The sequence below is a fragment of the Tenrec ecaudatus genome, chromosome 12 (assembly GCF_050624435.1).
Source record: "Tenrec ecaudatus isolate mTenEca1 chromosome 12, mTenEca1.hap1, whole genome shotgun sequence".
In the NCBI taxonomy this organism is placed as follows: domain Eukaryota; kingdom Metazoa; phylum Chordata; class Mammalia; order Afrosoricida; family Tenrecidae; genus Tenrec; species Tenrec ecaudatus.
In genome coordinates, this window is record NC_134541.1 from 68,957,510 (window position 1) to 70,110,942 (window position 1,153,433).

General features: G+C 43.5%; 9 protein-coding genes, 1 long non-coding RNA gene, 1 other non-coding gene and 6 pseudogenes across 14 annotated transcripts; 4 read left to right on the forward strand and 13 right to left on the reverse strand.

The window, feature by feature from the left end:
* Positions 1-8,878: 8,878 nt before the first annotated feature.
* Positions 8,879-125,170, forward strand: ACRV1 (acrosomal vesicle protein 1). The gene is made up of 7 exons (XM_075527998.1): positions 8,879-8,963; positions 9,589-9,734; positions 10,961-11,128; positions 118,393-118,534; positions 120,019-120,456; positions 122,167-122,286; positions 125,046-125,170. The coding sequence occupies exons 1-7, from the start codon at positions 8,879-8,881 to the stop codon at positions 125,168-125,170; spliced, it is 1,224 nt and encodes a 407-aa protein (XP_075384113.1).
* A 14,493-nt stretch (positions 125,171-139,663) lies between these two features.
* Positions 139,664-172,040, reverse strand: CHEK1 (checkpoint kinase 1). The gene is made up of 13 exons (XM_075564120.1): positions 171,932-172,040; positions 171,185-171,270; positions 169,345-169,568; positions 168,145-168,209; positions 167,985-168,054; positions 155,152-155,340; positions 154,746-154,850; positions 153,738-153,833; positions 152,569-152,677; positions 152,221-152,398; positions 147,574-147,705; positions 144,439-144,540; positions 139,664-140,677 (listed from the first exon to the last, which is right to left on the reverse strand). The coding sequence occupies exons 2-13, from the start codon at positions 171,247-171,249 to the stop codon at positions 140,582-140,584; spliced, it is 1,431 nt and encodes a 476-aa protein (XP_075420235.1). The 5' UTR covers positions 171,250-171,270; positions 171,932-172,040; the 3' UTR covers positions 139,664-140,581.
* An 8,300-nt stretch (positions 172,041-180,340) lies between these two features.
* On the reverse strand, positions 180,341-207,864 carry STT3A (STT3 oligosaccharyltransferase complex catalytic subunit A). Its single transcript, XM_075564121.1, has 18 exons — positions 207,746-207,864; positions 204,100-204,226; positions 202,988-203,048; positions 199,409-199,530; positions 198,837-198,982; positions 197,279-197,369; positions 194,379-194,485; positions 193,332-193,496; positions 190,864-191,044; positions 189,889-190,044; positions 187,903-187,994; positions 187,159-187,314; positions 186,647-186,835; positions 184,935-185,051; positions 184,702-184,804; positions 182,075-182,263; positions 181,122-181,237; positions 180,341-180,601 (listed from the first exon to the last, which is right to left on the reverse strand). Exons 2-18 carry the CDS (start codon positions 204,185-204,187, stop codon positions 180,563-180,565), a joined length of 2,118 nt encoding a protein of 705 aa, XP_075420236.1. The 5' UTR covers positions 204,188-204,226; positions 207,746-207,864; the 3' UTR covers positions 180,341-180,562.
* LOC142423559 (U6 spliceosomal RNA) lies at positions 196,874-196,980 on the reverse strand. Its single transcript, XR_012779188.1, has one exon. It is a non-coding gene; the product is annotated as a U6 spliceosomal RNA (small nuclear RNA).
* A 9,300-nt stretch (positions 207,865-217,164) lies between the features above and the next one.
* Positions 217,165-236,543, reverse strand: EI24 (EI24 autophagy associated transmembrane protein). Its single transcript, XM_075564122.1, has 11 exons — positions 236,405-236,543; positions 233,060-233,171; positions 227,652-227,791; positions 226,457-226,517; positions 225,734-225,800; positions 221,664-221,788; positions 221,275-221,394; positions 220,874-220,985; positions 219,826-219,937; positions 219,156-219,230; positions 217,165-218,134 (listed from the first exon to the last, which is right to left on the reverse strand). The coding sequence occupies exons 2-11, from the start codon at positions 233,099-233,101 to the stop codon at positions 217,972-217,974; spliced, it is 1,017 nt and encodes a 338-aa protein (XP_075420237.1). The 5' UTR covers positions 233,102-233,171; positions 236,405-236,543; the 3' UTR covers positions 217,165-217,971.
* Positions 236,544-255,959: 19,416 nt separating this feature from the next.
* LOC142422529 (ADP/ATP translocase 2 pseudogene) lies at positions 255,960-256,910 on the reverse strand (annotated as a pseudogene).
* A 57,518-nt stretch (positions 256,911-314,428) lies between these two features.
* On the reverse strand, positions 314,429-316,688 carry LOC142462349 (uncharacterized). The gene is made up of 3 exons (XR_012787251.1): positions 316,437-316,688; positions 315,588-315,747; positions 314,429-315,078 (listed from the first exon to the last, which is right to left on the reverse strand). It is a non-coding gene; the product is annotated as an uncharacterized LOC142462349 (long non-coding RNA).
* FEZ1 (fasciculation and elongation protein zeta 1) lies at positions 316,342-397,132 on the forward strand. 3 transcript variants are annotated; one of them, XM_075564124.1, is made up of 10 exons: positions 316,342-316,532; positions 326,277-326,632; positions 341,784-341,883; positions 366,958-367,044; positions 370,766-370,934; positions 375,181-375,452; positions 377,068-377,148; positions 380,565-380,640; positions 394,766-394,831; positions 396,494-396,540. In XM_075564124.1, the coding sequence occupies exons 2-10, from the start codon at positions 326,322-326,324 to the stop codon at positions 396,523-396,525; spliced, it is 1,194 nt and encodes a 397-aa protein (XP_075420239.1). In that variant the 5' UTR covers positions 316,342-316,532; positions 326,277-326,321; the 3' UTR covers positions 396,526-396,540. The 3 variants fall into 3 exon arrangements, with proteins under 3 accessions (XP_075420239.1, XP_075420238.1, XP_075420240.1); XM_075564123.1 differs by lacking the exon at positions 396,494-396,540 and adding an exon at positions 395,218-395,327; XM_075564125.1 differs by lacking the exon at positions 396,494-396,540 and adding an exon at positions 396,781-397,132 and having other exon boundaries at positions 316,343-316,532.
* On the reverse strand, positions 391,656-392,990 carry LOC142422532 (F-box/LRR-repeat protein 20 pseudogene; annotated as a pseudogene).
* Positions 397,133-409,045: 11,913 nt separating the features above from the next.
* On the reverse strand, positions 409,046-837,586 carry PKNOX2 (PBX/knotted 1 homeobox 2). 2 transcript variants are annotated; one of them, XM_075564126.1, is made up of 13 exons: positions 837,498-837,586; positions 668,572-668,621; positions 575,332-575,423; positions 549,731-549,839; positions 514,919-515,058; positions 491,401-491,572; positions 465,526-465,714; positions 438,461-438,590; positions 437,869-437,966; positions 436,940-437,059; positions 414,074-414,150; positions 412,593-412,768; positions 409,046-411,211 (listed from the first exon to the last, which is right to left on the reverse strand). In XM_075564126.1, the coding sequence occupies exons 4-13, from the start codon at positions 549,815-549,817 to the stop codon at positions 410,985-410,987; spliced, it is 1,416 nt and encodes a 471-aa protein (XP_075420241.1). In that variant the 5' UTR covers positions 549,818-549,839; positions 575,332-575,423; positions 668,572-668,621; positions 837,498-837,586; the 3' UTR covers positions 409,046-410,984. The 2 variants fall into 2 exon arrangements, with proteins under 2 accessions (XP_075420241.1, XP_075420242.1); XM_075564127.1 differs by lacking the exon at positions 575,332-575,423 and having other exon boundaries at positions 837,498-837,547.
* On the forward strand, positions 676,846-677,707 carry LOC142422533 (AKT-interacting protein pseudogene; annotated as a pseudogene).
* A 14,290-nt stretch (positions 837,587-851,876) lies between the features above and the next one.
* On the reverse strand, positions 851,877-852,405 carry LOC142422550 (tRNA selenocysteine 1-associated protein 1 pseudogene; annotated as a pseudogene).
* A 52,746-nt stretch (positions 852,406-905,151) lies between these two features.
* LOC142422534 (calcium-binding protein 39-like pseudogene) lies at positions 905,152-906,144 on the reverse strand (annotated as a pseudogene).
* A 100,311-nt stretch (positions 906,145-1,006,455) lies between these two features.
* TMEM218 (transmembrane protein 218) lies at positions 1,006,456-1,039,231 on the forward strand. The gene is made up of 4 exons (XM_075564131.1): positions 1,006,456-1,006,521; positions 1,016,783-1,016,893; positions 1,031,527-1,031,629; positions 1,033,881-1,039,231. Exons 2-4 carry the CDS (start codon positions 1,016,784-1,016,786, stop codon positions 1,034,013-1,034,015), a joined length of 348 nt encoding a protein of 115 aa, XP_075420246.1. The 5' UTR covers positions 1,006,456-1,006,521; position 1,016,783; the 3' UTR covers positions 1,034,016-1,039,231.
* On the reverse strand, positions 1,018,343-1,019,562 carry LOC142462356 (spermidine synthase). The gene has a single exon (XM_075564130.1). The coding sequence runs from the start codon at positions 1,019,536-1,019,538 to the stop codon at positions 1,018,630-1,018,632; it is 909 nt and encodes a 302-aa protein (XP_075420245.1). The 5' UTR covers positions 1,019,539-1,019,562; the 3' UTR covers positions 1,018,343-1,018,629.
* Positions 1,039,232-1,039,237: 6 nt separating the features above from the next.
* On the reverse strand, positions 1,039,238-1,039,854 carry LOC142422705 (very-long-chain (3R)-3-hydroxyacyl-CoA dehydratase 1 pseudogene; annotated as a pseudogene).
* An 11,249-nt stretch (positions 1,039,855-1,051,103) lies between these two features.
* SLC37A2 (solute carrier family 37 member 2) lies at positions 1,051,104-1,077,502 on the reverse strand. Its single transcript, XM_075527901.1, has 18 exons — positions 1,077,444-1,077,502; positions 1,063,602-1,063,683; positions 1,062,843-1,062,936; positions 1,062,668-1,062,746; positions 1,060,686-1,060,821; positions 1,060,167-1,060,243; positions 1,057,287-1,057,453; positions 1,056,718-1,056,755; positions 1,056,318-1,056,470; positions 1,055,881-1,055,971; positions 1,053,448-1,053,510; positions 1,053,053-1,053,138; positions 1,052,511-1,052,559; positions 1,052,221-1,052,294; positions 1,051,874-1,051,952; positions 1,051,638-1,051,735; positions 1,051,345-1,051,409; positions 1,051,104-1,051,134 (listed from the first exon to the last, which is right to left on the reverse strand). Exons 1-18 carry the CDS (start codon positions 1,077,500-1,077,502, stop codon positions 1,051,104-1,051,106), a joined length of 1,521 nt encoding a protein of 506 aa, XP_075384016.1.
* Between the last annotated feature and the right edge of the window lie 75,931 nt (positions 1,077,503-1,153,433).

Sequence of the window (1,153,433 nt, forward strand, 5' to 3'; positions counted from 1 at the left end):
CAATAAACCTGGGGGCAGACACAAAGAGGCCCCTTCCAAAACGCAGCGGAACAGGCTTGGGAATGAGCACCAGAGCTACTGGTACACAGAGCAATTCCACAATGAAGGTGGGATCCAGCCCTGGCAAGCCAAGCCCTGCGGTTGCAGGCTCTTCTGCACCCACCCTAAAACACCAGGACCCCGGAGCCACAGCTACCTCCAACAGACAGCAGATTCCTGGGAGCTCGCCCAAGCAGGGCTCCTCGGTGGCAGGTGGAGGGCTGGCTACCAGTGACAGGCAGGCTTCTGGTTCCAGCACAGGCTCTGCTAATGCTCAGAATCCTGGGCCTCCTCACACGTCCAAAACACAGACCAAGCATCTCTTATCTACTCGTGCTACCTCACCCTCTGCTAAGAAACACTTATCAGATGGCAACAAGCGATCTCACACCAGGTCCAGTTCCTCTGACTCAGATACATGAAGGCGGGGCTAAGAGGAAGTAGCCAGTATGTACTTCCTCCCAGGGGGGCCTTTCTTGTACTCTGTCTAGGCCCTATTCTAAAACCTCCTGCTGAACACGCTGATCCTGGTGCAATCTAGGGACCAGACATGTACGATCTAAATGATCGAGGAGACCTGTTGTAAACCGAGTCCAGAGAGGAAGATGAGCACAAAGAATGGTCCTTGTGGGAGTGAATAGTGAGCTTGAACTCAACATGCTGAACTGTTTCTAGGTAAGATTACTCTGAGACAACAAACTGGTGTCAACAGTTACTCAAGATCAGAGGTCAGGATTGAAGGTGGAGCCACAGAATGACATGTGTGCCAAAGCCTGCTCTAGCAGTCATTGGCGAGTCCTGGGAAACCGCCCCCCCCACCCACCCCGCGCAGCTCAGCGGGTGTTAAGCGGGCTCTTGGTCATTTCCAGTGGTGATGTCTCAAGGTGAAGCAATGTCTTGAGGTGAAGTGTTGAGATGTGTTTGAAAACGACGAGCTCTTGGGGAAGGCTGAGGTTTCACTGGATACTCGGCTGGATTAGTGGACACCCCCCCATCCCCACACCACCCTGAGAAGCTCACAGAGGGATGCTGAGGATGCAAGGACATTCTATAATCCATGGTGGCCCTCAGTGACCTAGTTAACCATGTGATTCGTTGGCTACCGGACATGCGGGGGTTTACCAGCCTGGGAGGCTGATCTGGTACAGCAAGCACATGTCTGGGTTGTTGTGACTTGCATTGTACGCTTGTGGGCATCCACCTGGAGTCCTTAGGACAGCATTCCCACGGAAGTTTCTTGGTGGTTCCCTGTATTTGACACAAAGAAGTAGCTTATTTCCCAAAACTTTGTCCGGTGCTGCAGGACATTACAATGTGAGGATCTGTAGCTTAATTTAGGGTAGGAGGAAAACATGTGTGCAGATTGAGAGCCTTTTCATGCTTGTTGACTTGTTGAATGCAAACCAGATTGATTTAAGCAAGCTTTTCCCATTGTGCCTTGAGATGGGGAAGCAAAGTTACACTGACCTGAGGCTGTTTGCGCATGCCTGGGTGAAAAGTCTATGAGGAATGTACGGCCGAGGCCACCCTAAAACAATGACACACTTCCCATTCCTTAGTCTCTAAATGACTTAGTATATGCTAAAGAACTAAATGAAAACCATTTTAGGAACTGAGTTAAAAGTCATAGCATGGGCTAAAAAGCAAGAGTGAAAACAGGATGATTGGTAATAGGTTTTTGTGTTTTGTTTTGTTTTAAAAGAAAAAAAAGAGAGAATAGTTTTGTCTTCAAGTAAAATGTCTGGTTGTGCCAAAATATAAAGGATAGTAAAGCCCAACTTGAGGGGATGTAGTAAGTTATAAAAAGTTTTTAAAAAAATAAACTTAATTTGCCTTAGTTTTCAATACCAGCAAATACTGCGTATGGTAAAAAGCAATGAGGTGTTTTAAAATCTTTACAGAGTAGATCAATGGTGGTGGATTATTCACAGGATAGTGAAAAAGGCTGGTAAACCTCTTCACTGCAGAATGCCATCTGACTGATAATACCTTGTATTAAAAAAGGAGGGAGAATCATAGTCTTTAAAAAGGTATAAACAGAGTGGACTCCAAACCCTGTGTCATGGCAGGTTTATAATGCCAATCAGTTCAAGTAAATGTTAACTATTATGTGAAATATATTTGGCCAGATAGAGGAAATGTTCCCCAAAACAAGACCAGATTGGGACCCTAATACCTCTGCAGGAGATAGGAGCCTCACCCAATACTGCTCAACACTATAAAAGGGTCTGAAAGATGCAGGGGAAAAAAGCCTACCAATTTGTCTAAAGTCACTAAGGTTAAACAGGGGCCTAAAGAAAGCCCTACTGCCTTTCTTGAAAGGCTGCAAGAGGCTTACCAGGTGTACACACCCATAAACCCCAGCGCCCCGGCTAATCAGGCGGCTCTTGTTATGCAGTTTGTAGCACAGTCAGCTCCTAATATTAGAAAAAAGTTGCAAAAATTAGAAGGCTTTGAGGGTAAATCTCTCTCTGAGCTCCTGCCGGTGGCCCAAAAAGTTTTTGACAACAGAGAAGATCCAGCTGAGGCAACCCGAGATCTTACTCAAAAAATGGCAAAGGTGCTTCTAGCAACAGAAGCCAGGGCCCGCCGCACCTGGAGCCACCCCCCCCCCCCGCCAAAAAAAGAAAAAAGGAGATTTCGGCCAAACACAGCGAAGGCCCACCCAGCCGCGTTTAGGAAAGGATCAGTGTGCTGTGTTCAAGGAAGAAGGGCACTGGAAAAGCGAGTGCCCTAACCGAGGACAATGGAAACCCAAGAAACCCTCCATCCCTGTCTTAGTGGAGGAGCTGGAGTGACGGGGCCGGGGTTCAGCACACCCCCCACCCCCCTAAGCCCAGGGTAACTCTCATGGTGGAAAACAAACCAATCAATTTTTTAGTAAACACCGGAGCAACCCATTCAGTGCTCACCTCACCTATTGGCCCCCTCTCCAAGGACACTGCTAAAATTATTGGGGCCACGGGAAAAGTGAAGACATATCCATGGTCGTCAGCTAGAATTTCTAACCTGGGAAAAGGAACTGTGACTCACTCTTTCTTAGTCATTCCAGAATGTCCCACCCCCCTCCTGGGAGGAGACCTGCTCAGCAAGCTGAAGGCCACTATTTCCTTCAAAAAAGACTCCATGCAGGTACTAACGGGGGTCGGGGCCCTGCTGGTTTCGTTTCCAATTAAAGAAGATGAAGGATCTTAGCACAAGTAACTCCATTTTGATTTGGGAACTATGTTAAGTTCTTGAAACTTACCCTGTACCTACCCCCCCTCCCTTGAATAAAACCAGCATATTTTTACTAACAGCATGCTTGCTCAGTCAGCTTGCCCAACTCCCCCTCAACTCCCAGAAAATTTTAACAATTACTTCCTTTTCTTACAATCCCTTGTGTAAGCATAGTTATCCCCTTTTTTTCCCCTGTGCCTGTCAGAAAGGGGTATAAAAACACCACTCAAACTTCCCTCTGCGCGGCTTCAATAAAGCCTGCTTCTAAAACTTTCTTAATTGGATCTCTGGTTCTGTTTCGCTCCCAAATAAACCTTGCATTATGGTGTCGAGAACCTGGGATAGGTGTGTGGCTCCCCCCTCTTTTGGGGGTCCCCTGAGAGCCCCCCTATCTCCCCCAAATCTCCAGGACCTTCAGCTCTTGGATGCGTTCAACACCAACCTGCAGCTGCCCTGGTGAGTTCCCTTTTTTCTTTCCACTTCCCTCTATTCATCCAAGCTTGGTTTCGGTTTTTGAGCTCCGCCGGAGCCTTCCCATCCAAGAAGCTGCCGCGCCGGGAATTCTCCTTCCGTTGGCCCCAGGGGCCTTGGGCAGTGATTGTTCTTGAGACGTCTTGGCAATCCCTTCCCCACGTCTTTCACTGCTGTTCCAGCCAGGACTCACTTAGGGACACCTGAGTGACTCCTGCCTGGTCCTGCTCACCAGGAAAACCGAAACCTTGTTTTTGCTCACTCCCTCTCCCCCTTTCCATGTGGCCTTTTACCTAATGCACTGGCATTCACTTTCTGAAGGTCCCACCACTGACAGGACTATTGGCAATAAGGCCTCGCGGCATCTGCCCCCTCCAGACTGGACTAACTCTCAGAGGATTAGCCTAGAGCTGTTTAACCTGGCTGTGTACTTCCTATTCACACCTCTGCAGTGTCTGTAAGCTGCATCTCTATGTCTTCTCCTCCCTCTTATTCTCACCATGGGTGCCGGGTGCCTCCCCCTCAGACTGGACTAACTCTCATAGAGTTAGCCTAGAACTGTTTTTACCTGGCTGTGTGTTTCCTATTCACACCTCTGCAGTGTCTGTAAGCTGAATCTCTTTATCTTACTCTCACCATGGGCACCGGGCAGTCCAAAATTGACCCATTGACTCCACTGGGATGTCTCTTAAAAAACTTCTCCAGCCTGGGGTACAGCCAGACCTTGTGAAAGAAAAAAACGTGTTTTTCTTTCCCAAGTTGCCTGGCCCAAGTATCAGCTCGATAACCAGTTGCGTTGGCCTCCGACTGGCACTTTCAATTTCAACGTTTCACAGGACCTGGACAATTTCTGCAGGAGGACTGGTAAGGATTCTGAAGTCCCCTATGTGCAGGCTTTTTGAAGCTTGCGTTCCGCGCTCCCACCCCGAGCTCTGTAGCCACTGTTCCACCCACCAAATACTGTTAGCGCAATCCCCTCAGCAGAAGAACCTTAACATTCAAACCCCTGAAGAGCCAGCCAAGCTCCTCAGCACGCCGCTCTTGCCACCCTATCAGTCTCCCCTGCCCACTGCGCCTTCCTGTCATCCGTCCAATAGTTCTCCCCTATCCTCATCGGTCGCCTCTCCGTCCGATAGTTCTCCCCTGTCCTCATTGGTCGCCTCTCATACCCGTTCTCGCAACCCTCCTGCTGCCCTTTGCCCACTAAGGGAGATTGTGGGAACAGAGGGACTCATCCAAGTCCATGTCCCTTTTTCCTTACAGGACCTGTCACAGATAAAGACCCACCTGGGATCTTTCTCAGCAAACCTCTCTCAATTTATTAAAAAAATTTACTTACCTTACCCAAATGTATAATTTTACCTGGCATAACACCCAAGTAATCCTTGCTTCTACCTATACCACCGAAAAGAGCGTGAGCAAGTCTCTGATGCAGGTCGCCAGCTAGCAAACAAAGACCACGCTATCAACTCAAATGTCCCCTTGAAGGCACATGCCATCCCACTAAAAAACCCCGGTTAGAATTATCAGCCTGGCCAGGGGTCCGACCTTCCCCACAAAAAACAACCTAATGCTCTGATACCTCATTCAAAGCTTAGAAACCGTTTCCTGCAAGGTTGTCAACTGTGGCAAACTAAGGAGAGTCACCCAAAAGGCAGATAAGAAGCCTGCTCTCTTTCTTAACCGCCTCCAGGAGGCACTCACAGAGTACACTCGTCTAGACCCAGGGTCTAGAAGCAAGGCCTCTATCTTAGCCCCTCACTTCCTCTCTCACTCAGCCCCTGACATTAGAAAAAAGCTGAAAAGGGCTGAGGAGGGCCCTGAAGCCCCTATACAGGATCTGGTAAAAATGGCATATAAAGTTTTCAACGCCCGGGAGGAGACGGCTGAGGCCACTAGCCAGGCGAGGGTCCAACAGATGGTTAGCTTCCATTCCCAAGGCCTGGTAGCAGCCCTAAGGCCGGCAGGTAATCCCGTCCATCGCCGCGTTCCCCAGGGGAGCCAGCACTTACCACCAAGAGCGTGCTTCAAGTGTGGCTGTGACGGCCACTGGGCAAAAACTTGCCCCAAACCCAAGCCTCCTGCCAATCCTTGCCCACTGTGCAAACGGCCAGGCCACTGGAAGTCGGACTGCCCAACCCTGGCTCTGACCCCGGCCCCGCAAAGCCGAGGCGCCGAAATCCAGGAAGTTCCAGACACAGAGCTACAAGGTATGGAGTTGCTGGGATTCATGGACTGAAGAGGCCCTAGCTCCTCGACTCCGGTAACCCTCGCCAAGCCCAGCGTCACGCTCAAGGTAATGGGTGAGTCCATCTCTTTTGATGGATTACGGGGGCTACCTATTCTGTGATCTCCTCTCACTCGGGCCTTACTTTTCCTTCCCAGATTTCTGTGGTGGGAATTGATAAGTCTCCCTTCACCCTTAGGCAAACCCAATCGCTGTTTTGCACGTTTAATAAAACTCCATTTTCGCACTCCTACTTGGTTATCCCCTTGTGCCCTGCTCTGTTACATGGTACTATCTCCCTCTCCAACAATGCTCTCCCCTTATCGCCCTCTTAGATCAGGCCACCTCCACAACCTCATCCCTGTCCCCAGTTTCCAATTTCAAAAACCCACCGACTAAGCCTAAGGTTTCTTTTATTAAAAACAAAACTGGAATTGTTAAGCAGACCCAAGCAGAAGTAAGGAAGGAGTTCAACCAAATGTTCTGCTTCAGAAACCACAGCTTCAACAGATAGCTTCCTTTTAACTCTTCAGTGTTAGTTAAAAAAAGGGAAATTAAAAAAAAATCACTGAGTTTTCATTGAAATGTATTAGTAACTCTCTTAAAACAACGTCTTTATGTTTTCCCAAGTTCCGAGCTGCAATGAGTAAACTGAAAACACAGTTGCCCTTGTTAAAATAAGATTAGTCCCAAGAAATTGTTTGTGCGTAAAGCAATTTTATCAGGATGTTATTATTACACTATGCCTTTTGCCCTTACCCGTTTGCGCGCAGACCCCCGCCCCCGGGAGCTGTCCGGCCTCAGTCCATTTGAAATACTTTATAGGCGACCCTTCCTTTTCTCCCCTTTCCCTCCCAGTAACAGCCCTCCATTAGCCTCATATTTACCATATTTGTCTTTACTACGCAACCTCCTTAGACAACACGTTAACTCCGTTATCCCTGAACCTTCTCCAGCCTCTCCCAACCTCCCAAAGTCAAGTACACCCTGGAGACACTGTATTAAATCTTTAACACCCAAACCTTTATCACCCCAGTGGGAAGGTCTGTACACTGTCATTCTCACCACTCCCTCGGCTGTCAAAGTAGTTGGTCTACACTCTTGGATATACCTCTCCAGAGTCAAACCGGTAACCAAAGTTAATCGTGATCCCCAGTGGTCTGTTCAGTCTACTGGTCCTATGTCTCTCCGCCTCACTCGCCTCACCAAACCAGCCAGCTAAGCCTAGCATTAACTTCCCCTTTCGCCTGGAGGTTTTTTCTCACTGAAAATGTAACTAACCCCCAATATCGCCAGCATCACCTACTCACAGGACAAAGTTATCTCCTAGCCACAGCTGATTGCCTGGTCGCCAGTTATTCCGGTCCAGCCTACTTTATTTTCACCTTGTTCAGACACAGTTCCAACTCCCCGAATGCGCACGTTCTCCCAGAACCAACTCCCCCCATCGTTTGTTTTCTATATGACCAAACCTCTAACCCCGCTTGTGCACAAAAATGGGTAAAACAAAACACAGGGTGCCCCTAAAAGTCCTGCAATATTCACCATGCTCACCCCTACCCTATAACCAAAACCCACCTGTTCTTTTGGTCAGGAACACAATTCCCCTTAACCATCCCTGGCCCGTAAAACAACAGGTAGACCAAACCAGTCAAGGGAGGCTGGTATTTTAACTCCCACAGCACATATCCTAATGCTAAACTGTTCATATAAAGGTCGCTAGCCCAGGTCCAATCCACCATCCACCGTAATATTCAGATCCAGGAACATCAACTCATGAACCAAATTTCTATACCTTCCGATTCTCCCTTCTCCTGGCTCACCCTATTGCAACAGGGACTGACCATTGCCAACCTTGCTGGATTAGGCAACCTTTCCACCTGCCTCATGTGTGCAGCCCTGGAATGCCCTCCTCTAGCAGCAGCCCCAGTTGCCAGCTGGTCATCTGCCCTTAAGGTCTCCACCATGCAACCCATAATTATCCCCAATGTCCCTCTGTACTTCACACCAGGGTACGCACAGGTGCCCTTTGGCTACTCCAATGCATCCACTCAACTGTGCAACACCACAATGCCACCCTCCCAGCCAATAACAGCACCAGCAGCATTTTTCTTCTGGTGCAATTATACACTCACCAAACATCTTAACATCGGTAGCAGTTCTGCCCTCCTGTGTCTACCTGTCACTCTAGTTCCGCAGCTCACTGTCTACACCCCAGCTGAATTCCAGACCAGAGACACCCAGACACATAGTCACCGCAGTAAAAGAGCAGTTTTTCTCCCGGTTGTTGTAGGCCTTTCCCTAGCTTCGTCAGCAGTCGCGGTGGAACTGAGTGGCGGCGCCCTGGGACACTCCATCACCACAACCAATCAGTTAGCCGAACGCTTCCAATCGACACTCGATATCTGTGCAGAATCCTTAGCCTCCATACAAAGACAAATAACTTCTGTTGCTCAAGTTACCTTACAGAACCGCCGCGCTCTGGACCTCCTCACGGCAGAAAAGGGAGGAACCTGCCTCTTCCTCCAGGAGGAATGCTGTTATTACATCAATGAGTCGGGAATTGTGGAAACCAATCTACAGAACCTTAACAAACTAAGCCGTGAGTTACAGAGCACCAGGCCAACAACAGATGGAACTTCTCCCTGGTGGAGCACTTCTCTGTACTCCATTTTAGCCCCCATAATAGGACCCATAATTTTATTTACACTTTTACTTTTAATTGCTCCTTGTTTTATCCAGTTTTTCCAAAACAGGCTCTGCAACATCACCCAAGCTTCAGTTCACCAAATGATGTTGCAGCCTCATGAACCCCAATATGAAACTCTCCGGAGCCTCGATATGAATTCCCCCATCGTGCGTCCACCCTAGAATCCCAGTACTCCGCCTTAGAAAGCCCCCCTCCCCCTTAAATCGTCGTCCATGGTCACCATGAAGCAGTTACCGAAAGACAACATCGTCCATTTTCCCTATAGGGTGGAGTCTGGGATGAAGGATCTTAGCACAAGTAACTCCATTTTGATTTGGGAACTATGTTAAGTTCTTGAAACTTACCCTGTACCTACCCCCCCCTCCCTTGAATAAAACCAGCATATTTTTACTAACAGGACGCTTGCTCAGTCAGCTTGCCCACCTTCTAGACGCTTGCTCAGCCAGTTTGCCCAACTCCCCCTCAACTCCCAGAAAATTTTTACAATCACTTCCTTTTCTTACAATTCCTTGAGTAAGCATAGTTATCCCCTTTTTTCCCCCTGTGCCTGTCAGAAAGGGTTATAAAAACACCACTCAAACGTCCCTCTGCGCGGCTTCAATAACTCAATGCCCTGAGTTGCTGATCCCGCCCACAAGCTTCTCAATAAAGCCTGCTTCTAAAACTTTCTTAATTGGATCTCTGGTTCTGTTTCGCTCCCAAATAAACCTTACAGAAGAGTCTCACCTCTTCCTTGCAGCAGACGCCGAAAAGAAACACCAAGACCCTGGGGGACTCCTGGAAAGATGGAAAGCCACAATCCGTAATGTGTGGGCAAAAACAAATCCCCCGGGGCTGGCTAAACACCGGGCACCCATTGTAGTTCAATTACAAAGCTCTGCCACTCCAATTCGAGTAAAACAATACCCAATAAGCCAACTAGGCTATAAAGTTTCTGCCAAAAAGGCCCAGCTGTGTACAAAAATCGTCACCTACCTGGGGTATAAGTTAAAGGATGGCAATCAAACTTTGTCAAATAGCAGAATCCAGGCCATCCAAGCTATACCCAAACCCACCACCAAAAGACAGGTACGGGAATGTCTAGGGGCAGTAGGATATTGCTGCCTGTGGATCCTGGGTTTTGCAGAATTAGCCAAACCACTCTATGCAGCTACTGGAGCAACAAAGGCTGAACTAATATGAACAGAGGTAGAAGTAAAGGCTTTCCAGAAGCTGAAGACTGCACTGGTAAGTGCTCCTGCCCTAGCCCTTTCTAACCTCAAAAAGCCCTTTCACCTTGTGTGTTGGTACAGGCTCTCAGGCCCTAAAAACGACCCGTAGCGTACCTCTCCAAAAGACTCGACCCAGTAGTTGCTGAATGGCCTAACTGCTTGAGGGCAATTGCAGCCACCGCCCTGATGGTGAAAGAAGCCTCAAAGCTCACTTTTGACCAGAACCTCGTCATCACTGCTCCTCACAATGTAGAGCAACTCCTCCGGGCTCCTCCAGACAGATGGCTCTCAAATTCCAGAATCACCCAGTACCAAGCCAAGTATCTAATGGCAACAGACTGGCTGATCAGGCTGCGCGCCAAGCAGCCAGCTCCAAAACCATCCTGCCTCTGCTAGAACCCTCTAACAACCTCGAGCCTCCCCATTACTCACAAGCTGAACAAGAACTGGCCAAAATTAGCAGAGCTCCTGCACAAGGATTATGTAATTAAAGGACTGTACCAGCTAACCAGAAGTGAAGCTGCAAGGTGCCCGGTATGTGCTCAGGTAAATGCTAACCCTGTCCCAGTTCATCACCCAGGACAAAGATACCAAGGAAAAGCTCCAGGTGAACATTGGAAAGTAGATTTGACTGAACTCCCACGAGCACCAGGCAACTTCAGGTATCTCCTTGTTTTTCTGGACGCTTTTTCTGGCTGGACAGAGGCCTATCCCACAAAGAGAGAAACTGCCCTCATTGCAGTTAAAAAGTTAGTCTTTGAAATGATTCCCAGATTCAGACTCCCTATGTTCATAGGATCTGACAATGGCCTGGCGTTTACTGCCCACTTAACAAAATTACCAACTGGGGTGCTAAAAACCAATGGGAAGTTGCATTGTAGTTACCGACCACAAAGCTCTGGACAGGGAGAAAGAGCAAATAGAACAATTAAGGAAGTTCTCACTAAATGAAAGTTAAAAACTGGCGGAGATTGGGTTAGCCTCCTACCTTTTGCCTTGCTTCGGGTGAGATGTACACCTCAAAAGCATGGTTATTCTCCATTTGAGATAATGTACGGGTTTCCACGCCCATTGTTACCTAAGATTGGAAGTAAAGTGTTAAGCGAAATCAAAAACCATAACATGGTTAAGTCATTACGGGCCTTGCAAGCAGAGCGCCAGCGAATCAGAAACAACGTGCCGTCCGACCAGACTCCGGCCCGCGACGAGGAAAGCCGAAAACCCCTCTTCAACCCCGGCGACCTAGTGTGGGTAAAAAGACTAAGTCCAGGTCAACTAGAACCACGCTGGGAAGGACCATACCCTGTTGTCCTGAGTACCCCGACTGCGGCAAAGGTTGCTGGGAAGAAGGAACCCAAACTAACGCTGGGAGACATCTCGGGACAAGGACTATGTACACCCCATGGGCGTATGCTCCCTTACTAACTAACAACCTTTGTATTTTAACGCACATCATTCCGCAGGTGTATTATCATTCAGGAGAAGGGGGGCGTGAACATCTTAATCTTGACTCTCGCCACTTCACGGGACGTTTCAAACGCGCGCCTGTGCTAGTCCCAGTTTTGCTAGCACTAGGGGTTGCTGGGGCTACCGCACTTGGGAGTACAGCACTAATAAAGGAAGGGGCTGACTTACTGCCCTCAGCCTGCAAGGTAATCATGATCTCCAGGCTCTAGAAAAGTCAGTAACTGCTCTTGAAACCTCCCTAAGCTCCCTAGCCGATAGCGCTACAAAATAGAAAAGGCCTAAACTTGCTGTTTCTTAAACAAGGGGGTTTGTGTATGGCATTAGAAGAAGCATGCTGTTTTTATGTAAATCACTCCGGTGTAATTAAAAAAATATATAACTCCAAAAACAACTGCAAGATAGAAGAAAGGCCCTAACCAGTCAAGAAAACTGGTATCAACAGATGTTTTCAGCCTCTCCCGGGCTCACATCTTTACTTAGTGCCATTGCTGGGCCCCTTATTCTGTTCGTACTTGCCCTCACTGTGGGCCCGTGTGCTTTCAACGCCCTTCTCAAGTTAATCAGAACTCGCTACAAGATATCAAGTTGATGGTTCTTAAAACCAATTATCAGGTTTTAGCAAATAAAAAAGTTAGGGAATCAAGGATTTGATTTAGTTACTAGAAGAGGAGGGAATGTTAAGGCTTAATAGAATAAAATAATTTGTCTTAAGTTACTCCATTTTGAAAAGCTTAAGTGCCACCCCCCCATTCTAGGAGAGGTATGTTATTTTAGAAAAGCAAGTCCCTGTGACCTTGCAAATATCTACTCATAAATGTGAGCAAGAAGTTTTGCAAAATCTTCTGGTCCAAGATAAGCTGAGCAGGACATGCTGAACTACCCGCATCCCTGTTATCTTGTGTAAACACCCTTTCCCATTCCTTGCTCTACCCCCCTCGCCTTGCTGGTTTTAAGTGTATAAAAGGGAAAGAAAAATTTGGCCAGACGCTTCAGCTTTGGACCCTGTGTGGCCATGCTGTAGCCCAAATCCGGAGTTGTCTTCTTGTCTATTTGTCTTTTTGCCTTTCTGTAATAAAGTTTTGCTTTGTTACTTTGCAGCTGCTTGTGGGTCAGTGGTCTGTGTGGGAGCGACTCCGTAACACTTCCTGACGTTCTTGCATTATTTTCGTTGTGGATTTTTGTTGTTGTTTGTTTTCTCCGGTTCTGGGGTGCCTATCAGGGATACTCTCCCACATTCTCATGCTTTCCTCAGAGTTTGTTATATATATAAATTGTCTTTTCTTGGGAGTTTACGTAATAAAATAGGATCCGATTAAACAATTTCTACACATGTTGTTCAATGACATAGGCTACATGTTTCACATTATACCAACTTTTGGGGGGAGTGGAAATGCGCTCCATCTATATTTTAAGAAATAGATTTCAAGGGGAAATGGAGTGTCATGGTTATCTAGTGTCTGTATAATAGAAAGATCATATGTGGAAGACTTCAGCAAACAAATTTATTTTCTCAATGTTTAAGAAGCTAGAAATAAAAATCAGGCAATTAGCTTTAGTTCCAGGCCATTTCTCTCTGTTACTCGGGGTGAAGGACATTCCTCTTCAGCTTGTTTTTGGTTCCCCTTCTGCCTCGGCACCTATATTTCCCGTGTCCACTTGCCTTCTCTGCTTTTTACAATTTTTTAAATAAATCATTTTCTTGGGGCTGTCACACCTCTCATAACAACCTATACATCAGTTGTACTGAAACATTTGTGCATACTTAGACATCATCCTTTTCTAAACGGTTTCTTTCTTTTTGAGTCCTTGGCGTCGGCTCCTCTTTTTTGCCCCTTTTTCCATACTCTCCCACCCTCATGGGACCCTCATCAATGCTAAATTATTATTGTTTTGATATCTTACAGTGCCCGCTGTCTCCCTTCACCCAAGTTACTGTTGTTTGTCCCCGTGGCTGTGAGGTGGGGTGATTATACATTCATCACTGTAGTCGGTTACCAGCGTCTCCCATTTCTCCTCCCACCTTCCCCCTACCAACAGGTATCGCACCTCCCATTCCTGTTCCACATGGATGACCAGTTCTGGATTCAGTATGTCGAAAGATCTTATCTGCGCCAGGGCATATGCTCAAGTGTAGCTTGATTGTGAGTTGAAACTCGGGTCATGAGAGTGAGGTGGAGGGGAAGAATGACAGAACTAAGGAACATTGTGTGTTCTCTCGGTGTTATGCTGCACCCTGGCTGTCCTGTTCTTTCCCTTGACCCTTGTGTGAGGGAATGTCCACTTGTCTCTGGATGGGCTTTGGATCTCCACTCTGAATTCCATCATTTGCATTGTGTTATTAGTTTGGTTTTTGATGCCTGGTATCTTATTCTGTCTTCACCTCGTGGTCACAAAGGCTGGTGTGCTTCTTCCATAGGGTTTTGTGGCTTCCGAGTTACATGGCCGATGTTTATGTTCAAGCCTTTAAGACCCCACATGCTATATCTTTTGAAAGCTGGACACCATCAGCTTTCTTCACCTCCTTTGCTTATGCACACATTTGTCTTGAGCAAACATGTTGGGAAGGTGAGCATCATGGTCTGCCAAGTTAATAGAACAAAGTGTTCTTGAACTGAGGAGTACTTGAGTGGAGGATCAATGTCCATTTGCTACCTCAATACTAAACCTGTAAGTAAATATATGCACATAGATCTATTTCCCCATCAAGATATTTAAATATATTTATACATGTACACGCCTGTATTTAGACCTTTATAAATGCCCTTTGCCTACTAGTTCTTTCCTTGATTTCCTTTTACTTTCCTCTTGTCCCACTGCCATGCTCAGCCTTCTTTTGGGTTTCAGTAATTCCTCTTGGTTACATTTCCCTTGATCAAGTCCTAACAGGCCTCTTACACACGCCTCGACACTGATTTTGGATCACTTGTCGTTCCCTTGTCCCTCGGTTGATTAACACCACTTCCTTTCCTCCACCTCCCCCTTTGCTATGTACCCCCGGGAACACTGGTCCCATTGCTTTCCCCTCCAGATGGTTTATCCAGCCTATCTTCTAGACATAGACCTGAGGAGATCATAATATGCACACAAAAAACAAGACAGAGCAAAAGAAAGTGACAAAAGGAAGCAAAACTATGGCACCACCAAAAAGCCAATGACACAAAAAAGGGAAAGCCTGTAAATGGTTCAAGGCCTGTTTGCTGACCTTTAGGAGTGTTCTCTGGTTGAGTCTGATTGGGTTACACGCACTGGACCAAAAGTCGTTTGTGGTACTCCACAGGACTTCCTTGTTCTGCTCCCCGTGCTGTTCTGTTGCATTCCTCCAGAGTTTTGCCTCGGTATGGTGGTGTCAGATCGGGCACAAATCCCCCACTGTCTCCAGTGTTGTCCCCTGAAGGGCTATGTGTCAGTGAGGGATGTCGTGTCTCATAGTGGGGCCAGCCATATGGTCCTCTCTGTGCATTGGCTGCTCTGAGTGGGGATATCATCCTCAAGGCTTGGTGGGCCAGAGTGTGCTCCACTCTCTCTTCCTCGCCCGTCATTTGCTCCCCAGTGCTCTGATCAGACATGTCACTCTCCCTGAGCTATAGCTTCAATGCGGTCCTCTGATGTAAATTCTTCTGTGGGGAGGGGTGGCTGTCCACGAAGTAGGGATTGGGGCCTGGCCCTCAGACCTTTCTCTTGGTTCCCTGCTTCATGCCAGTATATTGCATTCACATCTTGGAGCACCGGCATGAAGCCTGGTCCCTCTTTCCCTATGGAGATATAAACAATACCCTCGCCTTGGGTGGGTCAGTGTCCTTTTCTCCACTATCCATTTCTCCTTTTTTTCCTTTTTATTTTTACCTTTTCCTTTTCAGTTGGCTACCATATGTACCCCCTGGATTTGGTCTGTCCCATTCCATACTACCTGGACCTCACTCAGGAACGTTTGTGTACATTTGCTCTTGCCCTATGCCCCTTTTGCATTTTTTAAGCTTACCTCAGCGAAATCATGTTGCACTTGTTCTCTTGTGCGTGGATTACTTCACTTAGCATCATATCATCCAGCGATGTGCTTATTGCGTTCATCAGTACTTCTTAGTGATGTGTAGTGCTCCATTACATTTATGTACCACGGTTTTTTAATCCATTCATATGTTGATGGAAATTTGGGTTGTTTCCAACTCTTTGCCTTTGTGAATTGTGGCGCAAGGAACATTAGAGCGCAGCTGTCTGGCCGTGGCTTGTTCCTTGCCTCTCTGGGTGTATGTCCACTAGAGGATTTCTGGGTCGTAAGATAGGTAATTTTCCATCTGCTTTAGAAATCACCAAGTGGATTGCCATCGTGGCTGTATATACCTACAGGTTCACCAGCAGTGGATGATAGCTCCTATCTCACCACAGCCCCTCCAACACTTGTTGCTTTCTGATTCTTTGAATTGGGCTTTCTTTGAAGGCATTAGGTGGTACCTCATTGTTGTTTTCATTTGCATTTCTCTTATGGCTAAAGATCGGGAACATTTTCTCATATGTTTGTTGGCCATTCTGATTTTTGCCCCCTGTGAAACTTCTGTTCAGGTCCTTTGCCCACCTCCTCAGTGGGAAATAGGTTTTTCTCTTTTGGGAAGCTAGCAGAATAGTGTAGATTTTAGTAATGAGGCCTTTGTCTGATTTGTCATTGCTAAAGATGTTTTCCCAGTCCGTGGACTGCCTTAGTACCCTCTTGGTGAATTATTTCGATGTACATAGGTGTCTTATCTTCAGTATATACCATTTCTCAATTGGTGACTCCTCTGTATGTATGTCCTTCCCTATTTCTGATAGCCTAAGTATTTCCTGCCCCAAAGTTCTCAGGTGTGTCCTTTTCCCCTCATTGATGGCCCTAATTGTTTAGGATTTTACCTTGAGCTCGGTGGTCTACCTTGAGTTGATCCCTTTGCATGGAGTGAGATAAAGGTCTTACTTCATTTTTCCACAGGTAGATCTCCATTTTTTCCAGCACCACTTGTAGAAGAGGGCATCTGCTTCCCATTTGATATTTTGGGGGCCCTTATCAAAGATCAGTTGTCTGTATGCTGATGATCTGATTCCTGCGTGTTGTTCTTTTCCATTGGTCTGCGTACCTGTCATTGTATCAATACCATGTGGATTTGACCACCGTGGTTGTATAACATATGCCAAAGTCAGGTAAAGGAAGTCCTCCCACTGTATCCTTCCTTTTGAGGAGTTCTGGGCTAATTCGGGGCTTCTTCTCTCTCCATAAGGAGTTGGTAATCAGGTTTTCCATTTCTTTGAAGAAAGAGGAGGGTAATTTCATTGGGATTTTGCATTAAACTTAGATAGTGCCTTGGCCAAAACTGGCATATTCACTAGGTTGAGACTTCCAATCCATAAGCATGGGCTATCCTTCCATTGGTTGAGTTCACCCTTGCTTTCTTGTAATAGTGTTCTGTAGCTTTCCTCATATAAATATTTTGTTCTTTTAGTCAGGTATAGCCCTAGTTATTTCCATTTGTGCTTTGCTATTGTCAAGGGTACCACCTTTTGGTATCTCCTCTTCTGTGTTCTTATTCGATGTGTATAGCAGTCTGATACACTTCTGTTTGTTGGTGTTGTAGCCTGCCACTCTGCGATATTCCCCTCTCACTTCCTGCACTCCCCTCAGGTGCTTTTGGGATTTTCCATATATAAAATCATATCATCTTCAAACAACGATAGCTTCACCTCTTCCTTCCCCAAGTGAATACCTTTGACGCCATTTGTTTGCCTTGCCTTTTGTGTTGGGTCTTTTTCTACCTCCTGTTATGGATGTGTCTGTGGTTCCTTATTGTCTTCTTTCCACCCTTAAGCCAATGCTACCTTGGGAGTGGTTTTCTCCTTGTTGTCCTCTAGGTGGGGTTGTTCTATATAGCGGTCTCTTATTTATGCTCGGTGAGTGCTCTTCTTCCGTCCATACTGGGTCGCTAGGGATCTTTTGTAGTGCTGGGTTTCTGCTAACGTAGTCTTTGAGTTATTCCTGGTCTCAGAAGACTGTTACTTCTCCATCTATCTTGATAGATAATTTGGCTGGGTAGTGGATTCTTGGGTTTGCATTATTTTCTTTTAATTTTTGGAATATATCACTCCCCTCTCTTTTCTTCTACTTAGTGTCTGCTGCTAGGTCTGAGCACATTCTTATTTGGCAACTTTTATATGTGATTGCTTGTTTTATTCTAGCTGCTCTACTGATTTCTCCTTTTCTTCAAAGTTGTGCAGTTTAACTATTATGTGCCTTGGTGACTTCAAGGGATGCAGTCTAGCTGCTGTTCTTTCAGCCTTCTGAATGGCTGCCTGGTTTTCATTAAGCTGGGGAAGTTTACCTCCAAAAATTCTCTCACTATTTTTACAGATGACTTCTTGATGTGTCTTCCTCTGGTAATCCAATTATTCTGATGTTTCTGATGTTGTTCCTCATCATAGAATCAGACATAGCGCTAACATTTTCTTCAGCGTTCTTGATGATCTTTTTAGATTTATGTTCACATTTCTTAAAGTCTGTTTGACTGTCGTCTAGATCACTGGTGTGGTTCTCTGCCTCCTCCAGTTAATTGGCAAAGTCCTTGAGTCTGCGACTGGTTTTTGTTATCTAGTCCCTAAGCTCCTGTATTTCCCTTTGGTGTATGGACTTTATCTCCTCTATCATTTCATCCTTTGTCCGTATTGTTTCCCTCATAACTCTATGACTCCAAACGGCATTCTGAACATTTCATTTTGTGGCAAATCAGTGTTTCCTTCTTCAATGCACCTTGTTAAGTTCAGTACAACATCTGTCATTGCCTTTTGTTGCTCCTGTTTTTCGTTGAGGTCATTGGGGCTGCTGGGTGTTTGTGCTGCATTGTTTTAGAGGAGCCAGGTGCCATTCCAGGGGGTGGAAGCACACTAGCTATTTTGGGGTGTCACTTAGGAATTTTTTTTTCAAATTTCCTGCAGCTAATTTCACTATGGAATTGACCTACCACTTTATCCCCTGGTGGCTGAACTCTTTCCCTAGTCAACAAGTATTCTGTTATTTGGAGGGCAAGTTGGACGGTCCTTTCAGGGGACATTGGTTGTGTTGTTGTGGACCTATGAGGATGATGAAACTGGGTGATCTCACAAGAAGCCATGATGTTGTGGCCCATCGATATTTAGGGAGCCACCGAGGGCATGCTGGGGTTCCCACTGCAAGGGGCGTGCCACAGAAGGCTGGTGGGTTGCCCGCTTTGGTATAGAACACCACAAATGCCAGGCAGAATTGCCAAGTCAGGTAGATCACTGCAGAGCATGGCCAGAAGTTTCCTCAGCAGCGTGCAAGGTTGGCAAGTGCTGCCCCAGCTGCCTCAGGCCTTGTGAGATACTATGACAGACAGCAGGATTTTCCCTGTCACGTGGGACCACAGAGGATTGATAGGAGCTCCCCCAGGAACACAGGCATTACTTCCTCCAAAGAAGGTGGGCAGGATTACTCAGTCAAGTGTAAAGCACTGCAGTGCGTGGGTGGGCGGAATTTTCCTGGAAGGAGTTGGGCAGGATATCCCCTGGCAGAGGGTGAGCACGTTTTCTCCAGCCTCGGCTTATGATCCAGAGGGTGAAGGACTTCCAGTTGGGTGGAGGGCAGGCAAAATTGCTTTAGGCTATGGGGAGTGGTCTGTAGGTAACAATGGTGTGAAAGAAAACGTAGGAAAAAAACTAAGCCCACTAATACTGTGGGGTGTAGAGAGAAGTGAGGGAAATAAAACAATATAGCTGAACCTTGATTCCTGATCGTGGGGCTGGAAGGTTTCCTCCGGCCCCAAAGCAGCTGCAAGCTATGACTTTGTTGAGACAAGGCCCTGCGCCAGCCTCAAACGATCCTTGCTCTGGCTGAGACAGTGGCAGGGCTAAAGTCAATCTGTAGCCAACCACCACTGTGGTAAGCCAAAAGTCCAAGTCCCTCAAAATCTAGTCGATCTGTGCCTGCTTATCTTTATGAAACCCCTCCTGAGACCCGGCAGTGTGGAATTTCCCTCTTATTAACTCTCTTGCGCTGATTTCTGTAGAGTCCCTCTGCTATGTGTTACTCAGTCGCCATCGTCCCAGATGTTGATTTCAGGGATCTTGTTAGGAAGGAAGGTGAGCATGAAAAGTATCAGCTTATTAGAACAAAGTGTTCTTCGTTGAGAGAGTACTTGAGTATTCCTCTGCTACCTTAATACTTAACATTTAACTCTATATCTGGAGAGAGACCTATGGTTATAAATTGATATATTTACATATGTGCAGGCCTATATTTATACCTCTATCAGTGCCTTTTGCTTTCTATGTCTTTGTTCTATTTGTAATTACTTTCGTCCTGTCCTACTATTATGTTTAACCTTCATTAGACTCTCAATATTTTCTTTCCGTGACCTTGGACTTGATCAAACCCAACCAGGCATGCTATGCCCCCTTCACCATTGATTTTAAATCCTCATATTGTTCCCGTGCTTCTGGGTGTGTTGGCTCCCCACTCCCTTTCTTCCGTTCCCCCCTCCCCTATATCCGCCCAGAGCCATCGACCCCATTATTTTTGTCCTCGGGATTATCATGCCTATCCTCTATGGATACACATGAGAAAAGGACAACGGAGGACCAAAATCATATAAGAAGTTCGAGGTCTGTCTGCTGACCCTTTAGACTGTTTTCCAATCTGCTCTGGTGAATTGTTGCCTTCCCTTTATATCTCACTCCAGTGCAGGGGTTGTCAGACAGGTAGAATCTCCACTCTGTGTCTCCAGTGCTGTCCTATGTAACCCATGCACTTGGTACCTTTTCCCCTATGCTTCTTATACTTTTAAAGCTTACTTCAGTGGAGTCATTTTGTACTTCTCATTTGTTGCTTGACTTACTTCACTTAGCATCATTTCCTCCAACTCTCGCAGCATCGAGGTGCCTGATTCATTCATTGATACTTTTTAAGGTTGCAAATTTCACTATTGTAGGTTAATACCAGTTTTTTAATCCATTTGTTGGTTGATGGAAATTTAGGCTGCCTCCAGTTCGGTGTGGCTATGAACTGCGCTTCAAAGAACACTGGAGCACACATGTGTGGCAGTGCTGTTTCTTACTTCTTCTGGGCATATGCCCATTAGGGGAATGCTGGCTTATATGGTAGCTCAATTTCCATTTGTTTTACATATCACCATATCGATCTCCATAGCAGATGCCCAGACGTATGGGACCACCAGCAGTAGATGAGAGTTCCCATCACCACATCCTCTCCAACACTTGTTGCCTTCTGTTTGTTTTCTCACTTGGGCTATCTTTGAGGGTGTTAGGTGATATTTCCTAGTTGTTTTGATTTGCTTTTCCCTTTTGGCTAAATGATCAGGAACATTTTCTCTGATGTTTGTTGGTCATTTGAACTTTTGCCCTTATGAAACTTTTGTCAGGTCTTTTGCTCATCTCCTTAATGGGTTATTTGTTTTTTTCCTTATTGTGGACTAGCCGAGTATTGAAGATTTTATAAATAAGGCCTGTGTCTGATGTGTCATTGCTCAAGGTGTTTTCCAAGTCTGTGGGCTCTCTTATTACTCTCTTGGCAAAAGATTTCAATGTGCACAAGTGTTTTATAGTCAGTATATCCCATTTATCAAGTTGTGCTCCCTCTCTGTTTGTGTCCTCTATTTCCAATAGCCTAGGTATTCCCTACGTCAAATTTCATAAGTTTGTCCCAATTCGCCTATAGATGGCTCTAAGGTCTTGGGATTTTACCTCGAGGTCTGTGATCCATCTTGAGTTTAATCTTGTGCATGGAGGGAGGTAAGGGTCTTGCTTCAATTTTCTGCAGGGTGATATCCAGTTTTTCTAGTAACACTTGTTGAAGAGGGCATCAGCTTCTCATTTGATAATTTTGGGGTCCTTATCAAAGATCAGTTGTCTCTATGCTGATAATTTCATTTCTAGGTTTTCGTTCTATTCAATTGGTCTGAAGATCTGTCATTATAACAGTACCATGCGGTTTTCACCATGGTGGTTCAATTGTAGGTGCTAAAGTCAGGTAAAGCAAGTCCTTCAACTTTATCCTTCTTCTTGAAGAGTTCCCTGAGAATTCTGGCCTTCTTCTCTTTCCATATGAAATTGCTAGTCAGTGTTTTCCAATTCATTGACAAAGGATGTTGGTACATGTAGTAGGGTACCATTACATTTGTCTAGTACCTTGGGCATGACAGAAATCTTTGCTATACTACGTGTTCTGATGTATGACCATGGGATATCCTTCCATTTCTGGAGGTCACTTTGGGGTTTCTTGTAATAGTGTTCTGTAGTTCTCCACATTCAAATCGTTTTGGGCTTTTTGGTTAGGTATACCCCTAGGTATTTAAATTTGTCAACGTATCCAGCCCTTAACACATCATCATGGGTTCAGTAGGCACATTTATACAGGGATAATAAGTAAAGACTATAGTCAAGTCATAGAGAATCAGAAGAGATAGAAGATATGTTGAAATAATGGAGTCAAACATATTTCATGGTTGCATGATCATCTCAGCTCCTCTTGGTGGTACAGGCCAGGAGAGAGTGCAGGAGAGATTTACTGCTAACCAAGGCTTATATATCTTTGGGGGTATGCATGGCTCCTAATTGCAGGTAGAGACATACATCACAGAAAGCGGTTGTACAATAGCCAATACAATCAATGGGGGGGATAGACAATGTGCATAAGCGGAACAGCAAGCGGATGAGCTGGGGTGACGGCATGACAGGAAAGGGTGGAATTAGAGATATACGTGTGACAAGAATGGTGAACCATTCATTCATGATGGCGGCCTACCTTGGTCACTCTTGAGTGGCCTTGACCTCCCTGGGCTTTCCTACAAGAAAACAATTTACTACTGCCCTTATCAGAAGGAGGTGGGCCCTACTTAGGGTGTGACAGACTGCACAGTCCATCTGGGAGGGTATTTGTCCATGTCTTCCAGGATGTTGAATTCATTGGTGTAACGGTACTCATAGTACTATACAATTCAGCTTTAAATATCATTAGAGCCCATTGTAGTTTTCCGTTTTATCCCTCAGTGGCGTGACTATTGTTATATGTTCCTTTCTTTCTTTGGTTAGGTTTGCAGTGGCCTACCTATTCTGTTAATCTGTTCAAAGAAACAACTATTTTACTGCATTGATTTGTTTGCATTGTTTTCACGTTTTCCAAGTTATTCATGTCTGCCCTCATTTTTTTGTTATTTCCTTTCTTTTGCCATTTGTAGCATTGTCCTATTAACTCTGCTCAAAGTGCTGGCAGTTATGTGTCAGCATATCAATCATAAGTCTCCTCCTTTATCATGTGTGTGTTTATCACTATCAAACTTCCTCTGATAACTGCCTTTACTATAACCCAAAGGTTTTGTTGCATCGTATTCTCATTCGCATTGGTGTCTAGAAACTTTCTGATTTCATCTCCAATCTGCTTCAAGACCACTCAGTTTGTAGTAGAGAGTTACTCATACTCTAATTCTTTGCTTTTGTTTCCTTTATCTTCTTGTTGATGTTGAGCCTTGTGGAGTATTAGTCTGAATTTAGCTTGAATTTATCTGGGCTTTTCCTGTATCAGAGCCTGGGGTCTGTCTTTGAATATGTGCAATGTGGATTTGAAGAGGATATGAATCATTTTGTATTTTGGTTGGAGAGCTCTAAAACTGTTCCTCAGGTCAAGTTGCCTGATGGTAGAGTTTAGTTCTGCAGCTTCCTATTAAGCTTCTTTCCCTGTGATCATTCTTTCTCAGAAAGTGGGGTATTAAAGTCACCTACGATGATTGTGGATATTGTGGTTGATTTTTTCATCTCTTGGTGCATTTGATTGACAAATTTCTCAGGTCCCTCCTAGCATGTTTAAATGTTTATGGTGCTCCCTGGCTCTTGGTCTAGTGATACCTTGAGCGTTATCTTGTACCCCGCCTTGTCTCTTCTTATGACTTGCACCTTGAAATTCAGTTTGTTAGCGATTAGGTTTTCAACCCCTTTGTTTTAAATTTGACGTTTGATTGGTACATATTTCTTCGGCCTTGGATTCTCAGCCTATTTCTGTCTACCAGCTTGAGATGTCTGTCTTATAATCAGCAGGTCCATGGGTTATGTTTGCTAAGCCTGCCCACTAGTCTCTTTCAATGGCTTAATTCAGTCCATTGATATTCTGTGATGTCAACTCATACTGTTTGTCATGTGTATTTTCCTACTTTCCTTCTTGTCATTGCATTGTGTGAATGAGTGTATGGTTCATACTTGGCTTCTTTTCACCATTGAGGCCAGGATACCATATGGGCTATTTCAATGTGTTGACCCCTGGGTGGAGTTTCCCTATGTGGTGATCTCCTATTTCTGCTTGTGGGTGTTGTTCTTTTGACCACACTTGATTGGCAAGGATTTTTTTTTGTAGAGCTGGGTTTCTTTAACTATATTCTTTGAGTGTTTTCTTGTCTGGGAAAACTGTCACTTTACTATGTATCGTGTTAACTTGGCTATTCAGAGGAAACTTGGTTTGCATGGTTTTCCTTCAACTCTAAGAAGATGGTAATCCACTCTCTCCTAGTCCTCATGGTGTCTGCTAATATGTCTGAGCATATTCTTATTTGGGTACCTTTATAGGTGACTGCCTTTTCTGATCTAACTGCCACAGATGGGGTTGTTGATAAAGGTCGGAAAGCCCCACCGCTACTTGTGAATGTACAGTCCTACCAAGGGAACAGCCTTTCTGCTGTGGGTGGAGGTGTTAGCAGAAACCAAGAAAGGGCCCTCTGCCATAGGAGGGGGTCCCAGGCAACATTGGAAAAGCCTTGTCGCACTGGTCAAGGTTCCGGGTCACCACGGGGAAAGCCTGGTTCCTGTGTGAGTAGGTGATGGTTAAATGGGAGAGGTGACCTCTTGCCGTAGAAAAGGGTGTTAGATAACGGTAGGGAAAGCCCAACTGCTATAGTCGGGGCACTGAGCACAAATGAGGGCAGCAGCAAGAGCCGTGGACAGAAAACATGTGAGGGGTTGCTTGAGGCCGCTGTCACACAGTGTGGCCTTGGGAGAGTAGGGAACAGCTCATTGGGGAGACTACCAAGGGAGGACAGTGGGAGTACCACAGTAGTTGCAAGGGATTCAGTTGGACAGCTAACTAGCTCCTGCCACAGTGACCCAGCTCTGGGGGTTAGTGATGAGGGGTGGGGAAAAATCTGCTATTGGTGACCTTGGTGGCATCTGAAGTAGTGTGCCAATATGGGACTGGGTATCCCTGGGACACGGGCACAGAACCCCCAGGCTCTAGATTGTGTCTATAGGTGGGGAAATCGCCTCCAAGAATAAGGAAGTGTACTGAGGATGACATGGGGTGTTTTCACTTACCAGAACCTCTCCACTAGTCCTCCTGGAAAGCAGGTTCACTCATTGCCATGGAGCTTCAATGTGGGCTTCTCACTAGGGCATCATCTGCCTGGGCCACCTGCTGCCTTTTTATTCATTCTTTGCAGATGGGAAACACTATCTTTTTCTTAAAGCTCACTGGTTTGGCTTTCTTTTGCTTGAATCCTACTTTGTGAGCGTTGTCTAATTCTGTTAGCTTAGTATTAACCTCCTGGGTTTATATTTTTCTATTTTGTTCTTGAACGCTTTCAAATATTTCATGTGATTTCAAAAGATTTCTTTCCATTATTTTCCCATGTTTCTATCAATCCTTAATGCATCCATTGAAAGTACCTCAATTTGTTTTCTGAATGGACTTTCTTGTAGTTGCAATGTCTTTTCTTCCAGTGTGAGTTATGCTTTCATAATGGCAGGCTGTGTTTCAACCACAGTAGTTGGCATTTCCATGTCCATATATGGATAACCTCTTCTAGTTGGAGGTTTTATTCCCGTTTTAAACCCATCGTTCCTTATCATGGTGGATCTGGAAGCAGTGACTGTAGTCAAGGCAAAGAGCTAGTGGAGTTGGAGTCATTTTTTGGGGTCTATTTCAACTGTGGAGTAGGTTGAAAGGGACATTGAGGAAGTACTTCTTCAAGGTAAGAGTTCTCCAAAATAGCGACCTGTGTTCCGAGGAGATTCCCATGAGTGAAGTGTAGCACGCTGTGATCTGTTCTCCAATAGGCCTATCACTGTGAATACATGGGGCCATGAGGAAACATCAAATTTTCTGGCAGATTGAGTGCTGAATGAGGAGTGATATAGGTGCTCTCATGGTGAGAAGTGAAGTCTTTGCTATCCCCATGAAGGCCTTCCAAACAGGGCTTGGGAAGCTGAAGGAAGCTCTTTTGAAAGGGTATGTATTGGATTGGGGCATTGACTCCTGAGGGTCTTCAGACACCCATTTTAATGCCCATCTCCAGATGGTGAAGTAAACGGCATCCTTTCAAAAAGGCATTCGGTGAGTCAAGAGATGTTACGCGTGGTGGAGCAGATCAAACTTGAAAGTTTTCTGATGGATTCCAGATCTGCACTCTTTAGGTTGTCATAAGTGATTCTTAGGAGGACTTGATTATTGTTCCAGGGACTTGAGTCACCAGTATGGCCCGTTGTAGCAGCAGTAGTATTGTCACTCATTACATGTGGTGGAGGCCAAGCTTGCTTAGTCTCATAGAGGAACCAGCCATAGGCAGGGCAGGGCAGATTATGTGGCCCCGATAGAAGTTGGTGAAAGGCCACTGAAATCACCATGCCAATTGGCATAAGTTCTTGAGTCCTGTAGAACCAGAACCACAGTCAGCATGCAGACAACCAATGTGGGGGATTGGTGCATCAAGAGCATCTGGTACTGATTTGGCTTCGGTAAGTGCCCCTCCAGGAAGGTGGAGTACACCTATCAGCAGAGATCTGATGTTTTCATCGATTAGGTGTGAGAGTACTTCTTCAGGGTTTGAGGTCTCCAAAGTAGCCACCATGGTTTCTAGGAGATTCCCATGAGTGAAGGGTAGCATGCTGTGATCTCTCCTCCATCAGTTTTATCACTGTGAATACATGGGCCAATGCAGAAAACATCAGAGTTCCTTGGGAGGCATGATTTATGCCTTGCTACTGCTGTGAGTACATCGTGGGAAAGAAGAGGGCCTCTGTAAGACTGGACACATATTCTGGCCTGGCATTGATTAAGAGGTATGACACAAGAAAGTAGATACAGGTACACTGTGGTTCCCAAGGGACTTTGCTCCCATGACCAAAGTGTCTGGCTTTCCTGTGGGGACCAGGACGACCACCAGTGGCCACCACCTGAGAATTATTGGATACAAGATTTTAAGGGAAGGTAAGCTGGAGGGTCAGAGTTGAGTAAGAAATACAGCCCAAAGTGCAGCTTATGGTGCCAAACAGAGGTCCTATGTGTACAGAGCTCGAGGGGACATGCATGCTCAACAAAGTTTGCCATGCTCTCCAAATTTTGCCAGCATGTATGCTAGCGAACCTAGATCAGTAAGGGACAATTTTGGTGATGTACTGCTCCCAGAGAGAGGGCAATAGATGAAGAGCTTGTCCCCAGAGAGAGAGAGAGAAAGTAAAGAGAGGCCAGAGACCATTGCATGGGTGACAGTGGAAGTGTGTAGGTGTGAGAGTCAGAGAGAATGGTAGTGAGTGTGGCCGAAGACACGTATGAGAGTGAGAGTGGAAGGTGTTGGGAGACTTGATCTCACGAGATAATGGGAGAGGCCCATTCAAGAAGCCTAGTGCTACTCCTTTATGCACGATTAAATTCCTTGCACATATAAGGAATACAGGGGGATACCATCCAGATCAGCTCTACATCCCTGTCCAGCTGGAAGTAGCTACAGAAGTCAGACTTTCACCCGTCAACTTCCCAAAGAATTTGGATGGTATCGTTTGAGGGGCTTGGTGGGTTGTAGTTGTGGGAGTGTGTGGGGTTTGTATGAGTGAGGGCTGAGCAGGGTAGTTGAGGGGTGGGATAAACAGGTGGAGGGTGGGAGGTAATAAACTCATTTAAAATATATCAAAACATGTCAGCCCATTTTTCAGAGACACAAATGACAATGAAAGTTGGGATGGTCATAAGGGAAATTACTAAGTTTCTGGAATAAAGATGATTTCACTTCCAAATTTATATAAGCCAGGAACAGAATAAAAAATAACATTTCATCAGAAGACAAGGTATTCAAAGACTTAGATAGACCTTAATTGATGCACATTAACAATCAGATGTGAATATACTACCTAATCCATTTGAATGACAAAGATAGTAAGCTGGATCAAAGAAACCTTTTTTAAAGAGTCTATACTATAACTAAGAGATACATATAAAAGAGAAGTCTATATAAAAGTTGAAGTCAAAGGCTGAGAAATACATATTATGCATACGATAACCAAAATATTATAGCGAGGGTACTCATGAACCTTTCCGAGAGTGGAAGCCCTCATCATTTTCTCTCAGAGTAGCTGGTGGTTTAGAACAGTTTTGCAGTGAGCCACCTAACATGAAACCCAGTAGACCCATTTCTATGATGCCGCCGTAGAGGTAACCAAAAGTAAATATATAGGAGACCTTGTTGTATGCAAAGGATCCCTGATGACAGTGAGGGATCGGTATTGAGATGTTTTCTTCAAGGTGGATGTTCAAACCCATCAGGTGTTCCACTGAAGATGAGTCTGTTGGGTCTCACATAGATCTACAGACTTAGAAACCACATAGACGGTTGATATGAGTCAGAATGAACTCAAGGACCTTGTCGTTGGTTCAGTCGGTTGGCTTTTTTGTAGTAGATAAAGGCCATATAAAAACTAAAAGACCCAATCTCACAGCTATTCAGTTTATTTTAACTCATAGAGATCCTGCAAGATAAGGTAAAAATGTCTCTGTTGGTTTCAAAGAATCTAAGTCTTTAGAAGAACAGATAAGCTCAGTAAAAAAATCAACTAAAATTATTTATCAATAAGCTGCACTGCCACATGAAGTGGTTGGCTTAAAAACTTTCATAGGTGGGGGAATGTATTCATAGGATTATAGGATAAAGGTATAGGTGTTACTTAACTGCAATTGTTAGAAATTGGGTATTTTTGTTTAGTTCACTTATAAAATGTTATGTTTATATGAAGCTGGCTATGTTGAATTGCATGCATTTTAGCTTTATCCTGTTGGATACAGATATGATTTTATTGTTGTTTGTTTGAAAATAACATATTGTTAATGAGTGATGTGAAAGTGTAAAATGGACAAGGGGTGGTCTGTGGCAGTTATATAATTGTCAATATAAGGATTAAGTGTGTAGGGGTGGAGTCCAGGCTGTCAATCAGGATAGAGCAAATGAGGCTTCTGTGTGCACATAGCCTTCCCCTACGGATTCTGGGAATTCAGGTATTTCCTCTTTGGAGGTGGAAACTCTCTGCTCACACCCTCGGAGTCATAGCAGCTGACAAGACACATGGACCCATCCTGACGCAGCCCTGGGAAGCCATGCAGAGACCCCTGCCAGCGCTGAGATGTTTCCAATCCCACTGGATCCAAAGATTTTCTACCCACGGTCCTGTGATCATCTACATTTGATGTCATTGTATGTGTTTCAGGAATCTGAAGAGGACTTTATAAATTGGTTTCAGGCATATGGGCTCATATCGGACTTATGGATTTATCTGGACTGGCCTGGGCTGGGATGTTTTCTCAATGTTTAATTGCTCTGGTATATAAATGTCTTTCTTATACACCTGTATGTCCGTGGATTTGTTCCTCTAGTCTACCCAGACTAACACACTGGCTAAGAAAAGGGAATAATATTTTACAAGAAAGAAATCAGAAACATATTGCCTCAAAACTGTGTGTACCAAGTATTCTTAGAACATGCTAAACCAGTGGCAGTGTCTCCAGCATCACAGCAATACATGCGCCACGCCAGTAGCACAAAGTGACACACCAGTGGTGGATAGCCATGCTACAACATGCTTCTACTGGAAAATAGGATATTAAATGAAAGAAGTTATTTGGCATTCTAGTTAGCATCCCACTGATACCACAGTTAGGAATATACTCAAAAGACTTGAGAGCAGATACGCGTGCACCAATATTGAGAGTGGCATTCCCTATGATGGCTTTATTAGTCCATTCCTAGGCAAGTCCAAAGTAAGGTAAAATATAGAGGCAGAAACAAGATGACTAGAGCTGTGAAGGGTTGGTGAATACTGATGGAGATATGACTCCATTTGACTTCTGTAAGCTCCACTGACTTCTGGGAATTCAAAACATTGTGTTCACCTGGAATTAAGTGTCAATTCCCAAGCAGTGTCCAGTTATCCACCCGAAATATGACTCTTTCGTTCCCCAGGGAATACTCCTGAGTGTGAGAGGCTGTTGACCCATTTGAGAAAAGCTAGGAGAAAGACTAACCGTGTAAGCCATTGGTAGTACAGAGGGATCCTTTCTCAGTGGCACTTGACCTCCTCTTTACGCAAGAGTTTGAGAGTCTATAATGTGATTCAATTCTGGTACTTGATGGAGGAATCTTGACCTTTTTCTGGCGATTCCTGTTAGCCTTCTATCACTTGATACAGAATTTTTCTGCGTGTGTAGTTCAAGTAACTATTTAATTTCTTCCCATCTATTTCACTTTGAGGACACCCTTTCCAAGTGGGCAATGGCATAAGTCCATATCCATCAGGTTATTCTGCTTTTATTGAGGGAATATATTTCCCAACACCATTCTATATACCCTCAGAGCACGTGCATGGCTCCCTAATCACAGGTACCCAAGTGGCCTGTACTTTTACCCTAAAGATGCCTGAGTTCACTGGATGAGTATATTCACATGGGTGCTGGGGGCAGGTAGCGGGGAGTGACTGTCTCCAGAGACTAGAGAGCAATAGCCCATTTCTGCTCCTGTAGCTACAGCTTCACAACACTGAAGGAATTCACACGGCAGAGGCACATTTGTAAATCCAAGTAACTCTTATGAAGGGAAGGAAAGGAAAGTTTCAGGTACAACACTCTGAAAAGAACGGGCTACCTATGGAAGGCTTGCAAGCCTGCATGGTGGGGGCCTTGGGAAAGTTCTTGATGGAAATGGCTGGTTCAGGGGAGGGTGGACAAACACCTGGAAGGAATATTGGAACAGGATCAAGGAGTCAGGGTGGGGAGCCACGATGGGGGATTCCCCAGAGATTGAGGGGGCCTCAGGTGGGAACCAGACCAGCACATGCCTGCCCATGTCCAGAGTATCACCCTCAGATCTGCAAGCATGGAACTGACTAAAACAGGCTGTGACCTGCTTTTATACCCTCCTACCTTTACTGAATGGGGAGGCATGGTTGAAGGCACTGGCTGGTCTTTTTGGCTGAATTTAGGCTCACCTGTGTGAACCCATGTGGCTGGTGCCTAATTGGTGCTCCCAGGTCGACCTCCCTCTTGGGCATAGGGGACAGGTGTGAGCCTGCTCACCTTTTTGATTTTCTGATAGATGTCTAATTAGTGTGCCGGATTTCTTTGCAACTCTTTATTGAGTCCCTGACAGCCAATTTCCACTAGGACAGGCATCAGGGTAGACAAAGTCCACTTTGTCCCTCATCAAGTGACCTGTCAGGTCCGGTACTTCAACTTGACTTACTATAGAGCATCTCCCAACTCATGATGCAGCCAATTAATCAAATAATTGACTACATCTTCTGCTAACCTCACTAGGAAACACTCTGCGCTCAGTGGGTGCATATCAATAAACTCAGACTTCTGAAAACTTAGAATTTTATGCCATTAACCCACACCTTTACTCCCCATTGGCACACATATTCTCCAGGTGTCTGTGTGTACATTTTAGGAAAATCTAGCCGTTCTTTAGAAGTAGAGCACACCTCTTTCTAGGTCAACACCTGGACTTCACTTTTGAAAATTCACTCTGACGTCAGTGTGGTTACAGGTCTACAGGCCACAAGGGGTGGGGAAGGTGTTTCCTGGGGCCATGCAGCTATTCTTGAAAGGCATCTGCATCAGGCAACGCCCCAGATACTGCCTTATATCAGCAAGTATCCTTATTCATGACCAGTGAGCCAATTCTGAATCTTCAACACCCTTTCAGTCACAGTATAACTGCTCCTTTGTGTTTCTGAGACTATGATGACTCATATTTTAGTATAATACTTTTATTGACACAAATTTATACATCATACAATTAGATAGTTCAGTTGTTCAACTATGTCAAGGAGAACTGTACAATGATTACCATTTCCATTTTAGAACTTTCACCCCACAGTCTGCCCCAGAGGTGAAGTTGCCTTGACACTTAGTTGTGCACTCACAGTTCCAGTGATCCCCACCCTGTCCCACCTTCACTTTTTATTCCTGAAATCACCTTTCCTTCCCTACCATCCCCCCACCTCTGCATGGACGACCAACCCTCGTATCTGTTATTAGGCATCCACTTTTCCTGCACATCACACACTGCAAAACCCAACAGAATCAATTTTAAAAATTGAAATAAGGCAGTAAGGATAAAATGATCATAATGTAAAGGTCAAAATCCAAATAATGAGGAAGAAAACTACAAATCAACATTAAAAATGCCAGGGGAAAAATTTCTGTCGTGGAATAAATAAGGGATACTTTCACAAGGAACCAATTCAGATCGTGTCTATAGGAAGGTCTCTGGCCAAATATCGAGTTCCATTCAGCAAGATCAAGATTAAATAGTCTCTGCCTGATAGTAAGGCTGTTGGATGCTCTTGCCTGTGGGTACAGTGGATCTGCCAGTGGCTCAGTGTGAATACATACTCCACAGATGGGTTTTTGGTTCTTAATGTTCTCCATAGCATTCTGCAAATTGTGCGTTCATAATTTTATATCTGATTCCTTTCCCTTTGCCATATTTGAATTTTGTAAATGTCATCGGGCATCACACAAGCTGGTATGCTTCATCTGTGTGGACCTAGTTGACTCCTGACCTATATATCTCTTTGTTTGAACACAAATCAGTAAAACCCCAGACACGATTCCACAGACATTCTTCCAATTGATAGACAGGCACCACCTTTTTTCTTCACCACACTTTTGTAGCACCCTTATCTTCAGTGAGCCACTCATGAAGGTGAGTATCCAGCATGCCTATGTTATCACAACTAAGTGTTCTTGAATTGGGGCTGCAGTTAAGTGGGAGCCCAGACTCCATCTGCTTGTTCAAAGTGTTTGCATTTCTCAGGTTAACTTTGGTGGTCTTAACATGACAAAATCACAACCCTATAATATTAACAGCATCAATAGAAGCCCATAAGTCAACCAGCAGCTAAACAATAAGAAAAGAAACTCCCCCAAAGTAAAAACAAGTGAAAAGGCAAAGTATGCTACAAGCAGGAACACAAAGACCCATAGAAACAAATACAGTGGTGCCAGTCACCCCCCGGGTATGAGCTGCTTGCACTGTCGTCATCCACTTTCCAAAGGACCCTGCACTCCAGACAGTGTCTGCAGGGGAGTCTGTGCGAGTACAGTTCCACCTCGTCCTACACAGTTCGACCTCCCATTCGATGGGGCTCTGTTGACCCTAAGTCTGGGGGTTGACACCAGTGGGGGCCTACCCGGGTCAATGTTTCCAAGTGTCTATCCTGCTCGACGAGACTGTAACTCTGCATGGTACAACGCCTCGTCGTTCTCCAGGGCTGTGTTTGTAACTGCTGCCTTGTTGGGGGCTGAAGGAGTAAGCACTGGCCTGTAGTGCTCCTCTCAGCGGCAGAGTCGGCTGAATCTCCTCAGACGTGTGTGCAGAGGGTGATGGCTGTACGGAGAGTGGATTCATCTTCGCATAGGGAGGACTAGTGCTGGTGGCTGGATGGGTCAATGCAGTCTAGGGGCTCCAAGCCCCATCTTCTGGATGCTCAGTCTATAGATCCCTAAGACACTGCTGCATGTTCCCTGTTCCAAGGTTCCATTTCTTTCCAACCAGTGTCCCCATTTAATATCTGGCCTTTTCTAGTCTGAGGACTTGGCGGTGTACTTCAGTCTCTGTGAGAATGACTCTGGGTTTGGTTTTCGGCAACATCAGTTTTGTTACTATAAGAATTCCTGACACAAGTAGACGCTGTGCGGTCTTTTCAGCTACATTTCAAGGAGCATTCCTTCATTCTGATTCTTTATTTTCCCTCCTAACCTAGAAGGACTCCGTGGGGAGAGTTTTCCAAGCAAAATCTGTTCATTGCCACTCTCATTCCACTCCAGTCAGTAATTTCTGTCATAATGGTGTCCAGACTGCAGCAGTGCACAGAAGCTGGGGATTGTAGCAGCACTGGGTTAAGCCAATCAACTTCTCAGCTGTGCCCTTCGCGGACCTGGTCAAGTGAGAGTCTGAAAGGGAACTTGTATGTCTATTGACATGAATCCACCAGCCCAGCGCCTCCAAAAGTCTGGTTGAGTCTATCACAGCTCGCACCATTGAGTCTTCTGTTCGTCTAGCTCTGACCTTTAGTGGTCCTAGCCTCAAAATTTTAGCACAAAGTCACACCACTCTCTTGGACCACAGGGCCTGGGGGGCATTCAGTGGGAGAATGTATTCCTGTGCTGTTAACCCACTTCTTCCCTTTGGGATTTGACATTTTTATAGGCTATTTGAGGAAGCTCCTTAAGTCTGTTAAGTCTGTCCAGAGACTGAATTTCACTCACCCTCCTACCATGGGTATACTCAGTCGAATGCACCCCAGTTTTCGCTTCTGAGCGGTTTAGTAGCAAACCGTAAGCCACTGTGTCTCAAATCAATTATTGAACAAAACTGTCCGATGATCTTCTATATTATTATCTGGCCTGTGTACAAATTGTACAATAACACAAAAAGGCCACAAGATGGGATGCTCGATTTAAAAATCCAGCAAGATCTTAACAACTTCTGCTAACGTAACAGCAGGTATTCAGAATTCCCTATTTACAAGCTTTTGTGTTCCTGCTTCCCATCCCCTCTGATATCAAGTGTGTACCATCCCTCAATTCCTGCTCAGACAATGAATCGCCGTTTACCCTTGGAGTCTGCTATAGTTTATTGTGCCAGCCTGGCCGATAAACACAAGTAGGATTAACTGAAGGGCAGAGGGATAAATGGCTCGGTGAGCCTCGCCTTGCTTGTTCTGTGCCTCAGTTTAAAGGGGTACACTACCTGTGGGATGCCTAGCCTGTGGACTGTGTCGCTGTAAGTTGAGGTCCCTTTACGCCCACACGATTGGAATGTTCATCTCTGGAGCTGGGGACCGACAGTTAATGACAGTTGGGGACCTACCTTGCTGTTTGCTGCCTGGATATATATAGCCCAGCTCTCTCTACAGAAGGGGACTGGAAACTGGTGGCTCTCAAGCCTTAAAGGACTGCTAGTGTCTCACTGCTTTATAATTTAACTGTTAATTTCTTGTATTATTTATCTGTATATTATTTAACAGTTTAATTCTTGAATTATATGTCTATCTTTATAAATATATTTATATATAATTACTAGCAATCTGGTTTGTCTTTCTAGAGAACCCTGTCCAATATATTTTGGTACCAGCAGTGCTTCTAGAGAAATAAACTATAAATATGTATTTCTTAAATTGGTTTTCCAACCGATTTAGTCTTGAGGGGGATACGTCTACTACCCGTACTAATCCATTGTCTGAAATAGCAAAGATAATACCTAAAGTAGCACCTAAAGTAGATGACATGCTGGATAAAGGTGATGCCCTTGGCAATCGTATATTTGATATTTTCCAGGAGTTTTGTGAAAATGACAAGTATAGCGAAGCTGGTTGGCTGGTCCTTCATACGATGGAAAGTGTTATTAAAGAGAGGGATGATCTCAGAGCCTCAAAAGCACGCCTCACATGCAGACTAACAGATTTGAAAACTTCCATCTGTGCTACAAAGGAGAGCCTTCTCTCCTCTAGTAAAAGAGCTGACATTGCTGAGAACCAGGTCCAGAGTCTCATTATACGAGTGGCTGAATGACAACGGCAGCTGAATTGCAGATCTAGAGCAGTGTCTGAAACCAAAGTAAGGGCATTCATTGGGAAAAGTTGGGACCCTGAAACATGGGATGGGAACATAGGGGCTGATGATCCGGAAGAAGAGGATATTGAGCCCTTAGAAACACCTGAGCAGATTAGCCAAACGATTCAAGTTGATATGCCAGGTGGGGCTGCATCAGTAGCATTACCTGAGGAAGATGCCTCGCAAGGTATTGCTGAGAGCACCCAGGAAACACCCTCAGCACCCATTATTTCCACTAGACCTGTCACTAAAATGAAGTCTCAGAAACCTCCTAAAGGTGAGGTTGAGAAGATTATCCAAGAAGAAGTGCGCTACACACATAAAGACCTGCTTGAGTTCTCAAATACGTACAAGCAAAAGCCTGGAGAATAACCCTGGGAATGGTTACTCAGGGTGTGGGATACTGGTGCACGAAATGTAATATTAGACCAGTCTGAGTTTCTGGATATGGGACCCCTAAGCACAGACTCTTCTTTCAATGTCTCTGCGAGACAGGCTAAAAAAGGATCTAAGTCTTTATTTGGTTAGTTCAATGAAGCATGGACTGCCAGATGGCCTAGATTAGACCAACTTGAAGACCCTGACCTGCCTTGGTACACTGTAGAGGAAGGCATCCAAAAGCTTAGAGAAATTGGTATGTTAGAATGGATCTATCAAGATATTCCCATAGATCCAAAAAGGGGGTGACCTGAAGACATACCCTTTACCACAACCATAAGGAACAAGTTTGTGAAGTGGGCCCCAGCATCTCTTAAGACTCCTGTAATTGCTATTCTATGTGCACCAGGATTAACAGTGGCCACTGCCCGAAGCGAACTCCGACATTTGCCCACAATGGGGCTGATTGGTCCCCGTGATGGTAGAGGGCAGGTGTCAGCACTGAATCCACGGAGACAGGGTGGGCGTGGTTCTAATAGACAACGAGTTTTCAATAACAATCAAAGCAACCTGTCTCGTGTGGAATTATGGCATTGGCTACTTAGCCGCAGTGTCCCTAGGAATAAAATAGATGGGAAGCCTACTAAATATTTACGTGATCTGTACAGGCAAAAGAATGGTAGATCAGGTGAACAGCAGAATAGACAGTCACGATCGCTCAATCAATTCCCAGACCTGAGCCAGTTTACAGACCCACAACCCCTTGAATGAAGGGGAGGCCGGGTCCCTTGTAAGGAGGATCCTGCTACATCACTGAAGGTTTATACTGTTAGTCTTTCTTCTAGCCTTCCCCAAAGGGACCTGCGGCCTTTCACAAGAGTGACTGTTCATTGGGGGAAAGGAAATAATCAAACTTTTCGGGGATTACTAGACACCGGCTCAGAACTGACACTAATTCCAGGAGACCCAAAATGTTTCAAAGGCCCACCAATCAGAGTGGGGGCTTATGGAGGTCAAGCTATCAATGGAGTTTTAGCTCAAGTACGCCTCACTGTGGGTCCAGTGGGCCCCGGGACCCATCCTGTGGTTATTTCCCCAGTTCCAGAATGCATCATTGGAATAGACATACTTAGTAACTGGCAGAACCCCCATATCGGATCCCTAAAATGTGGAATAAGGGCTATCATGGTAGGAAAGGCCAAGTGGACACCATTAGAATTGCCATTACCTAGGAAAAGAGTAAACCAAGAGCAATACCGCATGCCTGGAGGGATTGCAGAGATCAGTGCCACCATCAAAGACTTGAAAGATGCAGGGGTGGTGATTCCTACTACCTCCCCCATTTAATTCACCAATTTGGCCTGTAACGAAGACAGATGGATCCTGGAGAATGACAGTGGATTATCATAAACTTAACCAGGTGGTGACTCCAATTGCAGCTGCTCTCCCAGATGTGATTACATTGCTTGAGCAAATTAATACTTCTCCTGGTACATGGTATGCAGCTATTGATCTGGCTAATGCCTTCTTCTCCATACCAGTCTCAAAGGACCAACAGAAGCAGTTTGCCTTCACCTGGCAGGGGCAACAATATACTTTCACAACTCTCCCCCAGGGGTACATCAACTCTTCTGCCCTGTGCCGTAATTTAGTCCGAAAGGACCTTGACCACCTGTCTATTCCACAACATGTCACACTGGTCCATTATATTGATGACATTATGCTGTTTGGACGCACTCAGGAGGATGTATCAAAGACTCTAAATTCATGGGTACAATATCTGCGTACAAGGGGTTGGGAAATTAACCCAACAAAGATTCAGGTACCGTCCACATCAGTACAATCTCTAGGGTTCCAGTGGTGTGGGGCATGTCGAGATATTCCTACTAAAGTGAAGGATAAGCTATTACATTTAGCACCCCCAACGACTAAAAAAGAGGCACAACGCCTAGTGGGCCTCTTCGGATTTTGGAGGCAACATATTCCTCACTTGGGTGTTCTACTTCGACCTATTTATCAAGTGACATGAAAAGCCTCCATTTTTGAGTGGGGCCCAGAACAAGAAAAGGCTCTTCAACAACTTCAGGCTGCTGTGCAAGCTGCTTTGCCACTGGGAACATATGATCCAGCTGACCCAATGGTGCTAGAGGTGTCAGTTGTAGATCAAGATGCAGTGTGCAGTCTTTGGCAGACCCCTATTGGTGAATCACAGCGTAGACCATTGGTATTTGGAGTAAAGTCTTGCCATCCTCTGCAAGCAACTACTCCCCCTTTGAAAAACAGCTGTTGACCTGTTACTGGGCCTGGCTGGAGACTGAAGGCCTCACCATGGGCCACCAAGTCACCATGAGGCCTGAATTACCTATCATGAAGTGGCTATTGTCTGACCCACGTAATCATGAAGTTGGATGTGCGCAGCAACACTCCCTTGTTAAATGGAAGTGGTATATACGAGATCGGGCCAAAGCAGGACCTGAAGGAACAAGTAAGCTGCAAGAAGAAGTGGCCCAAATGCCAACAGTCTCCACTCCTGTTACATCGCCTCCTTTCTCCCAGTCTGCACCTATGGCCTCCTGGGGAGTTCCTTACCATACTTTAAGTGAAGACCAAAAAGTCATGCTTGGTTTACGGACGGCTCTGCACTATATGCAGGTGCCACTCATAAGTAGACAGCAGCAGCACTACAGCCCCTTTCTGTGATCTCCCTAAAAGACAGTGGTGAAGGGAAATCTTCCCAATGGGCAGAACTTCGAGCAGTGCACCTGGCCGTTCAGTTTGCATATAAGGAAAAATGGCCAGATGTGAGATTATATACTGATTCATGGTCTGTGGCTAATGGCTTGGCTGAATGGTCAGGGAATTGGAAGGACCATGATTGGAAAATTGGTGACAAGGAGGTATGTGGATAGACCTCTCTGAAAGTACAGAGAAAGTACAGTTAATTGTATCTCACGTGAATGCTCACCAAAGGATTACCTCTGAAGAGGAGGACTTTAATAATCAAGTGGATAAGATGACACACGCTGTGGAGACTGGTCCTCCTCTTTCCTCTGCCACCCCTGTTATCGCCCCATGGGCACATGAACAAAGTGCACATGGCGGCAGGGATAGAGGTTATGCATGGGCACAGCAACATGGACTTCCACTCACCAAGGCTGACTTGGCCACTGCTACTGCTGAGTGTCCCATTTGCCAGCAACAGAAACCAACATTAAGTCCGAGATATGGGACAATTCCTCCGGAAGATCAACCAGCAACTAGGTGGCTGGTTGATTACATAGGACCACTTCCATCATGGAGGGGACAGCGTTGTTCTTACTGGAATAGACACCTACTCTGGATATGGATTTGCCTTCCCTGCACGTGATGCTTCTGCCAAAACTACTATTTGTGGACTCACAGAATGCCTCATGCACCGGCATCCCACATAGCATTGCTTCAGATCAAGGAGCTCACTTCACAGCAAATACAGTGCAGCAATGGGCCCATTCCCATGGAATCCACTGGTCATATCATATTCCTCATCATCCTGAAGCTTCCCGCTTGATAGAACAATGAAATGGGCTCCTAAAGACACAATTTTAGTGCTAACTAGGTGGCAACAACTTGCGGGGCTTCCTGATCTCCAGGAAGCTGTATACGCTCTAAACCAGCGGCCAATATATGGTGCTGTGTCTCCAAGAGCCAGAATTCATGGGTCCAGGAACAAAGGGGTGGAAGCTGGAGTGCACCACTCACTATTACTCCTAGTGATACCCTTGAAGCATGTTTGCTTCCTGTCCCAGCAACCCTGTGTTCCTCAGGCCTGGAGGTCGTGGTCCCGAAAAAAGGAACTCTCCCACCTGGAAACACAGCATGGATTCCACTGAGGTGGCAGCTGAGAATGCCCCCTGGCCACTTTGGGCTTCTCATGCCTTTGGATCAACAGGTCAGGAAGAGTGTCACCGTACTAAGTGGTGTGATTGGTCCTGATTACCAAGGAGAAATTGGACTGGTACTACATAATGGAGGTAACGAAGAATATGTCTGGAATCCAGGAGATCCCATAGGCCGACTCTTAGTGTAACCATGCCCTGTTATTAAATTAAATGGTAAGTTGCAGCAACTCAATCCTAACAGAACTTATAACGACCCAGACCCCTCAGGAATGAAGGTCTGGGTCACCCCGCCAGGCCAAAACCACAGCCAGCTGAGGTGCTTGCTGAGGGCAAAGGTAATACAGAATGGTTAGCAATAGAAGGTAGTTCTACCTATCAATTATGACCACGTAATTGGCTGCAGGGATGGAGGTTATGCATGGGCACAGCAACATGGACTTCCACTCACCAAGGCTGACTTGGCCACTGCCACTGCTGAGTGTCCCATTTGCCAGCAACAGAAACCAATATTAAGTCCAAGATATGGGACAATTCCTTGCAAAAGCGAGGCTTGTAATTGTCAATGTATTTTCTTTGTATGTGATTATTGCGTATATTTCCTTTGTTTAAGTATGTTATATCAGATATAATTTGACTCAGTGTGTTTTCATTTATATGTATGACAAATGATTAATGTAAGTATCAGTGTGATTTCATTAATATCTGGAAATTATATAAGTATGTTTTGGTAAAGAATTGTGTACAGGTGCCAGGCTGGCAAGGGGTGGATTGCTATAGTTAATTGTGCCAGCCTGGCCGTTAAACACAAGTAGAATTAACTGAAGGGCAGAGGGATAAATGGCTCAGTGAACCTCACCTTGGTTGTTCTGTGCCTCAGTTTAAAGGGGTACACTACCTGTGGGATGCCTAGCCTGTGGACTGTGTCTCTGTAAATTGAGGTCCCTTTAAGCCCACATGATTGGAATGTTCATCTCTGGAACTGGAGACTGACAGTTGATGACAGTTGGGGACCTGCCTTGCTATTTGCTGCCTGGGCACATATAGCCCAGCTCTCTCTACAGAAGGGGACTGGCACCTGGCAGCTCTCAAAACTTGAAGGACTGCTAGTGTCTCACTGCTTCATAATTTAACTGTTAATTTCTTGTATTATCTATCTGTATATTATTTAACGGTTTATTTCTTGAATTATATATCTATCTTTATAAATATATTTATATATAATTACTAGCAATCTGGTTTGTCTCTCTAGAGAACCCTGTCCAATACAAGTGGAGGGCAAATATTTTGAGAATGAATGTACAAATATGCTTTACACAATTGATGTATGTATGGATTGTGATGGGAGGTGCATGAGTTCCTAATAAAATATATTTTTTAAAGCAATACTTTAAAGGGATAATACATCATTAACATGTTGGGTTCATAGTGAGCTATGATACTTTCAGCATTCTCCATGGAAATTTCTTTAACCACATCATAAGCTTGCTATGTACTTTTTTTCTTCCACATTCATATTACCATGAGTGATAATTTTATTAATTGCTTATCTATGTTGAACCCCCATTTTATCAATACCTAGTACCAATGATCCCACTGCCTTCCAGCCTTCATCATTCAAGCTTTTGCCCAGTAAACATCTATTATCTTGTCCTGAACCCAATGCTATGTCTTTTGGGGTTAATTTTTAATATATATATACATATACATGTATATATATATTGCTGTGTAACAAGATATCCCAAAATAAAGTCCATCATGGATAGAGCTAAAGAAAGAACTGTTCGGTTTATAAGAAATTAGGGAACAATCAGAGACTTAGACAATGTCTCTTGTAAGCAAAGTATTTCCCAAATTAACTGTGAGGACAAAGTTAAAATCCAGGGTTCCACAAGTGTAACATAGTATAGCCTTGTTCATTGTTGCATAACAAATTATCATTAACTTAGTGGCTTAAAACAATAATAACAGTGTATTGAATACGTTTCACCTCTTTCTTCTGTGATCTGAGTGTCTGATAGGAATTCAGCCATGTGGAAGCCTGGTTGGTCTGGAAGTTTTAAAATGTGTCACTCGTGTGATCATTTAATGCTGACTGTCCCCTTAGAAACTAAGCTGGAATTTTCAACTGGGAGATCTCAGTTCTCCTTGACATTATGTTTTTCTCACAGTTGGGGATTCTCATGACAATATGACTTGATTGGCTCCCAAAGAATAATATTCCAAGCAATTTATAAGGACTAAAATTCTGAATGTATATAATGTAACTTTCAATGACTTCTAATGACCAATTGACATCACAGGCTCAGCCCATAGGCAAAGGAAAGAAAAATAGGCAGAAAGACAATAATTTATGGCCACTTTTATTCCACCAACATTGTACATTGGCTATTTTATATCATTTACTTTGTCATGGGTTCCTTTTATGATTTAAATCTTTTGTGCAAAATATTTCCTTCCTTGTTGTCAGGGTCATGCATGTAGAGTGGATTCCACTCTGCATGATCTGAAGTATGACTTAGGACAAATGTCTGAGCATTTCTCAACATGGGCTAAGGAATAAGCTTTATTTTGGAAAATTAATTTTATAAAGCAAGGTGAGCAAAAGACAGTAGGTATAAATTCATTTGACTCTTCTACTATACCAGAGGTACCAAATTCAGTATTCAGCTGTCACAATATATTGTGAAAGAATAAGCTCCCCTTACATACTCTTTGTTAAGTATGACAAATGTAAGAAGGTGCTCTTTAATTTTGGGGATACATAGTATACTGGAGAAGGGCACTGTTATTTTTTTTCTGCTGGATTCAAATAGTAATGAAAGTTAGGGAATAGAAGGTTCAACATAGTAAAAATAGATCATTAGAAATTTTTCTGTTCAAGGAAGCAATGCATAGCAAGTAACATTACTCCTATTGGTTTCTGTATCTTCTAATGGTGAGGTGTATCCTCTTAGTTGCAGAACTACTTTATAGTTTCAAAGTAATAATCAAGATCAGCCTCTGCCTTTCTTTCTTTCCTTTTTTTAAAATCATTATATTGGGGGCGCTTACAACTCTTATCACTATTCGTATATATATCCATTGTGTCAAGCACTTTGTACATATGTTGCCATCACCATTTTCAAAATATTTTCTTTCTACTTGAACCCTTGGTATCAGGTCCTCATCTCCCCCCCTCTTTCCCCCTCTCTCCCTCCCTCCCTCCCTCCCTCAGTAAATGAACCCTTGATAAATTATTCATTATTATTATTTTCATATCTTACATTGTATACTGTCTCTCTTCACCCACTCTTCTATTGTTCATCCTCCTGGGGGTGTTATATGTAGGTCATTGTGATCGGTTACCCCTTTTCATCCCACCTTCCCCCTACCCTCCTGGTATCACTACTCTCATTATTGATCCTGAGGGGTTTATCTGTCCTGGATTTCCTATGTTGCGAGCTTTTATCTGTACCAATGTACCTGCTCTGCAATAGCCACATTTGTAAGGTAGAATTGGAGTCATGACAGTGGGGGCGGGGAGGAAACATTAAAGAACTAGAGAATAGTTGTATGTTTCATCGATGCTATACTACACCCTGATTGGTTTGTCTCTTCCTTGTGACCCTTCTGTAAGGGGTTGTCTAATTGTCTACAGATGAGCTTTGTTTTCCACTCCATCCTCCCCCTCATTCACACTGATATGATTTTTTGTTCTGGATCTTTGATGCCTGATACCTGATCCCATCAACACCTCCTGATCACACAGGCTGGTATGCTTCTTTCATGTTGGCATAGTTGCTTCTCAGCTAGATGGCCACTTGCTTATCTTCAGGCCTTTAAGACCCTAGATACTATATCTTTTGATAGCCGAGCAACATCAGCTTTCTTCACCTCATGTGGGTATGCACCCATTTTGTCTTCAGTGATCTTGTCAGGAAGGTGAGCATCACAGAATGCCAATTTATTAGAACAAAGTTCTTTCATTGAGGAGTACTTGAGTAGAGACCCAATGCCAATCTGATACCTTAATACTTAACATATAAGTATATGCACATAGCTATATTTCTCTATCGCTATGTATAAATCTATTTACATATGTCCATGCCTGTATTTAGACCTCTATAAATGGCATTTGCCTCCGAGTTCTCTCCTCTATTTCCTTTTATTTCCTCTTGTCCCACTATCATGTTTGACCTTCATACAGGTTTCAGTAATTCCTCTTGGCCTACATTGCCCTTGATCAATCCCCACCAGGCATCCTACACCCTCCTGGCCATCCATTTTAGATCACTTGTTGTTCCCTTGTCCCTGGGATCGTTGACTCCAACCATCCTCCGCGCCCCCACACCCGCCTCTATTCCCTGGAATTGTCAGTTCCATTGTTTTCTCCTCCAGATTGTTTACCCTGCCTATTTTATCCAGATAGACATGCAGAGACAATAATAAGCACAAAAACAAGACAAAACAAAACAAGAGAAAAACAACAACAACAAAAACACCATCGACAAAAAAAGAAAAGCCTACAAATAGCTTCAGGTCTGTTTGTTGACCTTTATGAATGTTTCCCAGTCGACTCTGATAGGATGCCACACCCTGGCCCCAAAGTCTATTTTTTATGTTCCCCAGGGACTTCGTTGCTTTGCTCACCTTGCTGCTCTGCTGCACGCTCTTAGTGTTTCACCCAGGATGTGGTGGTGGCAGATCAGGCACAATTCCCACACTGTGTCTCCAGTGTTGTCCCCTCTTAGCGTTATGGATCACTGAGGGACGTCATGCCTCATGCTGGGGCTAGTCCTATGGCCTTCTCTGCACATTGACTGCTCTGAGCAGAAATATTGTCCTCAGGACTTGGTGGGCCCTCTGCCTGTTCTTTAAGGGGGTCGACAGAAAGGCATAACAGGCAAGTGTGAAGAAATTGAAAACTAGGTCACAATACCGAAGCCATTTGTAAAAAGAGGAAGAGTAGAGATGGATTGACACAGTGGCTGCAACAATGGGATCAGACATAAGAAACCAACTGTGATGATGGTTCGGGAACAGCGGTGTTTCACTCTCTAGAACTAACTGTACAGCACCTAGCAACAGCATTCCATTGTGTCTATTTGCAAAAGTTTATTCATTCATTCTCCCACTTATGGGCATTCAGATTTTTCCATCTTCTTGGCATTGTGAACAGTGCTGAGATGAAAATGGGTGTGCATAAATCTGCTGGTGCAACAGTTCTTATTTTTTTTTAATTTTAACAATTTATTGGGGCTCATACAATTCTTTTCACAGTTCATATATATACATACATCAATTGTATAAAGCACATCTGTACAGTCTTTGCCCTAATCATTTTTTTCTCTTTTCTTCTTTTACATTTTATTAGGGACTCATACAACTCTTACCACAATCCATACATATACATACATCAATTGTATAAAGCACATCCATACATTCCCTGCCCCAATCATTCTCAAGGCATTTGCTCTCCACTTAAGCCCCTTGCATCAGGTCCTCTTTTTTTTCCCCTCCTCCCTCCCCTTTCCCCCCTCCCTCATATGCCCTTGGTAATTTATACATCGTTGTTTTGTCATATCTTGCCCTATCCGGAGTCTCCCTTCCCCCCTTCTCTGCTGTCCCTCTCCCAGGGAAGAGGTCACAAGTGGATCCTTATAATCAGTTCCCCCTTTCCAACCCACTCACCCTCCACTCTCCCAGCATCGTCCCTCACACCCTTGGTCCTGAAGGTATCATCCACCCTGGATTCCCTGTACCTCCAACCCTCATATGCACCAGTGTACAGCCTCTGTCCTATCCAGCCCTGCAAGGTAGAATTCGGATCATGGTAGTTGGGGGGAGGAAGCATCCAGGATCCGGGGGAAAGCTGTGTTCTTCATCGATACTACCTCACACCCTAATTAACCCATCTCCTCTCCTAAACCCCTCTATGAGGGGATCTCCATTGGTCGACACTTGCAGTTCTTATTTTTTAAGGGTCTGCACCCTATAGTACCACTTGTGTGTCAGTTTGTCATACTGTGGTGGCTTATGTTTCTGTGATGCTGGGAGCTATGTCACTGCTATTTCAAATGTCAAAGTGGACAGTTTTCAGTGGAGCATCCAAATTAAGAACAGGCTACGAAGAAGGAATTGGATGCCCACTCCAGAGCTGACACTGAAAACCTTATAGAAACATTACCAGATATGGAGGACCTAATGAATGGAAGCCGAACATTGTCGGAGATAATGCAGAAGGATGGGCCCCTCAGGTCTGAAGGTGCTTGAAATGTGTTTAGGGAGGAGCTGCTTTCTCAGAGCAGACCACAGTGACATGAATGGAATAAACATTTTGGGAATAAAGTCTTCTGGATCTTCCCTTGCTGATGGGGCATGACTCAAATGAGAAGAAACAGCTGAAAATGTCTACCAATAATCAGAACTTGGATTGGATGAAGTATGAGTGTAGGAAAACAGAATTGTCCAAAATTAAATGGATCATATATAGATCAACATCCTAGAAATAAGTGAGCTGCAATAGACTGGTATTGGTCATTTTGAATCAGTAAATCATGGTTTATGAGACTGGGAATGACACAATTAAGAAGAATGGCATTGCATTCATCTTTAAAAAGGACAGTTCAAGATCTATCTTAAAGTACAATGCTGTCTGTGATAGGATTAGATCTATCCACCTTCAAGGAATTCCAATCAACACAACTATTATTCAATTTTATGCAACAGCCTGGAAAGTTAGTGCAGAAGAAATCAAAGAATTCTACCAAAGCCTCCAGACTGAAATTGATCAAGCATGTAATCAAGATGCATTGATAATGATTGGTAATTGGAATGCAACATTGTCAGCAAAGAGGAAGGAACCGTACTTGGAAAACGTGGTCTTGGTGATAGAAATGAAGCTGAAGATTTTATGATAGAATTTGCGATGCCAATGATCTCTTCTTAGTAAATACCTTTTTTCAACAACACGAAAGGTGACATGTGGAATTCTCCAGATGGAATACACAGAAATCAAATTAACCATATCTGTGGGAAGAGATCATGGAGAAACTCAATATCAGCAGGTACAAATGAGGCCAGGGACCAACTGTGGCACAGAGCATCAATTGCTCATTTATAAGTTCAGGTTGAAGACAAAGAAAATTAAAAACCAGTCCATGGAGACAAACTAAGGCTGAGCCAATTCCACCTGGCTTTCTAGAAAATCTCAAGAACAGATTTGCTGCCTTGAGCACTAAAGACAGAGACCTGATGAGCTGTGGGAGGACACTAAACAGTCATACAGAAAGCAAAAGGTCCTTAAAACAATAAGAAAGAAACAAAAGATAAAAATGGATGTCAGAGGAAAGTCTGCGACTTGCTCTTTATCAAAGAGTAGCTAAGCAAAGGAAAGAAATGATAACGTAAGAGAGCTGAACAGAACATTCCGCAGGGTAGCTGGAGAAGACAAAGTACAAATTATACTGAAATGTGCAAAGACCTAAAGTTAAAAAAGCTAAAAATGAAACATATCTTAAACTGAAATAACTTAAGAAAAAAATTCAAATCTCAATTTGCAATATTGAAAGATTATATGGACAAAATATTGATGATGATGCATCCAAAGGAAACGGAAATAGCTTTCTTTTTTTAATTTAATTTTATTTTTTAAACGTTTTATTAGGGGCTCATACAACTCTTAACACAGTCCATACATATACATACATCAATTGTATAAAGCACATCTGTACATTCTTTGCCCTAATCATTTTCTTTTCTTTTTTCCTTTTCTTTTTTTTACATTTTATTAGGGACTCATACAACTCTTATCACAATCCATACATATACATACATCAATTGTATAAAGCACACCCATACATTCCCTGCCCCGATCATTCTCAAAGCATTTGCTCTCCACTTAAGCCCCTTGCATCAGGTCCTCTTTTTTTTCCCCTCCCTCCCCGCTCCCCCCTCCCTCATGTGCCCTTCGTAATTTATACATCGTTATTTTGTCATATCTTGCTCTATCCCAAGTCTCCCTTCCCCGCCTTCTCTGTCGTCCCTCTCCCAGGGAGGAGGTCACATGTGGATCCTTGTAATCAGTTCCCCTTTCCAACCCACTCACCCTACACTCTCCCAGCATCGTCCCTCACACCCTTGATCCTGAAGGTATCATCCACCCTGGATTCCTTGTGCCTCTAGCCCTCATATGTACCAGTGTACAGCCTCTGTCCTATCCAGCCCTGCAAGGTAGAATTCGGATGATGGTAGTTGGGGGGAGGAAGCATCCAGGATCTGGGGGAAAGCTGTGTTCTTCATTGGTACTACCTCGCACCCTGATTGGCACATCTCCTCTCCTAAACCCATCTATGAGGGGATCTCCAGTGGCCGACACTTGGGCCTTGGGTCTCCACTCTGCACTTCCCCCTTCATTCAATATGGTATGTATATATACACACACATATATATACATATACATATATATATACATACATATATTCTTTTTTTTTTCTTTGCATGATGCCTCATACCTGGTCCCTTGGGCACATCGTGATCGCACTGGCTGGTATGCTTCTTCCATGTGGGCTTTTTTCCTTCTGAGCTAGATGGCCGCTTGTTTATCTTCAAGCCTTTAGGACCCCAGACACTATCTCTTTTGATAGCCGGGCCCCATCCGCTTTCTTCACCACATTTGCTTATGCACCCATTTGTCTTCAGCGATCCTATCATGGAGGTGTGCAGCCAATGATATGATGATTTTTTGTTCTTTGATGCCTGATAACTGATCCCTTTGGGACCACTCAATCATCCAGGCTGGTGTGTTCTTCCATGTGGGCTTTGTTCCTTCTGAGCTAGATGGCCGCTTGTTTATCTTCAAGCCTTTAAGACCCCAGTCACTATCTCTTTTGATAGCCAGGCACCATCAGCTTTCTTCACCACATTTACTTGTTCACCCACTTTGGCTTCAGCAGTTGTGTAGGGAGAGTGAGCATCATAGAGTGCCAATTTAATAAACGAAAGTATTCATGCATTGAGGGAGTGCTTGAGTAGAGGCCCAAGGTCCTTCAGCCACCTTAATATTAAACCTATAAATGTAGACACTTAGATCTGTTTCCCCATCCTCATATATATGTTTGCATGTACATGTCTTTGTCTAGACCTCCATAAATGCCCCTTGACTCCCAGCTCCTTCCTCCATCTCCCTTGGCTTTCCTCCTGCCCCACTACCATGCCCCATCCCCACTTGGGCTACAGCTATAACTCTTCTCTATGCAACCTTACCCTTGATCGTTCCCCATCAGGCCTGCCACTCCCCCCTCACTACCATTTTGGGTCCCATGTTGTTCCCTTGTCCCTGCGTTTATTAACACCACTTCCTTACCCTCCTCCCCCTCCCCCACCTGGAACTGTCTGTCCCCCCGGAACTGTCTGTCCCATTGTTTTTCCTCCAGATAGTTCATCCAGCCTGTCCTATTCAGACAGACCTGTGGAGACACTAACATGCACGAAAACAAGACAGAGGAAAACAAAGCAACAGTATACAACAAGACAACAAAAACAAACCACTGACAAAGAACAAAACAAAACACTTCTCAAAAGAAAAGCTTGTAGTTCGTTCAAGGATCGTTTGCTGGCCTTTAGGAGCGTTTTCCAGTCCAGTCTGTTGGGGCACCAGGCCCTGGCCCCAAAGTCCACTTTCAGCCTTCCCTGGGGACCTTGCCACTCCATTCCCTTGCTGTTCCACTGCACTCCCCCAGTGCTTTGCCTCGGTGTGGTGGGATCAGGTCAGGTGCAATTCCAACACTGTGTCTCCAGTGCTGTCCCCTGTATCGCCCTTAGTCACTGAGGGGCATCATGTCTCAGTAGGGCCAGCCATGTTGTTCTCTCTGTGGACTGGCTGCTCTAATCAGGAACATCATCCTCGCGGCCTGGTGGGCCAGGCTGTGTTCCACTGTCTCCTCCTGCCCCTTCATCTGCTCCCGTGTGCTCTGATCAGATATGTCCATCTCCCGGAGCTGCAGAATCAATGTCATCCTTTGAAACAAATTCTTTTTGGGGGAGGGGAAGGAAGCCACTTAATTTTTGGTGCTGGGGCCAGCCTCCCAGACCTCTCCACTCGTTCCCTACTCCACGCCGGGATATTGCATTCACACCTTGCGGCACTGGGTTGAAGTCTGATCCCACTTTCCCTGTGGAGATATAAACAATACCCTCCCCTTGGGTGGATTAGTGCCCCATGACCCCACTACCCTTTTCTTCCTTGTATTCATCCTTTTGTTTTCCTTTCCCCCCTCCTCCACCATTGTCTACCATGTACATCCCTGGTTTTGGTCTGGTCTCTGCCATACTACACAGTCTTCACCCCTAAAATGTTTGTATACAGTAGCTTTTTCCCCTATGCCACTTTTGCATTTAAAAAAATATTTTTTTAATACTTACCTCAGCGGGCTCATGTTGTACTTGTCCTTTTGTGCCTGACTTACTTCGCTTAGCATGATTTCCTCCAGTTCTTCCCATGCCGCTATGTGCCTCATACATTCATCACTGCTTTTTAGTGATGCGTAGTACTCCATTGTATGTATATACCACAGTTTTTTAATCCAATCGTCAGTTGATGGAAATTTGGGTTGCTTCCAACTCCTTGCAATTGTGAACTGTGCCGCAATAAACATTGGAGCACAGATGCCTGGTCTTCGTTTGTTTCTTGCCTCTTCTGGGTATATGCCCAGTAGGGGGATTGCTGGGTCATATGGTAACTCTATTTCCATCTGTTTTAGGTATCGCCAGATTGAGTTCCATAGTGGCTGTACATACAGGCCCACCATCAGTGGATGAGAGTTCCTGTCTCCCCACAACCCCTCCAACACTTGTTGCTTTCTGATTTTTTGAATTGGGCTACCTTTGAGGGTGTCAGGTGGTACCTCATTGTTGTTTTAATTTGCATTTCTCTTATGGCTAAAGATCGGGAACATTTTCTCATATGTTTGTTGGCCATTCGGATTTCTGTCCCTGTAAAATTTCTGTTCAAGACCTTTGCCCACCTTTCAAGTGGGCTATTGGTTTTTTTCTTTTTGGAAGCTAGCAGAGTATTATAGATTTTAGTAATAAGGCCTTTGTCTGATGTGTCATTGCTAAAGATGTTTTCCCAGTCTGTGGAATCTCTTATTACTCTCTTGGTGAATTCTTTAGATGTACACAAGTGTTTTATCTTCAGTATATCCCATTTGTCAATTTGTGCCCCCTCTGTGTTTGTGTCCTTCCCTATTTCTGATAGCCTGTGTATTCCCTGCGCCAAAGTTCTCAAGTTGGTCCCAATTCCCTCATTGATGGCCCTAATAGTTTGGGGTTTAACTTCAAGGTCTGTGATCCACCTTGAGTTTATTCTTGTGCATGGAGTGAGATAAGGGTCTTGCTTCATTTTTCTGCATGTGGATATCCATTTTTTCAGCACCACTTGTTAAAGAGGGCATCGGCTTCCCATTTGATATATTTGGGGCCCTTATCAAAGATCAGCTGTGTGTATGCTGATGCTTTTATTTCTGGGTTTTCAGTTCTCTTCCATTGGTCTGAGTATCTGTCATTGTACCAGTACCATGCAGTTTTGAGAACTGTGGCTGCATAGTATGTGCCAAAGTCAGGTAAAGCAAGCCCTCCCACGGTGTCCTTCTTCTTGAGGAGTTCTCCGCTAATTCTGGGTTTCTTCCCTCTCCATATGAAGTTGGTAATCAGTTTTTCCATTTCTTTGAAGAAAGATGATGGTAATTGTATCGGGATGGCATTAAACTTATATAGTGCTTTTGGCAGAACTGACATCTTAACTATATTAAGTCTCCCAATCCAAGAGCATGGAATATTCTTCCATTTGTTGAGGTCGCTCTTGGTTTCTTGTAATAGTGTTCTATAGTTTTCCCTATATAGATCTTTTGTTTTTTCAGTCAAGTGTATCCCTAGATATTTCAATTTGTGTTTGGCTATTGTGAAGGGTACCACCTTTTTTATCTCTTCTTCTGTGGTCTTATCTGATGTGTATAACAGTCCGATGGACTTGTTTGTTGTTCTTGTATCCTGCCACTCTGCCAAACTCCTCTATTGCTTCCAGTACTCCCCTTGTGGAACTTTTGGGATTTTCCATATATAGAATCATATCATCTGCAAATAACGATAGTTTCACCTCTTCCTTCCCCAGACGAATACCTTTGATGTCACTTCTTTGCCTTATGCTGTTAGCTAAAACCTCCAGCACGATATTAAATAAGAGTGGGGAAAAGGGGCATCCTTGTCTGGTCCCCTTTTTCAGTGGGATTGTGTTAGTCTTTTCTCCATTGACTATGACTTTGGCTGTTGGTTTTTCATATATAGCTTGTATTGTCTTGAGGAACTTTCCTTCCATTCCTATCTTCGCTAGTGTCTTAAACGGGAATTGGTGTTGGATGTTGTCGAATGCTTTTTCTGCGTCTATTGATATTATCATGTGATTCTTATACTTTTTCATGTCAATGTGACGAATAATACTAATGGTCTTTCGTATGTTGAACCATCCCTGCATCCCTGGTATGAATCCCACTTGGTCATGGTGAATTATTTGTTTTATATACTTTTGTATTCTGTTGGCTAGTATTTTGTTAAGGATTTTTGCATCAATGTTCATTAGGGATATTGGTCTGTAGTTCTCGATTCTTGTGGGATCCTTGCCCGGTTTGGGTATCAGAGTTATACTAGCTTCATAGAAGGAGTTTGGGAGTTTGCCATCTTTTTCTATGTTCGGAAAAGTTTGTGTAGGATTGGTATTAGTTCTTCCCTGAATGCTTGGTAGAATTCTCCAGTGTAGCCATCTGGTCCAGGGGATTTTTTTGTTGGTAATCCCTTGATAACCTTTTCTATTTCTTCTATTGCTATGGGTCTGTTGAGATTCTTGATGTCCACCGAGGATAGTCTAGGGAGGGATTGTTTTTCCAGGAATTTGTCCATGTCTTCCAAGTTGTTGAATTCATTGGAGTACAATCCTTCATAGTACTGTGTAACTATCCTTTTGATTTCATTAGGGTCTGTTGTAATGACCCCTCGTTCATCCCTTATTCTTGCTATTGAGATTTGTTCCCTCCTTTCTTTGGTTAGGTTTGCCAATGGTCTATCGATCCTGTTTATCCTTTCAAAGAACCAACTTTTAGCGATATTAATTTTTTCCATAGTTTTTTTATTTAACCTCTCCTGAATCTCAGCCCTGATTTTTATAATTTCTTTTCTTTTGCTATTAGTAGGGTTTTCCTGCTGACTGCTCTAGTTTTTGTAAATTTTGTGTCAGCGTATCTATAATGATTCTCTCTTCCTTTCTTAGGTGTGCTTGTATTGCTATGAACCTTCCTCTGATGACTGCCTTTGCTGTGTCCCATAAGTTTTGGTACGTCGTGTGCTCATTTTCGTTGGTTTCTAGAAATTTCCTGATTTCGTCTCTGATCTGCACCAGTATGCACTCCTTTTGCAGTAGAGAGTTATTCATCCTCCAATTATTTGCTCTTATTTTCTTTGTCTTCTTTTTGTTGATTTCCAGTCTTATGGCACAGTGGTCAGAGAGAGCGGTCTGTATTATTTCAATGTGCTTAAATTTATGTAGATTTGCCTTATGCCCCAGCTTGTGATCTATCTTCGAATATGTGCCATGGGGACTTGAAAAAAAATGTGAAAATTTTTTTTATTTGAATGAAAAGCTCTGTAAATATCTATTAGGTCAACTTGTCTAATTGTGGAGATTAGCTCTCTAGTCTCCTTGTGGAGTTTCTTTCCCTGTGATCTATCTTTCTCAGTGAGTGGTGTGATGAAGTCGCCCACTATAATTGTCGAGTCTGTGATTTCTTTCTTAATCTTTTGGAGTGTTTGGTTGACGTATTGAGCTGGTCTCTCATTCGGGGAATATATGTTTACAATGCTTAGTGGTTCATTGTCTATCATTCCCTTGAGCATTACATAGTGTCCCTCCTTATCTCTTTTTATGATTTGCACTTTGAGGTCAATTTTATCCAAGATAAGGATTGCAACCCCTGCTTTTTTTGTATTGCTGTTTGCTTGGTAGGTCCTTCTCCAGCCTTTGATTCTCAGCCTATTTTTGTTTGTAGCCTTGAGGTGTGTCTCCTGTAGGCAGCAAATAGATGGGTTGTGTTTTCTAAGCCATTCTGCTCGTCTCAGTCTTTTAATGCCCGAGTTCAGGCCATTGATATTCAGGGTTATTATCTCAATGTGCGGACTCTGTGATGCCATTTTATACCTTTTGTGTTGGGAGTTTTCCTACTTTCCTTTATCATTAGTATGTGTTTTGTGTGTGTTTCATTCTTGACTTCTTTCGATCCTTAAGCCATTGCTATCTTGGGGCCTGTTTTCTCTTTGTTGTGGTCTGGGTGAAGTTGTTCTATGTGTTGGTCTCTTATTTGTGCTTGGTGAGTGTTGTTCTTCTGCCCATACTGAGTCGGTGAGGATCTTTTGTAAGGCTGGGTTTGTTGTAACGTATTTTTTGAGTTTTGCCTTGTCTGGGAAGACTTTTACTTCTCCGTAGATCTTGATCGATAATTTGGCTGGGTAGAGTATTCTTGGATTTGCGTTGTTTTCCTTCAACTTTTGGAATATGTTACTCCACTCTCTCCTTTTTTTCATAGTTTCTGCTGATAGGTCTGAGCATATCCTTAAGTGGTGACCTTTATATGTGATTGCTTGTTTTGCCCTAGCTGCTCTCATGATTTTCTCCTTTTCCTCAAAGTTGGATAGTTTAACTATTATGTGCCTTGGTGATATCTTCTTGGGGTCCCGTCATGCTGGTGTTCTTTCAGCCTCCTGGATGGTTGCTTGGTTTTCATTCATTAGGCTGGGGAAGTTTTCCTCCAAGAATTCTCTCGCTACTGTTGCAGATGACTTCTTTGTTGTGTCTTCCTCTGGTAGGCCAATAATTCTAATGTTGTTCCTCTTCATAGCATCAGACATAGCTCTGGGTTTTCTTCGGCTTCTCTGATGCTCTTATTAGATTTTTGTTCACGTTTATTAAAGTCTGCTTGGCTGTCCTCCAAGACACTGATGCGGTTCTCTGATTCCTCCAGTCGATTCTCAAGGAACATGATTTTGCTATTGTTTTTTGTTATTTCTTCCCTAAGCTCCTGTATTTCCCTTTGGTGTATGGCTTTTATCTCCTCTATCGTTTCATCCTTTTTGTGTATTGTTTCCCTCATATCCTGCATGGCTCCAAGCAGCATTCTGAGAGTTTCTTTGTATGGCATCTCAATGTTTGCTTCTTCTATGTATGTTGCTATGTTCAGCACATCTTCTGCCTTTGTCTTTTGTTTCTCCTGTTTTTTCGTTGAGGTCGTTGGGGCTGATGGCTGTTTGCGTTGAGTTGTTTTTGAGGGATCAGGTGCCATTTTCTAGTCTCTCTCTGGAAGACTTATAGGAATGCTTCTTCGAACTGCCTACAGCTGATTTTGCTAGGTTATTAACCTACCACTTTATCTTCCTGTGGCTTCCCTATCATGGGAGTGCCCCAGATGGCAGGTCGGCTGCCTGCCCCAGTGTTGCAGAGGCTGGGCTGAAGTTCCTGCTATTGGTTTGAATATTGGTAAGTGTTGGCTGAGCTGCCTTATGTCCCCGGGTACACAGGCAGGAACTCCCTGGTGAGGAGTCTGAGGAGTATCCCCTGGAGAGCCAGCAGGCCTTTCCCTAGCCTTGGGCTATCTATGCAGGGTGGAGCTCACCTAGCTGGGTGTGGCCCAGGCGCAAATGCCCTAGGGCAATGGGAGTGCCCCGTAAGTCTGCAATGGTGGTGAGAGAGCAGTTCAGGAACAAGAGGGGGAGAAAAATTAAAAAGTGAGACCAGATTGTGCCGGGGTACAGGGAAGCGAGGGAAGGAAAAGCAACTATGCAGCTGAGTCCCACGCCCTGCCTGTGGACCTGCAAGGGCCCACTCCCTGCCCCAAGCCCCAGCAGCAGTCCACAGCTGAGCCCCAAGAAGAGTTGCAAGAAAGCTGCTGAGCAGCCCCCAGAGAAGTGGGGGGACAGAGAGCAGAGATGTTAACCGACGCCGCAGTGTAGCTGAAGCTTGATCCCTGCCTATGGGTCTGTGGGGGTTTGGGTTCAGTCCCTGCTCAGCCCACGCGGCGCGGCAAGCTGTGGCTGTGCCCCGAAAAAGCCCCTGCGCAGCCCTCCAAGGCTGTGTGGGAATATAGAGCAGAGACGCAAACAGAAGCATCAATGCAGCTCAACACCATTCCCTGCCGGTGGAGCCTCAGGGGCCCTGTCCCTGCCCTGAGGCAGGCAGGGGAAAACTGTGGCTGCACCGAGGCCAAGCCCTGCTACAGGCTCCAAATGGTCCCGGCTTGGGCAGACACAGTGGCTAGGCTAGGGTCGAGCCCCAGCCGGCTTCCACTTAGGTAAGCCAAAAGCCCCCAGCCCCTCAAAACCCCGTGGATCTGTGCCTACTTATCTTTATGATGCGCCTCCTGCAATCCAGTGGTGTTGAATTTCCCTCTGAGCAACTCTCCTGGGCTGGATTCTGCAGAGTCCCTCTGGTATGTGTCACTCCATCGCCATCTTCCTGGAAGTCAGAAATACCTTTCAATTCCATTTTTTCATGAACTTTTGTCCCCTGATATACAGGTATTCATGTATGTAGTCTCATTCATCATCCCACATCTGTTCAGTTTGTATGTCTATATATCTATCTATTCAGATTATTCCTATTACTATTATTGCTATAATAATATTATTGTGTGTATGCAGTACTGTTGCTGTATGTATTAATATTTACTCCTGCTTCCTTTTAAAAACAAAATGAAACAAAAAATAAAGAAAATGGAAAGAAGACACCATCACTGTACCAAAGAGAACTAGTTGACATTCAACCATTTCAGGATGAGCAAGAACCAATGGTGCTAAAGAAGGAAGTTTAAGTTGCTCTGAAAAGATGAGCCAGAAACAAGGCTCCAGGAAGGGATAGAATTCCAATTTAATTGCTTCAGCAAGCTGATGAAGCACTGGACGCACTTACTCATCTTTGCCAGGAAATTTGGAAGACCACTATTTGGCCAACTCACTGGAAAAGATCCATAGTTATTTCCAAAAAAAGTGACCCAACAGCATGCTCAAATTATAGAGGAATATCATTGATAGCACATGCAAATAAAATGTTGCTGAAGATCATCCAACAATGGTTGCAGCAGTACATTGACAGGGAGTGGCCAGACCAGAGGCTCAGGCTGAGTTCAGAAGTGGACATGGAAGAAGGGATGTCATTGCTGCATCACACAACCCTTGGGTGAAAGCAGAGAATACCAGAAAGATGGCTACTTGTGTTTTATTGACTACTCAAAGGTGTTCAACTGTGTAAATCATAATATATATATATTTTTTTTATTGGGGGCTCTTACAGCTCTTATAACAATCCATACATCAATTATATCAAGCGCATTTGTACATATGTTACCATCATCATTTTCAAAACATTTTCTTTCTACTTGAGCGCATGGTATCAGCTCCTCTTTTTTCCCCACCCTCCCCCACCCTTCCACCTACTCGACACCTTGATAAATTTTAAATTATTATTATTTTCATATCTCTCACCTCCCGCTGTCTCCCTTCACCCACGTTTCTGTTGTTTGTCCCCCTGTGGGTGGGTGGTGGGTGGTTATACGTAGATCATTGTGATTAGTACCCCCTTCTAGCCCCACTTTCCCCCTACCCTTTTGGTAGCAATACTCCCATTATTGTTCCTGAGGGGGTTATCTGTCCTAGAGTCCATGTGTAGAGAGTTCTTATCTGGACCAATGTACATGTGCTGGTCTAGCCGAATTTGTAGAACTCAGGTGATGATAGTGGAGGGAAAGAAGCATTAAAGAACTAGAGGAATGTTGTATGTTTCATTAGTGCTACACTGCACCCTGGCTGGCTCTTTCCTTCCTTGTGGCCCTTTTGTGAGGCGATGTCCAATTGTCTACAGATGGGCTTTGGGTCTCCACTCTGCACTCCCCCTCATTCACATTGATATGATTTTTTGGTTCTGTGTCTTTGATGACTGATACAGGATCCCATCAATACCTCATGATCACACAGGCTGGTGTGCATTTTCCACGTGGGCTTTGTTGCTTCTAGCTAGATGGCTGCTTGTTTATCTTCAAGCTTTTAAGACCCCAGAGCCTATATCTTTTAGTAGCTGGGCACCATCAGCTTTCTTCATCACATTTGCTTATGCACCCTTTTTGTCTTCAGCGATCATATGGGAAAGGTGAGCATCACAGAATTCCAGGTTATTAAACAAAGTATTCTTGCGTTGAGGGAAGACTTGAGTAGAGATCCAATATCTGTCTGCTACAGTGATACTTAACATATAAATACATGTACATAGAACTATATTTCTATCATTATACATAAATATATTTAAATATGTACATGCCTTTATTTATACCTCTATAAACGTCCTTTGCCTCCTAGCTCTTTCCTCTATTTCCTTTTGCTTTCCTCCTGTCCGACTATCATATTCAACCTTCATTTGGCTCTCAGTAATTCCTCTCAGCTACATTGCACTTGATCAAACACCATAAGTACAGTCTTTTGTAGTAGTGTGTTGCTTTTTATTTCATTTGAATATTTTAATCTTTTACTCTTGATATTTGCATTTTCTTTCTTTCTTTTTCTTTGTTAAGTTTGCTAGTGGCTTGTCAATTTTCTTAATCCTCTCCAAGAATCAAGTTCTTGTCTTATTGATTTTTCTAGTTTTTCTGTCTTGTGGTTCATTTATTTCTGCTCTAATCTTTAAATTATTTTCTCTTGGTGAGTGAAGGTTTTCTTTGGTGTTCTTGTTCGAATTGCTAAATATATTGAGTTAAGGTATTAATTATTCATTATTCATGTATACATTTATTGCTATAAATTGGCCTCTGAGTAGAGTTTTTGTTGTGTCCCAAGGTTTAGTGATGTTGTGCATTTGTTCTCATTTATTTCAATTTTTAAAGTTCATTCCTTATTTCATCAATTATCAAGTAGTTTTGATTCCTAATTTCATAGCATTGTGTTCTAAGAAAAATGAATTTTTAAAATCTCAATATTTTTATTGTATTAAGATTTGGTCTTGCCCTAACGTATGGTCTGTTCTAGAGAATGTCCTTTCAGGGTGGAGTGTTCTATCTATGTCTATATATGAGATCTAGTTAGTTAATTCTGTTGTTTATTTATTTTGTGTCTTTATTTCCTTCCCTCGGGGTCTGTCTTTCCTCAAAAGTGGTGTGTCAAAGTCCTCTATTACTACTGTTAAATTGTCTTTCTCTCTTTAGTTCAATGAGATTTTGAGTAATGTACTTCAGGGTCTTTCATTGGGTGCACGTGTGATAATGGTTATACCTTCTAATTTTATTGCCCTTTAATTATTATAGAATGCTTTCTGCCTCTCATAATGGATTTTGCCTTTAAATCTATTTTAGCGGAAATTAATATTGCCACTTCTGCTTTTGTTTGGTTGCCGTTGACTTGATAGTTTTCCCATAATTTTATTTTTAGTCTATATTTGTCTCTGTGTCTAAGGTGTGTTTCTTTCAAGCAACTTTTTTTATGGATCTTATTTTCTTTTGTGGTCTGCTATCCTATTTCTCTTGACTGCTGGCTGCATTTAACTCATTAATATTCAGTATGATTTTGATACCTATGGGTTCTTTGCTGTCATTTTTATGTGTATTGTTTTATGCTGTTATTGGCTTCTGCATGGTTTGACTAGAATATGTTGCAATAGTTTTCTTCTGGGGTCTATTCCATTTTGGATTCTCTCAGATTCCTGGATATTTATGTTGTCCTCTTCTATTGGGGAATTTCATTAGCTGTTAGGGAAGTTTTCTTGCTTTTTCATATGGGCGAATATTTTCTGCTGTCTCTAGGACATCTTGAATCAGCTCTTACGGGAGGTAGGGAGGCTGGGGTGTGCAGGTATTTCACTCCCATCAAGTGGTGCAGGCGCGGAATAATAGAAACTCAATTAAGTACAAGTACTGAAAACTCTTCTCCCTTTTCTTGGGCAAGCAGAAATACTTGCAGTAAGTTGTCTGAGAATTATCCAAAGAAAAAACAGTCTTTTTTTTTCATGAAATCTACTCTACCTCCTCTCTGGTCAGGTGTTTTCTATCTATATATTCCCTCTATTTACTTTTTAATTGTCTTTATTGTGGATTATACTTCTATTTCTCTATCTTCAGTCTTAAAAGATTGTTCTACTTTGCGTAGTACAGTGGTTGAGTGGAGCTCTGATTGTGTTATCGTTTGTTTTGATCTCAGATTTGTGTCAGTGGTGGTTGATTCTCTGTCCAAAGAACTCCCCTTCGTTTTGTTGTCAGGTTGGTCTTGCTTTTGTGACTTTGTTTAATTTCTCTCTATCTTGAAGTGCCCTTAATCCTCTTTCATATTTGATGGAGAATTTTGTCACATACAAAATTCTTGATTAGTAGTTTTTATTCTTTCAGAATTTTATATATATATATATATATATATATATATATATATATATATATCATTCTAAGACCTTCTTGCCTGCATAATTTTGGCTAACAAATCCTACTGATTCCTCCTTGTGGAATTCCTCTCTGAATTCTTTCCTTGTCTTTGCTTTGGAAAAGTTTAAGTTTGATGTCATGGTGATTTTCTTTTAGGATCTCTCTTCTGTGTAGTTCTTGGATGATTGGTCTCTCCCCTTTCATTATTTTAAGGAAGTTTTGTTGCAGTAAGGTTTGTACTATTTTTTCTGTGCATTTATTTTTGTTTCTTCCTGTCTTGAAACTCTTTTTAAAATATGCATTTTTCTTAATGTAATCCTTAAGCTTTCTTCAGCTGTTGTTGTTTTGTCTTTTCTAGATTGTCTTTCTTGTAGATTCTTACTGAGAGAATTATTTTCAAGCTCACTAATTCAGACCTCCATGTCTTCAATTCTACTGCTTTGATATCTCTATGTAATATCTATTTCTAATAGCTTAGTGTTTATTAGATTTCCATTTTCTGTTTTTGAATAATTTCTCGCTGTCTTTTAAAAACTATTACTTAGTCAGGTTTATCTTGTTTTGTCTTCTTGGGTTCTTCTATAGCTTTTCTCTTTGTTTCCCATGCGCATATCGAGCTCCCCGCCCCCTCCCGCTGCCCCTAGTCACTAAATGCACCTAATAATCATTTTTCTGTGATGAGGGCAACAAAAGTACAAATGTGCTTGAAACAATGGATGGATGGATGGATTGTGATAAGAGTTGTATGAGCCCCCAATAAAATGGTATAAAAAAAGAAGGATCATTTTTCTGAATTCTTTTTCCAGTTGTTTAAATGCCATACCTTCTTTCAGAAGGTCCTTTGACTCCTTATACTGGTCACTTGTGTGCATCATTCTATCTTATCATTGTAACTGGAATTGCTTGTTGTCTCCAAGATATTGTGGTGGTTTTCAATTTATGTTTATTTGTTGGCCAAGTGGCACTGGAGTAGGTGATGGTTCTTGTCCACTAGGTGCAGCTATTGCAGGTGCATGAATCACTAGGTCATGTGAGAACATTGGTCTCCATGAGGTAGAGTACAACAGAAACATTTAAAACAAAGAAAACAAATTTACAACAAACCATAAAAGTAAACAAACAAGCCAACAATCACATGCAAAAACAAAAAATGAAAAACCAAAATATCATAACAAATAAGAAGCAAAACACTCCAGGCCAGAGCCAGCAGCGGCTTCCTCTTTTTCAGCCTGGACAGAGTCTGGAAGCCTCTGGGCCTTCACTTCCTTCATGGAAAGAAGCAGAAGACCATGTGGTCGGTGCCCCTCTAGTGCGGCTTCAAGAGGCTCCAACTGCCACTACAGGAGCAACAGCAGGTGAAGAAGGAGCCTTGACCCCCATCGCACTGCATTTCTAGGTCTCACCTCAGCCCCAGAGAGCCAGCCAGAGGGGGCAGAGGCAGCGGTGTGTGGGTGGGATGGCCTCCATCCCTATAACACAGCTTCACAGATTAAAAGAAAGAGATAAAAATGCATTTTTAAGTCCAACTCTGCTCTGTTAGTCCATGTTGATGGTGAATGTGTAGGCCCCACTCCAACAGTCTTTCCCACCAATTTAGTGATGAAAAAAATTAAACAAAAATGTGCCTTGCCAACTTTGGTAGTCCTACTGAATGTGTAAGTCCGGGACCCTCTGACTGAGTGCTCAGGAGCTTGGGGAACCAGGGATAGCTCAGTCGTGCTCCTACTGGCTCTGTATAGTGTGGGTGAGTGGCAATTCCACTCCTGCTGTCCACACAGAAAGTCTCCAGGGTGTGGAGCATTCACAAGTTACTTGTTTTTTGTGTGGATGGGTTTGGCTCACTAAACTTTTCTTTTTCTTCAGATATTCAGGCTTTTATTCCATATTAGTTTTCTCACACTTTCGTTGTGAGAAATATAGCTAATTTAGTAGCATGTATGGCTAGGCTACCGTCTTTAACGGGAACTCCTTTTTTGCCTCTTGTTCACAACTTTTCTGAATCGATAGTCCATCCACTTCTCTATCCTTTTGTCTGAAGCCCAAGGTTCCAAGATTATGATCAGTATGTTTCATTTGGTCTCTCGTGTCTTTGGTGTAGAGTCAGGGTAGTGGATCTCCAGAGTCCACCAGTTTTGCACAAGCTCACCTTACTGGCTGGGTAATGTGGATGCATTGTATATAAAGCATCGTGATCCCCATAAAGGCTTGCCTTCCAGACCCTCAGAGTTGACAGAGACTTAAGACTTAGTCCCAATCTATGACCATCATCCAAATTTAGTGAAAGTGCTTCCTTTCAAGAACCCTGACGACCAGTTAAGCTGCGAACCAAAAAGGTGGCCTTGGATTCAAACCAAATCTACTCCTGTAGCTTCTCAAAAAGACTCACTGCCCTCAAGTCCATGTCAATTCCTAGGAAGCCTACAGGACAGAGCCGAACTGCCCTTGTGGGTTCTGAGACCAGAACTCTTTACAAGAGTAGAAAGCCTCATCTTTCTCTCACGGCACAGCCGGTGGTGTCAAACTGCCGACCTTGTGGTTAACAGCCCAGTGCATATCCTCTATGCCACGAGGAAAACCCCTGGGCAGTTCGACTCTGCCATACGGGGCCTCTGTGCATTGAAAATCCACTTGACGGTACATAACAACAGCTACAACCCCCTTTTAATAGCCAAAGTGTTCCTCTGCGGATATAGTCAGCGTAGGTAGAGGTCGTCAGACCTCGTCTCTCTGCTAGGACAGGAGCCACCTCCTCTGCCGTCGCCCAGGCAGTGGGCAATCAAAAGTACCGCAGACTTCCAGACCAACGGAATCCTCATCAGTTCTGTCAGTAATGCATCTGGGCTGAGACCCAACCATGGAAATGCACAGGCTCTTCTATTAGACAGGCCAGAGCTTAACCCTTATGTCTTAAAGTTCCTGTCAAGGGAAGGAAAATGTATTCCTCAGTTTCTCCATCCAAGAAATGGGGGAAAAGTTAGCACCTTAATCAAAAGTGATCACATATAAACGGGACTTTTATACATATGATTTGTAGCGTTGGATGATACAAATGTAGAATGAAATTGGTGCCACTTCCATTCTTCAAATGAATATTCCAGAAGGAAAATGTATTAAAAATCAGAATTGCAACTAAGGAAGTTAGTTTCTCATGCCCCAACATCTTGCAAGTATCCTGGCTATCTTGGCCTCAGCCTGAAAGCCCCAGATTCTCCTATCTCAAGATCTCCTCCCATTCTGTTCTATCCCGAGCAGTCACCATCTCAGCCCAGGGCCCAAGCACAAGGTAGAGAACATGCTACTTCCTGGTGGTTGATGATGAAGAATATGATGTGGAGATAATGAACAGGTTGACCATGGCAGGTACTCTTTACACCTAATCACAAACGTGGACATGGCATCTCCTGGCTCAAGTAGTCCTCAGCTGTGTCAGCTTAAGCAGATGGGTGCACATCGGCCCCGTCTGAGTAACTGCTTGGTCTCCACCCTGTCACTCTCCTGATGACTGACCACAGACACACCCTTATCACCTCTTCTATCAGCACATCACTGCTATGTCCACGCTCAACCTGGTGTCTGCTGCTTGACCCTTACTCTGTGCCTTGGCCTCTTTATATGTTATATGTGGGGCTCTATCCACATGTGAGAGCAGGAGGGTGGGACAACAGATAGGGTGCAGTATGGCAGCAAAGAGCTCAGGGAATTCAAAGTTTTGAGGTGTCAGGTTTTCAACAGGCAGCACTAGTAGACAATCCCTTTTCAGCATGATATTGAGGCTGTCTTAATGGTACTCAAAATTCACTCCTTCCCACTACCTGTTCAGAGGCCATTCCCCTGGTATCCCCTACCCCGCTAAAAAGAGGGTGGGTGGGATTTGCTCTGAGGAGCTCTTATGAAAAGAGAATGTGGCCCAGCCTGAAAGTATACCCACATGACCTGTGTCACCAAATTTTCCCTGGGACTCTCTCAGTTGTAGCACTGAAAGGCCCATGTCTTAAAAACCCCTCTGTCCCAAACAAATTGGGAAGTTATGAATTTATACATCAGAATAAATCTGGAATGATTCATATTGATTAACTATTGTATAGACTACTATACAACAGATGAACTCTATTGTATATGTTTAATTATTCATGATTTTACATATTTTTAAAATTGCAGTGACCAAGTGTTAATATGTAAACAGGAGTTGGGGAATCTATAAAAATCATTTTATGACAATGCAGATTGCATGCAGTGGTCTTATCTTTAATATTCTTGGCCTATCTTTGACTTTTTTAGAACCAGACCCCAATTGATGCATAAGCTGAAGAATCTGTTTGGTCATTGTTTCTGTTTGTGGAGGTGATGTTGTGTTGATGCATGGAAGTAGCGGGTCCTTGACCCAGTCATACTCACCTGCTTTACATGTCAGTAGTTCATTCTCATAAGTCATGGGAAATGGACTTAACCTTTATCTGGGCATTAAATAGACACTTGTTGAAGCTTGTTAATGAAGAAGAAAATGCTTTAAAGTAATTATAAGCACATATGCAATTAACATGGCAGAAAGATTAAAAAGTAAATTTGATCAGAAAATAAATTTTAAATCATCCATTTTTTACATCAAACCCTGCTAAAGGACGGGGGAAATAAATAGAAGGAGTAATATGAGAGGGGGTGGAGGAGTGGTGATGAGCTGATACCAAGGGCTCAAATTGAAAATGATGATGACAACATATATACAAAGGTGCTTGACTCAATGGATGGATGTACGGATTGTGATAAGAGCTGTAGGAGCCCCCAAGAAAATGTGTTTTTTTTAAAGGAGGAAAGAAAGAATGAGGAGAACCCATGAACCATGACCAGGGTATGTAGAGACAGAGGAGGGTGAACCTAAAGCAAAATATAGAAAAATGAATAGAATTCGAGATTCCTAAACTCCCGAGGGGACTTTCTACATTAATACAAGAACAGGAAAGGAGTTGGTAGGCACTCACTTTTGCCTTAAAAAATCTTCCATTCTTCCTGAAAGTGTCCTCTGCACTGTCCCCTCGTCCTCACTCCCACAGCTCATTTCTTCCCCAGGCTGCTTTGAAGAGTTAGTCACATTCACTCCTTTGTGCCCTTTGCCACCTCCTTAAAAAAGTGATTGCAGTAAAAGTATATATAACAAGACACTGGCCATTCAGCTTTCTCATGGACAAATCAGTGGCCTTTGTCATCTGCATCTTATTGCGCTGCCATTAATGACCATCCTTTCCCAAATTATTCCATCACCATTAACCGAAATGCAAGGCCATGAGCCACTCCTCCTCCATCCCTCCGCTGGAAACCATTGAGTCTCTACACAATTGACCATGTCATGTACGTGGGATCATGCAGCATTTCACTTTGTGTGACTGACTTATTCCACTCAGAATATTTCCACGGTTCACCTATGTTATAACATATGCCAGGACTTCACGTCTGTCTATGGCTAACATATTTGTACACTTGTTATTGGTGTATCATCTGTTGATGAACATTTAGGTCGGTCCTACCTTTGGCTATTGTAAACAGTGCTACCGTGAACACTGGTGTAGCGCTCTCTTTTTGCATTCCTGCTTTCCGTTCTTTGGGGCAGATACTTAGAATGAATCTATAACTCCTAAATCCACTCTAATTTAGCTACTATCTCCACTTTTCCCCTGACTCTTCTCTGAACAAGGTCATAAATGATCACCAATATCATCCTTGTTTTATTAAACAAAGTCACTGTTATCTCATTACATCTTAGAATGCTGAATTTCTTGAATACTGGACACTATTAATGATTATTATTATTTTGGATCTTTTTGACCAGTGTCCCTCACTCTGTGTTTTCTCCCATCTTAAATATTATTCTTATAAAAATATAGATAACACATTTGTCAACTCAACATTTTAAAATCATTTTATTAGGGGCTCATACAACTCTTATCACAATCCATATGTACATCAATTGTGTAAAGAACATTTGTACATTCATTGCCTCCATCATTCTCAAAACATTTGCTCTCCATTTAAGCCCCTGGCATCAGCTCCTAATTTTCCCCCTTCCTCCCCATGCCCCTCTCCCTCATGAACCCTTGATCATGTATAAATTATTGTTTTGTCATATCTTGCAATGTCCAACGTCTCCCTTCACCCACTTTTCTGTTGTCTGTCCCCCAAGGAGGAGGTTATAGGTAGATCCTTGTAATCAGTTTCCCCTTTCCAACCCAACCCCCTACCCTCCCGGTATTGCCACTTGCACCACTGATCCTGAAGGGATCATCCGCCCTGGATTCCCTGTGTTTCCAGTTCCTAGCTGTACCAGTGTACATCCTCAGGTCTAGCCAGATTTGTAAGGTAGAATTGGGATCGTGATAGTGGGTGGTGGGGTGGGGGAAGAAGCATTTAGGAATAGAGGAAAGTTGTATGTTTCATCATTGCTACATTGCACCCTGACTAGCTCGTCTCCTCCCCGCAACCCTTCTGTAAGACAATGTCCAATTGCCTACAGAAGGGCTTTGGGTCTCCATTCCACTCTCCACTCTCACTCACAATGATATGATTTTATGTTCTGATGATGCCTGATACCTGATCCCTTCGACACCTTGTGATCGCACAGGCTGGTGTGCTTCTTTCATGTGGACTTTGTTGCTTCTCAGCTAAGTGATCACTTGTTTACCTTCAAGCCTTCAAGACCCCAGATGCTATATCTTTTTATAGCTGGGCACCATCAGCTTTCTTCACCACATTTGCTTATTCACCCACTTTGTCTTCAGTGATCGTGTTGGGAAGGTGAGCATCATAGAATATCAGTTTAATAGAAGAAAGTCTTCTTGCATTGAGGGAGTACTTGAGTGGAGGCCCAATGTCCATCTGCTACTGCTATAGTTTATTGTGACAGCCTGACCGATAAACACAAGTAGGATTAACTGAAGGGCAGAGGGATAAATGGCTCAGTGAGCCTCACCTTGGTTGTTCTGTGCCTCAGTTTAAAGGGGTACACTACCTGTGGGATGCCTAGCATGTGGACTGTGTCGCTGTAAGTTGAGGTCCCTTTAAGCCCACACGATTGGAATGTTCATCTCTGGAGCTGGGGCCGGACAGTTGATGACAGTTGGGGACCGGCCTTGCTGTTTGCTGCCTGGATATATATAGCCCAGCTCTCTCTACAGAAGGGGACTGGCAACTGGTCGCTCTCAAGCCTTAAAGGACTGCTAGTGTCTCACTGCTTTGTAATTTAACTGTTAATTTCTTGTATTATCTATCTGTATATAATTTAACGGTTCATTTATTGAATTATATATCTATCTTTATAAATATATTTATATATAATTACTAGCAATCTGGTTTGTCTCTCTAGAGAACCCTGTCCAATACAGCTACCTTAGTACTAAATCTATAAATATATGCACATAGATCTATTCCCCATCCTCATATATAAATATATTTAGATATGTAGATGCCTTTATTTAGACCTCTATAAATGCCCTTTGTCTCCTAGCTCTTTCCTCTATTTCCTTTGACTTTCCTCTTGTCCCATTATCATGCCAACTTTTTAATGAGATCAATTGCATAAATTGTTATGTAACCATCATCAATATCCAATCGCTTATATTTTCATCATAAATGGAAACAAATTGCTTCCTAAATAATTTCATGTTAGTGTTACCCATAATTCTTTGCTCTTCCCATCACTCTGATCACTTCATTTGGTGGACAACCACCTAACACTCATGATTATTGCAACACATATGTCCCTTTTCTGCATGTAGATATTTATGATTCCAAAACTATCACCTCCTCAAAACCATGAAACTATCCTAAATCTTCACACTCCTTTATCCATCTACTGACTTGTCGTTTTCCCCACAGTCAATAATGAATTCCTTATCTTTAGTGATAAACTGTTTGCCCTTCATTCGTGTGATTAGAAACAAGAGTAAGAGATGAGAAACTGAAAACCAGAACATGGAGGTGAATCAGGTGAATCCCCCTGATCATAGTTGAGGGAAGTGAGTAGCCCTGTTAACAGACAGACAGAGTTGGACAGTCTATTATGGCAGACGCAGTAAGGCCACAATGTAATGCTTTATTATTTGATCTCCCTTTAGACCAGTGATTCTCAATTTGTGGGTCTCGAGCCCTTTGGGAGTTGAACGACCCTTTCACAGGGGTCACCTAATACATCCTGCATATCAGATATTTACATTATGATTTATAACACAAGCAAAATTTCCGTTCTGAAGTAGCAACAAAGATAATTTATGGTTGGGGTTCACCACAACATGAGGAACTGTATTAAAGAGTTGCGGCATTAGGAAGGTTGAGAACCACTGCTTTAGACTGATTAAAACTTTCAGGTTTTTTTTTAAACTAATAATGGGGAATGCATGTGGATCAAGCCCCAGGGAGTCCACTCTGACCATAGACCAGGGGTGCGAACAGCCTTCCTAACATGCAGGGTCCACTGGAGAGTTCATAGTTGCAGATGCGGTTAGGGTAAAATTTAGGAACCTACATTTATTTTCCCTTATTAGCCACTTAAATTTGTTTCATTTTTTAATATTTTCTGCTTTCCTTTATGTTAAGGTTCTTATCCATTTTGCTTTATTATTCTTGTTAGGGTCTTGTTATTGTTTGTTGTTTTGTTTTTAATGCTTTTCTGTGTATGAAATCCAAGATAGATAAATCCATAGAGACTAACTGGATTGATGGTTCCTTGTGGGTATGGCAGGGGAGGCTGGGGGGAAAATGGAGAGCTAAAAATGATGAAGACAAGATTGAAGAAAACGTTCTAAAAAAGAAGCAGCCGCATAGATAGGACAGGGGATACTGAGTGTTTTTGTAGACATCTAAAGAAACTCGTAGTCAAGGAGACTGCCTTAACGTGAAAAGAAATTCTTAGATGGCATGAGAGGATAATGCAGCTTATCAGGAGCACACGTTGGAAGTAGTGGAACTAGCTAGTGCTTCAGACCTTTGAATGCCCCCTCCCCCCATGGTATGGGCAGGAACAGAGAAGTGACTAGCACAGTGCTTCTGGAAACACTTGCAATCAAGCCATCTAAAACTTTATTTTCTGTGGTTTTCCAGCATATTTGTTGCAGAAGTTTCTGTCTGTACAGCAGTCTTCTTCAAACATGATATCCTTAGTAGCAAAGACCACGCTTAGGTGACAATACACTGAACAGTCCAGTATTGTGTGGTCATAATGCCATTCTGTAGAAGAGAGAAGAGAGATGGCATGGTTGCTACCAGCTTATCAGCCAAGAGAAGAATTCACATCCAGAGCTTCCATAGTCCTGACACCTGTCCCCCCCAACACACCCCCCGCCACATCCCACTAGCACAACACCCTGTAAACCATCATCCCTGCGACTTCTGCCACTGCTGATGGCATCAGCCCAGGACAGGACAGCCCCCACCACACCTCCTTGCCCTAGTCCAACCCAGAGTCTCGGCTCCCACTATCAATTAGTCCAAGATGAAGTAGTCCCGAAGGCCAGGAGGGGTCAGCATCAACCTTGTTACCTCTTCCATTCTGGGTGTATAAGTTCCGGGCTCGGCATGCAGCTTTGTTCGTCACAGTGCAGTTTCCTTCCTCTGTATGACAGTGACCATCTTTAAAATGTTTGCATACCGTGCAAACTGCTGTTGATGCTGAAAGAATGGAAATGGGAGCTGAGCACCTGCCGGGTGGGCTGGGAGTCAGGATGTTAGAGAACTCGGGGTTCAGAGGTCTTAGCGCAGGCCTAAACAATTCCTCACCCCATGCTTTGGTGCCTGAACCCCTCCACTGGATTGTTTCCCATGAAATGTGAGTACCCTCACCCAGTAAGGATGAAAATCCCTCAGCAGAATGAAAGTGAAGGACCAAGTTTCCGTGGATGATTATCATTTAGATAAGAAGGTAGAGACGACAAGGCAGAGTGAACAGGAACCTCTGGACCACACGCAACGATGAGTGCACTATTTTCCCACAAATACCACACCCACATTCTGTTTGTTTGTGTGCCAACTGCAGCCCTCCCCCGGGAGGAATTTTGTAAGTACACTATGCTAATTTCGGAACAGCAACACAGTAAAAGAAATCATAGCATTGTACTTATGAAAATCAGGAGTGCCATTATTTAAAACAATCGAGCACACGCATTCTTTATGCCTGCAGCCCCAGAGATTTCTGAATGAACACAGACGCTTGCTTACGGGAACCTAGGCACTAACCCGGGGCACAGCGCTTACCCTGATGCTAGGAGACTGGTGTTTTTGACTCCCTCATGATCAACACTTACCCCTCTCTATAAAGGGATTAAAAACTTGTCATTTAAGTGCAACCAATATTTTGCTATTAAAATGCAGCTTCACTTTTTTAAAGTCATCTCCAAACCAAATTGCACCCCCCAAACTTCCCATGTAGATAGAATTACTACAGCGCCTCCATGCTGTCTCACTAATCCTGAGGTATAAAAGGCCCCTATCTTCATTCTGCATCTGGCCAGTATCTCTCCCACAGTGAGCCCTGGAGCAGATTCTGAACCTTTGCTCAGAAACGCAGTATCAGCAGTCATATCAGGGCCAGGCTCAGGCAGCACGCTCATCCCTGTGACTTCTGCCACTGCTGATGGCATCAGCCCAGGACAGGACAGCCGCCACCCCTTCTCTCTATGCCCCCAGCCCTTCACTCCATGCCCTAGTCCAACCCAGAGTCTCACCCAGTGGTAGAAAGCAAGAAACAAGGATGGATTCCATCATCAGAAACAGCAGCAGGAACTTGTCCATATCCTTGGCGAATAGCCAGAAGGTGAGGTGAGGTGGCTGGAACAGGTGGCCTAGCCCGGAAGAAGTAGCAGCAATGTAGGATGGGAGCCTGCAGAGTACTAGTCGCAATTGCTCCCAGCCTGTGGACAGAAGCTTCCTTTTAGGCAGGCTTGTGGGTGTGCCTCCACCTCCCAGACCCAGGATAATGTACTCAGAATCAGGTTCTTGAGCCTATTGGGCAGCATAGCTCTGTTGTCTTGGCCCATACCCTTAAAGCCACATCAGATGTGAAGGTGCCATGCTGCTTAGCTAGAAATGCAAGGATCAGTCCAATCAGGGTTTGTACTGAAATGCTTGGTCTTCCGGGTTCCATTTCCCCCACCCACCACCTACCCACCTGGCCTCAGGCCAGTCTGACCATAGGGAACTTTCTGGGTGTCAGCCTCTCCAGGAGGAGCCTTGTAGCGTAGTGGGTTACACGTCAGGCGGCTTACTTCAAGGTGAGCAAGATGAGCCTCCCTGCCATTGTAAAGAGCCACGGCCTCAGAAACCGAGATAAAACTGTGCCTGAAGAGATAAAGATGGTGATCTTCTGCCAACTTATCCAGCACTCTTGGGTCCTCTTTTATTGTCCCTTCCCTAATTTAAACAAGCACAACCCCCCCCCTCTGACACCTCATTTTCCCTCCTATCACCTGCAGATAGGAGTACTCTCAGGACTGCTTACCTCCCCTGGTGCTCTGCCCTCTCGCCTGTGTTCTAGTCTGAGAGGTCCTACCAGAGCCAAAGGAAGAGGTGGAGATGGCTCCATTTCCTGGTGGCAAAAAAATGATGAAAAACTCTTGCTCTTTGAGAGCTAACAGATGGCTTAGGCTAGAAGCGGCCCAGGTGTGATAGATAGTTCTCCTGAGATGGCTCCCCCAAAACTCTCCTTCTCAGATCTGCCCCCCCATACTTCCAAATGTATCTGACAAAGCGCACCCAGTTCTCCCTGTTCCCGCTCCGTAACCATGATTCTGCCTCATCATATCAGAAGATATTGCTGGCTGCGTACATAGGGAGGAGGATGTGGGAAGGTAAGCACTCAGAGGTGGTTGAGAAGTATTTCCTGGGGAAAGAATTACATGTGAGCTTTGAAGCATCCAGCTGGTTCTCTTATCCAGGCTCCACGCTGACGTCGGTGCACAAGTCTTTCTTGTCGTGGTGGAAGTTACGCCAATGGTGGAAGTACAGCGAGAGCAACTCTTCCTGGTTCACTACCCGATTCTCCCGGAAATAGACTTTGTTTGCTCCATAAGGCGCCTTTGTTGAAAGCCTCTCAGGGGTAAAATACTTTCTACTTTTATTCTTGTCCCTTCTTTCTGTTTCTAGAAGAGGTAAGGAAACTGGTCTAGCTCCCCTGAAAGCAATAAGAGAAGAACTGCCCTGTAGTATACTGGTCTCTGGCCTTCCCAAAGTTAGTCAGGGCCAAATTCCTAGTTAACTGGGCTGTGGGGTTGAAGGCCAGCTGCTGGCGTAAACACAAGTGCTGAGCGCCATGGGCAAGCCATTGGTGCCGGGAGGATGTCTCCTCCACAGGTAAGAGGTAAACGCTGAGTGGAGGCTGTTCACCATCCTACGCCACAGGTCGGAAGAGAAATGATACGGAGTAGGACTCCGAAGGGTTACTGGAGGTCAGAGAGCGAGGAGGCTCTATTGCTGACACTCTTCAGAGACTTAGAATAAAGCTAAGGCTTGACGTACCCTGTCACTTAGTTGGTTGCCTAAGGAAGAGTTGCATTCACAACCACATTCTGTGATATGAATGCAGCTTTTTTCACATAATTCACCGAAAATTCGCATCAATTCGCTAACTGCGCCAACGCATGGCAGCCCGGGGTTCAGCCATACAAAACATTCCCCAGCTCCGTATCATCTTCGTGATCATGGGCGTGCTTGAGTTCATTGTCGTCTGTCTTCTGAGTCCCTTCCAATCTAGGGAACTCGCCTTCCAGCATTATAGCAAACAATATCCTGTGGGGGTCCAAGGGGTCTTAAGATGGCTAAGTGTCAGAAGCCAATCACTTGGCCTTTCTCCCTGCTCTGAAAATAATGCTGAAAACGGCCACCGTGGCTAACCCCAATGGTATCTGAAATACTTGCAGCCTGGTTTCCAACATGATAGCAACATGCAAGTCACTGCACTACCACAACTGGCAGGTGGATGGGGACTCTAATGATAGTAGCTACTTGTGATGGGTAGGATTTATGTCAGCTAGACACTCCTGGGTAAGGGGAGGGGTGGAGCCCAAGCTATCAATTGAATTGAAGCCTGATGACACCACGTTGGTGCCGTAAGTCTTTTTGTAGAAGAGAGAGAGACTGAGCTGAGGCAAATCTTCGTTGGCTCTTTGCCTCTGCTGAAGTGGAATCCCAAGCTGGCTCTTCACGTTTCTCTTCCATGGCCTGCCAACCCCAGGGGCTGCCAGTGGACTGCCATTGGTGATTCATGTGGCCAACTTCAGACCTCTACATCCACAAGCCTGTGACTCCTGTTATTTCTACTTCATCATCTTGCTTTCTGTTCATCATCAGCTTCCATGAGTCAGGAAAAGCCTGATTCAAACCAGGCTGGACTGATCTCTTTCTATTTTAAGTTTTATTGGCACTTTATCCACATATCATGCAACACAATGGCTTGATCTTATCAAGAAGAGTTGAACAATTTTTACCATAATTAATTTTAGAACATTTTCTTCTTCTTTGTACTCACTGTTTTTAGTGTAATTTTTAAAAATTAAAGCAAAAGTCTACACCACAACATATTCTCAAATCCAACAACTTCTACATGTGTAATCCACTGCCATTGATTATACCCTTTGTCTTGTGCAGCCATTTTTTATATCCTTTTTCCCAAATTATTCTACTACCATTACCATAAACTCAATGCCCCTAAGCAAAACTCTTCCTCCTTCACCCATGGTAACCATTGGTCAACTTTGGTTTCTTTCATTTTTTCAGTAGTTTTCTTGATATAATATTCCCTTAACTTCAATAGTTAAGTTGCTTTTTAAAAGAGTTGCATATACATCATCACAACCAATTCTAGTACTCCTTCCTGCCTCCCACATTCATTACATCCTCCCCAATTCCTCTCACCCTGCCCATCTCCACCCCCTGCCCCACCCCCAATTTCTTATTGCATCAGTTCTTGTCTCTATGCATCCGCTCCTTCTGTGCTTCATTAACTGGAAAACCTAACAGAAAAATAAAAAGCAAAATGAAACAGAAAAAAATTATGTAAAGATAAAAATAAAGATTAATAAATAAAAGACCACTAACAATATTTTAAAAGCCAGAGAAGAAATTTATGTCATGGAACAAACAAGAATTATTTGAGCTTAGAGTAAATTCAGGTTGGGTTAAGAGGGAAGTCAACTGACATGTGTGGTATTATACAGTGGTTCAACCCATCATAATCAAGTCTATAATAATCTCTGAGCAAATCTGTTCGATTGACTTACCTATTTCTACAACTGTGTAAGACATGTCTTGATATATATATCCTTCTACAAACTACACATATGAGCATTGCTGATTTTTCATCTCTAGCGAACCGAACCTAATACATTTGGTACTGGAAATGGTTCCAGAGAAACAAAATTGTAAAGATGAGTTTTTGAAATTTGTTTCAAGTCGAATGAGGTCTAAAAGCACTGAGAACTCCACATCTGTAACTATAAATAACTCAGTCACTATTAGTAACGAGGCATCGTTAATCCATGGCATGAAGTGGCCAAGCTAATACCCAAAATGGCACCACTGAGAGGTGAAGTGTTGGTGAGAAATGAGGCTCTGGATAATTATGTATTTTATATCTTTCTACAATTTTGTCAGAATGAGAATTGTAGGGAGGCTGGTTAGTTGATACTTCTTTCTTAAAAAATCATTTTATTGGGGGCTCTTACATCTCTTATCACAATCCGTACATCGATTCATTGTGTCAAGCACAGTTGTACATATATGCTGTCATCATCATTTTCAAAATATTTTCTTTCTACTTGAGCCCTTGGTACCAAACTCATTTTCCTCCTCCCTTTCTCCTGCCCTCATGAACTCTTGGTAATTTAAAATTATTATTTTTTTCATGTCTTACACTAACCACTGTCTCTCTTCACCCACTTTTCTGTTGTTCATCCCCCTGAGGGGTCTGTGTGTGTGTTAATTGTTGATCGTTATGCTCAGTTCCCCCTTTCTTACCCCACCTTCCCCCTACCCTCCTGGTATCCCTACTCTCATTATTGTTCCTGAGGGGTTTATCTATCCCAAATTCCCTGTGTTTTCATCTCTTATCTGTACATGCTCTGGTCTAGCTGGATTTGTAAGGTAGAATTGGGGTCCTGATAATGTGGGGGTTGGGAGTGGAGGAAGCATTAAAGAACTAGAGGAAAGTTATAGGTTTCTTGTTTATTTATTAATCATTTTATTGGGGGCTTTTACAACTCTTGTCACAAAACCAGACATCAATTATCTGACATATGAGTACATATATTGCCATCGTTCTTTTCTAGACATTTACTTTCCATTGAGCCCTTGGGATCAGCTCCTCTTTTTTTCCCTCCCTCCTCCTCCCCCCCCCAACCCTCATGCCCCCCTGATAGATTGTAGATTGTTAATTATTTTCAAATCTCACACCAACCACTGTCTCCCTTCCCCTGTGGTTCTGTTATTCTTCCCCCTGGCTAGGGGTGTGTAGTTATGTGCCATTCGTTGTAATTGGTGCCTCCCTCCCTCCCTCCCTCTTCACCTCTGCCCCTCTTCCCCCTGCCCTTTGGTATCTCTATTCCCATTCCTGTTCCTGGGTTCCACATGTTGTGAGTTTTATCTCTTGCCTATACCTATGTACATGCTCCTGCCTACTCTAGATTGGGAGGCAGCACTGAGGTCGTGATAGCAGGGGGTGGTGGTGGTGGTGAGGAGGCCTCCAGGGAACAGAGGTATATTGAATGACCCATTAAGGCTCTACTGCACCCTGATCGACTCACCCCCTCCCTGCGACCCATCTTTGGGGGGATGTTCCATTGCAGTTCATACTTGGCTTCTCACTGTCATTGCCATCCAGTCAATTCCAACTCACAGTGACTCTAAATTCATATAATTTCCTTTCCTCAATTGGGATTTTAAATTCTAGACTATTAGATAAACTAATTACACTATCAATGCGCAGTATTTGCACATTAGGCAGCTAACCCAAAGGTCAAAGGTTTAAAATCACCAGCCAGCTCCTTGGAGGATGGATGAGGCTTTCTACTCCTGTGAAGATTTGTAGTGTCAGAGATTCACAGGGACAGGTCTACCCTACCCTCTAGAATCACTTTGGATCGGCATTGACTCAATGGTAGTGGAAGTGATACCTCAGGGGAGTCTTGATAATGTTCTCAAACATCAAATGATAATACTGTTTCAAAAGTAAAGCAGAGACCTATATAAACCATAGATATATGAAGGGACTTGGGGCTTGCACTTAATTATTTTTAAATATATATATCTATAAATCATTTTATTGGAGACTCTTACAGCTCTTATAAAATCCATACATCAATTGTATCAAGCACATTTGTACATATGTTGCCATCATCATTTTCAAAACATTTTCTATCAGCCCTTGGTATCAGCTCTGCTTTTCTCCCTCTCCCCAACCCTCCCACCCTCGTGACTCCTTGATAAATTATAAATTATTATTTTATATCTTATACTGTCCACTCTCTCCTTTCACCCACATTTCTGTTGTTCAACCCCCTGGGAGGGTTGGAGGGGTTATACATTGATCATTGCAATTGGCTCCCCCTTTCTCCCTCAGTTCATGCACTTTCTACCTACCCTCATGGTATTACTACTCCCATTATTGTTCCCAAGGGATTTATCTGTCCTGGATTCCATGTGTTGAGAGCTCTTATCTGTACCAGTGTGCATGCTCCAGTCTAGCTGAATTTGTAAGGCAGAACAGGGGTCATGACAGTGGGAGCGGGAGCAAGAGGGAGGAAGCATTAAAGAACTAGAGGACTGTTGTGTGTTTCTTCATTGTTTTACTGCACCCTGGCTGGCTCATCCCTTCCTTGTGACCCTTATGTGAGGGGATGTCCAATTGTCTACAGATGGGCTTTGACTCTCTATTTTAATCCCCCTCATTTCCATCAATATGATTGTTTGTTTTGGGTATTTTAATGCCTAATACCTGCTCCCGTCATTCACTCCTCATGATCACACAGGTTGGTGTGCTTCGTCCATGTGGGCTTTGTTGCTTCCCTGCTAGCTGGGTGCTTGTTTAACTTCAAGCCTCTAAGACCCCAGATGCTATAGCTCCTAATAACTAGGCACCATCAGCTTTCTTCACCTCATTTGCTCATGCACCCATTTTGACTTCAGTGATCATGTCGGGAAGGTTATTAGAACAAAGTGTTCATTTGATGAGGGAGGACTTGAGTGGAGGCCCAATGTTCATCTTGTACTTAATTCTAACCCTAATCTAACAACAATTAGTCCTTATGACATTGTTTTGCTTGATGCTTGCCCTAATGAAGAGATCACTGAAGAAGTGCATGCTATAGCAAAGTGTGGTAAAGAAAGCAGATGGTGCCCGGCTACCAGAAAGCAGAGTGTCTGGGGTTTTCAAGGCTTGTCTTAAAATAAGCAGCCATCTAAATGAGGTGTCAACTGAGTCCACACAGAAGAAGCACACCAGAGTTTGTGATTCAAGGACTATAAATAATAAAACTCAAATTCTTAAATAAAAATCATGTGCTTAAATTGTGGTTACCTTTTTTTGTAGAAGGTTGTGGATGACTGTGGAAGCCCAGAAGCCATTTGCAGGGTCCACACGTGGATTCAGCCTGTGGTGGATCCCCTCTGGTCCTAGTTGAGGTATAAGCTTTGCTATCAGAGAACATTATAAAATTGTGGCATATATAGTTAAAATGCAAACCTTATCATTTGACCTTCTTCATTGCCCATTTTAAAGTTGTTTCACTTTCTAACATTTTCTGCTTTCTCTTTGATTGCATCCTTTTCTGTTTTTTCTAGTCACTGTTGTTGAGTTTTTTGGGTGTGTGTTCTTTGCTTTATATGATTTCATTTTGTTTTGTATGACTTTCTGTATATGAAATCCAGAATAAATATATCTGTAGAGACAGTAAATGGCAGTGTGTGTGGTGGGGGGGGGGGGAGAGGTGGTCATGGAGAATGTGGAGCATTGGTGTTAACCAATAAGTATGAGAAGAAAATATTCTGAAATTGATTGTGGTGATGATTCCACAAATCTTCTTAATGTAACTGAATGATTAATGTATATGACATGTGAAGTGCATGAAAATAAAACTGTTTTTAAATAAAACATAAATAAAAGAGCCGATTACACAATCAAATACAAATTGGAGAAAATAAGATGTCATGTTGCATGTGATCTCCAAGGGACCAAGAACCAGAGATGAAAGGGTCAATCACTCTGAGAGCCAACACAGAGAAAGGCTACCTACAGTACCGGCACCCCGAAGTTGGATTGCTAGCCTCCTCAACCGTGAGAAAACAAACTTCTGGCTGTTAAAGCACCCTCTAAAATGTTAAATCACAGTTGAATTTATTGAAATTAATAACTACTCTAAGAGAATATCCCTGTTCTTGGAGAATACGTCTTAGAATAAGGGCCCACAATAATGCAACTTGTTCTAAAAGGGTTCAGGGAAAAATATATGTGTGTGTACATATATGCATACATACATATATGAATGTGTAAATAGAGGAGCAAAAACAGGGAGACAAAGCAAATGGTGTAATATGGTCATTGCTAGTGGAATTTGCAGGATGCGAGACCTAGGACAATGGAAAGACCTGGGCGGGCACAGGTTAAAGAATTTATTTTCCCCTTGGGACAAAGGAGGGTCCCAAGTTAAGGTTTGGTAAAATAAGCAACACTGAGGCACCCAAGGATGTGAACTGACAATATTGGTTTCTTTCTAAAGTAAAAAATGAAGAAATTAACATTCTAGCATATGAGAACAATTGAAATTTTACAATCTTTTGAAAAAAGAACATTCTTGGAAATACAAATTGCTGCCAAAATAGGCCTCTTCAACAAATTTTAGTATGGGCTTTGCTTTTGCTTTTTAGTGTGGGCTTTAGCTCCATCTGCTGTGCTTTCCTGGGTCCTGATACCTTTCTAGCATGAGAGTTCCTGGTAGCTCTGAGTGTTATGTGTGGTGGAAAGCTGAGAAGACCCTGGGGGAAATTAGCTCACAGTGTATCCTTTGAAATGAAAGAGGATTATTTTTGCTTATTCCTTTTATGATGAAAACATGGGTCCTCTCAATCTCTATTTTTCTACATTTCTCTGTTTCCTTTTTCTTTTCACAATAAAGTTCTTAACTGCAACAAATAACAGAGACACTTTTTGATTTCTGAAAGTATCTTCCCACCCTAGTCCATTCACTGTGTTTTAGTACATCTGTTTAAAACTCCAACTGGGGGGAGGAGAGGAAAATGATGGATGAGAAGAGTTGAACAACACTGTGCAGGAATTGTGCCAGATCTGACCCCACCACACCGGATCAAAACACTAAGGGCATGCAACAGAGCAGCAAGGGGAGCAAAGCAATGAAGTCCCTGAGGAATCCCAAAAATAGACTTTGGGGGCAGGGCACCACATCCGACTCAACTGGAAAATACTCATAGAGGTCAACAAACAGACCTGGAACTATTTATAGGCTTTCTGTTTTTATTGTTTTGCTTTCCTGTTGTGTTCTTTTGCTTTGTTTTGTTTTTGTGTTTATTATTCTTTTTGCATATCTATCTAGATAAGATAGTATAAACAATCCAGAGGGGAAAACAACTGGACCCATGGTTGGAGGGGAGGGGGTACATGGGGGATGGGGAGGCGGGGAAAAGGAATCCGGGAGCCAATAAGCCCAGGGACAAAGGAACAACAAGTGATCTAAAATTGATGGCAAGGAGGGCATAAGATGCCTGGTGGGGCTTTTTCAAGGGCAATGTAGCCAAGAGGAATCAATGAAAGGCGAACATGGTAATGGGACAAGAGGAAAGTAAAAGGAAATAGAGGAAAGAACTAGGAGGCAAAGGCCATTTATAGAGGTCTAAATCCAGGCATGTACATATTATGTAAATATATTTATACATAATGATAGGGAAATAGATCTATGTACATTTATTCCTATGCTAAGTATTAAGGTAGCAGATGGGCTTTGGGCCTCTACTCAAGTACTCCCTCAACGCAAGAACATTTTGTTCTAATAACCTAGCATTCCTGTGATGCTCAACTTCCCAACATGATCACTGAAGACAAAATGGGTGCATAAGAAAATGTGTTGAAGAAATCTGATGGTGCCTGGCTAACAAAATATATAGCATCTGGGGTCTTAAAGGTTGGAAGATAAACAAGCGACCATCTAGCCGAGAAACAACAAAGCCCACATGGAAGAAGCACACCAGCCTGTGTGTTCGTGAGGTGTGGATGGGATCAGGTATCAGGCATCAAAGATCCAGAACAAAACAATCATATCAATGTGAATGAGGGGAAGGGGAGTGGAGACCCAAAGCCCATCTGTAGACAATTGGACATCCCCTCACAGAAGGGTCACAACGAAGAGAGGAGCCAGTCAGAGTGCAGTATAGTACTGATGAAACAAACAACTGTCCTCTAGTTCTTTGATGCTTCCTGTCTCCCACTATCATGACCCCAATTCTACATTAAAATCCAGCTAGAGCAATCAGACTGTATAGTCTGTCCCACCCTAAGTAAAACCCACTCCCTTTTGATAAGGATAGTAGATTATTTCCCTGAAGGACAGCCCAGGGAGATCAAGGCCCCTCAAGGGTGACCAAGGATGTATGGTGTCAAGCACATTTGTACATACGTTGCTTGTTAGAGAGGCCCAGCCTCTAACATCCATGGAGGTCTGTACTGTTATTATATATAGAAACCATAGTAACGTCATGGAAGATAGGAGAGTGAAATGAAGGAGTCAGACGCATCTTGTGGTAGCATGCTCACCTCTGGGACGGCCATGATCTCAGCAGCCAGGCCCACACAGAGTGTGAGAGGAGGGGGAGGGAGGAGAGGGCATCTCTCTTTATTTTTAACCAAGGCCTCTAACATTGCAACCCAAGCCTTGGGTTTTTTTCTTCACTTCTTTCAGCTTGTTATATGTTAAATATGTCCTTGCTTTCTCGTCTAATTGCAGGTTTTTTCACATTTCATTATAATACTTTACTTTGTCTTCGCAAGTGACCCTTTGAAATTTTCTGTTCAGCTCTTTTATTTGATCATTTCTTTCATTTGCTTCAGTTATTCTACTATCCAGAGCAAACTTCAGTCTCTTCTGACAGTCACTTTGATCTTTACTTTCTTTCCTGTCTTTTTAAAATTACCTTTTGTTTTCTTCATGTCTGATGATGTCATCCCGTAACCTGTCAGCTCTTTCATCGTTGGTGTTCAATGAGTCCCATCTGGTCTTGAGAAGTTCTTAAAACTCAGGTGGAATATACGCAACGTTATATTTTGGCTCGGGTGGATTTATTTTCATTTTCTTTGACTTCAGCCTGAATTTACCTGGGAGCAGTTGATGATCTGTTCCACATTCAGCTCCTGGCCTCATTTTGTTTGCTGATATTGAGCTCCTCCATCGACTATCCCACAGATGTAGTTGAGTCAGTTAAAAGTTTATTGTGCTAACCTGGCTGATAAATGCATGTGGGATTAATTGAAGGGCGGAGAGATAAATGGCTCGGTGAGCCTTGCCTTTTTTGTCTCTTGCTCTTTAATCAGTGGACCAGTGTGTGGCTGCCTTACTTGTTCTGTGCCTCCACACCTGTGGGACACCTAATCTGTGGGTTGTGTCGCTGTAATTTGAGGTTTCTCCAAGACCTGCTTCCCCACACCATTGGAATTTACATCTCTTGAGCTGGGGACTGTTGGACCCTGTCATCTGGCTGTTGGTGACCTGCCTTGCTGTTTGCTGCCTGTGACTGGATAGCCTAAATTGCTCTACAGAGGACTACCCAGCAGCCCTCAAGACTTGAAGGACTGCCTATGTCTCACAACTGTCTCATGGGAGTGAATTGTACTGAGTCATTTGTACTGCTTTATAATTTAATTAACGGTTTATTTCTTATGTTATCTATCTATTTGTATAAATATATATAAAATTATTAGTATTCTGGTTTGGTTTCTCTAGAGAACCCTGTCTAACACACTGGCCAATAAACATGTGGGGTTAATTGAAGGGCAGCGAGATAAATGGCTCCATGAGCCTCGCCTTTCTAGTTCTCAGGTCTCTTGCTTTCTGATACTCAGACCAGGGTGCAACTGCCTTAGCCAGTTCCCTGCTTTAGCTGGCAAGGCTCACTTCCTGCAGGACATCCCTGAGGAGAAGCCACATGGGCCTACCCCGATGCATCCCTGGGTGCTGGAGAAACCATGTGGAGACTCCTGCCAGCGCTGAGATGCTTCCAAGTTCACTGAAGCGGCTTTCCTCTTGCAATCGGCATCACTGTATGTGTTTTGTGAGATGGAAGAGGACTTTGTGGCTTCATGTCAGACATATGGGTTAATGTTGGACTTGTGGGCTTCGGCAGCCCTGGGTTGGGATGTTTTCTTGATGTGCACTTAACCTTTGCCTAAACCTCTCTCTTATATATGAGTTTCTGTGGATTTGTTTCTCTAAAGTACCCAGACTAATACAGTAGTCAATTTGATTTCTGAGGTTGATGACACTTGGTGCCCAATATCCATTCTTTCTCTCTGACGTCTATTTGTAATAAAAATATCTGTAATATGCTTGGACCACCATATTACAAACATCTTTGGAAACAGTTAACTTGTGGTTTAAATTTTTCAGGTTAACAGATGAGTAGGAATTTTGACACAGGATGGAATATGCCTGACGTTTTACCCATATTTTATTTAGATGATTCTTAAGATTCATATTTGGACTTGCACTTGATTTAAGACAGTTGGGGTTGTGTGACAGGGTGAATGTGTTCAGTTTCTGTGGAGGTACACCTCAGTTCTGGCTTGGCATCACTGAAAGAATTCACGAGGCAGAAACACTTTTGTAAATCAAATAACTTTTATGAGGGAAGGGAAAGCTTCAGGTGGTACAGTCTCAAAAAGTCCCTGGTATTTCTGGAAAGTGTAGAAGGCTGTACGGAGACCACACGGGAGTTTGAAACTGAAGATGGCCACTTTGGGAGAGCGCAAAACACCACATAAATAAATACTGGAACAAGAGCAGGAAAGCCACACATGCGAACCAAGAGCAGGAACTCCCCAGAGGCCAAGAGAGAGGGGTCTGAGAGGAAGGGTGCTCAGGCTCTGGGGCTCAGGTGGTGCATGTGAAACCCCACCCTCCAACCTATAAGAGCACACAGCAAGAGAAGAGGTCCAGGTCTGCCTGTAGCCTGCTTTTATCTCCCATCCCCACTGGCTGGGGAGGCTGACCTTGTTGGCTGAGTTTAGGTGCACCTACTTGATGTCATGTCACTGCTGCCTAGTCTGTGCTCCCAGGTGTACCTCCAACCTGGGCCTAAGTGACTTGGGTCTGAGCATGCTCAGTTCTGAATTTTCCCATAGGTGTCTAATTAGTGTGCCTGAATTTTTCCAACTCCTTTACTGCGGCATGGACAGTTAATTTTAATTTAGCGCAGGCACTAGGGGCAGACTACCCCCCCCCCCGCCCCTTGTTCCTATCTTGTTACCTGTCATTCCCCACTGAAGAAGTATGGCCCCAGATCATTGGGGATATTGGATGGAGACAGTCTTATGGCTGGTTCCTGCTGACAAATGGACACAAAGTGGGGCTTTGGGTCCACACCCTTCCTGCTCTCTTGGAGGGGTGGTTATCCACTTAGCAGCCCACAGTGGATGGGGCAGTCCAGACATTGGTGGTCCTGGGGATGGCCAACTTGGCTCAGTGTCACTAGTAATCTGATGACTTCTGGAAGAGACAAAATGAGCGATCAATTTAGGTAAGGCTATGGCACAAGCTATGGATGGCAATGCCCATGGAAGTGTGGGTTAGTCTCACACTGGAAGATTCTAAAGGAATTGGCAGGCAAATCCTGCAAGCTTACTTTTAACATGGGAATTGTGTCATAGCATTGACTATATTAAAGACTGTTGTGGATGTGAAGTAAGGTTTTCTGCAGAGCATTAGCTGTCTTGGTGCTGATGAAACACCATCTTAAGGCCATCTAATGGCTCACACGTGTACTTACCTTGCTCTGTTTGATCTGAGCCTGAGGCACCTGGTTCCAACAGCTTTACCCGTGAATGATAGATCCATGCACTTTCTCCTGGAACTTTAATGGCCATGGGGGTAGAGAGAATTACTGGGAAGGGACCTTTCCAGTCTGGCTGGAGCTGGGAATTGGGGGATCCGTCCTTCCAAGTTTTTATAAGACTAGGTCTCCAGGAAGGCAGAAGGGGGTAACTTTAAATGCTGGTTAATTCTCTTACTTGCCCTGAGGGTTGCAGTCTGCAGGCACAGTGGCGACAATGAGTTATTCCTAAGTGTCAAGCACTTGCTGCCTGGAGGCAGAGGAAGGAGGTTAGGAGAAAGTAGGCAGCACCAAGTTGGGGAAGTGCCGTGGCCTCCCTGCCACATCCACACACAACCAGAGTTCCAGGCCAGGTGCAGCAACCCTTTTCTGCTTGGCCGCCCAGCTGGGCTGCTTCAGTCTTCAGAGAGCAGGTGCACATTTGCCAGTAGCCCGCTCTCCTCTTGGGTCCTTCCCATAGAACAGAGCATTGCCTGTGGCCAGTTTATTTCCAGTGACAGCATGGCCCTCAGGGAGACCCGTTTCTGTTAGGACCTTCCTTTGCCCAGTGACCCAAATGCCAGCACACAGGAGAATGGGTACCCTGTGCAGAGGTCTTTGGAATCTGAGAGCAGTAGATGGGCATTGATTAGCAATGGTGGCCAGTACCTGCATATGCCCAGCATCTGTCCTAGTCTCCTCCTTCTTCTGAGCCTCTTGCTCTCTGTCCCTAATGTAAAAGTTTCATTGGCAATCGTTAAACATCAGCAAATTGCTTAGCTTCCTTTAGAACTCGCTCTTTCTTAAATCTGTCATAATCTGTCTTAGAATTATCATTATATCCTTTCAGACCAAGTCATAGGCCAGGGAGAGGTGCTGAAAGGTATCTATGTACTCATCTGTATTATCTGAGTAGCTGTCTAGGACGCTGCTAATCTGCTTGAGTTCAATTAGGGTGATGTGAGGACCAAATTCTCCAGCTGCCTCTACCAAGGCGTTTGACAGGTCCCTCTTTCCTCTCAGGTTCTACAGGTGCAGGGATGAGAAGGTCTAGGGTAGTGTAGCAGGTCTGGGGGCCGAGAGGCCCTCAGTCCCAGGCACTGGGCCCTTTATTGGGTCTTTGGTACATTTGCAACAAAGGTCTTTACTGTTTCTCAAGAGGAAACATGCCTGAACATAAAAGAATTTCCACTCACTCTCCCATCCCCTTGAAGACAGGTTCTATCTGTATTAGGATAGCGAGGGAGGGAGTGAGTGTGCCATGCTTTGGCCAGGACTCCCATCACTAAGAATGTACTAGGGACAGATAGGGCTACAGAACATTAGTTTCTGCTCTGTAGTGTCTGTGGATCAAATCTGGCCCAATTAGACAGGATGCAGTACGAAAGCATTCCTCCGGGAACAGAGTCCTGGTTGGCCACATAGAAAACGCACAGCAAATGGTGACAGTGCCCGCCATCCCGGGCTCCTTAACCAAGGGCTCCGCTGCCATGGAAACCTGGGGGTCTCAGATGGCCATCTCCGTCCTCAGCGGCGTTGGGAGCCTTAGATGGCTAGGTAAGCCCCAACTGTTCTCTAGACAACAAGCCAAGCATTAGAGGACCACCATATGGTGGCCTCGGGGAAAGCCAGGCATTGGGGTACCAGGACCTTCAAAAAGGACTATCAACCCGAGGGACCTACCAGGATCTACAAAGGGGAGAGGGGCCTGTCTAATAGCTCAATCTAAATGCAGCCAACTCTAGAGAAATTGGATTAGTTGGCTGGATATTCATTAAGCCAACATAATTTTACCAGGGACGTAAGAAGCCCAGTATATGGGCCATCTATTGTGGAGGCAGGAGGCACAGCTGTGCAAGGGCTGGATGAGCATTGTTTAGTGACCTTATTTCTGAATGCCTTTTGGTCAAACCTTGGCAAAAGGAGAAACAAACAGGAAAACAACGACCAAACACCAAAAGCAGAACAGCTGAACTCAAGACTAGGCATTCCCTTGCACCCAGCTTATCTATCCGCTGGAGGAAGCATGCTTGGAGAAACTGGGAAGGACCAGAGGAAGGAACCTAATGGGACCAAGGGTGGGGGTGGGTGGGGGTACAAACTGATTGGGACTAAAAGGGGCTGGTGAGCCAATAAGCCCCACCCCCAGGAACACGTGGTTAGACCATGGGTGGAACAAGAGACGCCATCTTGGCAATGAGTCAGCAGAGGGTCAAGTGTTCAGCTATCCTGCACAAAGGCAGAGTCGGGGGGTGGGGAGAGGTGGGACTGAGGCAAAGAGAAATCACGGGGAGGAGAGATTCACCGATTTAGACAGCACGAGCAGCAGTCTGGGTGCTACAAGGAGCAGCAGCATGGAGTGACAGTGTGCCAGAAAAGCAAAGGAAGGTGGAAGGGTGCACTTGGGACCGGAGTGCAGGGCCCACAGGCAGCAATCACCCGGTGCCATGACAGGAAAGGAAGCTCACGGGAGGTGCAGATCACGAAACATGGAGGCAGGAGCCGCATAGGGGAGTACTGGCTGATTTCTTTCCAACCCCTTTATTGTGACCATGGACAGCTGAGTTTCGTTTAGCGCAGGCATTAGGGAGAAACAACTCCCTCTGTCCCTTTTTAGCTACCTTTCACATGTATTTTGGAATAAATTTTCGAGGTTCAAAGAGCTGGAATGTTATGGATTGAATTGGGCCCCCAAAATTTGCATTGTGAATACTAAACTCTCTTCTTGTGGTTATAACCCCCTTTGGGAAAGGGTTGTGCTGATTATGTTAATGAGGCAGTACTAGTATAAGATGTGGTTTCCATCAGTCTCTTTTGAAAGTGAGCAAACCAACAGAAATGAGGAAAGAGAGATGCCAAGCCACATGAAAGAATGCTCAGGGGCAGAAGCTCAGAGGAGCCAAGGGCTTTCGAAAGTGCCAAGAGGTGAGAAATCCTTTCCCGACAGCCAGTACTCTGAATTCAGACTACCAGCCTTCGAAAATTTGTTGCAGAGATCAATCCAGTCAGTCTGTAAAAATCAGATTAAAAAAATGTATTCAGAGAAGAAAAATTCTTATATCCAGATTCAGGATGACACCAGTCTACACCAGTCTACACTGGTGGTTTCAATAAGCATTTCTCACATACGGTTTGTGGAACAAAGAACAATAATATTTATTTGGTTAAATTTTGCTTGGAGTCATAAATAGGATAGGTTGGGATGAGGTAATAGGGTTCTATTGGATAATTGGCTACAAAAACTACGGTAATTAATTTCAGGAATTACAGGGTTCTCAGTCATAGTTTGATAGCTTGTAGGTGGGGTTATAAACGATCATTTCTGGAGTCTGCGCAGATTCATCTTGGTACCAGGACCTCATTTCTCCTAAACAGCCTGTTAATCATAATCTCTGACGTGGTCTGGAAAAGTTCAGATAAGGTTAACTTCAAGAAATTTCTAGCAAAAAAAGAAATTTCTAGCAACTTGTTGATTCTATCTGTCATGAAGAAATATTCCTCTGGCTCATTTTATACAAAAGACAGCGGTCAAGATTCCTTTCCTTAGAGTGTACTTCACATCGTCAATTAACCAGAGAGGGAAATTGCCTTCTCAGGTTTATGACGCCTGGCAATGAGCACACGCAGATAAAAAGAGCTCGTCCGAGAACCAGCAATTAGATAGCAAGAACAGCCTAATTTGGCAAAAACAGTAAAATGTAGTCATACCGTTTTGATCGAAAAAAGCTTCATGAACTTCTTTACAACTGTGAGAAAAGAAATTTTGGTTTGTTAAAGCTACCTATTGCTTATTTCAGTTACAGCAGTGCTACATAACCAATGCCGGCCCAAGTGGATTAATGATGGCTGAGCTTGGTTGGAGAATAGGAACCTGATGTGGCTCAGCTTCTGTCCTTGGGGCCTCTGATTTAGATGTGGAGCACATTTTAAAGACGAGCCCAACTCATGGGAACTGCACTGTATATCCTTATTATCATGAGGTGTGCAGAAAAGGCTTTGGGGAAGATGGAATCGTCTACAATTCACTGCACAGATGCCTCACCATGGATTAATTTGGTTCAAAATGTTGATTGTGCTGAGGTTGAGAAAGTCTAAATGAACACATTGTTTCCCCACAGTTCTTTTAAGGTCTCTATAGGATCAAAGGAACACTGGTGGTATAATATGTTAAACGTTGGGCTGCCAACCACAGGGTCAGCAGTTTGAATCCACCAGCAGCTCCAATGGAGAAATTGGAGGCTGTCTGCTCCCACAAAGAATTACAGTCCCTGAAACTCAAAGGAGAAGAGCTCCTCTATCTTATGGGGGTCCAGAGCTCCTCTGTCTTATGGGGGTCCAGAGCTCCTCTGTCTTATGGGGGTCCAGAGCTCCTCTGTCTTATGGGGGTCCAGTGCTCCTCTGTCATATGGGGGTCCAGAGCTCCTCTGTCTTATGGGGGTCCAGTGCTCCTCTGTCTTATGGGAGTCCAGTGCTCCTCTGTCTTATGGGGGTCCAGAGCTCCTCTGTCTTACGGGGGTCCAGAGCTCCTCTGTCTTATGGGGGTCCAGTGGGTAAGAATTGACTTGATGGCAGTGCATTTAGGAATATGGAATCAAAGTGACAACAGAAACTCAAAAGTGAGCTCATGATAATGGGGAGAAACAACTCAGAAAAAGGAGACTAAGAATGGCCTCAAAGACTGTAATTAATATCACTGAACTGCACATAGACAGATGTGTTTTCTGTGCATATTTTAAAAATACTGACTGGAATGAGGAACTGAGTCTAATAAATAAGCTGGGTGGTCAAATTGAATAGAGTTGACTACAAAATAAAAGTTTATTTTCTTTGAGATCGAGAACTCAGCCAAGAAGGGGGTATGAGCCAGGGGGTTCGGCAGATTGAGGGTCAAGAAAATGACCAGCTATGGGTGGGACTTGCTTGTGGTTACTTGCCCTCCCTTGGTGGGCACCTCGCAAGGACTGGAAATCTTGACCTGAGTTCAAGTCCTGCTTTTGGAAAGCCCCTCACCTGTCCAGCTGGAAGGCAGTTGATGATTCCACACACCCACACTTACCATTTGCTGCCCAGGTGATCCAGACACCTGACCGACCCTGAGTTATCCGGGAGAGCTGGGCTCCATGGGGGCTTCTTGGCTGTAAGCTTTATGGGAGCAGATTGCTAATCCTTTCCTCCATGGTGCCACCAGAAATGCCTCCTACTAGCTCCTCTTCTGGCCTGTGAGTGTGCTCAGCCTCTCCCCCTCCACACACGTTCTCCCAGAAGGCACATGCATAAGGCTGGGCACCATTTGTGTTTGCTGACAAAGGCCTGGGTGGTTCAGGTGTCAGGGAGTTCCATAGGTGGTCCTTCTGTGAAGAGGCAGGGGCAGACGGCCAAGGGCTTCCTGATGGAGGTGTGAAGTGAACATCAAACATTTTTACGTACCCAGGAGCCTCTCTCCCTTCCTCAAGAAGCAGTCCTCACCCCCATTTTTCCTATGAGAACTCCCCAACCCATTGAGTCCTTCTGGTTCAGAGTCAAGCTGACTCAATCCTGGCCAATCAGAGCACTCCATCCTCCTGACCACAGGAATTGGCTCATGAATGAAGATGGGAGCCATTCCTGGCCAATCAGAATTAGACCTGAGATTTCTGAGCATTCTTTGGCTGAGGTTGCTAAGCTGGTGGGGCAGAAATCTCCTGCTGTGGGTGGCCCCTGAAGGAAAAGACCCTGCCTGTGCCCAGGAGGACAGCAGAGCTGAAAGAAGATAAAGAAGAGCATTACAGTGAGATGGCTTGAGCCCCTGGATCCAGCTGCGCCTGAAGCTGGGAGGCCCTGGAACTTCTTTTTGACAGGAGAAAATGGTTTTCCTCTTCACTCTGCCAGTTTTTGCTTCCACTTGCCTGTCAGTTTGTGTTGTCAGACTGTGGTAGCTTGCATGTTGCTGTGATGCTGTAGGAGACCTCTTTGAAATGTTGAAGAGCAAGGATATCACTTTGAGGTGCGTCTGACCCAGTCATGGTATTTTCAATCGCCTCATAGGCATATGAAAAGTGGACACAGAATAAGAAAGATTAGAGAAGAATCAAATTTGAATTGAGCTGGTGGGGAATTTGGCAAATACCCTGGGCTGCCAAAAGAACCAACAAATCTGTTTGGAAGAAGTAAGGTCAGAATGCTTCTTAACAGCCAAGGATGGCCTCATGGACTTTGGACCTGGCGTCAGGCGAGACCAGTCCCTGGAGGACAGCATGCTGAGTAGAGGGGCAGGAAAAGGAGAAGGACATTTATGGAGATGGCTTGACACAGTGGCCACAATAATGGACTCAAACCTAAGAACGATGGTGAGGATGGCTCAGAATCGGGGGGGCGCTTCGCTCCGTTGGACATGGGGTCACTGTGAGCCAGAACGGACTCACTGGCATTTGATGATTTTGAGTTAGACTTTGTTGTTGTTGTTTGCGATGAAACATACCTTCACTAATAACCGTTTTATTGACATATAATGCACATGTACAATTCAGTGGTTTCAACCTATTAAAAACAGTTGTGCGATCACCACCACAATCGATTTGAGAACATTTGGTTCTTTCTCATCATTATTAGCTCCTCATTCCACCAACACCCCCAACCTCCCCTGCCATAATCCTCTCAAAAAGCCAAAAAAGAAACTAAACTCATTTTCATCGGGTTGATTCCAACTCATAAAAACCCTCTAGTACATTGGTAGCGCTGCCCCTGTGGGGTCCTGAGGCTGCACCTTGTTACAAAGGTAGAGAGGGTCGCCTTTCTCTTGAAGAGTGACTGGACCTCTGACCTTGTGATTAGCAGCCTTGTTACCAGCCTAGTAATCCAGTTACTGTTGATATAGATTAAGGCAGTGGTTCTCAACCTTCCTAATGCCGTGACCCTTTTATACAGTTCCTCATTTTATGGTGACAACCCCCCTCCCCACAAACATAGTTATATTCTTTTTTTAAAAAAACATTTTATTAGGGGCTCATACAACTCATCACAATCCATGCATATACATACATCAATTGTGTAAAGCACATCTGTACATTCTTTGCCCTAATCATTTTCTTTTTTTACATTTTATTAGGGGCTCATACAACTCTTATCACAATCCACACATATACACACATCAATTGTATAAAGCACATCCGTACATTCTTTGCCCTAATCACTGTCAAAGCATTTGCTCTCCACTTAAGCCCTCTGCATCAGGTCCTCTTTTATTTTCCCCTCCCTCCCCGCTCCCCCCTACCTCATGAGACCTTGATAATCCACAGATTGTTATTTTGTCATATCTTGCCCTATCCGGAGTCTCCCTTCCCCCACTTCTCTGCCGTCCATCTCCCAGGGAGGAGGTCACATGTGGATCCTTGTAATCAGTTCCCCCTTTCCAACCCACTCACCCTTCACTCTCCCAACCTTGTCCCTCACACCCCTGGTCCTGAGGGTATCGTTCACCCTGGATTCCCTGTGCCTCCACCTCCCATATGCACCAGTGTACAACCTCTGCCCTATCCAGTCCTCCAAGGTAGAATTCGGATCATGGTAGTTGGGGGGAGGAAACATCCAGGATCTGGGGGAAAGCTGTGTTCTTCATCAGTACTACCTCGCACCCTGACTGACCCGTCTCCTCTCCTAAACCCCTCTGTGAGGAGATCTCCAGTGGTCGACCCTTGGGTCTCGGGTCTCCACTCTGCACTTCCCCCTTCATTAACTATGGTATATATACACACACACACACACACACACACACACACACACACACACACACATTTTTTTTGCATGATGCCTTATACCTGGTCCCTTTGGCACCTCGTGTTCACAACAGCTGGTGTGCTTCTTCCATGTGGGCTTTATTGCTTCTGAGCTAGATGGCTGCTTGTTCACCTTCAAGCCTTTAAGACCCCAGACACTATCTCTTTCGATAGCCGGGCACCATCAGCTTTCTTTGCCACATTTGCTTATGCACCCATTTGTCTTCAGCGATCCTATCATGGAGGTGTGCAGTCAATGATATGTTTTTTTGTTCTTTGATGCCTGATAACTGATCCCTTCGGGACCACCCAATCACACAGGCTGGTGTGTTCTTCCATATGGGTTTTGTTGCTTCTGAGCTAGATGGCCGCTTGTTTATCTTCAAGCCTTTAAGACCCCAGTCACTATCTCTTTTGATAGCCGGGCACCATCAGCTTTCTTCACCACATTTACTTGTTCACCTGCTTTGGCTTCAGCAGTTGTGTCCGGAGAGTGAGCATCATAGAGGGCCAATTTAATAAATGAAAGTATTCATGCATTGAGGGAGTGCTTGAGTAGAGGCCCAAGGTCCTTCCGCCACCTTAATACTAAACCTATAAATATAGAGACATAGATCTATTTCCCCATCCTCATATATATGTTTGCATGTACATGCCTTTGTCTAGACCTCCATAAATGCCCTTGACTCTCAGCTCCTTCCTCCATCTCCCTTGACTTTCCTCCTGCCCCACTACCATGCTCTGTCCCCACCTGGGCTACAGCTATACCTCTTCTCTATGCAACCTTACCCTTGATCATTCCCCACCAGGCCTGTCACTCCCCTCTCACTACCATTTTGGGTCCCATGTTGTTCCCTTGTTCCTGTGTTTGTTTACACCACTTCCTTACCCCCCCTACCCCTCCCCAACCCCAAGTCCCCCCGGAACTGTCGGTCCCGTTGTTTTTCCTCCAGATAGTTCATCCAGCCTGTCCTATTCAGACAGACCTGTGGAGACACTAACATGCACGAAAACAAGACAGAGGAAAACAAAGCAACAGTATACAACCATACAACAAAACAACAAAAACAAACCACTGACAAAGAACAAAACAAAACACTTCAAAAAAGAAAAGCTTGTAGTTCGTTCAAGGATCGTTTGCTGGCCTTTAGGAGCGTTTTCCAGTCCAGTCTGTTGGGGCACCACGCCCTGGCCCCAAAGTCCACTTTCAGCCTTCCCTGGGGACCTTGCCACTCCATTCCCTTGCTGTTCCACTGCACTCCCCCAGTGATTTGCCTCGGTGTGGTGGGATCAGGTCAGGTGCAATTCCCACACTGTGTCTCCGGTGCTGTCCCCTGTATCACCCTTAGTCACTGAGGGGCATCAATTCTCATAGTGGGGCCAGCCAAAACATAGTTATTTTCATTGCTACTTCAGAAACTGTAATTTTGCTACTGTTATGAATCGGGCAACCCTTGTGAAAGGGTCGTTTGACCCTCAAAGGGGTCATGACCCACAGATTCAGAACTGCTGGATTACGGTTTGTTTTCCTATGGAACATGTATGCTAGGTGTAAAGGCAATCCTAACAAAGAGTTTCAGAATATAGTCTATGAAGATGACTAGTCAGACTTTGATCTCATTGATTTTTCATTTTGGTCAGCTCCAAGATGAAGATTTGACGTTTTTGCCTAGATTGCATTAGTCCTTTCATGGATTTCTGAGGGACCATTAGAAACATCCTGGTATGCTAATGAACTATTGGCTTAATTCAAGAGCTGACTGACCATACCTTTTCGTCTGCATCCTCCTCCTCATGCTTTCCAGGTCCAGCTTCATATTTGATCACAATCTTTAGCTAATGAGCCTAAAGCAAGTCCCAGATTCCTATCTTGAATCTTAACATGGAGTTCTCTGAGTCATTTTAGAACATTCCTTTCTTTGGCCCACACTTTAACCTACCCAGCCCTTTCTGCTCATTATATGGGGCCTCAGCAGCAGAGCATTTTGGCCACCTAAAACATTTATCATTATTTGCCTTCTTCCACATTTTTGAGAAATTGAAAATGAAGGTAATTCCAGTCCTATCTTCTGGATGTATGTGTCTTCAGTTTTCCACTGATCAAGTCCGATCACCCCCTTCATTCTCCAGCTATTTTGGAAGCCACTTGCTCCATGCTGAGATTCTCAGAGAGGGAGAAGATTCGTTCTATGAACAGATGAGGATCCCTCTGTGATTCATACAGTCTCTGCTTTGAACTGCCAAGAACTGGAAAACAATTTCTGTCATTGATGCTCCACTCTGAGTCTCAACCCTCTTGTACTTCTCCCACCCTGTGCTAAAAATATATATTTTTAAACATTTTATTAGGGGCTCATACAATTCTTACCACAATCCATAGATATACATACATCAATTGTATGAAGCACATCTGTACATTCTTTGCCCTAATCATTTTCTTTTTTAAAAATATTTTTATCTCTGAATGTTTAGAACATCTCTGCACTCAAATATCCTGGATTTCACTGGGAAGGAAAAGGGTATGGAGTTGATAGAGGTTAACTGCTTGAGGGTCCGAATAGGTTGAGAGGCAGCAGGGTCCAGGAGAAACAAAAGTTTCTATAGAGGCCAATATGCATAATGTAATGCAGCTCTAATCCATTGCGAATTCAAAAGACAAGCTTGAGAAAGTAGTGTGGGCCAGACAAAGTGTCCTTTCCCCTCTATGATGTCCTTTCTCCCCATGCCTTGGTGGGGACACATTCACTGGGAAACAGTAAGACAAACAAGATGAGCAAAATCAGAGAGGCCATTGGAAGCAGGCAAGACATGATCTAGTCAGAAAACAGAACATAAAGCCCTGGCCTTTTAACCAACACCTTGGAGGAACAGCTAAGAGGTGGGCTACAAAAAGGACAAATGGGAAGATGGCCAAAGCGATGACACATTTCTGTGCTTCTCCCCTCCTTGCTAGGAGCTCATTGCCCTACTAACAAAGGATACAAAGCATAGTGGAATTTGTTGGAGTCAAGCTCACATTAATACTTACCACCTCTGTCATTTCAAGAGGGTAGTCTATCTTCTCCAGACTTTGCCCTCAATGATTATTATGATTAAACTTGATCAGGGTTAGAAAGCGCCCAACACAGTGCTGATTCCTTGGTAGGGGATTAATAGAATTTGGTTTCTTCTGTCATCACATGCTTTAATAATTCAAAGCTCAGCAAACATTTTTTTCACTGACTACCTTCAGCTCTGTCAAAGATTAATTATAACCATGGAGAAAGATCAACAAATTATAGGATGCTCTCCTGCTCTTCAAACTCATCATTCTTGAATGATGATGACCAAAATCCACATTACTGGATCAATAAATGGAGAAAAGGTGGAAGTTGTCAAGGATTTTATTTGCTTGATTCCACAATCAATGCTCACAGAAGCAGCAATCAAGAAATCAAATGATGAATTGCATTAGTAAATCTGCTGAGAAGGTATTGCTAGAGTATTGAGAGGCAAGGATGTTACTTTGAGGACTAAGGTGTGTTTGACCCAAATCATGGAATTTTCAGTAGCCTTATATACATATGAAAGTCGGACATTGTGCTAGTACATAATCTGTTGTAGATTTGAGACTTAAGAGTGCATGGGGTGCAGTTTAGCCTGTCAATCAGGTTGCAGCTTGATTACCTCATTTGGAGGCACTAAGGAGATAAATAACTCATTGGAGGAAGGACACATGCTCACTCCCTGAAAGATGTTCCTGTTGAGAAGACTCATGGAGTTATGCTAGAGCCCCAGAGATGAAGGAGTTATATGTAGACCTCTGCCAGAGCTAAGATGCTTCCACCACCACTGGATCCACAAGACTTTCCATCCAGTAGCCTGTGATCTTTCTTGCTGCATTCAGCTTCATTGCAAGTGTTGCATGCGTTTGAAGAAGACTCTATAGACCGGTAATGGATATATGGGCTAATATCAAATTTATGGACTTAACCCAGACTGGGCTGGGATGTTTTCCTAATGTACGATTGCTCTTTGATATAAAGTTCTCTCTTATACATATATGAGTGTTTATGAATTTGTTTCTCTAGTCAACACAGACTAATACAGACATTGAATAAAGAAGGCTGAAGAAGAATCGATGCATTTTAATTGTGGTGCTGGAGAAGAATGTTGAAAATACCTTGACCTGCTAAAAGGAAAAACAAATCTGTCCTGGAAGAAGTACCACCGGAGTGCTCCTTAGAGGCAAGGATAATTAGACTTCCTTGTACATACTTTAGACATGCTGTCAGGAGAGACTAGTTTCTGAAGGACAGTAGAGGGGCAATGAAGGAGAGGAAGGGCTTCAAGGAGATGGATTGACACCATAGGTGCAGTAACGGGTTCAAGGATAGGACCACTTGTGAGGCTGGTGCAGGACTTGGCAATGTTTTGTTCTGTTGTGCATAGGGTTGCTATGGGTCAAAACCAACTCAATGGCACCTAACACCACCACCAACAACAAAACAACGATGGTGAACCAGCCACATTGCCTCTCCTTAAGGGCAAGGTCAGTCCTTGTAAAGCTCTATTACATTCTTAAATGGCTGAAGGGTCAATAAACTAACTCATGGGCTACTAGTAGAGTCAATGCTGACTCATAGTGGCTCCCTATGTTTCTGAGATTGTAAATATTTACAAGAGTAGAAAGCCCAGTCTTTCTCACATGGATCTCCTGGTGGTTTTGAACTGTCAACCATGCAGATTGCAGCCCAATGCTTATCCACTATACCACCAGGGCTCCGTGATGGGTCAACAGCACTCGGTTAAAATAGCAGTGGTGGGAAAATGTGTTTCCTGAGACTCCTAGTGAAATCCTAGCTCTGGGGGGAAGAATACCATCCTCACAGTTTGACCGGCCAGCTCCATGAGATGAAAGATCAGACACATAATTATAATTCTCCCAGAAATTATATCAATTACTAGATAACTTGATTCAGTCCTAAAAGGCACATGGATCCCTCAGTTTTCCTCACTCCCATAGGTTTTACGAAAGGAAGCCTAGGGAGTGAGTTACTGGATACCCAGGTCATGTGTGCATTGAAGGTTAAATACCATCTCTTCAGGAAGCTCTAAGTTTTAAGTGAGCACCATAGTCAGTTGTTAGCACTTCAGGGTACTTGTCTCTCTTTCCCAGGGATTTACATGGAAAACAATCATAGGAAAAAAATGCTGGGATAGTCAGAGGTCAAATGGCTTCTAGTTATACTTCAAAGACAGTAAAAATGTAGTACCTTCTAACCACAAGAACACGTGGGCAGATGGGCAAAAGGTATGCAAATCAAAACAAGCTGTCTGGTTCCCCTCAACTGAGTGAGCAGCACAGTCATTAGCTGAGTCATTCAGTAAAAGTGGGCCCATAGAAGAGAACTTCTTAAACCCGACCAAAGACATCTGCAAAAAAACCCTGACAGCTAACTTCATACTTAACGTGAAGGACTAAAAGGTTTTCCAAAGCTCAGAACCAAGATAAGTATATTCACTCTCATTATCTATAGTCAGCATTGTACTGAGGTTCTAGCCAGGGCAGTAGCAAGAAAAATAAAAGATATCCTGAGAAAGAAGAAATAAAGCTATCTCTGTTTACAGTTGACAACGTGTGGTAATAGAAGTGAGTTTGATTTGGTTTGGAGCATAAAGACTACATACATGAGAGGTGGGGGGAGTGGTATTAACAACAAAGCCCACAAGGAAGAAGCGCACCAGCCTGGGTGGTCATGAGGTGTCAAAGGGATGAGGTGTCAGGCATCAAAGAACAAAAAAATCATATCATTGTGAATGAGGGGAGTGCAGAGTGGGGACCCAAAGCCCATCTGTAGGCAAATGGATATCCCCTTATGGAAGTGTCGCGGGGAGGAGACCAGCCAGCTAGGGTGCAGTGTAGCAATGATGAAATATACAACTTTCGTCTAGTTCCTAAATGCTTTCTCCACCCCCCGTCCATTATCATGATCCCAATTCTACCTTACAAATCCGGCTAGACCAGAGGATGCACACTGGTACAGATAGGAACTGGAAACAGGGAATCCAGGGTGGATGATCCCTTCAGGACCAGTGGTGAGAATGGTGATACCGAGAGGGTGGAGGGAGGGTGGGGTAGAAAGGGGGGACCGATTACAAGGATCTACTACAAAAAAGTGGGTGAAGGGAGACATCGGACAGTGTAAGATATGACAAAATAATAATTTATAAATTATCAAGTGTTCATAAGGGAGGGGGGAGTGGAGAGGGAGGGGCAAAGATAAGGAGCTGATGAAGAGCAAATGTTTTGAGAATGATGAGAGTAACGAATGTACAAATGTGCTTTATACAATTGATGTATGTATGGATTGTAATAAGAATTGTATGAGCCCCCGATAGTGTGATTTAAGAAAAAGACTACACACACAGAGAGTATTAAAGTTAATAAATGAGGTCAGTAATGTTACAGAATACAAGATCGATAGGCAAAAATTACCTGCATTTCTATATACTAATAGGGACTTGTCTGAAGTGAAATTAATAAAAATAATTCTACTTATAGTAGGATCAAAAAATTTAAAACATTTACAAATAAAGTTAAAAGAAGTACAAGATTTGCACACAAAAAGTGCAAAGCACAGTTGGAAAAAATAAAGGACACTAAATGAGTGAAAACAAATGTCATGTTCAGGAAGTGGTAGACTTGGTAGCAATACTCTTCAAAATAATCTACACACTTAATGTATTACCTATAAAACCATGAATGGCTCCTTGAATATATTTATAACCTCAAAAGAAAATGCAAATGAAAATGCAGGAGATTGGAATATCTGAAACCATCTTGAAAAGAAAGGAGAAAGGTAGAGGATTCATACTTCCCAGTATTGAACTTACTACAAATGTGTAGTTCCCAGGCTTCTGCAGTATGAGGATGAGAGTCCTGGTGTCGTCATGGTTATATGTTGGGCTTTGATCCGAATGGTCTGCAGTTTGAAACCACCAGAAGCTCTGAGGATTGTGCTTTCCACTCTTATAAACAGTTGCAGTCTCATAAACCCACAGACTGAGTCCGCATTGACTCAATGGCAGTGAGTTTGGTTGGTTTGGAGCATAAGGTTATACATATAGATGTGTGGAATAAAATTGGGAGTCCAGAAAGATATTCAAGTATCAATTACTAGTTAATTTTTGATGAGGATACCACTACAATTCAATGAAGGAAAAGAATAATTTCAATACAATGTGCGGAGACAACTGGATATCCACATACAAAATGTTAAAGTTGAACTTCTGCTTCATAGAACGAACAAAAACTGAAAGAAGAATCAAAGACCTAAACATGCACATTATAAAACTTAGGGGAAATGATGCTAAAACATCTGTGTGGTCTTAAATTAGGCAATGGTTTCTTAGATGTGACACCAAAACCAAAATAAATCAAGAAAAAGTATATGGAAAAACAAAATTTTAAATTTTGTACTTCAAATGTCAAATGCCAGGAAGGCCCTCGCTGTCCCCATGACCCAGCAAGAAAAGCTCCAGCACGCCACACAGAATCCACACTGAGTCCTTTTCCCCCTTTGTTTTTCTAAACAATAGCCCCGTTCCCCATTTTTTCTTAAATTACGTATTGTCCCTTCTTCTTCCTTATTTTCCTTTCAAACGACTTTTCCCCTTGGATTTCTCTTTCTCTCTTTCTTTTAACCCCTCCTATTTCTCCTTTTTCCTTTCTTTAAAGAAAATATTTTTCTCTTTCCTCATCATTTCCTTATTCCTGCTTCTGTTTGGGGATTTCTTTCTTTCTTCCTTGTGCCACTTGACAGTCAATTACCCCACAAAACGCAGTAGCCCTCCCAACCTCACAGCTGCACATATAGGTTGTAAAGATAGCAGTCTCCATGCGCGCGCGCGCACACACACACACACACAAATAAGAAAAGTAAACAATGCCATAGACAGGAGAACTAAGGAATTCAAATCAACAGAGAGAACCCGGTGAGGTTGGAGCAACAGCAGTCTAGCTGAGAAGAATTACTAAGAGGCAGAAGAAGGGCAAGGGTGACAGTGGGAAAGGAGGAAGGTAAAAGAAGAAAAAAAAGAGGAAGCAGAGGAAATGTCTAGGAAGCAAAGCTATGGATAGAGGCATACACATAGGTGTGCACTTATGTAACTATATTAATTCATAAAAGTAGAGGTGTTGGCACAGGTACATATATTTATATGGAAATTCTTTGAGAAAGAGGACGGATTTTGTACCTCTGCTCAAGTCCTCCCTTAACACAAGAACACTTTGTTCTAACAACCTGGCATTCTGTGATGCTCACCCTCCCAGCACGATCACTGAAGACAAAATGGGTGCACAAGCAAAGATAGTGAAGAAAGCTGATGGTCCCAGTTAACAAAAGATATATCGTCTAGGGTCTTAAAGGGCTCGAAGGTAAACAAGCAGCCATCTAGCTGAGAAACAACAAGCCCACACAGAAGAAGCACACCAGCCTGTGTGATCACGAGGTGTCAACAGGTTTGGGTAATAGGCATCAGAAGACCACAAATAAACAAGTAAGAACATACTGTTGAGAATGAGGGGGTTTGGAACAGAGACCCCAAACCCATCTGTAGACAATAAGACATCCCTCACAGAAGGGTCACAGAGCTCTGTCAAGTGGTACAAGGAAGAAAGTGGTACAAGGAAGGGGTACACCCCTCATATCATGACCTCAATCCTGCCTTTCACTTCAGGCTAGGCCACGGCAAGTACACAAGTACACATGGAATTCAGATCAGATAAACCCTTCAAGAACAGAAATGGGATTAACCGTACCATGAGGGTAGGGAGAGAAAGGTGGAACCGATCACAATGATCTATCTACATATAACCCCCTCTCAGAGGGACGAACAACAGAAAAGTAGGTGAAGGGAGACAGTGGTAGGTGTAAGATATGAAAATAATAATAAGTTATCAAGGGACCATGAGGGATAGGTGGGGGAGGGAGGGTAAAAAGAAGAGCTCATACCAAGGGCTCAAATAGAAAGTAAATGTTTAGAAAATAATGATGGCAACATATGTACAGATGGGCTCGATACAATTGATGTATGGTTTGTTATAAGAGCTGTACGAATTCCAATAAAGTGAGCTTTTAAAAATAGATGCATGTGCTTTATTTATATAAATTATACTGCAAATTTTAAAAAGGTTTAAAAATGCACAGTGCTGATAAAAAAAGGAAAGAAAAGTCGGTATAAACATGTGAACAACACCCAAGTCAAAATCTTCAGTAACTAGAACAAGAGCAATAAAATCAACCTAAAGCCACCCTGAGAAAAGCAATCATAAAGATTAGTGCAGAAATAAATCAATTAGAAAACAGAAAACATCAACAACAAAAAAAGAAGTTGGTTCTTGGAAAGGATGACCAAAACAAACAAACAAACAAACTCTTAAGCACTTAACCAAGGAAAAGAGAGGAAGCACACCTCAGGAATCAGATACTAAAAAGGTGGCATCACAATTGACCCAAGTCAACATTCTAAAATAACAAATTATTAGGAAAGACTGTACTTCAATAAATTTGAAAACCTAAATGAAATGGACAAATTTTATGACACACACTACCTAGTCAAATTAACACAGACGGAAGTAGAAATCTAGAACAGACCCCTAGCAAAAGAAGAAACAGATCAGGTCATTTAAAAACTTTCAACCAATCAGACAGTGTCCGTCTATCAGAACGATTAGCCTCTTGGGTTTTAAATGCTTGTTATTAAACAAGCAGCCATCTAAGTGAGGTGTCAACTTAAGTCTGCATTGAAAGAAACACACTAGCCAGGAGGTAGTAGCTAAATTAGAGTGGGTTTAGGAGTTATAGATTCATTCTAAATATCTGCCCCGAAGAATGGAAAGCAGGAATGCAAAAAGAGAGCGCTACACCAGTGTTCACGGCAGCACTGTTTACAATAGCCAAAGGTAGGACCGACCTAAATGTCCGTCAACAGAAGATAGACAACATGTGTACATACATGCTATAGACTGTTAGTCAGCCATAGATGGACGTGAAGTCCTGGCATATGTTATAACATGGATGAACCTGGGAAACATTCTGAGTGGAATAAGTCAGTCACATGAGTACAAATATTGTATGATCCCACTAATATGAAGTTGACAAGTGTGTAGAGACTTAATGGTTTCCAGTGGAGGACAGGGGAGGAAGGGGGAAGCCATTGCTTAGCGGGCACTGGGTTTCTGTTCATGGTGCTGGAGTAATTTGGAAAAGGATAGTCACATTGGCAGCATCACATGCTGAATGTGATCAAGGCCACTAACCTGTCCGTGAGAAAATGTTGACTTGGTCAGTGTTTTGTTATGTATATTTTACTATGATCGCAGTTTTTGTTTTTTCTTTAGAGTCAATGGGCAGAGAGGAAGTGAAAGTAGTGAGTGTGACCACCTCTCTAAAGCAACCTTGCGAGGAAAATGAGATATGGGAGAGGTGACGAGAGGGAGTGTGGAATCAGGGGCTGCTTTTAGGAACCTTTTACGAAGAAAGATTTTAGCATGTTTTAAGGCAAAAATGAAGGCCTTCCAACTCCTTTCCTTGTGTTAGTGTTGAAAGTCTGCCTCGTGAGTTTAGGAATCACCAAACTTATTCATCTTTTTCTCTATATTTTTACTTCAAGGTCACCCTGCTCCCTCTCTACATACCTTGGTCACAAGGTATGTTTTCTTCTCCTTTTTTCCCCTCACATATTACTCCTTCTGTCTATTTTCCCATGTCCTTTATCAGGACTTGATGTACAAATGAATGATTTGAACATTATTTTCTGATCAAATCTATACTTAAATCTTTCTGCCATGTTAACTACATATGTGCTTATAATTACTTTAAAGCATTTTGTTTTTCATAAATAAGCTTTAACAGGTGTCTATTTGACACTCAGATCAAGGTTAAGTCCATTTCCCATGGATTTATGAGAATGAAATGCTGACATGTAAAGCAGGTGAGTCTGGCTGGGTCAAGGACCAGCTACTTCCATGCATCAACACAACATCACCTCCACAAACAAACAATGACCAAACAGGTTCTTCAGCTTATGCATCAATTGGGGTGTGGTTCTAAAAAAGTCAAATATAGGCCAAGGATAGTAAAGGCAAGACCACTACATGCAATCTGTATTGTCTTAAAATGATTTAAAATAGTTGATCTATTGTATAATAATGTACAATAGAGTTAATCAATATTAGTAGTTTCGTCTATGTACTTCCAGATTTTTCCTCATCCATAAATGAATAAACTTCCCATTTTGTTTAGAAAAGAGGGGTTTTTAAGACATGGGCCTTTCAGTGCTAAAACCGAGAGAGTCCCAGGGAAAATTTGGTGACACAGGTCATGTGGGTATACTTTCAGGCTGGGCCACATTCTCTTTTCATAAGAGCTCTTCAGAGTAAATCCCACCCACCCTCTTTTTAGCGGGGTAGGGGATACCAGGGGAATGGCCTCTGAACAGGTAGTGGGAAGGAGTGAATTTTGAGTACCATTAAGACAGCCTCAATATCGTGCAGAAAAGGGATTGTCTACTAGTGCTGCCTGTTGAAAACCTGACACCTCAAAACTTTGAATTCCCTGAGCTCTTTGCTGCCATACTGCACCCTATCTGTTGTCCCACCCTCCTGCTCTCACATGTGGATAGAGCCCCACATATAACGTATAAAGAGGCCAAGGCGCAGAGTAAGGGTCAAGCAGCAGACACCAGGTTGAGCGTGGATATAGCAGAGATGTACTGATAGAAGAGGTGATAAGGGTGTGTCTGTGGTCAGTCATCAGGAGAGTGACAGGGTGGAGACCAAGCAGTTACTCAGACGGGGCCGATGTGCACCCATCTGCTTAAGCTGACACAGCTGAGGACTACCTGAGCCAGGAGATGCCATGTCCACGTTTGTGATTAGGTGTAAAGAGCACCTGCCATGGTCAACCTGTTCATTATCTCCACATCATATTCTTCTTCATCATCAACCACCAGGAAGTAGCGTGTTCTCCACCTTGTTCTTGGGCCCTGTGCTGAGATGGTGACTGCTCGGGATAGAACAGAATGGGAGGAGATCTTGAGATGGGAGAATCTGGGGCTTTCAGGCTGAGGCCAAGATAGCTAGGATACTTGCAAGATGTTGGGGCATGAGGAACTAACTTCCTTAGTTGCAATTCTGATTTTTAATACATTTTTCTTCTGGAATGTTGATTTGAAGAATGGAAGTGGCACCAATTTCATTCTACATTTGTATCATCCAACGCTACAAATCATATGTATAAAAGTCCCGTTTATATGTGATCACTTTTGATTAAGGTGCTAACTTTTCCCCCATTTCCTGGATGGAGAAACTGAGGAATACATTTTCCTTCCCTTGACAGGAACTTTAAGACATAAGGGTTAAGCTCTGGCCTGTCTAATAGAAGAGTCTGTGCATTTCCATGCTTGGGTCTCAGCCCAGATGCATTACTGACAGATCTGATGAGGATTCCGTGGGTCTGGAAGTCTGCGGTACTTTTGATCGCCCACTGTCTGGGCGACGGCAGAGGAGGTGGCTCCTGTCCTGGCAGAGAGATGAGGTCTGACGACCTCTACCTACGCTGACTATATCCGCAGAGGAACACTTTGGCTATTAAAAGGGGGTTGTAGCTGTTGTTATGTACTGTCAAGTGGATTTTCAATGCACAGAGGCCCCGTATGGCAGAGTCGAACTGCCCAGGGGTTTTCCTCATGGCATAGAGGATATGCGCTGGGCTGCTAACCACATGGTCGGCAGTTTGAAACCACCGCTGTGCCGTGAGAGAAAGATGAGGCTTGTAAAGATTTAACAGTCCACAGAGAAAGTGGCTTCATTGACAGCGGGGGACAAAAGGTCGCCAGATCAGTGAGGAAGAGGAGGTGGGTGGGAGGGCATGTCCAGGCCAGGCCCATGGGTTTCTCCTGCTGCAGCTGCCTTCTGAGTCGCAGAACCCAGCAGACTGAGCTATGAATGGTAGTAGAAACCCAAATCCATGTATAGGCCCCACACATGGAGTAAGCCTGCCGTGAATCCTCCTGATGGTAATCCCAGATGGTGAACAGCCGTGTTATCAGAATACGAGCAGTGTAAAGTTGATTATAGCAGAAGTTAGAAAAAGCAAATGCACTGCCATCAAGTAGATTCTGACTCACAGGGACCCTATCAGACAAGCTAGAACTGTCCCCATGAGTTTCTGAGACAGTGACTCTTTACAGGAATACTGTATGGTTTAAAATTTGGAAAGAAGTGTGTCAGGGTTGTATCTCCTTGCCATACATATTCATTCTGTATGCTGAGTAGTTCATCAGGGAAGCTGGCTTATGTGAAGATCGTGGCATCCAGATTGGAGGAAGGCTTACTGCCAACCTGTGACATGCAGAGGACACAGCCTTGTTTGCCGAAAGTGAGGAGGACTTGAAGCCCTTGCTGATGAAGGTCAGGACTGCAGCCTTCAATATGGATGACAGCTCAATGTAACGAAGCTAGTTCGTCAGCCTAGTGTCATGAGTTACTTTCTGAAAGAAGACAAAGTGCAGTCCATGCTAAACCTTGTTTTGGCCCCTTTCGGAGGCTAGCTTACTACAATTCCTTGTGATGCCTTCCTATAGCTTCTCCTCCGTTGCTCATGAGGATTCAGGGAAGTTATTTGATTGCCAGTGTCATCTATACCTTGCTCCTGTGACAGAGAATTAAGATAACTGCAGGGCAAAGCCGTATTAGTGGAACAATGAGATCTCTTGACAAACTGTCTTCAGGCGAGGTTAGATGTCCACTGAGGACCTAGTCTGAAGATAGACACCAAGAGCAATGACAGTCTGACCCTGACCACCAAGCAGGCACAGTAAATAACACTGGCTTGGAGACAAAATACAATTATTATTCCAAACAAAAAAGTCCAAACTCACTGCCATCGAGTCAATGCTAACTCATAGGATGGCCCTCTCTGGGTTTCCAAGACTGTAACTGTTCACAGGAGTAGAAAGCCCAGTCTTTCTGCCTTGGAGCTACTGGTGGTTTTGAACTGCAGACCATGGGGATCGCAGCCCAACTCACAACCCTAATGATTACTGATCAGCTCTATACCTAAGCACCACGTCTGATTCTATCTTCTTTGGAGTCTGTCTCTCTAAACAGACAGATTTTTCATAAGAGTCCAGTCCTCAGAGCAAAACAGTCTCTCTGTACTATTGCTTGATCAAAATGGCTTTTAGGCACCAAGACACAAGGTTTAAGGGACAGATAGGGGCAATCATCTCTGTGATTACTCTAACTTCCAGGAAAACCAAAAAGATAGAACGAAAATATTAATAATAATAGGCCAATTGATGAGTCTTTTAAGGAACAATTGTGTGACTTAATAGTGTTCGCATTCATGTACTGTCCCAAATGTCCAGCTTTTCCAAATCGCGGAGCCATTCCTTCATTAGGTATGTCCTCAGTCTTCTCCCTCCCATCGTAGGCTCCTGTGAGTCCCTGCAACAGCTCATAAAACTCATGCACAATCTAGGGACTGGTGTAGGTCCATAGGTCAGGCATCCCGCTGGAGGCCTTTCTCTACTCATGTGGCTACAGGGACTGAGGGACCCACAAGGACAGGTCAGATGCTGACTCACTAGGCTCTGCAAGCTGGTGAAACAGCATGTGTGAAGGTTCAAGTCTCAAGAATCAACCAGTGGAGAGCAAATGCTTTGAGAATGATTGGGGCGGGGAATGTATGCATGTGCTTTATACAATTGATGTATGTATATGTATGGATTGTGATGAGAGTTGTATGAGCCCCTAATAAAATGTAAAAAAAAAGAAAAGAGGGGGAAAAAATGATTAGGGCAAAGAATGTACAGATGTGCTTTCTACAATTGATGTATGTATATGTATGGATTGTGATAAGAATTGTATGAGCCCCTAATAAAATGTTTTAAAAAAAATCAACCAGTGTCAAGGTGATGAAGAGCATAGTGTTGGATTCAGAACAAGAAATGTTCGCCAGGGCATTCCATTTGTACATACTGGACTATGCCCACAGGAAACTCTCCTTATTTGAATAAGGCAGCATAAGTATGTTCAAGGGAGGTGTCTGGAGTAAGAGTTGTTTGGGTTTTTTAAATCAATTTATTAGGGGCTCATACAACTCTTATCACAATCCATACATACATCAATTATATAAAACACATTTGTACATAAGTTGCCCTTGTCATTCTCAAAATATTTGCTCTACACTTAAGCTCTTGGTATCAGCTCATGTTCCCCCCTCCCACCCTGTTTCCCCCTCCCTCATGAACTCTTGATAATTTATAAAATTTTTTTCATGTCTTACACTGACTGATGTCTCCCTTCACCCACATTATTGTTCTCCATCCCCCAGGGAGGGAGTTAAATGTAGATCATTGTGATTGGTTCCCTCTTTATCCCCCACCTGCCCCTTACCCCCTGGGTACTACTCTCATTATTGGTCCTGAGGGGTTTATCTGTCCTGGATTCCCTGTATTTCCAGCTCTTATTAGTACCAGTGTACATCCTCTGGTCTAGACAGGATTGTAAGGTAGAATTGGGATCAAGAGAGCAGGAGAGTGGTGGTGGGAAGCATTAAAGAACTAGAGTAAAGTTGTGTTTTATTGGTGCTATACTGCACCCTGATTGGCTCATCTCCTCCCTACGACCCTTCTGTAAGGGGATGATCAGTTGCCTACATATGGGCTTTGTGTCACCACACCACACACACCCTCATTCACAATGATATGATTCTTTTATTATTTGATGCCTGATGCCTGATCCCATTGACACCCCATGATCACACAGGCTGGTGTGCTTCTCCCATGTGGGCTTTGTTGCTTCTCAGCTAGATGGTCACTTGTTTATCTTCAAGCCTTTAAGACCACAGACATTTAAACTTTTGATAGGCAGGCACCATCAGCTTTCTTCGCCACATTTGCTTATGCATCCATTTGTCTTCAGTGATCATGTCGGGAAGGTAAGCATCATGGAATACCAGGTTGATAGAACAAAGTGTTCTTAAGTTGAGGGAGTACTTGAGTGGAGATCCAATGTCTATTTGCTACCTTAATACTCCACCTATAAATATGTGTACATAGATCTATTCCCCCATCATCATATATAAATATGTTTATATATGTACATGCCTGTATTTAGACCTTTATAACTGCCCTTTGCCTCCTAGTTCTTTCTGCTAATTCCTTTGACTTTCTTCTTGTCTCACTATCAGGTTCAGCTTTCATTTGGGTTTCAGTAATACCTCTCAATTACATTGCTATTGATCAAGCCCTACCAGGGCTCCTATACCCTCCTCACCATCAATTTTAGATCATTTGTTGTTCCCTTGTCCCTGGGTTTGTTAACACCCTCTTCCTTTCCCCCACTGCCCTCTCTTCCCATTTCCCCCAGGAACTGTTGGTCCTGGTGTTTTCTCTTCCAGATTGTTTATCTTGCCTATCTAATCTAGATAGACACACAGAGATAATAATATGCACAAAAACAAGAGAGAGCAAAACAAAGCAATGAAAGAAAACAAAACAACAAAAACCAAGGACACAAAAAAAGAAAAGCCTGTAAGTGGCTCAAGCTCTGTTTGTTAACCTTTAGGAATGTTTTCCAATTGAGTCTGATGGGGTGCCAGGCCCTGGCCCCAAAGTATATTCTTGGTATTCCCTGGGGACTTCCTTGCTCTGCTCCCCTTGCTGTTCTGTTGCACGCCCTTAGTGTTTCGTCTTGGTGTGGTAGGGTCAGATCGGGCATAATTCGCACACTGTGTCTTCAGTGTTTTCCCCACAGTGCTATGAGTCATTGAGGGACATCATGTCTCAGAGTTGGGTCAGCTCTATGATCTTCTCTGTGCACTGGCTGCTCTGAGCAGGAATATTGTCTTCAGGGCCCGGTGGTGCCAGGACGTGCTCCACTCTCTTTTCCTCCCCCTTCATTTGCTCCTGTTGCTCTGATCAGACATATCCCTTTCCCTGAGCTGTAGTTTCAGTGCTGTCCTCTGAAGTGAATTCTTCTTCAGGGAGGGGGAGCTGTCCATGTAGTTGGGATTGAAGCCAGCCCCTCAGACCTCTCTGTTGGTTCCCTGTTTCATGCCAGTAAGTTGCATTCACATCTTGGAGCACCGGGTTGAAGACTGGTCCCTCTTTCCCTGTGGAGATATAAACAATACCCTCCCCTTGGAAGGGTTGGTGCCCTGTTCCCTCACTACCCATGACGTTTTTGTTCTCCACCCCTAGTCTTTTTAGTTGGCTATCATATGTATCCCTGGATTTGGTCTGGCCCCTGCCATACTACCTGGACCTCACCCTAGGAATATATGTATACAGTAGCTTTTTTCCTTAATCCACTTTTGCATTTTTAAGTTTCCCTCAGCGGATTCATGTTGTGCTTGTCCTTTTGTGCTTGGCTTACTTTGCTTATCATAATTTCCTCCAGTTCTTCCCATGTGGCGATGTGCTTCATGTATTCAACATTGCTTTTTAGGGATGTATAAGATTCCATTGTATGTATGTATCACCGTTTTTTAATCCATTCGTCTGTTGATGGGAATTTGGATTGTTTCCAACTCCTTGCAATTGTGAACTGTGCTACGATGAACATTGGACCACAGATGTCTGGCTGTCATTTATTTCTTGCCTCTTCTGGGTTTAAGCCCAGTAGGGGGATTGCTGGGTGTTATGGTAGTTCAATTTTCATTTGTTTTAGATAACACCAAGTTGATTTCCCTAGTGGCTGTACATACCTACATGTCCACCAGCAGTGGACGAGAGTTCCTATCTCACCACAACCCCTCCAGCACTTGCTGCTTGCTGATTTTTTTAATTGGATTATCTTTGAAGGTGTTAGGTGGTATCTCATTGTTGTTTTAATTTGCATTTCTCTTATGACTAATGATCGAGAATATTTTCTCATATGTTTATTGGCCATCGGATTTCAGATTCTGTGAAACTTCTCTTCAGGTCCTTTGCCTACCTCCTCAGTGGGCAATTAGTATTTTTCTTTTTGAAAGGTAGCAGAGTATTGTAGATTTCAGTAATAAGGCCTTTGTCTGATGTGTCATTGCTAAAGATGTTTTCCCAGTCTGTGGGCTCTCTTATTACTCTCTTGGTGAATTCTTTCAATGTACACAGGTGTTTTACCTTCAGTATATCCCATTTGTCCATTTGTGACTCCTCTGTGTTTGTGTCCTTTCCTATTTCTGACTGCCTGTGTATTCCCTGCCCCAAAGTTCTCAAGTTTGTCCCTGTTCCCTCATTGATGGTCCTAATAGTTTGGTGTTTACTCGAGTTCTAGAATCCACCTTGAGTATATTCTTGTGTATGGAGTGAGATAAGGGTCTTGCTTCATTTTTCTGCAGGTAGATATCCATTTTTTTCAAGCACCACTTCGTGAAGAGGGCATCCATTTGATATTTTGGGGGCCCTAATCAAAGATCAGTTGTCTGTATGATGATGATTTTATTTCTCAGTTTTCAGTTCTTTTCCATTGGTCTGAGTATCTGTCATTATACCAATATCATGTGGTTTTGACCACTGTGGCTGTATAATATATGCAAAAGTCAGGTAATATAAATCCTACCACTATGGCCTTCTTGAGGAGTGCTCTGTTAATTCTGAACCTCTTCCCTCTCCATATGAAGTTGGTAGTCAGTTTTTCCAATTCTTTGAAGAAAGATGATGATAATTGTACCAGGGTTGCATTAAACTTATATAGTGCCTTGGGCAGAACTGACATCTTTACTATATTGAGTCTTCCAATCCATGAGCATGGGGTATTCTTCCATTTATGGAGATCACACTTGGATTCTTATAATAGTATTCTGTAGTTTTCCTCATATGAATCTTTTGGTTTTTTTGGGTCAGGTATATCCCTAGATATTTCTGTTTGTCCATGGCTATTGTGAAGGGTATCATCTTTTTTATCTCCTCTTCTGTGGTCTTCTCTGATGTGTATAGCAGTCCAGCAGACTTCTGTTTGTTGATCTAGTATCCTGCCACTCTGCCATATTCCTCTATTGCTTCCAGTTCTCCTCTTTTGGAGCTTTTGGGATTTTCCATATATAAAATCATATCATCTGCAAATACTGAGTTTTACCTCTTCCTTCCCCAGGCGAATACCTTTGATGTCTTTTCTTTGACTTATACTGTTAACTAAGACCTCCAGTATGATGTTTAATAAGATTGGGGACAAGGGGTTTCCTTGTCTGGTCCCCTTTTTCAGTGGAATTGTTTTCATCTTTTCTCCATTGATTACCACGTTGGTTGTTGGTTTTTCATAGATAGCTTGTATTATATTGAGAAATTTTCCTTCCATTCCTATCTGCTTGAGTGTTTTAAACAGGAATCGGTGTTGGATGTTGTCAAATGCTTTTTCTGCATCTATCGATATTATCATGTGGTTCCTATAGTTTTTCATGTCAATGTGGAGAACGGTACTAGTGGTCTTTCGTATGTTGAACCATCCCTGCATCCCTGGTATGAATCCCACTTGGTCATGGTGAGTTGTTTGTTTTATATACTTTTGTATTCTATTGGCCAGAATTTTGTTAAGGAATTTGCAGCAATGTTCATTAAGGGATATTGGTCTGTAGTTCTCGATTCTTGTGGGATCCTTTCCAGGTTTGGGTATCAGAATTATACTAGCTTCATAGAAAGAGATCAGGAGTTTGCGGTCTTTTTCTATGTTCTAGAAGAGTTTTTGCAGGACTGGTGTCAGTTCTCTGAATGCTTCGTAGAATTCTCCTGTGAAGCCATCTGATCCAGGGTTTTTTTTGTTGGTAATCCCTTGATAACCTATTTCTTCTATTGCTGTGGGTCTGGTTGAGATTCTTGACATCCATCAGGGATAGTCTAGAGAGGGGTTGTTTTTCCAAGAATTTGTCCATGTCTTCCAAGTTGTTAAATTCATTGGAGTACAGTTCTTTGTAGTACTGTGTAACTATCCTTATTTCATTAGGGTCTGTTGTAATGTCCGCTCTTTCGTCCCTCATCCTTGCTATTAAAATTTGTTCCTTCCTTTCTTTGGTTAGGTTCGACAGCGGTCTTTCAATTGCTTATCCTTTCAAAGAACCAACTTTTAGTTGCATAATTTTTTCCCATAGTTTGCTTATTTTCCCTGTCTTGAATCTCAGCCCTGATTTTTATTATTTTCTATTGTTATTAGTAGGATTGTCCTGTTGACTCTGCTCTAGTTGCTGTAAATCTTTGCCAGCATATCAATCATAAGTCTCTCTTCCTTTTTCATGTGTGCATGTACTGTTATGAAATTTCCTCTGATGACTGCCTTTGCTGTGTCCCAAAAGTTTTGGTACATCATGTTCTCATTCTCGTTATTCTTAAAGTTTCTAAATTTCATCTCTGATCTGGGCCAGTACACATTCCTTTGGCAGTAGAAAGTTATTCATCCTCCAATTGTGTGCCCATGTTTTCTTCATCTTCCTTTTGTTGATTTCCAACCTTATGGCACAGTGGTCAGAAAGAGGTCTGTGTGATATCAATGTGCTTAAATTTATGCACATTCTACCTATGCCCCAGCATGTGGTCTATCTTTGAATAAGTGCCATGTGGGGTTGGAAAGAATGTGAATATTTTTGTATTTGGGTGGAGAGCTCTGTAAATATCTATCAGGTTAAACTATATTTGTAGTGTTTAGATCTCTAGCCTCCTTGTTGAGTTTTTTTCCCCACTGTGATCTATCTTTCTTAGAGAGCAGTGCATTGAAGTCACCTACTATAATTGTTGAAACTGTGATTTCTTTTTTAGTTTTTTGGAGCATTCGATCGAGGTATTCAGTGGGTCTCTCCTTCAGGGAATATATGCTTAAAATGATTAATGGTTCTTTGTCTACAGTTCCCTGGAGCATTATATAATGTCCCTCCTTATCTATTTTTATGTTTTGTACTTTGAGATCCATTGTATCTGAGATTAGGATTGCAACCCCTGCTTTTTTAGAACTGCTGTGTGCTTGGTATATTTTTCTCCAGCCTTTGATTCTCAGTCTATTTTTGTCTATAATCTTGAGATGTGTCTCCTGTAGGCAGCAAGTTGACAGGTGGTGTCTTCTAAGCCAGTCTGCTAGCCTCAGCCTTTTAATACCTGAGTTCAGTCGATTAATATTCAGGGTTATTACATCCATCTGTGACTCTGTCATGTCATCTTATACCTTTTATGTTGGGTGTCTTCCTACCTCCCTTTGTTATCAGTGTGTTGTGCATGCATGTGTGTGGTTGGTTCATTATTGACTTCTTTCCACCCTTAAGCCAATGCTATCTTGGGGGCTGTTTTCTCTTTGTTGACCTCTAGGTGAGGTTGTTCTATGTGGTGGTCTCTTATTTGTGCTTGGTGCGTACTGGTCTTCTGCCCATATTTAGTCAGCAAGGATCTTTTGTACGGTTGGGTTTCTTTTAACATATTCTTTGATTTTTTTCCTTGTCTGGGAACTCTTACTTTTCCGTCTAACTTGATAAATAATTTGGCAGGATAGAATATTCTTGGGTTTGCGTTATTTTCCTTCAGTTTTTGAAATATTTTACTCCATGTTCTCATCTTTTTCATAGTGTCCACTGATGGGTAAGAGCATATCCTTGTTTGGGAGTCTTTATAGGTGACTGCTTGTTTTTCTGTAGTTGCTCTCATGATTTTCTCCTTTTCCTCAAATTTGGATAGTTTAACTATTATGTTCCTTGGTGACTTCTTGGGATTCTGTGTAGCTGGTGTTCTTTCAGTCTCTTCAATGTTTGCCTGGTTTTCATTCATTAAGCTGGGGAAATTTTCCTCCAAAAATTCTCTCACTATTTTTGCAGTTGATTTCTTTATTGTCGTTCTCTGGTAATCCAATTATTCTGGAATTATTTTTCTCCATAGCATCAGACATAACTTTTAGGTTTTCTTCTGCTTCTCTTAAGATCGTATTAGACTTTTGTTCACGTTTGTTAGTCTGCTTGCCTGTCCTCCAAGTCACTGGTGCAGTTCTCTGCCTTCTCCAGTTGGTTGGAGAAATCCATAAGTCTGCTACAGGTTTCTGTTATCTCACCCCTAAGCTCTTGTATTTCCCTTTGGTGTATGATCTTTATCTCCTCTATCATTTCATCATTTTTCTATATTGCTTCCATCATATTCTGTATGACTCCAAACAGCATTCTGAAAGTTTCTTTCTGTGGCAGATCAATGTCTGCTTCTTCTATGCACGTTGCTAGGTTCAAGACATCTTCCGACATTGCCTTTTGGTTCTCCTGGTTTGTTAATTTTTTCCATTGAGGTTGTAGTGGCTGATTGCTGTTTTGCGTTGCATTGTTTTAGAGGAGTCTGGTGCCATTTTCCAGAGAGTCGAAGAGCACTGGGTTCTCTGAAAGACTCTTAGGAATGCTTCTTCAAACTGTTTACAGCTAATTGCACTATGGGATTGGTCTACTGTTTTATCCTTCTGTGGCTTCACTCTTTCCCTAGTCAACCAGTATTCTGTTATTTGGAGAGCAAGTTAATGGTCCTCCGAGGGAGCACTGGTTGGGAGGTTGTGGACCCACGAGGATGGTGCTGCACTGGGTGATCTCACAAGAAGCCATGACAGTGTGGCCCATGGCAACTTGGGATGCTGCAGAGGGCGTGTGGAGATGCCTACTGCTACTGGAGGGCCCCAGAAGGCAGGTGGGTGTGCCCACTCTGGTGTAGAGTACCATGGATGGTGGGTGGAATTTCCCTGGTCAACTAGATTGCTGCAGAGGTTTGGAAGAGGTTCCCACAGTAGCGTGGAACACTGGAGTGTTGGCTGAGTTGCCTTAGGCTGTGTGAGGCACAATGGCATGTGAGAGGAAGTTCCCTCAGTCATGTGGGACCACAGAGGAAGGGTAGGAGCTCCCCCAGCCATGTAGGCAGGACTTCCTCCAGAAGAAGGTGGGTGGGATTTCCCCAGCAGCATGTTCAGTGCTGCAGAGGAGGTGTGGGCAGGCAGGATTTCTCTCGGAGGAAGGTGGACAGGAGATAGGCATTGCAGGAGGCAGTTGGGATTTTCCCTGGAAGATGTGGCTGGGATATCCCCCAGATGAAGGTGGGCCAGATTTCCCCCTCCTCATTTTATGCAGCAGAGTGGGGCTTGCCAAGCTGGGTGGAGGACAGGGGTAAATGCCTCTGGCTAATGGGAGTGGCCTGTAGGTCCACAGTGGCATGTAAGAGAAAAGAAACAAAACAAAACAAAAAACTTTGAGTCCACTGAGACTGTGGAGGGAAAGAGAGAAGAGAGGCGGGGGGGGGGGGAAGTAACAATATAGCTGAGCCCTTATCCCTGACTGTGGGGCCGGAGGGGTTTAAATGCTACCCCAAGGCAGTGGCAAGCTGTGGCTGTGTTGAGATAAAGCCCTCAGGCCAGCTCCAAAGGATCCAGACTGCCCAAGACAGTGGCAGGGCTAAGGTAAAACCCTCGCTGGCCTCCACGGTGGCAAGCCAAAGGCCCCCAGCTCCTCAAAACCTAGTGGATCTGTGCCTATTTATCTTTAAGATGCTCCTCCTGTGACCCAACAGTGTGAAATTTCCCTCTTAGTGACTCTCCTGCATTGATTTCTACAAAGTCCCTCTGGTATGTGTTACTCGGTCACCATCTTGCTGGAAATCAACTGTAAATCATTTTACATGAAGTAAGTCTCATCTTTCTTCTGTGGAGCATCTAGTGGTTTTGAACTGCTGACCTTGTGGTTAACAGCCCAATGCATATATGATCCATTATACCACCAGGCCTCAACCACAGGCATAAAGGCTAAGATTTACAACATATCATAAAAACAGAGGGTTATAGCTAGAAGAGCAATATTCAGTAGTTCACTGTACTGAAGGGTAGGATTAATATGTGATATATCTCTACCTCTTCACAATTCCCACTGCCCATATCAACAAAAGTGCAACCCAATGTGATCCCACAGCTATTCTTCTCCAAACTCACTTTTAGAAATGAAGGGACTATTGATAGTAAGATTTCCTCCCCCTCCCCCATCCTTTCTCTAATCCCTAGGGACCTAGCCTCAGGCACAGAAATTCTACTTTTGCTCTCCAACTCAAGTGAAATAAGTCTTTCTCTGTAACTTTTGACCCCTGATGGTCCTGATTTTTTTTTCCCTCTAGATTGTACTACATGAGGCAAAAAAGGCCATTCAAAATGTATTGTCTATTATGTGGCAAAGTGGGTTATTCATTGTGGTATAGTGGGTTATGCATTGATCTGCTGACCACAAAGTTATTGAGTCGAAACCACCAATCTGCAGGAGTAAAATGAAGCTGCTCAATCATGTAAAGATTTAAATTCTTGGACATTCAAAGTGAGAGTTCTACCTTGTCCTATAGGGTGGTTAGGGATTGAAATTGACTTGGTTTGCATTGGGTATTACATGGCAAGCATGCCGTTAAGATACTGGAGTGATCAACCAAGACAGGGTCCCCTCCTTTCAAGCTTAAGAATCTAATGGAGACACAGACATTAAGCAAAAGAGCAGTTTGCTAATTGTTAGCTGCTGTCAAGTCAACCTTGTTTTATGAAGACTCCATGGACCATGGGGTCAGAGCCTTGTAAATCATGGGGTTTTCATTGGCTGATTTCAGTCGATCAGTAAGTCTTTCTTCTTAGTTCTTCTTAGTCTAGGGGTTGTGCTACAACTTGTTCAACGTCTGATCAACATACTAGCTTCCACTTCAGATGAACAGTGACTATACTTGAAGTGCACTGACTGGTGCTAAAATGCCATAGGGGCAGTGTTTCGTGTTCTCTGACTTCACAAGGGGAGGAGGGAGGAGAATCACCATCAGCATCCACTCTTGGTCAATTCTTACAAGGCAGAAGTCAGACATGCCTCCAACCCCTTTACCAATTTTGACATCAATTGTCTCTTCCCAGGCACTCTGCAGGCTCTATAATCCATTACAATGGCCACACAGAACTCACAGAAAATAACCACAGATATGGAGTTTATTAGGGAAGCTAACAGGTTACAATTCAGGATAAAAAATACACAGGATACTGTAATTCTACAGTCAGGACTACCTCTTCTCAGATATGCCTCTCTCTGGCCTGGGCCTCCCAGCCACAAGACTTTGTCATTGTGCAGGCAAGTGTTACAAAGTTCCTTTAGTATTGCCAGTAAATGCCCAAAGGGCACATCACTCTACCATAAGCCTCAGTCTAGCTTCCCAGGTTAAGTTACTGGAGGCAACCCACTCTGCCAGGGAGCCAGCCACCTGCCTGTAAGCACACTCGTGTTTACTTGCTCTGTAGGCTCGGAAATCCACTGCTCTGTTCTCGCTCACGCTCATCTTCCTCAGTCGCTGCTGCTTCTCTGCCACTTCTCTAGTGCCACAGCCTCCCATCTCCTGGATCAAGTAGATTCCATGTAGCTCTCTCCAGGTCCAAAGAACATGCCCCACTCCTGGCTCTTTCTTAATGGTAGTGAAGTACTTCATCCCCAGGTCTGAGATGGTTCCTTTAAAACTGAACAGAATGGCAAAACTGGCTGATCCCAGCGGTAAAGACATGTACATCTGATTTTACGTAGTCCCACTCAGTCCTTTGGTTAAAAGACGGACTTAACGAACCACAGTACACTGCACAACTGGGGATCCAACTGGAACCTCCTTCGTAGAAGGCAGGAATCTGACCACCGGGTTATCACTGCCCTCTCGACAAATAATTCAAAAGTGATCAAATCTACTCTAGATCAAAAGTTCATTGATACAAGTGACAGAGCAGTCTAAGAGCGCTGGGCAACGAGCAAGGACATGGGGCCTATGGAAATCTTCTAGAACCAGCTTTGTACCAGGTGGATGCCTCACCTTGTCTGCTTGGCTACCCCTGGATAGAAATTACATCTTACGGTAGAACTTTCAACTATCCCTTGTTGGTATCTTTGCCCTGCCTGCATTTCTATAAACTCTCCCTAGATGCCCATTTGAATTGCCACCTGTCTCTTGTCACAACCATGACTAGTGTAGGTGGACATGGAAAGACTATGGGCAGGTTTAAGGAAACAAAGAAAGTTGAAACATGAAGGTTCTAGCAACAGTTAGAGACCATTATCATCTCTAGGCCTAAGGAGGTAAGGGGCGGGGGGAGAACATGTTACCCTCGCCTTGTGGAAAAGCTGGAATCTTGGAAGTGAGGCCACACACAAGAAGATCTGTCATAAAAGACCCAGCCAGTGTCATAACTATGGCAGGAAATACTCAATATTGTGTCTCTCTACCCTCACATTTTCCCTTGGCTACACTCAATCTAATCAAACCCCCAGATAAATAAAGTCCATAGAGGTCAGACTTCTAGGGTGCAGATCATGACAAAGAGAGGCTAATTCAGTAAAGCAAATAGAAAGTCAGCCAATCATCCTTCAATGTCAAGAACTTTTTAAAAAGCGAGTAGGTTGATTTTAAATTTATTAGAGGGTATAAATTATTTTAGTCATATTTTTTAAGATAGGGCAGGTAGTCCCAACACAGCACCTTGCACATAGCAAAAACTTTCACTCTTCCCTGGTGGATTTCCATGGGCTGGTAGAGGGTCAGCCTGCCTCACAGGCTACGTTAGAATCTCAGGGCACAGCCCATTATGAGGAGATATGATCTGACTCTGTGATTCTAGAATCCCAACGCTCTGATTCACTCTTGGGAGTTTCTCCTCACAGTTTCCTTCTGGGTTCTTGGGTGCCCAACACCAGGGCTCCTGCTTTCCCAAATCCAGATGAGGTTTCTCTTACTAATTTACCTGCTTGGGTCTGCCAGAGGTGAGTCCTCTATGTTACATATCTACTGGTGTGTGTATACATAAGGGGCCTCCTTTAAAATGCTTCAGTCCTTAACCATTTGGACTCAGAATCAGGTATAGCTTCGCAAGCCCACCTCTGAGAATCCCTAACCAGCCAAATCTTCCTAAATGTGACTTTACAGCCAGAGAGGCTCAATGGTCTGGGGCGGTCCTTTTAGCCACTCAATATACTTGAGCCTGATGTTCTCGAAGATGGGGGAAAAGGTCTCTCTAGAAGCTGAAGGAAGGTTTGTCCCAACCAGCTGCATGTAAGGGGTCCTCAAGTTAGTGTGCCAAGGAGATAAATATGAAATGCTGCCGAGAAAGCCGGCTCAGACCCTAGCAGGGCCACGAGGCCGAGACTTGTGAAGTCTCTCCTTCAAGACTGTGTGAAGGGGCTCAAGTGGAAAGCAGCTGCTTTGAGAATGATGATGGCAACAACTGTGCTTGACACAATGGATGGATGGATGGACTGTGATAAGCGTTGTACAAGACCCCAATAAAATGACTTAAAAAAATGGTTGTGTGTGTGATCCATTATTTCCTTTTATAGGACCTCCCCCTCCTCACTCCCTCACAATCTTGGTAGGCTTTGTTCTCTCCTGCCTCCTGCAGGAAAAAAGAGAGGCTCTGAGCTCTGAATCAGATGACAATCTTTGTTTTTGACAATAGACTTCCAGAAATTAAGTTGTTTGCCTTGTTAGACTTAAAAATTGACTCCTCAAGGGTAGATATACTGCCACCAGACAGTAATACAGCGGGCTTCAGAAAGTAGTGGTGGTGGTGTGCGTGTGGTGGTGCTGTGCGTGTGGTGGTGGTGTGCGTGTGGTGGTGCTGTGCGTGTGGTGGTGTGCGTGTGGTGGTGTCTGTGCGTGTGGTGGTGCTGAGCATGTGGTGGTGTGCGTGTGGTGGTGTGTGTGCGTGTGGTGGTGTGCGTGCGTGTGGTGTGGTGGTGCTGTGCATGTGGTGGTGTGCGTGTGGTGGTATGTGTGTGTGTGGTGTGTGCGTGTGGTGGTGGAGTGTGTGTGTGTGTGGTGTGTGTGCGTGTGGTGGTATGCGTGTGGTGCTGGTGTGTGCCTGTGGTGGTGTGTGTGTGGTGCACGTGTGCACATGGTCGTGTGTATGGTGGTGTGTGGTGTGTGTGCGTGTGGTGCTGGTGTGTGCCTGTGGTGGTGTGTGTGTGGTGCACGTGTGCGCATGGTCGTGTGCGTGTGGTGGTGGTGGGGGATCATTAGCTTTTCATTCCATTTCCCCCTAAACTTGCTGAAGGCCGTTCCTATGTGCCAGCAGCGTGATAAAGCAACCAGTTATAAATGGTAAGAGATGCTGGGGAAAGAGAGTAGCATGTTTCTCCCAGTGTTCTTTCCATAGATATTCCAATTTTATTGAAACTATCAAAGTGGCCTTTACTCCTGACATTCTCTCACCGTTGCCATTTCTCTCCTGTTCCCACCTCTAACCTAGGAGCATCAGGTCAGCCTGATGAGCCTCTTGGCTCTATAGATCATCAAGCTTCAATCCACCAACTTTCAAGTGAGTACTTCCCACTTGCAAACCCCTCAGACGCGGAGTCTTTATACGAGTCCATTCCAGGCGAGCACTCGTTAAGTGAGCACTCTTCCAGCGAGAATACTTCAGGAGAGCAAGCTTCTAGTGATCAGTCTGTGGCCGAACAATCTTCTGGCGAAAAGGTTTCCAGTGAAAAGGCTTCCGGTGACAAATCTTCCAGCGACAAAGTTTCTGGGGATAAGGTTTCAGGTGAAAAATCTTCTGGTGAAAAGGTTTCTAGTGAACAGGCTTCAGGTGAAAAGTCTGGTGAGCAGAGTGCAGGTGAAAAATCCGGTGATAAAGCTTCAGGTGAAAAGTCTTCAGGTGAACAATCTTCAAGTGATCAATCTTCAGGTGATCAATCTTTCGTGGAAAAGCCTTCGGAAAAGCCTTCAAACGATAAATCTTCAAACGACCAGTTATCTTCCAGTGAATCCTCTGGAGAGCAGGCTTCCGGTGAGAAGCCTTCCAGCGAACCGTCGTTAGGCACACTCTCTTCAATCACTCCATCTTCAGGTGAGCCGCATTTGGATGGGTACCAGTCCTTGACTTCAGGTGGGAAGTGGCGCATGGCTCATGAGTTTTAACAGGGCTGCAAACCAGTTCTTTCTGGTTTGACCCAGTTTGATAACTTGTATTTCCACCCCAGATATACTGCATCAGAATCTACATTTTAAAAAGTCTCAGGTCATGTTTAATGTTTTGAGAATGATGAGGGCAATGAATGTATAAATGTGCTTCACACAATTGATTGTGATAGAGTTGTACGAGCCCCCAATAAAATGATTTTTTTAAAAGAATCTCCTGAGTATCTGATTACACTATAGATTCTGATCTTGTGTATCTTGGATGTAAATACAAATTTTCAGCGTGGGTTGAATGGGAATGAACATGTCTGAAGTGCTGAATTTTAGAGAAGGAAGGAGAAGAGTGGAAATAACAGTTGACACTTCGCAAACAGGCGTCTCTATGCAGGGTGGGTAACCATGATGCCAGGAGGCGGGATCCAAGCTGGGTGGGGGCCCTAACGCCACGCCATTTGGAGAGCTCTTTAAGAAAAACAATATGAATACAAAGTGCTAGCAGCCCTCCCCTCCCACCTCATAAGAACTGACAAATACAAAATGCTCAAGCTCCCCAGAAGTAGCTCACGGCTGTGCAGAACCCTGAAGACTAACTTTTATTAGCCTCATGATCAATCTGCCTCTTACAATGTTAGCTCGTGCAACTTCTCAGACCTTGTCAAGAGATGTCTAGCACAGTGGCTGGTATATTGTTGAACATGGAAAGTAAAGGACACAGGCAACTTTGTCTGCTAGATCCAGAATAGGTTTCCCGGATAACTGCACTGTGGTGACTCTTCCTGAAATGGGGTTGTTCAAGGAACAGAAACACGACACAAGATTTGATGCTTTAAGTTATTACCAGAAACAAACACTTCGTATTTCACCCACTGAATAAGTCTCATCCTAATTTTTCAAATGATAAGTGAGGCTTAAGTAATATGCCTAATTCACACAGCTAGATATTGGCAAACTAGATTCAAATCCATGTCTGTTTTAACCCCATAGCCCAGAGGCTGTCAACCTATGGTTGCGACCCCTTGGGGGGGGGTCAAAAACCCTTTCACAGGGGTCACCTGATTCATAACAGTAGCAAAATTACAGTTATGAAGTAGCAATGAAAATAATGTTATGGTTGGGGGCACAACATGAGGAACTGTATGAAAGGGCCGCAGCATTAGGAAGGTTGGGAACCACAGCCATAGCCTGTACTCATTCCACATTTATAAATGTCCAGGAATCCCATGGAGATATGGTCTAAACTGAAAATCAGTATTATAGAGATAAATTTGGGATTCATATTAATAAAGTCACAGAGGAAACAATAAAAATACATTAATTATGCTGTGCAAGACACAGGATCCTGACATTCTCAGCAGGGACCAAAAAATTAATGTGCTGTATCAAGTAACTTATTTTTGTCCATCATCTCTCCCCCGATTCAAATCTCTATACCTAATTCATTAAGGCATTTCATCAGTATTAAATCTTAAATTTTCAGCTGCTGGATTAAGTTGCCATACATGCTCTTACATGAATGAGCAAGGAAAATGTCTTCGTGGGGAGGGCGTCTGCTCCACTCAGAACTCTCAGCAGTGCATGCTGAAGAAGATCTTTGAAGGTAAGTGGTGAGTGACTTCATGAGACAATCTGTCAGAGAACACACCAACTAACCTGAGCACCAACTGGGGCAGAAGGATGTTAGGGGATTGGAGAGAGATCAAGTGGCGATTCATCAGGAACGAAGAGAACTTTATTCTTTCAAGATATGAGCATAATCTTAGCTTAGTGGAGGGCCTTTTCAGATCTAATACAGCTTAAAAGGAGGCTGGAGCTACAGAGCTGTAATCACAGGCCTGCACAGTTCTGCACCTGAGTGCTCTCTATTCTCAGTCACCCTGGGGATGAGAGTCTGTAGCAACTATGAAATGTACAGGGTGAGACTGGATGATGGGACGTGAAACCTTTAACGCTAGAGTGGGGGAAGTGCCCAGTAGAAATGGGCATATTTGTGAAGGTTTGGACAAAAAAGGGCATTTGGACAGCCAGGTGTGACTTTCTACCTATTAAAGGTTTAAGTTGCCTGTGGATCCAGGCACTGTAAGCTCAGGACTGTGACTATCTTGTTCTTGGCTGTATCTCCCTAGTGCCTACCACGTCCACTACACAAAAGGGCCTTCAGAGAGTTCCTGGAAAATGGAATTTCAAGATAATAAGAAATTTCCTCCAACTTTTTGAAAGGCCCTTATATGGTGAATATTGAAAAACCAAAAAAGCTAATAAACAATTATTTACAAGTCATCAGGCCTACATATTCCTACATATTTCTCCACTTATATTCCCTCATCATACCTAAAATGACGGATCTTATTTATTTCAACCATGATTTCCTTGGTGGTTTGTCGGGTCCCTCATTAGGTTCCTCCACATTTCTACAAGGGTGCATTCATCCACCAATAAACATTAATGAAACAGACCATGAGGCTTTAACAAAAGTTGAATCAGATATTGGCTGTACAAACAGATAGAGCAGGGTTTTGAACCAGTTCATTCCTATTTGGCCCCCTGCTGAGAATTTGCCTTTGTACCCCAAATATACTAAACCAGAGTCTACATTTTACCAAGATCCCAATTCTGATTCAGTATATCTGGGGTGGAAAAGTATATTCTTACCAGGGGGTTGAACTGAAAGAACGAATTATTCGAAGCACTGAGGTTAGTTTTAAATAACAAATATGACAAAGGAAAAGGTGACAAAGTATCATAAGAAAGGCACACATAAAGTGTTGAAGTTCAAGAGAAAGAAGTTTAGCGATGCAGGGAAAACCCAAGAGGAGGTAGCATTCAGAAAATGTTCCATCAAGAAGAAACAAATAGAACACATCCTTTGGACCTGGGGTCCCTGTGGTGAGAATCTCACAGACCCCGGGGAAGACTGATGCCAGGGCACATGAAGATCTCCAAGAAAAGCCCGATGGACAGATGTTTAAAAGAGACAAGGGCCTTCCTCCAGAGCCAACAGAGAGAGAAAACCTCCGTCAAAAGCTGGTGTTCTGAATTTGGACTTCTAGGCTCCTAGACTGTCCCGGCCTAAATCGGTTGGGGTCAAAATAAATAAATAAAAGCCTGGAATCTGTGCAGTCTAATGCTGGGCTGTACCAGATTAAATCACAATCTCTGATGCTATGGAATCAAGGTACGAATAAATTATTAAAGCTCCTACGTGGTTCCAATGTGCAGTCAAGATTGAGAACTACTGATTTCAGATCTCATAAGAACTTTGCGGGGGGGGGGGGTGAGGGGGAAGGGGTGAAACAAATAACTTTGATAGCAGTTTAAGGGGTTTACCTGAGGCTTTTGGAACAGAGGAGTGACTTGATGTGGACGTTAATAATAATAGTTCTTTATTAAACCCCGGCTATATATCAAGCCAGAATAAGGGGCTTTCTATTCCCGTAAAGAGTTGGTCTCTGGAACTCACAGAGGCAGTTCTAGCCTGTCCTATAGGGTCACTATGAGGGGGCATTGGCTTGATGGCAGTGGTCTAGATCAAGCATTGTGTTAAGATGCTTTACAATATATTTTCTTATTTTAATCCTCGCAATAACCTTGAAACGGTTTGGGGTTTTTTGTTTGTTTTTTAACCTTACTAATTAAAGAGAAACTTAAATCGCTTGCCTGAAGACATTAGCTAGGAAGAGACAGAGAAGTCACCCTGGTAAGCTAAAAACACTTCTTAAGGAAGATTATTCTATTAATTTTAGAACATTTTCTTCTTGTTCTCACGGCTGTTAGCGCCCCATTCCCTCATATCCTTTCCTGCCACGTCCCTCGGCAATTCTGAATCCAGTTACTGTCCAGGTGCACACCTATCCTGGGCTTCATATACAGAAAGTCATAAACTTTGAAGCAAACAACAAAAATCAACATCACTAGACAAAACACAGAAAAACCCCAATCAAAAAGAAGAAATTATTAAAACCTGAAACAACTTTAAAACGAATCAAAAGATCATACGATAAGGTATTACATTTTCGCTTCGCTCCATCTGCCATGCCCAGCCTTACAATGCTCTCTGTGGAACAGCAAGGCTGTTCACTCGCTTGGACTGTCTTCACGAAGGAGGCACTGGAGGTGTGACTTATCTGTGGACACTGCGAATGGCGTCTGGACTGCCAGTGTCAACCACAGCCTTCTGCAAACCGGGTAGTTACAGTTTAAACTATCCCGGGGTCGTCAGACTTTGTGTGAATCTCTTGCTTGGATGTAAAAAAAGGGGAGCACTTGGCCATGCTCACATGGGGACAAGGGGGATATGTTGTAAGCTAACGTTGGGGGGGAAGCTATCTGCTCGCTATAGTGTCTCTCTCTTCCTTACAGGTGGAAAACTCCAATTCATGGTTCAGGGGTGTGAGAACATGTGCCCATCAATGAACCTCTTCTCCCATGGAACCAGGATGCAAATTATATGCTGTCGGAATCAATCTTTCTGCAACAAGATCTAAAAGTCTGTACCTCCCTTGCTGCTTGCTCTGACTCAAGGCCTCCACCATCATCCTTCTGGGCACAATTGATATTTATTTATTTCCTCTAATCAACAGCTAATCACATCTGCCTCTGCCTGAGTCCTAGCCAAGATTCTCAACTATGGAAGCCCTCATGTATCTTGTCTTCCTGCCCCTATTCATTCCCTGTTACCCGGTCATCTGTCTTCCCTATTCCTCCTGTCCTACCTCCCAACATTTCTTTTCAATAAATTCTGCATGGTTAAAGAAGTCAGACAACAGATCTCTTTTCCTACATGTTGCTGCATCAACTTGAGCTTCCTTACACCGCACATACTAGCCCACAGCCATCAAGTTGATTTCTATGTGATTTCTACACATAGCAACCCTATAGGGCAGAACAGAACTACTCCATAAGGTTTCTGGAACTATAAACCTTGATGGTAGTAAATAGCCTGAACTGTCAACTATGTAATCGGCAGACCGGTGCGGTGCTTAATCCACGGCACCACCAGGGCTCCTTTCACATACTGGATGCCTTTTGAAACCATTCCATATTGGTGAAAGAGAAGGGTTCCCTAGGGCAGAAACAACAAGAGGGCACGTAAAGCAGGCACACCTTTTTCAGTGCTCATAGAACACTGCAGCCCTTCCCTTTGACCCTTACTTCGCCTGACCTACATTGCCCCTTCTCACGTGTCTAAAATTCCACCCTTCTTGACATTCAGAGAACTTGCAGTCTAACAAGTCCGCTTTTAACATAGTGATTAGCTACATATTTGCTAAATAAGTAAGTAGCAGCCTTTTTCACACATACAAAGTTATCGGATTACCTGCTCAGCATACAGGGGTAAATGGAAATGCTATAAAAAATTAAAATTCATTGCCATCAAGTTGCTGCAAACTCATGACCCTGTAGGACAGGGTAGAACTGCCCCTGTGGGTTGCTGAGACTGTATGGGAGTAGAAAGCCTCATCTTTCTCCTGAGGTTTTAAACTGGTGACCTTGTAGTTAGCAGCCGGACATGTAGCCACTGGGCTCCTATGGAAATGCTATAAAGGTAAGTTAAAAAAGTATTGCCACTAGGATTCATACTACTTCATATGTGTACATGTTTATTCCAAACAAAGCATTTAAACATATTTTGGTGATCTGGATCGCTGCAGACAAGTTTTTCAGAAACCCACTTATCTTCAGTTCATTAGCTTGTCTTAACAAAAACAGGTCCAGTGGAGACTGTTTGCAAGGGGACCTGCTGGGCCAGTTAAATTCAAGGCAGAGAGGTCAATTCAGAAGATTGAGGTGACTTTTTTGGGGGTTCCAAAAGGGTAACCTTTGAAGATTTTCTCAGTAACACAGAACAATTATGGGGTCTTATTATAAAGAAGTTTTAAGAAAATGGAGGAGAAAAAAGAAAACGGAAAACTGAACTAGTGAAGAAAAGGCCAGAAAGTGTGCTCTCAGGAGCAGTAACCAGAACATCTGCCATTCTTCCTGGGCAGCGAGGACTGTCCCACAGGAATTTTGCAGGGAAAACCTTATCCCACCCACAGCCCTGATCTTGTTCATTCACATTTGCTTTTGGTCCCCAAACTCAAAGTATTTAAAAGGTACATAATTGAGTCCCTTGATGTTTTGACATGGTATAAAGCATGAATAAATCTATGGGGAAGGGTTAGAGAGATGATAACACACCTTCAGAAGGATATAGACCTAGGTGGAGGGCATATCAATAAACAAGAACATAACATTTGGATATTTTTATTTCATAAATATTTCTATGATTTTAGAGCAAGATTTTTTTACATAATAGTCCTTACATTCTTCAAAGTATTTTCATATATATGACTGTATCTGTTCATCAGAAAATGCTGTAGGGGGGTAGATCGGAAAAGTAGCACCATCTTTATTTTATGAGTAGGGAAATGTGAAATAGGGAGGCTTTATTTAACTATGTGTTGTGTTACAAGTTTCACTTGATTACTGGAGCAAGTGTTAAGAGTTTAAAAAAACTGCATAATCTCAATCTGAGGGGTTTTCTTTATTAAGAATTTTAGCCAAATGATCCTTTCAAGACTAAATCAACCCTCATACAAGTCCACCTCATTTTAGCCATAACGCCCACAGGCCTCCATTTGAAGGCTCTATAGTGATTACAAGTTGGCTTCCTAACTACAAAGTCAGCAGTTCAAACCCCAGCTGATCTGTGGGGGAAAGACGAGGTTTTCTACTCCTGCAAAGATTCATGGTCTTGGGTAATCAAAGGGCAGCTCTACCCTGTCCTAAGGGTCTCTCTGCGTTGGGATGAAGCCAATGGCAGTACAGAGGGATCATGTGGACAGCTCTACCAATGTCTTTTGCAGAAGTTTCATTTTTTTTTCTTTTATGGTTAAGGCTTCTGGTTTTAAGTCTAACTCTTGGAATTCTATATCAAGAAAAAGACAATTGTACTCTGTAAAAATTTAAAAGCACAATTAAAATAGCAATACCAGCAGGAAGCTGCAAACCAATAAGAGGCCTGCAGGTCCAGCTCCAATCCCAATTACGTGGACCACATCCCACACCCCCTGAAGAATTTACTTCAGAGGACAGCACTGAAGCTACAGCTCAGGGAGAGGGGTGCATCTGATTAGAGCACAAAGGAGTAAACAAGGGGGAAGTAGAGGGAGTGGAACACATCCTGGCCTACCAATCCCCAAGGACGATATTCCTGCTCAGAGTAGCCAAAGCACAGAAAAGACCATAGGGCCGGCTCCAGCACGAGACAAGCAATTCCTCACTGACCCACAGCGCTACTGGGACAACGCTGGAGACACAGTGTGGGAATTGTGTCTGATCTGACCTCACTACACCAGCGTAAACAAACAGTGAGGGCATGCAACAGAGCAGCAAACGAAGCAAAGCAATTAAGTTCCCAGGTAATACCAAAAAATAGACTTTGGGGCCAGGGGGTGGTACTCCATCAGACTCCACCAGAAAACACTCCTGGAGGTAGACAAACAGACCTGGAACTATTTATAGGCTTTTCTTTTTTGTCGATGGATCTTTTGTTTTCATTTGCTTTCTCTTGTTTTTGTGCTTATTACTGTCTCTGCGTGTCTATTAAGATAGGAAGGATAAACAATTCAGAGGAGAAAAAAATGGAACCGATGGTTGGGGGGTGGGGGGCACAGGAGAGAGGGAGGAGGGGGAAGGTACGGGGGTGTCAACAAACCCAGGGATTAGGGAACAAGTGATCTACAATTGATGGAGAAGAGGGCACAGGATGCTTGGTGGGGCTTGCTCATGGGCAACGTCGCTGAGAAGAATTACTGAAACCCGAATGAAGGCCAAACATGATAGCGGGACAAGAGGAAAATAAAAGGAAGTACAGGAAAGAACTGGGGGGTAAAGGACACTTACTGAGGTCTAAATACAGGAATACACATATGTAAATGTACACAAATTATATGCAAAGTATTAAGGTCTCTACTCAAGCACTCCCTCAATGCAAGAACACTTTGTTCTAATAACCCAGCATTCTGTAATGCTCACCTTCCCAACACGATCACTGAACACAAAATGGGTGCATAAGCTAATGTGGTGGAGAAAGCTGATGGTTCCTGGCTATCAAAAGACATAGCATCAAGGGTCTTAAAGGCTTGAAGGTAAACAAACGGCCATCTAGGTAAGAAGCAACAAAGCCCACATGGAAGAAGCCCATCAGCCTGTATGATCATGAGGTATCAATGGGATCCGGTATCAGGCATCAAAGACCCAGAACAAAATATCATATTAATGTGAATGAGGGGGAGGGCGGAGTAGAGACCCAAAGTCCAACTGTAGACAATTGGACATCCCCTTACAGAAGGGTCACAAGGAAGAGACGAGCCAGTCAGGGTGCAGTATAGCACCGATGAAACATACAACTTTCCTCTAGCTCTCTAATGCTTCCTCCCACCCCACTATCATTACCCCAGTTCTACCTTACAAATCCTGCTAGACCAGAGCATGTACACTGGTACAGGTAAGAGCCCGAAACACAGGGAGTCCAGGACAGATAAACCCCTCAGGATCAATAATGAGAGTAGCGATACCAGGTGGGTAAGAAGAAGGTGGGGGAGAAAGGGGTACTGATCACAATGATCTACATATAAACCCCTCCCAGGGGGGATGTACAACACAAATGTGAGTGAAGGGAGATAGCCATCAGTGTAAGACATGAAAAAAAAAAAAGATAAATTATCAAAGGTTTATGAGGGAGGGAGGGGAGGCAGGGGGAAATGAGCTGATACCAAGTGCTCATGTAGAAAGAAAAGGTTTTGAAAAGATGATGACAACATATGTACAAATGTGCTTGACACAAATGGATGTTCACATGGATTGTGATAAGAGCTGTAAGAGCCCCAGTAAAATGATTTTAAAAAAATAAGAGGAAAAAAATATATTGTTAGCATACTCCTGAGTAGCAATAATGAATAGGCACTTCTCCAAATGTTATAGTATGAAAGTCAAATATTATCTCCAGGAATTTTTTTTTTTTTTAGCAACATTCCTATTCTTAAATAAACGAACCTTCAAAAAGAAAGGTAAGAAACCCAGAACTAAGATCCCAGGTGTTTTCAACTTAAAGAATGAGTCATAGAGGGCAAAAAAGAGAAACTTTTCTAATGTAGGCTGTAAGAGTGAATGTGGTTTTGCTTTTCCCATGAGGCTATGTGAAGTCGACATGCTGTATTGAGACTATCTCCAGGAACTTGTGGAGAAGGTCCCCAGACTGTCCATCTGGGTAGCGGGGAAGTCAAGAATAAAATGGACGATCTCAAACACTCTTCTATAACTCTACTGGAGAGTAGGAAGGAGAAAAAGGAAAAAAGAAACTTGTTAACATTCTGGACACCGTTTTATTTTTATTTTAGTTTTTGAGAGAGGGAGATAAATATTTATTGGCAATAGGAGTTGAGGGGAAAATGTAGGTTAAATTGTATCGCTTACATGAGGGAGGGGGGAGCGGGTAGGGAGGGGAAAAAAGAGAGGACCTGATGCAAAGGGCTTAAGTGGAGAGCAAATGCTTTGAGAATGATTGGGGCAGGGAATGTATGGATATGCTTTATACAATTGATGTATGTATATGTATGAATTGTGATAAGAGTTGTATGAGTCCCTAATAAAATGTAAGAAAAAAAAAGAGGAGAAAAAAAAAGAAAATGATTAGGGCAAAGAATGTACAGATGTGCTTTATACAATTGATGTATATATATGTATAAGAGTTGTATGAGCCCTTAATAAAATGTTTTTTTAATTGTGTTGTTTAAATTTAGGGGTACAGGTTGCAGTTAATAGTGGAACAATTTGGTTAAACTAACCCTCCTATGGATAACGATTAGAAACTCTAGAAAAGAGCCCTCAAGAGAAGGGACAAACTTGGACCCTGATACATTTCATAAACACATGCATCAAAACAATAAACAAACAAAAAACCTACTCGGAAGGTGGGGCAGAAAGGGGGAACTGATCACAAGGATCCACATATAACCCCCTCCCTGGGGGACGGACAACTGAAAAGTGGGTTGAAGGGAGACGTCAGACAGTGTACGACATGACAAAATAATAATTTATAAATTATCGAGGGTTCATGAGGGAGGGGCGGGTAGGGAGGGGAAAAATGAGGAGCTGATACCAAGGGCTCAAGTAGAAAGCAAAGGTTTTGAGAACAATGAAGGCAATAAATGTACAAATGTGCTTAACACAATGGATGGATGTATGGATTGTGATAAGAGTTGTACGAACCCCCAATAAAATGATTTTTTTTAAAAAAAGGATATAGAGGAAAGAACAAGGAGGCATTTATAGAGGTCTAAATACAGGCATGTATAATGTAAATATATTTATATATGACAATGGGGAAATAGATCTATGTACATATATTTATAGGTTTAGTGTTAAGGAAGCTGATGGACATTGGGCCTCCACTCAAGTACTCCCTCAATGCAAGAACACTTTGTTCTAATAATCCGGCATTCTGAGATGCTCACCTTCCTGACATGATCACTGAAGACAAGTGGGTGCATAAGCAAATGTGGTGATGAAAGCTGATGGTGCCCGGCTATCAAAAGATATAGCGTCCAGGGTCTTAAAGACTTGAAGGTAAACAAGCGGGCATCTAGGTAAGAAGCAACAAAACCCACGTGGAGGAAGCACACCAGCCTGTGTGATCACTAGTGTCAATGGGATTAGGTATCAGGCATCAAAGACCCCAGAACAAAATATCATGTCAATGTGAATTGGGGATGGAGGGCATGGTATGCAGAGGTCAAAAGCCAATCTGCAGGCATTTGGACAACCCCTTACAGAAAGGTCGTGGGGAGAAGACAGGCCAGTCAGGGTGCAGTACAGCCCCGAAGAAACATGCAGGTTTCCTCTAGTTCTTTTATGCTTCCTCCCCCCACTATCGTGACCCTAATTCTACCTTACAAATCTGGGTAGACCAGAGCATGTACATGGGTACAGATAAGAGATGGAAACACAGGGAATACAGGACAGATAAACTCTGAGGGATCAATATTAAGAGTAGCCATACCAGGAGGGGAAAGGGAAGGTGGGGGGAGAAAGGTGGACTGATCAAAATGACCTACATATAACCCCCTCATAGGGGGATGGACAACAGCTACATGGTAAAGGGAGACATTGGACAGTGCAAGACATGGAAAAATAATTAAAATTTATAAATTATCAAGGGTTCACGAGGGAGGGGGGAAAATGAGCAGATACCAAGGGCTCAATTAGAAAGAAAATATTTGGAAAATGATCATGGCAACAAATGTACAAATGTGCCGGACACAATGGATGGATGTATGAATTGTGATGAGTTGCATGAGACCCTAATAAAATTATTTAAAAAACAACAACAAAACCAGTCTCAGCAGAAGACAAATAGGTGGCAGGGACCTGATAAAAGTAAGACACTGGACCAGCAGAAGACTTAACCACAGAGATGGTGGTCTGAAATGTAACCGTCCCACTTAATTCAGAACTTAACATTTACATAAAACATACACACAAAAAACCAGGACCTCACCAAAAGAATCAAAAAGAACCCGCTGATGGGGAATTTTGGGCAACGACATATCAGACAAGGGACTAATCTCCAAATTGGAGAAAACGGCAACAAGCAGAGGCTGTGGCCCAGGAACCACAGGACGGATCAAAGTAGTCAGGCTGAAAACAGAGGCCAAGGCAAGATCATGAGCCACAACAGAGAGCTGCACAATTACGGGACTGTGACAGAGCGACGGCAGGCTTCCTGGTCCGAGGAACACACGCTAAGGAACCGAGTGGCTGAGAGACTGAGGACAAGAGACCTGGCTGCTGGCTGAGGAGGGGTGCTGCTGTGGCCCAGTGACCGTCTTTGCTGTTCACTCACTGCCTTTCAATGGATGCCACCTCTTAGTGGCCCTATGGGGCGGGGTGGAACTAACTGCCTCTGTGTGTCCTAAGCGGCAACTCTTTTCAGGAATAGAAAACCCCATCTTTCTCCACAGCAACTGGTGGTTTTGAGCTGCTGGCCTTGGAGTTAACAGCTCAACATGTAGCCACTATGCCACCAGGGCTCCTCATTCTTACTATTACTGATCCTAAATTGTGGCAACCTGTTAGCTTCCCAAATAAACCCCCTCAATTGTGAAAAAATGGAAAAATAAAACTGCAACATGTCAACAAGAAAAAGATAAAGACCGATAATACCAAATTTAGGTAAAATAAATATTAGATATTTACTCTGGATTCTTAGACTTTAGTAGCTTATTCCAAATGGCTTTTCCAGGTATTGCAGGTATTTTTCAGATGGCAGCATATATTAGTATAGTCTTTCGAAAACAGTTGGCCATTAGTCTACTACAGTTGCAGATATTTCTGCATATTGTAAGACGCAGAAATTCCATTTCATGCCTCTGGAAAAGCTCATGGGTACTTAGCTAGAGATGCTGTGATGGCTAGGCTGTCAACGTGGCTGCACCTGTGGGAAGGTAAAGGTAGAGTCCAACCTTTAAAGCAAGTGGCAACTTCATGACATCTCTGTGGGGATATTTAAAATACACACTGAAAACTGACCTCTCTCTTGCCCCTTTCCTGCCTATTTGCTTGGATCCTGTCCAGCTTCTGAGGCCGGCTGCCTCTATGTGGCTTGCTGACCCTGAGAGCTGCTGGCAGCCTACTATGCTCCGTGTCTTGGATCAACTCAACTCTATCTCCACCAGCCTGTGTGAGCCAGAAAAGCTCTCCAGCTAGCATCAGGCCCATCAACGGGCGCTGTACTCGGCTTGCCTGCACTGTGGCTGTGTGAACGGCATCCTTGATTAAAAAATGAAACTCACCGCCAATGAGTCAATGCCCACTCATAGGGACCCTATAAGCCAGGGGAGAACTGCCCCTGTTAGTTTCTGAGACTGTGACTCTTTATAGGAGTAGAAAGCCCTGTGCTTCTCCCACGGGGTGGCTGGGAGTTTCAAACTACCGATCTTGCAGTTAGCAGCCCAACATATAACCACTATACTAATAGGGCTCCCTGCTTTTTTGGATATGTCTCCTTACATACATATATACGCCGTGGTTTTACTTCTTTAGAAAAGTCCAGTCTGACATGTGTAAAAGAATGTTCTTTGCAGCATTGTTTATAATACCTCAATAATCCAAATCTGTAAACCGTAAATCATATAAATTTACTCAGTAGTAAATAGGTAAATAAATGTGCTGTTAACAAATGACACCCTATACAGTAATTAAAACCAGTGTATTCAATACAAGCAATAGCTTGAATATAAAATACAGCAAATGGCATACATCTATATGAAGCTCAAAAACAAACAAAAGTACCCTCTATTATCTAAAGATGCCCAAATTTTAAGGAAAAATAAAGGAAATGATTATAACAAATATCAACGTTGTGGTTTCCTCATGGGGAAATGAGCCATGTGACTGGGAAGAAGACCACAGGATGCATCTGAGGGGTCTTACAATGTTTACCTTAATGAAAGTTATATGTTTATGACAGGGAATCCAGGATAGATGAACCCCTCAGGACCAGTGGTGAGAGGGGCGATACCAGGAGGGAAGAGAGAAGGGGGACAGGAAGAGGGAACCAATTACAAGGATCTACATATAATCTCCTCCGTAGGGAATGGGCAACAGAAAAGTGGGTGAAGGGAGATGCCGGGCAGTGTAAGATATGATAAAATAATAATTTATAAATTATCAAAGGTTCATGAGGGAGGAGGGAGTGGGGAGGGATTGGGGGTAGTGGGGGCAGAAAAATGAAGAGCTGATTCCAGGAGCCCAAGCAGAAAGTGAGAGTTTTGAGAATGATGAGGGCAATGAATGTGTAAGTGTACTTTAGACAATTGATGTATGTGTGGATTGTGATATGAATTGTATGACCCCCAATAAAATTCTTTAAAATAAATAAATGAATGTTTATGATTAGCTGTTAAACTGCACATACATTTTGTTATACATACTGTTACGGATTGCATTATGTCTCCCAATTTGGCAGGACATGATTCTTGGCATTCTGTAACTACCTTCCATTTCCTGATCTGATGTAATTATCCTATGCATTATAAATCTTAACCTCTATGTCAATGAGGCAAAATCAGTGGTAGTTAATAAGGAAGGATACAATCTACAGGATTCCATTACATCTTCAATTAAACTCTTTTGAGGAAATAAAAGGAATTCAAAAATTGAGCAGAAATCAGAGGAACCTCAATACCACCAAGAGAGAAGGGCCAGGAGTGGAGGTCATCCTTTCGATCCAGGATTCCTAACTGTACTGTGAACCTCCTATGCCATGGGGAGACAGCTGCCAAGACACCTGGAGATCTCGCAAGGACACCAAGCCCACAGACGTTGACAAGAAACAAGAATTTTTTTTTCCTCAGCAGTGACAGAGCATCTCCTAATTCAGACTAAAATGTAAGAGAATAAATGTTTGTGACAGCCATCCACTCGTGGTATTTCTGTTACAGCAACATTAGCCAAGACACACAGAAACACACAAAGAGAATGTGTTGAATTTCCCATCATAATTTTTGCTATTTTTTAGGCAATAATTCTCCCATTACAACTTCTGCAAATTTTCAAAATCAGATATTACTTTTCAAGACAAGCATAGACATTTTCTCAAAGTCATGCATCACATTATATCAGAGATTTAAAACAAAAAACAACTCTAGAGGGTAATTACTATCAGCCTCTTAATCAAACAGAAAGTACAAGGTCCTACAGAGTTAGAAAACCAAAAGGGAAGAATATACTCAATATATCTTAAACTCAGAGAACTCAGGGAAAAATTCAAGCCTCCAATTGCAATATTGAAAGGTTCTATGGGCAAAATATTGAATGATGCAGGAAGCATTCAAAGAAGATGGAAAGAGTACAGAGTCACTGTACCAAAGAAAACTAGTCCACATTCAACCATTTTCGTTGCCACTTCATAACAGTAATTTTGCTAGTTATGAATTGGGCGACCGCTGTGAAAGGGTCGTTCGACCCCCAAAGGGGTCGTGACCCACAGGTTGAGAACTGTTGGCCTAGAGGCAAGGATGGTGAAACTGTCGCATGTACTTTGGACATATTGTCAGGAGACTAGTCCCTACAGAAAGACATCGTTCTTGGTAAAGTAGAAGGGCAGTGAGAAAGAGGAAGGCCCTCAATGAGATGGATTGACACAGTGGCTGCACCAATAGACTTAAGCACGGGAACAATTGTACCAAGGGGCTGAAGAACAGAAACAATTGTGAGGAGGGCACAGGTGCAGGCAGTGTTTCATTCCATTGTGCAGAGGGTTTCAATGGGTTGAAATGGATTCACCAGCACCTAAGAACACTTAATCAAAAGAGTTCATGGAAATTTGGAATTAAAAGACAATGGAATTTCCCCATGAACTTTTGAAAATCTTTTGTATAGTAGCTGAAGATTTACAAAGCCAATCATGGAGTTTTACTTTAACAATTCATATGTATTTTGTTTCATCTATTGCAATTAATTAGTGTACCATTTATCCCACTTCCACCCACATTTCCTGTTTCCTTCTAAACCCTCTGAACTTTTGACCTTGGGTAAATGATGCCCTTTTGACCTAAATAGTTAACTATTCTACCAGATATGAGGCCCAAAGGGCATACTGGGCATTGTCTCCGGTGTTGCACTTGTCTCTATCCAACCAGTAAACATGGTTTTTTATGATTTTGTGTTTGATCCACATTTTCCTCTCATTTTATCCAAGATCTTCTAATGTGATCCTTTTCAGATCAGTGGGCAGTGGTAGGTGGGTACCATTTAATTTTTCTGGTGTCAGGCTTGAGACTGATGTTTGCATGGCCCATTAGTCTACTGGAGTGTTTCGTTCTATTGTAATCACTCTTCTTTCCTCTGGACTGGGAAAGACCAATAGTTGTACAGTAGATGGCTGCTCACAAGATCCCAGTCACTACTTAACCCAAATAGGATATAGAACATGTCTTTTTGTCAGTTGACCTTGGTGTCTCCCAGCACTATAGTCCTGGGCCCCTAGGCCTACCTAGCTTTTGAGTTGCTACTGTCAATTTGATCTAATGCTAATCAAGCTAAACTATTACTTGATATTAATAAGACTTCAGGGGATTATGTTAGAGAATTGTTTCTGGGGTTCATTCAGTCTCCATTATTCCAGAAAGTCTCTAATGCATCATAATTCAAAATTCTGTTCTGCATTCCCTGCCCTACTTTTGCATGGAATGAATTTAAAAGTTATCTCTAAGCATCATGAAAAGTAACAAGACTTAAAGGCAGAAAAAGGACACTTAATTAACATTTTACGTGGAACATTCTGGCTAATTCTTTGGAAAATAAACTGTTGAGGAACAAGACGAAACAGGAAAATCAGAAGAGAGGCTATTGCAGTCATAAGAAAGAGAAATATCAGAGCCTTAAATTAGAGGCCGTAGAAGAGAGAAGAGGGGTATATTTTGAATAACGAGTCTAAAGGATTTACAGAGGAGTGTATTAATCTAAGGAGGAAAAAGATATCCAGGATATTTTCCAGCTTAAGGAGTGAACAGCTGAAACATTATTTACTGAGTTGGGAAAACTGAGAGAGGGATTGGTTGAACAACAGAAACCTTTTTGGTTACAAAGCAGATTATCTCTGCAGGTCCATCTAGATAAGATAGGCTGGAGAAAAAATCTGCAGGAGAACACAATACAACGGGACGGATGGTTCGGATGGTTCGGGGTGGTGGGGGGGACATGGGAGATGGCGAAAGGAAGTAGGTGTTAACAAACCCAGGGGCAAAGGAACAACAAGTGATCTAAAATTGGTAGCAAGGAGGGTGTAAGAGGCCTGATAGGGCTTAATCAAGGGCAATGTAACTGAGAGGAATTACTGAAACCCAAATGATGGCTGAGCATGATAGTGGGACAAGAGGAAAGTAAAAGGAAATAGAGGAAAGAACTAGGAGGCAAAGGGCACTTGTAGAGGTCTAAATACAGGCATGTGCATATGTAAATATATTTATATATGATGGGGAAATAGATCTATGTACATATATTTATAGGTTGAGTATTAAGGTAGCAGTAGGACATTGGGTCTCCACTCAAGTACTCCCTCAATGCAAAAATACTTTGTTCTATTAAACTGGCATTCTATGATGCTCACCTTCCCGACACAATTGCTGGAGACAAAGTGGGTGAACAAGCAAATGTGAAGAAAGCTATCAAAAGATATAGCGTCTGGGGTCTTAAAGGTTTCAAGGCAAATAAGTGGCCATATAGCTCAGAAGCAACAAAGCCCACATGGAAGAAGCACACCAGCCTGCAAGATCACGAGGTGTCGAAGGGATCAGTTATCAGGCATCCTCAGAACAAAAAAATCATATCATTGTGAATGAGGTGGGGAGTGCACAGTGGAGACCCAAATCCCATTTGTAGGCCACTGGCCAACCCCTTAAAGGGTCTCGGGGAGAAGATGAGCCAGTCAGGGTGTGATGTAGCAACGATGAAAATACAACTTTCTAGTTCCTAAATGCTTCCTCCCCACCCACTATCATGATCCCAATTCTACCTTACAAATCTGGCTAGACTAGAGGATGTATACTGATAGAGATAGGAATTGGAAACACAGAGAATCCAGGGCAGATGATCCTTTCAGGACCAGTGGTGTGAGTGGCTATACTGCGAGGGTAGAGGGATGATGGGTTGGAAAGGGGAAACCGATTACAAGGATCTACTATACACTCCTCCCAGGGGTTAGACAACAGAAAAGTGGGTGGAGACATCAGACAGTACAAGATATGACAAAATAATAATTTATAAATTATCAAGGGTTCATGAGGGAGTGGGGAGCAGGAAGGGAGGGGATGAAATGAGGAGCTTATGCCAGGGGCTTAGGTGGAGAGCAAATGTTTTGAGAATGATGAGGGCAATGAATGTACAAATGTGTTTTACACAATTGATGTACGTATGAATTGTGTTGAGATTTGTATGAACCCCTAATAAAATGATTAAAATAAATTAAAAAAATAAAGACATAGCATCTAGGGTATTAAAGGCTTGAAGGAACAAGCAGCCATCTAGCTCAGAAGCAACAAAGTCCACATGGAAGAAGCACACCGGCCTGTGCGATTATGAGGTGTCAATGGGATCTGGTATTAAGCATCAAAGAACAAAAAATCATCATTGTGAATGGAGGAGTGCATGGGGACCTAAAGCCCATCTGTAGGCCACTGGACATGCCCTTACAGGAGAGTTGTGGGAGGAGACGGTCCAGTGAGGGTGCAGTGTAGCAACAATGAAACATACAACTTTCCTCTAATTCTTAAATGCTTCCTCCCCACCCACTATCATGACCCCAATTCTACTTTATAAATCCGGCTATAACAGAGGACGTACACTGTTACAGATAAGAGCTAGAAACACAAGGAATACAGGAGAGATGAATCCCTCAGGACCAGAGGTGAGAGTGGCTATACCAGGAGGGTGGTAGGAAGGTGGGGTAGAAAGGGAGAACCGATCACAAGGATCTACATATAACTACCTCCCTGGGGGACGGACAACAGGAAAGTGGGTGAAGGGAGACATTGAACAGTGTAAGACATGACAAAATAATAATTTATAAATTATCAAGGTTTCATGGGGTGGGTGGCAGGGAGGGAGGGGAAAATGTTTTGAGAATGACGAGGGAAACAAATGTACAAAAGTACTTGGCACAATGGGTGTATATATAGATTGTGATAAGAGTTGTAAGAGCCCCCAATAAAGTGATTTTTAAAAAAATAGATAGATACATACATAAACAGATAAATAAATAAATAAATAAATATGGCACCTATTCCAAGCTGCCCTGGGAGCAGGGTTGTTAAGTATTTAGCTGCTAAGTGAAAGGATGGCACTGCTGGGAGAAAGCGGTAGCAGACTGTAGACATAAAAACGGACTGCCTTGGAAACCCCACAGGGCAGTTCCACTCTATTAGGTAGGGTTGTTAAGAGTCACACTGCCTTGAGGGCACACCACAATAACGAAGGATGCAGTAGAAACCCGGTCAGAAGCTGGGAGCAGGCACAAGTTGCTGGGATAGGAGAGGGATCTGCACAAGGCACTGGAGGACCAGTTTGCTCATCAATGAGCTCCAGTTATTTGTTTTCAAGGTAGAATTTATTTCTACAGTAAAGAAAATGTAGCTGTGACAGTAGAAAATAATACAGAAAATTACTTAAGATATATAACAGGAATTTTAAAGTTAGTTAAGCTCTAGATTTTATAGTCAACTTATAGCCGAAAGACCAATCAGTATACATATTATTAGCTACACCAAGAAAAATACACCTACTTGAAGTTTTCATCGGCAGTTATAGTTCAAAAGCAGGTATTCATACCTACACAAGCACTTTTGAAAATAGAAGTACAAATATTGGGGATACATTTCTTAAAAGGTGGAGTCACTTCACGGATAAATCTATTTCCAAAAGTCACAAAGACTATGTTTTTACTAATCTATCCTAATAGTTAAATAACACACACTTTCTGGATAAAACTAAATATTTTGGTAAAAATGGGCTGTACTCATCTTCTTTCATTATGGTAGTAAGAAAGCTTGTAAATTCATGTATACCCCAAATTTGGTTTCTACCATGTGGGTCTCAAATTCCGCCAGTAAATCCTGCCGAAGAAATACTTAATGAATTTTACCCATTCCATTCCCAAAGTTTTATTTACAATGATAATATAGGCATCACCTGTGTGCAGTACAAAAAAAAAGTGGACGGTGTCTGGACAGCAGAAGACAAAGATCCCCAGGAACCATTACTCGCAGAATAGGGCAATCTTCTCTCGGAAGACTTGTGTCAATGTCAACATAGCAGCACGATATTCACCAGGAACCGCAGAGACAACGGATTGCTCATGTGGCCGGAAGCCACACCTTCTGGCTGCTCACAATGTCACTCAGCTTCCCTTTGATCTTCAGAAAGTGTCTCTTGAACTCCAGTCCATCTCCCTATATTAGGAATAATATTAGAAAATTATGTCAACAAAAGGGAAACAGGATTTCTATAAAATCAAAGATCCTTAGATTACGTTCAGTTACAATTCCCTTCAGGTCCTCTTGTGAAGAACAAAAATTCTGTAGAAGCAACAGCTGCATGAATAATTTTGACTACCACATTGCGCTCAGACAGCAGCAATAAAGTGGCATCCTATCTGTTTCAAGTGCTGTTCCCTCTGTTCCTAAGTCGTTGTCTGCCATGGGCAGTGCCGGTTTGTGAACTGAAAATAAGCTGCACAACTACACTAAACTCTTGCAATAACGTGGAGGGAGGGCGGGGTGGAAAGGGGGAAGCGATCACAAGGATCTGCATATAACCTCCTCCCTGGGGCTGGACAACAGAAAAGGGGGTGAAGGGAGGTATCGAACAGTGTAAGATATGACAAAATAATAATTTATAAATTATCAAGGGTTCATGAGGGAGGGGGGAGCGGGGAGGGGGAAATGCGGAGCTGATGCCAAGGGCTTAACTGAAGAGCAAATGTTTTGAGAATGATGAGGGCAAGGGATGTACAGATGTGCTTTACACAATTGATGAATGTATGGATTGTGATAAAAGTTGTATGAGCCCCCAATAAAATGATTTAAAAAAAATCCTGCCATAAAAGTGGCATCAAGGGTAGATGATGCAGTTACAGTGATGCTGCAGTTGTTGACAGCTCCAAGATCGGACTTTCCACTACTTGACAAGCAAATTTCAAAATAAAAATCTTCTCAGTGTGTGTAACTTTGCTAGATCGTCGAACCGAAAACCCAACTTGAAAAAATGCTGTCCTAGCTGAGAGTGAGGCATGTGTCGCTAGGGAAACGAAGGAGGGTGACGCTTCAGTCTAAGCGCCACTCTTGTTCAGACAACATACTGTGCTCGTGTTGATTGTTAAAATTCACCATATGCCTTAAAACATAATTTGGCACTTTATTTGCGTAAAAATATTGCCACCGTGGCTCCAAAGAAAGTTCGTGACACCAGCAATAAAGCTAAGAGAAAACTGTGAGAACCATAATACAAATAAAGAAACCGTCCCAATATTTGAATCCGGTGGCCATTTGTCTGGTTTGACAGCTAAAGACAACATGGCTAGCTCGTTATTATCAACACTTTTGGGGGGAAAGGGGGAAACAGTGATCAAAGCAGCTAGTGTAGTGAAAGATGTGAAGTTGTTAACCATGAGACAAAAGGCCCATGCCGTCAGAGTGGTTGAAAGCTACTGTCAGTTCGGATAAATGGGAACAACTCAGGGTGATACAATAGCCCAAAGAGTTACATGTGAGAAAGCTTAAGCCTCCATCGTGAGTTAAGGAAACTGATGCGGGGTCAAGTGCTGATGGACAGAAATGTTCAGAGCTGCATATGGTGGGCTGGAGAAACGCGAAAGGACAAGAGGCATGCGCAGTGCGGTGAGGGAGGGGAAGAGGCCATCAAAAATCAAGCTGGTGACTGATGCCTGGAAGGCAAGAGTTGCAAACAAAGGAAGGAAAAGAAGTTGGACAGTGTGGTCTTGTTGACAAACAAAGCTTGAAATCCATGATAATAACAATTAAAAAATGAAGCCAATAAATTTGTGGTGGAGTTTGTGGAGGTTGAATGTGTTGTTCTCAGCAAATGTTCAACCGTGACAAAACTCACAATTTGAGGGGAAATGTCCAGCAGGACCTTTACTCCTAAGAGGAAAAGGCATTGGCAGGCTCGAGCTGAAAGACAGGCTCACACCGCTCTTCTGTAAGACTGCTTGTGGGGATTTTAAAGTGAAGCCCATGTTAGTGTATCATTCCAAAAAGTCACATTTCACAACGCCCCCCAAGAAAACTCACATCTTAAAAAAATGAAAAACAATTTCAGTGTGATATTGAGGGCAAACAGTAATGTGTGCGCGACCTAGCGGTTTTTCATCGAGCGGCATGCGAGGTGTTTGGGTCCAGTGTGAAAGATGCTAGAAGGAGAAAAACTTGCCTAAAGGCATTCCTCTGCGTGGACAATGCTCCTGTGCATTCCAGACTGGGAGGGCAACTTGGATCACAAATGATCCTTTATCTCCGTTAATTCCCCCCCCCCCAATACACCTCCTCTCATCCAGTCCACAGACCAGCAAGTGATTGCGAATTTCAAAAAACTGTCCCCCAAATCACTGTGCCAGCGGTGAAGAAAAGATGCACAAAACCCCAGACAGTGTACCACCAGCAGCCATGGAAGGAGGTTCTCCTTCCGGAAAAATAACATTTCTCCTCCTCCTTCAACTTCTTTCCAGCACCCAGGAAGCTTCCAAGTCAAAGTACAATACCTGTACAATTTTTTTAAAGTTTTATTTATGGTGTTGCGTTTTGATATGTAATGTATTTATTGTGTTTAGACATTTAGGGGGTATTTCTGTAACTCAGTGCTGTTAACTCTGTGTTAAAGTCATGCAAGAAGGAATTTTTAAGTGGGTGGGGTGCGGAAGGAGGGAGGGGAAAAATAAAGATGAAGAGCTGATTCTAAGAGCCCAAGCAGAAAGCAAGTATATGGAGGATGAGGACAACGAATGTGCAAGTGTACTTGACAAAATTGACGTATGTATGGACTGTGATAAGAGTTGTGCGAGCCCCCCAAAAAATGATTTAATTAAATAAAAGACTTTATAAGTGTAATTTTGGGGTCTCAGAACTAATTGCTTGGTTTTCCATTGTTTTTTAAAAGAAAAAATATGTTCAGTTCTTGATCTTTTAGGTGTTTGAACAAAAAGTAGGAATGAATTGAGTTTGACAACCAAGGTCTTGTTGCACAAGAAGAATTTCATTATCCTGGATCTTAACAAGTTAATTTTATAGCAAGCATCTGGACAACCATATAACATTGCAACAAAGACCCAGCAAAAAATGTGACCCACTCCTCCAAACTTCTTTGGAGCCATGTACAAACTCCTAGGTAATAGTGAAAATGCTATTCTGGACTTACATCTAAGAGCTTTTAAGTTACAACTTCAAGAGCAATAATTTCTAGGGAAATAACCAGAAATGTGGTTTAATGAAATCATCAGAAGTTTAGACAAAAATCTACATAAGACAAATTACAGAATTATTTGTAATGAATAAAAGGTCATAGTTATAATATGCAAACATTTTTGACAAACCACAAATGTTTTAATAACTTAAAGAATCTCCATGTTTAAAAAAAATGGGACAGTTCAGAGAAGATGAGAGAGAAAGGAGGAACAGATTACAGAAAGGGGGACCAAGAGCAGAGAAGTGGGTGAAAAGAGATGTCGGACGGTGTAAGAAATGACAAAATAATAATAATTTATAAATTATCAAGGGTTCATGGGGGAGGAGGAAGTGGGAAGAGAGGGGAAAAGTGAAGAGTGAACACCAGGGGCTCAAGCAGAAAGCAAATGTTTTGAGAATGATGAGGGAAACAAATGTACAAATGTGCTTGACACAATGAATGTACGTGTGGATTGTGATAAGAGTTGTATAAGTCCCCAATAAAATGACTAATAAAAGAAAGAATCTCCATACAAATATTTCCACAGACAAAATGCTATGATGAAGATGGATCAAGATTGCACATGTGGTACTTCTAGGAGACAAGACTGATGACTGAGTCTTATTTTCTTTTTTATACTTTCCTAAATTAAAAAAAAAGATTTAAATAATTCTCTAACAATAGTTTTATAACAGCAAAAACGTATTTTATAAATAGTTTCTTATAAATATAAAAATGCATATTAGAAACATACCTTAGAAAGTCGGAAATCTACCAAGATCTTCTCATCCATTTCCACCAAGTTTACTTTGAAAATCAGTTTATTATTTCTCCTGTCAGTTGTTGATACAGTCACCTAAGGCAGTAAAAAGAATTCAGCTGTAAGAGCCCCCAATAAAATGATTTAAAAAACACACCACCCCAGGTCTAGATAAGATAGGTTGGATAAACAATCTGGAGGCAAAAACAACTGGAGTGATGGTTCCGGGGGACATGGGAGAGAGGGGAAGGTGGGGGAAAGGAAGTGGTGTAGACAAACCCAGAGAAAAGGGAACAACAAGTAATACAAAATCAATGGCAAGGAGGGTTTAAGAGGCCTGGTAGGGCTTGATAAAGGGCAATGTAACTGAGAGGAATTACTGAAACCCAAATGAAGGCTGAGCATGACAGTGGGACAAGAGGAAAGTTAAAGGAAATAGAAGAACTAGGAAGCAAAGGGCATTTATAGAGGTCTAACTACAGGCATGTACATACGTAAACATATTTATATATGATGATGGGGAAATAGATCTATGTGCATATATTCATAGGTTGAGTATTAAAGTAGCAGATGGACATTGGGCCTCTACTCAAGTACTCCCTCAATGCAAGAACACTTTGTTGTATTAATTTGGCATTCCGTGATGCTCACCTTCCCAACATGATCACTGAAGATAAAGCGGGTGCATAAGCAAATGTGGTGAAGAAAGCTGATGGTGCCCGGCTACCAAAAGATATAGCATCTGGGGCCTTAAAGACTTGAAGGTAAACTTGAAGGCATCTAGCTCAGAAGCAACAAAGCCCACATGGAAGAAGCACACCAGCCTGTGTGATCATGTGGTGTGGAAGGGATGAGGTATCAGGCATCAAATAACAAAAAATCATATCATTGTGAATGAGGAGGAGTGCGGAGTGGACATGTAGGCCACTGGAAATGCCCTTACAGAAGCGTCATGGGGAGGAGATGAGCCAGTCAGGATGCAGTGTAGCACCGATGAAGCATACAACTCTCCTCTGGTTCCTAAACGCTTCCTCCCCTCCCACTATCATGATCCCAATTCTACCTTACAAATCCGGCTAGACCAGAGCATGTACACTCGTACAGATAGAAACTGGAAACACAGGGAATCCAGGACAGATGATCCCTTCGGGACCAGTAGTGAAAGTGGATACTGGGAGGGTGCAGGGAAGATGGGGTAGAAAGGGGGAACCAATTAGAAGGATCTACATATAACCTCCTCCCTGGGGGACGGATATCAGAAAGGTGGGTGAAGGGAGATGTCGGACAGTGTAAGATATGACAAAATAATAATTTATAAATCATCAAGGGTTCATGAGGGAGGGAAGGGGGAAAATGAGCTGATACCAAGGGCTCAAGCAGAAAGCAAATGTTTTTAAAATAATGACTTCCATTCACTTTCTATTTTTAATAACCATAGTCACACTTCCTTATGATCTAAGCAACATTTATTTTTTCAAATACTTTTATTGGGGACTCTTACATCTCTTATCGGTATCCATACATTCATCCAGTGTGTTGAGAACATTTGCACATATGCTGTCATCATCATTTTCAAAGCATTCTCCTCCCATTTGAACCCCTGATATCAGCTCCCCATTTCTTGGCAACATTTTTATAAGTCTTTTAAATTTCAAGTTTCTGTTACAAATTAAATGAAACACATTCTAATCTTAAAACATGAGTATTCTGATCCTAATAGCTTTTCCTCCAATACATGGGTCTTCAAAAAGTTTATGGAAAAACAGAGTTAAAAGACAATGGCAAGATGTGTTCATTAGCCTACTCCTTCCTGTCTATGGACAGGACGGCACAGAGGAAGCATTGTTAGGTTTCCTCCCCCAGCCCCAGTATTGTCTTGCCTAAGTCCGTCTTCTAAGGAGCCCTAACAGCTGGGGAAACTCTTCATTAGAGGGTTGAACTTTGAAACAACAGATGAGGGTGTGGAGCCATTGTGAGTAACGGAGCATGCTCACTGACTATGTGAACTGAGATCCAGACACTGAGCACTCCAGAGGCTTTGGGTGTGTCACTTACTGTACTATAGAAGAGGTAGAGGCAACGAGAAATGCCAGGCCACAGAGGACTGACTCATGAGAAGATTCTCAAAGAAAGACCGGGTGCCCACTGAACTATGAAAAAGATCTTTTCGTTGGTAACAGCAAAGAAGACTCTGAAGAACACCACCCATGAGATTGCTGTGAGCCATACGGGAAAAATGAAATAACTAAAAAAACGCCTGAGCAAGGCAGTGGCAAGAAGAGGGGCTTTGGTTTTGTAACCTGATGACTCTGATTTCTTAGATAAGACTATTGTTCAGAAATACCATGCTGTGAATGAGCACAACGGTGAGGTAAGGAAACCCTGGCTGAAACAAGAGACGGGCTAAAGATGTTGAAGTGGTTCTACAACTTCGGGGGTGGCCGTGGAGGTGGTTGTCTTTGGGATGACAACTTCAGTCCTGGCGGAAACTTCAATGGGCATGTGATGGCTAAGGTGACAGCTGGGGTAGTGGTCGATACGGAGGCCGTGGGAATGGTTATAATGAATTTAGTAATGATGACAGCAATTTTGGAGGTGGCAGAAGCTACAAGGATTTTGTCATTTCTAAGAATCGAACTTCAAATCCCAGTGAAGGTAAGAAATACTGGAGGCAGAAGAAGTTCTGGCCCTTATGGTAGTAGAGGTTAACTACTTTGCCAAACCTCAAAACCAAGGTAGTTGTAGAGGTGCAAGCAGTAGCAGTAGCTAGGGCAATGACGGAAGATTTTAATGGCTACCAGGAAACAACCCTTAGTGAGAGAGGTGAGCCAGAAGTGACAAGGAAACTACAAGTTGCAACAGATTTGTGCTCTCAGTTAAACAGCGGGGTGTGGTGGCAAGGCCTAGACGCTGCTATGAAGAAGTCATCTTTTAGTTAATACGTGTCTGGGCAACGGAGCTTGAGACTGTGTTTGTGACTAACTGCGTAAAAGATTACTTAGTTTGTTTTGTGGAACAAAGGGGTTTTTATCTAGAGATCTGTGTTATTGCACTTTCCATGATCTCTTTGAAGCTCTGTCGTATTGAAAGTTTTCTCCAGGAAGATATAATAAAAACAAGTAAACTTACCTGATTCATACAACTCTTCTTCCACTGATAGCCCAGCTTTTCACACGTCTCTTTCAGGCAGTGATAAGACTTGTCTGCATCCAATTTGGTAAAGAATCGTGTCATTCTCTTGACCAAACGCTGCCAGGGATTCTACATGTCAAATAGAAGAAAGCCATTCTCACCAAAAATAGTCATAATCAAAGGCAATCCATCTGAAAATTCTTTTGCGATTTTTTTGAGAGTTCTTGTCTGTAAAACGTAAAAAGGGTTGCCCAATAAGAAAGCCTCGAACACCCCATGCCCCAGCAAGGAAACCCTGGCTATTGCCGTGTCTCGAGAACCAAGACCGGGCAGTGCTCTCACCCCACAAGGAAGTCCCTGGCCGTCTCGACACCCAGACAAGGAAGGCGTAGTCCGCACAGACAGTAACGGCCCAGGTTTCCCAGCAGCCAGCAAGGTGCGCCTCGCCAGCCCCAAGACCCAGGAGAGCTGCCCATTTCCCCCTCTTTTTTCTTTTGCTTTTTCCCGCCTCCCTCTAAACTTTTTCCCATTTTCGTTTTCTTTTGTTTTCCTCTCCCTTTTCCTCCCTCCTGCCCCCTTACATTCCTCATCACTCTGTCTGTCTTACTCCTCCTTCTGTTTTGTGGTTTCTATCGTTCCTTTCGGGCATGGTTTCAGAAGCAACTACTTCCACATGGCCCATCAACCTTCCCAACCCCAACAGCTGCACTAAGATGCCATGGAAACATCAGTCAATCTCAGGCCACATGAAAAAAAAAATCAAGAAAACCAGACACAAACAAGTGAACAACAACCACATCCAAAGGAATGTTGTGATGAAGAAAAGGCCCTGGACCAGAAAAAGAATTTAAGATTGACGTTTTCAACAGATGGAGAAAGAGTTCAAAATAACAATGCAAAAAACAGAAACATGAACAAAGGACACATGGGCGAAGGGAGACAGCGCTGTGTAATATATGAAAATAATAATAATTTATCAAGTTGTCACAAGGGTAGGACGGGGAGAGGTATGGGGGAAAGGAGCTGATACCAACCTCACATTTAAAGTAAATGTTTAGAAAGTGATGATGTCAACTATGTACAAATGTGCTTATACAATTGATGTATGGAATGCTTTCAGAGCTGTAACGGCCTCCAATGACTTTGTTAAATAGAAAAGCTAGAAAACTTCCACTAAATGGAAATGTACAGATTAATAATACGTTGGACAGAACTACGAAAGAGCAGAGTAAGAGAACTGAAGAAATGTCAAGTCAACTACAGCTGGAACACAGACCTCTCGCCTCCAGTTACAAGAGTAGCCTAAGAAGAGAACGAAGCCTGAGCGTGCCTGGGGATTCCGCTGGACAGGATCAAGAGGAGTCACACTGGGGTCCCAGACGAGGCGAGAACATTAGCTTCACAGGGAAACCAGGACAAGAAACCTTCCGGACCCACCGTAAAAGAGAAAATAACTATCCAGAAAGACGAATGACCCACAAGTAGGCCAGGCTCTGAAAGGAAAGCACCACGTGTCGTGGTCCAATGCTCACTATCAACAAGGAGAGAATGCTGAGAGCAGCTGGGGAAGGAAAACCAGACACTTATAGAGGGAAAGAAGTAAGAATAAGCAGACAAGGACAGAATGGAAGGACATGTAAAATCCTGAAATTAAAAGTAAAACTGCCAATAAAGAATCTTATACCAGTAAAATTTTCCATCAAATGAGGTTTTTAAAAGTGTGTTTTTTTGAGACAAAGAGAAATTGCATGGATTTGTAAAAGCAAGGCGAGCGTCACAAAAGCACAAAGGGGGATACTACGGCCATAAAATCAACCACAGCAGACAATTCTGACAACAACACATAACCAGGTCGCCATTTGGCTGATTTGGCGGTTGCGGAACACAATAGGCTAAGTTGGTGTTGTGAACATTTTGGGGGGAAAGTGATTAAAGTGGCTAAAGGAACGAAGAGCCATCAACAGGCTGAAAAGGTACTGTCACGTTGGATAAATCAGAAGCAGCTGTAAGGCGCCAGCATCGCTGAGAGAATGGTATGTGAGAAGGCAAAACGCCTCCACGCTGAAGTAAAAGTCCTGGGAAATCTATTTATAAGTGTAATTTTGGGGCCTCAGAACCAATTATTTGGTTTTCCACTATTTCTTATCGGAAAAATATGTTCAGTTCTGAAACTTCGGTGTTCAAACACGAATTTACAAGGAACTGAGTTCAACCACCAAGGTTATCAGTATATAATGCACCATGATCACATGGGATTCATACCAAGCATGCAAGAATAGTTAAAACATTAGAAAAATAATCAATACAATCCACCATACACAAAAAACAAAAGGTAAATACTACATGATCATATCAACAGATACAGAAAGGGTATTTGTCAATATCAAATGCCCATTCCTGATAAAAACGTTGACCAAATGAGGATTAGAAGAGAAATTTCTCAACACAATAAATGCTATATATGCAAAGCCAACAGTCAACATCTTGCTCCATGGGGAAAAACTGAAAGCATTCCTCTAACAAACAGGAGCCAGCAGGATACCCCTTATCCCCACACTTGCTCAACATCGCCCAGAGCTCCTGGACGGACGAAAAAAAGAATGCAAGGCACGCAGATGGGCAAAAAAGTGTAGCTCTCACTTCCTCTGTGAGTTCATATGTAGAAAATCCCCATGACGCAACAGAAAAATTGTTGGAAAAAATCTAGAGCTTCTGCAGCATGGCAGGATGCAGACAAGAATCAAGCAAATCCCTGAATACTAATGAAGAGAGCCCAGAAAAAGGAATCAGGAACACAATACCATTTACAATAGCCACGTTCAAAGATGATATATTTAGGAAGAAACCTAATCAGAAATACAAAAGACTTCTACAAAGAAAACTACAGAACACTTATGAGAAAACAGAAGATCTACATAAATGGAAGAATATTCTGTTTATGAATAAGACTTAACACTGTGAAAGTTTTAATACTGCCCAAAGCAATCTATAAATACAAAGCAATTCTAATCTAGAACCCATCTTCATTTCTCAAAGAAATGAATAATGATTTACTTCAGATAGAGAGGGAATAGACCCAGGATAAGCCAAAAACAAAGTCAGAGGCCTCTCATTCCCTGAAAATAACCAAAAACCTATTACACAGCCACAGTAGTTAAAATAGTCGGCTACCAGTACAACGACCAATGTAACAAGCAGGTTATGGAACCCAGAAATAAATTCAACCGCCTACAAACACTGACTGTTGACAAAGAGCCAAAAACATTAAATATAATAGACATAGTCTCTTTAACAAAATATGCTGGCATAATGGGATTTCTATCCAAAACAGAAGAACAAAACAGGATCCGTACCGCCCCCCCCCCCGCCGTGTGAAAAACAAATTCAAGATGGATCAAAGACCGAAATGTAAATCTCAGAACTCAAAACATCATCAATAATGGGGGCAGACTTAAGTGCCCTATTACGGCCCAGACACACTCAATTATAAATATGGAAACATACACAGTTGACAAAATAGATGACTTAGACGTACTAAAAATAAGACACTGTGTGCATCAAAAGAGCTAATCAAGAGTAAAAAGAGATCCCCTGGTGTGGGGAAATCTTTGACCACACAATGGACAAGGATCTACTCTCTAAAATCTACCGGAAACTATAATATCTCAATAATAAAAGACTAAATAACCCAATTAAGAAGTGGGTGACGAACATGAACACTAAAAATGAACCTTCAAATGGCCAACAAACATATAAAGATAGGCTCACAATCACAAGCCATCTGGGAGAGGCAAATCAAATAAATTATGAGAAAACCACCTTACTCCTACTCTCAGAGTCAAGATCATTAAAACAAAAAAATCACAAATGCTGGAGAGGTGTGCAGAGACTGGAATTCTCATGCACTTTAGTGGGGACATAATTGTGTGCATCCACTTTGGAAAGTGATATGGCGCCACCTCAATAAACTGGGAATAAAAGTTCCACACCATCCAGCAATACATCTACTGGTGTATATATATGGTCAAGAAGAGTTATAACACAAACAGACATACGCACACTTGTGTTCATCATAGCACTGTTCATAATAGCAAGAAGATGGGAGCAACCTAAATGCCCAGCAATAGAAAAATGGGTTAAGAAACCTTGGTACACCCACACATTAGAACACTATGCAGAGACGAATCTACGAGGCACCCTATGGTATGGATGGTCCAGAACCTTATGCTGAGAGAAAGCAGCCAATCCCAAAAGGAGAAAATATTATATAAGACCACAGTTATAGGGGAATCAGAACAACTTCAAGAACCAAGGGAAAGACTTTGGAGTCTGACAAGGAGGAGAGGACAAGGGAGGGAAGATAGAGCAATGGATTACACTGTTGACATGTGTTAACGGGTGAAAGGAAAAATAGTGGTCCACAAGACATAGAAATCAGGGAGGAGTTGAAGGCTAAACTGTGGGATGAGTAGTTTAAATAGGTGAACACAAAGCTGATGATATGAAATATAATTTACATACCTAATTTACAATTAAAATAATAAAGAATTGTTAACACTAAATGTTATGATTTGTAAAACTTATTAAAACTTTGAAACAACAAGAAAGGTTTCCATTATTTATTAAAAAGGTAAATTCCTTTACCTGTGAGGATCCTGGAGTGCCGAGTAACTGACTATTCAGAAGCATATGATCAGGACAAGCAGGCTGCGAAAAACTGATCCCTTGTACCAGTTTATCAATGTTTGAGGGACTGCTGTCCCACAAGGAAAGCCCTGTCCGTGGTTCTGGCTGGGAGCTGGAGTACTTCAGACTTTCTTCACTGAGGCATTAAGATAAGAGGGGGAAACGTTTTCAGTAAAATCTATCATAACTTTCTAGTATCACATTACTATTTTCACAGATATTACATTATTAAGAAAAACTGTGGATGCATATTCTTTCTCATGAAGAACTTTATCAGCAATCATTTTATATCCCTTTTGGTCGTACCTGTTTGCACTAGTTACTGGAGAGAAGTCCAAATTGGATTGAATATGCTTAGAAAATCCACTTGGAGACTCCGATACCCCTCCTGAAGTGACCTGGGGCCTCCGTGTCACTTAGAAAAGATAAATACATACGCCAACATCGTCGGTGAGGAACAGGTGCATTTTTTCATGGTCACTACCCTCACCTGGACATTGCTAGTTAATTCTGTTTCTCTAGTCCATTTATTCTGCCTTACTCCAGAACGAATTATTTTCAAATTTCTACATTCTTTTTTGAATTTTCAAGACCACCTTCCAGTGCCTCATTACTGTTAACATGATACCATCCTCCACTTCATAGACAAAACCAAGTCATTCGATTAAAACTCTCAATTTGCCACCGCCAAATGTGCTGACACACCTGCAACCTTGATCGTCCTTTCCTCCTCAGACACTTAGTATGAACGTTTTTAACCTCTTCCGGTCAAAGACAATGGAAAAATTATAGCAAAAAAGATCTTTTAAAATCAATCATATAATCAAACTATATCTTGCTTAAAATCTAAGAGTCAATGGTCTTAGATTAAACTCAAAATCCTTACTATATCTTACAAGGCCCTCTCCACAACTTTGTCACCCTCCCTCTCCCGCCGTACCTCAAATCCTTCTCTTCCCTTTCTAGTCACTCATCATTCAACACATATTTTACTAAGTGCCTGAAAAATGCCATACACTGTGCTGTCCACCGGTGCTACAATGGTACCACCCACTGTTGTACACTGTACCATACAAATATCACACACAGATCTACAAGATAGATATGGTCCCTGTCAGTTTCCAGAAGCACTCTGTACACGCCAAGATTAGCATGCTGCTTTCTCTGCTCAGAATCAGATCTGTCATTTGCCTTGTCTGGCTAGCTGCCTTTGAAACTTCATCTTGCTGATTTTATGTTATTTCCTCAGGAAAGAAACCTTCTCCGTTCCTTAATACTTGGTCAAACACTTAGCTGTAGTACCTTGGTTTACCCCTTAAGTAGCAATTAAATTGTATTTTACATTGCTGTTTTTTCTATTGTCTATTAAATAGTCCATCGGAAGAGACCACATCTATGCTGCGTTGCTCACTTGTGAAGCTGACTCTACAGTACTATTCTTTCACAGATGAAAAGACTTGGCATTTGAAGGTTACCTTTCTTGAGGGGCTTGTTGTACCATCTGTCTTTTTTTATGTCTGGGACAGTAATCCTCACAGATGGATTTTCAACTAAAATTTTATGTAGCAGGGCTATAAAAAAAATAAGACAACATTTACAAGAGTCATGCAGATTAAACGGGCCCGGTAATGGGAAGGAACAATCCTAGAAAGAGCATCTTGTTTGGTAAAATAGGTCAGCAAACACAGGGAAAGTCTTCAAGGGATGGATTGACACAACCACAACAGTGAGCTCACACATCACAAAGGTGGCGGAGGAACGGACAATGTTTATTTCTGTGAGACACGAGCTTGCCATGAGTCAGTCAACTCAACGCAAGTGAAAACAACGCGATTGTTGCAGAGGGCGCATTTTCTATGGTCCAAATATTATTTCTGGAGAAGAAAATACAGCTACTGTATTACTGCTTTAATATCTTACAGTTCTTCTTTATCGCTGTACATTCTTAGACTATTCCTCACAGCTCTAATTCTCAATTGCGTGCAAATAAGCAGAAAGGTGAACAAGGAAAATGTGTCTCCTACGTGGCAATATTAACAAAGACTACGTTGGCTGGTGGATTCAAAGCACCAACTTTTGGGTTAAGAGTCCAATGCTAACCAAAGTCCACCACATCACCAGATTTCAAAACATTTATGTCAACCTAAAATTATAGTCATGGAAAAATGCTCACAAAGAACACCAAAAACTACATGATAAAATAGAATGTTTTTTGAAAACCACACATATTTATGTATTATGTATATAAGAAGCACATATTTGCATCATTATCAGACAGTCTTCAAGTCATATTAAAATATAAAATTATAGGGATGTTTTCACTTACTTTTTACTTCTAATTTATCCACAAGAAACATGGATTACTTATATGAAGTTTTTAAAAGTTAAAAAGAAAAAACATAGATTAAGAAAAAAATATTCAAAAAGCACTAGACTTCACTTATCCAAGAACTCAGTACTTTTAATCAGTATAATCCACTTACCTAAAGGAGCAGAATCAATTTTTTTCCAAGGGTTTAGGTAAGTTTTTTTTTCTTTCCAATCAAAATATTCCTGACAACTGTCAGTGGGCTGGTCCCATGGCAATTCTATAAAAGAAAGTCCAGTTTTCTGAATGTTCATATCAAAATATACTGGAGATTTTTAGGGGTGGGGGATTTCCTCCAATTAGTATGCTTTTCAACAATATCAAGTACTTCAAAGATGAATGAAACACCTCTGCCTTAACTTCTCATGTAGTAACATGAATTCTACAGATATTTTTCATATAGTAGCCATAATATCTCATTTTGAGAAATGTTTGGGGTTAACCATTATAGATTTCAATATAACAGATGGGACTTTTCAGAGGACAGGAGTTTTATTTTATCATCATTAAATCGTTCTTACCTCCAGCCAACATTGCAGTAAGGACTATTCCACAAGACCAAATGTCAACTGGTTCTGCATTAAATTCTTTTCTCTTTAAAAGTTCTGGAGCAACATAAGGTAAAGTACCACACATCCTGTTTAGCAAGCGCTCCCGATTATTATGCCGAAACACTGTTGCCAAGCCAAAGTCAGAGATTTTGAGGTTATCTATACCAATAGGAGAAACAAGGAAACTTGGTAAAAATACTCTATAAATATACCTGGTTAAATCCAAAAGTGTTGCTACAGAACCATGATACTATTGAACAGAAATATACAAATGTGAAACTATTATTTATCGGCATATCCTCCCATCCAGGTCCGATATACTTCTGAAGGTTACTGAAGTGGTCAAGGATTTCACTGGCTTGAATCCACAGTAATTGTTCATGGGAAGCAAAAGTCATGAAATCAAATGACATTAGGCAAATCTGCAAAAAAATTTTTCAGTGTTGAAGAACAATAGGTCATTCTGAAGACTAAGTGTACCTGACCCAAGCCAGGATAGTTCTCATTGCCTAACATGCCTACGAAGGTTGGACAATGCCCATCAGTAGTCAACTGAACACCCCCTGTCAGAACGGCCACAAGGAAGAGACGAGCCAGTCAGGGTGCAGTACAGCATCAATGAAACGCTCACCTTCCTCTAGTTCTTTAAGGCTTCCCTCCCTCCCCTGCTACCATGACCCTAATTCTATCTTACCACTCTGACTAGACCAGAACATGTACACTGGTACAGTTAAGAGCTTGAAACACAAGGAATCCAAAACAGATAAACCCCTCAGGACCAATAAAGGGAGCAGCGATACTAGGAGGGCAAGTGGGAGGGAGTACAGGGGAAGCGATCACAAGGATCAACATATGGCCCCCATCCCGGGGGATGGAAAGCAGAAACGTGGGTGAAATGAGACAGCAGTCAGTGTAAAACATGAAAAAATACAAAATAATAATTTATAAATTATCAAAGGGGCATGGGGAGGGAGGGAGGGAGGGTGGAGGAGAGAGGGGGAAAATAAGGAGCTGATGCCAGGGGCTCAAGTAGAAAGAAAATGTTTTGAAAAAGATGATGACAACATATGTAAAGATGTGTTTGACAAAATGGGTATATGTATGGATTATGATAAGAGCTGTAAGAGCCCCCAATGAAATAATTTTTTAAAAAGTTGAACAATTAATAAGAAAGATCAAAGAAGAAATGATGTTCTCAAAGAATTATAATGTTCGCAAAGAATATTGAAAGTACCATAGGCTGCCAAAAGCCAGGGGGAAAAAATCCATCTTAGAAGTAGAGCCAGAACAGTCCTTAGAACCCAGGACTTCCGACCTGTTCTAAAGAGACACCAGCACCTAGAAAAGGACAGGGTGCAGGCGTGGCAAAGTAGAAGGGCTGTGAAAAGGAGGAAGACCGTGTCAAGCTGAGTGACACAGTGGCTGCAGCAATGGGATCAAGAATCGCCGTGACGATAAGGATGGGGCAGCACTGGGCAGTGCTTTGTTCTGTGGTACTCAGCCTTGCTGTGGCTCAGAGCTAACTCCCCAGCAAGACCAAACAACCCTTCTGTCAAGTATTCTGCTCCCATCACTTTATATCAAAAAACCAATGGTCCAACCTTGAAGAGAATGATACACACAAAATGTGTCATTGTGTAGGAGGGGAGGCCAGGGATGGTAGCACAGAGCAAGCTTCGAAACACTGATCACATCAGGTTTTAAGTTAGTGGGTATTTTACCTCTGCTTCCTAACTTTCTTTCTTTCTTTTTAAAATCATTTTATTGGGGACCCTTACGGCTCTCTCATCACAATCCACACATCGATCCATTGTGTCAAGCACATTTGTATACATGTTGCCACCATCATTTTCAAAACACTTTCTTTCTACTTGAGCCCTTGGTATTAGCTCATTTTCCCCCTCTCCAACCTGCCTGCTTTCTAACTTCCAATGGACATTACATATATATTAATTCATAAGTATTAAATTAAACAAACGAAACCCCAAACTCACTACAATCGAGTCAATTTCTACTCACAGCAATCCCTTACAGGACAGGGAAGAACTGTCCTAGTGGGTTTCCAAGACTGTAATTCTTTATGGGAGTAGAAAGCCTCATCTTGTTCCCCAGATACACGGCTGGTGGTTTCAAACTGCTGACCTTGCGGTTAACAGTTCAATAAGTAGCTATTATGTAATATATCTTAAAACACTGAAAATGATGGCATATGTGCAAATGTGCTTCACACAATGGATGGCTGTGTGGATTGTGATAGAGATGTAAGAGCCCCCAATGTTTGAGATGCTGGAAATCTATTACCAAAAGTTATGAATGAAAGCAATACTGCAATTAGTGCTTTTTGGGATTACTTAAGGAGCTTGATGGCACAGTCGGTGGGTTAATCATCATGCTGCTAACTGCAAGATCAGTGGTTCAAACCCATCAGCTGCTCTGTAAGAGAAAAGAGAGGCTGTCTACTCCTGTAAAGAATTTACAACCCAGGAAACCCTATGGAGCAAGTCCTAGCCCATCCTATGGGTTGCTATGGGTCACAATCCACTCAGTGGCAGTGGGTTAGAGGAACTCAAATCATGTGCCTTTTGAAGGTGCTCTGAGTGCTGGGAATAGAAGAAAGAAGCATGAAAGAGCAACATCAGCACTACAGAATGGATGAGACAGGTTTCTCAAGGAAATGCTTTTCCGATAGTCCCTGCTACCGTTAAAGAATGAGGTTTTAAAAAAAGAAGAATGAGCAGGTGTATTGTCACGATGGGGAAAAAATTCATTGGAGTAATTTTCCTGACTTTTTCTCATCGGTGTCGTTTTCAATTTTCCTAAAATTTCTGCATAATAAACCATATGATCATCCTGTGTCCTTTGAGAAAATCCCCCAAAACAATCGCCATAACCTTCTGCACTGATCTCTCTGCCATGGATCTAATTGGTCTAAAAGACCAGCTCATGGCCGGCCAGCTGTCTCTGCCCCACCTCATCTCGACCCAGGCTGTGTGCGAACCTGGCTGGTAAGATCATGGCCATCCAGGAGATGCGCCTGCGGCACAGCTTCCAGGCCCATGTTCAAAGGATGACATAACTCCTGACTCCTTCCTTGATCATCACCTCTATCTGTGGAGGCAGCGTCAGGCCTCTCTCCAGCCTCTCCCAGGATCCCAAGAGCAGGTGGGAGGGCAGGGAGCTGCTGCCTCCAGGGCAGAATCTTGTAGAGCCCCAACCCTAACACCAATCACGGGAATAATAGTTACCACTTACTGGGCATGCACTTGGCACCAGGCCCTGTGCTTCCCCTGCAGGAGCGCCTGTGAAATTAACGACACTGCTATGACAGCTTCAGCAGCCCCCTTTACAGATGAGGGAACTGAGGCTCAGAGCTATGGCATCACTTGTCCAACTCACCACTGGGATTCAGGCCCAGGTGGGGACTCCAAAGCCACTGCTATCACTTGACACATGTCAGTGAGTGCTGGGTCTGACAAGGTCCCATCAAACCCCTTTGCTGCCCAACCTTGCCCCCGGCCCCATCTCAGACTTCAAATCATGCTGGAGCGGGCCACGCCCAGCACCTCTAATCCTCTCTGAAGCTCCTTGGCATCTCCATGGCAACAGTATCCTGAGCAGCTGGAGCTGAGCTCTGCCTGCTTCAGAGAAGTAGAGGTGGTCTTTGCCGGCAGAGCCCCCCAGGTCTGAGCAAGTGTGTCTCGGACACCCCACCCCAGCCTTACAACCCCATCTACCCCTTCACAGGGCTCCTCAGAAGCCTCTCAGCCTCCTTTCCTCTCTCCTCCACCAACCTCCTGTGCTGTCTAATCTCCCTCTTCCTCCCAGCAGCTCCAGCCCCCTTTCCAGGTGAATACTTTCCTCACACCCACAGCTGCTACTGGGCCCAGGGGCCACATGTGGACTTAGCCTTGTTGCGAGTTACATAATCTCTAGTCAACTTGTGAAGGGGCGAAGTCTAGCCTGTTAATCAGGCCATAGCCAATGAGGCCTCTGTGTGGGCATGGCCTCCTGAGGATTCTGGGAACTCCCGGTCTTCTTCCCTGGAGGTAAGACACTCTGCTTGTCTTCCTACTGACAAACCACATGGAGACCCCTAATGGAACCAAAGCCCTGGAGCTGGAGGAGCCACATGGAGACCCATGCCAGTGCTGAGATGCTTCCACGGCCACTGGATCTGCAAGACTTTCCACCCACTGATCTGTGATCTTCCTTCATTTGGTGTCATTGCATGAGTTGTGTGAGTCTGAAGAGGAAACTATAGATTGGTATCGGACGTATGTGCTAATATCAGACTTAGGGACTTGATTTGGACTTGGCTCTGATGTTTTCTTAATATACAATTACTCTTTGACATAAAGTTCTCTATTAGACAAAAAAAAAAAAAGACCAGCTCGTAACTCAGTTTGGACTGGACCTTTTTATTCTGAAGGTACCGTAATGGCACTAAGACAAGAGTATTGCTAATACAATTTGTCTGCAGCCATCCACTGACTGACGGGACACATTTAAACACATTTTGTTTGGAATAAACAAACACATATGAATTGGAACCCCAGTAGCAATCTTTTTGACTTACCCCGGTACAGGAATTATTGGGTTTTATTGCAAAATCACTGATTTAAGACATGTAGTATTCATCCCCTAAGAATAACCAATATAGACAACAAATAAATAAAACCAGCAAAAATATTACTATCTATGCTAAAACAAGAAAGAGGCTTGATTCTCATCTATTAATCTAGAGAAATGCCACTGGAACACAAAATAACTTGGCCTAAGTTAAGAAATAGGCTGATGTCATCAAAGGGAGGTGACCTCCTGAAAAAGAGCACTTGAAACTTTGGATGGGAGAAAAAGAGCTAACGTTCTAAGTCACGGGCATAGAGCAAATATCAATAACCTTCTAGGCGTAGCTTACTCGACCATCAATTGGCAGAAAGAAAAAAATGTAAAGCCACACCTGCCTGATCATCCATAATACAATAAAATTATTTCAAATACCTTAAAATTGTTAAAGTGGCACTAATGTGCTAGCCAATTAGCCAGTCAGTAGACAAACCAGTGAAAAAACACAGGTAAGTGTTAAGAAAGAATGTTAAAGGATCATATAGCAAGTTAATTCAACCTCACTCACTTTCACTTCCATTGATTCAATTCTGGCTCATAACAACCGGAGAAGATAAAGTGCAATTGCCCCTGAAAGTTTCTGAGACTAAATCGTTATGGGAGCAAAATGTCTTATCTTTCTCCCATATGTTACTTAGTTTTCATAAGAATTAGGGAAGCCCTTTATTGAAGAAGTATCTATTAGTATCCTTTAATCGTGCTATCTGATAAATTTCTCAAATTAGAATACATTCTTCGAAATAGTAATTCCATTCCTAGGAGCCTATCAAGAGAAATGCTCCCATAAATTAACAAATACACAAATAGTCATAGAAAATATCAATTAAGATGATTAAATCTCAATACCAATGTAGTCATTGTAAATATGTATTGTGAGATTTAATCATTGTAAATATGTATTAAGGGACTTAATCATTTTAGTTGAGACTTGCTATGACTATTTGTATATATATTTGTTAATTTATGGGAGCTTTTCTGTTGATATGCTTCAAGTGTCCATCATTTTTTTTTCTTTTAAAAAATCATTTTATTGAGGGCTCATACAACTCATCACAATACATACATCCATCAATTGTGTAAAGCGCATTTGTACATTTGTTACCCTCATAATTCTCAAAACATTTCTTCTCCACGTAAGTCCCTGGCATCAGCTCCTCTTTGCTTTTATTTTCAAACAGAGGTCAAGTTCTTTTACTGGTTGCCATGTTTATGGCAGTGGTTGTGATTCAAAGAGGTCTTGCCTTTAGGACCTTAGAAAACATCCAGATCTGCTTGAATGTTTTTTATTTTAACAATTTATTGGGGCTGATACAATTCTTTTCACAGTTCATACATATACATACATCAATTGCATAAAGCACATCTGTACAGTCTTTGCCCTAATCATTTTTTTCTCTTTTCTTCTTTTACATTTTATTAGGGACTCAAACAACTCTTACCACAATCCATACATATACATACATCAATTGTATAAAGCACATCCATACATTCCCTGCCCCAATCATTCTCAAGGCATTTGCTCTCCACTTAAGCCCCTTGCAACAGGTCCTCTTTCCCCCCCCCCCTCCCTCCCCATTCCCCCCTCCCTCATATGCCCTTGGTAATTTATACATCGTTATTTTGTCATATCTTGCCCTATCTGGAGTCTCCCTTCCCCCCTTCTCTGCTGTCCCTCTCCCAGGGAAGAGGTCACATGTGGATCCTTGTAATCAGTTCCCCCTTTCCAACCCACTCACCCTCCACTCTCCCAGCATCGTCCCTCACACCCTTGGTCCTGAAGGTATCATCCACCCTGGATTCCCTGTACCTCCAACCCTCATATGTACCAGTGTACAGCCTCTGTCCTATCCAGCCCTGCAAGGTAGAATTCGGATCATGGTAGTTGGGGGGTGTCCATCATTTTAATACACATTTACAATGAAAACTAGTGGGGTTTTTTTTTTTAGTTAGGGACAAGTTTAATGTCCAAAAACAAGGAACTGCTTCTATAAAAATCAGGAATACTCATACATTATGTAAGTCACTTATGCTTACCTCTATTTTACTTCTCTGTCAATTTGTCATATTGTGGTGGTAGGTTTGTTGCTTAAAGTTATGTAATTGGTACTACTATACCAACAAGGTCACCCAAAGTGCCGGAGTTTCAGCAGAGCTTCCTGACTAAGAACAGACTACAGAGAAAACCTAACCACCGAACTCCCTATGACTAGCATAGAAACATTGTCAGTTACTGAAAACCTCATGAACAGAAGTAGAATATTGTCAGAGATAGTGGCATAAGATGAGCCCCTTATGCTCGGCACTCAAAATATGCCTGAGGAAGAGTTGTCTTCTCAAAGCAGAATCTATGTAATGACATGGCTGGAGAAACGTCTGTGGGAATAAAATCTTTAGGATCTTCATTTGCTGATGGAGCAAGACTCAAGATAAGAACAGCTGCAAACATCAATTAATAATTGGAACTCAGAACGTAAGAAGCGTGAACTTACAAAAATTGGAAGTTGTAAGAAATGAAACAGCATGCATAAAGATCAATATTCCAGGCATTAGTGAGCTGAAATGGGCCGGTATTAGCTATTTGGAATAAAAAATAATATGGTTTACTACGCCAGGTATGCTAGCCAAGAGGAATGGCACTGCATTCATGGTTAACAAGGATGTTAAGGTCTATCTTGAAGTCCAATGCTGTCTGTGATAGAAAGTATACACAAAGACAAGGAAATCCAATCAATAGAACTATTTTTCAAATCTGTGCACCAACCACTAAAGCAAGTGAGGAAGAAATTTAAGAATTTTACCAATGCTTCAGTGTGAAGGGACGTAGGAAAATACCTAACACAAAGGTACCAGATGACATCACAGAGTCCACTGATGGATGCTATTAACTCTGAATATCAATGGACTGAACTCACCCATTCAAAGACAGAGACTAGCGGACTGCTGCCAACAAGAGACACAGCTCAACCTTCACACAGAAAAAGGCTGAGAACCAAAGGTTGGAGAAAAATATACCAACAAACAGCAATTCATAAAAAGCAGTGGTTGCAATTGTGATCTCGACAAAACTGATCTCAAGGCACAAGTCATAACAAGAGATAAGGAGGGGCACTATATAATGCTTAAAGGATCAGTAGAACAAGAACCAGTGAGCATCATAAACATTTATATACTCAACGAGACACCAGTGAAATTCGTCAATCAAACACTCCAATAGATAAAAAAGAAATCACAAGCTCAACCACCAGAGTAGGTGACTTTAATACACTACTCTCTGAGAAAGATCACAGGGAAAGAAGCTTAACAAGGAAGCTACAGAACTACGCTCTACAATTAGGCGACTTGACCGGATAAGACATTTTCAGAGGTGTCCACCCAAATATAAAAAAATTCATTCTTTTCATCTCCGCATGGCACATACTCAAAGATCACGTGCTGGGACACAAGAAAAACACGGGCAAACAATTGGAGGATGAATAATTCTACTGCAAAATGAGTGGATATTGACCCTGATCAGAGACAAATTAGGAACTTTTTAGAAACCAATAAAAATGGGAATATGGCATACCAAAACCTTTGGGACACAGCACAAGCAGTTGTCAGAGGGTGTTTGATTAGAATTCAGGCTGGCACAAAACCTCCAGCAATTAGAGTGCAGTCAACAGGGCAATCTGATAGCAAAAGAAAGCAAAAACAAAAAAGGAAAGAGAAAAGAAAAATTAGAGCAGAAATAAACAAGTGGGAAAACAAACTATGCAAAAATTCAATGAAGCAAAATCTGGTTCTTTGAAAAGATTAACAGTATTGATAGGCCACTGGCAAATCTAATCAAAGAAAAGAAGGAACAAGTATCAATAGGCAGGATGTGGGATGAAATGGGAAATTAAAGCCTCCTAAAGAAATTAAAAGGATGATTACACAGTACTACGAAGGCATGTACTACAATGAATTCAGCAACTTGGAAGATATGGACAAATACTAGACTATCCCAGATGGATCTCAAGAACCTCACTAAACCCATAGCAATAGACAAAATAGACTAGGTTGTCAAGGAAACACCAACTAAAAAAGCCCCCAGGCCAGCTGGCTTCACAGGAGAATTCTACCAAGCATTCAGGGAAGAACAGATACCAATCTACACAAACACTTCCAGAGCATAGAAAAAGATGGCAAATTCCCAAACCCTTTGTATGACATTAGCATAACAACGATAGCTAAAGTGGTCAAGGATCCCACAATAATTGGAAATTACAGACCGATATTTTTTTTTACAATTAGCAAAATTTTATTTGCTCATTTTTTTTACATTTAAAGTATTCTTCAATAACAACCTTGGCATGAGATTGTCATAGTCCTTAACAAACACGCAACTGCAACCAACCACTTTCCGGGGTTTTCCTTCTCTATCCATGTTGCAGAGGCCCGCCCACTCTCCTAGTGTCTGATTGTCATCACCTTAACGAGGCTGACCTGGTGTGCAGCACACAGGGCCTCCACTAACTTGACACCCACAGGCTCATCACAGTTGGATGCAAGCGCACAGAGATGAGCTTGGCGCTAGTCTAAGGCTTTGGCAGCTTCGCGGATTCCATGTGATTCAACATCTGAAACACCACCAGCATTATTTGGCACATTGATAAGAAAAAGGATAAAAACCACCTGATAACAATCAATAGATGCAGAAAAAGCATTCAACAACATCTAATACCCATTCCTATTTAAGATACTCAAGAAGATAGGAATGGAAGGAAAATTCCTCACTATAATACAAGCTATATAAGAAAAGCTAACAGCCAATGTGGCAGTCAATGGGGAAAAGATGAAAACGGTCCCACTAAAAAAGGGGACAAGACAAGGATGCCCCTTGTCCCCACTCTCATTTAACATAATAGTGGAGGTCCCAGCTAAGAACATAAGGCAAAGTAAAGACGTCAAAAAAGTATTCATCTGGGGAAAGAAGAGGTGAAATGATCATTATTTGAAGATGATATGATTTTATATGTAGAAAACCCCAAAAGCTCCACAAGAGGAGTATTGGAAGTGATAAGAGGAATATGGCAGAGTGGCAGGATACAAGATCAACAAACAGAAGAGGAAATCAAAAAGGTAGTCCCCTTCATAACAGCCAAGCACAAATTGAAATAGCTAGTGATATAACTAAACAAAAATCCCAAAAGATTTGTATGAGAACTACAGAACACTATTCCAAGAAACTGAGTGGCCTCCACAGACGGAAGAATATCCCATGCCCGTGGATTGGAACATCAACAGAACAGACAGCATTCCTCTAGCTCCTGAATGCTTGCTCTTCCTGACTTTCATGACACCAGGTCTGCCTTACAAATCCAGCTAGACAGGAGCATGCACACTGGTACAGATTAGAGCTCTCAACACACAGCATCCAGGACAGACAAACCTCTCAAGAACAGTAATAGGAGTAGCCTGAGGGTAGGAGGAAGGTGGGGGGGAGTAGTAGGGAACTACGGTAAGGATCCACGTATAACACCCCCCCTTTTCCCCAGGTGGTCGAACAACCGAAATGTGGGCAAAGGGAGACAACAAATGGGGCTAAGATATGAAAATAATAATAATTTTTAATTTATCAGGGGTCCACAAGAGTGGGGGAAGAGGGGAGGGGCGGGAGGGGTTAAAAAGAGGAGCTAATACCAAGGGCTCAAGCAGAAAGAAAATGTTTTGGCAACAAATGTACAAATGTGTTTGATACAATTGAAGTATGGATTGTTATAAGAACTGTAAGAGCCCCCAAATAAAATGATTAATAAAAAATAAAAAACAAACAACATAGTTCAGGGACATAAACACTGGAGCAATCACAAAAGAAAACCAAGGTCATAAAATAAAATTCAGAATGACTACTTACACCTATTTGTCTTCATACCTAACCTATCCAAAACGCACTGCCACTGAGTCAATTACAACTCACAGACCCCATAGGTCTGCGGAGCAACGCCCCTTTGAGTTCCTGATGCTGTAAATCTTTACCACAACACAAAACCTAATCCTTCTCCTAGGGTTACAACTCTAAGTAGGTTTTATTATCCCTGTTTTATCATTGAAAAATGTGCAAAATGGCCTCAATTAAACTTAAGTCCAAATGACTCAAAATCCAAGACCTTAACAATACACTATGGGGCCTCATATTCACACACATGTAGTCCTTGTGTTCTGGAGCTCTTGTCACTTGAGCCTGCGCTTACTAAAAATGACTTAACGTGTAGAAGAGAAAGGAGGGGCATTCATATAATGTTAGCAAGGCTATCAGCATTCAAAAATAATGGGAATCATAGAAAATCTGGACGCTTGTGCTACCAGGATTCTCAGGATTCATCAATGGGCCATTCACAATCACTTTTTCCCTATAAACCAAAGTTTTTAAATATCTGAAATTTTGCTATGTGTCTTATAGAACAACTTGCAGAAGGCTAATTAACCAAGGGCAGATTTAAGGTAGACAGGTAAATAAATGGTTTAATAAAAGGGATATCTGAAAAATTTCAAAAAACTGAAAACTAAATTTATAACCATCTAGTCAATACCAACTCCTAGTGAACCTATAGGACAGGATCCTATAAGACCTGTAGGTTTCCAAGACAGCAACTTATTTAAGGGAGTAGAAAGCCTTGTCTTTCTCCTATGGAGCTGCTGGTGGTTTTGAACTGCTGACCTTGCATGGCTCCCTGAAAGGTATCGATTGTTCTTAATCTGACTGAGTACACCTTTTTCCGTCATTCTGCTCACGCTCCTGTCAGAGAACTCCTGTCGTGGTTTACAATGGTTTTTACAGTGGGGTCTCACCAAAGTAGTTTTGGACTGCTAGCTCCTCCATCACTTTGAATTAAACAAAAAATCATTTTACTGGGGGCTCCTACAACTCTTATCACCACCTACACATACATTGTGTCAAGCACATTTGTACATTTGTTGCCATCATTATTTTCAAAACATTTTCTTTCTACTTGAGCCCTTGGTAGATACTTCACAATTTCCCCCTCCTTCCCTTTCCTACTCTCCCTCCCTCATGAACCTTTGATAATTTATATATTATCACTTTTTCATGTCTTACACTGATCGATGTCTCCCTTCACCCACTTTTTTATTGTCCATTCTCCTGGGAGGGGGTTATAGGTAGATCATTGTGATCGGTTCCCTTTCTCCCCTCACCTTCCCTTTACCCTTCTAGTATGGCTACTCTCAATATTGGTCCTGAGGGAGTTATCTGTCCTGGATTCCCTGTGTTTCCAGCTCTTATCTAGACCTGTGTACATGCTCTAGTCTAGCCGGATTTGCAAGTTAGAAATGGAGTCATGATAGTGGGGGAAGGAAGCATTAAAGAACCAGAGGAAAGTTGTATGCTTCATCGGTGCTATACTGCACCCACTGGCTCATCTCTTCCCCACAACCCTTCTGTTAGAGATGTCCAATTGCCTACAGATGGGCTTTGGGTCTCCACTCCACACTCTCACAATGATGATTTTTTGTTCTCGGTCTTTGATGCCTGATACCTGATCCCACTGACACCTCATGATCTCACAGGCTGGTGTGCTCCTTCCATGTGGGCTTTGTTGCTTCTCAGCTAGATGGCTGCTTGTTTATTTTCAAGCTTTTAAGACCCCAGACGCTATATCTTTTGATAGCCAGATACCAATTCACACTGGTAACTGACACTAAGTTTGGTGCCTACAAGTCTTTCTAACCTGTTTGCTACCAAGAATATGACATTTAACTTTAACTGTTTGATTAGTTCATTTTAATCCAAATACTAATTTGGTATTTTTTACACTAGAAAACAAGGTTTTTGGATTTAAACCATTTCTTTAATCTGCTATGAGTCACTCAATGATTTACTGAAAACCTACTATTTACCATCTCTAGTGCTAGGACATTATCCCCATGGAAACTTACTCATTAATGAATTACCCAAGACTAATCTTACAGTAACTCATCTAGTGAGTTACACTTGTATCTAAGTCACTGTATTTCACCTGAAACTATATAACCTGTTGACATGAAATGTACTGACTCTCCTCAAATTTCCTTCTATTTTCAGATTTCTTTTTTTTTTTTGTCCTGAGATTTTAGTACTACAAAAGCTTTCAATTCTACTTTTGTTTGGTCATATTAAAATAAGGTAGGTAGCAGTGAGTAAATGTCAAACTTACCCCTTTCATCCAATAGGAGGTTTTCTGGCTTAATATCCCTGTGGGTTATTCCAATACCATGGAGATAAACCTGAGGGGAGCAAAGGGGTGACACGCCAGTATTTGTTAACGTACTTCATTTGCAGTTTTAAATAAAAGTCAAAGTGTCGACTGTACCTACCACCCCTGCCATTAGTTGATGGAAGAACCTCTGAGCATCTTGTTCAGGCATGCCTATGTCTGGCTCTGTAAGAATTAGAAAAGGAAGTTTACCATGAATATATTCAAAGCAGGAATCACAGTCAGTTCTTAGTTTCAAGCATATGTGTTTGTCACTGTACTTTAGAAAAGGGAAGCTCAGCAATTGACTCAGGAGACCACTTATATATGGTATTTAATTGCTCACATTTTTCCTGTGATATGACCCACACAAATTAACGTATCACAAGTAACTTGCAGAGTTACTGACATATAAAGAATGGCTAGCTCTTAGAACCCTGATTTCTCTATTTCCTCTCAATGATGTCTAATTTGTCTCACTCCTAAATTAACTGCCAAGAGCATGCCTGAGCAAATCTAAACCAATTAGATTACCACTGGAACAAGAGAATTAAATTTCAGTGTCTTACACTACAAAGTCATGAATGCCTATGAAGCTCGAGAAAATGTTTTAAAGAGAAACAGTTTCTTGTCAGCTATCTTTTTATATTTCCATCTTCCTCAACTCTCTTGGGATGTAAATACAAGGGTGCTTCAGGAAATTCATGGAACATGGAATTAAAAGATAATCGAATTGTTCCATGAAATATTTTAATCCTTTTCATATTAGTTTCCAATAATTGGGTTTTGACTGGTAACACATTAGCTTTAAACTTGAAATTTATTTCTCAGTGTTGTCTATTTATTCTTGGCATCAACACAGAATGCTAAAGTACTAAGTAGATCTTTTATGTTAAAAATCCCTATAAAATTCCCAATTATTTCACTTAAACAAACAAAGAAATGTTACAGCATGTCACTCTTTTGGACCTACAAATGTCTGCAGTGATTTCATGTAGCTAGGATGTCTGTAAAGAAAAAGAAATCATAGGGCTAGCTACATTGCAATGAGAATATTTCATCACGAAACTATAATTTATCCTTTTTAAACTCTATCACAGCAATCTTCATAAAAATCACACATATCACTTGAAGGAAAATGTTTTAAGTAACTATAGATTTTTATCAGTTAATTCACGTAGCAAAAAAGAGAATTTATCCCAATCTCATGGTTGCATAAGCAAAATCAAATCCAAGATAAAAAAAAAACAAATTTAGAGATCAGGTAGAATAATTATCTTAAATCTTTATAACACTGAATTGGGACCCTTTTTTTCCATACCTATTCTATCAAACAGTTCTCCCCCGCTACAGTACTCCAGAAATAGATACTGGATATTGCCTTCTCTTCTGTGGCCATAAAATTTCACTACGTTCTCGTGATTTAACATTTTATTGATACAAATCTCCTTCTTAATATTTTCTGGACAGTCTACGGCGCGCTTCATGTCCACAATCTTCACCGCAACCGCTTCTTCAGTTCTTCTGTTCACAGCAAGCTGAACTCTAAGGCGGAAAAAGAGTGATAATATGCTAAATGTATGAATTCTGCGCCCTCTGAAGCTTCAAAACTTACACATACTCAAACCAAAACTATTTTATTTGAATTACCAATTCAACAAAACGAAAGCAAGGAAATTATTTCTGCCATACTCTCAACAGAGACGATTCCTTTCTAAGATGTTAAGTATGATGGTTAATGCCCCAAAGAAGCAATCATGCTGTCACCCAAATCATTAATAAATGCTCGACTAAATAAACTAATTTTAGATGGTAGCAAATCTACTCCATATCACCTCTATAACGGGTTATTTAGTTACTAAAATTATCTAACATCTAGTACTACCATATTATACACCTGCGACGACTGTTCTAAGGCACCCTGGTGACATAGTGGTTATGTTGTTGGCTGAGATCGGACAGGTCAGCCGTACCAGACAATCTGCAGGAAAAAGACGGGGCTTCTGGAAGCTCACAAGTCCTACAGGGTCAGTGTGCAGCAGCATCACCTCGATGGCAGTTTGGGACTACTATTCTACACCCCAGTGGGGTAGGTACTACAATCGTCATCTTTCAATTGTTGTCGTTAGGTGACATCAAGTTGGTTCTAATTCAATACTGTTGTTAGGTACCCTCCAGTCTGTTTTAACTCAACAGTGACCCTCTGTACAAGAGAACACTGCCCAGTCCTCTGTACCACCTTCAATCTGACAGGTGAGGAAACAGAGATACAAAATAACTGTAGGAAACTTGCCAAAGATCATAAAGCAAAGCCTTACAGATACACTGCTGCTAAGTATAAGAAATCAGTCTGGAAAAAACAGATCATGTATGATTCCTAATATATAACATTCTGGAAAAGACAACACTAAAGTGATCCTAAATGTTCACTGGAGGTTGGAAGTGACATGAAAAGGTGGGTCACAGAGCGTTTTGAGGGCAGTGGAGCTAATTATGTGATGCTGGAATAGTGGCTGCATAACATTAAGCATTTGTCCAAACCCACAGGACTGCAAAGGGGGCTTCAAACAGTGCGTGGAAAAATTCCATTTCCTTTTAATTTCATTTTTCCATGCATTTTCGAGGTATAATACCAAAACTAAATCCCAATATGAATTAGACTTTAGTAATGTATCAATTTTTGTAACAATAACCTGTAATATTGTATCACAGAAATGCATATTAGCCACTAATGTACAAGAGAAAGGGTTACACACCGGAACTCTCCCTGCGCTTTCTGCAGTTTTTGTACAAACCTAACTGCTCTTAAAAATAGTTTATCCAAAAGAAAAAAAAAATCACAAAACAGTAAGTACCACGGTTAAGCAGAGGACTTGAAACCTGGAGTCTGTCGTCCAAATCTGTTCACTCCTCTAACCACTATGCTTCCACACAGGCAAGTAATATATGGGGGCATGATGACTCCATAGATCTCGTTTAGTTCTTTACAAGAAAACATCAGACGGGGAAGAACTATTCTCATAGAAGAGAGCCTGATTCTGTAGTTTGTTTCCAAATGTTTGGGATTTCAAATGCAACTATCTATTGTCTGGGGCGCCACGAATCCAAGACAACCAAAAGTACTCAAATAACAGACAGGAAGGAAACGGGCTCACACTCACTCTCCATAGGCGCCTTCTCCCAGGGTTTGCACCAAGTCCCAGTCTTCCACAAAGGGCACTGCCATCGCGTCACTAAAGTAGCTGGGCTGCGAAGGGCAGGGGGCCAGAAAAGACACAGGATGAGTGCCAAGCTTCAATCACGTGTAATGCCCTTGAGCTCTGTGCCACGATTGCCCAATGTAAACATTTTGGTTGCTCCTTACAGCAACTCCATCGTCTTCCAAGTGTTTAAATCACACGCAATCTATTTAGGTATTTTATTGTGCAAAGAAGGCGTGGCCACACGCGCAAGCTAAAGGTCAGAGGAAATCCAATAGCAGCGTTCAGAGATTGCGGGAGAGGGGGCGGGGACGAACGCTTTAGGGCGAGTGACTGGCCCAGGGGATTTGGGGAAAGGAGGGGGACAATGAAGCCCAATTACGGCTCCAGCAGCCTCTTTCTGATGCTCCCGCACCGACCAATCTAACCGGCCAGAGGAACCCGGGACCGGGCCGAAACGCCCCAGGACGCGGAAGGAGAGGCTGGGACACAGCTGCGCGGGCCCCAACTCTGGCATTGCCAGCCAGCAGATCCGTGGAAGGAATCTCCGATTCCCCTTTCTTGGGGACCCCTTTCTACCGCATTCTGCCCTCTGGCTGTGACCCCTCCATGGGACTCTCTCCTCCCCCCTTCTCTTTTCCACAGCTTCCCTCTCCACGCCCTTCTTCAAAACCTTGGAACACCGTCCAGGCTCCTGTCCCACCTTACCAGCCGTCCTTCTCTCCAGGCTGTCCAGTGCCCGCCACCAGAATCCAAATGCAGTCTTTTTCCCGCCAAAACTTGCGTGCGTCATACTGTCGTAAGTGCGCGCGCCCGGTGTCGTAAAGCAGGGCCGGGCGCGTTTCCGGCTTGCTGCTGTCAAGCTTGGGCGCTCGGAGTTTGTGGCCCCTTCGCTCGAGGCGTCCGGCCTCGGTGACTTGGGAGCCCGGAAAGAGCCTCACTGAGGTTGTGTAAGGGCTGCTGCCCGCGTTCGGGGCACCCGGGAAAGGAGCCCCCGGTGTGGGGAGCCGGGCCGCGCGCCCCCGGGTGCTGCTCGCAGGCACCGCGCCGCAACCGCCTGCGAGACCAGGGGTGGGCCCCAAGCACGGCCGGGGTGTCGCTGTGGGCCCACGAGTGCCTTTCGGTGGGAACCACTGGCCTGTGGGACCCCTTTTGCTGCCTGACAGGACTGTGGGGGCCCACTCGGGCCTGCATAAGCGCTACGTTTTGATAGTGTTTGTCAGGAGATACTGGAACTAGAAAGCTAGGGCTAGCTGTTGAGAATCGATCCTGTGACTATTGAAACGAATGTGTGGTAGGAGCTGAACCCATGCCACCCCCCTGCCGCTCACCCAGTCCACGCCAACTCTCAGCGACCCGCTAGGGCGGGGTAGACCTGCCCCGTGTTTCCCAGGCCGGAACTTTTATGTTTGAAATTAGGAACTGGTATGCTATCAAAGGCGCCGAGTCCCCTTCAGTTAGTTACTCGGATCAATATTTAAGGTTTGCGGGAAGCGGTTTCTCTCCCCATAAAGCGATTCTTTTTTTTCTCTCTTAAACCCTTTTTTTTGGAGGGGGGGGTTGTTTATCCCCCATTTTATCCCTCTTCTCCGTTCCCACACCCACCACCACCACCACCAAACACCCCCGGCCCTGGTCCCCCCATACATAGTCGTCCGTCTATTAGTCTATAAACCACCTTTTTTTTTTCTTAAAGCAATGAATTATATTAAATGTTTCTTTGTAACATTGAGTTTGCTAATCATAACATTCTCAATGTCTGTGATGTTTCTAAGTTAGTTTATCGACGCACTACATTCCAGTGTGAATGTACCCAGAGCATCTTGATCTGTTCCTCTGTAGTTAAGGTTCTTGGTTGTTTCCATGTTTCTGCTATTGTGGAAATTGTTGCAATAAACAGAGGTGTACATGTCTGTTATAGTCTTAATTTCTTTGGGATGTATACCCAGTAGAGATTGATGGATCATAAAGTACTTGGATTTGCACTTAATGAAGAGCCATATTGATTTCTTTTTTTTTATTGAGCCATATTGATTTCCAAAATGGTTGTACAATCGTATAGTCCTGCCTGCAATGTGAAAGTGGTCCTATATCTGCACTACCTCGCTAACATTTATTTTCGGCATTATTTCATTTTGCCAAGTGTTGGTGTGAGGTGATTACTCATTAATTTAGATTGCTAATCATTTCTTCACGTGGTTATCTGCCACTTTTAGTAAACTGCCTACTCGTGCACATTTTAAATTGGATTTTTTTCCTATTTTCTCATTAAGATGTAGTTGTATATTATATAATTTTGGAGATTAGTCCTTTATCAGATGTATTTTTAAATTTTTGTGCACAAATGGCATATTTTTAGTAGGTTCCAGTTCTTTATCCACAGGATGGATATTTTTCATTATGTTCAGTAGTGTGTTTATGGCATGCCCTTTTATTAGGGTCCTTACATTGCCCCTAATTTTTGGTCCTGTGATTTATATATGTTTTTAATCCATCTTCAGTTTGTTTTTGTACGTGGTGTGAGGTATGGGTCGTTTCATTCTTTTGCAAGTGAAGTATTTTATCTTTTGTGTAGTTGTGTTAAGTGGTCTTTGTTCTTTGAATATCTTTTTCATCATCTCTAAAATAAGAGTCCAATTGACTTGTCTTTTGGTCATATAGCCTGCTAGGCTTCCAAATTTTTCAGTTAGTTTGAACAATTGTTTATCTTTGGGCTCTTCTATATATCAGATTACGTCATCCGAAGAAAAGGAGATTTTCATTTCTTCTGTGCCCACGTGCCTGGGCAGCATAAAGGCTGGAACTTTTTTGTTTTGGTTCCACTTAAGCCCCTGGCATCAGCTCATTTTTCCCCTCCCTCCAAGCTCCCCTCTTCCTCATGAACCCGTGATAATTTATAAATTATTTTGTAATATCTGAACACTGTCCAATGTCTCCTTTCACCCACTTTTCTGTTGTCCGTCCCCCAGGGAGGAGGTTATATGTAGACCCTTGTTATCAGTTCCTCCTTTCCACCCCCACCCTCCCTGTATCGCTACTCTCACCTCTGGTCCTAAAGGGATCATACATCCTGGTTTCCATGTTTCCAGTTCTTATCTGTACCAGTGTACATCCTCTGGTCTAGCCAGATTTGTAAGGTAGAATTGCAATCATGACAGTGTGTGTGGCAGGGGGAGGGGGAGGAAGCATTTAGGAACGAGGAAAGTTGTATGTTTCATCGTTGCTACACTGCACCGACTGGCTCTTCTCCCCACGACCCAAAAGGGGATATCCAATTGCCTACAGATGGGCTTTGGGTCTCCACTCCACACTCCGATTTTTTCTTCTGATGATGCCCAATACCTGATCCCTTTGACACATTGTGATCACACAAGCTGGTGTGCTTCTTCCACGTGGGCTTTGTTGCTTCTGAGCTAGATGGCTGCTTGTTCACCGTCAAGCCTTTAAGACCACAGACGCTATCTCTTTTGATAGTCAGGCACCATCAGCTTTCTTCACATTTGCTCATGTACCCATTTGTCATCAGCGATTATGGTGGGAAAGTGAGCATCATGGAATGCCAGGTTAATAGAACAAAGTGTTCTTGCATTGAGGGAGTACTTGGAGGCCCAATATCCATCTGATACCTTAATACTAAACCCATACATATATGCACATAGATCTATTTCCACATCCTCATATATACATATGTACATGCCTTTATTTAGACCTCTATAAAGGCCCTTTGCCTCCCAGATCTTTCCTTTATTTTTCACTTTCCTCTTGTCCCCATATCATGTTCAGTCTTCATTTGGGTTTCAGTAATTCCTCTCGGTTACATTACCCTTGGCCCTGCCCTACCAGGAGGCTGGAACATTTTACAGGAGTAGAAAGCCCTGTCTTTATCCCACGGAGGGCTGGTCATTGCAGACTTCGGATCGCGGCCCATCCATAACCACACCACCACCAGAGCTAGACGCATCACAAATGTCATTTGAGACAGTGTCAAGATAAAACTTTGCCTTGTTTTGTGAAAACGGGTTCCAAAACAACCTATGTTTGGCCCAATCTTTCTGAAGGAAGAACATCAGTATTGCTCAGGTCTACACCCTTTTCCATTCTTAATAGACAGGAGCCCTCATTTTACAAAGAAAAGGGGAAAAAAGTACAAATGTTTGGAGTTTATTCTTTCAGCAATCCTTGTGTGAGTGGGTCTTCAAGAGTTTGGAGAAAAATAGAATTGAAAGGGATAGGATTTGTCTTTGAACTTTTGAAACTTCATCTTCAAATACACACACTGCCTGGTCCTTTATAATTGTTCCTATTGTTTTAGCCCAATGTGCAGCCATTGTCAACCCCTCTCCCCTTCCGGGCCATCCTTTCACCGCCCTCTACTAAACACAATGTCCTTGTGACAGGTCTCCTGATATCATCCCAAAATACATTGAGACACAATTTGTCAAGCCCCTTTCTGAGGTACGCGCCATCTACATGTCTTTCAGCACAGACTTGTTGTTCTGACAGTCAATGCTACATTTAAGATTCTTTGTCAACACCAGAAATCAAAGGCACTAGTTCTTCAATCTTTTTGTCATCTTTCAGATGCATATATCCAAACTCAAATCTCATCAAGTTATCAAGTTCATGCCAACTCATAGCGATCCTGTAGGATACGATAGAACTGCCTATGTCTTTCTAAGACTTTAACTCCTTTGGGGAGTAGAAAGCCCTGAGTGGATGGTTTCAAACTGCCGACCTTGCAGTTGGCAGCCCAAAGGTAAGCATTCCACCACCAGAGCTTGCACATGCATAGGTGGTTGGAACTACAATGGCTTGGGCCAACCACATCTTAGTACTCAAAGGGACATCTTTGCTCCCAAACATTTTAGAGATCTTTTGCAGTAGATTTGCCCAATATGTTTAATTTGACTGCTTTTTCCATGGGTGTTGACACTGGATCCAAGTAAAATGAAATCCTTGACCATGTCAATCTTGACGCCATTTATTATTACCAGTTGAAGGGATTGTTTTCAGATGTAATCCATACTGAAGTGTTTCAAGTCCTGTTTTCAGCAATTTGTGTCACCTGCCTATCGTAGGTTAAGGAAACTTCCTCTAATACTGACCCAAAATCATTCTTCATACAATTGTTCTCGGATTATTTGCTCGGCATAGATTGAATTAATATGGTGAAAGGATTGAACACTGATGCACACCTGTCCAAACTTTAAGCCACACAGTATCCTCTTGTTACAACTACCTCTTGGTCTAAGTACAGACGCCATATCAACACAGCTAAGTATTTTGGAATTCCTGTTTTTCGAAACATCCATGAATTTGTTAAGATGCCTATAATCGAAAGCCTTTAAAGGGTAAACATCTTTCTGGTGTTCTCTGCATTCAGTAGAGATTCACCTAATATTAGTATTGATTCCTTTGGTTCCATGTCCTCTTATGGATCCTGCCTGAATATCTGCAAGTTCCATGTTGGTTTACTGCTACAATCATTATTGTCAGTAAAATTTCACTTGTGTAAGAATGATATCTCTGCATTCTGTTGGATCACCTTTCTTGTGGAATGGTTAAAGTGGGTAAAGCCAATTCTGAGAAAACATACTAGCTTGAAAGCCAATAATCTTGAAAACCTGGAATAGGTATTTTCTGTGACATTAAACTAAACCGAAAACTCAGGCAATAATTTCCATTATATTCTCCAGTCCGCAAAACCGGGCCACATACACTTAGCATAGCTAGTTAGAGTAAAATACAGTATACGAAAAATTCACAGATCTGTTTAAAAAAATAATCAGGGGCAGAAATAACAGAACATTTGAAAACAGAGATGGCACAAGTGTTAACCTTGACATCAGTTAGAACTTCATGTCATTAGCCCCTTTCCTCTTGAGTTTCCGCCCAGTGTTACAAAGACTATGAGGAAATGAGAAGGCCCTACACACAGCCCTATCCATGTCTGAATGGGTTTCAGACTATGGTTTGTCAGCCTGAAAAATATAGGCTGAACAGGTCTCAGCCATAATGTGAGCTAAAAATAGCTAGAAGAGAATGAATATATTTTCATCCAAAATTTTACTGAAATGATGGTAAGAATAAAAAGTGTAAAGACAACAACCCATAGCAAAGTACGAGAAAATCTTGGAAAGTGAAAAGCCTTTAGGTGAAGATAGCTGACTCTCAAAGTCAGCAACGGGAAAGCGAAAACTCAACTGATTTACATCACAGAACTCAAAAAGCTAAAGAATTGTTGACACTTGAAAAAGCTATGTGGAGGTGAAAATGGGGCCGAAGAGAGGGTTGGTTCAAAGAGGGGAGGTTGTAAGAAAGAGACCCCTAGATGCCTCCCTCCTCCATGTACCAAGGAACTGTCCCATCCCACAGCTAGGACTTAAAGAGAATAATAGATGGTAACTGAACAGAAGTACATCAGACACAGTTGAAAGCCTGGACATCTGACTGATAATAAGACCATTAAATTTAAGTTTAGGCACTGAATGTTGATACTTTCAGGCCTGCCCCCACTCTACTCCTAGAAAATTAGCAGACTATAGCTTTTATTCATGAGCCAGATAATACACAAGCCTGCTTGGGGAAAATATCTTATATGTAAGAATAAACAAAGACTACATGCCCCCAATTTAAAAATCTTACTTAGATCACAGTACAGTGAAGCCCACATTTGATAAGCTTCCCGTTATTCCTTATTAACCAATAGATCTTCCTATCAAATTTTCATTTCAGGGTCCTAACTCTAAATAAAAAAGCAGACAGTTAAGATTTTGAGAAAGCTTTTAATATTAAAGATGTCAAATAAGAAATATTCCACTTTAAAATTTTAGTTATGAAAAATACGACAGAAAACAGAAAATTTAGATTGGAAAGTAAAGTTGAGGAAATTACTCCAATAAGAAACAGAAGGCAGTGTATAGGAAAGTAAAGATTACATTAGACTAATTCAGTAAATTTAACATCCAAGTAACTATTTTCAGAGAAAAGGAATCCACAAGTAACTCTTCTGAGAACCTGATTTTCCATATTGAAAATTCCCCAACTATCCAGCACAATGGGTTACCCATTCTAAAATACATTATTGGGAAGGTTAGAACATAACAAAAAGAAGATCCAGAGAAGTCTGGGATAAGAGGAAATGCATTAAAAAGATTGGCAATGCATTTCTTAACAACAGGTGGGAGATAGAAAACGATGAGCCAATGGCTTCAACATAATTCTAAGGAAATGGAAGTCTAGATCCAAATTGTCAATCAAGTATGTGGAAGAGACATAGAATTTATCTCTAATAATTGTATCTCCCCCACATACTATCTCTGGAAGGTACTTTGAGGTGATGCATCAAGGATGAATTTGGCTATTGGCACACATGTATCTATACATCGAAGTTCAAAAGAGAAAGAAAGCAAGCTAATTCCCCAAAGCCCAGTTAAAAACAAACAAACAAACTATGAAAGAGTGAACCAAGACCAGAATGTTTCAGTAAATAAAAGAATCCAAGATTGAAATTATCAAAAGACAAGATAGTTTTAAGAATGAATATGTAACTTGTTTGAACATACAAAAGAAGACTGTCAAAAATTAAGACTTTGGGGATGAATGTGTGTCAAGTACTAAAAGCAAATTTTTAAACATATAAACGGCAATTATCCACTAACAAAAATATTACACAGGACATGTGGCAGTATATACAACATGGCTCATAAAGGAAGAACTCAATACTGCTCTAACCTAATATACTATGTATAACGGAACTTTGGGGAGCTAGTAAGAATATGTGTACTCATGGATATGATTATCGTAAAAATGAGCTAAATTCATAATTCAAACATAATAAAGTCGATAGACAATGCCTAAACTTGAAAAACCAAGAAGTACTAAGGCAAAGCACAGTATTTAATGATATGGAAGTAAATAACATGTAAAGAGGTTTTCACTGAGTGAAAAGCATTGATTTTTCTTTTATACTGGCTAAAGTGAAAAGTAAAAATTACAAAGATGGTTTCATGTGCCCTACAAAGTGACAAAATTGAAGGCGAACAGCAGCAACTGTAATAAATTACAAGGTTATCCCACTAAATAAGAACAGATCATTAATGAACTATAATTAGTGTAGCTCATAATGGTAAATAAAACCCAGGGTAACTTCTTCCACTAGGAAGGAATTCTATATACAAATCAAATATAATGTATTTATTTATAGTAAGTCAAATATTTTATCAAATCTAAATCTCAGCTGCATTTAAAGCAGTTGGTATATAAAATGGTTTGGAAGGCCAAATTTTCTGGGTCTACCAGTATTCTCAATTACTCATTAAAAGCACCATTTGACTTACAATCTAAAAGCCATGCCATCCCTCCTTTTTCCTTAAACAGGTAACACTCGTTACCTTATATTTTAATGACAGGATTTGTAAGATAATTCCTTCTAACTTGTGGCTTATTTAGCAAAGGTTCCAAAACCAGATCATCTGGTTGGTTTGATTACAGTAACAGCACCCAGGCCGAGGATAAATATATGCATATTTAAATTGAAAAAACATTTGACCATCAAGCTCTGTACATGATGTTGGAGGAGGCGGTTCTTCTCCATGGAGAATAATTTCATTGTTGGCCTGGGGTCTTCTACACTGATTTACTCATGCTTGATTTATTCTTGCTACAACAAACAAATAAATCAATATAAAACCCAAAAACCTGACCAGTCTCAAAGAGTATTTCTGAGAGTAGGTCTGGCTAAACACTGTCAGTCCCTTCTTAGGTGAAGAGCCCGCAAGAACAAATGACATTGAAAACAGAGAACTGATGGCAGATAGCTGCTTTTCCTGTACATGAAACAAAACTCCCAGGTCCACAAACATCGACTCATTCCACAACACTTCACTGAGCACCTACTATGTGCTAGATATTGTGCTAAGTGACCCAATGCAAACAGGCTGGCAAAAGTATTTGTATATGCAGGATTTGCGCTGGTCATTGATAATTTCACTGATTGAAAAGGTCTAATTGGTTCATTTAGGGAGCTAAGCATACAGGTAAGATCATTATCTTTCCTTGAATCAGTTCAACATAAACTTTTGCCTTCCTCAAATAACTCAAAACAAATAAGGCACATTATTTTAAAAATCCCCCCCTTTAATTCACCACAGTTAGTCAGAACATTTCATTTGGTAACTTGCTCAGAATTATAAAAATCCATTCATTTGGCCCAGCCCCTAATGCCCAGGTCAAAATTTCCAGACAATTTTAATCACTGCATGTAAAAAAAATCTCAGCATCTTGATGTGATGCTTGCTATCAGTGCAAAGCACATCACAGTTCCGCATGACATGACCTTTATGTTCTTGACAAGCCTCGATTATCCAGGTCCTTTACCTGCAACATAAAAATGTCAGTTAGTACCTGCAGTCAGGTCAATGGTGGTGTTTCCCACTGAGTGAGGTTCACCCCGAGGAACAGAAATTACATGGAAGACTACTGCATCGGGCCTTAGGAACCAACAATGGCTAAAGACTAGTGACTGTTTAAACTTTTGCACTTCTGTGAAGAGAATAAACGATCCACCCTCAAAATAAATCAAGGATCCTCAATCTTTACTTATGCAAGAGAAATAAAACACTACCATCTGACTTTCGAAAACCTAAATTCTACAATGGGAGGGAAGAAAGTATCATTTGAAAACAAAGCTGTACACACTTGCTTTTTTCCACCAAACCTGATAATCATGGATTGAATCAAGCTCCAAATGCAAAAGAATCACTGCACCAACTGCTAAAATGGAATGTCTGTTTGATCTTAAAAGAAAAAAAAGGCAGGATTTGGGCTACGCTGCACCGGTGTCATACCCACTCTCCAGCCACGAGAGCTGCTCTGAGACAGTCAAGCATCTTCTTACCTTGTATATCCTGACCAGCCAATGTTCTGTGGTGTAGGCTTCCTCCAGGACATCAAGCTCAAAGTCCTTATTCCCAATCTCAGCATTTCTGACACGGTCAAAGCCTGGTGGACGTTCTAGAGGGAAAAGAAAACAAGAGAGAATCACATCTTTTTAAACAGTGCTGATTCCCTGAGCAGATGTTATCTCAAGTTGAGTACATCAACCACTAATTGGAATGCTGGTGTCAGCAGTTTATTTGAGTAGGGCATGCAGAAAAAGGCATTACCATATAGACTCAAGTACAAGCCAACCCAAATATCAGCCGAGGCACCTAATTTTACCACAACCACTGCATTAAAACTGTGCTGAAAAATTTGGCTTATACACAAGTATATGGTAGGTAAGAAAAGCAAACTAAGTGCTTGCCTAACTCAAGATGATAGTTGGCAGAGTTCATGGAACTTTTATAACCCTTCTAGGAAATAGTGGCTGACATCCAAGCCCTTCTGTCCCTGAAGACTGTCATCCAGAGGCTTCTATGACATACTAATAACCCTTCCAAAGATCAGAGACAAAACTATTACAGAGCAAAAGCCAGAGTCCACTTCAGAATTTCTCCCTAATATAAAACCAATAACTGCAGTGAGAGGGAAGGCTGAAATTTACCAATTTAATCTCAACAGTCATATAAAGAAATGAGAAGTCATTTGGTCATTCCATCCCTTTGATTAAAGCCCTTTGATTAAAGCCAAAATCCCAGAGTTTGAATAGTGATTCTGCAAACACTAGGTCTTTGGGGGTGTTACTAAAACTATTTGCAACTCAGTTTGCTCATGTATAAAGTAAGTATGAATAACAATACTACCCGCCTTTCGGGCTGTAAGGAATAAATGCTTGGTGTTAAGTGGAACATGGTATGTAAGTACTGGCTATTGTCCCTATTGTTATTGATGTTATTACAAATCACTCACTGGCCTCTGTGTAAACCTGTCCAAAGCGATAGTAGCACATCTTGTACATGAGGCAGTTGAGCAGCACTGGAGAACCCTCCCGGTCCACACGAAATTCCCCAGTTGGAGTGTAGTAGTCATGCTCCTTGATATGTTTGCCTGTGTCTGTGCTGCCTCCAATCCGGACCATCCACAGAAACTTGTTGATATCTAGGAACAAGAAGAAAATAGCTGAACTGGTCAATATTCTGCCCCATATATTCTCAACAACAAGGAAGAAACTGCAGCATCACAAGTCGGTGGAAATATTGTAAGGAATTTCCTCAAAACATTTTCCCATTTAACACTAATTTGTAAACACAGAACTAAAAATACTAAAAGTGGGTGCCCACCTTCCTGATATGATCACTGAAGACTAACGTGTGAATAAGCAAATGTGGTGAATAAAGCTGATGGTGCCCGACTATCAAAAGATATAGCGTCTGGGGTCTTAAAAGCTTGGAGATAAACAAGTGGCCATCTAGCTCAGAAGCAACAAAGCCCACATGGAAGAAGCACACCAGCCTGTGCGATCACGAGCTGTCGAAGGGATCAGGTATCGAGCATCAAAGAACAAAAAATCATATCATTGTAAATGTGGGTGAGTGCAGAGTGGAGACTCACAGCTCATCAGTAAGCAACTGGACACCCCTTGACCGAAGGGTTGTGGGGAGATGAGCCAGTCAGGGTACAGGGTAGCAACAATGATAAATGTAAGTTTCCTCTAGTTCTTAAATGCTTCCTCCCCGCCACTATCATGATCCCAATTCTACCTTACAAATCTGGCTAGACCAGAGGATGAACACTGGTACAGATAGAAACTGGTAAAACAGGGAATCCAGGACAGATGACACCTTGAAGACCAGTGGTGAGAGTGACGATGACTGGAGGGTGGGGGGAATGTGGGGTAGAAAGGGGGAACCAATTACAAGAATCTACGTATAGCCTCCTCCCTGGGGGATGAACAGCAGAGAAGAGGGTGGGGGAAGACGTCGGACAGTGGAACATATGACTAATAATAATTTATGAATGATGAAGAGTCCATGAGGTAGGAGAAGTGGAGAGAGAAAATGAGCAGCCGATATTAAGGGCTCAAGTAGAAGGCAAATGTTTTGAGAATGATGATGGCAACAAGCAAAAAAAAAGGGGGGGGAATACTATCTCAAGTCCCTGATAATGTAAGGACTCAACTTTTTTCCCTTAATAGACAATACTTCCAATAAATTAGACTTCTGAAACACTATGCTCATGATTAAGTCCTAAGTATTGTTGTTAAGTGCCTTCCAGTTGATTTTCAACTCCCAGTAAGGAACTCAGTATGACAAAGCGGATTGTTCCATGGGGTTTTCTAGCCTGTTAAATTCTACAAGAACAGACTGCCCAGTATTTTCTCTCATAGGCAGCCACAATACTTTACCTACCACGCCACTGGGTTCTCTCATTGTTGGGTGCCCTGGAGTTGGTGCACATTCACAGGGACCCCACGTAACCAAACCCAGTCTTATTGTTTGAGCCCACTGTCAATCCATCTTGTCGTGGCCTTCCTCTTTTTCATGGCCCCTCCACTTTACTAAGCACGTCCTTCTCCAAGGAAGGGTCCCTCACAGCGTGTCCAATGTACATAGCATGTTAGTCCTATCAGTTAGGGCTCGTTCGTCCTGGGGATTGGCTAAGACTCAACTATCAACTAGAGTGAGTAGAGATTAAATGGTAACATATTATTCTTTAACCAAACTACATCTGCCATCATTGGCTTTGCAATGCCTCCTGTCTGATTCGGGGCTATTTACACCTCTTGGCTACGGTCAGAGGGGAATCACCAGAGACTTCATCCATGTGTGGATGCTACAAATGGATTTTGGGCTTCCACTGTCCAGTCTTCCACAAACCATGTGTTCACAATCTAAGCTCTGATACATTCTCTGTGTATTTGGATTGTATTATTCAAAATCATTGGATCACACAACCTGGTGTGCTTCCTCCATGTGGACTTAATTGACACCTCACTTAGATGGCTGCTGTTTGCAGACAAGCCTCTAAGTCTCCAGACACTATCCTTTTTTTTCATTCATTTTATTGGGGGCTTGTACAACTCTCATCACAATCCATACATACAGCCATTGTGTCAAGCACATTTGTACATTTGTTGCCATCATCGTTCTCAAAACATTTGCTTTCTACTTGAGCCCTTGATATCAGCTTCTCATTTTTCCCCTCCCTCCCCGTTCCCCCTCCCTCACATACCCTTGATAATTTATAAATTATTATTCTGTCATGTCTTACACTGTCCGGCGTCTCCCTTCACCCATTTTTCTGTTGTCCACGCCCCAGGGAGGGGGCAAACATTATTCTTTCTGACAGCCAGGCACCATCTAATTTCTGTGCCACAGTTTGCTAAAGCACCCATATGTTCAATTATCTCTTCATGAGAGTATGCATCAAGCAGGGCCATGTCCTAAGAGCTAATTATTCTTGGAATGAGGCTAGAATTAAGTGTGAGCCCAAAATCCACGGGAATATCTGTATGTTAATGAAAAGGCAAGAGAAGAGGAGATTGGCAGTTTTCTAATCCTCTAACGCCCCGAGTCGATATAGACTAAGTACATTACCATCAGAAGAGTACCCAGTGAGGCCTCCAAAAATGACCAGAACATAGCTGACGTCCAGCTCCCTCATAATCTCATAGGCTTTCTCTTCTGTGGATGCCATCGCCTAAAGAAATAAACACATAATTCTCAGAGCCAAAGCCCAAGTCATAGGATCTTCTCAAGGAAGAGTATTTCACATTAGACATTGCACATCAAACACGGAAAAACCAAAACAAAGATACACTGTACTTTACCTGCCCTACTCGAGAAATATGGGTATTATTCCATGTGTTATTATCCACCAAAATGGTCCGATTCGCCATAGCTGTAATCTGATAGCCATAATCCCACCACGACATGACCTTGGCATCCTGAAATAAAAAGGGGGATAAGGAATAAGAGGCTTCCAAACAGCAAATGCATTAATTCCTTTCAAAAGCAAATCAACAGGCCGTGAGGCTTAGTCAATATCAGTTCTTTACAGAGTAATACACAGCTAACCCAAACAGATCTTTGCACCCACTCCTGCATTTATACCCCACCATGAAGCCTCGGTTCAAATGGAATAATCCAATATGCCCAGTGGCACAGTGGTTGAGAGCTTGGGGAAATGGAAAGGTTGGCAGTTTAAACCCACCCAATGACTCTGTAGCACAGGACCTGGTCATCAGGCGCCTCCTGGAATGAATAAACTAGAAAATTCTTTTTTTTTTTTTTTATTAAATCACTTGATTGGGGGCTCTTACAGCTCTTATCACAAGCCATACATGCATCCACTATGCTAAGCATATTGGTACATTTGTTGCCATCATCATTTTCAAAACATTTTCTTTCTACTTCAGCCCTTGGTATCAGCTCATTTTTCCCTCACCCTCCCTACCTCACCCTCCCTCGTGAACACTTGATAAATTATAAATTATTATTTTTTCATGCCTTACACTGTTCCATGTCACCCTTCACCCACTTCTTTTCTGATGTCTGTCCCTCAGGGAGAAGGTTATATAGAGATCATTGTGATTTGTAAGGTAGCATTGGGGTCATGATAGTGTGTGTTTGTGGGTGGTGGTCATTAAAGAACTAGAGGAAAGTTGTATGTTTTATCGGTGCTACATTGTACCAACTGGCTCGTCTCCTACCCCACGACCCTTGTGTAAGGGGGTGTCCAGTTACCTATAGATGGGCTTTGGGTCTCCACTCTGTACTCCCCCCCCCATTCACAAACCTAGAAAATTCTATGGGGAGCTCTATTTTGTCTAAAGACAGAGTTGCTAGGAGTCCAAACGGACTTGTCAGCAGCCAACAACATTCTTAAAGGCTATTGTGAAAGAAGGTTAATCACTTCAATTTACCAAAAGGCTTAAGCTAAATTATTAAGTGTTTACCATTATAAATATCTACTTTTTTCATGCTTCTCTTTTTTGGTTTTCCTACAATAAACATGCATTGTTTATTTGAATTTTTCTCTTTTCATAAATATTTCTATAATCAGATGGTCTATCTTATGACAAAATCACAATCCTGTCAATAAAAGTTTCCAGGCAGACTTTAGGTGATTATCAGAGTAACGTCTAATTCAAAACCAAATTCACACAGCCATCAAGTCGATTCTGACTCGTAATAATCCTATCAGAGAGAGTAGAGTGGCCCATTGAGTGTCAGGGTTGTAATCTTTTTGGAAGTAGACTGTACATCTCTCTCAGAGAGAGAGGCTGGTGGGTCCAAACTGCCCACGTTTGATAAGCAGCCAAGAGCTCTAACCACTGTGTCACAGGCGCCTTCAAAATATGGTCACTACCAACATAATCCCTCAATTGAGTAAAGAATGGCTGCCAACCTAACTTTGTCATGACAAAGGTTCCACAGTTCCAATTTACCCAGGCTTTCCAGCCACCTAAAAGCTCGATGATTCAGTACAGCATCAAATGGTTTGCCCCTTTGCATCATCCCACCACTCCCAAATCTTCACCTCTGGAGTATTGTGACGAAGCCAGTAGTACGCTTCTCGGAAGTCATCGAAAATTATCCTACTTCCATCCCCACCCCGGGCAGACAGCACAATGGAGGGAGAAGAGTAAGCCTCACTGGTCACCCAGGTTGAATGGAAGGTGTAGGTGATGAGAAAGAAAGCCATGACCAAGATCATCCCACTTGCCACCTACAAACAAGGAAGACTTGTGAAGCAAAACAAACTAGATGTCTACCACACAGTACAGTTTCTCAGTCATTCACACACAAGACATGAACCAAACCAAGTCCAAGCTATAAAATTAAGCCCATCTATGCCAACTCTATACTTCCACATATATACAACCAACCCCAACCCCCACCCCACCCCCACACACAGCACATGAAGTCTCCTAAGCTAATGTAATTATGACCTTCTATGACAACTGTTTACACACACACACACACACACACACACACACACACACAGACCAGTGTCTCCCAAGCTTATTTTTAGCATTGCTTAATTCTCACTTCATTCTTAATAGGATAGGTAGAATCCTGTTGCTTCTTGCTCTTCTTGTCTGGACGACTTATGTCCAGGTTCTTCATATATGTGGACAGCACTTGGGAGACTCCAATGCCAGAGAGTATGCACATGACAGGTGCCAGTACCAGCATTAGTCGTACCTAAGACACATGAATCAGGATCATATTCGAATCAGGTTTTGTAAATTACAGACTGGGACCTATTAGAAATCACAACATGATTTTTCAATGAAATAGAAAAACAAAGAAGGGGATATACGTGATGCATTTAGAGGAATGGGTTATTTAAAGCATGGTCTACAACTGTTTCAATAATATGAGGGGATTCAAAGTTCATGGGAAAATTCCATTATCTTTTCATACAGTTTTCCCATGAACTTTTTGAAGCTCCCTCTTAAGTATCCTGAATAATGATATAAAACATACTTCTTGCCTGTGACTTAGAATCAAAACAGTTTGGGAAATATTGTTTTGTTAAACTACCTCCTCGAGTGTACTGCAACTGACGGCACCCCGTGAGTGTCAGATGAAAACTACGCTCGTTTTCAATGGCTAGTGCCTCCTACACTCTTGGTGAGGAGAACACTACGTGGCAGCTTGCCAGCTGCGCAGCGAGCGGCGCCTGTGCACGCACCCGCACTTTCTGAGTCATGTGGGGCAGGAACTAAAGAGCGCTTCCGAATGAAAGGTGGGAAAGCTTGCTGGAATTTGGGGGCATCCATTCCTCACCATCACTGCTGAAAAATACATGCTGGTCACACCATACATGATGATAAAAATCCGGGCATCCGACAGGTTGCTAAAGCAGTAATACAGGCCAACTACAAAAGAGGGAAGAAGTACGCAGTTGAGCCCTTGTAAAATCCCACAAAGGAAACTTCATCAATGTGTAACTAACTGGATGCTTCCACACAATTATCCCACCAATTCCACTTCCAGAAATCATCTTGATAAAGCAGTAATAGGTATGTGCAAAAATTTATTAGAGTCCAGCCTAGCTCCTTAAACTATCAAAATAAAATATTAGAAGCAACCTACATGTCCAACAATAAGGATCCAGTTAATTATATTTATAAAATGAAAATCATACCAATTAAAATTCCGCTACTAGAACTTATGGACCATTTACCTCCTTCTTTAATAAACTCTGCACTTAAATGAATATAATTTATCTTAAATATCATTATTATAATACTAAATAACTGAGAAATTATTATTTTTAATGAAGAAAAATGCTGTAATGTATTTATTCATTAAATAACTAGATGATCATACAAAGGTACGCCAAAAAGTTTTGCTACAAAATCGTAGAAATGGTTTTAACAGTTTTTGAAATAAAACAAAAATATCAAACTGTGAGGTTATTGTTTCTTGGCAAATTCTCAAGTAAGTTCTACACACTGCAAATCCTGCTCCAAGGAATTCTGTTTTTTAGTTTATACCATTTCAAAACAGTCGTTTGGGCATCCTTGAGGGACTCAAGCTACCTTCCTTTAAAATGTTCTTTGAATTTGGGGAACAAAAAGAAGTCCAAAGAGGCAAAAGCAGGGCTAAAGGGCAGATGGCGCCTGGTTGCCCTTTGATATAGAACAGCCACCGCTACCCTTGAAGAATGATACAGGTTCAATATCACGATTAAAAAAATTTCCCGGACTTACGGGCTTGATCTGGACTGGGATGAGATGCTTCCTCAATATTCTACTGCTCTTGTCTATAAACCTCTTTCTTATTCACAAAAAAAATAAATAAATAAATTTCCTTAACCCAAGTTTCTTGGTCTTTTTGTCACCACTTCAGTTTTGAATTTTCCTAAAACTTCTTCTTCATAAGGTTCCATGATGAACTTTTGCCTTTTAAGAAAATCTAACAAGCATTTGGGATTTTAAAAAAGGTCACTATAACCATCTAAGCTGACCTCTGCCTTGAAGTCATCTTTGAGGTCTTTCCAACCTTCATTAAAACGCGAGCTCCACCTGGGATGTTCTTTTGTGTGGAGGAGAATTCCTGTAAACTTGTTGCAATGCGTCAGGGATTTGGGAAACATAGCCCTGAGCACTGCTAAAAAGTTCACACTGACTCTGACCTCGAGGGGCTACTCTCGATGGCACAAAAGGCAGTCCCTTTTTGAAGGCACCCTACCAAGTGCGGTACTAAGAGAACTTGCCGCTACCGTACACAAACTGTAGACACGTTCACACAGGTTCTGTCTTACAACCCACAGGAGCAGTTCTCGTCTGTGCTACAGGGTCGCTATGGGCCAGAATTGAACCAGTGGCAGGGAGGTTGAGATTTTCGTCTAGACTAACCTTGGCATATGTGAACAGGAACCCTAGTATCAACACTTTTGAGTTATCTTCATATAACAAAATACAGCTACAGATTAAGTAAAGAGAACTTGTGCAACTTTTACCTTTTTCTTTCACACTTGTCTATAATGTTTTCAATAAACTACTTTCACTCTCATAATCACCATTACAAAGCTATTTTTAAACAAAAGCGATTACTACCGCTGACAAATTCCATAATTTAGATTTCAGAAGGTCTGAATTGGTCAAAAGATACAGGAAAATATGAGGCTTTGAATTTGCCTGTATCTCTGTTATATATTTAGTCATACTTTGTACTGCACAGAATCACAAACAACATGAATGAGGGCAGTTGACATATTTTGAATAAAATTGTCTCTACTGCAAGAGGCCACATTGGATCACAGACCTGGAAACATGAAAACAAGGAGCTGTAAATCAAAATAGTATGAGGACCAGGTCGTGGGCTGATGCTCAGACACAGACGCAATGATGGGGATGTTGTTCTTAGCATACGAAGGATCCAGTAGTGAGTAGAAACGTCCAGTCCAGGGAGATATTTTTCCTGGTAATAATGTAAAAACATGTATTTCAAAAACATTCCAGAAACAAATGAATATCTAATCCTAACTAATCATAGCTTTTGAAAAGATTCTCAGAGATAGGAAAACTAGGTTTTTTGCTTAAATGTCACCAATACTTTGAGAGTTCTACTCCTTGCTTTCTATTAAACTTGAGAGTGAATTTAGCAGGACAGCCAGCAAACGAAAACTCAGAAGGCAAGGAGGCAGACATGCTCCTTGAAGGAGCTTAAGTCAAACCGGGCAGGTCAAAGGGAACTTGAAAAGTTAAGTCAATTTGGTCTTACAGGGTTATTCTGAATCAGTCACTACACAGGATTTGGGCACAATCAAATAAGGCTCTGAAAAGTGCAACCAGTGAAAATGAGGAAGAAAGAAGATGTGACATGCCAACCACAAACTAAAAGCCCAGTTTAGTCTACAAAGGACTCCATGGGAAAGGAAAAAAGGACTACATGAATGACCCAGCTGAGCTCGGCAGACAAGACTCGTTCCAACCTCCCAATATATGAAATGTGTACATAATTGATTCACAGAAGGAAGAGAACGATTAGGAAGTAAGATCTTGCACTACGTGGGGGTCTTCGGAGTAGGAGCTGCTACAGTGAACAGTCTGCTGGGCGGACTCCAAATTGTTGTGACCCGGACCAAGTCAACTGTGAAGAAGTGGTAATCTATGTGCTTGAAAGAACAATAGAAGGGAAAGCAAGCATCTCCCTTTACTCAGGAAATATCTCGTCTTTTAGGGTTTATTCTACATCCATATCTCGGCCTTTCTTCCTGGATGCTGCGAGCCTCCCTACCTGTCAGCATGAGGAGCGCTCCCACGGTGAGAAGGACGAAGCCTACCAGGGAGATGACACTCCGGAAGAGCACTTCGAACTGCTGCGGATTCAACTTGCTGCGTAGGTAATCCACAAAGGCATGGATCTGGCACAGACCAAAGACCCCAAAGGCTGCCATGTGCTCTGATGAAAGAACAGGCTGCGGGTGAAAGCATGTGGATGGAAATAATAATGAGGGGGGAATGAATTGGCCTGCCTCAAATTTTCCTCACTCAGCTCATCACACATTGGCCTACTAATCAGCATTAATTTGAAACTGTCAGACACTGCGTCAAAGATGAGGATTTTCTGCTGCTGAAAAGATAGGCAACTTCCGACACCCATGCAGTCAACTCTACTCTCTCCTACCGAGTAACTGTGAGTCAGAATTGACTTGGTGGCAGTGAATTTCACTGGGTTCTTGAAGTTCGGAGTAAAGGGTCCAAGGAGTAATAAGGCTACCAGACGATCAGGAACTAGCCGGGAAGGCTCTAACTGAGCTGCCATATTTCCTTAAAGTATCTGCTACCCTTCAAAGCACATCATGCACTACCATCAACCTCTGACATTTGGCTCAAGCTATTTTCTTAGCTTGGAGTACATTTTTCCTTTCATTTCCCCCAAATTCCCACTCATTAAAATGCTCATCCTTCCAGACCCAATGGGAAGGCCACTTCCCAATCTGCTGAACTGGAATCAAGTCCTCTCTCTTGTGTGTTCCATAGAACTTTCTATCTCGCCTACCACTTTTCAGTCTTTCCCTTATACCATATCAAAAGACCACCACCCAACCCACTGCTGTCCAGGAGATTCCGACTCACATCGATCCTGTAGGACAGAGTAGAACTGCCCCGCAGGGTTTCCAAGACTGTAAATCTACTTTTTTAGGAGTTAATCCAAACATCCTAACAGTCCACAGTTCAATCACATCAAACAGGATTGTACAATTGCTACCAAAATGAGTTTCAAAACATTTTCTTCCTTCTAGAACTCCTTGTTATCAGCTCCCGTTACCCCCACCTTTCCTACATAGTTCCCAGAAACCCTTATTCTGTTGTCTGTATAGGTGACTGTAAATCCTTAGAGATGCAAACAGCCTCATCCTTCTGCAGAAGAGCCGGTCGGTTTGAGCCACCAACCCTGCAGTTAAGGGCTCCTAGATTATTGGGCCCCCATTCCAAAAGTTTCTGATTCAGTCGTTTGTAGTCTAAGGATCTAGAAATTACTTTCAGAGAAATGATAATATAGACTATATTTTAGTTGGCTTCTCATATTTCTTTTCCAGCAACTTCTACAAAGCCACAGTCATTTTTAATGCTTTTTTCCATTTCATACTAATTAGCAAAGAATATATAGAAGATGATCAGTAAAAAGGAATAAAAAGTGGTATATGAAATAGAAAGTTTTGTGGAACATACAAGAGAGAAACACTGCGTCCAGTTCAGCATTAGGAAGGCGCCTTTACAGATTGGGTTTTGAAGGACGAGAATTTTAGTGAGTAGGAATTTGGAGGGGGGGGGGCGGTTAATTACAGGTAAGGAAGCAGCTCGAGCAAAGGCCACTTGCATGAGACTTTTACATAAGAAACCAAACACATCCCATTTTTCTCTCTTATTAGTTATCTACTCACCTGATAGGCAGGACATATACTGAACCTCAATAAAAAATTTAGGAGTGAGGGTAGGGGGAAGGTGGGGAAATGAGAGAAAGGGGGGACAGATCGCAAGGATTGACGCATAAATCCCCACTTCCCAAGGGGGGGGGGTTGTTGAAGAGCAGAAACATGGGTGAAGGGAGACAGCGGTCGGTGTGAGATATGAAAATAATAATAATTTATAATTTATCAAAGGGTCATGAGGGTGGGAGGTTGGGGGAAGGAGGAGTTTATGCCAAGGGCTCAAATAGAAAGAAAGTATTTAGAAAATGATGATGGCAACATATGTATATATATGCTTGATACAATTGATGTATGGATTGCTATTAAAGCTATAAGAGCTTCCAATAAATTTATCTTAATTAAAAAAAAGATGAAGAAATTTAGGAGTCACAATATCAAAAAATCCCAGACATTATCTTGATTATGCACACCAACTCAGTTCAAGCAAAACATCTTGCCCCCTCCCACAAATCTAAGACAGAGAATGTCTCTTGAACTCGAACTTCATAGCGAATAGTAACATGCCACTGAAGGCAGACTCAGAGGTCAATGACTCCCTTGCATTAGTTAACACGAGCAGCCGCGAGCTGACCTGAGATCAAGTTTTATTATTTTATTAGAATCCAAGATAGACTAATCTAGTTGGAGCTGCATAAGAAGATGAAAAACTGACTGTGGTAGAAATTGTACAACACTGCTTGATTTGATTGAACTATGAATGATATGTCTGTATTAGCTTCCAAAACAATGGTTTTGAAAAAAAAGATGAAAACCTCAGTGTAGGACTCACCTGAAATCCCACAAAGGAGATCTGCATGGAAAGAATGGTGCCCAGGCAATACACAGTGCAGTAGGCCACATAGATGCGGTGAGAGAAGCGTCCTGTGAGCATCAGCACCAGGACATGGAGAGGGATCAGATTGATCAGGAACACATAACCGCCCCATGAAGAGACCTACAAAAGGACATAGAGACGTTTCTAAGCATCCTCTAGGACACCGCCACTAAAGTCTAGGACAGATGGGCAAACGGTGGCTTGAGAGCCATATGCGGCTCTTTTGGTATGTACATATATGGCTCTGAAGTAAAACTGAAAATGAAAATAAAACTCTCAGTTTCATTTATAAAAATTTTAAAGAATATTAGTCAGAAAACGGTGATTTCATTTGTGTGCAAAAAGTGTAATTATGGCTCTTGAATAATTTTTAAATTGTTGTGAGGAACAGGATTGGCTCTTCTGTCCCAAAACTTTGCCAACCCTAGTCTTGGATCTCACGTATGACTTTACAAAGTACATCTCTTCATAGTTAACAACACACACACACAACTTAAGGAGATTTAAATGACTGATTTTTCTCACTTGTGACTTTACAAAGTACATATCTTCATAGTTAACACACACACAACTTAAGATTTAAATGACTGATTTTTTTAAGTAAGAAAATCAATTCTCTATTCTCTTTGGTTACTAACATCCTGATCACTTCAGAGACAGAGCGACCTCAGCCCTAAGGGTTAGTCTAGACTGGACTAGGCATTACTCTACTCTGAGGGTCACAGAGAAGATTCAGGGATTTCTAAGTGAACACTTAAGGAAGGAAGTGCAAATATATACATCCAACAAGGTGGCGCAATCAATATTTACTTCTAAAAGACATAGTATTTGGAGTACTTTTTAAAAACTAGAAACACCTAGGATAGGCTTTATGTGGAGACAGAAAAGACTTCCAGGCTCCAGTCAATGAATGCAAGTCCAAGCACTACTCCCAGTTATATCGGTGGACTCCAAAAGAACTCACACCTAGGGACACTGTGGGCAGAGAGGGGGAGAAGTTACCATGTAAAAATAAGCCAGAGCACACTTGGCTGCCCAGTAGATGGAGCCAGTCTTTACTGCTTTGATCCACATGTAGTAGGTGAGCAGCATGCAGAAGATGGCAATCCCTGCAAGAGAGAGACAGCAACATTCAAGAAGCGGCCATGCCGGCATGGTGGTCAGGAAGACCAGACTGGAATAAGGCTACATCGACTTCTACATTAGAGCCACTGCAAAATTAGAATTGTAATTCTACGCAAGCCATTTTTTGTCTCAGAGTCCTATAATAAATGACTAGTTCATACGGCTGTTCTAGACAATTTAACGTCTGTATAAAGCACTAACACAGTACCGGACACATTGCAAGAACCAGTTAGTGCTCTCTCACTGTCGCCGAGTCAATGCTGACTGTTAAATGTTTACGGGAGTAGAAAGCCCGGTCTTTCTCCCGGGGCTGCTGACCGTGTGGCTCACAGCCCAACTCATAAGCATTACATCACCAGGGCTCCAGAGCAAGTGCTAGACTGCATTATTATTGCTCTTTCCAAGTCGTACAGATTCCCATATTAGCATGCACCATTCTGCCTCCACCTCTGAACACAAGCAGCGATTTCTCTAGAGAAACAAAACCACTGAAACATATATGAAGAGAGAGAAACCTGTGGCAAGGAAATGGACCGCATAACTGAACCCCGCGCCTGTGCTCAGAGGTCAGCTGGAGTTATCTTCCAACTAAAGCAGGTGCAAGGATGAAACACCTCAAGATTAGCAGATCAGAGGGCAAGCTGCTGGCCCACAGGCTGCAGATGCAGACAAACCAAGTTCGGCAAGCACTAAGGCAGGCCACTAGCTTAAGGTCAAGGAATTTAAAGTCAAATGCGGATCGATCCAGAATAAGCAAACTAACGAGTGAGCTTTATAAGACTATACCCTGACCACCCAGTCAACCCACTGGCAATAGCCCATGAATCAGTAATAGCCTCACCCGACCTGGTGTCCTTCCAAGCAACATGAACAACTAGGTGCATTGCTCAAAATGCTGCCGATTGGGAGATTATCCCTTCACCACTGTCCTTCAGGGATGCCCCCAAAGGGGCTGCGGTGCTGCTACTGTCCACTTTTGAGTGGTGTCTGTCTACCCAACATGCAAAACCATCTGTGAACCAGGCAAAATGTTCTTTTACTCCGTTAACTGAGCACAATGAACTACGAACTGTCCATGCAGCCAAAGGAGCAGGCTGAAAGAGGAAAAGTAACCCTACAGGACCATGGGTCACTTCCTCATGCAATTGACTGGTGCCTTCCGATCCTGCTCAAGCCCAAGCTCAAGCTACTTCCATGTAATAACAGAGGACTCATTACTCATGTGCTCATCCAGCTTTATGACTCAATAGATCAGACAGCATCTGATTTGTGATGTGTTTTTCAGACCACATGGTGACTAAGTGGCCCATGGGTACCATGCAATCTTTACTAAGATGGTTTTCTGCAGAGGGTGGCTGGGCTTTGCTCTGAAATCCTATGGCCTGTAAAGTGATTTATCAATAGGACCTCCAAACAGAATCTCTATCTGCTACCGACAGTTCAAGCACCAGTGCATCCACCAGATTATAAGGCCCAAGTGGCAGAGAAGCTCACACGGCAACCTGAAGCAGAGCAGTTTCATGTTCTTGGCCCCATTTAATGTCTAACAAGGCATCTGACTCAGACAATGTCCCAGACAACTTCCCAGACTAGTCAGACTTGAGAATCAATTTAGGAAACTCATCCGAATAATCTTTATCTAGAACTACTCTCCATACCAAATGTCTCAGGGTAGGTTCACTAGAAAAGCTTAAAAATGGCTATCTACATATATCAAAAAAGAGATTTAGGTCAATGAAGTGGCTCATGCTTAGAGAGCCTGACAAGTCCCAAGTGTGTGGTACGCTATCAGGCTGGAGGATTCTCTTAGCTCACAAAGTTGTAGTGGCCAGCCAACCCAAGGTCAGTAGGTCAGACAGCAGATTGTCCACAGGCTGCAAATGCTAACAAATTCATTTGGTGGGTAGTGCAGTAGGCCACTGGCTCAAGTCTCATGAGCAAATGGTCAAAATACAACAAGCCAAATACAGGATGATCCAGAGCAAGTTTTGCCAGAATGTCATTATGTGTTCACACCCCTGAGGAAACCACCTTTCCTATAAGGTTTCATCTTGGAACTGATTACATGATAAAGGATCCTACTGACATAATTACAGTAATTGACTGCCAAACTACATAGCCAGCACCAAACCTGTGGGGCTCTTGGCCACGGCAAGCTGACACAGAACCCTGAATGCCTTTCTCCTCAGCATTTTCCCAAGGAAGTCCCAACTTATGGCCCGTCCAGTCTTCCCGGACCCCAAATCTGAACTAATCTCTCCTTTTCCCACATTCTCATAGTACTTTGTTCCTAAGTCTATTATGAATTAAACTACTATTTGACTCTTAATAGTCATTTTTATAGGAATATATCTATCCTTTTTGTGAAACCTAAAAATATGGGATGCTTCACATATTTGCACGCTATCCTTGCGCAGGGGCTGCGCTAATCTTCTTTGTGTCATTCCATGTTTAGTCGGTGTGCTGCCGAAGCGAGCACTACTACCTTTCTTAATAACTAGAAAAGAACCTAGCTGTATCATCAACTACCTTTATAATATTAATGTTCAATGAAAGAAAAAAAATGAGCTGAAAACACGCTAGCAGATGTCATTATAGAAATAAGCAAAGGCCTATGAGTTACCGGCAACCTTACTAAGGAAATAATATAAATTTGCCTAAGGTTCCTTCCTTCTCAATTTAGATACTGCCTAGTATTTGATTTTAAGCCAAACGTCACTGCCCTTCCTGAAGCTCGAATGGCCAGTGAAATGAGCAGATCTACTTCAAAGCCTTACCTTCATTGTCATAGGAGCCAGCCACGGATCGGGAGATATACCCAGGAACGACAGCAATCATGGCAGCAGCAAGAAGCCCAGCCCCTGCATCCTGTAAGGAAAGACACCGATAAGAAGGGAGATCCCCTGCTAGTTCGTTTTGTTTATATTGGGCCCAGAGAACAGTCTGATAATTTCTAAGGTAGATGTGAGACGACTAGAATAACTCACAACACAAGAGAACTACAATCATCACAATCAAAACCTATGATGATACCAAAGCTGAACTGAGTACATAAGCTAAAAACAGACAAATTATGTGAACTATCAGATATCAGAAACTGCCTGAGAATGAGTTGTTCAACTGTTAGTCTGCCCACAAGTTGATCGTCTATACCCTGATAATATCTGTACAACACAGAAACACGGGTCATACTTCTAAAACCCATGCAGAGAGCCCAAGAAAAATAACTATTAGTCAAGTTAAAAAGTCCATAAGAGTATGTGATAATCTGCCTGAACTGAAGATGCCAAGAATTAAGATAATAAAATTGGACTATTACAGGCATCTGTTGGCTCAATGAGAGAATCAATAATATATAACCCATAATCCAAGAGTAAGATTCGTCGATTGATAAGTCACGCTTAGGACAAGGCAGCAAAGAGAAGGAGGAGAACTATACTCCGGCTTCTCAAGCTGTCCTGATACTGTATACACTCGCGTATAAGCCGAGTTTCCCAGCACACTTTTAATGCCATTTTTGTGGTAAAATTAGGTGCCTCGGCTGATACTCGGGTCGGCTGATACTCGAGTATATACGGTAGTTTATCACCTCCCAGATATCTCCCTGATAACATAAACTCAGAAGAGCAAAAAGGAGCCAGGACCAGCGATGCTGAAACATGGTCAGAAACAGCATTATGTTCTCCATCCATTATAGAACCAAATAGATTAAGAATCTTAAAATGTATGTTTAGAAGAAAAAGAAAAAACAAGAAAACCCGCTAAGTGTCTACCTATAATAGAACTGATCTTGCTGGTAAACTTCCTATTGTTTGTGGCTCTTCCCATAGAATTCTGAGGAGCCCTGGTGGTGGTGGTTACGTGCTAAGTGCTAACCGCAAGGTCAGCAGTTTGAAACAACCAGTTGCTCAATGGGAGAGAAGCAGGGCTTTCAACCCCTACAAAGTGTGTCAGGAACTCAGGGGCAGTGCTACACTATCCTAGAGTCTTTACGACGCAGAGCTGACATGATGGCACAGAGTTTGTAAAATTAGGATTCTGAGGACTTCAAGAAGCTAAACCACACATTTCCAACTTAAACGTTTGGTTTTGGTTTTTGATGTAGCCATTTACATTTGACCCTCAAATGCTGTCTTATAAAGACAAACAAGTGCTAATGATGAACTATATATATATATATATATATATAGAACCTAGAGGTGATAATGAATCCAACAACTTTGTCCAACAAAAGCGATCTTTAGTTGTCTCCCTACTCTCGTCAAGGGTCCCAACCCCCCAACCTTCAGCATCACCCAAGAGAGGTTCAAAAACATTCACTCCCACATCCTTCACCTTGAGCTCTTTGGTGAGGTGGTACGTGACGATGGTGGTGAAGGAAGAGAAGAGAGGGGCCAGGAACACACAAACGTTCCGAATGTCGATGGTGATGTGGAGAAAATGGAGCACATGGTAGATTGCAGCGGAGGTGATCATCAAGCCTGCAGCAGGAGAGAACCCCATTAGCTGTCCTCGGAAGAGAAAGGTGAAGCAATTATCAAGACCACCACTACAAAGTTTTGGACACAGGACCCCAAACTCGAATGCAGAAGGCCTACAAATGTCTCTCCCAAGGCTTCTGTCAGATGTTCAGAATGTATCAAACCGCCCCTTCCCACTATCTCACACAGGCTCTTCTGTCGTCTGTAGGAGACCCACTTTTAGGAAACGGGGTTTTGTGGCCAGTTATTAAGTCCATTTCAAGTCATGTCAACCTCATGAACTCATGATAAAAAGTACAAGTGTCTCAAAATGAAGCCAGTAGAGAAAAAAGAGGAAACTGTTACATAATATGCAAATACAAATTTGTCTAAAATACAATACAAATATATAATCTTGGTTTCCAAAAAAAATCCTGTTCCCCTCACCTGGATAAATTGTTCCTCCAATGATTCGTCCCAAAGGATACCAGGCCCGGTCATCAAACCAATTATGGAATTTATAAAACCCCTCCTCAGCCAGGAACCGGGTAGTCCGATAATTAAAGTAACTAAAACAGGAAAGAAAGAGATCTGTGGTCTGTTTATCCTCCTTTTCAGGCGAACCAATTTGTAGTTAATTTGTTCATCACGCTATATCATTGTAAAATGTATCTTCCTGTAGATCACCTTAAACCATTATTCCAGTCAGTCACTCCATTAAAGTCAGTTTAATATGAAAGCGTGGAAATCACTTTACATTATCATGAGTCTTCACATTTCTCCTGCCACATTTGTCTCACCTAAAGTATTGCTTCTCTCATAAGGAAATGAAACTTATATTAAAACAAAGGAAATTTCAGATCGCCATATGTTAGTCATTATCACCAGGCAAGCACCTCCACCCCCAAAAAAAAAATCCAGCTGAGGTACAGGCAACAAGATTTTGGCTCTTTTTTTTCTTCTTTTTGCGGTATTCAGTTCATCATTGGTAGAGTTGGGCTCTTTTTAAGTGACAGGAATAAAAAAATAAAGGAGCATGCCAACATCATAACACATGGGTAATTTCATATTCATATTACAGATAAAATGAAAAATTTTAATCCATTCTACAAACTTCTTCATGAGTATTTACACTTTTAATGCGTCCATTCATATTAAAATATTTCTAATATCACCATACATGGTAAGTGCTAGAGAAAGAAGTGTGTGCTCCCAAAAACATTTGACTAAGCTGTGTGGATAGGTCACTCGGATAGGCCATGATTCTCACGATGCAGTCATCACCTGGATTTGGTGACCTGATGTAATTAACCTATGTGCTCTGAATCCTAACCTCCACAATGTTAACAAAGCAGGATCTGTGTCAGTTATGTTAAGGAGGCAGGAGACAGCCTAAGGATTAGGTTGTATCTCCAGTCAGTCCCTTTTGAGATTCAAGAGATTTATAAACAAGTCAGCAGAGATCAGAAGGACCTACGACCAGAAAGAAAGATAAGCTGGGATTGGAGCGCATCCTTTGGATTGGGGTCCCTGCACTGAGAACCTCCTAGAATCAGGAGACACACAGAGTACCTTCTCTCCCTAGCGAGCCCACATTCTGGATTCCATCTATTCTCCTAAACAAGGAGCCCAGAGGCACAATGTGAGGTCAGTAATCACGCCCAGCAGTCACTCTGTGGAAGAAAGATGAGGCTGTCTGCACAGGTACAGATCTGCAATCTCTGAAACACTATGAAAAGGTGCTACTCTGTCGTACAGTGTCTTTGACTCAGAATCCACTGGGCCAGTAGCAGTGCGTTAGCCTCCAAAAGTGTGAGAAAACACATTTGCTGAAACCATCCCTTAGGATCTCTCTGTTTCAGACACACTAGATAAACCAAGACTGGTGGATCAAAACATACTTGACATAAAATCCTATTAAACCTAGACATGAAAAGATAATATTTTAAGAAACAGAGGAAGCAAAATATCAATAAAAGGGTCTCAAACTAAGAAAAATGACCAGACCATCATAACTGTCCTCCCCAGAAGCCCTGGGGGCACAGAGGACTATGCATTGGCTGCTAACCTCAAAGTCAGCAGTCTGAAACCACCAGCTGCTCTACAGGAGAAAGATGAGGTTTTCTACTCCATAAACATTGTCTTGGAAACCCACAGGGGCAGTTCTTGTCCTGACCTACAGGGTCGCAATGACTCAGAATCCATTACACAGCAGTGAGTTTGGTTTGGTAATTACTCTGTGCCCTTTTCCAAAGCCTATTGCTGTCTTGACCAGTTATGCTTTAGGAGCTGAAGTAAGTCTACATAGCAAACAGCAAAAATCTGTCACCTTGCTCATCTCTGACAAGTATCAATTTGGAAACCATCAGAGACGGAAGGAATGAAAGGGAAGCAGGCAGTAAACAGGCCGCCACATTGTATCTTCTACCAACAGCAGGAGAGGCACAACGAAACAAGAACGGAAATAAGTCACCAAAACCAGAGTATTCACTGACATGCAGTTTCCTCTGCTGCAAAATATCAAGTCACATGATCTTTATGGTACTTCCAACTTTATGGTTACCGAAACCAAAGCAAGTCACATGAATCCTATGGGACTGAGTAGAAAGGCCCCCGAAGTTTCCAAGGCTGTCTGTGAAGCAGACTGCTGCGCCGTAAACTGCCTGCCTTTGGCTAGCAGACATGCCCTACCTGTGGGCTCCGCCTCTGACTGCAGAGAAGCCTATGATTGCCTGCCTGCAGCACCTGCTCAATTACGGAGTCTGGGGAGACTCCTGACAGACTGGTCACAAAGAAATGAAAGGGTACAAATGTCCTCAGTCACGAGAAAACAGAAATGGATTTGGAGACCCCAAAATAAGCACAAGTGTGGCTCCACAGTGCTTTCAAATGAGCGCGCGCACACACACACACATGCAAACTCAAAAACATGTATAGAGATTTCTTTCACCAATGATCGATCCACAAGCTAAACATGTTTTCATTGTTCCAAATGTAACAAATGACAAGTGTTTTGTTAATATATATTTTATCACCTTTTCCAGAAGAACTGTAATTTTGGCTCGCTCAAAATTTTACTAAGTAATTTTACTTTAGGCAATATAAGACACTGATTAAGAGACCGGTCTAAAGGCTCAATCTAAACAAAAAGAGACCGGTCTATGAAGTCATACAACTAGGTTCAAACCCTGGCTTCCTGGCTCCTCCACTTAAAAAATGTATAGCCTTAGAAAAGCCACATCTCTCCAGAGCTCAATCTTCTCATTTGTAAAAGGTGAATCAGAGTATCTACCTGCATCTCACAGAGTGGTGTAGGAATGTAGAAGCAATCTTTGAAAATGAAGCACTTTTAATAAAATAAAACTCAGTAAATACTAGCTACTAATACTACTATATCTTTTTCATCTACTAAATAAAATTTCTACTCCAATGCACAGCTTTAAATTGTCAACACCTTAAAAAAGCAACATCAAACACCATGTCATGGATCTCAAGTTTCATTACTTGTGGTTTTTCTTTTGAGCCTTTTTATTGACATGTAATTCACATTATCGTGTACTTCAATAGTCGGTCCCATTGAAAAGAGTTGTACAATCATCATCATCAGTTCCTTCTTGTACTCACCGCTACTAGCTCCCCATTTCATCCCACCCACCCCTTTCATACCCGGAGTAAGCCATTAATCTAGCCACTGTCTCTAGATTTACTCCTTGTGAGTCTGGAATACACACCAGGGCCCTTTCCCCCAAGTACATCATTAACTCTTTATCAAGTGAAGAGGCTAGTCTTCTATTAGCTGACTCAGATCTTGAATACCAGGCAGCCCATAGCAACAGTTTGAGAGACTCACTGGGCCAATTTCACCAGAAATGTTTCCAGATGATAAACTATCGCCTTTAGAAAATGTTAGGGTTCTTTTCCCCTAAATTTACTGAAAGCACATCTTCATAGTTAATTAAAATCTAAAACCCATGAACCTGAATGCTTTCCCCAAAACATCATACTGGACCAATCCAATATACTCACGGATCAAACTCATGGATAACACTTTCAAATCTCAGGACAGCAAAGAGACGAGTCAAGAAAGCTACAAAAACAAGAATACATTATCGGTCATGTGCCATGAGAGAGCAATAATAGTATTATCAGAAAGAAGGTCACTGGAAATAAAGCTGACTCCTGAAGCATTTCGCCATCCCTCCCAATAGTGAAGAACGCCTGGCGGGACTGTGGGATGAGCACCGAGCTGTTAAGCACATGGACAGTGGTTCAAACAAAGCCTCCCGCTGCTCTGTGGGAGAAGAGGCTGTCTGTTCCCTCAGAAGATGTACAACCTGAGAAATCCGATACAGCAGCGGTTCTCAACCTTGGGGTTGTGACCCCTTTAGGGGCCGAACAGCCCTTTCACAGGGGTTGCCCAATTCAAAACAGTAGCCAAACTACAGTGATGAAGTAGCAATGAAAATGTTATGGTTGGGGGTCACCATGAGGAACTGTATTAAAGGATCACGGCCTTAGGAAGGCTGAGAACCAGGGTATACAGGGTCACAGTGAGTCAAAATCGCCTCCATGGCAGTGTTTGCTTCCCATCTAGAGGAAACAAGAAGTTCACTTTCCTCTGACAAATGACTTCTACACATTTAACTACAATGCTGCATTCACCCACTGACACTTCCCTCAGCGTCTAAGGTCATCTTTTATGTATTCTAACTCCTCAGCCCCCAAACTAGCCTCAACTGTAGAGCAATCTAAGGTTAGGCAAGCAAGATTATAGTCACGACCCACGAAGAGACGAGAAATCTAAAACATTTGAGAATTGAGTAAATTCCCAAGAAACTTTCTAAAATACCAAGGTAGGTACCTAAATTGGGGACAGTGGTCATTTAGAGAGTTCGAGGGCTCTCAGCCCGCTGAGAAAACAGTAACATAGCATGTCTCGCATCCTCTTCTAAGCAGTCACGAGCCCTGACTTTGGTATTTCTTGCACTTCTTTTACCTTCATCAAATCATAATGACGGGAGGTAAGAAGAAAGCACAAAATCCTATTTTAAAAGAACAGGATTTCTTTTAACCCTTCTCACTGAATTAAAGATTTCCTCTGTCTATCCCCAAAGAGAGAGGCTACGGTGCACACTCACACAACACAGCGGCTATTGACAGGATGAGAAGCTTCAGAAGCGTGTCCTGCTTCTCATAGGACAACCGTAGAAATCCCAGCTTGGTCATCTTGGCATCAGTGGGTGGCAGCAGATGACACGCAAATAGCTAAAAATGGTCAAGATGGAATGTTAAGCATCTTCTAATTATCTATTTAACTTTTATATTTAGTGATGGCAAAGAACCAGAAAAAAAAACTTAAGCTAGTCAAAACGTCCGGGAGGGTCAGGGCACTTCCTAATCCCTCATCCTTCCTTTAAGTATGATTTACTAGCAGAGAAGAAGGCACGAGACAGGTATTGACCTGTCAATACTAAAAACGAAGAAATCAGAATTCACCACACATCCTGTGAATTGTGTTTCCCATTCCTTCACAGCTACCATCTACAATCAGCAGTAGAGGGAAACGAGCATTTTTAAAAGGGGGGTGGGGAGCTGCAAGCAGGAAGGTATGCAAAGGAAACAGAAAAGATCAGAAACAGAGAAATAATAACAATAAAATGGAGAAACCAAGCACTCAGAAAAAGCCAGGAATGTGTGAGAAAAACCAAAAAACACTGAATACAGATGTGAAAGCAGAAATAGGAAAGAGAGAAGACATGCCTAAATTAGCAGTTTCCAGCCCTAAATTTAGGTTTAAACTGATTGGCCACAAGCTTTTTTTTCTGTTTTGAATTCCAATGAGGCTATAAGGTCAAGTAATAACATGAATGATCACCAATGTAGTAATAATATTGCACCACAAATGAGGGGAAAATAAAATGATTTTAAAAAAGAATGAGGGGAAATGTACAGAAGATCACTACACTTCAAACCATATCACATTGTAACTACTGCTAGGATCCATCTTCTCTACCAATCACCTTTTTCCAGGTTAACCGACACTGTAAATTTAACAAGATTAATTCCATGACATGGAAATAACTCAAGACAACAAATGATAAACTGGAGGGGGCATAAAAGTTTTTCCTACTAAAGCAGAAAAGGCTGGGTGAGCAGAAATGGGAGGGCTAGAATAATATAAAATTCAAAATATAAAATTCAAAAAAATCAAACACTTATGTACATCAAAGACTTCTCCAAACGTGTAGAAAGAGAACCTAAAATCCAAACCCTCTGCTTTCAGGATCAAGAACAGAGAGACATCCCGGGACAATCAAGGAAGAAGTGGAGTGCTTCGAGATCTCTGTCTGAAAGGTAGAGGCTGGGCCAGAGAAAACGGAAACCATCAGAGAAAGCAAAGAAGCCAGGGCAATACAAGAGGACCAGGCAAGGAGGCCAGGAGGCAGAAAAGAGGAAACTACACATCAGAGCCATGGGATGGCTTCCTGGTCCACGGCGGCAAAGGCCAAGGGGAAACTAAACACTGGGCTACTGCCAGCTGAGAGGCAGTGCGATGGACCAATGACTGGCTCCTTAATGTTTCCTGGTCCTGGTTTGTGATAACCTGTTCAATTCCCTAATAGATTCCTTTAATTTTAAGTATCTTCTGCCTGTAATAAAAGTAATATCAAAAAATAATTTACAAGTGGATGTGTAGATATGTACGCTGGTACAAGTGTGAGATTGTTGGTTTGACAGAGGTTATTTCTATATGTTTATATGTGCTGCAATACATCCAGGTATGTAGTAAAGCATGGGGGGGTAGGGGTGAGGGGATGTAAATGCAAACTTCTTAGCCAGAAGCAAACACCTTGCAGGAATGAGTTGCTGGGCTCAAAGGCTTAGGCGCACAGTCTAAGGAACGTAAGAGGCCAACTGGCATAACACAGTCCACAAACGCAGTGCTCTTCATGTTTTCATGAGTAGTGACTGAGGTCTTCACAGTTTGCCAACAGCCATCCAGCATACAACCAGTGGTCTCTTCTCGTGGGAGCAAAGAAGAGTGAAGAAAGTAAAAAAACTGAACCCAAAAAAGGTAGTCCAAAGGATCACATGAATCACTGCTTCTACTAGCGTGAGATCGGAAAAACTAGTGGCTCCCACAAGCCACTCTGATTGGGATCACAATAAAATGTCACGGGCAGAGTCAGGAGAAAAAGTGTAGAAAATTCAAAATCATAAATCAGACCACGTTTACAGGTCTGAGACTGGTGGAACTCTGGAAACTATGGCCCTTAGTCACCCTGCAAACCTGAAATCCACTCCCAAAGATCACCTTTCAGCCAAACAAAAAAAACAAACGATAAGATGAGGCCATTTGCTCCACCGAAGACTCACAGACTCGGGAACTATAGGTAGGGTTGCTCATATCAGTATCCTCACGATGGGAATGAGTTCTATAAAGTGAACAATACCTGTGAGGAAACTAACCGCCAGGCTAATAACCATACATAACCAAATGGGCAGCATTTGCCCAAAAACCAAAGTTCAGAAAACAGGAAGGGGCAGGAAGATGGACAAATAGAAATCAGGAAAGCAAGGAGGGAGTGAGAAGAGTGCTGTTACATTGAAGGGGTTGCAACTAATTTTACAAATCAAAATGTGTATAAATGGTTGAATAAAAATCTAATTTGCCCTGTAAACTTTCACCCAAACAATAAAATGTTCAAAATGAATCAATACCATGCTTAGTAAGTTACAGTTGTGCCTTCTTAAACATCTAATAGCTAAGGGCTAAATAATGAATCAAATAAAGACTGGCTAGCATTGTTTAAAAGACCAAGCAGGAAACAGGGCTGTCACTCCTGGTCTTTAGCTCACGGTTATACCAAAGAAAAGAATTTACACTGGGCTAGGTGGAAGGCACCAAGAATCGCATTCTCTTCTTCTTCTGAACTGGGAAGTCCATCATCTTTTTTCATAATTAACTGCCCCCAAATAGCGGTTTTACAAAGGGGGTTGTGATAATACCAAGGGCAAACATGATTAAACACCTAACTCCTTAAGTCCACACTCGAGCCATCGCTCTGGATTTGTCCAGTGTTTCGGAATGCTTGAAACAGAAAGCACCGAGCAGCCGATGAGAGCCCCACACGTGGAAGTGGACCCAGAGGAAAGAGGATACGCGGGCCTGTGTGTGACAACTGCAAAGGCGCCGCTAACTTTAAGCAGGGCCCGTGGGCGCTTTCATCGCATGCTCTCTGGTAATTTTCACACACGGAGAAAACAAGTTAGAGCAGACCTTTTTCGGAAAACACGTCCTATCTGCTCTCGCCCTCAAATGTACTGTGTAAGCTGTGCCAACCGGGTTCTACCGCACTGCCAGCGCCCAACGACAATCTCCCACGCCCTGCACGCCCCAGTGCCCGCCAAGCCCTCGCAGTTCTGCTCTCTTGCAGGTCCGAGCTCTCGCCCCCCCCCGGAGCATCTCCGATAGCACCCCTCGCACAACACCTCGCCCCCTTCAGCATCCTTCCGCTTCCCTGCAAACCTAGACCCAGAGCCCAAAGCTCGGCGCACTCGCACGCCTGGGCGCAACCCCTTCCCCAGGACCCATCCTAAGCCTGCTTTCCCAGATTCCTCACGGCTTTCCAGCCCAGGGTCTCCCTCACGCCCCCTTCCCTGCCAGGCCCCGAGCACCACCGCTTCCCTGGAAAGACCGGCCTCGTGCACTTCCCTCAAACTCGGGAGTGCTGTGGCGCGCACCACCACTAATTGTCAAATTAGCTCCCCCGGTCTTCTCACCTGCCCGCTTTTTCTCCAGAATCCGCTCGGCTCCCTCCAGCCGTCCGCTCAGCGGCGCAACCTATTCTGCCTGCACTCGGCACCGCTCCCGATTGGTCGGCTACGTGCCCCGACACGGCTCCTGGAAAGCCATAGGCTGCTATGGCTGTCCGTCAGACTCGGGGGCGGTGCCTAAGTGGTGGTCCCCCTTCCTCATTGAGCAGTAGCCATGCCACTTAGACGGCAGGAGGCGGGAATGCGAGCTCCCGCCGAGCGGCCATAGGCCCGCGCGCGCCAGCGCAGCGAGCGGAAAGAACGTGCTCGCAGCAGTTTGGTTGAGCGCCGAGGAGTGACGTGTCGGTCTGCGGACTCGGGAAAAGGAGCAGTTGGAGGGCGGGGCCCGTGTTCGGGCCACGTGACCAGGCTCGGAAACGACGTGAAGGCATAGGCCGGCAAGACGGAGCCTCGAAGACAGTTGTCAAGGCGATCTGGGTTTTTCAGGGTTGTGGTTGTTGTTTTAAAAGAAATTGATTGTTACAAGATCCAGGGAGAGAGGGACTCTTGTTGGCTGCCATCCAGTCGATTCCAACCCTTAGAGACCTGTGCGCAACAGCTCTAAACTCTGCAGGGTGGTCTGCGCCAGCCTCACCACTGTTCTCATGCGCGAGCCCCTTGATGCAGCCATTTCGTCAGTCATCTCCTTGAGAGCCGCCCTGTCTTTCGCTGCCCTTCCACTTTATAAAACATGATGTGCTCCAGGACTGGTCTCTCCTGACAGTATAGCCAAAGTAAGACCAAGTCTTGCCGTCCCTGCCTCTGAGGCCCACGCCGGCCTTCTTCCACAGAGATTGATTTGCCCTGTTAGCAGTCCGTGATACTTTAAATGTTCTCCTCCAGTACCACAATTCAAACACATCCATTCTTCTAAAATCTTTCTTACTCAATAGTCAACATTCGCATGCACGTGATGCAATGGCTTGAGTCAGGTACACTGTCGACCTCAAAGTAATATCCTGGCCCTTCAATACTCTAAGGAGACCCGGTCTTGTGCAGATTTTCCTAGTGCAATATATCTTTTGATCTCTTGAATGATGCTTCCATGACCACTGATTGTGGTTCCAAGTAAGTCAAAATCCTAGACAATTTCAAAATGTTCTCTTACCATGTTACCACCACTGGTCTTTCAGTTTGTCGTTCTCTGGTAGCTTGTGTCGCTGTGATGCTGGACGCTTTGTCACTGGTATTTCAAATGCCAGCAGCGTCACCCAAAGTGAACAGGTTTCAACAGTCTCCAGCCTAAGAACAGACAACAGAGGACACGGCTCTTCACTTTGAAGGGGAAAGCCACTGAAAATCTGTACAGTATAGAGAGCATCGCGATGAAAATGCAGATGTTTCCTGGTTCAGAGCATAACATCTTGTTGAGGATTAGTCTGATAACTCCCTGAAAAGCTGTCGGTTTTTTATATTGTCCCCTACATTTTAGACAATAAAGTTCTAATTTGAGGAGGCATTACTAAATTAACATTTATAGGCCTCAAGAGATTGTTGCTGCTAAATGAGAAGACTGCCCATTGCCCTACTGATAAAAGACAAACACTGCCAATCCAAACTCACTGCCATCGAATCAATTCTGACTGCTGGGGTACCTACTCTGTGGGTTTCCAAGTCTCTTTATTATTTCCCCCTGACTCATTTAATAGGGTCACTTCTCTCATTTTACTTATTTGCAAATATGGTTCCTTTTTTACATACATACACAAATATGTGTAAACATACAGACCAATGAGTAGATAAATTAAGAAAGCTGGTTGCACAGAAGATAGGACAATATTCCTGACAAAAGATCATTCGAACTCCTTCTCTGGCCGTTCATCATGAGATATTGCCCCCAAACACCCCATGTCACATGGCTCACAAGATCTTCTTTGGGACGTTTGATGTCATCAATAGCCATACTTGTTATTCAGATGGGTTTGGCCATCACCATTTGGCCTCAGGTGGGACTCATACATTCATGTAGGTCATCTTCTGGGTATTTGGAGGAAAGTGATGATGGGAGCTTGTTAGGGACCACAGACTAACATGTTACTGCAGTTAAAAGCCTCATCTTGTTCTCATGGAGCTCCTGGTGGTTTCGAACCAACCTATCACCTGGGCTCCACAACCATTTTAGTGGAGCCCAAAGCTTCCTCCCAGCTACTGTTTCTCTCAGGGGGACCAGGAAGCAAGCCTGCCGCGCTTTGTCAGCTCACTCCTTTATAAAAACTTACTACCAAGGCCCCTTTGTAGGATACCTGCCCAAAAGAGCTATTTTCCCCACCCTACAGGAACCCTGGCAGCAAAGTGGTTATGTGTTGGGTAGTGACTCACAAGGTAGGAAGTTCAAATTCACCAGCCACTCTTCAGAAGAAAAATGAGGCTGTCTGCTTCTGTAACCCTTTACATGGATCAGAAACCCAGGGACAATTTAACTCTGTCTTTTAAGGTGCAGAAATAGACCCAATGACAGTGAAGTTTTTTGGTTTTGCTTTGCTTTCCCTACACTAACCTTTCAACTAGATGCGCGTGCGTGCGCGTGCCTGCGCGTGCGCGCGCGCACACACGGTGCCGAGAGGAAACTGATTTCAGCAGCCAATTACACCACTCTTCAAATATACACATACACTCAATATACTCAACCATCTTCCAATCCTTCAGACATCGGTAAGCAAAGTTTATCCCAAAAATGCATCAAGCAACTTCTAAAATTTGGCACCCATGCCACTAACGCTCCCTTCACTCACATGAATGTGACTGATCAAAAGGGCATTATTTATAACTCAGTGTTTCAAGGATGAGGTGTGTTTTTAAAAATTCACATGGCGAGGCCCACACAAGAATTTTATAATTCAATAGATGTTTTGTTATATAGTAAGCATACAACGTAATTTTACATTTAAAGAGATAACAAGCAAAACGGAAAGAATTGCAGAACTTTTATTAAATGCTTCTTCATAAAAGCTAAAACTAAAATTTAGCTTTTTTCATGAAATCTAAAATTTCTTTATAACTGTCCAGTAGAAACAAACAGATGCGTAACTCATTACTAACTGAAATCACTAACAACAGAGGCCACTTATGCGGACAGCCCATCTTTCTCCTGTTGAGCAACTGCTTCGTTTGAACCACACCGCTTGCTGTTCGTAGCACAGTGCTTAATCCACTGTGTCATAGGGCTCATTCGTCATGAAACCAGACCCAATGGCGTAAAGTGAATTCTGATTCCCAGCAAAATTACAGAGGGTTTCTGAGGCTGTAAGTCTTTTTAAGAGCAGAGAATCTCCTCTTTCTCCAGCAGGGTGGCCGGTAGGTTTGAATGGCCAGTCTTTGTGTGAGCAGTCCAGTGCTTGCAGGGCAAGACCTCCCGAGTTTTCACTGCCCCTTAGTCATCAGGCAACTGCAAATCAAAATCACAGTGAGATGCCACTTCACCCCCACAGGATAACTGTCACACACACACACACACACACACACACACACACACACACAAATGCTGGCAAGGATGTGAAGATATTGGAATGCTCACCCACTGCTGGTAGGAATGTAAAATGGTAAATCCATAGTGGAAAACTTTGGCAGTTTCTCAAAATAAATAAATAAATAAATAAAATAGCCGTATGATCTAACAATTCCACTCTTAGGCAGAGCTTCAAAATTAAGAGACTACAATGAAGGAACAAACTTTCCACTTCTGAGGAATTAGCCACTAAAAGTCTTACTAATACCAGAATATTGTTAAGTACTAAAAACCTCGTAAACAGCAGAACAATGTCAAAGAGCAGTGCCAGAAGATGTGCCCCTTGAGTTGGAAGGTATTCACAATATGACTGAGGAAGAGGAGAGCAGCTTTCTCAAAGCAGAGTCGGCCGTAATAACAGACACCTTTCACCACCTTCATTTGCTGATGAGGAACTAACAATGAGAAGAAACAGCGGTATCTATTAATAATTGGAATCAGAAAGGTGTGACGTGTGAATCTAGGAAAAGCAGTTGTCAAAAATTAAATGGAACACAAAGAATGATAGCCTAGGCATTAGTTAGCTGAAATGGACTAGGGTTGGCCATTCTGAACTAGACAATCATATGGCTTACAATGCTGGGAATGACAAATTCAAGAGAAATGGCATGACATTCACCATCAAAAAGGACAATTCAAGATCTATCTTGAAGTACAATGCTGCCCGTGACAGGATACTATCTGTACCCCAAAAAATCCACTCTATACAATTATTCAAATTTACACATTAACCACTAAAGCTAGTGATGAAAAATCGGATTCTAGTTTCTTAGTCTGAAATTTATCATACATACAACCAAGATGCATTGATAATTATTGACAACTGCGAAAATTCAAAACAAGGAACAGTAGTTGGGAAATAGAGCCTTGGTGACAGACACGTAGCTGGAGACTGCATGAGATAATTTCATTTGTATATGACTTCGCTTTGTATAAAAACCAGTCACTTTTATTGCAAATCCTTTATTTTCAACATCGCAGTGATCACACACATGGACTTCTCCAGATGGAAGATTCAGAAATCAAACTGACAGCATTTGTAGGAACAGAAGCTGAAGCTCAAATGAGGCCACAGCCGACTACAGAGCAGACTGCCAATTGCTCATATGGAGGTTAAAGGTACACCAGAAAAATGTTTGTGTTTCATTGATTATACAAGAGAATTTGACTAGATGGCTATTAACGATGGACAGCATTGAGAAGGGGACTTCAAGAACTCTTCATTGGGACAATGTGGACAACCTGTATATGGATCAAGAAACAGTTGTTTGAAAAGTAATTAAAAGAAACAGTTGCTTGAATAGCACAATATTGCACGGTACAAAATCAGGAGAGGTGTGCATCAGTATTCAATCTGTATACTGAGCAAATAATCAGAGAAGCTAGATGGGAGGTAGGTTATGGCAGATTTTGTCAACTCACATGTATGTAGGAGGGAATCCAACCTGTCAATCAGGTCTCTTGGGGGTGTGACCTTCCTATGATCCTCGGTACTCCTTTCTTGCTCTTCCACTTCATCCTTGTTGGAACTGTGTATGCTTCCAGGGGTGGCCCCATGTGGGTTTCTGGCCAACCTCCAAGTTGTCTGCACCCTGCCATATTTCTACTGACTTTGGATCCACAAGACTTTGCACCCACCGGCCTGTGATCTCCCTGCATCTCACTACACCTTTCTGCATCAGCCTTCAACTGTGAGTCGGAGAAGGGCTCTAACTAGCATTGGACCCAAGTACTTGAGTTGGACCTGGTTGGGATGTTTTGATGTTTGTTTTTGGTGGGGTGCTTTCTTGATATAAAATTCCCTCTTATACATGATTCTCACTGGTTTTGTTTCCCTGGACAACACAGCCTGATACAAAGGCTTACTAACAACTGCAATATGCAGATGACACACACTTGCTTGCTCAGAGTGAGGACTGGAAGCCCTCAAAGACATCAAAGATTGCAGCCTTCAGGAGAGATGACAACTCAGTGTAAAGAAAACCAAAATCCTCACAACTGGATCACAGGTAACATTGTGATAAATGAAGAAAAGATGGAAGTTGTCAAGGATTGTACCCTTTTCAGAACCATAATCAATGTTCATGGAAACAGCAGTCAATAAATCAAACAATGCATTCATTAGACAATTTTTATATAGGACCTCTTTAAAAAGACCTGTGTGAAGTGTTGATGAACAAGGATGTCACTTTCTGGACAAAGGTGTCCCTGACCCAATGCAAGGTACTTCCAATGCCCTCATCTTCGGGCAAAAGTTGGACATTTAATTAGGAAGACCAAGGAAGAATCACATTTGAATTATGATACTAGTGAATATTGGAAGTATCGTGGACCGTCAAAAGAACAAATCTCGCTTGGAAGTACAGCCATAATGCTCCTTAGAAGTGAAGGTGGAAAGACTTTGTCTCATGTACTTTGGGCATAGTGTCAGAAGAAACTAATTCTTGGAAAAGGAGATTATGTTTGGTAAAGGGGCAGCAAAAAAAGATCTTTGATGAGATGGATTGGCACACTGGCTGTAGCCATGGGCTCAAATACAGGAATAATTGGTGAAGGGGCAGAGGGGAGGAAGGGGGAGGGGAAAAAAGGAAAACGAGCTGATTCCAGGAACACAAGTGGAAGGTGAATTTTGAGAATGACGAGGGCAACGCATGTATACGGGTGCTTTACTCAATTGTTGTATGAATGGATTGTGATGAGTTGTATGAGCCCCAATAAAATGATTTATAAAAAAATACAGGAACAATTATGAGGATTGTACAGGACCAGGCTGTTTCATTTTATTGTCATAGGCTAGGTAGCTATGTTCTCTAACAACAACATACGGAAAGGAATCAGACCCCAGGTAAGCAAACCCAACTAAAGAAGTCAATTGAGAGGTCTCTCACTTCCTGATCACAAACCCACTGTACAGCCATGGTAGCCCAAACAGCCCACGCCAGCACAATGACACCTTGACCAAAAAGACAGAATTGAGAACCCATTGAGTAAATCCATCTTTTTTAGGTAACTGATCTTTGAGAAAGGGTCAAAGTAGATCAAAGAGAGAAAAGAGATTGTTGCTTCAACAAGTGGTGTGAGCCACGCTGCATATCCATTTGCAGAAGAATGAAACAAGATCCATAACCCACTCCATCTACAAAACTTAACTCAAGGCAGATAAAAATTCTAAATGTAAACTATATTATTATAAATCATCAATAAAGAAAAACAGGGACAGTCTTAAAGATCCTAATATATGGCCTAACTACACTATCAAACAACGGCAGCGCAACACACAAACAAGACAAAATCGATGGCTGAAATCTCCTAAAAATTAGACCCTTAATGCTCATTGAAATATTTCACCTAGAGTAAAAAGAGAACCCACAGACTAGGAGAATGTTTTTGGCAGTGACCTGACAAGCGACTAATATCTCTAATAGATAGAAACCTCAACATCTTAACAAGATAATTCAACTAAAAAATGGGCGGTGGACATGGACACCAGACAATCTGGCAGCCAACAAACAAGAAGAAATGTTCATGATCATTAGTCATTCTCAGTTGCTGCCATGTAGTCAATTCCGACTCATAGTGACCTTATAACTAACTGCCCCTCTAGTTTCCAAGAGTGTAAATCTGTGAGTAGAAAGCCTCATCTTTCTCCTGAAGAAGTGGTGACTTCAAACTGCTGACCTATGTTAACAGTCCAAACCACCCACTGTGCCCCCAAGGGCCCGTGCTAGCCATTAGAAAGACGACGAGCATCACCTCATCCCAGCACTCCAGCAGTTTAAAAAGCCCGGAAACAAGTGCTGGCGTGCTGACTGAATGCTCATATATTGCTGATGGGACTGTCAAATGGTACAAGCAATTGTATATAGTATGATGCCTTCTCATTAAGTTGGGAACAGAAATATCTTTATATAGAAATACTGAATCTCACTTCTTGGTATCTATCCTAAAGAAACAAGAGCCAAACAACATGGCCACGTTCACCACAGTGCTATTCACAGTAGTAAAAAGATGAAAACCTAATTGCTCAATAGTGGAAGAATGGACACAGTAGGCTACAAGTGTGGGGAAAAAACTCAGTCACACGCCCGGCTTACTTGTGAGATGCAGAGGGACACCCTACCGCCCTACGAACTCACCTTGTTAGAAGACCAAGATGACAGCATTTACCCAAGGGCAAAGTAAACAGAAGACACAGATAGTGGTAAATGATTATTACAAAATCACTTGCTACATGATAAGCGCTTCCCTGCTTAAACTTTTACTATGGATTTGCTAATCACTATACTATACATCCACACATTTTCATTTGTTACTACTGACAACCTTCCCTAGTCTCAACAAAATGCGAGGTAAACACGTGGCTCTAGATGCTGATTAAATGTACTTTTATAAACAGTAAATCAACCATAGCTACCCAATTGTTGACCAGATGGTTTTTTTTGTGACTTATAAATCTTTTAAACATTGTTGTCATCTTGATTCGTCACAAGTCCTCTTAAAAATGAAACTTTTTCTTTGCTCACAAATGCAGAAAATCCACTGAAGATTCCACGGGGCTTAATATTTAGACCTGGGGCACTGCAGTCAGTCATTCAGGCCTAGAGTACCATTTCTGAATCACATGGCTGTCTAACCCTACCTTTCAAATAGCTTTTGCCATCATGATTCTTCAGATCTTATTGGTTTTAATTAGAATTCATGCTTAATTTTCATTGACATCTAGTTTCCCTTACTTTCAGTAATTATTAGTAATCTTTGAAGTTACCTTTTTCTTTGCGAACTTGGCAAAAAACCAAGCATAGGGAGGAATAGATCTCCTATCAGCTTGGACTTGATAGCAGTTATGTTTGAATATCCTTTGATGCCAATTTCTTAAGCCTCTGTAATTCATGAAGATGCAGGAAGTTTACATTGCTTTGTATACATATTGAATTTGAGAGTGTTATCAAATTCCTGTGACTGTGGATTGGACTAATCCAGCCTCTATTCAGGTTGGCTCCACTTTCTGTAGCCAGACACTGCTGAGTTTAAAAATCACATACCTTCATTTGCTCATCATCCCTCTTCCTTCTAGGACATGCTGCCAAGCTTCTAGCCTCTCAGGCACCAGAGGGGCTGCCACTAAAACCATCTAAGCCCTAGGCGGGCAGTCACTGACAGACTGCACGCTGCTATGGCGGTCTCCTCCAACCCAGCCCCGAGCAACCTCTGCAACACTGCTGTCTTTGACCAAGTCGCCACAAATATATTGTAAACTACATCTTTGTAAAAATGTGTGAAGTTGAAAATAATTAATCTTGAAACGCCCACTATTTGAAAGAACTGTCGTTTAGTTAACCACTTTGTCATAAACACCACTAGAATTCCATATTTGGTCTACACAGTAAAGGTTTCTTAATCAAATCTCTTTGCTTAATGTGATTTCTCAGTACACTGAATCTAGAATTCTCTCTCATGAATATACTTTAGAGACGCACATAAATTTTGAAACAAATCTTAATAATCCCAAATGCTTTCATAAGATAGGACTTTCTCCAACCTTCCTCAGGGAGCTTGTCTCAGGGCAAATCTCTGAAGATTACTCAAACTGCCCACATTTTTCAGGGCCAATCTCCCAAAATTCTGCCCAAATTATCAAAATAAAGTCTAATGTGTAAGAACAACAGGTAACTCACAATTTAAAAAAATTGTTAATAAAGCTTTATGTTTCATGAATACAACTCCCTAAGGCATTTGTAAATACAATGATTATACACTTTGTGGAAAACCAGTGGGAATTAAATGGTGATATTCTAAAACTGCACAGTTGTTCCCCCACTCTTTCCCCACCCCGATATCTAGTCTTTTAAAATGACAGGAGGAAAAAAAAACCACGAACTCATAGGTTTAATGGGTTTAATAAATGTACCCCTTTAGTTCCTATTTTCAGCACCCAGCATTCCTTTGAAATCACACACAGCCCCAGCAATGGCCCACAGAACATCTCGGGCTTCCAGAGCTCATGTTCACTGAGCATTCTGGGCTGCAGTGGCACTTGTCCAGAACTGGGAACGCCCCGTAGTTGGGGTTCTCTATGCATCGTGACGGTCTTTCCACCAGAGGAAGAAAGAAAGCCATGCCTCACAACCCAACAGATCTGAGAGATCCATCCTCCGGTTGCATCTCTTCAGAGGCATTTCTTCTTTTTTTTGCAGTGGAACAACAAAAAAGACCAAACCTAACCTGAGTTACAAAAAAAAGACGACAGTGATGGCTATAAGAGGGTGGCCAGGAGCAACGGGAAGACTCCTTTACCAGCCACATCCAATGCATGTGCTTCACAGAAAAAACAACAAAAACAAGTCCATTAATCACAACAGCTAGATTGCAAAATCCATTCATCCTAGGGTGGGAGGCAGGGAGGTAAGGCGGGAGGATAAATGGCACAGGAAGAAAAAAGAGCATTTTCAAATCGGTCCACACAGGCTTCAGCAAAGGCTAAAAATAGCTACAGAAAAATCTGTGGTATTTTCAGACTCAAGGTGTTAAAAATCCACTTCCTGGCCTCAGGAAGATTCTGACCGGGTGTGCCAAAATCCCAATTCCTCAGAGAAGGGAATATGCAGAGTGCCCTTGGCGAACCAGGGAAACGAGCTGCCACATCCTGCTTCCTTCCCATCCCTCCTACACCTTCTACACGGCAGGGAAATCAGTGGCCTGCAACAGCCTTCGGTTTGGCAGGAGATGGATGTGGCGAAGCGGCCTTGTCTGCAGAAGCCGGGCTACTCAGGACTGACTGCAGGTAGACCGTTTTCTGGAAGAGTTTGTTGCTTAAGAAGACCACGATGGAGAACAGGCGCAACTGAAAAAGGCTAAAAGAAAGGATATCCGGCTCATTAGATTTACATAAGAACAAAAATTGTTTGCGACATGACAAACTACTTTGCAATACATTCAAAAGCACAGCGAAAAGCAAGAGAAGCGACGGTTAAGGGAGTGTAGCTATTCAGACCCATGGGTTGTACTGGGAGCAACGACAGAGTGACTGGGTGCACTGCTGCTGGGCATGGACAGCAATCACTAATTTTGAAACACTTAGAAGACATTTATTTCAGATTCAAGAGGTGCTTTTCTATGGCTGATTTCAAGTATGAAATTCAAACAATACCTGAAGGTATCATATGCTACATATGGCTCAATCCCATGAAAAACTCAATTATGCTCTAAGACACACAGTGTTTTCCTGGGCAGCAAGTCCGTGCCAGAACCCAGAGCAGATGTGAAATTTCTAATACAAATATCTTCAGCAACGTAAACAAAATTGTTTAGAGTACCACTGAACATACAATACTCAACTTGCTTTGACATGATCAAACATTTAATTCAGGGTGCTACTGGAAATGCGAACGTCATTTGAAAACATACATTTTATCATCATTACTGATACTCATGTGAGTAGATAATATGCCAGTTCTTTCTTAAAGAAGCAGGGTGAAGGAGGGAGGGGGAAAACTGAGGAGCTGATACCAAGGGCTCAAGTAGAAATAAAATGTTTTCAAAATGATGATGGCAACAAATGTATGTATTTTGTAAAGAGCTGTATGAGCCCTCAATAAAATGATTAAAAACAAACACAAAAAAGTGTCCATTCTTACAAAAATAACCCTTTCTTAAGGTGTGTTTATAAGTGCTTTCTTCATTATATATTTATATGTGCACATACATAACAAAAAGCTTAGAATAGATCCCAGAAGATTGTTTCCCCTCTCTAAACAGTACATTGAAGATTTTCTGCAACCAAGGAATCTATTTTTTTAAAACTCCCGTTCCCATAATTGTGGCATTCTAGCCCTTACAAAGCAGAAACTTCATTTGTCACTGGTAAATACTTACTATGCTTTGCCAGGGGTCTTTGCTTCGTTAGCGCTGATAATAAATAAAGGGAAAAGGATGGAAAAGAGACAGCCACTGTAAAAAGAAAAGGCGGTTACCTAATTATTGTTCACACCATGACTTTGGAGGTATTAGAAACTCTCAACCCCTTCACCTCACATGCAGACTTCATTTCTCCGTGGAACCTGAACATAGCAATCAAGTTCCAAAAAGGGCAAAGGTTTGGGTTTGATTTTTTTTCAAAGTACTAGCTATATTTCACATAGCCCCAGAAGGCAATAAAATGCAAGTTTTAAGAATTAAATATCTGTAAGAAAATCCTAGCGATTTGCAGATGACCAATTAAGTTGCACGCCTGACACAGTAGCACACAGAAAGACTGCATTGGTGCACAGCTCTTTATTGTGATTAAACAACAAAAAAACTAAAGCCGCTACTACCAATTCCCAAACTCACTCTCTCAGTGACCTGAAAAGACACACTAGAAATTCCCACAGCTTTTCTGAGGCCATAAATCCTTACAGAAGCAGCCTGCCGCATCTTTCTCTTGTGGAGCAGTTGGTGGTTTCAATCACTGGCCTTGCAGTCAGTAGTCAAGCACTGGAACCACTGTGCTATCAGGAGGCTTGTATTCTGACCAGGCCCTCTGCAATCTCCGTAGTCAAATTACCTGATAATGTACGAGGACTGCATCGCTGTTAGGAAAGCCAAGGGCAAGCCAAAGCCAAAGTAGTAAGGCCAATTCTTTTCTATGTTTGACAACCGCTGGTGCATTTCAATTCCTGAAAGGGAGGCAATACAATTAGACTGCATATTTCATTTTAATGAGGACAGATAAACCACTTGAAGGCTGAGTTGTAGTTATACATCTGCCATCTAGAACAGTGGTCCTCAACCTTCCTAAAGCCGCGATGCTTTCACACAGTTCCTCATGTTGTGGTGACCCCAACCATAAAATTATTTTGTTGCTACTTCATAACTAATTTTGCTACTGTCGTGAATTGTCATGTAAATATCTGATATGCAGGATGTAGTTTCATTGTTACAAATTGAACATAATTAATGCAGTGATTAATCACAACATGTAATTATATATTGTGAAATATTTCTAATTACAAATAAATGAAATTTTGTCTTGAAGCATGGGTAGCATGGGCAACAGTCTTAATATAACAACAGTAAACTACATTGCTACACTTTGTGGCAGAAAGCATAAAAAGGCAATGTCAGTGCGGAGGGTGAGCTAGGAGCGGTGTCACGGTTCCGAAGACCGTTGGAATACGTGTTTTCCGATGGTCTTAGACGACTCCTGTGAAAGGGTCATGCAACCAAAAAAGGGGTCACAACCCACAGGTTGAGAACCGCTGATCTAGAAGCTAACTGCTGGTTTATAAATTAGAACTGTGTGAATCCAAAGTACAGCGTTTATTCAATGTGTTTAAAGTTCACTAATCCCAATTGCACAGTCGGCCGGATAAATGAATTATAAATTACAGTCCTGACACTTTTTGTCAGGATTAGACTGTAACAAACCGAGTTATCAAAATAAAAGCAGGCTTTACCCACTTGGGCATAATGCAAGCTCCCTCTTGGCAACGGGGCCGTTTCCTTCTAAAGATTATCTACACACCGAGGAGTTTAACAAAAGTCTACTGAGCAGTAGCATTTTTAAACAAGGTCTCAACTTCGGTTTATTTCTGTTCAAAAGGTAGACTTACCTTTATTGAACCAGCGGTATTCAAAGCAGTATAATGAATACAGAAGGGACATATGCAGGAGACTAACCAGCTGACCAACAAGATAGATGGGGAAGAGACTCACAAACAAACCCTGAAGAACAAATATGAAGATCTTAATTCCAAAATCGAGAAACCTAACACTATTCACTCACTAAGACTTTTAAATTCTCTTAATATATTTGTTCTTTGTAAAGATAACTTAAACACTTCACCAAGTCCAACTGATGCTCCAGGATGATTTGCTTATGTTTACACAATGACTTCCCAGTCCCCAGAAAGATACACAAAGGCTGCTTATATGTTACCACCCTTTCCTTGGGAAGCTTCCTCTAGGGAAGCTCTTTTCATCTGTGTCCGTGTGCCTAGAAGGCTGGTCTCACCTGAAGAAGAAAAAGAGCTTGCAGCAGAAGGTTGAACAGCATATCAGCAATTATTTTGCTGGAACTGGGGAATGGTTGCATCTTCCTTCCTGACAGCTGAAACGCCAGATCGGCTATATCCTGCAACAGCAGAAAAGTAGCTCAATCAAACTGAAGCCAAACGAGCCCCGTATACGGCACTGCTCTGCCACTAGATTCAGTAAGCGAGGAAAACATCCAGACACCTGACCTGAGAAAAATTATTCCATTTTACAATACCACAAAGTTCACCCACTGGCTGCACGGCCAAGAAAGTTTACAGTGAGCAATAAACTCCCTCCCCAGCTGAAACCTGCCACCGTTCCATCAGTCAGACTGCAGCACTCATACACCATCCTGTCCTGACCTACCTGAAACCAAATGGCGTTGACAACTTTGCTGAGCACGAACAGTGGGAGCACCCAGAGAGCACTGAAAATTGATGTGAGGAAGAATTCCAGCCACGACCAAACATCTCCGTGTAGTGATGGATCACCTGAGGGAGAGATGAGTTCAACCAGAGAAATGAAAGCCAACCCAAGAAAAAATACAAAAGAGCCAATATGAAATTCCTGTTTTGTGACTACTCTATTTTGCCACACATACAACAGCGCTTTAAAAAGTTTGTGGGAGAGAACCGATCTCAGAGAGCTATGTGTAACCTCCTCTCTGGGAGATGGGCAGTGGGGAGGCGGGTGAGGGGAGACGCCGGGGAGTGTAAGATAAGATATAATAATTATTTATAAACTATCAAGGGACCAGGGGTGGGATCAGAGAGGGAGGGGGATGGGGGGGGAAAAGGGAAACCGAGCTGATTCCAGGAACCCAAGTGGAAGGTGAATTATGAGAATGATGAGTGCAACGAATGTATAAGGGTGCTTTGCTCAATTGATGAATGTACAGACTGTGATAAGAGCCTTATGAGCCCAATAAAAAGATTAAAAAAAAAAGTTTGTGGGAAATTCTCATTATCTTTCCATTCCAATTTTCCACAAACTTTCTGAAGCCCCCTAGCATTTGCTTCATGTAAGCTTCACTAGTCCTAGTTCATATAGGTCCTCTCCTTCCTGTATGGAGCTGGTGGCGCAGGGGTTACATGCTCAGTTGCTCACTAACTAAGTGTTCAGCTACTTCTGAAGAAAGATATGGGCAGCAAGCTTCTGTGAAAAAGGATTACAGAAGAATTCACTTCAGAGGACCGCACTGAAGCTACCGCTCAGAGAGGGACATGTCTGATCAGAGCAAACGGGAGCAAATGTAGAAGAAGAGAGAGTAGAGCACATCCTGGTCCACCAAGCCTTGAGGACGATAACCCTGCTCAGAGCAGCCAATGCACAGAGAGGACCATATGGCTGGCCCCACTATGAGACACGACATCCCTCACTGACACATAGCCCTACGGGGCTAACCCTGGAGACACAGTATGGGAATTGTGCGCAATTTGAGGCAAAACACTAAGGGCGTGGAACAAAACAGCAAGGGGAACAGAGTAAGGAAGTCCCGAGGGAGTACCAAAAATAGACTTTGGGGCCAGGGCGTGGCACCCCATCAGATTTGACCAGTAAACACTCTTAGAGGTCAATAGACATAGAACAATTTACAGGCCTTTCTTTCTTTTTTTTCCTGGCCATTGGTTTTTTTTGTTGTTGTTTTCTTTTCTTTTGTTTGTTTTGCTGTCTTGTTTTTGTGCATATTAGTATCTCTGCAGGTCTATCTAGATAAAATAGGTGGGATAAGCAATCTGGAGGAGAAAAAATGGGTCCAACAGTTCTGGGGGGACATGGGAGAAGGGGACATGGGTAAAAGGAAGTGGTGTTAACAACCCAGGGACAAGGGAACAACAAGTGATCCAAATCAATGGCGAGGAGGGTGTAGGAGGCCTGGTAGGGCTTGATCAAGGGCAATGTAACCGAGAGGAATTATTGAAACCCAAATGAAGACTGAGCAGGATAGTGGGACAAGAGGAAAGTTAAAGGAAATAGGGAAGAACTAGGAGGCAAAGAGCATTTATAGAGGTCTAAATACAGGCATACATACATAAATATATTTATATATGATGGGGAAATAGATCTATATCCATATATTTATAGGTTTAGTATTAAGGTAGTGGTTGGGCATTGGGCCTCTACTCAAGTACTCCCTCAATGAAAGAACACTTTGTTCTATTAAACTGACATTCCATGATGCTCACCTTCCTGACACGATCGCTGAAGACAAAGCAGGTGCATAAGCAAAAGTGGTGAAGAAAGCTGCTGGTGCCCGGTTATCAAAAGACATAGCATCTGGGGTCTTAAAAGCTTGAAGATAAACAAGTGGCCATCTAGCTGAGAAGCAACAAAACCCACATGGAAGAACACACCAGCTTGTGATCTCAAGCTGTCAATGGCATCAGGTATCAGGCATCCAAGAATAAAAAATCATATCATTGTAAATGAGAGGGAGGGCGAACTGGGGACCCAAAGCCCATCTGTAGACAACTGGACATCCCCTTATAGAAGGGTTGTGGGGAGGAGACAAGCTAGTCAGGGTACAGTGTAGCAACAACGAAACATACAACTTTTCTCTAGTTCTTTAATGCTTCCTCTTCCCGACTATCATGATCCCAATTCTACCTTACAAATCTGGCTAGACCAGAGGATGTACACTAGTACAGATAGGAACTGGAAACACAGGGAATCCAGGAGAGATAAACCCCCTCAGGACCAATACTGAGAGTAGTGATCGTGGGAGGGTAAGGGTAAGGTAGATATGGGGAACCGATCACAAGGATCTACATATAACCCCCTCCCTGGGGGAGAGACAACAGAAAAGTGAGAAAAGTTTAACAGTGTAAGATATGACAAAATAAAAATAATTTATAAATTATCATGGGTTTGTGAAGGAGGTGGGGCAGGGGAGGGGGAAAATGAGGAGCTGATACCAAGAGCTCAAGTCGCAAGCAAATGTTTTGAGAATTATGATGGCAACGAATGTACAAATGTGCTTGACACAAAGGATGGATGTATGGATTGTGATAAGAGTTGTACGAGCCCCAATAAAATGAGTTTAAAAGGGTAAACAAAGGATCATAGTTCGGCAACTGTTTGAGGCAGTTCTACTTTGTTCTACGGGGCAAGGAGCTGGAATCAGTTTGATGGCCACAGTTCCTTTTTTTCCTTTCCAAGTTGCTAGATGCTGTTGAGTTTATTTTTTGACTCACAGGCCCATGTGATGGGGGTAAAACTGCTCCACTGGATTCTCTAGGTTGTAATCTTTACCAGAACAGATCCCTAGGTCTTTCTTCCATCATGTTGTTGGTGGGTTTGAACTAACAATTAGCAGCAAGTGTTTTACTACTGGGTAAAGGATCCACAAAATTCTAGGTCTCAACTGATTTAGAGTAACGATATAGATGCTACATACTTGGAGTGTGTCTGTTTACGTGACAGTGACTGTGATGTCACAGAATTATAGTATACCGTTTATGCCAAAAACACATTTAAATCCCAGTTCTGCTGCACACAGAACTGAAAGTGGTGAAGCGAAATTTCCTAATATGGCTTTTGTGTCCATTCCTCTGTAACTCCCACCAAATGCCTGGCAGGATGGGGAAAATAAGGAATAGAGAATTGGCCAGTCGTCATTTTTCTGGCTTTAAGAGAGCCATCTCAAAGGCCATAACGGAGTGGATCATGGGACCGACCTCCACCCCCACCCCCGACCCAAGAAAGAGCAGCCACCAGAGGAACGCATGTGAGATCCCGATCTGAAATGGGGAGGCACCAGAAAGTACAGTGCTGAGACCAGGGACCACGAGACTGTGAAGCAGAGCAAAGGGTGAGCTTCTCAACCCTGGGAACATGGCCGAGGACACAGGACCACATGGCCTAGAGACTGGTGATCAGGGAGACACGCAGCTGCCGGCTGAGAATAGACGCTAAAGACACTGAAGGATATACAGAGATTATTTCCTTAATCCCAGAGTGTGGTAACTGATTAACTTCCCTAATAAATCCCCGGAATTGGGCATTGCCTGTGAATTGTGTGTGGCCACTGCAAAGAATTCTCAAACCCAACAGAAAGCAAGAGCCATGACAAACGGTTTAAAGAAGGATAGCCTCTGCCTTGTGGTCATCCCATGGGCACTGAGCTGGTGTGGAGTCGGATTCTGCTTTCTGTGACCAGAGGAAGGCAGATGTGGCCACCGCGCTGTTTCTTCATACTAATGATTTGGTGTTGTTAACGAATTTTCATTTCCTCATCCATAAAAAAGATATATCTATTTCTTAATAGACAATATATCTATACAATCATACTTAAATGGTTAAACAATTTAAATTTAAAAATTTTAAATAAAAAACATTAAGGAGGCTTGAGCAAATATACAGAAATGTTCGATTAAGTGAGGGAGACAGGAAAACTCTCTTACCTGTTTCCCTAAGAAACAGTAGGAACTACTTACCAATAATCTTTGCTGTTACATACTGAAGCGCAGGAATAAATCCACGGTAAAAGAAGAAGAGGCTAAACTAAAGGGAAAAAATATCCACACTATAATTCCATCAATTTTTATTTTACAAAATTCCTGCTGAGATTTAGATGCCTATAAAAGAGTGGGTCATAGAAGAACATTTCAAATATCCAGTCAAAATAAAGCTCTATGTAGTTGTTTTTTTATTAACAACAGAAGAATTGAGTTACATTAATTCTATGAGAAAGGAAGCATTCAGCTTCTTCTCCAAAGTGCCCAAATTTTACTTAAGGCTCATTTACTAGTTCTTAGTGCATGATGTTTCCTGGTGTGGCTTTCCATGGTAATCAATTCCGATAGATCACCAAACCAGGTGCAGGAAGAACCCTTGCTCTTGTCCACATACGAGAGCTGACCCTCTGTACGTACTCAAAGTACCCAGTTAGCAGCAAACGCAGTTACTGCTAACAGCAGGAAAACTTGTGAACAAGTCACATTTTAAAAAGCTGAATGTATATATTGAAGACTTTGCCGGACACTCATTCATATATACTTGTACTTTCTTGAATGGAAACAAAATACCAGCAAGTGCAGAGAATTAGATTTTAAAATGCCCACTCGTCGAAGCTGCTTATCTCAGTGTCTCGAAGAACAATGTGCAGTGCCAGTGAGACCAAAGATCACCGCAAGGCACACGGACTTTGAAGAACTTACCCAGAATATCCCTCCGTTCCAAGCACAGCACAGGAAAATTCTATTAACAATGTACGGCTCACTGAAAAAGATCACGGACACTTAGCTTAAAAGCAACATAGATTAGATCCTTACTGGTATTCAGTAACTTCCCATTTCATTTTAAACCCTTTTCATAAAAATAACTGTGAAATGTGATGTTATTTCACTCATTTCACATGTGCAATTCAGTAATATTAATCACGTCCCCATGTACCACGTTGGTGTCCAACTGTCATCATAATCATTTCATTATCAAACAACTGTCTAGCAAGATTATTGCTAGAGCCAATAATTCAACATGAAGAACAAACAAAATACACACACACACAGACATATATATATATATATATACACACACACACACACACACTCATCAACAAAATTTTTTTCTGGAGACAAAAAAACACCTGGTTCAGTTGTAGTCCATTCTAACTCACACCAACCCTACAGGACAGAGAACTGCCCCACAAGGTTTCAGACGATGGACTCTGAAGAAGCAGACGACCCTGTATTTCTCTCAAGGACCTGCTAGTGGTTTTGAACCACCATCTGTCCAGCAGCTGAGTGCTTTAACCACTACCACATCATAAAAACACGTGGGTTGGACAACAGAAAAGTAGGCAAAGGGAGACATTGAACAGTGCAAGACATGAAAAAATAGCAATAATTTATATATTATCAAGGGTTCATGAGGAAAGGAGGGTGGGGGAGGGAGGGGAAAAATAAGGAACTGATACCAAGGGCTCCAGTAGAAAGAAAATGTTTTGAGGATGATGATGGCAACAAATGTGTATACGTGCTTGACACAACGGATGTGTGGATTGTTTTAAAGAGTTGTATGAGCCCCAATAAAATGATCAAAAAACACTCATATTCCCAACGCTGCCTTGAAGGCACAGTGGTTAAAGCATCAGACGGTGAATGAAGAGGTTCACTCACTAGCCTTTTCATGGGAGAATGCGGTATCAGCTGCATCTGTAAAGATTCGTCCTAGAAACCCCACGGGCAGTTCTGGTCTGTTCTTGAGGGTGGTTATGAGTGGGGAGCAACTTCCCCGGAAGCGTTTTTGTGACACTCCAAAAATCACGAAGGCTGGTCTTCATTCTGTACTCATTGGTCAATTTCCAAATCCCCCCCCCCCTGGTTATTTCTGACATCAGCCCACCCTCCTTACGCCTCTGGCTTCCGCTCTGTGCTCTGGGCTCTCCTCTGGGCCAGGACACTTGTCCTTCGATGGACTTCCTCTCTCTTTTGTTGAATTCGTGCATCCAACTTCGAGATGGTACAAATACCCCAGATGGAGTCCTTGATTCCCTACAAAGGAGAGTAAGATTCTGGATCAGAGCAGAGTTACCTATAGTGCACTCAGAGTTGCAATGCACAAAGTACCGTGGTTGCTTTGCTCCTTTTTAAAATGTTAAGGTAACTTCTTATTTATAGAGGAATTGCAAGAATGGAGACCCCCACACACACAAACAGCCTTCATCAATATTTACCAGTTTCAATAGTTTGCACATTTACTATCATCCTCGTAAACAGGCATGAATCATTTGAGTAGATTGCTATACGATATTCCTTTTACCTTTAATTCAGTGTCTATTTCCTAACAACACAAATATTTTTACATTAGCATCGCTTGATGCTAACTTAGTTTAGTAGTTACCAGTTCATGAAAGCCAGTATTGAAACCAATACATTAATCTACACACACTGCTTTGCAATGACTCTGACTCATGCCAATCCTATGTAAGGTTTCTGACACTAATCTTTATAGGAACCAATAAACTCATCTTTCTCACAAGGAGTGGCTGGTGCTTTTGAACTACCAAGCTAGTCATCAGAAGCCCAACCCTTACCCAACAAGCACTACCAGGGCTCCTAGTCCACATACAAGGAGGCCTCAAGAAGTTCAGGAAAAACGTTGCCATCTTTTAATTCTATCACATTTCCATGAACGTTCTGAAGCCTCCTCGTATAGAAGACTTAGTAGGACAAGTTTCCCTCAGTTGCTGGCTAACAGGGAGGTTGACAGTTCAACCCCACCCCGTGGCTCCATGACAGAGACCTGGCAATCTGCTTCTGAAAGGCTGTGGCCAAGAAAGCCCTACGGGCTAGAGTTCTGTCTCATGGGGTCACCCAACAATTCATATTTCAGTTTTCCCAGTTGTCTCAGCAACTGTCTCTATGGCATGTATAAGTCTTTAGTATCAGTTCAGAATCACATACTGCATTTAGATTTAATTAAAGAAATTCTATTAAATACTTTCTTTAATCAGAAAGCAGTATTGCTTATTAAAGAAAAAAGTAAGCAACTTCTGATTAGAGAAAGTACTTAATAAAATTCCTTTAATATCTGTATCATCATTAGACCCAAATTAAGCATTTTTAGCAAGATGACAACAGAAGTAATGCTGTAGCACATCCAGACGCATAAAATGTCCGTCTGCCCTTATTTGTGAATTTAACTGCACCCAGCATCTTCACTGGCTGTCAATTATTCTTCTTGTAACTAATAAGCCAGCTGTGGGGATACTTTTTAGACCAGTGGTTCTCAACTGTCGGTCACGACCCCTTTGAGGGTCAGACAACCCTTTCACAGGGGTCATCTGAGATCGCTGGAAAACACATAAGCATTTCACAATATATAATTACATATTGTTTTGTGATTGATCACTATGCTTTAATTATGCTTAATTTGTAACAATGAAAATACATCCCGCATATCAGATATTTACATTACGATTCATAACAGTAGCAAAATTATAATTATGAAGTAGCAATGAAAGTAATGTTATGGTTGGGGATCACCACACCATGTGGAACAGTATGGAAAGGTCACAGCATCAGGAAGGTTGAGAACCACGGGTTTAGACCATGTAACTACTTCACTCAACAAACTCTCAGCCACAAACAGTTCAATCCACTCTTGAATAACATGGTTGCCAGATAGTGATTTTCCAATGCCTCAACACATATCAATAAGATAGACAGCTTATTGTAGCCTGCGTCATACGCTGAACTCCATCGACACACAGGGATAAATAAAACACTCTGGGAAGGACCAAGAGTAGGGAAAAACCAAAAAATGTAATATAGAGGCCAAAAAAAAGCACTTTTATGATAAAGTGAAATTGTTAAGGCTCTTCTATCCAGTCTTTTAACTCACACTCTTGAGGCTTTGGAGAGGAGGCTGGCTCGCTCAGTGGGGTGCCATCTGCACACCCATTCACTAGTGCTAAAAGAGCTTCTTAACTGCTGCCCCGACAGGGCACAGGTCAAGGGGCCACGTGGCTGAGAAGTTCTCGATAAAAGAATCTTTGTTATCTGTTATTTTCCCCGATAAGCTATCATAATTTTGAATACAGTGAGTTCTGTGTGGCCACGGCAATGGCTTATCCAACCCAGCAGAGAAGTAGAGTGAGGGGCAGCTGGTGTCAGAATAGGATGAAGTATGTTCCAGCACAGGAGGACGGTGGAGGTATGCCTCAGCCCTGCCTCAGAAGAATCGTCCTTGGAAAGATATGGAGGTGAACACTCCTCCCTTGCATAGCCGGGGGTTGTCAGATGCAGACCCCACACCTGTTCTCTGTGAAGGTGAGCACAACCCACTTAAGACAGAAGCAATAGCATGCTAGTGTAGCTCCAGGAGAGTGTCATAAAGCGCTGTGGAGGCAGCAAAGATGGGCAGCAGCACTTGCCAATCATACAAGGTTCCCACAGTACGAAGGTTTCTGTTGCTGCTACCAATATCAAAATTGTTCCTCATTTTCAAGAGCCGTATGCATCCACCTACGCACATACTGAGTATCCTCTATGAGGCAGGCACACTGAACTGCTAGAGCCATTTGTAAACCGCCCCTCCAAATATAAATTACCCTAAGTGTTTCAGTAGCTCAGTGAGTGGCCATCTAACATGCAACTACGAGCCTCTCTGTTCTGATGGAAGTTGAGTAATGAAAATCAAGGACACATGGAAATAATTAGTCCATAGACTAATTGACTACAAGAACATCAGTCTTTAATTCTGAGACCGGAAGAACTACATAGTACCAGTACAGACTGCTTTGAGAAGAAAACATCATAAGGTCCTGGAAAGAGTGGAAGAAAATAGAGAACTCAAAATCTTAAAAAGACCAACAACAAAAAAATCTAAAAAGGTCAGATTTATAGAGTAGAAGTGCAGTAAGTGAGAAGGCTGCTATGTAAGAGATGAAACCAAATGGGAATGATTTGTTAAAGATGAAATTGATGGTCTGCTCTATAAGCCTTTACTTAGTCCACAGCAAAGTCAAAACAAACCACAAATAACAAAAACAGAGGCTGGAGACAGGTGGCACCTGGAGACTATGATGCTTAGTCACCTTCAGGTTGGGAAATGAACATACCCCATGCTCAAAGCTCAACCAAACAATCACCAGGACAACATGGGGAGCACACCTAACATTTGAGAGGTGGCACACTTTAAAATAATCATTGCGATCGTAAGGGCAGGATTTCCCCAAAAACAAAGTTAAGACGGGTTAGGAAAATAGAAAGAATGGAAAACAGGGAGGAAGTAAGATAAATGGTGTTTTATTGTTGGGACTGCAATCAATGAAATGAAACAAAATGTCCATGTGCTGCTGAGTGGTAGATGTATTTGCTCCAAAGGCCCTCACTCAATTCAGAAATTAAAAAAAAAATTACACGCTACTAATAGATTTTAAAAGCCTGGTAGCAATAGTTGTTTAAATTGTTCAGCTGCTAACTCCAAGGTCAGTGGTTCATACTCGCCAGCTGCCTGAAGGGGGTAAGAAGGGGCAAGTCACTCTCATAAGGACTGACATGTAGCCTTAGCAACCCTCTACTCTTGCCTATAGGGCCTCTGGAAGTCAGAATGGACTCAGCAGCAGCTATGGCAGATTATGTCCACAGTCGAGTGGGCTAGTCCTGGGAAGAGGTACTGAAAGGACACTGATAGCTAAGCCAGCTTCAAGCATTGAGTTCTCCTTTGGAAGGAGCCAAAGCAAGTATCAGAGAAATATCTAGAGTACACAGAAATAAGAAAAACTATGTACTGTCTGTTGACAGGAGCATAAGTTGGCATAGTGAGCACCTAACTTTTTGCCTTCTGGTAGTTTTTAGTCTTGCTTTGTTGGGGATGCAAAAGGGTTTTTCCCCAGGTGGTCTCCCCAAAATATATGCCAAACCTAGGATGCGGCTTGCATCGCACGGTAAGTGACTGTGCACTTAGAGATCACAACACAAGCTGCTAGAGGTTACTCTCCCTGAGGGTTATCAGTCATCTACAGCAACCAGGCTCCAGTCCGTCCCAGCCTAAGTAAGGCCCACTCCCTGCTGGTAAGGACAGTGGTTGAACAAGGTTAGGCTGCCATCTTGAATCTAGGATCCACCCATGTTGTCACATGTGTGCCCCTAATCCCTCCCCTTCTTAATGCATGTACATGCCTAGATCATGGCCCTCCCACTGCTTGTATTGCCTATGGTACAACCCCTTCCTGTTACGGAATGTAATCAGGGGGCTTGTACGTCCCCCTAAAGATATATAAGCCTTGGTTAGAAATATACCTGTGTCCTCCTCCTCTCGTATCCCACCTCCACATGGGCCACCAAGAGGGGCTGAGGTGAGCATGCTACCATAAAATGTGTTTCAATCCTTTATTTTACTCTCCCCTCCTATCTCTCCTATTCTCTATGACTTTACTATAATCTTTATATATTATAGCCATATAATTGTACCTGCAACCCCCGTAATATTGTTAGAAGCTGGTGTACTAACAGCTTTGCTTTTAACTTCGAAACTTCCCCCAAATGGCTTTATTTTTAATCTAGGAAACTCAAATACTGTATATATTCGTGTATAAGCCAAGTTTTTCAAAACATTCTTAATACAGTTTTTATGGTAAAATTAGGTGCCTTGGCTGATATGTAGGTTGGCTTATCAAGTATATACGGCACTTAAAAGTCCATAGAACTGAGGGCTAAGATAACAGTCACTACTTTTGGATATTTTACTAAGGTAACAGATATTAACAGCACATTGTAGAACCAATGGGAAGATGGAATTTTCCTGCACAAGAATGGCAATACAAAGAGATACAGGTGTTGAAAGTAGATCATGTTGTATACTTCCATTTCCCTCTCCTTTATTTCAAGCTAACAATACTGTAAACTCTCCTGTTAAAGAACTGACCCATCCCAGGGCTGATTTCTCTTTACGTCACGGGTATGGACACAGAGAGCAGAACTAGAGTGGGAGACTTCTGACATCCACTGCATGAAATGGAACTGCGCGACTGGGCACTTGGGTAAATAAACCCAGGACCATTCTTAGGAATCTTTTTCCTAAGGCATTCTCCTCGTACCTTGTAAACTCTGGAGGGGGCTGAGTAAGGTTTCAGTAATAGACACTCAGTAGACAGATCTCTGAAGACACTGCAAGATGCAGGATAATTAGATGAAAACCTGTCTGTGAAGGACTCAACAATTATGATCATTCCAAAAATGCCTAAAGGAGTTCCGAGTCAGTTTCTTCAGCAAAAAGGGTCTAAAAACGACTTTCTAAAAACAAGATGTACTCACCCTGGCAAGGTCCTGAAGAAAGGTTTTGACACTATCAGCCATCTCTTCAACATACAATTCTATCAACTACACGGAGAACAGAGGCGTCTCAAAATCTCTCATCATGAAGAGCCTGGAAACAGATAAATGAGCAAAAATACTTACTGTGAAGCACATTTCCATATGACCTTTTCCACATAACTGTAGCTCTCATTTAGGAGTCCTGTGGACATAGATCTGCTTCATTGGATGCCAGCAGTTCCATCAACTGCTCGGTGGTAGAAAGGCGAGGCTCCTGTTGCTATTGCTGGAAAGAGTCTCGGGAAGCCACAGGGACAGTTACAACCTGTCTCAGGGTCGCCATGAGTCAGATCGACTGGCTTTGGGTTTTTAATACCTGTAGTTGTTGAAACCTGAAGCCACTAGGTTTTTGTTGTTGTTTTGTAGCCATTCATCATTCTTTCATCTTTTACATAGAGAAAATGTGCTCTTGGACTAGCTGCTTCCTCTCTGAACCGTGGTTTGCCTAATTGTCCCTCCTACAGAAGGTCCCAGCACTTTTGAGACTTTGGAAATGGGTGAATACAGTACTTTGCTATCTCCTTTTAAGTGATATTTATGCTTAATTCATGCCCTCTAACACTTGGGCTGCAATCTGAAATATCAATGGTTTGAACCAATAATGATTTACAGTCTTAGAAATGCTTTGGAGCAGTTCTATTCTGTTTTATAAGTTCGAAAGGAGTCAGAATGAACTCAGTGGCAGTGAACTTGGTTTGTGTTTGAACACATGAATGAGAACACTAGGGCAATCTCTAGAGCAATGGAGGCTGAATGAATTGCTGAAACTTTTAAACCTTAAACCAAAAATATTCCCTGAAGTCTTCTTAAAAGTGAATAGACCAATAATAAGAGTAGTGATACCAGAAGGGGAAGGGGAAGGGGAGGAGAGGGGAGGGGAGAAAGGGAGAACAATGATCTACATAGAACCCCCTCCCTGGGGGAAGGACAACAGAAAAGTGGGTGAAGGGAGACACTGGTTAGTGTAAGCCATGAAAAATTTTTTTATAAATTATCACGAGTTCATGAGGGAGGGAAAGGAGGGAAAAAATGATGAGCTAATACCAAGGGCTCAAGCAGAAAGAAAATGTTTTGAGAATGATGATGGCAACAAATGTACAAATGTGCTTGACAAAATGGATGGATGTATGGATTGTGATAAGAGCTGTATGAGTCACCGATGATTAAAAAGTACACAATAACTTAGCTAAAAAATGTCTACCTTGAGCATTATGCTATTTTGAGATCTATATGAGATTGAACTGACTACAGCAATTCAAAAATTAGACAAGAACCTTGGGAGAGGCAAGCCCTTTATGTTAATGAGGAAGAACTCAAATAGGGTGTGAAAAGAATGTAATCAATGTACCTGTACCGTATATACTCGAGTATAGGCCGATCCAAATAGCAGTCAAGGCACCTATTTCACCACAAAACTGAATTAAAAATGTGCTGAAAAACTCTGCTTATAACACGAGTATATGGGTACATATAGACTGCTAAGCTTGTACATGTTTTACTGTGCATTTTCAACAACAAACAAAAGATAAAAGTTCTTAGAAAGTTACTAAGTAAGCAGTCATAGAAAATTTAAGGGCTTTAATGAGTTCATGTATGTACACATTCTTAAACCTAATGTTCTTATTTATTTTTAAGGTGAATGGAAAATCCATTTTCAGAAACATTTTAAGAACCTGAGATTCTAAAGTTCTCACTGGCCAGTAAATCAAGAGTGTTTATGATTGAAGATAAAACAACCATGATATAATAGGGCAGAATCTCACGGGCCAGTTGTGCAAATCTCAAACTTTAGTTTGTACCATCAGGCAAACTAATCTATACTCTCCAACCTTAACCATCAGACTATCACTGACCCAGCTGAACTATTGCCAATCAGAATAGAAAAAAAACCCAGAATATGACAGCACGGAGGCCACTGTTACAATACCCTGATTAGGTCAGATCCTATAGATACATTTACTAAAAAAAAAAAAATACAGAATATGACAGCACGGAGGCCACTGTTACAATACCCTGATTAGGTCAGATCCTATAGATACATTTACTAAAAAAAACCAAAACAGAATATGACAGCACGGAGGCCACTTTTACAATACCCTGATTAGGTCAGATCCTATAGATACATTTACTACAGGTAACCTTATGGCAAGAAACATTGGTCAGTATTCCCCCAGGGCTGCTGGGCAGGAAGTCTGAGGCATGCCTGTGCAGTGCAGGACAGCTGAACGTCAGCCAGCAAACACCTGGTTTCAGCAAGAAACAAAATGGCAAGGTACCTACAAACCAGCAGTGGTCTCCAGAGGTCAAATCCAACCCAACCAATCCTACTGCTACCCAGTTCATTTTGACTCGATGCTCCCACAGGACGGAGTAGCAGCGCCCTAACAGGCGTTCAATGGCTGTAAATTTTTAAGGAAACAGACTGCCCCAACTTCTTCTCTGGGCTGCGCTCTTTTGGTTAATCAGGTGAGCTCTTCAACCATGGAGCCACCAGACTCCAGGGCAGGCACTGATCAAAGGCCCGTCACAAATCCAATTGGAGAATTATTAGAAATGATAACCCCAAAAGTTGCATCGTTCCCTCTAAGGGCAGGTCACTCCTATTTTATACGGAGATCTGGGGGGCGGGGGCGGGGAATCGACAAAGAGCTGAGGCACACTGACACCCCGCCACAATTGGAGACCACACACACACTGAATGAGTGAAAAGCTAGAAGGAACTAAGACGCCTGGTTGACAGTTGTACAGATTTAAATAGCTAGCCCATGATCAGTGTGTGAAAGGCAACTCCGGCAGAGTTCTGAGAATGCTCGGTCGTTCAACACGAGCACCCCAGACTCGAAGCCGCTGACAGACGCCACGCCACGGAATTCAGTCGAGCTTTCTATTGACTAGCCCTGCACTTTAGCTTCCAATCACGAAACCCAAGCGCAGAAAGCACTGCCCACTCGAGAAGCAGAAAAGGTGAGCCGGGTTCCCGGAGCTGGATCGGTTCCCTGGCCACAGGTAGCTGCGGCTGGAAACCGGTCTCCCGCCACCAACCACCGCTGGGAACGAGGTGACAGCGAGGCTCAGTCCACCTCCAGTCACGTGCAGAACTAAAGCTAGCCGCTTAGCACCCGGCGCTCGGCCTCCCGTCTCCGCCTGGGTTCCCTCGCGCAGCCCCTCCTCAGAACCTCCAAAATCCCGGTTCGGGGCCTGCCAGCCTTGATCGCCCGCGGGGGCTTGCTGCCTCGGTCGCTGCGCGGCGGCCCCGACGCTGGCCCCGCAGGCCCGCGCACCTACCCGTCAGCTCGGTGGCCGCCGCCGCGACTCCAACTCGGGCCAGACGCTGGCCACCACCAAGTGCCCGGAGCGCCAGGACACCGATCCCGCCGGGCGTTCCCAGCCCCGGGCCGCTGGGACCACACTGAGCATGCCCGCGCCGCCCGGGGCTTCTGGGAAGCCGGCGCGTGCGCCGAGCGGAGCCTCGCGAGATCTCGTGGGCTCGGCCAGATCCTGGGAAACGTAGTCCACCTTCCGTCCGGCCGAAGCTGTGCCTGCGGCGGGGGAATCCCCGGGGATCCCTTTGTGCCCCATTTCTGGTTCCGTTCTATGCCCTTGCCCACTTCCGCACGTTGTTTGTGGTTCCAAAATCGTACTGTTAAATATAATCATCTGTTAACTCAAAACAATAATTCAATATTTAATTGCTCTGTGTTTTAATAAACAATTTGCAAAGTAAAGGAACATTCCCCTTATGGAAGAATTCCCTACTTCCAGAGTATGGGAAGTTTATGGTGACGAAGTATTCAGTGGCTACCGAGTTAACCGAAAAGGTGACTTCGTTGAAGAGTCGGCCCTCCACCCACCAGTAGCCCTGAGATCTTGGCAGTTTTAAAGAATCGCGGAGTCAGAACTGACTCAATAGAAGTGGTTTTTTTGGTTTCATGTGGCCGGACTTAATCAATGCAATGTGTCGTTTACTCTCTGGACTCTTTGCTTCCATGATCATTGATTGTGGATCCAAGCAAGATGGAATCCTTCAACTAAGTCCACATGGAAGAAGCACACCAGCTGGTACTTCCAAGGATTGTAAATACTATAATCCAAATCCAAAGGAGGGAATGGCATCAGAATTTAAAGTGTGAACAGCTGGCTTGCAGTGGCTATGGGCGACAGTAGACGCCCCAAATCCATTTGCAGTGTCCACCCAGTGGATGAAGCCTCTGGTCATAGTCTAGGGATGTGAGTAACTTTGCTAGCAGACAGTGAGCACTGTAAAGTCGATTGTGGTAAACATAGGTTAAAATGTAGTATCTTATTGTTTGATCTCCTTTTTCACCCATGTTAAGATTGTTTCAGTTGGGGGGGGGGGGGAATACATGTGGATTCAGCCTCTGGTGAATCCTCGCTGACCATGGACCAGGGATGTGAGTAACTTGCTATAATGCAAAATGCATTGAAATTGGATTATTACAGATTCAGTTTAGGTTAAAATTTAGCATTTGATCTCCCTTATGATCTAAATTTTAAATTTATTTCCGTTTTAAACCATTTTCTGCTTTTTTAAAATTGAGGTGTTATCTGTTTTACTTTGTTATTAGGGGTTTTTTTTCCCCACTGCCCCCCACCCCCGCCCTCTAGGTTTATTTTTTAAAGCATTTTTCTGTATATGAAATTCAGGATAGGTAAATCTACAGAGACAGTAACTGGAGTAATGGTTCCTTGGGGATATGGCAGGGAGGTTGGGGGGAAACAGGGTGTGAATAGCCATGTATACAAGAATGAAGAAAATGTTCTGAAACTGATCGTGGTGATGACTGTACAACTCTTCTGATGTGATTGAACTATTGAATTTATGAAATATGAATTATATGCCAATTAAGCTGTTTAGAAAAAGATTAAATCTTTGAAAATTTCTATCTCTCCTCCATTTATCACAGTGTTACCAGTTGAACCAATTGTGAGGAATTTGCTTTCCTTTACATTGAGTTGGAATTCACACCGAAGGCTGCAATCCTGATGTTCATCAGCAAGTGTTTCAAGTCTCCCACTTTCAGCAAGCGAGGTTGTATCACCTGGATATTGGAGGTTGTTGATAATCTAGAGTCAGAAAACCAAAAGGAAGGACAGGGTCAGCATAATTGAAGGGGAACGAACAAAAGGAAAAATTCAAGCCTCAAGTTGCAATATTGAAAATTCTGTGGGAAAAATATTGAACAACGCAGAACAGAGAAAAAGATGAGCGATTTGAGATGAGAAGTAAAATGTCCACTGTTAGACTAACTTTGTGCAGCGACTTCGATTTAAACTCATAGCGACCCTATGGGTCAGGGCAGAACTGTTTCAGAGCATTTTGAGGCCTGGTGGCACTAGGGGTAAGCTGTGGACTGTTAATCATAAGCTTGACTGTTCAAAACCACCAGGGATGCTGCTGGAGGAAGATGAGGGTATCCACTCCCTTAAAGATTCACAGCCTCGAAAACCTTATAAAGGGTGACAGCCATCCAAATATACTGAATGGTAGTGGGTTAATCTTTCGGGAAGTAGATTCCACATTTTTCTCTACTAGAGTGACTGGTGAGTTCCAATCCCTGACCTTTAATGAGCCCAGCATAAATTCCAAAGCATTTGATTTGTGTCCTGTGAAGGTGCCCTGGTGGTGTCAGTTTATCATAGGACTACTCACCAAAGGTTGACAGTTCACATGCACTAGCCACTTCTCGGAACAAAATGGAGGAATCTCTTCCTGTAAAGATTTCTATCCAAAGAAAATGCTCTAAAATTGACTGTGGTGATTATACAATTCTTCTTGATATGATTGAACTATTAAATTGTATATGTGGATGCAGTGCCAATAAAGCTGTTAAAAAGAAAGAAAATGTCATTGAATATCAGAGAATTGTTTCAATATCCACAGTTGTCAGGGTACCAGCCCCTAACAAATCATCACAATTGTACAGTGATAATAAGTAAAGATTATAGTAAAGTCATAGAGAATAAGGAGAGATCGAAGAGAGATTGAAATAATGGAGTCAGACACATTTCATGGTCACATGCTCACCTCAGTTCCTCTAGGAGGTACAGGGCAGGAGAGAGCGCAGGAGAGGGCAACTTTATTGCTAACCAAGGGTTATATCTCGGGGTGGGGGGTGTTGCATGCCTTCTAATTACAGGTAAAGACATAAGTCACAGGAAGGGCTAGTACGACAGGTGATACAAGCAATAGGAGGGGATATACAATGGGCATAAACATAACAGGAAGGGGATGAGCTAGGGTGTACACATGATAGGAAGGGGAGGGACTAAAGGTATACATGTGACAAGAAGGGCAGACCCTAGATTCATGATGGTGGCCTAACCTTGGTCACTCTTGAGTGGGCTTGACCTCCCTGGGTTCTCCTACAGGGAAACAATCTACTACTATCCTTATCAGAAGGGAGGGGCCCTACTTGTGGGATAAACAGTGGTGTCTGCTTGCTCTGGATGGCTGATGACCCTTAGGGAGAATAACCCCTGACCTACTTCTGTTGACCTCCAAGTGTATAGTCATTCACCACGTGTAGCAAGCAGCTAGGTTTGGCATGTATTTGGGGGAGAGAACTTGAGAGAAATCTGTTTCCAACACACAGTTCCTACTATTTTGCTGCCCTTGGGATGATGCCAATGAAATGTAATAAAATGTGATTTGAAAAGAAAAAAAAGATTTATATCCCTGGAAATCTCATATAGGTTTACTACGGCTCCACATCCTCTTCCCAGCAATTCTTGGGCAGTTTACACAGGGAGCCCTCACTTCACTTGAGTCTCAATGTAAGCTGAGATTCCATTTGTGCTCGTTCTATGGCAGCTGTACTCTCAGCCTTCCTGTTGTTTGAAAGTGGTTTAGGAACTCTCCCAGTCAGCCCAGAGAGGCGCATCTTACCCTTGGGGAACTTGCCTAACCATGGGTTGAAAGGTTAACAGGTGCATGTCATCTAAATCTAAATCCACAGCTTACTGTTGCCTAGGGTGCTGGATCACATCCCAATCATCACATAGCCACGTGGCCAAAGCCCCAGGACTAACCCTTTAAAGTTGTAAATCTGAAATTGTGCATACCTCCTGTTCTAGGGGGAAAAGATCCCAAATTCAAATATATTTTATAGAGAACTGTGGGTTACAGAAAGATTTCTTCCAAGTTGTCTCCCCCAAATAGATGCCAAACCCAAGATGCTGCTTGCTATACGTGGTAAATGACTCTGTACCAGGAGGCCAACGAAAGTGGGTCAGAGGTTATTCTAAGGGTATCAGTTCTCTAGAGCAACCAGACCCTATAGTCTGACCCACCCTAAGTAGGGCCCACTCCCTTCTGATATTGTTCTCTTGAAGGAGTGCCTGAAGGCAGTGTCAGGACCACTCAAGGATGACTAAGGTTAGGCTATTATATTGAGTCTAGGCTCCGCCCATCTTGCTACAAATGTTCCCACATTTCCTCCCTTTACTATTGCATGTACACCTGTAGGTCATCCTGCTCCTATTGCTTATGTTGCCTCTGTTACAATCCCTTTCTATGACTAGATCATTATCTGTAATCAGAGGGCTTGCTGCCCCCAAAGATATATAAGTTTTGGTTAGAAATAAAACCTCATGCTCTCTCTCCTGCCTGCTCATCTCCCACCTCCACGTGTACCACCAAGCGGAGCTGAGGTGAGCTTGCCACCATGAGATGTGTCTGACTTCTTTATGTTACTTTCTTTCTCTCCCATCTCTCCTATTTCTCTATGATTTTACTATAATTTTTATATATCATAACCATACAATTATGCCTACTGAATGCATGATTAGCTGTGGGGGCCTGGTTTCCCCCACAGAGAACTGTTTATTAAATGTTTAACAGGGGAAAGTGAGACAAAGAGCCATCAGGATGACCATCAGCACAAGGCCATAATGGTGTCCCATTACGGAAGCAGGGAGATGAAAGGAAATTGGCCCCACATCAAGATTGGTGGTAGTGGAATTCATTACTGGTGTAAGCAGGACTAACATGGGGAGGGGGACATGAGTGAGATGGCACGATTGGAGATTAGAGAAGTTCACAGGTGTCTACAGGAATGTTACCTCCAAGTTACAGTAGTGATGAAAAGAGATTTTGTCCTATGCGGTACAGAGAAAACTAAAGCAGGAAATGGAGGGATTTGTCATCAGATCACTTAATGTAAGACCATTACAAAACCAACAGTGTCGATAAAAATTAAAAAGCATGTTGTTGTTGTTCGTAGGTGCCAGTGAGTTGGTTCTGACTCGTAGTGACCCCATGCACAACAGAATGAATCACTGCCTGGTCCTGGGTCATCCTCACAATTGTCCCTATGCTTGAACCCATGGGTGCAGCCACGGTGTCAGTTCTTCTGGTTGAGGGCCTTCCTTGCTTTCACTGCGACCCTACTTTCTCAAGCATGACCTCCATCGCCAAGCACTGCCCTTGAAGGAAGACCTTCAACAAGATGGATGGACACAATGGCTGCAACAATGGGCTCAAACGTAAGTGTGAGGATGGAGAAGGACCAGGCAGTGATTGTTCAGTCGTACACTATTGAGTTGAAACGGACTCCAGGGCACCTAACAACTACGTAGCAGTGACAGCCCACAAGCCATTTGCAGAGTCCCCACAATTATTAACCAAGCCTCCACTGAACATTTCCTGGACGGGAACCGAGGATGTAGGTAATCTTGCCCTCAGGCAGAGTGCACTGGGAGGTAGATTAGCTTCATGGACCTCCAGCCAGCCAGCCCTGTGAGGCTGTGGGGGGTTCCCTGAGTGAGTCCTGGATGGTGGTCCCCCTACTGGGAGTAGGACAGGTGGTTGCATAGTCCTGGGTCTCACCCTGACTGTGTTAGTCAGAAGGCCCTAGACCAGTCTGGTAATCCCTTCTGTCTGATGTAATGTCCTCTCTTTGTTCCTGAAGTCCTACCTGCGGCTGTAGAGAGAGTGTAGCTAGGGAGCCTGCAGGCAGAGGGAAGGACAGAGGTCTGGTGACAGGAAGCATTGGGAGCGGCAAGGATATCTGAAAGGGAGATTTCAGCAGCCAGGGACAATCTAATCTTAAACCAGTCAGACCCCTAGGCTGATTCTAAACTCCAAGGTCATCAGACCCAAGGCACTCTTTGCTAAACACTATGTTTACTTTCCTGTGACTAGGTTTATGATTGGACCTAAGAAATAGGACCAGTCCTGGAATTAGTCCATTTATAACCCAGAGATACAGACAGGCCAAGCACCCCACAAAAAGCCTCTCCACAATTCATTCAGCTGCAGAGCACTGGAGTCCCACCTGCTGCGCCAGGTGCTTTTCTTTCCTCTCCTAATAAACTCTGCTTTCTGACTCCCCTTCTGTGGTTGGCAAGTTCATTCTTCCAGTCTGAGTGATCAAGAGCTCCTGGACGCATCAGAGCAGTGGTTCCACTGTGATGTATTGATCTGCCTGCCACCAATCATGAGCGTGTGAGTTTTCTTTGTCTGTATCATACTTAACGAGCTTTCTGACTTGGGGGAGAAAGACAGGCCTTTCTACTCCCGTGAAGAAGTGCGGTCTCAGAAACTCAGAGGGGGAGTTGTACACTGTCCTATAGGGTCTCTGTGAGCCAGCATGGACTTGATGGCAGTAGGTTTGTTTGACTTTTCTGATTTGAATCCTCAGGTGCCATTTTGACCTCATACTAATGGCCTCCCTCATCTGGATGGTCTGTGTTACCAGGTGAAGGCTCCGAGGTTCAAGCCTCTCGACTCCTGGGTTCTTGTCTTGCTCTCAAGAAAGATGTCAGGGGAGGGACAAAGTTCAGACAAGAGTCGGAGAAAAGGTTTGAACAGAAGGAATGAGTTTATTGAAAGAGAAGTCCAAAGAGCTCTCAGCCAGTCTAAAAGGTCTGGCAAAATGTAACACCGAACCTTATATTGGCTCATGAGTCGGCCCTAGCCCCAGAATCTCCTCCAGAAGCCTGACGTCACCATTTCAGAAGGTATGCACTCCCCCCTTCCACACCTGACTTCCCTCTGTGGGAAGTGTGACACTTGGTCCTGCAGAGGTCTGACTCTTCAGCACTGGGTGGGTTGTGGTCCACATGGGAACTCTCTAGGTCCAGCCATGTGGGTTGCAAGGAGCCCAAGAAAAGCCGCACTACACACGAAGCAGCAGTGAATTGTTAAGCCAAAGTTGATTTAAGCATGGGGTCAGTTCAAGAGATCTTCCAGTAGATCTCCCTATAAGGTGGAAAGGACCCATTTAAGCATTGATAAGATCCGCCTTCCTGAGCTGTAAGTGCAACCAACTGATGGTCCCGCCGCGAGATGAGGAAGAGCACATTCACTTTTCGTGTTAGTCTGGGTACATTCGAGAAATAAATCCACAGAAACTCATATATATATATGAGAGTTTTAGATAAAGGGTAAATGTACATTAAGAAAGCATCCCAACCCAGTGCTGTTCAAGCCCATAAATCCAACATTAGCGCATATGCCCGACACCGATCTACAAAATCCTCCTCAATCTCACAAAATGCACACAATGATGCTGACTGCAAGAGGAAAATCAAATCAGTGAGCCTGCAAGCATCTCAGTGCTGGCAGGGGTCTCCACACAGCTGCTGCAGCACCCAGAGCTGCATCAGGGCAGGTCCATGTGGCTTCTCCTCAGGGATGTCTTGCAGGAAGTGAGTCTTGCCAGCTAAAGCAGGGAACTGGCTAAGGCAGCTGCACCCTGGTCCGACCATCAGAGAGCAAGAAACCCAAGAACTAGAAAGGCAAGGCTCAGTGAGCCATTTATTTCTCTGCCCTTCAATTAATCCCACATGTGTTTATCGGTCAGGTTGGCACAATAAACCTTTACTATCTCACTATTAAAGGGCACTTTCAAAGGGGAGGAGGATTTCAGCTCCACAGAACCTGCCTTCTAATTGGTAACTAAGTTTGTCCTTGCGCCTCCGACATATTTCTTTCTAATTTATTTCAGGCTACAATTCTGTGTCAAGAGGTCTTAAGCCATTTCTCAACAAACAGAATGTTCATTGCTAGCCAGCCAAGTGTTCATTCCCTTAGCAGGCAGAAGGTTTTAATCAATATGGGTGATCCCTAGGGATATGTTTGTGCACACTCCCTTTTCCGCTTCTAATTCGTCTAACTGTAAAAAACAGTGACAAGTTTCACCAACGTGGCCTACTGTTTGTATAGACGGACACTGTGTGGAAGCTGGCTCACTTCTGCTGCTGGATCTGGATCCGTCATCTGGCTAGTCAACTTCCTGTCACATCACCTACCCGTCTTAGGAGTCATAAGCGAACGGCTTACCTTGGAGTCCTCTGTCTGACCTCGCTTTCATTCAGCTCTGCATCCACCAGCCTGGGCTCTTCCTGCTTCTCTGTCATCAGCCTGTGCAGCTCCACAGCCAGGGGAAGCTTCTGCCTTCCATCTGACACTCGGACTTGATCCGGACTAGATTTACCCCCTTCTACAAGTGGGTGAGCCGAGTCTGGATATAAATCAGTATCCATAGATAGCCACACACATACATGAGTCGTTGGTTTTGCTTCTCTACAGAACCCAGACGAACACCGAGTGGAAAGTTGAAGAAGTCCTGTATTAGAGGCCGACTTCCAACCCCAGGACTGGTGTTTAGAACAAAGTATGGCGATGTGTCTCTGCTTATACCTGCAAGAGTAAAACAATGAACTCGCGTTAGTAACGGACTGTCAGTGAAGCACAATTCAGTGTCAGTATTTGAACCCTGCTTGTCTGAAAGAGTCACACTGATCAGAGCTGACCAAAACCATTAACTCATTCATTGCCATCAAGTTGTTCAGACTCATAGTGACCCTGTAGGACAGGGTAAAACTGCCTCTGTGAGCTTCCAAGATAGTAACTGTTTACAGGAGTAGAAAGTGTGGCTTTTTCCTTTTATTTTTTAATTACTAGGTTTAAAAAATCATTTTATTGGGGGCCATAAAACTCTTATCACAATCCATGCATACATCCATTGTGCCAAGCACATCTGTACATTTATTGTCATCATCGTTCTCAAAGCATTTGCTTTCTACTTGAGCTCTTGGTATCAACTCCTCATTTTTCTCCTCCCTCCCCATCCCCCTCGCTCACGAACCCTCAATAATTTATAAATTATTATTATTTTGTCATGTCTGACATTGCTCGACTTCTCCCTTCACCCACTTTTCTGTTGTCCATCCCCTGGGGAGGGGGTTATATGTAAATCCTTGTGATCGGTTCCCCTTTCTACCCCACCTTCCCCTTCCCCTCCTGGTATCGCTGCTCTCATTATGGTCCTGAGGGAGTTTTCTGCCCTGGACTCCCTGTGTTTCCAGTTCTTATCTGTACCTGTGAACATCCTCCGGTCTAGCTGGATTTGTAAGGTTGAACTGGGATCATGATAGTGGGGGGCAGGGGGAAGAAACATTAAAGAACTAGAGAAAAGTTGTATGTTTCATCATTGCTACACTGCACCCTGACTGGCTTGTTTTCTCCCCATGACCCTTCTGTAAGTGTATGTCCAATTGTCTACAGATGGTCTTTGGGTCTCCACTCCACACCCCACCTCATTCACAATGATAAAACTTTTTGTTCTTGATGCCTGATACCTGATTCCATTGACATCTTGTGATCACACAGGCTGGTGTGCTTCTTCCATGTGGGCTTTGTTGCTTCTGAGCTAGATGACCATTTGTTTACCTTCATGCCTTTAATACCCCAGATGTTATATCTTTTTTTTTTTGATGTTATATCTTTTGATAGCTGGGCACCATCAGCTTTCTTCACCACATTTGCTAATGTACCAGCTTTGTCTTCTGTGATTGTGTTGAGAAGGTGAGCATCATGGAATGCTAGTTTTATAGAACAAAGTGTTCTTACATTGAGGGAGTACTTGAGTGGAGGCCCAATGTTGATCTGTTACCTTAATACTAAAACTATAAATATATGCACATAGATTAATTTCCCCATCCTCATATAAAATATATTTACATATGTACATGCCTGTATTTAGACCTCAATAAATGCCCTTTGCCCCCTAGTTTTTTCCTCTATTTCCTTTGACTTTCCTTTTGTCCCACTATCATGCTCAGTCTTCATTTGGGTTTCAGTAATTCCTGTCAGTTACATTGCCCTTGATCAAGCCCTACCAGGCTTCCTATACCCTCTTCACCATTGATTTTGGATCACTGTTGTTCCCTTGTCCCTGAGTTTCTTAGCATCACTTCCTTTCCCCCACCTACCCCTCCCCCATGTCTCCCCTGGAACTGTTGATCCTTTTGTTCTCTCCTCCAGATTGTTTATCTGGCCTATCTTATCTAGATGGACATGCAGAGATAATAATATGCACAAAAAACAGGACAGAGCAAAACAAAACAACAAGGACAAAAACCAATGACACACACAAAAAGAAAAGCCTGTAAATAGTTCTAGGTCTGTTTGCTGACCTTTAGGAGTGTTTACCAGTCAAATCTGATGGGGTGCCAGGCTCTGGCCCCCAAAATCTATTTTTGGTATTTCCTTGGGACTTCCTTGCTCTGCTGCTCCCTTTGCTGTTCTGTTGCATGCCCTTAGTGTTTTGCCTCGGTGTGGTGGGGTCAGACTGGGCACAATTCCAACACTGTGTCTCCAGGGTTATCCCCCATAGGGCTATGGGTCAGTGAGGGATGTCATGTCTCATACTGGGGCCAGACATATGGTCCTTTCTGTGCATTGGTTGCTCTGAGTGGGGATATCGTCCTCCAGGCTTGATGGGCCAGGATGTGCTCCTCTCTCTCCCTCCCCCTTCATTTGCTCCCATCTGCTCGGATCAGACATGTCCCTCTCCCGGACCTGCAGTTTCAGTGCTGTCCTCTGAAGTGAATTCTTCTGCGGGGAAGGGGGCTGTCCGTGTATTTCGGATTGGGGCTGGCCCCTGAAAGCTTGACTTTTTCCTGCTGTTTTGAACTGCTGACTTGTGGGATCACAGGCCAATGAGTAAGAAACACATCGTGAACCCTCATAGAAACACAGCCCAAGGGCAAAATAAAAACAAGGAGCAAAAGAAGTCCCCAGTTTTCCACCCACTGCTCGCTCCTGGCCTCAGGCCTTCCTCTGGCCCTCGCCTGAAATTCCTACGAAAACATCTCGGCTTCAGGAGACAATTATGAAACAAGATCCGAGCTCACTCCTTTTACTACATGTGTGTGGTTATATATTAGTATGTTAGATATTAAAATATGAGCATTAAACCTTTGTTCATTAACACACATCTGGAAATACTTGGTATTCTTTTCCGGCCAGGCAGCCAGATCCACTGATTTTGTGTCCCTGATTGGGCTTCTTAAGGCTTTCACGGGGTCTTAGCAGCTAGACTGGGAGGGTTGTAGGTCTCTCTGCAGCTCTGTAAAGATGTCTCTGTGGGACACCGCTGCGTTAGCCTGGCCTCTGCTAGCAGGTGGGTGAGCAGACGGGGCTAGGGAAAAGAAGCAGGCGAGGGCAGGTCTGGGTGGGCCCGCAGCCCTCTTGTGTGGGCTCCAGGACCAGAACAAATGAAGGCTGGGAGGGAGAGTCGTTTCCCTGTTGATGGGGTAGCTGCAGCCCTTCACAGATGGGACAAAGGAAAGATGCTGCTTCTACCTTTTATTGGCTGGAGAGGGATGTAAATTGTTTTGTGAGCAGGATTTTTTCTGTTCTATGGAAAAAGTGTGATTCCATTTTGGTATTACAGTATCTGGTATGTAAGTGAGTTTTGTGATAGTATGATTTTCATGTTGCCTCAGTCGCTTGAACTATTTTCCTTTGGCCTGTGTCATCCACTTTAAGGTACAGTGAGTGCCCTCTAGTGGGAATGTACAGCATTGCTGCATTTCTCAGTGGAATTTCGGGTGGAGTCCAAAAGTAGCCTGAGAGGAACCTGTGCCTTTCCATACATTCTAGAAAAACCTGCAAGGTTAGCACTCTTGATGTGTCAACCTGTGCTTCAGTTTTTCGAACCTCTCTGAAGTCTTGCTGCGTGTCTTCTCATCTTGACTCCTCTTACTCTTTCGGGGAAGTCTTGGTGTCTTGTTTTTAGGAGGGGTCAATTTTCTGTTTTGTCATGTTTTACTAGTTTCATAGTGGTGTGTTTATGCCATATAGTCGGACTTCTAAATGGTCCCTATGTTTTCCATTGGTGATCTTTATGGCCTTAGGGTTTACATTTATGTGGTGACTCTATCTTGGTTTGTTTTTATATTTGGAATGAGGTATGAATCCTATTTCATTCTTCTGTCAGCACCAGTTGTTGAAAAGATCTGCTCTTCCCCATTTAATGTGGCTCAAACCTTCGACAAAAAGTAGTTTTCTCTATGTGAATGTGTTTATTTCTGTGTTCTCTATTGTATTCCATTGGTCTATGTAGCTCTCGTTGCACCAAGCCCTTTGACCACCATGGCTATGAAGTAAGTTTTCAGGCTGGGAAGTGAGGGGTCTCCCATTTTCTTCTTTCAAAGTGTATTGCTTATCCTGAGTCTCTTTCCTTTCCATATAAAATTAGTTTCCCATCTCTTTAAATAATGATGCTGGTAATGATGAAAAATACAACTTTCCTCTAGTTCCTAAATGTTTCCTCCCCCCCACTTCCACTGTCACGATCCGAATCCTACCTTGCAAGCCTGACTAGACCAGAGGAGGTACACTGGTACAGATGGGAACTGGAAACACAGGGAAGCCAGGGCGGATGATCCCCTCAGGACTAGTGGTGTGAGTGGTGATACTGGGAGGGCATAGGGAGGGTGGGTTGGAAAGAGGGAACCTATTTCAAGGATCTACATGTGACCTCCTCCCTGGGGGACATACAATGGAAAAGTGGGGGAAGGGAGACATGGGACAGAGCAAGATATGACAAAATAATAATTTATAAATTATTAAGGGTTCATGAGGGAGGGGGGAGTAGGGAGGGAGGGGAGAAAATGAGGACCTGATGCCAGGGGCTTGGGTAGAGAGCAAACGTTTTGAGAATGATGAGGGCAATGAATGTACAAATGTGCTTTACACAATTGATGTATGTATGAATTGTAATAGCAGCTGTATGAGCCCCTAATAAAATGATTTTTTAAAAATAATGATGCTGGTATCTGGATCACAATGCTTTGTATTTATAGATTGTATTGGGTAGTCTGAATATTTTAACAATGTTAAGTCTTCATATGTAAGTCTCTTTTGGTTTCTTGGAGTAGTGTTTTGTTGTTGTACCTTGGTACAAGTCTTTAGTTTCTCTGGTTAGGTTTATTCCTAGATATTTAATCTTTTGGAGTATATATTGTAAACGGTACTGTTTTCTTGATTTCATTTTCAAAGCTCTCTTAGTTACTACGAAGGACTTTGATTGATTTTTCTTATATGTTGATCTTACATTCCACCGCATTGCTGAATATTTCAATTTGTTCCAACAATTTTCTAGTTCAGTCTTTCATGTTTTCTGTGCAGTCATATCATCTGTGAATGCATCTGTGTCCTTTCTGACAGATGTTGCTCAGATCACTGGAATTCAACCCACTTCTCTGAAGCTTATTACTATTATCTCTATCTGTTTCATTTGATCTTTGTTGTGGAGGGTCTATGCAGTACGTCTGCTGTGTGAGTCTGGGTATTTAGAGAAACAAATCCACAGAAACACATGTATAAGAGAGAGGTTTATAGAAAGGTTAAGTGCTCATCAAGAAAACATCCCAACCCAGTGCTGCCCAAGCCCACAAGTCCAACATTAACCCATTAACCCATATGTCCAACACCAATCCACAAAGTCCTCCTCCATATCACAAAAGACACGCAATGATACCGACTGCAGGAGGAAAGCAGAGTCAGTGAATGAGTAAGCATCTCAGCGCTGGCAGGGGTCTCCACATGCTGCTCCCGCACCCAAGGTTGCATCGGGGTAGGGCCATGTGGCTTCTCCTCAGGGATGTCTTGCAGGAAGTGAGCCTTGCCAGCTGAAACAGGAACTGGTTAAGGCAGCTGCACCCTGGTCTGACCATCAGAAAGCAAGAGATCTGAGAACTAGAAAGGTGAGGCTCACCAAGCCATTTATCCCTCCGCCCTTCAATTAACCCCACATGTGTTTATGAGCTAGGTTGGCACAATAAACTATCTCAGTCTGCCTAGTTTGTCACTGTGCTGGACAATTTTTATGTGGCTTGGCATTTCTGTTCCCCCATCTCTCTTTGCTAGTTTTCTTTAATCTCTTCTGTATCTTAAAAGAAAATGATTCAAACTATACTCTACATTAATCCCACCCCATTAACATAAAAAAACCAATCTATTCCCTAATAGGATTATTCCTACAGGCATAGGCTTTAGGATTTACAGTACATATTTTGAGTGGACACAATTCAATCTGTAACCTATGCCCAGCAGAAAAGTTAAACAAACGTTCCCTGAGCTCCTCCTTTAGGCAATGTCACAGGGTCTCCATCTAATCTCTTCTGGCAACGAACAAGAGGAGAACCCAATTTCACAGCAGTCAAAGGCTAATGGCCATGAACTAGAGGTCAGACATCCCTCCACCTTCCAACCTTCTTCACCCTCTTCTGACATCACCATCCTGTCTCTGGCACTCTGCTTCTCTGATGGCTTCAAGCATTCCTTGTAACAGTCACACAGAAATTCACAGGCAATCTTAAGGGACATGGGGAAGTAGAGAAATTAACTGGTGTACAAAATGCTGAGGCTGCAGGGTTTGTTTGTCCCCAGTGCCTCCTGGCAGGCATGCCCCTCTGGTCCTCCACCTCTCAGCCTTGTGGTCGCTTGGCCTCTGCCTTCTTGGTACGGGCTCCTCTGCTCTGTCCCATGGTCCAGGTCCTGTGATGTCCTCAGGTGCCTCTGCCACTTCAGGCAGGCATGGCAAACATACTCTGCTGGTGGCTCTTTTTTGATGGTCTTAGGACTTTTTTCAAAAGGAATGGTAAACCTGACCAATCCCCCCTTTTAGTGTTTCACACACTCTATTTGTATGGTCCCACCAGATCATTCGATAGGAGTTACAAAGACATGGATAAAAAAAACTCAAAGAAAACTCACCGACAGGTCAAAAGCATGAACAGCTCCGAGGAACAAAGGCAGGGCTTTCTACTCCGGTAAAGAGTTACAGTCTTGGAATCTCACAGCTATCCTGCCTTCACCATCAGTCAGCCTTGACTGATAGATGGCGGGCGGCACATTCAGCAACTTGTAGAGGATAGCCCGCTGCAGCCGCAGCCACATGTCGTATGAAATGGGTCAGGTTCCTCTTGGGCTGAATGTCCTGGCCAATGCGGAAGTTCTTCCCCACCCCCCAACAGTTTTATTGACAAGTAATTGACATATAATATAATTCAATAGTTCAATAATTCAATCATATCATGGGAAATTGTACAATCACCTCCACATCAATTTTTGAGCATTTCTCCTCCCCCACGGTCAACTCACCTTCAAGATGATTCATGCAACCACAATACATCTTAGTGCTTCCTCCCCCCTCCCGTCATCATTGGTTACTCTCCAAATCCACTTTCCCTGTCTAGCTCCCCTGCCCCGGTTCCCTATCCCCCTCCGCTCAGTTATTACCATTCTGCCTCTACTCCTCCTACGCTTCACAGCTGGGAGACCCAACAGAAAACAAAATTCATGCTGACGCCGTAGGGGTAAAAACATAATCGTATACAGACAAAAATACTAATAATGCGTAAGAAGGAAAATACCCCCAGCAGTAATTTCAAAGCCGGGGAAGAAATTTCTGTTACGGAAGCAGCAAGAGATACTTGCACCCAGAACAAATTCAGGCCAACTGGCATAAGCAGCACAATCAAGCTACAGCGGTCTCTGCCTGGTAGTAAGGCTGCTGGAGACGCTTGCCTGTGCTGCCGAAGTTCTTGGGCTGTTTCTTGAACAGGGGGTTCACCACCCTCTTGGCCTCCTGCTTCTTCCTTTTGGCATCTTGGCTGGCTGGATGAGAAAGCTCTACTTTCTCTCAAGTGTTTTAGTGCTTCATCTGGGTCCTATATTTGGAGAGAGAGAGTTACAATTCTAGCAAAAGCCCCAGTCCATTTGAGTCTACATAAAGTCTCCATGGATTTCTTCCCGGCTGTCCTCCAGAAATGTGGATGGCTTGGCTCCAAGGCAGAGTGCATAGGAAAGTAGATGATTACCACTCCCCTACTAGTCCGGGGTGGGGCAGTCTAACCCCTAGGAACCTGTGCCAGGGTAATTGGAATTATCACAATTCTGAGTTAGTTGATTGTGTCAATCTGGCTGATAAACACATGTGGGGTTAATTGAAAGGCGGAGGGATAAATGGCTCAGTGAGCCTCACCTTTCTAGTTCTTGGGTCTCTTGCTTTCTGATGGTCGGACCAGGGTACAGCTACCTTAGCCAGTTCCCTGCTTCAGCTGGCAAGGCTCACTTCCTTCAAGACATCCCTGAGGAGAAGCCACATGGACCTACCCCAATGCAGCCCTGGGTGCGGGAGCAGCGTGTGGAGACCCCTGCCAGTGCTGAGATGCTTACACATTCACTGACTCTGCTTTCCTCCTGCAGTTGGCATCATTGCGTATGTTTTGTGAGATGGAGGAGGACTTTGTGGATTGGTGTTGGACATATGGGTTAATGTTGGACTTGTGGGCTTGGGTAGCCCTGGGTTGGGATGTTTTCTTGATTCACACTTAGTCTTTATATAAAATTCTCTCTTATACATATGTTTCTGTGGATTTGTTTCTCTAAAGTACCCAGACTCACACACTGTCTCATCTCAGAGAGAGCCTGCCTGTAAGACAGAGTAGAACTACCCGTGTGGGATTCCCAGGCTGTGAACATTTATGGGGGCAGAAAGTCCCAGCTCTCTCCAGCAGAGTCACCGGTGGGTCCCGATGGTTAGCAGCCCCATGTGTGATTCACTGTTTCCCCAGGACTCTGCTCCGAGCCAGGTTTGTCCCCATGGCAGGGCTGCATGACTGTGACAGTGAGCTTGGTTTTTGGTTTCACTACCTTGGTTGGAGAGTCCCTGAACCAATTGTGTAAGCTTTTCTATCTATCATAATGTCTACATCCTCATCACGGTCCCGTTCCCACTTCTGGAGTCCTGACTGTAGCTGTGATGTGTTAATCTGCAGCCAATCATGCTTTTGTGGTAGTTTTCCTGATAGCCCCATGTCTTATTTAATCAGCCATGTTTCTGTAAGTCCTTGAATGCCATTACAGCCTCTGCCACGGGTCTCCTCATCTGAATGAATTGTCTTGTTTAAGACTTAATAAATATGACCTTATTAATTGTACTTGAAATCCGAGGCCTTTTCATCCCCTACAACAAATGGAATCATCTCTGGTCGGGATGCAAAGCTGTCTTTCCTGGCTGGATCTTCAGGAGTGGGAGTGGGGGCAGGTCAAGGAAGTGGAGGAAGGGTGTTTTTCTTCCCACATTTCCATGGGTCCTTGGAAAGGCTGCATTGCATATATGTATCTGTGTTTCAGAAATTTTATTAAGTCTTGCTTATGTTTTTTCATCTGTAAGTGATTTAAATGATGTTTGATTTTCACTGTCTTGGTTTTTTTTATCTTTTATTTTTATGCTTTTGTTAGGGTTTGGGTTAGGGTTATGGTTAGGGGATAGGGGTTATGGTTATGGTTATGGTTAGTGTTAGGGGTTAGTGTTAGGGTTAGGGTTAGGGTTAGAGTTAGGGGTTAGAGTTAGGGGTTAGGGTTAGAGTTAGCGTTAGGGTTAGGTTAGGGTTAGGGTTAAGGTTAGGGTTAGGGTAAGGTTAGGGGTTAGGGGTTATGGGTTATGGTTTAGGGGTTAAGAGTAAGGGGTTAGGATTAGGGTTAGGGTTAGGGTTTTTCACTGTCCTGTTTGCAAACACTTTTGGCTGCCCTCTTAGCAATTTGTTCTATTTTTATGTGTGTGTGTGTATGTGTGTGTGTGTATGCCTAAGTTTTCACAACTCACAGAATTGTCTGGAGATGATGTTTTGTCTGGCATTTCTAGGTAAATTCTCTTTGCGGGAGCTCTGGGTCATTTTGTTGTGCACATTGGTGCACCTTCTTCATTGCTGCCTGGATTTGTATGTGTGTTTGGGGTGCAGCCACTCAGAGCAAGAGCCAAAGAGGTGATGCTTTGCCTTCTGTTTTGAACACATGTTGTCCCTTAGTAAGATGGAATGCTTCCTTTTAAAGATCAGGCTTAAACTTGACTTAGGGTACAAAAGAGACGGAAGACCTGCCAGCAAGCATGAGTGTGTGGTGGTTTTCCGTGGAAACAGAACGAGGTAAAAAGGGTATGTGACATGTCCCCTACGTTCATCCGTTAAGGAGTCTGGGAGGCCCGGGCTCCTGTGCAGGGATACCTACATATTTGTGGGTTGGAGATATGTTCCACTCACATTCTCCTAAGTGAAAGTTATTCCCCACGAAGTTGCCCCTTCCTCCCCCATAATAATGTTAATTTTAAGGTGTTACTTGCAAGCACTTGGTTGATACTATACAAGCTTGAAGGTCAACTGCTCCAAGGCTACTAGCTTGAGGGTCATCTGCCATGGAGAGCAAGCCAACCTAATTTCTGCCCCACCCTCAGGTGGGCCCACTCCCCTCTGATAAGGACCATAGATTGCTCCCCTGGAGAGAAGCTCAGGGACAGCTAGGGTCAAGCCAGCTCAGAGACAGCCTAGGTAAGCCTGCCATCTTGACTCTATAATCCGCCCATGCTGTTAGGTATATACCTTCCTGTCAGCATGTTTGCCTCTCTTTCCTATTGTGTGTATACCCCTAGCTGGCCCCTCTCAAGGTACTGGTAGGCCTCTACTACAACCCCTTCCTGTTACGTATGTGCTTACCGTGGCTTGCATGCCTGAGATTATATAAATCTGGAAAGAATGCATTACTGCCTCATTCTGGTTCTGGTTGCAATGGAAGCGGTGAGCCTTTGCACGCCTTGTCTCATGTCTCTTTAATTTATCCCTCCATTACACAACCGCCCCTTGGGTCCATCTGGATGTGAGACTCTTTTGGGTTTTATGCCTTATTTAAGTGACTTTGTGACTAAATACTCGGATGCTAATGTGACCAAGTGCTAATATTTCCTTATAAGACTGTTGTGTCTTTGCCTTTGTTTTTTCTGAAAGTCCCATTTAAGACTTAAGAAATGTTCTCTTTAAATTATATTTGCCATCTGGGAACTCTTTAATATCCTAACACCAGCCTCTGCTCACAGCAGACACTGACATTCCTATAACAGAATCCTTTAGAAAACAGTGCAGGAGGGTTCCAGTCTCTCCGCACTGCTCCAGAATTTGTTACTTTCACGTCATTGAACTTGGCGGTCATCGATGGTGTAAAGTGGTATCTCATGGTTGTTTTGATTCCATCTTTCACATGGCTAATGGTCATGAGATTTCTTCATGTTTGTTGGCTATTTCAGTGTCATCTTTGTTGAGCTCTCTGTTCATGTCCTTTACCCATTTTTAAACTGGCTTATTCATCTTTTTCTTATTGACATACTTAGTTATAAATCTTTTGTCCATTGTATCATTGTCAAAGATTTTATTTCCACTCTGTGGGTTCTCTTTTTACACGTTTATGATCATGATTTTTTTTCTGTGTTTCAGATACTTTTTATTTCTTCAAATTTGTTTATTTATTAGGAGTGACAAATAAAAAAAATAGAATTGAGTCCCATCATCATCATGATCATCGTGGAAATGGCTTTAAGAGAAAACTGGTCAGATGAATATTATTGCTTCCCATTTTCAATCAATAGGTAGTTGCCATTGATCTAGACAGCCAACCGTCTGCCAAGAATGCCTGGGATATGTTATATAATACAACATGCCCACTCACGGGGGAAACCCACTAGGAAATAACTTATGTGTACTTCTTGATTTCATGGTACAAGACCAGCACAAAGGCACCACCCATGCCTCTGAGCACATTGGACCAGGCGCCCTTGAAGAACGCTTTGCTCCCTTCATCCCGAGCGATCTTCCTCCAGCAGTCCAGCGTGCCGGTGTAGGTGATATCAGTTCCTTTGCGCCCCGACTGCATCCTCATTCGGCGACGAACGGTGTCCAATGGGTAGGAAGTCACCCAGCCACGGCTGTGACGAACTGTGCAGTCATCCAGCTGACGAAGATGTGGTGTTCTTGGGATCCGGAAGCATTCCCTTTGCGGTGTCATAGATGCCGAAGTAGGCAGCCCCGTAGATGATCATTCCCTGCACAGACACGGGGAAGCCCTGGGACAGGCCCCCAATCCCATCAGACTTGGTGATTTCAACCAAGCAGTCACCGAGGCCTTTGAACTCCCGTTCGGCGCCGGCTTTGCCCACATCAGCTGCTAGACGGGTACGGGCAAAATCAAGAGGGTACACAAAGCACAAAGATGTGGCCCCCGCGGCACCGCCCGATGCCAGGTTCCCTGCAATGTAGCGCCAGAACTGGGTTCTCTTGTCCACACCACCCAGGAAGATCTGCTTGTATTTATCTTTGAAGGCAAAGTTGAGAGACTGGGTGGGGAAGTATCGGATGACATTGGCCAGGTTACCACGCCAGAAAGACAGGACTCCCTGCTCCTTGGGGATACGAACCACACAATCGATGATGCCCTTGTACTGCCTATCTGCGGTGATTTGCTTGCTGGCGTGCTGCACCTGCAGCAACAGCTTGACCCGTTCGATGGGCGCTACCGCCGTCTTGGAGATGGCCGCGGCCACTCCACCTGCCAAGAAGTCCTTGGCGAAGGACACAGCGGCATCTGTCATGTTGGAAGAGAACAAGGCGACGGGCGACCGCTTAGATGGAACAGGAACCGGCTCTGACTCCGGGGCTCTGGGCGATCATGATTATTTTTTAATATTTTAAAAAGAAAAGACCTGACGGGAATTTCAGAACCAGTACAGAGCCAAACAAAATTAATTTAAAGTCAGAAGAAATGTTGGGCAAAAAAATATCCTGAAACAAAATTATTAATCTTATTTTTGAAAAGCTTTTTGATATACTGCCAAACTGTCAAGTTACTGAACAGCTGAATTAAGATTACAGGTAAATGGCTACATCCAAAATGACCACATTGGCAATGAAAATAATGAAAATGACTTGTTAAGTGAAAAATTATAAGCTCAAGATGTAAATATCCATTTATTATTCATTAATCATCTAAAACAATAAGAGGAGCATTTATGATGCATCCTTGGATGTCTGAATGATTCTGTAGGTAGAATCATCTAGCTAATCCTCCAGGAAAAGCATTCACACGCTCACACACCATAGCTGTTTCAGGAGGATATGCACTTTCGGTGATTTCCCTCTCTACATAACTGGTTACAAGACAGAGTACATTGGAAACAACTATTGGAGATCAAAATGGTAAAGCTGATGTGAACAGTTGAAATCTTGTCAGTTGATCACTTATACACTTGATGCCTGATCTAGTTTCCAACATTTTCTGGTTTTTGTTTGTTTTTCTCATATTGTGGTGTAGCTCTCATGTGTTTTGTCATTGGGAGCACCCTACTTGACTTTTTGTTATATGCCTTTCTATTTTTTGGTATGTGAAGTCCAGGATTGATGAACCTATGGCAAGTACACTGAGGGGTACAGTGTGGGAAGGTAGGGAGTAAAGGGGAACTGATATCAAGGAGCTCAAGAAGAAAGAATGTTTTGAAACTGATTGTGGTAGCAAAAATAAAATAAAATAAAAAGAAACTGATTGTGGTAGCAATTGTACAATACTGCTTGGTGTGATTGAACTATGGAATGATAGGCTATCTGTACCCAATAAAATGGTTTTTGGGGAAAAAAACTGTTTTAGAAAAATATAGCATGGTCTCTCTTTTTAAATCATTTTATTGGGTCTCTTACAACTCTTATCAGAATCTATATATATACATCCATTGTATCAAGCACATTTGTACCTATGTTGCCATCATCATTTTCAAAACATTTTCTTTCTACTTGAGCCTTTGATATCAGCTCGTTTTTCACCCTCCCCAATCCTTCCTCCCTCATGAACCCTTGATAATTTTTAAATTATTTTTTCTCATGTCGTACACTGACTAATGCCTCCCCTCACCCACTTTTCCATTGCTGGCCTCCCTGGGAGGGGGTTATATGTAGATTTATATATAGATAAATGTGATCAGTTCCCCCTTTCTCCCCCCACCTTCCCTTTACCCTCCTGGTATTGCTACTCTCATCATTGGTCCGGAGGGATTTATCTGTCCTGGATTCCCTGTGTTTCAGGCTCTTATCTGTACCAGTGGACATGCTCTGGTCTTGCTGGATTTGCAAGGTAGAATTGGGGTCAAGATAGTAGGGGGAGAAAGCATTAAAGAATTAGAGTAAAGTTGTATGTTTCATCAGTGCTACGCTGCCCCCAGACTGGCTCATCATTTCCATGTGACACTTCTGTAAGGGGATGTCCAATTGTATACAGATGGGTTTTGGGTCTCCACTCTGCCCTCCCTCTCACTCACATTTATATAATTTTTTATTCTAGGTCTTTGATACCTGATGCCATCAACACCTCATGATCACATAAGCTGGTGTGTTTCTTCCATGTGGGCTTTGTTACTTCTGAGCTAGATAGCTGCTTGTTTATTTTCAGGCCTTTAAGACCCCAGTCACCAGGTCTTTTGATAGCTGGGCACCATCAGCTTTGTTCACCACATTTGCTTATGCATGCACTTTGTCTTTGGTGATCTTGTTGAGAAGGTGAGCATCATGAAATGCCAGGTTAATAGAACAAAGTGTTCTTACATTGAGAGAAGACTTGAGTAGAGGCCCAATGTTCTTCTGCTACTTAGTACTTAACATATAAATGTATGTATATATCTCCTCCCCTATCATTATATATAAATATATTTACATATGTACATACCCGTATTTAGACCTCTATAAATGTCCTTTGCCTCCTAGGTTTTTCCTCTATTTCCTTTTACTTTTCTCTTGTCTCACTACATCTTTGGACTTCATTCAGGTTTCAGTAATTCCTCTCAGCTACATTGCCCTTGATCAAGCCCCACCAGGCATCCTATGCTCTCCTTGTCATTGATTCTAGATCACTTATTTTCCCCTTGTCCCTGAGTTTGTGGATACCCCCCTTCTTTCCCCACCTCTCCCTCTCCCATGTTCCCCAGAACTGTTGGTCCCATTGTTTTCTCCTCTAGATTGTTTATCCTCTGATCTTATCTAGATAGACATGCAGAGACAATAATAAGCACAAAAACAATATAGAGCAAAGGAAAACAACAAAATAAAACAAAAAACCCACCACCAACAAAAACAATGACAAAAAAAGAAAAGCCTATAAATAGTTCCAGGTCCATTTGTTGATCTTTAGGAGTGTTTTCCAGTCGATTCTGATGGGGTTCCACGTCCTGGCCCCAAAGACCATATTTGGTATACTCCAGGGACATCATTTATTTGCTTCTCTTGCTGCTCTGTTGCACACCTTTAGTGGTTGTTGTTTTTTTTAGAAATCATTTTATTGGGGCTTATGCAACTCTTATCACAATCCACACATACATCAATTGTGTAAAGCACACTTATACATTCGTTGCCCTCATTATTCTCAAAATTCACTTTCTGCTTGGGTTCCTGGAATCAGCTCCTCATGTTCCCCCTCCCTGCCCGCTCCCCCTTCCCTCATGAACCCTTGATAATTTATAAATTATTATTTTATCTTATCTTAAACTGCCCAGCGTCTCCCTTCACTCACTTTTCTGTTGCCCATCCCCCAGGAAGGAAGTTATATGTAGATCCTTGTGATCAGTTCCCCCTTTCTACCCACCCTTCCCTCCCGTTGTCGCCATTCTCACCACTGGTCCTGAGGGGTTCATCTGCCCTGAATTCCCTGTGTTTCTAGTTCCCATCTGCACCACTGTAAATCTTCTGGTCTAACCGGGTTTGCAAGGTAGAATTGGGATCATGATAGTGGGGAGTGGAGGGGGGAGGAAGCCTTTAAGAACTAGAGGAAGGTTTTGATTTTCATTATTACTACACTGAATCCTGAGTGACTCATCTCCTCCCTACTACCCCTTTGCAAGGGGTGTCCAGTTGTCTACAGATGGGCATTGGGTCCCCATTACTCGCTCCCCTCATTCAGGATGATATGATCCCTCCCCTCCACTTTTGGTGCTTGATACCTGGTCCCCTCGATCCATCATGATCACACATGTTGGTGTGCTGCTTCCATGTGGGCCTTGTTGCTTCTGGGCTAGATGGCCGTTTGTTTACTTTCAAGGCTTTAAGACCCCAGACGCTATAGCTCTCAATAGCCAGGCACCATTAGCCTTCTTCACCACACTTACTTATGCACACATTTATCTTCAGCGTTTATGTGGGGAAGGTGATCACACAATGATGATTTTGTTCTTTAGTGCCTACTACCTGATCTATTCATCACCTCGTGATCGCACAGGTTTGTGTGCTTCTTCTCTGTGGACTTTGTTGTTTCTGAGCTAGATGGCCACTTGTTTGCCTTCAAGCCTTTAAGACCCCAGACACTATATCTTTTGATACCTGGACACCATCAGCTTTCTTCACCACGTTTGCTTATGCACATGTCTGTCTTCAGCGATCATGTTGGGAAGGTGGGTATCATGGAATGACCCTTTAGCTGAGCAAGGTGCTCTTGCATTAAGGGAGTGCACGCAAGGAGGTCCGATGTCCACTTGCTACCCTACCCTACACCTTTAGTGTTTTACCCTGGTGGGGTGGGGTCAGATCGGACACAATTCCCACACTGTCTCCAGTATTGTCTCCTGTAGCTGTATAGATCAGTGAGGGATGTCATGTCTGGACCTATGGTCCTCTCTGTACATTGGTTTCTCTGAGCAGGAATATCGTCCTGGGGGCTTTGTGGACCAGGTTATGCTCCACTCTCTCGTTCTCTCTTTGTTCCCTCTTCCCTGTGTGCTCTGATCAGATGCACCCCTCTCCCTGAGCTATAGCTTCAGTACTGTCCTCTGAAGTGCATTCTTCGGGGGTGGGGTGTCCATGTACTTGGGACTGGGGTCAGCCCCACAGACTTCTCTATTGATCTCCTGCTTCTTGCCAGTATGTTGTATACATTTCTTGGTGCACCGGGTTGAAGTCTGGTCCCTCTCTCCCTCTCCTGTGAAGATGTAAGCAATACCCTCTCCTTGCATGGGTTAGTGCCCTGTTCCTCTTCTATCCATGCCTTTTTTTCCTTCCCCCTCCTTTTTAGTTTACTGCCATATGTATCTCTGGATTGGGTCTGGCCCCTGACATTATACCTGCACCTAACCTAGGAATGTATGTGTACAGTAGTTTTTTCCCTATGCCCCTATTGCATTTTTAACCTTACTTCAGTGGACTCATGTTGTACTTGTCCTTTTGTGCTGGGCTTACTTTGCTTAGCATAATTGCTGCCAATTCTTTTCATGCAGTGAGGTGCTTCATGCATTCATCACTGCTTCTTAGGTAGGCGTAGTACTCCATTGTATGTATGTACCACAGTTTTTAACCCATTGATCCATTGATGGAACTTTGGGTTGTTTCCAACTCTTTGTGACTGTAAACTGTGCCATGATGAATATTGGAGCACAGATGTCTGCCCGTGGTTTGTTTTTTGCCTCTTCTGGGTATATGTCCAGTAGGGGATTTCTGGGTCATATAATAACTCAGTTTCCATTTGTTTAAGATATTTCCAACTTGAGTTCCATAATGGCTGTACATACCTACAGGTCTACCAGCAGTGGACAAGAGTTCCTATCTCACCACAGCCCCTCCAACACTTGTTACTTTTTGATTCTTTGAATTGGGCTATATTTGAAGGTGTTAGGTGGTATCTCATTGTTGTTTTAATTTGCATTTCTCTGATAGCTAATGATTGGGAACATTTTCTCATATATTTATTGGCCACTCAGAACATTCTTAAAGATTCCACAGCGGCTGAGGTGAGGGCCGAGGCAAACCTAGCACAGGTTTGGCTAACTGTAAGCAGTAAGTCTAGGTTACATGACTTCCAATGATGTTTTGAATTGTCAGAAAATTATAAAAATGTAAGAAATGACACCTGCGCATAATCCTTTTTTCAAGCCATGTGTTTCTGTGAACCCAATCTATCCTTGTCCTGAAAACCATACTACCCAAAGAAGGAATTGCTTTTTCAGATTAGTAATAGAAATTTTTGTTTTGTTATTTTAGTGACAAAAACCCTGATACTTTGCTTATGCTATTTAATATTAAAGCTCATCTCCCAACATCCTCCCCCCCAAACCTCTAAACTATTAAACTTTGGTCAGATGGGTAAACTTTTGACTGTATCAAATACATTTATCATTAATGACTCTCCTAAACACTTGCTCTTGTTGAATATTTCTCATACTAGTCTCCTACAACAGAGAAAATAGGAACACACTATTTAGTAGCCTTAAGCACAGCTATGCATTTTCACCAAAATAAGCATATGAGTCTTCTGGGGCAAGATGGCTGACTGAACACGCAAACAAGGTCGATTCCCTTACAATGACCATGAGAAAATTCGCACGAAAGACAGACCAAGTAGTATACAATCCCAAGTTCCACATCCCAGACACTGTAGGAGTGAGCAGAGAGGAAGGAAGGAGCAGCAGGCCCACCTGTGGGTGACCCAGCATTCTTCTGCTACCTCCCACCATTCATTCCACAACTTTGGACCACATCAGCCTACTGGTGAGTCTCCCATTACCCTCCCTGAAACTCCAAGCACTCACTCCGAACATTTTAGCCCAATTGCCCCAGCATGCCAGCTTCACTCCTTGTCTTGGTGGGGTCCTGCACCCCAACAGGGCAGGCAGACCTGTGAAGCCTTGTGCACTGCCAAGAGAGCCCCAGTTTACCAGCAAGGCAGGTAGGCCCAACGTGGCCTCCCACTCCTGAGTGGAGGGAAGAATCAACCCCAAAAGAGCCTCTCATTCTTTTATTTCTTTTCCTAAATAACTGACTTCTTTTTCTTCCCCCTTCTTTTTCAAAGAATAGCTGTTTTTTCTCTTACCAAACTACATTTTATCCCCTTGTTTCTTTTTTTTTCTTCTTCTTTTGTTTTATTAGGGGCTCATGCAACTCTTATCACCATCCCTACATCAATTGTGTAAAGCACATTTGTATGTTCATTGCCCTCATCATTCTCAAAACATTTGCTCTCCACTTAAGCCCCTGGCATCAGTTCCTCGTTTTTATCATGAATACAAAATGAAATGGGAGACATCACAACAGAAACAACTGAAATAGAAGCGATAATAACACAATACTCTGAATGACTAGACTACAACAAAAAGGAAAGCTTAAAAAAGTGGACAAATCTCTAGAAGCACATTGCTTACCAAAGAAAACAAAGACTGATATTGAAAACATCAGCAAACCCATAAAAAATAAAAATGCATAGGCCTGGTCGTTAAAAGACTCCCAGCAAAAAGAAAAATAATGGTTCAGGCAGAGGTTGTACACTGGTGCATATGGGGGCTGGGGGCACAGGGAATCCAGGGTGGACGATACCTTCAGGACCAGGGGTGTGAGAGGCGATGCTGGGAGAGTGGAGGGCGAGTGGGTTGGAAAGGGGGAACTGATTACAAGGATCCACATGTGACCTCTTCCCTGGGAGATGGACGGCAGAGAAGGGGGGAATGAGAGACTCCGGATAGGGCAAGATATGACAATATAATAATCTATAAATTATCAAGGGCTCATGAGGGAGGGGGGAGCAGGGAGGGAGAGGAAAAAAAAAGAGGACCTGATGCAAAGGGCTTAAGTGGAGAGCAAATGCTTTGAAAATGATTAGGGAAAAGAATGTATGATGTGCTTTATACAATTGATATATGTATATGTATGGATTGTGATAAGAGTTGTATGAGCCCCTAATAAAATGTAAAAAAAAAGGAAGGCAAAAAAAAAAGAAAAAGAAAGGTTCAGATAGCTTCACCAAGGATTTCTACCAACCACTCAGAGAAGAATTGACAGCAATCCTATTCACACTATTCCAGAGCACAGAAAAGGATGGCAAAATCCTGACCTCGTGAACAAGCATTGCCCAGATACAAAAATGTGGCAAAGACATTCCTAGAATAGAACATTTAGACCAACATTCCTTCTGAACATAGATATAAATATTCTCAATAAAATTCTCTGCTCCAATCACCAGGGAGGAAGAGAAAAAGGGATACTGTTTGTGGAAAATATTTATCTCTGTCACCCTCCAATCAACCTGGGACATGACTAAACTCTGCCTATGTGTTCCTATGGGGGCCTAGATGCCACAATAAACCTAACTATCTCATATAAGGGTTACCCCCCAAAACCCAATGTTCTTTTTTTTTTTTTTTTTGGTGTGAGGGGGGATAGTGCATTTGGAGTTTGTTTCACCAGGACAGACTTAATCAAGCTTCCTATTTAGAGGTTCTGAAGAGATTGCCAAACCAAAAATGCCTGTTTTGTGGCAAACTGGGGACTATTTTTGCCACCACCTGCTCATATAATGTACCTGCTCATGCAGCCATCTCAGTGCACTGGGTTTTTTTTTTTTTTTTTTTGGCAAAAAAAGAGCTTGCCTCTCCTGCCCACATTCCTTACCTGACCTCGCTCAGTGTGACTTCTTTTTGTTTCCTTGGATGCAGAGGGACTAGAAAGGCCACCAATTTGGCACAGTAGAAGAGGTGAAGGAAAAAAAAGAGGGAGGTGCTGTTAGCCATACAAACAGATGACTTTGAAAATGTTTCCAAGAATGGAATTGCGTATTTGAAAAATATATTAAGGGTAATGGAGAGTACTTTGAAGGTGATAAGGTTGTTTTGTAAAAAAATTTTTAATACATAGCTTTGGGAGAAAAATCCATTTTGGTAGAGGAGTACCCTCTGTATAGCAATGTGTGGTGTAAAAATTAGGTGGCATTTGGCTACCAGAAAGAATAGCACTGGGTTTCTATTTGTTTTAATTTAATTTATTTTTAAATTGTTTTATTAGGGACTCATGCAACTCTTATCACAATCCATAAATACATCAATTCTGTCAAGCACATTTGTACATTAATTGCCCTCATCATTCTCAAAACATTTGCTTTCCACCTAAGCCCCTGGCATCAGCTCCTCATTTTTTCCCCTCCCTCCACACTGCCCCTCCCTCATGAACCCTTGATAATTTATAAATTATTATTTTGTCATATCTTGCCCTTTCCTGTGTCTCCCTTCACCCACTTTCTGTTGTCCATCCTCCAGGGAGGAGGTCAAATGTAGATCCTTGTAATCGGTTCCCCCTTTCCAACCCACTCTCCCTTTACCCTACTAGTATTGCCACTCACAGCACTGGTCCTGAAGGGATCATCCACGCTGGATTCCCTGTGTTTCTAGTGCCTTTCTGTACTAGTTGTACATCCTCTGGTCTATCAAGAATTGTAAGGTAGAATTGGGATCATGATAGTGGGGGGAGGAGGAAGCATTTAGGAACTGAAGTAAAGTTGTATGTTTCATTGTTGCTACATCGCACCCTGACTGTCTTGTCTCCTCCTCAAGACCCTTCTGTGAGGAGATGTCCAGTGGCCTACAAATGGGCTTTGGGTCTCCACTCCGCATTGCCCATCTCATTCAATATGATAGGATTTTTTGTTCTGATTGTGCCTGATACCTGATCCCTTCGACACCTTGTGATTGCACAGGCTGATGTGGTTCTTTCATGTGGACTTGTTGCTTCTGAGCTAGATGGCTGCTTGTTTACCTTCAAGCCTTTAAGACCCCTTTTAATAGCTGGGCATCATCAGCTTTCTTCACCACATTTGCTTATTCACCCGCTTTGTCTTCAGCAGTTGTGTCGGGAAGGCGAGCATCATAGAATGCCAATTTAATAGAAGAAGTATCCTTGCATTGAGGGAGTACTTGAGTGGAAGCCCAATATCCTTCTGCTACCTTAATACTAAACTTATAAATATATGCACATAGATATATTTCCCCATCCTCATATATAAATATATTTGCAAATGTACATGCCTTTATTTAGACCTCTATAAATGCTCTTTGCCTCCTAGCTCTTTTCTCTATTTTGTTTGACTTTCCTCCTGTCCCACTATCATGCTCAGTTTTCATTTGGGTTTCAGTAATTCCTCTTGGGTACATTACCCTTGATCATGCCCTACCAGGCCTCCTACACCCTCCTCACCACCGATTTGGATCACTGGCTGTTCCCTTCTCCCTGGGTTTGCTAACACTGCCACCTTTCCCCCCATCCCCCTTTCCCATGCCCCCCTGGAACTGTTGATCCTGTTGTTTTCTCCTCCAGATTGTTCATCCAGTGTATCTTATTTAGACAGACCTGCAGAGATAATAACATGCACAAAAACAAGACAGAGCTAAGCCAAGCAACAATATACAACAAAACAACAACAAACCAATGAAAAAAAAACAAAACAAGAAAGAAAAGCTTGTAGTTAGTTCAAGGGCTGGTTGTTAGCCTTTAGGAGTGTTTTCCAGTCCAGTCTGTTGGGGCACCATACCCTGGCCCCAAAGTCCACCTTCAGCCTTCCCTGGGGACCTCGCCGCTCCATTCCCTTGCTGTTCTGTTGCACCCCCTTGATGTTTTTCCTTGGTGTGGCGGGATTAGATTGGGCATAATTCCCACACTGTTTCTCTGGTGTCCCCTACAGGGCTATGGGTCAGTAAGGGACATCGTGTCTCATAATGGGGCCGGTCATGTGATCCTCTCTGTGGACTGGCTGCTCTAATCGGGAACATCGTCCTCAAGGACTGGTGGGCCAGAATGTGCTCCACTCTCTCCTCCTCTCCCTTCATCTGCTCCTCTGTGCTCTGATCAGATATGTCCCTCTCCTGGAGCTGCAGATTCAATTCCATCCTTTGAAATAAATTCTTCTGGGTGGGGAGGGGCAGGTGTCCCCATAGTAGTTGGGATTGGGGCCAGCCCCCCAGACCTCTCCACTGGTTCCCTACTCCACGGCATGTTGAATTCATATCTTGGAGCATTGGGTTGAAGTCTAGGATATAAACAATATAACAATATCAACAATATAAACAATATCCTCCCCTTGGGTGGGTTAGTGCCCTGTGTCCCCGCTACCCATTTCTTCTTTATTACTATTTTTTCCTTTTCTCACCTCCTTTTTAGTTCTCTATCATACGTATTTGGTCTGGTCCCTGCCATATTACCTGGTCCTCAATCCCGGAATATTTGTATACAGTAGCTTTTTCCCTATGCCCCTTTTGAATTTTTTTTTTAAAGCTTACCTCAGCAGACTCATGTTGTACTTGTCCTTTTGTGCTGGACTTACTTTGCTTAGCATGATGTCCTCCAGCTCTACCCATGCAACAATGTTCTTCAGACGTCCATCACTGCTTTATAGCGATGTGTAGTACTCCATTGTATGTATGTACCACAGCTTTTTAATCCACTCGTCAGTTGATGGAAATTGGTTTGTTTCCAACTCCTTGCAATTGTGAACTGTGCCGCAATGAACACTGGAGAGCAGATGTCTGGTCTTGGTTTGTTTCTTGCCTCTTCTGGGTACAAGCCCAATAGGGGGATTGCTGGGTCATATGGTAACTCAATTTCCATCTGTTTTAGATATAGCCAGATTGATTTCCACAGTGGCTGTACATACTTACAGGTCCACCAGCAGTGGATGAGAGTTCTTGTCTCCCCACAGCCCCTCCAACACTTGTTGCTTTCTGATTTTTTGAATTGGGCTACCTTTGAGGGTGTTAGGCGGTACCTCATTGTTGTTTTAATTTGCATTTCTCTATGCCTAAGGATCGGGAACATTTCCTCATGTGCTTATTGGTATTCAGATTTCTGCCAATGTGAAACTTTCTTCAGGTTCTTTGCCCACCTCCTCAGTGGGCAATTAGTTTTTTCTTTTTGGAAGCTAGCAGAGTATTGTAGATTTTAGTAATAAGGCCTTTGTCTGATGTGTCATTGTAAAGTTGTTTTCCCAGTCTGTGGACTCTCTTATTACTCTCTTGGTGAATTATTTCGATGTACACAGGTGTTTTATTTCAATATATCTCATTTGTTAATTTGTGCCTCCTCTGTGTTTGTGTCCTTCCCTATTTCTGATAGCCTATGTATTCCCTGTGCCAAAGTTCTCAGGTTGGTCCTAATTACCTCATTGATGGCCCTAATAATTTGGGGTTTAACTTCAAGATCTGTTATCCACATTGAGTTTATTCTTGTGTATGGAGTGAGATAAGGGTCCTGCTTCATTTCTCTGCAGGTAGCTATCCATTTTTTAAATGGATAAAAAAAAAAAGCTGCAGTTTCAGAAACCTTCAGGGGCAGTTCTACCCTGTCCCACAGGGCCCTCATTTCAGAGTAACTAATTTCCCCCTTTCTTATTATTTTGTTGTGGGCTCTTACAGATATTATAATAATCCATAATCAATTGCACCAGGCGAACTTGTACAGATGCTGCCATCCTCGTTTTCAAATCATTTTCTTTCTACTTAAGCCCCTATTTTTTTTTCTTTTAAAAGAGGTTGTTTCCAGTAGGTTTTCCCAATGCAATATTTCATTTCATTTATTTGGTTTGGGTTTTTTTCTTCAAAATTTTATTGGCATATAATTCACATATCAGTCCAATAGTTCAATCATATTAAGAGTTGTACAATCATCACCACCATCAATTTTTGAACATTTTTTCTTATATTCATTGTTATTATCTCCTCATTTTCCCCAACCACCCCCTACCATCCCTCCAAGAAATGTAACCAATTTCTTGATAGATAGACTGGAAAGAATGCCCAACTCAAAGACTGAGACTGAGGGCACTGCTTTGAATATGTGTTGCTCTCCAAAGTCCTGACAAAGAACCCAATATCTTGTATCAGCCTGCTGAAAATACTTGCTATACTTCTCCCAAATTTCCCATCCCAAGACTGCTATCCATAAACTTTCTGGTTGAGATTCTAGTCCTTATTTATCCATATTAAAATTTTGGTGGCTATGTTTGGCTTTGATTTATAGGCAATGACTGAGCTGGTTTAAATCTGTCTGAAGTTCTGTATTTAAAATGGAAGGTAATGGTTTGGCAGGCTCTTCTCGTTAGTAGCATAAGACATGTTTACACGGCTGCAGAGCACTTTGCTGGCTGGCTTTTATAGTTTGATTCAGGCCTTTTATAGTTAGAATTTGGTTTTGTGGCTAAAAAAACCTTTATAATCAAAGTAAGATGTATGTTATGGCATAGTTAAGGATAAAGGACCTGGATATAAATTGTTAAGTCCAAGCTTAAAACAATTTCTCCTTAATAACTAGAAATTCAGACCAAGAGTTCTATTTTCCTTGCCTTTTTACTTAAGCTGCTAGAGAAATTAGAGTTCCGCAATTTGTTAAGACTTAAAAAAATTTTCCCCCATGTTTGTAAAACAAACAAAAAACCCATTTGTCATGAAGCAACATCATGAAATCTGCTTAAAGGATAAACAAGAAAGATTTTTTGAGTGATAAAGACAGTTCAGACAGATGTCTAAATTCAGAGTGAACTCACAGACAATGAAAAAGAAAATATTTTTGTACAGTTGAAGCAGGAACTAAAAGTTCCAGAGTCATAATTGGCTGAAAGATTATCGAGGCCAGAATATTTGGGGATGTCTGGCAAGATAGTGAAGTAGGCAGACATGCTACGCAAACCCTCTACAATCAAGACAACAGGGACACTGAAACATACTAATGACAGGCCTGGGACCTTGGAGAGAATCTCTGAAAGAAAGGACAGAGGAATGAGCTAAATATAGACTAGGAGCAGGCGGCTCCCTGGCTGTGTCGTGCGTTCTGAGTTGGGGAGTTCTGCTCCGTCCTATAGGTTCACTATGGGCTGGGGTCAACTCGATTCAGTGAGGTTGATTTGTCTTGAGGAGAAGGAGCCCTGCTTGTCTGGGGCAGGGATCAGCAAACTTTTCACATTGAAGAGCCCATCCTGTCCCTCAAAACAATGAAAAATTATTCAAAAGTCATGAATATATTTTTACAAACAAATTAAATCACCATAATATCCTTTACATTTTTTCTATTTTACTTCAGAACCACATGTACATAATGAAATAAGGCGAATAAAAACAACTGTGTTAGTCTGAGTAAACTAGAGAAACAAATTCATAGATACTCATAGATGTATAAGAAAGAGCTTTATATAAAAGAGAATTGTATATTGAAAAAAACATCCCAACCCAATCCAGATCAAGCCCATAAGTCCAATATGAGCCCATATGTCTGATATCAGTCTATAAATTCCTCTTCAGGCTCACGCAAAACATGCAATGACACTGAAGGCAGAAAGATCACAGGCCAGTGGGTGGAAAGTCTTGTGGATCCAGTGGTGGTGGAAGCATCTCAGTGCTGGCGTGGGTCTCCACTCAGCTCCTCCAGCTCCAGGGCTCTGGCTCCATCTGCATAGCTCCATTTACATAACTCCATGTGACTTGTCAACAGGAATGTCTCACAGGGAGACAAAGCAGAGAGAGAGAGTTGGTCTGGCCTTCAGTGAGATATTTATCTCTGTGGTGCCTCCAAATAAGGTCATCAAGCTGCGACCAGATTAACACCTTCACTCTAATATCCTCAAGTTTACACCAGATTATGTATCTACCGTAGACCACCCCTTATCAACTTGACACACACAACTCTAGCCATACATAATTTTTAAATAAAACAACAGTAAAAACATATTTGTGCCTACCAGGATAAACTAAAATGCATATAACTCAAAATGTATCAGCCTCATTAAAACACATTATAAAAGAACAAAACAAAAATGTTATACTTAATAGTTACAGTTATATAAATACCTACACCATAATCTTATAATCCTATCAATCAACATATTCATCCACCTATGAAAGTTTGTAACCATTTTTTGCCTTTATCCACCTCATTTTTGGGTCTCCAATTTCTATACTGCCTACTTACATCAACCCAGGGCTCTGAGGAGACAATCATATTCTTTGACACTCTTTATTCCAATCGGAACCTGCTGAAATCCACATCCATAAGCAAAGTGAAATCAGGACAGGTCATCCATAGAGTCAGCAGCCATATATACCAGTTCACAGGCTCAAAAATCTTCTCTTCACCTAGTCAGGTTCTAGTTAGCCTCCCCAGGGTGTTCATAGGGTGCCTTGCTTTTAGACCATGAGCCCATCACAAATTCTCAACAACACTAGTCCCCTTGTGCTAGATCATGGACTTCAGATCAGTCAGCTGCTTTCATCTTCTCATCTAATCCCTGTGAAAGAGATCCATGGGTGTCAGTAGCCAGACTCAACCCATCTATTTGTTGCTGCATTTTTCTCACTTCCACTCAAATGGATCCAGGTGATCACCTACCAAGCATTTCAGGCTGCCCACATTCTCCCCTTAATGTTCAGCCCTAGATAGGAGCGTTTCTTTATGGCTCCAATTTTTTTCCATCTTCTGGCACAAACCACTAGTTCAAATTTTAAAAAACAAGGGGGGAATTCTTTTTAAAAAATCTGTCTACAGCCTCCCAGGCAAGTCTCTTCCAATGCAAATGTCTGGAGTACTCCAAAGCACTGAGTGGGGCTTATCTTTTCAGAGCCTTCTTTGCAGGTGTGTCCTAAACCCACTTACAGATCCATTTTTTAGTGGCTGAAGGCAAGTGGGTTTACAAACTCTATATTTGTACTTTCCAATAATAATTTCTATCAGTCATTATATAATAATAATAATCAGAAGAAAATAGTATAAACCTAGTACTGCCAGATCCTAAACTAAAATTTTAAAACAGTTACGTTCTATTCTTATCTAAACTTACCTTAATCATTATCTAAACTATTCCTTATCTAACTACTCCTTAGGCCTCAGAATGAATCAAGACAAAGCCAGGCTTTCTGCCAGCCATTTTGATGTCTGTCAGCCATTTTCACTAAGCAGCATGGTCTCTGAGAAATTCAAGGGATTTCTACCCCTGAGCTAAAAATATACATTAATCACATTTGTTTCACCATTTCAAACAGGAATAACCAAAGGCAACAACCAAAGAAAATGATCTAAAGTTTAACTTCCCACATTCTTTCCAGACAACGACCATGTAAACTTCATGGACATATGTGACCTCCGGCTAGCCAAAGAAGAAAAACTACCATTTGGCAGAGGTCAAACAAGCATCCACTCTCCATCTTTATGATTTGTTTCTCTAGTACCTCATTCCCAAGGTACCATAATGTGTTAGTCCAGGTAGACTAGAGAAACAAATTCATAGACACTCATGTGTATAAGAAAGAGCTTTATATATAAGAGAATTGTACATTGAAAAAAATCCCAGCCCAGTCCAGATCAAGTTCCTGAGCCCAATATTAGCCCATATGTCCAATACCAATTTATAAATTCCTCTTCAGACTCACGCAACACATGCAATGACACCGAATGCAGGAAGATCACAGGCCACTGGGCGGAAAGTCTAGTGGATTCAGTGGTGGTGGAAGCATCTCACTGCTGGTGTGGGTCTCCACTCGGCATCTACAGCTCCAGGGCTCGGGCTCCATCTGCATAACTCCATGTGGCTTGTCAACATGAATGTCTCATGGGGAGACAAAGCAGAGAGAGAGTCGGTTTGGCCTCCAGTGAGTTTTTTTATCTCCATAGTGCCTTTAAATGAGGTCATCAAGCTGCAACCCGATTGCCAGGTTAAACTCCTTTCACTCTTAATATCCTCAAGTTGACACCAGATTATTTAACTACCATAATCTTATAGTGCAGGAAAGAGTAATTGTTGAAACAGATGATTGAATTGTCAGCTATATTGAACTTTTATACGTGTCTTTCCATTGAAAGGGTGGCTTGGTATACTGGAAGCTAGCAACAATAAAGATGGGATCCTTCATTGTTGCCCACACCTCCCTGGTAACCAGTGTGTACCACTCAGCACCTGCTGTTATCCCTCACTCCCCTCCCTGTGCAGCCTCTGCTCTGTCTGAGACTAGAACTGTGTGCTCATGGTTGGGGCTCTGGGTGTATTACTCCCAAGTCTGGAGGCATGTGAACTTTCCCTTACCCTACCAGTAGAACACACAATGCTGGGTCTCTGGCCACCCTTGGATAGGCAGGAACATCTTCCATAACCAGTCACCTTGCCTCCAGCTGATTTCTGTGTCTGAAAGAATCCCTCTGGGAACAGGTACCTTGGCCTTAATCACCATCTGAGTCAGCAATAACAGATTTATTTATTTATTTATTTATTTATTTATTTATTTTTAACAATTTATTGGGGCTCATACAATTCTTATCACAGTTCATACATATACATACATCAATTGTATAAAGCACATCTGTACAGTTTTTGCCCTAATCATTTTTTCTCCTCTTTTCTTTTTTTACATTTTATTAGGGACTCATACAACTCTTATCACAATCCATACATATACATACATCAATTGTATAAAGCACATCCATACATTCCCTGCCCCAATCATTCTCAAAGCATTTGCTCTCCACTTAAGCCCCTTGCATCAGGTCCTTTTTTTTTTCCCTCCCTCCCCTTTCCCCCCTCCCTCATGTGCCCTTGGTAATTTATACATCGTTATTTTGTCATATCTTGCCCTATCCGGAGTCTCCCTTCCCCCCCTTCTCTGCTGTCCCTCTCCCAGGGAAGAGGTCACATGTGCATCCTTGTAATCAGTTCCCCCTTTCCAACCCACTCACCCTCCACTCTCCCAGCATCATCCCTCACACCCTTGGTCCTGAAGGCATCATCCACCCTGGATTCCCTGTACCTCCAGCCCTCATATGTACCAGTGTACAGCCTCTGCCCTATCCAGCCCTGCAAGGTAGAATTCGGATCATGGTAGTTGGGGGGAGGAAGCATCCAGGATCTGGGGGAAAGCTGTGTTCTTCATCGGTAATACCTCGCATCCTAATTAACCCATCTCCTCTCCTAAACCCCTCTATGAGGGGATCTCCATTGGCCGACACTTGGGCCTTGGGTCTCCACTCTGCACTTCCCCCTTCATTTAATATGGTATATATATACATATACACACATATACACATACATACACACACTTATATCTTTTTTTTGCATGATGCCTTATACCTGGTCCCTTGGCACCTCGTGATCACACTGGCCGGTGTGCTTCTTCCATGTGGGCTTTTTTGCTTCTGAGCTAGATGGCCGCTTGTTCACCTTCAAGACTTTAAGACCCCAGACACTATCTCTTTTGATAGCCGGGCACCATCAGCTTTCTTCACCACATTTGCTTATGCACCCATTTGTCTTCAGCGATCTTATCATGGAGGTGTGTGGTCAATGATATGATTTTTTGTTCTTTGATGCCTGGTAACTGATCCCTTCAGGACCACTCGATCACACAGGCTGGTGTGTTCTTCCATGTGGACTTTGTTGCTTCTGAGCTAGATGGCCGCTTGTTTATCTTCAAGCCTTTAAGACCCCAGTCACTATCTCTTTTGATAGACGGGCACCATCAGCTTTCTTCAGCAATAACTAATTTTTAATCGGGTGCCCTAACTCTAGATCACAGAGTTTAGTAGGTACTCCAACCAGGATCAGTGTACCATCTATTCCTACCCTCCCCAATGAATTCCATAGCCAGTTGACACATAACTGTACATTCTGCCCACTTCCCTCCCACCAAAACATATGAAAGAAACCACAAAATAACAAAAACCCACTCTCTGACTTGACACTACAGGGCAGGGTAGAATGGCTCCTGTGGGTTCTCAAAACTGTAGATGTTTACAAGAGTAGGATGCCTTATCTTTCTCTTATGGAGTGGCCGGTGGTTTTGAACTGCTAACTTTGATGTTATGCTTGTCTGATTTGCCTTTCCTTTCCCTTTAAGGAGCCCTGGTGGTGTAAGGGGTTTCTTGGGCTGCTAACAACAAGATCAGCAGTTCAAAACCACAAGAGAAAGATCAGACCTTCTTATCTTTTTACAGCTTCAGAAATTCTAAGGAGGCAATCCTAGTCTCCTCTGGAGTGTAGCTGTGAGTCAGAATAAAGTCTGGAGCTCTAAGTAAATGAGTGACTCTCCCCTTGTTTTTAATCTTTACTGTCTGCTTTTCTTCTTTGACTCTTCTTCTCTTTTCCCTTCATTCCTTTTCTGTTTTCACTTAGTTTTCTTTCCTAGTCTCTTTTCTCTTTCTCTCTTCTTAATTTTGCTCATTTTTATTTCTTTTTAATCTACTCTTGCTTTTCCTTCTTTTTAGTTATTAAATGCCCCCCTTTCTTTTGCTGTTGCTTATCAGATTTTTCCTACACACACACCTCACAAATATGTTTTAATTATTTATTTTCTCTGTTTTTCCTTCTCCTATCTTTTTTTCCCTTTTTCTTTTTCTTAAACGTTTTATTAGGGGCTCATACAACTCTTACCACAGTCCATACATATACATACATCAATTGTATAAAGAACATCTGTACATTCTTTGCCCTAATCATTTTCTTTTCTTTCTTTTTTTTTCCTTTTCTTTTTTTACATTTTATTAGGGACTCATACAACTCTTATCACAATCCATATATATACATACATCAATTGTATAAAGCTCAGCCATACATTCCCCGCCCCAATCATTCTCAAAGCATTTGCTCTCCACTTAAGCCCTTTGCATCAGGTCCTCTTTTTTTTCCCCTCCCTCCCCGCTCCCCCCTCCCTCATGTGCCCTTGGTAATTTATACATCATTATTTTGTCATATCTTGCTCTATCCGGAGTCTCCCTTCCCCCCTTCTCTGCCATCCCTCTCCCAGGGAGGAGGCCACATGTGGATCCTTGTAATCAGTTCCTCCTTTCCAACCCACTTGCCCTCCACTCTCCCAGCATCACCCCTCACACCCTTGGTCCTGAAGGTGTCATCCACCCTAGATTTCCTGTGCCTCCAGCCCTCATATGTACCAGTGTACAACCTCTGCCCTATCTAGCCCTGCAAGGTAGAATTCGGATCATGGTAGTTGGGGGGAGGAAGCATCCAGGATCTGGGGGAAAGCTTTGCTCTTCATCGGCACTACCTCGCACCCTGACTGACCCATCTCCTCTCCTAAACCCCTCTATGAGGGGATCTCCATTGGCCGACACTTGGGCCTTGGGTCTCCACTCTGCACTTCCCCCTCCATTCAATATGGTATACACACACACACACACACACACACATATATATATATATATACATATACACACACATATATATACATATACACACATATATCTTTTTTTTTTGCATGATGCCTATACCTGGTCCCTTTGGCACCTCGTGATCGCACTGGCCGGTGTGCTTCTTCGATGTGGGCTTTTTTGCTTCTGAGCTAGATAGCCGCTTGTTCACCTTCAAGCCTTTAAGACCCCAGACACTATCTCTTTTGATAGCCGGGCACCATCAACTTTCTTCACCACATTTGCTTATGCACCCATTTGTCTTCAGCGATCCTATCATGGAGGAGTACAGTCAATGATATGATTTTTTTGTTCTTTGATGCCTGATAACTGATCCCTTTGGGACCACTCGATCACACAGGCTGGTGTGTTCTTCAATGTGGACTTTGTTGCTTCTGAGCTAGATGGTCACTTGTTTATCTTCAAGCCTTTAAAACCCCAGTCACTATCTCTTTTGATAGCTGGGCACCACCAGCTTTCTTCACCACATTTACTTGTTCACCCACTTTGGCTCCAGCCGTTGTGTCGGGAGAGTGAGCATCATAGAGTTCCAATTTAATAAAAGAAAGTATTCATGCATTGAGGGAGTGTTTAAGTAGAGGCCCAAGGTCCTTTCGCCACCTTAATGCTTAACCTATAAATATAGACACATCGATCTATTTCCCCACCCTCCTATATATATTTGCATGTACATGTCTTTGTCTAGACCTCCATAAATGCCCTTTGACTCCTAGCTCTTTCCTCGATCTCCCTTGACTTTCCTCCTGCCCCACTACCATGCTTTGTCGCCACCTGGGCTAGAGTATACCTCTTCTCTACGCAACCTTACCCTTGATCATTCCCCACCAGGCCTGCCATTCCCCCCTCTCTACAATTTGGGGTCCCATGTTGTTCCCTTTTCCCTGTGTTTGTTAATACCACTTCCTTACACGCCCCCCCACCCACCCAAAGTCCCCTCGGAACTGTCGGTCCCGTTGTTTTTCCTCCAGATAGTTCATCCAGCATGTCCTATTCAGACAGACCTGTGGAGACATTTCCTTCTCCTATCTTATGAGAGACAGCAACCATGCTTATGTGACCCAGCCTCATCAATACTTCCTGTGACCATGCCTATTGGGAGAGGATCACGACTCTTTGCTGCACTACAAGATGATTTATAGATAACTGAAACCCAGCCCAAACTGCCTTCAATTGTGCTATCTGATCAGCAAGAAGAGAACTGTGTACACACTAACAACATTCTTTATTCTATCTGTCAGGGGACTGATGATGAGAGACTAAGACCTTATATAATCATCAATTAAATACAAATTCAACATAACCAAAATGTCTTGGCAATAGCAGGTAATTTCAGTTTATACAAAGAAACAAGATAGAGTGGCTCAAACAAATGATCAATACACAGAGCCACAGAACCTTTCTCAGGAAGAAAAGGCATTGGAACTAAATGATAAAAAATTCAAAAGAATGATGGTTAGACTCTTTCAATAGATTGATTATAAAAAGATAAACAAAAACCAAGAAAAACACACACAAAAATTTAGAATTCAGGAAAACACGATAAGGGAAAACTGACTAAATAAATAAAAATTAGAAATATAGCAAAGAGAAATCCAGATGATTAATAGTAAGATTTCCAAAAGAGATACTGGCATGAAAGAGCAAAGGAGTAGAATTAAATAAATAGAAACCCATATTATTGAGTTTGATGAGAAACTTCTCAATACTAATATGAGAAACAAGAGTAATAAAAGAACAAAAATATTCCAAAAAAAGCCTAAGAATTAGGTTTGATGAGCAGAAAGAAAATGTTTTGGAAATGATTATGGCAACATGTATAAATGTGTTTGTTTCGGCAGGATAAACAATCTGGAGGAGAAAACAACAGGACCAACATTTCTGGGGGGACATGGGAGAGAGGGAGGTGGGGGAAAGGAAGTGGGTGTTAACAAACCCAGGGACAAGATAACAACAGTGATCTAAACTTGATGGTGAGGAGTGTAGGATGCCTGGTTGGGCTTGATCAAGTACAATGTAACGGAGAGGATTTATTGAAATCCAAATGAAGGCTGAACATGATAGTAGGACAAGAGGAAAGTATAAGGAAGTAGAGGAAAGAACTAGGAGGCAAAAGGCATTTATAGTGGTCTAAATACAGACATGTACATATGTAAATATATTTATATATAATGATAGGGGAATAGATCTATTTATATATATTTATATGTTATGCATTAAGGTGGCAGACGGACATTGGGCCTCTACTCAATAATAATTTGTTCTAATAACCTGGCATTCCATGATGCTCAGCTTCCTGACATGATCGCTGAAGACAAAACGAGTACATAAGCAAATGTGGTGAAGAAAGCTGATGGTGCCCGGCTAGCAAAAGATATAGCGTTTGGGGCTCTTATAGGCTTGAAGATAAACAAGCAGCCATCTAGCTCAGAAGCAACAAAGCCCACATGGAAGAAATATGTAATCATGAGGTATTGATGTGATCAGGTATCAGACATCAAAGATCCAGAACAAAAAATCATATCAATGTGAATGAGGTGGGATACGGAGTAGAGACCCAAAGCTCATCTGTAGACAATTGGACATCCCCTTACAGAAGTGTCACAAGGAAGAGATGAACCAGTCAGAGTGCAGTATAGCACTGAGGAAACAATACTTTCCTCTAGTTCTTTAATGCTTTCTCCTCCCCCACTATCATGACCCCAATTCTACCTTACAAATCAGACTAGACCAGAACATGTACCTGGCTACAGGTAAGAGTTGGAAACACAGGGAATCCAGGATATATAATGATGACCTGGATTCTCATGACTAATAATGAGAGTAGCCATATCAGGAGGGTAAGGTTAAGGTGGAGCGAGAAAGGGAGAGCCGATCACAATGATCTACATATAACCCACTCCCAGGGGGATGGACAATAGACAAGTGGGTGAAGGGAGACATTGGTCAGTGTAACACATCAACAAGTTATAATAATTTATAAATTATCAAGAGTTCATGAAGCAAGGGAGGGTGGGAAGGGAGGGGGACAATGAGGAGCTGATGCCAAGGGCTCAAGTAGAAAGAAATTGTTGTGAAAATGATGATGGCAATAAATAAACAAATGTGCTCGACACAATGGATGTATATATGAATTGTGATGGGCTGTATGAGTCCCCAATAAAATGATTTTAAAAAAATGTGTTTGATGCAATTAATGTATTGATTATTATAAAACCTATAAGAGCCCCAATAAAATGATTAGTTAAAAAAAAGAATTCAGCTTGACACTAACAAAGGGAATAACATATGGGTGATAAAAGTTCCAGAATAAGATTAAACAATAAAAATATATAGAGAAAATTGTCAAAGACTTGGAAGAAAATATCCCCAACATGACAGATGAGAAGATATATATTTAAGGAGATGAAAACCCCTAAATAGGATAGATCCCAAAATAAAATCACCACAACATATCATAATCATCTTTTTCAACCAAAGAGAAGAAAAGAATCCTGAAAACAAAAAGTTACCTACAAAGGCAATCCAATAAAGCTGAGCTTTGGTATCTGTGATACTTAGGTTTTGTGTCAACTTGACTGGGCAGGTTTCTCAGTAGTTTGGCAGTTGAGGTGTCTCCCATGATGTAGTCTAACATAATGTAATCAACTGTATTGGACAGGGTTCTCTAGAGAGACAAACCAGATTGCTAGTAATTATATATAAATATATTTATAAAGATAGATATACAATCCAAGAAATAAACCGTTAAATAATATACAGATAGATAATACAAGAAATTAACAGTTAAGTTATAAAGCAGTGAGACACTAGCATCAACTCTGTGATATGATCTACTGTGAGCAACTGAGCAGTTGTGGGAAGATAAGGGTGGATTGCTAGCCCCTTGATTAAGTCCAAATCTAATGCAATTGGCAAGAAGTTTCACCAGGGGTCTGACCTATTCCATATCAATTGGCACTGTGGGGAAAGTTGCTCACTTCTTGCTGGCCTCGAGCTGCATCTGTCTCTTCATCTCTGCATAATTTGGACTTGAGCCAATGGCCCACCAAATTGCCTGCTGTATTAGTTACATATTATGTCAACTAAACACTTCTGGCTAGGAGCAGAGTTCAACCTGTCAATCAAGTGATAACTTGACGACCCCTCCTTAGTAGTGTGGTCTTACATAAGATTGAATGAGACCGTTTCTGCCATTTCGCCTTCCTTCTCGCTGGATCTCTGTGTCTGCCTTCAGAGGTGGCTCCATGGGTGTCCCTGACCTTGAGAGCTGTCAATGCCCTGCCAGGCTTCCACTGACCTTGGATCTATGAGACTCTGTACCAACCAACCTGTGATCTCCCTGCTTTCCACATCAATGGCCTGCAGCTACAGGATGTGAATTGAACTGGGCTGGTGCGCCTACTTGATGTAAAGATATTTCAGCCCCTAATAAAATGTTTTTTTAAAAAAGAAGATATTTCTTGATGTAAAGTTCTTTCTTGTACATCGATAAGTATCCATAGTTGTTTCTGTAGACAATCCAGGCAAACACATCAGCTAACCTTGGATTCACTTGATTCTGTTGCCACAAGCCTGACCTGCTCTCTTTTCATCTGACCCTTCCTCCATCGGCTTCGGGCCTTCCTTGTTCTGAGTTCATCTTGTCATCTTCCTGCTTCCTGCTTCATAGCAGCTACACAAGTCAGGGAAAACCTCTAGTTTAACATCTGACCCACATACTTGAACCAGACTCAAATTTCCCACTTCTTCCACTGTGTAAAGCACTTTCTTGATATAAATTCCTTTCATTGTATACACATTTAAGTCACTGGTTTTGCTTTCTTTTTTTAACCTAGCCTAATACAATTTTGCAGCAGAATCTATGCAGGCAGAAAGGAATTGGATAATATATGTAATATTCTGAAAGAACAAATTGTCAACTAAGAATCATATACTCAGGAAAATTATCTCCAAATAAGACAGTGAAATCAAGAAATTTCCAGATAAACAGAAATTACAAGAACTTGTAAAAACAAGATCAACCTCCCAAGAGACACTAAGGAGAGTTCTTTGGACAGAGAACCAATCACAGTAGACAACAAACTGGTATTAACATGCATGAAAATACCACCCAGAAGTCACACAGATGTAGAGTTTTTCAAACTAAAACAAACCTAGAAGACTGAAAAATAGAGAACCAGATATATCAATTTGTTACTACAGTGAAGCTGAATTTTCAGCTTAAATATAGATCTCCTATTTGTGCCTTTTAAAAAAAATCACATTATTTGGCTTACTTACAGCTCTTACAACATTTCATACCTATTTGTGTCTTTTTACCTGGGTGGGTGGGACCACACAAATGAGCGTGTGAAGCACTAATAGAACACTAATGAATTTTAGTTCTTATTCCCCTGGCTCTAAGAATGAGGCATCTCAGAAGCTGGAATAGAGTGATATCTCAAAATCTAGAATAGGCAAGCCCAAGATCATCAGGAAAGAAGCGCTAGCATCAGAGTGCATGTGAGATTCCTGTCTGAAATATTAGAGGCACTAGAGGTTGCAGCACTAAGACCACTAGACACAACAAAGGAGCAGCACCATGATCATGAGGCAGAGCAATGGCCTTCCTGAACCACAGCAAAGGGCAGAGGTCAAGGGATCACAGATCAGACATGGACTTGGCTGCTGGCTGAGAAGAGGGACTGCTATGGACAAAAGACTAAATCCTTAATGTTTCATGTCATGATCCTCACTTGTGGTAACCTATTAACTTGCTTAATAAATTCCTGTAATTGTGAGTATTGTGAAGCCATTGCAATGAATTGTTGAACCCAGCAGGGTAGTTGAATTCCAGAAGAAGAATGGTTTTTGTGTTAGGCTGGATTGTCTAGAGAAACAAGCACTCATCTACGTGTAAGAAAGAACTTCATATCAAGAAGGCATGCCAGCCCAGTCCAACTCAAGTCCATAAGTCCAGTGCTAGCCAAGGCCCTCTCCATTCCCACAGAGCGGTAAGCCAAAAACACAGAAAGGTGAAGCATGACACAGGAAGATCATAAAGCAGTGGATCATGGATCCAAGGCTTGTGGAAGCATGGCAGGGTGCCTACAGCTCTCAGGGTCGGACGGCTCACATGGGCTGCCGCTTGAGGCAGACACAGAGTCCCATCAGACAGGAAAGCAGAGGGCAGAGAAAGAGAGGGAAGTCTCCAGTGTTTCCTTTATCAGAGGGTCACCCCCCACAAGGAGGCCTCAGCAGACTTTGACCCGATTGGACTCCACCCCCACATTTTCATGCAAATTAAAACTGACACAATCATTCCACTCTCACAGTGGTATTATAATAGAGTAAGAGAAGAATGAGGGTAGAGGCATGTCTGACCTCTGCCTGGTAACTACATGTATGCATTGGGCTGCTGTGGAGTTACATTCTTCTCCCTACTGAAGCTGGAGGAGGCCAGATGGGGGTCCCACTTCATTTCCTCCGTAACTATGCAAATAGAGGGAATGATGTAGTTGTAGAACTTTGAAAGGGGTAGGAAGTTAAATTTCAAAATAGACTGTTTGAACATTGAAAAGTAATAAAATTTAGGCAAACCACAAAGGAAATAGATAAACCTCACCAAAACAAGAAAGAAAGATCATAAAGATCTAGTAAACACTCAGATAACAGCAGTGAGGAAAATGATAAGGAAATCAACAAACAAAATGAACTTTTTTTTTTTTTCGAGTTTGGAAAGATTATATTGAGGCAGGGAAAGAACTCCTGGGAGAGAAGGGGGAGCAGAGAATGATGTGTATGAGGCAATTGAGAATAGGGCTTTAGTCTAGTGCATCTTAGTTCTCTAAGCAATATCCTTGCTTTTCAACAGTTGACTGCTGTTTCCATGACTGGATTCAAGCAAGACAAAATCCTTGGCAACTCAAATATTTTCTCTGTTTATCATGATGTTACTATCGATTCAGTTGTGAGAATGCTTTTTTTTAAAACAAACATTGAATTGTAGTCTGTACTGAAGGCTGCAATCCTTGATCTTCATCAGCAAGTGCTTCAAGTTCTCCTCACTTTCAGCAAGCAAGGTTGTGTTCTCTGCACATCACAAATTGTTACAGTACTGGTGCTGTATTCTTCTTCATATAATTAAGCATCTCTAATGATTTGCTTAGTATACAGATTGAATAATACGGTGAGAGAATACAACCCTGAGACACACCTTTCCTGATTTAACACCATACAGCATTAGTACCACATCATATAATAAAGAGGTGCAAAAGCTGTGGATTACAAGACCAATCATTGTGCTGGAATAAGGACCAATTAGGATGCAAGAATATGGGTGAGACTCAGAGCCCATCTGGGGATAATTGGACATTCCTGTGCAGGAGGCTCACTGGAATAGAAGACACAACCAGGAGGCAGTTCGGCACCGAAGAAACACACAACACTCCTCTAATTCTTTAATCCGTCCTCCCCCCACTATTATGCTCTCAGTCCTACCTTGAAAATTCTGCTAGACTGGTGTTCATCCACTGGTACAGACTAGAGCTTTCAATGTTCAGAATTCCGGATGGACAAACCCCCTTAGAATCCGTAATGGGAGTAACTATTCCAGGAAGATAGGTGAAGGGAAGGGGGAGGAGGAGGAAGGGGAAATGGATAGCAATGATGGCAGAATAACCCTGCTCGTGGGGGACAAAAACCAGGATGGTAGATGAAGGGACGGAATATGTGTAAATAATACTAACAATAGATAATATATAAAGGGTTCTGACACGATCGCTGAAGACAAAATGGGTACATAGGCAGATGTGGTGAAGACAGAGGATGGTGCCTGGCTATTAAAAGATATAGCATTTAGGGTCTTAAAGGCTTGAAGTTAAACAAGAAGCCATCCAACAGTGAAACAAGCCCACACAGAGGAAGCACACCAGCCAATGTGATCATGAGGTGCCATCGGGGCTGGGCAATAGGAACTAGAAGATTCATACCAAACAACAAACAAACAAAAATGCATTGGTGAGAATGAGGGGGGTTGGAGTAGAGACCCAAAGCCCATCTGTGGACAATGGAACATCCCCCCACAGAGGGTCTCAAGTAAGAGATGAGTCAATCAGGGTGCAGTAGAGCACCGATGGATTATGCAATATATCTCTGATCCCTTAAGGCCTCCTCACCCCCCATTATCATGGCCCCAGTGCTGCTTCCTACTCTGGACTGGATGGGAGCATGTACATAGGTATAGGCAAGGGATAAGGCTTTCAACACAGGGCACCCAGGAACAGGCATGGTAATAGTGATATCAAAAGGGTAGGGGGAAGGGAGAGGGGACATGATGGGGAGGAAGGGGGCATTAATCACAATGAATGGTGCATAACCACAACCCCCTCCCGGGGGAAGAACAACACAGATCAGAGGGGAAAACAATAACAATATATACTCTATCAAGGCGTCACCAGGGTGGAGGGGGCAAGGAGGGGAAAAAAGCAGGAGCCGATCCCAAGGCCTCAACAGAAAGTGAATGTCTAGAAAAGAATGATGGCAACATATGTATTAATATGTCTGATACAATTGATGTATGGACTGTAGCAAGAGTTGTAAGAGCTCCCATTAAAATGATCTTTAAAAAAGGAAGAATAAAGAAAAAAATATATAAAGAGTTCGTGGGAGTGGTCGGGTGGGGCAGGGAAGGAATAAATAGAAGCTGTTATCAAAGGACTCAAGAAGAAAGATAATGTTCTGATATCGTTGATGCCAACAATTGTACATGTCCACTTGATATAATGGATGTATGGATGGTTATAATATATGTAAGAGCCCCAATAAAATGATTAATTAATTAAAATAAAAAAGAATATGGGTAAGTGGGAAAGGAGGTTAGGGACTGAGGCGAGCCAATGGAACTTGGCCACCTGACCCCTGTAAAGTCGAACATGATACCCCTAGATTGCGTCATTTTCAGATCTCTGCTTATCAGATCTTTGCTGTGCTTCCTGTCTTGTCCGGATGTTTGGAGTGTGTGGCTCCCTCCGTGTGGTGGCTGTTGTATGCAGATTGTTGAATAAACAAAATGAGCAGTAAAGCTCAAAGAGTCAGCACTGAGCGACCACACCAGACTCTGTCGAGAACTGAGAGTGGACCCGGGGCTTAAACCTGGGACAAGCTTTTATAGACATAACACACACTGGTGTCTTTTTTTTTTTTCTAAGGCAAACTTTGCATTTTCTTTAGTTTGCAGTTTTTTCCAAAAAGCTGCTTATACCAGCATGTGGTTTTTCTAAAACCTGCAGTGTACAAAAGCGGAATGTCTTGCAATTAGGCTGACATTTGCGCAAGCTTGGGCACGTCCTGTTGACTACTATTCTTATTTCAGACTCAGACTCCATTTAACTTCCTTTTAAACCACTCAGGAGAAACTTGCTCACTTTCTCGGAGGAAGAAAAGCCTGGCAAGATGTCCTTTTGGCGCCTAACAACCGTGTTTGGTATTCCTGTGAGTTATTTCAGACAGTTGCCCTCACACTGCTGTTACTTTCTTTTCTACCGCTAGCTTTCCGGAGCTGAGCCCTGGCGGTGTAGTGTGTTCCTCCTTGGACCGCTAACCGTCTGGTCAACCATGTGCAACCCCAGAGCCTCTGAAAGAGGGACCTTTAGTGAATATTTAATCAGAGTTAAAGATTTGATTATTGTTCTCAGCAGCCAAAGCTTTGACTAGCCGCCTCCTCTTTTCCCTCTCACTAACACAGACCCCCCTCGTTTCTCCCTCGATTATGCCCCAGGTGTTTGAGCGTAATGAGGTCGTGCTGTAAGTCATTCACTGTTGCTTTGTTAGCCTGCACTTAAAATAGTCAACCAAGAGAAAGAGCGGATGCACTGACACACAAGAAAGATGGGTTGTAGTCCCAGATGGGAAAGCCATAACCTTTAAGAATGTAGCAAGCAATGTACTGACTCCCAGACAAGTATAAAAGCCCCAATTGTAGAGAGGGGAAGGCAGTGTTCGAGAAAAATCTTGCTATCTTTACAGTTCTGTTAATAAAACATGCACCGATTCTCAACTTGTCTCTGTGATTGCGGCCGCTGGTAGCCAGACAGTTAGTTCAGTTTCAGCTCTGTTGGAGAAAGAAGAGGCTTTATATTCCCATGAAAAGTTACAGTCTCAGAAACCCACAGGCGCAGTTCTACCCAGTTCTACATGGTCACTATGAGCTGGAATCAGCTCGTGGCAGTGCGTTTTTAAAGCTTCCATGGAAGTTGGGGTAACCCACACAGACCATCGTCCCTAGATATCCTTTTAAACCATGCGTCTTGGGAAAAATTAGTAGCTAAAAGTCACTTCGATACCAAGTGGAAGGCATGTTTGGCGACGGAAAGAAAGAAAGAAGGCAGAGATAGAAAACCGTGTCGAAGGTTTATTTCAGAGCTCCTGGGCAAGGCCCATAGGTCCCTAATTGGGGCCAGAGAAGACTGGCTGTCAGTGAAGGAGGTGGAGTTTCATAGCTCGGGTCTAGGCGAGGGGACTTTTCCACGGCAACTTTGTTGTCTGCGGGTCAGGGGCTAAGCAGCAATGTTCAAAGTTATTTGTAACAGTCAGCCTTCTGCACCTGGCTGGAAGGCCACCCAAGGGGACGGGGAGGCCTGGCCTCTCGAAGCTTCCGCGAAGTGTTTTCACCAGCTCCCGGTGTCCCTTCACTTGCCTGCCCTGCCAACTCCTGCTTCTGCCTGACACCAAGGGCTCCAGTAGAGAGAAAATGTTTTGAGAATGATGATGGCCACACACGTACAAATGTGCTTGACACGACAGATGCACGTATGGATTGTGATGAGTTGTGTGAGCCCCCAATAAAATGACTTTTTAAAACAGTCATTTGGAACAATGGTGCAGAGAACCTGGCAAAGCCATTTTGTTTTGAGTATTATGCTGGTTTGCAGAATTCAATCTGTTTAGAGAAACAAAAACCAAATAAATAACTCATTGCCATTAAGTCTCTTCTGACTCAAAGTGACCCACATAGAACTGCCCCCGGGGACTTCTGAGACTGTAAGTCTACACAAATAGGAAGCCACATCTTGGTCCTGCTGAGTGGCAGGTGTTTTGAACTGCTGACTTTGCGGTTGGCATTCCAACATAACCACTGCCCCACCACCACCACCCCTCAAAAGAAAATCCAACTGGATGCTGAAGTGTAAGGTAGTTCAGTAATCATATTATTGTGTCTCTACAACTATGCTATGATATGCGTTTCACCCCCTTGTGACACATTTTAAAACTAGATTTTAGAAGACATATTACCCCAGTTTGGGGCATTTTTTTTCTAAGAGTGGGAAGAAGAGACCAAATAGTTCCTCCAATATGACTTTGCCTTGCAATTATTCTGATTTGATTTTATAGAAACGGGGTGAAGATATTCTTATATTGACAAGCAAAGAATGTCCACAGAAATTCATGATGAGGAGAGGAGAAAAATATGCAGAGCATCCCTCTATTTTAAATCACCCTGAGAGGTGATTGAAAACTTTTGGTTGGTGAACTAGGGACCGGAATTCTGCCCTGGAGATGAGGAGGACTATTAGCATATTTTAAATAGACTCTCCTGAATTATCTTGCTAATCATGTATTTTTAATGGAATTTCTCTTCTGCTTTTGGAGATCAAGGTCTCATGCCTTAGGCTACCTGGATTTTAAATGTGTCAGAGCCTTTTTCAAATGGTTCCCCTGGCCTACCTGATTTCATCCCAAAATACTATATATTGAGGAGCCGTCAACGGACTCAATCAAAACTCCACTAAAATATATTGAACTTCACTGGGTTTAACTTTTAAACACACTTGACCCAGATTAAAGGAACTGAATCTTAAAAGTTCTTGGAGGGCAGAAGCAGGTGACAGTTATACCAACGTCATGGCATTTAAGACCATTGAACTTGTTCGAATGTCTATTGCTTTTGAGGTTGCTTGACTTTGACAACCTGGTTTTGTGGTGTTGGTCCTGCGGCTGTGGGTCCTGCAGATAACTGTGGGCTTGTCATCTGCAAGCTCTACCTGTGTAATTTATAAGGATCCAGAAATAAATCTCACTCACCCACCACAACAAAGAGTTAAGCCAAATGTTTATTTTAGCAAACAGACTGTCAGAAGAGAATTAACTGGTCCCTCTCACCAGATGAGAAAGACTCTGAACTGGGGGAACCCTTTTTGTTATTGAAGGCCATTTTCAAAGGGGAGAGTAACTGCAGCTAGACAAAAGCCACTTTCTAATTACTGTTTTCCTGAAAGTAAGACACCCCCCTAAATAAGACCTGCTTACAGTTTTACCTCTCGCTGAAATATATGGCACCCCCAAAAATAAGACCTCCCTGAAAATAAGCCCCCCCCCGAAGCTAATGTGACTCTGGACCATAGCGACGGACAAGCAGCTCACTGTTGGCCGCAGTGCAGCTTGAGCAGACAGGAAGTGCGAGGTCTCTTTCAATAAAACAATAAACAATAAATGTTTACAGTATTCTTCTTCATGGAAAAATAAGACATCCCCTGAAAATAAGACCTAGCACATCTTTGGGAGCAAAAATTAATATAAGACACTGTCTTATTTTCGGGGAAACAGGTTACGTATGAGTCAGCCTTGATTCAAGAGTGAAAGGGTCCCATGGTCATGGGTCTGACCTTGACCAAAGTGGTAGGAGGCACCCAGTATCAATCATGTGGGCTTTTCTCATCTAGAATGATGTACAGATATACCTGTCATGGATCCTTTCCTCTTTTCATAGCCCTGCCCCGACTAGGGAGACTTGACTTGCTGTCAATCATGATTGTCTGATGAATTTGTCTTATTTTTCATGCTTTCTAATTTAGTCACATGGTTGTGAATGCATTGGGAATATTGGTGACCTTTTGCTCATGGTCTCCCTCATTTGGATGATTTGCTTTTTGTCTTTATCTGGCCTTTGTCCTGTATAAGACTTAATTCAGGGACCTCTATAATTTATATTTGAACTTGTGACCTTTTTCCTTAGAGTACTGCTGATTACGATGCAGGACCCATGACCATGAGTCAGACCTCAACCAAGTACTCAGGGACCAAAGCCCCAGAAGCTACCTGGTAAAACATTGCAATGTGTGATTGTGTATGGATGACAAAAGCAGGAAGAAAATTCACTATAGCAAATATTTGAAAAAAATAAAATTAACCCGATGTTATTCAATTATGGAATTAACTAGGAATGACAAAAATTATATATTTAAAATAGAGATAAGGATTATAATTTTTGATTTTGCAACTGGGAATTATTTTTCTTATTTTTGAATTTTATACTAAAATAAACAAAAAAGGCCAAACCACTGCCATTAAGCTGATTCCTACTCATAGCAGTCCTATACAAGGGTCTGGGACGGCGAATCTTACAAGAGCAAAGGGTTTCATCTGCAGAGTGGCTGGTGGGTTTGAACAGCCAACCTTATGATTAGCAGTCGAATACCTAACCCACAGTGTCACCAGTCTTCCTTCATATTAAAATATACATTGGTTTATGTCTGAGGGAAAACAACTTAGTTTAAAAAACTTGATGATTCTAAAATGGCCAATGCAGGGAGGAACTTCATAAGGAGAAAAGTAGATTCTCTGATAAAATATTTTATTGGGCCGACAGCAAAGCATATTTTTCATTTTGCTATGGTTTCTTTCTCCTCCCCTTCTGCCCCCATTGTGTGATTGTTTTTATAGTTAGACAAGGAACAGGGATGTATCAGGTTATTTACATATCAAAACAATTGACTTCAACTAGTTCAGTCACCTCTCTCAGTAAGCATTAAAAGAGAGGCAGTGTGAGTTGAGAGAGCAAGATTTGGTCCAATAATCTGTGTGTTAGTCTGAGTACTTTAGAGAAACAAATCCACAGAAACTCCTGTATAAGAGAGAGTTTTATATAAAGGGTAAGTGCACATCAAGAAAACGTCCCAACCCAGTGCTGCCCAAGCCCACAAGTCCAACATTAACCCATTAACCCATATGTTCAACACCAACCTACGAAGTCCTCCTCCATCTCACAAAACCCACTATGACGTCGACTGCAGGAGGAAAGCCAAATCAGTGATGTGTAAGCATCTCAGTGTTGGCAGGGGTCTATATATGGGTGCTCCAGCATCCAGGGTTGCAACAGGGTAGGTCTATGTGGCTTCTCCTTGGGGATGTCTTGTAGGAAGTCAGTCTTGCAAGCTGAAGCAGGGAACTGCTAAGGCAGCTGCACCTTGGTCCAACCATCACAAAGCAAGAGACCTGAGAACTGAGGCCAGGCTCACTGAGCCATTTATCCCCCCAACCGCCCTGGCCTTTAATTAACCCCACATGTGTTTATCGGCCAGGTTGGCACAATAAACTAACTACCTCACTCCGTCTGGAGAGAACAGAGTTAAACAAGATTCCTCCTTAAAGAGCCACTAGGATAAGACCCTTCAGTTCCTTTTCTGTTCAGGGCACAGGATGGTGTCCCTTTTCTTTTTGAGGTAGGTGCAGTCTTTGGGAATGCAGCTGCATTTCATAGTAACCATGGGAACCATATTGGCATGGCAACCAGGCAACTACTATTGAAAGACAACTGTGGGGAGGAAAGCAGTGGGAAGCAGTTGGAGGAGGAGGGAGAGAGGAGGTGGGGGAAGTCACATTCTTTCTACTGAAAAGAGAAGTGGAGGAAAGAAAGCCAACTGGACCTTAAGTCTCTGGATGATTCCGGGGAGAAACCTCTGATGAATTCAATCTGGCTCTTTAATCCAATGCAGGAGGGCCATAGACAGAGTTCTAAACCAATCAGGGCAGTGTCTCTCGGTGTTTTCTGTTCCACAGAATGACTCAGCAGCACCAGAAAAGGACTAGGGGCTGCGAAATACATAACAACTTGGAGTACAGGCAAAATGTCACTCAGCTTTTGTTTGGCTTTGAGAGTTCAAGCACTTCAAGACATCTACAGATGAGGATGTTTACAAGAAGTGCCTAAAATAAGAAATATATTTTTGCAATAAGGTTGAGGAAGGCTGAAAATACAGTAAAAGCAAAGGCAAATGCAAACAAAATCCCACTATGAAAGGAAAGACCTGCACTAAATAGTTTGCTTGTTAGAGTGAGCAGCAGGGCAATGCGCCACACCCTGTCAGCAGCCCTTTTAGAGGTTTATCAGAAATATTTATACTTCTTGATTTCTTTGATAGATAGCATGTGAAGCGACCTTCAAAGTTAGATGACCCGGGGCTATAATCCATGCAATACTCAACTGTGCAAACCTGAAGCAAATTATTCTAACTCTTATGACAGTCCAATTTCTCTTTTCCAGAAAAAGGTGACAGCAATTTAGCCTGAGTTACATTACTTTAGCATAAGGTGCTTTCCTTCATGCAGTTTCTATGGGTATTGGGCTCTGGATTGTCTAGAGCAGGGGTCAGCACACTTTTGAAGCAGAAGAGCCAATCTTGTCCCTCAGAACAATTCAAGAGTCATAAATATATTTTGACAAACAAATGAAATAGCCACTATCTAAATAATATCTTTAATTTTTTTCCAGTTTTATTTCAGAGCCACATGTATATACCGAAAGAGCAACATATGGTTGGAAAGCCAAAATTTGCCAAACTCTGATCTAAAGAAACAAAACTAGTGACACTTATATATGTATAAAAAAGAACTTTATATCAAGAAGACATCCCAGCCCAGTCCTACTCAAGTCCATGGGTCTGATGCTAGCTGGAGCCCCCTTCAGTCTCACTGAGATGTAGGCCAATAAAGCATAAGCGAGAAGCAGGGAGACCATAGGCTGGTTGGTGCACAGCAGAGGTTCTCAACTTGTGGGTTGTGACCCCTTTGGGGGGGTCAAATGACCCTTTCACAGGGGTCGCCTGATTCATAACAGTAGCAAAATTACAGTTTGAAGTAGCAACAAAAGTAATTTTATGGTTGGGGGATCACCACCACATGAACTGTATTAAAGGGTTGCAGCATTAGGAAGGTTGAGAATCACTGGTGCTCAGTATTGTGGATTCAAGGTCAGTGGGAGCTTGGCAGGGCCCTGACAGCTCCCAACATTGGCAGCCCCTGGAGGCAGACACTGAATCCAAGCAAGCAGGGAGGCGAAAGGCAAAGGAGAAAGAATTTCCCAGGGTCTCTCTTATTAAAAGGCCACAGGCCTGACATAGACTCTAACCCCACACTATGACATTTTCATAGCTTGGCACACTTCTAAGAGGCACAGAGGTTGGATGCCGATGTTACCTGGTAGGGCCAGATAACTGAGGGTCTTCTCATTTGTCTGACAAGGATCAGAAGTCTTGTTATCTGATTACTCAACAGAGACATCCTGACACTGTCCAGGATGTTAAAGAACTTGTTTGTCCTGAAACCTGATAAACAAGTTATTGTTTATCCTGAAACCTGAGTTATTGTTAAACACCTGAACGTGACTCCCACGCATTATGAATTCCAAAGCAAAATGTGTATATTCTTTATGTATTCTGATTTCAACAGGATACCCTCAAGACAGCCTGCTTCGCTGTTGGCCTGCTTGCTGATGTCACCTATAGAAAATAAGCTTCCCTTTTTCCTCTCTAAATTGGAGAAGCACTGGTGGCACAGTGATTATGTATTGGGCTGTTATCTGCAAGGCCAGCAGTTTGAAACCACAGCCTGTGCTTCACGAGAAGAATGAGGCTTCCTACTCCTTTTGATTCCGTTCTGTCTTGTCCTGTAGGCTCACCATGAGTCACAATTGACTTGATGGCAGTGAGTATGTGAACTTGGAGTTAGTAGTGAATTAGCTCAGCTGCTCCAGGGAATGAACACACATCTGAAGTTACAAAATTGATGCCCAACATGGGGCTTGAAAGAGTAGCCCTCTCTCCATGTGCCTTAGGACCAGACTCCAGGATGGACCTGGGGTGAGACATGGTGGGGTAGTTACAGAATCTGGTGTCAACTTGAGACTGTTAAGAGTGAAGGGGTAGAGACCAGCCTTTCAATCAGGTTGCAGCTTGATAACCTCATCTGGAGGCTTTATGTAGATAAATAGCTCTCTGGAGGAGGGACACATAGACCCTCCCTGTGAGATATGTTGACAAACCACATGGAGTTATGTTGATGGCAGCCAGAGCTTTGGAGCTGGAGGTGTCATTTAGAGACCCCTGCCAGTGCTAAGAGGTTTCCACAACCACTGAATCCACAAGACTTTCCACCCACTGACTTGTGATCTTCCTGCACTCAGCATCATTCATGCGTTGCATGAGTCTGAAGAGGAATTTACAGACTGGTATCGGACATATAGGCTAATATTGGACTTATGGACTTGATCTGGACTGTGCTGCTTTCTTAATATACAATTGCCCATTTATAAAGCTCTTTCTTATATACCTAGGAGTGTCTATGATTTGTTTCTCTAGTCCACCTGGACCAACACAGTACGGTTCCTTGGGAGTGGGGTACTGGAGAAACAAATCCGGAAGATGGAGAGTGGAGGCTTATTTGACCCCTGCCTCATAGTAGTTCTTCTTTGGCTATCCAGAGGTCAGTTATGTCCATGCCGTTTACTGGGTTGTTTTCTGGAACGAATAAGGGAAGTTAACGTTTTGATTACTTCGTTTGGTTGTTGTTTTTGGTTATTCTTGTTTGAAATGGCAAAAATGAATATGATGAATGTATATTTTGAGATTAGGGGTAGAAGTTGTCATTTAAATTTTTCAGAGACCATGCTGTTTAATGAAAATGGCTGACAGAAAGTCGAAATGGCTGTCAGAAGCTCTCTTGCTGGTTTGATGCAGCCAAAGGCCTAAGGCCATATTTTGTATCAATGGAATAATTTAGATAAGGATTAAGATAAGCTAAATAAGGATTGAACTTGACTGTTTTACAAATTGAGCTTAGTATCTGATTCTACTTTGTTTATACTGATTTCTTCTGCTTATTATTGTTGATATAATGATTGATAGAAATGATTATTGGGAAGTATGAAAATAGAGAGCTTGTAAGCCCACTTACCTTGAGCCATTAAAATTGGATCTTTAAATGGTTTAGGACACACCTGCAAAGAAGGCTACGAAAAGCTAAGCCCCACCCAGTGTCTTGAGTGCTCAGGACACTTGAAGGTAGGTGAAGAGACTTGCCTAGGGTGCTGTTGACAAATTGAAGGAAAAAAAAGGAACTCTGGATTTTTCAGTTTGAACTAGAGGTTTTTGTCAGAACCTGTAAAAAATCTGGAACCATGAGGAAATCTCCTCACTAGGACTGGACATTAAAGGGAGCCTGTGGGCAGGCTGAAATGTTTCCTAGGTGATCAGTGGGATCCACTTGTTGAGTGCAAGGGGGAGAAATGCAGCAATAAAGAAACAGGTTGAGTCTGGCCACTGACACCCATAGACCCTTTCATAGGGACTAGAGGAGAAGACGAGAGCGGGTTGACTAGGTGAAGTTCATGACTTATCAAAAGGGGGCTAGGGTTGTTGAGAATTTGCGATGGGGCCCATGGTCTAAAGGCAAGGCAGCCAATAGGCACCCTGATGAGGCTAAGTGGGACACCCCACATTGAGTTGACCAGAACCCAATCAGATGAAGAGAAGAATTTTGAGCTTGTGAACTGGTGCAGAATGCTGCTGACTTTATGGATGACCTGTTCTGATTTGACTTTGCTTATGGATGCAGACTTCCCAAGGGTCCAACTGGAATGAAGATTCTTCACATCAAAGAACATGCTTGTCTCCTCAAAGCACTGGGTTGATGTAAGTGGGCAGTATAGTAATTTGATACCCAAAATGGGCCAGATAAAGGCATGAAGTGGTTGGCTTACAAACTTTCATTAAGTGGGGGAATAAATTCATAGTATTAAGGTATATATGTTACATTACTGCAATTGTTAGGCATAAAATATTATAATGTTATTCACTTATAGAATATTATGTTTAAATGAGAATTTGGCACATATTGAATTATGTGCATTTTAGTTTTATCCTTTTAGGTACAGATATGATTCTTTTATTGTTTGTTTGAAAATTATCTATGGCTAAAGAGTTGTGTGAGAGTGTCAAGTTGACAAGCGGTGATCTGTGATAGTTACATAATCTGGTGTCAACTTGAGATGATTGAGAGTGAAGGGATGGAGACTAGCCTGTCAATCAGGTTGCAGCTTTTCCATTGTTTTATCATTATTCTTCTGAACTATTTTTTTCCCGCTAGTTCTGGGGCTTTTTCCTCATCCCCAAATTCCTTTCGATATGGGTGTTGTTCACTTGTTTGTACCTATTTTTCATGTTTGTTTGTTTATTTGTTTTAAATGTGGACCAAGATTACTACTGTCACTGTGGCATGTTGGTGTGTCTTTCAGAATGGAAGAGCTGCTGGGTTGTGTGCAATTAGTTGATTCTGTCAAGTGGTGCTGGAAAGAAATAAAATAAACCAAAAACACAAAGAAGAAGCTAGCCTGAAGAGGAAAGAGGAAAAAGGGAAAGGGATAAGGAGAGTGTGTTAGTCCAGGTGGACTAGAGAAACAAATCCAGGGAGACTCATATGTGTGTAAGAGAGAGTTTAATATCAAAGAGTAATTGTATATTAAGAACACATCACAACCCAGTCCAGATCAAGTGCATAAGTCTGATATTAGCCCATATGTCTTATACCAGTCTATAAATCCCTCTTCATATTCATGCGATGCATGAAATGTCACCAAGTGCTGGAAGATTACAGGCCAGTGGGTGGAAAGTCTTGTGAATCCAGTGGCAGTGAAAGTATTTCAGTGCTGTTGTGGGTCTCCATGTGACTCCTTCTGCTCCAGGGCTCTGCTACCATCAGCATGGCTCCATGTAGTTTGTCAACAGGAATGTCTCACAGGGAGACAAGCAGGGATTCTGTGTGCATCTGGCCTCCAGTGAGCTATTTATCTCTTTTGTGCCTCCAAATGAGGTCATCAAGCTGCAACCTCATTGAGTGACAGGCTAGACTCCACCCCTTTGCAAGTTGGCACCAGATTATGTAACTACCACATGGAGGAAAGGAAAAAAGTAGTTTGGAAGAATGAAAGAAGAAGGGAAACAAAATGGCAGTTTGAGAAAAGCAAAAGCAAAAGGAATAAGTTATTGTTTATAAAAAAGAGAGAAAGGTAGGGGAGAAAGCTCTCTTTGGGTAGATGCTTCCCTTGGCCCAGGAGCCCAAGATTGCTAGGGCCTGCCTTGGTGGAGCATAGGTCTTCATGGGGCCTACCTTGGGGTGAGTGAAATGGGGTTTCCTGCTGCCTACCTGTCTTGGCAGATTGTGGGGCTACTTGGGATCTGCTTGCCTTGCTGGGTTATGGGACTACCTGGGGAGTGACTGCCTTGCTGTGCCACCACGTTGCCTGAGATTTTGCTGTGGTGAGGAGAGGGACAGTCCAGCTGTGGTTGGCTGGGTTCAAAGGTACAGAGTAAGCACTGGGAGTCAGGGGGAGAGTGCTGTGCACCTTGTGTGTGGGCCTTTCCTTCCACCCCCCTTTTTGCTCCCTCTGCCGTCTCTAGTTTGTGCATGTTTTAGTTTACTTAGCTATCAAGCCATTCTCAGAGATTGTAGGGCACCCAGCCTTTCTTTTATGCTGATTTTCTCCTGGTTGTCATAGAGGAATATACTTGTACGTGGGTTGGGTTGGCCATCTTGTCCCAGAATGCCCCTTTTTCTTTAAAAGCTCTTCTGAGAGTAACCAAGAGCCCCTTGAAATGTTATTTATTTCCTCTTATTTATTTAAAAAATCATTTTATTGGGGATTCTTACAGCTCTTATAACATTCCACACATCAATTGCTTCAAGCATATTTGTGCATATATTGCCATCATAATTTTCTTTAAAAATTTTAAAATTATGTTTGAAATGAACTTGTATGTCATTAAAGACTCCAAGTGCACTCCACTTTTACTTTTCCTCCATTTATCACCACTCAGAACAATGTTTTGATCTGATGGAGAGGAACCTGGAGAGTGCCATCATCATTTTCTAAACATTTACTTTCTATTTGAGCCCTTGGTAAGCTCCTCTCTTTTCCCTCCCTCCCACCCTCATGACCCCCTGATAAATTTAAAAATATATTATTGTTTTTCCTTTTAGTTTTTAAAAGGCTACAGGAGAAGACGATATGTCTGCTTCTCCGACCCCTCATTGGTGATTTCAGGAAGCAGAAGAGACAGATCAAGAAAAGAGGGACCTGGAGGTTACAGCAAGTGAAGGTCTCACTGTCCCCCACACTCACAGTGGACCATGATTTGGTCTTCGTCTTCCCTTGGGAATATACTCTCTCCAAGGAGTGCCAGTTCCAGGGATGGAGGGGTAGCCATGCTGCTTCCACTAGTGCTCTGCTTTAAACCGGTCCCACGCATTTACTGGCATGCTGTGAAGTCGTACGGCACGAGCTCAACAGTGGATTCTAAAGGCAAAGGAAAGCTTCAGCTTTCATTCCCCATGGATAATGTCTGCACTGTTGGTGTTCAGAGACAGAGGTTTGGAAAATTCTTTGGGAAACTCACAGCTGAGTGAAGGATCACCACGTATGCTGTGAATACACTAGCCTTTTTTTTTTTTGCTTCTGATTTCTACAACTAGAAACAAAATCAGTCTATCAAGCTGATCCTTTTGTTATGAGTGAAATTTTTTCTCATTCAGTTGCTACCCATCATCCTACCTGTGCTGATTGTCAGATCTCATTAAATGCTCTGTCCCAGTGGGTGAGGAACAACCTATCATCTGCTCCCCAAAGCCAAATAAAAGCAGAAGTAAAATATAATGAGGATGAAGTATATACACATCCCCAGAGAGAAGCCATACCTGCTTGAGGGTCCAGTTGGGACCCCGATGTCAAGGTAGGAAGACAATATTATTTGCCTACTGCGAGTTCTTTAAATCTATGCTTTATAGACTTGAGCAGGGAAGAGCTAGACTGGGGAACTTTAGCAAAATAAAATAAGTCTTGCAATGCCCACAAGAAAACCTTTCCATTTTTCTTGCTCAATCACTCTTAGGGGGTCAAAGGATATTAAGATTGATCCTGAGATTTGACAGAATTTTCCCGTTGCTAGCATGGTTTTTATTGGTCCGAGTGCCCCAGGCATTCAAGAAAAAATTAAACAAGGCAGAAAGAGGGTGTAGTAATTGCTGGGTGTGTGTTTGTGAGCACAGGGGAGTGGATGGGGCAGTTTATCCGACTTCCTCTGGCTTCCCTGTTGCCACTAGTCAGGCGTCAGCCATGCCTTCACCTTCCATCCTCTTGTGCCCTATTCTGACACCAGCCATTCCTCCACTAGCACTTTACTTCTATGTTGGGTCCAGTCATTTGTTGCAATGGCCACAAATAACTCACAGACAATATTCACCATTAAGGGGATTTACTAGGGAAGATAATAAGTTACCACACCTCGGGATCAGCAAACAGTATGGATAGAGTCATTGGTCCACAGCAACGTCTTTCAAGCCAGCAGTCAGGTTTTGTCTCATCCTCAGCTTCTTAGCCATAAAGTCCCTTAGCCTTTGTCTCCACGGGCCAGGATGCCCGACTGTCACTCTCCCCGCCAGTCGTAGTACTACTCTTCTTGCTCGGTCCCACAGTCTCCGTGCCCCAGTCTCTGGTGCCTCTGTTCTCAGACTCCACCACTTTAGACAGATCTGGGACATGTTTTTCCAATGGTCCTGAGATTTCTTTCTCTGTCTGGAATGGCTTTTATGGAGAGAGGGATGGCTTTGATGAAGGTGTGTTTTGTTTTTTTTTGGCCAGCCATACCCCCAAGGAACATGGAAGATAGTGCTTTAAGTCACAAACTCTGGTAAAGTAGAGGAAACAAATGGTGTGACCTTGTTCATACCCTCTACTAAAATCACACCTTAATTACATCCATTAGTATAGCAGAGGCCGCTTTCCAAAATGGAATTGTAATCACAGAAATACAGTTCAGAATGATCATACATCAGAAAAGGAATTATAGCTAGAAGGAACATATTAATTAACAGAGGGTTAATTATACATCAGAGGGTTAAAGATGTTGCTTACCTCACCTTTGATTAAAGTAGGTTACAAAGTTTATACCACGCGAGATAAGGCTAGGAAGAGTGTGTGTGTGTGTGTGTGTGTGTGTGTGTGTGTGTGTGTGTGTGTGAAAGAGAGAGATAAGAGAGAGTGAGGTTGAAAAGGAATTAGTGTGTCTTTTGCAAAAAGGGGGGATTTGGGAAGAATGAGCTCCCAAGAAAGGGAGGAAGCAGGAAGAAGCATGGCCATTCAGGAGTCAAGAGAATGAATTTCGGAAGCAGTGAGGAAGAGAGAAGGAGTGAGGATGACAGATGAGGGAGTGATAAAAATAAGTGCCAACCTCTCACCTGAGCCCTTTTACTAAAGTCACTACAAGAAGAACGCCTGTAGACTTTCCTGAAAACCCCGTGGCTTTATGCAATCTTAACTCAGTTCTACGGCCCATGCAGGAATCACGACGGAGGGGAATAGACCTTGTCGTGTTAATTTTGTATATGCCTGTTGCCTCTTTTAGGGGGAGACTTTTTGAGCAAAATCCGGCAAACATGAGTTTTTCATAGTCCAAGAATCATTTTACTCTTCTGGACTTGAAAGGTGACTTTTTCTGTATCCCTATGAGCAGAACAAAGCCAGCCTAGTTTTGTTTTTGAACTGGAATATGACAATAGGAAACCAACAACAGCAATAGCAGCAGATATGCTGGTGTGTTCTGCCTGTGCTTTGTTGAGATGGACTGTGTGCCACTAGATTGAATATATTTCTTTAAAAATCTACAACAAAAAAGATCCAGAGTGCAGGACCACAGCTTTCACAATCCTCCGGATGTCGTATGCCATGGATCAAAATCATTGTCTCAGTGACTTTAAAAAAAAGAAGAAGGCAAGCGGCCATCTAGCTCAGAAGCAACAAAGTCCACATGGAAGAACACACCAGCCTGTGTGATCGAGTGGTCCCGAAGGGATCAGTTACCAGGCATCAAAGAACAAAAAATCATATCATTGACTGCACACCTCCATGATAGGATCGCTGAAGACAAGTGGGTGCATAAGCAAATGTGGTGAAGAAAGCTGATGGTGCCCGGCTATCAAAAGAGATAGTGACTGGGGTCTTAAAGGCTTGAAGGTGAACAAGCGGCTATCTAGCTCAGAAGCAAAAAAGCCCACATGTATATACACATATACATATGGTATATATGTATATATGTGTATATATATATATATATATATATATATATATATATATATATATATATATATATACCATATTGAATGAAGGGGGAAGTGCAGAGTGGAGACCCAAGGCCCAAGTGTCGGCCACTGGAGATCCCCTCATAGAGGGGTTTAGGAGAGGAGATGGGTCAGTCAGGGTGCGAGGTAGTGCCGATGAAGAGCAAAGCTTTCCCCCAGATTCTGGATGCTTCCTGCCCCCAACTACCATGATCCGAATTCTACCTTGCAGGGCTGGATAGGGCAGAGGTTGTACACTGGTACATATGAGGGCTGGAGGTACAGAGAATCCAGGGTGGAGGATACCTTCAGGACCAAGGGTATGAGGGACGATGCTGGGAGAGTGGAGGGTGAGTGGGTTGGAAAGGGGGAACTGATTACAAGGATCCACATGTGACCTCCTCCCTGGGAGAGGGACAGCAGAGAAGGGGGGAAGGGAGACTCCGGATAGGGCAAGATATGACAAAATAGCGATGTATAAATTACCAAGGGCACATGAGGGAGGGGGTAAAGGGGAGGGAGGGGAAAAAAAAAGAGGACCTGATGCAAAGGGCTTAAGTGGAGAGCAAATGCTTTGAGAATGATTGGGGCGGGGAATGTATGCATGAGCTTTATACAATTGATGTATGTATATGTATGGATTGTGATAAGAGTTGTATGAGCCCCTAATAAAATGTAAAAAAAAAAAAAGAAGGAAAAATAAAATGGGTGTGACCTTGGAATGTTTAGTGACATATAAGTTCATTTCAAACATATGGAGGGAAAAAAAGGCCCAATAAGATGTCTGGGAGAGTATCAGAGCTTAAATTCTGAGCAGTAGGGTTTTGGAAATCTATTTTGAGTTTCCACATAGATTAAGTTATCTCTGACCATTGGGCAGCTATGTTAAAGCTTTCCCCTCAGGCAGCGTGTGTCTGCTGTGACCCCTGGTCAGCCAGGGCAGCAGAGTTTTATGCTCAGAGACTTACTTGAGCATGCCTGTGATGGGGATTGGGGTAGCAGGGCCATATGGTCATGAGGCATACTCAGACCAAGGTGACAGAAGGCCCTTGACAAATCTTGCAAACTTTTCTAATTCAACAGTGATTTCGTGGCGAACTTCCTTTGTTTCCTATGCTTTATTATTTAGCTGTGTGGCTATGAATCCTCATGGCCTTATGCTGTTTTTTCCCCTCTTCCAGATGATTTGAGTTTTGCCTTTGTCTTGTTTAAGACTTAATAAATGTGTATCCACAAAATATATTTGAATGTGGGGCCCATTATTCTCTACCAATGGAGTCATGATGTATCACTTTGCATTGCCAAGCCAGGATCCACAGCTCAGCTTCTATGTTCAAAGTTTTTATTGGGGTTTTATTATATAGTCTTGATTGGTGGACTCCTCAGTCATTTGCTTGTACTTAGTTTCTAGTGCCCCACCAACCTCCCCAAGGTTTGGCTGTTATCACATGGTGCGTCTTTTTGGCTTGGCTAGCTTCTAACCTATCGTGTCTTTAGCATAAACAATCGGGTATGATCTGAGTGCCCTCCATTAATAACAAAACCACTTTAACCATTTTGAAATAGCATACACTTAAAAGTTATCTTCCAGGAACTGGGGCGAAGGCAAAATTATTTAGGTAAAGTTAATTCTTCATCGCACAAGCTTTTACAATGTTATGAAGAAAGCATTACAGACATGCCTAAGAAAGTTTTTGTATAAATGTACGGATCAAGTTTTATAGATTGTTAGACCATGGACTACATGATATGATCAGTTATAAAAATGATAGATATGAAAGAGATAAGAATGCTTGTTTTAAAACTTCGTTTTGACTACACCTTCTACAAGGAGTGCTGGTGGTTCCCTGGGCTAAGGCAGATGCTTCATACTAACCTAAGACTGGTGGTTCCCGATTCCAATGAGTGACGTAGAACCTCTCCCCCAGCCCCAGGGCTACGAATAACAGAAACATGGGTGAAGGGAGACAGCAGATGGTGTAAGATATGAAAAAAATAATAATAATCTATAATTTATCAAGGGTTCATGAGAGTGGGAGGGTCGGGAAGGGAGGGAAAAATGAACTGACACATGGGCTTAAGTAGAAAGAAAATATTTTCTTGTTTTTTGAAAGAAAATGTTTTGAAAAGGAAGGATGATGGCAACATATGGACAAATGTGCTTGGCATAATGGATGTATGGATTATTATAAGAGATATAAGAGCCTCCAAAATTATATATATGTGGTTCAAACCCACTAGCCATTCTGTAGTTGAACAATAAGGCTCTCTGAACCCAGAAAAATGTAGTCTTGGGAAGTCTAAGAAGCAGTTTAACTCTTTCCTATAAGTAACTGTGAATTGATATAGATTTGATGGCAGTGGTGTATGTGTTTGTGTGTGTGTTATACCCTTTCTATCTGTATTGCTTCTTATCCTTATTGATCTCTAATGGCTACCATCTTTCCCTATAAGCAGTCTAATCTGTTTCATGTAAATATCCAGATATGCTATTTGCTTACAAAAATAATCTTTTTCCAATCTAAAATACATTTTGAAGTGTAGAAGGTGGAGACCAAGAAGAAAGATTGATATGTGAAATAATACTTATTTCAAGCGTAAGTCTTATTTCATAAGCTTGTCTCTCCTGACTTGCGCATTATAAACTTGAAGTTGTCTGATCCAGTCATAAATTTGAGTTTGCAAATCAGCACTCCATTAATAAATGGAAGTGGCTCTCTCTCTCTCACTCTCTCACTCGCACTCTCTCACTCTCTCACTCACTCTCACTCTCACTCACTCTCTCACACTCTCACACTCTCACTCTCTCACTCTCTCATTCTCACTCTCTCACTCTCTCTCTCTCAAAAAAAATAAAATAAAAATAAATGGAAGTGAAATTTATAAGCTCAAGCTTGAGCAGGAGGCACAAGTAAGTTGCAGACGAAAGTGGCCCAAATGTCTGTGCTCTCCACTCCGTTCATATTACCTTCTCTTTCCCAGTCTACCTAAGGCATCGTGTGTAATTCCTTATCATAACTTGACTGAGGAAGAGGAAACGTGTGCCTGGATTACAGGTGGTTCTTCATAATATAGAAGCACCATTTGAGAGTAGACAGTGGCAACACTTCAAGCTCTTTCTGAGACTTTCCTGCAGGGAGTGGTGAAGGGAATTCTCCCGGTGGGCAAAACTTTGAGCAATGCATCTGGCTATTCATTTTCTTTGTAAGGTAAAAAAAGCCAAATGTGCAATTGTATATTGAATTATGAGCTGGTTGGTCAGGAACTTAGAAGAAGCATTATTGGAAAATTGCTCACAAGAAGGTATGGTGAAATAATATCTAAATAGATATCTGAGTTAGACGAGCAGACTAGGGAAACAAGTTCAGAGACACTCATATGTGTGTAAGAAAGAGCTTTATAAAAGAGTAATTGTGTATTATGAAAACATCCCAGTCCAGATCAAGTCCAGAAGTCCAATAGTAGCCTATATGTCCAATACCAGTCTATAAATAGTCCTCTTCAGACTCATGCAACACATGCAGTGGTGCTGAATTCAGGAGGCTCACAGGCCAGTGGGTGGAAAGTCTTGTGGATTCAGTGGTGCTAGAAGGATCTCAGGGCTGGCTTCGGTCTCCATGTGGCTCTTCCAGCTCCAGGGCTTTGGCTCCATCAGTGCAGTTCCATGTGGCTTGTCAACAGGAATGTCTCGCAGGGAGAGCGTGTGTCCTACCTCCCAGAGAAAGACAGGAGTTCCCAGAAACCTCAGGAGAAGGCCAGGCCGACAGCAAGGCCTCATTGGCTATGACCTGATTGACAGGCTCGACCACATCCCTTGGCTCAAGTTGACAGTTGATTATATATCTCTGAATGGACCAAAGAAGTTAAGATATTTGTGTTTCACATGAACGCTTACCACTTGGTTACCCTGGAAAAGAATATTTTTAACAATCAAGTGGGTAGAATAATGTATGGAAACCACTCACCCTTTTCCCGCAGGCTCTTCTGTCATTGTCCAGTGAGCTCATGAGTAAAGTGGCCATGATGACAGGGATGGAGATTATGTACGGGTTCAGAAACATCAACTTCCACTCACCCAGGCTAATTTAGCTCCAGCCACTGCTGCGTGCTTAATCTGCCAGCAGCAGACACACATTGAGTCCACGATATTGGACCATTCATAAAGGTGATTAGCTAGTAATTTGGTGGCAGGCTGATTCCATTGGACCACTTCCATATGTAAAGAGCAGTTGTGTGTTCTTATTGGGGCAGCAGTTTGTTGTTCTTGGAGTAGACGGTCTATTTGCCTTCTCTACACACAATATGTCTTTCAAAACTACCATTGGTGAACTTACAGGCTATCTTATCCACCATCATAATATCCCACAAGCACTGATTCAAATTAAGGGATTTCACAGGAAATGAAGTATGGCAATGAACCCATGCTCATGAAATTCGCTTGTCTTACCCTGTTCCCCATTACCCTGAAGCAGTTGTTTTTTGTGGCCTCCTGAAAACACTTTCATGGTAACATGGGTGGCAATGGCTTGAAGGGTTGGGGCAATGTTCCACAGGAGACTTTATATTCTCTAAGCCAGTGTTCAATATATGGTTCTCTTTTTTCTAAAAACCAACATGCAGCCAGAGGTTGAAGTGGGGGTGATACCACTCACTGTTACCCCTAGTGACCCCCTTATTAAATGTTAGCCACTTGTCCCTAAAGCCGTATATTCTGTAGGTCTGGAGAGCTTAGCTCCCTTAGGAAGAATACCCTCTCCTTGGGACACAATCCTGATTCCATTGAACTGGACGTTCAGAATGGAAGTTCAGGTGTCACTTTGGACTCTACATGTTTCTCAATCAACAGGCAAGATAGAGAGCTATTGTTTTGGCTAGTGTAATTGAACCTCATTACCAAAGGCAAATCTAATGATATTACACAGAAGAAGCAGACAAAAGTATGTCCAGAATATAGGCGATTCTTTATGCCTTTCTTAGTATTAATATGTTCTGTTATTCAAGACAAAGTAAAGCTACAACAAACCAATACTGACAAGACTATTAATAGGCCACACCCTTTAGGAATGAAGACTTGAGTCAACACATCAAGTAAAGAAGCACAAACAGCTAAGCTGCTTGCTGAAGGAAAAGGGACTACATCACTACACCACCAGGGCTTCTATGAGTGGTGGAAGAAGGTAGTTCTAAATACCAATTATGGCCATGTGATCAGTTGCAGAAGCAAAGATAGAAATTGTTAAGAGTTATTTTATTTTTAACAATTGCTAAAATAATTGTTTCAAATATTTCCTTGTATGTTTCTAATATATTTTTCTTCATTTAACAATAGAAGATGCAAATAGGGTTAGTACATCCTTGGTTGTACATATGTATCATTTTAGATGCATGCATGACTATAATTGTCTTTATTTAGAGATTATGTGTGGTTTATAGATCGTTACCGAGGTGCTGAGTTGACAAGGGTGAGCTGTGAGAGTTAAGGTTTGGCAGTTAAAAGGTAGTGATTAATGATTAATGATTAATCCACATGATGAGAAGAACTGAATAACTTGTCCAAAGTATGTAAGATAAAGTCTCATCATTATCACTTCTTTTGTTTTAAAACATTTTATTAGGGGCTCATACAACTCTTATCACAATCCATACATACATAAATTCTGTAAAGCACATCTGTACATTCATTGCACTCATCGTTTTCAAAGCATTTGCTCTCCATTTAAGCCCTTTGCATCAGGTCCTCTTTTTTCCCCACTCCCTCCCTACTCCCCCCTCCCTCATGAGCCCTTGATAATTTATAAATTATTATTTTGTCATATCTTGCCCTGTCCAATGTCTCCCTTCACCCCTTTTCTGTAGTCCATCCTCCAGGGAGGAGGCCACCTGTAGATCCTTGTAATCGGTTCCCTCTTTCCAACCCACTCACCCGCTACTCTCCCAGTATCGCCCCCCACACCCATGGTCCTGAAAGTATCATCCGCCCTGGATTCCCTGTGCCTCCAGCTCCTATCTGCACCAGTGTATGTCCTCTGCTCTATCCAGACTTGCAAGGTAGAATTTGGATCATGATAGTGGGGGAAGGGGAAGGAAGCATTTAGGAACTAGAGGAAAGCTGTATTCTTCTTTGGTGCTACATCGCACCCTGACTGACTCATCTCCTCCCCTAGACCCCTCTGCAAGGGATCTCCAGTGGCTGACAAATGGACTTTGTGTCTCCACTATGCACTTCTCCCTTCATTCACTATGGTAAGATTTTTTTGTTCTGATGATGCCTTATACCTGATCCCTTCTACACCTCGTGTAGGCTGATGTGCTTCTTCATGTGGGCTTTGTTGCTTCTGAGCTAGATGGCCGCTTGTTTACCTTCAAGCCTGTAAGACCCCAGACACTATCTCTTTTGATAGCCGGGCACCATCAGCTTTCTTCACCACATTTGTTTATGCACCCGTTTGTCCTCAGCGATCCATTCTCACTTCTAATGAGCGGTCTGGCTGTACTTTTTCCAATACAGAGTCGTCTGTTTTTCTGACAGGTCATAGCACTTTTAGAAGTCTTTGGAGCAGATTTGCCCTATGCATGATTTGATTTCTAAAAGCAAAATACCCCCCCAAACACTTTCTATTGTTAATAAGTAGGGTTTCATTAAAGATAAATGAATTTTATTACAGATAATTATTATATCCAACAACTTAAATTACTTTTCAATCCCCCTAATAGCTTGGTCTGCCCCTCTTTTTATATTCTTCCTCTTGAAAAATACTATCCTAAAAAAATACTATCCTCTTCTTGACTGAAATTAACAACTATGTACCCTCTTGCTTCTAGAACTCAAGAAAAAATTCAATCCTCAAGACGCAATATTGAGGGAGGAGGGAAAAAAGAGGCACTGATCCCAAGGGCTCGAGTAGAAAAAACTGTTTGGAAAATGCTGATGGCAACATATGTACAAGTGTGCTTAATACTATTGAATGATGGATTATTATAATATTTGTAAGAACCTCCCAGTGAAATAATTAATTTAATTTAAAAAGACACAATGTTGAAAGATTCTATGGCCAAAATATTAAATGATGCAGAAAGCATCAGAGAAGATGGAAATGATATACAAAGTCAATGTACCAAAAAGAACTAGTCAATATTCAACCATTTCATGGTTAATTTATGAGTGTAGTATTTACATAATTTTGTGTCAACTTGAAAATATAAAAGTGGATGGGGTGGAGTCTAGCCTGTCAATCAGGTCAGTCTTATGATATCTTCTTGTGGGCATGACCTTCTCATAAGGAGGTTTCTGGGAACCTCCCCCTCTCTCTGCCTTTACCTTCCTATTGACGAGTCATCTGAGACCTGTGTGAGCCCTGTGATGGGGCCACCACCATGAATGTGATGAATCACCAATGTGATGAATCCACACCACTCTGCACCTATTGACCTGTGATCTTCCTGAATTCTGCATCATTGCATGTGGCTGCATGAGTCTAAAAAGGAATTAATGGACTAGTATCCAACTTGGACTTGAGTTGGACTTGGCTGGGATGCTTTCTATTTCTTTACCTTATTTTAAAAAATCATTTTATTGGGGTCTCGTACAACTCTTATCACAATCCATACAGTCAAGCACATTTGTACATTTATTGCCCTCATCATTCTCAAAACATTTGCTTTCTACTTGAGCCCTTGGTGTCAGCTCCTCATTCTTTCCCCTCCCTCTCCGCCCCCCTCCCTCATGAACCCTTGATAATTTATAAATTATTATTTTTATTTTGTCATGTCTTACACTGTCCGATGTCTCCCTTCACCCACTTTTCTGTTGTCCATCCCCCAGGGATGGGGATATATATATATATATATATATATATATATATATATATATATATATATATATATATATATATCCTTGTGATCAGTTCCCCCTTTCTACCCCACCTTCCCTCCACCCTCTTGGTATCGCTACTCTCACCACTGGTCCTGAGGGGTTCATCTGCCCTGGATTCCCTGTGTTTCCAGTTCCTTTATGTACTGGCATACATCCTCTGGTCTAGCCAAATTTGTAAGTTAGAATTGGGATCATGATAGTTGGGAGAAGGAAGCATTAAAATACTAGAGAAAAATTGTATGTTTCATTGTCACACTGCACCCTGACTGGCTTGTCTCCTCCCTGTGACCCTTCTGTATGGGGATGTTCAATTACCTACAGATGGGCTTTGGGTCCCCGATCTGCACTCCCCCTCATTCACAATGATATTATTTTTTTGTTCTTTGATGCCTGATACCTGATCCCATCGACACCTTGTGATCACACAGCCTGGTGTGTTTCTTTCATGTGGGCTTTGTTGCTTCTGAGCTAGATGGCCTCTTGTTTACCTTCAAACCTTTAAGACCCCAGATGCTATATCTTTTGATAGCCAGGCACCATCAGCTCTCTTCACACATTTGCTTATGCACACATTTGTCTTCAGCAATTGTGTAGGGAAGGTGAGCATCATGGAATGCCAGTTTAATAGAACAAAATGTTCTTGTATTGAGGCAGTACTTGTATGGAGGCCCGAGATCTATTTGCTACCTTAATACTACACCTATAAATATATGTGCATAAATCTATTTCCCCATCATCATATGTAAACATATTTACATATGTAAATTCCTGTATTTAGACCTTTATAAATGCCCTTTGCCTCCTAGTTCTTGGAATGTTTTCTTGATATACAATTGCTTCTTGATATAAAGCTTTTTGTTATACATATATGAGTGTCTGTGGATTTGTTTTTCTAGTTAACCTGGCCTAACACAATAAGCAATAATGAATAGTACTGAAGGAAAAAGTTCAGACTGCACTGAAAGAATTAGCTAAAAACAGGGTTTCAGAAATTGGTAGAATATCAACTGATAAGTTTCAACAAGCTGATGAAGCACTGGAAGCACTCACTTGCCTAGGTCAGGAAATTTAGACGACAGCTACTTGGTCAACTGACTGGAAGAAATCAATATTTGTGCCCATTCCAAAGAAATGTGACCTATATTCAAATGATATGTTTGAATGTTCAAACTATAGAACAATATGGTTGATATCATATGCGAGTAAAATGTTGCTGAAGAGCAGGTCAATGGTTGCAGCAGTACACTGACAAGGAGCAGCCAGCAGTTCAGGCTAGATTCCGAAGAGGATGTCTGATGGCTCTTGCAGAAAGCAGAAAATACCAGAAAGATATTTACTTGTGTTTTCTTGTCCTAGTCATGCCAGGACTTTCAACTGCGTGGATCATCACAAATTATGGATAGCCTTGAGAAGATGGGAATTCCAGAAGACTTGATTGTGTTCCTATGGAATTTGTACATAGATCCAGAGGCAGTTTTGTAAACAGAACAAGGGAATAATGCATGGTTCAAAATCAGGAAAGGTGTGTGCTGGGGTTGTATCCTGTCATGTTGTTCAACCTATATGCTGAGCAAATAGGTAGGCTATGAAGAAGAATGTGGCATTAGGATTGTAGGAAGACTGATGAACAACTTTCAATATGCAAATGACAAAACCTTGCTGAAAATGAGGAGGACCTGAAGTACTTGCTGCTGAAGATCAAGGATTGTAGCCTTCACAATGGATTACAACCCCAGGACAGGGGAAAGGGAGCAGATCCATCTAAGACAGTGGTTCTCAACCTTTCTAATGCCGTGACCCTTTAATACAGTTCCTCATGTGGTGAACCCCAACCATAAAATTATTTTCATTGCTACTTCATAACTGTAATTTTGCTACTGTTATGAACTGGGCAATCTCTGTGAACTGATTGTTCACTCCCCAAAGGGGTCGTGACCCACAGGTTGAGAACCACTGGTCTAGGAGAAAACAAAAGCATGTCTGTTGGTAGAAAAAGGGGGAAGACCAACTTCCCATTTTGGGACAAAAAGGCTAACAATACTTTTAAGGACCCTAGATGGGGAGCATGCCTGTTAATATGCACCCAATAAGGCACATTTGCATGAGTTTCTGTGCCCCCTCTAGGGACCCAGACCAAATGCCGTAGAACACTGGGGCATTGAATTCTGGATTGTCAAGGCACATCACATGCTACAAACGCCTCACCAGAGGGATCGTTGTGGAAACTCCACTAGATGAACTAGACCATGGTCCTCAACCTCCTAATGCTGCAACTCTTCAATACAGTTCCTCATGTGGTGGTGACCCCCCCAACCATAACATTATTTTCGTTGCTACTTCATAACTGTAATTTTGCTACTGTGATGAATCTGGCAGCCCCTGTGAAAGGGTTGTTCGACCCCCAAAGGGGTTGTGACCCACAGGTTGAGAACCGCTGAACTAGACTGTACTGCACACACACCTATAACCAAGGGCTTAACACTGGAATTACACAGTGTGTGAAGAAGCAGAAGACAGTTATACTAAAAGTTTTGAACTGACAGTAGGCAGAATAACATTGACCTAGTATATCAATCCCCTACTTGCGGTATGAAAATCTGTTTTACTCTGGCAGACCTGTGATTGACATTGTCAGTGAATATTATGGTAAAATTTTGCCTGACAACCCACTCCCATTGTTTGTGTAGATAGCGTCCAGCCACATAAGGATTTATCCTGTACAAGTGAATAATTCAGGTATTGCAATATGCAGTTAGCTTAAACTTGCTCCATCTCCCTCTCTCATCAGTGTTTTAAAAATCACTACCATGGGCTAATCAATGACACTATTAACAGAAGAGCTTTATGCGCCAGCTACCATAAATTAACAAGGAGGTCTCTAAGGGGAGCCAGAGGCAGATAAAAATCATAGATCCAGGAATGGATTTTGGGCTCCCACTTAAACCTAGCCCCAATCTAAGAACAATTAGTTCTTATGACATGGCCCTGCCTGAAGGAAGTACAGAAGATATTAATGCTATAACACAGTGTGGTGAAGAAATTAGATGGTGCCTGGCTATCAGATAGAATAGTATATGGGGTCTGAAAGGCTTGTTTCCTAGCAAGCAGTCATCTAATTAAGATATTGCTGAATGGATCTGAAATCTTACACAAATTTGCCTTACATAAATTTACAAGACCTTCCATTTAGCTCCCTCCTGCCTCCCAAAGATTTTGACCATTTGTCAATGTGTAAACTGACCTCTTATTAACTTTGGCCCAGAGGCTCTTTAGTGCTGAAGCCCAGGAAGTGTCCAGGCAGTCATTCCTGGGAAACAGACCTGTTGTTTTCTTTTTTGCTGCCCCGCCCTCTCACTGGTGGGCAGCCTCCCTGGAAGACTGCCTTGCTGCCAGCCCCCAGGCAGCTCAAGAATCTGGGGAGGTGAAACTGGTTACTGGCAATGGTGTCTATCAGTTACTTTTTTGTAAAACAGGGTTTTTGTTTATGTTTTCCTTTTTGAACTTAATACACTCGTTAATATGGATGCTCAGCCAGAGGAGGGGCGGTCAGAGGTGCCAGCTAGCCACCCCATCCTTTTATTGCTGTGTGATCTGCCCTGGAGCTCTGCCAGCACCTTGACTTCTCTTTTATCACTCTCCATTTGAGCCAGTCCATCAGGCGCACTTTCCCTTTCTGGGTGCGGTTGGAAGTCAGGATCTGCTTCCCACTCTGATGAGGCTATGGGAGTCTGACTGCATTAGTTACAGATTCAAGGTTTGATCAATTTGTTGTATTCAAAAACCGAGATGTAAGACACTATTGTCTGTTTGTATTTTGGAATAGTTGTGTTATTTCGGTTAATAAAGCAAGTTTGAAAAACTTTTACAGGGTGAGGCGAGTATGATACTGGTGGGGAGAGGAGGGCATTACAAATTTAAGAAATGTAAAATTAATTTTTTTCACTAAGAAGAAGGAAAGAAAGGGTCGTACTAACAGAAGAGTAATTATAAAAATAGGACAAGGTTTTATTTTAAACGAAAGGAAAATAAGGAGCAGCTGTTGCTGTGTGTTTGAATCTAAGCTTTGTTCTGGAACATTGTGGTGTGGCTGAGAGACCTGGTGCTGCTGTGAGAAGGATGGGCCTGGGTGCGTTCAGGACCCTTGCTGGGGGCAAGCAGGCTGAGGACAGGATGGGTTGAGCAACTGCAAGCAGCATCTAATAGGGAGTGGTTTCACACATCAGATGCTTGGAGTGGCTGGAAAAGGTTTAGGCAGGATATTCACCTGCAGGCAAGGGGGTCAAGCGGCGTGCAGGAGTGGAAGGAACAGGAACAGGAAGGAACAGGACATGTGGGAGATGGAGAGGTCTTTCAAGGCAGCCTGGGGCTGTGCTGAAGGAGAAAAGGTCAAGGAGGAAACACCAGGTGGGAGGGAGCGGGTTTCATGCTTTCTCAGAAGGGCCAAGAGAGGAGGGAGCAGAGCTGGATACCATCTAGGGGGAGGAACCGTTCCCTCAAGATGGTCCAGGAGTGAGAGGGTGAGATTATGAGCCATCCCAGAGGACAGCCTGTTGTCCTGCTTGGCCTGTGGTGCTGTCTGGGAGATGAGGCTGGGAGAGTGGGTGCTGCTTAGGCCGACAGAGGCCTGGAGGGAGCAGTATGCACATAGGCTGGGAAGAAAGGAAGACACATGGGAGAGTTGAGTCCAGGCTTATGACTCCCGAACTAGTTGAGGAAGTCTAGACGCCAGAATATGTGATGTGCATACCCCCCGGGAAGCTAGGTGACCACACAGCCTGGGGTGAGTTCAAGAAGTTGGGTGGGCTAGAGGAAAGGCGAAGTAGGTACATTTGACACATTTACTCCTACATGGGTACGTTTACCCTTTCTTTTTGCCCTCTGCCTGCTCCCACTGTCTCTAGATTTAGGGGAAGGAGGAGCACAGGTTACTTACCTATCTGTTCTCCAAGACTGCCTGCACCTCATTTGCTTTTTCTTGATGTTTTCCTCCTGATTGTTGGAGAGGGATTCACTCTGTGTTATTTCTTTCTTCTAGTGGCTTGTTATTTCTTTCTTCATTGTTCTCATATTAATTTTTGGAGATAATGGCTCTGGGTGTTGATTTTGGTTCTCTGATTTATGTGTTTATTGCTATCAATTTCTGTGTCTCAAAGGTTCTGGGATACTATATTTTTGTTTTCATTTATTACAAGGAATTTTCAGCTTTGTTCTTTATCTGTTTAGATTTCATGTATTGCATTTTCTTCTTGATATTTCTATTGTTGATTTCTAATTTTATAGTGCTATGATGTGTTAGGTTGAGTTCTCTAAAGAACCAAAACCAGTGATGCTTGTATATGTCGTATATAGAAAACAATTTATATCCAGAAATGACTTACACAGTTGTAGAAATAGGTAAGTCCAATCTCGTTCAAGTCTGGAGGCTCCTGACAGGTGGAAGCTGATGAACAAGAAGCAGGATGATGAAGTAGAGACAGCAGGGGACATAGGTTGGTGGATATAGAGGTCTGAAGTTGGCTAAAGGAATCCTCTGTTGGTAGTCTACTCATAACTCCTGGGATTGGCAGGCAAATTTACTGAGGAATTAGGCACAAGATCTGGTTCTGGTAGAAGAAGGCCCAAAGAAGATTCGGCCCTGCTAGGTCTCTCTCTCTTAAACCAAAAGTCTTTTTTTGTTTCTTTGTTTTTTTTTTAATAATAATTTTTTTAACAATTTATTGGGGCTCATACAATTCTTATCACAGTTCATACATATACATACATCAATTGTATAAAGCACATCTGTAAAGTCTTTGCCCTAATCATTTTTTCCTCCTCTTTTCTTTTTTTACATTTTATTAGGGACTCATACAACTCTTATCACCATCCATACATATACATACATCAATTGTATAAAGCACATCCATACATTCCCTGCCCCAATCATTCTCAAAGCATTTGCTCTCCACTTAAGCCCCTCGCATCAGGTCCTCTTTTTTTTTTCCCCTCCCTCCCCTTTCCCCCCTCCCTCATGTGCCCTTGGTAATTTATACATCGTTATTTTGTCATATCTTGCCCTATCCGGAGTCTCCCTTCCCCACTTCTCTGCTGTCCCTCTCCCAGGGAAGAGGTCACATGTGGATTCTTGTAATCAGTTCCCCCTTTCCAACCCACTCACCCTCCACTCTCCCAGCATCGTCCCTCACACCCTTGGTCCTGAAGGTATCATCCACCCTGGATTCCCTGTACCTCCAGCCCTCATATGTACCAGTGTACAGCCTCTGTCCTATCCAGGCCTGCAAGGTAGAATTCGGATCATGGTAGTTGGGGGGAGGAAGCATCCAGGATCTGGGGGAAAGCTGTGTTCTTCATCGGTACTACCTCGCATCCTAATTAACCCATCTCCTCTCCTAAACCCCTCTATGAGGGGATCTCCATTGGCGGACACTTGGGCCTTGGGTCTCCAATCTGCACTTCCCCCTTCATTTAATATGGTATATATATACATATACATATACACATACATACACACACTTATATCATTTTTTTTGCATGATGCCTTATACCTGGTCCCTTGGCACCTCGTGATCGCACTGGCTGGTGTGCTTCTTCCATGTGGGCTTTTTTGCTTCTGAGCTAGATGGCTGCTTGTTCACCCTCAAGCCTTTAAGACCCCAGACACTAAACCAAAAAGTCTTATGACACCTGCAGACCTCTGTGTTGATTCGATTGTTTCATGCCGGTGTGTTGCATTCACATCTTGGTGCACTGGGTGAAGTCTGGTGCCTCTCTCCCACTCCTATGGAGACATAAACAAGACTGCCAGGGATCTTTCAACCCTTGCGCTCTTATCTTCTCTATCAGGAAAAAACCCCCAACTTCCCTTCCCCCTCAAATCACCTACCTTCAGAAGGAAAAACATTTCCAACTCTTCCTCTCATCTCTAGGACTTTCCCTTGTGTTGCATATATATTTCTTTTCACCACATCCTTTAAATGTTTGGGGGACAAATGAACCTTCGCTCTCCTAGGCGCACTTCACCACCTAGCCACCGTCAGTCCTGTTCCGCAAACTGACAAAAGTGCTTGTTCCAGACAGACATGGTTTTCCTGGTGCTTTATTTTGATATTTTTAGTTCAACCTTAGTTGCCTGCTTGCATTAATTATGGGACTCTGTACTCCCAGCATCTTATAAACACAGAGGGGTGCCTGGGTGGGGCAAGTACTTAATATGCTCAGCTGTTACTTACAAAGTTGGAAGCTGGAGCCCACCCAGATACTCCTCAGAAGAAAGAACTGGTCACCTACGTTCGAAATCCAGCACTGAGAATCTTACGGAGCCCGGTTCTCCCTGACTCACACGGAGTCGCCATGGCCGCAATCCACTTTAGGGCCACCAGGATAAGCAGAGGTAGCAGCTCCAGGCTGAATCTGTGGCACCACCAGGGCTCCTTGTGCATATAATAGCCTAGAGGAATGAAGGGAGAGCGCAATCCCATGAGACCGCAAGGTCAATCCTTAAATCGACCGCTTGAGTTTGTTGTTTTTTTCATCCCAAGTTCTTCTCCTGGGCTTGCATCCTTCTCACTCATCCTGGGGGCAGAGCCTCTGTCTGCCTCCTCATCTTGGGCCCAATATTTGAACCCCTTTATAGCGGGAGTCCTCCCTAAGCTTTCTCACTTCAGCGTCCAGTAGAATGGGACATTGGGAAGGTCCAGAGAGATCTTTGACCGTGTCAATGAACATTTGCCAGCCAAGAGCCTATATCTGTATCTAGAAGCAAGGGAGCTTCAGCCCCTGTGCATTTGGATGTTGGTAGTTATTGCGCTGACTGCATGCGTTTTTGTTGCTGCTGCATATTCATGAGGGAGGTAGAAAGGCCAGTGTTAAAGGGGAAATGACAGTGATTCATAAATATTAATAAAGGGAGGGCTACATGCTCCAGGGGAGGCCGGGAATGTTAACGAGAAGATGACGTCTGTGTCCTGCGCGTGCCAGTTGGGGGGCGGGTGCCCGAGCAAGCCCGCCCAAGAGCTCGGACGCAAGCGCCAGGAGAGGGAGGAGGGAGGAGAGAGGAGGGAGGAGGGAGGAGGGCCAGGGTAAAAAGAAGAGAGCGGAGCCCATCCCTGCTGAGCTCACCCAGCCTGGTTAACCCACCGCGGTTTCTGCGCTTCGGCAGGGAGTCTTCAGGCCCTTGGATGGGGCAGTCCGGCTGACCTCGGGATCTGCCTCCCTTTGCCAGGAGCTGCACAGGTGCCATGGGGCGGCGGGGGTGGGGGGCGACCTTAGTCTGGAGCCCACTCCTGCCCGGGGTGGGGGCTGGACGGGAGGCAGGGACGGAGGCCGGGGCTTCAGAATTGCCCTGCTAGCGATGTAGGGGTGCTGGAGCCCTCAGCGTCAGCTCCCTTCTCCAGCCCATCCCGGGATCAGAAAGGAAGAGCTCCAGGCCCATCGCACGCGCATGCGTGTGTGTGTGTGTGTGTGTGTGTGTGTGTGTGTGTGTGTGTGTGTGTGTGTGTGATTGTATTGGAGGAGTGAGTCGCCACTTTATCCTAGGACTGTTATCTGGCCTGGTCGTCCTTAACTGCCTCTGAGTAATCTTTGACCCAGAGAACCGCCTCACCTCTGCCCCTCTCCAGCACCACACGTTCCCTTTCCGCAGCAGGCTCTGGACCGCTGGCCACCGACCGCAGTGGCCCACGCTGCGGGAGCGATTGTTTGACAACTGGAGCCGGTCGGAGAAAGGACGAGCGTTGTGGGGCAGGGGTGGGGGTGCGGGTGGGTGCGCTGCCGCCTTGTGGGTTCTGAACCCCTGGGCGCTGAGATGCCCTCTAGACCGAGCCCTGCAGGGGGTTATCCCAGCCCCCTCTTCTATTGCGCCTACCCTTACCCTCACTGCTCATCACCCCCACCCCCATTTCACTCCGGGGTCCGGGTCCCGTTGGGCCCCAAAGGCCGTCGAGTGGGCTGTGCGGCCTGCGCAGGGCCACCCTGGCATCCATGGAGCTCAGGTCATTGTGCTTCCTGGGCAGGACTTTCTTCCCCTCCGCGAGCCGAGCAGGGAGGAGCAAGGGGGTCTGAGACGGAGGTGAAAGGAGCTGCAAACGAACCCGAAAGGGAGGGTGGGGGTGGGGTGGGGGAGAGCTACTACTCCGAAGGGGTTGCTGCTGACTTACGTGCAATGACAACCCTCCCTTTCTGTCAAAACACGAAGCAGCCACTGACATGTACAGCCACTGCATTTTGCTGAGTGGTGAGAAATCTGAAGGTGGATCAATGGAGGGCAGGTTTTAGGGAGAAAATAGTGGAATCTTAGCGAGGGGCGCAAACCCATTGGTCTGTGGGGCACGTAATGGGAAGAGAGGGGATATGGAATGAGGCCCCTTTGGAGGTGCAGAGGATCAGCAGGGGAGGTCTAATGAAACCTCTACCTCTTTGGCCGGCTCAGCAAAGCGGGGGTGGGGGGGTGGGGGGGGCTTGTAATTTGTACTGCAGCCTCAAGCTGCAGCCATGCATCATTGTATTGCAGGGAGAGGCTTATACACTCCTGCTGCCTCTGTCTTTTCTAAATTTGCCCGGCTACAGCAACCCAAAGGAGCCCTGATGGCATAGTGGATTGCAAAGTGCGCCCCTAAATTCGAGGCTGGCTGTTCAAACCCACCAGCAACTCCACCTGAGAAACATGAGACTTTCTGCTTCCTTGTAAGGATTTACAGAGTCCGAAAACCCACAGAAGCAGTTCTATCCTGCCCTATAGGGGCTCTATGAAGCAGAATTCACATACTGGCAGTGAGTTTTTTGAGTGTGGATTTGAAATCAAAATCAATGTAATAGATTATAGGGCAGAATACAATTCAAGGCCTGCACTTTGTTTTACATTGCAGAGACAAAGAAATGATGTTTATTTAAAATTGATCTGTGGAGGATGGAGAAAGAGAATAAACTATTACTTGTATTAACCCTAGCTTCTAGGAGGGGGAGCCTCTGAGATGGCAGAATGGACAAATGAGAGGTTGCTTCAGAAAATTTAGAGGGGAGGGATGGGAGGCAGGGGACAAGAGGAGCCTATCAAGATAAAAGAGCAACACCAAGGGGGCTAAAAGGAGGTTTGGTATGTAGAAAGCTAGTCCAATCCAGAGACCTCAATTTGAGGCCATGGCAAGGGCCTCAGCCTGGTATCTTTCTGCAAATGGTAGGCTCAGTTTGGGTGTGAGTTAAGACTGGCAACAAAGAGTTTCAGTTCTCGTTTCATCCCTAGCTGGTCATTCATGGAGCACTTTTTGCCTCCTAGGAATTGAGTAAAGGTCACATGGTGGGTTAAGGTCAAAGTGGTTCAAACCCACCAGCCCCTCTGTGGGAGAAAGATGAGGCTATCCACTCTTGCAGTTTCAAAAACCTCTTGGAGTTCTACTCTGTCCCAAATGGGTCCCTATGAGATTTGGCCTGGTGGCAGTGGGTTTTGCTTTAGATAAGGAAGTGATGAAAACTAGTCTGGCCATATTATGGATAGTTTCAAATGGCCATGATTCTGAATTCTAAAACTGTTGCCATCAAGTTAATTCTGCCTCATAGAGACCCTGCGGGACAAAGGAGAACTGCCCGTACAGTGTTCAAGGCCCCAGTTTTCAGAAGGCCAGCTGCCATGTCTTTCTCCCTTGGAGAGGCTGATGATTTCGAACTGACTACCTTTGGTTACCTGTCAAGCACTTAACTACAACACTAAGGTTCTTTTCTGAGCTTTAGATCTAGCTTATTAGTTTCTTCTTTTATAATCTTCTGAATGGATCTATTTTACCCAGAGCTTGCCTGGGCTGAGTTTAGATACTTCAGCATAATCTTTGTTTTTTTTCTGCTTTAGCAGTGAACTTTTCTTTTTTTTAAATCATTTTATTAGGGGCTCATACAACTCTTATCACAATCCATACATACATCAATTCAATTGTGTAAAGCACATTTATACACTCATTGACCTCATCATTCTCAAAATATTTGCTCTACACTTAAGCTCCTAGCATCAGCTCCTCATTTTCCCCCTTCCCTCCCCATTCCCCCCTTCCTCATGAACTCTTGATAATTTATAAATTATTATTTTGTCATATCTTACACTGTCTGACATCTCCCTTCGCTCACTTTTCTGTTGTCTGTCCCCCAGAGAGGAGGTTATATGTAGATCCTTGTAACTGGTTCCCCCTTTCCACCCCACTTTCCCTCCACCCTCCAGATATCACCACTCTCACCACTGATCCCGAAGGGATCATCCATTCTGAATTCCCTGTGTTTCCAATTCATATCTGTATCAGTGTACATCCTCCAGTCTAGCCAGATTTGTAAGATAGAATTGGGATCATGATAGTGGGGGCGGGAGGGGGAGGAAGGATTTAGAAACTAGAGGAAAGTTGTATGTTTCATTATTGCTACACTGCACCCTGACTGGCTAGTCTCCTCTCGGTGACCCTTCCGTAAGGGGATGTCCAATTGCTTACAGATGGGCTTTGGGTCTCCACTCCACACACCCCCTTATTCACAATGATATGATTTTTTGTTCTGATGATGCTTGATACTTGATCCCTTCAACACCTCGTGATCGCACAAGCTGGTGTGCTTCATCCACATGGGCTTTGTTGTTTCTGAGCTAGATGCCCGCTTGTTTACTTTCAAGTCTTTAAGACCCCAGATAGCAGCTATATCTTTTGATAGCCAGGCACCATCAGCTTCTTCACCATATTTGCTTATGCACCCGCATTGTCTTCAGCAATTGTGTCGGGAAGATGAGCATCATGGAATGGCAGTTTAATAGAACTAGATATTCTTGCATTGAGGGAGTATTTGAGTAGAGACCCAGCATAATCTTTCTTTACTAACACTTGAAGTTTAATCTTAACCCTAGATTCTGGCTGGTTTATCCTCATGCTGGTACACAGCACAGGCTGTGACATTTCAAATCAGTGCCACCACAGAAGTCACCTTTTTATTTCAGCCTCACCTTCTCATTAAAAACAAGAATTTAAAGAATGTTCAAATATCTCGAATATAAATTGGTTAACTTTTCTGGAATAAAATCGGAAATGCAATAAATTTTGGTCAAATGAATTTGAAAGAGCAGAGTTGCCTTAGTACAAAATATGCTAAAATTCAGCCAGCAAGTGTTCATTTATGTCACACATCTCTTAAAGCATCCCTCCTTTAGGACATCATTTTAGGAGTAAGGGCAGTCTACTTTATAGTGCAACACTCTCACCATGAACTTCCAGCTGGCGAAGTTGTCCTCATTTTTTTTAGAATTGGTGATATTTATTAGGTACTGTCTGTATTCTACACATTGTGCTTAGTTAGCACTTCAAAGACGATCTCCTAACCTTCAGGATCTCAAACAAAAACTCACGGCCATCCCATCGTGTTGATTGCGCATCATCACAACCCTATAGGACAGAGAACTGCCCCTATGGGTTTCCCAAACTGCAAATCTTTACAGGAATAGAAAAATCTCATTAAGTCTTAACTTTCTACTCTTGAGTAGCTAGTGGTTTTGAACTGCGGACCTTGAGATTAGCAGACCAAATGTATAACATATTTTGTAACTCACTGCCCTGGAGTCAATTCTGACTCATAGCGACTTATGCAAAGCTCAACCAAACTCATTGCCGTCATTTGAGCTCTACTCATGACAACACTATAGAACAGAGGACAACTGCCCACCCCCCCATGGTTTCTGGGACTATACATTTTTTTGTTTTTTGAAATTGTTATATATATTTTCAAAATTACTGGGCGCTTGTACAACTCTTATCACAACCCATCCATCCATCCATTGCATCAAGCACATCTGTATATTTGTCGCCATCATCATTTTCAAAACATTTTCTTTCTACTTGAGTCTTTGGTATCAGCTTCTCCCCACCACCATGAACCCTTGATTATTTATAAATTATTCTTATCTTTTCACTGACCAATGTTTCCCTTTACCCACTTTTCTGTTGTCAGTCCCCTTGGGAGGGCATTATATGTGATCGGTTCCCCCTTTCTTCCCCAACCTTTCCTTTACCTTCCTGATATGGCTACTCTCAATATTGGTCCTGAGGGGTATATCTGTTCTGGATTCACTGTATTTCCAGCTCCTATCTGTACCTGTGTACATGCTCTGGTCTAGCTGGATTTGTAAGGTAGAATTGGGGTCACGATAGTGAGGGGTAGGAAGCATTAAAGAACTAGAGGAAAGTTGTATGTTTCATCAGTGCTATACTACACCCTGACTGGCTCGTCTCCTCCCCATGCCCCTTCTGTAAGGGGATGTCCAGTTGCCTTCTTCAGATGGGCTTTGGGTTTTCACTCTACACTCCCCCTCATTTACAATGATAGAAGTTTTTGTTCTGGGTTTTTGATGCCTCATACCTGATCCCATTGGCACTTCATGATCACACAGGCTGGTGTGTTACTTCCATGTGGACTTTGTTGCTTCTCAGTTAGATGGCCACTTGTTTATCTTCAAACCTTTAAGGCTCCAGATGCTATATATTTTGCTAGCTGGGCACTACCAGCTTTCTTCACCACATTTGATTATACACCTAATTTCTCTTCAGCAATCATGTCAGGAAGCTGAGCCTCATGGAATGCCAGGTTATTAGAACAAAGTATTATTGCATTCAGGGAGTGCTTGAGTGGAGGCCCAATGTCCATCTGCTACATTATTACTAACCCTACAAATACATGTACATAGATCTATTTCCCAATCATTTTATATAAATATATTTATATATGCACATGCCTATATTTAGACCTCTATAAATGCTCTTTGCCTCCTAGTTCTTTCCTCTATTTCCTTTTACTTTCCTCTTGTTTCACTAACATGTTCAACCTTCATTTGGGTTTCAGTAATTCCTCTTGGCTACATTGCCCTTGATCAAGTCCTACAAGGCCTCCTACACCTTCTTCCCCATCGATTTTAGATCACTTGTTATTCCCTTGTCCATGAGTTTGTTAACACCCACTTCCTCCCAACCTCCCTTTCTCCTGTGTCCCCCAAAACCATCAGTCCCATTGTTTCATTGTTTTCTCCTCTGGATTGTTTGTTTTGCCTATCTTATCTAGATAGACATGCAGAGACAATAATAACCACAAAAACAAGAGAGCAAAACAAAGCAACAACATAAAAGAAAACCATACAACAAAAGAAAAGCGTATACATAGGTCCAGGCCTGTTTGTTGACTTTTAGGAGTGTTTTCTGGCTGAGTCTGATGGGGTGCCATGCCCTGGCCCCAAGGTCTATATTTGGTAATCCTCGGGGACTTCATTGCTCTGCTCCCCTTGCTGTTCTGTTGAATTCCTTTAGTGTTTCACCTCGGTCTAATGGGGTCAGATTGGACACAATTCCCAAACTGTGTATCCAGTGTTGTTCCCTGTTGTGCTATGGGTCATTGAGGGATGTCATGATTCATGGTGGGGCTTGCCCTATGGTCCTCTCTGTGCATTGGCTTCTCTGAAAAGGAATGTTGTCCTCAGAGCTTGGTGGGCAAGGATGTGCTCCACTCTCTCTCCCTCCCCCTTCTTTGCTCCCATGTGTTCTGATCAGATATGTACCTCTCCCTGAGCTGTAGCTTCAGTGTTGCCCTCTGATGTAAATTCTTCTCTGGGAGGGGAAGCTGTCCATGTGTTTGGGATTGGGGCTGGCCCCTCAGACCTCTCTACTGGTTCCCTGCTTCATGCGAGTATGTTGCATTCACATCGTGGCCCACCAGGTTGAAGTCTGGCCCCTCTTTCCCTGTGGAGAGATACACAACACTCTCCCCTTTGGTGTGTTAGTGTCCTGATCTCCCTCTACCCATGTGCTGTTCCCCCGCTCCTCCTTTTTAGTTGGCTACCATCTGTATCCCTGGATTTGGAAACTGCACTTTTTTGTGGGAGTGAAAGTTTCCTCTTCCCCCCCAGAGCTGATGGCTGGTTGCACTGCTGCCCTTGAGGTCAGCAGTCCAACATGTAACCCACCACACCACCAGGGCTCAAAGCGAGCTTTACATCCTATTTAAAACCCCATTTTATAGATGAGGAAATAGAGCCACAGAGTGGTTGATCTTTGCCTAAAATCTTTCAGTAGGGACTAAAAGGCCAGAACAGAAATCTTTGAGTCCAGACTCCTACCCATCACAGAGAACCACCTCCATTAACTTAACAAAAGAAAACAAAAAGGCCCAACCCAAACCTGCTGTTGACTTTCTTATTGTTCACAGAGACCCAACTATCACTTTAGTTAACACAAACATTTTCCCTACTCTCCATGGCAATTTGTGATTTCTTTTAAACTCACTTTTCAGGTGTGTGTGTGTGTGTGGGGGGGGGGTTGTGTGCACACCATGTTCCTTATTGACAGTGTAGAAAACCTATGGGTTCTTTCTCAGAATCTTGCTTTTCTGTATATAAAATAAAATACTTAGGCTTAAAAAGGATTATATTGCATTGAAACATAGTTATATTCAAAGAGCAGTTAGGAGTCTATGGATTCTAAGTATAGAACATCTGCCTAGAAATTAGTCACTTAGTGTTTTAGAGCCGCGATGTGCAATATGGCAGTCACATGGGGCTACTGAGTCCTTGAATGTGGCAAGTCCAAATGGCGATAACTCGAAGTATAAAATACACATTAGATTTTGAAAACTTAGAATAACAAAATAATATGAAATGTCTAATTAATATTATAATGTGAATTATATGTTGAAATCATAATACTTTGTTTATATTGGATTAAATAAAATTACCATTAAAAAATAAACTTCCAAAGGTGTTAGTGCTTGGTGAACACTTCATGATTGCAAATGAGGGACCCAAATCCTTGTCATCAGTCAGCTGTTGGCAGCTCCGCCGGCTTACAGTATGTGTGTGCCCTTTCTAGGACATTGTTTTGATCACTCAGTTTTGTACTCCAAGAACTTATCATGTTGCCTTTGCAAACTGTAAAGTATCACAGTATGATTTGATGATGATAACTGGTTTGAATCTCAGTGAAAAGATCTTACTAGATCACATGCTAGGTTACTTGTCTTGCCCAGATAGAATTTTATTTTTGAATAGAGGTGAAGGATGGACACCCCATGACTGTTGTTATTGGATTCTGCTCAGGTAAACCAAATCAAATTAAAAACTCACCAAACGCACTGCTGTTGAGTCCATTGTAACTCACAGAGATTCCAATGTAAGCATGTAGTTGGATCAAGAAACATGGAGACAGGAGATAAAAGTTGGTTGCTCTTCTGTATTACAGGTAAGAAAGCTGAATAAAGAGAAGGGTGTGAAGCACAATACTACTTGTGCTGCCCGGAAAGCTGTATGTAGGGGAGAGATCATTTTTAATCAGCACAGATTGATTGATTTCCTAGCTGCAGGGCAGTGTGTGCTAAGAGCCATGGAGGATATCCAGAGGACATCTGTGTCCTGAAGTCATTTAATTTAAAATTAGGAACAGGTTTGGATGTACACATACGTTGAGGCGCTTCCTCATGGTAATGGAGTGTGAGCTTGGAGCACATGGTAATTTGTTCTGGCTCCTACATGATTATAGTAGACCATCTCATTCACTTCTATGTTCATTGGCATAACAAGCTCTGTGTCTGAGAAAAACATGGGTACTTGATGGAAAGTCTCTCTGGTAGCTTTTAAAAGATGAGAATAATAATATCCAAATCCATGAATTCTTATCCCAAACCTAAAGCCTATTCATGTTTCAACATTCAGATTGCTTCATATTTTGTTAGGAAGTCATAGGGGGCATAATTTGCATACCAATCCTTGGAGTCTGGGGCACACCCAAAACCAAAAACTCAAACTCATTTCTATCAAGTCGAACCTGACTTTTTATGACCCTGTAGGATAAAGTAGAACTAGCCCTGTGTGCATCTAAGATTATAATTACTGATGGGAGTAGGACGCCTGGTTTTTCTCCTGAAGAGCAGCTGGTGCTTTTGTACTGCTGACCTTGTGGTGCTCAGCCCAATGTAATCAATACACCGCCAGGGCTCCTGGAGCCTGGGGCAGCAACACCTAAAATAATAACAATGAAAGTATTCCTGTAGCAACTCATTCAAAAAACCCAACCCACAGCCATTGAGTTGATTCCTACTCATAGGAAACCTATCTGGGTTTCTAAGACTGGAACTCTTTACAAGAGTAGAAATCCACTGCCAGGGGCGAGAGTGGAGAGCAAATGTTTTGAGAGCGACGAGGGCAATGAATGTACAGATGTGCCTGACACATTTGATGTATGTATGGATTGTGATAAGAGTTGTATGAGCCCCTAATGAAACGACTTAAAAAAAGAGAGAGTAGAAAGCCACATCTTTCTTCAGCAGAGTAGATGGTGAATTGAACTGCTGATCTTATGGTTAGCAGTCCAGCACAATCCATTATACCATCAGGGCTTCTTAGCAGCATGTTAAGGGGGATAAATAAAAGTCATGCAGTTTCATATGTCCATACATCAGGTTTAATTGCTAAATGAGTGTGCCAGATAAGATGATATCACTAAAATGAGTTCTAATAAAATTTCAGAAGAGTTTTTTTTTAATATTATATAATATTGAGCATTTATTCAGCAGACACTGTTCTGGGCATTTTACCCATGCCTACTCCTAACAACCCTTTGAGACGGGTCTTGTTATTATTTTTATCTTTAGAAACTAAAGAGAATCAGAGAGATGTTGAATAACTTTCTAAGACAGCAGCTCGTAAAGGGCAGAACAGGATTCAAACCTAAACCGTCTGGCACCAGGGGCTACATACTTGAACACTATTTATTATTATTATTAGAGTAAGGGCTTAAAAACAGGATTGTCTGTGAAATGTGTTACATTAGGTTAGCAGTGATAACTATGATAGAGAAATATGGACTCCTAAATGCACGGTGGGGAGCAAACACAGGAACCATGGTTGCCAGAAGAGTGTAATCACAAAATAAGGGAATATGGTTACGAGTAATAGAAAGCAAACTCATCTGACCTCACATTTTCTTCTAGGTAAGCAAATCCTGAAAGCTGCTGCTGGTCCATTGCTGTGCAAGCATGGAGGCCCCACTGGTGAGTTTGGATGAAGAATTTGAGGATCTTCGCCCCTGTTGTTCTGAGGAGCCAGAAGAGAAACCTCGGTGTTTCTATGGCTCATCTCCCCACCATCTAGAAGACCCCTCCCTCTCTGAGCTTGAGAATTTTTCTTCTGAAATCATCAGCTTCAAGTCTATGGAAGACCTTGTAAATGAATTTGATGAGAAGCTCAATGTCTGTTTTCGAAACTACAATGCCAAGACCGAGAACCTAGCACCCGTGAAGAACCAGCTACAGATCCAGGAGGAAGAGGAGACGTTGCAGGATGAGGAGTAAGAAGTCTTCATTGTCCTCCTGCTTCAGACTAGCTCCTTGACATAGCATTATTGTTATTGTTGTTGCTTGCCTTTGGTTTGGTTTTTGACTCAAAGTTATCCCACAGAGTGTTGCCCAATAGGGTTTTCTTGGCTGTAATCTTCGTCGAAGCAAATCAGCAGGTCTTTCTCTTGTAGAAAACCTCTGGCTGGGTTTGAATCTCCAACCTTTTGGTTGGCAGTGCAGTGCTTAGCTGGTGTGATACCAGAACTCTTTGACATAGGATTAGTTCTTATCTGTAGGTTTATTGCATATGAGGGAAGTGAAAAAGTATTGCTACTAAACCATAGAAATCTTTCTTAAACAAAAATATCAAAATATGAAGCTGTTGTTTCTCAAGGTATCCTCTCTCTTGGTCTATACATTTATGAAAGAAATGTTTCTGTTTCTCTAAATCTTTCTGAAGAATTCTTTGACTGACAAGATAACAAAACAGTAGTTTTAGCCTCCTCAAGGGACTCCAATTATTTTCCTTATCAATGTCCTTTGAGTTTGGGAAACAAAAAGGAGTCTGAAGGTGTAAGCTCAGGGCTTTAGGGTGGATGGGGGTAAGATTTCCCAACAAAATTCTCTCAGGACTGTGCTTGTTACACCCGAAGAATAAGCAGGTGCACTGTCACAATAAGGAAAAAAAAAATCCCCAGAGCAACTTTCCCGGCTATTTTCTTACCAACGTAGTTTTGAGTTTATTACAACTTCTTCATAATAAGCCCTGTGATTATCCTGGCTCCTTTGAGAAAATGTATCAAGTTTACCCCTTTGAGATCCAAACAAAACCCAAAAAGTCACCCTGACCTTCTGAACTGACTTTTCTAGCTTACATTTAATTGGTTCCGCAAATCCCCCTTGGAAGCTACTGTTTGGATTGGACCTTTTTCGAAGACACTCCCATGAGATCAGGGACGTTGTCTGCAGTTACAGACATGGATTTAAACATGCTTTGTTTGGAATGAGCCCATAACGGGAATGGTAATAGCAATCCTTTTTCACTCATCCTCACACTACATATCTATATAGTTGCTCTCAGTGGGACAGTACCTTGCTAATTGCTGCCATTGTTCCCTTTGGGTCCCTTTAGACCGCCTACAGAAAATGTCAGGCAGTGCTCTAAGCACTGTAGAGCAATGAAGGATTCTTAGCTAACAGGAAGGTTTTCCTAGTATGAGCATTCCAAGAGTGTGGTAAACGTAGGAATCTGTCCACTTTCAGCTTGCTTCCTATTATTCGTAACTTGCTGTGTTAGGCCAGATCGACCAGCGAAACAAATCCACTGACACTCATGTATGTGTAGCAGAGAACTTCATACCAAAGAATAATTCTATATTAAGAAAACATTCCAGTCCAGTCCAGATCAAGTCCATAAGTCCGATATTAGCCCATAGGCCAGATGCTAGTCCATAAATCCCTCTTCAGACTCACGCAGCACATGCAATGATGCAAAATTCACAAGACCACAAGACCACAATCCAAAGTTTTGTGGATCCAGTGGCAGTGGGAGTTATCTCCAGGGCTCGGGCTGCCATCAGCGTGGCTTCACGTGGCTTTTCAACAGGAAGGTAAAAGCAGAGAGAGAGAAAGGGGCCGGCCTCCAATGAGCCATTTATCTTGGTTGCTCACCAGTCAAGCTGCGACCTGACTGACAGGCTAAACTCTTCCCACATGTTTCTGTGGGGCCCATGTTGGCACAGAAAACCCTATCACACCTACCCAGATATTAAAAAACTCTCAAAAACGTTTGTAATCCCTTAGTCCTGAAAATGTATCTAGTAATGCCCAAATACCTTAAATTTAAAGCATAATTTAATTTTTTTTGCATAATTTAATTTTAAAGCATAAAAATTGGAACTGAGAATATAAAGAATTACCCTGGAAAAAATAAAGGTGTCGAGTAGATGCTATGGCTTTAGATTACCCAGATTCCTTACGTCACTTACATGCTACCCTTTAGGAACTTGCCAGTAGCATAGAAAAGGAATCTGAGAAAAGTACCGACCAACGAGGGATTAGGAAGAGAAGGGGAGTGTGTTATGTGCTACGTAAATTAAAGAAGGGTGTCACAGGCATTCAGAAAACAAGCAAACAAACACACATGAAAAGCAAGTAAAGCTTAACTATGCACCAACTGTGTTTTAAGAATCACACAAGAAATATCAAGTGGTTGGTTATAGCAGTTTGGATCAGCTACACTTTTAGTTCTTCTTTATATGGATTTAGAGGGAGTTAAAAAAAACCCAACAAAAACATCCACTCACTGTCGCTGAGTTGATTCCAACTCAATTCCAATACTAGTTTATGGAACTAGAAAGCCTCATCTTTCACCCTTGGAGCTGCTGGTGACTTGAACTGCTGACCTTGCAGTAGCAGCCCAACACATAACTACTATGCCACCAGGTCTCCTCAATAAGTGGGGTAAGAAGGCATGTCTTTGGGGGATTGAACCTGTATCCTCACTCTCTAATACAGTGCTAAGTATGTACATGTTGTTATTGTCTGTGGTTAGGTTGCGTCAAGTTGGTTCTGCTCAGATGGGCCTGTGTGTAACAGGTTGAAGCACTGCCCAGTCCTGCACCCTCCTCACACTTGTTTCAGTGAGCCCTTTGGTGCAGCCACTTTGTCAGTCAGTCTTGGCGAAGGTCTCACCTTCTGCTTTCCTAAGCATGATGTCTTTCCCAGGGACTGGCCTCTCCTGATTATGTGTCAAAGTACATGAGACAAAGTTTTGTCATCTTGGATTCTCAGGAGCATTTTGACCATACTTCTTCCAAGACAGATTCATTTGTTCTTTTGGCTGTGGTTGTTGTTAGGTACTATCAAGTTGGTGCATAGTGACCCGGGGCACAACAGAGCACCGAGGAGGGTTTCCTCTTTCAACGCCCCTTCATTTTACCAAGCGTGATGTTCCTTTCCAGAGACTGGTCTGTCCTGACTGTGTGCCCAGAGTATGTAAGATGAAGCCTTACTGCCCTTGCCTCTAAGAAGCACTCTGGCTGTACTTTTTTTTCTTTCTTTTTTTACATTTTATTAGGGACTCATACAACTCTTATCACAATTCATACATATACATACATCAATTGTATAAAGCATATCCATACATTCCCTGCCCCAATCATTCTCAAAGCATTTGCTCTCCACTTAAGCCCTTTGCATCAGGTTCTCTTTTTTTTCCCCTCCCTCCCCACTCCTCCCTCCCTCATGTGCCCTTGGTAATTTATACATCATTATTTTGTCATATCTTGCCCTATCCGGAGTCTCCCTTCCCCCCCATTCTCCGCCGTCTCTCCCCCAGGGAGGAGGTTACATGTGGATCCTTGTAATCAGTTCCCCCTTTCCAACCCACTCACCCTCCACTCTCCCAGCATCGCCCCTCACACCCTTGGTCCTGAAGGTATCATCCACCCTGGATTCCCTGTGCTTCCAGCCCTCATATGTACCAGTGTGCAACCTCTGCCCTATCCGGCCCTGCAAGGTAGAATTCGGATCATGGTAGTTGGGATGAGGAAACATCCAGGATCTGGGGGATAGCTGTGTTCTTCATCGGCACTACCTCGCATCCTAATTAACCCATCTCCTCTCCTAAACCCCTCTATGAGGGGATCTCCATTGGCCGACACTTGGGCCTTGGGTCTCCACTCTGCACTTCCCCCTTCATTCAATATGGTATATATATACATACATACATACATACACACACACATATATACATATACACACTTATATCTTTTTTTTTTGCATGATGCCTTATACCTGGTCCCTTTGGCACCTTGTGATCGCACAGGCCGGTGTGCTTCTTCCATGTGGGCTTTTTTGCTTCTGAGCTAGATGGCTGCTTGTTCACCTTCACTGGCTGTACTTCTTCCAAGACAGATTGGTTTGTCCATTTAGCAGTCCATGGTACTTTCAATATTCTTCTCCAGCCCTACAATTCAAATGCATCCATTTTCCTTCAGTTTTCCTTATTCAGTGTCCAACCTTCACATGCATACGAGGCAATTGGAAATACTGTGGCTTGGTTTACTTTACTTCTCAAAATATCGTCCTTGCTTTTCAATACTTTAAGGAGGTCTTGATCTATTGTTTGAACTCTTGACTGTTGCTTCGGTAAGCATTGATTGTGGATGCGAGCAAGATGAAATCCTTGGCAATTTCTAGCTTTTCTCTGTTTATTATGATCTTATGTACTTGTCCAGGTGGGAGGATTTTGGTTTTCTTTACATTGAATTGTAGTCCAAAGTGAACGCTGCAGTCCTTGATCTTCATCGGCAAATGCCTCAGGTCCTCCTCCCTTTCAGCAAGCAAGGTTGTGTCCTCTGCATATCACAGATTGTTAATAAGCCTTCTTCCAATCCTGATGCCACTTTCTTCTTCATAGAATCCAGTTTCTCTGACTATTTGCTCAGCACACACATTGAACAAGTATGGTGAGAGGATATGACCTTGATGCACACCTTTCTTGATATTAAACCATGTAGTTTACCCTTGGCTTTTGAGCAACTGCCTCTTGATCCATGTACAAGTTCTGCCTGAGCACAATCAAGTGTTCTGTCATTCCCATTCTTCTTAAGGCTACCCGGAATCTGTTATGACCCACACAGTGGAGTGCCTTGGCATCGTCGATAAAATACAAGTAAACATATTTCTGGTATTCTCTGCTTGGAGCCACGATCTAGCTGACATCAGCAAAGATGTGCCTTGTTCCAAGTCCCCTTCCGAATCCATCTGGGACAGTCTCCTGTCAGCGTCCTTCAGCGACTGTTGTTCAGTATTCTTTTGGCAGTCCATGATATTTTCAATATTTTTTTTACCAGAATCATGATTTCAGTGCATTGACTCTTCCTCAGGTTTTCATATTCAGTGTCCAGCTTCTACATACACACGAGGCAGTTGAAGATACTTTGGCTTGGGTCAGGTGCACCTTAGTCCTCAGAGTAACATCTTCAATTTTCAACACTTAATTGTATTTTTGCCTTGATTTTCAACACTTTAAAGAGCTTTGGTGCAGCATATTTACCTAATGCAATGTGTTGTTTGGTCTCCGGACTGCTGCTTAGTACATGCCATCGTAATAATAGAATAATATTTTTGAAAGAAACATTGAATATTGAATGAACCAGGTGAATGATAATAGTTAGACTTGTAGGCACGTCTTATATTTTCTGGGCTCACCACCTTCTTTCCATTTTAATTAATTCTGGCCTGAAGCTATGATCACGAAGAACATTTCACTTTGATGACCAGTATTATCACTGTAGGTTTTATCTTTTGATTAAATTTTAAGTTTTAAGCTGATTTTTTTCCTGAGCCTGTTATAATCTGCTTCCGCCAAAGAATAGTTTTAGGGATTTTAAAAGATATCACTTTCTCTCTCAAGTACACCAGATAATGAAGTTGATGCACAAAGCAATAAATTCTAATGTCTCCAAGTTCACTAGCTTGCTATGTGACCTTGGCCACATCACTTAATTCCAGTTGACTGCACTGGTTCTCATCTTGGAAACCTCGAGAGTTCAATCTTGATGAAACAGCACAAAAGACTTAAAAAAAACCTAATTTCTTATTTTTCCAAGGCAGTGCTCTGAAATGGATATTTTAAGATGCAAATGACTTCTTTTTTATGCAACAAATCATTTTATTTTGTCTAAAACCCTCTCTGTCTCATTGAGGATGAAGGCCCAGTGAGTGGGTTTTTAATCTCTGTAGCACATTAGCAGAGGCCACTCAATGTTAATAGTCATTTCATGGTCTTCTTATTCTAACTTTCCTACCTTGTCTGCCTCGTTGATTGCTTCAACTAAGAGACCCGAAGTTGGATAGTTCCTTAGAGATCAAGTTAATGCTGCATTTTCCAGACATTCAGTGTATTTAATGCTTCCTTACAAGTTAAAATAAAAAACACTTTAAAATTACACACTTGGTTTTGTAGACACTTGTCCAGATATTTCTCCTGAAAAAATTATGGATTAGTAAAGGAAAAGAATTGCTTAATATCTTACCTGGTTCTCATTTTCTCAAGCAAAATTCCAGTGTTTTTGTAATAAATTTGCTAAGTATTTAGAGAAATGTTTTGTCTAAAATAGAGGTATTTTGGTGGGACCTTACGGATAGAGTTAAATAATGGAAAGTTTTTTAAAAGCATGGGAGACCACGAGGAGGTGAAAGACCTTTTAGAGGTGGAATGGCACAGTAGCTGCGATGCTGGATTAGAACATGCTGGCGATTATGAAGCTGACACAGGACTGCGTCGCGTTGTGTACAGCTGTATACAGGTTGTCCAGAGATGAAATTGATTTGATGTTATATTACCAAGTCACCATCACCGACCCGCCATTAAAACCTCTCTGTCTTTGGGCTGCTAACCACAGGGTCAGCAGTTCAAAACCACCAGCTTCGCTGAGGGAGGAAGATGAGGCTTTCTACTTTGTAAAGATTTAGAGTCTTGGAAACCCATAGGGGACAGTTCTGCCCTGTCCTATAACATTGCGATGATTGTTTCCATATCTCAATATATTAGGGCTTACAGGATTGTCGTACTAGGAGTTGGAATCGACTTGACGGCAGTGGAGTGTAGTCTTGTTGGCCGTAGTGCCACTTCCAGGACCTGCAACTTTGTATAACCTATTCCCTTGGGTTTCCTTATCCTCTGCCAGCGTCCCTAGTTCTCTATGGTGAAGGGTAGTTTAGTCAGTTCAGCAGGTACCTAAGGCAAGCCATAAAATATGCACATAAAAGGTTTTTCTATTATTACAAGGACACAGAAAGCAAATTGAATCACACCAGGGCAGCATAATGGCAGAAACGTGCACAATTTGTTTAATCTTTGTAAAGTTATGTTAGATAGCTTTTAAAGTCTCCTTTTTCTAATCTAAGAGTTAATACCAGGATATTTCTCAAGGAAGCAAACTGTTCCAGTCCACCTCATGACAGTTATATAAGGACATGTAGCTACTCTGAAGAGCTCAGTTTATTGTGATGGGCTAAATGGCCTCTCGGGGGATTTAAAAAAACAACTTTTCCCTTCTTCACAGAAAGTGTTATTTTCTCCTCTCAACCCCTCCTGCTGAATATTCCCTCCAATTTCCTCCCCCTCTGCTGTAGTCTCTACCTTTGCCTTCCATTAACTTTCCCTGGACTAGAAAGTGTCTGCCTAGCTCAGCTGCCTCTGCCATTCTTGTTTTGTAGACTGATGATCAGTAGGCCACCAGTACAGCAGAATGCAGGATAGATTTCTCATGCAAAGCCATCTTTCCTAACCTCTGTTTCGGTTCTATGTTCTGATTTGAAATTTGCCCTTGCCAACCAAGCAATTCATAAAGAGTAGCTGTTTTGTTGGGGCTTAAGTGATTAAGCACCCCTGCCATTACTGGCAGTGTGATTTTAGCCAAACTAATTTCTCAGTGCTTTGTTTTTTTTCTTCTACTTTGTAAGGTTGTTATGAAGAATAAGTGAATTAATTCATATATAACGTTCAGAGTAATACATCACTTATGTATGTGCCCGGTAAGTATTGACTAATGTTATTGTTAAATGTGCACTATGTGAGTATGGGAAGGGTATGGAAGTGATTACAAAGAGATGAGAGTACTTTCCTGTGCTTTAAGTTTATTTGTGAACATCAAAGGATAAAAATAGGTCATAAAATAAGAAAAACGCTTGAGCCAAAAAGAGCAGGAGGGGACAGGAAGAGAGGGTGGGAGGAAGATGGAGGGAGGTAGAGAGAGAACCTGGATGGATGGAAACCCCAAGCAGACAAAGGGTTAGAGGATCATCACTAAGATAACCTGTAATAGGGAAAGGAGATCCAGTGTATGTCAAAGGAAGGCTCTGACGAGAAAAGTGGGGACACACTTTAAGGAGCTAAGTAGCCTCAAGGTCATTAGAAAGTTAATGCGGTCCACTGGAGGCTTCAGTGTCCTTTCTGCCTAAGACAGACACAAGAGGCTCCTGTGTATTTGGGGATTTACTGAAGTCACTTTTCCAGGCATTTATTGTCAGGACCCACGTGGAGATTAGTGCTTTGCGTGCATGTTGTTCTTTCTGGCAGTATCTGGAGCTGGGGCATGGCTTGGGGCGGGTGGTGACTGGAATTAAAGAAAGCGTTAGCGGTCAAGGCTGGTGGTTTAATCTGCCTTGAAGGTAAAGCAATGATGTAAGGACAGTTCTCCTTAGACTTTTCCAGTAGGTGTGGTGTCTTGGAGATAGCAAATAATATTTGCCTCGTGACTTTAAATGCTAATGGAACTTCTGTTTAGAATTAGCCGGAATTAATGGACCTCTGGACTGTGGGCTATGACCAATGGTTTAAGATGTAGGCACTGGAATCTTGCTAATGAGCACTTGAGTTATTTTTTCAAAGTGCTTTATTGAAATGGTAGGAAAATAAAGAATAGATGGATGTGCCAATTAGCCATTACATTATATTTTTGTGTGTTGTTTTTGTTTCATCCTTAATTGGACTCATGAGCATGAACATATAAACAAATCTCTTTGTTTATATATCCATTTTTCAAAAATCAATGTTAGCAATGTTAACAATTACCCTCTCCCCATACAGTATTTTTTTAATGAGCTTGATTAATTTCTTTCTTTCTTTTTAAAAAATCATTTTATTATGGGCTCGTACAACTCTTATCACAATCCATGCATGCATCCATTGTGTCAAGCACATTTTTCATTTGTTGCCATCATCATTCTCAAAACATTTGCTTTCATCCACCCAGTATTTTTAACAGTTTTTTTGACATATAATTCTCATGTTTTTCCCTCCAGTATTATGCATATCTCATTTCAACTATCTATACTCTGTTTTGCATTTTCCTTTGACATAGTTCAAAACAATTTGCTATTTTGAATTTGATTTGTATGTATACACAATTTCTTATTTTTAAGTGGCTATTTTCTTACGTTGCCCACCCACTGCCATTGAGTCAACTTTGACTCATATGATTCTGTATTCTGGGGTTTCTGAGGCTTCGTGAATCTTTGAGAGCACAGAGTGCCTCACACTTCTCTGATGGATTTGAATCACGGACCTTAGAATTAGCAGTCAAACACTTAAAAATAACAGGACACCAGGAAGCCTATGTTCTAATGTTAGTGTAGCCAATCCCTTGGGCTAGTATATCTAGTTTGGCCTCATGGGTATACTGATGTTTGGCATGCACAGGACCCTGAAGGAGATGGCATAACCAAAAAACACATTTACTGCTGTTGGGCCAATTCTGACTCATAGCAACTCTACAGGACAAAGTAGAACCGTCACTACGGGGTTTCCAAGGCTGACAATCTTTTGAAAACAGACCGCCACATCTTTCTTCTGCAGCGTGGCTGGCGGAGCAGCCAAATGCTTCACCACTGTACCACCAAGGATCCTTATGGAGGTGACTTAGAGCTCTTACTCCAATCCTTGTCTGTCACTTTGTTCCTCTCTGGTGGCTTATGCAATGCTGTGGTACTGCAAATTATACTATCAGTATTTCTGATACCAGGTCACCCATAGTGGACAGGGTTCAGTGGAACTTCAAGATGGCAATCAATCTACTTTTTAAAGATTGACCAGAGGGCAGGGGTGGGTGGTGGGGGGGGGAGGGGAATTGATCAGAGAAAACCTTGTGAAAAGCAGTCAGCATTGTGTGTTATAGTGCCAGATGAGCGCTCAAGAGACCACTGGAGAAGAGTTGTCTCCTCACAATAGGGCTAATGATGTGGATAGAGTGAGAGGTTCCGTATCCTCATCATGTGCTAACATTTTGCTCAAAATGAGAAAAAAAACAGCTGCAAACATCCACTAATAGCTAGAATATTGAATTATGAAATATGAATCCAGGAAAATTGGGAGTCATCTATATGAAATCCTATGCATTTGTGAACTGAAATGGACTGGTTCTGGCCATTTTGAATCAGAAGAATCACCTGGATTACTGTGTCAGGGATGACAAATTGAAGAGAAATGGAGTCAAATTCACTGTCCACCCCCCCCAAAAAATTCCAGATATACCATGAAATATGATGCTCTCAGTGATGGAACAATATCCATATATCGACAGGGAAAAGCAATTAAACAACTATGACTTAAATTTATGCATCAATTATTAATGCCAAGATGAAGGGATCGGAGTTTTTTTGTTGCTGTTGTTGTTTGTGTTTTACCAATTTCTGTAGTTTAAAATTGGTCAAACATGCAAGCAAGTGCATTGCTAATTATTGGTGCTTGGAGTGTAGACGTTGGCAATGAAAAGAAGGATCAGTGGCTGGAAAAGGCATGTGGCTTTGGTAATGTCAGAGGTCACATGATAGAAGACCAGTTGGTCTTGTTTCTTCATTGCAAATACCCTTCTCAACAACACAATATTAACAATACACATGGACCTACTAGATAGAATACATAGAAATAAAATAGACTATATCTGTGGAAAGACACGATGAAGAAACTCAATATCATCAATCAAAATAAAGTCAAGGGTTGACTATGGAAAACACCATCAGTTGCTCATATGCAAGTTTAAGTTGTAGCTGAAGAAAACGAAAACAACTCTATAAGAGACAAAGTACAACCTTGAGGACATCCCATCTGAATATAGAAATTATCTGAAGAATAGATTTGAGGCACTGAACCTTAATCTCTGAAGACTAGGTGGGCTGACGTCATTAGATATGAAGAAACAAAGGGCGATTAAAAAGATAGACAAGTAAGAAAAATGCAAAATGGACATCAGAAGAGACACTAAAACTTGTTCTTGAAAGAAAGTGAAGAAATGAAGTAAATGTGCAGAACAGAAGATTTCGATGGGAGGCTCAAGAAGACCAAGTAAAGTATTATATTCAAAGGTTCTAACCTGGACTTAGAAAATCAGAGGGCAGAGCATGCTTAGCCTTTCACAGGCTGCTAGAACTGGAACATTCAAGTCTAGATTTGCCGAATTGGGGGATTATAATGGGAAAAATATTGAATGGTTCAGGAAGCATCAAAAGAACATGGAAATAAGACCGAAACCCTGGCACCTCAAAGAAGAGGTAGCACATTACCAGGGAAAGACAGCACCGAAGAAAGAAGTTCAAGCTGCACTGAAAGGCAAATAAGGTTCCAAGATTTGATGGACAACAAACTGAGGTGTTTCAATAAGTAAGTCGTTACAATACTGGAAGTCCTCACAGGGCTAGGAACACAAATTTGGAAGATAACTACTTGGCTAATCGAGTAAAGAAAACCTCAGTATTTGTGTTCATTACAAGGAAAGGTGACGCAACAGCATTCAGAAATGATCAACCATTATCATTAATATCACATGCAAGCACAATTTTGCTGAAGATTAAAAACCTCTTGCAGGAGCACATTAAGAGGCAACAGAAGTTCGAGTTATGTTCAGAAGAAGACGTGGACTGAGGGCTAGTATTGCTGTCGCCAGATGGCTCTTGGCTGAGAGCAGAGGACACCCGAATGTGTTTACCTGTGCTCTGTTGTCTGTGCAAAGGCCTTCGACTGTGTAATGACAGCACATTATACATCACATTGCAAAGCATGGTATTGCAGAACAGTGAAGTGTGCTCACGTGGAACCTGTATGTATGGAGACCAAGAGAACAGAACAGATTCTTTTCTGTTCCACAAGAACAAAGGGATATTGTGATGTTTAAAATCTGAAAAAGTGTGTGTTGGGATTGTATCTTTTCACCATAATTATGTTGAGCAAATAATCTGAAAAACAAAACCAACCAACAAACAACAAAAAGCTGGGCAATATGAAGAACTTAGCACTAGGATTGCATAAAAGCTCATTAACACCTGGAGGTATGTAGATGGTACAACCTTACTTGCTGAAAGTGAGGAGGAATCACTTACTAATGAAGATGAAAGATTATAGCATTTAGTCTAACGTAAGCTCAGTGTAAAAGAGAAAAATCTTCACAACCAGACCAATAGACAGCATCATTATAAACAGAGAAAATAACAGCATTTCAAGGACTTCATGGATTTGAGTCTACAATCAATGCCATTGAAAGCAGCAGCAGCAAACAAACAAACGATGCACTCATGTTGCATCGAGCAATTCCGCTGAAGGCAAAAACCTCGCTAAAGAGTTAACATTTTAAGGACTAAGGTGTGCCTGACTGAAGTCATAGTATTTCCAATTGCCTCATGCATGGGAAAACTGGACAATGGATAAAGATGAATGAGGAAGAATGGGTGCCTTTGAATTATGGTGCTGGCAATGAATATGGAATATACCAGTATTCACAAAGAATGAACAAATCTTTGTTGGAAAATGTGCTTCCAGAATGCTTCTTAGAATTGAGAATGACAAGACTCTAGCTTACATATGTTGAGCACATTATCAGAAGGGACTAAGGAGCTCTGGTGGACTAAGGTTCCCAGAGAAAAACATCCTGTTTCCAAGATCAGAAGAGATCGGGCGCATTCAAGATGGTATGGCCATAGACCATCATGCTTGATAATGTGGAAAGTCAATGGAAAGAGTAAAACCTTCAAGGGATGGATGGACAGCAGCGGCTGCAGCAGTGGACTCAAATGTAGAAGCGATTGTGAGGGTGTCTTAGTTTCCCAGGGCTGCTATGAGCAGGTACCAACTCAATGGCACTTAACAACAATTCATGTGCCATTGGTTTACATGTATGGCATTATTTTAGGGGTTTAAGTTACTAATTTACATAAAAATTTCTTGATGTTGATGAATTTATGCATTTTCCTGCTATTTATGCAAATTTCTGTTTGTGAATTCAGAATTTTTCTTAGTATATTATTTTACCCCATAGTTAGCTTTATTTATTTAATTGTATTTTTTGTTATTGTTGTTGAGAATATATGTAGCACAACATGTAAGAATTCAACAAGTCAAAGAAACCCTTCTTAAGTAGTGAGTTAGTGACCGGAAAACATTCCTCAAGGTCGACAAACAGACCTTGAACTATTTATGGGCTTTTCTTATTTTGTTGTTATTGGTTTTTTTGTTGTTGTTATTGTGTTCTTTTGTTGCTTTGTTTTGCTCTGTCTTGTTTTTGTGCTATTATTATCTCTGCAGGTCTATCTAGATAAGATAGGTGGGATAAGGGGAGGGGGCATGGAAGAGGGGGAGGTGAGGGAAAGGAAGTGGTGTTAACAAACCCAGGGACAAGGGAAAAACAAGTGATGCAAAATTGGTGGTGAGGAGGGTATAAGAGTTCTAGTAGGGCTTGGTCAATGGCAATGTAACTGAGAGGAATTACTGAAACCCAAATGAAGGCTGAGCATGATAGTGGACTAGAGGAAAGTAAAAGGAAATAGAGGAAAAAACTAGGAGGCAAAGGGCATTTATATAAGTCTAAATAAAGGCATGTACATATGTAAATATATTTATATATGATGATGGGGAGATAGATCTATGTACATATATTTATAGGTTTAGTATTAAGTTAGCAGATGGACATTGGGTCTCCACATATAAATATATGTGCATATATTTATAGGTTTAGTATTAAGTTAGCAGATGGACATTGGGTCAAGTACTCCCTCAATTTAAGAATACTTTGTTCTATTAAACTGGCATTCCATGATGCTCACCTTCCCGATACAGCTGAAGACAAATGTGTGCATAAGCAAATGTGATGAAGAAAGGTGATGGTGCCCAGCTATCAAAAGATATAGCATCTGGGGTCTTAAAGGCTTGAAGCCATGTAGCTGAGAAGCAACAAAGCCCACATGAAAGAAGCACACCAGCCGGTGTGATCACAGGTGTCGATGGCATCAGGTATCAGGCATCAAAGAACAAAGAAATAATATCATTGTGAATCAGGGGGAGTGCAGATTGGGGACCCAAAGCCCATCTGTAGGTAATTGAACATCCCATTGCAGAAGGGTTTCAGGAGGAGAGTAGCCAGTCAGAGTGCAGTGTAGTCAATGATGAAACATACAACCTTCCTCTAGTTCTTTAATGCTTCCTCGGCTCCACTGTCATGATCCCAATTCTACCTTACAAATCTGCCTAGATCAGAGGATGTACACTGGTACAGATAGGAATTGGAAACACAGGGAATCCAGGACAGATGAACCCCTCAGAACCAGTGGTGATAGTGGCAATACCGGGAGGGTGGAGGAAGGTTGGGTAGAAATGGGGAACCAATTACAAGGATCTACATATAACTCCCTCCCTGGGGGACGGACTACAGAAAAGTGGGTAAAGGGAGATGTGGAACAGTGTAAGACATGACAAAATAATAATTATTTATAAATTATCAAGGGTAGGGGAGTGGGCGGGAAGGGAGGGGAAAATGAGGAGCTGATATCAAGGGCTGAAGTAGAAAGAAAATGTTTTGAGAATGATGATAGCAATAAATGTACAAATATGCTTGACACAATGGATGTATGTATAGATTGAAGAGTTGTACGAGCCCCAAATAAAATGATTTTAAAAATTGAATTAAATTGGTTAAATTTGAGAGAAAAAAAGTGAGTTAAAAATTGTATTATTTTCATATATATATTAAATCATTTTATTCAGGGCTCATATGTTTATCGTCGAGTATTTAGGATGGAGGCAAGGCACCCTTAGACTTTGCATTGCTAGACTACAGAATTGTGCCGCCGTCAACCTCACTTGAGCATTTTGGGGGAAAACGTACAGAAAATATACAGAAAAAGTACATTGACAATAGCCCTTACCATTTAGATGCCTTGGGCATTATTCCTGACGGCTCATGTTACAGTCCTCTTGAAATGAGTACATGTCAAATGATGACCCTGATCGTCATGTGAAGGCTCATTTAGCTGGAAAGTCGTTCCAGATTTTCCTCTTCGCGTTTCTCTTTAGATAGGAACGGAAACTTGTGGGCACTTGTTCTGTTCTTGGAGCATGCACTATTTGGTTGAGGGGCAGATTTATTTCTTGTGTTTCTTGTGCGGAATTCCTTTTTCAGGGGAAAACTAACACTGAAGCCCCTTTTGCACCCTCTGCCTCACCACTGCCTCTGATTTCATTTTAAGCTGCTCAGGCCTGCAAGCTGGAGGGCAGATGACCTCAGCCTGGCACACATCGAAGTCTCTCTCCGCCCGGCCCGCTCTTCCTTCCTCCAGGCACAGCCAGGCCACAGATGTGTGCTGATGAGAGCTTCTCTTTGTTCGCAGGGTGTGGGACGCTCTGACAGACAATTACATCCCTTCACTCTCAGAAGACTGGAGAGGCGCAAACATGGAGGCTCTGAACGGCAACAGCTCTGACACTGAGGTACCTCTCAGGAGCCCCCTATTTAATAGGATTGGAAAAAATGTTGTTTTCAGTTAAGGAAACATTCTGTAATTCAAAACTCTTTCCCATTAAGTAATGAAGGTGTTTAAGAACTCAAAAGCATTCCTGGGAAGTTGAGGGGCGGGACTACAAGAGGGGTAAAACTGTGCTGAGGAGCCGCCCCGCAGTATATACAAAGTGATTGGAAAGGTTTCTTGAAAAAAGTTCTGCTACATTTGAACCCATTGTTGCAGCCACTGTTTCAATCCATCTCTTGAGAGTCTACCTCTTTTTCACTGATTCTCTGCTTTACCGAGCATGATTTTTCAAGCACTGGTCAACGAAACAGGTAAACTTCTTTCTAGTAATCTCTGCTTTCATCCATGATCCATCCTGTTGTCAGACTGCAAGGGGTCTGGGAAAGCCCTCTCACTGTAGTTAAAAAGAGACCAGCTTGATTCAAGAAATTCCATGTTTATTCCTGCAAGTGAGTGTAGGAGGAAAACAGTCAGGTTCTGCTCCTGAGCTGTTTCAAAGATCCAGCGACAATCAAACAAGTTATGTACCCCAAACTTTTGGGGCAGGTCATGGTGGTGTAGCCAGGGGTTGGGGAGTTGTGGGAATAGTTAAGTTTTGCAATGATCAGAGGACCTTCAAGCAATGGAACAAAAGGGAACAAAGTGCTCCGAGAGAGCTTACCTAGGATTATCAAACCACCAGTTGATAGCTTCCTTACTCCCGAGGCTGTCACACTAGTACCCCACTAAGGTTTCTGTCTCTGCGCTTATTAAACGGCCTACTTCCCCTTCCTAAATTAGGAGCATACTGAAAATTTAACCATTTTTTCAACATGTATAGACCTTGAATAATCCATGGGTTAAAAAAAAATTATTCTAGGGGAGGATGGGCCTAGGCCCCTTTTAACAAACTAAATCTCAGCAAACGGTTACTTTCCAGGCTAACTCTTCCACTTCCCTATATCAATCTGATATGAGTAATGATATCTCTTGTTCCACATCTTCTTTTGAACACAGTCGGCATGTCTGGCAGCCTTCTGTCAGTGTGCTCCTGCCAGAGCTTTTACATTACTTGGAGCAAGATTTTACTTGCCTGTGGTGGTGGTAATATTGTTGGACAATCTTCTCATTCTGTCTTCTAGGACATATAAAATAAGGTGCTTTCAAATAAGGGGAGTGAGTGGCTACCACAGACTCCTTTTGTGCTCAAATAACGATCCCCAAACCAAACTCAGTCATCCAGTCGATGCTACTCACAGCGACCCCGTGGGCTTCCGAGTCTGTATCGGTCATGAGAGTAAGAAAGGCCAGTCTTTCCACCCACCCCCGAGGAGCTGCTGGTGGTTTCAAACTGCTGACCATGCAGAAACCTGACTGTTCAAATAATCACCCAACACATAACCACTACACCACCAGGGCTCCTCCTGAAATAAAGATAGCCGCTCTCACTCTGCTTAAGAAGGCAGGGTTCCCTGTAAAATCAACAGTTTCGTCACATCACAAATGGTGCTGAGAGTAAACACTGGCAAATTTAGCTGTCTGTCCGTCAGGCTGATAACGGGAGTACAGTCTAGATTTGGACGAGGGGACCACACACAGGGAGAAATTCTTTATGCAACTCATCCACAGGGACATTATATGATGAATGATGTTGAAGAGGAAAGCAGCCTAAGGGCTTCTGGGAAATGACCAGAAACTCAAACCCACTGCCATTGAGCCATTTCTGACTCAGAGGGACCCTATGCGATGGGGTAGAACTGCCCCTGAGAGGAGCTTCTGAGATTGGAGTTCTTTATGGAGTGAAAAGTCTTATCTTTCTCCCGAGGAACGACTGGTGGTTTTGAACTGCTGACTTTGTGGTTAGCAACCCAAGGCATAACCACTATATCACCAGGGCTCCTTCTGAGAAATAAAGCAGATGCTAATTTTTAGTTTATTTGAGGAGAATGTCGTGAACAGTCAGATTGTCCCTCCTAGGCACTCAACTGTTAACTGCAAGATCAGTAGTTCAAACCCACTAACCATTCCTTAGGAGAAGATGGGACTGTCTGTTCCTGTAAAAATGTGTAGTCTCAGAAACCCTATAAAGGATCACTCTGCGTCGGAATCAGTTCAATGGCAGTGGTTGGTATGGAATAGAATGGTTAAACAATTTAATGGCTCTTCCATGCTAAAAGCTTATTTGGGCCCTTGGTGTTCTAGTTTTGCCTGTGAAGGAAATTTGATAATTTCTTATCACGAAGAGCTGTCACAGCTGTGTAGGCTCAGCAAATGAAGGAGATGGAAGATCTAATCTTCCTGTTACCCGGAATTGTAGAAACAGATTCCCCTTAGTGAGTATTGCCCAGTGATGAGACCAGCAGTGGGCCGATTTGTTGAAAAGGTGTCTCTATATTCTCCTTAATTCTTAAAAAGTAACCCATTATGTCAGGTGGATTCCAACTCATTATAGTGATGCCATAGAACACCATAGAACAGTACCACAGGGTTTCCAATGCTGCAGTCTTCACAGAAGTAGACACCCCACATCTTTCTCCTAAGGGGTGGCTGAGAGGCTCCACTTACCCACTGCTTCCTTTGGGTTGGCAGTCGAGCACTTGCACATGGTACCTCCAGGGCTTTTGCTTCGATAACACTCACTGCCAATTAGCCAAGGCTGACCCCTAGTGACCCACTGTGGGTTTCCAAGACTGTCCCCAGAACCTCAATGTTTCAGTAACGGGGGCAGGGAAGATGATATGTCTTTGAGACAATAGGTTTGGTGCCAAGGGCTCTCCTGACTGCTCATTTTCTTCTGCAGTATTTATATGCACGGTGTTTAGTACTAACCGAAAATGCAGAGAAGCTGAGGGCACGAAGGAAATAATCTAGTTGCTGAAGTTAAGTCAGGATCATCATTTTGGGAGATTTTGTTATTTCTTTCCCCACGTTTCCAACTTATGTCATGGAGATATACAATAGCCTTCCGTCCGGAAGAACTAAGTCATCATCACGTGCAGAGCTTTATCTTCAGAGCAAATGAAATGAGCTTGAAAAGGCTTATCTTGAGCTCTTCTCCTTGTAGAATTTCTTCCACCTAAACTTGAAGGAAAAGGGCAAGGTGTCAAAAGTGAGTGAATTAAGTCTATTCTTTTATCCTACTTATTAACTGGATTCTTACTGTTAGAAACTTATAGCAGCCATCTAGGAGTCTTGGTCGTGTATGAGTTGGGGGTTGGGCTGCTGACCAAGCAGCACCATTTCAAAAAGGTTCCACGTTGTAAAGGCGGTATGGAAACAGACTGCCCCGCCTTTCTCCTATGGAGCAGCTGCTTGGTGGTTTCGGTTAGCAGCCCAAAGCTTAGCCCACGGGGCCACCAGGGTTGAATTCTAATATTGGGTTATCTCCAGTTTACAGTTAAATCAACGTGAAGTATGCACATTTTCATAATGATGCAGGTACCATTTCTAGCGGAACCATTTCGTGTCCTATAAGAATATTTTCTCTTGTACAGCTCTTTGTTTAGCTGAGAATTTATCTTGTTGTTTTGTGCGTGTGTTCTCTCATTTGCTTAGTTTCCTATATACAAATAGTTAGTGCAACCGCACATTCTTTGACTAAACTTAAATCTTACAATTAGTTTTTTAAAAATCAAGTATTTTACCCATCTAATTTTTTTGTTTATTGAAGATGCCCAAACTAGGGTCTCCTCTCACCATCCTAATAATCCATCAGTTACAAATTATCTGATTGTATTCTAGGTCTGCGGCACATATGCTCCCTGGGACTTTCCTGGGGGTTCACTTCGCATTTCTCTTCTGTCCTCCAGGTACCCTGGTGGCACAATGGTTAAAGCATGCAACTGCAACCTAAAAGCTGGGGATTCAGGGTGCTTTTTGTGGGCTCAAATAAATGATGAGCACGATGATGTCCAAAATCGAGGAGTCTTTTATTAAGCTGGCCGTCTGCAGAGGGGCCCAGGGAGTTCTTCTAAACGGCAGGATTAAATGCAGTTACAAACGGGTTCATAAAGCCAAAACCACATAGGGACTTTCCTATGAAGCAGACAAGTGGTACAGAAATAAGAGTAGCATGATTGATTATGCATTCAAAGCATGCCATTATTACAAAAGCAAGAATAGCAAAATTAATTTTACCATTCTGAATAGCATCCTGGTTCTGGGGAGGCAGGGAACATTCTGGGAACAACGCCAGTGGGATTTTCTGAGAAGGGAGGACAGGGGGAGCAGGTCACCTAGCAGTCAACACAATGGAGTGACTATGGCTAGTTTGCCTCATCTCCTACTGCTTTAATTTGGGAACCAAATAGTTGATTCATCAGCAACGTCTTTTGGATTTAGGGCTGTATATTGAGTTCTTAACATCATAAGCTTCACAGACCCAATTTTGTTTTGTATAAATTTGATTAGGCCATTTACTATACATCGTTCAACTATAAACCTTAACAGTAACACAATTTAGAGTGATAACTGAGGGGACCAGGAGAATCAATTCTGATACCAATATTCAGTAGACTCGAACCTTTCCTGTGTTGTTCTACACTTTTCTCTAACTAGGGGTAGGATTTCCCACACTTCTCCACTTTTGTTAGTATAAAAGCAGCATTCTTTTCCCAAAGCTATGCACAAGCCCCCTTGTTTTAAGAACAATAAATCAAGAGCGTGTCTGTTCTGTAAAGGCACTTTGGCTAAGGACTCAATTTGCTCTGAGAATTCTGAAATGGAAGCGTCTAGTCTGCTAGTGTTTGCCCTCGGTGTTGAGTGCAGCGCTACCTGTGACTGCAGAACCTGCAATGCCTAGTCCTGTTAAAGGGGGGTTAACATAGGGCCCCTTTGGGTCTGGAGTATTCAGGAGCGGTCGTCAGGGCTAAGCCTAGGTCCCCTCCACATACAAAGCTCTGGAGTGCTTTGAAGTATTATACACACAAGTAGACAAGCGGGTGGTAAGGCCAAGAGAACAAGAAAACCACGTTCCCGTGGGACCCTTAAAATACACTTCTGATCCACTGTAACACATTTTGATAGTTTGGTGACAATATGCAGAAAAACTAGACGGAGACAACTTATACTGAGGTGAAATGAAATGAAACAATGCCTTGGTCCTTAAAAATTGCCCAGGGATAGGTAAACAGATTGGACTTGCATTTAAAAAAAATTTTTTTTTTGGTGTGGGCAAAGGGCTTTATTAATCCCAAATTAAGTTAAGAGATACTTGACTGGTTGTTCCTTCAGTAATAGTCAACAGAAACCTGGAAGGGGAGCCTTTCCACCAACTGCCTCCAGCCTAATATACGCCCATGAAGAACACTATGTGGGGGGATGGGCCAGTCTTAGCATGAAGGATTGGTCCGGATCTTTGGAAACTCGCCATTTTGCATCCGTCGGTGCAGGCTTTAGGTATGAGTGGTGGACCCACGGGGTGACTCCATTAATTTTTGCAGCCATAAGTGTGGTGAGGACAACAGTAAAAGGTCCCTTCCATCTTGGGGTGAGTCTAGTTGCAGTGTGCGACTTGACCAATACCAAGTCTCTGGGCTGGAACTGATGAAAAGACTCGACTGAGTAAGAAGGGAGAGCGTCCTTTACACGCTGGAGCACCTGGCGCTGTGCCACTTAGTGAGCATCGTGGAATGCCAGTTTAATGGAACAAAGTGTTCTTGCATTCAGAGAGTACCTGAGTGGAGGCCCAATGTCCATCTGCTACCTTAATACTAAACCTATAAACATATGCACATAGATCTATTTCCCCATCATCATATATAAATATATTTACATATGTACATGCCTGTATTTAGACTTCTATAAATTCCTTTTGCCTTCTAGTACTTTCCTCTGTTTCCTTTTACTTATCTCTTGTCCCATTATCATGCCCAGACTTCATCTGGGTTTCAGTAATTCCTCTCAGTTACATTGCCCTTGATCAAGCCCTACCAGGCCTCTTATACCCTCCTTCCCACTGATTTTGGATCACTTGTTGTTCCCTTGTCCCTGGGTTTGTTAACATCACTTGCTTTAACCCACCTCCCCTTCTCCCATGTCCCCCCAGAACCGTTCATCTGGTCCCATTGTTTTCTCCTCCAGATTGCTTATCTCACCTATCTTATCTAGATAGAACTGAAGAGATACTAATATGCACAAAAATAAGACAGAGCAAAACAAAGCAACAAAACAAGAACAACAACAAAACCAATGACAAAAAAAGAAAAGCCTGCAAATAGTTCAAGGTCTGTTTGTTGACCTTTAGGAGTGTTTTCCAGTAGTCTGATGGGGCACCAAGCCCTGGCCTCAAAGTCTATTTTTGGTATTCCCTTGGCACTTCCTTGCTCTGTTCCCCTTGCTGTTCTGTTGTACGTCCTTCGTGTTTTGCCTTGGTGTGGTAGGTTCAGATTGGGTGCAATTCCTACACTGTGTCTCCAGTGTTGTCCCCCACATGGTTGTGGGTCAGTGAGGGATGTTGTGTTTTGTAGTAGGGTCAGCCATATGGTCCTCTCTGTGCATTGGCTGCTCTGAGCAGGAATATCATCCTCAAGGCTTGGTGGGCCAGGATGTGCTCCACTCTCTCTTCCTCCTCCTTCATTTGCTCCCATGTGCTCTGATCAGACATGTCCCTCTCACTGAGCTGCTGCTTCAGTGCTGTCCTCTGAAGTGAATTCTTCTGGAGGGAGGGGCGGCTTCAGCTTGTTCAAGTCTTGGACTGAAGGCAACAAGGGGGTGGTCTCCCAAACATAATTTCATAAGGGGTAAAACCTCTTTTATAAAGAGCGCACCTTGCTCTCAATTAAGCAAAGAGAGATAAAGATGGCCAGTCTGTCCCTGTTTTTAATACAAATGTAGACAAAGTTTCCTTTAAGATTCTGTTCATTCTTTCAACCTCTCCAGAACTTTGAGGCTTAGAGGCACAATGTCATTTCCATTTAACCCCCAAAGTTTTTGAAATTTGTCGTGTGTATGTGGCAGTGAAAGCTGAGCCATTGTTGGACCCAATTGACGGAGGCAAGTCATATTTTGGGATTACTTCTAAGAACGCTTTTGTGGCTATCATGGCAGTCTCATGGCTGGTAGGGAAAGCTTCAATCCAGCTTGAAGAAGCATCAACTCACACAGTAAAGATGTGTGCCCTTTAGCTGGAGGTTGAATTTTAGTGAAATCTAACATCCAGCGTTCTCCTGGCATTTGTCCTTTTGATCTGGCCCCTTGCTGGGCACGGGCCGAAGTGCGAGCTTTTACCTGGGCACCCATAGCCACCTAATTATTACAGCTTTAATATCCTAAATGAGGAGCTTGTTGCACTTGCTCTATTATTGACTTACCCAAAACCTTGGGGACCATAGTTCTACCATCTGGGTGGGTCCACCAACCAGTGGCTTCCTCCATGGCTAGGCTATTCTTGGCTGAAACAACTTTTTCTTTGGGGTAGTGAGGTACTTGAGGTAGGGGGGCCAAAGTTAGTTCTTGCTTGGGAGGTTCCAACATGGCCACCCGTCTGGCCTCTTCATTTATTTTCTGATTTCCTCTGGCTTTTTTTGAGTTGCCCTTCTGGTGTCTTGGGTAATGGACAATTGCCCTTTTGGTTGGCAGCCGCACAGCTTTCAGCAAAGCCAATACTTCGGTTTTATTTTTATTTCTTTTCCTCCTGAAGTTTGAAGCCCTCTCTCTCTCAGTAGGTGGACATGGGCGGTGGAGACGGTCACCTGCTTTCCCTCTGCCCATCGGAGTGCCTTGATCAGAGCCACTAACTCAGCCTTTTGGGCTGAGGTGTTGCACAGTAAAGGTGTTGGTTGACCAGATGAGTGAATTCAGAGAAACAATGGCAGCCCCTGTGTACCTGGTACAGCTCTCGATGAAGCTACTTCCATCCGTGAATAGCTCAACCTCGGCGTCGAGATGGGGCATTGTCCATGAGGTCCAGACTTGCCATGTGGACCTCCTTGAGCCCCTCTGTACAACCATGGTCCACTTCCACTTCTGACAAGAGGGTGGCTGGGTTTAAGAGAGAGGCTTTTAGGAACCTTATTCCAGATTGATCCAGTAGAAGGGCCTGATACTGGGTGATTCGTATGTTCGTCATCCACCGGTCAGATGGGCTTGGGAGTAATGCTTCCACCAAGTGGGGGGCCAGTACATCCAGTTCCTCGCCCATAGTTTATCAGCTTCCTTGGCTAAGATGGCCTCAGTGGTTACTGCTCTGATGCGTGGTGGCCACCCAGAATCCACAGGTGGCTAATTTCTTGGACAGGTACGCCACCAACCTGTCCCAAGGCCCCAACACTTGAGTGAGGACTCCTTCAGCCACTCCAGATTGTTCATGCATGAATAGGAGGAAGGATTTGGACACATTTGGTAGAGCAAAAGCTGGGGTTTGCACAAAGGCTTGTTTTAGGTTCATGAAGTCCCTCTGTTCAGTGTCTGTTTACTTTAAGGCCCCATTTCCCTTTGTAGTTTGGTAGAGGGGCTTGGCCAGTTCTGCAGAACCCAAAATCCAGAGTCTGCAATAGCCAACTGTTCCCAGGTATTCTCTTACCTGGCATTTGTGGGTAGACATGGGAATGCATGGATGAGTTCCAACCTTGGGTACTGGCAAGAGATGAGTGTGCCATGGGGACTGACATGCACTGTTAAGAGCCATCTGATATGACGGGTGAGCCTCCCCGGACATAGAGTATTGTTTTACCTGGATTGGTGAGGCATTAGCCTTAAGGTGCATGACTACTGGAAGCTGTGGGCCAGTCCAGGCAGGCAGATTATCCTGTGCTCATACCTTGGGGAAGGTGTGCTTGAGGAATTCCAGGTACTCGTCCATGGTAGCCTGTGGGTGCACCTTGGTCTGCAACAAATACTTCTCTGAAAGGGAGGTTAGTAAGATTACTGATAAACAGGCCTGTTGGTCCTTGAAGGAGGTAGTGGCATGGACCTTTCAAAGCAGGTCGTGGCCCAACAGTGGGAAGGGACAATCAGGCATTGTAATGAAAGAGTGAGTTACAGTGTAGTTCCCAGTTTGACAGTTCTCCCTGTGGTCCAGTGACATCGAGAGGTTTTCCTATGGGTCCCGGGACCACAGAGGAGTCCAAGGACAATGGTCCCAGAGGTGAAGTTAGGATAGAATGAGATTCTCCTGTGTCTACCAAGAAACTAACCAGCTTACCCCCTATTTTAACAGTGACCCAGGGCTCATGGGGGATGATGGGGAACAAGCCCACCTCCCTTCACCATCTAGACTAAGAATTGGTGAGGGCTTTTATTTTTTGCTGAGGGCACTTATTCTGCCAATGCATTGGTTGCCTATTCTGGATCTGAACTCTGTCTTTGGTTCCACAGGCTTTTGAAAGATCCAGTCTGTTTCCTTTAAGGCTGCTAGTACAGCTCGGGTTACAACCTTTCCACTCCCAGCAACTCTCTAGTATTAAAAATCTTTTGAGTAATATCTACTAATGCTGATAAAGTTTTCCCTTCAAACCCTTCGAACTTTTGTAATTTCCTTTTTATGTCTGTGGCAGACTGAGTTATAAAGGCCAAATTGACTGCTCTGAACTTTGCAGGGCCCTCCAGATCTATGGGAGTATAGGTTTGGTAGGTATCTACTTACTTTTATTATTTTTATACTTTTATTATTATCATTTTTATGTTTTGAGTTGCTTTTGTTTTAAATTTTTTCTGCTTTTAAATTTTTAGCCTTTAGATTTTTTTTTTTGTTGGTTCTTTGTCGGCTAAGATGTTTACATGGTCTTTGTTGTAGATTTCTTTTTTTATCTTTGAAAAATATTATTAAATTATTCATTTATCATTCTGTCTGATGGAGGCAACTATCTGTACACTTCCTAGCCATTCATGTACCACAATCAGGTTCACTGAGTCGACAAAGGACCACCACCTACTCCAGAATCACTTGATTGGCAAATATACATGCATTTTTAAAATGAAATAGACAAAACACCAGGATACTTCAGAGACAACACTTACAGCCCATATAAAGAAACAAATGAAGATAGTGCAAACAAATGACCAATATATGGAGCCAAAAACAACCCTGAGGAAGATAAGGCACTGGAGCTACCAGAAAAATAATTCAGAAGAATGATTCTAAGGTACTTAAAATGGATGGACAAAAAAAGGTCAAGATTGAAGGTAAACAAGCGGCCATCTAGCTCATAAGCAACAAAGCCCACATGGAAGAAGCACACCAGCCTGTGTGATCACAAGGTGTCAATTGCATCAGGTTTCAGGCATCAAAGAACAAAGAAATAATATCATTGTGAACATCCCCTTACAGAAGGGTCTCAGGGAGGAGACTAGCCAGTCAGGGTGCAGTGTAGCAACTATGAAACTTGCAACTTTCCTCTAGGTCTTTAATGCTTCCCTCCCACTAACATGATCCCAATTCTACCTTACAAATCTGGCTAGACCAGATGATGTACACCGGTACAGAAAGAAACTGGAAACACAGGAAATCCAGGACAGATAAACCCTTCAGGACCAATAATGAGAGTAGCGATACCAGGAGGGTAAAGGGAAGGTGGGGTAGAAAGGGGGAACCAATCACAAGGATCTACATATAATCCCCTCCCTGGAGGATGGACAACAGAAAAGTGGGTGAAGGGAGACATTAGACAGTGTAAGACAATGCAAAATAATAATTACTTATAAATTATCAAGGGTTTGTGAGGGAGGGGGGCGAGGAGGGAGGGGAAAACGAGGAGCTAATATCAGAGGCTCAAGTAGAAAGTTAATGTTTTGAGAATGATGTTGGCAACAAATGTGCTAAAGTGTCTGACACAATGGATGTATGTATGGATTGTGATGAGTTGTATGAACCCCCAATAAAATGATATAAAAGAGAAAATAAAATCAAGCGAGCTGTAAAATAAACCCCTAAAAACAGGGAGGAAAATTATAGAATAATTAAGGAAAATAGCACTGTGACAAAATAAATGAAAAATAAGAAATAATACAAAGCAGCAAAAGTAAATTGAGAATATTAATACTAACATATAAGAAATATATAATACACTGAAAAAGCAAAGCAGTAGAACTGAAGCAATGGAGGGCAAAATCAGTGGCTTGTAGATAACTTTTTTCAATACCAAATTACAAGAATGATTCATAAAAAGAAAAATAGGTATGAAGAATGTCTAAGAATTACTTGGGACACCAGCAAGAGTAATAACATATGTGTGCTAGGAATTCTAGAACAAGTCCATCAGCAGTGGACAAGAGTTAATAGACTTTTTTTCATGTCTGTTAAAGTCTCCTTGCCTGTCCTCTAGGTCACTGGTGGAGTTCTCTGCCTCCTCCAGTCAGTTGGCTACTGGGTTTTTGTTATCTCATCCCTAAGGTCTTGTATTTCCCTTTGGTGTATGGTCATTATCTCCTGTATCATTTCATCCTTTTTCTGTGTTATTTCCCTCATATTCTGTCTGACTCCAGCAGCATTCTGAAAATTTCTTTCTGTGGCAGATCAATGTCTGCTTCTTCTTTGCACATCGTTAAGTTCAGGACATCTTCCGGCATTGCCTTTTGTTTCTCCTGTTTTTTCGTAGCAGTTGTTGGGGCTGATTGCTGTTTGCATTGCATTATTTTAGAGGATCCCAGTGCCATTTCCCAGAGAGTGAAAGAGCACTGGGCTCTCTGGGAGACTTGTGGGAATTCTTTTGTGAACTGTCTGCAGTTAATTGCAATATGGGACTGGCCTACCATTTTATCCTCCTGTGACTTCACTCTTTCCCTAGTCAACCAGTATTTTGTTATTTGGAGGGAAAATTGGATGGTCCTTTCAGGGGACACTGGTTGGGTGGTTGGGGACTCATGAGGATGGTGCTGCATTGGATGATCCTACAGGAAGCTGTGGTTTTGTGGCCCACAGCAGCTTGGGGTGCCGCAGAGGGCGTGCAGGGTGCCTGCTGCAACAAGAGTGCTGCAGAAGCAGGTGGATGTGCCTGTTTTGGTATAGAGCAATGTGTAAGGTGAGCAGAATTTCCCTGATCAGCTAGATCGCTGTGGAGGTTTGGGCAAAGGTTTCTGCAGCAATGTGGATTCTGGCAAGTGTTGGTGGAGCTGCCGTAGGCTGTGTGAGGCACTATGGCAGGCCTGAGTAAGTTCCCTATTTCACGTGGGACCACAGAGGATGGGCAAGAGCTCTGCAGCTACACAGGTGGGACTTCCCCCAGAAGAAGGGGAGAAAGGTTTCCCTAATCGCATGTTAAGCTCTGCAGTAGGTGTGTGGACAATGGGATTTCCCTTGGAGGAAGGTGGGTAAAATTTCTCCTGGAGGAAGGTGGGTGGGCTATCCCCAGGCTCATGTTATGAAGCAGAGGGTGGCGCTCCTCCAGCTGGGTGGAGGGCAAGCGTAATTGCCTTATGCTAAGGGGAGCGACCTGGAGGTTAACAGTGGCATGTGAGAGAAAAGAGAGAAGAAAGAAAAAACACCCCAAAACAACAAAAATTAAAATAGCCTGCTGAGACTGTCAGGGTGAGGTGGGGAAGAGAGAGAAACAAAAGTAATACTGTAGCTGAGCCCTGAACCCTGACCATGGGGCTGGAGGCATTTAAACCCTGCCATGGGGTGGCAGCAAGCTGTGGCTCTGTTGAGATAAAGCCCTTTGGCCAGTCGACCTCCGCAGCAGTAGGCCAAAAGCCCAAAGCTCCTCAAAACCTAGTGAATCTGTGCTTACTTGTCTTTATGATGCTCCTCCTGTGACCTGGCAGTGTGGAATTTCCCTTTTAGTGACTCTCCTCTGTTTTCTACTGAGTCCCTGTAGTATGTGTTACTCAGTTTCCATCTTTCTGGGAGTCCCTCAATCACCGCTTTAATCAATATTGTACTGGAAGTTTTATTTAGTGGTAGCTATTAAACAACCAAAAGAAACCAAAGGCATCCAAATGGAAAAGAATGAAAACCTTCCCTGTTCATAGGTGTTATGGATCTATATGTGGGAAACCCCCAACAATTGACAAGGAAATTGGTGGAATTAATGGAAACATTTGGCAACATGAGGAGATATAAGATCAACCGTTGGATTTCTGTATGCTAAAGGCGAAAACTGAAAAGGAAACAAGAAAACAATACCATTCATAATAACTACCCCATAAGATGCAATGCATAGGAGTAAGCCTTAGCAGAGAAAAAGAAAACTTTCACAAAGAAACTTAGAAAACACTGCCACAAAAAATCCGGAGACCTACACAAATGGAAGAATGTGCCATATTCATGGGTAAGATGCTGAACATTGTGAAAATGTCAACATTACTCAAAGTCATACTCAAAGTACAAGTCAATCCTGAACTAAATCCTATCGTCATTCTTCAATGAGATGGAAAAATTAATCACTGGCTTTAAATAGAAAGGAAAGAGACCCAGGATAAACAAAGCACTGCTGAAGGAGAAGAACAAAGAAGGTGCCTATCATTTCCCTGTTTCAAAGCACACTGAGCAGCTACAATAGTCAAAACAACTTGGTACTCAACCAATGATAGGCCCGTGGACCAATTAAACAGGATAGAAAACCCAGAAAATTCATCTAGTCCCCCATAGAAAACTAATTTTTGAAAATCATCAAAACAAATGAGATGAGGAAGAGATGTCTTTTCAACAATCTGTGCTGGCGAAATTGGATTTCAACTTGTAGAAGAATAAAACAGGACCCATACTTTATGCCATATATAAAAATGAACTCAAGTTGTGCTGAAAACTTGAATATAACTTCTAGAACTATAAAGCTTATCAATGGAAAGTGGGAACAACTATAAGCACTAATACAGGGTATAAATACACTGTTGACCATAATTAAAAACATGCACATAGCAAAAGGCAGAATAGATGAATGAGATTTCCTAAAAAGAAGAAACTTATGCACATTAGAAGGTTGCATCAAAAGATTAAAAAGAAAGCCACATATTGGGGAAAATTTGACAATGAAATATTAGACTAATTTCTTCAATCTATAGTAAATTTCAAACCTCAAGAAGAAAAAGATCTATAACCACCCCCCCACCACCCAAATGGACAGAAGACATTAATAGATGGTTTTTCAAAGAAAGTATTCAGGCAGTCAACAAACATGAAGAAATGCTAACAATCACTAGATGTCCAAGAGATGCAAATCAAAACAATCAATAGTTTATTCCTAAGTAATAGCCCATTTAATGGATATACCATGATTTGCTTATTTGTTCACCTATTAATGTACATTTGAATTGGTTCTATTTTTGAATTTTACAAAGAAAATTGCTATGAACATTCTTTTATAAATTTTTGTGTGGATCTTTGCTTCTGTTATTATTCAGTAAAATCGTAGAATGATTGGGTCATATGGTAAATATATAATAGTATCTCATTGCAGTTTCAGTGTGCATATCTTGATATTTGCAACCACTATGTCTTCGTGGTGAAGATCTTGTTTAAATATTTTACCCATGATTTAATAAATTTTTATTTTTAAATTATGAACTTACATGATTTCTTTATGAATTCTAGATATAAATCCTTTTTTGATATATAGTTTGAAAATGTTTTATCCTATTCTGTGCCTTGCCTTTTAATCTTTTTAATAATTACCTTTATTGTTTGTTTCCTTTATTAAAAAATGTTTAAAACTTTTATTATGAATTGGATGAAATTTTACACAACAAATTAGTTTTCCATTCAACGACACCTATACATTTTTTGTTATTGATCACAATTCTCATAATGTAGTGTCATTTATCTTATATTCTTCCTGCTTCTGGTTTCAATTCCTTTTTGTTTCTTAACCCTTCCTGTCTTCTGAACTTTGTCCATTGACATGAACCCCTTTTGATCTCAAATGGTTCCTTGTTCTAAGGAGTGTGTACCTTCCTACTTTTGTTTACTTTATTGACTTGTCTATTGTTTGGCTGAAAATTGAGGTACGAGGTGAGTTCAGTAGAATTTAGTACATTGTCTTTGTGGACTGTTAAATTAATTGCCTTGGTGATCCCTCCCCCACCAACTCTGACCCTGAGTACCAAGGCCCAACAACTCATTCTCTAAAACCATTTTGTTATGGTTAACTGAATAGGATTCAGTGGAGCTTCCAGACTAAGAACGGACTATGAAGAAGGAGTCAGCTGTCCACTTTGGAGGAAGTAGCTCCTGAAAATTCTATGTATAGCTAGGAAACACTATCAGATCCTGAAAACCTACTGAATGGAAGCAGAGCATTGGCAGAGATAGAGCAGGCGGATGGGCCCCTCCCGTTGGAAGGCACTGAAAATGTGACTGACGGGCTGCCTTCTTATAGTGGAGTCGTCATGGTAAAATGAATGGAGTAAAATCTGTGGGAGTGGCCTTTTGGGTTCTTCATCTGTTGATGGAGCCCAGTCCAAGGTCACAAGGAACAGCTGCAAACATCTACAAATAATCAGAACTTGCAATGTATGAAGTACAAATCTAGGAAAATCTGGAGTGATCAAAAATGAAATAAAATGCATAAAAATCAACATTCTAGGCATTAGTGAGCGGAAATGGACTGGTACTGGCCATTTTGAATTAGAAAATCATATGATTTACTATTCTGGAAATATCACAATCAAAAGGAATGGCATGTCTTTCATTGTCAGAAAGGACATTCCAAGATCTATTTGAAGTGCAGTGCTGTCTGTGATAGGATTATATCAGTCCACATTCAGGGAAATCCAATCAATACAACTATTATTCAGATTTATGCACCTATCACAAAATCTAGTGATGAACAAATTTAAGAATTCTGCCAATGACTTCACTCAGAAATTGATCAAACATGCAATCAAGATGTATTGATAGCTTGCAGAACTTGCTAATGAGAAATTTGTATTGGATCAAGGAGCAGTTGTGCAAACAGAACAAAGGAATACTGCATGGTTTAATATCAGGAAAGGTTTGTGGCATCAGGATTGGAGGAAGGTTTATTAACAACCTGTAATATGCAGGTGACACAACTTTGCTTGCTGAGATTGAGGAGGATTTGAAGCAGTTGCTGATGAAGATAGAGGATAGCAGTCTTCAACATAGATTACAAATCAATGTAAAGAAATCCAAAATCCTTACAACTGGACCAATAGTACCAATCCTGGTACACGGAGAAAAGATTGAATTTGTCCAGGATTTTGTCTTGCTTGCCTCCACAATCAATGCTCATGGAATCAGTAGTTAAGAGATCAAAAGTTATATTGCTTTTGTTAAATCTGCCGCACAAGATCTCTTTAGAGTATTGAATAGCAAGGATGTTAAAACTTTGAGGACTAAGGGGTGCCTGAGCCACACCATGATATTTTCATTTACCTCATATGCATGTGAAAGTTGGGCATTGAATAATGGAAGACCAAAGAAGAATCAATGCGTTTGAATTGTGGTGCTGGTAAATAATATTGAAAGTACGATGGACTGCCACAGGATAAACAAATCTGTCTTGCTAAAAGTGCAACCATAGTGCTCCTTAGAGGCAAGAATGGTGAGACTTCATCTTATATACAGTACTTTGGACATGGTGTCATGAGAGACCAGTCCCTGGAGAAGGACATTATGCTTGGTAAACTAGTGGGACAGTGAAAAAGGAGGTAGCCCCTCAAGGAGATAGAGTTGCACAGTGGCTGCAAAAATGTGTTCAAACATAAAAGTCATTCTGAGGATGGCACAGGACTTGGCAGTGTTTCCTGCTATTGTGCTCAGGCTTGTTGTGGGTCAGACCTGACGCAGTGGCATCCAACACCAATAATAACAAGATGCTTCCATAATTTTGTCCCCTGTATGATATACTGGATTCATGTAGATATTTGCAGCATGAATAAATGCAAATGTAGAAATATCTACTGTTAAACTTCTATATATTTTTTGTGAATTATAATTTGGTTAAAGTTCACTGAAAAAATTCATTTACCATTGAACAATTCATATATGTATGTTTCATCTTTTTTGGGGGGTGTTTGCATTTATTTAAAATTTTTCCCTTTTTTAAATTAAATATTTTATGTTTAATCATTGACATTGATTACAATTCCCAGAACAGCACTCCTCCTCTGTGTTTACCATATCCCTTCAATAATTTTTTGCTATCCCATCCTGTCTCTAGGCAAATACTGATATCAGATGGTATAGTTGATAGTTCTGAGTATGTTTCTCCTGGTGTTATTGTTCTTTATCATTGGCTGAAAGTTGAGCCACAGGGGTGAATTCAGGTCTGGTCTTGAAGAGTGGTCCATGTATCAAGGACCATTGTCTTGGGGCTTTCACCAATCTCTGTCACACCAGCAATGTTGATGTTATTTTATGATTTTTTAGTTTTGCTCCCCATTTTCTCCCATCTACACAGTACCTCTTCTTGTGATCTCTTTCAGAGCTGTCAGCTCCAGTAACCAAACACCATCTAAAATTTCTGGTCTTACAGTGGTAGAGATTGGGGTTCCATGGTTGTTGGACTAATTGTTAGTTTGCATTTCTGAATTACTGTTTTATTTTTTCTTCTGGATTGGGAGAAACTAGTAGTTGTACCCGATTGGGCCAATCATAGTCTTTTAAGATCCTATTTGCAGCACCTTAGTTGGCCACCCAGTCTTGTAAGATCCCGTTTGTAACTCAACAAAATAGGACATAGAGCAATAATTCAGTGGATTGTTATGTCAATTGACCCTAATGTGTGTTTACTATGTTCGTGAATATATGTATAGTAATTTCCTGTCAAACCTGTATATATTCATGGCATAGTATGAATAATTCATTGTCATTGATTACACTTTTTATGTTGTAAAACCATTATTGATATCCTTTTCCAAATTATTCCACCACTATTAACATAAACTCAATGCTCTCTAAGCAACAACTCTTTCTCCTTCACCCAGAATAACCATTGGTCAAGTTTGGTTTCTTTTTTTAAAAGTAGTTTTCTTGATATAGTATTTCAATGTAATGTAAATACTATACTTACACTTCCGTGGTTAAATAGTTTTTTAAAAGAGTTGAATATACATCACCACAATCAGTTCTAGTGCTCCCTCCCACATTCATTGTTTGTCCCCCCCCCCCCGATTCCCTGATTCTCCCCACCCCTCACCCTGCTAAACCATTGCGTCAGTATTTGTCTGTATGCATCTACTCTTTCTGTGCTTCATAAACTGGGAAACCCAATAAAAACAAAACAAACAGCAAGAAGAAAATAATAATATAAAGATAAAAATGCAAATAAAGCACCTGAAAAAAAATACGAATAAAGAGTAAGATAGACAAGAGCACCGTCAACATTTAAAAGGCCAGGGAAGAAGTTTCTGTTTGTGGAACAAGCAAGCAACACTAGAACCTCGGGCAAATTCAGGAGGGTCCAGAGGGAGGCCAGCTGGCCAAATATCATATTATATCACGTTTGATCTACCACAATCAAGTTTACAATAGTCTCTGTCTGGTAGTAAAGCCGTTCAAGTCTCTTGCCTGTGACTGGAGGGAATCTGCTAGAAGCTTAATCTGACTAGATGCTTTGCAGACGGATTTGGGCTCCCACTGTCCTCCATTGCTTTCTACAAATTGGGTAGTCATAATTTAAGCTCGGATACTTTTCCCTTTGTCATATCAAATGTCTGTTCTACATCAATTGATATGATCATGTGTCTCTTTTTCTTTGTTTTATATATGTGATTGTTTTTCTAAGGGTTGAACCAACTCTAGTGACCTTGGGCTGCTAACCAGAAGATAGTTCAAGTTCCCCAGGTGCTCTTCAGGGGAAGATGAAGTTCTCTGCCCCTGGACAAATGTAGTTTTGGAAACCTTGTAGAGAATTGCTCTGAGTTGGAATTGCTTGGCAGTAGGGTCTGATTTTTAAATTTTTGTTTTGCTTACCTGGTGTGGATCCTACTTGGTCATATTGCATTAATTTTATTGAAATATTCTTGGATTCTATTGGCTAGGATTGTGTTGAGAATTTTTATGTCAATGCTTATGAAAGACATTGGTGTGCAATTTTTTGAATGCTGTCTTTGCCTGGTTTTGTTGTCAGGGTTATGATTACTTCAGAGAGTAAGTTTGGGAGCATGCCATTCTTTTCTAGGTTCTGGAATAGAGGGGTAGAATTTGTGTCAGCTTTTCTTTGAATGCTTAGTAAAATTTCTCAGTGAAGCCAGCTGGGCCAAGGCGTTTTATTATTTTTTTGTGAGAGGTGGGGGTGTGAGTTGAGAACTTTTCAAATGAACGATCTGATCAATTTCTTTGTTTTGATTGAACTACATGTCTCCATTTTGTCTAGGTTTTCAAATTTGTTGGCTTACAATTCTCCATAGCATTGTTATTACTCTTTTTACTTTGGTTGGTTCTGGTATGATAGCACCTGTTTAATTTCTTATTTATGTTATTTGCATTTTCTGCTTCTTTTCCTTTCTGAAACTGGTCAGTGGTTTGTCAACCTCATTAATTTCTTAAAAGCTGGTTCGGTCCCAGGTTTTGGCACCAAAAAAAATTCTTAAAAGCACCAGCTGCTAGTCCTACTGATTCTTTTGTTTTCTGTTCCTGCTTGAATCTTATTTCTTTTCTCCTGTTGCCTGAAGGGGTTTTTTTTTGGGGGGGGGCGGTATGGGGAGGCTGTCCTTTTCTTAGAGATGCTTGGCTAAGGTGTTGGTTTGGTTATTTTTTCTTTTTCTGATAGATGTGTTTACTGCTGTACAGTTTCCTCTAAATACTACTTTTGCTTTGTCCAGGATATTTTGCTAGGACCCCTGCATTGTTATGGGGTTATGCATCGATTGGGCTGTTAACTGCAAGGTCAGCAGTTCAAAACCACCAGCTGCTCCTCTGGAGAAAGACTAGGCTTTCCACTCCTGTAAACAGTTACCGTCTTACTCCTGTAAACAGTTACAGTCTTACTCCTATAAACAGTTACAGTCTTACTCCTGTAAACAGTTACAGTCTTATTCCTGTAAACAGTTACAGTCTTACTCCTGTAAACAGTTACAGTCTTACTCCTGTAAACAGTTACAGTCTTACTCCTGCAAACAGTTACAGTCTTATTCCTGTAAACAGTTACAGTCTTACTCCTGTAAACAGTTACAGCCTTACTCCTGTAAACAGTTACAGCCTTACTCCTGTAAACAGTTACAGTCTTACTCCTGTAAACAGTTACAGCCTTACTCCTGTAAACAGTTACAGCCTTACTCCTGTAAACAGTTACAGTCTTACTCCTGTAAACAGTTACAGTCTTACTCCTGTAAACAGTTACAGTCTTACTCCTGTAAATAGTTACAGTCTTACTCTTGTAAACAGTTAGTCTCAGAAACTCCCGGGAACCGTTCTTCTTCTCTGTCCTCCAGGGTCACTCTGAGTTGACATTGACTTGATGGCAGTGAGAGAATATTTTGCTATGTAGGTTTTCATTTTTATTTGACTTGAGAAATTGTTATTTCATTAAAAATTTTTTTTCCTATTACCCATTGAAGCCTACTGTTGTGGAATAAGCTACTAACAGTTACTCTTTGGAGAAAGATAAGGCTACATGCTTCTGTAAAGATTGTAAGTTTTTGATAATTTAATTCCTGAGAACTCTTTCTGGTTCTTTGTTGATTCCTATAAATTGGTCATGTTTGAAGGAATCAGTGTTTTTTTTTGTTGTTGTTGTTATCTCTATGAGGGCAGTAATGATAGATTTTTCTGGGAAAAGGAACTTCCCTTTGCATTTGTTTTGATTTTTCTTTTGTGTATATTTGTTTTAGTCTCAGAGTTTCTTGTTGAGGACTGTCCTCAACTGTCTACCATACTTGGGTATCTTTTCATACTTAAAAGTGAGGCTCTCAAAGGGTGGACGTTTCCTTTGGGCGTAGGGATTGTCTCGTGCTTCATCACATTGTAAAGGGACAAGTTAGAACATGGGCATTTTCTCTGGAGACCTTACGTGTTGGTACGCATCTGCATGCCTTTTGTGGGAGGCAGTATTCCCAAAGAAAAGTCCTTTAAACACCTGCTTAAGGAATATGAACCTGGCCGCCAGAGTCCTGGGAGGATTCAAAGAGGAAGCGAGAGGACTTGGGTGAAGGTGTACATTTGTTTTCTTTGTTTTGTACATTTATTTTCTTTGAATATTGGCTAGGTAGGCAACCTTCCATGGTGGTAAGAGGACAATATTATGCATTAAGGCTAAATATGCTGCAAAGATTATTATTTTTTCTTATGAAATGGAATTAACTGGAGAAACATTTTTAAAAGATATTGTTGAACAGTCAATATTGGACTAAATATTAGGTTTTCTCACTCCGACAGTGGTATTGACTCTAGGGGGGGTGGGAGGGGGTTTGTTGTCTGAATTTATTTTCAAAGCTCAAACGATTTTGTTCTGCATCCCTGAAGACACACCCTTTACCAAAGTCAGACAGAAAAAAACAGTTTGATACATGGTATGCTCCAAGAGAAGGTCAAAGTCTTCTCTCAATTCTGAGAAGTCACTTGGCAGATAATTTTTCCTACAGGAGGCTAGTTCAATTTATTAAGGTGGAAATAAGTAGTACTTTTAGCACACAGAGAAATTCAACCCAAATGACCTGCCTTAAAGATTGTGTTTGTCTTGTAGCTTTCCCATTTTTTTCCTTTCTGCCCATCCCAGCTTCCCCATTATTATAGCCTTTTTGTTCCCATGCAGGATGGTAAAGGAGCTCACTATGGCAATTTCTGTGTCATATAATGGGATTAAGAGATTTTATATCTCTAAATGCTGTAATTTTTTCCCCAAAACTCTTTCTCATTACTGCTGTCTCTTTATTTCCCCCTCAGGTGTCCATTCTGTGCACAAAAGATTGTCCTGCACACTGAGGGAAACCTAGTAAGTGATATGTGTAGAGGAAAAGGTCACTTGTTGAGAAGGAAGCCAAGATCGTGGAGCAGAATAGGGCCTGGTAGGATTGAAAGAAACGCCTAAGGAGGATGAAGAGAAACGAGAGCATCAGAACCAATAAAAAGCGAGAGAGGAAGAAAAAAAAAGGCCAAGGACCGAGGGTGATGGTCGTGAGACTCAAAAGTTAAGGAATCCGCATAAAGACAAGATAGGGAGCCACAACTTTATTGGGAGTGCTTCCATCTATCTATCTATCTATCTATCTATCTATCTATCTATCTATCTATCTATCTATCTATCTATCTATCTAATTGTGGTAAATATATATGAAACATACAGCAATTTTTATATTTCTTACATGTACAATTTAGTGACATTGTCTTTTTATTTTATTAAAAACACTTTTCAGTAACAGGCTTATTAGATTTAAGAAAATATAGAGTGTATAATTTCCCACAATAGCAGGAACTCACAGTAGCTCCTGCAGGCTTCTAATTGATTTTACAGTTTCTCTTTACTCAAACTTGACAGGTCATATCTAAGAGGAGGGAAAATTCGATCTCAGAAACTGCCATTTTGGCTATAGCCCAGGCTCATTAATATTTGAAAAAAGCAGAAGGTTTTCCTAGTCTCTCCCACCCTGCATTTAGCAGGAAATTCAAAGAGAGGAGGGAGGTGATGTGGTTGAAAGATATAATATTAACAGTAAACATAATGAAACAGGCAAAATTTCAGAGAGCACAAAGATCCCATTCTTTTAGATTAATGTCCAGATGCCTGCTGGAGAATGCTTTTAAAAAGAAACTCAAACTTTTTTGGTTCCCAGTGTGAGCCTGACTTCTACCAGGGAAGCCTCTCTGTCCTTAAGCAGAATTCCGCTCCATTATTATAGTTGTGAACAAGCTATGGCGCTCCAAGGGTGCATAGTAGGGGGCGCAGTAACCAAGCAGCTACCACCGGTGGTAGGCTTGGCAGAGAGAGCAGCATATGAGTTAGAAGCAGAAGTAAAATCACCATCTGGCACAGAACCCCCAAGTGACTCCATTACCATCCACTACTACCCCTTATTCACATGGAAGGCAGATGACCATTATGATCTATTTGATTATTTAATTTTTTTCCCTGGTTTTAAGCCAATTGAGATAAGTGGGGATCTGTTTGGTTAGAGATGTCTGCAAAGGCAGGGCTCAAAGAAGGGGGGAGTGTCTAACATTACTGGGTACTGTTAGAAGTAGGAAAGAGAACTTCCCAAGGGATGTGTAACATCAGTCTGCCAGCTACTGCAGAGCAAGGAAAATTAGTTCCTGGTTGAGAGTTGACTCTGCTGGGAGACTTCCTAGAGGCACTTCTTACCAATCCCCTACATAACTTTATTTTATATTAAAAAAAAATCAATTTTGGGCCTTGTACAACTCTTATCACAATCCATACATCCATCTATTGTGTTATGCACATTGTACATTTGTTACCATCATCATTTGCAAAACACTTTTTTTCTACTTGAACCCTTGGTATCAGCTTCTCATTTTTCATTCTCCTTCCTCTACCCTTCCTCCCTCATGAACCCTTGATAATTTATAAATTATGATTAGTTTTTCATGTCTTACACTGATTGACGTCTCCCTTCTCCCACTGTTCTGTTGTCCATCCCCCAGGGAGGGGGCTATGGTAGATCATTATGATTGGTTTCCCCTATCTCCCCCCACCTTCCCCTTCACTTCTCAATTTTGGTCCTGAGGGGTTTGTCTGTCCTGGATTCCCTGTGTTTCCAGCTCTTTTCTGTACACATGTACATGCTCTGGTCTAGCCAGATTTGTAAGAAGAATTGGGATCATGGTAGTGACGGTGGGGAGGAGGGGCGCATTAAAAACTAGAGGAAAGTTGTATGTTTCATCGGTACTCTACTGCACCTTGACTGACTCGTCCCCTCCCCGTGACCCTTCTGCAAGGGGATGTCTAGTTGCCTACAGATGGGCTTTGGGTCTTCACTCTGTACTCCCCCTAATTCACAATTATATGATTTTTTGTTCTGGGTTTTTGATGCCTGATATCTGATCCTACTGACACCTCGTGATCACACAGGCTGGTGTGCTTCTTTCACTACATGACCTTAAAATCAAACTTTGGGACACAGACAATGTGTTAACTGGGTTACTGGCTTAATTTGTATAGGTTTTGAGCAAAAATGCCACAAGATATTTGGAATATGGCTAAGAATTCCAGATAGGCTGTAATCAAGAGCATCATCGTCTTTCTCTCCTAAAACTCTCTTGTCTACTCACTGTTTGCAAAGGATAATAAGAACATCTAGAATTGGAATATAATTGAGTTAGCAACAAGTATAGGGGGAATCTATAAAGAGAAACACTGTTGTCTGGAGGAGCGTTTCTGCAGGATAACTTTATACCAGAGGTTTTAACTCTGCCTGTACATTGCAATTACTTGAAGTGCTTAAAAAATACTGACACTAGGACCCCACTACAGACCAGTTAACTTAGAAGTGCTGAGGGTAAGCACTGGCATTTGTGTTTTTCCAAAATTCTTCAAGTGATACGTATGAGCAGCCAGGACTGAGAACCACTGTTTTCAACGAATAAAGCTCCTGTTTTAGACGCATGAGTAAGCTTCTAGAATGTAGGTCGTTGTGAACTTTGAGAATCTTACTTATGATTATGAAATTTTGGAGACACAAAGAAAACAGGCTACATGGACCTCCTCTTGGTGGATTTTTTGGGGTTGAATTCATCCTTCAGTCCATGTATTCAGGATACTCAGCAGCACACCCTGTGCCAACTCATCACACACTCTATAAGCCACAGTGCCACACCTGCATTTCAGAAGCAGGTATTCCAGCATTTGGTCTGGAACAACTGGCCCCTTAAAAGTCCAGTAAAATAAACCTGAACATAAACACCCTGACTGAAATTCCCAATGTACCCTTGCTGGACGGTTACATTGTAGCATAATCCACTTGAGTAAGTTCCTTGTTCGCAGGAGAATGGCCTGTCAGGGAGTTAAAGATGAGTAGGTCAGAATGGAGGTGACTGTGCATCCTGCATCATCCTTCTCTCATAAAGCTGGGCTCAGTTGTGTATACTGTATGATCAGGGTACGTTTGTGATTTGATGGAATTCTGGACACCTCCTCAGCATCTCTTCACACAATGGATGGCATGTGTGGTCCCTCAGCCAGTATCACCTGGCTGAGAAAAGCCACGGCGAGAGGGAAGCAAAAGCTGGCAAATGGTCTTGCAGAATTCCATTTCCTCCCTTCAGATCCATGATAAAGATGAAGAAGAGTTCAATGAGAAGAGTGAAAATGATTCTGGCATCAATGAGGAACCTCTACTTACAGCAGACCAGGTAAAAGCATCTTTCTAGATTTTTCCTTGGGACTTTTGTTTTTCTGATCGAGAAAAAGTGTAAGGGAGCACATTCTTTTAAGGCGGAAGAGAGACACATGAACTCGCGGTGACTGCCTCCGATGAAGAGGATCTTTATTAAGGGATTTCATTTCTCCTTATGTATTAGCTCCCAGATGCTAGGATGTGACTGCGGCAAACGGGTAGCAATCTCTGGCACTTGGGTGGGTGCCATTGTTTGAGAACTGCCAGAGACAAGCCCAGTGTTCATTGGCTTCACCCCCTGATGGAGCCAATAATTCATTGACTTGAAGATACCTAAACAAGGGTCTCAAATAATCGTCCTTCCACAATTAGGAATAGTTGAGGAAGCTTTTGCATGACAAATGTGTTCTTCTCTTTTAAAAAAAGTTATATTGGCATCTAACTCACAAATCATACATTCAAGAATTCAATCACACTGAGAAGAATTGTACAGTTATCCCCACAGTTTTAGAACATTTTCTTCATTCAACAAATGTTTTCTTGTATTTCATAGAACACTGAAAATGTTGATGCATCTGTCCATGTAAATATATATAATGCTTCCCATTTGTTTGAGTTAATTATACTTTGGGTTTAATAATTTTTATGTAGAATATTGTTGATACCCTAGATTCCTTATTATACAAAGTTCTCAAAGTAGCTCTTATAAACCTGCACCCGAGCCTTTAGTGCCAGAAAAGGCTCATTAGAAGAGGGAATGCTGCCATATTTGTTGTAAAAAGGTGGAATTTGAGATGGGTAGAGGTTAAGAGGTTGAAGGGAACTTGATACAATCAGATTTCTTAAAAGGACAGGAGATAATAGATGCTATTGTGATTTGCAGAGGGACATAAAACTTCAGCTCATACCCACTGCCTCTAGTTAGTTCTGATCCACACGGCTCCCAAGGCTGGAATCGTTCCCAAAGCAGACGCCACATCTTCCCCTGCGCTGTGGCTGGTTTCTGTTAGCAACTGATCACTTAGCTGTTGTACCACCGGGACACCTCTGAAGGGAAATAGAACCTCAGAAATGTAATGATATCACTCTGACATAAAACTAAACTTGGCCTTAAAATTGTGAAGGCAGGTTGTTTCATTTGGTTGAAACCTATGAAATGGGTTCCCTTTGTCCAAGTCTAGGCTTCCCCTAAATTTGTGACTACAGATAAAAAGCCTTGCAAATAAAAATAGGGGTTCTTTTTTTCCCTTTTAATTATTTTTATTGGGGACTGGTACAAGTCTTATCAGAATCCATCCATCCATCCATCCATTGTGTCAAACACATCTGTACATTTATTGCCATCCTCATTCTCAAAACATTTGCTTTCTTCTTGAGCCCTGGGTATCAGCTCCTCATTTTTGCTCCTTCTTCCCCACCCTCCCTCACAAACCCTTGAAAATTAAAAAACAAACAAACAAACTTTTATTAGAGGTTCTTACATCTCTTATCACAATTCACACAGTCCTCCAGTGTATCAAGTACATTTGCACATAGCCTCTTCCCACTTGAGCCCCTGATAGCAGCTCCCCATTTCTTCCCGCTTCCTCCCCCGCCAACCCTCCCTCACAAACCCTTGATAATTTATAGATTATTTTTTCATATCTTACATCTTCCTTACATTGCCCCTCACCCACTTTTCTAGTTGATCCTTGTGATCAATTCCCCCTTTTGCCCCCCTCCCCCACTCTCCCCTAATCCTCCTGGTATCTCTACTCTACTTGTTGGCCCTGAGGGGGTTTATCTATCCTGGATTCCCTGTGTTGCGGGCTCTTATCTGTAGCAGTGTGCATGCTCTGGTCTAATCTGATTTGTAAGGGAGAATTGAGGTCATGACAGTGGGGAGAAGAACGCACCAAAGAACTAGAGGAAAGTTGTGGGTTTCATCAGTGCTATACAGCACCCTGACTGGCTTATCTCTTCCCTATGACCCCTCTGTGAGGGGATGTCTAATTGTCTACAGATGGGCATTAGGTCTTTGCCCCAATTCACCTTGGATATGGTTTTATTCTGGGTCTTGATGCCTGATGCCTGATCCCTTAAAACCTCATGATTACACAGGCTGGTGGGCTTCTTCCATGTGGGCTTCGTTGCTTCTCAGCTAGATTGCTGCTTGTTTATTTAATAGCCTTTAACCTCCCTGGTGGTAATCCCGAGTGTGTCTCAGGGTAAATGTTAATGGTGTATTAAAGTTTATTATACCTGGACTGTCTACTAGAGAGATTTAAATGAATAATATCTTAAGAATTACAGGCCTACAATATAAAACAACAAATTTTATGTAAAACAATGTACCGCTTTGGGTACAAAATTACTGACATAATTAGACCGCCAGGGAGGTTAAGACCCCAGATGATATATCTTTTGGTAGTTGGGCACCATCAGCTTTCTTCACCACATTTGCTTATGCACCTAATTTGTCTTCAAACACTTGGTAATTTATAAATTGTTATTATTTTGTCATGTCTTATACTGTCCAAAATCTCACTTCACTAACTTTTATGTTGTCCATCCATCAGGGAGGGGGGTATTTGGAGATCTTTGTAATCTGTTCCCTTTTTCTACCCCACCTTCCCTCCATCCTCCCAGTATCGCCACTCTCACCACTTGTCCTGGATTCCAGCTCTGATCTGGACCAGTGTACATCCTGTGGTCTAGCCAGATTTGTAAGGTAGAATTGGGGTCATGATAGTGAGGGTGGGTGAGTAGGAAGCATTAAAGAACTAGAAGAAAGTTGTGTGTTTCATCGTGGCTACCCTGCACCCTGAGTGACTCCTCTCCTCCCCATGATCCTTTTGATAGGGCTTCTTCTAAAGAAAAGGTCGTGAGTTCTGTCTTATTTGTTCCAACCCAATATGAATCAAGAAACTCACTCTAAATCCACAGTTTAGTGACCTCTAAGCTTAAATTCATCACAGCACAGAGAACAGACAAACATACCAATATATTCTTGCCACCAAACTCTTCTACAGATTCACTTTCAGAAGTGACTTTTGCTTATTCCATTTTGGTTATCTTTGACCTATCAGTGCACCTTTATTCATTTTGGAAAATCACATTTATACCCTCAACTTGTAGGAACTGTCCACTGTCAAACATCTCGATTAGAGCTGGGCTTCTCCTCTATATTCTGCTCTCCAGACTCTCCTTTTAACATTCTATTATAATTTGTTGCTGCGCAGTTTCAATTTCTGACTAGGTCAGTTCTGGAGACCTCACTTTTTCCCTCTGTGTAAGTGTCCCTCATTTCAAATGGTCCTGGCAACAATTTGTTTTTCTAGGCATATGCATTGTTGCAATTAATGGGCAGGATTTGGCATTCGATTTAGATGGACCTAGTATTTTCCCACTCAGGACTAAAGTGCTCAGCAAATGGAGGTAAATGGTCTCTTCCAGGCAGCTTTGCTCTGTTTCCTGAAAGAGTAGTTGATGGAAGCACTCATCTAAATGGAGTTCTTGGAAGCGGCTGGGCACCAAAGAGTGCTTTACATTAAAGAAAGTGTATGTATAAAGAAATAAAAAGTTGATGTAAAAAGTATTCAGTAGTTATGAGGTGACTGCATGATGTTAGGAGTTCTATAGACATCAAATTAGCAGTTTGCTTTCAAATTAGCAGTTTGCTTAGTTGACCAACCTTCAAGCCAGAATGTCCCCCTCGCAGAGAACAGAATCAGCCCTGTCTTGTGTGCCTTCTCCAGGTGATTGAGGAGATTGAGGAAATGATGCAGAACTCCCCAGACCCCGAGGAGGAAAAGGAAGTTCTGGAAGAGGAGGATGGGGGCGAGCTCTCCGCCCAGGCAGACACGGTCTTCCTGCAGGAGATGCAGGCCTTGACACAGACCTTCAACAACAACTGGTCCTGTGAAGGTGAGGACCCCAGGGGGCGTGTGTGTGAGTGAAAGCTAGTGTGTGAGTGCGTGTGTAAAACACCCGCACAGACGGCCACTTTACATGTGCCTAATAGAATCTCCATGGCTATTGCAGAAAGAGGCTTATGAATCGAGCCTGTTAGCAGCACCTTTCTTACTTGATTTCAGTAAAGAAGCAAGATTAATACTCGAAAAGAAAAGAAAGTAAAAACAATTAAATCATAAAACTAACTCAAAACAAGATAAAAACAGAATACGTAAGTAGTAGAAACTAAAGCTACTAGCCAACACCAGTGAGTGAGGATGCTTAAATTAATGGAGGAAAATGAATATAGGAAAAAGCCACAAGAGGAAATGATTGCAGTTCATAATTTGAGAGTGCTTAGAATATGGGCAGGTCAGACTTTAAATGCATATTTTTAAATGCATAATCTTATTTAATCCTCACATCAACTCCATCAAACCAACACCAAACCAAATTTGTTGTCATTGAGGCTGTTCCAACCCAGGGTGACGGACGTCATGTGTTACTGAGTAGAAATGCTTTATTGAGCTCTTAGAGCTGAAGTCTCTATGGGAGAAGATCACCAAGCCTTCCTTTCAGAGCGTCTGAGTGGGTTTAACCAGCCAACCTTTACATCAGGGTCAAGTACAACTCTTTGTTCTCCCTGGGAACATACTTGGATGGAGACTTAGGGAGGAGTCTCAGTTCTCAGTTGAAGGGCACGTGACAAAACCTAAGTGGTGGAGCCAAAATTGGAATGCAGGGTGGGAAACATCATAGTCCACACACTTAATCACTGCTTGGTATGAAACTCTTGGACACTGGTTTATAGTAAATATGATCAGGCAAAGTAAACACTGCCTGACTCAGAACAGCCAGTGCACAGAGAGGACCATATGGCTGGCCCCAATACGAGGCACAACTTCCCTTACTGAACCATAGCCCTACAGGGGAAAACACTGGAGACACAGTGTGGGAATTACGCCCAATCTGACCCCACCACACCAAGGCAAAACACTAAGGGTGTGCAACAGAGCAGCAAGGGGAGAAGAGCAAGGAAGTCCCGAGGGAATATCAAAAATAGACTTTGGGGCCAAGGCATAGCACCCCATCAGACTTGATTGGAAAACACTCCTAAAGATCAACAAACAGACCTAGAACTATTTACAGGCTTTTTTTTTGGTCATTGGTTTTTGTTGTTGTTTTTGTCTTCTTTTATTGCTTTGCTCTGTCTTGTTTTTGTGCATATTAGTATCTCTTCAGGTCTATCTAGATAAGATAGGCAGGATAAACAATCTGGAGGAGAAAAGAATGGGACCTATGGTTCCGGTTCCGAGGGGGACATGGGAGAGGGGAAGGTTGGGGAAAGGAAGTGATGTAAACAAACTCAGGGACAAGGGAACAAGTGATCCAAAATTGGTGGTGAGGAGGGTGTAAGAGGCCTGGTAGGGCTTGATCAAGGGCAATGTAACTGAGAGGAATTACTGAAACCCAAACGAAGGCTGAGCATGATAGTGGACTAGAGGAAAGTAAAAGGAAATAGAGGAAAGAACTAGGAGGCAAAGGGCATTTATAGAAGTCTGAATACAGGCATGTACATATGTAAATATAATTATATATGATGATGGGGAAATAGATCTATGTGCATATATTTATAGGTTTAGCATTAAGGTAGGAGATGGACATTGGGCCTCCACTCAAGTACTCCCTCAATGCAAGAACACTTTGTTCGATTAAACTGGCATTCCATGATGTTCACCTTCCCGACATGATCTCTGAAGGCAAATATGTGCATAAGCAAATGTGGTGAAGAAAGCTAATGGTGACTGGCTATCAAAAGATACAGCATTAACGTCTTCAAGGCTTGAAGGTAAACAAGTGGCCATCTAGTTGAGAAACAACAAAGTCCACATGGAAGAAGCACACCAGCCCCGTGACCACGTGGTTTTGAAGGGATGAGGTACCAGGCATCTAGAGTAAAAAAGTCATATCACTGTGAATGGGGAAGTGCGTGGGAACCCAAAGCCCATCTGTAGGCAATTGGACATCCCCTTCCAGAAGGGTCTTGGGGAGGAGATGAGCCAGTCAGGGTTCAGTGTAGCAAGGATGAAACATACAACTTTCCTCTAGTTCCTAAATGCTTCTCTCCATCCCCCCCCCACCCAGTATCATAATCCCAATTCTACCTTACAAATCTAGCTAGACCAGAGGATGCACCCTGGTACAGATAGAAATGGGAAACACAGAGAATCCAGGACAGATGAACCCCCTCGGGACCAGTGGTGAGAGTGGCAATGCCGGGAGGGTAGGGGGAAGGTGAGGTCGAAAGGGGGATCTGATTACAAGGATCTACATATAACTTCCTCCCTGTGGGACAGACAACAGAAAAATGGGTGAAGGGAGACGTTGGACAGTGTAAGACATGACAAAATAATAATGATTTATAAATTATCAAGTAGGGGCAGGAAGGGAAGGGAAAAATGAGGAGCTGATACCAAGGGCTCAAGTAGAAAGCGAATGTTTTGAGAATGATGAGGGCAACAAATGTACAAATGTGCTTGACACATGGATGTATGTATGGATTGTGCTAAGAGTTGTATAAGGCCCCAATAAAATGATTTTTTTAAAGAAAACACTGGCTGGAGTATGAAATAGTAATAAATAATAAAACAGGTAATACAACCAAGGGAAATTCGAGCATAAAAATTTTAATCTGTAGTGATAATGATTCCACAAGTTATAGAGAGTTGGAAACAATGGAGAGAGAAGGTGGGTTGGTCCATGTTCAGGCCGAAGTAAGGGCTAAACCCACTTGTTGACTCGGTGTGAGGCTAAAATTGTGCTCCTTGGCTTTTGGTGACTGATTTCTTGGAAGTAGACTGCTATGCCTCTGGGTAGACTCAAACTTCTAACCTCTTGGTTAGCTGCTGAGTGTTTTAACTATTTGCATCATCAAGCAACTACTAAACCGTAGAGGCCTGATCTGAAGAGCTGTGGCCGAAAAGCAAGACTCTGTGGCTCAGGACAGGGCCAGGGGTCAGCCAGCAGCAGGGCTGGACTTGGGTGGTGGCACAGCTCTGGCAGAAGAGCCCTTTCCGTCGCAGTCCCAATCGTGCCATCCTCGGCCGTACAAAGGCCCCAAACATAGTTGCAGTGTGCAAGAGACTCAGAAAACAGCTGAAGCACAGAGTGACATGGCAAAAACAGAAGGCGGGCAGCTCTAAAGAGGCAAATAAAGGGGAAAATTGAATCAAGGCACATAACCAGGCCCCAGCTAAAAGGAAAATGGATTCTGCATTAATGGCAAACACTCACCACTAGAAAGGGACGCCTTGGAAAACATGCCTCCCTCCTCCGACCAGGTCCAGATGCAGATGTCTCAGGGACAAGAATTTGAACTAGTGGTTTCCAGTGATAGCAAGCCGTAGAACACCTGGTTCTAGCTAGGTCTCATTTTTGAGAACACGTTGCTGTCTTCCAGACGCCATATTGTGTTGAATACTTGTACCCTGAGGCCTGAAGAGAACCTTAAGTCTCTCTCTCTCTCTCTCTTTCCCTGTCTATATGCGGATGTTTACTTATTTTAAATGATTGCTGAGAATATATATATAGATCACATCATTTGCCTACTTAGCACTTTTAGAAAAACCATTTAGGGACAACAATTACACTCATCATACTGTGCACCCATCACCAACATCCGCTGCCTATTTTTCCATCGTCATAAATAGAAACTGCATGCTTACTAAACACGACTTCCTCCTCCTCCAGCACTCTGATCCCGGCTGCTCTTGTTGGTGAGATCTCGATCAGGTCTTGGGAATAAACACAACTTCTGTATTGCTCTTCAGCATAGAAACAACAACAACAAACGCCTCTTGGTTTTGTCTTTTTTTGCTTGGCTCTTGACCCATTTCACAGGAGGATTGTTACAGAGACAAAGGCAAAAGAAGGGAGGGCAGAACAGGGATCAAATAAATGTGCTCATCGTTTTGTGGACAGGGCCCACGGCCTTTTCCAGGATCTGTTTCTTCTTCCTCCTTGGTTGCCTGAGGGTGGCGCTCTCCTTTGCAGAAGGTCCCTCCCCTGCTAGCTTGCCTCCCCACTGGTGAAAATCTCTGTGGGAACTTACAGATTCGAAGGGGCCGCCCTCGAGAGAGCCCCATCTCTCATGCTGGCGGCACCCGGTGGAGGCTGGCTTGGATGCCAGCGCTGCCCGCAGGCTGGTTTCTCCCCGCAGGCCTGAGACACATGTCGGGACCAGAGCTGGCCGGGCTGCTGGATCAGGTGGAGACGGCCATCCGCGACTTCTCAGAGGAGCTGGTGCTACAGCTGGCCCGCCGGGACGAGCTGGAATTTGAGAAGGAAGTGAAGAACTCCTTCATTACGGTGCTTATCGAGGTTCAGAACAAGCAGAAGGAGCAGCGAGAGCTCATGAAAAAGAGGCGGAAAGAGAAGGGACTGAGCCTGCAGAGCAGCCGAGTAGAGAAGGGAAGTCAGATGCCACTCAAGGTAGGTGAGCAGTCCAGGCCAGTCCTGTGTCCAGCCCTGAGCCCAGCTCTCGGCTGCCAACACAACTCTTGTCAAGACTCTTTACAAACAAACGTTTATTGAGAAGGGCCGGTGAGCAAAGTATTAAGAGAGACAGCGGAATCACAAAATGCATTAGCCTTCTCTGGGTCCCCAAGACTCATGATCTAACTGGGAGAAAGAATCAGGACATAAGTATTAAGAAGTAATTGAGCAGGTGATGTGTCCTCTGTGGACAGGACCTTAGAAGGTGGGGTGAAGGTGGATCCTGTTGAATGGGGATGTGCCTGAGGACTTTGGGTCAGAATTTCGGTGTTGGCATGGCTTATTATCTCGACTCAGCTAGTTAGGGTCTGTGTAGAACATTTCCGGGGTTGGAAATTATCAGATGCCTTATCGGTACATCGAGAGTTTTCTTCACCAGGAAAGCTCAGCGGGCTCTCTGGAGGCAGTCCACCGCACACCCACTGAGTTGGCCCTCTTGTTGTTTTGTGGTGGAGCCCTGGTAGCAGAGGGTTGTGCATCGCACTGTTAACTGCTAGATCTGTGGTTTAAGCCTACTCTTGTTTCATGGAGGACGATGCGGAGGTCTGCCCTGTAAAGATTTAGTCTTGGAAAGCTGAAAGGACAGTCCCATAGAGTCATTAAGAATCAGGATCAACTCGATGGCAGAGGGCCGCAGGGAGGGGTGTTCTGCTCATGGATGTGGAGTCGATTTGGGCTCCCGATGACCCCATGTGTGCAGAGTAGCACTGGGCCATAGGGTTTTCAATTACTGTTGCTTTTCAAAAGCACGTCGCCAAGCCTGCCTTCCCAGGTGCATCTGCATGGGTTTGAACCAACAAGTTTGGGACTGTTGTTGTTAGGTGCTGTCGAGTCAGTTCTGACTCACCGTGACCTCATATATAAAACAGAACTAAACACTACCTGGTTCTGCGCATTTCTTACGACGTTATGGTTGAGCCCATTGTTGCAGCCGCTGTGCCAATCCATCTTGTCGAGGGTTCCCTCTTTCTTTGTTGCCCCTCCACTCTACCAAGCACGGTGGCCCTTTTAGGGGCCAGTCTTTCCTGACAACATGTCCAAAGCAGGTGACATGAAGTTGCACCATCCTTGCTATGGAGCATTTTGGCTGACAGTTGAGTATTTAACCATTTTTACCAGCCAGGAACAGAATTGACAAACCTTTCCCAGATAAGGACAGGTGTTTCTTCTAACCTGGCCTTCCTAGTCACTGAACACTTAAACCCTCCCCTCCCCATGCTCCCACACCACTGTATCGCCATCGGTTCACGTTTTAATGTATGGCTTTGTATTTCTATTTTTCTGATGGCAGATGAAATGAGGAAACCGGGGAAAAGAAAGGGGTCTTCGAGACAGTCTTGAGAATATACTCTTTATTTTTTTCTAGTGCTGTGCTTTTATTTGGGCTCAGGTTCAGGTCTTACCTTTACTTTCACGGAATGCTGGGGCAGGCACCTGGGGTAGTTTCGTTACTGGCCAGCCTGGGCCCTTTCAGGAGGACACAGATGTCTCTGGGGATGGTACCAAGCAGGAATCGTTTGCCTTTCCTGAGTCTCTCTCTCCTCTCCCTCAGCGCTTCAGTATGGAAGGCATTTCTAACATTCTGCAAAGCAGCATCCGCCAGACTTTTGGCTCCTCAGGGACTGACAAACAGGTACGATGGGTCTCTTCGCTTCCAGCCTCTCACATCTGGGCCTCACTAACAAAGAGTGGGGATGACGAATTACTAAAATTATCTGAGCATTTGGGGAAGGGGAGTCCTAAGACTTCCTTCCACTCTTCAGAAGTTTTTAAGAAAGTGTCTTTTTTGTGTGCTTGTTTATTTATTTGTTTAACTAAATACTTTTATTGGGGGCTCTTACACCTCTTATCACAATCCATACATTCATCCAGTGTGTCAAGCACATTTGCACATAGGCCGCCATCATCATTTTCAAAGCATTCTCTTCCCACTTGAGCCCCTGATATCAGCTCCCCATAAGTGTCTTTTTAAAGATAAACATTTTTTTTTGAGCTGCAATACTCTAGAGTGTGGGCAAATGTAAAACTCGGCATGACTCACACATCTAACAAAATCGCTTTCCGAGGAAAACCTATGAAAAGGGAATCCATGTCATGATCTATCCCATTCAAGTGCATACTCAGCTCTATCTACTCCACTGGATTCTCAACGGGCCTACCACGCCTACCTTTCAGCTGCTCTGCTCTGACTGGAACTCACACTTTGCCACCTTCTTGTTGGCTCCACTTTAGTTTATAACTTGCTTGCCTGAGAATCAGCCAGCATTTTTGGTATTTAATGTAGTATTAAAAGCTTTCACCGAGTGTCTCTTTTCTACTTAGCTCTGCTGCTAGGTCTTTGGGTACATGAATAAATAAATCATGAGTCCTGCCCTCATTCAATTTATAATCCAATAGAGATGGTAGGCGTTGCCTATACTAGTGACACGATCAATAGAATTACTTTCTGCTTGAGGTGGGGGGGTGATTTATAATATTCTCTGTCATAAAATGGCATTGATGGGCTCTAAGGTGAGTCAGAAACACATGTAAACCATAGATATATGAATGCATATGGGGTTCACACTTAATTGTAGCCTCAATCTAAGAACTATTAGTTCTTATGATTTGGCCCAGCTTGATGTGTGAGCTCATGTAAAGACCACTGAAGATATAGATTCTACAGCAAGGTGTGGTGAAGAAAACAGATGGTCCCCAGTTATCAGAAAGACTATCCTCTGGTATCTAAAAGACTTGTCTTCAAACAAGCAGCTGAATACTTTCTTTTTGATGGAGGTTTTTCTAAGTTTTGTCGAATCTTTTTTGCTTCCTGTTTGTGTTTTGTATGATTTTCTGTATCTGAAATCCAGGATCAGTATGTAGGTAGAAACAATTACTGGATTGTTAATTGCCTACGAGGATGGAGGGAAATGGGAACTAACAATGAGTAGGAGAAAAAAATGTCCTGAAATGGATTATGGTGATGATTGCACAAATATTTTTAATATGAATGAATAATTAAATTGTATGATGTGTAAAGTATACGCCAATAAAACTAATGAAAAATAGAAGGGTTAGAGAGATGAATATACCTAGATGGAGGCTATGTCAAGAAGCAGTAGCCTCATTTTTTAACCTTTTTATTTAATAAAGATTTCTATGGTTCTACAGCAACAACAACAAAACCATACTACCATAGAGGTGGTAGGTGTGTAACCTGTCGATTTGCGTCTGTGAAATCAGTGCATGTGTTCTAAGTGTCAGAATTGTAGAAGTGTAGTGTGAGGAGTGATTTTGGGCAACATCTCACCCAGCCTTTTCATGGAAGAGGCCACACAGCTACTGACAGAAACCAGCCTAAAACATATGCCTCTCAATCCTGCGTGTGTGGCGCTCTTCTCATGCAGCACCCAAGGATACCGTGCAATCCTCCAAGGCTCCAGCTGGAAGGGGCCTTGATAGCATAGTGTGGAACCGCATGGCTGCTAACCAAAGGCTGGCAGCTTGACTTCACCAGCTGCTCCATGGGAGAAAAATTGGGGAGTCTTCTGCCATACAAATTACAGCTCTGAAAGCCCTGATGCGCCCTAGTGATGTTAGTGGTTACATTTTGGACTGCTAACCACAAGTTCAGCAGCTGGAAACCACTGATGGCTCTACTTTCAACTCTTGTACAGAGTTAGTGTCTCGGAACCCCATGGGGACAGTTCTATCCTGTCCTGTAGGGTTACTACGGGTCAGAATCGACTTGATGGCAGTGAGTTTGGTTTTTTTCTTTTCTCTTTAATGTGGACACTATCAGCAGCCCTGGTGGTGTCATGGATTATGCATTAAGTGTCAAACCACAAGGTTATCAGTTCAAAACCAAGCCACTCTGCAGCAGAAAGATGCCGTTTTCTGCTCCCATAAAGATGGACAGCCCCAGAAACTCACAGGGGCAGTTCTACTTTGTCCTATAGGGGCTCTATAAATTGGAATTGACTAGATGGCTGTGAGTTCTTTAAAATTTTTTATAGGGTTGCTATAAAGAGCCCTACGGAGCTCTGATGGTGTGGTGGTAAGTGTTGGGGTGCAATCTGCATGGTCAGCAGTTCAAAACCACCAGCAGCTCCTGGGAGAAAGGCTGGGCTTTCCACTTCCATAAATGGTAACAGTCTCAGAGACTCACAGGGCGTCACTGTGAGACAGCATTGACTGCATGGCAGTGAGGAAGGAGCCCTGGTAGGGTACTGGGTTATTTGTTGGTCCGCTCTCTCAAGGTCAGCAATTTGAACTCACCAGTCACTTCAAGGGAGAAAGAAGAAGCTGTCTTGCTTCTGTACAGATTTATAGACTCGGAAACCCAAAGGGGGCAGTTCTGCCCATTTCCACATGGCTGCTACGAGTTGGATTTGACCCGATGACAGTACATTTGGTAGAGTTGCTATGGGGCCCAGTCAATTCAATGTCAGTGGTTTCTCTCCAGTGTGGCATTCCTTGATTGTCCTGCTGGACCTTAAAGGAGTCCTGGGTGCATAAGTGTTAGACTGATAACCACCAGGAGAGTTGAGGCTTTCTGCTTCTATAAAAATTTACAGTCTCAGAAAGCCTACATAGGGTGGCTTTGAGTCAAAATGAACTCAATGGCAGTGATTTGGTTTTTTTAAAAAACAACGGGGTGCTAAGTTTCCGGTTCTGTTGCAGAAGCATCTATGGCCAGCAGAGGGAGCAAATCCAACCTCTAAGACTGGGCGGAGAGGAGGCTCTTTGCCTGGCGTTTTTGACAAAGGAGACAATGAACGATTCATTGTCAAATGTACTACAAAGATTAAGGAAATATAATCCTCTTAAAATGTCCTCTGCTCAGAGCTTGAAGAAGAAAAATCTCACCAGAATTCCTAAATCACCACAAATTTTCTAGTATGGAAAAAATGTAGAAGCTGAAATGGAGAAATTTTCGCAGGCTATTAGAACAGAGTCTTACTTCTAATGAGCTTTTTCCTGAAAATGGGCTGGGTGGAGGGGTCCTCCTATTTCAGCCCGCGAACGCCATGTCTTCTTTCTCAAGCCCTGCTCCTGTTTCTCTTGTAGTATTTGAACACAGTCATCCCGTACGAGAAGAAGGCTGCTCCCCCATCAGTAGAAGACCTACAGATGCTGACCAACAGTGAGTTCCCAGGGACACCTAGCCTGCTCCCCGCGGCACCCCTGCCTCCGCCTCCACCTCCACCTCCACCTCCACCTCCACCTCTCAGTTGCACTCTTGAGGTTTCCAGGTCTGAGATTTCCTGAGGGCCGATCTAGATGGTTCAAAACGTTCCACATCATCTCATCACTTCCTTTTGTGGTGACTCCCAGAGCTGCCTTTCCGTTCCCCTATTCTGTAAGCAAAGACCCTTCCAGAATGAAGGAGCTGTTGAGAGGCCGGGAAAGAGCAGGACGTGTCTGGGACCCTCTTTGTGTTTGCCTGGCAGTAACCAAGGCGGTCAGAGTTTGCTGCAGCAGCTCTCTGTCCATGAATTTGCCTAGTCTGTGCTCTGGTGGTGCTAAGCATTGGGATAAGCCTTGGGCGACTGACTGCAAGGTTGGCAGTTCAAACCTCGCAACACCTCTGTGGGAGAAAGAGGAGGTGTCAGCTCTTGTAAAGACTGGCAGTCTCGGGAACCCTGGGTAGAGTCGCTCTGAGGAAGAATGGACTCCGTGGCCGTTGGTTTGGTTTAATGTGTGGTGGTCGTGTCATGGAAGCAGGGATCTCAGCCAACAGGACCTGCTCTCGCTTTGATGAGGTCGCAGTAGGGCTAGGTGAGGTGGGGCAAGGCTGATTGGAAATCATGGACTCTGGCTTCCCTTTCAAGAAGCGACTGACTTCTCCCCTCCTCTCCTTGACTTGATCATCTGATTAAATAAACCTGAGCTGTTGAGGGGCCAGTATGTAATAAAGGGCTGTTTATAGGCAGCATCTCTTTATGTACATCAAGCATTACTACTCCCAAAGAGCTGGGGACACTTGGTGTCAACTATTAGTGCCTACTTGGCTCTCCCGGAAGAGAAGAACCTTTCACTGGGAGGGGGCGATAGGCTTAGTGCATCATGAAGGCTTCCATGTCCCTGGCGACTGTAGACACAGAGTGCCATGCACATAGGCTGCCTGGTCTACTGCAGCGCAACACCTGGAGGGAGGCATGCCAGGCTGGCAGCTTGATCCCAAGGGGAAGGCAGTGATGCTAATGGTAACCAGTTGTGCTCATTGACATCATTTTGGAGAATGGAACTTCTGCCTCCATCAGCAGTTATTCACCACATTGTGTCCTTGAGAGTTTGCTATTCTAAATTCAAGACACACTGGATACCTATTAATTCATTGTAAATGCCTTGTTTGCATAAATATATGCAAATCTTTTCCCAAAGAGCAGATAGAAGTAACCTTACATCATGTAAAGGTGGTATTTGTGTTTCCACAAGTAGTAAGCATTTGGAACATGATATAAATAAATAATTACATGCCATATATACTCATTATAAGTAAAAATTTTTAGCATAAAAATGTGTTGAAAAACTGGGGTTCAGCTTACACACAGGTCAGTGGTACCCCAGCGAGGTGTAACATCTCGCTGGGTCCCCCTGAGGTAACGGGATGGGTGCCCGTTATCTTGCAGGTGATTGCCATTTCTCCACTGTTCATTCAAAGCCCCGCTGACACTGCAGGGCTTTGAATGCTTGTTTACTCACATCTAACCAATCAGAGCCATCCTGTGATGTGGACGGCTCCAATTCGCAGAGGCACCCGTAGTGATTCACTTACGCCGGCAGCTGAACTGGTAAGGATGTGTCTGTGACTGCGCTCTGTCTCTCCCCTCTGGTCTCTGTGTTAATTCACATCCTACATTGCCCGCCCACACGGACTGCCCCCTCTCCTCTCGGCTAACATGTTGTGGGGGCAGGTGGGGTGGTACATTACCATGAAAGTTCTTTTTCAAAGTCTTGTTTTTTTATCTTGTTAGAAATGGATATTCTTGAACCAAAACAAAATCGCCGGTCATATGAGACTGGTTTCAAAATGAAGGGTGTGTCAAGAGCATAAGAGAGCAATAACAATATTGCAAGTAGGGAATTCTGTGTTGACAAAAAGCAAGTGTGGGAGTGGCGGAAAATAAAGGCTGACTTGGAACAGATTACAAAAGCTAAAAAAGCTTGTCGTGGTTTAACGTCTTTCTTTCTGGGGCTCTAGAGAGTGAATTGCATAAATGGGTTATGGAGTGTCATCAAAATGGTTACTGCGTAACATGCATGGGAATCCACATACGTGCTCTACAAATGGCTAAGGATGACAAATATAAAGCACCAGGCATTGAAAAATTTGCTGCGTCAGCAGGATGGTGTACCTGCTTCATGAATAGGTTTGGCCGCCTATGTGTGAGACAAAGAACAAAGATTTCCCAGAAATTGCCACAAGCTCTTGAAGAAAAAATTATGTCATTCCAGTCATTTATTATAAAACAAAAGATTTATAATTATGATCTGGCAGATATTTGGAATATAGATGAAACTGCCATGCCTTTTGATCTTCCAAGCAACAACAGAACTGTGGCAAGTTTAGGAGAAAAAAACCATATTTCTCAAAACCACAGGAAATGAAAAAAACCACTTTACAGTTGTTCTATCATGTTTGGGTAATGGAACTAAACTGCGTCCTGTCATTATTTTTAAAAGAAGGACCTTGCCTAAAAAGATCAATTTCCCACCAATAATTACTGTGTGTGCACATGTTAAAGGATGGATGGATGAAGATGGAACAAAAAAATGACTGCAAGAAATTTGGAACCGACGACCAGGAGCAGTCTTAAAGAAACACCATCGTTACTTGTTTGGGATATGTTCAGAGCCCACCTATCAGATGACATTTTAAAAATTGGCAAAATCTAGTAAAGTTGCTTTAGCTGTTATTCCAGGTGGGCTTACATATGTACTGAAGCATCTGGATGTATCTTTGATTAAGCCTTTTAAAGACCGTGTGCGAAGGATGTGGCATGAATGGATGTCATCTGGTCAAGCCCGACTAACAAAAGGAGGAACTCTCATGAAGCCTGACATAGAGTTAATAGCAAGTGGGTTCGAGATACATGGGAAGACATTCCAGAAGACATGGTGCAACGTGCCTTCCAGAAATGTAGTATTAGTAATGCTATGGATGGCAGTGAAGACTGTGCTTTGTATGAAAATGACAGCAGTGATGGTGATGACGGCGATCTCAGTGAGGACATCGTCTATGATGACCTCACACCAGCTGAAGCTCTGCATTGGGATACGGATGATGTTGATGAGGAATCCAGTTTTGAAGGATTTTAACTCTTTACATTTTAGCTTGGTTGCTGATTGAGCTCAGGGAATAGTACTCTTAAGGTATCATTGTTGATACCTTATTGTTTTTGTTGAACCTAATTTCCACTTACTGTGCTGGTTTGCTAATGTTAAATGACTTATTGTCCTTTTATTTATGTTTTTATTTAAAATAAATATTTAAATACATTACCCACTGATGTCTCAATTTTCAATAATTTTATTTTCATTTGTTTTGATTATTGAAACTCACCAATAGCTTCTGCATTTTCTACCCTAGGCTTATACTCGAGTCAATCAGTTTTTCTGGTTTCCCAGGTAATAATTAGGTACCTTGGCTTATACTTGGGTTGGCTTATATTCGAGTACATACGGTAGGTTGATATTTGTGAAATGCTTTCATGAATGTAAAAAAAAAAACAACACCAAAGGAGTGGCTATCTATTACTACAGATACCTATCCAGGAATGAGTGAAATCCTTTCATTGTAATTAGGAAATAGACTTGCTTCCATTCTGAGTGGGTTTGTTAGCAGTGTTGATTAAAAAGTTTATAGCTGGAATGTAAAATTTAGAATACTTGAAAAATATAGAAAATTTTAAAAAATGGTTGTCCCTTCTACTGTGGCTATTTTTGTGTTTTCTAGTCATACTATTTTATGTATTTTTTTTACATAGAGTGGTGATAGTGGCTATAAAAATGTGCTATGATTTTAGTCACATCAGCGACCAATTTGTTAGTAATGTATTTATGGCCATCTATCATCAGGAGCCCTGGAAAAATAGTGGGCTACACAGTGAACCCACTAGTGCTGTGAGGGAAAGAGATGAAGCTGTTTGCTTCTGTAAAGAATTAAACCCAAAAGGGCAGTTCTCTATGTCCCATAGGGTCACTTTGATTTGGGATCAACGTGATGGCAGTGAGTTTGGTGGGAATTCTATTATAGGCATATACCATATTCCCATCCTTTATTAAAGCCTCGCACTGTTACTGTGCAGTAGTCTAATTCGTGCATCAGTGCTGTAGGAGTTTGCGTTTTGAGGCCCTTTCATTGGGTATGTAGATATTTATTGTACCCTCTTGTTCAAATGACCTTTTAATATTATATAGGGCCCTTTCTTTGGTTCTTATGCTAGATGTCACCTTGAAGTCTATTTGATCAGAAATAAATATTACCACTCTTGATCTTTTCTTGTTTGTTGATAGCTTGACATATTTTTCATCCTTTGATGCGTAGTCTACTTTTGTCTTTGTTTCTAAGTTGTGTCTCTCATAGACAGCACATGTATGTGTCCTGATATCCTTTCTAGTACTCTCTGTCTCTTGATGGTACATCTAATCAATTTATTATTGATACACATGAGTTACTGACAGTTATGAATTTATTGCAATCATGTTTTCTGGTGTTCTTTATTTTACATGAATTTCTGTGCTAAGTTCATTTTGTTCATGGGTTGTCTTATCAGTTTCTTCATTGCTGTTGTTTTTGTGTTTACTCTTTATGATTTTATCTTTTATTCCTGTTTTCTTTTGTTTTTTTACATTTTATTAGGGACTCATACAACTCTTATCACAATCCATACATATACATACATCAATTGTATAAAGCACATCTGTACATTCTTTGCCCTAATCATTTACTCTTTATGATTTTATCTTTTATATTTTGATGAGGTTTGTTAATTTTCTTTGAGATTAATTTGTAATTTACTGATTTCTTCCCAAGTTTAAAACAGTCTGTTCTATCGTAAAATCTGCCTGACTCTTTCTCCATTTGAAAGGGCTGTAACTACACCTTTCCCTCTACTGACCTTGTAATTGTCTTTAGTACAAGTTGCTATCTTTGGTTCTCTATCTTCAGTCTTGTGGGTTTGTTTTACTTTGGATTCTTCTCTCTCTGGCTTGACTTCTGAGTGGTGTTGTCATAGACGTTCATCTCCAGGTGTTGCCCACTGTTGTTGGTTCTCTGTATCAAGAACTCCTTTAGTGTTTCTTGTTGGTCTGGTTTTTACACATGCTTTTGTTCGGTGCCCTAATGTCACCATTGTATGTGAGGGACAGTTTTGCTAGACAATTGTTTTCTTTCAGTCTTACCTTTGTTATCCCAGTGCTTCATCATTTACACGGTTTGCCGACAAAAGGAAACAAATAAGGTTAAGCTCTGAAGAACCAATAAGATCAAACTTATTGGTTCTCCTCTGTAAGCAGCTTCTTGTTTCTCCTGAGCTCAGCCTAGCATGCTTTCCCTGTCTTTGGTTTTGGAAAGTTTAATTATGATATATCATGGTGATTCCCTGAGGGGTCTAGCCTGTTTGGAATTTCTCAGTATTTTGAATATATATCTTCTTATTTCATCTTGTTAGTGAGGTTTTCTTCTAACAGTTCTTTGAAAAATGGCTCTGTGTTATCTGTGATTTCCTCCTGCTGTGGAATTGTAATCACACATGAGTGTTTCTTCTTGATGATGTGCCACATACTTCTTTCTTCTGATTTTCTTTTATTTTTAAGTTGCTCCTCTAGTAGATTAGTAGAGAGATTTGTCTTCAAGCTCACTGATTCAGTCTTACGTTCATTACTTCAATTCTATTCCTTTGTTCTTTCAGTGCATTATCTATTTCTGAAATCTTAGTTTAATATTCTGAATTTACATTTGCTGTTTTGTATGGTTTCTAGTTCTATATAATTTTAACTTACAGTTTGTTCTTATAGTGTTTTGATGGAATTTTCTAAAGTTGTTTTCCCAGTGTTTTTCCAGCTTTTGTTGATCTTTCTCTCAATCCATTGAAAGTGTCCACATATTGTTTGAAATTCCTTATCAGGTAGTTACGATGCCTTTTTTCCTCAGAAAGGTCTCCTGGCTTTGTAGAATGGTCACTTATTGATTCCAAGTGTCTGGTTTCTTTATGTGAACTGAAATTGTGTCTTGTTGCTGACACATTGTGGTATTGCTGTATTCGTATTTAATCGATGACTATGGTGGTAAGACCTTAGCCTTTCACCACCTGTCTCCGGAGGGATGTGATAGAGAATATAAGTACCTGCACAATTTCTGTTTGCTGTTCATAAGGCACAGTTGAAGGCAGGGTTGCCTGGTGCTTTGCTATCTAGTGATGATCAGATGCTATAAGAGTGGATGCTGCCTTGTGCTTGCAGATGTGGCTGCAGAAGATGGGGAGTGTAGCTGGACCATGTGGGCATGTTTGCTCTCTCCCCTTTGGTGGGCCAAGGGGGGAAAAACAAACAAAATCAAATAACAAGAAGATAACTTTAAAATAAACAAATTTTTAGAAAAGCAGGGGGGAAAGCTGGGAAGCAACTGCAAAAAATTATTAGTAAAAAGTAAAGTAAAAGTAGAGCAGCCAGTCCACAGAGAGAACAACATGGCTGGCCCTACTATGAGACATGATGCCCCTCAGTGACTAAGGGCGATACAGGGGACAGCAGCGGAGACACAGTGTGGGAATTGCACCTGACCTGATCCCACCACACCGAGGCAAATCACTGGGGGAGTGCAGCGGAACAGCAAGGGAATGGAGTGGCAAGGTCCCCAGGGAATGCTGATAGTGGACTTTGGGGCCAGGGCGTGGTGCCCCAACAGACTGGACTGGAAAACGCTCCTAAGGGCCAGCAAACGATCCCTGAACTAACTACAAGCTTTTCTCTTGTGAACTGTTTTGTTCTGTTCTTTGTCAGTGGTTTGTTTTTGTTGTTTTGTTGTCTGGTTGTATACTGTTGCTTTGTTTTCCTCTGTCTAGTTTTCGTGCATGTTAGTGACTCCACAGGTCTGTCTGAATAGGACAGGCTGGATGAACTATCTGGAGGAAAAACAACGGGACCGACAGTTCCGAGGGACTTGGGGTGGGGGGATAGGGGGGGTAAGGAAGTGGTGTTAACAAACCCAGGGACAAGGGAAAAACATGGGACCCCAAATGGTAGAGAAGGGGGAGTGGCAGGCCTGGTGGGAAATGATCAAGGGTAAGGTTGCTTAGAGAAGAGGTATACTCTAGCCCAGGTGGCGATGAAGCATGGTAGTAGGGCAGGAGGAAGGTCAAGGGAGCTGGAGGAAAGAGCTAGGAGTCAAAGGGCATTCATGGAGGTCTAGACAAAGACATGTACATGCAAATATATATAGGAGGATGGGGAAATAGATCTATGTGTCTATATTTATAGGTCAAGTATTAAGGTGGCGGAAGGACCTTGGGCCTCTACTCAAACACTCCCTCAATGCATGAATACCTTCTTTTATTAAATTGGAACTCTATGATGCTCACTCTCCCAACACAACGGCTGGAGCCAAAGTGGGTGAACAAGTAAATGTGGTGAAGAAAGCTGATGGTGCCCGGCTATCAAAAGAGATAGTGTCTGGGGTCTTAAAGGCTTGAAGATAAACAAGCGGCCATCTAGCTCAGAAGCAACAAACTCCACATGGAAGAACACACCAGCCTGTGTGATCGAGTGGTCCCAAAGGGATCAGTTACCAGGCATCAAAGAACAAAAAATCATATCATTGACTGCACACCTCCATGATAGTATCGCTGAAGACAAATGGGTGCATAAGCAAATGTGGTGAAGAAAGCTGATGGTGCCCGGCTATCAAAAGAGATAGTGTCTGGGGTCTTAAAGGCTTGAAGGTGAACAAGCGGCCATCTAGCTCAGAAGCAAATAAGCCCACATGGAAGAAGCACACCGGCCAGTGCGATCACGAGGTGCCCAAGGGACCAGGTATAAGGCATCATGCAAAAAAAAATATATAAGTGTGTGTATGTATGTGTATATATGTGTATATGTATATATGTGCGTGTATATATGTATATATATATACCATATTAAATGAAGGGGGAAGTGCAGAGTGGAGACCCAAGGCCCAAGTGTCGGCCAATGGAGATCCCCTCATAGAGGGGTTTAGGAGAGGAGATGGGTTAATTAGGGTGTGAGGTAGTATCGATGAAGAACACAGCTTTCCCCCAGATCCTGGATGCTTCCTCCCCCCAACTACCATGATCCGAATTCTACCTTGCAGGGCTGGATAGGACAGAGTCTGTACACTGGTACATATGAGGGTTGGAGGTACAGGGAATCCAGGGTGGATGATACCTTCAGGACTAAGGGTGTGAGGGACGATGCTGGGAGAGTGGAGGGTGAGTGGGTTGGAAAGGGGGAACTGATTACAAGGATCCACATGTGACCTCTTCCCTGGGAGAGGGACAGCAGAGAAGGGGGGAAGGGAGACTCCAGATAGGGCAAGATATGACAAAATAACGATGTATAAATTACCAAGGGCATATGAGGGAGGGGGGAATGGGGAGGGAGGGGGGGGGAAAAAAAGAGGACATGATGCAAGGGGCTTAAGTGGAGAGCAAATGCCTTGAGAATGATTGGGGCAGGGAATGTATGGATGTGCTTTATACAATTGATGTATGTATATGTATGGATTGTGGTAAGAGTTGTTTGAGTCCCTAATAAAATGTAAAAGAAGAAAAGAGAAAAAAAATGATTAGGGCAAAGACTGTACAGATGTGCTTTATACAATTGATGTATGTATATGTATGAACTGTGAAAAGAATTGTATCAGCCCCAATAAATTGTTAAAATAAAAAAAAAGTAAAGTAAAAATAAGAACAGAGGTAAAAAGAAGAAAGGAAAAGATACAAGAAGCAAAATAGGGAGGGAGAAATAAGTCAACATGAAGAGACAAAAGTAAAGAGAAAAATTCAAAGAGAAGAAAAATGAGAAAGAAGACAGTGAAAGGGAAAACAGAAAGAACAATGGAAAGCAGAGAAAAAAGGATAAAATACCAAAAAAGCAGAAAATAAGAAGAAAGAAAGGAGAAAACTGGGGCAGAAGCAGGACACAGAAAGGAGAAAAGTCTGGGGGCTGGGGTACCACTTGGGTTGGCACCTTCTGCCCACCTGCCAAGGAGCTCATGGAATGGCGATGAAGGGGCAGAGGGGTGACAAGATGCCCAAGATGCTTTTCCTATTGGCCTAATTGTTATCTAGGCTCAGGAACATGATCTAGAAGTTCATACAGGCTCAAATGGTAGTAGAGGTCAGGGTGATTTTCCCAGAAAGGAACTCTTTCTGGCTCAGAGGGCAGCTATGGACAAAGCAGGTTTTTATGTTAGGAATTCTTGCCTATCCTGGGTGGTTATCCACAGGCTGCTAGTCAGGCACTGGCTTTATGCTGTTTTGATGAGATGGAGCTCACCTGCCATGCATGTGTAATGGAGAACCAAGAGCTGCTCAGAGCTGACCCACAAGAACATAGTTCTGATCTTCGGCAGAGCCAGGGTTGTTATGGGGGCGAGGGTGAGAAAAGGGGTGTAACCAGCTGCTGGGGTGTGGCTGATGCCCTTTCCTGCGCTCAGCCTCTGGTGTGGGCATACATTGTTTCTGAGCAAGCAAGGCAAGAGGTTCCCCTTGTTTGAGTCAGTAGTCAATCCACTTCTCTATCCTTTCCTCTGAAGCACAGGGCTGGGATAATCACCTGCATCTGTTTCATCTAGTCTCCTGTGTTTTTTATAGAGGGTCTGGGTAGTGTGTCTTCATAGTTGGCCATCTTGCCAAAGTCCCTGCTTTATTTCTTTAAACAAACAAAACATTGCCATCTTTCCTGAAAGCCAATTCTCATGAAAGTTATGAAAGTGCACTTTCTCTTTTTTGTGAAAATCCTTATATGAATTTGTGAACAATGTCTCTTATGTAAGAGGTTAACATAACTCTTGTTTCTGTACAGTTTATATGAAAGTTGCAATTTGGAGATCAACTTCAACACATTGTGATGGAGTACAATTATTTTTTAATGGATAAATTCTTGGTGTGTTTTATTGTTTGTGAAGTATCCACAGCTAACTAAGTTGAAATGAGCACACGTCTGAAATTCAGGGGAATAAGGGAGTAAAACAGAAGAAACAAGGACCCAGCAATTTTCTGCTAACAGCGCTTTCAGTCTCTTTTTTCTGCCCTGACCCTGACTTCGTGCCACTGTCAAGCTTTGTTATTCATCCACTCCTCTAATTTTTATTTTTAAATATAGAGTTTAAAAATATTTTATTATGACGCTCTTAAAAATGGTAACACCAATTAATCATCCAAAATGCAAATTGTAAACACATCAGCAGTAAATTAGTAACAACTGCGTGTGAGTACGCAGACTGTGAAGAGGTGACAGACTGAGCAAGAGGGCAGGAGGGAGCAATGGAAAATGGAAGGCAGGTGCACACGTGTGCCTGAGTGAGTCATCACACGGACCATGGTGATGTCAATGCAACCATCTGGGAAACCTCTGGGCCAAATACCAAAGCACAGGAGGAATGGATGCACCTTCTTGGTGAGCATGCTCAGCAGGTTGGCATGGAAACAACAATGCACAGAAGCTCTGTAGTCATCGTACAACAGATGGCTACCATTTCGAGGCTGCAAAGAAATTTTCCTTCTGTTCCCTGGATGCGTCGTAGCTTGCTTTCCCTGAACCTGGATGACTGCAGCTGCTGTTCCCAAATCCCCAGAGACCCCCGGTCATCAACAAAGTAAAGAAACTGCAGTAGCAGCAACACTGAGTTCGCTGGACTGCCCCTTCCCTCTACCTTGGCCTATGCTTTTCTTCTGGGCATGTCCAATGGGAATGGTTAAGCTCTACCAATCCACTTGATAAATAAGCCAGCTCGGACGTCAGTCCCATGGTCACAGAGCTAGACTGGATGAGGATGAGGGTATGTACGTGTATCAATGTGCGGTCCTGGGATCTGGATACTGCTCTCATTTTGTAACCCCTGCCCAGAACACTGGGGTCGCTTCCACTGGAGAGACTCCATGGTAACTCTAGAAGTGTCATTAAATACTCAGTTTACCAAGGACGACCACCTCCATTGTCATAGGAAGATGCAGCATCTGCAGAATCGCGGTCTGCTGCCCCCTACTGATGGGGGTGGAGTGACAGGTGCGAAGTAGGCGTGGACTTTAATATTGGATAAGTGGGTCCTGAGTCTCTTGATTCCAGCCCGTGTGATTTGCTGGCAGTCATGGAGCTCTATCCTCTCGGGACCATGACAACTCTTCAAGTGCTCCAGGGAAGCATCTGTGATTAGTGGGCAATCGTTCAGCTCAATCACTTCCAGCTGGTCATGGGCGCAGGCCCCATTTCCCAGGTGACGAAGTCCATCATCTGTGATCAGCTCACAGTGAGAAAGACTCAATACTCGAAGACAAGGGCAATGTATAGAAAGTTGGATTAATGTGCTGTCTGTTATCTGAACGCATTCTTCCAGATCCATCTTTTCAAGTTCATGGCAATTCCTAGCCCGAGTGGTAAAGCTCACATCTGTTAACTGAGAACATCTTGCCACATCTAATATTTTAAGCCGTTGGCAGTTCTGACCTAGAGCATTCAGAATGGCATCTGTGATGTTGGAGCAGCCAGAGGCACAGAAGGACCGTAACTTTTGGTACCCTCTGCATGTAGTAATGAGACTGTCATCAGTGATTTGCAAGCAAGTCTGTAAGTTCAAAGTCACCAGTTCAGGACAGTGTGCACCTATGTACTTCAGAGCTTCATCTTCTAACTCTGTGCACCCTTTTAGGAATAAGGCCTTGCGACCCCACAGCCTCTCGCTAGTGCTTGATGCCATCCCTGGTTACCTGATCACACCAGGAAATAGTCAGCTGCTCCAACAATGGATGTCCCTCACTCAGAGCTTTTGGAGACATGTTTGTTTTGATGTACAGGAAGCCACGTCAAGGTGTCTTGCTTTGGAAGAGACCTTGCTAAGGCTAGGACATGTCGCACGTGTGTACATCTTTGCACACCCATTAAGACTCAGCACTTCCATATTCCTGCACTTTGGTGCAAAGGTCCTTAATGCGTTGTCTTCAACTCCAAGACACCCACGAAGACTCAATTTCCACAAAAAGCCCCCACATCTTTTTGAGATATTTTCGACTACTCGGCCCTCAATATCCCTCTGGAAATCAGACAGGTCAATTTGTTGCCAGTTACTGCCATCGAAAGCCTGAACATTCCAGGCCCTGGAGACCTCAGCACAGCGACACAGGTCACGACATCCCAAAAAGAGAAGATCCGTAATAGGAGTTCTGTGGGAAGTTTCTTATTGATGACAGTTTCATTGCTGTTTGAAAACATCTCAAACCTGCATTGGGTCACTCCGTTCATGTCCCTGCTCATGGGGCTGCGGGTGGAGTGCAAAGACAGGGGCCCAGGGCAGGCCCAGGAGTGCAGGGCAGGAGGAGGCCAAGGTGGGGCAGGGCAGGGGCCTGAGGACCGGGGGTGGGCGGTGAGGTGGGGTGGGGGAAGGCCCTTGGACTACGGCTGGGCCTCCCCCATCTCCCCCGTGGTGGTGGCGGCGGTGGGCTGACTGATCTTGGCTAGCTCTTCTCTTTCTCCCACTACTAATTTTTAAATTCTGGTTTCAGTACTCTGCCTTGGAGCTAGGTGAGGCCATCAGTGGAGGGTGAGGACGGGGACATGGGTTGGGGCTCCCACTGCTGTCACGGCTGTCTCCTGGCATTGGCTTTCCGTGCCAGAGATCTTTACTGTTTTCTCGGCTGGCTGGGGTAATTCCTGCGAAGCACCTGAAACAGTTTCATGCCTTCTGCCAGGTGTTTTTTTTTTTTTGACTATTAGAATCTAGTTATTCATTAAAAAATATAATACATGTTATTCAGCCTTTTTACTGAGTATATTATATGCACGTATATGTGTATCTATATATGTATAAGTAGATATGTATGTACATTTCATTACTCAACATTCCAATTAAACTCTATAGGACTACCTTGAGTAGATGTACCACTATTTTGATAGATACAGGAGCCCTGGCGGCTTGGTGCTCACGCATCAGGCTGCTAACTGAAAGGTAAGCAGTTAGAGACCACCAGCTCTTCTGCGGGGAAAGGAGGCTTTGAACTTCTGAAAGAATTATAATCTCAGAACTCACAGGGTAGTTCTACTCTGACCTGTAGGATCACCGTGAATTGGTATCTACTCGCTGGCAGTGAGTTAAGTTGAGGTTTGTTATTGATGGGTACACAACCATCCTCCATTGTTTGATAAGATACTGTCCAGCTTCCTTCTGCAGGGATTTCCTTCATATGACTATAGGAAAATACTAGTTTAATGAGAGTAAAGCTATTTTGTAAAGAGTTGAACTCCCCCTCTTTGTTTCATGTATAGTTTATGTACTATTTCAATGAAACGTCTTTAGAACTCCTTGAGGGCCCCTATTCTTTTGCAGCTACACATTCTAGCCCAGTGACTGACTGCGAATATAAATCAAATATTTAAATTGAATACTTCTGTTAATAATAAATTTGAGGTGAAATATTTTCTAAAAATGTCTATTTATATCAATAGAACGCTGTTAAAGGTTAAGTTTTGTGATTCAGTAATGTGGCCACTATTATTCTTAATAGCGATCTTTTTCATAGCTTTATTTGATTCTTTTTTATGATTATTAAAGACACATGCTGAATACATGTTATAGAAATCATAATGAGCAAAAAATAAAAAGCTTTGAAAAGAAGCCGATATCAAGGGCTCAATTGGAAGACAAATGTTTCGAGAATGACGAGGGCAACAAATGTACAAATGTGCTTGACACAATGGATGTATGCATGGATTGTGGTAAGAATTGTACGAGCCCCCAATAAAATGATTTAAATTAAAAAAACTTAAAGTTTTGAAAAGCAACATAGTCATGGTAGCGCTGGCCCCGATTGCCTGAGGACAGTCACTGTGGCTCTTTCCATGTCCTTTCCTCTGACACCGCGTTAGATTCAGGCTCCGGCTGACCTCTGGATTTTAGGTAGTTTAGTACTCAATAAATGTCTGTGTTCCTGGCACCCTTTCTCACTCCCTTTGGGCGAGTGGGCTGTTGGCCCCTAGCAGTAAGCTTTATGCCATGATGATGTCTTAGTTTCTCTCTCTCTTTCCCTCCCTAGTTCTCTTTGCCATGAAGGAAGACAATGAGAAGGTGCCTTCCTTGCTAACAGACTACATTTTAAAAGGTAAGGGCAGCCCCAGGCAAGGACTTTCCCCTGGGATTTATGTTACCAGTGTTGAACCCGATCTGAGACTTCTAAGTGCACCCAAGTCTAGCCAGCTTGCAGGGCACTCCGTAGACCGTGTGAGCCCCACCTCGGGATGGCGTTTGCCCTTTTTTGGGTAGTGCCGGCATGCCTGAAAAGGGGTCACCATTATGGCATGAGGAGAAACCAACCCAGTGGTGTACCCATGTGGTAGAGTCTGCCCTTTTTGGTTGAGAGAAAGCAAAACCCAAGGAAAATGTTAGTGCTTTTCAAATACTTGAGAGGAAACTGGAGTCACGAATAGCACATTCTTTCATAACTTCTTTTTGAATTAAGCCTTTTATTATGGACTGCATGATCCCTAGGTGTAGTAGTTGACGTTGGAGTGCTAACCACAAAGTTACCAGTTGGAAACCACCTGCTCTCCTGTAGAGAAGAAAGAGACGTTCAACTCTGCTAAAGAGTTACAGGCTCTGAAACCCGCAGGGCAGCTCCACCCTGTCTTCCAGGCTCACTGTGAGTTGGAATCGACTCGATGGCAGTGAGTTTTGGAGTATGATGGAGTCTTTTAACATATTCGAAAAAGAAAGGTGAATGGTGCAATGAACCCTCATATACTTATCATTGGCTTCAAAAATTGACTCATGCCAATTTTGTTTTATTTATTACCCCATGCAATTTTTCCTCCTCTCCATATAGTTTTGAAATCCTGGTCATTGTGTTTTTTTAATACGTACATATGTTAGCATACATTCCTTCAATATTAGGGTTCTGTAAGAAATACAACCATAATTCTGCCACCACAACTAAAAAAATGGTTTCTTAATATCATTAAATATTCAGTGTTTAAATTTTCCCGTAAGTTTTTTTTGCTTAATCTGCATCCAAAGATGGTATATACATTGCAATTGGATAATATCCAATTGGATAATAAGGACTATGTATGTGGTCATTTCCTCCTTCTTCCTCTCTTATTCTTTGAAATTTATTTGCTTATCTCATAGAATTTCCTCAATCTGGATTTTGCTAATTGCATCCTGATAACTGGGAAATCTATAAGTTTGCTTCAAATTTATTGAGAAAAAACCACAATGTGACTCTGACACTGTCTGGCTGTCTTTCATTTTGTGATGTTAGTGATCGTTGCTGAGCATTTCCGTCCTGGACGCCTTTGTTTACCAGGCTGTGCTTCACACATACATACAGCTTTGGATGGTTGCAGAAGGTTGCTGGAGCTCAGCTAAAGTCCCCTCGAGCTGCATGTGGGAGCCTCCAAAGGTCTATATAAAAATAAAATCGAAAGATAACGAGACGTTTCCAGGAACTCTTTGAAACCCCTTATGTTGTTTCCATACAGATCAGAGAAATTAATCTTCTTTTCAGCAGAAACATTTAGATGAAACAGTAGCCAAAAAAAAATTGAAAAAGGGACTCTTAAAAGCTTTTAAAAATAGACAAATTTCCCAAAGGAGAATTTCCAAGGAGCCTTATGAACGTCTAAGAGTCTGAAGGCTAGACTTTATTCTTTATGATCCACGGAAGTGCCAATGCATTTATAAACAATTCTTAACATTTATTGAGCACTTTCTATGTGCCACTCAGCAGCCTTTGAAGGTCAAAGCAGGCACTTTTTTTTTGTAGAGACAAAGAAAGAAGTAAACACAGCTGGCTAAGGAATTTCTGGAAGGTCAGAGAGTGATTCATGATCAGATGTGAACCCCGAGACTGCCCACTTAAACTTTACATGGAACAACCCACCTTTCGCTGGTTCTTTTTCCTCCTGGAACTAACACCTGACTGCACACTTCACCCGGCTGGGCGGGACAGTTCTCTGCTCAGAAGCCATGTGCTCTCTGCCAAGGCCACCCTGGGCTGACCGCTGCTGACCCATGCTGCGCCCTGACCTATCTCCTCTCTTCTCGTTTCAGTGCTCTGTCCCACCTAATCTTGCTCTTTGGAGCTGCCTTGCTGCAGGAGGTCGCCAAGCAAGCGTCATTCCACCACAGGGATTGCATGACACCATGTAATTGCCAATGTGTATTAAACCTGTATAGCTTAACCTGGGTTCAACCTGAGCAACATGGGGCCCTTACCTGTTGGCTTCTAGTCCTAGTAACCATTGGATGCATGACCGTGGGGTGGGGCTGGTGATGGAGCCCCCTCTCTATCTACGTAGGAGGCGGGCAGATGTTTTCACCACTCACTATGTAGTTCGGCTCCAGCCTTTAAACCCAGCTTACCCCCTCAGACTAATTTTGAAATAAACCTCCATTTAATTAACATGTGTCATGTGTGGTGTCCTTTGGCCCTCTGTCCCAACCCCTCTGGAGAAGGAACATGGAGTTGCACTCACAGGTCGTGTGGCCTCCGGAAACCTGGACATGGTTAGGACCAGGAGTATGCCCTGCTGTGGGTTGCTATGGTCCCCGGGGGATGCAGTGGGGGCTGCACGTGTTACAGCAAGCAGGAGGACCCATCCCCAGAACTCCCGATAAAGTTTTGCTGCTTGAAAGCATCAGAGCTACATGCTGCGCTGCCAGAATTAGCTTGTGGTAGGGATGCCGCACTAGTCGGGGAGGCTGTAAATTGAGCAGACGTGGAGCGCTTACACGGAGGGCTTGGAGTTTGGGGGCTGGAAGTGACCAGTTGTGCTGAACTCCCCCAACATGGGTGTTGCTGCTCCTTTCCTCTCCTTAGAGACCCCATCATTCCCCAGCTGTCTCAAAGAACCCCCTGAAGCAGTGTCCTTTGACCTTGCATGCCCTCCCTTGTTCTTCCTGCAGGCCCCAAGTTCCAGCAGCTCTGGCTCCTCTGTCCTGCCCCCAGTATATGGCAGGCAGTGAGCAGATAGAACGTGTATCTTGGATACTGGCTTGATTCTGCCACAACCCAAATTCCATTGGCTTCTACCTCTGGCTTGAATGGACTCATTCTGCCAAGTCCCACAGTCCCTATCTTAAAAGAAAAACTGTTTACGGAGCACTTGTTATGTGCCTAATTACTCTCTTTATGTTATCTCACATCACAGCAAACCCCACGGCATATAGTGACATACCTTGAATCAACGCTGCATGTCACAGTAGAACTATCCTCTGTAGAATTTTCAGTGACTGATTTGAGACGTAGATCACTAGGTCTTCCTTCTGAGCAGTTTCTGGGTGGACTCAAATATTCGATCTTTCGGTTAGAAGCCAACCATTTGCCTCATTCAGGGAGACCTGTAGGTACTAGCAGTGTCCCATTTTGCAGCCAAGGAAACGTAGAGGTGGCTAGCAAAGGCCACGATGTGGAGTCACACTGTCACGCAGGGAACTTATCTAATGAAACTTAGACTGAGTCTAAAGAGTTTAACGATTGTTTTGGCTGAACAGACCACCAGAAAAGCCAGGCTTTATTACACTGGAAACTCCACAGGTGGCCCTAGGTCCAGTGGAAGTGAGACAGGAAGAGCCGGTTATCAACTGTGTCCCTGGTGCTGGCCACTTATTCCTGGGCCTCTGCTGTCCTGGGAGCAGTCCTTCGGAGCAGGAGCAATCCCGCCTTGAGGTGAAGACAGCCAGCCCTACCACGGAAGACTGCCCACTGCCTACAGCCCTGCTCAGCAGTCTCCAGTGCACAGCATCGGTGTCAATCGAGAGTCTTAGGAACATAAAAACAACCCCCAGGTGCCACTCGCAGAGGCAGCAAATTGGCTTACACCTCGTTCTCTGAAAAAAGTGGTGACTTACATTTTGTAGTTCATTGCCAAGAAGGCTGGAGGTGCAAAGGGTTATGGGTAGTGAGGTCATTAGCAAGGTGGGCATTTTGCCAGGCATGAGGTTTTAACATATTTCAGCAATGGGAAAGCAATGCATCCTGACAAAGCTGGCCTTCCTGTCTTGGGTTTCTCAGATCTGGGTCAGCCCTCCTTTCCTGCTAGCAGGTGTCTGAAGCAGCAAGTGCAAGCCAATCAAAGTCACTGGCAGTTAAAAATATACCCCAAGTGTCAAAGAGACACTCAAGAAAGGAAGTGAGCAGGGAAGGGTGAGAATTGGGGCCCCTCTTTCCTCCCTCCATTGGTCCACAGCAGGGGTCCCCAGGAATATGAAAACCCTTTCCTCCTGGATTCCCTTCACCTAGCACCTCCAGCCTCCTGAGAGTACCACCACCAACAGCGACTCCTGGTTAGAAGGATCAGAATCTCCATTTTAATAAGACCCCCAGGTGATTGATTGATGTCTGCTTTTAGGTTTGGCAAGCTTTGCCTAGCTTTTCAGGTTCCAGACTGAAGCCAAGGAACATATGTATAGGGTCTTTAACAGGCGCCTCCAACTCGGTTCTCCCATCCAGTAAGCTACTTCAGGTTCCAGTCAGCCTGAAGTGCGCAACCTCGATCTAGGCTGGTCACACTTAGCGGAGGCTCTATGGAGAGAGAAGGCTAGGCCCTCAAGCGGATGTCAATGGTACTATAACTAAGGTATGTTCCCATCAATTAATGGAGGCCTGGGGGCATCGTGGGGACTGCTAACTGCAAGGTTAGTGGATCAAACTCATCAGCCCCTCCAGGAGAGAAAGATGAGGCTCTCTGCCCTCTTAAAGATTTGCTGATTTGTAGTCTCAGAAACCCTCAGGCTAAGTTCTTTTCTGTCCAATAGGGTCAGCATTGGGATTGACTCGGTGATTTCATCAATTGAAAGCCTCAGTGTCGATTTGCTAAGCCTAATCTCATCAAGAAGGAGGATTGGTGGCACCCCGGTTAAGAGCTTGCCTTTTCACGGAAAGGAAGGTCAGTGGTTCAAAGCTACCAGCCTCTCTGCAGGAGAAAGATGCAGCAGCCTGCTTCTTTAAGAGATTACAGCTTTGGAAACTCTACGGGGCAGTTCTACTCTGTCTTTTAGGATTACTACGAGTTGGCATAGACTCAATGGCACACAACACCAACCTGGTCAAGGAGTCCATGGGTGATGTAAACAATTAATGACCTTGGATGCTAAATGAAAGGTTGGAGGTTCAACTCCACGCAGAGGTGCCTCAGGAGACAAGCCTGGTGATCTGCTTCTAAAAAAATCAACTACTGAGCACAGTTCTAGTTTGACAAACATGGGATTTCCATGAGTTTGAACTCACTTGTTGGCAACTGTTTTTTTCAGTCTAGTCAAGATCTGGTAACAAAGCTGCCCAGAGAACTTTTGTTTGTATAGAATTAAAGCAAATTATCATGTGAAGATAAACTGCCTTCCCAACAGAATCCCCCGGGGAAGAGACAAGCCAGTCAGGGTGCAGTATAGCCCCAATGAAACATACAATTTTACTATAGTTCTTTAATGCTTCTCCCCACCCCCCCACTATCATGATCCCAATTCTACCTTACTAATCCAGCTAGATCTGTACACTGGTACAGATAAGAGCTGGAAACACAGAAATCCAGGAGAGATAAACCCCTCAGGACCAATAATGAGAGTATCGATAGCAAGAGAATAAGGGAAAGTTAGGGGGGGGAGGGAAACTGATCACAATGATCTACATATAACCCCCTTCCTGGGGGACAGACAACAGAAAAGTGGGTGAAAGGAGTCATCGGTCAGTGTAAGACATGAAAAAATAATACTAATTTATAAATTATCAAGGGTTCGTGAAGGAAGGGGTGGTGGGGAGGGAAGGGAAAAAATTAGGAGCTGATACCAAGGGCTGAAGTAGAAAGAAAATGTTTTGAGGATGATGATGGCACCAAATGTACAAATGTGCTTGACGCACAATGGATCGATGCATGGATTGTGATAAGAGTTGTACAAGCTCCCAATAAAATGATTTAAACAACAACAACAAAAACTCCAAATAGAAACTCTTCACATTCCCTGTCATTTTACCACTGTTTCAGGATGCGGGCAGATGTGACATTTCAGATGGTAATCCCAAAGGGAAAATTTTTGTGGCTCTAGTTTAAGTGCGTGGGACATGTTGGAGTTGTCAAATTAAATAAAATTTTCATACTCAGTGGAAAAATGAGTATCACTACCATCAGCTAGTGTCGGGAAGAAGAAATGGGAACTATCAATAGGATGGTCTTATTCCCTAATTTTCTTAAAACGAGTTATTAACCAGGTCCTTAGGGATGTCAGATGTCCATCCATGAGCATCCTGAGAGCTACATGGGTCTCACCATAGCAGGGAGTGCCCCAGGCGCCCCGCCCCCTCTCCCCGCTTTCCTTGAGGCAGAAATTAGAGGAGGGAGAGGCTGCTTCTTGTCTACAGAAGCGGGGAGAGCTGGCTCTTATCACAGAGCCAGCCTCGTGAATAGCATGCACAGACCTGAGAGCAAGGAAGTATCATTCTTCAAGAAGAAATGTTTGTGTTCAGATGGCAGCTGATTATTTATTTCCCTGACACGAGGAGAGGATAGCAATCAGGGTTTCTGTCCCGGGGCTTCAGTGGGGAAAGTAGCAGAGAGCACTCTGCTGGCCAAGAAGGAGCTTCGGTTTCATATTAATGCCTCTCTTTTCAAAGAACAACACGCTACCTTGACCTGGCAGCCTAGGAGCTCTGCCCCCCACCCCAAGACCGCATGCATATTCATCCTGCTCTGAAGAAGGAAACAGAATATGCAAATTGGTCAGGCAGGAGATGGTTGGCATTTTGATAAAAGCTTCGTCTGAAACCCCAAAGCCAAGGGCACTCCTGTGTCTGTCATCTCTTGCTCTTCACCCCTCGCCCCCTCTCCCCTCTCCCTCCTAGCTTCCTTCCTCCCTCTCCTCTGTCTCTCCTTCCTCCTCTTTCTGCTCTCTCTCTCTCTCCCCTCTCTCCCTCCCTCCCTCCCTCCCTCCCTTTCCCTTCCTCCCCGCACACCTTCTCCCCTTTCTCCGCCGGCCCTGTTTCTCTCCTCAGCTCCTGACCTGCCAGTTGAAAAGGAAAATGAATCTCAGAACCATACAAAGAAATTAGCAGGAGAGTGCCGGCATTCCCGCCCAGTGCGCTTCCACTGCACCCCATTTCCTCCTCTGCTGGACTAGAATCCGGAAGTACGGTTGCTGTGACCTCCACCTATGCTCTTCTCTGAGCTGGCTCCCCCTTGTCTTCTCTGGAACAGTATTCGACGCCATCACTTTGGAGATGGGCTTTCTTGTCCTTCCTCCTCCACCTTTTGCCCTATTTTGTCCTTACTCTTGGCCTCAAACCTAGAACCCAGTCTTGCCCATGGAACAGAAAGGAAAAGGCTGTCATCACTGACATCTTGTGGTCTCAACAGCCCTTGACCACACACATCAATCTCTCAAATACACCTGAGCAACTGTCAGCAACAGAACAATGGATTTATCCCAATCTGTGGATAGACAACCGCAACCTCTTTTCCAAAGACTAGCTTCCTGACCCCTGCCCACAGTACAACTCCCGGATAGGGATGTGGAGCACTTTGAAAAGTTCAGAGGGCCTCGGTCTTCCTTAGGGAGCTGGTGGTCTACAGAGTAGATGGCCTTGCTGTGGGAGAGAGAGACTTGGGTTTGAATCCACACCTTTGAATGCTGTTTTGGGTTTTTTTTTCTTTCGGGGAAATCTGGGACAAAAATCAAAGATAGAGTACAGAGATAGTGGCCCTCCTAGGATTTTAATGTACAGGGGACTGAGGTAGTTAGTTTATTGTGCCAACCCGACGGATAAACACATGGGGTTAATTGAAGGGTGGAGAGATAAATGGCTCAGTGAGCCTTCCCTTTCTCGTTCTCTGGTCTCTTGCTTTCTGATGGTCAGACCAGGATGCAGCTTCCTTAGCCAGTTCCCTGCTTTATCTGGCAAGGCTCACTTCCTGCAAGACATCCTGGAGGAGAAGCCACATGGATCTACCCCAATGCAGCCCTGGCTGCTACAGCACCTGTGTGGAGACCCTGCCAGCACTGAGATGCTTACACATTCACTGACTCAGCTTTCCTCCTATAGTCAGCATCATTGCATCTGTTTTGTGAGATGGAGGAGGACTTTGTGGATTGGTGTTGGACATATGGGTTAATGTTGGACTTGTGGGCTTGGGCAGCACTGGGTTGGGATGTTTTCTTGATGCACACTTTATATAAACTCTCTCTTTACATGAAGTTTCTTATACATAAAACTCTCTCCTATACATGAAGTTGTTTCTCTAAAGTACCCAGACTAACACAGGGACCTTGTGTACTGGGTTATGCATTAGGCTGCTAACCACAAGGTTGGCAATTCGAAATTACCAGCTGCTCCACCAGAGAAAGATGATGCATTTGACTCCTGTAAAGAGCTAGTCTTGGAAACCCACTGGGGCAGTTTGACCCTGTCCTCAAGGGTCGCTGAGGGTCAGAGTGGACTGAACAGCAGTCAGAGGGGCTCTTGCACTGGCTCTGGAGGCCTGTCCTGGGCATGCCCAGGTTTCTGGTTGATAGTTGTCATGGAGCTGAGTCTAACTCCTCGTGACCCTACATGCCGAGACTCAACGAGGAGGAGCATGAATTAAAATCCCAGCTCTCCCACCTATTAGCTAAATGATTTCCAGAAAATTATGTAATCTCTCTCATCGTCAGTTTTCTCATTTTAAAAATCAGTGTACTAATATTAATAGTACTACTATGATTCTTTCAGGGTTGTCTGGTCATTTGATAATGTCTGTCATACAGAAGGGGCTGGACCTCATGGCTTCTTAAGTCTTTTTGAAATGGAAGAGCTCTAGGAGACCTGAGAATACAAACAAAGGTGCAGCTGCCCTTTAAAACCACGCTCTCCTAAAATCAGACTTGCAGTCACAGCACACAAATCCTGTCATTGTGCCCCTCCCCCTTGCTGATTCTAAACCCGGAACGTCCAGGTTCTCTTGGACAAGGAAGCAAAGCAAAGAGGCGGGGTTTGATCCAGGATGCTTTTTCAGCAGGCTCATTCAAAAGAAGCAGTGGAAGAGGAATGGTGAAAAGTCACATTTATTTTTGAGCTTAGAAAAAAATGTTCATTTTCATTGGCAGGGAGAGAGGTAGAAGACCAGAGGAAACACGGACCACTCCAGGCACACGCAGGAAAGCTTACATGCTTTGTGATTGGGTAGGGCGAATGAGAGCATGTGGCTTAACACAAGAGGTTTGAGAAAGGTTCTGCTGATTAATCCTCAAATATTTCTCCCACGTGTTAAATAGGCCTAAAGAACACAATCAAAATGTTGAGAGGGCTTCTACGTACTCTGTCTGTTTCCTGAAGGCAGATCTCTGACCACGGGGCAGGAGTTGGCGGATGGGCCAGCCCTCAGAGGCAGGGAGCTCCTTCTAGCCAGGGGTGTTCAGATGCAGGTGGATAACAATTTATAGTATGTGTAGACAGCATCCTCTATTGAGTGGGTGTGTTAGATGTGCTGGCCTTTCCAGGGCTGAGAAATGATTATTTTTCGTCTAGGCTTTAATTCTTGTTCAAATGCACACATGACTGGGAGGGGCAATACTGAGAGGTAGTGTCCAGCCTCCCAGCCCACCAACTAAACTGCAGATGCTTGTCTGAAATCAGGTTTGGGTAAAGTAGTGGTTCAGGTTTCTGTGGTACTATTGAAAATTCGGCTGCTTGGACATCACCATCAACGATTCTGATTTAGGAAGTTAAAAGGAAACGTGGGCGCCTGCAAATCTCAAAAGCTTGCTTAGCAATTTGAAAGGAACACCCCAGTGGCCAACCCTGGGTGGAAGGTTGGAGGAACGAGGCGGATAGCACTGGACCTGGAGGGGTTGGGGCGATTTCATCATGAGAAGGCAGAGTTATTTCACCTCTGCTCAAATGATCGACACCTGGAGGCACAGTGTCACGTAGCCAGAAGGACGACAGCAATGTGAACGAATGCCCCCAGCCTGAGCAGGGACACTGATCTCAGTCTCCCAGCAGAAGCGTAACCCACCCAGAGAGAAGACCTCCACAGTACTAGAATTTCCTTGTGTATTAACCCAAGGGGAACTTCATATGCCCGGGTCAAAGCAGTTGGCGGCTAACTTACAGGTTAGTGGTTTAAACTCACCAGCTGCTCCATGGGAGAAAGATATGGCAGCCTGCGTCCATAAAAAGCAGGGCCTTGGGGACTCAGTGGGCCCTTCTTTGCCCTGACTCAGAGCGGCTGTGCGTCAGAAGCCACTTGCCAGTAGTGGACTCGGTTTCTTTTGGGTATGTGTAGGGGGACTTATATTGACTGAGCTTTGACCAAATCTAGTGGAACTAGGCATCCTTCCTTCCCCTGAAAAGGAATCATGGGAGGCCCACAGGTGAGTGGACCTGGTCTTAAAGGAGTTTGGTATAACACAAATGCATTGCAGTGTGGGAAGTCACTGGCACAAATGCACCTGAACTAACAGGTGGATGCACACTGAAGTGAGATCTCTGAATGATGCTCAGATCGAATAAGATGGGAAGAGAATCTGAAAATGAAAAGGTATAATGAGGTATAAACAACTGAAGGGAATTGTCTTAAATGGTTGCTTAATGAGACATGATGCTTATGTACCTCTTAAATGAGATGTACATAAATTATAAGGCTTGTAATGGGGGGAAAAGTCATATTCTTGGCTGATAATACTGGATGTAATGTTTACACCTGAAATAAGATGCCTTGGTGGACTGAGTGTAATGAGATGCACATAATTTAAAAGAGTGAAGTGAGATGACAAATAAATCAAACCCTTGTCTTATAATGAAAGATGTACTAAGATGCAACACAGGGAGGGCATTGTCCTAATGGGTTCCGTTTAATGAGATGCATTGCATCTGCAATGGGCCTACATGAGATTGGCCCAGAGAGAGGCTAGGCAATGCAAAGGTAGAAGATACAGAGACTGCGAAGTGGGAGCATAAAACCTGCTGGAAAGACAATGCCAAAGTGGGAATCTTCTGTCTATGGCTCATTCCCATTCACTCCCGCCAGCCTGCCAGTCCTCGGGGCCAAATACCTTTACCTGTGACTTCTAAAAATGGAATTCTGCTTTCTCTGCAGTGAGGTTCCAGGCACATAGTAGGCCCCTGTGAATGGTGAGTGAAAAAAAATGACTCAGGTTGTAGTGTATATGGAAAAGAGGCGTTTGTGTTGATAGTTGTTCATTGACTCTTGGTGATGCGTGGGTGCAGAGTAGAAAGGCTCTATAGGACTTCCAAGGCTGTGAACTTCGGGAAGCAGACGTCTCCAGCTCTCTTGTGAAGACCCATGGAGTGGGTCTGGACCGCCTACCTTTTAGCTAGTTCAGCTCTTAATTGTTTGCGCCACTCAGGGTTAACTTCTAAAAGGCAACTGATAAGTATTTTCTGAGAATAATGCTTTCCAAAATCTTGTTTCCAAGTTTTGGGAGACCATATTGGCAATAAGCAGCTCTGGTGATCCAGATGCCCAAGTCTCAGGAATACCTGCAGAAGCAGCAAGCCTCAGAGTGAAATTGTCCGGATGTAAGCCACAGAAACTGTATGCATGTTCCTCAGGGGCAGGTGACCCAATAGGTCAGGTAAACATTGGTTTACATGTACTGTGTTACTAACCTGTAGTGGACAATTGCCCATGGTTGTTTGCCCCTTCAAAGCTGTATCAGACCATATTGTTTTTTCACTCTTGATGTCTTATTGGAGATAGAGAAATAGTTCCCTTCATAAAACTATTACCCAAATATTGAGCAGAAAGGCCAGAAAAAAGGGGTGGTGGTGAGGGAGTGTCATTGACTATCTAACCAGCCACCCTGATAACAAATAGCAACAGACCCGAAGCTTCATTTTGGGGGAGGCTACCCTAACCTGAGATGCCAGAACTCCACAGAAACGTGTAAGCGGGGGTGGGAGAGGCCGCGGCAGCACACACCTCATTTCTTTAGATTGTTGTTGTTAGTGCTGTCAGCTGGTCTGACTCAGCACCCCTCCCCACAGCAGAGGGACCTGCCTGCAACACTGACACAGTTGCTCTTGTGTTTGGACATTGATACAGTTGCCCTTGTGTTTGATCCCATTGTTACAGCCACCATGTCAATCCATTTCCTTGATGATCTCCCCGTTTTCATTACCCTTCCGTTACCAAGGAGGATGCTGTTTTCTAGGGACTGTATTGGTGTCCTTAGCGAGCGTTCTGTGGACACCAGTATGAAATTGGTGGGGCGGAGGGAAGGTCAGTAAAAGTTGGGAGTCATTAGGCTAAACAGAGTTAAATATATTATTTTCCTGTAGGGCTGCTCAGATGTTATAATATGCAGATGTGGACTATAAAGAGTCCTTTGGGGGTGCAAAGGGCTAATATGCTCAGCTGCTAACAGAAAGGTTCGAAGTTCAAGTCCACGCAGGGGTGATCTACTTCCAAAAATCAGCCCCAAAGCCCGTGCAGCACAGCTCTGCGCGACACACGAGTTTCCTGCAACTGGCTTACACGCTTCGTATGAAGCGCTGCTAGCAGAATACACCATGCTGCCTGTCCTGGACTACTTTGGCCATGGTATTTGACCAGGTTAGCATATTTTTATCCATTTATTACTTGGGGAACACTGCTTTGGATGACTGCTGTCTTCCTGACTCTGGAGGTAAGTTGCTAAGGTATCGTCATCTTGGAAATCTTGAGACTTTCTGCATCTTCTTCGAGACGGGGGGTGGTGGTGGTGTGTGTGTGTGTGTGTGTGCGCGTGTGGAGGAGGGGGTTGGGGGTGGGGTCTGTTGTCCTGTAAGGAACCCTCTAGGTGTGATGGACGAACTTGAGCTCTACAGAAGCAGTCGTCCAAGGAGTCTTCGTCAGAACTGTTCAGAGGCTCATTTTATTTGGTAAGCTCTCACCCGCATCTCCAGCGTGGCTGTGGTGTTTCCACAGGTCCGAGCAGCCTCTCTAACTTTGTGAATGTGGACAAGGAACGCCCTAGTGTCATGGGACATCTTGGTCAATTGATATAACACAGTCACTTATATTCTCCATCCTACTTGGGTGAGTTGAGCTTGGGGGTCTTGGAAAGTTTCTGAGCCAACATCTAGCATATACACTATTGGCCGCCACTCATGCGAAAGAGAAAGAAGGAAAACAAGTGAAGAAGACACTGCTCCTCAGGGAAGTCTACGTGAACCACGGTCTCATTACCTTGAGGCCAGAAGAACTAGATGGTTCCCAGTCACCACTACTTACTAATCACCTGCACACACATGGACCTTAATAGATGGGGAGAAAATGGGAAACAGAGCCTTAAATTCCTAAAGCAAAACAAACAATAACAAAACCACCAGACTGACTGGATTGGTTGAGACTGGAGGACTTCCCAACAATATCACCCTTGAACTGAAACTAACCCCTGAGGTCATTTTTTAGCTAAATAACAGATCTGCTCAAAAAGAGTATCACCAGTACATAATATCGTCCTTTTAAGGACTACCTTCATGAGACCAAATGATTAAAAATTACTTTAAAGCCAAGATGAGAAGGTAAGAGGACAGGGAAACTAGATTAATGGAAATGAAACAACCAAAACAGATATTATGGGAATATTCACTCACTCGGAAAAATGTAACCAATGTAGCTGACAAAACATATGTGGAAATTGTTGAACGGGATCCTAAGTTCCTATGTAAGCCTTCACTGAATACTCAATGAAATATTAAAAAAAAAAACCAACGGAGGAACTTGTCGTCCTCCTACTTGTAAACATGGAAGCCCATGAAACCTTAGCAAATGGCCAGGGTCTGAAAGTTCGTGAGAGTAATGAGCAAGCCCCCTGCTTATTGATTAGAAGAGATCACCTGCTCCTGGATTTCTTTTTGCCCAGAAAAATCACACCCGACTCCGGGACCCAAAGGGCAGGCTCCCCTTGGAAGACCAGCTCTAGGAGTAAATCGACTTAATCTTCTTTCCTTTCACTGGACGCAAAGGAAGGGCCCGTAAGGGCTAGAAGCAGGTAGAGGCAGCTTAAGTGACGAAACCCTTGGAGTCTAGGATGGAACTCAAAAGGCAAAGGCGTTTCAGGGAGGTGGGACAGCGTGTGAGAGGGGACCACATTTAGGACTATCCCGTGCTGTAGGGGGAACTTGTCAGGAGAGGGCAGCAGAGGACTTTGTCGTGTCTGTCTGGGAAGCTGAAGCTGCACACACAAAAGGAAGGTTCAGTGTGCCAGCGTTGACTGTGCCTCGGGGTCACCAAGATGCCGTCCTTTGTCATGTCAGTTCAGTCGAGAGCATGTTGCGGCTTCCAGATGGTCTCTGGTCCCAGGAAAGAAGCTACAGCAACTACAGGAAAGCGGTGGGTAATAAGGTTTACTGAAAACTTCTCAGCCACATTCAGGCCTGGTTCGGTGGATACAGCAGAAGGAGTTGCATAACATTAGGCATTGGAAGGACCCGCAGGGGAGAGGCTGGGATGTGTCCGCAGGTACACCTGTGTTGTGGTGGCGGATGCCTGTCCGAAACGGTAAGTGGGAGGGCTTGTGGGGGTGTCTGTGTGTTTGAACAAGAAAAGTTCACCAGAAGAGGATATAAATGTATTTTATCCCACTACGCATTGTAAAAGTCTCACGCCAACCAAAAAAAAAAAAAAAAAAAGAAGAAGAAAGAAAAAAAGCCAGACTTTCCTCTACCTATGGCATCAAAAGGGAGTAAAAAAAAAAAGATTGGATCACCCAGGTTATAAATAAGGTCCTCTGTTTCTCAAAAATCCCTATTAAAATGTTAAACATCAGCTCTTTTGGGGAGAATACATTCATTTCGGGGAGACTTCAGGAGAAGGACCATCCTTTTGCTCCGTCCACCTGGTGGGGGAGGGGAAATCCCAGAGGGCCCTGAGGAACCCCTCAAGCGGAACCAGGTAGCTATTCACATCTTGCCACGGAGGGAGAGGGGGCTGGTGCGCAATTTACAAATGAAATGGCAAGCCCATTAAATTAAACCCAATTAAAACACACATGTGGTCTGTCCTGCCATTCAGGACCCTAGGGACGCGAGGGGCCTGGGGGGCAGGGTGGAAAAGAGGGAGTGCTGGAAACTGGAGTGGGAAGATGTGTTAGCACGGATAAATGGGACGCCTTCTCCTGCGGGGGTCCCAGTCCCTCCAGTTGTTTGTAAACACCCGATGGCGTGTTGAATTGCAAGGCAGGGTGGGCTGGTGGCACCCCACAGCTGCTGGGTGCCGCTCCTCTGGGCCCTCCTCCACATTGGGGCTATGATTGGAAGAGGGATGTAGCACCTTCTCCAATCCCTGGGTTTTCATTGGTGGGATCCTTCTTTCCACTGTTTCTCCTGCCTTCTCTGAAGGATGGAATGCAAAAGGGAGGTTGCGGGCTGATGGACTCAGCCTGGGAACCAGGGTGGGAAGATTTCAGATTAACCTGGCTCCACTCTGTCGGAAGGTCAATCCGTTGAAGAGCTCTTTTTGAGGGCTGGGACACCTGCGGGAAGACCCCATTGTCCTGTTATGTGAGGTGAGTTCTGTGACTACTTAGGGTCAGTTTGTTCTGGTTCCCAATCCTGCCATGGCTTGGGGTCCTGGAACAAACCCAAGTGAAAGACCTCCTCTTAGTCTGAACTCAACAGCTTTCCAGGAGAGAAAGAAGGAGGCTCTGTTGGTTCCCTCCCCTCCCTCCCAAGTCCCTGGTTGCCCTGACCCAGAAATAGGCATCTTGGAGGAGTCAGCAGAAGCTTGGGAAAATCAGATCCCACTCTGATCGCAAGATGTGATTCCCTCAGGCTACCCCCCTCCCCAACCTTTGATTATGATTTGGGCCTTCCCCCTGCCCTTGAATGACATTCAAAGGGGCTGAAAATCTTCTGAGAGCAGAACCTGGGTCCCTTTGGCCTTCCCCATTCCTTCCAGTGCTGCCCTCATCAAAACAGCATCGATCCCCTCACAGTGCAGGGCTTGTAAACAACTCCAGTCTTTCTATGGGAGTGCCCATGGGTGCCCTTTCTCCCCGTGGATCGGGTAAGTCTTATTTCCCTCCTGTCGCTCCAGACAGGCTGCTTGAAGGCCCGTGGGACAAAGGCCCCAGCAGTCTGAGGTGAGGGCACTCATTGAAGCTTGGTGGACGGAAGGAGGAAGGTATCTCTTCTGCATTTATTTCTTCAGGGTGCTGATTGGCGGAGGCTAGAGTCCAACTTCCTCTGGTGCCCCCTGCCCATGACGTGCCCCCCACCTGAAGCCCTCCTGATGACACCCCTCTCCTGCTCGGTGATCAGGGTCATCTGCGCTGCTGGGCTACTCCAGGGAGTCACTGTGTTCCAAGCCCAGGTCGCTGACATTTGTTGTCTGCAGCTCGTCTGCATCTTCCTCCAGCTCCTCCTCCTCCTCCTCTTCTATCTCATCTTCATCCTCTTCTTCTGTCCCGTCCAATGAGTCATCATGTGCAACCATCATAGCCTGCTGCATAGCCATAGTGGCATTGTCTGAGGACAGGGACTGTAGGTTGTCCAAACTGATGGAACCTACATGAGACAGGAGAGACAAGAGAGAAGTCAGGACAGCAGGGGCTCAATCAGGCTCGGGAACCTCAGTGCTGGAATGAGTGGGAATGGATGGGGAACTCCCTGTTTCTAAGGGGGACTGTCTAAAAGCTAAAATTCCCTCTCCCTTCCTTTCCTTCCCAGCAACCTCTGTCCAACCCAAGCAGTAACAATCCTGGGCATTTCTTACCAAGCACCTACTATGGAAATAGCTCAAGTACTTATGACTTTCTAACACTCTTATACGGCGGGTATTAGTGTCCCCATTGTAAAGAGGGGTACACAACCATACAGATACAGGTATCCTTGGACATGTGCCCTCCTCCACCCCCCTTCCCATTCAGAGTGCCTTCACGTGACGAGCTGTGAAATGTCTGGCTCATTGAATTATTCATTGCGCACTAGGTGACTAGCAATTAGAAAAGTGTATTTGGAGGGTGTGATGTGGAAGCTAGGAAAACATAGCTCTCCCTGGCCTTAGTTCACAAGCCAGCTGCCTGTCTTGGTGTTTATAAATAGCCTTGGCTCCTGAAGAGCTGTTCAGACATTAGGAAGTGATAAGGAACTTGGGGAAATTATGAGAGTGAGGAGGGGTTCTTCTGCACAGTCACTGACTCAGAGGACCAACCACTCCCACCATTTTGGGAGGTTGCCTTTCTATCTCTTGTCAAATAACCTGCAACCATCTCATTCTTTAAGGCATAGGAACATCCTTTGATTAATTATTGTGACTGAGTTAGGGTTCAGATTCAAGTGAATAGATGTCATCCCTTGAATGACAACCTATATTGAGTGTGGTAGTTACATAATCTGTTGTCATTTTGAGACTTGCGAGCGAAGGGGTGGAGTTTAGCCTGTTAATCAGGCTGTAACTTGATGACCTCATTTGGAGGCGCTAAGGAGATAAATAGCTTGGGGGAGGAAGGACACTTGCTCACTCCCTGTGAAACATTCCAGTGGACTAGACACATGGAGCTACACTAGAGTCCTGGAGCTGAAGGAGCCACATGGAGACCCCTGCCGGTGCTGAGACGTTTCCACTGCCACTGGGTCCACAAGACTTTCCACCCACTGAGCTGTGATCTTCCTGCATCCAGAAACATTGCATGTGTTTTGTGAGTCTGAAGAGGAATTTATAGATTGGTTTTGGACATATGGGCTAATATCAGACTTATGGACTTGATCGGGACTGGGCTGGGATGTTTTTTCAATATTCAATTGCTCTTGTATATAAAGCTCTTTCTTATACACATGAGTGTCCATGAATTTGTTTCTCTAGTCCACCCAGACTAACACATTGCGGAAGTACCAGAAGGCCCTCCATCCAACCCTCATCTAGCCTTCACGCAGTCGCAGTTCTTACCATCAGGATTTGTGCCTGGGGCACCCTGTTGCTGGAGCACCCCTGCAGCAATGGAGTTGGGCCAGAATCTTTGGGTGGGTCGGTGTTGTGATTTGATCTTCTTGGCTTTGGGGGCAGGGTCTGGGTTGCTGGCATCGAGCATGGGCTGCAGGATGCGCCTCCGGGCATTGATGAACCTGCAAGGTGTGTGAGGGCGCGTTGTTTAAAGGTGGAGATCTTGTTGGTTACCAGTTAGGTGCAGTTAGGAACTGGAAACACAGGGAATCCAGGACAGATGAACCCCTCAGGGCCAGTGGTGAGAGTGGCGATACCAGGAGGGTAGAGGGAAGGTGAGGGAGAAAGGGGGAACAGATTACAAGGATATACACAAAACCCCTCCCTGGGGGATGGACAATGGAGAAGTGGGTAAAGGGAGACGTCGGACAGTGTGCGATATGACAAAATTATAATAATTTATAAATTATCAAGGGTTTATGGGGAGGGGGAGTGGGAGGAAGGGGAAAATGAGGAGTCGATATCAAGGGCTCAAGTAGAAAGCAAATGTTTTGAGAATGATGAGGGAAACAAATGTACAAAAGTGCTTGACACAATGGATGGATATATGGATTGTGCTAAGAATTGTATGAGCCCCCAATAAAATGATTTAAAAAAAAATAGGTGGTGATGTGGAAGTGAAAGTTAACAGGGCTGGGGAGATAAGGATGGAGACAGAGAGGTCTCAGCTGTTTTAGACTCTCTAAGACCAATCTATTCTTCCATCATACAGGTCCAACTGGGGTTCAGATCTAGGGTCTAAAACAGCATGGAGAATCCCCCTGGGCAAGAGACACTCCAAGAAATCAGCCAGACTGTGGTGACATCCAAGTAGCAAGAATGCACAGGGTTGGGGTCACATATCTGCCCCAGACCCACCTGATGCCAACCTCTCACCTCTCCCCAGAAAGCCAAGGGGCTCTGTGAGTTCTCTCTCAGTTCACAGGGGGTTATCTGAACTTTCTATCTCTGGCAGCCCAGCCAGACACAAAGAATAGTGTAGTAGTTGAAATCCCTGTGTGGTCAGAAGGGCCAATTATTTTCCCCTCCTCCCACTCCAGCTTTGCAGAATGTTTTAGTTGGCGTGCATTCCATCTTAGTGGGAAGGGGTGTCGATAAATGACCACTGGCAGCCCCTTCAGTAAACTGACCAGGAAGTCAAGTCTGTTTCAGCAGTGCAGGCTGGGGGTGGGGGGTGGGGAGGGGCTGGAGCTGGGAGGGCGGGACATGCTGGTTTTCTATTCCAGGATGAATTTTGGAGCTTCCAGGGACATTTTGGACACGATTTCCCAACAGAGGGTGCTGAGAAGCTGTGCTTCTGGTTCAAAGGGGAGGCCTGTGTGACAGTTGGGCTGGGGCTCAGGGGGCACTGGGCAAGCTAGTCTTGTCTCCCTGCCAAGGAAGCGACCCCTGCATCTAAGCGCTTTGGGGCAAGTACTGCTACTCACCAGTTATTGACTTGCAGGAGGGTAAGGTTCGTTTGGGCCGCAATCTGCCTTTTCTCATCCTCCGTGGGGTACGGGTGCTGAAATGAGAGGTGTGGACCGATGAGGGAGAACATACCATCCTGGACACAGGCAGTTAGAACAGCGTGAAAACCCAGACTGAGAAAAGTTTCTTCCTCAAAGAAAGGATCAAGGACTTGGAAGGACGGCCACCCAGTACTCCCTGACGTTACCAGCCCTCTACAACGGGGGCAGGGGTACCAGGAGGTTTCCGGAGAACAAGTGCAGTTGGATATTTATGGCTTCTCAGATCCTATCACATCCTTCCCATTTGGTCCTCACCATCTGGCAGCACTCTGAGTTAGGTTTCTCTATGTCCTCAGAAGCCCACGGGCCTATCAGAAGCAAGAGAAATGGAGGCTACAAATCAATTCAGTTCAAAGCATCTCACGTTCATCGAACACCTACTATGTCCCAGATTTAGGTGAGGCCTTCTGAGGTGACAGAAGATACATGATGAGTGTTACTTGTATAATCCTGTGTAAAATGCTGTCATGCATTCAATAAAGCACGTCACCGAAATGGGTGGGGTTAACGGTGTTCCCACATTACAAACGAAGAAACGAATTGGCCGATTCAAAGTCACCTGGATGGTAGCACCGAGACTGGAATTCAGTGCTCTGATTTTGGCCAGTCGTCTTCCCATTACTTCATGGGAGGCAGATGAAGGCCAAGTCTGTGCCTTGTGGAGAAGAGGTCTACTGCAATCCCCGGTACACGGCTTCCCAGATACTTTACAAGGCTAGAAGAGAGGGCAGCCTTGGCCTGGGTGGTGGGGAGGACTGACAGGTCACATTAAAGGATGGGCACCTTTTGGATGGCCATGGAAGAACTAGAATATAAAGAATAATCAAATGCCCACTTTTTCATTTCTCCATTATTTCTGGCACTGTCTACCCAAAGCTAGGGTGGATTTCACAACTTTTACAAGAACATTGTTCTCCAGACTATTAAATAGGCAGACGCCAGGCACATGTCTAGGGGGTTCACATGACACCCCAAACGTTGGACCTGTTGGTCACATATTGGAAGTTGTCCCTCCTGTTCCTACGGGACAGATGCCAGCCATCAGCTCAGGGGACTTCCCCGAGTTTCCTCACTTCCCCCTAGTGGCTCCCCCTACTGCTTTGGGTTGGATAATTCACTGCAATAACTCATGGAATTCATAGCAAGTAATATGATTAGAAGAAGCTAAGGATACACATCAGGATTGTTATAAGACAGAATATATAGGTGAGGTCTGGAAGGATTCCCAAGGTGGAATTTCCATATTCCAAAAAGGGCAGATCCCTTTCCCAACCAGGAGTCCTTCGGTTCGGTTCCAGCCAGCCCAATGGAACCCTACTGCATATGCATGTTAGGCTACTCATGCCTCCTGAGGGTCTGCGCTGACCAGTACCAGCCTGCTAGCACACATCCCCAGGTTCGGTCTGAAGATTTCAGATTAAGACACCTCACTTCCTCCCAGGGTCACTTCATGGGAATCCAGGCTCACGACCAAAATTGCTTTCTGTGAGGACACAGGTTCTTAGCAATCGTTGGCAAGCTTCCTGATAACTGTGTCTTTGACTCCTTAAAAAAACCCTTGATTTTTCTATTTTTACTGTTGCTCTTGAGGAAATATATAGTGAAAACACCAATTTAAGTTTTTACCGGTCCATTTCTGCGGCAATGACTAAATTCTTCATCCTGGCCCTTTCTGAGTTGTTCTCCCTATAAATATCAACTTGCTGCCCTATAAGGTTTATATAAAATCTTTTGAATTGCTGTTGTCAATTTCATAGGTAGATCTTAAATGAGCATATTGCTCAAGGAAGGTTTTTTTTTTTTTAACTAATAAGTGAAACTCATTTTTTAGGGGGGCACATTTAGGGAATGTTTTGGTGTAAGCTTTAAAGATCCTCTTAGGGCAATCGTTTGGGGCTCATCTACTCTATGCTTCCAGAAACTCTAGATGTCATCATAATTTTAAATTCTGCTCTGCATCGCCCCCATTCTGATTAGGCTCCTTCTATAGACTCTTTGAGTGAAACATCCTGTCATGGTAGTGGGGCACCAGCCACTTTTTTCTGCTCTCTGGGCAAAGTCCCAAATGCTACTAGCCACACAGTGCTTTGCCTCTTCTTCTGTCTGACTCTTTGTCCTCTGTGGCACCAGGGGAACAACGGCCAGTTGTTGTGTTGTAGATGGCTTGTTGCAACCTTTTAAAACTTCAAACACTACCCATTGAATTTGGGTGTAGAAACGAAGCACAAAACATGTTATTATGCCAATTAGCTGGGATGTCCCCTGAAACATTTAAAATCATAACCCCAAGTCTTCAAGTTAAGGAACCCAAACTCATGATTTGGTTGTAAAAAAGCACCCTCAGTATCTACTCGTGTGTGTGTGTTTAGTGTAAATCTATCTATCACACAACTTTGACCAGTTTACCTTTTTACAGGTGTACAATTTGTTTATACCAATTACACGAATTGGCTGCATACCTGGGGATTTTGAGGCTCTGCCTCTTTGTGTCTTTCCCAGGCTGTAACATCGTTTATGGCACGTGGCAGGCACATAATAAATGTGGGTTCCAATGTGTCTGAAATTTCCCTGGAACTTGGAGGTTTGGGGGCTCCTGGGGTAGAGAATCCACCTGCCCCACTCATCCAGGCCAGGGTTATTCTTGAATTTGTACTCCTATCCAGAATGGTGGCAGGATGTGGTGAATGAACATTATAATCAGACTGGCACTCAGATTCTTGCTATCATGACGAGCTGTGAGATTGCAGGAATGTCACTTAATCTCACATCTTAAAATCCTATACTGATTACATGAAATAATATCTACAAACTGCTGGATGAAAGAGTTCCTCTTAATGCTATTAAGATTGAATACTGACTGCGAGGTGTTTAAAGCTCTCTGAGGAAAGAGTCTGAACTCAACAGCTTGGTAGCGCCCTCATTCCCAGTGACAAAGGGAAGCAAGCTCTTCAGTTGGTCTCAGCAGCCCCTGTCCAAAGCAGTCAAGGTCATGTAGTTTTGTTTTTGTTTTAAAATTGTTTTATTGGGGGCTCGTACAACTCTTATCACACTCCATACATCAATTGAATCAGGCATGTTTGTACATATATTGCCCTCATTCTTTTCTAGACATTTACTTTCTATTGAGCCCTTGGGATCAGCTCTTTCCCTCCCCCACGCCCTCCTTCTCCCCGTCATGGTTGTTTTAATTCACACCCCTGACCCTGACTGCAGGGCTTGCAGTGGACGGAGGAGCACCCCAATGTCACGGGAGCCACTTTCAGTCTAATTGGGAAGTAGGAGCTGGAAGTGAAGCTGGAAGGAGACAACCGCAGGCCACATGCGGCTGAGGAACCACGGCTCTGTAGTTCCGACCCTGGTTCTTCTGATTCCAGCCTTCCCTGTCCATGCGAAGAAGTCAAGTGGCCACCCTCTCTAGGGCCAACTGATGTGCAAGCACAGCAAAGTCACCTAGCGTTTGGCTTTATAAGTTCTCTCTGGGCCCTTTTATGCCTCGATTCCCTTGCATTCTTCTCCACTGGAATGCTCCTTCTCTCAGCGTCCCTCTGCCTGTGCTGTGTTTCTGAGCTTCAAGGAAGATTGGCACAGGGATCAAATCCTCTGTAAGGTTTTCCCCAACTCGCTGAGGCTGAGGTAACCACCAAAGCACTTGAACAATTACCTTTAGCTCACTCAATGATAATAGAGAGTCCCTGGGAAGCGAAAGGGTTAAGTGCTCAGCTACCAACCAAAAGGCTGATGGTTTGAATCCACCCGGAGATGTCTTGGAAGAAAGTTTGGGTAATTTCCTTCAGAAAAAGCAGACTTTAAAAACTTCACGGAGTATAATTCTACTCTTACACACATAGAGTAAGTTCAACTCAATGGCAATGGGCTTGGTTTTGGCATAGTAACATATATCTTGCCACTAGACTGTGAACTGCTCTAAGGCAGGGATCCAGCCAAATTAGACACTGCCTCTCCAATGTCCAGGCAAAGAATTAATGCTCAATATTCATGTAATAGATCTTGGAACAGATGAACAAACTAACACAAAGAAGTGATGGCAGACCATTTGTCAAGTAGAAAACCGCGCTGCCATAACCACCAGTGCTGGGTGTCTGCTGCGCCAGGAGTCAGCTAGTGGAAGCGGCCCAACCTTAAGCATTCACAGCTTAGACGGAAAGACCACAGGTCACGGGCAATCACTGCATTAAAGGTCAGTCAGTGCTAAACACCAAATGGATGGGCCTAAGAAAGAGACAGAGTGAGGGAAGCTTCTCTAAGTAGTTGGGACAAATTTCATTTGGATCTTAGAGAATGGCCAAGGAATTCTAGTAGAGAGAAGAGGCTGGGCATTCCAGGCAGGAGCCTTTCCATAGGACTTACATTGAAGTCAGCCAGATGAAGATCTCTTCTACTTTTAAAAGTTTCCATCCTCCCTTAGATGGATAATATTTGCTATCTTTAAGGAGGCTCCCAGGCTTCTATATAGAATCATAAACATACAGATTAACATGTTCCCATTTAAAGACGAGGAGTCAGAGGTGTCTGGCTGCTTTCTGATGGAAAAGTCTAGGGGATCCCTTATCACCCCTCTGTAAAAGTTGCCTTCCTAGGAGAAGCCAGGGGAAAGCAGACGGATTTTGGGGGCAGGTGTGTCAGCCAGAACATTCCTGGCACCACATCTGAGAGCTTATGGGAAGAGTCCTGCTCGTAATGCCTTGGAGCAGATGATTCCTGAGGACAGCATCAAAATAGCCCTGGCTTCTGGACAGACCGCGATTTAGCCAGTTCTACTTTTAGCACCATTGGCAAGGCTGAGGGCCAAGTAGGAGGAGAAGAAGCGGATGAGCTCATGGTCAACCACAAGAGCCATGGTAGCTGGTAGCTGCTCACTGATCATTATTAGGAGGAACCCCTTTGGCGTTGAAAAGAAATAGTACAGGCAACAGCCATCTGGAAACAGATAATTCCTTCTTGAAAATGAATGTAGAAGAAAGATACACACAGCATGGTCCTTTTCCAACAAAATGTGGAGAAAACAGAGACGGAGGTGGAGCCCTTCAGCCCTGAGGGGAGGAGAACTGAACAATGAGTGAGTACGATGACAGCAGAGAAGGTCGAGGGTGGAATCCGCAAGAGGAGATGAAGAGCAGCAGTACAGGGGGCCAAACGGCAACCCTGGAGCCCCTCCCACAGGAAGGATCCATTTGTGGATCAGTAGGCTGAGGGAGGTAGGCCAATCCCAATTTCTGGCTCCCCAAACTTTGGTGAATGGAGAAAAACCTGCGATTTAATCTAGCCCATCGAAAGGAAGGTCGTACCCTGCCTTCCACATTCCCAGGGCAGTGTGAGTGTGCTCGGCAGGTGGGGTAGACTTCATGGGACCCATATACAACAAAGGAAGCAAAGTCAAGGGCAGCTGAAACCAAACCAAGTTTCCTTTGGTGCCCTGAGGCTCGGAGAGGAGCTCTGTAGGAGCAGGATTAGAAGCAAGAAGGTAAACGTTGCAAATGATCACTCAGCCTCACTTCCTGCACAGTTCCCAGCAAAGCTACAACGGGAAGCTGTAGTTTGGGGCTAAAGCAGATGCACCGCAGGGGGAAAGGCTCATCCTTCCCTGTTCCCTTCTTGCTTTTCCTTCTTCTTGCGGTCTGTTTCTTCCTTCCCCTCCCCTCCCTTTTGTTCCCTCCCCATCTCTCCTCTTTCCTCTGCCTTTCCTTCCCCTCCCCTCCCTTTCGCTCCCTCCCCACCTCTCCTCTTTCCTCTGCCTTTCCTTCCCCTCCCCTCCCGCCCTCTTTCTTTCTGGATTTGGGCTTGATAACAGAGACACAGAAGGGCAAAACCATCCCGGGCAAGCACCGAGATTTCGCAAGGGAGCCTTGCAAGAGCGCTGCAGCCGGTCCTGGTTTTAGACTTTGGTGCTTGTCTTGGTTTTGTCCCTAAACCACAAGCAGAGGGACAAAGGACAACAGGGACGAAGCAAAAGAGAATGGTACAAAGAAGTGACCAACTCATATGACACTCTTTTTTTTTTTTTTGCAGGTGACTGTTCCAAATTTATTCATGTAAAGCTTCAACTTATATATTGTTTTTCTTGGCTTAAAGCTTATGGTCTGAGATCATACATTAGGAAATTCTCTGGCCACAAAACCATAAGTTACATCAATCACATCATGATTCTTGGTTAAAAATTAGTACATCTTGAAACAAACTCAGACAAGGGTGATAGACATAAACCTTCTAACAATAACTGAGCACACTTCATCCAACTAGGGCGCATTGTTCTAACTATGAAATCAATAAAGCATTAATGCATTTCATTATCAATCACAAAAATTACTTGACAGGCTTTGGCTGTTCTTTCTTAGCCTGTTCCTCTAGGGCTTTCATTTCTTGTTCTTACTTTTCCACTAAGTTCCCATAAATTAAACTCCCCAAAGTCTTTCTGCACCAAGGCATGAGTTGCCTCACAATAGGTAGCTTTGCTTCAGTGGACTTCAAACATCACGGAGGCCCTCCTCTTGCTAACCGTTCCATAAAACTTAAAACTGCTGAAAGGAACTTGTACACCTTCTTTGTTAACCATTCTTTTTTTTAATTAATAAATCTTTTTATTGGGGCTCATACAACTCTTATCACAATCCATACATACATCAATTGAGCAAAACACCCTTATACATTCGTTGCACTCGTCATTCTCATAATTCACCTTCCACTTGGGTTCCTGGAATCAGCTCGGTTTCCCTTTTTTTCCCCTTTCCCTCCCTCCCCGCTGCCCCCCTCCCCCTGGTTCCTTAATAGTTTATAAATAATTATTTTATCTTTTTTTCTTTTTTTTTTCAAATCTGTTATTCACATATGACACTCTTAAGGAAGGAAACACAATGGAACTATCTGAAAAAGAATGCAGAAGAACGACTGTCAGGTACTTTCAAAAGATGGAGACAAAGATGGAGAGAGCTGCAGAAAAAAAGAGAAAAGCATATAAAATAACTCAGGAAAACACTAACAACAATCTGATAAAATAAATGAAAAATTAGAAACCAAATACAAAAACTGCAAATAGAACTCCAGAAGATTAAAACAAACAGAACAGAATTAGACAACACTTTAATGAGAAATGAAGCAATAGAAGGTCGAAATAGCTTACAGATACATCTATCAAGAGTAATTTTCAAGAAGAACAATATATATATGTATGTATACATATAAAAAACAATCAGAAGAAAGTCTAAAATTATGTGGGCCACTATCATTCGGAACACCTTATTTAACAGGAAAGCACAACAACTACCCAAAGAAACCATTCAATAACACCTGAAGAAAGATTCTCTAACTCAGACAAGAGGAGAAAAGAAGTCTTCAAGACGCTGAAAGAACCTCAATCAGGATAGATCTCCCACCCCCTCAAATCACCATGACATGTTATAATCAGAATATTGAGGACAAGTAATGAATTCTGAGAGTAATTCAGGGGGAAAAAGTTACATACAAGGGGAATCAATAAGAATAAGCTCAGATTTTCTAACAGAAACCATGCAGACAAGAATGCAATTGGAGTACATATATAAAACTCTAATAGGCAAAAAATGGTAACCAAGAATCTTACATCCCTCAAATGTGAGGGAGAAATCAGGGTATTTCCAAACATGGAGAAATTAACATGAATTTGGAAAAAGAAGATGAGCTTTAAAAAAAATTCTAAGGAGAATGTTTTGGAAAGAGACTCAACGACAACAGCAGACATGATCCTGAGATCAACCTACAAGATATATATGAGAAATCAACCCTCTTTACACAGTATTCAAAATAAAACAGACTTAAAATTTATCTAGGCGTCATGAGGGTGAAGTGGGAGGGAGGGAAAAAAGAGGAGCTGATACCAAGGGCTCAATAGAATGTATATGTCTAAAAAAGAATAATGACAACATATGTACAAATATGGTTGATACAATTGATTGATGGATTATTATAAGAATTGTAAGAGCCCCCCAATAAAATAATCTTTTAATAATAATATAAAAATTCTACATTAAGAGTGAAAATAAACAAAATGACTTACAAGACCAAAAACAGGGAGTGAGAGATATCAATCCACAATGAAGACAAATCTAAAGAAAATGGAGGGGGAAATATAGATCCAAAACATTTTAATGAAAAGGAAGTTAGGTAGTTTGCAAAAAAAATAGACTTGGGAAGAAAATAATAAGAAATTTTAAGAAAATAAGAAATAATGAAGTAACCTCAAAGAAAATGGAAACACCTCATCAAAATAAGAAAGGAGAAAACCACAACACTTATATAATTGTAAAATAACAACAAAGAAAACAAGAACAAGATAATCCATAAATAAAAGGAACTCAGCACAGAAATCTGTGGAAAATTAAGGAACCACTAACACCACAAAACACACAAACGCCCACAGCAAAATGACAGCAACAAATCCACACGTGTCCATGATGACACTGAATGCTCCTAGATTAACTGCATCTGTCAAGAGACAGAGAGCAGTAGCAGACTGGATAAGAAGGCAGAACCTTACAGTATGCTGCTTACAAAAAACACATCTTAGACACATAGACCAAAATAGACTGAAACTCAAGGGATGGGAAAAGAAATCAATCCAATCACAATCATATAAAAAGCAAGAGTGGCGATATTAATAATCTCTGATCAAATGGAGTGTAAGACAAAAATCCATCCTGAAAAACAAAGGACACTGCATAACGATTAAAGCTATCATAGAACAAAAAGATTGAATAAATATACATGTACCCAATGAAAGACTCTCAACTCCATCAATCAAAGCATTACAGAGTGGAAAGAGCGATATACTACAAGTGTAGTAGGAGATATCAACATCCTACTCTCGAGGATAACAGAGAATCATGAAAAACTCAATAAAGACACAGAAGAATGCAAAGCACAATGAATTAACTTGATTTCTTGGACATGTACGCAACACTTCTCCCACAAACAGCACAATATACATCCTTTTTCTATAGAATAGACCAGGTACTAGAGCACAAAGCAAGTCTTAATAAATTGTAAAACACGGAGATATTGCAATGGTCCATTTCTCAGACCAAAATGCCATAAAATTAGAAATCAACTATAGGAAAGTGAAGGTGGAAAAAATCAAATACATGTAAACAGAATAACATCCTGCCTTACAACTACTGGGTAATTAAAAAAATAAGGAATGAGATTTAAAAATTCCTTGAAATACATGAGAATGAAAATACAGCTTAATTAAACCTTTGGGGCACAACAAAAGCAGTACACAGAAGGCATTTTATAGCAATAAACATTCATATCAAAAAATAAAAGACAGAAATAAAATTAGCAACTTAACCTAATGTCTTCAACAATCAGAACAAGAGCTACAAAATAAACCTCAGCTACCAGAAGAAAAGATATAATAAAGACTAGAGCAGCAATAAATTAATCAGAAGGTAGAAAAATCAACAAAAAAATTGATTCTTAGAAAGAACAAAATTGACAAAAGATTGATCACTTTAACAAAGGAAATAAAGGTGAAGATGCAAGAATAAGAAATGAAAGGGGAGATATCACAATAGAACCGGCTGAAATTTAAAAAGATAATAATACAATACCATGAAAAGCTGTACTCCAACAAATTTGAAAACTTAGGGAACTTTCTAGAAACACAGCACCTACCCAAATTAACACAGACTGATGTAGAAAAACTCAACAGACTCATAACAAAAGCAGAAACTGATCACATCATTAAAAATTCTCCAACAAGGACATGGGAGAGGGGGAGGAGTGGGGAGGAAGTGGGTGTTAACAAACCCAGGGACAAGGGAACAGCAAGTGATCCAAAATCTATGGTGAGGAGGGTATAGGAGGCCTGGTAGGGCTTGATCAAGGGCAATATAACCAAGAAGAAAATGAAGGCTGAACATGATAGTGGGACAAGAGGAAAGTAAAAGGAAATAGAGGAAAGAACTAGGAGCCAAAGGGCATTTATAGAGGTCTAAATACAGGTATGTACATATGTAAATATATTTATATAGGATGATGGGGAAATAGAGCTATGTGCATATACTTATAGGTTTAGTATTAATGTAGCAGATGGACATTGGGCCTCTATTCAAGTACTCCCTCAGTGCAAGAACATTTTGTTCTATTAAACTGGCATTCCAAGATGCTCACCTTCCCGACATGATCACTGAAGACAAAGCAGGTACATAAGCAAATGTGGTGAAGAAAGCTTATGGTGCCCGGCTATCAAAAGATATAGCATCTGGGGTCTTAAAGGCTAGAAGATAAGCAAGTGGCCATCTAGGTGAGAAGCAATAAAGTCCACATGGAAGAAGCACACCAGCCTGTGTGATCAAGAGGTGTCGAAGGGATCAGGTATCAGGCATCAAAGAGCAAAAAATCATATCATTATGAATAAGGGAGGGTGCGGAATGGAGAACCAAAGCCCATCTGTAGGCAATTGAACATCTCTTACAGAAGGATACCGGGAGGAGACGAGCTAGTCAGGGTGCAGGGTAGTAATGATAAAACATAGTTCTTTACTGCTTACCCCCCCCCCCCCCCCGCACTATCATGATCCCAATTCTACCTTACAAATCTGGCTAGACCAGAGATGTACACTAGTACAGATAGGAACTGGAAACACAGGGAATCCAGGAGAGATAAGCCCCTTAGGACCAATGATGAGAGTAGCAATACCAGGAGAGTAATGGGAAGGTGGGATAGAAAGGGGGAACTGATCACAGGATCTACATATAACCCCTTCCCTGGGGGATACACAACAAAAAAGTGTGAAAGGAGATGCCAGACAGTGTAAGACATGACAAAATAATAATTTATAAATTATCAAAGGTTTGTGAGAGAGGGGGGCTGGGAGGGAGGGAAAAATAAGTAGCTGATACCAAGGGCTCAAGTATAAAGAAGATGTTTTGAAAATGATGATGGCAACAAATGTACAAATATGCTTGGCCCAATGGATTGTGATAAGAGTTGTATCAGCGTCCAATAAAATTACTTTAAAAATCCCCAAACAGAAAGTCCAGGACCAGATGTCTTCACAGGGAATTGTAAAAACATCCAGAGAAAAACTGGTACCAATTCTACATAAACCATTCCAGCATCTAGGAAAGGATGGCAAACTCCTGAACTCATTTTATGTAGTGAGTGTAATCCTGATACCAAAAGTAGACAAAGATATTACCAGAATAGAAAATTAAAGGCCAATATCCTTTATATGTGTAAAAGTTCTCAACAAAATCTTAGAATTAAATTAGAATAGAATTAAACAAAATATTTTCTAAAAAATACATTATGATTTATGCCCAATATGAAAAGTTGGTTCATTATGAGAAAAAAATCAATGTAATCCATCATATAAATTTTTAAAAACATAAGAATTACATGATCGTATCAATAATGTAGAAAAGAAATTTGATGAAATCCAATACCCATTCCTGATTTTAAAAAAAAGAAAGAAAGAAACACTTAGTAAAATAGGAATAGAAGGAAAAGTTCTCCACATAATTAAGGCCAAATCTGCAAAACCAATGATCAACATCTCACTCAATGGGAGAATGTAAAAGCATTTCTCATGTGACAGAGACCTAGATTCATTCCCTCACTTCCTTAATAGTGTGTTGGAAGTCCTAGCTAGAGCTAGCAGACAGCAAAAAGAAAGTAAAGGCATCCAAATTGGCAAAGAAGAAGTAAATCTCTCCTTGCAGATGATGTGGTTCTGTACGCAGAAAAACTCAAAGGCTTGACAATAAACTTATTGGAAATAATTGAAAGATTCAACAGCCTAGTAGGGTTTAAGATCAATATAAAAATAATCAATTGTATTCCAGTTTATTAAGGAAGTGAGCTCTGTAAAGGAAATCAAGAAAACAATACCATTTACAATAGCTATGCAAAAGATAAAATACTTAGGAATAACTTAACCAGAGAAACAAAAGACTTTTTTAAAGCATTTTTTCTTTCTTTTCACTATTTTTTAACTGTGACTAATTTAAAAAAAAATAGTTTTATTAGGGGTTCACACAACTCTTATCACAATCCATACAGATATCAATTGTGTAAAGCACATTTGTACATTCATTGCCTTCATCATTCTCAAAACATTGGCTCTCCACTTATGCCCCTGGCATCAGCTCCTCATTTTTCCCCTCCCTTCCCCCTTCCCTCTCCCCTCTCTCTCATGAACCCTTGATAATTTATAAATTATTATTTTGTCATCTCTTGCCCTGTCTGACGTCTCCCTTCACCCACTTTTCTGTTGCCCGTCCCCCAGGGAGGAGGTCACAAGTAGATCCTTTTACAAAGAAAACTACAAAACATTATTAAAAGAAACAAAAAAAGATCTACGTAAATGGGAGATTAGCCTATATTCATGGATAGGAAGGCCTAACATTATGAAAATGTCAATACAACCCAAAGCAAGTTATAAATATGACACAATACTGATCCAGACGCCAGTATTGTTCTTTAAAGAAATAGACAAACTAATCACCAACTTTAAATGGAGACTCCAGATAGGGCAAGATATGACAAAACAACGATGTATAAATTACCAAGGGCATATGAGGGAGGGGGGAATGGGGAGGGAGGGGGGGGAAAAGAGGACCTGATGCAAGGGGCTTAAGTGGAGAGCAAATGCCTTGAGAATGATTGGGGCAGGGAATGTATGGATGTGCTTTATACAATTGATGTATGTATATGTATGGATTGTGGTAAGAGTTGTATGAGTCCCTAATAAAATGTAAAAGAAGAAAAGAGAAAAAAAATGAGTAGGGCAAAGACTGTACAGATGTGCTTTATACAAATTGATGTATGTATATGCATGAACTGTGAAAAGAATTGTATGAGCCCCAATAAATTGTTAAAATTAAAAAAAAAAGGACAGGAAAGAGACCTGGCACAAACAAAGCAGTACTTCAGAAGAATAAAGTATGGGGTCTCTCATTATCTGACCTCAAAATTCCCTGCACAGTCACAGTAGACAAAACTGCCTGGTCCTGGTTCCAGGAGAGTTACTAGTCCAATGATACAGAATAGAGAACCCAGAAATAAATTTACCCAACTACAGACAACTGATCTTTGATAAAGGGCTGAAATACATTAACAGGGAAGAGATAATATCTTCAACAAATGGGGCTGACAAAGTTGGATTTGCATTTTTAGAAGAATGAAACAGGACCCACATGTCACTCCAAACACAAAAATGAACTCAAGATAAATTAAAGATTTAAATCTCAGCTCTGACTGCCATCAAGTTGATGCTTACTCATAGTGACAAGGAGGATGGTAGAGCTTCTCCTATGGTATACATGTGCGACTGTAACTCTTTATGGGGGTAGACAGTTTCATCTTTCTCCTGTGAGCCACTGGGGGTTTCAAACTATTGACCTGTTAGCAGCCTCATGGGTAACCACTCTGCCACAAGGGCAACTACAATGAACAAGAAGAAGCAAATCCTTTAATTTTTTAATCAATTTCTTTTTAAAAATCATTTTATTGGGGGCTTGTACAACTCTTATCACCATCCATCCATCCATCCATCCATCCATCCATCCATCCATCCATCCATCCATCCATCCATCCATTGTGTCAAACACATTTGTATATTTGTTGCCCTCATCATTCTCAAAACATTTGCTTTTGACTTGAGCCCCGGTATCAGCTCCCTTCCCCACCCTCCCTGATAATTTATAAATCATTCTTTTTCCATGTCTTACACTGAACGATGTCTCCCTTCACCCACTTTTCTGTTGTCCATCCCCCAGGGAGGAGGTTATATATAGATCCTTATAATTGGTTCCCCCTTTCTACCCCACCTTCCCTCCACCCTCCCGGTATTCCCACTCTCAGCACTGGTCCTGAAGGGATCACCTATCCTGGATTCCCTGTGTTTCCAGTTCCTGTCTGTACCAGTGTACATCCTCTGGTCTAGCCAGATTTGTAAAGTAGAAATGGAATCATGATAGTGGAGGGGAGGAAGCATTTAGGAACTAGAGGAAAGTTGTATGTTTCATGGTTGCTACATCGCACCCTGACTGGCTCGTCTCCTCCCTGATACCCTTCTGTAAGAGGCGTCTCCTCCCCGAGACCCTTCTGTAAGGGGATGTCCAGTTGCCTACAGATGGGCTTTGGGTTCGCACTCTGCACTGGCCCTCATTCTCAATGATATGATTTTTTGCTCTTTGATACCTGGTACTTGCTCCCTTCGACACCTCGTGATCACACAGGCTGGGGTGCTGAAGAAGCAATTCCCTTTTCCTACTGTAATTGCCCTTTTTCAGACTGTCCATTGTTTTTATGTTTGTATCCTCTTACCACTCTCTTCTCTAACATTTGTCACCCATAGAAGAGGACAAAGAATTAAAATATACCTATCATCTAATTGAAGACATAAAATACGGCTGTCTCCTATCTTAGGGCTTTGAACCGGTTCAAACTGGTTCAGTCATGGCAGACAGTAAAACTGGAACAGATACAGGTTTGTAAAATGTGAGTCGAACACAACAATAGTTACAATGGGAAAACTTGTGAGTCAAAACCCTGTAGTGATAGATTCAGAAAAGGCGCAGTGAGCCCTTTCAGGAGCCTGGTGAAGAGGCTGGCGTACTAACATGGCTGTGGAGAATGATACACATTTGAAATGATGGTTGGTTGCCACTTTGGAGCTGGGCACCGTTTCTGATTCTGTCCTTAAGGAGGTTAGTACGCTACGCAACACACGTGCTGTCCTTGCTTCTTTCGAGGGAGAGTGCATTTCTAGCTGGGAATTGTTTTCTCCCACCCGGGTTATCGCCCCATCACACCCACAGTGTGCGATGCAGGCCCATTACAGGACTGCACTCTGGCCAGGACCGAACGGGGAGGACCCAGTCTGAGCCTTTCTTCGTTCCCTCCAAAGATAACTTGATTTTTACAGTAATTACATTCTTGCTTTTCTTCACTCGTGGACTCTATGTGTCATATTTGTAACATTATAGCTTAGTTTTGCCTGGTTTTAGGTCTTTGTAGAAATGAAACCATAGAGTATGTGCTATTTCATGCCGCAGCTGAAAGGTCTGGCCATCTGTTTCTGAAAAATCAGTCACTGAAAACTAGAGGGCACAGTACTGCTCTGCGCACGTGGGCTTGCCAGTCGTCTGGAGTAGGCTTGGTAGGCACTGTTCTTTTGTTTTTAAGATTGTGGCTCCCTCCGCAGTTGCTTTGTGTAATCCAGTTACTCATTTTTCACCTCGTGGTTTTCCAGCGTAAAATTCCACTGCTGTCCTATTCTTCTCCATGCTGCGCTCTCAAAACAATTCTTCCTTCTGTGGGTTTCTACTTCAATTGCTCTTTTTCTCCCCTGCTCCTTACCTTAACCCCGTGAGCTCTGAGACCCTACCTTGCCCCCAGATTCCGTACTTGAAGGATAACCTGATTAGCATCTGTCATCCCATTAGGCAGGTTGCGAACTCTTTGAGAAAGGCGGCCATGTTTTCCTTCTCACCAGTCAAAGGAAATGGCTGGTATATAGCAAGTGTTCAGCATGGACTTATTTAGTAAACGAAGCCAGGGATCTTTTCAACACTTCCTATGTATGTGTCTTTGGGAGCCTTGGTGGTGTAGTGGTTATGTGTTGGGTTTTGATCCACATGGTTGGCAGTTTGAAACCACCAGCACCTCCTTAGGCGAAAGACTGGTCTTTCTACTCCCATAAACAATTGTAGTCTCTGAAACCCACAGGGAGTTGTGGGCGTGGAAGTGACTGGGGGGAGGGCAGAGATCATGTCAGTGATTCTCCTACTATTGCCCTGCTTATGATTGTTATTTCTGCAGCTGTCTTTTTCCTTTAAAAACAGTTATATTAGCACTTTATCCATCTGTCATACAATTCAGTAATACAATCATATCAAGGAGAGCTATACAATTATTACCACATTCAATTCTAGAAGTTTCTTCTTCCTTATACTCATTGTTAGTTATATATATTTTTCTCTAGTTTGGGCAAAAATATACACAATAAAACCTTCTCCAATTCCACAACTTGTACATGTGTAATTCAATGCCATACTGTTCGTGTTGCACAACCATTGTTGAGATCCTTTTCCAAGTATTCCATCACCATTAACATAAACTCCATGCCCCATAAGCAACAACTCTTCCCTTTCACCCACAGTACCCATACGTCAAGTGGTCTGGGTAAGATGCATCTGTAGAAAAAAGGGGAAAGGGGGAGAGAGAGAGCCGACTGGGAAGTCTTAGAGAAGCACTATCAGCAGGCAGCACGGACATGGACTCTAGAGTCAGACTACCAATGTGTAGCCTGATCCTGGCTCTTAGTAGCTTGAGCAAATCACTTGGCTATAGATTGAATTATATCCTTTTCCCCAAATAAGGGTTGGAATCCTAACCCTATATTTGTGGATAGAGTCCCATTTGGGAATAGTTTTCTCTGTTATGCAAATTGGTCCATGTCAGGATAGTTATGTGACGTGACTAGGTTTAGTACAACTTCTGAGTTATCAAAAGAACAGGTTACACACACACACACACACACACACACAGAAAATGGGGAAGATGGACCTGTGTCTATATGATGACTATGGCGGATGGATGTACCAGCTCATAGCTTTCAGGACTGCTGGCTGCAAAAAGCTGAAATGGACCAAAAAGGACCTCCTCCTGGATTTAAACTTTGAATTTGGACTTCTAGCTTTGTGAACCGTGAGGAAATGAATTTCTGCCCTTTCAGTCGCTCACTGGTGGTATTTCTGTTAGAGCAGCACTAGAAATCAAAGAACCCAGTTTCCTCTTCTGCGAAAGTGGGACATAATCCAAACCTACCTCCAGGTTGCTGGGATAAGGACCAAATGATGGCTTCTCGGCGTCTTAGCTAAGATCGAGTGTAGGGTTAAATGAGTTACTATTGAAAAGGTACTCAAAACCCTGCCCGGCACATTTTCTGGGTGTTTTAAAAATAAACACTACCAAAATAAATCAGCTGCTTGATATACATGACTCTTTCTCCATAAAAGGCTCTCACCAGCACTGCCCCACCACCTACCCTGCCCCCTGGAACATAGAAATATGATCCTTTATCAAGTGGGGTTTGCTTTTTGGACACCTTGGGACTACTCCAGCCCCCACATCTATTAACAACAGTTACTGTCACTTAAGGGATGCCTATAATTTGGGGCTAACCACCTAATAGAATTAACTACCTATGAGTGTGTGGTTATGTGTTGGGTTGCTAATCGTGAAGTCAGCAGTTTGAAACCACCAGCCACTCCGAGGAAGAAAGTTGAGGCTTTCGATACCCAGGAAGAGTTGCTAAGTGTTGCCATGTGTCTTCATGGAATTATCATGGCATCTATGAGCTTGGCATCACTAGTCTCATCTTACACATACGAAATTAGGCTTAGAGTAGTTCCAGAATAAAACAAAAACAAACAAAAAGCTCTGCCCAAGTTCTATGCGTAGTAAGCAGCAGAACGGGGATTTGCATCTCAGTATCTTTAACCAGCTCCCTCTCCCACTGCCCGGACTCTGCCTGGGAGGTTCTGAGCTTTTAAGACATTAGCCATCACCTTCCCATTGCCAACCAGCCAGTTGCCTGCAGGTGATCCCAATTCCTGGTGCCCCTATGTGGGCCAGAGTTGAACCTTGCTCTACAGAATTTTCGATGGCTGATTTTTTGGAGTGGACTTGAACTTCCAATCTTTTGATTTGGCAGCCAAGTTTGTTACCCATTTACAGCGTTCAAGGACACCTTCGCTGGTATTATTATCTCTACTTTCTGAAGAAAGATTTACTAGTATACAAGCACATTGACCTGCTCAGGGTCATAGAGCAAGTGGGAATGAAGCTAGGATAAGACTCCATCCTGGACGCCTCCTCAGCCCTTCTTCCTTATACGGAACTAGATTGCCCTAAAAGAACAGCTGATGGGTTTCCTTTATGCGGCACTGCAGTTGTCTACAGGAGAAACATCTCAGTCCCCTTAACCATTCCTCACAGGACACTTGTCCCGTTGGACTCTTTTGAGCAAACATTCCCCTTCCTGGCTGCCTTACTCCGGATAGGGCTTGTCAGAGGAGGTTTTGAAATCTGATGCTCAGTCCTGGACCCTCCTCCGACCGGATCTGCCCCATTCTCTGCTCCTTCCAGCCTCTGGAGTCCAAGAGTACTTGAGCTTGCACGATAGTACTTGATTACATCATGTGTTGTTGCTCTCTCATGGTTTATGTATGTAACTTATTCCTGCCATGAAATCCCCAGTCCCCTTTCCCCTGAGTGCTGGAATCATGTCTCACACCTGAAATTTAGTTATTAGTGAACAGGGAAGTTATTTAGAACAGAGATGATATTTTCCCAGAGAAAACAAGTGTTTTTGTTTGTGTTTTGTTCTGTTTGGCTAACCCCAAAGGCCAATTTAGCTGAAGGTCTGATTTAGGAGTCGGGAGGGCATGCTCAGGACACAAGAAAGAAACCAGAGCACCTTCCTGGGGAAGAACTTTCTTGGGCAGAGCTCTCAGATTGGTGAGCGAGGACCCCACACCGGCTTCTCTTTTTGTGCCCCTTTGACTCTTTCTATGAAGCTGTGGGCCTTTATGCTGTCGATCCTGCAGCAGACATTTATGGATGGCAATGGCTTGATCTACAGTTGATTTAACAACAGCTCACAAGAACAGGCACAGAGAAAGCAGAGGAGCACTCCAAGAAGACTTGGAGAATGACTGAAGGTAGTGATAAGGCACAGAGACAAATGGCTGGACGGGAGCTCCGCTTGACAGCCCCTGGGCAGCAACCCTTCCATTGTAGACGGTATGCAGCAGTAGCACTGCTTTCCCAAGTGAAGCCCAGTGTGTGAGGCACTGGGCTGTGGGTGGGATTAGCTGCAAATCACACAGAAGGTTCAAAAACAGGTTCAAAAACATGCAGCGTACACAAACGTTCACAACAAAATTGCTCACAAATAGGCAAAAAGAATTACCAAATGCCTATCAGCTGATGAATGGATAAGCAAAAGGTAGTCTACATCAATCTGATGGAATATTATGCAGCCATAAAGAGAAATGACATCCTGATCCATGCTTCAACATATATAAACCTTGAAGGGATGCTAAAATAAATAAGTCAGGTACAAAAGCACAAATATTCTATGATTCATTGGTCTGAAATGCACAGAAAATAGATTAGTGGTATTCAGGGGCTGGGAGAATGGGAAGTGATTGTTAATGGATTTCTATTTAGGAAGTGGAATATATTCTAGAATTAGATCCCGGTGAAGGTTGCACAACTTTGTAAATATACAAAAAAACAAAACAAACAAAAACCAACCCACTTTAACAATGTGAGTCTTATTTTATGTTAATTTTATTCATGATATTTTAATAAAATCATCATGCAGGAAAAGGGCCCCTAGTTTTGCCTTCTGTGAATACAGCAGAGGTCACATTAGGGTCCTGGAGCAAGACCCTCATTCAGCTTCACATGACCGGACACCTAGAAAATGGGGGTTTGGAATGTCAGTGAGCAGTCAAGTGGGCCCTGGCTGGTGTCATGTCAGACTGTGGTCAGGATGCATGGAGAGAGGGAGAGGGAAGGAAGAAACTGCAAAGTAGCATCACTGTGAGGCCCCCAACCAGGGCCGAGTGTATGACAATCCTCCAGTCTCCTGGCACGGGCTTCTGTGCCACAGCTCCAAGTCAGGGCTCCCTGTGTTTCACCTGACCTTTGTCTGGGAGTCAACAGTTCTACGTGATTTATGGTGTCAATGTGAGGGCAGTACCGCCTAATGGGTAAGAGGTTAGGGCCTGAAGCCACACATATCTGGTTTACATCCTGTGCAACCTCTTAGAAATGTGCTGTCTTCTTTGAGCTTCAACTATCTCATTGTTAAGGCGAATAATCGTACCGACTTCATCAGGTGGCCATGTGGGAGGCTGCGTAAACGGCGCTGAGCCAGAATCTAACCCATTACAGTAGGTTCTGAAAAAGTGGCTCATTGGCAGATGACAGAGCGTCCTGGGGCTGGGCTTCCCATCCAGGAGACTAGAGCATATTCCGCAAAGCTGCCTTTGTGCCTGGGTGGCAGCAGCATGCAGGACTATCATATTTCTCAGAAATTTCAAGGAAGAATGGAAATGAGCAGGTAAGGGAGGTGTTTCAGAATTGCTCAGCAGGTCAGGGTTGTGCTGGTATCTTGGGGGGCGGGGGGAAGAACCCCCTTCTTCTCCATATTAGGCCTCTCCACTGTCCATGGTGAAGATCCTTTGCCATGGTCGTCACCCAAGCTGAGTTTGCTGTGAGATAATCACTTTCAGTGGGAGTTTAGCCTCTGTCAGCCAAAACGCAATAGCGGGAAAATGTCACCGGCTTCTTCAGAGACTTGGAAGCAAGCAGCAGATGGATGAAACTATCCCAATCTTCTTACTTCAGCCCTACAGCAAAAAGGGCTCTGGGATTTAACCTCTATCTCAGGAGTATTTTCGTAATGAAAGACATTTCTGGAGCCGCTAAGGCCACAGAGGAGTGGAAATGACAAGAAGCCTCAGACACAGAGCAAAAGGAATACAAGAACATTAACTTCTTCTCAAGGGAAAGTAGATAATAGAAACATTAATATTTACTCCAGAAATTCTCTTCACCATCCTTTTAACCGTGTTGGAAGATCACATGACACTCTTTTTCCTTCTGCAAACCATAAGAAGCGCTGTCCACACGCTTGCGATGAACAAGCTGTTTTTTTTGGTTGAAAATTCAGTGTTATTTGCCTGCCACGAATCGTCAGAGTTTGTGCCCAAGCTGTTTGATGCCAGCTGCCGGTGTTATTACCATAACTACGTCATCTCATGAAGTGTTCCATGAACCAATGAGAGACAACTACAAAATACGTCAGTTACTGTTTCTAAGAAAACAAAGTGGTAGTTTGGAAAGCACCCGGAGTTGCCTAAAATGCTGTAAAGTTATGATCAGGGGATACAAATGCAAAAGATTGAAAAATGTACTAAAAGCCCAGAAGGATTCTACCATCCGCTTGCTTCCCAAGTGTCAAAGTTCTTAATTCTGTTTCAAATAAAGATGGGATTTTGGATGTTATAGATATTTTACATATAATATTTATTATTATTTACCTATATTTTAAAGTAAACACCAAACTTACTGCCATCAAGTTCATTCTCACAGAAACCTTACAGGATGGGACAGAACTGCTCCTGTGGATTTCTGAGATTGTAACTCTTTATGGGAGTAGAGAGCCTTGTCTTTTTCCCAAGGAACAGCTGGTGGTTTCAAACTGCTGACCTTGTGGTTAGCAGCCAGACATATAATCACTACCCCACCTGGGTCAATATAATATCTGACAATGTTCCACTGCTGTCCAGAAGGTTCTCAATGGCTAATTCCTCCGAAGTGGACGGCCTCTTCCTTATGCCTAGTTTCTTCTTTGTCTGGAAACTCAGCTGAAACCGGTTCAGCTGGGGATGCTTCCATTTCAAATGCAGGGTTTGCAATTGATTGACTAATTCATTCTCATAATCCATTTGACATCTTTGTGAAAAACAGACTTCCCATTACTCCTGGTTCTTCTCCAGTGTTCTCAGGCCAAGATCTATACACCAAAGACAACTGATCCCATTGTGACTGAGTTGACTCTGGCCAACCCCATGGATGTATTAGTGACCGGGTATAACTGCACTCCCTAGGCTTTCTCAGTGACCATGACCTTCAGCAGGCCGTTCTTCTGAAGCATCTGGTTGGGTTTGTACCACTACCCTTTCAGTTAGTAGCCACGTGCTTTACCTTTTGCCCCATCCAGGGGCTCCCGTTGGCATTTGTTTTGTACCCATGGGTACTCGGAGAATATTGGTGGGCCTGGCCATAATCTTGCAGAGCCCATGTGTGGGTACAGAATCTACCTCCCAATCTTCTCTACACACACACACACACACACACACACACACACACACACACACACACACACACCAGCCTAGACATAGTCATTGACCTTCCTTTATTGTTACTTTGCCGAAAACATACAAGAGGTTTATAGTTTCAAAGTCATTCCTGACATCCAAGTAAGGCCATCTGGTGCAATTGGCCCTGCACACAGACACATCACTACACTTGCATGCTAGGCACACAGTGGACACTTGACGAGTGACATATGAAGGTGAGGTCACTGATTTACAAATGTAGAAAGGCCTCTTGTTCTATGTCACAGAGTACGAGAGCTAGAGTTTCACTTGGACCTGCCCCTGCCCCGCGTCCAGGCTCTCAGCTGGCACTCTCTGACACCACACCTCCGTTGGGTGACATGCACACATCCTGCTCCCCCAACCAAAAGGGGGCAGGGAGGACTCAGAAAACAACAGAGCAGAGTCCTGGCAGAGAACCAACCTGTTCTTCACAGGAGAAAGGGGGTGTAGGAGTATCTGCCTCCCTGCAGGAGAAGGGGTCTGCACCAGTGACCGTAAGCCCAGCTCTCATGGGATGCCACCCTGTTCATGAGACCATGTGGTGCCCTTTCCCTGTACTGAACTCTTCAAAATACGGTTGTTCTCACCGCCTCACTTTTGAGGCAGCAGCAGCACCAACAAAGCAAGTGCTCGAGCAGCTATTCTGGCTGTCGTCCTCCTTAGGCTTCCCTTCTGACTTGGCCTCTAGAAGATGATATGGCTCCTTCTAAGACTCTATCTCTGAGGTCACCCTCTCTCGGTTTGGGGATGACCGCAGAGTCTGGTACCCAAGGGGCTATCTGTCCCCCACACATACCCCCAACACACACACACTCACCATGAGATGTTGGAAGAGCCAAGAACGCATTATATTGGTGGCATGCTTGGGCAAGACTCCTCGTTTGTTCTTGGACTTCTTATCCTCATTGTCCAGGAGGGAGGTGAGGTCAAGGTTAACCTTCAGGGCACGTGGAGAAAAAAGCAGCATCAGCAGCCTGGCAGGCCAGCATCAAGGGACCTGTTGCCATAGTGATGAAAGGTGTGCACTGCCATCCCCCTTTCCCAATTCACTCTAAGGACCCTGGGGAGGACACCTTTCTCTCTCACCCACACCAGCCTGTCAGAGAACAGAGATAGGCCTGGGGTTGGGAGAGAAATGGAGAAGGAAAAAAAGGGTGGAGGAGAAGCGAAGAAGAGAGGATATGGAGGAAATGGTCATGCAGAGGGTGTCGCAGATGTGAATTTACTGTAAACTACCTAACAGTTTCTGGCATTTATGTGGTACTTTACAGTATGCACAGCATCTTCTTATCCAGTCTGCAGGTTAGTAGGGATGTGTTTGTTGGTATGAAGTCCCCTTTTATTGGTAATAATGTAGGCTCAGAGAGGGTAGGCAACTTATGCAAGATCATAGAGATAATGTCAGGTCTCACGCCTCAGACTTTACACCTTTTTACTACACCGCATCTCCCTCTGGGGTGTACACGCTATGCAAATGCACCCCAAGGTACACGTGGCTAGGTCTGGAGACCAGAACTAGGGCATGGCCAGGATCCTGTGCGGTAGGTAGCCCCAGAAAGCAGTGCAATTCCAGGAGTTGATTAAACACGTTCTAGACCCACCTCCGGATCTGTGAAGTGAGGATGATGACACGTCTTAGAATCGTGAAGATTCAAAGAGTCAGTGTTTGTAAAGCACCTGGCAAATAATAAGGAATCATGACTCTTCTCCCCAGGGCCATGCACATGGACACACCTGGACACTCACCTGTGTGTTCTGGATCTGGATGGCTCCCTGGGGGATTGCTTGGGTGACCACCTGACCCTGGGAGGTTACCATGGTAACCGGCTGGTATAAGGCTCCACCTGAGGAGACAACCAGTTTTGGGGTCCCCTTCCATGGGGATGGGTAACAGTGAGGACGAGCAGGGGTACCAATCCACTAGAACTCGTATGACAAGACTCAACTATGGAGTTGTGGGTCGGGAAGTGTGTTCGTCACACTTGCACACGGTAGGTACTCAGTCTCTGATGGGGTGGACGGGAAGAAAACAGGGGGGCTGTCCAGAGCTGAGCACAAAATCACTAGTGGGAGACGGGGAATTCTCTAGCCTTCTCTGGTCTTTAGGGCCTCATGAGAATTTGTCCCAAATGGCTACACTCACTAGAATGGGGCTTTAAATTTACAGAACCCTTTAATCCAGAAAGTAAGCTATGAGCCTCCTCCCATCACAGCAGGGGGGCATCTCTCAATTCCCAAAATGCTTTGTGCAGTGCCTGTTCCCCCAACCCTTCAGGGCCACCCTTTCTTCTCCCAGGGCATTCCCCACATTCCCCAGCACCTTGTTCCCTGCACTGACCTGACACAACTTGTGAGTTGACAGTTGTCATGGCGATGTTGCCTTGCTGGAGCGCTGAGGCTGGGACCACAATCCCCTGGGGGTTATTGGAGACTCCAGACATGGAATTGGGAGAATTCTGCAGGAGGTCCTGGCAGTGAGGGAGGTGTGGTTTGGTGACAATGTCACTGGAGGCTTAGATGCTACAGCCCCAAATTCCTCTTCTCCCTTTTCCCTTTCCTGTCTTTCCTCTTTCCTCCTTTCTGTTCCTACCCGGGACCCAAATCCAGAAGACAATCCTCAGGGCTCCCCTAGGAACAGTGAGCAAGAAGGCTCAACATACAAAATAGTCAATGGCATTCACCTATGCACCTATTTCACTCACCTGAAATGGTTACTATGTACCCAGCCCTCGGTATTCCACAAGCCAGTGGTTCCCTACCTTGCTTACACCTGGCCATCTTTAATATTGATACCTTGACTCTTGCTTCAAAGTCTCTAACTGAATTGGCTAGGGGTGTCACTTGGGCTTGGGATTTTTAAAAGCCCCAAACAAGTTATTGAGTCGAATCTGACTTTCTGTGCTCTGTAAACCACCACCCACCCCACCCCACCCCCTCCTTTTTTTTTGTAAAATTGAAGATGAGGCCTCAGGTTAGGATAGAATTGGTCATAGAAGCAAAACTATGGTTAGGAGTAAGGTTTAGTTAGGATAGTGTTGGGTTTAGTGCTATGTTTAGGACTAATGTTAGGATTGTGACTAAGCTTAAAGTTAGGGTAAAGGCTAGGACAATGTTTAAAATTAGGGTGGGGTTAGCATTAGGGTTAAGGTTAGGAGGCTTAGGGTTGGAGTATTTGTTTTGTTTAAGGGTAGAATTAAGGCTGGGACTACAGCCATGGTTATGGGTTAGGGTTAAGACTAGGTATAGGGATAGTGTTAGGGGTGGAGTTGGGTTAGGGATAAAGTTAGGGCAATTTAAGGGGAAGGGTTAGGTTTAGGACTAGAATGAAGTCTAGGGTTAGTGGTAAGGTTATTATTAGCATTATTGTTAGAGCTAGGGTTAGATTTAGGCTTAAGTCTAGAGTTAGGTAGTATACAGATTAGGTTTAGGGGTAGAATTAGGTAAATGACCAGAGCTAGGGTTAGGGTCCTAGTTAGAGTCAGAGCTAAGATTAGGTTACGTTTTAGGATCAAGGCTATAGTCAGGGCTAGTCTAGGACTATGCTTAGATGTAGAATTAGGGTGTTAAGATTCAGGTGAACCTTACAGTTTGGATGAGGTGAGGGTTCATGTTAATGGTAGGGTTAAAATTAAGGAATAGATTTTTTGACTCCCCAATTTCAGAAAAGAAAGTTTTGTGATTTGAGTAAAAAGTTCCAGAGCATATTGGTCTTCAATTAAATAATTTATAAACATTTTGATTCATGACATTCCTATCCCCAAAGTTTCATACATACTTCCCACTGCCCACAGTGTTTACCATTTCCATTCACACCATCCTTGCATGGAGTGGTGGCAGAGAGGCAGTGCTGAGACCATGAGACAAGAGCTGGGGTCTCCGGGCTGATGGAATGAATAGAGCTGAATGTTTAGGGGCAGGAGGCTGGTTGGCAGAGTGAAGTGGCCTCTGGGCATTTATCAGCACTAAAGGGGTTTGTAACCCTTCTCTGGGTAGGGTAGAAGCCAAGGGCCCACATGGCTGAGACTGAGGACCAGAGAGAGAGATGTGCCTGCCGGCATGGCTGAGAAGCAGCACTGGAACCAAAAGAAGTGGATCCTTAACATTTCTGATCCTGACGTGTAACCTCTCAACTTCCTTAAAACCCCATAATTATGAGTATCGTCAATGAGTTCTACGTGGTGATTGCAATGAGTCTCGAACGTAGCAGAGAAGTGGTGCGATATGGCGAACACATGGATGTCAGAATAGGGTAAAGGATTGTCCCTGGGGATTGTCCCTGGGGATTGTCCCCGGGCTGCCGTGGAGTTGCATTCTCCTTCTCCCTCCGAAGTGCGGGGAGGTCAGACATGGCCTCCACGCCAACGTGGCAACCCGGTGCGCTCCTCTGTCTTCAGATATAAATTGGTAGCACATCTAAATACATCTATAGAAATAGCTTCTGTCTAATTTGTATGTACTTGTGGGTTTCATCCAATTCATCTTCCCGCAGCTATTCAGCTTGCACGTCCAACTTTGGATCCACTTACAGGCATGATTATTGCTGCAGGATTGCACAGCGTTTGACTCTGTTGTCCTTAACTCTGTGCTTCTCCCAGCATCTTCCTTTGCCTTCGTTGTTTTGTGATGAATCCAGGCCTCCTTCCCACCACCACTCCTTGCCTTCTTCTTGACCCAAGGAAAGGTGTGTCTATCCTCTAGCTCCTGATTTCCCCTCCCATCCCTGATAACATGCAGAGATTGTTTCTTTCTGTGTGTAAACCTTTTTTTTGGACTAAATAGTAGTGGTCTCATACAATATTTATCCTTTTGTAATTCACTAAGCATAATGCCTTCCTGGTTCATGCACAGTAGGATGTGTTGATGGGCATTCAGGTTGTTTCCATATTTTTGCTGTTTGTACATCGCCGCTGCGATGAACATGAGTGTGCATAGATCTGTTTGTGTCTTGGCCCTTATTTCTCTAGGCTGTATACATAGTAGTAAGATAACTGGATCATATATTTGCTTCTACACTGGTTGCACCAGCAGTGTATGAGAGGTCCTATTTCTCTACAACCTTTCTAGCTTTTATTTATTTAAACTTTGCTATTAATGATACGGTGAAGATGACATCTCACTATTGGTTGGATTTGTATCTCTCTAATGGCTGATAGTACTGGAGGCCAGCTGAGTGTCTTCTTTGGTGAAGCAGATGTTCACCACCTCTGCCCATTTACATCAAATGGTAAACCTCCTCCTCCTCCTCACCACCACCCCCCCCCCCAATCCGCAGGTTCTCTTTTCACGCTTTTTGGCAGAGGTTCTGATGCACATAAATGCTGATTTTGAGGAGGTGCTCCATAGGATTTCAATAATTGGTTTTTCAAAAAAAAAAAAAGGACACCAAACCTTTAATCTAAGGTGCCTCGTGGCTGACCTGAACCTCCAATTTTGTGTTTAGCAGTGAAATGCATTAACTCTTCACACCGCCAAACAAGTCCAGAAAAGTCCTCAGGTGACTCCAGTCTGCAGCCAGCGTTTCCTTGTCAGTACCTACTCAATCTTCAGATTCAATGGTCTCAGACTTGCCCTGCCCACCCCAACGCCTAGTCTCCATATAGCTGCGTCATCGCATTCATTACAGTGAGCTCCACGTACAAAGTGGACTCTGACCTATTATAGGTACCTGGCATGTGGTAAATGCAAAAATCTTTATTATATAGGAAAAATAGCTCCCTAGCCTCTACACCTCTTGGTTCCTAAAGGTCTAGCCTATGAGCCTCAATCTCAGCTGCCCTTTGGGGCTCCCAACACAGAGTACCCCGGAAGCAGCGTCAACCTGCTTCATTTTTGCAGTAGATAATCTTTGCTGTTTGATTTCACAGTAACCGAAGCAGCGAAGACTAGACTCTCTGCAGACCCGTCCAAGCACCTCATTTTAACGGTGGAGCAGGGAAGGCTTTGGACTTGTTGTTGAGAGACTCCTCATCTCAGAGGAAGTAGGGTCAGCCACAGGCCTCCAGGAAAGAACAGCGCCCTCCTCTCCCTTCCCCCTGCTCCTTGAGGACATCATTCCTGGGAACCTACACTCGATGGCTGAGTGCTAAGAGTTTGTGAGGTCGGAATGGGATGTAGTAGACGTTGGTGTCCATTGACTGCTTTGGAGAGAGCAAGAAAGGCATCACTGGGGGTGTGGAGGGAGGAGTTTTTGGAGGCCAGCCTTCTCTGTTTGGCCTGGTTTTCTTAGCTCCCCCCCCCCTCCTCTTTTCTCCTTTGAAAATAAGGAATGAACCAGCGGGGGCTGTCATTCTCCAGATGCAGACCCAGTTGCCTTCCTTTCTCAATTCCCATGATCCGATGCTGGAATCATAAAGCCCGAGCTGTAAAGACTTAGAATTGGGTTGTCAGTTCAGAAATATACTAAGTAGGTGGGGAAAGCAGGCCCATGACTTCCTAGCTCATGTCTCAGAACAACAAGAAGTTCGGGCCTTTAACCTTCAAGGATGTGTTAGGGATGGGGAGTAAGGAGAAGCTTGTGTTTGGAGACCATCTGGAGCCAATGACCGTCTACCTAGAGACCAAGCCAAATGTACTGCCATGAAGCCCATTCTGATTCATATCAACCCTACAGCAACCGAAAAATGAAAATGTCACAGCCCCAGGGGACAGACATGGAGCGGCACAACTTCTAAGAGTGGAAGTTGGCATCGGTTTATAAACCTCACTTAATTCAGCTGACTCAATCCCTCTCTGCATCTCCTCCAGAGCTGCCTGTTTCCCTCCTGGACTGTCCCTGGCAGTGTATTGGAGGGGTATTTCTTTGGAATTAGCACCTCTAGGGGAACTGGAGTCAGGCTGCTCTCCTCTTACCCAACTGGTGACTAGAGCCCTTTGGTGTAGCTTCTCAGGGCAGTGCACGAGGAGGGGGAGGTCTAGCTTCTCTTCTTGGCTCACATCTGCTGCTGTGACCTTGGACAAGCCAGGGTGGCTCTTGCCTTCACTCCCTCTTGCCGGGCTTCCAGGAGCGCCTCCAGTCAGTAAGCTTTGCTCCTTGAGTAGAGTTCAAGGCCTTCCTACTCATGCAGGTAGGTTGAAGCCTGCCTTTCAGAAGTATGAAACTAGAAGGGCTCTTCTAACCCAACTTCCCACTGTACAGAGAAGGAACAGATACTTAGAGAACTAAGTGGCTTCCCCAAGGTCACTTAGCAGCCACCGAACCAGAACACAGGGCTCCACTCGGAAAACATTGAACCACCCGCTACTTTGCGTCAGGCCCTGGGCTGCATGGTGCTTCCTCAGTTTTCTGCATTTCTTTCTGTACACCCTATACAAAGAGCATCACACAACCAAAAAACCCAAACTCACTGCCATCAAGTAATGCTAACTCCTAGTGACCCTACCGGACAGGGTAGAAATTCCCACGTGAGTTTCCAAGACTGTAACTATTTACGGGTGCAGAAAGTCCCATCTTTCTCTAGGGGAGGCACCGGTGGCTTCAAACAGCTGACCCTTCAGGTAGCAGCCCAATGAGTAACCACTAGGCTACCAAGGTTCCTAGAGTACCATAAGGGTTTAGCAAATAGTTACTGACAGCGAAGTGCACAGACAAAACCAGCTCCAACCTAGAATATAGAGGCAATGTTGACATCAGAGGTGAGAGATCCAGTTTGGGAACCAGCAAATCATGTCTCTTACTTTGGCCTTGTTCCATTAATTGATATGATGTGTGACATTCATGACATTCATGTATGACATTCATCCTGACATTCGCGAACTCTCAAGCCTACGGTTTCAGGTATGAATTTGCCCCAATGCTGAGTTTCCCATCGTACCTACCTCCCGGCCAGTTGCTCTCACAGGATGTAAGCTAGTACTAAGGTCATTTGAAGCGGAGGCAAGCGTGGAAGGTACATTTAAAAGGGTGCCCCACACCATTCACAGAAAAACCAATGGAAGTGACTTTCTAATAATCTCTTTTTTGGCATCAAACCCTGGCACTCCGTCTTTTTCTAAGGATCTTCAAGAAGCCCGGGCATAAAAAGTTGCCCCAGTCTTTCTTTAGTCCAAAAAGGTTAGGAAACCACAAAGCCAGCCAGAAAAATAAATTTAAAACTGTGTCTTTTGGGATCTTACCAGCACACCGTTTTACTGGCCAAAGGCAAAGAGGTGAACTATCACCTGGTATTTCATCTGCTTCTTCAAACTCTACCTTGTGGCTTGGGCAGCCTCCAGGCCTGCTCGCCCAGTTTGAATAACTAAGACATTGAATCAGACCTGTGTCTCTCTTAGCAGTCCCCCTGCTCCGAGTCTTGGGTTGTCCAATGAATCCTGATGGGGAGGTGCTGAGAGGCAGCTGAGTCATGCCAGCAAAGAAATGGGATGGGAAACCTCAGAGGGAGCGACTTGACCTTGGCAGGTGCGGGCCAAGCCTTCACTGGGACAAGAAGGAGAAAGTGAAATCTTGGTTTCCTGAGACCCAGGGAAATGATATTTGCCCCTTACATTTGTAAACACGAACTTGATTAGTGGTTCATAAAACTGTCTAAGTATTAGGGGCACTGGGGTATTTTTAAGCTACAGATCCTCAGAACCACTGCATAAGACACTCGGGAATCTGTTTTTAAGCAGCTCCCTCCGATGATCTCAAAGATCAGAAATGGAAAATTCTGAAAATGAATTTCCATGCACACTGAATACTGTTGAACGTTTTTTTTCACTCTTCTATTTCATTTTCATCTCACAACAGTCTGTTATGGGGTCAACATGAGAATTCCATTTGCTTGAACAAGAACTGAAGTCTAGCCAGCTGAAGTGGCTTGCCAGGGTCAAACAGCTGGGCCTCTGACGCCAGTCTCCTGCCTCTGATTGCAGAATGGATGCCACTGAGAACACACGCTGGCGGTCAAAGCCAGACCCCAGGGTGAGCACAAGGGCCTGGTATGTCTAGGTTTTGATTCACTCTCTGGTTTCGTTCTGCCCTCACGATTGCGCTCTGCTTGAGCCCATTGTTTCCCCCACTGTGTCAATCCATCTCAATGAGAGGCGTCCTCCTTGGTACGGACTCTACCAAGCACGGAGTCCTCTTCCAGGTCCTGGTCCCTCCTGAGAACATGTCTAAAGTACGGGTCACATCTCAAACACTCCCTGCCATCAAGTTGATGCCAACTCATAGTGATTGTATAAGACAGGGTAAAACTGGCCCTGCGGGTTTCCAGGACTGTAACTCTTTACAGGAGTTGAAAGCTTCATCTTTCTCCTGTGCACCCGTGGGTGGTTTCAAACTGCTGACCTGTGGTTAACTGTCCGAGTAACCACTACATCACCACATGTGACACCCAATAAATTATTTCCCACTTCCTTTCTTCCTCGGAAAAGGTCACTTCACTAGAGAGAGGTACTCAGAAACTCACTTACTACCATTAGTCAATGTTGACTCATCACGACCCCCTGTGGGTTTCTGAAACCATAACTGTTTATAGGAGTAGAAAACCCAGTCTTTTCTCCCATGGGGCAGCTGGTGGTTTCAAACCACCAACCATGGAGATCACAGTCCAACGCCATAACCACTATACTACCAGGGCTCTTACTTAGAAAGAGGCACAGCCAGGATTTAAAACATGTCCCCAAAGTCTGAGCACTCCCTGTATTCTTTATTTAGTCACAAGATATTGAATTAGGGCTCTACCCCCATTTGTGGTAGTACAAAGCTCCAGACATACCTTTCTTTCCTCCTTTCCTGCCCAGGATACCCCCAGGCTAATATCAAGCCCCAGAATTCTAAGTTGGGGTTTCAGTCTTAGACTTGCTTCATGATGTGAATTTGCAGCGATCTCTAGTGAAGTTTTAGTCTCTGGATCGGAAGCATGTAGACAGTAGGCTCTTGTCCCTGGGAAGAGTCTCCAGACCAGTCTCTGGAGGGAGCTACAGTGGCAGCAGGGAAATACCTTGGGAGAAGCTTGTTGGCTGACAACACAGCGTGACTACCTTCTCCACAGCTTCCCTGGGGCTTATTCCATTCCAGACATGGTGGATGAAGCCCTGGCTAGACCCTGATAAAGCTGTCGTCTTCCAGGCTCCTCAGCACTTAGAAGGAGGGGGAGAAGCAGCCCTGGCATAGTGTTAGTGATATTTTTCAATAGCCAAGTCTCAAGTTGGATTGCCCAGGAACCAGAAATGGAGAGAAGGCTATCCAGCTAACATCTCTTTGTCGAGTTTACCAGGGACATGGTAATGCTGCCTGGAATCATCTGGAAACTGCCAGGAGCCAGGGACTCTTGGGTGATTCCTGGTTTCTCTAGTGGAGCCATTCTATCCAGACTGAGCACTGAAGGGGCCCTTGGGAAGTTTTGCTTTCTAGTAGTACCCAGGGAAATAGGCCCCAAAGCAGAAAAAGGCCACAGGCCATTTTATCGGCATAGACCAAGTAACAGAGGTATCAGATGAAAACTAAGAAGGTGGTTTCCAAAGTCATGTCCAGAAACTGCTTCGTGCCTGTTCCTTGAGAAACAGAGAGGCAAGGAGCCTCTTTGGAGGTGACAGAGCAGGTTGAAATGGCAGGGAACTGAGAGCTTATGACTCCTAGACAACCCACCCTGTCCCTTATTGTTGCCCCCCCTCCCCACTGCCCCACTGCAATGAAACCATCTATGTCAAAGAAGTCTTCATTTGGATCCCAGTGGCCACTGTATGCATTTCACCCCAAACTTCAGATTAAGAAGGCAAAAGAGATGACTTTTTCAATAGGAAAGACCTTACTGAGGAAAGGGAATGGTCCTTTCAGAGGGAGGGTTAGATAGAACAGCCATGAATGGTGATGATTGCAGAGGCAGACATTGCGGCCTGACAGCCGTCTTGGAAGAGTTATAGCCTGTTTTTGTGCATCATCATTCTTCATTGTTAATCAACCAAAGGCTTAAGTGGCCGGGGAGGCTTCATTTTCCCCAAAGGGAGAAATCCCTGGAATACCCAGAGCTGGGACAACGAAATGAAAGGGAAACGAAACTCCTTTTAGACTCTTCTAAGGCAGGTGAGAGTTTTCTCTTACTACGATGGTTGTGAGACAGGGGAATGGACTGGATGACTTTGCACAGGGCTCTCCTAAGGTGAATCTTTGAAAGCCCATGTCCCGGAAGCTGGGGGGAGTGTTGAGCCTTACCCCAGCTGTCGGCCATTCATCTTCAGGCCGCTAGGGGTCTCTGCTAACCCATCAGCTCGGATCACTTACCCATCTCCCCTGTGCTTTCCAGCAGGAGGTGGGCTTGGCGGCTGATTTCCTTTCGTTCTGGTGGGTGGGGTGATTCTGAGTGCCTCACTTCCGCTTGGAAGCCTGTGCGGATCTAGTCTGAGATTGGCCCTGGCCCATCCTCCTGACTCCTTCAAGGCTTCCTGTCTATTTCACACACTGGACACAGAGCCCACCAGTGACCTTAAGCACATTTCTTCTCTCCCTAGCTCAACTGAAGGGCTTTAGAGGGACCGGGAGATCTTTCTATGGTTTTCTTTCAAACTGTCAACTAGTTTTTGGTGCCAGGTACGTAATCACTGTGTGAACTGAGTGGACAGGGGCTTTGGTCTGGTACGCCAGGCTCTTGTATGTTAATTTAGGAAAATGAAGAGGTGGCCCTGTCCCCAGATACCCCGTTCCAGGCACTTCCCTCTATTTTAGCAGAGTCTTAGGTGCGGGAAAGCTGGGTTCTTAAAATGGCAGTAGCCAAACACATGTAAATGAGTCACCTAATCCCATTTGTCCCTGTTCTACACTTACTGGGGGCTTTGGTCTCAAGGGAAAGGCACTTCTGGCCTGTGGGACCAGCAACAGCTGTTGCTCTTAAGGAACAGACTTTCTTGAAGAAGAGAATCACTCAGGTTTCACTTGCCTGGTGGGAAGGGTGACCTTTTGAGTCTGCTGGCCCCTAAGCTGGAGGGGGCTGGGGGTAGGGTGGGTTTGGAACTAACTGGCAGAGGAACAGCTTTGATGCTTATGACAGGAACCAGGTGGTGTGAGTCCCTGGACTCAGCTTCTGGGCCCCATTTTGGCTCGGAAGCATCAACTTTCCATTCAAGTGACAATCCTCTACGCCAGTTCGCTCCACCTCCCTACTCCGTCCTGCTTTGAAGCTCAGTAGTCCTATCTTTAGGTTGCTTGACCACTGGGCAGAAGCTCCAGCAATCTGGCTTGAGTGACTGACTCCAGCCAGAGCGTCTACCAGCTGAAGCACTGCAGCTAGCATGCTAAGCCAGAACCCAGACCCTCAGAATTATGTGCAGTCCTGCCTCTCGTCTTTCTACTTTGCAATCTATCGCCAAACTCCAACTCTTGCCTCCCAACAACTCCCCGCTCTCCAATCACACAGGGTGGTGAGGAGAAGTGTCTCTGCGGCGGTGGGTTTGGCTTCTCTGGAAACACTTGACTGATGTTGGGGTCATTCTCCGTTTGCTGACCTCCTAGGTATAGTGTTCCTCTGCTTCTTTCTCCCGAAGCCTCTCACCCCCAAAGGAACAAGATTAGTGAAAGGAACATCGTCTGTAAGGCAACCGATTGTGTGTGGTCTTCAGTCCGTGTGTCAGTTTCTCTTTCGTTGAGTGTACGATGGAGAAAAGAACGTACACGTTGCCGCCAGTGTGTGCTTGTGAAGAAACCCAGGAGACTATGAGCAAGACACCCGTCTGAGACTGTAGAGGAGCTCCATACATGTGACTTCCAACCTTTCCGGTCAGTTCTTCTTCCAGGTTTGCATACGATGCAGACACTCCATTGACTTGTCGCCTACGCTTGCCCCTGTATTAGTGCTTCAGTGCTGAGCATCAAACTTGCACGAGGCTCTGGATAACTCTGAAAGCCAAACATCCATTTGCAGGTGCATGAAGGCTCCATTGACTTCCTTTGGACCATTAATCAGGAATGTGAACAGCCGTACCCTGAGGCAAAATGTCAGGGGATTATATCTGCCCCTCTAGGCAGCCTCCTTCAGGGGCTTGTCGGGGTGTGTCCCTGATGGAGACTGTCATATTGGGGTCCTATAGCGCCTTAGGAGCTGATGATTCCAATGGCAGCAAGCTTTTGGAATTTATGTACATATAATATTCATCATGCACCGCAGCCCCGTTTGTGGCTGCCCAGATCGTCCTGTGTTGGGGTGCTCCCATCTCCAGCAGTGGGGAACAGGCAAGACTTCTTCTGTCCCACGTGCATCAGTACTTCCTGGTGAAACAGAATGCCTCTTCTCTACTCGCATAGTAGAAACTGAGCTTCTATTACCAACGATCCTTTGCATTATCAGTGTCCAACTTTGAAGAATATTTTTCAGCAATTAAAAAAAAAGTTAACCTAACTGAGGCAGTTTAAAATCATGTATCTACTTTTGAATGTGTGTACTGTCCTGAGGATGATGTACACGTGTCTGTCTTTGTTACAGGAGATATCAGAAGGGAAGGCAGGCAGCGTGGGACCTGATAGCCTGTTAGAGCTTGGGTGTCTCACCTTCAAACAAAATGCACTCACCTTGGATGAAAACTTTGCCTACATTTGGCTAGTAATGATGATGGGAGGCCTAAGGACTTCTCTTCCAACCTTTAGAACATTCTTTTTTTGACTTTTCCCCCTGATGTCATTAAACAACTGCCTTTGGGATCTTTAATTACACAGTTCTTTCAAAGAATGCAATATAGAAACTATAGGAAAGTATTGCTACTACAGAGCATGTTTCATTCAAGGAAGGAAAAAGAAAGATGATTTTAAAGGAAAAATTACTTTTTCTACTTTGCTTAGCCTGAGGTCCTTCAGCTATGCAACTACCTAGGGTCAATGCTAGTGGCCTGGGCCTTGTGGGGGTAGTGGTTACGTGTTGGGCTGCTAACTGCAAGGGTTGGCTGTTTGAAACCACCAGCCACTCCGTAGGCGAAAAACCGGGCTTTCTATTCCAGTACAGAGTTGCAGTCTCAGACACTCACAGGGGTAGTTCTACCCTGCCCTTGAGGGTTTCTAAGAGCCACTGATTTGATGGTTTGGGTGAATTTATTTAGAAATTGCCCAGTAGCACAGTGAGGCAAGTGCTAGGCTGCTACCCAAAATGTCAGCCAAGCCAACTAGAAATCCTGTCTTTTTTCTGTGACTGGTGGTTTCAAACTGCTGGCCTTATGGTTAGTGGTCCAACTTGTAACCACTACACAAAATATTGGTAGTTCAAGCCAAACTAACACACACACACACACACACACACACACACACACACACACACGCATACACACACACGCACACACACCAGCCAACCTATTTCCCTTGAGTTTTACAATCTCAGAAACCCTGTAAAGCAGTTTCTATTCTGTTCTATGAGTCAGAATTGACTCAATGACCACGTTTAATTAAAAAAAATAGACATGTTAAAACAATCTGAGAGCTAAATTTTGATAAAATAAGTAAGGAAAAATACTTAAAAAGATTAAAATTTATTTCATCAGTGTCTTATATATTATTTTAAGATCTTTAAGTACCTTGCTGATACTAAAATTGAGTTAACAAATGTTTGCATTAATTTGAAGTTACATATCTTTCTTGAGAGAAAAGATATGTCAATATTCCAGTCTACTTAATAGTGTGATTATTTTTCCTTATTTAAAGAGCTAATAAGATATTCAGTAAAACAATGTTAAAGAATTCATTAATGATAAATTTATTTGATATAGGCAAAATTTTACTTATCTAACAGTCTAAAAATTTAAGTTTTTATGGTGAGAATTGGTGTTTTTAAACATTAACAAAGAATTGAGCTTCATGCCATCAAAATAACATTTTTTTCTGATTACTAGTTTGAAAATCTAACTCATTCTTTGAATAGTGTACATACAGGTGAAGAGTAGATTCCATTTACCAAACCATACAGTCTTCAAAAAAGACAGATGTTCAGGTATAATTTCTCAGATTATAAATTCCAGCCAAGTCAAAGCTTCATGGGAAGTATTGTAACCAATGGTGGGATTCGGCCAGTTTGGCAGAACTGATACCTAAATTGTGTTGTTTGGCAAACCGCTTGTTAAAATGGCACTTGCCACACCAGCCTGTGTGATTGTGAGATGTTGACGGGATCAGGTATCAGGCATCAAAGGCCCAGAACAAAAGAATCATGCCAATGTGAATGGGGGTGGAGGGGAGTGCGAAGTGGAGGCCCAAAACGAATCTGTGGGCAATTGGACATCCCCATACAGAAGGGTCGCTGGGAGAAGACAGGCCAGCCAGGGTGCTGTATAGCACTGATGAAACACACACCTTTCCTCTGGTTTTTAATGCTTCCTCTGGTTTTAACATGACCTCAATTCTACCTTACCAATCTGGCTAGACCAGAGTATGTACATGGATACAGATAAGAGCTGGAAACACTGGGAACACAGGACGGATAAACTCCTTGGGACCAACATTGAGAGTAGCCATACCAGGAGGATAAGGGGAAGGTGGGGGAGAAAGGAGGTACCGATCACAATGACCTACCTATAACCCCCTCCCAGGGGGATGGACAACAGATAAGGGGGTAAAGGGAGACATAGGACAATGCAAGACATGGAAAAAAATAATAATAATTTATAAATTATCAAGGTTTCATGAGGGAGGAAGGGAGGGAAGGAGAGGGAGGGGAAAATGAGGAGCTGATAGCAAGGGCTAAAGTAGTAAGAAAATGTTTTAAAAATGATCATGGCAACAAATGTACTTGACACAATGGATGTATGTACGGATTGTAATAAGAGTTGTACAAGCCCCCAATAAAATGACATTTTAAAAAAAATAGTGTTTGTAACCAGGGTTCTAAGATGGGTGGCTGGGAAGTTGCCCAATGTGGAAATCACAAATTTATACTCCTTAATCTTAAAATTTTTTAATTATTAAATTTTTCCCTTACTCTTGTTTTTAAACCTTCCTCTGTGCAACAGCGTATTCTGCGCGCCCACAGTAATGTCCATTTTACCCACAGGAATGAAAAGCCAGACAGAACTATGCTGCCAATACTTCTTATCCATTTAAAATACTCATTATACTTTTGATGAAGCACTACTTTTTTATTTCTTTGAGTTTGTTACTTCAGTAAACAAACATGTAATGCAAACAGAAAAAAATGCCAACCAACCAGAGGGTGACACGCTGCCATTGCTTTGTGTTATGTCTCAAATTCTCAGGAGATGAGTGAGCTATGTAATTCCTGCAAGTGTTCAAAGGGCTAAAAATATTGTCACAGTAGTTGTCAGTTCAGCAGAGAAGGATTTTTTAAGGATGAACATAATATGTTCAGAGAAGTTGCCTGTTTCTAATCCTTCAAACACAATGACTACTGTCTAGTTGGCCCACCTTTAAGGAAAGAATATTGCAAGTGAGGCTGCCCATCAAGAACTAATGTGGAAATAGCTTAAAGAACACTTTTATTCTTTTTTTCAGGTATTATTTAATATTCTTCATTAATATTTTAAAACTGTTAAAACAATCTAGTTTTGTGTACCATTTTATTGTTCTTATTTAAGTATTAAGTATATGAAATAATAAACTATCTTTTAGTATATTGTTTTTTAATACTTGAAATGGTCACCAGGGCAGCGAACCAGTTGTTAAATTATTTGAATCCCGTCACTGCATGTAACCTAGACTTACTTCCTGTTTTGTGGATAGGCTACTGCAGGGCATGTTTGCTTTGCTCTTCACCCGAGCTTTACGGAATTATTATAACTTTATGCATTGCTCTAAGACCCTTACTATCTTATATGATGGTTATATAACGTGAACATATATATCTTGTGATAATTTTTACTTAGTATGTTCTAATTTTAGTTGCTAACATATCCTTTAAACCTATCTGCTCACCTACAGATTTAATTTTTACTTTTAACATTGTGATGCCTTTTCAGATTGGTACACCTTTGCAGTATGCTTCCTTGAGGAAAGGTGTGATTCACATAGTAAGCTATTGAAAATGTAGCATTTGGGAGCAGCAAAACGCATGGAATGCCTTGGTGTTTTCTAGGGACTGCACTCATGGTGAAGGAAGACCATGCTGGCAATAGTTAAAAGATATAACATGGGGTGAAAAGCTAGAAAGAAGACACAATGACTGGAAGTAAGCTTTGATTTTGGTTTTTTTTCCCAAGCAGGAAAAAGGAAGCGGATTTGTCTGAAGGCAGACTGTGCCGGTGTACCAGATGTGGAAGCTAGTAGAGACCCACTTGAGAGTGCCTGAAGGTTTGAGGGGAAGTGAAGTTTACTTACTGTAGTTGAGGATCACACACACACACACACACACACACACACGCTGATATGAAAAATATCTTGAAAATACAAGAAATACTAAACTGTTTTGGAGCTTTTATAATATTAGATAAATTTTGGTAGATTTATTAAGAAGAGAGACAAAGACGGGTGACTCATTCACCTTAAAGTACTACGTACTTGTGAGAAGAATTGGGTTTTAAGATCTTTCTTTGGTCCAGTGTTCTTTCTGACTTTTAATGAACACTTTTGGGCCTTGCATTGGTACAGACCGTTCCCAATGAGGTCTTTAAGTTAAAAATCACTTTGAATTAATCATGGCCATATCAAGTTTTGTCATTTACAGATAAGCTTTTGCTTTGCTGATCTGTTTTTACCAAAAAATTTCCTATTAAAAATAGACTGTATTGGACTTTTATGAAAAGTACTAATATCCTGAGTTTGAAGCCCACCAGTCTAAATCTAGATTTCCATATCTATGGAAGGTGATGAATTCATGAGAGACAACTGGCCCCACATTTTCAAGAACTGAAATTAACCACTAAGTAGATCTATTTAAGTTTTGTATCTGGGACATTGTGGGAGTTTTAAGAGTATTCTCTGTATATAAATAACACTTTTCTCATTTCTTTCAAATTGTTTAATTTATGGATTTAAATATCATGACCTTTAAATCAGAAGTTTCTATGAGCAAATTTAACAAATTCATAAAAACCATGCTAGAGAAGCTAATGAGATTTGAGTTATTGGTTATAGAGTAAAATAACATAAGATTTCTGCCAAGTTCCAGAGAACTTTGTATCTTGTCTTAATAGATGAACATAGCTGGGTCCATATTCCTGTCCTTGCTCATATACAGCCAGAGGTTTTTACAGGATTAGCTGCTATGTATGTTTTTAAAGTATAGACAAATACTTCAGGGTCCCTGTTATTCTTGAAATGGAGACTTTCAGGCCTTGGTCTTGCAAGAAAATTTCATTTCAAACACTTGGCCTAATACTGTTTGAAGTAGTTCATTGTGCCAATCTGACTGATAAACACATGTGAGGTTAATTGAAGGGTGGAGGGATAAATGGCTTGGTGAGCCTCGTCTTTCTAGTTCTCGGGTCTCTTGCTTTTTGATGGTTGGACCAGGGTACAGCTGCCTTAACCAGTTCCCTGCTTTAGCTGGCAAGGTTCACTTCCTGCAGGACATCCCTGAGGAGAAGCCACATGGACCTACCCCGATGCAGTCCTGGGTGCTGGAGCAGCTGTGTGGAGAGCCCTGCCAGCGCTGAGATGTTTACACATTCACTGACTCGGCTTTCCTCCTGCAGTTGGCATCATTGCGTGTGTTTTGTGAGATGGAGGAGGACTTTGTGGATTGTTGTTGGACATATGAGTTAATGTTGGACTTGTGGGTTTGGCCAGCACTGGGTTGGGATGTTTCCTTGATGTGCACTTAACCTTTATATAACACTTTCTCTTATACATGAGTTTCTGTGAATTTGTTTCTCTAATGTATCCAGACTAACACACTGTTGTCAACATTTTCATTGTACTTCTGGATTTCATGGAAGTTGAGATAACCCACACAAATGATTTGCTCCTAAGTGTTCTTTTTAAACACTTGATCTTAAAAACAATAACTGGTGCCTAAATGCCATTTTGAGTTTGAACAATAATCCAGAGAACCTAGTAGGTCACTTTGCTCTGAGTATTGAAGAATTCTATCGGTATAAAGGAACAGATTCCAAGGAAAAAGAAAATCAAACCAGTCAATTTGCATTTAGGGTAGATCGGTAATCATTTAATCTGATCGCCCAGCCATTGTACGATGTGCCTGATAGTCCCTTTGTCACTCCTTTGTTTGTACATCTTAAAAACAAGTTCTTCGCAGGAGGCATCACCTCCGCTAAGGTCAGTTTTTTGTTTCAGGTAAGTGGAAGAGGATCCAGTTGTCCCCATAGTTTAGCACTGTCTCACAACGTTCTAATTCAATAGACACTCTAGGGGCGGGGTGCTATCTCTCAGAGAGAGTGATTTCCGTTCTCTGGTGGGGAAACTAGGGAAGGGCAGTCTGCCCTTGGGGAACATGCTGACTATCATTCGGATAGTTCCCCAGCGGGAGACTCTGCTCTCTATTATGCTGTTCATCAAACATTTTGGACCAGGATTCTTTTTGCCTTGGGTGATGTCAGCCTCATGCTGTAGGCTACCAGAATCTTCAATTTCACCTTTGCAAGGTGTCGCAAAGTCACATAAGAAGGACAAGATGTGGACATTCTACCAAGTGAACTGGGCTTTACTTTGAACATTAAAAACAAACAAACTGAAATAGTCCATTGAACTTAAAGCTGAGATACTTAAGTGTAAGGAGAAGCAAATGATGGCGGTCCCAAGGTCATGAACTTGGAAGCCATTGGATTTTTTCACATTTCTATTGCTTTTGAGGTTGCCTAATAATTGGCAACTTGAAACTATCATGTATTTGATATTGTCATATTATCTTTGCTTTTTGTGACATGCCTTAGTCACAAGACACGTCACAAGGAGACATGTAACTTTGCCGTTAGTGAACGAATGTCATTGAAATTTGGTTGTGCTTAAACCCCATCATTTTCTTAAGCAGTGTCCTGTCACCAATGTTTTAAAATTGGTATAAGTGAACCTTCCACTTATTTTAGTCTAAATAGCTTTGATACACACACATATTTATATGAAAAAATATCTATGTATACATGCTGCTGGGTTGTTGTTAGGTGCCATCAAATCAGTTCTGACTCATAGTGACACTATGCACAACAGGACAAAACACTGTCCAGTCCTGCGCCAGCCCCACAATCGCCGTTGAGCCGTTGCTGCAGCCACTGTGTCCCTCAATCTCATTGAGGGTCTTAGCCTTTTTGCTAACCTTCGGCTTTACCAAACACGTTGTCCTTTTCCTGGGACTGGTCTCTCTTGATGACATGTCCAAAGTACAGGGGATAACATTTCACGGTCTTCACTCCTAAGAAGCATTTCAGCTACACTTCTCTCAAGCCAGATCCATTTGTTCTTTTGGCAGCCTGTGATATTCTCAATATTCTTCACCATCATTGTGATTCAAATGCATCCATTCTTCTTCAGTCTTCCTTGTTCAATGTCCAACTTTCACAGGCATGTGAGGCAACTGAAAGCACCATGGCTCGGGTCCTCACCTGCACCTGCACCTTAGGCCTCAAAGTGACATTCTTGCCTTTCACTCCAAAGGGGGCTTATGCAGCAGAGTGTCCAGTGTAAGGTGCTGTTTGATCTCTTGACTGCTGTTTCCATCGGGAGGATCCAAGCAGGAGGAAATCTTTGACAACTTCAGTTTTTTGTCCACTAATGATGAGGTGAGCTGTTGGTCCAGTTGGGGTTTCTTTACATCCAGGTGTCATCCACATTGAAGGTTGCTCTCCTTGGTTTTCTTCAGCAAGTGCTTCGAGTCCTCACTTTTGGCGAGCAACCTTGTGTCCTCTGAATGTTGCAGGTTAATAAGCTTTCCTCTAATCCTGTTGCCACATTCTTCTATAGAGAGTCCAGCTTCTCGGAATATTTGCTTGGCACACAGATTGAATAAGCATGGCGAGAATACAACCTGGACACAGATCTTTGTTCATTTAACAGTATTCCCAAATTCTGTTCAAACAACTGCCTCTTGACCCACTCTCAGGAGGACAATGAAGTGGTCTACAATTCTCCTTCTTTTCAGTGTGACCTATAGTTTGTTACGATCCACACAGTTTGTGGCAGTTACATAATCTGGTGTCAGTTTGAGAGGATTATGGGTGAAGGGGTGGAGCCTGGCCTGTCAATCAAGATATAACCAATGAAGCCTCTGTGTGGACATGGCCATCTCATGAGAATTCTGGGAACTCCAATATTTCCTCCTTGGAGGCGGGAGACACTTTTCTCTGCTCACTCCCTGAGTGACACTCTACTGACAAGGCACATGGTGCTACACGCTGGGAGCTGGAGAAGCCACATGGACCTACCCTGATGCAACCAGACCTCTGGAGGCAGAGAAGAAGCCATGAAGAGACCCCTGCCGGCAGAGATGCTTACAACACCACGGGATCCACCCGACCTCCCACCCACTGGCCTGTGATCTTCCTGCATTTGGCGTCATTGCATGTGTTTCGTGAGTCTGAAGAGGACTTTATAGATTGTTATCAGACATATGGGCTAATATTGGACTTATGGACTTGATCTGGACTGGGCTGGGATGTTTTCTCAATATTCAACTGCTCTTGAATATAAAGCTCTTTCTTATATACATGAGTGTCTGTGAATTTGTTTCTCTAGTCTTCCCGACTTACACACAGTTAAATGCCTTTGTGTAGTCAACAAAACATTTTTCTTGTTTTCTCTTTCAGTCAAATCTGAAATCAGCTGATGGTTTCAGTCAAGATCCATATTATGCCAGCTGATATACCTTATACCATGTCATCTTCTGAAGCTGGCCTGGATCTCTGGCAGCCCTGGAGATGTACTGCTATAATTGGTGAATGAGCTTCAGTACAATTTGACTTGGGATATTGTTAGATAATTTCTGCATTCTGTTGGGTCACATTTCTTTGGAATTGTTACAGATATGGATCTCGTCAATTGACCAGCTAGCTGTCTTATAAATGTTCTGGCACAGACGAGCACTTCCAGGGCTTCATCAGCTTGCTGAAACATTTCAAACCGTATTCCATCATTCCATCAATTCCTGGAGCCTTCATTCTCGCTTGGGCGTCTTCCTTCAGTACCATTGGTTCTTCAACCTGTGCAACCTCTTGAAGAGGTGAAATGTCTACTGGTGTTTTTAGGTGCAGTGATGCTGTGTACTCCTCCTATCTTCGTCCGAGGCTTGCTGAGTGGGTCAATAGTTTGTCCACAGGGTCTTTCAATATTGCAGTGGGAGGCTTGACGGTCTTCTTTAGCTATTCCAATTGATGATATGCTGAGCATATTCTCCCTTCCTGCTTTCTCATTCCAGATCTTTGCACATTTCAGTAACGTACTTCCTAAGCTGCCCCTTGGCATTGTCTGCTTAGCTATTTTCTCCATTATCTCCATTTATGCGATAGCCTTCGCTACTCTAAGAGCAAGTTGCAGGGTCTTTCCTGACAAATACCTTGATTTTATCTTGATTTCATGTATTTTAATGATGTTTTACTTTCTTCATGTATGATGTTCTTGATGTATCCCACAGCTTTTCAGATCTTCTGTTATTAGTGTTTAATCAGTGAAACCTGTTCTTGCGATGTTCCTAAAATCCACGCAGGATATACTAGAAGTTGTAATAACTCTCATGGATGTTTTCATTTTCTTCAGCTTCAATTTGAACTTAAAGGTGAGCAACGGATGGTCTGCTCCACAGCCATCTCCTGGCCTCATTTTAGCTGCTGGCATTGAGCTTCTGCCTCGTCACTTCCGATGGATGTAGTCAATTTGGTTTCTGTGCATCCCATCTGGAGAAGGCTATGTGTGCAGTTACTGTTGATGTTATTGAAAAAGGTGTTGGTGATGAAGGAGCCGTTGGTCTTGCAAAATTCCATGCTGTGATCGCCAGCTTCATTTATCACCAAGGCAGTATTTTCCAACCACTGTTTCTTCCTCTTTGTCCATATTATATTATATACATGTATGCACATATTTTCCTTTCATGCTAGTGTTTTGAATCTGTTTTATTGGCTAGATTAATGATATTGTTATTAGAAAAAACACATTCCATGGAGTTATTTATATTATTTCTCAAAATTCTGATATGCAACCTCATTACCATCAACCTGATTCCATAGTTACCCTATAGGACAGAGGAGAACTGCCTCTCTGGGTTTCTGACCCTTTATATACACACACACACACACACACACACACATACACACACACACACATATATATGAGTGGGGCTTGAGCTCACACTTAATTGTAAACTAATATGAGAACAATTAGTTCTAATGACCTGGTCCTGCTTGATTCTCACCCTCATGGAGATCACTGAAGATATAGGTGCTATAGCAAAGTGTGGCGAAGAAATCAGATAGTGCTGGCTATCAGAAAGAATAGTATTTGAGCTCTGAAAGGCTTCAAGCAGCCATCTAAGTGACGTATCAGCTAAGTCTGCATGGAAGAAGCACACCAGCCTCCAACCTGTGTGATAAAATGATCATGAATTACAAAACAAAATCCATGATCAGAAGAGGGGATTATAGTAGAGCTTAAATTCTGAACACCCGGTTTGCAGAAGCTAGAAATAACAGTACAAGCCCCAAATCCACTTGTAAAACTTGTTCTCAGGCTGAATGCATTAGCAGTGGATTAACTCCACCCCCTTAACCAGCCCAGGAAGGAGCAGTCTCCTTTAAGGGCTTGTGTGAGTGTATGTAGTGTATCCTTGATGGAGAATCCTGAATCATACCCTGCCTGCCTTAGTCAAAAGGCCCTGATCCAATCTTGTAAACTCTTCTAACCTAATGCACATGTCATGGCCTTTCCCCCACTTGTGTAGTCGCACCCGTAACTGGATGTATTGATATGCTGCCAGTCATGCTTTTGTGATAATGTTCTTTGCCTTCTCACGTCCTTCTGAAGTCCCTAAATCTGTGAAAACCTTGGATACCATTATGGCTTCAGGCTAATGACCTCTCTCAACTGGGAGATGTGTTTTGTTTTTGTCGTATCTTTTCTTATTTAACATTTCATAAATTTTCTCCTTAAATTGCAGTTGAGATTTGGAGTCTCTTTTATACCCTAAATCACCCCATTACCTACATTCTCCAATACTTTCAAAATATCTATGCATTGTCAGCTTTTTGTCAGCAAAATATCCCTGGCCCAGCGTGGCTGCAAGTCTTTCACCATTACATTTTACAGACAGGAGCTGCACCACATTCATTTATATACTCTTGGAACTCAGCATTCCTAAATGTGTGCTTGAGTGGATGCATCAGTGAATGCTCCATACGCTATCCCATTTCCTTCCTCTGGACATTCCAGAGGTTTCTCAGACTGCCTTCCTTGCCTTTTCCTGTACTTCTCTATCTGCTGTGTGCACCCACCGGAGAGCTGCCAAATGGGCTTCTCTATGCCCCTTTGGGGAAGTCCTCCCCAGGCCAGTGACTCTGTACTTTCTTCCATCATAATGAGCACATTCTTCCTGCTTGCCTGATTAATTCCATACTGAGGCCTTTTCATCGTATCTCTAGGCAAGAACAGACTCTGAACATAAGGCTTGTAGGTCAGGATTGGGGAGATATTGACTGGCGACGGGGCACCCTGGAGTCACAGTATGATTTGCTCAGTCTAGAACTGCCTCCTGTAGTTTCTTTCCCCCTCTTGAGCATCTCCCTTCCTATTCTTGTGCACTGTCCACTGGACCCTGTGACTTCTATGGCTCATATTATATAGATACCCATGTGTGTCTTACAATTTTCTCCTTCTTAGACTCTCACAAAACAAAAACAAAAAACTCACTGCCACTGAGTCAACCACAACCAATAGTGAGTCAAACTGCTTCTGTGGGTTTCCGACGCTATACATCTTAATGGGAGCAGAAAGCCTCTTGTTTCTCTGAGTGGCTGGTGGGTTTGATCTGCTGACCTTGTAGTTAGCAGCCCAAATTGTAACCCATTAACCACTAGGTTTCTTAACCTAGCACGTTGGCATACAACAAGTGGCCATAAATGCCTGGCAACAGAATGAAAATCCCAGCTCAGCTGCACCTGCTCTGGGCGGAACCGAGGCTTAAAGCTCCATGGAAAAAGGGTGGCTCTCAGGTCAAATTAATGGGTGAGTGGCAGAAATCAGGTTCTCTCTGGAGGAATCGTATAATGTGTGTGCTCTCGTTAAAGACCGGAATCTCCAGAATGGGGTTTAGAATGAGTCTCCTTACTGAGGAAGCTGGCAGTGCAAGAAATCAGGGTCCTGCGGTGTTAGGATGCCTTGGTGCTATTTTGTAGACGCAGGATAGGATGGCATTCTGGGAGCGTCGAAAGAACCAGGGTTAGTCCAAGTGCTTCAAAACCCTGTTTTACTTCTCCTGCCTGGCAGAAGTCATCCCTCCCTTCCAGCGCAGTCCCCACTCACAGACACTCACATCCAGAAACGGAAGGTCAAACAGGGCATATGCTTACATTTTATAGAGCTGATTACAGTGCGTCTCTGGGGGATCTCTCTGCCACGAGTTGATTCCACTTCATAGCAAACCTGTAGAGCAGGTAGAACTTCCCCCCTTGGGTTTCTAAGAGTCTAAATCTTTCTGAGTATAGACATCCTCATCTTTCTCTCTAGGAGCAGCTGATGGGTTCAAACTCCTGCCCTTGTGGTTAGCAGCTCTTTGTATAGCCCACTAGTTTCCACCAGAGCTCCTTATCTGGGGAATCGTGAGTAGAAAAACAAACATGTCTCCCACATTGCAACACAGGACTGGATGGTTAACGCATAAGGAAACACGAGCCAGCAGTGTGCAACAAAGCTGGTAGGCAGCTGATATGTTGATCTGGGGATCATGTCCAGAGGGGAGGCATCCTCCTCAGGCTAGGCTGGCACTCAGTGAGGCTATTTCAGGCTGGGGGATTAAGGTTGAATCATGATGAGTGTGTATGCACCTATGCATAAACACACACTATCCCTAGACACGTCTCTCTCTTCTCTCCCATTGGCTCCATGCCCTGGTCCCCAGACCTGTCTCCTGCATTGAGAGGTCTCTGGTGCTCCCCCTTTGGCAGCCCCAGGGAGCACACATGGTGCGCTCTGCATCTCTCCCTCCTGGAAGAAACTCCTTCCTCAGTGAGACAGTGACAGGAGTCAAGCCAGGGAGGAGGGAAAGGGAGAGCATATCAAATATCCTGCTTCCACCCCCCCCCCCACCGATTTTCCATTAACCTCACGCGCATCTTGCCTTCCCACCTTCTTAATCATCTCACCGTGGCTGCTCTGCCCCCGCCTCTTCTTTCCTCCTCTCTGGTTTAGTCTTTCCTCCCCTTCGCCTCCCTTTTTGGCAGTGGGCACCTCTTCCTGACTCTTTGTTTCTCTTGTTCTCCAGTTCCTCAGCCTGTCTTTCCCTCCCTTTTGAGTTGTGACCCTTTCTACTTGCCTTTCCTTCCAGTGGTCATTCTTTCTATTTCTCCTTATCTCCTTTGGCTTCCTCAGGCTGTCGTGTTCTCTCTCTCTCCATCTTTCTCAGCACATTCCTTCTTTCAATAAATATGTATTGACCGTCTATCATGCCCAGACCCATGGTAGCCCCCTTAGGTTCAGGTTGAAGAAATATGTAAAATACTGGTTCTATTAAAAATGTTTATCATCTTGGAGACAAAACTGAGCCTTACATAGATGACTCTAACATAAGGGCCAGAAGTAAAATTTGCTATGAGGTGGCTAAGCGTGCTCCAGCAATCAGTTGAGAGAAAGCCCCTTCCGGGGGCTGGCTTTTTCTGGAAGCTCTGTTTGTGTCCTTCTCCTACTCAAAGACCCTGCGTGCTGCCTCAGCTGTCCCTAGCCTGTCACCCGCCACTCAAGGCCTTCCTAGACCTGGCCTCGGCGGCTCGCCCTTTGACCAGCTCTGCTACAGCAGTATTTGCACGTCTCTGCAGGACTTAGCAGAGCTTCTTCCCCTGGAGCTTTAAGAGGAGTGTGTATGCACATGTGTGGATGTGTACGTGTGCACAGGAGGGCTGAGGGCAGCCAGACAAGACAGGCGTGCCAGGGGGCAGCTTAGGAAGCTCTTGCAGCATCCTGTGTGTCGTTGCCTTGTTAACCCACTGAGCCTGAACGGAGCAGGAGGTGGCAGTCTGAAGCAACGAAGGGACAATGGAGGGCAGTTTGAGAACCAGCATGTCGGAATGTCAGAATGTCGCAGCGTAGCTTTTCTTCTCCTGTTTTTGTCCAGTTGTCTAGGCTCCTCTCTCTAAGTGGGTCGGGGCCTTTCAGCAGTGTCAGCCTCCTCCTCACACAGAGATCGGTGCTTCGAATGATGGGAATCAGAGACCATTCTCTTTCTTCATAGCCAAGACTCTGAGTGCCAGGCTTCCCCAGGAAGGCTGAGTTTTGCAGATGACACCTCTTAACCCTTGGCCACCCTGGGCCCGTGCCCTACCTTTCTGCAAAGCCCCTCCCTCCAGTGACCCTGCTTCTTCTACCCAACTGGTCAGCTTCAGACCCCATGACTGAGAGGGCCTGAGGACCGCAGACTGCTCTCCCTCCTCTACCCCCACCCCCCCTCACCCTGTCCCATTCCCAATCCTAGAGCTCCTGAGAGAGTTGGAGCGCCCGGGAGGAGAAAGACGGTGCCTCTCCAAGGACCTGATTATTTCCAAAGACTTGTGCTAATTTTCTGATATGATCCTCACATCTCTGTGAGGCACTAAATCCTCATTACTTTTCCTGACCGATGCATTCTAATTAGATCAACACTTAAAAAAAATTCACAATAGCCACAGGATGGCTTTCCATCTCATTAACTCCTCACTTATTATTTTCATGAAAATTACTGATAAAAATGTGCATCTCCATTTGGCGAGGCCCCACAGCCTCCTCAGCTTCTATCTTGCATCTCTCCCGTCACCGGGGCTGCGCTCTGTCGCCATGGAAACTCACAATAATAGAAACTAATAAATTACAAACGAGATGCTCGTTGAGCAATTATTGTCCTCTTTTATGCAAGTTTCTTGCTAATTTTGATCATAAGGGAAAGTACAATAAGACTCTAAAGGAATGAGTCTATTTCAAGAGAATCTTAGCAAGCCGCAGCCTGGGCGGCTGTTTTTAGATCTGTAATAAAGTGATTTGCTGGTTTCAAGCTCTGGGAAGAAGAAATAAACTTCTTGCCCCGTGTCCCAGGCAGTAAACACTCCTCGCACCTGGTTAACTATCCAGCCCACCAAGGTCCAGTGGGGGCGGGGCTGATAGACTGAAGGGATGGGGGCGGTTCAAAAAGTCGGTGGAGAAAGGAAATGAGAAGATAATGGAATTTTTCCACAAACTTTTTGAGGTCCCCTCACGCTTCTGCGCCTGCTGTCATCCTGTCCTTTCCCCAAGCCGCTACCCATTCTGAAGAGAAAGACCATGTGTTAAACAAACGGGTACAGCTCGAGCTCCCTGGGTCAAATCTGCTGCGTGTCAGAGTAAAGCTGCGCTCTCCAGGGCTTTCAGGTGGATGAGACCATCAGAAGGCCTTTCTTCCAGAAGACACTCGGGGAACTGCCAACCTTCAGGCTAGCAGGGGAGCAGGCTAACTGGTCCCACCCAGGAATCTAGACGGTCTTTAAAAGATCTAGGGATAAAAGGGCCTAGCTTTGCTCAAACCTGCTTCCCATTCCCCCTTGGCATTCAGATCTCAGAGCACTGACCTTACCCCCAAGCCCAGTTTCCTCACGGGAAGAGGGGAACCCTCGGTCCTGGTTGAAAAATAAAGACTGGAACTCCGTGGGAGGGACCGAAGCGGTGAGCCTGTGATTTATGAAGGCTCCCATGACTGGGTGAAAGGCTTCAGCAGGCAGTTTTCTTAGCTGGTAATTTTGGAAAACTATTTTGCCAGTGACAAAAGAACATGTGCCCGGCTAGGACATGCCACTACTGTTTTCATTTCCCCGGTCCCAGGATGAAAGTGGCAGGTGAACCTGAAAGGAAGGTCACTTGAAGTGATGGTGATAGTGGCCCTGAACCTTGGGGAGGCAGCGGTGCCAAGGACGAAAGCAGCTGGAGAATGATGTGGGAGCGGCAGGAAGTGGTCTTCCTTTGCTAGGTGGGCAGGATACAGGAAATGGTCCCAGTTTCCACTCTGGTTCCTGGGAGCACAAGGAGCTCAGCAGGCCCCAGCCTTCATGAAAAGCCAGAATGTCTGAGTCTCTTCCCCAGCTCTGTACCCGCTCTAAGCTTCAGGAAAGCATCTCCTTACCCTTCAGTGCTCATTTCTTTGGCTATCTTGGGCCAGAAAGACATTGTTGGGGTTTTTAAAAATCCCTTTGCACCCTGTCCCTCTCAGATCTAGCCGTCTTGTAGGCACCACTGGCAACGTAGCGTGCTTGGGACTGGGTACAAGAAGGGACCGTGCTGCTGTCTGGATGAAGAGGTATTGATCCGAGGAGGACACCAGTGCTTAAAGGGTTCAGAGAATCCAATCTCTTTTTTTTTCTAGGTCTCTAGCGATTCCTCCCCACCTGACTTGGGACCCTGGCCCATCCTTGTGTTACCTGTGAGTGCAGGTTTATGGAGGGCTGGTTGGGGGAGTAGGGCCCCCCGAGGTCATTCCTGAGCAGGTTATCGCTGTGCATCTTGGTTTTGAGGCAGGTGATGTAACGGTTACAGAAATCCTTGCAGAGCTCATTGACTTTCTCCAGCTCCAGCAGGTGGATTCTCAGCACCTGGATTGCCTTCACCATCTGGGGAGAGGGAGGAGAGGTGAGCCCAAATGTTGATGTCACACACACCCCTCAGAGCGTCAATCCCCAGCTGCAACCACACCAGAGAAGAGGTTGGGCTCCTGCCCTGATTCCCTGAACCATCCCTTTGGACCTTAGGTGCATGCTCTCTCCCCAACATCCTGTACATTTGAATTGTGGCTGCTGCTGATTATTCACTTGCTCTGAGCTGCTGATATCACAGCTGTTACTGGGGCGGTTGGGAAGCTCTGAGCATTGCACTGGCCAGGCCCTGAATTCATTATCTGTGCGATGCTGGGAAAGTTGCTTAAGCTCTCTACACCTTAATGTCTGACAATGGGGATAATTATACCTTCTCTTACAACACTTCAGGTTTGTTGAGAAAACTGTATAGGGAAATGTACATGCTAGCACGTGCTAAAGTGCGAAGTACTGAACAAGCATAAGAAAACTTGAGATTGGAGTTGCAAGTGTACTCAGAGGTCGGGGGCTGTCTATTCTTAAACACATATTCTAAGTACTTCATGCGGCATGGGCGAACTTGTGGACACCCAAACAATACATGTCGACTGACTGACTAATCCAGAACAATTTCGACTTGCTGTCTTTTATAGCCTTTCTGTGCTCTTTGGATTACCATTTGCGTCCTCTCCACGGGGACATTTCTAAGTCTTTCATGTCAAGAAGGCATTTCTTAATGGAAGTTTTACTCTTTATTGTTGTTGTTATTATAAAAAGAAAATAGTCTTGTGGGACATCAAGGTCTATGGGCATAACATAGTTTGCAAAGACAAAGTTCTATATCCTACTTGGGTGAGTAGGAACCGGGGCCTTAAAACTCATGAGCAGCCATCTGAGGTGCAACCACTGGTCTCTCCTTAATCAGAGAAGAGTAATTAAAATTTGAAAGACTTATGGAAAAAGTAGTCCAATGGACTAACGGACCACACAAACACCACAATTTTGGACTAAAGCACCAGGCAAACAGAGAGTCCCTGGCTACCACTACCAACTACTCTAAAAAGGATTTAGAAGGGCCTTCCATTAGAAGGTCCTGGACAGAGTAGGAGAAAAATGTGGAATAGAACTCAAAATCCTAACAGTGACCAGGTTTCCTGGTCAAAGAGAGACTATGGCTCTTAGACCTTCCGAGCTAGAACGGAACTCACCCTGGTGTAGAATCGTCAAGAATTTAAAATAAAAAGGGTAGCATTTACCCAGTGACGATGTTCAGAGGGTTGGGAAATGAGGAAGAATGGAAACGGGAAACACAGAATGAAAGAGCAATAGGTGACGGCACATTGAAGGGATTGGCTTTGTTGAAATAAAATTCGTATGAATTGTTGAATGCAAGACTGATAATCTGCTCTCTAGATCTTTGCTTCATTCATAATAAGAAGTTAAAAATAGATATGTTTACATACAAAAACCTGAACTCTATTAGTGATACGCCCAACCTGGAAACAGCGCAGACCGCCTTCAAAAGTTGGATGGTTAACAACCTGTGGCATGTCCATTCCATGGACTATCGTTTGGCAATAATAAGGAATGTGCTACTTATATACATAACCGCTTGGATGGATCTCAAGAGAATTATGCTGAGATAAAGAAAAAGAGAAACAATCTAAAAGTGTTACACACGGTATGATTCCATTACATTCGGTTACAGAGAAGAATGACGGATTAGTGGCTTTTGAGAGTTGGGGGGAGGGTTGGGAAGGATGGAAGAAGGAATTGTTCTGCATTTCAAATGAGCATATTTGATAAATTGGCATAGAATGAACTGCACACACAACTGCATGTCGAACTGGTAAACTCTGGATAATGTGTTCGGAGAGTATTACTATTAATTTCCTGGTGGGAGATGATACTATCATGGTGTGAGATGTGCCCACTGTGGGGGACTAGGTAAAAGGACGTGTCCTTGGGGGTTCGCTGCTAACCAGATGGTCAGTGGTTAGAACCCACGGCTGCTCTGAGATGACAGTCGACTCCCATGGAAAAGGGCCAGCTTCAGAAACCTGTGAGGCAGTTTCTTGCACTAACAATCCACTATGGGTTGGAATCTGCTCAGTGGCAGTGGGTTTGGATGGGCTTCGGTGAAGAGGATCAGGATCACCTTGTATTAGTTCTTAGAAACTGCATATGAACTTAAAATTTTATCAAAAATTTTTTAGATGAAGGGGGTATTTTTACCTTTTGATACTCATTTGTGTTGACACAAGTAATATATGTGAGTCCCCTTTTTAAAAAATTCATTTTATTGGGGGCACATACAACTCTTATCACAATCCATACATATATCAATTGTATAAAACACATTTGTACATTAGTTACCCTCATCATTCTCAAAACATTTGCTTTCCACGTAAGCCCCTGGTATCAGCTCCTCATTTCTCCCCCTCCCTCCCTGCTCCCCCCTCCCTCATGAACCCTTGATAATTTATAAATTATTATTTTGTCATATCTTACACTGTCCAAAATCGCCCTTCACCCATTTTCTGTTGTCCATCCCCCAGGCCCCCAGGGAGGCGGTTATATGTAGATACCTGTAATCGGTTTCCCCTCTCTCTCCCACTCTCCCTCCACCCTCCTGGTATCGCCACTCTCATCACTGGTCCTGAAGGGATCATCTGTCCTGGATTCCCTGTGTTCCTATCTGTGCCAGTGTACATGCTCTGGTCTAGCCAGATTTGTAAGGTGGAATTGGGATCATGATAGTGGGGGGGGGGGGATGGGGAGGGAAGCACTTAGGAGCCAGAGGGAGGTTAATCACACCCTCTCACCAGCTTTTGAAGCGTAGCACAGTGTAGAGACAGTATAAAAAGGGATGGAAATGATAGCAACCAAAAAAGGGAGTCTCTCCCAAAGAACTTGGACTCTAAGATGGATAGAAGCCCGTGCCATGCCATACCCTTTTCTGGGCCTCATTAAAACTCCACATGGATAGGCCACGATCCCAGGACTAAAATGTATATTATTTTATGGGCAGGGACTGTGTTCAACTAATGAAGAGCTCTTGGATAACTGCAGTGCCTAAGTGCGACTCAAAGACCAATCCTGACAATTCTGAGTCTTAATGCACGGCTGTGTCCTTGAGGGAATGCCATCCCCATGTGCAGGACTGTGCTAGGCAAAGAAGAAAAATGAACGGGGGCTCTGACATGGACTATTTGAACCAAAAGAGGAAATTTAATAAATGTATGCTCTTTCCTAAGTTTTCTTCTTGTCCTCAACCATGCGATCTTGTTTTCTGTCTTTCAGAGTAGTGAGCAGAGTCTAAGTTACTTAATCAATGTTTGTTGATTGATTACTAACAATATGCAAATATTTGGTACCGTGTTAAGTCCTTTACATGCTTCACCTCCTTTTTTCCCCCCTTCTGAGAGTAGGTGCTATGATTGTCCAGGTTTTAGAGTTGAAGAAAGTGAAATCTAGAGAGATAAAATTTGGCTTGCTTAATACCACATGGCTGCTAAGGGACAGCACTAGAATAGGAAGCCAGGTTGCCTATCCCTAGATTTGTGCTGTAAACTTAGACTCTCAGGATTTATATGGATGGAGAAAACGCAGCGTAAAGGTAAGCGGTTTGTGAGACAAGTGGCTCAGTGACAGGAAGCATGGGGTTCCTGAGATATCAGATAGCTTTCCGAACATGACAGTTGGAACATTCTAAGCTCGGAAGCCTTCCTCGGGAATGCAGCTGTACCCCGCTGCGCCAGCTGCTCAGCTCAGTCCTGGCCGGATCCCGAGTAGTGAGGAACGCTCACCAGCTTGAGTGGCTGCTTTCTTGTGTGGAATCAAAGAGGCGGACTTGTCAGGTTCCTTCCATTTTCTTAATTTGGGTACAGTATCAGGACTTCTGCCCTCAGTTAACCAATGGGGGTTGGTGGGCCCTCTTGCGATGCCGAGGGCCAGCAGCCAGATGAGCGGATGGTCAAGGTCTCCACAACACTGGTGGCATCTTCTTTCCGAAGCTCTCAGGTCAGAGCAGATCACGAGAGTCTCTCTGAGCTCTTGCTCTGCTGAGTGCAAAGCCCTTCCTTTCATTCAACTCCAATCTCTCCTGCCTTAAAGTGTGGATTAATTTGATTAATCCAGCCTTCTGTAGGCACCAAAAATATCTAGTGCATCCAACCAACATAATCTTCCTTAACATCAGTTTATCTAATACTGAGTCATACCGTATGCCAGACACCGAATGTGCATCTGACTTGAATAGCTGTCCAGTTAGCTTTCTCTTCCCCCCAAAAGAATGTGAAATATGAATTCATTGAGTGTGTCTTCATTCTCTTTTCTTCCTCTATGTCTCTTCCTACCTTCTTTTCCATCCCCCCTCCCTCCCTTTTGCTTTCCCTCCTTTATTTTCCCTCTGAGCTTTCCTTTACTGGACTATTTTTCATTTCTTATCAACATTTTTATTTATTCCTTTCAAAACATTTTCTTGAAATCCTACAGACACACACAGACATACACACAAGGAGATGTGGGTATTATCTATTCATTTATGCTTTAAAAATACCAGTATATACTTATTATAAAAAAGAATATAAAACTAAAGGTAAATAAAACCAAAAAAGTTAAATCACTCAATACTTCTTATTAACAGATGTGTCTACGTGTACAGCGTGTTTAAACTAGGTCACCTAAATTACCTTGGTTCTCCGGGATAGCTTATCAATTTTCCCCTTTCCTTTGAAAAGCAGAGGTGGACTGACCCTAGGATATGTGAGGATGACACACACATTGATAAGCACAACGGATTACTTTCCAATGGGCTAGCAGAACTGCTGCAAAGATGTAAGAATGTGGAGTAAATCATAATGGCATTCTGTGATAATGACGACGTAGGACCTGCTCAGTATTAGGCGAGCCCTGGTGCTGGCGTTTACGACACTACAGCCACACCGCGGGAGAAGGGCACGCTTCCTACTCCTGACGAGGCACAGCTTCAGAGACTCACGGGGGCAGTGCCACCCTGTCCTACCGAGTCCCTGCGAGTGTGCATCAACTTGGTGGCAGTGAGTGTGCTTTTTAAAAAAAAAGATTCAATATTAGAGAACTACATGTGGAAACAGTCATTGAGGAGTAGAGTGGAATAGCAAAAAGCCCATGGGCTCACTGACACACAAACTGAATTTTAGTCGAGGATACTAGGGTAACTATTGAAGTAACACTGAGTAAGTTCCATGATTTCTCTGCGCCTCAGTTCTCCTTATTTGTAAAATGAGGATAATGATCATGCCCAAATCAAAAGATTTGGTGAGAGAAATAATAATATGCAAATGCTTTATAAATCCGAGGGAACAAAATGCATGTTTGATCTCCTTTAATAATCTCTAATATCCTGTTGACTTTTCTATAATTATTGCATATTCAGCTAATGAAAATCAATAATTCTCATTTTTCCATTATATTTGTGTTTACTACATCATCCTTCAGCCCATGTGTTTGTAATTTTAGACTTTTGCCTTGAAATCAGAAATAGAATTATGACTTATAAAACTATTTTTCTAAATGATCAAGGTAATGTAAAAGTTATTCCAAATCTTTTAAGGAATAGCCATTCCAACTAATTTAATATAATCAGAAAATTTGATGAATATGCTCTTCAGTCCTTTGCTCAGCATTTCCTCTTTCGGCTTCTCTGTTTCCACCCTATTCAAAATCAAGATCATGCTTTCTAAGAAGTCCTCTTCCATAAAGTACAATAGGAGTCAGATTTAACTTTTTGTCCCATACCAAACTGCAGTCCCAGCCAAAAATTCCTGATAGGGTGTCTCAATTTTATGAAGTAACATGGCGTGCTGTCCTGAATCAATTTCTTGCCGGAGTATTTTGGACAAGCGGTTTAAGTTTTTCAGAAAAAGTCAGGATGATATTGATAACACCTACATTTCAGAGTTGTAAAAATTGAATAAGAGCATATGTAAATGTTTGGGTATACGGTACCTAGTCAATAAAGGTCAATACTCTCTGCCAATGTGTCCCTACTTTCATGACCAAGTCCCTTTTTAAAAGGTTTTCTCTACTTGAGGATCTTGGCCTCTTCACTTGATAGTCATAATTCCCTGCCTTGAAAAACATTTATATATTTAGCATTTTACAACACACAACATGCTTTTTTATCCATTCGCTCATTTGAATCTCCTAAGTACAGGCAAAACCAGCACTCTCCTAGAGATGAGAAAACTGAGTCCAGAGATTAGATGTCCTGCTCAATTCCAAGTAACAACTAGGGGCTCCACTAGACCTGGAGGACAGATGACTTCCACCCACTCCTTACTCTTCTCTCCGTGGTGGTGCTGGGACAATTTTTCCTCATCTATAGGAGAGTTTATGAGCACACATTCTTTAAAAGGGCTTTGATATTTCCTTTGCATCTTTAGGGCATGTCAAAGCTAAAATCTAATCAGGGATATTTTTTCCAAATTGGACCAGCTCAACCCGACTAGTTGGGAGTACAGGATCATTACAAAGAATGGGCTGTAGGAGAAAGGCAAATACCAGGACTAACAGGTGATTTAGGGATAGAATGAAAACTCATGGAAATGACCATGTTCAAAAGCTAAATGATTTTTGAGTCAATAGCTTGACATTTTCCTCTGCATGTCCTCAGAACCTGGAGAAGCCATGCAGTATAACAGAGAGCGGGGAGGGTTTGGAGTCAGGTCCACTGGGTTCAATTCTCAGTTCTACAATTTGTTAGCCAGAAGACTTGGGGCTCTCAATTTCTTCCTCTGTAAAATGGGGATAGAAAGGTAGTGGTGGTAAAACTCCTGTCTTCAATGTGAAAGACCCAGATTCAATTCTTGGCAAATGCATCTTGTGCATTGGCCACCACCACCTGTCTGTGAGTGAAATCTTGGATTCTGCTATGATGTTGAATGGGTCACAGTGGAGGTCTAAAACAGACTAGGAAGAGAGTCCCATTGATCTACTTCCCCTCAAAAATTATCAAATGAGACAGGAGGATTCAAGATAGCAGATTAGTCCGATATGCTATTGAGATCCTGTACAACTAAGTTTCAAGAAACTAAGTAAAACAGATACAATAATCCTGGAACTCAGACCTTCAAAGGAAATAATGAAATAAACCATACACCAACAACAGGAAGAGACTAAATAAAAACAAAGAACAAGGAGGCACGTCAGTGAACTGGCAACCAGCACAGTGTGGCTACTTCTTAATCACTGTAAGTAGCATTCCAGTCGGAGGAGGTGCCAGATGGTGGTGCTCACTCAGGATGGAACCAGCACCCAGAGCAGTCACTGACAACCAGAGGTATGATAGTCCCCCTGACCTTGCCCAATATCCAGATGACTAGAAACACACCCTTCCCCATCCACCCCAACCCACTCAGCAGCGGGTTAAGCCCCACTCCTCATCGTCAGTGCTGTGCCTCATACATCTTTTCTTTCTTTTTTATTTTATCTTACTAGTTCTTCCCTCCTCTCCCTCTAATTTTCTTTCTTTACCATTGTCTACTTTATTTTTGATCCTGAAAGGCAGGTGGCTCCACTGCCTATCCCACTCCTCCTTGATTGGAAATATGTAGCCCACAGAGTAAGCTCTTGTGCTTCCACTGCCGCTGTGCTTGGTGGCTAGCACTTTCACCAGTACTATGCTTCTTTCTCCTCCTCTCCTCTCCTCTTCTCTCTCTTCCATTTCCGGTGTGTTATTTCTTCTCTTTTCTTCCCCATCCCTTGATATTCTCAATTTTCTTTCCTTCCATTTTTTCCATATTTTCTCCAGCAATTGGGAGCTAGTGCCCTTATTTAGCCATAATCACTACATATTCGACCTTACCTATTGGATGAGTACCACACCAGTATCACTGGATCAATGACAGATTGCATACAGCATTTTCCAAGCCAGCCTTCAGCGTTATGCAGGATCAGCAATCAGACTTGTGACTACACTCTTACCCACTATCAAACTCACCCAGAGGCAAGTAGTGAGTGCCTCAATGCTCTCAAACTAGTGACCAGAGTAGCATGCATACCAAGTTGCCTTGATATACTAAAACAAACAAAAATTAGGGTAAATAAAAAAATAATATACACTAGTCTTGTACTTAATTCTAGCCTCAATCTAAGAAAACTGCATTTTTATGATCCGGCCATGCTTGATGCTTGCCCTCATGAAGAGATCCCTGAAGATATACGTGCTATAGCAAAGTGTGGTGAAGAAAGTAGATGGTGCCCAGCTATCAGAAAAAATAACTTCTGGGATCTTAAAGGCTTGTCTTCAAACAAGCAGCTACCTAAGTGAGGCATCAACTAAATCCACATGGAAGAAGCACACCAAACTGTGTGACCCAAGGATTATTTATAATAAAACCCAAATCAGAAGGAGGTAATGGTATCAGAGCTTAAATTGCGAACACCCAATTCACACAAGGCTAAGGGTGACAGTGGAAGCCCCAAATCTATTTTCAGGGTCCCCACATGGATTAAGCCTCCAGTGAATTCCTTCTGATCACAGTCAAGGGAAGTGAATAGCCTTGTTATCAGACAGAAATCATTGTAAAGTAAATGATGACATAGGTAGTTTGGTTAAAATATATATTGTCATTTGATCTCCCTTTTGACCCATTTCAAAGTAGTTTTACTTTAGAAAAAAAAGTGAAGGGGAAATACTTGTGAATTCAGAAATACCCAAATTAAGCCTCTGGTGAAGCCCCTCTGACTATAGACCAGGGATGTGAAGAGCCGTGGTGTCATGTTGGATGCATTCAAAAGTGGATTAATACAGATACAGTTAGGATAAGTTTTAACACCTTATCATATGGTCTCCCTTTTGATACATTTTTAAGTTGTTCTAGTTTATAATACTTTCTGCCTTTTTCAATTTAAGTTTTTCTCAGTTTTACTATGTTACTTTTTGTTTTGTGTTTTTCTGAATATGTAATCTAGGATAGGTAAATCTATAAAGACAGTAACTAGATTAATGGTTTCTTATAGGTATGGCAGTGGAGGTTTCCGGGAACAGGGGAACTAAGAGGAATGAGTACAAGAAAAAAGAAAATGTTCTAAAATTGATTGTGGTTATGATTGTACAACTCTTTTGAATATGAACTATTGAATTGTATGATATGTGAATTATGTGCCAATATAACTCTTTAAAAATACAATCAATAAACTAATACAGTAATGCCCCAAATATCTCAGAAACAACAAACAACTTCAAATAACAAGAAAAATGGAACAAACTGGCTCAACAAGTGACCGAAATACAGCATCAAAAAACTTTCTAGAGGAAGAAATACTATTGGAACTACCTAATAAAGAATTTTAAAAGCTAATGCATAAGTCATTTCAACAACTTAAGAAAGAAATGAAAGATACTATAGACATGAGGTAAAACAGACAAAACTCTAGAACAGTGGTTCTCAACCTTCTTAATGACATGACCCTTTAATACAGTTCCTCATGCTGTAGTGTCGCCTCAGCCATACAATTATTTTAATTGCTATTTCATAACTATAATTGTGCTACTGTAATGACTCAGGTGACCCTGTGAAAGGGTCATTCGACCCCCAAAGTGGTCACGACCCACAGATTGAGAACCGCTTTTCTAGAAGAATTCAGGAAAACAAAACATGACAAAGTTTTAAAATTAAAGAAAAATGATAAACTATACAAAGGTAGCAAATAGAAATCTAGAAGATTAATACTATATTTCAGATATAGATAATACATAGAATTGAATCAATGGAAGAAAAAATTAGTTGAAATTGAAGATAAATGTTTTACTATTGACCTGTTAGAGCAGCAATCAGAAAAAAAGGATAATAAGAAAACCTAAGAATTATATGTGACATTCAAGAGGAATAACTTACAAGTGATTGATTGGAATTCCAAAACAGGAAGAAACAAATATAAGCATTGAGAAATTCTTGAAGATTGTTTGAAGAAAACTTCCCTAATAGCATAAAATATGAGATATTATGCATTCAGGAAATTAATTGAACTCCAAATAGGATAGATCCCAAAGAAAATAACAAAGACATGCCATAATGAAAATTTCCCAAATGAAAGACAAAAAGGTCCTGAAAGAAGCTTGGGAATTTTTTTTTCCTTTCGTGTGACCCATGGACCATGATATGTAGCCCATCACGGTCATATGCAACAAAACAAAACAAAAACAACAGGCACAAATAAGTAGAAAACACTCAGGTCCAAAAGAACTTTCTGAAGAAGAAAAGGCTTTGGAACAACCCAATAAGAATCCAGAAGAACAAAGTGTTCTTGTGTTGAAGGAATAAATATTTTGTTCTAATAATCTGGCACTCTGAGATGCTCACCTTCTCAACACAATCGCTGAAGACAAGGCAGGTGCATAAGCACACGTGTTGAAGAAAGCTGATGATGCCCGGCTATCAAAAGATACAGCATCTAGGGTCTTAAAGACTTGAAGATAAACAAGTGGCCATCTAGCTCAGAAGCAATAAAGCCCACATGAATGAAGCACACCAGCCCGTGTGATCATGAGGTGTCAATAGGATCAGGTGTCAGGCATCAAAGACTCAGAGCAAAAAATCACGTCAATTTGAATTGGGGTGGGGTGGGTGGGTGGAGGCCCAAAGCCAATCTGTAGACAATTGGACATCCCCTTACAGGAGAGTCGTGGGGAGAAGATAGGCCAGTCAGGGTGCAGTGTCGCACCGACGAAACATACAGCTTTCCTCTGGTTCTTTAATGCTTCCTCTCCGCTACTATCATGACGCTAATTCTACCCTACAAATCTGGCTAGACCAGAGCATGTACATGGGTACAGATCAGAGCTGGAAACATAGGGAATACAGGACAGATAAACTCCTCAGGACCAATATTGAGAGTAGCCATACCAGGAAGGTCTGGGGAATGTGGGGTGGGGGGGGATAAGGAGGAATCGATCACAATGACCTACCTATAACCCCCTCCCAGGGGGATGGACAAAAGACAAGGGGGTGGGGGAGACATTTGACAGTGCAAAACATGAAAAAAAATTGTAAATTATCAAGGGTTTATGAGGCAGGGAGGGAGGGATGAGAAGGGAGGGGAAAAGTGATAAGCTGATACCAAGGGCTCAAGTAGAAAGAAATGCTTTGAAAACAATGATGGCAACATATATACAAATGTGCTTGAGACAAAGGATGTATGTATAGATTGTGATAAGAGTTGTATGAGCTTCCAATAAAATGATTTTTAAAAACAAAACAAACAAAATATATATTTGAAAATTAAAAAAATAATTCAGAAGAATGATGATTGAGTGCTTTCAATGGATGGAGAAAGAATTAAAGAGAACCATGAAAAGAATAGAAAAACTACAAATCTTACTAGAAACTTTACAAAAACAAACAACCCAACCAGAAACCTAGAAGATGAATACTAAGATAACAGAATTATAAAGTACTTCAAAAGAACAGAGCAATAGAATGGATAAAATGGAAAGGCGAATCACTGAACTTGAACATAAATCTCTTGACTCCAATATATAAAAGGAACAATCAACAAAAAGTGCAAAGGAGACTGAAGAAAGTCTAAGAATTATGTAAAACACTATTAGAGGAACAACTTATGCCTCATCGAATTCAAACAGGAAGAAACAAACAAATAAAAAAAACTCCACATAGAAAATGGTATAAACAATTTTGGAATACAACTTCCTTAACAGCATAAAAGAGAAAATTACTATCCAGGAAATGGAAAGATCCCCAGACAGGGTAGACATCAAAAGAAAACCATTGCTACATATCGTAGTCAACTTTCCAATATCCAGGATAAGGACAGACTCCTGAGAGCAGCAAGGGAAAAAAGAACTGTCCTCTACAAAGGAAAACCAATAAAAATAAGTTCAGATTTCTCAGCAGAAACCATGCAGACAAGAAGACGGTGAAGTAACATACATAAAACCTGAAAGAAGGAAAGAAAACCCACTGTGAACCAAATACTTTATATCCAATACAATTATTACTCAACTATGAAGGAGAAATAAGAGTATTTCTAGACAAGGAGAAATTAAGAAATTTGTAAAACAAGACCAAAAAGTATTACAAATACTGTTTTAAAAAATTGTTTAGTCAGATAATCAATAACAGAAAAGCCTAATATCAACTTCACACAGAAATCAACACACTTAAAACATTATTCAAAGCATCATGGGAAGAACAAACAAACCAGTAACACCACAAAAAGCAGACTTTAAAATGACTGTAACAAACTCACACTGAATATTAATAGATAAATCAGACCAATCAAAAGGCAAGTAGCACAGTGGATAGGAAAACAGGACCCAACAACACGCTGCTTACAAGAAAAACACCTGATATTCAAAGACAAAAATAGATTTAAAAAGCAAAAGGTGGAAAAAATACTATGTTCATGGAAACCCAAAAGGAGCAGGAGTGGCAATGTTAATCTCCAACTAAAATATGCTTCAAAGTAAAATCCACCAGAAGAGACAAAGAAGTATAATATTATGAACAGAGGGCCAATAGAACTAGAAGATGTAACCATAATAAACATAGATGCACATATATGTGACGAAAGATCATCCAAATAAGTTCATTGAACTCTTGTAGAACTGAAGAGAGAAATAATACTACATCATTAAAGTGGGGGAGACCTTAATACATTACTCTTGAGGAAAGGAACATCATTGGAAGGGAAACTCAATGAAGACACAGAAAAATGAAACACGATTAACCAACTTGGCCTCCTGGACATATACAGAGCACCACAGCCAGTAACAGAGCATCACACCCAGTAACAGAGCATCACACCCAGTAACAGAGCACCACACCCAGTAACAGAGCACCACAGCCAGTAACAACACAGTATGCACTCTGTAACAGCACATGTCCAGGGACAGCTGGCTTCATCAGGGAACTCTACTAAGCATTTAGAGAAGAGTTGACATCAATTCCAAGCAAATTATTCCACAAAATAGAAAAGGACAGCAAAATCCCAAACTCATTTTATGATGTGAACAAAACCCTGACAATAAATCCAGGCAAAAATCGCTTTTTGGCCTTTTGACTAAGATCAAGTGTAGTAAATCCAGGCAAAGACATTACCAAGATAGAACACTATAGATCAATATCCTTTATGAACATAGATGCAACAATTTCTCAACTAAATACTGCCAATGGAATCTAACTATATATATATATATGTATTACCCGTGATCAACTGGGATTCACATCAGTCACACAGGTGGTTCTACATTTTTTTTTAAAAAATGGTAATTCATCACATAAACAGAACAAAAGGTATGAACCATATGATCACATCAATTGATTCAGAAAAGGCATTTGACAATATCCAACACTCCTTCCTGGAGAGAAAAATAATAAATGCACTTAACGAAATAGGAATAGAAGGTAAATTTCTCAACACAAGACAGGGATGCCCCTCATCACCACTTTTATTCAAGATTGTGCTGGAGGTCTTAGCCAGAATCATTACACCACAAAGAGAAATCACAGGAATCCAAGAGACCTACATAAATGGAAGAATATTCCATGTTCATGTATTCCAAACCAAAATCCCTGCCACGGAGTCAATTCATACTCCAAGTGATCCTGTAGGACAGGGTAGAACTCCCTCCCTGGATTTCTGAGATGATAACTCTTTATGGAAGTAAAAAGCCTCCTTTTTTGACAAAGTGGTTGGTAGTTTTGAATTGTTGATCTTGTGGTTACCAGTTCAATGCATAGCCACTATGTCACCAGGGCTTCTTGTTCATGGGTAGGAAGGCTTAATATTGTCAATACTCCTCAAAGCACTCTATTAATGCAACACAATTCTGATCCAGATACTGACTTTGGTCCTTAAGAAAATGGAAAAATTAATGACTAACTTAATGAAGTGGAGAGAGAGACATAGGATAAACAAAGAACTTCTTAACAAGGAAATAAAGTAGAAGAAAACTCACTTCTCAGTCTGAAAACTTGTTACCCAAACAGAGTAGTTAAAGCTGCAAAGTGCTGTTACAATGATAGCTAAATTGATCAATGGAGCAGCAGAACAGAGAACCTAGAAATAAATCCATTCACTTACAGACAATGATCTCTGACAACAAAATGGAACAAAAACACTAAATGGGATAGACATAGTCTCTCAGCAAATAATGCTGACAAAATTGTATTTCCATCAGTAGAAGGATGAAACAGGACCCGTACCTCAGCCCATGTACAAAAATGATCTAAAGATGGATCAAAGACATAGTGTAAATCCCAGAACTGTAAAGACCATCAATGAGAAAAGAGCAACAAATCTAAGAGTTCTGATTCAGAGCCTAGGCATATAAGGAAACATACATAGTAGATGACAGAATAGATGACCAGGACTTACTCAAAATAAGACAAGGACATCAACAAACTTCATCAAAAGACTAAAAAGAACACTGAATTATACAAGTAGAAGTTGTGGAGTTGGAGAATGTTCTGTTTTGTATATTTTTGCCACAATTAGGGAAAAATTGCATAAATAACAATGACTACAAGGAAAAAGAACATGTTCTAGAATTGAATATGGTGACAATTGTACAACTCTTCTTGATATGATTGAATTATTGAATTGTATGATATGTGGATAAAGTGCTAGTAAAACAGTTTTTAAAAAGGTGAAAAGAGAGCCCATAGAATGGAAAAATTTGGGTGATGACACACGTGATAAAGGGCTATCTCTAAAATCTATAGAAAATGGCCACATTTCAATAAGAAAAAGACAACAAGCCCAATTAAAAGTGAGCCAAAAACATGAACAGTTTACCAAGGATAAGATCAAATGGTCAATAAGCGCATGAGGAAATCCCAAGATCAATAAGCACTAGAAGAATGTTAATCAAAAACAACAATGAGATAATCACCTCACCCTATGATTAATAGCAAAGTTAGAAGAAAAAAAAAAGATAAAAAGTGTTGATGAGGGTGTAGAGAAACTAGACTTCTCAGGTACTGCTGGGGGGACTACAAAATGGTATAAACACTATGGGAACTAATGTGGCACTTTCTTAAGTCATGATACGAACTTATATATTTATTCTCATGCAATTTAAGATATTATTTCCAAAAATAAAAAGATGAAAACAACCCAAATGCCGATCAATGAGTAAATAAATACATATGAACAATGTAATACAACATCAAAAAATAATGATGATGGATCTGCAAATTATCTCATAACATGGTTGAACCTACAGGATATTATGCTGAAGGAAATTATTTAATCATAAAAGAAAAAATATTGGCTGAGACTATATTATGACAAGTCAAGAAAAAGTACTTTCAGCCCAATGTCCACTTTACATCAACAATGATATATCCCTTGTTACAAGCTCTCTTCAGAATCCGCCTTGGACCTCTGGGCAGCTCCCTGTCAATGCTCTGCTGCAGCTCCCTGTCAATGCTCTGCTGCAATCATTATTGGATGAGCATAAACAAAATGTTATTTGCACATGATATCAATGGTACTGTTTTATAATTTCTACATTCTGTTGAGTCACCTTTCTTTCGAGTGAGTACACATATGGGTCTCGTCCAGCCAGCTGGCCAACTAGCTGTTTTCCAAATACCTTGGGATAGATAAGTGACTGCTTCTAGAGCTTCCTAAGCTTATTGAAACATTTCCATTGATATTCCATTAGTTCCTGGAGCCTTGTCTATGGCTAATGCTTTCAGTGCAGCTGGAACTTCCCTCGGTTACATAAGTTCTTGCTCATATGCTGCCTCTTGAAATGGGTTAAAGTCGACTAGTTCTTTATGAGGCAGTGACTCCGTGTATTCTTTCCACCTTCTTTTAACACTTCCTGAATCATTCAATATTTTGGCCACAGAATCTTTCAAGATTGCAACTGGAGGCTTGAATTTCTTGTTGAGTTCTTTCCGTTTATGATATGTTGGGCATGTTCTTCATTTTTGGTTGTCTAACTCTAGGTCTTTGCACATTTCAACATAATATTTTACTTAGTCTTCTTGAGCTGCCCTTTGAAATTTCTGTTCAGCTCTTTTACTTCATAATTTCTCTCATTGTCCTTAGCGACTCTAGATTAAGAACAAGTTTCAGAGTCTCTTCTGAGATCCACTTTGATCTCATTCCTGATGTCATCCCACAGCTCATCAGACCTGCTGTCATCAGTGCTTAATGCATCAAATCTGTTCTTGATGTATTACCAAAATTTAGATGGGGTATATTCAAGGTAGTATTTTTACCTTTGTGGACTTGTTTTAATTTACTTCAACTTCAACCTGAACTTACATATAAGCAATTGATGGTCTGTTCAAGTCTGATCCTGGCCCCATTTTAACTGCTGATATAGAGCCTCTCTATTGTCTCTTCCCACAGATGCACACATTTTGATTTCTATGTATTCCTTCTGAAGAACACGTGTTAATACCCTTTTGTGTTGTTGACAAAAGGTATTTGTGATGAAGTTATTGGTCTTACAAAATTCTATCGTGAGATCTCCAGCTTCATTTCTATCACTAAGATCATATTTTCCAACTGTGCCTTCCTCTCTGCTCCCAACTTTTTGCATTCCATTTCATTTTTAACTTCCAAATTTTCCTCAATTCTGACTTTGTACATTGGAATTTCCAATTATTAGCTGATGTTTGTAGCAGTGCCTTCTCATTTTGAGTAGTACCCCATTAGCAAGTGAAGGCCCCAAAGACTTTACTCCTGCAGGCTTTGCGCCATCCATGTCATTATGATCGACTCGACTTTGAGAAGGCAGCTCTTCCTCTGTCCTATTTTTAGTGCCTTCCAACCTAAGATATCTACTTGTGTTTTACTGACCGTTCAAAGGCATTTTTGACCACATGAATCATAACAAAGTATGGAGAGTCTTGAAAAGAATGGAAATTCTAGAATACTACATTGTGCATATATGGATCCTAGTTGTGGATCAAGAGGCAGTTGTGAGAACAGAGCAAGGGCTTACTGCTTGGTTTAAATCAGGAAAGGTATGTTTCAGGGTTGTATCTTCTCACCATATTTATTCAATCTGTATGCTGACCAAATAATCAAATATGGAAGCTGGATTATATAAAGAAGAATGTGGTATCAGGATTGAAGAAAGGCTTATTAAAACCCATTATGTCAGATGATACAAACTTGCTTGCTGACAGTGAGGTGGACTTAAAGATAAAAAGATTGATGAAGATCAAAGATTGCAGCCTTCAGTATGGATTACAACTCAATGTGAACGAAAAAAATTCGTTACAACTGGACCAATGGGTAACATTATGCTAAATGGAGAAAAAAAATTCTCTCTTACTTGGATCTACAATCAATGCTCATTATGTCAGTTGGGTATACTAAAGAAATAAATTCATGGAAACTCATATGTACATAAGAAAGAGCTTTATATACAAGGGCAATTGAACACTGAGAAAACATCCCAGCCCAGTCCAAATCAAGTCCATAAGTCCGATATTGACCTATATGTCCGATACCAATCTCTTCAGACTCACAAAACAGTCCTCTTCAGACTCACAAAACACATGCAATGACACTGAATACAGGAAGCTCACAGCCCAATGGGTGGAAAGTCTTGTGGATCCAGTGGCAGTGGAAATATCTCAGTGTTGGCAGGGGTCTCCACGTGGCTCCTTCAGCTCCAGGGCTCTAGCGTAGCTCCATGTGTCTTAATAGCAATGTCTTGCATGGAGTGAGCATGTGTCCCGCCTCCAACCAACTCTTTATCTCCTGAGAGCAGTGGTTCTCAACCTTCCTAATGCCACGACCCTTTAATACAGTTCCTCATGTTGTCGTGACCCCCAACCATAACATTATTTCCATTGCTACTTCATAACTATAATTTTGCTACTGTTATAAATCATAATGTAAATATGATATGCAGGATTTATTGTCATTGCTATAAATTGAACATAATTAAAGCATAGTGATTAATCACAAAACAATATGTAACTATATCTTGTTAAATATGTATTTCTAATTACAAGTACACTTTGTCTTTGAAGCATGGTGTAGCATGCCCAGTACTTGTATGTCGGCGTATCTGCATTTGGGTTGGACCCACCTGGAGATGGATAGAGGAGTGGTGTCTTGGATCCTAAGACCATTGGATATATGTGTTTCCTGATGGTCTTATGTGACTTCCAAAGGGGTTGTGACCCACCGGTTGAGAACCGCTGCCTTAGAGTATCCAAATGAGGTCATCAAGCTGTGACCTGATTAACAGGCTAAACTCCACCCCCTCACTCTTAAGTCTCAAACTGACAACAGATTATGTAACTACCACACTCATGGAAGCAGCAGTCAACAGATCAAATGACACATTGCATTGGTTAAATCTTCTGAAGAAGACCTTTTTAGTGTTGAAAAGCTAGGATGTTACTTTGAGGACTAAGGCCCGTCTGACCTACGCCATGGTATTTTCACTCACTCATATGCATGTGAAAGTTGGATACTGAAAACAGAACACTGAAAAAATAGCAATACATTTTAACGATGGTGCTGGTGAAGAATATTGAAAGTAACATACATTGTCAGAAGAACAAATAGGTCTGGAAGAAGTAAAGCCAGAATGTTCCTTTGATTAAGGGTAGCGAGATGTCGTCTCTCATACTATGGACATATTATCAGGCGAGACCAACAGGAGACCCTGAACAAGGACATTGTGCGTGGTAAAGTGGAGGGGAGCGAATAAGAGGAAGATTTTCAATGAGATGGACTGACACAGTGGCTACAACAATGGGCTCAAAAATAAGAACAATTGTAAGAAAGGTGCAGGCCTGGGCAGTGTTTTATTCTGTTGTATGAATGGATACCAGTTTGACAACAATAACATGTATTAACTGTGGTGAAGAGAGAGAAGGTATACAAAGTGGGGGAGGTCAGTACAAAATGATCAAGGCTAACAAGACACTGGGAGGAGCGAGAACAGGGTTAAAGGCAACAAAGGTAAAATAATACTATATACGTGATCTTGAAATAACAATAATCACGGTAATCTACAAGTAGGTACATACATAGACATTCAGAGACGAATGGACCATGTGCACCTAGCCTCCTCAATACTGAGCCCAGAACTAGATGCTGCCGCTACCACTGATCACCATTCTATGAAGAATCACAAAAAGAGAGAGATCCTGGATGAAATGAGAGAAATGTGGAATAGAACTTTAAATCATAACAAAGATCAGACTCACTGGTCTTAGAGAAACTCACGGAATACCCAAGACTCTGGCACTTAGCCACCCTTCCAGCCTGAGACTGATCTCACGCGTGTCTCAGCAGTCTGGCAAACATAAGCAATACGATTAGGAAGGCACTCGCTCCTCAGAATGATCAGCCAGACAACATGGAAAGGGGAGCATTGAAAGGATAAAACTAGGAAGGCTGGAAAGGATAGGAAAGAAGAAAAAACGGAAATGATAAGCAATAGGGAGGAAGTGGAAAGAGTACTATCACATTGTAGGTATTATGATCAATTTACAAAATAAAATGTGTATGAATTGTTGAATGGAAAACCAATTTGCTTTGGAAACTTTTACCCTGTGGTAGTTATATAATTGTCAATTTAAGGATTAGGAATACAGGGGTGGAGTCTAGCCTGTCAGTCAGGTCATAGACATTGAGGCTTCTATGTGGGCATAGCCTTCCCCTAAGGATTCTGGGAATTCTGGTATTTCCCCCTTGGAGGTGAGAGACTCTCTGCTCACACCCTGGGAGACATAACAGTTGACAAGACACATGGACCCACCCTGATGCAGCCCTGGGTGCTGGAGAAGCCATGCAGAGATCCCAGCACTGAGATGTTTCCAGTGCCACTGGATCCAAAGACTTTCTACCCACTGGCCTGTGATCTTCTACATTCGGCGTCATTGCATGTGTGTTTCGTGAGTCTGAAGAGGACTTTATAGATTGGTATTGGACATATGAGCTAATATCAGATTTATGGACTTGATCTGGACTGGGCTGGGATATTTTCTCAATGTTCAATTGCTCTTGTATATGAACCCCTCTTATACACATGTGTGTCCATGGATTTGTTTCTCTAGTTCTATCTAGACTAATGCACACAAAAATCAAAATGAAAAATCTATCTACTGACCTACTTCTCTATCTATCTATCTATCTATCTATCTATCTATCTATCTATCTATCTATCATCTATATTAGCAGTTGAATGCTCTAAGGATTGATGGTCAGATCTAATTATACCTGGGGTAGCCAGGAGGGTATATGTGTATGGCAGGGGCAGCTTGTCAGCAGCCAATAGCAGCAGCAGCAGCAGCAACAACAACAAAATGGGAATAAAAATATAACAATAACTACACCATAGGGTAATAATGAGAATTAAATTTAATGAAGGGTTCTCAAGAACAATCGATTTTGGAATCTGAGGGTCTTAGGTCTTTTACTGATTATGAGACCTTAAGCAATGTACACCATTGCTGAACTTTGGCGTCCTCATTTACAGCACGACGTTATGACAGAGACTCCCTCATCGTCTTGCACTGAGGATTCCGTGAGATGTAGCTAAAAAGCTAAGCACACGACCTGGCACTCAGGAAGATATTAGTTACAGGCAGTGTAGCTGCAGAGAAAGGGTGGCATTGGAGTCCCGCCTCTGCCAGGCAGTAGCTGTGTGATCTCAAGCTAGAATTTCACCTTTCGTCTCAATTTCCTTATGTGCCTTGTGGGGTTGCAAAAAAAAAAAAAAAAGGATTAATTAAGATAGTACATGTAAAGAGTTTCTAAAGACACCTGGCACCTCCATAATTGTTCATTATTTTTACTTTTGATTATTCTTACTTATTAACTCTTCCTTGGATTTTCTGCTCCTGTCTGGGCAAGGGGAGGGCAGGATTGGGTGTTCTCTGAATGGGCTGCCCCCAGGTCCCTGTGCTCAGAGTCGGCCCCTTCATGCTCCTCCTTGTCCATAGCCTTGGGCCTCGGACCATGCTACCTTAGAGCCATCGGTAGGATAAAGGGGGCAGAGGGACCTGAGGGTCCCTGTTTGGGACCTGGCTTTGCGGTCAGGCAGTGATAATCTGTCCCCTGAGCCACTTGAGAGTCTCATTAAAACATGCCCCATAAATGTTAAAAATTTTACACATAAAAAATTCCATGCATGAAACTGAAACCATAAGTTTTATGGCCTCGGTTTGAAATCTTGCATAATATATAAACCCTTGGCCCTGAACTAGGGGCTTGTAAATCAAATTTTATAAAACAAAAAGCTTCTGCCTTTCAAAGGGGTTGGGGAACTTGTAAATTTCACAAACTTTACCAACCACCAGGCAGAGCATGCTGGACCCACGGAGGCCATGGAGGCCAGGTAAGAACTAGTCCCAGGGAGACCAGGGTGAGTGCAAAGACTGGAGTAGATGGTATGAAGGACAGAGGCGATCTTTTCCCAGGGGAGCCAACCAGGGCCAGTGTCGAATAGTCCTTGTGAAGCTGTTACACACAGCACTGAGATGGGACGGATGAGGGGGCAGAGAGAGTGTGAGTACCAGGAGGAGGCGGACCAGTGATACAATTTTTCAATAAGGGCTTGGGTGCGTCCCGGAAGAAGAGAGGTGGTATAAGGTAAAGAAAGAAGCATAACCCAGGAGTCAGGTGACCTGGGTTCTGGTCTTGACAAGTCCTTTCCTCCTTTTGCATATCAGCTCCCCCATCTACAAAATGAGGGGCGGGACTGACTTCATTCATCAAAAATCAAAAATGGTTGCCATGGAGTCGACCCTGACTCACAGTAATCCCGTGTGGGTCACACTAGACTGTGCTCCAGACGGGTTTCAATGGCTGCAGTTTTGTTAACAAAACTTTCCCTAAGGCGGACTCCAACCTCTGCCTTTCTCTTCGCAGCAGCGTGGGCTCAATATTTGCACTCTGCGGGGCTCCCGTTTCTTCTGACGGCTGCCTTCCCACGCTCTCCGGCCCAGGACCTTTCGGAGAGATGCCCTGGTGGTGCAGTGGCTAAGCACTCTCTGCTGATGAAGTGGTCCGTGGCCCCACGGGAGAAAAACCTGGAGATGGTCTCTCATAGACAGTTACATCCTGGAAAAACCCATGGGGCTGCTCTGCTCTGCACGCTGCGGTGCAGCAGACAGCTTCCTTTGCTTCTCCAGCAGAGGCGCTGTGAGAGCAGCTGAGCACGCAGAGCAGAGCCGCTTCCTCTGGAATCCCAGTAGTGTGAGCATCTTTGAGGCAGCTCCAGGAGAGGGTAGTCACTTACTCTCATGGGAATTTGTCTAGAAGCAGGGACCTGGGCCGGATGACAGAGCTATGTTCTGGAAGGGAGGAGAGTGACAAGCTGCGTCTCTGAATGGTTGGTTTGGAAGGGTGGGGGCTGCTGGTGGTGGTGGTCAGGGTTTACTGGGCTTGGAAGAAAGCAGAACCAGAGTGAGGCTCTACCTGGGGCCTGGGGATGGGATCTACTAAGTGGCAGAGTTTGGGGGGATCCAAGTGCCCTCCTGACAGTCTCATCTATGAAAGTCAATATTCAAGGGCAAAGGAAAGCCACCCTGACACACACATATATAAAAAATAAATCTCTCAATTATCTCAGCTCATTTGCTTGGGGTCTCTCATTTTATGTCCCTGCTCGGTTACGCAGTATATCTGTCCGGGTAAAGAGTTACAGTCCGTTGGGCTACGTGTATGGGGTTGTAAAAAATACAGATGCCAAATTAACTGACTGTGGCACTCAGCAGCTGATTGAGCTGATAATGACGCGATCTGACCTTTTTCTAATTTCTAATTATGTGTCTCTCAGCTGTGCTGGCGACACGATTCTTGTTCTAATGATGGTTCCTGTGGCTGGCCTCTTAATCCCGCCTCCCATCACAAGGAGAGAAGTAGGGAGCTGGCAGAGGGCGCTGCTTGACACCCCAAATAAAGTTTCTGCGTATGAGGCCACATCTCTTTGAGGGGCCCTGGAGGTGCTGCTTCAGCTTGTGGATGCCGAGCATTTTTAAGGTCATTTCCACAGGCCATCTCTTTTTTGATTCTTATTATTACAATCACATTAGAGAGGTATGATTAGATCTGCAGATGACGAACCTGAACTTCAAAGGCATAAGGCATCAAAGACATAGATAATCAGTAGGGTAGCCAGGTTCGGAGTTTTCTACGCGCTCTTTCAGAATATTTCCGTGTATGGCTCAGTCCACCTCGGCTACGTGGATCAGGTGCGTGAAGAGCAGGGCTCGGGGGTGTCCATTCTCCAGGCTGCAGAGTCAATCTTGTGTACAACAGAGCAAAACTCTGCCTGGCCCAGTGCCGTCTTACAATTGCTCTGAAGTCGATGATTTTGTACGGCCTGTGAATGGTCTCAGAAATAACCAAAGGACTCTTAGCAGGACAAAGGGTCCCCATCCCTGAGAGGATGGTACGTCCAGGATGCCACTCTCCCAGCTGGATCATGCCAGCAGGACCCCTCCCAGCTCAGCACACGAGCCGAAGACCAGGGAACGCCAGTGTCTTGGGCTTTGAGGAGAACCTGTACATCTGCAACCTCCGTGGCTTCAGGTCAGGCTTGCCACATAGCAGAGACTCAAGTCTTGTGGACTGAATGGGGACTAGTCTTTGAGCTAAAAAGAATCCGGAGAGCTCCTCGAAGCGTGAAGGGAAAACACAGCTGCCCACCTTTGGCCATTTCTCTAGGCTCGACTACAACAGGGCCCTGCCCTTCTGCGGTGGGCCGTTTACAGTTTGTCTGGCAACGAAGGGTAAGAGCTTTATTTCCCTTAGACAACCAGCCCCTACGTGGCACAAATAATTAAGCCCCGGACTACTACCTGAAAGGTTGGCGGTTTATCCTACCCAGAGGTTCCTCAGAAATAAGGCCCTGTGATCTGCTTCCAAAAGTCACCCGTATGGGATCCTTCTCCTCTGCACACATGGGGTTGCCATGAGAGGGAATCGATGTGACTAACAACGCACATTCCCCTTAAGGAGGTTTCGATTCTTTCCTGTTACTCCATCTGACTTTAGGCATTGGCTCACCGACCCACAGTTGTTTCTTGCGAGTGGAAGGTGAGGTAGCTGCCTCCTGCCTTGGCTGCTGTGGGTCTCCACTCCATAGACCTGCTTTATACCTTCGTTCTTCCATCATCATCATCATCATCCAAAAGGCTGGCCAGGGGCAGACTAGCATGCATTTCACATCAGACCAGTGGGACAACTTGCCTGGGGTGAGTTTTTCCAATGGATGGGGAGTTGGGAGCAGCGAAGGCCTGAGAGACAGTAGGAACCCTTCAGGGGGCCCTGCAGGGAGGAGGGAGGACCCGGGGGTGAGTGAGCAGCGGAAGCTGGAACTTTCAGCTTCTCTGAGAGCATTTATCCCCTTGCTGAGCCCTGCTCCCTCTCTGGAAACACCAGCACCATGTAACACGTCACACATTTCCAGACCAGTGTGGGCTCTCCCAGTAGATCTTATGAACTCGTTAGAGTGCCATGCGCAACTGTTGAGAGCAGCAGTAGGGTGGGTAGTGCATCAACCAGAACAACCCCAGAGTCACTGGCACCCGTTCTACAGGTGTGGGGTATCTCTCTCTCTCTGTGTACTTTCATTCTGGAACCATGCTTGGTTTTCTAGTTTTCCTTCCCTTTGGGGAGTAGGTATAAGCTAAACCAAATCCTGGAAACGAGAGGTCAACATCTGAATCAGTGTATTCGCGCGCGTGTGTGTAGGGGGGTGACTTCTGCAGAATTTTCAGATTCGCTGTGCATGATCTGGTTAGTCTATCCACGGACAATCAAGAATCGTGGTTCATAATTCCAGGATGACTCTTTCCAGCATGAATGGACACAGAAGCTGCTCTATCACTCCTCTGTCTGAGTTCTGAGGGATAGATGAAACTTTTAGATGCCATCTTTCTCATTGGTTATCAAACCCAACTGATGATGGAAATTGTCCTGGAAACTAAAGAAATGCAGGTTCACAGGCGCAATTTAGTTTATTACATCCCAATTTCCAGATGGTGGAGGCCAAGAGTATGCGCTCTATAAATCTGAAGTGATGGTCTGGATGTCAAATGAGGCTTGCAACCCCCTCTCCCCCCAAAATAGATAGGACCTTTTCCAGGCAGCTTTCCTACATGACTGTATCTCTGAGTCTCTGTCTGAGTGGCCTTGACACTGCCCATCATTAATTCCTCTCGGGGCAGCTCCAAACTGGAAACACATGTGCCAGGACTCCAGCCCTGAGAAGCACCCCAGACATTCTGGCTTTTATGACCCTCCCCTTCCCTAAAGAGTCTTGGTGGCACAGTGTGTTAAGCATTTGGCTTCTAGCCAATAATCTAGTGGCCTGAACTCATGACTTCCTCTGTGGGCGACCGATGTGGCCATCTGTCTCTAGGAAGATGACCACCTTGGAAAACCTGTGGAGCAGTTCTCCTCTGCCATATAGGGTCACCATCAATTGATGGGAGCAGGTTTGTCTTCTCTGTGCGGGCTTGGTGTGAGTGCTGTAAGAGGGTAGGGATGCCACTCAGAGAGGGGAGCACTTCTGCATGGAACAGTAATCTTAGGGAACTCAGAGATGGTTCTCAGCTTCCAGAACCTAGAATCTAGTGCATCTAGTGCCTGCCACACAATGCTCCCTCACAGTATGTTATTAAATGAACTAATGAACATAGACAGCATTTCTATGGCAACAGGAAAGAATGAGTGGGTAGGAAGCCAACACGGCTTTCGGAGGGTCTTTACCAGATTGTCCAGTTCTGGGTCATCGCTGAAGAAGGGCTTGTGCCCCTGCTCCTGCTGGTGAACAAAGTTCTCGATGTCCACATCAAAGCTGGCGGAGGTGATGCATTCCGAGCCCTGCGTGGCCTGTTCGCACTTCTCAAACAGCAACGTCAGGAGAGGGAAAAGAGGGTGCCTGCGGGGACAGCAAGAGCTCACACATGTGCACACAGAGGTCGACTGCTGGTTGGAGTCCCCTGCCCACCTTCCTGTGACGTCTCCAAAGGCCCCACTGCTTGAAAAGTCTCTTGGTCTTGGTGGGTAACCTAAATGGCAAAAGTTCATGCCCTGCCCTGCGTTCCCTGGCACGAGGCTCCAGTATCCTGATTCCTGGGGTCCCAGAAGGCTTCAAGTCCCACCCATGGGCATCTCTCTCTTTATATATATATATACACACACATTGCCCCTTTACATATGCTGAATTTTGAGATACAATAATTCACACATGCTATGGAAATAAAGACATCTTTAAAGGATGTTACTTTGAGGACTAAGAAGCACCTAGCCTAAGCCATCGTCTTTAAAATCTACTCATATACATGCAAAAGTTGGACACTGAATAAGAAATACTGTATACAAATCAATGCATTTGACTTGGGGTGCTGGCGGAAAGCAATGAAAATATCATGAACTGTCAAAAGAACAAACACATCCGCCTTGGAAGAAGTCCAGCCAGAAGGCTACTGAGATGCCAGGACAGTGGGACTTCATCTCATGTGCTTTGGACATGTTGTCAGGAGAGAGCAGTCCCTGGGAAAGAATGCCATGCTTGGTCAAGGAGAGGGACAGCAGAGAAGAGGAAGACCCTTGACAAGATGGAGACAGTGGCTGCAACAATAGGTTCAAACATAGAACCACTTGCGAGGATGGCACAGGACCACATGGCATTATGTGTCGGAACTGACTTGACACACCTAACAGCAACAACCAAACAGAAATAAATGTGCTATGCACATAAGCGTAGCCACAGGTAGCATGTATGGATTTGACAAGTGACTATTTTGCGAGAACGCTCCTTTGGGCCTGGTAAGCTGGGAAAGCTGGATGGATATGGGGAGGGAATGATGGGCAACCATTTCTGGTTGAGGTCACCCCAGGGAGGAAATGTGGGACGTGTCCAGAGAAATCCTGGGCATGAATACCAGAGGGCGTCCCAGACCCATTGCTGGCTGCCCGGAGTCAACTGAGGGCAGAGTCTGTGCGTGTCTCTGTCTCTGCGCAGCATATACAGGGTGTGCACGTATGACCACGATGCTTGTCCACATGCTGTAAGCACACGTCTCCACTTGTCCTGCATCTTTTGGCAGGGTCCATGTCGGCCGGGCACCCCAATTACCTGTGTTAATGTATTCCTGCCATATTTCCTCATTACCTGTCCAGCACAACTGTAATTAAATGACGATTTGCATGGTGACTTGCTCACTGTTTTTCGAGAAGGATCCTTGTATCCCTAGGTCCTTGTCCAAGCATGCTTATGGCAGTACTGGATAAGCAGTTGGTGAGTAACTAACTGAGTCAGAGGCCATGCGTGGGAACGCGTCCACAGGAGCAGGTGTGTGTGTGTGTGTGTGTGTGTGTCTATAATGTATCTGTGTATCTACTTGAGCTGAAGGACGTACCTAAACAGCTCTGTGGGTCTGATCTTGGGCATGGCCAATCTGGAAAGCAGCTCTGATTCCCCAGTTATGCTGCTAAGCACCCGGAGTTTTCGTCAGCTGCCTTTCCTATGACACCTCGAACTACGCGAGGGCAGAAGCCAAGCCCGCTTTATTCACCACTGCATGCGCACACCCCGCAGACTACGTGGATCTTGACAAGTACTCATTGAATGCATGCCACCTATGGGATGCTTATGTGCATGTGTGGGTAGCTACAGGATTTATTTCCATAGCATGTGTGAATGACGACATCTCAGAGTTCAGCGTGTCTGCATGGATGCGTATGGACTAAAGGCGCTGGACTCTGGAGAGCTTATGTGCACGTGCGGGTGGATACCTATTGTATTTCTTTCCATAGCATGTGTGAATTACTATATCTCAAAGTTCAGCATGTCTGCATGGATGCGTATGGACTAAAGGCGCTGGACTCTGAGGAGCTCTGTTCCCTTCCAGTGGGGTTCCAAAACACAGCCGCATTCAAAACCCATCTGCACATGCCTCTGTTTTCTTTCTTCAGTCTCCTGGGGCTCTCAAACTGGCTCCATTTTTTTTTAAAGGCAAGTTCTTCTGAGTAAAAGATGAAGGAGAATGTGTCCCAGTGCCCAGACCTTTTTATTGTGCAGAACTTTCTTCAACGGTGGAAATGTTCTATAATCTCTGCTGCCCAGTAGGCTAGCCATTCAGCAGCCCTGGTCATTGAGCGTTTGAAACGCGGCTGTTAGGACTAAAACGAAATCTTGAGTAAGTTTCATTTCCATCGGTTCCGGTGTCTAGTGGTTACCACACTGGGCAGTGCAGGGCGTCTTGAAGAGAAGACAGACCATGGTTTCCTTTGCAGCGCACTGGGATTGAATGCACTGAGAGAGGGGCTGACCGCCTAGTCAACGGGTATTGTACACCATAGGGGAACCCATTAACAGCCCGTCCCAGCCTGCGATTCTAGTAGTTCCAGGCAGAGAGACAGACAGTGTCTTGTTCTATCAACACTCACAGACATCCCTCACTGGTCTTTCTAATTGGACTGAGGTCCCTGGGAGGTACAAATGGTTTGCACTTGACTCCTAACTGAAAGGTTGATGGTTTGACCTTACCTAGCAGTACTATGGAAGAAAGATTACAGACAAGAAACCCCTATGGAACAGTTTGGCCCTGTAACATATCGGGTTGCCATGGGTTGGAATTGACTCGATGACAACAGATTTATTTTATGTTTCGTTTAAAGCAAACAAACAAAAACAGGCTCAGTGACAGGGAAACCCCCAACCCATTACCATCTAGCTGATTCCAACTCATTGCGACCCTAGAGGTCTAAGGACTAGTGTCTCATAAGGTTTCGAAGCCTATACATCTTAACGAAGCAGACTCTCACAGAGAGTGGATTTGAACCACCACACTGTTGGTGAGCACCAAGTGTCATGGTGGGTAAGAGGAGAGAAGGTCCTGCTTCAGAGGAGGGGCTTGGTCTGCCAGAACCTGCTCTGGAGATGGTCTCTTTAACCTTTGAGTTGGGTCTAACACATAGAGTTGGCACCAGTGCTATAGGCCGAGCGCACAGGGAAAAAGGGGGTGTGGGTCTGGGGAGAGCCCGCCTGCAGCCCCACTAGGAAGCTGGTTGAGAAAGCAATGGGTTCGCTTAGTTATCTGGCTGAAGACAGAGAGAAAAGCAGGTGAAGGGGCTAAACTCCAGTGTAAGTCTTCCTCTGCAGTCACTAATGCCGCAGCATATTATGGTCTAATCTAAACTGATCCCAGTTTAATGCAAGCTTCTCCAGGCCCTGAGTGGAATACCAAAGAAAGCCTCAGTGGCTGTAATTTAAGCAGAGCCCTGCAGTGGCTTAGCTAAGGGACATGAAAGGCAAATTCCAGGCGGTGTTATGAATTATTGTGCCTTATGAACCTTCCTACTCTCAACAGATGCCTGCTGCCATTTAAACAGCCACTAGATCAATTAGGAATGAAAGGCACAAATCGACTCTGTACAAGGGCACTAAATTACCAGGAACTAATAATCTGTAGCATCGTGCCAGGTGGTGGGAGTGAAGTCCTGAGCCCCCAGCCCCCCTGCAGCAGCACACTCACTGCACGGTCCTCTCTCACAAGCAGCGGTCAGCTGCTGAAGGGAGAGAGAATGCCCGGCTTGCGTGCGCCTATGTGGGCGCCTTGGTCAAGTAGATGCAGCCAAGGGGAGTTAGGGAGTGAGTCTTGTCTGTGGGGTTTCATTTAGGTTTTTATTGTGTACACACACACACACACACACCATGTGGTATGTGTGAGTATGTATGCATGCCTGGGCTGCGTGTATGTACTTTGGGAACAGATTTTGCATGCTGTGAATACAGTGCCTATGTCCTATACTGTATGCAGCATGGGTGCATATGTGCATGTTATGTGTGGGGGCTGTATGTTCTGTGTACATAGTACAGGTGATGTACGCATGGTGGAGAAGAGGGATGTGTGGTGACCGAGCCCCCGAGGCCCTTACTACTAGAACTAGGGTGGGGGTGAGGAAAGAAAGGTTGTCTTCTCCACTGTGCTCTGTGTCCCCAAGGGAAGAAGTTTTCCTGAGGGTGGTCAGGAAAGGCCTCTCTGGGGGGTAACATTTAAGTTAAGCCTTGAATGATGTGAAGGTAGCTTTGCAGAGAGCAGAGGGCTGGATGGTCCAAGAACAAGAAAAGCAATAACACAGCACCTGAGATAGGAATGAATTTGACACGGTTTCAGGAATAAAATCCAGGCAGGTGTAGGTGGACCAAATTAGGCGGCAGGGCCGTGGAGAAAGAGGAGGATGAAGAGGCAAGCAGAGGGCACATTATACGGCGCTGACAACGCTGGTCTGAGGAGGGGTGGCCAGCATCGCTACTTTTCATGGGCACATAACCTTCCGGGCAGAGCCACGCACATGGGTCATCTCACAACCTCTCGGATCGCTCTGGCTGTCAGCTCTCTCCAGACTAGGTGGTAGTGACCCTTAGCTGGAGGTGGCTGTTTCCTGATCTCTCTCAGCAGAGAGAAGCATGCTTTCTGTTCTCCCCACTAAGATCCCTAAGGGCCCATGGAAGACGGGCAGGGGTAGCCTAGACGTGGGCAGTCAGCCCCCTTGGACATCCCTCCCCAGGAGCCTGAGCACTGCAGAATAGGGCTGGGAGACCAGTGTTATGTACCGTCAGCTCCTCAATCCTCCCTTCTTATGGCCCCACTCCTGATTCTGGTTCTTCCCGCCCAACCCCAGGTCTGTCTCCCTGAGCTGAGGTGGCCCTGGGTGTACACACATCCTTTCTGAACCCAGTCAGGTTACTAGTGCTGTTTTGGCTCTCCTCTGTTGCCTTTGAATCCCTCCACAAAACCACACTGGTGCCCAACCCTGAAGATGGAGGCTGCCGATATTCTGTGCACCTCTTGGGAAACAGACTCAGTTGTCCAGAGCTTCAGATGGATTTTATGGATGCAATCAATCTTTGCTAAGCGATTCCCAGCCCCAATCTGGGAAAATCAGGTGCCCCTTGCCTAGCCTACACCTGTCTAAGGGTTGACTTACAAGTTCTAAGCCACCCTCCAACATTACTACAGAAGGCTAGCAGAGGCTGGCAGCCACCCACACAGTATTCTTGAAGCATGCTGAGCTTCGGGTTTAGGGCCAGAGTAGGGCAGGGACACCTTAGTTCTCATGGCTGAATCAAGGAAGGGGGCTCCAGTTAGGTGTGAGAAGTTGGCTCCCCTTGAGCCTCAGTTTGTTCAACTACAACACCTGGGTCTCTTCCCCACCACCTGGGTCTCTTCCACTGTGGATGAGTTCCACGTGGGTAGAAGGCAGTTGTAAGTAGGAATGTGGAGATTTGGCCCCAGTGCCAGAAGGCATTGAACAAGACATAAAAGATGACCATTAGGCTTTATTTCCTAAGAGGCCAGGACATTTGACTCCCATAAGACCTCACCCTTCACCTTCCCTCTACTTTCCTTCTCTATTCTCCCTCTACACAGCCTCCCACCTGCCCCTCTCTACCCCCCAATCTCTCTTAAGCCGTTCAAAATTTGGAGGAAATAAATCTCACACACTAATTCAGCGAGAGTTTGAGCCTCGTCAGTGCAGAACAAATAAAAGGAGTGAACTGGCATGACATTTTACTGCAGAAGAGAGGTCGTTCCCAGCCACTAATAAAAAGGATTTGACACAGACTAATAAAGAGAAATGAATTTCTCTAATGGCCTAATTTAGCACATTCAGCACTGTGCCTCCGCCTGGGTGCTGGAGGGTGGGGGCAGCACCACCAGGAGCAGGGAGAGAGGTAGGGAGGGAGGAGAGACCACAGGAGAGGGCTTGGGAGTCAAGGAGAGAAGAGGATCTCAAATAACCTTTTTATTATCTCTTTTTTTTCCTTTTCTGAGTCACCCACCCCATCCCCCCTCAGCCCCCCCTCTCTCCCTGGGAGCATCTGAACTCAAATCAAGCTCAAGATATGCAGCTTCCTTTAACGATCCGCAGAAAGGAAGACCTCCTCTCAGCAGAATTGCAGTCTTGCGCTAGCTTAAGAAGGTGATTAAACCGGATGTGTTGATTTCTACAGGGGTTTAACTATCGTGTGGTTTAATTACTTCTGACATTTCTGCCTTTGTGTTTTTTACATCTTACCCCGATTCACTGGCCTAGAATGCCCAGTGTGGAGCCAGGGGATATGGGGCTGGCACCCTACGGGAGGACAGCGAGGACCAGAGATCAAGAGAACCGCTTACAGGGGTGATCACCACGCTGCTCTAGCAGCAGAGAGACTGAGACTCCTATTTCAAGAGCCAGTTGTCTTTTCCTTCGGAGCAAAGAAATCCCAAAGTCCACCTCTACTGGGGCTCCGAGAGAAGCCTGAGGCAGGCCAGGGCAGGTTCCACGAAGCACATTTTATTCCACCCTACCTCAAGGCATATACTCCTAACATAACCTGGTCACATCCCTGAACATTTCCTGAGAGCTCCTGGAGTGGAAAACCACTATCTCCTGGTCACTTTTAGAACCGAGAAATCATCATCTCTGCTTAAAATTCCCTATATGGCGGAAGCTCGTGGCCTTGTAGTAAAGATTGTTAGACTGCTTCCATCGCCCTTCCTCCAGGGGCGTAAGTTAATTTTGGGGGGTGGGTGGTGGGGATGGATCTGGCTTAGGGTAGAAACAGAAACAGAGAAGCAGTATGAGAGGGATTCAAAAGTTTTGGGGGATATTTCATTACTTCTTTTGCTTTTAGTTTCTTTTCTTTGTGTTTTAATACATCATTTTATTAGGGGCTCTTATAACAAACCTTACAGCAAGTGTATCAAGCCCATTTGTACATACCATATATACTTGAGTATAAACCGACCTGAATATCAGCCAAGGCACCTAATTTTACCACAAAAACTGCATTAAAAAATGTGCTGAAAAACTTGGCTTATCCATGTGTCTACAGTGTATTAGCATTATCTTTTCCAAAACATTTCCTTTATAATTGGCCCTTGGTTCCATTACTTCTTTTTCCCCCTTTTCTTTTAATCAATTATTTTATTGGGGGCCTTTACAGCTCTTATAACAATCCATACATTCATTGTATCGAGTACATTTGTACATATGTTGCCATCATCTTTTTCAAAACACTTTTCTACGTGAGCCCTTGGTTTCATTATTTCTTAATTCCATTTTTCCACAAGAGTTTTGAAGCTTCCTTGTATTTAAGGGCCATGATACAGACAGAAAAACAGTTGGAGAAAATGCCAAGAAAGAGAGCTTTAGAGAGACAAAGTGACAGAGAACAAGAGAAAGAGTGTCAGAGACAAAGAGTGAGGTAGAGACCGATTCATCGAAGGGAACAGAGCACGTCAAGGAGAGAAGGTGGAGAGAAGGATGGCCCAGGCCAAGGGAGAGTTGAGTTTCTTTCTGCCTGATAAACTCAGTGATTCATAGTCATGTCACTCCATTGCTTCTGAATCTCTCAGCCATCCTTCCTTTGCGACCTTGGCCAGAGTGCAGACCTTAATCATGGGATCAGTCAAGTGTGTGGCAGCCGGCTTGCGCCGGCCACCTCCTCTCCTTGTGATTAAGCCTTGGGCGGGCAGGGTTCGCTTGCCCTTTGCTTCGCAGGCGGTGGAGGTAGGCTCAGGGAGCCCGTAGCTGTAGCTGAGCCCACTCTTTTCTGCAGCCACTGCTGCTGCTTCTAAGGAAAGCACAAGCTCTGGGCTTGTCCTAGCTAGAACCGGGACCGGTGACCCAGGGAGTGGAACCCAGGGAGTGGAACGCGTGGCGGCAGAGCAAATAAACACATTGGCACCGACCAATCATGTATGAAGGCTGAGACCCGTGAGTGGTTCAGATGGTGCCGTCCTTGGCTGCTAAGCAAAGGTTGGAGGCCCGAGCCCACCCAGAGTTACCACCAAAAGGAAAGGCCTGGCTCTTTACTTCCAAACCAGGCAGCCTTCGGAAAAGCTGAGGAGCAGGTTTTCCCGGTACAATGAGGTCTCCAGAGACATTTCTGTGACACACTGGGGTCACGGGACACATTAAATAAGGCCATGATGGCCTTCTCTGAACCACCATGGAAAATGCTTTGGGGGTTTCCCTTGGCTTCACGCACTGCTTGAGGGGGGATGCTTGAAGATGTGACAAAGGCTCAGGCTTTGGACTCAGACTCTCTGTGGCTTTGCACAGGTTTCTGAATGCCTCTGAGCCTCAGTTTCTTCTTTTATAAAAGAGTGATAGCACCTACCATGAAGGTGACTCCAAGGAATAAATGACAAAGAATGTAGAGTGTTGGGGACTTAGTAAGCTGTCCATTAATGTTGGTTCCATTTCCCTGGAAGGATGTGTGGGCACCTTTTTTATTCAGAGAAACAACACTACCGTCTACTCCAATACATTTATATTCCCATCTCAACGGACTCATTTGGCAGGAAAAACCCATCCTCATGCCAATTCAAATAAAGAAAGGAGTGGGAGAAACAGTTTACAATTTATCAGAACTCAGAGCCTCATTTTTAAACCAAAAAAGCACTGCCAACAACAAAAAATTTTATTTCCCTTATGACACTTATTAGATTTATTATTTCGTTATTATTACAAACTCTACTTCTCTGTGAACATATCTGTCTTCCTCACTACATGGTGAGCTCCTCCAGTCAGTGGCCTTGTCTTATTCCTGAATTCCCAAAGGTCAAGCACAGTAGGCAACACATCAAAACAAACAAACAAAAACCCAAACAACTCACTGCCACTGAGTCAATTCCAACCCATAGCGACCCTATAGGGCAAGGGTACAACTAACTGCCCTGTGAGCTTCCAGGGCTTTAACTCCTTATGGGGGTAGAAAGCCTCATCTCTCCTACAGAGCAGCTGGTGGTTTCAAACTGCTAACCTTGTGGTGAGCAACCTGTGCATAACCCACTACACCATTGGGTGGCACATAGCAGAGGGTCACTTAGCCATTTGGCGAATTAATGAGTGGAAATGAAATGAATGAATGAAGTTCAATGACAGTTCTGAGAAACGATCTTAAAGTTCTTTCAAACTCAGATCCACCATTGCTCCGCTTTGTTAAGACCTTGCCATCTGGTAGTCCCCAGCCACCGTGGCTGCAAAAGGACCTGCGCTGCTGGGGCTCTGCCGTGTGGGGGTGGGAGCCGGACGGTCAGGTCCCAGAGGGAGGGAAACGGGTGCGGAGGAAGGTGCTTGTCCAGCCCTCGCTGCCTCCTTCCCAGGAAGACACCAGATGGAGGGAGCACAGTGAAGTGGAGGAAAACAAGCCTGCAGCCTGGGGTTGGATGTATTTTTACTTCAGGTGTGACGTGGAAACCATGCAGGTGTATTTTTAGCCCTGCCCAGTGGGCGGTGAATTTGCCTGGGTTGCCTGGGAGAGGACTTCTACTTGATACTAAATTGAAGCGGCATCTGTTAGGGTTCCTGGGCTCCCGCCCAGAACTCCTCCCCCAAGTGGTTTGGCAGGACCATTCTTGGCAAATGTGAAGCTCGGGGCAGGTCACAGTCTGCTCTGTTCCTCTCTTTTTCTCCTAAACACACGCGCTTATAAACACCCATCCTAGGACTTTTATTTTCCTTCTTTTTAAATGTGAAATCTCAGGAACGTGAACGTTGAAGCCTAGAAGTGTAAAATTACCAAGAAATGAAAACTTGTTTCCTGGTGAGGCTTTCACTCCCTGCCTCTTCATTTTAAGGAGAGGGATCCCAGAGAGAAACGAGAGGGGGCACTTCAGAGGTCCTGTAGCTGGTGAGAGGTGTGCAGGGCTCTCGATCTGAATTGCCAGATACGCAGCCTGTCCTCAAAGAGAAAGTACTTCAGAGGATGGGATTGGGTGGAGAGGCATGTTCCGTCCAACTGTCCCTGTCACTGACAGAGACCAGGCCCCGTTGATGACATTGGGTAAGCCAGCAGTAGGCCCCACTGCACAAACTTGCCAAGTGCGTTGAGATGTGCTTACTGCAGCGAGGGGTCTTGGGGTGGCACAAGTGGTTTGTCCCAACTACTAACCTGGATCCACCCAGAAGTACCTCAGAGGAAAGGCTTGGCAATCTACTTCTGTAAGGATCATAGGCCAGAAAAATCTAGGGCTGAGTCAGGATTGACTTGATGGTGACAGGTTTGGGGTTTCTTTAGGTCCATTGCATATAAATGTCCCATTTTCCTGATAAGCAAACTGAATTACCATGGGTTAAATAAATCCACCAAGCTGCTAAGTGGTCCAGTTTACGAAAAGAAAAAGGCTAATCCATGTTTGAAGCTGGATATCCAAATTCCAATTCATGTATTCTTTCCTCTCGCCCATGTAATTTGTTGTTGTTAGGAATGACTATTAGCATCACGTCAGCCTCTTCTCTTTTTTCTCTTTTGGGGTGCGGGGAGACCGAGTCATAATTCACCCTGGTAGCTCAACTGAATTTGTCCTTAGAGGGTCAGGACTGTTCCACATCACAAGGGTGTATCGGGGGCAGGGAGGGAGGGAGGGCACACTGGGAATGGAGGAGCAAACAGTGAGTGTGCAGTGAGGAGGAAGCGCTAGAACTCACTGTCAGGAGCTTACACAACTCTTTCTAAAAGTGACTTAACAGAGGGAGTGTACGAGATGTGAATTGTATATGAAGAAAACTACTAAAAAAAAAAAGGAGAAACCAAAGTTAGCCAATGGCTACCGTGGGGGAAGGCGGAAGAGTACTTGCTCAGGGGGCACCGAGTTGATGTTCACGGTGGTGGAATAATTTGTAAAAGGACATCAATAAAGGTTGCACAGCCGAGTGTCATCAGTGCACTGAGACGTACACGTGGATGGTGGTGAATCTGAGAATGCGCTGTGTGTATCTTTCCCACAGGTAAGAAATAACAAGAATTACACTAATCATCAAAACAAGGAAGGAGAAAATGTGCTAAAATTAACTGTGGTAACGACTATACAATACTCCTTAAATAAGACTGAACTACTGAATTGTATGGTATGTGGAAGAAATGCCAACAAAACTGTAAAACTGGGGCCAGAGCGTGGCACCCCATAGGACTTGACTGGAGGACACGCCTAGGGGTCAAAAATCAGACCTTGATCTATTTGCAGGTTTTTCTTTCTTTTTAAAAATTTAAAATATTTTCTTTTTTTTAATTAATTCATTATTTTATGGGTCATTGGTTTTCTTTTTTGTTGTCATCGTTTTGTTTTCTTTTGTTGCTCTGTCTTGCTATGCCTTGTTTTTTTGGTGCATATTATTATATCTACAGATCTATCTAGATAAGATAAGCTGGATGAACAATCTGGAGGAGAAAACAATAGGATCGATGGTTCCAGGGGGACATGGGAGATGGGAAGGAGGGGGTAAGGAAGTGGTGTTGACCAACCCAGGGACAGGGGAGCAACAAGTGATCCAAAATTAGTGGCAAAGGGGGTGTGAGAGGCCTGGTAGGGAGTCAGCAAGGGGAACGTAATTACTGAAACCCAATGAAATTACTGAAACCCACATGAAGGCTGAGCATGATAGTGGGACAAGAGGAACATAAAGAAAATAGAGGAAAGAACTAGGAGACAAAGGGTATTTATGGAGGTCTAAATGCTGGCATGTACATATGTAAATATATTCATATAGAATGGTGGGAAAATAGATCTACATGCATATACTTATAGGTTTAGTATTAAGGCAGTTGATGGACATGGGACCTCCACTCAAGTACTTACTCAATGCAAGAATGCTTTGTTCTATTAAATTGGAATTCCATGATGCACATGTTCCCAACACAATCGCTGAAGACAAATGTGTACATAAGCAAATGTGGTGAAGAAAGCTGATGCTGCCCAGCTATCAAAAGATATAGCGTCTGGGGTCTTAAAAGCTTGCAGATAAACAAACAGCCATCTAGCTCAGAAGCATCAAAGCCCACATGGAAGAAGTATACCACCAGCCTGTGTGACCATGAGGTGTCGAAGGGATCAAGTATCAGGCATCAAAGAACAAAAAGTTTTATTAGTGGGTGACCACCTTCCCGATATGATTACTGAAGACAAATGTGTACATAAGCAAATGTGGTGAAGAAAGCTGATGGTGCCTGGCTATCTAAAGATATAGCATCTGGCGTCTTAAAGGGTTGGAGATAAACAAGTGGCCATCTAGCTGAGGAGCAACAAAGCCCACCAGCCTGTGCATCCACGAGACGAAGGGATCAGGTATGAGGAATCAAAGAACAAAAATTCATATCATTGTAAATGAGGGGGAGTGCAGAGTGGAGATCCAAAGCCCATCTTTAGGCAACTGAACACCCCCTTACTGAAGGGTTGCAGGGAGGAGGCGAGCCAGTCAGGGTGCAGGGTAGCAATGATGAAACATACAGCAATCCTTTAGTTCTTAAATGCTTCCTCCTCCCACCCCCAGCCCCGCACACTACCATGATCCCAATTCTACCTTACAAATCTGGCTAGACCTGAAGATGTACACTGGTACAGATAGGAACTGGAAACACAGGGAATCCAGGACAGATGAGCCCTTCAGGACCAGTGGTGAGAGTGGCAATACCTGGAGGGTGGAGGGAATGTGGGGGTGGAAAGAGGGAACTGATTACAAGCATCTACGTATAACCTCCCCCTTCGGGAATGGACAACAGAGAAATGGACGAGGGAAGACATCAGACAGTGTAACATACGACAACATAATAATAATTTATGAATTATGAAGGGTTCATGAGGGAGAGGGAGTTGGGAGGGAGGGGGGGAAATGAGGAGCTGATTTAAGGGCTCAAGTAGAAAGCAAATGTTTTGAGAATGATGATGGCAACAAATGTACATAGGCGCTTGACACAATGGATGTATGTATGGATTGTGATAAGAATTGTACGATCCCCCAATAAAATGATTTTAAAAAACAACTATAAAACTATAAGATTTTTACACATCAAATGAGCTTGTGTCTGGTGAAAGTTTAAATGTTCCTACAGATCTTTTATTTTCATATTGGATTCCAACCCAGGAAAGCTTCTCCTAAGAAGTGGAAGGTTGTGCCCAAACGCAGAGACACAACTGCCACGGAAGTCTTCGTCTTAGGCTCCTTCCACTCCACCTTGCACAGGCCCAAGGGCCTAGGGCAGGCAGACAGCAGGCCTGTGATTACAAGATGGACCAGCCTGTCTCAGGAGGGCCTGCAGGAAACCCCACTGCTTACCAGAGCCTTACAGGCCTCGCTTGCTTTCTCTTCTCCCAGGCACAGGGAGGCGGCCAGGGCTGCTGGCTGTCTTCCCTCCTGAAGGTGAGAAGAGCCAGTCCAGCACTGACTGCAGTAGCTGGAATACATTTACGACCACTCATTGAGGGCCCTTCCTGTGCCCAGCACTGCCTGCTTTGGTTATCTTACTGAATTCTAACAGAGCCTCAGGAGGACAAAGGCACTGGGATTCCAGACTTCCAGATCTCTTATCTAGCAGTCAACCTCACCTTGGTGGGGCGCCTGGACTGCTCAGTTCTACCGAGGTTCAGCTGGTGAGCTGTAGAAGCAGTAGGCCCCACGGCCTGTGAACACACCTCTTCCCTAAGCCAGCAGCGTGCACAGGGGCTAGGCTAGGCTGGGGGAGCCTGCAGATGTGGCAGAAAGGCTAGGAAACAGGCTTTGCCTGATGCGGGGGGAGAACACAATTCTACTTTGCTTTATGGCTCCAGCAGGATCCGGGGCTTGACCATAATCAACAGCGAAAATGCATGAACTCTGCTGCTAGTGAGGCTGAACTGGTAAAAACCAGTTACGATCACAATGATCTACCCTAACCCCTCCCAGGGGGACGGACAACAGAAAAACGAATGGAGGGAGACATCGGTCAGTGTAAGACATGAAAAAAAATTTATCAAGAGTTCATGAGGGAGGTAGGGTGGGGGAGGGAGGGGGGGAAATGAGAAGCTGATACCAAGGATTCAAGTAGAAAGAAAATGTTTTGAAAATGAAGATGGCAACAAAGGTACAAATGTGCTTGACACAGTGGATGTATTTGTGGGCTGTGGTAAGAGTTGCACGAACCCTAATAAAATGACTGAAAAAAACCAAACCAGTTGCTATTGAACTTACTGACTCTGACTCATGGCAACCCCATGTGTATCAAGTCAAACTGCTCCGTGGAACTTTCAAAGTTTTTAAGAAGTAGGTTACCAGGTCTTTCTTCTAAGGTACCTCTGGATGGACTGGAGTCTCAGACCTTTCACTTAGTGGCTGGGCATGTTAGTCATCTGTACTTTCCTGGGACTCCCCAGTGGAAACAACTGTGTTACCATGTAGAAAGTGTCCAAAGAGGCCTCATCCAGAAAGCCCAGCCCAGGACATAGTCTGAGACTGCCCCAGCACCTAGTCCTGATGGCCGGACCTGAAGCATCTGCTTCCGTCTTTTCCTCTTGGAGGGGCCGTATCCTCCCACACCCAACACGTTCCCAGGCTCCCTCACCCAACACATTCCCAGGCGAGTGGTCATGCCATGCCAGGAAAGGCACAGGGTTAAGTCCTTGGGTCAACTTGCTAAAGCCAGAACACCCTTAGGTTACAGGGTGGAAGAATTTCTTTAAAGATACTTCATTAAGAACACCAGTTCCCAAGGTCCTAGCTATGCTGCTACTAAAGTCCAGTCTCCAGACATAAGAAGTTGCTACTAAATCCAGTCACAACATAATCCAGTCCCTCTGTGCAGCCCAACCTTGGGCTGCTTCCTCCCTCTCCATGTATGAGCCCCACCCCTGGGAAGGCAGCTGGGCTGTCATTTCTCCTGGGATTTGCCTTACTTGGGAGAAGCAGCGCAACTCTCCCACACTGAAAGCTTTGTCGTCAAGTCCACAAATATTTATTTTGAGCACATACCATATGAAGTGCCAAATATATTATAGCTACTTCATCTTCCTTCTCCACTCCCCGCATAGTTTTGTCTTTATTTTGTACCCTTCTTATAATGTAAAGCAGTATTTTACACATAGTAACTCTCAATGACGTTTTAACGAAGGGGTAGTGTGAACCCACCTGTCTGGCCATCCTTTCTAGTCGTCTCACAGTGTTTTCTTTTCCCCAACATTTAATACCAACCAACACCTACCAATGCCATGGTATTTCCAGTCACCTCGTACGCCGGTGAGCGTTGGTTGCTGAATAAGGAAGCCTGAAGAATTGGTATTATGGAAGAATTATGGCGCTGACAAAGGATACTGAAATACCATCGACTGTCAAAAGAACAAACACATCTGTCTTGGAAGGAAGACTGCCAGAATGCTCCTTAGAAGCAAGCATGGGAGCCCCGGTCTCCCATGCTGTGGTCATGTTATCAGGAGAGACCACTCTTTGGAAAAGGACGCGACGCCTGGTAAAGTCGAGAGGCCATGGAAAAGAGGAAGAGCCTTTCCAAGATGAAACGACTGCACCAAGGGAGCGGCTGCCCCAAGGAGCTCATCGGATTTAAGAATAATTCGGAGGATGACACGGGCTGGGCACTGCGTCGGTCTGCTGCACACTGGGTCGCTGTGGGTCAGAACCAGCCCAACGACATCTAACACTGCACCAGCCCCGCCCCGCAGAGCACTGACAGTGATCCAGGTTTCTAAAAAGCCCTCATGAGAATCCTTAGTGTGAGCTAATACATTTTAACCTGATTTTGAAAGCCAGGACATGGAGACATAGAAAGTTTAGGGACCAGTCGTGGAGCCAGAATTTGAACGCAAGTATCCTGAGTCCACAAACCACATTCGAAAGTACCAAAGGCACACAAGCTGGCCCCTGTGCCGGAAACAGCCAGACCATGGTTCCCTGTACCCCACTTCACCTGGCAAACACCAATCTGTCCGCCAGGCATTCGGGTATCTAACTTCGGTCTGTTGTTGCTATTGTTCGTTGCCATTGAGCCACTCCCAATTTACAGTCCGTGCACCATGGAATGAAAGGCTACTCAATTTTGCACCAACCCCCTCTTTAGTTGCAGAAGTGGCTCAGGCACTGCCAGGCGTCTGTCCTTCTTTCTTCCCCAAGCAAATGTGGATGGTAGAGGAACCCAGAGCGGACCAGGTAGGAACAAGTCCCATACGCAGAGGGCTTCAGGAACGCACGCTGTGTCATGGAATGAGAGCTGCTGTGAGGGTGTGGTTTGTGGGAAGATGAGACGGATACGGACTGGAAATGCTGTGTGGAGGGGGAAGTTCCTGGAAGCTGAGGAACTGAAGAGGAGGCAGCACAACGCAGGATTTCGTGAGCTGCCAGGAAGGAGTTAATTATCTGACATCCAGGAAAGGCAGGGAGCTACTGGGAAGTAGTGGGGAAGTTAGGGGTGAGGGTTAAGCTTTATTTACACAGTTGGGAAAAGATAGTATTCCTGGGTAGTACAAATGGTGAAAGCCCTGGGCTGGGAAAGCGAGTTTTGAGAATGATGAGGGCGGCGAATGTTTAAGTATGCTTTACACAATTGATGTATGTGTGGATTGTGATGAGAACTGTATGATTTAAAAAATAAATAAAATGATTTTTTTTTTTTAAAAGCACTGGGCTGTTAACGAAAAGGTTGGAGGTTCAAGGCCACCTACAAGTAACTCAGAAGAAAAGTCTGGTGATCTACTTCTGAAAAAGCAGTCACTGAGGAAGCCACGGTTATCAGTGTGGCGGCAGCGTTGATTTGGTGGCAACCAGTGGGATAGAACCAAGGAAAGGGAACATTCACGCGTAACCTCAAACATCTGTAAGATACTGGCTGTGTGCAGACACGGTCTGAGCACTAAGGGATGGAGAGATCATTGTAAAGGTAGCCTCTCCTGGGTCAGTGAGGACCACACAATGCAGGTTCACGGTTACCTTAGGTAAGAGTAGAACCATGCCAGTGAGTCGGCCGCCTGGAAGGGCTACCTGTTCAAAAACAGAGACTGCGTGCCTGTAGCTTGGCTGCATGTGTGCGGTCTGAACTTTAACTTGTTCCTCACTGGTAGCAGAGTGGGCCTGGTATTTGGCAGAGAAAGCCATCCTATTTGCTGGTATGGTGGCTGTGGTTTGGTCGCCTGTGGTAAAAATGATAAGAGTCAATTCTAGAAATTGTCTTGGAGAAGCCTCAACCTATCTGGAAGCAGTGGAGTGCTGACTCTCTGTAGCTGGGTAGAGGGACTGTGTGCATCGCTTCCCACTGTGTTTAGCAGCCTCACACTGTTAGTCTGAAATCGGTCAGGGTGGGTGTATTCACACCATGGAAATCAGCAAATGCTACAAATCAGGGCTTTCCCCGCCTCCAGAGAGCTAGTTTATCAGCATACCAGACCAGCATACAGGTATCATGCAGTATAGTGGGTGGCGTAGTAGATATACATTGGACTGCTAACTGCAAGGTCAGCAGTTCAAAACCACCAGCAACTCCAAGGGAGAAAGATGGGGCTTTCTACTCCCTTAAAGAGTTGCAGCCTCAGAAACTCACAGGAGCAGTTCGACCCAGTCACTGGGTCCTCCTGGATCGCTGTGAGTCAGCATCAACTCCGTGGCAGTGAACTTGTGTTTTGTGGGTTAGGCATTGGTTTGTGATCCACAAGGCTGGCCTTTCAGACCCACTACTTGCTCCTCAGAAGAAAGATGAGTCGTGTTGTTCCTGTGGAGCAGTGGTTCTCAACCTTCCTATACTGCGACCCTTTCATACAGTTCCTCATGTGGTGCTGCCCCCCCCACAACCGTAACATTATTTTCGTTGCTAATTCATCACTGCCATGAATCAGGCGACCCTTGTGAAAGGGTTTTTTAACCCCCAAAGGGGTCGCGACCCACAGGTTGAGAACCACTGCTGTCAAGGTTCACAGTGTCAGAGACCTGCCTAGGGTTGGTTTGAGTCAGAATCGACTCAATGGCAGTAGGTTCAGGGTTTGGCACATCTCATTAGGAGCCCTGCTCGCGCGGCGGCTCCAGCTCTGGGCTGCTAACAGAGAATCGGGCTGAGACCCATCAACCATGCTAGATGGAGCCGGCTGCTCCTCTGAAGACTGACCACCTGGAAATGAAGGGGCAGTCCACTTTGTCCCACAGGGTCACTGAGGGGAACTGACTGATAGCAAAGGGTCGGGTTTGGATGGGCTATCTCATCTAGTTAGTCCATTTTATTCAACAATATTGACTTAGAACATACTTCATCTAACCTGCGTATTCTAAGGTAGGGGTAAAACCATGAGCAAGAAGACATGAACCCTGACATCGTGGAGTTCACAGTGTAGTCTGGGAAACAGATACAATGTTCGAAGAGATGTACACAAAGGAGAAACAGATGCAGGGGCCATCTTGCCCTCCCCACCCATCCCTGCAGTTCAGTTCCCTAGCCTGTTTTAATGGAGAAGCCAAGCATGGCAGTGATTGCCCCGCGTCTCGCGTTCAGGCCCCCAGCCGGGCATTTTCTTATTACTAAGAGGGATATTCCGCCCGGCTGGACTTTTCGTGAGGTTTTCAGCCTTTAGGGAGACGGGGAGAAAGTGCACACCCAGCTGAACAGTCTGCAAAGGCAACCTCCTCCCCCACAAGCACCTGGTCCGGTCTCACTCCCAGCCACTCTTCTGCTCCCCAGGACAGCAGGGTTTCCATGGGAACTCAGTCACTTCAAAGGGGAATGAGGTACAGGGAGGGGAGGAGGGAGAGGGAAGCTGGATGAACTTCACCCTCTTGGCCTCCGTCTACCTGCTGCTGTTTCTGTGCGCTGCCACCCCACCGCCTACAGCAAACGAATCCCCAGGTCTCTGCAGCTAACACCGCGCTAGCACCGGCCTTCCACCACACTGTCCCCCAAACGCAGGGAGAAGGTGGGTGAGGGGGAGATGGTGGATAATCGTGGTGCAAGCTACACTTTGACTTCTCAGCAGGAAAGCCCAGGGTAGAGATGGGGGTCAGGGGTAGGGAAGAAGAGAAGTGAGCAGACTGTCTTAGAGCTGAAATTCTGAGCACTAGGTTTGCAGAAAGCTGTAGACAGCAATGAAAACCCCAAAGCCACTGGCTGAGTCCCCATGCGGATTAAAGCTCCAGTGAATGTCTTTTGACCACTAGCCAAGCAGGAATGTGAATAGTCTTGTCCTCAGGCAGAGTGCATTAGAAAGTGGATCAGCAGATGGGGTAAGATATGAAAATAATAATTTATCATTTACCAAGGGTTCACGAGTGTGGGAGAGGGAGGGGAAAGGGAGCTGATATCAAGGGCTCAAGTAGAAAGAAAATATTTTGAAAATGATGGCAACATATGTACAACTGTGCTTGATACAATTGACATATGTATTGTTTTAAGACCTGTAAGAGGCCCCAATAAAATGCTATATAAAAAAAGGACATGGATTTCCTCCATCCCCTCACCTGCCCGGGAAGAGCAGTCTCTTTAGGGGTAGGCCTTGACAGAGAACCCCGCCCTGGGGGCGCACAGTCGTTACTGCTTTGGTCAGAGGGTCCTGGATCCATTTTGCAAGCTGTCTAACATAACGTTCATCTCCCAATCATAGTCCAGTTCCCACTTCTGAAGTCCCACTTGTAACTGTGCTGTATTGGGCTTTGGCCCCTCATGCTTAGTGACAGTTTCCTCTGCCCTCCTCAGACCTCTGACTCACGGTAAACCCTGGGACGCCATCATGACCTCGTGCTAATTGTCACCCCCATCCTTATTCTATGTCTGTCCTGTTGAAGACTTCCTACATGTTCTCCCTAAACTATGTTTGAGGTCTCCTTTGTATCCTAAGGCAGGGTGTAAGCCTGAGGTGCCCCCACTCTTCTGCTTCTCTTCCTTAGACGACTCCTCAGCATTGTTCCCGGACCACAAACACAATGAATCATGACGTGAACTCAATCACAGGTGCTATGAGATTTCTATTGCAATCATTCCCCTGAACAGTAGCGCCTGGTTGCCTTGCTGATTAGCCCTGATGACGCCCTGGTATGATCCAATTAAGGGCAGACTAGACCTCCCCTTTCACCCTGCCCTTCACTCAGCCCCCCACCCCAGGCTCCCAGTGGCACCTCAACCAGGAAGCAGCACATTTCATTAGCACATCCTCATATGCAAATAAAACCTCAAGCGCTGGTAGGCTCCCTGCAGCCACAGGCAGCCCCAGTTTGTCACCTTGCCCCTTGATTCTCTGCAGAGGTGTGGCCAGAAAGGTGCTACCCACTTTTCCTTCCTCTGTTGCTGTGGGAGGAACCTGCATGGGGGCTCCCAAAAGCCAGTCCCAGGCACTAAGGTGAATGGACGGCGTCTTGTTATATTTATTGACGTGAAAGGCTGACTCCCTAATGTGCTTTGGAGCAGTCAGGCTGCCAGAGGCAAGCAGTTCTCATTAAAATTGCCGGACCCCCCCCCTTTACCCCCGGAAACTAAGCTCCCACCCAGTCATGCCAGCCCTGGCAGAGAGGGCAGCTGTTACTAATGGGAGGGGTGTGGTTGTTGGACATTGCTGGGCCAGAAGGTAGAGGAGGGACAGTAGCGAGGGCTGAGGGGCTATGTTTAGGAGATAAGTCGATGGCACCAGAATTGAAGGGTCTCCATTTTCAGGCTAATTTTCAGGGATAATGTGGGCAAGTGTTAGGGCTGTGGTGCAGAAGATCTGGACCTTCTGACGTAAAAAGGCACCCCTGTGGGCTGCTCCGCTGGGGGAGGTGGCCCGCCTCTCCTGCAGGGTAGCCTGGGTGAGGAATGAGGCTTATCTGGGATCCTAGGAAGGGATTGGGAGCCCATGGATTCCAAGGGTGGGACAAGGGGACTCAGCTGCTTTGCCGGCCCCTCCTTTGCATCAGACACAGGGACAGGTGCCCACATGAGCTTCCCATCAATTCTCTCGAACCTGCTGAGTAAGGAATCACTGGGCAAGCACAGCTCGGAGAGGCTGTGGATATGGAAAAAGCCAGCTTGGAGTCCAGGTTTGCAGAAACTTCTTGTGACCCCCTAGGGCAGTTGGATTTCAGGTCATCTTGTACCTGGTTGAAAGTGTAGGGGTGGAGTCTAACCTATTAATCAGGCCCCAGCCTGATAATGCCTCCTTGAGGGTGGGGCCTTTTAGAACTTTCAGATACTGGGAAGCCTCCCCCCCCCCCCCATTTTTCTCTCTTGGCCTTTCCTTGCTCACTGGGATTCTGTGTCTGACTCCAAGGACAAGCCCATGTGGGTCACCAACCTTGGGAGCTGTCAGTACCCTGCCATGTTCCTACCAACCTTGGACCCATGCAACTCTGCACCCACTGCCTGTCCTCTCCGCCCCCCCCCCGCCCTCCACCCCTCCCCCCCACACACACACACTTCTACCTTTCTGCGTCATTGGCCTGTAGCAAGATGAGTCTGAAGTGAGCTCCGGCTAGCATCAGGCCTAGGGACTAGAGGTGGACCGGGTCGGGATGCCTTCTTGATATAAAGTTCTCCCTTCCATAAATATGAGTGTCACTGGTTTCTCTAGACAAGCCAGCCTAACACACCCTATCACAGGGCCCTGCCTATCAAGGGTTTGGGAAGGTGTCTATAGTGTACTAATAAATCACTTGGGGAGCTTGTTAAAATTAGGTCGGGGTGGGGCTGGGGTGAGGAGTTTGAGATCCTGTATTTATAATCAGATCCCTAGAGATGGGATGCTGTTGGTCCAAGGACCATACTTAGTTTGGTGATGACCTAAATGGAACAAACCTCCAAGTTATCAGGTATGAGCAGTTTCCAGAGGCCATGCTACCCCACCCTACCCACTCCTTAAGCTCCCTGCAAAAGCGCAACAAGTCCACCACACATTGCTCAGGTGAATTTTCAAGTGGCTATGCAGCCTCATCTCTCAAATCCAGCTGCTCTGGCCACTGGAAGTTTCTAGAAAGAGCAGGCTTTACCTGGGAAGTTCTACCTCACGCCATTCCCCCCACGTCCCCCCAAACCTGGTAGACTTTCTTACTTTGCCTTTAAGACCAAATTCACACTCTAACTCCTCTAATAAGCTTCCATGTGACGGTGTTAACCACACTGCCATCATCTCTGGTTTGCCAGTCTGCCCGCGTCTGCAGAGACCGGGGAGAGTCTGCATTTGCTTACATGGGTCCATCTTCTTTCCCTTAGTCTAGCAAAGTGCCAGCATAGAATAATAGTAAGGGTTTCATTTAAGCGTGTGACAGGAAAGGGAGGGCAGGAGGGCCCAGGCCCATCCTGGGACGGCATCATCTACCTCCCTGACAGTCTCCCTGAGAAGTATGGTGACCAGATCCTGGATTCTGTTGGGGCCCAAGGCAGAACTCTCCATCTGCAGGCAGTCTCTGGCCAAGCCCCTGATGTGGCGATCTAGGAATCAGGGCTCACTGATCTGGGCTCCCGTTTGCTGGCACTAGAGACAGTCAGCTCATCTGAGTAACTAAAAGTAATGCCAGTGATAATAATAACAACAGAAAGCAGTACCATCATTACCACAAAGACCCTGTCACCTGGTGTGGGCACACAAAAGAATGAGGAAGGAATCAATCTTCTTCCTATGCAATTTGTTTTGACTGGCCCATTCTGCACGTCTTACTATTAAGACCTTCTGCAAATGCATGCCCACCATCGGCAAGTTGCACTTGTTGACGCATGGAAACATATGTTTGCACACACGTGAATGTGAGCAAGGGGTCTGGCTTTTTTCTTAGTGCCAGCACAGCATCTGTTCGTACTGATTTGGCCTGTTGGAGCCTCTTTCAGGACCTCTTTCACATACGTGCACCTTCCTCCCCAGCCAGGAACACTGATCTGGAGTCCTCTAAGGTAGGCAGAACTTTCCCTGAACCCATTCCCTCTGTGATGTACACAAGGGGTGTGTGAGGGCTGACACAGGGTAAAATGAGAGAGGCTGCCTGGCCAAAGGCTGGAGGCAGGGCCCCAGAACATAAGGCCATCATGAATCAGGACGTGGTCCAAAGACCAGTTACGTCACACCCACCTCTAGATGGGCCTGCTGATCCAGCATCTGAGCACGGAGTCCAGAAACAAATCTTTTAACAAGCCCTCCCATGCTGGGTATGCATCCTGAAGTTTGAGAACTCCCAAGTCCTTGATGGGGCAATGAGGCGTCCAGTGAGTTGCAGGGCTTATTACAGTGAAGGTGAGTATAGGGAGAGGGCAAGAAGAGGTTACTCAGTTGATGGGTCCTGATGTTCACTGATGGGTTCTTCTCTAGTTAGGAGGAGAAGGGAATCCTCTTGGGAGAGGCCGCCAGGCTTTCATATACTTCACAAACATTCACCTGAAGTCAAGTAACCCCCACGGGGTTTTGTAGGTTGACAGAGTGGGAAGGGCATTGAGGAGGGCAGTGTATGGCCACTGTCTGTGGTGCACCCAAGCCTGGCCTTCCCTGCATTCGCTCATGGTCCAGCTGAGTCTCAGGGAGGCTGCAGGGTCCCCTACCTGTACACAGCTCGCTTGTCAGCCTCCAGTTGTGCCTGGGGGTCAATGGGTGCACTGGGAACTGGCGTGCTGGCAGCAGCAGAGGGTGCTGAAATATGGACAGCCTGGGCCTTGGAGGGTGGCTGGGCAGTTGCTGTCATCTGCAGAGGAAAAAAAAGGGGCAGTAGTTAGCAAAGCCACGACAACTGGGTCCCGAGCTACAGTACGAGGTCTATTTTGGTCTGTCGTGTGTGTGTGCGTGTGTGTGTAATTAAGAGATGGCATGCAGCGCAAGTAGGGGTGCACAATGATGAGGGTCCACTTGTGTAGGCACTACACTGAGGGGAAATCTGGCTTTCCTTCCAGGGACAAAGCTCAAGAGAACAATTGAGGGCCATGCAGTATTAGGTGATAGACTACACACTATGGAAGAGTTGATTATTAATGTAAATGTAGTGACCTTTGGCCAGAAGTAGGGGGGAAAAAGAAGAAGAACCCTTTAAATTGCACTTATGAGTCATTGAGACTGTAATAAGTTCGATTTTATGGCCTTGAAGAGCAGAAAAAAGCTGAAATCTGTTCTCATTTGAGAAAAGGGTTCATTTATTTCATTGAATGCAAGCCAGAGGTAACAGTTCTGATGGTTTTGATTGATGATTAAATGGTTCTTCAAAGTTGGTTTACATGGCAACAGAGAAAAGCAAGTTCAAGTAAACCGGGGGCAGGTTTCTGTTTGAGACCATACAAACATTCAAGACACTGGTTTGCACACTTGTGTTTAGAGGTGCTTCTGGGCCCTCAATGTTGTGCTAAACCGAGAAACTTCTACATTATATATTGGGATTTCAGCCTGAGATTTTGTTGAAAGAAATGGTTAAATGGCCTTAACAATTTTGAAAACTGTCATGACAGAATTTAATGTGTTGATATTATATTTCCTCTAGTCAGATGGACCCCTAAACGTGTGAACGGTTAAAATGGCTCAACTGCTTTCTTATGTCTGTCTGTAAAAGGGAGTTTCCAAAACTTCATGGGGGAAAAAAAACCTTCATAGAAAATGAAGGCATATATATACTAAAAGACATGATGAAAAATACTCAGAGAGGAGAAGACAAAATAGATGACTGGAACTGCCCCAGATTATACACTTATGTGCATCAAAAGATTTCACTCAAAAACCAGAACCCACGGTCTGGGGGAACACATGTTTGACGATGGCATGCTGAACAGAAGACTAATCTCTAAAATGTACAGAAAAACACCAACAGCTCAACAAGAAAAAGATAAATAATCCAATTAAAAACAGGCAAGGGACATGAACAGACACCTCAGCAAAGAAGACGTATCGGCGGCCAATAAGCAAGAAGAGATGCTCAAGATCACTCGTTTTTTGAGCGAAGCAAATAAACATAACACGAGGCATACACCACCGTCTCTGTGGTAGTTACATAATTCCATGTCAACTTGAAGACATATTAAAGTGTAGGAAATGGGATTCAGTCTGTCAATGAGGTCACAGTCTGCTGTGCCTCCTTGTGGGCGTGGCCTTCTCATAAGGAAGGCACAGGGAACCTCCCACCTTTCTCTGCCTTCACCTTCCTGCTGGCGTGCCCTGCTGGGACCTGCCAGAGCCCTGGCGATGCCTCCACCGTCATGTCATTGATCCACAGGACTCTGCACCCACTGGCCTGTGATAGTCCTGAATTCTGCATCCTTGCATGTGACTGCGTGAGTCTGAGGAAGGATTTGTGGGCTAGTTTTGGACTTACGGACTTGAGTTTGACTGGGCTGGGATGTTTCCTTGATATGCAATTACTACTTGATATAAAGCTCCTTCTAACACATGTATCAGTGTCTCTTGATTTGTGTCTCTCGTCAACCTGGCCTAACACATCTCCTCAGCATTAATAGCAAAGTGAAACAAAAGAAAGAAAGAAAACAACCAATGATGGTGGCAATGTGTGAAAGAATGGAACCCTCATCCAGTGCTGGCGAGACTGCAAGACAGAACCCACCGCTGTGGAGAGTAATCTGGTGCTTCCTGAGAAAATGGAGAATAGAAAAATAGACATAGCAACTGACCCAGCAATCCCTGTACCTGCTGTGTATCCTAGAGAACTGAGAGTCACGACATGAATAAGTACAGGCACACTCATGGTCATTGTAGCACTATCCGCAATACTAAACAGATGGAAACAACCTGCGTCCATCAATGGAAGAATGTATCGATAAACTTTGGCACGCGTTTACAGTGGAATAGTACTCAGTGTTAATGAATATGATGAATTTGCAAGCCCACCTTATAATATGGGTCACCAAAGGACAAATGTTGTATGAGACCACTATTATCAAAAGTCAGGAGAGTGTTTTCACACTAAAAGTAATGTACTTCGATAGTTAGTGGAGGTGGGAAGAGAAGAGAGGGAAGGAAGCCACAGGCTAGACGTTGACAGGTATTCGCTTGGGTGGAGGGGAAGACAATCTACAATTACAAGGAGGTTGGCTAAGAATGACAGAAGCAGGGGGAGACACAGAGGTTTGCAAGAGTTACAGGCAACAGAAGCAAATGCTTGCTACGTACTCAGCCCTGAAATAGTGGTGCTATATGAGTAGATGACGCACAGGCGGAACAGGTGTAGGAGGGTGAGTGGGAGCATACTCACAACTACTTAGAGGTTTGACAAAAGCGATGGCTACATATGTGCACATGGTACAAATATACCCATGAACGTGGTAAAAATACAGAGTACAGAGTTATGAAAAATTCTTAGACACAACCAAATACCTTAAGAGAATGAGTAGCTGGGCTTGGGGGATTGTGACCATCGTCCTGGGAGTCACTAAAGTCATTGGGAATAGCGTAGTGCATAAAGACGACAACCTACATCCCACTTCCGTGAGGAGGGAGTCTTAAAAGCTCAGGGTTAGCTTTCTGAGGCACAACTATGGATTTTTCTCTTTTAGGAAGCAACAAAAGTGACAAAAATCAAAAGGCATGGCTACAAGTAAGTGAATAGATTAAGGGACCACGCAAGCATGTCTCTACAGCCCAGAAACCAGAGCTGGATGGTACCCAGCACCACTCACTTCCCTGCAAGGGAGCACTGGAGAAGGTCCCACGTAGAGTGGGCGGAAAATGTGGTACGGAACTCAAAATCATAGGAGAGATCAGACTTCCTGCAGGATACAGATGGATCGAACCTCTGAGACTGTGGACCTTAGTTGCCCTTCAGGTCTGCAACTGAACTCACTCCTGTGATCGAATAGCTAGGGAAAAAGGTAGAGTTGACACAGCAAAAACAGGGTGGAAGTACACTAAGTGACGGTACTTTGAGGGGATTGCAATGGATTCGTTGAAAGAAAATGTGTATGAATTGTTGAATGTAGAAATGATGGTCTGCTCTATACACCTTCACCTAATTCACCTAAGACTTTTTTTTTAAGTTCATAGAAAATGCGTTTTTTCCCTAACCCCCCCCCAAAAAACAAACAAACAAACAACCATGGAACATTCATTGCACAACTAGTTGTTAGAATCCTCCAGCTGAACTGGATGCTGCACCAGCTCTTGGATGTAGGTGTTTTCTTCCTGGAATCCATGCCTGAATCTACGATACACAACCAGTGTCGGCAGTACTTAATCTTTCAGCCTTGGCACTTCAGTTTTGCTTTCTCTTGCACTTGGCAGGGTGGCCCCATTTGCCACGGGTCTGTAGACAGCCGACGTTGGAACCATAGAGGCAGCACAAGTGTGTCTCTTATTGGGAAGCTTTCTGAATGACGCCTTCCCCTTTGTTACCTCAGTTCTACGGCGGAGACCAGGCAGAGCCCTCACAAATCGTTTCTGAAGCTCCCTCGTACACAGCATCATCATAGCACTGACCATTCTGGGTTATTAAGCTTGATGAGCTTGAGTCGTCTTGTTCACCTAAACCAGTTGCGTCCCAGTCATCTCTGACTGACGTTGATGTCCTGTGTGTCAGAGTAGCTGTGTCCCATAAACACATTTGCCACAGTGGTTTCTCTAAAAACAGATACTCAAGGCTGTCTGCTGAGGAGCCTCTGGGTGAACTCAAACTTCCCATCTTCCAGTTGGCAGCCGAGTATATTAACCATTTGATTACAATGGACTTGATGGAAGATGCTTCGTAAAAGTATTTGTTGAAAAACATGAATGGATGATGGGCTAAACATGTATCTTTAAAGAATCAGGTATTTTATAGTGGAAAAGCTCATCATATAAACTAGATCCTTATTTGGGGAAGAAAACACAGTATTTCAATGAATACAGGCACCTATTTGCTGTGATAGCTATCCTCAAGGCATTTCCATGTTTTAATCTCTCACTTCATTTGATCTCTATTAAGAAGTTACCTCTTTAGAACGAAATATAGCCCTTCTGCCCCTGCTACACCTTCACTCTGTTTTCTTTTTCTTCACAGCCCTAACCATGACCTGATTGTATATCTAATATCTTACTTAAGTAGGCACCCTGGTGGCATAGTGGTGACAAGTTGGGCTGCGAATCACAAGGTCAGCAGTTTGAAACCAGCAGCCACTCTGCAGGAGATTCTCTACTCCCACACAGATGTATAGTCTTGGAAACCCACAGGGGTAGTTCTACTTTGTCCCATAGTGTTGTGATTAGTCAGAATCGACTCAATGGCAGTAGTTTGGTTGAGTTCTTATTAAAAAATTCTCTCTCTCATCCCCTAATAAAATTTAAGCTCAAGGAGTGCTTCTTTAAAGTAGTATTCCTAGGGTCCAATATAGTCTGATATTAACAGGCGCTCCATAACATTTTTTAAATTAATGAGTGATGCAACGGAGGCAATAAAACAAATGTATCTATTGTTTTATTGTGCTGTATCTTTATCATTTTTTAGGAGGAAATAATCTTGGCTGAACTGGGAGAGTTTTCCCAAACCTAGTATGTAGGAAGATTGGTGTCTTGGTGTTTGGAAGTCAAAAACAATTGCTTGAATCTTACTCTCTCCTTTACTAAGCTTCAGCCTTGGGCAGATTCCTCACTTTCTAAGGTCCTATTCTCTTATCAGTAAGAAGATTGGTGACCTTTTAGGATCCAGAGTACTAAAGAGATGCTGAAAGATAAAAAGCAGAAGCAAATGTTAAGTTCTCAAAATAGAGAAAGAAAATAGCTTCTGAAAAGCTAAATATTGGTTTAGTGACTGTTCACTACTGAAACCAGCCATTTAGTCAAATGCTTCTTGAGTCTCTGTGATCTACCAGGCTCTGGGCTGGACCCTGAAGTCACAAGGCTCAGGGCTGGCTAAAATGGAGCTCAATCGCTGGGTCTGCCATAATGACTCAATGGTCAGTTTGTTGTACTGTTGTACAGTTTGTTGTGATGGCTTGCATGCAGCTATGACGCTGGAAGCGTTGCCATTGATATTTCAAATATCAACCAGGCTAACTCATGGTAGACAGCTTTCAGCAGATTAAGAAAGGCTAGGAAGGAAATCTGTTCATCTACCTCTGAAATTTAGTCAGTGAAAACCCTATAGGTTATACTAGACTATTATCTGACATAAGATTAGAAGAGGGGTCCCCCAGGGTGGAAGGCCTTCAAAACACACAGTCGTGACAACAACGAACTGGAGCACAGGCACACACTGTAGAGCGGACACAGGAGCAGCGGCAGTCTCTTCTGTCGTGTGCGGGGGTTGCCAGGAAATGGCGCTGACTCAACAGCAACCAATAGCGACTCCCAAACTGGTCGATCAGGAAACCGTGGGAGATAGGATGTACGATACCTTTCGTGATACCTTGTGGGACATGTGCCCTGGGGGACAAGTGAAGGATTAGTAAGCTATAGCCATGGGGTGGTGATGAAAGCAGACATGCCCGCAGGCAGGCTTCCAGGGGAGTGCCACACATTCCTTTAGTCTTCATTAGTCAATACCTCGAGTTATTTGGAGAATGGCTAAAGAAATGCCCAACTAATTTGTGGACGACACGAAATTGGGCTTTAAAAGATCTTTACAGATTTGGGCAAGAGGCTGAGTTCAATAAGCTTTAATATTCAGCTGATAATTGACGTAATACTCTGACACTTGGATTTTTAAGAAAGCCAACAATGTTAAGTACAGAACAGAGAAGACATGACTTAGCAGCAATGTTTTAGCTCATTCTATCCAGGTGTCCTCAAACTACGGCCCGTGGGCCATGTACGGCCCGCCGAGGACATTTATCAGTCTGCTGGGTGTTTTTGCCCCATTTGTTTTTACTTCAAAATAAGATATGTGCAGTGTGCATAGGAATTTATTCGCAGTTTTTTTAAACTATAGTCTGGCCCTCCAATGGTCTGAGGGACAGTGAACTGACCCATGTTGAAAAAGTTTGAGGACCCCGTTGCTATTGTTATTGTTAGGCATCATCAAGTGGGTCCCAGCACATAAGGCCTCCATGGGACACAGCCTTGTTCTCATGTGTGAGCCCATGCTACAACCATGTTCTCATGGGTGCAGCCAGTGTGCACCCATCTCACCAAGGGCCTTCCTCTTTGTGCTGTTCCTCTGCCATGGATCAGGCCCTGCGCCAGATTCGTTTCCTGATCACACGCTCAAAGTAGTGGGTGCAGTACATCAAAAGCGAAATGCTTCTTCAAAAAAAAGAAAGAAAAACCCAGCACCCAAATGAGTGTGATCTATGAAAATGCTATAATACAACGTGATGCAATGTTTAATGACTTTTCACCTCATTTTCTTTGCTTATTTTTTGTATTGTAAAAATATTATAATAAATATCATTGACTTATAAATTGTTGCCCAACAATCTAGTTAGAATACATTTTTGAAAACAATTTTCTGAATCAAAGGGTGTATGTGTATGTATGTATGTATATATATATATATATTTGGCTTTCTTCTGTTTTATTTTATTATTATAATTATAATGACATCACTACCAATGTTATAAAAAGGGGGAAGGAAAAAGACTCCAGCAGCCCTGGCTGCCCTGGCCCTTAAGGGCAGTGTTTACAGCACCGTCATCCTTTCCTATAGTTTATCGGGGGTTGGAGTAGGGCCGGGGGGACGACTCTGTGTGCCTAGGGAGAGATGTGCTTTTCCTTGCAGTCACACAGCTGGGAGGAGGGGGTGGAGGGGGACCTAGATGGGCAGGCAACCCCACACTGTGTCCTTCGTGTCCTGGGGGCGCCAGTCCCACGGGCAGGAGCAAGGCACCCAGGAGGGAGAAGACCATAAAGATGGCTGTGAGGGCCTCCTGGGCCGGCCTCCCTCGGAGCCAGGACTAGTGGTTGTAGAGGTGCTGTACTCATTTTCTCTGGGGTCCAGTGCTGGGGGCGGAGGTTTGTCCCCAAACCTGGTCCCAGGGGCCCCGGCAGCAATGGCAGGCTGACCACCAGGAGCAGTCCCAGGTCGGGGCCTGTCATGCACTGGGCAATGGGTGGGTGGCGCCGGGGACAGAGCTGCTGGCGCATGCGGCTCCTACCACATCTCGGTCTGGGGGATGGGGTGGGGGGTCGGTCCCCCTCCCGCAGGGCACCTGACCTGGCCCGGTGTCTCCCACTTCACATGGTTCTTGTCTGGGTACTCGCTCCAACACTCAGTGTGTCTGTCACTCACTCGCTCCGGACCGGGTATATATATTTTTATAGATCTTGATACTTAATGCCTATCAGTCTTCTAGAATCTAATGAATCAGACTAATTATGAAGGAACAGTTTTACAATTCTATGCATTATATTTAATTTTTACCGTTTACTATTTACTTTTTTTAACCATTTACTATTTATAATAAAAAAAAGAAAGAAAGTCCGATGGAATAGTTCTCCTCTGCACGCATTTAATTGCCAAGAGTCAAAAGTACCACGGCAACAAACAAAACCAAAATGGTTTCGAATGAGGAAGCTTCCAGTTCTGTCTCATTCAGATCAAACAAGCACACAAGCGTTTGTATGCCCCGAGGAGAACTGACCAGGAAGGGTGCTGCAATTTGCCAGATGAGAAATATTTGCAGGAAGTAGAAGTTTACAAACAAGACTTGAGGGAAAGGGGTAGGAGAACATGGGAGTTCTCCTTTGAATATTTGAATGCGATTAGATCAGTTATGTTCTGTGTGACCCAAAGGGTCAAATTGAAGTGGATGACTGGATTCATCCAAAGTCCTATGTAAGAAATCAAGAAGAATCCTGGTGGGAATGGCTGAAGTCTTGGTTCCCATGGATTGGACCTCTGCTTGGACCTCCAGTGATTACATTAGTTGTTTGCCTATTTGGGCCATGCCTTTTAAATTTGTTAATGACATTTGTATCTCCGAGACTCCAATAGATCCAGACTCAAGCCCTGGAGGCCCAGGAAATGGAAAGAAACTCAGCGAATGGGAGACCCTAGCCTGGCACTGTGACCACTTAACTCTTCCAGCACTTTCCACAGTGTAGACCACTAGAGAGACCCCTTGGTGGAAGGTCCCTGCTCACACGATGCCCCACGAAGGCTGACAGTAGTCCGATCAGCAGGCGCCAACTCCCTAACAGCAGGAGATAGGGGGCCCAAGGCAGAGTGAGGGGGCAAAGACCAGGCGGGAAGCATTGGGAGTAGCAGGTTGTCAACAGCCCAGGACATCAGACTCACAGGCTGATTTTAAACTCCAAAGTCAGCAAACCGCAAGCTCTTTTTGCTGCCCCACTGCATGCTTACTTCCTGTTCATGCCTGTGCAAACCCCAGCCACTGAGAGAACGTGACAGGTTTAGGATTAGACCTGAGAAATAGGACCAGATCTGGGATCGGCCGTTCATAAGCTGGAGACACAGGCCCAGTCTCTCCCATCTGAGAAACGCTCCTAGACACAGAAAAGCCAGGCTTTCTTCCCTTTCCAAATCTACTCTGCTCTCTGCTTGCTGTTGGGCGGTCCACGAGGCCTCTGGGCATACCGGAGCACTGGCAAGAAAACTCCAGACAGTGCGTGCAATCTACAACAGGGAGGCAAATTTGGGATCCAAACAAGCAATGCAGTCAAACCTGCAAAAGCTGAGACCGTGAGGCAGAAGCCGGTCAGGTAAGGAAAACACAAATACTTCCCACTACAATGAGGCCTAGGGAAGTGGTAAGACTATACCCTGCCAAAGGTAGAAAACTGGGAAAAATCCTGCTGTCCTGTTGAATTTAGGTTCTCACAGGCCTTACTGTAACTTCCCAAGACTCCGAGCTATTTACTCAAGGAAAGAGCTGCCTCCCTGAATGGGCAGCGAGGAGGGTGGTCTGTGAATCACCACGCGGGCTGGGGGGCGGCTCAGAGAAGAAGGCCCATAGTGTGTCCACTTCACAGGTGGACGAGGGACGGGCTTTGTGAGGCCGCAGGTTTTAGACATGGACTTCAGTTTCTACACACGACACGGTTAAAGCTGGCGTGCTCGGCTGTCCCGACTAAAAGCAAATTCCTGGTGTCCTTGAAAGAACCCACAGCGGCTTCATTACCAAGCCCTTCTAGAACAGACGGAGATGAGGGAAAGGGCCTCTTTCCCTCTGACTTCCTCTTTCCAATCAGGACACGGGGAACCTGGGGGGTGGGGAGTCCTGCAGGGTTAAAGAGGAAAGCAAGGAATAAAAATGTAAATCAAAAGCGGTCACTTTAGCTTCCCCAGAGGCCCCAGCTGAGAGGCTGTTATTGGGGCTTTGAGAGGGGGAGGGGGTGAGGAGAGAGCACAGCTGGTCTTAGGAGGAAGATGAATCAAATTTATAGAGCTCCCAGGAGCCAATTCAGCAAACTCTGCATTTCCTCCATGTCTTAGGAAGGACTGTTTATTTCTAAATAGACTTCTTTTCTAACCAGAAACCCCCATTTTCCTCTAACCGGAGCTCAAAGGGCACGGACCTGGAGCTGCAGTATGGTCTAGGGGTAAAGACAGGGTGACTTGGGGTAGCTCTGGGGGAAAGGGGAGGCTCGGGCAGCACAGCCTATGGTAGGCGCCACTAGAGCCAGGAGGGTGGTGACAGGACTGGGCCTTGTTGCGTTGTTCTGCCCTCTGGAATTCAACTGTCAAATTTTCAGGAATTTTAAATTGGTCGATGACAGATTGGTAGCTTGAAATTAGCCTTGGTAAATCAGAAAGGTCTTAAGCCAGGACCTTCCTGCTACTCCCTCTCCCCGCCCCACAGTCATTACCAGTTTGCAGTTCATTTCAGGGTCGCCCCCCCCACCCCCAGGTTACTTTCTCTGGTTCTCCTCTAGCCTTCCACCTTGCATGAGAAGAATCTAGCCTTCCACCTTGCATGAGACCACTTGGTCCGCTCACAGTTACACCCTGAACGGGCCACTCAATACTCAGGAGAAGGCCACGTACTTTGGAGATCCTGCCTGGTAGCTCACTTGGGGAAGGAGAGAGGGGACGTTATGGCATCATAAATGAAGATGGAGGGCTGTCCCTTTCCTTAGGGGAGACGGCACAGAAAGAGAAGCAGCAAAGGTGAATGATGTCTTGCTCTGTTGAGCTGTCTGGGAGCTGAGAAACCTCGGGGAGGAAGAACAAGGGGATGGCAGTATGAGGCCTTGGCCTTGAGGCTCCTCTGCCACTTATTAGTTCCCGTTTGGATCAGTTGGAATTCACTCAATGCCAGTGAGTAGGTTTAGGGAGGCATGTTTCCTGACCTCTTTGACCCTTGGCTCCCTTTACCTGTAAAACGCAAGGCTAATTCTCATGGCAAGGTCTTGAGGATTTATCAAGGGAACAAGATATGACCAGTGGGCATTTCTCACCTACTGGAATGAGAAAGGGTGTACGTGTGCCCTCGAAAGCCCCGCTTCTTTGAGCTGTGGGGCTGTGCCCAACACCGACATAGGGGTTATGGTGCCTATCTCCCATGAACCGTAATCGACTCGATGGCAGAGTTCCGTTTGGCTTAGTTCCTCTTACCCACAGAGTCCCTCCTTGGGACAAATGACTTGGTGCCAGCCTCTCCATGCTCACCACTCCCATAGATGCAATAAGCACTGGACTTTCCTCCATGCTTCAGCTGGGACCAGCCCTACTGTGAGCTTGGAGCTAAAGGGTCCCTGCCTATATTCTCAGTTTGTGACACATTGATGGAAAGGCCTGCTCACCCAGCCTACAATGGAGTAGAGCAGTTTTGTGGTTTGCGTAGGTGGGAATGCAAAATATGGAAAGGTCAAGAGATCCAGCTACTCTGACAATCTGGTCCCATCAGGATTTTGGTAGGGGATATTCTATGGTGCTATGTGAGAGGGTGACATTTCTCACCACGGACTTGTAACTCTTACCAAATGATGAGGTGTTTGGAGCCCAACAAGGGGATTAGATAACTTGCAAATAATGCAGTAAATTACATGGCACCCTTGTGAGGTGGGACCATTAAGATAAGGGGTATGAATCATAACTAGGTGATTGGCTAATTTCAATATCCTGCTACGCTTAAAATGAGTCATTGCAAATTGGGGTGGGGGGAGAGTGGCAAGATAAAAGAGCTAGGAGGGGAGAGCATCCTTTGAACTTAGCTTCCTGTGAGGAGAATTTCCTAGACCCAGGAAACAGATAGAAAGAGCTCTAACTCCGGAAACAGTGGGAGATGAACAGCAGCAGCGAAATGGCGGCAACATGGGCAGCAGAACCTGAACAGCAGGACACTACACAGTGGGTTTCCCAGCCTAGGATGTGAGAAGGCTGAATGTCTTTGGCCAAAAGTGCCCGTGGCCCATGCCAGGGGTTCCCAGTCATTCTGGTTCAATCCCTGCTGGAATCTGCATTACTATATTAGATACACATTGATTCCTGGGGATCTTGTTAAAAGGTAGCTTCTGATCCAGTGTAGCTGGGGTGGAAATGCTGTCCTGACCTAAGAAGTATATTCTGAATTGTCCTGATCCTGCTACATCCCATAACTCTGAGTATGGTCTGTGCATTTGATGGGGCCATTGCAGTGAAATGATTGAACAAAGCAAAAAAGTAGGCAGTGTCATGGGTGGGATGGCTGGGGTCAGAATTGATTTTTAAAAAAAGGTGGGAGGGTGTAGGTTAGTCGGACCTTTCCCCCATAAGAATCAGCCTTGGGAGTTGATCTTCGTTCTCTTGCCTCATTGGGAAGTTAGAGGAGGCCGGATGGCCCTCCCACACCATTTTTATTAGTGGGGTTGGGAAGTACATCTGACCTGCCTGTTTGGCTTACTTTTTTGGATATCTGAAATAACTTATTAATGTTTCCCAAATCTGCATTTCTTTTGGGAAAATGCTACCACAGGAAAAGGAAGGCACAGGATGTCCAAAAGACATAACAGAATACTTCTATCGATTTTCCTGGTTTGGTATAGAGGTGAACTCATTTCTAGCCAGAGGGGCGACTAGGGGCCATCACCTCGTGGTTCCCACTAGTGTCTCTGAGACCAGTAAGTATGCTCTTCTTTTCGATTTTGAATTGTGCTCCACATTTCCCCCCCTCTGCTCAAGATCCCCTACTGCGATCTTCTTCAGGCGGTCAGCCGTGGAGGCCGGGCACCCTCTAGTTCTGTTTCGGGGTTGTGGAGGCTGAGGTTTGCATGGCCCATTACTACTTTGAGTTGAGTATTTCCATATATCTTGACTTTTCTTTACTCTTATTTGCTGGTCCACTCGCAAGTTTTTACAACCCCAGTGGCTCCCCACAAAAGTAGACTACAGAACCTTGTGAATTATTTTATGCCAATTAACCCTGGTGCCCCCGAAACACTTTTTACACTCATGTTGTACTAACAACAAAATAGAGTAGATTAGTATTATTCCCATTTTATACATGAGAAGACAGAAATTGGCTAAGAAAGTAACTGCTAGAGATCACTGCCAGTTTATGCAATTTGGGGCAAAAACCTAGGGCTTTCTGACAAACCACACTACTGAGTCAGTGTGTTTAGTTTTCCTTGAAGAGGAGAATGGGAAGATTTCCCTCCTCCCCAGCCCCCAGTTACAAAGGGAACAGTAAACAATGGGGAGCCAATATAGACTGAAGCTTCTCTTCCCAGTACATGCTCTCGGGTCTATCTAGTCCATCCTATCCTCACTGTTGCCTCAGTTTCTCCTATCTGATCATAACAAACCTCTCACTCACAAATGCAAGTCAATACTCCAAATCGTGCCGGAAACAGAACTTCCATGCTGAATCCAAGTAGAATGACATGGGTGATTTATTCACTGATGGAAGACGGCTCACTTACTGGGTCACCTGAGTGGCAAGGGAGGTTGTGGAGGGACCCTGAGACCTAAGATCAGGGAAACCTGACCACCAGGATTCCAGGCCCAAATAAAGGTCAGCTAATGCCTTCTGCCAGCTTCCCTTTCAGAGTTTCTCTCTGCTGCCACGGTAGGTAGAAGCAGGTGATTCAGAATGGGAAATAAGACCAAAGCATTTCCCCCAAGACAAGGGAGGCAGTGTTCATGGCGGCAGAGCAGAGGTGTCGGCATCACTAGATCTCAATTTGAATCCCGTCTTTGCCACTTTTCTGCTGTGTAACCTTGGGCAAGTAGCTTCTTTACCTTTGGGTCCTGCGGTTTCCTTCTGTGTCCAACAGGAGTGGGGCTTCGTAATTTCTATCATTGTTGTGAGGTTTCATGTCTCCCTTCAATGAATGTGGCAGAGCATCTGGCTCTGGATTAGACCTCTTTGTTCTGTCTGCCATGGTCTGTATGGCATGCTTGAGATTTATCGTTGTATCTCTTTCTTCTACCACAATGGCTGGGACCTGGTCTTCCCTGCTTCCCCCTGTATCTGATCTAGAGGGTAACCAAATATACCAGTAGAATTAAGGAATAACTTAATGGGTTATTAACAGGAATACCTTAATGGGCACAGAATGGGTTGGCCTTCCCATCAGATGGCAACTTTTTGGCTATAGATTTACTTCCTTGGCCCTGAGAGAACTCCACAGTTGTTGGGACACCGTGCCCTGCGTGGGCTATACTGGGGCACAGCATGATACAGAGGGATGACATCTACTTTAGATTCCATGCTCTCTACCTTGGCAAACTGGGCAAGTTACTCAGCAATTCTGATGCAAGGCCCTCATCTAGCAGATGAGGACAATAATTCCTCATCATGAAAATGAGAACAATAACTCAGGATTAATGGAATTGAATGAGATAATGTATGCAAAGAAGCTGGTACTTAACAACATGGTTGTTGCTGCTAGCTAGTATTGAGCCAGATCCCAACTCAAATTGTATTCATATCCAATGAGACAAAATGTTACCTGGCCTTAGACCAGTGGTTCTCAACCTGTGGGCTGTGACCCCTTTGGGGGTCGAATGACCCTTTCACAGGGGTCTCCCAATTTGTAACAGTAGCAAAATTACAGTTATGAAGTAGCAACGAAAATAATTTTATGGCGGGGGCGGGGTCACCACCACATGAGGAACTGTCTGAAAGGGTAGCAGTATTAGGAAGGTTGAGAACCACTCACTGTCCTATACCAGTCCCCAGGATCATGTGACCCACAGGCTTTTCATTTGCTACAAAGTAGGTCATCAGGCCTTTCTTCCTTATCTGCCTTAGTCTGGAACTTCCTGTTCTGAAATCTGTTTAGCATTGGAGCAACACAGCGCCTCGCTAGACCGATGGATGGTAGATGTGCATGAAGGGCATTAGCTATAATCAACCCAGGTCTTCTTCATGGAAGATGGAATGAAAAGATAACGGGATTTCCCCGCAAACTTTTTGGAGCCCTCTCAAATTATTCACACAATTTCCAGCCCATTCTTACAGGCTGCATTTGTTTCTTTTACATGGGCTGCCCCTGACAGAGCCCATTCTTCCACTTGGATGTGGGGCATGCTTGGGCTCACACACAGAGAAGAGGGCCCGTGGTATAATGGAAGGAAGCATTACTAATCACTAGCTGCTTCACTCTGGATAGATGACTCCATTTCTCCAAGCCCTGGTTTACCTACCCACAAAAGCATAGCTATTGTACATTAATTCCCCAAAGGCTACCCAGGGACCAAGAATATGAGGGTACACAGCACACAGTAGATGCTCTGTAAATTTTGATTTCTAAGCATTTTTTAAATCTAAAGTACTACATCCACTACTTCCTTTTTTTGCTAGATTTCCTCCCTGAAACCTGTCTCTACTTTTGCTCCAGATGCCCCAATTCCCAAGAATATAGCCCTGCTCTTTATCTCTGAAGGGTTCCTCTCTGAAACCTGTCCCTCATCATTACTTGGAGCAGACACTTCTCCAAGAAGATACCCACCTCCTGCCCCCTACTCCCCTAACCCACCCCTCTGCTGAGTCCTATACCTGGCATGGGCATGTGAGAGCTGACCATGCTCAATGCCTGCCTCTGCAAGTTACAGATAATACCAGGGACTGTGCCCAACTCCAGCAGCTAGGCTAAGCTTACATGGAAGTTGGCATTCCTTTCAGGGTGAGGGCACACTGGGTAAGGGATCATGTTTCCTGTCAGTCAGGAGAGAGTCCAAGGACCCGGGAGGAGGTCAGGGCTTGAAAATACATAGCTTTAGTGTGAACAGGTGGGAAGCAGCTGGAGGCACAGGCAATGAGAACTGGGGCTCCGGGCCTGGGCCTGCTTGTTGACCCCGGTCTTGTCTTCACCCTACCCTGCAAATTGCTCAAACCCTGCTGCTAAAAATGCCTAAGCATGCCTGCTGGTTTGCATAGCCACACCTTTGCTTCATGCCATACCCTGTCCTTGCCTCCATCCTCTCTATGTGAAACTTTCCAGACTCAGTGGGAGCAGCACCTTTCCATAGATTAGCCACATGCCCCCATGCCCAAGGGGATGGGACCCTTTCTCATTTACTTATGCTCTAACCACAACACCGACAACACACCACGACCCTTATTTATTCACCGTGCTAAGCCACGTGAGAGCGCCCTGGCAGACACAGAGCCCGTGTTCTTGGCTCCCACCACGGTGCCCGGCGCATGGTGGGCTCCCAGGTGGCTGTTCACATTTTACAGTCATAACTGACCAATTGAATGAAGGAGGGAGTCACGTGCTACACAAAACAAAGATTAAAAAACAGGAGGTCAAAAGAGGCAGCTCATACCATCATCCCCAGAAAGAAAGAGGGTTGTCAGCAGAGGCAGGTCAGTCCAAATTCGCTCCCACAAGTCCGAGGAACAACAGACCTCGGGTCACCCACTTTCTGGTCCAGGTCTGAGAAGATAAGCCAACTTATTGAAAAGTTACTTATTAATGTAAAATGGGAGTCAATTAATGGACTAATTTCAAAAGGGCTTATTGGCAGGGGTTTAAGAAATATGGCTTGTAAAATGTTCATTGACCCTTCCTGTTTTTCTGAGTGTTTACTGACCTGTAGCTAATAAGAGGAAGGTACAGACTTCCAACCAAGTCTTTCAGTTCCAAGCTCTGTGCACTTTCTTGGCAATTGTCTACTCTCTATCATTTCCGGAGGCCATCTAATTTTCCTAATAGTTCCAAACCAGTGACTAGGATACCAGACTCTCACTACTCACTGTGTACATTCTTAATTCTGTGTGTGTGTGTGTGTAAGAAGTGTTTACAGCAGAAAAAACATTGGGTATGCTTCTTGTGTTCCTAATTTTAAAAAGTTGAGTAATTAAAGTTCCAATGAATCTTGGCTGTGGCTGCTGGAGCTATAAGAAGATAGAGTGAAATCATCTGGAGAATGCCCTGGAGCGCCATCGCACGCAGGATTGTGCTAGGAGTCTTAGCCAGCGCTATCTGGCAACAAAGGCAATTAAAGGGATTCAAATGGGCAAAGGAGAAGTAAAACTACCTCTGTGCACAGATGCTATTATTCTATATAGGGTTAAACCTAAGGACTCTAAGGAAATTGTTGGAAGTAGTTGAAAGTGTAGCAATGTGGCAGGATACAAGATCAAGCTAGAAAAAAATCGGGTGACTTGCTGTATACTAGCCAAGAGAACTCTGCAAAGGGAATCAAGGAAATAATACCATTCATAATAGCCTACAGGAGATAAAGTACTTTGGGATGAACCTAACCAGAGAAACAAAAGTCTTTTACCAAATAAACAACAAAACATTGCTATGAGCGACCAAAAGAGACCTATATGAATGGAAATATATATCATATCTGTGTATAGGAAGAATTAATATTGTGGAAATGCCAATGCTACCCACATTAAAATAACAACAACGAAACTCACTGCCATCGAGTTGATGTTGAATCGCAGTCAACCTGGAGGACAAGGCAGAACTGTCTCTGTGGGTTTCTGAGACTTTCACTCTTTTATTGGAGTGGAAAGCCTATTTTTTCTCCTTTAGAGTGGTTAGTAGTTTTGAACTACTGACCATGCAGTTAGCAGCCCAAATCGTAACCATTGCCCCACCAGGGCTCCTCAGGCTACCCAAAGCAAAGTAAATATAATGCAATTCCAATCCAGAACCCAGCATCACTCTCGAAGACATCAAAAAATGAATCATCAGCCTCATCTGAAAAGGAAGGTTTACCTGGGATGAGCAAAGCAGTACTAAAGGAGAACAAAGTAGGAGGTCTCTCATTTCTTGGTCTCAAAACTGACTACACAGCACGGCATTCAAAACAGCTTGGTACTGGCACAATGATGGATACATCGTCCAACTGAGAATGCAAAAGTAAATCTGTCCATCTACAGCCAACTGGTTTTGACACAGGGCCAAAACACCTTAAATGGAGAAGAGATCATCTTTTCAACAAGTGGTGCTAACAAACCAGATCTCCATTTGCAGAAGAATGAAAACAGACCCACACTTAGTCCATACACAAAAATGAACTCAAGACAGAATCAAGACCTAAATGTCAAACCTAGGATTCTAAAGATCATCGATGAAAAAATAGCGATATACTTGGGGACCCTAATGTATGTCATAAACAGACTATCAAACATAATCGATGCCAGGGGCCTCCTAAAAATTATACATTCATATGCATCAAAAGACTTCACCAAAAGAGTGAAAGAGATCCCACAGACCGGAAGCAACTTTGTGGCAATAATATATCGGGCATCTCTGAAATCTACAGTAAGCTTCAAGACTGCAGCAAGAGAACGACCAATAATCCAGTTAAAAATAGGCAGAAGGCACGAACAGATCATTCACTAAAGAAGACATTCAAGTAGCCAAGAAACATGAAAAAATACGGTCATTAGCCATATGTGAGATGCAAATCAAAACAACAGTGAGACACCACCTCACCCCAGCATTGATAGCAAAGTTTACAAAAACAAAACCAACAAAAAAAAAACCCAAAACCAACAAATGCCAAAGAGGGTGTGGGGAGGGGCTGGAACGCTCACACGCTGCCGGTGGGACTACAAACTGGTGCAGCCTCTACGGAAAGCAGTATGGCACTGCCTCACAAAATTGGCAATAGAAATCACATATGCCCCAGCAATTCTTCTACTTGGTATAAATCCTAAGGTAGTAAGAGCCATAACATGACTAGACATACGCACACCCATCTTCATTGCTGCACTCTTCACCATCGCAAACAGAAACAACCTAAATGCCCTTCAATGGAAGAATACATAAGTAAAGCTTGGTGCAGACACACAATGGCATACTGTGCAACATTAAAAAATGAGGTGGAATTTGTGAAGCACCTTCCAACACAGCTGAACCGGGAGGACATTATGCTGAGTGAAATTAGGCAAACAAAAAGGAAAAATATCGTATGAGACGACTGTTCATATAAAAAAAGTTCAGAAGAGTTTCACACTGAAACAAATAAGACTTTGATGGTCCCCAGTGTGGAAGAGCAAGGGAGGAAAGGGGAGGGCACAGACTAGAGGATGCTGTCGTTAGGTGCTTTTGAGTTGGTTCCAGCTCAGGGTGACCCTGTGTACAACACAAGAAGCCACTGATCCTGCTCCATGCTAACAACTGTTACGGCTGAGCCCATTGTTGCAACCACTGTGTCAATCATCTCATTGAGCGTCTTCTTGTTCTTCACTAGCCTTCTTCTTTACCAAGCGTGATAGCCCTTTCCGGGAACTGGTCTTTCCTGGTGTCCACAGTTTGTCAGATGAGGCCTCACCAAGGAGCTTTCTGGCTGTACAAATGGTTGACAGTGGCGCTCGTCAGTTTTTTATTCAGCAACTTAGACGCACTTTGTTTTATCTCATTCATTGTAACCCCTTCAATGTAGTATCACATAGCCTACGTCCTCTCCTTGTGCTTATTTCTATGCCTCCTTCTTTATTTGTAACTCTTCTGTCCTTGGGTAAATGCTGCCCGTTTGATCGGAAATGGTTGCTTATACTAAGGTGTTCATACTTCACTAGTGTTAGTGTTCCTCCTAAAGACATGCCCACTGAAGCAACAACGCCCACATGGAAGAAGTGCACCAGCCTGTGTGACCACGAGGTGTCGAAGGATTCAGGTATCAAGCATCAAAGAACAAAAATATCATATCATTGTAAATGAGGGTGAGTGCAGAGTGGAGACTCAAAACCCATCAGTGGGCAACTGGACACCCCCTTACTGAAGGGTTGTGGGGAGGAGATGAGCCAGCCAGGGTGCAGGGTAGCAACGATGAAACATATCTTTCCTCTAGTTCCTAGATGCTTCCTCCCCCCACTATCATGTCCCAACTCTACTTTACAAATCTGACTAGACCAGAGGATGTACATTGGTACAGATAGCAACTGGAAACACAGGGAATCAAGGACAGATAACCCCTTGAGGACCAGTGGTGAGAGTGGTGATGTCTGGAGGGTGGAGGTAATGTGGGGTGGAAAGGGGAAACTGATTACAAGAATCTATGTATAGGCTCCTCTCTGGGGAATGGACAACAGTGAAGTGGGTGAGGGGAGATGTCGGGCAGTGTAACATATGACAAAATAATAATAATTTATGAATTATGAAGGGTTTATGAAGGAGGGGACTGGGGAGGAAGGGAGAAAATGAGGAGCCGATATTAAAGGCTCAAGTAGAAGGCAAATATTTTGAGAATGATGATGGCAACAAAAGTACAAATATGCTTGACACAATGGATGTATGTATGGATTATGATAAGAATTGTACAAGCCCCAATAAAATGATTTTAAAAAAAGACATGTCCACTATTTTGCTGAACAAAACGTGGTTCTTTCCAGAGGAAGTAGTCCTTTGTAATCAACCTGCCACCAGGTTGCTGGTTGATCCCCACGAGGAAGGGTCTCCTATCTTGGACTCAGTGTTGGTCTCTGCTGCCAGACTAAGCACTCACCAGTGGCTGTAGCCACATCAGCCTTGGTAAGTACAAGTCCATGTTGCTGAACTCATGGGTAGCCTCCATCCCCGCCACCATGGCCACTCTCTTGCCTTTTAATGGGGACATCTTGATATGCCCCATACCACGGGACCCCTAGAAATTTCACTGAGGTGAAAAGCACCTGGGTTTTGTGTCGGGTTAATTGCCCACTCTCTAGCATGCAGCTGCTTTCGCAATCAGTCACTGATACGTCTTCTTTACTAGGGTCCATCAGTGTAAGGTCATCAATGTAACAAATGTGACATTTTGTGGAAGAGAAAGGCAAACAGGGTCCCTGTGGACTAAATTATGGCATAATTCTGGAAAGTTATTAAAACATCAGGGGAGAGTTATAAAGGTATATTGTTGCCATTGTCCATTGAAGGCAAAGTGCTTCTGGTGGTCCTATGAAACTGGAATTGTGGAAAAGGCACTGGCTAGATTAAATGGTACATACCAGGTACCAGGAGAGCTATTAATTTGCTCAAGCAATGAAACCACATCTGGAACAGAAGTTTCAGTTGGAGTCACCACCTGGTTAAGTTTATATTAATTCACTGTATTCACCAAGATCCACCTGATTTCAGCACAGGCCAAATAGGTGAGTTACATGGGGATGTGATGGGAATCACCACTCCTGCATCCCTCAAGTCTTTGACGGGGGCACTAATCTCTGCACTCTCTCTAGAAATGCAGTATTGCTTTTGGCTTACTATTTTCTTTGGCAGAGGCAGTTCCAATGGCTTCCACTTGGCTTTTCCTACAATAATCCTTATTCCTCTTTCAGGGATTCAGCTATGGGTTCTGCCAATGGCGAAGTATGTCTATTTCAATAATGCATTCTGGAACTGGGAAATTACCACAGGATGGCTGCCAGGAGTCACTGGACCCTGTGTTATATGGTTCTGAGCTGAGGCTCCATTAATAAATGACCTCCATATGTTTCCATTCTGATTGGTGGGACTTCAAAATGCTTTGGGTTACCTGAGATTGATGTCAAGTTAGAGCTAGTGACTCATAAGGATCCCCTGTGGGTTTCTGACACTAACTGTTTATAGGAGTAAAAAGTCCAATCTTTCTCTCTCAGAGCTGCTGGTGGTTTCGAACTGCCAACCATGTGGTTCACAGCCCAACAAGACTAGGGCTTCCTAGACCAATAGTTAACATAATGATACATGCAGAAAAGGTTGAAGCTGTCAAGGATTTTTGTCTTGTTTGGATCCACAACCAATGCTGTGGAAGCAGTAGTCAGGAGATCCAATGATGCAATGCATTAAGTAAATCTGCTGCAAAAAACCTCTTTGGAATCTTGAAAAGCAAGGATATTACTTTAAAGACTGGGTGCCTGACCCAAGCCATGGTTTTCCCAATCATTTCATATGCATGTGGAAGTTGGCTATCGAATAAGGAAGAGTGAGGGAGAATTGATGTATTTGAATTGTGGTGCTTGCAGAGAATACTGAAAGTACTATGAACTGCTAATAGGACAAACTGATCTGTCTTGGAAGGCGTTTGGCCAGGGTGCTCCTGAGAGGCAAGGATGACAAGAGTTTGTCTTACATACCTCGGACATGTTGTCAGGAGAGCCCAGTTCCTGGAGATGCACATCATGTTTGGTAAAGTAGAAGGGCAGTGAAAAAGAGAAAGGCCCTCAATGAGATGGACTGACATAGTTGCTACAATGGGCTCAGGCCGAGGAACAATTTCAAGGATGGTGCAGGTCATGGAGCACTTTGTTCTGCTGTGCAGAGGTTTGCTATGGGTTGGAACCAACTCCATGGCACCTCACAACAACAACAACAACAACAACAATAACCTGGCTCAAGTCTGGGAATTGATTAAGGGGTCATGACTCTCCTTTCTGGTGATCTGAGTTGGACTGTCATTCACCGGATCTAGAGTTTTTCTGCTTGTATAGGTCAAGTAAATCTTTAGTAAGCTTCCCATGTATTTAACTCCTAGGGACACTCTGCCTAAGTAGCCAAAGCCATAGGTCCATACCAGTCAAGTTATTCTGATTACTACTTTGACTCTGCTCTTCATTTCCATGACCATGCCCACCTTTTCTCTGGAGACTGAGTGCTACCACTTGGTCCCTATTTCCATGGAGCCCAACCAATCCCATTGTAGGCAAGTGCCTTAATTCACTTAGGGCAGTTACCATGGTCACGCCTGGGTGATGTAAAATTGCAATCACAGGGGTCTTCAGACATGCTGGGCCTCCTCCTTCACAAGTTTGTTCTTGCTGTTTTGGTAAAAGGTGTATCCTAGGGATATTCCAATTGTTGAGTCTATGGGTACATCCTGATAAATCCACTCTAACATGCCAATTTTCCCAAGCCCTTGGATGCTTCCTCTTATAGTGCACCAAAGTAAGTCTGGTATTTCAACTTGACTTCGTGTAAGCCATCTTGTAACCCATGATTCAGCAAGCCAACTAAATGAACTATTAGATAGTATCCTAACTTCCCAAGCTGAAACACTGAATGAAGACTGTGCTTAGTGAGCTCATACTGATCAATTCAGAATGATGCAAGTTTATGTTCCTTGTACCTTCATTCCGTGCCCTTAATAATCATTCCCATACAGATTCTCCAGGTTTCTGTCTGTAAAAAACAACAACTGTAGAAGACTCTCGCAGTTAATTAGGAGCACAGCATACTTCTTCCAGGCTCACCATCTGGACTTCACCTTTGGTTACTTGCTGGGACTTAAGTATAGTTATTGGTGTACAGGCAATAATGGGTGGGGAAGGTATTTCTTGAGAACTTGAAGCATTATCTAATGAGGCATCTTTCTCAGGCAATGCTCCAGATACTGCCTTACGTGTAATATCACGTGTACTACTTGGGCTAATCTTCTCACTTGGATGTGGAGGTAAGGTGGGGGTGGGGTAACGCGAGTGGATTAATCTCCTAGATATGAGGGGTGGTACTGATGGCTGGAGTGGCTCAGTGTCTCCATTTCCAGATTACTGGCCCATGAATGTCCATCCCATGTTTTAGGGTCCCATTTCTTTCCAATCAGTGTTCTCAGTTTGAAATTAGAGTCCTTTCTAGGTTGAGAATGAAGCTGCCGTTATAATTCAGCTATAATAAGACTCTGGGTTAGGTTGCCAGCAATAACAGTTCTGTTACTAGAAGAGATTGGCTTGCTTTCACAGCATGAGTAGAAGCTTTAAGGTCACCGTACGCAGCATTTGAGTCAGGCATCCTAAGCTTTCAGTTTACGTTTCCTTTAATAGTTTGTCTGTTGCAAGAAGTTCCAACCAACCAGCGTCACTAAACTTCTTATCCTGATAAAACTGTAGAAAGATCATCAAGCACTTGGTCACCCATACCCTCACTTCGCACCAACACTTCATATAATAGGGGTGCTGTTTTAGGTATTGGCTTTTCCACTTCATGTCATGGGTTTAACAGCGTCCTCTTTTCTAGAAGTGATAGACTTAGCTGTACTTACAGACACAGAGTTCTCAGAGCCTTTAAGCCTAATTATATATGGGAACCAATTTAGAAAATTCATCTTTGTGATTTTGTTTCTTGGGAACCACTCCTGGTACCAAATTGTATTAGGTTGGGTTGTCTAGAGAAACAAAATCAGTGACATATTGTGGAAGTTACATAATCTGGTGTCAATTTGGGACTTGAGAGGATTAAGAGTGAAGAGGTAGAGTCTAGTCTATCTATCAGGTCATAGTCAATGAGCCCTCTGCGTGGGCATGGCCTTCTCCTGAGAATTCTGGGAATTCCTGTATTTTCCTCTTTGGAAGCGGGAGACACTTCTCTCTCTGCTCACTCCCTGAGAGACGCTCTACTGACAAGACACGTGGCATTATGCCTTGAGAACTGGAGAAGCCCTATGGACCTACCCTGATGCAACCAGACTTCTGTAGCCGGAGAAGCTATGCAGAAACCCCTGCCAGCACTGAGATGCTTACAATGCCACTGGATCCATAAGACTTCCAACCCATTGGCCTGTGATCTTCCTGCATTTTGTGTCATTGCATGTGTTGAATGAGTCTGAAGAGGAATTTATAGACTGGTGTCGGACATATGGGCTAATCTTGGACTTATGGACTTGATCTGGATTCGGCTGGGATGTTTTCTCAATATTCAATTGTTCTTATATATAAACCTCTTTCTTGTATGCATATGCATGTCTATGAATTTGTTTCTCTAGTCTACCCAGACTAACGCACACATACATAAAAGAACTTTATACTAAGAAGCAATCTTATATCAAGAAGGCATCCCAGCACAGTCCAACCCAAGTCCACGGGTCCAATGCAAGGAGATCACAGGCTGGTAGTGGTAAAGTTGCATAGATCCACACACCGTGGAAAAATGGTAGGATACCAGTAGCTGCCTGGTTGGCTCCCAGGGTTGGCAGTCCACACGGGCTGCCTCGGAGGCAGACTCAGAGTCCCAGCATGAATGAAGAGAAGGGCAAGAGAGAGGAGAAGCCCCAGTGTCTCTCTTATAAGAAGGCCACAACTCCCAGGAGGCATTATCAGGTTATGACTAGATTGACAGCAGGCTCCACTCCTACACAAGTGCACTCAAACAATAAAAAAAGTGCAAGTGGACATAAAATCAAACTGCCACAATTCTTTCCACGTGTTTGCTTTGAATGACTCTTCTTTCCTCTGGACAGAGAGAGATAAACCAATCGTTACACCATAGATGACTCTTCATTACATTTTAAGAGCCCAGTTATTGCTCATCAGAGTAAGGCGTGGAGTATGGTCTTTGCCTTTGTGGACTATGGTATGCCTGTTGGCATTTGTATCCCCCGAGACTATGGTCCTGAGCCCACAGGCCCAGGACCTCCTCGCTTTTGCACTTCCGTTACATAGTGCAAGGAGTCTTTGGGAGGCACGAGCAGTTAGGCTCTCAGTCACTAACCAAAAGACTTGATGATTTGAATCTACCCAGAGAGGCCTCAGAAGAACAGCCTGGAAATCTGCTTCCCAAAGATCACAGCCATTGAAATCCCGATGAAGCAGTTCTCTGGACACAGAGGATCACCATGAGTTGGAACTGACTCAGTGGCAATTGTTGACATGTTTTTAAGTACACAGCATGAGATTTAAGAAAACCTCAGGCAGCACCTTAAGCTTATTGAAAGAGAGCGGCTGAAAGACATAAGGCAAAATTGCTTGCCTAGATTTGTATACTTTATCAGGAAGGGAGATGAGACAAGGCCTGTTGTGGACGGGCGTTAAGTCAGCTTTGACTCCTATGGGCCCTCTATACACAGAATGCAAGTCTGTCCTGTGCTGGGCCATCGCCATTCACAGCTGTTACGTTTCAGTTCGTCGTTGCAGCTACTGTGTCAGTCCATCCTGTTGGGGGGGGCTTCGTCTTTTTCCTTGTTCTACTTTCCAAAGCATGGTGTCCCATCCAGGGACTGGCCCCATCTCATAACATGTCCAGAACACGTGCTATGAAGTCTTATCATCCTCGCTTCTAAAGTGCATTCTTTGCTTCTCTCTCTCTCTCTCTTTCTTAGGAGCATTCTTGACTGTTATTTCTTCCCAGCAGATTTGTTTACTCTTTGGGCAGTCCAGGGTAACTTGAATACTCTTTGCCGGCACCACAGGATTTCTGAATTTCTACTATGTTGGGTTATCCTACTCCTCTGCCTCCAGACGGAGAAACTCCAAGGATAGCAGGGATCCTTCAATTTTTCCCACCCATCCCCCATTCACACTAGGCCACACACAGGCAGTGAGGCTCCAATGGAGATCCCATAGAAAGGAGAGACAAACTTGGTAAAATGTTCATTAGCCCCCTAACCTGACTTTGATCACCAGCTCCCTGATTAATTTTAAGCTTTGTATCCTTAGGCCATTCACTAGTTTTTTCCCCCAGTTATTTAGGATATTTGGAGGCAGAAGAAATAAGCAATATAATCAGTGTTTGGAAAATATCATATTTGAAGCAGAAAGTTCCTCAGATAAAAAAGTCTAGACGAGGCCATGAAAGCAAGGGTTTTGTTTTTTTTTCAAAGTAAATTTGCCAGCCAAGCATCTGCTAAGAGGGCATAACGTCCTCTGGCTGGCACCTGCAGGTTGTTTCGGCCTTTTACACAGTGAAAACTGCAGGTTCGTCATGAGTTGGAGGGCAGGTATCTGTCCAGTTTAGAGACACGGGTGGCCCAAGCAGGGCAAGGAAGGAGGCCACTGTTCACAAAGAGAAGAAAGGCCGAGCAGAACAGGAAAAAGAAAGGGAGTCTGTTTTGATCAGTCAAAGCATGGGAAGGTAAGTCTCCCGTATGGTCCCCAGGGCATTGCTCCTAAGGACACAGGGAGGGAGCCATCAATCACAGCCACAGAAAAGGCTTAGAGGGACTTTCAAATCTGCTGAATTAACCCCATTGCTACAAAGTGAATATTTTTCACAGGCAGCTGAGCAGAGGGCCCTTAAAGAGCCGAGAGGAATGCAAAGCCAGTGTGAAAGCATCCAACCAGCTTTTGCCCGGCACAGCTGGCCTGGATGGAGGTCAGTCACAGCAAGGGGCCCTGCTGTCCCCTCTGCCTCCAGTTCATGAAACCAGCCTGGGGATCCTAATGACGGATCAAAGCCCACCCACCTTCTGGAGGATGCCTTCCCCCTTGGCCCTGCCTGAAGTGGGGATGGTGTTAGGACAGGGAGGGCAGGATGGAGCAAGAAAGGTTGAACTGGCCTCTCCTGGTAAAGCTGGACCCAGCCTTAGCCCTGCCCTGGCATAAGAAGCGTAATAACATCATCTGATCTCCAGGTCTCCAAGTGTGGTCAGTCACCCGAGGCCCTGAATTGGAAACACAAGTTCTTTCATAAGGTCCCAAGCAAATACTTGATTTTTTTGTGCATTGAGTTCACGACACTTGTTCTGAAACAAGAGTTCTAACTTTGCTTCTCCCGACTCTGTTTAATAATGAGGCTGCATCCTTGGTGAGTTAACAAAATTCTTTTGATATCACCACCCATAACCAACTCACACAGTGCAAGCTCCCAACTATCAGCTTGTTCTTAATCTAAACTATTAGCGGAGTGTCCTAATTCATAAAGGATTGGACCTAGTGAGCCAGATTAGGACCCAGCAGAATTTCTGCTGTCAAGTCTAATACTCCTGGAGCCTGACATGCGGGGACACGCAGACAGAGGAAAACTAAATATTGAACGTATACATAAATATCCCAGGTAAAATCTTTGTCCTGCTTATAAGCCAAGGGAGGAGCCCTGGTGGCAGTGGGGGTTCCACAGCGGGCTGCTAAGGTAGAGGTCAGCGGTTTGAAACCACCAGCTGGTGTGCAGGAGAAAGGAAAGCTTTCTGTCCCCAGCAAGACAGACAGCTTGAGAAGCCCAAAGGGACAGTTACATCCGGAGTCAGAATTTTCTCGGTAACAGTGAGTTTTGCTTTTGGATAAGCCAAGGGCAAAAAGATAAGTCTTTGCTTGAGGAGGGTTGGGGTGCCGAGAGGAGTTGTTTTTGTATGAGGGTAAGGTGATAGTGGAAAAATTAGTTGTTGTTGTTTTTTACTAGTAACTTTAGGTGCCTTTTTGGAGTTGTTGCTGGATCTACTGGAGACAGAATTTTGCTTTGTGGATGATGGTGTGTATGGAGGGTCACAGGAAATATGACAATTGAATGACATTTCAGAGGTGGAAAGAGATTACATGAAAAAAGTGGAGGGTGATTGTGTTAGAAAAGTGCTGGGAAGCAGACAGGAGGAGCGCTTCCTGGGACTTCCACCTGTGTGGGGAAGAGGGCAACAACAGTGGAAACCCTAACTTTGAAAGTTCTCTTAGGATTTGTGGGAGGAGCTGGGGCAAGAAACCTGCTGGGAAGGGCTTGTGAAAGTCCAGGTGACAGAATGTAAGGGGGAGCGATATAGCAAGGCTATATCATATACAATATACAGAGCCGAGAGAGCATACGGTACCTGGAGATAGTTTTGTAATTAAACACTTATTGTAGTATTCCATTGGCCCCAGTGACTTGTCCCTACAAGCTCAGAACATAAAGTGAGGGTCTAGAGAGCAAGGGCCCAGCTACAGCAAGCTGGAATGGACGTACTGTCATTAGACGGTCGTGGTTAATTGCTACGCGTTGGCTCCAATTCGTGGCGACCCCAGATACAGCAGAACAAAACATGTCCAGTCCTGAGCCGTCTTCGCATGCGTTAGTGGGCCAGAGTTCATTAAAATGGCCACTGTGTGTTTTGAATACCTGCCGACCTAGGGGGCCCATCTTCTATCTAGCATGACATCAGACAGTACTCTGCTGTGCTCCAGAGGGCTTCACTGGCTAATTTTAGGACTTAGATGACCAGGATTGTCTCCCTATATTGCCTTTGTCTAGAAACTCTGGTGACACCAGTCCACTATAGGTGACTCTATTATTGGAATAGCAGGTGTACAGCTTCAGCACCCTCACAGTAGAGGCTATGAAGACTATTTGGGGCGAGATCACAGGAAGCCATCAGGAGGAAGAGGCAGGCTAGGTGGAGGGGTCCACTAGGTTGTTGCTTTTGTACTTCCTAAATGTGAGCAGTCTTCAGTGCACAATAAACACAGGATGACATCCTTACATGTGATCATGTAGTTTTCCCACAATGAATCGAAACAGAATGCCGGGGCTAGAAGCCCCTTGGCCTACATACCATTTGGCTTGTGCCCAAATAGCATGTGGCTGTAACTGCCAATGCCTTTCTACTAAAAGGAGAAGAAAAGACTCATTTTTAATAACTTTATTCCCCAAACTTTAAAAATGAAATTGCCAAGTTAAGAACTTCCCTTGGAAAAAAAAGAAGAAGAATTCTAATTTATTATAAAGAAGGTCCGGGGCTTGGGAATTTTTAATGCAGATTCCTAATTTTCCAAAGTGAGATTCTCCTGTGCATTTGAATAGATTACATTCGGCATAGCTAGCCCGTAGCTCAAAGGGAGCTTTATTAAAATGATCGTGTGGGTCTCAGAGGAAGGGCTGTGCGCTTCCTTTTTCCAGTTGGGTGGCTTCTTGTCAGCCTGCATTTCTTGCCTGTGGAAGAAGTTGGTTTTTTGAGGAATTAGACAGAGATGTGCTCAGCTGTCCTGGCTTTGAGGACCAAGACTCACAGGGTCCAAGAACAATGACATTAGATCTAAAGAAATGAGGAGGGGATAATCCCATTTAGGACGAGATGGCTTAATATCCTGGTCTGCGTTACTATTAATTATTGCTTTCCTGGAGACACTGGACGTGGGAGAGCTGCTACTTCTCTGGGGTAGTGAAAATGATGACGAAAGTGAAGCAGATCGCCCCCCTGAGAAGCTGGGATCAGCTTTTTGAAAGAACAAATGAAAGGAGCAACAGGAGACGGTCTCACAACAAAACTCAAGTGACTCGGCACACGGGGAAGAGTCCTTTCTCTGAGAGCGCTTCCCAGAAAGGCTGCAGAAGGATTTCCCAAAGGTGGCCCACTGTCTTAGAACTCCAACTCTCTGTGGCGCCCCCTACCTAGCAGCTTAGAAGCCTCTGTTCTAGTGAACCCAGCCAGCATCTCCTCCGTCACAAACATTTCATATCTGCCCTATCGCCTTTTTGTCTGCAGTTTCTTCATGACCAGTTCCGCTCAAGGAAAGCCAATGGTAATGAAATTATAGCCTAGCAACCTAGCCAGGGCCACAATGACACCAAGACATTGGCCTGTCCCTTCACTGGAGGCCTTGGCGCTTCTAGTCAGACGTCTCACTTGTAGACCTCTGGCCTAAATCTGTGTGCCTTCTCTGGAACAAATAGGCCTTCGCTGTAAACATGAATATTTTCTCTCTTTTTAATTAAAAGAACATTTTATTGGGGGCTCTTACAGTTCTTAGAACAATCCATACATCAATTGTGTCAAGCATCTTTGTACTTATGTTGCCATCATTATTTGCTCCACATTTACTTTCTATTGAGACCTTGGTATCAGCTCCTCTTTTGGCCCTGATGGGTCCTCAGAGTGGAATGCCTTGGCAAGATGTCTGAATGCCATTCTGCTTTGATGTCCTTGAGAGGGCAAACGAACCCGCGTTCCCCCCATGAGCAGCTGGAGGTGATCTGAAGAGTATCGCATGGCACTGAGCACCTTCCGGTATAGCTCAGGTTCTAGCACCTTCTTAGCAGCTGGAACTTGTTCCTCTAACTGCACATTGAACATTACATTAGCTCCTCCACTCGCCTATATAGACCCAGCTAGTTAATATTCATGGGCAGTGCAAGTCGCTGCTGTAGCTCTATTCCTAACCCCCCACCCCAACTTCCCCAGCTGCTGGGCCGGCCAGTCAGGGGTGGGCTAAAGGGAGTGAAGGCAACAGCAGCTACCACCTGTGCCCATTTCTGACCTCGTGCTCTAACCTCATCTATTCCTGAGCCAAAGCATGGGATGCAGGCCTTGGTGTCGACCACCTGCTCAGTACAGGGAATCTCCACCCTCCTACCCGCCCCACCCCTCACCTCTGTTCCTCATACTATAATGTAAGTTATTTTACTTAACGTAGTCAGGGGGGCAAATATCCCCCTACTAAATGCAGCTAGCCCCGCAACCTGGATGGAGTTCCTAGAAATTGCTCAAAGGCAAATCAGTTGGGTGTAGACGTCACCTGGAGGGGCCAGATAAACCTGAGAGTGTGCTCTTATTTACGAGTTAGTGATTCAAAGCGGGGTTCTACTACCTCGGTCAGCGGTTCTCAACCTGTGGGGCACAAGCCCTTTGGGGGTGGATTGACCCTTTCACAGGGGTCACCCGATTCATAACAGTAGCAAAATTACAGTTAAGAAGTAGCAATGAAAATAATTTTATGGTTGGGGGGCGGGGCGTCACCACAACATGAGGAACTGTATTAAAGGGTCGCAGCATTAGGAAGGTTGAGAATAGTCAACAAGCACATCCCAAGACTAGTCTATGACTTAAAGAAACTCATTGCTCCATTTGCCTGCATACGATCAGCAGGTGTTCCCCAAGGTTACTCTGAAACTTGAGTAAATGGGGAAACCTTGATGCATGATTCCCCCTTTGGGGCATTCCAAAGGAAAGGGAATATATTCTTTATGTATTCTGCTTTTGAACAAGAACCACAAAGATAGACTTTACTGCTGTGGGTCTCCTCACTGCTCTTCATCTTCTAATTAAAAAGTTGTATTTCTCCTGCTAGTTTGGATTAAGTTGGCTATGCTGCTCCAGGGTAAAATACCTGCATTTCAGGGGAAAAGGCCTTCTATGAAGCTTGGATATCTGCATCCAGTTGCAAACAAGTAGAGTCAAAGTTCCTGATTCTTAATCAATATGCAGGGGCCCTCAGCCCTGGCTGAGCAGAAGCCGGATATGTCTGCTCTTGAGGAAAGATAGACTTCCAAGCCCCCAGTCTCCTCCCCGGGTTCCTCTGTCAGTGTTTCCCAGCTCCTTCGTGCCTCTGGAATCTGAATACCCGGACAAAGGGATGGTGCCCAGGGGTTTGATGCAGCACAAGATGGGCATGCGTAGCGCAGCTCTGCGGTCACCACAGAGAGCCACATCAGGGACAGAGAGGCTGCCGGACACAAGTGGGAACGTGTTGTACTTAACGAGCAGCTATGTGGGACAGGGATGGAGAGGAGGGCATGGGTGCAAAGGTCATGAGTTACCACGACTTCTGTACTTTTCCAAGAAGCTCTGGTGATGTAGTGGTTTCCTCCTTGGGCTGCCAGCCACAAGGGCAGCAATTTAACCCACTCCCTGGAGAAAGATGAGGCGTTCGGGCTCCTGTAAAGACGCACGGCCCCGGATAGCCACAGGGCAGTTCTATTCTGTCCGTAGTCAGAATGGACTCCGTGGCAGCGAGTCTTGCACTCTCAGAGACAGAGTAGTCCAAAGTGGCCCCTCTCAGACAGTACAAGGTGACCAAGTGAACCCACCTAGGAACTTCTGGGGTTGGGTCAGGGAGGAATAAGAAGAATGTAGAAAGCAGCTGCTGCCTATAAAGCAACTCCTATGAGCTCACAGGAAGCCCTGATGGCATAGTGGTTATCTGGAGGGCTGAGATCCACAACGTCAGCAGTTTGAAACCACCAGGAGCTCCTCTGGGGAAAGGCGGGGCTTTCTACTCCAGGAAACAGCTACAGTCTTGGAAACTCAGGGGAAAGTTCCACCCTGTCCCACAAGGTTGCTATGAGTCAGCAATGGACTGTCAGTGAGTTAGAGGACCAAATGTGAAGCAAAGCCCTACCCTGTGTCTGCATCTTGTCTATTCTTCTCTCTAGGCACATATCTTCCCCGAGATTAAGGCTGTTTGAAATGCTAATGAATGGGGGACAATAGGGGGAGGGCAAAGAAGGCAGCTGGTGAGACACTGAAAATGACCTCCCACTGGCACATAGTAGGCATGCATTACACATTTGTCATATGGGAATGAATGAATGTTCTGGCTGGGTGCATTTCTCATTATAAGTAATTGTTGAGTTAATACTGACATGGGAAGCTAGTGTAGAGAAAAAGTAACGTGTGAAATTAAAGGTCAGAGAATGGGGTCTTCTTCGAAAGCACAGGCCCTGAGTTTCAAAAGAGCCAAGTTTGGATAGGAAGTGCATATGGCGAAGCAAAGACTAAGAGTGATTCGTCCTAGGGATCACAGGAGCCTCATCTACGAACGCTGGGTCAAGCTTCCATGTAGGGAGAGGTGATGGAGGAGAGCAGGGAGGAGACTGCCTCTGTGTAGTAACTGGGTCTTCTGTAGGAGTTACAAACAAAAGAACGTGGGGGACTGCCATGATTGAGTTGAGGGATGAAAACTGAGGCCACGGGGAAGAGGTTGAAGGTCTTAGAGAGCCCCCACTACCATCTAGCTACTGGGTTTCTGAAATTGTAACTTTTCATGGGCGTAGACAGCCTCATCCTTCTCCCGTGCAGCAGTTGGTGGTTTCGAAAAGCTGACCCTGTGATTAGCAGACCAACAAGGAAAGCACGACACCACCGGAGTTCCTCTAAGAGCTAGTACTGGCTTGTTTTCTGGGTAGAAAACTAAACCTAGAATCCTGAAGGAATATTCTTCCAGTAGACAGAGAAAGACTAGACAAAACGACTCTCATGGCCAGAGACTAACAGGGTCTGGAACTAAGCAGATAGTTCCCCATAAAACTCAAAAGCAAACTATTTCTAACTTGTACAAATGGATTTGGCTCCAATTGCCTGATTTAAAGCAGGGTCAGGTGGAGGATAGGACTTTGACTATGTGCTTTAGGCAACAGCTGTAGGTCCCCAAACCTGGGGTCTTCACCTTCAGATCCAAGATACCAGTGTCAGAGTTACCAAACTAGGAGCTGCACCTGGTGCAATGCCAACCATCAAAGAGTCATGTTCGGACTCTTTAAAAGGCCATGTCTGGGGGCCTTCTTAGCCCTCACAAGGCGGTGGCTCAAAAAGCTGAGGCAATAGCTACCTGCAGGGAGAGCTTGTCCTGCTCAACTATTTCTGGAATGTATTAAGGCAGATCAGGAAAGGGGCTGGATTTTTTTACCCCCATATTTCAAGTTCAGATGACTTTGAGGAATTTTACCAAGGTAACACATATGGGCTCAATCACACCTCATATCCAGTTAGCATGTTAGCTAATGGCATATTACAATAGTCATGTCATTTCCCATCTTCTTCTCCCCCACGGAGAAGAAAGTCATGTATTTTTTGCCTGTATGACTAGTGTGTTTAGTTCCATTCCTTGAACTGCAGCATTCAACATTTGGCCAGCTCAGACTGAACACAGGAGCAGGAGTAGACTAGACCCTAGGACCCTGAGTTAGACATAAGAGCAAAGAACATCTGGCTGAGGACTCAAACTTGAGGAACCAGGTGCCCGGCGCGTGCACACCATTCCATCGTAAGTGGTGACACCTCACACAGAAGCCTTTGCCACAGTCCCAGTCTCACCTGCTGCCTGTGTCCTCGTTTACCATAACCCAATTCCCAGACTTCCCTATCTCCTTCCATAAAGTCCTTTTCACCCCCAAACCAAACCAAATTCACTGCCATCAAATTGAATCTGACTCAGAGCAACCTATAGGGCAGAGTAGAACTGCTTGAAAAACAAAAACAAAAATCTCACTGCCATCGAGAATACTCTGACTCGTGGTGGTCCTATAGGACAGGGTAGAACTGCCTCTGGGCGGTTCTGAAGCTGGAAATCTTCACAGGAGTGGAAAGTCTCGTGGTTCTCCTGTGGAGCTGTTAGTGGTTTTGAACCACTGATCTTACAGTTAGCAACCAAACTTGCAACCCACTACGTAATCAGGGTCTAATTTTCCTTAAAAACTTCTCCTTTCCCTAGTTTGATGAGACGCGGTCTGCGCCTTAGGTCCAGCGACGTTTCCCTGGCAAGATGTTTCTCGGGCCACTAACCCTTTCCACACCTCTCCATTGCAAGGCACGCTTCGTTTAATAAGCCCTTTTTGCTTTTGTGGGAAGCTTGACTCCCTGTTTTGTTAATCTTATTGGGTGGGGGGTGCGGAACCTTCCGTTGGAATTTGCTCCAGTAACAATCTCCACCTTGCAGGAAGTCCATCCTGGAGTTGGGATTCTAAAAGATCCCATACTCCCTTCACCTGGTTTCCTATTCCTCCTCAGAACGGCAAGGCAGCACCCTTCACACACTCACCTGTGGGCTGTCCTGGTAGGGTGGAGGAGGGACATTCTGCGTGGCCATCATTGTCAGAGCTGGGGCTGGGGAGGCATGTTGCATCATGGGATTGATTCACATGGAGGATCTGTGGGTAGGAGAAAGGGGGCCACAGCATTAATACCAGCGAGCACAGGGGATCCGTGGGGACCAGACAGCTCCGTAGTTTTGCAGCCTGTGACACCGGAACTGACTAGAATACAGAGAGGGTTGAGAACCCTTCAGGGGAACTAATGAAGCTAACGGGAGAGGAGCTGGCTGGCTGGCTTGCTGTGCTGTTTTTGATGAGAAAAAGGACAAACATCAAGTCTTATGTAAAACAGCCTGTACAATCTCCCTGATGTCTTACTCAGCATGACCTCTGGGCTGGTGTGGGCGGGCATGGTTCTTGCCCTATCCTTCCCCAGGCTTTCCGGAGCTGCCATAAGCACTTACACGGGGCTGGAAGGCCTCACCTTGAAGTTCTCCAATTGACCAATTCCCATCCGCTGGCCCCAGGACATAGCACCTCTTGAATGTGCTCACCACACCCTCTAGTGGTGAGAAGGGCCGTGGGTGTTGTCCCCTTCAGACAGGAGCAGGTGGAGGTCTTTGAGAAGGTCAACGGGCAGGCCAGGGACTGACCTCTAGTCAGCTCTCAGGCTTTTTTCCTAGGTGTGTTGTGACTGAGCATGTCAGGGGTGGGATCTGCATGTTTCTTGAAATTTTCTTTAGCCTTGCAGGCCTGTGGGTTAAGCACTGGGCTCCTAACTACATGGTGGTACTTCAAACCCACCAGCTGCTCCAAGGGAGAAATATGAGGCTGTTTGCTTCACTAAAGCTTTACATTCTCAGAAACCCTCTAGAGGGTGGAGGAGTTGAAATCAAGTCAATGTTGTAGGCTTGGGGTTCCTTAGCCTTGGTTACTTACTGTATATTGCTGCTATTGCGTGTGGGTGAGTCGATTCTGAATCACAGTGACCCTCAATGACAGGGGAGAACAACACCATAGTGCTTCCTATCAGGCTGATGTCCACCCCCACGCCCAAGAGTCTTTGGAGAAGTCCACACATCTGAGCTATGCAGGAGTCGGAGGGCACTCTGGAGCTGTCATGTACAAAGGGGCAGATCTCCTAGGGCCTGTATGAGGGGTGTCTATGCGTGTGCGCACTGTTCTCTTAGCTCGTTTAAAGAATGCAGGGATTGATCCTCTCTGGAGAACAAGGACACGGCTGACCTGAAATGTACACGGCAAAGCAGGGAAATCGTATGTATTAATTTAGCAAACGTTCATCACATAGCACCTATGTGCATAGAACTGTGCCGGGGGGTGGGAGGCTAGACAAGGTGAAGTCAAGCCATCTCTCTTAGTAGAGGCAGGTTTGTCAAGGCAAGAAAGAAGGAAACGGGATAGTGGTCTATGTAAGCAGATCACCAGGTGTTTTCCTATAGGAACAGGTAACGGCCAAGAGCTTCACCATTGTGCTCCCAGGGCTCTTCTGGTTAATTTTTGTCACCATCATCTAGGGCTCGAAGAGACATCAGAGCCGAATAGTCCAATGCCTCCTGCTGTACAAGGTGGAGTCGGAAGCCAGGAGAGGTGGTAGGCGAGGCGGCTTGTGGAGTCCACATCCCATCTGCTCCCTTGTACCAGCCCCCCACCGTCTCCTCCCTCCATCAGCAGTAAGGGAGCTGTCCTCACGGGACCTGAAGGTTTCTTGAGCCAGCGCGTGGGCTGTAAGTGGAGACAGCCTGGCAGTGCCACCCAAGGAAACAGGATGCCCAGAGAGCTGTTTGCTACAGTAGATGCCCTGAAATATTTACAGCTGGAAACCCCAGGCTTGTTGCCTGATGTAGACCTGCCCATCTGTGGTGCATGGAAACACCCAAGGAACTGTGTGGGTGGACATTCTGCCATTCAGCTCATCTAACCTGTGTGGAAGCAAGGGGGTGAGCCCAATACTCCATCTCCCTGTGGGAATACAGGGCAGGGCAGAACAGCCCAGAGAGTTTCCTTGTAGTCTGATACCCCATCCTCTTGCAGCCTGATCATTACCACCTCTACCTCCCCCACCCCTACCACCTTCACCACCTCTATCACCACCTCATCACCCCCAGCCCCACCACCTCTGCTACCACCACCTCTACCACCACCAACACCATCACCCCCACCTCCACCACCTCTATCACCACCACCATCACCCCTACCACCACTCCTCCACCCTACCCCCTCTCCTCTACCACCACCACCACCTCTATCACCACCCTAACACCATCACTCCCACCTCAACCCCCACCTCTACCCCTACCTCCACTACCACCATCGCCAACCCCAACCACCTCTATCACCACCCTAACACCATCACTCCCACCTCAACCCCCACCTCTACCCCCACCCCCATCCCCACCACCTCTATCACCACCCCACAACCATCATTCCCACCCTACCCCCACTCCCACCCCACCCCCACCCCACCACCTCTACCACCACCCTAACACCATCACTCCCACCCCTACCCCTACCCCCACCCCTAACCCCTCCACCACCACCACCTCTGTCACCATCCCCAGTGTCTTCTGAACTGTTCTGAGTGGTGCAGGCATTTGAGGGTGCTTTAGGGCTGTCACTTAGCAAAGGGTGGATCTCCAGGGGCCCGTGTGAGTGGCGTGGATGCGTGTGCGCACTGTTCTCATCCAGGGGCCTATGTGAGTGGCGTGTCTGCGTGTACGCACTGTTCTCATCCAGGGGCCCATGTGAGTGGCGTGTCTGCGTGTGCGCACTGTTCTCATCCAGGGGCCTATGTGAGTGGCGTGTCTGCGTGTGCGCACTGTTCTCATCCAGGGGCCCGTGTGAGTGGCGTGGATGCGTGTGCGCACTGTTCTCATCCAGGGGCCCATGTGAGTGGCGTGGATGCGTGTGCGCACTGTTCTCATCCAGGGGCCTATGTGAGTGGCGTGGATGCGTGTGCGCACTGTTCTCATCCAGGGGCCTATGTGAGTGGCGTGTCTGCGTGTGCGCACTGTTCTCATCCAGGGGCCTATGTGAGTGGCGTGTCTGCGTGTGCGCACTGTTCTCATCCAGGGGCCTATGTGAGTGGCGTGTCTGCGTGTGCGCACTGTTCTCATCCAGGGGCCTATGTGAGTGGCGTGTCTGCGTGTGCGCACTGTTCTCATCCAGGGGCCCGTGTGAGTGGCGTGTCTGCGTGTGCGCACTGTTCTCATCCAGGGGCCCGTGTGAGTGGCGTGTCTGCGTGTACGCACTGTTCTCATCCAGGGGCCCGTGTGAGTGGCGTGTCTGCGTGTGCGCACTGTTCTCATCCAGGGGCCGGTGTGAGTGGCGTGTCTGCGTGTGCGCACTGTTCTCATCCAGGGGCCTATGTGAGTGGCGTGTCTGCGTGTGCGCACTGTTCTCATCCAGGGGCCCGTGTGAGTGGCGTGTCTGCGTGTACGCACTGTTCTCATCCAGGGGCCTATGTGAGTGGCGTGTCTGCGTGTGCGCACTGTTCTCATCCAGGGGCCCGTGTGAGTGGCGTGGATGCGTGTGCGCACTGTTCTCATCCAGGGGCCTATGTGAGTGGCGTGTCTGCGTGTGCGCACTGTTCTCATCCAGGGGCCTATGTGAGTGGCGTGTCTGCGTGTGCGCACTGTTCTCATCCAGGGGCCTATGTGAGTGGCGTGTCTGCGTGTACGCACTGTTCTCATTCAGGGGCCCGTGTGAGTGGCGTGGATGCGTGTGCGCACTGTTCTCATCCAGGGGCCTATGTGAGTGGCGTGTCTGCGTGTGCGCACTGTTCTCATCCAGGGGCCTATGTGAGTGGCGTGGATGCGTGTGCGCACTGTTCTCATCCAGGGGCCTGTGTGAGTGGCGTGGATGCGTGTGCGCACTGTTCTCATCCAGGGGCCCATGTGAGTGGCGTGTCTGCGTGTACGCACTGTTCTCATCCAGGGGCCCGTGTGAGTGGCGTGTCTGCGTGTGCGCACTGTTCTCATCCAGGGGCCCGTGTGAGTGGCGTGTCTGCGTGTGCGCACTGTTCTCATCCAGGGGCCCGTGTGAGTGGCGTGTCTGCGTGTGCGCACTGTTCTCATCCAGGGGCCCGTGTGAGTGGCGTGTCTGCGTGTGCGCACTGTTCTCATCCAGGGGCCCGTGTGAGTGGCGTGTCTGCGTGTGCGCACTGTTCTCATCCAGGGGCCTATGTGAGTGGCGTGTCTGCGTGTGCGCACTGTTCTCATCCAGGGGCCTATGTGAGTGGCGTGTCTGCGTGTGCGCACTGTTCTCATCCAGGGGCCTATGTGAGTGGCGTGTCTGCGTGTGCGCACTGTTCTCATCCAGGGGCCTATGTGAGTGGCGTGTCTGCGTGTACGCACTGTTCTCGTCGTTCATTTTAAAGACGGTTGCAGGGATGATCCTCCTGGGAGTACCAGGACGCGTGACCTTAAATGCACATGGGAGAGCCATGGACATATGTGTATTTATTTAGCAGATGTTCCTCATGGAGCACTTATGCGCAAAGAACTGTGCTGCCGTGGGTGGGAGGCCAAGCCTGTCTCTTAACAGAGGAGGTGAGAGTAAAGCAGGAAAGGAGATGAAATCCCACGAGAGTGTGCAGAACGACAATTTGTTCTGTGCTAAAAGCTTCAGACCGCAGGATAATTTTCATTGGCTCCTGGCATTCTGTAGTCCACCCCGCACATCAGGCACTAGAGATGTATAATCTACTTTGCCGAGCACTCAGAAGGGAACCGTGGTCGGGTATATCTCCCGAGGGGAGTAGATATTCTTTTTTTTTGGCGGGGGGTGGGGAGTAGATTTTCAAGGCAACATCTTTGGAAGGTAGTAAGCTCCAAAAAGGATGCACAGAGTTGGAGGTCCTTGAAAAGTAAAGAGAGAGAGGAAGCAAACTTCCTGAGGTAAGAGAAAGGACCTCGCAGGATTAAGACTTCTGCAATATTAAAATAGGTGTGAATCTCTCTTCTGGGTTCTGAGGGGAAGAAATAGGAATATTTTGGGAGTGTGTCGGGCTTCCTGGAAATGCCCGTCTGGGATGCTCGCTGGCTGGGGAAAACGGGGAAGCCCATAGTGCCAGCAGTCTCCAAAGCAGGGAGCCAGGGATAGAAGCTCAGGATGGACTAAAGAGGTCGGGGCAACTAGAAGCCTGGAGAACGTAAAGGGTGACATGCTGTACTGCTGACTGCAACCTTGGCAGTGGGACTCCACTAGGGTCTTGGAGGAGATGAGGCTACTCCCGCCAAGATTTACAGCCATGCAACCTGAAAAGGGCAGTTCTCTCTCTCTTTAAAATCATTTTATGGGGGCTCATACAACTCTCATCACAATCCATCCATCCATCCATCCATCCATCCATCCATCCATCCATGCATTGTGTCAAGCACATTTGTACATCTGTTGCCATCATTATTCTCAAAACATTTGCTTTCTACTTAAGCCCTTGATATCAGCTCATTTTCCCCTTCCCTCCCCCCTTCAACTTCCCCTTATTAGATAAATTTTGTCCGAGGTCTCCCTTCATCCACTTTTCTGTTGTCTGTCCCCCAGGGAGGAGGTTATATATAGATCTTTGTAATCGGTTCCCCCTTTCTACCTCACTTTCCCTCCACCATCTTGGCATCGCCACTCTCACCACTGGTCCTGAACGGATCATCCTCCCTGGATTCCCTGTGTTTCCAGTTCCTATCTGTACCAGTGTACATTCTCTGGTCTAGCCAGATTTGTAAGGTAGAATTAGGATCATGATAGTTGGGGGTAGGAAGCATTTAAGAGGAAAGTTGTATGTTTCATTGTTGCTACATCACACCCTGACTGGCTTGTCTCCTCCTTGTGACCCTTCCATAAGGGGATGCCCAGTTGCCTACAGATGGGCTTTGGGTCTGTACTCCCCCTCATTCACAATGATATGATTTTTTGTTCTTTGATGCCTGACACCTTATCCCTTCGACACCGCCTGATCACACAGGCTGGTGTGCTTCTTCTATGTGGGCTTTGTTGCTTTTGAGCTAGTTGGCTGCTTGTTTATCTTCAATCCTTTAAGACCTCAGACTCTATACCTTTTGATAGCCGGGCACCATCAGCTTTCTTCACCACATTTGCTTATGCACCAATTTGTCTTCAGCATCATGGAATGCCAGTTTAATAGAAGAAGCTGTGCTTGCATTGAGGGAGTGCTTGAGTTGAGGCTTAGTTCTGCTGCAATATATGGCTGGTCTGCATTAGAACTGATGGGAAGGCAATGGTGCTTTAGAAAGTTTCTGCCAAACTGAGGGTGTGAGTCTTCGGTAACCTCATTCCATAAATGAGAAAGTCGTATTTTATCAAAGGAAAGGAAACACAAGGAGGAGAACTTGAACTCAACAGAGGAGAGCTCTTTCTTTATATTCTTTTGCTCCCTGCTCATTGGAAGGTAGAAGCATTTTCCAGCCACTCTCCCTAGAAATGTTTGCAACAGCACCAGGACTCCCTGGTCGGGGCGAACAGGGAGCGTTCAGCATGGTCTGCACTCAGAGACAATCGCAGGGGACACTGAGGGAGATCCTTCAGTCCTGAGCCCTGCCCTGAGCCCAGACCTTCTGCAGGCAGGGAGGGGCAGCCTCTTCAGAGGACAAAGGGGCAAGTTTCTGAGGACCCAGATGGCTCTTCCTGCCTCCCCATCCCCCTCCAGAGGTCACCAGAGGCCACTAGGCCTCAGCCCTCATGCCCTCTGGGAGCTCCTGCATGTGAGCAGGAGGCCTTTCATGGGGGTTTAAGTTCCCTTCTCTGCTCACTCAGGCACAGATGCCTCTGGCAACTTGACACTCAGAGGGGCTGGCTGCCTTAAGACCTCTTGACTATGGGGTGGGGGGATGAGGGGTGGCAGGAGGAGCAGGCAACTCCTGTTCTTCACACCCTGCGCTCACACAACCACTTTTCCCAACCTCTGACTTTCTCCGTCCTTGGGAAATCCCACTGGCTAGGCTCTTGCTGAGACCCAGGGGAGCCATCCTGGAGAGCAATGTTGGCCTCTGACTACTCTCGCCATGGGCCCAGAGTGCGGCTGCAGTGTGGAGGGCTCTGGAAGCAGGGGCTGCAAATGCTGGCCCTTTGGGGCTGGAGCAGAGAGCTCCAGGGAACACAACAGAGGCTTTGGGGGGGCTTTGTCACAGGCTCTGTATGGTTGCTATACATGTCCAGAGCATGATCCCGGAGACCAGGGCGCCCCAAGGACCACAGGAAAGTCTGTAAATGGGGGCTACGTGAGGAACAATTCACCACAGAGAAAGTCCCCAGTGAGGAGAGGCTCACGTGGAAAGGTTATTTTAGTAAATATATATATGTTATTATTAACATTATGCAGCTCTCATTTCTGTCCCTGACAACATTAAGGTACACTAAAAACGCCACTTTACAGACCTCAGTACTGGGAAGGTCGATGTTCCCAGGGAAAAGGTGGGAGGGGATAAGCAGGTTCCCCTTCGGGGACTGGGAACTCTTGCCTCCTTAACGCTAGCTCCTCCACAGCCCTGCAGCACCTAGGTCTTTAGTCTGAAGCCAAACTCCACAGTGTTGACAAACAGGCTTGGGGGGGGGGGGGGGAAGAAGTCAAGCTCGTTAGACAGGAGCTCATGCTCATTAGGGCTTGTTGACATGAAACCCATTAGGCCAATTAACATTCCATTAACAGTCTGGGGCACCAAGGGGTTAATGTTGCTGGGCAGTAATTGGGCTGCCTTGCCAGGGTTGGGGGCGCAGCGCCTTAAGGATGTGAAACAAAGTCTAACTGGGACCCCTCCGGCCAGCTGGCCTGACGGCATTTGCTCTTGCCCCTTGCCCCTGGTTGACTGGAACTAAATTATGTCCGGTGTGCAGGTAGGAGAGGGTGGAGGGATAGGTTTCCGTTGGCTCTTCTCTGTCCCAACCCATTGACCCAACGTGGAGACTGGGAGGGTGGTCAACAAAGGACACAGGGTGGGAGATGTGTTTCTACTTCCCTGGGCTCAGCCAGACCCCATTTTCCCATTCTCTTCCCCACTTATCTGCATACACACACATCTGCTTCATCTCTTAGCCCCAAGAACTACATCCCCCACTCTTCCCCAGGTCCTTGGGGCGGGGGTACAGACAGGTCACGCTTGACTGCTAATCTAAAGGTGAGTGATAGGTGCTCACCTGACACCCTGCTTCCAGAAAGAGTATAGCCCAGAGAACCCTGTGCAGCAGATCCGTGACACCTGGGTGGCAGGGGTCCTGATGTACTCGGTGGTAATGGGTTTGATGGTTGGTTTACGCTGACAAGCCTTGAACCCGCAGGGCTCCAGAGTCTAATTCATCCAAAAGTGTTATACTAGAAAGGGGGCCTCGTCCTGGACCTGCGCTGCGGAAAGGTCCCTTAGGAGCCCTTCTCTGCTGTCCTTGACACATCACAGCAGATTTTCACTGGTTTCCCCCTTCCCTTGTGTCAAACCGATGCTTTGGGAGGCGTGTCCCCTGTCTGGGTCTTGGTTTCCTCATCTCTCAGACTCTGCGACTGGTTGTGATGATTCATGAAGCCCTTCATTCTAAATCCCCCTGGGTCAGAGCATCTGGACACCCAACTCCAGCTCTGCCCCTTATCTGCATCCTGCACAAGCCACGGTCTCTTCCTGATGCAAAGAGTATTCCTGAAGTCTTTGTCCCCACGGACAAACCCAACCCGAACACTGCCACTGAGTCAACGTACCTGACAGTGACCCCGAGAGGGTAACTCTTCCCAGGGATAGAAAGCCCCGTCTTTCTCCCTGCGAGGGGCTCGGAGCTGTCCCCTATGAGGATCGCAGCCCCACTCCACAGCAAGAAGCCATAGCAGTCACACCTGCTGTGAAACGGAACGGACCTGGAAGAGGTGCACTGTGGCTCCAGCCCTCCTCTTTGCCTCATGTCTCACTTCAGGAGCTGGGGTATGGGAAGTCTCCTGAGACTCTCCTTAGTCAACGCAAACCAGACACACCCAGGTTACCAGCCCCCGCTCCATCCCTACCCATCCGCTGGGCTCTGAGCAGCTGCCCAGGCCTGGCTTCTGACACCTAGACAGATTTGCAGGAGGCTGAAATAACACAGGGAACGCAGCAGGAGAGGCCCCGAAGCAGTTTTAGTAACCTGGCTGGCTTCAGCTTGTCTCCCTGAAGCAGCTGTCTCAACCCTACTGAGATCCACTGATTCCCTTCAACAGAGAGCCTAGTCCGAGTTGTTGCCCGGCTCCTTCCCACAAGCGAGCTGTAGGTGGCGATACAGAACCCTCTTGAATTGCATTGTATAATCGAACCTGTGTACTAAATCACGTAATCAGCCGCATTAGGATTTACAGCTTCTGATGCGCACGGAGAATTGGACTTGGAGTCAAATTTAAAAACAAATAAAACTGAGAGGCAGCTGTTGCTGATAGTGTGCTATTCATCTTTTGGAAACAAATTCAGCCAATGCTATAAATTATGCCTGTAAAAAAAAGTGTTGGTGGTGGGAAGAAGTTGGCTCGGTCTCCTCTGCTGGCAACTTGGAGCGATGAATCTTGAAATAACGGTGTCAACCTGTCACTGATTTCATGTGACTCTGTGGATTTATCTAAAGAACTGTAGGCGTGCAGCGCACGAGCCTGTGTGTGCACACTCCACCCCACCCCAAGTCTCTTTGTCAAACCACTAAGGTTCCGTGGCTTGGCATATGCGTTTGGCACCCCAAACCGCGCTGTGATGAGGGGGCGGCGAGAGAGGGAGCAGCCATGGACTCGAACTCACTGCCATCAACTCGATAGGATAGAATAGGATTTGCCCTTTCGAGTTTCATTTTTCAACCGAGGAGGGACTGACTGGGAGGTTTGACCAGCGGACCTTGTGGTTAGCAGTTTAATGCGTAGCCCACTACGTCACCAGTGCTCCTTACACGTGGGCTGGAAGGACTGGGGAAATGTGAGCAGGGAGCAGAGATCTATTCCCCCAGTCAGTTGTCTGGTAGAGAATACTTCCGACGAGGGAAAAGTAAAGGGCCTTTGAGGAGGGAGCCTGTAGAATGGTGGGCAAAGAGGCAAGCTGCCGGGAGTCCGCCTCCTTCGCAGCACTGGACCAGTTCCTGTGCCTCCACCTAGAGGCCTTGAGGGAGGAGGGGAAAGGTCAGAGGTCTCAGGATTCAGGTGGCAGGAATGTCATGGCCTAGGGCCAGGACACTGGAGGTAATGGAAAGCCTCCAATCAGGGCGTTGACACACAGAGTGAAGCTCAGGAGTCAGGAGAGTAATTTGTGCCCATGTTTCTGAAGGACTTGAGCTATAGAGGAATTTGGTAGGATTTGTACTCAAGATCTCGTTACCTAGCTCCCTGTGTCCTGAAGGCTGGCCGGCTGTGCGATCGAATGATGCCCGGCTCCACACTGACACTGTTGGGGAAATGGTGGACTGCTAACTGCAAGGTTGGTAGGTTGGAAGCTCAAATGCATCTGTCGCTCTGAAGGAAAAGGATGAGGCTGTCTGTTCCCATGACAATCTACAGCGCAAAAGGGCAAGACCTTCAACGAGACGGACTGATATAATGACTGCAACCCTGAACTTGACACAGGACTGGGCAGTGTTTGGTTCATTCTGCTGGACATGGGGTCACTATCAGTTGTAATGAACTCGACACTGCCAAACAACAACAACAACAACAACAACAAAGATTGGTACTTTCAGAAATCCTCTAGAGGGTTGCAGGAATCGAGTCCATGGCAGAGGGTTTCTGTTTTGTTTGGGATTCTGGATGAAGAGAGAAGATGAGCCTGGCAGCAGAGAACGCTCTGCTACCCACAGCTCTCTAATGGTCACTTGTACCTTCCTGGGAAGCCTGCTTGGGAGGTGATGCCAGACCACACCTTATTATGATGGTACTCTCCAGGGACCAGAGTAGGGGCAGAGAGGGAGGCAGCATGCGCTCTGGCTACGATTGCCTGCTTCTGACTCCCTGAGAGATGTGGAAAGCAATCTTCTCTCTCTGCCTCCCCATAGCTGCCACATGGGAAATATGGTCTTTGTAAGAGGTTTGAGCCCTCTGTGAAACAGAGAACTAGGCGATCCCCACCCCTCAACCCAAAGAATATGATCTCCTTCGAATGGTCTGCAATCCTACTTCCCAGGGCCCCGACCGCCTCCCTTCCCCATCTCCAAGTCTATTTTATTGTTTGCTCCAGCCTAAAGGTAAGTACGAGCTTGCTGCCAGACATCCAGTTGTGGGAGGAGAAAGGTTCTTATTCACCCCGTGGCCTTCTATGCAAACAAGTTCATGGATGGAGCTGAGCGGTCACACAGGGTGGCATTTCAGGAGGGCCCTGAGCCCTGGATATGAAATGGCTGTGACAAGTTCAGGCAACCTTGCCCTCCTCATTCTCAGCCTCCTTATGAACAGACTCATCTTCCTTTACCTCTACCCTGGCCAGGTTTCCCGGGACCAGCCCTGTCATTCTGCCCTCTGGCTTCCCGACAGGCCTTTCGGATGAGTCATAGCGGTTCCCAGCACACTAGAGCCCAGCATTTCAGGGTTATAGCCCCTCTTCTTTGACTCCCCCAATGTAGCTAGTTTTCAAAAAATTAGACCAGGCTCACAATGAGGAGGGCAACTCGGAATCTGTTCCTCCTTCCCCGCCTTCCCCTGGCTTCTCTGTCTCAGCACTAGCCAGCGCCTTCTCCACCCTACTGCTCCCCTGTTTTGTCAGTCACACCTTTTCTGGCTTCAAAAAGCCACTGATATATTTTACAAACCGAAACAGCAATTTAATTCCCCCTGATAGCGGCAATTGTCCATTAGATCTTCCTACTGAGGAGCTTAACAATAATTCCTTTCATCCAACTGCTTGCTTCTTCTTGATCTGGGACTCAATCCTATAAATAGCAGGCAAGAGTTTTCACATTACTCTCCCCCGCCAGCTTTTAGCATTTTGATGAAGATTCTCATCTCCTCTTTAAGCACTTTACAACTTGGCAATTTTTCCCCTTTTGGTTGCTTTAAACAAAATAAAACAAAAAGCGGAGGGAAAAGGGCAGGGTGATTGTAAGCGTGCATTCTTCTCACTGAAAAAAAAATGGCTTGTACCTTCTCCTGTGTGTAGACAGGGGAGTGGCTGCAATGAACTCTAATGGGTTCTAGAAGGTGCACCTTTGCACCAGGGGAGCAGTAGAGCAGTCCCTTATTTCATCCTCAAATCGGACATCTTTGCTTCACATAGCCAGTATTTTTCTCTTTCTGAAAGACCTCTCCTCCGATCCTGCCACTTGCTGTTGCACCCCGGGGATGGAGGTCAGAGATCATCATTGCTACCTGGGGCTGGAGGCTACAAAGAGGTTCAAGTTGGCGGTGGCGCTCCCTGTGTCTGCTGCCCTTCGCACAAGCAGCCGTCTAACCCAGAGAGAGGGCCTGCCTTTTCTTTTTCATTCTCGGCCCGTTCACTCAACCCCAGTGACGGAAGGAGGAAAGGTAAGGGGGTACAGGGAAAGGTGGCACGGGGGCCTTTGTTCATTTCCTTTTCTTATAAGCACCCAAGCAGGCCCAGGAATGAGGGACCAGGGAAAGCCCACCAGGTCTTGGATGGGCGTGGCTGTTAGGAGGGTTATCAGGGTATCTAGGGGTTCAGCCAACTCTCTGGAGACTTGATCATGTGCCCTCCTGTCTGTACACACACAGACACATCTAAAAATGAACCCAGGGATTGAAATCCCCCTTGACAAACCTGATTCCCAGGTTTACTATTATTTGCAGAGAGCTGACAGCAGCTGCTGCCCAGAAACAGGGCTGGGAAACAACATGGGCCAGGTCCCTGAGGCTCACGACCTGACCGGCAGGGACAAACAGCTCAGATGCTGGGGATCCCAACTCTGAAAGGGCTTCGTCTTCCTCTGCAATGAGCAAGGCAGCCATGTTTTCACTTTAAGAAACCCAGACCTTCCCCAAGGCTCAGCCGGGGGATGGCACTGCCTGGGAGTTAGGCAGAGGGCGGAGGCAGGACAGGAGAGGTCCAGTGCAGGCCGGGAGGGCTGGCGCACAGGGGTAAGGACCCCGGTGGCCTGCTTGACCCTTCACCTCTGGTGGTGCAGAAAAGAGAGGATGCTCAGCAGGTTCTTTTTCTCTTTGTGGATGAATGACCTTGCAGGGTGATACTCTGGTGGGGTGATACCTGGCTCCAAGTTTCAAGCCTTGCTTCCAGAAAAAGAGGTCAGGAGATGGTGTTGTGGAAACCAGTTGCTCCCTGGGTTCTGTTTGTCATTGAGCTGACACTCCTTGAACCAGGCGAGGAGGCTCTTGCGCTGGACCTTCGTGGGAGCCCAGGTGGAGTTGGCAAGGGAAAGCATGGTGGATTCCACAGCGGGCCCAGCCAGGCCCTTCTGTGCTCTGCCCTCAATGTTGTTTGGAATAAGGGCCACAACACTGGGGGTGTTTCTCTGACCTGTTAGGAAAGGTCACCCCTTAGATGCTGGGGGTCAGAATCGTTGACTCCGTGGCAGGTGAGTGTGGGTTGAGAGGATGGCTGTGAGCGAAAGAAAACGCGGCGGGACACAGTCCTCTCAAACCCAGCCCAGAAGACGTGCCATCAATCACCGTAAGTAAGACATCTTCTCCAAACTTTTGCTCTGTTTCTGATGTGTCGGCAAGGCCCCCTTTGTCACACAACCAACTCCTTCCTTTCATCAGTTCTTTGCTCAAAATCCCACTCTCTGCAAAGGCCGTGTGCATTGCCCTCTCAGCTGGGGCCTCGCCATCAGGGACACAGTAGCTTGAGTTAGCACTGTGCGTGTTCCCGAAGCCCTGCGTGGTACCCATGTTACTCTGATGCTAACAGAAAGAGCGGAAGCTCAAATCCACCCTGAAGCAAGTTGAAATAAAGGCCTGGCGATCTCCTTGGTCTAAAAACAACCTCTAGAGCAGGATTCCACTCTGATGTACACGGCGTCCCCATGAGGAGTTGGAGCTGACGTGACAGCCGCTGGCTTGTGTGTGTTCTTAGGATTTTGAAAACCCACTTCCCATCCACATGTCCCAGTTAGCTGAACCCTACGAGGTGCCCTTGTATGCTTCCCAACAGAAAGGGTCATGCTTTGTCTTGCACTATCCATTTATGGAAAAAACCAGCAAGGCTGTGCAATAATGATTTCATGACTATGAATTGAAAAGTCAAGGAAATCAATGTTCTAAACCAACAGCTCGATGGTTCAAAGACTTGGTGATTTGCTCCTGTGAGTACAGCCTAGGACGCTCTATGGGGCACTTCTACTTTGCCCTATGGTGTCAGCATGAGTTGCAATGGCCACACCACCAGGCTGCTGATGGACATGGAATGTATACGCAGTTGCTGACTTGACTCCTTTCATTAGAGTTAACATGACTCTGGGAAGGAGAACACTGTGAGTCTTGGCTGTCATTTACACCTCAATGACCCACAGCCACAGGTGGATTCTGACTCATACCTACATTTGCACCTCAGAATGGTGAAAATGATGGGTATGAGCTGATGATAGAAAAACAATAGCTATCATTCATTGGACCCTCCTATGTTCCAGGTAGCACGTTAAGTTTTTTATACAGATAACTTGGTATACATCTCTCAACCATCATATGGCATTGTTTTCCTGATTATCCCCATTCATGGATGTGGAAATTGAAGCTCAGAGAAACAAGGACAATTTCCACATGTTAAACACAATCTGATTTTCAGGGTCTGGATATTTAAACCAGGAGTTTAAGGTGAAGGCAGGTGTGGTAGATATATAATCGCTTGTCAATTTGAGGATTAAGAGTGTAGGGGTGGAGTCTAGCTCGTCAATCAGATCATAGCCAATGTGTGGGCATGGCCTTCTCCTGAGAATTCTGGGAAATCCAGTACTTCCTCCTTGGAGGTGGGAGACTCTCTGCTTCACACCCTGGGAGACAGAGCAGATGACAAGACACAATGGACCCACCCTGATGCAGCCCTGGGAAGCCATGCAGAGACCCCTCCCAGTGCTGAGCTGTTTCCAATGCCACTGGATCCAAAGACTTTCGACCCACTGGCCTGTGATCTTCTACATTCAGCATCCTTGCATGTGTTTCGTGACTCTGAAGAGGACTTTACAGATTCATATCGGACATGTGGGCTAATATCGGATTTATGGACTTGATTTGGACTGGGCTAGGATGTTTTCTCAATGTTCAATTGCTCTTGTATTATGAATTTCTTTCTTATACACATATGTGTGTCCATGGATTTGTTTCCCTAGTCTACCCCGACTGACACAGCAGGAAACACTGGCTGAGGAATAAGAATCCTTAGATATTAGAAGTACCGAAAAGGCAAGGCTAAAAACGCACTGCCAATTTTGAGTTGGGTAGTGGGATATCGAAATTCATGGGCCCCAAGTTTCAAAGCATTGCATCTGGACAGCACCCTAAATGTCTTCTCTTCCCTAAACTGGGCTCGTGTGCATCAGTTAACGAGCACGCGTGCTGCCTGGGGCTGCTCCTGCGGCAACAGCTCATGCCTACCGACCTTGTCACCTCTGCACAGCACAGTGAGTATAAACGTATTTAAATAGTTTATTGCAGTTTGCTCTTATTATTTTATAAAAATGAATGGAAGACAGAAAAATGAAAGAGAAAAAAATTAAGAAACTGATACCAGCAATAAGGAATAGAGCTCTCATAAACTGAGACAAAGAGGGCAAACAGTAAGCTTGCTAAAAGCAGCAACTCCTGTGTCTTTGATTGTAGCTCACTGCACTCTGTTCAGTAACGAAGGAAAAGAACACAATTAAAGAACAAACACAAGGCGGTGGAAATATTCATAATGGCTGCGGATTCCATCTAAAAGTTGTTGTATAACTGGGAACTGGACCATGTGTTCACTGCCGATGAGCAATACTCTGGGAACACATGTGGTGTGAGACCTGGGATCATTTCTGGGCCTCTGTATTCAGCAGTGCTGAGGACAGGGCTTGGACAGGTACTCTGGTGTCTCCTGGTCAGACTATCCTCCAGAGACTTGTTGGCCCTAGGTGGGGTGGAGTGCACACAGTAAGCTAGCTCCCTGTCACTACCTCTCTTAGCTTTCTGGCCCCACCCCCATGGTTTGCTGGGGACCACCCACAGCTGCAAAGAAGTGCCCTGTTCTGGAGGGAAACTGTCTATGACTCACAGGCAGAGGCACCTGGCTCTGTCTTTGGAAAGCCTGTCCAGTTGAGAAGCCTTTAATAGCCCAAGTACCTACAAGTTAAAAACCAGCAAACCAGCTGTCCTGGAGCTGATTTTGACTTGCGGGGCCCCTCCATATTGCAGAGTAGAATTGTGCTCCACAGGGACTTTAGGGCTGTGACCGTTTAGAAATATTAGATCAGCAGGCCTTTCTCTAAGGTGCCCCTGGGTAGATTCTAACTGCTATCCATTTGGCTAATAACTCGATATTTAACTCTTTGTCACACAGAGACTATGGTTTTTCAAGTCAGGAGCACCTCTGCCTTAGGGAGTGCTCCACCCCTTGTGTCCTATCTCCGTCAGCACTAGCTTCAGGCCCTTGCAGAAGCCCCTTCCTGCTCACCTTCCCTTCGGAGTCTTTTGCTTCCTCTCTCAGCCCAGAGATTGTTTTTGGCAGCAGCTGTCTGAGCAGGCAGTCAGGGAGACATCTTTGTAGGCCAGCAGTGGAATGATCCCCCACCGCCCCCCAGCAGGCAGCAATTGAACTGCAGTGCAGAGAACCAGAGCCCCCTGGCTCCAGGCTCTCCCCTGCCAGGCCCCTCCCTTCTCTCTCTAGCAAGGGTCTGTAGCTCTGGCTTCCAATAGGGAAACGGTTTAGTCATATGCTAGTCCCTCCAGCTGTACTCAAACACAAAGGAGCGTTTCATATTAGCAATCACATCTTTGAGTACTAGAGTCCTCTGGAATTACAACTGGAATCAACCCTGAACCTCTCCAATTGCAACAACATTCATTTCCTATCACACAGAAAGAGACGTACTGCCTTCAGTAGAAGAATCTTTGTGAGCTTGAAGTCCAAGAGAGTGCTTCTACCTGCCCACACTTCTCCTTTCTCCAGGATGGCAGACCTTACTGCTCATATCAAGTGCAAGAAGAGGAGGCGAAGGCGCAATTCACAGTGGCCTCTGGCTCTCAGGGACCAATTAGGATGCTCTGACTCAGAACAGAATCATCTGCTGGGATGCGTGCGTTGCTAATCTGGATCTTCCCGGGTCGAGCCTAGCCCAGACCAAGGAGCCGCGCATGGAGACGCCCAGACCCAGACCTGCTGTCCAGAGGCACGCGTGCACCAGGCAGGCACAGGAGCTGCAAAAGAAGGATTTGCTCCCACAGCTGCCTCCTGGGGTGCGGGTAGGGGTGTTGAGGAATAGATTGGAATCCTCGCCCAAGGGCACAAATCTGTCTAAGAGTAGACAGCTGCTCTATTATCTCATTACCTGGGAAGTCCTACCTCACCTGATTTCTCTACCTCGTAGAGAAGTTTTAGGTCCAGCTAGTGGGCTCGGGGGGAAGGTGACATTGGCAGAGGAGATGACACCAAAACAAATAAACAACAAACGGTTTGTAAAATGTTTGTGTATAAAAAAATATCCCTGTAGTTAGTGATAACAACACAAACATGTTTGTAAGCCTGGATGATGTACCTCAATGTACCTGGAAGGCTATAACTGTGATCATTTCCTTTTGGAACCTGTCCACGCACTCAGGACAAAGCATCATTATCACCCACGTACGATGCTCTCAGTCACGTGGTTTCATCTGCAGCAACGGGAAGCATGTGCTGCTGCTTTGTGTTGCTTCTGGTGTCTTTACAGTTGCTGATTTTGCCAAAACTTCCCGTGTCTTAGCTACAATTTTGTGGTAATTAATATTTGTGGACCTATTTTTTGTATTAGTATTTGTCATACCTCTGGAGAATGAAGTAGCAATTAAAGAAAAAAGGAGGGGAAAAAAGTCAAAGGCTTCCTCCCAATTACTAATCATGCTATAACTCAATAAAGATTTTATAAAATTAATGTAATGTTAGTAGTCATACAACTGAAGAAATGTTATATTTCAGGCAGTTATACCACATCCATCAAAGTTCTTCTGTGAGAAAAATTGATAAGGAACATTACTAAGAGTCTGTATGGTCTGGTGCAAGAGGAGGCTCATGGGTCGGATATCACGAGTTACCACACTGGGTGACACTAATTCTAGTCAACCTGCTGGGCCCTCTTGTCTCAGGCAGTGGAGAATAGTCGACTCTCTCGGTCCTGGAGTTTATCAAAGGGAAAGAGGCTCTCACGTAATGTGGTCCTTGCTGTGGCCAGGGTTGGCTTTCACTCCCAGGAACGTATGTGCGAGTGCTGAGAAGATGGGGATGGGCAGAGCTAGACGGAAGAGCACAAGCTGACTGAAGAATGATTGTCACGGTGGAAAAGAGAGGTCTCGAGAGACAAGAGTGGGTGCTAGGGAGATTGAAGGTCCGAGGAAGGTAACCTCATTTTTGCTGAATTGCCTGCCCAGGGTGGAAGGCTGGCTGAAGTGACTCTACACAGCTGGTCCTCCGCGTCATCTTCTTTCCGCAGGAAACCGATAGTTCCTCAGTCCCAAGAGCAGGGCCACTCGAGGCTCCTAAGCTGAGTGCCCGAGACGGGAAGAGCCGGCGGTGTAAGGTTTGCCTTCAGGACTCTTTCCCAAGTGCGGGAAGTCAGAGACTAGTCTGGCTGGAACGCAGGCTCCAATGAACAAGTCACTAAGTATTTACGAGTCATACTGTGTGCTGGAAACATTGAGGGGAACGAAGAAAGGGCGAAAAGCGTCCTGAGCTTCTGAAGCAAGACAGGTGACTTAAAGGAACCTTAAGAACTGAAGAAAATCAGTGAAGGGGCAAATAAACCCAGCTTCAGGTGTGGATACGCAGTGATGATGTTTTATAATTGTGGATCTTATAAAAAGAAGAAAGAAACGAAGGTTCCATAGCTTCTTATCAGAAAGCAGGAACCATGGGCAACACGGTCAAGGTCTAAAAATGTTAAAGGCTTTGAACCTGGGATCCTGAGTTCAATCCAATTTTAGAGCAAGAGTGCAGACAAAATAAAGTCAGCTTTAGACCTGTAAGAATTCAATTTATTTCCTACCTATCAATATAAAACTAACGAGGCTTTCCTTTCAAAGCATCTCCAGGTAGGTTAGACCTGTCAGCTTTGGGGTTAGCAACCAAACACGTTAACCGTTTGTAATACCCAGCGTCTCCTCCACTTTCACAGCAGCCACTTAAGAAGTAAACCATGAAAAACAGACAAAAGTGTATTATTTAGCATAATATATATTGACCACAAAATAACCACCATCAGAAGCAGTTTATTTTGGTTGCCTTTGGATTTTAAGGCTTGTGAGTAAAACAAGTGAGACCATAAATGCTGTACTGCTTGCAGTTGGTTTTCATCCTCATGTACATAGTTTATGTCTAATTTTAAAGACTCAACTAAAATAATTATTTCCTGCAACATCTGTACAATGGAACCCTGAGCAGTGGTTTAAAATAATGGTGTTAATTTATTTGTACTGACCTGAAGAGCGATCCTTTCTTTTACGTCAAATAAATTTTTTCCCAAGTTTTTAAGAAGAGCATTTAAAACACAATCTCAATTGGGTTAAAATAAAAACCCCAAACAACAAGTCATAGTTGCTGTCTTCAAGGGGTCCCCTGCCTATCCTCAAGAACATCCCTCCCCATGTTCTCTGCCCTATCCAGAGTGACTTGCCTCTGGAATAGCTTCCCTTTTCCAGAGTCTTGAAAGCGACACACTGATTTTCCTAGTAGGAAAGAGCCCTGATGGTTAAAACGCGCCAGCTGCCCTTGGGAGAAAGATGAGGCAGTCTGCTCCCAGAAAGATCTCCCGCCTCCGAAACTCAGGAGCCGTGGTGGGTTGTTAGGATTCGGAGTCACCCAGAGATTTTGTTTGCTTGGTAAGAGTTATTTTACCAATGCTTCGAGTAACAACTCTAAGTTCTTCATTACAAGTGGCCTAATGAAGATGGACAAGATATGCAGAACTTGTTAAACTCCTTCTTTATATTATGATGGAGTACACAAAGATCTTGGGTTAGAAAACCAAACATGAAAAACACGCTTGGTACGCCACTTTACCCAAAATAACTAGTCAACACGCAACCATTTCAAGAGGCAGCATATGAGCAAGAACCAATGATATTTAAGGAAAAATTGCAGACTGCACTAGGCTTTAGCCAAAAACAAGGCTCCAGGAATCGATGGAATACCAATTGGAATCTTTTGCCAAGCTGATGAAGCATTGAAAGCACTCATTGTCCATGCCCCCAAATTTGGAACACCTGGCCAACTGACTAGAAGAAATCCATATTTGTGTCCATTTCAAGGAAAAGTGACCCAACAAAATGTGTAAATTATCAAACAATATTATTGATATCACATGCAAGTAAAATTGTTATTGAAGATCAGCTGACAATAGTTGCAGAAGTTCAGGTAGGATTTGAAGAGGATATGGTGCAAGAGATATCATTGGTGATGCCAGATGGATCTTGGCTGAAAATAGAGAACATCAGAAAAATATCTGTGTTCTATTGACTACGCCCAGGCATTCGATTGTGTGGACCATCAAACTATGGATAGCCTAAAGAAGACTTCCAGAACACTTCACTGCGTTCCTGTGGACCTACCTGCACATGGACCGAGAGGCAGTGTTGTGAGCAGAATAAGGGGATCCGGAATAGTTTAAAATCATTAAAGATGTACATCTAGGTTTTAGTCTGGCATCTGTATGCGGAGCAAATAATCAGGCAGATGAGCTATAAAAAGAAGAATGCAACATCAGGAGTGGAGGAAGGCTTACTGATATCCCACAATATGCAGATGACTCGACCTTGCTCGCTGGAAGTGAGGAGGGCTTGAAGCAGTTGCCAATGAAGATCAAGGGTTGCAGCCTTCAACGTGAATTACAACTCAATGTCAAGAAAACAAGAATCCTCACAACTTGCCCAAGTGGTACTACCATGATAAATGGAGAAAAGATAAAAGTTGTCAAAGAGTTCTTCTTGCCTGGAGCAACAATCCACGCTACTGGAAGCGGCAGTGACAAGGTGCAATGACACATTGTGTTGGCTCCATTGGACACACAAGACCTCTTCAAAGTGCTGAAAAGCAAGGAGGCCACTTTGAGGACTCTGGTTCAGAAGATCTAACCCGTGGCATTTTCAGTCACCTCGGATGCATGTGAAAGTTGGTCAGTGAATAAAGAAGACTGAAAAAGCATTGATGCATTTGAATCGGGGTGCTGGCAAAGAATACTGAAGGAACCATTTGTCGTCTTGGAAGAAGTACAACCAGAATGCTCCTTAGAAGCAAGGGTGGTGAAATTTCATCTCATGTGCTTTGGACATGTCAGGAGAGACCAGTCCCTGGAAAAGGACATCGTGCTTGGTAAAGTAGACCTTCTAGGAGATGGATGGAGACAGTGGCTCAATAAGATGGCAACAGTGGGTTCTAGTATAGTGACCATTGTGAAGAGGGCACAGGACCGGGCAGTGTTCAGTTCTGTTGTACATGGGGTTATGATGAGTCACAATGGACTTGATGGGACCTAACAAAAACGAACAACATCGGGAATCGTATGGGTAAAGAGATGCGTATTTGTGGCGATGTGTCCATTTCGGGGGCTGTACAGGATGCAGATGACATGACGTCATCGTCCTTTCCTAGTGTTTGCGGTAGTTGGGGAAGGCAGTTTTCATCTGGGAAGGGAGGAAAGAGGCTTGGAAAGGAACAGATATTTACTGAGCATGTACAATGTGCCAGACGTCGATGGAGTGCTTTCTTTCACAACTCATTTCATCCGCACAAAAGCCCTGTGAGGTAAATCGAATTATCCCAATTATATAAAGAGAAATCCATGAGAAAAACTAAGCTTCGTTAAAACAAAAACAAACAAACAAACAAACAAAAAAACCTCCAAACCAAACTCACTGCCATCAAACAATTCCCTATAGGGCAGAGAAATGCCTCTGTGGAATTCCCAAGCTATACATCTTTTACATGATCTAAAATCTCACCCTACTTCCTGGGGAGTAGCTGTTGATTTTGAACTGCTGCCCGTGTGTATACTTGCTCCACATTCCCCACCCAGCAAGCGGCAGGGTTTAGGTTACTTTGATCACCAAGTGTCTGCTTTTGACATTACTCAAGGAATCAGAAAACTTGGGTAAATGCAACTAACCGACAAGCCCACTAGCCATCAGTTTGTCACGTTGTGATGGCCTTCATGTTGTTGTGCTGGTAGAAGCTATGCCATTGATATTTAGACTATTATGAGGGCCACTTCCGGTGAACGGTCTCAGTAGATCTTCCAGAGTAAGACAATGTAGGAAAAAGGCCTGGCAATCTGCTTCTAAAATGTTGTCATTGAAAATTCCATGAATCCAACAGAATATTCTGTGATCTAGTACTGGAAGAAGGGACCCACAGGTTGGGAGGCGCTCAAAATGTACAATGGCTCCAAGGATGACTGTGAAAATGGGACCAGATTGTGTAGTGTTTCCTTCAGTTGTACATGAGATTGCCAAACTTGGAACAAATGACAGCAATTAACAACAAATTGGGAAGAGGATATATAATTTTCCCAAGGTAAAATGAAATCAAATCTGGTCCCTTCATGAACCAGCAAATTGAATCTACCCTTTCCCAGTCCATGTATATCCAGGTACATTGGCCTGATCTTGGGAACAAGGGTTTGCTTTTGCCCAAAGGAATTTTTAAAACTCCCACTTTGGAAAATGCCTGCAGTCAACTCTTATTTTCTCCAGAACTCTGAGAACTGGTAGTTAGTTCTTCCTGAGGACAAAGAACAGGGCTTGGAAGGAGAAGAGCTTGGACCAAGAAAGAAGGTGAGAGAAGAGCTGGGAGTCTAGAATTCGTAGCTTCCATGTTTCTACCCCATGCCTATCCTCCACCAACCTCAACAGCACACTTGCTCATGTCACCCCTCAAATGCGGCTCCAGTTTCCCCCTCTGCCTGCTCTGGTATCTGGGTCTCCACTGAGCTTCTGACTTCAGGGGGAGGCAGGCAGGCCCACGAGAGTATGTAAGTCAGTTAGGGTTTGTCGTTTACACGTGGAGATCATTAACAAGATTTATTTTTAAATTGTAATTGCAAAATGTAAATGCTCCCCAAACTGATGTGTAATTGCTACCCCCTCCACCCCAGCCCTTTCCCTCCAGTGCTGGTTTTGCAAGGAGAGAATTAGAAAATAAAAAGGGGGTGGATTATGTAAGCAAAATGATTTTAAAAAAAGAGTGAGAGAGAGCTAAGAACTTAAGTGAGACAGCTGGCGGCTTCTCTGATTGCCACACTTCCAGCATTCTTTGCAAAAAAAAAAAAATGCCCTTGCTAGTTTTATTCATCCAAGCAACCATGTCAACTATATTTGGTCCCCAGAACAGACCACACTGTCACTCATTTGTTAAGTCCAAAGCGGCCAGTGGGGAGGTGTAGATTCATGTGCCCTGGAGGAGGAAGCGATATTTATTCGGGGCCTCTTTCTTGTTCACAGGAGCCCTCGTGGCATAGGGTTCCTTGTTGCCTGTGATCTGCAATGAAACCACCAGCAGCTCCCAGGGAGAAAGGCTGGGCTTTCTCCTCCTGACCACAGTTACAGTCTTGGAAATCCACAGGGCGATCGCTACGAGTCAGCCTTGACTGGATGGCAGTGAGTTTGGGTTGCCCTTCCAGTTTACAGAAAGACTCGCACAGGAGTCAGCTGTTGGGCCACCTATTGCCATTCTCCCCCATTGTCTACCCTGTCGGTGCCAGATAACAATAGTACTTTCATTTTTCTAGGCGGTCTGGATTGATTAGACTCGAGCACCCATAGTCTTATTGTCAGTCGCTCAAGTTGAATCTGATTCATGGCTATCCGCAGCACTCGCCTGGAGGAAATAGGGCTCCCCAGGTAGCTCAGTTCTAGTTTCAGTCCCAAGGAAAGCCATTGGACTTGGACAACAATGCGTTTCCAAAACAGTTTGTTTGAGGAGTCTGTGACTTTTGTTCTTTGTCACCTTCCCTTCCATTCCCTGCCCCAACATGATCCACATGGACTTCTTTCAACATCACATTGCACGTATGTTCCAGACGGTGTTGACAAGATTGTTAACCTGTCTCCCAAATGGGCATTGATCCTACTCATACTCATCATGGTGTGGGCCTTCTTCTAGGGATGCCTTCCTTCCAGCTTCCACCTCAAGTGCGATAGCATGCCCTCGCATACTCTGCAAAAAGGTAGAAGGGACAAGGAAGCAGGACAAAGCACTGCCGGCCAGCTCTATTATCCTCATAAATGTGGTCCTCTCTTAATAGCCATGGCTTTATCACCTACCTACATGGGAGGTAGGCCCAGAGCAGTCACCTTGTGCTTCTCTCCATTCCCAACCCTTCAGGAAACCCCGTTTTTGTGGGCAACGATGGTTGTTTTAGCTGCCATTAACTTGGTTCTGATTCATACCAATTCTGTGTCTTACAGAAGGCAATTTCACTTGGTCCTGCATCATCCTCACTGTGACTGACCTGCTCAAATCTACTGCTGCGGTTACTAGGCCAGTCCATTTCCCAGAGGGTCTCCTTTGCCCTCCCCATCACCAAACATGGTAGCATAGGCCATCTTAGCCCAGATCTGCTCCCACAATGAAAACCGTCGCCTCTCAGGCCATCCTGCTCCTAGGACGTATGGAAATCTGCAAAGTCCTTGACAAGGGCCTTCACATTAGGGGCCAATTCTCAGATCCAGCCCTAATCATGGCAGACTGGAAAGAAAACGTATTGTTGGGATAACTGGTATTTAAAACCTTGTCTATACTGACACCGTGGGATCATGAAGTTATTTAAGGGGATTAAAGAAAACCCTTGTCTGATTAGAGGATTACATGAGATTCTTTATTCAAAATGCTTTATAAAGAACTGTTTCTCAGAGTTCATCCGAACTATGTTGGGGGCAGTGTCCCAACATTCATGCAAAATCTTTGGCATGCATATCCCTGAGTCTTAACCTAGATCCACCGAATCAGAACTTCTAGAGTCCAAGAACTGCATTTTAATTGAGCACCACTAAGTGGTTCTGAGGAGATATTCCCTCTGTGGAGTCCCTGAGTGGTGCAATTCGTTATACATTTGAGCACTAGTCAAAAGGTTAGTGGTTCGATTCCTCCCCGAAGCATCCCAGCAGGCCGACCTAACAAGCTTCTTCTGAAAGTCAGTCTTGAAAACCCTACTTGGCATATGGGGTCACCGTAAGTCAGATGACAAGAAAGCGACTCACAACAATGCTTGCTTCAGAAGATTGCACAAAAGTTCTCATCGTGATGAATATAAACAATGCCTCATTCAACAAAACCTACAAAAATTATTGTTCATAAAATAAGGCATCACTATTGCTCTTATGAAGCTAAAGAGTAAAACAAAGGCATGAAAAGGCCATACGATGCTTTGCTTCTACGGTCGTGTGTGCTAAGCATCAGTTACCATGAGTTGATTATAGCAGTTTTCAGAAGAAAACATAAAATCTACCGACGGACTTATGTGTGTTCAAGGGGAGAAAAACACTTCTTACTAGTTGGGTGATCCTGGGCTAGTCTTCAGGAGACCCCCCGCCTCTTCTTCCTCCCAGTTGGGCCAGAAAAGCTTCCGTCAGCCAAGCTCACCCTGTAAAAATAAAAGGGCAGACCGGATCTCAGCAGGGAAGATAGACATGTCTGAGTGATCAGAGAACAAGGGTCTCCCGGGCTCTGCTCACCATCACCTCTCCTCACTCCACAGCCCTCTGCCCAGCCGTGAGGGAAAAGCTCCGTTTCCTCAAGGGACGCTTCTCCCACATTCCCCCAACCAACTCGTTCTCCAGAAGGGGGCTGCTTCGCCCCACTGGGCCATTTAGATCACACTATTTGCCACCAATGATGAGTCACGGTGTTGCCTGGCTGGCTCCCCAACACCAAGCGTACACTCGCCACTTTCCCACAAGGGTGCGTGTCTCCTTGAGGGATCTCTGAGCATTGAGAAGGCCATGACTGACACTTTATTTTAAAAGGACCCAAACCCCCTTCTCATGGGAACCCTGTATGACAGAGCAGACATGCCCAGGCAGTAATCTTTATGGAAGCAGACGGCCACAACTTCTTCCTGTGAAGTGGGCGGTGGTTCCAGCTGATGGGTTTAAACTGCCAACCTTTTCATTAGAAGCCAAGCACCAACCAGGATGACACCATGGGGGCTTCTGTTTTAAGGGGAAGGGGGTCAGTTGCACCTTTTCCAGTCATGCAGATGAGCCTCCGATGCTGTCATGGCATCTGCTGCATTTGTCTCGGGACCAGAGAGAGGCCGATGGGGTGTGGCCAAATGGCAAGGAGGAATGAGGCAAGTGGCAAAGAGGAAGAATCCAGAGGGAATGGACCAAGTACACAAATTTCCCTAAAGATGACTTTAACGGCATAGCTTGCTGTGTATTTTTTAAAACTACCATATATACTCTCGTATAAGCTGACCCAAATAGCAGCCGAGGCAACTAATTTTGCCACAAAAACTGCACAAAAATGTGCTGAAAAACTCGGCTTATACACGAGTATATATGGTAAGTTAATTAATTTTGCTTCTCCATATTTGGAGCCCTGGTAGTGTAATGGTTACACATTGCACTGCAACCTGCATGTTCGGCAGTTCAAAAGCACCAGCAGCTCCAAGGAGAAAGCCTGGACTTCCTACTCCTGTAAAACGTTACAGCCTCGAAAGCCCTCAGGGGGATCACTAAGAGTCAGCACGGACGAGTGTGTGGTACTTGAAGCAGACCAAGGTGTCTGGAATTTCAGATGGAGTGGTCTTCTTGTTATGAGAGCTGATCTAAATAGTCACCTCAGGTTGCTAATTTGACTAGTGTCAAACTCCAAGCCTGACCGGGCAAGAGTTGGAGCCCAGAGGTGGGGTCCACTGGTTGCCATTCCCATGTGCCTGGGCTGAACTTGCAGGATGGTATTGGAGAGGTCTTCTAGCAAAGAGCCCCTGCCCTATACCACAGGTAAGTGTCTCTTTAACGCAACTGTTTCTTCTTCGTTAATACCATCATGGCCTCCCTGCAAAAACATATTTCTATTTCAAGAAAAAAATGTAAGTAGTGACATGACAATAATAATAAAACAAAAACCTCCTTGCTATTGAGTCATTCTGACTCACAGAAACTATGAATAGGAGGAGTTAAATAGCGGCCCAGGCTGGGAGCGACAGCGGAGACAGAGACATTTAGACATTTGTCTAAACACGAGATTTCCCTCCCCTTCATAGAGTGCAAGCGTGCCTGGGCTCTGTGCCTGCTGTAGATGATGGTGATCCTGTTTGGACCTCTAAGGCAGGCATGAGTTGCAGGAGAGAGGATGCCAGGGCTTGCTAGAAGGATGGGCTAAGCTGAGAAGCTTTAAGGGTGGGCCCACGAGTTCATGAATTTCCATGAACAAAAAGCTCTCTGGATTGAAACAACCTCCCATCCCCATGGCCCCAGAGCAGTTTCCAGGGAGAGACTGAGGAGATGAGGAATACAGAGACTCCTTACAAAGCAGCACCCACTTAAGGCCTCCCTGGTTATCACCTGCCTTGGGGCAGTCACAGGGAGGCCAAGAGATCAGGCCCAACTAAGAGAGAGGATTCTAAATTTCCCCCCTTCAAGCATTCCCCCCATTCCCTCCTGTACGTTGTTCTAGCCTCCTCCAAATGATCTTTCTTCCAATTCTACGAATGATCCCCGAGTTCCCTAGCCACCTAGAAGCAAATCTAGGAAAAAGGTTTGATTTCTTACTAGTTTTCACATGGCTCTCAGTTATTCACTTTCCATCCCTCCCAATCTGCGATACAAATCTAGAGAGGGCCTATCTCTGTGGCTATGCCTGCCAGCACAGCTGCACACAGCTGCTTTGAGACAGGCAGATGCCGGTAGGCTGCACCCATCAAGAAGCTCCTCTATGCCCAGCGAGGGCAGCAATGAGCACCTTGCTGCCCTCGATTACAGCCACGTCACCATCTGCCACAGCACGGTCACTAATGCCCCACTGTGCCCAGAATGAACTCCTGATCCTCACAAGGCACTCAACAGATGCTTGCCGGTTGTATTATACCAAATACAGTACTCAACGTGGCTGCTGTCTGCTTCCGAACTGCCTTTCTCGACTTCGCAACTCTTTACCCTTGGCTCCACTTAAGCAAAAGCATGCTCTATTCTCTGACCCTGGCCACAATTTCCCACCTCTCACACTGTCCCAATTCTGTGGTTCAGCCTGATAAAATCAAGTCTTCAATGTTCAAAGCAAACACCACTACCTCTACACCTAATTTTTACCTCCTCTTTGTCCTCAGGTGTTTAAAGTTCTTAGGACATCTTATGTTTTGCTCTACTTATCCTATACATCTGTGGTAGTTACATAATCTGGTGTCAATTTAAGGAATTAAGAGTGTAGGGGTGGAGTCTGGCCTGTCAATCAGGTCAAAGCCAATGAGGCCTCTGTGTGGGCATGGCCTTCTCCTGAGGATTCTGGGAACTCCTGTATTTCTTCCTTGGAGGTGGGAGACACTGTCTCTAGACTCACTCCCCGTGAGACTCTCTACTGACTTCCTGCAAGACATCCTGTGGAGAAGACACATGGAGAGAGGCTGATGGAGCCAGAACTCTGGAGCCAACAAAGTCACGTGGAGGCCCCTGCCAGCACTGAGATGATGCATACAATGCCACTGGATCCACAAGATTTCCTACCCACTGGCCTGTGATCTTCTTGCATTCAGCATCACTACATGTGTCTTGTGAGTGTGAAGAGGGCTTTATAGATTGGTATCGGACATAGGGGCTACTATTGGACTTATGGACTTGATCTGGACTGGGCTGGGATGTTTTCTCAATGTTCAACTGCTCTTGTATATAAAGTTCTTTCTTACACACACATGAGGGTTTATGGATTTGTTTCTCTAGTCTGCCCAGACTAACACAACATCCTTCATCTGTTTTCGCAAATGGTCAGTTCCTCATGGCTTAGAGCAGGCCTCCTCAATTTTTTAAAACAGGGGGCCAGTTCACTGTCCCTCAGACCCGTTGGAGGGCTGGACTATAGCTTTAAAAAAAAAAAAAAAACAACTATGAAAAAATTCCTATGCACACTGCACATATCTTATTTTGAAGTTAAAAAACAAAACGGGGCAAAAACACCCAGCAGACTGGATAAATGTCCTTGGCAGGCCGCATGTGGCCCACGCGTGGGCCTTAGTTTGAGGACCCCTGGCTTATATGTTTATATTTTGTCTTCTTCTTCAGATCATGAAGTAACTTCATGGACAACACATACTGTAGCCCTTAAAACAAACTCTAGAGATGGGCATTTTATTAATTATTTTTTATCTTTACAACCTAATGTATGCTTATTGTAGAGTGTACAGAACAAGGAAGGAAGGGAGCCACGTTAATTGTAACCCTCCAATGGAATCCCTGATCGTTCAGAAGGTTAACCTGCTTGGCTGCGAACCAAAAGGTTGGCAGTTTGAAGCCACCCAGCGTCACCTTGTAAGAAAGGCCTGGGGATCTATTTCAGAAAATCAGCCATTGAAAACCCGATCAAGCACAGTTCTACTCTGACACACGCATTGGATTTAACTCCATGGAAACTGGTTATTGGTCAATCTTGCAGTACAAAGATGACCCCAGTTAGTATTTCTTAAAAAAAACAACAACCATACTGTACATATGATATGTAACCTGCCTTGTCATTTAATAGGTCATAAGTAACTTTACACATAAAGGAAACACGCTATATACGAAAAGTTTAACGGCTACTCAATATTCTGTTGTGAATCATTACAGTGGCTGAAATTTCTACCATTTTGCTATAGTAAAAAAATAGTGCATGCACTCAGTGCTCAATTTCCAGCCACACAATAGACAGGCCTACAAATGAAGAAGAATACTAGTGAGGTATGCATCTCTTAGCACAGTCGCCATCGGGACCGAAGGGGAGTTTTTACCCGACGACAGTGTTCAGAGTGGTTAGCGGAGGAGGAGGCACGGGCACAGAAAGTGCTGGCTGGTTGAGTGGGAAAGTGATGGTGCTGTGGAGCGCATTGCCGTGAGTGAGATGACACAAGCCGTGTATGGACTGTTGCCTGTAAAGCTAGTGATCTGCTCTACATACTTCTGTTCAATTCACAAGAAAAAGTATGCTTCTAAAGCCCACCACAAAAAATAACACACATTCTTTTAGCTAGATTGTGCTCCATACTTGATTCTTTTCGTAGGATTGATTTCTAGCTGTGGAACTGTGAAGTCTGATGGCACGTTCATTTGTAAGACTTTCTATAGCATTACCAAATTATCCTGTGGGAAGGTCACACCTATGTACCTCCTATTAGCAGCATAGGAGATATCATCCCCTTGCTAGGTCGTTGTCCCCAGTTAACAGATGTGGATAATAAGGTTTAAGAGAGTCAAACACATGGCTTGCCTAAAAAAAAATCAGCAAGCAAGTCGTGTATCTTCCTACTCAGTTTGTTCTTCAAATCTCTTTGAACCTCTTTCTTCTTGTACTTCTTCCCAATCTCAGTAGATTGCTTTGTGTGTTGTTCTTATTACTTATCACCATTTGATTTATGGCAAACCTATTTGCAATGAAGCAAAACCTTGTCTGATCTTGCACCATCCCCATATTGGGTTGATGATTGGGCTGTTATGATCCATAAGGATTTCATTGGCTGATTTCAGAAGTAAATGGACAGGGTTTTCTTCTTAGCCTGTCTTAGCTCAGATGTTCTGCTGAAACCTGTTCCAAACCACAGCAGCATGCACGGCTCCCCTGACGGATGTGGAGGGGGCTATGGATAAAGTGATTGGCTGGGAATTGAACCTGGGTTTCCTAAGCAGAAGGTGAAAAGTCTACCACTGATTCACTTCTAGTAGTAAATGCTCAGTAAGGGTCGAGTTCTCTGAAGAAGAACAGAAAAGCAATGTGCCCAGAGTTCTTCAGGAGTTTAAAGCGGGGACTTAGGTGAGATCAGCCAGCACCATGATCCTTTTTTTGTCCAGGTGTCTGAGGTCAATCTGTCAGATTAAAGCTCCATTCTTTTGAAGTTTTACTCTCTTCTGGGCAGGTACAAATTGCTTCCATTAAGTCTCTATGAATTAAGAGCTACTATTTGCTGCAGATAGGAGATATAAAACACACGTGTGTGTGTGCATGCGCACAGACAAACACACACACAATCTGCTTGTTTTTAAGGTGCTTACAATCTACTGGAAGCTAAACGTACGTGCTGAGTGTATGATCGTGCTTCAGGTTGATGACCTCACCATCCCCTCCTCTACCTCTTCTTCTGCTGAGCAGAAGTGTCAGGGACTGGGGGCACTTTCTGGGTATAGCTTTGCTTGGTTGGTATGTCTTTAACCTCTGCCTCCAATTATGTCCCTTCTTCCACTGGGGACAAACTGCTGCCCAAAGTCCTGCTGTAGCCGCACGCTTTAGTCTTTCTGCTTCTTAATCCCCCTGTGCAATCCTGCCATGCGACTGCACTGGGGACCCAGAACTCCTCAGGTAGGAATCACACCAGCACTAGAAAAAAAGTCAACCCTTCTAACTCAGGGATTAATAAAACACATATTTGAGAGAGGAAAGGCGATCAGAGGTGACACCAGCATGCTACATGCAGAGTACTGCTCCAGGGCTATAGCACACACAGATTTCTCCTTCCCAGAACTAACAACTTATCTGGCTCCACTGGTTTCCAACAGCCTGGAGACTGCTTCAGGGCAGAAATATAGCCTGTAATCTCCTTTCTGTCACTGGCAGCTCTTCCTGAGCATGACAGGGGCAGCTCATATGACAGAAAGCACTGAGGAGAATGAAAGACCGCCTGGGGATGGTACCCTTCCAAGTTCCAGCTCACCCCCGAGTCACACATCCCTCTACACTCACACCTCCTTGTCCTGGAGGAAGGGGCCTGAGCAAAACATTTCAGATCTTAGAGGCTCACTGCCATCCTTTTTGATGCCATACAAAAATGCTTCCCTTCTAAGAAGTCAACAAAACTAAACTCATTGCTATTGACTTAATTCTGAATCATAGTAACCCCATAGAGGCAGGAAAGATCCGTCCATGTGGGTTTCTGAGACTGTAACTCTTTACAGGAGTTGACAGTCTTGTCTTTCTCCCAAGAAACCGCTGGTAGTTTCAAACTGCTGAACTTGTGGTGAACAGCCCGATGTGTTAACACTATGCCACCAGGACTCCTCAAGAGGCAAATGGGCAGGCTGTAAAACTACTGCCCTGACCTCAAACTTGAGTCCAGAGCCCCAGACTACCTAGTTATCAGGCCGCCTGGTAGGCAGGGCAGGGCCATTAAGGCAGAGAGACGGAGAGGTAGATAGGAAGTTAAGAGCCCTGTGTGACCTGATGGCCCAGAGGTTTCAGGAAAGGAGGAGTTTTAACATGGAGAGATAGTTCCTCTCTGACCTCACAGCCATACCCAGAAATGGAGCAAATCCACCTTTTACTCTTAGATTAGGTGCTTCCCAAGTTCATTTTGTCAGGGCACCTTCTCTTTCTGGGAGAGACTGGCTTCACAGAGCATAAAACAAAAACTCACTGCCACTGAGGTGACTGCTGTCTGGTCCCTAACTGCCTTCCTCGACTTATTGACTCTTCATCCTTGGCTTTGTACTCTCCACCCAAACAAAACTATTTTCTGTTCTCTGAACCTGTCCACAATTCCCCACTGGGAGGTTTGCAAGAGATAAAGGCAACCGAGGCAAATACTGTTAGATAAACAAACTTGTTACTGTGGGGATCTCCGAGTAGATGCTTTGATGGCACACCAGGTGGGAAAGGGAGAGAGAGAGTTCACTAAGGAACGTATATACTCTTGACACTGGATGTTTGTATGTGCCCATTTATTTTTGCTGCAAATACATCCATGGATGTTGTGAAGCACATGGGGACAAGTTCTGAAAACTTCTTAGACATAGCCAAACACCTTGAAGGAACCATGGGCCTGGGGGATTAGGGCACGAGGCTCAGGGTACACCAAAGTCAACGGACATAATGCAGTTTACAAAGAAAATGTTCTACCTCGTGCTTTGGTGAGTAGTGACCGAGGCCTTCACAGCTTGTGAGCAGCCATCTCGGTGCAACTGTTGGTCTCCTTGCCCAGAGGAAAGAAGAGTGAGGACAATCGAAGGACATGTGGAATGCTTCATCCCAAGGGACTAATGGACCATGGAAACATCAGCCCTGAGACCAGAACTAGATGGTGCCTGGCTACCATTACCAACTGCTTTGAAAAGGATCACATTAGAAGGTTCTAGACACAGTGGAAGAAAAATGTGGAACAGAACTTGAGATCATAAAAGAGATAAGACTTACTGGTCAAAGAGAAGCTGGGGGTCCACAAGACTACTGTCTTTAGCCTTGAGGTCTGGAAACTGTACCACTTCCATGTTATAATGATCAATCATTTAAGATCAAAAGGGCAGCAGTTACCCAAAGACAAAGTCCAGACAGGAAAGAAAGACGACCAGGAACAGGACACACAGAGAGAATGAGGGATAAGCAATGTACGTTGACAGGATTGCGAAGATGAGTTGAATCAGAATGTGTACGACATATTGAATGTAAAACTATGACCTTCACCTGATTCAAGAAAAAGAACCCAAAACGTTGGCACTAGGATAACTAGATTCCCATTTGGTAGAAGTTAGGCTTCTACCTCACACTCCACATGGAAACCAATGGCAAGTGGATCAATGACTTAAAAAGAAGAGTGAAAAACATAAACTCTTAAAAGAAAGTATTGGGGTAATGCTGCGATATCTACCTTTTGATGATGAATTCTTAAATATGACATAAAACATTTGAACATCAAACCACAAAGTAGGTAAATCGGACTTCATCAAAAATTTTAAAGTTAAAAAAAATCATTTTATTGGGGGCTAGAACAGCTCTTATTAATCCATCTACCCATTCATCCATTGGGTCAAGCACATTTGTACATATGTTGCCATCATCATCATTTTCAAAACAAAATTGAAAAGTTTTATGCATCAAAGGACTTCAGCCCATAGAAAAGGGGAACATTTGAGGAAGCCATATATAGAAGGTTTTAATATCAAGAACATATAAAGAATTCCTACATAGCAACAACAAAAAGACATACCCCCAATTTAAAAAATGCACATAAAACTTGATTAGGCATTTCTCTGGGAATATATGAAAATAATCAATAAGAAAAATGACCAATAAAGACATGAAAAGATGCTCAGCATCATTAATTGTTGTTGTTAGAAGCTATCAAGTTGGTTCCGACTCATTGTGCCCTCGTGTGCAACATAACAAGTCACTGTCCACTCCGGAGCCGCCTTGATGTCTTAGCTCCTGCTGGTGCAGCCATTATGACAAGCCATCTTATTGGAAGCTTTCCTCTATGTTACTAAGCACGAGACTTAATTTCACGTACCTTAGATATGTCGTCAGGCGAGACAAGCCCTGGAGAAGGACATCATATGTGGTAAAGTGGAGGGGCAGCGAAACAGAGGAAAGCCCTCAAGGATAGAAGACTGACTCCATGACTGTGACAATGGGCTCAAGCGTAGGAACGATGGGAGGAGGGTGCGGGCTGGGCAAGGTTTTGTTCTGTTGTGCATAATGTTGCTATGGGTAGGAACCGACCCAATGGCACCTAACTACGACAACAGCTAAGATTCATGTTATTTTCCAGATAGCCTGCCCCAAGTACATGACACAAAAGTCTTGCTACCACCCTAGCTTCTAAGGAGTATTCTGACTGTACTTCTGAAGCAGATTTTCCATTCTTCTAGAAATCTAGAATACATTTATTTTTGTTGTCAGTGCTATAATTCAAAAGCATCCATTTTCTTTGACTTTATTAATTGTTCATCTTTTGCATGGGAGGTAACTGGAAATAGGATGGTTTAGGTCAGGCACACCTTCGTCTTTAAGGCGACATACTTTTTTTTTTTAAGCTTGAATGAGACGTTGTAGTGGATGTACTCAAAACATTTCATTTTTTGATTGATTGTTGCTTCCCTGGGTGTTGACTGTGGATCCAAGTACAATGAAATCCGTGGTAACATCAATCTTTTCTCTGTTGCTCATGGAAAGGTTTTTGTGTTCTTCATGTTGAGGTGTAATACATACCAAAGGCTGGGTAGCCTCTGACCTTCTTCAGTAAGTGTTTCAACTTCTCTTTGCTTTCAGCAACCAAGGTTACATTATCTGCATATTGCACACTATTAATGAGCCTTCTTCCTCCTGATGCCACTTTTTTCTTAATATAGTCTAGCTTTTAAAAGTATTTGCTCAGCATACAGATTGAATGCATAGGGTGAAAAGATACAACCCTGACATACATCTTTCCTGTTTTAAGCCCAAGTGTGTGAGCTACATTAATATAGCAGGATTTCATCCTCCCAATTCTCCCCTTTTATACCTTTCCTAATACGTTTTCTCTTCTCTCCTACCCATTGCTATAGCTTAGCTCAGGAACAGTCTTCTAATGGGTTTCTCTGTAGTTTGTTCAATTCCCACTTGTCTACCATAGACATGGTTCTAGGTACTTTGAGGATTCTCTTCCCAGTTCTGTTAGCACTTATCCTACTGGACTATGTCTACTTACCAGTGTGTCTGTCTGCCTCACTAGATTACATCATCCCCAATACGCCTATATAGCTCCCTGGAGTCAAGCAGTGTTTTAGACATAACATGTGTTCAATGCATATTTGTTGAATGGTAAGAATACATATATGTAAATCCTGGGTTTTAAAATTTTACTTGACACTTCACTTTTGTAAAAATCTACACCAGGAGCCCCTTTTTGCTAACCTAAAGAAATCTGAACAGAATCTTTACGGTTATGAAAAATCAAACCAAGTGGCCAGTCAGTGTTTTGTAGTAAGCCACGAAGGACGCAGTGCAAGCTGAGCCACGAGAGCGGTGTCACCAAATTCCTTCCCCGGCATCTCAGCACCGACCCACCATAGCTTTGAACTGTGTGTGCGAGCTCCATCTTCAGCCTTATTTTAGGTTGCATGTGCTATTTGGCGTGACTTGGGCCTGGGAAACACAGGGTTTGTTCTCACATATACTAACAGTAATAGGGGGCCTTGCTTTATTCCATGTCAGCTAACAAAATGTTTCACAAGCATATTCTCTTTTCAGAAAGCAGGGCAAACCTGTCTATATAATCAGCAGAAGACATGCAGAAACACAACGTGCTAATCTCTTTATAAAGCTCCCTTATTACCCAATTTTTTATTTAACCTCACAATCACCCTATAACATAGGTATTATTAGCCCCATCTTAAAAAAGGGGAAATGGGTTAGAAAGATTAAGTGACTTGTCCAAAGTCATAAAAATAGTTAAAGGGAAACTAGAAAGAGCAAGGGCCAGGGGCTTTACTGTGGCCTCTTCAGCAGCCCTGTCCGCTGTCCACCCAGCCAGGGGAAACACAGGCCAAGAGGCTGATGTACAGCGCTCGGCCTCACTTGGGAAATAAACAGTGGAATTTTTCTTCTCATCATTTAGTGAGTCAGTGACATTTCGTTTGACAAAGAATCTAGGAAAAACCGCTCCTGGGACTAGTTTTGGGATTAGGCTCTGGCAATGTTGCTGTACTGAAGGATGCCAGGAGCAGAGCCCTGGCTGGCCTTTTACATGGAGTAATTTATGCAGGAAATGGGAAATTACTTTTTAAGAGTAACACATGGATCTAAACATAGTCATAAAGATGCCAGTGACCACACACACAGAGGAACAATCCCAGAGACAGCTTTATGGCTACACAATGACAACGATTCCAGGTCATGGCCATGGTCATGCCCCCACACAAGCAGGAAATCAAAAGATTCCAAATCAGATTGATATACAACCCTATGGACACACCCACTCGCAAAGGGAAATAGCTATTATCTCCACACATGTACATTTCGGTCATTTAGGAATATACAAGAAGCCTGGCATTGAAGAAATGAAATATCTCCGTGGCTCCCCGCCCTTCTCAGGACCCCCGTGGCCTTCACAAAGAGCACACTGAACATGGACACATTGCCAACTCACTGTGCTGCTGCCCAAGGCAAGCTCGCCACTCAGGGGAGATGGACACTTGTGCCTCACACAGGTTTCAGTCCTAACCTGCTTCAGGGGAGCAGCGAAGCCAGGGCAACAAGGACGGAACATGAGAGGTCCGTAAAGACCGCATCCAGGTGCCGCTCAGACATGAAGCGCAGGAAGGGAAGTGAGGTTAAAAGGATTTTCTTTAAAATGTCTCCAACTCTAGGCTACTTGTGAAAGACCGGAGTTTTCAAGGGTATCTGAAAGTCAGGACTTCACCTCTGGCTATGGTGATTTTGACCTGGGCTCAGACCTGAGTCAGGAAATCCTGTTTTTAAGGAGTCAGCATCTGAGAAACGCAGAGAGGCGAGAAATTGCCCTGGGAACCAGGACTCCTTGTAGTGTACAATGTAACCCTCGGCGGGCCTCAGTTTCTCCATCTGTAAACCAAGACGCTTAGGCCTGAGCAATTTCTTTCATCACAGTCTATATCAGGAGATTCCCACGCTACCTTGGCCCCAATGTCCATAACATTTTACAAGCCTGGGCTTCTGCACGGTGATTTGTGTCTCTCATAGCATGCCCACACGCAGCCATTAGCTCGATGCTGGAGCTTCTCCGCATGCCCCCTTTATAGGCGAGACTGACACATTTTAGACTCAGGTGTTTTGGCAAAGGTTACAAAAAGAACCGGCATGGCTTCGAATTACACGGACATCATTCCCTATTTCAATGGGGTGAGCAGCCACACAAACTCAGTCCATCCTGCAAACTCTGGAAATGATGTTTTTTTCTATGACCAAGGTTGCGGTTTGTTAAATAATTACCCTAACCATATATCTTCTGTTGGCCTTTTTCTGCATGGTTTAGAGTAGAGACCCGGGGCAGAGGGCTTTTTAGTTTCACAGAAAGCTTGAACAGGTTTTGTAACTAGTAAAGCAGAAGCACCGGCCTGGTTGTTCTTCAATGAAGCTGTTCTCGAGTACCTGCTATGTGCTTGGGACTGTTGGCAGTTGTGAACCCAAAAGATCGCAATCCCCTTTATGGGGCTTACATGCTTACTAGGGGTGGAGGTGGGGAGTGTGGACAGATGCAGTCATGCATCACGCAGGGGATGAGATCATGGCAAGGGCAGAGGAGAAAAAGCACAGGGAGGCAAGTAGGTGTTAGGGATTGAAAGTTCCCTCACAACCTGTCCAAGGAATCCAGGTGGCTCAGTGCTTAAGCACTCAGCTTGTAGCTGAAAGGCCAGCTTTTCCAAAGCCCCACTTCCTCTGCAGGAGAACTAGGTGGCAGCCAGTTCCCATAAAGATTATATATCACCTTGGAAACCCTATAGGACAATTAGACTCTGCCTCACAGGGCCACTGGGAGCGGGCATTTACTCAGAGGCAATAGGGTTGGCTCCTTCCTGCCCAACTCCCACCCCCAACTGCCTGTCTTGGGCAACTGCAAGGACCTCAAAGGTTCAGGATCAGAAAGCTCAGCAGAAGCGAAAGGACAGAAAGTGTTGGTTGGGAAGAGCAGTCTCAACAAGAGAAGGCACATTAGACCGAGGGAGATAAGGCACCATAAGAAATTGCGTTCCGCAGGGCTGGGAAAGGAACTTTAAGAATGCATTGGTGTGCGGAGTGGAACCGTCTCCTGTTTGATGCGAGCTTTTATTGCCTCTGCCAGCTTGTTTCCAAGATGATAAACCTTTATGGGAGTAGAAAGCCTCATCTCTCTCCTGCGGAGCGGCGGGTGGTTTCAAACTGCTGTTCTTGCAGCTAGCAGTGTTGGGCACTTTGCTGCTGGGGCAATTTTTGGTATCTCATTAAGGTCAGAAGTTCTTTGTGTAAATCCTGAGGACACCCTGCCTGAGCTCTTCTGGGACTTGTCATAGCCACGTGGCTGGTCAGGAAGAACTCAAATGGCATCGCCCACAAATGAAGTGCGTTAGAATTGAAGCTCGAAGACATTGCTGGGACCCTTCTTCAAGTAGACTGGAGGTGGCCGACCATGCTTATGGGCCAAATCATGGCGCAGCCTGTTTTTGTGAATAAAGTCTTACTGGAACAAAGCCACACCAGTTTACTGCCTATTGCCACTTTCTACTAGCATGGCAGGACTGAGTAGTGGCAACAGAGGCTGGATGGCCTAAAGAACCCTAAACCTTCACCTAAAAATGCTTGCCAACTCCAGGTGTAGGTCACAGTCAAATGACACCCCTCCTCTCCAACACTCTACTCACAAATGCCCCCAGGATTTTGCTCGCTGCTCCACAAAAGTGGGGGGGGGGTTTCCTTCTTCCCTTTTCTAACGGCTGAAATATGCTCACCCTCCAAGGGCTGAACTTAAATTGTATTTATTTGGTGATGTTTCCTTGACTTCCTAAACAGCATTACTCACATCTCTTTACTACCATGTTTATCATTGCTAGGGTAACCATATAAGTTTATCATCCAAATTAGAACATTTTTGAGAGTGAAATAGAGCATGATTTCAGGCCTCAAGGGAGACTACCCAGGCAAACAAGATCATATGGCCTCACTCTCCCCTTAGAGCTTACTTCATTTGATTTCCATAGCCCACTTTAGGACAAGGATTGTGTGTGTGTGTGTGTGTGTGTACACATATATAAAATCTTTGCTCTTCAGTAAGTATTTTATACCTTGGGCATGATCAATTAATGTCTGTTAATGAAAGAAGGAGGCCACTGGTCCTAACATAGACAAATGCAGTTTCTCAGAGTGTAGCAGGAAGAATCACCAAGGTGGGAGGTGCCATTGGCTAAATGGAGGTTGCACATTTTATGTTTGTGTCATTGTGCACACACACCAGTACAATAGACCATTACAGTCATGGATCCACGCTAGGTGCTCCCACATTTCTGCTTTCCCGGCTCCTTGGCCCCTTCCTGCCACAGGGACTTGGTACATACCAGACGATCCATCTGGAAGACACTCGTTTTCTCATCCGCTTTCGAACAGTAAGAGCCTGTTTCTCTTTTGTCTCAGCTCGAGTCACACTCTGGGGAAGCAGACTCACCTCTCAGATTAGGCTCTTTGTTATGATTGTATTTCTTAATTCGGTTTGTAATTATATATTCATTTGTCATTATTTAATTCATGCCTAGTTTCTCCACTAGACCACTGACTCCATTGGGACCCAGGCTTGTTCTGCATACCTTGAATCCCCAAAACACTCAAAACTATTAACTGAGTGGTCATCGCCACCAAACTGAGTCAAAGATTGGTACAGTGGCCTCTGCCCTCTCCTCTGTGCAGTAAATGAAGATGATTAGAAATAAGATCTAGGGATTCAATCCCCCTTTCTTCTCACTCTCCTTTACTAGCGCTTTCTCAGCTGTCTGTAGGGGTAGATTGCATAGAGAGCCACATAGAAGAGGTTACATATGCCCAGCCACTGACTGTGGGTTCACAGGTCAAGGCAGGCAACAGTTATGGACAGACCCATATCAGGGTAGAACAACAACCAGGTTAGAGGGTGGAGCCAGCATGAACTAGGCAGGAATGGTGTTTCTGCAGGTCTTCTTTCTTCCATGCTGCCTGCCCACCCTACAGAAATCTCCATGAGAACCCCAAAGAAATGTTTCCACCCCTCGGGCCTCCACGTTCTTTCATAAAGGAGCTCTAGTACATAAGAATCCTAGTAGCATAGTGAGCTGCTAATCACAAGGTCAGTGGTTCAAATCCATAAACTGCTTCTCAGAAGAAAGATGAGGCTGTCAACTCTCATAAAGGTGTAAAAGTCTTAGAAACGAGAAGGGGTCGTCCTACTCTGTCCTATAGGATCACTATGAGCACTATGAGTCGGAATTGACTTGATGGCAATGAGTTTGGTTTTGGGGGTTGAGTGACGTAGTGGGCTATGACGTATGCAGCTAAGTCTAAGGTCAGCACTGAACCTATCAGCCCTCTACAAGAGAAAGATGAGCCTATGTGCTCCCATAAAGATGTACAGCCTCAGAAACCCACAGGGGCAGCTCTACTCTGCCCTGAAGGGGTGCTATGAGTCGGCATCGACTCCATGACAGTCTGTTTGGTTTCTAGAGTTGTGAATGAGTAGTCTTTGCATGTGTAGATGTGTTGTCCCCGACTACACTGTAATCTTGAGGATAGAGACTGTATTGAGATCTCCTACACATAGCTCCTGCCACAGGCCAGGCACCTAAAGGAAAATCTGTAGGTCACTGTCCTTATGTAGAGCATGCAATATAGGGGAGCCTGGAATGTGGTATGGCTCCAGGGAGCAGTGTGGGTCCAGAACAAACAATTGCTGCGAAGCTGACTGACCCATGACCACCTCGTGTGTGTGTGTGTGTGTGTGTGTGTGTATGTGTGTGTGAGAGAGAGAGAGCTTTCAATGGCTGATGTCAATCCCGAAAGGCTTTTGGTTTTGCTTTGTTTTCAAGGCACCTCTGGGATGCCTTGAACCTCCAACCTTATGGTTAGCAACTGAGAGTGTTATTCTTGCATCACCAAGGGCTCCCACTGGGGTTCCGGGTATTCAATAGGGGTCAGTTGTTGGGACAAGACAAACCCTAAGGCTTCAAAGCCCAGCCTGCCACTGGACTCAAAAGCTTTGGGCTCTGATTATAGAGCTGGCCACTAGGACTGCTTAATTCGCCCCACTCGTATTCAACCCACCACATCCCACCCCAGCTACCTGGCTGTAACCTGGAATCTATACCCCGGGCCCCAGGGCTAGGCTGAGCCAGGGAGAAAACCAAGCATTTTTCTCTGAGTTGGTGCACAGCCCTGCTTCCTGTGATGAGAAGTGGGTCTGTGCCAGGCCAATAAATAATAGAAAGTCAACGTGGCCTGAGCAGCAGACACCATGCCTGGGGCAGGATGAGGGGGAGCTGGCTCCCTAGATTGAGAACAGGGGGATTAATAAGGCATCAATTTTAATGCAGAGAGAGGGGTTTTTTTTCTTTCCCCCTGCTTCTCAAACAGCAAAGTGAATGTTTGAGCATCCTGGCAGGGGGTTAATGAGGACTCTGATTAGTTATTCGAATTTCTCCACACTGCCTCCATCTATCCTACTAGGGAGGAGGAAAGAAAGGAGGGGGGGGTGCTGGGGAGGGCAGCAAGGACTGAGAGGAGATGAACTGCCTGTCTCTGGGCAGGTCTCAACTTGCACCTTCCACCGCCCCTGCCCCCTCCCACAAGGTGACAGAGCACAGCGGCCTATATTTGGAAGGCCAGCAAAGGGGGGGACTTCCACATGGTCCCCAAAGGGCCAGTGACAGCCCTCAGCTGGAACACAGCCAGACTCCTCCCTGCTGGGGAGTCTTCTCATTGTACCCAAAGCCACTTCCTTCATTTCACTTCCTGTACTCCCTCTACTCCACCCAGAGTGGATGTCATCCCTTCCCATAGGGAAGTTGCTAGCAGGGGGGATGTCGGGGATGGCAGGCCTTCGAGAAGCGACTAGGAAGCATCCACCTCAGAAAAGCACCAGCCACCAGCTCTGGGAAGGAAGGGGCTTCGAAAGCAGTGGGTGAAGACAAGCTTCTCCCATAGGCCCCTGGGGACACGAGAAGCCTCTCCGTGCCTCCTGGGAGCTGGGACACAGCACTGGCTCGCCCCACAATCCCTTCTCCACTGTTGGCCTCAAGTCAGCTCTGGGGAACCAAAGCACAAAGCCATTAGCTCCCTCTGGCCTGGTCTCTCCAATAATCCTGCTCGCCTCCCGGCTGACAGCAGGTCAGTGATGGATCCTGCTCGTTTGGCCTCCGACACGCCAGCACAAAAGCATGTGGAGAAGCAACATGCTCTCAGGAAGAGAAATTGCCTGGGCCATCTGGATGCTGAGCTTGGTGTCTTCCCGCCAGTGCGATGCAGATGGACTTCTGAACGACAGCTCTCCGCTCTCCCTCCCCTGGTACCCCACCTCCCGACCCATCTGTACACCAGCCCAGGACCCACATCAACATCCAATCAGGGTGACATCACAAGTGAATGAGGGTCACCACTAGAGTCACCAGAGTACTCCAATCGCCCCTCGGGAGGGACTGGAGGGTCATCACATCAACCCCCAATTTTCAAACTGCTCATTAGAGCCACTTCATCAATTCGCCAGACCTCAGTATCCCTGATTTAGCCCGCCCCCGGCTTCTTTCCCTCTCACAGGCTTGCTGGGCCCTTTTATCCCTCACGAGGAGTCTCCAACAGTGCCGCTTAGGACAGCCATGTCTTCTGATTGGTTTTCTGTGTTTAGTCATCGAGCTCAGTGCTTTACATAGGCAACCTCCTCGGCCTCTCACATGGCCCTGTTTGGTCGGAATTAACCTCTGAACTTTACAAATAGGAACATGTGATAGTGTAGTACATACAAGAAGCGGCCCGGGATGACAAAAATAAACCATAGCTGCCCTGCCCAACACGGCAGACACTGTCCACTGTGGCTGTGAGCTCTGGAGTTTGAGCAGGTAAGACTGAAGTACTGAATTTTAAATTTAACTCGGATTTAAATGGCCACATGTCGCTAGTGTCTACCACATTGGACACCAAGGGGTGGGGTGGGCGGGGGCATCAAGCAACATACTCAGACTCACTTAGCTAGTAAATGGCAATGGGTATGATTCGCACCAGGTTTGCCTGGCTCAAGGGCACATGTACTATTCTGAGATGCTCTGAGTTGTTATTATCGTGTAGATGAAGAAATGCAGGCCCAAAGGGACAAAAAGCATATATTCTCAACGAGTTTCTGGAGCCCTGACTTTGTACCCTAGCATGGGCTGTCCTGGAGGGTGCAGGAGATGCCTTGAGGAATGTAAGATGAGTAGACTCTCCCAGGCTTTGTCCTCAAGGGGTTACTAATACAGTTGCAAGACAAAACAGATTATATTTGGAACAGAGAGTCTGGGTGTAAAACTAAATTATATACCACTTAGGTGCCCTATAAGACCCCACTGAGCCCAACTCTGCAACGTGTATCTCCTCCATTCTGGCCACGACTTCTACCCTCTTTCTCTGGCTGAACGGCACTGTGGCCTCTGCAGCCATCCATGCAGGAAGCCCAGAGATCTCTTCATTGTCTCGCCCCCTCATGCTCCTCCTGTCACCTTTCACTTTCAATGACAAGCCATGTCCTCCCATAACTCACCTATGGTCTTCCCTTTCAACCCCATTGCAAGACATACAAGGACTTCAATTTGGCGCAAGACTCCTTTTCAGCTGTGCCCCATCACGGTCACATCACATGCTCCGGCCTCAGCACATTAACAGTGGTTCCCAAGGCTTGAGATGCTTTCTCGGGCCTCTGTATGTTTACATGTGTTACTCCCTCTCACTGGGATGTCCTTTTTGTCACTTGTCTACTCAGCTTCATTAAAAAAAAAAATTCAGCTCAAGGTTATCTTCCTAAGAATCCTTTCCCGTTACAGATAACGACTTCCATCTGTGTTCCTACAATTCTTGACCTTTATGTTTGACAAGTCAGACACCTTTATGACTCTGCTTACCAAGTGGAGTTATAATTATAGGCATGTGGATCTCTGTCAGACTTAGGTCTCTGAGTTCAGAAATGGTGGCTTTGTACTTTTTGTGTCTAGAATACCTGTAGTATGTATGTGTGACCCAGCATATGTGAGAAGAGACTAGAGGGCATACATACACAGGGTATACACACATACATACACACATATACCCATACATAGCAGTTCTCTAAAGAGACAACACTCCCCCAAAAAACAAACAAACCACACAAACCCATAGCCATCGAGTCAATTCCAACTTAATTCCAATTCCTAGTGATCCTACTGGACAGAATAAAACTGCCCCAAAGAATTTCTAGGGCTATAAATCATTATGGAAGCATATTGTCCTCTCTCTCCTCTCTCTCTCTCTCTCTCTCTCTCTCTCTCTCTCTCAGAGTGTCTGGTCATTTCAAACGGTCAACCTTTATGTCAGCAGCCAAGTGCATAACCACTGCACCACCAGCACTCCTCAACAGCTAAAAATGTCCCCCTCCCCAAACCAAACTCACTGACATCAAGTTGAGGCCAACTCACAGTTAAAACACCTGTTAAAAATAACTAAACCATCAAAAGCAATTGGAATATAAGGTTTGTTCTAAGCAGTTACTCTAGATCAGGGCTAGGGAACTTTTTTTCTGCCGGGAGCCATTTGGATATTTATAATATCATTTCTGGGATACCAAAACTTATAAACTGAAAATGTAGCCTGCAATATTTGGCCAAACATTTAATGAACTCACCGCTCACGTGATGGCTGGAACGGCTCCTCTCTGGTGAGCTGTGTGATATTAGCTGGGACTGAGGTCATGGACCTTACAAGGCTCCCAGACCAAACATTCTCCATCTCTGCACCAGATGCACAGAGGGAGACGATGCCGGCTCCAGAAAAGGCGAAGGGCTCCGAGTATAATGAGACTTATAAAGAAACAAGATCAACCATCGGCTAACCTTGACATAATGGATTGAACCCTGCTCTCTTCCTTTACTGAGACAAACTGGTAACAGGTCACAAGATGGTGTCTGGCCCTAGCTATACACTTTGAAATTAAAATTAAGCAAGTTCGGTTTCAGACAGAAAAGACAAGATCAGTAATATCAAGGGAAAGAAAAGTTACTGGCAGGATCAATTCTTTACAGGAAGTATTAGGCTTCGTGGTAAGAAAACCCCTAAAATAAAGCAGGCAAGATGTTTGCTATCCATTTATCTCTTTGACACATCTCTGCTCCTGCCTCTGCTCCACCCCAGTGCCATGCCACCTTTTCCTGCAGACAGAGGCTGCAAAAAGAAAAGTGATGCAAACCGTCCTGATCCACCTGTTCTCCCGAGGCATGGCAGGGTGACTTCCCACAGAGCCTGGCACTCAACGCTCATTCTGACAGCTTTGAAACCAGTCTCAACAACTTGTTTCAGCACCAATAGCTCCTGCCTTTGGGTTCTCCCCATACTTTGTATGCAGCAGTACTGTGAGCTCTATCTCCTTCTACAGAGGTTATTGTAATTTATGTGTCTAACACCTTCATGGGGCCTAAGGCAGGGCTACCTCTTGTTCATCTTTAAATCGCCCATGTTATCTAGCACTGTGCCTTGGGCATGAGAGATGATCAAGAAATATTAGTGGCGTTGAAGTTCCTGGTTTACTGTATTTCTAAAGAAGGCTGGTAAAAAGGAAAATGTTTAACCCATGTTTTCTCTAATGTGAAATATAAACCACACATTTTTGTATGCATTTTTTAATATGAGGTCTGTGGTGATTTAAAATCAATTCCCAAAAAAGTAAAATGAGGGTTCTTATAAACAACACGCAAAACAAAACTCTAAACTCACTGCCATTGTGTCGATTTTGACTGACAGAAACCTTAAAGGACAGGGTAGAACTGCCTCAGCGGGCTTCTAAGACGGTCACTTTTATGGGAGTAGAATGACCCATCTTTCCCCTACAGAGCAGCTGGCAGTTTTAAATGGCTGACTTTGTCGTTAGCAGCCGAACTTGTAAACACAAGGCCACCAGATAATTCAAAAGTATATTATGAGCCTGCTAGAAGTACGCTAGGAAGGGCAGAGATCCAAATACACTGGAGTCTGAAAACACTCCCTTCCCCCACCACACATTTGCTCTTTCTCTTCTGTTTCTTATAAAACAGTACTTGAAGGAAATACACATACACATACACACACACACAAATATACACATATAATAGATCAAAGCAGTGATGATCTGGGGCAAACGATATGGATTTATCAATTGACAGAAGGCAGGCAAAGTGACTTAACTCAATTTTCTTTGTTTTCCTCAGGGACAACAGTCATAAAATCCTAGAAATGATTTTAAAAGAGTTTAAATTTTAGATAAGTGATGAGATGATAAACGAGCGGTCATCTTACAGCTTTAAAGAGGATCAAGGCTACAGACAGAGCAAACCACATCTTAGAGCAGAGAAAGACCTTAGAAGATGGGATTGCAGAGTTGCTGTTAACTGTTAATTAATGGATGAAAACATAATCATTTTTAGAGCCCAACATAGGTAAAAGGTGTCCTTACTTTCATAAAGTGGTAAACATAGGATTCTGGAAGTTGCTGAACAGTAAGTGTGACATTAATTGCTAAAAAAGAAAGAAAAAAAGAGAGTTAATTGGATTATTTGTGAAAGAAAGAATTGATGGCCAAGAACCAGAATAGTCACTGCCACTGAATCAATTCCAACTTGTGACCCTCTAGGACAGGGTAGACTTGCCCTTGTGGGGTCTGAGGATGTAACTGTTTATAGGAGTAGAAAGCAGTGGCAATAATGTAATCTGGTATCAATTTGGGACTTGAGAGGATTGAGTGAAGGAATGGAGTCTAGTCTGTCAATCGGGTCGTACCAATGAGGCCTCTGTGTGGGCATGGCCTTCTGAGAATTCTGGGAACTTCCATTTTTCCTTCTTGGAGGAGAGAGACACATTCCCTTGTGGCTCAGTCCCAGAGAGAAACTCTAATGACAAGACACATGGTGTTACCTATGCCCGGGGAGCTGGAGAAGCCACATGAACCTACCTGATGCAACCAGACTCTGGAGCCAGAGAAGCCATGAAGAGACCCCTGCCAGCACTGAGATGCTTACCCCAGCCCTGGATCCACAAAACACCCAACCCATTGGCCTGTGATCCTCCTGCATTTGGCATCATAGCATGTATTTTGTGAGTCTGAAGAGGACTTTATAGAGTTGGTATTGGGCATTTGGGCTAATATTGGACTTATGGATTTTATCTGGACTGGGTTGGGATGTTTTCTCAATATTCAATTGCTCTTTCTTATGCACATATACATGTTTGTGAATTTATCTAGTTTACCCAGACTAACACAAAAACCATTATATTTTTCTTCCAGGGAACCAGAATGGCTACAATTAAAAACCAGTCATGACAAACTAACTTTGTTGCCTAAAAAAAGCAAAACTAAACAACAAAACAAAAACATTAAGATTGATAGATGTGAGAGGTAGGTTTGTCAACGTTGTGCCATGATTCTCAGTAGTTTGGCAGTTGAGCCCTCCCCCATGATGTGATCTAATGTAATTAAATCCATGATGGTTTGGGCTGCAAGCAGTTGTGGGACAATTATACTGAAGTGCTATATTTTTAATCAGGTCACAGCCCTGATTCAATTGGAAGGAAGTTTCATCAAGAGTGTGGCTTAAACCTATTTAAGCAGGCTCAGCGAGGAGGCTTGTCTCTTTTTGCTGGTTTGGATCCTACGCCTCATCAACCTCCAGTTCTTTGGACTTGAGGCAACAATCTGCCATGTTGCTTGCTAACCTTAGGAGCTATCAGCAGGCTACCATACTGCCTGCTGACCTTGGATTAATTTGGTTCTACAACCATGAACTGACCTTGGATTCATTCACCTCTGCCCTTACAACCTGCCGGTTCCCGGTTCATCAGCCCTGGCAGCTATGTGAGCCAGGAAAAGCCTCCAGCTTAGCATCCTGACCTATGGGCAGGAACCAGATGGGACTAATTTGCTTTTACAATTATGTGACCCACTTTTATACACATATAAGTATCACTGGTTTTGCCTCTCTAGAAGACAGTGAACACAGTCGATAAGAGGAATTCAGAGGAGTATCTTGATTTCAGCAATACGGATGGCAATGTTTTCCATGCTATCCACTTGAAAAGGATAGAAAAGAGTAAACTGGATAGGAAAACAGGTGGGTGAATTTTTAGCTTTACAATGATACTATCCTATCAGTACTGAGGAGTAGATTTCAATCTGGAGAGAGGTTTTTTGGATTGAAGTAAACAGTTATGTATTGATGAGTATTTTTGCCAATAATTTATATGACATTGTAGAAGATGTGCTTAGTATTCCACACATTGGAGGGGGTAGTTTGTGTATTTAATCATAGTACCAAGGTCGAGAAAGGGCTTATGAAGCAAGAATTATAAACCCAAAGCCCAAAGATGATACCGAGTGGAGAGGGAAAAAAAATTGATAGAAAATACATTGTACAAGTGAGGGAGATGGACCTTAAAAGAATTTCATGTGATAAATGAAAATCAGGCAACCATTCAAGAAGATGAAAGAACCCAAGCCAGATTGAATCCCAAGAAGAAGTCACCAAGACACATAATTGTCAAATTATCCAACTATGAGGAAAAGGAGAAGATCATAAAATCAGCTAGGGAAAAGCAAACAGTCCCGTATAAAGGTACCGCAATAAGAGTATGTTCAGATATATCAGTAGAAATGATGAAGAAGAGGAGGGAGTGGAGTAACATATTCCAAAAATTGGAGGAAAACAATGCAAACCCAAGAATACTTTACCCAGCCAAATTATCTAGTAAGATAGATGGAGAAGTAAGAGTCTTCCCAGACAGGGACAACCTCAAAGAATACATAAAAAGAAACCCAGGACTACAAAAGATCCTTGCTGATCCAGTATGGGCAGAAGAGCAACACTCACAGAGGACAAATAAGAGACCATCACATAGAACAACTCCACCCATATTGCGACAAAGAGGAAACAGCCCCCAGGATAGCATCAGCTCAATAGTGGAAAGAAGGCAAACATAAACCACACACACAACACAAGCGGATAAGATATGTAAATAGGAAAATATACAACACAAAAGGTACAAGATGACATCACAGAGTCCACAGATGGATATAATAACACTGAATGTCAATGGCCTGAACTCAGGGATTAAAAGACAGAGGCTAACAGACTGGCTCAGGAAACACAATCCATTGATCTGCTGCCTACAGGAGACTCATCTCAAGCTTACAGACAAAATCAGGTTGAGAATTAAAGGCTGGAGAAAAATATACCAAGCAAATGGTAACGCAAAAAAAAAAAAAGCAGGGATAGTGATCTTAATATCCGACCAAATTGACCTCAAGATACAGGCCATAACAAGAGACAAGGAGGGGCACTATATAATGCTCAAGGGAACAATAGACCAAGAACCAGTGAGTATAATACACATATATGCACCTAACGAGAGACCTGCGAAATTTGTAAATCAAACACTCCAAAAGATGAAAAAAGAGATCACAGGCTCAACAACGATAGTTGGTGACTTTAATACACCACTCTCTGAAAAAGTCAGATCATTGGGAAAGAAACTCAACAAGGAGACTACAGATCTAAATAGCACAATTGGATGTCTTAACTTGATAGATATTTTCAGAGCTTTCCACCCACATGCAAACAAATTCATATTCCTTTCAAGTCCACATGGCACATATTCAAAAATAGACCACATGCTGGGACACAAGCCGAACTTGAGTAAATTCAAGCACATAGAGGTTATATGGACATCTCTCTCTGATCATAGCACCATAAAGCTGGAAATTAACAGAAAGACATGAAGAAAACAAGGGCAAACAATTGGAGGATGAACAATTTCCTATTGCAAAAGGAGTGGGTATTGACCCAGATCAGAGATGAAATCAGGAAGTTTCTAGAAACCAATGAGAACGAAAATACGACGTATCAAAACCCGTGGGATATAGCAAAGGCATTTATCAGAGGAAGGCTGATAGCAATAAATGCACACATTAACAAAGAAGAGAGACTCGTGGATGATATGCTGACACAAAACTTACACCAATTAAAGCAGAGTCAACAGAACAACCCTACTAATAGTAAGAGGATAGATATAATAAAAATCAGAGGCAAGATATAGGAGAGGGAAAACAAGAAAACTATGGAAAAAATTAATGCCGCTAAAAGTTGGTTCTTTGAAAGAATTAACAGAATTGATAGACCTCTGGCAAACCTAACCAAGAAAGGAAGGAACAAACAACATTACAATGGACCCCAATGAAATCAAAAGGATAATTACACACTACTATGAAGGTCTATATTCTAACAAATTCAACAATTTGGAAGACATGGAAAAACATTTGGAAACACAATCGCTCCATAGACTATTCCAGATGGATGTCAACAACCTCAACAGACCCATAGCAATGGAAGAAATAGACAATGTAATCAAGGGATTACCAACAAAAAATCCCCAGGGCCCAGAAGACTTCACAGGAGAATTCTACCAAGCATTCAGAGAAGAACTGACACCAATCCTATGCAAACTCTTCCAGAACATAGAAAAGACGGAAAACTCCCAAACTCTTTAATATGAAGCTAGTATAACTTTGATACCTAAAGTGGGCAAAGATGCCTCAGGAATCGAGACCTATCGACCAATATCCCTAATGAACATCGATGCAAAATCTTTAACAAAATACTGGCCAATAGAATACAAAAGCATATTAAAAAAATAATTCACCATGACCAAGTGGGATTCTTACCAGGGATGCAGGGATGGTTCAACATACGAAAGACCATCAGCATTATTCACCACATTGGCAGGAAAAATGATAAGAACCACATGATAATATCAATAGACACGGGAAAAGCATTCGACAACATCTAACATGAATTCTTGTTTCAGACACTTAAGAAGATAGGAATAGAAGGAAAATTCCTCAATATTATACAAGCCATATATGAAAAACCAACAGCTAATGTGTTAGTTAATGGAGAAAAGATGAAAACAATTCCACTGAAAAAGGAGACCAGACAAGGATGCCTCTTGTCCCCACTCCTATTTAACATCGTACTGGAGGTCCTAGCTAACAACATAAGACAAAGGAAAGATATGAAAGCTATTCAGCTGGGGAAGAAAGAGGCAAAATTATCATTATTCACAGATGATATGATTGAAGATCCTTAAACTCCACAAGTGGAGTGTTGGAAGCAATTGAGGAATATGGCAGAGTGGCAGGATATAAAATCAGTCTATTGGACTGCTCTACACATCAGACAAGATCACAGAAGAGATTATTAAAAAGGTAGTACCTTTATAATAGCCAAGCACAAATTGAAATACCTAGGGATATACCTAACTAAATAAAGAAAGATTGGTATGTGAAAAATTATAAAATACTACTTCAAGAAATCAAGAGTGACTTCAACAAATGGAAGAATATCCATGCTCGTGGATTAGCAGACTGAATATAGTAAAGATGTCGGTTCTGCCCAAGGCACTATATAAGCTCAATGCTATCCCAAGACGAATACCACCATCCTTCTTCAAAGAATTGGGAAAACTGATTACCAACTTCATATGGAGGAGGAAGAAGCCTAGAATTAGCAGAGAACTCCTCAAGAAGAAGGACAAAGTGGGAGGGCTTGCTCTACCTGATTTTAGCATGTACTATATGGCCACAGTAGTCAAAACAGTGTGGTACTTGCATAATGACAGATATTCAGACCAATGGAAAAGAGCTGAAGATCCAGAATTAAAAACATCAGCATTCAGGCAACTGATCTTTGATAAGGGCCCCAAAAATATTAAATGGAAAGCAGGTGCCATCTTCAATAAATGGTGCTGAAAAACACGGATATCTACTTGCAGAAAAACAAAGCAAGACCCTTACCTCACTCCATGCACAAGAATAAACTCAAGGTGTATCACAGACCTTGAGATAAAGCCCCAAACAATTAGGTCAATTAATGAGGGGATTGGGACAAACCTGAGAACCTTGGCACAGGGAATACATAGGCTATCAGAAACAGGGAAGGATACAAATACAGAGGAGTCACAAATAGACAAGTGGGATATACTGAATATAAGACACCTGTGTACATCGAAAGAATTCACCGAGAGTAAAAAGAGAGTCCACCGACTGGGAAAACATCTTTAGCAATGATACATCAGACAAAGGTCTTATTACTAAAATCTACTATACTTTGCAAGCTTACAATAAGAGAAAAAAAGTGTCCACTGAGGAGGTAGGCAAAGGACCTGAACAGAGGGATTTCACAGAATCTGAAATCGGAACGGCCAATAAACATCTGAGAAAATGTTCCCGATCATTAGCCATAAGAGAAATGCAAATCACAACAATTTAACACCTTCAGAGATAGCCCAATTCAAAAAATCAGAAAGCAACAAGTATTGGAGGAGCTGTGGTGAGAGAGGAACTCTCATCCACTGCTGGTGGACCTGAAGGTATGTATAGCCACTATGGAAATCGATTTGGGAATTTCTCATACAGATGGAATTTGAGTTACCATATGACCCAGCAATCCCCCTAATGGGCATACACACAGAAGAGGCAAGAAAAAACCATGGCCAGACATCTGCACTCCAATGTTCATTGTGGCACAGTTCACAATCTCAAGGAGTTGGAAACAATCCAAATTCCCATCAATAAACGAATGGATTAAAGTACTTTGGTACATACATACAATGGAGTACTACGCATTGCTAAAAACAGTGATGAATGCATGAAGCATATCACTGCATGGGAAGAACTGGAGGAAATTATGCTAAGCGAAGTAAGCCAAGCACAAAAGGACAAGTATAACATGAGTCCGCTGAGGTAAGTACATACACACACACACACACATTTATGTGTGTGTGTGTGTGTGTGTATATATATATATATATATATATATATATATATATATATATGAGAACAGAAAGGTAAGTGCAAAAGGGACACAGGAAAAAAGCTACTGTATACAAATACTCCAGGGGTGAGGTCCAGGTAGTATGGCAGGAACCAGACCAAATCCGGGGGTACATATAGTAGCCAATTAAAAGGGAGGTGGAGGGAGGAGAAGGGAAAGACAAAAAAAACGTGTGATGGGGTAATAGGGCACTGACCCACCCAAGGGGAGGGTATTGTTTGTGTCTCCACAGGGAAAGAGGGACCAGATATAAAGCCAGTGGCAGATGAATGCAGTGTGCCAGCAAGGAGTGGGGAGCCAGTAGAGCGGCCTGAGGGCTTGGCCCCTGTACCACCTATGTGGATAACTGACCCTCACCACAGAAGAATTTACTTGAGAGGATGGCACTGAAGCTGCAGCTAGGGGAGAGGAGCATGCTTGATCAGAACAAATGGGAGCAAAGAAGGGGGAGGAAGAGACAGTGGAGCACATCCTGGCCTATCAGGCTTGGAGGACAATATCCCTGCTCTGAACAGCCAATGGACAGAGTGGACAATATGGCTGATCCCACTATGAGACACACCGTCCCTTGATGGCCCAGGGCCCTAAGGGGGACAACACTGGAGACTCAGTGTCAGGTCTGGCCCAGACTGACCCTGTGACATGGAGTGAAACCACTAAAAGCATGTGCCCCAGAGTCTGTCCTTTGTATTCCCTTGTGGGAGCAGAGCAGGGAGCCCACGAGGGAGTACAAAGGACAGATTCTGGGGCCAGAGCATGGTACCCCATTGGACCTGACTGAAGGACATGCCTAGAGATAAAAAAATCAGAACTTGATCTATTTACAGGTTTTTTTTCCTTTTTAAAATGTTCTTTTAATTAATTTATTCTTCTATGGGTAATTGTTTTCCTTTTTTGTTGTCTTCGCTATGTTCTCATTCATTGCTTATCTTGCTATGACTTGATTTTTGGTGCATATTATTATCTCTACAGATCTATCTAGATAAGATAGACTGGATGAAGTCTGGAGGAGAAAACAACGGGACCAATGGTTCCGGGGGGACATGGGAGAGGGGGAGGAGGAGGTAAGGAGCTGGTGCTGACCAACAGGGGAGCAATAAGTGATCCAAAATCAGTAGCAAGGAGGGTGTGAGAGGCCTGGTAGGGATTCAGCAAGGGCAAGGTAACCGAGAGGAATCACTGAAACCCAAATGAAGGCTGAGCATGATAGTGGGACAAGAGAAAAGTAGAAGGAAATAGAGGAAAGAACTAGGTGACAAAGGGTATTTATAGAGGTCTAATGACTAGAATGTACATTTGTAAATATATTTATATAAGAGTGTGGAAAAACAGATCTATGTGCATACATTTATAGGCTTAGTATTAAGGCAGCAGATGGACATTGGGCCTCCACTCAAGTACTTACTCAATGGAAGAACATGTTCTATTAAATTGGCATTCCAGTATGCACACCTTTCTGACACAATTGCTGAAGAAAAATGTGTACATAAGCAAACATGGTGAAGGAAGCTGACGGTGCCTGGCTATCAAAAGATATAGCATCTGGGGTCTTAAAGGCTTGAAGATAAACAAGCGGCCATCTAGCTGAGAAGCATGCATCAAAGACCACATGGAAGAAGCACACCAGCCTGTCTGACCACAAGGTGTAGAAAGGACCAGTTATCAAACATCAAAGAACTAAAAATCATATCAGTGGGTGCCCACCTTCCTGATATGATCACTGAAGACAAATGTGTGCGTAAGCAAATATGGTGAAGAAAGCTGATGGTGCCCGGCTAGCAAAAGATATAGTGTCTGGGGTCTTAAAGGCTGAAAGATAAACAATTGGCTATCTAGTTCAGAAGCAACAAAGTCCACATGGAAGAAACACGCCACCCTATGTGACAACGAACTGTCGAAGGGATCAGGTAGCAAGCTTCAAGGTACAAAAAATCATATCATTGTAAATGTGGGTGAGTGCAGAGTGGAGACTCAAAGCCTATTGGTAGTCAACCGGACATCCCCTTACTGAAGAAGAGGGCGGCGGGAGACATCGGACAGTGTAACATATGGCAAAGCAATACTAATTTATGAATTATGAAGGGTTCATGATGTAGGGGGAGCGGGGAGGGAAGGGGAAAATGAGCAGCTGATATTAAGGGCTCAAGTAGAAGGCAAATGTTTTGAGAATGATGATGGCAACATATGTACATATGTGCTTGACACAATGGATGGATGTATGGATTGTAATAAGAATTGTTTGAGGCCCCAATAAAATGATTTACAAAAAGAATTTCATGTTTAGAAGAAAGACGCTTCAATGAACATGCATTGGGTAGCAGTATGGTGATATGACTGTTGAGAAAAATTGATGATAGGCAAATGCAATCTTAGACTGTATTGCTACAAGGCTGGAACTCAGAAGAAGGAGGCAATGGTGGAGACCATGGTGGAAGGTCCTGCTTACTTCCTAAGAAGAACATCGATCGTGTGAATTATATCTGGAGCAGGAGGCTAGCATGCTAAATGAACAGGAGCACAGAAGAGCTGGTGATGAGCATGAGGGTCACCTTGACTGTGCAGCAGAGACACTGCTCTTACTGACCCTGCGCTGCCCAAAGAGCAGAACGAACACTGAAAGGTAGACATGACAGACACAAATGTCCCCGAGCTGTGAGGTCGCTCTACCAACGACGGGGGTCCAGAGAGAAGAGCTGTCCTTACGGGGAGGCATCAGGAACAGAACAAACTCCTGGCTTTTAGAGATGCCATCACAGTACGGCTGGCCCCCAAGGTCCTTTCCTACTCTAGGACATCATAGTACGCCAGGAGAGGAAGATGTTTCTGTTTGGGGTAAAGCACCCCAAGAGTATTTTGAATACATTACAGAGGCCACTGTCCTCTGTATAGTAAATCTGGTCCTGAATTCTGTGAAACTGCTCTTGGGTGAAATCATAGCAGTGACGGCAGGTGGCTCTTGGAAAAGAGCCAAACTTTTCTTCTCACAGAATTTTCTCCCTCCTGACATTTTCGGGAGAAACGTGTTAGTGCTAGCTGACATGAAATCATCTTAGATTCCTGGAAAGTCCTTGTGTATCAGAGTAGAAAACTTTTCCATAGTTTTTCAATGGCTAATTTTGGGGGAAGCAGATCACCCGAACTTTCTTCTAAGGCACCCCTGGGTAAACTTGAATGTTCAAACTCTCAGTTAATAACAGAGTGTGTTAACCGTCTGTACTCTTTCACCTTCAGCAGAGGCGTAAGCAGGGCTGGGCAGAGACAGGGGAGGGGTGGGGGAGAAACAGGAAGGGTGTATGGTGACTCTTACTCAATCTCAGAGGCAACAGATTAGGAAGCCTCTGGTCCAAAGGACTGGCCATCAAGGTCATGGGCATGAACTGCAGGCGGATAACACTCATCAGAGCCTGTATTCAGAGTGAATGTATTTGAAGAGCGAAAGTGTTCAGAGTGTAATGGCAGATCCCTAGCCTTAGGGATCAGGCTCATACCCTGATGACTTTGTGCAGTACATGGTATTTCCAAGTGTTTTCACCTTTACTACTAAGATCAAATCTGATGTGCTTTCATCGTTTGGTTTGTTCACCTTATGGTTTGCTTTTGTTTCTGGTTCTCTGTATGCTGTCATCACTCCATGGCTCTACCCCTCCCTCCCTCCCTCCCTCCCTCCCTCCTACCAGCATTTATTCAATACATCTGCTTGGTGCTAAGTTACCCAAAGGACTAAAACGCATCTGCTGCTTTTAAGGAGGGTGTAGCCACGGCAGGAGCCCCTGACATAAACAATAAAAATATCAGGTGATAGAGGCTCAGTGAGAGGCGAGTGTAAAGTGTGCTGGGCCGATAGGGAGAGGGTGAAGCAGAGAAGGGTGCTGGGAAGAGTCAATGCCTGAGCCAATTGCCACGCTCTCAGACTGACCTGTGACCCCGAGGCTCTGAATCTGTTTTCTTAGTCTCCCAATACATCACTGGGAAGGAAACTGGGGTTCTTGTGAAACAGAGCAGGGGAGCAGATGGGCCTGGTCTCCTGGTCTGCAGGGAGTCTGTGGCCAGCTCAACAACAAACCCCAGACCCTTTCTTGGCCGTGTAAGGGTCTCTGAGATCTAGAGCCTGCCTTTTCTAGTTGCTCCCGGCCCCCGCCCCTCACCACCCCAGCACACTCCGCAAGTCATTTATTCCTCCATAACATTTGCTTGAAGGAACGTCACTGCTGAATTATAGCTGGGACCATGATCTCACAATAACTGTCTGGGAAATGTTAATGTTAATGCATGGATCATGCAGAATGCCACATTAGGGGTTTTATGGTGGACATAACATTTTTATGAACTTTTTCTCTACTAGCACCAGCCTTTGACAGAAAGGAAAGGAAAAAGAAAGGCCCAGGCAGCAGGCAGCGGGAAGGGGAAAAGGCTGGTGGACCCAGGGAGATGCGTCCCTGGGAGCTGAAGTGCGTGTCAGACGATAGGACATCAGGCCGAGCCCGCGGGGTAGCCCTGCCACGCTCCAGTGGGCTGCATATTTTTAGCATGGTATATGTGTGAGTGGGCCATAACTGGCCAAGCTGGCAATGAAGGGGAGACAGGATCTACCAGGGCAGACCCATGCAATGTTTTAGCCTTTTCACTCTCCTGCTGCCACACAGGCAATGAGGGCCAAGAGAGGGTGGGCAGGGAATATGAGAGGCTTAGTGGGGTGGCTACCATCCCTGTTGGGTCGAGGGGAAATTTCCTGCAAGAACCATGCTGGAGGCTCACCCTGGGGAGTGATGGCTAGTGGCTAGATGATTTTCCTTTTGGCCATTAAAACAAAACAGAAGACAGAAAAAGAAAATCTTTGGGATGGCAATTTCATGCCCGGCTTCTAAAAAGAACTAATAAAGACAGTGTGTAGCATTTTATCACCTTGCTCAAAAGTAATGATCTTTAAATCTCATTCAGACAGATTTTAAGGGCGCTTGTGTTTCCAACGTCCAGAGTATTCTTTCAGGATGCTGGATTTATAGTTCTGTCCTTTACCCACCCTGGGCTCCGATTTCAGACTTGTAACCACTGCACCAGGGACAGAATAGCTCTTCTTTCCCCTGAACTTCCCTCCCACTCATCTTTGCAGTCAGCCCCAAGACAGCAAGTTTTCTTCCAGACAGAGTTCTGTTTAGCTCCTGTCCCTGTAAGACACCAGACACCTGTTTAAAGCCACATTCGAACTTGAGCAGGTTAGAACTGGAGGGCAGGGTAGCAATGCTGTCCAGTGCTCACCTTCCCAGCTGAGCCAGATCACTTCCCTGAGGAGGCTGCGCCAGTCAGCCACCATCTAAACTGAGTGCCTCTGGTGTGACAAGAGGCTGTGCAAGTTCAGGCACAGGGTCTCTGCAGACAAACAGGCGAAGGGAGACAGAAGATCCCCTTGTGCGCTTGTTGAGAGGCCCTAAGCAAGATAGCATGATTTGCTAGAAAGAACACTTATCCGGACTGTCAAGACCCCCAGGTTCTAGTTTCATAAAGGTTTGACTGCCTGTGTCTTTAAACCCTAAATCTCAGCCGGTCAACAATCCTCTGTAAAAGACAAAGTGCTCCTTTCCATGGGCCACGAGGATCGCAGTCTAAAAACTGTCCACGTGATCCAGGCTCCTGACTTGGAGTTTCAGATGATGCCAGTTTCAGATTATGTTGAATGCATGTAAGACCTGAGCTGAAAGGGCAATATGCATAAGCCCTCATTTCTGCTCCCTCCAATGCTAAAAACAGATGTACCTGGGTGAGGCGGCAGGCCCTTCCTTTTCCAAACACTGCCTTCCAACTCTCCTCAAGCTGCTCTCCGAATCCTTGGGCTGCCACAAATCCAAGGACCCCCTGCCATCCATATGTTCTACTCCAGCTCTAAACTGCATTCTAATTGTTCTGATTGAATAGCTCCAGCTGGAAAAGTCTACAGACCTTAAAATAACACCCAGCTTCCCATAAGAGAGGAGGTTTCTAAGGAAGTGGAAGAGAAACTTTTTCTTTTCCGGGTAGAGTCTAGTGGGACAGGCCTTGGGGCTGCAGTCTAGAGCCTCCCCCGCAAGTCAACCCTGGCCATGTGGATCAGTGGAGACCGCTTTGGTGCTTCCTCGGTCCACCAGCTCACTGAGGCTCCACAGCCAAGCTCTCTGTCTGCCTAGAGTCTAGGCCTACACGATCCCACATCTCAACAACCTCCCTGCAGACTCTTAAAAGTCCTCTGAGGTTGACCAAGAGTAAGCACCGCTGGCGGTCTCCAGCTCACATAAACACAGGTCTCTCTAGAGGAGCTGGGGGAAGGAACATTGAAGAGTGGGAGAGTTCTGCCCCGGGCATGTCGATAGAAATCTACCCTCTACTGATTTGTCCATGTGAGATTGTCTTCACATTATGTCTCCCCCACTAGAATTGGCCCTTGCCTCATGATAATTGAATTTACAACAGAATACAGTACCAACTGGCCCTGCCATCCCCATGGTCAAATGGACTGTTGTGATGCAAAGGGTATTCACTGGCTAATTTTCAGTAGATTGCCAGGCCTTTTTTCCTAGTCATCTTAATCTGGAAGCTCTGCACAGCCCCCTGTAAGCTTCCCTGTTAGATGAGATTCATGGTTGTAACATGAAGTGTACTGGCTAGGAATTGAACCTGAGTCTCTCACATGGAAGGTGAGAATTTCACCACTGAATCACCAGTGCCCTCATAGCATGTAGTCTTTCAGAAGCCCAATTATTTCCATACTTCTAGGATGTCAATTCTACATTGGCAACCAGTTCTATCAACTATTCCCCAAAGCGGAATCAGAAATGACTAGGCGGTCATGTTCTGATTATAACCAGAGAACAATAGGATTGGAAAGAATCTCAGAGGCAGAAGTCAAAGTAGGGTCTAGGTCTCCCCAGGCCCAGGTTTCTACTGACACAGGCTGCAGGCAGGGAGGGCGCTGTAGGGATATGTCCACTGTACCTGCTGCCTGCTTGGGGATCTGGCCCAAAAGGCTGGGAGGCCTGTGGCAGAAGTTTGGAGACCTTGGTCCCAATCTTAGCACACCACTCAATCTATACCCCCATTTCCCCATCTAAAAATGAAAGTGACACCAATCTAACCCTGCTTATACTGCCTCAGGGTTGCTTGAGGGCCTTAGGAGGAATATTTTATGAAACTGGGAAAACTGAAAAGTAGAACTCTGGTTGATCATGGCTCAGGCAGTCCCATTGGTGGGGCTGGTTCCCCTGCATCTCTGCCCAGGGAAAAGAGAAGTGGGGAGGACATACGGGTGGCGGGTGGTATGGGGTGGGGTGGCTCCCAGCACCTCTGCCCAGAGGGATCAAGGCTCTCTGTAAACCAGCCCTACTGCTTCCCCCAGGCACCAAAGTATACAAGGCTGACTGCTCCTGGAAAACAGGGCTTTACTGGAGGCAGCCTTGTTTGAAACACTGCACAACATACTGGGGCTGACTGTAAAGAGAAGAGGGCCTGATCCAATTCCTCTGGCCCCAGGGTTCCTCTAGTACATGGGGGTGGCCAAGTAGCTTCCCAACAGCCAGTCTCTCTAGCCCAAAGAAGAGCAAGCACTGGAGGTGAGCCAAAGGCCCGTTTCCTCCCAGGAAGCCTGGGAACTCAGCTGCAGGCACAGGACAGCCTGCTGAAGGCAATGATGGGTGTGAGAGTGAGTGTAAGCCTCACAGGTAGAGCATTGCACCTCTATCAGCATCGTGAAAGAATGCTCCAAAATCTGATCTGGGATCAAACTTAGCCTCCATTATGCAGATACATGGCCAGACTCTGGTCCGCACAGGGCCAGGGTATTGGCCTCTCCAGGCTCAACGTCAAGTTTCTGATGTCTCCTGTGGGATTTCAATTCATGTTATCCATATTGTCTGCAATGTTTGTGCCCCTTCTCTGCCAGTTGAAAGGGTCTTGGTCAGATCTCACCTTCTCCAGGAGGCCTTTCTGAACGTCTGAATTTTCGAGGTCGGTGGATTAGCTGTGGCAGAAATGCCATTACCGCCCTTAGCACAGTCCCCAGGCCCTGGACTCCTGCAGCATAGAAGCCATAATATGTACTCGGGTCTCCAGCCACACTGCCCACAGGACTTTGCGCAGAGTAGGCGTCCAGTCAATGCGAGCAAAATGATTTGGTGGAAGCCAGTGTGTAATTGCATGCCTGACCTACTTTACCATGTGAAACAACACCCAGGAAGGGAGAATTACAAAGGGGGTGTGGCTCCCCAAAGGTGTCCTGGGGAAACACTGCTCGCTTCCTCCCTGACCTCCCACTGTCTGCCTCTTGCGTAAGGAGATCTGGGCTACCAAGACCAAGCTGTCTTTTATCAACAAGGAAACCCTAGATGAACTTCTGACATTTCCAGGAAAGTTTTGAAGAAGGAAAGATAATATATAATAAATTCATATACTTCTGAGTGTTTCTTGGCACTGGCAGCTAAAATTTCCATCTCTTTATGCATGAGTCCTGGGGAGCCGAACTTCTTGAGAATGCCAAACAAGTCACCACTTTATGTTCTCTTGACTTGAACCACAACAAATATTGACTTTATACTGCCCGCTGCGGGAAGTGACGCTAAGGCAGCGACCCTCCTGTCGTGCAAAGCCTTGCTTTGGGAAACTGGGAGGAGTGCTTAGGACCCCTTGTCTGCTCTATCCATGATCAAGGCCAGCCCAGATGCACCTGGCCCCAGGGCCTGTCAGCTGTGGGGTCCTGCCCTTGAGGTTGGTGTCCAAGATAAACTGAGGCACTTCCCTTCTCTATAACTTTTCACCCCTCCCCAGGATTCTGTCCTAGACTGTCCTGGCGACAGATTGGGCCACGGAGTTCAATAGAGCAAGCTAATGCCTCTGAGTTGACATTCTTAACTCGTGCAAGACCTTTTATCCTGGAACAAGCATCTAGTAGATGTGTCAGGTAAGCGCTCAACTGTTAACCTCAAGGTTGGCGTGTAAAACCCAGGCACACGTCTTCCTCAGGAGAAAGCTGAGGCTCTCTGCTCCCATAAAATATGCACAGCCTTGGAAACCTCCAGGGCGTCACTCTGAGTCAGAATGGACCCAGAGCAGCGGAATCAGCATCTTCATCTCTGCAGCAGGGGGTTGAGGATGACATAGAGGACAAGACTTGCCCAGGAGCACATACTACAGTCTTATTAGAGCTCCAGCCTCCTCCTTCGACCCCAGGTCAGATATTTATCTTTGAGCCACCTAACAAATATTAAATGCTTAAATGTGTAAGGTACTGTGTTCTGGCCCTTGGTAGCTTTCTCTGAGCCCAGAGAGGTGGGCTTTCAGGTTTCCTGATAAGAGACAAACCCTGCCTATTTATACCTGGGCAGGTCCCATCAGGATATATTTGACTTTAGCAGGCATTCACAGTTCTCCCTCACCCTCTCACACTCCCAAGCTCCCCCATTCATCAGGCCTCCATGAACACACTGAGAGTAATGAGGCTCGGTTAGGTTATTGGAAAATCCTAATCATATCATATCATAGTTGAGAGTACAGGCTCTAGAGCCAGGATTTGTTTTGGGGGTTTTTTTTGTTTTGTTTTACTGTTTGCCAGTTGAAAGACCATGGAAGTTACTGATGTGTGATTCAAAGGCCCCACCTGTAAAATAGGCATAATGATAACAATATCCTTATTTAAGATTACAAGGGATAATCATGTAACATGTTTAGCACAGAGCTTAATCCTAAAACCAAACTCACTGCTACAAAGTCCATTCTGACTCATAGTGTCCTTTCAGGGCAGAGTCGACTGTCACTTTTGGTTTCCAAGGCTGGAAATCTTTACAGGCGCAGAAAGCCTCATCTTTCTCCAGCAGAGTAGCTGGTAGGTTTGAACTGCCTACCTTGGGGTTAGCAGCCCACCTCATAACTCATTATGCTACCAGGGTTAAAGCATTCCAATAAACACGAGCTGATATTCCCACCACCATCATTATTATGATTCTTGGTCTAATAGGTGAGTCCTTGGATGGTACACACAGTTAGCATACTCATCTGCTAACCCAAAGCACAAGTCCACCTTGAGATGCCTTGGAAGAAAGGCTTGACAACAGACATCGACTTCCAAAAAAAGCAAGCACAGAAAACTCTATGGAGCATGTTTCTCCTCTGACACCCACGAGTTCACTGTGCTTTGAGTAAATGATGGCAACTGGTAGACCTGGTGGGCAGGAGACAAAGAATAGATAAAGGGGAGTGGCCTTGGTTGGCTTTGCTCATTCCAAAGAGACCATTCCAAAAACAGGGCATGAGCTACTTATTGCAAGTCCTCTTCTTGGCTCCATGCCTAATATACTGCTTCTGCAGGAGTTCTGACAGCCGCAAAGTGTTGATCCTCTCCCTCCCTGAAAAGAGTCTGGGTCAAAGAGTGGTGACCGATACAGTCAGCCCAAGATCATTAAAAGGCAGTGTGTGAGGTGGCGGGAAAGGCATCTTTCCCAGCCTCCAGGCCCACCCTCTTCCAATCAAAACCATTGTCCTGGGGGGAAAACAAGAGAGAGAGAGGGTCTCAGAAACGAATGGGCAGAGCAGACAGAGGGCATGGGAAGAGCCCAAACTGCTCTTTGTTTCTCTGGATTCATCTCTTAGCTTGTTGGGCTGCCCATAACTTCTGGCTCAGAACCGGCAACCAGGAAGTCCAAGTGGAAAGCAAATAAGTAGAACCTGCCAAATCGCCCAGGTAAGGAGACATGGAGGGATCTAGTTAGACCCTAACTCCAAGGCTGGCCAACTTCACCATTCACAACTCCGTAGGAATTTAGATGAATGTACAGCGGACAGTCACTTCAGACTTATGTTTGTGAAGCACTCAATACATCCTGTAATCCTTGCCAACAGTCCTTTGAGATAAATACAATCGACCCCATTATGCAGATGAAGATACTGAGATTCAGCGATCCTAAGAGCTTTCCCAAGATCACAAGTTAAGGGGGGCTGCCCTGATTCCTAGTGAGCACACTTTCCCTTCCCCACTCCAGTTCCTTAACCTGGGGCTGAATACTCCGTTCTCCATTCCGCCAGGGAGGTATTTGAGGAACTCATTCAATCGGGCCTCTATCCTGTTCCCCTGGAGTGGAAGTAGCAGTCAAAATTATCCATACAGATTGCCACCGGATTTCAAACAAACCTGAGGAAATCACACAGGTATTTCTTAGACATCTGACATGATAATCACTGGTCAGGTAAGGCATGAGAAAGTACAGGCCATGGCCATGGGCACATCACATGAGTTGAGGAAACCCTGGGAAATAGATTAAAGTTTAGGAAGCACCACCCAAGGCCAAACTTTGGCCACTTTTGACTTGGCCCTGTTGTTTAGCTTTCATTCAGTCCTTCCAAGCATTTGTTCGGTGCCTGATAACAGGCTACAAGCTGCCTCGCAAGAGCTCAAAGCTTGGGACCTGGAGGACCCGTCAGCACTCAACCAAGGGGAAAAGCTCTCAGGAGAGATGGGAGTATAGGAAAGGCAAGTATATGATTCTGCTTTCACTCACCTTAGACTTCAGGACCACCTCCCTTCAGGTATTGCTTTCGAGCTTCCATGCCGTTTCAGAAAGACCCTTCGGGTGACCAGGTGGAGGGCTAAGCAATCCCAAGTGTGGAAAGAGAGAGCCAATACTCTTCCCACAAACCTGCAACCAATTCACTGGCTCCAAGGTGCCCCATATGGGCCTGCAGCCCAGGTAAGTCTTGTATGTCAGATGGGGGTCTCAAGGCTTATTTTACTCAGCTGGATGCGTTGCTTTTCCCAGATTCTCAGCGGCCAGCTTTAAGAGTACCCTGCGTAGACTCCTTCATCTGCCCTTGTCTCTACGTCCAAGGCCAGCTTCCTTGATGCTACCATTCTTTCAACTTACCAGTCTTCCCTTCTCAACTGATTGGTCCCCAGCTTCCTTCACTGTGCCTGGGACTCTTCCCAAGCCTGAAGGACCTTCTTCTCTCATCTAATGTGGGGCAGTTGGGTCCAACAAATGCATGTTGAGTATCCGCTGTGTGACTATTCCCATGATGTCATCGTGAACAAAGGTCCTCAAAGAGGTTAGAGTGTGGATGAAATTACAGAAATAACAACGAGCTAACGTATGGTTGGGGGGTGATATGGAGACTCAAAGGAGGCACAGGGTCCATCCTGGGAGATGACACTGAGCTGGGTGGTAGGGAATAAAAAAGTTGAGGTGGGCATTCAGACAGAGGGACTAGTGTGTGCAAAAGCAAAAAATTGCATAGTAGATGCAGAAAATAAGGAGAACATTGTAACTGTGTATCTGATGAGAGTAGTAGAGTAGTCAGTCAGAGGGAGGGGTGGTCCCATGATGAAGCCCCACGTGCCAAGCTTAGGAGTTTCCTCTGTATCTTTTCCACTTTGAAATTCTAACATTCACTCACAGCTTCGGCTCAAATGTCCCCACCTCCTGAAACAACTTCTCTAAGCTAGCCAGCATCAAGCATACTCATTCGTACCCTTGCCTGACAAATTCCTAGGGGACTACAGCTCAAGTGCTTGCTTGAAAGGTTGTTGCCACACTAGACTCTGGTCAGGAATTGTTTTCTAGTCAATCTTAGCACTCTAGAAACTAGCAGAGTACCTGGAAAACTCTGGTGCTCAACAAATACTTGATGGATAAGTAAATGAGAGCAAAGCAAAGTCAAATAATCCACCCACTCCATTATCTCTCCATCCTGAACTCTCAATTTATATAAAAATATACTTATCTGTGTCCACATTTATCTGTTTCCTCATCCATACAATGAATAACAATACTTTGCTATTGTGAATAGTAAGTGATATAGTTGGAAAGTGCCTAAGACATAATTTAGCACATAAAAAACTCTTAGTTTCCTGTTTCTTGCATTCAACTCAATTATTAATCGCCTGGCATGAGCCAGGCACCGTTCCATGCACCGAGTTCAAGCCAGTAAACAAAACAAATGCCTTGTCTTTGTCAAGCATTCTTCTCACTGGAGCAGGGCAGGCCCATGGAGGGGGATATATAGCAAATAAAAGAGATTGAGAACTTAGGGTGCGAGGGGGGTACTCTCTTGTATCTTACATAAAGACAGTTGCTCACGGCCATGGAGTCAATTTCTACTCATAGCAACCCTACAGGATACAGTAGGAATGTCTCTGCTTTTTTGAGACTGTAACTTTTGACAGGAGTAGAAAGTCTCATCTTTCTCCTATAATAAAGGAGATTAGAAGACAGTTGAATGGAGACGAAGTAAATAGAGAGTGACCCACAGGGACATCTAGAAAAAAGTCTAAGCAAATAGGCTGGTTGAAGGACCAGCAAGCAGCCGGGGTGGTTAGACCAGGGCAAGAGCAGACTGGCAGACACTCCCAGCTGTAGGGCCTGGCAGACCACAGTAGACTTGAAATTCTCCCTCTGGTACAAGGTCTTGGAGGCAGCCCGAGTTTTCGAGGACTGCTGCAACCAAACTATACACATGGGAGGTTCAGCAAACACATCCATTTCTCACGGTTGCCTGCTGTTCTTGTTTCCGTCCAGTCTGTCCCTGCCCATAGTGATCCCATGCACAACCGAATGAAACACTTCCCGGTGTGCTCTCTCCTGGTGACTGCGCTTATGTTCGTGAGTCCACTGTTATAGCCTCTGTGTCAATCCGGCTCATTGAGGGGCCTCCTCTTTCTATCTATCTGTCCGTCTGTCTATCTCTCTTAAAGATCATTTTATTGGCGGCTCTTACAGCTCTTCTAACAATTCATACATCAATGGTGTCACACATGTTTGTACATATGTTGTCATCATTATTTTCTGAACATTTACTTTCTGTTTAAGCCCTTGGTTTCAGCTCTTCTTCCCCTCCCTCATCCCCCTCAAGCCCCCTTGATAAATTATAAAATATTATTATTTTCATATCTTACACTGACAACTATCTCCCTTCCCCCATGGTTTCTGTTGTTCATCCCCCTGGGGGAGGGAGTGTGGTTATGTGTCAATCATTGCGATTGGTTCCCCTTCCTCCCCTCCTCGCCCCACCTTCCCCCTATCTTCTTGGTATCGCTACTCCCATTTCTGTTTCTGAGGAGTTTATCCGACCTGGATTCTGTGTGCCATGAGCTCTTAGCTGTACCTGTACACATGCTCCAGTCTAGCCCAAAGTGGAAGGCAGGACTGGCATCATGATAGCGGGGAGTGAGGAAGCCTCAAGGAACCAGGGGGTGGGGTCTTCTTCCTTTGCGCTGACCTCCTACTTCACCAAGCATGACGTCCTCTTCCAGGGACTGGTCTCTCCTGATAACATGTCCAAAGCACACGAGACAAGATCTCACCATCCTCGATTTTAAGGAGCATTCTGATGGGGCTGTTCAAGCACAGATTGGTTTTATTTTCCTTTTTACAGCCCATAGTCCTTGCAAAATTCATCACCGAAACCATAATTCAAATGCATCAATCCTTCTTTGGTCTTCCTCATTCATTGTCCAACTTTCATGCGCACCGGAAGTGATTGGAAATCCCACCTTTGCTCTGTAAGCACCTTAAAGAGGACTTGTAGGGATTTGTCCAGTGCATTGCGCTGTTTGCTTTCTTGACTGTTTTTCCCAGGAGGACTGATGGCAGAACCAAGTAAAATAAAATCCTTGACAACTTCAGTATTTCCTCCATTTCCCATCCTGCTGTCTATTGGCTGAGTTGTGAGGGTTTTCATTTTCTTTACTTTGAATTGTAATCGATACTAAGGGCTGTCGTCTTTGATCTTTATCAGCAAATGCTTAAGTCCTCACTTTCAGCGAGCAAGTTTGTGCCCTCTGCCTATCACAGGAGGTTAGTAAGCCTTCTCTGAGCCCAAGTTCTTCTTCATATCATCAGCTTCTCCTATTATTTGCTCAGCAACAGACGGAATAAGTATGGTGGAACTATACAGTCCTTACACCGACCTTTTCTAATTTCAAATCAACAGTATTCCCTTGTTCTTTTTATACGATGGCCTCTTGTTCTACGTATAGGTTCTACATGAGCACAATGAGGTGTTCTAGAACTCTCATTCTCATTACACCAAGTTGAATGCCTTTGCAGAGTGAATAAAACACAGCTAATTAAACATCTTTCTGGTTTTCCCAGCTTGAGTTGAGCTCCATCTGGTGCCAGTAACGATATCCCTAATGCCACATCCTCTTCTGATTCAGCAGGCATTTATGGTAGCTCCTTGTTGGCGTCCTGCTGAAACCATTGTTGAAGGATCTTCAGCAAAATTTTATTTGCAAGCAACCGTAATGCGATAGCCCTATCGTGTTCCCATTCTGTTGGATAACAAATAAACATCTTTCGGGAATCCTCTGCTAAATAAACATCTTTCGGGAATCCTCTGCTTTGGCCAAGATCCATCTGACATCAGAACTGTCATAGTTTAAGAGGCAAGAAGCCGGAATTCGGGTGTCAGCTCTAGCAGAGGCTTGCTCTCTGTTGTCTCTGAAGGAAAGTTCTCTCTTCTGAGTTTCTTTTTCTGGGCAATCTTCATCTGGCTTGGTAGCTCTCCTCATTCACCTCCACTTCCTTAAGCGGCTCTTTTTATATTTTGTAAGAGATTGACCCAAGAAACACCCTGCACTAATCCTACCTCATTAGTATAACAAAGATGATAAATTCCCCACTGAGATTATCATCACTGGCGTAGATGTTAGGATTTACAATATTTATTTTGGTGGGACACACAATTTAATCCACAACAGAGGGCTTTGAGCAAAGGCACAAAATAAATAATCGGATTGATATTTTAAATGGAAACTCTGGCTGTTGGGTTGAGAACAGACTAAAAAGGGGAAAGGGCTCTAAGATTTTAAGAGCTTCCCAATAAAATGATTAATTAAAATTTTTAAAAAGGGAAAAGGGGCAGAAACAAGGAGACCAGTTCGGATATTACTGCAATAATCCATGCAAGAGCTAATGGTGACTTGAGCTAAAGTGGGCCTTGGAAGTGATGGAAAGTTGTATGTGACCGGGGTCCTAAGATATGCACACGGAGTATGAGAGAAAAAGAGAATGACCCTAAGATATCTGACACGAACAACTGGAAGCATAGATCTGTCATTTGCTGAGCTATAGAAGGCTCATGGCTCAAGGGGGAAGAGAACAACAACAACTCCTAAATAGCTCATAATCACAGTGGAGGTAGTGGTAGATTTACACAGGGCACCCAACGAGGGAAGAATAAGCAAGCGATGTCAAAATGGTGTAGTAATAAGCATTCTGGGTAGTCAGGAAGGTTAGGGATACATATTGGCTTAGTGTGATACGTTTTGTGTCAACTTGGCTGGATCAAGGTTCTTAGTACTTTGGCAGTAATGTCCCAAGATGTGATCTAAACGCAATGGCATTAACTACATGCAGGGATAGAATAGAACATAATCAGCTTGGTGTGCAGTCAATACTGGTGGTGGCCTGCAGTCCCTTTAATCAAGTCACAGCCTTGATGCAATTGGAAGAAAAACTCCTGAGGGTATGGTGTACTCCTTTCTAAGCAGACTCACTGGGAAAGCTTGTTACTCCTGCTGGGTCTGGATTCTGCATTTAGTTTATTGACTTCTTGCCATATTGACTGCCAATTCAAAGAGCCATCAGTGGACTACTGATCTTGGATTGTCTCAAATCTGTGTCCACCAGCCTGTGGTATTTCTGCTTTATCTTCCTGTATCCTGGTTTATCAGCTCCTGTAGCTAACAGGAAAAAGCAGGAGAAGCTTCCAGCTTAGACTGGACATGGATTTACCCACTTCTATAATTGTTTGAGCCCTTTTATATGAATTTCTACACATATAAATATCATTAGTTTTGTTTCTCTAGAGAACCCAGTCTAACACACTTAGACTCTGAAATGGCTATCTTCTATTCTTTCCTCCCTTGATTTTTTAATTCATTTTTTCCACCACCTTCTTCCACTTACCCCTCATTCATTCATTCATTTATTCATTTATTTATTTATTTCTGTGGAGTAAGTGCCAATTGCCTCTAACATCATCAGTGCCTACCTCCACAGGTGTTGCATGATCCCATGGACTAGGATCTGCAGTCAGCAGCACCTCCTGACCCCACTTCCCACCCTAAAGTCAGTGGTGTTACTCCTATGGAGCAAGTGCTGCATTCCCACTTGTAATGGTGGAGGTTGCGTGTCAGCTTAGGCAGACCATGCGTCTCAGACATTTCGCAATCATGAGCTCTCATATAATGTAGTTACCTCCATGATGAGATCAACTATGACTAACCAATCTGAAATGGAAAGAGTTTTCAAAGGGGTGTAGCATGCTTCCAATATCAATGGACATTCTGGCAAAACTCCTTGCTATTTGCTAGATCTCGATCCTTCATATGGTTCATCGTCATCGGACCTCTGGTTATTTGGACTTGCACCAACAGTCTACCATATTGCCTACCAACCTAGGAGTTGTTAGACTCTGTAACCGGTGAGTCAGCCACCTGCCATGTTACCTGCTGACCTTGTATTGGGTCACCTCCATAGCCAGCAGCCTGCCACCTGACCTGCTTATCTTGGATTCATCCACCTGCATGACATCTAACCTTATGAGAATGAAAACTACAGGTTTTTACAATTGTCTGAGCTGCTTCCTTGAGATAAACACACACACACTCACATGCATGCTTCAGACATTCAGAGTTGTTCTAAAGGAACAAACAAAATCGTAAGGATGCATATTCTAAATTGGTTCTCTAGTCTGACTAACCTGAATGGTGCTGATGAGTCTGCCTCCACTAGTAAAGAGGGTAGTGCTAATCCATGGTGTGACGTGGCAATGTGTGTGTGTATACATATATATGTATATATATAAATCATTTTATTGGGGGGGTCTTATAGCTCTTATAACAATCCATACTTCATTTGTATCAAGCACATTTATACATGTTTCCATCATCATTTTCAAAAAAATTTTTTCTACTTGAACCCTTGGTATTAGCTCCTCTATCTCCCCACCCATCCTCATGAACCCTTGATAAACTATAAAGTATTATTATTTTCATATCTTACACTGTCTACTGTCTCCCTTCACCCACGTTTCTCTTGTTCATCCCCCTCGTGTGTGTGTGTGTGTGTCGATCATTGTGATCGGTTCTCTCTTTCTCCCACTTCTCCCCCCACCTTCCCCCTACCCTCATGGTATTGCTACTCCCATTATTGTTCCTGAGGGGTTTATCTGTCCTGGATTCCATGTGTAGAGAGCACTTATCTGTACTAGTGGACATGCTCCAGTCTAGCCAAATTTGTAAGGTAGAACTGAGGTCATGAAAGTTGTGGGGAGGAAACATTAAAGAACTAGAGGAATGTTGTGTGTTTCATCAGTGCTATACTCCACCCTGGCTGACTCATCCCTTTCTTGTGACCCTTCTGTGAGGGGATGTCCAACGATCTACAGATGGGCTTTTGTTCTCCACCCCAGACCCCACCCCCTTGTTTGTTTTGGGTCTTCTTATGCCTTATACCATGCGGGCTTTGTTGCTTCCCTGCTAGATGGACACGTGTTTAGCTTCAAGCCTTTAAGACTCCAGATATTGTATCTTCTAATAGCCAGGCACCACCATCAGTTTTCTTCTCCACATTTGCTTATGCACCGATTTTGACTTCAGTGATTGTGCCAGGAAGGCGGACATCACAGAATGCCAGGTTAATAGAACAAAGTGTTCTTGCATTGAGGGAGGACTTGAGTAGAGGCCCAATGTCTGTCTGCTACTTTGATACTTAACACATAAATATATGTACGTAGACCTATATCCCTATCATTATATATTAATATACTTACGTATATACATGCTTTTATTTATAGCTCTATGAATGTCTTTTGCATTTTAGCTCTTTCATTTTTTTCATTTTACTTCCCTCCTGTCCCACTATCATGTTCAACCTTCGTTCAGCTGTCAGTAATTCGTCTCGGCTACATTGCACTTGATCAAATCACACCAGGCATTCTACATCCCCCTCACCATCTACTTTCGATCTCTGTGTTCCCTTGTCCCTGGGTTTGTTGGCTACCCTTGTCACTTGATCTCCCTTTTGATGCACTTTGTGCTTGATCTGGTTTTTAATATTTGCTGGATTTTGTTTGTTTTCATCTAGAAATTTCTCTCTGTTGTATTTTGTCATTGTTGGTAGCTTTCTTAACTCCTATGTTTTTCAGTAGATGAAACCCAGGATCGATGAATCTATAGACACAATAACTAGAATAAGGGTCATGGTAGGACAGCAGGAGAGGTTGGAGGGTAATGAGGAGATGATATATAGGAATACAAGAAGGAAGAAAATGTTTTGAAACTGATTGTAGTAGCAGTTGCATAGCACTGCTTGATATGACTGAACTATGAAATGGTATGATGTCTGGATTAGGTCCTAATAAAATGGTTTGAAAACAAAACAAAAAGAGTGATTGAATTACAATGTTGTGTTAGACAGGGTTCTCTAGAGAAACAAAATCAGAATGCTAATAATTTTTTATATATTTATACAGATAGATAGATAGAAAACAAGAAATAAACACTTAAATTATAAAGCAGTACAAATGGCTCGGTGCAACTCACTCCCGTGAGACAGTTGTGAGACACTGGCAGTCCTTCAAGTCTTGAGGGCCACCGGGTAGTCCCTCTGTAGAGCAATTTAGGCTACCTGGCCACAGGAAGCAAACAGCAAGGCAGGTTACCAACAGTCAGCCAGATGACAGGTTCTGACAGTCCCCAGCTCAAGAGATGTAAATTCCAATAGTGTGGCAAAGCAGGTCTTGAAGGAACCTCAAATTACAGCAACACAGTCCACAGGTTAGGTGTCCCACAGGTAGTGTAGCTTGCAAATTGAGGCACAGAACAAGCAAGGCAGCCGCACACTGGTCTGATGATCAAAGAGCAAGAGACAAAAAAGGCAAGGCTCGCGGAGCCATTTATCTCTCCGCCCTTCAATTAACCCCACATGTGTTTATCAGCCAGGTTGGCACAATAAACTACCTCAAATGTCAATTGAATTCATAATTTTGAATGATATCGAAACTATTTCACTTCAGAAGGCAATTGATTGGAAAGCAATGTGATCTTGAAACGTGGGGTGAAGATATGGGAGCAAATAATCAGGATGCTGAGAACACTGAGCACCTAAATTTTGCTAAATGACACCTGTCAACAAAAGCATCCCTTTCCCTCCGAGGAGACTAAACCAGCTGGGTCTAATGAGTCATTGTCTGAGATATTTCCTGGGGTGGTGATCAAAGAGTTGTCTTGGGCATTACCTGAAGCAGATGCCTTTACAAGACATTGCTGAATATACCCAGGAAACATTCACATCAGCCATTATTGCTTCTAGACCTGTAGACCTGTAACTAGACTGAAGTCCCAAGTGAGCCCCAAAAGATGGAGTGAAATTTATGACCCAGGAAGCTGTATGCTACGCTAGAAAAGTACCTTTGATTTTTCTAATATGTACAAACAGAAACCTGGTGACTACATGGAAATGGCTATTAAGGGTATGGGATAATGGTGGAAGAGACACGAAACAAAATTACATCAGTCTCAGTTTATTGATATCGGCCCACTGAGCATAGATTCTCTATTCAATATTTCTGCTTGGGAGGTTAGGAAAGAGACCAAGATTATATTTGGTTGGTTCAATGAAGCATGGATTGTGTGTTGGTCTACACTCCATTAAATTGATGTACCAGACTTCCCTTGGTATATGATAGATGAAGCTATTCAAAGACTTTAGAGTGAACTTATCAGGTTAGACATAGAGGCCCACTTATTGATTGCTTGAGGGACATGCACTTCACAAAAGTGAGAAATTAATTTGTGAAGGGATTCACAGCACCCTCTTGAAGACTGCTACAATTGCTAATTTACCTGAAAACAGATCTGAAGGGTCAACATTCTAAATGAATTGAGATACCAACTACAGTGGGACAGAGGTCAACTGGCATCAAAAGAGTGAAAAGAGAGTCCCCAGATAAGGGAAACAATAGCAATGATGTAACAAATTAAGGGGTAATTTAAAAAATCTATTGAAAACTACAACACCTAAATAATACAAATAACCCAACCAAAATATGGGCACAAGACATGACTAGACAATTTACTAAAGATGACATCCAGGTGGCCAACAGTCATTTGAAGAACTGGTTGTGTTCATTAGCAATAAGAGAAATACAGATCAAAACAAGATACCACCTCACACCGATACTCATTGCAAAATTTAAAGAAACAAAATAATAAATACTGTAGAGGATGTGACGAGATTGGAATGCTCATACATCACGGGAGGGATGAAACAAGAACTATGGAAATCAACATGGCACTCCCTTAAACACACGCTCCTGTTATAACTGCTCTACTTGGTATACCCTAAAGAAATAAAACATGAACAGACACATGCACACATATATTTATTGTAGCAATTTTTATAATAGGAAAAAAGAAGAAAACAATGACAAGCTCTGACTATAGGTAAATAATTAAACAAATGCTGGTACATTCATACAGTGGAATATTATACATTCTTAAAAAAACATCATGGAGTCTACCAAACACCTTAAGACATGAGAACATGGTGCTTAACAAAGTTAGTAAACCTCATTTTTAAAAAAGAAACGTGGTTTTTATACCAAAGGCTAAGACATTAAAGACTCCGAGGCCAGGGTCTGAGTGAGTGTGGTATGAGGTGGACATCGAGCAAAGAGACAGGAATCCATGGCGGGTAGGGGGGCAGGAGGGGCAGGGGGAAAGCGGACACGTCCAAGGGCTCGAAGGGACATCGTTACTGATGTAATTTGATGAGGTGGGCTGGGCAACTACCCAGACTGTGCTCCCCACTGAGGATCACATTGCACCAACAAAAAGGCAAAAGCCAAAACCAAACTAGAGTTAAAATTTTGTAAAAAGAGAGAGCGAGAGAGAAGGGACACAGCCTTAAAAGCCTCTGGCTCCTGCCCCATCAGGGCTCAACACTGGTCAGGGGACTGTAATTGGAGGCAGAGTAAAACTGAAGCAGACTTGGGATTCTTTTGTGACTTACACATTTGTTTCAAACCAACCAACAAAAAAAGAGTAGCCCCTACCTAAGAAAAATAGCAGACAAAAGTAATAGTACCCATTCCTGGAGGGACTGAGAGATTACTGTCACCTCAAAGACGGGAAGGATGCAGGAGTGGTGCCTCCCAGCATATCCCCATTTAACTCTATTTGAGCTGTTAGAAATTGGGTGGATTGATCTTGGAAAATGACGGTGGATTATCATAATAAGGTGGCAACTCCAGTGGCAGCTGCTATCCCCCTTCGGTTTTGTTGTTTGGGCAAAGGGATACATCTCTTGGTACTAACTGGTAGGCAGTTATTCGTCAAGCCAATGCCTTTTCCTCAAGTCCAGTTTTAAAGGATTGCTAGAAGCATTTTGCTATTTGCTGGCAACGTCAGCAATACCCCTTCACTACCCTTCCTCAGGAGCATATAAATTCTGTAACACTACGTCATCATTTAGTCTGTAGGAACCTTGATCACCTTTTCTTTCCACAACATAATCACACTGGTCTAGTATATTGATAACATTTGACTGACTGATTTGACCTATGAGGAAGAAGTATCAATGACTCTAGATTTATTGGTAAGACATATCTGTATCCTAGAGAGTGGGACAATAACTCAACGAAAATTCAGGCACATTTCCATCTCAGTGAAATTCCTAGGGGTCCAGTGGTGTGGATCCCTAAGATATTAAGGGTTAAGATATTCCTATGAAAGTGAAAGATAAGTTATTGTATCTGGCCTGTTCTACAACTAAAAGTGAGGTACAAGCCTAGTGAATCTCTTTGGAGTTTGGAGGCGACAATGCCCTAATTTGGGAGTGCTACACTGGTCTATGTGTCAAGTGACTTAAAAAGCTGTTGATCTTATGACTATGGGAAGCAGCGCAGCTCTTCCTTAAACAAATGGACATAGAAATGCCGTATGACTCAGAACATGCCCTGAAGAAATAAGAGCCCTCACACAAACAAATATTTGGACACCCATGCTCATCACATGTTCTTCACATTCAAAATAGTTGGACAATGGAAACAACCTAAATATCCATCCATGTAAGGATGGATAAAGTGTGTGCACACAAATAGAATACTAGGCTTTCCTAAAGCTAATCTGGAAACTGGGAAGCACCTACTGGCATGAATGAATTTGGAAGACATTTTGCTGAGTGCTGCTTGTCAAACAAACAAAGAAGGACAAATATTGTATAAGACCACTGATAGAGAAGAAAAGTGAAAGGTTTTTATTCTAAAAGCAAGATCATTTAATGGTTACCAGAGTGGGAGGGAAATGGAAGAAAGGGGAAGCAATAGGCTAGAGGGTAAATAGGCATTAACTTTAGTTAAAATGAAGATATTCTACAAGAAGGAGAAGGGGGAGGGAAGCAGAGGGACAGGGAAAGCTATTGGGAAGTTTGATAAGTTTAAATTGTTAAATACAAAAAATAATTATCTGAAATGTGAACCCTCGCATAATTCACAGTTAGATATCTTTTTGTTGTTTGTTTGTTTGTTTGTTTGTTTGTTTCTAAAGCTGTTGGTTCTGAGTTGCACTCAGAACAAGAGAAAGCCCTGGCATAGGTGCAGGCAAACCTCTCTACCACTTGTGCCATATGATCTAGCTGATGCAACGGTGCTTAATCTGTTGGTGGTAGATAGAGGTGGTGCTTGGAACTTTTAGCAAGCCCCTATTAGTGAATCACAGCCCAGACACTTAGGATTTTTGAGCAAACCCCTGCCATCTTATGTAGATAACTACTTTCCTTTTGGCTTGGTCCTGGGCCCTAGTAAAGACTCACAGCCTAATCATTGGCCCTCATGAACTTGGTATTTACTGACATACAAGGTCATAAAGTTAGATGTACACAGTATTAAATGGAAGTATTGTATACAAGATCAGACTTGAGTAGGACCTGAATGGAAAAATAAGTTAATTGAATGAGGAATTGGCTACGATACAGGTGGTTTCTACACCTGTCACATTACCTTTCCTCCTCCTGTGTGCACCTATGACCCCATGGAGAGTTCACATGGAGAGAAAGCAAAAACCGGTACCTGGTTTACAGAAAGTTCTGTACAAGATGCAGGCACCACTGGAAAATGGACGGAAACAGCACTGGGGGCCACTTCCGAAACATTGCTGAAGGGTAATGTGGTGAGAGAAATCTTCCCGTTGGGCAGGATTTTGAACAGTGCACCTGAATATTCATTTTGCTTGGAAAGAGAAATAACCAGGTGTGCAATTGTATACTGCCTAATGGGTTTGTGGCCAATGGTTTGGCTGGAGGGTCAGGGACTTGGAAGGAATATATTGTTGGATAGTTGGTGACAAGGAGGTATGGGGAAGAGATATGTGGATAGATCTTTCTAAATGGGCAAGGACAAAAAAGTGAAGATATTTGTGTCTTGCATGAATGTTCACCAGAGTGAATTCAGGAAATGACGATTTGAGTTAATGACTGGTTTAAACTGTTGATAGTCTGAAATGTAAAACCTAATATAACATATTAGTTCTGGTATATAACAGAATGGATACATATTAGATTTAGGTAGAGGGGGTTTGCATTTCTTTTTAAAAAGAGAAACTTTCCTTTCCTTCCAGTAGATGTTTCCTACAGTCAATGCATTACTTTGTAATCATGATGTGTACAGTGCTGTTTTCATGGTATTCCTAAATAAAAAGGAATAAATATCTAAAAAGGAAAAAGAATGAAAAAGGGCATTTCCTTGAAGGTATGGCCTGCTTCCAATATATATAGATGCTCTGGTAAATCCTGTCTATGACTTGTCATAATCTGATTCTCTGTTCTTTAGACTTGAGTCAGCAGCCTGCCATATTGCTGAAAATCCTGGGAGTCACTCATTAGTCTCTGTAACCTATAAGCCAACTGCCTGTTTGCCTGGAATTCTTATGCCTCCACAGCCAGCAGCCTGGCTGATAATCTTGGGTGCATCAGCCCCTGTGAGATAGAAGACTCCTGCCTGGCCTGATATATGACCCCATAGGTTTAGAATTTACTAGCCTCTGCAACCACACAAGCCATTTCCTTGCGTGTGAGAGCATTCATGGTCTTGCTTCTCTGGAGGACCCAGCTAAAGTATAGCCATAGCAGTGTGTGGAGGCTCGCCTTTCACAGGCACTGTGCTGCCTTTTCTTTTCCCTTTGCCAGTTTTATCTTTTTTCTTAGTTGTTTCCTCTGACCCTCCCCCTTTGTTCACCTGACCCCACTCCGTTTTCTTTCTTTTCCTACTTAAAAAGCAAAAAGCCTCTTTTTCCTCATTAGTTGGGAGCTGGTGACCCAGTCATAGTCACCACACTGATTCACTGGAAAACTGCCGCTGCCAGCCATAATACAACTGTATAGATGACAGAGGATAGCCAGCACCCCCCCCCCCCCGGCCTGCCCCCAGCTGCCCTACACGACCTGAAATTAGAGATCCATGACCCTATCACTACTACCCCCTCCTTCACTCGAGCACTCCGGTGCTGCAAAACAAGCTACCAGAGCGGCATGCATGCCCCATTGCCTAAACATATTAGATAGAATAAAAAAGGGCGAAGAAAGCCAACAGACAAATCCACAAATTAATAACATAACATAGAGAGTAATAGTAATGTCTCACAGACAACTTCAAATCACATGTATAATGAAAAACCGGGAAAAGATTATAAAACAGGTAATTAAAATATGGAACTAGAAAATCTTTTGAAAGAAGAATTCTATTGGAACTCCCTGATAATAATTCAAAAGCTATACAAAGGTAAGTTAAAAAAAAGTATAACTGCTAGGAGTCTAGTTCATACAGGCATGGAGTTATTCCAAATCAAATATACTTAAACATATCTCTGCTATCAGTGGACGGCTGCAGACAAGTTCTCTCAGTAACACCCTTGTCTTGTTAGGATGTCTTGAGGAACAAGAGTCCAATCCAAACTGGTTTTTGAGGGCGTCTTCTGGATACACTGCATTCAAAGCAAAGAGGTTAGCGCAGAAGGCTACAGAGCAATCTTGCTAGATTGCCTCAAAGGAAACAAGATGATCAGGAGACTTACTAGGAATATATTTTAAGAGAATTGTAAACTGCACTGGTTTCCATCGTGATAATGTACCTGCTCATTCTTAGAAGGTAAAAAACAAAACAGTCTTGTGAGGATTTTGTGGAGAAACCTAACCACATCTACCCTACAGTCCTGATACTGTCCTTTTATACATCTTTTCTGTTCCCCAAACTCAAAGAACATTTAGCAAGAACAAAATTTGAGTCCCTTGAAGATGCATGAACTGTTGCTTAGATGTGGTGTGCATCAAAGAACGTGGAATCCTTTAGGAAAGGATATAGAGATGAAAACACTGTCTTCAGAAGTGTATAAACCAACATGGAGGATGTGTTGCGAAAAACAGCCTCACATTTTGATATTTTTATTTATTAAAGACTCCTATGGTTGCATAGCAATGTTTTTTATTAATACTTTTTTAAAAGATTAAGAATGAAATAAGGAAAATAAAGATGGCCACATGAAATCATAAACAAAATAAAACAAAGACAAAATTCTAGAATTCAGGGACACTATATTAGAATAAATAATTAGGAAAATATAAATGATATAAAAACAGCAAACAGAAATCCAGAAGATTAATGCTAGAGTTACAGAATCAGACAATGCATTGGGCAGGCAAAAGAGTAGAATTAAATCAATGGGTGACAGAATCATAAAAACTGAACGCTAATCTCCGAATACTAATCTGTTAAAGGAACAATAACAAAAAAGAATGAGAGAAAAGAAAGATAAAGAGTCTAAGAGCTATGTGTGACTCCATCAAGAGGAATAACTTACATTTGATTGGGTTAAAAAGGAAAAAACACTGAGGATATTGTCAAAGATTTGGGGGGAGAAAATTATCGTAATTTCATGGAAGCTAAAGAGATATGCATTCAGGAAGACCAACAAAACTCAAGTAGGATACACCCCAAATGAAAATTACCAAGACATATCATACTGACACTTTCTAAAACAAACAAACAAAAATGATTCTGAAAGCAGTGTGAGATAAACAAAAAGCCACCCATAGAGGAGAGCCAATTATTTCTCAGCAGAAACAAAGGCAAAAAAAGCATAGGTTGGCATATATAAAACCCTGAAATGGGCGGGGGAGGGGGGGCGGAGAAGGGCAGAAACGTCAATTATGAATTAAGTATCGAAGTAAAATTGTCCTCAAATACAAAATAGGGCATTTGCAGATAACAAACAAACAAACAAAAATTTATAAAACTAGATTCATACTAAAAAATGCTAATGGATGAACAATCATATATATATATATATATATATATATATATATATATATATATATATAGAGAGAGAGAGAGAGAGAGAGAGAGAGAGAGATATTACATTATATAAACATGTGTCAACCTGAGGATATTAAGAGTGAAGGACTGGAGTCTAGCCTGTCAATCAGGTCACAGCTTGATGCCTACTTGTGGCCATGGCCTTCTCATGAGGATTCTGGAAACTTCCTCTCTTTCTTCCTGGAAGAGAGCCACACACTCTCTCTGCTACACATTCCTGATGACAAGCCACAGGGAGCCACACTGATGGCAGCCAGAGACCTGGATCCACAAGACTTTTCATTCACCACTCTGTGATCTTCCTGCATGCGGCATCATTGCATACGCTGCGTGAGTTGAAAGAGGATCTTATGGGCTAATATCAGACTTATGGACTTGATCTAGACTAGGTTGGGATGTTTTCTCCATATACAATTGCTCCTTTCTAAAAAGCTCTCTCTTACACACATATGAGTGTCTCTGGATTTGTTTCTCTAGTCAATCCGGACTAACACAATATATATATACAAGGAAAACTAAAAGGTTACAAGAAAATAAAAGCTTGTAATAAATCTAAAAAACAAAACAAAAAAACCAATCACCCATAAGAGAACAAAAGGGAAGTCAGAGATAAAGCTGAGAAGGCAAAAAAGAAATAGGAAAGGAGGAATAAAACAGGAATAAAAATCATGGCCGCCAGACAGCAAGCACAGGAAGGTCTCCTCAGGAAATAACAGCCAAGTCCCTACAGGCGGGAATGTCCAGCTCCTGGGAACCTACAGAAACAACATAAAAGCTACTATGCCCTACTACCTTTTCCTTCTTTAATTGGTCTTCTAGTGTCAGTTAAGAGGTCCGGGGAGAAGATTTTGGTTTTCTTTACATTTGGTTGTAAGCCATGTTGAAGGTCACATTTCTTGATTCTCAACAGCAAGTGCTTCAAGTCCTCCTTTCTTCCAGGGATCAAGGTCGTTTCACCTGCATATTGCAGATTGTTAATAAATTTTTCTCTAATGCAGATGCTGAGTTCTTCTTCATACAGCCCAGCTTTTTGGATTATTTGCTTAGCATACACACTTAAAAATTTTAAAATCACCCAGTATTCCCTTGTCCTAGTCAAACAATTGCCTCTTGATCCGCGCACAGGTCCCACATGAACACAACGAAGTGTTCTAGAATCCCTATTCTTCTCCGTGGTCTCCGTAGTTTGTTATCCATACAGTGTTAGCCATTGTATGCACATGTGTTCATATATATAATAACACACATACACGGTACAGTTATGTAGACATAATGAAGTATTTTAGGGAATTGATTGTCTGGTGCTGAAGTCATAGGATCACAGTACTATAGGACAACCGAGTCAATTGACATACGTAGCTCATAGAGCTATGCTCCATGTCCGTGTTTGGTGCGTAGTGCCGGGGTCTTAAAAGCTGGCAAGTGGTCATGCAAGACACTGCTCCGGGCTCCACTTGTCCGGAACAAAAGGAAAAGAAGGGAACCAGAGGTTACAGGACAACGACCCATAGAAACAGTGGGCTCATTTCTGAAACCAGGATTCCAAGGTACCCAGCCGCTCTGATCGGGACCGAAATACATGGACCCTGATAAAATGAGAGAAAAATGTGGAGCAGAAGCTCATGTTCTTTAAGCACAAAAACCTAGGTCTTGCACTGAGCTACTCCGTAAACCTTGCGCTGCGGCAATTTTGTAGCTAAATAACAGATGGTTCACAAAATCATTACTATTGCTTGTAAGCACTACGTTCCTTTTAAAAAAACTCACCTATATGATTTCAAATGGTCAACAATTCCTCTAAAACAAAGGGAAATCAAACTAGATTAATAGAAAACTAACCACCAAAATGGGAATAATGAGCAGGTTCCCACACTGTGAAGTATGTAAGCAATGCCTGTCAACAAACTGTGTAGACAGTGTTGAACTGAGAACTTGAATGTTGTGTCAAATAAACAACAACAAAAAGGTTTAAGTAAATGTTCTCAACCTTGAACTAATATATATACTCTTTTAGGGTAATCATTTCTCAGAGATGAGAACAAAGGAAGAGGCTCCGGAAACAGAGAAGGAGGGGTCTTCCTCCTTATGGCTCCACTTGTTAAGTTCAAATGGTCCTAAACGGAGTGCCTGCCATGTACCTGACTGTAATAGGAACTGAGAATTTAAAAATGAATACTGCCTTTCAGGACTTTTTAAACACACTGCTCCCAGAATCCAGTATCCACATTATTGCCACAGCAAGTTCCTTGAACCTGAACCAGTTAGGGTCAGCCTCCTCCTGCCACTTGAATCTGAGCCAAGAGGCCTCAGTGGGGACTGGCATTTGCTCATCTTGCTGCTGCTGCCACCACCACTACCAAAGAGACGATCATGAAAGCTTAGTCCCTGGCTCTCTAATTTACATGTACAAATAATTGCTGCCAGGGGCATGAGAGCAATAACAGATTCTGGTGGTAGCAGATGCAGGAAATAAAAACAAAAATGAAACATGACAACCTGACAGAATTCAATGCTGCGAGAAGTCCTAAGGGGGAAAGAGCCTGCCGGGGTGGCGGGCAAAGAGGGTCTATCAAATAAAGTATTGATTGGCCTTCTGGAAAAGCTAGCCTGTGATTTATGAGAATGACATGTTCTCTGCTCCAGAAGCCACAGTCCTGAACATCTTGGTCTGGGAAGATCACACAGAAGGCTCCGGCCAGGCAGAAAGAAGAAGGGATGTGGCCCTCAGAGCCACACCCCATGGTGCAACCTGCACCTGGGAGAGTCCGTTGGTAACCTATAATAGGGGCAGGGAATCTTAAGGCTCCATCCAACGGTCTCCTAATTGCATTCAAGCAAAAAGACACCCAGAGATTCAATGGCATTGGACTAAGTCTCCTGATCCTGTCCTTGGCCTTTGTGCTAAACTGTCTTCCAGAGTTGGGTCTGGGCACAATGGGACTCTACCTCTGCCCCAGCCACAATATGAGAGTATTAAACTCACAGTATGAGAGTTTTCTTCTGTCTTGGTTCTCTCTGCCCAAATGACCCTTCTCCCATCAGCTTCACCTACGCTCTCCTCTCAGCCCTTCTAGGATCAGTTGATGGTGTAGTACGTTGTGAATCAAGCTGATAGCTGCAAGGTCAGCAGTTCCTACCCACACACCCCTCTGCAGGAGAGAGATGAGCGTACACTAGATGAATACACATGTGAGGCAGCGAATGAGGGCTTGACTATAAGCCACAGAGTCAGCTCAGTCCTTGTGATACCATTCCCTCATTCAGTCATTTAGTCAATGAATATTTATTAAGCAGCATGGTTGTAGAGTGCTCTCAGTTAATAAAGACTAAGTGGGCTTTGAGCTACTCCATCTCCGTAAAGCACCAGGGACTTGCACCACATCACAAAACTGACTGGAACCTTCTTAGCGCCACCAGTTGCCGGGCCCACCTGGCTGCTGGAGTGGCCACTTAACATGTTGCACACACTTGTTCAGGCTGGAGAATGAAATCACTCCATTGCTATTGAGGACAGTCCTCATCCGAGTGATGCCATTTAGGGCTTTGGAGGCTGTGAATCTTGACGGGAGCCCACGGTCACACCTCTCTCCACTTGAGCTGTTGGTGGGTTTGAACTACCCACCTTGTGGTCAGCAGCCCAATGCTTCCAGAAATGAAAGAAAAGCCAGTCCAGCTCACATCAGAGACTTCACCCCCTTTGGGGATTCCTCCACTCAGAGAGCTGGTTAATTGCTCATCATGGGGTGGGCATGCGGATTGGAAAAGAGCTCCGATCCTTTCCACTTTCATGCTGGAGGTAAAGAAGAAACACAATATCCTATCCATTTCTTAAAAAATGAAATAGAAACAGATTGTGGTTGCCAGGCAAGAACAGTCCTCAAAGGATTTGTGCTGCCGCTACGGGCAAAGGAGAAAGCATACAGACTGCACCTTGCCTCTGGTGAAGGTACTCACACATTTAAGGAGCACTGTGTGACATGTTGGTAGCAAGCAGTGATTTTTTTAGCATGATTTTAGACTTCAGTCTTCTGTCCCACTTTCACATCCTCTCCCACTAGCACTGTGCACGCACATGCCAGGCTCTGGCCTCGATAATATTTGTTCTGTTTCTTTATACGTGCCCCTTTCTGCCATGAAAGCTCCAACTGCAGCTGCAGGGCCATCTGCTTCTGCTCAAACCTGGCCTAGAACTTGATACTCAAGGTTGCAAATAAAGCCTCGGTTTTCTCAAACAATGGGAGAAGCAAAAATAAGAAAACACCCTTATAATTCCACAGCACTAGAGATAGTAAAGTGCTTCCTTGGTACTATCTCATTTGATCCTCAATGCATCTACTGAATGCCTATGGGGCACCTCAAATTCCCATGATCCTACAAATACTGCGGTGCTGACACTGCCCTTCCTATATCGGAGAACAGAAGGTGGAAGAGGAAGCTCTGAGTTATATGGATATGCCCGGATCACACAGTGTCTTGGTCAGTGGATCGAGGAAGAAACAGCAGCGCCACCTCAGTGCTGGGTAGAGTCAGCCCGCAGGGCCTCTTTTCCAGCATCCCTGCTTCAGACCTTGTCCTACTTTGGAGGACTACCAATTGTAGCCGAGATGATTTCCCTTGGTCAACCAAATGACTGTCTTCTGGGGACGCAGCTTAATGAGCCAGAGAGGTCTACTGGCTTCACGCTCATGCTCCATGTCGCTACACTCTGGATAACTGGGAGAGGCTGGTGCAGGTTAACAAAATAGTAAAGAACACCTGCTATGAGCCATGGAGTTGGAGAATTGATGCATTTAAATTGTGGTGCTGATGAAGGGCGTTGATTATATTATGGATTGCCAAAATAATGAATTCAGTCCTAGAAGAAATATGAGGGCAGGCAGCCTGTTGTTTAGACACGAGGATGTTAAGCCATCAACTGGATTACTTTGGACCTGTCATTGGGAAACACAAATCATTACAAATAAAGGACATTGCGTTTGGGAGAGGGTCGAGATGGGTTTTCATCATACCTGCAACAATAGACTTACACTTCCCGATGATCATCAAGCTGCACAGGACCGGGGGACATTTCACTCTGGGATCCATGAACTTTCCATGCTCTGCAGTCGACATGACACTGACTCACAACAACAACACATGCCTACTACTGTGCTGTGTTTGATGTGAGACATATTCTCAAGAAGACAGCAATTTTGTTGTTGAAACAAAACCTACACAGATGGATCTGATAGAGTGCCTGTTAAGTAAGACTATCAGTACTTTTCAAACTTATAAATCACCTGGGTATCTTGCTAACATATGCAGATTCTGATGGAGTAGATTAGAGTTGGGGACTGAGACTCGCTTAGGGATTTCCTAACAAACTCATAAATGCTTCTGGTCTGCAGACTACACTTTGAATATCCAGGACATATTGGTCCATATTATGAAAAAGCAAGGGAGATCAGAAAGAGCTTCCTAGTGGTGACGCATTTGTGTATTGTTCAGTGGAGGAAAGGGACGTAAATTGGCACATAAGCTGGGCAAGGCAGAAGACAAATGGCTATTCCAATCCTTAGTATAAACTGCAGCGCAGTTGGGGTGGGGAGACCGCAAAAAAGGTGCCATCAGACATTGTAGAACACACCTCAGGCTAGGAGCTGGAGACCAAGATGTTGGTTCTGAGGACCAGCAGTATGGCCTTGGCCTGGTCACATCCTCAATCCAGGCCTCATTTTCTTCCTCTGTGAAATGAAGAGGTTGGAATAGTTTCATGATTGTTGGCCTGGGCAGCACATTTGAATATCTTAGGAGTTCTTAAAATAAAACAATTGCTGGAATCCCTTCCCAAGGGATTTTTTACATGGTGGTCTGGAGTAAGGCTCAGGTCCAGATAGTGTTTAAAAGCTCTCTCCCCAGTGATTCTAATGTGCAGCCTAGGTTGAGAATCACTGTTCTGGGGACCTCTAAGGTTCCCTCCCAGCTTCCTTCTTGTTTTATTTGGAAAGGAAGCACCAGAACTCCTGGTTCCTTCATTCTGCTCCACTGTTCCTGGGCATGTGGCCTGGAACAAGTATAAAGATTAGAATGCTGAGAAAATCTTCATCACTCTGCCAGAAATCTGAACATTTTGCTGGTAGAAAAGCCAGGTGGCGGGGCTGCCCTGCCCCATCTGGTTTCCATTAATCCCAGGGCATGTTTCACATCCCAGGCAGGTACTTGGAGCTGGCAGTAGCCCCCTGGGTGGCCCACGACAGGAGCTTTCAACCAAACCCTGCTGACAGGCTGTGGGGCCTTGGGAGGCAATGGGGAGGGGGTGTCACAGTTTTCCAGCTACTTGCCCCTCTCTTGGGAGTAAAATCCCCAGACAAATTAGAAACCAAAAGAGGCAGGCAGAGAAACCCTCGACTCCTTTCATTAGCAGTCTGTCACAAGGCATGAGGCTTCAATAAATCCTGCCACTCAGCAGCTGCAGAGGAGACCTGGAGGAAGATGATTCAGTTGGTCCCCAAGAAAGCCTTCAGAGATTTCCAGCCCCTTTCCTCCCCAACCTGCTCAGCAGGAAAGGAGCCCAAAGTCCCACGTTTTCCCACTCTCTGGCTAAAGGAGACTGGGAGAGAATGGCTGACCCCATTTAAGAGGGGAGAGGAAATGGTGAGAGTCTGAGGCCCCTTCTGCCTTGCCAACACTGCTTCCACAGGGAAAGTAGACCATTTGGTGGGTGACCACATCATTTCCTCAGGCTGCCACCATAGAGTCTCTGCGCAGGGCACTTGTCTTTGCTGTGTAAGAGTTGCCCCGCCAGTCCTAGAGTTGCTCACCTATCTGTGGTGTTGGGGCAAGTAGTCAGAGAGGAGAGTGCCCGCCTAGGCTGAGCCCCACCTTAAGCTCCTCCCCAGAGGGATGCCGCTTCTCTCTCCCTCCTTGCTGCTCCCTGGGTGCCACAGGACTGTGGTGAGGTTTAGGCTCTGGGGTCAGCTAGCCCTGGAGCTGAGTCCCAGGGCCCCCACTTACTAGCTGTATAACCTTGGGCAATCAGATCCATCCCTCTGGGCTTCCATCTTCTCATCTACAAAGGGGTGGGTGTGTGACAGAATATCATCTCACCGGGCCGCAGGGAGGATTAATAGGGTAAGATTGTTATTATGGACTGCCTGCGGGAGAGAAAAGTGAAAGACAGGTTTCTGCAGTTGACAGGCTCACATGCAGAAGGGACCTGTGATAGGTAGGTTTATTGTGCCAGCATGGCCAATGAACAGAGAACCCTGTCTAACCTAGGGCCTTCGAAGTGCTTGCTCCAGAGAGCGGGAGAGGCTCAGCTCTCCACTACGGTACTTGAACTCCAGAGGAAAGCACCAACAAGGCACTCCCTCTTAGGCAGACAAGGAGAACCTAAGGGTCATACTCTGCCGAAACATGTCCACATGTACTGTCCTGCCCTGTACATTTCGGCGACATCATCCCTGATAAACTGGCCAAATTGCAAGGCCTACCCTGGAACCAGAAAGGGCTGAAGTCATTGCCTCTAGGTGTTCCTCCCAGCCAGATTCCTCAAGGCCAGATTCACAATGAGATTGAGGGGTAGAAGGAAAGAGGTGACATGATGAAAATGACTGACACTCCTTGTTAGGCATCACCTATTGCTCCACCCAGCAAGGTGCAAAACTGGGAGGAATCTAGAGCCCTCAGATGAGTGGCAGGACAAGGCACCTCCTCAGCCCTCAAGAGTGTTGAGGGGGAGTTCGGCACACCTCTCCCCAAACCTCAATAGGCAGCAAGCGGTGGTCTAGTGAGCTATCTATCCCCTTGGCAGTCAGAGGAGTGGGATAAATTCTGCGGTACTCCCTTGTACATCAGACACAGCCATTTTCTGCATCCACCTGGCTGCTAACTTCAAGGTTGGAGATTCAAGTCTATCCGGCGGCACCTCCAGAGGGCTTGGCAATCAGCTATTAAAAAGTCAGTGGGGACACAGATCAGAGCTGGGAACACAGGGAATGCAGCACAGATAATGAGAGTAGTGATACCAGGGGAGTAAGGGGAAGGTGGGGGAGAAAGGGAGAACCGATCACAATGATCTACATATAACCCCCTCCCTGGAGGACAGACAACAGAAAAGTGGGTGAAGAGAGACATCGGTCACTGTAAGACATGAACAAAATTTTGAATAAATTATCAAGGGTTATGTGAAGGAGGGAGGGTGGAAGAGGAAGGGGGAGGGTAAATGAGGAGCCAGTATCAAGGGCTCAAGTAGAAAGCAAATGGTTTGAAACCGATGATGGCAACAAATGTACAAAGTGCTTGACACAAGGCATGGATGGATGGCTGGTGATTGAGCCAGTATCAAGGGCTCAAGTAGAAAGCAAATGTTTTGAAACCAATGATGGCAACAAATGTACAAAGTGCTCGACACAATGCATGGCTGGCTGGCTGGTGATTAGAGCTGTACGAGCCCCCAATAAATTGATTAAAGAAAAGACGAGAAAAGTCAGTGGCTCACAGTTGTGCTGGCTAAGTGCTCTGGGATGTTTCAAGAGCTGGTTTCTCAGAAGTAGATCGCCAGGCCTTTCTTATGAAGCACCTCCAAGTAGACTCAAACCTCCATCATTTTTTTTAGCAGCTGAGCTACTGGACCCACGTTCCCCATCCAGGAACTACTAATAAAACTTACTTTGGAGAAACTAGATGCAAATAAACTTTTAGTCAAAACACTAAGGGCGTGCAACAGAACAGCAAGGGGAGCAGAGCAACTAAGTCCCAAGGGAGTACCAAAAATAGACTTTGGGGCCAGGGTGTGGCACCCCATTAGACTCTACAGGAAAACACTCCTAAAGGTCAACAAACAGACCTTGAACTATTTACAGGCTTTCTCCTTTTTTTGTTATTGGTTTTTTGTTGTTGTTGTCGTTGTTTTGTTTTATTACTTTGTTTTGCTCTGTCTTGTTTTTTGTGCATATTATTATCTCTGCAGGTCTAGCTCGATAAGATAGGCTGGATAAACAATCTGGAGGAGAAAACAACGGGACTGACAGTTCCAGAGGGACATGGGAAAGGGGCAGGCAAGGGAAAGGAAGTGGTGTTAACCAACCCAAGGACAAGGGAACAACAAGTGATCCAAAAATCAGTGGCAAGGAGGGTGTAAAAGGCCTGGTAGGGATTGACCAAGGGCAATGTAACCTAGAGGAATTACTGAAACCCAAATTAAGGCTGAGCATGATAGTGGAACAAGAGGAAAGTAAAAGGAAATAGAGGAAAGAACTAGGAGCAAGGGTACTTTTAGAGGTCTAAATACAGGCATGTACCTATGTAAATATATATATGATAGGGAAATAGATCTATGTGCATATATTTATAGGTTTAGTATTAAGGTACCAGATGGACATTGGGCTTCCACTCAAGTGCCCCCTCAATGCAAGAACACTTTGTTCTATTAAAGTGGAATTCCATGATGCTCACCTTCCCTACACAATTGCTGAAGACAAAGTGGGTGCATAAGCAAATGTGGTGAAGAAAGCTGATGATTCCTGGCTATCAAAAGAGATAGCATCTGGGGTCTTGCAGGCTTGAAGGTAAACAAGTGTCCATCTAGCTCAGAAGCAACAAAGCCCACATGGCAGAAGCACACTAGCCTGTGTGATAACGATGTGTCAAAGAGATCAGGTATCAGGCATCAAAGAACAAAAAATCACATTATTGTGAATGAGGGGGAGTGCAGATTGGGGGACCCAAGACCCATCTGAAGGCAATTGGACATCCCTTTGCAGAAGGGCCATAGGGAGGAGATTAGCCAGTCAGGGTGCAGTGTAGCAACGATGAACTATGAAACTTTCCTCTAGTTCCTGAATGCTTCCTTCTCCCCTGCGCCGCCCCTAACATGATCCCAATTCTACCTTACAAATCTGGCTAGACCAGAGGATGTACACTGGTACAGATAGGAACTGGAAACACAGGGAATCCAGGACAGAGGATACCTTCAGGACCAGTGGTGAGAGTGGTGATACTGGGAGGGTGGAGGGACAGTGAGGTGAAAAGGGGGAACCGATTACAAGGATCTACATATAACTTCCTTCCTGGGTGATGAACAACAGAAAGTGGGTGAAGGGAGATGCCAGACAGTGTAAGGTATGACAAAAATAAAAATAATTTATAAATTATAAAGGGTTCTTGGGGCATGGGGAGGAAGGAGTAAAAAATGAGGAGCTCAAGTAGAAAGCAAATGTTTTGAGAATGATGATGGCAACAAATGTACAAATGTGCTTGACACAATGAAAGTATATATGGATTGTGATAAGAGTTGTATGAACCCCCAATACAATGATTAAAAAAGAAAGAAAGCATATAACTAACGAGAAACCTGTAGAAATAGATATAATAAAAGTCAACTGTCGCTCCCCCCCAAAAAAAGAGTTGTATGAACCCCCCCCATAAAATGATTTTTTTTTTTATTTCAATTTGTTGGGAGAAATTGTTTCTGTTTCAGATGATTTTTCCTATATGTTTAAACATTTTTTCTCACGGAGGCAAAATATACTTAACAAAATTTTTGCATTTGAATAATTTGAAGTGGTATTTGGTATATTTACTATGTGCCCTCATGACCATTTCCATGTCCAAAAGTGTTTCATCATCTCACACAGAAATACAAGACTCCTTTAGCAACCCCATTCTAAACCCCTCCCCCGCAGACTCTGCTACCCTAATAAACTTCCATCTCTCTGCAGTCATCATTCCAAGTATTTCTTTCTTTTAAAACAATCAGAACTGCTCGTTGCGAACTGGGTGGAGACGGTTTTGTTCAACAACTCATTCGTGCTTTGTTTGAGCTCATCCTTTGCAATCCCCGCAACGTAATATCACCCATCTCACTTCCTCCCTGAGAATCATTTCTATCATTCCTCCTTTCCGTCCTCTTCCCGCCTTCTGACCTTTGTCCCTGGGCAAACGCTGCCCTTTTGTTCTCAAATCATTGATTGTCCTAAAGATTGCATAATGCCTAGCGTTATAAAACTCAAACCAAAAAACCCACTGCCATCAGTGGATTCTGACTCATAGCAACCCTACAGGACGGAGGACAGCTGCCTCCTGTGGGTTTCTGGACTTTATGGGAGTGAAAAGCTCATCTTGTTCCCTTGAAGTGGCTGTGATTTCAAGCTGGTCAGCAGCTCAGTGCAACCATTGTATCACTAGGATTCTGACCCTAGCGTTGTAGACCTGTCTATTGTTCGGTTGAAAATTGGGCCAGTGGGTGAGTTCAGTTCTAGGCATAACGAGCAACTAAAGGTTAGAATCTTGAAGGTCCCACCAGTACGCTTGTTCTTCGTTACAGTTTTAGGTTTTGTTCCACATTTCTCTCCCATTCTAGCACTCAGTGGGTACGTGTTCAGGAGCTCGGGTTTACGAAACACTAGCATTTCCTATAGTCACTACTTGATACTTTCTATATCTGTTTGTCATCGGTGCTCTGCTTCTGGTCTCCTCCATGCTCCCGACCCGGGTCCTCAGTGACAACGCCACTATCTAAGCCTGCACTGCCTGCAAAGCGTGGGGCTCCGGCTTTTCCTTTTGCTCCCACCAGCCCTTCACCTTGGACTCTCACCACGCTCCATGCCTCCAGGTGGCATACCTACACACAACTCGTTTTTTGGACTAAGACTCCCACTACGGGCCATTGAACTTTTTGACTCATCATATATTGAAATGGCAATATATTTTTCCTCCTCTCTCCCTCCCTCCCCCTCACCACCCCCAGCCTTTACATACCCTTCCAAAGTCTGCTTCATTTGGTATGAAAACCATTTTTCTTTTATAATCATGGTCTCCTGCAGTATTTGTCTTTATGAGATTGACTAACTTTATTAAGCATAATGTCTTCTGCATTTGTTCATGACGTGAGGTGTTTGACAATTGCATCGTGTTTTCTTTAGAGATATATACTATTCTATCGTATGGCATAAGACTGTTTACTTATCCATTCACCCACAGACAGGCATGGTGTTGTTGCTACAACAAACATGGGTGTGCATATACCTGTTCATGTCTCATCCTTTATTTCCTTGTGGTATATACTGAGTAGAGAGATTCCTTTGATATTTGATATTGGTCATTTGATATTTCTATTCACATTTGCTTAAGAAAGCAGCAAACTGTTTTCCATCAGCAGTGTGTGTGTATTCGAATCTCATCACATCCTCTAGAACATTATTTTCTGTGTATAAAATTTTGCTATCATTATGCGTGATGGTGTCTCATCATTTTTTTCATGTTTATTTCTCTGAAAGCTAACGATTGGGAGCGTTTCTTCTGGATTGTTGGCTGCCTGGATGTCATCTTTCGTGAATTGTTCATTCTTATCTTCAGCCCATATTTAATTGGGTTATTTTTTGTTTCTTATTGAGGTGTTGAACTTTTCTGTAGATTTTCAAGATCAGGCTCCCTCCCCCCAAGATTAGCCTTTTCACTAACATATCACTGTCCAAATTTTGTTCCCCAACCTGTGGGTTTACTTGCTGCCACTTTTATGATGCCGACTTTCATTGTAAGGAAATGCTGTATTGTTAGGAGGTCTCATCCTCTCTGTTGTCGTCTGCATTGTGCGTGTTTTCCACTATGTTTGGTGTGTGTTTGTGCTTGTGTGTAAGGGTCCTTAGGTTTGCCCCTCTTTTTCATTAAGGATCTTTTTACAGTTGTAGCGTCACGTTTCAATCTTCAATCTACCTAGAGTTAATTGTATATGATGTGAAGTATTGGTCTTGCTTCATTCTTTTGTGGGTGGAGATGCAATTCGTCTAGTATCATTTGTTGAAAGACTCTCTCTTGTCCCATTTTGTGTGTTTTAGTCTTTTCTATTTAGATAGGTGTCGGTGGGTCCTTGGTTTTATTTGGGCTTCTCTGTTCTGATCCATTGGTTAACATCTCTATCGCTGTACAAAGCTGTTTTGACTACTGCAGCTGTGTAGTAGGTTTTGAAATCATGGGGTGAGATAGTGTTCCATGGAATTCGTAGGTCTTCTTCAGTCTGTCTTCTTCAGTCTGTTCTTCCGTCTGTGTTTTATAGATGGTTCTTCTTTTAGTTAGGACTTGAGAAATGTATCTTCGAGCTTACTGATCTCTTCTTCCATTTCACTTCTACTATTTTGTTCCTTCCAAGTATTAGCCTGTTTGAATGACTTAGGATTTGTCTTCTGGATTTCTAGTTGGGTTTTGCAACTTATTCCTAATTTTGCATTTGTTTTTCAGATTGTTCTTGTAGTGCTTTCCCGAGTTCTTCTATCTTCTCTATTTCTTTTCTTTTTCCTGAAGCTGTCTCATCTTTCCTTCATCAATTTAAAGCAGCTAAACATAATTCTTCTGAACTCCTTCATGAGATAATCTAATGCCTTTTCTTCATCTGAAAAATATCCTGGGTCTGTGCATAGATCACTCATTTGTACCACCTTTTCTTGTTTTCTCATGTGCACTTAAATTGTGCTTCTGCGACATGATGCTGTTTTTATATTTGCCTCTGTTTGTTGGTCAAGCGGTAGTAGATGAATAATAGTCTCTGTGCACTGGTTGTAGCTGTTGAAGGTTCAAGGGTGGCTGGGTGGCATGGCAATGGCCTTTTTGGAGCAAGGATTGATCCTGTCCCAGTGTCTACTTTCTAGTTCAGCCTTTGTGGTTACCAGAGATGTAGGCTAATGACCAAAACAGCTGTCACAAAGAGAGGGAAAAGACAATATCCCAGAAACTCAGTCCACTCACATAAGCTTGCACCTTCACTGAGGCTGAATCCAGTGGGTGGATCGCATCTTTTCACCCCCTGGGCTGTGGAGTGCTAATGGGCTTTAGACTCTCTCATGCTAACTTTCCCACACAGGTTCAATCATACTTTCCCCTCACCTCCGCGTGGGCTTGGTCCTCACCCAGGTCTCTGGGGAGAAGTGCCACTGTCCTCCCTGGGCTTAGATTAAGTCTGAGTGTCCAGGCAGGCAGGTGCAGAGGGCAAGGAGTTCCCTCACCTTTTCCTCTCTGCCAATGCTGTGGTCTGGAGCGCCAGGGCGGGTGTCAGGGGTTGGCTGGTGGAATTTTACTGGGTCAGCCAAGAATGTACAGCGTTCTGGACACTTCTTGTAGAAGCCTGCTCCGAGCACGGCTGTGTCTGATTCATATTTTTATTCTCCTGAGGAGATTTAGAAAACTGGATTTTTGAATCTTTGCTTTTTTCTTTCTTTCTTTCTTTTGAGTCTTTTGCTTAGAGAGGTTGTTACAGGGTATCTGGCTATGTGGCCATGGTTTGATTGTGTGTGTTTTTCTTCAATCAAAGGGCCATTTGAAGCTATCAAGTTTAGCGTCAACTAACTCTGAATGTGGAGATGGATGAGGAGACTCCCAGCAGCACAGCTTTGTGGTATCTCCACCTTTCAAACACAGAAAGATAAAGAACCAAAGACTTAGGCCATAATAAAATGCAATCAAACTTTTAGGAAGCCATGAGTTTTCAATACTCGTTACCTTTGTTTTTAACATATTCAATTGCAAGTTAATATAAGTTAACACTGGCTGTAATTAACAAGTAAGTTACAAAATTCTTGAAATTTTAGGAATCCGCTCCTGTAAACTTAGATAAGCATACAACACTGTTTAGATCCCCCCTACTAGAACTCGTGCTGCCAATTACTGCTATTGCTGCTGCCTTTACACCCAATAGTTGTAATGACAGGGTACCTTGGCGTTACAATGGTTAAGTGCCTGGCTGCTAACTGAAAGGTTGGAGGGAGAAAGATTTATCAGTCTATTTCCATAAAGATTTTTGGCCTTACAGATAAAAAACATAAACTCAGGAATGGATTTGGGGCTCACACTTAATCCTACCTCCAATCTAAGAACGATGCGTTAATGACATGGCCTTGCTCAACACTCGTACACAGGAAAGAAACCCAGAAGATATGGGTGCTATAGCAAAGTGAGAAGAAATCAGACGGTGCCTGGCTATGGGGTCTTACAGGCTTGTTCTCAAGCAAGCAGCCATCTGAGTGAGATGTCAGCTAAGCCCTCCTGGAAGAAGCACACTCATATCTGCGATCCGAGAATTGTAATGATATAATCCAAATCTAAAGGAGAGAATAGTATCAGAGCTTAAATTGTGAGACTCTGGTGTCCAAGAGGCTATCAATAACAGGGGAAGCTCAAAATGCATTTGCAGGATCTACAAAGGGAGTAAGCCTCCGGTGATTTCTTTCTAACCATTATTGAGGGATGAGAATAATCAGATGTATGGGAGAGCCGACAATAGTAGATTAAATGGTCAATCTGACTGGAATGCCTAAAACCTGTCACTTGATCCTCCCCTGTGATACACTTTGGGCTTGATCTGGTTTTTCATCTTTCTGTGCTCGCCCCCCTCCCCCATAATGGGGCTTATCTCTCTTGTAATTTGTCATGTGGGCAGCTTTTTTGAATCCTTATTATGTGTTTTTCTATGCTTTTTGGTATATGAAATCTAGGGTAGATGAACCTATAGAAACAACCATTAGAATAAGCATCCCTGGGGGTACAGCGGAGAAGTGGGGGTAAGGAGGGGCTGATATCAAAGGGTTCAAGAAGGAAGAACTTTTGAAATGGATTTTAGTAGCAATTGTACAATACTACTTGATGTGACTGAACTATGGAATGGTATGATGTCTGGATTAGCTCCTAATAAAATGGTTTGCAAAAAAAAAGTTATGGCCTTAGAAATGCTATTGGTCACTTCTACTCTGTCCTATAGGGTTGCTATGAATAGGAATTGGGCTATGGATTAATGGTAATGATACCAAGCTTAGCATTTCAAATGAAGTCTTTCAAACAAGTCGCACAACAAACCTATTAACTTAGATCATTCGGTATACCCATTTTACAGACGAGGCTACAGAGGAAGCAACACGGAAGCTTGAAATCAGCTAAATTGTGGTTTCTGGCCCAATAGTAGATAAAATCTAAACTCCTCTGCCTAACTGTTAAGGATTTCCCTGAATTGGGATTACTTTATTTATATAACAGTGGATTCTCTTAATCTCGATGAGGAATTAAGATGGAACTGGAAACCTGGGGGAGGCTTTCTCGGTGTCAATCTCGTGTTAGAACCCTGTTAGAGGAATGTTAGTGTGTGTACAGACAGGAACACAAGCCAGGTTAGGTTCCCTCTCTGAGAGATTTGGGTAAATCACACTCCGTCCAATTTGGGGTCTTCAACTGAAGACTGAGGGGGACAAATGGTCTCCACAGTCTTCTTAGGTCCAGACTCCATGGTGTTAAAGGACAGAGTTTCTGCCCCACAGCAATGGAAAGGGCATTCTCAGCTTGTGTCTGGCTCCCTCCAAATAGGTTCCTTGTATTGCCCTCCAAGCAGAGCAGATTCCCCCACCCACCCAAGCAAAAGCATAGAAATCGCTTGCTCTGGAATCGCGTCCAGTCCAGGGCATGTATGTAGAATATCACTGTGCTCCCAGGGTTTTCGAGGCTGGCTTTCCAGAAAGCGATCACCAGGCTTTTCTTCCAAGGAACTTCTGGGTGGACAGAATCACCCACTTTTCAGTTAGCAGCATAATGGAGGAACTGTTCACATCACCCAGAAGCCTGTTTTGTACCTAAAAAGATGGACCAAAATGCTTTCACATAAGCTGAGGAGCCTCAGGAGAGAAGCAGCCAGAAGTGAAGAATGGTTCGGGGGGGGGGGGGGGGGTGGGGGGGGAAGGGGCTATGACCTTCAGAAGTCTCTGGTGTCCCCTCCTAAGGCAGCAAGTCTTGGGGGTTTCCTAAGTCAGATGGATATTCGGCCTGGAATCCATCATTCGCTTCATGATATAAATGATCACCAAATGTGCTCCAACGCTTGGTAGCCTGGAAATTCACTCTAGCAATTCTCCATGTGGACGGTGATTAGACTATCATTATCTTAATGCTTCTTAATTTATCTTTCTGATTAGCAATTTACCATTTTATTTGCAAAAAAATAGTTTTCTGCTGTGTGGAAGCCAGCCAAGCGCAGCAGCTGTCATTTTCCCTGTGCCTGAATCAGGCCTGGCTCAAGTTGCTTCTCTGGAGAGACTATTTCCTGGGTGCTTTAACAGACACCACAAATCATCCTGGGGATTATTGTCGAGTGATGGTCCATCCCAGGAGGCCGGGCCTGGAGGCCACCTCTGCTCTAGCAAGAGCTCTGGGCTAGCACACCTGCTCCCTATCCACTCCCTCTGGGAAGGCCTCCGGAGTCGGAGTCCTCATACTACCCTCATGAGAAAACCATTTCTCGGGTAAAGTCACTAACGAGACAAGGCATAAGGTCAGAGTGTATAGAAACATAATAGCTCCTCTCTACAAAGCACTGACTCTGTGCCAGGCATTGTGGGAAGCATTTGAGATCCAGTATCTCGTTTAAATTTCAAAACGACCCGACAGGTGTCTGACATTAGCATTTCCACTTACAGATGGAGATTCCAAGGCTTTATTGGGTCAAGTAATTTGCCTAAGAGTCTGTGGGTAGCACAGTGAGTTTTTTTTTAAATTTTTTAACATTTTATTAGGGACTCATACAACTTTATCACAATCCATACATACATCAATTGTGTAAAGCGCATCTGTACATTCTTTGCCCTCATCATTCTCAAAACATTTGCTCTCCACCTAAGCCCAAACCTGATTTTTGTGACCCACAGAAACAATGATCTGAACTGCCATGCTACAACACCTTCCCAAGTGGGGATGAGAGAGAGACTTTTGCCACAAAAGGCAACTTTTGTGACCGTGATTCCTGAAGAGTGAACACTTTACAGGTTTCCCACGGTCAGAAATGTCCTGAACCAGCATTTCTCCATCCTAGCCACAAACACCACCTTCCTCTTTCCCACTCTCTACCCCCATGACGAGTGGGCCCCTTCCTAGTTGCTGCTAGCCAGGGCCACCTCAATAGCACCTAACAAGTCTTATGTCACATTACACGGCCAGGCCTTTCTCCTAGTCCGTCTATTAGATGGACTCTTCTGTTCTTCCATCTTCTGATCCTGAAGAAATTTCTCTGATTTCTGACTCCTCCTTCTGTCCAGAAAAATGAAACAAAATTCTATTTTGAAACACACAAAATTCTATTTTGAAAATTCCATTTTCAAACACACAAGGTGACCCTGGCACACCTCCCCTCCTGTGTGTCTCTGTCATTGTCCATAAGATGCCCATCGCTAACGTGTACTATGTGGAGCTAAAGCTCTGTATTACATGCAATTTGATTGTTCCTGCCTCTTCCAAAAGGCAGCATACCTAGATGTTCAGGTCTATACGGCAAGCGGGGAAGCTTTATGAGTTGCCTCCTGAAGTTTCTGAAGGATGTCACTGAAGGAGCAGGTGGCTGTAATGTGGTATCCTAATGCTAACAGTGTTCTTTGAGGTGTCATCTAGTTATCCATTTTTCTGAGTAACATACATGCCTTCACTGAGCTGCCAATTTGTTGTACTGTCATGATTTGTATACTACTATAATTTTGGAAGCTATGTCACTGATAATTGAAATACCAGCAGAGCTATCCATGTTGAATAGGTTTCAACAGAGTTTCTGGACTAAGCCTAGGAAGAAAGGCCTGGCAATTTGCTGCTGAAAATCAGTCAATGAACATCTTGTGGAACACAACAGAATAATGTTTGAGATAGTGGTGGAGGTAAGTCCCCTAGGTTGGAAGGCACTACCTGATAGCCACAACAAGGGACTCACATATACCAACAATCATAAAAATGGTGCAAGACTAGGCAACATGTTATTCTGCTGTATACAGTCACCATGAGTTGGAGCGGCTATATACCATCTAGACGGCAAATAACAAAACTAGTTTCCTATCTACGAGAATATCATCTGACCAGTACGGTTGCTCTTTAAATTAAAATTTTAAATTCGGTTCTTCAGTTTCACTAGTGGTATTTCAAGTTGAGACTAGAGAGAGGTGTAGAGCATAGTGATGCATGATATGGGAAATTTCTATTTCAGGAGTGGCTCCGGTGAATGGGAACCTGAGGCATGATGGGATTCGGAGATGGTTGAAGACCTTGATTGACTGCTTTGGGCTTGTAAAGGAGATCTAGTGGCTTCCACTGAAGACCAGGGAAGAGAGGCTAATTCACTAGCGTTATTGTGATCTGACCGAAGCTCTAGGTGGTTAATAGGAAGTGTGTTCGTTTTTTGCATATGATCATGGAAGATTAGGATCACAGAGAATGGCAAAGCAATAAAAAACATTTTCCATATACCCGATCAACAATTCCATTTTTCAAATGAGGACACTAAGGCTCAGAGAAATAGTTTGTCCACGGTTACCCAGATTAGAATTTATTCAAAACAAGAGTATGTATGTATCTTGTGTAGATTGCTTGTCAACGTCTCAGGGCAAGAAAAGTAAAGTCAGTTCTTCCAGCAGCTTGCAGCCGAGGAAAGCATTTGTTTGCAGTGTCTATTCTTTCTTGGTGAACTTCATGTTTTCTCCAAAAAAGGACATACATCTGGCTTTGCAGGATATCTGGAAACCCAAGAGCCTGCACTAGAATCTCCATTCCTTCTACTACTTGTGCATCTAACCAATGCCCTGTTGCATTCTGCTTTAGAATCTCCACCTGCCACTGGATGTCAATAAATAGGTGTGCTGTCTTATGAGCTGCCATGGCTGAGACACCGGCCAGCCTCTCAGGGTTGCTGGGCTGTGATGCCCCAGCTGATTCAATGAATGAAAGACCTAGTGAGTAAATGAATTGTTTACCTGTGCCCAGCCCTGCTTCCCTGAAACTCAAATCGACTTGTGATGGTAACACATGTACAGAAAGATTTGTAGCCTTCATGCTAAAAGACATCTTAAGGGTTCTTCAATTCAACTACTTCACATTTTAGATGTGAAAACTGAGATCAAGAAGGGGAAAGAGCAGATCAAGAATGCTACCCAGGCCTCTGAACTCTTGGTCCAAAGCTATGTCCCTTATAAGTATTATTTTTTCCTTCAACTTGGAATGTCAGCCACGTGGTCTGAGGATCTGTGGGGCTGCCTAGAAGCATGCCTGTCTTCTTCCGGTGGGAAGTCTTCCCCCCGTTGGGAAGTCTGTCCCCATCCCCCACAAGCCAACGTCAGCACAGAGTTCCTGGTGTCTGGGGGCACCCCCTTGCCACTCTGGTTATGGGGCTAGGGTATGTGGCTCCAGTGAACAGTCCCTTGCCTTCTGAACCTTTTTTCCTTCCAGCCTGTGCAAGTGTTAAATACAGCATTAAGTTAAGCAAAATTAAATATATTGCCGCAATATTTTTCTCTTGACTGAATCAAACAATGCAGTTGCCATAGGAACAGCCTCTTCTGAAAAGGTCACCTGCAAGAAACTATGCTTGCAACTCAAGGAGATTATGGGGGATTAACTCATTTTATACATATATATTAAATATATTTATTTTTCTTTAAAGGTATTAGCAGGAAGGAATAATATCCAACTGAGCTGGAAGATACCCACAGGAAAAAAATTTAACACTCTGAAAAAGATATATTTTTTTCTTTCCTTTTAAAAAAAAACAACAACCAAAAAAACAAGCATGCAGTGGGGATGATATCTGAAATGGCGATTCTGTGTTTTCACTTGGCTTTAATTAAACCTCAGTCAGTGCTGAGAAATGTGGTGAAGCGAGATAATTGCACTATTCCCAGTACAGTTTTTAAACTACGGCTTTGATCTGCACCTCGTGACAGCCTGAACCTTCACCCAGACTCCTGGGGCTGCTTGAAGCTCAGTTTATAACCAGCCCTCTTAACCTGGAAGCATCTGGGAATGGCACTGGGAATCCTTAATGGGAAATGAAGGCTGGGGGCAGTGGGAGCCTACGCAATCTGCATAAAGGCAGAGGGAGGCCATGTCTCCCTACAAAGTTCATCTTTGTCACTCCGGAGTTCTCCATTGGACGTAAGAATCTCAAATGTCAGCTCAGACAAACATCAGCCTGTCTAACTCAGAGAGAGAATAGGTTGGATCTTCTCTAGCGTCTCCCCCTTTATCTAGTGAGCAGTGGAAACATTATCAGACTTTCTTAACTTTTCCTGCCCATATCCTGTCATTCCACCTGGATCCCGGACTCCTCTACCACAATTCCTGCCACCACAGTGGAAGATGTCAACATCCATTGGACCCACAGATCCATCTAATATTCTGACTCCTTGATTTCTGAGCTTCCTAGCCACAACCCACATTTGCTCTTCTCACGCCAATAACTGAATCACCTATGACATTTAGATTTCTAATATCCCACTTTATGGCCACTGCCACCCTCTGAGAGCTCACAAACTCTGGCACTTGAACTTCTCATCAAGGCTCTCCAACCTTCATTCCATTTGCAAAACGCTTTTTTAAAGTATTGATGTCTACTTGTTTCCACTTCTCCCCTAACATGCTCGGATCCACAATCCAACACTTGCACGAATTATTGCCTTGCCAATAAACTTAACCTGTTTGCATTTTTCCCTCCATTATGCTAGTCTAGATGAACTTCCAGTCCTGATAGCCTATCCACCTACTCTGGGCCTGTACCAGATCAGCTGAATATTGTGAGAAAGATAACAAACTTTACTGGCGAGATTGCCTGCAAACATAGCTACAAATCTCACTTACCACAGCCAGATGAACCTACTACACTTCCATAGAAAATTCATTTTCTTAACCTCTAGGGAAACAATCTTACTTCCTGGCTCTCCTTGCCTTACCACATGCTTAGGTGATGACCTTGAAGTATAGTTCATAGAGAAAATATGATGGAAAAGACCTCATTTTCCTATCAACAAGTCGTTTATTGCACCTACAACAGAATTGAAATACACACCACCCTGTCACCCCAGTTCCAATAAGAGTCCTGGCTTTTGTCCAGGTCCAGCACCTTTACTGAGCTGCGAACTACTCTCCCTGGTCATTTTAAAGACTTTACTTTCTCAACTCTTCTAGTTATTGGATTATCATTTTCTCCCTCTTTACTGGATTATTCCCATTGGCATACAAAATCAATATCACCCACCTGTAAATAAACCTCTCTTGACTCCACCCCTGCATCCAATTACTATCTTTTTCTTAAGTCTCCCCCCTGTGGTAGTTACCTAATTTTGTGTCGATTTGAAGATATAAAAGTGTAGGGGGGGGGGGGCGGATTCTAGCATGCCAATCAGGTCACACAGTCTAATGGTGCCTCCTTGTGGGCATGACCTTCTCATAAGGGGGATCCTGGGAACCTCGCCCCTCTCTGCCTTCACCTTCCTGCTGGAGAGCCTCACTGGGACCTGCCAGAGTCTTGGAAGTGCGTCCACCAGCACTGGATCCACAGGACTTGGCACCTACTGGCCTGTGATCATGGTGCATTCTGCATCATTGCATGTGGCTGCGTGAGTCTGAAGAGGGATTTACGAACTAGGACCAGACTTTTGGACTTGAGGTGGACTGGACTGGGATATTTCCTGTTACATAATGGGCCTTTGGTTAAAAGCTTCTTCTTACACATCTATGAATATAGTTGGATTTATTTCTCTAGTCAACCCAGCCTAACACAGCTTCCCAGAAAATCTATTAAAAAATTCAAACTATGTTCTCACTATCCCCCAAATGAAAGGAGCAGAACCTGGCTGCAGCCACTGTCTCCCAACCACACTGCCACGACCTGGACAATAGGTCCCCGAACTTAGCTGACTTACTGCCCCCTTTCCAGGTAAAAAAGAGAAAAAATTACTCAGCAGCCCCCATGGCAATTAAAAAACTTAGGGCTATTGCCCAGAATCAAGGATAAAATGTAGGTATCAGATTTTCAGCCCCTTGGAACATTCCAAGAGAAAGATGTGGCTTTCTACTCCCATAAAGAGCTGCAAATTTGGAAACTCAGATGGACAGTTCTACCCTGTCCTGCAGAATCACTAAGAGTAGGAATTGACTTGACAGTCCTGGAGTTTCCAATCATTGCAGCTCTCTGGCCACTCTGGGCAACCTTGACCTAGACCAAGTCAACAGAGCCTCCTTTTGGGTCTCCTGGACTCTACACAGTAGTCAACAGCCAGATACTCTCTCCCATAACACTCTGCTTTATCTTCTTTATTGTATTATAAGGAACTAATACTTTCTTATATGCCTACTTATGTCTGTGTTTACTGGCCTTCTCTCTACCTACAAGATGACAGAGGCACTGTCTTGTTCAGTTCTTAATTAATATGTCTTGCCTGCCTAGCAAAAGGATGCAGATTGCGCCTAACGTGGGTTTACCGAGAACTCCGAGGTCCTTCACAGATGGCAAGGATACAGGAATGATGCTGTGAGCTCCTTAAGGGCAGGTTCTATTGTCTTATTTATCTCTGTCCCCAGGAAAGGACCTGCACAGGCCTGGCGACTATTCAGTGCCTAATACATTTGCATAGACACGCAGCATCTTAGAATTTGGCATTAGTTTACCTTCCCTGATCTAGTCTTCCACCCAACGCAATAGTTTCCATTCATTTCCTTGACATGGGGTCAATCAGCCTTCCAATATCCTATAATGTTGGTGAAAAAGTCCAAGGCTATTCCTTATAGAATTCCAGCCCAGACCTTTTCAATTGCCCTTCCCTGTTGTGATAGTTACGGTTGTGTGTCAACTTGGCTGGCCCAGGATTCTCAGTGATTTGGTAATTAAGACCCAGTTCTCTATCCCCTATAATGAGTTCTTGAAGGTATGGCCAGCTTCCAATATAAGTGGCTTGCTTGCATTTTGTGAGGTCTGGATCCTTCATCAGGCTCATTGACCTCTGGTTCTTTGGACTTGAACCTGCCATATCATCTGCTGGTCCTGAGAGTCATCAGCAGCCTGCTAGCTTACCTGCCAACTTTACAAACAAATGTGTTCGTTTGCATATCTTTTCAGAAGTCTGTCATTTGACCTGCCAATTTTGATTTCATCAATCCCTAAACCTATGTAAGTCAAGAGAAGCCTCTGTCCAGCTTGATATCTGATCCAAGCACTTGGAATGTGCCAGCCTCTACAACTCTGTGAGCATGTTCTTGATATAAACCTCTTTCTCATGAACTGCTACTGAGTTGCTTTAGACTCCTAGCAACCCTATAGGGCAGGCTGAAAGTTTCCAAGGCTATAAATCTTTATGGGAGCGAACAGACCAACGCAGAATCCATTACACCACCAGGGCTCCTAGAACACCTCTCTCTTGATAGACACAGGTATAAGCTTCACTAGCTTTGCTTCTCTGGAGAACCCAGCTTAAGACACATGTTCTTGGTTCCATGTTGTTCCACAGATTATTCTTCAATTTTAACACAAGGTATTTTTTTAAAAAAATCTCACTCAGACACGTAGACATCCTTCAGGTCTGAAATGGAACTAAGTCCCATAGCTCAGTATTTAGCTAAACAATAGACAGGTTTATAAGGGTCTCAAACTATAAAACCAAAAAGGAAGAACAAATGCAGAATGTCTTAAACTAAAAGAACTCCAAAAAATTCAAGTTTGAGTTACAATATTGAAAGATTCTATGGGCAAAATATTGAACAGGCCAGGAAGGGCCAGAAGAAGATGGAAAGAATACATAGAGGCCGTGTGTCACAAAGAACCAGTCAACATTCAACCATTTTTTAAAAGTATCAATATGAGGAAGAACCAATGGTACTGAAAGCAGAAGTCCAAATGGCACCAAAAGCATTAGACAAAAACAAGGTTCCAGGAATTGATGGAATGCCAACTGACATGCTTCTAAAAGACAGCTACAAGTAAATATATTTGCTCCCCTTCCAAAGAAAGGTGACTCCACAGAATGTGCAAATTATTGAACAATTTCATTGATTTGATATTCAGGTAAAATATTGCAGAAGATTATCTAACAATGGTTGCCGCAGTACATTGACAGGGAGCTGCCAGAGGTTCAAGTCAGACTAGAAGAGAATGAGGAACAAGGGATATCATTGCTGACGTCAGATGGATCTTGACTGAAAACAGAGAATACCAGAAAGATGTTTATGTGTGTGTCATTGACCGTGCAAAGGCATTCAACTGTGTGGATCATAACGAACGATAGATAAGACTGGGATTCTGGAACATTTCATTGTGCTCATGCAGAAGGCACTTGGGCTAACGGAACAAGGGATATTGCATGGCTTAAAATCAGAAAAGGTGTGCATTACATTGTATCCTCTCACCACTTATTCAAGCGATATGCTGAGCAAACCATCAGAGAAGCCGGTTTATGTGAAGAAAAACATGCCATCAGAATTGGAGGAAGGCTTATTAACAACCCGTGTTATGTTTACAGCATAAGCTTTGCTCGCTGAGAGTGAGAACTTGAAGCACTTGTGATGATCGTGAAAATCCTTCCAACTGTACCAACAGGCGACATGATGACAATGGAGAGAAGACTGGCGTTGTCGAGGATTTCATCTTGTTGGATTCATAGTCAATGCTAATGGAAGCAGCAGTCAAGATGGCAAATGGCACATTGTATGAGGCAAATCTGCTGCAATTGAAAAGCAATCCTATCACTTTGAGGACTAAGGTGTGCCTGACCCAAGACATGGTATCTACAATTGCCTCAGGAGAAAGATGGGGCTTTCTATTCACATAAACAGTCATAGTCTTGGAAACCCACAGAGGCAGTTCGACTCTGCCAGAATTGACTCAATGGCAGTGAGCTGGAGAAATCTGGACATTGAAGATGAAGACTAAGGAAAAACTGGTGCATTTGAACTACGGTGCTGGCGAAGAATATTGAAAGCATCATGGACAGCCAAAAGAACAAACACATCTGTCTTGGAAGACGTATAGCCAGAATGCTCCGAAGCAACGATGGCAATCCTTCAGCTCCAGTCCCCAGGACGCGTCATCAGGAGAGACCAGTCCCCGGAGAGCGACATCATGCTTGGTAAGTGGAGGGCAGTGAAAACGGGGAAAACCTTCAATGGGTGAGTGGGTTGGAAAGGGGGAACTGATTACAAGGATCCACATGTAACCTCCTCCCTGGGAGACGGACGGCAGAGAAGGTGGGGAAGGGAGACTCCGGATAGGGAAAGATATGACAAAATAATCTGTGGATTATCAAGGGTTCATGAAGGAGGGGGGAGCGGGGAGGGAGGGGAAAAAAAAGAGGACCTGATGCAGAGGGCATAAGTGGAGAGCAAATGCTTTGAGAGTGATTAGGGCAAAGAATGTACGGATGTGCTTTATACAATTGATGTATGTATATGTATGGACTGTGGTAAGAGTTGTATGAGTCCCTAATAAAATGTTTCAAAAAAAGAGAGAGAGATGGGAAGCCACAGTGGCTGCAACAATGGCTCAGGCACAGAAGCTCTGTGAGCATGGCGCAGGCCCGGGCAGTGGCTCATTCTGTCGTACTCAGGGTAGCTAGGAGTTGGACACGGCTTGATGGCACCTGACAGCAGTAATAGGAAGGGAACAATAATGTTAGTGAGGGATGCACACCTTAAGATAATTTACCATTGAACTGTTTGAGATCCAAAGGACAGTATTTACTCAAGGATAACATTCGGACAGGTAGGAAAGGTGGAGGAATTAAGAACAAGACAAACAAACAAGGAAGAAGTGGTATGCGTGAGAGGGATTGCCATGAATAAAATGAAACAAAATGGTGCATGAATCGCTGAATGTAAAACTGATGACCTGCTCCTATAAACCAGCACTAATTTGCAATAAAAAGTTATAAAAAATCTTTCATGACAAATAGAATTTTAAAAATTCCAACTGATGCAAAGGCCCTTGTTTCATGGACTGCTCTCTTATGTCAGGTGACCAAGGTCCAGGGAGCAAGCCCAATACCCCAGAGGCAGCCAAGCTCCAAATGTCATGTCTTCTTGCTACGATCTAGTGAGACAATATGGCCTTCTCTGGGAGCTAGGATATTAGCCATTGAATTTAATAATCAAAGGATTATTAAAAAATGGATGCGTTCTCAAAATCAATGTGTTTCGTACAGTTCTAGACACAGACTAACCCCATACCACAACCCACTGCCATCAAGTTGATTCTGGCACCAAGCAAGCAACCCTCTAGGGCAGAGTAGGACTGCTCTCTTAGGTTCAGCAGCTGTAAGCTTTATGGGCACCGAAAGTCCCACTTTACTCCCTTGGAGCAGCTGGTGGATTTGTACTGCTGACAAGTGCCTAACTCACAGTGCCACCAGGGCCACCGTGTCTTTGTTGAGTGCTGCCACTTGGTCCCTACCACCAGGGAGACCCAGTTAGCCCCCCATTCTGGTCAGCTGCCTGAAGTTAAGTAGCGCATTTTTCCCACTGTCAAATCTGACTTATATGAAAATACCGATCACAGTCACCTTTGTTGGTGCTCCCTTCACAAATGTGTCCCCGCTTGGTGTGGTAAAAGGTGAGTTCTCAGCGCACTCCAGGTGCGGTCCATAGGGCTCCTCTGATGAATCCACGCTAACCTAACTCCCCTAAGCCCCTGGATGCCTTCTGCCGCAGAGTCCTTTAGCAGCCTCACTCCTTTCAGACACAAATTAAGAACTCAACAGACAAGAAAGGTAATAGAAATGAGATACCCCAGTTTCTACCCTGTGACCTCAGCACCAGCAGGAGGCTAGCGTCATATGTTACAAGGAAGAAACTTTTCACCTGGCCCTCCCACTCCACTTCCGGTCTTTGTCGGGATGGTTTTATCCTGCCGATTCCTCTTTGCACGGCTGTCCATGTACAGGTGTGTATGTTTTAGAGGAGGGGCGCCCCCAGAGTGTTAGCCATACCCACAGACTCTTGAATCGCGCGACTTGACAAGTTGACACGTCAAAAGATGTTTCAAAGTCTGTGTTGATTATGAAAAGGCAAGATTATAGATTGTTAGAGGTGAAAGGAGCCCCGGGAGACCAGCTAGTCCAACTTTCTCATTTTACGCCTAAGGAAACTGTAACTCACAAAACTGAGAACTTGTCCCAGGTCACAATATGGTCTGAAACTCAAGCCTCCTAATCCAAAGAAAGGTGCATCGCCCACACCTAACCTTTCTAATTCCCCTCTGCTATAGGAAAGGTTGCACAGGACACCAGACCAGCGTACATCTCCCAACAAATGTTTCTCTGTCCAGTCCAAAGCCATAAACCATTTCTGATGCAGCATTGCCTCCCCTCACCCCCTTCTATGGAGACTGCAGGAGACGAAGCAACTCCGAAGCCAGAGAACTACAGGCTGACCTTGATGTCTCCTCTCTCCCATCCTCCTCCTCTTTCTCCTCTGTGCCCACTCTCCTTTTACGTTTTCCTTTTTTTCTGGGCCTCCTGCCTTTACAGCTATTTGATCAGAAGCGGCTTCTGTTTGCTGAACCTTTATTCATTTTTATATTACCTGGGATATTTTCAGCTACTCCTCTGGGATTTTAGGAGAATTTCAAGCGGTGAAAAATCAAGTGGGTTGCAAAGGTAAATACGCATCCATGACCTCTGAGCCTCGCCAGAGAAAGTCATTTCTCTTAGCACATGCCTTTCTGACCATCACAGCTCTGAACTCTGGCCCGACATGCAGGCCCCTCACCCTGGGCTTGTTTCTGGGGAGTTTAGTTCTCTTGTAGGCAGTAAGGCTGCAAGTTTTCTCCAATCTGAGACTGATGCAGGAGGCTGGCTGGCTTAGGCCCTGCTTCCCCTTGGAAGACACTCCTCTGCACTGTAGCTAGACCAGAGAAGAGGCATTGAGAGGTCCGTCTCTCTCCTTAGGAGAAAGATGGGCCTTCTATTCCTGTGACAGCCTCAGAGGGGCCACTTCCACCCTGTCCGCCCGAGTAACTATGAGCAGACATCGACTTGATGTCGGTGAACTGAGAGTTGTTGTTTTCTCTCCTTCAGAAACAAGGATGAAGGCGCCAGGCAGAACTGAGCTGTCGATTTCCTCACCTCAGAAACCAGCCTCAGGAAAGCACTGATTCACTGCTGCTTCTCTCCCATATACACTAGGACTCAAGGCTAAAGGCATTGGAGTAAGCACCAGAGAGGAGAATGCTGCTTGTTATAGCTTGAATTATGTCCCCCCAAAATATGTGCTGTAAATCCTAACCACTCTGCCTGTGGTTATCATCCCAGTTGGGAACAGGTTTTCTTTGTTATGTTAATGAAACAGGATTAATGTAGGGTGTATCTTGAGTCCATCTCTTTTGAGATACAAAAAGCAATTGATAAGCAGGCAGAGAGAACTACCAGGACACATGGAGATTTCCAGGAACCAGGAAACAAAAACTGAGAAGACAAGGGCCTTCCTCCAGAGCAGATAAGGAGAGAAAGCCTTCCCCAGGGCCAGCACTCTGAATTCTCACTGGTAGGCTCCTAAACTGGAAGAAAATAAATTTCTGTTTGTTAAAGTCATATCCTTATAGTCTTTCTGTTGTAGCAGCACTAGATAACCATGACACTGCTCCTTCTGGGAGAAGCCGGATACCTGTCCTTGTGTCCAATTTACTTGACAAGAGCAAAACCTGAAGGGCTTTTCTTTCTGTCTCATGTCAGGTCCATGGTAGACCAGAGACAAAGGGAGATGGGAAGAAGGACATGGAAAGAAGTGAGCAGTCAAAATAACAGGTCATACACTAAATTATACTCATACATATAAATAATATTGAAGTAGCAAATGTTTGCTGACTTGTATTTTTAACACGTCCCCCCCCCACACACACACACAGAGAATATAAAATCAGGAATTTTTGTCCCATTTATTCACAGAGGAATGCATTCATCTCAATTTTACAAATTGTGGGCCAACAGAACCCCTCTTAGGACCGATATGAGCATTAAATGATATAATATGTATGCCTGAGTATAGCAAATGCCAGGGGCTTTATAAAGATCAGTTTTCGTTATTCATTCAGAGTCAGCTATTGATCAATCACCAAGAACCCAGGATCAGTTGGTTGCATCAAGATAGACTTACACCAGCAGGATGATTGAGAATGTTGCCTAACATAAAATGACAATGACGTCTCTTAAGGTGAACAGAGACATATATAAACCAGAGATGCAGGAATGGATTTGGGGCTTGCACTTAATCCTAGCCCCAATCTAAAAACAATTATTGCTGGTTACCTGGTCCTGCTTGCTGCTCACCCTCATGAAGAGATCGCTGAAGATGTGGGTGCTCCAGCAAAGGGTGGTGAAGACCCCAGATGGTGCCTGGCTACCAGAAGGCATAGCATTTGGGGCTGTAAAGGATTGTTTTCAAACAAACAGCCATCCAAGTGAGGTGGCAACAAAAGCTACATGGAAGAAGTACACCAGCCTGTGTGATCCAAGGATTGTAAACAATATAATCCAAAAGGAGGAAATGGCTTCAGAGCTTAAATTGTGACTGACCATCCAGTTTGCAGAAGGCAATGGATGGCAGCAGAGGCCCAAAATCCCTTAGCAGCATTCATGCCTGCGTTAAGCCTCTAGTGAATCCCCTCTGATCGTGATTGCAGGGTGGGACTAGCAGCCCTGGAAAGTGGATTGTGGCAGAAGTAGTTATGTCCACAAGTAACATCATTTGATCTCCCTCTTGATAAATTTTCAAGCTGTTTCAGTTAAAAACAAAAAGTCAAGGAAATACACATGGAGTGAGGCCCTGGGTCCCCTCTGATCAAGGACCAGGAATGTGAGTGGTCTTGCAGAAAGCATTGGGAAGTGGATTGTCGCAGGTGCAGTTAGGTTAAAATGTGGCACCCTGTCATTTGGTCCCTAAAATTTTGTTTTAGGCCCCACGGAGGCCACATTTCATCCTGTGGGTGTTTTTCCTACAGATAGGGTTTTTGTTTGCTCGTTTTTGCATTGTGGGGCTTATTTTGCTTCAGTGACTTTGGGACAAATTAAAAAATCCTAAACTCTGAAAACAGAATTTGCTCTAGTTTTTACTATTTTATGCTTTCTTTTTGATTTAGGTTTATATGTTTTACTTTGTTATTCTTATTAGTTTTGGGGTTTTTGTAATGTTTTTCTGTTATGAAATTCTGGATAGGTAAATCCATACTGACAGTAACTGGATTAATGGTTCCTTGAGGGTATGGCAAAGGAGGGTCAGGGGAACTAAAGACCTAATAACAATGCGTATAAATACGATTTTTTTTAAGTTCTAAAAAGATGTGGTGATGATTGTACAATTCTTCATGATGTGATTGAACTACTAAATTGTATGATATATTAATTATATGCCAATAAAACTGCTGGGGGAGTATGGAGACAGACCTAAGGAAAAACACCTGGTGAGATTTCCTTACACTTACCCCGTTTCTCTGAAAGTAAGACATCCCCCGAAAATAAGACCTACTTACAGTTTTGCCTCTCGCCGAAATATAAGGCATCCCCCCGAAAATAAGACCTCCCTAAAAATAAGGGTTTGGATTGTTATGAGGAAGTTCCAGAAGATGGTGACATGACTATCATTGAATAAATGAGCAAATGTACCATAGATTGTTATACATGAAAATAATGGTAGTAACGCGAAATTCTTGATACTGTAGAATTCACAGTTTGTCTGGTTATGCTGGTTTGTGATGACAACTACTACCGTAGTGCATACAGGTAATAAATTTCCTTTTTTTTGTTGTTTGACAATAAATGTGTACCGTATTCTTCTTCCTGGAAAAATAAGACATCCCCTGAAAATAAGACCTTGCGCATCTTTGGGAGCAAAAATTAATATAAGTCACTGTCTTATTTTCGGGGAAACAGGGTACTGCTGTACTTTGAAGCCCATAACTCCTGCCAGTGCCAGCACTTTTCCTCCAAGCTTCTATGGGATGTGTTCTACATATTCTAGGAGTGCATGTGCTATTAGCTAGTTGTCAGATTTCATAAAATGTGCTGCGTGTCTCTAGGCTTGCGGCGCTGTCTAGGTTTGCCAGTGTAGCACTCGCCAGTCCATAGTCTTGCCAACCTAGGCACTGGACATTGGGAATCAAGAGCAGAGTTCATTCACAGAGCCAAAGAAACCAACTGTGCATGCCTGTGCACAGCAGCAGCTTTGCCATCAGTCCATGGGACTTTCTCAAAGGCTTCAGCCTACTTCTGGGCATCATGATCTCGGTGGAGTTATGGAAAGGTTATGCTTCTTTATGGGCTTTGTGGAATTTCCCCCTCTAAAACATCATCAGACTGCTGCTATCCTTCCCCTACGTCTGCCATTTTCAGGACAGACAGGCACAGAAGGATCACCTGGACCCAAAAGCAGAGCCTCTGTGCTCTTACAGAGTATTTGCACCAAGCCAAACTCACTGCTACCAAGTCAGTGCTGACTCACAGCCACCTCCTGTGCAGTTGGGAGACTGTAACTGTTCATGGGAATAGAAAGCTGCTGGTAGTTTCGAACTGCCAACCATCTGGACCGCAGCCCAACCTGCAACCACAGCACCAACAGCGCACACTAAATGTTAAATGAATGAGCTCTCTGACCTTGAAACTAGTTTGCAGGGAAATGGCTAAATGTACCACAAATGTCAGAATCATTAGTAAATATGGGTCCCATTATGGAATCTCTCAGGAAAAATGGTGAAGAGAATTGAAATCAACCAACATGCTAAGTACACATGCTCCTTCGGCAGCAAAGCAAAAATAAGGAGAAGAGCTGCGGGGACCTGGCACCTGGTGACAGCATGAAAACAGTTGCTGGTGGTTCCTGGCGCTACCACACCACCTCTGCAGTCACAGCAAGGCCCTCTACCAAAAAACAAGGAACCAGAAGACCAATAGAATCTCCATCATGTGAAACTTTTCCAGACTGAAATAAATGGCTTAATGTATGCAATGATTTTCTTAAGTAGCTAAGTTAATGAATAAATAATGGAGTGGGGCTGAGATCTGAACCATCTATAATCTCTGACTTGGGAGAGAGTCAAGAGACTGGGAAACAATCCAGTGCAAATGATGGGAAAAGTTCCAATTCAGGGAGAAGAGTAGAGTGGATTGTTATAAGAGCTCTAAGTGCCTCCAATAAAATGATCTTTAAAAAAGTAAGATAAGGGGGTTCAGAGAACTGTCTACAGACCACATCAGCATGGAGGAAGTCCAGTGAAAAGGAGATGAGGGTCGTGGCAGATAGGATATACTATATAAACTGGAACTTGGGCTTAGAAAGTAGATAGCGCAGCCTTCTTCCAAAGCTCCTTAGGGTGGACTCAAACCACCAACCTTTCCGTTAGCAGCCAGGCACATATAGCGAATCAATGCATCCAAGAACACAGAGCTATCCAAATACTAGTTATGACTCCTTAAAACCTGGAGCTGCAGCTACTGTAGTTAATAGGCAGAGTCCTTAAGACGGAAGGACTGCGAAGTGGAGAAATGGAAAAGCAGAACAATGGACTATTGAAGGATCATGGAGATTCCCGCCTCCATCCTCTGTTGGATTAACAATTGGATTTCCAGTGACAAAACCAGTGTCCAGCACTCAGTGAGTATTTGTTAAATTTATATCTGTCAGACTATGTTCTTGACAGAAGCAAAACCAGTGATGCTTATATGTACATGTATATTGAAGGGGTTTTATATCAAGAAATGGCTCACAGAGTTGGAGAAGTGAGTAAATCCAATCGGGTTCATATCTGGGGGTCCAATGTTAACTGGAGGCTTCTCCTGACGCTTGGAGCTGTGGGGGCTGATGATCCAGGTAGTAGGAAGATAAAGCAGAAAGAGCATACGAATCCAAGATCAAAAATCCACGGATGGCTCCTGGGATCAGTAGACAATACAGCAGGAGGGTCAACAAAGCAGATGCAGAGGATAGACCCAGCAGAAGTGACACGTTTTCCAGCAGGTTCTGCTTAGACGGGAGCAGGCTCAATCCCAAGGAGTCTTCCTTCCAGTAGAATCCGGCTGTGACTTTAATTAAGCGGGGAACACTCCACCATAATTGCTGGCTACTCACAGAGTTGCTATATGTTGATCCAATCATGGGGTTGGTTACCTTGTGTTAGATCACATCATGGAGAATTACTGCCAAACGACTGAAAACCATGAGTCAAGTTCATACAAAACCTAATGGTCACAAAAGGCATGCATGAAGCCCAACCTCTAGAAAACTATCACTATTTGCTTCTACTCCCCTCCCAAGAAAATATGACCAATATTTTACATATAACTGACCCACCCAAGAAAATATGACCGATATTTTCTGAGCTGGTATCCTTTTGGATACATACTGCCAAATGTACAAAAGGCCCAGATCATTTTACTGAAGAGGACATTTCTTCCCTATTTCATTTCCACACTTACGGTGAGGCCCATACCTGAGAAGGCACATCTGCCTCTCCCAACAACTTTTGCTGAAATAATAAATGGTCAAGGACCTAAGAGTGCTTATACCTAAACGGCTTCATCCCACCTCTGCACGGGTTTACCAGTCAAGCTGGGTTACCCAGCCCTAGCGCTAACTGTAGCCCATGCGCAGTGATTACAAAATGGAATTAAATGGCATGCCAAATTAAAGAGTTATTTTTCCTAATAAATATTTTGCATCGGATGTGTTTATAACGGCATTAATTATTTACACCGCCATATAGAGAAAGTATAAATATAAAGAGAGAGATCAGATGGTTCCGTTAGGAGAAATAAAAGGAAAATTTCCATCAGGATGATGGAGACCTGCACTCTCAGATTGGGGCTAGGGCACCAGGGAGGTAGGCACAGAGGGACATCTTGAGAACAAATCTGACAAGCATTCTCGAGGTTTTTGAAGGAGGAATAAGTTAAAAATGAAAGTGAATATAAAAAGTTTAAATATTCAATCCCTGCATTAATTCCAATTCACACTTGCTTTATTTTTTCAGATAAAAAAACTGGCAAGCATTCCATCTCTTTCATCCTTATTTTCCCAAGAGGCACTTAGCAGCCATTGTTCCAGGGACCATCTTTAGCAGAGGCTGCTTAAAAACGACATTAGAACAGCATCCCCTTGCTCTCCCCGCTTCATGGATCTCCCCTAATTCCCCTCCAAGAAGTCGCTGTCTGGCGCTTCTGGTACCAATGAGACCAGAACTACTTCCTATCCTCCTCAGTCCACCCAATGAGGGCCACAGGATTTTCAGAGATGATATTAAAAAAATGTGAGTTTAAAATATTTGCTCAATTTCAGATTTGTAGGTATAAGGAACAGAGAAATGGCACAATTTCTCCTCAAAACAACAGAATTTCTCTATTATACAGGCCCGGGATCTCCTTTCCCTTCAGAAGCTTCTAGTCCAGGACCTAGTAAATCAGCTTTTCACACTTCAAATACTGTCACTGTAAGATAGAATTACCTTGGCTGCAAAGAAGCAATTGTTTTCTGAAGGCCACCGCTGAGGGAGTCATATCAGGGATGTTACTTCCACAGCAAATCCAGCTCCATTCTCTAGCCCTTGTCCGTACCCACTCAGCATTAAGCTGAGTCAGCAATAATAACAAAATAGACATCTATAGTTCCATTTGAAACACTTCCATACCCCGGTTGACTCCCAAAGCCCTGTTGCTGTTAGCAAACACCATGCATGTACACACAGAACAAAACACAGGTTGGGAGAGGTCTTGCGATCCACCAAGTGCTTTTGAATCTACCCTGGCAACCTCCTATGGGTCAGAATAGAATGGGGCTCCACAGGACTTTCAGTGGCAGGTTTCTGGGGGGAGCTTTCTTCCACAGAGTTTCTGGGTGGATTCCAACCTCCAACCTTTTAGCTAGCCACGGAGTGTGTTAACACTTTGTACCATCCAGGGACCCTAATAAAGCCCAGTGTCTCCTTATTACAAAACCAAATTTCGTTCTATTGTTTTGAATCAGCTTCTTCAGCACACAGCTTCTAAAATCTCAGGCCTGGAAGGAAATGGGAAAAAATGACTGAGGGATGCCTTGTCACCTTGCTACCTGGTTGCTGAGTGCCCAGTCAGCATGCCTGACTCACATTTTCAGAGGGGTGAGAGCAATATGGGGCTAAGGGAGTGTGCTCTCTTTAACTGGGTCTCTGTGTCTTTACTCCTGTTTTCTCTCAGGATCCCCATCACCCTTAGGCCAGAGATCCTCAAGGAGAATAGCTGGAAAAGTTGCCTCAAAGTCCAATATCTCTCTAATCTTCTGGGCTTTGAATTATCAAATGCTAGGCCAAAGTCTTTGATTGTCTTTTCTCTCTCTTTTCCTCTCTCTCCATCCCACACTCCCTCCACATGCACACAATCACTTAGTACAAATTTCTGCACAAAACACCTTCATAAATAGTGCTGATTAGCTCCTTGCTCTAATCAGGCCTCTGCTCAAAGACAATTCTCTCCCCCCAACCCCCACTCCTTATGCGTCTACTGATGCACAACATGCCTGTAAATCAGCCGAGCGCACATGCGCGCGCACACACACACACACACACACACTCAGTCAGAAAGCTGAGTGGGAAATCATGTCTGTGGTGGGGATCGGAGATATCAATCTGGCACTGAGAGAAGTGTGTGAGGTTATTTGTTGTTTTTACTACCAGATACTTGCTGGAGTTGGACCAGACCTTTTAATGAGATGCAGAGGGTTAGACATCATCCCAGGGTAATGTCTGGAGGGCAGAATCTCTCTGAGCACCACCTCCTTCTATTTCCTAACATCATTCAAACAGCTTGCTCCTGAAACAGCAAGGAAGAGAGACCCCAGCCAGATAGAGCCCGTGCCTGCAGGAGCGCAAACAAATATCCGAAGAGGGACCTCTCCTGCCAGGCCCTGGGGCCATTCACATTCTCCCCGGCCTTTCTGTCCTCCAATGTGGACCATGAAGATACATTTTGGTAGACCAGTCATCCAAATTTCACCCAACCAACGCTCTCCCAGCTTGCCTCGTGGTGAAATGTTCAGATGAAGATAAAAGGCACAGAGGTAGCAGAGAGGAAGGCGATGGGGCCGTATGACGATGCTGATGGGGCCCACACTGTGGCTGCTGACAGCAACAGAAACTGTTAGAGCAGCCGCAAGGCCAACAACTTGCATGAAAAACAAACAAACAAGCAAACAAACAAACCCCAAAACCCTTTCTCCCAAGGTCTGCAAACAGCCCCCCTCTCTCATATGAAATCACAAAGGCGGCACAGAGTTGGCCGAGGCAAGCTCTTGGAAAAATCTGAGCACAGTGGGCGGCACATCCGGGCAGTCTTGTTTTCCCTCCATGCCTCCTATTCTTGTAGAAGTAAAGCAATCTTAAAACCTGGCCTAGGCTGTGAGTGACCCAGCGAGGCCTTTCCGAAATCCCCAGACCATCAGGTAGGAGGGTTCTGCTGCACTAAGAAAAGAGCCTCAGCGACTCTAACACATCAAGACAGTCTTTTGCTATGCACGCTGGATGAGACGCGGGGAGGAGGAAAGTCGGGAGAAAGCTCGCAGGGGAGTGAGTCCCTGTGTAGCACACACGGATATAAGCAGTGGACCTACTGAAAGACTGCGAGTTAATGAGCAGAGGATGATTGCCCTTTATCTCCACACCCTTCTCTCTGCTCTTCTAGGACCAACCAGCCAATAGTCTGTTACCCTCAACTCATCCACCTCATCCCGGGTGACTAAGCAGAGACGTCTGCTGGACTCCCTCCACAATAAGGCTCCTGCCATTACAAACGCTGTAAAGCAGAGCTCTACTGTGACAAACAGAGGGTCACCATTAGGTAGAGTCACATGCCAGAAACTGGTTTGTTTGTGTTTCTTCTTTAGAGGGAGGAACTGTTTTCAAGGTCACTGTTCAAAACTTAATTCTTCTGTTTTTTCAAAGCTGTTTTCAAAGGTGCTAATAACCCTTTCCTCCACAGACAAGCTTCCCCCTGTCTGGCAGGGAGGTGTGAAAGGGCCAAGAGGGGAAGAAATCACAGTTGCTAAATGCTCTCAAAAGACAGTGAGCCAGAACTCCTGGGAGCATCTTCCTAGAAATGAGGTAACTTTAAGCAGCAAAGGATTGGGGGTCAGGGGACTTACCAGCTCCTTGTGACCTTGGACAAACCACTTATTTGCCGACTCAACAGCACCTAACAACAGAAACAGAATAAGAGAAATCTTAGCTCTTGGGAATGTAATTCTTTTCCACGTATGGAGTTTTGCACGTCGACCATTATCACATTTATTACAGCTCGCCTTCCATGTTCACGACTCACCTGTAAGAACAGGACACTATCCCTTCTGAGAGAAGATACACTGTACAGGGGAAAGGGGTGTGTGTGTGTGTGTGTGTGTGTGTGTGTGTGTGTGTGTGTGTGTGTGTGTGTGTGTGAAGTAATCCGCCTAAGGACAGAGACCAGGCCAGTTACAGAGCTGGATAGAGCCCAGGCTAACTCCAGAGTCCACAGCTTTCCACAATACCATAGCTGGCTCCTGGTGTGTAGATGAGACGACGTGGTCTTGGACCTCTGAGAAGTTTAAGGGCTTGAGAATGTGAGGTGTTATTTCTCTTGGAGTTAGAGCTGCTGGGAAAAGGGGAAATTTCCCTCTTTAAAATTTCCATTCAGACCAGACACTTGGCAGGCAGGATTTTTCTCTCCTGATCTAGAAGTGATAGATACCCTGCCTGGTGGGGCAGAAATGCCACAACAGACCTGCAAAATTCTGAGGGCTGTGGAAGGGGGTGCTTTAAGGGTTTCACTCCACTGAGGAACCTAGGTGACAGCCATGCACTGCATCCCGGCCTTTACTCTCTGAAGGTCTAGGACAGGTCTCCTCCCAGCACCAGGGTAACCATCTGTCACTGGGATCGAAGTGACTGGAATGAAGTTGAGGTGCTAGTGACCCATAAGTGCTGGAGAGAGAGTCCAGTGTTGGGGATCCCTCCATCCAAGAGAAAAACACAAAGAGAGGCTCATCGTCTGTGGTGCGGGGAATTGTCACTGAAGAACATGGGACAGATAAGAACGCTGGAGGCCCTTGTAGAGGCTGGGTTTGCCAGGGTGCACTGCCGCACGGAGTCTGAACTAAGGGTGTCACGGTCAGATGTCTTTACAAAGCCAGAGACTCAAACAGGACAGCTGTGAGGATGGTGCAGGGCCACTGTGTGTGCACTCAAGGGCGCCGAACAATAGCCTGAGGTGAAAGTGGTTTACAAGCTTTGCACGTCTTCAAGAGTGGGCCAACCATGCTCTCTTGCTTGGCTTTGGAACGGCTTCCCCAGAGTCCTCTGGGCTGCAAAACCCACTTTGGAAAAACGGCCTTTGCGGGGGACAACATCTCACAGATGGTAGCCAAATGAGGTTGGAAACCCTTGAAGCTTCCTGAAATCAGCCACTTTCCCGACTCTCCCACATCGCCTCAGTGTATGTGCCTGAGAATTAGCCCACACCTGTTTCCATGACCTAGAGAGAGCAAATGTATCTGGCTGCAGCTATGGCACATGGAAGAAAGGACATCTGTCCCTTCCTTTTAAGGGCTGGGGTATTAAGTGGGCTGGGAAATGGGAAAGAAACCCCAGAGCCCTTGGAAGCGAGGAGCCATGGAATAGAGAAGATGGAAACAGGAGAGGCGAGGCAGCTGGGATGGCAAGCTCAGACCTTAGCGAGGACTGTTCAGGTCACTTCGCAGGAAAGTGAGGCTGAGCTCCCTGGGGACCTCCCCTCACAGTTATGAGGCCTGTCCGGGCACCTAATTTCTGGTCTCAGTTTCCCCACTGGCGTTTGATGCCTTCCTAGAAATAAGTTCATACCAGTGAGAAGTCCCCAGTAGGTGGGGCCGCATTCCAAGAGACCTGGGGTGAGGTACCCTGTCCACCCACAGCTCTAGGCAAGCAGACATAGAACTCGCCTCAGGGCAGAGGGGTGTGGGGACCTGCTGTCCTCTGCACAGTTGGTGAGCCTTCCTTCCCACCCCTCCCAATCCACTCTCCTTGCTGGCCTCACCCGGTGCCTTGTCCTGTGTGGGTATGGTGGTAGCGAGGGGGCATGTGATTCTTATCCAGAAAACGGGTCAAGTTCGCCTATAGTTCTTCATGTTTCTTTACCTCTGAAGACAGCACATGAAAACGTGTTAGGAAAGAGGGTTGAGGATCCTCGATATAGGCATGGCCCGACCCGCTGAGGTTCAGGGGTTCGGAGTTAAGGGGTTGAGTGGGAGAAAGGCAATGCTGTAAACATGAGTAGAGGACTCCCTATAACCCGGTCCCCTGAGAGCACTGTGGGTGCAGTGGATGAATGGAGATCACGGACAATTAGATAGTCTGGGAAGAGGCGGACAGAAGAGATGGGAATGAAGACCAGTCACCATCCATCCCTCTTCACTATACAGATTTTGCTTTTGAGGACCCCTGGTGGTGCAGCAGTGAAGCATTCCAATTCAAACCCACAAGAGACTCCGCTACAGAAGGATGCGGCAGTGCGCTTCCACAGAGAGGAGCTGTCTTGGGGACCCTTTGAGGGGTTCTCCTCTGCCCTGTGTGTCAATGCGTCAGAATCAAGTCCAGGGGCCCGGGCCTTGGACTTTCACCTCCCAGCTCTGGCCAGATGAAGCGCTCCTTCGTCCTTCAGTACTGCCGAGCTGGGCGGTCTGGGCCTCTGCGGAGGGAAGGGCAAGGAACGGGACCCAGGGCGAGCTAGGGCCAGGAGGACCTGTGCATCTCGTCCTGTCCTTTGTCCATGCAGAGACCAGACTCTGGAGATAGCCGCCTTCTGTGGGGCCCCTTCTGGCCCTGGGGCAGCCTCTCCCCCTCCCGTTTTGCTTCTGAGCCACATGCCCTTGGGCTGAGCTAAGTCCAGAACCTGGCTGAGTAGGGGAATTGTTCGGAGAAAGTGGCCCGTTGGCTGGTTGCTATAGAAACCGACATACCACAGTGCTGACCCCAGAGAGGTTTAGCAGGCTCCCCCAGCAGGGATGCCAGCAGCTGGACTGCAGCTGTTACAGCCTAAGTGGGGGGCTGGAATGGCAGCCAGCAATCCCTGCTGTTTGCCTAAACTAGTCCCCGCAGCAGATCCCCTCCATTTGCTCCCACTCCTAATTCATATGCACCCCCACCCCTCCCCACTCCTCTTTCACAGTCAGGAGTGGCAAGGCTGAGTCTGCCTTGGCAGGATGGGGGTAGGAGGGCACTGGGGAAGAAAGCTAAAATCCAGAAAGAAGAGGTCACCCTTAGGAAGCATGATGGACCTTTGAATGGTAGTCGGTCTTGTTGCTAGCTAGGAAACTGAGGTCCAGAGGGAAAGAGGCCCCCAGCCACACAATCACATCCTAGAGGTGCTGGAGCTAGAACTCAGGACAGTCTCTTGGCCCTCCTTGCGGCAATTTAACACGCCCTACAGACTCAAGGGCTCCATGCAGACAGAAAGATTTAGCCCACATTCACTCCCTGACACAGCCAAGTGAACGGGCCAGCAAAGACTCAATTAAGGGGATAAAAGAACGCTGCTATGAGGGCCAGAAAGGGCAACAAGAGGGGAAGCTTGTGAGGGTTAGATACCGGGGAAGGCAGAGGAAGCCAAAGAGGCAGAGAAAGGTAGAGGTGAGAAGAGAAAGAGTTGAGCAGAGAATGGAACAGAGGGACTCCCCACGCTCAAACAAGGCACTGTCCGGGAGTGAGCATTGCTTCAGAAAAAAAGAAAGAAAGAAAAAAGAGGAAAGGGGGAGGGGAGAAGGTGGAGGGAGTATTAGAATTGATTTCAGAGAGGCATCTCTTGCAATCCCATAATGCCTTAAGCTCCCCAAGTGGCTTAACACAAATACACCAACCTACCCTCATCTGGGCAGGACACTAAGCAAACACCCGCTCAGCCAAGAGGTGAGATAGCTTTCCCTCCAGGGCCCCTCCGCAGCCCTTGTGCAGCAGCAAGAATGCAGCTGCTGTCCCTCTCCTCAAGCACACGTCTTCCTTACCCTCCCTTTGGTCCCACCCTTGACCCACCCCCTAGAGTGGGCTTTTCAGCAGCTTCTCCATCTTCCTCGCTTGCCAAGGCTGTGTCTAGAATCAGAGGCTTAAGAGCAGATGGCCTCCTTCCCTCCCCCAGAACCTCATTTTACCAATTCTAACAAATTAGCACCCTTTTTAATGCTCTTCCCTCGAGCCACCCAAACACAGCCGCTTGCAGGCCAGTAGAAGGGTGCTCTGCACTCTCTCCCCAGTAAGCTAGTGGGCAATTGTTCTCTTTCTGAGGGCTTCCTGAAGGAGGCCCGGACTGAGGAAACAGCTCAGGAATGTGGCAGCATCATTTTACTCCATAGCTGACAACCTCGCTCTGCAATAGGCCAGCAGATTGCTTTCACACCACTTTTTTCAATCAAAAGCTGTACTTCAGGTGAGATATTTATATTGTGTTCACAGATCTGACAAGGACAGAACTGGAGTTGATGTTCTGCTATTTTGCCTGCCTCATTCCACTCTAAGCAAAACCAGCTGGTCTGTGATGGAGTTCTCTCTCTTTGACTTGAGGATAAGATGCAGTGGCAGAGAGGAGCATGCCGCCTCTGTCCCAGTCAGTTCAGACATCAGCTGCCACTTATGATGCATCCTACCCTGTGCCTAGCACGTGTGCATGGTGGCAGAGAAGGCCATGTGGAATAAGTCTAGGCAAAGGTTCCTATCTACTAGAAGTTTGCGGTGTTGAATAAAATCAAAGCTGATCTCTCACAGGAAGCGGTGTAAAATAAGGCAGTACTCAGTACCAATGCGCTCCGAGTTGGGTGCTGCCCTCTCTAACAAAGGTGCCAAAGGAAGATTCCCTACCCATTTCATAAGGCAAAGCCTGGGCACTCCCTTGGTGAACTGGGTCATAGGGAAAACTGTGATAGAGTACAACCAGATTTATGAAACTATTTCTTCTTCTCTGGAAACGACAAACGTAATTCCAGGAAGCAGCAACCTCCCTGACATCCTGCCACACTTTTGTTCCCCACCAGCCCTTTCCAAGATGAAAGATCAGTGGCAACCAGGGTCTAAGTCACTTGGAGACTTGGTCACATTCCACCTGGAGGATGAAAGGCATTTAGAATCAACTGTAAGATGACATAGAACCCTTAGGGGGTCATGAATTTATGTGAATGTGGGGGAACAGCTCAGAAAAGGAGGCTGAGAATTAGTGCATAACACAAATAATTGTCACTAAATTCTACAAGAGTCAGTCAAAAAGGTTTGCTCCTGGGGGTTCCAGTTCACACACGCATAGCATTATTCCAAACAGAATGCGTTTAAATATATCTCTGTGATGAGAGGATGATTTTCACTAGGAAGTTCAATTTAAATGGTAATTTTGAAGGAGATATACTGGGCAGTCCAATTCAACGCAGAAAGGTCAGCTCAGAAAGCAGTGGGGACTATGTTTGTGCTTCCCAGGGGGCAATCTTGGTAGATTTTCTCAAAGGACATGGGATGATCATGGGAACTTACGAAGATGAAGTCTGAAGAAACTTTAAACCTGCCTTGGTGCGAAAAGGCCAGGACAGTTGTTCCATTGAATCTTTTCTTCATGATAATGCACCTACTCATTTTTTGAGGGTCACAGGGTTGTCCTATGAGAATTGTGTTAAGAAACATTACCCCATCCATCCTACAACCTTGATCTGAGCCCTTCCGACATCTTTCAGTTCCCCAAATGCAAAGAACATTAAAAGGAAACTTATTTAATTGATGTCAAAATTGTTATTCTGACATGTGTATCAAAGAGCACAGAATTACTGGAGAAGGGTCAGAGAAGTGGCAATAGTGCCTAGTTCTACATGGAAGACACACGAAGAAACAAGTTTAACACTTTCCTTTTTAAAGACAGGTCTTCATGATTTTGTACTGCCACTTGCCTGTCAGTGTGTCATGCTGTGGTGGTCGGCAGGTCCCTGGGATGCTAGAAGCGATGCCTCAAGTATTTCACCTTCCAACAGAGTCACCCAGAGTGAACGGGTTACAGTGGAGCTGCTTCCAGACTAACAACAGGCTATGAAGAATTCTGAAGGCTTAGCCACTGGCAACTTTATGAATGGCAGTGGGACCGTGTCAGACATAATGTCAGAAGATGAGCCCCTCAGATTGGAAGGCACTGAAAATTTGACTGAGGAAGAGCTGCCCCCTCAAGTAGATTTGACTTTAATGATGCGGAAGCAGTGAAGCTGATGGCACCTTCATTCCCTCGTGGGACATGAGTGAGAAGACTCAAAGTGAGAAGAGACTGCTTGCTGCCAAACATCCATGAAGAATCTGAACAGAAGACATACAAATGACGAATCTTAAGATTTTTGAAATGGTCAAAAATGAAATGGAATGCATAAAGATCAATTGCCTAAGCATCGTGAGCTGAAATGGTCTGGCGTTGGCCATCTTGAGTGGGACAGCCACACGGCGTGCCAACCTGAAATGCCAAATTCAAGAGAAATGGTATCAAATTCATCCCCAAGAAAAAGCAGTTTATGGTTATCTTCAAGTACAATGCTGTCTGTAATAAGATAAGATCTATTCATATTCAAGGGGATCCAGTTAATACAACTACTATTAAAGTATTATTCAACCACTAAAACTAATGATAAAGAAATTGATCAACCATGTAATCAAGTCACATTAATGATTATTGGTGATTAGACTGAAAGTTGAAACAAAATTGGATACAGCATGATAGAATTTTGCAAGACCAATGACTTCTTCATTACAAGTACCTTTTCTCAACAACATAAACTGTGACTTCAGCAGATGGAATACACAGGAATAAAATAAAATCTATCTCTGGGAACAGATAATAAAGCAGCTCGATATCATCAGCTAAAGCAAGGCTGGGGAGTGACTGTAAAACAGACCATCCATGTACATATGTAAATATATTTATATATGAGGATGGGGAAATAGATCTATGTGCATATATTTACAGGTTTAGTATCAAGGTAGCAGATGGACATTGGACCTCCACTCAAGTACTCCCTTGATGCAAGAATACTTTGTTGTATTAAAGTGGAATTTCATGATGCTCACCTTCCCAACACGATCGCTGAAGACAAAGCAGGTGCATAAGCAAATGTGGTGAGGAAAGCTGATGGTGCCCGGCTATCAAAAGATATAGCATCTGGGGTCTTAAAGACTTGAAGGTAAACAAGCAGCGATACAGCTCAGAAGCAACAAAGCCCACATGGAAGAAGCACACCAGCCTGTGTGATCATAAGGTGCCAAAGGGATCAGTTATCAGGCATCAAAGAACAAAAAATCATATGATTGTGTGCTCACCTCCCTGATATGATTGCTGAAGACAAATGGGTGCATAAGAAATGTGGTGAAGAAAGCTGATGGTGCCTGGCTATCAAAAGATATAGTGTCTGGGATCTTAAAGGCTTGAAGGCAACCAAGTGGACATCTAGCTTAGAGGCAACAAAGCCCACATGGAAGAAGCACACCAGCCTGTGTGATCACGAGGTGTCGAAGCGATCAGGTATCAGGCATCAAAGAACAAAAAATCAAGTCATTGTGAATGAGGGGGAGTGCAGAGTGGGGACCCAAAGCCTAGCTGTAGGCAACTAACTGGACATTCCCTTATGGATGGGTCTCAGGGAGGAGACAAGTCAGTCAGGGTGCAGTGTAGCAACGATGAAACATACAACTAGTTCCTAAATGCTTCCCTCCCCCAACCCCCACTCCCATTATCATGATCCCAATTCTACCTTACAAATTTGGCTACTCCAGAGGATGTACACTGGTATAGATGGGAAATGGAAACAGGGAATCAGATGGATGATCCCTTCAGGACCAGTGGTGAGAGTGGTGATACCGGGAGGGTAGAGAGAGGGTGGGGTGGAAAGGGGGATCCGATTACAGGGATCTACATATAACCTCCTCCCTGGGGGATGGACAACAGAAAAGTGGGTGAAGGGAAACATTGGACAGTATAAGATATGACAAAATAATAATTTATAAATACTCAAGAGTTCATGAGGGAGGGGGAAAATGAGGAGCTGATGCCAAGGGCTTAAGCGGAGAGCAAATGTTTTGAGAATGATGAGGGCAACACATGTACAAATGTGTTTTACACAGTTGATGTATGTATGGGTTGTGATGAGTTGTATGAGCCCCAATAAAATGATTGAAGAAAAATAAAAGAGACCATCAATTGCTAATATGTAAGTTCAGGTTGAAGGTGAAGATCTTTATAGCAAGTCCAGAGGTGCTGTCAGCTTGTGATGGCAGCTCTCAGTGGCCCAAAGCATCGCATTGAAGGCAACGTGAGGTTGGTGCACAGCCAGATTGTCCAGAAAAGGGAATTCTGAGGACGGGAAGTTGGTGACCCCGGCCACAGCGCTTCTTTGCTCGGAGTGCACGTTATGAACCCTCTCTGGAGCATGTCTACAAGCTCTGTACACAAACGATCTGATGGGAAAGGGAAGCCGTAACAGGGGACATGAAAACCATTCCTCCACACACCGCTCCAAACAAACAACTGCCTTCTAGTCCCCAAAATGCTTCGCCCATAACTAAGCCTCCATCTCCAGCTCCAGCGGTATAGTCAACAAATAGCACACCTGCTTCCTATAGGCCCTTCTACCTGGGATCCTCTCTTCTCACAGAATTTACCTTGGTCATGAAGCAGAAGTTACCAGGAGTCTATGTGCAGCCATCTACTGTTCCGCATGAATGTGGATTGGAGTAATATCATACGGCATGGACTTCACCAAGATGGCGTATTTAAGTTTACGTCCTTGATAACTGTCCAGACAGGGACTGCCCACGCTTGGTGTTTGCTATCCCTGTCTTTCACCAGCTAGTCGACCCCACCTCAGGTGAACTGGATGTGAAGAGAGCATTTGCAAATGGAGACGAAACCATAATCATATCTGGAAGTGTTACTGTATGTGAGGAGAGTTTTCTACAAGATTGACACAACAAGCCCCCGAAACCCAGAGGCTGCCGTCCTGTACAAAAAAAGATGTGCAGCTTTTAAACAAGAGAGTGGTTGACAGTGTTCAGGTGTGCACGGCTCATTTGCTTGACCAACCTAAAATAGAAGACCCCTATGCAATTAGCTTTCCTCCATGGACTCCTCTGCACATGATGAAGCCAGAGAGTACATGTTGACTCAGAAGTAGCAGCCTGAAGACCAGCACGATAAGTGCTGCTGGCCTGTCACGGGTAAAGCCTGGCTCAGTGCAACCATTCAGTAAAGAAGAGAAAGCAGCAGCAAGCTAAGAGGTGGGGACTCTGGTGCACTGTGCACATTGCTGCTGGCCTCTGGCCTAGTGAAAGCTGACCAATAGCACGGGACTGCCTGAAGAGTAAGACCGTGTGGACATGGACGGAGATCGGTGTCCTCCCAGCTGGATTTGGAATCTTCTCTTTTAAGAAATGCATTACTTCTGTCAGAAGTGTTTTTTAGGGAGGTTAACTCATTCAACACTCCAAATTGTTGGGGACCTTAAGACTTTAATATTTTTCTAAACATAAGGCTAAAGGTAAGTTGCATTCATTGAAACTAATACTAGAATAGGAGAGTTCAACACTACTGAATGATTTTTAAACCGTTGGCTTCGGTTGTGCATGTGTTAGGATGTGGGAGAGCAAGTTCCATAGCAGAAGGTCATGTGAAACTCAGGCCTCAGCCCACTGTCTCCCTGATTTACAAACTGCTGTCACGGAGGTAGAGGGAGAGGAAACGAGACAGCTCAAAGAGAAACAGTAGAATATTGTATTGAAAAGTACAAAGATTTGAGTTAGAAAACCAAAAAGGAAATTTAGTTAAAAGAACTGAAGAAAAAAATCAGACCTCAAATTGAAATGTTGAAGGATTCTATGGACAAAATATTGAAGGATGAAGGAAGCATCAAATATGTTGAAAGAGACACACAGAGTCAATGTGCTGAAAAGAATTGATAAGCATCCGGTCTTTAAGAAAGATAGCGTATGATCATGACAATATGTTGAAAGAGACATACAGAATCGATATACTAAAAAGAATTGATAAACATCCAGTCATTTTAAAAGATAGCATATGATCATGAACCAACAATGTTGAAAAAGTCCAAGCTGCCCTGAAAATATTACTGAGGAAACAAGGCTCTAGGGATTTATGTAATATCAACGGAAATGTTTCAACAAGTTGATGGAGCACTATAGTGCTTCTATACCATTAGTCTATACCAAGAAATTTGTAAGTTAGGTACCTGGTCAACCGACTAGAAGAGATCCATATTTGTGCCTATTGCAAAGAAAGGTGAGCCAGCATATTCAGAAATTATCAGACACTATCATCAATATCAAATTCAAGCAATATTTGGCTGAAGATAATGCAACAGCTGCAGAAAGAAGTGGCTAGAAATCCAACTAGGATTTAGAAGAGAGATATCATTACTGATAGCAGATGGATCTCGGCCGAACGTAAAAAATACCAGAAAAATACTTATCTGTGATTTATCAACTATGAAAAGACATCTGACTGTGTGGATAGGATTGAGAAGAGGCATTCCAGGGTGCTTTCTTGTGCTCATGTGGAACCAGTATGTAGAGTAAAAGGCAGTTGTACAAACAGAACAAGGAAGCATTGCAAGATTAACATCAGGAAAGGTGTGTATCACGGCCTATGTTCTCTCGCCACACTTCTTCGATTTGTATGCTGAGCAAATAATCTGAAAAGCTGGACTAAAGGAAAAGTACAGTAATCATGATTGACAGAAGGCTTATTAACAACCTCCAATATGCAAATAACACTACCTTGTTTGCTGAACTGAGGAGGTCTTGAAGCGTTTGCTGATGAAGCTCAAAGACTGAAGCTTTCAAGATGGATAGCAACTTAATGTCAAGAGGACCCAAATCCTCACAACTGGACCGATAGGTAACATCAATCATATTCAGTGGAGAAAAGATTGAAGTTGTCAAGGATTGCATTTTGCTCGAATCAATGCTCAGGAAAGTCACAGTCAAAAAATCAAATGACAGATTGCATTGGGCAAATCTGCTGCACAATCCTATGGTGTTTACCCTTCTGGTCTGGAACTAAACTCAGCTCGGTGTTAGAATAATGAAATATTTGTGATGAGCAGGGCAGCCTTTGGCTAAGGACAGTATGCAGAGGTTTGGGGAAGATGGAGAAATGGAGACAGGAGATGGAGAAAGTGAGGGATGTGATGGTTCATTGGAGGTATTGTAATGGATGAGTTGAATCAGGATGTGAATAAATTGCTGAATATAAAACTCTCCTCTGCTTTGTAAAACTTCACCTAATTCACAATAAAAATTTTTTTAAATGCCAAAAACCCTATCTTTTGTAAAATGGGGACACATAGACGTGGCCCAAAGAGCCCAGGAAGTTCAGCTATGTCCATGTCTGTCAGTGGTGGTAGTAAAGAAGATAGCAAAAGAGGCTTCGTGACTCATCCTTTTCCTGGTTGGGACAATCACAACCCTTGACCCAGTTTAAGGAGATAGTGGTGACGGGAACGGAATCAATTTTTAGTTGAATTATTTTGTTAAAAAACCGAACCTATATGAGAAAAAGCAAACAAACAAGCATCTTTCTGATTAAATAAGCAAAAATTGGATGGGAGAGAGTGAGTAGACAGAATCAGAATTGGGTTGGGGTAGTCAGAAGAGAAAGGTTGTGTGGCAAGGAAGAGTAGTCTGGAGGTGGACAATAGGAGTGGCAGACCCCAGATAGCCAACCCCTGCCCCGCTCCAGGTAAGATCCAGTGCCAAGTGCTCCTTAGTGTTCTGGAGTAAAGAAAGAGAGGAAACGAGGTGAAGGACTTCCTTCAGCTGCAGGCAAGGAAACAAAAATGGAAGTAGAAGTCCCCTGGGCCAGGTGCATGGACAAAAGGCCTTCCTAGTTTGGATGCTCCGAAGTTGAACATACTAGGGGAGGAGAGCCAGGCTGTCCTCTCGTGCCTAGAATACTCATGGACCTGTTGGGGAAAGACAGGGCTCCTGATGTGTGTGGTTTGATTTTGGAATAAAAAGGCTACATTCTTGGTCATTTGTTGCTGCTGTTGGTTTCCCTGGAGTCAGCACCCAACTCATGGTGGCCCCATGAGCAATAGAGCAAAATGCTGCACCACCCCGTGACTGGCTGTGGATCTAATGGTTGTGGCCCATAGGCTTTCACTGGCTAATTTTCAGAAGTCGGTCATGAGGCTTTTCTTCCTAGTCCATCTTAGTCTGTAAGCTCCTCGGAAATCTGTTCAGCCTCATAGTAACAAGTAAGCCTCCATTTACAGGCAGGTACATTGACCAGGAATTGAACCCATCCCTCTCTCGTGGAAGAATTCTACCTTTTGAAGGCCATTGGAGACCATTGCCTCATGGTAACTTATTACAACTTTTTACAGAAATGTTGGAGCTGGCAGAGCTTTTTTGGAACCATCTTATATGTCTTCTGGTGCTCAAAAGTATTTTTTTATTGAATGAATTGATAACTTTTTAGAGAGAAGCAGAACTCTAAAACTTATTCTGATATTCATAGTGATGTGCAAGACTTTCAGGAGAAAATTGGGCTTTGCAGAGTTACCTTTTTTACCTGCCTTAGTGCCATTTTTGAACATGAAAACTTTGTATACAGTGACTCCTGATGGAACAGAATTCAATTCAATGAGTTTCTCCTATGCGCCAGACAGTGTGAAAGAACGCTTCACTGCCTGCCACATTGCAGACCCTGAAGCATTTGAGTGTACTGCTTGCACAGCCTCTGGGCACCACTGCTGTTGTAGCTGAGGCTGTACTGCCTAGAGTCGGTGCCAGGAGGAGCTCTGGATAAGGGCTGTTTTTTCCACATCTCCTGGGGTTCAGAGCAACTTGTGATTTGGTTTAAAAGGAACCCAGATGAACCCCTCCTGCCTAGCCTCCCATATCAGTCAGTCTTCCAGTCCCCAGCAGAGGCAACAACAACAACAACAACAACAAAAAGGCGGGTGGGGCGGGAGCCAGGGAGGGGCGAGAGCCAGGGAGGGGCGAGATGCTGCAGTGGAGTTTCTCTCCCCTGTTATTTCCTTTGCTGGCCTGGTTTTCAGACCTCTGGTAATAAAAACAAGCCAATAAAATGAACATGAAAATATATTCATTAGGATTTATAATGCTCATTAAAACTGCCTGTGTACAAAAGCATGACTTAGCTTCACATAAGTGGGGAAAAATGCAAATTATACTGCATGCTAAGAAGATATTTCCCTAATCGTCCAATCAAATGCCAGCCCAATTATCTGTGGCCAACCCAATGGGTTAAAATTATACTCTCTTTCCTTGGACACAGTGAGGCGCCTGAAAGTGTTTCATTTTAATAAAAATGAAATCTGGACCCTGCAGAAAACCAGCTTCACTAATGACGTGTTTACACAGAGAAAGACAATTTCTAGTTAATGGTGATTACTACCGAGAACAAATTAAACTTCCCAGAGTATACGGGTTAGAGATAATGGGAAAGGGGGTGGGGGGAGTTATGGTTTTAGTGTGTGAGTGGCAGAATGGGGGTTGGTGGGGGGGCAGGATGACAGAGGAAGAAAGAAGCTAAGGAAACTCCAGGAAGAAGGCGAGGCTGCAGGGAAGCTGGAGGAGCGTATAAGGGAAGAGAACTGAGAGATGGACTATTTATTTTGATTCTGCCAGGGCCCGGTGATCTGGCGGGGGCAGCAGGGCATTGAAGGCTGACTCTAAGCTCTCAACAACCCCAGAGCTGGTCGCCTTCAACTGGGCTGGAACCTGCCTTTCTTTTCTTGGGGGAAGCTAGGTAAAGAATTACTATTAGAATCATATGGAAACAGCTTCCATGCAGCCCTCTTGCATCCAGCCAGGTGTGCAAGCAAGTTTCAGGTGGGAGACGGAGGAGTGAAAGCAAACAGGAGACAGATGACACTATTATGATGGTACCAACAACATAGGTTACCTCCTTTCCCCTAAGTCCTGACCACATACAAGCCCTGCTCTGAAACTTGATCCCTTTGAGCCTTTATGGGGGGGGGGGGAGCATCTTTTTCAGTTTAAAGCAAGGAAACAGATTGAGAAAAGGTATATGACTGACTAAAATCAAATGCCTATTAGGTGAAGAAGTTAGGTTCCAAAGCTAGATCTGTCTGATTCTGAAAAGACAAGCAAACCAAAGCAGCAAGGTCTATGCGCCTAAGCATGTGGCCATTTGGCCTCAGGGGGGAAGTTCGCAGTCCTCACTACTGGCTATGGAACCACCCCCACCCCCCACTTCGCATTCAGTTTCTTGTTCACCCACTTGGCCATGGTGGACCATAGTGATCCTGCTTCAAAACCCAAATCTCAGGGAGCCCCAGATCCCTCTGCTTCCCTCTTCTCCCCTTCCCTAAGCTCCTATCCCCAGGTGAGCCAGGGCCAGGGAGGAGGGAGGGAGCCGGAATTCCTCATGTGCCGGGTTTTAATGCATGTTCTTTTGTAAACAAGAACAATCATTTGTGAACAGGTCCAGGTGCCAACAGTCCCCAAATCAGGAATTTCAGCTCCGAGGCGCCGAATAACACGGCTTTGGGGAAGATTTAATAATAGTGAAATTAAAATGGTAACTGAAGCATAATGAAGAATGTGGTACAAGCAGGCGCTGTAAAGGGGAAAGGAAAAAAGCAAGCAAGCCTACACAGATTAGCCCCTTTGGAATAGTGATTGGTTGAGAGCAACAGTAAACAATGAACAGAAATGCAACTTAATTATCTCTCAATTCTTAACATTCTACCAAAGCCACGCGGAGAGCTTTGATGTTGGCAGTCAAGCAGCAGCAGCAGCAGCAGCAGCAGTGCCTACCTCCCCTCTCCCGGAGGAAGATCATTACCAAGAAATCTGCAGCCGCTACAGCAGCTGAGCCAAAGAAGAGCAGCAAGGCTTATCTGCTGAGAAATAGGAACGTGGCAAACTACCTGGTAGATACAGCTCTGGGAGCCTACCAAGTTAGTGCCCTGGTGGACAAGGAGGAGCTTTGAGGATTGGGGACGAGGCTTAAAGCATTGGTGGGGAAAGGCTCAGCTGACAATTCAGGGAGTTGTGCCTGAGGTCTTGTCAAGTCCAGGAACGCCTTAGTGGGCACAAAGGTACTTGCTGGATGACACCCCCTCCCCCCCCAACTCCCAGCATACCAGGTCAGGAATGTCTCCATTGTTCCTGGTGTTGCGCCTAGCCACACAGTCTAAGTTCAGAGGCAGTGGGGAGGAGACCCAGAGAAAGAAGCACACTTGATCCTTAGTCAATTGTGCCTTTTAAGGATGCTTCTAACTTATTTCTGAAGAGGCAGACTCTGGACTCCCTCATTCAGAAGTTCAGTCGCCTGGAAGCCAGGGTCTGGATTTCTCTCCTCTGAACTGCACACAAAGTGCAAATCCCTTCCTCTGTGGAGCCGTTCATTAGACTTGGTGCATGGTGGCTTTAGGAACAGGAGAAATTTTCATCTGCTTGGGCTGCTGACCACCAGGTAAGCAGTTTGAAACCATCAACCCGCAGGAGGAAGAAGCTTTCTACTCCTGTGAGAGAACTGCAGTCATAAGCCCACAGGGGCAGTCCTACCCTGTCCTAAAAGGTCGCTTTGGATGGAAATTGAGCTGATGGCAGTGAGTTTGGTTGGGGTTTTTTGGTTGAGTAGGTGAAATCCTGCTTAGAGGCAGGACGACAAACAAGATGACGTCCTCGGGTCCCATGCACACCTAGGAAAAAAGGCAGAATTGTGGACCATGAAGTCCCGACATCGGAAAAGATATTTATCTTTTCAACAATGTTTGTCTGGCTCCTAAGACATCTTCGGAAGTGTAATCAAGACTGAGTCTTGTTGCTCCCTAATTGTGAGGCATCTTGAAGGATCCCAGCCCCTTGGGTGAGGCTCTAGAGTGCTTGTCAGTTCAGGGGCCACCCACTCAGGGACGCACCAGGTGATAAGGGTCAGGGCCATTCAAGTTCAAAGGAAGTTTTGATTTCTGGGGGGGAAAGGCAACAGTACAAATAGCTATCTAGCTTGCTGAGAGGAAAGGGGACGCTGACTTTTCTCTGCATGTGAAGTTGAGATACTGTATCCAGCAACTGTCCCTGCCCTTGAACAAAATCTTTTGTATAGTTCTGTAGGACTGGGGAACCCCTGTCATTGTGTGAATCAGCTCAGAATGCACCCCCCTCATTTTCTGGGCAGGTTAAATTCTCCAATTTCATGGATTAGAAAACTTAGGTCAAAAGAAGAGCACCAGGGGAATAGTTGTAATATATTTCTATTCCTCTTGCATTCATATTTTATGGAGGGAAGTCGTTATGCTCCAAAGGAATAGAGGTGGCGTATGCTGGTTATCTTGCCACTAGCGGTGGGTTAGGGTACTGGGTAAGGTAGGAACAATCTCAGTATTGATAACATTTGCTTGAGATGCTGGGCTTTAGAGATTCTGTTTTGGAATTGGGTAAAAAGTCACTAAATTCCCGTCTCACTTCTCTGGGCAATTTCCAGAAGTGAACAACCCTGTTTCTTCTTCATTGTCCCTAAACTCTATACCTCTGATTATGAGATCTCTAGTAGAACGTCTTGTGCACGGCTGTCAAGGATCTTTTATGGGTAACTGCTTAGCTGCTAGCCAAAAGGTTGGCAGATCGAATCTACCCAACGACTTCGTGTAAGAAAAGATCTCGTGATCTACTCTTGTAAAGATTCCTGCTGCTATCTACCCGGTTCCTATAACAACAACCTTATAGAGAGGGTTTCTGAGACTCTAGGTCTTAATGAGAACAGAGAACTTCATCTTCCTCTATGGAGCAGATGGTGGGTTTGAACTGTCAATGTGTCAATTAGGATCTCAACTTCTAATTTATAAGATCCCCTGGGATCCTTCTGATAAAGATGAAGCTAGAAACCTTATGGAGTTCACTATGAGTTGAAATCAGCTGAAGGAGATCTAGCAATAACAACAACATAGCAATATTGAATACAAGACTAGGTACAGGGTAGGCAACAAATAAATACAAGGGCAAATAAAAAATATTGCTGCATAATTATTGGAATATTTATTGAACAAAAATATCACAATGTGAAGATCTGTTTCTTAGCAAAGCCTCTGTCTCGGTCTATGCACGTCTGAAAGTGGTGTTTCCTAGTTTCACCATGTCAAATGGCACTTTTGGCATCCTCAAATGAACTCCAATTAGCTTCCTTTTAAATGTTTAATGAATTTGGTGGGGAGGGGGGAGAAATATGAAGGGGGAAATCAGGGATGTAAGGTGGATGGGGTAAGGTTTCCAACAAAATTCTCATGGGACAGCCTCAAAGAATGATCAGACATATTGTTATGATAGGGAAAAATTCTGTAGTGAAACTTTTCTGCCCTTTTTGTCATTAATGCAGATTGCATTTCAATTTGCTTAAAAGTTCTTCATATGCTCACCTTCTCGACACGATCGCTGAAGACAAATGGGTGCATAAGAAAATGTGGTTAATAAAGCTGATGGTGCCCAGCTATCAAAAGATATAGCATCTGTGGTCTAAAGGCTTGAAGACAAACAAGCAGCCATCTAGCTTAGAAGCAAAAGATCCCACATGGAGGAAGCACACCAGCCTGTGTGATCACGATGTGTTGACCTTGTGATCACACAGGCTTGCTACTTTCTCTCCACCCACTGTCATGATCCCAATTCTACCTTACAAATCTGGCTAGACCAGAGGATGTACACTGGTACAGATAGGAACTGGAAGCACAGGGAATCTAGGATGGATGATCCCTTCAGGACCAGTGGTGAGAGTGGCGATACTGGGAGGGTCGGAGAAGGGTGGAGTAGAAAGGGGGAACTGATTACAAGGATCTACATATAACCTCCTCCCTGGGGGACGGACAACAGAAAAGTGGGTGAAGATATTTGTCAGTCAGTATAAGATATGACAAAATAATAATTTATAAATTATCAAGGATTCGTGAGGGAAGGAGGGCGGGGAAGGGAGGGGGAAATGAGGAGGCAATACCAAGGGCTCAAGTAGAAAGAACATGTTCTGAGAATGATGAAGGCAATAAATGTACAAATGTGCTTGACACGATGCATGTATGTATGGATTGTGATAAGAGTTGTATGAGCCTCTAATAAAATGATTGTTTTTAAAGTTCTTCATAATAAACCTCTATGGTTGTCCTGTGTCCTCTGAAAAACTCTATAACAGTCAGTCTGAGCTGATCTCTATTCCTTGAACTGAACTGGGCCAGAGGAACCCCTTGGAAGCCAATGTTAAAATAACTAACATATGAAACACATACCATACAATTCAATGGAATAAGTATTTTAAAAAGAGTTGTGTGATTGTCACCACAATCAATTTTAAAGCATTTCTTCCTTCTTCTACTCATTATTATGAGGTCTTCATTTCCCCACAGCCTCCTCTGCCATAACCCTAAGATGCTATTGATCCAGTTACTGTCTCTATAGATTTAACGATCTTGGATTTCATATACAGAAAAACGCATAAAACAAAATAAACAACAACAAAACAGAAAAACCTCAGTCCAAAAGAAAGGAGAAAATAATAAAAACTAGGGAAAAAATTTAAATGGGTCAAAAGGGAGAACGAATTACAAGGTGTTCAATTTTAACCTCACTACATCTGCCTTGATCCACTTTCCAGTGCACTGTGTCTGTTAACAAGGCTATTCCCAGGCCGAGTCAATGGTCAGAGGGGATTCAGTAGCAGTTTGATCCACGTGGGAACCCTGCAAATGGAATTTGGGCTTCCACTGTCATCCACAGCATCCAGGGGCCCAGCATTTAAACTCTCATAAAAATCCCTGCTCCAGTCTGGGGTTTGATCATTTATGATGACTTTAATGACTGCTTGTTTTAACACAAGTGTTTAAGACCCCAGACGCTATTCTTTCTGATAGCCAGGCACCATCTGATTTCTTCAACACATTTTGCTCTAGTATCTGTTTCTTCAGTGAGCTCTTCAAAGGGGCAAGAGTCAAATACACCCATGATCACAAGAGCTAATTGCTCCTTAGATCGGGGCTTACAGTGAAGGGTGAGCTCAAAGTCCAGTCAGATATCTACACTTTATATTTGTCCGTGACCCCTTTAAAACCATTATTATCTTTTTATTGGGGAATATTAAAATCATCCCATGGAGTACAGGAATTCCACTGATAGTATCATTAATTTAGTTAATGGTAACGAATTTAAAATTCTGTTGTGAAAAAAGTATACATGGTCAGCTGTTTAAACTAAAATTTAAAAAAAATTTATATGGATTGTTGACTTGTATAAAAACTTAAGTAACTGGTCATTGTTTACAAAAAACAACGAGGGCAAAACCTTCAATACTGCCCATTCACTGAGGCAGAACTATGACTGCTGGACCAAGATGTGCTAAAAAAGCAAAGAGAATATGAAAATAGCAACTATATGGTAGTCTTAAGCTGCCAGTTATTGAGTGGAAGCCACTCTTTCGATGTATTTATTTATTTTACTTTGAAGCCCACTAATAAAACTAAACTAGACGATTACTGATAAACTTGTCCACAACTATCCACTGATCACAGACATGTTTAAACACATGTTGTTTGGAGTAAACCCATGCATGCACGAACCCTAGTAAGAGTACTTTTTATTTACCCTAATATTTATTAAATGGACCAAGCAATGCTCTGTCTACCTCCATTCTAATATTCCTTAACCTGAATTGCCCACTGCACTATGTAGGTTAGTGTCCTGCTTCCCTTGGGCCTGGATAACTCGACTATTGGTTTCAAGAACTCACGGGGCCCCTGATTTAGAGTTCACCTGGAACCAGGCCCCACTGGGATGGAAAGTGAGTCAGGGTTACTCTGTTCAGATCTGGAGCTTTAGGAAGGTAGAACTAGCCAGAGTAGGTAGAGAATTCTGTGTTACTTAATAATACACTACAGTTTTCCCTTTACTCTATCATCAACTTGGATGAGACACAGCATCACAAAGTGATATTGATTCTATACATTGGTATGGGGATCAGATACTCAAAATAAATCTGTGAGCTAGGCATGGTAGAATTTGTATGTTTTTAATGTTACAAATGAGGTCGCTGAGGTTCAGAAACATTGTCACTTGCCTTAAGTAACGTAGCTATTTAGAGACCAGGCCTAAAAGTCAGGGTGTCATGTTCTCCTCCCCACTCCTGTGGCCCTCACTGTTAAGAAAGCCTTCAATTCATTTTTGCTGAGGCCAAAACTGCTACAGAGCCGACCCCCAAGCCCCTCGGAGGGCAAACTCTCCCTGCACTAGACTGAGAGGACTGGCAACCAGAGTAAGAGTGGTGACTTCTTGTATTAAATTTGTCTATTTGAAAACACATTTGATTCTTTGTGAAAAAGCTGTTTGGAAATTCCCCTGGTGTTAAACTTCTACTGATGACGTCAGCTGTGAACACCACTTCACTCCAGTTGCCTAACGGCACAAGTGGTTTGTAGTCTCCGTTTGTTTGTGTCCTTGGCGCACCCACTATTCACTGCCTACAAGTCCAGCGAAGCCTGGTGCTTCAGAGGCACCTGTATCCGAACAAACAGCCAAGGAATAACACTTTCTTGTAGCTTCCTACGCTGGAGGAACATGTAGCTCAACTCCCTCCATTTCCCAGAATGCAGAGAGATTTTTATTCCCGACAACTGTTCCTATAGACCATCTCCCTATAGACCTAGACAGTCAAGTCATATCAGGGGCCTATCTAGATAGCTTGTTCGTCATGAAGTGGAAAAGGATGTGAGGAGAGGAAGTCTTTATTCTGAACCCCATAGCCTTCTTATCATCCTGGTGCCTGCATTGTTTATCATTAACAAAAAGCCTACCGTGTGTCAGAGTCAATGCTGAGTACCAAGGACATGAAGAGAAGTAGGCAAGAGCCCATCTCTGGCAAAACTCAAAGTATGCCTAAGGGGATAACTACTCTACGGAATAACTACCAACCAGCTGTACAGTAACATAGATATAGACAAGTATTCTGAGACTCCAGGGAGGTAGTAGTACTACCGTAATACAAAACATGTACTGTAAAACATGTACTGAAAAACTGGGGTTCGGCTTATACACGGGTCAGTGGTACCCCACCTCGCTGGGGTTCCCCCCCCCCGAGGCAATGTGAGGAGTGCCCATTATCTTGAGGGTGATTGCCGTTTCTCCACTGTAATTCAAAGCCCCCGCTGACACTGCAGGGCTTTGAATGTTTGTTTACTCACATCTAACCAGTCAGAGCCGTCCTATGACATGTATCTTTGAATAAGCCTTTTAAAGACCATGTGCAAAGGATTGGCATGAATGGATGTCATCTGGTCAAGCCCGACTAACAAAAGGAGGAAATCTCATGAAGCCTGACATAGAGTTAATAGCAAAGTGGGTTCGAGATGCATGGGAAGACATTCCAGAAGACATGGTGCAACGTGCCTTCCAGAAATGTAGTCTTACTAATGCTATGGATGGCAGTGAAGACTGCGCTTTGTATGAAAATGACAGCAGTGATGGGGATAATGCTTATCTCAGTGAGAACAGGGTCTATGATGACCTCACACCAGCTGAAGCTCTGCATTGGGATACGGATGATGTTGATGAGGAATCCAGTTTTGAAGGATTTTAACTCTATATAGTTTAGCTTGGTTGCTGATTGAGCTCAGGGAATAGTACTCTTAAGGTAACATTGTTGATACCTTATTGTTTTTGTTGAACCTATTTTCCACTTACTGTGCTGGTTTACTAATGTTAAATGACTTGTCCTTTTATTTATGTTTTTTATTTAAAATAAATATTTAAATACATTACCCCACTGATGTCTCAATTTTCAATAATTTTATTTTCATTTGTTTTGATTATTGAAACTCACCAATAGCTTCTGCATTTTCCACCCTAGGCTTATACTCAAATCAATCAGGTTTTCTGGTTTCCCAGGTAATAATTAGGTACCTCGGCTTATACTCGGGTCGACTTATATTCGAGTATATATGATAGCCACCTCCCCCCTTGAGACACCCCCCCATCCTAGCGTTTGCATAGGATCTTAAAGGATGTGTAGACTTGAAGTGGCAGGGGAAACAGAAAGTGGAGGGTTGCAGTACATGTAAGTACTTAGAAACGTGATGGGATATAGTACTTGTTTGATAAATGGGAGAACTTACTATTTTTACTACTATTACAGCCACTAAAATAGGCCTGAATGAGCTGCAGAGATCCTTAAAAAAAAGTCTCAGAAACATAAAGAGCCTTCAGGCTGTATTTGATTTTCTGCATGATGGAAACTTAAATTCATCACTTCCAACTCAAATATATTAGGAAAAACTTTCTGACTTCTGATTGTGAAATGGAAAACCTTTAGAAGAAGACACGCTAGCATGGGAGCTGTCTGCAAAAGAACTGAGAGCCAAGAGGTGACTTGTCAGTTCAGAACACCGCTGTGTTTAAAGACCTATACAGGTGCAACTTTCTCTAGTCCCTCCAAGGAAAGAGCTAGAGCCAATGTACTACCAGGATGGCTGGCCAGTGAAGGAAGATGTGGTGGATTCTGAGCTTTATTGGTGACATTGACATGATGTCCAGTAGCTGCTGGAATTTGAATCGGTTTCAGGCCCTTCATTTGAGGATGTGGCATGTCTCTAAAAAAGTCAAAACAGTGGCAAACATTCATTAATAATCAGAATATGGAATATAAGAAATGGGAAAGTTATAAGTCATCAAAAATGAAAGAAACACATAATGAGATAAAATGGACAGAGTGGTCAAAAGGGATGGTGTTGCATGCATTATTAAGAACATTTTGACTTCCAGTAAAAGATGGTGACACAGACATGAGTTATTCCTCCTACAACTAAGAAGCCACAAAGTGCAGCCAAAGGAGAAATTTAGATCCCTGGATCTCCAAGGAAAGAGTATCTGAGTGGGTGAAACATATCTATAGAGAAATCAGAAAGCAGAATCCACAAGTGGCCGTCAGTGAATTCTCCACTTGCCACTTACAGTTGCTCCGCCTGTAGCACTGAGAAAGGCCCCCGCCGGAATAATGAGAAAGTCAATTGGAATTTACCTCTGGGCCAACCAGCAGCAGAAAACAACTCCTCCTGCGATCCACACCCATTAGAGGAGAGGTGGGCACCCCCACTCCACAGCCCCCTCCCCAGGTGACTGAGATAATGCTGTACTCCAAGCCGTGCATCCAGCAGCTGGGTGATCTCCTTTTGCATACACAAAGCAGTGAGGGCTGCCAGAGAAAGGGGTGAGTCAGGAAGGCACACCACACAATGAAATGAACAATTGGGGACTGAAATATCTCCCTGGCTGTGCTCCCTGGTGCCCAGACAATCTCACACTTCAGATGGATGAGGCCAGGAAGTCTTTGATCTCTTGGATTGCCCTGGGGCAAAAACAGCAGCCCAGGGCTGGGCCAGATTTTTATTGTTCCCTTCTTCTTTCCTTTGTTTTGATAAACTGGCAGCCACACCAGGGGAGAAGTCAACGCTAATACCCTCCCTGACTTCCACAGAAGTCAGCCTTGGGACAGGCCTCTGGGGAAAAAAGAGCAGCCAGGTGTTTTTGCTTTTCATTATGGCTCTCTTGGTAAGCAGAGAGCCACAGGACACAGGAGAGGGCGAGAGAGGGAGAGGGGGAGAAAGCACCTGCTGGTTAGTGTTGAGCAGGTGAGAGGGTGGTCCCCATCAGTTTCATTGCTTGGAAGCATATTCTGTTACTGAGATTATTGCTGTTATTTTCTTGGTTTTATTATTCCTCTCTTACAGCATTTGAGTACTTGGGTCAACAATTTCCACATAACCCAGATACCTGCAATCCTCCAAAACTGATTCACGGTATCTCAGAAACAACAGACAATTTCAGTTCACAAGAAGAAGCAAGACAAGTGGACACAAACAAGTGACCAATACACGGTGCCAAAAGACTTTCCTGAGAAGGAAAAGGCATTGGAGTTACTGGAAAAGAAAGTCAGAAGAATGATGCTCAGGTACATTCAACAGATGGAGAAAAGATCAAGAGAACTATTTTTTTCAGTTTTAAAATTGTAAGCCATACCAAAAGTGATTATATATGTAGAAGATTAATACTAAGATAATAGGAATTAGACAATAACTTAAAGGAATAAAGCAGTAAATTGAAATAATGGAAAGTCAAAGTAGTGAGCTGAAAGATAAATTTTTATTCCAATCTTTGAGAAAAACAGTCAATAAAAGTACAAACAGACTTCTAAAAATATTATGGGACACTATCAAGAGGAATAACATATATCATTGATATTCTAGAGCAGGAAGAAACAAATAAACAAAAAAATCCACAGAGAAAATATTCCAAGAGCTCTTGGAAGAAAACTTCCCTAACATCATAAAAGAGGAGAAAACAACAAAAGCTAAAAGAACCCAACCAGGTAGATGCCCATCCCCCTCGCCCCACTAAAATCACGAAGACATATCAGTCTGACTTTCTAATATGAAGGACAAAGAATCCTGAGAGCAGCTTGAGAAAAAAAAGAAAAGTGAGTTATAAAGGAAAACGAATAAGAATAAACTCAGATTTTTCAGCAGTAACCATATAGACAAAAAGATGAGATGACATATATAAAATTCTGAAATAAAAAATTACCACACAAGGTCTTATATCTAGCAAAATAATCCTTCAAATGTGATGGAGCAATAAGGTCATTTCCAGATAAGGAGAAATTAAGAGAAGGTATAAAGACGGCCTTACAAGAAATACCAGAGGGAAAAAAATCAGACACCAGCCTGAGCTCAACAAGCAAAAGACTGCCATCCAGAAATCAATCCACTTAAAGTAGTGCTCAAAATAAAACACACTTTCAGGACAAAAAATAGGGAGCCAGAGATGTCATTCTACAATTAAGACAATTATAAAAGAAAAAGGGGAAATGTGTAGATACAAAATATTCTAATGGAGAGGAAGTCAAATAGTTTTTAATAGCAAACAAATTGTCTTGGACTTGAGAGGAAGATAATAAAAAACACAGTAAACTGCAAGAACATGGAAAAACTTCATAAGTTAAAAGAGAGGAATCTAGGATAGGTAAATCTATAAAGATCGTAACTGAATTAATCATTCCTTGGGAGTGTGACAGGGGAGGTTTGGGGAGATGTGGAGCTAATAACAATGAGTACAAGAAATAGGAATAGATTCTAAAATTGGTTGTAGTGATGACTGTACAACTTTGCTTTATGACTGAAGTACTAATTATATTTGTTAATTATATGCCAATAAAACTGTTAAAAAAGAGGAAAATATTCTAAAATTGATTATGGTGATAATTGTACAACTCTTCTTAATATGAGTAAACTATTGCATTGTATGATATGTGAATCATATGTCAATAAAACTATTCTTAAAAAAAAGAAAACCACAAAAACTTAGAAAACAGTAAAATAATAACAAAAGGAAACAAAGAATAAGAAAACTCACAAACAAAAAGAAGTCAGCATGGAATATTACAAGGAATAAAGAAACCAACAATACTTAAAACAAAAGGAACCAAAAAACTGCATAGCCAGTGTAGCAATGATGAAACATACAACTTTCCTCTAGTTCTTTAAGGCCTCTCCCCACCAACCCTCATGATCCCAATTCTACCTTACAAATCTGGCTAGACCAGAGCATGTGCACTGGTACAAATAGTCATTGGAAACAGGAAATCCAGGACAGATAAACCCCTCAGGACCAGTGGTGAGAGTGGTGATACTGGGAGGGTGGAGGGAGGGCAGGGTGGAAAGGGGTAACCAATCATAATGATCTACATATAACCCCCTTCCTGGAGGACAGACAACAGAAAAGTAGGTGAAGGGAGATATTGGACATGAGAAAATAATAATTTATAAATTATTAATTATTATAAATTGTCAAGGGTTCATGAGGGAGGGGGACTGGGGAGGAAGGGGGGAGAATGAGAAGCTGATATTAAGGGGTCAAGTAGAAAGCAAATGTTTTGAGAATGATGATGGCAACAAATGTACAAATGTGCTTGATACAATGGATGGATGTATGGATTGTGATAAGAGTTGTACGTGCCCCAATGAAATGATTTAAAAAAACCAAAAACTACACAGCAAAATTCATACATATCAATAACAACACTAAATATAGATGGATGCATTAGTCAAGAGATAGTGAGTAACAGACTGGATAAGAAAACAAGACCCATCATATGCTACCTACAAGAAATCGTTTAGACACAAGGACAAATGCACAAATCAAAAGATAAAAAATTACACAAGCCAATGGCAATCAGGAAAAAGAGCAAGAGTGGCAATAATATTCTCTGATAAAATAGAATTCAAGGTAAAATCCATCATGAACAACAGCAATAAAAAAGGGTATTACATACTGAGACATAAAAATAATAAATATCTGTGCACCCAGGGAAAGACCCTCATAATGCATTTATCAAACTCTTAGAAGTTTGAAGAGGTAATTCTACAGTAGTTTGAGGAAACTTCAATACACTCTCTCCAAAAAGGACAAAACAAGAGAAAAGAAACCCAGTAAAAATACAGAACTAAACAACACAATTAATCAATTTGACCCCTTAAATGCATAAAGAATACTTCACCCCATGATAACAAAGGACACATTCTTAGCAGTGCACATGGGACATAATTTAGATTAACTATACATTAGGCTGATAGCCTTAATAATTTTAAAAACATTGAGATATTATGAACATTTCCTCAAACCATGATGATATAAAATTAGAAGTTTACAACAGGAATATCAAGGAGGAAAAAAATCAAGTACATGGAAACTGAACAAACATGCTGCTTGAAACCTACTGGGTAATTGAAGGAATAAGAAATGTAATTTAAAAGTTCCTTGAAGCAAACGAATAAGAAAACAATATACAAGAACCTTTGGGACACAACAAAAGCAGTGCTCACAGTAAATTTTATAGCAACGACTATACACATCAATAAAGAAGAGAGAAGCAAAGTTAGCACCTTGCCACAATAACTTCAACAATTAGAAACAGAGTGACAAAATAAACCTTCAGCAACCTGAAATAACATATTGGAGCAGCAATAAATGAATCAGAGAACAAAAAAAATGAAAATAAACAGGACAATATGTTTGAAAGGATTAATAAAAGTGAAAAAACATTGGAAAACTTAGCAAAGAAAAAGAGAAGATGCAAATATGAAGAATAAGTAATGAAAGTGGCAATAGCAACAGAATCAACTGAAATAAATGATGTAAAAGTCCTATGAAGGGTTGTTCTCCTACAAATTTGCAAACCTAGAAGAAATGGGCAAATTTCTAGAAAGACACGGCCTGCCTAAGTTAACACAGATTGACGTAGAAGATCTGGACAGATCCCTAATGAAACTCCTATGCAGCGAGAATAACCCTAATACCCAATCTGGGCAACAAGACATCACCAGAATAGAAAATTCCAGACCAAGACCCCTTATGGCATACATGCAAAAAGTCTCAACAAAAACTAGCTGATAGAATACAACAAAATATCAAAACATAATACAGCATGATCAAATGGGATTCATACAGGCATGCAAGGATGGCTCAACATTAGAAAAATAATATAACTCACCATACACGTAAAACAAAGGAAAAGAACTGTGAGATCATATACTTTAATGCAGAATTGGTATTTGAAAACAATCTATTTCTAATTTTAAAAACACTCCATAAAAAAAAGAACAGAAGAGAAATTCTTCAACATAATAAAGGACCTACATACAAAACAAACATCTTGCTCAGTGGATAGAAAGTGACAGAATTCCCTTTGAAAATGGGAACCAAATAAAGATATTCTTTATCACCACTCTTATTCAATATTGTGCTGGAGGTAACAAAAAGAAATAAAAGGCAACCAAATTGCCAAAGAAGAAGTAAAACTCTATTTGCAGATGATATAGAAAAACCCAACAACTGGACAAGTAAATTGTTGGAAATAATTAAGATTCAGCAGCATGAGAGGGAAGAAGAATAGCAAGTAAAAATCAATCAAATTACTGTATATTAAGGAATAGATAATATCTATATCTATACAAAGAAATCCAGTTAGTAAAACTATTATTCAAATTGATGCACCAGCCAATAAAGCTAGTGAGAAAGAAATTACATAAGTCTATCAACTTCTTCAGTCTGAAATTGATCAAGAAAGCAATCAAGGTAATTATCAATAATTGATATTAACTGGCAATTAGAATTATAAAGCTGGAAATAAAGAGGTGAACAGCAGTTGGAAAATGTAGCTTTGGTGAAAGAAGCTAATATGGAGAGCACATGATGGAATTTTGTAAGAATTAGGCAAAATAACGGAGAATGCAGGAAGTATTAAAAGGAGATGGGAGATTTACACAGTCACTGTACTAAAAAAATCAACATTAAACCAGTTCAAGAGTTAGCATATGTGCAAGGGCCAAGCGTACTGAAGAAGTCCAAGTTGCACTAAAAGCATGAGCAAAAAAAGGGTTCAAGGAATTGAAGTAGAATGACAGTTGAAATGTTTCAACCAGCTGACAAAGCATAGACGGACTCAATAACCTCATGGAAGACAGCTACCCAGCCAACCAACTATAAGAAATCAACAGCTACAAAGCTGACAAAACATAGAAGCTCTCACTAGCCTCTTGGAAGACAGCTGCCTAGCCAACAAACTAGAAGCAGTAGTTGTACCCATTCCAAAGAAAGGTGATCCATCAGAATGTGCTAATTATAGAACAGTGATATGAATATCACATGCAAGTAAAATTTTGTTGAAGATCATTCAACAACAGTTGCAGCAGTACATTGACAGGAAGCTGCCGGAGATTCAGAAGGGAACATACTCATAGAACAAAGGATATTATTATTGATATTAAATGGATATTGGCTGAAAGCAGAGGATATTAAAAGGATGTTTGCTTGTGATTTACTAACGATGTCAAGGTATTTGATTACGTGGATCAAAACAAACCAGGGATAACATTTAGGAGAATGGGTATTCTAGAATACTTCATTATGCTTAGTTAAAAACTGTACATAGACCAAGAGGCAGTTATGCAAACAGAATAAGGGGACACTGCAAGGTTTAACATCAAGAAAGGCATGTGTCAGGGTTGTATCTCTCACCATAATTGTTCAATCTGTATGTTGAGCAAATAATCAGAGGTGCTGAGTTACATGAAAAAGAACACGGCATCAGGATTGAAAGACTTAACTTACTAATAACTTGCAACAGGCAGATGGCACAAGTTTACTTGCTGAAATTGAGGAGGACTTGAAGTGATTACTGATGAAGATCCAGGATTTCAGCCTTCAATATGAATTACAATTCAATGCAAAGAAAACAAAAATTTTCACAACTGGACCAATAGACAATATCATGATATTTTCATAGAGAAAAGATTGAAATTTTTAAGATTTCATCTTGCTTGAATCCATAATCAATACTCATGGAAGTAGTAGTCAAGAGATCAAATATCACATTGCCTTGGGTAAATCTATTCTGCAAGACCTCTTTAAAGTGTTGAAGACCAAGGATGTTACTCTGAGGACTAAGGTGTGCCTGATTGAATCCATGGTATTTTCAATCCCTTCACATGCATGTGAATGTTGGGAAATGAATTAAAAAGACTGACCAAAATAATCCAATGCATTTGAAATACGGTGCTGATGAGCACTGACAGTACCACAGACTACCAAAAGAGCAAATAAATGTCTCTTGGAACAAGTACAACCCGAATGCTTATTAAAAATAAGGATTATGAGACTTCACCTCACAAACTTTGGACATGTTATTAGGAGAGACCAATCCCTAGAAAAATGCATGATGCTTGGTAAAGGAGAAGGTTAGTGAAAAAAAGGAAGACCTTCAATTAGCTGGAATTGACATAGTGCCTGCAATGGAATTTAAAAGAAAAAGAAGCAATAATTCTGAGAATGTTACAGAACTGGGCAGGTTTCTGCTTTATGTGGGGGTCCTTATGAGCCATTCAACTGACTTGATGGCACCTCACACCAACAACAAGGAAGAGAGCGCTGAAAAAGAAATCAAAAGCTTTTACAATAGCTGCACCAAAGGTTACTGTACGCTAATGACATGAGCTCTGAAAACAAAATAAAGAATATAAGACAATTTACAATAACTACCCAAATAATGAAATACTTAGGAATAAACCTAATCAGAAAAGCAAAAGATTTTACAAAGAAAATTATAAAATATGAATATAAGAAATCAAAGAGACCTACATAAATGGAAGAATTTTCTATGAACCTGGATAGGAAGATTTAATATCATGAAAATGTCAGTACTAACCAAACTGATCTGAAAACACAATGCAGTTCCAGTCCATTTCAGTATCATTCTTTAAATAAATGAAAAAAAAAAAAACTAATCATCAACTTTACATGGAGAGGAAGGAGACCCAGGAAAAGAAAAGGACTATTTAAATAGAACAAAGTAGAAGGCCTTTCATTACCCAATCTCCATGCTTATTGCATAGTCAAAACAACCTGATGTTGGTGCAACCATAAATACATAGATTGCTGGGATTGAATAGAGAATTTGAATAGAGGTAGACATACAGATAGATGTAGGTGGATGCATTTATGAAGAGCATACAGAGAGACTGAACTGGGGGAATTGTAAAATTGTGCAGCCTCTGTAGAAAGTCTTTGAGGAAGTGGTTCTTCCTCCAACAACTAGGAATAGAAATGCTACATGATCCAGCAATCAACAAAGGCTGAAATACATTAAAAGGGGAAGGGATGACCTCTTAAATAAATAATGCTGGCAAAATTGGGTTTCCACTTGTGGACGAATGAACCAGGATACATATCTCATTTCATATATAAAATGAACTCAATGTGGATTAATGACTTAAATGTAAACCCCAGAACTTTGAAGTTGATTGATGAGAAAATAGGGACAAAGTTGAGGACCCCTAATATGTTGCATAAACACACTACCAAACATAACAAAAACAATAAAACAGAGGAAAATTAGAAGACTGGACCACCCTAAAAGAAGATAATTATGTGCATTAAAACACTTCATCAAAAGAGTAGAAAGAAAACTCACAGACTTGGGGGGGAAATGACAATGATACAAGGAGCTAATCTCTAAAATCTATAGAAGAGTTCATTACCTGAACAAGAAAAAGGCAAATAATGGAACTAAAATATAGGCAGAGGACATAAATAGAAAGTTTATCAAAGAAGATATCCAAGCAGCCAACAAACATCCGCAGAAATGCCAGCCACCACTGGGCATCTGTGATATACAAGTCAAAACAATAGTGAGATACCACTACACATCAGCATTGATAGCAAAGTTTAAAGAAGAAATGCTGCATATGACGCAGAGATTGGACTGGTAGAATTGTATAAGAGTGCCACCTCTGTGGAAAGTGGTATGGTGCTTTCACAAACAAATGCTCTATGCCCCAGTAAACCTTTTATTTTCTATAGAAGAGTCATAGCACAAACAGATATATGTACACTGTGCTCATCAAAGCATTATTCACAACAGCCAAAAGATGGAAATAACTAAGTGCTCACAAATGGAAGAATAGATTAAAAAATTATGATACAACGCACAATGGAATATAACGCCTTTGTGAAATACTTCATGGCATGAATGAATTTGGAGAACATTATGCTGAATGAAGTTAGTCTATCAGAAAAGATCAAATATTACAAGACACCAGTGTTGTTAAAAAAAAACAACAACAGCAAAGCCAACTCAAGACAAGATTTTACATGCAAAAAACCATATTTTTCGGGTTACCAGATTGGGATCACCATGTGTCTGTCAGTTTGTTCTGCTGTGGTGGCTTGTGTGCTGCTGTGATGGTAGTTTGGTCACCAGTATTTCAAATGCCAGCAGGGTCATGCAAAGTAAGCAGTTGCACCATAGCTTCCACACTAAGAACAGACTATGAAAAGGAAATAGAACTTGTAGGTTGTCCACTTCTGAGGACTTTGCCTTGTAAACCTTAAGGACAGAACTGAAACCTGTTCAGATACTGATAACCTCATGAAGAGAAGCAGAACATTTTGAGAGAAATTGCCAGAAGCTGAATCCCTCAGGTCAGAAGACAAGCAAACTATGACTGAGGGAGAACTGCGTCCACAAAGTAGAAGTGACCAGACTGACATGGATGAAGTGAAACATGTGGAGTAAATTCTTCAGGACTTCACTTGCTTCAAAAGCCTTCATTTGCTAATGGGATATGACTCAAAACAAGAAGAAATAGCTACACACATCAATATTTGGAACTTGGTATATATAAAGTATGAATCTAGGAAAATTGGAAGTTGTAAAAAATGAACTGGAACACAAAAATTGCTCTTTAGGCATGAGTTTGCTGAAATGGACTGGCATTGAATACCTTGAATCAGAAAACCATATGGTTTAGCTTGCCAAGAATGAAACCATCAAGAAGAATGGTACTGCCTTCATCATCAAAAAGGACATTTCAGGATCTATCTTGAAGTCTAATACTGTCTGTGATAGGTTTTATCTATTCACACCTGTACCTGGATAAAGAGAAGGTTGTGAAAACAGAACAAGAGCATACTGTATGGCTTAAAATCAGGAAAGGTGTGTGCCAAGGTTGCATCCTTTCAATATACTTATTCAAGTATATGCTGAGCAAATCATCAGAGTTATTACCCTGACTATGTCCCCCTGGATAGAGAGACCATCTGAAGAACATATCTGACATATTGAACACTAATGTCTGTAGACAAGATGGGTTCTGGGATAACATCAAGGACACCATATGTGAGGAAATAAAAGGTCACTAAATAAAAATTAAAGAAAGAAAAGACCAAAATGGCTGTCAGAAAAAAACCAGAAATTTGTTCTTGAATAACGAGTGGCTAAAGTGAGAAGGAGAAATTATGAGGTAAATGAGGTGAATGTAAGATTTCAAAGGGTGCTCAACATCACAACTGTGAGGATGGTACTGGATCAGCCAGTGTTTTGTTCTGTTGCACATAGTGTTGCTGTGAGTCAGAACTGCCTCACCAGCACCTAACAACAACAACATAGGCAAAATACTGAACAACCCAGGAAGTATCAAAAGATGATGGAAGGAATACAGCCACTGTACCAAAAGGAGTTGATTGATGATTGACCATTTCTGGAGGCAACATATGATCAGGAAGCAATGGTGCTGAAGGAAGAACGCCAAGTTCCACTGAAGACATCATGGTGAACAGAGAAAGAGGAATATTGTCAAGAATTTTATTTTATTTGGATCTACAATCAATACCATGGAAACAGCAGCCAAGAATTCAAACAAGACATTGCACTGGGCAAATCTGTGCAAAAGATCTTGTAGTAGTTACATAATCTGTTGTCAATTTGGGACTTAAGAGTGAAGGGGTAGAGGTTAGCCTGTCAATCAAGTCGCAACTTGACCTCATTTGGGGGCACTAAGGAGATAAATAGCAGGTTGGAGGTGGTATCTAACCTCACTCAGTGCCAAGAGATTACTGACAACAAGCCTCGTGCAGCTATGCTGATGCAGCCAGAGTTCTGGAGCTGGAGGAGCCACGTGGAGACACCTGCCAGCACTGAGATGCTTACACTGCCACTAGATCCACAAGACCTTCCACCCACTGGCCTGTGATCTTCCTGCATTTGGCGTCATTGTATGTGTTTCGTGAGTCTGAAGAGGACTTTATAGATTGGTATTGGACATAGGGGCTGAGGTAGTTATTTTGTCAACCTGGCCGATAAACACATGTGGGTTAATTGAAGGGCAGAGGGATAAATGGCTCGGTGAGCCTCATCTTTCTAGGTCTTGGATCTCTTGCTTTCTGATGGTCAGACCAGGGTGCAACTGCCTTAGCAGTTCCCTGCTTCAGGTGGCAAGGCTCACTTCCTGCAAGACATCCCCAAGGAGAAGCCACATGGACCTACCTCAATCCAACCCTGGGTGCTGGAGCAGCCATGTGGAGACCCCTGCCAGCACTGAGATGCTTACATGTTCACTGATTCGGCTTTCCTCCTGCAGTTGGCATCATAGTTTATGTGTGTTTTGTGAGATGGAGGAGGATCTTGTAGATTAGTGTCAGACATATGGGTTAATAGGTTAATGTTGGACTTGTGGGCTTGGGAATCACTGGGTTAGGATGTTTTCTTGATGTGCACTTAACCTTTATATAACACTCTCTCTTATACATGAGTTTCTATGGATTTGTTTCTCTAATGTACCCAGCCTAAAAGAGAGGCTAATATTGGACTTATGGACTTGATCTGGACTGGGCTGGAATGTTTTCTCAATATTCCACTGATCTTGCATCTAAAGCTCTTTATTATACACATATGAGTATCTATGAATTTGTTTCTCTAGTCTACCCAGACTGACACAGATATCTTTAAAGTGTTAAAGAGAAAAGATGTGATTTGAGGACTGAGGTGAACATGACTGAAAACATGGTATTTTCATTTATCATACGTGCATGTAAAATCTGGATAATGTATAAAGAAGACTGAAGAATTGATGCCTTGAATTGGAGCGTTGGGGAAGAATGCTCAATATACAATTGGCTGCCCGAAAAAGTAAGCAATCTGTCTTGGAATAAATATTTCCAGAATACTCCTTAGAATCCTTAGAAGCAAGGATGGCAAGACTGTCTCATGTATTTTGGACACGTCATCAGAGGAGACCAATCCCTGGAAAAGAGCAACATAGTTGGCAGAGTGTCAGCAAAAGGAAGAAGACTCTCAGTGAGCTGGACGGACACGGGGACTGCAACAATGGCTTCAAACATAGCAACGATTGGAAAGAGGATGCAGGACCAGGCAACAGTTTGTCCTGTTGTGTACAAGGTGGCTACGTGGCACATCCAACACTATGGCACCTCATAACAAAAGATCCCACATCAAGCGGAGTTATCGAATGCAACCAGGACCCCACCCCCACCAGTTTCTCAAATATGAAACTTGGGTCTCATCCTGACTGCCTCACTCTCCCTCACAACCACCTTCCCGTTCAGTCATGGATTTCTTCATCTGAAGCAGCCCAAAAATCTACATCACTTTCCTTCTTCACTGCCATTCCTTCGTTCAGGACTCCATTTTTCTCTTAGCTTCCTAAATGGTCTCACCTCTTTTTTGCCTTATTTCTAATCTATTCTACCTACTGAAGTAGAAATAATCTCACCAAAATATATAGCCCAAAATAGAGCCAAAGAATCCCCCTGCTTTCAACACCTGTGTCCCACTTCAACTCTCAGGGCCACTGGGTAGACTGCCACTCAGGGATCTCCACTGCTGAGAGGCATCACTAGGGTACCTATCCCACCTTACACACCTGCTACATGGAAAATGTTGCATTGTGCTCTGTCTGCTAAGCTGTCTCCATCAGTCTACTATCAAGTCTATTACAACTCATGGCAACGCCATGTGTGTCAGAGTACAACTGGCTGATTTTTCAGAAGCAAATCGTCAGGCGTTTCTCCCAGGGCACCTCTGGCGACTCAAACCTCCTGTCTTTGGTTAGAAGCCATGCACATTAACCATTGGCACCATCTAGTGACTCACCTTTCTAGCGATCAGGATTTAATTTTGAGGTTCCCTGCACCTGAAATGCTTCCCCCACCCTTCTTTAACACTTGGCCAACTCGTTGTCCTTCAACTGCTTACTCAGAGCCCTGTACCTTTAGGATCTCTCCCTGCCCCCACTAGATTGTATCAGATACCCTCCTGGGTGTTCCCAGAGTGACCTTGATCTTGTCCAATTATAGCGTTTATATTGCCCTATGCTTGACTGCTTGCCATTTATGTTTCTTGCTATTTTATGAGCTTCAGCCCCTTCTTTAAAGCCAGAACATGTTGCTATTGTTGTTAGTTGCCATTAATTTGGTCCCAAACCCATGCTGATCCCATGTCCAAAGGAACAAATGATTGCTCAGTCCTGTGCCATCCCATGACTGATTGTGAATCTGACCATTGCGATCCATATGGTTTTTCTTGGCTAATTTTCAGAAATATATCACTAAGCCTTTCTTCTTGGTCTGTCTTAGTCTGGAAGTCCTGATGCTATCTGTTTAGCACCTCAGCAAAACAGAAGCCTCCACTGACAGATGGTTGGTTGGTGGCTGCCCATGAGATGCACTGACTGGAAAGTAAACCAGATCCTCTACATGGAAGAGAAGCATTCCACCATCGAACTCTGAGTGTCCCCATGCCTAAACATGGTGAGCAATAAACAGCTGTTGACAAATGAATGAAAGAATGAGAATATGTAAACTGAGAAAAACGTGATGGATACAAAGTGATATGGAATAAGGGCCCATCACCACAGTGAAAGATGAGCATATGATACGGGGAGGCAGAGACCCAGGGCCAGCCTGGAGAAGTCCGGGGATTAATGCTGGCAGGCTTAGAACAGGAAGGGCTGGGGCCTGGCAGCAGGGTAGAGGAGAACATTAAAACACCTTTTGCAACTGCCCCTTTCCATCCTGCTACAGAGCCTGCTACCTCATCTGCATAAATCTCAGCTACCTGCTAACAGAAAGTCAGTTTTATCAGGAAGGAGACTTAAGACTATTTCATAAACTTCCTTTAAATTAAAATCAGGCAACGCACAGACATCCACATCTACCCCACCGACATCTCCATTGCCGAAAAGTTGCTCCTTATAAAATAAAAGAAGCTGTTTAAATGTCTTCCTTCCAAGCCAGCCCCACAGAGCTGGAGCTGAGAATACATTAGCCTTTAATGAAGTGAGACTCTCATCTTCCAGGAGACACCTCATTTAGCGCAATTGTTTCAGAGCCATTACAGAAAGACAATTACAAGGAAGCGGGGAGAGTAATTGGAAATGCTGGCAGGAGTTGGGCGAAATGATAATAAATAAAAATATTCAACCTAATAAGCTTCCAGGAGGGGGTGGGATGAGGAAAATCAACATAATTAGAACTGAACCTTAGCAAGGAGAAACAGACAGCAGGGTGGCAAGTGCTAAAGTCGTACAGGAAGAAAGGAGAAGTAACATGCAGACAGTGATGACCGGGGCTGCAGGCCACTGGCCCCTCTGGAATCTGCTGGAAGGCAGAGAGGAGGCACTGCCCAGAGACTGCGGGGGGCCCAACGTGGCCTATTCCTAGCCCCCGAAACCTGTGTGTGAAAAGGCAGCATAGCCTGGCTGCACCAGGCCAGGCCCTCCCTTTGCAGAAAGGAAACAGAGGGAGGCAGTGGAGTGGGAGGAAGTCAGCCAAGGAGCGAGCAGCGAGGCGGTGACAGATTCTGGATTCAGCGGCTGCTCTCTGGAACAATGGTTGTGCGAAGAGGTCTTGGTTTTCTGCGCCTCGGTTCTCTCCTCGGGAAATGAGAGAGGTGACATCTAAGGTCTGTGAGGTCACACTCAAGTGTTCCATTCGTCTGAGGCCAGGTCTTCCTGCTAGTGTGTCCTCTCATGTCCACTACTTATCTGATATGTCCTCTCCTTGGTTCTGAAATGTCAACATTAGAATTTAGAAGTTAAGGCCTACAGACACAGCCTGAGCGCCATTTATATAAAAACCACCCCTGACCCCACTGTGCTTTCCCCAGAGAGAACTGCTTGCTCTGGACCTGGCCATGCCTACTCTTGTCTAGTGCAGCCCTTGAAAGACTTTCATTTATGGATACATCTGTCTCTACAAGATGGAGGGACCAGATGATAAAAATAGCTATCACGCTTGCCGACTAACAAAAAGGTTGGAACTTTGAGTTCACCCAGAGACACCCAGGAAGAAAGGCCTAGTGATCTACTTTTGAAACATTAGCCAATGCAACCCTGTGGTTTATAATCTATTTTTAAAATCATTTTATTGGGCGATCGTACAGCTCTTATCACAATCCATACATCCATCCATTGTGTCAAGCACATGTATGCGTTTTTTGCCATCATCATTCTCAGAACGGTTTATAATCTATTCTAACACAAACAGGGTTGCCCTGAATCAGCACCAACTCCATGGAAATTAAGTTTTTTCTCACTCCATAAAGGGCTGTGAGTGGAATATTTTCGTAGGAAATTATATGAGGTTTAGGATGTGCCTCAAAATAACGTGACTGGAGACGGAAGAGTTAATAGGTATTGAAGTTGAGTGATGAGTATATTGTTATATATATGTTATATTCTTTGGTTTATTTGTTTAAATGTTTGAATATTTACATTATTAAAAACTTTGCTTGCTTTTGAAAAATGAGATCTATGGAACAAGAGGCCTGTCCACCCCTGCCATAGAGTCAAACTGTTTCTGAATCTTGATGGGAGCAGATAACCTCAACTTTCTCCCAAAGAGTGGCTAGTGGATTTGAACCCTCAACTTTGCAGAGAGCAGTCAAAATGCTTATCTAACATCACCACCAGGACCCCTAATCTGAGGTCCAGGGCCTAAGTACCTAGCTCAGAACCTGCTACCCAGTAGGCTTGAATTTGTCTAATAACTGCCTAAGGGTTCTGGTCACCAGGTGTACTGTTTGGGAGCAGATAGCTGATGATTGAATCAAAGTCACATTTTAAATCGTTAAAAGATTCCTAGTCTCAATTAAATACAATTCAAGCAACATTTATTTGTTGAGTCCCTGCCATGTGTTTAGGCTTAAAGATTCATAGATACAGAGGATTCCCAAGTTCTTTTCCTGAAGCAGTTTGCCAGCCTGTGCCGTTCTAGTGGTACAACTTTAGGTATAGATTAGGCTACCTTAGAAGTCTGGAACTTTTGTCTAGACACGCTAGCCTCACTTTCTGGACAGTGTGGCTGAAGTTGATGGCATCCTGCTATTTTTGCTGTTTCATCAATAAACATAATTCAATAGGCTCTCAAGATAAACTTGTGGCCAGTTGCCATAATACCGCACCGGTGTCAGGGTCTAACTGTGCACCATAGTGGTTTCAAGGCTGAGTTTTCTTCTGAGCCACCTCTGTGTGAACTCAAACCCCTCCCCTTTCAGCTGACTGCCAAGCATGGGAACCATCATACCGCCCAGACTCCTCTACTCTCACTCTCTCTCTCTGTCTAGATAGATAGGTAATTTGCATATGTATGTGGATATATTATGTGTCTTATGAAAGCACATTCAAAAGAAATCTAAATGAGATGAGACCAAGATGAAAATGAATAAAGAATACTTACTCGACCCATGCCGACTACCTCATCATCCAGCATTTTGCATGGACTACAAGAGTGAAAACTCTACTGTGCACGCATGTGTGCATGGATGACACGCATCTAGCAATCGTGAGTGCTCAGGTGCGAGGCCAGAGTAATCCTGGCTCTGGAGGTTAAGGTTATATTTCAACTTGGCCGGGCCCTGATTCTCAGGCTCTTAAAAGTTACAGTAAAAAGAAAATTTAAAAGTTATGTAACGAACGTTGGCAGTTGTGTGAGGAAGTAGTCTGATGAACCATCGTCCATTTTGGCCTAGCGCCGATTTTCCCATAATGACCTGGTCTTTGGAGCCTAACCGCACTGATGAGTGAGGAATGGCTATAATATACAATCCTCTAATTCCAGCAGAGCTTCTTGCCTACTCAGTTCGAGACTCTGTGCGTAGGGGATCTGTATCCTGGGACTTGACAGGCCTGCCTTGCTGGAGTAATTCCCGTCTGCTCAGGACACCAAGCAGAATTTCACACTTGCTTTCCTTTTGCTGGCCAGAGCGTGTAGTTTCCAGTGACTAGTTACAAGTCCATTAGAACCGTGTGGCAGAAAAGTCCAAGTAGAAGATGAGAGGAGAACCCAGACACCTCTCTCTGAAAGAGGAGGCCTGCGCATTTTGTTCATTCCTTTAGTTAGTCATTGTCATAAGTTCTGCCCTTGCCTGGCACCCTGCCCTGTGGGCTGAAGGATACTAGCACAAAGCTGCTGCAGAACCTGCACGGATGCAGCTCGGTCACCGACACATCCAGGCTGCAGGTGTGCACCAGTCAGAGACAGAAGGTCAGGTCAGGTGCTCAGAGGGAATGAAATGCCTCCCATGAGGGATGTGAGAAAACGCTGTGACGCTAAGGCATGGGAGCGAAGGAGAATGGGTAAGATTTGACGACACACAGAGAGAACTCTTCAGGAAAAGGGAGTGTCCTTGGCTAAGATAGCAGAGCAATACATTCAGTGGGTCATCCTTCTCTGTCTGCCCTCAGCCCTCGCTGGAGATCCCACACCTTGAGACTCGGACAAAAGGAAACAGTACTTACTACAAGGGCAAAGGAAACGGAGAGAGACGCGACGGCAGACCCAACACCTTGGCAATTAGAGTGAGTCCTGCTGTAACATGCCAGTGGTGAGGAAGGCCGCTGAAATCAATCAACCAAACACACATCTAGGCAGTCTCAAAGGCGAATCACTGGGCATTGTCTTCTGCTACCAAAAGGCTGCGTGTGATCTGGTCTGGAAGCAATGAGACAGAACGGATGATCCCAAAGGCCCATTTTATTTAACTCAAGGGTTCTACACTGTGGGCTATTTGCCCTTGAAAAATCAAAGAGCTGGGTATCTCTGGTAAGTGAGAAGTTGAAAATCATGTGACACGTGGTCACAGAATGATGCACCAGTGTGCACTGGGAGTGAGTTGCTAGGTGCCATTGAGTTGGTTCTGAATCATGACAACCCTGTGTACAACACAATGAAACACCATCGGGCCCTAAGCCATCCTAACAATTGTTCTTATGTTTGAGTCCATTGTTGCAGCCACTGGGTCCATTCTCATCAAGAGCCTACCTCTGGTTTGACTGCCCCTCTTTCCCAGGGACTGGTCTCCCTGACAACCCGTCCGAAGCACACGAGATGAAGTCTCACCATCCCTGCCTCTAAAAAGCATCTGGTTGTACTTCTTCTAAGACAAATTCATCCAAACAAACTTGTCTAAAATTGGGAGTTCAAGGAGCATACTTGCGATCACAGACATACTAGTCACAAGAAACTAAATCCTTACCAGGAGAACAAGTGGTAGGGGGGGGGAAGAGGTAGGGGCTAGAAGGTATTTGAAGCCAGAGAGAATGTTATGTGTCAAGCGAGGAAGCACCAAAGACACAGAAGCTCTAGCTCCGGCTAGTATCGTCGGCTGGGCTTGGGAGCTGGCCATTCCAAAAAGAACAAGAGCAAAATGGACACTGGCGGGCTATGAGAGGCCCTTGGCATCTGCTGTCAAGTTGGAAGTGTTCCTGGGACCCCTCTGTACTCAGCACACAATAATACACACAGTAGTTGCTTAATAAACGTGTGCTGATTGTGGATCTCCATATCTAGGGGGAGGGCATGGGCTAAGCAATTCATTCTTTGAAAGCCCCAGGCAGTGCCACATGCCAGGAGCATTTATTAAAGTCTTTTGGTAAAGGAGGAAGGGACAGCGAGAAGGAAGAGAGGATTAAGACCCCAAACAGAGGCTGCCCACCTTTACCTCCAAAGTGCCCCCAACCCAACACCCAGCATCCAAGCACAAGAGATCTATAAGGGAACAAAAGGTAGGGGCCCTAGAAAAGGGACGAAAACAAGATAACAGTGTATTGAGTCCCTAAATTGGTTCAAGCATGCTTATTATTTCCTGTAATTATCCCAGTAATTGACTATGAGGTGAGATTATCATTTCCCTTTAACAGATGAGGAAAACTAAGGCTAAAAACTTGTCCTTTTGTAAAGTAAAAGGAAATAGAGGAAAAAGCTAGGAGGCAAAGGGTATTTATAGAGGTCTAAATAAAGGCATGTACATATGTAAATGCATTTATATATGAGGATGGGGAAATCGATCAATGTGCATGTATTTATATGTTTAGTATTAAGGTAGCAGATGGACTTTGGGCCTCCACTCAAGTACTTCCTTAATGGTTCTATTAAAGTGGCATTCCATGATGCTCATCTTCCCGATACAATCGCTGAAGACAAATAGGTGCATAAGCAAATGTGGTAAAGAAAGCTGATGGTGCCTGACTATCAAAAGATATAGCATCTTGGGGGTCTTAAAAACTTGAAGGTAAACAAGCGGCCATCTAGCTCAGAAGTAACAAAGCCCACATGGAAGAAGCAGCCTGTGTGATCATGGGGTGTCGAGGGGATAACTTATCAGGCATCAAAGAACAGGGAATCAAATCATTGTGAATGAGGGGGAGTGCAGAATGGACATCCACTTACAGAAGAATCGCAGGGAGGACACCAGCCAGTCAGGATGCAGTGTAGCAAGGATGAAACATACAACTTTCTTCTAGTTCCTAAATGCTTCCTCCCCTGCTATCATGATCCCAATTCTACCTTACAAATCTGGCTAGGCCAGAGGATGTACACTGATACAGATGGGAACTGGAAACACAGGGAATCCAGGGCAGATGATTCCTTCAGGACCAGTGGTGAGAGCGGCGGTACCAGGAGGATGGAGGGAGGGTAGGGTAGAGAGGGGGAACCGATTACAAGGATCTACATATAACCCCCTCCTTGGGGAATGGACAACAGAAAAGTGGGTGAAGAGATTTGTCGGACAGTGTAAGATATGATGAAATAATAATTTATAAATTATCAAGGGTTCATGAGGGAGGGGGTGGGGAGGGGAAAATGAAGAGCTGATGCCAAGGGCTTAAGTGGCGAGCAAATGTTTTGAGATTTATGAGGGCAGCGAATGTAAAATGTGCTTGACACAATGGATGTATGTATGGATTATGAGTTGTATGAGCCCCCATAAAATGGTTTAAAAAAAACCTTGTCCTTTTGTTGAGGAAAAAAGTAGAAGACTGAGGTCTGAATTCAAACAAGGAAGGCACCCCAGAAGGAAGTGTGCATTCCCAGGTCCAGGGCATCCTGCCTCCCCCTGGAAGTTCCCAGATGATCCTTTAAATATGGATGAGGACCTTTCTCTTGGGCTCTGGGAGCCCCAGGTCACAGGCTGGCAGATCTCTTGAATCTGGCAGGCTCTCCTTTTATGGTGACTGAAGAGATGTATGGAAGCCTCCTATACTTTCCAGCCCCGATTTCTCCTCAAGCCTCATTTTACAGTTTTAATCTCGAAAAGCAACACTCTCCATACAAAACTGCAGGAATGTTCCCATGCCCTGACCTCATTCTCTACCCAGGAGCCCTCACTTCCAGTCCAGCTTCCGTCACCAACCAAATACTCTCATTGCCTCCTGTGAGCCCAGTTTACGCCCTCAGTAAGGGAGTCAGTGCTTTCTAAGTTCCCTTTCAGAAGCCCGAGTGATGCAGTGGGTTATTTGTTGGGCTGCTAACCACAAGGTCAGCAGTTCAAGTCTACTAGCTGCCCCTCCACAGGAGAAAGATGAGGTTTTCTACTCCTACAAATATTTATAGTATTGAAAATCGGCCGGGGAAGTTCTACACTGTCCTGTAGGTGGGCTAGTAATCAAAGTGGACCTGAGGGCAGTGAACATGGTTTTGGAAAAGTTCCTTTCAGTAGTCGGTGAGCCTCTTCCTCAATCCCCGGACTTCCTTTTGCCTTTTCTTTCTTGTCCCACCCCACAAAGGCCAATGCTTCCATGACTTGCAAGACTGAGTGACTCATCTGCAGGGACCCAAGAGTCCCAGGCTAACTCATACTAATAAGCGTCTAGGAAACTGAGGCAGACAGGCTAGGCCCAACTAGGCCAGGATGTGTTGGCCAGGGGTTTGGAGGAGGCGACAAAGTCCATCCCAACTGCTCTATTTTTCGAGAGATGTTGGAATATGAAAAGGACGTAAACTCCAGAGCCATGCAGACCCACGTCAAAACCCATCTGCTCTGCTTTCCACTTGTGGAATAAGGAACGTGGTGCTTCCCCTTTCTGAGCCGAGCTGTCCTGATTGGCTCTGATCAGACCTATCTCAAGCGCTGGGTGGGAAGATTCCTTCCGCTAGTGGGTGTGAGGCATTTAGCACAGCGCCTGTCATAAAGCAGACAGGCTTGTATCACTCCACGATTAGTGTAATAATAGGACTCCTACGGTAATTGACGACAAGGGTATTACTCGATTCAAGGGAGGAGAGGCTGTTGTTGAATCCACCCAGTCACCGAGGCTGTGTAGTGTAAAGATGAAAACATTCTACTTTCCAACATGTAAGGGCTCTCCCAGAGGGAGACTTAGGGGGCATCACTTGAACGGAACAGCACTTTTTAAAAAATTGAGTTGAAAGTTATAAAACAATAGGATCAACTCCTTCTGCCTCTGCAGGTACTTAGACTCATTAGGGGACAGGGGCATTAATCAAATGCACCCAGCCTCCCCCCGCCCAGCCCTGGTGGCCCCAGCCCTGACTCTTCTATTGTCTCTTGCACCAGAAAGCGGTTTCTCACAAGTCCCAGATTGGAAAGTCATTCCATCTTGTGGCCCAATCTCACTGGCACCCCTCCGCACCCCACCCTAGCCTAATTTTGTCCTAAGTATTCCTAAGGTGCCTTCCAATTTCCCACTGTAATAAATGGCACAGAATGCAAATGGAGGTGGATGTGGGACACAGATGTTTGCACTAATTTAACTGAGGGAACACCTTGGATTAAACACTTTGAAAAACACTCACAAATAGGTTCAGTGCATTCGATAATGAAAAGTCTCTCAGCCCCCTGGCACTTTGCTGAAGTTGCCTGTGGCTCCAGGAGAATTGCTGGGAGTAGGGAGGGTATGGGGACCAAGGACTACAATGGGCAAGGGATAAGGTGCCACCAAAGCTAGAGAGGGTGATTTGACCAGGTCCCAGAGAGGGCTTCCAGCAAATCCGTCAGCTGGGACAAACATCAGCAAGAGATCATCTGGAAGGAGCAGAGCATCTGCCTCCTCAGCTGGGTAACTCTCATCCACAGAGCCAGCAACAGAGAGACTCAAATCTAACGTGGAGACCTCAATACCCACCTCTATGGGATTGGGGTCCCCAGGCTCAGAAGACCCAGAAGATCAACCTAGTTGATCACCCATAGGGGTGAGTGGGAAACATTGCAGGTATCTGGGGGTTATTTGCAAGCCAGCCACAATCTCTCCACAGCTGCTTCTTCTCTACCTTCACCTACAGATAAGAATCCTTAAGAAGTTCAAATGTTGTATATCAACCCTTTCCTGTCCATATTCATCTGTTCTGCCCTGGGACTACAGAAATAAGGACAGCTTAGTCCTTGCCCAGTAGGTACACACTGAGAAAGTAATCGTCAGAAATGCCCTCACAGAGGAGTACCTGGTAGCCTGCAAGGCCAGAGAGAGCACAGCAACTTATCATGAGATGGTCAGAAAAAACTCATGGAAAATCAGGGAAAGGCAGTCAGGAAGAGCAGAGGGAACAGCCTTGACAAAGATAACAACGAGGCAGGGAAGACTAGGTGATTGCAGACACTCAGGAGAGATCATTTACATGGATGCACTTGGGCAGGGGAGGGGGCAGGAAAGACAATGGGCCATTTTCCTAGAACTTGCCTCCAGCGCCAGGGACAGCCAGTAGGGGAGGGGAAAGGGAAGCCCCGCTTCTGAAAATTCCCCCAAGTTAGTCGAACCTGGAGTCAGTTCCTATAATCACTGTTCTGTAACTAGGAGTTCCAAATAGATGCTGTTACCAGACTGACTTGTGCCTCCATCCCCCACCCCCCCTCCAAAGACGTGCTGTAAATCCTAACCGCAATACCTGTGGTGATTATCCTATTTTGGAAAGGGCTATCTCTATTGTTTTAATAAAGCAGGATTGCTGTAGGGTGTATTTTGATTCGGAGCCCTAGTGGTGTATTATGTGAGTGGAAATCCCGTCTTCTCCCTTGAAGCAGCTGGTGGTTTCAAACTGCTCCTAACCAGCTGCTTCATGGGAGAAACCACCAGCAGCTTCTTTGGAGAAGACTAGGCTTTCTACTCCTGTAAATAGTTACAGTTCCAGAAACCCACTGGGCCAGCTCTAGTCTACCCTCTGGGGTTGATAGGAGTCATAATCAACCTAGTGGCAATAAGTTTGGTATCTTGAGTCAATGTCTTTTGAGATAGAAAAGAGATCAAACAAGCCAACAGAGGAGAAATGAGTCCAGATTGATGCCAAGCACATGGAAATGTCCAAGGAACTAGAAAAGAAGTTGAAGAGACAAGGACCTTCCTCCAGAAGTGCTACCAAGAGAAAGCCTCCCCCAGAGCTGGCCCACTGGATTCAGGCTTCCAGCCTCCCAAACGGTGAGAAAATGGATTTTAGTTTGTCAAAGCCATCCACTTGTGGTATTTCTGTTAGAGCAGCATTAGATAACTACGACTCAGGCCGAGATGATTTTATATTTCTAAAAACAGAATGTCTAATTTTCAAACACGGTGATCACTTCAAGCATAATAACCATTATAATAATAACCTCTTATGCTTGTACAGTGCTTTATAGTTTATAACACATTTTTCACATATCTCTTATAATCCTCTACTCGCAAGCCTTGGAGAACAAGAGAATAGTGACATTATTCTTCCTTTTTGGATAGCAAAATTAAATCTGAAGTTCACAGTCACTAAATAATAAAACCAAGACTCAGCCAAGTCTCTCTCACTTGAAAGTGCCTGCTTGTTCAGCCACTGACATGGGCATTTACTGAGCACTGGTTGAAGATCTACTGTATTCCTAGAAAAATTATATACCCAGAGCATGGTGAGGATGTTAATGTGATTGAAAGTCCAGTTGAAGAAACAAAACACCTACAATGGGACAAACTTGGACCAAAGGGGGAAACCAAGGGCCAAAGGAAGAGCACTTGAAAGCCCAGGGGTCAAGAGAAACACCAAAGCACTCCCTTCCCAAAGCTGGTCTCATTCTCTCATGAATACACACACACGGACAGAGACACACACTCATAGGCAATACACATATACACATGTACTCGCCACACATGTAGAACGATCTAAACTACTTCTCCTTTGTGCCCTCTCCCAGCCATGGAATGCAGACTGCTCCACCCTTCACATCCTACCTCTGTCTGGGCAACAGTCCAGAGCTGGCAACTACTTTGGAAGTCGTCTTGTGGGGCCTGTGCTTCCCCTCGCCCCCCAGCACACATTGCAGCACAAGCAGGAGCACCATCGGAGGCAAAGAGATGCAGTGCATGTCGTGGATGGTTAGATTCTAGTCAGGAGGGATGGCGTAGAGGAGGAGAGATGAGGATGCAAAGACACTTCCATCTGCCTTCTGACGAAGGCGGGAGAGGATCCAGTCTTTCTGCAAAAATAAGACCCATCTCGCAAGGACTGTGTGCGAATGTGTGAAATGAAACACGAGAGCACCTAGTGCAGGGGCTAGCACACAAAAGGGGATCCACAAACACTCCTGCCTGTCTGCGAAATCAAGGAAAAGAAAGGATGGAGAGGTAACTCAACAGCCTGTCTTCCGGCCATCCCCATCTCCCACCATCGTCAGTCTCCAGAGACATGGAAACTTCCTGGAGAGTGCCTCTCCATCACTCCAGCCTTTACTTTAGATACATTGCTTTGCTCTTCCACTCAACCAGATTCGTAGGGCACATGTCATAGTCACAGCGATCCTGGGTACTGGGATTGAGGGAAGAATAAGATTTGGTCGACAGCTTGGAATGACAAATAGACATATTGGAAATGTCCTGTGTTGACATATAGGACAAAGAAGGAAGGAGTCAGTGTCAGGTGAGTGGAAAGGGCAGAGAAGCTATGTAAAGAGATGTAGTAGTTACATAATCTCATATCAACTTGAAGATATTAAGAGTGAAGGAGTGGAGTCTAGCCTGTCAATCAGGTCACAGCCTGATGATGTCTCCTTGTGGGCGTTGCCTTCTCATGAGGATTCTGGGAACTTCTTCCCCCAGCGCTGAGATGCTTCCACTGCCACTGGATCCACAAGACTTTCCACCCACTGGCCTGGGATCTTCCTGCCTTCAGCATCACTGCTGAGTGAGTCTGAAGAGGAATTTACAGACTAATATCAGATATATGGACTAATATCAAACCTATGGACTTGATCCGGACTGGGTTGGGATGTGGATGTTTCTCAATATGCAATTGCTCTGTGATATAAAGCTCTCTCTGACACAAATGAGTGTCCTTGGATTTGTTTCTCTGGTTTACCCAGACTAACACAGGCGGCATTCCCAGGTGCGATATGGAAACCAGGTCTTACAGGAAGTGCAGGCATTCTTCAGGCTGAGGCTATCGCAAATAGAAGAACACATGCACAAACGTATTAGAGTGTGACGGTATGCAGATTATTGGGGGGCGGGAGTGTTACTGAGAAATCATGGATCGCTGGGCTATCAGGAATCAGTCAGTGTGTGGTTGTGTGGCTGAGTGTCTGTGGGTGACAGGAAAGAGGGAGTAACAAGGGATGGTGGCTGAGGAAACTGGAAAAGGTGGCCAGAGTCGAACGATGAAGCCAATGGCCAGCCAAATCAAAGAAGCTGACCTGGAGCCTGGAGACCTTAGGTTTCCAGATTTATCTGGCCTACCATCCCCTTTTCAGAAAACAATTACTCGGCCACAGGCCCCTGGCTATTCAAACCGGATGTACTGGAGCCCAGAATCCAATATAAAGGGAAGAGAGCTGCTTTGGAAACATCCCTGGATTGTTCCACCACCTCTCTGGGGAAACACTGAGTAGACAACAAGGAGCTACTAGGGTAGTTTAAGAGAGGAGTGATAGAGTCAGACGCCCACTCACAGCAGCATGCACCCTCTATGACTTGGCCAGGCACAACGCTTGGTTCTTCCGTATACAGGAAGACATCCTGGCTCTAAAGAGAAATGAACATCACTGAGCATTCTCTTATTTCGATTCATGCAATTACCCCGCATGAAATGTCCAGTTTGGGAACAATTTTCCTCTCCGAAGAGCCAGACTGGCTGGCTAACACCAAAGGCAAAGAGAGGGAAGCTGGTTCCCATCCCATCACCATCCCAGCCCCCCACTCCAGTCAAGACTGCTGGGAGCAGTACTTGGAAGCCACCCTAAACCTCCTTGTAAGCCTCACCAACATCCCCACTTTTCTCCCAAGGGACTTTGGGAAGAGCTTGAGGATAGGTAATGGTGAAGATGGTAAAAGGGGAAGGAAATAAGAGTTTTTGACCCCTCCTGGCTAAACAGGGATTTTTAGGTGTCTGTATTTCCAGGGGTCAGTGAACAAGGGGCAGTTAAAGTGGGCTGTTGTTTTCAAACTCGGCTCAGAACCACCCCCTTCACTTCACGGTAGGGAAGGGCCTCCCTCCCCTTTTCCTCCCTCTCCACACCCCCACCCCCTTCTTCTGAGCTCCTCTCCAGAAAGGATTATGGAAAAGACTACAAATAGCCCCCTCTCCTGCAGGCACAGTCACACCAACTGAAAGGAGATTTAATTAGCAAAATCTCGTTAGGCAAACGAAATTATCCGTAAGACAATACTCCTCTGGACAGGGGGTATGATTAAACAAAGCCATTAATTGAGAGAGTCGCTTTGGCAGCTCCCTGGATGCGTTCATCTCCGGGCAGGCCCCACTTTGCCTCCATAGGCCTGTGGAACAGCCGCCTTCCCTCCTCTCCGCCTCCCCCCTACCCCCACTTCATACCCACTTCCCAGAGCTCCTCCAGTGGGGGCTGCAGACCTCGCAGCTCATCAGCGGCAGGCCTCGCTGCCACCAGATTCCTGCTAAAGTGCCTTGATTGCATAATGTCTATTTGCATAATGTAAATTGCAGTCTCCTAGCTTGGGAGGCGGGAATCACAGAACAGCCATTATTTTTTAGCACTCCACAAAAATTCTACATTTAGAAGGCAGAATTGCGGCTCAGAATGCCACATAAATCTGAATCCGCTAGAAACACCATTAAATCACTCCAATTAAGCCGGACCAAGGAAGAGGCCCTGTCCCTGGCTCGCTGCACACTCAAGGCCACCCAGCCCACATGGAGACCCCAGCAGAGGACCAGAGAAAGGGCGCTAAATGAGGGGCTTAGGCATAAGGCCAGAGAAAGGGAAAGAAAACTGATCTTGCCTACTTTACAGAGTCCAGGTAGAGCCTCCCATCAAAACCTGATGGAGAGAGACGGGTGGATCTCGCTTGAGTTCTTTTTAAGTTTGTAGCCTAATTTTTTTGAGGGGTTACATTGTCTCATTATAGATATTTACTTTATAGTATCAGAAAAAGACATGACTGCCCATTCTAGTAAAAAAAAATCGTCTCAGAAACGCTATATTGGTTGCTATGGGCTGAAGTCAACTAAAGGGCAGCGGGTTTGGATTTCATTCCTGGGGGATGCAAAAAGGTAAGTCTAAAGGTTGGTACAAAGAGGACCACAGCTGAGTAGGGCTCAACTCCAGGGCAACTGAAAACAACTCGATGGAGTAGAAAAAGAATGTCAGAAAGATACCTGAGCAGTCCAGATGGCCCCAAGAGCAAGGTAAGTGAAGACTTACTTATGCATACTGACTTCTGCAGTAAGACCATTTCACTTTTCCCCCCACCACTTCAAGGATTCTGCTTCTAGGCATGGCTGGCATCCATCCTCTCTCCTAACCCCAGAACCCTTTCTCACAGAATCAAAGCCTCTTTTGAAATCTAGAATTCCTGACAGGAATGGAGTACCCAGCGAGCATGGGTTTACTTGCGCCTTACTTGCTAACCTGTAGTGAACAGCTTCACCTTTTTCACATCAAAGCTGTGAAATCCATCTGAAACTGTTCCTACAGATCACTGAGAAAACACAAGCAAACCTCTACTTTCCTTGCTTCTTGGGCACTCCGACGTTGCGCCTGTACCTTCAGCAAAGCTAGAGGGGAGAGTGGAGGTGCTTCATAGGTGGGATGCACTATCTATGCCGTTGGCAGCTCGCTGTGACCCTTTCTCTGTCCTCGCAAGCCGCCTCTAGCTAGTGAATGAAAACACAGGGCAACCTGCCCAGACGGGTTAGAATCAGAGCTGGAAAAGGAAGGCCAGCATTTTCTTGGAGGTCCTCGGCAAAGAGTTGAGTTGCAGATAGGCAGAGAGGAGGACTTGTCAGACTGTAGCACATGCTTCCAGTTTCTCCAGATTAGAATATACCTGAGTTATTCTTTCAACTCTCTATTCCTCATTAAACATTCATTTGGCAAAGGGCAAGATGCTAATGTGTTTTATTAAAATATCAATAGTTTATGAAGGAATTTTTATGGCGAGTTCAGTTAAAGGATAGTTGCTCAGCCATCTCTCTCTCAGTAGCCATTGAATTCCCCTTGTCACTAAAGTATGTGTTTAAATCCTAATCTCTACGCCTGTGGCTTTAATCCACTAGGGAATGATGTGTCCTTGTTATGTTAATTATGCAAGATTAGCGTGGGTATATTTTGAGACAATCTCTTTTGAGATATAAGAGATGAAACAAGAAAGCAGGGAAGCCTGAAGCCAAGCTCCATGGAACTCTCCAAGGACCTGGAAAGAAGCTGAGGAGACGAGGTCCTTCCCCTAGAGAAAGCTGTCTCCTAAAGCTGGCACAATGAACTCAGACGTCTAGCCTCATAAACTGTGAGAAAGTGAATTTTGGTTTTTGGTATTTCTGTTACAGTAGCATCAGATGGCTAATGCAAAAAGGAATGAGCTTCCTTTCAAGTCCCCTTTTGATGTATGCACTGTGTGAAGGAACGCTGGTTCCATCACTGAGTGCAATTGCATGTCAGGGCCAGTTCTCGGTGCTTCCATACACTAGATGTCCTTTAGGGCCCAAAGGCATTGCAGAAATGTATCTGATCCCATTTCCATTCTGGAGACCAGGGAGCCAAAGGCCCAAAGGGTTAACTTCCTCAAGATCAAGAAGGTGCTGAGTCTTGGCTAGAATTCAAACTTGAGCTTTGAATTTCCAGTTCTATATTCTTTCCCAAGTCAGAGCTTTGAGAATCCAGATGGTCTTTATGTTTTTATCTGCTCCTTTCACCTGCTTAAATTAAGCATATGTTTCCTGACATCGTATCCTGAAAGAGGAAAGAACAGAAATCATTCTACATTTTTATATAGACCCATCTATATTAAAAAATATTTAAAAGCCTCTCCTTTAGATATATTTCAGAAAGATCTGTCTCAGACTCTTTTCTGTAGATTGTGAATCTGTGATGTGAAAATGATGTTGTCATCAAATGTTCCCACTTTACAGAAGAGTAAACTGAGGCACCTAGAGCAACACAAGGGATGGTTACATTTTTAGAATCAGGGTCCTGGCTTTGAGTTCCAGATCTGCTACTAACTTACTTGGTTACATAAAACCCTTGGCTGTTGAGTTGATTCTGATGCACAGCGACCCTATGTGACAGAGTGGAACCGTGGGGCTTGCGAAGCTGTAATCTTTACGGAAGTAGACTACACCATCTTTCTCCGAGAGAGTGACTGGCAGGTTCAACTGCAGACTTTTCTTCTGGGAGCTAAGTACTTGATCACTGCCCCATACTAACTCTGTTACTCACTATGGTATTTCTGAACCTCTGCTCCTCTTCTGCAATACGGAGAGGAAAACAGCATCTCATAACGTTGCATAAGATTTCAATGTAAAATGCACAGTGTCCAGTAACTACTCAATAAATGTTGTCTAATTGTTAGGATGGCAAAGGGCCATGTAGCGTTTTGTCCTGTTGGGCATAGGGTGGTGTAGTGGGTCATGCTACGGGTCGGAGCAGACTTGATGGCACCTACAAACGACAATGAGTAATATTAATGCTGTTATTCAATGGACCTGTGAAGAACCCAAGACTTCTCCAAACCCAAGCTCCAACAAACCTAAGCTCACTGACCCTGTCCTTCCCTGCCCCTCCCCTTTCTGCATCAGCCATTCTCAGAACTCAGCCCTTCGGGAAGGCAGACTGAATCTGCTTCCACCATTCACTTGCTTGGGTTTTGTTTCTATTTCCTTAAGTCACAACAAGGCATCAAGCTCATTCAGATTCCTGTCCAAAATGTAGCTGCAGGGAAAAGGAAGGGCAAAGGAAGGATGGTTCCCTACATGGCAGAGGGGAGAGCAAGAGTAGTGGAAGAGAAAGGGTCAGGGAAGGGAGGTCACCCAGACTTATCCAGGTCCCAGCACACCCTCCCCTCCAGCCTCTTAAATCTTGATCTTTGACTTAATCTTCCCCAACTTGGAAGACTACAGAGTTACAGGGTTCAAGGTGTGTAGAGTCCTTGGTCACACGTCTAAGCTCCCCTCCAGACCTGGCACTTCACACTGAGGGTTTCTAACAAAACCCGTTCCTGCAGAGATGGACTATGAGACAGGTCTTTTGACTGACTGCAGAGCCTTCAGACAACTCAGGAAGGCAGGGAACCCCTAGAAGGATCCTGCCCCCAAGCAAAGCAAGCCTGGCCTCTTAAACGCAAACATTCTGGGAGTCAAAGAGGAGCTTGATTTGATTTTTCTAAGACAGAATCTACTGAAGAAAGCGGTCTTTCTCAGAGGAATGGCTACAACCTAGGACATGTCCACGTCGTTCTGAGCTGTAGGTCCGGCAGCACGAGGCCAGGCCAGCAGCAGACACGGTACGTTACTCGTTGGGTGATTACATCCCCTGCAAGGCTGAAACGGTAGCTCCTGCCTCTCATGTTTTCCCTGGGACCCTTCTCTTCTATCAAGAGAGGGTGGCAGTAGTGGGGGCTATGTCCTCTTCCCTGAACCGCAGATGGACTTTGTAACTGCCCCGTTCAAGAAAATGAGGTGAAAGGGACACTGATGACCATTGAGGGTAGGTCATACAAAGCACTATCACTGCCCTCTTGTTCTTGTGTTTCAGTCACCGTCTAGTAAGGGACCCTAGGCCACAAGGAGACCCATATGTCCATATGTTGGCCAACAAATCCCAGTCAGATCTCACTCAACAGCTGACATAAATCACAGAATTACAGGTGACTCATCACTACATGATTCCAGTACCTACCTTTTGGGGTGTCCCAGCTGAGGTTCTAGATATCCTAGGACAGAGTCAGGCTACCCCTACTGTGCCCTGAGTCTGAGTTCCGGACTCAGAATCTATGCGCACAAACATTGTTTGAAAGTCACCGCACGTTGGGGTGGTCTGTCACACAGCGAGAGTCGCTAGAAGATCACGGGATTAAATGATCTCTCGCTGGCTGTCTCTTTGATATTTCAGACCTTCAAACGAGTCCTTCTCCTGTAGGTCCGCCAGACCTGCCTCTCTTGCTCCTTCTCCTCCTCCAAAAGGCAGGATGATAGGCATTAGTATCTACTCCTTGAAAGATGGGGTCTTTTCATTTCCGCCCGGAAACCAGTTCCTCACTGCACGTCCAAGAGTGCATTGCTCTGTGAGGGCTTTCTCAGAAGTCAGGGCTTTCCTACAAGGTGCCCGACTGCCCTCAGAATGAAGAGGGAAGGGAATCTGTAGACCATCTCCCCGTGCTCCCCTTTCGCATTAAGGTTCACGCTCAGCTGGCTCTTCTTGTACTTGATTTATGAGGTAGGTCCCTGTCACCTCCGTTGCAAGGAGACATCGATTCTCACAAAGGTCATTATCTTCTACTCTGGTCTTGCCCCGCCACTCCCTTACCCCGCACCCTCCACCCCCCGGCTCCTGCCTCCTACTCAGGCTTTCCTGGAACAGGATGGAGAGAGGCATCGTCCCCCAGGCCCCCTCAACCTGGGGATGCGACCATGGCGGAGCCTGGGCTGGAGAGGAGGCATCCAGAGAGCAGAGGTTCGTCAATCAGAGAGGCGCCCGGCACCGAATCGCAGGCCATTAGGCAGGAGGGTTGGCGCCCTGCTCACTCGCCGGCAGCCATCGCAGGATGTTAGATGATCACAGGGCGGCCATTCTTATGATTTATTCAAATACTCATTACAGCCAATCTATTTTTACACAGAGGTGAAGATGTGCGCTGATAACAGTTAATCATTTATAATTCCATGGACTGGTTGGAAGCCAATGTACTATCAAAGTTGCATCGTAGCACAGCCTCTGGTACCCCAGAAAGAAGTAGGATGGAGAAGCTGCGCAAACCCAGGCCATTCAACTAGCATTTATCGAATGGTGGCCAGGTTGAAGAGGCGATGGAGAACCAACGAAGGGAGCATCCCAGATTTGACCCTCCAGGAGTTTCGAGCCTCGCTGGGTTGCCAATAACGAAGTGAGGATCAGGGAGGTACAGCAGTAGGACAGGGACATCTCAGAGGAGGGAAACATCACTCCTAGCTGGAGCTATCAGAGAAGGCTCTGCCAAGAAGACTGGACTTAGGTCAGGTCCTAGCGGGAAGCAAGCGTCTTCCAGGTGGAGAAAGCAGCAATGAGCAAATAAGTACTGGCATGAGATTGACTTACTGATGTATCATTTGCAACCACCAGGTATGTCAGAGTAGACCGGTGCTCCACAGGTGTTCGATGGCTGACTTTTCAGAAGTGGATCACCAGGCCTTTCTTCGAAGGTTCCTCTAGGTGCACTTGAGCCATCGCCCTTCCTTTAGCAATCAAGCATATTAATTGCTTACACCACCCAGAGACTCTATTACAGGTATCAGTTGCAGCTATTAATTACTATGTCAGTGGAAGGGGAGTGATCAGCAAGATTTCCTTTTCCATCCTTCATATCTCCTAAGATATAATCAGATGCAAAAGCAAGTGCAAGATATGAACTTGGCCTAGTTTCGGAACTGATATCGTCACCTCTTTTTACTGTTTCCCAAGCAAAAACCAGAAACCACACTTGCTGCCATCAAATTGATTCGGACTCACAGGGACCCGCTGTGGGTTTCCAAGACTGTTTATGGGAATAAAAAGCCCTGTGGAGCTGCTGGTGGCTTCGAACTGCTGATCCTGTAGATCACAGACCAACTTGTAAAAGAATGGGTCTGGGTTGACCTGCAAACTTAGAAGCTTTCCTCTCTAGTACTCATTAAATATGTCATAGTACAGTACTTCATCGTCACATTCAGACATAATATCATTAGGCTCCCGTGTATTTTATATTCTGACTCGCTACCTTTTGCGTGTTTCCTTGTACAATGCATGGCTGTGAAAGATTGAGTGTGAGCCGGTCTTCTAGCCCACACTAGAAAATGTCCATCAAAGCTACTTACAGCTCACAGCCCCTTTCCTGGTGAGCAGCAGGGACGACAGAGAGCCTTCAAACCCTGCCCCAGATTTCACTTGCTGATAAAAGAAAACATCTTTCTAGACTGTATGATTCTGTGGAAAGTGAGAGCCAGGGTGGGGAGGGACCAACCCCAGAGGGGGGTCTTGGTTAGGAGCAAAGCCAGGGACGGCATGGCAGCTTGTGCCCAAAGTGCTGATGGAGAAAGTTTCCCGAGGAAGAAACTCTGGGTACATAAGGATTTTTGGTTAGAGATCTAACCAGAATAGAGAGACAGGACCATACCGTTCTTTACCTGCTTGGCCCCCTGATTTCTTATGAATTTTATCCCCTTCCCTTTCGGAATCTTAGCAGAACAAAAGCTCATGTCTGTTGAGCGCCCTGCATTGACCAAAGCAATAATAACTTCTGGTGTCGCCCATGTGATGGAAGACATCCTGCAGAGATACAAAGCAAAGAACCCCCGAGAAAGCTTTCAGCTGCTAGAGGAAATACTGAAAACAAATCAACACAACTGACTTCATTGTTGGTGACAGGAATAGAGAATGGTCAAATAAAAATATAGAGTCTGGTTAGACTGGAAGGAAAATACGTAGGAGAAAAAAATGGTTATAAAAAAGCTGAGTAGTTTTAATTCTCTTTCTGAGATAAAGCAATTTAAAAAAACAAATTAAGTATTTATTTACCAGATTCCACTCCATGAGTTTACATTGTTAGATACTAAAAGAATATTATACACAGGCCCTATTACAAAGGCCCTGCCCTGTCATTGGGGAAATCAGATTACCCATAATGAATAACACCAGAGAAGACAAAGACTATATATCAAGAAGCATTACACTGTGTGGTAAAGACTCTAAATGATCTATTTACAGAGAAGCAAAGTCAGTGCAAGCTTAGGCAATTAAAGACATTTTAGGTGGATGTGGTGGTGGTGGTGGTGGTGGTGGTGGTGGTGGTGGTGGTGGTGGTGGTGGTGGTGGTAGTTAGAACCTAAATATAGCCTGGAATGGCTGGACAGGCAGAATTTAGCTGGTGGAAGGGAGACAGGGGAAAAAAATTCCAAAACAGGGAAGCTATGTGATTGTGGTGAAACAGGGAAACCAGGGCCTGCCCTTGGACAATGTGGAAACTGCACCAGGGCCTGCCCTTGGACAATGTGGAGACTGCACCAGGGCCTGCCCTTGGACAATGTGGAGACTGCACCAGGGCCTGCCCTTGGACAATGTGGAGACTGCACCAGGGCCTGCCCTTGGACAATGTGGAGACTGCCCAAAGGATTACACCAGTTGTCAGAGTGGAATTGTGCTCCATCGTGTTTATGCGGCAGATAATTTGGAAGTGGATCATCAGACCTTTCTCCTAAGGAGCCTTGGACTAGACTCGAATCTCCAACCTGAAAGGCTAGCCAAGGAGTATGCAAACCATTCATACCACTCAAGGACTCCAGAAATAGACTAAAGGGGTAGAGTTGGGGCTACTAATACTATGTAAGAGAAAGGGTTCAGGGCATCCATATTTTTCAATGCCAAGCAAGAGAGGCCGGACTTGGGCTACGAGTTCAGAGGATGATTAAAGGTTTATCTACAAGAAAATGACACAGTAAAAGACCTTTAGCACCTTCCCTTTATTAAGACACAATGGCCTCTTGGAAGAGGTGAATTTTCATTTAGAAAACCCAGGCATGCACTGTGATGCTCATGGAAAGAAAATACCATGTTTGTGTGATCAAAACAAATGCAACCTGGAGACAAGGCAACTCCTTGAGGACAAGGACCACATCTACGTGTCCTTTTTATTGCAAGACCAAGGAGAATGACTAGCACAGAGAGGGTTCTTAGTAAAAGTCTGTTGAAATGTTAAACAGTGGACCTGCTTATTCCCACCAGTATTCACAGCCAGCCCCTCAGAACCAGGCCAAGGTCAGCAATGGGCTCCAACTTGTATTACTCTAAACTCTTTACCCACTGACTAAGTATGCTACGTGAACCCAGGACAGGAAGTCTCTAGATGAAAACACAGGGAGCTAGATACCCTATCCTTGCCCTCTGGGAATTGTCCATCCATGACACAAGCAATTTAGAAGATATGACAAGTGTGCTATAGATACTTTGTTGGAAAGATTGATTCAAGATTGCAATAAAGTTTTTAAGAACCTGGAAGAGTTAACCACAACTAAAGTTAGGATTTGGGTGGTGTTTTTGGTTTTTTTCTCCCACTAGTTATTTCTTGCAAAATAGCATGATGTATATAAATAAAATGATTTGAAAAACTTCCCCACAATTTCTTCACTCCAAGCCATCGAATTATTGTATCTTTGTCTACAAGGAGCCCTGCTAGTGTGTAGTTATGTGTTGGACTGTGGTCTGCATGGTTAGCAGTTCAAAACCACCAGCAGCTCTATGGGAGAAAGACTGGGCTTTCTACTCACATGGTAAACCATATAGTTTTTTGATACAAAATAGCTAATGCTAGCCCATTTCAGCTCACTAATGCCTAGAATGTTGATCTTTTAACAACTTCCAATTTTTCTAGACTCACACTTCCTAAATCCCAAGTTCCGATTATGAAAATGTTGTTTGCAGCTGTATCTTCTTTTGAGTTATACCCCATCGACAAATGAAGGTTCCGAAGGCTTTATTTCATCTGCAGCATTATGGTTGACTCTACTTTGAGATGGCATCTCTTCCTCAGTCGTATTTTGAGAGCCTTCCAACCAGAGGGGCTCATCTTCTGACACCATTTCTGACAATATTCTGCTTCTACTGATGAGGTTTTCAGCATCCGACAATGCTATCCAAAAGGTTTCCAGTGGCAAATTCCTGAGGAGTGGACAGTGCATTCCTTCTTCGCTGTCCGTGCTCAGTCTGGAAGCTCTGCTGAAACATGTTTACTTTGGGTGGCCGTACTGGAATTTGAAAGACTAGGCCTATAGCTTCCAGAACTGCAGCAACACACATGCCACCAGAGTATAACAAATAGACAAGTATAGCAGGGAGGATAAAGATCTCAGAATAAAAGGCCAAACTTTACAATGAATAAATATATCATTTCTCTCACTCACACACATAAACCCATACATTCCTCACACATACACTTTCTCCGCATTGACCTTATCGTTCAAAGTGAACCAATCTTATTGGATTGGCTTACATGACTGAAAGCTAGGGAACCGTCTATCTCTATGATTATGTGTTCTTGTGGTTAGGTTCCATGGAGCTGTTTCCAACTCATAGAGCCCCAGTAGACAATAGAGCCAAACAGTGCCTAGTTGTGCACCATCTTCACAATTGCTGCTGTTTAAGCCCCTTGTTACAGCCCCTGAGTCGATTCATCTTGTGGAGGGTCTTCCTTTTGTTCCCACTGTGCTGATGCACGAGGGTTGCAGTGGCTAATTTCTCACAGCTAGACAGCCACTTTCTTTCTCATAGTTTGTTCTTAGTCTGGAAGCGCTGCTGAAACCTGCTCACCTTGGATGACCCTGATGGGATTTGAAACACCAGTGGCACAGCTTCCATCATCACAGCAACATGCAAAGCACCACAGTATGACAAACTGATGGACACGTGGCAGACACGATGATTTAGTGCCTTCCAAAGCTGTGCGTCTATGGTCCTGGCAGACAAATGATTATGCCAACAGTCATCACAAGCAGACATGCAATGATGCAACCACAATATGAACTCAAGCAGATAGTTTTTGCTTTGAAACTACAGTGGAATTATAAATTAGATCGACCATTCACATCCATTCATATAAGAGGGTAAAAGAGGAAGGAGTTGTTGAACACTCAAGTTTGTTTGGAAGAGCAGTGAGAAGACCAAGGCTTCCCATAGGGCGCTGCAAACCACACTGGAACTGAACTAAGTGCAAGCCCTAAGTCCATTCCTGCATCTATGGTTTATACATGTCTGTGGTTCACTTTAAGAGGCATCATTGTCGTATTATGTTAGAGAACATTATCAACCATCCCCCTGGGGCACCACTTCCACTGCCATCAAGTAAAGCTGACCCATGGCCACCCTATAGCGCAGGGTAGAATTTCCCCTGAATAACACTTCTACGTTGGTTTCCCCTGATCTGAGGCAAGAGTTAGCAGCAAATGGGGAAAAAAGAAGAGGAAAATCAGGAAGACCTGGGACTTCTGCATTTTCCCCACTACCCGTGGTAATCTTCCCTGATCTCACTCAAGCCAGACCTCTGGAATGAGGACCAAACTTTAGCATCTCGTTCGGTCACTAAAGTCACCCTGAATGCTCCTTTTCTCTGAAAATCCCCTATAGTCATAGTCATGAAGCATCCCAAAGAGAAATAAAAACTTGAACAGAAAACAACAAATCTAAGTGAGATAGACCATTCAGGGATGAAACACTTGAAGAACTACTAACTCCGCCTCAGATACTGTGTTCTGTGTCTCTCTACCTCATCTCCCTGAATCCCCTCTCTGCCGCCCTGTGCACTACTCAGCGCCTTCTGATGGCCGCTTCCAGTTGAATGTGCTTGTCAGCTATAGCATAGCTGACCATCAGGCTCTAAGTTACACAGTAACTAAATCATTTAATAAAGTTGCAACTACCTGCCATCAAATCCTTGGCTAAAAGAGATTTCCCCTTGGCACTTAAGGTTACTGCCCAGCCCTTTTCTAAGCCTGATGAGCATGGGTGCTAATTTCTCACCCACTTCCCAGGCACCTTGGCTCCAGGCAGTCTGGGTGCCCAGCTGCAAAGGACCTAGGGGATGCTTCTCTAAGCCCTGCCTAGACCCAAGTCTAATCTTGCACCTGCATTAAATGTGAAATCCTACAAGGAGAAGGAAGATTGACACTGGTGGCTGATCCTAATGCTCCTTCTATACTGGAGGCAGGCAGAGCTGGAGAAGCTAATGACCTCCAGGTAGGAGTTTTCCCCTGTGAGGAAGAGAAGTCAGAGACTTGAATACACCAAGTGGTGTGCGTTCACTGGTAGCACAGTCCTCGGCAGTGAGGAATCCTATAGATGATGGGTCTGTTCACAGGGTGAACATGCCTGGCCTGGAAACATCCTCTGCGGTGCGCATACACCAAAACTGAGCTTGAAAATTTCCCATCCAGAATATTACTCTCCATGCCCATTGTCCTTGTCCTAGCCCGGGCTTACTTTTTCTCTCTCCTGAAAATTGAAACCCATTGCCATTGGGTCAACTCCAACTCATAGCGACCCAATAGGACAGAGTAGAACTGTGCCATGGCCTTTTCAAGACTACAGAAGCAGACTGCCACATCTTTCTACCTCAGAACTGCGAGTGGGTTCAAACAACCAACTTTTCAGTTAACAGCCAGGCACGGAACCACTGTAGCCCCAGGGCTTCTCCATTGTAAAGACCCTGATTGGTCTCCCTGTCTGCCTGGCTGGCCTCATTTTTATCCAACAACTCCATTCACTCCCCTATCTATGTTCTTTCAGAAACACAAAGTTGATGGTGTCCAGTTCTGAAAATCCTCCGGGAGCTCCTTAATTCCGTGTAGGGGTTGCAAACTGGCTGGCCCTAAGCTGACACATACACAGCATTTTTATAAATTCTGTCAACATCAAAACAATTGGGAGGGTCAACATTCAAAAATCCAGGTTTCTGTCTTTTCTCTAGAAACTGGATGATTTCACACTCCAACCCTACGTTTCCACATGGCCATCATTGGATACCATTGAATATCAGCAATCTCCTCCACCTACCTCAGCCCCGCCATTTTGATGGCAAATACCCTGATATTGGCAAGCATGGCCCAGAAGTCTCCCAGGCACCGGGAGGCTGACTGGTGCTGCCTGCGGAGGAGCTTCATGCCTAACGTGGCAGTGAGAGAGAGGGCTACATTATGTTCTCACCTGCGGTGCATTTGGCCAGAGGCTGAGGGGGGCCAGGAAAAGGCTAACACCTCTGCCACCCTGGCCACCGGGAAGTGTCCTTCCATCTCACTTGGGCAACTTCTAGGCTCCTAGCCAGGAGAAATTGCAGAAGGGTTTTCTGGCAGTTAACCTGGAAATGCAATGACCGTAAAGTAGGTGCTGAGGAGGCCCCACCCCTCTTTATGTCTGTGGCCACACCCCGGGCCTGGCCTCTCCCCTATACTGTGGCTGCTGTACCCACCCACCCCCCTTTATTGTTCATCCCACTGCTTCTATCAAAGCCCTAACAGCACATATTTTGTTAATTGTACAAACCTAATGGGGGAATGCATTGGCAAAAAAGGGTAATGGCCATCAGACCAGCAATAAAACAAAATTAATGGCCCATACGAAGAAATCATGTCCACTTAATCCCAGCTCGGAAGCTCTAATAGAATAATGGAATGCCAAGCGAGGGTTTTCTCTCTCTCTCTATGCAGATTGCTTACACCATGTTAATCACTTGCAAAGCAGGCCACAGGGCACTCCAGCTCCCATGACCCTCCAGGGAAAGCAGCAGACCAGAAACATTCAGTGCCAGGCTCATTACTGGCATGTACCGGCACAGCAACACCGTCCCTGCTGCCACCCCCCACCTCCCTCAGGTGACGCTGGACAGCCCAGGTAGAGTGTTATTTGGAGCCTTCAGGTGTGGTGGGCCAAGAAGCAAAACACATATTCCTGAGTACGAGCAACTATTTATTGAGTGTGCTTACTATGTGCCAGCCATCAGACTAAGCGACATCCCATTTCATCCTCTCTATAGCTGCCTGGTACAATAAGGAAGCCACTAGAACATGTAGTTATTTAAATGCTGGCCAATGAAAAATGACAAAGATTTCAAGTCTGTCTTTAGTTTCACTAGCCATCGGGCCAGTCCTCACCTCTCTCGGGTGGCTGTAGTTCTGGACACCCGAGAGGGGGAATCTTCCTCTCATCTGTGAACGCTGTCACTGACGGCGCTGCTCCAGAATGCTGACATCATTTTGGCTTCCCGTTGAACAGGTTCCGAAATTAAGGCTACCCTAGCTGTGGAAACTTGCCTAAGCTTCTCCACCGTGGAGGTAACCTTCTCACTCCAGTCGTCGAATTCTGGGGCCATTGCCCCACACTCTACTTCTTGTTAGAATTCTCAGTCGAGGCAGCAGGGAGGTGCTCCTGAGATTGCTGGGGGAAGTGGCTGGAAGAAAGGCTCTTTTTCTATCCTCTGCAGTCACCCTCACTGACCAGACCAGCAACATTTCCTCTTTTGGTTAAAGTCTCTGACCTGAAGAAGATGGGCGTTAGCTGTTTGGGTGTCTCGAGCTGGGAAAACCAAGTGGAAAGGGAACCGAGAGACCGTCTATGGAAACACTGTTGGGTCAATAGTAGAATTCTCACTTCCAATATGGGAGACCTGGGTTCAATTCCTGGACAATGTACCTCAAGCAGGACCACCCATCACCCACCCATCTGTCACTGGATGCTTGCATGCTGCTGTGATGTGGAACAGTTCTCAGCGGAGTTTCCAGACTAAGATGGTCTAGGAAGAACTTCGAGCCAGAGCACAATGGTCCAATCCATAAGCAGTCATGGGTGTGATGCAGAACTGGATGCTCTTTTCAGGTTATTTTTTAGGAGGTCACCATGAGTCACCCTGATGACGGCTAGCAATGATAACAGATCATCCAGTCCAAGCCCCTTCAATGCACAAAGAAACCGACACACCACAGCAACGTGGCATAAATAAGGCTAAATGGCTAGTTAATTGCAGAGCTAAGACTACAATCCAGATTTTCTGATCACTAGTCCTCACTGGCCAAGGAAGGTGCCGATCAATAGCCAGGGTCAACGCACAGTCACAGGGTGGGAAAAGCTCCACTGGGAGAGAATCCTGGGTTCGGTCAACAGGGACAGGGAGGAGGCTGGGGAGCATTCAGCCCTCAGAAAAAACAAGAAGGGAGGAGTGAGGGGCAGTCTGTGGGGCCAGAGACTCTGCGGCAGTTTTAAAAGTATGACATTTGATTGACAACTTTTTGGAAAATAGTGTAGCATTATCTTTCATAATGGAAAATGCATACACCCATGTTGAACAACCAGTATTTGAGAATATATCCTACAGAAAGAAAAGTACCAGTACATAAAGATTATACCAAAACCCCAAACCAAACTCATTGCCATGAAGTCGATGTTCACTCATGATGACAGTATAGGACAGGGTAGAGCTGCCCCTGTGGATTTCCAAGACCACAAGTCTTCATAGGAGTGGAAAGCCTCTTCTCTTGAGGAAAAGCTGGTGGTTTTGAACTCCTGACCTTGTGCTTAGCAGCCTAACTCATAACCACTATGCAAACTGAGCTCCTAAAGATAATACTGCATCAGCTATAATCATCAAAAGCTAAAACAACCCAAATGTCCACCAAAAAGGGAGCGACTAGATAACTTACACCTAGCGCGCACACATGCAATATGCTGTCAAGTGGAGACGATTCCAAGCCATGCGTAGTGTAACCTTTTAGGACAGAATAGAACTGCTCCATATAGTTTCTAAAGCTGCAAGCTTTATTGAACGGAGTCTTGGTGTTGCTGTCCCGTAAGCATTAAACTACTAACCTTGAGGTTGGTGGTTCAAATCCACTAGTCACTCTGCAGAAGAAAGGTGATGCTATCTGCTCCAAATAAACATTTATAGCTGCATAAACCCGATGTCAGAATACACTTAATAGCAGTGGGTTTCATACTTTGTTTGCTTGAGAATCTGTATGAAGACAGACTACCACATATTTCTCCTATGGCTAACCACCAAGAACTTAACAAAGTTAGTATAAGCAAAAGTAACTTTTAGAAAGAGTGAATTAAATCTAAATGTATTTTGCAACATGGCCATAATGTTCAAAGTTTTAAAGCATTTCAGGGTAATGAGTGTGATTTCCATTTTTGTAAAATCAAAGGAAACCCAAATTTGATTCTGTTGGCACAAACAGAGACTGGATAGAAACAGACCATTGTATTAACAGTGACAATACTACGGTGATGGTGGTGCTAGGGAGAAGAGAGGGGTGAAACTTACTATTTAAATTTTAAATTTCCATAATGTTATCATGTCTCACTGCTTGCAGTGAGCACTGCCAATTTAAAAAATTTGAAAGAAAAAGTTAATAAAGAAAATTAAAATAATGAACGAAAGAAGAAAACGAAGTTGGACTTGGGAGCTAAGCAGGCCGTTTCTAACCTGCTCTGGGTCAAGTATTAGCCTGAGGCCCTTGGACGAGTTCCCTAATCTCTCAATCCTAGTTTTCCACCAGGAAATTAGTGATAAACATATCCATATCGTAGTATTTCAGAGAAGATGGATGGGAAATTCATTTAATGCGCATGGTCACAAATCAATAACTGTGCACTTTTTATTATTGTCATGGGAATTCCCTGCCCCACACACTGAAGTACTTTCTGGATCACCCCTCCTTAGTTCTCATCTAACGCCTGCTTAGATACCTCTCAGGAGTCCTAGTTTGCCTTATGTTACAGTTTTGACATGTGCCTCCCTACTGAATGTACATTCCTTGTGAGTATAGGCAACCTTTCGACTATCTATTCATTTATTCCGTCAACCACTAGGTTAATTATCAGTGGTCCTTTGTGAGTTATGTGTTGGATTGTTAACTGCAAGGTCTGTGGTTCGAAACCACCAGCCACTCCAAGGAAGAAAGATGAGGTGCTCTATTCCCATATGGATGGATCATCTTGGAAACCCACAGGGGCAGTTCTACTCACTGTCAGTTGTGATCAACTTGGTGGCAGTGAGTTTTTAGTCTTTGGTGACACAAGAGGTTAGGCCTTGGCCCACTACCAGATGCTCTACAGGAGAAAGATGGAGCAGTCTGCATCCATCAATATGTGCTGCCTCCGAGGCCTCACAGAGCAGTTCTCGGTGTCCTATTGGACAGCCACGAGTCAGAAACTGATGCAACAGCAGTGGGTTAGGCAAATGCCACCACCCATTTGTCTATTTGTGGCTTATATGCTACAATGAGGGATGCTATACCAACAGCATTTCAATTACCTGCCCATGGTGGGCAGGTTTCAGAGTAAGTTTACAGACTAAGATTAGGGAGAAAGGCCTAGGAAACAACTACTAAAAATTAGCCAATAAAAGACCCTACAGCCAGAAGTAAATTGTCCCTAGGTAGCAAAGCACTACACAATAGCCACAGCGAACTCAAACATGCCACGATCATGAAGCCAACCTACCACTGGGTACCATTTTCTACTGTTGGACCTGGGCGTCCCAGGAGTCAGAATCAAGTCCTCAGCACTACACAGCAAGAGGCACATGCTGTAGGCATTGTGTATACGTGGAGAGATGAACAAAAGTCCCCGTTCCCTTAGAGCTCACATCTTAGTGAGGGACACACGGTACAGAAATGGGAAAGGAACTATCGGTGGACTTGAGCCTCCACTCTTTCCGTTAGAGGCAAAGCATGTCCACCTTGTCTATCACCCACAGACTCCTGGACAGAACCTTAGGAAAAAAATGAAAAGCAAAAAATTCACTACCATCGAGTCAATGCTGACTGATAGTGACCCCCCGTGGGTCTCTGAGTCTGTAACTGTTTATGGGAGTAGAAAGCCTGTCTTTCTCCTGCAGAGCGGCTGGTGGTGTCTACCTGCCAACCACACAGACCACAGGCCAACGTGTAGCCACTACACACGACCAGGGCGCTTGTGACAGAACCTTAAAGACCAACCTTTCCAAGCTCATCCTTTCCCTTTTGAGGAAACTGTTTCTGAGAAATGGAGATTTATTTAAGCAAGCTCAGGATTGGAAACCAGACCAGGAACGCTTTGCAGTCCTTCACAATTATTTTCTGATTGTCAGACACTTTCCTGAGCCCCTGGTACCCATGGTGAACGAAGTACCAGAGTCTGCCCTCAAGGAGTCCAGTGTCCCGTGAGAAAGACAGACAGACAACTGCATGGCTGTGGGACCAGTGCAATTCAGCAAGCATGTAGGCACCGCGGAGCAGGTCCACAGGCAAGGCGTTGCCGATCGGAAGGAGGTCGGTGATGGCTTACCAGTTTCCCTTGTATCAGTGCTGGAAATAATCCCCCCCCTCTGCCCCCCGAATCCAGGCCAAGTCAACAGCTGCCCACAGCTCAGGGATGGGGGGCACCATAGCAGCCATCCCTTCTTCGAGCACCCAGCACCCTTGGGGGGAGCCAGTGGCACCTTCAGCAGACCAGCCCCCGCCCCTAATGAGCAGACCGGGGGAGCAGCTGCACCATGGTACTCGTTCTAACTCACTTGGGGGGGGGGGCGGTGCGCTGCGGGGGGGTGGGAGTCAAGGAGCTTGGTCCTCAATATTGTCTCATAAATCACTTACCAGGCCTCCAGCTTGTTTAACTGAGCTTAGACTGATGTTCACAGCACAGGCTGATTGCGAGGGAATGTAGCTGCTCCTGCTCCGCATGGGCCGGGATGCTGAGTCTCTACGGAGGGGCGGCTCCAAAGAGAAAGTAACCACAGGACAACACAGCTGGTGTCCCCACCTGGAGCCCCAAATCACAGCGCCAAGCTGAAAGAGCATTTGTTTCCAATTGTTCTTCGCCACTAATTTGGCTCCCGGGTATAACACCAATCTGAGAACAAATGGAGTAGGGAAACTATGCCTTTTCTGAAGGAGGTCCCATTTCACCCCATACACGGAGAAGGGTGGGGAGAGGCTCCCCGCCCCCCAGTTCACCGGGGACACATTCCCCTGCTAGAGAAGAGCGGGCCAGAACTCCCCCCAGCCCACAGCTCAGCCAGCTGCAGTCATCTGTCAGTGGCTCACTTGCTCATCTCTCCTCCTCTACGGTGCCCAGCAGAGGGCAGGGTATATTGATGGTAGGTAGGTAAAGTGGGGTCCCCTGCTAGCAGGAACTTCCTGGGCGGGACTAGCTCCAGTCAGCTGCAGTACACCAGCTCAGGGTGCCCCATCAGAAGACACAAAAGCAGCTGCTTCTTATAGGAAGCGCTAGCCCCTTTCCTTCAGGAGCAGAGGGGAAGAGTGGGTGAAGTGGGCTTCTGCAGCAGAGGTCCTCTCAAAACTGAGGTGCAAGCTCACCAAGCAACACAACAGACTTTTTGTCACAGCGAATGGCTTCCCTGGGGTTTAATAGAACAGATCAGAGAACTTCCAGTATCCTCTTAAACACAAGCTAGTGGATAAGATAGTTTGTCTCCAAAGAGCGTTCCCTGGTCAATGCTACCTACCACTTTGCTCCAGTCCTTGCCTCCCAGCACACAGGTAAAGGGTCTGAATCCAACAATACCTTCCGCACCAGCACGTGGCGTATCTCTTCACCAACTCACAGATCTAACCTAGCATAAAGGCATTAGAAAGAAAAATCTCTGAGCCCTCACAAAACCCTTAGGCTCAAGTTTACGAACTTCATTTCTAAAAGAAACTCCCAGGCAACCTTTAGTTACCCTTTAAACATGTTTCCATTGGACTCCTAATCCGGCATCGTGAACGACAAGAGAAGAGAGGACTTCTCTGGGGAGCTGGAGAAGTGCAGGACCTGAAGTCTCGGCCAAGGAGAGAATTAAAAGCCATGTAGTCATCAAATATAACCCTGGGGGTGCAGTGGTTGTGCGTTGAGCAGCGAGCCACATGGTCGGCAGTTTGAAACCAGCAGCAGCTCTGAGGGAGAAAGTCTGGACTTTCTACTCCCATAAACAGACAAAGTCTTGGAACCCCACAGGGGGTCACTGTGAGTCAGCATGGATCAAATAGGATTCAAGCATGGTCAGGATAATTTACTTCAGGCGACAGGCAGGATGGCCGCAGGTATTGCTTAAAGCATTCTTTGGGTGCTGTGAAAGGTAACCCTTTAGCTGTCTGGAAACAACCAGGTGAGTCTCCTTCTCAATGAGGACAAGCTACTGAGCTCTTACAGACTGTACTGTGTTCTTTCCTGATCGGCTTGAGACGTGCCTTGTGGGCACAGCCATTCGATGTATATTGGCTCCTGGGGTGCTGGAATGCCCCCCAATGGATATACGTGACAAAAATAAGGACTTTTTAAACACCACCCCCCCACACAGACACACACACCAACAGTACCTACTACACATTAGGTGCTTACTATGTGCTTCTTGTACAGATGTTAGAAAAAGCACCTGGAAAGAGAAGGAACAGACTAGTCAGAGTGATCTTGACCTTAGGCTCTAGGTACTGTATTAGAGTTTGAATTCTGAGCACCAAGCTTGCAGAAGGCGACAGTTCACAGAGAAAACCCTAAATCAATTTTGAGTCACCACTTAAAATTCAGCCTCCACTAAATTCTAAATTCTCTAAATTCTCTCTGGCCATTCAAGCAGCACCGCGAGTAGTTTTGCCTTTAGGTAGAATGCATTAGAAAATGTGTCCCTACTAGTCCCCTAGCCAGCACAGGGATGGGCAGCCTGGCCCGCAGGGCCTTGTCTAGGGATGCCCTTGATAGGAACTGGAGTACTAGGGTCACAGTCATGAGTCATAGCCTGACAGTCGTAGTTGAAAAGCCCCTGAACCAATTCTGTACACTTCTCTAGCTAGACTAATGCCCATGTCCCAATCATGGTTCCATTCCTGCCTCTGCAGTCTCACCTGCAACTGTGATTCCTGATCTGTCGCCTCTAATCAAGCTCTTGTGACAGTTTCCTTTGACCTCCCGTGTCCTATTTAAGGGGTCATGTCTCGATAACCCTTGGGTGCCATTTAGGCCTTGTGCTGATAACCTCCCTCACCAAATGAAGTGTCTTTATATTTGTCTTGTCTCTTTCCTGTTAAGGCTTAATAAATGCATCTCTGCAAATTATATATAGATTTGGGGTCTCTTTTTCCCCTACAATAGTACTTATGTGAGAATTTTAAAGGGACAGAGGCAAGGGAGAATTGGACCAACTCACAAAACAAAGCAAAACAAAATAACCCCCCAGCCTGCAAGTCAAGTCCAACTTGACTTGTCCAAGTGACACGATAGGACACAAGAGAATCGCCCCTTTGGGTTTCTGAGGCTTCAAATCTCTACAGGAGTAAACAGGCTCATCTTCCTTCCATGGAGCTGCTGCTGGATTTAAACTGGTGACCTTGTGATCAGCCCTTCAATGCTTAGTCCGGTACACAACCTGCTGTAACAATTCGGTAGTTACATAAAAAATGTCAGAGTAACAAAAATATTTGAACTGCTCCAAAAGCCATAAAACAAAATGAAACAAAAGGTGTAAGACTTATGAACCAATGTTCACTGCAGTGCTGTTCATAGCCCAAAGGTAGAACAACCTAAATGTCTATTAACAGATGGGAAAATGTAATACATACAAACGATGGAACAACCAAACTAGAGAACAACCAAACGAAGAAATGAAGTTCTGATACATGATGCAACACAAGTGAACCTGGAGAACACCATGCTTAAAGAAATCTGTCAGGTGCAAAAGGACAAGCACTGTGTTTTAAAATGGAATGTCTGGAATGGGGCCAGATGAAGGCATGATGAAGGCTGAGGTGGAAACCTAAGTTCTACCCAGAACTGCTGAGAGAACAGGAGGGTTACATTTGAAGGAAAAACATCAGAGCAGGAGGAACAAAAAGACTGTTTGGCTCCTTGAATTTTGAGCAAGCCCTGTGACCTTGGGTGTAGCGATGCAGGGAAAGTCCCCAGCTGCCAAAGAAAGGACTGACGGTTCATGGGGACGAATGAGTAGATAGCCTAGCATGCTATGGTAATAGCAATCACCTGGGCCCACTAATTGAATTGAAAAGGTGGTGGGCCACAGCTGTGAAGAGACAGACTGAGTCTGGGTATGTTCCCTTAGCACCTAATCTGGTCTACAGAAGCCCAAGATGAGAGAGGAGAGAAAGGGCTGGCGCGTCTGAGTTCGGGAGTTTTGTGGACGCCTGAGGTTATAGGCATGACCTAGCTCATGGGAAGCAGATTGTCGGGTCAAAGAAAGTGCGAGGGGCCAGCTAGCTTGATGCGCAGGGAGGTGGGGTGAATTGCCAAGCGTGCAGCTGGCACCAGTGGGCCTAATGTGGATGTCCCCAGTGGAGATGACCAGAACTCAACCACATGAATATAGGAAGATGGTGGACACCATGAGCTGGTCTAAAGCGCTGTGACAGTTGAGGTTTATGTGAACACGGCTCTGCCAAGATTCTTAGGAGCTTGGCCGTTAGAGCCTGGTAATCCCCTATGCGATGTGCCCACACAAGGGGTCAGCTCCATGATGAGACTGCTATGCTATGGGCAGCAAGCAGTTGTAAGAGGATTCGCGAGGAAGACAGTCTCCTGGCTCACTCTCACTCAGTGCCATGGAGCCACTGCTGATTCCAAGAGCCTGCATGTGGGCTAATAAAATGGGAAGTTTCTTTGGGGATATGGGCTTCTCCTATGGAAGCAAACACTATGGGAAGGCCTACACCTTGCTGGTCTGGATCCTACATCTGCCTCATCAACCTCCAATTCTTTGGACTTGAGTCAATGATCTGTTCCATTGCCTGTGACCCTGGAAGCCATCAAAGCTCATCCTTTCACCTGCCAATTTTGGATTCATCCACCTCTGCATCCAGCAACCATACTCTTCCTGCTTTGTTTTCCTGGTGCCTCTTTCTTCAACCCAGCAGCAAGTAAGGAGAAGCCTCTAGCTTAACATGTGACCCATGGACGTGAGCCAGACTGGACACATTCACTTCTACAACTTCATGCGCCACTTTATTGGCATATATTCCTTTGTATATATCGCTGATTTTCCTTCTCTAGAGGACTCACACATTTGGTACCAGTAGTGGTTCTAGAGAAACAAAACGGCAAGGATAAGTTTTCTAACTTGCTTCTCAAGTCTGATTAACTCTCTAGGAATGGAAAACTCTGCCTCCATTAATCTGGCTAAGTCTACCACAGTTAGTAAAGAGGGCGCTGTGGCAATGTTAATAGAGTATCACCACCAGAAGATGGAGTATAGGTGTGATGGTAGGCTCTGGATGATTGTCTGCTTGATATTTTTTCAACAATGTAGGAAAGCTGGTTGATTGGTACTATTTGCAATTTAAAAAATGATCATGGAAAGAGATGAACTCAGGGGTTTGGAGGCACCACTCAAGTGCCACACAAAAGACCCCAAAATTTGTGCCATGAAATGTCTTATCTCTTCTAGCAACAGAGCTAATATTTCTGAAAACCAACTCCAGTGTCTTATTGTAAAGGGCATGAATTACAGTGCCAACTGAATTCCCAACTTTGAACAATATCTATTGTTAAAATAAGGACATTTATTAGGAAGAAATAGGGCCCTAAAACTTGGGTTCTGTTTGGGTAGGAGACATAGGGGCAGACACAAGAAGATCAGGACGCTGGGTCTCTAAATTCCATTGAGTCACTTGAGGCAACAGCACCACTCCTCCCACCTGAGGAGATTACTTCATCTTTTTCAGTTAATCCATTGATCAGTAAAACCACTACCCTCCTTCCAGCCACACCTAAGAAAAATAGTCCACCTGTGCATGCTGATATGGCACCTGGGACTGTATCTGGAGCATTGCCTTAAGCAGATACCTTGTAAGGTATTATTTAGTGTTCTCAGGAAACATTCTTAGCATTCATTATTGCTTCTAGACCTATGACTAGGCTTAAATCTCACCGAGTCCCAAAAGGTGAAATCTAAAGGGGGACTTGGAAGAAGTATGCTATAGCCTAAAGATTTTCTAGAGTTTTCTAATATCTACAAACAGAAGTCTGGAGATTGTGTGTGGGGATTGTTATTAAGGATGTGGGATGGTGGTACAAGCCACGTAAGGTTGGATTAATCAGTTTGTTGATATGGGCTCACTAAGCATAGATTCCTCATTGAGTGTTGTACCTGCAGAGGTTAGGAGAGGCCCTAAGAGTTTCAATGATTGGTTCACTGAAGCAGATTAGAATGCATGACAGCTTACAATAAGTCACATTGAAGTACCAGACCTAACTTGGTATACTGCAGAAGACGACCTCCAAGGGCTTAGGAAAAATTGTGTGTTAAAATGGATTCATCAGAATAGTCCACATGGAGTGACTTGAGGACATATACTTTACCAAGCCTGCTGTGATTGCTCTTTTGTAAATTAAGACACCTAACTCTAATAGGGCTGATTAGGCCCCAGGGGTGGTCAGGCCAAGTGGCAGCACTTCATTGACAGAGACAAGGATGAACAGTAGAAGCAATAATAGCCTAACTCATATAGATCTAGGGCACTGGTTACCCAAGCAGGATGTCCCTAGGAGTTAAATAGATGGGAATTTTACTAAATATCTACTTGCTCTATACAATTAAAAGAATTCTAGATCAGGTGAACAATAATCTAACTGAAATCACCAGAGCACAGTCAATGCTCCTCAATCAATTTCCAAACTTGAGTCAATTTACAGACCTGCAATCTCTTGAATGAAGGGGAGGTCGGGACCCTTTGAGGGAGGGCCCCACTGCAATATCGAAGGCTTGTACTGTGAGTCTTTCCCCAGCCTTTCCCAAGAGTGACTGTTCATAGTAGGGCAAGGAAACAATTAGACTTAGCTGCTTCCAGTGTGTGATAGTTAGGTTTATTGTGCCAACCTGGCCAACAGGAACATGTGGGATTGATCAGGTCGCAGTTTGATTGGATGGCAAAGAGATAAATGGCTCTGCAAGGCCTGCCCCCTTCTCTCTTGCTCTCTGGTGATCAGACCATGTTGCTGCTGTTTTAGCTAGTTCTCTGCCTCAAACTGTGTGCACCACCTGTGGGCCAAGAAAGTAAAGATAATCGTGTCTCATGTGAATTCTCACCAAAGAATTACCTCTGAGGAGGAGGACTTTAATAATCAAGTGGATAAGATGACACGCACTATGGATACTGGTTCTCCTCTTTCCTCTGCCACCCCTGTTATCGCCCAATTGGGCACATGAACAAAGTGGACATGGCGGCAGGGATGCAGGTTATGCATTGGCACAGCAACATGGACTTCCACTCACCAAGGCTGACTTGGCCACTGCCACTGCTGAGTGTCCCATTTTCCAGCAACAGAAACCAACATCGAGTCCAAGATATGGGACCATTCCTCGGGGAGATCAACCAGCAACCTAGTGGCAGGTTGATTACATAGGACCACTTCCATCATGGAGGGGGCAGCGTTTTATTCTTATTGGAATAGACACCTACTCTGGATATGGGTTTGCCTTCCCTGCACGCAATGCTTCTGCCCAAACTACCATCCATGGACTTACAGAATGCCTCGTCCACTGGCATGGCATTGATTCAGATCAAGGAACTCACTTCACAGCAAATGCAGTGCGGCAATGGGCCCATGCCCATGGACTCCACTGGTCGTATCATGTTCCTCATCATCCTGAAGCTGCCGGCTTGATAGAATGATGGAATGGCCCCCTAAAGCCACAGTTATGGCTCCAGCTAGGTGGCAACAACTTGCGGGGCTGGGGCAATGTTCTCCAGGAAGCTGTATACACTCTAAACCAGCGGCCAGTATATGGCGCTGTGTCTCCAATAGCCAGAATTCACGGGTCCAGGAACCAAGAGGTGGAAGCTGGAGTGGCACCACTCACTATTACTCCTAGTGATCCACTTGCAGCATCTTTGCTTCCTGTCCCAGCAACCCTGTGCTCCTCAGGCCTGGAGGTCCTGGTCCTGAAGGAAGGAACTCTCCCACCTGGAAACACAGCACGGATTCCACTGAAGTGGCAACTGAGAATGTCGCCTGACTACTTTGGGCTCCTCATGCCTGTTGGATCAACAGGTCAGGAAGGGTGTCACTGTCCTGAGTAGTGTGAAACTGGACTGGTATTACATAATGGAGGTAAAGTAGAATGTGTCTGGAATCCAGGAGATCCCCTAGGTTGTCTCTTAGTACTACCATGCCCTGTGATTAAAGTAAATGGTAAATTACAGCAATCCAATCCTGAACAGGATGTCTAATGACACAGACCTTTCAGGAATGAAGGTCTGGTTCCCCCACCACCCAGCAAAGAACCACGGCCAGCTGAGGTGCTGGCCAAGGGCAAAGGTAATACAGAATGAGTAGTAGAAGAAGGCAGTTCTACCTATCAGTTATGACCACAAGATCAATTGCAAAAGTGAGGTTTGTGATTGTCAGTATTTCTTCCTTATTGTACTTATTGATTATTTTTTCCTTTGTTCATGCATAATATACCAGATACAATTAGATTCAGTGTGTTTTCATTTATATGAATGATAGATATATGATGTTAAGTGTAAGTGTGATTTCAATAATGTCTGGAAATTATATATGGCTAAAGAATTGTGTGCAGGTGCCAAGTTGGCAAGGGGTGGACTGTAGTAGGTTTACTGTGCCAGTCTGGCCAATAGGAACATGTAGGATTAATCAGGTCACAATTTGATTGGAGGGCAAAGAGATAAATGACTCTACAAGCACCCCCCACCCCCCTCTTCTTTCTTGCTATCTGGTTACCAGACCATTGTGCTGCTGCATTAGCTAGTTCTCGGCCTCAACCTCTGTGCTACACCATCTGTGGGCTCAGCCAACCCGTGGATCGTGAATCATGTTGCTGGAGATTGAGGCTCCTTTAAGACTTGCTTCGCCACGCTGCTGGTGCATACATTGCTTGAGCATGAGGCTGATGGAACCTGTTGCCTTACATTGCTTGAGTTCCATATCTCATCTGGGCCTGCTTCACTAAGCTCCCGAGCTACTGACTGTTGCTGACCCACCCTCTGTTTGCTGTGGGTAGACTCTGCCTGCCCTGTCGGAGGTAGAACTCTGCTGTCTGGTTCCTTCACCTTGGGCCTGATAGCCCATGTGAGTCGAAGAACTTCCGGTATATTAACTGTTCCACAAAAGCGAGTTAAACTACAGAAAAGTGGGTGAAGCGAGACATCCGACAGTATAAGACGTGAAAAATTAATAGTTTATAAATTATCAAGAGTTTAGGAGGAAGGGGAGTCTGGGAGGGAGGGGATAAATGAGGAGCTGATACCAAGGGCTCAAGTAGAAAGCAGATGTTTTGAGAATGATGATGGCAACAAATGTACAAATGTGCTTGGATAAATGGAATGTTGCATTGTGATAAGAGTTGTATGAGCCCCCAATAAAATGATTTTTAAGTGAGTTGAACTGAGTCCTCTGTACTGCTGTGTAGACAAATTAGCTGTTATATTCCTTCTCACTGTGTAAAACTATCATATATATATGAACTATGAATATATATATATATATATAATCATAGTTGTCCTGGTTTTGTTTCTCTAGAGAACCCTGCCTAATACCCAGTGTAGGAGTCCGTTGGTTCACACACGTTTGGCAGAACCATACCTAATTTCTTGTTGAGTTTGGTGAACTAATTGTTAAAATAGCACTTGTAATCAGGGTCCTCTCTATGGGGGGTGATTGGGGAGCTGCCCGATGTGGAAACCACAAATTCGTGTTCCTTACTCTTTTTTAACGTTCATCTGCACAACAGCATATTTTAAGTGTTCATTATGTCCATAAGTATAACACTTGAGATGGAACTCTGCTTATAGTATCGATTTACGTACAGAAGAAAACTAATTATACTTTTGATGGAATGCTACATTTTTATTCCCTTGCATTTGTTGTGCCAGGAAACAAGCACATAACATAAAGAGAAAGAGTGCCAAACAACCAGTGAGTGGCATGCTGTCATTGGTTTCAGCTTTGTGTTATGCCCCAAATCCCCAGAAGATATTATGAGTGAATTATGCTATTCCTAAAAGTGTTCAAGAACTTAAAATATTGCCAAAATGACTGCTATGCTATATGTTCAGCAGCAGCAGAAAGGACTTTTAAAGGGATGAACAGAAGAGAAGTTGCCTAACTGTTCCTAAAATATTAAATACAATGACTGTTGTCTGATTGGCCTGCCTGTCAAGGAAGGGCCTCCTACTCCTACAGTGCAAAGATGGCTAAATCACACAGCTGATGATGCTTGGAGAAAAATGAGGAATATTGAAGGTGAGGACACCAATCAAGAAGCAATAAGGAAATATCTTATAGGACAGTTTTATTATTTTTGTCAGATATTATTTAATTTTTCATTAATATTTTAAAACATTCTTATAGATAATCTAGCTTTGTATATCTCTTTTATTGCTCTTATTTAAGTATTAACTATATGAAATAATAAACTACCTTTTGGTATATCTTTTTTCATACTTAAAATGATTATTAGGGCAGTGAGCTGCTTGTTAAATTATTTGCATCCCACCACTGCTTGCTTCCACCACAGTGTCCTGAGCATTTTTCACCTGAATCGTAAGCTGTTCATTTCCCTAATTAGCCCTATAATTGCGAGTGTTGTCGGTGAGTTCTATGTGGCCATTACAATTAATAATCAAACTCAGTTGAAAAGTACTACTCTGTAAGTCAGAGCAAGAAACACAATAAAAGCATAAGACTTACTATACACAATATTAGTTGTAGCACTGTGTACAATAGTCAAATGTCTATTAACATATAATCAAAATATGGTACATATATACAATGGAATATTAGTCACAGAGAAATAAAATTCTAAAGTTCTACAATGGAGATGAAATTTGAGACAAGGTGAATGAAATCATTCAGACAGGAAAAACAAATGGCTGACAACCCCACTTATACGAAATAGGCATGTATAAAGACCAGAGTTTCTTAGTAGTTACTAGGGATTGGAGGGAGGCAGAGGAAAGGGGGTGCTTGCTTAGGAAGCACTGTATTTCCATTAATGGTGGACAGTAGTGATGGTTGATTAACATAATGCCACGGATTTGCACATGTAAAAAATGTTGAATTGGCCAATGTTTATAACATATGTTTATGTGTATACGCACACACACATTCACAATAAAATAATTTTTAAAATCAGGCCTGAACAAAATATGGAAATGATTCTCCAGCTCATCTAAGAGAATATTTTAAAGAGAGGTATCCACATCAGCCTCTGAAAATTGATTAGGAGAGTGAAGGGAGTGAAGAACAGGGTGGGGAAAGGCCGAACACTTTCACTCGTTAGACTCATTGTGAGCCTAGGGCAAGCCCCAGCTCCCTGGCTTACTCATCTACACAGGGAGCCTCTGGAGTCATCCTTCCAATCAAGCCCTGGCTTACCAGCTCTGTTCAAAAGCTGACTGAGGAGTCCTAGCATCTCCTTAATTAGGTATGCAGTTGCTAACCCAAATCCATCACTGACTCCAAGGGAGAGAGGTGTGGCAATTTGCTTCTGAAATAATTATTATGGTTAGGTGCCATTGAGTCAGTGGGTCCTAGGCACAACCTGGTGACCCTATGCACAACAGCCCCAATACTGGGTGGTCCTGCACCAACCTCCCAATCTGCCCTTGTCTGAGCTCCTTGTAACCACGACGCCAGTCTTTCTCATTGGAGGTCTTCCTTCTTGGCTGACCCTCTACCAAGCAGGACATCATTCTCTAGGGACTGATCCTGATAAAATAAATGTCCAAGGAGCATTCTGGCTGCAGCTCTTCCAGCACGGATTTGCTTTTGCTTCTGATAGTCCACGGCATATTTAATATTCTTCACTAATGCCATAATGGGACAGTGCTAGTCTTTCCTATAGAATTACTATCTATTGGAATCAATATGATAGCACTGAGTTTTGGGGTTTACCCTCCATTCCAGCCTTTGAATATATATATATATATATATATATATATATATATATATATATATATATATATATATACATATACACAGCTCTTCCCCAGTCTTCAGTCAATCATCCAAAACCATGTGTCTGTTCTTCCAGGTCTAACCCAAGGAGAAGGCAAGGCATTGCTCTTTCTCTCCCAGACCCCAATGCTGCTCAATACAGCATTATCACCACTTAGGGAATAGGAGTTCTTTGAGGCTTATAAAGGATGGTGAGAGGGGGTTGGGATTCTGGCAATCTTTCCTGAAGAATGCAGGTTAATAATTTACATACGCAATAAAAAAGTAACCTTCTGAAACAAATCGCATACAAATTGTGTGACATTCAAAAGAAATATGCCAATGTTGCTCAGTGAAGCATAGTAAAAATATACTGCCCATAATAATAAGTTACTTAAACTCGGGGCATTAAATGATTTATTAATTGCCTTCTAATCCTTCTCAGCGACAAGTAATATAAAAAACATGGCTATATCTTCAATACGAGTTCATAACAGCCCCCAACAGAAAGCAGTTCAGCTGCCATTAGCTAGCAAGCCCATGGTTCATTCAGGCTCCCAACTCTATGCATGTACCGAAGCAGAGCAAGAAACTGAAGAGACTCTCATTCTCACAAAAAGGGATGATGTACCCCAAACATGTTCCATACTACCCGACACCTCTCACCTCAATGCCACACAAAGCATGTTCGCTTTGCTACAGGGCCCATTCCCTTTCTTCTCCTCAGATGCCACCAATGATCAAGGTGCAGGCTCTGAAGTGCACTGGGTAAATATTAATTCAGCTCCTCGGATGTCCAAGCACCAAGCTCAGGCCCAGCAAAGTCTCTCCCACAGCAGATGGCGAGCCAAAGAGAACAAGAGTGCAGTTGTGAAGGGGAACACAAAAGCCTGCCTTTCTCAAGGACGCCCGGACTGGCAGAAGGGGCTGAGATTCCTGCTGTCATGCCCACTAACTGGGCCTCCTTCTTGTCTTTAGTGTTCCAGATATGACCTCGGGTGGCTACATGCCGAGGCAGCGAGCAGAGCCTCCTGTGGCTACACTGGTCTTGAGTTGATCCCTAAGGGGCTGGGCTGGGTGTGCGCAGAAGGAGAAGCTGCCACCAGAACCTGGAATCTCCATTGTTGAGTGGGTCTCATGGCACCGTACAGGTAGAAATTAGCCAAGCAGGAAACTTTGAAGGAATAACCCTTGTAATTTTATTGCCAGGGAAATATTATGGATGGATGGATAAATAGGAAAATGTAGGGTACCAGGAATCAAGTGACTGGAGAATTAAAAAGAGACTGAATTCAAAATGTAAAATGATTCTTCAGGGTTGATTGCTCTAATAACCCTACGTTGTCTTGTTGCTGCCCCATCTCAGAATGGCACCCTCTTGCACCCAGTTACCCACAGTTAGGAGCCATCTTTGCCTCTACTTCTGCCTTCGCTTTCACCCAACAATCTTCTCTTTCACTCAACAATCAACTCACATCCATTTCATTCTTAAAAAATACTTCTCAAATCTGTGTCTTACCATCTTCACCGCCACTGAGTAATTCAGAGCCCAAAGTTTTAAAGGCAGCAACTCGGGAGAATTCAGTCCCTCCCAACCAAGTTTTGTGATACGGGTGCAGGATTTTCAGTTTTGCTTTGTTTTTAAAAAGGTAATAGCCCAGAATACTCTGAAGTTTGCAAAATATGAAGAAGTATACACTGAAATGTCTCCTTCCTATCCCTATCTCCAACCAGTCCCAGCAAACATAGATATATACTCTGGTTTTCTCTTTCTATCTGTACTTTTATGCACACTTTGGTGATTTTGTCTTTTAAACGGAATGTATTTCAGAGATCCTCATTTGTCTTTTTAAACAATATTCCATTTCCAAGTTTATCCATAACTTAATTGTTCCCTCGGTTGGTGAACAATGTTGCTGCAAAAATGAACTTATACATTTATTATTTTGCATAAGTATACCTTTAGGCTCAGTCCTCTACATAAAGTTTCAAGGTCAACGGGTGTATGATTTGTAACTTTGATAGATGTTATCAAAATGCCTTCCAAAGGAGTTGTACTGATTTACACTATAAACAATCTATTTCCCCAGAGCCGTGACAAAGGGGTATAATATAAAATTTCTTGGATTTTTATTAATTTTACAGGAAAAGAAATAATTGTATCTCAAGATAGTAGTAACTTGTATTTCTCTTATCATGAGTGAGATTGAACATCCTTTCATATGTTAAGATCCACTGTATTTTCTTTTATATTAATAATTCCTATGTTCTTTATAATTTTTTATTGGGTTGTATTTTTGTTATTGATGTCTAGAAACTCTTTTTCTATTTGAGAAAAAGGCCCCATGATAAGCGCTGCAAGATACTTTCGCCAATTTATCTTCTTTGACTTTGTCTATTTCTCTAGTGCTTCTAATTTTCTTTTAGGTTGAATGACACTTTGGCCCCGTTTTCTTTGCTTTACTCTTTTTAACTGCTAGTTTGATAACTAATGCGTTGCCTGGAACTTCTATCACTATCTTGTAACCAACAGAGAAGCTGTTCTGAGAACAGAGCTAATATCGAGTTTGACAGAGAAAGAGCTGGGTGCTTGTGAACATTACTGCGTCACTGAATCTCTGCAAGCCTAGAGTTGGATATTAGAAGGACACAGCTCCCAGACGATAGACTCGCTAAGAACCTGCAGTGCGAAAGTGAGGAGGACTTGAAGCACTTGCTGATGAAGATCAAGGACTATAGATTTCAACATGGATTACACCTCAACATTAAAAAAAATCCTCACAACTGGACCAATAACAAATTCACGATAAACTGAGAAAAACTGCAGTTGTCAAGGATTTCTCACTTTACTTGGATCCACAATCCATATCCATGGAAGCAGCGGTTAAAATGTCACACAATAGACTTCTGGCAAAAGGGTGAACTGGCAGACCCCCTGGAATGACGACACAAGAGGCAAATGAAGCAGAGACAGATGACAATCCCGGAGCATGAGCTTCAGGGGAAAGGATAGAGAGGTAAATTAAATACCAACTAGGAGAAGGAATTGAAAAAGGAAGCAAAGAGGCAGCAGATAGATGAATCATCGGCATGCCAGTGACAGCGGGGTCATCGCCAGCTCTGCTTGCTTAGGACCAGCGCAAGGGCCCAGTCCGAATGCTGATGGGGAGAGATCTAGACCCTCTCTTGTTTTCTGTACCCTCCTGGTGCGACCAGAGGATTGGCCAACTCCCAAACTCACCCACCTAGCAGCCCAATCCCACTGTCACCTCCTCCCATTCCTCTGCTCTGCTGAGGTCAGAGCCTCATCCTTGTGGACCCAGATCATGGTGTACTAAGTTCCACCTTCTCAGAACAACAGAACGAACAGTGCTGGACAATTGGCCTGTGGCTAGCCACCCTGGGTTGGCAAAAATTCTTTCCATAACCACCTGCCTTTCTCCTAGCTGCCCTTTGGGCTCAAAAGAGTTTTTTTCTGGGAACATATATGGTTATATGTATATGCACACACACATACATTCATAATAAAATAATTTAAAAAATCAGGCCTGAACAAAATATGGAAATGATTCCCCAGCTCATCTAAGAGAATATTTTAAAGAGAGGTATCCACATCAGCCTCTGAAAATCGATTAGGAGAGTGAAGGGAGTGAGGAACAGGGTGGGGAAAGGCCGAGCACTTTCACTCGTTAGACTCATTGTGAGCCTAGGGCAAGCCTCAGCTCCCTGGCTTACTCATCTACACAGGGAGCCTCTGGAGTCATCCTTCCAATCAAGCCCTGGCTTACCAATTCTGCTCAAAAGCTGACTGCTCTCTCCTGATAACCTGTCCAAGGTATTTAAGATGAAGTCTTGCCATCTACCCTCTAAGCACTCAGGTCTTACTCCTTCCTAGAGAGACTGGTTTGCCCTTTAAGCAGTTCATAGTATTTTCAATATTCTTCTCCAGCACCACAATTCAAACACATCCATCCTATCCTTTTTCAGTTTTCTTATTCAATGTCCAACTTTCACATGCATATGAAGCAATTGAAAATGTGATGGTTTGGGTCAGGTGCCCCTTAGTCCTCAAAGTAACACCCTGGCTTGTCTTTACTCTAAAGAGGTCTTGTGCAGCAGATTTGCCCAATACAATGAGTCTTTTGATCTCTTGACTACTATTCCCATGAGCACTGATTATGGATCCAAGCAAGAAGAAATGTTTGACAACTTCAATCTTTTCTCAATTTAGCTTGATGCTACCTATTGGTCCAGTTGTGAGGATTTGGGTCTTCTTTATATTGAGTCATAATCCATACTGAAGGCTGTAATCTTTGATCTTCATCAGCAAGCACTTTAAGTCTTCCTCACTTGCAGTAAACAAGGTTGTGTTATCTACATATTGCAACTTGTTAATAAGCCTTATTCCAATCCTGATGCCACATTCTTCTTCATATAATCCATCTTCTCTGATTATTTACTCAGCATATGGATTGAATAAGATGGTGAGAGGATGCAACCCTGATGCACACTTTTCTGATTTTAAGTCATGCAGTATGTCCTCTTTCTGTTCACACAACAAATTATTGATTCACTTACAGGTTCTACAAAAGCACAATGTAATGTTCTGGGATTTCCATTCTTCTTAACCACATTGTGGACGGATCCTGAGTTTACTCGTATTTCGCGTGCCATCTGTTACAGACAGATCATAAGATATCTCGTGATTTCTACACGCTGTCTTCAGATTCCATCTGCCTGGATATATTTTAACTACTTCGTCTATTTAGGTGTTTATATCAGTAGTGAATGTATCAATCTCGATTATCTTCATGTTCTTTTTGCTTATTTAGCATTTCAGTGCATTTTGGTAACATCAAATAGTAGCTATTTGTTTGGATTGTTTCCCAAGGAGTTGTGCACTATCATGATCAAGCTCAGCGACATGTCAAACATCACCATCGCTCCAGTGGTCTCCGTTACACAAAAAGACACGAAGAAACTCTTAGCCCTAATTCTTCTAATTTTTCAAAGTAATATGGATTATGTTGATTATTTTTAAAAGAAGTTTATAATTTCATAAAGATTATAGTTATTAAAAGTAATAATGTTCTGCATATATTGCAAAATATCATTTCATAATGTGAGATGTTTTATATTCACAAACTGAAAGTTATAAATAAATATGATACAAAGTTGATGATATGTAAACCCATTTATGGTTTAATGCCACACAAAAAAACAAACCCTAACAACCAAAAAAATACCCGGTCACTTGGGTAAGTTGGTGAAAAAATATCCGGTCTTTAATGTGTTAAGGCTATGGACACATAGTCAGTTAAAATCCACACAGTTGAAACCCTTGGCATAGTCAATAAAATACAAATAAACACCTTTCTAGTATTCTCGACTGACAGCAGCAATGATATCCCTTTGATAATGCCCCCTTGTGAACATAGCCTGAACCTCTGGCAGCTCCCTGTCACTGTACTGCTGCAACCTTTATTGGATGGTCTCCAGAAAAATTTTATTTCCATGTGATATCAATGAGATTGTTCTATGATTTGAGCATTCTGTGTGTTACTTTTCTTGGGAAAGGGTACAAATACAGATCTATTCCAATCAGATGGGCAAGTAGCTGTCTCCCAAATTTCTCAGCATAGACTAGTAAGTGCTTCCAGTGCTTCAGCAGCTTGCTGAAACATTTCAATGAGTATTCTACAAATTCCTGGAGTCTTGCTTTTGGCTGATGTTTTCAGTGCAGTTTGAACTTCTTGCTTCATTAATATTGGTTCTTGCTCACAGGCTACCTCCTGAAATGGTGGGATGTTGACAAGTTCCTTTTGGTACTCTGACTGTGCATTCTTTCCATCTTCTGATGCTTCTGCTATCACTTGATACTTTCCCCTAGAATCTTTTAATATTCAAATATCAAGGCTTGAATTCTTTTCTTTTGTTCATTTAGTTTAAGATATGGTGAGTGTTCTTGCTTTTTGGTTTTCTAACTCTAGGTCTATATATATTTCATTATAATATTTGAATTTCGTGTATTTGACTTCATTTCTTCCATTTGCCTTAGCTACTGTACAATTAAGTGCAAGTCTTAGAGTCTCTGCGAACATCTACTTAGATTTTTTTCTTTCTTTCCTGTCTTTTTAATGGCCTTTGGCTTTCTTCTGAATGATGCTCTTGATGTCCTCCCACAGCTCACCAGGTTTTCTCTCATTAGTGTTCAATGCAACACATCTGTTCTTGAGATGTTCTCAAAATTTAGATGGGATAGTCTCAAAGACGTATTTTGGTTCTTGTAGATTTGGTTTAATTTTCTTCAGCTTCAATCTGAACTTACATAGGAGCAGTTCGTGTTCTGTTCCACAGTCAGCCCTGCCCTGGTTTTAGCGGCTGCAATTGAGCTTCTCCTTTGTGTCTTCCCACAAATGTAGTTATTCTTTTTCTGTGCTTTCCATCTGGAGAAGTCTGTGGGGAACCAACACTAAAGCAAATATGACGATGACTACATTCCCTAACTTATAATGGAGGGAATCTGGAAAGCTGGCATTCCATGGTAGAAAGCCTACACTTTGGTAAGTTAGAGGTAAAATCCAAGTACATTATCCTGCTTTAAAAATCATTCCCACAGATTCTCTCCTTAACAGCTGTGCTGTAAAGTGAGCACATGCTTGATTATATCTCCCTACAGAAGCAGACATGATCCTTTACTCTCTCCACCGAGTCACCCAACCTCCCTCACACTTTCCCCCAATGCAGGTATTAGGTTTCCTCACCTGTGAGCACAGGGATCTTAATGTACATACCACTCATCTTGTGACACATGTCACTGCCGAACATGCATGTCATATGGCTACCTGTAAATGTCCCCAAATAGTAAAGGTTTGCTCTCACTTCTAACAGTTCCACGAGGTCCATCAAGAGAAGCTGAGGTGAGCATGCTACCATTCAATGTGTCTGACTCCCTCATTGTATTCTCTCTCCTTTCTTATCTTCTATGACTTTACTATAAACTTTATATATTATCACTGTACATTTGTGCCATCTGGCCCTCTGGTTGTTGGAGACTGGTTTCCTCTGACAGAAGTCCACATGTATAGTAGCTGCTTGTAGTGTTAAAAAAGGTATTTGTTGTGAAGAAGTCGTTGGTCTTGGAAAATTCTATCATGCAATCTCCAGCTTTGTTTCTCTCAGCAAGTCCATATTTTCAATTACTGTTCCTTCTTCTTTAGTCTTAACTTTTGCATTTCAATTTCCAATAATTATCAATATACCTTGAGTGCTTGTTTGATCAATTTCTGACTGAAGGTATTCGTAGAATTATTCCGTTTCTTCATCACTAGCTTTTGTGGTGGGTGCATAAATTTGAATAACAGTTGCATTGACTAATTAATAGGGACTAAAAATAGGGAACCAGATATATGAATTTGTAACAAAGACAATTACAAAGCAAATAGAAAGAATAGTGTAGATACAGAAAAGGCATTTGACAAAATCTAACACTGATTCCTATAAAAACATTCAACAACATAGGGATATAAGAGAAATTCTTCAACCCAATAAAACTCAAAAAACCAACCAAACAAACAAAAACACCAAACTTACTGCCATCGAGTCGATGCAGTCAGTGACCTTTGTGGGTTTCCAAGACTGCAACCATTTATAGAAGTAGAAAGCTCTGTCTTTCGACTGTGGAGCTGTTGGTGGTTTTGAACTGTTGCCTATGTGGATGGCAGCCCCATTCATAACTGCTACACCATTAGGACTTCTCCAACATAATAAAGGGTATATTATTTAAAACAAACAAACAATTACCAACATTACTCTCAATAGTGAAAAATGAAAAGCATTCTCCCTGTGAATGAGAATCAAACAAGAATGCTCTTTATTATCACCCCTACTTAATACTGTGCTGAAATTCTTAGCCAAAGGTATAAGGCAGGAATGGGAGGGAAAGGGACATCTAAATAGGCAAAGAAAAAGTAAAACTCTCTCAATTTCAATATAATATGATCCTATACATGGAATACCACAATGTTTTAGCAAGAAAATTGCTGGAACGAATTGAAAGATTCAACAACATAGCAGGGTATAAAATCAACACACACACACACACACACACAAGTCAGTTGGATCCATTTTTGCTAACAGAGAGAACTCTGAAACGTAAATAAGGAAATGCTATAATTTTCAATAACTACTCAAAAGATGAAATACTTGGGAATAAGTATAAACAAAAAAGCAAAAGGCCTGTACTCGGAAAACTACAAAACAGCACTGAAAGAAACCAAATCCACTCACTACTATTGAATTGATTCTGACTCATAGTTACTCTAAATAATTCTGAGGCTGTAAATCTCTATACAGGACTAGAGAGCCTCAACTTTCCCCCATGGAGTGACAGGGGAGTTTGAACCAGCATTCTTGTGATTACCAGTCCACTGCTTACCTGACTGCATTGCCAGGGTCCCCAAGAAACCCAAAGAGAACTATATAAGTGGAAGAATCTATCATGCTGTGGATACAAAGAAAACATTGTGAAAATGTCAATACTACCAAAGTGATCTACAGATATAATGCAATCCTGATCTAGATTAGGGTATCATCCTTTTGGAATTATGGAGATGGTAAAACTAATCACCAATTTTATATGAAAAGTACAAAGCACTACTAAGCAAGAAGGAAAAAATAGGAAGTGTCTCACTTCCTGATCTCAAAACTTATTATATATCCACAGTGGTCAAAAGACCCTAGGACTGGTTTGATTACTTAAACCAAAGGAACAGAACTGAGAAAGCAGAAATAAATGTATATACCTACAGACAGCTGATCTTTGACAATGGATCAAAACATATTAAATGGGAAAGCAATAGCCTCTAACAAGTGATGCTACCAAAACTGGGTATCCATTTGCAGATGAATGAAATAAGAGCCAGACCTCACTCCATATGTAATAAGGAATTCAACATGGATCAAAGAACTAAATGTAAAACTTAGAATTATAAAGATTAACAGGGATAAACTTAGAAGCCCTAATACATGGCATAATACACTATCTAACCTAACATAAACAGCAGAAGAAAAACTATATGTCTAGCATTTTCTAAAATTTAGATGTTTACATATATGTGCATCAAGCGTTTCACCAAGAGAGTGAAACGAAAATTTACAGGCTGGGGGGAAAATCTGGCAATGACATATTGAAGAAGGGAACACTCTGAAATTTATAGAACACTTCAAAATATCAACAAGAAAAAGACACTCCAATAAAAAATGGGCAGAGAACAGGAGCAGTTCACCAAATCTGACATCAAGTGGCCAAGAAACATACCAAAGAAATGCTGTGACCATGAGCCATTCCAGAGAGACCAACTAAAACAAAACTGAGACAGCATCTCGCCTGAGCATTAATCGTGTAATGAAACAAGAGACTGGATGAAAGCAAATGCTGGTAAGGACATGGAGAATCTATAACCCTCGCACACTGCTGGTGGGACTGTAAAATGGTGCAACACTAAGGAAAGCAACAGGTGCTACCTCAAAAATTGGGGACTAGAAATATCATCTGACCCAGTAATCCCTTTACTTAGTACATATTCTAGAAAAATAAGAGCTATGACATGAAGAGATGTATGCATACCCATGTTCATCACAGCCCTATTCACAATAGCAAGAATATGGAAACGGCCTAATCTGTGGAAGAATGGATAAACTTCGGTACATACACACGATGGAATTCTAAGCAATGTAAAAGAGTAACAATGAATCTGAGAAACACCTCATAACATGGATAAACCTGGAAGACATCAAGCTGAGTGAAATGAATCCATTGCAAAAGGACAAATATTGTATGAGACCACTATTATAAAAAGTGAAAGAAAGTTTTTTTTTAACACTGAAAGAAACATGCTTTCCAATGCCAGAGGTGGAAGGAGGAAGGGGAAGTCAGGGGCTCGAGGGTAGACAAGTGCTAACTGAGTGAAGGAGACGTCAATACACAAGAGGGAGGCTGGCAAGCATGGAGGTCGGGAAAGACACGGGGAGGTTTGCAAGCATTAACAGCAACAGAGATAAATACAATTATATGCACAGTCCTTGAAGCGTGGTGATGTCTAAGGAGATAACTGGATCAATACTCAGGCTGGAGATGTGTAGGGATGAGAGCGTATTTGTGTGTGTGCATTTACCTATGCTGCAAATATATCCATGGATGTGATGGAGCTCACAGGGGACAAAGGTATAAAAACTCTTTTGACTTATTCTGAAGGAATTAGTCACTGGTCCTATGTGAACAAGACCATACTCTCAGAAGACACAAAGGTCTATTGGCATAGCATAGTGCATACAAAGACCAGGTTCTATATCCCGATTTCGTGAGTAGCAACTGGGCTCTTAGAAGCTCGTCAGCAGCCATCTAAGATACAATTATTGGTCTCTTCCCAACCAAAGGAAAGAAGAATCATGGAAACCGAAAGATACACAGAATAGAAAAAAAGAATTCAAACAACATATTGCATTGAAGTAATCTGCTGCAAACAATCAATTTAAAGGATTACAGAGCAAAGAGGTCACTTAGAAGAATAAGGTACACCTAACCCGGTGATATTTTCGATTGCCTCATATGAATTCAAAACTGGACAATAAATGAGGAAGACCAAAGAAAATGAATGCATTTGAATTATTGTGTTGGTGAAGAATATTGGATAAGACATGGAATGTCAGAAGAATGAATCAAATTGTCTTTTATTTCAGAATAAGTCAAATATCCCTAATGCTTCTTAGAAGTAAGGATGGGGGAAATTTTATCTCTCATACTTTGGACATATTCCCAGGAGAGACCAGTCCCTGGGAAAAAACCACCATGCTTGGTGAAGTGGAGTGCCAGTGAACAAGAAAAAAGACTCCCAGTGAGATGAATTGATCCAGTGGCTGTAACAACGGACTAAAACATAGACATGGTTATAAAGATAGCACATTCACTCCTCTTTCAGTTCCGTGAAGACAGGGATAATGTCTTCTTCGTTTGTACGTCCCCAGCACCTGGCTTGGTTGGTGCCCAGCGCATGGGAGGCATCCAACCAGTATAAGTGGAGCTGGCTTTCTTCATCAAAGATGCCCCCTCAGGCCTCCCACCAGGTTCTCAGGACCAAAGCCTTCCTAAACACTTTACAGAGAAAATAGAGTCAAGGCTTGCCTACCTAGGCCTACTCAAAATGTTAGGTGCCATCAAGTCGAGTCCATCTAAAGCAACTCCATGTACACGAGCACAAAACACTGCCCAGTCCTGTGTTAGCCTTACAGTCATCGCTGCTGGAGACCACCATGTCAGTCTTCGTGTCAATCTATCTCATTAAGAGTTTTTCTATTCCCATAGAGTTATAATCTCTCATGAAGAGATCACTGAAGAAATGGGTACTATAGCAAAATGTGGTGAAGAAACTAGATGGTGCTCAGCTATCAGAAAGAATAGTGTCTGGGGTCTTTTGTTTGTTTGTTTAATCATTTTACTGGGGGCCCGTACAACTCATCACAATCCATGCATCAGTTGAACCGGGCATGCTTGTACATAGGTTGCCTTCATTCTTTTCTAGACATTTACTTTCTATTGAGCCCTTGGTTTCAGTTTCCACCCCCATCCCCCGCACCCTCACTACCCTCTGGTAGATTGTACTCTGTCATTATTTTCATCTCTCACACCGACCAGTCTCCCTTCCCCCGTGTTTTCCGTTGTTCTTCCCCCTGTAGAGGGTGTATGGTTATGTGCCGATCATTGCAATCAGTTCCCCGTTTCTCCCTTCGTCTCTCCCTCTTCCCCCTACCCTTCTGGTATCACTATTCCCACTCCTGTTCCTGGATTCTATGTGTGGTGAGCTCCCATCCCGTTCTATACCCTTCAACCATAGACAGAATATATGGAGAGACTTGTTATCAGACAGAAAGCATTTGTAAAGTCCGTTGTGGCAGACGTGGTTAAGCTGAAATGTAATACCTTATGATTTGATCTCCTTTTTGATCCATTTTAAAGTTCATTCAGTTAAAAAAAGAAACCGTGTCTATGGAATACACGTGGATTAAGCCTCCAGCGAATTCCCTCTGACCACAGACCAGGGATGTGAATTGCCCCGCTGTCCTGAAGAGTGCGTTGGAAAGAGGATTACTGCAGATGCAGTCAGGTTAAAAAATGCAATACCTATCATTTGATCTCCCTCTGATCCATTTTAAATTTGTCTAGTGTTTAATATGTTCTGTTTTCAATTGAGATTTCTCTCTGTTTTACTTTGCTGTTGTCATTAGCTTTTTCTGGTTTGGTTTGTATGCTTTTCTGTATAAGAAATCCAGGACAGGTGAATTTATAGACAGTGACTGGATCAGTCATTTCTTGGGAGTAAGGCAGGGAGGTCGAGGGAATGGGGAGCTAATAACCAGCACCAGAAAGAAGTAAATGCTCTAAAGCTGATTGCGGTGATGACGGTACAGCTCTTCTCGACGCCATTGAACTATTGCATATCGTATGATATGTGAATTATATGCCAATTAAACTGGAGAGAATGAAGCCCGTTTTACAAGGAGAGTAAAACAGTGCTAAGCCTACATATATATAAATCCCTAGCAAGCCTGTGTGTGTGTGTGTGCGTGTGCGTGGGTGCACACACGCATGAGGAGAGTAAGATAGAGAGAGGGGGGTGGGGAAGAGACTAGGAAACCCACAGGGCATGTCTATCCTAGCCCCCTGTCCTGTAGGGTCGATATGAATCAGAATTGATTTGATGGCAGTGATAGCCTTCTCTGGGGACTGGTCCTTCCTGGTACTATGTCCAAAGAAGGGCAGATGAAGTCTTGCCATCCTCACTTGTAAGGAGCTGCACTTCCTCTAAGACCGACTCGTCTGTTATCCTTTTACTCCAGAGTACTTTCAGCGCTCTTTGCCACCCCCACACTCCAAATGCATCAATTCTTCTATGGGCTTCCTTAATCACTGTTCAGCTTCAACATGCATGCAGAGGATTGAACACAGCAGGGCTTGGGCTAAGTGCACTTTAGCCCTCAGAGTGACATCCTGGTTCCTCACTTTTAAGAGGTCTTGTGCAGTAGATGTGCCCAATGCAATAAGTCATTTGATTTCTGTCTTTTCTTAAAAGATTTTATTGGGGGCTCTTACAGCTCTTTAAAAAAATCATTTTATTAGGGGCTCATACAACTCATCACAATGCATACATACATCAATTGTGTAAAGCACATCTGTACATTCATTGCCCTCATCATTCTCCTCAAAACATTTGCTGTCCACTTAAGCCCCTGGCATTCAGTTGTCATTTTTCCCCTCCTTCCCCACGCCCCCTTCCATCATGAACCCTTGATAATTTATAAATTATTATTTTGTTATATCTTGCCCTGTCCGACGTCTCCTTTCACCCACTTTTCTCTTATAACAATCATACATAATTGTATCAAGCATTTTTGCACCTATGTTGCCATCATCATTTTCTAAACACTTACTTTCTATTTGAGCCCTTGGTATAAGCACCTCTTTCTTCCCTCCCCCCGCCCATGACTCCTTGATAATTATAAGTTTTATTATTTTCATATCTTGCATCAACTGCTGTCATCCAGGTTTCTGTTGTTCATTCCCTGGGTGGGTGGTGGGTGGTATGCATCCATCATTGGAAGCAGTTCCCCCTTCCTCCCTTCTCCCCCTACCTTCCCTCTATCCTCCTGGTATCACTACTCCCATTTCTGTTCCTGAGGGGGTTATATGAACTGGATTCCGTGTGTTGTGAGCTCTTATCTATACCAGTGTGTATGCTGTGATCTAGCAGAACTTAAGGGTAGAACTAGGGTCATGATGGTGGGGTGGGATGGGGTGGTAGGGGTGGTGGTGATGATGGTGGTGGTGAGGAAGCCTCAAGGAACCAGAGGAATATTGTGTGCTTTACCGGTGCTATACTGCGCCCTGGTTGACTCATCCCTTCCTGTAACCCTTCTGTGGGGGGATGTTGAATTGTCTACAGATGGGTTTTGGGTTTCTGCTCTGATGCCCTTGGTTCTCAACAATATAGTCTTTGTTGTTGTTTTGGGTCTTCTGGTGCCTGTTACCTGATAACAATGACACCTCCTGCTCACATAGGTTCCTTTGCTTTTTCCATGTGGGCTAGTTGCTTCTCTGCTAGGCAGCCGCTTGTTTAACTCCAAGCCTTTAAGACCCCAGGCACTATATCTTTTGACAGCCGGGTACCATCCACTTTCTTCACCACATTTGCTTGTGCACCCATTCAGCGACTGTGTTGGGAGGGTGAGTATCACAGAATGTCAGATTGTTAGAACAAAGTGTTCTTGCTTTGAGGGAGGGCACGAGCAGAAACCCAAAGTCCACCCACTACCTCAGTGTACTGCCATATAAATATATGTACATACACCAATACTTCTATTTTAATGAATTAATATATTTACATAAGTACACACCTATGCTTATACGTCTATCCATAGCTTTGCTTCCTAGATCTTTCCTCTGTTTCCTTTCACCTTCCTCCTGCCCCACCATCATGTTTGCTCTTCTTCTGCTTCTTCTTGATTCTTGTTTCCAGGAGCATTAACTGTGGATCCCAGCAAAATGAATTCCTTGACAACAAATCTTTTTTTTTTAAATTTATCATGATGTCGTCTATAGGTCCAGTGTAAAGATTTTGGTTAAGTTTACATTGAGATGGACTCCTACTGAATGCTGTTGTCTTTGGTCTTCATCAAAAAGTGCTTCAAGTCTAACATAAACTTTCCTCATTTTAAACTATGCGATGCTCCCATCTTCTGTTTGTACGATTGCTTCTTGGTCTATGTGCAGACTTCACAAGCACACAATAAAGTGTTTTGGAATTCCCATTCTCCTCAGTGCTATCCATGTTGTTCTAGAATCCAGACAGTAGAATGCCTTTGCATAGTGATTAAACACAAACAACAACAACAAAAAACATTTCTTTCTTTTCAGTAAAGATCCGTCAAATGTCAGGAACCATATACCTCATGGCAGAACTTCTTCTGATTGCTGCTTGAATTTCTGGCTTCTCCCTGTGGATGTACTGCTGTAAATGTTTTTTTGAATTATCTTCAGCACGATCTTACTTGCATGTGAAATCTATGATTTTTTTTGTGCTTATTTCTGCATTCTATTGGGTCACCAGTGTTTTGGTTGTGGGTACAATTATGGATCTCTTCAGTTGTTTGACCAGGTAGCTGTCTGTCTTCCAAATTTCCAATACAGCCTTTGATTGGTTTGTTGAAACACTTTACTTGGTATTGCAACAGTTCATAGGGCTTTGTTTTTGCTAATGCCTTCAGTACAGCTGGGATTTCTTCCTTCGGTACCATTGGTTCTTGATGATCTGCTAGCTCTTGAAATGATCAGATGCAGACCAGTTCTTTTCTGGCACAGTGGCTCTGTGTGGCCCTTTCATCATCGTTTACTATGGAACCCTTCAACATTACAACTTAAGGCTGGCCTTTTTCTTCATGTCTCTCAGCTTGTGAAATGCTGAGCATCGTCCTCCTTTGTTGGCTTTCTCACTCCAGGTACTCGTGCAGTTTCTTAGAAGACTTGACTTTGCCTTCCGGAGCTGCCCTTCAAAAGTTCCGCTTCAGCTCTTTCACGTCATCAGTTATGCCGTTTCCATTAGCGATTCTACGTTCAACAGGAAGATTCAGAATCGCTTTGGACATCCACTTTGGCCTTCCTCGCAGTCCCTCCCCCCCTTCCTTCCTGGACATTTTAATGACCTTTATCTTCATTCACGTAAGATGTCCTTGAGATCGTGTTCCAGGTCACCAAGTCTTTGGTCCTTGGTATCAAGTGTGTCAAATCTGTTCTTGACCTGCTCTTGAAATTCAGGTACGATATAATAAAGGTCATATTTTGAGTGTCATGGACTTGTTTTAATTTTCTAAAACATTCAGCTGAACTTACATACAAGCAAGTATAGTCAGTTCCACATTTGGCCCCAATATTGAGCTTCTTCATCTTTTTTTTCCCCACAGCTGTAATTGGCTTCATTTCTACCACTAAGGCCCTATTTTCCAACTACTACTCCTTCCTCTTTACTCCAATTTACACATTCCAATCACTAATAACTGTGATTTCATTCTTAATGAATATCAGGTAGAAGAAGGTGATAGACTCATTCAATTTTTTTCATGATTAGTTTTAGTGGTTTGCACATTTGAATAACAGTTGTATTGACTGGATTTCCTTGTATGTGAATAGACATTATCCTATCAAGGATAGAATTATACTTCAAGAGAGATCATGAAATATTCTTTTTTACAATGAACGTGACACTGTTCCTGTTGGATTTGTCATTCCCTGTATAGTAAATCATACTACTGTCTGATTCAAATGGCCAATACCATTCCAGTTCTGCTCTCTAACGACTAGGATATCGATTTTATGAAGTCCGTTTATTTTGACGACTTCCAATTTTCCTGGATTCATACTTTGTACTTTTCATGTTCCGATTATTAATGGATGTTTGCAGCTGTTCCTTCTCATGTTGAGTTATGCCCCATCAGCAAAGGAAGGTTCTGGAAGTTTCACATCATCAATGTTATTTTGGTCCACACTACTTTGAGGAGGCAGCTCTTCCACAGCTACACTTTGAGTGCCTTCCAAACTGAGGACCTCCTCTTCTGGCACTATGCTTGACAGTGTTTCACCGCCATTCTTAAAGTTTTTAGTAATGAATACCTCAGAAATGAACAGGCAATTCCTTTTTTAAGTGGATTTGAATCTGGAATTCTGCTGAAACCTGTTCACCTTGGATGACCCTCCTGGTATTTGAAATACGTGACAGAGCTTTTAATGTCACAGCAATAAACAAGCCACCAAAGTACGACAAACTGATAGACATGCGGTGGTGCTCAAAACAGAGCAGCAGTAGACCTGTTAGTTACCAGATTAAATAATGTGGTCAGTGTTAGGCTTGGGCTCTGTGAGGGTTAATATTGTTTGTCAACTTGGCTGGGCTATTGTTCTCAGTGATTTGGCAGGCTCTTGTAACCGCTTTCCAATTTGTGATGTGATGTGAGCCACCAATTGAAAAGGAATTCCCTTGAGGGCGTGGCCTGATTTCAGTATAGAAATTGGTGTTCTGGCAAAGCTTGCTCTCCTTTTCTCAACTGTCAATTCCTTGTCATCGACCTCCAGTTCTTTGGGATATAAGCCTGTAAAAATCTCTGGCCTGCCACCTGACCTTCAGATTTGGGGTTCAAGTCCAGCAGAGTTCTTCAGCCTGTTGACTGACCCACACATTTGGGACCTGCAAGCCGCCACAATGTCGTAATCCATTTCCTCACAACTGCATGAATAATTTCCTACTGTCTATATTTACAGATGCTTCATTGTTTTTTCTCTCCTCTAGAGAAGCCAGACTGAGAAAGGCCAATGCCCCTAATCCTGTAACAAATCATCTACTGCACCAGAAAATGGTTTAGGAGCTCTTGTTCCTAAGCACTTGCTGGCTGTGTGGACTTGGAAAAATTACTTAACCCCTGTGTGCATCAATTTCTTTATTTGTGAGAAAAAAAATGGGGATGTGATTGTTAACATGAAATAAGTATAAATGTCTTCCATAGGTAAAAACTCACTGCTGTCTAGTGGATGCCAACTCTTAGCTACACTATAGGACAGGGCAGAACTATTCCCTGGAGTTTCCAGGCCTATAACTCTTTCCAGGAGTAGAAAGCCCCATCTTTCTCCCATGGAGTGGCTCGTGATATCAAACAGCTAACTTTTCGTATTAGAGTCCAATGTGTTAACCACTTTGCCACCGGGGTTCCCAGTTTACTACAGATAGGGGATGGAAATGTATTTCACAGGGGGGAAATATATGCCCAACTAGTGCCATCTTACAATGTTAGCTATATTACTTTCCCACTTGAAGTAGAAACCAGTCACTTTTCACCCTCAAGCACCAAGTATTAACATATTATTGGGGCCAATATATTGATGGAGGCAACTGGGAAGTAAATAGGAGTCACATATTCTGGTAGCCAGAAAAGCATAACCCATTTAGTTGAGCGTCAGGAAATATGAGAGAAACCCTGATTGAGATTAAGTGACACAATGACCACAATAACAGACTCGCCATACCAGTGGCCGTGAAGATGGCACGATGTTTTGAGTTTCCAGGAGGGAGAGATACTTAATGGAAACTCACAACAACAACAACAAGGCATAAGCCTGTACTGAGTCCTTTAGATTTGTTAGCATGTATGACATTCATCACACCAATCCTGCAAGGCAGAATTTTAAAGCCAATTTTAAAAATCAGAAAACTAAGCTGTAGAGGAGTTAAGCAATTTGCTTAATTTGTCCCGGGTCATAAGCTCAGTTAAATGGAGGGCTTAGGACCCCAAACCAATTATATCTGATTCTCAAAACAGAACTCTTTTACTGTCTCAGGGTGCTTTTAAATTGTATAAAATGAAGGATGGCCTGAAAAATCCAGGCAATCTGTTCAGTGCTGATAAAACTGGAGGAAGAGATCAAAGAATAGACCAGAAGGAGGGAAAATAGGAGTCGAGGGAGAGGTGAGAAAAAGAGAGGAAATGGGAGAGTAGAAAGAGCAGCTCTTAGAAAATATTTATTTATTAGCAGCATGCAATTGTTTTGAGAGTGTGTTTACCCATTTCAAGGAGTCTTGGTGGTACAGTGGTTAAATACTCAGCAGCTAACTAAAAGGTTGGTGGTTCAAACCCACCAGCTCGCTACTTGAGAGGAAGATAAGATAATCTGCTTCCATACAAATTTATAGCTTCGGAAATCCTGTGGGGCAGCTCTACTCCATCTTATAGGATCATAATAAGTTGAAATCAACTTCACAAAAATTTTGGTTAGATTTTGATACTTACTCATACATGTATACATGACTCTGTGTGCACGTGTATGTAAGATAGGAGAAAAATTTGTACTAACTGGCCTCCTGCTTCTATGTCCAGTCACATCTTGGCCAGACCAAGCCTAAACATGTCCTGTGTGAAATCTTTATGTGGTTAACAGTGGGAGACATCACCTATTAATTACCTTTAACAATACTCTCCCTGTTGCTGGTAATACCGACCAGTCATAGGACATCAGCATTGCAGTCTCTGTTAATAGCCCAGATTGACCAGGCAAGGCTGCTGAATGATCAGGGAAGGAATGAAAGTAGGCCAAATCCAAGCGCTTCTGACCTCTCTGATCAGATAGAGAACTCTGGGGAAGACACCTCTGTACCATGCAGTTTTGAGCTTTCACTGACAAGAGCACAGGGAACACACATACATAGCTCTCATTTATATACACCTCATGTACACACACACACTACACAGTAGCAACTCTTCTGAAGAAGGGAATAAACAGAAGCCCTGATCTTGGGGTCAATGGATGGGAGGCAGGCTGGGGAAGGCTCAGGAAAGAGAGTTAAAGGAGAAGGGAAGTTTGGCTTCCAATCGGCAAGATAGCCCTCTCTGGCCTCCCTAAGTTGCCACCCATGAGGGCTTCTCCCTTGGGTATGGATGGAAGGAGTCAATGGTCAGAGGGACTCCTTCTACTTTTCACTGTATAGGGCCGTGGTTCTCAACCTGTGGGTCGCGACCCCTTGGGGCGGGGTGAGGGTGGAGTGAACGATCTTTTCACAGGGATCGCCCGATTCATAACAGTAGCAAAATTACAGTTATGAAGTAGCAACGACAATATAATTTTATGGTTGTGGGGAGTCACCACAACATGAGGAACTATAAACAGTCACAGCATTAGGAAGGTTGAGAACCACTGGTCTAGGATAAGAGGAAGGAGGTGTCATAGTGTAGTGGTTACTTATTGGGTTACCAACTACAAGGTCAGAAGTTCAAAATCACCAGGTGCTCTGCAGAGAGAAATGTAGACTTTCTACTCTCGTAGAGAGTTACAGTCTTGGAAAGCCATAGTAGCAGTTCTACCCTACAGTTGGCATCAACTCAATGGTAGTGAATTGGTTTTTATGTTTTGTTTTGGTTTAAGTGTTGAGCTGATAACAGCAAGTTCAGTGGTTCAAAGCCATCAGCTGCTCCAAAGGAGAGATGAAACTGTGCTTTCATAAAGATGCCCAGTCTTAGAAATCCTCTCGAGGGTTGCTATGAGTTGGCATTGTGATGGCAGTGTGTTTGACTTGGGGTATGGTGAAAGGAAGGAATCCTGGTGGCACTTTGATAGACGTACTCAGCTGCTAACCAAAAGGTTGATGGTTAAGACCTACCAGCCACTCCACGCTCTTCAACAGAAAGATATGGCAGTCTGCTTCTGCCTTAGAAACCTATGGGATCTCTATAAGTCAAATCAACTTGGGGGCAACAGTGTTGGGTTTTTATGGTGAACGACTATGAGTTGGAATTGACTCCATGGTACTGGATTTATAGTGAGAAGAAGAGCCAGAGAGGGGCACACCACTGTCCTGTCAGAGGCAGGACACACCACTGTCCTGTCAGAGGCAGAGAGGACTAGAAATCGCAACTATGCTCATAAGTTAGCCAGATCCTCTACTGCCCATGGCTCCATGAGCTTCTGAGCACCGTGGGAAGGCCCAGCCTAACCCCCACTTCCACCAAGTTGACCCAACTCACAGAGACCCTATACAGGGTTTCTGAGACTATAAATCTTTATGGGAGCAGACAGACTTATCTTTCTTTCTCAGAGTGGCTGGTAGGTTTGAAATGCCAACCTTGAGGTACCAGCTCACACTTCGCCTGCAACACCAGGTAGAATCTAGCCATGATAAAGGGTTTTCTCACTGAGCATAGCAAAGATGACTATTGTACAGAATCTGCATTCCAGGGAGGGGAAAATCAAATCCTTGGACTTCATTTAAATTAAAAATATCTCAGTAGCTGAGGAAAGCATTCTCTAAGCCTTGTGAATACCCAATGTCACTATGTCAATCTACAGAGAGGGTACACAGTTGGCCAATTTGATGTAGCATCAGACTAACAAGTCCCTATCCAGCCTTTCTTTAACCATTTCTTTGACATTCTATTAGTACAATAGGTAAGTGCCTGGCTGCTATCTGAAAGGTCAATGATTCAATTCCACCTAGTAGTTTCAAGGATTAAAAAGACTTAGTAATCTGCTCAGGTAAATATTACAGCCTAGGATAGCCTACATGGCTGTTCTACTCTGTCTTAAAGACTAGCTACGTGTCAGAATTGATTCAATGAGACACAAGGACAATAAGCTGCTTTGATGTTAGCAAAACAATGCAGGAGTGAAAAAATTGAAACTGGTGTGTGTCCACTTGGTCCTGGGGCAAAAGAATCCTTATCCAACTTTCCCGTGGTCTTCAAATACACCTTCAAGTCGTTCCTAGTTTTCATTAATCACCGGGATTTGAAGCAGTTTAAATCTTGGCTAACTCTCCTTTTCTAGAAATATCACCTTGAGTGGAGCAAGTTGTTTAACTGGTGAGAAAAGTGAGACACTAAGGGACTGCCCAAGGCACAGCCAGGTATCAACTCAGTGGCGAGTGTTCTTCAAGTCTCTTAACTTACAATCCATAGCTCTTTCTACCGCCTCCAGCTTTTATTTCAATCATTCTAGCCTTGATTAGAAAACCAGTAATTACTGCATTCTCAAATGCCTCTCTTCCTGGTGGGCCAACAGTCCTCTAGCAGCAGGCTGCTATTTGGACAATCTGAAACCCTCCTCAAAGGCTCAGGGAGACACAGGTTCCCCTTCCAGGACTTAAGATGTCAAAACAAGAGGAGAAAGCTTCCAACGAAAGCATGTTTTAGAGACATTTTCTTTCCTCCAGGGAGGCTCTCCCACTACAGATTTCGTTTTTGTTGGAGATTGCCTTCAGAGTCACCAGATACACAGCCCTCTGAGCCTGCAGGCCTTCAGGGTATCTAATGCCGTTCTTTCTCCTCCCAGGTCCACAGGTTGTCTACTGCTCCACTCAAAAGGCTCTTACTTTGAGCCACTCTAGAGAGAGGGGGGCCTCACAGAGTGTGTAGAAGCTTCGACAGAGGTCAAGTCTTCCACATGTAAGGGCAGGAAACAGGGGAGAGAGTACGAGAAGAGAGACTCTACTTGTGTCCTAGAGCATGGGCATGGGGGTGATCAAACCGTGTCCTCTGGCCCGCAGGCAGTACCAGTGCTTCTCCACAATGCGGGTGCTAGTCAGAGGCTCACACAGGAGGGTGCAGACACCCAAGTTCAGTTCTAGGCTCAGGTTGTACAGAGGCAGGGCTGGGCCAGACAGGTACAGAAATGGATCAAGTTTTTCTTAGCTGGGCAGGTCTTTGGTTTATGTCCCTTTTCAGGGTCAGTTGCTTTTCCTAATAAAAGATTTAGAGATTTTACTCTCTCTTTTCCTTAGTTAGGAAATGATTGTTGTTCCTTTAAACTTCCCCTGAATTAGTTCCTGACCCATGGCAACCCTATGCACAAGGAAATGAAATGCTGCCCAGTCCCGAACCATCTCCGTGCACAAGATGGGACCTTCGTGCTGTAGAGTTTGCATTGCCTTGTTTTCCTGAGAGATCACCAGGCCTTTCTTCCTAGTTGGTCTGAGCCAGGAAGTCCCACTGAAACAGGTTCAGCTATTGCAAGTGGTGACTGTGCATGAGATGAGGCGCATTGGCCGGAGATTAAACCTAGGTTTCCTGTGTGGAAGGTGAAAATTTTACCACTGAACCACCGCTGTCTCCTCTAGCCAGAAAGAAAGGGGTCCAATAACACTAATCCCTGCTTTAAGAGTTGTCATTGTCAGGTGCCTTCAAGTCAGTTTTGATCCTATGCGCAACAGAACGAAACACTGCCTGGTTCTGTGCCGTCTTTTTTGTCATGTTTGAGCCCATTGTTGCAGTTTATGAGAGGAGAAAGGACGGAGAGGAAAAGCAAAAGAGAACGAGGGGAGAAAATGCTGAGCTCTGTGGGATGTCTTGCAAATGTTATAAGTGGGTAAGGTTCATGGGTAATAGAGTTGGGGTAATAGTGGGTAATAGAGTCACTATGAAAATAGAGTCACTATAAGAAAGTCTAGCTCCTCTTAGAGCAGCGGTTCTCAACCTGTGGCTCATGACCCCTTTGGGGGTCAAACAACCCTTTCACAGGGGTCGCGTAAGACCATCGGAAAACACATATTTCTTAGGAACTGAGACACGGCTCCCCTATCTGTCTCCAGGAGGGTCCGTCCACATGCAGATACACCCACATATGAGTACCTGGCATGAAGACTGTTACCCATGCTACACCATGCTTCAAGACAAAATTTCATTTATTTGTCATTAGAAATAAATATTTCACAATATATAATTATATATTGTTTTTATGATTAATCACTATGCTTTAATTATGTTCAATTTGTAACAATGAAAATATAAACTGCATATCAGATATTTACATTATGATTCATAACAGTAGCAAAATTACAGTTATGAAGTAACAGAAAAAATAATTTTATGATAGGGGGTCACCCCAACCTGAAGAATTGTATTAAAGGGTCACGGCATTAGGAAGGTTGAGAACCACTGTCTTAGAGCCTCCTAGCAGAAAGCGAGTCCTGACCCAAGATGGAAGAGGCTTGGATGCTAAGGTAAGGCCAAGCTAGCCTTGATTCTCAGGCCTACAACTTGCTGATTTTGTAACTTAGCCTTGGGCTAGTTACTTAGCTTCTGGTAGTTCAAATCCACCAGCTGCTTCTCAAGAGACAGATGAAGCTGTCTGCTCCTGGAAAGATTTACAAAGCCATAAAATCCAAACCCTAGCTCTAGGATCGCTGTGAGTCCACTCAATGACCGTGGGTTTTCTGAGTCTCTCACCTATCACCTGCTCACATAGGGATATCAACACTCTTAACCTCAAGGCCGGTGGGAAGAAGACAAGCAGGGAGGCAAACGCATAGAGGGGACTCAGTCCACATCCCCACCTTTCTCCTTGGAGGCAAGGAGTCTAGAACCCGTTGTTTGGACTGACGTGGAGTTGGTACAATCATACTTGTCTTTATGTTTCCACACATGTGGTTTGTGTCTTTTTCCTTAGCGCCTACCAACTCGGTAGAAAACAGAACCTATCCTTCTCCCGGACGGTTCTTCCAGGACAGCTGGGACTGAAGTTCCCAAATGAAACTGAATTTTAAATATGTGTCTATTTTAACTTCTGTCCCCCCCAAAAAATAACACAATTTACAAAGTTTTTTTTGAAAACTAGAGTCTCATTTGTTTTTTCAATCATCTTACTTCCATTTAACTGATGAGGAAATTGAGAATCAGAGATAGTGACTTTAAAACAGCCACCCAATAAGTAGGCAACAGAAATAAGATGAGAATTAAGATCTCCATCTTTGGTTCCTGACCTGGTGCCATGTTCTCTCACTATCAAACATGTCTTATTAATGCAAACATGAGCTCCACACCACCCTGGGAAGAATGCGCAGGTGATAGAGCTGAAGACACCTGAGGCTTAGAAAGAATGATAAGGGAGAGCATAACATTTTGTTGTAGTTGTTGTGTGTTGTTGAGTGTATTCTAACTCTCAGAATGGACTCTCTAAGATACACTGGAACTGCCCCACAGGGTTTTCTGGGGGCACAGTGGTTAATCACTCAGCTGCTTACCCCAAAGCTTGACAATTTGAACCCACCAGCTACTCCATGGAAGGAATGTGGCAGTCTGCTTCTGTAAAGATCTATAAGCTTGGAGGCTATAGGGGGCACTTTGACCCCATCCTATAGTGTCACTGAAGAAAAAGGGTTGTCTGCAGAGGAGTAGATTGCCAGGCCTTTCCTCCCTTTGATCCACTGAGTGGGTTCAAGTAATCAACCGTTCAGTTACCAGCTTAATCATGGTGCCTTTAGAGTCCGGTTTTGAAAGACAAAAGCTGACAGCACTTTAGAGGGAGCATGGTGGGGCAATGAGGCCGAGAAGAGTAGCTAATGTGACTAGATGGACATTCAGGGAACATGGTCCTTCTTTCACCTTTGACCTGCAAATGAAAGCACTGGTCTAGACTGTAGTGTACAAGACTAAATAAGCAGGAGAAATGGTATCTCAAAAAGACCACTTTATAGGGTAACTCTTTGTCCAAGGTGAACTAGATTCCATGCCTAGAACAATAATTTTCTATTTGCTTACATTTTCTTCCCAAGATGGAAGACCACACTCCTAACTCTAGAAGTAGTCAAGGGGGCTTTCGGCTGGAGGGATGGGCACCTCCCATCAGTCTGGGGACATACAAGGATGGGTCTGAGATGTTCCGACTCCCTTCCTCTTCAGTTCTTGGTGGGGGATGGGGGGCCGGGGCAGGGTATCCCCTAAGCTCTGACAGGCCCATCCTGTAAGCATGTTGGCTGACCAGGGACATGCCAGGTGGAATCACCCCTGGAGAAAAGGAATTGCAGACTGACTCTAGGATCTTAAATCCCTAATTGCCAACCCCAAAGCGATGTGATTTTTTTTTTTGGCTAGCTTCATCAACAAACTGGTTACATATTCTTGGGTTGATCTGCTTAACCAGCTGCAAAGGAATCCCTTCAAGGTGAAGAGGAGGAAGCCAGACCGGGTCCAAAGAAGCCACTAGTCTATCCTGTAAAGCACTTTCAGACAGTTTTCTTTTGCTCATATACTTAATATGCAAAGATTTCAAGGGCTAGCGTCCATATGGGTAGAACTACTGAAAGAATAATGCGCATAAATCATTTAGCACACAGTCTAAATAGGGGTGCGTGCTTTCTTCTAAAGGCAATGCCAAAGAAACAGAGCCATATGGGAAACCAAATACACTGCGACTCGCCCTCAGTGGAGTGCCCCAAGTAGGGTAGGGCATCAGTTTATATCATTTTCACCTGCAACCTGACCCTAACTACTGATTCTTGAGCTTGGGGTCAGCACCGGGGAAGGACAGCTGATAAAAACAGCTGCACTCCCACCAACCACTTCAGGCCAAATCAGGGAATGACGTCTTCCCTTGGCAGTTGACTATACCCTGGGGCAACTGGGTCTGAGCTAGGAGCTCCAGGATAGGCAAGGCAGGCCCAAAGGACTCAGACTGGATGTTTTCAGGGGTCACATCTGATGTCTCCTCCTCAGAGAGGCCTACCCCAACCACCTCTATAAAACAAGTGCCCCTATCATCTTAACCAGCTCTCTTTTCCTACTCAAGTAATCATGACGACTCTGAATCAGAGTATATTGGTATAGATAGCATATAGTGCCTCAGAAGAAAGGCCTGGCCATCTTCTTCTGAAAAAGATCAGCCTTTGAAAACACAGCTTTACTCTGACACACGTGGAGCTGCCAAAAGTTGGGCTGATGAAACAGCCATCGATTTTATACAGGATGATAAAAATAAAACCAGACCAGTTAAAGAGCCTTATTGCTCAGGTTCTAGCCCATCGATGCTCAAGTTTACGCCAGTCAAACATGTCTGAAATCCATGGACGGCTGCAGACAAGTCCTCTCAGCAATACACTTGTCTTTGTCTCATAGGGTGTTTTCAGTGGGGTTGAGGGTGGGGGTGGGAATCATTATTTAAAGATAAACTAACGCTAAGAGCTGATTTTTCCACAATCTTTTAAGCAAGATCAAAACTAATGAAGTTAGTTTGATGGGATTCATTGTGATAAGGAACAAGTCTTGTTTGTACCACAATGATCTAGCGAGCAAGGTTTCCAAGGGGACCTGATGGGTCAGGATGATTTAAGGCAAAGCTCATTAGGCTGTGGAGACTATTTGGGGGGATTCCAGAAGGGTAACCTTAGTATATTTCCTCAAAGGACATAAGACGAGCACTATGATTTACTATAAAGAAATTTTAAGAAAACTAAAAACTGCATTGCTAAGAAAAAGGCCAGGAAAATCCTGCTGAGAATTTTTTTCATCGCAACAAGCCACCTGCTCACTCTTTGAGGGCAGCATGGGCTGTCCTGGGAAAATGTCATTGGAAAACCTTACTCTATTAACCACACAGCCCTGGCTTTACCCCGCTAGACTTCTTCTTGCTTCGCAAACTCAAAGAATGTTTTAAAAGAAGACAATGTGAATCCTTCAAGGATGTCCCATCTGCCATTTTGACACTGTGTACATTGAGGATAACCAGAATTCTTCAGAGGAGGGCGAGAGAGGTAAAAACACTGCCTGCCTAAGTGAAAACACGTCAATGTAGGATATGTGCCTTCACATTTTGACCGTTAATAAAGGCTTCTGTGCTTTTGTAGCAATACTTTAAAAAAAACAACTTATCCTCATATCCATAATATGGAGATGTCTATTATTTTTCTCTCTTACCAAGATATAGGTCACTGGGTCATGCAAATAGCTTACGTTCTACCACTAACTTAAAAATTGGTGGTTTAAAACCACCAGCTGCTACACAGGATAAAAGAACTGGTGAGGCATTTACATAATCTGTCAACTTGTGAAGGGGTAGACTCTAGCCAGTCATTCAGGTCGCAGTTCGAGTACCTCATTTGGAGGTGAAAAGGACATAAATCGCTGGCTGGAGGCCAGATATACTCTCTGTTTGTCTTCCTGCAAGACATTCTGTTAACAGGACACAGAGCTAGGCCAGTGGTTCTCAACCTGTTGGTCGCAACCTCTTTGGGGGTCGAATACCCTTTCACAGGGGTCACTCGATCCATAATAGTAACAAAATTAGTTATGAAGCAGCAACAAAAATAATTTTATGGTTGGAGTGGTCACCACAACACGAACTGTATTAAAGGGTCGCAACATTAGGAAGGTTGAGAACCACTGAGCTAGGCTGATGGAGTCAGAGCCTTGGAACTGGAGAAGCCACGTGGGGACCCACACCAGTGCTGAGATGGTTCCATTGCCACTGGATCCACAAGACTTTCTACCCCCTGGCCTGTGATCTTCTTGCATTCGGTATCATTGCATGTGTTGAGAGAATCTGAAGAGGAATCTATAGTTTGATATTGGACATATGGGCTAAAATCATACCTATGGACTTGATCTGGATTGGGCTGGGATGTTTTCTTAATATACAATTACTCTGTGATATAAAGTTCTCTATTTCACACATATGAGTCTCCCTAGATTTCTCTAGTCATCCTGAACTAACACACCTGGCAATCTGCTCCCCTAATGATTATAGCCTAAAAAATACTACTGGACTACTACTACTATTCAGACCTATAGGACAACTGTGAGTTGGAGTCAATTCAATTATACATATAAACAACTAGCTTCATGGAGGAAGAACCTCTGTATTCTGTTGACAGTTGTATCCCCAGCACTTAGAACAATGCCTGGCTCATACATTTGCTGAATGAATTAATCTATCAGCGAATGAAGATGCAAAATAATGTTTCCTTCCCTCTCCTTCAGGAAATATCCCAGTTAGAGAATCCCTGTCTACTCCAAAGTAAGACGATGGCATCCAGAGCTGGAAATCTGTCTCTGGTTTCTTATTCTTGCTGTCATTGTGACTCAGAATAAACTATCCATGATCATCAACCTCAGTTTCCTTCTGAAGAATAAGTAGCATCCTGCTAGTTACTTCAGTACAAGAAAGAAGACGCTGTCGAGTCCAGAGAGGACGAATGTACTGTATCTCCTATGAGGGCCATCCACTGCGCCGCACCCTGCGCACTCTGTCTCACTGCAGCCTCGCAAGAGCAACGTGACATTGAGGTCATTCTCTCCATGTTACAGGGAAGAAAAGTGAGACTTAGAATCACAAATTAACTCATCGTAACCGTGCGCTTAGGAAGCAACAGAAAGGAGATTTCAAGCGAGGCATACAGATTCCAAAGCCAGTCCTACACCTCACGGAGGCTCCACATTTCAGAGTATCATCTTACACACGTGAAACAGTCGACCGATTTTACATTTAGTTACATGGAATTGGTAAACCCAGAACAAAATCTAGGCTGTGCCCAGAGGGTTTAGAGAAACTGACTTCTCTGCACTTTACCAGAAGTCAGGCCGGATGATCAACAAGTTTCCATTTCCTCAGGCTTCACAGGTTTGCATAGTGAAAGCCTGATATATCAGAATATGTCTCAGTCTTGGGAAACTTACGCTAGATCGGATGTAGCGACAGCTGGACAATCTGAAAACGGAGACAAAGACCATAGGTACCCAGGTTTCTTGAAAGGAGCATATCTCCAGTGTGTCTCACCTGCAGCGGAGATAGAACCCAATTGGTTTTGCACCAGGTAGCAATTGTAATCCAAACCACGCCTGCCTCTGCAGTCACAAACACTGCTGCTGGTCCACACTCCAAAGAGCGGGTTAGAACCTTGGGACGCATCACCATCACGTGGCTTTCGCAGGGATGCAGACTTTGGCCTCAGAACAAGTACAGTGTGGTGATTTACAGTAAACACGATGACCCAAATAGACAACTACACAGTCCCTTTTTAACAAGCACGTGAGAAAACAGATACAGAGGAAAGACCTGGAAACCGGAATCTCTGAAGAAGTAAGAGAAAAAGTGAAGTGAGCTGAACACCACAAGCTGCCTTAGGAGGACCGGAGCCTCCTGGTCCCCATGGCTCCCTGGTGCAGAGAGCGGTCTTGGGCTCACATTCATACACTCAGCTGCAGCTGCAAAACCCTACCTCATGCAAAGTGGAACCCTTAGTTGGTCCTGGCAAAGCTAGTTTAGGGCTATATTTTTAAAGTCATTTTACTGGGGGCTCGTACAATTCTTATCACAATCCATGCATCCACCCATTGGGTCAAGCACATTTGTACATTTGTTGCCATATCATTCTCAAAACATTAATATCAGCTCCTCATTTTCCCTCCTCCCTCCCCACGCTGCCTTCCCTCATGAACAGCTTGATCATTTATAAATTATTATTATTTTGTCATATCTTACCCTGTCCGACATCTCCCTTCACCCACTTTTCTGTTGTCCATCCCCCAGGAAGGAGGTTATATGTAGATCCATATAATCGGTTCTTCCCTTTCTACCCCACTTTCCCTCCATCCTCCTGGTATCGCCAATCTCAGCTCTGGTCCTGAAGAGGTCTTCTGTCCTGGATTCCCTGTGTTTCCAGTTCCTGTCTGTACCAATGTACATCCTCTGGGCTAGCCAGGTTTGTAAGGTAGAATTGGGATCATGATAGTAGGGGGGGGGGAAGCATTTAAGAAGTAGAGGAAATTTGTATGTTTCATCGTTGCTACCCTGCAACCTGACTGGCTCGTTTCCTCCCCGCGACCCTTCAGTAAGGGGGTATTCAGTTGCCTACAGATGGGCTTTGGGTCTCCACTCTGCACTTACGCTTAGGGGTATTTTTTTAACTAGCAAAGCACTAGAGTACACACACCCATGAGCTCTACAGTCCCAGGTCAATCTATGCTTGCTTGGGGCTGTTATTGAATAGGCAGAGTAGTGGGACACACACATTCCTGGGATCCAAGGCCGTGGGCCCAACTGTGCCAGCCTATGCCTCCTTCAGATCCAGCAGAGCAGCGGAGTGCAGACTATCTGGGGGCCCCAAGACTTGACTTAGCGTAGGTGGTTTGGGGCTATTTTGTAAACTGGTAGAGCAATGGGGCACATGCATTTGTGGACTCTAAGGCCCTGGGAGTGACTGCTGGCTTAGGGACCTTTTTTAAATGACAGAGCAGTGGTAGAGAGATGGGACCCAACACATTTACAAGCTCAGTGATGGTAGCTGTGGAAAAATCTGTAACTCAAGCTCAGGCACTCTGGAGTCACTACTACTCTGGGGTTAATGATGGTGGGTTAGGATTTTTTTTCAATTCCTTATCTCTCTCTTCTATTTTTGATTTTCCTTTTGTTTTGTTTGAGAAACTTCTAGAGTAGAATCACAAGATCCAAGAGAGATGGACTTATTCCTAAGTCCTCATGTATTCCTAATTGCTCATAACTCTCTGGTGGCCAGAAAAGTCTTGACCTCCATGGCTCACATACCTATGGTGTGCATCTGAGCAGGACCTCGATAAGCACATACTGGTGACTGAGAAAGAGAAACCAGCTGCTGCCTCCACCTGGGTCTTCTTGTCTTTATAATCTTCTTATTTACTATATCTTTTGGTTTTGTTTTATTTCATTTTAAGTTTTACTTTACTTTTTGCTTTTTTATTATTATTATTATACCAAGTGGAGACCACTGACCCTACCACATGACCCAGCCACCTCCATACCTTCAACAGTTATACTATGGGACAAGAAATACCACCCACCCTAAAACTACCTGATCAACACACACACACACACACACACACACACACACACACACACACACACGATACCACAATGTCTCAGAGAAGACAGACAATTACAATTCAAACAAAAAACAAGATGGAAGGGTATAAGCAAGTGACTGAAATATATAGCCAAAAGACTGCGGAGGAAGATAGGGCTTTGGAGCAACCAGAAAGGGAATTTAGAGAATGATTCTTTGGTACTTTCAGCAGGTAGAGGGGAAAAGTCAAGAAAGCTCGGTGGGAGGTGGGGGGGCAACTATAAAACTCAGGAAAGCACTGCAAGAGCAATCTGACAAAATAAATGGAAATCAGAAACCATAAAAAAATATAAATCTAGAAGTTAATGTGATATTAGAAATAAATAATATATTGAGAGAGCAACGCAGCAGAAACAAAGACAAAATGAACTGAGCTTAAAAACAATTATTTTATACTAAACTATAAGAATAATCCATAAAAGGAACAAAAAGTGTGAGGAGCGGGGAGCGAGGGGGGAAAATGAGGAGCTGATGCCAGGGCCTTATGTGGAGAGCAAATGTTTTGAGAATGATGAGGGCAACGAATGTACAAATGTGCTATATACAATTGATGTGTGTATGGGTGTGATTAGAGTTGTATGAACCCCCAGGAAAATGATTTTTTTTAAAAAAGCTCTGAAGAAAGTCTTAAAATATGGGACACTATCAAGGGGATTGACACAGAGCCAGGAATTCCAGAATGGGAAGACACCAAAAAAATCAACAGAGAAAATTGCACAAGTGCTGCTGGAAATAAACCATTCTGAGCATCGTGAAAGAGGAGCAATAACCACACATAAAGCTGAAAGCACACCAAAAAGGATAGATCCCCAAACATAATTGCCACTACATATCATAATCAAGTTTTCCAAAACCCCAAACAAGGAGAAATCCTAAGAAAATGAAAGGTTACAAAAGGAAATCAATTTTTGCCAATTTTTTACCAGAAATCATGTAGGCAAGTAGGAAATGGGATGACATAAAAAACTCAATGAAAGTATTTACCAACCAAGAATCTTGTAATCAGCAAAATTGTCCCTTAAATATGAGAGAGATAAGGGCATTTTCAGATGAGAATGAAAAGAATTTATAAAAAACAAAACAAAAACCAACTCTCTCTTTTATGTCTCATGCTCTCAATGACTTTAATATAATATAGACCTCAACCATTAAAAAAATCACAAAAAATACTGAGGGCTTCACATAATGGATGCATGTATGGATTGTGATAAGAGTTGTATGAGCCCCCAATAAAATGATTTTAAAAATATATATTAAGAGGAGGTCTTTCGACAAAAAAATAGCAGATATAAACCTGAGATCAACAAACAAGACAGCACCATATAACCTGATTATTGCAGTAATCAAAATAAAACAAACTTTCAAAACTGAAAATATGAAGCTAGAGATATCAATCCACAGTGACAATAATAAGTAAAGGGAATAATATAGATGCAATCATTCAAGTGAAGAGGAAGTCAGGTAGGTTTCAATAGAGAATAGACTTTCCAACAGTAAGAAAGTAATAAATAACAAGGTAACTTCAAAGAAAACAGATGTCTCATAGAAAATAAAAAAGAGGAAAATCACAAAGACACAATAACAGAACAGCAACGATAAAGAAGACATGTAAACTCACAAACATTCATAGTGAACTTGAACAGGAATGTGGGTAGCCGCAGCTCTTGCCGCCATTACAAGATGGCGCCGGGCAGTCAGGGCGGTGGCCCAGTTAAGTGGTAAACAACCACTTAGAGCATGCGCACTGCTTAGATGACGTAGTCATAACTCCACCCTGGAGTATGCTAATAAGGGTTCTGGCGAACGCACCAATCAATGCACAGCACGTCCCCATAGAGCGCATATAAGCAGCAGTAGTTTGGGGCTTTGGGGTCTTTTTCCGCATCTGCAAATCGAACTCGCATTAAACGCCTGTGGAAGAATCCTGTTGTGGCGCATCCTTCTTGCTGGCGAGACTGAGCGCGCGACACTGGAAGAGGCAAGTCTGGTTTCAGAATGGAGGGCCATGAACCAAAGGAACTAAGGCAGTTGAAAATGCTGTTTATTGAGCTTTAAAACTACAATTGAGTGCTTAAGAAAACTACAAAACAGAGAGAGAGAGAGCGAGAGAGAGAGAGAGAGAGAGAGAGAGAGAGAGAGAGAGAGAGAGACAGAGAGAGAGAGAGAGAGAGAGAGAGAGAGAGAGAGAGAGAGAGAGAGAGAGAGACCTACATAAATGGAAGACATGCCATGTTCATGAAAGGGAAAGGCTTACATTGTGCACTGTCGATACCCCCCCAAATGATCTATAAAGACAATGCAATCCCTATCCGGGTTCCAGCATCGATCTTTAAGGAGAGGCGGGAAGGAGGACTATAAATATTACAGGAAAGGAAAGAAACTTGGGATAAGCAAAGCACTACGAAAGAAGAAGAACAAAGTAGGCGGTCTCTCACTCCCCAATCACAAAGACTACTGCAAAACTATGTGTGTAGACAAAAGAGCCTGGCACTGGTACAAGAGATACACAAACTAAGGGAGAAGAATAGAGAACCTAGAAACATAAGCACACACCAAGAGACAAATAATTTTTAAAATTAATTTGTAATTGAATTTTTAAAAACATTCATAGATACTATCTATTATCTATGGGTGTTATGAAGTACCATAGATAATTTGTTTCCTTCCTTCTTTCTCCCTCCTCACCTTAGCTTCTCTGAAGCTATCAAAATTTTGTTTCCTGGATTCATAAGCAAATGTGAAGAAAGCGGATGGTTATCAAAAGATATAGTCTGGTAACTTAAAGGCTTGAAGTTAAGCAATGAGCCATCTAGCAGAGATGGAAGCCCACATGGAAGAAGCACACAAGCCTGTGCAATTATGAGATGTTGACAGGATCGGGTAACAGGCATCAGAACACCACAAACAAGCAAACAAAAAACATACTGTTGAGAAGGAGATGGCTGCTGGGGCTGGGGGAACGTGTCGGAGCAGAGATCCAAAACCCACCTGTAGACAGTGGAACATCCCCACACTGAAGGATCACAAGGTAAGGATGAGTCAACCACGGCACAGTAAAGCACCAATGAAACACACTTCACACCCCCCACTATCATGACCCCAGTCCTGCCCTTCACTGACGGCTACACCGGAGCATGTACACAGGTACAGATAAGAGATAAGAGCTCACAACACACAGAATCCAGGAACAGGAATGGGAATAATGATCCCAGAAGGGGAGAGGGAAGGTGGGAAGGGGGGTGAAGAAGGAGGAACTGTAACCACCACCACCACCACCCTCCCCCCCCCATGGAGGATGAACAATGGAAACTGTGGGGGAAGGGAGACAGCGGTCGATGAAAGATATGAAAATAATAATTTATAATTTTCAAGGGGTCACAAGGGTCAGGGGAGGAAGGGAAAAAAGAGCTGATACCAAGGGCTCAATAGAAAGTAAATGTTTAGAAAATAATGATGGCAACATATGTACAAATATGCTGGATACAACTGATGTATGGATTGTTATAAATGATCTTTTAAGTAAAAAAAGGAAGGAAATGTAGTAAAAATAATCTTATTTTCATGAGAAAATAATTTTTAATTTTTTAATAATAGTGGCCTCAAACAATATTTGTCTTTATGAGACTGACTAAATTTTCTCAGTATAATAGCTACCATACTCATTCGATGTCATGAGGCATTTTATCATTATTCTTTTAGTGCTCCATTAGAGGCATCAAAGTTTATTTATCTGTTCCTCTATTTCTAAATATGTTGGTCGTTTCTGTCTTCCTGCTATTGTGAAGGGTGCTGCAGTGAGTATGAGGTGTGTTTATCAGCTTGTACTTTGCTCCTACTTCGCCAGGGGATGTACTCAGTACTTTATGCCCATTTGACTGAGAAAGCACCTTCTCATTTTCCACAGTGCTTTCCGCAGCATCTTAGCACTTTCCACGCAGTTTTACAGGTCCAGAGCATATGAGGGCTCCAATCTCTCTGCATCTTCTTCAGTATTTATCTCTTGCTTTTCGGAACTTTGCTATCAATGCTGGTGTGAGGTAGTATCTCATCATGGTTTTATTTGCATTTACCAAATGACTTATTGATTGTGCACATTTCTTCCATGTCCGTTGGTCACCTAATGCGATGTCATCTTTGGTGACTGGTCTGTTCATGTTTTCTGTCCATTTATTAATTGGATTATCCATTTTTTTCTTGTCAAAGTGTTATCGTTTTCTATAGATTTTTTACATTAGCACTTTATCCAATATATTGTAACCAGAAAGATTTTCCCAGTCTGTGTGTTCCTTTTTCACTTTTGATGCAGACTGTTGATGCATACATAAATGCCATATTTTTAGGAGACCCTAGTTCTCTATTTTGGCTTCTGTTGGATTAAAATTTTTTATTATGTTTAATGCTGTGTTTGTGTCTTCTTTATGCCCTGTTTGTCCCTATTTTTTCATTGATGATCTTTATAGTTCTAGGGCTTACATTTCAGTCTTTAATCGATCTTGAATTTATGTTGTATGTGTTATGAGTATGGGTCCTTTTTCACTCTTCTGAAAATGGAGATCCACTTTTTTCCAGCTCCATTTGTTGAAGACACTTTCTCTTTCCCCTTAATGTGTTTTGGATCATTGTCAAAAATTAATTGCCTGCAGGTATATGGTTTTATTTCTAGGTTTTCTTTATGTTCCGTGTCTATGACTGTTCTAATACCAGGCTATTTTGACTACCTGGGTTATATAATCGGGTTGGTTTTTTAATTTATTTTTAATAGTTTCATTGGCATGTAATTCACATACCCTACAATTTAATGGCTCGATTATATTAAGAAGAGTTGTGCCATCTTCACCACGATAAATTTTAGAACATTTATTTTTTTCTTGTACTCATTGTTGTTAGCTCCCCATCTTCCCCCAGTCGCCCCTGTCATGCCTCCAGGTACTTATTAATGCAGTTACTGCCTCTATAGATCCACAAATCCTGCATTTCATATGCAGAAAACCATGCAGACAAAAACAAGAAACAGAAAGCCAACAGCAATGACAAAGCAAAACAGAGAAAAACCTCAATCAAAAAGAAAGCAGAAAATATTAAAAAACTGAACAACTTTAAAATAGATAAAAAAGGAGATCATCTGAGGGGCCAGTCCCAAACCCAGCTAAGTGGACAGCCGCCCCTCCCCCCAGAAAAATTTCCTTCAGAGGTCAGCACTGAAGCTATAGCTCAGGGAGAGGGACATGTCTGATCAGAGCATACAGGAGCAAGTGAAGGGAAAGGAAGAGATTGTGGAACACATCCTGGCCCACCAAGCCTGGAGGACGATATCCCCACTCATAACAGCCAATGCACAGAGAGGACCATATGGGTGGTCCCACTATGAGACACGACATCCCTCACTGACCCATAGCCCTACAAGGGACAACACTGGAGACACAGTGTGGAAATTGCACCCGATCTGACTCAACCACACTGAGGCAAAACACTAAGGGCGTGCAACAGAACAGCAAGTGGAGCAGAAAAAGGAAGTCCCAAGGGAGTACCAAAAATTGACTTTGGGACCAGGGCGTGGCTCTCCATCAGACTCCACCAGAAAATACTCCCAAAGATCAACAAACTGACCTTGAACTATTTACCGGCTTTTATTTTATTTTTTTGTCATTGGTTTGTTGTTTTCTTTTCTTTTTTTGCTTTTATTTTATTTTTTTGTCATTGGTTTGTTGTTTTCTTTTCTTCTTCTTTTTTTTTTTTTGCTTTGCTTTGCTCTGTCTTGTGTTTGTGCATATTATTATCTCTGCAGGACTATCTAGATAAGATAGGCTGGATAAACAATCTGGAGGAGAAAACAATGGGGACAAGGGAACAACAAGTGATGCAAAGTCATGGCGAGGAGGTGTAAAGGGCCTGGTAGGGCTTGATCAAGGACAATGTAACCAAGAGGAATTACTGAAACCCAAATGAAGGCTGAGCATGATAGTGGTACAAGAGGAAAGTGAAAGGAAATAGAGGAAAGAGCTAGGAGGCAAAGGGCATTTATAGTGGTCTCAATATAGGCATGTACATATGTAAAAACATTTATATATTATGAGGGGAAAATTGATCTATGTGCATATATTTATAGGTTTAATATTAAGGTAGTAGATAGACATTGGTTCTCCATTCAAGTACTCCTTCAATGCAAGAACACTTTGTTCTATTAAACTGGTATTCCATGATGCTCACCTTCCCAACACAATCTCTGAAGACAAATGGGTGCATCAGCAAATGTGGTGAAAAAAGCTGATGGTGCCTGGCTATCAAAAGATATAGTGTCTGGGGTATTAAAGGTTGGAAGGTATACAAGAGACTATCTAGCTCAGAAGCACACCAGCCTGTGTGATCATGAGGTGTCGATAGGATCATATATCGGGCATCAAAGAACAAAAAAAAATCATATCATTGTGCATGAGGGGGAGTGTGGAGTAGGGACCCAAAGCCCATCTGTAGGCAGCTGGACATTCCCCTACAGAAGGGTCAGGGAGAGGAAATGAGCCACTCAATGATGAAATGTACAACTTTCCTCTAATTCCTAAATGATTCCTCCTCACCCTCCCAAGTATCATGATCCCAATTCTACCTTACAAATCTGGCTAGACCAGAGGATGTACACTGGTACACATAGGAACTGGAAACACGGGGAATCCAGGACAGATGAACCCCTCAGGACCAGTGGTGAGAGTGGTGATACTGGAAGGGTGGAAGGAAGGTGGGGTAGAAAGAGGGAACCTATTCAAAGGACCTACACATAACTTCCTCTCTGGGGGACTGACAACAGAAAAGTGGATGAAGGGAGATATTGGACAGTGTGAAATATGAGAAAATAATAATTTATAAATTATCAAGGGTTCATGAGGGAGGGGGGAATGGGGAGGGAGGGGAAAATGAGGAGCTGATACCAAGGGCTCAAGTAGAAAGAAAATGTTTTGCAAATGATGATGACAACAAATGTACAAATGTACTTGACACAATGGGTGGGTGTATGGATTGTGATAAGAGTTGAACGAGCCCCCAGTAAAATGATTTTTAAAAAGGAGATCATATAATAAAGTGTTACATTTGAACCTAAATATATCTATGACAATCAACTTTATAATGCTCTCTGATCGCAAGGTTATTCACATCCCAGGATTATGGTCAGAGGAGACTCACTGGAGGCTTCGCCCATGTGAAGAGCCTGCAAATGGGGTTTGGACTTCTACAAATCAGGCAGTCAGAGGTTAAGTTCCCTTCTCTGGATTTAGATTTTATTACTTCCCATCTGTGGATTGCACAGTGGTGTGCTTCTTCCATGTGGACTTCGTTGATGCCTTATACTGAATATCATAAGTTTGGAAGTCAGTAAGTGAAATGTCTCCAAGTTGTTCTTTATTAGTAGTGCTTTGCTTAACTTCGGTTTCTTTCCTTTCCCTATAAAGTTGGTTACTCGTTTTTCCATATCTTTAAAGAAACCTGGCTAGACAGGAGGATGTACACTGGAACATATAGGAACTGGAAACACAGGGAATCCAGGACAAATAAACCCTTCAGGACCAGTGGTGAGAGTGGCGATACCAGGAGGGAAGAGGGTGGTTGGAGTATAAAGGGGGAACCGATTACAAGGATCTACATATAGCCTCCTCCCTGGGAGACAGACAACAGAAAAATGGGTAAAGGGAGACCTCGGGCAGTGTAAGATATGATAAGATAAAAATAATTTTAAACTATCAAGGATTCATGAAGGAGAGGGGAATGGGGAGGGAGGGGGAAAATGAGGAGCTGATATCAAGGGCTCAAGTAGAAATCAAATGTTTTGAGAATGATGAGAGCAACAAATGTACAAATGTGCTTGACACCTTGATGTATATATGGATTGTGATAAGAGTTGTATGAGCCCCCAATAAAATGATTTAAAAAAAAAAGAATGATGCTGGCATCTGGATCAGAATTGCATTATATTTACAGATTGCTTTGGATAGTAGTGACATTTTCTCATATTAAGTCCTCCTATTCATGAACAGAGCCCTGGTGGTGTAGTGGTTATGTACTGGGCTGCTAAGCACCAGGTTATCAGTTCAAAACCACCAGCTGCTCCTCAGGAAGAAGACCAGGATTACCAGTCCTGCACAGAATTACAGTCTCAGACACCGACAGGGCCTATTTCACCCTGCCAACTAGGAGTGGGAATCAACTCTATGACAGTGAAATCCATGAGTACCGTGACATTTTAACAATATTACTATTCAGTCTTCATATCCATGAACATGAAACATTTCTCCACTTAGGTAGGTCTCTTTTCCTTTCTTGTAGTGTTGTTTTACAGTTTTATTTTGTCCGTGTCTTTCATTTCTCTGGTTAGGTGTTTCCTAGGCATGTGATCTCTTGGTGGATTAGTGTAAATGACACTGTTCTCTTCGTTTCCTCTTCAGAGTTCTCTTCCTCGGGATATAAGAATCCTGTTAATTTTTGTATGTGGATCCTGTAGCCTGTCATGCTACCAAATTTTTCAATTCATTTCATCAATTTTCTTGTGAAGCCTCTGGGGTCTTCTTCATATAAAATCGTATGGTCTACAAACCGGGAGCGTTTTCCTTCTCATTTGCCAATCTGGATGCCTTTGGTTTCTTTTTGTTGCCTAATAGCTCTGGCTAACCATTCCAGGACTACATTAAATAAGGGTGGTGGTAAAGGGCATTTCAGACAACTACTCTTTGACCAAAGATCAAAATACATAAAATGAGTAAAAACATAGTCTTTTCAACAAATAAAACTAAAAACCAAACCAAAGCAAAATTCACTGCCATCAAGTCAATGCTGACTCATAGTGACCCCTAGTGAATCTCTGAATCTGTAACTGTTTATGGCTAGAAAGCCCAATCTTTCTCCCATGGAGGTGCTGGTAGATTTGACCTGCTGATCGTGCAGCTCACAGCTAAACTCACAATCTCTATACCACTTTTCAGGTCCTTCTTCAACAAATGGTACTAGCAAAATTTGATTTCCATTTGTAGAAAAATAAATCAGGATCCACACTTCTCTCTACGTATGAAAACAAACTCATGATAGACAGATGACCGAAATGTAAACCCGAGAACTATAAAGATCATCAGTGAAAAAACAGATGAACTTGGGGCCGTGAGACATCACATAACTATAATACCAAATATGATGAAAAACATGCACACTGGTGAAGCCAAAGTAGATGACCCTGGTGAAGCCAAAGTAGATGACTGAGATTTCCTAATTATTTTATTTTACGCAACAAAATATTTCCCCAAAAGAGTGAAAAGAGAACCCACAGATTGGGGGGAAAGTTTGGCAAAGATATATGGGACAAGGGACTAATATCTAAAATCTATAGAAAACTATAAGATCTCAACAAGAAAACGATGAATAACACAATTAAAAAATGGGCAGAGGATGTGAACAGTTTAACAAGAAGACAGGTAACCAAAAAAAAAAAAAAAAGACAGGTAACCAACAAACGTCTGAGAGATACAAATCAAAACAAAGAAAAGCTAACACTTCACCCTAGAACTGATAACAAAGTTCAGAAAAGGAGAGAACAACAAATGCTGGAGGTGTGCAGAGACGGAGCCCCTTATGCTCTGCTGGTGGGGCTGTAAAATGGTACAAGCACCGTAGAAAGGGGCACGGTGCTCCCTCAAACAATAGGGGGTAAAAACGCCATATGACCCAGCAATACCATTATTTGGTATATTTCCTCCATAAATAAAGACCACGACATGAGCATATATATGCACATCGTGTTCATTGAAGCACTTTTCACAATAGCAAGAAGATGGCAACAGCCTAAATAGTCATTAATGGAGGAGGATAAATTTGGTACACACAATGGAATAGTACTCAATATTTAAAAACCAGGTAATGGTGATACACCTCATGGCATGGATGGATGTGGAGGACATTGTGGTGAGTGAAGTCAGACGGACACCAAAGGACAAATATTGTATTAGACCACTGTTATTTGTGTGTGTGGGGGGGGATGTTCATACCAGAAGAAACAGATTTCAATGGTTGCCAAGTTTGGGAAGAGAAGACCAGGAAAGGGAAGCAACAGGCTAGAGAGGGTACACGGTGTGACCTCGGGTGAAGGGAAGACAATATACTATGAAAAGGAAGGTGAGCAGGGTTACCTGGGCAAACCAATGCGAGTTTTAATACATTGCTTCGCTTGTTGAATATGTAAGAGAGACTCTGATAGGTAACACTCACCTAATTCACAAATATTTGAAGGGGCGGGGTGGGGGTGGGGGTGGGTGGGAAGGGAGCAAAATAGTGTGGGCTCCTTCCCTGAAAGGCTGCAGCTGAATGAGATGACCTCCCCAAACCAGGAGGGCAGATTCCTGAAATTCCAGTCAACAAGGCTTTATTTTAACTCAGAGCCTTCCTTGCCTCCAACACAAAGAGCACAATTTATAATGGTCAATAGGTTTCCAAGAAGTGAATATCAGAGAGTACATGGAATGATGCTTCCAAGACTCCCAGATCCAAGGCACAACTTGGAAGAGTGAGTTCGTCTCTATGAAACTTTCTTTTGGAACAAGAAGTTATTCCTCTGTTCTCCATCCAACAGTTGGCAAGAATGTTACTACCTGCCTTTCTCCTGCTTCTGAACGGAAGACTGGTCCAGGGTCTGCATTGCTTCATGCATGCTTCATCTCCAGTGACGGCCAGTCTCCATCTGGATCACCTCTGATTCAAAGGGTATGCTAACATTCTTCCCCAGGACTGGGGCTAGAATAAGGTGACCAGCAGCCCAGAACCTTGACAAAGACCCAGTGGAAGTGACTGTGGGGTGAAGAAAGAAAGACACTGGGGTGAAATGTGGGGTTGCATAGGTTAAAAACTCTCTTCTGCCTTCAAGGTTTTGACTCTGAGGCTCATAGAAGAGGGACCTTTTTGCCGCCATGCTCCCTTGTTCATCCACAACAAAAATGGTACCAAGTTAAAGTATTGTGACCCAGAGCTATCAGTCCCCACATCTGCCCTCCACCCCTCACCCCATTGAGTACTGTGCTCTTTGGTGTTGCTTTATAAATGTTATTCAACCTTTCACTTGTTTTCAATGTTCATTGGCTCTGTGGCTTCTAAGTTTTTCTGGTTTTCTTTCATTATTCCTCAAATTACTGTATCGTTAATCCCTCCCTCCTTTCCTCACCCCTCAAAAGAAGAATTCCTGTCTTGTATCTCAAGGCGACTCCATTTGGGCTCTGACTCTACATCTCCAGTGCCCAATCAACTCTGAGACTATGTGTGTGTGAGTGTGTTCAATCTCTCCCTCTACTCCAGCTACTTCCCTTGACCTACATGCATATAGATATAGATAGATAGATAGATAGATAGATAGATAGATAGATAGATAGATAATCATGTATATCAGTATACAACTGGGCTTCATAGAATTTAGAATGCTCCATGATGCAAACCTTCCCAACACAATCACTGAAGACAAAGTGGGTGCATAAGCAAATGTGGTGAAGAAAAATGATGGTGCCCAGCTATCAAAAGATATAGCGTCTGGGGTCTTCCAAGGCTTGAAGGTAAACAGGCAGCCATCTAGCTCATCAGAAGCAACAACGCCCACATAGAAGAAGCACACCAGCCTTTGTGACCACAAGTTGTCGAAGGGATCGGGTATCAGGCACCAAAGAACAAAAAGTCATATCATTGTGAATGAGGGTGAGTGCAGAGTGGAGACCCACAGCCCATCTGTAGGCAACTGGACACCCCCTTACAGAAGGGTCTCAGGGAGGAGATGAACTAGTCAGGGTGCAGGATAACAACGATGAAACATACAACTTTCCTCTAGTTCCTAAATGCTTCCTCCTCACCCACTATCATGATCCCAATTCTACCTTACAAATCTGGCTAGCCCAGAGGATGTACACTGGTACAGATAGGAACTGGAAACACAGGGAATCTGGGACAGATGATCCCTTCGGGACCAGTGGTGAGAATGGCAATCGATACCTGGAGGGCAGAGGGAAGGTGGGATATAAAGGAGGAACCGATTATAAGGAGCTACATATAACCTCCTCCCTGGGGTATGGACAACAGAAAAGTGGGTGAAGGGAGATGTCAGATAGTGTAAGATATGACAAAATGATTATAATTTATAAATTATCAAGGGTTTATGAGGCAGGGAAAATGAGTAGCTGATATTAAGGGCTCAAGTAGAATGCAAATGTTCTGAGAATGATGATGGCAACAAATGTCCAAATGTGCTTGACACAGTGGATGGATGGATGGCTCCTTCCCTCTAGTCACAGCCTTCCTGCCTTCATTCAGGCCCATCACCACTGCCCCCTCATCACTGATTGCAATAACTTGCTGTAGTGAAGTGGAGTTTCTTAATATGGCTCTTCTACCCATGTTTAAGTCACTGCCTCCAGGGGTTGGGTGGGACTCTGTGACTAGGGGTGTGAAACACTGATAGAGGGAAGGGGTTCGTGGTAGTAGTTGCCAGTCCCCTGGCTGTAAGAATAGACATCTCAGAAGCAGGGTCAGAGAGAATCCTGGGACCTGTCTGCTGCCATAAAGATATAAAGTCTTAGACACCCAAAGGGGAAATTCCACTCTGCCCTACAAGGTCTCTATGAGTCAAAGAGCCCTGGGGGTGGCATTCTGATAAAGATCAACAATTTCCGAAACCCTATACAGGTTTGCTATGAGTGGGATCAACTAGGTGACAGTAGACTTGGGGTGTCACCACTGAGTCAATTCCAAGCCCTAGTGACTCTATAAAAGGCTTCCTTGGCTGTAAGTCTTTACAGGAGCAGACAGCTTCATCGTTCTACAAAGTGGCTGGTGGATTTGAACAACTGACTTCAATAGCAGTCCAACACTTACTCCACAGTGCTACCAGAGCTCCTTCTTGACAATTCCTTAAATATTTTATAATAACAATAACCACAATGTATTGAGAATTCTCTTTGTTCTAAGCACTTAATGCTAATTAGCTGTGAGTTGAGTATAATTGTTAAAGGGACTCAAATATAGCAAGAATTATGAGAACAACACAGGACCATTCTATGACACACTGCGAGTCAGCCAACCCAAGGGCACTGCCAACAACAGCAGCAAGTAGTTGTTATTTTTTTTTAATTCCTTTTTCACATATTAGGCCATTGAGTCACTGACTAATTTGTCCAAAGTTACGAAGATAGTAAGGTCATCGAGCAGGACAGGTCATCTAGCTCAAGATCTGCTTCTAAGCCACTATTTCTTACTACTTTTACCGGAGCTCCCCCTTTGACTATATATATATATATATATATATATATATATATATATATATATATATATATATATATATTTTTTTTTTTTTTTTAACGGAAGCTCCTTAGCCTGGCATACAAGGCTCTGCTGGCCCACCCCTACATGCTCCCACATTCACCTTCTGTTAAGCCTTTTGCTCTAGATAACCTGAACTGTTTACTTTTCACATACATAACATCTAAATGGCTTGCTTTCACTGAAACAACATGCTGCCTCATGATTTCACATTTTTGCCTAACTACTTTCTACCTGGGTCAGCTAAGATAAGATAAGAGCCGGTTCCTTCCAATCCATCAGCAATCATCAGCCTGAGCAAAATGTCCCTCTGTGATGTCCCCACACACTTCACCCTATTAATTGGCTTTTCCTCTAGATTGGAGATTGCTTAAAGATAAGGACTACAGACAGTTCCTCAAAAAGGAAATACAAATGGCTAACAAACACATGAAAAAAAATACTCATGATCACTAGCATCAGGGAGATGCCAAATAAAACCACAATGAGATATCACTTTACACCCACAATTCTAGCCAAAAAACAAAACAAAACAAGCAAAAAAGAACCCAAACAACAAATGCTGGAGAGGATGTAGAGAGATTGGAACACATATGCACATATGCACTCTATGCATATGCACATATGCAACCACTGTGGAAAACAATAATGGTAATACTTGAAGCAACTGAGAATTGAAATTGGCATCCAGCAATACCACTCTTAGCCACATACCCTGAGGCAATAAGAAACACAATACCAGTGGAGGTGTGCTCTCCCATGTTCCTAGCAGCACAGTTCACAATAGCAAGAAACTGGAAGCAGCCCAAGTGCTCAACAGTAGAAGAATAGGTAAAGAAACCATAGTACGAGCCCCCAATAAAATGATAAAAAAGAAGAAACTAGAGTACATACAAACAATGGAAATATATGAATGATGAAGGGTTCATGAGGTAGGGGGGAGTGGGGATGGAGGGGGGAAATGAGCAGCAGATATTAAGGGCTCAAGTAGAAGGCAAATGTTTTCAGAATGATGATGGCAACAAATGTACAAATGTGCTTGACACAATGGATGTATATATGGATTGTGATAACAATTGCATGAGCCCCCAATAAAATGATTTTTTTTAAGTGATGAAAGCATGAAATCCTGCATGACATGGAAGGATCTGGAAATCATTATGCTGAGTGAAGTGAGTCAATCACGAAAAAACAAGTACTGTATGAAGAATCACCAATTAAACAAATCTCAGAGACCAATTCCTGAACAAAAGAGGAGAAGGCTACCTATTGGCCATGAACCATATATCACCTCCCTCTTACGCACCTCGCAAGAGCCACTGTGAAGGAGACCTGACATTGTCTTGGGTCACTCCTCCAAGAGGGGAGGTATGGGAGAAGACCATCCACTTGAGGCTATACAGCATCGAGACAAGGCTGGGGCAAATTAATGCCTCCCCTTCACCCCCCACCAGGTATGGAAGGAGAACCTTGCCATGAAATCAAGCATCTACATTTTGGATGAGACACTGATAGTTCTATTGGTGAGTATGGTGGGTCATTGGGGAGAAGTAACCTCACATTGGGAAGGAGTGCTAAACAATGATTGTATGGAACCTAAAGGGGCAATGGTCCAGATTTTATGTTCCTGGGTAGACACTACAAATAAATTTATACCCAACCCTCTGTGAAACATGCCATGGACTAAACACCAAGATGACTTTGGATGCTGACCTTGAGACCAGCAAGGCATCACCCAGAGGCTACAGCAGGACTTAACATAGAGGCCAAGCAGAATGAATTGAGCCCTGCCTCAAAGGTTTCTACACCCTTGGATGGAGGAATGGAGCACTCAGATGGGAGGGGAAGCGCAGAGTGGCTGCCCTGGACCTGTGGAAGTGGTAGCCATTGGACCTTGGGGGGAATTCCTAGTTTGGTGGGAGTCCAATGGAAAAGGACCCTGGATCACCATATATTTAGTACCTCGATGATCCCCTCACAGCAATATGACAGGTTTTGATCTGTTGGGCAGGGATTTGAACTTAGGGAGAGTTGATACAGGAAGTTTCCTCCCATGCTTAGGGTCAACAGAGCTCAATGGAACGGGGAATCAAACTGTGTGGAGCAACAACTCATGGGTGTGGGTCAAGGGGACCTGTACTGGCACAGACTCCTCATACCTACCGTGTCCAGAGTGATGTGTCATTGGGAAAATTGATGAGGTTACAAGTGCAATTGCCTTACACCCCAGAGGGGTGATTGTCAATGTTTTACTTTTCTGTTTCTGTGGGGTTTGCTTTCCTGCCCTTAGGTTGCTTGTTTTTGTTTGTGTGTTTATCTGATGTTGTCTGCTAGCTGGTTTGTTGCTGTTGGGGGTGGGGTGGTAGATGGCCTTTTAGGGTTTTGAATTTGCCATAATATGACTGCAATAGTAAACCTGAGTCCCAGAGACTCATATCCCAGCATATGGATTCTGGGTCCCCACTGAACTCCGGGTCCCCAATCCAAGAACAGTTCGTTCTGATAATATGGCCCTGCTTGATACTCACCTTCATTTAATGATCACCGAAGATAAAGGTGCGACCGTGAAGTGTGGTGAAGAAAGCACATGGTGCCCAGCTATCAAATGGAACAGTGTCTGGGGTCGTAAAGACTTACATTCCAACAAGCAGCCATCTAAGTGAGGAGTCAGCCAAGTCTACACAGAAGGAGCACACCAGCTTGTGTGATCCAAAGATGATAATAAAAACATAAGACAAAGGGAACAATATCAGAGCCCAAATTGTGAACACTCAGCTTGTAGAGGGCCATGGGGGACAGTGGGAGCCCAACCCATGTGCAGAGCATCTAGTCAGACCAAGCCACTGGCGGGTCCCTTCGAGCCACACCCAAGGGACTCAAATAGTTCTACTGTCTGATAGAGATCATTATAATCTTGATTGTACTTGCTCAAACTGGATATGTGGTCAGTCTCCCTCATGACCCAACCTGAAATTGTTCTAGGTGTAAATATTTCTTGCTTGCTCCATGACAAAAAATTTCCTCTCTGGCCCTTTAAATATTCATGGTGGTCTTTTCTTTTTTACTCATTATTTGTATTTTTATCTCAGTGTTATTATTATTTTATCCTTACTGCTTTTTTTTTGGTTTTTACTTTTACTGTTTCTGTTGTGGTTTCCAGTTTGTTAAGGACAGAAGGAGTAGATGTATAGAGACAAAAATTGAAGCAAAGTATCAATGTGAATGAGGAGGAGGATGGAGTGGAGACCCAAAGTCCATCTGTAGACAATTGAACAGAAGGGTCACAAGGAAGAGACGAGCCAGTCAGGGTGTAATATAGCACCGACGCAGCATACAACTTTCCTCTAGTTCTTTAATGCTTCCCCCACTGTCATGACCCCAGTTTTACCTTACAATTCCGGCTAGACCAGAGCATGTACAAGAGTACAGATAAGAGCTGGAAACACAGGGAATCTAGGACAGATAAACCCCTCAGGAACAGTAATGGGAGTATCAATACCAGGATGGTAAAGGGAAGGTGGGGGCAGAAAGGGGGAACTGATCACAATGATGTACAGAAGGACGAACAGCAGAAAAGTGGATGGCAGAAAACAGCAGTCAGTGTAAGACAGGGGAAAAAAAATCTAAATTATTAAGGGTTCATGGGGGAGGGAGGGTGGGAGGGGAAAAAATGAGGACCTGATACCAAGGGCTCAAGTAGAATGAAAATGTTTTGAAAATGATGATGGCAACAAATATAAAAATGTGCTTGACACAATGGATGTATGTATGGATTGTGATAAGAGCTGTATGAGCCCCCAATAAAGTGATATAAATAAATAATGCTTAAATTTTAAAAAAGAATTGATGCAAGGGTTTATAGGGGAGTTCATAGGTAGGAGTGGGGGTGAGAGACAGGGTGGATGAGGGGGTTGGGGGAGCAAACAGTGTATGTGGGAGGGGGAGGGAGTACTGAACTGATGATGGTTACACAATTCATTTTTAAAGCAATGTAACCATAGGGGCGGCGGGGGGGGGGGGATGTTCTAAAATTGATTGTGGTGACCATTATACAACTGTTCCTGATAGGACTGAGCTATTGAATTGTGTGATATGTGGATTAAGTGCCAATAAAACAGTTTTTAAAAAGATAAGTACTATCTTTTATTTATTTCTGTATCTGCAGAATTTAGCAGTGCCTGGAACATGGTAGGTGTCCTGTGAATATTTGCAAGCTACATTGAATTCCGCCTTCCTCAGCATACTTTGTCCCATATGAATCAAGGCCTGGCCCCATTCATTCTAAATCACTCCAGTGCATAACAGTTTCTTTCTTCCCTGAATCCCCTCAGCACATAGAATCTGTGTCACTCATTTAGTTAATTAATCTGTGCTGCTCATTTTGTTAATTAATGCTGTTCACTCTTGTGACGTTACTTACATTGTAATCTTCACTCCTCTTTAACTCTTGCATTATTTTTTTTTTGTATGATCCACCTCCTTAATTAGAGGAGAAACTCCTTGGGAGCTAGGGGCTAGGTTTCACTTGGTTTTTTAAATCTTCCAAAGTGCTTTGTATATTTTATGTGCCACTAAAGGTATGTGATGTAATATGATACAATCTGGGGACACTAAGGTTGGTCTGCAGCACATGTGCTTGGGTAGGAAATTTGTTAAGGAGGAAAGATACCCTGATTTTATTAATTTAAATTTTTTTTCTGACTTTAAAATAGAGACTGCTTAGATGAACAAAACATTTTATGGTCAAGGAGCTTGATCAATTCTCTGTTCATCTTTCTCCCCAGCAGGAGAGTCACTCAACAGCTTTGAAATGAGTTTGTATTTAGATGGAATACAAACAGAATTAAAATTCTGGATTCAGAAATAGAGGATCACAAAATATGCATTTAAAAAAATCATGTGAAGCCACCTGCCTACCCTGCAGGATACTGAATATCACATCCCATTAATTCTTCCTTAACAAGTTTAACACAGCGTCAGGGTGGCCTGTGGGCCAGTGATGGAGAGAGGGCCCACTAAAGTCTGGAGTTCAGATGGAAGCCCTACACAAATGCTCATTCCCACCCCAACCCCCTCTTCTGGAAATCACGTCGTGTCCAATAGCATGATTTCACTGAGAATTAAAAGTGCCCAGTTGAGGTGTGTGCTAGGTAAAAATGAATGTAAGGATCCAGCTCTCAAATAGCATTTATGATTAAAATATGCATTGAGCATCTCCTAATTCGCTCCTGCTTTTTAGGAGTAATGTGTAATGAACATGTGATGACTCTATAATGAACACTGGCTCGGTGCTCCATACTATGCTCAGTCTGGAAGAGGATTTCTGCAGTGGGGATTTAATATGGCTCTTCCAGCCATAGTTTCTGCAACTCCAACCAAACTACCTTTTTCCTGACAGGTCTCTGTAAAACAAGGTGGGAGAAGATGCTGATAGGATTATGTGATTCATTTGTGAGTGATTGTTAACAGAGTAAAATGTAATTATAAAAACTTGGAAATAAGATGAGGGCACATTTTCAGATTTTCCATCCTGCTGGGTCTAAAATGAGCTATCTGCAAAGCAAGCAAGGAGATCTCACTACCATCAAGAGAGCAGAACCAGGAGTGGACCCTTTGGACTCTGTGGTGGTTATATAATCTGGTGTCAATTTGGGATTTGAGAGGATTAAGAATGAAGGGGTGGAGTCTATCTAGTCTGTCAATCAGGTTACAGCTAATGAGGCCTCTGTGTGGGCATGGCCTTCTCCTGAGAATTCTGGGAACTCTGGTATTTCTCCTCTTTGGAGGCAGAAGAGACTCACTCTCTCACTACTCCACTTCCTTGGAGACTCTCTGCTGACAAAGCTGACTCCCTGTGAGACATCTCTGAGCAGAAGCCACCTGGACCTGCCCTGATGCAGCAGAGCCCTGGACCTGGAGAAACCATGTGGAGACCCCTGCCAGCTCTGAGATGCTTACAACGCCACTGGATCCACACGACTTTCTACCCACTGTCCTGTGGTTGCCCTGCATTCGGCTTCACTGCATGCGTTGTGTGAATCTGAAGAGGACTTAATAGATTGGTATTGGACATATGAGCTACATCAGACTTCATGGGCTTAGATTGGACTGGGTTGGAATGCTTTCTTAATGTACAATTACCCTTTTATAAAACTCTCTTATACACATGAGTTTCTATGAATTTGTTCCTCTAGTCTACCTGAACTAACACAGGCCCCAAGTTATCTTCTCACTGACCCTCTTTGATTCAAGAAATAGGTGTGGCATCAGAGAGTTTGACTCTCTGCTTTTCTTTGCACCAGACAGGGAGAAAGCCATAGTTGTCCACTGGTTGGTCACTTACAAGCTTTGAAGACCCCTGTCACTACTCCCACCAAAGTGGATATTGCAAGTTGTCTTTGTGGACTATGGTGTGCCAATTGACCCTGATATCCTACAACACTATAGCTCTGAGTGCCCAGGCCCAGTGACTCACTCCCTCAAGAATTCTGCTTATGGATTGGAAGTTTTCATCCATGTTATATGATGTTCTCAAGCCTTCAACCATTATGCTTTCATGTTCCATAGTATTCTGTTGTGTTTATTTGTTTATTGATTCATTAGTTGGTGAGAATTTAACTTGTTTCCATCTTGTGAATAATGTTTTGTTTTGGCTATTGTGAATAATGCTACAACGAACAAGGGTGTATACACATATCTACATATGTCACGGCCCTTATTTCTCTATGATATGTGCCAGGTCATGGGATTGTTGGATTGTATGGTATTTATATTTCCATATTTTTAAAGGAAGGGCCATACTTTTCCCACAGTGGTTGTCCATTTTACTCCAACAACAGAGCAGATCCTCACCAGCATTTGTTGAGTTTCTTTGGGGTGGGGATGGGGGTGGCTGTTGACCTTCTAAAAAAGCAATGCTGTGGTGAGGGGATATTTTGTTGTTGTTGTTTTGATTTCCATCTGTGGAGTGGCGACATTTCTGCGTGTGCTCTCTGGTTGCCTGGATATCTTTCATGATGAAGTGCCTCTTCCTGCCCTCTGCCAATGTTTAAATGGGATTATTGGTCTTTCTGCTGTTCAGGTATTGGGGTGATACTTTGAGTTGTAATACCATTAGGGGATTGGGTTTCCTGTGTTATGTTAATAGGGTGATTTTAGTGTGGGGTGTGTCTGAGCAGTCAGACTCCGAGTAGGAAGCACAAATGGAGACAGGTTGATGTGATGTAAGCTCACCAAGCAGCCCAGGAGCAGCAGCTGAAAGACACAAGAAATTCCTCCCAGAGCTGGGAGGAAACAGGAAGGTGGGAGCAACTCCAGTCCTCCCAGGAGCAAACTGGGATCACTGTCCACTGCGGTCTGGTTTCCTCCCTCCCCCCACACCTGCAGTCTGCATGGTGCTCTGAGGGGACGGGCTACTTCTCCCATGTGGGTGTGCAGGTAGCTCATCTACTAGGGCTGGTGGCAGGGAGTGCAGGGTTTGAGCAGGAGGTGAGTGCTGGAGGAGAGGGGATCCAGAGGCTGGGGGCCAGTGCTCCAATTTCGATCATATTGCCCTTGAGGGGGAAAGAGTGGGGCGGAGAAAGCAGCAAGGAGGTTTGGGTGGAAGGTTGGCAAGCCCCGGCCCCCAACATGTCAGGGTGACATGGGGGCTCTCTCAGTAAGCCAGCCAGGCTGTGTCTTTTGGAAAGAAAAAAGGCAAAGAATAACATGAACTCCCCCCTCTTTCCCTTCAGCTCATTAATTAAATGAATACAAAGGCTGTCTTGTTGGGAGCCCCAGCTTCTCGGACCCTCGGTGTTTTCTTTAAGCCAGCCTAGCAAACAGGAAACAAAAGGCTTAATTCTGTCTGGTTCCATGAAGGGAGCTGTATGTCACAGCCAGAAGCTGCTGGCTCCGCCAGACCCCGAGGAACAGCCACAAGGCAGCTCACGACCCCCAGCCTCCCAGCCGAGTGGAGCGCCCCTCAATCACACGCTCTCCTTAAACCAAAGCTAAAGTTCCAAAGCGCAGCTAGGCAGGTTCTTGCAGGGTGGCGCTGGTGGGGGGCGGGGCGGGGGGAGGGGGGGAGATGCCTACACAGCGGGAGAGGAGCAGAAAGGGAGGAGGGAGGGCCAGAGAGAAGGCCCTGGAAGACACCCTCTGAAGAAGTGAGACTGAGGAATTTGGTTCCTGAGGGGCTGTCCAGAGACTTGAGAGGATGAGAAAGAGCCATTTTCCAGATGTCAGACTTCCTGCGCACCGATGGATCTCAGATACTCTGTCTTGGCAGCCACACGCGTGTCACAATCTCCATTTCAAAGATGGAAACCACAGTTCAGAGGGGGACTGGGAAAGACAAAATCAGTAACAAAGCCCCACTCACAACCCCCTGCCTTTAAGACCCAATCTCTACATGCACACTACAAAGCTTCCCCTCTCTCGTTTCTTGTAGTCAATCCCTAGGAACATTCTCCTTAATCTGGGAGTCCCTAAGATTTTACACCGAAGGCAGAGATAAGGCTGTATAGTAAATTTCTCTCACAACTAGCTATAGCTACTCAGCACATATGTGCAGAGGAGGGGAGGCGTGGGAGCAGAGGTGACCCACCCTGACCTCACCTTGACTCCCTTCCAAGAGTCCTACTAACTCTATATAGGAAGCTGTTGCCTGCACAATTCCAGCTCAGCAACTGACCCTCACTTTGGGTCTCCCAGCTAACCCGTACTGCTGTTCCGGAGACAGTTCCATCAAAGCCTTGGCCCTAGCCTCCTGCTTCCCTGCTTTTAAAGGAGTGGAGGAGTCTAGGGTAGAGTTATTTAGTATTACCCTCTTTCCTCAAAAGTAAGGCATCCCCCGAAAATAAGACCTACTTACGGTTTTGCGTGTCGCTGAAATATAAGGCATCGCCCCAAAATAAGACCTTCCCGAAAATAAGACCCAGCACATCTTTGGGAGCAAAAATTAATATAAGACACTGTCTTATTTTGGGGGAAACAGGGTATTATGAAACTCCTACCAAGAGACTTCTCCTAGCCTGAGACCTCAGCGGAGCCTAAGAAGAAGCTAAGGATAGGCAAGGTAATGCAGGGCACAGAGCTGTCTCTTAAGTATCCATGGAGCAGAGACACGGGGTTCTATCGGCTGCAATCAAATGGAAGTCCTAAACAAGAGCTCCTTGGTCAGAGGTTTAGGAAGCTCTGGTCCTTGGCTCAAGTATTTGGAGAAGATCCATGAAGAGTGTCCCCAGGATGCCAGTGCACCCTGGAGCTCACTGCTGCTCACCACCCCTAACACGCAGCCATAAATAAATGAATCCAAAGATGGCAGTGGCTGTAACTGAGAAAGCTCAGCTTCCTGAGTTGGAGCTTATGATCCACCCCAACCCAACTCAGACACAATGAATCTCACAAGGACCAAGACCTCCCTAAATATCACTACTCAATTACTCTGAACACTTACCTCTCCAAATCAAGTAAGGTCTCCAACCCCCTCTGAAGAAAAGGAGACGTGGGCAGAGCTAATTTCTAGATAGAACTTTCCAGTAGAAGCAATGGTCCTAGGTCCTTCTTCATACCTCCAAAGCGCTAGAACCAAAGCCTTTTCTCTGTACAATAAAGCACAAGCCCCCTCCCCTCCTCCCTCACTTCGATAAGCAGAGAAGGCCTCAGTATCTCTGCGTGTGCAGTGTGTGCTCACTAAGGACACAAACAGAGTCTAAAAATCCAGCCAGCATCCTGCTCAGGAGGAGAGACTTTTCATCTTTACTAGTGATCACTGCTTTCTGTAAACACGACAGCTGTCTCACTGCCACTGAGTCAATGCTGACTAGACCAAGTCTTATTCTCATGGAAAAATTAACACGGCAGGGTTTGAGCTTAACTGGCTCCAGCACCTTTGTCCTATTGATAAGAAAGCTCTGGCCCAGTGATGTGAAACAGTTTGCCCAAAGTCACGGAAGAAAGCATAGCAAGATTACCTATCAGTTTTACTAACTGGCTCTCCGAGTCCCTCCTTCTCTGCGCTGCCTTTGAATAGCTGTAGTCAGTACTTCCCCTGATAGCGACCCTTCCACCCTGCACTTGAGAGCCTGGTTAGAAACACACACCGTGGCTTGTCAGAAGGGGACATCTGTCCGTCTGTCTGGGAGCGAGGGTGGTGCGTTTTACAGACCCGGGGATGGAAAGGCTTTCTACTAGTCAGAGTACGTTGCTCAACATACGAAAGGATACGTGTTTCCTCTGCCCAGACCCTGCTTCAGACTCGGTTCGGAGCTACACTTCTCAGGGAATCGCAGGAGATGCACAGCAAGCAGTCACTGTTCAGAGTGACCAAATGCAAGGGAACGTTAACAAACCTCAAGACCAAATGTGGGGCACACAGATAGGAAAATTCAGGGAGGGAAACCCCTGCTGACCTTTTTGTCCATTTTGTGTCTGAGAGGACATGACACCAGCAGTTTCCAGAAGCATACTTAGGAGTGGGAAAGCCTCTCTTCTGCCCTCCACCAAGGATTTTGACACTGACTCCGGGGGCAAATCCTCAGAGATGGAGCTGCACTACCCTCCCTGTGGTCCACCAAGGGACACTCGAGCCTGGATGCTGTCAGGAGGGAAAGAGACTCCCAATCTAGTATTCTTAACCTGGAGTCCCTGTGCTTGATGGATCCCAGGACCTGGGACACTGTCAATGAATGGTATGTATGTACAATTTCCTTGGAGAAGAATCCAGCCTTCAGATTCTCTAAGAAGCTATGGTCCAAACATTTGCGGAACTCTGACACTTAAAATGAATTTGGAGATTAGAGAAATTATCAGGCATTGCCATCTACTGACAAGACTTCTCCACTAGATATTTGCAAAGTCTCTCAAATGGAGAATTTTGAAAATAACGTCTTTTTCTCATGATAACATCTCTCTATTTTTTAAGAATCCACTCTGCCTTTTAGGCTGCAGATTCCACACTAAACTAGACTGTGGGAATCTGTTCAATCCAGAGGTTCTATCGGTTCTTAGAAATGACTCCTTTCCATTCTCTCAAACCTAATCCATCCCCTCACCACCTCGCCTCTCCCTGTCTACTGCAAAGTAAAAAGAACAAATTGTTATGGAGCTGACCTGTGCAGGGGTGAATGGTGCTCCACAGAGTCATCAATGGCTGGCTTCTCTTAACTCTATTACTAAGACTTTTGACCTAGGCACTTCTGGGGGGACTCAAACCTCTAGCCTTTCTAATAAAGTCGAACATGTTAACCATTTGTACACGAGTCCCCAAAGTGAAGTTCTTTAGGAAATGAAGATGATTTGGAATACCCGGTCTCACTGGCATTGAGTCAATTCTGACTCATAGTGACCCCATAGGACAAGGTCGAACTGCCTCTTTGGGTTTCCAACACTGTAACTCTTTATAGGGGTAGAAAGCCTCATCTTTCTCTATCAGAGTGGCTGTTAGTTTCAAACTGCTGACTGATTAGAAGCCCAAAGCTTTACCCACTGTGGGACCAGGACAGAGTACACTATCCAAATAAACCAAAGTCACTACCACCGTGTCTCTGTTAACTCATAGCAATCTACAGGACAGGGTAGAAATGCCCCTGTGATTATCCAGAACTGTAACTCTTTATAGGAGTACAAAACCCCATCTTTCTCCTAGAGTACACTATAGTCAGCTCCAAATAATTTTAAACTTGAACTTAAAAACTTGAGTCTTATAATGTCACTTAAAATAATATGCATTGGGCAAGGATGGCTCCAGGTATTCCTGCAGTCCACCTAGGAAGAACCCAGCTGACCCAGTGACCTCTTAAGGCAGGGCCTGGCCACCGCTGTAACCCCAACAAGGAAGGCCCTGGCCCTCCCCACTCACAGACAAGGTAGGTTCCAGCCTCCTCCGTACCATGACAAAGAAGGACCTGTGAATCCCTGACCCTTTGCAAGTAGGTTCCCTCATCCATGCTCCCCATCAAGGAAGGTCCTAGGTTCATGGCCACTAGCCATCTGGGCGAAACAAATGAAAGTTAGATGAGATAACACCTGTGTTCGTCTGGGTACTTTAGAGAAACAAATCCATAGAAACTCATGTATAAGAGAGAGTGTTATATAAAGGTTAAGTGCACATCAAGGAAACATCCCAACCCAGTGCTGCCCAAGCCCACAAGTCCAACATTAACCTATTAACCCATATGTCCAACACCAATCCACAAAGTTCTCCTCCATCTCACAAAACAGACCCAATGATGCCGACTGCAGGAGGAAAGCCGAGTCAGTGAATGTGTAAGCATCTCAGCGCTGGCAGGGGTCTCCACACGGGTGTTCCAGCATCCAGGGCTGCATCAGGGTAGGTCCATGTGACTTCTCCTCAGGGATGTCTTGCAGGAAATCAGCCTTGCAAGCTGAAGCAGCTGCACCCTGGTCCAACCATCACAAAGTAAGAGACCCGAGAACTAGAAAGGCGAGGCTCACCAAGTCATTTATCCCTCCACCCTTCAATTAACCCCAAGTGCTTATCGGCCAGGTTGGCACAATAAACTAATTAACTCATCACCTTACAGAGACAAAGACATGAAAAAGATTAAAAAGTACCAGAAATCAACAAACACTGGAAGAGGGTGTGGTGAGATCAGAAATCTCATATATTGCTGGTGGGCCTATAGCATGTACAAATGTGGGAATGGCACTTTCAGATGATCCAGCAATACCTCTGCGGAGCATATAACCTAACGAAGAGACATCACATGAACACAGGTTTACACTCTCATGGTCACAGCAGCACCATTCACAAGAAGTTGGAAACAGCCCAAAAGCCAATCAGTAGAAGAATGGATTTTTAAAACTAGGATACACACACACAGTGGAAAACTGTGCATTCTTTTAAAAAACATGAATAAAACTATGAAGCACCTCATGAACATGGATGGACCTGAAGGACATTATGCTGAGCAAAGTTAGCCAATCACAAAAGAACAAATAAGGACAAACACTAAGATAAAGATGGACATTTGTTCTCAGATGTATAAGTATTTAATCTGGTCTCCCAAACAAGGCATTTAATGGTCTCCCAAATCAGGATCAGAAGAAGGTTTATTACCAACCTGCAAATGTAAATGACACAACCTTGTTTGCTGAAAGTGAGGAGGACCTGATGCCCTTGCTGATGAAGATCAAGATGTGCAGCCTTCAGCATGGATAACGCCTCAATGTCAAGAAGAACAACATCCTCACAATTGGACAAATAGGCAACATCATGATAAACAGAAAAGACTGAAGTTGTCAAGGATTTTGTCTTGCTTAGATTCACAATCAGTGCTCATGGAAGCACAGTCAAGAGACTAAAGATGAGGTGCATTGGGTAAATCTGCTGCACAAGACCTTTTGGTGTATTGAAAAGCAAAGGTGTTGTTTTGAGGACTAAGGGGTGCCTGGCATTTTCCTTTTCTTTTTAATAAAATTGTTATTAATCAAGAGTTAATGTATATATATATATTTTAAAATAATAAATCATTTTATTGGGGGCTTGTACAACTCTCATCACAATCCACACAATCATCCATTGTGTCAAGCACCTTTGTACATTTGTTTCCCTCATCATTCTCAAAACATTGTTTTCTACTTGAACCCTTGTTATCAGCTCCTCATTTTTGCCCCTGCCTCTCCATCCCTTCCTCCCCCATGAATCCCTGATAATTTATAAATTATTATTTTGTCATATCTTACATCGCCCGGCATCTCCCTTCACCCACTTCTCTGTTGTCCATCCCTCAAAGAGGAGGTTATATGTAGTTCCTTGTAATCTGTTCCCCTCTTTCTCCCTCACCTTCTCTCCAACCTCCCTGTATCGCCACTCTCACCACTGGTCCTGAGAGGTTCATCTGTCCTGGATTCCCTGTGTTTCCAGTTCCTATCTGTACCAGTGTACAACTTCTGGTCCAGCCAGATTTTTAAGGTAATGTTGGGATCAGGATAGTAGGAGGTGGGGAGAGAAGAAGCATTCAAGAACTAGAGGAAAATTGTATGTGTTATCATTGCTACAATACATCCTGACTGGCTGGTCTCCTCCCCACGACTCTTCCACAAGGGGATGTCCAATTGTCCACAGATGGGCCCTGGGTCCCCACTCAGCACTCCCCTCATTCACAGTGATATAATTTTTTTGGTCTTTGATGCCTGATACCTGATCCCTTCGATGCCTCTTGATCTCACAGACTGGTGTGCTTCTTCCATGTGGGCTTTGTCGTTTCACAGTTAGATGGCTGCATGTTTATCTTCAAGCCTATAGGACCCCAGACCGTTTAACTTTTGATAGCCGGACACCATCAGCTTTGTTCACTACATTTGCTTATGTACCCACTTTGTCTTTAGCAATTGTGTCAGGATAGGCTAGTGTGCTTCTTCCATGTGGGCTTTGTTGTTTCTCAGCTAGAGAGCCGCTTGTTTATCTTCAAACCTTTAAGACCCCAGACGCTATATCTTTTGTTATCCGGGCACCATCAGCTTTCTTCAGCACTTTTGCTTGTGCACCTGTTGTCTTCAGCGATAGTGTCAGGAAGATGAGTATCTCAGACTGCCAAATTGTTAGAACAAAGTGTTCTTGTGTTGAGGGAGTACTTGAGTAGGGGTCCACTGTCCATCTGTTTCCTTAATACTAAACCTATAATTATATGTACATAGATCCATTTCCTTGTCGTCATATATAATCGCCTCAAATGCATGTGAAAGTTGAACATTGAATAAGAAGGCTAAAGAAGGACCAATGTATTTGAATTGTGGTGCTGGGGAAGAACACCGAAAATATCAAGAACCGTTAAACCAATGTGTCTAAGAAGAAGTAAGACCAGAGTGCAACTTAGAGGGAAGGATGGCAAGACTTCAGCTTACATACTTTGGACATGTTCTCAGGGGAGACCAGTCCCTGGAGATGGACATCGTCCTTGGTAAGTGAAAACAAAGGCTCTCAAGGACATCCATTGATACAGTGCCTACAGAGGGCTCAAGAAGAGGAATAGCTGTGAGAATGGTACAACAGTGTTTCGTTCTGTTGGGCATAGGGTTACTATGGGGATGTACCAACTTGATGGCACCAAACAGCAACACCCCACACAATGAGGTAGTGTGTCAGTCTAATGCTTACATCCATTTATCACTCGGTCATTTGTACATCTTAAAAACCACTTCTTCAGAGAAGGCCTCACTGCACCTGGGGTCAGTGTTTTATTTAGCACAGAAAGGGACAAGACCCAATAGTTCCTACCATATAGCATTGCCCTGTGGTTACCCCAAATTAATAGATACTCCTATAGTGGTGATTAGAGAATCTCAGTGGGAACTCATGGCCAGAGGAGGTAATGATATGTTTGTCTCTGAGAAGATAATTTTACTTCTATTTGGGAAAATGCTTGACATTCCGTACATAGACTCCTGCTGGAAGAATATGCCCAGTATTATATCATACTAGTCATGCGTTTCTGACCAAGTTTCTTTTCAGCCATTGGTGATGCTGGTGTGATGCTATGAACTACCTGAACTTTAGATTTTGTCATTTGAAGATATACAGCATTCTTCATAGACCAGATCAGAATTGTGTGGTTTGGAAACTCTATTAAAGGAACCAGGTTTTAACTTAAGCATACCTGTTACAAGTTAAAGGAACTGAAACACCCCTTTGGACATAAAACTGAAACATGCTAATGTTTCAAAAGCAGAGAATTGCTATCCTGTGGTTAGAGATTTGAAAATCGATGGACCTGGGCTCAAAGCTCTTGATTTTGAGGTTGTCCCAAAATTGGCACCTTAGGACTACCATACACTGGCAGTTTTCATACTTTCTCTGTTTTTTGTCATATGCCTTAGTCCTGTAGACATAGTTTTGCCTTAGTGAATGAGCATTAATGAAATTTTTGCTTGTGTCTAATCCTCATTACTTTCTTAAACAGTTTTCACTTATATTTTTAACTTGTCTAAGTGAGTGTCCCAAGTATTTTAGTTGAAAAATATTTCCTAAATATATATTTTTTTCCTATTCTCAATAGTACTTTAAAATCTATACCATTGGCTAGATAAATTATATTATTTTTAGAATTATGAAATGTCTCATAGTGGGTACTTAAATTATTTCTCAACAAACTGATAATGCTGCCTATAAAATAGACCAGATATATGTATATATAAACTTTAGATATAAAAATGGATTTTGAGAGGGGAAAAAAAAAAAGAGGACCTGATGCAAGGGGCTTAAGTGGAGAGCAAATGCCTTGAGAATGATTGGGGCAGGGAATGTATGGATGTGCTTTATACAATTGATGTATGTATATGTATGGATGGTGATAAGAGTTGTATGAGTCCCTAATAAAATGTAAAAAAAGAAAAGAGGAGAAAAAAATGATTAGGGCAAAGACTGTACAGATGTGCTTTATACAATTGATGTATGTATATGTATGAACTGTGATAAGAATTGTATGAGCCCCAATAAATTGTTAAAAAAATGGATTTTGAGCTCACATTTACTCATAAGCCCAAGGAACAGCCAGTTCTTATAATGTGGCCCTGCTCAATACTAGATCAAAGAAGAGATGGTTGCTATAGCAAAGTGTGGTGAAGAAATTAGATGGTGCCCATCTGTTAGAAAGAATACTGTTGGGGGTCTTAAAAACTTGTCTTAAAACACCTAAGTTAGGTGTCAGCTAAATCCACACAAAAGGTGCATGCTAGCTAGGATTATAAATAATAAAATCCAAGATCAATAGAAGGAATTGTATTGGCACTTAAATGACAGTGAGAGCCCAAATACAATTGCAGGATCTCCATGCTGAGTAAGCCTCCACTGAATTCCCTCATATCCTTTGCTAGGAATGTGGATAATCTTGTACTCAGATGGAGTGCATTGGAAACTGGATTATCATAGATGTCACCAAACAAAAAACAAAACTCATTGGTATCGAGTCAATTCTAACTCAGAGATCATGTGGAACAAAGTAGAACTGCTTCTGTCAGTTTCTGAGACTGCAGCTTTTTATGGGATAGCCAGCCTTGTCTTCTTCCTCCCACCATCAGTTGGTGCTTTTGAACTGCTGACCTTGTGGTTATCAACCTAACCCAGTATGCCACAAGGGCTCCTACTGTGATACCAACCCCAAACTCACCACCATCAAGTCCATGTCACTTCACAGCGACCCTGTAAGACAAAGTAGAGCTACCCTCATGAATATCTGAGACTGGAGCTCTTTGTAGGAGTTAGAAGCTTACAATTTAACACCTTATTCTTCATTTTCCTTTCTGGCTCATTTTTAATTTGCTTTAATTTCTATTATCTTCTGATCTCTCTTAGATTGAGGTATTTCTGTGTTTTATTTTGTTGTTGTGCTTGGAGTTTCCTGTAGGATTTTCTTTATATGGAGTCCAGAATAAGCAATCCATAGAGAGTAGCAAATTAATAATTCCTTAGGGTTACAGCAGGGGTGTTGGGGGATAACGGAGACTAATCATAATGGTACAAGAATGAATAAAATGTTCTAAAGTTGACTGCAAGGATGATTGCACAACTTAAAAAATATGTTCAAACCAATGAATATTATATGTGAATTATGTCAATAAACTTCTTTTAAAATAAATTAAAATTCAAATACAATTATGAATTGATGGCAGGAGTCATATGTGCCTTAAAAATCTAATAAGCAAGAGAACTTATATAAGGGGTATATAAAGTTTATATAAAGGGAATAATGATAAGGCCACAGGCTCTGGAACCATGAAAACTCAGTCCAGATTTGGGGTCTGCCTCTTCCTAGTTACACATTATTAAACAAGCCTCTCAAGCTTTCTGATCAGCGATTTTTACATCTGTAAAATGGAGTAATAAATATTTTCCTTGCGATACCAGTATTTTAATTGTGGCCCTTAAGTTGTAAGGCTGCGAATCTCAACCCCGTGCGTGGCTGGCTGTCGGGCCTTGGACAAGCGCCTCAACTCCTCGGACTTCAGTCTGTCATCGGTCGCATGAAAGGGGGCAACAGGGACAGTTTCTCGCAGGGGCTGTGTGAGGACCGAATTCACATAAAGCGTTCTTAGAAGTGCTGAATACTTTTTTGTTATTATCACCTAAGGAGGTCTGTGGTGAAGTTACATTACTTGGAGTATGTAAAGCACCTTGTCTGTGTCTAACATAGAGTTGGAGCTCAAATACGTGACAGTATCTACTTTCCCATTATAATGATGGGTTGAATTAGTCTGTTGCAAACTCGCGAAGTTTGCGTTGATGCCAAAGTATCCAGGTGGGAACATTCCAACAGCAAGCAGTTAAAGAGAAGGAACAAGGCCTCGGGGACATTGAAGTAAGAGTGGAATTTGGGCATTGTCTGCATTGAGGGGGTTGCCACAACCCTGAGGAGAGGATCTTACATCAGCTGGTGTAATTCCAACCCAGGGGGAAAGTTCCCTTGCCGTGCATAAGGGTCCTCTGGTGGGGACATAGCAGGAGACTGGGACTCCCTGCCTGTGAATCCCCAGAGCCCACTGAATCGCCAACTCCTGGGCCTGGGAACCCAAAAGACTCCTAGGAAACGCTTATGTGATCATCTACTAAGATATAGCAGCAAAGATGGGGTAAACTCTTGTTCTTGAGGTTAAAAACCAATCATCACCAGATTGACTCTGACATATGATGACGCATGTGTGTTAGGGTAGAACTGCTCTGTAGACTTTTCAACGGCTGTTTTAAATATATATATATAAATATATATAAAACCTTTCTTCCAAAGTGCCTCTTCTTCTCTGGGTAGATACTAGAACCTGCAACCCTTTAAGGGTCCTTTTTGGCCTGGAAGGTGGAGACCAAACCAGAAACCAAATACACTGCCAGAGAGTTGATGCTAATGCTTCGCAACCTGATAGGCCAGGATAGAAGTGCCTCTCGCAGGTTTCCCTGGCTGTCATTCTTTATGGGTGTAGAAAGCCCATCTTTCTCCCAAGGAGCGGCTGGTGGTTTCGAACTACTGACCTTAGAAAATTGCAGCTTAATACTGAAACACACTGCCACCGGGGCTACCTTGGGGGTTGGGGAAGGGGCTGCCAATGTGCTCCTAACAGGGGGTAGGAAACTCCTCAGAGCCTGAAGGCCCCTGAAGGGAAAGGAAGACAGGGTTTGCTGGGCTTCCCTCTCCTTCCCTGCTTTACGCAATAGCTCTGCCCTTCGGGCTCAGCAGAGACCACGGCAGGCAGAGCACATTCAAAGGCATTTAGATTTGACTTTGGAAACCCTGAGCCATCATATTGCACTTGGCCATTTCTCTTCCTAGGGGGCCATGCCAGCAGTTTAGCACTTGGAATAGCTACAATCCAGTCTCAGATATTGCCTTCGCATACAAAGGGCCTTAGCAGTCCTCAGCAGGGTTCATATTCACAACACCCCAGTGAGAAATTTATAATCATACTCCCATTCTGCAGGCGGGCAAACTGAGGCTTAGCAAGGTCGCATGGCTTGTCAACGGTAGACCATCTATAATATACTTCATTTACTCCTGAAAGCCTAGCCCCCACTCCAAATCTTCTCCCGGTACTCCCGAGAGCGGCTTCTTACTAACCACGGTGGTAGCCTGATGGTAAGGACACTGGCCTTGTTCCCAGGCCAATGTCCCTTTCCACACGTGGCTACCTCCCTGAGTCAGGGGGGCGGCCGGGGGAAAGAGGGTCTCAGGTTATTATAGACCAGCGGTTCTCAATCTGTAGGTCGCGACCCCTTTGGGGGTCCAACGACCCTTTCAAAGGGGTCGCCTGATTTATAACGGTAGCAAAATTACAGTGATGAAGTAGCAACGAAAATAAATTTTATGGTTGGGGGGTCACCACAACATGAGGAACTGTACTAAAGGGTCGCGGCATCGGGCAGGTTGAGGACCGCTGCTCTAGACACAAAGTAGGTGAATGGCCTATCCTGGTAAAGCACTGGCTGTAGGAGGGCATTCTGCATCTCTGTAGACATGAGCGTTGGAGAGAGGCCCCTAAATTAAAGTGGCCAACCTGCACGCACACACGTATGCTGGCAGCGAGCGGAGGCTGGGCTAAGTGGAAAAAATTAGCAGCTTGACATAGTCGAGTATGTTAACTTTGCTCAGAAAAATGCAGGGCAACTTCAGAGTTTTATGTGGCCCATAAATCAGAGCTGAGGAAGGGCCTCCGCCGCGCTCCTCAGGCAGATGGGCTCTTCGCCATGCAGATCCACAGCACGGCAGCCTCACAAATGTCCGGAGCAGTTTATAGACAACAGCCCAGCATGAGTTTGCTGGGGGATATTGGCGCTGGTAATTGCTATTCTAAAACTGGCCTTGTAAGCTTGAAGAAATGTTTTGAATGAGGGAAAAGCCAATTTAAGAGCTTTATAAAGCCATAAATGCCTTCTGAGCAAACCAAATGTAATCTATCTTGCAAGACAGGTCATCCCTCAAACCTGATGCAAACCCAGTAATGGTGCACAGCTGAGAGAAATCACCCCAATGGCAGCCACCCTCCAGAGTGCTGCCCCTATGCAGAGACAGGGGCCTGACCCAGATGACCCCCATGCTCCTAACACTCCCCTAGGGCAGCACTTCCATCAGGGCCCTTTTCAGGGCAGAGACAACCACAGCCCCTAAGAGCTCACACTTTCCCTGCCAGTCACTGCTAATGCCACCCCCACCACTGACCTCTCACCTCCAGCCCTCTCAGCTAAACAAGGCCAAGCCCTTTAGCCTGGCTGACCCTGGCTTCCTGTGTGCTTTGGATTCACCCCTCCGCCCCATTGACACTCAGAGGGAGAGGATTAGAGACTTGGGAGCCGGGACAGGGGACAGAGTTCTCCTACTTGGCTTCAGTCCCTCACCCCGAAACACCTCCCTTCCAGAAGGGTTGTAGAACCACAAAAGAAAGATGTGCAAAGCACTTACTGAGTCCTAGTCTGTTCCGACTCAAAGTGAGGCTAGAGGCGAGAGCAGAACTGCTTCTTAACGTTGCCAAGACTGTAAATCTTGCTGAAAGTGGACTGCCACAGCACTTAACCGCTGTGCCACCAGGGCTCCTTACGTAGCTATTGTGATTGTGATCCTTGTGACGACTGGCAGAGGAGTGGTGTGCTCCGGCAGAAGGCACTTGGATGAGTATCCACCTTCCCTGGCCCAGCTCCAGCCAGGTCTGTGGCATCGGGTGAAGGGACATCAGTTATGAATCCCCTCCAGCAGCGCATGGGAGCTCTGGTGGTGTAGTGGTTACAAGTCAGGCTGCCAATCACAAGGTCAGCAGCTGCTCTGTGTGTGTGTGGGGGGGGGGGGGCGGACACAAGGCTTTCAACTGCAGTAAAGATTTACAGTCTCAGAAGCCAACAGAGGCAGTTCTACTTTGTCAGTTTGCTTTGACCAGTGGTGTTCAGGGGATGCACTCTGGCCCAGCTTTCCCTGGAAAACAATTTCAGGACCTGGTTCTTGACGAAAGTGCCTTTATTTCCTCAAGTGGCTTCAGACATAGTCTCTAGCTGACTATGGCATGAATGAGCACAGACCCGTTTGCCCTTCTCCGTTCTGCCAAGGTACCAGAATCCTCTACTGATCCTGACTGTCTGCTCAGAGCATCCTCGTGTCAGCTATATGTATAAACTTCCCCAGGCTTATGGCTCAAAAAACCAAGGCTTTGAGGGGCCCTTTGAAATAGAATCTAAATTCCCTCCTTCTCACTACTTCCCTCAGCCCTTGGCCCCAAGACTCTAAATCCTCGTTCCACCCTCTTGTGGTGCCCTCTGCCACAATAATCCCACTCTTTCTTCAGATGCCGATATTTCATAATGGAAAACAAAGGCTATATAATGCACGATTATCCACTCTCCATTGTGTTTTAACAGCTTTATCAACAGCATAGAGCTCCACACAGGAGCGGTTGAGAGCGATTTGAGATCAAGCTCCCAGTGAAAGGAGATTTCAGTTATAGACATTTTCAGGGTTTTGCAACATCTTATTCAAGCTGAAGCTATGTATAACAGCGTTATGGTGGTGCTTTTCAGTACCACTGAAGTCGGGTTTTCTTACAACCCAACGTATGGGACACAGAGCCTGATACCTCTGAGCAAGCTTTTCCCCTATACCTCCCCCCCGCCTGGTCTCTGAACTTGTTCACTCTAGTACCCCACCCCAAACACATACACCACCACAATCTCTGAGCGGAGGAGTCAAGAAGGGAGACAGTCATCTAAGCCACTGGCAGGTGGCAGAAGTCTTATGACTCAAATCTAAAATGATAGAATTCAAGGTTTTCTCTTATTTCCTCCTCCCCAATAACTCTCTTCCATAGTGTGTCAAACCAAGTTGACTAGAGAAACAAATCCAGAGACACTTTATAGCAAGAAGTAATCATGCATCAATAAAACATCCCAGTCCAGATCAAGTCCATATGTCTGATATTAGCTCATATGTCCTATACTAGTCTGTAAATTCCTCCCAGTCTCATGCAGCATATGCAGCAAAAATGTCGAATGCAGGAAGATCACAAGCTAATGGGTGAAAAGTCATGGATCCAGTGCTGGTGGAAACATCTCCACGTGGCTCCTCCTGTTCCTGAGTGTGGCTCCTTAAGAGGAAGTTGAGAGAGAGTGCCCCGCCTCCAGGGAGGAAGAGAGGAAGTCCCAGAATTCTCATGAGAAGGCCACGCCCACATGGAGGGATCACCAGGCTGTGACCTGACTGACAGGCTAGACTCCACCCCTTCACTCTATTTATCAAGTTGACATGAAATCATGTAACTGTCACACATAGGAACTATCTTAACCTAATTGTGGTACTCCGCAAACTATGCTGAGCAAGTTCCCACCTCTGATATTTCACTGATGTCCTTCCATCTTTCTGGTTTTTCAGTTCTTACCTTCTACCCACCTGTCAGTCACTCACGCTCTGGTAGCTTGCACCTTACTATGACGCTAGCAGACCTGTCATCCCCAGGGGGCAGCTTTCAGTGCAGCTTCCAGACGAAGAGCAAAACAACTCATGGAGTCCATGCCAATCCTAGCAACCCGACAGGACAGGGCAGAGCTGCCCCGGGAGTGTCCAAAAGTGTAATTCTTTACAGAAGGGAAAGCCTCATCGCTCTCTCTTAGGGAGACTGGTGGTTTTGAATTGCCAAGCCTGCAGCTCTCAGCCCAATGTGTCACCCACTACAAATGACAGGGCCGTCCCGACTAAGCTGGGCATGGAAAAGAAGCCTGCCAATCCGCTTCTGAGAATTCATCAACGAGACACGGGGATCACAGCGGGACGCTGAATCGTTTGCACTGGATGCACCGTCAGGAGGAAACGATTGCTAAAGAAGCATCCCATACGTGATGAAACAGAGTGCCCGCCAGAGTGCGAGCGATGTTGAGAACATGTATCGCCACAGAGCTGGAGTTTGGACTCAAACATGCAGGTGATTATGAGATTATGAGAATGCTTTTCTCTATCGTACAGAAGGCCAACATGAGTCGGAGTGAACTCAATGGCCGCTGTCTCTTTCTTGACACGGAACACAATTGCACACCAACGCCATAAAAAAGAGGAGGTAGCCTGGTGATAATGCAGCCAGGACCACAGCTTTAGGATGATAAGGTCTGTATATAGACCTGGCTCTGCCATTTGTATTAGCAAGATCTCTTTCAGTGAATCTTTTAACTTCTCTACACGATTATAATGGTCTTTCCGGTCATGAAATTCTAAATGAATACTTAGTAATGTTGTCTGCAAAGTATTTATTTTATGCATACTAGGTATTTGGTGCCATAAGAATAAAACATGAATAATATATGGTTCTTGTCCTCAAGGAACATACAATTTAATTAAGGAGAAAAGCATATGAGAATGAGAAGTGAAATTATAGTAGCTATTTTGGGTCACAAGGTGGTACACACATAAATAAATGAATTGTGCAGAAAATCATTGTTCTAGGCTAAAACGTTCTGAAGGCAGAATAATGAGGATGGGCTGGTCACAAAGCATTGTACTCAATAGATCAGAACTGGATGCACCAGATTTGTAGCTCTGGGAACGGCCAGGGCATGAGCCCAGGGAAGGGGCCTTTTGTGAGCAAACGTTCACAGGAGATCTTCCAGGGCTGGGGCAGGGAACAGCGCACAAACAGCAGCAGTGGGAATAAGATGTCATGCTGGGAAGCAAGAAGAAGGAAGAGAGTGAGCAGGAAAGCATTTAAGTGGCAGAGTGAGATGCTTGGATCATGCCCCGAAGTTAGCAAGGAAACAATGCCGTGAGGAGAGAAGTACGACACTCTGAGAAGATCAATCAGGCAATGAGATGATTGACAGAATGGAGTGGAAGTGAGGGGCATGAGGTATGGAAACAGAGAGTGGCAGCGGTGCGGGCAGGAAGTGCTGAGTCGTGGTGAGTGTGCAGTGACATGCGGGATATGAATAAGGATGGAGAAACAGCTTTGGCCTCTGACAGATCACAGAGGGACTGACCGTTTAACATACGGCGAAACCTTGGACACTTTTGAGAGTGGGAGAGGAATTATTAACATTTAAATGGGACAGCAGTCTGGCGTGTGACTATCTGGGACAGACTGGGAGGTGCAGTTCCTCGATATCAGAGACCATAGGTGAGAGCGGTTGGGGAGGGGGGCGGGAAAGTGAGCTCCAGGGCACCAAACCTACAGACAGGAAAAATCAGACAGTTGAGCAGACAGGTGGTGGGAGGGTGGAAGGAGGACGTGGCGTTCAACAGCATGAAGTCATAATAACAGCCACTTGTTACGTGCTGGGCACTGTTCTGAGAACACTTTACATGAATGCAGTCCTCACATCACTCTAACGAGGGACCACCTCTATTACCCCCTTTCACATGATAGACTGAAGTCTGAGGAGTTGAGGCACTTGCCCAAGGTCCGACAGCCAGCCACGTAGGGGGTTGAGATGCACCTGGGCGTGTGGTTCCCAGCCTAACGACTCTTAAGTGCCATCAACAAAATACTAGTATCTCAAGGAAAAGAGTTCTTATTACACCATATTATAGATGCAAAAATTGCTGCTCAGAAATTTCTCAAGTATGAAGTTACTTGCTTAATAACATGTAACTCTGAAGAGGCACAGCCCCGATCTGGACTTGAGTTGGTCTTCTTCCAAAGGCCATGGCCTTGTCATACCTTCCATCTGCTTGCATACTAGATAAATTCAGGGCCCATGGGGCTCCTATCATCAAATCAAAATGTATTTTTTAACAGTTTTATTGGCATACAATTCATGTAGTGGTTTGAACCTATTTTATAAGTTGTAAAGTCACCGTTACAATCAATTTTAGAACATTTTCTTCATTGGTCTCCGAAGCAAGACAAAGGGCATCTTAGGAATCTGTGGCAGCTCCCTGGCCAAACAGATTTTGAAGACAGAAGTGCATTGGCACCGCCTGGGAAACAAAGAGCTCTGCCTGGGAAGAAGTATGGCCAGAAAGTCCTTAGAAGAAAGACAGCAAAACTTCATCTCACCTATTTGAACATGCTATCAGGAGAGACCAGTCCCCGGAGCAGGCCATCATATTTGGTAAAGTAGAAAGGCCAGCAAAAAAATACAAAGACCTCATTGACAAGGTGGACCGACACTGTGGCTGTAACATGGGCTCAAATAGAACAATGGTTATGAGGACTGCGTAGAATCAGGGAGCGTTTCCTTCTGTCATGAAAGGGGTGCTATGACTTGGAATTGACTCAGGAGCAATTAACACAGCACACAGAGACTATTGCTACTCCCATTGGTTTTGTCCTTAAAATATCAACGAAAGTATCCTTAGTGTGTCCGTCCCGTGGCTATGTGCCACCCAGGGATGTCTTATCATGAATGGATGGTTCGAATGTGTGTAGAAAACACACCTGTGGCGGCCAAATGGCAAACTGCCAGTGGGAGTCAGCCATCCCTGCTGCAAGACTTAGAAGGAACAGAAAATCAATCCATGCCTTTCTTCTTCAAGAAGAAGAATACAGACAATTATACAAAAACAAAGGAGAGAGTCAGCCTAGAAAACTCAAAGAGCACACCTAGAGCCTTTCCCTGCCCTGGGCTAATCTGGACTCCTGTATGCAGGCCCCTTCCAGTCTGGATGGCAGCAGCAGCCTCTGCTATCCATGCTGAGAATTAGCCTTCAGTACCAGGCTCAGGAAACCTGAGAACTTTTTGCAGTCTGATAAAAGGTGAGAAGTTCAAGTCCCAGAGGTGCCTTGGAAGAAAGGTCTGGAGGTCCACTTCCAAAAACATAGCCATTGAAAACCCTGTAGAGCACAGTTCCATTCTGACACACCTGGGTCGCCATCCGTCCCCCCCACCAGGTAGGAATCTCTGCTCCGGGCTCATGCAAGTTCTTAAAAGAAGCAGCGGGAGGGGGGGCGGACATGTACAGACTATCTAGTTGGTTTCATAATTAATCTAAAAAATGATTTTCCATAGCTCCAGTGACCCAGAAATTTGTGGGAGAAACTAACCATTGACTACGGATTATCTATGTACTTGTGGCTACAGTTATATGACAAAGCTGATGTCCATAAGAATGTAGATGCAACTGAGTTAACAGTAGTATTTATATACATCTATATAATCATATTTATAGCTATTGAAGTTAGGGTGCTCTGGAATCCCTTTTAATTTACACAAATAATGGATGAATGACACCCTAACTTTTCTGCACCATACTTTTTCCATCTGTATGCAGAGCAAATGATGAAAGAAGCTGGATTATATGAAGAAGAGTGGGCGTCAGGAGCCGTTGGGAGGATAGCGCGGGACGGCACAGCATTTTGTTCTGTGGTCGCTATGTGGTCGCTATACGTTCGCTATGGGCCAAGCCGACTTGAGGACACCTAACAACAACACATTCTTCCTACTGCTAACTGCGGACAGTTTCCTGCCGTGTAAGTTGACTTCTTATTCTGTCCAGTAAGTCTCAACATGAGAGAGTAAATGCTGACCTTTTTTGTAGGGTGTATCAGAACCAGTCTAGGGGGGTGGAAAAGGCTTTCTCAAAACTTCTTAGGGGGTACAACGAAGCTCAGTAGAAATTATTGCAGCAAGAATCTACCTTGACTGACAAGAGTTTGGAGTCTCTCATGTGTACTGGGGGTGGGGGGTGGGGTGGTATGAGGGGATGGAGAAACCACTACATATGTCAGCCCTCTTTTTCTTTGGTATTGCTGAATTAGCCAGAAAGACCTGTGGAATATTTCCATCAGAAAGTTCCAAGAGCAAACTCTGAGGATCTGGAGCAAATTCTTCACAGTTCAAGGAGAGAAAGCTGGGTCAGGCAATTTTGCCCCAAACCTCTTTATGTTACACCATAGAAACTGTTTGTATTTCCCTCCCTTGTCTATTCAACCCTACCCCAATATCAAGCCTCCTCTGTCTTTACTCTTGGCAGCTAACGCCTAACCTACTACTCCACCAGGGCTCCTTGCTATGGCACACAGTAGGTGCTAAAGACATTGAAAATAGATTTGAGACAAATGGAGGGTCCCCAGGCAACAGAAGAAATCCTCAGAAAAAGAAAGAAATCCTCATAGGAAGCAAACCACTTTCAGCTCTAAGAGTAATTGCCCATTCGTGTTCTCTGCTGTGGCTAGAACTGCTTCCTGCCAGCTCTGTGCACTGAGTTTATGAAACCTGCTCACGGCCCTCGCTCACCAAGGTCAATGGTAGTGTGGCTAATCCAGGAAAATCGTTTTTCTAGGGCGGAGGGAAATGCCTCTTTTTGTTTGCCAAGTTTAGAATGTATTTCAAAATGGCTTTTATCGTCTTGTAGTTTGAACATCAAGAACAGACAATAGAAAGACCTTTGTACATACATACATACAGTCAATATGCTGTGAACATATGGGAGAGGTGACCCAGAAGAAGAATAAAGTATCAGAGGGAGCCGGTCAGCAATTTTATTTATTTGTATTTCTTATTTAGGATTTTTTTCATGGTCAGCAATTTGGGGGAGGAGCAACATGGAAGGGAGATGTGCTCAGTCAATGAAGGCAAGTGCTTTATAGATATTGCTCCCATCAAATGTTTACTGCACCCCATTCTAGGGAATCACAACCTCATTTTACAGATGGAACAGCCATATTCTTGGAGACCACATAGAGGATTTTCTTAGAAATCCCTCCAAATATTTAAGAAATCCAGATCCAGATATCAGGTAGCAAAAGATCCAAAACAAACAACTATATTGATGTGAACGATGGGGTTAGAGTGGAGACCCAAAGCCCTTCTGTAGACAATTGGATATCCCCCCACAGAAGGGTTATAAGGAAGGGATGATTCAACCAAAGTGCAATATAGCACCCACGAAACACACATCATTCCTCTAGGTCCTGAATGCTTCCTCCCCACCAATACCATAACCCAGTTCTACCTTCAAATCTGGCTAGACCGGAGAACACACACTGGTACAGATAAGAGCTCTGGACACATGGAATTCAGGACAGATAAATACCTCAGGCACAGTAGTGGGAGTGGTGATATCATGAGGGTAGGGGGATGTTCGGGGAGGGGAGAGGGGAGAAAGGGGGAACCCATCACAAGATTGAATATATAACCTCCCCCCTCAAAGGGGACAAATAACAGAAATGTGGGTGATGGGAGAAAATGGACACTGTGAGATACAAAATAATAATAACAATATATAATTGATCAAGGGTGGGGCTGGGGGAGGGCGGAGAAAAAAAAGGAGCTTATACCAAGGGCTCAAGTAGAAAATGTTTTAGAAATGATTATGACAATATATATACAAATATGTTTGATACAATTGATGTATGGAATGTATATAAGAGCTGTAGGAGCCCCCAATAAAATGGGGGGGAAAATCCATATCCTGAGGGTCTTACCCAAAAGGCTTCTCATCATAACTAGGCAGAGTCCCCATGGCACAAGCCCATGGGGAACTGTCCCTGTCGAGGAGGGAAAGCCCAGGCCATGTTCTCCAGCCAGCTCTCACGGGGCAGCTGGTAAAGGGCCCCTTCCTGTCTGGCCTCTCCAATGGGGACATAAGGGAAGAGGAGCCCCAACCTGACCTGGAGAAGCTCACTGGCACTCCTAACCACTGGTCCCTCCCACGTGAGGAGGGAGGACTGAGAAGCAAGTCTGTGTCCTGCTAGCCAGACACGCTTCATCTTTCATGCAGCATCTCCTTCAGGAAGCTGTCCCCGAGTACTGGAGCCTGCAGTGAATCTCCCTCCCTGATCTCACATCAGCCCCTTAGGCTAGGCCTTGTATTCTTGTTTCATTTTATACTATTGTTAACCTTAATGGCTAAAAGGTAGACAGGTAAGAGATCTCCTGGGCTCAAATCCTGGCTACCTCACTAGCTGTGTGACCGCGAACCTGTTGTTCAGCTGTGTCTCATGTTACTCAAATGTGAAAGAGGGAAGGAAGCTATCAACCTCTTTCAGCCCAATCAATAAATGTCATTTTATGTCAACCTAATAATAAAAGTATTGTTTCCATGTGAATATATGTGACATTAGTGAAGCATTGTCTCACTGCAGGACTGGGGTCCAATTTCCTATGCATCCCCACGTTGTCGTTGTTGTTGAGGTGCCATTAAGATGGTCCCGGCCATAGCAACCCTGTGCACAACAGAGTGAAACACTGCCCGGTCCTGCGCCAGCCTCACCATTGTTCCTGTGCCCCAGCCCACTGTTGCAGCGACTCGGACTCATACCAAGCAAGAGCTGAATGACTACTCTGTGTAGCTTGGTCTTTACAACGAGCGGCAGTTCATTCCTTGTGTCTGCCTGTTAATGACCAAATGCCATCTTTACCAACACCCCTAAATGGCCACAAAGGGCCTCCCAAGTGACATGAGCTGCAAGCCCAGAGATCTTAGGATAAAAATTCAACCCTTGAGACCAGGTGACCGCAGGAGCAGGGTTCAAGGAACCACAGCCAGACTTGGGAGCCCACAGAGCAAACCTATCCTTCCTCAGGTGCTTCATCGTGACAGAAAGGCCTGTGGAAGTGGTCCTACTCTGAATCCCGGAGGCCTGAGTTCTCATCGTGACCCCGTGCTGTGTGACCTTTCACAGTTCTTACCCTCTCTGAACCTCTATGTGCTTAAGGCTGGGGATGTTGCTCTGAGTGTTGGTTCCTTCCAATACTGACACTTCATGAGCTTTTTTCGGAATAAGGAAGAAAGCATCTTTGGGTGACTGTAGCATGTCATTTCACCCAGATGTCAGCTCTTATTGCTCCTTCCGTCATCCCACAGCATCCATTGGACTTTCAGTGCGCCCATGCATGGCTCTGGATCACAGGGAAAAAGAGACACATTCTGATAAGGGATCTTGAGAAATACAAAGGGAGATGGGAACGCCTGTGGTGAAGGAAAGAACTCCATTTCCAATAGAGCCTCTGGGGACGGTCTCACTGAAAGGATGACATTTAAGCAGGAACCTGAAAAATGCCAGGGAGTGAGCCATGCAGATGTCTAGGGGGGAAATGTCGCAGGCAAAGGGAAGAGTCAGCGTCAGGTGGGAACTGTATGGTTCATTTCTATTACAACAGAGAGGTCCTGAAAACATCTGTGTGCATACAGTGAGTGAGGAGGAGAGTCATGGGGGTTGAATTGGGGATGTGTTTTTTCCCCAAGTTCTTCCAAAGCCTAGTTCTGTGGCTCATATAAAAACCACTTTCCCAGCCCATCGTACACACCCACTGTCCTCTTGCCTCAGGAAATTCATACAGATATCCATACTTACTATTACCCCTGCTGAGACTGCTCTTCCTTTCCACCTTTATTTAGTTTACACTACTACCTCTTTAGAATCTGGCTCAAACCTGTCTCTCATCTTTCTAAATAAACTATTCCTGTGGAACAGCCCGAAGTTCTTATTACACCACACTCTCATTCTTAGTTGTGTGGCCCCGCCCCCCTCATCTGACTCTAAATTCACTTAGAAGAGGGATTGTATCTTTTGTCCTACCTCCAGCACTGGCACATGCCTGGAGTTGACATCACTCCGTTCTGTGATAGAGCAAAGTACCTGAAGTATACATTTGTCTTTTCATTGTCATTCTTCTTGTTTGCACCTCATTTTTAGAAAGAGAAACTGAGGATCACAGGTATCTGCATCCCTCTCCGGGCCTATGGTCCACGTGGCTCAGACCTGTGTCTGCTCTGCCTCCCTCCAGCATTGGTACACGGGAGGGGTCCAGTAAGTGCTTGTGGAACAGTGGTTAAAGGGAAGGACAAACGAAAGTCCCAAGCCTCATGGTTACCGAGCAATCTTTTTCTAATTCCCTGTACTTTCCCCCAAATAGAGTGTTCTTCCTGTGTCCAATGATTAGGAAGAAGGGCCGGGTCATGCCTCCCTACCGCAGAGCGACTGTTCATAAGGTGTTTCCCAGAAAACAGATTCAGATAAGACATGAGTGTACATAGTGCCAGGCACCTCTAGGATGTCATCAGGGCTTCAGGGAAGGACAAAGAAGAGAAGCCTACGTCTTTAAAGGCTCCTCCCAGAAGCTATGCCCTCAGGGAGCTTAGGATGTGGTTTGCAGAAAGGCGGGAGCAGCACCCACTGTGCTCTGCCCAGCAGATGGGACAGAAGAGCTCACGTGAGAGGAAATCCCTGGTGGGACATTCTCTGCTCCTGGCTCCTGGCTGTCTTTCTCTCACCTTGTGTTGCGCTTGCCTGAGCTGGAGGCAGCTAACTAACTCTCTCTCTGAAAAGGACTTCATCAGAGGGTCAAGGTCAGCCTTCAAGGTTTCTAGCATTCTTGCTCAGACTCCTCATCTAGCTCCCTGTGACTCTACCTTCACAATCCAGCTTAAACCTCATGCTTGTAAGGACACCCTCTATAACCCCTAATACAGATGAAAAACACTTGGCAATTTCAACTCATGGAAACCCTATCTGTGTCTGAGTTGAACTGCATTTGACAGTTTTCAAAGTCTGTGACTTTTCGAAAGTAGAACACTAGGCCTTTCTTCCAAGGTACCTCTGGGTGGGTTAGAAATATCTGTACTATCCAGGGACTCTGCAGAGTAAGTGATCGCACCTAGCACATTCTCTTTCAGTTTCGTGGACTTCTTCGTGGCTCTCCCCCATGCACCATATGCTCTGTGAGGCGGGGGCCCCGTCCGTCTACTTCATAGTTGCAGCTCCACTACTTCCACAGGTTCTGACCTATACATAGCGCTCAGTAAAAATATACTTACTGAATGCTGCCAGCAGGGAGGAACCCAAGGTTAGTTCAGGTTCATGGCACCGTGTGGCAGAGGCCAATCCACATCAGAGAAGGCCTCACAAGTGGGAATACCAATCGGCACGCACAGCTCAGGTATATTGACTCTAAGCCCAGATTTGAAAAACTACCCGGTGTTCAGGGACCCCCAGAGAGGCCCCCTAGCACAGCTGTGGGGCACACTCACAGAGGGTCGTCATGCCAGTTTAAATCATATAAACACACTTTTTACACTCCGTGAGAAAAAGTATAAGAGGGTATATGTCTTGTCGGTGTGCTCTGTTTTGAGTTAATAGGAACGGTATCTTTGTGCTGAACAATTTTCTCCCCCACATTTTATATGTGAGGCAATGTGGGGGCATTCTTATTTATGTTCCTATCCAGGCATCCTCCAATTACGGCCCGCGGGCCACATGCGGCCCGCCGAGGACAGTTATCTGGCCCACCGGGTGTTTTTGCCGCGTTTGTTTTTTTTTTAACTTCAACATAAGATATGGGAATTTGTTCATAGTTTTTTTTTTTTTAACTGTAGTCCAGCCTTACAACGGGTCCGAGGGACATTGAACCGGCCCCCTGTTTAAAAAATTTGAGGACCCCATACCACGTGTATCGCCATCAGCTCATCTGATCTCCTCCACAGCCCCACAGGAAGCACTGCCACCCCCACTGACTGAGAAGGGCAGTGAGGCCGGCTTTTGAAAGTTACACAGGAAAGCAGAGGGCTGATTCCAGACACGACTTCAAACCTTTAGCAAGACATCCAAAGTCTCGTTCTGCAGGGCTCTGCCTCAATCATCAGGCGACATCCTCATGTCACACCCGAGAGTCACTTCATCTGTGCTAGAAGATGACCTATCCAATCCATCGATCGATAATGTGCACTGAGTTCTGTAGGGGGGACCAGAGCACGGGGTGCAGGGACAGAAGGAGGGGGTGGAGAAAGGGGCCGTGGAAACCAGCAATTTCCCCCTAAATCACACTACACCTGTAGCTGCAGCAAGCTGTTCTAGAAAGACTCTGGACTCAGACGCACGCAGAACCTAACTCTGAATAAAACGATTAAAAAAATAAATTATGAAAGTAAAAAAAAACACCTAACTCTGGGACTTTGGTCCAACTTCCTCAACCTCTCTGAGCCTACTTTCTGTCCTGGGTCTGTGGCGATAACTCAGTAAAGGGTGAAGGCCCCTCCACAGGGCCCAGCACACTGCTGTGGGGGCCCCTACAATGTGTGGCTGTCATCCAGAGAGGTCTTCCACGGCGTTCCAGAAATAGCAGAGCTCGGGAGGGCAGGGACAACCCCTTCTTCTACCTTTACATTTGCCAACTGTGGCAGCCTAGCTCCTGCCTCCCTCGATCCAGATCTCCCCGTCAAGGATGGCAGAGCCAGGGCTATGCCAAAAACACATGCTGAGAAGTTCCCCACTTTCCTCGCGGTGCCTAAAGGCATGGCCCGGTCTATATTCTCCTTCCACCTTTCCCTCCCAAATCCAATGGAAATGGCTTTTTAAAATATTCCAAAAGACCAGATGTCCGCCTTGGAAAGGGACGTCCCTGACAAGCTGGACGTCAGCAGGAGTTAGCAGTCTCTGTCTCATGGCCATGAAGAGGCGCTGATGAATGGCGGGCCTTCCTGAGAACACCACGCCTTGTGAGCAACAAAGTCACTTTCCACACACCAGTCTCCATAGAACATAGACAAGCCCACCACGTTTGCAGGCATCCCCCCAGAACGGTAGTTTGTGAAAGTGCAGCGCCCCGCCAGGATTTAGCAATCTCCTTCCAGGGCTTAGAGAGAAAATGAGAGAGGAGGCCTGGTTTCCCTAGAGTTGGGATATAAAGGGCACTCGTGGTAACAGCAGAGTGAAGCCACCCACTGCTTCCCTGGCGCAACCTACGGTGCAGAAACCATATTCTTGAGCTCTGTCCTACCGTTCTGCCTGGTTTCTGCATTTGCTTGAATAAACTACCGACCTTACAGAATCCTAACATGTAGTCTCTGGCATAGCTTTTATCAGCAAGGCCATATTTTCCAACTACCAGTACCCATCCCAACCACCGGCCACTATAAATACATTTTGAAGGCATTTTTGATCACCGTAGACTGAAGATGCTGATCAAAAGGTACAACGTCTTCATTTTTGGCATTAGTGGTTTGTGCCCACCTTTGAAGAACAGTCTTATTGACTGCTCTTCCGTGTAGGTCGTGGACAGCACTGTTCTGTGGCTCGGTCTTGAAATGGTCTTTTTGACCATAAATGCCATGCCATCCCCTTTAATTTGCCATAGCGGATACAGCTGACCCTATGATTGTCCGACTCAAAATGGTCAGTACCAGTCCACTTGGGCTCATACTGTCTTGAAGCTCTTCATGCATGCCCTTTCATGTTTGATGACTTCCAACGTTCATACTTTAATACTTCTTCCTCTCTGTGTTCTAATTATTAGTGGATGTTTGTGGTTGTTTCTTCTCATTTTGAGTCATGCCACATTAGCAAATGAAGAGCCCCAAAGTTGATTTCACCCATGTCGTTCAGGTCAACTGTAAGGTGGTAGCTCTTCCTCCACAATATTTTGAGTACCTTCCAACCTGACTACCACGATCAATTTGTTATTCTGTCGTGGCTTGCATGTTTCCATCATGCTGAAAAGCATGCTGTCTGTATCTCAAATGCCAGCTTCTAGATAAAGACAGACGGACTAGGAAAAAGGACGCAATGATCTACTTCCTTAAAATATTGACCAGTAAAAGCATTATAAATAGCACACGGCACACTACTAGTCCGTCATTCAACAGTGTGCTCGGGCCAGACTCGTTGGCCAAGGGATGGAGCCACAGGGAGGGCGCAAGGGTGAGAACAAACATGGGGCCCTGGACACATGGCTGGCATCTTTCCAGGTTCTGTCTCCCTGCCTCTGACCTATAGCTAGAACTAACAATTTTCACGGAGGCCCGTCTCACCTGAGGAACAGACAGAAATGCTTTCTTAAACAGGACCATATCATAGTCAATGCTGTGCTCCAAAGGCCTAGCACAGGACTTGGAATAGAGCAGTGGTCAATAAAAATGCACTGTTGACACGAGCACACCTCACATGTGGGCCTGGCTACTCCTGACTCTACCACAGCTCTATTGTGCCACCTTGGAGAAAAGGCAGACTCTGCCCTCACAGGACAGAAACAGGCTGACCACGAACGTCCCTTGGAATCTGTCGGGATTCTGAGCTGGTAAAGTATGGAGGTTAGCATCCAGGGCCATTTCTTCCTGGGGCTTCCAGTCCAGCTTACAGCCTGGGTGGGCAACTCAAGGGGGACGGTTGCGTGACTGATCTGACATGCTCTCACCTCATCACTAGCACAACCACTGTATTTCCCTGTCCCTATGGTGACCTCTACCAGTGTGTGATGTCTAGGCCAGCCCCTGGCTGTGATTGAAGACTTTGTGAAAGTAAAAACATAGCTCTTCTAGGTTTGGGTTTCCATAAGAGTTAGTAGGTCTCCTAGGCATTTGTCAAACAAAGGTATGCATAACACAGGAGAGAGAGTTCAGCTCTACCCTGTGAGTTGGTAGACACATCTGTGTTCTTTCTGGACCTTGCAACCTCTCTGTGAGCCAAAAGTCTTCTCATTTGTAAAACGATAAACAGCACTCATTCTACCAACTTCACAAAGCTGTGGGATTCAAAGGCAAGCGCGTGCAAGATATTAGGAAATAAAACTAATATTCACCATGAGCTTAGCTTGTGCCAAGCATTTTGACATATTTTCCTCTAGTTTCCTCAACAGTTCCATGTGCTCGGTGTTATATTAAAAATTGTCTAATTTTATAATACAATATAAAACATAATTTTAAATGTTATATAAATATGCAAAATAAATTCTATAATATAAAAATATTTATGTAAAATAAAATTATAGAATAAAATGATATGTCATATAACTTCACATCTAATGTTAAAAGGCACCCTCATTTTATAGCTGGGGAGACTGAGCCTCGGAGGGGCGGGGGTAAGCGCTCTGCCTATGACCACACCTCTGAGTAGCAGCAGAAGCAGGAACAGAATCTGGAATCTGATTGCAAGACCATAGTGCGCCTCAACAAAAGCAGCAAACGTTGACTATTATAAAGAAGCCAGTGAGTCCAGACGGAAAATGCTACTTTCATGAGATTAACTTCTATTGCTAAAAACTCACTGCTATCAAATCGATTCTAACTCATTGTGAAACTGTCAGACTGTGTAAAATGTCCCCTTGTGGTTTCCAAGGGTGTCCATCGTTACAAGGACAGAACGCCTCATCTTTCTCCAGCTGAGCAACTAGTGGATTTAAATTACTGACCTTGTGATCAGCAGCCAAATGTGTGCTCCATTTGGCCACCAGAGCCCCCCTCGATTACATGGGTGCATCCATTGCCCCCACTCTCAGGAAGATCAACAAGCAAGCCAAAGCCTAGCCCCTCACTTTTCTTGAGACTCTAAAACACAAAACAACTCAGGAACCGAATGGCAACAGTCTGCCTTTGTTAGAATTTTGGGCTTGGTTTTTCTGTGGCAGCTAATGATTTCAATGATTGACAATCAATGCAGCAATCCAGCTGGTAGATGACACATAAATCATGGGATTTGAGCTGAAGGGGACCTCTGCTGGCATTCAAACTCTTCGTTGTAGAGGAGAGAAGAAAGCTGACACCACAGAAGGTAAGTCACTTGTTGACGGTCACACAGTCTAAGTCACTGTCCTCTGATTTCTGGTCCAGATCCTTGTGCTTTCTAGCAGTCTAAACTTTCTGCCATCTGTTCAGCCTCCTGGTCCCTGAAAGAGGAAAGGGCCAGACGTGGGACCTCTGGTCTCGTCCCCTTAGATCTCTTCTTCTTTAGGAAAAACAGGGACTATACTTGGTAAAATAGCCAGGTTACAGACAGGGCAGAGATGTATTTGTTTGTTTATGCAATAACTCCTTAGCTTAACTTGCACCCATTGAGAAGTCAACACCAAAAAGTTTTTCCAGAAACCCCACAAAAAGAAGCCAATTCCCAAGAGGGAGGTCTAGGATGTCCTCCTGAAGCATTATCAGGTCACTCTGGCCACTTAGAATGGTCCCAGGGGCCTGAAACCTTCATTCTAGTTTAAGCTGCTCCTCAGCAATCTCTGAGGGTCCCAACAGAGCACAGTGACCTGACAAGTCACCTTTCCTTCCTCCGCCTGCAACTCGGCCCTGCTAGCCCTCACTCCTTCCATTCCTCCTACATTTCCGGAGCCCAGCGTGTGCTTCTTCTCCGGAGCTGGCCCTGCTTAAATCTACTCTGCTCCGATTACTGTGCACCTTCCCTCCCCCTTTTTGCCCCCTTTGTGTAAAATTGGTTCGTTCCCTTTTTCAAGCCACTTCTCCATAAGTCATTGCCACGTGTCTATGTGTAGGGTTTGTCCCCTCCATCGCCACCAGGGCAGGGTCCATGCCTATGGTTTCTATCACAACTGCTGCCCTGGGCTGCACACAGAGAGCAAGCCGTACACGGTCACAGTGTTGGCCAGTCGATGTCTGGGGATGCCATCAGTGAGCCAAGGAAAAGCCCAAATCTCATCCTAAGAAAGTGAACAAAAAGGAAAGGAAAAACTGGATCACTCCTGAGGTAGTTAGTTTATTGTGCCAACCTGGCCGATAAACACATGTGGGGTTAATTGAAGGGCGGGGGGCATAAATGGCTTGGTGAGCCTCGCCTTTCTAGTTCTCAGGTCTCTTGCTTTGTGATGGTCGGACCGGGGTGCAGCTTCTTCAGCTTGCAAGGCTGATTTCCTGCAAGACATCCCTGAGGAGAAGCCACATGGACCTACCCCGATGCAGTCCTGGGTTCTGGAGCAGCCGTGTGGAGACCCCTGCCAGCACTGAGATGTTTACACACTCACTGATTCGGCTTTCCTCCTGCAGTCGGCGGTGTCATACTGTGTGTTTTGTGAGATGGAGGAGGACTTTGTGGATTGGTGTCAGACATATGGGTTAATGTTGGACTTGTGGGCTTGGGCAGCAGTAGGTTGGGATGTTTTCTTGATGCGCACTTAGCCTTTACATAAAACTCTCTCTTATACATGAGTGTCTGTGGGTTTGATTCTCTAAAGTAGCCAGACTCACACAATTCCCCAAGAGGGTCATCAGCTCCAAAATAGCAAGGAAGACAAGAACCCATGCAGGATGAGTCTCTACCGTGCACCAGGCACTGTGGTGAGTACCTCACAATGGGTCTCTCTGCTCTTCAGAGCTAGGTCATTGTATTTCCCAATTCGAAGATGGGGAAACTTGAATCAAAGATGTGAAATAATTTGTCTAAATGCATGCAATTAGTAAACAACTGAGCTAGCATGAAGATGTGGTTTTTTCTGATGCTGACACCACATCCTTTCAACTACATCCAACGCCGGGAAGCTCCTTGAAGACAGGAATGGCGTGGCTAGCTGTACCTGCTTTGTTTGCACTGCTGTAGCCCACGGCCAGGACTGTGTCAGGAACAGCGCAGACACGCTGTCTAACCATGTGCTCAATGAAGGACTAAGGACTGAGCGACTGACATACTGCATCTTCCCAGCCGGACAGGGCAGGGGCCCATGATGCCACGTTACCAGTCTTCGCCCGCAGGAAGTCTTGAGCAGCTAATTACGCACCCACACAAGAACCCAAAAGATTAAGTTGTTTCCTTTGTGCACTCAATCAGTAGCCTGCATCAGTGAACCTGACAATACGTCAGCATAGGAAAGCCCTCCCAGAAACCCCTCAATGGGCAAAATAAGTCAATCCCTGACCGAGAAGACGAGGTGGTATTTCGTGACGCAATGACAACCCTTCTGTCCACTTCCAGGGCCCCTTGGATGGTGATGGGGGTTACTGGGAATGAGATGGGGGTGGGAGTGGACGGAAAAGCCGAACACAAAAGGCTAAGTACTAATGAGGTGGGTGATTTAAAATTATTCTTTTTGCTCTGTGACCTGCTGATTCTGTGACTGTTCTCTGACCTATATGAATGGACCTCTCCCCCCAGCTTCCCTCAGGCCTCACTGGGCACCCCCACTGCCTCAACTGAGCCAGGCTGAGATTGGCCACGTTCCTATTATGCAGAGAAACGAACAGCTAAGCCACCCAGTCTGGCCCCATCCGAACCCTCAAGAGTCTGCCGTGTGGGCCCCAGGGCCAGCTGCTTTTCTCCACAATCCAGCCAAAAATAATACAAGAAGGAAGCTGTTTGGTGGAGACTTAATCTAATCTTCATTGCTTCAGTTTTAAAATATCCTGCCTGGTTTAGGGTTTCTTATTACACACAGGGATGTGTTTTTAGTGAGATAGGTCTTAGCAGAAACGTCCTTCTTGTAATTAGAAACCCAGGCAGGCAGGGCCTGTGGGTCGGCATCCAAGGCAAATAGCAGATCCCACAGAAGACAACACATTTGCAGTGAGCTCTTCTTGAACTTCACTTTCCACCTTGAGATAAACTGAGCTGCCTGAGTGCTTGTTTCTCCATACTCCTGGAGGTTCTGGGACAGAGAGATTCAAGTTCTGCTAGTAAGTGTGTCTCCCCAAACTGTCATGCATTCTCTCAGCAAACTATTGCTTTTTCCAAGAAGTCCCCAGGCACTTGCTCCCACTCCTATCAAAATGGAAATTAAATGGGTCTACAAATAGGACATAGACCAAAAAAGGGCCTTATGAAGACACCATGGACTAGTCAGAATTAAAGAACCATATAGCACAAGACCACATCTCCGGTACCAGAGGAAGCTTTCAAAAACCAGCGACTAGGGTGAAAGGAAGGACTGTGTAATACGTGTGTGAGTGAGCACCAGTGTGGCTCTTTAGGCTCTCAGGTGCAGAACTCGCTTTAATCTGCCAGCACGAACACTGCTAGGCACGGTTCAGATTGTGGCTGAGCTCCACACCAGCACACAGCCCCCCAGTCTGACTAAAATAAGCGTCAGGGTTCAGGCCTCTCCCGTTCCAAAGAAAACTGAGTTCCCAGCAAGTTAGATTTGATATTTAGTTGCTATGGGAAAACTAGTCAAAAGAGCACCCTTGAAAACAGCCAAGAGGGCTTCCGCGATAAAGTCAATTAACATGGCTCTTCTAGCCACGGTCCTTTATTTGCTGTAGGATGCGTCCCAGTCTCTATGCCTGTGGTGACCATCCCACCTTGGAGGGAGTGCTCTGCTCTTAGACAGAATTCAGGTGGCATGCATTGTGAGTCTCTACCTCACCCTAGGTTTCCTTGGGGACATTGTCATCTGAAAGCCATATCTCCATCACAGTTATTCCTCTGTACATAAGAGCCATTTCAGGGGCATAGAGAAAAATCCCGGCACCATCACAAGAGGAGCCACGAGAGGACAGGGCCAGAGGCACCAACAGCTGTGGTGGAGACCATGGGACAAAGCAGAGGAGCCGGGCTGAGACAAAGAGGAGACCATGAGACAGCACAGAGGAACAGCACCAAGGTTATGGGACTGTGAGGCAGATAGGCTGGCAGGTTTCCTGGCCCACCGAAGCAGGAGCCAAGGGACCACAAGGCTGAGAAACTGAAGACCAGAGAGACACTTGGCTGCTGACGAAGAAGAGGTGCTACTGTCAACCAAAGACTCTATCTTTACTGTTTACTGATCCTGACTTGGGGTAACCTGCTAAATTCCCTAATAAGCTTCCATAATTGTGAGTTTTATCTGTGAGTTATGTGTGGTCACTGCAATGAATTACAAAACCCAGCAGAAAAGTAGTGTTGTGAGAAGAATGGATGGTCTGGGGATAGGTCATGAATACTGGAGGGTGGAGGCATGGCTCACCTCTGCCTTGGGCAGTTTGGCACTTGGATTGATTCTCTTCTCCTCAGATATGGTCCCTGAGCCTTTTGCTCACTTCTCCATCTCAGCCTTAATTGTCCCTCCTGATAGAGGGAAGATCAGCTTGTTTGTTTGTTTGTTTGTTTGTTTCAGAATCAAAGCAGGTTTTCAAATTCAAAGATGCTAAGAAAGGTAAGAGTTCAGCCCCTTCGCCAAAGTGATAATTCCCGAGACTTGTGGGAAATGGCTCTGGGCCAGGCAGGGAAAGAAAATTTACCTCTGCTGCTGAGAAGCCTTCTAATCCCCTAGATTCTTTATTATCTAGGGTGAATCGTGTAAGAGATCTGCCTGTCCTTTACTCTTTACAGCCCAGTGAGGAATGTTTGTGATAGATACATTCCATGTTACTGAGGAAGAAACCAAAATTCAGAAGCTGAAGAGCCCAGTAAAGTCAGGAAGCCAGGCATCAACAATATAAAACTGCCAGCCCTCAAATTAGAAACTATATACTAGATTAGTATATTGGCTTGCCAACCTTGATTATCTCTTGGCCATTTCCCACCCTCCTTCCCACCAGGTATTAGATTTAATTAAATTAGCGAATCCTTACTGCTACACTTTCTGACCACACAGCCAGGGCAGAACCCAGAGGATACAGTTCCCCCTCCTAAATTCTGCTTCTCAACACAATTGAGTCTCAGGAGAGTCAAGGAGCGCTTGAGAAGTGCTTTATACAAAGCATATTGTGTTGTCTACAATGAAGGTTAGTGGTGGTCCTTGATGATTTCACTTTCTATATAACTTCCTCTGGGTTTTTTTCTTTCTGGTTAGTATCATTTCCACCTCTCAATAGTCTGATCTGCATTTGGTTTGATCTAGACCCTTTGCTTCATATGCCATCACTTTTAGCAACTGCATCACACACACACACACACACACACACACACACACACACACACACATCTTTGAGTGTCAAAGTGCTCGGGCCACACAGCATAGGAAATGGGAAACTTATAACAGCATTTCTCACTCTCGTTGAGCTAATTTAGAAAATGTGTTCCAGATTAAATAAAACAGGAATGAAGGTCTAAAATGGAGATTCTCAGAGAGGGAAGGTGGGCTAAATAAATAGCAATGAGATCTTGCAACATGTTGAAAACCTATAAATTTTATAGGTTGTTTCTTTAATAAAAACAAATCCGATTGCTAACAGAGTATTTTTAAGCCTCTAACATTTAAAAATCTAATTCACCTTGGCTCTGTTGCTGCTCAGGTTTCAGAATAAGGAAGTTGGGTTGATCCATTTGGGTTGGTTCCTAAAGCAAGCTAAAAGAAACCCCTTTAATATGCTGCCATTTTGCTTTCTAGGCATACCTTGGTCTCTAATGAATTACAGTCCCAGGCTCAAGATGGAGCTGGCAAAAAGAAATTTAACACACACTCTGGTGCACCCATAAACATCAAGGCCATAGGCGAGATGGTATGTTTTCAGTTAAGTTCGAACTCCATGAATTCAGGTTTCTCCACTCACAAGACAGTAATTCTCTTTATTTCATCACTAACTTACTTCAAATGTGTTTATACAATTTATTGCTACTGAACTTCCAGGCAACTGGTGTAGAGTTAATGAAACCCAGCTTGGGGAAGCTTTGGGCTTTGAACAAGTAACCGCATTTTAAATGGTTATGACATGCGGTAAAAGCCACAGCTCAGCTCCACTGTAGTTTCTGCGTTAGGGCGCGCTCAAAAACCTTGTCATCTCACCTTTTGTGCAAAATAGACGGAAAAAGAAAAAGCTGAAAAACAGCCTGCTTCATTCTTTCTCAAGGTCCCCAGCCTTGCCTCCCCCCCCCCCAGCTATTTCAGCACATTTACCTTCCAACACGCAAGGCAAAGCCCCTCCTCATATCCCTGAGCAAATATTTTAGTTGCTGTTTGATTTGGCATGGGGTTGGAAGCACGGGTGAGACAGGAAGCTACATGAAAAGTAGAAGTCCAATGTTGTAGGGATCGGAAGATGAAATTGGATTAGAAACAATATAAATTTGCCATTCTGAATTACTTGGACGCCTTTATTAATCTCCATTGTCACAAGGCGGCCTCCTCCTCCAGCCTCAGTCCATGTGGAAACTCCAGTGAGTACTCTCTGGTGAAGCAGGCCAGTTTTGGAAGAGTACAGAGGAGGTATTGGATATGCCACTGCCACACAATCAAAGGCCCCTTTTGAAAGCAGCACTTTCATTAACCTCAAGCAATCTATGGACTTAAAAGCAGAGCGCAGTAAACTCCCAGAAAAGATCATAAAACAGCCAGTTTCAAGTTGGATACACTTCAGTGCCATTTGCAGGAGGCATTTTACTGAGAGCGTTGGTCAGGGCCCATCTCTCTCCGGCAAGCGCCCGCCACTTACTCAGAGCAGCTCCGCCCTCCCTCGGCGTTCATTCTTTTAGCGCTCACAAAGGGGAGGCAGTGACCTGGAGTCTCCACAGGGTCTAGGCTCCCTCCCCGCCCCAGCATCACGGCACCGGAGTGCGGAGGGGGCTAATGAATCCCAATGCCCGCAAAACAACAGCTCAGAAGCTACACCGTGCAGCGGTCACGGCTCCCGGGCTGCTGAAGCCACGCTGGGTCCCACGACTTTCTGCGTCCCAGAAGGGCCCAGAGAAAGGTGTCCAGAGCAAGGAAGATGGGTTCAAAACTACAAAGAGGAAATTCCAAATCTTACTCCATCTCTCCATACTGTTCTTTCCCTAGTGCACCAGAGACTTGCCTCCCTTCCTGGTGGAGGCCTCTCTCCCACCCACCACCGACCCACCCTAACCCCAGCTCAGACGGGGCCATGGAGGTGAATGAGAGAGCTCACGTCCAGAAACGGGGTATCCCCTCGCCCCTAAGGTCCTGGGGCCTCCGGAAGTCGAGAAAGACTGCGTGAACGGAAAGGCAAAAGGACTAGGGCTTTGGACAATATATGAAGCTGCTTGAGTAGTGTCATTTTCTCCGATTTGGGTACAGGGAGTTACCTGAACCCCAAATGCGAAGCTCTCACTTCTAACAGTTGGGGAGCTTTTGAAACCCCAAAAGTCTTACAGCGCGTTGGAGGATTTCTGGGGCAAGTCGGCTTCAGGTAGGGAATTCCTAGCTTCCTCCCCATCCCACCCCCAGGCGGCAAATTGCTGCCCTGCCTGCAGGGAGAAGCTGGGCTTGTGTCAGTCCCTAAAGAGGCTCCCGCCGCCGCCGCCGCTTCCAAGTTCCAGACCGCCCTGCCTCGGGCAAGATGCGGAGAGATGACACCTGATTCGGGGTGCAGGCCTGCACCCCTGCCCCAACACGTAGCGCCCACGTCCCCAAAGAGGTGCCTCGAGCCCGCCGGGCTACGTCGAATCCTCGGATCTGTTCCGAGTCCCTCCAAGCTGCCCAGTCACTTGGTCCGGAACTGGGTGGCGCACTCGAAGCCCCGTCCTCCTAGAGATCGGTTCGCTTTCGTGGAGAAGCCGCTGGGACTCGCAGCTCCGGTCCACACTCGGGTCAACTCCGTGGTTGCCGCGTCAGCCGTTTGCCCACTCGCGGGGCAGCGGGACCAGAGCGCGCAACTCTCCCAAATTCCAATTGTCTCCATGGCAATAAAGATCCTGGATCCCCGGGTTAGATCCTGAAAAACGCCTCCCGTTCCTCCTCCTCCGGATTCAGATCTGAGCCCGCCGGGGTCCCTACTCCTGCCTCCCGCCCGCTGGCCGGGGCGAGATGGAGATTGGATCGCTAGGCAGCTCGGCGACCCTTCCATCCTGCTTCTGCGAACAGCCGGGATCCTACAGCCCAAACTCTGGACTGGCCCTCCAGCCCTGCTGTGATTCGGGCCGGGCCACAAACACCCAGCCCCGAGCGTCCCACGCAGAGGGCACCCCGGGCTCTCCCGCTCGGAGCTGGCGCCAAGGGCGGGCGGCCGGCTCGGAGCCTTTCTTCCCGGGGCCCTGGGGCCGCGAGAGAAAGAGACGCAAACTTTGCCCCGCAGACCCGGGACTCTGCCTGGCCCTCTCAGGTCTCCGCCCTTGGCTGCCCTGATCGGCCCTCTCTTACGAAGTCACCCCCGAATTTTGGAGCCAGTGGAGCTCACGGATTCTCAGCCTCGGCCACGGGCTCCTCTGCTTCCCGCAACTTCGCCGAAGCCCCTCCACCCACCGCGCAAGGCCGGGGACCCTGGAGAGAGCCCTGCTCCTCCCGGGAGGACCGTCCCTGAGCTGCGTCCCCCGTACCCGGCTTCCCTGCCCCTCCGCTAGCTGGTCCCGGGGTCCCCGCGCCGCCCGCCACCTCCGGCTCGCTGGCCTCCCCAGGCCCGCCGGCCGCGGATCTCTCGAGCCTGGGCTGGGCTGCTCGCGCGTCAAGCTGCCCGCGGACCAGGGGCCCCAGGGCGCCTGGAGCTCGGAGGCAGCCAGCCTGGAGCCCGCGGGGCCCCGCTCGCCCCGCCGGGCGCCCAGTGGGAGCAGCTCGCCCTCGGCGGCCAGCTCCGACCGCAGCCCTTCGTCTCGGTCCCCGCGGCCGGGCGCTCCGGGAGCGCAGCTCCCTGCCCATCCCGGGTGCTCCGGTTCGGGGGGCCCCGGTGGCCCGAGTTCTTGGAAGTCCGGCGTTTAGCACCCGCGGATCGGGCGCGGCGGCCGCGCGGAGGTTCGCTGGCTGGGCTTGGGCGCGGACCGCGAGGCTCCCGCCGCCGGCTTCCCGGCGGCCTAACCGCAACTCCGCTGCCCGGCTCCGCGCTCGCCCGGCGCTGCGCCCAGCTCCCCGCTGCACCGTTCCCCTGCCTCGCTCCGCTCCCTGCCTCCCTCCTCCCCGCCGCCTCCCTCTCTGGGCTCCCCGCCGCCTCCCTCTCTCCTCCTTGCCCTGTCGCAATGAATAATACTCCGGCTTGGGGACCGGAATAAAACACACGCGCTCCGAGGCAGCCGCCCGCAGCCGCCGCCGCCGCCTGCGAAAGCGTCTCTGACATGGAAATGAATGACAGCTTACCTGATGCCAATCTTCATCAGACTGACACCGGCGTGACAACACAGCCTATACTTCCCAGCACTGCGCGGGACGTCAGCTGCACAGGGACCCGCCCCCCGGAGCCCCCCCTCCCCTCCCCACCTCCCCTCTCCCCTCGCCTCCTCTCCTCCCCACCCCCTCCATGGCACCCCCCTCTGCTTCCCGGCCTTCCAAGTCGCGGGCACCGCTGGAGTGTCTCCCTCTACTGGACGCTTGTGGAAAACTTCAGCCTCCGGTCGGCTCTGCTCCTGGGGAGGCCGAAAGCGCGCCTAGGAGCCGCCTTGAAATAGATGTGAGGGGCGCCTCTCAGAGGACCCCAAGTGGCTCCGGAGACCGGTCCTCCATTTCAATTTCTCCTCAGCAAACATATGCACCTTTCAGGACCCCCTTGTGCTGAGGCGAGAGCCATGCGGTGAAATTCTCTGTGGACCCCCGGGAAAACTCCCCAGAAATTATGAAACTTACGACTAGCAAGGAAGACTCCCCACCCCCGCCTTCTCTCCTATTCCCCCATTCCTGCCTGCGTGGCCTCATTTTATGATTGCATTTGAATAATTCTCATTACCCTGGCCCCAGAAATGGTGCTCAGATGACACTGGTTAGTTATTCCTATTCTCAAGAGTTTTTTTCTGCTGTGGGCTTCCTGGGGCGTTTGGCTCACAGAAAGGGAGAGAAAGGGATGAAGGCAGAGGGACCGATGAAAGGATGTAAAGGCTTTGTCCGTAAATCACTTCTTCTTACATATCAAGCAAGCCCTTTCTAAGCTATTGTTATTTTCGTTCTAAAAAGCCCTTGGTAAAACCAGCGAGTTCCCAGGGTCCTTCCGGATTGGGGTGCTGTAATATAAAGAGAGACACGTTGTGCCCGGTTACCTGGGCCTGGTGGGTGGCTTCATCCACTTGGGGAGTACAGATGGCTCCTCACCTAAGTGAGGAGGGCCTTCTGTTTTGTTATGTTCCTACAGAGGAAAACTAATGCAAGCGAGATTACAATCACTCTATCTGCCACAGGACGCACACAACCGCCTAGAAATGCAGGCTGGCTTGCTTCCACACCTCAGTACATGCCTGTCTACCAGAGACGACCCCTTCTGCCCCTGGTAGTCTGTTTCCCTCTGCCGGCAGAGGCCGATCAGCTACAGTCCAGCGGCCACAGTCCTGAGAGCCCGCATCAGGGTAAGACCCAGACAGAAGAATTGATGTAAGAGGGAAAGGAGAAAGGGAAACTCGGGCAGGCCAGGATTTCAGTAAAGAATTCGACCCTGGAAGTTGAAGATAGCACCTTAGCTCTTTCTGGGCCATGGGTCACTCTTCCTTCGCCTGCCTCAGTCATAGGCAAGGTAAGCGCGTTTAACAGTCCATGGCTGTGGGAAGCAGCGGGCAATCTCTTTTGTATCTTCGCTCATAGATACTAACCGCTGTTTGGTCAGATCCTCACAGTACATCCAAATTCACCCTCCAAAGTGGCTTGAATTCTTCAGTGATAACCCCTGTTATATAGAGAATTCCAATCTCTCCTCTTCACCTCCAAAGACTTCCCTTGGCAGATTTATGTCACCCCAGCCTCTGATCTGTGGTCAGACTCCAGCTGCCGACAGCATAATTGCTATTATATGTATTAAACATTGTATAATAATATAGTAGTAATGAATGCATTTGCCCTTTTTATCTGGTATAGAAGTCCAACACAGAGGCTGGAGGTCAGGCTGCCATAACATTCAAAGGGAAGCTCTCCTCGGGCAGGAGGAAGAACGAAGGTTCATTTGTCCCTACCTCGGGCCCCTGGAAGGACGGTTTTCTCTCTTTACCGTGGCTTTACGGAGTTTCTGTGCACTGCACAGTCAGAGGGGAGACGCAGCTGAATTGAAATACTTAACCCTATCAGAGAGGTGTCAGTGAGCCATAAATTGTCCTGCAGGCAGCAGCCATGCACCATTGATTCACACTTGTCACACTCCTAAGACTCGGAAATCCATTTCAAAACCCCTCTTTCTTGCCACAAACTGTGTGTGATTTGTTGGAATCTTTGAAAACACCCTGGTTTCCGCATTTGGTTTCCACATGGAATTTCCACGTATGATTTGCACATTGCAGTTTGTAATAAGTGTATCTTGCTTTGACTCTGAGATTTTGAAAACCTTGAAAACCAATTGTCCAAATACAACCATCGTTTTTCAATAACAATTCATAGCAAATATCCTATGCCCACTGAAAGTTCAGTGGCAAAATAGTCCTAGGGAGAAAGAGTTGAAGCAAAAGTCTGGAGTTAAAGCTCCTGTCCTCAAAGAGTTTTCATTTTACTTAACAGACACACGTATCAATGTCTAAAGTGTTATATAATAATAATCTTTAAAAGCCAATAGATGACACAGGGAAGTAGTAAATATATTAAATTCCATGAGCACCATATTGAAAAGTTGGTTCCATCAAGAGAGAAAATATCGAGCAGAAATTCAGTCTGTAGAATTTAGACTGTCTACAGTTTCCCTTCCATCATTCTTCTGAAGATGAAGTAGAGGGTGGAGACTTGTCCACATGTCACAGACATCATCAGCATATCAACATTATAAGCAAACAGGAGTTACAGAAAATCCTGGTCAGCGTTGCTCAGTGTGGGCATTCCTAAGGCTGGCCTCTGTTCCGTCTCCTCACTCTAACCGCACTTCACTTGTCCTTAGGGCAAGCAGCTCACATGAACCCAGTTGTCTCCACTGAGCTGGAGCAGACCTCTGAGTATAACCTAACTGTATCTGGCACATATCATCCAATGATTAAAAATTTAAGGTTTGGTGCCCGGCTATCAAAAGATGTAGTGTCTGGGGTCTTGAAGGCTTGAAGGTAAACAAGCGGCCATCTAGCTCAGAAGCAACCAAGCCCACATGGAAGAAGCACACCAGCCTGTGTGACCACAAGGTGTCGAAGGGATCAGGTATCAGACATCAAAGAACAAAAAAAATCAAATCATTTGAATGAGGGGAAGTACAGATTGGGGACCCAAGACCCATCTGTAGGCAACTGGACATCCCCTTACAGAAGGGTCTCAGGGAGGAGATGAGCCAGTCAGGGTGCAGTGTAGCAACGATGAAACATACAACTTTCCTCTAGTTCCTAAATGCTTCCTCCGCCTCCCACTATCATGATCCCAGTTCTACTTTACAAATCTGGCTAGACCAGAGGATGTACACTGGTACAGACCAGAACTGGAAACACAGGGAATCCAGTGCGGATGATCCCTTCAGGACCAGTGGTGCGAGTGGCGATACTGGGAGGGTAGAGAGAGGGTGGGGTGGAAAGGGGGAACCGATTACAAGGATTTACATATAACCTCCTCCCTGGGGGATGGACAACAGAAAAGTGGGTGAAGTGAGATGTCGGATAGGACAAGATATGAAAAAATAATAATTTATAAATTATCAGTGGTTCATGAGGGAGGGGGGAGTAGGGAGGGAGGGGAAAAATGAGGAGCTGGTGCCAGGGGCTTAGGTGAAGAGCAAATGTTTTGAGAATAATGAGGGCAATGAATGTACAAATGTGCTTTACACAATTGTTGTATGTATGGATTGTGATGAGTTGTATGAGCCCCTAATAAAATGATTTTTTAAAAAGAATGGACATAAAAAATTTAAGGTTTGAGTGCCAGTTCCCTTTACTATCAGCTGAGTTATTTTTTAATAAACCGTGACAGATGATCAATTTATGAGAATAGGGACAATATCTTACTTTTATCATATTGTGTTGTTAACTGCCGTGAAATCAATCCCTGGAGCATGGCAATGGAATGAAATGTCTGGGCCCACACCATCCCCATCATCTGTTCAGAATTTGTGATCTCGTTGGCTGATTTTCAGAAGTAGATTGCCAGGTCTTTCTTCCTCGTCTATCTTTTTCTAGAAGCATCATAGCAACACCCAAACTGTGACTGAGCGATGTAGCTGTGCATGAGCTACCTGGGCCTCAAATCAAACTCAAGTCTCCCACAGAGAAAGTGTGAATTTTACTACTAGAAAAAAAGAAAGAAACTCTACTGTCCTCATTTCATCTTGTAGCAGCTGGGTGCTGTGAAGTCAGTTCTGGCTTATAGTGATTCTATGTACAACAGAGCAAAACACTGCCATTCTGTTGTTATCCTGTTTGATCCCATGGTTGTAGCCACTGTGTCAATCCATCTCCTTGATGGTATTTCTGTTTTTTACTTACAGTGGTAGTTACATAATTCCATGTCAACCTGAAGATGTTTAAAGAGTAGGGATGGAATTCAACCTGAGAATCAGATCACATCCTAGTGCTGTCTCCTGGGGTGTGTGGCTTTCTTATAAGGAGAACCTGGGAACTGCTCTCTCTCCCTGTCGCTTTGCCTTCCTGCCTGCTGGGACTCTGCCACTGACCCTGAGAACTGCTGGCACCCTGCTGTGTTTTCATTGACCTTGGATCCACAGAGCTTGGCACCCACTGGCTTGTGATCTCCCTGCATTCTGTAACATTGTATGAAGAGGGACTTATGGACTCGTATCAGACTTCTGGACGTGAGTTGGACTGGGCTGGAACACTTCCTCAATTTATAATTACTCCTTGATATAAAGTTCTTTCTTATACATATATGAGCACCACGGGGTTTGTTTCTTTAGTCAACCCAGCCTAGTACACTTATCTTCTATTTTACCAAACACAATATCCTTTTTCAGGGTCTGGTTTTTCCTGGCAACAAAGTCCAAAGTACATGAGTTGATGTCTTGAAATGCTCACTTGTCAGAAGCAGTCTTCCAAGACAGATTTGTTGGTTCTTCTGTCAGCCCACAGCCTTACAACATTCTTCAGCAGCACCATAATTTCAGTGCATCGATTCTTCTCCAGTTTTCCTTATTCCTTGTTCACTTTTCACATGCACGTGCAACATTTGAACACATCACGGCTTGAGTCCGGCTCACCTCAATACTCAACATGCCACCCTTGCTTTGCAACACTTTCCCAAGACCTTGTGCAGCAGCAGACTTGCCAAAGGCAATACCTTGTTTAATTTCTTGACCGTTAGCACCACTTGTGGATCCAAATAAAATGAAATCTTGGACAACTTCAACCTTTTCTCTGTTGAGTATGATGTTGTCTACTGGTTCAGTTGTGAGGGTTTGGGTTTTTTGTTTTTTTTTTCATGGAGTTGAAATCCATCGTGAAGCTTGCAATCGGTGAGCTCCATCAGCAAGTGCATCAATTCCTCCTCCCTTTCAGCAAGCAAGAGTTTGTCATCTGCATATCGCACATTGTTAATAAACCTTCCTCAAGACCTAATATTACATTCTTTGTCACATAGTCCAGCTTCTTGGGATTATTTGCTCAGCATACAGAGGGGATAAACACAGTGAAGGGAGATAATCCTGACAAACACTTTTCTTGATTGTAAATCATGCAACATTCCCTTGTTTGGTTCAAACAACCTCTTCTTGGTCCATACACAGGGTCATGAACACGATGGAATTCTCCAGACTTTCCGTTCTTTGAAGTGTTATCCATAGTTCGTTATGATCCACCCAGTCTAGTACATTTGCAAATAAAACACAAATAAAGCGATTTCTGGTATTTTCTGCGTTCAGTCAAGATCCATCTGATGTCAGCAGTGAGCAATCTCGTTTTAGGTACTCTTCTATTCTACCTCGAATCCCTGGCACTCCCTGCAGCCATCGCTGAATGATCTTTGGCAAAATGTTACTTGCATATAATATCAGTGATATTGTTAGATAATTTCCACATTATTTTGGATTGTAATTTTTTTGTTTTGGGAATAAGAAGCCCTGGTGGTGTAGTGGTCACTCATTGAGCTGTGATCCAAAAGGTTAGCAGTTTGAAATCACCAGCCGCTCCATGGAAAAAGCTTTCTACTCCCATGAACAGATATAGTCTCAGAAACTCACAGGGGCAGTTCTTCCCAATCCTATAGGGCCACTATGTGTCAGTCAGTATCTACTCATTGGCAGCGACTTTGAGGTTTGGTTTTGTATTTCTGAATGTGCACAAATATGGAAGTGTTCCAGTAAATTGGTTATTTGTCCAAATTTCTTGGCTCAGTCCAGAAGACATATTAAGTAATTGTTTCTTGGTGTCTCTTCTCTCCTCTACTGCCCTCATCCTCATAAAAGCCGCCTGGAATATTCGGATGATTCTCTAGCTGGTCTCCATGTCTCGCATCTCTTCAATTCCTCACGGGTGTTTTTTCCTCTAGGCATACAATTAACAGTTAATTCAGTTCCATCTCTAACTGGCTTCTTCTCCTTCTTTTTTATTAAAATAATATTTTATTGGAGGCTCTTACAGCTCTTATAATAATCCATAGATCAATTGTATCAAGCATATCTGTACATATGCTGCTATAATTATTTTCTAAACACGTACCGTGCTTTCTATTTGAGTCCTTGATATCAGCTCCTCTTTTTACACTCTTTCCTCCCTCCCGCCCTTGTGACCCCTTGATAAATGATAAATTATTACTATTTTCACATCCTAAACCGACTGCTATCTCCCTTCCCCCACAGTTTCTGTTTTAGTCCCCCTGGGAGGCAGAGGGGTGGGGGTGGGATGGGGAGTTGGGTGGCAGGGAGGTGGTAATGTGTGAATCATTACAATGGGCACCCTTTCTCCCCTCCTCTCCACACCTTCCCCCTTCCCTCTTGGAATCTACTCCCATTCCTGTTCCTGGATTCCAGTGTCCTGAGCTCTTATTTCTTACCTGTACCTGTGCACATGCTCCAGTGTAGCTCACAGTGAAAGGCAGTTCTGGGGTCATGATAGTGGGGGGGGCGAGGAAGCTTCAAGGAACCACTGGAATATTGTGTGTTTCATCGGTGCTCTACAAAAACCAAAGAAAACAATACAAACCAAAACTAAAGACATTTTTGGAAACCAGATTAGGTCCAATCCACATCATAGGAGGGATTTATCAACACAGTTTTAACTGTTCGGGTCAGATTTATACCTTTGACCTTCTATATTCCTCTCTCCCAAGCACTCTGTTTAGCGTTCACTTTCCTCCCATGCCGCCATGTCAGATGGGGATATTCTCTGAAGGCTTCTTTCCTGAGTAGTTTCACAATTGAGTCTCGGGCTCCCACTGTCATCCACCGCCCTCTGCACACCGGATTCTCACAATTTAGCCTCTGATTCTAATCCCTCCTTCGATTCTGGATTACATGGATCCCAATCCTTTAGTGACTGATCATGGTGTGCTTCTTCCATGTGGACTTAGTTGACCTCTCACTTAAATACCTACTTGTTTGGCAACAAGCCTTTAAGACCCCAGATGCTATTTTATCTGATAATGGGGCACCATCTAAATTCTTTGCCACATACCATGAGAGTAGAAAGAAGAAGCGGGAGAGAGGGGGAACTGACCACAATGAATGACGTATAATCCTCCCACACAGAGGGACAAACAACAGAAACATGGGTGAAGGGAGACAGTGGACGGTGTAAAGTAAGAAAATAAAAAGAATTTGTAAATTATCAAGGGTTCACGAGGATGGCAGAGTGGGGGAGGAAGGAGAAAAAAAGAGGAGCTGATACCAGGGGCTCAAGTAGAAAGAAAATGTTTTGGAAATGATGGTGGCAACATATGTAAAAATGTGCTTGATACAATTGATGTATGAATTGTTGTAAGAGCTGTAAGGGCCCTCAATAAAATCATTTATTTTAAAAAAAATAGAAAAGAAAATTCACTGTCAGATTTCTCATCCCCACAGATTTGCCACACCATCTCATGTGGTCTAACTCTGTGTGGTCATTGGATTCATCTTACTTTCTCAAAGAAAGAAAATCCTTCTGCTGGGTTCTCCGGTGTCTCAGGAAATGAGTAGAGGTGACAGACAGCTTGGGCCCTCTGGGATTAATGTCCTACGGGATGCTGAAATAATTCGCTTCCGGTAAAGACAGAGCCAGCTTGAAGGTATCATCTTGCTCTCATAAGAAGGCCATGGAGGGTAAGGGGGAATCGGTTACAAGGATCTACATATAACCTCTTCCCTGGGGGACGGACAACAGAAAAGTGGTTGGACAGTGTAAGATATGACAAAATAATAATAATTTATAAATTATCAAGGATTCATGAGGGAGGGAGGGGAAAATGAGGAGCTGATATCAAGGGCTCAAGTAAAAAGCAAATATTTTGAGAATGATGAGGGCAACAGATGTACAAATGTGCTCGACACACAATTGATGGATGTATGGATTGTGATAAGAGTTGTACGAGCCCCCAGTACAATGGTTTTTTTTTTTAAGACCATGGAGTATGAAGGGAGGGACTCTGTTAAAGAAAACTCTGCAAAGCATAAGTTTTCCTTTCAACATAAGTACATTCTTCACCACATTTCACTATAGACCCATGTCTTCTGTGTTCCCTCCTGAGGGTGAGTATGAAGCAGGCCCATGATGTAAGAACTAATTGTTAAGTTGGAGCCCAAAACCCATTCCTTGATCTATGCTTCCCCCCCGCCCAATTTGCTGTAACTTGGGAATTGATACATATATAATTCCACAGTTCAATCCTGTCAAACAGATTGTACAATTGATTTCATAATCAGTCTCCAAACATACTTTTCCATCCTAGACTCCTTGACACCATCTCCCTTTGAGCGCCCCTCCCTCTATTTCCCCCTTCCCACAAACCCTTGTTCTATATGCTTTCCCTATAGACTCAACATCCCTGGGTTTCATTTACGAACAACAGAAAAAACAGATAACACGCCTTCAAGAGATCCCCAAAGGCAATGCACCTCTGCGATACGCCCTACGATGAGCAAGCATAAGCAACACAAAACAGAATGTCCGTCACAGGGTTGTCGGAATACTTGTAATACATTTCTTAATACAGTATATGGGCATTGATGTAGCAAGACCTTGTTTGTCCACCAACCAACACTCCTGGTGCAGCTGTCTTCTGCTTCCTCAGACACCATGTGTTTTCCAGCATAAGTCCTCAGGCTACAAGTGTGTCTGAAGTAGAGTCCAGTTCGCCCAGTGGGTTCCCACATGGCGTCTCACTGATGCAGCCTCTAGAGCAGTGGTTCTCAACCTTTCTTTTTTTTTTTTTTTTTAGTTCAAGGATTGCCCATTGGCCTTTAGGAGTGTTTTCCAGTCCAGTCTGTTGGGGCACCACGCCTTGGCCCCAAAGTCCACCTTCAGCATTCCCTGGGACCTCACCACTCCATTCCCTTGCTGTTCTGTTGCACCCCCTCAATATTTTGCCTCGGTATGGTGGGATCAGATCAGGTGCAATTCCCACACTGTGTCTCCGGTGTTTCCCCCCGTAGGACCATGGGTCAGTGAGGGTCCTCTCTGTGGACTGGCTGCTCTAATTGGGAACTTCATCCTCAAGGCCTGGTGGGTCAGGATGTGCTCCACTCTCTCCTCCTCTCCCTTCATCTGCTCCTGTGTGCTCTGATCAGATATCTCTCTCCTGGAGCTGCAGATTCAATGCCGTCCTTTGAAATAAATTCTTCTGGGGGTAGGGGCAGGCGTCCACGTAGTAGTTGGGATTGAGGCCAGCTCCCCAGACTTCTCCCCTGGTTCCCTACTCCACGCCGACATGTTGCATTCACATCTTGGAGCACTGGGTTGAAGTTTGGTCCCTCTTTCCATGTGGAGATAGAAACAATACCCTCCCTTTGGGTGAGTTAGTGCTCTGTGCCCCCATTACCCATTTCTTTTTAATATATTTTTTTCCTGTCCCCACCTCCTTTTTAGTTGTCTACCATGTGTATCCTTGTGGTTCTCAAACTTTCTAATGCCATGACCCTTTTATACAGTTCCTCATGTTGTGGTAACCCCCCAACCATAACATTATTTTTGTTACTACTTCATAACTGTAATTTTGCTACTGTTATGAATTGGGTGACCCCTGTAAAAGGGTCGTTCGACCCCCAAAGGGGTCGCGACCCACAGGCTGAGAACCACTGCTCTAGAGCATGTCATGCACCCTGAAGATCCACGATTCAGTGTCCCAGCATTCCACGGCACCCAGCCTGGTTTCCCAGGAAACCCCCATATTCCCTAGTTCAATATTGCCCACATGCTGCACGCCACTAAAGACACTCCCTGCCTAACGTCCCCCAAAGCATCCTCAGTCACTTCTCCCCCCAATAGACATGCACCTCTGTTCCCCCAAACGTGACCATTTCCTCTCCCCTCTCCTAGGCTGCCCCTGCCATCAGTAAGCCTCACCCCTCTGACAGGGCTGCTTCCCCCTCTGGATCTGGCAACCACTCAGCAGACAGCACTCCCAACTCTTCCATGTCCTTTTGATCCCAGCTGTGAGGCACCCTCTGGCCAAGTGGCCTAGACTATACTTACCTGGAGCGGATGATGTGTGGTTCATTGGCACTGGTCCGGCTCTTTAGCAGCCTGTCTGGTCCCCGGCCGGAAGACTGCATGGCCTGCAAGCCAGAGCTTGTGCCCCTTCTGCTGCTTGTTCCTGCCGCTCTGGACTCACACAGTGCTTGTCCTTTCGTGCTTGGCTCACTTCACTCAGCATGTCTTCCAGAGCCCTCCACGTCTTGAGATGTTTCGTGGTTTCATTGCTGTTTTGGGGGGATGGATAGTATTCCATTATATGCATATATGACAGATTTTTTTATCCACTCTTCTATTGATAGAAATTTAGACTACAGCTTCTTGCTATCGTGAACTGTGCTGTGCTGAACATGGGGGAGCAAATATCTATTTGTGATCTGTTTCCTTTTGGGGGTGGGGTGGGGGGTATGTGCCCAGTAATGGTATTGCTGGATCATATGGTATTCAAGTCACCATCTGTTTTATGTATCACCATCTCACTTTCTACATGGCTGTACATACTTATAAGTGCGCCAGCAACGGATAAGAGTTCCTATCTCACCATGCCCTCTCCAACATTTGTTGTTTTTAGTTGTTGTTGTTTTTAATTAGGCTACAGTTATGGGTGTTAGGTGGTGTCTCATGGTTGCTTTGACTTGCATTTCCTGGATGGCTGGTATGTAAGGTAGTAGTTACCTTATTGTGCCAACCTGGCCAATAAACCCATGTGGGGTTAATTGAAGGGTGGAAGGATAAATAGCTCGGTAAGCCTCACTTTCAAGTTCTTGGATCTCTTGCTTTCTGATGGTCGGACCAGGGTGCAGCTGTGTTAGCCAGTTCCTGCTTCAGCTGGCAAGGCTCACTTCCTGCAAGACATCCCTGAGGAGAACCCACATGGACCTACCCAGATGCAGCCCTGGGTGCAGGAGCAGCTGTGTGGAGACCCCTGCCAGCACTGAGATGTTAACACGTTCACTGACTTGGCTTTCCTCTGGCAGTTGGCATCATTGCATCTCTTTTGTGAGATGCAGGAAGACTTTGTGGATCGGTGTTGGACATATGGACTCATGTTGGATTTGTGGGTTTGGGCATCACTGGGTTGGGATGTTTTCTTGATGTGCACTTACCCTTTATATAAAACTCTCTCTTATACATATGAGTGTCTGTGGATTTGTTTCTCTGAAGTACCCAGACATCACAGCTGGTGAGTAGGAGCAAGTCCTTATGTGTTTATTAGCCATTCAATTGTCATCTTTAGGGAATCATCTGTTTAGGTCCTTTGGCCACCTTCTCAGAGGGCTATTAGTTTTTTTTTTCCTTATTGTAAGCTTGTAAAATTCTGTAGATTTTATTAATTAGTCCTTTGTTATGTTACTAAATATCTTTTCCCAGTCTGTAGGCTTTATTTTTACTCTTTTAATGAAGCCTTTCAATGTACACAAGTGTTTTATTTTTTAAAAGACCCCACTCATCTATTTTGTCTTCCAGGGAGTTTCCTTTGTCATCTCTGATAGCCCGTGTATTCCCTGCACTAGGGCTCCTAGCTTTATCCCAATTTTCCCATTGATGATCCTGATAGCTTTGGGTTTTACATTTAGGTCTTTGATCCACCTTGAGTTTGTTTTGTGCATGTTTTTGTGCTTCATTCTTCTGCAAGTGGATATCCAGATGTTCCAACACCATTTATTGATCTGCTTCCCGTTTAATATTTCTGGGGCATTTGTCAAAAATTAGTTGACTGTATGTGGATGTTTTTATTTCTGGGTTGTCTGTCCTGGTCCATTGGTCTGAGTAGCTGTAATTATACCAGTACCAGGGTGTTTTGACCACTGTGGCTGTATAGTAGGTTTGGAGGTCAGATAGTGCCAAACCACCTACTTAGTTCTTCTTCTTGAGGAGTTTTTTGCCTGTCCTGGCCTTCTTCCCTTCCCATATGAAGTTGGTAGTCAGTTTTTTTTTCATTTCTTTAAAGAATTATGATGTGATTTGGATTGAGATTGCATTGAATTTGTAGATTGCTTTAGGTAGTATTGACATTTTCACACTATTGAGTCTTCCAATGCACAAACATGGAATATGTTTCCATTTGTGTAGCCTTTTGGACTCTTTTAGTAATTTTCTTCAAACAATTCTTTTGTTTTCTTGGTTATGTTTATTTCTAGGTATTTCAGCTTTTGTGTGGTTATTGTGAATGCTACTGTTCCAAAGGTGTACTCTTTATAGAAGCAGACTGCCACATCTTTCTCCTGAAGAGTAGCTGATGGGCTTGAACCATCAACCTTTGGGTTACTTGCTGAGTGTTTAACCACTGTATCTCCTTCACTCCCCAAATCCAAACTCACTGCCATTGAGTCAATTCCAACTCATAGTGACCTTATAGGACAGAGTAGAGCTGCCCTCATGATTTATCAAGACTGACACTCTTGAGGGTGTAGAAACCCCTTGCTCCCATGGAGCAGCTGGTGGTTTTGAACTGCTGAGCTTGCAGTTAGCAGCCCAATATATAACAGCTGCACCACCAGGGTTCCTCTGAACTCATTCACACACATACACAATAAGAACAATAACTGAAACTGAACCCATTGCTATGGGGTGGATTCAGATTTGTGGTGACCCTATGTACCATAGAGTAGAATATAAAGTGTTCTTGATCATAATCTTTATAGGTGGTTCCTAGCTGACCAAATGATTGCCACTGGTGACTAATCTAAAGGCTACTGGTTGAAACCCACTTAATGATGCCATGGAAGAAAAACCCCACTTTTCTTAAGATTACAGCCAAGAAAGCTCTATGGAGTATAGCAGATGGCCAAGATGGTAAAGTAACAAAACCAACCAACAAGCCCATTCCATCAAGTTGAATCCAACTCGTACTGACCCACAGGGCACAGAAAAGCCCCATAGGGTTTGCAGGTAAACCTTTACAGAACAACCAGCTTCATTTTCTCCTGTGAAGCAACTCGTAGGGTCAAATCTTTCTGTTAGCAGAGTAAATGTTTAACCCACTACACCACCAGGGTTCTTACATGGCAGAGTCCAAAAAACAAACTCATTGCCATTGAGCAGATTTTGATTTATGTTAACTCTAGAGCACAGGGTAGAACTACCCTTGAGAATTTCTGAGATTGTAACTCTTCACTGGCATAGAAAACCTCATCTCTCTTCCATACCTGGCACAGAAGGCAGATACATTATCCAAACCCTCAATAATAAAGACCTGAGAAACAAAGTGAAAGAGATACAAAGACAATCCCGAAACCAAGAACTTCAGAGGAAATCAAATACCAAATAGAGGAAGAGAGTGGAAGAAAACAGGAAACAAAAAGACATACCTAGTGATACGTTGCCCACGGGACCACACGGCATCATGACTTTGAGTTATTGCAGGCATTGTTCTGATTGGGGCAGAAGCCACATACCATACTCGTGTATATCTGTTGAACCAGAACTGCAATGCAGCCCTCCTCAGTGGCCGATGACCATAGAGGTGTGAGTCCGCACACAACATAACAACCTCCTGGTGACCATAGACATAACAGTCCTCATGCCCTCACCCCTCCCCCTCCACCTGGTCAACCTCCCTCCCCTACTGCCAGTGCTGGATCGCTTGCTCTCTTCTTCTTTTTTCTCTTTCTTTTTATATCTTCCCTGTCCTACACCTCTTGATTTATTTGTTTGTGGCTTTGATCCTTTCCTTTCTTGACCCCTCCTCCACCTTTCCCCTCTCTTCGTTCAGAGCAGTTGCATCCACCCTGCATGTCAGTGACCATCAGGGTGCCCCTCCGGAACTCTGTATTGTCACCGCCGCTATGCTGGGCGCCCAGCACTTTCACTAAGACTATGAGGCTTTCTTGGGTTTGTTTTGTTCCTTCCTTCCTTTCTTTTTTGAATTCAGTCTCAGGAAATAATCAATTATTTAAAAATGTAAAAATCATGTTTCCAAAACAGGAGAAAAGTTCTTGAAATTTTCTTTTTTTAAAAAAATCATTTTATTGGGGCTGAAATTTTCTTTTTATCTCATCTTTTTCACCTAGTGTTTTCTACATGGAAAAGGCTACATCATGGTAGGGATCTCAGAAGGCACCATATCCAGGGGCTGCACGTGACAGTTCTTTAGAGCATTTATAGCTCCTTACTCTGCTCCACGAGCTCCTTATTGGGCTGGTCACACCCATCTGTGGTACGGGGTTTTCCAATGCATCATCTCCAACTTGTTCATATGTCTGCATAGTGCTCTGTGTAAAGCCATTCTGGGAGTAACTGTACCTGTTCTGATCATAGGCCCACTGAGCACCAGAGTTCTAGTACTACTGGCAATACTGATTTTAGTTATAACTTTATGCCTGGCTATAGTCCTCTGGCTTCACATAGCTTGCTTTAGGGATTACAACGCTCAGTCGAACCAGCTTAAACCCCAATCCTACTGCTCCCTGGCATTCTGTCAGGGCTCCATTCTACTCCAGTTCACCTTGGACTTTCACAAAGTCACAGCTCTTAGACACACCTATCTTGTGCAAAACCACCTTGCCTCTCTAATTGGAGGGGTATCCTCTGATGAAGAATTCATACAGCATGCTATCGTCCACATCTGTTTGTTTCCTATAAGTGGCTGTGTTAGTCTGGGTAGACTAGAGAAACAAATTCATAGACACTCTCATATATATAAGAGCAGCTGAATATTGAAAAAGCATCCCAGCCTAGTCCATAAGTCTGATATTAGCCCATATGTCCAATATCAAACTATAAATTAATCTTCAGACTCACGAAATACATGCAATGATACTGAATGAAGGAGGATCACAGACCAATGAGTGGGAAATGTTGTGGATCCTGTGGCATCATAAGCATCTCAGTACTGGCAGGACTCTCCACATGGCTTCTCCAGCTCCAGAGATCATGGACTATATTAGCTTAGCTCCATGTGTCTTGTCAGTAGAGTTTCTTTCCAGGAGTGAGTAGAGAGAGTGTGTGTCTCCTGCCTCCAAGGAAGACAATACAGGAATTCCCAGAATCCTCAAGAGAAGGCCATGCCCAGACAGAGGCCTCATTGGCTTTGACCTAATTGACAGACTCTTAATCCTCTCAAATCCCAAATTGACACCAGTTTATGTAACTGCCACGGTGGCACAGTTCAGTTTTGCATGTTTTGCCTTGACCAAAACATCTATCTCTCTTACGTCTCCCCTTTTTCTTCTGTTTAAAATGAAGGGACTGCACAGAGGACTGGTAACTCTGTGATTCTAGTCCAGTGTGCCAGCGAGTACAGAAGTAGCCTAAGGAAACATGGCTCCTGGAAGGGGTTACCCCATTAATTTTATGCAAGCCTTTCTTGACTGTAGTCAGATCTGAAAATTGTACAAAGCAGTAGCCAGCTAGGGTTCCAGGGGAGTAGTCTGAGATCATTATGATGCTTCCTGTCACCTCCACTGTGACAAAGGCTCAGTCATTGAAGTTATCAACTGTATAAAGCTCCAGGTCCCCCAGCCACAGGCTGGCACCGTGTCTACTCCAGGGCCTGGAGTTTTCTCCCCCCTTCCCCCCTCCATCTCTTCTTAATTCTGCTCTCTAAGCACTCCCCTTAACCCATACCCCACCTTTTCTTCTTCTTCTTTGTGTATGTGTGTTTCTGGTTGTATTTCTCTTTTTTTAAAAAAAATCATTTTATTGGGGGCTCATACAACTCTTATCCCAATCCATCCATCCATCCATTGTGTCAAGCACATTCATACATTTGTTGCCATCATCACTCTCAAAACATTTGCTCTCTGCTTGAGTCCTTGGTATCAGCTCCTCATTTTCCCTCTCCCTTCTTACCCCCTTCTCATGAACCCTTGATAATTTATAAATTATTATTATTTTGTCATAGCTTACACTGTCCGATGTCTCCCTTCACCCACTTTCTGTTGTCCGTCTTCCCGGGAGAAGGTTATATGTAGATCCTTGTAATCGGTTCCCCCTTTCCACCCCACCCTCCTTCCACCCTCCTAGTGGCGCCACTCTCAACACTGGTCCTGAAAGGATCATCCATCCTGGATTCCCTGGGTTTCCAGTTCTTATCTGTACCAGTGTACATCCGCTGGTCTAGCCAGATTTGTAAGGTAGAATTAGGATCATGATAGTGAAGAAGGGCAGGAGGGTGGGGGAGGAAGCATTTAGAAACTAGAGGAAAGTTGTATGTTTCGTTGTTGCTACACTGCACCCTGACTAGCTCATCTCCTCCCCGTGACCCTTCTGTAAGGGGATGTCCAGTTGCCTACAGATGGGTCTTGGGTCCCCAATCTGCACTCCCCCTCATTCACAATGACTTGATATTTTGTTCTTTGATGCCTAATACCTGATCCCTTTGATACCTCATGATCACACAGGCTGGTGTGCTTCTCCCATGTGGGCTTTGTTGCTTCTGAGCTAGATGGCCACTTGTTTACCTTCAAGCCTTTATGACCCCAGATGCTATATGTTTTGATAGCTAATTTTGTTGAGGAGGAAAACCAATTGGAACAGCCTAATAAAGAATGTTGAGGAGCAATATTTTGGTTCTTTCAGAAAATCAAGGAAAAGTAAAAATATAATAGACAAATTTGTGGAAAACACAAATGAAACCATAGAAGAATTCAGGAAAATAATAAAAGAAAAAATTGACAAAACAAATGGAAAAATTAGAAATCACACTAAATTAAATAGAAATCCTGAAGATGAATACGGTTTCATCTTAAATTCTGAGCACTGGGTTTGCAGAAGACTATGAATAATAATGAGAACCCCAAATCTATTTGCAGAATCCCCCCATGGATTAAGCCTCCGAAATATCATCAATTAATATGGCCCTTCTAGATACATTTTTATGTGATGTTTAATAATTCTGGGATGGAAAAAGATATTTGCTATGAAAAGAAAAAGAGGCATGAATAAGAGCCTGTTTGAGAACTCTGTCTGAAGTGGCGGAGGCCAAGGCCAGAAGCATCAGAAGCTGTGGCATGGAGGCCGTGGCAGCAAAAGCTGAGATGCCAGAAACAAAAGCAAGGAGTCCATGAGACAGAACAGAGGAGCAGCCCTGGGAGTATAAGACTGTGTCAGAGAGTAGGGGTTGGATTTCCTAGCCTACAGAGGCAGGCGCCAAGGGACCATGTGGCTGAGAGGCTGAGGTTGAGAGACGCTTGGCTGACGGCTGCAGAAAGGTGTTGCTGTGGACAAATGAATGTATTCTTGCTGTTTACTAGTACTGGCTTACGGTAATGTTAACACTCCTAATAAACCTCATTAATTGTGAATAGTGTCTGGGAGTTCTGTGTGGCCCCTGCACCAATTGTTGAACCCAGCATTGAGTGCTGTGGGAGGGATACTTGGTGTCAAAATCAGGTAAAGAAGGGTGGCCATTAAAGGCATGACTCATGGCTATAAGGAAGCCAGAGGAGGTCAGGTATGGTTCCCTCTCTGCGCCGTTGAATTTCTTTTTTTTTTTTTTTAAGTGCCAATCTATCATTTTATTTCCAACAATTTTTTTATACTTTTTACTTCAGTGTCTTTATTTCATCCTTTCAGATTTCTTTTTTTTTTTACATCCTTTTTGTCCTGTTTAAGATTTAACAAATGTTCTCCTCACATTATATTTGAGATTTGGGGTTTCTTTTTTAATATATATATATATATATAATTTTTTAAATCAAGAAAATGGCTTATGTAGTTGTAGATTAAACAGATCAAAGTTCAGGCACGCTGCAAGCCCATATGTCAACTACTGATGTAGCTGCAGGGAATGATGAATCCAAGATCAGCTAGAGGACCACAGGCTAGTGGCTGTGGAGGCAAGTGTGTCCAAGGTCAACAGGTCAGATAGCAAGCTTCTGACAACTCTGAGGATCGACAGACATTATGGCAAGCCTTGGGCTCAAGTCTAAAGAACCAGATTAGAAGTAGATGGACTATACTTCTGAAATTTTAGTATTGGCTTGGGGTACAAAAGAGACCCGAAGTGTGGCTTCCTTCCTATGTAAGTGGACTTGTGGGAAAGCTTGCTTTTTGCTGAATCTGCATCCTGCATCTGGCTCATCAAAGAACCTTTGACCAGTGGCTGCCATCATGCAGAATGTCAATGTTGTCATGGTCTTCAAATTCCTCCATAATATATGACATAATGGCTGCCTCTTTTGGCATGATCAGCAAAGAGAATATCAAGAACAATTTTGTGCTCATATATGAGTTGCTGGATGAAATTCTAGACTTAGTTACCCACAGAACTCTGACACAGGGACACTGAAAATCTTCATCAACTGCAGGGCATCAAGAGCCAGCATCAGACAAAAGAAGAGCAGTCCCATATCACCAGCCAAGTAACAGCAGATGGGCTGGTGACAGTGGGGCATCATGTATCAGAATGAACTCTTCCTGAATGTGCTCGAGAGTGTGAACTTGCTCTTGTCCCCACAGGGACAGGTGCTGAATGGTCATGTGTCAGCCCAGGTAGTGATAAAGAGCTACCTGAGTGGCCCGAGTGCAAGTTTGCAGTGAATGACAAGATGAAACAAGCAGATCATCTGCACCTTGACTGTGGGGTTGGGATCCTGGAGGGCAAAATCAATGAAAACTCTGTTCCCTCCACCTGTGTCAAAACTCCCAGGAATTATTATTGTGGGGGTTTCCTGCTTGTTCCAGTGGTCATAGGGGAGGCTCAGTGTTTAATAGGGCCAAAATTATATAGGTTCACAACTACATCAGGCCATGCAATGGCTGCCAATTTTATGCTTAAAACCCTGTCTTGGTAAAGTAAACTGGAGGCAGTTCTGCAACAACAACAACAACAAAAAGTACCATCTGTGATTTGTCCCCATGTAGGGAAAAGGCTAGGCCTTGGGAGCTAAATCAAGTATTTATTTGGCACCATAGTGAAAGAGAGGAGGTCTTGCAGCGCTTGCTGATGAAGATCAAGGATTTCAGCCTTCAGTATGGATTACAACTCAATGGAAAAAAGACCCAAATCCTAAATGAGGAATGTTTGAAGTTGTCAAGAATTTTGTCTTGCATGGATCCATAATCAATGCTCATTGAATCAGCAGTCAAGAAATAAAAGGAAAGTTGCATTGGGTAAATCTGCTGTTTAAGACCTCTTTAGAGTATTGAAAATCAAGGTTATTACTTTGAGGACTAAGGTGAGCCTGTCCCAAGCCATAGTATTTTCCATTGCCTCATATGCATGTGAAAGTTGGACAATGAATAAGGAAGACCAAAGAAGAATCGAAGTGCTTGAATTGTGGTGCTGGCCAAGAGTGTTGGGAATATCACGGACTGCTAAAATGAAAAACTGATCTGTCTTGGAAGAAGTACATCCAGAGTAATTTTTAGGAGCAAGGATGGCAAGGCTTCCTCTAACATACTTTGGACATGTTGTCAGGAGAAACCAGTCCCTGGAAAAGGACATAGTACTTGGTAGAGGGGCAGCATAAAAGAGGCAGGCCCTCAAGGAGCTGGGTGGACACAGTGGCTGCAACAACGGGCTCAGGAATAAGAACCATTGAGGAGGGCGCAGGGCTGGACAGTGTTTTGTTATGCTGTGCATAGTGTCTGACCAACTCCAACAACTAACATCAGTGACAATAGTCAAATATCAATTCTCTTTCCTCACCTAATGCAACATCTGTTCCTTATGTCTGATCCATTATGTTACTGGGATGGGGGCTACTGTACTCTTGGTGGGAGAGAAAGGAAAACACACTCAACAATTATCCTGCCACTTATTCTCTGAGGTATATAGACACAATAGCCTTATAGTCATCTGCTCTGGTGGTGTTATAGTTACTCATTGGGTTGATAACTGCAAGGTCCACAGTTCAAAACCACCAGCTGCTCTGCTGGTGAAAGAATTGGCTTTCCCTCTGATAATGAGTGACAATCTTTGAAACCCACAGGGGCAGTTCTACCCTGTCCTATAGGTCACTATGAATTGGCATCGACTTGATGGTAGTGAGTTTGAGTTGTTGTTTTTAACCTACACTGTGGAGTTAATAATGGTCAATTCCTCCAGGAGAGTCAGCATCCATGGGAATAGTCCAATTTAAAAAATTACAATGAGGTAGAAAACCATGGAGGCTAAGTAGAAGAGCCCAGCTAATGACTAAGATAAAAACAAGGATCAAGGCACTTATAAATACTAATGCTAGAATTGGTACCCAAGAATTATCCTTGTGCAGTATGCTCCCTCCAAGTTTGGGGTTAAGTTCAATCAGCTTTTCTGAGGCTTAAGTGTTTGCCTCTTAAAGAAGAGTTTCAAGCTCACACTGGACATTTTTTTTGTTCACTGTCAATTCCATCTGGAACCTGGGCTATTTTAACTTGAGTTAGATGCACCTGTGATTTAGTTCCAGGACTTTGACTGCTACAGGGATAGACACCAGTACTTGTATAGGCCTCCCATACTGGTGCATTGGGCCAACTGCTGCACTGGGCCCCTCTCTTTCCATCCTTTACTAGTACTCAGTCTCCTAGTTGGATGAAACGTGAGACATCTACTGGGATTGGCTCAGGTATCACATTGATCCATTCCAACAGAAATTGCTGTATGATACGCCCTAAGAGATAACTTGTGTCTGTTGGATTCCTAAATGCTTGGCTGGTATGGGGTCTCCTGTACAAGAATTCAAACACTGAAATAGATATTGTGTGGATGCTCTGATCCTCATATGGGCTGCAGAGAGCATATCTACCCACTTGGATAGGCCTTTGAGATAGTTTAGCTTGGGCCTACTTGAGCCCCTGATTCCTTTTCTTTTTTCTGCCCCCTCCCCCCCCACTATTCTTGAGGACAGTGGGTGGTGGAATGTTGCCTGTAGACCATAATAATTCCCGAACATCTGGGACAATGATGGAGTTATTTTGGAAAACAAAGAATTGCTCCACATGCAAGGCAAGGTGGTATGAGGAACCTTTTAGAAGGGGATCCAACAACCTGGAGGTGGAAGAGGTGAGGAGACCACAGTTGGATTTCAATTCCGAGTAGGTAGCCCCAAAGTTGAGCAGAAATCAGATGGACTTACAGACAACAGCCACATAGCTTTTGACATCTGATGTCAATAGTGCTGCTGGAGAAGGAATAGGAGCCAGGGCTCTGTCAGTTGACAGACTTGGAGGTAGTTAGTTTATTGCGCCAACCTGGCTGATAAACACATGTGAGATTAATTGAAGGGCAGAGAGAGAAATGGCCGGCGAACCTTGTCTTTCTTGTCTCTTGCTCTTTGATCCTCGGACCAGTGTGCGGCTGCCTTGCTTGTTCTTTGCCTCAATTTGCAAACTACACTGCCTGTGGGACACCTAACCCATGGACTGTGTCCCTGTGATTTGAGGTTCCTTCGACCTGCTTCACCACACCATTGGAATTTACATCTCTTGAGCTGGGGACTGTCGGACCCTGTCATCAGGCTGACTGTTGGTGACCTGCCTTGCTGTTTGCTGCCTGTGCCCGGATAGCCTGAATTGCTCTACAGAGGACTACCCGGTGGCCCTCAAAACTTCAAGGACTGCCAGTGTCTCACAACTGTCTCACGGAGGTGAGTTGCACTGAACCATTTGTACTACTTTATAATTTAATTAACTGTTATTTCTTATGTTATCTATCTGTGTGTATATATATATAGTATTAGTATAGCATTCTGGTTTTGTAGTATTAGCATTCTGGTTTTGTTTCTCTAGAGAACCCTGTGTAACACAGTCGCCAATCACCTGGGGCATTCCCAGGCCTTGTGCCCCAGGGTTCTGTATTGGAAACAAATGGAAGTAGGCTTCCCTCCCACACTTGTATCTCATAATGGACCTCCCTCTTGACAATCTTCCTGGGAAAGACCCAGTTTCACACATCTACAGCAAGTGACAAGGGATCTGGCTCTTTCTGACTGAGCCAAGTGGCCCCACCCTCTGGGCGGGACCACCATGATGCTCCAAGAATTTTACCCCTGCTGGTTTTCCTACTTCCCTTCCTATAAGTCCCAGTTGTTGTATCCTGCAGTTTCTGCCACTAAGAGCTCATTAGAGTCACTCTGTGGGCCATGGCCTTTTGTTGGAGCTTCTTATGGCTATCTGGGGCAGAGTGGTTAATGAAGCAGGAATTTAGGACATTTCTTCCCTCTGTTGACTCTGGTTCTAAACTGACAAACTTCGGAGGGCCTCTCCCAAACAAGGCTCTCCTGCATCCCTTGAACTACCTCTGACAATTTGGAGTAGTTCACTGGCTTAATCTGGATGTTCTTCCTTCTTTCTGGGAGGCAAGTCTGTATATACTCTCCACTGGCCCTCCCTTCTGCTCCCATCTGTCATTTATGGTAATTCCCCTGTGGGTGTTTCTGTGCACGGGCAGTGGTCTGGTCAACCAGTTCACTGGTGTTTGTCATAAACATGTGGTCAGTCCTTTGCCTGGCAGCTCCCAGTATATACTACTTCTTGTCAGCATACAGTAATATGACACAAAGGTCATACGATCCTTCCATGTCAGGTCAATGATGGCAATAATGTGCTGAAACTTCTCAATGTACTGTTGGGGTCACCAGAGAAGCTTCTCATCTTATCCTTACATGGTTTCAAATCTCGTTATGTCTAGGGCTGCTATCTACAAGATCAGCAGTTCAAAACTGCATGGAAGAAAGACAGCTTTCATACCTAACTGGAGTTTCCGTCTCAGAAACCAACAAGGGCAGTTCTACCCTGGCCAATGGGGTCTCTATGAGTCGCAGTCGATGCAGTTAAAGGGAAGGGGTGTGCTCTCATTCCTGTTTGGAGAGCTACTTCCTGCGGGGGGGATGTAGTACAATACAAAGGGTCTTTCCCTTATACTAGGGGTTAGGAAAGGTCACAGTCTTTCTTCTCACTTGTTTGTTGGGATACGCAGAAGTAGGGCCCTCAGAGAAAAAGTCCAGGGCAGCTTAGCGGGTCTTAATAGAGAGGACGTGTTACATCATCCTTGTGATTCCTAAAAAACAACCACACTCACAGCTGTCGAGAAGTCAATGCTGACTCATAGTGACCACCTGTGGGTTTCTGAGGCTGTAACTGTTTAGAGCAATAGAAAGACCAGTCTTTCGCCATGGAGCTGCTGGTGGTTTCGAACTGCCAACTATGAATCACAGCCCAACACTTAACCACTCCACTGTTCCAGAGCTCCAGAGCTCCTGAAGGACTCAAGACTCCATTTCAATTTTATTTTTCTTCTTCTGCCCTTTTGTTTTGTTCTTTAAGACACTCAAACCACTCTAGGTTTCAGGGATATGGAATTTTTTTGGAGGGATTATTTCTTTTAAGTTTTAAAATAAACATACTATATATATTTAAACAGACCATCTCAAGAAATGAAATCAACCACAATCCTATTAAACCCTCCGTATATTTGAGTTTTTCATTCCCCCATCCTTCTCCCTTGTTCCTGTTCCCATCCTGGTGTATAAACCACTTTTCTTCTTTGTTTTTACATATAAAAATTGTGATCTTACATATTTAACATTGTAGGACTGACTGTGTTTGCTAAGCATAATGTTCTCTAGTTTTGTCCATGTCCTACAGTGTTAATAGAGTCCTTATTGTTTATTTATAGATGCATAATAGTCCATAGCATGGATGTTCCAGAGTTTATCTATTCCTCTATAATTGGTTTTTTTAATTGTTTCTATGTTTTTTGCTATTATGGAAATGGCTGCAATAAACATAGGTGTGCATACGTCTGTTCATGCTGTGTTCTTTATTTCTTTAGCGTATGTACCCAGTAGAGAGATTGCTGGGTCACAAGGTACTTAGATATGCATTTGTTTCAGAAAGTGCCATACTGGTTTCCAATCCTACAGTCCCAGCAGCACCATAAAAGCATTCCTATCTCTCTGCATCCGCTCCAGCATTTATTATTTTCTGTTTTATTAAATTTTTCCAACAGTGTCAGTGTGAGGTGATATTTAAATGGTGTTTCCATTTGTATTTCTCTTATTGCTAATGATCTCAAACATTTCTTCATATGGTTGTTGGCTGCCTGGATGTTATCTCTGGTAAATTATCTATTCATGTCTTGTGCCCATTTTTTGATTGGGTTATTTGTATTTTTCTTGTTAAGATGTTACTTTTTGAGATTAGCCCTTTGTCATATATATTATTATTGAATGTTTTCTCTGTCTGTGGGTTCTCTGTTGACTCTCTTGATGAAGTCTTTTTATGCTCATCAAAGTTGTATTTGTAGTAGTTCCCAATTCTGTACTTTATTTTCTCTAGTGTAGACATTTTTCATTATGTTTGGTAGTGTGATTATGTCTTTTAGAAGGGTCTTTAAGTATGTGTCTATATTTTCATTGATGGTCTTTATAATTATTTGATTTATATTTAGGTCTTTGATCCATCTTGAGTTCATTTCTTTACATTCTTTACAGGTGAAGATTCAGTTTATCTCATATCATTTATTGAAGAGGCTATTTCTTACACATTTCATGTGTTTTATTTACTTACCAAAATTAAATGTCTATAAGTATTTGGTTGCCGTTCTGGATTCTCAATTATAATACATTGATCTGCATATCTATTATTGTACCAGTACCGGGCTGTTTTGATTACTATGGCTATATAATAGGTTTTTTAATATTTTGGGGGGGGGCTATTGTGGGTTCATACAATTCTTTTTGTTGTTTTGTTTTGTTTGTTAATCATTTTATTAGGGGCTCATACAACTCTCATCACAACCCATACATACATCCATTATGTCAAGCACATTTGTACATTTGTTGCCATCATCATTCTCAAAACATTTTCTTTCTACTTGAGACCTTAGTATCAGCTCCTCATTTTTCCCCTCCCTCCCCCACCCTTCCTCCATCATGAACCCTTGATAATTTATAAATTACTATTATTATTATTTCATGTCTTACACTGACCATTGTCTTCCTTCACCCTCTTTTCTGTTGTCTTTCCCCCTGGGAGGGGGTTATATGTAGAGCATTGGGATTGGTTCCCCCAATCTCCCCCCACCTTTCCCTTACCCTCCTGGTATCACTACTCTCAATATGGGTCCTGAGGGGTTTATTTGTTCTGGATCCCCTGTGTTTCCAGCTCTTATCTGTACCCGTGTCCATGCTCTGATCTAGCCGGATTTGTAAGGTAGAATTGGGGTCATGATAATGAGGGGGGAGGAAGCACTAAGGAACTAGAGGAAAGTTGTATGCTTAATCGTTGCTACCCTGCACCCTGAGTGACTCGTCTCTTCCTTGTGACCCTTCTGTAAGGGGATGTCCAATTGTCTAAAGATGAGCTTTGGGTCTCCACTCTGCACTCGCCTTCATTCACAATGATATGGTTTTTTTGTTGTTGTTCTGCGTCTTTGATGCCTGATACCTGATCCCATCAAAACTTCATGATCACACAGGCTGGTGTGCTTCTTCCATGTGGACTTTGTTGCTTCTGACCTAAATAGCTATAATAGGTCTTAAGGTCAGGGAGTGGAAGGTCTTTTACATTGTTTTTATTTTTTAATAGTGTTTTATTTATCCTAAATTTCATTCCTTTCCATATAAAGTTGGTGATTGGTTTATCACAGGGCAGAACTGCCTCTGTGCGTTTCTGAGACTACAGTAATTTGTTATTGGAGTAGAAAGCCCATTTTTATCCTGCTGAGTGTCTGGTGGTTTCAAACTGCTGACTGGAGATTGGCAGCCCAATGTAGTAAGCACTGTGGTACCAGGGCATCTCAAGGATGCCTTCGTTGGCCAGGTTTCGGAGTCCCCCCAGCCAGGTAGTGTTCCATAACAGAGCCCTACTTTTTCCTTTTTTAAACTGTGGAGAAACAGTTTAGGGTTCTTCCAGTTCTTCAGGAAGCACCCATAGGACTGAAACAGGGAGACTCTGTTCCTTGCTTCAGGCTTCTGTCAAACAATATAAACAAATGGGTTAAGTCTGCCACCTCCAGAGTCCCAGCGAATATTTTTCCTATGATTGTTGTCTGCCTGGATGTCATCTTTAGTAAATTGTCTATTCATGACTTTATTTTATGCTTGGGTTATTATGTTTTTCATAGTAAGGTGTGGTAGTTTTCTCTAGGCTTTTGTTGTTAGGTTCCGTGGAGTCAGTTCTAACCTATGCTGACCTTATTTAAAACAGAAAGAAACACTGCCAGGTCCTGCACCATTGCTCATACGCTTGAGCCCATTGTTGCAGCCACTGTGTCAATCCATCCCATTGAGGGTCTGCCTCTTTTTTCACTGCCTCTTTTTCTACTTTACCAAACATGATCTCTTTCTCCAAGGACGGGACTCTTCTGACAGATCCAAATATGTAAGATGAAATCTCTCCATCCTTGCCTTTGAGAAGCACGCTGGCCATTCTTCGTCCAAGATAGAACCATTCGTTCTTTGGGCAGTCCGTGGTACTTTCACATTCTTTATCAGCACCACAGTTGAAATGCACTGGTTCCCCTTTAGTCAAGGTCCAACTTTCACATGCATGTGAGGCAAATAAAAATACCATGGCTTGGGTCATGCGAACCTTAGTCCTCAAAGTAACACCATTGCTTTTCAGTACTATAAAAAGAGCTTGTGTAGCTGATTTACCCAATGTAATGTGCCCTTTGATCTCTTGACTGCTGCTTCCATGAACATTTTCTGTAAATTTTTGAAATCAGTCCTTTATCTGATGCATCACTGCCAATTGGTGGGTTCTCTTTCACTCTTTTGATGAAGTCCCTTACTGTGTACAAATGTCTTATTTTTAGAACATCTAAGTCCTCTATTTCGTCTTCCATAGGGTCTCTGTTTTCATTATTTTCAGTAGTGTATTTATGTCTTAAGTTTGTCCATATTTTTTCATTAATGGTATTTCTGGCTTTAGAATTTATATGTAGATCTTTAATCCATCTTGACTTCCTTTTTGTACATGGTGTCAGGTATGGGTCCTATTTCATTCTTTTGCAGGTGCAGACCCAATTTTCCCAGCTTCATTTCTTGAAAAGGTTATCTCTTAACTACGTAATGTGTCTTAGTCCCTTATCAAAGATCAGGTGTCTCTAGGTACTTAGTTGTATTTCTGTGTTCTCAGTTCTATTCCATTGGTCTTCATGTCTTTCACTGTCCCAATATCAAGTTATTTTGATTATTGTGGCTGTAGAGTCATGTGTTAGCCCGGGTTGACTAGAGAAACAAATTCATAGACACTAATGTGTGTGTAAGAGAAAACTTTATATCAAAGAATAATTGTATATTAAGAAATCATTCCAGCCCAGTCTAGATCAAGTCCATAAGTCTGATATTAGCCCATATGTCCAATATGAGTTTATAATATCCTCTTCAGACTCATGCAACCCATGCAATTATGCTGAATACAGGAAGATCACAGGCCAGTGGAAGGAAAATCTTGTGGATCCAGTGACAGTGAAGCATCTCAGTACTGGCATGGAGCTCCACGTGGATCTTTCAGCTCCAAGGCTCTGGTTCCATCAGGGGCATCAATGTAGTTTATCAGCAGGAAGACAAGCAGAGTCTGTCAATATCTGGCCTCCAGTCAGCTATTTATCTCCATTGTGCCTTCAAATGAGGTCATCAAGCTGGGACTTGATTGACAGACTAAACTACTTCTACCCCCCTAGTATTCTCAAATTGACAGCAGATTATATAACTACCACAGACTACCCCTTGTCAACCTGTCACTTGCACAAAATTCTTTAGCCATATAAAATTTTCAAACAAACAATAATTAAATCATATCTGTAACTAACAGGAATAAAACTAAAATGCATACAATTAAAAATGTGCCAAACCCTCATTTAAACATTAAATTATATAAGAGAATAGCACAATATTCTATACTTATGTGAACACGTACACCTTCATCCTATGAATATTTTCCGCCACCTATGACAGTTTGTAAGCCAGCCACTTCATGCCTTCTTCCTCCCAATTTTGGGTATCCAATTTCTATACTGTCCTCTTACACCAACTCAGTGCTCTGAGGAGACAATCCTAATCTTTGATGTGAAGAATCTTCATTTCAGGTGAAACCTTGTGAAGTCTGTATCCCTAAGCAAAGTTGAATTAGGACAAGCTGTCCACAAAGTCAGCAGCAATATGCACCAGTTCACAGGCACAGAAATCTTCTCTTCATCTGGTCAGATCCTGGTCAACTCAATGTGGGCTGCCTCATTTAGCATCAACAGGGTGCCCATTGGTTGTCTCGCCTTTAGACCATGGGCACTGTTACAAATTCTCAACAACCCTAGTCCCCTTGTGTTGGGTAATGAACTTCAGACCAGTCAACCCACTATCGTTTTCTATTCTAATTCCTATAAATCAGGTCCCTGGGTGTCAGTGGCCAGACTCAACCATCTCTCTATTGCTGCTTTTCTCCCACTTCCACTCAACAAGTGGATGTAGGTGGTCACCTAGCAAGCATTTTAGGCTGCCACAGGCTCCCTTTAAAGTTCAGTCCTAGAGAGGAATTTTCTTCAGGGTTCCAGATTTTTTCCAGCTACTGACAAAAAAACACGAATTCAAAATTCAAAAATCCAAAGAATTCCTTTTTTATTTTTCAATCTCTCAAGACAGTGGGTGGGGCTTATCTTTTCAGAGCCTTCTTTGCAAAAGATTCAAATTTTAATGAACTCTCTATTTTCATACTTCCCAATAATCATTTCTATCAATCATTATATCAACAGGAATAAGCAAAAGAAAGCAGTATAAACAAAGAATCAAATCTTAAACTCAATTCTTAAAACAGTCAAGGTCAATCCTTTTTAAACTTATTTTAATCCTTATCTAAACTATTCAATTAGTATAAAGTATGGCCTTGGGTCTTTGGCTGCATTGCCTCAAGCCAGGGCCAGGCATTTGGTCAGCCATTTTGAGCTTCTGTCAGCCATTTTCAGTAAGCAGCATGGTTTCCGAAACATTCAAGGGGCAATTTCTATCCCTGAGCTCAAAATATACATTAACAACATTAATTTTTGTCATTTCAAACAGGAATAACCAAAGACGAAAACAACAACAACAAAGAAGTATCAAAATTTTAAATTCCCATATTCTTTCAAGAAAACCACCCAGTAAACCTCATGGACCTATCTTACCTCTGTCTAGCCATAGAAGAAAAACTACCATTTAGCAGAGGTCAAACAAGCATCCACTCTCCATCTTTATAATTTGTTTCTCTAGTATCCCACTCCCAAGGTACCATAATGTGTTAGTCTGAGTGGACTAGAAAAACAAAGTCAGAGACCCTCATCTGTGTATAGTAAAGAGTTTTATATAAAGAGTAATTGTATATTAAGAAAACATCCCATCCCAGTCCAGATTAAGTCCATAAGTCCAATACTAGCCCATATGTCTAATACCAGTCTATAAGTTCCTCTTCAGACACACACAACACATGCAATGATGCTGAATGCAGGAAGATCACAGGGCAGTAGGTGGAAAATCTTGTGGTTCCATTGGCGGTGAAGCATCTCAACACTGAAGTAAGTCTCCACATGGCTACTTCTGCTCCGGGCCTCTGTTTCCATCAAGGGTCTCCATGTGGCTTATCAGCAGGAAGACAAGCAGTCTGTCTGTATCTGGCCTCCAGTCAGCTACTTATCTCCATTGAATCTCCAAATGAGGTCATGAAACTGCAACCTGATTGACAGGCTAAGCTCCACCCTTTCACTGTTAATAGTCTCAAGTTGACAACAGATTATTTAACCACTACAAGTAGGTTTGAAAATCTGAGAATAAAGGGCTCCTACTTTGTTTTTATTTTTTAATAGTGTTTTATTCTGGGTTTCTTTCCTTTTTTACATAAAGTTGGTGATTAGTTTTTCATTTCTTTGAAGAATTGTGCTGGGATTTGGATAAGAATTGCTTTGAATTTATAAAGTATTTTTGGCAATATTGACATTTTCACTGTATTTAGTCTTCCTATCCGGGAGCACGGGACATTCTTCCATTTGTATAATTAATTCATACTTAATATCTTGTAGAAGTGGTTTATAGTTTTTTTTCTTGTACAAGCATTTTTTTTCTCTGGTAAAACTTATTCCTAGGTATTTTACCTTTGGGAAGTTATTGTAAAAAAGTAGTTTTCTTTTAATTTCCTTCTTTGTGTTATCTTTTTTAATAAGTGAGAGTCCAACTGATTTCTTCATGTAGAGCTTATATTCTACAGCACTGCCAAAATTTTCAATTAGTTCCAACAATTAGAAAATTAATTTTTGGGGTTTTCTATATATAAGATTATAATACCTGCAAATAAAGAGAGTTTTGTTTCTTCTGTGCCAATATGGATGCCTTTAATATCTTTATGATTTCTTATATCTCTGGCTAAGACTTCCAGGATTCTATTAAATAAGAGTGATGATAAAGAGTAACCTTCTCTGGTTCTTGTTTGAAAGGGGGGTGCTTTCAGTTTCTCTCCATTAGGTGAGGCCCTAGCCATTCATTTCGTGTATATATTATGTTGTCATTATGCTGAAGAGTGTCTCCTCTATTCCTATTTTTTGAGTATTTTAAACCAAGAATAGATGTTGAAATTTTAAAAATGCCTCATCTGTACGGATTGATATAATCATATGGCTCCTCTGCTATATTGTTTATGCCATGGAGTACATTGATGAGTTTTGTAAAATTAAATTATCATTGCATACCTAGCATGAATCCTACTTGATCATGATGTATGATTTTTTTTATGCTTTGTGGAATTTGTTGGCTAGATTTTTGTTGAAAGTCTTGGTATTTATAGTCATAAGAGATATTGACCTATAATTTTCAATTCTGGGAGGATGGGGAAATAGATCTATGTGTCTATATTTATAGGTCAAGTATTAAGGTGGCGGAAGGACCTTGGGCCTCTACTCAAACACTCCCTCAATGCATGAATACCTTCTTTTATTAAATTGGAACTCTATGATGCTCACTCTCCCGACACAACGGCTGGAGCCAAAGTGGGTGAACAAGTAAATGTGGTGAAGAAAGCTGATGGTGCCCGGCTATCAAAAGAGATAGTGACTGGGGTCTTAAAGGCTTGAAGATAAACAAGCGGCCATCTAGCTCAGAAGCAACAAAGTCCACATGGAAGAACACACCAGCCTGTGTGATCGAGTGGTCCCAAAGGGATCAGTTACCAGGCATCAAAGAACAAAAAATCATATCATTGACTGCACACCTCCATGATAGGATCGCTGAAGACAAATGGGTGCATAAGCAAATGTGGTGAAGAAAGCTGATGGTGCCCGGCTATCAAAAGAGATAGTGTCTGGGGTCTTAAAGGCTTGAAGGTGAACAAGCGGCCATCTAGCTCAGAAGCAAATAAGCCCACATGGAAGAAGCACACCGGCCAGTGCGATCACGAGGTGCCCAAGGGACCAGATATAAGGCATCATGCAAAAAAAAAAAGATATAAGTGTGTGTATGTATGTGTATATATGTGTATATGTATATATGTATGTGTATATATATATCATATTAAATAAAGGGGGAAGTGCAGAGTGGAGACCCAAGGCCCAAGTGTCGGCCAATGGAGATCCCCTCATAGAGGGGTTTAGGAGAGGAGATGGGTTAATTAGGGTGTGAGGTAGTATCGATGAAGAACACAGCTTTCCCCCAGATCCTGGATGCTTCCTCCCCCCAACTACCATGATCCGAATTCTACCTTGCAGGGCTGGATAGGACAGAGGCTGTACACTGGTACATATGAGGGTTGGAGGTACAGGGAATCCAGGGTGGATGATACCTTCAGGACCAAGGGTGTGAGGGACGATGCTGGGAGAGTGGAGGGTGAGTGGGTTGGAAAGGGGGAACTGATTACAAGGATCCACATGTGACCTCTTCCCTGGGAGAGGGACAGCAGAGAAGGGGGGAAGGGAGACTCCGGATAGGGCAAGATATGACAAAATAACGAGGTATAAATTACCAAGGGCATATGAGGGAGGGGGCAATGGGGAGGGAGGGGGGGAAAAAAGAGGACCTGATGCAAGGGGCTTAAGTGGAGGGCAAATGCCTTGAGAATGATTGGGGCAGGGAATGTATGGATGTGCTTTATACAATTGATGTATGTATATGTATGGATTGTGGTAAGAGTTGTTTGAGTCCCTAATAAAATGTAAAAGAAGAAAAGAGAAAAATATGATTAGGGCAAAGACTGTACAGATGTGCTTTATACAATTGATGTATGTATATGTATGAACTGTGAAAAGAATTGTATCAGCCCCAATAAATTGTTAAAATAAAAAAAATTTTCAATTCTGATAATGTCTTTGTCTGGTATCACTTGCTTCATAAAGTGATATGGTGGCACATTGTTCTATTTTGTGAAATGGTTTATGTAAAATTGGTGTTAGTTCTTCTCTCAGTGCTTGATAGAATTCCCAAGTAAAATCATCTGGTCCCAGACTTTTTAATGTTGGGAGTTACTTTCGGACTAGATCTATTTTCTTCATATGTTATAGGCTTGTTGAGATTCTCTTGATCAATATTTGTTAGTTTTGGTAGAAATGTATCCATTTCTTCTAGATTTTCAAATTTGTTGAATACAGTTTTTCATATTGTGTGTTTTTAAAAAAAATTTAAGTTGGTACTATTGTAATATCCATCTCATTTCTTATTTGTAATATCTGCTTTTGCTCTTTCTTTTCCTTTGTTAGGTTTGCCAATGGTTTGTTAACTGTGTCAATCTTTTTGAAAAAACAACTCTTCTTTTGAATTTTTTCTACGGTTAAAAAAATTTTTTAGATTCATTTATTTTTGCTCTGATCTTTATTATTTCTTTTCTTTCCCATTCCTGTGTGTTTGTTTGATGGCCTGTTCCAATTGTTAGAGTTGATGTGTAAAGGTGTTTATTTTAATTCTCTCTCTCTTTTTGATGTGTGCACTTATTTCTATAAACTTCCCCCTGAGTACTCCTTTTTCCATTTCCCAGAGACTTTGATATGTTATATTTTTGTTCTCATTTGTTTCAAGGAACTTTGTTATTGTGTTCTTTATTCTTTCAATTTACACAGTGCTTTTTAAATAAAGTGATTTTCAATTTCCATGTAATTAAATTTTGGGGACTGATTGTCTATGGTTGATTTCTAACTTTACAGCACTGTGATCTTTAGAAATATGGTGTGTAGTATTTCAATATTTTAAAAATGTATTGTTTGCTTTAGGCCTCAAATGTGATCTACTCTGTAGCACATTCCACGTGTGCTAGAAAACAATGTGTATTGGGTTTTTGTTGGGTGAAGTGTTCTGCATCTGCCTAAGAGATCAAGTTGATTGATTGTGTTGTTCAATTCTGCATTTTGTAGATTTTAATTCTCGTTCATCACTTTATGCTCAAAAGTGATGTATTGAAGTCTAGTATTGTCATATTTTGTTTCTTCCTTTCTATAAGACTTTTATTAATGTATTTTTAAAGTCCTTCATTTGGTGCATAAATATTAATTACGATTATAGTTTCTTGTTCAATGGAAGCTTCATCATTATGTCATGATATAAAAGATGATATATCTTTTCCTACTTTTTATTTTTATGTTTAAGGTGTGCTTCTTGTAAGCAGCATATTAAAAGCTTGTATTTTTTATCCATTCTGTTAGTCTTTGCCTTTAAACTTATAAATTCAATCCATTTATATTCAATGTTGTTATTGATAAGTATAGTTTTTTGGCCACAATTTTGTTCAATTTTACGTGATATTGGCCAATGTGCATGATAATCCTTTGACTTTTTTCCTTTCGTTTATGGATTTTCTTTCTTTTTTATGTTTATGGATTTTCTTGTCAATATTTTCCTTGCTTTTTTTCCTTTCTTTTACCATGATTGCATGATTTTCATCTTTTTTGTTTTGCTGAGGTTTTAACTTTTTTGAGGATCATTTGTTATTTGTGATTTTCTTTCCAAATTCATAACACTTCATTGTGTATTGCAAATGATTCAATATCTTCTCAATTTGATTATTATCTGCTCTGATTCCTCATTGTTGTTGTTTTATTGTTTTAATTGTGGAAATGTTATCTGTATTCACATAGTTAGTTTCTTTTCAATTTATATAGTGAATTATATTGATTGTTTTATTTTGATTGAACCATACTTGCATATCTGGTATTACTTCCACATGGTAAAGATATATTTTTAATATATAATTTTATTTATAATTTTCTATTCATGTGATGTCTTTGGTTAGTGTTGCCACTAGATTCTTTTTCTCTATCCTTTGATATATATATATAATCTATTTTTGTCTTTCCGTTTGTGTTAGTCTGGGTAGATGAGAGAAACAAATTCATAGACACTCATGCACATAAGAAAGAACTTTTTATGCAAGAGCAATTGAATATTGAGAAAACATCCCAGCCAGTCCAATCAATAAATTCGTCTTCCAACTCACACAACACATGCAGTGACACAGAATGCAGGAAGATCACAGGCCAGTGGGTAGAAGGTCTTGTGGATCCAGTGGCAGTGGAAGCATCTCATCACTGGCAGGGATCCCCATGTGGCTCCTTCAGCTCCAGGGACCTAGCGTAGCTCCATGTGTCTTCTCAACAGTAATGTCTCTCAGGGAGTGTGCATGTGTCCCCCCCTCCAACAAGCGATTTATCTCCTTAGCATCTTCAAATGAGGTCATCAGTATGTAATCTGATTGACAAGCTAAACTCCACCTCTTCACTCTTAAGTCTCCAATTGATAGCAGATTATATACTACCACACTGTCTAAGGTGTGTTTCCTGTAACCAACATATTGAAGGGTTCTGTTTTCTTCCTTATTCTCGTATTTTGACTGATACATGTAAACCATTCGCATTCACTGTAATTGTTGAAGGTATGAGTTTGTTGCTGTCATTCTGCTATACGTGCATTTGTGGTGTTATTGGTTGATTTACTCCTTATAATTTTCCATGCTGAGTTAATTTTGTCAGTGGGTTTTCTTGTTGCTTTTTCTTTGCTGTTGGTTTAGTGCTCACTAAGTCCTTGTGGTTTTGCACTTTTTTATTTTGAAAAGATTTATCCATTTTATTTGAGATTATTTACTTATCAATGCTTTCACAAATTTAAAATGATTTGTTCTCTTTTGAAATCTATTTGACATCTTCCCTGTTTTAATGTTTTGTATTTACACTAATCCCACAATTTACTTTGACCTTGATTTCACTGAAAATTGGCATCTCTGATTCCTTATTTTCAGTATTATAATTTTTGCTTTACTTTGTATACATCTGAGTTGAATGAATTATGGATTTCTCTTTTTGGGGTCTGTATCATGATTTCAGGCTGCAATCTGCTGTAGTTGATTCTCTGTCCAGAGAACTCCCTTTAGTCTTGTTTTTACACATTCCTTTAATTTTTCTTTACTTAATAATGCCTTTATTTCATCCTCATACTTGACAGACAATACATTTCAGCTATGGCGTTGACAAAGAATATTGAAAGCACTGTGCACTGCCAAAAAACAAGCATCTGTCTTGGAAAAAGTACAATCAGAATGCTTCTTAGAAGAGATGATTATAAAACTTTGTTTTGTGAACTTTGGGAAAGTTATCAGAAGAAACAAGTCCCTGGAAAAAAACCATCTTGCTTGGTAAAAGGTCAGCAAAAAAGAGGAAGGCCTTCAAGAAGATGGCTTGACAGAATGGCTTCAAACGTGGCCTCAAGCATGGCAACAACTGTGAGACTAGACAATGTGTGTTCTATTGTACTGGGTTGCTATGAGTCAGAATTAACCCGACTGAAACTAATAACAATGACAACAAGATTGGGAGGAATAGAAAGGATTAGAGAGTAGACATATATTAACTTGGATACAGCAAAATGAAATATACAATAAGATGTTTAGCACAAGATGCTCAGTGCAAGGAAAAACAGTCAGAGAAGCACAAGAATTAAAGGCAACACGTTATTACATATCCAATCCTTCAATAAAAGTAATAACAATATCTGAGAGTATACATACAAACTGAATAAGTTGGCAAAATGAATGGGACTATGTCCATGAATGTGTGTGTGTTTGACAGAGGATATTTACATATATGCATTGGTATGTGTTGAAAATATATCCATGAATATAATGGAGCATGAAGAAGGCAAAGTTAAGAATACTTCTTGGCCAGAGTCAACTATCTTGAGAGAAGGAGTTGCTTTCGAGGCTTTGGGGATATCACAGTCTATTGACTTAACATAGTCCACTAAGAAAATGCACTACATCCTACTTTTAAAATGTTGATGGGGTCTTAAAAGTATGTGAGTGGCCATCTAAAGTAATGTGCAACTATTTGTCTCTCCCTATCTAGAGTGGGGAGAGGAAATCAAAGACACATGGGAAAAAATCCAAGGTACTAACGGACCATTCAAACCCCAGCATCCCTGAACCTAAAATTAGAACAACCAGAGACTGCCTGGCTACCACCGAAAGGGACAACAGTTGGAAATTCTGGATAGAGTGGTATAAAAATGTGGACAAAACTCAAAATAATTAAAAAAAAAAGATTAAGTGTATTGGTCTGATAGAGACTGGGGTTACCCCTGGCTCAATTTTCAGCCAAAGAAAATACAGACTTATAGAGTGGGTAATAATCATAGGGAAGGATATACTTGTTAGAGCAAATAACCATGAGATATCCAAATGGTAATATTCACCCAGGGATAAAGCTGAGAAAGCAGTAAGAGCAGGATAAAAACACAAATGAAAATGGTAAACAGATAGAAAGTGGAAAGAGTGTTATTAAATTATGGAGAATGCAAGCAATATTGCAAACCAAAGAGGAAGGTGTCACCAAAATAACAATGTTAAAAAAAAAACCCTATGGACCAGTTCTACTCATGGGGTCACAATGTCTGAATTGACTCCACAATAATTAACTAACACCAACAATCCTTACGGAAGCAGATCACCAGAACTGTCTTCCACTACATCACTACATCACTGAGTGTGTTTAAGTTGCCAGCCTTTAGGCTAGTAGTCAAGTGTAAACCATTTGCACCACCCAAAGATATGTACACACACACACGAAACCCAAACCCATTGCCATCGAGTATACTTGAATGTATAATGAGCCCATGGCATAGAGTAGAACTGCTCCAAAGGGTTACAACGCCATCATCGTTACAGAAGTAGACTGCCACTTCTTACGTCTATGAATTGACTGGTGTGTTTGAACCACTGAATTTTTGGTTAGCAGCTGAGCACTTAACCACTGTGCCAGCGTCAGGGTTCTATCACACACCAGCCTTCAGGTGGGAGCTTTCCCACCTTATGGTCACCTTGCAACTGAGTTCTGAAAGTGGGGGGACGGGACATTGATGCTTCATGACTCCTCGCTTGGGAGAAGTCAGAAAGGACAGACAATAGTTTTAAATTAATATGCAGTTCATTCCAAGTTCTAATAAGTTGGGGAGTTTTACAGTCAGCTTAAAAGCACTGAAAAATGGAGATATTAAAAGAATAAAGATTAAGGAAGAGAAGAAGAAATTCTTCCTAAAAATACACACTCTGGGCACTCTCATCCCAGGTGTTTGGCCACAAGAGCTTGGAGAGGGAAGTTAAAAACAGGTGCTGCCCAGTAGAGTAGCTTCTAGCTATATGCAGCTACCAAGCCCTTGAAATGTGGCTGGTTCGAATTGAGATGTGCTGTACAGATAATAGACTTACTCAACTCAACTTGATTGTGACTCATAGCAACCGGATGGAACAGAGTAGAACTGCCCCTACAGGTTTCTGAGACTGTAAGTCTTTACAGGAGTAGAAAGCCTCATATTTCCCCAGGGTTGATTTTGAACTACTAGTCTCAACACATAATCCACTATTCTACCAAGGCCCCTTTAAACATAGTACATACAATGGATTTAGGATGTTTCATTTAAAATGTTTAAAAATTAAGCAATTTTACTTTATATTGAAATTATAATGTTGAATATGTTATGTTATGCAGAAATATGTTATTAACTTAATTTCACTTGTTTCTCTTCATTCTTAGTGTGGTTACTGGAGAATTTTAAATCACTCTGTGACTTGCATTTTATTCTTTTTGAAGCCTCTTTTTTTCAATAAGGACTTCATTTTTGTCGTATGTTTGGAACTAAGCCTTTTATTATTCCCTAGCTCTTCAATCTGTCCCACTTCCTGCTAGCACCACACATAGCCAGCTGTGGAGTGAACAGTAGTCATTAGGACATGCAGTGCCTCCCTCAGACCGCTGAGATTGCTAAAAACCATCTGCCACCCCCACCCCTACACCAGGGTTATACGGTGTTCTGAAACCTCTATACTTCCAAAGAAAGACTTCCTCTCCTACTTGCACTAGAGGACCCACCCCTGAGCCTCACACCCATTTCTTCTTCAATCTTCTCTTCTTTATCAAAATCATTATACTTTCCATCACTAGCCTCTCCTTAACCCTACCCCCATTCTTACTGCTCTTTCGAATACCACCTCTTACAGAATCACCCTGTATCCTTCTGCTCATCCAACATCCCCGGAGATGAGCCATATCAGCATGTGCTGCCTTGATACTATATCCAGCTTCTAAGCCCTCAGGGGCTGAGGATTTGGGCAGTCAACTTCATTCTGTTAGTTATGGTCTTCAGCAGCCAGAATGCACGGCACAAGGAGTCAAGCATCAAATCTGGGAAGGGGTGCACACTTTAAGAAGTAACTGGAGTTCCTTAAAAAAAAAAACAAACAGAACCATCTATCTGAGACCAAATTAAGCAAAGGTCATAAGGCAAGGGAGCAGGGAAAGTGGAGTACTGAAAATGGCACAGTCAGAAGAAAATGAATGAGATTGAAGCATTATGAAAAATGTAACCAATATCAATGAATATTTTGTATAGAAATTTCTAGGTGAGACCCTAATTTGCTGTGTGAACCTTCACTGTAGACACCAAATTATTTGACTTTTAAAAATTCACCTTAGACCCACCAAGCCCTGAGGATGATATTCCTCCTCAGAGTAGCCAAAGCACAGAGAGGACCACAGGGCTGGCCCCACTAGGAGACAAGACGTCCCTCACTGTCCCATAGCACTACAGGGGACAACACTGGAGGCACAATAAGGGTTGTTCCTGATCTGACTCCACCACACTGAGAGTGTGCAACAGAACAGCAAGGGGAACAGAGCAATGAAGTCCTCAGGGAATACCAAAAACAGACTTTGGGGCCAGGACGTGGCACCCCTTCAGACTCACTGGAAAACACTCCTAAAGGTCAACAAACAGACCTGGAACTATGTACAGGGTTTTCTTTTTTCTGTCATTGTTGTTTTCTTTTCTTTCATTGCTTTGTTTTGCTCTGTCTTGTTTTTTGTGCATATTATTATCTCTGCAGGTCTATCTAGATAAGATAGGTGGGACAGGAGGAGAAAAGAATGGGACCAACGGTTCCAGGGGGACATGGGGTGGGGGAAGGAAGTGGGTGTTAACAAACCCAAGGAAAAGGGAACAACAAGTGATCCAAAATCGATGGTAAGGAGCGTGTAGGAGGCCTGGTAGGGCTTGATCAAGAGCAGTGTAACCGAGAGGAATTACTGAAACCCAAATGAAGGCTGAGCATGACAGTGGGACAAGAGGAAAATAAAAGAAAATAGACGAGAGAACTAGGAGTCAAAGGGCATTTATGGAGGCCTAAATACAGGCATGTACATATGTAAATATATTTATATTTGATGATGGGGAAATAGATCTATGTGCATATATTTATAGGTTTAATATTAAGGTAGCAGATGGACATTGGGCCTCCACTCAAGTACTCCCTCAATGAAAGCACAGTTTGTTCTATTAAACTGGCATTCCATGATGCTCACCTTCCCAACAGGATTGCTGAAGACTATGTGGGTGCATAAGCAAATGTGGTGGGAAAAAAACTGATGGTGCCTGGCTATCAAAAGATATAGCATCTGGGGTCTTAAAGGTTTGAAAACAGACAAGGAGCCATCTAGCTGAGAAGCAACAAAGCCCACAGGAAAGAAGCACACCAGCCTGTGTGATAATGAACTGTCGATAGGATCAGGTATCAGGCATCAAAGAACAAAAATCATATCATTGTGAATGAGAGGGAGTGTGGAGTGGAGACTCAAAGCCCATCTCTAGACAACAGGACATCACCTTACAGAAGGGTCTTGGGGAGGAGATGAGCCAGTCAGAGTTCAATATAGCACCAATGAAACATACAACTTACTTCTAGTTCTTTAATGCATCCTCCCCCCACTATCATGATCCCAATTCTACCTTACAAATCTGGCTAGACCAGAGAATGTACACTGGTACAGATAAAAAGCTGGAAACACAGGGAATCCAGGCAGATAAACCCCTCAGGACCAATAAGAGTAGCAATACCAGGAGGGGAAATGGAAGGTATGTGAGAAAGGGAGAGCCAATCACAAGGGTCTACATATTACCCTGTCCCTGAGGGAAGAACAACAGAAAAGTGGGTGAAGGGAGACATCAGACAGTATAAAACATGACAAAATAATAATAATTTATGAATTATCAAGGGTTTGTGAGGAAGGGAGGATGAAGCAGGAAGGGAAAAATGAGGAGCTGATACCAAGGACTCGAGTGGAAAACAAATGTTTTGAGAATGATGATGGCAACAAATGTACAAATGTGCTTGACACAATGGTTGAATGTATGGATTATGATAAGAATTGTATGAACCCCCAATAAAATGATGAAAAATATCACCTTAAATTATTTTTTAAAGAGCCTAGTTGCTTTAAAGTGGACACAATTCATTTTCTAGCTTCTTCCACCCTGGAGATTTTTCATGTAGGTTGTGTGATTGCTCATCTGTCCGGGTTCTCCTGAAAGGATCAGTTTGCTCTTTCTGCTTCAGATTTTAACATTGGTAAAGCGGGACACCAGCGGGACACAATTGATAAAACTCATATCCTGGCGAAATAGCCACATGGCAGCTGAAAACTGCATACCCTAGCTTGTCGTGCATTCTTTCCAAAAATCGGGACTTTTTAAAAATGCCGCGGGATGCGGGACAATTTTTTCAAAAGCCGGACTGTACCACCAAAAGCAGGATGTCTGGTCACTGTTAACAACCCACATAGTGGCAATGTCCACTCCCAAATGAAACCTCACCCTCTCCAGAAACAATACTTAATCCAGGAGAGCTATGCCCTATATCTTTCCGATTTTATGAGGTCACAGTTAGACTAGAGTAGTGTATGACACTCAGGTCTAAATGTTATTAGCATACAGTAATGACAGAAGACCTGACACCCTGTGGGATGGGATCAAGAACATCATACATGAAGAAAGATAAAGGTCATTTAAGTCAGATACGAAAACAAGATTAAAGTGGATGTCAGAAGAGACTCTGAAACTTGTTAACTTTAAAGTACCTAAGGCAAATGGAAGAAAAGATGAAATAAGAAAGCTGGGCAGAAAATTTCAAAGGGCAGTTTAAGAAGATGAAGTAAAATATTATAGTAAATGTGCAATGATCTGGGATGAGAAAACCCAAAAGGAAGAACACATTCAGCATATCTTAAATTGAAAGAACTCAAGAGAATTTCAAGCCTCAACTTGCAATATTGAATCTATGGCAAAATATTTAATGATGCACGAGGCATCCAAAGAAGATGAAAAGAACACACAGAGTCACTCTGCCAAAAGAAGTCGTTGGCATTCAATAATTTCAAGAGGCATCATATGAGCAAGAACCAAACATGCTCAAGGAAGAAGACCAAGCTGTACTAAATGCATTAGCCAAAAACAAGGCACCATGAGTTGATAGAATACCAATTTAAATGTTTTGATACATTGTTGAAGAACTGGAAACACTCATTCATCTATGCCAAAAAATTTGTAGGACAGCTACCTGGTCAACTCACTTAAAGAGATTCATATTTGTACCCATTTCAAAGAAAGATGAACCGACAGAATATAGAAATTATAAAACAATACCATTGCTGTCATATGCAAGTAAAATTTTGCTGAAGATCATTCAACAACAGTTGAAACAGCACATTGAGAGTAAGCAGCTGGAAATTCAGGCAGAATTCAGAAGAGGGTGTGTAACAATGAATATCATTGCTAATGTCACATGATTCTTGGGTAAAAACAGAGAATGCCAGGAAGATATTTACTTGTGTTTAACTGTGTGGATCCTAACAAACTATGGGTAGCTTTGAGAAGGATGGGAATTCCAGAACACTTCATTTTGTTCATGTAGAACCTGTATACAGATCAAGAGGTAGTCCACATATCAAGGAAATACCACAAGGTTTAAAATCAGAAAAGACATTAGGATTGTATCCTCTTACCATTCTAATACAATCTGCACATTGAGCAAATAATCAAAGAAGCTGAACTTGAACGGATACAGCATCAGGTTTGAAAGAAGGGTTATTACCAATTTTGATATACAGATGACACAAACTTGCTTACTGAAAGTGAGAAGTTGAAGCACATACAGATCAAGGATCGCAACCTTCAATATAGATTACAAATCAACGAAAACTGAAATCCTCACAAATGGCCCAACAGATAACATCATGATAAATGGAGAAAAGATTAAAGTTTTCAAGGTTTTAATCTTACTTGGATCCACAAATAATGCTCATGGGAGTCAAGAGATCAAAAGATACGTTGCATTAGATAAATCGGTTGCACAAGATTTCTATAAAGTGTTGAAGGTCAAGGGTGTGACTTTGAGGACTAAAGTGTGCCTGACCCCAGGGACACCTAAGAAGAATTAATGCATTTGGATTGTGCTGGAGAAGAATGTTGAAGTTACCACAGACTACCAAAAGAACAAACAATTCTGCCTTGGAAGAAAGAGCCAGAATTCTCCTTAGAATTAGGCATGGCAAATGATGGGTTTTCAAAAGATTTGTAAGAGCCCCCACCACCCCACACCCCAAAAAGATTAATAAATAAATAAGTAGGCATGGAAAAACTTTGTCTCATAGACTTTATACTTATTATAAAGACCAGACCCTGGAAAAGAACATCATTCTTGGTTAAGTAGAGGGGTGGGGAAAAGAGAACAAACCACGGATAACTTTGAGAGGAATGGTAATTCCAGAACAATTCATTTGTCATGTGGAAGTTGTACATGAATCGAAAGGCAGTTGTGTGAACAGAACAAGGACTTCTGCATGGTTCAAAATTCTGCATCCAGTTTATATCCTCTCACCATACTTATTCAATCTATATACAAAGCAAATAATGAAAGAATCTGGATTATGAAGACGAATGTAGCATCAGGATTGGAGGAAGGCTTATTAACCATCTGTGATAGGCAGATGAGGCATTTCTTGCTGAAAATGAGGACAACTTGAAGCGTTTGCTATTGAAAATCAAGGATTACAGCCCTAAGTATTCATGGCAGTTCAATGTAAAGAAGACCAAAATCTTCACAACTGGATCAATAGGTAACATCATTGTAAATAGATAAAAGATTGAAGTTGTCAACGATTTGTTTTGCTTGGATCCACAATCAATGCTGATGGATGTAGTAGTCAAGCGATCAAAAGACGAGTTGCATTAGGTAAATCTACTGCACAAGACCTTAGAGTATTAAAAAGCAAGGATGTTACTTGGAAGACTACGGTACACTTCACACAAGCCACTTGCTTCATATGCATGTGAAAGTTGGATATTGAATAAGGAAGACTAAAGAAAAACTGATGCATTTGAATTGTAGTCCTGGTGAAGAATATTGTAAGTGCCATGGACTACTAAAAGGACAAACATCTGTCTTGGAAGAAGTATGGCCAGAGTGCTCCTTAAAGGGAAGGACATTGAGACTTAGTCTCATGTACTTTGAACATGTTTCCAGGAGAGACTAGTCTGTGGAGAAGGACATCTTGGTTGGTAGAGGGGCAGTTAAAGAAAGGAGGATCCTCAAGGAGATGTACTGACACAGTGGCTGCAACAATGGGGTCAAGTATAGGAGCAATTGTGAAGATAGCACAGGAGCAGGCTGTGTCTCATTCTTTTTTATTTTTAATGTTTTATTAGGGGCTCATACAACTCATCACCATCCACACATACATCAATGTATAAAGCGTATTTGTACATTCATTGCCCTCATCATTCTCAAAACATTTGCTCTCCACTTAAGTCCCTGGCATCAGCTCCTCATTTTTTCTCTCCCTCCCCACTGCCCCCTCCCTCATGAACCCTTGATAATTTATAAATTATAAGTTTGTCATATCTTGCCCTGTCCAACGTCTCCCTTTACCCACTTTTCTGTTGTCTGTCCCCTAGGGAAGAGGTCACATGTAGATCCTTGTAATTGGTTCCCCTTTTCCAACCCACTCACCCTCTACCCTCCCAGTATTGACACTAAAACCACTGGTCCTGAAGGGATCGTCCACCCTGGATTCCCTGTGTTTCCAATTCCTATCTATACCAGTGTACATCCTCTGGTCTAGCCAGATTTGCAAGGTAAAATTCGGATCATGATATTAGTGGGGAAGGAAGCATTTAGGAACTAAAGGAAAGTTGTATGTTTCATTGCTACATCACACCCTGACTGGCTCGTCTCCTCCCCAAGACCCTTCTGGAAGGGGATGTCCAGTAGCCTACAAATGGGCTTTGGGTCTCCACCCCGCACTCCCCTCCTCATTCACTATGGTGAGATTTTTTGTTCTGATGATGCCTGATACCTGATCCCTTCAACACCTCGTGATCGCACAGGCTGGTGTGCTTCTTCCACGTGGGGTTTATTGCTTCTGAGCTAGATAGCTGCTTGTTTACCCTCAAGCCTTTAAGACCCCATGTGCTATATCTTTTGATAGTCAGGCTCCATCAGCCTTCTTCACCACATTTGCTTATTTACCCGCTTTGTCTTCAGCAGTTGTGTCAGAAAGGTGAGCATCACAGAATGCCAATTTAATAGAAGAAAGTATTCCTGCATTGAGGAAGTACTTGAGTGGAGGCCCAATGTCCTTCTGCTACCTTAATACTAAACCTATGAATATATGCATGTAGATATATTTCCCCATCCTCATATATAAATATATTTGCATATGTACATGTCTTTATCTAGACCTCTATAAATGCCCTTTGGCTCCCAGCTCTTTCCTCTATTTTCTTTGACTTTCCTCCTGTCCCACTATCATACTCAGTCCCCACCAGGGTTTCAGTAGTTCCTCTTGGTTACATTACCCTTGATCATGCCCTACCAGGCCTCCCACACGCTCCTCACCACCAATTTGGATCACTTGTTGTTCCCTTGTCCCTCGGTTTGTTAACACCACTACCTTCCCTCCCCACTCCCCCTCTCCCATGTCCCCCTGAGAACTGTCAGTCCCATGGTTTTCTCCTCCAGATTGTTCCTCCAGCCTATCTTATTTAGACAGACCTGCAGAGATAATAACATGCAGAAAAACACTATAGAGCAAAACCAAGCAACAATATACAACAAAACAATAACAACAAACCAATGACAAAAACAAAACACAAGAAAAAAAGCTTATAGTTAGTTCAAGGAAAGCTTGTTGGTCTTTAGGAGTGTTTTCCAGTCCAGTCTGTTGGGGCACCACGCCCTGGCCCCAAAGTACACCTACAGCAGTCCCTGGGGACCTCACCACTCCATTCCCTTGCTGTTCTATTGCACCCCCTTAGTGCTTTTCCTTGGTGTGGCAGGGTCAGATCAAATGCAATTCCTATACTGTGTCTCTGGTGTTGTCCCCTGTAAGGTTATGGGTCAGTGAGGGATGTTATGTTTCATAGTGGGGCCCGCCATGTGGTCTTGTCTGTGGACTGGCTGCTCTAATCAGGAACATCATCCTCAAGGCCTAGTGGGCCAGGATGTGCTCCACTCTCTCCTCCTCCCCCTTCATCTGCTTCTGTGTGCTTCAATCAGCTATGTCCTTCTCCCAGAGCTGTAGATTCAATGCCATCCTTTGAAATAAATTCTTCTTGGGGGAGATGAGACACATGGAGCTATGTTGAAGCCCTGGAGTTGGAGGAGGCACCAGCCAACATTGAGATGTTTCAACCATCACTGGCTACACAAGACTTTCCACCCACTGGCCTGTTATCTTCCTGCATTCTGTGTCACGGCATGTGTTGCGTGATTCTGAAGAGTAATTTATAAACTGGTATCAGATATATGGGTTATCATTGGACTTATGGACTTGAACTGGACTGGGCTGGGATGCTTTCTTAATCCGTTACTAATCGCTTATATAAAACTTTTTCTTATACATATGAGTCTCCCTGGATTTGCTTCTCTAGTCAACCCAGACTAACCCAGTCACTGTGGGTTGGAATTGACTAGATGGCACCAAACAACCACCACAACAGTAAACTCACTCCATTAAGTCAATTCTAACTCACAGGTCAGGGTAGAATTTTCCCCTGTGTGTTTTCGAGTGTTTTACTGGAGTAGAAAATGTCATCTTTCTCCCAAGGGGCACAGTGGTGGTTGTGAACTCTTGACCTTTTGGTTAGCAACCCGATGCATAACCACTATGCCACCAGGGCTCCTAATAACCGACACTTGGCACTTAATAAATATAGATTCCTTTTCCTTTCTCCTTTATGGAGCTTCAGTCTAATAAAGAGAGAAAGACAAACGAACCCACATATCCTATGATAAAGAAGTATGCAATAAACATAATGAATTACAGGGTATTGACTGAGTTTATTTTGTTCTATTCAGCTCTGTGTCACTAGCATCTAACACAATGCTTGGCACAGAGTGGGTGCTTAATAAATGGTTGAGTTAGTGGGGGGAAAAAAAGAATTGTTCCTTCACCCGATCACAGCTTGATGGCTAGAACTATGCCCAGCATTGTCCTCCCCTGCTCTTTTTCTTTTTTAAAAAACTAATTTCCAGCAGTTACTGTCTCACAGATGAGAAAAATATTGTTCCAGCTATCTGGGTAAGAATTTTCTCTTCTCACTAGAGAGCAATTTCCCTAAATATTCCCAGAGTTTGGGATGTGAGCACTCTCCACCCAGTGAATAGTGGGCATGGAAGCATTCTCAGATAACTCATCCAGAGTAAGAGAGGCCAGCTTCTCTCTGCTGCATTTACTGTGTCTAAACATGTAGACCTCCCACAGCTTATCTGTCTTGGCCAAATGAGTCTGTCTGCCAAGAACCAAACATTTTCTCTCCTGGACACTGACTTAAAATTAAACTTAGCCCATAGACAGTTTCTGGCCCTTGCCTTTCATTCCCGGTATAGAGTTGTTGCCCCGGAGGAGCACACCACAGGCCCTAGTGATACAGTTTTTCCAGGCCCCAGTTGGATGCTGACCTCGAGCAATAAGGCAGGGTTGTTCATCACGGCTCTATGCAGATCTTCCCGGACTCACTAGGAAGAAAGGCCTCCTACCCAGAAAGCATTTGTCACATTGATCAAAAGGACAAGAAAGGGAGAGAGGATGGATGCTTTTAATCTTACTCCAAGCCTACACTGTGAAAGCCAGGGATCATGTTGAGAATGCACCCTGTTATGGGGCCAGGAAGAGAAGTAGAACTCGGAAGTTTGATCTTGACTAAGGATGCTACCTTTCCCCCACCTGTCCCAGTTCATAATGTAACAACCATGTTTGATCACTTATTAGTTTATGTATCCTATTTGTGCATCATTGTATGCCAGCATCTAGCACAATCCCTGATATGCAGTAGGCATGCAACAAAGATATGGGTTTGCTCACTAATTGAGCCCCTATTACTTCCTTACTCCTTTACCTTACCTCGGGGTCAAGGGCCATTCAGAGGACTTTCTATCTATTTAAGCATCCTGCACCTGTGAGTATATGAGTGTGTGGGTGGGTGTGGGTGTGCTGCTCATTTATACATGAGGAGGGTGTGTATGGGTGTAAAATGTTTGCTATGGACAGGGCAGGGGGGGTGGAAATGAGTGGAATCACCTCCAAATGGATTTCTGAGCTCTGCTTAACCAAAGCAGAAGGGGCTGTGATATGGTATCAACTGCAGACAATTTGAAATAATCATCCCCCACCCCAGCAGTCACTATCCCTTTTGGTTTTTCAGAAAACAAGTTTAAGTGGGGATGGCACTTAGAGGTTTGAGAAGAGTGGCTCCTTGGCTTCTTTCTTTGCAGAGGGAAACCTGTAAAGCAGAGGTTATCAACTTTCCTCATGCCACGACCCTAAAACAGGTTCCTCATGTTGTGGAATTGTTTTCATTGCTACTTCATAACTGTAAGTTTGCTACTGTTATGAATCTCAATGTAAATATCTGATGTGCAGGATGTATTTTCATTGTTACAAATTGAACATAATTAAACATAATTAAAGCATAGTGATTAATCACCAACAATATGTAATTATATATTGTGAAATATTTATGTTTTCTGATGGTCTTAGGTGACCCCTGTGAAAGGGTTGTTCAACCCCCAGAGGGTTATAAAGCCTTTTGTGTGGGTGTCACTTATCATGTAGAGCAAAGGACAGGGGAAAACATTTTGGTTGTTGGGAAATTGGAGTCTTTGTTCAAAATAAGGAAAAGGAAATCTATGTTCAAATCTAAGAGCCCAAGAAAAGGGGAATCTAGGGCTGCGCAACATTGTGTTTCATTGTATTGTTGTGTTTGAGTGCTGCCGAAGCAATAGCATCTAATGAATGACCAGAGCACTGCTGCCCTCCTGTTGCCAGCTGCCTCCCTGAGCTGGGGAAGTTTGCTGACCTGAGGAGAATCCAAGGGGGGCTAATGAGTCAGTTAGAGTCTTTATTGAATTAGGATTATAATCCATCTCAACATGCAGAGGGAAATGTTTCAAATTATCTACTTTCTTAATTGTAACTCAAAGATTTAGCAAGAAGTTATTATGAGAGCTGTCTAGAAATTGACATAATGTGCTGATGTATGTCTCAGCTTCCATAACTAGAGTATTTGAAGAATCTGCCCACCCACATGGATATGCTTGCACAGCTAATGTTACACACAAACATCCCTGCTACACACACACACACACACACACACACACACACACACACACACACACATTGATGTCTGCATGCAGTTGGTCCCAGCATCAGCATTTATTAGGCAATTCAACAAGATGAGATTACTATAAAATGCTGAGGTACTGGGAAGGAGAAGTAAGATACAAAAGTACAAGTTTAAGATCTAGAAAGGGCTAATGTATACATTTAAGAACCCATTCTGGGTGGCACAAATGGTTAATAAGATCAGCATGTAACCCAAATTGGAGGTTTGAGTGCACCCAGAGGTGCCTCAGGAGAAAGTCCTTGTGATCGACTTCTGAAAAATCAGACAATGAAGATTTGATGGAGCATAGTTCTATTCTGACATACATGGAGTTACTCGAGACAGAATTGACTTGTTGACCAATGTTTTTTGTTTTATTTTTAACAAAGAAAGACACAACGTCCGTACTGTTATTGCTGTTACGTGCCATCCCGTAGGTTCCAACTGATGTAGTTGTTGATAGCTGCCATGGAGTTGATTTTGACATGTACCAACCCAATTCACAATAGAATGAAACACTATCTGGTCATCTGCTATCCTCACAATTTGTCCTCTGTTTGAGCCCATTGTTGCAGCCACTGTGTCAATCGATCTCTTCAAAGGTCTTCCTCTTTTTCGCTGGCCCTCTGCTTTACTAAGCATGCTGCCTTCTCCAGAGACTGACCTCTCCTGGCAGCATGTCCAAAGTACAGAGACAAAGTCTCACCATCCTTCCTTCTAAGGAGCACTCTGGCCATACTTCTTCTGAGATGGATCTGTTTGTCCTTTTAGCAATCCGTAGTACTTCCAATATTCGTTGCCAGCACCGCAATTCAAATGCATCAATTTTTCTCCGGTGTTCCTTATTCAATGTTGACCTTTCGTATACATATGAAGCAAGCCCAATACGGTGGCTTGAGTCAGGCACACATTAGTCCTCAAAGTAACAGCTTTGCTTTTTAATACTCTAAGGAGGTCGTGTGCAGATGCCCAGTGCCATGTGGTTTTGGTCTCTTGACTGCTGCTTTCATGAAGCAAGGCAAAGTCCTTGACAGTTTCAATCTCGTCTCCATTTACTATGATGTTACCTACTGGTCCATTTGTGAGGATTCTGGTCTTCTTCACAATGAGTTGTAACCCACACTTAAGGCTGTAATCCTTGAGCTTCATCAGTGAATGCTTTAACATCTCTTCACTTTCATTTTGGAAGTTTGTGTCATCTTCATATTTCAGGTTGTTCTTAAGCCTTCCTCCAATCCTGATGCCACATTCCTCTTCAAACAATCCAGCTTCTTTGATTATTTTCTTTTTTTTTTTTTTTTTTTTAACAATTTATTGGGGCTGATACAATTCTTTTCACAGTTCATACATATACATACATCAATTGTATAAAGCACATCTGTACAGTCTTTGCCCTAATCATTTTTTTCTCCTCTTTTCTTCTTTTACATTTTATTAGGGACTCCAACAACTCTTACCACAATCCATACATATACGTACATCAATTGTATAAAGCACACCCATACATTCCCTGTCCCAATCATTCTCAAGGCATTTGCGCTTCACTTAAGCCCCTTGCATCAGGTCCTCTTTTTTTTTCCCCCCCTCCCTCCCTTTTCCCCCCTCTCATATGCCCTTGGTAGTTTATACCTCGTTATTTTGTCATATCTTGCCCTATTCGGGGTCTCCCTTCCCCCCTTCTCTGCTGTCCCTCTCCCAGGGAAGAGGTCACATGTGGCTCCTTGTAATCAGTTCCCCCTTTCCAACCCACTCACCCTCCACTCTCCCAGCATCGTCCCTCTCGCCCTTGGTCCTGGAGGTATCATCCACCCTGGATTCCCTGTATCTCCAACCCTCATATGTACCAGTGCACAGCCTCTGTCCTATCCAGCCCTGCAAGGTAGAATTCGGATCATGGTAGTTGGGGGGAGGAAGCATCCATGATCTGGGGGAAAGCTGTGTTCTTCATCGATACTACCTCACACCCTAATTAACCCATCTCCTCTCCTAAGCCCCTCTATGAGGGGATCTCCATTGGCCGACACTTGGGCCTTGGGTCTCCACTCTGCACTTCCCCCTTCATTTAATATAATATATATATACACATACATATATACATATACACATAAATACACATACATACACACACTTATATCTTTTTTTTTTTGCATGATGCCTTATATCTGGTCCCTTGGGCACCTCGTGATCGCACTGGCCGGTGTGCTTCTTCCATGTGGGCTTATTTGTTTCTGAGCGAGATGGCCGCTTGTTCACCTTCAAGCCTTTAAGACCCCAGACACTATCTCTTTTGATAGCCGGGCACCATCAGCTTTCTTCACCACATTTGCTTGTGCACCCATTTGTCTTCAGCGATCCTATCATGGAGGTGTGCAGTCAATGATATGATTTTTTGTTCTTTGATGCCTGGTAACTGATCCCTTTGGGACCACTCGATCACACAGGATGGTGTGTTCTTCCATGTGGACTTTGTTGCTTCTGAGCTAGATGGCCGCTTGTTTATCTTCAAGCCTTTAAGACCCCAGTCACTATCTCTTTTGATAGCCGGGCACCATCAGCTTTCTTCACCACATTTACTTGTTCACCCATTTTGGCTCCACCTGTTGTGTCGGGAGAGTGAGCATCATAGAGTTCCAATTTAATAAAAGAAGGTATTCATGCATAGAGGGAGTGTTTGAGTAGAGGCCCAAGGTCCTTCCGCCACCTTAATACTTGACCTATAAATATAGACACAAAGATCTATTTCCCCAACCTCCTATATATATTTGCATGTACATGTCTTTGTCTAGACCTCCATGAATGCCCTTTGACTCCTAGCTCTTTCCTCCATCTCCCTTGACCTTCCTCCTGCCCTACTACCATGCATCATTGCCACCTGGGCTAGAGTATACCTCTTCTCTAAGCAACCTTACCCTTGATCATTTCCCACCAGGCCTGCCACTCCCCCTTCTCTACCCTTTGGGGTCCCATGTTTTTCCCTTGTCCCTGGGTTTGTTAACACCACTTCCTTACCCCCCCCCTACCCCCCACCCCAAGTCCCCCCGGAACTGTCGGTCCCGTTGTTTTTCATCCAGATAGTTCATCCAGCCTGTCCTATTCAGACAGACCTGTGGAGTCACTAACATGCACGAAAACTAGACAGAGGAACACAAAGCAACAGTATACAACCAGACAACAAAACAACCAAAACAAACCACTGAAAAAGAACAGAACAAAACAGTTCACAAGAGAAAAGCTTGTAGTTAGTTCAGGGATCTTTGCTGGCCCTTAGGAGCGTTTTCCAGTCCAGTCTGTTGGGGCACCACGCCCTGGCCCCAAAGTCCACTTTCAGCATTCCCTGGGGACCTTGCCACTCCATTCCCTTGCTGTTCCGCTGCATTCCCCCAGTGCATTGCCTCGGTGTGGTGGGATCAGGTCAGGTGCAATTCCCACACTGTGTCTCGGTGCTGTCCCCTGTATCGCCCTTAGTCACTGAGGGGCATCATGTCTCATAGTAGGGCCAGCCATGTTGTTCTCTCTGTGGACTGGCTGCTCTACTCAGGAACATCATCATCACGGCCTGGTGGGCCAGGCTGTGCTCCACTCTCTCCTCCTGCCCCTTCATCTGCTCCCGTGTGCTCTGATCAAATATGTCCATCTCCCATAGCTGTAGGGTCAATGTCGTCCTTTGGAACAAGTTCTTTTCGGGGGAGGGGCAGGAATCCACTTAATTTATGGTGCTGGGGCCTGCCTCCCAGACCTCTCCACCGGTTCCGTCCTCCACGCCGGGATATTGCATTCACACCTTGCGACACTGGGTTGAAGTCTGGTCCCACTTTCCCTGTGGAGATATAAGCCATACCCTCCCCTTGGTGGATTAATGCCCCATTTCTGTCATGCTGATTGTACTTACCTCAGAGGACTCATGTTGTACCTGTCCCTTTGGGACTGACTTACCTCGCTTAGCATAATTCCTTCCAGCTCTTCCCATGAAATAACGTGTTTCATGTGCTCATCGGTGCTTTTTAGTGCTGCATAATACTCCATTGTGTGTATGTGCCAAAGTTTGCTAATCCACTCGTCTATCGATGGAAACTTAGGCTGTTTCCAAGTCTTTGCTATTGTGAATTGTGCCGCAATAAACATTGGAGCGCATATGACTGGTCGTGTTTTATTTGCTGCTTCAACCGGGTATATGCCCAGTAGAGGGATGGCTGGGTCGTAAGGTAGATCAATTTCCATTTTCTTTAGGTATCGCCAGATTGCTTTCCACAGTGTCTGTACAAATCTGCACGCCCACCAGCAGTGGAGGAGGGTTCCTATTTCACCACAGCCCCTCCAACACTTGTGGCTCTCTGATTTACTGATCTGGGCTAGCCTCAGGGGTGTTAGGTGGTATCTCATGGTTGTTTTGATTTGCATTTCTCTTATGGCAAGGGACTTCGAGCACTTTCTCATATATTTATTGGCCATATTGATCTCCTCTCTAGTGAAAGTTCTTCTCATTTCTTTTGCCCACTTCCTTAGGGGGTTAACTGTTTTCCTCTTTTTGCAGGTCATGATGGTGTTGTAGATTTTAGTAATGAGCCCTTTGTCTGACGTGTCATTACTAAAAATCTTCTCCCAGTCTGTGGGTTGCCTTGTCACCCTCTTGGCAAAGTCTTTCGAGGTGCACAGGTGTTTTATTCTTATTAGATCCCATTTGTCGATTTCCAGATCACCTGTGTGTGTCCCCTTCCCTGTTGCAGTGAGCCTATGTGCTCCCTGGGCCAGTGCTCTGAGATTAGTCCCGATTCCCTCCTTAATGGTCCTGATGGTTTGGGGTTTGACTTCTAGATCTGTGATCCACCTTGAGTGTATTCTTGTGCATGGGGTGAGGTAGGCGTCTTGTTTCAACTTTCTACATGTGGATATCCATTGTTTCCAGCACCACTTATTAAAGAGGGCATCTGCTTCCCACTTGACGTTTTTGGGACCCTTGTCGAAGATCAGTTGTCTATATGCTGATGATTTTACTCCTGGGCTTTCTATTCTTTTCCACTGGTCTGAGTGTCTATCATTGTGCCAGTACCATGCTGTTTTGACCACTGTAGCTGTGTAGTAGGCATTAAAATCAGGCAGGGCGAGTCCTCCAATTGTGTCCTTCTTCTTGAGGAGTTCTCTGCTAATTCTGGGTTTCTTCCCTCTCCATATGAAGTTGGTGGTCAGTTTTTCCAATTCTTTGAAGAAGGTTGATGGTAATTGGATTGGTATAGCATTGAACTTGTAGAGTGCTTTAGGAAGAACTGTCATCTTTACTATGTTCAGCCTACCTAACCATGAGCAGGGGAGCTTCATCCATTTGTGAAGGTCACTTTTGGTTTCCTGTAATAGGGTTTTATAATTATGCTTATATAGGTCTTTAGTATTTTTTGTTAAGTATATTCCTAGGTATTTCAGTTTGTTCTTGGCTACTGTGAAGGGTACTTCCCTCTTAATCGCCTCTTCCATGGCCCTGTCCGATGTGTATAGAAACCCTACCGACTTCTGTTTATTGATCTTGTATCCTGCTACCCTTCCGTATTCCTCTATTGCTGTAAGTATACCAACTGTGGAGTTTTGGGGGTCTTCAATGTATAGGATCATGTCATCTGCAAATAACGATAGTTTCACCTCCTCCTCTCCCAACTGGATCCCTTTGATGTCCTTCCGCTGTCTTATGTTGTTAGCCAGGACCTCCAAAACGATATTGAATAGAAGAGGGGACAGGGGGCATCCTTGTCTTGTACCCTTTTTCAGTGGTATTGTTCTTGTCTTTTCTCCATTGACTATGATGTTGGCTGTTGGTCTTTCATAGATAGCTTGTATGAGCTTGAGGAACTTACCTTCCAATCCTATCTTCATGAGTGTTTTGATTAGGAATGGATGCTGGATGTTGTCAAATGCTTTTTCTGCATCTATGGATATTATCATATGGTTTTTATCCTTTTTCTTCTCGATGTGGTGTATGATATTGATGGATTTTCGGATGTTAAACCATCCCTGCATCGCTGGGATGAATCCTACTTGGTCGTGGTGAATGATATGTTTGATGTTCCTTTGTATTCTATTGGCCAATATTTTGTTAAGGATTTTTGCATCTATGTTCATTAGAGATATTGGTCTATAATTCTCTACACTTGTGGGGTCTTTTCCCTGTTTGGGTATCAAAGTAATGCTGGCTTCGTAAAATGAGTTTGGGAGCTTGCCGTTCTTTTCTATGTTCTGGAATACTTTGTGGAGGATCGGTGTCAGCTCTTCCCTGAATGTTTGGTAAAATTCTGCTGTGTAGCCATCTGGCCCTGGGGCCTTTTTCCTTGGTAGGTTTTTGATGACACTCTCTATTTCTTCCTTCGCTATGGGTTTGTTGAGGTTCTTGATCTCTGTCTCAGATAATCTAGGGATAGATTGTTTTTCTAAATATTTTTCCATGTCTTCCAGGTTTCTGAGTTCATTAGAATACAAACCTTCATAGTACTTTGTGATTATCCTTTTTATCTCATTGGGGTCTGTTGTTATTGCCCCCGATTCATCCCTCATCCTGGCTATTGATGATTGTTCCTTTCTATCTTTGGTAAGCTTTGCCAGGGGAGTGTCAATTTTATTAATTCGTTCATAAAACCAGCTTCTAGTTGCGTTAATCCTTTGCATTGTTCTTTTGTCTTCCCACTGGTTTAACTCCGCCCTGATTTTTATTATTTCTTTTCTCTTGCTATTGGAGGGGTAGTTCTGTTGACTCTGTTCTAGTTGTTGGAGGTTTTGTGTTAACATATCTGTCATACGCCTTTCTTCTTTTTTCATGTATGCATTCAGTGATATCAAGCTACCTCTGATAACTGCCTTTGCAGTGTCCCATAAGTTTTGATATGTTGTATGCTCATTCTCATTAGTTTCTAGAAATTTCCTGATATCCTCTCTGATCTGGACCTTAACCCATTCATGTCGCAGGAGATCGTTGTTTATTCTCCAATTGGTGGCCCTTGCTTTTCTGGGTGCCCTTCTATTAATCTCCAGCTTTATGGCATGGTGGTCTGAGAAAGACGTCTGGATAATATCTATGTGTTTGAATTTACTCAGGCTGGCCTTGTGCCCCAGCATGTGATCTATTCTTGAGAAAGATCCGTGTGGATTGGAGAAGAATGTGAAACCTTTTGCTTTTGGATGAAAGGCTCTATAGATGTCTATCAGGCCCTGTTGCCTAATTACATTGTTTAGCTCTCTGGCCTCTTTGCTGAGCTTCTTTCCCTGTGACCTGTCTTTCTCTGATAGTGGAGTGTTGAAGTCCCCCACTATTATTGTTGTTTCCGTGATTTCTTCTGTCATTTTTTTAATAGTTTGTTTGACGAAATTTGCCGCACCATTATTAGGTGCGTAAATATTCAGTATGCTTATTGCTTCCTGGTTTACTGAGCCTTTGAGCATTATGTAATGTCCCTCTTTGTCTCTTTTTATGTTTTGGATCTTGAGATCCATTTTGTCGGAGATTAAGATAGCCACTCCTGCCTTCTTGGAGTTACCATTTGCTTGGTAAACTTTCTGCCAGCCCTTTATTCTCAGCATATGCTTGTCTGCTTGCTTAAGGTGTGTCTCTTGCAGGCAGCAGATTGATGGGTTATGTTTTCTAATCCAATCCTCCAGCCTCTTTCTTTTAACATATGAATTGAGCCCATTTGTATTCAAAGTGATTATTACAATCTCTGGCTTCATGGTTGCCATATTCTGTTTTGTGTTTTGGGTCTTTGCCTATCTTCCTTCATATCAGTGTACTGCGTTTGAGTGGAGGGTTTCTATCCTGTCCTCTTTTCCATCTGAGACCGTGTTGTCCTGGTACGTGTTGCTGGCATGTTGGCTTCTAGATGGAAATGGGCTATATGGTGGTCTCCTGGTGGTTCTAGTTGGAGCTTGATCTTCTGGCCATAGTGAGTCAGCCAGTATGTTCTGCAGGGTCGGGTGACTTGCAGTATATTTTTTGAGTTCTTCCTTGTCCTGGAAGACCCTTATCTTACCCTCTATCTTAATGGATAACTTGGCAGGGTATAGGAATCTGGGGGAGGCATTTTCATCTTTCAGTTTTTGGAAGATGCTGCTCCATTCTCTCCTCCTCTTCATGGTTTCAGCTGATAAGTCTGAGCATACCCTTACCTGCGCTCCTTTGTATGTGACTGTCTTCCTTTCTCTTGATGCTCGTAGAATTTTCTCTTTTTCCTCTAAGTTGGATAATTTTACAATTATATGCCTTGGCGTGTTCTTCTTGGTGTTTAGCTTAGCCGGCGTCCTCTCTGCTTCCTGTATGAGAGTCGGATTCTCCTTTGTTAGGTTGGGGAAATTTTCTTCCAGGAATTCCTTTGCTATCTTGGCGGTTGATTTGTGTGTTATGTTGTGTTCCGGTAGACCGATTATTCGAATATTATTCCTCTTCATAGCATCTGTCATTGATCTCAGGCTGTCTTCTGTTTCTTTAATTTTCCTATCTGATTGTTTTTCTCGCTTGCTTCGTTTGGTTTGAGCGTCCTCGAGTTCACTGATACGGTTCTCAGCCTCCTCAAGCCTAGATATAGCTTCTGTGACCTTTTGTGTGGCCTCTGCTACCTCCTCTGTTAGTTTCTGCAGTTCCTTTTGGTGGATAGTATTCATCCCCTCTATTGTGGACTTCATCCCCTCTATTGTGCATTTCATCCCTTCTATCGTTGCATCCTTATTTTGGTTTGCTTCTCTTAGCTCCTGTATTACTGCAAGCAGAGTTCTGAAGATTTCCTTTTGTGGCTGATCTATATCTGTTTCTTCTATGAGTGACGTTAGGTCTGTTAAAGTGCCTCGTTTTTCTGATTTTTTTGTTGGGAGTGATGTGGTCTGTTGATTTTTCCTTGATCCTTTAATAGGCCCCATGCTTCTGGGAGACAGGAGTAACCTTATTGTGTGGAGGCTCAGGCCACTGTGCCGTCTCCTGGGGTGGCTGGGGCGGGCTGTGGCAGGCTTAGGGCTGGCACTGGGGACCTAACAGGGCCCCAGGTGGTGAGAGCTGGCTGGAGCTCACTGACGGCTCCTCAGGGACTGCAAAGCCGAGACCCAGGCTCCACTGCAGGTGGAGTGTTTGATCTGCCCGGGCTGTGAGCGGGGAGGCCCCTTGGATAGCTGTGCCGGCAGCTGCGGGACACTGCGGGGAACAATGGTGTTCGCTCTCCGCCCTTTTGGCGCGAAACCGCAGGGGGTAATGGCGCCGCAAAGGAGGCTTGGCGCGAAACCGCAGGGGGCAATGGCGCCCTTCCTCTGCTCAGGCTCAGAGTCGCGGCCGCCGGGGTCCCCGCAGCACCCTGGGGAGGGCACCTACTCTTGTGCCTTGCCCAGGGGGGGCCCTTGGTGGGCAGACTCAGCAGCGCGGGGCGCGGCACTCCGTGGAAGCTCAGGGTCCGGGACAGGCGCGGGTTGGGCTATGGCTCCTTTTGGCGGGAAGTGCTCAGCGCAGGGTCCCCACCAGGAGTGGAGCTGGCGCTAGGCTGCCAGGGGCTGGCGGGGGCGGGCGGGGGTGGGAGGCCGGCGCACGGAGGGCAGGTGGAGAGGTCCGCGGCAGCGGTGCGGGTGGATGGTCCCCGTGGGGGACAACCCGCGGGTCCGCTCCCCTGAGCTTGGATGAATGGAGGAAGGGACGTGGGCCCGAGGGCAGATCGCTGCCCTGCGGGGAGAGGGGAATCGCGGGAGAGGAAAGCTTCTCTCCCAGTGGGGATCCGCGATAGGGAGTGGGGAGTGGGCCGCTGGAGTAGGCAGGGCAGGCAATTGGCTCTGGGCTGGCGTCCGGTTTGGGGATGGAGCCTAAGCCGGTCGCCAGTGAGCTCACGGCAGCTTAGTGGCCAGAGACGTCCCACGAGTCCGGTCCTCTTTCACCTAGACCCCTGCTCCAGACAAATACGTGGGGTAGGACTGGTGTGCTGTCCCAGGGGGGATATTTCACTCACCAGACTCTTACTATTCAGCTACCTGGTCGCCAATCCCGCTTTGTTTGGAGGAGCTCTCAGAGTATGCGGGTGTCCCTGTCGGCCATCTTCCCCCTCTCTGATTATTTTCTTCATACAGATTGTATAAGTATGATGGGAGGGCACAACCACCATATACACACCTTTCCTGATTTAAAATATAGATTCCTTATTCTATGTGCCTCTTTGTCCATGTACAAGTTCCACATAAGTACAATGAAATGTTCTGAAATTACCATTCTTTTCATCATTTATCATCCACAGTCAAATGCCTTTGTATAGTCAATAAAACACAAGTAATCATCTTTCAAAATATTTTGAAAAGGATGCTGACAAATGTACAAATGTGCTTAACACAGTGGATGTATGGATTGTTATAAGAGCTATAAGACTTCCCAATAAAATGATTTTTTTAAGTAAACATCTTTCTGGTATTCTCTGCTTTAAGCCGAGATCCAACTGACATCATCAATGATATCCCCTATTGTTTATCCAGATCCAGCATCTAGCTCATCAAGTCATTTACCCTGGGGACCATCAGTGGCCTACCATATTGCCTGCAAACCTTGGATTCATTCAACCATGTAGCTATCAACCTGACTTACCTACCTTTGATGTATTCAGCCTGTAATCATCCCTCTTTTTTTCCTTAATATAGGGCATTGAAGTAGTAAGTTTTAGTCTGGGCATTGAAGTAAGGGCATTGAAGTAGTAAGTTTTAGTCTGCTTACCAGCAGTTTAATACTCTTGGTAAAGCTCCCTTAAGCTTCTGCACACACCATGATGACAGTTAAGTATGAGGTAGAATCTAATTCACCTACTGGGGTTTCTACATTCTTTCCCTCTGGTATGACCATTGGAGCATGTTGTGCACCTTGAAGTTCCAGGATTCAATGTTCCAGTGTTCGATGGCACTTGACCTTGGTCCTCAGGAAGTATACAGAAACTCGGACCAATGTAGCTTAAAAAGTGCATATTACCAGGCATACTCTCCACTAAGTAATCATCACATACAAACACACACACACACACACACAGAAGTTGGTCCTCTCCCTTTTTGTACCAACAGGCCTGCCTGCACTTGTCTTCTCACAGGTGTATATGCTCCCTTCCACCCCTACTGACTCATCTTTCCCATCAGTATCCATCCTCACTCTGATAAGAGTCTGCCAGTCTAGGGGAATCTTATGGCACCTTTGCATGGCATCCACTAAGCAACCATCCTCCCTTCCAGCTCTCTAGAAAACCTGATCACAGCTGGTTTGAGGACTCCTCTGTGATATTCAACATATACACATAGAAAGGATTGTGTATAATTCATTGGCACCAGTCAGGCATTCTACCAAGCTGGTTGGCCACCCTGGCCAGCAGACTGGATATCCTGAAAGACTGAGTTTGCATCCATCCTGGTGCTTGCTCCTACAGCATTGGATTCATACAGCATTGTCCTTTTGTGATTGACTAACTTCACTCAGCGTAATGGTTTCCAGATCCCTCCATGTCATGAGGTGTGTCATGGTTTCATCACTGTTTTTAAGGGATGCATTATACTCCATTGTGTATATATACCAACGTTTTTAAATCCATTTTTCTACTGATGGGGATTTGGTCAGTTTCTAAAGTTTTCATACTTTGAACTCTGCTACAATGAACATGGGAGAGCATATGTCTGTCCATAATCTGCCTCGTTTACTTAGGGCATATGCCCAGCAATAGTACTGCCAGCCATTTGAGTAATTGTCATATCACTTTCCACAGTGGGTGTATATATTTACAGTCCCACCAGAAGTGTATAAGAGTTCCAATCTCTCTATACCCCTTCCAGGATTTGTGGCTTTCTGTTTTTTAACTTGGGCTATGGCCGGGGGGAGCAGAGCAACGAAGTCTCCAGGGAAAGAGGAGGTGCCAGCGCATCACACCCCATCAGACTCAGCTGGAAAGCACTCGTGAAGGACAATAGCAGCACAGCACACACACAAAGGAGGATGTTAACAAGCCCAGGGACAAGGAAATAACAAGTGATCCAAAATCAGTCTCAAGGAGGGTGTGGGAGGTCTGGCAGGGCTGGATCAGGGGCAATGTAACCGAGAGGAATTCCTAAAACCCAAATTAATGCCGAACATGATAGTGGGACAAGAGGAAAGTACAAAGAAACAGAGGAAATAATAGGAGGCAAAGGGTAGTCATAGAGATTTAAATATATTTATATATGATGAGGGGGAAATATATCTATGTACATATATTTATAGGTTGAGTACTAAGAAAAACAAATGGACAATGGGCCCCGATCAAGTACTCCCTCGACACAAGAACACTTTGTTCTAACAATTTGATAGTCTGAGATGATCACCTTCCTGGCACGATCACTGAAGACAATGGGTGCACAAGCAAATGTGGTGAAGAAAGCTGATGGTGCCCGGCTACCAAAAGATATAGCAGCTGAAGTCTTAAAGACCTGAAGATAAACAAGCAGCCATCTATCTGAGATATAACAAAACCCACATAAAAGAAGCAGACCAGCCTGCCCTAACTTGATCACTGAGGACAAAGTGGATGCATAAGCAAAAGTGGTGAAGAAAGCTGATGGTGCCCGACTATGACATGATATAGTGTCTGGGGTCTTAAAGGCTTGAAGATAAACAGGTGGCCATCTAGCTAAGAAACAACAAAGCCCACATGGAAGAAGCACACCAGCCTACCTCGACATGAATGCTGAGGACAAAGTGGGTGCATAGGCAAATGTGGTGAAGAAAGCTGATGGTGCCTGGCTATCTTCAAAATACATAGAATCTGGGGTCCCATAGGCTAGAAGATAAACAAGGAGCCACCTAAGAGAAACAAAAAAGCCCACATGGAAGAAGCACACCAGCCTGTGAGATCACAAGGCATCAAAGGGATCAGGTATCAGGCATCAAAGAAAAAAATCATAGCATTTGAATGAGGGGGAGTGCAGAGTGGGGACCAAGGGCCCATTTGTGGGATATTGGACATCCCTTTCAGAAGCGCTGCAGGGAGGAGACGAGCCAGTCAGGGTACAGTGTAACAATGATGAAATATACAAGTTTCCTCTAGTTTTAAATGCTTCTTCCTCCCCACTAGCATGATCCCAATTCTACCTTACATATCTGGCTGGACCAGAGGATGTACACTGGTACAGATAGGAACTGGAAATACAGGGAATCCAGGACAGATGAACCCCTCAGGACCAGTAATGAGAGTGGTGATATTGGGACGGTAGAGGTAAGGTGAGAGAGAAAGGGGGAACAGATTACAAGATCTACATATAACCTCCCTGGAAGACAGACAGCAGAGAAGTGGGTGAGGGAGACGAGACGTCGGATGGTGTAAGATATGACAAAATAAATAATAATTTATCAATTATCAAGGGTTCAGAGGGGAGGGGTATTGGGGAGGGAGCTGGAAAATGAGGAGCTGATACCAAGAGCTCAAGTAGAAAGTAGGTGTTTTCAGAATGATGATGGCAACATAGTACAAATGTGCGTGACACAATTGATGTATGTATGGATTGTGATAAGAGTTGTATGAACCTGTAATAAAATGATTTTTAAAATTGGGCTATGGCTGTGGGTGCTAGATGATAGCTCATAGTTGTTTGAGTTGCATTTCCCAGATGGTTAGTGGATGAGAGCATTACCTCATGGGCTTGTCAGATGTCTTCCTTTGTGAATCATCTATTCAGGTCCTTTGGCCACCTTTTAAGAGGGTTATTTGTTTGTTTGTTTGTTTGCTTGCTTGCTTGATTGATTGCTTGTTGTAGGCTTGCAGTATTTTTAGTAATTAGTCCTTTTGTCTGTTATATCATTACTAAATACCTTTTCCCAATCTGTGTGCTCTCATTTTTCTCTTCGGATATACATGAGTGTTTTATTTTTAATAGGTCCCATTCATAGATTTTGTATTCCACCATGTGTGCTTCCTTTGTTAAATCTGGTAGCCCATGTATGCCCTACACTAGGACACTTAGATTTGCCCCAACTTTCTTGTTGATGATCCTGATAGCTTTGGGTTTTGCATTTAGGTTTTGGCTCCACCTTGAGTTAGTTTTCTGCACGGGGTGAGGTATGGATCTTGTTTCATTCTTCTCCAGATAGCTAGCCAGTTTTTCCAGCACCAAGTGTTGATGGGGGCACCCCCTTCCCATTTAATGTTTATTGGGCTTTTGTCAAAAATTAGTTGTCTGTAGGAAGATGCTTTTATATATGGGTTGGTTGGTTTGTTCGGGATTTTTTTTGTCCTGTTCCATTGGTCTGTGTATCTATCATTATACCAGGACCAGGTTGTTTTGAAAATGGTGGCTGTGCATTAGGTTTTGAGGTCATATAGTGCAAGACCACCTACTTTGTTCTTTTTGAGAAGTTCTTTGCTTATCCTGGGCTTTGTCCCTCTCCACGTGGAGTTGGTGATTAGTTTTTCTATTTCTTTAAAGAACAGTGGGACTTGAATCAATTTGTAGTTTGTTTTAAGTAATGTTCACATTTTCACAATATTGAGTCTTCCTATTCATAAACATGGAATATTCTTCCATTTGTATAGGTTTATTTTGGTTTCTTAATGTTCTGTACTTTTCTTTTTACAGGTCTTTTGTTTCTTTAGTTAGATATTTTTTCCCTAGGTATTTCAACTTTTATGTGGCTATTGTGAATGGTACTCTTTTCTTGATATCTTTTTCAGAACTCTTATCACTAGTATATTAGGAGTCTATTAATTTCTGCTTGTTCATTTTATATTTTGTTGTATTACTAAATACCTCAATTGTTCCAACAGTGTTAATGTGAAGATCTTGGGGTTCTTTATATTTAAAATCATATTGTCTACAAATAGTGAGAGTTTAACTTTTTCTTTGCCCAATTGTAGTCCTTTAATTTCTTCTTGTTGTCTTACTGTTCTGCTTAGGACTTCCAGAGCAATGCTGAATAAAAGTGGGGATAAGGTCGGGTTCCAGTTTTAAAGGAAATGTTTTCAACTTTTCCCCATTGAGTATGATGTTGGCTGTTGATTTTTCTTATTTGGCCTTTATTAGTTTAAGGAATGTCCTTTCTATTCCTATCTTTTAAAAAAATCATTTTTATTGGGGGCTCTTACAACTCTTGTTACAATCCATACATCAATTGTATCTGAGATATTCATACATATATTCCATTATTCTTTTCTAGACATTTATTTTCCATTGAGCCATTGGGAATCAGCACCTCTCCCCCCCCCACACACACACAACCCTCATAGCCCCTTGATAGATTGTAGATTGTTAATTATTTTCAAATTTCACACCGACCACTGTCTCGCTTCCCCTCTGGTTTCTGTTATTCTTCCCCCTGGATGGGGATGTGGGGTTATGTGCCATTCATTGCAATCCGTGCCCACTTCCCTCCCTACCTCTCCCCCTCCCCCCTATACTTTTGGTATCTCTATTCCCATTCCGATTCCTGGGTTCCATGTGTTGTGAGTTTTATCTCTTGCCTCTACATATGTACATGCTCCTGTCTAGTCTAGCTAGAGAAGCGGCACTGGGGTCATGATAGAGACGAGTGAGGAGGCCTCAAGGGATCAGTTATGTTGCGTGACCCATTAGTGCTCTACTGCACCCTGATTGACTCAACTCCTCCCTGCAACTTCTATGTGGGGGAATGTTCCATTGTCCATAGGTTGGCTTTGGGTCTCTGCTCCAATCCCCCTCCATTCTCACCAATGCACATTTGTTTGTTTGTTTACTCTTTGTTGTGAATCTTCTCATGTCCATTGATCAGTTTTGATGATACCTCATGATTGCACCGGCTGGTGTGCTTCTTCCATGTGGGCTTGTTGCTTCACTGTTGAATGGCCTTGTTCAACCCTTTAAGACTCCAGATACTATATCTTTTAATAGTCAGGCACCATCCTCTGTCTTCACCACATCTGCTTATGTACCTATTTTGTATTCAACGATCGTGTGTTTGGGTGTGGGGTGGCATCACAGAATGGCAATTTGTATTGAGTGCTTTTATAAGGAATGGGTGTTGGATATTGTCAAATGCTTTCTCTGTATTGATTAATATGATCAATTGATTCTTATCCTTTATCTTGTTTGTGTGGTGGATTATATTACCTTAATTATTTTTTGAATGTTGAACCATCCTTGCACCCCTGCTATGAATCCCACTTGGTAAGGATGAATTATTATTATTTTTTATGTTGTTGAATTCTATTGGCCAGGATTCTGTTGAGAATTTTTGCTTCTATGTTCATGAGGGTTATCTGCCTGCAGTTTTCTATCTTTGTGGGGTCTTTGCCTGGTTTGGATATCAGGGCTATGCTGTCTTCGTAGAATGCGTTCGGTAGTTTGGGGCTTCTTTCTATATTCTAGATTGGTTTGAGTAGAATCAGTGATAGCTTCTCTGAGTACTTGGGGGAATTCTCCTGTGAAGCCATCTGATCTTGGACTTTGTTTAGTTGAGTGTCTTGGTGTCCTCATCAATTTATTCTTTTTTCCATAAATGTCTGTTGAAATTCTTAATGTTCATCTGCATTAATTTGGGAAGAGGGTATATTTCTAGGTATTTGACCACATAATATAGATTATTTAATTTGTTAGAATACAATCATTTGTAGTGCTGTGTTACTCTTTTTATTTCATTTGCATCTGTTGTGATGCCACCTGTTGAATCTGTAATTCTAGATACTTCTGTGTGCTTTCTTTTCCTTTGTTAAGTTTGCTAGCTGTCAGCCAATTTTGTTGATCTTTTTAAAGAACCAACTTCTTACTTTGGTGATTTTTCCCCCAATTGTTTTTCTGTTTTCCAGCTCATTTATTTCTACTCTAAGTTTTATGATTTATTTTCTTCTGTTGTTGGAGGGTTTATGCTGTTTACTCTTTGCTATTTGTTGAAGGTGTACTAAAGTGTTGGAAGTTATGGTTGAAAGTTATGTTCTGTGTGCGTGTGTGTGTGCCTTATGTGCTAGAAACTGATCCCTGACAACTGCTTTTGCTGTGTCCCACAGGTTTTGGTATAATGTGTTAAAAATCTCATTTGTTTCTAGGACCTTCTTAATTTCATTTCTTATTTGGGCTATTATCTAGTCTTTTTTTCATAGTGTGCTGTTGGGTCTCCATGTATTTATCTTTATGTTTTTATTCTTTCTATTATTGAATCCCAAGTTTATGGCACTGTGGTCTGAGAAGATGGTGTGAATGATTTCTATGTGTTTGAATTTGTTAAGGCTAACTTTATGGCCTAGAATGTGGTCTATTTTGGAAGATGAGCCATGTGCATTGGAGAAGAACATACATAGATTTGCTGTTAGTTGGAAAACTCTAAATATCTAGGAGGTTGATTTGTTTGATTGTGTTGTTTAGTTCTTTGGTTTCTTTACTGAGCTTCCTTCCTGTTGATCTGCTTTTCCTTTAGAATTGTGTAGTGAAGTCTCTTATTATTATTATTAGGTGATTTATCTTTTCATTCCTTTGAGGATTTGGTTGATATACTTTGAGGGTCTCTCACTGGGTGCATATATGTTTATTATTGGTATGTGCTCTTGATCTATGAATCCTTTGATCACTATGTAATGTGCATTCTTGTCTCTCATTAGGTTGTTTACTTTGGAGTTCATGTTGTTGGAGATTGACATTGCCACTCCTGCTTTTTAAAGTGCTTTTAGCTTGGTATGTTTTGGGACATCCTTGACTCTCAGTCTGTTGTTGTGAGTTTAGGGTGTGTCTCTTGAAGGCAGCAGTTAGATTCATCTTATTTCCTAACCCAGCCTTCCCCTCTTTGTCTTTTAATTGGTGCATTTAATCCATTGACATTCAGTGTTATTAATTCTAAATCTAGGTTAGTTGCTGTCATCTCCTATTATTTGTGCTTGGTAATTTCCTTTATTGGGGGCAGGGTGGAGAGGTGAGGAGTGGAGGGGGTTTATTTGGTTCCCCTCTAGATATTTAATGTTATGGGTACTATTTTTAGTGTGTTGGCTTCTAGGTGGTGTTACACACTGTGGTAGTGTCATGTTTGTGTGCTTCACTTGTTGATTTTCTGACCTTAGAGATCTGGTTAATATTTTCTGTAATGCTGGTTTGTTTTTACAAACTCTCTAAACATTTTCTTGTTTGTAAATACTTATATTTCTCTTTCATATTTTATATAGGATTTGCTAGATATAGGATTCTTAGTTGTCCATTTTGTTTCAAAGTTTGGAATATGTCGCTCCATTTTCTTCTTTCATGCATGGTTTCTTCTGAAGGATCTGAGCTTATTCTTATCTGTTTTCCTTTGTAGATGACTTTTCCCCTCCCTAACTGCTCTCAGGGTTCTCTCTTTTTCCTTTTTTTTCTTGATTAAAATATATTATTGTACATTATTTTTTTCTTTCATTCAAATGTTTATGTTTCATCTACCTGAACAATGAATTGAAGGGCAACAGGTACCTCCAAAGCTACCCCAGGAATGATGACTGGCTGAAATCACACTCGTTCGACAAACAGTAAAGGAGGCCAAGGGCTAGGTGGTCAGGGGGAAGTTTTCTCTAAGTCTCGAATCTGCTTAATCAAGTAGTTCTTCTCATCAGTGAACTGCTCGTCGTCCGTCCTCTCTTTTTGGAGGTGCTAAGAAACCCAATGAGTTTGGGTTGATTTTTTAAATAGGATCTCCACAATAGGCTGCATTTTATGAGGACTGGCCACAAACACCTTAAAAACATGAAAAGCCTCAAGCTGAATGTTGGGACTTTTGTCTCGCAGCAGGTTCATCATCAGTTTCAGCTTCTCAGGTTTGCTGATGCACTTCGTCATGATGGCAAATTGTGTCGATCCAGGATCAGCTCACCTAGCAGCTTCAAAGATTGTCTCTTAGTCACATAATTCTCAGACTGAAGCAACTTCTCATAATCTTCAAAAATAACATCATAATTTTGTTCTAAGAAGTCTGCTACCAACACTTTATGCCTGGTTAATAAATCCTTAAATGTAGCAAAGGCATCTGAAGCAATATCAAATGTTGATAATTCCATGTACCTAAAGAAATCTCTGAATTGATTAGAAAAGAGGATGACTTTGGCAAGAGGCTCATATCGAAGACATTCTCTTAGCATCATCCCACAACGTAAGGCAATTTGTGGGGTTTCATATCCTTTGAAGAGTATCAACAGGATATGAGGATGAGCACTGATGAATTCCACAGTGGGGCTCCGTGTACCTATCTGTCTTCTCAGGATGTCATTAAATATCTGGGTCACGTCTTTCTTTCCCTCAAAGCCGATCAGCTGCAGGTCAGTTATGAGAGCCCCTGTGGTAGAGTTCCTACGCTAGCTGAGCCACTGCTTCGGTTGGGGGCTCCTTGTCATTTGTACCGCACAGGATTTCTTTCATTGCTTGCAGCGATTTTGACTCTTTCTCTGGGGCCTTGTCTGTCTTTTTGTCTTGGTTTTCCAAAATAGCCATGTTGTCTTTCAGAATCCTCACAATTTCTGCTGCATTTTTATGTGATTTACTAAACAAAGGCATTTTTCTTCTTTTTTTGATGTCTAGTAGTAATCACTTCTTCCAAGATGGAATGCGGAGGGAACAGCTGTGTCACCACTCCCGCTTGGCCGGCCTATTGACTCGGTTCTCTCTTTTTCCTTGTAATTAGAGGCTTCAAGGAAAGTTTTAGTCTAAAGGCACTTAGCTCTACCTCCATGGGTCAGCAAGCCCGTTTCCCCAATTAAGTGTGCAGAGGCATCCTACTCCACAAGCCAGTTTGCAGCACTCAGCTTTATTTGCTCTGTTAGTGGGGAAGTCCATTTCTGTTGCATGTTCTGGCTCCTAGTTTTCCTGTTTTCTGGACTCAGGAGGTTTACTGAGCTGGGAATCTGAGGTCCAGAGAATGCATTCCATTCCTGGCTCTTGCTGGTAATGAGATCCCTCCTTCTGCTTCTCAGAAGGCTCAATTTATACACAGTAGTATGGCATTCCAGGGAATCCTGTTTATATTACTCATAGGTGAATACTACCAATATTGTCCCCCACCTTCTTAGCAGACCCATAGAGAACAAAATCATTTGATGGGAGCTAAGGACTGTGGGTAGAAGAGCCGTATTAAATAATTAATTACTCCTGCACATATTTATATCCATTCCAAAGAAAGGTGACTACACAGAATTCAAAAATTAAAGATCAATGTTGATGTCACCTGCAAGTACAATTTTGTTGAGGATCACTACACAATGGTTATAGCAGTACATTGTCAGAGATCTGCTAGAAATCCAGGTCATATTCAGAAAGGGGCTGTTATGTCATTGGGGTCAACCTCTTGAATTTGTGTTATATGTTTTTCTGTTTTTCCAGTATATGAAACCCAGTATTGATGAACTTATAGGGACAACAAATAGAATAAGGGTTTCAGGGAGTCTAGTACAGTGGGGGGTGGGGGGTGGCATAAAAGGGTGATGATATCAAGGAGTCCAAGGAATAAAAGAATGTTTGGAAATTGATTGTGGGAGAATTGTACAATACTGCCTGGTGTGATTACCTATGGAATGATATGATATATGTATTAACTCCTAATTGATAATAATTTTTAATTAAAGAAAAGAGGTTATGGAACAAGGATATCACTGCTGGAAGCAGAGGATACCAGAAAAATGTATACTGGTGTTTTATTATCTATGCAAAGGCATTTGACTGCAGGGATCATAACAAACCATGAAAAACTTTGAGAAGAACAGGAATTCAGAACACTTACTTGTATTCACGTGAAATCTTACACAGATCAAGAAGTAGTTGGGTGAACAAAAGAAAGGAATATTGCATGGTGTAAAAAATTATTTTAAAAGATGTGTGTTGGGGTTGGATCATCTCACCATACTTATTCAATGTGCATTCTGAGGAAATAATCAGAGAAACGGACTTTATGAAGAAGAATAAGCATCACGCCTGGAGGAAGTCTTATTAACAACCTGTGGTATGCAGATGACCCAACATTGCTTGCTGAAAGTGAGGAGGACTTGAAGCACTTGCTCATGAAGATCAAGGATTGTACCCTTCAATATGGATTACAACTCAATGTAAAGAAAATGAAAATCCTCACAATTGAGCCAATAGGTAAAATCATGATCAACAGAGAAAAATTTGAAGAGTAGCTATCAATACTCATGGAAGCAGCAGCCAAGAGATCAAACAACATGTTGCGTTGGGTAAATATGAGGCACAAGACCTCTTTAAAGTTTTAAAAAGGGAGAATGTAAGTTTGAGGACTTAGGTGCACCTGGCCCAAGCCATGATGTTGCCATTCACCTCATATGCATGGGAAAGTTGGATATTGAATAAAGATGACCAAAGAAGAATTTACGCATTTGTATTATGGTGCTGCTAAATATATATTGAAAATAACACGGACTGCCAAAAGAACAAACAAATCTATCTTGGAAGAAGTAATACTGGAAGAAGCCAATGCTCCTTAGAAGTAAAAATGGCAAGACTTGTCTTATATACTTTGGGCATGTTATCAGGAGAGATTAATCCCTGGAAAGAATATCATGGTTGGTAAATTATAGGGGACAGAAAAAGAGGAATGCCCTCAAAAAGACAGTTGGATACGGTGGTTGCAACAATGGGCCCAAGTATAACAACAATCGTGAGGATAGTGCTGTACTGGGCACGGTTTCAGTCTGTATATAGGGTCGCTACGAGGCAGAATCAACTTGAAGACACCTAACAACAACCACCACCTGTGTTTATGTTTCCATTTGGAAACAGTTTTATTTTAGTGAAGTAAAATATGGTTTTAATATTCATGTCTTTGTAACTACCCTACCACCAAATGACTGGGTGGGGGCAAGCAAATAGAGTATGCAAAACAGAGGGGATTGGTCTGTTTTCCATACCTCAGAGCATAAGAGAGCCATCTCAGAAACAGAGACAACAAATCCCGTGACCATCAAGAAAGGAGAGTCACTAGCAGAACTTTTGCAAAATCGCTGGCTGATGTGGCAGAGGCACCAGAGACTACAGCACCAAGAAGAACAACACGGAGACCACGAGCATTGGGCACCCTGCCCATAGGAACAAGACAAACAGAATGTGTGACTGAGAGTCTGAGGTCAAGAAAGTGACATGGTTACCAACATAAATGAGAAGAAACGTAGTGGACAAAAAAACAATACCCTTACCATTTTGTAACCTGTTAGCTTCCCTAATAAACCCCATGGCCAAGGTTACTGTTTGTGAGTTTTGTGTGGCCATTGTAACACATTATTGAGGCTAGCAGAGAGTAGAGTGCTGGGGGTGGGGGGGAGCCAGTGGTAAAGAGGATAGAGGATGGAGGCATAGTTGAGATCCGCCTTGTGGCAATTGACATTGGTACTGTGTGGAGTTGGCTTTTCCTTTTCGTTTATGTAGCCAGAAGAGGTAATGTGTGGCTGGACTCCAGGCCATTTCCTCACTTATGCTAATGAGATAATAACCATGTAGGCTGGATCCTAAACCTAATTACATCTGAGTTATAAAAAGATAAGAATAGATAAAGAGACACACACACGAGGATCACCACTAAACCAAGGACTACCCGGGGCTATTAATAAGAAAGAAAATCATACAGAGAACTTGATTTGGGATTTCAACTTCCAGAATTATGAGGAAATAATTTCCTGATCTTTAACATCCCCCACTGTGGTGTTTGTGTTACTAAGATACCTGTCCAACAACACACATAAGTGGCAAAGCTGGGTTTGAATACAGTCAGTCTGGTCCAGAGTCTGTATTAAAGTTACCTTGATATGAACAGGCAGTATACTGTCAACATAGTTGGATCCTTAACCCACAAGCATATCATAACCTCTTAGTCTCAAATACCCTTCTCCCTTTGTCCTGGAGCTGGCCCAATAGACTGTATTGTTCACTCTCTAATTGTGGGTGTGATGCAGAAGGTAACCATGGTTTTAGCTACTTCAAATGCTAAAAATGATGCTTTTTTTGGTGAATGTTCAATCATCCTCAGTTACATCTAAGTTTCTGTACTCTGTACCTTCGTGTTTGAGCTGTTGTAAGGGAAGGTAACCTAGGCAACATATCCCTAGTCTATCTCTGGGACAGCAAGGCCCAGTCTCTAGTGACACTGCACTCACCAGGCACAGCTCTTTCCTGTAAAAACCAATCAATATTACCTCCATCCCACATCCCCACTCTTCTTCTCCTCAGTCCATAACTGCTATTGATTATGGCAGAGGCAAGTAGCAAATGCCAAAACATATCTGTCAATCACCAAAGTGGCAATGAAACTTTATTAAAACCATTACACTGTCTTTCATTTTCCTCCATGTGCCAGCTTCCTTAGCCCAGTGGCCATTTCTTTTGGAATATTTCCAAGAGCTTTGCAGACATGATCTGATGGCTGGTGGAATTTCCTCTATTTGGGGAAAATTTAGATCCAAAAAAGGAGCAAGAACAAGTCCTACAGTGAAAAGATGGAAAACAGGTGTGTGAAAATATGCACATGTCTGTGCAGTATGTGTGTAAAACTGGGTCCATCTATATGCTTGTTTAAATAAAAACCCAGAACTTGATTCAAATTTCAAATACACTTTATAATTATTGCTGAAATATTTACAAGAAAATTCCTTCTGGTCCCTCAATGTCCTCCACTAAATATTTTCATTGTGAAATTTCATGTTAATGTGGAAAGAAACAGATTTGCAAAATTAGAGAACAGCTTTAGCAGATGGAAGATCTCAAAGAAATCCACACCTGGGTTGTCATTCTAGAATGAAAATCTGGGGTAGAGAAGTCCCTACCCGAACCAGACCAAATACTGCTACCCCTAATCAGAAGGAACAGAGGAAAGTATATAAGGTGCTTCATACAGATTACTAGGATGAAGAGAAACATGAAAGTGTTACAAAAGAGACGTATTTTTAGTTGAGGTTGAGTCTGCTCTGACTATATACAACATACCTACATGTGGCCAAGTCCTGCACCATCTTCACAATGATAGGGTGCTCAAGTCCACCGTTGCTGCTGCTGTACATTTTGAGTTCCTTTCAATGTAAGAACTCTTGGAAGTAGCTCTCCAGGCCATTCTTCCTAGTCTGTCTTCATCTGGAAGTTCTAATAAAGCCTTTCCACCATAGGCGACCCTCCTGGTATTTGCAAGACTGGTGGCATAGCTTTCAGCATCATAGCAACCTTCAAGCCACCACTCAGTATGACAAGCTCATTAGGTGGTGAGGTGTTGTCAATGAAATGCTTTTTCTTTGCAAAGAAACTGGGCATGAATTTAAATAGGCTCACCAGTGGATATAGTTTTCTGATTACCATTTCAGAGCAGTAGGCCGTGAGGAGGAAATGTGGAATGAGATCTGGTGCTGCAGTGGTTACACATTGGCCTGCAAGCCACAAAGCAGGCAGTTCAAAACCACCATCCATTCTGAGGGAGAAAGACAAGTCTTTCTACTCCTGTAAAGAGTTACAGTCTCAGAATCCCACAGAGGTAGTTCTAGGGCCACCATGAGTTGGAATCAACCTGATGGCAATGAATTGAGTGATGGTAAGAGTATGCCTTCCCATCATGCAAAAAATATATATATATACATATTGAATGAAGGGGGAAGTGCAGAGTGGAGACCCAAGGCCCAAGTGTCAGCTACTGGAGATCCCCTCATAGAGGGGTTTAGGAGAGGAGATGGGTCAGTCAGGGTGCGAGGTAGTACCGATGAAGAACACAGCTTTCCCCCAGATCCTGGATGCTTCCTCCCCCCAACTACCATGATCCGAATTCTACCTTGCAGGACTGGATAGGGCAGAGGTTGTACACTGGTGCATATGGGAGTTGGAGGCACAGGGAATCCAGGGTGGATGATACCTTCAGGACCAAGGGTGTGAGGGGCGATGCTGGGAGAGTGGAGGGTGAGTAGGTTGGAAAGGGGGAACTGATTACAAGGATCCACATGTGACCTCCTCCCTGGGAGACAGACGGCAGAGAAGGGGGGGGGGAGACTCTGGATAGGGCGAGATATGACAAAATAACAATGTATAAATTACCAAGGGCACATGAGGGATGGGGGAGCGGGGAGGGAGGGGAGAAAAAAAAAAGAGGACCTGATGCAAAGAGCTTAAGTGGAGAGCAAATGCTTTGAGAATGATTGGGGCAGGGAAGGTGCAGATGTGCTTTATACAATTGATATATGTATATGTATGGATTGTGATACGAGTTGTATGAGCCCCTAATAAAATGTAAAAAGAGTATGCCTTCCAATCCTTATTCTGCCTTTAGTAGCACATGTCTTTATACCTTAGTTTTCTCTACTGTAAATGAGTAACCTCAACAAGATTATATCTAAATACCATTTCTAAAGCTTATATGATCATCACAAAAAATGACAATATATGTATTCACTCCACTCACGCAACAAAGTGTACGGAATCCTTGCTATGAACAGTCACTGTAGAAATGAAAGAGAACTACAAGAGATGAGTGAGGGCTCAAAGCTGGGGGAAACATAGATAGGCCCTAGACAAGGTCCTGCTTTTATGGAATTTGTAGTTTAATGTGGGGGCGATAAATCATTTAAAAACCAGTAACAATATCCTGTGATAAGTGACAAAACAGGGGAAGGTCACAGTGCATAGAAGCAGAAAGAAGAATCTTATCCAGTCTAGGGGATGAAATATTTCCCAGAGGATTTGATGTCTAAATGTAGAAAGGATGATTAAGGAGGATTAACCAGAAGGAAATAGGGAAAGATCTTCGGGAAAAGATGACTTCATGTTGAAGACCCTGAAGTAAAGTGGAGCAAACTGGAGGAGCTAAACACACGTTATGGATGTGGGCATGGAGCTTGGGTCATCAGAAGAGGTACAGCAAGAATGAATCTGAGTAGGTAAAGGAGAGTCACATAGGTAGTTTTCTTTAAAAAAAAAACAACCATTTTATTAGGGGCTCATACAACTCTTATCACAGTCCATACATATACATATATCAATTGTATAAAGCACATCTGTACATTCTTTGCCCTAATCATTTTCTTTTCTTTCCCCTTTTTTTTACATTTTATTAGGGGCTCATACAACTACATAGGTAGTTTTCATAAATGAATTTGACAGCAGATTTTGAAGGTGAAGAAGCTGATACACATTTTAAAGTAATTTTGTTGCTGCCAAGAATACCCACAGCAGAACATATACCCATTCAACAATTTGTACATGACAATTAAGTGGCATTGATTGCATTCTTTGAGTTGTACAAACATTCTTGCCTCCATTTCAAAGCTGTTTCTCCTCAATTAAGTAAACTCATTCCTCCCTGAGTTTTTTTATCAAGTTGCTATTATCAAATTGCAATATTCAAGGCAGACATTCTTTACCAATTAGCTTAAAGATGATTTCAGTGGATTCTTTTGGTTTAAGGTTTAAAGTTTATCCTTAGGCAATATTTTCTAGAGTCATCCACCCTCCCTGGCTCAAGATATTTTGGATTCCATGAGAATTTTCTTAGAAATTTGTTCTTGGTATCAAGGCATAGATTTTTCTTCAATAATTTTTCTCTGGGGTCTTAAAGGTTTGAAGGTAAACAAGTGGCCATCTAGCTTAGAAGCAACAAAGCCCACATGGAAAAAGCACACCGGCCTGTGTGATCACGAGGTGCCAAAGGGATCTGGTATCAGGCATCAAAGAACAAAACATCTTACCATAGTGAATGAGGCAGGGAGTGCAGAGTGGAGACCCAAGCCCATCTGTAGGCCACTGGACATCCCCTTACAGAGGGGTCTCGGGAAGGAGACCAGCCAGCCAGGATGCAATGTAGCAATGATGAAACATGAACTTTTCTCTAGTTCCAAATGCTTCCCTCCTCCCCCACCCCCCAACTATCATGGTCCCAATTCTACCTTACAAATCTGGCTAGACCAGAGGATGTACACTGTTACAGATAAGAGCTGGAAACACAGGGAATCCAGTTTCCTTCAGGACCAGTGGTGAAAGTGGCGACACTGGCAGGATGGAGGGAGGGTGGGATAGAAAGGGGGAACCAATTGCAAAGATCTATATATAACCTCCTCCTTGAGGGATAGACAAGAGAAAAGTGGGTGAAGGGAGATATCGGAGAGTGTAAGCCATGAAAAATAATAATAATTTATAAATTATCAAGGGTTCATGGGGGAGGGGGAGTGGGGAGGGAAGGGAAAAATGAGGAGCTGATACCAAGGGCTCAAGTAGAAAGCAAATGTTTTGAGAATGATGAAGGCAACAAATGTACAAATGTGCTCAACACAATGGATGGATGTATGGATTGTGATAAGAGTTGTATGAGCCCCCAATAAAATGATTTAAAAAAAATTTTTTTCCTCCTTGCTTTCCAAAGCATCTTCTGGGGCAACCCTTCCTTAGGTACTTGCCTTTTATACCTGCAAAATTCTTTTGCTTTGTGTTAGTATTCACTATTGCTTCCTGGGTTAGATAATGCTAACCATATACCAAGCACTATTTAAAAGAATTCATGTGCTTTTTTTTTTTTTCTAGTGGTGGTGGTGGTGGAAAAGTGGTGGTGGTGGTGGTGGTGGTGTGGGGTGGTGGTGGTGGTGGTGGGTGGTGAATTCATGTGCTTTAACTCTTATTCTTTTACAAATACCCCATGAAGTAAAACCAAGCAAACAAATGTAAACTGTCATTGAGTCAATTCCAATTCATAGAGACCCTTTAGGACAAAGTAGGGTTTCCATAACTTTAAATCTTCACAGGAGCACACAGCCTCATGTTTCTAGCTCAGAGTGGTTGGTGTATTTGAACACCAACCTTGTGGTAACCAGTATAATATTTAACCCATTGTGCTGCTAGGAACCTTTGAGATGGAGTAGATTCTGTTCATTCAGTTTAATTATGAGAAAATTAGAACAGAAAGATCAAATCACTTGCCCAGAGCTGTTCATCTAACAAACAGAATCCAGAATTAAAACCTGAGCAGTATATTCATGATTACTGCTGTTATGGATTGAATTGTGTAACCTAAAAATACATGTTATAAATTCTAATCTCAAATGGGATATAACTCTATTTGGGAATGAGATTTATTTGTTATTTTGATGAAAAAGTATTAGTATAGTGTATATTTAAGTCAAACTCTTTTCAGCTATAAAAGTGATTAAACAAGCAAGTTAGCAAGAAGAAATGGGGGAGGATCCATGCATTTACATGTTAACAAGATCCCCATGTGATTGTTTCCTGCTAAAAATTTGCATTTCCATTTTCAGATATGCTGAATCAGGATCCTGTTTATCTCTAGATTTTGATTCAATATATCTGGGGGCAGAAATACAAATTCTCCATAGGGCATCAAACTGGATCGAACCAATTCAAAGCCAGAAATACAAATTCTCAGCAGGGGACAAAACTAGACTGAACCAGTCCAAAGTCCTATATATCATGCCACATGAAGATCACCGAGAACTCAAGAAACAGAAGTTAAAGAGACAAAAATCTTTCCAAAGAAATGTTATAGAGAGAACGTCTTCCATTTGTTTTACTCTCTAATCAACGGCAAGTTTCAGAGTCTCTTCTGACATCCACTTTGATCTTTTCTTTCGATCCTGCCTTTGTAACGACCATTTACTTGCTTCACGTTTGATGTTCTTAATGTCATCCCACAGTTCATCAGGTCTCCTATATTAATGTTCAACGTTCCAAATCTGTTCTTGAGATGTTCTTCACATTCAGCTGGAATAGGCTCAAGGTCTAGTTTTGTCTCTGGTGCACTTATTTTCTTCAGCTTCAACCTGAACTTGCATATGAGCAGTTGATGGTCTGTTTCACAGTAGATCCTGTCCTGGTTTCAGCTGCTGATATTAAGCTTCTCTGTCATTTCTTTCCATAGATGCAGTCAATTTGGTTCTCGGTGTTTCCTTTTTCAAGTGGAAAATGATTTATTGTATGTTGTTACAATTCCGTACAATTTCTCATAATGAGACGAAGAGAATTATAAGAATTGAATGGCTTCTGAACGTGGCCATTGGGATAGGAAACACCCAAGAGGGGGCAAGTGAAGCCAACAGAGGGATACGATCTGTGGGCAAACCGATGTATTCTTTTCTTTTTGTCATTTCATTGGCGGCTCATGCAACTCATCACAATCCATCCAGCCAGCCATTGTATGTCAAGCACATTTGTACATTTGTTGCCCTCATCATTGTTGACCTCAAACATTTGCTTTCTACTTAAGCCCTTGGTATCAGCTCCTTATTTTTCCCCTCCCTTCGTGCTCCCCCTCCCTCATGAACCCTTGATAATCTATAAATTATTATTTTGTCCTGTCTTACACTGTCCAATGTCTCCCTCCCTGCACCTACTTTTCTATTCTCCATCCCTCAAGGAGGAGGTTATATGTAGATCCTTATAATCAGTACCCCTTTCTACCCTACCTTCCCTCCACCCTCTGGTATCACCATTCTCACCACCGGTCCTGAAGGGATCATCTGTCCTGGATTCCCTGTGTTTCTGGTTCCTACCATGTTTCTCCAAAAGTAAGACATCCACCGAATATAAGATCTACTTACAGTGTTGCCTCTCGCCGAAATATAAGACATCCCCCCAAAATAAGACCTCCCCGAACATAAGGCCTCCCCAATAAAAAGCCCCCCCAAAGCTACCATAACTCTGGACTTTGGACTGTAGTGGCAGCCACAACGCAACCAGAGTAGACAGGAAGTGCTAGTAAATGTACCATAGATCATGAGTAAATGTACCATAGATTGTTGTACATGGAAATAATGGTAGTAACAAGAAATTCTTGATACTGTAGCATTCAGTTTGTCTGGTTATGCTGGTTTGTGATGACAACTACTACCGTACCGTATACAGGTAGTAAATTTCCTTTTTGGGGGGTTCAACAATAAATGTGTATCATATTCTTCTTCATGGAAAAATAAGGTATCCCCTGAAAATAAGACCTAGAGCATCTTTGGGAGCAAAAATTAATATGAGACACTGTTTTATTTTAGGGGAAACAGGGTATCTGTACCAGTGTACATCCGCTGGTCTAGCCAGATTTGTAAGGTAGATTTGGGATCATGATGGGGGGGGGGAGGAAGCATTTAAGAAGTAGAGGAAAGTTGTATGTTACATTGTTACTACACTGCACCCTGACTGGCTCCTCTCCTCCCTGGGACCCTTCTGTAAGGGGATGTCCCGTTATCTACAGATGGGCTTTAGGTCTCCAAGCTGCATCCCCCATCATTTACAATGATATGATTTTTTGTTCTTTGATGCCTGATACCTGATCTCTACGACACCTCGTGATCACACAGGCTGGTGTGCTTCTTCCATGTGGGCTTTGTTGCTTGTAAGCTAGATGGCTGCTTGTTAACCTTCAAGCCTTTTAGACCACAGACGCTATATCTTTTGATAGCCGGGCACCATCAGCTTTCTTCACCACATTTGCTTATGCACATATTTGTCTTCAGTGATCGTATCAGGAAGGTGGACACACAATGATATGATTTTTTTGTTCTTTGATGCCTGATATCTGATCCCTTTAACACCTTGTGGTCACACAGGCTGGTGTGCATCTTCTATGTGGGCTTTGTTGCTTCTCAGCTAGATGGCTGCTTGTTTACCTTCAAGCCTTTCAGATCCCAGATGCTATATCTTTTGATAGCCGACACCACCAGCTTTCTACACCACATTTGATGGTGCACACATTTGTCATCAGCGATCTTGTCGGGAAGATGTGCATCATGGAATGCTAATTTAATAGAACAAAGTGTTCTTGCATTGAGGAAGTACTTGGGTGGAGGCCCAATGTCCATCTGCTATCTTAATACTAAACCTATAAATATATGCATGTAGATCTATTACCCCATCATATATAAATACATAAACATATGTAAATGTCTGTATTTAGACCTGTATAAATGTCCTTTGCCTCCTAGTTCTTTACTCTATTTCCTTTTATTTTCCTCTTGTCCCACTATCATGATCAGCCTTCATTTGGGTTTCAGTAATTTCTCTCGGTTACATTGCCCTTGATCAATCCCTACCAAGCCTCTCACATTCTCCTTGCCACTCATTTTGGATCACTTCTTTTGTTCTTTGTATCTGGGTTGGCCAACACCACCTACTTTCCTCCACCTTCCCCTCTCCCCTGTTCCCCTGGAACTATCAGTTCCATTGGGTTCTCCAACAGACTGTTCATCCAGCCTATCTTATCTGGATAGACCTGCAGAGATAATAATATGCACACAAAAACAAGACATAACAAGACAAAGCAACAAAAGAAAATGACAACAACAAAAAAACAATGACCATAAATAAATATACAAAAAGAAAAATCTGTAAATATTTTAAGGTCTGTTTGTTGACCTCTAGGAGTGTCCACCAAAGGAGTAACACAGTCCTATGGGGTACCATGCCCTGGCCCCAAAATCTATCCTTTGCACTCTTTCCAGACCTCTGTGCTCTGCTACCCACCCCCACCCACTGCCCCCTGCTGCTCTGCCTTACACTCTTAGTGTTTTGCCTCGGTCGGGTCAGACTGGGCCAGTCCCAACACTGAGTCTCCAGTGTTATCCCCCATAGGGCCACAGGACAGTGAGGAACATCATGTCTTATAGTGGGCCCAACCATATATATATGGTCCACTCTGTGCATTGGCTATTTTGCACAGGGATATCTTCCTCCAGGCTTGGTGGGTCAGGAAGTGCTCCATTCTCTCTTCCTCCCCATTCATTTGCTCCGTGTGCTCTGATCAAACATGTCCCTCTCCCCTAGCTGCAGCTTCAGTGCTGATCTCTAAAGTAAATTCACCTGGTGGGAGGGGCAGCTGTCCAGGCCCTCAGACCCCTCTGCTGGCTCCATGCTCCCTGCCAGCATGCTGCATTCACATCCCGGAACACAAGAGTTGAAGTCCGGTCCCTCTTTTCCTGTGGAGATATAAACAATACACCCCCCCCCCTTGAGTGGGTTAGTGCCATGTCCCCCCACTACACATTTCTATCTTTTTGTTTTACCTTTTTTTTCTCTCCCATCCCTCCCCCCCCACTCCTTTTTAGTTGGCTACCATATGTAGCCCTGGATTTGGTCTGGTCCCTGCCACACTACCTGGACCTCACTCCAGGAATGTTTGTATACAATAGCGTTTTCCCTATGCCCTTTTTGCATTTTTTAAAGCTTAGCTCAGCAGATTCATGTTGTACTTGTCCTTTTGCCCTTGGCTTACTTCACTTAGCATAATTTCCTCCAGTTCTTCCAATGCAGTGATATGCTTCATGCGTTCATCACTACTTTTTAATGATGAGTAGTACTCCATTGTATGTGTGTACCACAGTTTTTTAATCCATTCCTCTGTTGATGGAAATTTGGGTTGTTTCCTTTCCTTGAAATTGCGAACAGTGCTGCGATAAAACATTGGAGCACAGATATCTGGCCATGGTTTATTTGCCTCATCTGTGTATATGCCACGTAGGGGAATTGCTGGGTCATACAGTAGCTCAATTTACATCTGTTTTAGAAATCACCAGATTGATTTCCATAGTGGCTGTACATACCTACAGGTCCACCAGCAGTGGAGGAGAGTTCCTTTCTCACCACAGCCCCTCCAACACTTGTTGCTTTCTGATTTTTTTAATTGAGCTATATTTGAGAGTGTTAGATGGTATCTCATAGTTATTTTAATTAGCATTTCTCTTATTGCTAATGATCGGGAACGTTTCTCGTATCTTTATTAGGCCATTTGGATTTCTGCCCCTGTGAAACTTTGTTCAGTTCCTTTGCTGACCATCTTAGTGGGCAGTTAGGTTTTCTCTTACTGTAAGCTTACAAAGTATTTTAGATTTTAGTAACAAGGCCTTTGTCTGATGTGTCATTGATAAAGATGTTTTCCCAGTCTGTGGGCTCTCTTAGTGAATTCTTTCGATGTACACAGGTGATTTATCTTCAGTATATCCTGCTTGTCTATTTGTGACTCCTCCGTATTTGCATCCTTCCATATTTCCAATAGCCTTTGTATTCCCTGTGCCAAAATTCTCAGGTTTGTCCCAATTCCCCCATTAATGGCCCTAATTGTTTTGGGTTTTACCTCAAGGGCTATAATCCACCTTGTGCATGGAGTAAGGTAAGGGTCTTGCTTCATTTTTTCCAGCACCATTTATTGAAGAGGGCATCCGCTTACCACTTGATATTTTGGGGGCCCTTATCAAAAATCAGTTGTCTGTATGCTGATGTTTTTATTTCTGGGTCTTCAGCTCTTTCCCATTGGTCTGAATGCCTGTTGTTATACCAGAACCACACTGTTTGGACTACTGTGGCATATAATACGTGCTAAAGTCAGGCAGAGCAAGCCCTCCCACTTTGTCCTTCTTGAGGAATTCCCTGCTAATTCTGGGCTTCTTCCCTCTCCATATGAAGTTGGTCATCAGTTTTTCCAATTCTTTGTAGAAGGATGGTGGTCTTCAGATCAGAATAGCATTGAGCTTATATAGTGCCTTGGACAGAACTGACATCTTTACTATATTCAGTCTTCCAATCCACAAGCATGGGTTATTCGTCCATCTGTTGAAGTCATTCTTGCTTTCTTGTAATAGTGTTTTATAATTTTCCTCATACAAATCTTTTATTTCAAATTGTGCTTGGCTATTGTAAAGGGTACTACCTTTTAAATAGTCTCTTCTTCTGTGATCTTGTCTGATGTGGATAACAGACCAATAGACTTCTGTTTGTTGATCTTGTATCCTGCCACTCTGCCAAATTCCTCTATTGTTTCCAACACTACACTTGTGGAGTTTAGAGGATTTTCAATATATAGAATCATATCATCTGCAAATAATGATAATTTCACCTCTTCCTTACCCAGATGAATACATTTGATGTCTTTTCTTTGTCTTATGTTGTTAGCTAGACCTCCAGTATGATGTGAAATAGGAGTGGGGACAAGAGGCATCCTTGTCTGGTCCCCTTTTAAAATTTCATTGTTTTAGTCTTTTCTCTATTAACTACCATGTTGGCTGTTGGTTTTTCATATATAGCTTGTATAATATTGAGGGATTTTCCTTCTCCTATCTTCTTGAGTGTCTTAAACAGGAATGCGTGTTGAATGTTGTCGATTGCTTTTTCCTGCATCTATAGATATTATCATGTGGTTTTTATCACTTTACTGCCAATGTGGTGAATAATACTAATGGTTTTTCATATTTTGAACCATCCCTGCATCCCTGGGATAAATCCCACTTGGTCACAGTGAATTATTTTTTATATGCTTTTGTATTCTATTGGCCAGTATTTTGTTAAGGATTTTTGCATCAATGTTCATTAGGGAAATTGGCCTGTAGTTCTCAATTCTTCTGGGACCTTTGCCTGCTTTAGGCATCAGAATTATACTAGCTTCATAGAAAGAGTTTGGGAGTTTTCTGTCTTTTTCTATGTTCTGGAAGAGTTTGTGTAGGATTGGTGTCAGTTCTTCCCTGAATGTTTGGTAGAATTCTGCTGTGAAGTCATGAGACCCAGGGGATTTTTGGTTGGTAATCCCTTAATAACCTTCTCTATTTCTTCCATTGCTGTGGGTCTGTTGAGATTCATGACATCCATCTGGGATAGTCTAGGGAGGGATTGTGTTTTCAAGTATTTGTCCATATCTTCGAAGTTGTTGAATTTTTTAGAGTACAGGCCTTCATAGTACTATGTAAGTATCCTTTTGATCTAATTAGGGTCCATTGTAATACCCCGTTTTATCCCTCATCCTTGCAATTGACATTTGGTCCTTCCTTTCTTTGTTTAGGTTTGCCAGTGGTCTATCAATTCTCTTAATTCTTTCAAATAACCAACTTTCAGCTACATTAATGTTTTCCATAGTTTTCTTGTTTTCCCTCTCCTGTATATCAGCTCTGGTTTGATTATGTCTATCCTCTTGCTATTAGTAGGATAGTTCTGTTAACTTGGATCTAATTGGTGTAAATTTTGTGCCAGCATATCAACCACGAGTCTCTCCTCTTTTTAATATGTGTGCATTTATTGCTATCAGTCTTCCTCTGATAAATGCCTTTACTGTATCCCAAAGGTTTTGGTATGTTGTATTTTCATTCTCATTGGTTTCTAGAAACTTCCTGATTTCATCTCTGATCTGGGTCAATTCGCACTCCTTTTGTAATGGAGAATTATTCATCCTTCAATTGTTTGCCCTTGTTTTATTCACCATCCTTCTGTTTATTTCCAGCCTTATGGCACAGCCTATATGATCTCTATGTGCTTGAATTTACTCAAGTTCGACATGTGGTTTATCTTCCATGTAGACTTGAAAAGAATGTGAAATTTTTTGCATTTTGGCGGAAAACTCTGAAAATATCTATCAAGTCAAGTTGTCCAATTGTGCTGTTTAGATCTATAGCCTCCTTGTTGAGCTTCCTTCCTGGTCATCTGTCTTTTTAAGAGAATGGTGTATTAAAGTCACCAAGTATAATTGTTGAATGTGTAATTTCTTTGTCCTCTTTTGGAGTGTTTGATTGACAAATGTGGATATCTTGGGCACGTATATATTTATTATGTCCACTGGTTTTGGTCTACTGTTCCCTTGAGCATTCTATAGTGCCCCTCCTTGTCTCTTGTTATGGCTTGTACCTTGAGATCTGTTTTGTCAGATATTAAGAGCACTACGCCTGCTTTGTTTTGCTTTGCCGTTTGCTTGGTATATTTTTCTCCAATCTTTAATTCTCAAACGGTTTTTGTCTTCAAGCTTGAGATGTGTCTCCTGTAGGCAGCAGATCAAAGGGTTTTGTTTTTTGGGCCAGTCTGTTAGCCTTTGCCTTTTAACGCCTGAGTTCAGGCCATTGATATTCAGTGTTATTATATCCATCTGTGGACTCTGATGTCATCTTGTACCTTTTGTGTTGGGTGTTTTCCTACCTACATATTTTATCCACTTGTGTTTTGTCTGTGTAGTTCATTTTTGTCTCCTTTCCTATTGAGCCAAGTCAACCTTGAGGGCTGTTTTCTCTGTTACCCTATGGGTGGAGTTGTTATATATGATAGTCTCTTATTTGTGCTCTGTGAGTGTTGATCTTCTGCCAATACTGGAATGGCAAAGATCTTTTGTAGGGCTGGGTTTCTTTTTATGTATTATTTGAGTTTTTCCTTGTCTGGGGAGACTCTTACTTCTCCACCTATTTTAATAATTTGCCGGGTATAGTATTTTGGGGGTTGTATTATTTTCATTCAATTTTGGAATATGTTACTCCATTCCCTCTTCTTCATCATGCCCACTGATAGGTCTGAACATACTCTAATTGGTGTACCTTTATACATGACTATTTGCTTTTTCTTAGCTGCTTTTATGGTCTTCTCCTTTTCCTCATATTTTGATAATTTAACTATTTTGTGTCTTAATGACTTCTTGGGATTCAGTCTGGCAGGTGATCTTTCAGCCTCCTGAATGGTTGCCTGATTTTCACTTATAATGCCAGGGAAATTTTCCTCTAAAAATACCCTGATATTTTCGCTGTTGATTTCTTTGTTGTGTCTTGTTCAGGTAGTCCAAATATACTAATATTGTTCCTCTTCATATCATCAGACATGGCTCTCAGGCTTTCTTCAGCTTTTCTGGTTGTCTTATTTGACTGCTTTTCCCATTTGTTAAGGTCTGATTAGCTATCCTCTTAGTCACTGGTGTGATTCTGTGCTTCCTCAAGTCTGATGGCAAAGTCTGTCAATTTGCCACTGGATTTTGTTATTTCATCCCTTCAGTCTTGTATTTCCCTTTGGTGTGTTGCCTTTATCTCTATCATTTAATCCCTTTTCTGTATCACTTCCCTCATATCCTGTATGACTCCAAGCAGCATTCTGAACATTTATTCTGTGGCAGGTCAATATTTGCTTCTTCTATACACATTGTTAGTTTCATGATTTCTTCTGGCATTTGCTTCTGCTTCTTCTGCTTTTTCATTGAGACTGTTGGGGCTGATTGCTGTTTGTGTGTTGTTTTAGAGGATCCTGGAGCCATCTCCCAGAGTCAAAGAGCACTGGGCTCTCTCTTGGGGAACTCATATAAATGCTTCTACGAACTACTTGCAGGTAGCTGTACTAGGGGGTCGGGCTAGCCAAACAGTATTCCATTATTTTGAATGTGAGTTGGATAGTCCTTCCATGGGACGCTGGTTGAGTTGTTGTGGGCCCATGAGGTTGGCGTTTCACTGGCTGATCTCTAAGTCAGTTGTAATGCTTTGTCTCACAGTGCTTGGATCACCTCAGGTGGCGTGTGAATTTTACCTCTGCAACTGGAGTGCCGAGGAGTGCATGTGGGTGGCAAGTGGAATTACCCTAATCAGAGAGATCGCCGTGGAGGTGGGCAAATGTTCCCGCAGCAGCATGGATCACCACCGATGGTAGGCAGGAGTTCCCCCAGTCACTTGTAGAGCCTCAGAGTTTAAGCTGGGGTTCCCCCAGCCATTTGAAGTGGAGAACCTCCAGTCGCTTGGAGTATGGAGGAAGACTGGTGTGAGTTCCCCAGTTGCATGTAAAGGCAACAAATGTGGGTGGGAGCTCCCCCAATTGGGCCTTCAGAGTTGCCCTAGGTGGAGGAAAGTGGCCTAGATGCTGATAGACACTTGTGAAAGGAAATAGAGATAGATGAGAAGAAACCCAGAGAAAGAAGAAAACAAAGATGGGAGCAAAAATGCCAAGTAAACTAACACCTATTCACACAAAAAAGCAAAACTAAACAAAAGTAAAAGCATTCCCCCGGAAAGGAAAACTGAATCTGCTGAGACTGTGTCAGGAGAGAGAGAGAAGAGCTTGAAGAGGAGGAGAAAATGAAAAGTTAAAGAAGAACAAAAAGAAAGGAAGACAAAAAAAGCAAAGGAGAGAAAAATAGATAAAGAGATAGCTGAGGCCTATGCTGTGCCATGTGTGGTACTTCCTTGTGCTGTGTTCAGCACTGTCACAGGGGGCAGGCTATCGCTCTCCCTACTGGGTGGCAGAGTTGTCCTGCACAGAGGGCAGGAGCCTGGAAACCAGCAGTGCCATGTGGAAGGAAAGAGAGGGAGAGCAGAGAAGCAGAAAAGCAGAAAGAGAGGAGAAGAGAACAAAGATAGACAGAAAAAAGAAGGGGGGAAAACACAACTGACTCACTAAAATTGACTGTGATGGTAAAGAGAGAAGACAGAGAGAAGGATTAAAATGTGGAATAAAGAGATAGCTTATCCCTGATTGCCTGAATGTGGGATTTAAACCCTGCCGCACGATGGCAGGCTGGTGTGCCCTTTTAATGCAGGGACCCAGTGGTGCTGGGCAGAATTTCTCTAGTTAGCAAGATCACCTTAGAAGTCTGACACAGGTTTCCTTAGCAGCAGGAGTGCTGTAGAGGGTTGTCACAGCTGCCTGGTGTGGTGTACAGCACTCCCACATAGTGCAGGCGGGAGTTCCCCCTGCTATTTGGGTTGAATTTCCCTAAGTGGAAGGTAGTGACCTGGAAGCCAGCAGTGGCATATGATAGCAAAGAGAGGGAAAGAGGAGGAAAAAGTGAGAAAAAGCAGAAAAAATAAAGAAACGGAGATAAAAATAAAACAAAACTGAGCCCATTGAGACTGACTACAGTGGGAGAGATAGAAGGAGGAGAGAATAAAAAAAGAAGAAATAGAGTGATAAGTAAGGAGACAACAGGCTTGATCACCTGACCATGGGGCTGGAGGAGTTCCAACTCTGCCTCAAGGTAGCAGGGTGATTTGCCTGTTTGAGATAGGGTCCCACAGATGCTGGGTGGGATTACTCTCAAGGGTAAGATCACAACAGTGACCAGGCGTCGGTTCCCACCACAGCATTGAGCACCAGGGTTCACTGGTGTACCTGGCTTGTGCTGTATGTAGCACTGCAGCAGTGGGGGAAGTGGGGTGTTCCCTCAGCCCCGTGTAGGGCCCCAGGACAGGCAGGACCTCCCCAGCTGTGTGGAGAATCACTGAGAGGGAAGCTGGGCTTGTTGTCCTATCTAGACTGCTGGTGCCCTACTAGCTCAGAGGATTTTTATTATTATTATTCCTCCTCCACCCCCCACCCCCTCTGGCCAGCTAGAATAGAATTAAATTAAATTGCCTGACTGACTCTGGGCTCTATATCTGTGCTCAGTTAGAAACTTAGACTTGCTCCAGAGGGTCTTTCTTATACTGAAAGCCTCCAGGCACTGTAGCTAAATTCTGGCATTCCTAGCATGGGCTCCCTTCTTTTGATGATGCATGTTAAGGGACTCCTTCTATGTGCTTCCTTGGAGTTGAATAATGAGCCTGGAATTTGCAGTTTTTACCAACAAAGTATATTCTCTCTCTTTTTTATAATGTGTTTATGAGTTTCCCTGATTTGGGGGTTGTCATGCTGAACCCCACAGGGGGAAATCTAGCTTATCGGGGAGTTTGTTTTCTTCTCAGCCAACTGGAACTGAATTCACCCCCTGGACTATGACTATCCGCTTATTTTCTCCCACACCATGACCTGCCTCAGGTAAATTCCTACTTTTTCTTCTACTCCAAATTATGGCCACCAACTGAGCCCATTCCCCAGGCTATGGGCTCAAGGTAGTTAACAGTGTGGAGAGCTCTGTTGTGTGGTTCTCCTCATGTCTAGGATTATGTCCCCTTTAGGGCGTCAGCCTGCGGAAATCGCTACTCGCTGCAAAAGGGCGGAAGTATCTCTTCAGCTGGAGCCTGTGAGTGCAGCACATGCAACCTAGAGTGATTTACTATGTTCTTTGTTAATTTTATGAATGGAAGTCACAAAAAAGCAGGGTTCAGGACAGACCCTAGTACCTTAGTTCTAATTTCAGGTTTCTGCCTCCCAGTCTCCTTCTCCTTACCTCCCAGTTTTCTGGTCTGGCAGCAGGAGCTCTGGACGGGTGTCTTAACTAGAAGCCACCTTCTCTGATTTCCGTGTATTTTATCTAGAGAAGTCCATGTAGTCACCGTTTGTATTGTTGAAAAAAAGTATTCTCAATGAAGAAGTTGTTGGTCTTGTAAAATTTTATCATGTGATCTCCAGCTTCTTATCTATCAACAAGACAATATTTTCCAACTACTATACCTTCCTCTTTGTTTCCAAATTTTGCATTTCAATCATCAATAATTATCTATGCATATTTTCAATGGAGTTTCAGATTCAGAGAACATCTTAATTGGAGTTAATTGGAAAGTCTTTTCTTTATCTGAACCCATGAACAGCAACAACGGCAGTAACTTTTTGCCAGAGCTCAGGCCAAAGTGCAGACATTCCTGACTTTAGTCAAGACCCCAGATAGCACTGTGGTCAGGAAAATTGGAGTATAGTAGTCACTGGGATCCATGTCAGTTAAGGCACAGGTACTTCATCATTGGTCACTAAAGACGCATTTCCCACCCAAAGTGACTGATATTGGTGTGTTCACATTAGGCTATTTAGCCTTCTCCAATGTGGTCAATAGTTTCATCAGTGCCTCATTCCCCATAGCACACGGAAGACACAACAGATTATCTACTGTGGCCAGAGGTCGGAAAGCGTAAGCAGGTAAGAGCAGAGCTTGTCCTCCTGGAAGTGTTTGGCTCTCAGGCTTGACCAGAGTGGAACTTCAGTCAACCCAGCCCTTTGTTTCTGCAGGGAGAATTTTGCCAAAGACCACACGCCATCTTCTGTCAAAGACTGACGGCATAAAAGCCTCAACTGAAGTGTGAAGGTGAGAAGAGTTCACAGTCTTAGGTTGAAGTGCTTTTGAGGAAATTCTTGCCCAGGATGCCAGTGTGGCCTCTGGAGTTGGAGAAGCCACTTCAACAATGTTGGTGACTTCTGCTCTGGAACTCCTGTCTCCTTACCCTGAAGCTTTGGTTTCTTGATCTTGTAGTTCCTCATCTTGACTGTCCCTTGTCTTCCTCTGGTGTGTCAGGAATGTCCTGTTTTGGGTCACAGTAAACTGACTCAAACTGCTGGAACCTTAGATGAACTTCTGCTTTCTTCCCATCGATGCTCTGGCTGACTTGCTGGCACCACTTCCGCAAAGTGTCCCTATGTATCTCATTAACCAGAGGCAAAATAGTTGGCAAAGAAAATTCCATTTCTTAAGTACTTCTTTCAGCACACTTTGGCCGGTTCGCTTGTTTAACGAGGATGAACTTCCTTTTCCTCGGTCCTTGGTTTGACTTCTGGTGACGTGAAAACCCTCGGCTCACTCTGATGCTTTCCACTAGGTACCTCTTGAACTGGAACCAGTGTGTTAACAAAACTATCCTCAACCAATTTGCTATCAAAGCAATTCTTTTCCATTTCAAAGTAATTTGAGGATGCCATTTCCAAGAACATGCAGGGTAAGGCCAAGTCAGCAATGCAAAGGGCATCGGTGTTTCCTCCTCTTAACCTCAATTATCTAGGCATCTTGATTGCACAATTGATCAACTTCAGACTGAAAATGTTGGTAGAATTCTTCAATTTCTTCATCATTTCACCATAGCTTTAGTGACTGGAGAATAAATTTGAATAATAGTTGTATTGAATAAGGAAGATTGAATGAGAATTAATGCGTTTGAGTTGTGGTGCTAGAAATGGTATTGAAAGCACCATGGAAGAACAAACAAATTTGTCTTGGAAGAACAAAAAGAACAAACAAAACTTGCCTTGGAAGAAGTGTGGCCAGAGTGCTGCTTCGAGGAAGGGATGGCAAGATTTCTTCCTACATGCTTTGGACATGTTGTCAGGAGAGACCAGTTCCTGGAGAAGGACATCATGCTTGGTAAGATTGAGGGGCAGCACATGAGAGAAGGCCCTCAACAACAAGGACTGGCAGGTGATTGAAACAATGGGCTCAGACATAGAAAAACTGTAAAATTGGTAGAGGACAGGGCAGAGTTTTGTTCTGGTGTGTATAGGATCACAATGGGTCAGGACTAACTTGATGCAACCTAACAACAATATTTGAATGTTAAATAAGAGATCTAAATATTTTATAGAAGAATCCTAATCAAAAAGGGGAAAATGAAGACCAGCATTTCAAGTTCCCCTGAAATCTAGACCTTCTGGTCCCACAGGGTGGGTGGAGGGATGGGATGGGTGAAATAACCCCTGAAACTATTGCTCTGAGATGCTCTTTAAGCCTTAAATAAAGAATATTCCCTGAAGTCCTCTTTAACCAAACAATAGTCTAGCTTAGCTAGGAAAGAATGCCTGACTTGAGCATTGTACTCTTTTAACATGGGATCAAATTGATAACAGCCCCCTAACATTTCCTATGTAATTTTTGACAAAAGTAAAGTGACAACAATGACTTGAAAAATTAGGGAACTAAGGGGGCTGTTGTCAATGTGCTAATAAAAGGAACAATTTGAAAAAAGAAGGTGAAAAAAAAAGGTGAAAATGGTTGCACAACTTGAAGATATAATCTTTTATACATGTAGAAATTCTTAGATTGGTGCATATTGCGCTGTGCATACTATTAACAACAACAAAAACACTCTCTAGAGAGCACACACACACACAACCAGGTGAATCTGAGAGTTAGTTAGTAGGTAAAGTAGACAGCACACTGTTAGAGTGGACTAGCCTGTAACATTCATGGGGGTCCATAGGAGCAATTGTACGGTTATAATATATAAAGATCATAGTACACTCATAGAGGATGGGAGAGAAGGTAAAATCAAGGAGTCAGACACTTTTTACAGTACCATGCTCACCTCCAGGACGGCCATGATCTCAGCAGCCAGGTCTGTGCAGAGAGCTGGAGGATAGGGAGGGAAGAGAGAACGTCTCTCTTTATTTCTGACCAAGGCCTATATATACGTAGGAACGTGATTACAGGTATCCACACACGTCACGGGAAGGGACTGTACAATAGGCATATACATCACAGGAAGGGGATGATCTAGGGGTGTACATGTAATAGGAAGGGGAGGGACTAGGGGGTACACATGTGACAAGGTGGGCGGACCCTAGACTCAAGATGACAGCCTAACCTTGGTCATCCTTGAGTGGGCTTGACCTCCCTGGGCTCTCCTTCAGGGAAACAATCTACTATCCTTATCAGAAGGGAGTGGGCCCTACTTAGGGTGGGGCAGACTAAAGTCTGATTGCTCTAGATGGCTGATAACCCTTAGGGAGAATAACCTCTGACTGGCTTGCATTGACCCCAAGTATACAGTCGTTTACTATGTGTAGCAAACAGTGTCTTAGTTTGGCATATATTTAAGGGAGACAACATGGGGAAAAACCCTTTTGCATTGCATAGCTATGTAGTTCTAGTCGATTTATGTGTCTGTGTGTTAAACCATCTCACCAAGAGTCTCCTTACCTCGCTGGCCCTCAGATTCACCAAATACAATATCTTCTACAAATGATACTTCTTTATATACTTAAAGCAAGTGAGTTGATCCATGTTCTGTTGTGAGATATTAGATTTAATTGGGGGAGTAAACTGGCTGGCCTTTATTCATCGTCTATTTTAGTCTTGAAACTCTGCTGAAACCTGTCCACCATGGATATCTGAAATGCTGATGGCACAGCTTTCAACAGAACAGTGTCATTTAAATTATCACAGTACAACACCTGGACAGATGGGTGGCCATAAGGAACTGTTAGATCTCTCTGGAGCTAGAGTTATACCTCAGTCCTTGGGCCCGCATGAGAAAGAATTCACACCGAAGCCTGATTCGTGATCCAAGTGAGTTTTATGAGAGTTAGAAGAAGTTTCAGGTTTACACAGCACCCATAGGACTCCTCCCGACCATGCAGCCTGGCAGAAGCTGCTCAGTGTCACGCAGAAAAATGTGTCTGGACTCTGGGCTCCTGCCTTTTCAAGGATTCCACAGGGAGGTGTGGTGGACGACCCCTGATTGACCCCATTGGCTGAATTGAATTCACATGGCCTAGGAGGGCCAATCCAGGTTTAGCGCCCACCCATGCCTACCTGTGGGAAACCTGAACCTCTGAGCATGTGCAGTGGGCCACTCCTTTGTTCCCATGCTTGGCTCTCTCGGCATGCTGTAATGGGCATTCCCTAACCCTGCGCTAGACTACCTAACAGAACTACATACTCTTTTCCCCAACTTAGGGAGCTTCACAAGGAATAAAGAATAATGGATGCTCTATCATAATTTAATTGGTCTAAGGAATCTCTGTTTGAGTAGATCATGTGTTTCAAAGTTCATGTAGTCTAAAAAGAATATAGATGCTAAGTCTCCATAGGAACTTCAATTTCTGTTAGGTTTCTCTCTTCGGCCTAAATCTCATCCTCAGTCCTTGGCTCCGCGCAAGAAAGATTTCATGCCGAAGCCGGGCTCGTGATCCAAGTGAATTTAATGAAAGTTCAAAGAAGCATCAGGTTTTACGCAGCACCCATAGGATTCCTTTGACCATGCGGCCTGGCAGAGACTGCTCCAGGACACGCAAGGATCTCTCCCCTCCCACGAAGACGACCAGACCACCCAAGCAAGGCAAGGCAAGAGCCTAAGAGCCCAAGAGCGCCTCTCCCTTCAGGTCCCTGCCTTTTAAAGGTTCCCAGGGGAGGTGTGGTGAACGACCCCAGGTCGATCCCATTGGCTGAATTGCAATCACCCGGCCCAGGTGGGCTGCTCCAGGTGTAACGCCCATCCAAGCCCACCGGCGGGAAAATCCAGCTTTTGTCTTTTGCTGGCTCTCCCGGGCATGCGTAATGGACTTCCCAGTTCCCTAGGTTAAGCTACCTAACATTTCCACCCCGGAAGAGCCCTGTCTATATTATTTTTGTTCAGTTCCTAAGGCCAGAAAACCCACTGCCATTGAGTAGATGCTGACTCATAGTAAGCCTTTAGAGCATTGCCAAGGCTATAAGTCTTTATAGGAACAGAATGCCTCATCCTTCACCTGAGGGGGATGGTAGGTTGTGGGTCTGAACTGCCAACCTTTAGGTGAGCATTCCAATATTATCTGACAGATCAACAATGGCTCCTTTCTTCAGTTCCTAGAAAAATCAGTTTGATCTTTCAAGATAGGAAATATTGAATTTCCAAGGGTTAATGGCAACAGAAACAAATACTGTTATATAGACAATCCTCCATTGCTAGTGACACACAATAGGAACTCAAGATATGAGCAGCTGCCTTCTCAGAGATCAGCCAATCTGAGATGGATAATGGAAACCACTCTCTTGATTCAGAGAAGAACCTGGGCAAGGCTGATAACCAGGAGCTAGAATCAAAGACTCAAACTAAGCTACCTCCTGACCAACTTTCCGTTGACTACTGAAGGAGGTACAGTGCATTCCTATTTATAAGGACCCTATAGAACCACCCCTGCTAGTTTCCAAGACTGTGACTCTTTCTCAGAATTTCTTTCACAAGGTGGCTGGTAGTTTTGAACTGCTGACCTTGCAGTTAGTAGCCCAACATGTAACCACTACATCCAAGTAGATACATTGACTAAGGTGCATTATATTAAATGAGACACCCCAGTGGCCAATACACCAACATAGAGAGGTTCCGAAAATGGAGAAGACACTCTACACAAACAAAAGGGAAGTGGCTTGCAGAGCAGAGAATCTAGCCACCTTTGTCAGCCCTGTCTCTTGAAGCCGCTCCTTCCTCCCTTGACATGTTTCCTGCATGTGTCACAGTTGAATTTTACCCCATATACTTGATCCTGTGACTACTGCATGAGAGAGGTGACATAGTGACTATTTTAAAGGTCTGTGAGAGACTCGGCAAAGGGGAAATAAAATGAAAATCTGGATTCTTCCTGGAATGCATAATGCATTTAAGTTACAGTTTTCTGATGGCAAAGGGCCAGCTTACGTGACACCATTTTCTCTGCATGAGATAGGTAACATCTCTCATCTTGCTCTAGTCTCAAAATCTCAAACATTTGTTATTTAAATGAGTGCCTACTGAAATCCTTAGTATTTAAAAGTTTGATGATTCTTATCTCAGCTGATGGAAATGACCAGATGTGAATTAGTAGGGAAATATGAAAAGCTATCTGAATGAAAGAATGGATAAATAAGCTTTGATTCACACACAAAAAGAATACTATGCAACATTAAAGAACAGCGAAGAATCTGTGAAACACCTCATGGTATGGTTATGTCTTGGGGATATTATGCTGAGGTAATGGAGTCAAACTCTAAGCGGTAAATATTGTATGACATCACTACTACAAAATGTCCTTAAAAGATTTTCACACTAAAAGAAACATTCTTAGATGGTTACTACAGGTAGGAGCTTAAGGGAGTGTGGTAATCAGATAACTTTATGTCAACTAGACACTCCAGGCAAGGGGTGAAGTCAGATCTGTCAATCACATCACAGCCTAGTGGTGTTTTCTTGGGTTGTGGCCTTCTCATAAGGAGGACCCCGGGAGAGAGAGAGGCCTCTTTTCCTCTCTCTCCCCCTTTGCTTACCTGCCTGCTCACTGGCACTTTGAGATCTGCCAGAGCCTTGCCACATTTCCACCAACCTTGGATCCACTTGGCTCTGCACCAGCCTGTGATCTTCCTGAATTCTGCATCCTTGCTTGTGACTGCTCGAGACTGAAGAGGGATTTATGGACTAGTATTGCATGTATGGACTTGAGTTGACTGGGCTGAGATGTTTTCTTGATATATAATTAATTCTTGATATAAAGATCTGTCTTAAATGAAGGTCACTGGATTTGTTTCTCTACTCAATCTGACCTAACCCAGGGATGGAGTGTAAGCCAAAGCCTAGAGGATGGATAAATGTTAATTTGAGAGCAGAAGAAGGCAATATACAAAAAGAACTAGTGTGGAGAAAATTATGTAGTCAATGAAAAATATTGGGAGACTTTCAAGGGCTAATGACAACAGAAACAAACACTGTTAAATATACAATCCTCCAGTGGTGGTGATATACAGTAGGTTCTTGGATAGAATGTTGAACAGGTATGGAAGAGAGAATGAAATTATACAAATAACAGAAGACATTTGTATAAATATGTGTATTTATCCTTGCTGAAAGTCTATTTATGAATATAGTAAAGCATACATGGAGCAAAGTTATAAAAATGTCAGATATAACCAAATACTTGGAGGAAGTGAGTTATTGGGCCTGGGTTATCAGGATCATTGTCCCAGGGACACCAAGGGCAGTTGGTGTAACATTGTTAAGATGTAGTCAGTTAATATGGCTTTTCTAGTCATAATCCCTTAGGCGATACATTATAAATTCTAGCATCTATGCCACCACTGGTCTGTCAGCTTGTCATCCTGCATTAGGCTGGGTTGACTAGAGTTACAGATTCAATGACACTCACATATGCGTGAAAAAGATCTTTACTTTATATCAAGAAGTAATTATGTATCAATAAAACATCCCAGCCCACTTTTATATATCTTCAAGTTGACATGAAATTATTTAACTACCACAGACCACCCTTTGCTAACTTGATACATTTACACAACTCTTTCGCCATACATAATTTTAAAAACAAAGACAATGGTAAGATATTGTGCCCTAACAGGATAAAACTAAAATGCACATGATTCAAAATGTGCCAGAATATTAACCACGATATTCTATAAGTGAACAAAACAAAAATATTCTATGCTTAACAATTTAGTTACTGTATATACTCAAGTATAAGCCAACCCGAATATCCACTGAGGCACCTAATTTTGTAAAATGTGCTGAAAATCTTGGGTTATACTCTAGTCTATATGGCATGTGAACACTTATAGCATAATCCTATAATTCTTCCCCCCCTTAAATGATTAGTTTTATTTAATAAAACACATGTGGATGGGCTGTTTGTCTGACAGCAAGGTAATTCACATCCTCCAAGTATAGCCAGAGGGGATTTACCAAAGGCTTCATCCATGTAGGGACCAAGCAAATGGATTTTCAAAATAATATTACTGGGACTCTTACAGCTCTTATAACAATCCATTCATGCATTGTGTCAAGCACATTTGTACAAGCACATTTGTACTTATGTTGTCATCATCCTTTTAAAAATGTTTTCTTTCTACTTGAATCCTTGGTATAAGTTTTTCATTTTTCCCCTACCTTCCTCATGAACCCTTGATAATTTAAAAATTATTATTTGTATATCTTACACCACCCATTGTCTCCCTTCACTCATGTTACTGTTGTTTGTTCCCTCACCCATAAAAGTTTGTAAGCCAGCCACTTCATGCCTTCATCCCACCATTTTGAATATCTAATTTCTATGCCGCCCTTTTATATCAACCCAATGCACTGCATGTTCTTTGATGTGAAGAATCTTCATTCCAGTTGTAGCCTTGTGAGTCTGCATCAATAAGCAAAGTTAATTCAGGAAGGCTGTCCATAATGTCAGCAGAAAAGTAGATCAATTCACAGGCCGTTGAATAATCTTCAATAGAATTTTATTTGCATATGTTATAAAAACTATTGTTCTAAAATGTTTAGCATTCTATCGCTTCTTGACCTCTTGGCTAAGATAAAGTGTAAAATTTTAGCATTCTCTTCCTTTGGAAGAGCTACAAACATGGATCTCTTCCAGTCAGTTGGCCAAGTAGCTGCCTTCCAAATTTCCTGTCATAGAAGAATGAGTGTTCACAGTGCTTCTTCTGCTTGTTGAAATATTTCAGTTGGTAGTCCATCAAATTCCTGGAGCCTTGTTTTCAGCTAATGCGTTCAATGTAGCTTGAACTTCTTCCTTCCGTACAAGTGGTTTCTGCTCCTAGTCTACCTCCTGAAATGCCAACTAGTTGTTTGGTGCAGTGACTCTATGTATTCTTTCCATCTCGTTTTGATGCTCTCTGTACCATTCAATACTGCGCCCATAGAATCTTTCAATATTGAGATAGTTAAGGTTCATTGTGACAGCCTGGCCAATAAACACATGTCAGATTAATTGAGAAGGAAGAGATAAATGGCTTGGTGAGGTTCACCTTTCTAGTTCTCAGGTCTCTTGCTCTCTGATGGTTGGACCAGGATGCAGCTGCCTTAGCCAGTTCCCTGCTTCACTTGGAAGGTTCACTTCCTGTGAGACATCCCTGAGGAGAAGTCACATGGATTTACCCTAATGTAGCCCTGAGTGCTGGAGAAGCTTTGTGGAGACCCCTGCCAGCGCTGAGATGCTTATACTGTCACTGGATTCAAAGACTTTATACCCACTGGCCTGCGATACTCCTGTATTCAGCATCATTGTATGTGTTTTGTGAGTTTTAGGAGGATTTTGTAGATGGATGTTGGACATATGGGCAAAGGTGGATTCGTGGGCTTCGACTAGACTGGATTTGGATGCTTTCTGAATGTACACTTACCCTATATATAAAACTCTCTCTTATACATATGAGTTTCTGTGAATTTGTTTCTCTAGTTTACCTAAACTAACACAAATATCACAACCCTAGGCTTGAATTTTTTTCTTGAGTTCTTTCCATTTAAGATATGTTGAGCATGTTCTGCTTTTTGGTTTTCTAACTCTAGTTTTTATACATTTCATTATAATATTTAACTCTGTTGTCGTTTTGAGCTGCCCTTTGAAATTTCTGTTCAGCTCTTTGACTTTATCATTTATTCCACTTTGGCTACTCTACAATGAAGAGCAAGTCTCATCGTTTCTCCTGACTACCACTTTAATTTTTACTTTCTTTCTAACGATCTTTTGCTTTCTTTACAAATGATACTTTTGATGTCCTTCCACAGCTCATCAGGTTTTCTGCTGTCATTAGTGTTCAGTGCAGCAAATTTGTTCTTGAGATGTTCTTGAAATTCAGATGGGATACACTCAAGGTTATATTTTGACCTTCAAGGACTTGTTTTAATTTTCTTCATCTTCAGCCCAAATTTACATATGAGGAATTGATGGTCTGTTCCACAGCCATCCCCTAGCCTGGGTTTAGCTGCTGATGTTGAGCTTATTCATCTTCTTTTCCCACACATACAGTCATTTTGATTTCTGTGTGTTCCATCTGGAGAAGTCCATGTATATAGTTGCCTTTTGTAGTGTTGAAAAGGTATTGGCTATGAAAGTCTTGCCAATATGCCAAATTCCATCATGTGATCTCTGGCTTCATTTCTATTACCAAGACTATATTTTGCAACTACTGTTTTTTTCCTCTCTGTTTCCAACTTTTTCATCTCAATCATCAACAATTATCAACACATTTGATTGCATGTTTGATCAATTTCATAGGAAGACATTGGTAGAATTCTTTAACTTCTTCATCACTAGCTTTTGTGATCGGTGCATAAATTTGAATAATAGTTGTATTTATTAGATTTACTTGAAGGTGAATAGATGCAATCGTATCACAAACTGCATTGTCCGTTAAAATATATCTGACATGTCCTTTTTTATTATGAATGCAATGTCTTTCCTCTGGAATGGGATTATTATCAGCATGGTAAATCATATATGAATGAAGTAAAGCCTATGGGAGTAGAGCTTTTGGGATCTTCATTTCCTGATGGGCCACACATCAAACTAAGAAGAAATAGCTACAAAAATCTAATAATTGGAACTGGGAGTTTACAAAGTATGGATCAAGGACAATTGGAAATGGTAAAAAATGAAAAATGATTTCCTAAGCATTCGTAAACTGAAATGGACTGGTACTAGCAATTTCAAATTCAATCTGTATACTGAGCAAATAATTCGAGATACTAGATCATATGAAGAAGAATGTGGCATCACGATTGGAGTAAGTCTTATTACAACCTTCAATATGCAGATGACACAACCTTGCTTACTAGAAGTGAGGAAGACTTGAAGCACTTGCTGATGAAGATCAAGGATTGTAATCTTCAGTATAGATTACAACTCAATGTAATGAAAACAGAAGTTCTCACAACTGGACCAATAGTTATGTGAGGCCACCCCTGGAGGCAACAAGGAGGAAGGCAAGGGAACAAAGAGATAAGAAGGAAAAGTTCTCACTCTCTTGCTTATTAAGAAGGTTACACCCGGTAGGAGGAATCATCAGGCTTTGACTTGGTTGACAGGTTGGACTCCACCCCTACATGTTCACACAGGGTCAAAATGACATAAAATCACAGGCCACCCCCTATCAATTTGATACCTTACGCAACTCTTTGACCATACATAATCTATAAACAAAGACAATAATAAAATCATGTATGCATTTAAACCAGATATACCTAAAACACCATGTACAACTGAAAATGAATCAGTGTCATTTAAGCCTTATAATGTCTGTGGGGGGGGGGGGGAAATCCTATGACTAACAATTGCCATTTTGAGAACACCTACACCTGAGTCCTATCATTTTATCAGCTTCTTCTCTCACTTCATATAAGTTTATAAGCCAGCCACTTCATGCCTTTATCTCTCCTCATTTTGGGTATCTTAATTTCTATACTGCCCATTTTTATCAACCCAGTGCTCTGAGGAGACCAGAATGTTCTTTGATATGAAGAATCTTTGATCCATTTGGAACTTTGTGTGTCCCCTGATCATAATTCCCAGTGTTTATTTTTATTACACATGATGTCAAGTAGGAAAAATCAATATCATTCCTGGATCACCAGATCCTAAACACAATTCTTTTTAAGACACTCAATTCAATCCTTTCTTATCTAGTCTTGCTTTCATATGCATATGGCCTTGGACTGCTAGCAAAGGGGAATCTAACAAGCCTGTACTTCTATTAGCCATTTGGCCTCAGGAAAGCCTAAAGGGCACATTCCTTCCCTGAGCTGCCACTTAACATCCATTACTTTCCCTTGTTCCATTTCAGATAGGAATAAACAAAGACAGTTTCTAAGAATCAGAAGTTTCACTTCCCGTGCCCATTCCAGAAACCAACTGAGTAAACCATGTGGCCATATCTGACCTCCTTTGTGAGAGGTAAACTGAGGCATGAGGACAAAGAGAGAAAAAGTTAAGAAGCTGAAACAGCTCTTTATTAGAAAAGAAGCTCCCTGGATGAGCTTCTGTGGTCTAGCAAGTAGCCCAGGGAAGTAGCACCCCGCGAGGAGAGTGATGGGTTTTTAAGGAGAGGCGAGGGTCCCTTTGGGAAGGGGTTGGCACTGCAGCTGCTGAGGATTTTCCACTGCTGTCATGTTTTTCCTTACTCTGATTATCCAGCTGTTGCAGATGGGAGGAAAAATAGTTTTTCTTGGAGCCAGTTCCAGGAATTATCCATCAGCTTCTTTTCCTGGTATGTGCAGGAAGAAGGGTTGAGGCCCTGACAGCCTGTCCCTGATCCAACATTCCGGCCTTTGGTGATAGAGGATGACATGGGACGCTCTGTTTACTTCCTGATGATGGCAGTGGGTGACAAGGAACTATAGACCAGAGTGTGCTGGGTCAGGTTTGGTAGGAAGGGGCTGTAAGGTTGCAAAAGATGCTGGTTAACAGTTAAATTAGTTATGTCCCTTATTGTGTTTTGGAGAAACTTGAAAACACCGGGGGCTATTAACAACAAAAACATATGAATACTAGCAGCCCAATCAAAGGGTTTTTGCCAGGAGACAAAAGGGTTTTGAAGTCAAGATGTTGATGAGGCACTTCCTGATTTTGTCCGCCATTTTATTATGAACTCTTACATTCTGTTCCACTACCCCAGATTCATTAATGTAGTAACACATTTTTCTTTTTAAAAATGTACAGATGCTTCCTTTTTCTGCAGTTAAGAGACCTAGATTCCTGTGGTTTCGGAGAGTTACCTGGGTAGGGAAGTAAGTTGTTGTTGTAGGGAGATGAGGGATTCTGAGGTAGAATCCGTGACCAACTGGAGGGCCCCACTAGAGAGCCCAGCTGCTGCGAGCAAGGAGGCAAAGCTAATGCCAACCAATACAGGTAGGAAGACAGCCCTTTTGTCGCATGGATTGGTTTTGGGACCCCATAGTCATTTAAATTTGGCAGTCCCATGCATAGTAATTTGGGGGCCACACTGGTTGGGAGGCAGGAGCTTGTCACAGAGTTATTGATGCATTTGGTGAGGGTGTCATTGCACCAAAAGAACATTCCTGGTGGTGGGTGTGTGCTGAGAACCTGTTATGTGGTGGGTACTGTTGCTCCAATGGTTTGAGGCGATGGCTTTTGATATCAAATGGGACACGTACTATATTTGCTGGTGTTGGAAAGATCATACAAAGGAATTCCCTTTAAGGGTGCAAGGCATTCCCCAGACTCATTAGATGGGGGGAAAGTTAATAATAGTGGGCTCTGTAGGGAGGCACAGAGAAAGCAAGTGGTTATATTAATACTTTTGAAACACTGAAGAGGGCAGCAGCTTCCTGGATTACTTTTAACCAGGTGAATGGGCTAGTGGGGTATTTTTTTGGGTGATGGACTATCTACTGCTGGTAGCTGGTTAGCCAAGAATGGTTTACTATCCTGGATTCTATGTGCTACCTGATTTAATTTATTAAAATTTTGGGCAGGAGAGACCAGTCCCTGGACAAAAACATGTTTAGTAAAGTGGAAGGGGGGGGGGTGAAAAAGGAAGGCCTTCCGTGAGATGGATTGACACAGTGGCTGCAATGGGCTCAAGCATAGGAAAATATGTGAGGATGGCGAAGGACCATGCAATACTTTGTTCTGTTATGCATAAGATCACTATGGATCAGAGCTGATTTAATGGCACCTAATAACAACATATGCTAGATTATTGAATGATACCTTATTACTAAGAACAAGGACATCATTTGATTTTGGAAAAAAATAAAAAGAACCAAACCCACTGCCATCAAGCCAATTCAAACTGATAGTGACCCAATAGGACATGGCAGAATTTCCCCTGTGAGTCTCTGAGACTATAACCTTTTTTAAAACAGTTTTATAGGCACTGATCAGTTTTATATGTGGCACTTCATCCACATATCATACAATTTGATAGTTCAATCTATTCTTGAGAGGCTATAATTCTTTAGGGGAGTAGAAAGTCTCATCTTTCTCCCTTGGAGTGTGCTGGTGGTTTGGAACTGCTGACCTTGGGGTTAGCTGCACACCATTTCACCACTACCCACCAGGGCTCCTAACTTGGCAATAAGTGGCAGTCCTTTAATTGGCATAAACCAATGAGTTTCAGTTTGACTGGAAGCAGCAGTCAAGAGATTAGATGATGTGCTGCACTGGACAAACATGCTGCCTAAGACCTTGTTAAGGTGTTCACAAGCAAAGATGGGACTTTGAGGACAGAGGTGTGCCTGACCCACACCACGGTGTTTTCAATGACCTCAGATGCATGTACAGAAGGAAGCCCAGAAGGAATCAGAGTTCTTCTAGATGGGATCAAATCGACCAAAGCAACTCAAAACATCAGGAAAGAGCTTGATGGGACGGTGAGTTGATATTCCCGGGGTGGGGGAGGGGGAACAATTCAAAGAAGTAGCATGAGAAAGGTTGTACATTTCAAAAAAATAAATCTAATCAATGTTACCGAAATAAAAAGATAAAATAAAACTTTGGGGGAGGATTTTATGTATTGTCAATGGATGTGAAGGGTAGCAACGGGTCTGGTGCTCTGCCGCCAAGAATATAGTTTGCCCTTTACCCCTGATATCCATTTGCTATCCCAGGGACCCACGATATTAAGGTGGTAGGCTCTACTTTCATCCCCCCAAAAAATGCCTTGCTGATTTAGGCTGAACGGTGCATTCCAGTCCAGAGACCAGTGAATTTTGTAAGAGGAATATGAGCACCTACCATAGATGTCCAGCCACCAACGACAGTATTTTTCTGTCTGGTTATAAAGAAAACACAGGATAGGGCCGGCTATAGCATGATTGGTTATGGACTTTAAGCAGCCGGAAGGGAGGCTGATTGAAACTGGTGACTAGCACCCTGCCAGGGCGCAATGTCCTTTTCTGGAGACATAGGCATGCTTAGCATTGCCAACCTGTAGGTTTTGTGGTCAGCAAATTCCTGTGTGAAGGAGTTTAGTTTGGGCTTTGTAGACTTACCTTGCCTTAAGGTGACTTTCAGGAGGCACCCTAGTAAAGTGAAGTTGAATGGGCCCCATGACTTGAGTAGAGTACAGGGGATCATGGCTAGAAGGTGATTGTTCTACTTGGCTGAGGCGGTGCCAGTTAGGATCCCCTAGCACCTTAACTGCCTTGGGAATAGTGAGGATTACGATGTGTGCACCTGACCACCGAGGTTGTAGAGGGTTTGGATGAAGAGTTTTGAGAAGCACCGAGTTTCCAGGTTGAAGCACGGCCACCTGAGAGGTTTGGTCTGAGTCTTCGGGATGGGGCAGGTACCTGCCTGCGTGTTCCCAGAGCAGCTGTCTTAGGAGAGAGAGATAAGGGAGGCAGGGTGCCAAGGGGAGTTCTTGGACTAGTAAGTGGTGGTTACATAGAATGTCTTCCACACATGAGTTCGAAAGGACTAAGGAAGGTGGGGCTACAAAGGAGGCTCTAATCCGAGCAAGGGCTACAGGTAAAAGTGTGATCCAGGACTGGCGGCATTCTACAGAAAGCTTTGTGGAGTGATCTTTGAGGAGTCCCTTAGCCCTTTCTATTTTTCCTGATGACTGAGGTCTGCATGGAATGCGTAGCTTCCAATCTATGTTTATTGCTGAACAAACCTGATGAGTGATTTTGGAAATGAAAGCAGGCCCATTATCAGATTGTATGGAGGTGGGGAGACCAAATCTGAGCATGATGTGGGTCAGCAGCGTGTCTGTCACTACCTTTGCAGTTTCATGTTTGGTAGGGAAGGCTTCTACCCACCCTGTAAGGGTATCAACCATGGTAAGAAGGTATCTTAGCTTTTTGTGTGATAGCATGTGGGTGAAGTTTGCTTGGCAATCTTGTCCTGGGAGATGTCCTTTGATCTGATGGGTGGGGAAGTTTGGTTTAAGACCTTCCTGCCGGCTGACAGAAGTGCAATTGTGGAAGGCAGAACAAACAGTGTTCACAAGGATTTGTAATGACAGGTGATGAACTAGAGGCTTAAGGCAATGGCTGAGGTTTTTTGGGCCGATGGGTAAAGAGTGATGGATCTGTTGTACAATGGTGCTGCCTGGGCTTGGGGTAAGGCTAGCTTTTCTTGCAGCATCACCCACCCTTCTGGGGTTAGGGCTCCTCCCTTGGACAGCAAGGTGTGCAATTCCATGTCTGTACACTGTGGCCTGACACTGGGCAGTGACAAGAGAGAAGGGGAGAGGGGTGAGACTGGTTTGAATTAGTTAGGCTGTGAGCGACTGTGTCAGCTCAGTTGTTTTCTTGTGTCACCGGGGAATCATTCGTTTGAAGCCCTTCATATTTCTTACAGTGTAATTCTTTTATTATAATGAACACATTCATTTCTCCTTTCTCATTAACTTCTTGGATAACAGCATTCTGTATACTTTTCTGGCTATTTAAAACTTACTGTCTCCACCTTAATTTTTTGTGTAACTGACTTGGTATCTACCCAACATGTAAGGGGCCCAGTGGACAATGGGTGTGATGGACAGCTGTCAATTTCCATGACACAGACATGGGGCAGGTGTAAAGGACCAGAGAAGGAATGCAAAACAGAGAAGGCAGCCCCTTTCGTGACCAGAAAGGACAAAACCATACCCACTACCTTGATTGTTACTCTAGTCTCACCAAGGGGTCCTCGAGTCTAGGTTCTGTCAATCCTTGGCAGCTAGGCTCAATAGCATCAATGGTGGGTTAGGGCTTGAAGAGACTGGCCTTTTATGGCTGGGCACCAAAGGACAGTTAATTCACTGGTGACTCCGTTGACTGCACACTGGACAAGGCTTGTTGAGCGGACGAGGTTGTGGGCAGCAATTGGCCCAGTGACCTTGCTGACCACACTTGAAGCAGGCTCCTGGAAGTGGTCTGAAACTGCTGTTCCCAGGGCCTGGGAAGGATGTCATTGTCTTCTTGGTTGCTGAGAGTCTTAGGACTGCAATCAAGGCTTGGGCCTATAAGTTTGCCTTCTGGCAATTTCGGGACTCCCTGTCGGTCTCTGGTATTAAAGCTTTAAAGGCCATAGTTACCAGGTCCTGGACAGGAGGAGTCTGAGGGCCATCCTCAGCCTTATTTAACTTCTTTCTAATGTCTGGAGCTGATTGAGTCATGAAGTGTGTGGGGATGACAGTGGCCCCTGCTGGTGAGGTTGGGTCTAGGCAGGTGTATTGGATAAGGGCTTAAGTCAGGAGATTTTAAAATGCTGCCAGATTTTTATCTGGCTTTTGAGTAATTTCCCTGAGCTAATTAAAATTAACTGCTTTGTGAGAAATTGCCTGGAGACCACCAAGACACACTGGAGCATTTTATCTTGGTGGACCTGGCTGTCTTGGCCTGCCTGGGTATCGGTCTGGTAACTCCAACCTGGTTCTTGCCTTGGGATGGTCTCATAACCCACAGGCATGTTGGGGTCAGTGAGATGAACCTGGTTTTCATGCTGCTGGGCAGCAGCAAAAACATACTCTCTTTCATTTGAGGTGAGAGTGGATAAAAGGACTACAAAACATCATGCCATGATAAATATCAAATACCATGACCTTGAACTGATCAGTCTCTTCTCTCCAGTCAGCTCCCACTAAGAACTCCCCATCAGAGGACCAGCACCTAGGGCGATGCGTAAAGTAGCCACGATGCCTATTAGCTGACAGAGAGTCATTTCTCTATGCTGACCTCCTTATGAGAACACGTCTCCCCTCAAAATAAAACTTTTATGCACCCCCTTTTAATTGTGCCTGGATGTCCTACTCTGCTACTAGAAAGAAACATTCTGAACAAAAATTTCAAGTGATCTTCTCCATGAGGACTCTATCCCTATTATGGCATTACTTGTCCAAAAAAAGGAAAAGAAATCAGATAATATTAATATCAATACAAAGAACCCACTTAAAACTCAGGTGTGGACAACTGGAATTTCAGGTTCAATGATTTATGCCAAACCTATCATGATTAGACTAAAAGATTCTACCTAACAGGAGGCCATAGAAGAAGAATAAGGATGTATCAACACATTAAACAGCACAACCTGTTAGTGGCTTGAAATTCGCTTTGCAATATGCCTATTTTTCCAGTTAATAAAGTGTGTGTGTGGGGGGGGGCGGGGAACCTATAGGGTGGTTCTAGGTTTAAGGATAATTGGTTAGACTGTCATACCTATGTATACTTGTGTACCCTGACACCATTCTGGGACAGGCTTCTTCCCAAACTCAATGTTTTTCTATCCTGGACTTAAAAGTTTACTGAATTTCATGAACCAAGCATGCCAATTTTTATTTGATTTTGAAGGGCAGGCCTGAAGGGGCATAGACAACAATTAATATGGTGTGTGCTCCCACAAAGTTTCAGAGATAGCCCCCATCTATTTAGACAGGCTGTAACGGAAGACCTAAAGGGACTTGCACTTGTTTATATGTTTATAACATCTTTATCTGATCTCCTATGAAAGAAGCAGGTCATAGGCATGTAATACCAACCCTGATTTTTTTTTTTTTTTGCAGAGAGGGGATATGAAATATCCAAAAATAAGGGCCAGATCCTACAATAAGAACTCAACTACCTGGGCCTTGTACTGTCCCCTGGGAGTGAAGGGAAAGGGGAAGTTTTGCATCTAATAGAGTGTTTTAGGGTACAAAAGAGACCCCAATCTCAAATAGAATTTAACGAGAACATTTATTAAGGCTTGAAAAGAAAAAGACAACACAAAGACACAGACACATCACCCAGATGAGAGAGACCATTAGCAAAAGGTCATAGCGGCATCCAAGGATCCACACTCAGGGCACTACTTAAATAAGGAATGGAACAAAGGAAACTCACAAACTCTTAAACAGTGGCAGATCAATGCATCACAATCATAGGTGGGAGTGCAGACTCAGGAATAAGATCACGATTGGGATACTTTGTTAGATAGAAGAGTTTACAAAATTGACCCAGGGCCTTACAACCAAGGCAGTCAGGGCATAACTGATAGGCATAACTCATAACCATGTGACTTGTACTGTCCCCAGTATGGTGATTTCCATCAAGGACAATCCCAGGCAAACACCTAAGAGAGACTGCCCCTCCATGCGCTGGCTGGAGAGGGATGGAGATCATCCAATTTCCAATGCACTCTGCCTGAGGGGAAGATTATCTACAACCTGGTTAAGACCCTGTTTCCCGGAAAATAAGACAGTGTCTTCTATTAATTTTTGCTTCCAAAGATGCGCTAGGTCTTATTTTCAGGGGATATCTTATTTTTCCATGAGGAAGAATACAGTACACATTTTTTGTTTATTGTTTTATTAAAAGAGACCTCGCACTTCCTGTCTGCTCTGGCTGCACTACGGCCAACAGTGAGTTGCGCAGCGGTGCCCACCGCTACGGTCCAGAGTCCAAAGTTACAGTAGCTTTGGGGGGCCTTATTTTCGGGGGGATGCCTTATATTTCAGCAAGAGGCAAAACTGTGCGTGGGTCTTATTTTCGGGGGTGTCTTACTTTGGGGAAACATGGTAATCAGAAGGAATTTAATGGAGGCTGAATCTATGAGTATGTAGGAACTCTGCAAAGGGATTACGGGCTTTCACTGTCATCCATAGCCTTTTGTAAATGTGTGCACAGAATTTAAGCTCTAATACAGAAGACAAGCCATCCAGGAACTCTAAGCCCCCACCCTCCCCACCTCCCAATTCAAAGACAATTTTGAACATTCCTAGGATTAATGGGGTATTGTAGATTATGAATTTTGGTCAGTGAGAATTCAAGACTGTTTATAACACTTTAAAAGAGAGCAGTTGGCTAGGATTGACCAGCCTATATTAGGAAAAGGAACAATAGAGGGACTTTGAGCAATTTTAAAAGGCCCTAACATAAGCCTACCTGGCCTAAGTCTCTCAGTTTTAGAAAAATATTTTCACCTATACATTACTGACAGCCAAGGAGTGGCATTGGGAGTTTTAACTTGAACTTAGGAACTATGAAGATATCTGGAGGTTATTTTTCCAAAGAAAATGACACAGTGGCCCAAGTGTGGCCACACTGCCTCAGCATGGTAGAAGTAACAGCAATGCTTCTGGAAAAGGCATTTAAAATATCTCTTGGGCAAGACAGAACCATTTATATACCTCACACAAGCTTGACTTTTTATGAAATATTAAAGAAGCCCACTGGTCATCAATAATTGCATGCTATGGTGCCAAGTAACTTTAATAGAAAGCCCCTACATAAAAATTGAGACATATTCAGTCTTGAACCTGGACACTTAGCTAGTCCCAGGTATCTATACATGACTGCTATGAGGTGATCAATGAGGTCTGATCTCAAGGGACAACCCCTTTAAAGTCTCGATGAACTATTGTTTTCAGACTGAAATAGCCATGGAAGCTAGGGATACACCATGCAAACTCTAACTGGGGAAGCATTAGAACAGAAAAAATTCTCCCTATTTCTAATAGATCAAAAAGCAAAACCTTCTTTGATGAGGTGTCATGTTTTGGGGAAATTTACATGCCAGCTCTCCTCCTAACGCGCTAACTGCAGCCTCCTTTGCGGACATAGACTTTGGAAGTCTATCTGAACAAGCAAAACCTACTCAGCCAAGTCACACATATCAGGCTGTGTTGCTCCCCAGAAGGGAATTCATTTATCTGTGGAAGCTCAGTCTCTCAGTGTTCACCAACTAAGTGGGCAGGACTCTGCTCTCGGGAATATGTCATTACTGCTGTCAACTCTGATGCTGGGAGTAAGGGTCCGGGATTGCCTGTCACTCTTTCAGCTAAAGAGGGAGGTTGATTTGAGAAAGGTTAAGTTTATTCTGAAGCATGAGACAGAAGGAAACAGTGTGTTCTCCTACATCCCAACTTCTTCAGAATTCCAGTGAAATCAAACAAGTGAATGCAACAACAACAGGTTCTACAATGATCATAGGAAGCGATGAACAGGTCTTGCGATGATTACAGGATACAGGAGATACTCCAAACAATATATAATAAAAAAGACAGGTTTTGCAATAATCATGGGAAATTATCTATACCTACATTTTCCCAAGGGTCATTCAACTTCTCATGCACCACTGTTCATTTTAATATCCATGCCTGGTCCAACCAGACCACCGTCCTATGAGGCCTCATACTCTATTGTTTATCTGATGGGGGGTTTGGGGGAGATGCTTCAATCTGGCTACTTATTTTAATGGCCTTGCTTACAGTCTTCCTGAGTTAGAATATTCCAACTAATTGAGCCTAAAAGAAATGTTTAGTTCGAGGGGAAAGGCTGTTTCATTTTGGATTTCTAACAAACCAAATCTTGAATTATGTTATATTTTTAGTAATTTTATTAACACCAGACTCTTTCATATCTTCTATCAATGCCACAACTTCCCATACCCATTCTCTTAAGCATCACACATCAACTTTCCAAAAGAGCAGGACCATTAATCCCCTTTTTAGTAAGGATCAGCATCCTAGTTGGAATTGTGGGGAACTGCTGCTTGGACTACTGGAAAGGTCTCTGCAAGAAATATATATGTCAATCTTTCTTCTAAACTAGCACAACTCACCATCAGCATCGCCAATTCATTCATTACAATACAGGCTTGGAACAACTCTCTGGTGGCAATTGTTCTCCAGAATCAGCCTGGCCTAGACATGTTGGCAGCAGCCCAAGGTGGAATTTGTGCCAAGCTTAAGGAAGAAGGTTGCTTCTGGGTGAACCGAATGGGTCACGTTCAAGAACATACCTGCCAATTCTTGGAACAAGCAGGAAAGCTACAGGCTCGAGCTGCATGGGGGTGGAACTCCTGTTCTGATATTTGGTCATGGGCTCCCAGTTACTGCCCTTCCTGGGTCTCTTAGGATATTCTTCTCCTGATTCTTTTGATTCCTCGAGTTAATGTTCATATCCATTTTGGTCTTTTCAAGGATGGAAGCTACATGACTACAAATGATTTTTCCAGCCAATGTACTCTAGTCTAACCCTCAGCTCCCTAGATCAGACTGCCTCCAGATTTCATATAGATTCTTTCCCCAGAACACTTTGCCTAGATAGGGATTAAAATTGTGCCATCCAAACCAGTTTTATGCCCCTCTCCAGAAAGAAGCAGATGCAGAAGAATGTTTTCTGCCCCCCCAAGTTCCAAAATAATTTGATGGTATCACTTCAAGGAGGATGATAGCGGTGCCCGGCTATCAAAAGAGATAGTGGTTGGGGTCTTAAAGGCTTGAAGATAAACAAGCGGCCATCTAGCTCAGAAGCTACAAAGCCCACATGGAAGAACACACCAGCCTGGGTGATCGAGTGGTCCCAAAGGGATCAGTTATGAGGCATCAAAGAACAAAAAATCATCATATCATTGACTGCACACCTCCATGATAGGATCGCTGAAGACAAATGGGTGCATAAGTAAATGTGGCGAAGAAAGCGGATGGTGCCCGGCTATCAAAAGAGATAGTGTCTGGGGTCCTAAAGGCTTGAAGGTGAACAAGCAGCCATCTAGCTCAGAAGCAACAAAGCCCACATGGAAGAAGCACACCAGCCAGTGCAACCACGAGGTGCCCAAGGGACCAGGTATAAGGCATCATGCAAAAAAAGAATATATGTATGTGTATATATATACCATATTGAATGAAGGGGGGAAGTGCAGAGTGGAGACCCAAGGCCCAAGTGTTGGCCACTGGAGATCCCCTCATAGAGGGGTTTAGGAGAGGAAATGGGTCAGTCAGAGTGCGAGGTAGTACCGATGAAGAACACAGCTTTCCCACAGATCCTGGATGCTTCCTCCCCCCAGCTACCATGATCTGAATTCTACCTTGCAGGGCTAGATAGGGCAGAGGTTGTACACTGGTACATATGAGGGCTAGAGGCACAGGGAATCCAGGGTGGATGATACCTTCAGGACCAAGGGTGTGAGGGGCGATGCTGGGAGAGTGGAGGGTGAGTGGGTTGGAAAGGGGGAACTGATTACAAGGATCCACATGTGACCTCCTCCCTGGGAGAAGGACCACAGAGAAGAGGGGGAAGGGAGACTCCGAATAGGGCAAGATATGACAAAATAACGATGTATAAATTACCAAGGGCACATGAGGGAGGGGGGAGTGGAGAGGGAGTGGGGAAAAAAGAGGACCTGATGCAAAGGGCTTAAGTGGAGAGCAAATGCTTTGAGAATGATTGGGGCTGGGAATGTATGGATGTGCTTTATACAATTGATGTATGTATATGTATGGATTGTGATAAGAATTTTTGAGTCCCTAATAAAATGTAAAAAAGGGAGGATGCTAGCTAGACAGATTTTGGACAAGGAGGGAGGGGGACAATGGGAGGGATTTGTAGCACAAAGAGGTAATAGCACAATTCCTTTATCAACAGCATCCAAGCACAAATAAATTGGGGCTGAGGGAAGGGGAGAGAGAAGACCCATTTTCTTATCAATATTTTCCTAGTAGTGAAGGAGACAGGAAAGGGTGTGGACAGAGATAGACGGGATATCTGCACCACCCTCATGATGATTGATGACCTTTGGCTTCAGACCTGACACCAGGACACAAAAGGAAAAGGGTGCTTGCACATCACCTATAAAGGGGAGCTACACTGCCAGGAGCCAGCCAGTAACAGAAGATCCTCCATGAGCAGTATAACCATCTCAATTTTCTATCAGACTAGCTGCAGTACCCTTCAGCATGGTAATTCTGAAGGTACGAAGTTCATTCTGTTCCAATCTTTTGTCTATCTCTCATTTGAATTCTGTCTTAGGTATGAGGATGACAAGAATGGAAGGAACAGGGGTCTGAAACCTTGAGCCCCCTACTAATGACAAATACATGACTCAAGTATTTAGAAACAGCAGATGTTGGAGCTGGGACAGAACCCAGCTCATCATTACTAGTTCCTTATCCCTTGCTTTCTTTAATCATCTGTGAAAGGAATTAGGAAGGCGAAAGAGGTTGCGGGAGCTAGTTACATAACTTCAGGTCAATGTGAACATATGTAAAAGTGTAGGGGTGGCCTCCTTGTGGGTGTGGTCTTCTCATAATGCGGGCCCTGGGAACCTCCCCTTCTCTCTCTGCCTTCACCTTCCTGCTGGATGATCCCGATTGCTGCCACGGCCGCTGCCACTAGATGCACATGACTTTGCCCCAACCAGCCTGTGATGCTCCTGCATTCTGCAGCACTGCATGGGCTTGCGTGAGTCTGAAGAGGGACTTATGGACTTATGGGCTTGAGTTGGACTGGGTTGGGATGTTTTCTTGATAAATAATTGCATCTTGATACAAAGCTCTTTCTTATACAGATACGAGTGTCTCTGGATGCGTTTCTCTAGTCCACAGAAGAAGTCAGTTGCAATTTTCCTTTCTGCCCTGTCCTCCTATGTCCAATTTACATGGAAGTACACAGCAGGACAGCTGCGTGCATTGTACCTCTCTTGTAACATTTCTTTGTAGATATTTTAGTTATGTTTGCCACTAAATAAATCTGATTTCCACCACCTTTTTGTGACCATTTCCCACTGTCCAACTACCGCCAGGGAGACAGTTCGGTCATCGGCATGCATCTGGTGGCGTGCCGGCCATCTGAGCCTAAGCCTGACAAGAGAGAACAGCACAGGCAGTGCCAGAGCTGGGGCAAGTGAGACCTAACTGACTTTTTATTTTCCCTTCTTTCTGTTATCCCCCAGCCAGACTCCCATCCTCCTTATTAGCTTTTGAGAGAAATTAAAGTTCCGATCATTAAGTTACCCCTTATAAAGTCCCTAGAAGTAACTTCAGATATTCAAGGAAACAGTAACCCCCAGACCCAAGTCTCTGTCAAATTTTATAGATATCATTTTGATAGGGATCAAAAGCTACCACCTAATGACTAAGGTTGCTCAGAATGTATTTTATAGTCCATCTGCCTCTCTGCTCCAGGGAGCCTGTATTACATTTATTGCAAAGTAAAATAAACCCAGGCAAATGCAGGATGGAAATCAGCATACTCATCAGAGAATTAGCAGCCCTCTCCACTGCTCAATTTGCCTCTCTAAGGAGTTGGGGCTGGGCTGGATGCTGTGGGCTGGGATATTTCAGACAGGTAAGAAACCAGCTTCTTCCCACCCTGGGAACATAGCTGAACTCTCCCTTTATAGTGGGGGCTCATGTAGGCCTTTTGGAAAGAGTCTTGTTTTAGGGTATAAAAGAGACCCTGTGTCAAATGTGGTTTTAAAAGAATATCTATTAAGCCTTAAAAGAGACAAAGACAACCCAAAGAACAGACACATCATCCAGATGAGGGAGGACACTAGCACAAGGTTAAAATGGTGTCTACGGGTTTGTTGAGATACATTTTTTAAAAGGGCAAAGGATGTTGTCATGAAAGCAAGATTGTGGTAGAACAGTCCATTCCAAGTACAGGTGGGACTACAGAAGCAGGAACCAGGACACTTACATTGTTAGATACAAGGCTTATCAGACTGGTCCAGATTGACGGAGCAGGCACTTTCTCCCTGTTTGCTAAAGGGATGAACAAAGGACCTGTGAAGCACGTGATGAACAGAGGACTCTGGGAGAACTGCTTTGGTAAACACCTTAACCTTGAAGCCAGGCCCGTGAAATTCAGGCACAGGACTATATTAGGAGATAGTTCTGAGACACACTGACCCAAAGCAACAGCCCAGATAAAACCAAAAGAAATGATGTAGGAGACCCAAGGACAAACTCAATAACGAATTAGGAAGTTGCCTAGACAACGTCTTCATCTCACCCCTCAAGGAGTACACGCTTCGCCCCTGGAGCAAAGTGTCTCTTATCTATGCTTAAGGTTTCCTTCTTAACCCTAGAGAAAGACCCTTTTCTTTTCTTTTGAAGTGACCCTATACTTTAATAAATTTGTGGCTTAACTCTTTGCTGCTTGTGGGTCTGTGTGTGTGAGCTGGCTTATCTCTGGACCCTTACAAACCACATAGGGTCAGAGCTTAGTAGTTCCCCTGTGGGTGACAGGCAAGGGACTGAACTTCACACTGACCAATGCAGACAGGGTGAGACATACAGGGTATGACCCAAAACTATAGGACATCCTGTACCTTCCCTAGACTGATAACTTCTAGCAAGGACACGCCTAGGCAAGCCCCTAAGAAAGAGACTGCCCTCCCCGGGCTGGCCAGGGAGGAGTAGAGGCAATCCACTCTTCAAGGCATTTGACTTAAGGACAAGATTATTTACATTCTTGAGTAATAATCAGAAACCATTTGATGGAGACATAATCTATGTGGAGGCTCTGCAAATAATGCACTTTGGGTTGTCACTACCATTCACAGCTTTTTTGCAAACCAAGGTACACAGAATTTAAGCTCTAATACAGTCCTCAACTTAAAGCAACAACAAGAAGTAAAAATGATGGGACGGTGTGAAATTGAAGGAGCAGGTAACAGACAGAAGAGAAGGAAGGGCATATAGGAAAGGAATTTTTATTTCTAAACATAAGAGATAGGGATAGGGGAGTGGCATAAAGATACAAACCTATATACCTGCTACATCCATACATTTTGCCAATTGGTTCCAATGGCCAAAATCTTTATTTAGGTCAGCAGACAAGAGTTTGGCCATTTTCCACCAGGGCTCATTCACTTTGGTTTAATTGAGAGTTACTTTGCAGGTAGATTAGAGCTCTTTTGAGATGGCTGAAGAACTGGGAGAGAGAGAAATAGAAAGCCAAGGATGGATCCCACGTTTGTGGTTTACACAACTGGGTAAGCAGTACAGCCAAATCTTGATCAGCATGTACCACCTTATAGTTACCATTCTTTCATTTATTCAATAGGTGTATATTCAGAACCTGGTGTGTTGCAGGCATTGGGCTAGGAAAAGCAGGAAGCAAAGAGCAGGTAAATACTGAGGATAACCCTACACTTTCCTCAGCCAAGAAAAGAAATACTTTACGTCCTAAGAGATGCTATAGATGTAAGAGTATATGGAAGTACAGCAAGAATTGAAAGAGGTGGCGCAAGATGATCAAGATTTGGTTTTGCTTCTCATCTTTGACTATGTCTTTTTCATTTATTCAATTACCTCTTGAGTGTGCTGTGGGATGCAGAAGGGCTTTCCCCCAGGTTGTCCCCCCTCCCCCCCCAAAAATGCCAAACTTAAGACACTGCTTGCTACACATGGAAAACGACTGTACACTTGTAGCTCAATGCAAGCCCTAAGGGTTATCAGCCATCTAGAGCAATCAGTCTGTCCCACCCTAAGTAGGGCCCACTCTCTTCTGATAAAGATAGTAGATTGTTTCCCTGAAGGAGAACTCTGGGAGGTCAAGCTCACTCAAGGATGATCAAGGTTAGGCTGCCATTTTTGAGTCTAGGGTCTACATGTGTATCCCTAGTCCATCCCCTTCCTATTACGTGTACACCCCTAGATCATCCCCTTCCTGTGGTGCATATGCCTATTGTACAGCCCCTTCCTTTGACGTGTGTGGTTACCTGTAATCATGCCCCTAAGTATATATAGGCCTTGGTCAGAAATAAAGAGAGACACTCTCTCCTTCCTCCCTGTCCTCCAGCTCTCTGGGCAGAACTGGCTACTGAGATCATGGCCATCCCAGATGTGAGCATGGTACCATAAAAAGTGTCTGACTCCTTGATTTTACCTTCTTTCCTAGTTTCTATGACTTTACTATAATCTTTATATATTTTAACTGTATACTTGCTATGGACCCCCATGGATGTTAGAGGCTGATCTACTCTAACAGATAGCAATCTAAAGGATGTCATGGGACTATTCAGTACTTCCTTCTAGGATTATAAAGTCTCCATGAATCTGAGTCAAATCATCAGCAACTATCTATCTAGTTGTCTATATGACCTGTGACCTGGAAGATAAATGGAATCTGCCAGGAAAGTCTCTCTAGGCTTCTTACAATATTTCTAGATTTTGAACAAATACAACCTTGAAGGATAGATATAGCTACAGAGACCGTAACTGGGTAGGGAGGGGCATGGCAGGGAACGATAGAGGGAAATGGGGCGCTAACAACAATGAGTATGAGAAGGAAATGTTCTGAAATTGATTGTGGTGATGACTGCACAAATCTTCTTAATATGATTAAATGATTAATTTGTAGGATATCTGAAGTCCATGCCACTAAAGCTACTAAAAATAACAACCTAGAATATGAATGTACATGGCAGATGCCCAATAACCATTTTTGAATCGTTATAAAAGTTTTAGTGTCCTACAATAGCTCTTTAGTATTTGGAGATCCTTTGTTTGGAGACTGGGGGCTAAAAAAAAAAAGAAAAGAAATTAAAATTAATTTAGCCCTAAAAACAGAGTCAAGATGAAACCAAATATGGAATCGAAATTGTTCCCTTTCTCAGTTTTATTTGTAATAACTAAGGAGATAATAGAAGACAGAATAGAATAAAGATTTATTTTCAAGACTCTCAAATCAGTGAAACGTATTACATCACCATGATTAAAAGAATACCTAGGCTTATTCTTAACCCAAATAGAAGGAGATAAGAATTCTTGCTCAAGAGACCCAGATTTCCAGAGTTGAAAAACTTGCTTTTCTACAACTTTGACTAAAGAAATCTAGCCTGATTACCAAATATTAGCATTGATGCGAGTAAAAGTCTATTCTGTGGCTGGTTTAAAGACAAGTGAATAAATAAGTACTTTTATTAGCAGAAAATTTGCAGCTTACTGGAACTAATTTTATGCCCTGTAGGTATGGTGCTTAAATTGGAAATGGCATTAAATTGCTCTATTCTTGCGGTATATAAGGCTTCTAATGGCAACCACTTTTAGATGGCACAGACATGAAACGCTCCTCAGATACAGGGCGCTTTGGAACCAATGATAGGAAAGTCTAGAGATAGTCCTTTCTGACCTCCCCCTCCTTGAAAGTTAAATTTGTGTCCCTAGTACAGTATTCAACTATTTCTATAAAGGAGCTTACTAGAAAGAAACGTTCCTCAGAAATTTCTTGAATTTCCCTATCTAATGATGAAATTCATATTTGTGAAATAGGTTTCTTGGTGCCAAAAGATATGGGTGGAGTTTAGCCTGTTAATCAGGTTGCAGCTTGATTGGAGGGTAACCAAGATAAATGGCCCTCTGAGGACAGCCTCTCTCTCTTTATTCCTGGAGGCAGGCCACACACACGCTCGTTCTCTGTTTTACCTTCCTGTTGACAAGCCACTTCAAGCCACACTGATGGCAGGCAGAACCCTGGAGATGCAGCCACTATCATTGGATCTAAACAGACTTTGCACCCATGGGCCTGTGAGCTGCTTGCATACTGCTTTGTGTGTGGCTATGGGAGCTTGAAGAGGAATTTATGGGCCACTATTGGACTAAAGGAGTCGTATTGGACTTATGGGGTTGATCTGTAGTGAGGTGGGTTGTTTGCTTGATAAATAGTTACTTCTTGACATAATCTCTCTTACACAAATATGAGTGTCCCTGGATCTGTTTCTCTATCCGCCTGACCGAACACAATATTATACTTTAAGTTAATACATCCGATTTATCCATCACTTAAAACGGACATCACTTCTTATGTATTAGTCCTATCTCCTCAACTACACAGCAGCTACTAGAAAGGAAATATTGCACACGTTGCCAAAACTGGCAACAAAATGAGCAAACCAGTATAATTTACAGGTCAGGGAGCAAAACAGAACTGGCACAAAAGAAGTCGCACAAAGGACGAAGCTGGGTTGGATTATAGCAGTTGATGCAGAATTGAGGAAATGAAGTCAAGGAAGCAGTCGAATGAAAGTGTATCCAGGACTGAGGACCACTGTGTCTGATGACTCAGAATCAGGAATCAAACCAGAGTCAGAGGCCATAGTAAATCGTAAAGGTCAAAGCAAGGCTTAGTTCAACCAGTAGATTGAAATAAAGCAAATTAAAATGTCGAAGGAAATGGAAGGCATATAGTCAAAAGTTTAAAGCAACCATGAAGAAATACATAAATACTAAGAAGAAACAGAGAAACACACACACACAGAGATTGTCCTTGGACATATACTAGAGACCGCTACACCAACGTGTGTCAGCTTGTCACACTGGTGGCTTGTGTGTTGCTATGATGCAGAAAGCTATGTCACTGGTATTTCAAATACCAGCAGGTTTGCCCAAGATGAACAGGCTTCAGCAGAGCTTCCAGACCGAGAAAAAAACTATGAAGAAAGAAAAGGCAGCCCACTTCTGAGGATTTAGGCATTGAGAACCTCATGAATAGCAGCCAAACACTGTCATACAGAACACTGGATTTCAAAATACAACTAAGGAAGAGCTACCATCTCAAGGTGGAATTTATCATAATGACATGGACAAAGTAAAGCCTTTCAGGACCTCCATCTAGAGAAATAGCATTGCAAGGTTTATCTTCAAGTACAATGCTCTCTAGGATAGGATAGTATCTGTATGCATACAAGGAAATTCAGTCAATGTGACTATTACTCAAATGTGAGCACCAACCACAAAAGCCACTAGTGAAGAAAAAGAAGAATTCTACAGATGTTTTCGGTCTGGAATTGATCAAACATGCAATCAAGACGCATTGATAATTCTTGGTGTTTGGAAGGCCAAGGTTGGAAACAACAAATAAGGAAGAGTAGGTGGAAAATAAAGCCTCAGTGATAGGAAAGAAGCTGAAGACGGCATGATAGAAGCTGAAGACGGCATGATAGAAGCTGAAGACGGCATGATAGAAGCTGAAGACGGCATGATAGAAGCTGAAGACGGCATGATAAAATTCTGCAAGACTAATGACTTTACCTCAATTACTTTTTTCAAAAACATACATGGACTGTACATGTGGACTTCCTCAGATGGAAAACTCAATAAGTTGACTACATCTGTGGAAAGAGATGTGAATAAGTTCTATCTCAACCAAGATGAGGTCAGAGGCTGACTGTAGAACAAATCATTAATTTCTAATATACAAACTCAGGATGAATCTGAAGAAAACTGAAACAGGTATACAAGAGCCAAAATACGAACTTGAGTCGATCTTACCTGAACTTTGAGAATATCTTAAGAATCAATTGAACACATTGAACACTATTGATGGAAGGTCTAACGAGCTGTGGGATAGCTTCAAGAACATCACACATGAAGAAAACAACAGAGCAGTAAAGGCAGGAAAGAAAGAAAAGTTTTATCGAAGTGGATGTCAGAAGAGACTCTGAAACTTGCTGTGAATTAGAGTAGCTAGAACAAATAGAAGCAATAAAGGGAGAGAGCTGAATGGAAAGTTTCAAAAGGTAGCCCAAGAAGACAAAGTAATGTATTATAAAGAAATGTCTCAAGACCTGGAGTTAGAAAACCCCGAAGGAAGGACATGTTCAGCATATATCAAACTAAAAGAACTGAAGAAAAATTCAAGTCTCTCGTTGAAATATTCACGGGCTCTCTGGGTAGATATTGAACAAGTTAGAAAGCACCAAAAGAAGATGGAGGAGCAGAGTCTCTGTACCAAAAGGAGCCAGTCCGCATCCAGCCATTTCAAAAGATAACATATGGTCAAGAACTCATGGTACTGAAGGAAGAAGTACAAACTGCCCTGACGGCATTAGTGAAAAGCAAGGCTCCAAGAAGTGAGGGAATACCAATTGAAATGCTTCAAAACATGATGAAACACTGAAAGCACTCATTAGTGTATGCCAAGAAATTTGGTAGACAGCTACCTAGCCAACTAGCTAGAAGCCATGCATATTTGTGTTCACCCTGATGACCGCAATGAGTTCAGCATAGGAACAAGTGTAAGGAAAGCACAAAACAGGGCAGTGTTTCATTCTTTTGTGTATAAAAGGTCATTGTGAGTTGGAACTACTTGTTGGCACCTAACAACAACAAGTAAAAGTTAATGATGAAGATATTGAAGAATTCTACCAGCATCTTCAGGCTGAAATTTATTTTTAAAATGCAATAAAAAATGCATTGATAAGTATTGGTTTTGAAATTCAAAAGTTGGAAACAAAGAGGAAGTAACAATATTTGGAAAATATAAGATAGATGGGATAAAAAATTCAGAGATGATAAGAACGGCACTGATGGTTCTGGGGGATATGGGAGAAGGGGAGGTTGGAGAAAGGAAGTGGCAGAGGGGGAGGGGGGAGGGAAGGGATCCAAACGAGGGACAAGGTAACAACAAGTGAACTAAAATCAATGGAAAGAAGGGTATAGGATGCCTACTGGGGCTTAATCGATGACAATGTAGCAGTGAGGAATTATGAAACCCGAATGAAGGCCCAACATATTGGTGGGACAAGAGGAAAGTAAAAGAAAATAGAGGAAAGACCAGGAGGTAAAGGACATTTATAGAGGTCTAAATACAGGCATGTACACATGTAAATATATTTATATATAATGAGAGGCTAATAGATCTATGGACTTATATCTATATGTTAAGAATTAAGGTTGCAGATGGACATTGGGCCTCAACCCAAGTACTCCCTCAACACAAAAATACTTTGTTTTAATAATCTGGCATTCTGTAATGCTTACCTTCCCAACACAATTCCTGAAGACAAAGCAGGTGTTTAATAAATGTGGTGAAGAAAGCTGATGGTGTCCGGCTATCAAAAGATATAGCGTCTGGGGTCTTTAAGGCGTATAAATAAACAAGTGGCCATATAGCTGAGTAGCAACAAAGCCTACATGGAAGAAGCAGACCAGCCTGTTTGATCATGAGTCGGGTATCAGGCATATGAGACCCAGGACAAAATCATACCCAATGTGAAGGGGGCTTGGGCATGGAGTGGAAACCCAAATGCCCATCTGTAGACAATTGGACATCTCCTCACAGAAGGGTCACAAGGAAGAGATGAGCCAGTCAAGGTACAGTATAGCACTGATGAAACACACAACTTTCCTCTAGTTCCTTAATTCTTCCTTCTCCCCACTATCACGACCTCAGTTCTACCTTACAAATTGGATTAGACCAGAACATGCACACTGCTACAGATAAGAACCTGCACCACAGGGAATCCAGGATAGATAAACCCCTCAGGGTCAACAATGAGAATAGCGATACCAGGAGGAGAAGGGGAAGATGGGGGTAGAAAAGGGGAATCGATCACAAGGATCAATACACAACCCCCTCCCAGGGGGATGAACAACAGAATAGTCGGTGAAGGGCGACAGGATGATTTAAGATATGAAAATAATAATCTCGAACTTATCAAGGGTTCATGAGGGAGGACAGGTAGGAAATGAGCCAAAATAAAGGGCTCGAATAGAAAGAAAATGCTTTGAAAATGATGATAGCAGCATATGTACAAATGCACTTGATACAATGGATGATTGTATGGATTGTGATGAGATGTAAGAGCCTCCAATAAACCAAGAGTGACCTCAACAAATGGAAGAATATTCCATGCTCTTGGATTGGGAGACTTAATATAGTTAAGATGTCAGTTCTGCCAAAGGCACTATATAAGTTTAATGCTATCCCGATACAATTACCATCATCTTTCTTCAAAGAAATGGAAAAACTGATTACCAACTTCATATGGAGAGGGAAAAAGCCCAGAATTAGCAGAGAACTCCTCAAGAAGAAGGACACCGTGGGAGGGCTTGCTTTACCTGACTTTGGCACATACTATACAACCACAGTTCTCAAAACTGCATGGTATTGGTACAATGACAGATACTCAGACCAATGGAAAAGAACTGAAAACGCAGAAATAAAAGCATCAGCATACACACAGCTGATCTTTGACAAGGGCCCCAAAAAGATCAAATGGGAAGCAGATGCCCTCTTTAACAAGTGGTGCTGGAAAAAATGGATATCAACATGCAGAAAAATGAAGCAAGACCCTTATCTCACTCCATGCACAAGAATAAACTCAAGGTGGATCACAGACCTTGAAGTTAAACCCCAAACTATTAGGGCCATCAATGAGGGAATTGGGACCAACTTGAGAACTTTGGCGCAGGGAATACACAGGCTATCAGAAATAGGGAAGGACACAAACACAGAGGAGGCACAAATCAACAAATGGGATATACTGAAGATAAAACACTTGTGTACATCTAAAAAATTCACCAAGAGAGTAATAAGAGAGTCCACAGACTGGGAAAACATCTTTAGCAATGACACATCAGACAAAGGCCTTATTACTAAAATCTACAGTACTCTGCTAGCTTCCAAAAAGAAAAAAACCAATAGCCCACTTGAAAGGTGGGCAAAGGACTTAAACAGAAGTTTCACAGGGGCAGAAATCCGAATGGCCAACAAACATATGAGAAAATGTTCCCGATCTTTAGCCATAAGAGAAATGCAAATTAAAACAACAATGAGGTACCACCTGACACCCTCAAAGGTAGCCCAATTCAAAAAATCAGAAAGCAACAAGTGTTGGAGGGGCTGTGGGGAGACAGGAACTCTCATCCACTGTTGGTGGGACTGTAAGTACATACAGCCACTATGGAAATCAATCTGGCAATACCTAAAACAGATGGAAATAGAGTTACCATATGACCCAGCAATCCCCTACTGGGCATATACCCAGAAGAGGCAAGAAACAAACCAAGACCAGACAGCTGTGCTCCAATGTTCATTGCGGCACAGTTCACAATTGCAAGGAGTTGGAAGCAACCCAAATTTCCATCAACTGACGATTGGATTAAAAAACTGTGGTATATACATACAATGGAATACTATGCATCACTAAAAAGCAGTGATGAACGTATGAGGCACATAGCGGCATGGGAAGAACTGGAGGAAATCATGCTAAGAGAAGTAAGTCAGGCACAAAAGGACAAGTACAACATGAGTCCGCTGAGGTAAGAATTTAAAAAAAATTTTTTTTTTAAAAAGCAAAAGTGGCATAGGGAAAAAAGCTACTGTATACATACATTTTAGGGGTGAAGACGGGGTAGTATGGAAGAGACCAGACCAAAACCAGGGATGTACATGGTAGACAATGGTGGAGGAGGCGGGGAAAGGAAAACAAAAGGATGAATACAAGGAAGAAAAGGGTAGTGGGGTTATGGGGCACTAATCCACCCAAGGGGAGGGTATTGTTTATATCTCCACAGGGAAAGTGGGACCAGACTCCAACCCAGTGTCGCAAGGTGTGAATGCAATATCCCGGCGTGGAGGAGGGAACCGGTGGAGAGGTCTGGGAGGATGGCCCCAGCACCATAAATTAAGTGGACTCCTGCCCCTCCCCCGAAAAGAATTTGTTCCAAAGGACGACATTGACTCTGCAGCTCTGGGAGATGGACATATTTGATCAGAGCACACGGGAGCAGATGAAGGGGCAGGAGGAGAGAGTGGAGCACAGCCTGGCCCACCAGGCTGTGATGATGATGTTCCTGAGTAGAGCAGCCAGTCCACAGAGAGAACAACATGGCTGGCCCCACTATGAGACATGATGCCCCTCAGTGACTAAGGGCGATACAGGGGACAGCACCGGAGACACAGTGTGGGAATTGCACCTGACCTGATCCCACCACATCGAGGCAAATCACTGGGGGAGTGCAGCGGAACAGCAAGGGAATGGAGTGGCAAGGTCCCCAGGGAATGCTGAAAGTGGACTTTGTCGCCAGGGCGTGGTGCCCCAACAGACTGGACTGGAAAACGCTCCTAAGGGCCAGCAAACTGAACTAACTACAAGCTTTTCTCTTGTGAACTGTTTTGTTCTGTTCTTTGTCAGTGGTTTGTTTTTATTGTTTTGTTGTCTGGTTGTATACTGTTGCTTTGTTTTCCTCTGTCTAGTTTTCGTGCATGTTAGTGACTCCACAGGTCTGTCTGAATAGGACAGGCTGGATGAACTATCTGGAGGAAAAACAACGGGACCGACAGTTCTGGGGGGACTTGGGGTGGGGGGGGTAGGGGGGGTAAGGAAGTGGTGTTAACAAACCCAGGGACAAGGGAAAAACATGGGACCCCAAATGGTAGAGAAGGGGGAGTGGCAGGCCTGGTGGGAAATGATCAAGGGTAAGGTTGCTTAGAGAAGAGGTATACTCTAGCCCAGGTGGCGATGAAGCATGGTAGTAGGGCAGGAGGAAAGTCAAGGGAGATGGAGGAAAGAGCTAGGAGTCAAAGGGCATTCATGGAGGTCTAGACAAAGACATGTACATGCAAATATATATAGGAGGATGGGGAAATAGATCTATGTGTCTATATTTATAGGTCAAGTATTAAGGTGGCGGAAGGACCTTGGGCCTCTACTCAAACACTCCCTCAATGCATGAATACCTTCTTTTATTAAATTGGAACTCTGTGATGCTCACTCTCCCGACACAACGGCTGGAGCCAAAGTGGGTGAACAAGTAAATGTGGTGAAGAAAGCTGATGGTGCCCGGCTATCAAAAGAGATAGTGACTGGGGTCTTAAAGGCTTGAAGATAAACAAGTGGCCATCTAGCTCAGAAGCAACAAAGTCCACATGGAAGAACACACCAGCCTGTGTGATCGAGTGGTCCCAAAGGGATCAGTTACCAGGCATCAAAGAACAAAAAATCATATCATTGACTGCACACCTCCATGATAGGATCGCTGAAGACAAATGGGTGCATAAGCAAAAGTGGTGAAGAAAGCTGATGGTGCCCGGCTATCAAAAGAGATAGTGTCTGGGGTCTTAAAGGCTTGAAGGTGAACAAGCGGCCATCTAGCTCAGAAGCAAAAAAGCCCACATGGAAGAAGCACACCGGCCAGTGCGATCACGAGGTGCCAAGGGACCAGGTATAAGGCATCATGCAAAAAAAAAAAAAAGATAGAAGTGTGTGTATGTATGTGTATATATGTGTTTATATGTATATGTATATATATACCATATTAAATGAAGGGGGAAGTGCAGAGTGGAGACCCAAGGCCCAAGTGTCGGCCAATGGAGATCCCCTCATGGAGGCGTTTGGGAGCGGAGATGGGTTAATTAGGGTGCGAGGTAGTACCGATGAAGAACACAGCTTTCCCCCAGATCCTGGATGCTTCCTCCCCCCAACTACCATGATCCGAATTCCACCATGCAGGGCTGGATAGGACAGAGGCTGTACACTGGTACATATGAGGGCTGGAGGTACAGGGAATCCAGGGTGGATGATACCTTCAGGACCAAGGGTGTGAGGGACGATGCTGGGAGAGTGGAGGGTGAGTGGGTTGGAAAGGGGGAACTGATTACAAGGATCCACATGTGACCTCTTCCCTGGGAGAGGGACAGCAGAGAAGGGGGGAAGGGAGACTCCGGATAGGGCAAGATATGACAAAATAACGAGGTATAAATTACCAAGGGCACATGAGGGAGGGGGGAAAGGGGAGGGAGGGGAAAAAAAAAGAGGACCTGATGCAAGGGGTTTAAGTGGAGAGCAAATGCCTTGAGAATGATTGGGGCAGGGAATGTATGGATGTGCTTTATACAATTGATGTATGTATATGTATGGATTGTGGTAAGAGTTGTATGAGTCCCTAATAAAATGTAAAAAAAGAAAAGAGGAGAAAAAAATGATTAGGGCAAAGACTGTACAGATGTGCTTTATACAATTGATGTATGTATATGTATGAACTGTGATAAGAATTGTATGAGCCCCTAATAAATTGTTAAAAAAAAAAAAGTGAACCCAACAGGATAAAATGCTAGTCTCAAAGTAACAAGGTGGAACTAAAGTAAAAGTACAATTTCATACTTATATCTCAAGTTAAATTGCACATGTGTGGTATGGTGGAGATTTAGCTTGGTAGCAATGAATGTGTAGAAGAGTTAAAAGCATCAGTTTATCAGACTTTAAAAATCACTATAAGATACCAATTCTCCCCAATTGGATGAGTCTAATACATAAGGAAATGGGTAATAAGTGTTTTAAGGATATAAAAAAGGGCACCCCTCACAAACTGCCTGTGGGAATATGAAATCAAGCATTAGGGAGCACAGTTTGCCAATCCTTCAATATGTTAAACAGAATTATCATCTCACTACCATGTAGTCAATTCCAACTCATAGCAACACTATAAAAGGTTCCTGAGACTGTAAATCTTTATGAGAATAAACAGCCTCATCTTTTTACCATAGAACTACTTGTGGGTTTGAACCACAAACCTTGCAGTTATCAATCCAACACCTAACCTCCAGTACCTCAAAGGCTTTGTTAGAATTACATATGACCCAGCAATTCTGCTCACAAATATAGTCACAGGAAAAACCTTGAAAGCAGTAATACAAACAGATACTTACACACAAATGTTCATTGTGACATTATTTCCAATAGTCAAATGGTTTAAATAATCCAGTTGCTCATCAACAGATAATTGGGTAATTGGGTAAAAAATGTGATTATATATATATATATATATATATATATATATATAGAATATTATTCAGCCACAAAGAGGAATGAAATTCTGACACCTGCTAGAGCAGGTATCACTTTTTTAGAAGAAGGTGCTAAGTGAAATAGATCAGATGCAAAGCCCAAATATTCTGTTTCTGTAGAGGTCTGTAGAAATTAATCCTAACTTACGGCTGTACCTTGCCTTGCATTAAAATAACCAGGGGGAATAGAGAAAGTGAAGTAACCACATAGTTTCTGTTGCTTTATAAATGTCCTGAAGTTGTTTTTTTCAACAGAGTGACACCAATAGACCATTTAGAGCCTAAAGATAACAACTGAATTCTGGGGGTTGTGATCAGCATGAAGATTAAGCACCAAGACCTACAAATACTTCTGGGACATCGCAACCTCATTCCTACATAAAAGATAACTTCAGTCTCCTCTTCATGAACTGGACATCTTAGATAAATATCTGTAAGGAATTCATGATAGAGACTTTTACACAAAGTGCAAACATCTTCCCTTTAAGTCCTTCCATGGTTCATCATAAAATCTTCAGAATAGCATTCAGATTCTTTATAATGTCATGCGTGGCTTGGATTCCAATGACCCTTTGCCTCATCTTCTGTCTTTACCCATTTCCCATGCCCTCCGCCTCAGCATTCCAATATTGCAGATATTATTCACTACTTGCCTAGCGTCAGGTCTCCCGTGCTGCTTCATGCTGCCAGATGGTTGTGCGTGCCTGCCCTAGAATGTCACGCTCTCTCTGAATCTCTACGGCTAATTTTCAACCATCCATAAAGCCCTCTTACCAAACAAAAATACCAAACCCACATCCACCAGGTTGATCCTGAGACTGAATCTTCATGGGAGGAGAAAGACTGATCTTTCTCCTACAGAGTACTGGTGGGTTTGAAAGGTGGAAGATACTGGTGCGAGAATGGGGTGCTTCACCCTCCCTTTCCAGGGACCCTTGGAGACTCTGCAGAAGTAACCTGTGTCAGAGCTTTATATTAGCGATCTGCTGGCTCTTGTATCTTCAAACATTTGGCCTGGTGCCCCAAATTTTGCTAAACCGGACTCTAGCTCAGCTTGAACTAAAGCTGTCAAGGCCCTTTCTTCTGCTACCGGCAGTGACCTTCACAAATAATAATTCTTAAAAAGGAAAATATTTGTGAGACTGTGCTTTCAAGCTGGGCCATGCTGTGCTCTTTGTGATCTCTTGAGAAAATTATAAATCTAATTTACTTTTTAGATGCTATCCTAAGTAGTTGGTCTTTAAATCCCAGAACATAGCATGAAACGGTAAAGAGTATTTCAATTTGAGAAGCAAATAACATTTACACTCACATTTTTAAGTCCTCTCAATTTAAATCCTCTGAACTTGGCCATCACTCCTCACCCAGAACTTAAGAACAGGGACTACAACAACCACAGCCTCATTTTGATCCTGCTCTGAAGTACCTTGATAAACCAGAGAGAAAGTGCTGGCTGATGTGATCCAGCTGAACAGAAGCATTTTCAACAGATTCAGCTGAACCTCAAAGCTTGTAAGGAAGCATGAGGCTTAACCCTGTCATGGGCTGCAACAAAACCTCAAGACAGCTGCTGATCCAGAAACCCCATGGTTCTTTTACTTTCGCATGAAGCATCGTGACTTTTCTCCCCCCACCCACCAAATGTTCCCGTATAGGCTCCAGCTGAGTTTTGCCATCTGTAGCCTCCTAGCAGCTGCCTGGTGTTGTGCCTCTTGGGCTTCAGTCCTTTCTTGTCATATAGTTGAGGAAATCAGAACTCACAGCGTTCTTCCCCTGTCAGCCAGTTCCTATCAACTCCTGAGAAGGGAGGCCTGAACTGCAGATCCAGTGGGGGGTGGGGGGGGAGGATGGGTGGTGACAGATTCGCTCTTGTTGCTCGATTGCTTTTTTTACCATGCTCTGGTGACATTGTTGGGTACGCTGGACAGCTAACTGCAAGGTTGGTGGCTCAAATACAACAGCTTCTCTGCATGTGAAAGATGGGGTTGTCTTTTTCTGTAAATATTTTGGGATTTTCCCATTGCTAGGTAGATAACATTGGGTAAGAGGAAAGGGCAAATTGGAAGGAATTTCTAGCGCAAAGATCATTTCTTTGATCAGATTATTTGGAGCTTTCCAGTACAAAGGATGGTGGAGGGCAGAGACGACATATGTCCTTATGAATGGTTTTCAAGAAGAGGACACAGGCAGGATATTTGCACCACCACTCCCATGATGATTCAATTGACCCTTGGTTTGGGGCTTGGCAGACAAAGACCATAGCATTAACTCTGTAGTGCACCCCAGTCCCAACTACCTTGACCCCTCTCCAGAAGAATGCACCAGAGGGAATAGCACTAAAGATACAACCTTGGGAGAATGGCGAGTCTGCCTAGAACACACTGGAGCAAACTAAGAGGGAAGAGAAAGAGACAGAACCTCATCTTGGCCCACCAACCCTCCAGGACGGCGTTCCTGCTCTGAGCAGCCAATACACAGAGAGGATCATAGGGCTAGCAAGGTGACCAGACGACCCGCTTTTGGCGGGACAGTCCCAATATTAAGCAATTTTCCCCCTGTTCTGCAGCGTTTTTAAAAAGTCCAGATTTTTTGGAAAGAATGCATGACAAGCTAGGGTATATGGTTTTCAGCTGCCATGTACCTATTTTGCCAGGATATGAGTTTCATCAATGGTGTCCCACTGGTGTCCCGCTTTACCAATGTTAAAATCTGGACATCCCCTCACTGACCCAGAGTGCTATGGGGGACAGCACTAGAAGCACAGTGTGGGACTTGTGCCCATTCTGACCGCCCCCCTCCCACACACACACACCAGGGAGAAACACGAAGGAAGCACAATATAGCAGCAAGGGGAACAAAGCAACCAAGTCCCAAGGAATCCTGAAAATAGACTTCTGACTTGGGGGTGTGTGTGCCACCTCATTAGACCCAATCAGAAAACATTCATAAGGGTCAGCAGACAGACCTGGAACTATTTATAGGCTTCCCCCTCCCCACCCACCCCCCATGTGTATATATATGCGATAGGCAGGATTGTTTACAATCCTGACAGAAAACAACGGGACCAATGGTTCTGGGGGGGACACATGACAGGAGGAGGTGGGGAAAAGGGAGTGGGGAGCCAATGAATACAGGGATGAGGGAACATCAAAAGATCTAAAATCGATGGTGAGGAGAGGTATAACGCCTGGTGGGGTGTGATCAAGTGCAATATATCCAAAAGAATAACTGAGAACTGATTCAAGGTCAAACATGACAGTGGGACAGGAGGAAGGTAAAACAAAATAGAAGAAAGAACTAGGAGGCAAAAAACATTTACAGATGTATAATATAGGTATGTATATATGTAAATATATTAACATATAATGATAGGGATAAAGGTCTATGTACATCTATTTATATGTTAAGTTTTAAGGTAGCAGACAGACATTGGGTCTCTACTCAAGTCCTCCCTCTAGTAATAGAGTTCTTGTTACTAGAACAAGAACACTTTGTTCTAGTAACCTGGCATTCTGTGATACTCACCTTCCCGACAGGATCACTGGAGACAAAATAAGTGTATAAGCAAATGTGGTGAAAAAAGTTCATGGTGCTCGGTTATTACAAGTGACCATCTAGCTGGGTAGCAACAAAGCCCACATGGAAGAAGCACACCAGCACATGTGATCATGAGATCAGGTATCAGGCATCAGAAGACCCAAAATAAACAATCATGTTGATGCAAATGAGGGGGGAGAGTGTGGAGACCCACAGCCCATCTGTAGACAATTGGACATCCCCTCACAGAAGGGTCACAGGAAGGGATGAGTCAGCCAGGGTGCGGTATAACACCAACAAAACTCACAACGTTCTTCTAAATCTTTAATGCTTCCTCCTCCTCATTATCATGACCCCAGTTCTACCTTACAAAATCTGGCTAGACCAGAGCATGTACACTGGTATAAATAACATATGGACAGTTAAACCCTCAGAAACAGTAATGGGAGTGGGGATACCATGAAGGTAGGGGGAAGGTAAGGGGAGAAATGCAATGTTTGCATGATTGCAATGATTGACGTATAATACACACACGCACGCACACACAAGGGGGACAAACAACAGAAGCATGGGTGAAAGGAGCCAGTGGATAGTGTAAGATATGAAAATAATTTATCAGGGGTTCACAAGGGTGGGATAGTGGAGGAGGGAGGGAAAAAGAGGAGTTGATACCAAGGGCTTGAGTAGAAAGAAAATGTTTTGAAAAGGATAATGGCAACATATTTACACATGTGTTTGATACAATTGATATATGGATTGCTTTAAGAGCTGTAAGAGCCCCCAATAAAATGATTTATAAAAAAAGAGGGGCCCTAAGAAAACTATTAAAAATATATATATATATCAGGAGTGGAGTAGACCTCCACTGTCTACTCCATCTACCTCTGATTGCATCTCTCTTATCTCCCTGTGGGAGACCAGAGGTAGTTGTGTAATTAAGGGATAAATTAAGGAGATATTCAGACAAGATAAAGCATGCAAGGGCTCACCTCTCAGTCATGACTTCAGAGCCAGGTCTGAACAGAGAGAGCGAGTAATATAATCTGGCAAGTTTATATAATTTGAGGGATGTAGTCTATGGTAAGCACATACGTAACAGGAAGGGGTTGTCCAATATGCATATGCATAACAGGAGTGGTGCGAGGTAGGGGTGTACACGCAACAGGAAGGTGTGGCACTGGGACATACATGAGATAGGAAGGCGCTTACGTCACAAGATGGGTGGGCCTTAGAATCGAGATGGCAGGCTAACCTTGGTCCTCTGAGTCGGCTTGACCTAAAGTGTCTTTGAGCTCTCCTGGGAAACAATCCATTATCCTTATCAAAAGGGGGCAGGTCCTGGTTAGGGTGGGACAGACAATAGGGCTGATCGCCTTAGATGGTTGACAACCTTCAGGTAGATAATCTTCAAGCAGTTGGCCTCCAAGTGTACAGTCAATGACCATGTGTTTGCAAACAGCTCCTTAGATTTGGCATTATTCTGGGGGGACATCATGGGGAATAATGTTTACTTAGGAGAATGTGAGTGGGCCACATCTCCAACCCATGAACATGAAGGTTTCCTCCACGGGAGCCTAGGTCTTCCAGACTCCTTAACGTCTGAATGTTGAGAGTTTTTCCACATACACTCTCTTCCCAGTGTTGTGTCCACATCTCCCTCTCTCCTCCAGTCACACTGGTTTTCTTCGCTGTTCTTAGAATGCAGCTGGAGCTCTCTCCTGGCAGCTCCTTTTATGCTAATATAGCCATTAGTTCTTCCAAAGACAACTACTTGGCCAGCTCTCTTGCCTTCCTTCAGGCCTTTGCTAGGGCACAACTTCATCAGAGATATCTTCCTTGACCATCCCACATAACATAGTAACCTCATCTTGCCCACCCTGTCACTATTCCTTTAACTACTTTTCTTTTCCAAAGCATATGTAGTGAAAAGTCATATTAGATATTAATTATGTCTAAATGTGATATTTAGATATTTATGATATCTAATTATGTATTTATCATATCTAAGTCTGACTCCACTTTAAAGTGTTTCCATGAGAACAGATACTTGTCTTATTCACTCTCTTTCTCCATTTTCCAACACAGTGCAAGACTCACAGTCACTCACTATTTGTTGAAGGAGTGAACGAAGGATGATTGAATAGCGCTGTGGGACTTAAATGATTTTATGTCAACTAAACACTCCTGTCAGGTGGTGGAGTCAAACCTGTCATTCAAGTCACAGTTGTGATACTATGTCCTTGGGGCTGTGGTCTTCCTATAAGTGAGGACCCTAGGGCCCACCATCTCTGCCTCTCCCCTTTCACCTTCTGCTTGCAGACCACCCTGAGAGCTACAGTAGCCATGCCATGTTTCCACCAAACTAGGACCCACATGAATCTGCACCCACTGGGCTGAGATCTGCCTGCATTCTGCATCACTGCGTGTGGCTGCATGAGTCTGAAGAAGGAGTCATGGACTAGTGTAGTACTGCTACATGCTTTCTCGATATTTGATTACTTATTGCTATAAAGCTCTTTCTTAAACATGTAAGAGTATAACTGGATTTGTTTCTCTAGTCAATTTGACCTAACCCAACTACCCACTTACATAGCATCCATACTAAAGCATGTACTATTGCTTGACCGGAGCAAAACAACCACATGGTGCCTGGCTTTAAAAAAAGGCCACTGCTCCTTATCCTGCTCCCTGAGGTCTTTTTCAGTCCAACATTCCATGAGACATGATTCATTAGAGCAAAAATAATTTCTTTTAGAAGAATTAGTACAAAGCTGGTCCCAGTGAGATGAAGCTACAGATGTTGTAAATTGCCACCAACTTTTCCAAAATGCTCTATCTCTCCATTATCCCTAATATCAGCCACCCCTCAGTTTTATTCCTCTTATCCCAGGGTTCAGCAATTCACTACAATGTCTCCCAGAATTCAGAAACCATCAAGGAAATGGCACCCATGGCTGTGTAGGTAACAAGGCCAAATTCTAATTTCAGACAACCATCTGGAGGATTGGCATACATAAATTAGTGTTTCCAGAACTTAATCAGCTTGTAGACATATTTCAATTAGGATTCTGTCAATTCCTGGAGACTTGTGTTTTGCAAATGTCTTCAGTGCAGCTTGGACACGACTATTTAAGTCTGTACTCTAACAAGTTTGATAACCTAGAAGAAATGGGCAAATGCCTAGATACACAATCTATCTACCCAAAGTAATGCAGAGGGATGTAGAAAACTTCAAGGGAAATCACAAAAGAAGAAACAAAGGAGATCATCAAGAAACTGCCAACTCAGAAAAACTCAAGACGAGTTAACTCCACAGGAATGTTCTACTCAGTATTCAGTGAAGAACTATCACAAATTCTACAGACTATCCCAGATTATAGAATGGGGAGGCAACCTCCCAAACTCATTATATGAAGCTAGCATAATCCTGATTCCAAAACAAGATAAAACACCCCCAAATCCCACCCAAAGACAGGATACTAGAGACCAATATCCCTCATGAACATAGACACAAACATTTCCAACAAAATTCTAGTCAATACAATTCAATAACATATCAAAAAAATAATTCACCATGATCAAGTGGGATTCATAGTAGGGATGCAAGGATAATTCAACATAAAACAAACAATAATCCATCAAATAAGTAAAACAAAGAATTAGAACCACATGACCATATCAATAGATCCAGAGAAAGCATTTGACAACATCCAATACTCATTTCAGATAAACACACTCAACAAAATAGGAGCAGAAGGGAAATGCCTCAACATAATAAAGGCAACATATGAAAAACAAACAGCCAGCATCCGCTTAACAGGGGAAACCTGAAAACATTTCCCCTGAGAACAGGAACCAGACAAGGATGCCCCCTATCAGTACTCCTATTAAATATCATGCTGGAAATCTTCAGAATCAGTAGACAAGACAAAAGAAATCAAGGGAAAATAATTGGACAAAAAAGAAGTGAAGCTCTCATTATCTGTTGATGATATAATTTTAAATGTAGGAAACACCCCAAAGATTCCATTAAAAGATGGCTAAAAAAATTGGAGGAATGTGGTAAAGTAGCAGGATACAAGATTAACGAACAGAAATCAATTGGATTCCTGTTTACCAGCAAAGCGAGCTCTGAAAAAGACAGCAAGAGAACAATACCATTTATGACTGTTCCATTGAGCATCAAATCACTGTTGTCAGAACTGACCAGATGGCACCTAACAGCAGCATACAGAGAAAACTGCAGGACATGTTACAAGAAATCCAAAAAAGACCTTTACAAATAGAAGGATATTCCATGCTCAGGCTTCACATTGTGACATGTAAATACTATCCAAGGCAATTTACAAACACAGTGCAATTCTGATCCAAATTTCAATTTTATTCTTTTTAAAATGGAAAACTACCTCCCTCCAGGGGGAAGAACAATGGAAACCATGGGGAGAAGGAAGTGTGAGATATGAAAATAACAATAAGGGGTCATGAGGGTCGAGGTTGGGGGGAGGGTGAAAAAAAGGAGCTGTAACCAAGGATTCAATAGAAAATCATTGTCTAGAAAAGAATGATGGCAACATGTGTACAAATATGCCTGATATAATAGATGTATGGATTGCAGTAAACATTGTAAGAACCCCCAATAAAATGATCGATAAAAATAAAGAAAATAAAATGGAAAAACTAATTACCAACTTGAACTGGATAAGGAAAAGACCTAAGATAAACAATGAATCCCCCTAAAATGAAGAACAAAGTTGTAAGCCTTTCACTACCCAACCTCAAAATACATTAAACAGTCAGAGTAGTCAAAACAGCCTGGTCCTGGTACAATGATAGCTACATAGAAAAATGGAACCGATTATGAAACCTAGAAATAAATGGATCTACCTACAGGCAACTGATTTCCAACAGAGAGTCAGATAATATTTAATTGGATAGAAACAACATTTTTAACAAAGATGTTGGTAAACTTGGATCTCCATTTGCAAAAGAACAAAACAAGATGCATACCTCATCCCAAGTACAAAAATGAACTCAACATGGATCAGAGACCTAAATCCCAGATATATTATAAAGATATAAAGACCATCAATGAGAACATTGGGACAAACTTAAGGGTCCAACTGCAGGGAATAAACATGCTACCAAATATAATAAAGGAAGCACACACAGTGGAGACAAAATAGATGACTGGGACCTACTAAAAATAAGACACTTATATGCATCAAAAGAGTAAGAGGGAATCCAATGAATGGGAAAAAAACACTTAACTATGACACAAGGGACAAATTACTATGATTTATAGAATTCTGCAACACCTCAATAAGGAAAAAAAAGCAAATAATCCCTTTTTAAAATAGGCAGAAAACGTGAACAGAAATTTCACTAAAAATGATACTCAAGTGGTTAACAAACATGAAAAAAATGCTCATGACCACTAGTCATCCAGGAAATATAAATCAAAACAGCAATGAGACCAGTATATAGCCACAGTGAAAGTCCAATAAAAAAAAAGTAGAAAACAACAAATGCTGAAAGTGTATAGAGAACTCATACTATTACCGGTGGGCTTGTAACCATGTACAACCATTGTGGAAAGCAAGATGGTGCTACCCAAAATACCTGCTGAAGAAATATCATATGACCCAGCAATACCTCTACTGGGCAAATCCCTGCCAAAAGTAAGAGACAGACATGAACAGATGTATGCTCAGTTCACAATAGCAAGAATCTAGAAACAGCCCAAATGTCCTTCAGAAGAAGATTCTGATAGGTACACAAAATGGAACAATATGCATCCCTAAAAAACAGTGATGAAAACGGGAAACACTTTATGACAAGAAGGGGCCTGGAAATGATTATGACAAGCAAAGTTAGTCAGTTATGACAAGTCAAAGTTAGTCACCAAAGAACAACTACTGTATGAAATCACCACTAGAAGGATTAACACCCAGATAAAGGCAAACATTTATTCTCAGGTCATGTAATCTTGTAATCCATTCTCCCAAGCGATGAGTGGTGGACCTGCCTTATGTTCGTGATCCATATATCACCTTCTTATTTGTACATTAATAACCAGACCGAGTTAATAACTGACAGAGTCAATTTTTCATGTTAGGGGAAGAGGGAGGAAACCAATTCATTACTTCCATATGACATTTTTCTCTGGTCACCGCAAGAACAAGAGTGCCTAGTGAACCTTACTGGAAATTCTCGTCCAGAGATTGTGGGGGACATATCTGTCTCAGAGAAGGTGAGTTCACTTCTGTTGGTGTTTAAATGGTGGGCAACCTGCCATAGGGAACCGTGATAAACATTACTTACATAGCCCCCTAAGGGGAGCATAAGCTTGTTATTATGTTACTAATTGGCCACTTTTTTTGTACTTTTTTTCGGTTTTATTGACATATAATCCACATCATATCATTCAATCATGTCAAGAAGAATTGTCCAATCATTACCAAAATCAGTTTCTGAATATTTTACTTCTTTCCCCTCCCCCCAGGTCTAAATCACCTTTCAAATAGGTTGTGTAATCACATCCTGTTCTAGTGCTCCCTCCCCCTCCTGCCATCATTATTTACTCCAGAAATCCCCTCCCCCTTCAGCCCTCTCCTCCTCCCCACCCTACATGCCCTACAAATCCTTGCATCGGTCATCTCTGTGCATCCACTCCTGTGCTTCACCAACTGGTAAACCCCACAGAAACAATAAAGGAGAAAAATGAAATGAAGTGGTAAGGACAAAAGAGTACAGAAATAAAAATCCCACAATGAGCAGGAAAGAAAAGACCTCCATCAGTATCCAAAACTCCGGGATCAAGCAAGAGATCCTCACACCTGGAACAAACTCCGTTGGCTTAGTGCTGTGGTTCCCAACCTTCCTAATGCTGTTACTCTTTAATCCAGCTCCTCATGTTGGGGTGACCCTCAACCATAACATTATTTTCCTTGCTACTTCATAATTGTAATTTTGCTACTGCTATGAATCGGGCGACCCCTGTGAAAGGGCCATTCAACTCCCAAAGGGGTCGCGACCCACAGGTTGGTAACCGCTGGTTTAGAGGGAGGTCAACTGGGCAAGTATCAAGTTTCATCCAGCCTAATCAGTACTACAATGATCCATGTTTGATAGTAAGGCTGTTCCAGACCTTTGACCGTGGTCAGAGGGATCTGCCAGGGGCTCAATCTGACTAGACACTCTGCAGAAGGGTTTTGGGCTCCCACTGTCCTCCACAGCCTTCCACAAATTGGGTGTTCACAATCTAAGCTCTGATAACTTTTCCCTTCATCATATTTGAATTTTGTATTTGTGGTCTTTGGATCATATAAGCTGGTGAGCTTCTTCCATGTGAACTGAGTTGACTCCTTGCTTCGATGGCTGTTTGTTTAAATGCAAGCCGTAAAGACTGCAGACACTATCCCGATTGACAGCTAGCACAATTGCCACCACACTTTGCCGTAGCACCTTATCATCATTGTTCATTTCACGAATGCCATTATTAAGCCGGGCCATGTTATTAGAACTCACTGGTTTTGTGCTGGGCCTAGAGTTAAATAGGTGCCCCGAATCCATCTCTTTGCCCATGGAATATTCAAACTGAGGCTTACTTTGGCCATCCTCGCTTAACAAAATTGAACCCCTATACGACCTACATTAGCACCGACAGCAAACCAACCAACAAATAATCAAACAAACATAAAACAAGAAAAACAAACAACCAAGCAAAAGCCAAAAGGCGGGGGAGGGGGAACCATAGAAACAAAATAGAACAACATTGTCAACGATCCCCCTAGAGTCCAAGGCGATTGCACTGGTGGCATCAGTTTTTCGAATGACACGTCCCTCCGGACACTGTATGAGTACAGATCCACCTTGGGCCACAGCCCATGAGTTGTTTCCTTGCAGTTTGATCTCCCACACTATTGAGTTCTGGTTACCCAAGTATGGGGCTTGGTGCCAGGGTCAAACTTCCTGGATCCCAACAGATCAAAACCTGTCATGTGACTGCAAGGGAGGGATTGAGGTACAAAATATATGGTGAATGTAGGTCCCTTTCCTTTGGACACCCACCTCCTCCCTCCAAAGCCCCAGGGTACCCCCCAAGGTCCAGTGACTGCCATTTCCGCAGGCCTGGGATCACCCCACTCTGCTTCCTCTCCCTTCTGAATACCTGAGTCCTAGGGTGAAGGCAACTTCAGGGCAAGGCTTAGTTCATTCAACCAGACCTCTATGTTAAGTCCTTCTGGTGTAGCCCCTGCTTTATGCCTTGCTGCCACCATGGTCAGTGTCCCAGGTCAGCATGCTGTTGAGTCCATAATGTGGTTCACCGAGGGTTGGTTAGAAACACATTCGTAGCGTATACCCAGGAACATAAAATCTGGTCCATTGTCCCTCCGGGTTCCCTAAAGTGATTGTTTAGCACTCCTTCCCGATGTGAGGTTACTTTTCCCCATCAGCCACCACACTCGCCAACAGAACCATCAGCATCTCCTCCAAAATGTGGATGTTCTCCTCTCCTATGCCTCGCGTGGTCTTCTAGCAAGGATTTCCTTTCAATCCTATGGAGACCCCTTGATTTGCCCCAGCCTTGTCTTGATGCCGTACAGCCTCAAGTGGATGGTAATCTCCCATTTCTCCCCTGAGGGAGTGACCCCAGACAATGTGAAGTCTCCCCCTTCAAGCTGGCTCCTTCCTGTGGCTGATAGGTAGCCTTCTCCCTTTTTGTTCAGGCATTGATTCCTAAAATTTGTTTAATTTGTCTCATAGTAATAGGCTCATACAATACTTGTCTTTTTGTGATTGACTTACTGCACTCAGCACAACGGTTTCCATGTCCTTTCATATCATGTGGTATTTCATGCTTTCAACGCTGTTTTTAGGAATGTGTGGTATCCACTGGGTGTATGCACCATAGTCTCTTTATCCATTCTTCTACTTTGGGCTTTTGGGCTGCGTCCACTATCTTGCTATTGTGAACTGAGCTGCTATGAAGATGGGAGAGCATACCTCCACTCCTGCTGTGTCTCTCATTTCTTTAGGGGTATTTGCTTATTAGTGGTATTACTGGATAATATGGGGTTTCAATTTCCCTTTACTTTAAGTATCGCCATATCATTTTCACAGTGACTGTATTTCCAAGTCCACCAACAGGGTATACGAGTTCCAATCTCTCCATCCTCTCCAGTATTTGTTTTCTGATTTTGTGTTTTGGGGGCCGTAGGGGTGCTAGCACTGTGGGTGTAAAGTGGTATCTCATTGTGGTTTTAATTTGCATTCTCCTTGGTGACTCGTGATTGGGAGCATTTTTTCATGCGTTTGTTAGCCATTTGTAATTCATTTTTGGTAAACTCTCTTTTCATGTCTTTCTCTCATTTCTTAATTGGGTCACTTGCTATTTTTATTGAGCTTTTGTAGAGTTCTATATATTTTGGTAATTAGCCCTTTGTCCCACGTATGCGTGGTAAAAAAAAAATTTCCAGTCTGTGGGCTCTCATTTCACATTCCTGATGAAGTCTTTAGGTGTGTGTAAATGATGTAATTTCAGCATGTCCCAGTCATCTATCTTGTCTTCTGTTGTGTGCTTCCTCCATCATACTTGGGAGTCTATTTATGCCCTGAAATGAGGCCTTTATGATTGTTTCAGACTTCTCCGGGATGATTCTGAGAACTTTGGGGTTTAGATTTAGGTCTTTGATCAATCTTGGATTTTCATATACAGAAATATATGGGTCTTGTTTCATTCTTCTGTATATGAAAATCCAGTTTGTCCACACCGTTGATTTAAGGTGTCATCTTTCTCTCATTGGATATTTCTAGGTCCTTTGTCAAAGATAAGTTTCCTATAGGCTGATGCAGGTATGTCTGGGTTCTGTTCTGATCCATTGGTCTACTTATCTCTCATTGTATCAGTACGAGGCTGTTTTAACTACTGTAGCTACATAGTAGATTTGACCTAGTTTTTACCCAACTCTTAGTTGTAGACAACTGAGACTTTTAATTCTGTCCTTTCAAGGTACACAACATTCTTCATAGACTACACCAGAAGGTTCAATTTGGAAACTCCACTAAATGAACCTTCTTTTTACCTTAAGCTAATTTGTAGCAGATTTAAGGAACTAAAAGATTCCTCTTGGTTTAAGGCTGATAGTTGCTCTCCCAGTGCTATGGATTTGATGATCATTGGACTTTGTTTGATTGATTTTGGTCATTGGACTTTGGTTTAGATCTCTTGTTTCCAGAGAACCCAGGACTACAAGATATTTGCCATTTTCATGTTCTCTTGGCTTTTTTATGACATGTCTTAGTCTAGCAGGCATAGTTTTGCCTTTGTGAATGAGCATAATTGAAAGTTTAGTGCTATCTCACACCCTCATTGTGTAAATAGTGTCTAGTCACTTCAGATTTTTTGTCTCTACAGGTCTACAACCCATGTACTTTGGTCTATAATGCTGTCCTATACAGGTCTGTTTTGCTTTTCTAAACAGTATTTGAAATTCTATAACATTGGCTAAATTAATGACACAATCAATAGGGGCAATTATCATATGCCCCATGGGGATGATTTGTTATGTTCCCAATATAATGATGTTATAAAGTGGGCCAGGGATATAAATATATGAATGGATTTTGAACCCTCACTTACTCATAGCCCTAATGTAAGAAGAATGATTTCTTATGGCATGGTCTTACTTGATACCTACCCTCATGAACAGATCACTGAAAATATGGGTGTGATAGCAAAGAGTGGTAAAGAAAATAGATGGCGCCTGACTATCAGAAAGAATAGTATCTGGGGGTAATAAAAGCTTGTCTTAAAGCTAGCAACCATGCAAGTGAGATATCAGCTAAATTCACAAGAAGACGCACAGAAGCTAGTGAGATGCAGGGATTGTAAACAATAAAGCTCAAGGCCAGAGGAAGGAATGGAATGAGAAGTTCAATTCTGAACACCTCGTTTGCAGACGGCTCTGGATGTTATTGAAAGCCCCAAATCCATTTGGGTGGTCCCCATATGAATTAAGCTTCTAGCAAATCACATTTGACCATTGAACAAGGGTGTGAATAACAATGTACTCTATCAGACATAGTACATTTAAAAATGGCCTGATGCAGATTTAGTTAGGTTAAAGGTTAACAGCTTATCATTTGTTCTCCCTTTAGACGCATTCTAGATTTTATTACTTTCTCCTTACTTTTTAATTGAAATTTTCCTCTGTTCTATTTTGTTATTGTTGTTGAGATTTTTTTTGCATTTGTATATTTGTTTTGCTCTACGTAATCGTTTTACTGAGGGATCATACAACTCTTATCATAATCCATACACCCATTTATTGTGTCAACCACATTTGTACATTTGTTACCATCTTCATTTTCAAAACATTTCCTTTATAATTGAGCCTTTGGTATCAGCTTATTATATTTTCCCCTCCCTCCCCACCCTCTCTACCTCATGAACCCTTGATAATTTATTAAAAATTTTCATGTCTTTCACTGACCAAAGTCTCCCTTTACCCATGTCTCTGTTGTCAGTCCCCCTGGGATGGGGTTATATATAGATCATTGTGATCAGTTTCCCCTCCCCCCCCCACTTTCCCCTTACCCTCCTGGTATGGATACTCTCAATATTGGTCCTGAAGAGTTTATTTGTCCTGGATCCCCTGTGTTTCCAGCTCTTACCTGTACCAGTGTACATGCTCTGGTCTAGCCAGATTTGTAAAATAGAATTGGGGTTATGATAGTAGAGGAGAGGAAGTTAGGAATTAGAGGAAAGTTGTATGTTTCGTTGGTGCTATACTGCACCCTCACTGGCTCCTCTCCTCCCTGTGACCCTTCTGTCAGAGGATGTCCAATTGCCTAAAGATGGGCTTTAGGTCTCCACTCTGTATTCCCTCTAATTCACAACGATATGATTTTTTTGTTCTGGGTCTTTCATACCTGATACCCGATCCTATCAATACCTCATGATCACACAGGCTGGTGAGCTACTTCCATGTGGGCTTTGTTTGTTTATCTTCAAGTCTTTAAGACCCCAGATGCTATATCTTTTGATAGCCAGGTAACATCAACTTTCATCACCACATTTACTTATGCACCCATTTTGTCTTCAGTGATCATATTGTGAGGGTGGGAATCATAGAATGCAGGTTAATAGAACATAGTTTTCTTGTGTTGAGAGTGTACTTAAGTAGAGGCCCAATGTCCATCTGCTATCTTAATACTAAACCTATAAATATATGTACATAGATCTATTTCCCCATCATCATATATAAATATGTTTACATATGTAAATGCATCTATTTAGACCTCTATAAATGCCCTTTGGCCTCCTAGTTCTTTCCTCTGTTTCCTTTTACTTTCCTCTTGTTCCACTATCATGCTCAGCCTTCATTTGGTTTTCAGTGATTCCTCTCAGTTCCATCCCCCTTGATCAAGTCCTGCCAGGCCTCCTACACCCTTCTGGCCATCAATTTTGGATGACTTGTTGTTCTCCTTTCCCTGGGTTTATTAACACCCACTTCCTTTGCCCTGCCTCCTTCTCTCTCATGTACCCCCAGAACCATTAGTCCCATTGTTTTCTCCTCTGGATTGTTTATCTTGCTTTTTTAATTTAGATAGACCTGCAGAGATAATAATATGCACAAAAACAATAAAGAGAAAAACAGAGCAACAAAAGTAAACAAAACACCAACAACAAAATCAACCAATGACAAAAAAAGAGAAAAGCCTATAAATAATTCCAAGTCTGTTTGTTGACCCTTAGAAGTGTTTTGTGGTCAATCTGATGAGGTGCCATGCCGTGGCCTTTATTTTTGGTATTCTCCAGGAACTACATTGCTCTGCAACCCTTGCTGTTCTGTTGCACACCCTTACTGTTTTGCCTTAGTGTAGTGGGGGTCACATCAGGCACAATTCCCTTACTGTGTCTCCAGTGTTGTCCTCCATAGCACTATGAGTCAATAAGGTACGTCGTGTCTCCTGGTGGGGCCCACACAATGGTACTCTGTGCATTGGCTGCTCTGAGCAGGAATATCATCCTCAAGACTTGGTGGGCCAGGATGTGCTACACTCTCTCTCCCTCCCACTCAATTACTCCTCTGTGTGCTCTGATTAGATATTTCCCTCTCCCTGAACTGTAGCTTCAGTACTGTCCCCTAAAGTAAAGTCTTCTGGAAGCAGGGGGGGGGGGACAGGGGGCTGGGCGGAGATGGGCTGCTCACGTAGTTGGAATTGGGGCTGGCCCCTCAGACCTCTCTATTGTGCCTGCTTCATGCCAGTATGTTGCATTCACGTATTGGTGTACCAAGTTAAAGTCTGTTCCCTCTTTCCCTGTAGAGATATAAACAACACCCTTCCCTACAGTGGGTTAGTGCCTTGTTAGCCCACTACCTATGTCTTTCCCCCCTCCTTTTTAGTTGGCTGCCATATGTATCCCCAGATTTGGTCTGGCTCCTGCCATACTATGTGGACCTCATATAGTGAGTATGTACGTGGACCTCACGTAGGAATGTATGTATACAGTAGCTTTTTCCCTATGCCCCTTTTGCATTTTTAAGGTAACCTCAGTGGACTCATTTTCTACTTGTCCTTTTGTGCTTGGGTTACTTTCCTTAGCATAATTTCCTCCACTTCTTCCCTTGCAGCGATGTGCTTCATGCATCCATCACTGCTTTTTAGGGATGTGTATTATTCCATTGTGTGTATGTACCACAGTTTTTTAATTCATTCCTCTGTTGATAGAAATTTGGGTTGTTTCCAACTTCTTGCAATTGTGAACTGTGTTGTGATGAACATTGTAGCACAAGTGTCTGGTGGTCATTTGTTTCTTGCCTTTTCTGGGCATATGCCCAGTAAGGGGGGGAGTTGCTGGGTCTTATGGTAGCTCAATTTCCATCTGTTTTAGATATCGCCAAATCGATTTCCATAGTGGCTGTATATACCTGCAGGTTCACCAGCAGTAGATGAGAGTTCCTATCTCACCACAGCCCCTCCAACACTTGTTGCTTTCTGATTTTTTAAATTGGGCTAACTTTGTGGGTGTTATGTGGTGTTTCATAGTTGTTTTAATTTGCATTTCTCTTATGGCTACTGATCAGGAACATTTTCTCATAAGTTTATGCCATTTGGATTTATATCCTTGTGAAACTTTTGTTCAGGTCCTTTGCCCACCCCCTAAGTGGGCAGTTAGTTTTTTTTTTCTTTTTGGAAGCTAGCAGAGTATTGTAGATTTTAGTAGTAAGGCCTTTGTCTGATGTGTCATTGCTAAAGATGTTTTCCCAGTCCGTGGGCTCTCTTATAACATTCTTGGTAAATTATTTTGATGTGCACAGATGTTTTATCTTCAGTATATCCCACTTGTCAATTTATAACTCATCTATATTTCTGAGTTCCCTATTTCTGATAGCCTATATATTCCATGCACCAAAGTTCTCAGGTTTGTCTAAATTCCCTCATTGATGGCACTAATAGTTGGGGGTTTTACCTCAAGGTCTGTGATCCACTTTAATGGCTCCTGTGAAGCCATCTTGTCCAGGGGATTTTTTTGGATTCTTGTGCATGGAGTGAGGTAAGGGTCTTGCTTCATTTTTCTGCAGATAGATATCTGTTGTTTCCAGCACCACTTGTTGAAGAAGGCATCTGTTTCCCATTTGATATTTTTTGGAACTTTATCAAAGATAAGTTATCTGTGTGCTGATGATTTTATTTATGGGTTTTCAGCTCTTTTCCATTGGTCTGAGTATCTGTCATTATACCAATACCATGCAGTTTTGACCACTGTGACTGTATAATATATGCTAATGTCAGGTAAAGCAAGCCATCTCACTCTGTCCTTCTTGAGGAGTTCTCTGCTAATTCTGGGCTTCTTCCTTCTCCATATGAAGTTAGTAACCAGTTTTTCTAATTCTTTGAAGGATGATGGTATTTGTATCAGGATAGCATTAAGTTTATAAAGTGCCTTGGGTAGAACTGACATCTTTATTATAGTCTTCCAATCCATGAGCATGGGATATTCTTCCTTTTTAAAAATCATTTTATTGGGGTCTTATACAGCTCTTTTCACAGTCCACACATACATCTATTGTATATCAAGCACATTTGTACATTTGTTGCTATCATCATTCTCAAAATATTTGCTTTCTGCTTGAGCCCTTGGTATCAGCTCCTCATTTTCCCCTCCCTCCTTGCTCCCCATCCGTCATTGACCCTCTATAGCTTATAAATTATTATTATTTTGTCATGTCTTACACTGTCTGATGTCTTCCTTCACCCACTTTTCTGTTGTCCATCCCCTATGGAGGAGGTTATATGTAGATTCTTATAATCGGTTCCCCCTTTCCACCTCCCTCTCCCTTCACACTCCCTATATTGCCACTCTCAGCATTGGTCCTGAATGGATCATCTGTCCTGGATCGCCTGTGTTTCCAGTTTCTTTCTGTACCAATGTACATCCTGTGGTCTAGCCAGATTTAGCATTTAAGAACTAGAGGATAGTTGTATGTTCATCATATCTATATACAATGGGCATAAGTGAAACAGGAAGGGGATGAGCTAGGGCAATACACATGATATGAAGGGGAAGAACTAGGGATATACATGTGACAAGAAGAGCTGACCTTAGGCTTATGATGGCAGCCTAACCTTTGAGTGGGATTGACCTCCCTGGGCTCTCCTTCAGGGAAACTATCTACTACAATCCTTATCAGAAGCAAGTGGGCCCTGCTTAGGTTGGGACAGACTAGACAGTCTGCTTGCTCTGAATGGCTGATAACCATTAGGGAGAATAACCCCTGACCTACTATTGTTGACCTCCAAGTGTATAGTCATTTGCCACGTGTAGCAAGCAGCTAGGTTTGACATATATTTGGGGGAGAAATCGTTCTGTTTTTCACACCCTTTTTCTCCCTTCTTCCTTACCCTCATGGTCGCATTACTCCCATTATCTTTCCTGAGAGGTTTATCTGGCCTGGATTCTGTGTCAAGAGCTCATATCTGTACCAGTGTACATGCTCTGGTCTATCCAGATTTGTAATGTAGAACTGGGGTCATGATAGTGGGGGTGAGGTAGCATTAAAGAACTAATGGAATATTTTTATTGTTTAATCGGTGCTATATCTCATGTACTTCTTAGCGTCTTTATTTACTATCATCAAGCTGTGCTGACTTCACTGATATTTGGGATTTGCCCAAAGTAACAAATGTCTACTACCTAGAAAGTTATTACCTCTTTTCCTATCTCCCATTCCTGGTAGATCTCTTCCAGTTGATCAGTATCCATGTGAAATTTAGACATTAAATATGGCAGACCAAAGAAAAATAGATTCATTTGAAGTGTGGTGGTGAAAAAGAATACTGAAAGTACTATGGACAGCTAAAAGGTCTTTGGTTTCTGTAGATATTTCTATTCTTACCTTTTTATAATCGGGACCATACTTTTTTTTGATTGGCTTATTTCTCTGAGCACAGTGTTCCCCAGAATTGTTCATGTTATCTGATATTTTTCAAACTCGTTTTTCTTTATAGCTGCACAGTGTTTAATTGCATGTATGTGTCACACTTTGCTTACCCATTCATCCATTGGTGAGTACTTAGGTGGTTTCTATCCTGTGCTACTGTGACTAATGCTACTGTGAATAATGCTGCATTGAAGATAGGTATGCATATGCCTTTTATGATTCGGCTCTTATATCTTTAGTATTTGTGAGGAGGCTTCAAAAACTTGTGGAAAAATTACATTATCTTTTAATTCAACTTTTCAACAAACTTTTGAAACTACTATGAATTCGTCGAAATGGGATTACTGAATCTTAAAATATTTTCTGAACAATTGCACTGTTTTTCATAATAGTTGTCCCATTTTATTGGGGTCCTTCTCCTTCCTCCTTCCTTCCTTCTCACTTTCAGCAAACAAGGTTGTGCCATCTGCGTATTTCAGGTTGTCAATAAGCTTTACCCCAATCCCCATGCACCATTCTTCTTCATATAAACCAGTTTCTCTGATGATTTTCTCAGCAAACAGATTGAATAAATATGGTGAGAGGATAAAACCCTGATAAACACCTTGCCTGCTTTTAAACCATGCAATATGTCCTTGTTTTGTTCTCACAATTCCAATGTGATCCATGTACAAGTTTTGCATGAACAGAGTAAAGTTTTCTGAAACATTCTTCTCAAAGTTATCCATATTTAATTATAATCCATACAGTCTAATGCCTTTGCATAGTCAATGAAATGTAAGTAGACATCTTTCTGGTATTCTCTGCTTTGAACCATGATCCATCTGACATCAGCAATGGCATCCCCTGTTGTAGATTCTCTTCTGAATCCTGTCTGAACCTCTGGAAGCATTCTGTCAATGTACTGCTACATCCATTATTGGATAATATCCAGCAAAATTTTACTTGCATGTGATATCAATGATTTTGTTCTATAATTTGATCCTTCTGTTGGGTCACTTTTTTTTGGAATTCATACAAATATATATCTCTTCCAGTTGGCCGACATCCATGTAAAATGTAGATATTAAATACAGCATACCAAAGAAAAATAGATTCATTTGAACTGTGGAATTGGCAGAATATTGAAAGTGCTATGAACAAACCAATTTGTCTTGTAAAAAGTAAAGCTAGAGTCTTTCTTAGAGGCAAGGATGACAAATTTCTTAAGATAAGGCTATGTCTTACACACTTTGAAACCAGTCATGCTTGTTAGAGTAGAGGGTCCTGGAAAAAGAGGAATGCCCTAAACAAGATGGGTCGCCAGAGTGGCGACAACAATGGGTTCAGGCATAGGAACAATTTTGGGGCTGTTGAAGGACTGGGAAGTGTTTCATTTTGTTGCGCACAGGATCTCTGTGGGTTGTAACTAACTCAATGGTACCTAACAACAATGACTACAACCATCTTTTCATGTGTTTGTGGGCTGCCTGAATGTCCTCTATGATGAAATGTCTGTTCATGCCTTTTTCTCACATGATTATTTGCCTTTTTGTTGTTGAGTTGATAAAGTTTCTAATATATTTTAGAGGGAGCTCTTGTGGTGCAGTGGTTAAGCATTTGTCTGTGATCTGCATAGTTAGCAGTTCAAAACCACCAGCAGCTCCATAGGAGAAAGACTGGGATTTCTATTCCCCTAAATAGCTACAGTCTTGGAAACCCATAGAGGATCACTATGAGTTAGAATTAACTAGATGACAGTGAGTGAGACATATTTTAATGATTAGACCCTTATGAGACTTGTCATCGACAAAGATTTCTCCCCAACCCCCACCACCACCAGCTGTACGTTCTCTTGTTATCTTATTGGTAAAGTCTTTTGAGGAACATAAGTATTTTATTTTTAGGAGTTCCCAGTTATATAATTTATCTTCTTTCATTCATGGATGTTTTTGTTTGTTTGACAGACATTTGTGCTACAAATTAGGTCCCCTAATTTTGATTCTATGTTATCTCCCGAGAACTTTATAATTTGAGCTTTAACATTAAGGTTTTCATTTGTTTGGAGTTGTTCGTAGTTCTTGTGCATGGTGAATCTTGATTCATTTTTCTCCATATTCAATTTTCAAACACTAGTTGTTAAAGAGACTGTTTGTTCCCCATTGAATAAATTTGGCCCTTAGTGAAAGATCAGCTTTCCATAGGTAGACAGTTTTACTTGTGGGTTCTCAATTCTATTCCATTGGTTTATGTGTCTGTCATTGAATTAGCTCCAGGCTGATTTGTTTTCTCTGCATGGAAAGTATGTTTTGATATCAGGAAGTGTGAGGCCTTGTACATTATTGAGAAATCTGTTTAGCTATTTATAACTCCTTCCTTTCCATATAAAGCTAGCAATTAAGTTTTCCATTTTATTAGGAATGTTGGTGATCAAGGGAAGGAGAGGTGTCAAGATGGCATCCAGGTAGAGGCACCTGCCCAGCGTTCCTATTGCCAGACCAAAAAATTAAGAGGTAAGAAGGCCAATACTGGGAGGCTGGGTGCTCAAAATACACTCAGTGTACTAGGGACCAGTTCACACTTACCTGTTTGATTTTCACCCATGTAGTGATTCAAGAATTCACTGAAACACTCTAAGTTTACTGGGTCTTCCTGTAGGCTCCACTAACCCACCAGCAGGCATCTGTCACCCTTTCCTTCACCATAGTCCTGTAGCAAGCAGTAATTTCCCCAGACTGTGTCTAAAAGTGGTTACAATCCCAGGCTCACAGGGAACGCCCAAGATGTAGCGACATGACCTCACACCTGAGCTTCCCTCACAGCTAGCCACCCTGTCCGTGCAGTCTAGGACTTTGCAACGTCCCTACCCATTGAGGAACAGAGCGACCATATTGGTCACTCCCCAAATCCATGCCTGCCAGCGTGGGTAACTATAGATTACTAGACAATAATTTGCAGCAATTTAAGAGCTTGTAAGGTATTTACCTGTGACAGGACACAGTTGCAAAGACAATAATTGGATACAGGGGAGGGACACAGGACAGCAGTCAGAGGCAAATTCAGATCCATTTGGCCCTAAACCATCTTTGCTAAGCTAGTCCCATTATAAAAAAGGAGGACTTTTTTTCTCTGTAAAAACACTTTAAATTCCAGGCTGTGGTCCTTTGTATAACTTTGAATATAAACCTGCAGAATTCTATTCATTAGCATCCATTAACATAACAAGATTTCCAGGAATGATGATGGCAACAAAAGTACAAATGTGCTTGACACAATGGATGCATGTATGGATTGTGATAAGAGTTGTATGATCCCCCAATAAAATGATTAAAAAACAAAACAAAAAACAAGGTAGCCAGAGCTAAACTCCAAAGTTCAGCATAGGGTTTTTAACATAACAAAATGGTAAAGACCAGCAAAACCTACCACCCTTTGAAAGACTGGAAATCATGGCCTGACAGACCAGACCAGACCCTCAGCCAAGCTGTAAAGCTGACCAACTCAGTCCAGGGGCATACCTATAATCATCAGCCTCATCCCAATATCTGAGCCCCCCACCCCACACTGTTGGCCATTGAGTGGCCGGGGTACCCTGCCTACAAAGCAGTCCAACACACCACCTTATTATGCCGCAGAAAGCCCTCAAAAACACTTTTACCAGTCACACAGAGAAACAGCTCAGGTCCCTTGGTCTCTCAGAAACATACTACCTAGTTCTTCCAAAATTACACAAAAAACAACATGCCACAACACCTTCAACAAGAAAACAAGAATGACAAAACACAACAGCGGAATTAACCATGTTCATATAAGAATCAGACCTGGATCTGACACAAAAAGAAAACTTCATAAGCTGCTTGGAGTAATAAAGGAGATCAGGGAAGCAATGCAGAATAGGAATGCAATGATAGAGGATGAAGTGCACGATAGAGGGGATGAAGTCCACATACCAAAGGGAAATACAAAATCTAATGGATGAAGTAACAGAAGCAAAATGCAAGATCACGGATTTCACAAACAGACAAGAAGAGAAAGACAATCATACCAGTGATCTCAAGGACAAGCAGGCAGACTTCCACAAATTGGAGAGACAGTCAAATAAGATAATCAATGAGTCAGAAGAAAATCTGAGATCAATGACAGATGCTATGAAGAAGAACAATAGTCGAATGATTCTTGTACCAGAACAAGACACAAAGAAGTCAACAGAAAAACTAGCGAAGGAATTTCTAGAAGCAAACTTCTCCACCTTAATGAATGAGAATCAGACACTCATACAGGAATCAGAGAACACCTATTAAGCTAAACTACAGGAAGAACTCACCAAGGCATATGATAGTTAAATTATCCAACTTCAAGGAAAAAGAACATTTTAAGAAAAGCAAGAGAAAAAAAGGCGGTCACATACAATGGTACTCAGGTAAGAAGATGCTCAGACCTATCAGCAGAAACCATGAAGAGGAGGACAGTGTGTAGGAACATCTTCTGGAAGCTGAAATAATAAAATGCCTGCCCGAGAATCCTCTACACCACCAAACTATTAATATGGACAGTGAGATAAGAGTCTTCCAGGACATGGAGAAATAAGAATATCCAGCAAGCACAAGCAGGAGACCACCATATAGCCCATCTCCAGCCATAAACGAACACGCCGGTAACAATTATCAAGACAACATGGCCTCAGAGGGAAAAGAAGGCAAGAAAGCCCCACACACAAACACAGAACACTGATAAGAAGGGAGATAGGAAAACATCTAACATAAATGGCACAAGATGGCCTCAATTCATCCATTAAAAGACAAGGCTAGCAGACTGTCTCAGAAAACATAACTCCTCAATCTGTTGCCTGCAAGATACACATCTTAAACTTGCAGACAATCTTAAACTCACAGACAACCCGTTGACATTTCTAGAGCTTTCCATCTAAGTGCAATAAAATTCACATTCTTTTCAAGTACACATGGCTTATTTTCTGAAATAGACCACACGCTGGGGCACAAGTGAAGTCTGAGTAAACTCAAACGCATGGAGATTGCTCAGACGTCCTTCTCAGACCACCACGCCACGAAGCTGGAGATCAACAAAAGGATGACCAGAACAACAAGGGCAGACGATTGGAGGATGAGTACGATCTTCCTTGACATGGGTGGGTACTGGGCCGAATTAGAGAGGAGTTTAGGAAGTTCCTAGAAATTAATGAGAATACAATGTATCAAAACATATGGGATACTGCAAAAGTACTTATCAGAGGTAGCTTAATGGCAATAAGTGCATATATGTAAAAGGAACAGAGACTTATGATTGATACACTATCACAAAACCCCCAGCAAAAGAATAGAGTCAACAGAACAACCCCTTCAATAGCAAAAGAAAAGAAATAATAAAAATCAAGGCAGAGTTAAATCAGTGGGAAGACAAGAGAACAATGCAAAAAATCTATACAGCAAAAAGCTGGTTCTTTAATGGATCTACAGAATCAACAGACTGATGGCAAGTCTAACCAAGGAAAGGAAGGAGCAAACATCAATAGCCAGGATGAGGGATGAAACAGGGGAAATTACTATGAACTCCTAATGAAATTAAAAGGATAATCACAACATACTATGCGATCTGAAGAGAAACAAGAGTATACAACGTACTATGAAAGGCTGTATTCTAATTAATTACACAACATGGAAGATATGTACAAATACTTGGAAAAACAATCCCTCCTAAGATTATCCCAGATAGATGTCAAGAGCCTCAACAGCCCCATAGCAAATGAAGAAATAGATACTGCTATCAAGAAACTACCAAGAAAAAAGCTCTCAGACCAGATGGCTTCACAGGAGAATTCTACCAAGCATTTAGGGTAAAGCAGACACCAATCCTCCACAAATTATTTCAAAGCGTAAAAAGTTGGCAAACTCCCAAACTCATTCTATGAAGCCAGAACTTTGATACCCAAGCAGGGCAAAGATCCCACAGGAATAGAGAACTACAGACCGATATCTCTAATCAACATAGACTCAAAAATCCTTAACAAAATATTGGCCAAGAGAATACAAAAGTATATAAAATATATCATCCATCATGATCAGGTGGGATTTATCCCAGGGATGCAGAGATGGTTTGACATCTGAAAGTGTATCAATATTATACACAAAATTGATAAGAAAAAGTATAAGAATCACTTGATACTATAGATAGGTGCAGAAAAAAGCATTTGACAGCATCCAACACCAATTCCTAATTAAGACACTCAAGAAGATAGGAATGGAAAGAAAGTTCCTCAAGTTAATACTAGCTATCTACAAAAAGTCAACAGCTAACATCATAGTCAATGGAGAAAAGACGAAAACAATCCCACTGAAAAAGGGGACCAGACACGGATGTCCTTTTCCCCACTTCTATTCAATGTAACACTGGAGGCCCAAGCGTAAGGCAGCAGAAGGACATTAAAGGTATCCTCCTACTGGGAGAGGAGAAAGCGAAGCTATCGCTATTTGCAGATGACATGATTCTGTACATTGAAAATCCCAACAGCTCCACAACAGGAGTACTGACAGTGATAGAGGAATATGGAAGAGTGGCAGGATATAAGATCAACAAACAGAAGTCTATTGGTTTGCTATATACATTGAACAAAACCATGGAAGAGAGCTCAAGAAGGCAATGCCCATCACAATAGCCAAGAATAAATTGAAATATCTAGAGATATATTTTTTAAAAAAACCCAAAAGACTTGTACAAGGAAAACCACAGGACCCTACTACAGGAAACCAAAAGTGACCTCCATAAATGGAAGAATATCCTATGTTCATGGATTGGAAGACTCAATATAGTAAAGATGTCAATCTTACCCACTGCACTATATAAGTCTAATTCTATCCTAATTCAAATATCAATAACTTTCTTTAAAGAATTGGAAACACTGACCACCAATTTCATATGGAGAAAGACTAAAGCCCAGAATTAGCAGAGAACTCCTCAAGAAGGACAAAGTTGGAGGGCTCCCTTTACCTGACTTTAACACCTACTACACAGCCACAGTGATGAAAACGGTGTGGTACTAGTAGAATGCCAGATACTCAGACCAATGGGAAAGAACAGAAACCCCAGAAATAAAACCATTGTCACATAAACAACATCCTGCTGGAAACAATGGATATCCACCTGTAGAAAAATGAAACAATATGTTTACCTCACCCCATGAACAAGAACAAACTCAAGGTGGATCACAGATCTAGAAGTAAAACCCCAAACTATCAAGACCATCATCGAAGGAATCAGGACAAACCTAAAAACCTTGACTCAGGGAATACATAGGCTAACTGAAATAGGAAAGGGTATACACACAGGAGAACCTGAAATCAACATATGGTATATATTAAGAATAAAACACCTCTGTGCATCAAAAGACTTCACCAAGCATGTAACAAGAGAACCCACAGACCAGGAGAGGATTCTTAGCAATTACACAACAGACGTAGGTCTTATTCCTAAAATCTACAATACCCACCTAGCCTGCAAAAACAGGAAAACAGCTAACTCCCTGAGAGTGGGGGGAGGCCAGATGCTTACAGGCATCCTCCCTGAGGGCAATCAGTTGCCAGTCTGGCAGTAGGCCCCACTCCCTGCTGTTAACGCCTGCAGTCATCTATTTGATTCCAGTAAGTGGGGTTTACACCCTACTAATAATGGTTCCTATGGAGATATAGGGAATAGGTCAAAGTTAAGCTGCCATCCTAAACCTAGGATTCGCCCATCATGTCACATATATATCCCCAATCCCTCCTCTTCCTATTATAGCACAGCCCCTTCCAGGGACATATGTCCTCACCTGTAATTAGGGAGCTTGCACGTCCCCAGAGAATATAAAAAGCCTGGGTTAGCGTTAAAGATCTCTCTCTCTCTCTCTCCCTCCACGTGGACCATCATGCGGTGCCAGAGGTGAGCATGCATCATGATTGTGTCTGACTCCATTTATTTCAATATTGCTATCTCTCATGCTCTCTATAACTTTACTATGATCTTTACTTATTATCACTGTACAATTGCACCTACCAGACCCGTAATGATGTGTTAGGGGTTGGCTTCCCCTGACGCCCTGAGGAAGTGGGAAAAAGACCTGAAAATAAATTTCATTAGGGGGGAGACCCAAATGGCCAATAAACATATGAGAAAATGCTCTCAATCATTAGCCATCAGAGAAAGACAAATTAAAACAACCATGAGATACCATCTAACACCCTTGAGGATAGCCCAAATCAGAAAGCAACAAATGTTGGAGAGGATGTGGCAAGATAGGAACTCTCCTCCACCACTGATGGTCATGTAGATACACACAGCCTCTGTGGAAAGTGATCTGGTGATATTTAAAGCAATTGGAAATTGAACTTCCTTATGATCCAGCTCTCCCTCTACTGGGAATATACCCAGAAAAGGTAAGAAATAAAGCACAACCAGTTGCTTGTGCTCCAATGTTTAATGTGATACAATTCACAATGACAAAGAATAGTAGATTAGTAAATCACAAAGATGAGTGGATTAGTAAACGCTGGCACATACACACACTGGAGTATTACACATCACTAAAAAGCACTGATGATCACATGAGGCACCTTGTTTCAGGGGAAGAGTTGTAGGAACTTATGCTAAGTGAAGGACAATGCTTAGCCAATCACAAAAGGACAAGTACAATATGAGTCCCCTGAGGTAAGTATAATCAGCACAGCAGGTATAGTAGAAAAGCCACTTATCACACACTATAGGGGTTGAGGTACAGGCAGCTAGGTGGAGGTCAGAACAAGCATAAGGAGGTACACATTATTCCAACACAAAGAAAAGGAAAGGGGTGAAGGATGAGGGAGGAAAGGAGGGGGGAGATGATGGCATGGGGGAACAGGTCACTAACTTGGTTATGTTTCTACAGAATTGGGGGTGTATACAGACCCGCACCATGGCACATCAACCTTGAGGGCAACTTAACCATGTGGAGAAATGCATGAAAAAATTGGGCTATGGGACCACACCAATCAAAGCCAAACTGACCAGCTCCCTAGAAGTATGTGCAACAAAGAGCAATGCTAAACCTACAAATTGGGGAGAGGGACTGGCATACCACGCTATATAGAAGCAAACCAAGAAGGAACAAGAGAAAGGGATGGTCTAGAAGACCCCATATTGGCACACCAAGCCTGGAGGTCGACATCCCTGCACAGAGCTGCTAAGACACAGAGAGGACTGTAGGGCTGACAACAGCCCAAGACATGTCCTGGAGCATCCTATGACAGAAGACAATATGGGGACACACGGTGGGCAATTAGTCCAGTCTACACGCCCCAGCAGCTGGGCAAACCAAAAAGGTAACAGAACAGATCAGCAACTGGAGCAAAGCAAAGCCAGAAAGCCCCTAAAGAGCCTCCAAAATATACTTCAAGTTAGGAAGGGCAGCGCCCGGAATTCACCCATGACTAGTGGGCAAACTGTCATAAAGGTCAGCGGACAGAACTGGAATTATGTGGGGTTTTTCCCTTTTTCTTTCTTTCTGTCTTTCTTTTGTTTTCTTTTTGTTTGGTCTGTGTTATTGTTAGTTTGCCTACTTATGTAAGATAAGCATGGGAAAAAAGAATGTTGTTGAGATTTGTATTATATCTATTGATCACTTTTGGTAGTATTGACAGTTTCACAACGTTAAGTCTTCCAGCCCATGAGCATGGAATGATTTTCCATGTATGGAGCTCTCTTTTAGTGTCTTGTAGCAATTTTTTATAGTTTTTCTTGAATACATTTTTATATCACAGATTACCTTTATAGCTAGGTATTTTATCCTTTAGGGGCGATTGTGATGTTATCGTTTTCCTGATTTCCTTGACAGAGTCCTCCTTGTTAGGGTGGGAACCCAATGGATTATTAAGTACTCTGCCACTGATCAGGATGATTTCACTTCTTCCTTTTCAGTTTGGATATGTTTTGTTTTCCTTTCTTTTTTTTCTTTTTCTTTTTTTTAAAACGTTTTATTAGGGGCTCATACAACTCTTATCACAGTCCATACATATACATACATCAATTGTATAAAGCACATCTGTACATTCTTTGCCCTAATCATTTTCTTTTCTTTCTTTCTTTTTTTTTCTTCCCTTTTCTTTTTTTACATTTTATTAGGGACTCATACAACTCTTATCACAATCCATACATATACATACATCAATTGTATAAAGCTCATCCATACATTCCCCGCCCCAATCATTCTCAAAGCATTTGCTCTCCACTTAAGCCCTTTGCATCAGGTCCTCTTTTTTTCCCCTCCCTCCCCACTCCCCCCTCTCTCTTGTGCCCTTTGTAATTTATACATCGTTATTTTGTCATATCTTACTCTATCCGGAGTCTCCCTTCCCCCCCTTCTCTGCCGTCCCTCTCCCAGGGAGGAGGTCACATGTGGATCCCTGTAATCAGTTCCCCCTTTCCAACCCACTCGCCCTACACTCTCCCAGCATCGCCCCTCACACCCTTGGTCCTGAAGGTATCATCCACCCTGGATTCCCTGTGCCTCCAGCCCTCATATGTACCAGTGTACAACCTCTGCCCTATCCAGCCCTGCAAGGTAGAATTCGGATCATGGTAGTTGCGGGGAGGAAGCATCCAGGATCTGGGGGAAAGCTGTGCTCTTCGTTGGTACTACCTTGCACCCTGACTGACCCATCTCCTCTCCTAAACCCCTCTTGTTTTCCTTTCTTATGTTATTGTTCTAACTAGGACTTCCCATATGATATTGATGAAGGGCAGTTTTCTTTTGTTACCATTCTCAAGGGGAATGCTTTATCACACTTTCTCTAATGAGAATAATGTTGGCTGTTGATTTTGTACATGTGCTCTTAATAATGTTGAGGAATTTTCTTCTATTTTTATTTTGCTATGTGTTTTTAACAGGAAAGAGTGTTAGATTTCGTCAAAAGTCTTTCTGTGCTGATTTTCGCTCTTTTAATTACCTGGTGAATTTTATTGATAATCCAGTGTCAAACTATTATATCCCTGATATGAATCCCAATTGATCATGATGTTCTGTTCTGTAGGCTAGAAATATGGAGAGAACTTTTGTATAATGTTTCGCATTTTTTTCAGTACCCCCTCCTGTTCTGAAATTTCTGTAAGTGTACAATTCGTTCCTCTTGATAGTGCTCAACATAGCTCTTTATCTTTCATTATTTTCTGATTGTTTCTCAATTAAATTAGTCTTTATTTATAGTCTATTTTGCTGATTCTTTCTTAAATCACTGCCATTTTTTGGTCTTGCATCAAGCTGGCTGATAGGGTACCCACAATCTACAAATCTTATTGATCACGGTTTTCATTCTCCTCCGTTGGTGTTTTAATCTACTTCTCTACCCTTCTCCTTGCTGTTCTGTATTTCCCGATTGTCATCTCTATCTGCTTTAATCAGTTGCTTACTTCTTTGCTGTAAGGGGATGACATGATGCATGTGACTAAGTAACTATCTCAGGCCATTTCTTCTTTCATGTGTGGCTGACCTAATATTACAAAACCATAATCTATTAAGGCAGGATTCAATTATATTTATTTTGTATTCTCATAGCCTTTAAACAATATTTAGCCACAATTAACCATTGTAATCATGACTTAAGCAAATTTTTTTACTGTAGTTTAGATAAAAGTTCACAGAGTAAGTTATATTTCATCCCAGCAGTTGATATATTGTTCTGTGGCATTAGTTGCAAACCTCCCCTAGTCCCCCAATGTAACAGCACTCTTCCCGCTCTTCCATGGGAGCTCTATTTTCTACTTCTTTTCTTCCACAGGGTGCTATTTTCAATTGTCATTCTTTCCTGCTTCTTCTTGCCATCTGAGCTTTACTTCTGGGTAAATGATGTCCTTTTGGTCTTGGATGGTTGGGTTATAGTGAGAGACATTGCTCCCCATTGTTTCAGTCACTTTATAGGTATGCCAGCTCCTTCAGGATAAAGATCCAGGCTTGAAAGGTAACTTTCAAGGGAGTTCCAGTAGTCTTTATCAGGACAATGTGCTTGGACATTAAAAAAAAATCATTTATTGAGGACTCATTCAACTCTTATCACAGTCCATATATACATCCATTGAGTCAAGCACATTTGTACATTTGTTGCCTTCATCATTCTCAAAGCATTTGCTTTCTACTTGAGCCCCTGGTATCAGCTCCTTAGTTTTCCCCTCCCTTCTCGCCACGCCCTCATGAACCCTTGATAATTTATAAGTTATTATTATTTTGCCATGTCTTACACTGTCCGATGTCTCCCTTCACCCACTTTTCTGTTGTCCATCCCCCAGGGATGGGGTTATATATATATCCTTGTGATCAGTTCCCCCTTTCTACCCCACCTTCCCTCCACCCTCCTGTTATCGCCACTCTCACCACTGGTTCTGAAGGGTTCATCTGTCTTTGACTCCCTGTTCCTCTCTCTACCAGTGTACATCCTCTGGTCTAGCTGGAATTACAAGGTAGAATTGGTATCAAGATAGTAGTGGGGAGGGAGCATTTAAGAACTAGAGGAAAGTTGTATATTTCATCATTGCTATATCTCACCCTGACCGACTCGTCTCTTCTCCGACACCCTTCTGTAAGGGGATGTCCAGTTGCCTACAGATGGGCTTTGGGTCCCCAATCCACACTCCCCCTCATTCTCAATGATATGATTTTTTTGTTCTTTGATGCCTGATCCCTGATCCCTTCAACACCTCGTGATCACATAGGGTGGTGTGCTTCTTCCATGTGGGCTTTGTTGCTTCAGAGATAGATGGACACTTGTTTGCCTTCAAACCTTTAAGACCCCAGATGCTATATTATTTGATAGCTGGGCACCATCAGCTTTCTTCCCCACATTTGCTTATGCACCCATTTGTCTTCAGCGATTGTGTTGGGAAGGTGAGCACCATGGAATGTCAGTTTAATAGAACAAAGTGTTCTTGCATTGAGGAAGTATTTGAGTAGAGGTTCAATGTCCAACTGCTACCTTATTAATAAAGCTGTAAATATATGCTAATAGATCTATTTCTCGATCATCATAAATATATTTACATATATACATACATGTATTTAGATATCTATAAATGCCCTTTGCCTCCTGTTCTTTCCTCTATTTAGTTTTACTTTCCTCTTTTTTTAAAAAAAAGTATTTCAAGTCACACATGTACAGGTTTATTCCAACCCAAATATGCTTAAGACTTCTCTTCATGTGCCCAGGGTGGGGAAGTCAGGGAATTGGTGTTTCTAAAATAAAAATTCAAATGGAAATCTTCCCAATTCAATGAAGCTTTGCAGTAAGTTTATGAGAATGTTACCCCATGTAAAACAGCATTTAGATGGACCAAATGCTTATGGACGGATGGATGTGAAGACCTCAAAGATGAGCCAAGAAAGGAAGACCATACAATGTTCATTGATGAAAATCTGGGGTCTCACAGGGAACGGCATTCTCCATTTGAAGGAACGCTTGCCGCAGCAAGCTTTTGGCTCGATAGGTGCCAAAGGCACTGGGAGAATCAGCTAGCTCTAAGGTCGGATCTTTCCTGCTGGAACCAATCGTGACCGGAGAGGCCTCTGAGAAATGCTGGTAAGAGCTGCAGAGTTCAGTGCAGACACAGCAGTGGGACTTGCTGGGCTGTCAAAGTAACAGAAGGCACATTCATATTCTCATAGAAATATTCAGGATTATACATTTCACCCTCTTCTTCTTTGGTATAGTCCAGTCTCCTCAATCTGCACGAGACCATGTGCTTCACTAAAGAGGACTTGGGCATATGATGATTGGAATCATATGGACAGATCACAACTTCATCCTCCGCCGCCTCCTCCTCCCCGGCGTCCAGCTGGCTCAGGTCCCAGCCCAGGGACGCTGTCACTCCTTCCAGCGTCAGGCAGCAGCTCTCCACAAAGGCGCTCAGCTCCTCCTGCAGCCGCCGCTCCGCCACCGGAAGGACACCGTCCTCCATGGCCGGGACGCGCGCTGAGCCAGGAGGCGGCGGACGGAGGTCCAGCCGCGCGTGGGGGCCTCTGGGAGTCTTTAGGCGGGCCGTTTTACTTTCATCTTGTCCCACTATCATGCTTACCTTCATTTGGGTTTCGGTAATTCCTACTGGTTACATTGCCCTCAATCAATCCCTACCAGGTCTCCTACACCCTCCTCGCCACTGATTTTGGATCACTTGTTATTTCCTTGTCCCTGGGTTTGTTAATACCACTTCCTCCACTCACCCCCCCCCCATCCCCCAGAACTGCTGGTACCATTGTTTTCTGCTCCAGATTGTTTATCCAACCTGTCTTATCTAGATGGACCTAGTTCTTGGACATTTTTATATTAAAATATTTTTTCTACATTTTTTCTCCCAACTTTCCAGAACATGGAGTAGCTAAAGCAAGTGGAAGAAATAATGAAATAAAAGAACTGAAGGGAAAACTTCAAAGGGCAACCTGAAAAGACAAAGTATTATGTTTTTGTTAAATGTAAAGATCTGGAGCTGAAAAGTCCCAAAAGAAGAATACACTCAATATATCTCAAGTTGAAAAAAAATATGGAAAAAAAAGTCAAGCCTTAAGTCAATCCTTATTGTAGGATCCTATGGCAAATATTAAATGATGCTAGAGACAGCTAAAAAATGAAAAGAATATACAAAGTCACTATACCAAAAACAACTGGTTCATATTTAACCATTTTGAGAGATAGCAGATGATCAAGAACCAAGGATACTTAAAGGAAGGGGCCAGCCCCAATCCCAACTACTATGTGGTCATCTGCCCCTTCCCCCAGAAGAATTTATTTCCACAGGATGGCACCGAATCTACAGCTCCAGGAGAGGGACATATCTGATTGGAGTACATGGGAGCAGATAAAGGGGGAAGAGGAGAAAGTGGAGCACATCCTGGCACACCAGGCCTTGAGGATGATGTTCCCAATTAGAGCAGCCAGTCCACAGAGAGGACCACATGATCGGCTCCACTCTTAGACATGATGTCCCTCACTGACCCGTAGCCCTACAGGGTACAACACCAGAGACACAGTGTGGGAATTGGGCCCTATTTATCCTGCAACACCGGGGCAAAACACTAAGGGGGTGCAACAGAATGGGGAGGTCCCCAAGGAATGCTGAAGGTGTACTTTGGGGCCAGGGCATGGTGCCCCAACAGACTGGATTGGAAAATACTCCTAAAGGCCAACAAAAAGTCCTTAAACTAACTACAAGCTTTTCTTTCTTGTTTTTTTTGTTTCACCTTTTGTCATTGGTATGTTGTTGTTGTTTTGTTGTATATTATTGCTTGGTTTTGGTCCGTCTTGTTTTTGTGCATGTTATTATCTCCACAGGTTTGTCTAAATAAGTTAGGCTGGATGAACAATCTGGAGGAGAAAACAATGGTACCGACAGTTCCGGGGGGACATGGGAGAGGGGGAAGTTGGGGGGAAGGTAGTGATGTTAACAAACCCAGGGACAAGGGAACAGCAAGTGATCTAAATCAGTGGTGAGGAGGGTGTAGGAGGTCTGGTAGGGTGTGATCAAGGGTAATGTAATCAAGAGGAATTACTGAAACCCAAATGAAGACTGAGCATGATAGTGGGACAAGAAGAAAGTCAAAGGAAATAGAGGAAAGAACTAGGAGGCAAAGAGCATTTATAGAGGTCTAAATAAAGACAAGTACATATGCAAATATCTTTATATATGAGGACGGGAAAATAGATCTAGGAGCATTTATTTATAGGTTTATTATTAAGGTAGCAGAAGGACATTGGGCCTCCACTCAAGTACTCCCTCAATGCAAGAATACTTTCTTCTATTAAATTGGCATTCTAAGATGCTCACCTTCCCTACACAACTGCTGAAGACAAAGCGGGTGAATAAGCAAATGTGGTAAAGAAATCTGATGGTGCCCGGCTATCAAAATATATAGTGTCTAGGGTCGTAAAGGCTTGGAGGTAAACAAGCGGCCATCTAGCTCAGAACTAACAAAGCCCACATTGAAGAAGCACACCAGCCTGTGTGACCACAAGTTGTCGAAGGGATCAGTTACCAGGCATCAAAGAACAAAAAATCATATAATTGTTTGCTCACCTCCAGGATATGATCACTAGAGAAATGGGTGCATAAGCAAATGTGTCAAAGAAAGCTGATGGTGCCAAGCTATCAAAAGATATAATGTCTGGGGTCTTAAAGGCTTGAAGGTAAACAAGTGACCATCTAGCTCAGAAGCAACAAAGCCCACATGGAAGAAGCACACCGGCCTGTGCAATCACGAGGTGTCAAAGGGATCAGGTATTGGGCATCAAAGAACAAAAAATCATATCATAGTGAATGAGGGGGGTAGTGTGGAGTGGAGACCCAAAGCCCATTTGTAGGCCACTGGACATCCCCTTACAGAAAGGTCTCAGGGAGGAGACGAGTCAGTCAGGATGAGATGTAGCAACGATGAAAAATACAACTTTCCTCTAGCTCCAAAATGCTTCCTCCTCCCCCACTATTATGATCCCAATTCTACCTTACAAATCTGGCTAGACCAGAGGATGTACACTGGCATGGATAGGAACTGGAAACACAGGGAATCCAGGGAAGATGATCCCTTCAGGATCAGTGGTTTGAGTGGCGATACTGGGAGGATGGAGGGAAGGTGGGTTGGAAAGGGGGAACCTCCTCCCTGGGGGATGGACAACAGAAAAGTGGGTGAAGGGAGATGTCGGACAGGGAAAGATGACAAAATATTGATTTATAAATTATCAAGTGTTCATGAGGGAAGGGCGAGTGGGGAGGGAGGGGGAAAATGAGGAGCTGATGCCAGGGTCTTAGGTGGAGATCAAATGTTTTGAAAATGAGGTGGGCAATGAATGTACAAATGTGCTTTATACAATTGATGTATGCAGGGATTTTGATAAGAGTTGTATGATCCCCTAATAAAATGATTTCTTTAAAAAGATAATAAAGGAAGAAGTCCAAGCTCCCCTGAAGGCGCTTGCAAGAATAAGGTTCCAAGAATTGATAGAATAACAATTTAAATATTTTAACAACCCAAAGAAGTCTTGGAAGCAGTCATTTGACTATGCCAAAAAATTTGGAAGATATCTACTTGGCCTCTGGAGTGGAATAGATGCCTATTGTTGTCCATTCCAAAGAAAGATGACCGAACAGAAAGTGAAATTATTTAACAATGTCATTAGCTAGCATCCCATGCAACTCAAATTTTGCTCAAGATCATCCAACAATCATTGCAGCAGTACATTGCCCAGGAGCTGTCAAATATTCAGCTAATGAGGACATCACATGAAGGGTTCATTGCTAATATCAGATGGATCTTTAATGAAAGCAGAGAACACAGAAAGATGTTTTCTTGTGTTTTATTAGCTATGCAAAGGCATTTAACTATATAGCTCATAACAAACTACAGATAACATTGAGAAGGATAAGATTACCAGAACACTTCACTGTGTTCATACAGAACCTGCACATGGTCCAAGAGGCAAACATTTGAACAGAACAAGGAAATACTATGTGGTTCTCTGTAATTTACAATTATGAAAGGTGCAGGGTTGTATCTTTGTACCATACTTATTCCATTTATATTCTTAACAAATAATCTGAGAGGCTGGATTACATAAAGAAGAGCTTGGAATCAGGACAAGAGGAAGACCAACAACCTACAATATGCAGATGACACAATGTTGCTTGCTGAAGCAAGGACTCAAAAGGCCTTGCTGACGAAGATCAAGGACCACAGCCTTCAGTATGGATTATAGCTCAATGTAAAGAAAACCAAAAGTCCTCATACCTAAACCAATAGATCATATCAAATAAATGAAGAAAAGATCAAAGTCTATCAAGGGTTTCATATTACTTGGATCCATGTTCAAATCCATGTCCAGTCAATTTTCACGTGAAGCAGAAGCCAAAAAAAAATCCCATGACTAGCCCTGAACAAATCTGTTGCGCAAAACCTCTTTAACGTGTTGAAGAGCAATGACTGAAGAAGAATTAATGCAATTGAATTATGGTTTTAAAAATCATGTTATTGGGGGCTCATACAGTTCTTATCACAATCCATATATACATCCTAAATTCTGGTTCCGATGAAGAATATTGAAAGTTCTGTGGACTGCCAGAAGAGCAAACCTTGAAAGAAGTATAGCCAGGATTTTCCTTTGAAGTGAGGAGTCAAATATTATATCATTGGGGGGAATATATTATATCATGGACATGTTCTCAGGAAAAAGGACATTATGTTTGATCAAGTAGGTCAATAAAAAAGAGACAAACTGTCAAGGAGCTAGATTAGCACAGTGACTCCAACAATGGGCTCAAACACAACAGTGATGTGCGGAATGCACAGGTCTGGTCATTGCTTTGTTCTGTTGTAAATAGGTTCCTATGAGTCAGAATCATCGTGAGGGCACCTAACAACAACTCTGTCCAAGACTTTCTATTGTGATCCTGGTCAGAAAGGTTTGGTGTGGTCGTCAGGCACCATCTAGTTCCTCTGGTCTCTAGATAGACTTCGGGGCTCTAGGCAGTCTTCCAGTCTCTAGGTTGGTTCACGTGGTGCTTTAGTTAAGCCAGAGAGTTTCCTAGTCAAATAGTTCCTCATTAGGCCGTATTAAGTTGGTAAACGTGTAAGAAATTGTTGGTTAGTTAATGTAACTGCAAACGAAGCACTGAAGTTAGAGTGAATTTGAAACATGCACCCAATAGAATTCAACCATTGAATTCTTCCGTTTCACTCATAAAGCTGATTCCTCTCAAAGCAGAGGGACTGGGTTCATGAAACCGGAGATTATGTAACGGCAGTTTGTTCATAGTGTTTCAGAATTTTGTCTAATATCAAATGCTACAAGCAGCAAAGATGGTATTGCTTTTGTTTTTATTTTTACTTGTTTCCCTTCTAGATTCAGTAGTTGTGCATGCAACTACTTCACTATTTCCTTTGGTTGACTACATTTATAGATTCTTTTTTTATGGCAGTGGGGTTTCTGTTTTTGTTTTGTTTTATCTTGAGGTCTAACAGGCCTGTGAACAAAACCATGGCCTATTCTGGTTTACACTTAGTAAGAGAAGTCTGCTGAAAGCGTGGAGCAGCTCCAGTTCCAGTCGTCTGAAGGTGTGTCTCCAGATGGATTCCAGACTTCTTTTCCCCAATGTGCTGCACAGGTAGAATAGTCCTTACCTGAATCTACTCATAGGAATACTGCCAAGTAAACTGAGGCAACGTAAAGATAAATGCAATATAATGTTGTTACAGCTAGTGCTTGGGGCTCTGTTCCCTCCAGGATGTAGTCAAGGACTCATAACGGTTATTCCTGTCCCCTCTCCAAGGCCTGATCACATTTACACCAAAACCAAAACCATACAAACAAAAGAACCACTAACCATATTGCTTTCAAGTTGATTCTGACACATAGCAACCCTAAAGAACAGAGTTGAACTGCTCCTTCGGGTTTCTGAGATTCTAAACTTTCATTTTTTTTGTCATGCATATTTATACATTTATTGTCCTCATCATTCTCAAAACATTTGCTTTCTACTTGAGCCCTTGAAAACAGCTCATTTCCCCCCTCCCTCCCCACCGCCTTCCCTCATGAACCTTTGATTATTATTATTTGTCATGTCTTACACTGTCCAATGTCTCCCTTCGCCCACTTTTCCATTGTTCATCCCCCAGGGAGGGAGTTAAATATAGATGCTTGTGATCAGTTCCCCCTTTCTACCCCACCTTCCCTCCACCTTCCTGGTATTGCCATTCTCACCACTGGTCCTGAGGGTTCATTTGTCCTGGATTCCTTGTGTTTCCAGTTCCCATCTGTACCAGTGTACATCCTCTGGTCTAGCCGGATTTGCAAGGTAGAACTTGTATCATGATAGTGCCAGGGAGGAAGAATTTCAGAACGAGAGGAAAACTGTGTTTCTTCATTGCTCCACTGCACCCTGACTAGCTCGTCTCCTCCCCGAGACCCTTCTGTAAGGAGATGTCCAGTTGCCTACAGATGGGCTTTAAGTCCCCAATCCACACTCCCCCTCATTTTCAATGATACGATTTTTTTGTTCTTTGATGCCTGATACCTGATCCCTTCGACACCTCGTGATCACATAGGGTGGTGTGCTTCTTCTATGTGGGCTTCGTTGCTTCTGAGCTAGATGGACACTTGTTTACCTTCCAGCCTTTAAGACCCCATATGCTATATCTTTTGATAGCTAGGCACCATCAACTTTCTTCACCACATTTGCTTATCCACCCATTTGTCTTCAGCAATTGCGTCAGGAAGGTGAGTATCATGGAATGCCAGTTTAATAGAATAGTGTTCTTGCATTGAGGGAGTACCTGAGTAGAGGCCCAATGTCTATCTGCTACCTTAATGCTAAACCTGTGAATTATATGGACGTAGATATATTTCCCCATCATATATATATATATTTACATATGTACATGCCTGTATTTAAACCTCTATAAATGCTCTTTGCCTCATAGTTCTTTCCTCTATTTAGTTTTACTTTCCTCTTGTCCCATTATCATGTTCAGCCTTCATTTGGGTCTCAGTAATTTCCCTTAGCCACACTGCCCTTGATCAAGCCCTACCAGGTTTCTCATATACTCCTTGCCACTGATTTTGCATAACTTGTTGTTCCCTTGTCCCTTGATTTATTAACACTAATTCCTTTCCCTTACCTCCCCCTCTCCCATGTCCCTCCTGAGCCATTTGTCCCATTGTTTTATCTTCCAGATTATTTATCCAGTCTAGCTTAGCTAGACAGACCTGTGAGTTAATAATATGCACAAAAACAAGACAAAGCAACAAAAGCAAACAAAACAACAAACCAGTGACAAAAAAGAGAAAAGCCTATAAGTGTTCAAGGTCTGTTTGTTGACTTTAGGAGTGTTTTCCAGATGAGTCTGATGAGGTGCCACGCCCTGGCCCCAGTCTATTTTTGGTATTCCATAGGGACTTCCTTGCTCTGCTCCCCTTGCTGTTCTGTTGCATGCCCTTTTTGCCTCAGGGTGGTGGGGTCAGATTGGGCGCAATTCCCACACTGTGTCTCCAGTGTTGTCCCCCTGCCATGGGTCAGTGAGGGATGTGTGTCTCATTGTAGGGCAGGCGATATGGTCTTCTCTGTGCATTGGCTGCTCTGAGGGGGACATAGTCCTCAAGGCTTCGTGGGCCAGGATGTGCTCCACTCTCTCTTCCTCCCCCTTTATTTGCTCCCAGACTATAAACTTTCTATAGGAGTACAAAGACTCATATTTTATTTTTGTTTTTTTTTTCTGTCAGAGTAGCAGTTTCGAACTGATGACCGTGAAGTTACCACTACACCACCAGAGCTCCGTTTGGCAAATGAGTGGTTCACAAAACTCCACAGCACTAACATCTGAACTACTGTGGCAATCTCGGGACCTCAAGATGGGCGGGAAGCCGAAGAGAAACTGCTTGCTAGATCCTGGAGCTGCACCACCAGGCCTTGCGTATCGCCATGGTAACACACAGGAAGGTTGCAGGATGCCTTTCCCTTCCGCTCAATAACCCGCCTTCAGGCTGCGCTGACCAATGAACGAGTAGGCTAGCGAGGGGACTGCTGTGATTGATTAGAGAGTGGGGCGCGTGGGCTCAATGGAACGTGAGGCCTGGTCCAGGAGAGATACCGACTAACCAATCACAAGCCGTAAGGAAGCGAGACGTGCCCGCCCATCCGTTGTCCGTCGCTTGCCCCGGCGGCGTGCGTAAGCTAATAAGGGGGAAGCTGGGAATAGAAAGAAGGGTGCTGATTGGCGAGTCTGTATTCGTCTGGATGAAAGCGCACTAGTGATTGGCTGTAAGCAGAGGCAAGCCCCGTGGCCAGACCGGGCCGAACTGTGATGTGTGAGTAAGAGCCAGGCACCTGGCGACCCTGGTGAAAGGCCCGGGGATGCGGACGGCGGAGCTTCTGGAGGGAGGGAGGATGGCGACGGCCTGGCTGTGGGGGCTGAAAGGCGGGGCGGGCGGGCGGCTGTGCAGACTTTACAGACCACTCTTCCTGCCCGCCTGGACCAAAGCCCGGCCGCCAGGCTAGCTAGATGCAGGGAAGGAAGGGCTGTTTTAATGCCCTGGAGAAAGTTAAAGGTCAGTTCCAGTTTCAAATATACTATGACCGAAGGCCCAGTCTTTTCCAGTTCTCGAAGGAGCTGAGTGAACACTCTGAAGATCCGAGTTGAAGGCTGTGGTGATGGGATGAGTAGCAGAGGTCGGTCGAGCGACTGTGGCAAGTTCAAATCACAGCACTGCCCAGGCAAGGCCATACTGCGCAACTTCAGGGCGAGCTGTCTCCCCAGAGCCCCTGTCGAGCAGTATGTCTAGAGATATGATGACCGTCCGGGGCATTTGCCAGCTTTGCCATTGATTTTTCTCAGATTTGAATTTTACTTCAATATAATAGGGCTGCTTAGTAAGCTTTAAAAGGAGGCCTGGTGATGTATTGCTTACGTGCTGGGCTGCGATCTTCAAGGTCAACAGTTCAAAACCACCAGCCAGCTCTGCAGGAGAAAGCTGAGGCATTCTACTCCCTTAAACAGTTATAGTCTAGACAACTAACAGGGCAGTTCTAGTCTGCTCTATACGGTCTCTCGGAGTCAGTATTGATTAGATGACAGTGAGCCTTTGCTAAGTGTTGGGCTGCGGACCAGGAGGTTGGTGGTTCAAACCTGCATTATTTCTGAACACTTTACATGTTCAAAAGAGGAAGCTTTGCACTTTAGAAAGAGTTACAATGTGGGAAGCCCATGAGGGCAGTTGTATCCATCTCTGCAGGGTCATTGGGAGTCAGACTTGATTTGATTGCACTAAGTTTGGTTTTATATACTTTTTTTTTGCCTTCTCATAATGTGGTAGTGAGTAGAATATTTTAAAATCCAATAGTGTACATTACATACAGGGTCAATCACCTAATGTATGCCACTATTATCTCTGAGAGATTGGTGAAAGGTTATGGAAATTCAACCATTAAATGAAGAATGCACTACTATAAGACCAAAATATTTTGACAAACTACCTTTCCAAAGAAAGACCTCACAGCCTGAGCACAGAGGGGGAAATTAGCCCCATAGTTACTCTTGTCGGCTACCAAACAGGATATTCAGACAGATTATTTTATTCTCATACCAGTCTACTTGCTTTCAATGTCAGAGCATGAAGTAAATGGATTTTTGAATCAAGTTATCTAAAGCATCAATTCTCAAGGTTTGAAAAATGACCTGGACATTAAAATGCTACTTTATATTATTATTCTCAGTTCCAATATGGAAAGTAATCACAAGTATTATTCCCACATTGAATTAACAAGATAAAAATGAATTCATGCCCTCCCTAAAAGAGACTCTGTAAACTAAGCTTAGGAACAAAATGTATGGTTTAGTTATAAAGTGATGCCCATTTTCTTAAGACCTTAGGGATATTAATCCTGTTACTTTAATGTCATACTATATACTGAACCCAACATCTCATGAAATTTTCAACTGGGCCATTGAAGGGCAATGTTTCTGGTTATACCAGCTTCAACTATTGTTTGCTTGAAGTATAGATTTTTGAGTTGTTCTTACTACCATTGGGTCAGTTGTGACTCATTACAACATCACTGTAACTTTTTATAGGGTAGAAAGTCTTGACTTTTCCCTTTCCTTGAGTTATTCTTAAAAAACTCCAAACTCAGGGTAAGGAAAGGTGGGGGGGCAGGGAGAAAGAGGGAACTGATCACAATAATTGACATATGGGCCCCCTCCCAGGAGGACAGACAGCAGAAAAGTATGTGAAAGGAGACAGCGGTCAGTATAAGACATGGAAAAATATTTACAAATTATCAAGGGGATATGGGGGAGGGAAGAAAAATTAAAAATAAGCTGATACCAAGGCCTCAAGTAGAAAGAAAATGTTTTGGAAAAGATGACAACATGTGCAGATGTGTTTGACACAATGGCTATATGTGTGGATTGTGATAAGAGCTGTAAGCACCCCCAATAAAATAAGATTAAAAAAAAAGAAACTCCAAACTCATTACCGTTGAATTGGTGCTGACTTATAGTAACCCTATAGGTCAGGGTAGAACTGCCCCTTTGGGTATCTAAGACTCTGACTCTTGTGGAGAAGAATGTTGCCTTCCTCCTGAGGAGTGGCTCATGGTTTTGAACTTCCAACCTTCTGGATAGCAGCCTAGTATGTACCCACATACCAAGGCTCCTTTGAGTTGTTCTAGAGTTTACTAAATTTTTATGATTTTTCTCTTTATTTTGATGCAAAGGATTATTCATTTCCTTTGAGATTGACCTGTAGCATTTTGTTTTCTCAATTTTAAAACTGTCTATTCTGTCTTGGAATTGATTTAACTTCCTTTCCATTTGGAAATTCTGTAGCAATACTGTTTATTCCCTGTTTTTGCTTCATAATTGCCTTTGATTACAGATTGATATCTCTTGTTCCCTGTTTTCAGCCTTGTGGGTTTGTGTTACTTTGGATAGCACTATATCTGGGGTGACTTCTGGGTGGTAGTGTCATATACACCTTAGTGTATTGTCTGCTGTTGTGCCCTTGTCAAAAGAACCCCTTTTTTATGTCAAATGAAGGAGAAAACTAGGGTGGGGGATAGGCTGCAGAAAGGAGAAAATTGTGGTGGGGACAAGACACCAGTACAAGGCAGCACTTCCTGCCATTATTATTATTTTCCTTTTGCCATTTAAAGAGGACACAGGACTGGTGACGGATGAGGAGGTGTTAGTTCAGGTTGACTAGAGAAACAAATCCAGAGACACTCACATGTGTATCAAAGAGCAATTGTACAAGGGGATACCCACCCACCCCTTCCCCCTCCCCCACCAAAGAACTGAAAAAGCTCTGCTGAGTGGAGCTTTTGTAGTACACATTTTTCCCACTAGGCGAGCATTGAGCAACTTGTTCTAAGCTAGTGCACCCAGTGGCTAGGTACAATTTAACAAAATTAATAAAACCATGGACTCAGTGGAATACCTAACCTATAGATAAATCTAACCGGAAATCCCAAGAACTTATACAAAGAAAACTACAAAACACTACTATCAAAAACACAAGAGACGTACATAAATGGAATAATATACCATTGTAAGTAGGAAGATTTAACATTGTGAAAATGTCAATACTACCCAAAATGATCTACAGATAAAATGTAATCCTGATACAGATTGTAACGTCCTTCTTTAAAGGATGGAAAAATGATTGATCCACTTTATATGGGAAGCAGATTTATTTTTCCATCTTTTAAAGGATGACTAAAGAAGAAGAACAAGTATGAAGGCACACTTCCCAAACTCAAAACCTGCTGTACAGTCCTGGTAGTCAGAACAGCCCGGTACTTAGACAATGACAGATCAGTGGAACATAATTGCGAGCCAAGAAGTAAATCCATCTAACCCGTGACAACTGATCATTGACAGAACTGCAATTATTGGAGAGTGGATGTCTCTTTGAAAAATGGTGCTGATGAAACTGGATATGAACTTTCAGAAAAATGATACAGGACCCAAATCACATTGTATAAAAAAACTAAAGATGGACCAAACCCCGAAGTGTAAAACCTAAAACTAAAGAAATCACCAGTGAAACAATATGTAGGAACATTTAGGAACCCTACAAGGCATAAACACACTATTAAAAATAATTGAGACTATAGTTAACAGAAGATAAACTATGTGATAGGTACCTCCTAAAAATTTGACACTCTGTGCCTCAAAAGATCTTACCAAAAGTGTACAAAAGAAAACACAGATTAGGGAAATTTTTGGGCAATGACATATCAGAAAAAGGACTAGTCTCTAAAATTGATAGAAAAAATTGATACCCGAAAAACAAAATGACAAATAATCCAATTAAAAATTGGCAGGGGACATGACCAGACACTTCACTGAAGAAGACACTCTGGTGGCCAACAAACAGAAATGCTCCAGATCATTAGCCATTCCAGAGATACAAATCAAAATAACTATGAGATATTACCCCAGCATTGATGGCAAAGTTCAAAAAAAAAAAGTGAGAAGACATCAATTATTGGCAAGGATGTAGACTGCTAATGGGACTGTAAAATGATTGATGCTTACTTAAAAAGAAATAGAAATGCTATATGATCCAACAGCCTGGCCTCTAGCTAGGTATCCTAGAGAAATAAGAGCTGTGACATGAAGAGGCATATTCATATGATGTCCGTCACAACACTATTCACAATAGCAAAAAGAAACAACCTAAATGCCCATCAACAAAAGAATGGCTGCACACACTATGGCACATAAACACAATAAAATATTATTCAGTGTTAAAAATAACAAGGAACTGTGGGTACCAGCTCCCACAACCAAATGGGTCCAAAGGGTGGTTGAGTAATTGGGTAAAATTAGACATCAGACAAGATAAAGCATGGAAGTGCTCACTTCTGGGACTGCCATGACTTCAGGAGCCAAATCCACGCAGAGAGAATATAATTCCAACCAAGGCTTATATATATTCAGGGTCCATGAGAGCCCCGCTAATACAGGTAACCACATATGGAACAAAGTGGGCTGTACTCTAACCCTAGAAGTTCCTGAGTACATAGGAGTAACCTAACACCAGTGCCCTGGGCAGCTAATGGGGAATGGTTGTCTTCGGAGCCTACAGAGCAATGGCATATGTCTACTCCTGTAGTTAAAGCTGCAGGCTAGATAGCAATCAGCCATGTGCTTGTAAGAGGTAACTTTAAGATAGCACTACTATGGGAGGATATAGTGGGGACCAATATTAATTATGGGAATGTGATTGCGACTCACCTCCAACTCACCAGGGTGAAGGCCTCCTTCCACTCCAGAAACCCAGTCTGCCAGGCTTCTTAGTATGTGAAAATAAAGGATTCGTCTGTGTATACTCTCTTCTTGTTATCTGCTTCCCACAATGAACTTATGAAGCACTTCATAATGGATGAACTTAGAGGACATGATAACTGAGTTAAGTAAATCACAAAGAACAAATATTGTATGGAATCATTGCTACTGAAGGTCAAGGAAAGGTTTTATACTAAAAGAAACTTTCTTTGATGGTTACTAAAATGTTTTGGGTGAAAAGATTCTCTTGACTTTTAAAACTAGTGGTCTAATAACAGGAATAGGAGAAAACAGAGGGCAAATCAACAACTAGACATACACAAGTATTAATAGGTGAAGTGAAGGCAAAAAGCACATAAATGAAGTCAAAACCAAACACTGCCATTGAGTCGATTCTAACTCTTGGTGACCCTATAGGACAGTGTAGCACTTCCCTTGTGGGTTTCTAAAGCCGTAAATCTTCATGAGATCTGAATGCTTCATCTTTCCCATAGAGCAACTGGTGGGTTTGAACTGTTGACCTTAAATTTAACAGCCCAACATGCAAACCTCTACATCACCAGGGTTTAGTATATGAATAAACAGATGTAAATAAAGCTAAGATTGTTAAGCCAGACTCCTTTCCTGAATAGCTATGTCAGTTGCATGGCCGTCCGCATGCTGTGACGGGCTATGCTCTGCATAGACTCCAGACTTTGAGTCTAATTGCCCTATGTAATTGCTGCCTATCTTGTGTGAGAGTGGTCAGTGACAGAAGAAGAAGGAAAAAAGTGAGGTAGAAACACTGATGGTTACCATGGATATGAAGAGGAGGGAGGGTAATTACAAACTAGATTTAGAAACATTAACTTGGGTGAAGCTGAAGGAATAAAAGTAAAGTCAGCAAAACATAATGAAGGCGGAGGAAGATACTGGAAGGACTATAAGAGTTAAAGGCAACAGAGGTACATACTATTACATACATAATCTTGCAATAACAATATGTGGGAATGCACAAATAGGTTCTCAAGCTGAACAGGTATGGAAAGGAAAATGGTACTATACCAACAAATATATATTATATAAGGTTGACAGGATACGTCTACATATGAAGGGGATTAAAAAAGTTTAGTAAAAAATTCTATTATCTTTCCATTTTTCACAAACTCTGAAGTTCCTTTGTGTTTACCTAGGCTGTAAATATACCCATGGATACAGTGGGCTATATAGGAGCAAAGATATAAAAGTCCTTTGGCCATTACCACATACCTTGGGTTAATGAGTTGCTTGGCCTGCAGACTTAGTACCACATACAGAAGATTTCAAGGTCAATGGGAATAATATGGTCAACAAAAATAATATTCCACATGCTATGAGAGGACTTCACACTAAAGTTGTAGAAAAATGGAATTAAGAAAAATTGATACCTTCCACAAACCGTTTGAAGCACCCTTGTACTTCAGTGAGTAGTGACTAGAATATCAAAAGTTTGTAGGTAGGTAGCCATCCAAGTTACAACTATTGCTCTTTCCCTATTCAGATCAAAGAAGAGCGAAGAAAGTCAAAGATCCATGGATTAAAGACTCATGGAAACAATTCGTCCAATAAACTAATGGGCCCTATGAACATCAGTCTCCATGACATTGAACCAGAAGAGCTAACCAGTGCTCAATTACCATTACCAATTCCTTAAAAGGGATCACATTAGAATCTCTTAGGTAGAGTGGGAGAAAAATTGAATAAAACACACAAACATAAAGCAAGACCATGCTTATTGTTTGGATAGAGACTGGTCGAATGGCTCATTTGCATTACTCACCTTTCAGTCAAGCAAGAGACAGGTCTATAAAAGGGACAATAGCACTAGGGAGGTGTGTACTCCACCTAATAATCAACTATTTGTCATCAAAAGACCAGCATTTTCCCAAGGACAAAATTAAGAAGGGTTAGGAACAAGGAGGAATGAATGGAAATGGGAAACACAGGGAAGAAATGCGATAAATGATGTTGCATTATAAGAATGGCAAACAATGACATGAAATGTATATGAGGTATTGAATGGAAAATGGATTTGCTCTGTAAACCTTCACACAATTCATACTGAAAAGTCAGGATGCTCAGATAAACATGCAGGCTGAACAGGTATGGGAGGCAGCGTGGGAGTGGACACATAAATATATAGTTTTGACAGGATATTTATACATGTGTATTTACTTTTATTGCATGAATTTGATAGAGTATACAGAGGCAAAGTTATGAAAATGTTTTAGATATAACCAAACACCCTGAGAGAGTCCGTGGGGCCTGGGGCTCAGGACCATAGTCTTGGGACACCAGGGCCAATTGGCATGGTTACAAAGACAATGTTCTGTCTCTAATGTGAGTAGCTAGTGGGTTCTTTAAAAATACTTAACAGCTATCTAAGGTACAAATTCCCCATCCATAGGAAAAAAGAGTGATGAAAATCAGGAGACAGGGAAACAGCTGGATGGACCATGTGAACATTAGGCTCTATAATACAGAAACTAGATGAACTAGACAGTGCCCCACTACCACCAGCCACTCAGAAAAAGATCACTTGTCTATACAAAAGTGTGGAACAGAACTCAGAATCACAAGAGACCAGGCGTGTTGGTCAGATATGAACTGAATATGGCCTTTCTCATTAGCCCTGGTGGGGTGTGGTCATGCATTTGTCTGCAAGCTGCAAGCTCGGCAATTTGAAACTACCAGCTGTTCTGAGGAAGAAAGATGAAGCTTTCTACTCTTCTTCTTTTTTTTTTTTAAATCATCTTATTTGGGGCTCATACACTCTTATCACAATCCATCCATCCATTGTGTCAAGCACATTTGTACATCTGTTGGCATCATCATTCTCAGAATGTTTGCTTTCTACTAGAGCCCTCCTTGGTATCAGCTCCTCATTTTTACTGCTCTCTCTCCCCCACTCCCTCATGAACCCTTGATAGTTTATAAATTATTATTTTGTCATGTTTTACACTAACCAATGTCTCTCTTCATTCACTTTTCTATGGTCCATCCCCCAAGGAGGGGGTTATATGTAATCAGTTCCACCTTTCTACCCTACCTTCCCTCCACCCTCCTGGTATCGCCACTCACCACTGGTCCTGAGGCTTCATCTGTCCTAGATTCCCTGTGTTTCCAGTTCCCATGTGTACCAGTGTACATCCTATGGTCTAGCTGGATTTGTTAGGTAGAATTGGGATCATGATCATGCGGGGGAGGAAGCATTTAAGAGCTAGAGGGAAATTGTATGTTTCATCATTGCTCTACTGCACCCTGACTGGCTCATCTCCTCCTCCTAGGCCCTTCTGTAAGGGGATGTCCAGTTGTCTACATATGGACTTTGGGTCCCCACTCCACTGTCCCTCATTCACAATGATATGATTTTTTGTTCTTTGATGGCTGGTACCTGATCCACTGACACCTTGGGATCACACAGGCTGGTGTGCTTCTTCCATGTGGGCTTTGTTGCTTCTGAGTTAGATGGCCATTTGTTTACCTTCAAACCTCTAAGACCCCAGATGCTATATCTTTTGATAGCCGGGCACCATCAACTTTCTTCATCATATTTGCTTATGCACCTGCTTTATCTTCAGTGATCTTGTCGGGAAGGTGAGCATCATGGAATGCCAGTTGAATAGAACAAAGGGTTCTTGCATTGAGGGAGTATGTAAGTAGACGCCCAATGTCCATCTTCTACCTTAATACTAAACCTATAAATATATACACATAGATCTATTTCCTCAGTATCATATATAAATATCTTTAATTATATACATGCCTGTATTGAGAACACTATAAATACCCTTTGCCTCCTAGTTCTTTCCTCTATTTCCTATTACTTTTCTCTTGTCCCACTATCATGCTCAGGCTGTGGGTTTCAGTAATGCTTCTTGGTTACATTGCCCTTGATCAAACCCTACCAGACCTCTTACACCCTCCTCACCACTGATTTTGGATCACTTGTTCCCTTGTCCCTGGGTTTTTTAACACCTCTTCCTTTCCCCCACCTCTCCCTCTCTCATGCCCCACCTGAACCGTGGGTCCCATTGTTTTCTCTTCCAGATTTTTTTGTCCAGTCTAGCTTATCTAGATAGATCTGCAGATACAATAACATGCACAAAAACAAGACAGAGCAAAACAAATCAAGAAAAGAAAACCAAACAACAAGAATAACAAAAAACCATTGACAAAAAAGAGAAAAGCCAGTAAATAGTTCAAGGTCTGTTTAGGACCTTTAGGAGTGTTTTCCGGTCGAGTCTGATGGGGTGCCATACCCTGGCCCCAAAGTCTATTTTTTGTACTCCCTTGGGACTTCCTTGTTCTGCCTCCCTTGCTGTTCTGTTGCACGCCCTCAGTGTTTTGCCTTGGTATGGTGGGGTCAGATCAGGTGCAGTCCCCACACTGTGTCTTCAGTGTTGTCCCCTGTAGGGCTGTGGGTCAGTGAGGGATGTCGTGTCTCATAGTGGGGCTGGCCATATGGTCATCTCCGTACATTGGCTGCTCTGAGTGAGGTCATAGTCCTCAAGGCTTGTTGGCCCAGGATGTGTTCCACTCTATCTTCCTCCCTTGGACACCCATAGGGGCAGTTCTACCCAGTCCTATAGGGTACTATGAGTCAGTATCAACTTGAAGACAGTGAGTTTGGAGTCTGTGGCCCTTATCACTCTTCGGTCTGGAAGTGAACTTACTCATGTTGGAGTAGGCAACCTTTAAGATCAAAGCAGCATAAAGACAGAAAGCTAGGAAAGAAGAAGGAATAGCAACAGGAAACCTGGGAGGAAGTGGGAGAAGCAATGCGCTCTGAGGGGGCTGAAATGGATGAGCTGGAACAAAACCTGTGTAAACTGTTGGGTATAAGACTGAAGATCTGTTCTGTAAACTTTAACCTAAGTCATAATTCTAAAAGGAGGGTAGGAGAGCCTTGGAAAATCAATGGAGTCTATTAGATCACTAAACTAGAGTCAACTCCATAAAATGTGTGTATATGTGGCGTTGCGCTTGGGGGCGGGGGACGGGAAGGTGTTTTGATTACTAAGGGATTCTGAGATTGGACATTGTTTACGATTAATTAATTAATCCTCTAACACATCAGTCACCCACAACTCCACCATTAGGTCAGGTGGGTATTCTGCATATGTCTGACTGTTTCAAGAAAACCCAGTAGCCTGCAGAGGCAAGCAATCACTGGATTATAGAGGCTGGATACTTCACACCGCCTCCGTGGTAGACCAGAGCCAGTGCTGTGTGCTAACATATCCTTTTCCCCACAGAATGGCTGGCACTGTGCTTGGAGTGGGTGCAGGTGTGTTCATCTTGGCCCTGCTCTGGGTGTTAGTGCTGCTGCTGTGTGCGCTGCTATCCCGAGCCTCCGGTATAGCGAGGTAAGGCAGTCTTTCCAGCTGGGACTCCTCGGTAAAAGCAACCGGAGGCAAATTGCCAACACTCATTAAACACTTAGAACTCAGAAGAAATCATTCCTTGCAATCGGCAGTTTGAATTAGTTGCATTTTCACCTCTGTTAAAACCACCACTGTTATTATTTTCTAAAGCAGAGGTGGAAGGGGCAAGGAGATGACGTTTTCAGTTCTCACTGTGGAGGAAATGCAGTCTCGGCGATGACAGGAAATCTCGTTTGCTGTCTATTAAATTGTGTACTTGTGTCAGTTGACAAAAGTTTGTTTCAATCCCTGTCTTTAGATATGGGCCCATAGAAGTGTTTACCATATGCGAGATAATGACTTCAGAGCTGGTTTAGGTCATGAACTGACTTAAACACACACGCACATCCACACACGCACACACACATGTGCACGCACGCACACACACACACACACACACACACACACACCTCCAAAACTATAGTCTTGAACTCTTGTGCCCCCAGGCCATTCAAGTCAATTGGAAGTAGATAGTTATATAGTTTACTAATGTATTCTGGTCTGAACACAAAATTAGAAGTGGAGGCAGGGAATAGGATGCATAGGACTTTCATAATTATGAGTTTATGCAGAGAGAGAGAAAAGAAAGACAAATTCTCATTGTTCTTGTGGTTCGGTGCTATCAAATCAGATCTGACTCAGCAACACTATGTGTCACTGAAAGAAACAGCTTGGTCTTGCGCCATCCGCACAATCATTCCGATGTGTGAGTGCCTTGTTGTAGCCACTGTGTCAGTCCATCTCCTTGATGGTCTTCCTCTTTCTTTCTCATCCTCTGCTTACCTAGCGTGAGGTCCTTCTCCAGAAACTGGTCCCTCTTGATCATGTGTCCAAAGTACATGAGATGAAGTTTTACCATCCTCCCTTCTAAGGAACATCCTGACTATATTTCTTCTAAGACATTTACTCTGGGCAGCCCATGAATGCTTCAGAATATCTGCACTTCTTCAGAAATACTGCGCTTTTGATTACAGACCACTATACTGTAATAAAATGAGTTACATGCCTTTTTGTTTCCCAGTATACGCAAAATTATGTTTATACTGTATTATACTACATATGCAATGGCATGATGAAAAAGTCTGAAATATTGTGAGAATTACCAAACTGTGGCACAAATAAATGAAGTGAGATCATGCTGATGTAAAAATGGCACCAATGAATTTACTCTAATTAAGGTTGCCACAAACCTTTCATATAAAATAAACAGTATCTGTGAAGTGCAGTAAAGTGAAATGCAACAAAACCAGTATGGCTATATTTAATCTTCTTTACAAAAACACGGAGTCAACATTTGGGCATTTTTTATTCATTATTCAGCTTTCATATGTATATGAGATTATTGAAAATGTCATGACTTAAATCAGACACATCTTACATTTCAAAATAATCTTTGTTTTTTTTTTTTTGTTTGTTTGTTATAAATACACGTGTTTGGTGAGCAAGGGGTGACAAGGCAGAGAAGGCGCTGGACACAGCTGGTCGAGGCTGGACACCACAAAGAGCAGACAGACAGACAGTCCGCCCAGCAGGGCAGGCCGGGCAGCATTCTGGGGCCAGTAACACTTGGTCGGTGGGTGAGAGCCCTCAGAGGGTCCTGTGTGGGGCAGGGGGGTCCCGGCACCCTGAGGCTCCCTGGTCTGAGGTTTTGGGTGGCGGCAGGAGCAGCAGCTCCGGGCTCAGCTCACATCATTCAGGGCCTTGCGGGCAAACTCGGGCAGCACGAAGGCTGCGCGGTGCACGTCCGCGTTGTAGTACTTCAGCTGCCGCTGCTCCACCTGCGCCTGCGTCAGCGGCTGCACCGGCGCCCGGAAGTCGGTGCTGGGGTTCTTGCTGCACAGCATGAAGCCGATCTGGCCGCCGGGGTAGGTGGGGATGGTGCAGTAGGCGTACGCCACCACGGGGAAGAGGGACTTACAGAACTGCCGCATCTCCTTGATCAAGTCCAGGTGCAGCCACTGGCACTCGCCTTGGCAACAGAGAATGCCGTCCTCCTTGAGCGCCGTCTTCATGAGCTGGTAGTAGGACTCCTTGAAGAGGCTCTCTGCAGGGCCCATGGGGTCCGAGGAGTCCGTGATGATGACGTCAAAGGCATCCTGGTTCTGCTTCATGAACTCGAAACCGTCGCCGACGTGGAGGGTCAGTTTCGGGCTGGAGTAGCCCACAGCCATGCCCGGTAGGAACTTCTTAGAGACCTGGATGACATCCTCGTCAATCTCACACTGGACCACGGCCTCCACGGAGGGGTGCTTCACGACTTCCCGCAGGACGCCTCCATCCCCACCCCCGATGATCAGCACCTTGCGTGGGTTGGGGTGGCTGCAGAGGGGCAGGTTGGCGATCATCTCCTGGTAGGAGAACTCGTCCCTCTCCGTGCACTGGATGACGCCGTCCAGCACCAGCACGTTGCCGTAGGTCTTACTGCGGAAGACAAGGATGTCCTGGTACCGCGAGCGCTGGTGGTGCAGCAGCTGCTCCACCTGCAGCGACAGGGCCTGGCCGGGCCACAGGCTGCAGGTCTCGCGGAACCAGCCCTCGCGGATAGCAGCGGGGCCGGGGGCGGCGGGGCTGGCCGGGCTGGACTCCATGGCGGGCGGGCGGGCGGGCGGCGCGGGGCGCGGGCCCGGGACTGGAGGCCGCGCGGAGCCGCAGCACAACGGGACCTCATAATCTTTGTTTTTAATACTTTAAAGACCTATTTTGCTGCAGGTTAGCTCAATGCAATACATTATTTGATTTATTAATCATTGTTTCCATGGACATTGATTATAGAGATCCAAGTAAGAGGAAATCCTTGACAACTTCAGTCTTTTCTCCATTTATCATGATGTGGCTTATTGGTCTGGTTGTGAGGATTTTTTCGTTCGCTATTTTGAGGTGTAATCCATACTGAAGTCTGTAGTCTTTGACCGTCATCACATCCTCTTCACTTTCAGCAAGTAAAGCTTGGTCATCTGCATATCACTCAGCTTGTTAATGAATCTTCCTCCAATCTGTATTCTTCTGCATGTAGTTCAACTTCTCTGATTGTTTGCTCTGCATACAGATTGAATAAATATGATGAAAAGATGCAACTATGATGCATGCCTTTCCTGGTTTTATTTTACTTTTTATCAGATCATTTCATTGGGGGCTCTTATAACCATCCATACATCAATTTATCAAGCATATATGTACACATGTTGCCATCATAATTTTCTAGACATTTACTTTCTATATTAAGTCCTTGGGATCAGCTCCTCTTTTTTTCCATCCCCACCTCCCTGTGATCCCTTGATAAATTATAAATTATTGTTGTTTACATATCTTACACCAACTGCTATCACCCTTCACATATGTTTCTGTTGTTAATCCCCCTGGGGAGGGAATTATGCATCGATCATTGAGATCAGGTCCCCCTTCTCCTGCAACCTTCCCCTACCCTTCTGGTATTGCTACTCCCAATTCTGTACCTGAGGGGCTTATCCGACCTAGATTCCATGTGTCACGAGCTCTTATCTGTACTAGTGTACATGCTCTGGCCTAGCTAGAACTGAAAGGTAGGACTGGGGTCATGATAGTAGGGGTGAGGAAGCCTCAAAGAGTCAGAGGAATGTTGTGTGTTTCATTGGTGCTATACTGAACCCTGGTTGACTCATCCCTTCCTTGTGACTCTTCTTTCTTGTGTTTTCTTTTTCTTTCTTGCCTTTTTAATGATCTTTTGCTTTCTTGGTGGGTGATATCCTTGATGGCACCCCACAGCTCATCTGGACTTTGGCCATTGTTGTTGTTAGGTGCAGTCTTGTCTTTTCCGATTCAGAACCACCATATGTACAACAAAATGAGCTCCTGAGCTCATTGGTGAAGCCACTGTGTCCATCCATTTTGTCAAGGGTACTTTTCTTTTTCACTGCCCCTCTGCTTTGCTAAGAATGGTGTCCTTCTCCAAGGACTATTTCCTCCTGACAAATGTCTCCCCATCCTTGCCTGTATGGTGCACTGACCATACTGCTTCCAAGATAAATTTGCTTGTTCTTTTGGCAGACCATGGTATTTTCAATATTCTTCAATATTCTCCATAATTCAAATGCACAGATTTTTCCATATTCATTGTCCAACATCACATACATCTGAGTTGATTAAAAGTACCATGACTGGGGTCAGGTGCACTTTAATCCTCAAAGTGACATCTTACTCTTCAACACAATGAAAGCTTGTGCAGCAGAATTATCTAATGCCATGCATTGTTGGACCACTTAACTGCTACTTCCATGAACATTGATTGTGGACCAAGCAGGATGAAATCCTCGACAACTTCAATCTTTTCTCTGTGTATCATGATGTTACCTATTGGTCCAGTTGTGAAGATTTTGGTTTTCTTTACACTGAGTTGTAATTCATATTGAAAGCTGCAATTCTTGATCTTCATCAGCAAGTGCATCGAGTCTTAAGATTGTGTCATCTGCATATCATGAATAGTTAGTAAACCTTCCTCTAATCCTGAGGCCCCATTCTTCTTCACATAGGCCAACTTCTCTAATTGTTTGCCAGGCATACAGATTGAAGAAGGATGATAAGAGGATACATCCCTGATACACACCTTTCTTGATTTTAAACCAAACAGTACTCCCTTGTTCAGGTTCCACATGAGCACCAAGAAGTGTTTTAGAACTTTCAATCTTCTCAAAGCTATCCATAATTTGTTATGAACCACACAATTGAATGCCTTGGAAAAGTCAAGAAAAGACAAGGAAACGTTTTTCTGGTATTCTCTGCTTTCAGCCAAGGTCCATCTTACATCAGTAATGATTCCATTATTCTGTGTCTTCTGTCAGTGTACTGCTGCAACTGTTGCTGAATATAATCTTTTAAAATTTTACTTGAAAGTCACGTTAATGATACTGCTCGATAATTTCTACATTCTGAGAGGTCACTTTTCTTGGGAAAGGGTACAAATATGGATCTCTTCCCATTTGTTGGCCAGGTAGTTTATCTTCCAAATTTCTCAGCATAGGTGAATACGTCATCAGTATGTTTAAATATATCAATTTGTAGTCTATTAATTCTGCAGCCCTGTTTTTTGCTAATACCTTCAGTGCATCTTGGAATTCTTCCTTCAGAGCCATCAGTTCTTGATCATATAAGGGAATTCCCTAGCCCCCTACCCCCCCCACCAAAAGGATTTTTGTTTTCAAAGATATTTAAATGTTTTGGCAAAACAGCTTCATTACCTTCAGATTATTCTCTATTACACTAATACATTTACCAAATCTATAATTCCTTTGTTCAAAACACTTTTCAAACTCATCTGGAAGGCTAACATCACCTCCCTAGTTTTTTCTTCACCTCTTCTACATAGTCAAATCACTGTCTTTACATAGTCCTCTTTATTCGCAGAAACAAAAAGAAGTCATACTGAGCGAGGTCAGGTGAGTAAGGTGTAGGGGACAAGAGAGGCATGCTGTGTGAGCAGGTGCATTGTTGTGGCAAAACTAGTCTCCTGTCTGCCACAAATCAGGCCTTTTTTGTTGCACACCGTTACACAATCTTTTGAGAACTTCTAAATAGAAAGCTTGATGAACAATCTGACCTGGTAGAAGGAACTCCAACTGCACTATCCCCCTCACATCAAAAAACAAATGAGCATCGTCTTGATCTTTGTTTATTTTAACTTTTAAAAATGTTATTTTAAAATAATATTACAATATCAACCAAGTATTTAATTGATTTAACCACTCTAATAATGAACTGAACTAAGATTATTATGTATTGATGAACTCAACTTTTTAGTTGGACTATCTTTTTATTTATTTGTTTGTTTATTAAATCATTTTATTGGGGGCTTGTAAAATTCTTGTAAAATTCATAACCCGTACATCCATCCATTGTGTCAAGCACATTTTTTAAACATTTTATTAAGGGCTCATACAACTCATCACAATCCATACATATACATACATCAATTGTATAAAGCACATCTGTACATTCTTTGCCCTAATCATTTTCAAAGCATTTGCTCTCCACTTAAGCCCTTTGCATCAGGTCCTCCTTTTTTTCCCCCTCCCTCCCCGCTCCCCTGTCCTTCATGAGCCCTTGATAATTTATAGATTATTATTTTGTCATATCTTGCCCTATCCGGCATCTCCCTTCACCCCCTTCTCTGTTGTCTGTCCCCCAGGGAGGAGGTCACATATAGATCCTTGTAATCGGTTCCCCCTGTCCAACCCACTCACCCTCTACTCTCCCAGTATCACCCCTCAAACCCCTGGTCCTGAAGGTATCATCCACCCTAGATTCCCTGTGCTTCCAGCTCCTATATGCACCAGTGTACAACCTCTGCTCTATCCATACTTTCAAGGTAGAATTCGGATTATGGTAGTTGGTGAGGAGGAAGCATCCAGGATCTGGGGGAAAGATGTATTCTTCATCAGTGCTACATTCGCACCCTGACTGACTCATCTCCTCCCCTAGACCCCTCTGGGAGGGGATCTCCAGTGGCTGACAAATGGGCTTTGAGTCTCCAATCTGCACTTCCCCCTTCATTCACTATGGTAAGATTTTTGTTTTTATGATGATGATGCTTTGGCACATCATGATCGCACAGGCTGGTGTGCTTCCATGTGGGCTTTGTTGCTTCTAAGCTAGATGGCCGCTTGTTCACCTTCAAGCCTTTAAGACTCCAGACACTATCTCTTTTGATAGCCGGGCACCATCAGATTTCTTCGCCACATTTGCTTATGCACCCGTTTGTCCTCGGCAGTTGTATCATGGAGGTATGCAGCCAATGATATGTTTTTTGTTCTTTGATGCCTGATAACATCCCTTCGGGACCACAGGATCACACAGACTGGTGTGTTCTTCCATGTGGGCTTTGATGCTTCTGAGCTAGATGGCCGCTTGCTTTATCTTCAAGTCTTTAAGACCCCAGTCACTATCTCTTTTGATAGCCGGGCACCATCAGCTTTCTTCACCACATTTACTTGTTCACCCGCTTTGGCTTCAGCAGTTATGTCGGGAGGGTGAGCATCATTGAATGCCAGTTTAATAGAAGAAAGTATTCATGCATTGAGGGAGTGCTTGAGTAGAGACCCAAGGTCCTTCTGCCACCTTAATACTAAACCTATAAATATAGACACATAGATCTATTTCCCCATCCTCATATATATATTTACATGTACATGTCTTTGTCTAGACCTCTATAAATGCCCTTTGCCTCCTAGCTCTTTCTTCTATTTTCCTTGACTTTCCTCCTGCCCCACTATCATGCTCCGTCCCCACCTGGGTTACAGCTATACCTCTTCTTTATGTTACCTTACCCTTGATTATTCCCTACCAGGCCTGCCACTCCCCCCTCACCACCAATTTGTATCCCATGTTGTTCTCTTGTCCCTGGGTTTGTTAACACCACTTCCTTACCCCCCACCTCCCCCTATCCCAAATCCCCCCAGAACTGTCGGTCCCGTTGATTTTCCTCTAGATAGTTCATCCAGCCTGTCTTATTTAGACAGATCTGTGGAGACAATAACATGCATGAAAACAAGACAGAGGAAAACAAAGCTACAATATACAAGCAGACAACAAAACAACAAACCACTGACACAGAACAAAACAAAACACATCAAGAAAGAAAAGCTTGTTGTTAGTTCAAGGATCATTTGTTGGCCCTTAGGAGTGTTTTCCAGTCCAGTCTGTTGGGGCACCACGCCCTGGCCCCAAAGTCTTGCCACTCCATTCCCTTGCTGTTCCGCTGCACTCCCCCAGTGCTTTGCCTCGGTGTGGTGGGATCAGGTCAGGTGCAATTCCTACACTGTGTCTCCGGTGCTGTCCCCTGTAGCGCCCTTAGTCACTGAGGGGCATCATGTCTCATAGTGAGGCCAGCCATGTTGTCCTCTCTGTGGACTGGCTGCTCTAATCAGGAACATCATCCTCACGGCCTGGTGGGCCAGGCTGTGCTCCACTCTCTCCTCCTCCTCCTTCATCTGCTCCTGTGTGCTCTAATCAGATATGTCCATCTCCCGGAGCTGCAGAATCAATGTCGTCCTTTGAAACAAATTCTTCTCGGGGGAGGGGCAGTGTCAAGCACATTTGTACATTTCTTACTATCATCATCCTCAAAACATTTGCTTTCTACTTGAGCCCTGGTATTAGCTCCTCATTTTCCCCCTCAACTGCCCTCCCTACCTCCCCCACAAACCCTTGATAATTTATAAATTATTATTATTTTGTCATGTCTTACACTGACCAACGATATTTCTCTTCACCCACTTTTCTGTTGTCTGCCCCCCAGGGAGAAGGTTATATGTAGATCCTGTGATCAGTTTCCCCTTTCTGCTCCACCTTCCCTCCACCCTACCGGTATTGCCATTCTCACCATTGGTCCTGAGGGGTTCATCTGTCCAAGATTCCCTGTGTTTCCAGTTCCTGTCTGTATCACTCTTCTAGCTGGATTTGTAAGGTAGAATTGGCATCATAATAGTGTGCGGAGGAAGCATTAAAGAACTAGAGGAAAGTTGTATATTTCATCGTTGCTACACCGCACCCTGACTGGCTCGTCTGCTCCCTGAGTTCCTTCTGTAAGGGGATGTCCAGTTGCCTACAGATGGGCTTTGGGTCTCTACTCCCCACTCCCCCTCATTCACAATGATATGATTTTTTTGTTCTTTGATGCCTGGTACCTGATCCCATCGACACCTCATGATCACACAGGCTGGTGTGCTTCTTCCATGTGGGCTTTGTTGCTTCTGAGCTAGATGGCTGCGTGTTTGTCTTCAACCTTTAAGACCCAGATGCTATATCTTTTGATAGCTGGGCACCATCAGCTTCAACATATTTGCTTATGCACTCATGTCAGGAAGGTGAGCATCATGGAATGCCAATTTAATGTAACAAAGTGTTCTTGCATTGAGGGAGTACTTGAGTGGTGGCCCAATAGCCATCTTCTACCTTAATACTAAACCTATAAATATATGCACATAGATCTAATTCCCCACCATATATAAATATTTGTGCATGCATGTATTTAGACCTCTATAAATGCTCTTTGCCTTCTAGTTCATTCCTCTATTTCCTTTTTAAAAAAAATCATTTTATTAGGGACTCATACAACTCTTATCACAATCCATATATACATCAATTGTGTAAAGCACATTTGTACATTCATTGTCCTCATCATTCTCAAGACATTTGCTCTCCACTTAAGGCCCTGGCATCAGTTCCTCATTTTTTTTGCCTCCCTTCCCACTCCCCCTCCCTCATGTACCTTTGATAATTTATAAATTATTATTTTGTCATATCTTACCCTGTCTGACATCTCCCTTCACCCACTTTTCTATTGTCTGTCTCCCAGGGAGGAAGTCACATGTAGATCTTTGTAATCAGTTCCCCCTTTCCAACCCACCCTCCCTCTATGTTCCCAGTATCACCATTCACACCACTGGCCTGAAGGGATCATCTGCCCTGGATTCCCTGTGTTTCTGGTTCCTATCTGTACCAGTGCACATCCTCTGGTCTAGCCAGACTTGCAAGGTATAATTGGGATCATGATAGTGTGTGTGTGTGTGGGGGGGGGCTGGGGTGTGGGGGGGGAAGAAAGCACTTAGGAACTAGAGGAAAGTTGTATTTTTCATCGTTGCTGCATTGCACCCTGTCTGGCTCATCTCCTCCCGAGACCCCTCTGCAAGGGGATCTCCAGAGGCCTACAAATGGGTTTTGGGTCTCCACTGCGCACTTCCCCCTCATTCACTATGGTAAGATTTTTTTGTTGTTGTTCTGATGATACCTGATACCTGATCCCTTCGACATCTCATGATCGCACAGGCTGGTGTACTTCTTCCATGTGAGCTTTGTTGCTTCTAAGCTAGATGGCTGCTTGTTTACCTTCAAGCCTTTAAGACCCCAGACACTATCTCTTTTGATAGCCGGGCACCATCAGCTTTCTTCGCCACATTTGCTTATGCACCCATTTGTCTTCAACAATTTTATCATGGAGGTAAGCACACAATGATATGATTTTTTGTTCTTTGATGCCTGACAACTAATGGGGATCGTGATCACACACCTGGTGTACTTCTTCCATGTGGGCTTTGTTGCTTCAGAGCTAGATAGCCGCTTGTTTACCTTCTTCTCTATTTCCTTTTATCTTCCTCTTGTCTCACCATCATGTTTGGCTTTCATTCGGGTTTCAGTAATTCCTCAGTCACATTGCCCTTGATGAAGCCCTACCAGGCGTCCTACACCCTCCTCGCCATCAATTTTTAGATCACTTGTTGTTCCTTTGTCCCTGGGTTTGTTAACATTGATTTCACTTGACAAGATAGTTTTGGGTGTGGTGACAATGATGGGTTGATTGATGTTTCCTTTTGAGGCATAAGAATAGTGCCATGATCATGCAAAAAAAACAACAGCGATATAAGTGTGTGTATGTATGTGTATATATGTGTATATGTATATGTATATATATACCATATTAAATGAAGGGGGAAGTGCAGAGTGGAGACCCAAGGCCCAAGTGTCGGCCAATGGAGATCCCCTCATAGAGGCGTTTAGGAGAGGAGATGGGTTAATTAGGGTGCGAGGTAGTACCGATGAAGAACACAGCTTTCCCCCAGATCCTGGATGCTTCCTCCCCCCAACTACCATGATCCGAATTCTACCTTGCAGGGCTGGATAGGACAGAGGCTGTACACTGGTACATATGAGGGCTGGAGGTACAGGGAATCCAGGGTGGATGATACCTTCAGGACCAAGGGTGTGAGGGGTGATGCTGGGAGAGTGGAGGGTGAGTGGGTTGGAAAGGGGGAACTGATTACAAGGATCCACATGTGACCTCTTCCCTGGGAGAGGGACAGCAGAGAAGGGGGGAAGGGAGACTCCGGATAGGGCAAGATATGACAAAATAACGAGGTATAAATTACCAAGGGCACACGAGGGAGGGGGGAAAGGGGAGGGGAAAAAAAAAAGAGGACCTGATGTAAGGGGCTTAAGTGGAGAGCAAATGCCTTGAGAATGATTGGGGCAGGGAATGTATGGATGTGCTTTATACAATTGATGTATGTATACATATATGGATGGTGATAAGAGTTGTATGAGTCCCTAATAAAATGTAAAAAAAGAAAAGAGGAGAAAAAAATGATTAGGGCAAAGAATGTACAGATGTGCTTTATACAATTGATGTATGTATATGTATGAACTGTGATAAGAATTGTATGAGCCCCTAATAAGTTGTTAAAATAAAAAAAAAAAAGAATAGTGCCATGTCTCTTCACCAATAATGACCTCGGGGGAAAATTCTGGGTCACTTCAGAGCTGTTCTTTCAAAGCACTGCATGTCTCACCTCGGAGCTCTTGTTCCTGGTCAGAACTCAAGGCACAAATTTCACAGCAACTTTTCTCATTCCCAAAACCTTTATTAAAATTCACTGAACTGAGCTCCTAGATAGTCCAGATAGCTTCCCCATCTCTTCAATGATCAGTCTTTTGGCACAAGTACACAATTTTTGTCCACATTTTCATCCATTCAGGAAGTTGACGGACATCCAGAATGAGGTTTGTCAATCAACATTTCACCTTTTTGAAGACAAAACCACTCGTACCCTTGATTTCCCCCCACCCCCACCCCCTATATCTCTCTGTCCTGTTCAGTGTCACTACAGTTTCTTGTGGCATTTTTCCTGAGCAGGAAACAATTTTACAGCCGCACACCATTCTCTTAAATTAACCATCACCCACCAAAAACGAGGTTTAGGCTGAACTGCTTTTATGAAAAAATTCACTGTGACCAGAGAGAAACTTCCTAGGCAATACCACTTGGTCCACTAACTCAGAGCAAGTTGTTTGATGCTCGCCTAGCGGTAAAAATGTGTCCTACGAAAGGTCCGTGGAGCAGAGCTAGTTGCTGAGGTCTCTTTTTGGTACCCCTCATAGATTACCTCTTGAAATGGTTGGATGTCATTAGTTCTTTTTGGTTAATTGATTCTGTGTATTCTATCCATTTTTATGGTTCTTGCATTATTTAATATTTTGCCCATGGGATCTTTCAGTATTGCAAATGGAGGCTTGATTTTTTTTTCTCCTACAATTCTTTCAGCGTAAGTTATGCCGAGCATGCCCTGGTTTTCTATTTCCTCATAATACTTTATTTTGTCTTCTTGGGCTGCCATTTACATTTTTCTCTACAGCTCTTTTACTTCGTTTCTTCCGTCTGCCTTGACTCTTCCATGATTAAGAGCAAGTTTCAGAACTTTTACTGACATCCACTTTGGTCTTTTGTTTCTTTCCTGCTTTATGAATGACCTTTTGCTTTCACCGTGTGTGATGTTCTTGATGGTATCTCCCAGCCTATGAGGTCTTCTGTCATTAGTGGTCAGTGAGCCAAATCTATTCTTGAAATGGTCTCTAAATTGCAGTGGAATACTCAAGATCATACTTAGCCTTGTTTTTCTGTTTGTTCCTAACATTTAATTTTGAATTGTGTGCAGGTTTACAGAGTAGATCAGTTTTTCATTCAATAATTCATAAACATCTTGTTTCACGTCCTTGATTGCAAGGCCCACAATGCACAATCATTTATCCAGAACTTCTTAAACTGTGGATCTCTCGCCCATGTGGAGACACATAACTGAATGGGAGGTCGAAAAAATATTGCCAACAGTGAAAATTTGGTGAACATGCAACAACCAAGTTACTTTTAAATCAAACACATAATGAATCCAAGTTGTTGGTGGTAGTACTTGCCTGTGTTGCAAATTTCTCAGGCTTAAAGGGGTTCGGAGTTGAAATGCCCTGATTTATCCTATTTCCACCACATATGTACTCTTTTAATTCCTCCTTCTTTCCTAACCCTTCTGAACTTTTCATTGGGTAAATGCTGTCCTTTTGAAAAATCTCAAATGCTTGATTATTCTAAGGTGTACATATTCCCCTAGTGTTATTATTCCCCTTATCAATCAGCTTTTTGTTTGGCTAAAAATTAAGCTTTGGATGTAAGTTCAGTGAGTAAGGGCCAGTCTCAGAGGCTCCACCGTTTTCGATCTGACCAGTAAGCCTGGTCTCATGATTCTGAGTTTTGTTCCACATTTTTCTCCCATTGTACCCTACAGCTTCTAATGGGATCCCGCTCAGAGCAATTGGTAGTAGCCACTAGATCATCTAGTTCTCCTAGTTTCAGGTTGTGGAGGCTGATGTTTACATGGTCCAGTAGTCCATTGGACTGATTGTTTTGATTTTTTCCGGCTTAAACTTAAACATGCGTATGAGCAATTGATGATTTCTTCCACAGTCACCCCTAGCTTTGTTCTAACTGATGATACTGCTCCTCTTTATTGTCTCTTTCCACAAATGTATTTGATTTAATTCTTATGTATTCCATCCAGCAAGGGTGATGTGTATAGTCACTGGTTTATTGAAAAAGGTAATGAAAAAGACTTATTAATTTAAAACTTAATAAGTTATTGGGTTTTCAAATTCTCTCCTGTTTAAAAAGTAGTAAAATAAAATTCTATTTAGACTGTTGCATCATGTGATCCCATGTGTTCTTGGTTTCTATCACCAGATACTGGTCCTTCATCTGTGTTTCATATTTCTGCATTCTAATCACTAGTGATTGCAACTCTTTCTTGATTTTATGCTACATTAGTTTCAAACTGGAAATGTTGGTGAAAATTTTCAAGTTCTTCATTTTTGGCATTTATTGTTGGTTTATAAATTTGAATAATAGTTGACTGGCTTGTCTTTCTTGGAGATATATAGGTATTGTCTTATCACTGACAGTATTGCACATCAGGACAAAGATTGAAATGTTCTTTTTGACAATTGATATAATTCCTTTTCAATTTCTCATTCCAATTTAGTTGACCATATGAATGTCTAATTCAAAATGATCAATACTAATCCATTTGAGCACATGATACCAATCTTTACTTTTGTTGGCTTCCAATTTTCCTAGATTCCTATTTCTTACATTCCATGTTCAGTTATTAGAGGATGATTATAGCTTCTTCTCATTTGAGCCATGCCCCTCAGAAAATGAAACTCCTGTCAATTTTGCTTCATCTGGGTCATTCGGGCCAATGCTGTTAGAGAAGAGAGCCAATTATATTTTTGCCAATAGTACTTTGAGTGCCTGATGGGCTAATCTCCCAGCACTATATCAGATAATATTTTGTTGCTTTTAATAAGATTTCATGGGCCAATTTTATTAGAAATGGCTTCCCATGTCCATCTCCCTAGTCTGTCGTAGTCTATAAGTTCCACTGGAACTTGTTCACCATGGGTGAGCCTGCTGGCATTTGTAACCAGTGGCATATTTCTAACATTACAGCAACACATAAACCACCATAGTACAGTGAACTGATAAATGAGTGTTGGTCTCATTCTCAAATATTTAGAATTACTCTGTTAATATTAATGCATGCTGTAGGTAGCTGTGTATAGGAAAGGTTTGGGGATGGAAGGGAAAGCAGGTGCACGTTCATTATGAAGAATGAACCCTGGGTTTCTGGTTGCTGGAAAAGGGTTGAAGTGCAGAATATAGGCCAAACTTTAATTGCTATAAAAGGGAACTCTATTCCTCCTTTAATGCTTTCTCTTTTCAATCCCAGGTTCTCCGTTATTTTTGTATTCCTTGGTGCTGTGATCATCACATCAGTTTTGTTGCTTTTTCCTCGAGCCACTGAATTTCCAACCCCAGATGTGGAAATTAAGGTAAAACTGTGGGTTTAATTTTTCCTACTGCTTTGTTGCTGCCCTGCCCAATGGTACTTTCTGATAGTAGATTGGCTGAAATGTACTAGAACCATAAAATTCAAACAGTGGCTGAGAAAACCCCAAACCAAATCCAAACTCAATGCTACCAAGTCAATTCCAACCTGTAAGTACCATCTCCATGAACTAAAGTATAAATTCATACCTCAGTTCTCTGTCTTTTCAATGGGAATAGTGTTATAGACTATCTTATTTCTGGATTATTGCTTGTGTAAATATTGAAAAATAGCATAGAGCAAATACAAACCAAAAATCAATCCCTCTGTCCTTTGTCATACAGATTTCAGAACCAGGAGAAGATAAGGGAGTGTGAGCAAAGCATGTTTATCAGCATGGCCAGCAGAGATGGAGTTCTCATGTTCAAATTTTAAAAACTAGAGCTTGCAGCAATCTGATTCAGGACTAGATCAATAATACATGACCTGGGCTTTCTGCACCCAAGGCCTGCTAATTGTCATTAAAAAGTACGACCTGTCAACTGTGCAAACATGTAGCCCCTGAGAGATGCGTTCAGTACTGGAGGTCAAACTTAAATGAAAGCTGTTTTATCAAGTGGAGCTTTGTTGTATGATGCGTGTTGAGGTAATTTCTAGACCAGTTGCATTTACTTTGGGTGTCAGTGATTGTGCCAGTGCTTGGATTTGATAGGCCTTTGTGTATGAGTTTCTTATTATGTGTACTGTTTGCTTTCTTACTATTGCTCGAACAAATTGCTACAAAGTCTCACTGGGCTAAAAATCAAGGGCACTGGCAAGTCTATTTTCTTCTGAGGCTCTGGAAGAAAATTCATTTCTCTACCCCTTTTGTATTCTTGAAGCCACCCACATTCCTTGGCTCATGGCCCCACCCTCATTTTCAGAGTTAGCAATATAGCACCTCTCTGACTCAACATCCATCTCTTTCTCTGATCCTCTCTATTGCTTTTAAAGATAATCGTGATTACATTGAACCCACCCATGTAATCCAGGATAACCTCCCCATTTCAAATCTGCAACCTTAGTTCCCTGTTGCCATGCCATCTAATATATTCATAGCTTTCAGGGATTATAATGTGGGCATACTAATTGGGGTAGAGGTCAGGGGGGAGGATTATTATTCCATTTACCACCATCTTTTTTTTTTTTTTTTGCATTTTGGATTCTTTACCAGGGTTCTTAAAGCTTATGGAAGTTATGAAATCACCTAGGTTCTTAAAGTTTTTGGAAGTTATGAAATCACTTAGTTGCTTAGTTTGTGTTGTTGTACCATTAGGTCTACAGATTATATTGTTTATTTGTTTTTTCCTGCTCATTTGGATCTAGGGAGAGTCCATCTCTGGCAGTGTGAAGTAAAGAAGTAATCGAGTCAACACTAGTTATAGGGGTGTTTTTTTTTTTTCAGCAAAGACCAACATTGGGTCTCAAGTGTTACTTGTTGGTATGGATCCTACTTAGGGCAAGTTGTCTATGTTTATCTCTTCTTCTTTTATCTTGGCCAAATGGCTGTTTTCCATAGAATGCTGAGCAATGAAAGTATGGCTCAGAGCTCTTTCGATGAAAGCATTAGAAAACAGTCTTTTCATTTTGAAAATAAAACCTGCAGATTGGCAATACAGTTGATTGTTAAGGCTGGGTCTTGAGTAGATGGGGGTTACTATAGTCATTGTATTTTTATATATGTTAGAAACTATTTAAAAAACAACAAAATGAGTCTTTTTAGCATCAAGCAAGCTTCTCATTATCACTTTAAAATAATGGATTTTGGAATTTTTCTGTTTTGAACTTATTCAAGGATTACAAAGTATTTAAAGAGACCTTGGAGTGCTTTTGGTTAGATGTCAAGCCCACCAGTGACTCCATGGACGAAATTATAGGGCGGTCTGTTCCCATAAAGATTTACAGTCCTGGAAACCTTATGTGGGGTCGCTAAGAGTCGAATTCAACTCGATGGCGCTGGGTTTTCAAAGTGTTTATTACTTGTTAAATTCAGCCATTCCCTGTGTCTTGCTAATCCTGCCTTTGCCTTTTATCTACTGCTTAAGAAGTTGTGGGGGAAAAATTCTCTCCTATCCTTTTACAGAAAGTGAGGGCAGGATGTTATGCGAAGTTTTAAATAGGAACAAACTCATTGTTTATTTGGCACAAACATCCATGTAGCAGAGCCTGGGTGCTGAAGTGATACTAATGTAAATTTTGATGTTTTCTTTTTCCAGATTGTGGATGCCTTTTTCATTGGCCGCTATGTCCTTCTGGCTTTGCTCAGTGCTGTATTTCTTGGAGGTCTCTTCTTGGTCCTAATTCATCATGTCTTGGAGCCTGTTTATGCGAAACCACTCCGGTCCTTTTGATCACTCTCCAAGAAAACAAGACACTCTGCTCGCTCCATTTTGATGTCATTGATGAGCAGAAAGACACTCTCCAGAACTTTATATCATTAGTCTTCATACCAGCAGGTCTGAAAAATCTCCATGCGTCCCTCTGGAAATTCCCTTGAGTCAGGGTTGCAGAATTGTTCCTCTGGGGATAAATTCTCACCAGCTTAAGAAGGCATGGTGTTGTCTTCTTACCACCAATACCTCAGGTTTTTCATCTGTTGACAGGGGACTAATAATAGTGATCTGCTTAGAATACATATTCAGTCAGGAGGTTACAAAGTAGATTTTTGGGAAAGAAACATTTTGGCTTCTCTTGTCAAATAAACCCTTTTGGAGGAAATAGAAGAAAGAACTAGGAGGTAAAGGACATTTATAGAGGTCTATATACAGGCATGTACATATGTACATATATTTATATGTTAAGTATTAAGGTAGCAGACTGACACCGGGCCTCTACTCAAGTACTCCCTTAATGCACAAATACTTTGTTCTAATAACCTAACATTCTGTGATGCATACCTTCCTGACACAATTGCAGAAGACAAAATGGGTGCATAAGAAAATGTAGTGAAGAAAGCTGATGGTGCCAGGTTATCAAAAGATAAGCATCTGAGGTCTTAAAGGCTTGAAGGTAAATAAGCGGCCATCTAGCTGAGAAGCAACAAAACCCACATGGAAGAAGCACAACAGCCTGTGTGACCATGAGGTATCGATGGGATCAGGTATCAGGCATCAAAGACCCAGAACAAAAAATCATATCATTGTGAATTAGGGGGCGTGCAGAGTGGAGACCCAAAGCCAATCTATAGGCAACTGGACATCCCCTTATAGAAGGGTCACAGAGAGGAGACGAGGCAGTCAGGATGCAGTAGAGTACCGATGAAACGTACAACTTTCCTCTAGTTCTTTAACGCTTCCTCCCCGCCACTATCATGACCACAGTTCTACCTTACAAATCCAGCTAGACCAGAGCATGTACACAGGTACAGATAAGAGGTGGAAACACAGGGAATCCAGGAGAGATAATCGCCTCAGGACCAATAGTGAGAGTAGTGATACCAGGAAGGTATGGGGAATGTGGGGAGGGAAAAGGTGAACCGATCACAATGCTCTACATATAACCCCCTCCCAGCGGGATAGACAACAGAAAAGTGGGTGAAGGGAGACATCAGTTAATGTAAGATGTGAAGAAATAATAGTAATTTATAAATTATCAAGGATTCATGAGGGAGGGAGGGAAAAAATGAACAGGTGCGAAGGACTCAAGTAGAATGAAAATGTTTTGAAAATGATGGTGGCAACATATGTACAAATGTGCTTGACACGATGAATTGTGATAAAAGCTGTACGAGCCCCCAATAAAATGATTTTTTTTAAAAAGACAACCCCTTTTGGATAATATATGAAATTACATAATAAATTGATGGTTTGAAATGATTAGAAGATAATTTATAAGTGAAAGGCAATCAGTTCAAAAGATTATTTTAATGTGGCAATTTAAAAGAGGTTTCCTATTGACTAATGCGTGCTTCTTAGTCCACAGAACTCTAAAGGCAAGGGTCTCGCTTCTCTTGGAGCCAGAGAGACATAGATCATCACCTGAGGGCTAACTGACACTTCATCCTGTTGACCGCAGCTTTCAGAATTTATATGTATGTGTTTCAAATTTGTTTGGGGATTAAAGTAAGGGTGTGGAAATGTTGGGCTTTTTGGCCTTCTCATTGAGCTATACATCCTGGATCCTTTTTCTTCTGGGATTTAAGACCTCACTGCGTCCTAATTAAATACTGTAGGAATCTATTCTGAGATAATGTCACCCCTCTTCATTTTTGTAGCCATTTCTCCAAAATGGATGAGGAATATCTACTCAGGACGATATGTAACTGAAAGCCCAGGCTAAGTGGAGGGGCTCTGGGCTGGCTCTGTTTTGAAAGACTTATTTTAATTCCCTGTGCTAATTGAAGAAGAATTTTCTGGCCAAAAATTAAGAATCAAAAAAACAATTTAGAGAGAGAACATTGAATACATTCTAGATGCCAGTAGAACCCTAATTGCTTTGAAATTGATTTAATTCTTCCAGCAACCATATTATACTCCTCTTAAGGTAGAGGGGAAAGATAGGGGCTTAAAGGGATTAAATAATTTGCCCAAGCTTCACATAACAGGTAGACCCCAAAGTCTACCCAGGAGTAGAAAGAAAACAGATTATGTTTTCTTGGTTTGTAGAACCTTGAGAGCTTCAGGAAGGCTATGATCATTTCCACTTGACTTCCTCTCTGGTTCCTTATCAGTGTGAGTACTCAGCGAGGAGATGAGCGCTACAGGAAGAGGGGAAAGGACTACTGACTTTGAGAGAGAAAGGCTAGTGAGGGTCAGGTATGGTTATCCCTATGCTTTCAGTGACCTCTTTGTTCATCTTATTCCATTTGGGAAAGCTGTGCAGGTAAGAAAGTGTCACAGAAAGCAGTTTCTTAATCTGGCCGAGTGTCAATTGGGAAGAAAAGAAGAAAGCTTCTTCCAAACAGCTTAGAGGAGAGGAGAATGCTGAACTACTGAGGGCAGTGGCGATCACAGAGGGTTTCCCCATTCTGCTCCTCTCTGGACATGTACACTGGACCTCCGGTGAGCAGCATCCTGGGAGGAGGTGTTGAACCAACCCAAGGGGAACTCGATATCAAGCCGAGTCTGCCATTTGTCACCTACTCTCAAGATACTTCTTGCTTAAAAACAAATCTGGGGAACTCTTATAGATATTGATGACTATGAGTCTACTTTTATATTCCCCCCAAGTGGTTTGAGTGACTACTTTTTTTATGAGAAAACTGTAAAAACAACCAACAAAAAAAACCAACTGGGTGGAAGTTGAAATAAAATGCCTTACCACTACTATCATATAATGTTTTTTAAATACATGTGGATCAGCCCTTGATGTGAAAGGCTAACTTTTGTTTTAAAATATACTTTCTGTGTATGTATTTCACTTTGTAATTAATTGTACATGAATGACAGTTTACTATGTACTCACATATACTCAAAGCAGTCACACCAACACTGAAAAAACACGCACTGGTTTGGGATAAGAAGTTTAATTTATGAGGCACAAAATAAAGTTCACTGAAAAATCTGCATGTCTTCCTCTTCCCATCATCATCCCTATAATCATTCTTGGAAATCATCCCTTAAATATAAGCAAACCGCCTAGTGTCCTATTATTCATTCTTTACTGATCCCGTGGGAATCCCAGGCAGAGACCTGTGACCCTGTCTGAAAGATGGAAAGAGAGAACAAAACTAATATATAAGAATACAGCTTAACCTTTTAAAATTGTAGCTGACCACAGCTAAAAGTGCAGGATACTTCCCTGCCCCACAATACAAGGGTTTTTTCAGTTCATGTGGCTGATGCTGTGGCATTTCCGAAGTTTCTCAAGCCAGCAAAATACAACTTGGGTTTCTGATGTTTAATGGGTCATTTTTGACAACTTACCCATTTGAAATTTTATAATTTATAACATTTCTCCGTGTAAAATTAACATTCTTTATTGATCTATAATATCAGATCTTTGATACAATAATTCTGGTATGGATTTAGACTAAAGTTAAGGCACCATCCCTGGTACCTGACTGTATTAACCACTTACCCACTCACTTATCTTGTCATTCTCTCATCCTATTGGTATAAAGCTCTGTACCTGGTGTATCTCCAAGTTGAAGAATGAGGCTCTGAGGTGCCAACACTATCGCCTAACTCCATGCCAGGATGAATGCATCCAAACAATTTAAAAATATTTTTATTCTGTTATAATCTATTCTAGTAACTCAATTTCATTATATTTGTAGTTGAAGCATTTTATTTATATTTTGTTCAATGTGTACAGAAATCTGCTGATTATTGCCCATATAAGAAAACAGGAAGAGGAAGGGGAAGGAATTTAAAAGCGGCACAACTAGTTGGTAATAGAGCTGAACCTTGACTTGGGACTTCTGAAATTTCATTTCCCTACAGTTTAAAGTTCATTTTGGTTTTCAGACAAACCTTTTTTTTAATATTGCTCTATATAATGTCTTATCGTGTTTCCCAAACCTATTTTTTTATTTTTTAAAGTAATTTTACTAAATAATTTAAATGATCATTTAAAATAAAAATAGAAAACAAATAACAAAAGACATGATATCCTAACTTCTTAGTTTAAGATTTTGGCTATTATTACCAAAGAAGCAAATTTCCAAATGTGGGAGCGGGAATTGTAAGGACACGAATCTGGTACAGTGTTCATTTTTCTAAAGAGCACAAAACCCTCAGGATTAGAAGGGACCTTGTAGTTCATAGAATTGAATCAATTTTTATTTACATCCAAGAACTTGAAAATATGCCTGTTCTTCATATTCAGAAATTATAATTCTTTTTCTTTTTAAAATCATTTTATTGGGGGCTCGTACAACTCATTACAATGCATCCATTCATCATGTCAAGCACATTTGTACATCTGTTGCCATCATCATTCTCAAAACATTTTCTTTCTACTTGAGCCCTTGGTATCAGCTCCTCGTTTTTTTTAATATTCAAAAAATGTGCCCATAATTTTTCTAAGTATTTTTAAAGCATTGATGTATGTCATCCTTGGATGACCCTATGTCAGAGATGCTGTTCCTATTTTGCAGGTGGGGAACAGGCAGACTGGTGTGATAACTGGCTAGAGAAACTCAGCAAGGATAAGTTGCAGTTAGGAATTGAAGTCAGGCAGTTTGGCTTAGTGTCCAATCTCTTAACTACGTTATTTTATTTTGTTTTGTCTAGTAAGATGGGAAAAGGAGAGACAAAAGGTGGGCATTGCAAATTTCCTTGATAGGAGTACCAGAGAGACTGACTGGTGGAAACCCTTACCGTGTGTGTCCATTTGTGGGACTGTTGTGGCTTGTGTGTTGCTGTGATGATGAAAGCTACATCACTATGTGGTAGTTTGGTAATTTTATGTCAATTTGAAGATGTATAAAAGTTCAGGGGTGAAATCCAACCTGTCAATTAGGTCACAGCCTGATGCTGTCTCCGTGGGGGTGTGGGCTTCTTATAAGGAACACCCTGGGGTTTGTTCTCTCTCTCTTTGATAATTCATGACGTTGTTTATTATTGTTATTAAAGCTTGGACTTAAATAGTCCTGGTCATTCTGGGAAAAGCACCTTGTTTGTGGGATCATTTAATCATCTTTTTCTACTATCGCTTCTCTGTGAAGCACCTTTCTTTGACGCAACATGTGAAAATAGAGTTGTGGAGACAGTGGTATGTATGAAGCCATTGTTATTAGAGGAAAATAATAATAGTCGAAGGAGACATGGTATTTGTTTGGAAGTCTTAATGAAAACAGTCCTGATTTGTTCACATTTGGTAATGCAGCATATATTGTTAGAAGTCTACCAGTCACTTCCACAGGATATAAGATGATAAAAAATTATCTTGGTTTTATACGGTGAGTAATGAGCCACACCATAAAGATTCTTGAGCTCACTTGGACTCCAGCCATAAGCACAGAAGTTGGTACAATTCTAATTAAACAGTGGACTATCTCAAATGAGGCAAATGTCTGGAAAAATTTAAGTGTCTTCTGAATACTTTTATATAAAAGTCTGTGTGTTCCTTTCTCCATATAAAAGTTTGCCATGACACTCACTAGGATGAACTCCTCATCCCCCACAGTCATGGATATGTTGTAAAAAGTGAGCCAGGGGGTGGCCATGAAACCCAGGCATCTCCTCTGCCAGTGGCCTCCCTCTCTTCCTCGGCCTTTGAGGTGCCGCCTTTGGGGACACCTCCCATCTCGGGGAGGTGGAAGAGAGGGGGAAGGAGACTGGGAGAGAGCCCATTGCTCTCATAGCTGAAGTGCCGCTGCGGGTTGCCTCCACCTCCTTCAGGCACCCTATGTCACTCTTTCATACATATATGAGTATCACTGGACTTGTCTCTCTACTCAACCCAGGCTGAGACATCAATATTTCAAATAGCAGCAGTGTCACCCCAAATGGGGTTTCCAGACAAAGAACAGACTTGGAAGAAGAAAGAAGGATTAAACAATGAAAATCTTAGAAAATTATCAAATTCAACTCCTCAAAGTAGGGTCAACCTTAATTGCGTAGATTGAGCAAAGCTTTCTGTGGTAGTTACATAATTTCATGTCAACTTGAAGATTAAAAGAAAGTGTAGGGGCGGAGTTTAGCTGTCAATCAGGTCGCAGTCTGATGCCCTCACTTAGAGGTGCAACTGATCTATATCGCTCCTTGAAGGTCTGCTGTTTCCTCTTCCTACCTTCACCTTCCTGTCTGCTGGCCACCAGGAGATGCTGGAACCCTGCTGACCTTGGATGCACAAGACTTTGTACCCACCAGCCTGTGATCTTCCTACATTCTGTGTCAGTGCACGTGGTGGCATGAATCTGAAGAGGGACTTATGGACCAATATCAGACTTAGGGACTGAGAGGGGATGTTTTCTTGATATATAATTACTTCTTGATATAAAGCTCTTTCTTAGATGTATGAATGAATGTCACTGGATTTGTTTCTCTAAAACCAGCCTAACACCCTTTTCATTTGCTGATTGAACATGACTCAAAATGAGAAGAAACAGCTGCAAACCTCCCTAAGTATTCAGAATGTAGAATGTGAAAAATATGAATCTAAGAAATTTGGAGGTTATCAAAAAGGAAATAACACATAAAGATTCATGTCCTAGACATTAGTGAGTTGAAATGACTATTATTGGTTTACTATGTTGGAAATGATAAATCATATGCTTTACTAAACCTAGAATAGCAAATTCTAGGAAAGGAATCACATTCATCGCCAAATATTTAAGGTCTGTCTTTGAAGTACAATGTTGTCTGTCATAAGACGATCTAGATAATGCCACTGTTATTCAAATTTATGCACCAATCACTAAGCCAGTGATGGAAAAATCACAAAATTCTACCAACTTCTTAGATCTGAAATTGATCAAACATGCAATTAAGATGCATTAATAATTATTGGAAATTGTAATGAGAAAGTTGGAAACAATCTGGAAGACTTGCTAATGGGAAACTATAGCCTTGGTGATAGAAGTTAAGCTGGGATGGTGGGGGTACCATGATAGAATTTTGCAAGACCAATGACTTCACTGAAAATTCATTTTAAAACAACATGAATAGCAATTATACCCATGGGCCTGGCCAGATGGAATACACAGGAATCCAACTGACTGTGGGAAGGCATGGTAGAGAAGCAGTATCATCATCCAAAGCAAGGTCAAGGACTGATGAGGAACAGCCCAGTAATTGCTTAATTGCAAGTTCAAATTGCAGCTGAAGAAAATTATACCGAGTTTGAGAGTGCCAAAATGTGACCTTGAATATATCCTACCTGAATCTAGAGGCCATCTCAAAACCAGATTTGACACATTGAACACTAAAGACTGAAGATCGATGAGTTGTGGGATGATATACATGAAGACAGCAAAGGGGCATTAAGAAGACAGGGAAGAGCCAGCAAGCCAGCAAGGAAGGTCCGGGGTGTCTTTACCTCCTTGCAAAGTAGAATCCAGTCATCCCCTCCCCTGAGCAAGGTAGGTCTCACCCATCCCAACAACCTGTCAAGGAAGGCCCTGGACATCCCTGTCCCTTTGCAAAGTAGGCTCTAGCTATCCATACCTCCCAGCAAGGTAGACTCTGCTGCTCCTGCTCCCTGGCAAGGAAGGCCCCAGTTTTCCCCAAGACCTAGCAAGGAAGTCCTGAGCTTTCTCCAGTCTAGGAAAGCCCCAGCTACTCCTGAGACCTAGCAAGGTAGGCTCTAGCCACACCTGCAAACTGACAAGGCCCCAGCCCTGCCTGCTTCTGAGCAAGGAAGGCCCTGCAATCCCTACCCCCCAGCGAGGAAGGGCATGACCATCATAGCAACCCAGCCAAGAAGGCCCCAGGCATCACTGCATCCCAACAGGGAGGCCCCAGTCATTCCTGAGACCCAGCAAGGAGGGCCCCAACCATCCCCAAATCCAGGCCAAAAAAAAGGTCCTGGCCATTCTTAAACCCAGCAACAAAGGACCCAGGCATTTCTGCATCCCAATAAGGAAGGCCCTGACCATCCTAGCAAACTGGCAAGAGTCTACTGTCCCCACAGAACCCAGCAGCCCACCTGCTGCTATTACTACTGCACCAGGATGCTGTGGAAACATCAATCACAGTGCACATAAAAATCAAGAGAAACAGCCACCAATGAACAAAACCCAGACCCAAAGGATTACTCTGGAAGTATCAGAGATAGAATTATGGAGAATGATGTTTAGCTACCACCAATGGAAAAGGAAATCACTGAAAAATAGATGTCCAGAAAATAAGTGCTAGGATAATAGAATTTGAAAACATGATAAAAGAGCTGAGTAATAGAACTGAATGAGCTCTGGTAGAGTATTGGTTACACATTGGACTGTGATCCAAATGGTTGGCAGTTCAAAACCACCAGCAGCTCTGAGGAAGAAAGACTGGACTTTCTACTCCCGTAGACAATTACAGTCTCAGAAACCCACAGGAGGGTCATTGTAAGTCAGCATTGACTCAATGGCAGGGGGTTTGGTTTTAACAGAACTGAAGAAAAGAAAAACTGAACTTGTAAGCTTGTAGACAATTCTTTCAAACACAATTGACCAAAGAAACATTCAACAAAAAAGGACAAATTTAAAGCAAGTCTAAGAATGATGAGGGACACCATCAAAGGGAAGAATTTGTTGGAATCCTGGAACAAGAAGAAACAAAATCTACAGAGAAAATAATACAAAATAGTCATGGAAGAGAAATTCCTCAATACCATAAAAAAGGAGAAAACTACTATAAGAAATCGACAGAATTCCAAACAGGATAGACCCCCAAATAAAACACATGGTGGCATACTTTAATCAAACTATCTAATATCAAGGAGAAAGGGGGGATTCTGAGAGCAGCTAGGGAATAAAGGACAGTCACCTACAAAGGAAAAGCAGTAAGAATATGCTTGGACATCTCAGCAGAAACCATGCAGGAAATTGAAAAATGGAATAACATATATAAAATCCTGAAAGAAAAAAAGTTGTCAATTAAAATGCTTATATGTCATATCAGCAAAGAAGTTACCGAAGGTTTGACTCCCAGAGGGTTTACTCCATCTACATCATCATGGTCACCTGCTACCGTGAGCATTGATTGTGGAGCCAAGTCAGACAGGAGCCTTGACAACTTCATTTATCATGACTGGTCTACTTGTGAGGATTTTGGTCTTCTTTACATTGCGTCATAATCTATCCTGAAGGCTGAAATCCTTGATCTTCATCAGCGAGTGCATCAAGTCCTCACTTCCAGCAAGCAAGGTTATGTCCTCTGCTTATCACGGGTGGTTAATAAGCCTTCCTCCAATCCTGATGCCACATTCTTCTTATAATCCAGCTTCTCTAAGAATTTGCTCCGCATACAGATTGAAGAAGTATGGTGAGAGGACACACCCCCGATACACTTTTCCTGTTAAACCATGCTGTATTCCCTGTTCTGTTCCAACAACGGACACTTGATCCGTGTACAAGTTTGGCATGAGCACAATATAGTGTGCAACTCCCATTCTTTTTTTATGAAAATGTCTATCTTTAATAAATGATTTTTATTTTCTTTTAAACATTTTATTAGGCACTCATACAACTCTTATCACAATCCATACATATACATACATCAATTGTGTAAGGCACATCTGTACATTCTTTGTCCTCATCATTTTCAAAGCATTTGCTCTCCACTGAAGCCCTTTGCATCCAATTCCCATTCTTATCAAGATTATTCATAGTTCGTCAAGCTCCGTACAGTTGAATGCCTTTGCATAGTCATGAAACCTAAATAAAAACCTTTTTGTTATACTCTGCTTTGAGTCAAGCTCCATCTTGGCATCAGTAATGGTCCCCGGGGTTTCACATCCTCTTCTGAATCCGCCCTGCACCTTTGGTAGCTCCCAGTCAACATGCTGCTCCAACTGTTGTTCAACGATCTTCGGCACAATTTGTCTTGCATGCGATAGAAATGATATTGTTCCATGAATTGAGCATTCCGCTTGGTCTCCTTTCTTTGGAATGGGCACAAATATGGAACTCTTCCAGTCAGTTGGCCAAGTAGCTGTTTTTCCACATATCCTGACATAGATGAGTAAGTACTTTCAGTGCTTCTTCAGCTTATTGAAGCATTTCATTTGGTATCCCCTCAATTCCTGGATCCATGTTTTTGGCTAGTACTTTCACTGCAGCTTGAACTTTTGCTTTCAGGATCATTGGTTCTTGCTAAGATGCTACCTCCTGAAATGGTGGAATGTCAACTAGTTGTTTTGAGTCCAGTGACTTTGTGTATTCTTTCCATCTTTTTCCGATGCTTCTTGTATCGTTCAGTATTTTCCCCATAGTATTGTCCTAATGCCACCCCAAATTAATAGACACTCCTATAATGGTAATCAATGAATTTGAAAAGGAATTCCAGACCAGAGGAGGTGGGAGGGGGTGGAGAGGCAGGTTTGATATTGTCTCTGAGGTGATTTCACTTCTGCTGGTGGTTAAAATGAGAGGTGGCCTGCCCTTAGGAAAAGTGCTTCACCTTACTTTTATAGATTTCCAATGGAAGATCTGCCCAGAATTATCTTGCTAATCATGTATTTTTTCACCAAGATTCTTTTCAGTCCTTGGTGATGGTGGCTGCATTTTGTTTGTTTGTTTTTTAATCATTTTATTAGGGGCTCACACAACTCCTATCACAATCCACACACACATCTATGGGCTACCTGGATTTTAGAGTAGGTCGTTTTGAGGTGTGCAGAATTCTTCACAGCATCAGAATTACATGAGCTGGAAACCCCATTAAAGAAACCAGACTTCACCTTAAGCTCACCTCTTGCAAGTTGAAGGAACTGAAATGCTCCTTTGGACATAAAGCTGAAACACCCTAGTGCAAGAAGAGGGAGACTGGCTGGTGGTGGTAGAGGTGGAAGTCAGTGGACCTTGGTTCAGATCTCTTGCTTTTGTGGCTGCCCAATCATTGGCTACTGAAAAACTGCCAAACCCTGGTGATATTCATACATTTACCACTTTCTTAAACAGTGTCCAGTTACTTATGTTTTAACCTATTTAAGTGAACATTCCATGTATTTCAGTCTAAAAAGTTTTCCTGTATGTGAATAACATTGAATAAGGAACACCGAAGAAAAAAATCTATGTATTTGAGCTATGGTGTTAGTGAAGAATATTGCCAGTGCCCTTGACTGCCAACATAACAAACGGATGTGTCTTGGAAGAAGTATAGCCAGAATGCCCCGTAGAGCCAAAGATGACACTATTTCATCTCACATACTTTGGACATGTTGTCAGGAGAGAGCTGTCTCTGGAGAAGGACATCGTGCTTTGGTAAAGTGGAGGGGCAGCGAACAAGAGGCAAGCCCTTGACAAATGGAGTGACATCATGGCTGCAATAGTGGGCCCAAACGTAAAACCGTTTGTGAGGACGGCATAGGACCAGGCGCTCTTCTGTTCTGTGGTACACAGGGTCGCCATGACTTGGAATCGACTCAATGGCACCTAACAATAACAACGTGTGTGTATTTGCCTTTTCTCAATAGTACTTTACAATCTACACCATTGGCTAGATGAATGACACTATTATTAAAATTATCAAATGTCTAGTGTATGTTACTTAACTTCTTTCTCAACAATGACTACTTCTGCCCACAGGCGGACCAGGGTAACCTCTGTGTGAGCTAATGAGATGAAGTCTCCCCACCCTTGAGTCCACCCTTGAGCATCTTCACTGTCCTTCTTTCAAGACAGGTTTGTTGGTTCTCCTGGAAATCCATCATAATGTCACTATTCTTCGCAATAACATACTTCAAATATAATTATTCTGGTTTTGTCTTTAATCATACTCTACTTTCCTTAGTAATATGTAATCATTTCCTATGACTGCTAAAACAAAGTGCCACGAACTTAGTGGCTTAGAAGAACACAGATTTGTTCATACAGTTCTGGCAGTCAGATGTCTGAAGGTGGGCATCTAACATCAAGACTTTGAAAGCTAGTTCCTTGCATTTTCTAACTTCTAAAGCCTGCCCACATTTCTAGTCATATATTCTCTTTTAGGTAGGAAGCCAGAAGTGCAGCACCTTTATAAACTGACACTTCTGCCTCCCTTTCATTTGTAAGCAACACCATGATTATATTGGACCTACACTGATAATCCAGGATAATGTATTATCTTAAAATCCTGGATCAAAGTTGCACAAATTCTAGGAATTGGGGTGTGGGCATCTTTGGGGCCATTATTCTGCTTGCCATGAAATATATGGCTCATTCCTTCAACTCCAAGAGCCACTTTTTTAAACTTCCACCCAGTCTCCCTCATTCCTTGATCTTTATCTCCAGGACGGGGGAAGAATTTGCTTCCCTCCTTCTCCAAGTCAAGGGTAGTAGCCTCAGAGTGCTGAGGGCTACTCAGAGCTTCTTTCCCTTTCTTCTCATTCCTTTTCCGCCCACTCACAGACCTAGCTCCCAGTGGGTCTCTAAAAGAGAAATGCTACGAATTATTACTTTTTAATTACAAGTGCTATTGTACCATCTGTAAGGAAGAACACTTTAGGCTTAATTGAGACCAAATGCGGAGTTAAATTAAATGAATAACCAATTAATATAATGTGCCTGTGTTGGCCCCGTGTGAGTGCTAAGGTCCAGAGAGAAGGCAGGTACCAGGCTCCCTGGTAATTAATCAGTCCGTGCCAAGGGCTGAAGTGGGGCAGGGATTTGGTAGATAAATGCAAACGGACAGATCTTAGGGCTGGGTTGCCCAATCCTTTGGTTAGAGATTCTCCAACTTTTTCCTACCCATGGCCCAAGTCCTCACTCCAAGGTCAGGTTTCAAGCTTCCACAATACCTTTTTGTCATCCCATGTACGTGTCTATTTAAGGAGCCCTGGTGGCACCATTGGCTAAATGTTGGACCACTACCTGCCAGGTCCATCCGAGGTTCTGCAGGAGCAAGGTAGCAGGGTTGTTCTGAGTTGGCATTGATTAGCTGGCAGTGAGTGTGGTTTTGGTTCGGGTAATGGCATGGAGGAGCCCTAGGGTGCTAACTAAAAGTCAGCGGCCTAAATCCACCAGCCGCTTTGTGGAAGAAAGAGAACGTGGTCTGCTTCTAGAAAAGTCCGCATCAGAAATTCCAGGGAGTCAGTCCAATGTCCTGTAAGACCCCACTCATGACCCCTGGTGGCTTACTGGGTTAGAAAACTGAGCTGCTACCCATAAGCTCAGCGCTACAAGTCCATCAGTGTCTCCGCAGGAGAACCATGAGGCTGTCCACTCCAGTAAAGAGTTACAGTCTCAGAACCCGCAGGGGCAGTTCTACTCTGTCCCGTGGGTTGCTATGAGCTGCACTCAACTCAAGAGTCGTGAGTTTTGAGATAAGGGCCATTGTGTGTTCGAGGGTTCTGTGGCCATAGGTAATGGCTAACATATTAGGGACTTGGTACGCAGTGGGGAGAAAGATAAGGCTTTGTCCTCCTATAAAGGGGCAGTTCTATAAGGCTACTGAGTCAGAATCGATTTGAGGGCAGTGAGTTTGGTTTTGGTGGTTTGGGGTAAGCCGTTTAGCCAGCTTCTTCCACAACCTTCATCGATGGATCAGGGAATGGGTTCAGCCTCCCAACATGAGTCAGCATTTCTCTGTATTGTATTGGTTTAAAGCACTTTCATGCTCTTCTCTTCCTCTAACTAGATAAGGTCCCCAAGGACAGGAATGTGTCTAACACTCGTTTGCTTCCCTTTACACTGTTCGAATGAGGTAGGTATGTTAACATCATCTTCTAGATTTAAAAAAAACAAAAAAACAGCTTAAAACGCGTAATTGGTCAAAGCAGGGAAGAGAAGACATCAAGAGCCAAAGGAGGAACAATGACCCATGCCTGCAAGGCTAACCTCTAGAAGCCTCTGTCTCCCTTTCCAGAAATAGAAAGGAGTGCAGGCCCACACTGGGCGCTATCGTGGGATTATGTCACCATCTAGTGGTTCACGAAATTAACACAGCTTCTCCTGAGAACGTCTCACCAAAGTGAAGGTCTTCCCAGTCATGAGAGTCTTCATTAGAACTGAATATAAAACTCTGCACCGTGGCTCTTAATTCTGTGAGGTTGGAGGTCTTAGTAAGAACATCAAGCAATATGAGACCAATTTATTTGGTACGCGGAGAGTGTGTACAACCCACGTCATGGTTGGATTTATATTCTGTTCTCACATCGGCCTGCATTTCCTAGGTAATGTAATGGATGTGTCTTATATGAGGCTTTAAGTTCCCAGTTTGTGTTATATATCATTAATATAAATATCTCCTCTGTGAACACCAAGTATAAATCAGCCCTAGCACACTGACAGTGTGGTCCAGGCATATCACTCCCATGAACGCGTATCGGCCCGGCTTGCCGCTGCGGTGTCAGCCCCGACAAGGAAGCGCATAGGCACAGCTGGAGAAGGGACTTCTGTATTGGGCTGGGGCACAACATGAAGGGTCAGGCGTAACGCCAAGAGCCAACTTGGCAGGTAGCAATCCAGGTCTTAGAGTTTATGGAGAGTAAGTGCATCAGGACCGTGAGCTAGGAAACAGGGACTACAGACAGCTCACAGCAAAGGCACATGTAACCTTTCTTTCTTGATTTGCCAGTTTTGTCACCCTGGCTCAGGGAATGGCCTGTTTTCTACTTCTAGAGCAAAGCTGGCACATGGTGGTCACTCAAGAAGCTCTTGGCTTTCCTCAGCAGAATCCTCTCTGCACATAGTCTTATTCTGCCCCCCACCCACAGCACTGACCCCAGAAAGCTGAGATCAGGGTGCGGCCGTGGAGGACCGCATTGCCATGGTCAGCAAAGTGTGGGGAGAGCATGCGCACACGCCTGAGAGTGAGAACCTCTTTACATTTTATTCCCTAGGCTGCTGCCTTGCTTCACCCTGTTTCTGACCCTGAAGGATACAACCAATAATACTTTAATCAAAATACATAAAGGAGTTATGAAGAGGGTCCAGGGGATGGCTAAAGAACATCCATCCAGGGAAGCCTCGTAGAGAGGAAAGCGGGGAAAGGGGGCCAAGTGCCTGAAGCAGGGCAAGATACCCACCTATCACTAACATGGCCAATTGATTGTACGCTATTTAAATTTAACTTGGAAGAAGAGCTCCACCGTTTTCAGTCCTTGGCCACATAGAGCCTCTGCCTTCTGTCTTGGAAGCTGTACAGGCAAGAGTCTGAGCAAGATGGGCACGACATTTAGCTCTGAGTCCCAGGCCTTTTGCTGGCAGGGCCCAGGGAGCAAGGTCTTTAATCTTCCATTTCTTCATGCTTGGCAGCCCCCTTCTTACAGAGATTCTTCTAAACTCAGCCACCCACTGGGTTGAGCTGGACCAGCCTAGCTGGTATTGAGTCAAGAGGCTCTGCCTCACCTATCTGTGGAAGTATCCACTTCTCCCCATAAGAAGCCCTTTGGGGGGCCCAAGGGAGTCCTCCATGCTTCTCCTCAGTAGGGTCTTCAGATTTCTTTATACCTGTGGAAGGAGAGAAGGATAACAGAGCACACCGAGGCTAGTAAGCTCCTACCCACATTGCAGGAGAGCAGATCCCTAGGGTCCCTTAATTGCCTTTCATTTGACCTCTATAATTGGGCTCCCATTCCCCTCTTGACCGGGGAGCTAGAATAGCATGATGTTTCCCCCACATTTGTCAGCTATGAAATCAATATCGCACATCCCTTTTCACCCCAGCCTCAGCTCAACACTGTCACGGGCTTAGATAGGTAACCTCATTTTATACATAAAGAGGTCAGAGACACTGGGGGACATGCCCACGGTGTTGTAGATGAGAGTGAGCAGAGAAGTCAGGATTTCCCAGGGACGGCTGGTTCCAAGCCCAGTGCTCTGCCCACGGTGGCCAATACAGTGACCACTCCGGAGAGAAGGACCGGCTTTCGACAGGGACAGCAGGGAGAACAACAAATAACCCTCCATTCACGTGGATTCAAATCTCAGTTCTTCCAGGAGATGCTGAAGGCCTCAGGCATATTCCATGGCTTCTCAACCTCATCTCTAAAGGAGAATACGAATACTACCTTTCAAGATTGCTTAAGTAATTAAATATATCCGAAGTTTGACTCAATTCTTAATTAGTCGCTTCTGAAATGTGTTCTTTTCACCTTCCTGCTTCATGTTTAGCCCTCCCAGTGGTCCTTCAAAGAAACATAGGTAGAACAAATTGGCTCTCTCTGTTTCAACTGTGGCCCCTCGTCCACAGAAGGCCCAGTAGCCACTGTAAAGCCTCCTGCTCTCAGCGTTCTCTTGGAGAGCCTGTGAGGTACCTCCCTTAAAGGAAAGCGCTTCCCACATAGCATGTTGGTCACCACCACCCCAGGAGGAATTCCTTACATGTGTGAGGCCACCCAGGTCCATCCACCTTTCTCATTAGCAAGAGACTTTTGCTTCACAGAAGAGCCAGAAAGACCATTGAAATTGGGTTTTGCAGCCACCGCCTCCAGCGAAGCAGCCCCTGCCTCAGCAATAAGTTATTCAGAGCATCCCTACATGCACACCACCACTGGACCCAGAGCAGCGAGCACACCAGGCTGGGCACTGATGTTTCATCAGAATTTGGTTCGAAGGCTTTGATTAATATTTGTTTTCTTCTGCATACCCCAAGCAGAGTGGGCAGATGACCTCGATTTCGGAACTTCAGGAGGTCCTTGCACCTCACAGTCTGAGTTCAGAGGAAAAACAATTTCCCTGGCTTCTGCCTCCTCTGTCCTGAAGGATAGAGTCCTAAGGGAGGGAGGCTGCCAATCTCTGTGGCATCTCAGACCCCTTAGGTAACTTCCCAAGCACCATGCTCAAGGCTGAACTGACCACCAAGCATAAGAAAGAGAGATCACACTAGAGGTCTGAATATTTGCATGCAGGCCTCAATCTGATGAGTTAATAGCCACTGACTTAAAGGCGATACTCACAAAAGTCATGGGGCTTGAGGAAAATACTATCGCGGGTGGGTTAGGGCCAGACTAGAGCTATGGAGACACACAGAGGACAAGGGAGGACAGGTTAGTGGGCCAGAAGGATCCAGACTATCCAGATAGCTCTCCCAGGGCCAGGCTCAGCCCCTGCAATCTGGGCTGGTGCCAGTCTCAGAATGGCATCAGGGAAGCTGCGCTTTTGTTTTGTCTTGCCCTGGGAGGGAGGGTAGGAGAAACGGGCCTTCAGCTACTGGGGAGACTCACCCTCTGCTGCCGCTCAGGGATGCCTTCCATGCCAGGATCTCCTTGTACATTAAACGGCAGAGGAACTGTGGGGAAGACGCACCGAGGGAAGGGACGGTAACGCTAGCATCTAGCGCACAGTCCCCAGTGTTAGGGATGGGCACACAGTTTCATTCGGAAGGGCAACCTCCTGGGAGGGAACATGGTTCTAAGCAAAGAGCAGCTGCTCTTCTGGCCACAGAATGGCCATGGCCAATTGCTGGGGCCTCCAGGGCTCTAACCCCTCAGGACCCTTTTCAAAGAAGAACTCCTACCAGACAAGCCAGGACATCAGCAGAGATGAGCATGTAGAAGACATTGTTCCAGCCCGTGGGGGAGATCAGCCCAGCCAGCAGAGGCCCTAGGGCTGCACCTGTAGTGACAGAAGCCATGAGGTGGGTTAAAGGAGGCCCGCGGCTCTCCCTGTCCTTAGAAGGGGAGCATGCCCAGGAGTCTTCTGTGGGCAAGACCCAGGTTGGGCTGCCAGGAGCCAGGTGCAAGGGTCACAGACCTACGGAGCCAGTGCCGTCTATGATGGCGGAGACAGTGGAGAGTGCCTTTGCGTTGCCCTTCAGACTCTGGTGAGTGCCCTGGGGAGAACAGAGAGGGCCCAGCTGAACAACAGCTTTGGGCAGGCTGGGACTGGAACAGGGCACACTGGGGAAAGGAAATCACTGGGGCTTGAGGGTGACAGGGAAGGAGGGGGCTGAGATGGATTCTGAAGGCTTTTTGAGTCAAGCTTCTGCAGGTTGCCTTACAGAGAATGGGGCAAGAGCAGGAGAGGGGAGATGATGGGTCTCGGAGACAGAAACCTTGACCTCTAACCCCACCCCATCCCTGGGAAGAGGCCCAGCTTACCAGGTCGGCAGAGACAGCAGTAGTGATGAGTGCATAGGGGCCATTGACCAAGGCCCCACAGACAATCAGCATGACTGGGGCAGAGACAGGCCAGGTATCATGAGAAGTCACCACTAGCCTCCACCCCAAAGCAAGCAAGCTCTCTCAGGCTTCAGGCTTTGAGAGCCTCTGCTTTCCAGTCTCTTCCCCTGGTCCTCAACCCACCTTCCAAGGGACCCTGGAGCCTCACTTTTGTAGAGGTGAGGAGAACCCTCCCTGTGGTCTCGCAAAACCTGACATCCTTTGCTCACCTACAGAGCTGGTTATCCCCTTCTGGCCAATGTGGTTATACAGGAACATCTGCGAGTAGGGAGCAGACAGGCAGTCACAAGCAGGCTCTGCCAAGGGCGGCCCTTACCAGGCGTGGAACAGCCCTCTTCTGCCTTGGCACCGCAGAGCCCACCTGGTTCCCTTTGCTCTCCTATCCAAACCACTTAGACGTCCCCAAGATAGAGGGTCTAAGATGCAATATTATTTCCCCCAAAACATCTTTTCTATTATAACCTTAATGTCATATCCTTTTCTTGGTTAAGAACTTCAGCAGCTGCTCTCCCTCCGTTCTGCCAAAGCCAGAGTCAATCATCCCTTACCCAAACGGTCTGGTTCTCTTTACCAGGTGCCTGTTCCTCTGATGGATGACCCCTCCCTGCTCCCCTGGTGTGCAAACGAATGTGCACACATTCGAGGAGACAAGTCTGTGTATCCATGCGCCAGTACACACTGAGTTCAGGCACACACACACACACACACACACGTGCACACGTACACATTTTGTTCTGAAAGCTGTACGCACCATGGGGGCAGCCAAGATGAGCATGCTGCAGCACGTGGTCGCTCTGCCATCGGTGTAGTCAGAGATGAGACCGGCCACGATGCCACCTGGAACACACTCCCTCTCATTCTCTGTGAACCTCAAGTTTCCTCCTATCCCCCTAAGCCAGCACCAGCCTGGTCCTGGGCCCGGGCCTCAAGATCTAGTGGAGCTTCATGCTCTCCAGCCTTCCCCAACAAACAATTTTCTTGTCACCACCAAGCCTAGCAGGACCAGAATTGAGAATAAAGTCAGTACCCCCTTCTCGCTGGCACCACCTGCCCAGGTGAGTCTTCTGAAACCTGTCCCTTCTTTCTGTACCTCATAACAATAAATAGAGGGGGAGAGGATGCTTTCAAAGAGGGGAAAAGCCTCACCTATGATACCACCAACATCGAAGAGTGTGGAGAGGTTCCCCGCCTGCTTGGCATTAAAATGAGCTGTGGAAAAGGTAGAGACTGTAGTCAGACCTGGGGTTTGGAGCAAACATCCAGGCCAGAAGGTTCCTTTCAAAGCATGGAATCCAGTTTCACCCTTCTTTTCAGAGGGAGGAGGAAGGGACCAGTGGAAATGTGACTGGCTCAGGGTCACATAGTAAGTTTGTGGAGTGTAGGACCAGAGGGCATTCTAGCTCCTGGTCCAGCACGGCCCTCCTCTTTTGCAAGATGAACTTGGTCTTAGAATAACCTTTCCCACTGGAAGCACAGGATCCAGCCACTAAGAGCTCCGCTATAATTGGCCATTTTTTCCCAGGCAAGAGAACTTTTCCCATTAACCTCGCCCCTCCCAGAGCCCTACACCAGCCATTTTTCCTGCTCTGCTTCTCACCTAGTAGCAGCCTTCCACCCTTGGGAGGTCTTTACATCCATTTCAGATCTCTGTCAATAGACAAAGACATGAAAGAAAATAGGGCCTTCAGGTCCCAGGCCAGGAATGGGGCACTTATAGCCTACAGGCTGTACAAGGCCTTGGAAATCATCAATGCTGGCTAATGTCACATGCCTGCCTCATCAAAGAGGCAATTCTACTCATCACATTAGCGTTCGTTAATGAAATGTTGGATCCAATACAGCACGCTAAGTTTTAAGTTGATAATTTGTATGGCTCCCAAATGATGTTATAAATATCTAATGGCCCTTGGCGGAAAACTGAAGTTGCCAACCCCTGTGCTAGGCCATGGATCTAGGTTTATACAAAGCAGTGCTCGGAAACTGTAGGCTCGTCCCCCCAAGTTGACTCATACTCTGAAGTCACAGAGATGAAGCGGCGCAGCAAGTTAAGCGTGAGATGTGGCCATGACTCATCACCACAGCATCCTGTTCAGAGCATGTTGAGGGTGGCAGGCGGCCTGCCCCTCCTATAGCCAGGGATGTGGTCTTTAGGCTTGGCAGAGCTTTGAGCCTCGGGAGGCTGGAGGTGAGGGTGGGGTCAGTACTTGGTAGACTTGCCCTAACAGAAGAGCCTGAGGGACATTAAACATCGTTTTCAAACACAAGAGTGACCTCTCCTCATCTGGGCATCTTGTGGCCAGAACAGAGGCGGCAGAAGTGGGACAGACAAGTTGTCCTGAAGCTCTTAGCAGCCCCTTGGGAGAAGAGGGCACTGGTCATAGCTTGGTTATAGGGGTGGGGTAGCTCAGTATGCCTACAGTATTCAAAAACAAATATTTTCTAGCACCTAATCCCTAAGCCACCCAGGAACCTAGAAGGAGGTTTCCTTTAGACCAGGAGGTGAGACTAAAGGTTAGAGAGGGATATTATAGAACTGAGTGCTCGGTTCCAGTCCCATTCCTGTCCGGGGCAGGGAAGACGGCGGAGGTAAGCGGAATCGGGGTCCAGGGGCCAGTGCGCAGGATTTGTTGCTGTTGTTGGCTGTTGTCAAGTTAACTTCCCACTCACGGTGTCGCCAATCCAAACATGTAAAATGCCGAACCACCCCATGATGGGTTGCACATTGGATGGCCGTCATCCCTGGGGCTTTTCCTGGCTGAGTTTCAGAAGCACATCACCAGGTCTTTCTCGTTTTTCCTGGTCTGAAATCTCTGCTGAAACCTATCTAGTAGCAGATAAAGAAGCCCCTCTGACAGACAGGTGGCAGCTTTTCAAGAAGTGAGCTGGCTGAGAATTGAAATCTCCCAGGATCCTACTGGTTTAGATACCCGGTTTTTTGTTGGTTGGTTGGTTTGGTTTGGTTTTCCAAATCTCCTTTGACCCTAGACCAGTGGTTCTCAACCTGTGGGTCACGACCCCTTTGGGGGTTGAATGACTATTTCACAGGGGTCGCCTAAGGCCATTGGAAAACACTTCTGACAGTCTTAGGAACTGAGACACTGCTCGTCTATCCGTCTCCAGGCGAGTCCGCCCACATGCAGATACGCCCACATGAGTACCCCACGTAAAGACTGTTACCCATGCTGCACCATGCTTCAAGACAAAATTTCATTTATTTGTAATTAGAAATAAATATTTCATAATATGTAATTACATATTGTTTTTGTGATCAATCACTATGCTTTAATTATGTTCAATTTGTAGCAATGAAAATGCATCCTGTATATTAGATATTTATATTGCGATTCATAACAATAGCAAAATTACAGTTATGAAGTAGCAACAGAAATAGTTTTCTGGTTGGGGGTCACCACAACATGAGGAACTCTATTAAAAGTTAGCGGCCTTAGGAAGTTTGAGAACCACTGCCCTAGACCAACTCTTCTACTAGAGGTGCAGTAGACATCCTGCCCGCACACTGAGTCAGAGCCACCATCCTGAAAGTTGCTACTGCCCACTTTGTCTCTGGCCTGTACTTACCCACATTGACGATGTAGAGGGGGAGCCAGTAGAGGAATGTGTAACTGACCAGCTTGGCGAACAGCAAACACAAAGAGAACTCTATCACACCCTAGGGAGCAAACCAGATGGCAAAATGGAAAGGGTCCAAAATTTCTTTGGCCCAGTGATGGCCCCCAAGGATGGATCAGCACAACCCAGTAATTCTAATCCCCTACTGCACAAAGCAACTTCCAATACACATGCAGTCTCCATGAAAGCTATGTACCCGATACTGCAATGCATGGCAAGCCTCCTTCATGGCAAGCCTTCGCGATCACCTCCCCAGCTATTACCTACCCTGAGCATCTCTGGGAAAGAAATCCGAAAAGACACAAATCCCTCTCCTGCCCCCACCCTGTTGTCCAACCGCAGACTCTGGAAAGCCTCTCTCTGGCTGCTGTTCCTACACTCCTCACCGGGATCCGTAGTGCCCCAAGGAAGCTGATGGCCTCAGGCTGGGCGCTTGGTCCCTTGGAGCTCGTGGCCGCAGTGTCTAGGCTGCTTTCCTTGTCTGAGTAGGGATCATTCACAGGATCCTCAGGGTTGACCTGGTCCTCACCTGGACCATGCTGAGGAGAAATGAGCCCTGATAGCGGAGCATGGTTATAGACCCCCTCCCACACACGCTGTGTGGGAGAAGTAGGTCTGGGCTGGGCTGACGTTCTGAAGACATGTTGGATTGTGAGGCAGTCAATCGAAAGGTCTATTATTAGGCCTGTGAAGTAACTGTAGGTTCAGAGTTCCATCTCCCAACTCCCCATCTGTCTTTGGAATGAGCAAGAGGGCGAGATGAACCGGGGAATAGCTTTCACTCACATGGTGTTGAGGAGGGATGCAGTCCACATCTTCTGGGTCTGAAAGACACCCCTGTAAGGAACTTCCTAGCAGAGTGGGCCCTCACCCTGCCCTGGGTCTTGCTGGTTTGGACAGCCAGCACCCCGTATGACCACTGCACTGCCTATGTTTCTAGGCTGTGTTCTCCTAAAAATCGGCTCCATCGTGAACCTCAATTTTCTTACCTACACAGTGTCAGAATGCGGGTGAGAACAGCTACCTACCAATTATAAAAGATTCTGTACTCCAAGAATGTAACTTTAACTCCATATTCCTCTTCTGTCACCTTTCAGATACAACCAATATTTGCTGAGCACTTACTACGGACCAAGCAGTTTAACTACATTATTTCATTTAACTGTCAAAAGTCATGAGCTCAGAGAGGTTTAGTGGTTTGTTCAAAACCACACAGCTAGTTATCTAAACCCATGACCGTGATCTTTGTACTGTGTTCCGCTGCCTTCTCCCAGAACCAGGGAGAGGAACTGGGAGGCTCCACTAGGGTATCGTTGAGAAGCGGGTGGGGGTCCAGGAACGGTATCTGCACTCACATTCAATGAGGAAGAGGAAGGTGACGATGCCCATGGCAGCAATGATGAGACCAGGGACAGCAAAGGACAGGCCCCACTGTTCATTCACCCAGGTGCCTGCAATCAGGGAACCCAGGATGTTGCCCATGGATGTGTGGGAATTCCAGATGCCCATGATGAATCCTCTCCTAGAGGGGAAGAAAAGAGGATGCAGTCCACAGCATGGGCCTCAGACAAGCCCAGAGAGATGGCTGCTGCCAGCGTCCCTGAGGCACCACAGACTGACTTCTAAAGCCCCAAAGGCATACGCCAAGTCTGTGGGCACTACAACAAGGCCTGGGGTCCTTCTCTGGTCTTCTCTGTTCCCAGCCTCCTCCCCAGCAAGCAGCACACAGGGCTTCCCAAACAGGGTGCTCATGACCCTGTGGACAGGGGACACTTCACCCCTTTTCCTTTCTTCTGCTCACTGATCTTACACTAAAGGCACGGTCCTCAACTTGTGGCTATGTTGCCACCCCTACAACCACCACCAACAACCAGGGGACATTTGGCAATGTTGAGAGACATTTTTTTTTCTCTCTTTTGAATCTGTATATTCACAGAATGCTTATTGATATTGCCATACATGACACATTTCTAACAATAAAAATTAAATATTGACCTTAAACAATTATTTATCATTAAATTCTAGGTATTATAAGCTAATCACAAGATCAAAACAATTTATCCAGTGGTTTATTTCCAATTTTTAAAAGAATCATTTTATTGGGGGCTCGTACAACTCTTATCACAGTCCATACATATATCCATTGTATCAAGCACATTTGGACATTTGTTGCCCTCATGATTCTCAAAACATTTGCTTTCTACTTGAGCCCTTGGTATCAGCTCCTCATTTTCCCCCTCCCTCCCCAGTGTCTGCTACCCCATGAACCCTTGATAATTTATAAATCATTATTTTGTCATATCTTACACCATCCAACATCGCCCCTCATCCACTTCTCCTCTGTCCATCCCCCAGGGAGGAGGTTATATGTAGATCCTTGTAATCTGTTCCCCCTTTCTACCCCACCCTCCTTCCACCCTCCCGGTATCACCACTCTCACCACTGCTCCTGAGGGGTTCATCTGTCCTGGATTCCCTGTTTTTCCAGTTCCTATCTACCAGTGTACATCCTCCGGACCAGCCGGATTTATAAGATAGAATTGGGATCATGAGAGTGGGAGGGGGGGGAAGCATTCCAGAACTAGAGTGAAATTGTATGTTTCATCATTGCTACATGGCACCCTGACTGGCTAATCTCCTCCCTACAGCCTTTCTGTAGGGGATGTCCAATTTACCACAGATGGGCCCTGGGTCTCCACTCTGCACCTCCCCTCATTCACAATGCTATGATTTCTTTTTGGTCTTTGATGCCTGATACCTGATTCCTTCAATACCTTGTGATCTCACAGGCTGGTGTGCTTCTTCCATGTGGGTTTTGTTGTTTCTCAGTTAGATGGCCATTTGTTTATCTTTCAGCCTATAGCGTCTGGGGTCTTAAAAGCTTGAAGATAAACAGGCAGCCATCTGGCTGAGAAACAACAAAGCCCACATGGAAGAAGCACACCAGCTATCCTAACAAAGCGGGTACATAAGCAAATGTGGTGAAGAAAGCTGATGGTGCCCGGCTATCAAAAGATAGACATTATTGATGTCTATCACAGTTGGGGATTGCAACTGGCATCTTGTGGGAAGATACTAGAAATGCGATTAAATATCCTACATACAGCAAAGGCTAATCTGGCTCAACATATCAGTATCATCGAGGCTGAGCAACCCTCAGCTTTTTATACAAAAACCAGTTCAAGGAAAAGAAAACAATTTTACAGTTTTCATTAGTTGTCTCCCTTCAAAATGGAAATCCCTCTCTTATGAGGAAAACATATGAATAAAGTTGCCTGGATGAAAGTACTAAGAAAAATGCCACCGTTTACTATTATTATTAATCATTTTATTGGGGAGCTCTTACAGATCTTTTAACAATCCACCATTCAATTGTATTAAGCGCACTTGTACATATGTTGCCATCAACATTTCCAAAACATTTGCTTTCTACTTGAGCCTTTGGTATCAGCTCCTCTCTTTTCCCTACCCTCCCACCCTTCTGAATTCTTGATCAATTACATAGCTTTTCAATTATATATTATTATTGTTATTTCATATCTTATACTATCCGCTATCTCCCTTTACCCACATTTCTGTTATTCATCCCCCTTGGGTGGGGGGAGGCTATATATCCAACCTTGTGATGGATGGGCTCTCCCTTTGTCCCCCTCTCCCACCCCCCTCCCCTCACAATAGCACTACTCCCACTACTGTTCCTGGGGGGTTTATCTGTCCTGAAATCCATGTGTCCAGAGATCTTATCTGTAACAATGTGTGTACTCCAGACTGGCTGACTTTTAAGGTAGAATTGGGTCATGGTAGTGTGTGTATGCTGGGGGTGGTGGTGGAGGAAAGCATTCAGAAACTAGAGGAATGATGTGTGTTTTGCTGATGCTGTACTACACCCTGGTTGAATTTTCCCTTCCTTGTCAACCTTTTATTGGGGAATATCCACTTTTTACATATGGACTTTGGGTCTCCACTTCAACTCCCCTTTTTTGCATCGTTATAATTGTTTGTTTTGGATCTTTTGATACCTGATACCTAATCCGGTTGACACCTCATGATCACACAGGCTGGTGTAGCACAGCTTTTTAACCATTAAAATGGTTCTGTCTGGGCATGTGAAGCTCAACAAGATAGAGGCAACATTTTTCTTTCACCAGATAGTTATGCTAGGGGCCAGGAGTGAAGGCCTGACTAGTCCCAGGCCTCCTGGTATCCTTCCCACTCCTCCTCCCATTTTGCACTCACCTTCCCTTCCCAAACCAGTTTCCCACGCAGGTTACCACGGAGGGCCAGCCTGTTGTCTGGACAAGTCCATTAAAGATCTGCAGGGAGAAACAAGGTGGGGGTGGGTGCTGGCATGGGTCATATGGCCAACTTTCTGCTTTGTCCCCCGCTGGACTAAGGAAGATAACTCTCTGTATCGAGGGGCCCGCCATACCACAAATGATATACCCCACTCTAACCTCATGCATATGTACATGCAAACCCTAAAGTTATAAGCTGATTTCTCCTCTTCCTCAAGATCTTTCAGCATAGAGAGCAAGCGTCTCATGCAGCTAAAGAGACCTCAGGATGGTGCCCACGGAAGACTCGGTAAGTGAGGAAATGTATGAATGGGGAGAAGATTAGGGAGGAGAACCCTGGGTAGTGAATGGGGACCAGAGGCTCAAGGCCCAAATCTGCTGTGGCCTTAGAATGGGGAAGGTCTAACAGTCGGAGGCCTTTGCTGGGACTGCAACAAAGGCCGGAGTGTGAGACCCATACCTGTATGAGCACAAAATACCAGAGCGTGTGGATGTTCCAGAAATATCCCATGCCAAAGAGGGAGGTGAAAAGGCCACTGAGCAGCATTCCGGCAGACAGGTAATAACGAATGGGGAGTCGCTCCCCAAAAATCCCACTGGAGAGAGACGGATTTGCAGTTAATCTTTGCTATTTCTACTCCTTCCCTCTTCTGCCGTCTTTGTTCTTTCCCTGCCACCCACAGCACGGAAACTGTTCTGGCCTGTGTGAGTTTTATATCCTCAGTCTTCCATTCACCAGGCGTCTCTGCTTCACTTGACACTGTTGGCCTCTTTGAAATTCTCCCCGCTCAGTGATGTTACCCTTAGTTCGTACTCACAGCAACACTACAGAGAGAGTAGGGTGCCCATGGCCGTAATCTTTACGGAAGCAGATGGCCACATTTTTCTCAAGTGCAATAGTAGTGCATTAGAACCATGGGCCTTCTGATTAACAGCTGAGTGCTTAAACACTGCACCACCAGGCATTCTTTTCCGTGGCTTTATGGTTGTCCACTTCCTCCTTCTTTACTATCCATTGATTGCATGTTCCTTCTGGGCAGTCTGTTCAATCACCTTGATAATTTTAACTACCACCTATATATTAAATTCGGAAGGAAGGCCGTGTGTTCTACTTTGGAAAAACCAACCATTAAAAACTTTAGAATCACAGTCTGCTCTCACACATATGGGTCAGTGGGTCTTGTTTGGCTTTGTCTCCAATATATTAAATATCCCACAACTTTATGTCTTCATCTTTCCCCAGAGCTTCAGAAGCAATGCCTTCTGAAATGTTTACTTAGACTCTCCCAATGCTCCGCAAAGCTCTCGATAGTCCTCAGCCCCGTCTTCACTGCCCTTTATTCCTTCCTCTACCCAGGACCCCTTCTTTCTTTAACTCATTGGCATTACTATCCACTGACCACTAAGCTGGATGAGAGAGTTCCCTCTTTCTCATCCCTCTCCATCTCACCGCTCATATTTAACCTCTAAGACGCGTCCCGTCTACTCCTAAATATGTATTCCTCCGGTGTGTTGGTTCTCTTCCATCTCGATTATTATATTAGTGCTCTAATTAAGTTCTCTTCAAAACTCACTTGGGCTGTTGCCAAAACTGATCAACTCTACCTTGAGTCTGACACTCAGAGTGACCTATCTTCAATAGGAACGTGAACAGGACACTTTGCATCAAACCCTTCGATCACTGCCCAACACTCACAGTAAGAAAAATGAGGCCCGAAGCGAACAAACTTGTCCTTCAACTCCATCCTCTGCTGTGAGCGCTCTCAGACTTTGCCCTCTCATGAACCTGTCCCACCTGTAGATCAATCACATTGCTTCTTCATGATTGCATCCTTCTGCTCCAGCCACTTTTTTGTTTGCCTCCCCAGCTGATGCTGCCAAACCGGATTCCTCTTCACAACGAAAAGAGCTCCTCTCTCCCCGCTATTATCTCATTAGCCTCTTCCCTCTAGTCCTAGGGTGGACTGAATGACTGCCTCAGAGCTCTCAAAGCACCCTACAGGCACCGTGGTCGCATTGCCACCATTCTGCATTGTCGTCAGCTGCTTATTAACCATCCATCATTTCCATTAGGTCAGGAGTCCTTGGAGGTTATGCAAAATTCACATTGTCAACACAAATGTGGGCACAGGACAGGATCACTCAAGGGATCCCTCCCAGCACAAACTATAGTCCATCCACACTCACCCACACACCTCTCTGGGGGGACAAATGTAAAAGGAGCAGCCAGGGAAGAGAGCTACTGAATGTGGGCCTGTGCCACTCAGCACCCGTGGCATGGGCTCATTGTGCACACACAAGTCTCAGAATTGTTGACAGCTGTGGGAGCCCTCAGCCTTTCCCTTCAAACTCCAAGCCCCTGGCCGCTCAGGTCAGTGAAGGAGGGACTGTAGTTCTGACCCTCCGACCCTGGATGATCCCACACTCGGCCTCTCTCATTACCTGATAAACATGCCGATGGCATAGGCCACAAGAAAGGCATTGTCCACAGCCCCAAATAACTCCTTGTAGTTGTCCTTATCTGAAAACAGAGGGAGAGATGGCAAGCTGGGTGCTTGGTTCCTTGCAAAAAGCCTGAAAAGTTAAGATGGGAAATAGGGAAGGCCAGCTTGCTTACCAAATGGGGCCCAGTTGCACCATGTGGTGTCATTGAAAGTCGAGGTGTCATTGATGGGCTTGATCAGGTCAGAACAATTCTGGTGCAGACGACTCTGGAGAGACAATGGGATGCACAGGCAAGAGTCATTTGTCATATCCCAACCTGTCAGCCAGAGAGGAGCCAGCTAACTCTGACCAATCATACCAAGGCCACTGCCATCGCCCTCCTGAATGCCACCCCCAGGAGATTCCATGCTCCTTCCTGTTAACACCTCCCCCTCGCAGAAATTGATCACAGGGAAGATTAACCATCTCTGACCCCAGAGTGAGAGGCCACAGGAGTCCATGAGGAGAACCCATAGAGCCCAAGACCCTCCATCTCTTACTGCTCACCCACTGATGCTGCTGACTCCTTCTTTGGAAAACTGGTCAGGGAAATCTACTGCTCTCAAGTCAATTCTGACTCCTAGGGATCCCATAGGACAAGGTTTCTAATGCTATAAATTGTTAGGGAAGTTGACTGCCTCTTCTTTTTTCCATGCAGTGGCCGGGGGTTCAAAATGCCAATCTGTCTGTTAGCAGCTCAATACTGAACCCGCTGTGCTCCAAAGACTCCTTTCTTGGGAAACGAACCACTCGTTCCAAGTGGGGTCTGCCAGGGTGAAGGGCAGTCCAGCAGCCATGATGAGCAGATAACTGCTCCCCACCACTTGACTAAAGGCGTTTCTGTTGGGCCCAGAAGCTTCTGCCCCGGTCTTTGTTACTAACGCAGCCTCACCTTGACAATGCTGATGGGCTTCCTGGACATGTGGTAACACGTGTAAATGAGGAAGGTAAGCAGCAGGATGAACCCTCGGAACCTGCAGGAAAGTAGACCTTTGGGTAAGCAAGAGAGAAGGCCCGGCCACTCGGTGGTGTCCATGCCGGCAGCCCCAAGGTCTCAGCACCGCCAACTCTTAGTTTCAGGTTCCCCTGCACATGCAAGTTCTTGGAGGCAGAGGCCAGCAGGAGAAGAGAAACGTAAGCCAAGCAGCCAAGATGCTCAGGAGGCTCTAGCTCCCCGGTCCTGACCCGAGACCCCAGCATGCGTCCTGCAGGAGAGGATCGCATCCCACTCCTGCTACCCTCCGTCACCTTTACAAATGTAGAGGTGCCTGGGCACAGACGGAAGGCAAGAAAAGGATCATGACTGGAGCAAAGGGTTAGAATCATTTCCTCTAACACCAGAAATCGTGAGTGAATTTGAATAGGAGAATGAAGTGCCCGGTGAGGGCAGGGGGTGGGGGGGGAGGGTGTTGGGGGGGAGAGGGCTGTCTGTAGGATGAGATCCATACTCCTCCTAAGCTTAGAATACGGAGAACTAGCACCTGTTTTTCGTCCACTGAGATCTGAGGCCAGACAACCGAAATGAGTCAGCAGCAGAAAAGACTGATCAGACCCAAGTCCTCTTGTTATTTCCAGTCAAGTCCCTTCCACTGGACAAAGATCAGGCTTTCCATGATACGTGGCTCACATATCACATGCGCCTTTCCCACCTGCTGCTGCCTCATCTGACAGGAAGCATGTAACTCAGCACCACTCAAGGTTTCCGCTGGAACCCAAGCCTCTCCCTACTCCTGAGTCACCCACCGCTTCCCCCAGAGGATCAGCTGCAAGTCAGCAGGCCAGAGTCACACGGAAAACAACACCAGCATGCACCCCAGTGCAGGGGAAAGGGCTAGGGATTAGGAGGGTCCAGAGCCTCGGTTGAAGGCATTCCTAGGTTCACTGAGCCGAAGAGCCAGGCCAGGCCATTCTCGCTCTTCTCTTTTAGGGAGCTCCTGCCACTTGGGAAATGAAGGGACATTTCAGCAAAGCCTGAACTTCGGTTGAATTTAGGTACCTTCTCACGTCACTGCTGGACACAGGGGCAGCTTTGTGCCTGAGTTTTCTGTCTCCATTCTCTCTGTGGCCTCCCAATTTATTTTCTTATGAAAATGACGTCACACACAGCACCCCCTTGGTTACCTTGCTTAAAACCGACCAGTGTTAGAAAATTTTGATGGCACCATTGTACACGTATGCTTAATATAATTGAATGATGGACTGTCATAAGATTTGTAAGAACTCCCCAATAAGATGATTCAAAACAAAACAAATAAACGACACTATCAGTGGCTCTCCATTTCGTTAAAATTAAGTTCCAATTCTTAGTCTGGTATTTACCCTTGGCTATGTATGACCTTGCCTCTAGCTACCAGATCCAAAGGGTGCGGTGTTGCTCAGAGGTCTTCCGGGGACTGGGGTTCCACAGGGAAGAATGGGCTGCTCCATGTGCCTACCACAGCGGCCCACCTGAGCAAGCTTGGGGATAACAATGTTTCCTGGGCTCCACCAATTGACACAGAGCTGCATATATTTAGTTCAAGGACTTTTAAAATAGGGGGTAGGATTCTTTGAGAGAATTTGCAGAGAGTACCCAGCTGGCTTCCTATAGAAAGCAGTTGAGGGGAGAAAGTTACAGCCCTAAAGTGTCCTGCCCAGGAAACTGCCACGTTCGGTAGAAAAGGCTAGTGCCCGGTTGGCACAGAGGACTCTCTTGCTAATTTATTGTGTGAACTAAACAAAAATCTCTAAACTGTTTCTGTCTCTGGTTTCCTCAACTACCCCACAAAACAGCTGAATCTGATAGCTGCCTCCCCAGAGTCCCTGGATGTGCATCCCTTACGACCCTAGGACTCAGCTGAGCCTACACTGGCCAATCGTTGATCTGGGGCTCTTGTCTGCCTGTGGGACCACTGAACATGGAGGCAAATCAGATTCTGTCTGGGCCTGAAAGATCCAGGGTGATATAGTCCCATGAAGACTCCTGCTTATGACTGTTCTGTCCTATCAGGTCAGCAGCATACCCCCTGCTGCGATTCATCCGTGATGGTGACCGGGAAGCCAGGACGCCATTCAGCAGGCATCCTAAGTGCATTCAGGAGTTGGCCAGAGCTAACAACAGGCTGGGAGGTATGACCTGGTTGGCACCAGCCCATCTCCCACACCATCACTCCACACCACCACACAGCAATCCTCCCAGGACAGAGCTCCACCTACCCTCACCTGACTTCCTTTGGCCTGTGGTCCCAGGTGCCCCCTCTCTGTGTTCCATGTCCCTGTAATCTGGGTAGTCCATGTCCCAACCCTGGGTAGGAAGAGTTGTGCTCACTAGTGACTTTGATTCCTTTTGGCAGAAGCAGGACTTACCTACCACTCACTCACACTTATCCCCCACACAGGCTGCCAGGAACTAAACAGAAAACCGTGTATGCGGGGGTCTTCTTATTCCCGAAGCTCAAAGATCAAGGGACAGCAAGATGGGTAGAAGGGATGATGTGGTAACTCCATAAGAGAGGAAAGCCCTGTGTCACTTGGAAGCACAAAGGGAGGACCCTGAGCCTAGGTGGGATGGGACCAATATCTGGAAAGGATTCCTCAAGGGGAGGCTTCTTTGAGTCTTCAAGACAAACAGGCCTGGTCCAGGCAGACCATGGCTGGGGCAGGAGGATATGCCAGGGGGCTGGAACAGAAAGTGCAAAAGCACAGAGGCACAAAGTCATACCATTGGTTTGTGGAGCCCTAACCCAGGACACTTGGAAGGTGGGTGTGGCTAGGAAAGGTGACTAGGAATTGGCAGGGTGTGTGGAGTTTGACCCTCTCAAAGTTGATAGGAAGACATTGAAGGAACCTGAAATTTTCCTATGTTAATAAGCTCTGACACCATCCCAGTAAAGACCCACAACTTCTCCTCCTTGAATTCTGGTAAGTCACAGGCAGAATTCCTCACTGAAGGTCAGAGTTTTTTCACCCTTGAGCCTCTGCTAGGGCCCATGATGGCAATTTCACAGGGGGATATTTCAGGGAGGAGGTGTCTATAAAAGAGTAAGGACTTCACTGTCGACGAAAACTGAGTTCCGTGGCTTAAATCTGCTTGCTTATCTGAAAAACAGAATTCTATACCTATCGCGTGGGGCTGTGAACAGATTACGGAGTTGATATTATCATACATCTTCTCGAATGCATGCCGCCCCAGAAACTCAATTGCCACTGAGTTGATTCAAACCCATAATGACCTTACATAGGGTCCCAAGGCTTGGTGAATCTCTATGGGAACAGACATACTCATCTTCCTCCTGCAGAGCAGCTGGTGAGTGGGTTTAGCAGTTCAACACTGCCCCGACTGTGCCACAGAACTCCCTTCTTGACACCCAGTGGGCACTTAAAAACAACAGTCAGTGTCATTTGGGGTTTTCAGATGAGGATGAAGAGCTGGGGGACAGGGTAGGACTGGGGAGGCAACTGAGCCCAGTCACTGTGGAGGTAGTGGGGTAGGGTGGGTGTGCTCTGTACCCTAGGCCACCTGGAGGGTAGGGTTTTATAGGCCAGCACCACCTCCTCCTTACTTGGGGCTAACCAAGGCTAGTAGAGCCCTCTCCTTATGAGTCTAGGATCCAGGTGCCTAAGGACAACTGCCCTGCTAAGGCTCTCCCACAGGCTCTCTCCAAAGATGACAGGGAGGGGTCAGGAGAGGTCCACATTGACATCCTGACCAGAAAGATTTCTGACCTGAGAGGTTACAAGCTGACCTCATTTAAGGCCCTGACCTGGCCTCCCTCCCAGCTCTGAATTACACATGTAAAAATTTGACCCCCAAGATGACAAGACAGCAAGAGTTATGATTTCTGGAGCACAGGGGTCCTCAGCTTGCTGTGCACTGGCTAGGTACCATGAGACCTGTAAACCCAAAGCTTAGAGGCCTGGGGTGAAGAGTCCAAAGTCATATAGCTGACTTGGCAGAGTACACTTGAACCCAGGCTCTGACTTAGTCTGCTGCTTGTTCTACTCCATTTTAGCAGCTGTTCTGAGATGGCCCATTCAAAAGAGGATGGGGCCACCAGTCGGGGGAGCGGCTGGGCTAAGCTAACAGCTTATTCCCCAGCATCACACGGAACCACAGGTTTCACTTCTCTCCCCACAGTTCTTCCCCCCTAAACCACAGAGGCCTCAGCAGGGTGGCTGTGAAAGCATGATGGCAGCCCAGTTCCTGGGCCAGACCCGGCAAGCAAGTCAGGGCCAAGAACTAGAGTTACTGGGAAAAGGTCTAGATTTTCCCAGGTGAGGCCAACTGACTTGTAACCCTCTAAGCTTTCGTTAGCAAGAGGTGGTAATTCTTAGAGTTCTACCTCCCAGTTCCCACCAACCAGGTCAAACAGAGTGGTAGACTAATTATCCCTGAACTAGTAGTTGATTGTTTAAGGAACGCAATGCTAATTTCATTGACCTTGTTAAGACTTTTCATGAGAAGAGAGGAAAGAACTAGGAGGCAAATGGGTATTTACAGAGGTTTAAATACAGGCATGTACATATGTAAATATATTTATATATAACGATAGGGAAATAGACCTACCTACATATATTTATAAGTTAAGTATTAAGGTAGCAGGCAGACATTGGGCCTCTACTCAAGTACGTCTTCAATGCAAGAAGACTTTGTTCTAATAACCTCGCATTCCATGATGCTCACCTTCCTGACACAATCACTGAAGACAAAGTGGGTGCATAAGCAAATGTGGTAAAGCAAGCTGATAGTGTCCAACTATCAAAAGATATAGCATCCGGGGTGTTAAAGGCTTGAAGATAAACAAGTGGCCACCTAGTTCAAAAGAAACGAAGTCCACTTGGAAGAAGCACACCAGCCTGTGAGATTATGAGGTGTTGATGGGATCAGGTATCAAGCATCAAAGACCCAGAACAAAAAACTATATCAATGTGAATGGAGAACCAAAGCCCATATGTAGACAAGTGGAGATCTTCCAGTAGGGTCACAAGGAAGAGACCAACCAGTTAGGGTTGAAACCGGTTGAAACATACAACTTTCCTCTAGCTCTTTAATGCTCCCCCCCCCTACTATCATGACCACAATTCTACCTTACAAATCCAGCTAGACCAGAGCATGTACATGGGTACAGATAAGAGCTGGAAACACAAGGAATCCAGAACAGGTAACCCCTCAGAGTAGCCACACCAGGAGAGTAAAGGAAAGGTGGAAGAAGAGGGGGGGAACCAACTGATCACAATGATCTACCTATAACCCCTCCCAGGGCGATGAACAACAGAAAAGTGGGTGAAAGGAGACATTGGTCAGTGTAAGGCATGAAAAAATAATAATAATTTATAAATTATCAAGGGTTCATGAGGGAGTGGGGGCAGGGGAAAAAATGGAGCCGATACCCAGAGCTCAAGCAGAAAGAATGGCAACAAATATAAAAATGTGCTTGACACAATGGATGGATTGTGATAAGAACTGTATGCGCCCCCAGTAAAATGATTAAAAAAATAAAACAACCTACTTGGATCACACAAAAAAGGACTTTTCACTAGGAAAGCATCTAGGGTAGAAGCAAGGAACAGCATCTCCTGAGACATTAATATAAAAAGCAAGCCAATCAAAGAAAACCCGCAATGGACCCATTTTCACCACAGCGGGGGGTGGGAGGCAATAGGGCACAGCAGAGAGTTGGGACCTTAGTAGCGGGTAGAAGCAGATCCCCCTTTCCCTGGTGGCTTCCTCAGATTGCACTGCGCCAAGTCAGTGCCCCAGCCCCCAGGATCCTCCTTCCTTGCTTTGCAGTCACATGCGGACAGTTCCTACCTCCAGGTGAAGTCCATGGGGACTTAAGCTCCTCACCAACCAAAGCACACCATTCTTTGCCACAAGCAGTGGCTACTAGGAGACACCTAAGGCTGCTTGGGAAGCCATCTGGCAGGCTGGGTTGGCTGCGGTCATAGGGGACTTGGAACATGGACTTGGGATCTTTCCTTGGATCATCCTGTACTAGAATTCATCAGATCTGAAAAGGAGAGTGAATGGGCACAGCCACCCTGGGACCAATGGTGACAATGATACCAACTCTATCCACTGCTAAATCCTCTACTGCCAATGGGAGAAATCTTGGTAGGGAAACAGATACCCCAGAGACCAGAGCCTGAGCCAGGCTTTTAGTGCCCACAATGGCACAGGCCTGGTCTGGGAGAGCCATTGGAGGGCCTCACCCTCAGCTGGGACTCTAGAACCTTCTCATAGGGAGAGTTGACCCAGGGGTTGGTTCAAGGATCCTTCCCGGTGAAGTGACCCATTGTCCAGTTGTTGTTCGTGCCATCGAGTCAGTTCCAACCACTTCATGTGCAACAGAACAAGACACTGCCTGGTCTTGTATTGTCCTCACAATTGTTCTGTTGTCTGTGCCAATTCGTTTTGTTGAAGGTCTTCCTCTTTTTCACGGCCCCACTCTACCAAACATGATGCCGTTCTCCTGACAGCATGTCTAAAGTACACGAGGCAATGTCCCACCACCCTTCCCTCATGGAACCCAAGACTTTCCAAAAGACATTACTAACTACAGATGATGACCTTCATTTAGGAAAGAGAAAACCTGTAAGATGATTTATTTTGTTTTGAGAAGACAGCTGAGGAAGGAACATCTGGATGGTCAAACAAAGGAAACGTCATTGCCTTACCTACATGAAATTTGGGTTGTGTGATAACTTGGGAAGAATGTGAGCGCTGATGGAGTTTGAAAGAGGTAACAGACATACATTAATATATTACATTACATATAACCTGGGTTATGTATAAGGCCAACAACTAGTTCCCTTTGCACTGTTAAAATAGCCTTTCTATAGAAAAGGTACCAACTTAATATATGTCTGTTACCTCTCATAGGTATATTCCATGGCCTTCCTTTCAGGTGTCTGTAGAGGCCTAGTACTCACCCAGGTAGCCTCACCTACTACTTCTCCTGAGCATGAAAGTCTAGGGCCCAAAGCATAAGGTCAAGGCCAAGGAGAACACGAACACACTCTCCACCTAACAAACACAGGCTCAGGGTCAGTCAGGTGGAGAGTCGTAAGTTTCAAGGTCTTGATACCCAGAGTCTGTCCTCAAGCCTAGGCTTTCTCTGTGATGGCTCAGCATTAACCTCATTGCTCAGTGGATGCGGTATGACTGGAAAAATACAGGCTTTGGCCCACTACACAGACCATTCCCAATCCCTTGCAGACAAGGACCTGGAGCCTGACTCAGGCAGCTCAGCCCCAAGCCAGAAAGGTGCAAGTCTGCGGTGCAAAAAGGGAAGAGAAACAAGGGGGTGGGGAGGGTGGTGAATGGGGAAGGGACCAGCTGAGGAAGACAGTCATATCATGTGAGACTGGGGAAGAGGCAGGGTCAAGCTGAGGGGCCCCAATGTCAGGAGATTTGTTTCTCCAGGATTGTGCCCTGTCCCAGAGCTTCCAACCACAGCTCATTTGAAGCGGTCTTTTCGGCTTCCTTTACCAAGCAGCTCTTGGCAGTCCTGGGAAAACCAGAGGGGAGAGAGCTGCTTAGGGGCCACTGATAGGAGACAACCGCAGATTAGGGGAAAGAACATCCGATTTAGACCAAAAGTTTTCATTTCTGGTTCTGCTACTTTCTGTGACCTAGGTCACGTTGCTTAACCTCTCTAAGCCTCAGTAGACCTGTGACCTTGTGCAGAGTCCATCCAGGACCACCAAATCACCAAACCCAAGGTGGCCTTCTCTTCCCACGGTCTGCCCCACGGAAATTCAGAAGCACCTAGTAATTACCAATCCCAGACTGTCTATGAGGTTAAATGCTTTCAGTATTTTCTCACTTATTTCCTCTAAAGGATTTCGGGGGGCAAAGTGGGTTACACATTGGGCTGCTACCTGCCATGTCGGCATTGTGAGCCACCGGGTGCTCACAAGAGAGCAGCTGCTGGTTTTGCTGCCCTGTAAAGACTGCGCATCTATGAAACCCACAGGGACAGTTGTACTGTGCCCTTTGGGGCTGTGATGAATTGGAACCGACTGGATGGCAGTGAGTTGTTTGGTTTTGGATTTTTTGGTGTTTCCACCCAAACCCTGTGACAGAGGTGCGATTGTTGTTATTTCTGTTTATTAGATAAGAAAATTGAGCCTCAGAGAGATTAAGTGCTTTGCCTAAAGCCAGAGGGCACCTGATCTTTCTCTGAACCACACAATTATCAGAACAAGGTAAAGACCATGCATGGGCTTAGGAGTCATGTTAATCTAGGTTCATGTTCCAGCCCGGCCACTTATTAGCTATGACATGCTGACTAGCTACAGCATTATATCCATACCTTTTATGGGAAAATGCAGTGCCCACCTTGTGTTCTATAATTACAAATAAACACTGCCTAGCACTGAGGACAACAGAATTACTGTTGACTTGGAGCTTCACGTGAGCCTGGCACTGTTCCAAACACTTTGTACACTGTATATACCATTTTTCCTCATAGCAACTCCATGAAATAGACATAATGATTTTCACTCTACAGAGGAAGAGACCATGGCCCAGAACCAATCAACTCTCCCATGTCCTGTGCCAGGAAGGCCCAGCTAAGTCTGTAAATGCCTTCCTTAGGATACGTGCAAACAGCAATTTCCTCAGAGAATTCATTTCTCATTTTCTTTCAGATGCTGAGTGTTTCTCATGTTGCTACCTACCCCGTCTATCCCTCATAAGATCAGCATTGATAATGATAAGAGTGCTGTTAATAATTACAATAAGTACTTATTGTATGCTTTTTGTGTGCCTCAATTGACACATATAATTGCAAACACTTTTCATACTAGACACACTAGAAGCCGTTTCTTCACAATTACCTCATTGATTCCTCTCGTGCATCCTCTACATGGCATAGTACGTATGAAACATCACCCCCTGCACTCAATAGTCCATCCTCATGGTTGGTGCACTTGTCAACTCACCAGAAAAGTTAGACTTCAAATCCAGCCAGAGTGTACCTCGGAAGAGAGTCCAGGCAATCAAATTGGATAATCAGTGGTTGAAAACCCATGCAACACAATTCAACTCTGACCCACATGGGAGTACCGTGAGTCAGAAATTGACTTGGATGGCAACTGGTATAGGTTTTTGGTTCCTAAAACTGTTGACTATTATGCACATACTCTCTCTCTAGGTTGGGCCTTTGTTCTGAGAAGGTAGGACCTTGTCTCAAATTGTGTTGCCCAGAGTTCAGCATAATAATGTGCCTGAAATATGACCTACATAATCATTTAGTGTTTGATAGGAGTCCAAAGCTGTGGTCATCAGGAAGGAAGGAAGGCACTTATTGAGTACCCTCCATCAGCCACAGGGGAGGGATGGGGTGTCAAGAATTTTTAGGTTTTCTACCCCTGTAATGATTTACAATCTCAGAAACCCACAAAGGTGTTTCTGCTCGACATGTCCTACAGGGTTTCTATGAGTCAGAACCAACAAGATAGCAATGAGTTTCAAAGTATATCAGTACATTTAAGAAGTCCTGGTGGTATGGCCATTCTGAGGGAGAAAAGACCCAGCAATCAGCTCTCAGAAAGATAACAGCCTGGGGAATTCTACGGGGCCTGTCCTACGGTATCATAATGAGTTGGAATGAACGTCAAAGCGTACAGCAGATGAATGCCCTAAGAACCCATTGGGTGACAAGGAAATTGAGGCTCCAAGAAGTGAGCTACTTAAAGCACACAGCATTCAAGGGATTTGAATCCAGCTCTTTTCTAAATCTAAGATGCTGAAGAACACAGTGACTGCATTCACACTGGAAGTGTATCCATGGCACATGTACCTGCAGAAAATTGTTATGAGTCCTCATGAGCGTTTGTAAAATGCTGGTGTGACACAGGTTGCTTATAATTTGAAAGTCTTCTTCCATGCTCTCAGCAAAAGATACTTTGATTACAGGTGTTGTTATACCTGTGTGTGTATCCACATTCACGAGGGGAGCTCTACAGGAACATTAGTGGGGGAGACCTTTGACATTGTATGCAACGGAATGAGATGAGTTTTTGTTCATTAACAAAAAGAAAGAGAGAAATAGTTGATCCTGTTTTTAGCTACCAAAGAAGCCTCAAATGGAATCTAAGAAGAACATTTAGCAAACAAGACAAAGAGAACCCTAAAGTGAACTGACTGGTTGTTTGAAAATGAGAAAGAAAACACTGAAGGACAAACCTCAGTGAATATTGGTGATGTTTACATAGCACTATTGATGTAACTGGACACCCAAAAATTATAAATTTGAAAATGTTGAATTGGCAGCTGTTTAAATGTGTTGTAAATGTTCTTATAACAGTAAAAATTAATTAAAACCCTGAATGGATACATTTGTAGGTTTGCAACATGCAAGTTTGATTGTCCTCTATTGTGCAAATATTGAATCAGAAAAGAAGCAATTACGTGTGTTAGAATTTTGCCAAAGCTGGCTGGGTTTATTTCTATCATTTTCAAAGAGGCCTGTTGTCCCTTAAAGAAAAAATCAAACCCAAACCCATACTGCCACCAAGTCGATTCTGACTGATAATGACCCCCTAGGGCCATGGTTCTCAGCCTTCCCGATGCCGCGACCTTTTAATACAGGTCCTCATGGTGTGATGATCCCAACCATAACATTCTTTTTGTTGCTACTTCATAACTAATTTTGCTACTGTTATGAATTGGGTGATCCTTGTGAAAGGGCCATTTGACCCGCAAGGAGGTCACAACCCATAGGTTGAGAGCCACTGCTCTATGGGGTTTCTGAGGTTGTAAATCTTCATGGAAGCAAATAGCCCCTTCTTTTGCCCACAGACCAGGTGGTGGGTGTGAACCTGTGCTCATCTTGTTTCCTTGCAGTTAAAATAGCAAATTTTTCTTGGAAAATTGTTTGTCCATAAGGAGATATAAAAGGTTTTTCTTTCTCTCCTGTGTAATCTTCCTAGATAGCAATGATTCTTTTTCTTACCAGAATAATTTTCTATGCTCTTTAAACTCATTATTCCTGATTGCTAAGGTTTTTCACTAGGAAAGAACTGAAGTTCTTTATAATATCACTTTCTTTTTTCAATGTTTTATTGTTATTGCAGAACTATGCATTGTCTGTCCAAAGGAACCCCCACCCCCCAGTTATGTGAAGCCATCTTTGGGCTATCTTCCAAAACTTTCACTGTCTTTTGGCTATTTTAAAACTCATATAGTTACAAAAGTTAATGGTAATTAACTCACAAATCATGCAAAATAATATAGGCTCTCTTCCCAACCTATAGCAAAATCAGTTTGCTAAATATTTCTGTCTTGGGATGACCAGAGTGCTCCTTAGACATAAGGATGGCAAGGCTCCATCTTGCAGACTTTGGACATATGGTCAGGAGAGCTCAGTCCGTGGAGAAGGACATCAGGCTACGTCAAGTAGAGGGACAGCGAAAAAGAGGAAGGTCCTCAAGGACATAAACTGACACAGAGGCTGCCACCGCGAGGGAATTGCAAAGTTGGTGTAGGGTAGTGTAGTGCTTCGTTGTGTTAGGGTAGTGTAGTGCTTCGTTGTGTTGTGTGTAGGGTTGTGATGAGTTGGCACCGACTGGATGGTACCTAACAACAAAAGTAAATATTTCTGGAGAAAGGTGTGTGGTCTTTGGATTTTCTTCTGGACTAGTTATAATTTAATCTGCTGGCTCCTTCAGTATGATTAAAATAACACATATTCATTTTTATATCTGTAGGGAAATTATGATTGTACCCTTTTCAGGAAAAAAAAAAGAACCGTTCTTAACACAAAAGGGACCAAATAAATGAGTGGAGAAGGCTACATATGAGGACATAAATAAGTGAAAAGCACACAGGTGACCGCTCTAGGCCAGATGGGACCACTGCTGAGGCATAGAGACCCTACAGACAGTAGAACTGCTCCCTGGGGTTTCCAAAGCTGTAAAATGTCAAGGGAGCAGATCACTTCATCCTTTTCCTGTGGAGTAGCTGGTATTGCACTCAGCAGTCCAATCACTAACCCTCCGTGGCACCCGGCTCCTTGGTTTGCTCAGGGCTGAAAGAACTCAAGATTCAGATTTGCAGTTCTAAAACTGGGACGGTAATCACCTTAAAAGCACAGGCCTCTCTTAAGAAGATTCTTCTCACCTTCTGTCAATTTAATTTGGGGATTTTGACCTGCCATTACCTTATCAAAGGAACCCCCCTGGAGTACAGGTTACACATTGAGCCTGCTAACCACAAGGTCAGCAGTTTGAAGCCACCAGCTGTCCTCTGGAGAAAGTTGAGGCTTTCTACTCCCATAAAGAGTTGCAGTCTCAGAAACCCCCAGGGGCAGTTCTGCTCTGTCCTATAAGAGTTGTTATGAGTCAGAATTGACTGAATGGCAGCGAGTTTGGACTTTTCTTTAATTACACAATCAAAACCAACAAATTAAAAACTCACTGTCAGGGAGTCAATTCTGACTCATACCGACCCGACAGAAGAAGGGAGAGCAAGGGAGAAGTGCCCTTGCAGGTTTCAGCGATTATAAATGTCTATGGAAGGAGGCAACTTCATCTTTCTCCCTTGGAGCAGCTGGTAGTTTCAAACTGCTGACCTTGTGGTTAGCAGCCCAATGTGTTACCCACTATGTTACCTTAGAAACAAGCCTCCTCTGTTACCTTAGAAACAGCTTCATTTGTTGCTTTTGCTTCCCCCTCATCCCAGAAGTCATCTAATAGTTTGTAAATGATGGCAATATTTAAAGACACAATATGTAAGAACACTTCGCACACAAGTTCAAACTAGAACCACAAACGCTCCCTTCCAGAAAGATGGGGCTTTCTGCTCCCCAAAAGGGTTACAGCCTCAGAAGTCTCCAGGGGCAGCGCTACCCTGTCCTATCCTGTTGCTGTGAGTTGGAATTAATTTGATGGCAGCGAGTTTTGTTTTGGGTTTGGTTTGTGAAAGCAATTGTTCTCTAAAATATCTTTTTATATTACTGTGAATTTTCTATCATAAATTTATTACCTACTTTCTAAAAATAAATGTACAATTGTAAAATCAAAATGAAACAATGCAGTTTTAAAACTTAGAAATGAAATAGAAACAAGTAAATCTAAGCTTATATAAATTGGCTATATTGCCCTTTTCAGGAAGAATGTCTTTATGAAGACTTTAGAATACAGTCTTTTCAAAAATTTTTTGACTGTATATCTTTAGTGGAGTAAAGTCTAAGAACAAAAAGAATAACAGTGAATTTTAACCTTCACGCAATAATTTTAGTTTGAATATTAAAAAAACAAAATAAAGAACCACCTCAAACTCCCTGCCATGGAGCAGAGTCCGACTCACGGGGACACTATAGGACAGGGTAGAATGGCCCCTGTGGGTTTCCAAGACTTACTCTTTACGGGAGTAGAATGCCTCATCTCTCTCCTGCTGAGCGGACAGGTGTTTTTGAACCGTTGACCTTGTGGTTAGCCCAACATGCAACCTACTTCCCCACCAGGGCAACCTAGGAAACTGAGACCAGGGGGGTGGTGGTGGAAGTTCTGGGAAGCAGCAATTAGGGTTGTCGGGCATCTTTCTTGATCTTTAGGGAGCATGTGTTAGCACCCTTCCAGGCTTGTGCCCCTGCCAGACCCTGGGACCAGAGCCGAGGCCAGGACGCCCCGCCGGTGTAGTCTAGCCTCCCGCGCCTACGCCTTAGCACCCCGCCGATTGAACTAACTGGGGGCCCGTCAAGGTTGGCGGGGAGCTACCCCGGCCCCCCTCCCAAGCCCTGCTCACCAGCTGTCTCGGGAAAAGGCACGGAGGAACCAGACACCTGGCGCCAGAGACGCCCGCATCTTGCCCAGCCGGTCCAGGTAGTGGCGAGCGCCGTGGAGAGACGGTGCAGAGCGGCGAGTGACCCTACCGAAGTCGCCGGCCTTAAATGCCCCAATCGGTGCCCGCCCCGGCTGTGCCCGGCGTGCAGAGCCCCCGCCCCTTGCATCTGACCGCCTTCTGGGTCTGCCTGCGCCGGAGCGCGCCGCCACATCCTCCCCGCGGTTCCCTAGCACCCCAGCTTCCTCGTGCCCTGCTTGCCTCGGGCCGCGGAACTGACGGCTCCCAGAGTGTCTGAGACTTTTTTTTCTTTTAAATCTTTGCCCGTGGGAGAATGGACAGCCATGATTCCAGAAGTGATCGGTTCTATATGATGCCCCTGCCAGACCGCAGGGCCTTCTTGATACCCTACCAGGTTACAAGGTCCACCCAGTCTTCCTCCACATTGTACTGATCTGTATGCAGGTGTCCCGGGGAGCAAACGGATGTTTTTCTGGGCAGTAAAACACACTTCCCAGGCAGGCCTCAGCAGGACTTCCTGTGCGGTTCAGATGGGAGATTCTATCCCTACGCAGCCAGAAGCCACTACCACCTCTTCACAGAAGGTCTGGCCTCCCACATCCAACCATTCTGGTTCTCCCAGGGGAGCCAAGCAGCAGAGGAAGGCAGTGGAACTGCCAGGCAGGTAAGTCCATGCTCGCCAAGCTCTGGTAGCAGACTGTCTGACTTAAGGATTTTTAGCATATGCTTCCAGCTGTAAACCAAAATATGATGAGCGCTGGCTAAATGGACGCAGGCTTAAAGCTGCAAAAGGGTGGAGAGGGTAACATGGACCTGAAGAGCCAAACTGTTGATTACACAAAAACACCTACTGCTGTCAATTTGATTCAGACTTTACAGTGATCCTCTAGGACAGGGCCAACAGCCCCTTGGGTTTCTGGGACTTTACATTTTGCCAGAGTGTGCTGCCTCCTCTGACTTATGCAGAGAAAACGGCCCTTGTGATTAGCAGGACATGCTAGCGCGCCAAGGCCACCAGGGCTGCTCAAAGTTGTTCATAGAACGTAGAAGAGGAATGTGTCTGAGCAAATGGGCTTCAGCTCTAACCACGCCCTGACCCCAACTCCTGGGAGTGTCCAGGCCCCAAGTGCAAGGTTAAGGAAGTGAGCCAACAGTTCCACCAATGATGGGTTTGGCTGGTGACAGCCTTGGAACCAAGCTAAAAAACGTGTTTAAATGGAGTTGTAAAACCATCTGTTCATGTCAGGCTCCCAGGGCCATAGGTTTAGTAGCAGACATGAAGACAACACGAGGCCAGGGACAGAAGGGAAAAGGGTAGAGAGAAAGGGGATTCGAAGGTAGGCATAATCACTAGGCTAGGTAAGGTATGCCAGGCTGGGACATCAGAAGAAGCAGATGGCAGCACTCACGTAATTCAAACTGTAATACCTGGGTGGGTCCAAAAGTATTGCTACTAGGATTCCAGTTCATACACAAAACCAGAAAGAAAATAAAAAACAAAACACCTCACTGTCACGAAGTCAATTCTGATTCATCGCAACCCCTACAGGACAGGGTAGACCTGCCCCTGTGGGTTTCCAAGCGGGTAATGCTCCCATACTGCCAGAGTAGAAAGCCTCATGCCACACCGCCCCGTAGCTGATGCTTTCACACAGCTTAGCGTCAGGTTCACAGCCCAAAGGGGTAGCCCACTATGTCAGCAAGGCTCCTTCGTTGATACACAGGTTTATTCTCAACAAAAATGTTTAAGCATGTCTCCAAGATGAATGGATGGCAGTAGACAAATTCTCCCAGTAATAGTTAGTCTGAGCCTCCTTGTTGTTAGGTGCCTCTAGTTGGTCTGACGCATACCAACCCTCTGTACCACAGAGTGATACCCTGCCATGTCCTGCACCTTCCTCACAACTGTTCCTGTGTTTGAGCCCATTGTTTCAGTCACCGTGTCAGTTCATCTTTTTTTTTTTTTAGTTCATCTTATTGAAAGACTTCCTTAGTCTTCTTTCTGTAGCACAAAGAAAAGTCCAATAAAAACAGTGACTTCTAAGAGGATCTGTTGGGCCTGTTGCACACAAGGCAGGCCATCTCAGAAGGTCATGGTGATTTTGGGACAATTCCAAAGGGATACTCTAGATAGAGTTGTCTTAAAGGACACAGGGCCTTATTATTATTTTAAGAAAATGGAAAAATGCATTTGTCAGAAAATATTAATAAAAGCTAGAAAAGTTATGCTGAAGAATATTTTTTTTTCCTTATGGGACAATGCACCTGCTCATTCTTCAAGGCTGGTAAGGGCAGTCCTATAAGAATTGTTTTGGGAATCTTACCCCATCCAAACCATGGCTCTGACCTTGCCCATTCAGACTTCTTTTTGTTCCCCCAAACTCAAAGGGCATTTAAATGGAACGTGGCTGAAGCCCCTGAAGGATGCCAAGATTACACTCTTGTCGTGGTGTAGATCAAAGAGCACAGAATTCTGTCGAGAAGGGTCCCGGGGATGGAAGCACCACCTTCTGAACTGTATAGACCTCAAGGGGGAGATATATTAAAACATAACAGCTTCACATTCTGACACTTTTGTTTAAGAAACATTTTTATTAATTTGAAATGTGGCTCCATGTGAACCTTTGCATTTCTGCTCAAATCCAAGGATGCTGCCAGAGCAGAGGAACTTTATGAAACTGGAATGAGGACCAGTGCGAAGCCACACTGAAGGCAGACCAGAGAACCCAAGTGAAGGCAGCCAGACTGGCTCGAAGGCTTCCCCTTCATCCTAGCGGAAACCACAAGCCCCACTGAGGACTGTGGCAAAAAGGCTGCTCTGGCCATAGGCAGCAGAGCCATTTGGGCTGGAAGACAAGCCAACTGTAGAAGGGTGCCCCAGAGGAGTTGTTCTACTCTACGTCAAGGACTAGGTGGATGTGCTGCTTCAGCATCTTCTGGGTCAAAAACTGAAGTACATGAAGACTGGTGACTCAGAGGTGGAATATGATGCAAAAGGTCATTTTCCCCTTCAGAAGAAGCCAGAAGATGAAGATGGGGAAATGGTTGACATAGAAAACAACCCGCTTCAGAAAGATATAATGAGAAATGTCAGTGAAGGCAAACTTTCAAAAGAAATTCAGAAGAATTTCAGCATGCCATGGTGGGGAGGACCTGCCTGGGCAGAGACTGCTAAATGGAAAACATTTTCAGATGATGGAAGGGAAGAGGATGAAGATGACTTGTTGCAAAGGACTGGGAATTTCAAATCCACATCAACTTCCCTTCCAAAAGGAATTTTGAAGATGAAGAACTGCCAAAATGCTAATGCCGAACTCATCAACAAAGACCAAAGAACTAATTGGTAGCATGAAATTGGTGAAGAGGTAGCAGGATCCATGTTCACATAAAGAAATATACCTACTCAGAGGATGGGAAAATTTCAGTTTGGGATGTGAGGTTCAGGAAGTGTCTTAACAGATTTGCTGATGGAGGCCGTTTACCTGGATTAAGCATTGACACATCTAGGAATGGTCAGTATGAGGATTGTGGTTCTAATCTTGGAGTGGTAACTACATACGATCAAGAATCTTGTCTCCAAGAAACAAACCCACAGCCGACAAAAGCTATCGTAAACTTGGTTATAGGTGTTGCCTGTGTGACCTTCAATCCTATTTCCCAGACTGTGGCATTCGATTCAGACAAACTGAAAGGAGCAGTCAAATTGGTTCACTGTCCTTCTTATATCATCTTTTCAAACTTTCCAGCTTTCAGAAGGAAGGTTATTCATTGGTTCAAGCTATGGATTTTTCCAAGGCTGTGATGTACACCAGTGCTCAGACTTTTAAAGAGATTCTTTCAAATTCATTTGAACCAGAGAGAAACCCATCCTGATACAGCTTTTTAGAATTTTCCCTGAAGGTGTGATAAGATATAAGCAATGATTTAGTTTTGCCTCCTGTGCTTATTTGCATTGACATAAATGTTTTAATACACACATGACAAACTCTGATTTAAAAAGGAGAAATACTTTCACAATTTTATAGCAATATTTTAAAATGTACTCTCTTACATACCACACACTGCTCCTTAATGCCTGGTGTTTAAAAATCAGTGAGGTAGAATTATCCCTCTGGGTAAGGTGACTATATAATCCTGATTTGCCTGTAGAAATTCCAGGGGACACCTGCTCTCTCAGAATATTTAGGGGGCCAGAAGACATTAAGGCTGAAAAAATGCAGGCTAAGGTGTGAAAAATAAACACCTCCATGTTTCAACACGCTAAAAGGAAGGATAAAGTTGGACATCAAATTAGGCAAGGAAACAGCTAAAGGGACTTGATACTAAGCAGCAATGAGAGCGCATGGGAGAAGCAGCTAGACATCACCAAGAGAATGAAGAGACCACCTTCATTCAGAGTGCCGGAGTGTTAGTCAGAGTTGAGGAGTGTGAAATATCTGCCTCCCCATTCCTGAAGGAGTGACGCCAATGAATACGGCTCATTTTCATTCTCTGGAGAAGCTGTGTTTGTGGCTCTTAGAGGGCCAGGCTTGCTCTGGAACCATCAGAGAGCCAGTAAGAATATGTTCTTGTGGAGGTTCAGCTGTTTTTCATGAAGTGCCAACAAGTCTCTGGGAGCTGGGCCAATCCTGAAACAGTCTTTGCCTTGTCTCAGTTAAGTCCCATGCATTTTGGCCCGACATCCCTGTTCAGGGGCCAGGGTGGCAGCTATACTATTTCTGCCATCCTAGGAACAATTCGTCATTTGCTCCTATGGTGAGGTGAATGTGCTGCTAGCTTCCTGCTGCTTGGGGAGTAACAAAGAGGGATGCTAGGGTTCAAGTGCTCCTTTCACCTCCACAGGCTCTCCACCCTGGATGTGCCTTCCTGTTGTTCACTGGCGTTCCTCCACACATCGCCTCCTCAAACTCTGGAGGGCGTGGATACTCTCTGGAAGAAATAAGAAAGAAAAAGAGTAAGCTACCAAATCAAAAGAGTAAAGGAAACGTTTTCCCATTTTTATGTGAACGGTCCTAAATTTGCTAAAAATTACATGATATTGTCTAGTCTGAGACATTTGTAACAAAATATCTGGCAATTAATGGCCTTTAAATGCTATTAAATACCAATTCTTATTTTTGGCAACTTTCAATGACCACCAACAGGAATTTTGAGGTCACTAATTAGTTGTTCAGATTCTTTCAGATATTGCAACAAGTGTTCTTTCTATGTTTTTCAAAGAGATAAAACAAACTGAATGAATGCCTGAGAAAGCTTAAGAGGATATCTGCCATGAGAATACATCATTAGGCAACAGAACCTTAAAAGAACAAAATGTTACAACACACACACAAGCATTGTTCTTTAAAACCTCCCACTTCTGACTCACTAAACAGGGAATGGCAACCAAAATTTTGTGATAGAATCAAGACCTACATCTTTGATTGAGAGGTAGAAATTTGGGTATCAGGAGAAATAGATATTATTCAGTCTTGTAAAATTCACTTTCTTATCATCTTCCAAAGTCACTTGGTTCAAGTAAAAAAAGAAGGGAACTATATTAACGATAACAGTGAGGTAGCCCCTCCCATTTAATTCTAGCCCCAATGTAAGAATAATTGGTTCTTATGACATGGCCCTCCTCGGTGCCTGACCTCAGGAAGAGATCACTGAAGAGAAGGGTACTAGAAAAAAGGCTGTTAAGAAATCAAATAGTGCCTGGCTATCAGAAAGAATAGTGTCTAGGTTCTTAAAGGATTGCCTTAAAGCAAGCAGCCAAGTGAATATGGAAAGAGCACACCAGCCTTTGTGATCCAAAGATTGTAAACAGTAAAATCCAAATCTGAAAGAGGGAATGATAACAAAGCAAAGTTGTGAACACCCGTTCACAGAAGGCTATGGATTTCAAAGAAAGCCCAATAGCTATTATCAGGGTCCCCACATAGATTAAGCTTCCAACGAATCCCTTCTGACCAAAGATGTGGACAGTCTTGCTATCATATACTAAAATACAGAAAGCATAGTGAGTATAGCACATACAGTTAGACTAAAATGCAGTACTTTATCATTTGAAAGCCCTTTGACCCATTTTAAAGTTGCTTCAGTTTTTAATGTCTTAAGTTGCTTTTGAATGAGGATTTTCTTTGTTTCGCCTCATCATTGTTGCTGAGTTTTTGTTTGTGTGTTTTTTTTATTTTCCATGATTTTATATATATTAAGCCCAGGGTAGATAGATCTTTGAGACAGTAACTGGATTGATAATCACCTGACAGCATGGCAATGGAGAATGGGGGAAAATGAGGAGTTACTGACAATGAGTACAAGAAGAAAATGTTTTGAAATTGACTGTGGTAATTATTGCACAAATCTTCATAATATAATTGAACAATAAAATTTTAGAAGTAAAGTTATAGCAATAAAATATATATTAAAAATGAAAGCCTCTGATAGACTAGTCACACAAAGTAGGAAATCAGTTTTGGTTGCTCTACTATCTGAGAGTAATCATGTATTTATTCATTTACTAAACGTTTGCTGGTAGTAACAATACAATGCCACTGCTACCACACTGGACAGTATCAAAGGAGACCTGCTAAAAGTGAATCACTTAAATAAGATTCAGAGATCCAAAACATAATACCTAAAATATACTAAGACCCAAATATACAGGATTCAGCTGACAACAAAAAAGCAAAACAAAAAGAAAATTACTCATTATACAAAGAACTAGGAAAATCTCAATTTGAATAAGAAAAGAAAATCAACAGATGCCAACAGTAAGAAATTGTAGAATTATCTGACAAATATTTTGAAGGACTCATCATAAAATTGCTCCAATGAGCACTCACAAAGTGCTTGGGGGGAAAGAGAGAGGAGTCTCAGCAAATAAGTTGGTTGCTATCATTGTTAGTTGTCACTGAGTTGGCTCCATCACCAGCAAAGGGACAGAAGATGCCAAATAGATAGTCAAAACAACAACAGCCTTCTGCCTGGATTGCATTCAACATAAAGAAAACAAAAATCTGTGCAAAGGGAGCAATAAGCCACATCGAGATAAATGGAAAAAAGAGTGAAGTTGTCAAGAATTTTTATTTTACTTGGATTCACAATCAGCTCCCATGAAACTATCTGTCAGGAAATCAGATGGCATATTTTATTGGACAAATCTGCTGCAAAATATGTCCTTAAAATGTTAAAAAGCGAGAGAACAACATGGCTGGCCCTACTATGAGACATGATGCCCCTCAGTGACTAAGGGCGATACAGGGGACAGCACCGGAGACACAGTGTGGGAATTGCACCTGACCTGATCCCACCACACCGAGGCAAATCACTGGGGGAGTGCAGTGGAACAGCAAGGGAATGGAGTGGCAAGGTCCCCAGGGAATGCTGAAAGTGGACTTTGTCGCCAGGGCGTGGTGCCCCAACAGACTGGACTGGAAAACGCTCCTAAGGGCCAGCAAACGATCCCTGAACTAACTACAAGCTTTTCTCTTGTGAACTGTTTTGTCCTGTTCTTTGTCAGTGGTTTGTTTTGGTTGTTTTGTTGTCTGGTTGTATACTGTTGCTTTGTTTTCCTCTGTCTAGTTTTCGTGCATGTTAGTGACTCCACAGGTCTGTCTGAATAGGACAGGCTGGATGAACTATCTGGATGAAAAACAACGGGACCGACAGTTCCGGGGGGACTTGGGGTGGGGGGGTAGGGGGGGTAAGGAAGTGGTGTTAACAAACTCAGGGACAAGGGAAAAACATGGGACCCCAAATGGTAGAGAAGGGGGAGTGGCAGGCCTGGTGGGAAATGATCAAGGGTAAGGTTGCTTAGAGAAGAGGTATACTCTAGCCCAGGTGGCGATGAAGCATGGTAGTAGGGCAGGAGGAAGGTCAAGGGAGATGGAGGAAAGAGCTAGGAGTCAAAGGGCATTCATGGAGGTCTAGACAAAGACATGTACATGCAAATATATATAGGAGGATGGGGAAATAGATCTATGTGTCTATATTTATAGGTCAAGTATTAAGGTGGCGGAAGGACCTTGGGCCTCTATTCAAACGCTCCCTCAATGCATGAATACCTTCTTTTATTAAATTGGAACTCTATGATGCTCACTCTCCCAACACAACGGCTGGAGCCAAAGTGGGTGAACAAGTAAATGTGGTGAAGAAAGCTGATGGTGCCCGGCTATCAAAAGAGATAGTGACTGGGGTCTTAAAGGCTTGAAGATAAACAAGCGGCCATCTAGCTCAGAAGCAACAAAGTCCACATGGAAGAACACACCAGCCTGTGTGATCGAGTGGTCCCAAAGGGATCAGTTACCAGGCATCAAAGAACAAAAAATCATATCATTGACTGCACACCTCCATGATAGTATCGCTGAAGACAAATGGGTGCATAAGCAAATGTGGTGAAGAAAGCTGATGGTGCCCGGCTATCAAAAGAGATAGTGTCTGGGGTCTTAAAGGCTTGAAGGTGAACAAGCGGCCATCTAGCTCAGACGCAAATAAGCCCACATGGAAGAAGCACACTGGCCAGTGCGATCACGAGGTGCCAAGGGACCAGGTATAAGGCATCATGCAAAAAAAACGATATAAGTGTGTGTGTATATATGTGTATATATGTGTATATGTATATATATATACCATATTAAATGAACAGGGAAGTGCAGAGTGGAGACCCAAGGCCCAAGTGTCGGCCAATGGAGATCCCCTCATAGAGGGGTTTAGGAGAGGAGATGGGTTAATTAGGGTGTGAGGTAGTATCGATGAAGAACACAGCTTTCCCCCAGATCCTGGATGCTTCCTCCCCCCAACTACCATGATCCGAATTCTACCTTGCAGGGCTGGATAGGACAGAGGCTGTACACTGGTACATATGAGGGCTGGAGGTACAGGGAATCCAGGGTGGATGATACCTTCAGGACCAAGGGTGTGAGGGACGATGCTGGGAGAGTGGAGGGTGAGTGGGTTGGAAAGGGGGAACTGATTACAAGGATCCACATGTGACCTCTTCCCTGGGAGAGGGACAGCAGAGAAGGGGGGAAGGGAGACTCCGGATAGGGCAAGATATGACAAAATAACGATGTATAAATTACCAAGGGCACATGAGGGAGGGGGGAATGGGGAGGGGGGGGGAAGAGGACCTGATGCAAGGGGCTTAAGTGGAGAGCAAATGCCTTGAGAATGATTGGGGCAGGGAATGTATGGATGTGCTTTATACAATTGATGTATGTATATGTATGGATTGTGGTAAGAGTTGTTTGAGTCCCTAATAAAATGTAAAAGAAAAAAAGAGAAAAAAATGATTAGGGCAAAGACTGTACAGATGTGCTTTATACAATTGATGTATGTATATGTATGAACTGTGAAAAGAATTGTATCAGCCCCAATAAATTTTTTAAAAAAAATGTTAAAAAGCAAAATTGTTACCTTGAGGAATTAAGTGCACTTGACCCAAGCCATGGAGCTTTCAATCAGTTCATATTCTTACAAAGTCTGGACAAAGAAGCAGGGAGGTTAAGGAATTGATGACTCTGAATTCTGTTGCCAAATAACATTAAATACACCATGAGCAGCCAGGAGATCAAGCAAATCTTTCTCTAAGAAGTACAATCAGAATGTTCCTTAGAAATAAGGATGGTAAGATCTCATCTCACACACTCTGGATATGTTATTAGGAGGAACCAGGACCTAGTGAAGTGCATCATGTATGTACAGTAGATGATTAGTGAAAAAGAGAAAGAGGGACTGGAGAAGATGGCATCCAGTTAGATTACCTGACTGGAGTTCCTGATGCCAGACCAGAAAATTGGGAGATAAGGTGAAGGAGACTGGGAGGCAGAGTCCTGAAATTAGAATCCGGGTACAAGAGTCTGTCCTGAACTCCTTTGTTTTCACTCATAAAGCAAACCGAGAATGCACTAAATCACTCTAGGCTTGGTGTGCTGGGCTCATGGGCTCCGGCAGAGCAGCTACCAGTGCCCAGGTTCGGTGGCAAGCAGTGATGTCCCCAGGGAGTGCTACACACAATATTGCACGGGACTTAGCAATCCCTTTATCTATTTTTTCCTTTTCTTTTTTCCTTTCTTTTCTTCTTCCTTTGCTTTGTCTTCTTGTTCCCTCTTCTTCTAGCTCCTCTCTCTTTCATGGCACGGTCTCAGCAGATTCAATTTTTCATTTTAGTTGTTTTCTTTTTTGACTTTTTTGTTTTGTCTTTGCATTTGTGTGTGTTGGTTTGTTTTTAATTTTTCGCTCTGTTCTTTGTTTTCTCCTTTCTCTCTTTTTCATCTCTTGTCACTCTCTTTTCTTTCACAAGCCACTACTGGACTTCAGGCCACTCCCCTTCACCTAGGGCAACTCTGACAGCCCAGTTGGGGTAGCTCCTGCCCACATTTGTTGGTTTTACACACAGCTGGGGAAATCATGCCTGTCCTCCACAATATACCAAGTGGCTGGGGATTGCCCCTTCAAATGTCTGGGGGAACTCCAACCTACACCCCAAGACCCTACAAGTGACTAGGGGAACTACTTCCCACCGTCTGTGGTGCTCCATGCGGCTGCGGGAACACCCTCCACGGAGATCTCCCTAACTAGAGTAATTCTGCCTGCCATCTATGATGCTCTACACCAAGGAGGGTACACCCACATGTCCTCGGTGGCACTCCAGTTGTAGAGGGAAACACCACACGTCATCTGAGGGGCTCTGAGCCCCATGAGACACACCACTATGGCTTCTTGTGAGATCATTCAGTGAAACACCATCCTCGTGGACCCACAACAACCTGACCAGTGTCCGGTAAGAGGACTACCCAACTCACATTCCAAATAACAGAATACTAAGTCTGTGGTAAGAGTGAAACCACAGGAAGTTACAATGGCAGCCTGACCCCACACCCACCCCCCCACCCCCCCGCCAGTACAGCTACCTGCAGGTGGTTCTTAGAAGCACTCATATGAGTCCCAGTGCTCTTTGACTCTGGAAGATGACACTGGGATCATCTAAAACAACACATAAATGGCAATCAGCGCCAACAGCCACAACGAAAAAAGCAGGAGAAGCAGAAGACAATGCTGGAAGAAGTCACAAACCTAATGACATGCATAGAAAAACCAGGCATTGACCTGCCACAGAAATAAATTTGCAGAATCTGCTTGGAATCATACAGGATATGAGGGAAGCAATATAGTAAAAGGATGAAATGAAAGATGAGATAAAGGCAATGCACCAAAGGGAAATACAAGACCTAAGGGATGAAATAACAAAATCCAGTAGCAAACTAATAGACTTTTTCAACAGACTTGAGAAGGCAGAGAATTGCACCAGTGACCTAGAGCATAACCAAGCAGACCTCAACAAATGGGTAAGGCAGTCAAATAAGACAGTCAGAGAAGCTGAAGAAAACCTGAGAGCCATGTCTGATGCTATGAATAGGAATGGGAAAGAGCTGAAAACCCAGAAATAAAAGCATCAGCATACAGGCAACTGATTTTTTATAAGGATCCCAAAAATACAAAAATAGGAAGTGAATGCCCTCTTCAATAAGAGGTGCTGGAGAAAAATGAATATCTACCTGCAGAAAAATTAAGCAAGACCCTTACCTCACTCCATGCACAAGAATAAACTCAAGGTGGATCATAGAACTTGATGAAAAACCTCAAATTATTAGGGCAATTAATGAGGGAATTGGAATAACCCTGAGAACCTTGGCATAGAGAATACATGGGTTATCAGAGATAGGGAAGGATGCAAATACAAAGGAGTCACAAATTGACAAGTGGGATATACTGAGGATAAATCACCTGTGCACATCAAAAGTATTCACCAAGAGAGCCCACGAACTGGGAAAACATCTTTATCAATGACACATCAGACAAAGGCCTTATTACTAAATCTATAATACTTTGCAAGCTTACAATAAGAAAAAAAACTAACTGCCCACTAAGGAGGTAGGCAAAGGATCTGAACAGAAGTTTCACAGGGGTAGAAATCTGAATGGCCAATAAACATATGAGAAAATGTTCCCGATCATTAGCCATAAGAGAAATGCAAATTAAAACCACTATGAGATACCAGACCGCCTAAAACCCTCAAAGATAGCCCAATTCAAAAAATCAGAAAGTAACAAGTATTGGAGGGGCTGCAGGGAGAAAGGAACTCTCCTCCACTGGTGGTGGACCTGTAGGTATGTAAAGCCATTATGGAAATCGATTTGGCGATATCCTAAACAGATGGAGATTGAGCTACCATAAGATCCAACAACCCCCTTACTTGGCATATACCCAGAAGAGGCAAGAAACAAACCACGGCCAGATTCTGTGCTCCAATGTTCATCGTGGCATAGTTCACAATTGCAAGGAGTTGGAAGCAACCCAAATTTCCATCAACAGATGAATGGATCAAAAACTGTGATACATAGATGCAATGGAGTACTACGTGTCCCTAAAAGCAGCGATGAATGCATGAAGCACATTTCCACATGGGTAGAACTGGGGGAATTCATTCTAAGTGAAGTAAGTCAATCACAAAAGGACAGATACAACATGAGTCCACTGAAGTAAGCTTAAAGGGGGAGGGGGCGCATAGAGGAAAAGCTACTATATACATACATCCCTGTATATATATGGCAGGGGCCAAACCAAATCCAGGGATATGTACGGCAGCCAACAAAATAAGAGGGGGGAAAAAAGAGGCAAAAGCAAAACAAGACATGGGTAGGAGGGGAGCAGGACACTAACCCACCCAAGTGAAGGGCATTGTTTATGTCTCCACAGGAGAGGGAGAGAGAGACCAGACCCAACCCGATGTGCCAAGACATGAATACAAGATGACTGGCATGCACCAGGGAACCAATAGAGAGGTCTGCAGGGCCGGTTCCAATCCCAACTATGCGGACACCCTCTCCTACCACCTCAGAAGAATGTACATCAGATGACAGCACTGGGGCTAAAGCTTGGGGAGAGGGGTGCATTGGAGTAGAGCACATGAGAGAATGGAAAAGGGATTGAGAGAGAGGGGAGAGCATCCTGGCCCACCAAGCCCAGAGGACGATATTCCTGCTCAGACAGACAACTGTACGGGGAGGGCTGTAGGGCTGGCCCCAGCACACAGCATCCCTCACTGAGCCATGGTGCTCTGGGGGACAGCACTGGATACACGTGGTGGGAATAGTGCATGTTCTGGCCCCATCACGCTGGGGCGAGGCACTGAGGGCATGCAGCAGAGCAGCAGGGGGAGCAGAGTGATGAAACCCCCAGGGAATACCAAAAATAGAATTTGCAGACATAGTGTGGCACCCCATCAGACTCAACTGGAAAACACACATAAAGGCCAACAAACAGATCTTGTATTGTTTATAGCCTTTTCCATTTTTGTCAGTGGCTTTTTTGGGTTATTGTTATTTTATTTTTGGTTGTTGTTATTGTTTGGTTGGTTTTGACTTCCTTTGTTGTTTTATTTGGCTTTGCCAGGTTTTTGCAGTTATTAATGTTCCTGCATATCTATCTAGATAAGATAGGTGGGACAAATAATTCAGAGATGAAAAGCAGGATCAGTGGTTCCAGGGGGGATACGGGAAAAGTGGAGGTGGGAGAAATGAAAGGGGGGGGGGGTGGAACTACAATAAATGGAAGGAAGGTTGTAGGATGCCTAGTGGGGCTTAATCAAGGGCAATGTAGCAGGGAGGAATTATTAAAGCCAAATGAAGGCTGAACATGATAGTGGGACAAGAGGAAAGTTAAAGGAAATAGAGGAAAGAACCAGGAGGCAAAGGACATTTATGGAGGCCTAAATACAGGCATGTACATATGTAAACATATGTTCTCATATCTATATGCCAATTAAGGTTGCAGATGGACATTGGGCCTCTGCTCAAGTGCTCCCTTAACACAAGAACACTTTGTTCTAACAAACCAGCATTCTGTGATGCTCACCTACCCAACATGATCACTGAAGACAAAATGGGTGCATAAGCAAATGTGGCGAAGAAAGTTGATGGTGCCCAACTATCAAAAGATATAGGGTCTGGGTCTTAAAGGCTTGAATATAAACAAGCAGTCATCTAGCTGAGAAGCAACAAAGTCCATATGGAAGAAGCACACCAGCCTGTGTGATCATGAGGTGTCAATGGAATCAGGTATCAGGCATCTAAGACCCAGAAAAAAAACCATAACCAAGGTGAATGCGGAGGATGGGGGCATGGGGTGGAGACCCAATATCCATCTGTAGACAATTAGACATCCCCTCACAGAGGGGTCAAAGGGAAGATATGAGCCAGGCAGGGTACAGTGTTGCACCGATGAAACACACAACTTTCCTCTAGTTCTTTGGTGCTTCCTTCACCCCACTATCATGACTTCAATTTTACCTTACAAATCAGGTTAGACCAGAGCATGCACACTGCTACAGCTAAGAGCCCCAACCACAGGGAATCCAGGATAGATAAACCCCCCAGGGCCAACAAGGAGAGTAGAGATACCAGGAGGATTAGGGGAGGGTCGGGGGAGAAAGAGGGAATATACACAAAGATAAAACTAGAAACCCCTCCCAGGGGAATGAATAACAGAAAAGTGGATGAGGGGTGACAGAGGACGATGTAAGATATGGAAATAATAATCTATAGCTTATCAAGGGTTCATGAGGGAAGGTGAGGGGTGGGAGGGGGAAGAAATGGGTAGCTGATATCAGGGGCTCAGGTGGGAAGAGAATGCTTTAAAAATGATGATGGAAGTGGAGAGCAAATGCTTTGAGAATGATTGGGGCAGGGAATGTGCGGATGTGCTTTATACAATTGATGTATGTATATGTATGGATTGTGATAAGAGTTGTATGAGCCCCTAATAAAATGTAAAAATAGAAAAAAATGATGATGGCGGCATATGTGCAAATGTGCTTGACACACTGGATGAATGTATGGATTGTAATAAGAGAAGTAAGAGCCCCAATAAACGTATTTTAAAGGAAAAGAGACTCTCAATGGGTTGACACAGTGGCTGCCACAATGGCTCAATTAGAGCCGATTGTGAGGAGGGTGCAGGAGGGGCAATATTTCATTCTGTTGCACGTGGTGTCCTGATGGGTTTCAACGAAATCCAGAACATTTAAAAGTAACAAAATAGACCAGAATTTAAGAACATGGACAGGTTCTTCCTAGTTTGTAATGACTGAGCTTCAGCTAAAAATAGAGGGATGTGCCAAGCGTCTCTATAAAAACAAACATAAAATCAGAAAATCCATTAATTTTGTTTAAAATTCTGATCTCTCTAACAGAATGTGATTGAAAATACATGTACACAAACACCAGATTTTTTTTTATTTCATCAACTCAAAGATAGATGAACTTCAAATTAACATGTTAGGTGCCATTGAGTCAGTTCTGACCCATAGCGACCCTACACACAATATAAAGAAACACTGCCCCATCCTGTGCCATCCGTACAATTGTTTATAGCCTAAGCCCATGATTGCAGACACGGTCTCAATCAGTCTAGTTGAAGGCCCTCCTCTTTTTCGCTGCTCCCCATTATCCTTACAAAGCATGATGTTCTTCTCTAGGGACTGGTCTTTCCTGACAATATGTCCTAAGTATATAAGATGAAGTCTTGCATCCTTGCCTCTGGCCATACTTCTCCCAAAATAGATTGGTTTGTCCTTTTAGCAGTCCCTGGTTCTTTCAATATTTAAATTAATATACAGCTCACTTGATTGGCAAGTATTTATAAAATTCCCTGTGCTCAGTATTTACTATGTTATGCACTTCTAACAAGGAAAATGTCCTGGTGATATAGAACTGAAGCACTCACTGCTTAATGAATATATAAGGAGTTGGCAGATAAAGAGATTAGAATGAGGCCAAGGCGGATGTATGCATAATAGTTGTTAACTTTAGCAACAGAGATGAGTAATAGCAATCTGTCCCGACAAAGGAAAATGGTGCAATGTAATCAAAGCAAGAAGGACATGGGCAGAGGGAAGAGAGGTGATGATGGCAGGAAACTGGTAGGAGTCCTAACACAAAGGAGAAGTGGAGACCTGTTTCCCCACATACCTCTCCAGCACAAATGAAGGTGAATAGCAGATAAGACATGTTTCCGTAGCTGGGAAGAGACTGGAGATCATGAAAAATCTGGATGGAGAAAGATAAGATGTTCACATTATCCTCATAATGACTGAACAGACTCTGGGGTTTTAGGTCTGAAAACAAGGGCACATGATGAAGTCTGGGGTGCAGGGGTACAGGATCACATAGACCTGGAAAGAGGAATTTCACTACATAGAACCAGCTAATAGCAGAACCCCCACCAGTAAGCTAGTGAATGGTGAAAGTCCATCATTAGCAGAATAAAAGGTCTGTCTTCACATTCTACCACACCTTTATTAAAAAGAATACGTTTATTGGGGGCTCTTACATCTCTTATCACAATCTATAAATTCATCCAGTGTGTCAAGCACATTTGCACATAGGCCGCCATCATCATTTTCAAAGCATTCTCTTCCCACTTGAGCCCTGATATCAGCAACCCATTTCTTCCCCCTCCCACCCTCACCTTCCCTCATGAACCCTTGATAAGCTATAGATTATTATTTCCATATCTTACATCGTCCTCTGTCACCCCTCATCCACTTTTCTGTTATTCGTCCCCCTGGGAGGAGGTTCTAATTTGAGCCTTGTGTATATTCCCCACTTTCTCTCCACACCCTCCCCTAATCCTCCTGGTATCTCTACTCTCTTTGTTGGCCCTGGGGGGTTTATCTATCCTGGATTCCCTGTGTTTGGGGCTCTTAGCTGTAGCAGTGTGCATGCTTTGATCTAACCTGATTTGTAAGGTAGAATTGAAGTCATGATAGTGGGGTGAAGGAAACACCAAAGAACTAGAGGAAAGTTGTGTGTTTCATCGGTGCAACACTGTACCCTGCTGGCTCATTTCTTCCCTGTGACCCCTCTGTGAGGGGATGGAAAATTGCCTACAGATAGTGGAGGGCAGGCATGATTTCCGTAGCTGCATGTAAAACCAACTGGGCCATCAGAGTTGCCCTAGGTGGAGGGGAGTGGCCTGGAGGCTAGTAGTGGCTTGTGAAAGGAAAGAGAGTGAGAAGAGATGAAAAGGCGAGAAAGGAGAAAACAAAGACCAGAGCAAAAATTAAAAACAAACTAACACACACACAAATGCAAGACAAAACAAGAGTCAAAAAAGAAAACAAAAATGAAAAACTGAATCTGCTGAGACTGGTGGGAAAGAGAGAGGAGATAGAAGAAGAAAAAGCGAAAGACAAGAAAGAAAAGGAAAAATAAAGGGATAGCTGAATCCAGTACCGTGGCATGTGTAGCACTGCTCGTGCAGTGTTCAGCACTGCCACAGGGGGCAGGCTGGAGCTCTCCCCACTGGGTGGGCGGAGTTTCCCTAGGCGGAGGATAGGGGGCTGGAAACCAGCAGTGGTATGTGGAAGGAAAGAGAGGAAGAGGAGAGAAACAGAAAAGAAGGGGGAAAAGAAGAAAAAAGAGCGAAGAAAAAAGAAAGAGAACGAAGGAAAAACAACTGTGCTTGCTAAGATTGACTGGTGGGAAATAGAGAAGAAAGAGAAGCAAAAAGTAAAGAGTAAAGAGATAGCTGATCCCTGATCTCCTGAACGGTGGGCCAGAGGGGTTTAAACTCGCCCAGGGTGACAGGTTGGTGTGCCCTTTTAGTGCACGGTCCCACCAGTGCTGGGCAGAAATGCCATAGTTGGCAAGATCACCATAGAGGCCAGACGGAGGTTTCCTCAGCAGCGTGGAGCACTGTAGGGGGCTGTTACAGCTGCCTCGTGTGGTGTGCAGCACTCCCACAGAAGGCAGGCAGAGTTCCCCCTGCTATTTTGGTTGAATTGTCCTAGGTGGAGGGTAGTGGCTCAGAAGCCAGCAGTGACGTATACATATGAAAGGAAAGAGAGGGAGAGAAGAGGAAAAAGACAACAAAATAAAACATACCTGGGCCGGTGAGACTGACTCCCAATTTTCTGGTCTGGCAGCAGGAGCTCTGGGCTGGTAAATCTAACTGGATCCTACCAACCCTTTTACAATACGTTTTTCCCTAAAGTACTCCCTTCAATACTCACTTTTTAAAAATCATTTTATTAGGGGCTCATACAACTCTTATCACAATCCATATATACATCCATTTTGTAAAGCACATTTGTACATTCATTACCCTCATCATTCTCAAAACATTTGCTCTCCACTTAAGCCCCTGGCATCAGCTCCTCATTTTTCCCCTCCTTCCCAGCTCCCCCTCCCTCATGAACCCTTGATAATTTATAAATTATTATTTTGTCATATCTTGCCCTGTCCAACGTCTCCCTTCACCCACTTTTTTGTTGTCCGTCCCCAGGGAGGAGATTATATGTAGATCCTTGTAACCCACTCTCCCTCCACCCTCCTGGTATTGCCACTCTCACCATTGGTCCTGAAGGGATCATCTGTCCTGGATTCCCTATGTTTCCAGTTCCTATCTGTAGCAGTGTACATCCTCTGGTCTAGCCAGATTTGTAAGGTAGACTTGGGATCATGATAGTGTAGGGGGGTGGAGGAGGAGGGTGGGGAGGAAGCATTTAGGAACTGACTGGTTCTTCCCATCCCCACAACCCTTCCGTAAGGGGATGTCCAGTTGCATACAGATGGGCTTTGGGTCTCCACTTCACAATCCCCTCCTCATTCACTATGATAAGATTTTTTGTTCTGGTGATGCCTGATACCTGGTCCCTTCAACACCTCGTAATGGCACAGGCTGATGTGTGAGCTTTGTTGCTTCTGAGCTACATGGCCGCTTATTTACCTTTAAGCCTTTAAGACCCCAGACACTTTATCTTTTGATAGCCGGGCACCATCAGCTTTCTTCACATTTGCTTATGCCCCCGCCTTATCTTCAGCGATTGTGTCAGGAAGGTGAAACTCACTCTTTCTATTCGACTCTTTTCCCTGATCTGAATTTTATCCCTCACCTGAAATCTTTCTTGTGATCAAAACAAGAACCAAGGAGCAGAGAGCCTCAAAATTTTGAGCCACCTTCTGGTAACATGCCTGTGTAATCTCCCTTTCTGGCCCAGCTCTGTTTTTGGTACCCCATCATCTACTGTCCCTGACCCCTATTATTTGAAAGGTAAGTACAAGGAGTTACAACTATGTGTAAAGATTCCTTGATTCTGAATCATAAGGTAGGTTGTTTTATCGGTAAGATATGAAATCCTAATGAGTGACAGCAAATGATGTATTGCCAGCTGTATAGCAAGTTCTTTGAACTCCATAGAGGAAACAGTGTCCACCTGGGAAAACAGACTAAGGCTTCTTCCTCCTCAGACTGAACCAATTACTCATTCTTGGCAAAGTGTTATGATGGGTGGATCCTGTCTGATCCTGTACAAACAACTTTTAGCTAGGATAGATTTAGAAGTAGACATCGGTCTGTCTGAATAGGACAGGCTGGATGAACTATCTGGAGGAAAAACAACAGGACCAAAAGTTCTGGGGGGACTTGGGGTCGGGGGTTAGGGGGGTAAGGAAGTGGTGTTAACAAACACAGGGACAAGGGAAAAACATGGGACCCAAAATGGTAGAGAAGGGGGAGTGGCAGGCCTGGTGGGGAATGATCAAGGGTAAGGTTGCTTAGAGAAGAGGTATACTCTAGCCCAGGTGGCAACGAAGCATGGTAGTAGGGCAGGAGGAAAGTCAAGAGAGATGGAGGAAAGAGCTAGGAGTCAAAGGGCATTTATGGAGGTCTAGACAAAGACATGTACATGCAAATATATATAGGAGGATGGGGAAATAGATCTATGTGTCTATATTTATAGGTTAAGTATTAAGGTGGCGGAAGGACCTTGGGCCTCTACTCAAACACTCCCTCAATGCATGAATACTTTCTTTCATTAAATTGGAACTCTATGATGCTCACTCTCCCGACACAACTGCTGGAGCCAAAGGGAGTGAACAAGTAAATGTGGTGAAGAAAGCTGATGGTGCCCGGCTATCAAAAGAGATAGTGACTGGGGTCTTAAAGGCTTGAAGATAAACAAGCGGCCATCTAGCTCAGAAGCAACAAAGTCCACATGGAAGAACACACCAGCCTGTGTGATCGAGTGGTCCCAAAGGGATCAGTTACCAGGCATCAAAGAACAAAAAATCATATCATTGACTGCACACCTCCATGATAGGATCGCTGAAGACAAATGGGTGTATAAGCAAATGTGGTGAAGAAAGCTGATGGTGCCCGGCTATCAAAAGAAATAGTGTCTGGGGTCTTAAAGGCTTGAAGGTGAACAAGCGGCCATCTAGCTCAGAAGCAAAAAAGCCCACATGGAAGAAGCACACTGGCCAGTGCGATCACGAGGTGCCAAGGGACCAGGTATAAGGCATCATGCAAAAAAAAAAAAGATATATGTGTGTGTGTGTATGTATGTGTATATATGTATGTATGTATGTATATATATATATATATATATATATATATATATATATACCATATTAAATGAAGGGGGAAGTGCAGAGTGGAGACCCAAGGCCCAAGTGTCGGCCAATGGAGATCCCCTCATAGAGGGGTTTAGGAGAGGAGATGGGTTAATTAGGGTGCGAGGTAGTACCGATGAAGAACACAGCTTTCCCCCAGATCCTGGATGCTTCCTCCCCCCAACTACCATGATCCGAATTCTACCTTGCAGGGCTGGATAGGGCAGAGGCTGTACACTGGTACATATGAGGGCTGGAGACACAGGGAACCCAGGGTGGATGGTACCTTCAGGACCAAGGGTGTGAGGGGCGATGCTGGGAGAGTGGAGGGTGAGTGGGTTGGAAAGGGGGAAATGATTACAAGGATCCACATGTGACCTCTTCCCTGGGAGAGGGACAGCAGAGAAGGGGGGGAGGGGAGACTCCGGATAGGGCAAGATATGACAAAATAACGATATATAAATTACCAAGGGCACATGAGGGAGGGGGAAGAGGGGAGGGAGGGGAAAAAAAAAGAGGACCTGATGCAAAGGGCTTAAGTGGAGAGCAAATGCTTTGAGAATGATTGGGGCAGGGAATGTATGGATGTGCTTTATACAATTGATGTATGTATATGTATGGACTGTGATTAGAGTTGTATGAGCCCCTAATAAATTGTTTTTAAAAATCAACAACAAAAAAAGTAGACGTCATCTACTTCTCTTGTTGACCCATAAAAAAGGAATATTAATTTGCAATTGAGATGGCACGCCCATCTATTTGTAAGGTACTCTTTCTCCTTGATCCTCCAATTTCAAAAAATTTCAGTGTAGTGATAAGAATGCTCAAGGTAGGATGAAGCAATGAATAAAATCAAATCACTTGATGGAAATCAAATGACAGTGTTATTGCTGGGATGCTCAAGTCCATTCTGACTCATTGACCCATGTGTATCAGAATAGAGCTGGGTTCAATAGGGTTTTCAATACCTGATTTTGAGAAGCTGATCACCAAACCTTCTTTCTGAGATACCTATGGGTAGCCTCTAGCCTTTTCATCAGCAGCCACGTCTGTTAAATGTTAGCATCACCTGGGCATCCAACCATCACCTAGGGGCACAGAAAACTTCTCTTTTCTTCTCTCCTCTTCTTCATCAGCAATACCAAAGGTAAAAATAACCCTGAAGGATTCCAGGTAGAGTCAATAAAAATGAAGAAGGCTTATTTAATTATTAGATGACAAGGATAGCAATAAAATATTAATAGAAATACTTGGTTATCTGCAATTGTGATGCACATGATGATAATATAGATGGTAATTCTGGTGTTGTTACGTACTATCAGATGGTTCCAACTCATAGCAACCCTACAGAACTTAATTTTGCCTGGTCATCACAATTATTCATCTTATTGAGGGTATTCCTCCTTTATACTGACTCCTTATTAAGTATTATATCCTTTTCCAGACACTAGTCTCTCCTGAAACCCTGTCCAAAGTATGTGAGATGAAGTCCCGCCATTCTTGCTTCTAAAGAACATTCTCAGTGTACTTCTTCCCAAACCGATTTATTTGTTCTGGTGGTCTGTGGTGCTTTCAATATTCTTTGCTAACACCATAATTGAACTGAATAAACTATTTTCTGATCTCCTTTATTCACGGTCCAATTTTATTTTGGTGTTTGTTTGGCTGGGAACAGTATACTTTATTGGTGGAGCATAACATAACAAGGTAAGAGCTTTCTAAGGCCATCCCCTTCTTTGGGGGGTCAGGATGGAAATTTGAGATAAGATATTCTCTGTGTATTGGGGATTAAGATGTGCACAGACGCCCCAGCAGCTGAGGGTCTCTCTCTTCCGTGAGTGCTGTTTTTGGGGCTGCTGGCCCAGTGGAGCTCTTATTCCTTGGAGGCCATTGGACCATAAGGTCCACCACTCTGTTTCTGTGGCCACATTAATTGTCATACCAAGAAATATGCTTGTCAAAGCAGTCATGGAGGGGAAGGCCAGCACCAGCATCAAAGTTGGAAGACTGGTGTCACTGTTGAAGTCACAGGAGACAACCTTGTCTTCAGTGTTGCCTAAGATGCCCTTAGGGGACCATCTGATGCTGCCTCACCACCTTCTTGATGTCATCATACTTGGTAGCTTTCTCCAGGAGGCAGGTGAGATCTAGGACTGACACATTGGGGGTGGGGACACGGAAGGCCATGCCAGTGAGTTTCCCATTCAGATGTGGGATGACCTTGCCCACAGCCTTGATGGCGCCAGTAGATGCACAGACATTATTCTGGGCAGCCCCACAGCCACCAAGCCAGAGCTTTCCAGAGAGGACATCCACAGTCCTTTTGGTGGCAGTGAGGGTTTGGACTGGTCATGAGTCCCTCCATGATGCCAAAGCTGTCATGGATGAACTTGGCCGGTGGGGAGGGGGGAAGGCAAGCAGTTGGTGGTGCAGGAGGCAATGTTGACAATCTTGAGGGAGTTGTCATACTCCTTGTGGTTCACACCCATCACAAATATAGATGATCGCCCATTTGGCACTGCCCTTATCCATGGTGTGAAAACACCGGTGGATTCTGTGACATACTTGGCACCAGCTCACCCCACTTGATTTTGGCAGGATCTGGCTCCTGGAAGATGGAGATGGACTTCCCATGGATGCTAAGCTTCCCATTCTCAGCCTTGTCAATGCCATTGAACTTGTGGATGGAATCATAATGGAACATGTTAGACCATGTAGTTCAGGTCAATTAAGGGGTCACTGATGTCCACTTTGCCAGAGTTGAAATCAACCCTGTCGACCAGGCACCCAGTATGGTCAAATCCTTTTACTTCGATTTCACCATCGTGTCTCTGGGATGCACTAGGGCTGCCTGGGAATGGGAAGCTGCGGCTGTGATGACCTGTCACACAAGGAGGAGCACAGAGCCTTTTCAATTTTTACATGCCTAGAAGGTGGCTGGAAATACGATGGCTTGGGTCAGGTGAACCTTGTTCCTCAAATTGACATCTTAAATCTGGCACTTTAAAGAGGTCTTTCCCAGAGCAATACATGCCTATGTCGTGACTGGTACTCCCATGAGCACTGGTTGGGGATCCAAGCAAAAGTCAATGCGTGATGATCTTTTTGTTTGTTTGTTTATCATACTGTTGTGAAGATTTTTGTTTTCTTTCCATTAAGATGCAACTCATACTAAAGCCTATATTTTTTTCTGGTAATTTTCTTGACATAAAATTCAAATACCATACATTTCCTTAGTTAAGTTGCTTTTAAAAAGAGTTGTCTTAGACATAATCACAGTGAGTTCTAGTGTTCCTTTCTCCCTCCCACATTCAGTGTTTGCTCCTCAATCCCTCTCTCCCTCCCCACGCCTCTCCCTGATAAACCATTGCATCCATGATTGTCTCTATGCATCCACTCCTTCTGCGCTTCAGAACTGGGAAACCTAACAGAAACAATAAAAAACAAAAACAAGATGAAACAGAAAGAAAAAATATTATAGAGACAAAAATAAATATAAAGGGTAAGAAAGAAAAGATTACCACGATTATCTTTTAAAATCCAGAGAAGAAATTTCTGTCATGAAACAAGCGAGAAATATTTAAGCCTAGAACAAATTCCAACAACTGACCAAGTATCATATTACACTGTAGTATGATCCCCCACAATCACGTGTACAATAATCTGTCTATATCTGATAGTAAAGCTGTCTGGGTCCCTCACCTCTGACCAGAGGGGATCTGCCAGCGGCTTAATCTGACTAGAGTCTCTGCAGATGGATCTGGGACTCCCTCTGTCTTCCATAGCCTTCTAATTTGTATGGGGGGGTTCACAATTTAAGATCTGATGCTTTTCCCTTCATCATATTTGGATTTTGCTATTATCATCTTTGGATCACATAGGATGGTTTGCTTCTTCAATGTGGACTTAGTTGACACCTCACTTAGATGGTTACTTGTTTGAATACAAACCTTTAAGACCTCAGACCTTATTCCAATTGATAGCTGGGCAGTCTCTGCTTTCTTCACCACACTTTGCTGTAGCACCCTTTTCTTCAGTGATCTCTTCACGGAGGAAAGAATAGAGCAGGGCCGTGTTATAAGAACAAACTGTTCTTGGATTGAGGCTAGGTCCCCAGAATCCACCTGCTTGTCCACAAGTTATGAACAGCTCTGGGTTACTTTAGCAGTCATATTATGACAAAAACACAAACCAGCAACAACAACACCAAAAAAGAAAAATATTGTCAATAATCCCCCTAGGGTATAAGGGGTTTGCATGGTTAACATCAATAATTCATCAAATAGCAAAGAATTTAAGGTACTATTGATATGAGTTTATAGTCCAACTATGAGCCGCAATCCATGAGTTGCTTTGTACAGATTGATTTTACTTGATTAATTTCTGTTTACATCGCATGGGGTTTGGTGCTAGGGAAATTTTCCTGTAATATTCCTTGCACAGGTAGACCCTTGCCTATCAGACCTTGCCTGTCTTATTAAAGAAAAGTGACCTTGAGCTACGAAATAGATGCTGGTTCTGGGTCCCTTTCACTGGACACCCATTAAGCCAGGGATCCCACCCATAGCTCAACGACCATGATTTCCACAGTCTTAGAATGGCCACTCCTTTGCTTCCTCTCCAAATAAGGAATTTCATTCCTAAGTGCAAGGACTACAGGTCATTTTGAGGTAGGGCCCAGTTCGTTCAGTTGGGCTTCCATGTTGAGTCCTTCTTGTGTGACCCTTGAGGGATGCCATGTTCCCTGAAAGGCCAGTCTCCAATGCCATCATAGTGCTTAGTCCATGGTGTATTTCACTGAGTGTTGAGTAGAAATTTTGAATAAATTTATACCCAGGATCACAGAACTGGATTTATTCTCCCCTATGTTCCCTACAATTATTATTTAGCACCCCGTCCCGGTGGGGGGTGGGGGAAGCCCATCCCCATTCACCTACCTTACTCACTGACAGCAATATAAGTGCCTCTTCTGGAATGCAGCCGCTCCCCTCCCCAGTTCTTAACTTGATTTTCCAGTAAGGGTCACCTTTCATTCCTGGGGAAGGCCTGTTGGTTTGTCACAATTTTATCTCAGTGTTGTACAGCATTAAGTGGATGGTCTTCCCTTCTTGGAGGCGTGACCCCAGCTGATGTGGTCTCTTTCGAGGTAATTCTTATGACGTGCACATAAGTTGGAGTACTGTATGATTCATGGCTAGTAGGCAAATTTCCTACCCCTTTTGTTTGGCAATTGGTCGCTAAGATTTGTTTAATTGGTGTTTCTCCTTATAATAGTGAACTCAGAATATCTGCCCTTTTGTGACTGACTAATTTCACTCAGCATCATGATTTCCAGATCCTTCTATGTTATGCAGTGTTTCATGCTTTCAGTGCTGTTTTTAGATACCAGTAGTATTCCATTGTGTGTATGCACCATAGTTTCTTTATCTATTCTTCCACTGCTGGGAATTTGGACTGCTTCCACTCTCTTGCTATTGTGAATCGTGCTGCTGTAAATATATGGGAGAGCATACCTCCACTCTTGTTGTTTCTCTTATTTCTGTGGGGTATATACCTAATATTGCTGCATCGTTGCTTTAAGTATCTCCATATTGTTTTCAATAGTGTTTGTATATATTTAAAAGTCCACTAACAGTGTATATGAGTTCCATTCTCTTCACAAACTTCTCAGGATTTATTGTTTTCTGTTTTTTAAATTTGGGTAGTATTATAGGTGCAAAGTGACATCTCAATGTGGTTTTAATTTATATCTTCCGGATGACTAGTGTGTTAGTCTGGGTAAACTAGGGAAACAAATCTACAGAAACTCATATGTATAAGACAGCGCTTATTATAAAGGGTACATTAAGAAAGCATCCGAACCCAGTGCTGTCCAAGCACATAAGTCCAACATTAGCCCATAAGTCTGACACCAACCTACAAAGTCCTCCTCAAATCACAAAATACAAGCAATGACACTGACTGCAGGAGGAAAGCCAAATCAGTGAGCATGTAAGTATCTCAGCTCTGGCAGAGGTCTCCACACAACTGCTCCAGCACCCAGGGCTGCATCAGGGTAGGTCCATGTGGCTTCTCCTCAGGGATGTCTTGTAGGAAGTGAGCCTTGCCAGCTGAAGCAGGGAACTGGCTAAGGCAGCTGCACCCTGGTCCAATCATCAAAGAGCAAGAGACCTGAGAACTAGAAAAGTGAGGCTTACCAAGCCATTTATCTCTCCACTCTTCAATTAATCCCACAAGTGTTTATAGGCCAGGTTGGCACAATAAACCTTAACTATCTCAGCTAGTGATTATGAACATTTTTTAAAAATAATTTTATTGGGGGCTCATACAACTCATCACAATCCATACTTATATCCATTGTGTCAAGCACATTTGTACATTTATTGCCATCATCATTCTCAAAATATTTGCTTTCTACTTGAGCCTTTGGTATCAATTCCTCATTTTTTCCCTTCCCTCGCTACCCACACCCCTCATGGACCCTTGATAATTTAAAAAATATTACCATTTTGTCATGTATTCCACTGTCCAAAGTCTCCCTTCACCTCCTTTTCTGTTGGAGGGAAGAGGTGATATGTAGATCCTTGTGATCAGTACCCCCTTTCTACCCCACCTTCCCTCCACCCTCCTGGTATTGCCACTCTCACCACTGGTCCTGAGGTGTTCATCTGCCCTGGATTCCCTGTGTTTCCAGTTCCTATCTGTACCAGTGTATAGCCTCTTGTCTATCCATATTTGTAAGGTAAAATTGGGATCATGATAGTGGTGGGGAGGAAGCATTAAAGAACTAGAGGAAAGTTGTATGTTGCATTGTTGCTACACTGTACCCTGACTGGCTCATCTCCTCCCCACGACCCATCTGTAAGTGGGTGTCCAGTTGCCTACAGATGGGCTTTGGGTCCCCACTCCGCACCCCCCCCCCTAATTCACAATGATATGATGTTTTGTTCTTTGATGCCTGATACCTCATCCCATTAACACCTCATGATCACACAGGCTGGTGTGTTTCTTCCATGTGGGCTTTGTTACTTCTGAGTTAGATGGCCACTTGTTTATCTTCAAGCCTTTAAGACCCCAGATGCTTTATCTTTTGATAGCCAGGCACCATCATCTTTCTTCACCACATTTGGTTATGCACCTGCTTTGTCTTCAGCAAGTGTGTCGGGCAGGCGAGCATCAGTGAAGATTTTTTAAATGTGTTTGTTAGCTATCTGTACTTCATTTTTGGTGAACTGTCTGTTCGTGTCTTTTTCCAAATTTTTAATTGGCCAGTTTATTATTTTCATATTGAGCTGTTGTACAGTTTTATAGACTTTGGCAATAGGACTCTTTCCAATGTGTCATTGGTGAATAATTTTTCCAATCTATGGGCTCTCATTTTATTCTTTTGGTGAAGTCTTTTGATATACATAAGTGATATAATTTTAGCATATCCTAACCATCTACTTGTCTTCGGCTGTTTGTGCTTTTTTATTATACTTGGTGGTCTTTAGGACCTGCAATGGGGCCCTTAAGTTAGTTCCAGTTTTCTCATTGATGATCCTGATAACTCTGGGGTTTACATGTAGGTCTTTAATCCATCTTGAATTCATTTTTATAGGGGGGGGGGGTCTATGGGTCTTGTTTCATTCTTCTGCATATAGAAATCTAGTTTGTTCAACACCATTTTATTGAAGAGGCTGTCTTTGCCCCATTGGATAGTTCTGTGTCCTTTGTAGAAGATTAGTTGCCTGAATACTGATGCATTTATATCTGGGTTTAATGTTCTGATCCATTAGTCTATCTATCTCTTGTTGTACCTGAATGAGGCTATTTTTACTACTGTGGTAATATAGTAGGTTTTTAGGTCAGGTTTTGCTTGGCCTCCTACTTGGTTCTTTTTTTTAAATTAACAAATCATTTTATTGGAGGTTCTTACAGCTCTTATAATAATCCATACATCAATTGTATCAAACACATTTGTATATATGTTGTCATCATCATTTTAAAAACATTTCCTTTCTACTGTGTCCTTGGTTTTAGCTCCTCTTTTTTTTCTCCCCACTCCTACCATCACAGACCCCTGATAAATTTATTATTTTCATATCTTACATCATCTTCTTTGGTTATCCTGAGTCATTTGCCTCCCCATATGAAATTGGTAATTAGTTCTTCCATTGCTTTAAAGAATGTATTTGGGATTTCGATTGGGATTGAATTGTATCTGTAGATTGTTTAAATAATATTGATATTTTCACAATATTTAGTCTGCCTGTCCATGAACATGGGATATTCTTCAATTTATGAAGGTCTTTTATTTCTTGTAGAAATGTTCTGTAGTTTTCTCTGCATTGGTCTTTTTTTGTTTTGTTTTCTTTAGTTAAATTTAGTCATTTCACTTTTTGTGTAGTTATTGTAAATGATATTGTTTTCTTAATGCCTTTTTGTAGCTCTCTTCACTGGTATACAGGAATCTCATTGATTTCTGGTTGTTAATTTTGTATCCTGCTACCATGCCAAACCCCTCGATTTTTTTCCAGTATGCTTTTTGTGAAGACTTTGGATTTTCCATATACAGAATCATATCATCTGCAAGTAGCAAGAGTTTCACTTCTTTGCCTATTTGCCTTTCCTTGATTTTTTTGTTGTTGTCTGGTGGCTCTAGCTAAGACTTCCAGCACGATGTTGAGTAAGAGTGGTGATAGAGGACATCTGTGACAATCTGGGTTGACCAGAGAAACAAATTCATAGACACTCATATATATAGATAAGAAAGAGTCTTATATAAAAGAGCAGTCGTATATTGAGAAAATAGCCTAGCCCGGTCCAGATCAAGTCCATAAGTCCAATATTAGCCCATATGTCTGATACCAGTCTATAAATTCCTCTTCAGACATATGCAACACATGCAGTGACACTGAATGCAGGAAGATCACAGGCCAGTGGGTGGAAAGTTATGTGGATACAGTGGTGGTGGAAGCATCTCAGTACTGCTGTGGGTCTCCACATGACTGCTTTGGCCCCCTCAGCATGACTCTATGTGTCTTGTCAGCAGGAAGATGAAGCAGAGAGTGAGTTTGTGTCCAACTCCAGAGAGGAAGACAGAAGTCTCCAGAATCCTCAGGAGAAGGCCCTGTCCACACAGCCTTCAATTACTATGACCTGACTGACAGACTGGACCTCATCCCTTTGAAACTTGACAGATTATGTAACTGCCATTCTTGCCTGATCTCTGTTTCAATGGAAATGTTTATGGTTTTTCCCCATTGAGCATAATGCTGGCTGCTGGTTTTTTAATATGGCTATTGTAATATGAAGGCTGTATTCTTTTGATCTTTATCAGTAAGGACCTCAAGTCATCTTTGCTGTCAGCAAAAAAAATCGTATTATCTGCTCCCCCGAGGGTTGAGTTCAGACTGAAGATTCTAGTGAGATTTCCTTGAATCTTAACAGAGTTTTTTCTTCATATGGTCCAGCTTCTTGAGTTATTTGTTCAGCTGACAGATTTGATAAGTATGGTGAAAAGATACAATACTTATATACACATTTCCTTCATTTAACTATGGAGTAGCCCCTTGGCTGCCTGATGGTCTGTGTACAGGTTCCACTGGAGCACAACTAAGTGTTACTCATAATTGGTTATGATCCACAGAGTTAAATGCCTTTGCTTAGTTAACACAAGGAAACATCTTTCTGGAATCTTCTGCTTCAGCCAAAATCCACCTGACATCTGCAGTGGGATCAGTCATTCTAATCTTTTGAATCCTGCTTGATTTTCTGTTGTACTGCTGCCACTGTTTTAGAATTATCTTCAGCAAAATCTTACTTGCATATGAAATTAAAATTATTCTATAATTTATAGAGTCTGGTGGACCACTTTTCTTTTAAATCAACACAAACATGGATCTCTTTCAGTCGGTTGGCCAGGTAGCTATCTTTCATATGTTTTGGCATGGATTACTGAGATCTTCCAATGCTGCATCAATTTTTTGAAACATTTAAACTGGTATCTGTCGATTTCTGAAGGTTTGTTTTTCATAAATAACTCCAGTTCAGACTGAACTTCTTTCAATATTATCAGTTCTAGATCATCTGCTACATCTTTTAAAGGATTAACATTCACTAATTCTTTTTTGGTACAATGACTCTGTGTTCCTTCCACTTTCTTTTGTTCCACTCTGCATGATTCAATATTTTTAAAATCATTTTATTAGGGGCTCATACAACTCTTATCACAATCCATAATACATTAATTGGGTAAAGCACATTTGTACATTCATTGCCCTCATTATTCTCAAAACATTTGATCTCCACTTAAGCCCCTGGCATCAGCTCCTCATGTTTTCCTCCCTCCTCACTCTTCCCTCCCTCATGAGCCCTTGATAATTTAAAAATTATTTTGTCATATCTTGCCCTGTCCGACGTCTCCCTTCACCCACTTTTATGTTGTTTGTTCCCCAGGGAGGGGTCACATGTAGATCCTTGTAATCGGTACCCCCTTTCCAACCCACCTTCCTTCTATTCTCCCAGTATCGCCACTCTCACCACTGGTCCTGAAGGGATCATCCGCCCTGGATTCCTTGTGTTTCCATTTCCTATCTGTACCAGTGTACATCCTCTGGTCTAGCCAGACTTGCAAGGGAGAATTGGAATCATGATAGTGGGGGTGAGGGTAGGCCGGGAGGAAGCATTTAGGAACTAGAGGAAAGTTATATTTTTCAACTTTGCTACATCACACCCTTACTGGCTGGTCTCCTCCCTGAGACCCCTCTGCAAGGGGATGTCCAGTGGCCTACAAATGGGCATTGGGTTTCCACTCCGCACTCTCCCCCTCATTCACTATGGTAAAATTTTTTGTTCTGATGCCGGATATCTCATCCCTTTGACACCTCGTGATTGCACAGGCTGTTGTGCTTCTTTCATGTGGGATTTGTTGCTTCTGAGCTAGATGGCTGCTTGTTTACCTTCAAGCCTTTAAGACCCCAGATGCTATATCTTTTGATAGCCGGGCACCATTAACTTTCTTTGCCACTTTTGCTTATGCACACATTTGTATTCAGCAATCGTATCATGGAGGTGAGCATACAATGATATGACTTTTTATTCTGTGATGCCTGATAGCTGATCCCTTCAACACCTCATGATCACACAGGTGGGTGTGCTTCTCAATATTTTGCCATAAAAATTCATTGCCATGGCATTGTTTCTAACTCAGATCAATCCTGCAGGACAAAGTAGAACTGCCCTGTAGATTTCTGAGGCAGTAACTATTTACAGGTGTAGAAAGCCTCATTTTGTCCTATAGACAGACTGCTGACATTAAGGTTAATCCACTAGGCCACCAGGCCACCAGCAGATATACAAAATTCTAATGAGCCTTGATTTCTTCCATAGATAAGGTAATTACTAATAATTGCTTTCCCGAAGATCATTGAGACCACATTTATGGGACTGACACCCAGGAAGTTTGTATTATTGATCCAATGGGCTGTAATGGGGGAGAACCATAAAAAGAAAGATAATTGCCCTCTCTCTCCACTCCTCTTAGTGCTGAGGGGGATACCCATCCCCTTGGTCAAGCTCCCTAATTCTTCTAGTATGTCTTCCCTAACTGATGTATACATCTTTTCATTGGTACACACATTACCTCTCCCTGCCTTCCCAGTTTTTCTCAGAATGACTGATTGTGGCTCCTGCCTCTCCCTGTCTTCTCCCTAGGGTTTGTCTTGGTTTCCTTGGCAGTCCAATGATCACAGTGTGTGTATAAAGTACTGAAAATTTTTTTTTTCACTGTTTCAAGATTTAGGATGGATTTCAGGCTCTCAAGTCATAACCTCAAACAAATGAAATACCTTTTGCTTTCAGATACTAAGGTACAACTTGCTTGAAATCATATATCTGAAACGTAGATGAATTCGGATTTAAATTTTGATTGCTCTCTTAACAGACCACCCCACAGAACGAGCACCTCTGAGGATAGAGCAAGTATCTTTAAGCAAATAGCAGATTTTCAATTTCTTGAAGGTAATATTCAAAGTGATGATAAAATATAAATTATTTTTCCCCATCCTTGAATTAAACAATATAAATATTCTGTTACTCCTATCTCACCCTAAAATTTCAAGCTCCTTTTACTAAAGTAAGAGACCCTGTGGTGTAGTGAGTGGATTGTGCATTGGACTGATAACCCAAATGTCAGCTGTTCAAACTCACCATCCACTCCATGGGTGAAATATGAGGCTTTCTGCTCCCATAAGTTTATAGCCTTGGAAACCCAAAGGGTCCATTTTTATATATTATTTATTCACATAAGGATTCCAAAAAGGTTCACATGTCATTTGAATGACTATCTGCTCAAATTTCCCAAGGATGTTACCTAACTATTACTGTCCTAGATGAATAAGAGAGAAGTTATTATATATAATGGATTGCTCTGGGCACTAGGGTTAATTTTTCACTTGATCTTAGCCAAAAGGTTGAGAAGTGATTAGGGTTAATTCTTTCCTGGAACCCTTTTGAAAGGGTTGTGAAAGCTGAGAGGTTTGATTAGATTTCATTTTAACCTTATAGATGATATACCACCTATTTGCTTTATGCTTCATCACATCAGAAGACACACAATGTTTGCTTGTCTCACTTTTAGTGATGGTAAAATGGATTAGTTAGCTCAGCAGATGATGACATTGTCTAATAGTTTTATCCATATATACTTGAGCTGGGGAGACCCTATGTCAAGAATTAAGTGGTAATTAAGGGTGATCTCATCTTGGGGACTGAAAAGGATGATGCTCCATGTGGTACAACACCAAACTGCCTTAGTGAAATGGAATCAATTTGACGTTCTCCTTGGTATAGCCTCAACAGTGGCTGGTAATACTGAGAGCGAGACCAAAAATGGACTACTCATTTCCCTTTTAAAAGAGCTTTTAAAATGTGAATCAACATACTTAAAGCCTTTTCCTGAGGAGAATGACTGACAGAAATACATGTTTTTGTCTTTCTCTGCTTCTACTTTCCTTTTTTTTTGCCTCTTCTTCTGAGAACAGGAATAAATGGCAAAAATTGGATAGAGAGAAAGCTATGCTCACTGCATTTAGAGGAAAAGGAATAGGGAAGATTTTGCTTTCGTAAGCAGAGCCTAAGTAAGTAAACATGTGAAAATAATGCTGGACACCTCCATTCTCACACCTTAAGTGACTAGAAGAAATGAAAGCAGCACTTTCAAATCTCTGGACCCAGTGGGCAGCCAGTTAAGTTGACAGTCTTATTCCTGTCCTTTATAAAAGAGCTAAACAGGTAAGGGTGAGGCTGCACACTTACGTAATACACCAGAACAGTGCAATGGAGCAACACAGAAATCTGCTGAACCAAAGTGCCTGGAGTGAGCTATTTTATAGGACAAACACATACTGTTTAGCCTCCATGGTTGCAGAGAAACTGGTACACGGCTAGTGCATGCTGCTGCCACAGTCCTGGAACCGATTCTATCACATACATGTTCTATAGCTTTACCTGAATTCGGGAACTTCCCTTTTGAGTAAAAGCCACAGCTGGGTTTTCTAGGATTGCACCTCTCTTGATGGACTCGTGCTCACACTGCCCCACACCCTGCTGTTATGCTGTGACTACTGAACTTGTATCTACTCTGTCAGATTAGTACTGGAGCCACATAGAGAAGAATGAACTGGTCTCACCCTTACCCTACTGACCACAAGCAAAGCCTTTCACTGGACTCCACAATAACTCAGCATGAGCAGCGAATGGAATGGGAAACCTGAGAGAGAGTGGAGCCAAAAGTATAAAACATAATGACTTTCAACCTAGAAACGTACTAAACTAGATGGCACCACTAGAGAATCCTATCAAACATTTGTAGAAGTTATCCCAATTCTTCCTAAATTTTTCCAAAAAACAGAAATGGAGCAAATATTCTTTAATGTATCCTGAGGTTAGTATTGCTTTGATATCAAAGACAACTAAAAAATAAAATTACAGCCCAATATCCCTTATGACTATAGATGTAACAACCCATAATATTAGCATATAAGAGGTTTATACATGATAAAGGGGATTTCATTCCACAAATGCCAGAGTACTTCAACATTAGGAAATCAATCACATTAATTAAATAAAGGGAAAGAATCACATGATCATATTAATTAGCACAAACACATGCTTTAATAAATGTTAACATTCTTGCATGATAAAAATGACCAACAGGTTAGGAATAGAAGCAAATTTCCTCAATCTGTACAAGGCATTTATGAAAAACCAATACCTAACATCATACTCAATGGAGCAATCTAGGAACTGTCCCCTTAAGACCAGGAACAAGATAATGTTGCTTGCTCTCACCACTACTATTCAGCGTTGTATTTCAAGTTCTATTTAGAGCAATCAGACAAGAAAAAAAAAATAAGACATCCAGATTGGGAAGGAGGAAGTAAAATTATCCCTTTTTCATAGATGACATGACCTTCTGACCATAAGTCCCCCCCCAAAAAAAAATTCACAAGAAAGCACTAATGGCTAATAATTCAGCAAAGTAGTAAGATAAGTGGATTCAGCAAAGTAGTAAGATAAGAAAGGAAGGGCGGGGGGAAACCAACCCAGGGACAAGGGAGCAACAAGTGACTTAAAATCAATAGAAAGAAGGTCATAGATGCCTACTGGGGATTAATCAATGTAGCATCAAGGAATTACGAAACCTGAAGACCAGAACATGATGGTGGGACAAGAGGAAAGTAAAAGGAAATAAAGGAAAGAACCAGGACACAAAGGACATTTAGAGGTCTAAGTACAAGCATGTACATATGTAAATGTTTTCTATATAAAATGAGATGGGAATAAAACTATATACTCATATCTATATGTTAAGAATTAAGGTTGCAGATGGACATTGGGCCTCAACTGAAGTACTCGTTCAACACAAGAACACTTTGTTCAAACAATTTAGCATTGTGTGATACTCACCTTCCCAACACAATCACTGAAGACAAAGCAGGTGCATAGGCAAATGTGGTGAAGAAAGCTGATGCCTGGCTATCAAAAGATGTAGCATTTGGGGGTCTTAAAGACTTGAAGATAAACAAGTGGCCATCCAGCTCAGAAGCAACAAAGCCCACAAGGAAGAAGCACACCAGCCTGTGTGATCATGAGGTGTCAATGGGATCAGGTATCAGGCATCTAAGACCCAGAACAAAATCATACCCAATGTGAAGTGGGGGTGGCATGGAGTGGAGACCCAATGCCCATCTGTATACAATTGGACATCCCCTCACACAGGGATCACAAAGAGATGAGCCAGTCAGGCTGCAGTATAGCACTGATGAAACACACAACTTTCCTCTAGTTCTTTAATGCTTCCTTTCCCCCACTCTCATGACCTCAACTCTACCTTACAAATTGGATTAGACCAGAGCATTCACACTGCTACAGATAAGAACCTGCAGCACAGGGAATCCAGGATAGATAAACCCCTCAGGGCCAAGAAGGAGAGTAGAGGTACCAAGAGGATTAGGAGAGGGTGGGGAGAGAAAGGGGGAATCAATCCCAAGGATCAATCTAGAGCCCCCTCCCAGGAGGACAAATAATGAAAAGGTGGGTGAGGGGCAACGGAGGATGATGTAAGATATGGAAATAATAATCTATAACTTATCAAGGGTTCGTGAGTAAGGGTGGGTGGGGGGGGGAGGGGGAATAAATGGGGAGCTGAATCAGGGGTTCAAGTGGGAAGAGAATGCTTTGAAAATGATGATGGCAGCATATGAGCAAATGTGCTTGACACACTGGACTTATGGATTGTGATAAGAGATGTAAGAGTCCCCAATAAAAGTAAGAAAAAATAATAATCAAAAGGATATTTATTTATTTATTTATTTTTACATTTTATTAGGGGCTCATACAACTCTTATCACCATCCATACATATACATACATCAATTGTATAAAGCACATCCATACATTTCTTTGCCCTAATCATTTTCAAAGCATTTGCTCTCCACTTAAGCCCTTTGCATCAGGTCCTCTTTTTTTTTTCCTCCCTCCCCACTCCCCCATCCCTCAAGATTCCTTGATAATTTATAGATTGTTATTTTGTTATATCTTGCCCTATCCGGAGTCTCCCTCCCCCCCACCTTCTCTGCCGTCCATCTCCCAGGGAGGAGGTCACATGTGGATCCTTGTAATCAGTACCCCCTTTCCAACCCACTCACCCTATACTCTCCCAGCATCGTCCCTCACACCCCTGGTCCTGAAGGTATCATCCACCCTGGATTCCCTGTGCCTCCAGCTCCCATATGCACCAGTGTACAGCCTCTGCCCTATCCAGTCCAAAAGGGTATTTAAAATGTTCTTTTAAACCTTTCCTTTCATGAAGATCATACTTAAACTAAGACAAATTCAGACCTATTTTCCTCCTCCTGATTGAGATCTGTTTTATAGAGTGGAAATAAAGCTGATTTACTAGTTGTTGTTGTTGTTGTTCTTAAAGTGGTAGAATACAAGATCAATACACAACATTTACTCAGGTTTCTCTATAGCAGTGATGTACAACCGAAAAAGGAAGTCAAGCAAATATGCAACTTACAACAACCTACAAGAGCCAAATCCATCCAATATAGAAAGAACAGTCTCACAAATGCTGCTGGGGCAAATAGACGTCCAAATGAACCTGTAGCCATAGCTCACATAATAAACAAAAAATAACTATAAATAGACCAGAGATGTAATGAGAAATCTCTTAGAAGAAAACAGGAGAGATACTTTAAGATCTTGTATTTCAGGTAGATTGAAGAAAGATCTATGCATTTGAGTTATGGTGTTGGAAAAGAAATATTGATTATGCCATAGACTGCCAGAAAATTTGCAAAACTGTCTTGGATGAAGTACAACCAGAAAGCTCCTCAGTGGCAAAAAAGACAAGTAGTGAGACTTGATCACTGGATATGTCCCTAGAGAAGGACATCCTGCTTGGTACAGGGGAGAGTCGATGAAAAAGAGCAAGACCCTCGATGGAATGGACAGACACAAGGCTGCAGGACCAAAAAGAAAAGGAAATACAAAGTCATCAAGCATATAGAATGGTGCTGAGGGGTATTAGTATTTCTTACTCAACTCGGTGCCTCCGCGTGCATGACGACGCATAAAGACCCTTGGGACAGAGTAGTGCTGCCCCTGTGGGTTTGTGAGGCAGTACGTCCCCTCGTTTTGTGGAAGATGCCACCAGCGCTTCCTTATGTAGAGGAGTAAAAATCAAAACCACAATGAGATATCACTTTACACCTGCTAAGAGGTTGTTGTTAGGTGCCATCAAGTCAGCTCTGACTCAGCGACTCCATAGACAACAGAATGAACTATTGTCCAGTCCTGTGCCATCCTCACAACTGGTCTTACATTTGAGCCCATTGTGGCAGCCACTGTGTCAACCCATCTTGTCAAAGGCCTTCCTCTTTTTAGAGGCCCTTCTACTTTACCCAACATGATGTCTTCCTCCAGGGACTGGTCTTTGCTGACAACAGTTCAAAGCACATGAGAAAAAGTCTTCCTCTCATTGCCTCTAATGAGCATTCTGGTTTTACTTCTTCCAAGACAGATTTGTTTGTTCTTCTGACATCCATGGTACTGTCAGTATTCTTCATCAGCATCACAATTCAAGTGCACATATTATTCTCTTGTCTTCCTTATTACACATCCAACTGCCACATGCATGTAGGCAATTGAAAACACCATGGCTTGGGCCAGGTGCACCTTAGTCTGCAAAAGTAACATCCTTGTTTTGCAATCCTTTAAAGAGGTCTTGTGCAGCAGGTTTATCCAATGCAGGGTGTCATTTGATCTCTTGACTGCTGCTTCCAAAAACATTGGTTGTAGATTCAAGCAAGAAGAAATCTTTGATAACGTCAATCTTTTCTCCATTGCTGGTGTGTTGTAGTTACACAGTCTAACTTGAAACCATTAAGAGTGCAGGGGTGGAGTTTAGCCTGTCAATCAGGTCGCAGTTTGATGACATCATTTGGAGGCATTAAGGAGATAAATAACTTGCTGGAGGCGGGACACTTGTTCACTCCTTGCAAAATATTCCTGTTGACAAGTCACATGGAGCTATGCTGATGGCAGCCAGAGCCTTGGAGCTGGAGGAGCCACATGGAGACCCACACCAGCACTGAGATACTTCTACCCCCACTGGATCCATAAGATTTTCCACCTACTGGCCTCTGATCTTCCTGTATTCAGTGTCATTGCATGTGTTGCGTGAGTCTGAGGAGAAATGTATACATTGGAATCAGACAGATGAGCTAATATCGGACTTATGGGCTTGATCTGGACTGGGCTGGGATGTTTCTTAATACACAATTACTCTTTATATAAAGCTCTTTTTTTAAACACATACATGAGTGTCAAGGAATTTGTTTCTCAGGTCTATCTAGACTTACCCACTGGTGGACTGTAAAATGGTACACCAGCTGAGGAAAACAGTTAGGCAGTTCCCCAAAAGTTAAATATAAAATTTCCACAGTAATGAGAAATTCCACTGTTAGGGATATACCCAAAAAAGAATTGAGAGCAGGAATGCAAATAGATATTTCAATACTGATGTTGGTTCCAGCACTATTCACAATAGCAAAAAGTGAAAACAGCTTAAATGGTCATCAACAGATGAATGAATAAATAAAATACATATGATGAATAAATATTGCTCAGTTATGAGTTGTAGTGGTTACAACTTGGGCTGTGATCTGCATGGTCGGCAGTTCAAAACCACTAGCTGCTTCTTGGGAGAAAGAGGAGTTTCTACACCCAGAAACAGTTGCAGTCTCAGAAACCCACCTGGGGTCACGATGAGTCAGCATTGACTTGATGGAAATGAGTTTGGTTTTAGTTTTATTGAGAAATTAAGTTCTGATAAATGTTCTTCTTGGTTTCCTCCTCCATACATTCCTTACAGTACTATGTAATGGCCAAACTGCTTTCATGGAATGAGGAAACAGGAAAAGATATCAGAAGCTGACAAGATGAGAAAACTAGGTAAGATTTTAAAGAAGTAATTAAAACCATAAGTATAGTATGAAAAATCTGAGTCCAGTAGTAATCTTTTGACATCACTGGCTCAAAAACATACCCTTTAGTGGCCATGACACTATCCCTACCTCTGACACACACACACAAACACACACACAAAAAAAACTCTTAGCCACCAAGCAAATTTCACCTCATAGTGACCCTATAAGACAAAGAAGAACTGCCCCTGTGGATTTTTGAGACTACAAATTTTTGCAGGACTGAAAAGCCTCCTCTTTCTCCTGGGAAGAAGAGAATGGTTTCAAACTGTTGACATTGTGGTTGGATAGCTCACTATGCCATTAGAACAACACTCACACACAGAGCCACAGCTGTTCATTAGATCCCGGATGTGCAAATGTTTTGTTGGAGCCCTGTGGCTATGCAGAGCCTGCTGGAAAGGGTATCACAATGGAAGCAAGCTGGGGTTGCAAAGACCTGATCCAGGTCTGTCCCTGGGAGTTACCTGTCTGCATGCTTGAGACAGAAGCTGCTCATCGCTTTCCTCATCTCCGTATTCTCTTCTACAAAGAAGCCACACCAGGCAAGACACTCCCTTACCACAAACTGGCAACCTATTTGGTGACCATGGAAAGGAATCCCAGTTGATGAGCAGTTCCAGGGGTCTGTAGACTTCTACAACTCAGTCCTTCCATGCACACCAGACTTCTTTTCCAGGAAGGGCATTTTTTGACCCAAATACTAACTCCAGTTCTAGACCCAAAGGTTTCTGATCATGAGAAGCAGTGAATTGTACCTGAGCTGTCAGGGAAAGGGAAAGAAGGACTCCCTGGTGAGTATAATGTAAATCCTATACAAAAATCAGTATTTCTTAGGTTCAGGACCAGGTATTGCATAGCTGGTGAGAGAAAGATTATCCTTTGGTTCTGGTTTTGGTAACATGAGAATTAGCAGAGTACTCTGAGTTGTAGCCCATTTTCTTAAGAATTGGTCTTCTTTGGGAGCTGAAGCATTGAAAAAAATCTAAAGAGAAATCATATCGGTGTATTACATGTGCCCAATATGTCTTAGGAGATACTTTGGCCAATGATAGCCAAGAAGATCCTTAAACTATAATATTATTTGCAAGTAGACTTATAACAGAGAGGGTATAAGTGAAATGAGGTTATAAATATTGAAGCTTCATCTCTTTGTGGAAAAACAATTGCAAAAACAGTATAAGATTTGAGTACAGTGTGGCAGCAAATGTAAAGCGTCATCTCCTTCTATAAAAGATAAACCTCTTTTAAATTGTTCTAGCTTTCTAGGCTTGAATTTTCCTTCCTCTTCTCAAGAGGTTCCATGGAAGTAGAGGAGTCAATAACATCAGTTCCCCACTTCAGCAGCCCAAGTACTCCCTGAATTGACATCCCTTGGAAACTCAAACCCTCAGATATTTTAAATCAGTAGTCACCACCAGTCATTCCCTCAGCAGACTGTCTCCCTGCTGAAACCTTTCAGCAGAAAGCCAGTCTTCAGTCAGGTGACTAACCTGTGTTCTGGGCTATTCCCTTTAAGACAACTCCAAAGGGCAGGGGGTTAATGCCCCCAGGTGGTTTGGGTTGACACTACACGTTCAAGCTCCAACTCATTTAACTGGGAAAAAGTTCCTTCCTCATTACCAAAAAGATCTTCAAAACATGTGTGGTTATAGAACTCAATGTTCCAAACACATAAGCCCTAGCTGGGCAGACAATTGGGATTTTTTAAATGTCTTCCTAAGAAAATATTGCTTGATGTGATGGAGCTATGGAATGCTATGGTTCTGTAAGAGCTCCTAATAATTATATATATTGTTTTAATTGTATATATATATTCCTAAACCCGGAGGAAAGAAAAGATAGTTTTAGAAGCAGTGAAGGTCACTTAATCCTAGCACCAATCTAAAAACGAGTCATTCTTATGACCTGGCCCTGCCTGATACTCACCCTCATGAAGAGATCACTGAAGAAATGGGTGCTACAGCACAGTGTGGTAGAGAAAGCAGGTGGTGCTCAGCAATCAGAAAAACTAGTGTCTGAGGCTTGTCATCAAACAATAGTCATCAAAGTGAAGTATCCATTAAGTCCATATGGAAAAAGTATACCAGCCTGTGTGATCCAAGAATTGTACATAATAAAATTCAAATACGAAGGAAGGGCTCAGGATAAGCAAGAAGAACAAAGCAGGTGGTCTTGCACTGCCTGACCTCAAGCCTACCACACAGCCACAGTTGCCAACACAGCCTGGGACTGGTATAATGATGATGCGTACATTAATGGAGCAGGATAGAAAAACCAGAAATAAAAACATCCACATAGTGAAAACTGCTTTTCCACAAAGGCCAAAAAGCATTAAATGGGAAAGGGATACCCTCTTTGTGTTAGTCTGGGTACTTTAGAGAAACAAATCCACAGAAACTCACGTATAAGAGAGAGTTTTATATAGAGGTTAAGTATGCATCAAGAAAACATCCCAACTCAGTCCAACATTAACCCATATGTCCAACACCAATCCACAAAGTCCTCCTCCATCTCACAAAACAGATGCAATGATGCAATGATGCAGGAGGAAAGCCGAGTCAGTGAATGAGTAAGCATCTCAGCACTGGCAGGGGTCTCCACACGATGGCTCCAGCACCCAGGGCTGCATCGGGGTAGGTCCATGTGGCTTCTCCTCAGGGATGTCTTGCAGGAAGTGAGCCTTGCCAGCTGAAGCAGGGAATTGGCTAAGGCAGCTTCACCCTGGTCCGACCATCAAAAAGCAAGAGACTCGAGAACTAGAAATGCAAGGCTCATCAAGCCATTTATCCCTCCACCCTTCAATTAACCCCACATGTGTTTATCAGCCAGGTTGGCACAATAAACTAACTACCTCACTCTTCAATAAATGATGCTGAAATACTTGGATATCCATCGGTAGAAAATTGAAACAAGGCCCATACTTCATGCACAAAAACAAACTCAAAAGCTATCTAGATCATCAATGAGAAAATTGGGACAAATCTAAGGGCTCTAGTGCAGGGTATAAATGGGCTACCAAATGTAACGAAGGAAGCACACACCATGGAAGACAAAATAGATGTATGGAACCTATTAAAAATGAAACACTTGTGTACATTGAAAGATTGCATTAAAAGAGTGAAACAAATTGGACATCCCTCTCAGAAGGGTCACAAGGAAGGGATGAGCCAGCCAGGATGCAGTATAGCACTGACGAAACACACAACATTCCTCTAATTCTCTCTTACAAATCTGACTAGACCAGAGCATGCACAGTGGTACAGATAAGAGCTCTCAACACACAGAATCTAGGACAGATAATCCCCACAGGACCAATAATGAGAGTAGGGGGAAAGTGGAGGAGAAAGGGGAAAAGAAGGGGAACCTATCTCAATGATCCATATACAACACCCCTCCACCAGGGGGATGAACAATAGAAACATGGGTGGAGGGACACAGCGGACAGTGTAATATATGAAAATAATTTATAATTATTATCAAGGGATTGCAAGGAGGGAGGGTGGGGGCGGGAGAGAGGAGCTGATACTAAGGGCTCAAGTAGAAAGAAAACATTTTGGAAATGTTGATGGCAACATATGTACAAATGTGCTTGATACAAGTGATGTATGGATTGTTATAAGAGCTGTAAGGGCTCCCAATAAAATGATTTATTAAAAATTTAATAAATAAATGTTAAAAGAATCAAACAAGAGCCCACAGATTGGGAAAAGATATATAGCAATGACATAACAGAAAAAGGACTAATTACTAAAATATGAATAATACTAGAACACAAAAAACCAATTAATTATTTTAGAAGGTGGGCAAAGGACCTGAATGGACAATTCAAAGGATGACATCCGATTGACTAATGAGCACATGAGGAAATACTCTTGTTCACGAGACATCCGGGAAATGTAAGTGAAAAGAACCATGAACTACCATAGCCATAGCCCAATTAAAAACAAACTAACAAAATACAGAGAACAACAAATGATGGAGAGGCTATGAAGAGACTGAAACCCTTACACATTGCTAGTGGTTTGTAAACATGTACAACCACCGTGGAAAGTGATGTGGCAATTTCTAAACCAGAGGGCAATAGAAATACCGCATGACCCAGCAATACCCCTGCTGGGCATATATCCCAAAGAAGTAAGAGATAGATCATTAACAGACATGTGCTCTCCCACATTCATTTCAGCACAGTTCACACAGCAAGAAGTTGGAAATAGCCTAAATTCCCATCAGTAGAAGGTTGGGTAAAAAAACACTGTGGTATATACACACAATGGCATCCTACACACCCCTAAAAAAAAAACCCAACAGCGCTGAAACACCTAATGAATGACATGTAGAGATCTGGAAGACATCGTGTTGAGTGCAGTTAGTCAGTCACAAAAGGATACATACTGTAAAGGTCCACAGCTGTAGGAATAAGCAGCAGGGCAGGCCCAAGTGGTGCTAATGAACCATGCACCATCCTCTCTAGGTGTATATCTTGAAGGTCACTTTGAAGAAGGGCTCTTCATGTCACCTGGGATCAAATTGTCAAGGGAGTCAGGAGAGGGGAAAGGGAACATACATGTCTGGGAGAAGAAAAGTGCATGTCTGTTGGTAGAGAAAGGAGTCTCAACCTCCAAATTGCACAGAAAAAAAAGACTAACAATACTTCTAAGGACCAAATAGGGGCAGTATTTCTGGTAATGTGCACCTAATAAGTCACATTGGCCCAAGCTTCTGGACGCACCCTGAGGACCCAGGACAAGTGCCTTGGAATCCTGGATCTTCAAGGCACACAACAATGCTCCAAAGCCCACACCAGAGGGCTCCCATGTGGAAGCTCCACGAGGTGAGCTGGACTACTCCTCAAACATATCTATAACCTGAGGATTTAAGGTTGAAAATCCATGGTGTTTAAAGAGGCAGAAGATAGCTATACCAAGAACATTGATCTGTTGGTAGACGATGTGTTAGGCCAGATTGACAACAAATCCAGTGACACTCATGGATGTGTAAGAAAGAGCTTTCTATCAAGAAGTAATTGTATATCAAGAAAACATCCCAACCCAGTGCAACTCAAGTCCATAAATCTGATACTAGTCCATAAGTCCAATACTAGTCCATAAACCCCTCTTCAGACCTACAAAGTCAAATGCAGGATGCAGGAATATCACCGAGTGCAAAGTCAGGTGGATGCAATGGTGCTGGTGCTGGCAGCAATCATGGTCAGCCACAGGAGGGTGAAGGCAGAAAGAGACAGGGAGGTTCCCAGGGCCTCCTTATGAGAAGACTGCACCCACCTGGAGTCACCGTCACCTGATTGACAGGCTAAACTCCACCCATATAATTTTAGATGCCTTCAAGTTGACATGAAATTATGTAACTACCACAGCAGACAAGCATTCACTTAGTACATCAATTCCATTTTTGCTGTATTAAAGATATATATTTTTTTCTGGCAGACCTGTGATTGACATTGTCAGTGAATATTATTGTAACTTTTGAATAACAACCAACTCCCATTGTCGTAAATAGCCATGTAAGGTTTTATTCCATACAAGTGAATAAATATTCAGGTATTGCAAGGTGTAGCTGGCCTACACTGGTCCACTATCCCTCTCTTAACAATGTTTTAAAAATTAACCAGAAGCTAATCAATGACAATATTAATGAAAGATGTCTATGCCTCCAGGGAGATCATTGATAAGACTTTCTACCATAAATTAACAAGGAGGTCGCTAAGGGGAACCAAAGGAAGGTAAAAACATAGATCCAGGCAGAGATTGTGGCTCACACTAAATCCTAACTTCAATTTAAGAACAATTAGTTCTTACATCATGGCCTTGCTCCATACTTGCCCTCATGAAAGGAACACAGAAGATAGGGGTGCTTCTAGCAAAGTGTGGGGAAGATACTAGATGGTGCCCGGTTGTCAGATAAAATAGTGTCTGGGGTCTTAAAGGCTTGTTTCCAAACCAGCAGCTAACTAAGTGAGAGGTCTATTAAGTCCACATGAAAGAAGCACACTACCATCCCTGACCCAAGCATTGTAAATTATATAATCCAAAAACCGAAAGATGGAATAGTACCAGAGCCTAAATAATGAGTTTCTGGTTTGCCGAAGGCTATGGATGACACTTTTGAGATCTACACCAGAAATAAGCAGCCAGTGACTTCCCTCTACCCACAAGGGAGGGATGGGAATTAACTGGATACCAATCAGAGAGTATCGGAAAGATGATTACAGGAAATCATAATGATAAACATGACAAATGGTTAAAACCTTGTCATTTGGTCCCCGCCTCCAGCTACCCACTCCGATACATGTTGGGCCTGATCTGGTGTTCAACATTTTCTGTGTGCTTTTTGTTTTTACATATTGGGGGTTATCTCTGGTGTATTTTGTCAGTGTGGGTAGCCCTCTTGAATTTTTGGTTATATGTTTTTCGGCATATGAAACCATGATTGATGAACTTATAGAGCTAGCAAGTAAAATAAGGGTTCCTGGGCAAGGGGTGGGGGGACAGTGCTGGAAGGGGGTAAAAGGGAGCTGATATCAAGGAGTTCAAAAAGGAGGAAAATGTCTTGAAACTGATTATGGTGGCAATTGTGCAACACTGCTCCGCGTGACGACACCAAGGGGTGTCATGATGGCTGTGTTAGCCCCCAATAAAATGGCTTTGGGGGGAAATCTACTGTGGCAAATGTAATTAAGTTAAAATATAATATATTTTCATTTAATCTCCCCCTTTGACCTAGATTAAAGTTGTTTTAGTTAAAAAAAAAAAACAAACTGAGAGAGAGAGTGGTGGAGGGAAAAAGCTGTGGATTCCCTGTGACCATAGACCAGGGATATGAACAGCTTTGCTACAGGCAGAGTATATTGGAAAGTGGATTATTGCAGACACAGTTAGGTTAAAATTTAACACCTTATCATTTGCTCTCCCATTTCATTTGTTTATTTTTTTATATTTTTCCCCAACCTCCCCTGCCATTACCCCCAAGCAACCATTAATCCAGTTACTAGCTTTATAGATTTACCTATCCTAGATTTTCATATACAGAAAAACATACCAAATCAAAAAACTAACAACACAAACAATATAAAACAGAAAACCCTCAATTGAAAAGAGGTAGAAAATATTAAAACTAGAACAATTTTTATTTTTTTTTTCCCTTTTTTTTTTTTTATTATCTTTTTTTTTTTTAATTATTTTTTTTTTTAACAAATTATTGGGGCTGATACAATTCTTTTCACAGTTCATACATATACATACATCAATTGTATAAAGCACATCTGTACAGTCTTTGCCCTAATCATTTTTTTCTCCTCTTTTCTTCATTTACATTTTATTAGGGACTCCAACAACTCTTACCACAATCCATACATATACATACATCAATTGTATAAAGCACACCCATACATTCCCTGTCCCAATCATTCTCAAGGCATTTGCTCTTCACTTAAGCCCCTTGCATCAGGTCCTCTTTTTTTTTTCCCCCCCTCCCTCCCTTTTCCCCCCTCCCTCATATGCCCTTGGTAATTTATACCTCGTTATTTTGTCATATCTTGCCCTATTCGGGGTCTCCCTTCCCCCCTTCTCTGCTGTCCCTCTCCCAGGGAAGAGGTCACATGTGGCTCCTTGTAATCAGTTCCCCCTTTCCAACCCACTCACCCTCCACTCTCCCAGCATCGTCCCTCACGCCCTTGGTCCTGGAGGTATCATCCAACCTGGATTCCCTGTATCTCCAACCCTCATATGTACCAGTGCACAGCCTCTGTCCTATCCAGCCCTGCAAGGTAGAATTCGGATCATGGTAGTTGGGGGGAGGAAGCATCCAGGATCTGGGGGAAAGCTGTGTTCTTCATCGATACTACCTCACACCCTAATTAACCCATCTCCTTTCCTAAGCCCCTCTATGAGGGGATCTCCATTGGCCGACACTTGGGCCTTGGGTCTCCACTCTGCACTTCCCCCTTCATTTAATATAATATATATATATGCATACATATATACATATACACATATATACACATACATACACACACTTATATCTTTTTTTTTTTTTTGCATGATGCCTTATATCTGGTCCCTTGGGCACCTCGTGATCGCACTGGCCGGTGTGCTTCTTCCATGTGGGCTTATTTGTTTCTGAGCGAGATGGCCGCTTGTTCACCTTCAAGCCTTTAAGACCCCAAACACTATCTCTTTTGATAGCCGGGCACCATCAGCTTTCTTCACCACATTTGCTTGTGCACCCATTTGTCTTCAGCGATCCTATCATGGAGGTGTGCAGTCAATGATATGATTTTTTGTTCTTTGATGCCTGGTAACTGATCCCTTTGGGACCACTCGATCACACAGGCTGGTGTGTTCTTCCATGTGGACTTTGTTGCTTCTGAGCTAGATGGCCGCTTGTTTATCTTCAAGCCTTTAAGACCCCAGTCACTATCTCTTTTGATAGCCGGGCACCATCAGCTTTCTTCACCACATTTACTTGTTCACCCATTTTGGCTCCAGCTGTTGTGTCGGGAGAGTGAGCATCATAGAGTTCCAATTTAATAAAAGAAGGTATTCATGCATAGAGGGAGTGTTTGAGTAGAGGCCCAAGGTCCTTCCGCCACCTTAATACTTGACCTATAAATATAGACACAAAGATCTATTTCCCCAACCTCCTATATATATTTGCATGTACATGTCTTTGTCTAGACCTCCATGAATGCCCTTTGACTCCTAGCTCTTTCCTCCATCTCCCTTGACCTTCCTCCTGCCCTACTACCATGCTTCATTGCCACCTGGGCTAGAGTATACCTCTTCTCTAAGCAACCTTACCCTTGATCATTTCCCACCAGGCCTGCCACTCCCCCTTCTCTACCCTTTGGGGTCCCATGTTTTTCCCTTGTCCCTGGGTTTGTTAACACCACTTCCTTACCCCCCCCCTACCCCCCACCCCAAGTCCCCCCGGAACTGTCGGTCCCGTTGTTTTTCATCCAGATAGTTCATCCAGCCTGTCCTATTCAGACAGACCTGTGGAGTCACTAACATGCACGAAAACTAGACAGAGGAACACAAAGCAACAGTATACAACCAGACAACAAAACAACCAAAACAAACCACTGAAAAAGAACAGAACAAAACAGTTCACAAGAGAAAAGCTTGTAGTTAGTTCAGGGATCTTTGCTGGCCCTTAGGAGCGTTTTCCAGTCCAGTCTGTTGGGGCACCACGCCCTGGCCCCAAAGTCCACTTTCAGCATTCCCTGGGGACCTTGCCACTCCATTCCCTTGCTGTTCCGCTGCATTCCCCCAGTGCATTGCCTCGGTGTGGTGGGATCAGGTCAGGTGCAATTCCCACACTGTGTCTCCGGTGCTGTCCCCTGTATCGCCCTTAGTCACTGAGGGGCATCATGTCTCATAGTAGGGCCAGCCATGTTGTTCTCTCTGTGGACTGGCTGCTCTACTCAGGAACATCATCATCACGGCCTGGTGGGCCAGGCTGTGCACCACTCTCTCCTCCTGCCCCTTCATCTGCTCCCGTGTGCTCTGATCAAATATGTCAATCTCCCATAGCTGCAGGGTCAATGTCGTCCTTTGGAACAAGTTCTTTTCGGGGGAGGGGCAGGAATCCACTTAATTTATGGTGCTGGGGCCTGCCTCCCAGACCTCTCCACCGGTTCCGTCCTCCACGCCGGGATATTGCATTCACACCTTGCGACACTGGGTTGAAGTCTGGTCCCACTTTCCCTGTGGAGATATAAGCCATACCCTCCCCTTGGGTGGATTAATGCCCCATTTCTGTCATGCTGATTGTACTTACCTCAGAGGACTCATGTTGTACCTGTCCCTTTGGGACTGACTTACCTCGCTTAGCATAATTCCTTCCAGCTCTTCCCATGAAATAACGTGTTTCATGTGCTCATCGGTGCTTTTTAGTGCTGCATAATACTCCATTGTGTGTATGTGCCAAAGTTTGCTAATCCACTCGTCTATCGATGGAAACTTAGGCTGTTTCCAAGTCTTTGCTATTGTGAATTGTGCCGCAATAAACATTGGAGCGCATATGACTGGTCGTGTTTTATTTGCTGCTTCAACCGGGTATATGCCCAGTAGAGGGATGGCTGGGTCATAGGGTAGATCAATTTCCATTTTCTTTAGGTATCGCCAGATTGCTTTCCACAGTGTCTGTACAAATCTGCACGACCACCAGCAGTGGAGGAGGGTTCCTATTTCACCACAGCCCCTCCAACACTTGTGGCTCTCTGATTTACTGATCTGGGCTAGCCTCAGGGGTGTTAGGTGGTATCTCATGGTTGTTTTGATTTGCATTTCTCTTATGGCAAGGGACTTCGAGCACTTTCTCATATATTTATTGGCCATATTGATCTCAAAACTAGAACAATTTTTAAATGGGTCAAAAGGGAGATCAAATTATAAGGTGTTAAATTTTAACCTAACAACATCTTCCATAACCCTCTTTCCAATTCACTCTCCATGATAGCAAATCTGTGCACATCCCTGGTCTATGATCAGAGAGGATCGGCCTAGTTCACATGCATGTATTTTCCTTCACTTTACTTTTTTTTTTAGCAACTTTTAAATGAATCAAAAGGGAGATCAGAATAAGATATAACATTTTAACCTAACTGTACTTACCAGAATCATCTTTACAATGCTGTCTGATGACAAGATGATTGCCATCCTTCCACTATGGTCAGAGGGAATTCACTGGAGGCTTAACTCTGTGTGGACCCTGCACATGGATGTTGAGGTTACCCTGTCATCCAAAGCCCTCTGCAAATCAGGCATTCACAATGTAAGCCCTGATACAATTCCCTCCCTCCTTTGGATTTGGATTTCATTATTTACCATCCTTGGATCACACAGGCTGGTGTGCTTCTTCTATGTCGACTTAATAGATACCTCACTTAGATGGCTGTTTTGAAGAAAAATCTGTAAGACCCCAGACGCTATTCTTTCTGATAGTTGGGCACCATCTGTTTTCTCTACCACACTTTGCTATGGCACTCATATCTTCAGTGACCTCTTTAGGAGGGTCAAAGCAAGGAAGGCCATGTCATAAGAATAAATTGTTCTTAGACTGGGGCTTGAATTAATGTGAGCACTAAATCCATTCATTTATCTGTGGCTTATACATGTCTCTGGTTCACCTTGGAGACATCATTGTCATTTTATGTTAGGAAATATTATCAATCATCTCCTGGGAACATATGGTAATTGTATCAATCGTGTGATTAAATTAATCAAAGGTATCGAATTTAAAACACTACTAATAAGAGGAAATTATACAAGTGTAGACTGGCTACGAACTGCAGTACATAAATCGACTTTCACAGATTAAATACTTAAGCGACTAGAAATTATTTACACAAGCAATGTGGGTTGATGATAAGGCAAAATTTCTATTTTGTGGCAAAGTCATGGTTAGCAGATCAATAGATATCATAATAATGCAAGGAGGACATTACAATAGTATGCATTTGGTAGTCTGGCCCACCAGTCATTGTGCAACTGCAAGGCATGAGATGTGAACCAAAGTCCCATGACCACCAGGTCTAGACCCTTGAGATGGTAGTCAGCTGTTCCTTCTCACACGATGGAGTTTTAGCCTTAAGTCCAAGGGCGACAGGTCAGTTGGAGGTAGAGCCCATGAGTGCTGGCTCTCATCTGGTGTGGCCGATGAAGAATGTTGTGCACCTCCAAAAAACACAGTCCAAAGTTCTAGTGGTCTATAGCATATGGCCTCGGTCCCTAAGGGCTAAATAGATATTAAGTCAAAATTATCTAATTAGGAACACAGTAAAATAATCTCCCCTTAGGTTCTATGTAAGTATTGTTCAGCATTTTTTCCCAATGGGAGGTTGGTTGCTCTCTGTTTTCTACTATATCCATTTTTAATTTGTTCTACTTTTCCATATTTTCTGCTTTTTAAAAATAGACATTTTTCTGTTTTACTTGGTTATTATTGTTCATTTGTTGTTGTTTTTGATGTTTTTCTGTATTTGAAATGCAAGATAGGTAAATCTATAGAGACAGTAATTGGATTGTTTATTGGGGATATGGCAGGAAAGGTTGGGGAAAATAAAGAGCTAATAATGAGTACACAAAAGAAGAAAAATATTTAATTGTATTATTTGTGATTGATATGCCAATAAAATTCTCCTTGATACAGTTGGATTATTGAACTATTGAATTATATGTAAATTACTTGCCAATAAAACTGTTGGGGAAAAGGTGAGTGAGGAGGCAGTCTACTAATCCTATTAGAAGAACATCTGATCGGGTGGGTCCAGAAAAAGATCCTCACTGGGATCCAGATGATCACCAAGAAATGAAGAGGTGGCATCATTATTAAGACTCTTTCCTTGCTGACCTCAAAAAGGGGATCCCCAAATAAAGAAATGTCAGTAAGTTGTATGAGATTAGAAGATCTTTGACCCAGAAGTCCCTAAGACTGCTGAGATAATTAATATGGACTTTGGGGGGCAAAGCTGCTAAGCTGCAGGGAAAACTCCAAAAGGGTGAAAGGAATATGGGCATGGGGATTTCACAGCTGGCAGAGATTGCATTTAAAGTGTGTATAAGCCTCAAGACTAAGCAGGAAAAGTAAGATATTCCAAAGGATATGAGTCCAAGCCACTGTGTTGACTGAAGGTCTTGAAAGCCAAGGGGCAAAGGTGGAGAGAAGACTGGAGCCAAGGACAAAGGGTATTCAGCAACCCAGCCCTAGGCCCCATCACCACCACCAGGGACAGCTTGGCTTTTTAAAAAGGAAAAAACAGTGTGCCTGGTGCAAGGCAGGGGGGAAAAAATAAAACCCTCCTGCCATCGAATTGGAGGCGTATGAAAAGCGTAAATATCTAAACAATAAGCCAAAATATGAAAGTCCCCTCCCCCGTGTAATTTACTCTCTAATGGAGAACTCCAATTCAAATTGATGGGACTAGAATTCAGATTGAATGGGTCTGGCAGCCAATGCCACCATCCCTGTCCTGCCCGTCTGAGCCCGTGGTTTAAAGTTGATGTAAGAGGGCAAAGCAGGCGGGGAAACTAGTAGACTTTCTGCTAGACACCAGAATCACACATCTGTTTCAACTACCCTAAAAAAGCGATTATCAAAAGACAAAACACAAGTTGTCTTGTCACTGGAAAGTTGGTTGAGAAAAGGTTCAGCGAGCGCTGGAGTTGGCTTAGAAGCAAACAGCTGGGGCAGAACTTTCTACATCAGCATACCTGAGTGCTGATTGCTGAGGGTGGGCGTGGGGTGGGTGGTGAGGTGAGCGCCTAGCAAAGCCTAGTATGCAAATTAGCTGTGAACCAGAGTAACTCTCTGAGTGCCTCACAATTAGGAATGAAGGATCCACAGTTCTTTGGAACATTCCTAAGCCCTAGGCAACCACTGTCCCAAACCACAGTGAACAGGCAGGGATTCCATGGGTGTGGGGTGGGAAAACCTGGGACTTGCTAAGCTGGTTGAACATGTAGCTATCAAGCTTCTTCCTAACCTCTGGCCAGCCCCAGTCAAACAACAATTCCCCTGTAGTTAGAGGCAAACCAAAGTCTGCAGCTGTGGTTAATTAAAAAAAAAAAAATTTAGGCAGTGCTTTATCCAGCCTTGCCAATCTCCTTTCAACAGTCCCAATGCCGACAGTCCAGAAACCAGAAATCGGGAAGTATCAAATTGTTCAAGACTTATGTGTTGTCAATCGAGTAGTAAAAACAATTAACCTAGTGGTGCTGATAGAGGGGGTGAAAGAGCCTACTGTTATTCCAAATACTAGAAATATAACAATTTAAGATTTACTTAGTTGGAAATTCAAAATATAACAACCTCTTCCCTTGCAGTAAGCTCAATCAGTCAAAAAGGTCTCCTAACTCAGGAAGGTGGTAAGCAGGCCTTAAGATAGGTTGCAAGATAAAGAGAGGTAGTGAGGTGTGAACCATTTCAATAAGCAGTGGAGCAGAGTGCTGGGGGCTTGGGGGAGGGTTGGTCTTGAAAATTTGTAGGTACAGATCATTGTTTCTGGTGATCTTGGCAAACTTGCTTTTTTGGTCACATCGTTTGAAGTAATAACTTGCTTGATGTTCACTGGGTTTTTAAAACAGTTTGGAGGTAGCAAACCTCAGTTTCCTTCCTTCTCAACCTTGCAGAATAAACTTAGAGTTTCTTGAATCAACCTGATTTCTGTCTTTGGCTGAAACAGTAACAAGCAGTACCAGACCCTTGCTCCCAGCACCAGTGCCAACTCCTATTTTGTTAGCTACCATTCCCCCAGATGGACTTTAACGAGAAAAGCACAATAAAAACCTTCCAGAAAAAATCCTCCTGAAGAGGCCCTCCAAGGAAAAGACTCTTCACCTTGGGTAGACCCCAGAAGGCCAGAATTATTAAGACTCTTTTCTTGCTGACCTCAAAAACAGGCACCTCACATTCAAGTAGCATCTAATCACAGCGTCAGCCCTGGAGTTCTCCGACTTAACAAAGCCTTTCGAATGTTTTGGTCATGAGAAGCAGGGCATCGCGTTGGGATGGACTGCTGGAAAATACCAGAGGCCTGAGGATGGCCTCTGTGCCTTTGAGCATTTGCAGCCACCTGCCTCTCCTGGAAGAAGCCGAGAAGTCCAGCCTTGGTCAGCCCATCAAGGTGTACATCCTGCACTGTTTTTGCCATCCATGAGCAAAATGGAGACTTGACTAAAAATAGCAATAACGGCTAAGTACCAACTCACAGGTCAAGTTAAGAACAAATCCCAAGCCCAGCCACACCAATGCCCTCTCCTAGTGCGAGCCAATTGAAGCACAACTATATTCAGATCATTAAAGAAAACTACTTCAGCAGATTGGATTTGAAAGAGCCTCTGAACAATCTCAATAAAAAATATTTCATCTATGGACTCATTAAGGAAAAGAAGATATGGCTGAACGAGTCTCTATCATGTATGTTCCATCAACAATCCCAAGAACACGGTGCACCCTCTGTCTCCAGAATCCAGTACCAATCCAATACTCAAAGAGGAATCTTGGCAAGTTTATTTTACATAGATGCCTCACACTGTGCAGGCCTATAGTCTTTGTAGACATGTTCAGTAACTGGATTGAAATTTGTCCCTTGCAGAACAGGAAGAGGTTGTCCAGTGGCTCCTCAATGAAATCATTTCTTGATTTGGATCCCCTGCCTCTATTGTCAGGTAAAAGAATCCACATTTTGTGCCTGAAGTAAGCCAGAAAGGTGTGCAAGCTTTAGGCATCAAGTAGAACTTGTACACTGCCTGAAGATCCTGGCCCAGTGGGAAAATTAAGAGAATAAACCAAACTTTAAAAACAAATTTTGGCAAGCTGCGATGCTCACCTTCCTGACACAATCGCTGAAGACAAAATGGGTCCATAAGCAAATGTGGTAAAGAAGGCGGATAGTGCCTGGCTATGAAAAGTTATAGCGTCTAGGGTCTTAAAGGCTTGAAGGGAAACAAGCAGCCATCCAGCAGAGAAACAACAAGCCCCCATGGAAGAAGGGTGTCATCAACACCAGGTAACAGGCACCAAAAGACCCTTCACAGTCAAACAAACAAAACCATACAGTTGAGAACAAGAGTGGTTGGAGCAAAGACCCAAAGTCCACCTGTAGACAATGAAACATCCCCACAGAGGGGTCACAGGGAAGGGATGAGTCAACCAGGGTGCAGTCAAGCACTGATGAAACACACAGTATTCCTCTGGTTCCTTGAGGCTTACACACACACACCCTCATCTCACTTAGGACTAGACCAGAACATGAACACAGGTGTAGATAAGCACTCACAACCCATGCAACCCAAGAGCAGGAATAAAAATAACAATACTAGATGGGTTGGGAGAAGGGGGGTAGGGGAAGAAGTGGGAACCGATCATAATGATCGACACACAGCCACACACACCCCTCCAAGGGCAACAACAACAGAAACCATGGAGGAAGGGAGACAGTGATGGGTTTGAGGTGTGAAAATAATAATAATTAATAATGAGTCACGGGGTCGCAAGGGTGGGATGGGAGGAGGGAGGGGGAATAGAAAGTAATTGTCTAGAAAAGAACGACGGCAACACATGTACAAATATACCTGATAATGTAATAAGAATTGTAAGAACCCTCAGTAAAATGATCAAAAGGAAAAAAAGATAAACTGTGTTAAAAGAGTAATTTAACTTGGACTTAATTCTTACTTAATGAAGTTTGAGGGTGGCACCGAGAAATAAATTCAAGGTAAGCCCTTTTTGTGCTAATACCTGGGAGACTTTTTCTCAAGAATACTGATTTAACCAATAGTAGAAAACTATCTGTTAGTTGTGATGTACAAGTTAAAAGACACTTGTCATTTTTTACTACTTTGTGTCTTCTTAAGTACGCCCACACCAAACAGGACTACTCACCCAAGGGTCTCCACATCCTTCCCAATGAGGAGGAAGTGCATTCCTTTAAACTGGGAGAGATAACCTCCTGTAACCACAGAGGGAAGATCCCAATTCAATTCTCCTCCAGACACAAATGGTGGTCAAGCTTGAGGATCAAATCATGGGTTCATCGTTCCAGAGTAAAGGCAGTGCTGCCTAAAGAGGAAGCGGCCCAGAGCTCCATTGGCGGACTTATGTGGAACTGTGAGCACTTTCAAATAACTTAATTTTCTTTTTAATGGTCGAATTGGCAACAGAAAAGATGAAGCCCTCTAAATTTATAGAATAAGGTCTTGAGAGGCCAGCAAGGTTCTTGGGTTTTGTTCCTGCTTGTTTCCTCCTTCTTTATGTTCCTGTTGTTGTTAGATGCCATCAAGTCAATGGGAAAGTATAGTGACTGTATGTACAGCAGAATACAATACTACCCAACCCTGTGCTGTTTCCACGATTGTTAAGTTTGATCCCAGATTGCAGCCACTGTGTCCGTCCATCTCCTTGAGGCCCTTCCTCTTCTTCCCTGCCTCTCTACTTTACCAAGCATGATGCCCTTCTCTAGGGATTAGTCTTTCCTGACAGTATGTCCAAAGTCTCCCTGTCTTTGCCTCTAAAGAGCACTTTGGATGTACTTCTTCCGAGATAGATTTGTCATTTTTGTAGTCCATGGTACTTTGAATATTCTTTACCAGCACCACAATTCAAACACACTGATTCTCCTTTGGCCTTTCTCATTCAATGTACAAATTTCACATGCACATGTGGGAATTGAAAATACTATGGCTTGGGTCGTGTTACTAGTCCTCAAAGCACCATTCTTGCTTTTCAATACTCTAAAGAGGTCTTGTACTGCAGATGTACCAATGCAACATGTCTTTTGATCTCTTGACTGCTTCATCCATGAACATCGATTGTGAAACAAATTTCAGTCTTGTCTGACATCCACTTTGATCTTTCCTTTCCTGTCTTTTTCATGACCGCTTACCTTCTTCTCACATGTTGTTCTTGATGTCCTCACACAGCTTAATAGGTCTTCTGTCATTAGTGTCCAATGCAGCAAATCTGTTCTTGAGATGTTCTCAAAATTCAGGTAGGATAGACTCAAGGCTATTATGTTAGTCTGGGTTGACTAGAGAAACAAATCCGGAGACACTCATATATATGTAATAGAGAACTTTATATCAAAGAGTAATTGTATATTAAGAAAACATCCCAGACCAGATCAAGTCCATAAGTCTGATGTTAACCCATATGTCTGATCCCAGTTGGTAAATTCCTCTTCAAACTCACACAACCCATGTGGTGACGCTGAGTGCAGGAAGGTCACAGGCCAGTTGGTGGAAAGTCTTCTGGATCCAGTGGTGGTGAAAGCATCTTAGCGCTGTCTTGGGTCTCCATGTGGTTCCTCTGAATCCAAGGCTCTGACTGCCATCAGCATAGTTCCATGTGACTTGTCAACAGGAATATCTCACAGGGAGATGAAGCAGATTAGGAGAGTCTGTTCCCACCTCCAGGGAAGAAGACAGGAGTTCCCAGAATCCTCAGGAGAAGGCCATGCCCACACAGAGGCCTCATTGACTATGACCTGATTGACAGGCTAGACTCCATCCATTTGCAGATTGACAGCTTATGTAACTACCACAGTTATATTTTGGCTCCTGTGGACATTTTCATTTTCTTCAGCTTCAACCCGAACTTACATAGGAGCAATTAATAGTCTGTTCCACAGTCAGCCTCTGGCTTGGTTTTAGCGGCTGATATGGAACTTCTCCATTGTGTCTTTCCACAGACATAGTCAATTTCATTTCTGTGCATTCTATCTGGAGCAGTTCATGTGTACAGTTGCCTTTTGTGTTGTTGAAAGAAGGTTTTGGGGACCAATAAATCGTTGGGTGTCAAGGCAAAACTCCATGATCCAATTAATATAGCCAAAAATTCAGGCTTAATAGAAACATACGATCTCCAGTTTCATTTATATCAACAAATAAACATTTGCCAACTTCTGTTCCTTTCTTTTTGTTTCCAATTTTGTATCTCAATCACCAATCATTGTCAATTCATCTTGATTGCATGTTTGATCAATATTAAACTGAAGACGTTGGTAGAATTCTTCAACTTATTTATCACGAGTTTTAGTGGTTGCTGCATAAATTTGAATAATAGTTGTATTGATTCAATCTTTGGAGCTAACTTATTTCCTGGTTACAAAACTTTAGTTGGCTTTCACAGTTATTTGTTTAGTTTGTACTTATCCTAGTAATAAGTTGTTGCTTGTTGTTGTCTTCAATGCCTCCTTTCTTTATAGCTTCCTGTCATCAATCACAATCTACATCAATTTGGCTATCCCTATCTACTATGGTGCATGCCCTATCCCTCCCTCTAAGAAGTTCAAGTTCAAGTTCCTTGCCAAGGAGACCATTCTGACTCACTTCAAAGCAAATACAATCTGCTTATCTGGGAAACTTGATCTGCAGTTTGCTCCTCTGCGTTCCTTGGCTGCATGCTAGCCAAAAAAGCTACTTTTCACATTCTTCGTAGCACTACAACATAGATGAACCTTGAGACCATGTGCTGGGTAAAATAGGTCACTCACAAAAGAATACATGTTTTTTTAAAAACATAAGCAAAAAAAATTAATAAAATTGTATGGTAGAAAATATCTAGACTATGCAAGTATATCAAGGCAAACATTTTTAGGAGCTAAAGGGGGGTGGGAAGGAGGGGTGGATGAAGAAAAACTCAATGCTTAGCAGACACTGAGCTTCTGTTAATCACTGCTGTTGGGTTGACCCTGTGCATCAGAGTTTGGGTTTCTAAGGCTGAAACTTTTATAGAAGCGACTGCTGCGTTTCTCCTGCAGATTGCCTGGTGGGTTTTAACCAACTTATCTCTCACTTAGCAGCTGAGCACTTAAACCACTGTGCCACCAGGGTTCCTTGAACTTCTAAAAGGGTGATGGGAAAAGCTGGAAATAGGTAAGTGATGGTCAAACAGCATTATATACGTAGTTAATGCTGCTGTACTCCAGGCAAAGATTCTTAAAATGGCAAACGTTTGCTTGTACAAGATATTTACCATAAAAATATACAGCATAAGGAGTGGATTCAGACATCATTAGAGCTTGCAGGGGCAATTGGTGGTCACTTAGTCCAACTTTATTATTTTTTAAATTTTATTTTAACAGAAAAGAAAACCATAGCCCAGAAAAATATTTGCTCCCAATCACAATGGCAATAGGCGGATGGAAATGAAGCATTTTACTTTTACATTTTAATTTCTAAAGATTGTGGGTGTGTATGCATGTTTGTGTGTGTAACCCCAAACCAAGGCATATCCAATGCCATTGAATCAATTCTGCCGCAATAGTGATACTATTGGACATAGTGGAACTGCCCCCGTGGGTTGTGAGACTGCGTATCTTATGGGACTGCGTATCTTATGGGGCTGCGTATCTTATGGGACTGCGTATCTTATGGGACTGCGTATCTTATGGGACTGCGTATCTTATGGGACTGCGTATCTTATGGGACTGCGTATCTTATGGGACTGCGTATCTTATGGGGCTGCGTATATTATGGGACTGCGTATCTTATGGGACTGCGTATCTTATGGGACTGTATATCTTTCTCCCTTGGAACAGTTGGTTGATTCAAATTGTTACACTTATAGTTAGTGGTACGATGCATAAGGGAAAGGATTTTTATCTACTCCCCATATAGAAATGTCTGTAAATTTTCTAAAACAAATATATTTATTCATGTAACAAATATTTATGTGTGACAGGCAACGTCTTAAGCAGTAGGAAGATAGCACTGAACAAAAATACAAAATCTCTGCCCTCTGGGAGTTCACTATCTATTAGAGAGAAACAGAATAGGAAAAAAAAGTGCTAACTGAAGAGTCTTGTACAAAAGTGCTAACTGTAGTTCAACCTCACAATCTGCTTCCATAAAGAATTTAAAAAATCATTGCCATCAAGTAAATTCTGACTCATAGTGACCTCCTGTGGGTTTCCAAGATGCTAAGTGTTTATGGGAGTAGAAGACCCAGTCTGTACCCTGCAGAGCTGCAGGGTGGCTTTGAACTGCTGACCATGCAGAGCACAACCCAATGCATAACCATGACACTACCTAGTCTCCTCTCTGGAACACAGCATTAGAAAATCAATGAGGCCATTCCATTCTGTCCTATAGGGAGTGAGTGCTATGCATCAGAATGGAATCAATAGTAAATAGGTTTTTGGGGCTTTTTTCTTTCTGATCTCTTATAACTCTAAGTATCATAGAAAAAAAAATGAGGCAGGGAAAGGGGACAGGGAATGTGTGCTTCATCTTAAAAGAGTATGATCAGAGAAGGCATCCAGTGTGATAAAAACATTTGAGCAAAGACTTAAAAGAGGGAAAAAAGCGGGACCAACAGCTCCTGAGGAAGGGGTGTTTCTAACCAGCGCAAGCAGGGGCTGAGAAAGCCCCGAGACAAAGCTATCCTTGGAATGTCCCAAGAGCAAAATCAGTGTGGCCAGCAGGTGATCAAGGAAGAAAGTATCAGGAGGTAAGGGATCAGAAATAATCAAGATAGGGCCTTGTGTGCCTTTGTAAAAAAAAAAAAAATTAAATAGCCAAGAGGGTTTTGAAGGGAGGGATTACATCACCTTGTCTTAAAAGGGCTGTGCCATTACGAATCTATAGTGAGCAAGGTTGGAACTGAAAACACCAACTAGGAGGCTATTGCAGAACTCAGGGGAGACACGATGATTTGGACCAGAGTGGGAGGAGGCAGCGACTGAAAGTGTTGTATTCAGAACATATTTTCAAAGTAGAGCCAGTGATTGCAGATGGTTTGTATACAGGTGTGAAAGGTTGCCTCCACATTGATTTTGGATGGTGCTGTAAGATTTCTCTCTCCAGGCTAGATTTCAGCCTCGGTCCTTGGCTCCGCGCGAGAAAGATTTCACGCCGAAGCCGTGCTCGTGATCCAAGTGAATTTAATGAGAGTTAAAAGAAGCTTCAGGTTTTATACGGCACCCATAGATTCCTTTGACCATGCGGCCTGGCAGAGACTGCTCCGGGACACGCAAGGATCTCTCTCCTCCCAGGAAGACGACCAGACAAAAAGCCCCTTTCCCCTCTCGGTCCCTGCCTTTTCAAGTGTTCCAGGGGGAGGCGTGGTGAACGACCCCAGGTCGATCCCATTGGCTGAATTGCAGTCACCTGGCCCAGGTGGGCTGCTCCAGGTGTAACGCCCATCTGGGTCCACCGGCGGGAAAATCCAGCTTTGTCCTTTGCTGGCTCTCCTGGGCATGCGTAAATGGACTTCCCAATTCCCTAGGCTATGCTGCCTAACAGTGCTTCCATTTACTGAGATGGAGAAGACTAAAGAAGAAATAGATTTTTGTATTGTTGCTTTTTAAAATTGGTATTGTTAGGTAGCAAGATGGGGAGTTGGCCTCTCCATGCCTATGGACGCCCTACAGGAAGTTGGAAGCCAATGCAGGCTAAAGGGTATGCGTTAATTCAAGCCCCAAGGTGGGGGTGGGGGGTGGGAGGGAGCAGTACACCTAGGTGGGCTACACCTGGATTGCGGTCTCTCCCTCTCCCTTTTCGCGCTCGCGCTCTCTCCCCTCTCCCCTCTCTCCTTTCTCTCTCCTCTCCCCTCTCCCCTCCCCTTCCCTCCCCTCCTCTCTTCCTCTCTCTCTTTCAAATTGCCACGTGTGTAGGGGTGCATTCCTGTTAACTGTAAAACCTGAAACTTCTTCTATCCTTTATAAAAACCCACTTGGATCACAAATCAGGCTCCAGCATGATTTCTTTCTCAAGCGAAGCCAAGAATTGAGGTATTTCTCAACCGAGAATTGTAACATTGTGTCTATGAGTTCAAGGCGCATCGTTCAGAAGGTTGGCTTTTAGATGTGCTGAATTCGACAGCTGTATTGATAAAGCAAACAAGGTGCAAGCATGAAAAAAAGTCTTAGCAATCATTCAAAAAAGAGATGATGGCAGTTTGTGTAAGACTAGTCAGTGTTTGCTAAGAACCAAAGTTCCTCCATATTTGCCCCTGAGCTGACCCTATAAAATTCTGCCCCAAGGCTGACCCTGTAAAAAGTTCTGCAAAAATGGGAAAGAATATGCCTATGTCAGAAAGCGAATCAAGGGCAGTGACGACGACAAAGGAATCAGTCAGCCACAAACGATGATGACAGAACATGACTACCTGGAGCTTTCATGACACCGCCGATCGATCAAGAAAATCTTGACCAGCATTTTCCACCCCAGAGGAGCCAGATCCATCCCTCATTTCTGTACAGAAGAGTCCCTGACCTCAGGGTGGATGTGTGTGATGGCTGCAGCCTGGCCTGATGCTTTGTTCTGGCTCAGTCCGTCTGCAATCAGATGCTAACACTTGGCTAACACTTGACCCCATGTCAAAATCAAGTGGCCTCACTGAACCTTATGGTTGAAACAGGGGTCTGGCAGTGGAAATAATATGGAGGTATATATTCGCTGTCCAGCTTTCACATGCATATGAGGTAATTGAGATTCCATGACTTGGATCAGACACACCTCAGTCATCACAATGATATCCTTTGTCTTCAACATTTAATTTTTTTTCAAAACCATTTTATTGGGAACCAATATAGATATCATTATTCCATATTCAATCACATCAAGCACTATTGTGCAATAGCGACCACAATCAGTTTCCATTTTTTTCCTTCTTGAACTCAAGATCAGCTCTGTTTTACCCCCACCTTTCCCTGTACCCCAGGAACCCTGTTCTAGTTGTTGTCTCCATAGGTTCATCGGTCCTGGGTTTTATATACAGAAAAAAAAAACCCAGAAAAACACATGACAAAATAGATAGAGATAAGCTCCAATATGAAAAATACAAAAAAAACCCAGAAATATTAAAAACCAGATCAGGCCCAAGTGTATCAGAGTGCGGGATCAAGTGACAAGGTTCTAACCATTCAAGTTAGGTTTATCATTTAGATTTCCTATGATAATCTCTCCAATACACTCTGTTTGGTAACCAGTTCATTCCCATACCTCAACCACGATCAGAAGGAAATCGCCAGAGGCATATTTCCTGTGTAGATCGCACAAATGAACCTCGGGCTTCCACAGTCACCACAGCTTTCTGCTAACCAGCATCTCACAATTTAGATTCTGGCGCTAGCCCCTCCCTCAGCTTTGGGATATCTAATTTACAATCCTTGGGTCACCTCACTTTGATGGCTGCTTATTTGGAAACAGGCTTTTAAGACCCCAGATGCTATACTACCTTCGGCAGTTTAAAGAGGTCTTGTGCAGTAGATGTTCCCAACGTCTTTTGCATTTTCCCACATTTCATCATTTCTTACCCCCCTCTTATGCGTCATCAAATTTTTCCTGATTATGCCAGTTCCTAAAGAAAGACATCATACTTGATAATATAGAAGGGCAGCCAAAAGAAAAAAGAAAAAAAAAAAGGAGGGCCCTTTGGCCCTAAGCAGAGACAAACTGACTCCTCCCCCTAGAAGCATGTGCCACAGAGAACAACACTGAACTTACAGGTTGGGGAGAGGGGCCAGCATGCCACGCCCACATGGAAGGAAACCAAGAAGGGAAAAGAGAAAGGGACAGTCTAGACCCCATATCAAAAACCAAGCCTGGAAGACGGCTTCCCTGCACGGAGCTGCTAAGGAAGGCACTGAGAGGCCGGTAGGGCCAACAACAGCTCGAGGCATGATGTCCCCTCGCTGGATCATACGGAGACAGAGGACGTTATTGGGGACATATGGCAGATCAGCAACAAGAGCAAAGCCAGGCCACAAAGCCCTGAGGAGTCCCCAAAATAGATTTCAGGCTAGGAGGGGCCGCTCCCGGAATTCCCCCAGGACCAGTGGGGAGACAGTCATAAAGGTCAGCAGACAGACCCGGACTTACATTGCTCCCCCACCTCTATCTTTTGTTTGCTTTTTGTTTGTTCTCTGTTATTTTGGGGTTGCCTACCTATAAGGCTGGCATGGGAAGCAAGCTTGAGGAGAAAGCAATGGTACCAATAGTCCTTTAAGGACTAGGGGGAGAAGGAGGCAGGGGAGTGATGAGCAAACAACACCATAGACAGGGGAAAAACTAGGAAATTAAAATCAATAGCAAGGAGGATGTAGAGACGCTGGGGGTGTTGGAGCAAAAGCAATCTAGCTGAGAGGAATTACTAAGAGGCCGAAGTAGGGCGAGGCAGGAGGAAGGTAAAGGAAAACAGAGGAATGTTATAGGAATAATATAGGAAGCAAAGCTATCGACAGAGGTATAAACATATATGTATGTACATATGTAAATACATTAGTTCATAAAAAACAGAGGTATTGGCCTATGTACATATATTTATATGGCAATACATTAAGGGAGTGGACAGACTTTGGGTCTCTGCTCAAGCTCTCCCACAATTTGTAGGAGGAGGTCAGCTGCTCACAGGCATCCTCCCAGAGTGTGTTCAGTTGCCAGAGTACAGTAGGCCCCACTCCCTGCTGTTAAAGACAATGAATGCCTACAGTCATCTATTTGGTTCCTGTAGGTGGGGTTTACACCCTACTGATAATGGTTCCTATGGAGATCCAGAAAACAGGTCAAGGTTAAGCTGCCATCCTAAATCTAGGATCCACCCACCTTGTCACATGTATATCCCCAATCCCTCCTCTTCCTATTGGTGTATGTCCCTAGACCACCCCCTCTCATTACTGTATTACCTATGGCACAGCCCCTTCCTGTGACGTATGTCCTCACCTGTAATTAGAGGGGGGGGGGCTTGCATGTCCCCAGAGAAGATAAAAAGCCTAGGCAAGCATTCAACTCTCTCTCCCTCCCTCCACGTGGGCCACCAAGTGGGGCTGAGGTGAGCATGCTACCATGAATTGTGACTGACTCCATTTATTTCAATACTTCTCTTCTATCTCTCATGCTCTCTATAACTTTACTATGATCTTTACTTATTATCGCTGTACAATTGCACCTACCGGACCCGTAATGATGTTAGGGGCTGGCTTCCCCTGACAACAATTCAAGAACACTTTGTTCTAACAACCTGGCATTCTTTAATGCTCACCCTCCCAACACAATCGATCGCTGAAGACAAACTGGGTGCACAAGCAAATGTGGTGAAGAAAGTGGATGGTGCCAGCTACCAAAAGATATAGCGTCTGGGGTCTAAAAGGCTTGAAGTTAAACGAGCGTCCATTTAGCAGAGAAGCAATAAGCCCACGTGGAAGAACCACACCAGATTGTGCAATCATGAGGTGTCATGGAGACCAGGTAACAGGCATCAGAAGACTCAAAACAAACAAAAAACCATTTGTTGAGAAAGAGGAGGGTCAAAACTGAGACCCAAAGCCCATCTGTCAACAACGGGCCATCCCCTCAAAAAAGGGTCACAGGGAATGGATAAGTCAATTAGGGTGCAGTAAAGCACGAATGAAACACACAATTTCCTCTGGTTCCTTGAGGCTTCCTCACTCCCCACTATTATGACCCCAGTTTTACCTTTCACTGCGCGCTAGAATGGAGCATGTGCACAGGTACAGCTAAGAGATAAGAGCAAATGACGTAGAATCCAGGAACAGAAATGGGAGTAGTGATACCAGAAGGGTAGGAGGAAGGTGGGAAAGGGGGAACTGATCGTAATGATTGACACACAACCACACACACCCTCCCTCTAGGGGGATGAACAACAGAAACTGCGGGGGAAGGGAGACAATGGCCAGAGTAAGATATGAAAATAATATTAATTTATAATTTATCCAGGGTGGGGTGAGGAGGGAGGGAAAGAAGAGGAGCTGATACCAAGGGCTCAATAGAAAGTGTCTAGAAAATAATGATGGCAACATATGTACAAATATGCTTGATACAATTGATGTATGAATTGTTATAAGAGCTATAAGAGCCCCCAATAAAATGATCTTGAACTTTAAAAAAATGATGGCTTGACACAATGGCTGCAGCAATGAGCACAGAATGATGAGGCTGGCACCAGGCTGAGCAGTGTTTCGTTCTGTTTGTATAGGGTCACTATGGGTCAGAGTAAACTCAATGCTACTCAGTCACAGGGTATCCCCATCTGTAAATAAACGTGGGGCAATTACATCCCTCTTAAAAACCAACCAGTGAGCGGAAACAAATGAGAGAGGAGGGGAGGGAAGGAGAAGTGGAGAATATCATGTCTCTTTACCCCATATCCTCCTTCAAGATTTCCCTTTATGACAAAACTCCTTGCAGTTCCTATTCTTGCCCTTACATTTTCTTTCTTTCTTTCTTTCTTTCTTTTTTTTTTTTACATTTTCTTTAGAATGCATTTTAAAAACATTTTATTAGGGGCTCATACAACTCTTATCACAATCCATACATATACATACATCAATTGTATAAAGCACATCTGTACATTCTTTGCCCTAATCATTTTCTTTTCTTTTTTTACATTTTATTAGGGGCTCATACAACTCTTATCACAATCCACACATATACATACATTAATTGTATAAAGCACATGCGTACATTATTTGCCCTAATCACTCTCAAAGCATTTGCTCTCCACTTAAGCCCTCTCATCAGGTCCTCTTTTTTTTTCTCCTCCCTCCCGTAGAATGCATTTTTGTTAAGACGATCTGCCTTTACCTCTTCAAGTGCTCTTCTCAAAGCACCAATGATTTTATGTTGCAAAATCCAACAGTCATTCTCAAACTTCATCTTATTTAGCAGAATTGTGTACAATTGATCATGCCCTTCTTTTTCCTTACTGGAAAACCGTAGATAATATTTCTCAATTCAATGTCATCCATATGCATAATTCAGTGATAATATATTCATCGTGTCGTACCACTACCAATTTCCAGTGCCAAATTTTCCATCATCAGAAACAGAAATCCAACTCGTTGTAAAGTTATTCCCCATTGCCCCTGGTAACCACTTTTAAATATTGATTTCTATGCAGTTGCCTATTCTAGATATTATATACGAGTCTTGGTGAGATCTTACAGTATTTGTCCTCGTGTCATTGATTTCACTCAATACTGTGGCTTTAGGGTTCATGCATGTTGCAACTTGCATCATGACTTCCTATTTTTTATTTTTGAAGCACAGTGGATCACTTGGCTTTCACAACCCCAAAGCTTTTGATTTTCCTTCCTCTTTCAGCGGATCGTTGCTTCTAAGTTTCCTTTGCTGCCCCTACCCCGCCCCACCCCACCCCGGCGGGCCGTCCCTTCCATCTCCTGTTGTTGTCAGCTGTGCAGGAGTTGGTTCTAACTTCTCTCCTAACACTGGAGGATTCCAAGGCTGAGCCCTGAGTTTTCTTGTCCTTTGACCCTCTTCATTGAATCTCATGATTAATATTTATGTACTGATAACTCAAGAATGTAAATCTCAGGTCCAAACCTCTACCGAAATTCCATCCTATACCTGTCAACTTGACATTTTCATGTGTATGGTCCCTTTTTTGTGTTGTTGAAAAAAAAGTTTTTGCTATGACCAAGTCCCAAAGCATTTCTTCCAACGTGGGGAGCTGAGTCCTTAGTTACATGTTCTTAGTCTGGAAACTCTGCTGAAACCTGTTCACTTTGGATGACCCTGCTGGCATTTGAAATACCACCGATGTAGCTTCCAGCCACACACAAGATACCACGGGATGATGAACTGACAGGCTAGTGATGGAATATATACTCGAGATACTAAACCATTATCAGTTATATGGCTCCTAAATATTTTCCTCTCAATCTGTATGTTGTCTTTTTCACTTTCTTGATAATCTCTTCTGATACACCGTATTTTATTATCATGAAATACAATTGTTTTTTTCTTTTAAAAATCATTTTATTGGGGCTTTTGCAGCTCTTATAACAATCTATACACCCATAGTGTCAAGCACATATGTACATATTGCCCTCATCCTTTTCAAAACATTTTCTTTCTACTTGAGCCCTTGATATCAGCTCATTTTTTCCTCCATCCCCCACCCTTATTAACCCTTGATAAATTATAAATTACTATTATTTTCCTATCTTACACCATCTGCTGTCTTCCTTCACCAATGTTTCTGTTGTTCATCACCCTGGGAGGGGGTTGTTATAAGTCAATCATTGCAATTGGTCCCCCCACCCAACACCTTCCCCCTACCTTATGGTATCACTACTTCCATTATTGTTCCTGGGGATTTCTCTGTCCTGGATTCCGTGTGCTGAGAGCTCTTATTTGTACCAGTGGATTTGTAAAGTAAAACTGGGTTCCAGGTGCGGGGGGGTGGGGAGAAGCATTCAAGAACTAGAAGAATGCTGTAGGTTTCCTTGGTGCTACACTGCACCCTGGCTGGCTTGTCCCTTCCTTGTGACCCTTCTGTGACGCGATGTCTAACAATTGATTTTTTCTTTTGCTGTTTGTGTTTTCGGGATCTTATCTAAGAAACCATTGTTAAAGGGAAAAAAACCAACCAATTCTTAAAGTTTTAACTTTATGTTTTCTTCTAAGTGCAAAATGGCTTTTTTTATTAGATCATTAATCCACTTTATTAAACAAAAATATCAAAATGTGAAGCTCTTGTGTCTATACATATACATATCCTCCATCTAGGTCTATACACTTCTGTAGGTCCTGCTTCTGACTAACACCCACCCCACACAGCCTACCCCCCTGGCCTCCCACCCACCCCCTCCGAGAATTCCATGCTCCTCAAATTACAACATGTCCTAACAGCAGATTTGACATCTTCAAGAGACTCAATTTTTTTTCCATGTTAAATGTTTTTTGAGTTTCGGGAATAAAAACAAATCTCAAGGAGCAAGACCAGGCTGTAGAGTGGATGGGATAAGGTTTCCCAATGAAACTTGCCTAAGACAGTCCCTGCTACTGAAGAATGAGTTGTAACGGGTAAAAAGCCCTGAGCTCAACTTTTCTGGTCTTTCTTTCACCATTGCAGTTTCCCACTTGCTTAAAACTTTTCCATAATAAGTCCTCAAGATTGTCCTGTCCTTCAAGAAAATCTTACCCGTTGGAATTTCCCAAACTAGGAGCCATAGCTTCCGACCTGCGCAGTAGATTCCCTTGGTAGTCACTGTTGTGATTGGACCTTGTTCTGAAATCACTTAATGAGCCCAAGTTAAGTCTAGTACTATAGACTCCTATGCAAGTGAAGTGTCACCGGCCTAACAAATGGGAGGTATTGGTCAGTTAGTGGCCTCTCTCACTGGGAGGGGGGAGGGAGGGAGAAAAGGAGGGTGTGTGTGTGTGTGTGTGTGTGTGTGTGTGTGTGTGTGTGTGTGTTGCCTGAAATTGATGAGGAGTTGTGTCCCACAGATGGTTTTCAGACAGAAAGAAGCAGCAAGGAGCAGGAAGCAGAAATAAGAGAGAGGAAAGAGGCATCAGAAGAAGTCAAGGAGACCAAGCACAAGGTGGCAGGCAGATAACAAGCAGCAGAGTATCTCCTCAACAACTACCAGAGAAGGTCCCCTAGGAGGGACATCCTGCACTTCCTGGAAGCAAGCATTTCAATGCAAAGAGTGACAGCAGCGATGCCTGCTCATTTCCCTTTACCATTAACCAGGGCCAGTGAACATCTTCGAGAACCCCACTCCTCCCAGGGAAAGCAAATGTTTCCTTTTCCCTGAGGCAAACTAATAGGACCTCTTGCCTCACTGGTCCCTGGGAGATAGCTCTTTGGGAGCAACTTGGAAGGGACATAATCAGTACCCAAGCTTAATTGTTTGCTTTTTTCCTTCCTTCCTTCCTTCCTTCCTTCCTTCCTTCCTTCCTTCCTTCCTTCCTTCCTTCCTTCCCTCCTGCTTTCTTCTCTGGTGCCCTCCTCCCTACTTACCCCGCCTCCCCTACAAAGTATGTATGTACACAAAGCTATCAAAGAGCAGACGTCCTCGCCCATAAGGTGGTTTTAGTTTCTACTTTATATTGCTTTCTCCATTTTTAATACTTTTATTCTATGAAAGTCTTCTCATTTTGTTTTCTGGCATTCTCTCTCACTTCCTCTTCCAATGCCTTCTGACATGTCACCACCATCCTGAAATGCCCGTCCCTCCCCCACCCCCCCAACCCCGCCTCAGGCAAAAACAGGCAGCCCTTTAGATTCGGATGAACCCACCCAAAGGCTCTCTCCCCACCCCCACCTGAGTGCACTGACATGACTACATTCATACTGCCATAGCACCATAATACACAACCACACTAGGCCACACCTGAATATTTTGTCCCTCTTGTCCCTCATCTCCATCTCTTTTTCCTCATGAAATATATTTCCAAGGAACTTACTACTTCTGATTACCCCTATTAAAATACATTTTCCCATTATTTTTACAAATTTTCTGACCTATCCAGTCAGCTGATCATTATTACTATCATTATTTTAATTTTATTCTCACTTCTTCTCCCCCATCAATTTCTGCACGTACCCTCCTCTTTCACCTTTCTTCATTTCTCCACTGTATGGTTTCTAGCTCTTACCAGACCTCTCCCATGTCCCCAAACAGAGCTAAATACCTCCACACATACCTGTAACTCACCACTCACAGTTGTAGTATGATGCCAAGGAAACCCCTGTCAACTAGAATAAAGAAACAAAAAATTGGCAGTCATTATGTTAGGCACCCAGAATAGGGACTAAGGGACGTTGTCTCCCCAACACCTGCATAGGGCCACTACAAAGGCGTTGGAAAGGAATCAGGCTCATTAATTAGACACCTATAGAAAAAATCCAAACTGAGCATGCTCAGACACAAGCCCCCTAGGCCCAGGTAGGAGGTCCACCTGAGTGCAGACTAGGCCCTGCCACACAACATCACCCAGGTACACTTAAACTCAGCCAATGAGGTCAGCCAGTCCCTTCAGCCATGCCTCTCCAGCTGGAGGAGTTAAGAGCCTGCCACAGGAAAGCCAAGCTACTTTGACTCCTCTCCTGTTCGGGTGCACACTTGCAGGTCACAGGGTGGGGGGACACACGTGTTGGCTGGGCCCTGAGACCTGAGCTCACTCTCAAACTCCTATCTCAGGACATTCTTTTGGGATTTTCTGCGCTTGGTCCCTAAAAGTTCCCGTGAACACTTTAAACTTCCCTTTACTTAATAAAAGCCACCCAGATTTACAAAAATGCTTCAGCTGCATGAATTGCTTCAGTGCTACAGAGCAATAACCAAGGCATACCACTCTAGAAACTAACAATTGAATATTGGGGGAACCCCTGACGCATTGGGTGTCCAATGGAAATGGACCCAGGATCACCATACCTCAATGCCCACCCTGCAGTGACACAACAAGTTGGAATCCATTGAGCAGGGATCTACACTTGGAAGAATTGGCCCAGGGCCCCCACTGGCATCAATCTCCATACTGAGGTTTCAACAGAGCCCCATCGAATGAATGAGAGATCAAACTGTGTAGAACAAACACTCAGGGTTTCGGCCCAAGGTGGAACTGTACTGGCACAGACTCCTCATACCGACTGTCTGGAGTGCTAAGTCATTATCAAAATTGACTTGATCTTTCAGCAAAACAGTCTGTAGTAATAGTCCAGTCATTATTGTATAAAAGGTTCGGTTTTGATAGCGTCCCAGAGTGTCCCTTAGACAGCATCAGCAATGGAAGAAATATCTCAGCAGTCATCGATTGCCATTCTCAGGAATCTGCGAGGTCTTCTCGTTGTTTTGAATAACTTCAGTAAGCAGGACTGGGTCCCGTCACAGCATCGGCGCCCCTCCTTTCTTCTGGGCCTTGCTGACTGAAGAGAAATCCACCTATCTCCTTTGCCTGTGAAAACATAAGCAAATAGCCCCTCTCTTCGGGGTGTCAGCGACCTGGAAAAAGAATTGTGATGAAGCTTTTGTGGTTCCTTCGTGTCCTTCGTGTCCATCTTTCTCCACACGTGGTTGCGTCCTTCTAAGGGGAGCCCATCAGCTTCATTCTGCAAAAACCTAAATGCACAGTCCTTTCTCCAGGTGACTGGACCTGGATCCCAAATGCGATTTCCATCATCTTGGGATCTCTTAGGAGCAATTTTCTCTGTAGAAGTGAAAACATGTCTATCTGCCCTAATTTTGTTACAAGCTTTTAGTAAGGAGAAATATTTTTTGGTTAAAATTACTAAATGAACATTGTCACACACAAGATTCCTCTTCTCCCCGTTCTGTTTTTAAACATTGCAGCCTTTAAAGCATTGCCAGCAATCTCAGTTACCTTGCTTGGCCTTGAACCAGTAAAACCACTAGTTAGATAGCCTTCATTGTTATGTAAATATTGGCTCCCAGCTCTCAGAGTATCCAGAGAAGTAATATGTAAATTTTAGCTTCCAGCTCTCAAGAGAATTAAGAGAGATAATTGGGAGAATTTCTTACCATACTTTGAAAGACAGAAAAAATTCTTAATAAATTTGTTCAGCTGTTCTTGAAGTAACTTACCAAACAGACTTTTTTTTCCCTCCAAGGTTATAGGCTCAAATAAGCTGTTTTGCCCGTCAGGCTTCTTACACTGGATGATTGTACAATCCTGCAATCGTCTCTCTTGGTTAACTTTTCTCATTCCCTCCATGCTGGCTTTAGGGGAAGTTAATGGGCAGTCTTAGGTCGTCGTCCTGATTGCCTTAAAGAAATGACCCCACATCCACAAAGTTTAAAAACCCTTTTCCTTCAATTTCTAATTCCATGTGGGGGCGCTGTTGTTTCCCTACAACAGCATTCCAGAAGACCCCTTGATTTAAAGGGTGGTCAGACTTCTCAAGTACGCTTTCCTGATAAGCATACATTTTTACTCTAGAAATGCAAGGAAGCAAAAATTGGCTTAAGCGATCTGCCTTCTTTGTAAACCATGGTATATCAGAATTTATTACTGCCTTATTTCTTCATAATCCTGATCAATAATTCCAGCAACACCTTGAGAATTTAGGTTGGACTTTCTTAATGAACATCCTATAGTTCTTTTAGGTAGCAGATCCCAATTGCTGCTCTTATAACTTCTGATTTAATCACCGCTTTTGGCTTTTCCTCACAACTCTGATCAACTCCAGTATCATTTTTAATTCCTTGACTATTTAGGTTAAATCTTCCTGATAAAAACTGTATTACTCTTTCAATAAGAGGCTCCGGCCTTTTAGAATCAGCAAACTGCTGTGAGCGTTTCTGAGCCTTCTCTTGGTTTATCAAGGTTATTGCAGCCATAACAGGGACTGGGCTTCTGCCTGTTTGGCTAGGCCTGGTCTCATGCGGTGAAGTTGGGTGATATCTGCAGTTCGTCTCTAAGATCTTTGCTCCGGCAAGACACTTTGCCTCCCACGCTTTGCTGGGCAGGGTCTTTATCAAGCTCCTTCCACTCTTTTCCCGCAGGGAAACCTTTGCCAATGGCAGTCCTTTATTGTTGAATTTTGGACTCGCCCAATGAGTGCCCTTCCCACAACCTGGGCAAGTTCAATGTCTTTTGAACCCAATCTTGATGGCTGCAGCTTGCTCTCCCTGTACTGTCTTTGAAGATGACCTGTCTTCCCACAACTAAAGCACTTTCTTCCACATCTGGTGTAATTTACCAAGGCTGCTGCCATGAGGTTGGCCTTGTAGTCCTCTGCCTCTACATTCCTGCATATTCTGAGATAATCTAACAGGGTGCCCTTTTCCCTGCACGGACGCAAGACATTTTTACAGTGTTGATGGCATATTCTCTTTGTATCTTTTAGTCCTGTGTTTCTTGTCTATTTTTGTTTTCGGCTGTGTGCTGCTTGCTCGCGCTTCCACTTGTCTTCCGTGATTGTTTAATGTTCAACCAGCGAAGCGGAGTCATGGGACAGATGCAGTCAAGTCCACTTCAGTGCCTTTAAAATAATTTCTCTGACTTTTCTAAAAGGTCTATGTCAAGTTATGGGTTTAAAACAAAGTCGTCTCATCTCCTCTCAGGACCTTTTCTGAGACAGATTGGGTTGCGGGAGTGCCTGACTGGGCCTTGGACGGCACCTTTCCTCTACCTCTTCTATACCAGGTACGGAAATATGTCTACAGAAAAACAGGTCACCCGGATCAAATCTACATAGATGTGTGGATTGACAGAGCCTTTAATCCTCCTTCATATATTCGGAAGTTTCTTCCCCCCAAGCAGGTCCTGGTGGCAGTGGAAAAGGAGACTCAGATCGAAAACAAGAAGCCCCAGCGACTTTTCCCTGTCCTCCAGAGTGCTGAAGGGGAGTTTGAAACCCTTCCTCCACCCCGAGCCCCCCTTGAGGCAACCAACCCCCCTGCTCTGCTTCCTCCTCCTTACCTGCCTGCCAGGGCAGGCCGGCACCTGGTACTACGGAAGCTGCCCCATGCAGTCCTCCCCACACCCGGGGTCGGGGTGGGGAGAAGGTATACGCTGAGACAGCGGGCCAACAGGGCAAGCCTGCTGAAGTCCCGGTTGATGTTTTTCCCTTGAGACAAACTTTTCCTCTACCAAGGTGGACCAAGCGGTCCCTTTCATGGTTTATGTCCCTTTCTCCACCAGTGACCTTTACAACTGGAAGCAACAAAACCCGTCCTTCTCTGAAAAGCTCCAAGGCTTAATCTCCTTATTGGAAACTATTTGTCATACCCACTAGCCCATGTGAGATGATTGTCAGCAACTTTTACAGGTTCTCTTCACGGCAGAAGATCGGGAAAGAATCCAGACGGAAACCCATAAGATTCTACTCAGGGCAGATGGACAGCCAGTGGCTGCCCTGCGTTTGCAAGAAGCCTTGTTTCTAACCCAGCGCCCGCAATGGGACCCCAAGCACGCGCAGGGCAGGGAAGCCCGGATTAGGTATCGCCAGTTTCTGTTGCAGGGCCTCGGTGGGGGAGGCGGGGGGGGCGGCGGCTACAAAGCCCATTAATCTGCCTAAGGGAGTGAGATAGTGCAGAAAGCTACGGGTGAGTCGCCAGCTGCTTTCCTTAAAGACCTCACTGAGGCTTACAGGCTGTACACCCCAATTGACCCAGAGGCCCCAGAGAACCTCCAGGCCATGAATATAGCTTTTGTAGCTCAGTCAGCCCCAGACATCGAAAAAATAACTTCAAAAGCTTGATGAGTTTGAGGGGGGAAAAATCTCAGTAAGTTCACAGATATATATGCGTGCCCAGCCGATGGTGGCCCTAAATGCCAGCCTAACACCGAATTTTATGGTGCCAAGTGGGGAGGTGAGACTCTGGTGGCTGGGAGCTGGGAGCCTAATCATAAAGATACTTATTCCCATTTTTGGAGAAAAGGACATTATCGCTGGTCTGTATGCCATGTAGGGGCTTGCAACCCCATAGAGTGTCAGGTTAAAAACCACCAATCACCAGAATGGGTAACTGGAAAAACCTGGGGAGTTAGATTCTATGTCAGTGGACCAGATCCTGGTGTGATAGCTACAATTCAAAAGCGGCATGCTCCTACAAAACCTGCTAAGCCTTTTGGACCCAACAAGGTTCTAAATCCTCCTCTTGTAGAACCCAGGCCCACACCCTCGCCTCATGTTACCAGCACTTATACCTTGAAGCAACCTCCACGCATAGCCCAGAGTCTGAAAAAGCCAAAGTAAACTCCCCAGTGTTAGCAGAAGTAAAAACCCTAGAAACCTTTTTTGCTTTTATAAATGCTACTAACCCAAACTTCACCGGTGATTGTTGGCTATGTCTTAACCCGGCACCACTCTACTTTGTAGGAATTGGATCTAACGATACCTTCTCAGTAGCCAACAACCTACTGTCTGATTATAATAATAACAGTAGTGTGTTCAGGTGGAAGGAAGCCAGGGAAAGGTCTGCCCTAACCCTGGAAGACTTACAAGGGAAGGGACACTGCTACCAAACCAGCTGGAAAACCCAGAGGTATAGTCAGTATTGTGCCTGTGTTTCTGGTACACCTAGTTCCAAGGACCCCTTTCTGTTAGCAGCCCCACCAGGAATGCGGTTTGCTTGTTCTACTGGAATCACTCCCTGCTTGTTCTCTACAACTTTACTCACCTCTGACCACACTGGACTTTGTATATTAGTTCATATTTTACCCCAAGTGTGTGTGTATTCCGGGGAAGCCAGGCGGC

Bases quoted from the DNA above. Each gene is read 5' to 3' on its own strand.
- PKNOX2 (XM_075564126.1), bottom strand. From the start codon at position 549,817: ATGATGCAACATGCCTCCCCAGCCCCAGCTCTGACAATGATGGCCACG. The intron at 465,715-491,400 runs GTAAAGACCCTC...CCCTCTCCCCAG, and splicing joins ACCCAGAACTGGACAATCTG to ATGGTGAAGGCAATCCAGGT. The intron at 437,967-438,460 runs GTCAGTGCAGGG...TTGTCTCCTCAG, and splicing joins CAACTCACAAGTTGTGTCAG to GTGGAGCCTTATACCAGCCG.
- FEZ1 (XM_075564123.1), top strand. From the start codon at position 326,322: ATGGAGGCCCCACTGGTGAGTTTGGATGAAGAATTTGAGGATCTTCGC. The intron at 367,045-370,765 runs GTAAAAGCATCT...TGCCTTCTCCAG, and splicing joins CTCTACTTACAGCAGACCAG to GTGATTGAGGAGATTGAGGA. The intron at 375,453-377,067 runs GTAGGTGAGCAG...CCTCTCCCTCAG, and splicing joins GAAGTCAGATGCCACTCAAG to CGCTTCAGTATGGAAGGCAT.
- TMEM218 (XM_075564131.1), top strand. From the start codon at position 1,016,784: ATGGCTGGCACTGTGCTTGGAGTGGGTGCAGGTGTGTTCATCTTGGCC. The intron at 1,016,894-1,031,526 runs GTAAGGCAGTCT...TTTCAATCCCAG, and splicing joins CGAGCCTCCGGTATAGCGAG to GTTCTCCGTTATTTTTGTAT. The intron at 1,031,630-1,033,880 runs GTAAAACTGTGG...TTCTTTTTCCAG, and splicing joins CCCCAGATGTGGAAATTAAG to ATTGTGGATGCCTTTTTCAT.
- LOC142462356 (XM_075564130.1), bottom strand. From the start codon at position 1,019,538: ATGGAGTCCAGCCCGGCCAGCCCCGCCGCCCCCGGCCCCGCTGCTATC.
- ACRV1 (XM_075527998.1), top strand. From the start codon at position 8,879: ATGGTCACCATGAAGCAGTTACCGAAAGACAACATCGTCCATTTTCCC. The intron at 118,535-120,018 runs GTGAGTCCTCTA...CCTCTAACCTAG, and splicing joins CCTGCTTGGGTCTGCCAGAG to GAGCATCAGGTCAGCCTGAT. The intron at 120,457-122,166 runs GTGATCAATCTT...TTAAATTTTCAG, and splicing joins TTCAAGTGATCAATCTTCAG to CTGCTGGATTAAGTTGCCAT.
- EI24 (XM_075564122.1), bottom strand. From the start codon at position 233,101: ATGGCTGATAGTGTCAAAACCTTTCTTCAGGACCTTGCCAGG. The intron at 219,231-219,825 runs GTAATTTGACTA...TTCTTTTTACAG, and splicing joins CAGTCCTCGTACATTATCAG to TGGCTGTCTCTTTTCCATCC. The intron at 218,135-219,155 runs GTAAGTATTTAC...CCTTTCTTTTAG, and splicing joins AAGACCCCTGGCAAAGCATA to CCTTTTTCAGTTGCGCCTGT.
- CHEK1 (XM_075564120.1), bottom strand. From the start codon at position 171,249: ATGGCAGTGCCCTTTGTGGAAGACTGGGACTTGGTGCAAACCCTGGGA. The intron at 154,851-155,151 runs GTAAGAACGATT...TTTCTTTTATAG, and splicing joins TACTGCAATGTTGGCTGGAG to AATTGCCATGGGACCAGCCC. The intron at 147,706-152,220 runs GTAAAGGAATTT...TTTGACATGTAG, and splicing joins GCACTCCAGGATCCTCACAG to AATCCCTGGCAGCGTTTGGT.
- SLC37A2 (XM_075527901.1), bottom strand. From the start codon at position 1,077,502: ATGCGGGCGTCTCTGGCGCCAGGTGTCTGGTTCCTCCGTGCCTTTTCC. The intron at 1,051,953-1,052,220 runs GTAAGCTGGGCC...TGTTCTCCCCAG, and splicing joins CTGCTGTCTCTGCCGACCTG to GGCACTCACCAGAGTCTGAA. The intron at 1,051,410-1,051,637 runs GTAGGAGTTCTT...TCTTCCCCACAG, and splicing joins CTGATGTCCTGGCTTGTCTG to TTCCTCTGCCGTTTAATGTA.
- STT3A (XM_075564121.1), bottom strand. From the start codon at position 204,187: ATGACCAAGCTGGGATTTCTACGGTTGTCCTATGAGAAGCAGGACACG. The intron at 198,983-199,408 runs GTGAGGGGAACA...CTCCTGCTGCAG, and splicing joins TGGAGGAACAATTTATCCAG to GCTTGATGATCACCTCCGCT. The intron at 185,052-186,646 runs GTGAAGATTTGG...TTTTTATTTCAG, and splicing joins TTCGTCACAATACTCCAGAG to GATGCCAAGGTCATGTCGTG.